Here is a 1153433-nt window from a genome sequence, read left to right as displayed (position 1 = left end):
GAACTGGGGTTGTTTAGTCGGGAGAAGAAGAGGCTCACGGGAGACTTTCTTGCTCTCTACAACTACCTGAAAGGAAGTTGTGAGGAGCTGGGGGTCGGCCTCTTCCCGCAGATAACTAATGATAAGACTAAAGGGAATGGCCTCAAGTTGTGCCAGGGGAGGTTTAGGTTGAAAATTAGGAGACATTTCTTCTCAGAAAGTGTAGTCAGGCATTGGAACGGGTTGCCCAGGGTGGTGGTGGAGTCACTGTCCCTGGGGGTGTTTAAGGAGAGGTTGGATGTGGTGCTTAGGGGTATGGTTTAGTGGGTGATTTTGGTGGTATGGGGAATTTTTGGACCAGATGATCTTGGAGGTTTTTTCCAACCTTAATAATTATATGATATTTGAAGATTATAGTTCAGGGGTGTGAATGTCCACTAGGGTATCCTATACTGTACCACGGAGGCAGCACAAACACAACCTTGCAAGCCCCAAATCCACCCTGATTTTCCTAAACAATGAAGCAATGTAAAGATAGGAGCCATGTAAAGGTGGGAGCTGCACTCTCCAAAGTGTTATAACCATTCATATATGACAGTCAACCTGAGCCGCTAATTTCTGGCTCTCAGGAAGAAACGTAATCTCAGTAACTCTTGGTTTTGGAGGTGATAAGTGTTTTTTTCCCTTGATGTTTTGTACAGTATTGCTTTATACAACCATTGCCAAGTTGACATTCATTCCTGAGGTACCTAACGCTCATGGGTAACTCTTTTGAGGATGCCCAAGTATCTGCATCTGGACAAGCATAAATTTACTGTGTTTTGTCACCACTGAATAGTCTTGCACTTGCTAACCTATTGCCCACCACTGGATTTTAGAATTAAGGTTTTTATCCATTATTTTCACCTAAGGTGAAAAAAAGTTGTTCTTTGAGATAGTCAATGTCACAGAAAACATAACTGGGAGAGCAGTAATACTTTCTTTTATTGAATAAATTAATAGTTAGGAATTCTTCTGTGAAAAAGAACATTCTCACTAAAAACCTTTCTATATAAGGTGACTTGAATGCACATTGTCAGAGCACCCCTGACTCTCACTGATTTAAGATTATAGTTGTCATGATGAAATATTTCTGAAAATAAATTTGATGTATTTCTTGAAAAATACACCTCTGACTACACTACTGCAAAACGAGAAACTTCAGTGATTTGCTCAGTATCACCTCAGTTATTTACAAAAGGATTTACCATGAAATCCATTTTGCAGAATATTTCAAGAACTTTCTTAAGTTCTGAATCATTCTCTCTCTGCTTCTCCCTCTTTCATCTTCAATGTCTTTCTTACATTCTAGAAATAGGATCATGACTTCACTGCCACATATAGGTTGCAGACCAGAAGACAGCAAATGTGAGTGTAGCCATGAGGGTCACAAGCCCCATGGTTGGTGATAACATTGGAGTCTTAACAATGAGGCCATAAGGAATATAGAGTTTAGAAGGAACAAAGAAGGGTGATTCAGGAGACGCCTTGCTGTCTCGGACTGCTTGTTCTCCAGTGGTTAAGACATGGAAGTTGCTGGGTGTTTGCTGTTGCCAGGCAAAGATGTTTGACCAATGAATAGTTAGTGGAAAAGTACTGCTGTAGAGCGAATGGTATAAGAAGGGAGCCTGTCCTCAACAGGTTGAAGTTATGCCCTCAATAAAGAAGTAGAATTTATGGATCCTTAAAGAACCCTGGCCTCCGTGTGGTCATTACACCACAAGCAAACATAAAAGAAATATGCAAGTAACACCATACAGTTAATAATGGCTTTATTATTAGTCCCTGCCTACGTAAGCACTATGCTTCAATGGCTTATCATGGTATATCTCACCTGGGAGATGAGATCATCTTCAGGTTCCTCATCTGGGGGCTGGCTGCACATGGCATCCTGCAGGAACCTTCCTTGGGAGAGAGCTTCTGGCTGCTTGCAGATAGGGAGCCTTAAGCTGTGTGGGCCAGCTGCCCAAAGGAACAATAGCTTCTAGCACTGGCACAACAAACAACCTAGAAGCAGTGATCCAGTCTGTGTTACCCAGACTGTGATCCGGTCTTCTGTTATGGGGGTCTTGCCACACAAGGAGTGGGTAAATAGGGAGACAACAAGAATGAGGTGTGTATGCTGAAATATTCTGCACTAGGGAAAGAGGTTTCGTCTGTCCTGGAGTTCCTCAACCTGGACTGATGGTGAAGACAGTAGGCCATTTTTGTTTCAGCCTGTTGCCACTGAATGTTTTGGTTTGGTTTGATTTTTTTTCCAGTTGTTTATACAAGATTTACAATTTTGTTTTGTAGGCAAAACTTCATGACAGCTTTGGACGATATATGCTTTCTGAATAATTACTGACTCTTTATTATGTATTATTGCCAGATTCATACTGCATACATGTTTAGTTGCAATACCAAGTTGCTACTCAATAAAAGTAAGTGAAGAACAGAGCAGAGCAGAGCAGAGCAGAGCAGAACAGAACAGAACAGAATAGAATAGAATAGCTCAGTTGGCATGGACCTACAAAAATCATAACTGGGCTAACCGAATGTTGATGGTTTGCATCACATTGGTGATGGGTTCAGAGATCTCAATCCTGTGTTCAGGTTTATAACACTGTGCTGTTTAGAACTTCAGGTGAGCCTTAAAGCAGAGATGAAGCTACATATATTCTTCTACCTGAAAGCTAGGTGGGACCTTGACGTATTAAGTTGAAAATATGGTTTCATGCAGGAAGAGAAATTTGTGAGAAAACAGCATGAAGTTGCATCAGGGAGGTTCTGACTGGATATTAGAAAAACATTTTCCACTGAGAATGTGGTCATGCACTGGAACAGGCCCCACAGGGAAATTAGTCATGGCACCAACCCTGCCAGAGATCAAGAAGCACCTGGACAACACTCCTAGACATATGATTTACTTTTTAGTTAGCCCTGTGTAAAGCCAGGAGTTGGACTCGATGATCTTTGTGGGAACTCTTCCAACTTAGGATATTCTGTGACTGATTCTATGATTCCATGAACCTGCTCTAGGGAGTCAGGAACAGGGACAGGGACAGAACAGTGAAAGTGGAGGAACTGTCTCTTCCTGTCCTATCAGAAAAGGAGACGAAGAGAGGTTCCTGGTCCTCACTCAGTTGTTTCACTCCTCATTTGCCAGGGGAAGGGTAGATGAATCCATTCAGCAGTATGAAGAAAAGGTTTTTGTGTTATCAATATTGTTATAAATATTTCAGGATTTACAGCAACAAACAGATATTACATTAGCAGGTAGCAAGGAGCATTCTTGACTTTGCTAAGCCAGATGTTAATAAAGAGCTAAATAGAATAGCTTAACAAAGAGCTAAATAAAGATATTTGTATAATAATAGCTTAATAAAGAGCTAAACAGAATTTAACTGTGAGTAAAAAATCATCAATCTTACACTTTCAAAAGAACTGCTTACTTTTTCCCGGTCTGGATTTTTCTGCAGTTGGACAATACAGACAGGTTCATTAAAACAAAATTGATTTTATATCTCATAAAAGTAAGTTTATTTACAATGTTCATTCATGTTGGACTTCATGATTGTCCTCCTATATTTATAAATATATCACCATGGTTACAGATGCTATTGTAAAGCTTTTCTAATTTTGCATGACTGCAGCAAATCTATTGTCACCTTTGCTAAAACAGTTTAAATGTAAAAATAAAGAGGAGTTAGGCCTCTTATATAAATGGGAACTATCATTTGTCATCTTCCAATTTCCAAGAAAATCCACAAAATATAATCATTTTCCTATTGCAGCTACCGTATCTGATCCTGATGCTGTTCATCAGAACAAAAAGATCTTTAGATACTTTTTCATAGTTCAGCATAGACATAACCACTAATAGCTTTACTGAATTATGATGTTTATTAATCTTTGCCTCGATCTACATTAGAACATTGGACTTCAGAAGTAACAGATTGGCTTTTCAGTGTAGCTGTGAAATTTAGATAGAAAATGATATTTATATATATAAATTTCAATGATGTATTTATTTCTGTGCTTGGCCCAGAAGGATTGGCACAAGTTTTCACATTAATATTTGTGAAATAAAGCACATCATCCCCTAAGTCACCATAAATTCCGTCATCTCTGCTGAGAATGTTATCTTCAGATTTCTTGCAGATAAGCATCATATTGCATAATAAATGTGCAAATTTCAGTGAAACATCATTTGTTTTCAGCATACTTGCATAAGGAAGATATCCCCTAAATATACAGGTTTGACTTTATTAAAAAATAAACAGTATATGTTGTTTATAACTAAAAATATATTAATTTCCTTGATTTACAATTTCTGAACAAAAAGGTATTCTAAACACTATCTTTAATGCTTTAGAAAAATATATAACTAACATAAAATTAGGTTTTCTACCCTCAGTTTAAGTAGTGTGTTTGTCCACAAATAATATGACTAACAGTGATAGGACAACTTGAAGGGAACAATGCTACTGAAGATGACTAAGTGACGCAGTCTAGTCTAAAAGGATTGTATTATTGTGATCTTCCTGAAGTATTTTTATAATGAAGCAAACTTTCTAAATATTTTTAAGATAAAAACTTTTTAAATTTTTTTCTCCACCTTAATTACCAAGAGGCTGCAAATTCAATTTCAGTAACATTGTTGCCTTTTAGACTTAAGACTGTAGAAGGATTGTAATTCCTTCTCCATTTGTGCATTCACAGCTCATCTTCTACTGAAAGAGCAGTTAAATACTAAAAGAATAGAAAAATAAAAGATCTGTGGTGATCTCATCCATTATGTTTGAAGTACAGCATTAGAGATTCTGATCTGGAAGCAATAAGAGAAGATGAAATGTGATAGAAAGGTTTAAATAAGTTTAATATAATAAGTTAAATAAAGGTTTAAATAAAGGTTTAAATAAAATTCAGTCTTCACAAAAGCAGAAATGTGATTGGTGTAACTTTTTGAAGTGTCATCACAGGCTGAGCAAATTCTCCGTACGTGGGGATAAGAGCACACAAATCAAGAATAACAGTTCTGTTTTTATTCTGATTTTTTTTCCCATTATGAAACTTTAAAATTTGGTTGCATTAATGGGAAAAAAATCAGCAGTGAAAACAGATGATCTCATTATCATTATCAAACAGGATATTAAAATAAAAATAAAACTAGAAAGAGAAAAGAAGCATACTTTATTACTACTACTATTACTACTAGTCCGATAAAGGACTGTACACTTTATTGATTTGTACAATTCTTTAAGAAGTTTTCACACATCCTGTTTTCAGGTAAAGTGCCATTTCATAAATGAGCTTAATACACAGATACAGAAAATACAGAAAATTCCTCCTAAATTTCAGAGAAGTATCATGTTGTCTAAGCTATGATGTGATCAACTGTTGTGCCATGGATAAAGCAAACAGACTTCCCAATAGTCTTTACAGTAAACTATTTGTGGCTTATAGAAAGTAAAATAAATACAACTAAAGATTTGTTGCAGTGAGAAACTCCACGATACTTTTATGTTGTTTCAAGACACAGACATATGTATGCAGAAGTGAGTGCTTTCCTGTCAGTTAGCATATTAATACAGCTCTCATTTCACAGGAGACCTGTAAGAGGGGTTTTGCTTTTTGAGAGAGAGACTACAAGGCCAATTTGTTTAAAAAAAAAAAAAAAAGCTTAATAGATGCAAAACAGTACTTTTCACTTGCACGTGCTATCATTTCAGGGGTCACACTGATGCCATTGTCATCTGAGAGTGATTGAATAAATAATCAAGCTTGGAATTTTTCAAAATCTTGTTTGTTTGTTTGTTTGTTTGTTTCCAGAGTTGTTTCACCTCCAGTAAAAGTGCCATCCATTATTCCATGCTTTGTTACATTTTCATATCAAAATTCTCAATACAGAAAAATTCCACAGAACTTAAATTTTGTCTTTTTCCGTTGCTAGAGACACTGAAGTAATATACAGTTCCTGCTCATGTATTCTTAGCGTAAATACCTACATCCAAAAATCAGCCAGGACTTATCTATTTTTTTCCAGTTTTTCTTTCCTTGCCATAAGGAAATAATACAGTACTTCAGACATAGCAATGAAAAAAAAAAAAAATGAAGCTATATTAGCAGCAGTTCTTACACAAAAAAAAGAAAAAGCATATTGGTACAAAATCAGAATATTACATGCCTCTATTATTACGAGCTATTACATCCCAGGCACTGCTTTTGTAACAGGCACTAAGAGGAGTACAGTCAGAGATTATAAAAAAAACTAGACATAACATGTTCTGATATACTTAAAATAAAGCTACAAATATATATATATATATACACATTCATACAATATACATAAACTAGTGGAGGATAACATTTTTAAGAATACTATAATTTAATATTTTAGCAGACATTGACTTCCGTGTTTCTCAAACAAGTTCACATTCAATATTTTCTCTATGCTGGTAATTGACAGTGCTTTTTAAATTTGGTTGGTGTTAAGACTGGCATGAGATGCAAAAGTGATTTTAGCATATCTTACCTTCATATACAGTTATATAATATGATCTGATTGAACCATCGCTGAAGTTAATGGAGACTGTCCCATTCTCTTTAATGGCCCTTGTTCATTCAATCCTTTTGATGAATGGGAGAAAAAATGTATTCAGTGTAAGTTATAGACATTTATGTTAAACTCTGACCACTAAAAACAGGTAGTTCATAATTTTAACTCTCCAATTTTTAATTTTAAGTCTTTTGATTCATGATAAAGATATTAAAAAAATGTGTACAAAAAGAAATAAAGGATGAAAATATCTGTAATGGAGTCACAGAAATGAAGAATGGTTGAGATTGGAAGCGAGCTCTGGAGGTCATGGGATCCAACCCCCCTTTTCAAGCTGGAACACCTACAGCAGATTGACCAGGGCTATGTCAAGGTGGCTTTTGAATATCTCCAAGGGTGAAGACTCCAGAACCATTCTGGGCAACTTTTCCAGTATTCCATCACCTGCACAGTAAAGAAGTGCTTCCTGATGATGTTCAGAGGGAACCTCTTGTGTTCCAGTTTGTGCCTGTTTCTTCTTGTCCTGTCACTCGGCAACACTGAAAAGAGCATGGCTCCGTCTTCATTGCACCCTCCCTTCAGGTATTTATGCACATTGACAAGATCCCTCTGAACCTCCTGATGCTGGGGGGGCGGATCCTGTGCCTCTTGAGGCTCCCCTTTCAGACCTCTGAGGCTGAATGGTCCCACGTCTTTCAGCTTTTCCTTGTAGGAGAGATGCTTCAGTCCTATCATCATCTTTTTGGCCCTATGTTGGAAACTTTCCAGTACATCCATGTCACTCTTGTACTGGGAAGCCCAGAAGTGGACACACTACTCCAGTTGCAGCTTCACCAGTACTGAGTAGATAAGAGGGATCACCTGATCACCTCTTCTGACCTCCTGAGAGCATTTTGCCTAATGCAGCCCAGGATGCTCGTAGCCTTCTTTGCAACAAGGGCATATTGATTACTCATGTTCAACCAGGTGTCCACCAGGTCTCCTAAGTCCTTTTCTGTAGAGCTGCTTTCCAGCTGGGTGGCCCCTAGCATGTACTGGTGCCTGGGGCTGTTCCTCCCCAGGTACAGGACTTTGCACTTCTTGTTGAATTTCCTGAGATTTTTGTCAGCCCATTTTTCCACCCTGTCAAGAGTCTTCTGGATGGCAGCATGGCCCTCTGGCGAATCAGCCATACCTCCAATTTTGTGTCATTTACACTTTATTGAGGGTACACTCTACCCCATTGTCCAGATCATTAATGATGTTAAGTAGGACTGGACCCAGTATAGACCCCTGGGGTACTCCACATGTTACTGCCCTCAACTAGATTTTGAATAATGTTTCCACTACCCTCTGGGCCCAGTCACTCAGTCAGTTTTCTATCCACCCTACTGTATGCACATCCAACCTATACTTCAACAGGTATGTCTTATGGGGGTGTCAATGGCCTTACTGAAGTCCAGTAATGGTCATATCCACTGCTCTCCTCTTATTCATCAGGCTGATCATTTATCCATAGAAGTTTTGCAGGTTGGTCAAGCATGACTTCACCTTGGTGAATCCATGATGAATACTCCTGATGATATTCTTCTCCTTTATGTGCCAGGAAATAGTTTCCAGGATTAGCTGCTCCATCACTTTCCCAAGGATCGAAGTGACGGGGTGGATGAGGGGAGAGCGGTGGATGTTGTCTACCTTTATTTCAGCAAGGCTTTCTATAATGTCAAGCTCAGGAAGTGTGGGATGGATGAGTGGACAGTGAGGTGGATTGAGAACTGTCTGGATGGCAGAGCTCAGAGCATTGTGATCATCAACACTGAGTCCAGTTTGAGGCCTGTAGCTAGCGGTGTCCCCCAGGGATCAGTACTGAGTCCGGTCCTGTTCAACTTATTCATCAGTGACTAGGAAGATGGAACAGAGTGCACCTTCAGCAAGGTTGCAGATGACACAAAACTGTGAGGAGTGGCTGACACAGCAGAGGCCTGTGCTGCCATTCTGAGGGACCTGGACAGGCTGGAGCATTGGGTGGTAAGGAACCTCATGAAGTTCACCAAAGGCAAATGCAGGGTCCTGCACCTAAGGCAGAATAACTCCATGCAGCAGTACACGTTGGGAGATGACCTGCCGGAAGGCAGTCCTGTGGAGAAGGACCTGGGAGTCATGATGGACAGCAGGTTAACTGTGAGCCAGCATCTACCTGGACTTGTGCAAAGCATTTGACACTGCATCCCATGATATCCTTGTCTCTAAACTGGAGAAACATGGATTTGATGGATGGACCACTTGGTGGGTAAGAAATTGGCCAGATGGTCATACTCAAAGAGTTGTAGTCAATGGTTCAATGTCCAAGTGGAAATCAGTAATGAGTGGTGTTCCTCAGGGGTCAGTATTGGGACCGGTACTGTTTAACATCTTTGTTGGTGACATGGACAGTGAAATTGGGTCCACACGCAGCAGGTTTTCCCATGACACTTAGCTGTGTGGTGCAGTTGACATGCTGGAGGGAAGGGATACCATCCAAAGGGACCTTGATAGCCTTGAGAGGTGGGCCTGTGTGAGCCTCATGAGGTTCAACAAGGCCAGGTGAAAGTTCTTGCTGATCACAAGGCCAAGTTCTATGATTCTATGATTCTATTCAGTCTTATTTCCAGTAAGTTTAGGAATATCACTTCAGTGGTAGTTCACTCAAGACTACAACAAACCCCAGGATAAATAAATAAATAAATAAATAAAATAAAATAAAATAAATAAAATGAAATAAAATAAAAATAATAAATCCAATACTATTGAAATTGTTTGTGGGTTTTCACTAAAGTGTGAATAGTCTCCCAGACATTAAGTGTTCCACCACAGCAGAAAATGAACCTGAGGCACACAGAAAATATTCACTCAGAGGAAGTATTCTCAGTAGTACACCTATTTGCTTCATCAGGTTCATATATAGTTTTGTATGATACATAGGCATCATACAAAATGCATGATACATTTATTTTAAAAAGCAGCAATTCATTTCAAAGCAATTACTTTCCTGCTTGTCATAAACAGAGGGAAAGTTCTCTGATTTTCTATCAAGACAGAGCGTAAGTTATATGAGAACAATGTTCCCCATAGAGATCTACTGCAATCATAGTTATATTTGTCCAAATCAGCATTCAATTTCATATTATGCAAAAGAATCATAAGATGTGTTTGTATTATATCTTTAAGCAAAAAACTTAGGACTTTGCCAGGAAATGAAGATGTGGCTGTAAATGTGACTGTTTCCTGGGAATCTCTTTTTCTTTTGGGCATTGTAAATTTTATCAAAAACACCCCAGATCTTCTCATATTTCAGAATAGAGCACATGGAAGTATTTCTTAAGGTAGACAGGGACAGTATGTGAGCACTGACATGTAGTTCATTTGTACTTTTGCTGAGATTTTCCCTCTAAAGAGCAAACAAGTACAGTTACTGTTTCAAAAAAGTCCTCATAATAAAACAGCCATAGAAATACTAGTGCAACTGCTTTTTAAAAATGAGCCTCTCTAATTTGGAGTATGTTATTAAGACTAAATTCTTCACTGAAATGAAAATGGAGATAAGAAGAGAAAATTCTACCACTTTGTCAAGATGTGTGCATTTATGCAAGCTCTGACTTTCCAATGCCCTTTGTTTTCATATCATATGGCTATGTAGCAGAATGTTTTCTTTGTCAGTCTTCAAGAATAAAGATGCCAATAAAAGAGGCATGCAGCTTTCAGTGGAATTAAAATGCCAGCACTCAAAATATAGTTACACAGGGATCAGTTTCTCTTTAAAAATTAAATAAGACAGCTAAAAGAAGCTACAGTTTTTGTGTATTTATTAGATATTAAATAATGAGACTGGAGAATGTGAATCACTAAAAGCGTTAAAGCATTTTAACTGTATCATCTCTGGATAGATTAAATTTTTATTCTGCTTTTCTAATTTTAAGGAATAAATGTATTTTAGCATAACTTACATGATTTGTGACTGTAGAAGAAAAATAGACAAAAATTAAAATGTCTGGATTTTCTAATCCAGAGTGATAACCAAAAACAAAAAAAAAATCGATTTATACTTAAATTTGGACAATGGAATGAATGGTGCAACAGTGTTCTTGTTGTTGCTACATTGAAGTTTGAAATCCTGCTAGAAGGAAAAGCAAGAAAAAACAAGTATTTTTCTATAGGCCCCATTGGCTTGTAGTCTGAGATTTCTCAAATCAAACAGCCTGTTTATACTGTGCATCTTTATGCATAATACATAAAATACCTTATCTAATTGGAAATTCAGAAATAAACTCAGAAAATAAAAAGAAACAGAACATTGCCCATCTCTCCTAAACACACAAAAAAAAAAGATAAATATTATCATACTTTTCCTTGATTATACTGTCCTTGAAATTCTTCCTATTGTGAATAGTGAAGCTCTGAAGTAGTTTGAAAACAAGAAAAAGCGTTCTGCGCAATTTTGTAGAAGTGGAACTGGTGGGTTTAAATCTGGGAGCCCTACTGAAACAAAACTAAAACAAAGGAGTGTTTGGCCTTATATTTTTTTGCAGAGACAATAACAACACGTTACCTCCCCAGCTGCAGGCAGACATAGATATCCTGGATTGTGTTGTGAGGTGGACTGAGGAGAGGTAACTGCAAAAAATACAGTTAGTAGCAAGTATCAAAACAAATAAATTTAGAATCATCATAGAATCATAGAATCATAAAATATCCCAAGTTGGAAGAGGCCCATAAGGATCATCGAGTCCAACTCCTGGCTCCACACAGGTCTACCCAAACATTCAGATCATATGACTGAGAGCACAGTCCAAACACTTCTTAAACTCCGACAGGCTTGGTGCAGTGACTATGTCCCTGGGGAGCCTGTTCCAGTGTGTGACCACCCTCTCAGTGAAGAACCTCTTCCTGATATCCAGCCCAAACCTCCCCTGTCCTAGCTTGACACTACTCCCTCGAGTCCAATCGTTGGTCCCTAAATAGAATAGATCGACGCCTGCCCCTCCACTCCCCCTCGTGAGGAAGCTGTAGACCACGATGACGTCCCCCCTCAGCCTCCTCTTCTCCAGGCTGAACAGGCCAAGTAACCTCAGCCGCTCCTCATATGTCTTCCCCTCTGGTCCCTTCACCATCTTAGTAGCCCTTCTCTTGATACTTTCCAGTAGTTTCATGTCCTTTTTGTACTGTGGTGCCCCAAACTGCACACAGTACTTGAGATGAGGCCACACCAGCACAGAGTAGAGCGGGACAATCACTTCCCTTGACCGACTAGCTACTTTTACCGTGCTACTTTGGAGCTTTTGTTGAACACAAGCCAGAATGCAACTGGAATAATATTATATGATTATAATATCAGAATAAAGACCTTCTGTGGTACCTTCACTAAATATATGAGTATCTATTTTTTCAGTTGGATTGGATCCTGATGCAATTTGACAGCATATTTCACTAATAGTTGTGCCTGCCTGCAACTGAGGAACTAGCACCATTGAAGCAAGGATGCAATATATGGCTAGAACAGACTGGTCAAAAAATAACAATGCCTACCTGCTGTGGTCTAACCCAGAAGGCAGCTAAGCACCACACAGCCATTCACTCACTCCCAACCTCACCCACCCCAGAACTGGGATAGTGGGATGAGGGAGAGAATCAGAGAAAAAAAAAAAAAAAGGTAAAAACCCACGGGTTGAGATAAAGACAGTTTAATAGGGCAGAAAATGAAGATGAATAATAATAATAATAATAATAATAATAATAATAATAATAATAGAACATGAAAAGCAGGTGATGCATAATGCAATTGCTCACCACCCACTGCTCAGCCCCTCTTCAAAGCAATGGCCTCCCTAGTTTTATTGGTAATCATGATACCAAATGATATAGAATATCCTTTCATGAGGAAAGTGTGCTAGATGTGGGTCTGTTCAGCCTTGAAAATAGAAGAGTGAGAGGGGATCTTATCAATGTCTATAAATACCTTAAGTGTGGGAGACAAAGGGATATGGCCAACCTCTTTTCAGAGGTTTGTGGGGACAGGACAAGGGGCAACGGCCACAAAATGGATCACAGGAAGTTCCACACCAATATGCGAAAGAACTTCTTCATGGTGAGGGTGACGGAGCACTGGAACAGGCTGCCCAGGGAGGTTGTGGAGTCTTCTTTTCTAGAGATATTCAAGGCCCGTCTGGACGCCTACCTGGGCAACCTACTCCAGGGAACCTGCTTTGGCAGGGGGGTTGGACCCGATGATCTCTGGAGGTCCCTTCCAACCCCTACAATTCTATGATTCTGTGCTTCTGTGATCCCTTTGGCCAGTCTGGGCCAGCTATCCTGGTTCTGCCCCCTCCCAGCTACTTGTGCTCCCCTAGTCTTCTCACTGGCAGGGCAGTAGAAGAACCTAAAAAGTCATTGGCTCAGTGTAAGTACTGCTCCGCAACAACTAAACCATCAGCATGTTATCAGCATTACTCTCATCCTAAATCCAAACCACAGCATGATACCAGCTACTAGGAAGAAAATTAACTCTATCCCAGCTGAAACCAGAACTCTACCATATAATGAAACCAATGAAACCATATCCTTAATTGCTTGGGCATGCTTCTCTTCCCAGAGCTTCGTGCTGTCTGGCTGCAGTTACCCACCCACATATCCAGGTGGCCAGTTTGAGTCCCATTACTCAAAATCTCCTGTGCATTCAGGATCCACTTCATGACAGAGTGGGATTTAGAGCTGAGCTCAGTACTGCAAATTCCTCTCCCAAGGACAGATCCCGACAGCTCAGATGTGACAGTGCTGAATACCCTATTTATTTTATTATTTTATTATTTTATTTTATTTTATATTTTATTTTATTTTATTTTATTTTATTTTTATTTTATTTTATTTTATATTTTATTTTATTTTATTTTATTTTATTTTTATTTTATTTTATTTTATATTTTATTTTATTATTTTATTTTGTTTTGTTTTGTTTATTATTTTATTTTATTTATTATTATTTTATTTTATTTATTTATTATTTTATTTATTTTTTTGATGGAGATTATATGCATGTGCAGAAAAAAAAATGTTGTTAATATTTAGGTCAGTATTTTTTACTGATTATTTTTACTGTTATTTTTAAAGGGAGGTTAATAAAGGAGACATTAATAGGGCCAGTAAGCAATGATCTGATCAAAATCTTCTTTTCTGATAAGTAATAAAGGATGAAGTAAGAAATTATGTTTTTTACCTCATCTTTAAAAAAAAAAATAAAAGGCATAAGAAAAATAAAGTAAGCATTATATAAGCATTATTATCTTTGAATTATTAGTCTTTTTCTTTGTCATTCAGAACAGTCAAAGTTACTTTTGAATATAAACATGAATAAGTTATGACAAAGTTGACGTTATTTTCTTGTCTGCTTAGTCCCCAATTTCATTATCACAGCAAGTGCAATATGAATAAACCTGAAATTTACCATTACTGAACCTTTCTCAAAGACAGTGACAAGTCAGCAATATGATACTTTCCTCATCTATACAACTACTTTCATCATGTGAGTGTTTCTCACAGTATCTCAACTAAATATACTTTGTGACCACCATGACTATGGTTGGGTGATAACACTGCAAGATTACATTGCTTAAAACAAGGTGATTGAATACTTTAAGATATGGAAACTCTTATTTCATATGTCATCCCTCTTAATTATTGATTCTAATATATTCCTGAGTTAAATTTTACTCCCACATTGAACATGAAAACATTTTTTTTTTTTAATTACATCAGGAGCAGGTCTGAATCCAAGTATGTGTTTATTACACATACATGGTCAGATAAAAACAGATTAAACAGAATCTTGAAATTCTTCAAATATTTTTTAACACCTAGGGGTCATTCCAATAATTTTAGGAAAAATTATTTTAGTGTCTTGTTTTCCATATACATAAGTGTAATCTCATTTGTCTTCTAACCCACCATATTAACTTAAGTGTGAGCCAACAATGTCTGTAGAAAACAGTGGGAACCTTTCCAAAGAACTCTTCCAATGCAGTTGTTTTAAACTAATTCTTCAGACTACGGCAACAAGTCCCAAGAGGTGGAGATACAAAGTATAATCTATAATCTATTTAGAATTTATGTACATTAGGAGGTGCTAAAATTTCTGCTTACATAAGACATCATGGTGTCTTCCTTTGTGTACAGATTAAAATGAAAAAATCATCAATTCAACAATTTTGTTGCATATATGATAGTCCTTGATTTCAGTTTTGTAGAAATCTTTAGCAGTAAGTAGTTGCCAGTTGAATATGTTAGAAAAACTTCAGTGAGGAAAAAATAGTCAATTCTCAATGCTGGAAAGTTAATTTTCTCATAACTGAAAAATATGCTTAATTCAGAAACGTTGAATCCACAATACTATAGTAAATGAATGATATATTTCTATTTAAAAATCATTGTGTTTAGAATTAGGGTTGCAAGCTGTTTTGTTTTCCTGTGTAAAATTTAATAGCTAGATCCAGAAAATATTAGCAAAATTCAACTGTTCCACTGAATGCACTAAGAATGCAAATGTACGTGAGCTTACTTGCCTGAATATATTCTTGCTGAATTGTGTCCTAACATCTCAATTTTCAGGGTAGAAAGTCTTCATTTAGATACATGATATATTCTAATGGGAGCCTTGCTGCTAAATCTCTGTGAATCCCCATGAAAATTAAGGCAGAAGAAAAGGTATTTATGAATTTACTTATAGTAGCACCATAGTTATTATGATGGATAAATGGCTAAACCTATTTGACCTTTTTAAAGAATAGAACTAAAGCTACTTTGTTTCTTTGCTATGCAAGAAAAATGATAATTTTTGCAAAGGTCTGGTTGTTAAGTTTGCTAAGAATATGTCTTTGTATGGTACAAATGATGTTCATATTATTTAATTCTGTACTAAAAATCATTTTAATATGTTTGGATGTATGCATGTATTTAATAAGGTCTGTAATTTATTGAGGGCTAAACATTCGGCATTTTATTTAAATTAATCAATTTTAAAAATTGTAAATCTAACAACTTTGAAGACAAAGATTAATGGCAAATCAATAATCTTGTGAAGATGCAGGAACGAATAACTTTGTCTAGACTTCTCCTAGGCTTTTTCTCTTTAAATAATGTTAGTCTGTGACTCTAGCTAAATAAATATTTGATAATGAGGAAAAGGTGGTCATTATGGGATTTGTATTTTTTGTTGTTGTTGTTTGTTGTTGTTGTTTTGTCTTTTTATCTTTTTTTGTGTTTGGAGTGAACTCATAATTCTTTGGCTTTCCAAGTTCACCAGCCAAATACCTCAGCTCAACTCAGCAAATTTCTGACAACTGTTGACATTATTTTGTCATATTCCTGCAGGATCAAATTACTTTTCCTGGCATCAAACCCATTTACTCAGAATATCGTCAATAATATTGAATCTATAGCAGTTGATGTATTTCTGTGGTTCCTCTAGCTACCATTGGACAACACTACTACCTGTTCTTCAACACTGTTTGTGATTTGGATATTTGAAAATGCAGTTAGTAGAGAGACACAGGCCTCGACAGCAATAAGTTAGCTTTTTCTTCTTGTAGGTCTGTAGATAACTGCAGATTACTTCAGGAATATTGTCAATGTTGTCCATTTTCTTAACTACAACTCAGCTATTATTAATCTCCTTATACTTAAAACAACTTGGCATTTCTTTACCTCACCATTCATACAAAGGCAAATATAAACTATCCTCAAAGGCATTGAAAACATCATATTTTCAGATATATTGACCATACTTCAACTTTTACCTTGTTTTCTGTTTTTATTCTCCTACTTGGCTAACACAGTCCAATTGCCATCACTGCAGAAATCTCTCTAGTTTTCACTGTCTGAAGAGGATTACTTTTATTTGTCATTCTCTGTATGTCTTTATTCCATTCTCATTTGAAATTTTTTACATCTTTCATCTTTTTCTAGAATAATATATGTTAAATTAAACTTAGTCTAGAAGTATTTATTACCATCCCATAGCAATAAATTGGTGTTTGGGTAGGTCACTAAGGTACAGGTTCCCAAACTGTACTTCTATTAATTATGTAAAATTAATCTTAATCCCAGGTCTTTCCAAATCAAAACTCAAATTCCATGGCAATAAATCTTGATCAAGATACCTAATAAAGTAACACTTCTTACCTTTCTCCTTTCCATCTCACGGGTTCATCTCTGTAAGGAATTTGATTAATTTATCTATTCACACTACTGTTTTAGGAAACAATTAGAGAATTAGAACATTTCTGGGAATATTAGAAAATCTTGCTAAAACAGATTTTTAACTCAGTAACATGAATATTCAATACAGAAATACAATTCCAATAGTTTATTACTTTATTACTACTAGTTTATTACTTTAGTTAAGGCATTCAAAGAGTTGCTTAACAAAAAAACTCTCATTTAACACTGAAGTATTTATTTTCCCTGAGTTAATCTCAGAATAGATCATTCAAAAAAGAGCTCACATTTAATCCATGTGTTTTCCAGGGTTTACATGGCAAGGTTTTGGTAGTAGAGGAGGGAGGCCTGTTAGGGGTGGCCTCTGTGAGCCGGGCCCAGCAGCTGCCCCATGTTAAAGAACCAGCTCCAACGAGCTCCGAAAGGGACCTGCTGCTGGCCAGAGCTGAGCCAGTGAGCGACACTGGTTGGGCCTCTGGGAGAGCAGATTTAAGAAAAGGGGGAAAAAAAGTTGTGCAACAGCAGCTGGGAGAGAAAAGTGGGAAAATGTAGAGAGAAACAATCCCACAGACACCAAGGTCAGTGCAGAAGGAGGGCAGGAGGAGCTCAAGGCCCCAGAGCAGAAGTTCCCTTGCAGCTTCTGGAGAGGACCATGGTGGAACAGGCTGTCCCCCTGCAGCCCATGGAGTACCACATCAGAGGTCCATGCTGCAGCCCACAGAGAGCCTACAGAGGAGCAGACTCTAGGCTGGACCTGCAGGTCATGAAGAAAAGCCCACAGTGGAGCAGGAGTTCCAGCAGGAGCTGCTGCTTGTGGGGGACCTATGCTGGAGCAGTCCAGTCCTGAACAATGGACGCTGTGGTATAGACCCATGATGAAGCAGTACTTGAAGAGCTGCTGCCTTTGGAAATCCATGCAGGATCAGTTCAGGAAGGGTGGCATCCCATGGGAAGGACCCCACTCTGGAGCAGGGGCAGAGAGTGACCGTGAAGGAGCGGTGGAGACGAAGCATTAGGGACTGACCGCAGCCCCCATTCCCTGTGCCACTGTTCCCCTGTGCCACTCAGGGTGGAAGACATAGTACAGGGTGGGTGGGGGGAAAGCTATTTGTAGTTTACTTTTAGTTTCTCACTGTTCAAGGCTGCTAGTGATAGGCAATAAATTATATTAATCTGAGTCTGTTTTGCCCATGATGATAACTGGTGAATGATCTCCCTTTCCTATCTCAACGCTTGAGTCCTTCTTCAACATATTTTCTCTACCTCTTCCTTTGAAGACGGGCAGTAAGAAAGCAGTTGTGGTGGAGTTTAGCTGCCCATTACTGTGAAACCACCACAACTCATTGAGTGAAACAGAATTTGATATCCTTACAACATGAGTACATATACATATATAGAAAATTTATTATTATTGCAGAATATAGAAGGGAATATTGAATTTATGATTTTCTGGTATATTATTCTCCCAAACTCAGTTGCAAATAAAATAAAAATGGGAGAAACAAAGTCTATATCTCTAGTCATTGCAAAAGACTGATCACAGGTCCATCAGGTTGCAAAGCAGTTTTATATGTGCAAAGCTAAGAAAATCCAAAGATTTTTTCTAAAAGCAGCCACAGAGGAGAAGGATGTCTTTTGGATAAGGCCCGGTTGATCAGGAAGAAAAGTGTGCTGTACATTTTTGTACTTCCAAAGACTTTAGGAAATCAGATCTTGAAAACCTTTTACTTGACGTCATCATTCCTTGAGTAAATTATAAATTGATTTTGTTAGATTTATTTGACTTTGTCTATGCAGTTCCCTTTTCAGAGTCATTGCTAACTGAAAATGAGCAATTATCATAAGATATATATTTCTCTTGCTGTTTAGTGTTAGTAAATTAATACTTTATCACATATATCTACATCACATTCAGATATTGAAATGAAACAGCCACATGAAGACATGAATCATTTGTCCAAAAAAAAAAAAAAAGAAAGAAAAAATAAAACACCTATCAAAGCTAAATCACTAAAAAGAAGCTTTGAGAAATACAAACCTGAAGAGATATAAAGAAATAATATATCTGTTTCCTCTGTACCCTATTTCATTAAGTTTTGAAACAGTATAGATTTTTTTCTACATAGTTGGAAATTGCTCACTTTCTAGAATAGGGATGCACAAAGGCAAATAGTGATGACCTTTAAGGGAAAAACATCTTCAAATATTTACTGTGCTAAACAAATCTGTCAATAATACATTTTCTTTAAAATTCAAGAGAGAAATAATATCAAAAGAAAAACTGTAACAATGTAGGAACCTTTTACAGAAAATATTTTGTGACAGAAAATTGACTATAGCACAAAACATTTATTGCAGGATTTAGAGTCATTTTCATATGAGGTAAAGAATTTAAAAGTTGCATGTACATGGTTTCACCATTCCATGCCGCACCAACTTATGTGATAAGTTCTCCAATCTATGGACATGATGTCTGTGACTTTTAAGAACAAATAAGGATTTATATGTGAAAAAGCATTAACAGTGAAGACAATTAACAAATGAAATGCATTACTTGCCAGAAAATTTAACTGCCTTGATTATTATGATTAATATCGGTATGTGAACTATTCCATCACCATAATTCAAAAGCAACAATATTGTGTAGGAATTTTAACAGTGTGGATTTTTGTTAATGTTTATTCATATTGGTATTATCTTATCCTCTCTTTGGCTGTACAAAATGCTTTCAGCATCTCCCTGAGTACTTTCCATTGGCTCATTTCTGTTGGATTTGTTCTCCAGTGCTACCTTGTACACTGGCGTTCTCTAACTTCCACATTGAAACCAGGACTGTGCTCATTCCTCCCCTGTATTTTGAGTACTCTTATCCATCATGCATGCCCTTTTCCATGTATATATTTCATCTATGCTTCAGTCCCAAAGCCCAGAACTCAAGATCCTTTGGAGGATGAAGAACTAAAAGTACAACATCATCTAATCAATGCTATTATAATGGAACTTCTACAATCTGCACCATACCTTTTCCATCAAAAAGAAGTTGGAACAAGGTTGGTAGTCCAAATGAAATAAATACGCTTCTGATGTAAATTCTTATACTAAAATGCAAATCTTCAAATAAGTTAAAATAACCAGATACTTTACATAATACACACTACTCTTTTATGTAACTTGCATATTACTCAACCAAAAGAAATCGATCACCTGAAATCATAGAATCACAGAATCATAGAATGGTTTGTGTTGGAAGGGACCTTAAAGATTATCTAATTCCATGCCCCCTGCCATGGGCAGGGACACCTTCCACTAGACCAGGTTGCTCAAAGCCCCATCCAACCTGACCTTTAACACTTCCAGGAATGGGGCATCCACAGCTTCTCTGGGCAACCTGTTCCAGTGCCTCACCACCCTCTGAGTAAATAATTTCTTCTTTATATCTAATCTAAATCTATCCTTTTTAATTTAAAACCATTACTCCTTGTCCTATCACTATGCTCCCTGTTAAAGTGTCACTCCCTAAATCCAGTCTGTATTACTTTAACTTTTCAAAAATCTTACTTAATGTTTATTATCTTTCTTCCTTCTAAAAACATAACTGCCATTTGATTCAGTGTTCAATAAGTTCTTGAAGCATAGAGAAGAAACAAAGTAGAACGGCATTTTTATTTAACAGTGGATATTTTAAAAGAAAAAAAAAAGTTTTATCTTACTTGTTAAAATAAGATGAGAAGTTTTCTGTTAACTAGAGTGGAAGCCTTAGGGGCCACTGAACGTTTTTTAATTGCATATTTAATTAGAAATGTGCTAGAGAACTTGTGTTCAGCTTTTCTGAAGCTCATAGCTCCTGACAAAATGTCTGCTTTTAAGCCATTTTGTGGCTTGAAATGATTTCTTAAAAGTGTGTTAAACAGAGGAAGCTTTAATTTTGGCTGTTTTCACTTCAAAAGGATTTTATTGTTTTAGCAATCCTTCTGTAAAAGCAAGGTGAAAAGACATCTTCAAAAGTAAGCATTTTCAAGTAAAATAAGGTCTCTAAAAGAATAACTTTAAAGGAGTCTAACTGTTTATTGTTCTGCCTAGTTCAGCAGCAATGATGGAAGATGAAAATGTGAAGGAAGAATGGGATTATATCTGGGTGCTCAGTTCACGGTTTGCAAAAGCTACAGTTTATCCAGTGGCCAGTGGCTGCAGCTGAAGAGAATTAAATATGTTTCCCTTATAGTCTGAGTAGAACAATGTTGACAGCACTGTCTGATGTTGTCAGGATTCTCAGCATTTGCTCTAAACCTGGACAAAACTTGACAAGTCCACTATATCTTCTGCTCACTGCTCAGCCACATCACTTTTATCAAAAGATTGTCTACAGAAGTTCACCTGAAATTTAGGTTGCCTCAGAAGTATTATCTTGCCTCTGAGGTAATTTAATGGATAAAGGAGGGCAGCGCCAACGGAATCTGATAGCACTTCATTGCAGGTATGAATAGACATGAGTTATATCTGGAAAAAATACTTCTGAAACTTTGGCTAAACCATCAGAGGTGTTGATTTTTTAATGAAACACAGTATTTGAATAAGTACGGTCTCTCTGAAGAAGAATGAAAAGACTTTTTGCTGTTTTACATGACAACCCCGGTTTTCGGGGTAGTTTGCATTAAATAAAATGTTAGAAATACATGAAAATTTGTTAATTAAATTGCAATTTTTAACACTGGAAAATATATGTATGCTGAAAGACAAATATTTAATTTATTTACATGTTATATTAGAACTTACAGCTAAATAAAGAGAGTGTGCAAATGTCTTTTGACATACACAAAAGAGAAACCTACCAAAATTGACATGTTATGTTAAGGGTCACAAAGCTTTGTAAGAATATGAAAATGCTAATGCATTGGCGTTCTTATTTCACATTCACTTAATAACATAGTCTTGAGATTCCATGGAGTATGTCTAATCAAATAAATTAATCTGTGCCTTTCATGACTAGTAAAATCCAACAAGTAGTGCCAAGGCCTTGTATTAATAGCAGAGCTGATTTTTTTCTATATTCATGTCTGAACCGTATCCATACTTTATGATGGTCCATGTGTTTGATGATATGACAAATGTGTATGAAGACAGGAAATAAAGTTTGTCAGAAAAAAACTTAACTTGAAATAAGAATAAGCTTGGATACCACCCAAATGAAGGTCTTCTGAAGCATTTCCATTTCATTTCTCTCAGCCACTACTAGTTGCTAAACTTATCCAAAATGCAGACCTATTAAAAGCATTTTACATTTGAATGCTCAAAAATTGGTCTTCTGATAGCAATATTTCTAATTATCTCCCATTCTGCAATTTTATTTATTATCATAATTTAATTTAATATTAAATATTATTTTATTATTCTTTATAATGTAAAATAAATATTATTTTATTATTCTTTAATATTTAATAATAACACAAACTCCAACAGTAAAAACTAACCAGATGCTTCAGACTTGGCTGTGCGAAAGAGATAACTAACTTAGATTGGTAGATGAGTTCGTGCAATGGCCAGAAGTGACATCACTGCTAATACTATTATGTGCAAAAACAGTATTCATGCTTTTACTCGTGACTTATACAAACTGAAGTTACAGATTGGACACATTTTTATGTAATTGTAGTAGGATAGCTCCATTCACAACTTTTTCAATGGAATCAGAACTGTATAGTTTCATTAATTACTCTTCCACTTTTAAGATTAATACAGGTATCATTGTGCAGAGTTCAGTCTTGTTACTTGCTACACAAACATGTAAATCAGAAATGGGAACTGTGAGCTGTGATGAGCTCCACTGTTATAGTATTACAGTGATGCTCAGTTCTGTGTTTCCACATCAAAACCAAATAGAGCTGATTCTCTAGTAACTCTGTTCTTGGCATAAACAGAGCCCTGAGGGAAGGTTGGCTGTATTGGCCTAAGTCCTGTTAAAAAGAGATAATGCTTGCTGGCAAGAGAAGTAGTGGTTGATGTCTAGGACTGCAGCTTCTGCTGAAAACACCTGCCAATGATGTTTCAAGTTTATGAACAGCCCTAAACACTTATTGGATTGTTGCTGATTTTGGATGCACAGAGAGACACAGTGGCTGAAAAGTAGGTAACTCCAAGTGGCCAAAGGTGACTCAAAAAAATTTTGCCGTGATATCTTTCCTTTCTCTCTGATGTTCCCAGACAAAGTTAAGCTTCCCTAATACTGTATGGGTAGGATGATCCTTTTAGTGACATATTTGCTTATACGGAGTTCATTATATACTAGATATTACACAAACAGAAATTGAAAGAAGACCCAGATGATTCTGTTCGTCCTAGAGTTTACTGGGAGAGATCAAAGACAATTGTCTTTGTGGTCCTCCAGTCTAGGGACATCCATTGCATCTACTGAAAAACTATTTGTGAGAATTCTGCAAAGGCTTGTGCAGTATTGTCACCCAACATAACATAGGACAGATTCCTAAGGGATCCTTGGCAGAATGATAACTAGACACAGGGTTGTGGTTATAATTAAAGATTCATTATTACATAAGAAAAAAAAAAAAAGTAATCAGCATATCTTATTGTTTACTACTTTTAGCACTTAAAGTAGCTTACAGGTGCACAGATTTTCTAGAATTCTCAGTTACGTGGGCTTTTCTGTCACCTGGATGGACCCTCGGCAGATCAAGTCAAATTCTTATCAATCAGCGCATAATACAACCATAACCTCATGTAAAAGAACGAGTCACTCACTTGATGAAGAAAATGACAATGGAGGTGTCCCTGGCCACTGGGAAGTGAGGTGGGGTAGGACGTAGGGAGGGGAGGGGAAGGGAGAGGAGAGATGGGGAGGTTTTGCTGTCCAATAGCAATTCTGGTCTAAGTCCCACTTTGGGCTTGCTACTGCTTGGTTTAATGGACAGTGCTCCCTGTGCTGTTATGCTTTCCCGTGCTGTTGTGCTTCCCAGTTCTGGGACAGGTGTCACCAGTTCCTGGTAACCCAACTTACTGACAACGCTGATGGGTTTAACCACCCTGATGGTGCATATTCCCCACACCTTCCTGGTGACCCAGCACTTGGGTCTTGACAATACTAATGCTCTTTATCACTCTGGTTATGGGTGTCCCCCATAGAGAAGAAAAGGGGAAAGAGAAGGGGACAGAAGTGTACATTAAGAGCCTGCTAACATATTATAGATATTTGCCTTATTGTTGGTTATGCTAGCCATACTGCCAGGGCTCAGGAGCGTGGGGTACCAGTCACAAGTGTCCATAGTTAAGACATGTAATAAAGTTGAAACTATCACCTGTCCCTATCATTTCCATTAAAAGATCTAGTGAATGAGTCATCTTGCAAAAGAAAAATCATCTGGGCATTCTGTTGCACCACCACAGAAAATTTAAGAATCAGACTTTGTGTCTTTATCTCAATTATTTTTAATCTAGATGGACATTTTAGAGGTGAACAATGGAAAATGAAATACAGTTGAAAGCACTATGAGTAAATGATTCTTTACTCATTTCATATTGGTTCCATGTTCTTAAAGCTTTTTAGTAACCAAACTAGTTAACACATCTCCACAGACACTCTAAATTGATAAGGCTTGTACTGAGAAATGTCTTAAATGGAGAAGGATCAAAAAAAAAGGCTGACCGCACACCATACTGTCTTGGACTACTGAAATGTTTTACTTGGAGCCATAACATTCAGTTTCACCATTTAGAAATGGGCAAAACACTATGCTTACTAAAACTACTCTGCTTTCAGATAAGACCTTTCTTATTTCCAAGATTGTAACATCAGAGCCAGGAGAAAAAAAAAAAAAAGAAATCTGCTTGCAGTATTGAATATAGTCTTTTAAGACTCCAAGATTAAATCTTTCTATTTAATTTAGAAAGAAATGTTGTCTTAACATTGGTTAAGATCCTCAGGCAAAATTTCTGCAACGTCTTTGATGGATTTTACATCACATATAAATCTACTTTATTTACATGCATTATTTTTATAAAAGGAAAGACATAACCTTTATAAACTACGAAACTGGCAGAATACAGACGCTTCCTATTTTTGTTCTTCCAAACTATTCTGAAAAATATATATATATAGAATAATTAAAAAAAAAAAAAAAAAAAAAAAAAGAAAGAAAGAAAGAAAGAAAAAAGGATGCTATATGCTATATTTCCATTTTTTTTTTCCAGTTTTTTGGTTGGTTGGTTGGTTGGCTGGCTGGCTGGCTGGCTGGTTGGTTTGCTGCTGTCTCTGAAGAGATGTGAATTATTGCAATACTTTTGTGGGCCTTACAAAGGGCTCCAGAGCATGCAGAGCATGCTTCCAGTTTCAAGAGGCCTCAGGGACTGGCACGTGCTTTTGAATGCCACCTGAAGAAGTGATGTCCTAACATCAACCAGAATAAAAGACATGAAAGGCATAGTTAGTGTGCTGCTGGATGGAATCCATATAGGATTAGAGGGCATCAGAAATATGGTAAGAGAGAAGTAGAGAAATGTGCTTCTATATAATATATAAAAATATGGAAAGAGATCTGTAATTAGATATGGAAGACAAAGAAAATCTGAAAGGATTCAGCATAGTAGGTGAAGCAAGATGGTATTGCACTCCACCACATTTTCTAAGAAAGATGTTCATTTTCAATGACAACTTCTATATTTTTCCTTGATTTTATTTTCTGACAGCACCCAACTTTTGTCTTACAGAGAGAAAGTCAGTCTGCTTCATGGAATCTGCAAGAACTCACCACGAGTAGGAAGCCTTTCCTTTAATAAGAGCAGATGATTGTCTGCATCTAACAAGGCACCTTCTCCTATCTCATGATTTTCATAAAGTTCCTTTTTTTTTTGCACATATTGACAGCTAGTGGCATGAAAGGCAGTTTTCTAACAGTTGAGCTCAGCAGGAGTCCTGAAAGGTAAGATATTATCAATTAAGTGATCACATGTCACTAAGCGTCAGAGATGCTGCTTCACACACAGAGCCTATGTTACCTTTTCATAAGACAGCAGATCCTGAGTCAACAGGAACTGAGTGGCATACTCCCATTTTCACAATTACCTAATTCATTAGAATTGCTAGAGAAATGATCACAAGTTGAACACGTATGCTTATATAAGTGTGTCCGTATGTATGTATGTAGTGTGCATGCCTGGATATGTACCTCTGCACATAGACCTATGCTTCAGAATGTGTTGTAATTGTGTTTGCTGTTATGTTTGTTGTTGTTGTTTGTTTGTTTTAAATTCACTTACTTGATATCAGAGATGCTGATTGTAATCTATTGATCTTTTTGTCTGACCATTCCCTCTATGTCTTAAAATTAGATCTGAATTCAGCAGGCATTTGCAAAGAGGAACTCAGAGACCAGAAGTGATTTGTTTTTTCTTTCTTCATCAGCACAGTTTTGTCAGTGCTGGATTTCTAACATCTTTGAGACAGTGAGGTGTAATAGTTGAGTTTAAATTCATTTTTCATTTTCCTGATTTATAACTAAGAGAGATGCACTATAGTAGGCTACTTACAAAATGTAAATACTTTATTAAGGTTGGTTGCAATATCTGCAATTGAAATAAAGGACTTCTGTTTTGTTGTGTCATATTCATTTCTTCCTTCCGTCTCTCTGAAGGTCTCTGATTTTGTCATGACATCTTTACATTTCAAATTTAGTAACCATTTTTATCTGTATAATCCCATATTGACCATCCAATCGTATGGAAAAAATAGTTGTATTTTTCTCTACACTCAGCAATTATATTCACTTTTATGTTTTTTTGTGTTTCACTTTTATATTTCATACCAATAGAGTGTTATTAAATAAGTTTGTGAGTTGGTTTTACCCATCTGGGCAGCTTAACTCCACTACAACTGCTCTCTTGCTCCCCCTCCTCAAAGGGCCTTTCCCTTTGGGGGGAAAAAAAAAAAAAGAGAGAGAGAGAGAGAAAATACGATGAAAAGGGCTCGAGGGTTGAGACAGGGACAGGGAGATCACTCCCCAGTTATCATCACAGGCAAAACAAACTTGGCATGGGGAGATTAATATAAATTATTGCCTATTTATAACAGAATGGAACAGTGAGAAACTAAAAGCAAACTAAAAACACCTTTCCCCCATCCACCCTGTACTACATCCTCCTCGCAAGTGATGCAGGGGAATGGGGAATGGGGCTGTGGTCAGTCCCTAACGCGGTTATTCCATTCAGCTCTGGCACTCCTTCCTGGTTACTCTCTGCCCCTGCGCCACCTTGGGCTCCCTCCACAGGCTGCAGCATGGAGATCTGCTCCACCGTGGGACGCATGGGCTGCAGGGGGACAGCCTGCTCCACCAGGGGCCTCTCCACAGGCTGCAGGGGAACTGCTGCTGCGTGACTGGAGCACCTCCTGTCCTCCTGCTGCACTGGCCTTGGTGTCTGCAGGGCTGGTTCTCACTCCTCGCTCTCCCAGCTGCTGTTGTTCAGTAGTTTTTGTCTGTTTGTTTCTGATTTCTTAAATCTGCTCTCACAGAGGTGCAAACAACATCACTTATTGGCTCAGCTCCGGCCAGCCGCGGGTCCCTTTTGGAGCCATCTGGAACTGTCTCTGATCTGACATGGGGCTCTTCTCACAGAGGCCACCCCTGCTGTCCCCTGCTACCAAAACCTTACCACACAAACCCAAAACAGTTTTTTTTAGGAGCCATGACTCTGTAGTAGATTTCTTTGCTGCCATGTTGATCCATGTACAGGAAAATTAATTTTAAACCCTAGGAAAGCATTGGGTTAATAGACAGAAACTGATAATTTTGGTAGCATTCTAATGACTAACTTCTCTGCTATGTGCCTAAAATGCATGAAATTTATATATAACATGAAAGATAACTGTCATACATTTTGATTACATTAATCCAAATCTAAATAATTTAAGATGATTTTATTAATCTTTCACTTGCTAATTCTTTCTCCTTGTTCCTGACATCCTGCGTTTACAAAGAATGAAATCAAAATTGTGTGTATACGCAAAATTTCCAAATCAGTATGTACTAATTATTTATTTTAGGGTAAAATATTTCAAGAGGGTGTTTTTTTGTTTGTTTGTTTGTTTGTTTGTTTTTGATGAAGAGTACAATGCTCACCTTGAAAAATACGGTCTATTTTTGTATGAAATTCCAACAGCAGTTAAAGCCCTGGGACGCCTGGTTTTTTCCTGAACAACAAAGAGCTGGCTCAGGTAGTTCATGACTTCTTGATTGGCCTCAAATAGCAAAAAGAAATCATACAAAGGAAAAAACACCCTTAAACCTATCAGCTGTGTAAGTATTTGACCTCTGAAATTCAGTTCAAAGGGAAACACCTTTCCCCTTTCCTTCTGTGACTGAATTTCTGGAGCAAATGATGCCTAAGCAGCTTGGCAGTACTAATTAGGGAAAGTATAAAAGAACGTAACAAATTAATAACCTGACTACACATGGTGCTGTGCTATGAAGTCTTGCACTTCATGACTTTGATTCTGCCTGAGACTTGATGCAGAGAATATATGTATTTGTACTTTGAAAAGGAATGAGAGTGATTGCTTATGCAAAAACTAGTCTATAAAGTTTGCTACTCGGACAAGTCTAGAAGCCGTGGTGTAATTAGTAGAAAATTAATAGTTATATGTTCTTCAGACTCCTATGCATGCACAGTGGGAAGCAACATCAGTCATTTTTCTTGCTTAGTCCTATTCTCTGTTTTCTCTGAAACATGCATTTAATCCATTTATGTTATAATTAATTCTGGACTTCCCTTAACTGTTACTCTTTTCTACTTGACATCCTCTGACTCCCACAAGCACACATTAATATGCATCAGGGAGCAATATTTTGATTACAAAAGAGACCACACAAATCTTCATATGGTGTACATATCAACAAGTAGGAAACTGTATGTGTGATAGGTTGTTCATCTTAAATAAATTGAAAGGGTTTGTTTTATTCTTAAAACTATATCTACCTCAGGTTGCAGATTTATGAATTAGAGTTGGGTCATATCTGATATCCAAGCAAAGAGAATTTTTTTTTTAATTTTTTTTTTGCTGTTTTTGAGGACATCGGTGAATGGGTCAGAGAAGAAACAGAGAGTGGGAGCTGAAGTTTGCCCATCAAAGTCTTTTGGATATCCTCTATCCTTTTCTTCAATTATTCTTTTGAACACGTAATTCTTTTACATTCCTGACATCATGGTGACCTTCTTCCAACAGAAAAACTGGAGTCTCACTGGATATTCCCTGTTGATGAGAAAATCACATGAATGTGATGGGAATGAAAATGTGCAGATTTCAATCCTATCAAGACTATTAGGGGAAAAAATAAAATAAAATACAGTATCAACTTCTTTATTTCTGTATGATATTTCTGAGCATAATCAAATACTTCAAAGACCTAGAAGGAGGACACTAGCTTTGTGGATCCCACCAACCTCAGACAGAAGACAATAGGAAGATATCCAATTATCTCTCTCAAATTTTTCACCAGAATTTTTCTCACCTGTCAAAAAGGCTGCAGAGGTTTTTCGTCTCATCTAGTCTTCTGAATTTAAATCTGGGTGTTCAAAAACTGTTTGGATTTCATCGTAAGTGTTAAGATGGTCTTTAAACACAGAAAATTGCTTTGTATTTGCATCTTTTGATTGATTGATTTGTATTTGTATCTTTTGTAGAGAAATTAGATAAATGTGGATGTGTAGACTGGGCACTAGATTCAGTAACAAATCTGAGAAAGTAATCCTGACTACTTACTGAAAGTAAGCCATTAGAGATCTATGGGTTACCTTCTTTAATAAATGTGTAGGAAAAAATGATTTAAAATCGTATTTCTTATTTTAAGAGAATTTAAATTCAATATTTTTTTTATTTATCCATCTGTATTTGATACCTTATTTTTATGTTTTATATATTCTTTTTAAGATAAAGAGTATTTAATAATTTCTATTCACTTTATATGCCACAGGTCACAGAATCCTGTGATGTGGATCTAGTAAGTAAAAAGCTTTTCTTTTTATTGCCTCATTTTCTTTTGATTTAAAACTTAACACACACACATTGATAGTGATTTCATGGTGTCACGAACAATGTCAAAGAACTTTTTAAACTGAATTATGAATGTTATCCAAAGCCCGCATTAGCCTCTATTAAAATTCAGCTTTATTAGCAGTGGCATTTGGCCACAATCTAAGAATATTCAGAGTTCTAATCAAGCTTTAGTTTATCCGGGAAGACTAGTCTATAACGCATGCTTTCAGGACATTACTCTATGAATTCAATCATCTTTTGTGTGTCCAGAAGGGAAGAAATGAACTGTAATATAACAGGGATGCTACTTTGCTAATCTAGAGCTCATTGCCATATAAAAACAGGATTGATTAAAATGCATATTTAAATTCACAAATGCCACAAATATCAGATGAATATAAATGATATCCTACAAATGAAATGTTATTGGAGAGGACTCAGTTTTGAAAGATGGTGACTGTTTGCAACAAGAGTCTCAGAAACCTCTCTCCTGCCCCTGAAGTTCATCAGGAACTGAAGACACTTGGAACCTCAAAGGAAGTTCTCAAAGGAGCAAGACAAAAGCAATTACTTAATACAAAATTTGTCCAGGTGCCTACCAGGGATGATGGTCACAGGGAAGATTTATTTTTGTATTGTTCAAATGTGCTTTATGTTTTGCAGTCAGAAACAAGAAAAACTTTTTCTTTAAGATCTCTCAGTCTTTTTACAAGAAGTTTTCATTGTTATACCTTCTGTTTAAGCCTGGAGGGGAAAAGACCTTTGAATATTATGGAAGAGTCAGAAAATATATAAACCATGTCATCAAAAAGGACAAGAAGAGGAGTTAATATTGTAAATGCTAGAACCCTTCTCTTTTCCAAGCAGTGAAAGGAAATTAAACATAGGAGGGATTAAATATAGAATCTGATATAAATCACAGAAAGGTAAATAAAAATATTTCACTGCCCTTTCTGAGCTTTGCACAAGGGCTACAGTTACTTATTTAATCAAAATGTTATTCTTTCTGTTAGTCCCTTTGTCCTCTGGGGAACTAGGAGCAGCTCCACACCTATCAATAGACAACTTCAAATGCTCTTGACTGATCGCTATTTTTCTCAGTGCTCTGGAAATTAAAATAACTATTTCTCTCATCTTTCTATAGAAAATAGCATTTAGTACCCTTTCAACGCCTCCAGAAATAAAAGGAAGGACTGAGTGTTGAGAATACCTAAGCTTTCACGTAGATATTAACGTATGTAACTAAAGACTACAAAGACATCTTCAGCATTCATGAACTCACCTGAAAATGGTTTCACATTTCAGCTGTATTAAGAAAAGTTATCGCCAGTGAAGTTAGTTGAGGATTTTAATTTGCTCTAGAAACCTAAAATAATAATAAAAACATATATATATATATAACTGCTATATTTTAAAGACAGAAAGGTACTTTTCCAGTTATACCATAATAAATATTACCATATTTTACTTATTTTTTAAATAGTGTGACACCTATCAGCATCTTCAGTCTATGGATTGAGTAAAAGGTATCCAACATATTGCAAATGATGTCTCTTTGCAGCTTACTATTGCCATATTTCTGGGGAATAAAGAGTTGAGATAACACATTATTTTAACCTGGATAAAATTTTCATCAAAATAGTTTGAGTAGTTAGGCAAGGATGACTTTTTTTTTTTCCTTTTGAATCTAAAATGAAGAAACATAAAATGTTTTGCAGTTTTCCCCTAGATAAAACCTTGATAGTTGAGTTCTGTACAAAGATATCTTTGAAACTACTTTATATAATCAGTACTTTTTTGGTCCAGTGAGGGAACTGAAAAAATTAGAATGTGAAACTTAAAACCAAAATTCAAGGTGAAACATTTAGCATCTAGGTTTACATTATGCTTCCATTAAGTTCTGTTCTGAAGAAAAAGTTTAGTGTATCATTTCAGTCTTAAGACATGAGAAGTATTTTGTTATATCAGCCTGCTAGGCTTCTGGCATTGTCATCTACCTCTTTTTTGTTTGTTTAAACATCTCAAAGTTGAAGAACTGACATTCATCAACTTCTTGTTTTAGATCAGAGGGAAAGTAACAGTAATTGATTCCAAAAGCTTTGAATATTTTGTCATGCTACCAGGCAATGCTTACGTGTTCATAATGAAGGCAAGGAATTATGAATCAGTTAAGTAAAAGGAAAGAGATTCTCAAACCGTAAGACCTTTCCTACAGGAGAGATTTAACATCATTATTTTTGAAATATGACCTTCCCAGCAGCATTTGTAATTAGACTTCCAAATTAGAACTAATATACTCTCAAAACCAGTCTCTCTGTTACTGAATATATCAAGTTCATTCTACAGAAAAAGCAAGCTTTCAAAATAATGTTGGAAACTGTATACTACAGAGAAATATAGATATTCTTGAATCTTAAATAATAATATGTATCATCTACTTTGTGAGGCACTAGCAGTGAATATTAAATGCAGATCCATTTTGCTGTCAGACTTAAAAATAAGATGTAAAATATGATAAAATAAAATTCATTAATATTAGGAATATTTTTTACTCTTCTTTCTACTTCCGTATATTAGTGCATAGTGAAATATAGATTATATATACTGTTCATAAGCTAATGGACATAAGAAGTTGTTTCCAGATTTATTTTTGCAGATAACATAATATATTTTGTACAATATTTATGGTTTGGAGCCAAACTCTGAATCATAAGTTAACTGAGACCTTATGATCACAAAATGATGGGAAACAAGTTGGGAAGACAGCAAGGTATTCTAGTAATCATTACAGAACCTCCCATCTCCTGTCATAGTGGATCCAGGACTTCAGAGTACAAGAAAAACAGTTCAAAGTACAGGGGAAAAAAAGAAAAAATCTGCTTTGTGACACTAAAGTTATTGATAACTCCAGAGTGAGAGGGTTGACATTTCTTAAAGGCTTGCAAAGGACTTTCGATCTTCTTTATTTTTATTTCATATTATTAGATTCTGTTTGATTCTAAACTTCTAGGAAGATAACATATCTTTAACTTTTGTCAGAATATACAGAGATCAGTCAGAGTTTAGAGGTAAGACATTTCATTTTCTACCTCTGAGACTGACCTGATGCTCAAAAAGGTTCTTGTCTCAGTACTGGGTAAAGGTATTACACACTCCACACCCAGAGAGAAAGAGAGAGAGAGAGAGAGAAAGGGCATTCTAGAAAAACATATGAAGGAGTATAATAAATCCATTTTCCAGAGCACTCTAGCTACCAAAGCATTTATCTTACGCACAAAGTCACATGCACTGTACACAATAATATTATGCACAAGTTCTTGTACACCTTTCACATGTGACCCCCAAGAGCCTCAACTATTGACTGAACGAAAGGAATACACCTGGAAGGAAGACTCAAAACATTTCCCATTGGTTGTGCCTTAACTGCAAGTAATATAGATCAGTATATCTGATCCCTTGCTCTCATTTTGACCCTGATATTCTTATATTTGAGTCTCTACAATTATTCAGTAAAGAGAAAAGGGAAGAAATGATTTTGTAGTTCACAAAACTGATCTTTTAACTGCTAAGGAGCTTTTTTGGAGGATGGCAAAAAATAACGTAAGGGTAGAATCAAACCATTGCTCTTGCCAGGATAATATTTTTACCATGTCAAGAGTCACACAGCAGTATTTTATCCTTCCTTGTTTTGTATTGAAAGTCAATACAGTTACCATGTAATGAACTCACAGTTACCTGCTGTATGTACATCCACATTAGAGTTTCATTTCCCATAAAGATTATTTTGAAGCAAATCTCCCAGCAGGATTTAGAAGGATACCTAATATGGTACAGTTGCCAACACACATTCAGTTCATGGGACCAGACAACAGCTACTCCAGAAAGAAATATTAAACACTGTAGTTTGTAAATCAGGCACTCAGCACCAGCAGTTTTGTTCTGCATATTTACACCTATTTCACCACACTATTTGCTACTACTTATGTATGTTGCCTAAAGTCAGAGCAAGCTAGAAAAAGCTGAGGTACGTTTTCAGTCTGAGTCATGACAGAGCTCAAGCAGGAGCCTAGGATCCTGGCTATGCAAATTGGCTAACTTTTGCACATGGACAAATTAAGGAATTTTGAATGGTTAGCATTTAGTGCTTAGCCTGGGTACATCTATACTAGCAAATAAAACAGGATAAGGATATGGGCGCAGATACTGGTACACAGTTATCTATAGCCTTTAGTCATTAGCACACTCCAAACTTTTAGACAGTCGGAAGATCACAGAATCACAGAATCGTCTAGGTTGGAAGAGACCTCCAAGATCACCGAGTCCAACCTCTGACCTAACACTAACAAGTTCTCCACTAAACCATGTCACTAAGATCAACATCTAAATGTCTCTTAAAGACCTCCAGGGATGGTGACTCAACCACTTCCCTGGGCAGCCCATTCCAATGCCTAACAACCCTTTCAGTAAAGAAGTTCTTCCTAATATCCAACCTAAACCTCCCCTGGCACAACTTTAGCCCATTCCCCCTCGTCCTGTCAACAGGCACGTGGGAGAATAGAAGGGATATAGTGGGATATAGAGATGTAGTGCAGGGGAGAGTGCAGGCCAAATACTAGTGTCAAGATTACCGAAGCTGTGTTTGGAAGGAAAAGTTCACTTCTTCATAAATGGTGTTGAAGAGATGTGTTATCTTTCTCAGGTAATACTGTTGTGATAAAAATTCCTGTCTATGCCAGCTGGGCTACTCCAGAATAATAGGTTGTAAGAGAAGTGGGAGAACTCTGCAAGAAGGGATCTACAAGAAAAGAGTTCATACAGATTCTTAACTCTTTAGTAAATTCCTTTTATGTTAAATTTCTGAGTATGTTACTTCTTATATCTGAAAGCAAGTTATCTGATATCTATTGAGAAACTTCCATTTACTATATACTCAGCAATTTAAACTGTGGAAACCAAATCATCTTCCCAATACTAGTCAACTTAGCACTGACATGAAGTTAATATGTACCCAAAACTTATCTTTAAAGAATAAAGCTAAGAAAACACTAAAAAATAGTGGTATTCTGATATCAATGGTTTTACAAAGAATATAATACCTGTGTAAATGAGAAGAAAAAAGATGGCAGAAAGGGGAATATTCCAGATAGACAAAGATGAATAGGAAATAGGAAACCTTGGGGGGGGGAGGAAGAAAGAGAGAGAGAGAGAAATGGCATTCTAGAAAAACATATGAAGGAGTATAATAAATCCAGTTTCCAGAGTACTAGATTTCTTTGGGATTTGTGAGACATTAATAAAACCATTATTACCTAGTGTGTACAGTTTTCAAGTGCTTGTTTTATCTAGGACAAAAAGTTCAAATGTGTTTTGAAAATGTACTCTGTCCTCCATATATTTTTGAATAGGTTCACAATGTCTACAGTCAATAAATGTAGAACTAGTGCATAATATGCATAATAATATGATTAAAGGTATAGTCCTCAATGGATTCTTTTAAGTACTATTTGTTGTTGCTTATAGCTTTTCAGAACAGACCACAGAGCCTTGAGATAAATTTTTCCATGAAGATTTTCAATTTAAAGTTGAATTTCTGAAAGAATAGGAAAATATGAGTTAGCTACTTTGGAGTTACTGAATCATGAAAATGTGTCTTTCACACCTAAATTTGATTGCTTAGGCTTTTTTTGCTCTCTGATGATTCAAAAATAGTTTCATTTTCAAACCTGGCAATACATAATACTACAGGAAAGGTGAGATTTGAAACACAGAGTAGCAACTAAAAATAAATGCATTTAAAGATAAAGAACAATTTATATATTAAGTACACTCAGTTCCTAAATTTGCTACTATTGTTGTTGTCCTGCATGGTGGGAATGATCCCACTAAACTGTAACGGGAAAATACTATATTGGATAAATTTTCCTGTTGATCATGTACATATTTGCAAGTAAAGGAAGAAAAACAACCGCATCTGTTGTAAATTCCATCTGTGCCAAAAAGCAATAATGCTAGCATATAAACCAAGAGAAAACAGTATGTATATGCCAATAAACTAAACTGTAACATTCAGTGCCTTGCCTTATGTATACAATATTACATTGAAGTATTTAATTTTATTGTCAGTATACTAGACTTTATAATTCATTTTAATTGAGAAATATCTCACAACAAGCAAAACCTTATTTTGATAAATGGACTCATTATATAAACTATACAACAAATTTAATAAGTGGACTTGATTGCAATCAATAGATCAAAGTTTCATAAAGGGAACAAACAGTGGCAAACAGCAGCATCTAAAGTCACTGTGAAAATGCTTTGAACAAGCTAAGGATTAAGCCATACTCTAAAATAGAGAACTCTCGCTGAGGCATACTCTCTCTGAGTCATGCTGGGGTGTCTCTCTGGCATCAGGTGGCACAGTTTGTTCTTGGCAGAGATTTTGGGAGCTGAATTAGTTGCATAATGTATGCCTGAACCTCACACAAGAACAGGACTGCACCTGGCAGCAGCATTATGCTCCCACATCTTATGATGATTGCAGTCATAGAGATACCGTCATCGCTACCAGATGGGAATGAAGGCTGTGGGGGAATGGGACGTGTATGACACTCCATTATGTGGATAAAACAGTTGGTGCAAAGACAGAAAACAGAGGGTAGGAGTTAAAGATAAGTTATCACAGTGAAAGGAAGTCACCTAGAGGTCTCCAAAGATATTTTAATATTTTCATATGTATATAAACAGCTTTGTGCATGTATGTATCTAGAAAAGTGAGTAAAGGGTGGAAAATCTTCTGATTATATAAAGTTATTAAAGGAAGTAGGGATAGGGGAAATTGTGAAGGACCTTATGAGACTGACCAGGCAATAAAATGGAAGATGAAGTTGGCTGCAGATTAATGTAAAATATTACACACATGGAGAAAATATTCCTGCTTCAGATAGTATAACCTTGGGCTTAGAGATGACCATTACTATGCAGAAGCAAGAAAAAGAGTTTCATGAAAACATCAGCTCAGTGCTTAGCAGAAGTAAGAAGAAAACGAGTGATGTTTAAAGAATCACTAGTCCCCAGATCTAGTCCCCAGAATTTTTCCACCAGGAACACGATTCGACAGAGCAGTCAACCATTTCTTTAGCTTTTTTCTTTCTGGGCACCACAGTAAAAAAAAACGGACATTAAACTGTTGGAGAGTGTCCAGAGGAGGGTGACGAAGATGGTGAAGGGCCTAGAGGGTAAGACGATAAGGAGCGGCTGAGGTCACTGGGCCTGTTCAGCGTGGAGAAGAGGAGGCTGAGGGGGGACTTCATCGCAGTCTACAACTTCCTCGCAAGGGGGAGTGGAGAGGCAGGTTACCTATTCTCCGTAATCACCAGTGATGGGACCAGTGGGAACGGTGTTAAGCTGAGGCAGGGGGAGTTTAGGCTGGACATCAGGAAGACGTTCTTCACCGAAAGGGTCGTTACACACTGGAACAGGCTCCCCAGTGAAGTAGTTACCACACCAAGCCTGTCTGAATTTAAGAAGCGGTTGGACTGTGCACTTAGTCACATGGTCTAAACTTTTGGGTAGACCTGTGCGGTGCCAGGAGTTGGACTTGATGACCCTTATGGGTCCCTTCCAACTCAGGATATTCTATGATTCTATGATTTTAACAGGCTCTGTACTAGTTTTCATCACAGAATGACTAACAGAAATATGACCCTTATGCACCTTTTGTAGTTAATTCATTAGGTCAACTCTAACAACTAAGCCCCTTGTCAGGTTATTTCTCTTAGCGATAAGGAGCAATTGACCTTAAAACATTGAAGCCAGGTGGATGAGCCTATTCCACAAGGTCTCTTGGCTCCACCCTTGTTAAGTGAAATCTTCCAGGTGTGGATCATTTGACCTTTGCTATATAGGAAGCATGAGGCGTTGTAGGGAATTGCTTCCTCAGGGGAGTTTGAGGCTTGGGATATTTAGGGTGCTTGTCTACTACAGTAAAATGAACTTAGTGTTCCCCAGTAGGCTGGTTTTTCTTCATGTTTTCTACTGTCTCTGTAAAGTAGTTTTAGAGACTCTATGAGCTAGTTACATCGGTGGTGCTTTCTCAATACAGTAGAACCCTGGTGGTACTACTTCACTGGAAAGTAGTTTAGCAGTGACCGAAGTTCAGAAGCTGACAGGTAATTGTTTCTGGGTTCTACAGTTGTTTAGTGTTGAGTACTTCCTTCACTTTGACTGTTTTCAGTGAAGTTACTTACATGGATTCTAAGCTTCCTTCCCAGCCCTAAAAAACAAACAAGCAACAACAAAAGTAAAACAACCACAGAAGCTGAAGTGTATGCAGGTAAGGCTGCTTCTGAAGAATGTTCTTAAGTATTTGTTAAGATTGAACAACAGGTCCACAGGTCCTTATAAATCATTGCAGGTTGTCATTGTCAATTGCCATGTAAATTAAGGCCATGCAAGTACCTTCTACTGTTTCATCTTCCCTTTAATTTGTTATTTGGTTACTACTGAATGTTACATATTTGGTGAAATGTCCTAAGAAACATTACCTTCTAACAACTTTTTTTTCTTTAGGTCTGCCAGGAGCTGACAAGGTAGAAAGATGTGCTTTTCTCTTTCATTCTTCTAGAGTTAGAGACAGTGTCAATTTAAACTGTGACTGAGGCTCTGCAATGGTGCAAGTCTGCCTTACTACTTCAAATTCAGTGATGCAACCTGAGTTGATGTTAATTAACTTTCAGGGTTTCAACTAATTTAAAGCTTTTGGACAATGACAATTATTTGAAAACACTTCCACAGGTTTATTTTCTTCACTTACATTTGTTTGCTATCTCCATCTCATTCAAAGCAGTCAGGACTGGTTTGCTTCTCTCTTCTCTGGGAATTTGCACTAGGAATCATTGTTAGAATCAGAATCCTGATCTAAGAGTACGATGAAAAATGTTGCACTGCAAGTTGGAAACTGGAGAGGAAAATGTTCATGTATACGTAAGAATTGTACTCAAACAGCTGATTACACCTTTTCTTACACCTTAACAGATGCTTACACCTTTGAAGGGAAAACTTCAAACCTGAGAAGCAACAGGTAGTTTTCTACATTTTCCTTGGGGATAGTGTACTCTTTTGTATTTTGCTTCTATACAAACAGTTCAAAATTTTAAAGTCATGTTGTCAGTCATACAACCAAACAACCTTGCACGGCATTACATGTTCCCCTCCAGATAGATCAAGCCCTGAATGCAAGGTCAGACAAGTAAATAATGCCAACATGTAAAACTAATTTGTAAATACACTACTTTTTGGCAGGTTTTTTGGCACTTTGTGGGGCTTAACTGTACTGCAGTGAGAAGAACGTCTTCTGATGTGAACTGAAATTATACCTTTATGCCACAATTTGTTTTTTTTTTTTTGGGGGGGGGCGGAGCAAAATTCCTTGTGGATATCTGAAGGAGTTGCAAAATTAGTCCTAGCTCCTTTGACCACCAGCACAAATTTTCTTTTTTCCTTCATAAATAATTGAGAATACATATACATTCAATACTTGAAATTAAATTGTAGACCTTGTGAGGAGGTCTTGCAATCAATTAGTTTAGTTCATTGTTTCTATCTTAAACTTTAAGCTTTAATCTACTCTCACTCAGTACTAAAATGATTAAGTTGTGTAAACTGTTTTCACCTTGGAATCTTGTACTGAAGAACAACAAAAGATCTGTGTATATCATCTATTTATGCAGGAAAAATATAAACTATGTTATTTTTCCAAGAATGGCAAACTGTGTTTGAACTCATGATGGTCATCTTCCCTGGGCTAGATATTAATTTCTCTACAAGATGTTCTTAAGGACTCTATTAATAGAGTGTAGTATTATTTTAAGTGAATTTTCTTATGTTCTTCTTCGGAGTCTTCATCAGTTTCAACAATCAAAATTGCAGTAATTAGTTGGGACCAACTGAGTATTCTTTGCACAGATGAAATCAGCTCTATTTCTCTTCAAATTACTGGAAGCACTAGGCTTTGCCCAAGGAATACTTTGAAAACAATGATTTCAAGGATAGGGCTGAACAACTTAATACAAATGTATCAGTTTTGCAACTTTTACTTTTGTAGTGCAAGTTTGTAAAGCCAGATCCTTCAGGAAGGATCCTGTCTTAATCCCCACTAATTTTTTATTCCTTAACAGGTATATGTTTTCAATCTTGTCTTACAAAAACATATAGCAAGAGTAGCTGTAAGCAATTCATGTCCTTTTCTCATTGAAGAGAAAAGAAATCAAGATCAAATCCAAACAAAATGAACAAGACTTTCTAGGATGGAGTAATATAACCATATGACTACAGCGGTATTGTCTCCTAGATTTTTCAGTGGAGTCAGCGCAAATAGTATTTGACTGTGATAGCAATACTGTTTTTTAATCTCATCATGATGTAGCTGTCGTAAAGTGAGATGTGGTAACACTACATGTCTATATGCAGCTTTATTCTTGTTTTGGGGAGAAGTGTGAAGAGATTCTGATTCTCATTTCTCTTTAAAGAGAAAAGACTTCACATTTTCATTTTCTGAAGCCAAAGGCAGTTTAATTTTCTTGAGTGACCATAAATTCCAGTCGGATAGTTTCTGTTTACAACCCATTCTCCAACTTCAGAGCTGTTATGAGGTGTAACGTTATCCTTAAATAAGCAATATTCATTTTAAGCTATGTCAATGCAGATTGTGCTTAGTTTACACCATGCTGAGTGAAATGACCTCATTGTAATACTTGTGCTTCAGAGGATGGGTATATTTAATTCCTATTAAGAAAGGACACACAAAATCACAACTACTGTTTCAACAATATCAAAAATACTTGAAATGGAATACAGAACAGGAATTCAGAGGGCATAAAAGTACATAATGTGAAAAGAAAATTGTTTACATAACGACAAGACACAAGTCAGAGGATTGACTGGGTGAAAAACAAAAATCAATAAGGTTCTATAAATTTACATTACGATTTGCTTCTATTTGATACTGATGAATGAATTACCTGGAATTTAAGCTTCCAGTTGAATTTTTAACCAGGCATTTAGGTATCTGCAAATACATAAGTACTTGCGTTTATCAAGATCTGTTTTCCTTTTCCAATTATAATGATATTAGAGATGTTTTAGACAAAAATAAATTATAGAATCCTTTTCTAAAGGATGCAAAATCTTGTCTGAATGACAGAGTTATAGTGCTCTAATCTCTCTGAAGAGAAAGCTCATTAAGAACAGTAGACTTATGAAGAAGAGATGAAAGATAAAATGCAAAGTGTAGTCTGACAAGATGACAGGTGTTTGTGGAGTCTGTCAAATAGTAAGCATTTTTAGGAAGGTATGAGACAATTTATCTATAAATATATTAACACATATTTATGTAAGTATTTTACAGTCCAAGGCAATAATTATGTAGTGATGTGAACTGTTAATTTATGATCTATTAAAAATAAAGTGTTTGAATAAGTATATTTACACTTTAATTCTAATAAATTTTCAGATATATAAGTGAACAAGCTATTTTCTTTATTTTCTTCAACCTTCTTAGCCATGATTCACATAAGAGATGCCTTTAGTCTTGCCTTGTCACTAACTCAAATAGAAACAACTTAATGTAAATAATAAGCTCACTAAGTCTCCCTTTGTATAATTGAACCAAAGAAATTGTTGTTAAGGGTGCTGGCTAGTTCTGCGTATAGTAAATACCCTTTTCTGAACACAAAAGGGTTACAGCTGTTTCTATAGAATGGCATTATCACCTTCTCCTGGCAGAATTTTGGCCAAAATCCAGCTACTACGTACATTCATACCCATGTTAGGAGACTCAGGGATGAAAGATTAAGGGATTACATCTTGGTTATTCCTTGCGTAATTCCCTGAGATTCATTAAGTATCTCTCTCACCTAATTTTTCCCAGTAATCTCTGGAACAATCTGTTGTGAACATATTTTTTCCCTGACCGGGTGAAACCATACAAATAGAGATTTTTCAGGACATTGACATAAACATTTCCAGTTCTAGGTACGTGAAAATAATTATTGTATTCAAAAGATAAATTTACCTTTTGGTCCAGTACTGTGCTTTGGTTTTGTTTGTTTCTCCTTCAAGAATGTTACAGTTCAGGTAAAAATGTGGCAGTCCCAAAAGCTGAAGAACCTGAAAGCAGTTAACTACATATAAAATCAAAACACTGAAATGTACAATTTTTAAAATACCATTCCCAAATAGACCTAGCTTCAAGGTACTCCCATATTTTTTTTCCTTTTACATGTGGGTTTCAACTAAAATCACAGTAAAATCAACATACTTGATTAAATCATACCCTATTTTTCTTACTCAGACTGAAAAAAAAGAAAAAAGTTCATAATTTTTAACCTGTAGCCATCACTTTTGAGCCTTTGCTCTGAATATTTTATGTATTTCTTCTCAATTGTCATTCAATGTGAGACTTATTTGGAGAGCACATCCTTACAGATAAAAGGATAGTTTCAAATTTTTAGTGACAATTAGCCTTAAGTGTCTCAGTACTATGTAGTCTGTCATCCTTTAACTGAAGTCAAACCATGGGAACGGACCTTGGCATCACAATAATTGTGACTGCAATGCCTAAAAGTTGGGCTGTTAGGTACCAGGTATTGATATTTCACAGATTTCAGATGGACTGCTCAAACACGAAAGGGGAGACAGACTATCAATTTTGGATTTGCAACATCTACCAAGTGAGAACTGAGAGAACAAAATCACAGAATGGTTGAGGTTGGAAGAGACCTCTGAAGGTCACCTGGACCAACTCCCCTGCTCAAGCAGGGCCACCTAGATCTGGTTGATGAGGGCCATATCCATATAGCTTTTGAATAACTCCCAGGAGGGAGACTACACAACCCCTCTGGGCAACCTTTGCCAATGCTCAACCACCCTCACGAGAAAACAAAATTTCCTGATGTCCAGACAGAACACCTCTGGTTATGGGCCTTCAGTTAGACTTTGTGACACTGATTGCAACTTTTTGTGCCCAGTCATTCATCCAGTTTTCAAACCAACTCAATGTCTGCTTGTCCCGCATATGCATCATTAGCTTTTCTATGGGGATTTAATGGGAGACAGCTTTGAAAACATTACTGAAATAAATGTGTCTTTTCTCCACCTAATGTGTTATAGTGTAAAAAGCATTAGAGAAAGCATTGAATCATAAGTATCATAATTTTTATGTATTATCTTTACTGCTATAAAAAGAAATTTGCAAAGGTTTATCATAAAATAAAAATGCATAAATGATAAAAAAAAACAGTCTGATAGTTTGAGGTTAGTAAAGTCATTTTAAACTGCACAAAAAAAAATGTAGTTTATTCCCCATCAGACAAGTATTGAATAAAAACTGCAGTATACTGATATGATACTGAAAAATACAATCTTAAAAAGTTGTCTAAATAAACATATAATAATAGAATGGAATATCTTTTGGAAAAGATAATGAAATTGCCAAAATAAGATTTCAGAACTACTTGAAAGTACAGAATTAAAGGAAAAATCTGTACAAAAATTATTGAGGATAAGTGTTAGGAATTCACATCTGAGATGCGGTGATTGAGAGATAAAACTTGCTCTAAAAATTGTGTTTTGGTTTCAATTTTGTTTTCTCAGAACTGTTCAAAGCAGTGATTGTTTTGACATTTTCTCTTTCCTACTCTTTTTCTTAAACTAAAAGATAACCTTGGCATTAAAGCACTGATTTTTGTCTCTATTTTTTAATATATTTTTTGATATATTTTTGTAGCTTCCCTTGAGTTCTGGGAACAGGCATGACAGTTTTTACTACTTGAATTTATTATGAGTAAAAATCCTGAACTAGGTTCTTGAAAAGCACTGAACTATTTTCAAATAATATTAAAGTTAATACTGCTCTGGTTTATCAGTTGGGATTGTATTTATGCTGTTATAAGTATCTACTGACTAAAGGTAATCCCTTTCCTACTAAAATCAGTGGGAGTTTCAGTAGATACAAGTCCTACAGTCCCTGAAGGAATCCAGTAGTCTTGATAATCAGCTATATCAACCTGTAAATCATGCATGAGGTAACATATACTTAAATGAGTTTTACTGTGTTTCAAAAATTCCAAATTTGTTGTCAATCTGCATAACATGATTCACATAGTTATCTAGCACCATACTAAATTACTCCACATATGGCCTATCAAAATTTAAAATACTGGCACACCTGCTAATTCTAAGAGCATCCATGAAGTGCTATGTCACCAGATTTGTCCAAACTCTTGAGTCTAAAATCATGTCTATTCTCTAAAAAGAGTGGGCATTTATAGTGAAAGCTTTTTTATAATGTTCTGCCTGCTAAATAAATTTTTGGTCTTATATACACATATAATTAATTTTGTATGTGCCAGGTAATTCTGCTGATTTCAGTGGGCCTACTCAAAATTTGCATGCTTAAGACTATGAATAAGTATTTGTCCTGTACAAAAGTCCTATACAAGTTCTTAAACAGCACCCTCTGCAATAATATCTGTCTTTCCCCCCTTTCCTCAAGTATAAGTTTTTGATTTTGGTGTCAGTGATGACATGTATACCTGCTTTCTAAACACTGGACTGAAATCATAAGTCTATTGCATAAATCCATTTTTTTAATCTGAAAATATGTTAAGGAAGTGGCGGCTCAAACTGAGTCGAAAAACTGAGGAGCTGAAAGGACTCAATGTTCTGTGTGTTTTTTTTTGTTGTTGGTTTTGTTGATTGTGTTTGTTCTGTTTGTTTTTCTTTTAATTTTAACTCTTCTTTTTAACTCAAGTAATAGGGGCTTTCCTGATTTGTTCATTTTGTTCTGCTAAAAATCCATGCAATTATAAATAAGTCAAATTTTACAGTTTTTTCTTGACATTGAATTGCTTTTGACAATTACAATACCAGATTTGGCTACTTCAAGCCTTGTATTCTTTAGCTTCCAAAACAGTGCACAGCAGGACGATCTGTCTCATCATGTAAGCTGAAAACTCAATTATGCATATGATTGTCAAGTGCAAGACCTGTATTTTGCCTCCCTGTTAGTAGAAAATTGGGTCATGTGTGCTGTTTGATCCCATGGTGACCCCTCAAGTTAGGTTTTAGATTATACTGTAATAATTCAGAAAACGTTTCCTTCTTTTGGTCAAAACACAATAATTTCAGTTTTATATATTCCTTACAGATAACTCTTTTGTTGTTACAATTATAAAACTGTATACAAAACATTATGGAGTGGCATGTTTCTCTTAATCTTCCTAATAAAGCACAAAATGATGTTGGCCTTACGTCAATGAATTACCTGAACAATTTCCAAATGTCTATGCTATTGTTTTTTCTAGCGCATACAAATGAAATATGTTAGTAGGAAGTAAAAAGTCAAAAGCTGGAGGATGAAAGCTGCTGCAGGTGTATTGTTTACCATGGTGTTAACTGAAAAGCAGATGAAGAAAAAACAGATCCCACAAGTGGCATTCAGAAGCCTGTCATGGATAAAAGAATAGTGCAAATGTGGTGCCTGGACACATAATGATGATGATGATGATAATAATAATAATAATAAAGCAGTTCAGGGATCCTCATCTCAATTCTCCAGACTAGTTGGATCCAGGATCCTTTATGTCTTCTCCTTTGCTAAAAGTTTTTTTTTGACTCCATAATCTTTGACAGGAAGGATGGAAAAAGTTCTCTTGGAAAAAAAATTAAAGCATATTCATTAGAGAACTTACGTAGGTAAAGCCTCAAACAAAGGCTTTCCATTTTCCTCTGAGTTACATGTCTGCTAGAAAAATTATACTTTGTGTGTGTGTGTTTTCAGTGGAGTTTAGTTGACCTTCAGGTGGCCTATCTACTTAAATTTGTTTCATAGAGGCAGGAAGATATAAAAGCACCTATCTCTCTAGAATAAATACTTCCAAGTATGTCTGGAAGAGAACAGTAGATCACCTAGTTAGGTTCCAAAAGGAATATTTATAACTTTTCTTTTTTTTTTTTGCATCCAGTAACATCACTTGGGCTAAAAATCTATAAAAACATGGAGATCTCAAAGCTATCTTTGTTTTTATTGATTATTTGAACATAAGTCTGGCTTGGTGGAGTTGGCAAGAACCTAGTTAATAAACAAATAAAAAGGAAGAAGAAAAAAAGCCACGTGCAACACTACAGTTAAGTTCTGTAAAGACTTTGAAACTTACACATCCTCTTGTGTGGAAATTCACACAAGTAGCCTGACTGATGCATCAGAAACTTGCAAATGTTGAAATAATACAAGCAGTTTAATATGAAGAGTCTTAGTTTTACAGACCTAAGAAGCATATGGGAAAGGTAGTAGACAACCTCAGATAGTTGTACAGATCTCATTTTATAGTTCAGGTTCTGGGGGGTTAAAATAAATCACTGTTATAAAACGGTTGCTTTATTCAACAGGAACTGTTTTATTACACCATTCAGAATTATTTTCTTGCCTTTCTGTATCTTGTAAACCTTCTCCCAGACTTCATTCCAGACTGTAAGGAGAGCTCTGAAACCTGAATGCTTATTATCATTGGTATTTCTTGCATAAGAATGAACAGATATGAGAAAGTTTTAGAATGAGGTCCTTAGTGTCTGTCAAAAGATGACAGAAATAGAAATATATACGGAAATAATATATATATATAGAAATAACATGGAAATTAAAAGCCAGAATGAACACTTAACTTCTATACTTTAGTTATAACAAGAATTAGAGCCTTAACAAAGTTTCAGAATGTTCCTGTAAAGTTAATCTATTTCACAGAAGGATCGTCCTACAATGGCTTAAAACACTTGTATTCAGTTAAGAATGACTTCCCTGTTTTTTGTTCCCTCCATCCCTTAGTAAAAAAAAATAAATAAAAAAAAATACACAGTGAATATTACAAAATATCTCATAAGTTACATTGCAGAAGATTCTTTTAATGTTCCAAAAGTTAGATTCTAGCCTTTTCTCTGCAGATTTTATGGTTTCACCTAAGAGCTAACACTACTGTGCTTCAAGTCTAAATTGCTCTTTACGGGGACTTGGCTGGCCATGTAGACCTAAGCCTTTTTCTTCTCATTGAATAATGTTTAAGACATAGAAAAAGTATAAATATTGTCTAATATTGTCTAATTGTCTAATAGTTTATTACATATATATAACTATTTTATTTAACTCTTCAATTTTAACAATGTCCAAACTATGGAAGTATTTCTCTAATGTACTTTTCCATATACAAGATGTACCATTGCTGCAATGGAAGTATCAAGTCTGCAATTAAATATTTTAACAAAATGCATTCTAAAAGTTCATGTCACAGAAAAGATTTGAATACCAACATAATGGGGACTTTGCTTAAAAACATCATCCTTAGAATGGCATTAAAATAAGTGAACAGCTATTGCTTTAATAAAAATATTTGATCTTCTTTCTTTTTTTTTTTTTTTCTAGGCTCTTAAAAGGAATTTCAGTTCCTTGTGCAACCCTGTTCTCCTAATGAACTGTAAAGCAGAGACTGTGATTTCAAACCCTCTTTGGAATTCACAGTTCTTTTTAAAGAGTATAGAGTATTTTCCCTGTTCAATTATGCAAGAGTCAGCATGCTTAAGTGAGTAAATCTAGCACTTATGCAACCTCTGTGACTACTCTTCTGTTAAATTGATGTCTGATGTTGAACTTGTAATCCGTATCTGTCTTTGAACAAGTATTCAGACATTCTACAGGTTTATAACATGGGACTGACTGTTATTTTCACTGATATTTTCACTGAATTTACAAGTTTGGGCAGAATATATTGTCAAGTACTCATTTTCAATTTTGACAGCATACTAGTTACAAAGTTCAAGGAACCTTGCAAGGAACCTTAGTTACAGTACAAAGAAACCTTCATCTTAATTTCCAAGATAGACTGGAATCAGAATATATTCTATACTTCAACATTTCTCTTTCTGCTCATACTCTTGGTTATTTTATTTTTGGGGAAAGAATTTTCTTTCATTATGTGTATATAATGAAAAAAAGTAGGGCATATTGGGACACTAAATATTTCAAATTAGCTGACATTAGGGGACCACTTCAAATGGGTGTTGTTATCTTGTGCCATTGAAAAACTCTAAGAATCATAGAATCATGTAGTTTGGAAAAGACCTTCAAGATCATCAAGTCTATCAACCTGACATACCAAGTCCTATCATCAAACCGTTTCCTTTGGTGCCACATCCACATGTCTCTCAAACACCTCCAGGGATTGAGACTCCACCACTTCCCTGGACAGCCACTTCCAATGCTTGACCACCTTAATATCCAATCTAAAAAGCCCCTGGATCAACTTGAGATCATTTCCTCGTATCCTATCTCATGACCTGAGAAAATAGACCAATAACCTCCTCCTTGCAACCTAATTTCAGATATTTGTAGAGAGCAATGAGGTCTCCCCTCAGCCTCCTCTTCTCCAGATTAAACAACCCCAGTTCCCTTTGTGGCTCCTCAAAAGTCTTGTTGTCTAGGCCCTTCACCGGGCTCATTGATTTTCTTTGCTCATGCTTGAGCAACTCCATATCCTCCATGTAATAGAGGGCCCAAATCTGAACACAATACTTAAGGTGTGCTCTCACCAGCACTGCATACAAGAGGACAATCCCTTCCCCCCTAGTCTGCTGGCCACACTATTTCTGATGCAGATCAGGACGTGATTGGCCTCCTGGGCCACCTGAGAACACTACTGGCTTAAATTCAAAAGGTTTTTGACCAGGACACCCAGTTTCCTTTCTGCTGAGCAACTTTCCAGTCACTCTTCCCCAACTCTGTACTGCTGCATCAGGTGGTTATGGCCCAAGTGCAGAACCCAACATTTAGTCTTGTTGACTGTCATGCAATTGGACACAGCCCATTGAAATCGGGCTTGCCGAGGCGACCGGCTCCGGGGCAGACGCGTGCTGCAGCGGAGCGCGGGATCGGGACAGGCAGGGCTATTTTTCGGGCATCGAGCCTACGTGAGGGAGCCGCCAGGCACCGGCAGCCCTCGTGAGGGAGGCTGACGAGGCGTAGGCGGAGCCAGCAGCGTCAGCGACAGCGTCAGCGGCGGGCCTTTTAAATCGGGCACCACCGTCATTTCAGACACCACTTGCCGAGGCGACCGGCTCCGGGGCAGACGCGTGCTGCAGCGGAGCGCGGGATCGGGACAGGCAGGGCTATTTTTCGGGCATCGAGCCTACGTGAGGGAGCCACCAGGCACCGGCAGCCCTCGTGAGGGAGGCTGACGAGGCGTAGGCGGAGCCAGCAGCGTCAGCGACAGCTCCTCCCCCCAGCCGTTCAAAGGCAGCCCTTAGGGAGCGCGAGCGACCAGGAGCGCGGCTAACAGGGCCGGCAAACAGGGAGTGACGCGGCAGTTAGCGAGGCAGTTAGCGCAGGCAGGGCGGGCAGGAAGGGCGGAGCGCTCACACCCGCTCATAGGGACACCTCCTCTAACGGCACTCTCCCGTCAGCTGGGCTGCAATGGTCTCCACCAGGCACGGTGCTTTCTCTAGGAAGTCAGTACACACCCAGACCGACTGCCCGTCCAAACATGCGGCGGTTCAGGTCTCCGGGTGCGGGGAGTGTCTGAGCCTCTTGCTGCCATCGGCGGGAGGCAGAGGGACTGCTTGCGTGAGGTGCGAGCAGGTGGACGACCTGGTCCGCATGGTGGCGGAACTCAAGGAGGAGGTGCAGAGGTTGAGGGATATCAGGGAGTGCGAGCGGGAGATAGACTGGTGGAGTGACTCCCTGCAGGACCGGAGGGAGAGGGACCGGGGTGAGACGCCCCAAAGGGGGGTGGACCCCCTGCCCTGTTGACATCGGGCAGAGGGAGGGGACCTGCGAGTTGAGGAGGAATGGAGACGGGTCCCCTCTCGACCTCGCAGGAGATGCCCTCCCCTTCCGGCGCTGCCTTCCCAGGTGCCCTTGAACAATAGGTTTGAGGCCCTGGAGCTTGAGAGACCGGTGGGTGAGGACGATGTAGGAAGCCTGCCCAGGAGGATGCCTGAGGTGAGGAAGTTGACTCCATGCCTCAGGACTGCCTCCACCAAGAAAGAAAGAAGGGTGATTGTTGTGGGCGACTCCCTACTCAGGGGAACGGAGGGCCCTATTTGTCGGCCTGACCCCACGCATAGGGAAGTCTGCTGCCTCCCTGGGGCCAGGGTCAGAGACGTTACCAGGAAGCTTCCAAACCTGGTTCGCCCCTCTGACTATTACCCGCTTTTGATAGTCCAGGCTGGCAGTGATGATCTTGAAAAGAGAAGCCTCAAGGCTATCAAACAGGACTATAGGGGGCTGGGACGATTGGTGGAGGGAGCGGGAGTGCAGGTGGTGTTTTCGTCTATCCCTACGGGGGGAGGGAGAGGCACGGAGAGGACATGGAAAGCTCACGTGGTTAATAGGTGGCTCAGAGACTGGTGCCGGCACAGAAATTTTGGGTTTTTTCACCATGGGGAGCTTTACTCGGCACCCGGCCTGATGGCCTCAGACGGGTCCCTATCTCCAAAGGGAAAACGGATCCTAGGCCAGGAGCTGGCGGGGCTCATAGAGAGAGCTTTAAACTAGGCGAGAAGGGGGACGGGGCTCAAACAAGGCTTGTTGGAGCCGTGCCGGGGGAAACAATGGCTAGGCTGGGGAAGAAGGCGATGGCCCAGCTGAAGTGCATCTACACTAATGCACGCAGCATGGGTAACAAACAGGAGGAGCTGGAAGCCATCGTGCAGCAGGAAGGCTACGACTTGGTTGCCATCACGGAGACGTGGTGGGACCGCTCCCATGACTGGAGTGCTGCAATGCCTGGCTATCGGCTCTTCAGGAGGGACAGGCAGCACAGAGGGGGTGGTGGCGTGGCTCTCTACATTAGAGAATCTTTTGATGTTGTGGAACTCCAGGCTGGGAATGATAAGGTTGAATCCCTGTGGGTTAGGATCCGCGGGAAGGCCGGCAAGGCTAGCGTCCTGGTCGGGGTCTGTTATAGACCGCCGAACCAGGATGAGGAGACGGATGAGGAGTTTTATAGGCAACTGACAGAAGTTGCAAAATCGTCGGCGCTTGTCCTCGTGGGGGACTTCAACTTCCCGGATATATCCTGGAAACACAACACGGCACGGAGAAAGCAGTCTAGGAGGTTTCTGGAGAGCGTGGGAGATAGCTTCCTGACGCAGCTGGTCAGTGAACCCACCAGGGGAGGTGCCCCGCTAGACCTTCTCTTCACAAACAGAGAAGGACTGGTGGGAGATGTGGTGGTCGGAAACTGTCTTGGACAGAGTGACCACGAAATGGTAAAGTTCTCTATTCTTGGCGAGGCCAGGAAGGGGACCAGTAAAACTGCTGTATTGGACTTCCGGAGGGCTGACTTTGAGCTGCTCAGGACGCTGGTTGGCCGAGTCCCTTGGGAGGCGGTTCTGAAGGGCAGAGGAGTCCAGGAAGGCTGGGCGCTCCTCAAGAAGGAAATCTTAACGGCACAGGAGCGGTCCGTCCCCACGTGCCCAAAGACGAGCCGGCGTGGAAGAAGACCGGCCTGGCTCAACAGAGAGTTGCGGCTTGTGCTTAGCAGAAAAAAGAGGGTTTATAATCTTTGGAAAAAAGGGCGGGCCGCTGAGGAGGACTACAAGGATGTAGCGAGGCTGTGCAGGGAGAAAATTAGAAAGGCCAAAGCTCATCTGGAGCTCAACCTGGCTACTGCCGTTAAAGACAACAAAAAATCCTTTTACAAATATATCAATGCGAAACGGAGGACTAAGGAGAATCTCCATCCTTTACTGGATGCAAGGGGAAACCTAGTTACTAAGGATGAAGAAAAGGCTGAGGTGCTTAATGCCGCCTTTGCCTCAGTCTTTAGCGGCAATACCGGTTGTTCTCTGGATACCCAGTCCCTGAGCTGGCGGAAGGGGATGGGGAGCAGGATGTGGCCCTCACTATCCACGAGGAAATGGTTGGCGACCTGCTAAGGAGCTTGGATGTGCGCAAGTCGATGGGGCCGGATGGGATGCACCCGAGGGTACTGAAAGAACTGGCGGAGGAGCTGGCCGAGCCGCTTTCCATCATTTATCGGCAGTCCTGGCTATCGGGGGAGGTCCCAGTTGACTGACGGCTAGCCAATGTGACGCCCATCTATAAGAAGGGCCGGAGGGCAGACCCGGGTAACTATAGGCCTGTCAGTTTGACCTCAGTGCCAGGAAAGCTCATGGAGCAGATTATCTTGAGGGTCATCACGCGGCACTTGCAGGGCGAGCAGGCGATCAGGCCCAGTCAGCATGGGTTTATGAAAGGCAGGTCCTGCTTGACGAACCTGATCTCCTTCTATGACAAAGTGACGCGCTTGGTGGATGAGGGAAGGGCTGTGGATGTGGTTTACCTTGACCTCAGTAAGGCTTTTGACACCGTTCCCCACAACATTCTCCTCAAGAAACTGGCTGCTCGGGGCTTGGACTGGCGTACGCTTCGCTGGGTTAGAAACTGGCTGGATAGCCGGGCCCAGAGAGTTGTGGTGAATGGAGTCAAATCTGGTTGGAGGCCGGTCACAAGTGGTGTCCCCCAGGGCTCGGTACTGGGGCCGGTCCTCTTTAATATCTTTATCGATGATCTGGATGAGGGCGTCCAGTGCACCCTCAGTAAGTTTGCAGATGACACCAAGCTAAGTGCGTGTGTCGATCTGCTCGAGGGCAGGAAGGCTCTGCAGGAGGATCTGGATAGGCTGGACCGATGGGCTGAGGTCAACTGTATGAAGTTCAACAAGGCCAAGTGCCGGGTCCTGCACCTGGGGCGCAACAACCCCAAGCAGAGCTACAGGCTGGGAGATGAGTGGCTGGAAAGCTGCCTGGCCGAGAAGGACCTGGGAGTATTGGTTGATAGTCGGCTGAATATGAGCCAGCAGTGTGCTCAGGTGGCCAAGAAGGCCAACAGCATCCTGGCCTGTATAAGAAGCAGTGTGGCCAGCAGGTCTAGGGAGGTGATTGTCCCGCTGTACTCGGCTCTGGTGAGGCCGCACCTCGAGTACTGTGTTCAGTTTTGGGCCCCTCGCTACAGGAAGGACATGGACGTGCTCGAGCGAGTCCAGAGAAGGGCGACCAAGCTGGTGAGGGGTCTGGAGAACAAGTCTTACGAGGAGCGGCTGAGGGAGCTGGGCTTGTTCAGCCTGGAGAAGAGGAGGCTCAGGGGCGACCTTATCGCTCTCTACAGTTACCTTAAAGGAAGCTGTAGTGAGGTGGGGGTTGGTCTGTTCTCCCACGTGCCTGGTGACAGGACGAGGGGGAATGGGCGAAAGTTGCGACAGGGGAGTTTTAGGTTGGATGTTAGGAAGTACTTCTTTACCGAAAGGGTTATTAAGCATTGGAACGGGCTGCCCAGGGAGGTGGTGGAGTCGCCATCCCTGGAGGTCTTTAAAAGACGTTTAGATGTAGAGCTTAGCGATATGGTTTAGTGGAGTACTTAGTGTTAGGTCGGAGGTTGGACTCGATGATCTTGAGGTCTCTTCCAACCTAGAAATCTGTGTCTGTCTGTGTCTGTGTCTGAAATAGCCTATCCAGATCCCTCTGCAAAGCCTTTCTGTCCTCAGGAAGAATGACAGTCCTGCCTAACTTGCCACTGTCTGCAAATTTACTGATGGTGCACTCAGACTCCTCATCAAGATAATTGATAAAAATTATAAACAAAGCTAGCCCCAATCCTGAGCCCTGGGGAATGCCACCAACCGTATTGAACACCATTTGCTGCGACTCTGAGCCCTGCCAATGACCCAGTTCTCCACCTAGTGAACTGTACACCTGTCCAAGTCACGAGCAGACAGTTTCTCTAGAACACTGTGGAAAACATTGTCAAATGCTTTACTAAAATCCAGGTAGGCAACATCCACAGACTTTCAATTACTGGTGTTGGCCCATCCTTTTTAATATGTTTGTTGATAATTTGGATGAGGGAATTGAGTGCACCCTCAGTAAGTTTGCAGATGACACCAAGTTGAGGGGAAGTGTCAATCTGCTGGAGGATTGGAAGGCCCTGCAGAGGGACCTAGACAGGATGGATCTAGGAGAAGAGGCCAATGGCATGAGGTTCAACATGGCTAAGTACCAGGTCCTCCACTTTGGCCACAACAATCCCATGCAATGCTATAGGCTTGGGGGAGAGTGGCTCAAAAGCTGTGCACAGGAAAAGGATCTGGAGGTGTTGGTTAACACTCACCTGAACATGAGCCAGCAGTGTGCCCAGGTGGCCAAGAAGGCCAGTGGCATCCTGGCTTGTATCAGGAATAGTCTTTTTCAACCTTAATGATTTTATGGTTCTATGATTCTAAGCAGCTCATCTTGCAATGTAAGTGTTAAGGGAGGTAAAGAGCAACGAGAACATGGCCTCCTCCAGCCATTCCGGCCTATGGACCTCTCCTGTCTGACTTCTGGGGCTTACACAGAGGCTGCAGGTGCCTACACTTCTAGCCTGACTCCAGTAGCTAGCACTCAGTCCACTCATGCCAGCCGCCCTAGTAGCTAGTACTCAGGGCACAAAGTCTGAGAGCTATGGCCCCTGCAACTGTTGATGCTAGGACCCCTACTCACTCCAGTAAGCTGGCACCACGGTTCACAGGCCTACACCCCTGGCCTGACTCCACTAGCTGGCACAAATTCTGCTCACACACACACAGGTCCCACCAGCGACTAGGCACTGAGACCCCTGCACTCACTCCAGTAGTGGGCACCACAGGCTGGGGTGCCCATTCCTTGACCTGACGCCAGCAACAGGCACTGAGGTTCACTCACCCACTTCCAGGTCTCACTGGTAGCTGGCACTTAATCCTTGCAGTTCATGTACACACAGGAGAGAAAGTATAAATACTCAGAGATACCGTCAAGAAAAGATTTAATTGAGAGAAAATATAAGATAGATAAACAAAGTTAGCCCCAATACTGCACTGATCAAGTGTGTAGGGCTCATCCGGACAATTATACTGAGCATCCCTGTTTTACATGCAACCAGTCTTCTTATACCCTTTTCTACCTACCCCCGCTCTCTGTTCCTCTTGCTCTCCCTTCCCCCAGTGGGTTTGCAGAGATCTGCAGTTTCTTCACCTTCCCAGTCCAGGTCCCCTTGGTTCACAATCTTGTCAGTTGCAAGGTTCATCCTTAAGTGACACGTCACTCATTATCCCACCAATTATTGTGAGCAGGAGGTCTGTTTCTTGTGATTGTCTCCTGCCTTACAAGCCCTTAGTCAGATAACCTTGCTGGAATAAACATTCCCACATTCTCAAATGCTCTCATAAATGGTTGTGACTGACCAGTTGTTCCCATCACTGTCTCCCTTTCTAATTATCCCTTTCAGTCTTGGAAAAGGGCCCTTGAACAGAAACCTTTAAAGGAGCAGACACTGTCCTTCTACGTACCTTCACAAGAAGATGATCGGGTTAGACCTGCCTTTCCTAATGATGACATTCAAGATGATCTTCTCCATAACCTTCCTCGGTACCAAGGTCAGACTGACAAGCCTGTAATTCCCTGGACCCTTCCTAACCTTCTTATAGATTGGAGTGACATCGCTAACCTCCAGATGTACAGTTTGGCAACCAGGACTATGTTCAGAAAGATATATGGTTCTTCTGGGTCCTATTTCATAACTGCTAGGCTCTGTGGATGCCATAATACTTGGCAGAAGTGGCAGATATGACACAGGACTAACCATCTATAGTTCTAGACAACTGCTCTTAAGCAACTGAATAGAAGCCCTCAGGTTGTCCCCTAAGACATAGCTAACTCCATATTTCCATCCTAAGATAGCTAACTCGACAGATGACCTTACTGATCTGTTAAGAATGGTAGTCTCTCTATATATATCATTCATAGAAAACTAGACAAATTTTATTACAATTATATGTCCTTTTTTCTGAACAGATAAAAAAGTGCAATGTAGTAACACTAACAGACTTTCCACTAATAAAAATAAAAAATCAAGCCTAGAAGAAAGGTTAGGAAAATTAACATAGAAACAACAAAAAGTCTACCTCCCAGCTCCCAAACTCAGTGTGAAGACTAGAGAAACATTTGACTAAGATGTCACTTTAAATTCCAGTTCTCTCTAACAGTGACATTTTCTTCTGATCTACATAAATATTCAGATTTCGTCTCTCAATGCATGCTGTCATATAAGGCCTCCTGGGTCACTGAACTACTAAAACAGTTAAAATGCTTTAGTTGTTCAGAGTTTTCAAAGAAGTAAAAATCACAACAGTCATTCACATTCACAACAGGCACTTCGCAAACATACTGAATTTGATGTCATAAGTCTGAAGGTAATGCACAAAAGGAAAGTGTGTACTATAGCAACAGCTTCATGGGTCCTGACATGTATGTGTATACCTTCTAAAATTCATATGCTATGCAAATTCAACTATGTAAGAAGAGGTACTGGATAATCTTTCAACCATGGAGTTTACATTTCTCATCTGTTAGCGCATTGTTTCCCAAGAAAACGTTGCATAAAATAAGTATTTTTATAAGGCTTTATATATTAACTTATTGATATTTTAATGTGAGCAAAATGTAGATAATTTCAATTTCACATAATGTCAAATTATTCTTTAAAGCAAGCCTTATGTGATTGTGTAGGTTTTTAATTTCTAATAAGACTGTCTTATGGAGTTGTAGGACATAAAGATGCAAATTGGTTGTATCAATAAAATAAACTGTGGACATTTTTTCTGTACTTGCTCACTAACAAATCAGGAAATATATTTAAATCAAAGGTCCAATAGAACTAGCAAATCTTCCTTTGCCATTGATAAAACTAATTATTGTCAGCATTGAAATGCGTCATCCAATCTGATATTTTTTAGAAAGCATATTTTATTGATATTGTTTGCTGAAAGATGTAGACAAACAGCATGCATCAAATTAAGTCCTGACAGTAATATATTACTATGTTATTCTTTGGAAATGGCAAGAACCTACTAAAGAAAAGGTATCCAGTAATCGAGGTACAGAATCCAGTACTAAAACATAATTGAAAACAATATAACACTTGAACGCTGCTGAGAATACTGCTTTGTTGCAACTGAAGACAAACACAGGCATTGAAATAGTAAGATGTTTCCTTCTTATATGCTTAATTTTAAGAAAGAGCAACACAGAACACTGAGTATGGTTATGATTTAAGCTCAGATTAATAGTAATGAATATGCCTACTGAGAATAATGGACCTTTCAGAAAAGAGTGCATCTAATCAGGGGTGTAATGCACCACTGAGTTTTTGTTCAAAGGGCTTGCTGTCTAATAGCTGTTTGGTGGCATTTGGAACTGGATGTAGTTACTGAACATAAAAAAAAAAAAATTTTTGACGGGAGCTAGTCCTTTTATTCTCACTCACATTCAAAAGCTAAGACCCTCAATTTAACTACAGAGAAAGTAAAACATATGTATGTGATATGAAAAAAAAATCATAGCCAATTATTTCCAATTTTGCAATATTCTGTTGGAAGAATTCATTGGGGAAAAAAAAAAAAAAGTAGATATATTTCAAAATACTTGGAATCTGAAAGTATTCTGAATGAAATAAAGAGAATAGAGGCAGAATCAAGAATATTATCTGTAAAGAAAGTTTTGGGTTGGTCATTTTCTTCATTTCTCTAATGAGAATATACTACAGTATAGCTCATACCGGTACAACACCGTAGGTATTATAGGATAGCATGATGTTCCTGTCCTGGTCAGTTTGTTCAAAGAAAATCTCTCTGAAATTACTTTACTGTGGTATAGGAACAGCATTTATAAGGGAAAGTACAACTGTTTAATTAATGAATGCTTTCAGCAATTGTAGGATTTAATTTGATTTTCACTTAGCTTTGCAATACCATACTAGAGTTCACAGTCTAGATGCAATGATGCCACTAATGCAATTAGCTTTTTCCAGAGACTGGAAAATAATGAAATCATTCCCAGTAGCTCTTTCTTAAAATAAAATAAATAAAATAAAATAAAATAAAATAATAATAAAACAAAACAAAACAAATTTTCTCTCCCTGTTCTGCTGAGGAGGGGGAGTGACAAAGTGGTGTGGTGGGCACCTGGCGGCTAGCCAAGGTCAACCCACCACGCTCAGTCATTGAGATAGAGGAATTACTCTCTATATATTCTTCCCACACCCCTCCCCCAGCTTTGATTAAACAGAAAGCTTAAAATACTGCTTTTGACTAGATGTCTGACTTTTAGACAGCTAATATTATCTGAGATTACCTCCATTTACTATCTTGGCTTTATACAGAGAAGATATTTTATATCTTAGAGAAGGTATTTTATATCTTAACGAAGGAATTAGCAGATCATAGGTAGTAACAGCTGAGAAGAAGTCTTGCAAAACTGGTTAAGAAACTCAGCAGTCATTTATCACATAAATTTGAGATAAATTTTGGATTCATCTGACCAAACAGATACAGCTAAACAAGTCATTACTAACACCTATAATTCTAATGTGATTATAATTAATATATAAATCGATTTTAATCCAATGTCTAATTTAACATTCAAATCTAAATAGACAAGATTTTTTTTTTTTACTGGAAGGTCACATTTACTTGCCTAACCTGAGGTATGTGAAGCCAGTTGAGATATACTAAGAGGTTCCATCTCATCACCATCTGCTAATTCTAAAGGTTACAGCTTGTGACAGACTTCCTTTGACTTATGCCAGCCCTATGCAGACAGACATTCTAAAGCTCTAAAATAATCCAAGATGTCTATGTTTAGACAACTCAGGTAGGCCTACTCAGTGCCTATTCATCCCTACTGTTTACATAAAGATTTAAATGACTAGCTCAGATGTTGCCATCCATGTTCGTTAGAGGACTCCCAGCCACAGTTACTGAGTGCATAGGGTCTTGCTAATGGTCAGTAAAAAACAAATGGACATTTTAAATTGCTGCTGAAAACTCATCCATTTGGTTTTGCCCTGAAACCGACTAAGAAAATTCACACAAGCCTAGACTCTTGCTGTATAACTGTATGTACTTAACTAGAGTAGGCTCACCTGATCAACTTGTGTGACAGTTTTTCATTTATGCCAGCCTGTCTTAAGTCTCAATTCAAGATCCAGTCTGGCCTCACTGAAGATGATCTGAAAGTATGTGGCTGAAATTCTGTGGAAGGATTTAGCACCCTTATTATGTAAATGTGGATACACATATAAGCTTCATCTGAACTCATAACAAGCTAATCAACCATTATATTTACCCCCGTGGTTTATGGACATATTTGTAAATTAAACAGGGACAAAACACTATTTTTAGCACCAGTATATCATTAGCACTGGTATTATATATACTATTGTATATGTTATATTATGTCCCAAAGAAAACCCATTGCCAGGTGCTGTGAAGACATGGCTCTAGGGTCATAGTGACATGCTCTGTTATACATAGCTGTCTATCCCAGTTTAGTTATCATTCATCTACAATGATTTATATTTTTTTTCTAATGTGTGGACTGCAACCTCATTATGCTTGGAAATATTTGTGATGAGTACTGTAAAGAACTTGAGCCAGTGATTTTTTTTTCTATATTTCAATATTAATATTTTGACATTTCTTTTCCTACAGAATTTACATGAGATGTCAAAATATTGGTACAACATAAAGGTTCCAGAAAAAATCTTTTGAACAACGTCAAACTATTTCAATTTGATTTTTTAAATCAAATCAAAATATCTAGATAGATAGATAGATAGAGATAGAGATAAAACAATATAGAAAAAATATAAAAATTAGATAGAAAAGGCTTCAGTATGTCTTGAAGGAGTTCAGGTATCTATTATCATTTGCATGAATTATTTGTCACTTGTATGGCAAAGGTACAGTATTATATCGTACTACCACTACTGGCCTGGTCAATAGCATTTGCAGGATTGTATTTTCTTCAAGAAACATTTTAATAAATGTCTCCAAATAAATTTTTTTCTGGGATAGACATGGCATAAAAGAAATGATTCCACAAGATAGATTCTATCAATCACTACTGAAGAGCTGAATAACAAAAAATGCCAGGACAACACACTCAGAAGGCAGATTAAATCCCTTTCTATGTTTTTTGACCAAAAACTGACACTGAAGAAAACTACTGGAGAGTAAGTGTTTATGGGACTTACATTCTTTCAGTGGCAAAAATCAGAAAGGACAGACTAGACTGAAAGGACACGTAGAACAGTCCAAGTGCATTAGAGGAAATCAAGCATACCAAGACCCTCTATGACATGTTTTTTATAAGGTTTGACACATAGGCTATGTTTTAATTTTCTCAGTATTTTCTTGTTTTATATAACATTTTTGTGTACATTTAGAACGTTGTGGTAGTAAAGAAGTAGACTCCTAATTAAATGCTTTATTTGCACTATTCTTGTTAGAAATATTATTTATGACCCCATAAGGAATTTACATTTTGAAGTATGCAACCAAGTTTTCCCATACAAGAAGGCAAGACCTTTCCAAGCTTGTAACCTGTGTTTCAGTACATAAAGGAATAAAACTGTGAATTTAGTCAACCTGGAAAACACATTTCCCTTATTTTCAGCAAACTTCTACTGAAAAATATTTTTTGATTTACTCAAGAGTTCCTATGTGACTTCCTCCTTTTTCTAGTGTCAGCAGTGAATAAGCAGTTTTAGCAACTTTAAATTTTACAGAATACAAAAAATTGTTCTTTTTTAAAACATGAACCCATTTGGAAAACAATTTTTAGTACTTGAGCGAAGCTACGTCAATATGAAATCATTTGAATAGTTCAGAATACTTACAATATCAAATTCCTTTTGTAATTATTTCAAAATAATATACATATGTATTGACAATGAAATATACTTGTCAAATTACTATTTATCAAAAAAAAAAAAAAAAGAAAAAAACATAATCCTGGTAATCACCAATTTGCCATTTCCTGTGGTATCTTTCTCACTTGCATATAAGCACTGTTTTGTGAATCCACTTAATGTGCAAACTAAAATATTAAGTGGATTAACCATTTCAAAGATTCTGATATGTATAGTAGGAATTCAATGTCAGCAAGATATGAATTTGTAATAATTTTTACCTGTTGATTCAAAAGTTTATATTTCCATTTAGAATTATTGTCAATCTACAATTTGAAAAGAAAGATAATATATTCTCTGATAAAAGTCACACTCATTTAACAGATTACTTTAAGAAGCAATTTGGCATCAAATACTGCAGAATACTGGCTGAGCTCAGCAACCATAAAAGCAATAAACAAATGAGCTTTTGAAGAACTTAATTAGAATACAGCTGGGAAAAGAGAAGTTTTTGTTTTTTTCCTATAAATCATAATATTTCAGGCTCTTTTACATCAAGTGGCAGCTAATAACACACCCAGGAAGGAAAAATGGTCTTGACTCTACTTGAATCTCAATTACATTTTTGTACCAAGCACAGTCCAGTAGCAATCCTAGTATAGCTATTTTTCCTTTCTAGGTCATGCACAAAATTAACCACAGACATGGCTTCTTAGGATGCCTACACTAGTTCCCTTATCCCATAGTATTTAACCACCTGTTCACTGTCAGAATCACTTTGAGGCTATATTAAAGAGCTCCCTTCAAAACAAACAAAGCCCTCTTCCCATAAGTATGGGTGCAAACCAGTCTGTTTTGCTTTGGGTTTGGACTGTGGACCATTTCCCAGCCCTCCTTTATTTAGCAATGTAATCACAACTACAGGGTTCTGCTGTCTCTAAGTTGTACACAGTATCATGGTATTACAGCACAAACCCCCCTCCCCCCTTCCCCCCTCCCCCCCTCCCCCGACCCTAACAGTACACTCAAGAATCTTTCTTTCTCTTAGCTTTATAAGTTCAGTGATTTTAATTTTGTAGAGAGGCATGAAAATGGGATTTATCTGATGGCAGGTTATAGCCAGAATCCAGACTGAGGAATGTAAAGGTGTTAGAAGACAGTGCAGTCTACGTGAACTACGTTAAGAAGCTTACATATTTCTTTTCATCAGGTCTTGGACCATTTCCTGCCTCTTTATGAACAGTGTCTTTAAAATTAACAATTACTGATGTTTTGTGTGGATTTTTTTTCAAGATAAGTCTGTCTATCTTGTTAATGGTTGTTCTGTAAGTATCCTCTTCAATTTCTGCTGAAGTAGGGTGAAACTGTTAGTAAGTAACATTCCAAGTATTTTTAAAGATGACTGAGCCTTCATACAGTCATCACAGAATCATAGAGGGGATCAGGTTGGAAGGGACCTTAAAGATCATCTAGTTCCACCCCCCCTGCATCGGACAGGGACACCACCCACTATATCAGGTTGCCCAGGGTCTTGTCCAGCCTGGCCTTGAACAGTTCCAGGGATGGAGCATCTACAGCCTCTCTGGGCAAATTGTTCCAGTGCCTCACCACACTAACTAAAGAATTTCCTTCCAACATCTAATCTAAATCTCCCCTCTTTTAGTTTAAAATCATTCCCCCTTGTCTTGTCATTGTTTGCATTGTCCTGTCATTGGAGAACAAAAGGTTGTTCTCCATCTTTTTAAAAGTCCCCTTTATATATTGAAAAGCTGCAATGAAGTCACTCCAGCCTTCTTTTCTTCAGGCTGAACAGCTTTATTTGGAATAATGGACAATAAGCAATAATAGAAGACAGGCATATATAAACACTAGAATGCTCTTTTAAATTACTCTGACCATTTCAAGGGCAGTGAAAAAGCACATAAAAAGTTGTTACTACTAGAAATTTATTTTTCCTACGAAAACTACTTTGTACCTATGCACAACTCTTTTGATGACATCATATTTTACTACTGTTCCTTGTCAAAAAATCATGTAAGAACTGTTGCCCTTTTATTCCAATACCATTTTAAGTTTTTCAAACCCAAAGAATAAGAAAAAATGTGGAGCTCCATTTTAAGTGGCTTTGGTCATGTAATAAATGTCCTTTCACTGCCATGAAACATTTTAAAATTGTAGACAGAAGCCATCTATGCAGGGATTTAACTTTTGTCTGTGTTCATGGTACTGCAAATGATTAATGTTCAATAAACTAAGAAGTATGCAGAAGTATAAAAACTTTGTTCAGGAGTGTTGTAGAACAGATAGAATTGTGTGAGCTAACTAGGCCAGGCATATAGAGTCAATTATTATAATTTCTATCACATAATTCCTATTGTATATATATATTCTACATTTAAAAAGCTCACTGTTCCTGGAAGAACTGGTCAGTGGAAATTCAGCATTCAGTTTTGTTCTTTCTTGTCCATCAGGTTCCTTTGCAATAGTGCTTCAACAGCCAAATGTGTTTATTTGATCATTGTGTGCAAAGTAGCCTCATTTGTGAAAATAATTCTTTAAAAAAAAAAAAGTATTTTTCTTCTTTTCTCCTTAAAGCATTTTGTAACTTCTAGTGCGTTGTTTTAGGGAATTGTCAGTCTGACAGTGTTCTTCTTTTTCTCTTAGTAAATGGAAAAGTTTTATCCACTAAGGAAAATATATTAATGTTTAAAAGAATCTAAGAGGGACCGTGGGCAAAACTCTCACAGTTTATAGAGATAATTGTAACGTTGTTCCTAAAAATTGTATTAAATATATACAGATTTTGGGGTTTCTTTGTTGTTCAGACCTTCACATACGTATATATCTCTGAGTAAGTGCACTGACACAAATTATGCAACAGAATGTGTTATTTTGGTTAAAATTTTTACTTTGTCTTGTAAAGCTCTTACATCCTTGCAGTGTAGTACCACAGTATATTCATTTTGTCTGAACTAACATTTTTAACAAAAATCTGAATGGCATTTCTTTGACATATTAGGTCATTTTTCACTGTATTGAAGAGAGAATATTTCCTGTTTTCTGTTTAAAAGCAAAATATTATTAGGAAGAACTGGAAATAGAGAACATTCATATGTTTATTGAAAGAATATAAAAAAAAAAAAAAAAAAAAAAAACAGTTTTATACTGTCACGATGTTTCTTTCAAGACCTTTTCTACCTGCATGTTAACACGAGCACCTGCATTTAACACAGAATTCCTATAGGACCACAGATGGCAACAGAGCTTTTTATCCTTATTCATAGAATCATAGAATGGTTTGGCTTGATCATCTTGTTACAATCCCCCTGCCATGGGCAGGGACACCTCCCACTACACCAGGTTGCTCAAAGCCCCATCCAACCTGGCCTTGAACACCTCTAGGGGTGGGGCATCCAAAACTTCCCTGGGCAACCTGTGCCTGTGCTTCACCATCCTCTGAGTAAATTTCTTCCTTATATTTAACCTAAACCTACCCTGTTTTAGTTAAAAGCCATTCCCCCTTGTTCTATCCCTGACAAAGAGTCCCTCCCTAGCTTTCTTATAGGCCACCTTTAGATACTGGAAGGCCATTATAAGGTCTCCCCAGAGCCTTCTCTACTCTAGGCCTGTCTTCATAGGAGACGTGCTCCAGCCCCTTGATCATCTTTGTGGCCCACATCTGGACTCATTCTAATACTTCCATGTCCTTCCTGTGCTGGGGGCCCCAGAGCTGAACACAGTACTCCAGGTGGGGTTTCACAAGGACAGAATAGAGGGGGAAAATCCCATCCCTCGACCTGCTGGCCACATTTCTTTTGATGCAACCCAGGATACCTTTGGCTTTCTGGGCTGCAAGTGCAGACTGCTGGCTCTTGTTGAGCTTCTTGTCAACCAACACCCCCAGGTCCTTCTCCTCAGGGCTGTTTACAATCTATTCTCCACCCAGCCTGTATTTGTGCTTGGAATTGCCCTGACCCAGGTGCAAGACCTTGCACTTGGCCTTGTTGACTTTCATGAGGTTTGGACAGACCCACCTCTCAAGCCTGTCTAGGTCCCTCTGAATGGCACCCCTTCCCTCCAGCTTATTGACCACATCACACAGCCTGGTGTTGTTGGCAAATTTGTTGAGTGTGCACTCAATTTCACTGTCCATGTCACTGAAATATATGTTAAACAGCACTGGTCCCAGTACAGACCCCTGAAGAACACCACTTGTTATTGATCTCCACTTGGACATTGAGCTTTTGACCACAACTCTTTGAGTGCAACCATCCAGCCAATTCCTTATCCACCAAGTGGTCCATCCATCAAATCCGTGTCTCTCCAGTTTAGAGACAAGGATATCATGGGGGACAGTGCTGAACGGTTTGCAATTTTTATTCATACATTGCAGTTCAGATTAATTAACTATTAATTTAGGGTTGTCCTATGTCCTGACCACAGTGATCCCTTCTGATTTGTTGGTTTAGGGATACATAAATTTAGAGCAGCATAACAGATGCCCTAGCTTCACATAAAAGAACAAACCTACCACATATTTATAATAGCCTCAAGAAAGTCCATAGGGAAAAGTCTGGACCATATGCTTCGTTTCAAATCAGGTATAATCTGACCTTCTAGATGTAAATGTGTGCACTAAAGTCTTAGTAGTGTCCTTTTCATTTGCTTTACTTACTTCATGTTCAGTATACAAGAAGCACACTGGAGGATTGAAAGCTGATGGTTGTCACATCTGAGAGGCAGTAATAGCTCTCATTACATCTGCCACTGCTACTAAAAATGCAGATTCAGCTGACAAACCATCTAAATTTGGCTGGAAGATGGAAAAGCAATTTGACAGATCAGAAATTAAAATACTATGATCCTCTTTTTTGTTACTCAAACTTTACACAAATACTGGACTGAATTCAGAAAATGAACACTTGCAGAAAATTGTAGAACAGCAAGTCAGGACTATGCATTTTATTACGGGAAAGGAAAATTGAATCCCTTAAAATATAATCATGATCAAAGACAAGTGAGTCTTCTTAGAAATAATGACTTTTTTTTTTTTTTAATACTGCCTTGCCATTTTAATGTTGCATAATCTGTAAAAAGCAGTCTGTATGAGTATGGTTAAAAAGGACTCTACATTACAAGTTCTCATTATCTTAAGAATCCTACAGGGAAGAGTCAGGCTGATAGACAGTGATCCTAAAGACTCCTATTTCAGTATAATGAAAAGGGAACACAACAACCACAGAGCTCTTAAATTTGCAGATTTTATTATCTCATATATGTAACCACCAGAAGCACTAATCATATGGAACCCTAATGGCTGAGGCCTAAACTATAGGCAAACCATACCATCCTTCACCCTCATTTCAGACATCTCCAGAGAAAACTGGAGCCCCAGAAAGGGAGTTGCTTGAGTGACAACTGGGGGAATGTGAATAAAACTAACTGAAAGGCCAGTGGTAGTCCTCAAACATGGTAGTTTTGATTGTATTGTATCACCGTGTTTGAAAAGCATTCCTGAAAAAAAAAAAAAAAAAAAAAAAAAAAAAAAGATAGCATGAAAGAGTTTGTAATTTTAAAATTGTATAGAAGTCTAAATTCTCTAACTCTGTTTAAGTGTAGTAAAGTGTGTGGTCATCCAGCCTAACAACAAAAAAATTATGATATCAGCATGTGAAAAATCAAGATGTAAAGAAAGCAGTAGTTTTTCTGTAAGTCTCCTCCAAGCTAAGAAAAACTGGAATAAGTTGCATATACACCTCCTGTTTGATGGGAAATGGGATTTATTTTGAAATTTATTTTCCAATTCTGTCTGTGCTTAAACTAACATGAAAAAAATACGTTAGCACATCTTTTGGAGTTTTCTAGAGGGGCTGGAAGACTGTAGAGGAGATAGAGCCATGTTGAGAAGATAGAGGAACAGTGCATGGGATGGGCAGTGGGATCTGTTAGCAGAATAAATAACTTCTGGAAGTAGACCAGAAGAGCCTATGTAAATGGGGACAGCTAACAAAAGCAATTCCCACTACAAGACCTTCTAAACCTTAAAATTAATTGAAGGTTACTTCAGGAAGGGCAAGTCTACTAGATGGTATTCTTTGCCTCTATAGAGGAAAGACTGTAGAACTATTGTTATTATATTCTAAGAATAAGTTATTATTACCCTGTTTATTTTTGAAACTTTTTAGTGTTTCTTGTATGCCTTTAACAAAAATATTATTTATTAAACCTGCAATTCGTGTTTGCATATGGAAGAATTAGTTATCTGAGTACCTGAAATTTTAATTCAATTATCCCAGGTTTTCTGAGGGAAACTTTAGCTGGTTATTCAGAAGCAAGCCCTTAAATTTTATTCTGGACTGTGTTGCTGTCTGTTGGGTCTTGGCAGGAGGATTATAAAATCTTTTTTTAGTAAAAAGAAAAAAAAAAGGATTATATCGAATTACAAAATGAATCCAATTATCAAATTGATAATATCTTTTCTAAATTAATCCTCAAGCTCCTTGGCACAAATTTGGATTGCTGCCGTTCTGCTTAGCTATCAGTTCTAAGAATAGCAAAGTATTATGAATTCAGTGATGTTGTTACAGGAAAGTTCCAGCCCTGTAGCTGATACAGCATGAATAAATTCACTCCCAGGTTAAAATGAATGTTGAGACCATGGTCTAAAGGTATCCTGCCTGAACTATGTTTTGATTAGAGTCAGAGGATAAGCTGATTCCCATCACTGGTGTTTTAAAAATATTTCTAACAAAAATTACTGTAAGGATGTAATAGTTTTAGCTGGGATAGAGTTAATTTTCTTCATAGAAGCTCACACTATGCTGTGTTTTGGACTTTTTGATATGCTGCCCTGCCAGTGAGGAGGCTGGGGGAGCACAAGAAGCTGGGAGGGGGCACAGCCAGGACAGGTGACCCAGATTGGCCAAAGACATATTCTATGTCATATGACATCATGCTCAGCAATAAAAGCAGGAGTAAAGAAAGAGGAAGGGGGATGTTCAGAGTGATAGCATTTGTCTTTCCAAGAAACCATTATGCATGATGAGCCCTGCTTTCCTGGAAGTGGCTGAACACCTGCCTGCCAATGGGAAATAGCAAATGAATTCCTTGTTTTGCTTTGCTTGCATGCATGGCTTTTGCTTTACCTAGTAAACTGTCTTTATCTCAGCCCATGAGTTCTCACACTTTTAGCTTTCCAGTTCTCTCTCCCAACCCACCTGGGGAGCGTGAGTGAGCAGCTGCGTGGTTCTGAGCTGCCTGCCAGGTTAAACCACAAGGGAATAACTAAATGACAAGTATATATTAAAGAAATAATCTAACGGTACAATTCCTGTTGAACTGTGTTAGATGTTTGAAAAAGTTCTGCTTTGCAAAAAAATCCATGCTCAACACAGTTAGAACTCATGGAGTCTTTCAAAGAAAAAGCAGTAAGTAGTGAAGTAGATAGATCTTTGTACTTGCAATGACTGGGTGGGTCAGGTTTCAGGAAAACAACACACACAGAAACCTTGGTTCTTTTTGTAGAATAGAAGTCATAGCTTGGGAAATACAATATTTTTCTAGAAGTTGATAATTTAGAACTTTAGTTAGTGATTTCAAAGACTCCAGGAATAAATGTTGAAAAATCTCCTGATGGGTTAGAAGTTACTTTCTTTTCAGTACCTAACTGCAGATGCTACTGAAGCTATCAAGGACCCCTTGGCAATGTAGAATAATCGCAAGTCTCTGTATTAGGTATAGTGACATTAAGAGGCTAGAGAATAGAAGCCTTTGCACAGGAAAAACAAACAAACAAACAAACAAAAACCTGTGATTCTTCTTGCATTTTTTTAAGACAATGGTTTGGTTTATTTATTTCCTTGATAATTTTTTAAGAGCTGGGGTGAACTGGGGGGCACAATTCTATCCTTAATAATTTCCCAGGAGAATACTTCATTATTAAAAAATAGGTCTTCCCATTTCAGTCATTTCAGATGAGAAACTGTGTATATTTCCAAAAAATAGACTCACTGGTTAAACCAGTTCTCAGGGAGATGTTGGAAATTGGAAAGGTTAATGAATTATTGTTTCATTTAAATTCAAAATACATAATTCAAGACTCAAAATTCAAAACAGTTTTAAAAATGTAAAGTAAATGAAAAAATACAACCACAGAAATACATCATTCGTGCTACTAAAAATATATAATATATGTTTTTATAATGTTTTATTTATTGTATTTATTTATTTATTTATTGTATTTATTTATTTATGTTTTAATTTATAATATGTTTTATAATATATCTTTTTTATTTTCATATCATAGAAACATAGTTTGGGTTGGAAGAGATCTTAAAGATCATCTAGTTCCAACCCCTCGGCCATGGGCAGGGATGCCACCCCCTAGATCAGGTTATCCAGAGCCTCATCCAGCTTGGTCTTGCACACCTCCAGGGATGGGGCATCCACAAATTCTCCAGGCAGCCTGTGCCAGTGCTTCACATCCCTCTGAGTGTATTTCCTCCTAACCTCTGATCTAAGTCTCCTCTCTTTTAGTTTAAAACAATTCCCCCTTGTCTTGTCATATCTGCCCAAGCAAAAAGTTGCTCTCCACCTTCTTATAAGCCCTCTTTAAGTATTGAAAAGCTGCAATGAGTTCTCCATGGAGCCTTCTCTTCCCAAGCCCTCTCAGCCTCTCTTCATAGGAGAGCCCTCTGACCATCTTTGTGGGCCCTCTGGATGGCTCCTCTGGAACTACTAACCATTCAAAGGAATGCCATGGCTCCTCTGGACCCATTTTCATCTGTTTATTGTATGCTTGACATACAAATGCAGAAATCCAGCAGAAATGTTAGATACTAAATAAATAAGTGTGAAAGCTTTTTCTTCTTCTCCTAACATTATATATTGAGAACTTCAACTTTACACACTTATATGCCTTAAAGTGATAAGTCTGTTATGTCTCTTGTAAAAATTTGTCTGCAGTCCTCACATGATGGTTCTGGTGAAGTTCTTTCATACCTCAAAACTTTATTTAAAAATAAATCTTCATATTTCTCCTTCAGTATTTTTTATCAAACATTATTATGACTGTGACCCATGAAGCATAATAATTTTTTAATATTCCCAAAAGGGGGAAAGCAAAATATGAATCTAAATTGCTACCGTGATGAATACCTATGAGTATAGAAACATATAAAACCACAATAATGTTATACAGAAAAATTTATTTCCCTAGTGTATATGTTCAAATAAGAAAGACTGGACAAAAGCTTTATCTCACAGGAAATATGGGAGTTGTGAATGACTTTTCAATTAAACAGTTTCCCTAATCTGCAGCAATTTAAGTTCCCTGATAAAGTCGACTGCTTAGACAATCTCTTCTATGCAAAGTGTGCTAGAAGTAAGTTTAAGCTCATAATAGGTGAAAAGATCTTCCCTCCTTTAGAAAGTAGCTTTGCCTTTACATTCTGCTACAGTTCAGCCTATCCTCCTACTTATCCTTTCCTTTCTTATTTCCAATTTTTATCTGTAACTTGACCATGTGTAGTTTTGTGTCTTAACATTTTCTTCAGACTTCCATTTCTTCACAGGTCAAGCTGAGGATGCCTGTTAAATTAATTAGTCCCATGTAAAGTTGTTTCTATCACTTTGTTCTCATCTTTATATGCAGCAGAAATAGTAGCTTTTGCTATAAGGATTTTGGGTGTATCCTTATACAGATTTCTTTCACTCTACTTTTGATACATCTCTGTCTGATGTTACCTGACATATTTTATGTATGTATAATTTGTATGCAAGCTGAATGTAGACAAATTTGCTTGCAACAGAAGCATAGTTATTGGCACAAAGTGGGAAGTAATGGAGAGGCATAAAGTTTCTTTCGTAGTTAGTTCTTCTCTGAAGGATGCTACAAACTTCATTGCACTTGGTGGGAAATGCTGTGACAGTGCATGACCACAATTGCCAGGCATGTCCCTCTGACCCTGCTCAAGTTATCATTGAAAATCATGAGGCTACCAAGATTCAAAATTTGAAAACTAAAATTGTTTTAATTATCTTAAAAAAAATCTTAAAAAAATCTTAAAAAAAAAAAGATTAAAAACTGAACAGAAATTCTTCTAATTCCTGTACCATAGAACTATGACTAGTTTCAATGGATTTATAAAGAGGAAAATGATAGACACTTAATGAAAACAAAACAACAACAAATATCTATAAAGATCTATAAAGATCCTTATACAGGATATATTGGTACATCAATAATAACAGATAAGAAGTATGGAAAACTCATTACCCTTATTGAAAACTGATATTTTTGATCATTTTACTTCTCAAATGCCTGAAAATAGAACTGTAAGATTTTCAGTCTAATTTAAAATCTAATGTTCAGTTTAATTCCACATGAATGGAAATCCATACAATTTGCAATGAAAGAAACCAGAAGCTTTTTCACCCCTTAGACCAAATATAATTAATACATTATTCAATCAAATAATTTGAAATATTTGTAAAATATAGTTATTGAAAAAGCCTTAATGCAGTTATGAAAGCTTTCTAAAATTATTGAACCAAATTGAGCAGTTAATGAATCTTGAGATGCTTATAAGTATAAAAATCATATACTGCATAGTTTTCTGAGATGAACTTTTAGCAACCATCATAGAACTGTATATATATAAATATTTACGGATATTATGGCAAAGCTATGTGAGAATGACTACTTAGGAGCTTGAAGCATTTAAGACCTACTGACATTTCTTATATCTATCGATCAAAGTCATGATATTTTTCTCATTGATTTATATGTAGGTAAGAAGAATATTATTTATTAGTTGTTAAATTGAGGGTGGTGAGCCATTGGAACAGGCTGCACAGAGAGACTGTGGATTCCCTATCACTGGAAGTGTTGGGGCTTTGGGCAACCTGGTCTAGTGAAAAGTGTTCTTTCTCATGGCAGGGGGGGTTGGAACTACCTGATCTTTAAAGTCCTTCCAATCCAAACCATTCTATGATTCTGTAATAAGTACAGTGAGTCACCTTCAGGCCTGTTTCATTATATCTTTAGCCACTCATTCAGGGCAGATGATATGAATCCTATTGTTGTGGTTTAGCCCGACTGGCAGCCAAACACCACACAGCCGTTCGCTCACCCTCCCCCCTCCCTCTCCGGGATGGGGGAGAGAAACGGGAAAGTGAAGTCTGTGAGTTGAGATAAAGACAGTTTATTAAGACAGGGAAAAGAATAACAATAATAATAATGATAATAATAATAATAATAGTATTAATAGTAATAATGTGTATGAAATAAGTGATGCGCAGTGCAATTGCTCACCACCTGTTGCCCAGCCTATCCCCGAGCAGCCGGCCCCCCCTCTCCACCCCGGCTAGCCACCCCTATATATTGTTCAGCATGACGTCAGATGGTATGGAATACCCCTTTGGCCAGTTTGGGTCAGCTGTCCTGGGTCTGTCCCCTCCCAGCTCCTGCTGCATCCCTAGCCTGCTCGCTAGCAGGACAGAGCGAGAAGCTGAAAAGTCCTTGGCTTGGTGTAAGCACTGCTCTACAACAATTAAAATATCAGCGTGTTATCAGCGCTCTTCTCATCCTAATCCAAAACATAACACCCTGTCAGCTACTAGGAGGAAATTTAACTCTGTCCTACCTGAAACCAGGACACCTATATATTAAGTATTCAGCTGTACATCACACTTTGGATAAACATGTTAATTAAAAAAAAAAAAAAGTACAGATTAATATTTTTAATACATTTTCATATTGTGTAGTGGAGAAAAACTGATTTTACAGGTCAATTTAACAAATAACCTCTTTAGGACTCTTTTAACCGTAAAGCCCCTTTTCTTCAGTAGACTGTGAGGTTCACACCCAGTTTAAACTAAAAGACTGTCTCATTCTTATCAGTGCTGTTATCTTATCAATCAAACATAAGCAGCCTCTCATAAATTACATTTAATATTAAGAGAAGTCCTATATACTCTTTTGCATAATTTAAGAGCAACAAATTCTGTTAAGCTACACATTCTTCACAGAAAGAGAACCATTTTCCTTATATTATTTCTAGGCAGTTTCTGAAGAAGTTCTGTAGGATTTTTTCCGTTTGTTATTGTTTTGTTTTGTGTTTTGTTTTGTTTTTGTGAAGAACAAGACTATGGAAGACAGCAAATGAGTACTTGTTTATTACATTAGATATTGCTTCTACCTGGCAACAACAATTATGTTTGCTCAGGAGAGGTGGAGAGAATTGCTGGACTGCTGATTTAAGACTATTACTCATGGTTATGCAACAGCTTTCTTAGTGAAAATAATAATAATAATATTAAAAAAAAAAAGCTCCAATAGTATATAAACTTATTTTGGTTTTTAATGCCAGCTATTCAATAGGATTAACAGATTGGGCCTTATTGATATAGTTTTAATCAGTGATATTTTTAATGCAGGTGATTTGTAGCAATCATCTAAACCCACATCTCTTACATCTAAATGCGTTTAAAAACAGACACTCTGTTGTTCTAACATGAACACAGTAGTACTTTCTATTGATAATATTTAGGCACTTTTCTCAGACAAAAAAAAAAAAAGAAAAAAAAACTACATCCCTGTTTGCAGTCTTTAGGAAGCAGAGCAAGTTTCTGAATATTGGCGTTCCTAGATCCATCTGAATAACTATAAACATTACTGATATTCATTTTCAGTTGCCACTAATATTGGGGCCATAAGATTCCCTGCGGCATATATATGGTAGAGACTTCCTTGATAACATGAATAATAAACTCCCTAGATTGAGAGAGAATTCTATTTTGGGTTTCTGGGATTTACACTAAAGTCAAATCTGACAGAAGTTTCAAAAACCAGGTGGCTATCACATGCTCACTATCAGGGTATTTGGGTAAATTGGGTGGGATGTGTTTCACCTAAACTTAAACAGATTTAATACATGTATCTATCTACATGTGAGCTAGGCATCTAGATTCCACCATAATATAGGAGATTACTAATACAGTCAGCATTTTCTAGTCTCATGGTAAAGTAGGCACTTCTATAGACCGCGCCGTTAGATTCGCAGCCTTAAAACTAGATACATTTAGACATTGTAGGCAGGATTCAGTTCTGTAAAAATTGATGTCTAATGCATTTTCTGTACCTTACTACATCCTGCAAGTTTCCAGCTGTCACAAAGAAAGCCAAAGGGCTAAATTCCACGTTATCTTTTAAACATCTGCGGGTGCCTCAGGAACTATTAGGGTATCAATAATGATACCAGACAGATTTGTTGAGGCAGGCAAATCCCTCATGAGGCTATCTGGATATGAACTCTATTATTCTGGCTGAAAATCTCATTCCCATTCTCATACACTTTTAAATCAGATATTAGAGTATGAGGAGTGTAGCCATACTTTTTCAGAGCAAAGACTGACAACACCTATGTTCTGATGACAGATAGTAGTGAGGCTTATAGAAAACTATAGGAAAAAAATATATATATGATGGAATGAGTAGTGAAATACTAGTAGAGTCTATTTCAGTCATATTTCCAATATGTTTTTAAGGGAAAGATTAGTCAAATGTATCTGACAGTGACTATAAAGTTGCAGAATTAACACATGGGATTGGATTAAATGATTTATTGAAGTACATTCCTGTGTCTCAGCTGTGTGCTTCACTAATGGTAGTTGAGTGGACAGCAGAAATTAAGATTTTGGCTTTATTTAATTTTGTTGTTGTTTAGGCCAAAATTGAAAAGACTTCATCAGCCATAGTAATTAACAGTCTTGAATAGCGTAAGTATCCCAAGACTCTAAAGATTTATAAAATTATAATTTTATGAAACCATAAATCATTTAAAAAGCAATGATAAAATCTACTACAAATCCTTACAATTTAGGAAAAACAAGGAAGGGTGATTTGTGAAAGAGCAGAACAGGGAAGGGAAGGGAAGGGAAGGGAAGGGAAGGGAAGGGAAGGGAAGGGAAGGGAAGGGAAGGGAAGGGAAGGGAACGGAAGGGAAGGGAAGGGAAGGGAAGGGAAGGGAAGGGAAGGGAAGGGAAGGGAAGGGAAGGGAAGGGAAGGGAAGGGAAGGGAAGGGAAGGGAAGGGAAGGGAAGGGGAGGGGAGGGGAGGGGAGGGGAGGGGAGGGAGGAGGGGAGGGGAGGGAAGGGAGGAGGGGAGGGGAGGGAAGGGAGGGGAGGGGAGGGGAGGGGAGAGGAGAGGAGAGGAGAGGAGAGGAGAGGAGAGGAGAGGAGAGGAGAGGAGAGGAGAGGAGAGGAGAGGAGAGGAGAGGAGAGGAGAGGAGAGGAGAGGAGAGGAGAGGAGAGGAGAGGAGAGGAGAGGAGAGGAGAGGAGAGGAGAGGAGAGGAGAGGAGAGGAGAGGAGAGGAGAGGGGGGAGGGGAAGGGAAGGGAAGGGAAGGGAAGGGAAGGGAAGGGAAGGGAAGGGAAGGGAAGGGAAGGGAAGGGAAGGGAAGGGAAGGGAAGGGAAGGGAAGGGAAGGGAAGGGAAGGGAAGGGAAGGGAAGGGAAGGGAAGGGAAGGGAAGGGAAGGGAAGGGAAGGGAAGGGAAGGGAAGGGAAGGGAAGGGAAGGGAAGGGAAGGGAAGGGAAGGGAAGGGAAGGGAAGGGAAGGGAAGGGAAGGGAAGGGAAGGGAAGGGAAGGGAAGGGAAGGGAAGGGAAGGGAAGGGAAGAGAAGGGAAGAGAAGAGAAGAGAAGAGAAGAGAAGAGAAGAGAAGAGAAGAGAAGAGAAGAGAAGAGAAGAGAAGAGAAGAGAAGAGAAGAGAAGAGAAGAGAAGAGAAGAGAAGAGAAGAGAAGAGAAGAGAAGAGAAGAGAAGAGAAGAGAAGAGAAGATTCACTGAAAACTTGTAGGTGAATTTTTTGTTTCTTTGATTCAAATAGATATTTAGGGCATATTTAGGGTGTTTTTTATTTACTTATGCAAAATAATTTAAGACTGCAGCTAAGCCCTTCTGTTCTTAAATCAATTTTTAATTCAAGATGATATCAAAACCTCGCAAATATTGTATAGTTTACTGACATTAGCAGCTAAATAAATTGCTTTCCTGTCCCTGCCTCAGGGTTCTCAGACAAGTTTTGAATAAATTTACAGTAGACAAATATCAGCTACAAGACAGACTGCTCGATTTTGAAATATGCATTAAAATCAACTTCCTTATGTTTTTTTATTGTCTGGCCAGTAGGACAATATTATTCATCTAGAAAAAAATATTCTTTTCATCTGGGGTGCACAAGAACAGTGAGGAGACAAAACCAGGACAGCTGACCCAAACTGACTGAAGGGAGATCCCATATGGTATGAAAATAGAAATGGGGAGAGTTGGCTGGGGAGGCTACAGATGCTCAGGGACTACCTGGGCATTGGTCAGATGGTAGTGAGAAATTGTGTTGTGCATCATTTGCTTTGTTTTCCTTTTTTTTCCTTTTTTTTCATTTTCTTTTTTTTTTTCTTATTTCTTTTTTCCTCTTCCTTTTTCTTTTGTATAATGCTGTTCTTTTCTCAATCCACAAGGTCTTGCACTTTTCTTATCAGTTCTTTCCCCCATCCCATTGCAGGAGGTAAGTGGTGGGGAGGGGTGAGTGAAAGTCTATGTGGTGCTTAGTTGCCTGTAGGCTTAAACCACGACATGTTAAACATGGAAAATGCTCATAAAGGGCTATTGTCTTCATAATCTGGACATGGTTTCACCATACAAAAACAAAAGGATAATTTTCACCGTAACTTGTCAAATATCTAACAAATCAATTAAGTAATGCTGAACATCTTTTCAGTCACCGACCAACCTAAACTTGTGGTCTAGTTTTCAAAAACACATTTGTAAGGTCTTAAGTGACACTAGTGTAGACATCAAGCTATGCTCATCACAGGTGCTTAAAGAATTAGAAAGAAAGCTATTAAGAGTGTGTTAGTGGAGATTACTGTAAGGTTCTGGCTACTACTACTTATTTCCTATAACAGGAGAGGATCCAGAATAGTTTTAATTATCTAATGGAGTTCTTTTTATGGAGACAAGTAAAAGTGCGTGGTCTATCCTTGGGAAAATTAAAAATAAATAAATAAATACATTTATATATCCCCTATTTTTCACTTAGAAACTTAATGAACATAATCGAAATATTCACCAGTATAGGTTGGGAAAGATGGCAAGTCAGCAACACTAAGTATCCATCTAGGAAAATGCTCTGTACAGATGCCTGCCTCAGCAGCAAAGGCACCCGGGTACTCTACCAGGGGTGTTGAACACAGAAATGCTTAGCCTGGTATCTCCTTAAATCTTATCTATTTTTCTGTGTTCTAATAAATAAATGACTGATTTACATTTTAAAACTGCCTGTACCCTTTTGCAGTGCACAGTCCCCCCAAAAAATTACCTAAAGCAGACATTAGCAACACTAAGCATTATGTTATCACAGTAAGGAAGCCAAGGATAAATACTATCAAAAAGGAGAAATAACTGATCTTAAAGACTTCTGTTTCTTAGTCTTGCTTTCTTACAGAGCTTCTGTTTGGACTCTTGCTGGCTGAGACTCTCTAGTTACCAATTTAAACAAGAGCATTTTTCCTCTCAAACTTCTGACCTCTTATCCCACCCTATTTCTGAGAAACAGTTTACCACAAAACTACTTTCTTCAAGCAGTTGATATTGTTCTTTTGGAAAGAAAACAATCTCTCAAAATTCTCTCTTAAAGAAAGATATTTTTTTTTTCCTCTAATTAAGTGACCAAGAGGCTCTTCAGTTCCTTGATGAAAAGGGGAAGTAGGACGTTATTTGGCTAGAGGAAGGAACTGTAGCCCTTGGAAACAGAAAAGAAAAGGAAACCATCAGCCAAAGAAAATTAACTCTGTCCCAGCCAAAATCAGGATGCCTCATTATAAACTTAGGAGAAAAAACACCAGTATCTTATAAGCAAGGACTTTTATCCTTTCCTTTATTCTATTTTGTTCTGTATGTATTTTTTCAGGAAATCTGTAGAAGAATTAGTAAACTGCATATGAAGACATTGTGCTCATTCTGATAAGGCATTAATGAAAAGAGTAGTGCCAGAGAACACTATAACAACTTCAGGTTACTTAGACTGAGAGACACTAATCAGATCCTTTAGATATATATTCTAGGAAGATCCAATATAATTAGGAAACAAATGTTCTGCTTTGTCATGGGTAAATTTATATGCTGTTTACATGTAAAAAGACACAGAGGAAAGACTTGCAAAATGAAATTACATCCCAGTAAGACATTTTTCAATATGTTTCCATGATTGCTGTAATGAAACATATATTTTTACTTTCATACTTTGAAAGTAGGGTCTGTTGCAAGGATTCATAATAACAGATTTCACTTGATAGGATACACAGGAATTACTATTTTCTGAATATTCTGAATACTGGCTTGTATGTAAGACTGCCTTTAAAGCACCACGTGAAATTCGAGTCAGTATTTTCTAACATAATGGTCAAATATAATGGAGTACCATAAACTAAAACATATACTTTTAACAGCCCATAAGTAAAACAAACTGTTGCAAACAGAACCCATTCATACATTATGTATTATAACAAACTATTTTTGTCTGTTTTCCGAGGTGACGTGTTGGGATGCAAGAAAACAGTCTCAAGTTGGGCCAGGAGAGGTTTAGATTGAATATTAGAAAGAATCTCTTCACAGGGACAGTGGTCAAGCATTGGAATAGACTTCCCAGAGAAGTGGTGAAGTTTCTATCCCTGGAGGTATTTAAGAGACATGTGGACATGGCATTAAGAGTCATGGTTTAGTGATGGCACTCATTAGGTCAGTTTGATGGTTGGACTTAATGATCTTGAAGTTCTTTTGCAACCTAAATGATTCTATGACTCTATGATTCCGTGATTAGGTGATTATATTGTATCTCTAATGTACTATTTTTCAAACAACCTGATATATATATATATATTACATAAATTATTATTTCAGTTTGAAACAAGTAAATAGTTGCCCTTTTGCAGTTTTTTATTTAAAAAAGGATTCCCACAAACCCACTTTCCAGCATATGTTTGTATAAATAACTTTATAGGTATCACCACCAGTGGTAGCTTGCTATGATAATAAAGTATTATCACAAGCCCATTTTCTTAAACAAACAAACCAAAAAAAAAAAAGTACAACAAAACCAAAAAGAATTATTTAATTGCCTTAGAAGCCTATTTTTTCATTCATGTAATATGTATTCTTCTAAGCAAACAGAGAACTATGCTTCCTCTGTCTTTAGGTAGTAGTCAGCACAGGATATGAACAAAATATTGCAATTAATGGAACATCTGATCCTGTGTTTCAGTGGAATTCTTATGGAAATGTGTATTTGTAGTATCTGCTGTAGTATCTGCTTTTGCATCAAATGATCATGTCTCTAGCAAATATGTTAACAGTAATAATCTGCATAGATTAAAAATCTTTTTAAAAATGTATTCTTTGTGTGCCGGTAAAACAAACATGTCTTGAGCAAAATAGTAACTATGTAGCCTGGACTAGTAATCTGATTAAATTATATAGCTATAATCACAGAATCATAGAACTAGCTTCTTTGAGCTATTATTTGAGTTTAACATAAGAGAGGCAGGTCTGTGTATTGGGAAAGCACATAGCTCTTTCTGCCATCATAATGCCAGTGTACAGAGACACACTGAACTTGATGCTGTTGAATATGAACTTAGAGGAAAAAAGGGTATGCTCAGTGAAGGACTTTTTTTGTAGAGGAGACAATATACTGGAATATCAATGAGAGTCTTCACTGTTTGAAAATTTAGGGTGAGATGTATCTTCTTTTTCCATGCATCAAGCCCTGTAGGACGGACTGATCACAAAAGAAGCTTTCCCTCTAAACTTTTCATGGAGTTTGCAGTTTTGTTATCCTTTATTTAAGTGTGTACTAATAATAAAGCTAATTTTCTAATGTTCAGGAATTCAATATGTTGGTTTGATTTACCCAAAACACTGGATTAAAAATTCAAACTATTAAGCCACCATACATTATTATCTAAATATTGTTCTTCTTTCACTCACTCTGACCTCTCCTCCATACAGAAGAAAAAAAAAAAAAAAAAAGAAAAAAAAAGAGACTACTGTGACCATTTGAGGTTCCACAAATGTCACAAATGTAAGTGAATATGTAAGTGAATGAAGTCAAGTAAGAAACGAGGCAGAACAGAAATGACCAGTGAGAGATGTCCAGCAAACAGAATCACAGAATCACAGAATCTTCTAGGTTGGGAGAGACCTCCAAGATCACCTAGTCCAACCTCTGACCTAACACTAACAAGTCCTCCACTAAACCATATCACTAAGTTCAACATCTAAACAGTCTCTTAAAGACCTCCAGGGATGGTGACCCAGCCACTTCCCTGGGCAGCCTATTCCAATGCCTAACAACCCTTTCAGTAAAGTTCTTCCTAATATCCAGCCTAAACCTCCCCTGGCACAACTTTAGCCCATTCCCCCTCGTCCTGTCACCAGGCACGTGGGAGAATAGACCAACCCCTACCTCTCTACAGCCTCCTTTAATGTACCTGTAGAGAGCAATAAGGTTGCCCCTGAGCCTCCTCTTCTCCAGGCTGAACAATCCCAGCTCCCTCAGCCTCTCCTCGTAAGACTTGTTCTCCAGACCCCTCACCAGCCTCGTCGCTCTTCTCTGGACTCTCTCGAGCACCTCCATTTCCTTCTTGTAGCAAGGGGCCCAAAACTGAACACAGTACTCGAGGTGTGGCCTCACCAGAGCCGAGTATAGGGGGACAATCACTACCCTAGACCTGCTGGCCACACTGCTTCTTATACAAGCCAGGATGCTGTTGGCCTTCTTGGCCACCTGAGCACACTGCTGGCTCATATTCAGCCGACTATCAACCAGCACTCCCAGGTCCTTCTCGGCCAGGCAGCTTTCCAACCACTCATCTCCCAGCCTGTAGCACTGCTTGCGGTTGTTACTCCCCAGATGCAGGACCCGGCACTTGGCCTTGTAGAACTTCATACAGTTGGCCTCAGCCCATCGGTCCAGACTATCCAGATCCTCCTGCAGAGCCTTCCTACCCTCGAGCAGATCGACACACGCACCTAACTTGGTGTTGTCTGCAAACTTACTGAGGGTGCACTCAATCCCCTCATCCAGATCATCGATAAAGATATTGAAGAGAACTGGCCCCAGTACTGAGCCCTGGGGGACTCCACTAGTGACCGGCCTCCAACTGGATTTAACTCCATTCACCACAACTCTTTGGGTCCAGCTATCCAGCCAGTTTTTAACCCGAACGAAGCGTACGCCAGTCCAAGCCACGAGCAGCCAGTTTCTTGAGGAGAATGTTGTGGGAAACGGTGTCAAAAGCCTTACTGAAGTCAAGGTAGATCACATCCACAGCCTTTCCCTCATCCACCAAGCGCGTCACTTGGTCGTAGAAGGAGATCAGGTTTGTCAAGCAGGACCTGCCTTTCATAAACCCATGCTGCCTGGGCCTGATCGCCTGGTGGCTCTGCAAGTGATAACACTCAAGATAATCTGCTCCATGAGCTTCCCTGGCACTGACGTCAAACTAACAGGCCTATAGTTCCCCAGGTCTACCCTCTGACCCTTCTTGTAGATGGGCGTCACATTTGCTAGCCGCCAGTCGACTGGGACCTCCCCCGATAGCCAGGACTGCCAATAAATGATGGAAAGCAGCTTGGCCAGCTCCTCTGCCAGTTCTCTCAGTACCCTCGGGTGGATCCCATCCGGCCCCATCGACTTGCGTACATCCAAGTGCTGTAGCAGGTCGCCAACCATTTCCTCGTGGATAGTGAGGGCCACATCCTGCTCCCCATCCCCTTCCACCAGCTCAGGGTACCGGGTATCCAGAGAACAACTGGTTTTGCTGCTAAAGACTGAGGCAAAGGCGGCATTAAGCACCTCAGCTTTTTCCTCATCCCTTGTGACTAAGTTTCCCCCTGCATCCAGTAAAGGATGGAGATTCTCCTTAGTCCTCCTGTTGGTGTTGATATATTTGTAAAAACATTTTTTGTTATCTTTAACAGCAGTAGCCAGATTTAGCTCCAGATGAGCTTTGGCCCTTCTAATTTTGTCCCTGCACAGCCTCGCAACAGCCTTATAGTCCTTGTGAGTGGCCCGCCCTCTTTTGCTAAGATTATAAACCTTCTTTTTTCTCCTAAGCTCGAGCCACAACTCTCTGTTCAGCCAGGCCGGTCTTCTTCCGTGCCGGCTCGTCTTTGGGCACGTGGGAACAGACCGCTCCTGAGCCATTAAGATTTCCTTCTTGAAAAGGAACTGAGAGAAACTGAGAGAAACTGAGAGAAAGGCAAGAAAAGTTCAGCCATTACCTGTTGTATTCAATAGCATGCAAGCAACTGAGTAACTTACCTTCTGTCCAACTGCCCAGTTAACACTTGCAAAGCTGCAGAATATCTGTACTCTCTACAGCTTTTTGTCCACCTAAGAGAATAAGTCTCCATCCTGGTTAGGTTGTGCAAGGTACTAGAAGAGAAAATGTAGACAGAAAAAAGGGACTTTAGTACGTGCTAGGGGCGGGAGGGAAGGATTAGAATACAAGCCAGCAACGGTGGCTGGACCTGATGTGATAAAGGGAGACTGAAGGAGCAGGAAGGAAGGAAGGAGACCATGTTCAAGACAGACAAGATAATAATTTTAGACATTGAAAAAGGACTGTAGCAAACAGAGTGGCTTGAAGATACTAAGATGTTGGTTTCTAGAGGACACAAAACAGGGATCTGTAGGAAACTAGGTTCAGTGGATTTTACTGATGGCAAGATGATTTGATTTCTGTTTAACACTATGTTATCTTACTAGTGCTGAGATGTTATATCAATTATTCCCTGCTATCTATATGACAACACACAGGCCCCTTCAGGTAACTGCTAACTAGGAGTTTTATATGACTATTGCTTTTTGTTTTTTTGATTGATTTTGTTTATTTGTTTGTTTGTTTTGTTTAAACCAGAACAGAATGTATACATCTGGACATTTATTGTGTCAATTTATTTTATCCTGTGTCTGTGATGAATCATGTCTACTACTGAATTTTTATTTTGGAAAAAAAGTTCCTATAAACAGAGACTAAGATATGAAAATCACCATCAGAGAGAAAAGATCCACTAAATCTCCTAAAAATATGTAGTTGCAATAAAATCTTGTTCTTTTCTTGAAGGTAACCTCTCAGAAGATGTTGTTTCTGCTCTACTGATTGTGATTTTCTTGTACTCTGTCTAAAATAGTATCATTCTGGAAAATGGTTCTAGGGACCAAACGGAATATTTCAGCCGAAGGAGGTAATCTTAGTTCTCTGACAGAAATTGTTCAGTGAAGGGCCACTAAGATGATTAAGGGACTGGAGTATCCCTCATATGAGGAAAGGCTGAGAGCTGGGACTGCCTGACCAGGTAGGTTGGACAAGCTGATCTCCAAAGATTCCTTCCAGTCTCAACCATTGTTATTTTATACCTTTGTAGAAGAACAAAAGCACACTATCATTTTCCTATTACAAATATGCACACTATATATACAGACATTGAACATTTTTTTCTCTAATTTTTTCATTTTTATTTTCATACTGAATATCAGTGTTTTAGAACAGATAATTACATCCTAATATATTGTTTTCCAGACGAATCTTATGTTGCTTTAATTTCTAATCTTCTGCATCTCTTGTTGTTGTTGCTGTTATATTGCTATTTCATTGACAATAAAATGAAACATTTACAATGTTTCTTAAATTATCACCAGCAAGCTTTTATGAGTGTGTTATACTTCTTATTTAAAAACTGGACTCCATTTCTCAGCAACAGATCATGAGTTTTCCTGAGAGAGATGTTAAAATATTCCTCCAAGAACTACCAGCTGAGACTAGAGGAGGGGTAAGAGACAACAAGTTTTGTATCATCTTTTGCACATTCCTAGTATTGGGTTGTTTCAAGACCTGAATGCCAATGTGCATACAAAACAACATTTAAATATTTTCCTTCTCAGCTATAAGAAAGATCATATTAATATCCACAACATGAGAGACGAACATGTTTCTTAGTAGAGGAATTTGTTACCTTCTTATCTCTAAAATGTAAATAGCTAGTTGGCAGATCTGCCAGTTCTCTGTCTTGTCTCTCTTTAACCTTCTTGACATTTAGAACAGGAAGATATCACAAATTCTGTGTACTGTGTATATATTTGAAAAATCTGTAGCTCCTTGACATATAACATGTTAGTCTTCTTTACAATTTGGTACTTAACTTCCTGTAATTTATTCTCTTTCCACATTAATCTTCCCCACTAGCATATTGTTTAAATTTTTTGAGTCTTCAGCTTCATATTACTTTTTATATTTCTACTGAACTAAATTGGTCTCTGATGTCTTTTTGTCTCTTCACACTTCTCTGGAATATATTTCAGCTAGAGCCTTTCTATCTTTTTCCTGAATAGAAACTGAAGCCTCCTGGAAAATTCTGTAACTTATTCTACTTAAAGTCAGCAACAATTAAAATATTAATGTTTGGAGACTTTTTAAAAAACATGTCATAAAAATTATTTTATTTCCTTCTAATACTATACTTGTTCTTCTTTCCCATATGCACTGGTTTGTTCTTTCTCTAGCTTGCAGAAATAAACCTTGGTATCACCATGAATTGGGGTGTAATTTTGTTCTTTATAGACATGTTTTTTTATAGACGTGTTTGTTCATTATAGATACTGCCTCCAAAACTGGATAAGATGTTCATGGTCCATGCAAGCCCTTCTGGACCATAACTTCCGTAGATGAAAACGTAAGACACATTTTTCATACGATAACCATAATATGGTCCCAAAGACCCTTCACATTCTTTTCAAGCTGGTAGTGTGTCTGTAAGTCACCTGATATACACCATGATATATTCACTTGATACTGTGCTCATGCATTCTCCCTGGCTGATATTTTACCCTTTCCTCTCTAGCTGACCATAAAAGGTATCAGCTTAGCTTTCATAGGTAGCTATGTTTTGTAGGTTATTATAGATCCAGACAATCTTTATTACTAGCTATTATTCTTCCTCACTCTCGCCTTTCCAATTATTTCTTTCTTTAATAAACATTTTTATTATATATTTTTGGAGGACCTCTCTTGACATTGCCTTTTTCAGGAGCATCAAAAGCTGCTCACATAAAGACAGATACACTTGAGCTTTTTCAGGCATTGACAAGGCTTATTAGAAAAGATTTACACTTACTTTAAAACTATATTAATATAAAATTGTAGTATACATTATGTGAAACAGACTGAAAACTGACTGCTAACTCCCAAATAGTCATCAATGAGAATCATCATCAAGAGGTGGTTTCCCTGGGCTCCAGAATAGTCCGTACATTGTCAACGTTGTCTAGGAAGAAAATAACAGTAAAAATTTCCAGATGACAAAAGACTGATAAAAAGGTAAAGAGAAGTGAGAAGAAAAAAAATCATTGGAATTGGAACAAGTTATAGCTATTCAACAAAACTGGTTCTAAAAGATCAGAGACCAAGCAATATGTTCAGGAAAACTAGTGCAAGATAATGGATAATGTGTTCTGGAAATCCCTAACTATCTGCACAGTGGAACATGAATCTCTAGGGCAATACCATAGCTGTGTGAGTAAATGTTGTACTTACTCTAAAGTAGTGAGAAAGAGTATTGATTTTATAATTATATATACACCTCTGATGGCACAGTATGGAAAGAATGTCATGGTATTGCCATTTTCAAAAGGATGTTAAGAAACAGCAAAGGTGGAGGAAGACTGGGGTAAAGGCTTTATCACAGAAACATAAGATTGCTTAGGTTGGAAGGGACCTTAAAGATCATCTAACTCCAACACCCCTGCCATAGGCAGGGATGCCACCCACTAGATCAGGTTGGCCAAGGCCTTGAACACCTCCAGGGATGGGGCATCCACAACTTCTCTGGGCAACCTGTTCCAGTGTCTAACTACCCTTACAGTGAAGAATTTCCTCCTAATGTCTAGTCTAAATCTATCCTCTTTTAGTTTAAGACCATTCTGTCTTGTCCTATTATTATCTACTTGAGTAAAGAGCCCTTCTCCATCTTTTTATAAGACTCCTTTAAGTACTGAAAGGCTGCAATGATGTCCCCCTGGAGCCTTTTCTTCTCCAGGCTGAACTTCCCCAGCTCTCTCAGCCTTTCTTCATAGGACAGGTGCTCCAACCCTCTGATCGTATTTGTAGCCCTCCTCTGGTCTCCCTCTAACAGGTCCACTTCTTTCTTTTGCTGGGAGCCCCAAACCTGGACGCAGTACTCCAGGTGGGGCCTTACAAGGGCAGACTAGAGGGGGACAATCACTTCCCTTGGCCTGCTGGTCACACCTCTTTTGATGCAGTCCAGGATGCAGTCAGCCTTCTGGGCTGCAAGAACGTACTGCTGGCTCATGTCGAGCCTATCTTCCACCAGAACCCCCAAAGCCCTCCTCTGCAGGGTTGCTCTCAGTGATTTCTTCTCCCAGTCTGTACTCCTGTCTGGGATTGCTCCAACCCAGATATGTAAGTCATTCTGTCTAGTGCATTAAAATGTAATTGATAAAATATTTCCTTACATTGTCCAAATGAATCCATGACCAGAAAATTCTAATACTAAAGGGTTTTTGCTCAAAATGTGAGAAGTAATAGTAAATACAGAAAACCAAAAGGGAAGCACAAATAATCACTTTGATAATAATAAAGCCCTTATTTTTTTCATATCTGCAAAATCACCCTCAAGATTTGTGTATATATATTGTGAAGGAGAGTTTAATGGTCCCATGCTTCTTTTTGGAGAGCAATGAGGTTGGATGTTCACAGTCAGCTGCTCTCATACTGAATGTGATGAGAAGATGAGAATGTACAATGGTTTATGTTGAAGAGTTAACTAAAGGGCAATGCAGACTGTGGGAAAGGAACTAGCAGGTGGCTTTGCGCAGTTTCACACGTCCGTGAATTAGAGATAATGAGGAACCAAGCGGTAGAAACAAAAACTTGAGCAAGGTCGAAATAAAGTAAATTCGCTACGGTGTTAAAGATGAGCTTTGGGCAGTGGTCAATTGCTGGCTGGCTCGAGGCGCATGTCTGAGGGTCTCTAACCAACTATATGACAGATTCGGGCACATGGACTGCACGTGGGGATACAGGGAAAGTATATGTAGTAGTGAAAAAGGGAAATAAACGTCTCCTGTTCAAGAGCCATCAGGAGTCCGTGTCTTGCATCCCTTCAGCAGACAACATACAGACTAAGTAATCTCATGATAGTCACTTATGTCTGAGTATTGAATTAAGCCATGTGGTTTTGAGATGCATCTTGATAGTACTGTTTACTGTGTTGAGGATATGATTGTGTTTTGCCTATGCTGAGCTTGACCTGTCATGTTGAGGGAATGATAGATACACAGGTATTTCAGCTCTACTCTAGTCTACTCATTCTATGACAAGTTTTATTTCTTCTCTCTACCTTCCTTTCCCATTATCTGTGACTGCAACTCTATATGCTTTATATACTTCTATATCTGAAGACTCATATTGCTTTGATACTAATTTTTATATTTTGTGTTTTGTCTCATTTCCAGATTTCACTTCAATTTTTACTCTTTGTTTTCCATATCTTTTTGAAAATATAGTGTCTATCTGTTTGGATGACTTATAGACTGGCCCACCAGACCCATTCTTGTCACCCCTCATCTCTCTTACTGTATCTTTCTACATCTGTCTAACATGATACCTCTTATTCAATACAAAACAAAATAAAACAGAGGGTGTGTTATGTGCCCAAACAGTACATAATCTGTCATTCCACACAGAACTTAAGTTTTTCTTCCAAAGAGAAGAAACTACCATATTTCTAAAACAAGAAACATATGATCATGTGAAAAGAATAAACCAAAAACTAAAATAAATAAATAAATAAATAAATAAACATACTAGTACTATATGGAGTTATTTATCTACAGCCATGCTGATGACTGGAGAACGGAACACGAAGAATGCACCTACTTCTGCTCTTTATTTCTTGAATATCACAAGTAGCTGGAGGACCTCCAAGACACACAGCATCACTGGACCTATCTGTCTGCTGTATACGAAAAAAAAAAAAAAAGGAAGTTAGCTGCCAAAGCTAGTAGCTAACAGCTTAGTCACAATCAATGCAAAAAAAGGTGAAACACAAAGCGGAGAGTAAATCTCTAAAGTCATGCTCTGGCCTCAGATATGTTGCATGAGGAGAAAGAACCTCAAAACTAATTGCATCTATTAGTCCTTGTGAATTCTTAATGCAACAATATCAGATCTAAGTAAGCCTTTCTGCAGGTACAACTCTGTTTTTTGTTTGTTTGGTTGGTTGGTTGGTTTTCTTTGTTTGTTTGTTTGTTTTTGGTAGTTAGTTAACTAACAAAGATATCAGCTGCTAATTTTAATGCTGAGTATGTCAGCTAATTGGAGATGACTGAGAATACAACCTAAATTAAGACAATGTGCACTCTGGGGCTATTTACTGCCCTTACAAATGTATTTCTTACATATTTGCAATGCTAGCTTACAACTGCAGCAATATTTACAGCAGTATTACTCATGGTAATAAAAGCTTTAGGGCTTACAAAATTTCATAAAAAGCTCATGGACTATTTCTAGAAATATCATGAATTATTTATGAAGGAAATTTCAGAATTACATTTTCTGTCCTGCTTCCACTTAAATTATATCTCTCAGGGTCATCAATTTCACTTTCTTTTAACTTATGAATGATAACCTTTCACTTTTGCACTGGAAAGTAATAAACTTTGGGCACAGTGTCAAGTAAAAGGTAGCCAACAATTTATGCCATACATGTAACATATGCTCATTAATTAAACATAGACATTTAAAAAGAGGAAAACCTTAAATGTCCACAGTTTCAAGGCAGCTGAAAATTTATGAGGGTTTTACAGAATGATTTATTCCAGTTTGATTTAATAATTGAAATCAAATTAACAATTTCCAGCTAATCATTTTTTCCTAGAAAATGTGTTCTCTTCTTCTGTGTGAAAACTTATATATATATGAATGGTTTCCCCAATAAAAAATAAATAAATAAATAAAAGATTGTGAGTTAGCCACTTCCATCACATCAGCCCATCAAGAGAAACAGCAGAGTTTCTGTGGACTAAAATGCTACTACTTCACATGCTGCATGACAGACCAATCATGGTCCATCCTTGAAGGCTGGGCACAGGCTCAGAAAACTGTTCTCTTCTTTAGTAGAGAACCAATACAATGGTATTGGTTCACCAAAAAACATAAGACACAGATGGATCTTTATAGGGTAGCTGATGAACTACATGAACAGACCTGCATGCATGTCACAGGAATTTAGCAGTGAGGAAGCCACAAGAATAGAACTGCACCGCCCAGTAACATAAATTTTAGATTTCATTTTATTCAGTGGGTTGGTTATAGCAGGTTGTGGTGGTTTTACTTGGGTGGGCAGCCAAGTTCCACCACAACCGCTCTCTCACTCCCCCTCCTCAAAGAGGAAAGGGGAGAAAATACAACACAAAGAGCTCAAGGTTTGAGATAAGGACAGGGAGATCACTCAACAATTATCGTGACAGGCAAAACAGACTCAGCATAGGGAGACAGTAAGATTTATTGCCTATTACTAACAAGATAGAGAAGTGAGAAACAAAGAAACCAAAAGCACCTTCCCTCCTTACACCCTCTTCCACCTCCTCCCTCCGAGTGGCGCAGGGGAACGGGGAATGGGGGTTATGGTCAGTCTACAGCGCTTCTTCTCCGCTTCTCCTTCTCAGTCACTCTTGTCCCCTGTGCTGTGGGATCCCTCCCACAGGATGCAGTCCTTCCCGAACTGATCCTGTGGGGTCTTCCCACACGCAGCAGCTCTTCAAGAACTGCCCCAGATATGGGTCTGTATCACGGGGTCCATCCATCAGAAGCAAACTGCTCCAACCTGGGTCCCCCACGGGCAGCAGCTCCTGCCAGGTCACATGCTCCTGCGTGGGCTCCTCTCCAGGGGCTACAGGTCCAGCCTGGATTCTGCTCCGGCAGGGGTCTTCCACAGGCCGCCGCCTCCATCAGTGCAGGTCCACCTACTCCACCGTGGTCTCCTCCATGGGCTGCAGTGTGGATATCTGCTCCACCGTGGTACTCCATGGGCTGCAGGGGGACAGCCTGCTTCACCATGGTCCTCACCACAGGCCACAGGGGACTTCTGCTCCGGCACCTGGAGCACCTCTTCCCCTCCTTCTTCACCGATCTTGGTGCCTGCAAGGCTGTATCTCACTCCTCTCACTCTCCCAGCTGCTGAGAATAAGCATTTTTTTTTCCCCTTTCTTAAATATGCTCTCACAGAGGTGCAAACAACATCACTTACTGGCTTGGCTCTGGTCAGCAGCGGGGCTCTTACCTAACATTGGGCAGCTTCTAGATTCTTCTCACAGAAGACACCCCTATGGCCCCCTAATACCAAAACCTTGCCACGTAAACCCACTATACAGATAAATAACTACTTTTGTTTTAAGGATTCTATTTTATGATATACACACATATTCTTTACAACACGCACATTCACACAAAATTAGTTTACTGTTCCCTGGCCATTTATGACTGGCACCATAGACTTCAGAATACAAGACAGTCAGTTCCAGCTGCTTGAGGCTTACAAGTCCTGGTTGACTGTCTGGTTTCCATGTGTAACAGTTGTACCTTGAGCTCAGCTTTCAGTATGATGCTGGACTCTTGTTTATTTAATCCTATCAATGTGCTATTGCCTTAACTATTTATTGATTTGTAACTGTGGTATAAACTGCCAATGACTTCATTGGTCACATCACCTCAAGCTAAATTCTTTTACTTTTTTCTATATGTAAAGCTAATTAGCAGTTAGTACCTGAACTATTAGCACCTTCCAATTTCCTCTAAAAGCATTGTAAGAGTCTACATAACTACTAACAGCTCAGCTACATTTCTTTATTTTTTTTTTTTTTTTACTAGGAATACCTGAACCATTCGAGAAGGTCAGATGTAACCCAGAGTTTTGGTAAACTCCCTTATAAAAACTATTGGTGTTTAGTCTGCTTCTCCAGAGTATATCAGAATCACTCAATGAATTGCAGCTGTACAAGTGCAGTCAAGATCTCATTTATCTGAATGATGTTTTGGGTAGGCTTTATCCTCTGGTGGAAGTATTTATATGAGGAGTTTGTATAGCCCCAGGAATTAGTACGTAAGCATTTAGTTGGACTAGTATATTGTGAGTGATTTTGAACAGACTATATTGGGTCCGATACTTCGGGCTTGAGAAGCTCATATGTTATTATTGTAATATGTTATTTACTGTGAGTTTAAGAAATATAAAGTCCATGTAGATCAAGAGGTGGAATGTATTGATCCTGACTGGGAGGCCATTGCACATTTAGGAGCTAGTGATCCACATAACAGTTAACCTGAGTAGGAGCTGGCCTCTGTTTTGCTGCAAAAATCTGGTAGCCAGAGGCTGAGCTCAGACAGTTCATTGCAACAGCGCTGCCTGCAGGCAGATCCCACTGAATGTGGTGTGGGAAATTACACCAGAGGAAGAGAAAGTTCTAATAATCAAAACATGACGTTTATCATAACTGATGATAAATTGTAGGTTTTGGTAACCTAGGCTATAGATGTGGTCAGGGTGGTACACAAGTGGTTTTGTTTGTTTGTTTATTGTCATTTGTTTGATTGTTTGTTTTCTTATTATGAGAGGAATCTGGTAATAAAGCAAACTTTAAAACTTTTTTTTTTTTTCTCAGAAGTTTAATTACAAGGTTTTTTTGGGTTACCACGTTTTTTATGTTTCCATATTGACCATGGGAGTGCTGCATGCCACTAATATGGACAAAATTAGCTGTGGATTTTGGTATATTTCTGAGAGAAACACATTCTCCTCAATAAGGTGTAAATTAATCAGGGTATAACAGGTGCTTACTGTAGGCTCACTAAGAACAAATGTAGTCAGAAATCTTTTCCCATGCTTAAATAAATAAATAACAAAAAGAGAGAGAGAGAAAGAGAGAGAGAAAATAGATTAAGACCAACCAAAAATGCAGTCAGACAGATGAAATACTACATTTTCTATCAAGCTCTCACAAAAGGACAAGGACATCCATGTCCAGCTCAGATAGGAAGGGAATACCCTCAGACAAGACCATCAAAAAATCATTATTTAAAAACAACCAAAAAAAAAAACATAAATAATTTAAAAAAAAAACAAACAGGCCATCACTGTCCTGGTTATGAATTTACAAGTATCTTTTGAGTACATTACATTAAGTATATTGCAGTATGAATCACAGAAAATAATAACTCAGTGGGTGTTGGTTTCTGAATGCATCACAGATTGGAGACATCCAAAAAGGTCAGAAAGAGTAACCCAAGTCAGTGCAATTATTAAGCCCATGAAGCTTTCTTTGTTGAATGGCATACTTTCCCAAGACAGTCTCAGGATGTGCAACTGTAGCTTGTAACCTAGAGAGCTGTAGCATCACCAGATGCATTAATATCCCTATCAGACACAAGGATATAAATAGACCAAAGAATAAAAACAGATCTAGAAGGCATGATCGTGAACTGAAATTGATCACTGAAATGTTAGAGTCTCTATGTATAGGTGAGTTTTCAGGTTGTGTTTTGAACCCTCTGATGGAAGTTAACAAAAGACTGGGGGATGAGGGAAGCCTGAACTGGAGGAGAGGTAATGCTTTCTTAGTGTTTGTAAGCTGAAAGGAGCTTTGCAGTGGGAGAGTAAGGAAGGATTCTGTTTGCTTTTAGATTTTTTAGTGTAGACATGCATATCTTTAATTGTCTCCCTAGACAACCCTTATAGAAAATTGGGAGCAATTAAAACTTCTACACTACAATTCTTCTCATTCTAAGGGACATCTACATTTGGTCAGAAGAAACATGAAACAGATGTACATATTTCTCTCTGTTGAGCAGAAATGGAGCATAAGGCAACCATCCCAAAATCAGATGTTTAAAGCTAGGTGAAATTAATCCTGCCTGGGGTCTTTGCCTTCATAATGGATATGTAGTTGTTTTTTTCAGGATTTAATTAAAACTCCATTCTAATAATCTCCAGCAATTATGTCAACTGTAGCATATAGAAATGATTCATCAATTGTTGACTTCTGTTGAGTCACTGCACATTTAAACAAAGTTTTGCAGTTCTGAAACGATAAATAATTGAGATCTATTCAAATAATAAAATATGTTGGTAGCAAAATAACACAGATAAATCATTGAAAAACATCTTTTACAGAATGAATGTAAAATTCCGGGCCTGACTTTCCTAAGAACAAACCCAGCTCTTCAGAATTCCATATAGATAATCTAATATCACTGGCCAAAATGTTTTTTGGCTCTCAAAATGTTCTGATCTCTTTTGGTGAGAAAATATCAGATTATGCAACAATGAATAGAATGCAAGAGGCAGATGAGTCGTCAAGCTCAAACAATGAATTCTCTGACTTCTAATAAATGTCACAGTAATTTACCTAAATCAAGATAGACAAAGTAAAGCTGTTACCACAAATGAAAGAAAACCAAACAAACAAAACACAAAAGGAGTTAAAATTCTTTTATTAAGCTTAAATTAGTTACCTTTCCAATGGAATGTAGGATTGAATTTTTCAAAGTAATAATTCATTCTTAAACAAGAAAAGCAAGTTAAACCTAGGGAGAAGGGGAAGAAAACTTTTTGCTTGATAAATATTATTTTAAAAGATGTGAAAAGTGAAATCTTTTGTCCTCTGGTTAGAGGAAAAAATAATTAAGTTAATTTATAAATTTTATTATTGGTGATATACTATGTTTAAAATTGAATTGATTGTAATTCACATCTTTTATTTCCATGTAAACCTGTATGTACATACTACTTCATATTAAAAGTAAATTTTTTTACTGTGACATTTTTTACTACTGTGAAGGACAGGATAACCAATGTCACAGGTTCTGTTTCAAACAAAGGTTACGTTCGTATATTTACATTTGTTGTTGAAATTGGAAACTCAAATATCATCCAGGGGAGGGAAGCCACGCCCTCAGGGATCTCAGACCAACATTACTATCCAGTTTCCAAGAAACAAATCTCAAAACAAAATCAAACAGTAATAACCTTTTTGCAAGCATAATAACTTGTTCATATAACTTCTAAAAGAGTTAACTATAATAGTACTAAATGATAAAGTCTATTAGAAACATATATTCTGACTACAGATTGTCAAAGAACATTTCAAATACTGTTTAATTGCATTTCCTTTCAGTCTAACACAAGAAAAGGACTGCCTGGTCATAAATATGGGGTACCTGTACATACTATGGTATTACATGGCTTTGCATTAAGACACCAATAAATCTCCATTATAAAAAATATAGAAATATATCCTAATATTCATATAGAGATATAAACACTGTGAATTTGAAACTAGTTCTTTTTTGAAACCAGTTCTTTATATATATATATATATACCCATAGAATTACAACTGTGTTACTAAAACATACTAGATCAAGTACAATCAGAAAATTCTTACAATTTGATCTATTTTCTTGTTTTGAAAAGTTTGGCCTTCTTTCCACCCCTCAATGTTTGGAGCCCAATAAAATCAGATGAGAAGTCCATATTATTTTGAAGTTTGTATAGTGTAGGTTCTCTCAAGTTTACTTTGCTCTAAGTCTATTTGATATCCACTACAAGTACAGAATATGAAATCCATGAACTGCACAAATTTATTCTGTAATTTTGTAACATACTGTAATTATTTCAGACTATGTAATCAATATTTGCAGATCAGTTCTCAAAAAATTCCTTTTCTAAGCCCTGGCAGACACATGGAATTTTGTTTGCCATGTAGCACCTTAGGCTTTAGACAGGGTTTTCTGACATCTGCACACTGAATCATGATTTCTTCACTCTCTGATATACTGCCAAAAGTTCTCTAAGACATCACTAAAGAATTCTAATGACATTGTCACCCTGTTGCATCTAACTGACAGTTTTAACCTTTGAGAAGCATTCAATAGTTTTACCCATACCACTTCCCAATATCTATTTTCATTGATGATGTGTTTCAGACAGCCTCCTGCATGCCAGGTTATTTAAAGCTGCAGCATAACCCTCAGCTAAATAGAGAATTGTATGATAAAGATCCTACCATCTGGCATAGGAACTCGGTCCTTTTTAGATATTCTAAAATTATTTGTCAACCAAGAATATTTCATTAAATACTTGCTATGCAGCCATGATACTCTTCATTGTATGAAAGCATATAAAAATAGCACTAAAGATCAGGTTATGCATCCTTAAGGTACACCTGTACAAGCAGGTACAAAGACACTTGCAATGGTTCAAAAATGCTTATTAGTCCTGTAAATTATGTAGATATATCTGAATAGCAAAGTGCTGAAGTTTTGTAAGTGCAGTCTAGTGGGGAAGTTTACAAGAATATGGCACAATTTCATGTTCTCAATAACTACAAATATATTGGTTTCAGACAGGAGATAATCCAGATATTACCGTGCAATGTGATTAATATATATCAGTTCTTCACTAACTCAGATTTTTTTTACCATATTTCACAGTGTTGACATGTCTTCTGACATCATTCTGAGTTGACTAGAGTAATTAAAAAGATAATATGGTCTGATATGTTTGTTAAGGTAAGTCCCATGTGTCTCATAAATAAAATAGCTCCTTGGACTTCAACAAGGTTGTACCAATTAAGTTCTGTCATTCACTGATTCACTGACAGGAAGAGTAATAAAACATATCTATTTGGGGGTTTGTCTTAATATCCCTATTAGAAACAGGCTGTCAGTGTTTTTTACTAGCATTACTTGGTTTACTACACTACTTTTTAGAGAATCACAGATTCTGAAATACAAGAACAATGGCCTCTGTTAGCACATAATCCAGGGCCAGTTTTCAAAATAAATAAGTGTCTAAAGTCACAAAGAGATGTTAGGATTTTTCAAGATAACATAAACCTTGTAATTTCCAAGAACTCTACAGCAGATCTCAGTGGATGCCCTCTACCGCCACAGGTACCTTCATTTTTTTAGATCTGGCTGATTGTTCTCATGAACTCCCCTGATCATGCTTATACACATCATTCACAGACAAACTGTGACAACCTTTTTTTAAAAGTAGATTGAAAAAAAAAAAAAAAAACAACCTACCTAGATCTACGATCCTGACGCTTGAGAACTTAATTTAGCTCCACAATAAAGAAAGTCAACAGATCAGCCAAGCACCCTACTGCTCCAGTTTCATGACACTACCAGATTGGTGGTAGTTCTCAGTAACTGCAAAACTGTGACTTCTAGTTCTGGTGAATCAGAGGAGGATGAAACAAAAACAAAAAGTAAAATAAAATAAAATAAAATAAAAAGATAAAATAATCTCTATAATAGGGAAAGGAGGGTAAGCTTCAGGCAACAAGACTTGAGTGGGAAGTTACTTTTGCTCCAGGAACTGGGCATTCCAATGGGCTATTGATGCTTGAACAGCTTACAACTGCTTTTGCACAGAGAAAGCCAAGTCATTTGAATTATGAGTGGGCCATCAAGGAAGAAAATCTGAACACAGACATGTTTGGCTGCTAGACTTCAGCACATGGGCTCCTCCAGCTCACCAAGTACATGCACTGTAAACTAATGGAACTGAATACAAACACATGACAGATTCTTTTTACAAACTCTAATTTAGGCAATTTCTTCAGCTGGCAGACAGATTAATCCAATCTGTAGATTTTACCTGAGCCTAAGGTCACAGAGACAAAGAGCATAGTAACTGAAACTATAAAATCAATCCCTGCTGCAATTCTTAAATTATCAGGACGATTACCTACACTGTTATCTCTATGTGTAAGTAATAAGTAAGAAGCCAGGAAAAGTGAGGGCAGGAATCCTTCAATTTTATCATTCTTCTACCAGCACGCATATCTTATTTCCATCAAATCATTTATGGAATACTTTCTATTTGTCTACAGAAAACTTACAATATTTTTATGTATCATTTCATATTTTTTAAGAATAAAGAATCTAGTGACATATCCATACATGATGGGAAAACCCTATGGGCTCACTTAAAACTCATAACATTACCTACTTTAACTCTAGAAGGCACTTGAACTTAATCTGTTATTCTATTGCTTTTGAATACATTTTTGAACAAATGCAGTCTCCCATTTGACATACTCAAGTGTATGAATGCATCAGATAAATGCTGTTTATTTTTTTGGCAGTTGTTCTCTGAGAGGACATTAATATTTGCTGAACCAAAGAGACTACAGTTAAAAGTCATAGTCTGGCTTAGTATGTCATTGCCATAGCATGGATTCAGCTACAGCATTTAAGTGTACAATAACTGACTTTCTATTTCAAACTGTAAATTTTTTTTAATGGGCTTCTTGAAATCCATCTGATGCAGAGAAAAAAAAATGCAAGAGCCTGAACTCATTCTTTTGGCAAAATGCGTAATGATCCTAATGAAAATGTCTGAGGAAAAAGAAAGAGTGATGAAACTTTTTAGCTAAATACAGCAGAAAACAAAAATAATTCATGTGAAGTATGAAGAATATAGAAGAAAATAAATCACAAAATTAATATTCATAGAAAGTCTACTTTCTAATAATAGAATTATTTTCATTTGTATAGGAGAGAGGGACAGGTAATGCAGCAGCTTGACTTTATTTTTGTAGATTAGCCACAATTTGTTCAGAGCTTGTTTTCTTTAGCTGAATCATGGTTTTGCCCAGTAACTGGTGTTATTAGACTATATTTCTTTTCTCACTTTCAGGTAGTTTATCCAGCTCACCACAAGCTTTAAGACCCCAGGGGGATCTAAAACTTCTAAGAGCTTTTGCAAAAATAGGTGCCTCAAGCCAAACAACACTGCAACAGGTAAGTTATTTGAAGTTGGTTTCTCTCAAAGAGAAGGTCATCTGTCAAGGACAGCCAGCATTTTAGAAATACGTTTTGGTTTCATCGTCAAACTCAAATTCATAAATGCTCTAACATCTTTGTAAAACTAGGATAAATCAAACCCTTTTCTGATTATTTTGTTTTTGAACTGAGAGACTTGCAAATATTTCTCTTAATCTCATTTTTTTCCTTTTCAATTTTGAAAAAATATGCTGTTTTTTGCTTATGTAATATCTCCCAAAATGGATGCAGTTGTTTTCATTGCATACATTTCAGAAGCACTTCACTATGACTCAACATCCTTGCTTTCACTCAGCATCACTGAAAATGTCAGCGTTTATGTGGGATAATATTAGTCAACTAATGCTTCATAAGCAGAAAAGGGAAAACAAGATACTTTTTGGTGGTGGTTTCTTCCTCTTGAAACAGAAATTAGGTTGAAACTTTTAGGTAAGAAAGTTATTCTGGTTTGGGAGTGGGGGGTGTTTAGTTTGGGTTTTTCATGGTCATATAAGTGTACAAAGTAATATGACTAAAACTGGGTGATATATTCTGCCCTAAATATAAGCACAAGACAATCTGAACTAGAAGAAGGCTTTAAAGAGCAATACTTTTCTGCACAAACAGTCAAAGATAGAAAGGGATTACATGCTTAAAATAGACCCATACAAGAAAAACCCTCATCTGCATACATTCAAGTGAAATACAGGAAATGGCTGGCTTTTTTTTTTTTTTTCCCTCTGGCAAAACAACTGTGTCATACAAGAGCCATGGTTTTATTCCTCTAATATAAAAGAAGAGTCAGTTTTGCTCAAGTAGTCATGAAATGCTTTATTGAACTCTATTAATTTTGTTGAAAGCTGTTAGCATTTTCCAAATGTAGAATTCTTCATAATGGGTTAAAGAATGTCCATACATCTAAGATAATGTTTGCAAAGATCAGAGTAGCATCCACTATCTGGTTAAAAAAGATCTGTGAAATGAATGCCTTGTTATCTGTTGGATTTAATATGTATTAGCTAACAGCATTTCACTTTTGTAATCATGTTGTGGAAAGCTAAATTTAAGAAAAAATAATTCTTTCAAATGAAAGAAATAAATGATAAGAAGATGACATTTCTTTCCTTCAGAGTAGAATAACCAACATTTCAATCAGCACTATAGATTGAAAAAAAAAAAAAAAAAAAGGAAGGGAAGGGAAGGGAAGGGAAGGGAAGGGAAGGGAAGGGAAGGGAAGGGAAGGGAAGGGAAGGGAAGGGAAGGGAAGGGAAGGGAAGGGAAGGGAAGGGAAGGGAAGGGAAGGGAAGGGAAGGGAAGGGAAGGGAAGGGAAGGGAAGGGAAGGGAAGGGAAGGGAAGGGAAGGGAAGGGAAGGGAAGGGAAGGGAAGGGAAGGGAAGGGAAGGGAAGGGAAGGGAAGGGAAGGGAAGGGAAGGGAAGGGAAGGGAAGGGAAGGGAAGGGAAGGGAAGGGAAGGGAAGGGAAGGAAGGAAAGGAAAGGAAAGGAAAGGAAAGGAAAGGAAAGGAAAGGAAAGGAAAGGAAAGGAAAGGAAAGGAAAGGAAAGGAAAGGAAAGGAAAGGAAAGGAAAGGAAAGGAAAGGAAAGGAAAGGAAAGGAAAGGAAAGGAAAGGAAAGGAAAGGAAAGGAAAGGAAAGGAAAGGAAAGGAAAGGAAAGGAAAGGAAAGGAAAGGAAAGGAAAGGAAAGGATAAGAAGAGAAGAGAAGAGAAAAGAGAAGAGAAGAGAAGAGAAAAGAGAAGAGAAGAGAAGAGAAGAGAAGAGAAGAGAAGAGAAGAAAAGAAAAGAAAAGAAAAGAAAAGAAAAGAAAAGAAAAGAAAAGAAAAGAAAAGAAAAGAAAAGAAAAGAAAAGAAAAGAAAAGAAAAGAAAAGAAAAGAAAAGAAAAGAAAAGAAAAGAAAAGAAAGAGAGCCCTTCTAAGAAAAACTGTATTTTGTTCGATATCAACAATGCACTAGAAAAGTACTGAAAAGTAAAGCAAGGGAGACCCCTTGTGGACTGATTCTCATCTGATCTAAACTGTTCAGAAGTTCTAATACTCATGCTAGTATGTCATGGAAATAATTATATTTTCTACAAGCAAGTGTAGTAATACTTAAACAGTCCTAAATGCTATTATATGTAATATATAATTTAAAAAAAAAAAAAAGAAGAAAATGTATCATTTGTCTGACTACTTCCCTGGTGAAGCTTTTTTTGCATCTGTAGAGAGTTTGCTGTAGAGAAGCAGATAACCCATATGTGTTTAGACTACCTCAGGCAGAAAGCATGCCTCTAGATTAGAATGAAGGGAAAAGAGTAAGCAAAAAGATTAAAAGGACTGTCACTCCCTCGAGATGAATTCATAAGCAATGAGGAAAGGGAATTCATGGCTTTATAAGATGAAGAAGTATCTTAGAGATAAAGGAATAACTAATTTTATTTCAGTTTGGAGGAAAAGTGTAAAAACCTGGTGGCAGTCAAAGATAATGACAGAAACTTGCTTTACTAGTGCTAGTTAAATTTAGAGCTATAGTTTAGAGCAATGTGATCTTCTCATGGGAGAATGAGAGGACCAGATGAATAAGACACTCTGCTCTTAGCTAAAATGGTCAGTCTGTTTTTCTTTCTTCAGTGGTTTATTTGCGCTTAATTCAATACAAGCACAGAGACAAGTCATATCTGAGAAAGACCTTTTACAACACAGACAGATCACTTCTGCCCAAGGTGCCATTAACTGCCGTGGCATTGCCCTCAAACCAGCTTGCAGAATTTGGGGTGTTTTCAAAAGTAAAACACTTTGATAAATTACAATGCACTAGTTAAATAAATAAATAAATAAATAAACAAATCAACAACGACAAAGGCTTGTTTTCTAAACTAACTGTGCTAATTCTTTGACTCCTCTTTTGCTTTACATAGTTATTCTGATGAGAGATTTCACAGAATCACAGAATCATCTAGGTTGGAAGAGACCTCCAAGATCATCTAGTCCAACCTCTGACCTAACACTAACAAGTCCTCCACTAAACCATATCACTAAGCTCAACATCTAAACGTCTTTTAAAGAGCTCCAGGGATGGTGACCCAGCCACTTCCCTGGGCAGCCCATTCCAATGCCTAACAACCCTTTCAGTAAAGTTCTTCCTAATATCCAACCTAAACCTCCCCTGGCACAACTTTAGCCCATTCCCCCCCATCCTGTCACGTGGGAGAATAGACCAACCCCCACCTCACTACATCCTCCTTTAATGTACCTGTAGAGAGCGATAAGGTCTGCGCTGAGCCTCCTCTTCTCCAGGCTGAACAATCCCAGCTCTGTCAGCCCTGCTGTTGCCATATAGACCTCCAATAGAAACATATATAACTTAAACATGAGAATCACCTGTTATACAATGTCTTCAGCAAAATTCTTACATAGAGCCCATGAGCATGTTACGACTTTTACTGTTTCAAGGGGAATAGACTGGCTTGGAAGTATAAGACCAAATGGAAATGGTTGCTAGATAAATGTATAAACTAAAGTCAGTACACAATAAGAAAGGAGCCTTTTCTTCAAGACTGCTTACTCCTTCTGGGGTCTCCACAGAAGAGGGTGGCAGGTGCCTCTCTGCACCAGAACACAAAAGGCTGTTGTTCCCCACCTCTGTTTTGCTGTTGGCAAAAGATAACTAGTTTGGCCTCCTTAAATTTCAGATTTTTTATGGAAGCGTATGCATATCTTTCTCCCTAAATGTCATGCCTTAGTTTCCTGTAACTCATATATTTAGGACTATATTTATGTTCATATATGCATGGCTGTACAGGGTCAGCCCAACAAACTATCTCCAGAAATGGCCCTGTGTGGGCACCTAAAAAAACTAAAAACTAGGTAAATGTGTGATAAGTCTCCCAGTACTCTCCTGGTCTCAGATTGGTTTCAGCTCTTAAACACCATACATGGATTGATCGATGTCTTAGGTCTGTTACAGCGATGTTTAGTAATTCACATTACATCAGTCAATGAACACTTGTCCAGGCTTCCTAAATTTTATAAAATTGAATCCACAGTATCTCTTGGCAGAGTCCTACAGGTTATAGGCAGGCACTATCTTTCTATACTTCTCTAGTTCTTGTCCTGGAAAAACAGATTATCTTTTATTCACCCTCTTCATGCTACTCATAATTTCATATCTCTTTGTCATATGATTCTAAAACTAAGCCATTTTTAAAATATTTATAGAGATAGAAACTTTCTGGCTATTTAGGAACTGTTGTGCATGTAAATTGTACTGAAGAAATCCCACTAGATGTTTTGCTGTATCTTGATATATCTAAATACTTATAAGAATCTGCTCCAAATGTGTAGATGGAAAACAAAAACATATATCTTTGCTATTAGCAGTTCAGATTACTTGAAGTTATTGTACTGAAAAGGGTTTACATCAGCCTGGCTGAATTTACAATGTGGCCGAATGGTTGGTAGAACCAGGAAGACAATTCTTTTCAGATTATTGACAGAGGTTTCTGAGGGCCCTTGTAATATTGGGGCATGTTGTCTCCATTTAGCAATTACAAATAAAACAGAATCTTGATCACTACGTTCTTATGGTCCTTTGTCCTTCTGATTTACCACGGTGTCTTTGGGACTTTATGAAGTCGAGGAAAAGCACTAATGATACAAACATAAATGCAAAAGAACTAATGCAAGACAAACCTGAGACATAGACATGCCCAAATATAGACATAATACAAAACTTCATATGCAAAAAATAAAAAAAAAAAAAAATTATGTATTCCTGTATTTATGAGTCAGTGGTTCCTCATCATAGTAGCGCTTTTCTTTAAAATGTAATCAAATCAGTATGTTATGGAAAAAACACTTTTTACCTTCTGCATTTTCAGATCATCTATGAAAAGTAAGTATCACTTTGAAATTTTAAGAAATGGGAAGGCAGTGCATGCACAAAACATAATTCCAAAAAGAGCAAAATATAATGTAGTTTTATAATGTAACATTCTGAGAAAGCTGAAAAAATGTTCTGTAAGGAAAACAATGTTATAGACCAAGAAAGCTAGGTATTAGAAGCAGCCTAGGAATTCTGATGACTGTGGTGCCATTACAAAATATGAATGGTACTATTGTTTTACTGAGTAAAAATTGTTTTCTTTTTTAAAGTTAAGTCTGGACGGATATTTAGGTTACACATTGCCAATACTGAACCAAGGCACTAAGTTTAATATGCTTGTCTTTTCAAGAGTTTTAACAGCTAGAGAGCCAGCATGTAATGCTCTCTGGGGCACTGCATATCTAGAATGTCTTTTGTTCTTGTATGGCCCTTTCTATGGCCTTTTTATGCCCCTGAATTAAGAATGACCTTTAATGACCATTCCTTGTTTTCTTCAGAGTGTAATGTCCCAAGTACTATATTTTAAAGCTCCATGCACATTACCTGTGCAAGTCTCGTTAACCTTTTTTCCCAATAAGCATTTTTTCAGTCACTGTTTTAAAGCCTTTAATGTCATGTCAAAATGCTAACATAATTCACATTAACGGACATTAGTAATTGCCACAACATTCCACATTACTTAGCTAACTACACACTGTGGTAGCCCAGTTATCTAACATAGTTTTCTGTATCAAATACGTAGCTAAAATAAATTTTGAGAATGTTTTAACACAATATTTACTGCAGAAAAAGTGTTAGTGTAATTCCCATAGCTTACCTAGATGAAAAGTATGGTTGTATGTGTCCAGCTGATGTGGTTTACCTTCAATTTTTTATCCTCACACCTCAGCCAACTTTTCATCCTATGGTCTGTTTTCACCCTCTGATTTTTTCATCCAAGCTTTTTGTTCTGAGCCATTTAATTCTGACTTCCACAAGGTGGAAAGATATATGTTGGATAGGATCAGAACATTGTTTTTCTAGTTGTCTGCCACCATCACTAGTAAAATCAGTAATGGATTGAATTTTGATCTTATCAGCTTCCTGAATTTATGCTCTCAAGGTTAATAGAAGGAAAAAAGAAAACAAACAGCTTTGAGCAACAGGAACGTAAACAATCCTGTTGAATTCAGTAGGATTACTCAAATATTACAAGTTAAGAATGTGCATAAATATTTTATTAGATATGAGCTTTCTACTCAGGTTTGAAGTACAAGTATTTATTTATTCAAAAGCCAGCAAATTTTTCATTTTATAACATCAGAGCTCCATATTGTATACAGGCTGTGTTGTCTCTTTTTTTTTTTTTTAATAGGGAAATATTTTATTTGATCTTGAATTAATATATTTGTAACTTTAACTCAAGTCAAAAATTTGTTATATTATGTCTCTTGACAGTAAAAGAATATTTCAAGAACTAGCAGCATAGTTGGCTGAACCATGAGTGATTTGTATTGCTCTATTGTAAGAATTTTGGAAACAATCATTACTTCATGTTAACATCCAAGAAAAACATTTTAGGCCGCTTCAACTGGTCAAGACTTACAAGTAAAAGTATTAGCAAAAGTAATTAATGTGTATGTTATATAGATTAAAACCTATGTATGCCATTTTAGCTTTTGGAAATACTGACTTTTTATATTCCTTATTGATGTTAGTGTTTAGACAGAAGGAATAATAGGTGTCCATTCCAAATCATAGAAGAGCTGGTGTGAATTATTAGTGACAAATAATTAGTCAGGTAGAGTTCTTCTGTATAAATGAATTCCTTATGCCTTGATGCAAAAGGTGCTTTCATCAAGATTAACATTGAAAATTTTTGTTGTTCATAAATGATGAAATAATAAAGGAGTTTCGTTACACAGGCAAATCCAAATTATTCACATTGATTACTAATGAATAAATCATTCCTGGAGATTTTAACTTCATGGTGGATTATAAACAGGAGATCATAATTAAAGGAACATCAATAGTGGCTTCTTTATTTTTTTCACAAAATAGAAAACATCGGAAATATTTTTAAAAAGCAAAATGGATCGACATCTGTATGTAAGTCAATGTGTTTTGCCATGTTCAGTTTCAGCAAGAAAGGTAGTTCAGCATGCAGAATGAGTAAAAGCAGCTTCAGGCATACCTTTTCTGTCAGTTAATGTGGACACCAGAAGCTGACAGTTCATTATCAGGGAAAAAAAATAAAAATTATGAATACTCCAGAAATTGTTAAGCTTTCTAACCCAATCTGAGGAACTCCTTATCTAAAGATGCATAATTCATTTCTGGATGGAGATGTTAATGAGTGAGATTTGTCTTGCATATGAAGCATATGAAGCCCAAGTTAGTCTCTGTACAATATCAGGACATTTTCTTCCTGTACAGTACTTTTGAAATCAGATGCACTTTGGATTTTCTTGTGAAAACAAGAAACAAACAAGAAACAAACACTAATCTGCCATTCTTTCCAGTTCCAGAATATCTGGAATGGTACATAGAGGAATTTGGCAGAAATAGAATAGTTCATAAATCCTAAAAAATATGTAGTTTCATAATGGTTTCGAGAGTGAGGAACATTCTTCACTGTAGTTACTTTATATCCTAGCACAATGAAAAGTCTAATAGTAGGTGAGGAAATCTATCCTTCACAGATATCTCATATGTATAGTTCTTTATTTTCTCTCAAAATCAGTTGTTCTGTTTTGTTTTGTTTTGTTTTGTTTTGTTTTCCATCTGAAATGCTCAGATTTATTCCAGTTCCTATTTTTCAAGTTTTCAAGGTGATGATAATATCTTCTAAGTAATTCTGAGTTACAGGATCTGTTTTTAACATTTGGCCCACAGCTTACTAACCAGGGCCAAAGAGCACTCTTTCTCAGTACAACCCTACAAAATAAAATTCTGTGAGAGAGATGTGAAAAATATACAACTCTTTACTTACATTTTCAAACTGTTTGCACTTAAACTACCTTATGCATACTTGTTTGTGCCTCTAGCACTTAGCTGTGAACATTTGTCCATTATTTTTGAACTTAATTGGTATCTGAAAATCAAGTAGCTCCTTCTTCTCCCTAGCTTTCACAGTTCTAAAATAAATTTTTGCCTGATTTTTTTAAAATTTGGTCTCCTCTCTTCTAGGAGACAGGATTTTGATTTTATCTCCTAAAAAATATATTGAAACAAAATACAAAATGCAAACTACAAAATACAAAAATAAACAGAAGTGAACAGATTAAAAAGTTAACAAAATAAAAAATTCAAAATAATAAAATAAAATAAAATAAAATAAAATAATAAAATAAAATAAAATAAAATAAATTTCCAATCACTGCCTGACAGAACATTTAAGTCACTTCTCTAGCCACTAATTGTATATTTGAATGTGTTTGCTGCCATACAAATGTAACTTCAGCAGTTTTCCTTGACCCAGTAGGTCAGCCCTGTTTTTCTTCAGAAGAGTCAAAACACGAGACAAAAATTCTCGAAGGCATTCAGAAGTGGAATATTACATGGGACTTTCATTTTAAATATTTTTGTTTTGATCTCAATAAGAGACACAAACTGCATTTCTTATTATACAGATACTAAATTAAAAATAAAAGAAGAACACTCTTTGGATCAAATATAAGAACACCTGTTCCTCAGGTGAGTTCTCTACCTACTATGTTATGTACAGGATTTTTCTTGTGTTCTCTCTTCATGGTCCCATGAATTTTGTATGCATACTTACAACAGAAGTTTAGACAACCTTCAGTCTGTTCTTCAATGATCTTCTTTGAATTCCCCGTTTTCTAATACATGGGCGAAAGGTGCAATTTAAGCAGCCCTTCCACATCATGCTCATATTGATATTAGAGAATGAAAAAGGTAGAGTCAAGCACAGCATGTATCATCTGTACTTTCTGAAAGTGGAGCGAAAACTGTTCCATTCACTGCAAGAATTGTTATAAGTCCTCCTTATAACAATAGATTCAAAGTATATTGTCCCAAACAATTTAAATGCCTAACTTCTCAGGAGAGATAGGATTTCAAATAAAGCAATTTATTTTAAAATTATATATATATTATTATATAATATATATATATATTATATAATATATATATATATTATTATATATAATTATAAATAATTTTTTTCTTCTTGGCTATTTCTAATCCATCTAGTGTTCGTTTTGTCACTTGGACATATCTGAGACATAAAACCCTCCTGAATAAGGCACGTAGGAAGCAGTATTTAGATTCTGGATTATATTTTTGAGGCATAGAAAATGAAGTACCACTTCACTGACTTGATGGTGTCAACCCTCTGTTTTGAATAGAACCCATGTTCTTTCATATATTTTTAACTAAATTTATTTGAATATGCTAAAGAAAACAAACAAAGCCTACAACAGCAGTTTTGCATTTTGATCAAATAATTGAAGGAAATTGAGAAGGAAAAAAGAAAGGTATTTTAAGTTAATTTTCATGATTTTTCACTTCCAACTGCATAACCATTAGCTACAATGAATTATGTATATAACTTCTTCTGAAATAGAAATATCGGCTCTCAAGTTAAATGACATAGAGCAATTCAGGATTTGATTCTTCCGAATCTTTCTTCTAGCTTTTCCTATTTATTTGGAAAAAAAAAAAAAAAAAGATTCCTGTTAGCTAAAAATAAAAATACTGCAGTGGCACTGTGGCCTCTGTCTCACCATTTTTATTTCTCTTTTGAGTATTTCTAGTTCTTTGCAGTTAATTAGGCTAAACCAGAATTATTTGTGCTAGTGAGTGTCAAGTAGTTAAACTATAATCCTTTTGAGAACTCTTTCAGCTGCTTTAAAAAGACAGAAATCTCTACACTACTAAATAAAATGGACCAGAGAGAAAGTTTAGTCACTGGAGTCCTTACGATGTAGATAGCTGTTACTCCTTGGCTGTTTTAGGCCAGCTCCTTTGCCCAATGCAATAGCTGAACATGCCTCGTGTTCACGTCAGGAACAGCTCCCAACAAGCAGTAGCAAAAGACTCTACTCATGCCGCTCCTAGACAGCCCTCTCACACTGTCTCAACAGGTTTTCCACTCCTTTATATGCCACCCTTACTTGTACATATTTTTTTATTTCACACTGCAGTCGGTTACAGTACAGTCCTCAATTCTTTCAACATTTGTAACTGAAAAAAGTACTGACAAAATAATAATTATGTTTCTGGGTCATCTGACACTTAGAGAAGAGCTACGACTAACTGCTCTGAAGTGTGAATGAAACGCCTTTGCTGCATGGGGAGTTAGCATTGTCTGGTCTTTTTTGGCTTTGAGGTCCCTCTCTCTTGGTACCCCATTTATTTACCAGCATAAATGTAGCCTTGCTATATAATGAAGCAAGTAATGTAATGGTATATTGAAGTTAGAAGAAAATTTGCAAGCCAAATATCTACCTACTTATTGTACTTGGGTTTAAACATGAAAACCCTATCTTCCTTACAGTTCTCTTAAGTAATTATCTGGATTACCTGCTCATTTTAGTCAAAAGAGGCATAAAAGAAAGCTTGATGGAATTGATGGGTACACACATGGACAGAATCAATAGAACATCCAATAACTCAGGAGCAACAGCAAGTAGAATTTCAATTCTTCTGAATTTGGTATTGACACTTGGGAATCAGTAAAATTTACAGTTAAACTCAGAAAACACCATCCCATGATATTCTGTCTGAAAACAGAAGCCTAAGTATTTTACGTAATATAAGCAGTTTTAAAAGTAATTTTAAGATGTTCTGCCCTTCTATGGAAATTTCCCTAGTTTAACCAACTATGCATGATTGATATGTGTGTTCTTATACTTTCTTTTTCCCTCTTTGACAACTTACGGCAGCCACTAGCCATGGCTCCAGTGATATTGTGATTTTTTCTCCACCCTAACCTTCCAGAGAGTTTTATTATGCTTTATAATTCCTGAAAAGTGCTCATGTGTACAAGTGTCACATTAGTTCTCTGGTGTACCATTAGAGTAGTTGCACAATTCAAGTTAGTAATTTAAGTTTTGTTTGTTTGTTGTTGTTGTTGTTGTTGTTTAAAAAAAAAAAAAAAACACCTCCACTTCAAATTGACATAAGTCTTGAGGGTAAGAAGGTAAGAGGAAGAAAAATGAATAAATAAACCCACCAAAAACATTCTGCTAGGATATTTGAACAGAGGAACTCAAAATGATTTACCTTTTTCTTTGGTTAGTTTTATTATGGTTCTTCTGTATTTCTTTTTTTCAAAAAGAGAATACTTTCTTCCCCATCTTCTTAGTGTGTTGGGTGAATAGCCAAGGCTTTTTCAAGTTTAACAGTGTAACTTGGTCTTGGAATAACTCTGATTCTGTCTTTGATTCTTTGTCAGCTGTTTTCAGCACTGGTTGATATCACTAGGAAGAAAGAGGAAACAAATCACCAGCTGAGATGGGCTTCTATCCAGTCAGAACTTAGATTGACCTGGGAAACTGCCTCTCAAAGAAAAGACACAAAAATTTGTCCTGTAGCTGTCACAAATCTTCAAATTTACAATGTCTTTGAGAGAGAAACCTTTTTTTCTCTCTCTTTTTCAAATGTTTTCCTCTGGCCTTTCTTGTTAATATATGTTCTTGGATCATAGATGACTTCAGAAACTGATTTGTGAAAAAAAGAATGGGAAAACCTTGCTTTTTGAGTAGGCTATGAACAGTTTTCTGTAACCCAGTTAACATTTCTGTTATTGAAGAAATTACTAAGAGAAGAATGATACAGTTTTAATCAGCATATTTTGTTCCTATGGTAAGATTTTATAGACAGGAACTTTGTGGGGAGGGGTAATATGAATACCAGCTGATAAAGAACAAATAGAAAATTCTGGTTGGACAGCTACTATATGATTGAGACAAAAATAATATGGACTACAGCAAATGCTTCTACTCAGCACCTGCAGTAGCGTCCACTTGTGGATTCCCCACTACAAGAGGGACAAGGAATACTGCAGACAGTCCAATGAAGGGCCACAAAGATGCTTAAGGGGCTGAACCATCCCTCCTATGAAGAGAGGCTGAGAGAGCTGGGATTGTTCAGCCTTGAGAAAAGGTTCAGCTGGGGATCTCAACACAGAATCACAGAATGGTTAAGGTTGGAAGGAGCCTCTGGAGATTATCTGTTTCAACCACACAGCTAAAGAAGGACCACCTAGAGCCACTTGTCCAGGACCATGGCCTTTGTATATCTCCAAGGAGGTGGACTCCACAGTGTCTCTGGGCAACCTGTGCCAGTGCTCAGTCACCTGCACAGTAAATTGTTTCCTGATACTGAGAGGGAACCTCCTGTGTTTCAGTTTCTTCCCTTTGCCTCTTGTCCCGTTCCTGAACACAACTAAATCATTGTATATAAATCAATGGGAGGCATCAGAAGACCTGCTCCAGCTAGGGACTGAACTAGATAACCTCCAGATGTCCCTTCCAATCACAGCTATCCTATGATTCTTTGATTCTCTTCAGTGTTGATTTTCATTACTTTTTCTTTTTAAAAAAAACTTTCCAGCAGTTTATACATATGCACTGAACTGAAATTCTTTTTAAACCAGAGCTGACTAACTGTAACTTCAGAGGCTAGATATAGCTATGGAAGAGAATGTATCTGGCCCTGAGAAATGTGTATTTCTCAGTTAGTTCTGAGATAGTTCCCCAAAAAAGGGAATATAGAATTTCAGCAAATTGCTACCTTTTATTTAAAATGATCATGCAAAGATATGTCAAAAATCTTTCAAATTTCAAAGCTAGAAGATATATAAAAATATGTATTTTCATTTAAAACAACTATATATAAAATTATATATTTATGTTCTAATTATAAGATAATACTTCTGTTATTGAACATGAATTGGAACAAGACATGGCAGCTGAATATACGTGTGTATATACCAATTTAGGAATTGGAGATGATTCTTATGGAATTGTTTAGAAGACAATGAATCAGGCAAGTTTTAAAGGCCTAAACAAAACTTTACTTAGCAACACACTTTATGCTTTCAGTCTGTTTTTGCACATTGTTAATCATCACCTACATGTATAAAACTGTTAGTCTTTAACTTTCCTATTCTAAATTATCTGTGAGTATACAATACCATGGAGTGAATGCTATACAGCTAGCATTGATAGCTACAGTTCTTGGTGGATCTTAGTAAGAGGAGTCAAAGTGATTAGGCCAGAGAACTCCTCAATGAGATAATTTCAAATTGAAACAGGCTTGTCTTTCTTCCTTTCTAATTTCCTTGTGTTGTCCTTAGTGTTGTATACTTCTCATCCCCTGCCCCACCCCCCAAAAAAAGGGGTGCCTCAACTGGTTATTGTACTGTTTATCTTGTTTTTGCCTTTGGCAGTCATCCTTGTGTTTTCAGCAGGATGTCCTGAGTTTTTGCAGTCCCTTGTGCTTTTGCTATCATTACTGTCTTGCAACTTTTGTTACTTGGATGTTACTTTTGTATGTTACTTTTGTATTGTTACTTTTTTGTACTTTTTTGTATTGTTACTTTTGTATTTTGGATGTTACTTGGATGTTACTTTTCATATTGAATAAGGTTCAGTAATGAGCAAGGAAGTCTGTGGACAAGGACTTAGCATTACACATTAAAGAACAAGGTGTTGAAACTGATACAGACATCTAAAGTGACAAAGTTTGACCTAAAACCAGGAGCCAAAAGTATGATATCTCTGTATTCAGTATGCCGCATGAAAAAGATGGATCCTTAGGAACTGAAAGCAGTAAATTCCCTAAATAGGAGAATATAAATGAAAAGTTGTCATGTGAAAATGTCTGCATCTCTGCTGTCTTTGCCTACCATTCCTGAGCCACTGGAACATCCAGACTCCTTACAGCGGGTAAAGATTCTATCCAAGCGTCTATCAGTTTTACTTCCACACTCACGGATGTGCACCACCATGTAGCCAGAGTAACTAACCAGTTCATTAAGTTTCAAGGCTGAAATTCAGAGAGTTCTGACAATATAAATGTACATACTCCCAAATTAACTGCAAAGGCTGTGCATATGAACTAAGGTTAGTTGGAGTTAACTTTACATTTAAACATGTCAGTGGAATTTTGTGGAGCTAACAGTCCTGTCAAAAACCTTCCCACTGTGTGTTTTAAGCCAGTCCTTATAAAAGTCAGTCTACTAAAATTAGAGAGGGAAAAAAAAAAAAAAAAAAAAAAAAAAAGCTAGAAGGTCTAGAAGACTGCAGTCTGGTGTCACTATTGAACATGTTTGTCCTTGATATAAGATATTTCCATCTTAAACTTTGCAGTTGGTTCCATCAGGAGGGTGAAAGCTGTTGGGTATCTTCCTGGGCAGAGGATGTGCTCACAGAAGCATCTAATGAGAATAGATATGAAGGAACAATGTAACAGGAACACTAAATGAGTGACTACACACTAGATTGCACTATGTGAGCTCTTGACTTCTGGAGTGAGGGAATATCATTCAATGTTAACACACGTGGATACAGTATATCCCTGGTGAGCCATTAAATTCCAGGAGGATGCTTGTTTTCTGGAAATAACTCACAAACAGCATCAAATAATGCCCTTCAATATTCCCAACAGAATATATTGTCTTCCTTTAGATTATTGTATACTTCTTATTATAGATGCCAAAAAAAAGAAGCATGCTTCACTGAATATTGCTTAATAGAAAATTCCATGTCACTTATACGTACCTGATTAAGTTGAATTCAGCTATATAATTTTCCATTTTTAAAGACAGTACAGTAAAACAACTAAGTTTAAGAAGAAAACACTAAGTTCAGAAAACATGTGCCTATTATTTAAGTGTGTGTCATAGCATTAACCTAATGTTATAGGTGTCATAGCATTAAATATAACAAAACTATGGGAAAGTAGAAATATATAGTAACAGAAACTGTAATATACAATCTAGACCCCTGAAGCAATCAAAAACCAGCTCAGGAAACAACAACAACAACAAAATATATTCATAGTAATTAATTTACACCATTACAGCTAAGTTAGATGAAAATATCAGCCAGGATAAAACTGTGCCAGTGAGACTTATAAGGTGCTTAAGATGATGTAAAATGATGCCAGGGTCAATGGTATCTGGAGATGTTAAACTGAGTAAAATGAGCCATGAAAGGACATTGTTAGCAGCCTGAAGATGAAGGACATTACAAACGTTTTCAAGGGCAATGTTGGCAGAGCACTCCCATTGTAAATTAGAGCTATTATCAGGAGATAGCAGCTATGTAAGTGAATACATAACTGTGTTGTGAACATTTTTTCGGCACCGCTGTAGAAATATGAATCAGTTCTTAATGATAAGTCTTGAAATTATTATACAGATTATAACACTTAAATTTCAAAGCTTATTGTAACTGTAAATAAAAATCTATAAAGTATCGCCTCCACCAACAAGAAAACAAAAATTAATACCTTAAAGCATAAATATAAAACAAAATAGAGACAATATGAGAATATTACATAGAAATAGAGGACAAACTTTCTCCATCTGTAAAATGGCTTAAAATAATTATTAGAGATCAGTGTTAGATCAGTGTTAAAAAGAAAAAAAAAATAAAATAAAAAAAAAAAAAACAGATTTACAGTAGAAATGTTAAAGTGTCACAGTAAATTTATGTTACAACATTACTGACAGCTTTTTGGAATGATAAAAAATTATATGGAATACAATCTACCTAATGGTGAATGAAATAATAGAAAGTGTTCTACTTGTTTTACTTGTTGCTGTTTATAGCTACATGAATTGTGTTTCCACAAAAGTCAAAAATACTACCAATATTCTTGCACAGTAAGTTAAAAGATCAAGCAGCTCTATGCTAGGGAGGTCAGCCTAGATTTGTCTTAATTTAAATGGTTTCTAACTGTGTTGTCTCTGCTGGTGTTTAGTATTGAGAGCTTCCATTGGCCTTGAGCCCTCCCAGTGGAAAATGAAGAACAAGGGATAAGACCAATGTCATTAGTCTTATCTTGTCTGTTCAGACCTATATTACAATCTGCACAGTCTTTAAATGAGAATACACTTTGTCCAGAGAAGCACTACTGAAATTATATCAATACCATTTTTAAAGTATGTATGAATATATGCTATTCAATAGAGAAAGACTGATGAAGCAAGGAATTCTAAAGGTTGCATAGATTACAATAAAAGCAGAAAAATCTTTTCTGAAGTGTAGTTATTTTTGACAATTCAGTTTATATGTACTCAATCTGAATATTTTAAAGAACTTTAAGGAAACATTGATATCTGGTTTTTAAAAAGCAGGTCCTGCCTGAGTTAATTAATTCAAACACTAAAAATCATTATTGATTTTGGAAATCTTAATCATTATGTTTATTTGTAAAACAATTGAATATAAGTTTCTAGGGAAAATAAAAAGGTCATCTAGAACCTAATTTACACACATAAGTCTGAAAACCTCAGTCTTTTCCTAATAGTATTGTCTCAGCTACAATGTTTTGAAGAAAATATGCTTATTTTTTCTGAAAACAAACAGAAACGAAGTAAATTAGAGTTCCTAGGATGGATTGTTTAGTAGCAGCGTCCTGCTGGCCAAATCAAAGTCAAAACTCTAAGAAAGTTACAAAATGTCATATGAGACAATTAATAAAATGACAACAAAAGTTAATATTCTAAATAAATATAAACAATAATCTGAATATATATATATATATTTATTTAATATACTGTGTTGTTGTGGGTTGACCTTGACTGGCAGCTGTCAAGGTCAACCCTGCCCATCTGTCTCACTCCCCTTCCTCAACAGAACAGAGCAAGAAAATAATATGAAAATGTTATGAATGAGTCAAAATAAAGACCGGGAGATCACTTGCCAATTACCATCATGGACAAAACAGGGAAATTAAATTTAATTCAATTTAATTTAATTAGCTTTAGATTAAAACAAATCAGGAATGCCTAAGCTCACTACGAGCTCAACCTGGCCACTATGGTGAAGAATAACAAAAAATGTTTTTATAAATATATTAATGGCAAGAGAAAGGCCAAGGAGAATCTCCATCCTTTACTGGACGCAAGGGGGACATAACTACTGAGGATAAGGAACAGACAGAGGTTCTTAATGCCTTCTTTACATCTGTCTTTACTAGGCAGACCACTTATCCTTGAGGTACTCAGCCTCCTGACCTGGAAGCATGGGACGGGGAGCAGAAGACACACACACACACACACACACACACACACACTCTCTCTCTCTCCCTCTCTCTCTCTCCCTCTCCCCCTCTCTCTCTCAGTTCAGGTGGAAAAAGTTAGAGACATGCTGCTCCACCTGAACTGTCACAAGTCCATGGGGCCAGATGGGATCCAACCAAGGGTGCTGAGGGAGTTGGCAGATGTGATTGTTGCTCACCTGAACATGAGCCAGCAGTGTGCTCAGGTGACTAAGAAGGCCAACAGCATCCTGGCTTGTATCAGGAACTGTGTAGCCAGCAGGACCAGGGAGGTGATCGTCCCCTTGTACTCTGCTCTGGTGAGGCCGCACCTCAAGTACTGTGTTCAGTTTTGGGCCCCTCACTACAAGAAAGCTGTCAAGGCCCTGGAGAGTGTCCAGAGATGGGCTACAAAGCTGGTGAAGAGCCTGGAACACAAGTCCTGTGAGGAGCAGCTGAGGGAACTGGGGTAGTTTAGTCTGGAGAAGAGGAAGCTCAGGGGAGACCTTCTTGCTCTCTTCAACTACCTGAAAGGAAGTTGTGGGGAGCTGGGGGTTGGCCTCTTCTCACAGATAACTAGTGATAGGACTAGAGGGAATGGCCTCATGTTGCACCAGGAGAGTTTTAGATTGGAAATTAGGAGACATGTCTTCTCAGAAAGAGTAGTTAGGCATTGGAATGGGTTGCCAAGGGAGGTGGTGGAGTCACCATCCCTCAGGATGTTCAAGGAAAAGCTAGACTTGATGCTAAAGGACATAGTTTAGTGGGTGATATTGATGGTAGGGTGATGGTTGGACCAGATGATCTTGGAGGTATTCTCCAACCTTAATGATTTTATGATTCCTTCCTCTCATTCACCCCCTTTTTCCGAGGCTCAACTTCACTCCCTCATTCTTTTCTACTTCCAACCCCTCAAACACCACGAGGGAACTGGAGAGTAGAAGTGATGGTGGGACTTCATAACACTTCTCCCTACCAGTCCTTGCTCCTCTCACTTTTCCCCTGCTCTAGTGAGGGTCCTCTCCAAGAGCTCCAGTCCTTCAGGATAAACCTGTTATAGCATAGGTTCTTCATAGGCCATGGTACCTTCTGGATATATTCATCTACTCCAGTGAGAGGTCTTCAGTGTGGTCTCCAGCATGGTCCTCTCTATGAACTGCAGAGTCATACCTGTTTTGCCATGGTGTCTCCACAGCCTGCAAGGATAATCCTGCTTCATCATGGTCTTTCCCATGAGCTGCAAGACAATATTTGTTCCAATAAATGGAGCACTTCCTCCTTCTACTCTGACCTTGGTGTTAACAGTGTTGTTTCTCTCATACTTTTTTTCCTTAATCCTTACTGCCTACACAGAATTTTGCCCTTTCTTAAGTGCATTTTCTGAGATGCATCACTTTATTGGCTGCTGGGTTCAGCTGTGCCTTGCAGTTGGGCTATAACTGGCATGGGGCAACCCCGGCCTCTCCTCACTGAAGCCTGTTCTGCAGCACCCCCCTGCCCCCCACCAATATCTGACATGTACACTCAATACAAGTGTCCAAACAAAGCTGGGCATGTGAAGTTTTTCTGCTTTTTTCATGTAGTACATTTGCATGTGTATATGGATATGATGACCTTATTCCACTTTTTTTTCATTTCACACCCATAAGTATCTATATTCAGATAATAAAGTGCATGTTAAAGTGACTTCAAGACCAGGCCTGCCACACAAATTTTAACTTACAGTAGGTAGAAGACAAAACAGAGTACATACAAGAAGTTTCCAGACTCTCTGCTTCCATAATGGTTTCCTTATGCTAGTTATAAAAACAGGTAACCATGGGATTACAGTAAGTGTATGTTCTGTCTCTACTGGCATTGTTCTTTGATAGAAAATTTAATAGAATTTTTAGTGAGCAAATATTTAGTAGTAATTATTTTTTAATTTTGTTATCACTAATATTTTAAGGGAAGAATCAATTTACCAATTATCATGTTTTTTGTTCTGTTTGTTTATCTTAATAAATGACATCTGAAATGATATCTTTAGTTCCTTAGGTTAATCTGATAGCATAAAAAAAGCATCAAATACAGGGTTAATAATAGACATGCTGACAAACCTCTAAATACAGTAGTGCTGTTGGACATCTCTCTTTTTCTGTCAGAGTTTCTCAGTAATTTGACCTATACCCAAAAGTATTACAATAGAAAACAAATCTATTGTATCTGAAATGTGTCTGTTTCAATTTCTAAAATTTTCTCTAAAGAGAATTTGATATCATGACTGCAAAGGAAACAAATTAAATCAAAAGATGAAATCACATCAAGGCAACTGGTTTGCTATCCCTTCTACATTTATACTCTTTGATGCTATAGATAAACTCAAAGTAACATTATAAATCAGAACAAACCAAGAACTTTGCAGGTGTTTAGACTCTGGAATACATCTCAACAGTCTCCAGTTATTTTGTTTCACATTTTGAGATGTGAAAGGCTTTTGGAGGCAGAATTCATTATCCAAACCTTCCTTGAATCAGGCAGAGACAGTAAAGGTGTGGTACTAGAACATAATGAAATGAAATCAGCAAGGTCTGAACAGCTTTGTTATTTTCTACTGGTCACAGTTGCTTCAGCTGTCACTTCCTAACTGACAGATTTTCTGCATAATTTTGAACTCATTTTTTTAAAGTAGTGACATGCTGCACTTTGTGTTGTGGTTCCACTCATGCTATACCAGCTCCATTGCTCTGTCATCACTCCAGGTTTTTCTATTCATTACAATTATTTCAAGATACAGCTCAAACTAGATTACTACCATTCTGTGAATGCTAAGGGCCCAAAGCATAAAATTTTATTGGGCACATGTACAGAAACACCAGGAGGCTGAAAGAAAATAAAAAATGAATATATTTTCATTTCTCTTCATATAAAGTCATATAAAGAGTTAGTGTCAGACTTTCCAGTCTCTCAGACAGGAAACACTAGCAATAGAAACAGCTAATATAGTATAGAAGCATATCAACAGTTTAATTAATTCCACTACAAATACAAAGGAAAGGTTGGAAACCCTTCTGTTAGTGCACAAACTGAAGGCATTATTCCTGTTAATAGAAAGTAGCTTAATATAATTTTTTTCAGTTTAGACAGTAGAATTCCACTGACCTGATTTTCTTCATTTCATTCATCTGAAGAACAGTTTTATAGAAAAAAAAATATTTATCAATTGATTTTTTTCCTCCTTCATAATGATAATGATTTCAAGATAATTTTCCATACAGAACATCAGTGTTACAGCTTGTAACTGTATTTTGAACATTGTCTCTTTTTTATGAATCATATTACATTTAATATCATTTAATTTTTTTTAAAGTTCAATTTTCTGGAATTTTAAGAAAATTCAAAAGTCTTCTGTATTTGCCTTTTTTTTTTTTTTTACTGGAATAGCCATAAAGAGAACGATGTGTGTTGAGGAATAGCTCTCAAATATCTCAAATGTTGGAAATTATAAAGAGAAAAAGAGAGTGAGGAAGGAAGGAAGGAAGGAAGGAAGGAAGGAAAGAAAAAGAAAGAAAGAAAGAAAGAAAGAAAGAAAGAAAGAAAGAAAGAAAGAAAGAAAGAAAGAAAGAGAAAGAAAGAGAAAGAGAAAGAAAGAAAGAGAGAGAGAAAGAAAGAAAGAAAGAAAGAAAGAAAGAAAAAGAAAGAAAAGAGAAAAAATAAATAAAGAAAGAAAGAAAGAAGGAAAGAAGGAAAGAAGGAAAGAAGGAAAGAAAGAAAGAAAGAAGGAAAGAAGGAAAGAAAGAAAGAAAGAAAGAAAGAAAGAAAGAAAGAAAGAAAGAAAAAGAAAAAGAAAAAGAAAAAGAAAAAGAAAAAGAAAAAGAAAAAGAAAAAGAAAAAGAAAAAGAAAAAGAAAAAGAAAAAGAAAAAGAAAGAAAAAGAAAAAGAAAAAGAAAAAGAAAAAGAAAAAGAAAAAGAAAAAGAAAGAAAAAGAAAAAGAAAAAGAAAAAGAAAAAGAAAAAGAAAAAGAAAAAGAAAAAGAAAAAGAAAAAGAAAAAGAAAAAGAAAAAGAAAAAGAAAGAAAAGAAGGAAAGAAAGAAGGAAATAAGGAAAGAAGGAAGGAAGGAAGGAAGGAAGGAAGGAAGGAAGGAAGGAAGGAAGGAAAGAAAGAAGGAAAGAAAGAAAAAGAAAAAGAAAAAAAGACACAAGTAGAACACTTTAGTATTCTTACTATTTAATATTTTCAGTCGTGTAGTTAAATGCATCTCAACTACAAAACTAAACTTTCGGTATATTCCTTAAAAGTTAAAAATATGGACACATTATCTTTTTTTTTTTCTGTGTTTGACATAGTTTGATATGTGTAGAGCGAAGTTTCACAAAAGTTCATTTCATGTGTACTCGGTTACAGTTAGGGGTAGTTTTTGAAATAATGTGCTGTTTTTTCCTTTAAAGTATGTTGGAAATTAAAGATTTCCTATGACTCTTTAGACGTTTAACTTTCGTTATATTCACTTCCTATTTAAACTGATTCTAAATTACTTGGTTTATTAATAATATATCTAGAGTTTCAAAATACATGTCATACATATTTCATTAAACTTGTTTACAGTTCTGAGCCTCTACAGAATATGCATAGTTAATTATTTTACAAATTAACAGATTGTTTTACTAGTTAAAATAATGTTTCTCGTTAGATAATTATAAGATTTGCAAATGTGGTACAGATGTAGGCACTTCTCTCATAGCTAATAGTAAGAAATGTATTTATAAGGTTCATTTTCATCTCAAAATACAGATTAGGCTACACAGATTTCCCCATTGTATTTGAATCTGTAATAAGAAATTACTACTATATTCCTCCATTCTTTTCTGGACTGTACATTTTCTGAAGTAAACTCCTGTTTCTAGAGTGTGAACCTATTGTTTCTAGTAATGTTGCATGCTATTTTGACATCTAAGCATAAAATATATAGGAGTGATTTTTTCAGAACTTCAGAATGATTGATTTGCAACTTAAATTTTGAAAATCAGAACAAATTTTATTTAAATGATGTAACATACAAACCAAAACAAAAAGATAATTAACACAACATTTTGTTTACTTAATTCAATCATAGAAAGAGGAAACAGTCATTCTTCCTATTTCTACTGTACTTTCGTATTTAGTATCTGGATGTACTTGACAAATGTTTATTAGGTAAGACAAGGTTGCACTTTTCATTTTTGAATCTGTCTCAGTAATATATCTAAATATTTTTTATATTTTCTCTTTACTCTTATTCTGTCTTTAATGTGGAGGGCCTTAATCTGCAAAGATTTCCGCAAGATTCTACGGAGAGCTACTTAAGCTACTGCATGGAATTTACTGGAGCAGGGCACAAAGAATTAAGCTCAGTATATTTAAATCTTCTATAAACCAAGCCATAGTTTCAGTACCCTTGTCTTCTTTTATATCATAGAATCATGGAATCATAGAATTGCTCGGGTTGAAAGGGACCTTAAAGATCATCTAACTCCAACACCCCTGCCATAGGCAGGGATGCCACCCACTAGATCAGGTTGGCCAAGGCCTTGAACACCTCCAGGGATGGGGCATCCACAACTTCTCTGGGCAACCTGTTCCAGTGTCTAACTACCCTTACAGTGAAGAATTTCCTCCTAATGTCTAGTCTGAATCTATCTTCTTTTAGTTTAAGACCATACCCTCTTATCTTATCATTATCTACCTGAGTAAAGAGTCTTTTTCCATCTTCTTTATAAGACCCCTTTAGGTATTGAAAGGTCGCAGTGAGGTCCCCCAAGAACCTTCTCTTCTCCAGGCTGAACTTCCCCAGCTCTCTCAGCCTTTCTTCATAGGACAGGTGCTCCAACCCTCTGATCATCTTTGTAGCCCTCCTCTGGTCTCCCTCTAACAGGTCCACTTCTTTCTTGTGCTGGGAGCCCTAAACCTGGATGCAGTACTCCAGGTGGGGCCTTACAAGGGCAGACTAGAGGGGGACAATTACCTGCTGACCTGCTGGTCACACCTCTTTTGATGCAGTTCAGGATGCAGTTGGCCTTCTGGGCTGCAATCGCACACTGCTGGCTCATGTTGAGCCTTTCATCCACCAGAACCCCCAAGTACTTTTTGGCAGGGCTGCTCTCAGTGAGTTCTTCTCCCAGTTTGTCTGGGATTGCCCTGACCCAGGTGCAGCACCTTGCACTTGGACTTGCTGAACGTCACGCGGTTCACATGGGCCCACTTCTCCAGCCTGTCCAGGTCCATTTGAATGGCATCCCTTCCTTCTGTTGGATCAACCACATCACTCAGCTTGGTGTCATCTGCAAACTTGCCGAGGGTGCACTCAATCCCATCATCTATGTCACCGATGAAGAGACTGAAAAACACCAGTCCCAAGACAGGCCCCTGAGGGACATTGCTCACCACCAGCCTCTACCTGGACATAGAACCATTGACCAACACTCTCTGGGTGTGGCCATAGAGCCAATTCCTTATCCAACAGATGGTCCACCCTTCAAATCCATATCTTTCCAATTTAGAGATTAGGATGTCATGTGTGACTGTTTCAAAAGTCTTACAGAAGTCCAGGTAGATGACATCAGTCAGTCTTCTCTTGTCAATTGATGCAGTTACTCCATCACAGAAGGCCACCAGATTGGTCAAGCACAATTTACCCTTGGTAAAGTCATGCTGGTTGTCCCAGATCACCTCCTTGTCCTGCATGTGCCTTAACTCTGCCTCCAGGAGGATTTGTTGCATGATCTTGCCAGGCACAGAGGTGAGGCTCACTGGTCTGTAGTTCCCCAGGTCTTCCTTTCTACCTTTTCTAAAAATTGGAATGATATTTCCCTTTTTCCACTCACCAGGGTCTTCACCTGACCACCAAGATTTTTCAAATATGGTGGAGAGAGGCTGGGGAACTCCATTGGCCAATTCCCTTAGGACCCTGGGATGCATGTCAGGAGGGCCCATAGACTTGTATTTGTTAAGTTGCATCAGGAGGTCCTGAAATTGCTTTTCACTTACAGTGGAAGTGACTCCGCTCCCCCAGCCCCCGCCTAGAGGTTCAGGGACTCGAGAGATGTGGGAAGCCTGTCCACTAGTGAAGACCAAGGCAAAAAAGCTGTTAAGAACCTCTGCCTTCTTCACAGCTGTCATTACCAGTTATCTTTCTTCATTTGTCAGAGGTACCACACTTTCTCATGTCTATCTTTTGTGCCCAATGTACCTGTAGAACCCCTTCTTGTTATTTTTCACATCCTTCACCAAGTTTAGTTTTGTCAGTGCCATGGCTTTCCTGATCCCATTCCTGCACATCCAGACAGCGTTTCTGTGCTCTTCCCAGGGCACATGGTCCTCTTTCCATTGTCTGTGCATTTTCTTGTTTTGCTTAAGTTTGACCAGCAGATCTTTATTCTACCATGTTGATTTCTTACCTTCCCTGCTTGATTTATTACATATGACAATAGAGAGCTCTTGCACTCTAAAGAATCTATACTTAAAGAGCTGCCAGCTCTGATCAGATCCTCTGTCCCCAAGGACCATGTCCCATGGGATTTCATCCACTAATTCTTTGAACAGCTGGAAGCTGTGTCTTCTGAAGTTCAGGCTCCTGACTTTGCTCTTAGCCAGGCCCGTATCCCTTGAGATCACAAACTCAGTGTGGTCACTGCAACCCAGGCTTCCTGCAGTCTTAACCTCTTTAATGAGCTCTTCTGCATTGGTGAGCACCAGGTCCAGCAACACTTCTCCTCTGGTTGGTTTGTCTAATACCTGGATGAGGAAGTTGTCCTCAGTAGACTTCAGGAATCTCCTGGATTGCTTACTGCCTGACACATGGCTTTCCCAGCAAGCATCCATGTGGTTGAAATCCCCCAGGAGGATGACAGCCTGTGAGTGCAATACTTCCTGTAGTTGGAGCAAGAAGGCATCATCTACAGGCTTCTCTTGATCAGGCAGCCTGTAGCAGACCTCAACCACAAGATGCCTTTTGTTGGTCTGGTCTTTAATTTTTACCCACAGGCTCTTAACCTGCTCTTGGCTGTTTCTTAGAGGGAGCTCTTCACAATCTATCCTTTTCTTAACATAGAGGGTGTTGTGGTTTAACCCGGCTGGCAGCTAAGCACCACACAGCCGTTTGCTCACTCTCCCCCCTCCCTCTCTGGGATGGGGGAGAGAAACGGGAAAGTGAAGCCTGTGAGTTGAGATAAAGACAGTTTATTAAGACAGGAAAATAATAATAACAATAATAATAATAATGATAATAGTATTACTAATAATAATGTGTACGAAACAAGTGATGCACAATGCAATTGCTCACCACCCGTTGATGGATGCCCAGCCTATCCCCGAGCAGCCGGCCCCCCCAACCCGGCTAGCCACCCCTATATACTGTTTAGCATGACGTCAGATGGTATGGAATACCCCTTTGGCCAATTTGGGTCAGCTGTCCTGGGTCTGTCCCCTCCCAGTTCCTGCTGCACCCCTAGCCTGCCCACTGGCAGGACAGAGCGAGAAGCTGAAAAGTCCTTGGCTTGGTGTAAGCACTGCTCTACAACAATTAAAACATCAGCATGTTATCAGCGCTCTTCTCATCCTAATCCAAAACACAGCACCCTACCAGCTACTAGGAGGAAAATTAACTCTGTCCTACCTGAAACCAGGACAGATATCCACCCCTTATTCCATACCATTTATGTCATGCTCAGGTTACATTCTTTCCAATACCTTCTAATTAATCACCATTTTCATCTATTATATATAGCAATCATGGTAGTGATGACATACAGTGTTATATGATAATTAACATACTACAATTCAACTCATGGGCAATTCTCACCCAGTATTAGGTCCCCTTGAGGTACACACCGGACCTCCCCATTCTTTTGCATTACCCACCAAGTGCATCCAGGTCCCTGAGCAAAAGCAATCCCACAAATAGGTTTGCCTTTTCCTGAGGCAGGAGTAGCCCAGACTGTTTTACCCAGCATGTTTGTTACATGCACTACAGGAACTTTATCCCCTTCTACAGTGCGTAACAGGTTTGATTGGGCAGGTCCAGCTTGGTTGGCAGATCTCCTAGTATTGACTAACCAGGTGGCCTTTGCCAAATGTGTTTCCCAATTTTTGAATGTCCCAGCACCCATTGCTTTCAGTGTAGTCTTTAACAGTCCATTGTATCATTCAACTTTCCCGGAGGCTGGTGCATGATAGGGGATGTGATACACCCACTCAATACCATGTTCTTTGGCCCAAGTGTCTATAAGGTTGTTCCGGAAATGAGTCCCATTGTCTGACTCAATTCTTTCTGGGGTGCCATGTCGCCATAGGACTTGCTTTTCAAGGCCCAGGATAGTGTTCTGGACGGTGGCATGGGGCACAGGATATGTTTCCAGCTATCCGGTGGTTGCTTCCACCATTGTAAGTACGTGGCGCTTGCCGTTGCGGGTTTGAGGGAGTGTGATGTAATCAATCTGCCAGGCCTCTCCATATTTATATTTCAGCCATCGCCCTCCATACCAAAGAGGCTTTGACCGTTTGGCTTGCTTGATTGCAGCACATGTTTCACAATCATGAATAACTTGTGCTATATTGTCCATGGTCAGGTCCACCCCTCGATCACGAGCTCATCTGTATGTTGCATCTCTACCTTGATGGCCTGAGGTGTCATGGGCCCATCGGGCTACAAATAACTCACCTTTATGTTGCCAGCCCAGGTCCACCTGAGCCACTTCAATCTTAGCAGCCTGATCCACCTGCTGGTTGTTTTGATGTTCTTCAGTAGCCCGATTCTTGGGCACATGAGCATCTACATGGCGTACCTTTACAACCAGGTTCTCTACCCGGGCAGCAATATCTTGCCACAATGCAGCAGCCCAGATGGGTTTGCCCCTGTGCTCCCAGTTATTCTGCTTCCATTGCTGTAACCACCCCCACAGGGCATTTGCTACCATCCATGAATCAGTATAGAGATAGAGGACTGGCCACTTTTCTCGTTCAGCAATATCTAAGGCCAGCTGAATGGCTCTCACTTCTGCAAACTGACTTGATTCACCTTCTCCCTCAGCAGCTTCTGCAACTCGTCGTGTAGGACTCCATACAGCAGCTTTCCATCTCCGATGCTTTCCCACAATACAACAGGACCCATCAGTGAACAGGGCGTATTTCTTCTCATTTTCTGGTAGCTTGTTGTACAGTGGGGCTTCTTCAGCACGGACCACCTCCTCCTCTGCTGATATCCCAAAGTACTTGCCTTCTGGCCAGTCCATAATCACTTCCAGGATTCCTGGGCGACTGGGGTTTCCTATTCGAGCCCGCTGAGTAATCAGTGCAACCCACTTGCTCCATGTAGCATCAGTTGCATGATGTGTAGAGGGGACCCTTCCTTTGAACATCCAACCCAGTACCGGCAGTCGGGGTGCCAGGAGGAGCTGCGCTTCAGTACCGACCACTTCCGAAGCAGATCGAACTCCCTCATATGCTGCCAATATCTCCTTTTCGGTTGGAGTATAGCGGGCCTCAGATCCTCTGTATCCCCGACTCCAAAACCCCAGGGGTCGACCTCGAGTTTCCCCAGGTTCTTTCTGCCAGAGGCTCCAGGTGGGACCATTCTCCCCGGCTGCGGTGTAGAGCACATTCTTTACGTCTGGTCCTGTTCGGACTGGCCCAAGGGCTACTGCATGAACTATTTCCTGCTTAATTTGTTCAAAGGCTTGTCGTTGCTCAGGGCCCCATTCAAAAGCATTCTTCTTACGAGTTACTTGGTAGAGCGGGTTTACAATCAGACTGTAATTTGGAATATGCATTCTCCAAAACCCCACGACACCTAGGAAAGTTTGTGTTTCCTTTTTGCTAGTTGGTGGAGACATAGCTGTTATTTTGTTGATCACATCCATTGGGATTTGACGACGTCCATCTTGCCATTTTATTCCTAAAAACTGGATCTCTCGTGCAGGTCCTTTAACTTTATTTTGTTTTATGGCAAAACCGGCCTTCGGAAGGATTTGGACTATTTTCTTCCCTTTCTCGAAAACTTCCTCTGCAGTGTCACCCCACACAATGATGTCATCGATGTACTGCAGGTGTTCAGGAGCCTCCCCCTGCTCCAGCGCAGACTGGATCAGTCCATGGCAAATGGTAGGGCTATGTTTCCACCCCTGGGGCAGCCGATTCCAAGTATATTGGACTCCCCTCCAAGTGAAAGCAAACTGTGGCCTGCACTCTGCTGCTAGAGGGATGGAGAAAAATGCATTAGCAATATCAATTGTGGCATACCACTTGGCTGCCTTTAATTCCAGTTCGTACTGGAGTTCTAGCATGTCCGGCACTGCAGCACTCAGTGGTGGCGTGACTTCGTTCAGGCCGTGATAGTCCACTGTTAGTCTCCACTCACCATTAGACTTTCGCACTGGCCATATGGGACTATTAAAAGGTGAAAGAGTCTTGCTGATCACTCCTTGGCTCTCCAGTTGACGAATTAGCTTATGGATGGGAATCAGGGAGTCTCGGTTGGTGCGATATTGCCGCCGGTGCACAGTTGTGGTAGCGATTGGCACTTGCTGTTCTTCAACCCTCAGCAACCCCACGACAGAAGGGTCCTCTGAGAGATCGGGCAAGGTAGACAACTGTTTAATGTCCTCTGTCTCTAAGGCAGCTATGCCAAAAGCCCAGCGGAACCCTTTTGGGTCCTTGAAATATCCTCTTCTAAGATAGTCTATGCCAAGGATGCACGGAGCATCCGGGCCAGTCACAATACGGTGCTTTTGCCACTCATTTCCGGTTAGACTCACTTCAGCTTCCAATACAGTTAACTGCTGGGATCCCCCCGTCACGCCATAAATACAGATGGGCTCTGGTCCTTTATAGCTTGATGGCATTAGAGTACATTGTGCACCGGTATCTACTAAAGCCTTATACTTCTGTGCGTCAGATGTGCCAGGCCATCGAATCCACACAGTCCAATAAACTCAATTGTCCCTTTCCTCTCCCTGGCTGGAGGCAGGACCCCTCTAGTCCTGGTCAGAATCTGCGTTTCTGTGTTTAAAGGACTGCCTGCTAGAAGTTGGAGCAGCAAACTTTTCAGAGAACCCCTTTTTCCTGATTGTTTATAATAATAATAATAATAATAATAGTAGTATTACTAATAATAATGTGTATGAAACAAGTGATGCACAATGCAATTGCTCATCACCCGTTGACCGATGCCCAGCCTATGCCCGAGCAGCCGCCCCCCCCCAACCCGGCTAGCCACCCCTATATATTGTTCAGCATGACGTCAGATGGTATGGAATACCCCTTTGGCCAGTTTGGGTCAGCTGTCCTGGGTCTGTCCCCTCCCAGCTCCTGCTGCACCCACAGCCTGCCCACTGGCAGGACAGAGCGAGAAGCTGAAAAGTCCTTGGCTTGGTGTAAGCACTGCTCTGCAACAATTAAAACATCAGCATGTTATCAGCACTCTTCTCATCCTAATCCAAAACACAGCACCCTACCAGCTACTAGGAGGAAAATTAACTCTGTCCTGACTGAAACCAGGACAGAGGGCAACACCCCCACCCTTCCTTCCCTGCCTGTCTCTTCTGTAAAGCTTGTAGCCCTCTATTACAGTGTTCCAGACATGTGATTCATCCCACCACATTTCTGTGATAGCAATTAGGTCACAGTTTTCTAATTGCACCATGGCTTCCAACTGGTCCTGCTTGTTTCCCATGCTGCATGCATTGGTGTAAAGACACTTCAGCTGGGCTATGGACCGCATCACCTTTTTAGGGAAGTCCTTCCTAATTCCTATGGGATGATTCACAGGTTTTTCCCTGCTGTTTTTTAAAGTATTGGCATTCAGTGATTCCTTTGAGTCATTTACAGGTACATCCCCTTTCCCAACTGAATCTGGTTTAAAGCTCTGCTAATGAGTCCGGCCAGCTTGCTGCCCAAAATGCTCTTGCCTCACTTAGTCAGATGTGCCCCATCCCATGTCAGCAGGCCTGTTCTCTCAAAAGCGTGCCCGAGATCATAGAGCCTGAAATCTTTTACCTGATCCATACGCCACCTCCTCCTCAGGTCACAGTCTCTGACTGGGAGGATTGAGGAGAACGATACTTGTGCTCCTGATCTCTTCAGCAACTTTCCAAGGGATATAAAGTCTCTTTTGATGTTTCTGAGTCTCCTTGTCGTAGCCTCAATTGTCCCTACATGAAAGAGCAGGAGTGGGTGACAGTCCAAGGCTTGAACAAGCTCAGTAGCCTCGTTGTGATGTCAAGAATACAGGCCCCAGGCAGGCATTAAACTTCTCTCAAGAGATTGCCTGGACAGCAAATTGGCGCCTCAGTGTCTCTCAGAATTTCCAACTATCAACATCCTCCATGCTGTTTTGTGGAACTGGTTCTTAAACAAGTGGTTTGCTGCTCTACCTTTTTGCAGTTGCCCTTTCCTGGGTCATGTTGCACATGATATTTTTACTGGTTTTTATAAACAGATTTTCAGAAAATAGATATATTACACTGAAATGGTAATTAATATTTAATTATTTCCCTTTAATTAGGAACTACAGTGAAAGTCAATTATACATTGCATTAATATCAGATGAGTTCATTGTGATAAGTACTGTTACAACACATAGCTAATGAAGATAGAATTAGAAGACAGGATGTAATTCTTATGAAATTTTCTTTCCACTTTCAAAGCAAATAGAACAGACCTCAGGAAGCTTTTGTATCTCCATTACTAATATTAGTACAGGACTGATAAGAAGTATTCAGCTATTATTCTAGGACAGGAAGGTGGCAGAGTAAAGCAGCTTTTCTCCTATCTCACAAAATATATCCCAGTCCCTAAATCTACCCATTTCTAAAAACTCTCCAGTCACCTGATATATATGCAATTCTTTATAGATAGGAAAGTTCAGTCAGGATATGGCAGCCTAAAGCACACTTAGTGTCAAACATAAATCAATCTGCCTGCTTTTCCAGGGCAGCTAACTTTGTTAATTTCCCCTTTTTAACTAAAAGCTAATTGTGTCACCAAGGTGTGATGAGACCTGCTTGTTTGGAGGAGATTGATGCCTGCCTCTTGAAGATAACAATTAAATTCAGGTTTAGGAAAACATACCCTATTTTGTGGACAGTTATAGAAAAGTAGCCTCATAGTGAGAATGCTGATCCACAGTGTGGGAAAACAGTTTCTCCCTGAGCTTGAGAGTGCTTGAAGACACATAGTGGGAAAAGTGACCTGAAGCTCCCAACAGCACTCCTCTGAATGCATTTTACATTAGATGAACACTGAATAAAGAACAAAAACATTCTCAGGAGTGAAACAGTTATTTAGGCCTCTTTGGCCACTCAAATGACTGACCTATGTACTACACAAAAAATATGCTCTTCCTTGCTGTTTTTGTTGTTGATGATGATGATTTTTTTTTTCTTTTGTTTTGACTTGATAATACCTGGTTACAGCAAAGACTTTGATTCAGTGTCAGGTTAAAAAGAGCACAGAATTGAATTTTTCCTCTTTCAGGAGGAATGTTTCAATGAATTAGATTATTATATGAAAGGTGAACAGTGCTGCCACTATGGTCCTTTATTATACTGATTTATTTGATGTCCATCCTCAGAAGAGAATTCATTTAAACCTGTCTGCAGGAACATCCTGACATGTCTATGGTCCCAGTAACCAATGGAGACTGGATGCCTGAAGAACAATTACTGTCTGCTTTTAGAGCTATCTTCTTCCTTCCTTGGACATTCCAGGGACTTTAGGTAGCTATTTTAGGTAGAATGGATCGACCCCAACTAAATAGTAACTGCAAAATCTACACACAGACACAACAGAGTCACTGGAAATACTACTGAGTTAATTTTGAAAAAACTTAGAAAACACTTTTTTATTTTAATTTTTAATAATATTTACATTTCACCTCTTCCTCAATACTGTTGGCTATTGATTTATCTATTGATTACAGAATATTGACATCACACTAAAAAGTCCTGGTGTGAAAATTCTATGTGAAACTAACCTAAATGTGAAATACATGTATTTGCCTTTCTGTTTTGTGTGGTTGATATTATTACGCATATTTTAGTTTTCAGGTGACTAAATGCTCAAAAATGGCTGCTCTCCTTTTGTAAAAAATATAAAATTCAAAATGGAATTTTGCATCAACATGTCTTTGCTAAACATCTTTTTTCAGTTCAATTTTCATGAGACCAAGGTTTGTGAAATTCTTTCATAAAAATGTTCTGAAAAAAAAATAAATAAAAAATAAAAGGAAAGGAAATCAGGGTTTTCTATTCAGATTTAACAGGCTTAGTCAACATGGGAGATTTCTGCCTTCGTAGCTTGATCTCCTGGGATAAGGTCACCTGCTTGGTGGATGAAGGGAAAACAGCAGACAAAACTTTCTGGATTTCAGTAAGGCCTTTGATACTGTCCCTCAAGGCATCCTTCTGGGCATTTTGTCCAACTGTGAGATAAACATGTTCACATTATGTTAGGTGATGAACTGGCTGAATGATAGAGATCAAAGGGTTGCAATGAATGAGGCTATACCTGGCTGGCAGCTGGCCACTAGCAGTGTTCCCCAGGGTTCAGTTCTAGAGACAGATCTCTTCAACATTTTTATCAATGATCTGAATACAGCGGTAGAATGCATCCACAACAAGCTTACTGTTAATGCTAAACTGGGTTTAATGGCTTTAAACTAAAAGGGAGGATATTTAGATTAAAATTTAGGAGGAAATTCTTTACTCAGAGGGTGGTGAGGCACAGACAGAGGTTGCCCAGAGAAGTTGTGGATGCCTCATCCCTGGAGGTGTTGAAGGCCACGTTGGATGGGGCCCTGGGCAACCTGATCTAGTTGGTGGCATTCCTGTCTATGGCAGGGGAGTTGGAGTAGGTGATCTTTAAGGTTCCTTCCAACCTAGGAAGTTCTATGATTCTGTGGTTCCCTGGGAGGTGGTGTTGACTTGCTGGAGGAATGAGAGGCCTTGCAAAGGGATACATGGATACATGAGTGGCTTGAGAGCAACTCAGCAGAAAGGGACCTGAGGGTACAGCAGGCTCAACATGAGTAAGCAGTGTGCCTTGGTAGGCAAGAGGACAAACAGCACTTTGGGATGTGTTAAACACAGCATAGCCAACTGGTCAAAAGAGGTGATTGTCGAACTATATTTAGCATTGGTGCAGCTTCACCTTGAATATTGTGAATATTCTGGGCTCCACAATATAAAAAGGGTGTTAAGGTCCTGGAAAGCACTCAGGGGAGCATGGCAACAAAGCAGGTAAAAGGGCTGGAAGGCATGTCCTATGAAGAGAGGCTGAGGATACTTGGTTTGTGTAGTCTAGAGAAAAGAAGGCTAAGAGGCCACCTCATTGCTCTCTACAACTTCCTGAGAGGGAGCTGCTGGTCTCCTCCCCACTAGTAACAGAAGACAGGTTGTGCAGGAATGGCACAAATCTGTGCCAAGGGAGGTTCAAACTGGACATTAGGAAAAAAATCTTTATTGTGAGGATGGTCAAAGAGTGGAACAGGTTTTCTAGAGGGTGGTTGTGTTGCAGATAAAATTATATACTTCACTCTTAAGGGGGAAGCAGCAATAGATTTGTTGATACAATGCAGTGATCTAACAAAGCTTAATTGTAAATAAAACAGTGACTTAACAAGATTTGAGTTGGTTTACTGCATAGAGGACAGGGTAAGTCAGATGCATCAGGGAGACCTCCTGTTGAGTCACAAGGTTCAGAGCAAACCTCCTTGCTTTCCAAATTCCTTGAACTGAAAGAGTAAGGAGCCCAGGTGCAAATGAATACATTCCTAGTCCCAGACTTTGTCAACGCTTTATGTCTAAGGATCATATGTGCACAATCAATCTAAGATACAATCTTAGCAAAGCTTACAAAGTTTAGCAAGCTATTAATCACTTACTGAGGATCTGTTGTGGCAAGGAACCTCATGCGAGGAGTAAGAGCAGCAGGCATGACCTTGAGAGACATCCCTACTCAAGGGGAGATCCTGTTGTGCAGCCAGCTGCAGTGCAGAAGAGCTCAAAGGTCTCTTGGCTTACTCACTATTTATGAGGTAAGATGATGGACTAATATTCATATTTTTTTTGATGCATGCACCATTGGCGCTCAGCTGTTGAGCAAGATGTATGTCTGTCAGTTTCTCTAGCACCCAGTTTAAGCCAATATTGTGGTCGCTATATGCATGAGCAAGGCCTCAGGTATAATGGTCAGTGTTTAAGCAAGGCAATGGCCAGACCGAAGGTGGGGGGAAGGAGCACTGTCATAGGTTGATGCCCCATGCCTGTAAGTGTTCAGGAGACTTTTGGACAATGCCTTCATTAATGTTCATTAACTTTTGGTTAGCCCTGAAATGGTCAGGCAGTTTGACTCAATGATCTTAGATGACCCCTTTCAAACGAACTATTCTATTCTACTCTATTCTATTCTGTTCTGTTCTGTTCTGTTCTGCTCTATTCACAATCTGGTCAAATCATTTAAGGAATTAAATGTGCATTGACTGTTAATATTAGTACAGCTACAGGTTCTACACATGAGAGTACTTTTCAAGACACCAACAGAAAAAAAGTGCTGTTGCCCAACACATTACTAAGCAGCCTCTCGGTTCCTTATACTGCTAATTTGCTACACATTATATTTTTGAAGTAAGTAATCTGTTAGGGCTGATTTCTTGTATTATTTCAAAAAACATGAGTCCTTTGTTGCTGTGAATTTTACAGCATCAGTAAATTTCTGCTAGTAGTTTTTGTAGAGGATGCTGTTTTAGTTAGTACTTAAAAGTAAAGTAACAGAAATGTTTTACACTATTGTAGATTAGTGAATCCAATTATGTGAATATAAAAACTGACAAAAGGAAATTGCAACCAAATATTTCCCTGTCAAACTACTACTCAAAAGTCACCATAAATGGACTTTCAAAGTTATATAATTGTACCTATATCATAAGAATACTATCTTCAACAAGTGTCAGGCCCTGGAATTTTCTGTTCTTTAGAATGTATTTCTTAGACAAGTTAGCAAAATAATTTTATTCCATTGAGAACTGATGATCAGAATCAACACAAGTAAAATATCCTCTATAGAGTCAAAGAGAGCTACTATTTTCATTTATGAAATTAATCTTTCTCAGCACTAGGCTGCTTATGGCATGTGCCCTTTATCACTGACAGAAAACCTCTGCACAGACTTTTTACTTGAAAGTGTTAGATGACAAGCAGGATGAGAATAGATTTCCTTGAAAGGACAGCATAATAGTGTCTTCTGAATATAAGTATATCAATTCTGAAAGGACAAAGCTGTTACCTAAAAATAGCCTTAAACGAAGCCATGAAAGAAAACTAACTTAAAATATGTTTTTCAAAATGGACTATCCCAAAGGGAAAACTATAGAACACAGAACATCTTTGGCTTCACTTTGTTCATTCAAAATAATGGTAATGATCACATGATAAGTCACAGGAGAAATCCCTGTGCCTGTGAATTTCTAGGCAAACTAGATTGTCTTATACTAGTTTTGAGTGGCAAAGTGATAAAACCACGGATGGGCCAGGAGTTGAATACAGATAACTCAAATTGGTCTATAATTAGTGCAATACAAAATGATCCCAGAAAACATAGAGGTCATATAAAATGTATATTTGGTTGTCTCTCTTTCTCTCTCTCTCTAGTCCATTCCTGTCCTAGTTACTATATAGCCCCTGGCACTTTAAGTACGTGTTGTATCTAGCTTGGTATACAGATTAAGACACTATTTTCCATTAAAACATGTAGTTTCAGAGTTTATTGGAAGTAGTCACTTGTTTCTTCTCTTGCACAAGTGCAGGTTGCACAGCCTCACCTGGGATGTCATTCAGCAGTATTACAGAGTATCCAAGCTATGCCCTTCATAGCCTTTTAAACATTTCTTTCCAATCCTTGGTTTTCTCCTTTCTAACACAAAAACTCAGTTAGCTCAAGGGACTGGTTCTGGAATATAGGATCATTTATTTTCAAATGGCCTTCTGGCTGTTCAGTGATCTGTGTGAAACAAAGCAGTAGCTGAAATTCAATTCATGCAGCACAGTTGCTCTGCAAAAAGTAAAACTACCAACTTCATCAGAAGGATTGGGGTGAGCTGGCATACCCTTACAGCCACTGAGATATCTTTATGTTAAGCAAATTGTATCATTTCTTCTTTGTATTACTCTGTAAACATGTGGAGCACTACACTCATTAATATTGCAAAGCTGGTTAAAAACTTGTGTTGATTCCGATCAGTTCTCAATGGAATAAAATTATTTTGCTAACTTGTCTAAGAAATACAGTCTAAAGAACAGTGCAAAAGTACTACATTAACTTTTTAATCTGTATAGTCCAATATCAACCAACAGACAGTCCCAGGTCTCAGAAACACAAAATGATTGAGGTTGGAAAGGATCTCTGGAGGTCATCTGGTCAACCACCCAGACTCGAGAAGAACAAACTTCTTGAGTTGTCCACTTGCCCAGAACTGTGGTCAGATAGCCTTTGAATATTTCCAGGGAGAGAAACTCCACAACCTGTCTGGGCAACCTGTGCCAATGCTCTGTCACCCTCACTGTAAAGTATTTCCTGATGCTAAGAGGGAACTTCCTGTATTTCATTTTGTTTCTACCACCTCTTGTCCTGTCACTGGGCACCATCTGTCTCCATCCTCTTTTCACCCTCTCTTTAGGTATTTATAGACATTGATGAGATCCTCCTTGAGCTTTCTCCTGTCTAAGCTAAACAATGCCACCTCTCTCAGCCTTCCTTCATAGCAGAGATGCTACAGTCCCTTGATCATCTTGACAGTTCTCTCCATTATGTCCATATCACTCTTGTACTGTGGAGCCCAGAATTGGACACAGAGCTCCAGGTGTGGCCTCACCGAGTGCTGAGAAGAGAAGAATCACCTCCCTCAACCTATTTGCAATACTTTGCCTGATGCCAAGATAGCATTAACCTTATTTGCTGTAAAGATGCATTGCTGGGTCGTGTTCAACTTGATGTCCACCAGGACCCCCAGGTCCATTTCTTCAAAGATGCTTTCCGGTCAGTTGATCCCCAGCATGTTCTGATGTCTGGGGCTGTTCCTCCTCAGGTGCAAGACTTAGCACTTCTTGTTGAACTCCATGAGGTACATTTCAGCCCATATCTCCAGCCTCTCCAGGTCACTCTGAAAGGCAGAACCCCCCTCCCCCCCGGTGCATCAACCACTCCTCTCAGTTTTATGTCATCTACAGATTTGCTAAGGGTACTTTCTCATCATGCAGGCACACCCCACCATGCGTATCATTAATGAATATGTTAAACAGGACTAGATCCAATACTGAGCACTGGAGTATATCACTAATTACTGGCCTCCAACTAGACTTTGTGCCACTGATCACCACCTTCTGGTTTTTGGCCATGCAGTCAGTTTTTGATCCACCTCACTGTCTGCTTATCCATCCTCCCACAGCTTCTTTGTGATAATCTTACCAGGAACAGTGCCAATGGCGTTACTGAAGTCCAGGAAGACAACATCCACTGCTCCCCCCTCATCCACCAAACCAGGCATTTCATCATACAAGTTTATTAAATCAGTCAAGCATGATTTCCCCTTGGTGAATCCGTGCTGACTACTGATGATTTTCTTGTCCTTCTTGTTCCTGGAAATGGTATCCAGGATCAGCTGTTCTACTACCTTCCCAAGGATCAAGGTGAAGTGTAGTGGTCTGTAGTTCCCCGAGTCCTCCCTTGCTGAATATTAGAGACATTTGTTTTCCTGCAGTCTTCAGGAACTTTTCCCAGTCACCACCATTGATCAAAAATTATTGAAAGTGTCATCAGTCACATCTGCTAGCACCCTCAGCACCCATGGGTACATTCCATCAGGGCTCATGGAACTTATGTATATTCAATTTGCTTAAGTACTTCCTGACCTGACATCTTGTACCAAGGGTACATCTTCCTTGCTTCTTTGCCTTTTTATCCGGCCTCTTGGACCTGGGATTCCTGAAAGCCGGTCTTTCTGGTAAAGGCTGAGGCAAAGAAGACATTCAGTACCTCAGTTTTTACCATGTCCTGTGTAACAAGGTTCTGTGTAACAAGGTTCTGTGTAACCAGGTCCACCATTTCATTCAGCAGTAGACCCATACTTTCCCTAGTCTTCCTTTTGTCAGCAATATACTTACAGATGCCCTTGTTATTTATTTGGTCAGATTCAATTCTAGTTGTGCTTTAGCTTTCCTATCTTGATCTCTGGCTGCTCAGACAATGTCTCTGTATTCCTCCCAGTTTATCTGTCCTTTCTTCAAACCTCTGTATGCTTCCTTTTGGGGCTGAGTTTGGACAGGAGCATCTTGTTCATCCATGAAAGTCTATGTTGCGATGGACTTCTCTTGAGCTTGGAGGAGGTGATCCGTGAATATTAACCAGCTGTCTTGGACTCCTCTTTCTTCAAGGGAGTTATTCAATGGGACTCTTCCAAGCAGATCTTTGAAGAGGCAAATATCTGCTCTCCTGAAATCCCAGGTTGTGAGCTTGCCATTCATCGTCATAAGGATGTGTCATAAGGACACTGAACTCTACAATCTCATGGTCACCATGGCCAAGGCTGCCTTTGACCTCCACATTACCAACAAGCCCTTCATTATAGGTAAGCATGAAGTCCAGCAGAGCACCTCTCCTAGTTGGCTCCTCTGTCACTTGGAGAAGGAATTTATTATCAGTGCACTCCAGGAACCTCCTGGATAATTTATGTCCTGCTGTGTTGTCCCTCCAGCAGATATCAGGTTGCTTGAAGTTCCCCAAGTAGACCAGGCCCAGTGAATGTGAGGCTGCTCCAATATGTCTGTAGAGCACCTCATCTGTTTGTTCTTCCCAGTCAGGTGGCCTGCAGCAGACACCCACTGTAATTTCACCTTCCCTTGTCCTTTCTTAAATCCTAACCAATAAGATCTCAGTCATCTTCTCATCCACCCCAGGCAGAGGTCTATGTAGTCCTGCTGCTCTCTCATGTAAAGAGTAACCCCTGCCTTCTAGTCTTCCAGCCTGTCCGTCCTGTACCACTTCATTGCAATACTCCAGTCATGAGATACATCCCACCATGTCTACACGATCATAGTCCTGCAACCACACAAAAATCTCTAAGTCAACATGTTTATTTCCCATACTCTATGCTTTAGTATATAGGCACTTCGAGAGGCACCCCAACATATCAAGTTCCTAGAAAGGATTTAGGAGATTTCTCCATAATGGTGACTTGTTGGTACACCCATGCTTACATGCAAGTGTTGTAGGTGAAACTGTTTAAACCACATTTTCTTGATTTTGTGTTCTATTCCTGTCATAGTACCCCTTGCCCTTTGCTTATTGACCCTGTCTATCACTCCTTCACAGGGCTGCTGGTTACTCTCTCCACCCCACATAACTTACTTTAAGACCTTCATTATGTGATCAGTCATCCTATTGGAAACAATAGCTCTGCCCCACTCGGTGCAGTGGATCTCGTCTCACCCAAGCAGACACTGATCTGTAATCAGTATCCCATGGTCATAGAACCTTGTTGCCAACACCAGTTTCACAGCCAATTATTGATCTGCCCTACTACTGCCTGTATCTTTACACCTTTTCCTCTCACTAGCAGGATTAAAGGGAATACTGCCCAAGTCTCCATGACTTTGCCTACTGCCCCTAGAGCTCTGGAGTCTCTTCTGATACCACTTTCCTCTAGGAGTATCATTTTGTCCACATGGAGGAGCAGCAGGTGATAGTAGTCAGAGGGGGGGACAAGTTTCAGTAGTGCTTCCACAATATCCCAGATCTGGGTACCTGGCAGGCAGCAAACCTCTCTAGTTGTTAAGTAAGGTCGACTGATGGGAGCCTCTTGTGGTGGGCAACTAAACTCCACCACACTGTTCTGTCAGTCACCCTCCTCAAAAGAAGGGATGGGGGTAGAAAATATGATGAAAAAATTGTTTACGAGTAGAGATAAAGATAATTACATTAAAGGGAAAAGAAAGAGATGGAAAAAAAAAGGCGGGGGGGAGGGGAGCAAAGTCTGCACGGAAACAAAGAGAGAGGAAACAACTATTCTCTACTTCATATCAGCAAGCAATGTTCAGACACATCTTAGGAAGCTTGGCTTCAATACACATAACAGTTGTTCAGGAGGACAGACATTTTCATGAGAGCACCCCTTCTTCTTCCCCTTTCCTAGTTTTATTGCTGAGTGTGATGTCATACTGTATGGAATATCCCTTTGGTTGGTTTAGGTTACCTGCCCTGGAGATGTCACCTCCCCAGTTCTTGCCCACCCCCAGCCTGCTGGCTTTGGGGGAGTTTGGGGAGAGTTGTGATGCTGTGCCAGCACTGCTCAGCAACAGGCAAAACATTGGCATGATATCAGTGCTGTTCTAGCTACAAGTGCAGAGCGCAACGTGGGCTGCTGTGGGGAAAGTTAACACCTCAGCCAGACCCAGTACAGCTCTGTAACCCACTACAATGACCCACTGTTTCTTCCTGGTGGTCTTGTATGTTTAGGGTCAGGTGGACCAGATCCTTTGCTTGAAGGCACATCTGGATCTTCTTCAACTTTGAAAGCAGTGAACCTATTTTGTAGTTGTAAGCCCATACTCCTTCTTAGTGTCAGAAGTCACCAGCTTCCATCCTTCAACTTCTCCAGAGGTTGCACTTACCTTTATGGGGGTGGACACCACCTGCTTCCCTACTATGGTGAGGCTGGAGGCTTTTCAACTGTTTTGTCTGAGAGAAGATCCTGTCTATCTCCCCTTCATCTTCTCTGATGTTATGCAGCCTGCTCACTTCCTCTTGATCAATTAACATGTATGAGATTTAGAGAGAACATAAAGAATGCCACAAGCCTCATTTCTATGCTTTTATTACCAAAATTACTTTTAGCATTATTCCTTGGGACACTAACTATTCCAGAGGCAGAACCCAGGTCCCTCCTTCAGAGCCAGCTATAAGCCTTCAGAAAGAGTGTAACAGATGCACACTTTGTTGGAGTTTCAGTAGATGCTTTGTTCTCAGATCTTTGCCTTGCACAGGTTCCTCTGGCTCAACAAAGGTTTACAGAATCTACATAATGACACTCGGCCATAAAGACAGTACTGAAGAGGCTCAATCACCTAACCAGAGTATGTTGATACAAATGTCCAAAGGTCCTCACTCATTTGACTGTCTAGTCACCTGCTAGGGTATGGGTGTGGGTCTCCTGCAGGTCCATGTAAGCCTCATATGGATTCCTCTGATACCTTACAAACTGAGAATAGTACTCAATATCCATTTTTAAGCCTCAGGATCTAATCTCATTTGACTCCACTTTTTCATCTGAAGTTTTAGGAAATGACTTTTGGTGCTTGTTTTGCTGTCTCCATTTGTTATGTTAGTCTTGAAATTAGGTTTTTGCTTTGGGATTAAGCTTGGTTTTGGTGTCTAAACACCAAATAAAATTTAGGATAAGAAGGAATGGATACTTATGCTAGGAAGGGAGTATGCATTGTAATGTCAGAATTCCAGATGTAATCATTGCCTTTAATTTTTTCTTTCTGCTTAGTTTGAAGTTTGTTGGTCTGCATCTACATACTTCATGAAGGCTTCTATTACTTCATCTAGTGTATTAACACTTCAAAGTTCATTTGGCTTCAGTGATGAAGTGCATATCTTGAAGGCAATTTATCTTATATGGGCTTAAAAACTTCTAGATATTTTTGTTGTTGTTGATAGGTTACAGAACATAAAACTTGCAATGAAAAATTACTTTAGCGTGACTTTTGAACTATTCTGTCAAAACACTTTATCACTTATATTGGAACTAGCTTTGTTGCTGTGAATTAGTCCCTATTTTCTCCCTTTCCAGTCTTAAAGTTTCAACATGTGGAAGGGTGGGTATTACCACATTAGTCATCATCAAAGAAAAGATCAAAAGATTAATATAATATACAATGTGAGATACATCAGGGTGTAAAGTGCCATTTTAGCAACATTAAAAGGAAGTAATTTTAACTGCTTAAGTACAGAATAGAATAATTTGGTCACTAGATAGTCTGAAAGCACGTTTCACTTGTGCTCTTGACAATTTCTGAACTTATCTGTTGTGTTTGATAAATATAAATTAATGTATATTTCACTCATTAGTTACATTAATATAACATAATTAATATAGTAGTTAATATAATGTTAATTAAATAGCTAATATAACATTAATTACATCTCTATATAACATCTCTATATAACATTCTTTTTTTTTTTCTTTTCCCTGATGATTCACAATACAGTTAATGTAATTAACACAATTAGGCACAATATTTTTTCATACTTCTGTGAATGGAATTGAAAGCCAGATATTGGAGGCTGTATTCCTCATGTCCCAAGCATTTCAAATTACTTTCCTAGTTATGTTTCCACCAAATAAATACTGATATAAATATAAAATCTCTGGGTGTTTGATTTTTTTTGTTGTTTGTTTGGTGTTTCGTTTTGTTTTGTTTTGTTTTTTGGGGGGGAGGGGGGTTAGTTTGTTTGTTTAGCAGAATTACAAAACAAGGGAATAGGTTTCAAGAAATACAGCAGGGCTGTAATAAGGCCTCCTGAGAGACCTGCCTACATTCTGTGATTGTACTCTTTAAGAACTTTTGAAGAACTGAGGCAGAATGTAATAATTGCTCTGCAAGGCTTGGAGATCCAAATCTATAATCATTTGCCATGTAGAATTCTCACTGAAGTCAATGTAGCTTTGAACCTGATCAAAATCAAGATTAACTCTCGTTTATTCTGTATGTTTTCAACTATGTAATCATTCCTTTTTTCTTTATTCAACTCAACTACTGGTACTGAATTTAAAAATTTTAGGGGAAAGAGAAGAAGTTTGGTTCTTCCAGAATATAAATGCAAATATATTATATCTGAGGAACATGATCTTTATTTAGAAGTCTAGAAACGGAGTTATTCAGAATACTTCCCACAAATTGAAGCTGTGATGACTGCTGTGGGACGACAGCATAAAGGAGCACACATTCACGTCACCTAGAACTTAAGCTGGTCAGTGAAGAGAACTATTCAGAACGTCAGTAACGCAGCTTTTTCTAACACTGTTGCTTTTGTTAAAGCAAAATATTCCAAACCTTTGATGAGATCAAAATGATAATCAGCAGGACAGCAGGAGGGAGGGGTAAAATGGGGGGGGATTGGTTATTTGTTGTTTTGTTATTGTTGTTGTTGTCCTCCGTGAATGTTAAGTATATACCAGTAAAATAAACAGAACTAAGCCTTAGCAATGGCACACAGTTGTCCACACTTTTGGCTATTAGCACTATCCATGGCATATATTTAACCCATACCAATTAACATTTTCCAGACTAAAACATGAGCAAGTTTAGGAGGGGTATCTGTTGGAACTACACCCAACAGACAGTTTGAATATCCCATCCTGTCTGCAGAGAGAAAGAATATGTAAAGTCATTGTAAGAAACATTTTGGCTAGTATGGTGTGCTAGCATATAAAAATATGACTAATAGTTTATGTTAGAATAATGAAGGATATATTACAAAGAAAAGAACAAACAAATTCCTTAGAGAACAGAGACAAAATGTTTAAGTAATTTATTTGCAAGAAAAATACTACTGGTATAGCTGTAGTTCTTTTTATTCATTATGTTTCATTATAAAGGAAATGTAAGCATGGCATATGTACATGATCTGAATGTTTATGTGCTGTACTATGTCCACTGACCCCAGAATCAAATAACACTTCCTAGCCCATATTAATAGTTAGTATAAATTTAACCTTTAAGTACTATGTTACAAATTATAAGGTATTATTTATATTTATTTGAAAAGCAAAATCTATTGTCACATTATTTGTGATTAATTTATGTTATAGTATTTTATTAATATTCGCATGCCAATTCTTTAAACTATTTTTAATCAGTTATAATGAAACATAATGAATAAAAAGAACAGCTATACCAGTAGTATTTTTCTTGCAAATAAATTACTTAAACATTTTGTCTCTGTTCTCTAAGGAATTTGTTTGCAAACAGATGATTTCTAATATATTCACAGCAGATTTACTGAAAAGCCTGGGTGAAATAATATATAATTTATGTTTTGGCTAGTATGTTGTGCTAGCACATAAAAATATGACTAGTAGTTTATGAATCAAGGATATATTACAAAGAAAAGAATCTTTCCATTAAAGAGGAGTGTCATTACAGAAATAATTTAGTGCCCTTGTGTTTTTTAATGGTATGCTGACACAAATGCAAATGCACTGATGTTTTGAAAGCTATGTTTTTCTGCCCTTCATTTAAACCTGTGATCTTGTTTCCAGTTTATAACCATGAATTTGAGGCATCACTAATCTCAGACGCTATGAGTTGAATTTAAAATTTCACTGTAGAAGGGATAAACTGAAAGAGGCTTTCTGTATGTATTCTGTTGTGATAATCTCTTTACTCTCTAATTGTCATAAACTATACAAAGGAATTTAAAATACATAAGGTTAAACTCAAAACTTGGAACTGAACATGGAAGGATGAAAGTTTCTCATTTGAACCTGATAGAAGTGATATTTGACTCCTCATCCTTAAGGAGCTAATGTGATACTCTGCTTGAACATCTTCAATTAATGTATTGCTGATGACTTAAAATTTTCTGATTTAGCTCTCACAATGTTAAGCAATTAATGGGGATATGTCAATAGAGAGAGATGAGCATTTCCACAGGGCAATTCAGACAAGGGTCATTCTTAACAAACATCTTTATGTTGGATTTCCCCTTTATGGAATTGTTCCAGAAAATGGGACAGAAACCAAAAGAATTCTGCATGACTTGGTAGTAACATTACCTTCTTTTACAAATTATGCAGAAACATTTAGAAAACACCATAAAGGTAAAACAAATATCTATTACATTCTGTCGGACTCCTGTGTACTAGAAGAATATTTAACCCAGCAAGTTCTAAATAGCATGGCATGCCACAAAATCACTATTTGCATGGTGAAAAAAGTTAGTGTTCTATTATTTTCTCAATATTTCAAATAATTTTCTAGGAAGGTTTTATCAAGTTTACAGTAAAAGTTTCCTCCAGTCAGTATATCTAGTAAGAGAATCATTGTTTTCCATGCCTGGATTTCCACAAATCATTTGCACTTAAACTGATGAGCAATTTCAGCAGGGAACTAAGACCCAGAGGATTAACTGTGACTGGAAACATGTATCCTTTTGCTTAAAGTTTTGTTTACTTTTCTGCAAAGCTTGTTAAGTAGCCTGAGATCTAGGTCTATGCTAATCCTTTAGTATCTACTTTAGGCAATTCCTGTCAGGGGAAGGATAAGGATGAATATAATCAGTGGTATCACTGGCACCCCCCATGAATAACAATCTGCTTCTTCTCTGCTACTCTAAAGGGAAAATTGCTGAAAACTTAACTGAATCCATACTAAATGTTTACATCGGTAAACAGTGAAGAGCATGGCTGCCTCCTCCAGCTGCTCCAGCCCAAGACCACTCTTGCCCGGCCACCAGAGCCCAGCCCAGCTTCTCTGCCCAGGCTGGGGGACATGGCTGCCACTTTCCATTTTTCGTGTTCATCTGGTAGCAAAGCTGAGCACATATCCCAGAGACACGGAGGGAGGCAGGACACTGACATGACTGGTCACACAGGCTGCCCTAGCCAAGGGCTACCTTCAACAGCACCCACACAAAGGATTCATGTAACACATAGACATAGACAGCTTTTTTTCAGCTGGTAGAGATGTAAGTTCACAAGTGAAGGCACACACAGAGGACTCTATAGGCACACACAAGTTTAGGGATCCTTTGAGTACTGGCACAGTCCTTTTGTCCATTCAGCACCCCTGCCTATATCCCAGGCCTGACTTGTAGTACATGCACACACAGGAGAGTGCAAATACACATAAAGTTAAGAAAAAAAATAATGAGGAAATATAAGATAAGACAGACTACAATGAACAGGCACAGGGATCAGACAGATATTCACTTCTGCGGACACTCAAAACCTGGTAATACACTGAGAATCAAATCAGAGGCAAAATTCTTTAGAACTACTTGACATAGCATGACCAAATATTTAAGGACAGAACAAGTCAGGTTATCATGTGACTAATTCAATTTTCATGGGACTTGTAGAGAGCACTTAGTAAGTAGGAAAGACTGTTAAATGGTAAGAAAAGGACAAGCCTCTAGAGTTTTATTTTAAGAAATTTAGTAACAATATGGAGCATGGTATTGTCTGAAAAATATTGGAAAGAAAGAGAAGGAAAAGAAAGAGAAGGAAGGAAGGAAGGAAGGAAGGAAGGAAGGAAGGAAGGAAGAAGGAAGGAAGGAAAAAGAAAGAAAGAAAGAAAAAGAAAGAAAAAGAAAGAAAGAAAGAAGGAAGGAAGGAAGGAGAGAGAGAAAAAAAGAAAGAAAGAGAAAGAAAGAAAAAGAAAGAAAGAAAGACAGAAGGAAAGAAAGAAAGAGAAAGAAAGAAAGAAGGAAAGAAAGAAAGAAAGAAAAAGAAAGAAATGGTACTCTCTAATGAGGAATTAAGTTCTTATTTTTAGTAGGACAAATGATACATATTAACCTGATGTGTAGCCAGGTAGCATATAATTAACCAGGTAGCATATAATCCTGTCAATCTGACAGAAATGCATTGTACATTTTAAAGCACAGGAAAAACTTTTATACACCATCCATCAAAAGTTACTTTTAATTTATTCGGTATGATGCCATGGTTAATAAAAACCAAATTATTTTTTAATATCCTACAGCTTTGAGATGTGCCTAAAGTCTCAGCAGAGATATTTGCCTGATAATATGAAGTTCATGGTTTATTCAACCACAGCAGCTGTTGTAAACCCTAGGTTGTCATTTATTTTCCAGCTCTTGAAAAAGATTTATAATTGATTTTAAATGCAACACATATTTAGCCCTCAGATCTCCAGGAAAAAGAGCCACATTGACACTTTACTAGACACAGAAAAAGAAGGAAGAAAATGTTAATAAAGCAACAAACTGAAAATAACTGGATTTTGTCATTTTTTCCTTTTAAATACTTCTTCTAAAGTCTTTAGTAAAAAGAGAACAAAAAAATCCTTATGTCTTCCCTTTTCTCAGATTAGAATGTATTTTCAGAAGTGAAGAAACATCCGTCTAAGACTATTTTAAGAGGGCAGTCTTTCTTTAAGGTGGAAGGAAAGATTTTGTCTTACAAAAGAAATGTCTTGTATAAAATAATAAATGTTTGTGCATGACTAATGTTAGAGGTCAAAATTTGGAACCAGTAAAAAAAGTAGTATACCATGAGCAGACATTACAGTGGTTATGCATATCCATCACTGTGTACTGCATACTAGATAACATCATTCTTTCAAGTCGTGGTACTGAGGTTTTAAAAGACCAGACACACTAATTGAAAAATAATAAAGTTTTACATATTTATTGACTGATCTATTCCATTAAAACCTTCTACTGAATCTAAGTAAATGAAAATTATAACATGCACAAACAAACTCCTCTTTAAAGGAGGCAAATTGTCCTCTTGAAATACTAGACAGTGTGTAGAAACTGCAGTGTTCTCCATGTGGAGAAAAGTTCAGTGCCAGGATCTCAATATTTACTTCTGCACTATTAGCGTATATAAAACTCCAGCTGACATAAATGAAATCAAACAAAATTTGGAGGACTGGAATTGCAAAGGAAATTTCTAATGAGAAGGAATATGGCAGGGCACTGAGGGCACCACCAGGCCTCGCTGTCCTGGCCTAGCCCCCCAGAGCTTCCACAGACCCTTCTCAGGGCCCATGACCCCAAGTCAGCCCCTGGGGCCATCAGGCCCTGCCCCAGCGAGGCCACAGCAGGGACAGTCTCCATCTCCCCAGAGACCTTCCCTGCCCAGCCATGGGTCCCGCTAGCCTGGACCCACCTGCAAGCCAATGTTCCAGCACAACCTCAGCCCATCCCCATCCCCAGGGAGGTGCCTGATACCCAGGGCTTGTCTCTTTGCCTCCTCATCTGCCCTGCTCCTGGATGGAGTGGTGGGATGGGTCCTGGCTGCTAGGCCTTGCCTGGACCCCAGGCTTGCCGTGGGGAACTCCCCCTGTGTCTGGCACCCCAGCAAGCACCCAGGCCACAAGGTACCCTGACAGAATAATAATTACCCTGACAGAGGGTAATCTGTATTTTCACTACAGATTTTAATTACAGGATTCATAAACATACAGCACACAGCTAAATAAATGCAAAATTTTGGTGTTTGTGTTTTAAAAAGAAATTACAAGAAAGTCATCATATCAAAATTTCACAAAACCCTGCTTTTTGTTAATATAACTATGTATGCTGCTATAAGAAAAGCCACATGAATACTGACAGCAACTGTCACATTTAGTTTTGGTTCAGTAATAAAAGACACACATAAAATCAAGGTATTTTAACATGAAGAGTACAAAACTGTTTAAATACCCTTTCTATGTCTACCAAAATTCACAAATGTATATTTTTCTGCTAATGCCACTAATCAGTCACTTAAAGCCAAACCTCAGATCTGACCATGCAGATTAATATCTCTCCACTGACCTCCTTCCTAAGGCCAACAGAAAATTGATACATACCAGAATACTCTCCACAAGTATATGCAGCCACATTTCTACCTTTCCCATCTTTTGCCTTCCTATGCATTCTCAGAAGTGGTGCAGTTTAATTAGTACTTGTTATTTAAGCACATTTGTCCTCTGTGAAGCAGTAGCACAATAAACACATAAGTTACTTAAGTATGTATTCTTTTTCAAGAGGTAGAGGTTCAATATGTTGAAGGAGCAATATACAGCACACATCAAAATTTCTCACTGTGACTCTAATGTGGATGCTTGCATTTGAGCTTTTCAAACCATATTCAAGGTCCCTACACAAACTGCCCACTTACCAAAAACAAAACAATTGGAGATTCCAGTTATGTTGCAGTATTCGAAAAATCAGAACACACATTTATTTCCAGTATTTTTCACATGTGCCAGTGGAATATGTTCAGTAGGACAAGAGACAGTGACAATGACACCTTCTCATGGTTCTTTCTCCAATATTGTCTATTTGAATATTTATATTTTACTTAGAGCATCAGAATAAGAACTCTTTTTGAAGTATTTATTGAAAATGTTTGGAATCCAACAGACAGGTTTCTATTTTGTAAATTTGATCATCGTTATTCTTAGCTTTGGGGTTTTTAGATAAAGTAAACATAATACTTCTTCCTTGTCTCTAGATCTCTGAATGAAGACAACAAAGGAGTTAGAGGAATGTAGATGTGCTGTGACGGAAGCACAAATATTCATCTAAGTAGATAGCAAGTAGTAGTGCACATCCTACTGTATGAAATAATGCAAACATGGTTTCTACAGGAGATACTATTTAATCCTGTTTCAAAGACCACTTCAGCAAAGATGTCAGTGTTGGGGTTATATCATTGGGATTTTAATCTCTATGTAACATAGAACTGAAATTCTGAAAACCTCAGTCTTTCAGCTGATGAAGCATGAAAACCTTTGGGTGGATTTCAGTATATGTACAACATTAGGACCTAACATCTCACAGTTAGCAGCAGCCACAATCAGTTGATGATTTAGAGATGCATCTACTCCCCAGATTTCCAAAATGTCAAAGAGGTCTATGGGTCACAAGTTCTCTATCCTCTTTCTTTCTGTACGAAATAATAAGAGAAGCAATAATCAAATCATACCCTTTCTTCAGTAAAAAATATGCACTTTCTGATGGAGTCTACTCTTATCCCTGAACTAATGTGGCCTTAGCTGTTCTGAAAGTTTGAAATTAATAGCAAGCCTTAGTACATATAACGTATTAGTTCTTATCTCTTGCTTGTCCAGTTTTGATTATATAACAGCATTGCACAAGGCATCTTTTCTACTGTCTTAATCAGTACATATATATATAGCTGACTTTAATGCAGCTGAGTTTAGTATTATCCTTTGCCTTAGACTATACTTACTTACTTACTTATTTCCCAGGAGGGCTATTCTGCATCTTTTATACTATTTTTCTAATACATTATGGATCATCGTCCTATTCCATACATGATCCTCCTCATTTGCTAATGAGTATGGGCTGGAAGTGATTAATAGATGTAAATTTAAAAAAAAAAAAAAAGTTAGCCTTTCCATACCTACTATATTTTCCCCTGATAACCAGATGTATTTTTATGCTTAGCTTTAAAATGAATGAATCTCCATGTCCTGATCCATGTTAAACTGTATATAATTCTATTCTTTGTCTTAACGAATCCTCAGTACATCTTTTTCTCAGGATTGCTCTGCTTCACGAATACCACAAGATCATTTTTGTTATTTTACATTCATTAATGTTATCAGAAGGTTTTCTTTCTATTCAGCCTTTGATCTACATGAATCCCACAAAAATTTAGTTATTTAGTGGCATCCCCAGACTAAGGCCATAAAGTTACTGAGTTTAGCCCCCCTTTATAGCCAGCATAAGGGGGGAACCAGGACCAGTCTTGCTCACTTAACATCTGAATAGCCTGTTGTGTGCCGGTGCTTCTTTCTGTTGACCATACAGGAAAAGTATTAACTAAATTTTAACTTAGAATACTTAGGTAGTATTTAACTAGAATTTATCTAGAATAAGTTAGGTACCTCCTCTAAGTGACTGAATTTAGAGGGGCTAAAGCTTGTTCAACTCAATGACAATTTTACATGACAATTGCACATGGAAATTTTTTTCATTCCTTTTAGATTAGGTCAGGACTATGTTTAAATGCAGAACATTCTTAACTAAAAGGAGGGGTATGAATATTATGGTTTCCGTTAGAGTAACTATACTGGTTTTAAAACTGTCTAGAGGAAATCAATGCAAATTCCATGTTCAAGAGGTCCACAGTATCCCACTTTTAAATTGAACACTGTCATGTGCTTTCCCAGCTTCTTTCATAACATCCAGTGTGTCATTATTCTTTTCAATAACAGCAAAGAATCATTTTTTAAATTCATATTTAATTTGTTATAAAATTTGAAGTTCAATAATGTTTAATACAAATGGAAAAGTGGTGACGACATTACATTGGAAAAATAAAATTTTGTCAAAATCAATAGAAAAATAGTGAGTGATGAGATATTTATGTGCATAATTAGAATTCCTCACCTTGTAAGGTTTCAGAACATGCAGGGGTGTAAGAATGACAAAGGGAGATAGAAGCATTACTGTAAGAAATTAAAGTATTGCCTTACTATGCAAATGAGAGTGAGAAATCTTTTCTCTTGTAATCCCTTGGAATACAGAAGCCTACAGAATAGTGGAGTAAAGTTAATACAGAGCACCAAAACTGTGCAAATAAACATGCCATATAATACAGTGAAAAATAATGAGGGGTAAAAAGAAGTGAACTCTAAATTTAATGCTGGTCTACGTCCATCCCTTTACCACCTTTTCTTTCCTTCTTTGTAAAATTGATGATCTTAGTCTGTTTTATTTTGTTTCTTTCGTCTCTAATGCCTAAACTAGATGTTTCTTTTCACTTAGGTTTTGTTCCACACTCATTCTGTCCAGGCTTTCTGCCCAGCACATATCACACAGTTTTGTTTTATTCTCTTAAGGGTTATGCTCCAATACCCAAATTTATTTTATTTTTATTTATTTTTTATGGATTTCTTCTCTTTTTGTGGAGATTGCACTGTCATCTAGAAAAAGTAGAATAACAGAGGAAAGAGTAGGAAATTTAAGCACATTATGTAACTCTTTAATCAATAATTTAATATGCATTATTTATTCTAATTCAAATATATATATTTGCAAATAATTCACTATAGATGTTGGATTATTTTAAAATGTACTTTAATTTCTTTATGACACTGATATTTTAATTACCTTTTCCTCACATTTTGTAATATTTAAGTGAGGATCTGTTTACAAAGTTTTGCTGTGCTTTTCCAGTGATTGGTCCCTGACATTATCGTCCTGCTCAATAATTAACCTTTTGTTTAGTAACAGCAATTATAATTGAATTATCACACTGAACTATATAACATGCCAAGCCTGAAGCTGTTGGCTTTATTTCAGTTCAAATATAGCCAAGGTACTGAAGTAGATTTTCCCCCATATCCTCTTTTTAAAATAATTATAAGTGTCTTTTAGAAGGTACAAACTTAATGAACATTAATTAACTTATAATTTGAACAACTGATATTGTCATTAATATATTACAGATGTTATGGTTCATAACGAAACAGCAAACATCTAAGGAATTAAAAGGAACACAATTTTAATTAATTCCTACATATTGAGTAGATATTCAGTTGACTCAGCTTTAAAACATTGGTAACGTATGCTGTTTGTTTTTTGTCTATTCCATTATAATTTATTGTTTTTTCTTTTTCCCTTGTAGGTTTCATGACACTCACTCATTTTAATGTCTGTTTTTAAGACTGTGTTCCTTAACTGTCCGTCAGGTTAATCTCTTAAATAATACTATTATGCTGAATTAGGTAACAGTTCTTGCTCCTTAAAGGAGTATTTAGTTCCAATCTTTCCATCTGTTTTATTCTATAACACTTAAGCTGTCATTCACAGTCCACACATGACTTCATGTCTTCCAGTAATCTGCTTCTACTTACATGATTTTCCCCATTCCAGTATTATGAATGAAATATCTTGTTTGAATGAGCCTATTAATTCAAATTTTAAAAATACAATCTGTTATCACACCCACAAAAGGATACTATAATCCCTTCAAGCATTGGTTTGACTGTCACATAGCAGGAAACTAAGAAATATGTTGGATTAATGCTAATTACAAAACACATATTCCCAAATGGAACCTTCTTCTAGTGTGTAATGAAATTATGTTTTCAGTTCTCTGAGCCAATTCAAGTCATCTGAGTTACCTACTTTGCTCTTCTTGCCATGTAAACTTCTTATATATAAGTTTCTTGCTTAGCTGAACATCCACTGAGACCAGTCCTTACTTACTGACACAAAGCATGGGATTCATCTGACTAAACAGAAAGAAACAAACATTTGGAAGGGTTAATTCATCTCATCTTAGTATAGAAATCTGAATTAGGTCAGATGTTTCATAATCTATTTCTCCCATTCAATACGAAGGGATTACGAAGTGACCAGCTTTTATATAGGCTTGTTAGATGTAGAAATCTACAGTCAAATGACATTAATCTTATGCAAAGTAACAGATGATATATAAAACAAATTAACAGCAAACAACTTGATGGAAACATATGGCATTCTACAGCCATGGTTTTAGTTGTATTTGAATGACAGAGGAGATAAACAGATTAGAGGAAGGGTAGAGATTGAGAGAGCAGGAGGACAAGAGAGAGAATGAGGTTGAGAAGGGCAAGGATGTGGAAAATGGGTCACATATACTGACTGAAAGGAAGGTGAAAATGTGAAGGAAGTGACAGGAAAAAAATTAATATATATATATCATCGAGAGCAAATCTAAAATAGACAGTACATGTCACTTGAATTACTCAAAAGTATTCTGCTTTGGCTAATTCCACAGTAGTATTTATCTGCTGGAATCTTTTCCACTGTGATGTGTGCTGACCCCAGCCAGCAGCTAAGAATCCACAAAGCAACTCACTCACTGTTCAGCAGGTAGGAACTCTAGCTGTTCAGCAATAGCCAAAACACTTATGTGTTATAACACTGTTTTAGTTAGAAATGTGAAACACAGCACTATACTAGTTGCTGCAAAGAAAGCTATCCACATCTCTGACAGACCAAGTACACACAGAGATCTCCATAATATATTACTTTGGCCCTTATTTCCACTCACAGCATTTTGCAATGTAGGAAGGGGTGAAGCGTTACCTTACAACCTTATGTGTCCATGGAGAAAGCAGGGAACAGTTTTTGCCCTATCTATGTCATGTTGTCTGCCTTCTCCCATACAGAACATTTTTGACAGTGCACTTGCCTCTACTAGCAAGAGTTATGTTTTTAAGCATACTACCATTCTCATCTCCTCTACCCTTCCCTGAATCAAATATTTGTATGGTAGTAATGACCAACCAGTTTCCATACTGAAATACAGAGAAAGCCTTTAGTGCTTCAAATATAACTCATTATATAGTTATTGTTAACTGGGTATGCTTTCTATGTAAGCTTGGCTATAAACCAGGTACAATTTCATAGTTGAGTTATAAACCTTGCAAACTAAAAGCAGGCATATCAGGTGCCTATAGAGGAAACTTTTCAGACTTGTACTTCCTCTCTCTATTTGCTATGCAATGCTCTATGAAGGTCCTCAGCAATGCATCTCTGCTCCTAAACAATTCACTAGTAGCACAGCACTCCAAAATAATATTGTGCTCCACAATATTTTTTTTAGTAGAAATGTAGTCTACTTTGGAGCATGGGCATAGTACTACCAATTGAATAAAAAGATACTGAGTGTTCCAATCCCCTTTTCTAGCTCTTTAAATCTCCAGTGGCCTTCAATGACCACCCTAAAACAAACTAAAAATACACTTCCAGTAGGTTTTCCTTCTCTGCAAAAGTTTCATATCTGCCTTCTTTGGATGTAAGTTACCCATTTTTTTCTTAAGATTTGTTTGGGTATTTAATATATGCCTTACTTTTAGACATCTATATGTCTAGTGGACTTTGAAAAATCACAGTTAACATTCAGGCTCTGCATCCAGTGCATAAAGAGTTAAATTAGTAAGAAAGGAGTTCACAAGACTCTGCACATTATGAGGGTCACCTAAATGGGACAGTAGGGGTGGAATTCATCTGCCTTATGGCCAAGATATCCACCCATTATAATCACTAGAGAGAAATAGATGTGTTCAGAAGCTAATTCACCTGTCTTTTCTCAGTTGCTTGTCTTATGAGGATATGTATAACCCCCTAAAGATGATAGTTTGTCTCTTCTGAATTTAAAGGATGACTGGAATGACCAGCTAGCTTTTAGACAGTGAATCAGAACAGAAGATGCTTGGACTTAAGAATATACCTTACAGTACTCTCTGTCTATACACAGAACTCACAGCCTTAAGAGCAGGACCACAAGTGATTGATATCTCAATCCTTCCTTCTAGAAGGTGATTTATTTAATCCCCAATACTACAGGAGCAACCAGAAGTAATATTTCAATTCCATTGCTTAATCTAAATATTTTTTTTCATTTACATACACACACACATATATACTGCTCTGTTATTAAATATATAACGTAGCATAAAATTAAGAACTTGAATCCTGATATCACACTCAGGTTAAGAAAATGCTTCTTGAAAAGTAAAATAACCTTACCAAGATGAATCATAATAGATTTATAACAGAATATCTTATAACAGATTGCATACTCTGGTGGATAAAGTATTTTCAAACAAACAGTCCAAAGAGGAAGCTGGACTCCAAGCCCTGCAATTTTAAGTGGAAGTATTCCTTTTGCTGTGGCACATTTTGTACCAAACAAACCACTGGCCCAGAACAAAGAAGAAATTTGAATGAGAAGAAGACTGTCCTGGATGCTGTAGTAGTTGATCCCATTACTGGAATCTCCACTTGGCTCTTTTCATTGGATCTCTCTCACCAAAAGTCTGTTTCATTAGTATCTGAGAGCATGGGACAGATCTGACTTGGCAGACAAAATATGCAAATGAGCAGGCTATAAATGTTACAGTAGAGACAGACCTTTTCTGCACTTCTAGAAGTAAAATGTTTCTGGCACACTGAGATTCTGATATTAAAGCAGTGTTCTGAAGCAATAAATATTTTCAGAGTCAGAATTCAATGGGCATTGGGATGGAAGGGATAGTAATTTTGGACTAGAAAACCATGTAGAGATAATCTCATACAAGTTCCCATGTGGATTATTTATACTTAAATCCCATACAAGTCCCTAGGTGGATTTAACCAGTAGGCCTTTTTCAAGATTAGACACATAGAGGCTTTGATGTGTATTGACTAACAGTTTATCCATTTCCATCTATAATATTCCTCAGAAGGAATAATTCTTTTTGAAGACAGGCACAAACAATTGTTCAGCCAGACTTTGATTAACAGCCAGGTTGGTTAGGAGAGCTTGGTCAGGAGAACTTTGACTAACAGCCAGGTTTCTGTAAGTTCTTTACATTTAAACAACATTTAAACAACTCAGGCCTCCAACTAGACACGTGAGAAATTGAGTACATGACTACACTGTCACATCTGTCACACCATAACAGAAAAATTTGTTGCACCACACTCTTCCTGCCTTGTTCTTTTCCTTCCACAATTAAGGGTGTCATTGCATCTGGTATATAAGACGGGACCATTCATCTTTGCATTCAGACGTCACTGGCAAGCCCCCCACAACCAGACCCATACTTTCTAGACATCACGTCACATGATTTACACATATCTCACTGAAAAATAAGAACATACTTTTTGAAATACGTTATTCTACAGCTTCTTCTCATTAATCTATTCATTAATATATATTAAATGTCATCCTTAAATCAAGCAGAATGCTCCAGTTAGACTATTAAATTGCATTTAGAAAAACTGGACACTGGTCCAGTAGCTCAAGTGACTTGATGTAATTATTCCTGATTGACATCAGGATGACTGAAATTAAAGCCAGTCTAGGACACCAAATTTTAAAGGATGGTTTGCCAGGAGGACAGAACTCTATTGTTGGCAAGTTCTTAAAAAAAAAAAAAAATCAAACAATGTTGTTTGGGGGAAATTTCCTTACTAGCCAGTTTAAAGCATAATTAGATAATATAAGTAATCAAGACTGCTGTTTATATAAATACTTGAGTTTAAAATAGCATTTCACACTAATTATCTGCAGTTCAGTCTAAGAAATATCTTGGAAAAGAAACAGCTTTTCAGATGGTATAAGCCGTCATGGTCCATTAATATCAGTACAGATAACTCTGTATAGATTTCCAGATTCATAACACTAAGAAGCTTAATTCATTTTTTCTCAGTTCTCTAGCATGGATGGGTAGATTTGAGGTCACTAACTAGCATTGCCTTGTACTCTGTGTGAAGATGAGTTACAATGTACAATGAAATTATGCTGATAAAGAAGAGACATCACATAGCCCTTTGGGAAATTGTTTTGTCATGTCACCCAGATTTAATTAGGCAAAACTAGAAGAAGAAGAAAAAAAAAAAAAAACAGCTGACACTGAAAACCATTCACGCACTTCTAAGATTAGAATCCCCTGTGACTTTATACTGAAAAAATTAGGAAGTCATCTCATACTTCATTATGATTCAATTTTAAGAAAACATTTTATTTTTTCACTTTAATTAATTGAATAATTAAAGAGATATGAATCAATTCCTTGGTGTACGTGTGTTTGCAGCTCTCCTATGATTCAGACTGTTCTGGTTCTGCAGTATATGTTACCAGTCGTGGGGTTCTTTTGGTGCTGTTTTTCCCCTTCTTTTTATGATTTAGATAAAACAACTGCAGATATAAGTGGCTAGTATCCTTTTTCTTTTTTTTTTTCCCTTATGGAAAAAGGATATCACTGAGAACTTTATTTCAGTTCAGAACATTTGCATCTGTACTTAACTTTGGTTTCACATAACAGCCTGATTTCATTCACGTTAGCAGTGAAATTTAGTGTAGATAAATCTTTAGTGATGATAGCTGTACACAAGAAAATCATTATATAGTGATGGGCTCTGAGGTGACTCCTGCCATACAGAGACAAGATCCCAAGGCATGGTTCTCTGAAATGATCAGCCTAGTGTTCAGTAATAAACAAAAATTCAACTAAAACTTAGAAGCTACAAGGAAAGACAACAGACAATAAAGATAAAAGAAGTGCCACTAAAAATTCATGTTCCACTTGCTCATTCATGCTTTTTAATACTAGATGGAGTTCTTGTTCTTCTGTCTCAAAAAGGACATAATAAAATGGGAAAATGTTCAAATAGAAACTTGGAACTAAAAATCTGGGCTTTTAACTAGAAAAGAAAAAAATGGGGAAAGACAGAGAGACGAGTGATGGTAATGATGACTGATGATGATGAAATCTGTGAAGTCATGAATGACACAAAGAAGGTGAACTGTGAATGCCTGTTCATTGTCTTTACCCATCAAGAACTAGAGGGTTATTTGACATGACTTTGCTAAGTTACATTCTCATGCGGAATCCTGAACCTTTATATTAAAGAAAAAGAAAAAGAATGAAAAGAAACACAGGAAAACAATTTCAAAGGGAGTGATCTTCATTAATAAACTGTACACTCTAGACAGAAGTAATTATCACAGTGTAGTCAATGTCCTAGGAAATAATGGAATTTGACTTGAGAGCTATAATTCCTGAGTTCCTTCAAACACCTGCGAGACACTTCTTCTATTGAACCTATGGAATCCAGACAGATTCAGATCCAGATTTCAGATACTAAAGGGAATATGAAAATCTCATACATTAGGACTAAATTTTAGTGGAAATTATTTGCAAAATCTTTATTCCATTTCTTTATTCTATTTCTGAAGGAAAACATATTTTTCTTTTTCAGTCAAACACTGTGAAATTAAAAAATAAAATAAAATCATATTGCATGGTTTGGCATGAGGTGCCAGAAGCGAGGACATACTGGAAGAATAGTAAGATAAGGACATTCTGAAATGGTAAATTCTGGAAAATAGGCCATAACTTTGTAAGTGTTTTGCCTACCTTTTTTTTTTCTTTTTTTACTGCTATTTCACAAGCAGTACATAGTGTCAGGATTATGGTTCTGAGGCCAGCTGTCCATGCCACTGGGCCAGATGCTGAGAGTACTCAGTTTTACTCAATCACAAAAATACAGTTTCCAACAGAGAACTGTCTTTTTAATAAAATAATATGTTTCATGTTATATGACTGCTATACGAGCTGTGAAGCCTTTAAGGAAATACTTTTTTTTTTCATTTCATTTAAATATTTTCAAGAGGGAAGATAATGAAATAAAATTTACTAATCTGTGTCACTAAATGGAATTGTTTCTGCCATAAGCTACAGTAGTTACTGTTACAGGTAATGCAATAACATCCACTCTCAGCTACAAACTGAAAAATAAACACTGCAGAGTGGTTCTGTTATAGGAGCTGTCAGATCTTATTCATATTCAAACACTCTTGTGTTTTTTGTTTGTCAGAGTAAATGATCTGTGCTGAGTATCCAATGAAATTCACATACATAACTGAAGTTTCTAAAAAGACAAATTAACAATATTAAATAATATAATATTATTTAAGAACATACCCTTCTTATTTTTCAACATTTAAAAAAAAAAATTTTATGGGAATCAACTTGTATAGCTATGCTAAATGTGACCATTTTACTTTGCTATTTCCTTTGTTATATTACAACTTCTAGAAAAAAAGCAATGAATGATTAAGATTCCTTGCTTGACATGGGAGGTTGGACCAGATAACCTTCAGAGGTCCCTTCCAATCTAAACCACTTTGGGATTCTGTGAATGCTATGTAAATTGTGTGCTTGTGTCCATTTATATGATGCTTTGCATCAACTTTTTAAAAAATGTCACCCATATACTTACAGAACCTTTTCCACTTTTGTCCCTACCAATGCTTTGTAGTGATTCTTTTCTATTGCTTTTAAAAACTGCTTTGGAATTGGGCAATTCTGACCTGAGACTTGCTAAAGTTGGTGGCTATTTTGCAAGCTTTCCTTGCAAATTCTGCCAGTACTAGTCCATTCAGAGTGACAGCCCCAGAGGCTTCTTTGTATACTCAGATTCCAAGCTGTCCTCTCTGTTTAAAACCAAAAGCAAATCAGAGATTCAGACATGGATAGCAAAAAATCCTGTTGACCTGATGTACTTTTTGAAGCTAAATGCATAATTTGCAGGAATGATCCATGTGTCAGTTTAACTGAATTTCATTAAACAGCCTTTGTAGGCTACCATGTGCTGTGCAGTTTGGAATAAGTCAAGTTATGCAAGTGTGCAAAGATTCTTTGTAACTGAATGGAGGCATGCTTTTTTTTCTGCTCTTCCCAAACTCTTCATAGGCTTAAACATCTTAGGTTGATAACTTCAGTCTTGGCTTATCCAATGGTCTGCCTCTTCTGCTAAGTAGAACAAGCTCAAGCACTGGAATGCTGACCAGATCTACAGCATTTAAAAATCAGGTCACTCCTTTGTCCTTTCTGGGCTGCTCCAATGACTCTTCTGTTTCCAGGCAGGGCACAGTCTGGAGAAAGTTCTCAACACCACTTCCACATGGCATTTTGGAGAAGACTAGTCCAGCTTTGGTTCCCTCTACCCTCAATAGCTCTCACACACTATGCCAGAAAACTTTGGACCTGCAAACAGTCCATTTGCCTTAATGCCACACAGACAGCAATGCTTAGTAACTGAACCCAGTCCTTAAAGTTAAGGAGTAGGATTTAGCTCACTTAAACGTAGGTTATTATGCCTTATATATTTCCCATATTTGACCACATATAAATAACTGAAGTCTATATTTCAGTTTAAATTAGCTGTAAGGTATATGAATTTCAGACAGTAGAATCATAACATCATAGAATGGTTTGGGTTGGAAGGGACCTTAAAGATCACCTATTTCAAACCCCCTTGCCATGGACAGGGAGACCTCCCACTAGACCAGGTTGCTCAAAACTCCATCAGCCAGGCCTTGAACACTTCCAGGGATGGGGAAATTATGGATATAAAATATAGATATAGATATTTAAAAAAAAAAAAAGCTACAAAGATTTACTGTCCCCATATTAATGTATTAGATTTTCACATAGACTGTTCAATGGAAAGTTAAAGAATTTTGGTGATATATAATTGCACAAGCCTAAACTCCAGTGATAAAAATTTAAGAAACACATAGCCAAGCTCTATAATAATTTATTTTTCAAGAGCATTAAAATCACTACAAATTTCAGAGGGAACAAAAAGTATGTTTCAGACAAATCTACCTGGAAGCTCCCTTATATGAATAAGTGTCATACTCAATGACAGACCCACAATGTTAATAGGTGTACTAACACATTAATCAAATTCTAAGTACATTCTTATGGTGTTGAATGAGTTATTCTATGAGAGATGAAAAAAATACATTTTGTTCAGGCTTTCACAGAAATGACAGAGTTAAGCAAGAAGCAATGAATTGCAGATTTGACAGAAATACCCACTGTGTATATCTGAAGATAATTTATCATTTAAATAATAGATTAGATGAATTTGAAAGGTCCTGGAAACCATTTCTGAAACAGAAGTGAAGGGGTTCACTTAATTCTAGATCCAACACTTAACTGATAGCATACAGCTTAGGAGCTTGTGTAACATACACAGGTGCTATATGAGATAAAACAATTTTTTGATTTTTCATTAATTTGTGACATCATATCTTTCAAAGTGTACATGAAGAAGCATTCAGCACAATTCAAAAAAGATGGCAGTAAAAATTATGTATCTTATCTTGCTAAGACTTATTTGTGGCAATAATGTGTTATCTGCTAGCTACACAAAATGAATAATGAGAAATCTGCCTCTAAATTGGAATTTAAAAATATTGATTTCCTTATGAATTATTATGGCAGCTATGATTACTCTGGTCAATTATTTCTAGCTGCAGCACCATTATTTTTATTAGGACCTTTGTTTTTGAAAATATTAATGCAAATTTTAAAACTGAACTTCTTTTTTCTTCTTTCAGGTTGGGGTCCTAACTGTATCTATTTAATTTATAATGCATATTTTCCACAGACTCTGATATTCCTGAACTGGATATAGGATTGTATTGTGTTAAACATTTTTTATTTCATTCAAAAATATTCTTTCATGCTATCTTAAGTCATTCTGGCCTCTCAAAAATTGTATCAGGAAACAGACCTTGAAGAACTTATTAATGTCTTATAAAAAGTAATGTAATCAACTTGAAAAAAAAATCATGCCATTTGGGCAGAATCACATTCTGCTGCACTGTGTACACAAAAGCACTATGCACTTGTGTTATCGTGTCACATCAAAAGCACAGTCTTTTCCCAAGGTTAATGGGAAGTGAACTGTGGTTTCATAGGTATCGCTTGGTATTGCTTGCTCTTCTGTTGATCTTTTCTGTTAAAACTGCACTTTCTTAAATGCATAAGATTAATTATGTTTGCAGGAATAAGCCTTTGTAAAATACAGCAATAGTGCTTTATTTGAGCCTTTACCAAGTTAGCTAGAAGCTGTGCCAATAAATTATTCTAACTAAATCCCAACTCTTTGGGTGAGGACGAATAAAGTGTGGAAGGTCTCAACTAGTTGGTTAGTAGTCCCTATCAAAACCTACCTTTTTTTATATGTGGTATAGTCGCTGGAATTAGCTTATTGAGACTAAGGTATGTCCACACCTTAAGAGAAGGTACAGCTTTGAGAAAAATTCCAGGGTGAGATGCAGCAAATATGCAAGGAATCTATTCCATGATAGTCCCCTTGGCAACATAACCTGCAACCTTAGATATTGGTGACACCAGGGGAGCTTGGTGTGCTGACTCTAAGAGAAATAGCACAGAAGGTGAGGCAGAGGGTAAACTCTGCTGACAGGCTCTGTGCTATCACCGCAGGGATGGGGAACTTGATGGTACTATGGAACTGATAGGCTGCATGGCCAGCCCTGAGTCTAATTGATAACAAAATCATGTCCTCTGGGTGAACTTTGCTTATTATAATCTCATTATAATGCCAAAACACACCTCCATCCCAAAGGCTACCTGCCTCCAAGATATGACTACCCTTCATTGAGCATGTGCTCTCAATGTCGCTGAACCTATTCCTTTAAGACAAAGTGAGAAAATTTTATAACAAAGGTATGTATGACTAGAGTGACTCATGCTCCACCTAAAAGTAAGGAAATAGTATAAAAAAGGCTCAAAAGAGGAAGAATTTTAGGGAAGAAACTATCTCAAACAAGTCAGAAGGACATCATTGACTTTTGGGATGTGCTTTGCAGACAGTTCGTCACCATCAATCCAAAAGAACCTCTACTCCTGTTGCTTCAATAAACTGCACCAGTCATTAATCTACTAGACTGAAGGTGTAGTATGTTATTTATGCATCCATGCTCATGATAATTCAATATATTGAATGCAACTGGACTTATAGTGTTGAATTGGGCATCACTCAGAATCTAAGCCCAGCTGCCCCCAGCCCCTCTAATATGTGAGGACAAGCTGGAACACAAGGAGGTTTAGTTCCTGTCAAGCTTCTTTACCCTTTAATGTAACAGTATATTATCTCTTTTAACTTCAGTGAAATCCATCAAACATAAGCCTTATTTTTATTATCATTAATGTTAAACTGTTAAATCTTATGTTAATTTTAAAAAGGCAAAATAAAAGTAACAACTTAGTTTGCCAGAGCATAGTTGTTCAATGAAGATTTCATATTGTTGATATTTTTATTTACATTCCTTCCATGTCTCTTTCATCAACCTGAGTATAGTCTCTTCTGATTTTATCAAGTTACCAAGTGATGGATTTTTATACCTCAGAAAATATACACTTCTTCTCAGAAACAGCATGAAGTTTATCTGGTAGCAGAAGTTCAGGTTCTGTTATCTCTTTGATAAAGCCTTCCTTGATCTGCTTAAAGTCACTCTTCTCAGTTTGCGTCCTAAGGTTAAAATCTGCAAACTAAAAAACCCATTTTACTTAAATGATTTCTCCCTCACTTCTGACTGCCTATAAATCCTCCTGAGGTATTTGCATTGATTAGCATGTCAATAAGTATTTCACCTGTATATCATGCAAGTCTAATTGCCAATATCAGCATGCAAAAAGATACTACAAAGCAGAATGGATTTTCTTTTATATTTAGATTTACTTATGAGTATAAGATTTCTCAACAATTTGAACCTTAAAGATTTTATGTGTGAAACTATGCACTCAAATCATCCAGCTAGCCAGTCTATGTCATTTTTAGCAGTATTTTCAGTCAGGACAGATGAATAGTTTCGGGAGGGAGCAGGGATACTTATGCTAGCACAGAACCAATTAATTTGAATTTATTCTAGATAGAAAAAACATTTTTAAACTTTTTTATTTTTATGTAGGAATATGCATAGATATTATAGTGCCATCTTGATTCTGACCTCTAGAATTTATTTTCGAAATCTAAGCAGAGCTTAACATAGATCTTGCTATGACTCTGTTTCTCTTTAGTAAGCTAATGGAAATAATCAATAGATCCATTTTTCCTCACATTTTACAGGATTTAAACTATATATTGAGCACATTTTCACATTCCACTGTGGATCATGTTTCCAGATTAGACTTTTCTTCAACACCCCCAGGGACGGTGACTCCACCACTTCCCCAGGCAACCCATTCCAATGCCTAACTACTCTTTCTGAGAAGAAATGTCTCCTAATTTCCAATCTAAAACTCTCCTGGTGCAACGTGAGGCCATTCCCTCTAGTCCTATCACTAGTTATCTGACAGAAGAGGCCGACCCCTGCTCCCCACAACTTCCTTTCAGGTAGTTGGAGAGAGCAAGAAGGTCTCCTCTGACCCTCCTTTTCTCCAGACTAAACCCCAGTTCCCTCAGCCACTCCTCACAGGACTTGTGTTCCAGGCTCTTCACCAGCTTCATAGCCCTTCTCTGGACACTCTCCAGGGCCTTGACAGCTTTCTTGTAGTGAGGGGCCCAAAACTGAACACAGTACTTGAGGTGCGGCCTCACCAGAGCAGAGTACAAGGGGACGATCACCTCCCTGGTCCTGCTGGCTACACAGTTCCTGATACAAGCCAGGATGCAACTAGCCTGGGCAAAATGCCAGCTCATGTTCACAAGGGGAACAATCAGTACCTCCAGATCCTTTTCTTCTGCACAGCTTTCCAGCCACTCTCCCCCAAGCCTGTAGCGCTGCATGGGGTCATTGTGACCAAACTGCAGGCCCCGGCACTTAGCCATGTTGAACCTCATTCCATTGGCCTCTGCCCATCAATCCAACCAGTCCATGTCCCTCTGCAGGGCCTTCCTATTCTCTGGCAGATCAACACTTCCCCTCAACTTGGTGCCATCTGCAAACTTACTGAGGGTGCACTCAATTCCCTCATGCAAATCATAAGGAAAGATATTAAAGAGAATGGGCCCCAACACCGACACCTGGGGAACACCATTGGTGATCGGTCGCCAGATGGATTTCACTCCGTTCACCACTACTCTCCAGGCCTGGCCATTCAGCCACTTTTTAACCCAGCAAAGAGTGTATTTGTCCAAGCCATTGGCTGCCAGCTTCTCCTGGAGAATAATGTGAGAGACCATGTCAAAGGCTTTGATGAAGTCTAGGTAGACTATATCAACAGGCTTTTCCTCATCCACCAGACAGGTCACCCGTTCATAGAAGGAGATGAGGTTGGTCAGGCAGGCCTTGCCTTTCATGAACCCATGCTGACTGGGCCTGATCCCCTGGTTGTCCAGCATATGCTGTGTGATTGCATTCAAGATGACCTGTTCCATCACCTTCCCTGGTACCAAGGTCAGGCTGACAGGCCTGTATTTCCCCGGCTCCTAAGCAGAGCCTTCTGCTCCTCATTAGCATGTAATTAGTAATATCTGTATTCCATAAGTATTAATAAAATATGTATTAGTAATTTGTTGTAGCCCAGCCATTTATCAGGGCTATTATCAACAATTTTTATCTGTAACTGGGTTGGGTGATGGATCTACTTGCTTATGCCTAACTGACATTTACAGTGGAGTGATAATGTCACTCTTGAGAGATAAGCAGTGGTAGTGAATAATCTTTCAAGAAAAAATGTCAGAGCAAATATTCATGTATAGTTATGGGAATCTGTGAGCAGTTTTGAATCTGTACTTATAACTGGGACTAGGTGCCAGCCTCTGGAAGTCTTTGTCATTGTCCTGACTAGTTGCTAGCTCAATGAAATTAAAAATAAATAAATAAATAAAAAAGAAAGAAAAAACTTCACTGTTTTGTTAGTGCATGGAATGTACAATTAAATGTTGCTGTATTTGAACTCATGTTTGTCTGGTGCAAAAAGCAATTTCAGGCTAAAATAGCAAAATATGTTACCTTCTGTTTCTTAATGAAAATATGTACACATATCTTCTAAATCATGTCATAAACCACATTTTTATTGCCCAATAGCCCCAGTAATCACTGAGTGTCATTGCTTTTTTCTTGTCTTAGTAATCACGTTGGGTCATTTTGTGAGGTAGCAGGTGAGTGATTACTCACTCTGCTCCATGCTGGTGAGACCTCACCTTGAGTACTCCCTGCAGTGTGTCCAAAGGAGCACAACAAAGATGGTGAAGGGTCTAGAGAGGAAGATGTATGAGAGCAGCTGAAGTCACTTTGTTTGTTCAGCCTAGAAAAGAGAATGCCGAGGGTTGACCTCATCACAGCTCACAACTTCCTCACGATGGGGAGGTGCTGCTCTCTTCTCTTTGGTGACCAGTCACAAAACTCATGGGAATGGTGTGAAGGGGGGTTCAGACAATGTTAGGAAAAGGTTCTTCATGGAGAAAATGGTCAGGTCCTGGAACAGGCTCCATAGGGAAACAACAGGCACCAAGCTTGTCAGAGTTCAAGAAACATTTGGACAATGCTCTCAGACATATGGTTTAATTTTTGGCTGTCCCTGTGTGGAGTGAGGAGTTGGACTTGATGATCCTTGTGGGTCCCTTCCAACTCGGGATATTCTATGATGCTATGATTCTAATGTAGTATGCTGCTCTTCAAGAGATGTTTCTCAGTGTCTGATCTAAAACATAAGCATTTTAACATGTAGCTAGACACTGCAGAGTATGCCTGAACCTCGATTTCCCATAGAATTTGTAATCCAAATGAAAAGCAACCATCTTTTTCACTGTTTTCTTGAAGAGTAAGAGCATTTCTGGGGATTTAAAAAAAAAAAAAAAAACTGTGAGTTTTGGCAATTTATTCTAATATATGAAGTTAGGATGAGTTAGTTGGTTCATATACAATACTGCCATTTGCTTATACTGAATTTTTCCTCTGGCTTGTAGCAATAAACACTTTTATCAAACTACATTCTAATACAATTATGTTGGGTTTATCACCACAGAATTGTTAGTGTGTAGTGTTGACAAAAATTGTCAAGCACAATAAATTTTCAAACATAAATTCTGAATCTTGTTGTCATTTTCAGCCTGTCCTTTACGGGTGTTTTTTTGCTTGTTTGTTTGTTTGTTGAGGGGAGGGTTCCTCTGAACACAAGTTCTTAGCAAAAGAGTAGCCTAGTACAAACTAACATAGCCTAGTACAAACAACTGTAGCATAGTATAATCTACCCTTTGCAAGTTTGGCTGCAAATTAAATCATGTTAATTGATTCCTTTTTATGCAACACAATAAATATGGCTGACAAAATTTTCTCTGTTCTCTCTGAAGCCTATCTGTGATCTTCTGCTTGTACTATTTGTTTTGCTTTGTTTTTTTTCAAAAACATCATCACCACTGCTAAGTTATGCATGCTGTTGTCTGCCATTCGTCTGCATCTACAGAAATAATATTCACATCTATTTACACTTACACGCCATAATCATATTTTATGCAGCATTGCAAGCAAAAAAAAAATAAAAATCTTGAATAGCTCATGCAAATATATCTTGAAAGGCTGCCTCTGTGACCGAATTTATGCCACTGAGAGTACCATGGCTGTTTTTAGCTTAGAAATATATATGATGGCACAGCTAGTGGCTTTTAAACCCTGTTTGAACTGCTGTGGATACACATCATAATATAAACATATGACTTAAAACACAGAAAATCAAGTTCAAGGAAACACAATGCTTTTACACAAATGTATTTTTTAGAAGTTTTGTGATTTTTTTTTTTTACACTATTACTTAATATACCATTACACATAGAAACATGGAATCACAGAAACATAGAATGGTTTAGATTGGAAGCGACCTTTCAAGATCACCTAGTCCAAGCTCCCTGCCATGGACATGAATATCTTTCACTAGATCAGGTTGCCCAAAGCCACATCCAACTTGGCTTTGAATACTTCTAAGGATGGAGCGTCCACAATCTCTTTGGACAACCTGTTCCAGCACCTAACCACCCTTGTGGTTAGTGTATATATATATATAAATTTACATATATACATATAAATTTAAATTTACATATATCTAAATTTAGCCTCTTTCAATATGAAACAATTACCCTTTGCCCTATCACTACAGGCCTTGGTGAAAAGTCTTTCATCGTCTTTCCTACAAGCCCTTTTAAGCATGGAAAGGCCACAATAAGGTCTCCCCAAAGGCATCTCTCCTCTAATCTAAACAAACCTAGCTCTTTGAGCTCTTCATAAGAGAGGTGCTCCAGCCCTCACATCATTTTCATGGCCCTCCTCTGGACTTGCTCTAATGAGTTAATACATGTCTTATACTGGAGACCCCAGATCTAGACACAGTATTCCAAGTGTGGCCTCAAGAGGGTGGAGTAGAGAGGGAGAGTCTCTTGCCTCAGCCTGTTGGCAACACTTCTGGTTATGCAGCCCAAGATACGATTGGATATCTGGGCTGCAAGTTCACATTGTTGGCTCGTGTTTTTCATCCAGCATTATTCGCAAGTCCTTCTTTGCAGTGTTGCCCTCAATCATATTGCTGACCCATCTGTACAAATACTGGGTATTTCTCTGACTCTGGCAGAGGATCTTGCACTTTTCCTTTTTGTACTTTATAAGGTTCACCTGGGCCCATTATTCCAGGCTGACAAGGTCCCTCTAGATAACATCCCTTCCATCTGGTGTATTGACTAAATCACTTAGCTTGGTGTCATCCACAAACTTGCTGAGGGTACCAGTCAATCATCTATATCATTAATGAAGACGTTGAATAATATCAGCGCCAATACAGATACATGGGGGGCACCACTTGTTACTGGTTTCCACTTGGACATTGAACCATTTGCTATAACACTTTGTATGTGGCCAGCCAGCCAATCCCTCATCAACCTATTAGACCATCCATCAAATACATATCTTTTCAGTTTAGAGTTAAGAATGTTATGGGGCGCTGTCTCAAAGGCCTTGCAGAAATCTAGGTAGATGATATCAGTTGCCCTTCCCATATCCACTAACGCAGTCACTCTATCGTAGAAAGCCACCAGACTAGTTAGGCATGATTCGCCCTTGGTGAAACCATGTTGACTATCTCTAATCAACCCCTCAGCCTCCATATGTTTCGACATGGTTTCTATCAGAATCTGTTCCATGACCTTTCTGGGGGATGAAGTGAAACTAACTGGTTAATAGTTTCTAGGGTCTCATTTTTTATCCTTCTTTCAAATAGGTGTGATATTTCCTTTTTCTCCAGTCACTGTGGACTTGACCTGACTGCCAAGATTTCTCAAATATGATGGACAATGGCTTGGCAACTATGTCTGCTGGTACCATCAGTACCCTGGGATGCACCTTATCACGTCCCATGACTTGTGTATGTTCAGATTCCTTGGATGGTCTCTAATGAAGTCTTCTCCCATGATGGGAGAGACTTCATTGACCCAGGTTCTGTCTTGAGGTCTTGGGAGATTTGAGAAGACTGATCACCAGGGAAAACTGAGGCCAAAAAATTTTTGAGTACATCAGCTTTTTCCATGTCAGTCATTAGATCTTACGATTTATCTAGCAGGATTGGAGGGTGTATTTTCTTTGGTTCTCCTTTTCTGATCAACATACCTGTAGAAGCCCTTTTTTGTTATTTTTCACATTCCTCACCAGGTTCAGTTTCAGACATGCCTTGGCTTTCTTAATCCCATCCCCTACATGCCAAAGAAGCATTCCTATATTGTTCCCAAGATGTATGTCCCTGCTTCCACTGCCTATGCACTTTCTTCTTGCTCTTCAGTTCTACCAGGAGATGTTTACACAGCCATGCTGATCTCCTGCCTTCCTTGTCTGATATCTTTCACTTAGGAATTGAGAGATCTTGTGCTTGAAATTAAAAAGATATATAAATAAATAAATCCTCGAACTCCCAATGTTTTTTCTGCTTCAGAGTCTTTGAAGAGAGTTTTCCATGGCACTGTATTCACCAGTTCCTTAAACAAGTGAAAGTTTGCTTTCTTAAAGTTAAAGGTTTTAACTTTGCTCTTTGCCTAGCTCATATCCCTGGAGATCATGAACTGTATTATGGCATCATTGCTGCAACCCAGACTACCACCTAGACTAACGTCCCTATGAAGTCATCTGTGTTAGTGAGCAACAAGTCCAGTAAAGCTCCTCTGTTTGTAGCATCTATCAACTGGATTAAGAAATTGTCTTCAGTACAATCTAAGAGGCTCCTAGACTGCTTGCTGCTTGCTGTGCTGCTTTTCAAGTAGATGTCAGGGTGGTTGAAGTTCCCCAGCAAGACCAATGCTTGTGAGCATGATACTTCCTGTAGCTGAAAAAAGAACAATTCATCAACATTCTCTCGTTGATCAGGTGGCATGTAGCAAACACCTACCACAGAGTTTCCTTTGTTGGCTTGGCCTCTAATTATCACCCATAAGCTCTCTACATGCTCATTGCTATTTTTCAATGACAGCTCCATGCAGTCAATCCTTTACTTATATAGAGGGCAACTCTATTGCCTCTCCTTTCTTGCCTGACTCTTCTGAATATTTTATAGCCATCTACTGTAGCACTCCAGTTGTGTGAGTCATTCCACCATGTTTCTGTCATAGCAGTTATGTCATAATTTTCCAGTTCCACAATGGCTTCCAGCTGCTCCTGTTTGTTATCCATGCTTTGTTCATTGGTATAGATGCACTTCTGTTGGGCCATTTATCCTGCCACATTTTGGGGGAAAGAATTCTGAATTCCTTTGTGACATTTCTCAGGTGTTTCCCTGGTTTCTTACAGATCAGCAGTCCCTGAGTCTTTGCTATCACAGTCTCTATGCCCTGAATCTAATACATCTGTGTATATTCATGACAGTCTATAGATCACAGAATCACAGAATCATAGAATTGTAGGTGTTGGAAGGGACCTCTAGAGATCATCGGGTCCAACCTCCTGCCAAAGCAGGTTCCCTAGAGTAGGTTGCCCAGGTAGGCGTCCAGACAGGCCTTGAATATCTCCAGAGAAGGAGTCTCCACAACCTCCCTGGGCAGCCTGTTCCAGTGCTCCGTCACCCTCACCATGAAGAAGTTCTTTCACATGTTGGTGCGGAACTTCCTGTGATCCATTTTTTGATCATTGTCCCTTGCCCTATCCCCACAAACCACTGAAATTGGCCAAATCTCACTGTCTCCCACACTTAAGATATTTGTAAACATTGATAAGATCCCCTCTCAGTCTTCTCTTCTCAAGACTGAACAGACCCAGTATTCTTTATTTAGACACAGATTATTTATTTAATTACATTGCTCTACTGTATTTTAGTAGTTTATATTCAGACAGGCACTGCTTTATGATAATATAGATTTTAAGTATGAAATGCTCTCTTTATGCAAAGTGAGCAAAACTTATCCAATTGACTAAAGAGGTGCTTATAAGTCATCACGGTCAGTGAAATAGATTTTCTGGCCATCTGTGGGAGGAAATTTTAGAGTAATCTTTTATAACAATTTTTTAGTTTTTATTTTTATTTTTTCAAATGGAAGCTTTTTTCTTCAATGGAGACTATCTAGTCAATTGGTACATTTTGAAAAACATTTAAAGAAAAAGAAATTAAGATTACAAGGAAGATGTAGCACCTGCACAATGTAAGCAACTTTTAATTTCTATACTCTGGTGTCACTACCTTCAAATAGCAGTATTAAAAACGGATCAGAAACCTCTCTGAAGTGCTTTTCTGTGAAAGCTGAAGAAAATAGGTTTTCCATATCAAGATCCAGCTCCTTTCACATATGCTAAAGCACGGATGAACTGCAAAAAATTTCATACAGATTAAATTAACTAAATTACTTGTATACAGGAGACAAAAAAGTTTTCACAATTGTTCCATTACAATCAGTAAACCAGGAAGAAAAAAAAGTATTAATTATTTTTAATTTTATTCAAAATAGTAAATTCAAAAATAACTGAAGCATGCTGTTACAGCTAGAGCACTAACAAAGGGCAAAATCTAAATGAAAAAAGTCTCATCACAGCTATTAAAGTCAGAATAAGAATATAGCTGTAAATTTTAGGTCTGTAAACTCTTTATCATAAACTACAGTCTGGGATGAAGTTGGATTTGATGATCTTTATGGGTCCCTTCCAACTTAGGATGTTCTATGATTCTATGAAGTTCAGCTCCAGGCCAAGACAGTCAGGTTTCTAAAGGATGTAGCACAAAGAAACACCATCCTTGGTGTCTTCACTTTATAAAATGTAGTTTTATTGGGAGTTTCTTTAGATTATAGGTATAGAATTTGGTTTTTGCTCTTCTGTATAGCTTTTCATAGGATGTAGTTATAGATCTGATTTTGATAATATGATTCTTTAGTTTGTATTACCAAAACCCATGCAACCATCTTTGGAAGTCTCCAGAATCCATGTTGGCTATGACCAATGACTGAATTGCCTTTCAAGTGTTTTTCAATAACTCCAAGAATAACCTTCTCCATAATTTTATTAGGCACTGAAGCGAGACTGACAAGCCTGTAATTACCAGGGTCTTCTTTCCTGCCCTTCTTGAAAATTGGCACTATGTTTGCCAGCTTCCAGTTGTCTGGGACCTCTAGAGATTCCCAAGACCATTGAAAAATAATTGAGAGGTCTTGCAATGACATTAGCCAGCTCTTTGAGTACCCTGGGGTGAATCCCATCAGGCCTATAGACTTACAAACATACACATTTGGAGCAGCAAATCCTGCATGGGAGTTTATTGCTTCTGCAGTCACAGTCCTCCAGCTCAGGGCTCCGGGGTCCCATGGCCCATCATAGATGTTGAAGACAGAGGCAAAGAAAGCATTAAATGTCTTTCCTTTGTCTACATCCCTATTTGTGAGGTGACCATCCTCATCAAGCAGCAGACCAATGTTATCTTTGGTTCCCCTTTAGCTTTTAACACTTTTTTAAAAGACCTTTTTATTTTCTCCCACAGTACTGGCCAGCTTTAACTATAATTGAGCTTTGATCACAAGAATTTTCTCCCTACTATGGCAAAAAACATCTCTGTATATATCTTATACAGCATCTCTGTACATATCTTATATCTACATACAAGCACTCACAGCAATCAGTGGAGATCTAAGGTTCAATTCTATTGTCCAGACACAGACATTTAGCCCCATCTGGGGTACACTGAGGTGTCCAAGATGTCTGCATGGATCTGACAGATGCAGAAGAGAATTTACTGGAGTTGCCAGCAGCCTTCTGGGTTGCAGATGGAGGCCAGATGGGGTACTATATGTATCTCAAATGGTACTAAGTGCCACACATTGGTAACTGAATCCCATCCCCAAAGCAGTTCATTAGGAACTGAAAGGGGTTGCCATCTGTGGAAAGTGTTGAAACAAGTTTCACAAACACAGGTAGTTAAAGTCATTTGGAGCACTCTCAGGTACCTTTCCTGGCTCTTGGATAGTGCTACAGATGAGCACAGGACATACACAGAAATTTTGTCACACAAAATTCCCAACCATATGTCTCATACAGTGAGATACCAAGCATATGTACCCAGCTTTCACACAGAGGAAACCTGTGTGGGCAGGTTAGAGATGACACCAGTGTAGTCCTAATGATGGGATGCCAGAAACAGTAAGGGGGCTAGGAGCTTGTGACTCCCTCCAGCTGGCACATGCAACCAGAGCACCAATAAGCAAATACACAGAATGTCCATGGTCATCAAAAACATCTTTTACAGCACTTATTACAGCATTCAATGGTAAAAATAACATGTTACATAGACTATGGATACAGACTTGAGGGACTATTGATAAGAACATTCATAATACGGTTTTAGAAAGATCAAACATTTATTTGGGAGAAAAACAGTATCTTTACTGACAATCAGAATGAGACCTAAAGTATGATGCTGATCTCCATCAAATATCTAAAAAACATGGACCGCCTTTTGGGGTAAATTCACAGTATAGACATGTGGTGGTTTTACCCAGCTGGGCAACTGAACTCCAACACAGCCACTCTCTCACTCCTCCTTCTCAAAGGGAAAGGGGAGAAAATATGATGAAAAGGGCTCAAGGGTTGAGATAAGGACAGAGAGATCACTTAACAGTTATTGTCATGGGCAAACAGATTCAGCATAGGGAGATTAATGTAATTTATTGTTTATTACTGACAGACTAGAGCAGTGAGAAACTAAAAAATGTCTAAAACCACTTTCCCCCCATCCAACCTCTTCTACATCCTCCTCTCAAGTGGCACAGGGGAACAGGGAATGGGAGTCTGTGTATAGTGCTTGGCCTCTGCTTCTCCTTCACAGTCACTCTCTGCCCTTGCTCTACATGGGGTCCCTCCCACGGGACGCTGTCCTTCCCAAACTGATCCTGCGGGGACTTCCCACAGGCAGCAGCTCTTCAAGAACTGCTCTAGATATGGGTCAGTACCATGGGGTCTATCCATCAGGAGCAAACTGCTCCAGCATGGGTCCCCCACAGATGGCAGCTCCCCACAGACCCCCTGCTCCTGCGTGGGCTCCTCTCCACGGGCTGCAGCTCCAGCCCAGGGGCCTGCTCCTGTGGGGGCTCTCCATGGGCCGCAGCCTCCTCCAGGCCACATCCACCTGCTCCACCGGGGGCTCCTCCACGGGCTGCAGCATGGAAATCTGCTCTATGTGGGACCCATGGGCTGCAGGGGGACAACCTGCTCCACCAAGGGCTCCTCCAAGGGCTGCAGCATGGAAATCTGCTCCATGTGGGACCCATGGGCTGCAGGGGGACAGCCTGCTCCACCAGGGCCCTCTCCACAGGCTGCAGGGGAGCTTCTGCTGTGCATCTGGAGCACCTCCTGCCCTCCTTCTGCACTGACCTTGGGGTCTGCAGGCCTGGTTCTCATTTCTCTCTCCCAGCTGCTGCTGCACAGCATTTTCCCTTTAACTCTGCTCTCACAGGTTGCAATCAACATCTCTTATTGGCTAATCTCTGGGCAGCAGCAGGTCTCTTTTGGAGCTGGCTGCAACTAGCTCTTATCTGATATGGGGCAGCTTCTGGCTCCTTCTCACCTCCTTCTCAGGCCACCCCAGTGGTCACCTGATACCAAAATCTTGGCACATAAACCCGATACAGGACATTAAAGAATGACTGCAGCCCTCACCAACACAGACAGCAGACTAAACAATAATGTTAAATTCCAGCTATGAAATGAAAGGATATGTGTGAAAAAAAAAAAAAAAAAACAAGCAGAATATAAATAACATGCTGTTTAAAGTTGTCAAGAGTTTATATGCATGCAGGAATGTACTGCCAATATGCTCAGAAACATTGAGTATTCTGTCTGACAAAAATGTTGTAAGAGGTACATGTAATGGAAAAATGTTTTAAAAATCACTTAGAAATCTAAACATGTAGACTGTGTAACTAAAGGGATTCAATAAATACATCTTTGTGTTTAAATCTTTTTCTGAGATACAATCATAAACCAAGAGTGACATGTACAACCTCAGTGGAACAATTGCCAAAATTACAATTATTCTTACGCACCTTTTAGCAAAGCATGATTTTCTTCAATATTTTATGTTTTTCCTAGAATAGCATGCATAAATCATAGCATTCTGTACTGTCATTAAGAATGAGTGGAATAAATCCATAATTTGGACAAATAAGTGATGTGATGTTTAAGTTCTCTATATTTAGACTTTATAGATTGTAAGACCTAATAGTCTTACTTTATGACAAAGACAACATCTGCTTCATCATTTCTAAGTTATCAACATATGCTTTAAAAACAAACAAAAACATATTTTTTCATCTCACCTGAACATGATCCAGCAGTATGCCCAGGTAGACAAGAAGGCCAATGGCATCCTAGCTGTCAGGAATAGTGTAGCCAGCAGCACCAGGGAGGTGATTGTTCTCCTGTACTCTGCTCTGGTGAGTCCATACCTCAATTACTGTGTTCAGTTTTGGGCCCCTCACTACAAGAAGGATGTCGAGGCCCTGGAACGTGTCCTGAGAAGGACTACGAAGCTGGTCAAGGGTGTGTAACACAAGTCCTTGGAAGAACTATGAGTCCTATGAGCTGAGGGAACAGGGACTGTTGAGTGTGGAGAAGAGGAGGCTCAGGGGAGACCTTCTTGCTCTCTCCAACTACATGAAAGAAAGTTGTGGAGAGCTGGGGTCGGCCTCTTCTGTCAGATAACTAGCGACAGCACTAGAGGGAATGGCCTCAAGTTGTGCCAGGGGAGGTTTAGGTTGGAAATTAGGAGACATTTCTTCTCAGAAAGAGTAGTTAGGCATTGGAATGGGTTGCCCGGGGAGGTGGTGGAGTCACTGTCCCTGGGGGTGTTTAAGGAAAGGTTGGATGCGGTACTTAGGGACATGGTTTAGTGGGTGATATTGATGGTAGGGAGATGGTTGGACCAGATGATCTTGGAGGTCTTCTCCAACCTTAATGATTCTATGATACTATTATATATATATTATATATATAGTATATATAGTATATATATATAGTATATACTATATACTATATATATATATAGTATATATATATATATAGTATATATATATAAGTATATATATAGTATATATATAGTATAAAATATTATATATATATTATATATATATGTATATATATATATATACATAAAATCTAGAGAAAAACTTCTCCGAGACAAGATTCAAAATATGACTTACTTAATATGACTTACTTAATTTAAATTTTTCTCCTTTTCTTTTCTTTTTTTTCATTTGAAATTTTAATATGATGTTGTGAATAAGCAAAGTTTTCAGGCATTCTCCTTGGTAGGTTTGAAAAATTTGTCAAAGATTATTTGTTCTTTCTTGTACCATTAGACTAAAGAATTTGCTTTCCATAATTTGTCCAAATAAAGTGATCCCATGAAAGTGTGTGAGGCTTTACAAAAACATTTAAATTTCTACTGTTTTTCAAAGACTATCTAGTGTTCAAAACTTTGGAGGTCTATATTAAATCCAAAGGAATGACATGATGAATGACATCAGGGGAGGTTCAGATTGGATATTAGGAAAAGGTTCTTCACTAAGAGGGTGATCAGGCTCTGGAACAGGCTCTCGGGAAAGTTGTCATGGCACCAAGCCTTCAGGAGCTCAGGAAGCATTTGGGCAATTAGTATGTATATATATATTCTTACCTCCGTATTTCTAGACTAATCCTGTTAAACCTGTGGGACTTCTCCATAATCTTCTGAGACTTTGGAAGAAATCTTATAATGTCTGTCTTTGGTATCTGTAATATTCATACCATGCCCATACTATACCAATATTCATTCATACCCAGGAATGACATTTTTATAATCAGATGAAATCTGATTTTCTCCCCTTACTTTTGAAACATACCCACTCTTAGATGCAATTTCATATGGGTAAGAATGTCAAAATCTTGCCCTTGGCATTTCACAGTGCTGGTTTTGGATTTTTTATTATTATTCTGTAAATAAAATGGAAGAGGATGTGATGGTCTCTATTGCTTGTACAGACTGACAGGCAAGGATTTAAATTCTATTCAAAATCTAAGAACAAGAAATTAAGGTATAAAATTATAATCTATCAAAACTAGGTATTACCTTGTCATAAATTAATGTAGACAAACATGAACTTAACAGAAATTAGGGTTCATTAATATTTTATGGTAAATTACAAGATTAGATTGTGTGATTTTTAACAACACTTAGTCATCAGCCAACTTAATATAGTCATATAAATTGAATTTATATGATGTCTAACAATTCTTAAGGTTTATTGATACGATATAGCAATTTAAGAAAAATTAGTTATGATTAGATATGACTTGATTAAAGATTCAAGAATGGCAAAGTTCACACAAAACCTATTGCAGGGTATTGAGGGCTTCTCAAGTTAGTTTTGTGCCCAAGGATTTCCCCTTTGGTGAATTACTCACTCTTTATGCATCAGCATTAGTCAGCGAACAATCTTTGAATCTCAGGAAGTCCGCCCTGAGAGGCAATTGTGCATTGGTTGTCAGTGGATGATCATTGAACCTCAAGGAGTTTGCACTGAAAGGCATTTGAGAGGCATCCCAACTCAGGGGGAGTTCCTGAGTCACAGCCCCCTGCAATCCCAGAGATCTCAAGGGGCTCTTGGCTTAGGACCATTATTTATAGGATCATCAGATGATTGACTATTAGTAATTTTCCATCCTGGATACTATTCATATAAAGTAATTCTGGTATTTTCCACCAGCTGTGCAATTCTGGTATCTTCCAGAATATATCGTTCTGGTAACTCTCAGATTGGGCAACAATTCAGGGCAAAAGTGTTTGAAACATGATCAGGGAGCGCCTGTTCATACTCACTCACTATGCTTGTCACCCATTGACAATGGAGGGATGATGGAACATCAGTTAGTCTTAAACTATAGCTCAGTTTGGGGACGAAGCTACTCCACCACATACCTATATCCAATGTGAGCTTGACAAGAACAATTCTGTGTTAGACGAGTACAATTTTAAACAATATTTAATTCAGATTTATGAGTTGAGATAACAGTTATTAATCTTTTTGTCCTCTGGTGCATCTTCTATCACACTGTAGGGGTGTGATCCTTGTGCTAAGAGTGCTATTTACCTTTCTTTGCAATGCACTTTTGTATCAAACTTAACAGATTTTCTTCAAGAAGTCACTGTTTGAGTGTGTATTTCACTCAAATAGTGACTTCTGAAGAAAATTACGTAGTCCTTTTATGTGTATTATCTTCCTAACATATTTCTGATCCATTATTAGCACTACTTCTACCAAAGATGGAAAATTATGCTAGGATTTAAGGATTTATCAATAGTACAGTTATGAGAAAGGAACTAAAACCAAGAAGGAAATCACTTTACCATTTAAATATTCCATTTTTATAGTATGTATGGCTTGAAAAAGCTAGGTCAGTAATTTGTTCATGCCTATCCCTTCTATCATGGGCAAAACAGACTCAATTTGTGGAAGATTATTTTAATGTATTGAAATTAATAACAGAATAGGATAGTAAGAAATAAAAATAAAAATAATAGTAATTAAAAAAAAAAAAAGCTAAAAACTCCTCCTACCATCTGTCCGTTCTTCCTAGGTTAAACTTCACTCCCAAGTCTTCTACCTCTTCCCCACCCTGAGCAGCAAAGGGGAAATTGGGAATGGGGGTTGCAGTCAATCCATAATGCTTCATCTTTGCCCATTCTCCTCACATTCTTCCCCTGCTCCAGTGTGGGTTCCTCCCAGAGGATACAGTCTCTCATGAACTGCTCCAACATCAGTCCCTCCCATGGGATGCAGTTCTTCAAGAACAGTTTCAATGTGAATGCTTTCTACGGGGTCTGTTCAGGAACAGATTGTTCCAGTGTGGGTCCCCCACAGGCCACAGTTCCTGACAGACAACTTGCTCAGGTGTGGGCTCCTCCCCACAGGTTCCTGCCAAGAACCTGCTCCTGCATTGGTTCCTTTCCACAAGCTGCAGATTCCTTGGATACATTCACCTGCCTTGGCATGGGGTCCTCCATGGACTGCATTGTGGATATCTGCTCCAATGTGGTCCTCCATGGGCTGCAGGGGGACAACCTCCTTCACCGTTGTCCTCTCCATAGGCTGCAGAGGAATCCTTTCTGGTGCCTGGAAACCTTCTCCCACTCCTTCACTGACCATGTTGTCTGCAGACTTGTTTCTCTTCCTTTTTTTTACTACTCCTCTCTCTCAGAGCTGCTGAACAGCATTTTTAACCCTTCCTTAAATATGTTATCACCAAGGCAGCACCATCATCACTCATTGGCTAAGCTTTGAGCAAGGCAGAACCAGTAGTATCCGACATGGGGGAAGCTTCTGGTCTCTTCTCACAGTAGCCAACCCTGCAGCCCATCCACCCCACACCATTACCAAAAATTTACCACATAAAACCAGTACAGCAAGTGATGATTTATTGAGACAAAAGGAGTCAGGAAGAAAATACAAGACTGCTACTTTTGGTAGGAGTAACTGGAAAACTGCATATAGGCTTCTCTCACTTCTCCCAACACTGTTATAAAATCTGCAATTTGAAGTGTTTAGGAGTGGAGAGTTCACTTTCGGTCCTTCTTGCTAAATAAGTGGTAACAAAAGACCTTAAAGACTTCACAAAAGATATGAACCTTCTGTGAGTATCGTTGACTGGATGCATCAGACTACTTGCATATCTGTCTGTTATACTTTAAGATAAATATTTTTAATCTGAAAACAGCAATTATTTATATTTGATAGTAAATAACACCATGAGGAATGTAAGGTGTTTGGCAGGAAGGATTACCCTAAATAGTGCCAGAAATTGCACTGATGTCTTAGAGGTGCCAGAAAAGAAAACCAGGAAGTGACACCACAAAATACCAATGATTTGCACTTAGGAGTGAGCTGGGATCTTGCAGAACACCTTTTTCCGCTCTAAAGTGTTGGCACACAGCAAGTCTTCTTTTAGGTGGTCAACAGATCACCGAACATCAACACACAGAAATTAATAAACTAAACTGAAAAAGGAACCATCCTCTGGCCCTGAGACTGAGTGGTGTGGCATGGCCACCTTTACACAGCATAGCACTTGGCTACACATATTTTCCAGGCCTCATGTAGGGCATTGCTGGCCACCAAACCTGGTTGTTATATTTTATCTATTTTTATCAGTTCAAAGTCTCTGTTAATAAAAAGTAAATAAAAAAAATGTACAGCTGGCACTGAAGTTGCATGATAGCTGCTACACTGCAAATCTGTAATGTAACATAAAAATATGTGGGGAGTTTGAGAATTCAAAGCCTTCTAAGATAGTGCTAGAGAGCTAAACAGAGCAGAGAGACAAAAACACTGGAGTCTTGTCTATAACATCTTTTGGGAGTGTTCCTTGGCATCCACTCTCTGCAATTTGTGTTCAGACAAAATTTGAGAGAATGTTGTTTGGCACAACCAAAACTGTACCAGTGATGACACTAAGAATGAAGCAGTGTCCTGGTTTCAGGTAGGACAGAGTTAATTTTCCTCCTAGTAGCTGGCGGGGTGCTATGTTTTGGATTGGGATGAGAAGAGCGCTGATAGCATGCTGATGTTTTAATCGTTGTAGAGCAGTGCTTGCACCAAGCCAAGGACTTTTCAGCTTCTCGCTCTGTCCTGCTGGCGAGCAGGCTGGGGGTGCAGCAGGAGCTGGGAGGGGACAGACCCAGGACAGCTGACCCAAACTGGCCAAAGGGGTATTCCATACCATCTGACGTCATGCTGAACAATATATAGGGGTGGCTAGCCGGGGTGGGGGGGCCGGCTGCTCGGGGATAGGCTGGGCATCGGTCAACGGGTGGTGAGCAATTGCATTGTGCATCACTTTGTACACATTATTACTATTATTATTATTATTATTATTATTATTGTTATTATTTTCCCTGTCTTAATAAACTGTCCTTATCTCAACTCACAGGCTTCACTTTCCCGTTTCTCTCCCCCATCCCGGAGAGGGAGGGGGGAGGGTGAGCGAACGGCTGTGTGGTGTTTGGCTGCCAGCCGGGCTAAACCACAACAGTCCATTTGGCGCCCAACGTGGGGCACGAAGGGTTGAGATATCGACAGATTTGACCCGAGTGTGTTAAACTAAAATTGGTATAAGTATTCGACCTGCTTAATAGTTGCTAGTCACAATGTTGATTGCTTTCATCTCAAGTCTGCTATACCTGTTTCCCAAATTGAGTTTTATAGCAAGTTACTTTCTGTATGTGCTCCCTGTCATGCTGTTTATCCTTTCCGGGCCCTGGTTCAAGATTGTTATGGTACTGTGTGGTGTAACGATGGCTTATGAAATGATGAAATATCTGGTCATGACTCTAACCTGGTATTTGTACTCAGCACTGTCGTCGACTCTATACTTCGGAAACCATATCTCAGAAACTATTAGCAATTACACCTATTGCCTTTTTTCATCAGGGAGTCAATCTCTGGAGGGGACAGGGGAAGATATTTTCTCCTACCTGTTCACTCTCCCTTCCTCCTTCACCACCCTCTTATCCCCCGAGCTAGTTACGGTAGCTCTCCAAGATGTTGAATATCCTTGGGATACTCAGACCAGCATGTTCTTGTTGTTATGTCTCCTGAATGCGCTTCAGGTTTTGTTTAAGGTTAAACAACTACTTAGGAATCTCATCCGGAGATCTGTCTTGAGGCGGGATATTTGCGAGTGGCAGGGAGTGTGGGAGGATATGGGCAGGTTTCTAGGGCAGTGGGCACCTCCAGTGTTTTGGACGTTCACCCCTGAACAACTGCAAAATCCTAAAAAACTGGTAGAATGCTTGAAAAAAAGGTGTCATGACTCCGGCAGTTCCGAAGTGACACAAATCACTGTGGCGTGCTGGGGTCTGGCCTGTGCCTATCGAGCTGCAATTGATGCTACTATCAACCTAGTGACAGCTCCCACAGCCGTTCCAGCTCCAGCTCCCGCAGCCGTCCCGGTTCCAGCTCCCACAGCCGTTCCAGCTCCCGCAGCCGTTCCAGCTCCAGCTCCCGCAGCCGTCCCGGTTCCAGCTCCCACAGCCGTTCCAGCTCCCGCAGCCGTTCCAGCTCCAGCTCCCGCAGCCGTCCCGGTTTCGGCTCCTGCAGCCGTTCCAGCTCCTGCAGCCGTTCCAGCTCCAGCTCCCGCAGCCGTTCCAGCTCCAGCTCCCGCAGCCGTTCCAGCTCCCACAGCCGTTCCAGCTCCCGTAGCCGTTCCAGCTCCAGCTCCCGCAGCCGTCCCGGCACCCACAGCCGTTCCAGCTCCCGCAGCCGTTCCCACTCCTGTGGCTGGGTCAGAGAAACGAACTGTAGCAGTGCAAGTTGCCCCTGCAGAGGGTACTCCAACCCCTGTGGCAGACCCTGTGGCTGGGTCGGAGAAACGAACTGTAGCAGTGCAAGTTGCCCCTGCAGAGGGTATTCCAACCCCTGTGGCAGACCCTGTGGCTGGGTCGGAGAGGCGAGCTGTAGCAGTGCAAGTTGCCCCTGTAGAAAAGGTGAAAAAATGGTATAGAGACTCAGGTCGTTTAGAACGCAGAAAGTCTTCTGCTAAGTCTGGGCGTGGAGAAGACGAGGCTGGGCCATCAAGTGTGCAGGAGGATGAAGATGAGGATGAGGATGTTGAAAAATCAACAGTAACTACCCGAACCCTATACCAGCGTGAGCTACGAGATGTGCGAAAAGATTTTGGTCGCTGTATAGGTGAACAGCTTGTCACCTGGCTGCTCCGGTGCTGGGACACTGGAGCCAATGGTGTGGAATTAGAGGGCAGGGAAGCCAAGCGGTTGGGATCCCTTGCTAGAGATGCAAGCATTGACAAAGCAATTGGAGATGGAGCACGATCTCACAGCCTCTGGAGGCGTCTCCTGTTAGCTGTGAAGGGAAGGTATCCCTACAAGGAAGAACTTGTATGTCTACCAGTCAAGTGGACCACCATGGAGAAGGGAATCCAGTACCTGAGGGAATTAGCCGTACGGGAAGTAATTTATAAGGACCTAGACGACGCACAAACATCCACAGATCCAGATGACGTCCAGTGTACTCGACCCATATGGCGGAAGTTTGTACATAATGCACCATCAACATGGGCCAGCACATTGGCAATAATATCCTGGAAAGACGGTGAAGATCCCACAGTGGGTGACATGGCTAAACAACTCCGGCAGTACGAAGGAAATCTCTCCTCTTCCCTACAGGCCTGCGTCTCGGCTGTGGAGAAACTTTTTGAAGAGGTCCACCAACTTAAAGAGAATTTATATTCCCCCCCACCTGAACGAACCAGTGGCCACCAACTAAAAGAGAATACTTTGGAGAAACTTTTTGAAGAGGTCCACCAACTTAAAGAGAGTGTATTTTCTTCCCCACCTGTACGAACCAGCGTCTCGGCTATTAGGGGTAAACGCGCATCCGTGCAAAGAAGACAATATGGTGGGTACACACCCCGCGCCACCCTGTGGTTCTACCTACGTGACCATGGAGAGGACATGAGAAAATGGGATGGAAAATCTACTGAGACCCTAGAGGCACGGGTACGTGAGTTACAAAAGAAAACAATCGGGAGAAAGGGGTTCTCTGAAAAGTTTGCTGCTCCAACTTCTAGCAGGCAGTCTTTTAAACACAGAAACGAAGATTCTGACCAGGACTAGAGGGGCCCTGCCTCCAGCCAGGGGGAGGAAAGGGACAACCGAGTTTATTGGACTGTGTGGATTCGATGGCCTGGCACGTCTGACGCACAGAAGTATAAGGCTTTAGTAGACACCGGTGCACAATGTACTCTAATGCCATCAAGCTGTAAAGGGCCAGAGCCCATCTGTATTTATGGCGTGACAGGGGGATCCCAGCAGTTAACTGTATTGGAAGCTGAAGTGAGTCTAACTGGAAATGAGTGGCAAAAGCACCGTATTGTGACTGGCCCGGATGCTCCGTGCATCCTTGGCATAGACTATCTTAGAAGAGGATATTTCAAGGACCCAAAAGGGTTCCGCTGGGCTTTTGGCATAGCTGCCTTAGAGACAGAGGACATTAAACAGTTGTCTACCTTGCCCGGTCTCTCAGAGGACCCTTCTGTTGTGGGGCTGCTGAGGGTTGAAGAACAGCAAGTGCCAATCGCTACCACAACTGTGCACCGGCGGCAATATCGCACCAACCGAGACTCCCTGATTCCCATCCACGAGCTAATTCGTCAACTGGAGAGCCAAGGAGTGATGAGCAAGACCCATTCACCTTTTAATAGTCCCATATGGCCAGTGCGAAAGTCTAATGGTGAGTGGAGACTAACAGTGGACTATCGTGGCCTGAACGAAGTCACGCCACCACTGAGTGCTGCAGTGCCGGACATGCTAGAACTCCAGTACGAACTGGAATCAAAGGCAGCCAAGTGGTATGCCACAATTGATATTGCTAATGCATTTTTCTCCATCCCTCTAGCAGCAGAGTGCAGGCCACAGTTTGCTTTCACTTGGAGGGGAGTCCAATATACTTGGAATCGGCTGCCCCAGGGGTGGAAACATAGCCCTACCATTTGCCATGGACTGATCCAGTCTGCGCTGGAGCAGGGGGAGGCTCCTGAACACCTGCAGTACATCGATGACATCATTGTGTGGGGTGACACGGCAGAGGAAGTTTTCGAGAAAGGGAAGAAAATAGTCCAAATCCTTCTGAAGGCCGGTTTTGCCATAAAACAAAATAAAGTCAAAGGACCTGCACGAGAGATCCAGTTTTTAGGAATAAAATGGCAAGATGGACGTCGTCAAATACCAATGGATGTGATCAACAAAATAACAGCTATGTCTCCACTAACTAGCAAAAAGGAAACACAAACTTTCCTAGGTGTCGTGGGGTTTTGGAGAATGCATATTCCAAATTACAGTCTGATTGTAAACCCGCTCTACCAAGTAACTCGTAAGAAGAATGCTTTTGAATGGGGCCCTGAGCAACGACAAGCCTTTGAACAAATTAAGCAGGAAATAGTTCATGCAGTAGCCCTTGGGCCAGTCCGAACAGGACCAGACGTAAAGAATGTGCTCTACACCGCAGCCGGGGAGAATGGTCCCACCTGGAGCCTCTGGCAGAAAGAACCTGGGGAAACTCGAGGTCGACCCCTGGGGTTTTGGAGTCGGGGATACAGAGGATCTGAGGCCCGCTATACTCCAACCGAAAAGGAGATATTGGCAGCATATGAGGGAGTTCGATCTGCTTCGGAAGTGATCGGTACTGAAGCGCAGCTCCTTCTGGCACCCCGACTGCCGGTACTGGGTTGGATGTTCAAAGGAAGGGTCCCCTCTACACATCATGCAACTGATGCTACATGGAGCAAGTGGGTTGCACTGATTACTCAGCGGGCTCGAATAGGAAACCCCAGTCGCCCAGGAATCCTGGAAGTGATTATGGACTGGCCAGAAGGCAAGTACTTTGGGATATCAGCAGAGGAGGAGGTGGTCCGTGCTGAAGAAGCCCCACTGTACAACAAGCTACCAGAAAATGAGAAGAAATACGCCCTGTTCACTGATGGGTCCTGTCGTATGGTGGGAAAGCATCGGAGATGGAAAGCTGCCGTATGGAGTCCTACACAACGAGTTGCAGAAGCTGCTGAGGGAGAAGGTGAATCGAGTCAGTTTGCAGAAGTGAAAGCTGTTCAGCTGGCCTTAGATATTGCTGAACGAGAAAAGTGGCCAGTTCTCTATCTCTACACTGATTCATGGATGGTAGCAAATGCCCTGTGGGGGTGGCTACAGCAATGGAAGCAGAACAACTGGGAACGCCGGGGCAAACCCATCTGGGCTGCTGCATTGTGGCAAGATATTGCTGCCCGGGTAGAGAACCTGGTTGTAAAGGTACGCCATGTAGATGCTCATGTGCCCAAGAATCGGGCTACTGAAGAACATCAAAACAACCAGCAGGTGGATCAGGCTGCTAAGATTGAAGTGGCTCAGGTGGACCTGGACTGGCAACATAAAGGTGAATTATTTATAGCCCGATGGGCCCATGACACCTCAGGCCATCAAGGTAGAGATGCAACATACAGATGGGCTCGTGACCGAGGGGTGGACCTGACCATGGACACTATGGCACAGGTTATTCATGATTGTGAAACATGTGCTGCAATTAAACAAGCCAAACGGTCAAAGCCTCTCTGGTATGGAGGACGATGGCTGAAATACAAATATGGAGAGGCCTGGCAGATTGATTACATCACACTCCCCCAAACCCGCAACGGCAAGCGCCACGTACTTACAATGGTGGAAGCAACCACCGGATGGCTGGAAACATATCCTGTGCCCCATGCCACCGCCCGGAACACTATCCTGGCCCTTGAAAAGCAAGTCCTATGGCGACATGGCACCCCAGAAAGAATTGAGTCAGACAATGGGACTCATTTCCGAAACAACCTTATAGACACTTGGGCCAAAGAACATGGTATTGAGTGGGTGTATCACATCCCTTATCATGCACCAGCCTCCGGGAAAGTTGAACGATACAATGGACTGTTAAAGACTACACTGAAAGCGATGGGTGCTGGGACATTCAAAAATTGGGAAACACATTTGGCAAAGGCCACCTGGTTAGTCAATACTAGAGGATCTGCCAACCGAGCTGGACCTGCCCAATCAAACCTGTTACGCACTGTAGAAGGGGATAAAGTTCCTGTAGTGCACGTAAGAAACATGCTGGGTAAGACAGTCTGGGCTACTCCTGCCTCAGGAAAAGGCAAGCCCATTCGTGGGATTGCTTTTGCCCAGGGACCTGGATGCACTTGGTGGGTAATGCAAAAGAATGGGGAGGTTCGGTGTGTACCTCAAGGGGATCTAATACTGGGTGAGAATAGCCCATGAGTTGAATTGTAGTATGTTAATTATCATATAACACTGTATGTCATCACTACCATGGTTGCTATATATCGTAGATGAAAATGGTGACTAATTAGAAGGTATTGGAAAGAGTGTAACCTGAGCATGACATAAATGGTATGGAATAAGGGGTGGATATCTGTCCTGGTTTCAGGTAGGACAGAGTTAATTTTCCTCCTAGTAGCTGGCGGGGTGCTATGTTTTGGATTGGGATGAGAAGAGCGCTGATAGCATGCTGATGTTTTAATTGTTGTAGAGCAGTGCTTGCACCAAGCCAAGGACTTTTCAGCTTCTCGCTCTGTCCTGCTGGCGAGCAGGCTGGGGGTGCAGCAGGAGCTGGGAGGGGACAGACCCAGGACAGCTGACCCAAACTGGCCAAAGGGGTATTCCATACCATCTGACGTCATGCTGAACAATATATAGGGGTGGCTAGCCGGGGTGGGGGGGCCGGCTGCTCGGGGATAGGCTGGGCATCGGTCAACGGGTGGTGAGCAATTGCATTGTGCATCACTTTGTACACATTATTACTATTATTATTATTATTATTATTATTATTGTTATTATTTTCCCTGTCTTAATAAACTGTCCTTATCTCAACTCACAGGCTTCACTTTCCCGTTTCTCTCCCCCATCCCGGAGAGGGAGGGGGGAGGGTGAGCGAACGGCTGTGTGGTGTTTGGCTGCCAGCCGGGCTAAACCACAACAAGCAGTCAAAGCAATCACAAGTTAGTGATGAAGAATGTGCTCTGGTCCTGATTTATTTTTTAATATAGTCAGCAAAGATTTATTTAAAATCACAAAAAGAAGCTGGTACAAGCTGCCCTATATCAGCTAGGAGAGTCCTTATGCCAAAGACAATAAAATTGCCAGTCTAGTGAGGATTTCAGGTTAAACCAAATGTTTTTTACTATACATTGGACATAATCAGAGTATGGATTGGATACATGGAGGTGGCTAGTGTAGGTATCAACACCCTGGCCTTTCCTCACAGTGTGTAAGTACACAGTTGTTTCAATACTAATAGGTGCCACAGATCCAAGATATTCCCTCATTCTCATAATGACATCCTCGATTTTGGTTTTTTTCATTATTATTTATTTATTTATTGGTACACTCGGTGCATGAAAGTAGTTTGCTCTGGATCACAGACTTAAATCTACCCTCTATAAATATGGTAAATTTAACACACATAAATTCATGCAGCAATGAAACAGAAGTTTTTGAGGGACTGTAAAATCTATCTAGATTTAAAGTACCTGTAGAGTTAGCTGGATGTTCCCTCCACTACAAACTAAATGGTCAGAAACAAATATATTTTCTCTACAGATTCTAACATGTGGTGTTTGCAAAGACAAATCTTTTGAGCTTCCAAAGCTTTTAGCACTGACACAACAAATCCAAAAAGAGCTGATCCACAGCTCTAATACATGTTGATTCATCAGATGCTAAGCTGACAGCTGCGGCAGAAATGGCCTTTGATTTTAGTAGCTCTGTTAGGTTTTTTTGTGCAATGGGATTTCTGCTGACACATAGTAACATTTCTTAGCTATGAGTTTTGTACCCCACTTAAAAGGTCATCCCTCTTTTTCAAAGCTGAAAGTACAGATTCTATGGATTCTACAAGCATTCTTTATCACTCTTCAGGTCTTTATCATCAAATGCTTTTCCACCTACAGTAACTGTCCTTGCAATTTGAAAAATTAAGTCTTTGCATTAGTCCAGCTTAAAGTATTGTACAATATTTTTTTCTCCTTGTTTAGTGTTCCCAGAAGAGTTCTCCTTATTAACTTCTTACCTCAGACTTCTCAGAATATCTTGCTCTGTTTGCTGTACCTCAGCTTGATTTTTAACATTAGCAAGTAGCACATATTTCAGTGACAGTTTGGCCCAAGTGACTAAAATGGCTTCCTTTTCAGCTCAGCAACAACTGCTGAGTAATCAAATACTTTTGATTTGTTCTTTAGATTTCTCTTATACTTTTTCATAAGTTACAACTGTTGCTTTCCTCTGCCTCTATTCACCCACAGTTTCTCTAGACTAAGGGTCCTCTTCATATTTTCTCCTCCCCTAACTGGAAGGAACCTTAGTTTTCATTTTTACCTACTTCATTAAGCACATCTAGTGTTTGTATTTTGAGCACTAGCATACAACAGCACAGAATTATGAACAGTTAATTTATTTTGCCAAAGGATAGGAATTGCTCAGGTAAGCCGTAGGAATAAAGACTATGGGGGCAACTAGCACTGCATAAGCAGGTCATCTGTACTGTTGCTTGAGATCACTTGTATTAAATCAAACTGCTAGCATTTTGGAACAAGCTATTTGGCCTTCCACCTTTTCTGATACAGCCTCAAGTAAGATGAAAATCATTCACCATCCAGCACTATGCCTATCATAAATGAATGCTTAGAGATACACTATGTCCCAAAAGTCAGAAAAGTCACTTCCATTTAACAAATAATGACATGAGCTGTAACTTTACACAGAAGCAATACACACTGTCTTTCAAAACACCCCTCTATGTCATCTTCTTCGTTCTTTATCATTCCAGACTCCTCATGATTTTGGACCCTGATATGGTCCTATTTCTAATAGCTACCTTTCCTGTCATATGAGAACAGTGCCCTATTAAGACTGTGTGGGTATAACAAATCTCTCCCAAGAAAAGCAATTCTCAGCAGCAGAGAAGCTGCAAAGTCACAGCTGCCTTGCTGTTTGATAGCATGGAAGTTTTCCCTTTCTCTAGGAATAATCTCTTATTGGTTCTTACTTCTCTTGAACCACCATTGTTTTGTTGCACAGATCCTGAAAATTTTAGACCTTAGGAGCAATTCAGAATTAATTTGAATCCTGATTCAAATTTACACGACTGCAAAATAATGAAGCCCAAAATATTTGGCTTATGAAAGCAACAGCTGTATTGTACCAAGGTCCAACAATGTTCCTGATTTACATGCATTTTATCTCAAAGCTGAAATACAAGTTTATGGATTGGTGGCCCTGCTTGAGCAGAATGATAGGACCAGATGACTTCCAGAGGTCCCTTCCAACCTCAACTGTTCTGTGATTCTGGGATATACCTGTTTGTTTATTCTGGACCTATGTGGCTTGAGTATTAAAAAGGCTGTTTTAAATAAGAGTCAGTGACAAAAAATATTCTAGAGAACACTAGATGGAAAGAAACTGGGAGCTCTGAACTTTCAAAGAAAAGAAAACTGTAGAAAACAATTTTGGAATTTATGGATTCTCCCCTGTTTTTCTATTTATTGACAATAAATAGTTGGTAAGACAGAATTTTCCTCAAGCTTTTGAGCATGCTTTCTGACCAACACATGAGCTGCATATTATGTGTCCTCTCTATTGGAAAAGTTTCTGGAAGTGACTGGATTCTTTCAGAATCTATTTTTAAGCTTTATGGGAATTTGAACTTGTATCCATCCAGCTCTAACAGTACCAGGGGGACATCCCACAAGGCTTCTAAAATGTGTCACTCAGCTACAACACGCAAAACTGAAGAACAAGATGTTTAAATCAATGCTAGTGTGGAAAAGGAGCAAGAGTTCAAAACTGTAATTGAGCATGGTTGTGTTAAACCATTTATATGAGAGGTAGTTCCTCCAGTTGGTTCCTATTCTCTCTCTCCAGTCAGATTTTACCTAAACTGGAGATAGGTTGCAGTTTAGAGTCATTAAGAGCTGAGAATAATCTGGGATGTGTGCAAATGCAGATAATTGCTATGCCATTCCTGTGAAGTCTATAAAATAAAACAGTAAAAACTGTAGAACTTTAAATGCCGTGACTTTGCCAGAACTTTAAATGGACCCAAACTTTAAATGGACCCTTTCATTTTGATTCCAAAAAATGTAAGAATTTCAGATTAAAATATCAAAATATTCTTTGAAATTCAAAGGATTTGTGATTTAAATTCATAGGTTTTAGAAATGTAGGGTTTTTTCCTTATTGTCTGTTTACAAGGTGTACTGATCACATCAAGATTAATAAAGCAAAGATATTTCTTCAGATCACATCCATGTGTTATTTTAAATTGCAATTTTATCATTGTTTTACCACTATTTTAACCATACTGTTTGTCCTATACATAGATATATACTGTTCTTTCTTTACGCATTTTTTTTCACCAGATGATTTCTTTTCATTGTTTCTTCAGAGTTTAAGGAAGACATAACAGTTGCAGCATACTTTTTGTTCAGACAAAATACATTCAGATATTCAGACTTTTCAGATAACTGGTTTATATGTAGGAAAAAAAAAAAAAAGCAAGATTTGAGAAAAAAAAAAAGGAAAGGGAAAGGAAATGCATACTAAGTAGCCTTGCATCACACATGACATGAGCAGATAAAGAGAATACAGTGAAATGTTCTTCTAAAAGAGACTGAATTATAAGTTTTATTTATATTTCTAGTTATTTCTGAGAAAAACTTACTAGAAAGGAAAATTAACAGTAGAGAACAAAGGTTAACAGAACTCAGGCTGTTGTAATAACTAGTCAAAAGTTAAAAGTCTGAATAGGAACAAAAATGTGTGGTTAGCCTATTCATGTGGTGGCAAAAATTTGAAAACAGCTGAAATTACTCTGAACCTTTGTGATGACTATTATGTTCTATCAACAAAAGTTACAGAGAAGACTTTTTAAATATTACAAAATATTTCCAAATTATTTATGCTCAGGTTTGAAAAAAAAATATGTAAGCACTGACCATCACAAAGGAATAAACTGAGATTATAGTGTATAGATCCACACAGCATATGTGCTTCTTCCTTCAGATGCACCACATTTCTAGAAGTCCACTTTTTAAAAATATAGCTGCCATTTTGTGGGTAGCACAGATGCAATCTCTTAAAAAGAGGATAGGCCTATACTATATTATATTCATTTGTCTGAGTGTTTGCTTTCCAAACCCAAACTCTTTTGATCTCAGTTCTTAAACATGAGATAAAGAAGAGGGTGGGTGTCTGGATACTTGCCCTCAGCACAGGCACCTGTTACTTTACAGTTTGAAGAGGACACAGTCAGGTACATTTATGCTCCCCAGCAGAGTCTCCCACTTTCTGATGCCTGTCCCCTTATCATCCCATCACTGATTGGGAAGCAAATCAAATTAGTTTTTATCTGGAAGAGCTTCCAGCAGCATCAAATATGGAAGAAGGGGTGTTTCATGCAAGTGAGGACACACTGGCTGTATCTACAGTGGGAGGTAAGAAAAAAGCAAGGGATGATCTGAAGCTAATCAATTGATTCCTATCCACATTGCTTAACTTTAGATCCCTGTAGACAAGCTTTGCCTTGGAGCAAGCCAGCCCGTAACAGTACCAGGCAGCAAGATAACATTCAGGCAGTTAGAACAGTCATGTGTCCAGCCCCTAACTGCTCTTTATTTAATAATATTTAATACCTCATGGAGAGCAGGTCAGAGAGGCAACCATTTGACTTTCTAACAGTGTAACTGAAGATCAGTCATAAGCAACTTTATTATTTGAGCTGGGCTGTATTACAATGCCTTTCTCTCCCCTTAAAGACAGTCCCATAGGAGCTGTTCTTCCTAGGATTAAACCATGTGTTTTTCCATACTTTCACAGTACAGCCATTTACAAGTGCAGGTTTTGCAGAACTATGTCAATTCAATGAGTTTGTAACTAGTAGCAAAGACCAAAGGACCTATGTCTAAAAATATATATGAAGAAAAATGTTGATTCAAATTAGAGGAAGCTGAAGAGCTGGATCCCTAAACTCCTTCCATTAGACCTGGTTAATACTACAGTATAGAATTACTCATACTACAGTATAGAATTACTGTGGCTTTGAAAATTAAAAGTATTAAGATGTAGTTGAAATATACAGCTCTATTTGGTAGAAGCAAAGAAAATGTAGACATAGTCTGTTTTTATGAACTTCATCTGTAATTTAAAATAGACAGAGAAGTGCTATGTATTGGGTTTACATGACAAGGTTTTGGTAATGAGGTGGGGCTGTAGGGGTTGCCTTTGTGAAAACAGACCATGTTGGACACAGCCAGTTTCATATGGCTCAAAAGGGATTCCGTGTTGGCCAAAGCTGAACCAATAACTAATACTGGTGGCACCTCTGTGATAACATATTTAAGAAAGGGTTAAAAATGCTGTACAGAAGCAGCAGGGGGAGAAGAGTGAGAAAGCAGGATAGAAACAACCGTCAAGCCACCAAGATCCATGAAGAAAGAGCAGGAGGAAGTCCCCTAGGTGCTAGCGCAGATTTCCTTGTCCATAATGCTTTGTCTCTGCCACTCCTTCATCGTCACCCTCTGATCCCACGCATTCCTTCTCAAACTGATCCTACATGGGCTTCCTACATATGGCAATTCTTCAAGAACTGCTCCAATATGGGTCAATACCACAGTGTGCAGTCCTTCAGGAACAGACTTTTCCAGCATGGATCGCCCATGGGCAGCAGCTTCCACAGGGCTTCTTGCTCCACCATGGGCTCCTCTCCACAGGCTGCAGCTCCCGCCCAGGGGCCTGCTCCTCAGGGGCTCTCCACGGGCCGCAGTCTCCTCCAGGCCACATCCACCTGCTCCACTGGGGGCTCCTCCACGTGCTGCAGCGTGGAGATCTGCTCCATGTGGGACCCATGGGCTGCAGGTGGACAGCCTGCTCCACCAGGGCCCTCTCCACAGGCTGCAGTGGAGCTTCTGCTGTGGTGCCTGGAGCACCTCCTGCCCTCCTTCTGCACTGAAGGAACGGCTGTGTCTGCAGGGCTGTTTCTCTCACATTTTCTCATTCCTATCTCCCAGCTGCTGTTGCACAGCATTTTTTCCTTTCTTAAATACACTGTCACAGAGGTGCAACTACCTTGACTCGTTGTCTCAGCCTTGGCCAGCAGCAGGTCCTGTTTGGAACTGTCAGGAACTGTTTCTGATCTCACATGGGGCAGCTTCTGGACTCTTCTCACAGAGGTCACCACTGCAGCACCCCCTGCTACCAAAACTTTGCCACATAAACCCAATACATTGATCTAAGACACTGAATAAGATTCAGAATTTTGCTTTATAAATTCAAATAGAATTATTTTTTTTGTGCACAACACGGCTTATATTCATGCATTCAGTAAAAAAGAAAATGCGAGTTATTACCCATTATTATAAAGATACGAGCTTACAAAATTATTTATTTTCCATGAGCTACAACTGAAACTGTAATCATAGTTAATCACTTCACTATATATTTTAAGGAAAGCTTCAGTTTTGCTTACAGTGATGATCTCTTGAACATCAAAGAGATTATTCTGATATATAAAAGTATCCATAGGCTTAAATGTTTTCAGGATTGAGGACTGAGTCTCATTTTTTTCAATAACAATTTTCCTTTTGTTTCTGTTTTACCATTTGCTTAGTTACAGCTATAAGTATGATGTTTTAACTGCAATTTTTTTGCTAATCTTTGCTTCTTTGTATTTGCTAGCAGCAAATATATTTTTTTAAAAAGGTTCTAATTTGACAAGAGGTGAGAATTCACAATTTCTTAAAAATATAATGGATTTTAATGCCTGCCCATGGAAAATATAACAGGAAAACAATTCAATTGCACCTCCATCCCAGATGAAAGCCGGGGGAGAGAAAAAAATGTCATGCACATTATTAAACAGATTTCATCACTGCAGATTTAATGAAAGACGCACTACACTGAACCTTGGCATTTCATTACTTAAGAAAAAAATAAAAAAAATAAAAAAAATTTCCATTAGGGAAATCAACAGGAGTGAGACAACCAATAATGCTGCAGCTTTAAAAAGACTAGAGGAGTAAAATCATTTTTTTTCACTTCAGTTATATGTGCACAATAATGGCTTTTACCAATGTTTTATTAATCTATGTTTAAAAAGAATTCATTTACCAAAGTGATAAGGACATTGATTGTTTTCTGTCAAGAGTAAAACCATACAAAAATGAGAGAGAAATGCATAGATGAAAAATGGAAAAGACACCTTGGCTAGTACTCATAGAATGTATTGCTGAACAAAATATCATTTTGTTGGCCATGAATCAACTTTCTTGAACAGAAAACTCAGTTAAGGATATCTGTGAAAGAAGGACTGGATTTGCATTTGTTATGCATCTCTTTGTTCTTTTTTCCTGAGGTAATATATAGAAGAAAGAACACAGCGTTGTTCTATACTCTTAAACAATATTTGGTATGATTTTTCCTATTTTTAATAAAACAAATCAATCTCCAGCTGAAAACTTGAAATTGCTGTTGTGCTCAATGCTTTTGCTAGCTGCTTCTGTAGCAAGTATTAGGTAAATCCATAGTAAAGCCACAGAAGAAAATTTTTTATGATGTTAGAGAAATCCGTTGATGCCAGATAAAGTTCATCACATGGAAACAAAATATAATTAAAATCTTGACACTTAACAGAAACAAAATGGATATTTCAAGAGCAAGTAAACAATATATATTTGGAGAGAAAACAGCAAAAGATGAAAACATCATTGGTGTAAAACAGCAATGGAGACATTTAACCCTTGCATCTTCTAATGATATATCTAGTCTGAATAGTCTCAGATACAACTAGTGTATCAACATTACTAAAGGTACAACACCAATTAAAAAATAAATAAAGCCAACTAAGAAAGCCAAAATGGTAACAAGACCAAAGAAAAATAGAGGTAAAAAGATTAAATTTGTTTTCCAAAGCAGCAACATATGGAACCATATTAGACTCTGCAGGATTTAATTCAGTTGTGATTAAAAAAAAAATGTAAATCGAGCATTTAAATAGAAATGGTAAGTGAATCATAAATTTTCTGTAATTACTGTTAAATATTAGTGCAAAACAAATTTTGAATTTGTAATTTTTTGTGAAATCACCTAGAAAGTTGAGATATGGAAATCAAGTATGTAGCCTGTAATGGCTGGTACGTAACGTACTGTAATGTATGTAATGGAATTTCAAATCTATTCTTTCTTGCTTTCTCTGCTCACCTTCTGCCTTTCTAGCCTTATTAATCTTGAATTTTGTTTTGCACAATGTATCAGCTCAACTGAAGAGTTGAAAGGTTGCTCCATGCACACTAATTTATAATCTAGTACCAGATACACTGTCAGGGAAGATGTGTCCTGAAATACATTCATGCTGAGGGCATCACCAAATTCAGCTCTCTAATTTTCACCTTCTTCAAATTTCTGACTAAATTAAGTAATCTGGACTATTATAAAAAAGCTAAGTAAGAACACCACCAAAACGTTTCTTAAAATAGAAGACGTTATTACTCAGATTCCAAGCAATAAGTTCTTGATTGCAATAAACAGTTACAAACCTGAATCCAGTCTTACATAGTTCTTAACTCAGTAGTAGTTAGGTATCTAAGAGATGAAGATGATTTCAAACATGCCTTTAACTTCACAGGTTTATTAGCTAAATTACAATAATTATAAATAACCCTTCTACCAAAAGGTTGGGAAGGGTGCAGATGAATATCTGTGTTCTTAACTGTGGCTGTGGGTCTTGAACTTTTTGTTTAAAATGAAGATATCTATTTTTTCCACCTTTTATTTTCTTATTTATATCAAAACGTCCTTCAAGTCATGGGGAAAAAACAAATGAACAAACAAACAAAACAAACAAACAAACAAAAAAAACGTAAAGCACAGTGAGAACTACAATATTTGCCATTTGCCAGAGCTTTTACATGCTGTTATACACAATTTAGTTAACATTAATTGTAACTAGTCCATGATGCACAGATGTTGATTGATGAAATGAATGGTCAGTTCCTGGCTGATGCTAAATGAAGCAGTATGATTCATATATATCTATGTGACTACAGTACTAATGAATCTCAGGTCAAAGATGCATTGCTCCTACATGCTTAACAAATACATATTGTTAACAGGGCAACCCAGGAATGTAAAGTATGTCTGCTTCTACTATCTATCTCTCCATAACAAACAGCCAGGGTGCCTGAAGAGTAGTAAATTGGTCACTTTTCCTGCTCCAACAAATCCCTTTTTAGCAATGATTCTTTAAGATAGCCCACTGAGCTCATTTTCTAGCTGCATCTTTTCCCATTTCCTCTGTTGGACTCTGACCAGAGGAATGGCCAGAATTTTGCTGGGAGCAGCTCTCCACTTCTGCAGAGATGGACTATGACAGTGCAGTTAACTGAAATACTTACTTTTGCTTCAGTAATTTTAAAGCTCAAATCCATTCCTTATAAAAAAAGTAATATCAAGACATACCTACAAAGATCATCAGCACTAGCCTAGAAGATTTCACTTGCTTATTTTCAAGGGTAAGCAGCAATCCTTTTTGCTTCCTTCCCCCCTAAGAGTCCTTATTCCCTGATAAAATGACAAAAGTATGAGACATTTCACACTTGCCATCTTTAACAGGAAACTCCTATTGCTATCTGTTTCATATTGTCCTTTTTCGTTTCCACTAGCCTTAACTTTCTTCAAGTTTAGGCACTTGACTACTGCTTTTACCCATCAAGTCAGCCTTGACAGAAATATTTCCTGTGGCGCAGGTATTGAAATCACATAATCCAGTTGTTAATTTACCAATATCCTCTTAAAAGTAAAGCTGCTGGTTCCTAATACTTTTAGTAGGAAGCTGTTCCAGGATTTCATTCTTGTCTTCTCATAATTACAATTTTCTAATCTCCACTCTAAATGTATTAAGATGTTTTCAACTTTTTTCCTGAGCCATTGTTTAAGTAGGATTTTCTTCTCCACAGTATGTCTCAGATATACACAGACAGCAGTCTTGTTCTCAATCTTCACTAAACAAGATACATTCTTTGACTTACTACTTCATACATGGTTTCTCCATTCTCCTTACAATTATAGAAATCATTCCCTACATCTTTTCCAATAATTCCTCTTTCCCAAGGCCTCATGCCCAGCCTAGTAAAAGTATAGTTGCATCTTGTGCTTTACACTTCCTTGAAAATGTCAGTAATACATAACTCCGTTGGTAATATTTTGCCTAATGTCGTCCGTCTTCTACAAATCTTGTGACATTGACAACTGGTCTAATTCCTTCTAGATTGTAGTAGATGTGAACTCTTGCATGCCCTGCAGTCTTGGCTCTCCAAACAAAGGGACTGAAGAATCATTTGGAAAAATATATACTACTAATTTGGACTTTGCAGGTAAACCATTTTATGGCTGTGGAGTCGTAGTCTGATGATAAATTAGAATACATTCAGCACGTACCTTTGGATGCTTAAATCTGAGCTTTATTTTTTCTGTTTTTCTCTTGACAGCTGTGATCAAGAGATACACCTGAATCAAGAATTAGATGAGTCTCTGGAAAGTCTAATGAGATCTTAGGACATATGAGGAAAATTTTCTGTATAAAGTGTAGCGTTGATGCCATATGACAATGATAAAGTTGATATGTCTGAATAAGTAAATGCAACTAAGTAAAATCTAATTACAAGGTATTCTGTGTGTTTTCAATGTGTGTTTTCCAGTACTTTACTGGAATGCAAAGCTCTAAACCGTAAAAAGTGAAGGAATCAGAGTCTCAGTAGTAAAAAATAGAAAATTGTAACTATGTATATTTCATTTAAAAGACAACCTACACTTCCTGAAAAGTTCATTTGGGATCACAGCACAATCTGTTCAAGTTTAATCAGTCTTGGCAGTTAATATAGCAAGAGTAACCAACATTATCAGTTCAATTTCAATTGAATTTTTCTGGAATTTCTATGTGGAAATAAAATCTTTATGGGGGGGGAAACAACAACAACAACAACAACAATAAAACATTAAACATGAAAAAATAAAAAGTTTAGAATGCACTTTAAGGTTTTGTTTTCAAATTCCAGTGAACAGAGTGGGAAGTAATTATTTTTGCCTAACTATCTGTCTCCTAAGAATGCAAAATTGGTGACATTGGTTATTCAGTGAATTTCACATTTTTCACCTGTGAAGAGATTCACAGTCTTTCCAGAAGCAGCCTTGATGGAGTGAGCAAGAAGCATGTACACTATAATTTTTCACTGCATTATAATAAAGTGAATGTTTTCTAAATGTCACAGTTTAAATTTCATGGGGTGTGAAATCTACTTTTGAAATGAAATTTAAAGCCTTTTTCCAAATAAGAAGTCTAATCTTATAGTCAAAGACACTTCATATTTCCTGACATTATTAACCTTGGAGGGCTGCCTGCAAGATGATAACACTATCTGACATATTAAAACTGAATTTGCTTTTATATAAATTATGTTACAGAATATTTAAAATAGATAAGGTTCCAATAAAAATATTAATGTGCATATTTAGCAGTATTTTCATTTACTAATAATAAATCTAACTGCCCTTCATTTTAACATGTTAATATTAACCCAAATACTAACAAATACTTCTAAAGAAAACTATTTTTGGACTAATCATAGTGCTTAATGTCAAAAAAGATAACACTTCACAGTAATCTCAAGGAAACTCAACCTTAAATACACTCATTCATTATTGAATATATAATACATGTTGCAATTTCTGTTGCAAAGAAAAGGAAAACAAAGATTTTTATCATATTCTAAATGGTTGTAATATCTCTCATATTTGTATAACAATCCATAATTAATTTATCCCTTATTGTGAAAACTAAAAGCAGGGTGTGGGTTTTTTTTGTTTGTTTGTTTGTTGTTTATAGGCATTTTAAAGGAAAAAACAGAATTGAAAATTTCCACAGGCTTCAACTCCAAGTTTCTGAAACCCAGCCTAGGAAAAAAATAATGAGAAACCCCAGGTCTTGATAACAATATAAAATTATTTTGCCTTTTCTTCATTTTTTTGCTTTTGGACAACAACCTTGGTTCCATTTCCATTTTAACAGTGCATTCTGGGAGCAGAACAGTAAGACAGACAGATGTATGAAAATAAAGATTATTGTATATCTTTTTATGTCAGCATAGCATTCTCCCCTGACGCAGAAAAAATGGTAAAGTCTTTGATCCCATGTTATTTAATGTTTTACTTTAGCATTAAGCAGCCATATAATTAAGGATAAGACAACTTCAGAAAATAAGCATGAAATATCAGTTGTGTTCATGTATTTTTTAATGGAAAATTACTGGAAAGTTAATAACATTTCTCATAGGTATCAATAAAAATTTACTTCCAGTTGCAGAAACCAGACACTTAATTGGAAAAGAAGTCTGATGGTTTAGACAGCAGCCTGAAAATTTAGAAAATATGAATTTTATTTCTGAACTCGGCATCCCTCTCTTACTACTCATATGCCTGTTAATTTGATCATGATTTCATCTTCAGTGAATTCTACAAAATAGTTGCAAGAATTCTCCTTGGCTGAGAGAGTTGTGCTTCACTTGTCCCCTTAGTCTTGTGAATCTTCTGGCTTTTCATTGTTTCTTGTAGGTAATGCATCTACCATGGTTTAGTTGAGGATAAAGCTGCACCAAAGTCAGTATGTGGGAAACAGCTGATGCACTCAAAAAAAACTGATACTGCTGAATGGACTGTAACTCAGGTGCATCTCTTACCTTGGGTATAGTGGTATCTACTCCCACCAGAAGTTGATAAACCTCAGTAAAATCTTTTTTTCTCTCCCATACTAAGGGCACATGATGGCGCCAGTGACATCCTCACGATACATCAGGACAGGAAGAACACAGCAGCACAGGGATCCTCAGCAGGGGTTTTCCTGGCTATCCCCAAAATCACATAGGTGAGTACACAATGACCTGCAGGCTGAGTATGAAAAGCAGTGAGTTGCTTGGTCCTGCTTTCCCAGTTATCCTGTAATATCATGCATGAGCTGAGTTGCGAAAATTTATTTTCACATGTAAATTTTCATATATAAAAATGACAATGTGTAACTGTGTACTTTGACCGCTATTTTTATGATGATATTGAATGACAGATTTTAGGTGCTGAAAACAAAACAAAACAAAACAAAACAAAAGTTCAGTGATAGCATAATAGAGATCTCATGCTTTCATGCACCTCATGCTTTCATGTTCTGTAGATCTCAGTGTAGCTTATTGCTGGTTTTCCCTGACTTCACAGAAACCAGCATGTGGTGACATGAGCTGAGCATGAAGAGGCAAACAGGACAAAGTAAAAAGGTCTTTTAACCTTGATCATTGGGGGGGAAGGGAAGGGGGATGTTCAATATGTAAATATTAAAGTCTCCTTGATTTAGTATTATGATGACAGCATGTAATTTATACTGTTCTTGTTATATATGATACTTTCCTCAAACTTCCCATGTGTTATATGTATGCACACACACATGCATATCTACAAATTCTTTTGAGAACCCCATTATATAACAAGGATGTGAGCTACTGCTGCTTGTGGACATCCATGTGCAATTACCAGCCCTACAAGAGCATGGTGAGACATCTCTGTGACAGTTCCTTATCCTACTTCAGAAATAATAATAATAAAAACATACAATAATCTTTCTGAGCTATTTAAATACCACTGTCTTTGATATGAAGTAGGCAAGGAATGTTTACATGATCCCATGTACCAGCTGAAGTTTCTGGTATCTTCAGACATCTATGTCTAGAAGCATTCAAGAACAGGTTCAGCATAACTAGTGTCTTCAAAAAGTTACATTTATGTATGATACCAGAGAGTCTCTTTCTGGGAGAAAGACACACTTCTCAGAGATCTAAGGGATCTACCTTAAATATTCCTTAGGAATGAATCACCTTTAGGAGGTAAATATTTTTCTCATTTGCCTGAAAGGAGAATCTGGGCTGACTAGCTCAGATTTAAGCATCCAATTTTCAGATGCTTAGATGAGGGCAGATGAACCCAAGTCCATTTGTCTATGGCTTTAATTGGCGTTATGAATTGCTGGAACAGAAACACTGAAGAGTGTTACTAAAGGAGCATTATTTTCCTGCCATTAAGAATCTTAGAGACAAACGTGATAACATGCATTAAATAAATACAATACAATATAATACACTACAATTTATCCAATATCCCCCAAGTTTTCTCCTTTGAATCTAAGATTCAAAGCCTGTTATGTGTGCAAGCACAGGACATCATTTTCAACTGCTAGATAAGGTAATAAAAGACAGCAAGGCATAGGATAACACATTGTATCTAGCTAAATGCTGTAAAACCTGCAGCAAATGTAAAGATGTGATTGTGATAAATGCCAAAAATGTATGTGACATGCCACAGGATATCTGTAAAGTACAGTAACCAGAAAAGTTTTGAAGATGTCAGATCAAGGAAAGTACATTCAAATTTTCTTGGAAACATTTTCAAATTACAATGCTGTCTCACTGTCATGAATATAAAGCTGTGACTTCCTTTGGTTTTCTATATCACTTCATGCAGATTTTCTGCAAAATGTCTGTGAGACATAAATGTTTTCAGAGACCAGTCCCATCACAGAAGCTCCAACTGAGCATTCATACAGAGTAAAAACAAGTATTAATCTGAGCAGCACTGACTTTTATCATATTTATTATCTGTTGTCTTTTCTGCTGCAATCAATAAGGTGACTGTCTATGCAAATGAAACATTTTCAGTGCTGAGCTGAGACATGTATCTCACAGGAGGTCACTGTACAAGCTTTACCCATTCAATACAGCCCACAGCATTTTGCTGTTAAAATGTAAGGCATCTCTTAAACTTATTTTCCAAGACCATGCTGTTGAATAAAGAAGAAGATGAAAGGAACCCATACTTTGCCATAATACAGAAAAGTTGTTGAATTTAATCTCAGGAACAATAAATTATTTCTAACCCTGTGTAAAAATAAAATCTTAATAATTTTTAGGGGCCTGGTGGAAGTAAAAAATGGAAACAAAGAGAGGCAAGCATTGCAAAAGAAGCAGATAAACTGGAGATCAAACCAAAGATTTTTTTAAAAAATCTTCAGAGAGAACTTTCTGCAGAAGAGAGAAATGAAATATTTCTAGATTTATATTTAATAGGATGTGGCTCCATTTCCTCTTCATATTATGAAGAGTCAGAAAAACAACTTTTTATATCTTCTATGATCAATTTGTGATGAGAGGTCTTGCTTTCATTTAGCATGTTTTGTATCTAAAATCCTACTACTAAAATCATACCATGCTTCTGAATGTATAGGTATTGACATTACGGGTTAAAGCATTTTTCCATGTTCTTTGTTGAACACAAAAGATCCAGCAAAACCCACTAAGCTGCGAAATAACCACACTAAGCTAGATCCTCCAGAGGCTCACTCAGTTCCAATGAATTCTTATTGTATCACTTGAGGATACAATAAGAATATTTCAAGGTGTTTTTTGTTTTGTTTTTATTTCATGTTTTTCCATATAATCTGATCAATAGTTTGACTGTCGAAAACTGTTAGACCTTGTACCAGCGGTTATAGATCTCAGAACAAAATCTTATTACTCAATTAATGTATTTTAAAGTGAGTAAAATAGAAAACAAATTAATTGTTATCCCTTATATTCTGGAACAATGCCTTAAACTGCAAAAAAAACTGGAGTGACTTGTATTTTTGAAATCATGTCCTCAGTCAACTAAAATAAAGAATCAATTTTGTACTACCTAGAAGGCTCCCCTTCCTGATCATATCAAGCCTGCAGCTCCTATGTTTCACATCTGTTTACACTGAAATAGAGGCATAGTCTTTTGCTGTGTGTTATTGTAAAGCCTGACAAAATGAGACTATGAGCTCTGCTGCAGTCTCCAAGTGTTCTTGAACTGTATTTCAACACACTGTTGATCATAATCATTAATGACAATAATAATAGACAATAACTGATGCTAGTGAGATCTCTATACATATAAGAACTAAGTAAATGATTACAACCCACTCTCATAATTTAAAATAATGAGTAGTAAAAAATTACTAAAAATAACTGTAACCAAAAAGAAATCTCTAGAAGCAACTCTTAAAGAAATCCTATAGACAGGTTTGCTGAGACTTAAAATAAAACTCTTTTTAAACTCCAGATAGTTGAACTTAATGCCCAAGAAGATTTGTGTGCACTGAAGTCTGCAACAGATGCTTAATAATTAATGGATGTAAGTATCAAGAATTTAAGGGTCCCCTTACCACTATTATCATATTTTACATGGCAATTGAAAGAAATTAGCTGTCACCTTAAAACTTTTATAGAGCACCATTACAGCTTCCAAACTGAAGAATACCCTGCCGTCATATGTAAGTACCTCTTCTGATTTGTATTTTGCCGTCAATTACGTCTTGTGCCAAAAGACAGTGATGCCAGCTTCTCTCCAATATTGTGACTTCATTTAAGCACACTTCTTCTATCTTGAATGAAGCTCAGAATTTAGAATAAATATGCTGAAATTCTAGCTTTATATAACTGCCAAAATTGCAGAAAGACTTTTGATTCCAACAGAGACTACTGCTTCTCATAGTAATGATGAGTTTGGTGTGAATGCCTCAGCTAAGAGTACTAAGTAAAAAAAAAGTAGCTTTAGTTCTTTCTTTTCTCAGAGTAGTTTCTCATCTGTTTCTTAGTGGAATGAACACTGACCAAACTAAGATTATGTTCTGCTCAAAACAGGGTTTGAGTAATGTTTAATAATAGCTGTGGTTAAAAAATTAATAAAAAAAAATAAAATAAAATAAAGTAAAATAAAATAAAATAAAATAAAAAATAAAATAAAATAAAATAAAATAAAGTAAAATAAAATAAAACAAAACAAAACAAAACAAAACAAAACAACATTTGCCTGAAATTCCTTTCCACCTGTCTTCAGGCTCCTAAATGTAAGTGGGTAGTCATTCCACATTTCCTCCATTGTCAGTGGGGAGGAATTTCCATTGGCCAATTCAGGTTTTACTTGGGCTATTGTCCATGGAGAGGTCATGCACCCTTTACAACCCAAAGTTACTTTTCTAAACTCAGGTAGACCAAATCCAGGTCTTAGAGAACACAGTTAATTGAATTAAAGATTTATCGCATGTATTTTTAAACAGATAAGTATTTAGAATTAAAAATAAATAAATAAATAAATAAATACAAAAGCACAAGTAAAAAGACTTTTTAAAACGTACCCCCTATTTTTTTTCTGTGAACCTTAAGCATCATTTTAATAATTAAAACCTGATTTTTTTTAAGTAGTGAAAACAATCAAAAGCCCAGGCCAGTCAACAGAAAATGGTGACAAGAGGGACATATCCTCTTTCTAGCCCAGATTTTTCATTCCTATTTCAGTTCCTGCACTTCATCCACTAACCCTTTAATTGAAAACATACAGGACAAAAAAAAAAAAAAAAGCCATCTATCTGACTACAAGACCACAGCCCTTCTTGCATTTTCAGTGGTCCACAGTCCAGGTTTTTGTTTCCATCACTAAAACAGCTTCCACCAGGATGGGGAATAATCTCCATCCCATCCTTGCAACACTTTATATTTTCTGTAACAGTGTTCAGAATGCAAGACTCTTACCACTCTCTGCAACCAGTACTCAATTTTTAGCACAGCATTTTTTTTCTCAGCTATTCTGAAAGTCTTCACTCTCCTATTCATCTCTTCCCACTTCATCCACACACAAAACTTGGATGAAACAGTTTTATTGTTGACAAAGAATTGGAAAGAGTTGTCTTCAAAGTTGATGTCTATTTTCATTTTTAGTATAAATAACATTGTCTTTCATGTTTCAAACAACATTTAGATGAACATGTTTTATTTTTCTTTATTATTTAAACAAAAAAAAATGTCTTTCTGAAAGTACACAAACTACTAGTATTATTCAGGTTTATGGTGAGGTCCTAGGGCTTGAACTATATGTGAATTTCATCTCATGTATACCCTTGAATTCATATCACATCCACAATGTTAAAGCACAAGCACACAGTCCACTGTGAATGGTAGAGTAACCAAAGAGCTGGGCAATTGGGGCTCACACTGACCTTAAATGGAAATCAAAGACTATTTCTATCTGCAATTTAGACAACTACACACAGTCAGCTAAATTGTCAATAATGAGTAGATATTCACTAAGCATAATTTCTGCTCAGCAGAACAGCAATGCAGAATACATCTAAAAATCAACCAACCAAGCAACCAAACAATAAAAAAACTAAATTTGGCTTTTCCAGACAATTATCTTCCTGCTTGAAGAATGACCATGAATAAAATACATTCATGAATTTAAATACTGTGAGCAGATTTAAATTAGCATGAGTCTCTGCAGTAAAACAGAGATTTCAAACCAGACGGACTATATCCACAGGAATCTGGGTGTTTAATTTGACATAAATCACATAATTCCAAATTATTTTCATAATCTTCAATTAGTGCTGGCAGTAATATTTTAATATAAGAATACATATGGAGACACAGATAAACACAGGGTCTAACTGGAGTTAGGCAAATGAAAAATAAGACCATTGCACAGCAATCCAAAGTAAAAGAAGCAGAATGCAGATGTAAATAATGAACCACAATATTAATATTTATTTGAATAAAAATAAATATATACCAATTAGTATATCAAATCCTTTCTCTTTTGGGGTGCCCATTGATGCATTTGCCTTTGGCTGATCCTGAGAAATTTTCCCTTTCTGGGAGGCAAGTATAATCAGTCAACGTTTTTGAAAATGTTATCTTTAACTTTTTTGGCACGTTTTAATTCATCATTACTGAAAAGTGCTAATAGCTGAAGACATTCTGTTAGCTTAGCAAGAGATTGTATTATGTTTGAGTGTTAATGAAACCTAGAATCCATAATTGAAAAATGAATAAAATCTGTTAAACAAAACGTTTGTTATTCCCACCCTTTCTCAAGACAAATCTAAGGCCAGCTACTTGCAATTCTCACACAAGATGATGAGATGGAAATGTAAAATACAATTATTATTTTAGTTTGTTATCAAGGGCAGGAAAGGATCCAGTTATTCCACTATCGTTCAAGGAAACGTTCATCCTGTGAAGACTCCACATAAGTAGATGGCAGAGGTGCCAAGAAACAATGATGAAAGGCAACCCCTCAGCCTAAGTGGCTCATGAAGGAGTTTTAACATTATTATAGACATCATTTCCACTACGTGTTTTTTCTTCTTTTCTTTTTTTTTTCTACTCCGTGGATGAATGAAAAGCCAGGAATGCAGTGCTTTCCTAGTAATTAAATCTAAAATATGCTTTAGAAGCTCCAAGTCCTTAATTTAGCCTTTACAGGGCATAAAGACAATTTGACATTCAAAATGTAACCCTTATTTTTCCTTACGCAAATCCATTTCTTGTCCCTTATTTTATATACTCATTTGAGAATGACTTTTGTCCTGTTTTACAGTACCATGTATAATGGGAGCATTGGGACTCAGATTCCTAGATCCTGTGATAATACAAATAATTAGCAGTAAGAAAAAAAGAAAACAAAAAAGCCCTGATTTAGCTGTTCCTTTTTTTTCTTATGAGAGACAAATAAGAGAATTGTTTCTTTGTTCATTAGCTGAAGGAACATAATTAGATTGAGATTCCAGAATCTAAAAGTCCCTCTAATGGGAATAAGACACAAATGATCACAGAATTTGCTATTTTTGTTTACCTGGTATTGCAATACATTGGTAATTGCTGGACAAATACATTCAACTAATATTAACTATTATCAAGGATCAGATCAAATGAAATCTTCTGTAATTTGCAAAGGAGGTAGGAATGGTAAAGAATTGAATCTATGAAGGGAGTAATAATGCAGTCTTTTTTATTCAATTTTTATCTAATTAGAGTAATGTAAGAAACAGTTTTGGATAGTATCCAGCATCACTACTTTAACAGATTTTGTTCTCAGTTGCAAGAGAAGAGTTCTCATCCATTCCACTCACAGTTGTAATTGTTCAGTGGTCAGGCTGTTACCTAAACAACAGGAATTTTTCATGCATACATATTTCAGTATATATCTTTGATTCCCAGCAATAGCAATCACACAAACATGTATTGCCCTTGGCTAATGTGACAATACAATAATCTGATTAGCAAGGACAGAAGGAAAGATGAAAGGAAAAAAAAAGAGAGAAAACAGGATGCCTTTTCAAGGTAACGTACTTGCTTGCTGCAGTAGAATTTTAAAGAGTTCTTTGAAGAATATTGGCACAGAAAGACTGCAGCTATTAATGAAATATAAATTGTATAGAGAACAGTATAGAAGTTCCTTCCAATTCCCATTATAACTCTACTGATTCCATTGCAAGCTTATTAAATAGGCATCTTCCATTTCTGTATTCACATACATGAGTTAAAATTTCTATCCATATGCTCTCATGAGACAGTGGTCCTTTACCTTTTTCCTTTTTCCAAAAGACTCTAATATGCAGTAAACAGATTATTAAAAAAAAAAAAAAAAAAAAGAATGCACAACCTCAGGAATTAAAGAATCATGAGATCACTCTAATTGTAAGGCATATTTTTAGGAATATTTTTAGGAATGTGCCCTCTCTAACATGTATCACTGCATGTCTGAGTATTGCTTTAAGTGCCAAAAGAAATTCTCTCACACATACATTTCTCTTCTTTGGAGAATATGACAGTACAAATATCCAATGGATATTAATTATTCAATGTGTTACCATAAGGCACTCAGGTATTGTGATGATAAGCACGATGTAAAAGCACATATAAAAATAATAGAACAAACCACATTGTAAGAGTCTGACAAAGCTGAAAAAGATTAAAAGCTGCAGCACCATGCAAATATTAATATTCTTACTAGGAAAAAAAATGTTCTTTAACCAGTTTAGAAAATCTAAAGTCCATGTTTCTTTTGTTCTTTTGTGCCATTCACATTAGCACATTAGCACACTAACCTTTTTTTTTTTTTTTTTTTTGAATGGAGGGCTTTTAGGATACGTAAGAATTTGTGCCACCATGAAATCATCATAGGCTCAAGAAAGCATCTACAAAGTCTGCCATAACTCCATTAGCTGCCAGTGAAAATACATGTGCAGTGCTTTAACCTGTTCTTTAAAATTCTTCCCATGTAACTCTATTTTAATCAACAGAGGTTCTGAACTGTTGTATAAAGCTACCAGAGGAAATGCAGCCAGGTTCAAATAACCTATTGCATGCCAGATCTAGCATACTGCTTGTTGTATATGAAACCAATTGCTCTTTTACAGAAATGTTTTTGCTCTTATTTAACTCCAGGAAAATGGAAGCATAAGAAACAAACAAGATTGACTTCAAGGTTAATGCAGTAGAAATTATTTAATTCCAAACCATTTTCTTCCTAACATGAGCTTTATTTTTATTATTATTTTCAGCATTGTAACAGCTTAGTGGTACTTAAAACAGAAATTTTTAGGAAAAAAATATATTTTTAACATGCAGATGCTCCTAAACACTAATATAGCTTTTTAGAAAATAGGATAACTCTTCTATTAAGATGGTAACAAAATTAAATTGTTAAGGAATATGTAGACTACGTCTGCCATCTACTGTAAGAATGAAATATTGCAGGTCTCCTGTTTGTCCAAAATTTAAATTAAAAAATATATATATAATAATTATTAGATTGTCTTTTACAATTTAGACCTACTTCTGTGATCTGGTCACAATTTATTTCGATACATGTGGATTAAAAGTAATTAAAATAATGGCATAGACATATTATAAAAATATCTAAAAGCCCACTGCCTGTAAAACAGATCAAATTTTCAATTTGTTGTGAATAGAAAAAAATGGGCATTCAAACAGTACAAAGAAAATTACCTTATAATATGAAAGGTTTTGGAATTGCTATTAGTGTGCAAGTAATCACTATAATCATCTACTGAAAATATGAACCATTGCACTTTTTCTTCAATTCTTGCAAGTTCCTCTTAATATGCAAATATAATGCTAGCTTTAAACCCCATTAGTACATCCAGCTTCCATAACAAGTGGACAAAGGTAATTTAAAATTTTATGGTAGTTTGGTTGTTGAGCAGCCTTTATAGAATGTGTCTACACTGCTATCCACCCAAGGAGCAGCCCCAGAAAAGGTCTCATGCACTGATTTCCTTATCATCCCTACCATTTTTTGTAGCTTTCTCCCCGTATCTGTCCAACTTCATACCTGCAAGCAATGCCTGGGCACAACTCTGAGGATAATTTCTTCATGGACTTCTTCTAATCAGCTAGGCAGACTAGAGAGTGCTTAGTTCAGCTTTGTCGTCTTACATTGCCTTGCAAAATTACCCAGCTGTTTCATCTTCACATAGTCTCTCTATTGCTTAATGTCACAGCTTGCACGTCACTACATACATACGCTTTTACATACTGTGAACTTGGTGAGATATATACAAACAGCTCTTCCTTTGCTGCAGACACTCTGAACTGTGCAAAGATCAATGGCATAATGGCACTATACCAGGATATATCCACAGAAAAACACCTTATACTGTGTATAGGGACAGTCTGCTTCAGAGGAGATTGGTCCAGGCAGTGCAGAGGTAAGTAGGTCTATAAGTCTTGAGGTCACAGATCTTTCTCTGACCCTCATGTTTAGCTACAGAAACTCAGCTTCTGTGAATTAAAGTACTTCTAATGTGAACTGACTGCAGCGGCACACAGTCAGATTCTTTTACCTGGTTAGACTAGTAATAATATCACATGGGAAAAAGAGATGGTGTCAGATAGTGTTGTGTTAGTAGAGCTTTCTTCTGAGCACAGGCAAAATTTTAGTACCTACCTAAGCAGATTTGAGGGGTGTTCCCTGTTATATAACCATCAGTGAAGAAGCTTCTTCAGCAGTTAGCTTCTGAAGACTTCTCACTTTCAACTTTGGAAAAACAAGATGGCTTTCTTGAATTTTAAAGACCATGTTTTTATTATCCCATCTCAAGCAGAGCATTAAAATTAAATCAAATCAGCCTGGAGTAAGACTGTGACAAGCTCTCACAGTAATACAGAAGAAGGACTGAAGTAATACAGTCCTTCTTGTCTGCAGAATTCCAAGGTAGACATCTTACCACACAACAGAAATTTTAAAGCTAGCCTTTTACAAATTAATGCCTGGAAAAGAGCATCTGCCATCTGAATTAAACTTAACACAGTACAGATACCAGTTGGCTTTGTGTGCTTCTGTTGTTTCTTTGTTGTTTGTTTTTTGTTTGTTTTGTTTTGTTTTGTCACACACAAAAAAAAAATCTTCCAATCTATTTCTACTCTGAAGGATATTTCACTTTTTCAAAATGTGATATATATAGAGAGAGATTTGTAAGGCATTTCTTAGGTACATAATAATCGTGAGTGGTTAGTGGTCTTTTATATTATTCTTTGTGTACATGGATGTCTCAGAAGTAAGCCCTCTACCTTGAAAAGGACAAAGTTTTTGAAAAAAAGAGCAACTTCTACAGAATGTGTCATTTGAGAAATGTCAACTGTTTCAAGATGATATAGAGAATATATATATTTTTATATACAAGCATTCCAGTTTTATGCTCCTCTTTTTCGTCTTTTTAATATTGCTCAGAACTGCTTTTAAATAGGGAACACACAATGTGCCAGCTGGGGGGGATTACATCAAGCAAAATTTAGTCTGTTCTTTTCTTCTGCTCTTGGTTAAATTTCAGTTCCCCCCCTCCAAGTCCAAGTATCATGCTGGTCCCTTTTCAGGAAGCAATAGGAGTTTCACTAACGTATCAGAACAAACAAAGTTACTTTCATTACTTAGTTCAGTTCTCCTGGGAAGGAAAGAGACATTGAAGATTTTACCTTTGCTAACGCTATTGATAACAAGACAGGTCAACATGACAGGCTGTTTCCAGAGTTATCTGATGGTTTTATCCTCCAAGTCCTGTGTTTTCCACTCTTTTGGATCAGGGACTGATCCATTGCTGCCATTCCTTCATAGCTTAGATACACATCTTTTTATTTTCCATGGCGATGTGGGAACAGTAGTTACCTGGACTCAGAAAGTCATTTCAGGCCTGTCAGCACACATCTGTCCTACTTGCTTTCTCTTCTCAGGTACTCAGTGAAAATCCTAACCCCTATGACATACCACTACAATCATTTCTGAAAAATAAAAATAAAAAGGGGGGCGGGAGGGGATATCATACTAATGACTAATGTACAACTGCCTACCTAAGACCCAATATGAAAAGAGAGTCTGAATTAATTTTGCATGACAAGAATCCCTCCCAAACATGACGGGAAACTAGCTACATTACCCAAATAATGAGGATTCCAGCTGAGGTAAGTCAGGGAAACGCTTGGACTAGTATATGCATATATAATGCCTCATTTAACTTCTTGAACACACAGACATGCCCAAGAAGGCTCAGTGCTAATACAAGTACATTAGGAGATTTTGAGAATATTTGAAACCAATCATATTTTTCAATAGGTATACCTGTCCCAGAAATTCAGTATAGTCTCTAGGGAATTTACTATATTTTTTTCTGAGCAGCAGAGCAAGTACATTATGGTTTCTAAAGATTTACTACCATAAAAATGCAGAAATCAGTGACCTGTATAACTACATATGAGGCTGTTATCCAAGCTTTGTATTCAGAGGAATTTCTTTCTCTTTCCCTGTCCCTCTCCTTCTGGGGAAGGTGATTTGAATTGCAGATAGCATCCCTCACCATAATGCAACACTGCTAAGCACTTCCATATTTCAGGTACTAGACACTAATTGTGACAGAAAACTGCTCTACCAGAAGCTGCAACAGCTACAAAATACCTCCCCGGTTTCTTTATTTGCAGTTTGTTTCTACCTGTTCTTTCAGTCTTGGAAGAGTCCTTCCTTAACCACTGTGCTAGACATCTTGTGCTAGACATCATGTGCTTTCTGACATCTTATGTGCATGTAACCTTGCTTCTAGCTTTGTCCCAGAAACCTTTTCTTTATCAAAACAGGGCTAAATTTTGCCCAGTACCTTGCTGCAAATCATGGCAAATAACTTTTAGAATAGCTGGTGAACTTCCAGGTATCTCTGTCTTGAGGGTTTTTCTTCCAAACTGAACATAAAACAGGTTAGCACAACAAGACAAATAATATATTATAAATAAATGAGACTTAAAAAAATAAATAAATCAGGCTTCTAAAGCCTCCCTCACAGACTTGTGGTTTTAATATGCCATCTAAGATACAACTGAGAAAACTGTAAGAACCATGATCAGCCCACTGAGTGTCATGGCCTCGCAAAGGCAGGACTTTGCTAATAAATTATCATGCCTCAGGCTTACCATTACCACTAGAGAATGTAACAAAGACACAGATCCCTTGAAAATAAAGATGTCTGTTGTTACAATCACAAAGAATGGACCAATTCCCTCTGCTCTCTTTTCTCTAAGCCTTGGTCAGTGAAACATTCTTGTTCCTAGTTACAAGGGCAATACAGAAGAAACATTCACCTTACATTGCAGCATGATACTATAAAAAATAAAGTAAAAATCTGGATGCTTTACTCTATTTTTCATGTCTATTGATAAAGTAAGCCACGCAGCTACTTTCTCACCTAGAATCCCTACGCATATTTTATCATTCAGATTAAATGGAGCAAAACACAGACACACGTATGAATCCTTGTTTCCCTCCTGCAAAAAGAATAAAGCTGCTTTGTGCTGCTCCTGTTGAGTAAAATAACAACTGAGTCAGTGAATCCACCTCTTTCAGGATCCCTTCTTCCCCAGGAGCCACATGGGTGACACACATCTACTGCAGTTACTTGCATATTGCAAACCATTCTCTCTTCCTTTGAGGATGACACTACAAGGAGCACCCAACTGATTATACACTCTTATTTTAGAACATGAACACTCTCAAAGAGAAAGTGAGTCCTCAAAAGACTGCCAGATTCATCATCTGGGGTTTACTAGCTGTGCTACAGAAGGTCTGCATTGCTTTTAAATTAGAAAATTATCCAGAAAATTCACAGCACAGGAAAAACAAAATGTGTTTTAAATCCCACAGGACAGGTTCTCCTGAATTCCCATGAATTTTATAACACTCTCTACTACATCTGCAAAATATGGATTTCAGATGCTACCCACTAGCAACCAAAGCCATATAAAATGTGACCCTGCAATTATTTATGTCAGTAGTTATAAAACATCAAAGGGTGGAGGACAAGCAAGGGCATGTAGCCTGAGAAGAGTACTGGCAATTTGTCTGCATTTTTATTTTTTTAGGGATGGAAACAATACTGAAAAACTTATTAAAATAATAATGAAGAGTGATTAGCTCATACAACCAGTGCTGTTTTCTTTATATAGTTTTGATAAGCGCACAACTTCATGTTAGTAGTTCTGCATTAGCACATACACTACTTTTAATGGAAATGGAGACTAAAGGTGATGGATTCCACACTAGATCCATAAATCTGCCACATAAATGAGCCAAGTTCATAATAGTGGGTCAAGTTAATAATAGCATATTAAAAAGAAATATGCAGTCAGACATGGTCTGTCTCGGAATTAGTGTTTTGAAAAGTCTTTCCTTTGTCATTACTGATTAAAAGTCAGTAATGCCACACTTATGTTTTACTCACCCAAAAAAAAAAAATTTAAAGTGAGCACAAATGTTAAATGTTACACAAAGAGTGCTGTTTTTGTTTTAGTTAAAACTCTTCAAATGCTTACACAGAGCAAATCAGAAAGAAAGAAAGAAAAAAAAAAAAGCATGTATCCTATCCTACAGCTGTGTCAAGATATCACAAAAGAAATCATATTTATTACTATTTCACATAGCCTGATAACAGTGCTGCCACTCCCACCTCTTCTTATTGAGAACTGGTTCTTTATTATATTACGCTTCCCTCTGGACCAACACACTTAGCCTAAGAAGCCAACAGCATAAGCTGGTCACTGCAGGCTCTGTATAAAATCCAAACAGACAAGTACACAATTCTAGAGCACAATCTGACTTATTTTAGACCTATTAATTAGGATAATATGAACTGCACTCTAAAAAGGGATCTAAGGTGACTAGATCAGATGTAGAAGTCTTCATCTAGTAAATGAATCCCACCCATGCTGTCTGCTCTGAAGGGCCCATGATCTTGACAGACTATGTGAGCAAAAGGCAAAAGCAGAAACACTGACATACTATAGCAGAGCTCTTAAAGCTCATTGCTCAATACAGTAACACACTGTGTGCATGTTGTTGTTGTTGTTGTTCCTTATGTACATAGCGTCTTTATTTTAAATTAAAGGATCCCAACTTTAAAAGGTCCCGAATCTAAAGGTAAAGAAATAAGAAAATCTAATAACACAGAATTATCTGTAAAACTGTCCTATGCTCTAAAGCTGTCTTCATGCTTCATTGAAGAGCTTCTGCCTAGAATTTTGCTCCAAGCTGGCTCATTTCCCAGTACAGCTGTAAAGAAAGATTACAAATATGCTCACAATTTGTACTATCATTACCTCTCTGCAACCAGCACATTAAGGTTGCAATTTACCTGCTACTGTGAGACTCAGAACATCTCAGCAACTATTTTAGCAAACCACCTTAATCATGAAAGTGATGGAGCGATAAGAAGTGAAGAAAGTCTGGGATGTGAGGTTTTGAGGGTCATTTTGAACTCAGGCTGAATGAGAGCATGACAGACAGGAAGACTTAGAGTTGATGAAAGAATTATGTCTATTCATGTGAGTGTAAAGCATAAGAGATATTCTCTATTAAAAGGTTTTTGGAGGATCAGAAATTATATTTGATGCTAACGTTGAGCTAATAGTTTTGTTGGTTAAATCTTCCTGAGAGATCCAGATGCTTCCAGTTTGTAGCAGAGATTCTCTGAAGGGAATAGAACAGCAGGGAGCATCTTGTATGGTTTGCTGACTGCTTCTTTTTTTTTTCCTTTCTTTTTTTTTTTGTCTTTCTTATTGGTTTTAGAAGTTTATTCCATTTTAGATTGTTTATCCATTTTATTCATTTTGAATAAGGTGATTTCAAAAGAAGTGGCTAATGTGCTTATTAGGAGATGTAGGTGCTATTGCTGGAGGATTTCTTTTTTGTGGTAATATTAAGAAAAACAACATTCCTCTGAGAGCAAAGCATAACACATTCTATAGTCTCCAGCAGCAAAATCATTACTGGTATTTTTAACTACACAGAAAATACATATCTTTGCATACAGTATTTCACATTTTGTGCTCCTGCATTCACCTCTTTGGGTATGCAGAGGATAGAGGAGTTTTTATCCAGTACTGAGAAAAGAGATCATATCAGCGCTCTTGCTGACATGGCATATATCATACAGCAATCAAATTATTTTCTCAGCCTGCATGATTTAAATATAGTGTTTCAATAGTACTTTAAAGGTGTCCAGTGGCATAAAAGAGGTTATGTTAATTAAATAACAAGCCTCTGCAAAAGCAGTTAATATACTTAGATCCTAATTCACCATGGAACTTTAAAAGGCATTTAACTTCGGGCACACACTTGAATTTCAGTGGGACTGCTTGAGCACATTTGAAGTAATGTACCCCCTTCACTACCCTCATGACCTGGGACCTAAATGAATAAAGGACTATTATGCAACTGGATATACCAAAGTTATTACGCATTGTTATTTAATTGTTTTGGGTTTTGAAGAAAGCAAATATTCTGCTGATCTGTTCTATTCTCTGGATTCACAAAGTAATAGTGAAATACTACAGCTCTTCTAAAAAATCTAGAATCAGAGCTTTGCTCTAAGAATAGCAAAATACTGCAGGTGAATTTTCAAGAGAAAAAAAAATCAATGAGCTGAATTTTCATATTCATAAGGTGACATCAGGAGATTTTAGCATTTAAAGTACACCACATTCTATCCAGATGCAAAACAGACAGTTTTAACTCTACCAGAAACTGTTGCTTATTTAAAATAGTTACGATTTAGGTATATATCTACATCTACAGACACATGCCACTAGGGCTTTCCTCTGACAAAAGCTCAGTACTTAGCCCATTCCTCAGACAATGCACCATGCACATTGGGAAACTATACTAGCACAGTCCAGTAGTTCACATACAAGCTCTGTTTCTGTGATACCAATAATCCCACTGCTAACACAAATTATTTTGGTGCTGTTGTAGTATCAGACAGTCCTCACTATAAGCATCAAAGAGTTAAGTTAGGTATTCAAGGCTTCAAAAACCTGTAATCTTACTGTTTGAACTCCTTACCCAGGCCCTACAAAAGCATGTCAGGCTGACCCATAGTAGTCAACTCTTATTGCCCTTATCTAAAAGGATTCCCTGCTGTAGAACAGTCCTGTGCTGCATTGGGAATGGCAGGAAACTGAAAACAGACTCTTTTATAACAACAGGAGCTTCATTTATAGCGCACGTATACTGTAAGAGCAGTCCTGGGTTTTCTATCAGCATGCCTGAGCCTAATTACACCTGCTGTATTCTCAAATCACCAGCCAAAGGCCTGGAGTAGTACTTCAGTGCCTTACTGAATTCAAAGAATAGCTGAGATGAAGCCTGCAGACAACTAATATGCTCCAAGAACAATGCAACAGTCGTTTCGTGGGGCGAACTGAGGGATTTCAAGGGAGCTGCCACAGACTACACATAGTTGCAGAGCAAGAGGTACTGTTTTGTGTACTGCACTTCACTCTAACACTTACAGTTGAAAAGAAAGCTATTCAAACCCAAATAAAACACTAAGTCTCTTGGACTAATTTTAAACATCAGGGGATTTGTTTGTTTTCCAGCTGCTGGATTTTTTCTGTATATGCGTCCATCATTTGTATACTTTCTAAATAATAGTTTCCTTCTGGTTTTCCTTCTTCCTTCAGTTTCCCCTATTTTTTTTTCTGTTTCTTTTGCTGTTGTTGTTGTTGTTTTCCATTTTACATGTTCATTATGATTCTTAAACACTCATTGCTCCTGCATGGCACAAGTGAAAATCAGGTGCAGCGTTGGTTTGCCCTCCTGAGTTAATTTTGCAGTCTGAAGCATCTGCTTCTTTTACATTTCACCTTTCTCATAACGCAGGGGTGGAAAGTCTCTGGCTCCTGGGCAACTTCTGACCCTTGAGATGTTCAAGCCAGAAGGCTTGCTACCAGTATAAGCAACATATCTTGCATGTGAAGGACAGTATCCTCTGTGAGACCAGAATGTCAATCCTGTCTGGGTTTGGAGGAGAGAAGGTCCCTTTCTTCATGTATTCATTGTCATCTGCAGTGTCTCCTCAGTGGCGTTCAGCTCCTGTGGGGTGTTTTAAGGCTCTCAGTCAAATAAAAATATTACTCTTAGTGTAAGGACAGCTGCAAGATCCTACTCTACTGTGTTCTTTTTACAGCTCTGCCTCTTGACAATATTCTAACAAAAGTACTTGTTGTGGTGGATCAGACAAATGATTCATTTTGTCCACAGCTTCACTTGTATGATCTATTAAGCTGCTTCTCCATCACAATACTGCATAAAACACAACTGTAACTGTTGACTGAAATCTCTCCTCCACTGAATGAAATAACTATTGAAAATGCAAGGGAATAGAAATGTGGACCGTATTGAAAGTCACTGACAAGCTACACCTAATTCCTGTTTTCATATGATATTGTAGACAAAGTGTAAGGTACTCAAGCCATTACAGGATATTTTATGTCTGCAAGGCACAGAAAATGGAGCAGATAGCATTTAAAATAAATTTGCAAGGGTTTTGCTGGGAGAACAGACTAATAAAATTAAACCTATATATATCAGAGAAGAAAAAAATGTGAAGAAGTTAAGGGCATCCTCATACAAGGTTTTAAAAAAAATCTGGGGAAAAGGATCTCTCAGCTAAGGGAAAGGCTTGTCCTAGCTCTGAATCTGTTGTTCTGTGGTCATATTGAAGAGATGCCCTGTTCTTGGGCTGTGCAGCAACAATAAAACAAAATCTGTTCTCATCTGTCACTGGAATTACCCAGACTAAAGCACTTGCTGCCCTAAAGGGAATGGAAAGGGGATGGGGAGGCTTGCACATCAGAGCACACAAACAAATCCAGAAATATGTGCAATGCAGCAAAACAATAAACCTGAGACTCCCAGCTGCATCATTGGCAGTTTTAGACCAAAGTTAAAAGGAGCTTAATAACATGATCACATACTGGTTTGAGCACAAAACTCGGCTAGCTCAGACTTGAACCACTGAGGAGCAACTGAGGAAGGCAACCACTCATGCAGGCCATATTGTCTTGTGTCTGGTGCCACACAAGGAACCTTTCTATCACAATTAGGCAGTATCCTGATACGTCCTCCAGATAACTTAAAAGCTTACCCTGACATGAAACAACTTCAAAACATAAATATGCCTTTATGGACAGTAGAATACTCAAACATTCTTGAACAAATTTTTAAAACTTACACAGGGATTGTGCTTTGGATAAAAATTGTGTCACATTTTAAGCTGTTCCCAAGAAATTCACACAGAAGCCATGCTATAATCTCAGAGAGAAAATAAGATTTCATTTTGCCTGTGCATGTAAAGTGCTAAAAAATAAAAACACTCAAGGAAACAAGTTTGAGCAGTGGTTCTCTCATCACCTGAACTGTTTAACTTTTAGTTAGAGAGGTCACGTTTAGATTATGCCAAGTAGCAGTCACTGGCACAGTGCCTGGGCACACTTCAGGGGACAACACATGTCATCTGAATTCCCATTACAAAGTCTGAACTAGACTACACCAGGCTTGGCTCCCTTCACATTCCAACACTATCTCAGCAGGATTTTCAGAGCCTGGAGCATCCCTGCTGGCCCTGATGCCACATTGAGAGTTTGCAAAATATATTCTCAGATTTATGCTACGAAAATACAAACCCGGTGTGTGGGATGCCCTCATATTTTTTAAACAATTGAATAGGAAAAAAAATTAAAATAAGAATAAAAAAAAGGAATGATAAATAAATAAATAAATAAATAAAAAGGACACAAAATGATAACTATATGCTATGGACAAAAAAAAAAAAAAAAAAAAAAAAAGAATGGCATGAAGCCCAGAAGAGAAACAGAGCCAAGTTTGGTTGCAGCCAGGATGTAACACTTGGCTTCAAGGCCAGAAAATGGTCCCTTACCATGTTTTATTTAGCAGTAGAGATGCAGTCTTTGAATCCGTCTAGCCCATCATCTTTTCCTCATCTTTTCCTCAGCAATAGCCAGTAGCAGATGTTAAGCAGAAAAGTGTATGAAAAACATCCACAACACACCTTCCCAAATTGTAACTATCCTCTGGTTCAGGTTTTCCAGATTTGGATGTTGAATCCAGACCACTATGTCTGATAGACAAATACATTCAATGCTCTTTTGGGGCTAACATACACTTTTGGTTTCCAGAATGTCTTGTCACATATGAACCCTACAATTAAATTTTGCTCCTTATAGAAAATAAATAAATAAATAAAAATCTCTGTTTAAAATATACTGTGCAATTATTTAATTGGGTGACACCTTGGATTCTCCTTTCACAGAAGAGATTTTATCTACAAAGCTGCTTCTCTCTTTAAAACTATTAAAAACCTTTGTCTATACCTCTAATATTTATTATGTATTCTGATTTTATTGTGGGCCTTGTGTGTCTTTTTTAACTCCTGTGGAACTAGATGATCTTTAAATGTCCCTTCCAACCCAAGCCATTCTATGATTCTATGATTTTATGATTCTATGACTCTATGATTGTTTTTCTTTCCATTTTTAATAAGCTGAACAGCAAAGATCCAGGCAACTAATTATTAGATTAAATATAACATCAAGGTACAATAAAAATATACACTTATCTGAAAACTATTGATTTTCCTCATGCTGTTAACTTCATTGAATAAATAATGCTTATCTGCAAGAATAAAATGTGTTCTTTAGTGTGTTAAATAGTTTTGCTTCTATCTCTTTCAAGCCTATGATTCCATGTTGTGCTGATGCCTCAAAGTTGATTCTACACTGCTTGCACCACAAGAGTAGAACAACTTTGTGGTTTATGACTAGTCGACATAATATACAAACTTCTACTTACATAATACGACAGTGGCTATGTAGAACCACAATTACTTATCATTAGTAGCACAGCTGTACGTATATACTTCTGTATATTACGGTATTGGGTGTACATGGCAAGGTTTTGGTAGTGAGAGGCTGCAGGAGTGGCCTCTGAGCAGAGCCCAGCATCTGCCCCATGTCAGGTAAGAGCCAGCTCCAGCCAGGTCCAAAAGGGACCCACTGCTGGCCAGAGCCGAGACAATAAGAGATGTTGGTTGTACCTCTGTGAGAGCAGATTTAAGAAACAAAACAACAACAACAACAACAAAACTGCTGTGCAACAGCAGCTGGGAGAGAGGAGTGAGAACCAGCTCTGCAGACCCCAAGGTCAGTGCAGAAGGAGGGAAGGAGGTGCTCCAGTCATAGAGCAGCAGCTCCCCTGCAGCCTGTGGAGAGGGCCCTGGTGGAGCAGGCTGTCCCCCTGCAGCCCATGGGTCCCACATGGAGCAGATCTCCATGCTGCAGCCCATGGAGGAGCCCCCGGTGGAGCAGGTGGATGTGGCCTGGAGGAGGCTGCGGCCCACGGAGAGCCCCCGAGGAGCAGGCCCTGGGCCAGAGCTGCAGCCCGTGGAGAGGAGCCCACACAGGAGCAGGGGGTCTGGGGGGAGCTGCCGTCTGTGGGGGACCCATGCTGGAGCAGTTTGCGCCTCATGTATGGACCCCGTGGTACAGACCTATGTTGGAGCAGTTCTTGAAGAGCTGCTGCCTGTGGGAAGTCCCCGCAGGATCAGTTCGGGAAGGATGGCATCCCGTGGGAGGGACCCCACGTGGAGCAGGGACAGAGAGTGACCGAGAAGGAGCGGCAGAGACGAAGTGCTATAGACTGACCACAACCCTCATTCCTATTTCCCTGCACTGCTCGTAGGGAGGACATAGAAGAGGGTGGATGGGGGAAAGGTGTTTTTAGTTTTGTTTCTCACTGCTCTAGTCTGTTAGTAATAGGTGATAAATTACATTAATCTTCCTATGCTGAATCTGGTTTGCCCATGACTATAATTGTTGAGTGATCTCCCTGTCCTTATCTCAACCCTTGAGCCCTTTCCATCGCATTTTCTCCCCCCTTTCCTTTGAGGAGGGGGAGTGAGAGAGTAGTGGTGGAGTTCAGCTGCCCAGCTGGGTAAAGCCACCAGTATTACTCATAAGAATAATAGTAATAATTGGAAGACATATGAGGAGTGGCTGAAGTAACCTACATTGTTCAGCCTGGAGAGGAGGAGACTGAGGGGAGGCCTCATGGCGGCATACAGCTTCCTCACAAGGGTGAGTAGAGGAGCAGGTGCGGATCTCTGCTTTCTGGTGACCAGTGATAGGACCCGGGAATGGCTTGAAGCTGCAACAGGGGCAGTTCAGGCTGGATATCAGGAAAAGGTTCTTCACTAAGACGACAGTCAAGCACTGGAACAGGCTCTCCAGGGAAGTGGTCACGGCACTGAGTCTGCCAGAATTCAAGAAGTGTTTGGAAAACACTCTCAGACATATGGTCTGATTTTTGAGTGGTCCTTTGGGGACCCAGGAGTTGGACTCAATGATCCTTGTTGGTCCCTTCCAACTCAGATATTCTGTGATTCTATGATAACAAAGCATCAGCATTTTTTCACTTTTGCACTCATGCAAATAACTTGATAAGCAACAGGACAGTAACAAGCACTCCTTTTTCAAATCACTCTTGTTATATTTGGCCAAGACTGTATTAGATAAGCCTTTTGTTCAACATAATTTACTCCTAGATGGAAGAAAATAGCAATATGTTAAAAAATAAATAAATATTCAAGGAGAGTGTATGAAGCAGAGATTTTTATTTTAAATAGGTAGGAGGGGCAAAGAAAGGAATTTTATGTCATTTAATCAGCTTACCCTGGCTATTTCTTGTTTTTCTTTGACTTAGACTTTCATGTAAAAATACAATTTCAACAACAAAAAAATAACAAAGTAGTCATATGTGACAATGATTTCCCAAATAGAGGGACAAGGAAGGCCCCAGGGACCTATACTGTTCATTCCTGACAGACACCAGTAATAAGATGTATTTAAAGTAACCAAACAGAGAGAGCATCCTACTATCTACTATTCAAAACAAATTCATAATATATTTAATTACTTATTAAATCTTTTTCTTTGTCCAACTCTATAGTTTTTTATTCTCAACCTATAATTCAAATGTAAAATAAAAAGGAAACTTTTAAAAAAATCATAATTCAACTTTCATTTTATTTCTCTTCTACTGAATTACATTCCAACAAGTAATAACTATCTTCATCTGTACTTAATAACTCATTTTTCAAATTATACAAGTGCTTTCATGTTTTGTGTATTGTGTTTTTGGGGTTTGATTCTATTCATTTTTAATATAACCATTTTACAGAGTCTCCAAATAATAATTCAGACAAGGAATCAGCACAATAATGTGCCTTGCATTGAAAAGAGCTGATTTTTGGAAAGAAGGCCATTCTCTGAGATGTGAAAGATATCATTACTCTTATAGGATCTATTCAATTTAAAACTTCTGAAATTATTTATGAACTTTAAAGGGCCTTCCAAAGAAGTATTTGGAGATTTCAGAAAATGTTGGTGTCATTAATAAGAAAAAATACCAACACTTTTTCATACTTTTTTTTTTCAGTACATTACCCTTGTGTAAATAGAACTATTCATTTCCATTTAAAAGTAGGTAAATATTCAGTATGATCAGTTAATAAGAGCAACACCTTTTGATGATTTCCTGAGTAATTTTATTGGATCTTATGATGCAGAGAAAAAAAAGATCTAGGAAAAAAAAATGTTTTTATGGTTCAGTCTTACCCCAGTCTTTTTTGTGTTATAGAAATGGACTCATCACTGAAAGTTGAGACCAGTTCTTGTTCTTGCTCATCATGTATTTCATAATGTTTTAAAAAATATTTTTTTTAAAATGGATCAAGGCATGGTGGAATTCCAAGTGCTGAGGTCAACCTAGATGTGTCCAATAAATGCTAGGGTTTACTTCAAAACATAAGGAGAAACCCTCTGTTGTTTTCTGAAGAGAAAATCACTGCATATCAGAGTATACTATCTACTCCTGGATAGCAGATGGAGTAGAGCCTGGACTGCTCCCAGACTAAGAACTGCAGGTGGAAACCTGCAGGATCTTGAGCTTCCATTCTGGGTCAGAATTTATATGTCACTAGATACATGCCATTTTTAGGTACACACCATTTGGATGAGCAAAAAATGCAATGTATTAAAATCCTATTTTTGTTTAACTGACCTAAAGACTTACTTTTTTGTGCTCTTTGAAACACTGTAAATCTAATAATTCATCTTCCACTTCCTTCTAAGCACACATATGTACAACACTTTGGGATGGCAAATCATGTGCTGCTTGAGAGGTGGGGACACAAGTCTAAGATCAGGAATAAATTAATTTTAGTTTGCTTCTACCTGGTTGTGTAAAAAAAAAAAAAAGGACATCATATTTTTCTTATTTGCTGAATCAAGTCATCAAGTCCTAACTTTCACAGTTTTGCCCAGATGAAATGATTAAATTATCTGACCTCAGTTTGAAAATTTAATATTTACATACTGATATCAGGCATTTCAAAGCATAAATTAATATGTAAAAAAAAAATGTCCAGACATAATTACAATATTAAAAGACAGCAGGTAACAAGTTTTAGAATGATTTTTGCTTAGAACACAGCAGAGGGTAAAATTATTTTCTCAGTTATCTTAAACCAACCTGTTATTATAACACACTTCTGAGTCACAGGCAAACTTATCAACAGCAGTAGTTTTTCACTAGATTTCCTCCACTTTTTCAGTCCTATAAAAGTTAGCTCTACCTACTGCTGAGCATTAATCACAGTTAATATTGTGAACTTTTTCAAAATATACTTTTTCAAAGCTGAACTGTATTACTCAGTGGTAGAAGTGAGAAAATGTATCGAGAGATCTTTTATTCCCTTTTCTCACCTCTTCCTCATCTCTCCTCCCGCTTTCATCTCTCACCCTTTCTCTCCTCTGCCTCCAGGAAAGAAGCACACACAAAACTCCACAAATTCTTAATTAAATGGAGCTGTGGTTGATCAGAAATTATTTCAAAATTTAAAATTATTGAAAACTTTCATATAACTAAATGCACCTACTTATGTATTTACAGATTTCTGAAGCTGATCATTTAAATCTTTCAGAACTATCCATCACATAAGGCAGGATGACTGATTCTTATGTTGGTGACTTATTCCACTTATTCCTCACCTTTTTCATGGTAGCATACTTAGTATTCTTTACAAGTATATAAGAAAAGAGCAGTCTTTACTAGAGCAGAAGAAAAAGAATGACCACTTGGCAAACTTAAGTGTTAAGTCATACAGTACTCGTTTTGCAATATCTAAAAGGCTAAACCATCTGAAAATCTGAATTTGTCACTTTTTGTTTTGGACAAGTAGGCTGATGAAGATAATAGTTAAATTAATCTGGCTTTGGTAATCTTTATATATAAAGAGCTCTCATTTAGTTCATTGCCAGCTCTGTAACAAATAAAAGCCACAAAATAAAAGAGGGTAATAAGCAAATCAAAGTATTTCCAAAGTCACCCACAGACTGTAGCATTGTGAATTTGCCCAGGATTAAGATTTGCCCATGTTAGCTGTGTTAAAAACTTAACTTGCCGTCCATGAAAATAAAAACACTAAAGACATTAAATTTCCTAGTTGTTAATAATGGAACTACCATTAACATCTTAAATGGAAAGAAAGCAGAAGAATAAATGTACCTCTGGAAGGAATTAACCACTTCTGAAGATGATTAAAGAAGTAGACATAAAGCTTTTTTTATTAAAAACGCTGAAATTGAACTTTTGATTAATGAAGTACAGCTCATGGTTATTGGCATGACTCACAAAAGACTGTAACTGACAAAAATGGTAGCAGTAATGAAGACAAAGTAAAGCTCAAAAACATTGGTTGAAAAGGAGCAAACACTACATTCAGCTGGAAATTTAGGAAAGTATAACATCAATAAAAACCTTGAAAACAATCAGCACTTTCCTATTTTTCTTGTCCCTGAAAATGTGTGAAGTCCATTATCTTCATGTCATAGACAATGGGCAAAGTCATTAAGATATGAAACCAGTCAGTTATTGAACTTCAGTATGTGAACTCCTATTTTCACTGCAACTGCCGTTGACACAGTGACTATCCCTGAACACCTTTCTATGCTGCAGGTCCAGGTACAGTGTGCAGAATGATCTATGCCTTGCATGCCTTATAGCTATGGACACAGCTCTGCAATACCCATAACTCAGAAAAGCCCCACAAGGCACCAAGCAAAATCCATCTGAAGACATATGGATTTATGCCATATTCATAGTTAGGTCTTTAGAAAAAAGACCCTACTCTGAGGCCGTCTAGCCAGCATCATCCTCTACTTACTCTATACTCATGAATTGAACAACTATCATTGAGGTGTACACCAACCACTATGTAAGTACTTAGAAATACAGATTTTAAGTCTTAGAATAATCTTACCAAAAACTGTGAGAATTAGTGGATTACTATTAGCTACTATTGCTATGACTGAATTCAGCTGACATACTTTTTGAGACACAAAACAATTGGAGGAAATATTTTAAAAGCCATACACTAAGGAAAGATGGCCTACCACTTTTTACTGTTTTCAAAGCATAACTTTGTGTTTGTATACCATCTGCAAACATGGTATAATGCTTAACTTCATCTTTCAATACAAGTTGAAACCTCTCATTATGTTACTATTATTGTGAGTCCCCAGTTGCCTATTATTTTCTTCATTAATAGGCCTGGGGTATAGAGATTAAAGTTTCCTAAACATTTTAGGATGTGGAGAAGGATTACTGGATTTTCAGGGGATGTGTAATTTCTCTGAAGGCTTTCCACAATAACGTTGGCTGCAGCGCCAAGAGGTCTTGGTCAAGGGCAATCAATGCATCATAGACGAGACCTCAGAGACAAAAATGACTAACTACAGCATCTTCATTACAAAAGCTGGCTCCCGTTCACCTCATTCCTGAGGGTTGCTCAATCCCATATATCTTGTCGATGTACAGGGAAGGTGAAATATGACAGGAAAATCATGGACTCCTGCTGTGTTTATGGGGTGAGAAGACATCACAGTAGGAGACTCCAGCAGATACACAAGCTTCTGGAAGTCAGTGGGTGTCATTTTCTACTCCACGAAACTTCGGTGCCATTCGTCGAGCAAGGCTTAAGATTCAGCAGGGTGGCACAGATCCATATGCCCAGGTAGCCTGGCACAGGTGTTCCCAGACTATTCCCAGAAATTTTCTGCTCTCAGCCAATGTTTTCTGTGTCTATGCCTGAAACTGGCACTGGAAGACTCAGAATTGCAATGAGACTTGCAAATGATTCAGCTTAGTGAGCAACACTATTCTGCCAGTTTTTCCACTTGTCTTAGAATAAAAATGTTAGCATTTACCATGTGTAATGCAAGAGTTATGCTATCATTTAATAAAACACTTTGAGATTCACTAATGCAAACAACTATAGAAATGCATAAATTTATGTTAAGCTTACCAGCACAGATCTCAGAGGCATCAATAAGGAGGTAAAAGGCACACAGCACTGAAAAATAGTGTCACAAATGTAGCCATTTGTTATTTGAGCTATGTTATGAACTTTTGTTATTGTATGCCTTAAACTTCAACTGTCATGAAAACAATAATAGGAGATGCAAGAGTCTCAGCTGAAAAGAAATATCTTTTTTTAGCTTGTGAAATTTTAGGTCTGAATACAGTATTTTTCTTCAGATTGCTGATGTGTAAATCTTCACAGTTAATCATTGTATGGTTACACATATTAAAAAAAAAAAAAAGCTACTTCTGTTTCTGTAGAGTTCCTCCATACTTAAACATCTGGATGCACTTGCACACACAGACAACATAACAAGTCCACAGAGACATTCTCTTACAGTACTAAACACGCACACACAAAAAGAAAAAACAAATAATAATAATACTCTTCAAAGCATATGAACTTAGAGGACAAACTTCTTCCCTTAGGGAAAGGTTTTCCCCACTGTACCTGATAACCAAAAGATTTCCTGATTTGAGTATCTGAGATGGGGTAGATTTAATGGTAGAATAATGACTAAGGCTCAGGTTAAATTAAATATGACATTTCCTATGATCCCAATTCTACACCTGCATAAGACTGAAACTTTGGCTGTGGAAGGAAAGTAAATGCTCAGCTGTTTTTGCATATGCCAAAAGGCAATCAGGTACAGTAGTGAAGTGTTCTTGTCAAATAATGTCATTTGGAATACCAAATTATAGAATCATATATGATGAATATACAGAATAAATAGAATATGAATGTTTGAATATATTCTATATGACTATATAGATGATTCTATAATTTTGTACTATGTCATAGGTTTCAATAAATAAATAAATTCATGGTCAGCATGTGACAGAAAGTGGGAATAAGATGTTATGGATTCTATTTCACTGTTGCTCTTAATTGAAAGTAATGGTCACCTTAGAACAACTTTATTTCTCACTTGTATTAATCAGATATTCAACAAGCTCAACAGTGACAGATTGCAGCTGGAGTAGTTTGAGGAGCAAGACTTCATAGATAGACTATTGTCTATGACTATCACTGAGAAATAACTTTAATTCTAATGACATCTTTTTCTTTTTTTTGTCTTGTTACAGCAAGACTGCAAAGCAAGTATCTGGGTTAAGCTAGAAAGCGGAAATATTACTTCCCTTCACAATTAATCTCATTATAATTTTTAGGGTTCTCGAGATTAAATAAAAGAATTAAAGTAATAAACCATGTAAATGGACATTAGAGAAATAAAACATTTTAAAGGTCAGAAAAGAGAGTGGAAATGTAAATGAAGTTAACAATTTCTATCAAATAGAATAAAAAGTATTTAGCAATTAAAAGGGATGATTGTTGTAACTGGAGCAGCTGAAAGCAGTACAAGAACAGCTGTTCCTTAGCATTAATTCTCAATTAGATTAATATTAACAGAGAATGCTTTTTTCATTTGCTTTCATGAAAATATTACGTGACTGCTAAATCATAAAAGCAATTGTAAACTAGCTATAATATTTTAATTAGTAATTCCATAATACTATAAAATTGCACAATAAAAATAATTTCTGAACATTTGTGCACTGGTTTGAAACATCAGATGGGTGGTTATTGTATTGCTATTCATTAGGCTGACTGAACATTAAACAGCTATAACTTCTAAAGAAATCATCATATCACAGAGAAAAAAAAAAAAAAAAGCCTCCTAGAGAATTGTGAGTTGACTTAGTAGTATGCTTTCCTCCTTCATTCTTTCTATTCGAAGCAAGCCCTAACAATACAGTATCTCACTGGTATTCTTTCTTTTCAGAGGACATCTTAATAACCAGTTAGTTTACATTATTTATTTTCATTTTCGTGAAACATTTAGAAGAATTATATTGCCACTCTGTCATTTCATAGCATGAAACTCATAAGGATTATTCACATTTATCAGGGTAGTTTGAGAGAGATTATCTGATGATCACTGTTTACATCATATACGTTCAAACACAGATATAAGTTTAGATTTTTCAGCCTTAGCCTCTTATTTTTGCAAATGCCATTTTGCACACAGTTTGATTGAAAGGACACTTTTGTACCCTTGATTAACTACCCTACCACCAAAGAACATGACAACAACTGGAAGGGGAAGACTTCCCACTTCCATAAAAAGGATGATAGATTTACACCTACATGCAGAAGTCACCTGGTAGATAATGTAGGTATAACTTGCATAAACTACATAAAAAGCCTTTTTTAAAAAAGTGAAATGTGATGATGAAAAAATACACAAAATAATATTTATCTGAAACTTATCTGTACCTTATAGGAATTTATATTCTTCTTCTTTTATTTATTTTTTTCCTTAACCTAATTCTTCTTGCCCTTGGCATCCCTGCCCAGTCTGCTTTTAAAATAAATGTATGTAACATAATGGCAGGATTGAACAGACTGTGAAAATGCCTGTGCTGTTCTATGGTAACATGATCTAACACACCCAATGATTAAGTGAGAAAATTAAACATTGACTGTATTGGTTGCTCCAAAGATGCTTCAGGTATGACCAGCTTAATGGTTGTTCTGGTCCCAACTCCAGCCCTCTGTTGGAGGGACAGCAGAGCAGGACATAGATAATCCAGGAGGTTCCTGGAATGCATTGATGATAACTTCCTTCTCCAAGTGATAGAGGAGCCAACGAGGAGAAAGATGATGTGCTAGACATTGATCTCGCCAACAAGGAAGGGCTGGTGGGGAATGTGAAGCTCAAGGGCAGCCTTGGATGCAGTGAACATGAAATGATAGAGTTTAGGATCCTGAGCTTACTGTGTTCCCTCCTCGCTGCCCTGGACTGTGGGAGAGCAGACTTTGTCCTCTTCAGGGAGCTGCTTGGTACAGTACCATAAGACAAAGCCCTGGAGGGAAGATCCAAGGTCCATGATGATGACACCAAGCCATGTGGTGTGGTTGACCTGCTGGATGTAAGGGATGCCATACAGAGGGATCTTGAGAGGACTGAGAGTTGGGCCTGTGTGAACCTCATGAAATTCAATAAGAACAAGTGCAAGGTCCTGCATCTGGGGCAATCCCAAGCACAAATAAAGGTGGGCAGAGAATGGATTGAGAGTAGCCCTGAGGAGAAGAACTTGGCAGTGTTGGTTGATGAGAAACTCGACATGAGCCAGCAATGTTTGCTTGCAGCTCAGAAAGCCAACCATTTCCTGGGCTGCATCAAAAGCAGTATGGCCAGCAGATTGAGGGAGGTGATTCTCCCCCTCTGCTCTGCTCTTATGAAACCCCACCTGGAGTACTGCATTCAGCTCTGGGGCTCTCAGCACAAGAAGGACATGGATGTATCAGAATGAGCCCAGAGGAGGGCCATGAGGCTGATCAAAGGGCTGGAGCACCTCTCCTATGAAGACAGGCTGAGGGAGTTGGGGTTGTTCAGCCTGGAGAAAACAAGGCTCCAGAGAGACCTTATAGCAGTCTACCAGTACCTAAAGAAGTCCTACAGGAAATCAGGAGAGGCAATCTTTATGAAGGGGTATAATTATAGGACAAGAAGCAATGATTTTAAACTAAAAGAGGGTAGATTTAGATTAGATATAAGGAAGAAATTCTTTACAATTATTAGGGTGGTGAAGCATTGGAACAGGTTTCCCAGAGAAGGTGTGGACGCCCCATCCCTGAAGTGTTTATTGCCAGGTTGGATGGGGTTTTGAGCAACCTGGTCTAGTGGAAAGATGATCTAGATGATATAGACTGAGGCTTCTTGTATTTAAGCTAAACGGACACTTCTGTCTTCAGTGCCATTGGTTACATCTTATGCAACATACAGGTGCCTAAAAGATAGAGATTACAATGCCTAGCTTTCAGATGCCTTGTGGGTGGCTTAAGGTAATATACCACAAGCATAAAGTGTTGAGAGAAAGAATATAACTCTTGTGTCAATGTTGCACTCTTTCATTTTTTAATTTCCTAAAATAATATTGAAAACTTCATTTTGAAAAAGTTGAACTGATGTTCAGTCAATAAATGATACAAAACCACCAGCTTCTAATGTCACTTCCTGGATGGGATATAAAAGATGATGAGAAGATAACAGAAAGACAAGAGAAATGCAAACTGAAGCCCTGATCAGAAGCCCTACCAAATGGGAATAATCTAAGGTAGCAGGTAAATTTGTCTAATGACTGAAGCAAAATTTTAAAGTGGCATGGCTTTCTCAGTCTGATTAGATGAACATGATCAAACAAAATGCATAATAAAAATGAAGAGGTCTTTTTGTTTTCAATAAATGACTTAGCTAATCATTTAGCTAAAGACAAAATCTGTATATTTATATGACCACATACACTGCATTTAATATTCTGTTCATATAATCAATAATACATTCAACTCAAAATGACTTCAAAACTTACTCCAGTGTACTTTGCTGATATTAATACATACAGATTTCATGACACCATATGAACGTAGAAATACTCAGAGATTAAATTGCTGTTTCTATTGAAAATTGGCTTTGCAATTTTTTCACCAACCACAACTTTGTGACCAAAATTATATACTTGCGCTTATCCATACCTGGGGAAATATGATTTATTCCTATTGAAACTGGATGTCTATCACATAATCAGGAATTAGTGTGAGTCCTCCTCAGACTATTTTTACAATGTTTTACAGTTTGAATGCAATGTGAATAAGGATTTTTAGCAACTGTATTTCAGCATGGTGAGTTAAATGTTTTAACGATTTCATACTGTTACTTTCTCACAGTGTACACAATAAAAGTGAGTATATGCCAGAACAATATTTATTTTGATTCACCAATAACCATTCACTTAACAGCAGGAGAGATACCTATATGAGGTATTTGGAACAAAACTTACCTCTAGGGTTATGCTTTGTATGGGGAATATCTTAATTAAGTTCCATTGCAATATTGAAACTTGAGAATGAGGTCGTAGCCTGCTGTAACATGAAAGCCTTTAATTTGCACACTTCTGTTCTATTGAATAATCAAGGAAAGTTTAATTGAGCACTCTAGAGCCCTGGGTGTTCAGAGTTTCTATGTAGTTACATTGTGTTCTCTGTGCTGTGGTTTAACTCCACATAGTTATTTAGGAGCTCAATTAAGGCAATTAAGAACTACAGCTGGGGTTTTTTTTGGACTGGCTGTGCTCAACCTGGTTGTGTAATTAGACTCAAATGGATACCTTGCACCCATTTCAGCCTCAGCCTGGCAATGCTTTTGTGTGTGACAGAAAAGCTGTTTTTTTTTCTGGTTAGAATTTTCATTATTACAAAGAACAAACAAATATAATGGGTGCCTTACGCTACAGTCATAAAAATTATTTCTTTGCTGCTGATAGCAATTCACACTGAGGTGACATTTTAAAAAACACCCAACAAGGCATATATTCAAAATATTTTGGCAGCTCTTGGGGTTTTTAGTATTGGCTTAAATCTCATTTTAGATTTTTTGAAATGCTTACCAATCTCAGACCTCAATAATTTGAAACTTTATCTGAGGTTCCCATAACCACATAAGTGCCATTTATCTGTCAGTAGTTGTCTAGGTGTAAAAGGTAGGTCCTCAGGAGCCTGTCTTAACTGAGGGCCTTAGGGCTCTTGCATTGCTTGTGCAAACAGCTTCTGCAAAGGAAATAGGCTGGCAGCTGAGCCTCTGCTTTCCAGGCATGCCAACAAATCTCCAGGCAACAAACTGCTCATAGCCATCAAGTTTATTTCACAACTAAGTCCTACAGGAATTTACAAACTATATAGTGCTCTACTTGCTATTCCCCAAGCAACTGTGAGGCATGAAGAGGACTACTGAAGAGGCAGTCAGGGACCACTGTGCTGCTGTGTAGAAGAGAGCCAAGGAGCCATCACGAGGCTCCTGAACACCCAAACTAACCCTTATCTTACTGCCCATGTTTTGTTTTGTACCATCTCTGCTAACTCCCTGAAGGATAAATCTGCAATACAGGGGGCTTGCCTCAGTAGACTGGAGGCAACCAGTGCCACCCATCTTGTAAGTCCAGTGGTCAGTTCTTGACTCGAAAGTGACTGGCCATAGCCAGCAAGACCCTATCCGTTGCTCTGTGCTTCCTCCTAAATGCAGCCAGGAGAGGCAGCCAGGTCTATGTCAATCAGTGATAACATTCCCAGCCCTACCTGAGGAGATGTAGAACATCTTCATCCCACAAATATCAATTATTTTAAGGCAGAAATATGCAGTCCTTCCTGAAATCATCAACGAAGAACATCAGAAAGGAAACACACAATTGGTTTTATAAACCTGTAATCTGTCAGTGAATTGACAAACTTCAGATGGAATATAGGAGACACCAAGTTTAAACCATGTCCCCCACATACTACATATTTTATGTGAAATTAAATAAATTTGTCCAAGGAGATGCACTAAGAATGAGCTGTCCCAAAACACCCTGTAGTCTGGCAACTGGGAAGCAGTTTTAGAAGGCTGGAGTTGGGATTCAGGTATCTACTCCAAATCAATCAAACTAAAGGCTAAAAAACAATTTTCTGATCTTCAGAACTGAATATCTTAAATCCTGTTGTGCTGCTTCATTGAGGAAAAGCCTGGGGGACCTATCCTATTTCTGTTGATTAGCCACACATCTTCTGCTGGAGTTCAAGAAGGATTTGGACAATGTTCTCAGACCTGTAGTCTTATTTTTGGGTGGTCCTGTTTGGAGCCAGAAGTTGGACTTGATGATCCTTGTGTGTCCCTTCCAGCTCTGGATATTCTATAATTCTTTCCCAATATAATGACCTTTGATAAACTCATCCCCAGAATCTGACTTTCCCAAGGCATACTCACAGACCTGTCTATCTCAGGGACTTCAAATGGCATAAAACATGCTTGCAGTCATTCAACATAGTGCCATGCCTAATTATGCTGAGTATTGGAAGCAGTATAGCTATTTTTTCCCCTATTTGGATTCACACCAGTTGCTTCACAGGGTTGGTTGGCTTGCACTAACTGCAGCAGCAATATAGCTATACTGCTTCTTGATCTGAGTTCCTTGTGTCCTTTCCATGTGTCCTGGTTTCATCTGGGATAGAGTTAATTTTCTTCTCAGTAGCTAGTATGGTGCTGTGTTTTGGATTTAGGATGAGAGTGATGCTGACAAAATGCTGACGTTTTAGTTGTTGCAGAGCAGTTCTTGCACTAATTCAAGAGCTTTTCAGCTTCTCCTACTACACTGACAGTGAGGAGGCTGGGGGTGCACCAGAAGCTAGGAGGCTAGGAGGGGACACAGCCAGGACAACTGGCCCAGACCGGCCAAAGGGATATTCAATATCGTGTGGTGTCAAGCTTAGCAATAAAACTATAAAACTGGATAAAATGGGGGGGGGGAGGGTTGGCCAGTGGAAGGCTTTGGTGTTTCCACCTTGCTTAGCAGCTGAACTCTACCATGCTCTGTCACTCTCACTCCCCCTCCTCAGAAGAAGAGGGGGAGAAGAAAGTATGATGGAAAGAAAAAAGGCTCATGGGTTGAGATAAGGATAATTTAATTAAAGGGAAAGACAAGAGAGATAAAAAAAAAAAAAAAAAAAAAAAAAAGGCCGTGTGGAAGCACAGAGAGAAAAAAATATATTCTCTACTTCCCATCAACAAGCAATGTTCAGCCACATCCCAGGAAGCAGGGCCAGGGCCTCAATAGGCATAGTGGTTGTTTGGGAAGACAGATGCCTTCGTAACGAGAGCTCCCCCCACACACCCTTTTCCCACCTTTTATTGCTGACTGTGACACCACATGGTATGGAATATCCCTTTGGTTGGTTTAGGTCAGCTGCCTTGGTGATGTCCCCTCCACACCTCTTGCCCACCCCCAGCCTACAGGCTCTTCTGGGGTGGGGGTTGGAGGGAGTCCTGATGCTGTGCCAGCACTGCTCAGCAATAGACAAAAACAATGCTGTGTAATACCAGTGCTGTTCTAGCTACAAGTGCAGAGCACAGCACTATATGGGCTGCTGCAGGGAAAATTAACTCCATCCCAGCCAGTCCGAGTATAGAGGCAGATGCTGCCTCAGTCAGGGGGTAGTGAGTAATTGCATTGTGCATCACTTGTTTTGTATATTCCTTTATGCTAATTTTCATTATTATTTTCCTATACTTTTATGTCCTATTAAACTGTATTTATCTCAACACATGAGTTTTTCCTTTTTTTTTTTTTTTTTCTGTTTCTCTCCCTTATCCCACTGAGGGGAGAGAGCAAAGAGCTGTGATGCTTAGCTGCCTGCTGGGTTAAACCACAACACCATTGTATTGTCATAAGTTATTTAGAAATTTCTAAAAATAAGACACCACAATGTCTATATTAAACATTTCTATCTTCTATCTTTAGTTTTCTGAAGAGCATAAATTTAGATCTAATAAAGTATGTATATACCTATGTACAGCTAAGCAAATAGCCAAATGTTTGAAGAGATGAGAAGGAAAAATATTGTAAGAATAACAGAAAAAAAATCTACTCCTAATAGAAGATTTGATGTGACACAAAGAGAAAGAAATGCTGGGGGACTGGAAGAAAAGATAAGGTAGCAAGAGAAAACCTACACAGATAATACAAGAAAGGATGCATGAGAGTTCCTATAAAATATTTGTTTCTTAAATACAGCAGTTATGACTTGCATCAGTAAGAGAACTGGCTATTAAAGCTTATTTGCTTTATTGAAGAAGTTGAGGCTTTCTGCTCCATTTAGCTGCACTTCATGATGCCAGACTCTGAAAGAAGAGAGCTTAAACTGATAATCCTATTATGCAAGATAACATACGAGCAGTAAATGTCTCCAGGAACAAAACTGGAAAGGAATATTAAAAATAAAATAAATAAAATTAAAAATAAACAAATAAAAACCTTCTTCAAATATTTCAATGAAATATCAAGAATTTGTTTTCCTTTAAAGGCACAGAATTAGTCCAAATTTATAGCAGTATAACTACTAATGTAATTTTACTGAATCCTTCTTGATAAATTTTCACCTTTACTGTATGAGATGCACATAAATTGCACCTGTTTCTTTTTTTTTCCCTCCTCACAGGAAATCTAAGAAATCTTTCATTTTCATGTTAATGTGTTAAAATTAAAAGAATTCTGTATGGAGATTTAAAAAGATGTATATGTATCTATATGTGACATACTTAGTTATGTTAATAAGGCAGAAGGTTGCAGTAAAACTGAGGCAACCCTAAAATCCTCCCAAATGGGTGTCAGCAACAAAGTCACATATCACTCAGTTTCCTTGTTAGTTTCATAATTGAATAGCATCAGATGTTTGAATATTTACTGGACACAATTGTGGAAGTGCAACTAAAAGTACATATAACAAAAAAAAAAAACTAATAAACAAAAGATTCCTAAAGAAAGTTTTCACCAAAGAAAATGTGACCTTCAGGCCAGCAGATTTGTTATTCAGCAGTGTAATAAGACAATGTACATTTTTAAATTGGCTTGTTATTCCCTTCCAATTTCCTGAATGTTTCTTGAAAGACTGTTAATATATAACTTTAGGATTAAAATCTTAATTAAATCGGCCATAATTAAAAGACAGTTCACATATGCTTCAGTGTTCCACCAATGAAAAAGGAATTTACCAAATGTGTTCAATGGAGGAGAACTTGTTTTCAGAAAAGACAGTTAGTTCAAAACTTAATACTAGCAGTTTGTTTACTTCTCATTCATGCTTTTCCTCCACACTATTTAATAGCTTCACTTTTTATTCTTACTCATTTTTTGCCCATACTGAACAACTTATTAAATGAACCTGGATATTTTTTTTATATATATTTAAGAAAAATAAGTACTCCATGTATTCTCCTATGCTGGTTTAGAATTCATGGGTATGTATTATTTAGTACACAACAGGGCAACTGGATTGATATGCTAAAAACTAAAGAGAAAGCAAATATAAACCATGCAATTTTATAAAATAAAGCATATGAGAATACTAGCTCGTATCCAAGCAGCTGGCATGGTCAGGACAGCAGTCAAAAAGTTCTCAAATGCCATAAAATTAATGCTGAGTAGAAATCAAAGAAACAAGGCAAAAGAGGATGTTGGCATAATAGCCTGGTTTTCTACTTTTCACATTGTGCTACAGTGAAGTTAGACCCCACTCCTGTCTCAGCACTATCACCTGTGTTGGTCTGAGTTCACATCCTATCCTTCCCTGTCAGTAGTGTTAACTTCTGCAGGAAAATGCCTAAGTGTGACAGTTAATTCAAAAGATTTAATCTTTCAGGTAGGAGTTCAGCACCAACATCATTTTATGGTTTTTGAAGGAGTCACAGACTGAAAATCTTATGACCTGCTCTGTCGAAAGGGTCAGGCCAGCTGTCCTTAAAATCTATTATTCCTATAAATCTTCTTACCAGGATACATTTGAGACATCATGCATGGTGCAGAGGTCAGTTGTGTTTTTTTTTTTACTGCAGTTTTTCTTTTCTAGGGTAAGAATACACTCAGCTGTCATAAGTCAAGTCCTGTACATGCTCATTAGAAGGCCAAAACATCAAAAAGTCCCTAGTGTATTTGAAGAGCTGTTATTTTAGACTCAAGGCAGGAGAGGGCCAGGGAACAGTCACATCACAATGTCATCAATATATATACACGATATGTCCACTGTGTTGTGAGATAATCTGTACACACATCGCACTGTGTGCACTATGCCATGCTGCCTGAGCTCTGAGCAGGTCTGTATTTATTCTCCTCAACTTCCAAACACACAGGAGGTGAGTCAGCTCCACTCCAGAAAACTATATTAGCATTAACTTCATATACACTGCTTCTTGGGTGTGCATTGCTGATGTCAGTTTTTTGGCCATCTCAGAACAACCCTGCATTCTCACCAAACCTAGACCATCCCACTATATGCTACATCACATCACTACGCCAAATAACAAGGATGCCCTAAAAGGCTCTAACATCACTACTTATTTTGAACTGTTTTTGGCTGCCTAGGGAATACTGTAATGAGCTAATAAGGAGAAAAAATCTGCTGCATCTGCCCTCATCAACTGCAACAGTAAGAAATGTCAAAATTAGAAACCTAATGAATTAGGCCTGTACTCATAGGAGTCTAGAATAAATTACAGGAAAAAAGGGTATATAGCCAGGGACTACCTGTAAGAAACAAATAAAGTTTGGGGTTGAATTTATAGAATTCCTAGTTATGAAACTTGTCTAATTGTGAAAGTGAATAAGACAAAACCCATAAATAATAGGAGCAATCCATATTCTGCAGAGGTAGGACAGACTTAGAGTAGCAGAGTTATTTTTCCTAAAACAGGATTTTTGAAGTCATGAGGAAAAAAATAATGGGCCAAATATATCAGAAATATCTGCAAACTGCAAACATATCAGAAATATGAAGAAAATAGATGCAAATATCTCAGAAAGGTCTGAAATTCGTTGGTTGGGTTATAGTCAAAAATAATTTTTAAAAATCTCTATGTAAATGTTCAATAGCTAAGGGCTGTGCAGGAGTGGTAGACTGTACTACAATCTTCACATTTTGAAGTATACTGGAAGAAAAACTCATATTTTAAAAATATTCCCCCTACCATGACTATAACATTATATATGGTATATACGCTTTAGTGTAACACTAATGATTACTAAGTCATAGTGCAAGATAGTCTTAGTGCAGTGTTTAAGGAGCACAATTTTTCAGTTAGCATTGTTTGCTGGAAATGAACAAGAAAAAGATCAGTCTTTAGGTAGCAGCAAAATACAGGGCTCCATGTGTTTGCCTGTGATGAGCAGTCATCAAAATTTAGATCTAAAATTGCACACATATGACTGTGGATGAATATATGATACTCTAACTAGACCAGAGAATGTAGTAAGGGTTGCAACATCAGAAATGGCTTCTAAAACAGGAAGAAAAGAGGTGAATAGCTACAAGTTTAGCATTTTAAGTATGAACATGGAAGAAGTCCTTGAAGAAGTCTAGGAAATATGAGTAGGGTGATGCTAAGATATTTAAACCTTTTAATTATCCCCCCCCCCCCAAAAAAAAAAAAAAAAGTTAAACCCCCATCACCAAGCAGATGAGGCCCTCTATAGAAAGATAAAAGCAGCTGGTTCCCTGGTTCTCATGGGGTACTTCAACCACCGCGATATCTGTTGGAGGGACAGCACAGCAGGGCATAGACAATCCAGGAGGTTCCTGGAATGCATTGATGATAACTTCCTTCTCCAAGTGATAGAGGAGCCAACGAGGAGAAAGATGATGTGCTGGACATTGATCTCACCAACAAGGAAGGGCTGGTGGGGAATGTGAAGCTCAAGGGCAGCCTTGGATGCAGTGAACATGAAATGGTGGAGTTTAGGATCCTGAGGGCAGCAAGGAGGGAGCTCACTACTCCCTTGCTTACTCACAAGGAGGCAAGCTTACTACCCTGGACTGTGGGAGAGCAGACTTCATCCTCTTCAAGGATCTGCTTGGCAGAGTACCATGGGACAGAGCCCTGGAGGGAAGAGGGGCCCAAGAAAGCTGGTTAATAAGGATCACCTTCTTCAAGCTAGGAGAGATGCATCCCAGCAAAGAGGAAGTCAGGAAAAGATGCCAGGAGGCCTGCATGGTTGAACAAGGAGCTACTGGACAAACCCAAGCAGAAGAAGGAGGCACACAGAGGGTGGAAGCAAGGACAGATAGCCTGGGAGGAGCACAGAGAAATCATCCGAGCACCCTCAGCAACTTGGCCGATGACACCAAGCTGTGTGGTGTGGTTGCCACGCTGGATGGAAGCGATGCCATCCAGAAGGACCTTGAGAGGATTGAGGGGTGGGCCTGCATGAACCTCATGAAGTTCAATAAGGACAAGTGCAAGGTCCTTCATCTGGGGCAATCCCAAGCACAAATACAGGCTGGGTGGAGAATGGATTGAGAGCAGCCATGATGAGAAGGACCTACTCTGCTCTTGTGAGACCCCATCTGGAGTACTGCATTCCACTCTGGGGACCCCCCGTATAAGAAGGACATGGATGTATTAGAATAAGTCCAGAGTAAGGCCATAAAGATGACCAAAGTGCTGGAGCACCTCTCCTGTGAAGACAGGCTGAGAGAGTTGGGGTTGTTCAGCCTGGAGAAGAGAAGGCTTATAACAACCTTCCAATATTTAAAGGTGGCCTACAGGAAACATGGGGATGGAGTCTTTATCAGGGAGTGTAGTTATAGGACAACAAGCAATGTCTTTAAACTTTTAGATATGATATAAGGAGGAAATTCTTTACTCAGAGGATGGTGAGGCACTGGAACAGGTTGCTAAGAGAAGTTGTGGATGCCCCATCCCTGGACGTGTTCAAGGCCAGGTTGGATGGGGCTTTAAGCAACCTGGTCTAGTGGAAGGTGTCCCTGCCCATGGCAGGGGGGTTGGAACTGGGTGATCTTTAAAGTTCCTTCCAACCCCAATCGTTCTATGATTCTATGGTTGTCATAATTTAGTCTTATAATTTCCTGGCATGTTTCTTTTTGCTTCATCTCCACATTTTTTCTGACAGTTTCTTGACATTTCCACATTTCCTTTAGAGGATTTGAGAAGGGTTAGCTCATCTGGGCATATCAGCACCTGGTCTTTTGGGGCAGTATATAACACAGGGGTTAGATAAGCACAAAGGTGACTCCACAGAAACATTAAACCATGAAGGTTTTAATGGCTTTGCATTTTTTTCCCAAAATGCAAACAAGTTCTGGTGCTCCTGCGTTATGGGTACTTTTCCATCCCCATCTATGGATAAACTACACTGTTTAAATTATTTCATAATGTCTGGGATTTCTTGCTTCTGTCAAATGCCTGTCTGATCAAATGTTGCCACAGTGAGAAAAATTAAAGACCAGCGTGGTGAAGATATGGAAGAAGAGAAGAACAGTAAAGGGCAGCCTGTGGCCACACAGTATAGTGCCTCTGTGATGTGTGCAAGCTGACTGGTTTCCAAGGGCTGTATCACAAAAGACTCATTTGACTTGTTCTATTGATCATCATGTAACTTTCTGCCTATTAAAGCAATTCTCAAAATAAGTAAAAAGTGTACCACCTCTGTTTTGCCTAGAAAGGTGCTCTCTACCATCTGGCCACTAAATTAAGGTCACTTTCTGAATCTTTCAGTGCTTCTTACCTTCTCTGTGCTTTTCTAGCTGTGCCCTGCTCAGCAGGAGACACGTTGAAATGGGCATATGGGTGTGCTTTAACTAGAACTACCTCAAAGAAGAAACTCTAATTACAGTCATAGACCATCCCTCTAACTAAATTCAGAACAGATTTTTGTTGTTATTGTTTTTCATGTTTTGTTGTTGTTGTTTGTTTGTTTTACTGTTATAGCCAGGATCATCTGGTTTCTACCTTCTTCAGGATAATTTTGAGGTGTTTGCATTGTTTTTATTACAAGCCTTAAGAACAGTGCATAACTATACTTGGTGTACGTGGCAAAGGTTTGGCTTGGGGGGAGCTGCAGGGGTGGCAACACTGAGAAGATACCAGGGGCCGATCCCATGCCAGACACAGGTGGATCAAAAATGGACCCACCACAGGACACAGCTCAGCCAGTTAGCCAAGCTGGTGATGCCTCTGTGACAACACAACCAAGAAAGGGCAAAACCACTGCACAGGAGGAGGGAAAACAAACAAAAGGAGTGAGAAACAGCAGAGGGAACACACAAGTCAGAGAAGAAGAAGAGGGAAGAGGTACTCCAACCACCAGAGTAGAGATTCCCCTGCAGCCCATGGAGATACCACAAAGGATAAGATTTCTCTGCAGGCCATGGAGAACCCCACACTCGAGCAGGTGGATGTGCCCCAAAGGAATCTGCAGCCCATGGGTAGAGCCTACTTTGGAACAGGGGAAAAATGTGATCAGGAAGGAGCAGTACCACAATGCCTATTTCACAGCCACCCTTTGCCACTTTGAAACAGGAGGCAAGGAGGAGGAGATAGAGAAGTTTGGAATGAAGGAGTGAAGTTGAGTCTGGGAAAAGGGGGAAGAAATTGTTTTAATGTTTAAACATTGCTTTAATATTTGTCTTTGTTTCTCACTACCTGAATCTGTTTTAATTGTCAATAAATTATTTTTTGCAAGTCAAGTCTGTTTTACCCATGACAGTAATTGGTAACTGGTCTCCTTGTCTTTATCTGAACCCATAAGCTTTCTTAGCCTACTCTCTCCCCATGCTCTGCTGAGGAGTGAGTGAGTGGCTGGCTGGGGGTTTGGCCCTTAGACAAAGTTAACCCACCACAGTAGATTAAGATGGTGGGCATGACTCAGACTTTTTTACCCCAGTCTCCTCTATACACAATGGTAATACTTGCAGAGAATGTGATTGCTGGTGATGGACTCTGGAAGCAACTAGTTTCTCCACTGCTCTACTTGTCATTTTGTCTTTAGCAGCCTTAGAAGTGCTCCTTGTTATATGCTCAATGGGGCAGCACCTATTGAATAGCCATTAACTACAAGTCATTAACATAGCCATTAACTACTCCTCAGACAGCTGAGTCAAGTTGCATATTCAGCATAATTTTTAAAAGACACTGATTATATGAGGTTTACATCCCAGGACTCACTTTCAGAGAAGGTACATTCACTCTAGATTATTTAAAATGGGGTAGACCACATTTCTATAATGCTGCAAAGAGGACTATAACAGTGAGGAAATCTTCCATCTGGAAGAAGAGCTGCACTACAGCTTGCCATTGATATATTTCTGTGATTCATGGAGTAGAAAAGCTATAGCTTTTATGTTGTAATGCACAGTTAATTCATTTAAAATTTTTAAGAAATCAAAAATTACAAATAAAGACTATTTGAATAATATTGTATAGAATAATGTATTTTAACTCCACAAATATGCCTAAGCATCATGAAAACAATACGATTCCTTTGATTTAGTATGTCAATAACCTGAGTCATTAAGCATATCTTAGTATGTCCTTCCAATTATTACTTAAATTATTTAAAGATTAAGGCTCCCTAAAGATACACAATATGATGAACTACAATAATTCCTCTAAAATGTATGGTCTGAAAATATCCTACTGAACTGTGGATAATGATTTATGGTCTGTTAGTAAGAGCTGCAATTTAATTGCACTTTGGAACATTCCTAAAGCAGCAATCATCATGTCACAGAGTACCTGCAAAATGTCAAACTCTAATTATTCTCATGACAATGTTTCTCAGATTTGACTCTGGTAATCCTTCACCCTGAAGGCTTATCCACCGAAAATGAAACATCAAGTAAATTATGCTCAGCTGTCTTCTTTACCATGTGCCATTTTGTCTAAATTTTGTGAGAGTGTGAACACAGGAAGGTGATCTGATCTGTTATGGAGCTAATCCTAATTCCCTTCATATGTACAAAGCTTTAGTTAGTTTAGAAAACTATGCCTGTTAAATGATAGGTAGATACATGGATAGATAATATATTTTTTTCAGAAAAACAATAACATGATAAATTTTAGCTCTTTGGTCAGATTCTAAACTACCTTACAGTATGTTGACACCGATGAAATATACTGCTTTTAACAAATTAAACTTATACACTAGTATACTGATCAGAATGAAGTCTACCTTTCTCAATTTTGTCAGGAAAAAGAATAGGAAACATTGAATTAGCTAGTCTATGAAATTCTCATCTGATTTCGAAGTCTAAGTTTACAAATAAATGGAATCATTCTGTGCTCTTAAAGCAAATTCTTTCGCTCTTCCCAGTTCTTCTCTAGCTGTTTTGGTGAACTTGTCTCTAACACTTTTTCCCCATTTAATAGTGTCACAGAGATTCCCTCATGCCCATACTTCATAGTCCCACTTTGATCTTTCCCTCAACATTCTTTATTCATTCGGTGCTTCAGATCCTTGCTGTGATTATCTCTAAATACATTCCCCCCAGTATATATCTGGAGATAGTTCTTGCCTTTCCTAGAGGCGTGTTACTCACACCAGTGAAATTCAAACAGGAGCCCAAGGGCAGATCTTATTTTGAAAATCCATAGTGGTAAGTCTGTATGAAGTAATTACTTACTGCTATGTTCATATAATATGCCTCCAAAAATCTCTACTCATAGGCACATAGGCATAAAGTAGAATACAAGAATAACAACCCTGAAAGTCCTACAATCAGAACAAATGGAGGAAGACAGGAGATATCATTTGAAAGTCATAAATAAAAACCTGTAGAAGAAAAGTACTTCATTGAAAATTATTTTTTGTCTGAGCTGTGCAAAGTGGTACTGATGGCTCTCAGATCAGAAACTGCCTCTGTGCGTACACTTTGCCAAGAGTTACTTATTCACAGATCTCAAAGGAAACACAGAATTTGTCCCCTTGTTAAAACCCATGACTAATATATGTAGTTCAATTTTTAAATTACCTGAATATCACATGAAGAAACGGTGGAAGTGCGGAGGTCTTTACTATAGTGACATATGCTTGTAATAATTTATAAAAGCAGATCTCCAAGAAATTACAGAGACAATTTACATTGTATTTCTCATTGGATGTAACTACTTGGTTACAAAGGCTTCAGTGTTTTTCTATGTGTAAAGTCTTTGCAAAGTTCAGCAAGATAGTCTCTTTGCAGCACTTAATTCTTAGGTGCCACCCCCATGGTACAGAAACATAAAGCACTAAAGTTGTTTACACAAGTGAGTTCTACAAAGTTAAGCTTTCTACAGTGCATTCCCTGGGAGCAGCAAATTCTGGAGAGAGATTCATGCAGAGGGAGGGAGATTCCTCCATTTATATACTTCAATTAGTGGGAATTAATTTGCCCAGGGGTCTCCATGAAAATGTCCTCAGTATCAATATCATAGAAAAATTTCAGAAGAATCATTCAAAATGAGAGACCTTCACCTCAGAATACCCATACTCAGAATGCAAAGATATGTCTCTCGCTTCAGGTCAGTGTCCTAATTCACTCAAAGAAAGAGAAGAAAGAGGATTTTGAATAAAACTTTTACATTATTTGTTAGTGTTTTACCACGGAGAAAGTGTGAAGACACAAGGGAGGAGGAAGTAGCCTCATTTCACATTTATCTGAGAGGTGGGTTACCCACCTGGGCCCTGCAGATAAGAATAGGGAAAGTCTCCTGTTTCCATATCCCACAGTGTTTTATGGACTGCATTGGTCAGCAGAGCAACAAAAATGAAGGAGCACAGAGAATCTTACTGCTGGATGCACATTGGTTATTCAAGGTGGGATGGATGTTAAGCAGCAATTTTGAGAACCTATCCCTTGTGTAATTTTCTTCATGACTCTTGTCCTTATTTCTTATTTATGGAAATATACAAAGATCTGGTCTTACTTCATATATGTTTTCGTATAGGGAGAGAGAAAGAAAGTCAACATTCTCAGCTACATTAAATAAATGACTTCCTTACTATCCTTTTATTGGTAAGCTACTATTGTAACACATAAAGAAACTATTAAAAACAGTTTTAGGCAACAGAAATATGTTGCAGGACAAGAGGATATGTCACAGAAGTGTCCTGTAATGTAATATAAAGCTCTTCAATTTATGGTTGTTTTCTTCCTTGTGGTGTTTTCAATGCACTTTTATTACAGGCTCTAAATTATACTTTCACAGGAAAGGTCTCTCTTTAAACCTTTAGGTCAGAATTGTTCAGATCTTTTCACACTGAATCAGTCAGTTTTAAAGCTGGCAAAATCCTTGGCAGGCTTGTAAATCTTTCAAAAGATGTTATCCAATTATCCTTCATGGTCCACAGGCTTCTATGGTGTGACTGTTTCCTTCTATGTGAGGAATTAAGTGCTCATGAAAGGTTAGGAACCAATGGAGCTGAAAAGTAAGCCAGCATATTTTTCTACAGTTCAGATATTATGGCTAAATCTACAGAGACAGCATAGAGATCTGTAAAGAAATTTTATCATGATCAAGAACATTGATGGTCCTTTGAGACAAGAAGAACAATTCGGCCAGAAATGTTAGTTTATATTTTCTTAAAAGACAATCAGTTATGTTAAAACTGGAAAGTTCTGCATATACATGTAATGCCTTAAATCTTGCATGGAACTACCAAATAGATTTTATTTTTATCTGTACATGTCATAAACCTTCGTCTTTGTTATATGTAATATATATACTTCTTCAGGAAAGGTGGCGAGAGGTCATAGACTTCCTAGTTTTTTAATATAAAAAGGAATATAATGAGGAGTGATGTCTAAAGAAGAAAGTTTTTCTGGGGTTATTTGACATACTTATTTAATTCCTTTATAATAAAAGATAAATATTTACTAAGATGCTTCTTAATATCAGATATAATTTTAGATCTCAGCAGTTTTTAAGCTGCAGTATTTATTCCAGTGATATAAACTTCAGTTACTGGAGTATAGCAGAAAGGGAAGAAAATTACTATATCAATTTCACATGCAGCTTAAAAATATTATTTAATGTCACTCTGTTGGTCAGGATTACTAGAAAAATGTCCCTTCAAAAACATTACCAGTTTAATAAAATCTCAGTTGAGAAAAAAATGATAAAATGTATGTTGTCTCTTTGAGAGACAGCTTAAAAAAATCTAGGCTTTGTAATGAAAAAAAAAAAAAAAAAAAAGGAGGTTACAGTGAGCAAGGTCCAGCTGCATTTATCCTGTGGTAGACTTAGACATGTAACTAACCTTAGACATGCTGTGATTTTTACATCTATATATACAATTATATTAAGATATATATTCATTTTCTTGGTATACACATGTACATAATGTTCATTTTTTTCCACCTCATGGTGAGAAGTACTTTCCCAGTTGAAGATCTGAAGAATTACATAAAAACCAATTTCTACTTCAGGCCCTTTCTATGTCTGATTTTCAATTGTATCTTTTATAAATATTCATTTCTGTTGGTACAAGATGGAAGGGTCTTGAAATGTGAAACTTTACACCATGAAACTAAATGAAAACCCATACAATCATGCGGAATTAGGTCCTTGTTTGTTCGGTTGTTTCTAATACACTTCAAATTCTGAATAGGGAAATTAAGTTAAAAGGAATTTTTATATGCAGCATTTAGAAAGCCTTCAATTTTACAACTTATGTGCTTCATTGTATTATTACCTCAACAGAATTTGTACTCTTTTTAAATAACAATGTGAAATGGATGAAATAAAAGCTTCATATAATCCCCAAATCTATAATCAAAGAGTTTTATGTATATAAGAAAAATGCTCCTAGTCATAAGAAAAGAAAATGATTCAAATGGTGTGGATTTCTGCATAGTACAACCTTTCAGTTTATTTCATGTTTATAGATTAAAAAAAAAAAAAAAAAAGTTTAGTGAAATTTTTATCCAGTTTAGATTCCAGAGAGCTTGTCAATGCCATGCCTCTCAAGACTAAATTGCTTTTATAAACTCATCTGTCAAATAAATAAAGGTCACTGTTTACTTTTCAGCAAGAAATGGATTATTATTTAAAAGGAAGTTTTCAGATCTAGTGAGAGAATACTTTTGCCTACCAAAGAGAACTGAGTGCATTAAAAATTCTGTTGTTCATGATTGCTTCACAAAGTTACAAATTATGACACAAAGCTAGGATGAAGCAGGCAAGATCTTTTCTATATATTTTATTTAATGTTGCTGTATTTCTTTCTATTTTGAGTAGCCACACTAAGTTGTTGACACTTGCACAAAAATAGATTTTATTTACTTATTTATTTATTGGATATGGTGTTTAACAGTTAACTATTCATCCTGACAAAACCAAGATGAGAACAAAACAAAATCTTCAAGGGAATACTAGTCACAGATTATAAATTCAGTGCTTATTTGCTAGATAAGGCATATGAAATGTTTGAATACAACTGCACTTCACTGGGATCACTTCCTTAGGGACTTCACCTCAAATAGTGATGTGTATTGCAGCAGGATCAAGAACTATGTGTATAATAACTGTAATCAAAACCTGGTAGAGTGGTAGAGTTTGGGATTTGTTAACGCAAAAGAGAGAGAGAAAGAAAGAAAAAAAAAAAGGAAGGAAGGAAGGAAGGAAAAGATTTAACTTTATTAATTCAGAAAGGAACATATTTTTAAAGAAGAAAAAAGAATTTAAATATTTCTATAAAAATAATATAGTGATGTTTTTCTTGCTCCTTTATTCCCACCTTTTATTTTTGCTTAAAATAAAGAGAAGAAAACAACCAAAATTCACAAGTGTTCCATAAATATTTCCCAAACATGTTTCATGAGTATAATTTTTGACAGGTCTATTTGAATGATGATTATTTAACAAAAATGACCGAAGACTAAATAATCAAGTTGATTTTATGAGCTGCGCAAATAGATGCTATTGCAATGTGTAAACTTCATTCCATCTCCTGCATTTTGTAAGAAAGATATAACCACTTTTGTCTCTACTCTGACTAGAGACCCGAAGTAATGACTCTATGACTAAATGACACTAGAAAGAAGCATTGCCATGAATTTAAGATTGGGTCTCTACATCTAGTAACTCACTTTATTGTCGTCTCTCCTAGTGACATTTCTACTGCTTCTCCAAGTTTAGTTGACCATATTATGAATTTTGGCAGACCTTTACTTTATTAGTTGCTGTAAGGAGTGGTTTGCTGAAATAAGATTTATCCAGTGGATTTTTTTTTCACTTGAGGGTTGTTTGTTTGTTGTTTTGTTTTTATATTGGTGTTCTTTTCCCTACTAAGGTACTGTATATTGTGAAAGATTGCAGGAAAAGATGGCTATATGAAGAAGACTTTGCTGACTTCCTTAAACATTTTTTCCTCCTCTTAAGTTTGGATTTTGTTCTCATGACAATCACAGAATGGCCTGGGTTGGAAGGGACCTCAAGGATCATCTAGTTCCAACTCTCCTGCCATAGACAGGGATGCCACCCACTAGACCAGGTTGCCCAAAGCCCCATCCAACCTGGTCTTGAACACCTCCAGGGATGGGGGCACAACCTCTCTGGGCAACCTGTTCCAGTGACTAACCACCCTATGAGTGAAAAATTTCCTTCTAACCTCTAATCCAAGTATCCCCTCTTTTAGGTTAAAACCGTTCCCCCTTGTCCTATCATTATCTACCCGAGTAAAGAGTCCTTCTCCATCCTTGTTATAAGACCCCTTTAAGTACTGAAATGCTGCCATGAGTTCACCCCAGAGCCTTCTCTTGACAATGTGTCAACTAAGTTTGAGAAAACTTCTGATATTATTCAAAAAATGAGACAATCTTTTCAATTATTTTTGGAAATATTCTTAAATCTATTTCTATTATCAAAGGCTTTGAATATTATAGTTGAAATCTAAAACAGTTTCAACAATCTAAAACAGAGAAAATATCAGAATGAAGTGAGCAACTGCATTTTCTAGCCTCTATTTTTTTGTTTTCCATACTCTGAGATTGTGGCTCAACTGATTTAGTATGGAAGCCTTAAGCGTGAAGAAAACTTTCACTTACATCTTGTCTCCGCAATCTTTCTAGTCTTCTTATGAACTGCCAATGTTAAGACATTTACAATGCTTAATTACCTGTCTTCATCTAAGCAGAAGGCAAGACTAAATTAGCATTTACTAGATATGGTTTTGAGTAATAGTTTTCATAGCTATTTCATCTCTTTCCCTTGCCTTGATTGGGCATTGCATGCATAATTATTATATTCCTTTTCTTGAATGATAAAGATTATTCAGCCTTAAATCACTAATGCTTGATGTGAGACCATGATGCCACCCCAAAGATTATATATCCATGTCAGTCATAAAGATGGAAAGTATCTGTCATAAATATTAGCTTTTACAGATTCTCTAATCATTTGGGGCTTGTGTGTTTTTTTTTGGTGTTGTTTGTTTGCTCATGTTGTTTGTTTTTATTATTTCACTGTGGGCTGGCAGTCATTGCTGATTCAAATGTCTACACTGATAGCTCAAGCTACATGGAGGTATCTCTATGTCATTTGAAATGCTCCACACCTTAAAGGATTAGTCGTTATGAAGAAGGCAAGCAAAAAGTAAGCAGACAGTACGGGCCAAGCAACAGAATTATTGCAGTTTCCAGTATAATTTAGAATGGATTTTGACCTAGTCCAACTTGTGAGTGGTTACTTACAGCTCTAGAGTCATTTAGTGATGACTGGGTTGTGGAAAGACCCTAATTTGCATGATCTGTGACCCCGTGAAACAGCAGAGCATAATTACCGAATGATTTCTGCAATGCGAACATTCACTCTGAAACTGAACCAAGCTAATTAGGTTACTTGCATAGACTGCTTAAGAGGCACAAAACATTTTATTCACTCCTTCTGCAATTTCAAACTGAGCTTTTGTCATTTTTAATTAAAAAGTTTGAATTAAATTTAAGATAAAAAAGTATTCCATATTTTGCCAAAGTTATGACTGATTTCAGTAATTACTCTCCTGGTTTGTACTGCTTTGTTTCATCCATCTTTTTGATTTATCAAACAATAACTAATACAAAATAAAGTAAAATTTATAAAATGTCAAACAGTTTTTAAATAAGATCATGCAGGTAAGCTCAAGATCATTCGTTTAATTCTTAATATACCAGAAACAATTACTTTTTTTTTTTTTTAATTAAAAGTGTTCATTTCTTGTGAAATTCTGTTATTCTCTTCCTTGTGTTTTTCAGCATATATGACTTAGAGTTCACAGGGCTCATGTCAATGAAGAGTAATTTTCATTTCTATCTTAGAGAATCACAAAATACTTGAGGTTGGAAAGGACCTCTGGAGGACATCTTGTCAAAAACCTGTTTGAGACATTTTCACAGAGGTGTTTTCCCAGGAATATGTCCTGTTGTGTTTTGAATATCTCCGAAGAATGAAGACTCCAAAACCTCTCTGGGCAACCTGCTCCAGGGTTTCACTATTCTCACATGAAAGATGTTTCTTATGTTTAAATGGAATCTCCTGTAGGTCAGTTTGTGCCCACTTCCTGTTGTCCATTCACGAGATATCACTGGGAAGAGCCTAGCCCCATCATAACTCCATCTTGTCAGGTTTTCTTGCCTATTGATAAGATCCACCTCTAAGCCTTCTCTTCTACAGGGTAAGCAACCTGTTCTCAGCCACATCTCATATGAAAGATGCTCCAGACCCTTAATTATCTTTGTGTACCCTTACTTGACTCACTCTAGTATATCCCTGTCTCTCTTTTACGAGGGAGTCCAGACCTCAAACAAGCACTCCAGACACATTTCACCACAAGCACACATTGCCAGCTCATATCCATTTTTTCAATCCACCAGTATCCCCAAGTCCTTCTCTGCAGGGCTGCTCTCAACCAATTCATCATGCAGTCCTTGTTGTTACTGTACCTGACCACAGTGCATGATCTTGCACTCGACATCACTGAACTTCATGAGGTTCACATGAGCCCGCCCACTCCAGCTTGCAGGAAGGGGCTGTTCCTGAGCTCAGAACATGTAATCCTTTGAAAAATCAACCAGCTCTCCTGAGCCCTTTTCTCTCCAGGACCACATCAGCTGTCATTCTTCCAAGCAGTTCCCTGAATAGGCTAAAGCTCTGCTCTCCTGATGTCCACGACCGTGATACTGCTATTTGCCTTTTTTCATCTTCTCAAGAGGAACTCCTGAGAACTCCATCTCATGGTCACTGCCAAGGCTGTCCACAGCCTTCTTGGGGCGCCACATAGCTCTTCCTTGTTTGTAAGAATCAGGTCCAGCAAAGCAACTCCCATCATCCACTCTGTGCTCACCTGTGTCAGGAAGCTGTCATTAATGCACTCCAGAATCTCCTTCATTATTTGTGTCCTGCTGTATTTTTCCTCCAGGAGATATCATGGAAGTTAGAATCTGCCATAAGGACAACAACCTGCAAACATGTGGTCTGAATAAGGCCCCAGCTTCTTCTTCCTGTTCAGGTGGTCTGTAGCAGACACTTACTACATCACCCAAAATGAGCTGCCCACTAATCCTGACATATAAATTCTCACCTGGCTCCTCTTCCAGCCCTCAATAGAGCTCCAGGCATTCCCACTGCTCTCTCACATAAACAGCAGCTCTGTCTTCCTCCTTTACCCACCTGTATCCCTCCATTAGAATACTCCAACCATGGGAGCCATCCCACCACGTCTACAAAATCCCACTGAGATCATATGCCTGAAGATGCAAGCAGGTCTCCAGAACCTCCTGTTTGTGTGTTTATTCGTGCGCAGGTACTTCACAGAGGCAGACTTTCACACTAATTTCCTAGAAAAAGTATGAAAGCTTCCCACATCTCGCTGTTGTCCTCTCAGCACTTCCACATTTCTGTGCAAATATGTGCATTTGCGCATTTGGGGTGATCTCTTGTCAGCCCTGCTCTGTTGATTATGAGGTATCTCTCATCCACATAATCCTGCTCCTTTGCTTGCTAAAACCTGCTAAGTCCACATGATTACCAGTTGCCATCTCCCTCTCCTGTCATTCCTACTTGAAAGGACTCCTAACTAGATTGGCCAACCAGTTGACAAAAACACTTATCTCACTTTGTCAGGAAGATCCTGTCTCTTACAGGATCATTGATCCTCAAAGAGTCTTTCATGGTCACAAAAAGACGAATCCCTGCTGTTGATGCCAGCTGCACAATCAGTTGAATGTGCAGTATTCGACTACTCATCCACAAGCTCTTCCTTCCCACTCACCATAAAGACTGAGAAGAATAACACACTTTCAATTAGCAAGTAAAGCACTACTAAAATGAATATGGCAGAGATTCTAATCTTAGTTGCAAAGCTGCAAATCTCATTTTAATAGAAATGCTTTTGAATTGTGCAGTTATAAATTAGAATCTGCCCCGTGAACTGTTTAATAGAAGAAACCAAACAGAATTTCTATTTTTCTCTGTTCTCAGTCCTTTATTGTGAATTTTATTCTTGGACTGTGAACTTGTTACTGATTTTTTACTGTCTGCACCATTCATTCAATACGCTTATCACCAAACTTGGCCCTAAAAGGTGCTCTAAGCAAATGAGAAAGTGCAGTATCTTTAGTAATGACTAAATTCTCCTTTGTTTCAAGGGAGTTAAGAAATAAGACTCTAGCAAGAAGTGGGAACATGGATTCAAGCATAATACTCACCAGCATGAACACATGGAAAAATCTCATCAAAAGACAAAGGAAACAATATGCATGATTATATCCTTGAAAACAACCTTTTGATATTTAAGGTTCACTTATTTTCCCAAAGATTTAAAAGCTGGAAATGCACAAATCTGTCTCAAAAATAGGTGTTATAGTCTTCATCTCATAACATGCAATTGAAACATCCCCCTATAATCCTGAAAAGAAAAATCAGGGATAGACCAAGACCTTCTCACAGGGATCTGGTAGGATCACCTCATAGGGAAGATGATTCACTGTCTCCAATGGGAGAGAAAAAAATGATTAAAAAAAAATACACCAACCCTTCCTCAAAAAAAAAAAACACCATACATAGACAGTCCCTCCATTTTAGGAACTCCCCCAAAATCTAGGTCTTTTGCCTTCACACAAGAATTCATAAACACACTGTGGTATTCTATAACTTAGACTTTTTTTTGTTTGTTTAATGTAGAGTATTCCTAGACTCTAGGCTTGCAGTGTGTCACCGTGTACTTCCAAATAACATTAAAAACCCTTCCATTCCAAAATCCATAATATCTTGAAAGATTTTTAAGTGTAAAATAACATCAGAAGTATCAAGATGCTAAAAGCTGTCTCTGTGATTGCTTTCAGATATTTGACTATCTGAGAGAGTGATCTATGTTACTTAAAGAGTAAATCATCTATGACTCCGTTTACCTATTTGAAAAACAAAATGCAATTTGACTGAAAGGAGCTGTAAAAAAAAAGAGGCAAGACAGAAATATAACATGTCAGAGAGAAAAACCCAGAGCCCTAAGACCCTCTAAGAGATAGAAAGAATGAAAAAATCCTTACCTGAGTTTTACTAGTAGGGTGATTTTTGGAAACCGATGTTTGTAAAGTCAGCGATTAGTATCAGAAATCAAGAAAGCTAGCAAATAAAAACTCTACTAAGAAGCTAAGATTTCTAGCCCACAGATAGGGAGAGCAGAAATTTTTGAGACAGAGTTACTGATAAACATGGAGCAAGCTGCACGAGGCTGTGAGATTCACTTTGGAGAGAACTGAAGAGGTACAGATGAGGTGCAATCATCTGAGATGTGTACACAATTCCTGTCTCATTGGCTGTACTCTTTTGGGTAAAGAAGCAGTACTTCCATTTAAAACAAATTGATTTTCATCACTTTTAATCAGCTTACAGTCTTCAAGAGAGACATATCTTAAAAATTATTCTTCCAGTTATTAGGCAGGTATGCCCATTATCTGAGAAGATCAGAGGAGACAAGGATATTTGACATTCTTGCTATGTATCAATAGAACAAAATTAGTGTTTTTGCAGAGAGGTGCTCCAGGTTCAATTTATCCCAAAACATATAAGAGATATAAGACTTGGAGGAAGTTTACAGGGCTGACTAGGGAAAGTTCATTCACAAAGCTCTCCTGAAGGCACTTAGTTTATTTAAACTAAGAATGTCTTATTTGTCTCCATTTCTAAAAAGCTTTAGAACTCTGAAAATTGGTTCTTGGTTATGCTTGGAAAAAAAAAAATTCTAATAAAGAAAAACTTCCTATACAGGTCTTTTTAGACAACTCTTCCTCTTGAATAGATTCTGACTTCAATAAAGTATTGAGTCAACAACAAACCCTCTACAGGCAAACTGTTTGGGAGTTGTCTATGTGGGTCTTCTTGCAAGATTAATTCCAACTTCTTTATGTGACCATTCCTTCGGTTTCTTGAACTTACCTTTATATACAGACACTATTTGATAAAAAAATAATACTCTGAAAGAATATTTCTCTTTTATTCCCAGGAGTTGATGGGAAACTGACAGTTTTAATGTTTATTCCTATGACAGTTAAACTTGAAATTCTTTATGAGTTATTTATTCTGAAAGTCTTTCTCATAGCTCTCTTTCTATCCAGTCTTTACTTTTGGATAAAAAGAAATAGTTTAGACTTACATATGTATATAGGCAAATTTATATAACAAAACTGAAAAAAATATGCATTCTTAAAATTGGACAGAGGGTTATAGTTGTGAGGAATTCAGGCAGGCTTTTATTGTAGCTAGCAAGGTAAATGCTGGCCTACTTCTTATTAGGAATATGCAGCTCTCTCCGTGTCTAGGGATATACACATGAATACAGATTTGTGCAGGATCAGTTAAACCCTTCAGGAAAAAAAAAAATGAAGCAGAGTTACTGTTATTGTGATTTTATAAGCTTTCTGATGTCTTTGCTACCAAGTATAGAATTATTATTATTGTATTACTGTAGAATCTAAAATTTCTCTATGGGGTTCTGAAAGAAGGAGTATGTTGTGTCAGAAACAGTCAAATTCAAAACAAAATACAGACACCACTCCAAAGAAGTTTCTACTATGAAGATTAGATCAATAAACTTTAATCTACTTCTTTTACCTTAGTACTTTTGTTCAAACCATTGGAAGAATTATGTACTTACAATACCAGAATTAAGCCAGCTGATCTAAAACATTCTATGGCATGCCAATCATTTTCTTCCAACAAAGAAATTACCCACTGCTGGAGTGTCACTTGTGATACAGGAAACTACTGACAAAAAAATGAAGCACTGAATATAATGCATCACAGAAGACAGAACTCATCCAGAGAAGGATATCTCAGAAAACGCAGATGAACCTCACCAGAGATCATCACCTTCACCTTTCTGATGAACTTTTCTCCTAAACCCATTTAGCCCTGGATAACTTGTTTTATTCCCCACTGGGGTTAAAAGGGATCCACCTGGTGTTAAAAGAGAAATGTGAATTGTTTGGTTACCTTGAAAGTTCCGAAGTAAAAATAGTCATGTTAGGTGTAAGGAGAGTAAAAACTTTTTTTTTCACTGACTATTTCAGTAGGACAGATTTTCATACTAACTTTTTTTTTAAAATTCATCAGCCAACAAAATGCTAACAGTATGTACTTCTTTATATGATCTTTATCAGATCACCTGAGATATTCCCTGAACAGTACAAGAAAACAGACACTAAATAGTATGTTCTTTTTTTCAGGACAAAGCACAATCATATCTCAGATTATTTGGTATTAATTACCTCTCCTATCTATTTGTACCTAATGAAGATAGTGGCATAGAACACTGTAATTGCATTTTACTTCTTTCTTTTTGTTTTCTTAACTTAGGCAGGACTAGTATTTTTCCTAAGAATGCCTGGATTCTAGACTCAGCATGTTATTTTAGTGTGCAGGGAAGCTGGAACCCTTTCAGATTCACAGGAACAAATAAATGCCATGATTTTCAAGAAGGCTATAAAGGTCATATGCAGATTTCATTAAGATTGACAGGAGACTTTACATTGACCTTAATGGAAACCAAATTACGCAGAGAAGCAGGTTATGCTGATTTGCAAAACAGACCATACCCTTTCCACACACATAAGATAGTACTACTTCGGAGAAATTCTTCAAAACTAGAGGGCATATGGGCTGTGAATGCCATAGACTTTCCAGAGAGAAAGAGTGGCAAAGAGAGTTCATACACGGACAATTACAATCGATACTTAAATCTGTGGTTATCCTTTGCAAGATGACTTTTTTTCCATTATTACTGTAATAATGTGCACTTAACTCCATTTATAGGAATATTTAAATGGTCCTTAAACATTTTGAATTGTTGGAAGTGGTCATCTAGAGACTCATGGATTTCAAGTCCATATGAGATGACTGGATATAGCTTTGTTCTTTCGTTAACTCTAGACCACTAATTTTCACCTCCATCCTAGAGATCTTAGAAACCTGATTTCATTATTTTATTTCATTAGAAGTTTGTTACTATGAAAACCTTCTGTCCATACCTCCCTTTGAATTTGCCTGATTATCTCCAATATCAAATTGCAGGGTATGGGCTGTCCTACTTCATGTGCCTGAGTGAACAGTGGCAAGCACAGTATCCATGGTCAGCACTGCTACCAGTCTACTATCAACAATAATAAAAAATGAAAGCTCTGTCTGAGTGTGTGTGGTTGTTTCACCCAGCTGGGCAGCTGAACTCCACCACAACCAATCTCTCACTCCCCCTCCTCAAAGGGAAAGGGGGAGAAAATATGATGGAAAGGGCTCAAGGGTTGAGATAAGGACAGGGAAATCACTTAATTATCATCACAGGCAAAACAAACTTGGCATAGGGAGATTAACAAAGATTATTGCCTATTACTAACAGACTAGAGCCACGAGAACCTAAAAGCAAACTAAAACCGCTTTCCCCCCATCCACCCTCTTCTGCGTCCTCCCCCGAGCAGCACAGGTGAATGGGAAATGGGACTCAGTCTATAGTGCTTCACCACTGCCACTCCTTCACAGTCACTCTCTGCCCCTGCTCCATGTGGGGTCCCTCCCACAGGATGCCGTCCTTCCCAAACTGATCCTGCATGGGCTTCCCACAGGCAGCAGCTCTTCAAGCGCTGCTCCCACATGGCTCCGTACCACGGGGTCCATCCATCCCCCAGGAGCAAACTGCTCCAGCACGGGTCCCCCACGGGCAGCAGCTCCCCCCAGGACCCCTGCTTCTGTGTGGGCTCCTCTCCACGGGCTGCAGCTCTGGCCCGGGGCCTGCTCCTCGGGGGCTCTCCATGGGCCGCAGCCTCCTCCAGGCCACATCCACCTGCTCCACCGGGGGCTCCTCCATGGGCTGCAGCATGGAGATCTGCTCCATGTGGGACCCATGGGCTGCAGGGGGACAGCCTGCTCCACCAGGGGCCTCTCCACAGGCCACAGGGGACTTCTACTCTGGTGCCTGGAGCACCTCCTGCTCTCCTTCTGCACTGACCTTGTTGTCTGCAGGGCTGGTTCTCACTCGTATCTCTCAGCTGCTGTTGCACAGCAGCTTTTTTTTGGTTCTTAAATCTGCTCTCCGAGAGGCACAACCAACATCGCTCACGGGCTCAGCTCTGGCCAGCAATGAGTCCCTTTTGAAGCCAGCTGTAGCTGGCTCTTATCTGATATGGAACAGCTTCTGGGCACTGCTCAGAGAGGCCACCCCTGCAGCCCCCTGCTACCAAAACCTTGTCACATAAACCCAATACAGTGTTTCAGCTACTGCTAATATCAGCACAGCAGTGGTTTGGTTGGTTAACTGATGCCAAAGAACCTAACTGAATTCAATGAAATTTTGGGTGTGCTCATTTCCTAGTGCTGAGCATTCTCACTTATGATACTCCACTGAACACATTCAGGGTTTCTTGTGATCAGACCAGTCCTGGAGAGGTCAAACACTGCTTCAGTGTCAGCCTTTGAAACTGAAAGTGCAAGGGAATCCACAGGGAGTCAGGCCTCTCCTGCAGTGAAGAAGGCAAAACACCCTTTGCTCTTTATGTGCTATAGTTCGATTATTGTTTCTTTTGTTTGCACGTTAGTGGGCCTAGTCCTACCCATCTTCCGAGAGAAAAAAAAAAACTATCTTGAAGTCAAAGAATTTTCTGCTTTTCAGGACCAACAGGTTTGGGCTGAGGCTTCCTTAGTGGAGTGAATAAAACTATCGATCTTGCTTTGTTATACAGAGATATGTGTTCTGTATCAAAATGTAATTTTATTTTATTTTATTTGAGGATATATTAAAACAGTACTTAAGGAAGAAGTAGAATGATCAAAAAATGCCCCAAATTATTCAGATAACGAGTAGATTAATTAGTTTCAGGAAATTTATATAACAGTACATATAAAATGAAATATGTCTAAAAATCTTTAGTATGCTGACTTGTTAGAAAAGCTTTTTATTAAGTTTAATGATCCATGGACACCATAGTCTGTGAAAGTGTTTGAATTCAGATTTATTCCTCACTAACTGGAGTTAAATTTTCTGTTAGCTCTATAGCAACCAACAATAAACACTCATGAAATGACAAAACACTACACCACCTCTAACCTCATATTTTAGAAAGAGGAGTTCTGCAGCAAACTAGTAAAGTAAAAAATGGTAAACCATACTATTATGGATTATTAAATCACAGTGATTCAAAAAGCTGGTTGCAAAATTCCTGTTAATTTGCTGGAAATCCTGAAGAGTTTAACTTCTATGCTGAAGTTCTGAAAAAAAAGCTATATTCCCCACAGGGTAAAAAAAAAAAAAAAAAAAAAAAAAAAATTGGAGCTAAAGGGAGGTTATCTTAAAGGAGATTTGAAACTGTTTTATCTACAAAATGAAAAGTTTGCTTTGTGCCTGGAAACTAAGCACTCATATGGCAGTTTCTGTATTCCTAAATGTAATGCAAAGAGATTGATACTAACATTAATGTAATTCAGAAGAAGAGGTATGAATAAAAATGAGAATTAAAGAATGGAAATATATTCTACCAAAAACTCACTAATAATGTGCTTTTGCTTTTAGAATTCTGCTTTAGAAAAGATTAAGAGCATAATTCACCTCTGTGACCAAGCAGAACTCTGTACAGAAAACAAGGTGGAAGGTTTTAGTTCAAATGTGGAGGGGGTGCCAGAGGCTGAGGAATATATTTTGGGACTCCCATGAACCTCTCTGGCATACAAGAATAATTAGGAGATGGGACACCCAAGGAAGCCAGCAGTGTAGTCTCCCAGCCTGTTTGTCTTTGCTCCCCAAAATGAGAGAGCTTCAAAGAAGATCACTCTTGCAAGCCTTGTTTCCAAAATAAATGTGAGGGAGCCACGCTATATGGGCTCCAAGAGTAAAAGGTTTTGACCTGAACCATGTGCAAGCACATATATGAAAATGGATAGTTGCACCTGAAAAACACATTTTTCACATTTTTTTCAGCATATTATAAACTGCCAAACCCTTGCAAAATCACATCTTCATTTCCGGCCTGAAGTAAGAACATCTTGAAAAGGTACTTGGCCTTAGAATAACATGGAAAACCCAATTAGTAAGGTATAAGCAACCTATTCTCACATGGAAATTTTAAAGTAAAACTTCTGTGTCTGAGTTTATCATCATATGTTCCCCTTTTACCAAATGAGAGAAGCACGCATTTTCAGGATATGATATATCTAATTTTGAGACAGATGTGTGAGATAAATGTACTGCCTTTTGGAGGTGACATTTTTCTCTCTCCATTGATCACTAAGTTGACCTAGGATGAACTAGATCATGTTTTGATGTCTGCTTTGTAGAGAAAAGTTGAGAATAAGTGTTTCTCAAGTTAGATTTCTGCTTTTTCTCCTGAAATAAAATGTTCCAATCCTTCCAATCACAAAGAAATCATGAGAAATATTTTTCTTTAAGACTTATATTTCTCTTTCCCAACAGTATTTTTAAATGTGTTTGCTCTTCAAGAATCAAATCATACAAATTAAAAAATATAATGAAATTGCTTAAAGATAGTTGAAAATAAAGAAACAGCTTTCACCAAAGATCACAATTTTCTCAGAAATGTTAACAAACCTTTTCCCATCTTTTTTTTTTATTTTTCCCGAGCATATATCAGTTTCAGGATACCAGCTCTGAGAGTCCCAAGAAATTGCATTTGCTTCCGTTATTTGTTTAAGAAAAACATTGGATATAACAGACTGTCATCATCATGTTGTATCTTCATTTTCCCAAAGTCCTAATAAAAAAATATCAAGTTCAATTAAATAGGTCATCCATTTAAAACTATCAAAGATTCACTATAAAAATCAATTTTTAAAGAAAAGTATGATTTCCAAAACAAGGATATATGCTATATATATACTATATGCATACATTTTCTCCCTTAATATATTTTCTAAAAAGGTGATGAAAGAGAGCCAACGGATCTTTCTTTGTTGTTAAATTACTGAAGGAGAAACTGTGGAAACAACGTTAATAACCTCAGTTTATTTTTGCTTTTTAGTGTAATAGGGTTGTGTGGCCCTGTATGAAATACAGTTGCTTTGATCATGTTTTAGTCTTTCCCCCTCTTCACTCCATTGTCTTTGCTTGTGTTACAGTGGGGTGAAGGGAAAACTTCATCCAAACCATAATCCTCAATCTTTGGTTGGTTTTGTTGTTGTTGTTGCTGTTGAAAATCACACTATCAAATTCATCTTCTTGTCTGAGACTGCTTCCTTTGAAGTCCTAGGATCCAATGCTAGCACAACTCACAGCAAAACTAACTAACTGCCTGTTAAGAATTTTGAGGAGTTTTAGACTGTCTTTTTCAAATCTGTTATCTAGTGGCTGAATCTCACAGGCACTTCAAATTCAGATGAACTAAAAAGCCACTAAAAAAAAGCTTAGCACAAATTGGGACCACAAAGACCTTTTCTGATACAGCTTTCCACTTGAGATAGAGGCGTGCTTAAAGAACAGAACAAACAAACAAATATGTAAGCCAACAATCACTTTTTGCTATTGACTATGTGAAAAATCTGAGGGCTTCACATCACAGGAAGATTACCAGACCTTACTCAGTTCCTCTGTGCTGGTTGCTTTTGTCCATGCTTGATATCTTCATGTCAAAACGCTAGTGATAACATGGAAAACTGTGGTGTAAAAAGTCTACTGATGCAAACTATCATAGCTATACAGTAGGAAAAAAAGAATTATGAGAGTTTATAACTCCAGAAGTGCTGGTTCAAGTCAATATACTGTCTCTCTTTAAAATAGGTTGATAACATGTTTGAACATATTTCCTAAATTTCTGAACAGATGGGTTTTCCTCTCATAAGAACTTTCTCCAATAAGGGACAGTTTCTTCTTTAAGAAGAGAATTGGTTCGTATCATCCTCAAATCTACAGGGTATGACTTCAACATGGTTTAGGAAACTTTAACCACAGAATACATTTTTCTAATGAGATTATTTAGTTAATTTTAGAAAAACAAGTTATACAACTAGTTTATTTCTTGATTAAAATACTCATTTCAGTGTATTTAGTAAAGGAAGAGTACATACTAATCCACCAAGTGAAATATCCTGAAGGGAAAAAAATGTTAAATGCTTCTTTTTCCCTAAGAAAGTTCAAATGCCTATGGCATAATCCTAATCAAGATACTGTTTCCCTTAAAAAAAAAAAAAGTCTGTAAGCTTGGAGAATTCTGTGCAATTCTTAGTGACTATAGCTAGTGGCTATATTCAAATACTTTTAAATGTCTAGAAATTTTCTTGACATAAGTTAAACATTTCCAAAAATGAAAAAAAAAATTTAAAAAGGCTACATTTAATGGATATCTGCCTTAGTTCTGCATACTCTATCAAGACTGTTCTTTGTGATTATATTTTATTTATTGATATACTTTTCTTCTAAGAAACTATGGTTTGGTGATTTCAATACAGTAGTCCACAATTCTAAACACTTTTTAATTTTAAGAAGATTTGTGTTCTCCAAATACTAGGCACTTCCTGTATGCAATTATGATAGATAGCAAATGCAGAAAAGCTCTTAGCCTGACTAAAAGAAGGGAAGAAAAAAAAAAATTAAAAAGCAGGGGTGGGGGTGGGGGGGAGTAGCAGGAAGGGAGGGCCTTAATTTTTAATTTTTTCTTTTACCATGCATTCTACCTTTTTCTCAGCCAAAGACTAAATAGAGGCATGTAATGCAAATAATGAAGTAAATTGTCTTCCTCATAATCAAAACAGAATGAAAATGTTTATACTGAATTTTAGCTTTTAGAATTTACACATAAAAGGCAGGATTCGTAAAACATGAAGTATTTTGCAGTGTGACTGTCTACATCTCAGTTAATCATCGGTGTTAACTTTAAAGTCAAAGAATAGAAATGGGGACTTCCAAGACATGATTCAACTTACCCTAAACTAGACTTTCAAAATGGGTCAACTAATCAGAACCCCTATTTTCTCTCTGCATATTCTTTAAGAATTCTAAGAATTCTAAGATTAAGAATTCTAAGACTCAGACATACACAATGTGGGCATTACATTTAGTCAGAAGAATCCCTCAGACTCAACTGAAATGCACATACTTTTTAAAATAACATTGATTTGGTTATAAAATGCAATAATTTACTTACTGGTAAGTAATTCAGACTGATTATCATGTTTACCAAAATTTTTACAATATATAATGTAGAACGTTTCTAGCAGTTTATGTTTTGAAATGTACTACCATATGTCCTGACTGGAATATTTGTTTTCTCAGTGTTTTAAAATGATGTCATGTTATATGTTTTCCTTCTGATCACCACAAGAAATACACTAATGCTTTCTTGCAAAATACCATTTTGTTCCGTATCAGTGCATGATCTGGTCCCTTCTCACAGACTGAGACAAAGACAAAAGCCAACCAAATAGTTAAGTCTTCTCTACTTGGTAGCAGCTGTCTTTCAACATCCTTATAGCTTAACATGATTGCTGACCTTTCTACTGTAACTTCCTGACAGTGAAGACACTGAATCCTGATATCAGAGCTATAAACATCTTTGGACTTTACAGTCTGCATAAAGCAGAAAAAAGCAACATATCTAATCTATATACAATCTAATATAGAACTTTTTTGTTTAAAGCATTAAAAAAAAAAGTGACAATAGTATGAACATATTTCATGGAGGTGGGGAAAATAGATTATTGATATTATATTTTAAAAATATAACACAAAAAATCTAAGAATATTAAAGCTCAATCACATTTAGATCTAAACACCGCCATTTCACTTTTTATTTTCTAAAATTGTTATTGTATTTGAATTATAACAAATTAGAAGAGATGGTGATATGCATGCCTCATTTCACAGCTGCACTACTTGATGGTCTGCCTGGCCTTGCCCTGATGATTTAAATGAAGGGGAAGCTATAGTAATAAAAATACTGTGCTGTACCTCTGAAGCAGTCCTGCAAAGAATGATAATACATGAACAGGATCTCAGGGTTTTTTCTGTGGTTTCTTATAGTCTGTAAAAAAAAATACATAAAAAGTGATAAAACAGTAACGTTTAAAATAAGAAATAAACGCATGTAAAACACAATGTTTTAAAGCTTCCAGCAGCGTTGCAGCATTGCAAAGGTACTCTCTTGCGAACAGTGCCATCTAATGGTTTTCTTGAGAATAGCTGGCATAAGTATTCACAAAACTGGAGCATCTTCATGTTGCATCAGAGCAGGCATCTGAACATTATTAAGAACATTGACGATATACTTATTGTCAGAATCCTGCTTTGTTATAAATTAGAGAAATTACATTTTCAGTAGAATCTTATCATTTTAGGCATTGTTCTTACTTTACTGCTTAATGTTTAAACTTGACTTCAACATGAAATAGTCACAGATTGTGTGAGCTCTTTATTGGTTTTAAAACTGAACTGCAATCATTTCAGCAGTGAAACCATAAAAAAAAAACTTTTAAAAACAGTAAATAAAAATATTTTTTGATCTAGTGATCAAGAAATAAAATGGAGAAGGTATTGATAAGCAGCGGAAAAACCTCTGAATTATAGTGTTTACCCATTAGTAGCTAAATGTAAAAATTGAACCACAATAAGCATTTACTCCTTCACTACTTCTATCTTCCTTTAACCATAACATACTTAGAAAGGTACTTCTTACTTCATTATTTAATTTCAAGTTATTCTTGGCTATGCATCTGTATTTTCAGTGTAGTGATTTTCATAGAATTAATATGGAAAAACAACCTTTATATACAGAAGAAATACCATAGCAGGAGCATGTCTCTATTGCACTAAGATGATTTAAAATAAACAGAACAAGAAGCTTCCTACAGAGCTCTAAGCCACTCTATAGATTTCAGTATTCCTGTCACAGAATTCTGTAAAAACCTGTAGGGATGACAACATTCTCTTAAGCTGTATAGCATTTTTTTCACCTGCAGTCACAAAGACAAACAAGGATGATCACTGTAATAAAACTACAGGCCATGTTTTATGAAGCTATAAACACAAGCTTCAGCCACAAAATAAGCTAGCTGTCTAGCTTACCCAACAGACAGACACATTTCCAGAGCCTATAAAATATCTCTGAGCTTCTAATTATTAAAGTACCAAGCTGTGACCTGTGTAGTTCAGGTAGTTCAGTGAGTGTCTTATAATGATGTGTACTTGATGCTACCAATACCTATGTTGCAATATCTAGAGGAACTTCCACAGCATTTAATGAGTTGTAATTATGGTTGACCTTGTTCTTGAGGGCATGGGTTGTGCATGCATTATAAAACAAAATTCCATCATAAGATTTCTGTTAAAGGATATCCAGTGCTCTGCTCTCCTTACAGTGCAGAACTCCCATTATTGTTAGTACAATATGCAAAAAATACATAAATATGAGAAAAATCAGATATAGGTCATGTCTGCCAGACCATAGAAATGGAGGTCTGGAAGATATATCAAGAGACTGGAGAGTGAAGTACATTCTACAGTCTTCTCAATAGCTTTTTTACTGTCTTGTTCCATTCTTAAACTTGGACCAATATTCCTAATACTAAATATAAAACTGTTTTTTCCTTCAGATGAAAGTAATGTCTTATTGTTCTTCCCTGTACTTACTTGCTAGATACAGGGAATAACTCAACATTTCCTAATAGAGACAGTCTTAAACGCGTGAAAGATCAAATCATGGAGACCATGCCTTCTCCCAGTTAATGCTTTCCAAACCTTTTAGTATCTTTTAGTTTTCTTTTGAATTCTGTCTAAATTGACTACATCTTTTTAAAATTGGGTGACCAAAGTTGAAAGAATACTCTATCTGAGGCTTCTCCTATTCTAGTTAAAGTGTGATAATGAATTTCTTCTCATGATTCACATGCAGTGTTTTAGCTAATGCATGTCAGAATAAAAATTGCCTGTTTTACAGCACACTGGATGGATGACTCATTTTTAGTTTGTGTTCAAGTATGATTTCAAAATTATTTTTTCTAGTACTGCTGCCCATCCATTTTTTCCTTTATACATATATATATATATATTACTTTTTATTTATTATTATTATTACTTTACTAAAGGTCTTTGCTGAGGCTCACTTTATTCAAATCTCCTCTCCTTGTGGTGACCACTTTTACTTCCAGTGTGATTCCTTCCTATGTATTGTAGCAGTGCAAATTTTAGAAAAGTATTTTTTATTTGGGCACTCAACCTAATAATGAATTTCTCAGGGTGCCATGCAGGTCAGTTGCTCCCAGGAGCCAGGGTCTCCCCATGGGTAGGCACGGCAGGGACTCACAGCCAGGACTTACTCCACCACCTCAGCGAGGAGCCACAGCCCTGGGCTCCAGGCACCTCCCTGGGGACAGGACAAGGCCAGGAAGGGAAATCAAATCAATAAGCAAGTCAGTCAAGTCACAATCAGCAGGAACAAGGCCAGGCAGAGATACAGCTCAGGCCACAAACAAGGGCCTTGGCTAAATTGCAACTCCCAAGGGCTAGAAGAGGGAACACGCCCAGCTTCTCCCACCTCTTTCTTCTACCGCTCTTCTCCAGCAGTCTGGGTAACAGCTCTAGACCCATGTTTTATCAAAGCTTGCCTTGTATGCAGGCCACCAAATCCCTTTCTGGGCATAATGGGGTGCTCCAGACCCCAGCAGAAGTGCTGATCAGAACTGGGGCCTAGGACACAGTTGCTTGTGACCTCACCTAAAACTCACTTCCACTTTAACCAAAAGTGACCAAACACTATTCTTTGTCTATGTCTTTACAACCACATTTGTGCACTTACTTTGTGGTGACATCATCAGCATAATGATATTTTGATTCACTATGACTCATTTCTTCGTTGAGAAGAAGCAATATGAAGAGCCTTTCTTCATATTGAAGTGCAATATGAAGTTCATTTCTTTTTGACCCCTATTGAATAAGCAGGTTACAGACACAAACAAAGAAGATACACTGGCTTATGGTTTAAATATCATGGAGTTTTGATCACTTTATTAGGCTTCAGTTGCTCAGAGGTTGACATCTTAGCAAGGTGTTCTAGTCTTAACAGGAATTGAATTTTAACCAATAGTTCTGTGACAGGCACCCAGTCATGTGGGTCTCAAGGTAAAAGCAGATCCTGAAGCAAGTTCTGCAAATATTTAGGAGTGACTCAGTTGGGTGTCTTTTTGCTGTCAGGCATCAGCATCTCTTGAGTGAAGCAAAGAAATTCTAATGATGCCGTTTGAAAAAACAGGCATTGGGCAACCACTGCATGGCTTATGTTTACATCATTGTCATTTATAGAATGATATGAAGTTTTATTTTTAAAAAAACTAATAAAGCTGTGGGGGTTTTTAAGTAGTAAGTCACAGAAGGTGTGTTAGTTAAGTGATTAATACATCAATAATTCAGATACCTAAAAAGAGAAATCTGTGTATAGGTAGGTTATTTACTCAAAACCCTATCATCTCTCATGTTTTTCCACCAGTCCACTGTTTTATTTGTTTTCCACTGTTTTATTTGTTTGTTTGTTTGCTTGTATTTTCTGGCATCCCCTGTGATGTCTCTGACTTTACTCCTCATTTTAAAATTTGTATATCCTTTATTCCCTCCACATTCTATATCACAACTTTGTCCATTTTTCCCTTTTTAACTTACACAAACAGACGTTATTTTATGAAGTCGTGAGCCCTGGAACCTCCATACCTTTGCAGTAAATATTTAATCTGAATTTTCCTTCAAAATGGGAAAACAAAACCTATAAATATTTTTTTCACGAGATTTTCTGAGGGTCTTTTTCCCTTAGTGAAACACTGTAATGTAATGCAACCTTAAATATCTTGATTAATGCTGCCATCTAATGTCTGTTGGAGAGATTAAAAAACATTTCATTCAAACACATGCAGTGTTCCAGCTCCCTGACCTATTTAAGGCCTATGTAGATTTTTCCTAGACTCTGCTTCAGTGCAGATATTCAGTGAAGTGTTAAACAGTGCATTTACTAGAAATGTTTTTTGTCTTATTTTTTGTTTTGTTTGTTTGTATTGTTTTGTTTTGCCTTTCTTCCACACAGGAATATCTAGATAAAAGAACAATAATATAGATTAAAAATTTGCAATTTAATAGGCATATGAATTTATTTATCTTAATACTTTTTATATGCTTGGCTTCCTTCAATATCTGTCTTTCCCACCAGCAGTTTATACAGAAAGATTTTTTTTTTTCTTATGGTCTGTGAAAAGAAATAAAATTAAAGACAAATACTATTCATTTTGCAGGGTCAAGACCTGGCCCATCTCAAAAGTTATAAAATTATCTCAGTCATAAGTTTTTTTTATTTTAGAATAAATTTAAGGCACAAATGTTCCAGCACTTATATGATAAGAAATCTGTCTTAACAGTTCATAAATCATATTCTTTTTCTCCTAGAATTACTTTATTCATGTCTGCACTTGAGGTTAGAATGCTAAACAAATATATCTCAGGAGTCTTTCAATAACATCTGCTTTTCTCCATTGATTTTATAGGTAGTTAAACATTAGTTTTAAGAGATCTGGATCCTAAAACTTGAAATGCCTTACTCCAGCAAAACAGAGTTCCAGCTAGATTGTTTTTACCACTAAGAGGATGTGCCATAGATTATGAGTATTTCCCTACCAATCAATGCCGCATTATTTGCATTAGTTTAATGTCAGTGTATGGTTTGGCAGGCAGCAAGTTTGGTGGAATGAAGAGAAATGGAAGTTCTGAGCCTCTTCTTGTGCACAAACTGGTTGAGAGATCATAAAAAAGCATGTCTCTGGATGAAAATGAAAAGTCTGAGCAGAATCTACTCATTATCCTCCTAAAGATGTTATAATTTTTTTTCATTTCACAACTTTCTCATCTCTAAGGACGTTATTGGTCCTTCTCCTGTAAATCACATCTTTCTCCTGAGATGAATTCCCTAGAAATCCAATCTTTACTCCAATTGCTCTATTAGTAAACAACATAGATCCTGCCAGTGCAGCTGCTTGTCATCAAAAAGTCATCTTCCCTAATTCATGCAGTTTGGGATTAAAAATGGGATATATTTTCAGAAAGTCTGGGTTATATACACTTCTGTAATGTCAGTGGAGCAGTTTTATAGAATTATACTGTGGGTCAACTTAGCTATAAAACAAACTATTTTACATACTTTTAGACTTATTCATAATACTTTGGATCATTATCACTGTGCTAAACAGCTCCTGAAAAGTAACGAGTAAAATAGTTAAATAGTTCAGTGCATTGAATAACTAAGCTTTCATTCAGATATGTTTATTCCTTCCCCTCCAACAACCACCAAAATGAAACCAGCGTAAGGAGCAATTCATAGAAGAAGAGATGAGGAAATGGCTGTTTCTACACTTAACTCCAACATTTTTTTTCCACAGTAATGAGAATCAGCTGCCAAATGAGAAGACTGTGACAGGCTCAAAGAGAGGACTGGATGAAAGAGATGAAAAAGACCTCATCTAGCTAAAATCTAGGAAAACCTTTGATGTGATGCCAAAATGACAAGTTGTTCATTTAACTGAAGAGGCTGACATTAGTAAATGAATTAGCAAATGAGATGAGCTTAGTAAATAAATCCATAAATTAACTAAGGAACTGGGTAAAGCAGAGGTGGCAACAGGTTACATGGAAAGGGATGTTTCTCCAGCCAGGTTGAAAAAGGGTGACAAGTAGATTTTCCAGATCAATGCTGAAATTGATTTTATTTAATATTTTGATTATAATAGACCTACACAAAAAGTCAGTATCTATAGGTAGAATCTGAATCTTAAATGAAGACTGGAGATGTTCAGTACTGAATGTATCAATACTGAGGGCTGGACTAGTTAAATAAGAAGGTATACATTAGAAATGTTAGATTAAACATTTAGAGACCAATACAAGACAAATGATATTGTGACCTGAAAATTTAGCATCCTACCTAAACTGACAAGAAGAAAAACAATTATGTTTCCCTGGAAGCTCTGAGTTGCCAATGTAGTATAGACAAAGCAAATATAATCCTTCTCAGCTACAGAAATATTAGTTCTCCTGTCCTACTGAGAAAGTGGGATACCGCACATAATTCTGATAAACCCATTAAAGAAAGAAGAAAAAGAAAAACTTCAAATAGATACAGAGGAGATCCTGTGGGCTTAGGAAGATGAGGAAAGAAACCCAAAGAGCAGGCTTACCTAGTTTTAATTAAACAAAGTCTGAGAAAGAATATAATTTGTGGCCCTTTACTTCTTTCACCGAGGGGCAAGTGAAAAAGGAGAAAAAAAAAAGCGGGGGGGGGGGATTATAGTAAGAATTAAGGCCACTTTGCAGTCAAGAGAAAGAAGTAGAACTTAGAGGCAGAATTTGACTGCTTTATCTAAAATTTGTACTGCAATATCATATAAATGGCATCCTAGAAGTGCATACTGTATGATTAGCTCAGAAATGGACTCCTAAAATGCAGTAGCGAGTGTATATTTCTAACATTCACACATTAAAATAGAGGCTGTATGGGGTACTGTACTGCCCAGGTCCCACAAACTCAGGAGAAAATTAAAGCCATTCTGTGACAGAGATACAGAATGAACTCAGAACAATTGTTATTTGAGCCATTTATTTAGTACGTATTATAGTAAGTACTGCACATACTATCTTCAGTTCTCAAAGGACAAAAAAATATCTCCAGAATGAATGCAAGGACTGAGATTATTCAGGGAGTCCTTTTATCATCATAAGCTGTGGTCATGAGAATACAACTGAAATCACTTTATGTGAATCAACAAATCCAAAGCAATGAATGTAGCTATGCATTCACTTTGGGACCATGTTAGGCCTTTTATATTTTTTGTTTACAACTTGGCATTCTGAAGCATCATATAAAATCAACAGCTTTCACATTCACCATACAGGGCTCTGAAATGCCATGGAACACTATGATGAGCAAGAATGAATACTGCACAATTAACTTCATTTATAGACACATTCTGTCCATGCAAGTCCATTACATACAGACTATGCTTTTGATATTGTCCTTCTTTTATGCAGAGAATGCAAAGAGATGAACATTTACTGTGTTTATAGCTGTGATGCTAAATTATTTTTAAAACCCTTTGTTAGCTGTGTGTAAACAACAATGCTAATGACAATCGGTTGACAGACAAGCAAATAAATGAAACCTTTCCTCTGTTATTAACAGTTGTTTAATCAACTCTAAGATTAATTTAAATATGACATTGATAAATATAATTACTAATCTAAAATTTACCTACAACTATTAATTTCTCCTTTGTATATGCATATAGAATGTAGGTCACTGGAACTCCCATCTGACTTTGATGTTTTTGAATTTAGTATAAAATAAGATAATCACAATTATTGCTATGGAATCAGTACATCTGACTACATATACCTGTAACTAAAAGTGAGTAAGTGGATATCTCCTCATCATCTAAGTGTTATAAGAATTTGAGGGAGTTATAAAACCAGATTTTCTAGGTATTTATGTTTTACTTTCTGAATGACATATGAATTTACCATAGATTATTTATTTTTCTGAGTTAATTTATTGTGGTGTCCAATGAATCTCAGAAGAAAAAGTCACAATAAAATCCACTAACATCATTCTGAAAATGACACTGAATTTCAAACATCTTCTTGCCTTTTTCTATGGAGTATGTCGGGATATACTGCTTTATACAGATGCAAAATATTACATGCATCAGAGTAGCAGAGTAGTAGATAACATATTCAACTGAAAGAAAAAAAAACTTTCAGCATCAATATCTTTATAATTTTTGAAAACTCAGGTTACTGATATGCTGATGATATACCTAAGAGTTCAGCCATCAAATTAAAGTATTACAAAGGGAAATACTACTGTACTGCTAAAGAGCAGTATATCTCCATATACAAAATGGCCCAGCTATTTAATTCCCTGAAATCAATGGCAAAGTACTAATTTACATCAGTTGAGGATTTGGATTAGTACGAAAGTTGGAACTGAAAATATTCAATTGTCTTTTTTAAAAGAGAGAACTATTTTAACTTGTCTAGTTAACAATAACTTCATATATCTCAATAATACTGTTTTTAGTCCTTCAGTTTCCTGAGATGACTGCTGACAAGATGACTTGTTTATTTGTTTGCTTGTTTGTTTTAAAGAACACTTGTAGGAGAGGAGAATGGATCATATAGGACAAATAATGCCTAATCACTACTTCCTAATTTCTCCAGATTTCATGTTGGACTAATATGCTGGATAACTGTTTTTTGTGGTTTTTTTTGAGTTTTTAAGATAAATACCATTCTGACTGTGGGGTTTTTCTTTACCGTGAAGTATTTGTTAATTGATTGGAAGAAATGTAGGATTTTTTTTTCCTTTATTTTGTAATTATTCTTTTAATAATAAATTATTCAAGATTCCTCTCATCACAGAAAATAAAAAATTGAAAAACTTACATTTTGGTGTCCTGAACTGACTTTACTAATGCTATTGATTTATCTTAAGTGCAGGTAGTTTTGACCAATGCACTCTATATTTTGTTGTTATGCTAATTAATAAAACTGTAATTGATGTAAAATGTAATGTATTATCTAACTTCCATCATTACTTGATTGTAAAAAAAGATAATAAAATAAATAAAATAAAACAATAAAATAAAATAAAATAAAATTAAATTAAATTAAATAAAAAATAAAATAAAATAAAATAAAATAAAATAAAATAAAATAAAAATAAAAAAGAAGAAAAAGAAACTATGGATCCAGTTGGTTGCACTCATACTTCAGATGAGATCAGAGCTGAATTCTAAGCAGATTGCTCTTTGATCTCTCTTGTCCAGGTTACCCTGTCTACAAACTATATAGCCAGGAATAGCCATACAATCTAGTGATGTGGCTGATCAAAGAGTACATGAGCCATGAGTTAACATGATGATGAGCAAGCTGAGAAGACTTTTTCAGTACTTGGTTTGGAAAAGAGGGAAGACTTGATTTCCTTCCTTTTCTCAGTGTCCTTTCAGTTCTTATTTACACCTTGGAACAGTTGGAAATTAGGTTTAACACAATCAACTGTAAATATCCAATTCGAGCATTAAATTATTATACTAACCTTTCACACATGGAAACGTGATATTAAGGTCACCTAAGGTAAAACATCAAAATAAATTGGTAGACGGATCCAATAACTACTTTTAGCCAGAATGCAAAAATATATTTTAGGTATAGCTGGGAGTTATACTACACCAAGACTCAGGAATAAAATAGACTTCAGTAATCTCAGGGCTTTTGGTACAAAGTGCCAGCTTTCAGCAGATATGTCCATGTTCATAAGAGCTCCAGTTCATCTTGTGTTTTGGTCATTTTCTCTTAGAAGATAGTAATGCATTTTCAAACAAACAAACAAACAAATATATATATATATAAAATAGTTGACAGATTAGTGAATTGTACTCTGAAACATACTTTAAAATTTATGTTACATTTAGTATCTGTACAGAATCATGTTAACAAATTATTTACACTATAGAAACCAGTACCAGCTTCTCAGCATCTCTTAATAGTGTAGCTTCCCTGGCCTACTTTAAAAGGAAAGACAATTTATAAAGAAAATAATGTGTTTCTTCTAATTTTCCCAAGACTTCAAACAAACGGCAGGTACTTTGCTCTTGGTACAGAGACAAAACATGAAACACCTCAGCTCCAAAGGGAAATGTTTCAGAAAGTTGTGAGAACAATGGGATATCCTGGAAATTGTTCGATGGCCTTCACAACAGTGGAGACAAGTAACAGCTGCTGCAATTAAGGAGTCCAGTGGAAGCAAAGTGACAAAAATCAAACTGTGTATCCTTTTTGATCTCTGTACAATTCTGATATAGAAATAATAAGCATACAGACCAGATTCTATCACTGTGTTGTAGAGTTTCAGGATCCCATCATGCATATCTGCAAGACAATCAATGTTTTGGATCATATTGCCACCATTAGCTCTGACTTTAAGGTAATTATTTGGTCCACTATATAGTGTATGATGCAGTATGAAAATGGATTTGTGCATTGACAAGGCCTGCACATAAAAATCTCACTGTTTGTGGTTTTAGTTGTATTATAAACAACATTCAGAATATCCCTTTGCTTTTTATAAGACTATATAAGTTATGCTTTGTTTAAAATAAAAGCTGGTTACAAAAATTCTGACAAGTCAGAAGAACATGAAGGAATATGGAATAGATGGAAATTCAAAGTTTCTATTTCAAAATCTACCAAAGAAATTATTAACATCCTTCTTCTTTAAGATCCTGAGCTGTTCTCTTGATCCAATTTTCATTAATTTTTATAATATAGATTTTTAATTGCTAAGGAATTTTAAATTGAACTCCTACTATTTTTACCAATTCCATTTAAACATATTTCTGGGATCAATCCATCTCATGCTATTTTCTTTAAACAAATCTTTGATATTTTCCCTACTCCACTTCCTGTTTACTACCTTTTTAGTGAAAGAATTTGGCAAGTATCACATGCAAACTGTTCAAATCTATACAGAATTATTAGGTTTATTATTCACAAAATGCAAGTTGAAAAGTTTGTATCCACCTTAACTATTTAATTGTTAGTGCAGTTCAGCTATCTATCAAAACTAATAACTCTATTACTATCTAAATCTGACCTGGAGAACCCACAGATGAGATCCCATGCAGGCAGTGACAGAATTACTGCCAGGGATGATTTCAGATATGCTGAATACATGTGCCTTCTAGTAAAGTCATGCACACCACAATTCTAGAAAATAAATTTTGTTTCTTTTTCTTTTCTTCTTCAAAAACAACCAAGAAAAATCTAGAGTCCTGGTCTAAAAAATAGACTTTTCGTCAGTAATAATCCAGAATCTATTCCTAAATTTAAATGCAGGAAGAGGAATCCACACAAACCGTCTTGATATATGAAAACTTTTGAAATTACACCACCAATTGGCAAGGCAATGTAATTGCCTAGTTATTTGATTCAGTGTGTTTTCCCTCTGTCTCACTAGATGGCAGACTCAACAGGCCTTGGCTTGAAAGAAGTATCCCTTCAGGGGTCAGAAAGAAGTATCATTCTTATATAAAATGTTGTTCAAATACCCAAATATAAATGCTTTCTGAGACATCCACTTAAGCTGAACCAATTCATGAATACTCAGCCTCAGGCTACTGTGAATTATTCAACAGCATAACTTCCCAAGACAGTCTATATCTGGTGGATTTTTTGACGCGTGTCCACTTCACAAATCCTGTGCAAAAGACTCACTCTGTAGTACATATTACACAAAAGAGTAGGTCTTAACCTTAAAATAACCAAAAGTACTTTCAGCATTTTTTATGGGCTTTCAGTCTCACATGTATAAAAACTGACCTTAAATGACACTGAAAGAATAAAAATAATGGTGGATACTCTCTTAGCTGGAAAAATCAAACAGCAAAAGTGATTTTTTTTGTTTTGTTTTTTCCCAATACTATATGAATTTTTAGAGATTATTCATAATCTAAAAATCTTGAAATTAAAAAAATAATAATAATACATATTTTGGAGTTAAAACTGAGAAGAATTAATAAATTGGTTCCATGCAAAGAGTATGGGACTGAAAAGATGTGTTAATTTAGTGCTCCCATGCTCCCACTCTGGGTCTGCAACCATTATCTGATAAACAGGTTTTAAACTGAACATTTTGTAAGTTGCCAGTGTGCCCGAACACCCATTATTGCTAATGGAAGCTACCTACACACTCACTACTTTGTTGTGGATTTTTTTTTTTTTTAATTTCCTTGAAAAGTACATTATCTAAAGCACTTAGCACTGTGGTAGCTAATAGCAAACACAATTTAAACAGAAACGCACTGATAATGTGTAAAAGGGATCTTAGCTTGTCTGTTCTACGTGATTCCATGCTGCTGTCTTCTTCTCTCATTTTTTTCCATGATGTGAAACATGTTAATTTACAATGAATATATAAGCTATTAAAAATAAATAAATAAATAAATAAATAAATAAGGCAAGATTACCATGAGAAATAGCTTATTGCTCAGATGGGGAAAGAACTACGATTTATGGTCATGGCTTGGATGTTTCATGTTGACCATTTTAAAGCTGTGTAGCTCCACTAATAACATAAATTTGTAGTGTTACCAGTGAGACGGGAGCCTGACCCTGTTTAAGCAGAAAATAATTGTCCTACCAGCCTCAGCCTGTGTGACGCAAGGCACTCTATCCACACGGGGGCTCTCCTAGTAATACGGGCAGTTATCCAAAAATCTTCATACACCCTATACAACACTTTCTTCAGTCAAGCTGCATGACTAGAACTGGAGAAAAACTCATATCATTAGCAGGAGAAAATGACAAAGTTTTATTTGATCTTTTTATTTAATCCCAGAGAGAACAGGTTTGTGTGATATGTACATACACTTAGACATACCAGCAAAGGAGACAAGCTACCACATCACCTACAAGTGGCCATGCCTTCAAGAAACCATATCTTTTCCAACATTTTTATGTGAATATACTTAGATTACATCTGTGTATGTATCCCTTCTTCTAGTAGTCAATTTTATCTCTGATCTTCCCCTTTTCTGAAGGCAGGATAGAGTCAGCAATCCCTATTACATGCTATTTGCAAAGATAACTTCTCAGACAAGCTGCTGTTGCTGCTGGAAATGAACCAATGTTAACTGCCTTGCCAGGCTGTTCCCATAAAATAAAGGAAAAAAGAAAAAAAGAAAAAAGGTAGAGATGGAAACAATCTTAATTCAGGTATCTTTTGGTGCCAATCTGTTTATTTGCAAAGGAAAATTACAGAGTATCCTCTCTTCAAACAGAATAAACAATAGCAGGCCAGCTCTTTATTCAAAAACCCAAGTCTGTTTTGCAGTCAGTTCTATGCCTAAAAGAAGCTCACTCTGTCTCTCTCTTGGCTTCCTCCCAGAGCAGCACTCACACTGCTTCCCTCACTGTCAAGTTGTTTTCAGACCCACAGAAATATGCCCTGGCTTCGTACTTGCTTACACATAGATATAGATGTGTAACCACATGCATTGCTTTGTTCGTTTAAATTTAAATATTGCAGTTATCATTTCCATGTGTACAAAAGGAAACCTCTCCAGCTGCTTAGGTAAGCTCCTGTTCACAACTTGTTATGCTGATCTGTGTCTGGGCAAAAGTGTCCTACCATGTCAGGCACAAATAAAGAAAAAGCACTTAACTGCACCCTCAAATAGCTTGAATAAAACAGCGATAAACAGGTTATTCTGTGCATGAAACTGGCAGGAAAAAAAATGTAACACCATGAATTCCATCTCTCCACAATATCTATCTGAAGCCATATATTTAAAATCTGTTAATTATTTTGAAATAACTATGTGAAATTCAGCCAGGTCATGAAAAATAGATGATCTAATTTTTGTTTAATTGTTACATTAAAAGTAGAGGAGACTTACTGGAAATTACAAAAAGGTATTTTCTTAAGAAAAATTCTGTCTCTTACTTTTCTTTTTATCCTTTATTACTTTTATGGAATAACAGTGGACAGAGGAAAGTAATCATCTCCCTTGAGGGTAGCTAACTCCTCCAGCCAGGAAGGAGGTCCACATTAGGAGCATATCCACCTACTCTTTTCCACTCCAAGATACTGCATTTCCCCCTGGACTGCTTGGCTGGGCATCCCGATAGCAAAAGGAACATGAGGAGACTCAGATTACAATGCAGCATAAACTTTAATGGGTATGAAGAAAGAATCAAAGCAGTGAATGCTGGAAGGAATCTGGTCCAGGCTGCCACAAGGGCAGCTGGCAGTCAGACACCCCTTCACCACATGCGATGCATGTCTTCCTCCCTCATGTGGCAAGAGGGAGAAGGAACAGGACACTTTCTTCTGGATGAACCCATGGCACAGGACAGCAGGAGACAACAAGGACTCGTGGTGCAGAGAAGAAAACAAGAGAAGAAGTTATCTGTTGGCCGTGTTTCCAGACAGTACAGGCTGGCACCCTGCCTTCCCTCTCTGCTCTGCAGGAGGGCACGAGGGTGCTCAGCCCATCTGGAAACCCTGGCCAGCAGCTCCATCCTCAGTTTCGCGTCTGGCTTCAGGCTTCCCGGTTGATGCACTCACTGGACTTCCTCATGGGCTTTAGCAGGGCAGGCACCTTCTGCCATAGTACCGGCCACCAAAGCCAGAGAGGCCGAAGCCCCCAGAGGAGATGGGCACTCCCTCAGCACTCAGGATGCTGCCAACAGCAGCAGAGGTGGTGGATCCCACGGTGGTGTTCTGGGGGAAGGAGCTGAGGATGGGGCCTGGCAGGGTAACCACCACAGGAGATGGTTCAATCACCACCCGGGAGTCCTGGCACTGCCGCACACAGGGCTCGTTGCAGCTGTTGGCAAGAGGGGTCGGGCCACAGGGACGGCACAGATCATAGCAGGACATGGCTGCGGGATGGAGGTGCACCTGGGAGAGAGGGCAGGGAAAGCACAGGCAGCGTGTGAGCAGCAGCCTGACAGCCTGCTCAGCAAGACAGTAGGCATAGGCTGGGGAGCAGGGACACGCTGTGCAACAACAGAAAGAGGCTTGGGAGCTTAGGTCCTCAGGGACCCCCGCAAAGACAGCCCAAGACCTTCTCCCACCTCTCCCCACAGTGGCAAGCAGAACAGTGATGGAGGGAGCAGAGTCAAAAAACAAGGATCACACAAAGACCTACATGTAAGCAAAGACTTGGTTGAGGCCAGAAGACCAAGAGGATAAAGCAAGAGAAAGAAGAGAGTGAGGAGAAGGCAACTGCAGCTCACCTTGTTCACAAAGGAGGAGAAGGCAAGAGAAGTCGATGAGGAAGCCTGCTGTTGGACGGGCTTTTATAGTGCTCCAGACTGCCCCAGGTCCAGAGACACCATTTGCACTTGTAATGTGTTTACCTACAAGCTCATCTTGTATGCAAAGCACTGAAATTAAGTAAATGGGAACACTGTTTTATGTTCCCTGTAATGCTACCTTTTAATTTCCCTGTTCATGACATGCCTATTTTGCCACAGAAGCTCCTTTCAAGTGACAGGATTAGAGACCAAAATATTTCCATTGGAAATGATACATCAGCACAGGAAAATGATGCAGCCTGCGATGAGGGGTATCCAACCACAGGATTTGATGACAGCCTCATAACCTAAGGGACTTGCTTTGAGGATTTTAAAAATGCTTAACACACATTTCCTTCCCATCCTAAAATACAAGGCAAGACTTGAAAACACTTTCCTATGACAGGGGTGGCCACCACCAAAGCTTCACATAATACATAACTCTGTCTAAGTATGAACTTGCCATTCAGGTTGGATACCCTGATGGCATTTAGACTGTCTGCAATCTAATATCAGGAGAAATTCACATGTTGTTTGGAATTTCTTACATTGCTTAGCTCTCATTTAAAGTCTTTGTCTTTTAGAGTTAATCTTTTGCTACAGTGATGTGTATGTGTGACTAGCATAGGACACTAACTGGGGGACACCTCACCTATCATGTCCCTATTCTCCCCAGAGTGTTTTTTTTCTTCTTTTTTTTTTTTTAATTTTCAACTCTCCTGTCAGGTCCTTGTACCTGCACAGAAGGCAGTGGGCTTTGGCTGTGGGCATATCTGCTGACTTCAGGATATTTCTCTGTGTTAGATCTCTGTTATGATGCCATGTAAACTTTTATGCCTTCTCAGAAACAGTGTTTCTGCATAGGATAGTCTTCTAAGTTGTAGATTAGGGTAGATAGAGACATGGACCCAAAAAGTGAAAAAGGTAATTTACTGCTATCAGTGTAAAAATAAAAATAAAAAAATAAAATAAAATAAAATAAAATAAAATAAAATAAAATGTACTATTAATTGAAGCCTTCTGACAATTACTTTCATAGTTGACTAAAATAGGATCATTTGCTTGTTAATGTTTATTTGCATTTTTGCATTTTTATACTAAATCTTATCAATACTCAGTCTTGTTTACAGAATTAAACAATTTCTCTGCCAGTGTTCTAGCTCTAGCCCTCAACTTTGGTATTGGTTTTGATTCATCACCATAGTGTCTGACAAAAGTTCAGTTTTCATATGATTTTTGAGATACTCCACCTCAAAATCAAACAGTCTTAGATACCAGCTTCCAAAAAATCTCCCATCTAAACACTAAAACTCCTGTACTGAGGGAGAAAAAAAAAAAAAAGAGAGAAAAAAAGAGAGAGAAAAAAAAAAGTACTTCTGTACTTTTTTTTATAGTCTCTTTAAGTTAAAAATGTGTCTAAACTACTGTATTAAGAATGCTTATGCTAGAAATGAGGGAGTAGGAGACAAATTTACCTTTTGTTATATTCATCTTTACTTTGCTCACTTTTTTCCAGTTTCTCTAGGACATGCTCAGCTTTCCTCTTCAGCATGCCCATGAAAGTCAGACACTTTTGCGACCTCATTTCAGACCTCAGTATCTCTTGTTCTATTGCCCAGCAGCTGAGAACAGTGAAAAATGGATTAGATGGACATGGATGATAATTGCTCTGTCCAGAAGCAGCAGTCTGGTAGTGAAAGAAAAAAGAAGCAGATAATTAGCAATTAATCAAGAAAGAGATGGTAATCAGCAAGTTGTTATTATCCTGTAGAGTCCTGCTTTTATGCACGTATCCCGTATGTATTGATTTTCCATTCTCAGCAAGCAGACTGCAATACAACACACTTTCATTGTTTACCCGTGGCAATACTATACTTCCTATGACACCCTAGGCTTCAGAAATTCAGGAAAGTGAAGTTCTCCATCTTCTCAGTGACGGAACCAGCCAAAATCTCTTTGCCATATCAAGTGACAAGAGCATTTTCTTACTGGGATACAAATTCTTAACAATCTGTGCTGGGGACTGGCTTACACCTTCAAACTGTATTCAACATTATTCAGTACCCTCTAGGAGAAGATAAGGTCTCTGGATCTGACAACACTAAGGCTAAACTGGAGAGCCAATCCTCAACTGTATCAGTCACCCCTATAGACAAGAGGAAACAATGAAAGCAGAAGTCAGTTTGTTTAGTAAGGGAAGAAGCTTCTCCTAAGAGGGACCAGAAGGAAGAATCAGAAGAGGCAGGCTGCTCTGCATCAGAGCAGAACAGGAATTGCAGACAGAAATCATAACTGAGTCAGAAAACACCCTATCCATGTCCCTGAGTGAGCTGTGAGATATGTGAAAAGATTTCTTCTCAGAAAGAGTGGTCAGGCATTGGAACGGGTTGCCCAGGGAGGTGGTGGAGTCACCATCCCTGGGGGTGTTTAAGGAAAGGTTGGACGAGGTGCTTACGGACATGGTTTAGTGGGTGACATTGGTGGCAGGGGGGTGGTTGGACCAGATGATCTTGGAGGTCTTTTCCAACCTCAATGATTCTACGATTCTATAATCTCCGAGTTTGTGCCTGTACTGTGTCGAATTACTTGGTGGTGCTAGAGAGCAGTCCGTCTGGGCTCTGATATGTTTAGACTGTAGTGCATTTAATCTGTGCCTATACAGGCATACTCCTATGCTTTCACATTCTCTGTTTTCCTGGTCAACCAGTGCAACCATGGGGCTCGAGCCTGTTCAAGCACCCTTTGCTTCTCATGGAAAGTGGAACAGCAAGTCTGCAAATCTAGGTTCCCATGGAGTTCCCAGTGCCAATACACATTGAGATCATGAAGCTCAAATGTGCTCCTAGATTCCTCAGTTTTGAATTTTGGACTGATATGGACATAGTTGTTACTGTAAAAGTCTGTTAATGAAATATTAACAGAAAACTCAATAGCTAAATATATTACTGTCAGAATCAATGAAAATCTTTTCATTAAGCTATCAACCTGCTTCTCCAATACAGTTTTCCTGATGGAATTCCCTGGATGTGCATGACTCTTTTAACTATTCCTATCAAAAAGTTCCCAGGACAGTATATAATTTCCCAGGACTACATTCAGTTTATTTTTACTTCTTATTCTTGTTAGTTAAAATTGTAATGGAAAATGGGACATAAACAGTCAGATTAAAATATCTAAATAGTTATTTAACAGAATGTCTAGCAGACGGTATTAACTTTATAATAACTATAGTATTCAAGTTAGTGTTCAAAACTGTTGCATCGCTACAGGCAATTTTAGCAACAGAGCATTTGGTCACTTGACCCAACTCTCAACAACAAAAGTTTAAATCGTCCTCTTGCCTAATCTGGGAAACAGAATTGGCCTAGAGATAAATTTCTGAGTAAGGATATCCTGATGTGCCTTTTGCCCTGCATCCTCATTTTCTGTATTCTTGAACACATCATTATGTGTATATACACAGAGAAAGAGTTTCTTTTTCAGTCTGTAAAATGGGAAAATTAGTAAAAATTAAAAATGAGAAAAGATTCTTATCTCATTTATTCAGAATTTAGGGCTACTTCTGTATTTTAAATTTGATTTGAGAATTGTGGATTCTAGTAAATGAAATGAAATGAAACTAATGTGTGTAGCCCCTGTCAATGAGGTGCTTTAACTGCTGTCATCAGCCCTCTACTGATGACATATGTAATCATATATATATATGTATACACATAAAATATTTTTCTATAAATAACAAGATGACACAAAATGACACAGCTTCATATTCCGACTTCTTTGTGTTTTTAGAATGTGTAGTTGTAATTTTGTATTAATTCAGCTTATCTTTCTTTTTGTGAACTGAGAAGAGCAGGGCATGATATTTTTCATATGCAGTTGAAAATCAGCCACTAATATCATTACTGCAAGTAACTGTTGGATTCAATAGTCAACTAGAGAACTCACTATCCAGTTTCCGAGTTGCACTAGTTAATTTTACGTAAGTGGGCTAATATGCTATTGCTTTCTCATTAATTAAATATATAGGAGGTATGAGCAATTCTGGACAAGCCTTGCAGTCTTGCTTTGTTTTATGCACAGTTAATAAAACACACAGTTCTTAAATGTTGCTAGCTAGTTAAGCAAGGAGAGTTAAACTTCACTCATGTTTAGTCAAGCACCACTGACTTCTTTTGGTTTGCTGTGAACGCACTGGTCTGTGCTCCATTCAGGACTTGTCAGCAGTAGGTAAAAAAAAAAATAACCTATTTTTTTAGATTTTTCTTTTAATTTTTCTTTGACAAGACTTTACCAAAATGCTTCATTTAAGGTATTTTTTAAATATGATTTTCTTAAATTTTTGTAATTTCCAGAATAAGATTATTTCAACAGAAAAAAAAAAAAAAAACCTTCTTTTTTAAAGAATGTCAAAACATAACTTTTTCTCTTTTTACCTAATGTACCTTTAAAAAGCTCACACTTATTCGTCACTGCCTAATTCTCAAGATACAACAAGGGATGTAATAGAAGTGCAGTACCAGATACTACCCAGCAGCCCTCTTTCATTGCTAAGTAGTCTGCTTAGCAAAAAATCTTCCTAAACTTCTTTTTCTCCTCTTTTTTTTTTTTTGTAACTTACAGACTTACAGACTTTTTTTTTTTGTAACTTGCAGTATTCTCCCAGCTTTCAAAACTTTGAAATAGAAATTACTTTTGCTTTGCTTATAGAACAGATATATGTAGAACACTAGCCTGCAGCTAATATAATGTATTCATTTACTCTACAGCAAAAGTCTACATACATATCCTAGCAGTGGTTTGGAGCATTACAGTAGTAAATGAAAGTCTTCAGAAAACAGGAAAAGTATTATTCTTAAATAGTCATGAAGCTTCTTTGAAAATGTGTCTATAAAATCCCTTCTCTATGTCCAGATCATTATCCATGCTTCAGTTCGTTTAATATTAAAAATCAAAAAATGGTTACTGCTAAGCTATGCTCTGCTGCAAGTTAAAAAGCTGAGTTTGTCTTTTTTTTTTTTTTCCACAAGTATCATATTAAAATTGTATTCAATGACTAAATATCTACCTAGAGGTTGTAAAAGGTTTCCATCTGAGTCAGTGAGACAAGACTTGTATATAATATAGGTGAACTGAAACCCTTTATCTTCCTTGAGATAACGGCTAGCAGGAATCGGATGCTGTGGTAACAGTGGTCTTCTGGTTGTGATTGACAGGCCTCCCACCACATCCTTTAATGTTTCCAGGTTACGAAATTACTTTGTTTTGAGTGTTAGATTATGAAATTAAAGCAACAGTTTTGTTTCATGTTTACTTAGTTTAGTTATTGATGCTAACTATGCTGGTTAGCTAACCAGCTAACCAAGACCAAGATTGTTGTTAACATTTTCAGGACAAGAGAGTTAAAAATTTATGTATACAAAAATATGTATAATATAGATATAAGAAATTTTAAAGATATTTAAAGATTGTTGTGGTACCAATGAAGGGAGCGAGCTTAATAAGACCAATTAAGTGCACTTAGCTTTAATTTATTAGGGAGTATGGAGAACAACCAATTACTGTTTTTTCAACTACTTCTAATTATAATAACTAGGGATACAGAGTGGGGAGGAAGGAGATAAGGGTCTCTAAGGATACAGAGGGGAGTACACCCAGCTGTTATTGACATATAAACACATCAGACACTAAAAGTAACTATAGTAAAGAAGCTGAAGTTTTAATTCTTTAGTGAATTCAACATTTCAATTGTGAAAAAATAATGGAAAATAATACTGAATAGAAAATTATTTATTCCATTACAGTCAGTAAACATAAGACCTGAAGGTTTCCACAGAGCCATTAACTCTTCAAATGCACAAATTATTCATCAAAGTACACAGTAGTCCCATCAACAGTTGCAAACACATCAAATCTTCAATACTAGTAAACTACTATTTCTATGGAAGCCTTAATTTGCATTCTCCATTTATTTTTATTTTAGGCTTACAACTTAAATAACCTGCAATATCACTTTGTATTTCACTTCCCTCACACATCAAAATTAATTTAAAACAAAAATGAAAAAAAAAACACTAAAAGGTAAAATATTGGTTTACCACAACAAACTATGCAATATTAAGCTTCCATACACTTCACCTTGCAACTTAAGAACAGCTTAAACACAATACAAAGCAAACAAACAAACAAAAAAATCTGGTGTCTCTGATTCATATTCCTCAGCACATTTGGTTTTGACCTGAGTAGAGATAAAGCTTGCACTGGTCTCTGTGGCTTAGTCAGTGATATCTTTTGATTTACACTGAACTGGTTTCACTGTTTTTATGTTAATTAATCATTAATAAATGAAGAACAAGTAAATCTTCCACCATTGTAGAATGCTTAAATAAAAAACATGGAATCACATCCGAAAGTCTTGTGTAAACATACACGTGTATGAAAAGTCTTATTAGTTCATTTAGCTCAGACATACCACAGCTGTGAAACTCTCATTTTATTGTGGCATTTTGTTTTCCATCCAAAACCAAGTAATCTACAACTTATAAAAAGGAAGTTAAAATTTTTCCAGATTTTTGTTATTTTTGCTTTCTTTGTTCCCATTAAAATCCACAAGTAAAGATTCAGTTCCATCTAACTGTGCGTTATTTCTAATCATTTCACAGGTTTCCTTAACCGGGAATACCATAAACAGGAAATGCCTTGCCACTTTCAACTAAATGTGTTATCGTATCTGGAGGCAATGATGTTAGCAGATAATACATCAGAGCAGATGGCAGTTGGTGTTCAATGCAAACCACAGATCAGACTGGTATACTGTTAGTAGCCATAATAAATCATTAAGACGAACTACCTACAACACTTCCAGGATGTGTGTTAGCCCTATATGGAATATTTATATCACAATCCATAAATATCTTCTTAATTACATGCAAAGTAACAAAGTAATGTGCAATAATCTATAGCTGTTTAGGTTTTAACTAGAAATTTCTGAAGGAAAAGAGAACAAAAGCCTTTTTGTTTTTGACATTTTAACCTTTCAGGCTGAAGCGCTTGACTTAGGCAATAAATTTTAAAAAACAAAATGTGTTCTTGCCACATGTGTGAAATGTATGGGCCATCTCTTAATTTCTACATGAAAACTAATTATAAGCAATTTGATAAGCAAATTTTCAGTAATTCATGAAAAAAAAAAAAAATGTGTATAAGTTCTTCCAAAGCTGCCCTCCCATTTCTGTTGGAGTCAAAAATTCCTTACCATTCCTGGGTCTAGCTTTGTAAGACATCATAGTCTTATGAAATCAAGATTTATTTGAGCAATACCAAATACTCAGTAGGTTCCTAGACTCTAATGCAATGCAAAACAGTCATTCTTCACCAAAATTAAACAGGTTTCCAGATACAGAACCCCTCTCTTAGTTACAATTCTCCTCTGTAAAGAAGGACTCATGGTCAAAAACCAAAGTACTGCCTGTGAGCCAGGCAGACCACCCTTTGCCTTTTAGAAGGAGAGGAGTATAACCAGGGCTCCTTATAGTCTCTCTGGTCATTCTTGGTTTGTTCCCTTTGCAGCGTCAACAGCTCCCACATGGGTAAGTAACAAAGGCTTGCCTAGGGGCCAGACCAGGCTTAACATTCTTTTTTAAAAATCCCAGTTCTCTAGCAGACACAAAACCTCCTATGAAAGCAAGTCTGGCTGGCAGATGGGTACCTCCATCTCCTTCAGGAGGAAATCTCCAGTCCCTGTCACCCACCACTCATACTCTTGGAGCTTGTACTCACAAAGTACTTTGAAAATCCTAGCAAATACATTAAAATTCCTAAGTATATATTTTCTCAAAAGCCTTGAGCTGTGACTTATGTCTGCTGTTTTTGAAACTGAATTGTAAAACAACTGACCACAAGAAAACAGTTAGATCAAAACTAAGAACCCTTTGCAAATTCAACTCTGTGTGTGCAAGCCTTTTCTACCACTTGAGTAAAATAGCTAAAAACTACTTCACAGAAATGGCTATTATAGTTTTTGTTGAAAAGTGTTAACTAATTCTCACTTCAATGATTTCAGAGTAAAAAAGGAAAAAAAAATTTCCCTGCTGCTTGCCAGTGCCTATGCGCTGTGATTAACTAATGCTTCTCTATGTATTCATTTTCAAGTCATACTGAGTCCATAATGAGTAGCTATTCAGACTTCTATCATGTTATTGTTATCTATAACTTTTACTAAAAACCTGTCAGGTTTATAACTTCAATTTAACACAAATTTTTACTTTATATTCTTCACAACTGGCATTGAATGGTTTGACTTCAGTGGTCTGTAGAATCAGCTTGAATTCTCATCTGGAGAACACAGTATCAATCAAATACAAAAAATTTACCTGCACAGGTTTTCCTAATAAGATTTGTGAGACTATTCATATTGCTAAGGGAACTTATCCACAGATCCTAATATAAAATTAAATGGTGGCATTAATTACTTAGTTGTATTTACATTTTTCTGTCAATATTTTACTTCTTCAATGATTAAAAAAGCTCTTAACAAATGAAAGTCTGTTTTCCCCACTGTCATACTACCTAAATCTTTCTAAATTTCTAGGCTTATTTAAACTGTAGGTACTTCAAATCAAATTTCCTTACCTATGTGTATGTGTATGGCCTCATAAATGACTGCCTTAAAAATAGTCACATCTTTCCCTTTGCTCAGTCAAATCTTTCTGAAAATGAACTCATCCCACAGATGATGATAGGACATATTTTGTCTGCAGTTTTTATATTTATTGGTCTCTCAAATATAGGATGATATAAATATATTTAAATTGGAAGCAAATAGAATGTTCTTAAGAGAAATCAACCTACTTGGATCCATCAGGAAGAAATGGAATACCAGGAAATAAAATAAGAAAAAAAAAATCAGAACTTTGAAGAAAGATATAACATATATTGCATTTCTTGTTAGTGACAGTGTCTCAAACCATTAAAATCACATACAGACAAACAAAAACACAGACTAAGTATTCTGAAAATAAGAAACTATGATAACTACAATATTCCTGTTTCCCAAAACAACTAAAGACATATCATCTGGATTACCTTGTAATCAATAAAGAGAGAGTCAAATTATTTTTCCAAATTAATTTTTTTCCCATTACTCCTGGGATTTTCAGAGATAGGCATAGTTCTAATGTCACACTATAATATACAGTTAGAGTTCAAATGGTCTAGTTCCTTATTATTTTTCTTCATTTCATATTATATTTAACACTTGACCTTCAGATTGAGAGTATAGTTCTCAGACATTCTGTTTCTACAGATATCATCTCCTGAAAAATAAGAGGGAAAAAGAAAAGATTACAAAAAAAAAAAAGATCATACATTCTATTAAACAGTTTATCAGCTAAATAGGTGAATTTCACTGGCTAAGTCATGGACTTCCAATTTTAAAAACTTCATGCTCTCCTTCATAAATTTCACAGCTTTGCTACATAAATGAGTTTATTCAGATATTTGTATGGACCTGTTTGTATGAATTTATTGTGAATATACCACAAACAGAATGCTTCTTAGGGACCTTCCTGGAAATCATTATTACTTTGTTGCATCTCATTATTTTATTGTCATGAACACACATATTTGGACAAGACTTGCTGTTAGTTTTATTTCCTTCAGATATGAACTTTTGAAAATGATAATGATGTAAAAGTTACAATTCTTTCAGAACCATACAGAATAATCCTGAGCCTTCAGTTCATTTTAGTCTTTTGTGACTTAGAGAGACAAAAGACTCGCACAATGACTACAGCTACTGACTGATCAAAGTCCCAAACATTATATTCTTGCAAAGGCATAAATATGTTCTGTGTTCTTACTTGCTCTAAGGATAAGTACCATAGGACTACTCATGTAGGTTAATACAAGCATTTGCAGTTTCTTGGTTCTCTCTCCTCATGTTAGCCTTAAAAGCATATGCCCTTCCTTTACAGGACTACTTTTCCAACTCATTATTGAAACATTCAAATTGAAAATATGGAGTATTTGGATTAAGTTTGTATACAGGTTAGCAAATCTCTAAATTCCGTCTATGTATGTTGATGGGTACGATGTGATCATATCCTTTGCTCTCAATCCCAGCTAAATATGGTGTCATACACTGTATATTATTTTCCTAAAATATCCCTGTCTAATCAGTAAAAGCAAGATACAGTGCCAGAAAAAGTATTTTTTTTAACTGAAGGGGTTTTGTTGCTTATTCTATAAAATGGGCTTAAATAAATAGAAAGAAGAATTTGTGTTAAAGAGCCTTTTCAATTTGTCTCAGTTTAGCTAAAGTGGCAGATGGCAGCTATCTCTGTTCTTCTCCCAGTCCTGCTCTCTGTATGGCTTCTCTGCTGTTCAAAGGAACTCCACACTCTATACACATTATTTCAGAAAAACGAATATTAAGGTGCTAGCTGAAAGCACTGCTTTCATGAAAAGCAGGAAGCTTCTTTGAGGACAAAAAAACAAGGTCTTTGTTGACAGAACAGGATGGGGCAAGGGGCAGAGCAGTGTGGGTTTGAGTGGCAGCAGAAAGCAAAAGAATTTTAGTATCACCCTAAAACAATTACTAGTACTTTTGACAAAGTGTAAACTACAATAATATTGAAATTAAAAATTATGCAAGCATTTCTTAGTCTTTTTCCACATTATAAACAATGGGTCACTTCACAAGATGTTTTGATGAAAAGAAAATTCATTTTTTTCATTTCTCAGGAACAATTATATATATATATATTTGTGTATGTTTATTTGACAAGTAAAATATCCATTCCAGGTGTTCCTTTAGTTTACTGTAGTTAGCTTCATTAATACAAATTCATGTGTTTTTTTTGTGGTTTTTTTTTGAAGCAAATGTAAAATTTTTATATAAATATACAGTGGTTAGAAATACATATTCCTCAAAATTTCTTTAGGTAAAAAAAGATATTTCTGTAATTTATTTCAAATATTATAGAATGTTTGACATAAGTAGTTTCTTAAATTTTAAATAGGCAGCTTTTGCATTATTATTTCTGTACTTTTTTGACTACTACAAAATAATTAAAGATTGTACTTCCCCCTGTTACTTCATTTATTAACAGTCCACCTCTGGCATATCTCAGGTTCTGAACATCATTCAGATTCCGCTGTGCTGGGTGCTGCACGTACTCAGTAATAAGACACCCTGAACTACTGTGCTTACACTAAACAGAGTTAAAAAGGAAAAGAAAAAAAATATTTTTTTTTTCAGTTACAAAATATGGCTGAGTAAAAATTATGCAAAATGAGTTTGTTAAAAATTATGATTTCAAGTTATTTTGATTTTTTTCTAATTTTGAAACAATAGAAAAATGTTTTAATTTTTTTTTTCTTTCACGTTCACTTTCAGTTTTCCAGTAGAAAGGTATGAGACAAGTTTAATAAAAATGAAATTAGAGAGGTGGAGGAGCCTTACTTACTCATCCCCTTTATCCTCCCTGAGAAATAAAAAGAGCACAAAATTTAAAATAATAATAATAATCACAAAAATTAAAAAATAAAAAAAGGACAGGATAAGCATGAGAACTGAAAGGTAGAAGTTGATTTTGAAAAGAATGTTTTTAATCAATTTTACCGAAGATAGAAAAGGGAGGTAAAAGCATGGAAAGAGCACCTAAAATCTTCAGTTTGTCTCTGTTACTTTTTCCAACAAATATAGCTCCTTCTCTATGGAAAAAAAATAACCGTGAGAGACAAGGAATCAATAGAAAGAGGATGAAGAAGCCCTGAAATTCTAAAAGAAAGTTATGATTCTAAAAATACATACATTTCTCTGTCTCAAAAATACTTGTTATTATCATCTAAGGCAAAATAAAAAGCATTTTAAAATCAAAGTGCTGACTGGAATGTTTTTGATGTGATTTACCTTCCTCATTAAGTTCATACCGCTATACTCATTCCAATACTACCCAGTATTGTGGCTGGTCGGAATGTATACACCCAAAGTAACAAACTGAACTGCATTATCTGGCAATTAGAGGAGGGGGTGTTTAAGGAAAGATTGGACATAGTGCTTAGGGATATGGTTTAGTGGGTGATATTGGTGGTAGTGGGATGGACCAGATGATCTTGGAGGTCTTTTCCAACCTTAATGATTCTAATATATAAATAAATAAATGAGGGTAAAAGAAAGGGAAACGAGGGAAAAAGTTTATGTCTCCCTTTACATACTTTTCTCCATAAAAAATTGTAAAAATGGAACCATTTCAGGAACCATTTGACAGGTATCAGATAAACAAACTCTGAAACATCAGAAAAAAAAAAAAAAAAGCATGATTTACCATGATTTGAGTCCACACTTTTATCCATAATGAAAATTTAGCTTTTTTTTTTGTTTTTAACCTAAGCAGTTGGCCAACGCTGATGTTTTATAGTGTTGTTTGATTTTGGTTTTTGTTGTTGTTTTTTGTTTGTTTGTTTTTGTGATACAATATGATTTATTTCTAAATTATCTAAATAATCTCTTGTGTCTATAAATATCAACAAATTAAAAAAAAAAAAAACAACAACAACACTGCTTTGAATCCCAAATCTCATTTTGCTAATGCTCTACTCTCTCATAGCTAAGCAGTGGGTCACAGGATAAGGGCTCATGTATATGTCTCTGGATCTTCCTTGATGTCTTCCATATGTATGTAATTTTTCTAGTTTGTCATACAAATAGCTTCAGCAAATATTGGCACAGTGCCCCATTAGAATGAGTATGTTAAGGAAAACACTTCCAACAGTACCATTTACTTCCACCTTTGGCAGTTGGTATGTATTTCAAATGGCGGTTCCTATATTTTCAGTTCCCTCTTCCACAAACCATTATATTTACCCCTTAAATTTATCCTTATCATAGAATCATAGAATCATAGAATATCCCGAGTTGGAAGGGACCCATAAGGATCATCAAGTCCAACTCCTGGCACCGCACAGATCTGCCCAAAAGTTTAGACCATGTGACTAAGTGCACAGTCCAATCTCTTCTTAAATTCAGACTGGCTTGGTGCAGTGACTACTTCACTGGGGAGCCTGTTCCAGTGTGTGACCACCCTCTTGGTGAAGAACCTCTTCCTGATGTCCAGCCTAAACTTCCCCTGCCTCAGCTTCACACCGTTCCCACAGGTCCTGTCACTGGTGATAACAAAGAATAGGTCATCTGCCCCTCCACTCCCCCTTGCGAGGAAGTTGTAGACTGCGATGAGGTCTCCCCTCAGCCTCCTCTTCTCCAGGCTGAACAGGCCCAGTGACCTCAGCCGCTCCTCATACGTCTTCCCCTCTAGGCCCTTCACCATCTTCGTCGCCCTCCTCTGGACACTCTCCAACAGTTTAATGTCCTTTTTGTACTGTGGTGCCCAGAACTGAACACGGTACTCGAGGTGAGACCGCACCAGCGCAGAGTAGAGTGGGACAATCACTTCCCTCGACCGACTAGCAATGCCGTGCTTGATGCACCCCAGGATACGGTTGGCCCTCCTGGCTGCCAGGGCACACTGCTGGCTCATATTCAACTTGCTGTCAACCACAACCCCCAGATCCCTCTCTGCAGGGCTGCTCTCCAGCGTCTCATTGCCCAGTCTGTAGGTATAGCCAGGGTTGCCCCTTCCCAGGTGCAGGACCCGGCACTTGCTTTTGTTAAACTTCATGTGGTTGGTGATCACCCAGCTCTCCAATCTGTCCAGATCTCTCTGCAAGGCCTTTCCACCCTCATCCGAGTCCACAACTCCTCCAAGTTTAGTGTCGTCGGCAAATTTGCTCAAAACATCTTCTAGTCCTACATCCAAATCATTTATAAAAACATTGAAGAGGACTGGCCCTAAAATGGAGCCTTGAGGGACCCCACTAGTGACCATCCGCCAGCCAGATGTGGCCCCATTTACCACAATCTTTTGAGCCCTGCCCGTCAGCCAATTGCTCACCCATCATATGATGTTTTTGTTTAGCTGTATGCTGGACATTTTGTCCAGTAGGATCCTATGGGAAACCGTGTCAAAAGCCTTGCTGAAGTCCAAAAAGATCACATCAGCTGGTTTCCCTTGATCGACTAGATGGGTGATTTTATCATAAAAGGAAATCAAATTTGTTAGGCAGGACCTACCCCTCATGAACCCATGTTGGCTGGGACCAGTGACTGCATTGTCTCCCAGGTGCGCTTCAGTAACTTCAAGGATCATCCTCTCCATAATTTTACCAGGCACTGACGTGAGACTGACAGGTCTGTAATTGCTAGGGTCTTCTTTCTTACCCTTCTTGAAAATTGGCACAACATTTGCCAGCTTCCAGTCCAATGGGACCTCACCAGATTCCCAAGATCGTTGAAAAATAATTGAGAGAGGTCCCATGATGACGTCTGCCAGCTCTTTAAGCACCCTGGGATGAATCCCATCCGGACCCATGGACTTGTATGGATCCAGGTGGAGCAGCAAATCCCACACACGTTCAGGGTCGGTTGGGAGTTTGTCATTCCCACTGTCATGGTCCTCCAGCTCAGGGTACCCTGGGTCCCGAAGCCCATCATCAGCGTTGAAGACAGAGGCGAAGAAGGCATTAAATGTCTCTGCTTTGCCTATGTCATTGTCTGTGAGGAGACCCTCCCCATCTAGTAGCGGACCTATGTTTTCTTTGGTTCTCCTTTTTCTGTTCACATATCTAAAAAAACCTTTTTTATTGTCTCCCACAGACATGGCCAGCTTCAACTCTAGTTGGGCTTTGGCCACACAAATTTTTTCCCTACAAACACGAACAGCATCCCTGTATTCCTTCCTCGTCGCCTGACCCTCCTTCCAGCAGCCGTACACTTTCTTTTTTCGCCTTAGCTCCAGTAGAAGATCCCTGGTCAGCCAGGCCGGCCTTCTGCCCCGCTTGCCTGACTTCCAATATTTTGGAATTGCCTGATCTTGAGCTTTTAGGAGGCAGTGCTTAAAGATGGACCAGCACTGATGGATGCTTATGCCTTCAAAAGCAGTTTCCCAGGGGACCTTGCTGACTAATTCACTGAGCAGCCTGAATTCTGCTTTCCCCACATCCAGGGCCGAAGTTTTGGTGGCAGTTTTCCTTCTGTCACCATAAATTCTCAACTCAACCACTTCATGGTCACTATGACCGAGATGGCCGCCAATTGCCACGTCTCCCACAAGACCCTCTCTGTTCTCCAGCAACAGATCTAGGAGGGTGCCTTTCCTAGTTGGCTTCCTTAGCACCTGCACCAAGAAGTTATCATCTAGGTGCTTTATGAACCTCCTGGACTTGCTCGTGTCAGCCGTGTGGTGATCCCAGTTGACATCTTGCAAGTTAAAATCCCCCATTAGGACAAGGGGAGTCGATCTCGAGGCGTCTCTTAGTTCTGCAAAGAATAATTCATCAGCGTTGTCATCCTAGCCAAGCAGTCTGTAATAGACTCCCACAACGACATCCCCTTTATTTGTTCGTCCCTTAATCCTTACCCAGAGGCTCTCAACTTTGCCATCGCCAACTTGAAGTTCCACACAGTCCAGCCCATGCTTCACATACATCGCCACCCCACCACCTCGCCTACCCTGCCTGTCCCTCCTGAAGAGCCTGTAGCCATCTATTGCAACACACCAGCCACAGGACTCATCCCACCAGGTTTCACTTACGCCGATGATGTCGTAGCTGCGGGACTGGGCCAAGACTTCTAGCTCATCCATTTTATTCCTCATACTGCGTGCGTTTGTGTAGAAGCACTTCAAATGTGCCTCCCTACACGCAGCACCTTGTGTGTCCAACTGAAGGGCCTCACTAGGACACAATCCCTCTGATTCTAGCACACCATCCCTTAGCTCGCCCTTCATATATGGCAAAAGGTATGTCTGTAAGCTTAAAAAATATTTCTGTTAACCCTGGTGGAAACATTTATTTGTCCATATTTCAGGCCTGAATTGAACAGCTTTCTGATTCTCAGAGCAGAAAGTTTTGCTTTTCTCTTCCATTTGCACTACCCCACACTCCTACAGCTTACTTAGAACAAGTGCTGTTGTTGATTTGGTCACAAAATAAACTGATTCACCTCATTAAAATAGAAAAGAAAAAAAAAAAACTAACTTTGCAGAAAAGAAAAAATAACAGAGGTGGCAGGGTGGGGGTTGGCCAGGTTAAAGAACTGAATCTGCTGCAATCCCACAAAATGCTAAAGACAGCATAAGAGAGGAGTAAATAATGCAGCCGACAGCAGTGACAAGTAGAAGGAACCAAACAAAGATGAAGCAAACAAGCTGTGGGGAAAAAAAAAAAAAAAAGAGAGAAAAAACAACTATTTTTCATTTCTTTTTTTCTTTTTCTGCTACCACTAGCCAGTAATTTGGCACAAACGTAAAGAGAAACCAATATAAATCAAATTGAGCAGGTGTCGTCAACTCATATTTAGCTTTGAAGTCTGTTGCTTCGACAGCAAACCTAAGAAGGGTTTGCATGTTCATTTTCCAACTATACAGGCTATTCAAAGAAAAAAATAATATCTCAACCTACAAACCATGTCTTTTCTTCGTACAATCAACTGCTTGGTTTGATGACTATGACAAGGCTCCTAAGACTACCTGTAAGACATTAGAATTGTTAACTTTTGTTGATGCTGTCAGAGTTTCAGCTGAAGGAAATAAGTAAGACTATGTCAGCTATGTCCTCCTTATCAGAGCCCAAGAGTCAGATTTTTTTAGGGTTAGGTACTGTGTCAGTTTGCAGAGTTTAAACAGGTACTGCTTAGGACCTCTCTGAAGTGATGCATGTCACATTGCTAGTGCATTAGAGAACTCCAGGCTGATTGCAGATTGATAACATATGAGCAAGCTTCAGTTCTATTTGAATTTTAGGAGAGGGCATCTGGGTGTGACTAAGGAAAAAAAAAAAGTGTAAAAAGATTGCAGATGTAATTGCTTTATGGGGTACATTACAAATAGGGAGCTAGCTGGGAAGCTACAATAGCAAGTGTGTCACACATTTGCAGAAGTCTTGGTTAGCTGACAAGCCCTGGTAGTTGAGATTACTTTAGGGAAAATGTTGGTGCTTCTCTATGGGAATGTATGAGAAAAAACGAGTTTTGGTGTCAGGCAAAAGAAAGTGATGGCTCTGCTTTCATTGATAGGGACATAAACCTCATTGTGGAATAACAGTAACAGTCTCAAGCCACCCTTAAAATTAAATCAAGAAAGGGTACCAGCTATTCAACTTACCCACGTAGCCTTCCCCCTGCAAGAAATTTGTGGTATCACCCAAAGTCTGCCCATGCTTTGCTGCTCCTATAGAGCCTCAGAAAGTACTCACAGAGAAAGCAGATTCATCAGGGAGAAACCTAGGGGATGACAAGATCATGGCACAACTTGCCAGATACATTTGATAAATATCCCGTTCAGGAAAGGTCATGCAGAAGAGTGTGTCAGTGATGAATCCCACTGCTCTGCCTATGAAATAAAACAAAAAATAAATAATAATAATAATAAATAAATAAATAAATAAATAAAACCCAAGGTCCTGACTATGGGAATGCATTTGCAGACCATTTCTGTAAATGTATGTTTGAGATACATTTCAAAAATGGATTCTCAAAATATCACAGAGACAAACTCAGGAAAACAGAAGGAAACCTCAAGTTTGTGAATCTTGGAGAACAAACAAACAAACAAAAAGTCCTCTCCTGACCCAGGGGTAGTGAAAGAAAGGAAATATTGCCAGACTCTGAAAGTTTTTTTTTTTTTTTACCTCTGTAAAAAAATCCTTTGTTTTATTTAATTTGATCAATTCTATCCTTGCTATTTGGAAACTGCAAAACTCATCAATACCAAAGTAATTTCAAAACTACAATATTCACTTCTAGCTAAGCAAAAGGTATATGCTAGGACACATCTTAACAGAAACTATATTCCTCAAGCTTATGAAATAGCATTTTGGGTGACATTTGCGTAGTCTTTCTGCTTGCCAAAGCAGTATTGCTTGCTATTATACATCTAATACGTATTTGCCAAACCTACTTTTAAATACACCAAGTATATGAGTTTTCACTGCTTCCCCTGGGAGGCCATTCCACGGGCTAATATATCTAGCTGTCAAGAAGTTAAAGACTAATTCTGAGTATTTTCAGTTTCAAGCTGAATCTTTTTGCCTACATTCATACTCAAACCTACATTACCTACTTTTTATCTTGAAACTTGTTTCATAGTTTTGCTGTACTAGCATTGCATGTCTTAAATAATACATGACTAACCTACAACAGGGACAAACTGGAAGTACTAAAGCTGAAACTGCTGACTGTTTCTAAATATTGTATAATCTTAAGAGAATGAGAGGAAACACATTTTCTTTCAAAGTCTTTTGCAGAGGGAGACCTCTTAGTATGTGTCAGATTACATCTCTGACATCCCTTTGGGTGAACCTCAACACTATTAACTTCCTTCCAGAGCAGTATGTAGTTTGATGTAGATGTTTACTTTTTTTTTTTAATCAAACTTTGTGCAGGTTTTTTATAAATTTTGCTATACTGTCTTTTTCAGTGTATTATATTTGTTGAGTTCTTTGGAAATGAAGTCCAGCAAATTTGAATGAATTGCTAGTTCATATTTTATTTCTCTGTTTCTAAAAATAATAATCAAGACTTTACATATATGTATATTCAAAACAATCTCCATATTTCACTGTTTAAGTCATCCTTTAAACAGATTAAATATACACATTTTTTTTCTTTTTCTTTTTCTGATCATTTTAAATAACTTTGCTCATTCGCTCCATGTTTTACTCTTACCTTTTACAACTTGACATCACTATTACTGCCTACTCCTATCTGGCAGTATGTCTTAAAACATGAAAAATAAATAAATAAATAAATAAATAAATAAATAAATCTGTTCTATGATCCTCTCAGTGAGTCAGAAAAAGATCATCATAAAGTAAACAGGATTATTTGTACCATCTACTTTCTGTTTTGCCTTTACAGTTCATGATTATTACAATTTGAAAAGATAAAAGAGAATGTTACCTGACAGGTTACCTGATAAACCACTGCTTTACTGGCAGCTCTTCAAAACAAGCCTTAGTGAAATGAGAAGATTCAAATTTATGATTTTCTAGCAGCTAATAGTTAAAGATGAATACATTCCAGTTGATCAGACACAAAATTTTGGTTAATCCAATTTTAGAAGAAAGGGTCTGCTAGGAAGTTCAGCTTTGGTTTATCCAGAAGGAGTCAATCCAACACCAGTGGGTGCAAGAAGGAATATCAGTTGATTAGCAGTTGACTCCTGGTCACTGTCATTTCAATTAAGTCAGTAAATGAAGCTTGTTGGTCCCTTTCTCCAAAGATTTGCCACTCTTCATTTTGCTTCTTTCTTAATAATAATTGTCTTTTCTGTGGGTAGTGAGTTCTCATACTAATTCAGCAACTTACTGCTATTAAATTAATTTTGAAGTAAATGAATTACTAACATTATATTAATCTTTTCAAGGGCTTCTATTTTGTTCTGCATGAAGAGAAGATTGTCTCTTGTAAGCAAGCTGAACTTGTACCTTTCCAAATTTGTGAATTCCGATCTATATCTCAGTGCTGTTTAATTCAAATAAACCTAAAATATTTCTATAAAATAATTTGTCCTAGTACCCTGAGAACAATGATAATTTAAACTCTTGCCAGTAGCTGATGTTAACGTTAACCACCTCCATAGGAATTGCGTTAAGCCTGAGTTTGATAAATATAACTGAAAACCAATTTGAGTAAAGTAATTTAACAGGCAGCAGATGATATGCACAGATGGGATTTCCCAATCATATCGCTTTGGGGATGGAGTTAGTGGTTAGTGTTATTAAAAAAAAAAAAATGCTTTCTATAGGAACTCCCCTAAAGGACACTGGAACTGACAAGATTTTTGGATTTTTGTTTCAATGCATTATTTAATCAATGCTTTTCAACCTGTGTGTGTGTGTGTGTGTGTGACAGAGATGATGAGTGAAGTAGAACCTTTCCAAACAAATCAGCATTTAATTAATACTTAATTTATACCTTTACCTTTGCACAGTAATATGCCCAAACTAAAGATATGCAGAGAAAACATTGATTTAGTTGCCTTATTTGAATACTTTTTTCAGTCAAAATTTCAACCTTGCCTCACACCATAAAGAGCAACTGTTGTACTTAACCTCTTAGCAGATCATCTGTAAGTAAAATTAACATCTAAAATTACATAGTTTGAACATAGCAATAGAAAAATTATGTTCAAAATATACACACACATTTTATTTTAGGTGTACAATATATATACAGAAAAATATAAACACCTTTTTCTGTAAAGATATGATTATAAATATGAACTGGGAATTTGTATCATCAAAAATAAGATATAAAGGATATAGATATCTACATTCCATATTTAAATAAAAACAATTGCTACATGAGGTAACAACAGAAATTCAGGGTCCCAATATACTTAGTATTCAATAAATAAAGAAGAAAACAAGGCATACTCTCATTCTCTAGAAGTAAGGACAAGAACACTCCTCACAACTTCCCAGTTTTGAGTGTTTACCATTTTGTCAGCAACGGTGTTTTCTTGCTTGGCTGTGTTTTTTTATTCACACATATGAGATAGAGATATTGAGTATAACATTACAATGCATCCTAACAGAAAGACAAACTTCCCTCCTTTCCTTGTCAGCCTGAAACACTCATGTTCCTAGAAACTTACAGTCTAGGGCTAGTCCAAGCTAGATTGTGCTTGAACCCGGGTTTCAGACAAGATACTCCAGAGAACACGGTTCGAACTCACTTCAAACCATTGTTGAGATTTACCTTTTTAAAAGACCATCGATTTTTCAGCAACGGATTTTTTTTAATCATTAGCGCACTCCAATTTACAATTATAATATTGAAAGAACATATCAAACAATAGCAAAACTAGCTTAGCATTGTCATAAGCCATCTATGAGGAGAAATAAATCATTCATAGCTTCCTGAGGAACCACTGTTTTCTTGGTATTTCACATAAGTTTACATTACTGCACCTGATTCTATCTTAAAATTCTACTGCAGAAGTCTATTTTCTCTCCATCTGAAGCAGACTCAAATATTGAGACTGCTTTAAACTGTAAGTTACGTTATCATTCTTTAAGCATCCTAAAATCTTTATTATGCCACCCTATAAACTGTGGAATTTTTTCCTTCTCTGTACAGCAAGACTAGTCTTTGAATTTTTCAGTGACAGAATACATTGTCTGATTTGCAACTGAATCTCCAAGTTTTATGACAAATGGAGCTTCACTGAAATCAGAGAGATCCAATTGCAACTCAAAATTGTCCTTTGCTGGCATAATGCCATCTGGAAAAGGGAAATAAAGACAGTAAATGACCAGTTTCTAGCCTTGCTCACCTATGAGGGGAAACAATATTGGTAAATAGAGACCCCAAAATGTACCTAATTGTGAACTTGAACTGCAAATGACATGGTTTATGTTTTACATGCTTGATTGTAAACTGCACCTGCTCAGGAACAAATGTAATTCTTTCCAGTACATAAGAATGACATAAGAATGGCAGGCTTTGGGAAAAACACCTAAATCCACCCACATGTTTGAATCACTGTCCTAGCAGTTACAGCTAACTCTCTAGAACTCAAATTAAATCTCTTCCATTCTCATTCTCTTGCATGGAGCCAGAGGCTTTTTTTTAAAGCCATAATATGCAGATTGCCATTCAGTTTAATGACTAAAACAGAAATGCGTCAAGTTAAATGTTGGTGTGTGGAGTGTGTAATTGGAAGGTAATGTCTATAAACACTTCATTTTATCACATTGAACCTTATTACATTTAAGGTATAAAATGGGGGAGAAAATAGAAAAATTATAAAGTATGACAGAAAAAAAGGATGAAAGTGATAATTAAACACAACAGAAGGATAATGCATTAGTAAATGCTCTCAATGTACTGTCTTCATAACAAGGAGATAAGATGTTAATTTGGATGAGGGCTTCATTTTACAGACCAAATGATGCTAGGGATATTTAGTAACCTTTTTTGCACACTCTCATTTATACTGGCACTCATAATAGACAGTACTGCACTGTGCCATTGCAGCTGGGTATGAACGCAAGTGCTAGCTTTTTAAAAACCTAACAAAGCTTCTTTTGGATGCTTTACATTTCAATTTAACTGAATTAAAGTACTGACACATTCCAGTTTTTCTGCCATCCTTTCTGCCAATGCAGGAGCTTTAAAAATAATGGTTATTACATTTTCCCTGGGTAGTCACTTAGAAAACATTAACATTTTCACTAATTTTGGTCTTTAATAACTACTGTGTCAACAAAATATGTTAGAATCAAGGAAGATTTTTAAAAATAATAAATAAATAAATAAATAAAACCCACAGTTCTATGGTACTAAACATATACAGAAACAATGATGTCAGAAATTACCCTCCCTCCCTTAGCTATATCATAAGGAACTTTGAAAAATTGTTCCTCTGATCATTTTTCCCAAGGTAGCAATTAAAAAAAATCTTTTTTAAAATAAGCTCTGGAAAGGATACACATTAAGGACAAGATTACAATGCCCTTACTCACTCTGAATAGTAATGTTCATAATAACTGTTTCCACTGTAGTCAAAGGGACTTCTTAAAAAAAAAAAAAGTAATAAAAAGCAGTTTTTATCTGAGGAAGAACAATCTAGATCTATGAAAAAGTAATAAGATTATTTGACTGAAAAAATAATACAAAGATAAATATCATGGTGACATTTACTATTTTTTATAATTCAAATAATTAAAAGCTCTCTCTATTTAGGCAACCAAAGATATTGTGACCAAAACAGGTATTTAGAGAAAAATAGACACGCCACATACTCATCAGAGACAATAACAACACTTTATTTTGTTTTATAGCATCACAAAAAGAACACCTAAGTATAACAACGGGAGGTGGGAGGAACTGAGGGAGGGAGGAAATGACACAAAACACAGACACAACAGCCTGTACATATCTCTTGCAAGCCAACTTGCCTTCATTGTCAAAATGATGAAGGTCTAAAGCATTGCTCAAACACAACTTCCTCTTGGACTATACTGCTTTTGGGGCATCTCTGTCAGTAAAACGCAGTAACCAGAAAGCTGATGCTGAGTACTGCCAATTCATTTCTTGCATGTCAGAGAGCTGTAATTCCTGACTGCAGGAGGAAACACAGTTTCCTGAAGTAGTTACATTGCTGGCAGCAACTAGAGGTAGTTTAACTGTACCCTGCTCAGTAGTTATAGATGCTTCTTACTTCCTCATGCTAAAGGAATTGACTGAATTCTAGAAATAGATAAGAGAACATGAATTATATTCTTTTTTTCTTTTTATAAATTTTATAATAATGGTTTAAACTTTTAAAATTATCCAGAGCTTTCTAACATTTTTTGACTTCAGAGAACCTTCCTGCAGCACCCTTTAGTTTTCATAACTCTCAGTTTGAGGAGCACTATTGAAATATGCTGCAAACAGAAAGAGAAGATCTAACCTAACAAATTCCAGCTAGTCATGCAACAGCACTGTCTCTGTCAGGATACTTTGTACCAGTTATTCATAACAATCTTAAAACACTAAAAGTTTCATTAAGACCCCTCTGGTTCCCTATTAACAGACTGAGAAGTCCCCTTGTAGCAAGCCCAAATGATATGCACAGCAATTCCCAAGCATCTGTTAATTATTTTTCAGAGAACAATCTTTGTTCTATTAACTAATTTCAGTTCCTGTAGCTAGTAGTTCCTCAGACAAGCTGATTATTGGTCAATCAGATGGTTCTCACAGGTCCATAGGGGTAGGCTTGGGATCCAATCAGTTCTTGTAAAGTCACTTTATATATATTTATGTGTGTATACATATACTCAGATCAGTAGTGTTTATAGTCCTTTTCAGTGTTTGTGCAACTAATGGCAGGATTATCCCTTTTCTTAACTGTTCCCGTTATCACTCTTTAATAGATCAACAGCAATCCCTCAAAAAAAAAAAATCCAACTGTAAACAGGATGTTGTTTCAAAATCCAAATCTCTTTGATTTCTTCAGTACCTCACACAAAGGAGTTGACAGATTTCTTTACTGAGTCTTATGGATTGGGAGTAAAATGTCACACATGATATTCTTGCTGACTGTGTAATAAAAACTCAGTGAAAAAAATACAGCATGCCACTCTTACAAACCTATGCCTTCTTCAAGGGAAAGAACCAGCTCAACCTTGCAAATACTGCTAAGCCTCTGCAATATTTATGTTAGTTTAAAAAAAAAATCTTTCTAGGTAACACTTTGCTACATCATCTTACAATCACCTACAATTTTGTTAGCATGACCCTGTGTTTGATAGGTTTTGATTGCTCTGAACACCATTCCTGCAATCAGTAAAATGTACAAGACAAGAGTGGATTGTTTCTGTATCTGAGTTAATATCTTTTTCAGTAAACAGTTTCTCAATTTCTCTCTTAGAGCATTATAATTAGTGTCTCAACAATGCTAGCCTTATTTCATGTCCTTATGCATTTTCTAATCATTAAATTGTATTTTTTCCAGTCTCTTCTTGAGTTGCCCTTCTCATTATTTCTGTATTTAAAGACACATGCTGAGATGCATGTTTTCCCCTGACCACGAACTTCCTCTCAGGCAATCAGTGAAAGCAATGTTCCTCAGCTTTCAGAATTGCTGAGAACTCTATTTCATAGCACAAAATTTCTTTTTGGACAACTCAGAATCGTGTTATAAAAATCCATCATTCTTTTAACTGCTCTCAAACCAGAAGTGATAATATTTATTTCCAATACAAAAGACTTCCTGAAACACATACACAAGTATTAGTAACAGCCTTTTCAAGTACAAAAATGTTAGCTTAAATCTTTTAAACTGTCTCCCGTTCACCTATGCGGTGGTATTGCAACGTGCAGAAATGCACACAGTCCATTTCTGTAACAAGTTCTACAAACCTTTTCATATCTTCATATCTAATGTGTTTGAGAATCTTCTTGTTCTGCAAGAATTTAACTTGTTCCACATTTTAACCTGTTAAAGGTCTGACAGTTTGAATTCTCAGAGATTCATGATGTTAAACCAGAATTTTACCATTCCATCTATGAAACATATCATAGTTTCTGCTTTCCTGGACTTGTTAAATGAAGGTAGTGGAGTATATTCAACTCCAGCTGTTTAAAATAGAGAGACAAATAGGGAAAGAAAGAGAGAAAAGAAAATAGAGAAAGAGTGAATCAAGGAAAGAGAATAAAGGGAAGAAAGACAAAGAAACACAGACAGGAAGAAGTAATGAGAGAGAGAAAGAATTTGCATGTATCTGGAAGGGAAATGAACCCCAATTAAGAGGAGGGTCAGCCTGTTTTTAATTGCAACCACTAAAAGACTTTGAAGAGGAGACTGCGTATAAGAGACAGAATATTTGACACCATGCAGAAGGCAAGCATGAAAGAAGCCTACAAGTAAGGATGTAAGTCAAGTTATTAAAGCAGAGACTTTACATAACTTTAGTGTAACTAGACTAAATTTGTATTTTGTTTGATTTCTTTCAGTTTGTCTTGCGCTGTGGCCAAAGGATGAGAGTGTCATCTCACTTGAACAATGTGGGCTAGAAGAACAACAGGTACCATGGGCATCAGAGAAGGCAAAAGCGTCTTCCAGTGACTGTGGCAAGGACTGAGAGACCTCTAGCATGCAGTTAGGTATTGAGACATCACACTGAACCCTGAAGTTCATAGGAGACTGTCTTATGGTTTATCTCATCTGGCCAGATTTCCTTTCAAATATGAATTTTTAAGCATACCACATACTAACTTTGCTCTTTTCACTTATGGCTGACTGAATAGTTTTCTTTCATAACTATTATTAATCAGCTCACTAATAAATCAGGATCCAGCACCTTCAGTTTCTTCACTTGCCCAACATTTCTGCAGCTTTCCAACACATTTCTAAATACTCCTATCATTATCTTTCAACCATGAGATATTAAATAAACAAATAATGTCAAAAGGAAATTTCTCTGCTCATCCAGTTTTTGATGCAGTAAGATTTCTTAAAAACAAAACAAAACAAAAAAATGCTCAGTTCAGGCTGACTAAAATACCTTTTTGTGGATGTATTTTACTTACTTATCAACACTCAAGTACTACGTTTCTATTATTGTTATAATCCCTTGTTTCAAAAATTTAATTTTACATGATTCTTCTGTTCATTCAAAACACAAAAACCATATTCTATTACAGGGATGTTCATAGCTTAGCAAATTTCACAACTCAGAGTGACTTAATCCTATCTTCAGTCAATTTCAAATCCACTTCATATTCCTAAATATTTAAAATTCAGTCACTGCAAATTGAATCTTCTTTAGCAAGTCTCAGTTTAAAAAAAAAAAAAAAGTTGCAAAATATCCAATCCAATGTAAATTCTCTGGATAGCCCAATCATAAAACAAAGTGGCTCTTTTTCCATGAATCATAGAGTCATAGAATAGAATATCTTGAGTTGGAAGGTACTCACAAGGATCATTGAGTCCAACTGCTTGTTCAACACAGAACCACACAAAAATCAAACCGTATATCTGGCAGCATTGTCTAAATGCTTTTTGAACTCTGACATGCTTACAGTCATGACCACTTCCCTGGGGAGACTCTTCAGATATACAGTCTGAACCCTCCCTGACACAACTCCATGCCATTCCCTCAGGTCCTATCACTAGTCCTCAGAGAGAAGATATCAGCACCTGCCTCTCTGCTCCCCTTCATGAGGAAGTTGTAGACCATGATGAGGTCACCCCTTAGCCTTCTCTTATGTCTGGCAGGGGAGGATTAATTTGGATATTAGGAGAAATTTCTTTACTGAAAGGGTTGTGCAGCACTGGAATAGGCTGAGTCAGAATTCCTGGAGGTCTTTAAGAAATGTGTAGATATAAAGCTTAGTAGCATGGTTTAGTGGTGGACATGTCAATACTAGGTTAAAGGTTGGTCTAGGTGATCATAGAGGTCTTTTCCAACCTGAATGATTCTACAGTTCTGTGATTCTATGATCTAAGCTGAACAAACCACGTGACCTCAGCCACTCCCCATATGTTTTCCCCGCTAGACCTTTCACCATCATGAAGGTCTGTGACTGCATGTTACTTTTACACTGCCAGTCTTTCCTGCACTGTCCATCTTTGTCAGTTATTTGAGCAAAGCTTTTTTTGGAGAAAACCTCTTCTACATTGCAGTTAGGTTGCTGGACACCTATTCTGTCTGCCTGTTTTAGTCTGGTTTCATTTAGTTCTGATTTTCAGCTGTGCTTTCATGACCAACTAGAGAAAATGCTTACAGCAGACAGAATTTTCAAGAGAATTTTTCCCTAAAGGAAATAGTTCTTCAATCTTGCTGTAACACCAAACTGAACAAATTACCTCATGAAAATGCAGAACCCCTCCAATAAGACTGGTGAGAGAAAATGTAGAAAAGAGTTGTGCTTACATCTTTCCACACCTGTTCTCAACCTAACAGCTTTCAGTGATTTTCATTGGTTGCAAAAAAAAATGTGCACACTTCATCTGAGGTATCGTCCATAGAAAAAGCTTCTTGCCCACCATCTTGAGTCTGGCAACTCACTTGTTCCTTTCTGAGGAATCATTCTAAGTGTTTTCTGTCATTTCTTGCTTTCATAATATTGCACAGCAAGAGTTGCACATCTAAACCTACCTTGCCCTGTTGAGTGACTCTTTGGGATTGTGCTCCCTGCTAGGCTACAGTGTGATTCACCTTGACCCATTCTGCTCCAGCCTAGGCAAGCCAAACAGTCAAATCAGTCTTCTGGTCATCCACAGAAATTTGCTTGACAAATTATGAAATATATATCAAATAATAAAAATAAAAATAAAAATAAATAATAAATAATAAATAGTAATAAAGCAGATGCCATCCATTATACGGTTCTAGCAAAGACTTTATTGCACCTCTTCTTGCATATTTTTTTTGGGGGGGGGGGGGAACTGTGAGGTTTGAATTCCATTTGGTCTCTACTAGGATACTTTTATTAGTTTCTTTTGCCCATCCCAGATTTCCATAGATACTTTCTCCGAATCATTTACCCAAGCAAGTTCATCAGGACTTGCTTCCAGACCTCTTTCTTAAAAATAAGACCAATTAGTAACATTTTTGTTAACCTCTCTTTGAGCTACATAGACAGAAAAAAAGCTCAGAATATAAATTGTTTCAATTCAGAAAATAATTTGTTCTTAGAACTGGTCACTTCTTTGGTGAAAGAAGGTTTTTTTTCTTATAAATGCTACACACAGTCTTCATCCCTAGAGTTGGGAAACTGGAACTACTAACATTCAACATAAAAGCTCTCTCTCCAGCTTTTCCTCAATGACAGTTACATTATCAGGGGAGTTATGTTATGCTCTTGGGGATTTTCTCTCTCTAAGGATGCAGTTCAGTGGCAGAGCTGAGCCAGTTACTGCTACATCAGGTGACAGTGGACATCCAACAAACACTTCTTGGTTTCTGTCTGTATACCCATGCAGTTCAAACTGCATAGTCCATGTCCCTCTTTTGCCCTGTTTCCGTTTTTTTTTCTGGAAGTGCCCGCTTGGCTGATTTCAGCCTTTAAAAGAGCTGAAAACTACTCCCTTCTGTATCCTGCTAAATTACTGTTAATTTATTGAACAATCTGTTCATCAGAAGGTCCAATAAGTGCTAGAGCGGATGCAGGAGAAACACAGGGATAGGGGTAGGAGGAGCATGAACCATCTGACTTTGGTGGCAGTCAGATAATACATCAGCTATATTGCTGAACTGTATCTGTACATGTGCAGCTTCTCACTAGACCAATATTCAATACATGTATATCTGCTTTATTTAAATTTTCTGTGAGATAGCTGACATCTGCGTCCATTCCAGGTGCAGATATTTTTGAGCTGAGGGCTCCTTCTCTTTTATTACAGGAAAATGACTTATGAGAGATCGTATCAGGCTTCTATAACTTTTTTAAATGAAGAGAAAAGGCTTCACTCACACAGCTAATTCAGTACCCAAAATAGTAAAATATGCCAAATTTGCTGTGCACAAGTTGATGAAGCCAATAGTAGGGATATCCTAAAAATCCGTGTTGATAGCTCCCCATTAAAGATGACTGGAATGGTCAAAAAGAAGCTACCTTAAAAATAAATAAATAAATAAATAAATGCCATTTTTAAAAGAACAGAAAAATAGAAAATAGATTAAAATAGTGCCCAAATAAAAAGCATGGGAAGAAATATACAATGCCTAAAACCTAAAAAGGGACAACAATGAAGGGATAATGTGTCAATGTGTAATTTGGTGTCTGTACAAAGGCTGATTTGTAGAATTCTCTGCTTGGCCACATTATGAGATACAGTGCTTCTCCCATTTACTTCCAATGGGAATATTTTATCTCTAACCATGTTTTATAACCTTGTCTGTTTTTGGATGTGGTCCCTTGTCTTTTATTCATTTTTGGACAGTGTTAGTCCTTTCTTGTTGCTGTTATTTTTTTGAATGTTACTGTTTTTATTCTGCTGCCAGCTTTAGCTCTTGCTTTCTGCTAAAATTTCACTGTTCGGTTCTTTCTATTTAGCAATAAAATTCAGCATTTAGCTAATGTGTTTGTGCCTGACACAGGTGGAGGAAGCTAGCGAGCTGCTTTTTTGTTCCCTGAACTCCTGATAAACTAAGGGCTTATCTGTCTGCTTTTGAGCTGTGCAGTGATGCCATTATTTATAAAATGATACCCAAATAGAATTTTGGCACAGTATTTTTTTCATTGCCTATATTATATCTGCTTCTTTTAATGTTTTTGCTGATTTCCCTCAGCATGATCAGAACACCACTATAAAAATAAAGTACATATACTTTATACTCAATAACAGGAAAGCTGACATCTCTCTTGGTGATTTTTGTTTCTTTGTTTGTTTATTGATTTGTTGTTGATGATGATGTTTCTGTATTTGTTACATTCTGTCTTTTTTTTTGTGCTTTTTTGTCCCTTACAAGCAGGTACAACAGCTGGACTCGTTGCTAGCACTTCTTTTTGCCCCTTTAATAGGTGATATCTTTTAAGAAGTAGATTCAGCAACTGAGGGACTGGGCTACAGTCAAACTAATTTCCCTATACACATAGCAGATAAAAATAAGTATTTTTAAATAATGATTCCATACATTTACAATCACTGCTGTCCTCAGAGATATTTATTTCTCTTGATCAGATACTCAGGGAGGTTTGAACAATTACACTCTCAGTTTGGCACTTCTCTTAAAGTCAAGTTGGTCAATCTGTAGTTAAACACCATTAGAGACAAAATGCATGTTTAATTGATCATCAAAATAAAACCCTTTTTTTACAATTAATGTTCAAATCTCGATGGTTTGTTCTGTAAAGAGAGTAGCTTCTTTGTTGTATCCTAAAATAAAAACCTGTATTAAACATGTAGAAGAAAAGATTTCCTTCATAACAATCACAAGTCAGGTAGTTTCTGTTCCATATTGGAAGCAAATTATTCCATTTTCTGTTAATTTAATTAGTTTCCATGATGTACCCAGTTTTAGCAATTCTGAATTGCTTTCACTTCTAAAGATTGATTGATACTTGCATATTTGGCAGAATATTTTGGCAGATGTGAGTATGAGCAGCATACTCAGTTCTTTGGAACACTATCCATGAAGCACTAACTTAAAGAGTTTTCCATCCGTAGATCTCAAAGTATATCCTAAATATTAATTAATTAAGACTCTTTATAACCCTGTCAAAAAATATTCCCATTTTACAGCTCAGGAAACTCAGGCCCGTATCCTCCAAAAATCGTACAGAAACATCAAGTATTCTGACTTCTAAAATGTGTCATTTAAAAATAACAGAATTTCATTGTTTTCTCCATTAAGCAAGAAAGCAGCAATTGATAGCATCTGAGTAAAAATAAATTGAACTATTCCAATACATTTTATTTACTGTCTCAGTCTGATGGTGGAATAATTTGTATCTTATTATCTGGCTTTTACTATTGGAAACAACCCTTTGCCAAATGGTTTCTTTAAAATATCTGAAGTTATAACCTTTTTCATTACTCCTTCTAGGCATTGTTAATGAACTGTCTTATATAATTACCATAGCAAAGTAACAGTTGAGTACTAATCAATAGCAGTAGACAGACAGAAGACCAAATGGGAAAACAAAGGAAAAGGATGGTGTCTGACCAATGGATTTGTTGGTTTGGACTTTTATTATTTCTTTAAATTAAAGATATATTGTTAGAATGTTTGATTAACTGCTTTGTCTTCCTTCTAAATGTGCAAAAGGACAATATCCTGAAAGTTTTAACACTACTTTTCCAGGGGGAGTTTTAGTACTATGATGAGAAAAACTCACCATGATGAGAAAAACTCACCAGCTATGTGCAATTTTGAACTATGCTAGTGCAAACAAAAGACATAGTTATTTTAATCTAAACTAAATTGAGTTTACTGATGAGCTTCTCTCATTCCAGCTGTCTTCCCTGTGCATACACAAGGATTCAGGCGGTGAGACAGCTCTGGGAACTGATAGCACTGGGGCTTGTTTCTGTCCGGTGCTAGTTCTCAGTCTTGCAAACATCAGTACCAGCAACAGCAAGGTGATAGAAATCTTTGAGCAGGCAGGGGATGACAGACACTTGTTTTGGAGGAGAAGGGCTAACTGTCATGATTGATCACATTTTGCAATAAAATATGCTAAAGAAAAAATCATTTACAATTCAGCCTAATAGTTACACAGAGAAAACTTTGGATTTAAGCATCCAGAATACATGTACTTAGCACAAACCGGGCCACACTGTACCCTTCTCTGAGTGGTGGTAACTATGTGTAATCCTCTGGCTCAGAACTGGCATCATCTGAAACAACTCAGATATGAACATTGTTGCCCCAGACTCTCAGGATTTCATAAAGATTCTGGTTGAATGCCAAAAGTAATTTAGTCCCTTTCTCAGTTCAGTGACTAAGTCAAATGAGCCTGTGCACAAAGTAGAGAAGGAGAGACTGTTGCTGACTTGGTATTTCAGAAAGCTGTCTAGCATTTTTAGCATTAGTTTGACTGCACAGATGAATATCAGTACAGGACACAGTCCTAATGGTAGCCACATTCCACAGAATCTTTCTCAAAAGCTGTATGGAATTTTGCTAATTCCTATTATTTCATCCACATTACACAACATGCTCTCTCATCCATCCCTATTTTTTAAATGAATCAAAGAGGTGTTGTACTTTCTAGAAATAGTAACAGGTTCCTAAATATGTTTAGATACTACACAATGTCTTTACAAATATAGATGAGACATCATGAATTTCAAGAATGATATATTCCCTGTTATGTCAATCAGAGGTAACACATGAAAAAGTAGTTCTTGAAAGAGAGTGAAACAGTGAAATAACCAGAAAGGGTATTTTCAAGGGAAACATAGATGAGAGAACTTTCTCAGTGAATAACTGCATAACTATTCTAGCACTAACATCAAAAATCAGATTCCTTAAGTAACAGTTCATAGAACTAGTTTCTCCTCTGAACATGAAGTAAAGAGCCAAGTCTTCCATGAATTATGTCAATTTTGTGCCACCTTTTGCAGATGAAAAGTGCAACGTGAGTGCAAGGTAATATCACTGTTATCTTCCTTGCCATTTATCTCATTTACTAGGCATCTTCAAAACAAATGTTAAGAGAATAGATACTGCTGTTTTACAGCATTATGCATTTGAACTTAGCATAGATCAAAATGAGTTTAAAAGTTGCAAGACAGTGGAGTATTATTTTTACAGCATCTAAGGATCTGTCTTCATTAGAGAAATTTGCATATGAAAATATCTAACAAATTCAGCTGCCTTTGTGTAAACCCTAATTTATAAATGTTAGCAAGCTCATATGATGAACTGGTGGCATTTCAGTAAAATACGGTACTTTATGTAATGTTCCAGACATTATAATGGCATCACAAGCCACCTCTCCCCACATTAAACTGCTGTAACTCTGCTGTAACTTCATTATAATCATAATAGTGGTCCCAATATAGAGAGATCCTAGAGCAGTTTTGTTTGATAACACATGCTACGGCTGTTCAGAGCAGACACTGAGTGAGATTCACCTCGTCTAAATTTAGGTGTCTAAAACTAAGCTAGTCAACAGAAAGAAATGGTCACTTTCTGGTCAGATCTGTCCTAAATATTTAATTTAGGATGAGATTAATTACTTTTTGGAGCTTCCTGGTTTTCCATAGTTACTATCAAAGGAGTCTGAGGTAAACAGTATTGACAATGGATGACTAAATTCTAGAAATCTAGTGTAGCCAGATGAATCTTAACCATTATTGCATCCTTCTCTGATTTATAGTTACATTTTAAATAACATATACTTTTATAATTACTGATTCATGCTTTGGCATAATACTTCCTTTGTCTAACCTCATTAAGCAACATAAATGCCAAAGATGCTGGTGGCAAAGTCAGTTTGATGCTTTTGTTACACAGTTCACTTATCCCAAAGACAGAGAAAGGCGATGAGCTCTCAGTAGTGCTAAGAAAAGCCTGAGACTTTTATCCTGCCAAGTTATCCTTTAGGTCTAATCTAGCAGCTGGAGATCACCAATTTCACTTAGGCCTCACACAAAGAAAGGCTATATTGTAAGAGCTACACCACATCTGTGTCTTTGTTCCAAACTAAGTCTTGAAAAAGCTGTCCCTTGATTCTTGGGAGGAAGAAACAAAATAGTAAAAAGAAGCATCTGATAGTTTCATATCTCTATTCTAGCCCATGGGTTAACCTACTAGTCCATTTCCTTGTCCTTTTTACCCTCAGATTTGCTCTGCAATAACTTTACACCAGGAGAAATATACTCCAGAGGGATGCCACAGCACAGAGGCCATGTGTATGACATACCTGTATCATTGCAGCCTTGTAGGTTTGTACAAGGGGCTTCATTTCTCTGTCTTAAGCATGCATCTTTCACCAGCATTAAGGGCAAGATTTTTTTAAGGGCAATTTGATGTTTAACACCTACTTAGTAGCAGTGAGAGCATAGCATTGACTCCTAATGGCAAATACAGTATTGCTAATGTATTACAGTGGAGTCTGAAGTAGTTTAAGAAAGAAGTGCTATATGAACACTTCCAGACTTCACAAAGACTGCTGAACACCAACACCCTCTGCAGAAGATGCACCACTGCAGCAATGTCACACCCCTTCTCTTTCCATAGCCCTTCAAGGATTTCAACACAGTGCTCAGCTCCAGTGTTGCTTCTACTCCCAGTACTTTGTTGCTGGACACAAAAAATAGGCTCCAGATGTCACAATAACTCATTAAATTCCAAATTTCTGAAACTGCAACCATCCAAAGAGGGGATTTTGCATTCTAGCTAGCTAAGAGGAAAAGTTCTGCCTTTTTTTTTTCCTCTTTCTGCACTAACTCCTCTGCTTCTCCACCAGTGTTCTGCCCAGAACATGATGTATAGCTCCATCTATGCTATTTATGTTTTGTTTTCAACAGTTCAGTCCCTCCTCTAGTCTTTTAACCTTTGTGGTTTTTTATCTCAAAGAAACCAGCTAGCAAAATTCTCTCCTGTACTCTTAACTCTCAGCTATCTGCAGCTTTTATCCTTTTTGTACAGTGAAATCAGCTAGCTGGTTTTCTAATCTTTTCCTCACTTGAGTCATCTTAAAATCTGTAGAATCAACAGTCAGGTCCTCATCATTCTTTCACCATCTCAAAGGAAACTCCCACATCTTTTTCACCAGCACTATCCAATGCCCAGCTGCTTTTATTTGTGCCTTTCCCTTCTGTATTTGTTAGCCCCAGGTACCACCCCTTTCTCCTAATCAGATCCAACAATCAAATAATACCAGTTCAACATAAGATTTTAGACACTTCCTTTTCAAGAGGGCAAATAAACTGTAATGAGAAACCCAGTTCTAAACCCACACAGTTTTCCTTAGGCAAAATATATGACTAACTTTCATAAATTTGGAGACATGTTGCCCTAAAACTGTCATTTCAGCCACCTTTTTCTGCCCCCTCCCATTTTCTCTTATGGCCATACTTCACAGCTGTTTCATCTCCCTTGCTGTGTCCTCATTATGATGCTACCAGATCATCTCCTCACTTAACAAAAGTGAAGGTTGACATTCATACTACCAGTACAGGGAAAAACATTTATTTGAGTAATTCCTCAAGAATCTATACTAGAAGTTTAAGGGGAAAGATAAATGATGAATAAATCTTCTGGGCTGATTCATTGCTCTGTCAGCTTCTGCTGAAAAGAGTGAAGGTGAAAATCTTTCAGATAAAGCATCAGTATTTATTTTTCTTTATTTGTAGGGAAAAATCAAACTCATGTATAGAAAAAGGATATCTCAAATAGCTTCTTATAGGTGAATCCAAACAGTGTCTCATTTCTTTTCTTTTTCAGTAGGTGCACACAGCATTTTCTAAAAACATACGGATAAATATATAAGCTCCAGATTTCTATAAGCTGGTACATAACTATCATGAATCCCTGCATTTCTACGTAATGTTTTCAAGAAAAAAAAAAAAAAAGTAAAGAGTAGTTTCACTTTAAATACCTTCTGTTGAGTGTCAAATTCATTGTTTAAAAGTACTGCAAACAGATTGACAATATTTCTTGCAATATATTGCCATCTAGAGGAAAAAATGTACGTTGCTACAAGCTAAATATCAGGGTTTAGGTTTATAATTTATCTATATTTTACTGTGAAAAATACACACTGTGCTTCACAGACAAAGACATTTGCAATATTAACAAAACCAGGTGCATAAAAAAAACTAAATTCATAAGCACAAAACACGCAATAGCACATATGCACATATACATACATATGTTTAATACTGTATATGACCCAGAATAAGGCAAACAAATGTTATTGGAGTTTTCTGTCTGTTGCAATAAATAAAAGTGTTTCTAAATAATTCATTTTGTGCATCCCATCCAAAAACTGCAGCTGAATTGCTACTTTAGACTAAGTAGTGTTCTTTTCAGATAGTAGCACCAAAAATGTTAAACTTACTGTTTAGATTAATGGAAATAAGTGACATGCACTGCAGGATATCTATGTAGTAACATGATTGTATATGGAAATAAATGAGATATGCAAGTCTAATAGAAATAACTGAAGGTATTAGGTATGAGTTACTTATTTTGAGAGTCAGTCAAGGACTCAAAACTAAATTACATATTCACGTATTTTGCTGAAATGGGACCTGTATGCTATTCTTGATCATAAATGTGGTTATCTGAAGTGTATTTAGATATGAACTAATGGTAAAAGAATTATTCTGTTTTATTTACAGTTTCTTCAGCTCCTTTGTTGTTAGTTATAAAAGATTTATAGTTATCATTTTAAATGATTTAAAATACGTTCAGGTATAACAGAACTTTTTAGCAAAAAAGCAAATTGAGTGTAAAAAACAGTAAACTAGTATGAGGTCAATTATTGCAACCTAACTCACATGAATCAAACAAGTATTTCTTATCTTAGATTCATGAAGTACAATTAAATACAGGCGGACCTGTATACGTAAAGCAGTGATTAGAGTTTTTCAAAAACATGGCAAGAAGCTTCTGTATTAACTGTTTCAAAGAATCAAAAATTTGAATTGATTTACATAAATAATAAATACACACACACCAAAAAAAATACAGATGCTAGCATACCAGCTAGTGAAGTTCAGCAAATGGAAAAGTAAAGCTGGGGAGGAACAACCTCAGGCACCAGGACATGCCAGGGGCCACCCAGCTGGAAAGCAGCCTTGCAGGAAAAGACCTGTGGACACCAAGGTGAACAGGAGCCAGCAATGTGCCCTCCCTGCAAAGAAAGCTAATGGCATCCTGGGCTGCATTAGTGTTGCCTGAGTGTTACCAGCAGGTCAAGGGCATTGATCCTTTCCTCAAGGAAAGGAAAGGAAAAGATCCACCACTCAGCACTGGTGAGGCCACAGCTGGAGTATTATGCTCATTTGTGGTACCCCACTACACAAGCGACAGGAGGGAGTCCAGCACAAAAGGCCACAACAGTGATGAAGGGCATCTCACATATGAGGAAAGGCTGAGAGAGTTGGGTCTGTTCAGCCTGCAGAAGAGAAGTCTCAGAGGGGATCTTATCAGTGTCTATAACTAATAACAGCAACGGTGCAAAGGGGATGGAGCCAGGCTCTTGTCAGTGGTGCCCAGTGACATTACATAAGCAATAGGCACAAAATGAAACACACGAGGTTCTTCCTGAACATCAGGAAACACTTCTTTACTGTGTGGGTAACAAGCATGTGCACAGGTTGCCCAGAGACGTTATGGAGTCTCCTCCTTGGAAATCTTCAAAAGCTACCTGGACATGGTCCTGGGCAAATGGCTCTAGGTGGTCTCGCTTGAGCAGGACTAGCTGACCTCCAGAGGTCCCTTCCAACCTCAACCATGCTGTGTTTCTGTAACATGAAAACACATAGTATTTTTGTCATTTTAAGACAGGAAAAAATATATTTATTGACAACCAGTGCAGACAGAGGGGAAAACCTCAACCTCCACCACTTTTTATTATTGTCTTTGAGGAGATGGACAAGTCATTAATTTTCACTTCTGGTTTCCTTCTGAGACATACCTTACAAATTTATGAAACTCTTTTTCACTGAGGTAAGGCAATACAAACATAATTTTATATTTTGCTATGAAATAAAGAAAAAGAGTAATTTTGCTCTCGAAGAACACAAAGTAATCAGAATTCTGTGCACTTTTGTAAAAGGCACTATTTGTCTGAAGTAGTTTCTTCTAATTGCTAGATTTTGCGTATATTTAGATATTTTGGATTCAGCTTCTATTAGAGTTCCACAGACATGCATGAACATCGTACCCACCTAGAGAGTAAGACAAAAAAAATGTGTTTTTATAAATGGTTGATATTATTTTCTTCCCTACCTATACTTTGGCAGGAGGGCATGCCACTTGACAGCAGTTTTGAAAATACTGGTTTTGTGATTAATTATAAATTTTCAGCAATATTGTGGCCTGATTTAGAAAATGTCATATATACATTTTAGTTATTCTTGCGTTGTTATTGCCATATAGAACTTAGAGTTGTACCTAAAATGAAGACGTGTTCTTCAGTCCTGATCCCCTACCATCCAGACCAAAAGGTCTGCTGGAAAGCACTTCCATGCATGTAATTGTTTCAGGGGCATCCAGAAGAGAAGCTAGGGGTGATGTACGGTCAGTTCTTACAGTATATGCCCTCAATCCTCTGAGACTGGTTAAAAACAACACAGGATCTGTTTTGGTTACTATTATGTACACATGAACAGAAACATGAAGAAAATCAGTGGTCTACATTCCAATAGTCAGGGAATTTAAGACCAAAGGTCAGCTAGCCTTGGTATTATCCATTAATTCAATATTACTGATGTTTTATAAAAACACAACCACTCAAATATTGACTTTGCCAAGTTTAAGTAATCATTGCTTGCAGAGCATATTCCAATAGTCAAAAACAAGTTGTTCAGAAATGACTTTCGGCTGTAATGAATTGGCTTTTCAAAGCTGAAATTGAGACGCTGTCACAGAACCTAACTGACAGAGAATTAATTCTTAATATCAGGATCATGGCAACAGGCAAGCAAAGATACATATGGAAAAAGATCAGAATAAGCACAGGGTTTGAAAAAATGGTATATGGACAAATTGTGCCTGCAAGCAAAGATGTATATAGCCTGCAACTGATGTACACTGAGGATAAGTATAGTGTAGGTTCTTTCTCCTTACTCAAAGCTCATCCCTAAACCAGTATCAACTCACAGGTTTTCAGAAGCACTTCCAACTTCCTCATGAGTTATCTTAGTGATTTGAAAGAATGAGAACTAGCATGGTTTGCATCATAAAACTAAGCAAACCCATTATATTCCATACATTTTTTTCTTTTGTCATATCAGTTTTTGACTAGGATCCAGGTAATATATATTATAACTCAGTGTAGAATGTAATAGTAATTAGCCATTTGATAATGAATACCTGGCTATCAGTATAGGCTATCAATGAAAGAATTGAAAGCCAAGAGCTTCAAATGTTTTTGTAACCTTCTTTCCCAGAGTCCCAAATAACATATGAGGTCTTATTCTCTCAGAGTCCTGCGTGTCACTACAACCAAGTTTCCCCTTCTTGTTGTTCCTGCCTAATTATCTTCACAGTGCTTAGTGGCAATCTATTGGATACATTTATTTTGTTCTGTGGTTTCTTCTGTCTTTCTAGTGTTTCATCTGCCACCATCCCTTTGCAATGTCACTCCTTCTCTAGGACTCCACTGCTATAAAATTCTACCTGCATCACTGCCCCCACCATATCTGTAATGAGGGACAGGCTGCTTCAAACTTATTGGAAACACTTGCCTGTAGTAGCCATTTTTAGTAGTAGAAAACCAATATATTTATTTCATATATATAGATATAAAGCATTGGCACACCTTAATGTTACCTTTACAAGCATAAATATTGATAGCTTCAGAAAAAAATCCTCAAAATTTCATAGTTAATATGAAAGGACAAAAAATAATAGATAGATTTATATTTAAAACCACTCTTTAAAAATTTTATTTCATGTTATGTTATTCATTTGTAGTTTTAAAATGGACAACAAAGAACTGATTTCAGTACTAGCACTAAGCTCACCCTTGTTGCTTCCAAGTTAACTGTGACATTTTTTTGCACCATCAGAAAAAAATGGAGGTGACAGAGGTCATCTTGAAAGAACAATAATATGAGACTAAATTGCTTGTGTTTAATAGCTACATACGTATTAAAAAAAAAAAAAAAAAAGTCCCTGAAAAAGATGTCAAAAAACAGATGTAAAGAGATCAAACTGAAAATGTCAGTTAATACCTTGTTTTCAATGATGTTTTAATACTTTATGGAAGCTCTTGAGTCCTTAAGGAAAATCTGTCTCTTGTAGCAGATTAACCTAATCAGGCCTTCTTTGTCTATAGCTATGGTATCTGAACATCTAGTCCTATTTTCAAGGAAAAACTCAGTAAAATAATTAAGATTTGCATTAAGGCAGCCAAGAACACAATCCTGTATGGAATCACAGAATCATTTATTAGCCTCAGTACGAAAGATATCCCTGACTGCTATCAAGAGCCAAGATTCACCTTCCTGAGCAAGCTAAATGAAATGAGGCTGGTGACCAAACTTCAGTCCCTTCAATCCTTACTCATTTTTTGCCAAGGTTGAAGTCAGGACATACCTGAATGAACTGCTTGTATTGCACGCTACAGGTGTGGAGAGACCAAGTTCTTCATGATTACATTTTTGTGTGTAAGAGCATTTTATACAAGTATACAGGAGGAAATGGAGAAGTGCTGTGATAACTGTTTTTGTTTGTTTGTTTGTTTCAGGTAGCTTCCAGAATAATATATGCTTCCTTATGCCAAAACTCTGAAGTTTCAAGAGTATTAATATCTTACATATTCCTACATACACTCATAGCATGCACAGCTCAGAAAAACTTTGAACTCACACAAAATAGAGTGGAGAATATAGATATTTTTTGTCTTATAGAATACAGATCTTTCTTGTCTTATACACTTTGTATATTCTTCAAAACATTTTTTTTGTCTGAGAGAAATGAGCAAAATCAAAATTAACCTGTAAACTAAGAACAATGTTATAGTTTGGACACAAGAGACATCCTTTAGGATAGCTGTAGCAGCCTAATAGAACTAATACAGCCTAATACACTACCTAATTAGAACTGGAAGACTTTAGGGAAATGGCAACAGTCCTAATCTTAAATATTTCCAGGTTTGAAAAATAACTTACCTTTCTAATATTTGTTTTCATTCCTAATATGAGTGAGACCAGACTTCCCTAAATTTTTATTTTTCTGAAGAGAGAAGGGGAAGAAGAGCTGTTTCCAAAGTAAAACACTGATGTCTGTGGCCCCTGGAGAATCTGCATGGTTCTGCTGTCCTGGAGCCATAAGAAAACTGAGACTGCACCAGAAAGAGAAAAATTGCACCATTTTGTAGTGCTCCTCAACTCCTGTTTCTTCAGTTCTGAGTGAAACACAGAAGTGTTATTAGTTGGGACCCCCAAATCAGTTCAGTTCTAAATAGTTGAAAAGCTACTTCCATAATTGTCAAAAAGCTAAGGAATCCAAGTCTTAACTATCAGATACTTGTGGGGGAAAAAATAAGAGATAAAAAAAAATGTTCCCAGAGACAGGACATCTGTTGTGCAATTACTTTCAAAGCAGGTTAAATTTACTTTTAGCTCGATTATATTCAGATCCAGAGGTAGAACCCACCCCCTTTTTTCTTCTGGTTTCCTGCTATTGTTGCTGCAGCTGTATATTCTTCCTTTTCACTTTGTGATTTCATTAAAGAGCTAAGGTGTGACTCTTGGCTTAAAATTGTATTAAAATTGTGAATGTTGGTTTTGAATAACTTTACTACCTGAGGATCATTATCAAAGTGACTGTTTCTTCTTAAGAATGGAGGTAAGAATATATCTATTCCAACTACATCACGTTCAGATTCTTGAAGTTCCAGAAATCTCTCCTGGATTTAACATAGTGCATTTGGAGCGATTGATTAAAGTAGATAAATAAATAAATACATAAATAACATAATGATAAAATATTTTCTCTCCCCAAAATTTTTTAAACATCATCCTTGTTGGTGTAACGTAAAGCTTCCTTCACAAGAGGATTTTTTCTGATCTTACTGTTCATGAAAATATGGGTAGGTTGTTAATATCTGTAGAAGAAGGTTCTCATTTGCAGTGCATTTTACTGACATTTTTCTGGAAGATAAAAAAATTTAGTTTTAAAGCAAACAAAACAAAAACATGTAATCTTTCTTGCTGTACAGTTTATCAAGAAAAATGGTTACATTTCCTTCCAGACTGCTCTTTTTCAGTATAATCTAGATATTTTAATATTCTTCAGATTATAATACAGACAACTAAAATCACCAGCAATTGAAAAACATTTTCTTCTTTCATAGCATAATTGAGGATATATCCCTCGGTTGTCACAGTTATAGCAATCACATGCCCGTGCCCCCAGAAATATGTATATTATAAGACAGAAAACTCTGTTCCTGTTAAAAGTTTTATCATTATTGGAGAGGATTTACTTGTTATACTTTTCCTTGAGTTTCGGTGTTTGTTTTTTGTTTGTTTGTTTGGTTGGTTGGTTTGGTTTAGTTTTGCTTTAACATTTTCTCTGAGTAGTATCACATAGAGGGATTTCTGTACACTGTTCTCAAATTAAATATGTCATTTTCCATGGAATGCTGTGGAATAAGATATTCCAGGATCATGACTGGTTGAAAATAATTTCAAAATTTAAAAAGTACTACCACCATTCTCATTGGTAAGAAACATGAGGTTGGGAAAAGCAATTTAAAAAAAAAAGTAAAAAAAAAAGTAAAAAAAAAAAAAGTTTCCTGTTTGGTTACAGCTCAGCTATCAAAATCTTTTTTCTTTTTTTCTTTTTTTTCTCTCATTCCTTCCACACCTCTGACTTTGTTTCCCTTCCAAATTATTCATTAAAAGGAAAAAAAAAAAAAGTGATTATAGGTTGGTCTCCTATTTCAGCTGCTTTCAGGCATAGTGAGACTTGCCCTATAAAAAACAAATTCATTGAAATCACCATCCTTTTTGTCATTAACCTACTGTGAGAGGGGAAAAAATTCTATCTTCATACTTCTTAAAATATTCTGAAATTCTTATTCCATGAATGTGAACATAGAGTTCTGCATAGTACTTGTACAGCTGATACTTTGCTGGGTGCATGATGCATGGTACCTGTAGCTGACAGAGACAGAGCAAAGCACAGAGTTGTGAAAACTGAGTCATGAGAGGATCTAAATAGGTTCTTCTCTGATGGGCATCTCCCTCCAGGTCATGTTCAAACTGTCAAGTCTAGGCTCTTAATTTTCATTTTGCAGGACATAGAGGGCAGCCATCTAAACTCAGCAACCATATTCTTAGCATGTGAATTAGAAGCCTGTATTCTGATTGTAATCACCAGCTAAAAGCAACATAACTGGTTCTTAAAGAGGCTTTGGTTGAGGTTTACCACCCACTAGAATAATCTATGACAAACTGTTGTTTGCTACTGTCAGAAGCTGGGATGACTGAGACATTGCTCTCCTTCCCTCACAACCCATTTTCCTGAATATTTCTCTCTTACATATATTAAGTCCTCATCAGAGTTAAAAATATTAATTCAAACTCCTTACTATCAGCAGAGAAAACTCTACAGCCTCCTCCTAAGGCATCTCTGAGATTAGTGCTGTAAATAAGCAGACAGTTTCTCTCCACTCACTGAGAGAAATGCTGTCCAGCTTCACTCAGAGGGGTTTCAACCAGAAACTTTGTTTTCCTGAGATGGTCCTTAAGATCAAGTATGAAGAGACTGCTGGGCCACCACATGGGGAACAGAACCATAATTTCAAGAGAGAAAGCCAAAAAGAAACAACCTCATTCTCCAGCCTAGCACACCTCTGTGGGAAAGCAGAACTCCTGGGGTCTGGTCACAATAACTGTAAAGAGCAAGTATGTGGTGGCAAATAATAAAAACATGATAGCTGGCAGCAGTGGTAGCTGGTGTGAGAGATGTGATCTGGGATAAACAGGGAGCACAGGGCAGAGTGTGCCTGTGATTACAGAGGTCCAGGAACAGGAGCAGGGGGGACCTGGGGCTTCCCTGGGTTCCCAGGTGGTGATGGAGTACTGCTTCGCACAGCAAAAGGGTGTTAAAAGCAGCTGTGCCCCAAGGGCAGTGAGTGTTGTGTGCATCCTCCCCACTCTGAAGCTTGAGAAAGGACTATAATCTCTTTCCTACCACAACAGCCACTTGCATGGCAATAATGCACAATGCATGGTGAGCCTTTACTGGAGTCATTCAAAAGGGTTTATGGAAAAAGGGGGAAGCATAGCCCTGTTCAGTATTCAGTTCACACAAGACTAGATCCAAATCAAAATTACACATTTTGCTTACTTTCTCGAAAACTATTTTTTCCTAAAATGTGTCCATACATTTCTAGATTAAAAAGAGATATGAGTAAGTGTAGGTAGTAGGGCAAATCTGTGGCTTCCCTATTACAGAGGAATAAGGTATCATAAAACACCTCCCACCCGCCTGCTGGGAGATCAGAATATGTGAGGCAATTTTCCCCTTCCCCATGCACGTGGGAAGAAGAAGGTAGGCTGGCAAGGGGAAAAAAAATAGGAGAAAGACTGATTGATACACTACTGAAAAGGCAAAATACACTAAAGATGGCCAAAAAAGCCATTAGGTGAAAAGAGACTGCCCTGCACTGTGTATATAGGAGGAACAGAGATAATCCATTGGGTAATCTTGTCAGTCACAGTTATCAGCAGCTTTATTTAAAACTTGAGTTTGTTCAATAAAACAACCAAAACAAACAAACAAAGAAAAAGTCCCATCTATTTAGGAATTATATGTATGTATTAATAATTATTTGCTTATTCATCCACTCCAAAAATAAAAAATTGCAATCACTGAAGCCATATACCGCATGTGGAGAAATTTACTCCTCCAAACTTCCTTACTAATTCTGTCGATGTCCAATATTAAGGTCTATGTGAGTAAAGTACTACATGGTAACACCAACGTTAGGCAGGATTTGTACTGACTGATTTATGCCATCTGTTCACGACTCAGATGTCACTTTCTCTAGATTTCGAACGGGGAAAACAAAAACAAAAATTGCTCTTCCCAATCTCGATTAAGGTATTTACTGAGCTTATTTGAATTTTCAACAGTTTCTGAGCTGTTTCGTTGAAAAAATAGCACTGATACCATAATGTTCGGTTACATGAGCAAAGAGCACACTTTGCAGGATATCGATGTTTTACAGAGAACGAAGGAATAAGTATTGTAATTAGCAAATGTTTTGCTAACAGCTAGAAAGCGTACATCCACTCTGTAGACTTGTTGGAACATAAACTGTTTTTTTTTTTCCCCCTACATCTGGTATCCATAAAAAAAAACGGAACCAGGCAACAAAACTTTACATATAGCATTTTAAAGAGGCAGTACACAATAAACTACACCCCTCTTTAAGTGATACAGGAGGGATTTTCCTCAAATAAAGTAGGAGGATTGATAGAGCAAGACTTTTCTAAGCACTGGCCAGTTTAGATATAAAAATCTGATATCGATTTTTTATTTATTTATTTTGTTGCCAGCAGTTCGGGTGCGGGATTAACAACCACCACAACTCGCGGGCGGCGTTTCCCTTCTGGTTTAACTCTCGTTTTATTTAACTCCTCTGGTGGCATCGGAACCCTGAGCAGACCCTGCCCGGCGTCCTTGCAGCCCCCGGCTCGCCCCGAGGGGGGGGGATCTGTCACCGTGCCCCACAGCGGGCACCCCCGGCCGGGCCCGCTCCGCTCCCTCCTCGCCCTCGCAGGCCGCGACCGCGGCCCGCCGTGCTCCCGGCCCCGGCCGCCCCCCGCCTCCTTCACGACCCCCGGCGGCCGCTGGGTGGCAGCACCGGGACCGAGGCCTGGGCCCGAGCCGGGGCGGGCATGGCGGGGACCGGGGCGGAGCAGGCGGTGGGGCCGGGGGGGTTTGGTGGGTACCGTGCGCTGGAGGTAGCGGTGTCGCCCCGTCAGGAGGAGCCGCGGGAGAAGGCGAGCTGCGGCGGGCAGTGCCGTGGAAGTGGATTTTTTATGGCAGGTTAAAGCTTCTGTTTCACCGGGAGCCCTGTCAGAGCGCTGCTTGCTGGTGTGCACCAGCTCCTGGCATCACGCTACTTTCTGTCCCGGGAACAAAGAGGTCTGACTTTCAAAGAGAGTCACTGTTTCCCATCGGGTAATGCTGCCAGAGTAATTAGTTGCCCCGTGTTAGGTCACAAGCCAGAAAGCGCCCAGGGCTGGTGGGGCCAAGGGAAGCCTCCTGGGGCTCTGTCTGGGGAGGTGCCAGGGTTCACACCAGGACGGTGTCACCCCGCATCCCCACCGTTCCACAAGCAACTGGCCTGCAGGAAAGCACCAGGGCACTGTGGCAGATGCGAAGGCCAACATGAGCCCAGAGCATGTTTTCATGGGCCAGCTGCATGCTAGGCTCCGTTACAAGGAGTCTGGGTGGCCAACAGTTTGAGGGAAATTACTGTGCCCCTCTACGTGTTGCTGGTACGCAGAGTACAATGGTGAGTGTTGGGGCCTCCAAGTTACAGAAGAATGAGGAGAAACTGATCCAGTAGTGGGCCACCAAGATGGTCAGGGCCTAAAACATGCCCTACAAAAAAGGGATTGAGGAACCTGGTCTTTTGTGGTCTCTGGAAGAGGTACTGAGGAGGAACCTAGCAATTGCTTGTAACTACCTGGAGTGCAGTTACAAAGACAACAGTTGTGCCAGAAGATGTAATAAGCAGGCAAATGCTACAGATTTCATTTTGGGAAGGAACAAAAAATAAATAAAAATCCAAGCAACCAACCAAAGAAAAGACCTGTCAAGAGGGTTGTGAAAGGCTAGAAGAGGTTGCCTACTAGCATCAAGGATTCTGTTCTTGGAGGGCTTCAAACCCCAAAGCTAACATGGTAATGGGGAAATTATAAGGTTTCAACTAGAAGGTTGGACCTGATGATCTCCAGAAACCTCTTGCAACCCATGTTTGGCAGTTCTAAGGTTAGTATGCTTGTCATATTTGACAGACCTGGATTTCTACACAAATTAAGAATATATGGAAAAAGCACAAAAATACGCTGGAATTTACCGGTAAGTTTTTGTATTTTTATTGTACAAAGTATATGGTACAATACATTGTTCATTACTGTTACATGACTACTTCATGTCCCTGCATTTGTAGATGCATTTATAGCTTTGTGAATGAGATTAAGTATTCATTTGTTTCTATGGTGAAAAAAAAATATCCTTTGGGATAAACCTTTAACGGGAGTTATTGGCTTATAAGTATCCCTGGCCTGCGACTACTTATGAAATAAATTAGTTGACCTATTTTGAGTCTCAGCAATTCGGTTGGGTGGGATTTTTAAAGCACTGTAAATCTTAGCATTAAAAAGATTGTAACTTTGCTTTGGACATCATATGCTGTTATAAGATAATAATTCTGTGAAGTAGGTGTTACATTATGCCTCCTGGTCACAAGATGTAGATCTCTGAATATGTTCTGGGAGTATTCAAGTGGTAAATCTGAATCTAGACAGCACAGAAAATTTTCTTCAGTATCATCAAGGAGCGCTGATGAGAACTGTGACTATTAACTCCTGACTACAGAGCCTAATTTATCAAAAAGTTTATATAAACCATGAAATTAATTCAATTTGTGATAATACAGTGGACTCTATTCAAGTGACCACCTCCAGAAGCAGACATGCGTCTTGAAAAGCAAAAAGTTAGCTAGAAAATTCTCATTTAGTCCTGAAAGGTGTGGGCTTTATTATACTCTTCATCTTATGAAGCAAAATTGAATATCAGTTTTCAGAAACTGTAGCTTTAGATAAAAGTAGAAATTTGAAGCATGACTGCTGGCTCTGTAATGAAAATTATCCAGCTGCAATATTTAGTAAGGAAGGAAGGGTTAAACAACTGAAATCTCCTTGCATTTCTGCAAATGCTGATGAACAGTGACAGAAAGTAGGGTGTTTTTAATCACATAATCACTGATCTATAGTTAATGTCGTTATAAAGTTATAGTCAATATATAAAAAGAGCATTCTAGGTCTGCTTCATTTTAGCCAAGAAAAAAAGTGACTTTTGTTTTTGTTTGTTGCTGTTGTTGTTTTTGTGTTTTGTATGTTCCACAAGTGTGAACATTCATGATTGAAGTAACAAAGATTTGATCGTAAAAGTTATCTCTGTATGATTCAACAGTCATGGACTAAACGTACATTTTGAGGAGTTAATAAAGAACCTAATAAATTAAATTTACAGCTCAGAATGTATTTTTTCTTTCTTCAGAAATCTTGTTTACATAAGTGACTTAACACAGCTTACAATATTTGTTTCTTCAACATCAAGATAGCTTCTGATTTTTATTTTAGTATTATTATTTATTGGTTTTTTTAGGGTTAGTGTTTCAGTGTTAATCAGAATGACTGGAAGTGAAAATGAACTCATCCTACACGGGATTTCATAGCAAATAATGTTTACTATTGCATTCCACAACATCTTTGTGCTCTAAGCCCTCAGCTGGCTTCCATCAGGATCCATCAAAGATCATGAATATTAAGTTTTCTTGAGGAAGTAGTTATTACCTACACAACAGTCTTTTTCAATATGTAAGATAACTAAGTAAGAAATGTGTCCTAACACACTTCTAGGAGGTGAAGAATGGCCTAAGGAAATTCCTTACTCATGGATGTGATACCAATTCTCAATTCTTTCTGAAAGCAAACTGGTAACAGAAAAAAAAGTATTATGTCTGAATGACAATTTTCTTCACCTTAATGTCCTTAATACTGTTCTACAACCCTGTCCTGAAGCACCGCAAAGATAAAATAAAATAAAAATAAGATAAAATAAAATAAGATAAAATAAAATATTTAAGCACTAATAGTGATGTTAAGTATTTTTGAGAAAGAGAAAACAAAACCCTTCATGTCTCCAATAAGTGGAGATAAATGGGAATAACTGATTAGCCTGGCAGAGCAACATCAGAGAAAGTTAGGGTTATGGTTGAATAATGCTGCAATGTACCAGAGTGTGGTTCTTTCTTTGTGGATGTTGAGGTCCATCCCTCTCAAACCTTTAGAAACTTTGGTAAAAAATTCCTCAGTCTTATTTCCCTCTTGTGCTAAGTGCACGCAACAAGCCCAGCACAACAACACACCTGAATAAGATGCATACACCAGAGCTGGTGTGTACTGCGTTGTAGCCCTACAATGGGGATTTCACTAGCTGTTTCTGATATCATAGAGACAGACACATGGCAACTCAAGCTAAATGTGAAAAGGGGAGCATAGGATAAAGTTACAGTACAGGGCAAAGGCTTTTTTTTTTTTTCTTTTTAATGTTTTCCATCATAAAACAGTTGGATACTCTCATTTTTTTAGTGTTGCAATAATGAATAACCAATATGGTTTGTGATTTGTACAGATTTGTTTTCTCAAACCTTTCAGAAACCTCTCTCAAACCATCCACAAGTTGACTACTAAATATTCTACTAAGAACAGTTAGTATTAGACCTAAAATGCATTAGAATTGTGAGTAAGGTGAACAATCCCCCAAAGTTCATCCCGTTTTTTTTTTCAGAAGAAGCTAGGGTATTTTTTTGAAAAGAAAGCCCATAAGTGAATTGAGAGTTACACTGTGTAAGTGATAACAAGATCAGGGCTCAGAACTGAACTTGGGAGGTATGCCATCTGATAATTTAGATATCCTTTTGAGATTTTTAAGATTTCCTCAGGTATCCAAAGTCAAACTTAAATACAGTTTAATGGTTTGTTTGGATTTTTATTTTGTTTCAGCTTTTCAAAATGGTAAGAAAATACTACAGCATGACTGATTTGGTAAACATGTTACTTTTATAATGGAGAATAGAGCTGACCACTTTTTGGCATTAAACACAGCTGACCTGTAAGTAGCCTTAGATTGTTGCTTTTAATGATATTTTGACAGAGCTTACTTTCCCACTTTCATCAAATGGGAAATTTTGCTATTAATAATGTCAGATTCCACTTTTTATATGAGTATGTTCTTGAAGTAAGTCTATAAACAGAGTGTTTTTACTTCATAAATGTTTCAGTGCTTACTTAATAATTGCAACATCCATACATACACTAAACTTTGAACAGTTTTCTGATAATCAAAGGGTTATTTTTCATATTTCAGAATGTAACAAAGGCCTTATGTTTAAAGCTAATTAATGAAAAAAAATCCATTTTACAAGTTTACTAAAAGAAAATATGGAATAAATTAGATTTAATGACAAGTATGATGCTGGACCTTTTCAGAATGTAAAGATAATGCGTCATTTTAAAATAATATAAATAATTTTCTAGACTGTATTGTATGTGATGACAGGAAAGTTTTCCTTCTGAAAATTAACCAAATATTGCTTATTCATTACGTGTACAAAGTGGTACTTCAGAAAGGAAGTTTGGAAGATGGTATATTTGGGGAATATTTCAGCTAAATTTAACATCACATTGTTAATTTCCGTGTAAATAAAACAAATCTAATACTTCCACTTTACCTCAGAGATACAGAGAGCATGATTATGCTCCATACATTATGTGCATAACTTTTTAAGACTCAGCTGGAAATAGTACCAGCTCACATCGCTTTTTCAAATTAAAACTGGAAGACAAAATATTCTTTACATAAATGTGTTACTTTACATGTTAAGTTAATATCAAAATTAATGAGTAAGATGGTATACATAACAAATGAAGCTTAGTTCCATTGTGATTTTTAGGGTAAAATATTCAGCAGGTTTTAGGCATCAGTTATGCAAACAATTACACTTGAGTTAGTCATCCTAGGCCCTCTTATAATCAAAAGAGAGAAGTACTGTTGGAGTACAATTCATCTGGCCAGCTTTAGTTTTCTTTATTAATGTGTGATGAATTACACCAAGGAAGCACCTGTTTCTTTCCACTGATTGACAAAGAAATAACTAACACGCTTCCTACCCTTTGTCACCCAGCCATTCTGTAGAGCTTTGCCTTGTATTTAAATATAATCAGTAGAGTAGATCTTGCCTGCATTGCTAGAGATCTAGATTTATTTTGAAGTGTAACAGCTTCACCATCATTTGAGTTAAATCTATCAGAGCCTGAATTATTATGTTTATCAGAGCATTAATTTTTATCTACAGTACCTTGGATTACTGAATATTAACCTTCATTTTTTTCCTTGGCTCGTATTTCTTTTTTTCCCCCTCCGTGATTTTACTAATTTTTCTGAAATATGTACAGATACTCTAAAGCTGTTTCTATGGCTCTGTCCGTGTGTCTCAAATGGAAATCTTCAACACTGCAAAAGAATGAATGCATGCATGAAAACCCAGATCCATGCAGAAATAGCAGATCAGGAAGATCTGTGTATGTAACTGGAATTGTGCAGTGTGAACTGGCATTTAAGCTTAAGTTGCACTAAATATTGGGTCTGGTTTATAGTGCAACAGGAGATTGTTCCAAAGCTACGTTTACCTGGAGTATCGCTGTGCTTGGAAGATGTCATCGCTACCTCAAAATCACATGTATAAAACCAGCACAGCACTCACAGTCTGCAATTTCAGGTATATCTGATCACGGTATAACAGTATAACATATCAGTTTACAGAATTTTACTTCAAAATTTTATCGTGTTGCTGAAGCTAGAAAATTTGAGCAAAGCTATCACAGTTAAGGTGAAGAAGGGTTACATATATTTACAAGAGCTTTTGTGAACAATCAGCATCAACTTGTATATCATTCTATCAATCTTTGTAGAAAATGAAGCCTGAAAATTAAAAATGTAACAAAATATTTATTTTTTATTCAAATGTGAAGTTGTATCAAAGAATCCACTCTACCAAAATCTAAAAATAAAATAAAATAAAATAAAATAAATCCCTAGCAAGATGCTCATCAACCTAAAAAAAAAAAAAGAGAGAGAGAGGGGAAAAAAAAGAAAAAAGAAAAAAGAAAAAAGCTGTCGTTAATGTTACCTGGCTTTCTGACTCATTTCAAAAAGATCCTACTATAGATCTGTTTCCATGTCTCTATAGCAGTACTGAAGAAAAAGAGCAATCCTCAGTAAAATAAATCTAACTTTACACACATCCATCTTTCCATTGACTAGGGAAACTCGCACTCGCACATTATTCCCTTTTCTACTGTCTCCTCACTGCTGTTCCTGTGTCTTAGATTATGACTCTGTTCTGTTGCCCTTTTGTTTTATCCATTTTACATCAGCAATTTGAACAAAATCTCTATACCAAGCTTCCAGTCACAAAAGTTTCAGATAAGCATTCATCTTACGAATGATTTTTCTGGCCCTTCAGCTTTTTTAGGATGCTCACTAATCATGTTCAGCTCTCTGCTAATCATTACAATAAGTTTGTTTTGTTTTGTTTTGTTTTACTTTCCATTTTACAATACATCTGTTTTGTTAATATTTCCCCTAGTGGAGAAACCTGCGATATTGTGGTTATTGACTGAAATCTGCTATAGAGATAGCCATAGCAGACATCAAATATCATGAAATCAACTTCAAGCAATGATTCAATGATTATTTATATTTTCATTGATAAATAAAATATATCTTCTCGACTGAACTTTTAATTTTCACTCCATACAACTCTAAATTTTTCAATAGCACTGTCATCTTCAAGTGACATCTTTGTCAAAATATTACCAATAGAAACTTAAAAAAAAACCTATTATTTAACTTACTAGCTATCCTAATTTTAGAAAGTAAAAATATAGAACTGACAAAGTATGTGCAGTGACTGTTACTATGTCTGTTTGGAAAGTAGTTTTGATCTCTCTGTCTTTACGTACATTTACTTAATTTACCCTAACGTTTCTGTCTTTCTTAAACAAATAGCTGTCCAGAAACCAAAACCTAGACTGATCAGTTTTACTATCCTTCAGACTGCTTTAAATTTAGAATGGCACTAGTAGTTTTGGCTGAGGAACCAAACATCCTGATATCATATGTATCTGTTAGGGATGTTTGAACTCATTAGAGAAAGTATTCTGTAAATAACACTACGGACAAAACTTTGCCATCCAAACTGAATTCCAGTTGGTTTGTTAGCTGTTCCTTTCCAATGAGTGAAAGAGAGATCCCAGATATTATAGACTGACAAAGCTACTAAAGCCTCATATATAAAGTTGAATAAGCTGAAATCCTGCTTTGTGAGTTCAAATCTCTGCCTTCAAACAGCATTGACAATGGCAGCTCATCTGAAACAGATTCTTTAGAAACCTATGATGAGCTAAAACTCTTGATTCATGTTTCCCAGATAAAAACTGCACTACTGAAAATACAGTGTTGAAAACATAGATCCATTTCCAAACTTGTCTGTTCATCTGTGCATTTCATTGCTTTTTTTTCCCCCTGAAGTAGAGAATTTGATAAATGCGGTCAAGTGTGAATACTTTAAAATATTGTATTTTGTGACAAACCACACTGACATGTAATAGCTTAGACAAATAATGTGTTGTGCATCATTAACCAAAGTAATTGATTATTCTGAATAGTTTAAGAATATAGCTATAATGTAATTTAAAATGTGTTTGTTTGTCTTTTCTCAATACCACTAGTTAATAAAACTGATCTTCATATACTTATATATATAAAAAAGTGAAAAAGCAAGGGCTTTCTACATAACTATGTTGCTGTTCTTTCTGAGGGGTTGCTTTTGGTTTTATGTTGGTAATACTGACTCTAGTTTTAATGGTTGCCATTTCCCTGCATTTTTTTTTCTAGAATATCTGTGGAGGAAAGAGAAAAGACAGGGTTGGAAGGAGCAATAAAATATTGGGGAGCGGGGCTTGTTGATATTTTTCTTTAAGGTCTACTTTTCAGCTCCTAGTATGGAGAAGTTCTATTATACAATATATATGAATGCTGTAATAGCTAAAGGTAACTGAGAAACCAGAACTGTTAAAATACTGTCCCCGAATCTTGCCTGGACCCTTCCTGTGTCTGTAGTACTAATAAATAGGATGAGGCCACATGGCACATGCTCAGGTCTTACCAGGACAGCATCTCCCATACAGTGTGATTTACTAGCACATAACCTCCTGTGCTTTTAGTCCTTGACGAAGCCCTATAAGACTATGTTTAGGTTCTGTCTAGGAAATACCACCGGACAGAGACTGTTCTCTCCTAGGCAGTAAGGATGAGGCCATCGTGTGTTGGAATGAGAAACGATTTTAGCTTTATAGGTACATTTGCTAGTGCCATCAGAGCCAGCAGACAACACCTTGTCCTTTCTATTTATTCATATAGATGTAGCCTCAAGGTTCCCCCGAGTTTATTGGTAGCCAGAGGATAGCCAAATAAAACAGCATTGTTTTACTGGGAGTGCTTGTGACTTCTGTTTGTTACCTGAGATTCCTCTTAATGTCACGGACAGGCCTAAGGGAGAAAACGGGTCTGTCCTAGCAAAGGGGAAGGGTAAACTTCTCAGTGAGAGAATCAAAGTTACAAAAGCCATAAACAAGCAAACAAAAATTGTAAAAGGCAGATTTAGAACATGCTTCAAAATAACTCCTTAAAGTCTGTTCTTTGCTATCCATAAGGATTTCCCTAATGTGTATCTTAGCCATAAAAAATGAAACGATTCAGCTACAGCCCATCCTGGAGTATTGCCTTTTGGAATCGTTTCCAAAGTTCCCTAGCGACTGAAAACACTCCCATTTCTCCCAAGCCTTCACAGTGCTGCAGCCTTGAGCAATTTTACTTCCCTTTGCTACAAATGTATCCTCTCCTTCTTTTTAGTCTGTTATTCAGAGCAAATTCAGCAAGCAGACCTCATCCTACTACTTTCAGGGAAATTGTTTGATTGCTACTGTGCATGTCGCTTCTAGAGTAAATGACCTTCTAGTTAACAAAACTAACAAAACTGTTTTCAAAACTCATATAATGTTTTGTAATTGTATCTAAAGAAGTATTTTACATACATACATATATATATATATATTGCCAAACTGATGTCTTTAACTTTTGTTTAAATCTTCACAGCCCAAACTCTGAAGAATGTGCGCAAAGCAACATGTCTTCTTGCACAGCTTCTTCCCTTCTTATGCACTCACATTTCCCTTTGAAACGCTGTAACTACTGCCACGTAATTAGGAAGCAGCTGGGTTATACACCTGTATCCAATACCTGGAAAATGTTCCTGGGTTCCTCAATATAGACAAGTTCATAATGTCAATAATACAAATTATGTTGACAATATGGTTGAAAAACTGGACATTTTAGAATGCTTTGTCTTCTCTAGCATATCTTTGTCAGTTTTTGATCTTCTGCCATTGTGGTAACAGATAGTGAAAAAACGACAGTATAAGCATAAATTTTAATATTAAACTTTGATATCTCTAATGACGTTAAGGTTGTTCACTGAAACCTGGAAGGGAAGTCAATGCACCTTTATTAGACACCATACACCTGAATTGCATCAGATAGTTGAAGCAATCTTTATAAAACAAGTGCTTAAGTTTCCTGGATAGTCAATAATAAGAGTTTGTTTCATCTGAAGACCTCAAGAGGGTGATTCTACCTACTTCAGTTTAACAAACAAAGTTAAGCTAATTGGATTTCCTTACGGTATCTTTAAGAAAACCTAGCCTTCATTGAGTGCACAAGGAACTCAGGTGCCCTCAGAGCAGCTCAGTAGTTTACAGGATGGGATTAATCATACCTAATTCAAACTGTTTAAAAGCTGATTGTTTAATCTAAGTTTATTGCTTAGTTTTCAACTATGATCAACAGCAGAGGTAAGTCTTTCCAGAGGATAATTCATCTCATCCTCTGGAGATGCCCATTAGCTGCACTGACTGTAGATACCCTACTGTCAAGTAAAAGAGCATCAGGGAATGAGCTCAAACACTGGATACCTACTTATTCACAGTACATAATTGCTTACTGCCTTCCTGGCAGTGCCTTGGATTGTTACAACTTGTTTTCTCCCAGCCAAATCCATTGTTTAAGATGCACATGCAATTAATGAAATTGAAGTTGTTCAGTGAACACCAGAATTAATTAAAATCTGAAGCAGAACTCAGTCCATCTCTATCAGCCACCTTACACCTAATTTCATGTGTCTGCAGAAACAGTCCTTCTCAAAAGAGTACCTGTTGCCTGGAGGGTTGTTAGTGCTATTAGTCACTGCTATTCAGTGCTGTTCATGTTCAGAGCTTCATTCAGCACAACAGATATGGCCTATATGGCCACATATAGAGGTAAATAGCTAATGTTTAGTTGACTGGTGATGTTGAGGTAACTCCAATCCCAGTTATGGGTGGAAATAAGATGTCTAAGTCAGGTAAATTGAATTTTCTTACTCATCTTTGGACAACTTTGTACCTGGCAGTGAATTGGGACCCCTTACCAATTGAGTAAAGTTGTGTTCCTTATTTTTTCTTTAGCAGTGGTACATACATCTCCCATCATATGTCCCTGTACATTCCCTGGCCTTTTTCATGGGCTGAATTAATACTGAAGCCTTTCTTTTAATAAGACTGATGTGGTTTTCCCTTCCCAAGTACTTATTCTTATGAAACTCATGGGAACTTTAGTATTTTTGACTCTTAGAGCTCTACTAGGAGTGACTGAAATTAAGCTGCGTGTTTGAATGTTAGTAGAATACACAACCATGCTCACACAGCGAGTGCGGTCACAGAAGTCTTGTCTCCATAGGAGATCATTGAAAGTTTTTATTAATATTCAATAAAGGCAATAGCAATAAAAAGCCATGCTAGTATTGCAACTGTTATATCACTAGGGTGATATAAACATCCTTGTTCATTTTGGAAACTTTAAAAAATGTTAATGATGTAACTTTTAAGTGACAGTAGTCAAGAAAGTACGTCATTTTCGTGGGAATAATGAATTTCCTTCTAGCATTACCTCCTTATTGACAACAATTTTGAGATATTTGTGAAGAAATAAGTGTTCTTTCAAGATGTGTCTAGGTTCTTATGAGAACATATGTACAGCTGGCCTAATACTTATTACCATGTAATGTACTCACTTATACCAGTATTTTTATAAACAGTGTTTATAAGGAAAAAATGAAGAAGAAAAATGGTTGGAATAACAAAGTATGTTAAACATACAGAAAGGTATCAAACAAAATATAATGTAGTTTTCCAAAAGTTACCATCCGCAATCTCCACCTTCAGAGTCACATGACTGGTCATTTTGAAGGTCTTCTACATATATTCACCTGGGTTAAGTATTTGCAAATTATTTCAAATGAGAGCCCAACATGGTGATAGTAGACCCAAACAGCAGTAAATTGCAAATGAAAGCTCCATAAATATAGTTGTTCAGATATCACAAAATACACAAAACCCTGAAATGAGCTTTTCTCCCAGTTTAACATACTGTGAGGTTACTGTGAGATTTCTGAGACCTTTCAACTTCGGCTAGTGTCGTTTTTACCATTTCATAAGACCAAAGACCAATGATGTTGTAACCAGCTGGAAGCAGCAATATCCTAACATAAAAAGAATGTAAAAGATTTTCATTTGTTTCTATTCTCTCCCATAAAAATTCTGTCTAAAATAATTCACTTTAACTTTTCTTACTTTCAGTTTATGGCAGTTTATGGTTTCTTCTATGCTGTCCTTTATGTTTGCAATAAACAAGCATGTATCATTGAAATATTTCCTTAAAACAAACTTTTATGTCTTTCAGCAGGTTTCCATGTTGGAATCAAATTTAAAATAAGATGCATACCAATTTTAAACTTGGTCTTTAAACTGGACAGCTGGGAAATTTTCTGTTTGGACTACATTATCTGTCTAATTGAACTGCTTTCTGAGCTCTGCAGATTGTGGCAAAAGGTGCCCTACAGCAAGATGGCATTTCTAATTGACTCATCTGAACTGCAGCATTACTCCTGTCTTTCATTTGATTGGGTATGGTAAGTACATCATGATGCTTATGGTCTTCAGGGAGGGTGGATCACCTTCCTAAATTTAAGATGTTATGTGAATTATGAGTTCTGAAAGTGTCGTTTACATACAAGCAACCACCAACTGAATTTCTTCCTGACATCGTCTGTTACTATGAAGACATTAGGGATGCTGTTTTAAGTCACATGTGCAAGCTGCCTGGAGACTATAATCAGGTTGAATAATCAGGTGGCATGGCAAATTTGGACTGTTGTATGGTACATTGAGTCCACTGTTTTTGTATTCAACTCTAATATTTTTTACTTTCTAAGAAATAAAGTCACTTTTCTCTTTATTTGCATTTAAATTCAATGAACCTAGAAAAGCAGGCATACAGTTGCACTAAACTCATCAGTTATGTGCAAATATCAGATATAAGATTAAAACTTGTTACTGGGGGCTCCTATAAGCATTATTATACTGCATCTGTTTTTATTTCAGAGACTTGAATAGAGATAGAATGAAGTCTATGTTGCTAATGGTTTGTTGGGTTGTGCCCCATTTGCTAGTTTTCCCTTTCCAAAATATTGCTTGCATATTTTGTAGTCCATGATTATGCAGAAACAAAACCACAGATGTTTATATTACTGAGGTTTCTGTCTTCTAACTACATACTCTCTTAAACATGTCCCATGAAAAATCCATGTCTCACCCGTTCATTTCATAATCATGTCAGAGATATTCTGAAGCAGCATTTTATGGTCTTTTTGTGATTCTCCACAATCTCTTTGCCTCCCATTTTTCATTTCTTTCCTTCCTTCATGTCTCCTTCTGTCTCTTTGGTATGTATGACTGCTGGCAGCACTGTCAAGTCATCCATCCACTTCTGTTGCTGTGTTTCAGATTCACTGGAGTGATTATCCAGTGGCCAAATGCTGGCTTGATGTTCCTCACAACGTCAAACTCGTACCCAGTGGCACAGTTATACCAATGGTAGGTGCTTTGGAACAAAAGCATGTTGCCATTCATTATAGGCACAATAGGAAGACATGGCATTTGTTTTGGTTTCCATCTATTCAAAATATTTCTGGAGAGAAAGGGGGTTAGTAAAGATAAGCAATGGCAGTCTAATTTCTGAGGCTGGAATTAACATGGTCCAGCCGTAACAAGCTAAAGCTGTATCTGGCTGATACTAGTGATCTAGGCTGGTCACTGTGGAGAAACAGGAATGTCTAAGGGTGATGTATGCCAGTTATCCTAAACAGCTATCTTAGAAAACCAGAGCCATCCATTTAAGAGACCATACATCACTAACTATAAAAGGAACTAGCTTGTAATTCCAGTTGCATCCACAACCTTAAAATGATGTTCTGCTTCAAGAACCAGTGGAAGAAAGGCTAATTATTTGAGACATCTTCTTGGGAAAAAAAAAAAAAAAGGTAACAGGGATTTCAAGTTACATTGACAGCAAAAGGAAGCTGGTTTTATCAAATCATCACAGAACTCATGGATCTCTTACTGAGCTAAGAAAGCATGTTTTATCACTATCCAGAAGCTGGGAAGCTGGGTAGAGTGAGAGCAATGATAGAGCTATGCTGACCAGAGACTACTGCATTATTTAAGGGGCTTGAGATAACAGGGAGTGTATTTAAACACACTTTTCTTGTAATGTATTTTTTGCTAAGGACACAGCCATACACTCTTAAACATTTATATAAATATTGTTGCTTTATATAAATATTGTTGTTCTTTTCATCGGAGCTGTATTGTTCTCTACATTTTCAAAATTGCCTTGGAATACATTTTTCTTTCTCTAGCCTGAACAGCATATCAGAAAGAAAGAAGTGAAAGGAGTAGAAGTTGGGAAAATCACAGCTACCCTCATCTGATGTTAAGATTTCAACATTGCCAAATTTTTCGTAATATTGTGCATGGTAATTATAAAGAAAGTATCTTCTTTTCACGGGGGTGAGATTTCATGCCCCACCATTTTTTTCAATATGGACAGTTTCTACCAAGTTATATCATATCTCATCTTCACCATCATACAAGCTACAGAACTACATATTTCCTTGCATTACCACTTCAAGTGGAATTACCTGCTCACATCAGTATACAGAACATATTCCACAACTGATCATAAACCTATCAATGTCAAGGTACCAGAAGATCAGTATTTCTGTCTCTGCTCCTACCTTGAGCCTCTTTATATTCTTTCTACAGTAACATCCTGTCAGCATAGTTCTAGACTGAAAGAACAGCTGCTAAGGTATACTTTGACACAATTTAATATACCTCTTTGAACTGTAAAATTTTCTCGCTTCACTTTGAAGCTCTTCAAAATACTTCTACATTCAGACACTAAGTACACTGAAGTAGAGGTAATAATCCTGTTATTTCAAACTCCAGAACTGTAAAACCTGAAGAAAGATCGAGCAAAATGGGAATTTAAACTCTAAAGAAGTTGGATTTTTTATCATATTTAATCAGAGTTCATAACACATTTGTATAGTATATTATATGCCAAGGCATAAAAGAGTGTTGTTCCCCAGTTGTGTGGGAGGAGTTTGAAGACCCAAGGTATACAAGTTATTGTGAATGCCTACATACAGTGTAGTGCTTTGGGGAGTAAAATGTGATCAAAGGTACTTGTGGTTTCCAGGGCTGAAAGCTAGTTCTGTTAGATTAGATCTTAGTGGCTAATAAGCAGTTATATGAACACGTTATTTTTAGTGGAAAACAGAACTAAGCGTCTTGCCAGTATGTGGTACATCTCAAGGAGCTTTAGGTATCTACAGTATCTAAACGTGAGCCAGTCAGCACAGACTTCCTTTATAATCAAAGGAAAGGAAAAGGCACTTCTAGGAATTTTTTATATTGACTTCGAGATATAAAAAGTCCAAGCTAAAAGAAACTGTTCTTCTGTAGTGTATAAAAATGCAGCCTAGATGACTAGATCAGATGTAGACACCTACAGTTTACACATACATTTAATAAGGTGAATGTCAACAGCAGTTTTGTGACTAAGTTCATCTGTGGCCAACAAAGGTCTTGACTTATACTGGCTGACCACCTGACAGTAACTAAACACTAGAATTGTTTCTCAGTTAGTGACTGATGAAGAAATGGGATGGATTTCATGTTAGCTCTTTGGTTATTTTTTGGTACGGGAAAGTTTTAACATTGTGTGTATAGCGTGAACATTTGTAGATAATGCTTGTGAAAAAAAATATTAAATTTGGCATGCAATATAGCACATTAACTTCACAAGAATATTAGAATGTAAAGATTAGAAGGTAAAACCCTACAGATTTTAGAGGAAATTTAAGATGAATTCTGCATGGGGTAGAACAACACCAGGACAAAAAAAAAGTATGTATTGGAGTTTAGTAATGGCCACACACGCACAAATTTCTAGAAACCACAAAAAACAGCAGTTCTCCATGTGAGCAGTAGGATAAAAAATTAGCAGGATCGAATTCACTGAGATCCACATCAAAAAAGTAACTTTGTATGGTAAAATCTAACATATTCACATCTAACTTTTAGATGTGTGAAATGGAATTGAACGTACCAAGTAAGGCTCCCTTGGCATCAGTCAGAAAGTATCACAGAATCGTAGAATCAATCATAGAATCATTAAGGTTGGAAAATACCTCCAAGATCATCTGGTCCAACCACCACCCTATCACCAGTATTGCCCTCTAAACCATGTCCCTAAGCACTGCAAGATGCATTTTTGGATCTCTGACTGTGCTTGCGAGAGCTCTGTTTTATTACGTCTTGTTACAAGCCAGCAAAGATAGGAGCTTCATATCCAGGATCCCTTCTGTGAATCTCGCCCTCCAAGGCACAAGTGGCACAAGGTCTTTTGTACCAAGCAAAAATGTAACACGCCAAAAGCCAACATTAACCTCATAAAAATACTTATAACCAACTCAACACTGGGAAAGCAGTCACAATTGTTATTGAGAGCCCTCCAGAATTCCAGCCTCACTGTATCCTGGAGGTGCTAAGTCCCACGTACTCTGAAGTTTATGGTTTAATTTGTTTTATTTGTCCACTCACTTATCTGCAAAGAGAGGTGATGCTGTCTCTTTTCTTCTCAGCTTCTGTGAACAAATGTCAAGAGAAGACAATACATGCTCTGTAAGTGCCATTCCACAATTTAAATGCTAAATACGGAGTAGAATCTGTTTTGCCATCGGTTTATATCAAGTACATTAATAATGGTATAATTTTAGATAAGTTAAATGTGGGCTCATGCTTGCATAACTAAACTTATTTTTCATATAAAAGAAATAAAATTCATGACAATTAAGTCACAGTCAAATACTGCATCTGTAAAACAGATCAGACACGTACAATCTCCTATTTAGTTTCTAGTAGAGCTACTGCTTGGAAGAAGGAAAAAGTCTAGAACACATAAAGGTTTTTTATTATTATTATTATTTTAGAATAAGTAACAAGTTTTTGTTGTAATTAAAAAAAAAAAGTAAATATATATGTTCTTAGAGTATTTTTCCTCTCTCACCCATGTGGATTCTTTCAACTCATTTCACTTGTATATGTAGATTTTACACTGCATATTTATAACTATGAATCTCTATATTCTCAGGGTGCAGCAAAGTATTTGCTAGATCTTTGGCAACATCTTTAATTGTTTTATGATTAATGTCAGCTAATAGCCCCTCCATAAACAAAGAAATAGGTTTCACACGTATGAAAGAAAAACAAAAAACAAAACCAAACAAACTAAAAAATCTTATCTGAGCTTGCTGATTGTCAGGTATTGTTGATATTGATGCCTAAGCCATTTGTACTCCTATTTTATCCATACAAAAGGGGACAGTTTTAAATGTTCCTGGAGTCATCCAGGAGCAACTTAGAGAACTGCACACATTTTGATATTATATCAGCATTTGAGCATATAAATTTTGCCTTCAGTTTCTCCAATAGTTCTTCATAACTGAAGATGTGAATCTCACTGTTTGCCTTTCATTTTAATTGGATAACTTTGCACAGGAGCAAGATCTGAGTACTAGTTGGGATGCCTATGTTAATATAACTAATTTTGCTGCATAGGTCAGCATTGTAAGGATTTATATATAGCATCCAGTGTCTGATGGCATACAATGCTTGAAGTGCTTGAGGGTAATTTTTTAATTATTCTTCATCCATTTCCAACTAGGAATAAGGACAGACTACTCAAGCAGCCTGTCCAGCATGTCTGGAAAGCTCAGTCCTTTATAGCACTAATGCCCAGTATCATAATCAGCAGTCTTCTCCTGTTTTTTTCATTTTCAGGATTTTGAGCTATTATCAAATTAGAAATGCATATCTATCTTTGCTGTCCCTTAAATCATCATCTATAAGAGCCGAGGCATCAGTACTAAATGAAAAATACAAACTTGCAGAATTGAAAAGACAAACATCAGTTAAAATCTGAAATCATGCTAAAATCCCAAACTGTTAAAAAAAATAAATTGTATTCCTCCCTCAAAAAAAAAAAAGAAATGTAATAAAATAAAAAATATAATTACAATATCATATTACAATGTAATATAATTTTGTTATTTACATTACAGCATATATGGCTTCAAGTTGTATTCTGCATCCAGGAAAGCTAAAACTTTTTTAAATGAATGTCAAACTTACATATGATTGAAGAGGCACCTAAAAACCTCCCCTTCTTCCTCCCCCCCCCCAAAAAAAAACCAGTATTTTATAAGACATGGAATCAAATAATGAGATAGCACACTATATAAATTTCAAATTCAGCTCCACTTAGCAGCAATTTATAATTGGAGAACAGTTAATTCTCAAAAACACAATCTGAGAACCCTGTTAATTTAGAGAAATGCCATAAGTCAGCTCATACAGCAACTTCCATGCATTTCAACAAAGAAGGTAAAACAGAGTTTGTGTAAACAAAAATGCAGTAACAAAGTAATTAAATCTTACATGTGGGAAATTAAAATATATATTTGAAAATGTTGAAAACCTTGAAAAGTACAGGGTTGTTCATACTGAAAAATGAGGATTTCAAAATAAACAAGATGAAGATACCAGGAAAAGTTAGCAGCATCAACAAAAAGGGCTAAAGATGATAAGACAGTAGATGCTTTTTTTTTTTTTAATGTGAGGAAAAATGGTAAAAATAATAGGACTCTAATAGATAATTTTGTTTACTGACTTTTAAGGTCAGGAACTTGATTTTAACCTCCATGCTTGCAATGAGTGTAGCAATTATTTGTTCTGCAGAAGATTTGTTATAAAACAATGGGGAAGCAGATGCTGTTTTTGAGCTCAAGTAGAGTATCGAGCTAAAATGTCAGGTAAATAGGCTAATGGTAAAGGTCAAATCATTTGAATTAACGAGAAAATATATCTGCTTATCAATATGTATATTAGCTTATATACACATATGTACAGAAGTTTATATGTAAGTGAAAGGAAAAAAAAACATTATTAGAACTTTCTAGGGTATAAGGATCTTCAAGCCAACACTGTCATAATATAATGCATAGTATCTTTAAATCTAAACATATCTAAACATGTATATGCACATACATAATTTCCTGAATAGATTATACTTTGGGATTCGTTTTCCAAAAAGCTACAGTATGGCCATTAGAAAAATTTCCGTCCAAGTATCATGTTTTCTCAGAGAACAGTAGAGGCTAATGTCCTAGTGTATGTGAAACTCTATGTTTGCTGTTAATTTCAATTGTACGTATTTGTGTTAGAGACCCATAAATGCTGTCATTCTGGATCATCTAGCACATCTAGCTGCATCTATTTTCCTTCAATAGCTGACAACAGATGTTGTTACATCTTGTAACAGATGTTGTATTTCCTGTGCATTAAAGGACAAGTGGTGCTGAAGAAATAATCAAAACAGAAAGAGAAGGTAGAATCTGTCATTCCCAAAGATCTTTTCTTGAAGATCCACAGGTCTGGATAACAGCACATGACAAGAAAACTATTTAGCTTTCTGTTGTGAGTCTCTTTACAGCAGACTGTGTAATTCAGTTTGGCCTGACACTTCTATCTTAGTTTCCTATCTGGTGGCCACTACTATTTATGTTGTTCCATCGTGTGGGATTTTTGATAGGATCATCCTAACTTTTTGTTTTACCACATTCTAATCAGAATTAAGGCTTTACAAATGTAATGAAACACACTGGAAAATCCAGTTTAATTAATTTATTGACCTTCTGCTGAAGTTGCAGGGTTTCTTCTTTTTTTTTTTTCTTCTTTTATATGTATAAAGGCAAATAATTAAAGACTTTTTTTTTTTTTAATACTGTAATTAAGTGGGAGATTTCTAGAAGACAGATTTCAACAGAGTTTTCCAAAGAGCTGTCTCCTCATTCCTACTCTCCCCCCAGATCAGCATATTGGAAGTATGCATTTGTTCTGTAGTAATGAGAAGTTAATTTACAGTTTCTTCACTCCTTATTTGGATAAATCCCTATGAAGAGAGGAAACTATTTTTGGTCTAGGAACATATGGAAAGGAATGGGAGAACTCACATCTCACGTTAACCACAATCTTCTAAATCAGAATAAAGACAAAGATATTAAAGTTGAACTACCTGAACATCCTTGTATTTTTTGAAAATATATTTAAATATCGATATGCTTTGCTATTGTTCTCTTTAGTTCTCCTTACATTGTGATTACATCTATAACATTTTTATTCTCTTCTGTTGTCTATGGATTTGATTCCTCAGTTTGTTAGAGCATAAGGACTTGGGTTATAATGCACTTTATATTGTCAATATCAGTTTGACTGCATGCTTTTCTACATTCTGCAGGGGATTTGTTTTTATCTTCAGTCTTGCATTTGTTGGATCAAGTTGTTAGCTACCATAAGGTGTCAAAAGTCTACTAAATTTATGCTATTGATAAATCTGTCCCACGGTTACCGGCCAGAAAAAACTATTGAGAAAAATCAGTGTTATATCAAATATTTTGCTTAGATACTGGCCTGGGGGTGGGGGTGGGGTGGGGAAGTGGAGTAGTGAAACGTTTTTTTTTAGTAAAGCAGTACCTTAAAATCCTTTAGATTATGGATTAAAAAAAAAGAAAAGTTTGTACATATTGTACCAAGTCATTATTTCATACTGCTTATGCCTCTTATACACAGGAGTTTGAGCCTGAAGTTCAGAGGTCCTGAAAAACTTCTTTCTCGTTGTGAGAAAAATTAAACCTATTTCCACCTGCCACAACGGTATAGATAAAGTTCAAAAATCAAATATTTCCAGCTCATTCTATACAAAATACAAGAGCTTAAATTCAGCTTACTTGCAAGCTGCTAACATAGGTTTTCTGCTCACCAGATAAACTTACAGTTGAATGGTATAGATGACCAAAGCTGAAATAATTTTGTAAAAGTAAAAAACCTGGATACTTTAAGTGCTGCATTCATCAGAGAAAAATGAGACAATCTTGCAAAAAAAAAAACAAAAAAATTAACTACAATTATCACTGCAGATTTATTGTCATCAATCTCACTTTATCAATAGCATATGGATATGCATGCTGTAAAAATAAATTTAAATATTTTTCATTTTGGCATTGCATCAAAGCATCAGTTTCACTCATCAAGACTGAAGGACACAATTTTGGTGTACAGAGAGGCAATAAGTACATTTACACCCCAGTGCGAGCAATCAGGAGCGGGGCACTTAGTGTTTCGCAAGTTACTGCTGCTTAGCACTTCTGAAAAAAATGTGCCTTGCAAGTGTGTCCACAGACTACTACAATGCAGTGTGATGCTGTGATACATAAAGTAGCTGCTAGTGTGCTTGGTTTGTGCACTAGAAACAGTATTATGCTTGTGCTAATTATGGGGCAGAAGAATCTTTTTGAGAAAAAAAACAGTGTGTGATGCAGATGAAATGAGAGGAGATGATAGAATAAAATAAAATGAGAGAATATTTTGAGGATAAGTAGAGAAAGTATTTGAAACTTTTATTGATGTATTCACTGGAACACTTTATCTTACTTGTTCATTTTGACACATGTTCATGTTTAAAAATGTAAAAAAAAAAAAAAAAAGGCCAGGATATTTTTGGACAATTAGTCTTCCATCAAAGCTGAAAATATAGAATATAAGATTGTTTTACTCATGTTGGGAAATAGTGCAGCTGAGATCAGAAATAGCTTTCCCGTTGCTCCAAAAGGAACATGACTATGCTTAATTAATATAAAACTCTTCAAACCATTTTTATTAAAAATATAGCTAACAGTCATAATCAGTATGTGTCTTAATGACTACAACAATTTCTTAGAGAAAGATGAGCTATTTTTATTTCTTTCTCCTCATAAAAATTCTACTTTTGCCTCTGTATTTGTCTTGTATTTGTTCCAATTAAATCATAATGCTATGTTAAAGTATTTCAAATTATTTGGCACATTAGCCAAATTATTTAGCATGTTCTTAACTTTTGGTATATCATTCCATGACAAAAAGAAAGATGCCAGATTTGTTCACTAATGCCTAGAACTTTTTTTTTTTTTATACTCCTGAGTGATCATATTCTACTAATTGAACTTTACAATATTGTCAAATATTTTTCATTATAAAAATGACTGGAAAAAATAACTTAAATTATTCACATATTTTCAAAGCCACTTGATCCTTCTTTTTACTTGCACACATGTCTAGTTCTGACGATTCATCATTACCAGCTTTAATTTTTAACTTGCCAGTTAAGATTAACAGTTACAACACATTGTTGTGCAAGTCTCTAACTTTATTCATGTGCTTTCTTTCATTAAAGGCAATTCAACACTTGAAATATGTGTAGCTGATTTTCACTAAATGAAAAAAAAATGAGACAGCAAATGCAACTGGTTACATATAAGTTTTTTTGGTTTTTGCTTTTTTATCTTCAGGCAGTTGCTTATCACTGTTCAAATATATGAAACTATATTGTTGGGTTATGCCTCAAGCATTCTTTACAAATGAAATGTTTAACGGCTCTGTTGATTATGAAAATAAAATGGGGAAAATATACAACAATCTCTCATGGACACTGTTTTTTAAGGTGTAATGAATAAGGATTAAACCAAACAGATCTTGTTAATCAAGTGAGTAAATATGACTCAGATTATATGCAAGGAGCAGATCCACTAAATAAGCAGATTCTATTTTTACAGTCATACTTCACACTATAAAATAGATTTAATAGAAAATTCAATCTTATTGTAACAAGAAAAACTACCTAAATGGCAATGGAGTTCTGCTTTCCTCTTCTAAACCAAACTATGGATTCCCTCACTGTCTTTAAAGCCAAACATAACACATTAAAAAGAAAAATTTTAAGCCTATATTAAAAAGATACATTGTGATAGAATTTGAAGGAGTATCTAAAAGCAAAATGGTTAACTATGTTTGAATAAATGAAATAATTTTAAAAATTAATTACATTCTATTATAGCATTTAATAAAAGTATCTCTCTCCTCTAAATACAGAAGTTGTGATTTTTGATTTTTCAATTTTCAAATAGTATTTGTTGGATCCCTCAAAAGAGAATTTGTCTGTGACACTATTGTATCTGTATTTTCATTCACGCATTAAATTCATAATTGTTTCTGTACTGTGCTATTTTCAGGCTAATTTATGAGACTAAAAAGTTGTGGGTTTATATTGTTCTAAAAAACCAATAAGATACAGATTCAATATATATCTTTTTTCAAATTCACTCTGATAATAAACACCATATGTAAAGGGCATGGAAGCGACTTGTAGTATCTGAAAGCTTGCAGAGTGTGATATTTGTTTTGCTATAGTTTAATATTTTAAGTTCCATGCTACAATTTAGCCCAGCTCTTGAACACAAATACTGTATTCAGTTGAGATGAATCCCTGTTTGAGAAAGAATCTGGACTAGCTTCAGAGGAGCTCACTGCAGACTGTACTGCAAAACTACAACTGATATTCAACAGTGAGGTGCACAACTGGAGAACAGTTTCCTGACTGTCGGCAAAGGTGATGTAATTTGTCTAAATGTAGTTGAAAACACATCTTTATTTGCTTCTGTTACTTATGTATCCATCTGCACAAATAGCCTTGGATTTAACTGCATGTCCAAAATATATGTCACAAATGGTAGTCAAACTCATTAATCAAAACAAAGAACCTTTTTTTTTTTTTTCCCTTCTCTTTTCCCAGCTCTGTTACTGCAATGTTAGCTGACCAGACAGCTCTTGTCCAAGCCTTGGTCTCCAGCAGATGCTGTATTATCTTTTCTACTGAAGCAATGCGAATCATAGCACAGGAGACGTAAAATGGAGAGTTGTGTGTTGTCAGCACAGTGACAGCATCTAGTCCAGCACCTCACTTCTGAACTTCTCAATAGTTTCCATAACACTTTGAGTAGGAGGAAAGAAGAAGAGGCAAGGACTAGTCACAGAATTAGGCCAATAGTTGTCTACTATTTCCTATTTCCCTGCTACACATCTTCCTACAAATGCACACTCAGTCTCTCCCTTACCACTCTATCCTTGCTGAGGCTGTGGGCTAGTCAAGAATACCTTGTAAGCAGCAGAGCACTCATCAGCTGAAGTCAGCTGAACAATACACAACACTGATACAGACAACTTGTTGTTAGTAACAGCTAGGGAAGATCGCAATTAGAATCATGAAAATATATTTAGTTCAATGCCTGAAGCCATCTAAAATGGTGGTTAAGCAATTCAGAAGAATGTCTTCGTATGAAAGGACCTATCATCTTTCTCTTGTAGAACCAGTGTATTCAACCCAGCTTGCAATAGTCATAAATTCTCACAAGTTGCTGACCCAGCACAGGGCATTCATCTATGGGCACACTGATGTCACCAAGAGCCATTAGTCTCACTGACAAAAATCTACGGAGAAATCTGAAAACTTAGCCAAATATTTTGCAGTAGACTAGGGCAAGCTGAGTGTTTATGGCATCAATAACATCCTTATTGGTGCATGAATGCACTTATATATACTTTTCAGGTTTTTTTGTTTGTTTGTTTTGTTTTGTTTCGTTTTTAGTATAGTATTTTAAAAACAGTCCCGCAGTGAAGGGCAGAGTCACTGTGGTCTTCAATACATAGATATGAATAGCCATCCACTTTAATTTACTGAACAACTTTGCTCACTAACAACAGAGAGTGCCTTTTAAAAGTCTGTACACAGATCACGCAGCTGTCCAGGTAAATTGAAGAGTATTACTAATTACTATATTTTTAAAATTACTATATATTTATATATATGTATTTATATATATATATTTAAATTACTATATTTTGTTACAATAGGTAGAGTAACAAGGTTTGGAAAGAGGAGCAAACCAATTCATGAAGTTTCATCGTATTTTGACTAATGTTAGTAGTTTCCAAATGATTTTAAATGAGAATACATTTTTTGTGAATATCCTTTTCGTCTATATCCTTCTCATAGTGTCCCATCTCAGAAAGAAGGGACTTTTGCAGCACAAGGTTTTGCAGGAACTCAGGATGTCACTGGAGAGGACAAGGAGGAGTGAGCATTTCCAGAAGTGCAAAATAAGGGCACAGTCTGCCATGATGGAGAGCACACAGCTTGCAGAGGCTGAACGGCTTCATTCTCCCCTGGAATGAGGGCACCCTGGGGTGTCCTCTATGATCCCCAGCTGCATGGGCACCACTCAGGAGGTGTTACCAAAGGATGTCTTAGATTTATGTTTCAAGAAGCAGGCAACAAGGGCAAGGTAACATTTGTTATTGCATGTCCTCCATAAACAGATGTTTCTCAAGTCATCTGAGTCCATTCTGCAGCCCAATTATTCAGGCCTCTGGTTGGACAGCATGGTTATGTTTGGCCAACAAGGCTGGAAAATGCTTCAAAAAAACATTATCATTGGCTACTAGACATTATGTTGGTCCTGGTGCCACGCTGGTGGTGCTCAGTGGCTAACTTCAGGGTCAAAGTGCCCCAACAGAGCAGGGATCTCAGAAGAAGACCTGAAGAACAATTTTACAGTAGTCCTAGAGATTCAGTGTACAGCCAGAGGTGTAAAGTCCTTAAATACAAATATCAAAAGTATTATGAACAATATCTAAAATGATATCTACAGGTGTTAGTGTATAATTTGCAAGGTCCCACTGAACGTTGGCTTTCAGCTTTTGCTCTGACATGAACACATAAAATCTCTCCAGTTCCCACAGTTTTTTCACCACTTGCAATTTTCTCTACATTACACAACAACTCCCTCTTGTACACTAATTTTCTTTCTCCCTTAGTCTATTAACCATCATGTTCCCAAACCCATCCAGTACATGTGGTGTCCCTGTCCTTCCGTGTTCTCTTTTCCTCCTTTCCCACTCCTTCATTGCTCATCTTCATTCTCCAATTAATCCAGGAGACAGGTAGATCTATGCAGCATTTGAGATAGCTACAGGAATCTCTAAAAGATAACCAAGTTTCTATAACTGCATCTATTTTAATAATTGTTCTTACATGTCTGTGAAGGTATATTACATAATTTTATGTGTTAATGCACCAGGATTCATTCCTATAAAACAGTGGAAGAAGTCTATCCCACAGAGTGTAGAGAGGTGATTTTGAGGAAGGCATTGCAACATTACCAGTACACCAGCTATTATGCTTTATTTCTCCTGGCATCTTCTTTGATCTAGCTTCGAACAAGCACCGCTGGGCTTTAAACCATGCTCTCATTCATGCAGATATTCACAAAGCAGAAAAAAGTACATACTTTTTGCATGAATGCAAAGGGAACGGAAGGCAAGAACTACACTGAAAAGTACCTGAAAAGTGTGGACAGATTTTGTTGGATGTTTGTATAAAATGTCAGAGCACGGATTAATTCTGGAGAAATCCGGTCCCTATTGCTCTCCAGTTTTAATTCCCCCTTTTATTTCAGAGCTGCTTCTTCAGCATCTTTTTCTTGCTTTTGAAATCCCTTCTTTTTAAAGACCACATTTGCACCCATGCTCTTTTATTCCCCATGCTTTTAAATCTACATGCTCAGAAGTAAATTCTGTGGCATCTCCTGTTTTCCAGCTGTTCAGTGCTTTTCATGCTACATCCCCCTAGACTGCTTATTTAAGAGAGCACAGGGAGGATCCTTAGGAACTGAGAGAAGGAAAGGCAGTGAACAGCTTAAAACAGTAAGGAGTGAGAATTTCAACAGCCAAGAAAGAAAAATTGTGAGACAGAGGACAGAACAGTTGATGATGAGACAGCTTATCTTTAGTTCTTCTTTTCCCAGCAACTTGTTTGCTTCTTCCGAGTGTAGATCACAGTAACATCCCTCTGAAGTATTTCAGAATAGCCCAACATCCTAACCAGAAGAAGCATTTCCAGTTTCTTGTTGGCATTCTGAAGAAGCCTAGGCACCTTGCAGCGAAACTTGGCTCCATAAAAATCACAGAAGCAGACAACTTTGACCAGCATGAGCATCGTCCTGACTGTACCCAGCCACCCCAGCCTCAGAGTAAGCAAATCCTGAGCCTTAGAGCAGGATAAAGATAGGGGAAGCGATGCTGCAAAGCTGACACTCTCCATTTGTAAGTGTTCCCTCTTCCCATACTGTGAAAGCTGTGAAATTTTCATCTCTCTGCAGATGCTGAAATGTATCCACAAATTAAAGACTTCCATACTTCAAATGAAGCTAATATATAAAGGGGAATGCTTTACAAGTGAAATGAATAGGTAGAGTCTGTGCAAACACTGATTTCCAGTCAGGATAACATCATAAACACTGGGAAATTAAATTAATGGCTGAACAGCACTAAACTCCCAAGAATAATAATCAGATATAGGTGTTTAACTGTCTGTGACTGAGGACTCCTATATCTTGTTATAACTCACCCCCCTACAGAGTGCATGCCTCCTTCAAAATACAAATATTTGAAATTATGATTTATATGTGCTGGAGTATGATAAAATATGTAGGAATTAAAGGCTTGATTCTAAAAAAACCCAGCATGATGGGAAGGTGTATTTTAATCCTAAAAACAGAGAAGCCATTTTTGCACCGCTTTTGTTTGTTTGCTGTTTAGTCAATTTAATATAATGTACTTGAAACTATGAACAGAGTAAGTATTAGCTCTGACAAATCAGTAACACCAAAAGTTTTTAATTATCAATTCCTTTTTTATTTGACTTATGTATTAGCTGAGAGAGGGAAATATAAAAAGATATTTGGGGATATTATTTTTTGTCCTGTTTTCATTTTTTTCTGACTGAAATCTACTAAATCTGTCATCTCTGCTACAGATAAACAGTTTGTGAAGTTTTGAAATAATCATATGGATCCAAGGAAAGGCAAATTTAAAACGTTGGAAGTAAAATACCAAGTAGAGCAACTTCTGTCAGTCTGTCAGTACTCACTCAGTTAATTTATTTTTAAGAACAAATAACCCTAAAGTGACCAAAAAGAATGTTACAAATGCCTTTTTGAGTATCCCTCGCTGTCTTTAGCTCAGGAATTGCAATTTGACAAGGAGCTGGCATCACCACTGGACATGCATTTTGGTAATTATGGTTGTTTAACCAAGTTATAAAAGTTTTTGATCTTTAACTTATTTTTTTTTTCTTTTAAGGGGTTACAAGTGGTTGGTAAATTAGTTTTTTCCAAAGATTTCTCATCAGCGTGTACTGCATAACATAAATATTGCCCATGATTTTGACTGATGTATAATGATTTATTCCATATTCTTTGTATTGATTAAAACAGAGAAAACCAGCTGCACTTACGGTGTCAGCCTTGGTTGTGAAAGAGCCGAGGTCTGTTCCTTACTGTGTCAGATTCTTCATCTGCAATGTGGGAATGGCAATTGCTATGCCACACTGTGTTGTGAGGGTAAATATTGTAATAAATGTGATGTGCTCAGCTGCTTTAATAAAGAAAAGTAAGATGGGTAGCACTCCATAAAGGACAAAAAGATGAGTTAGCGCATGTTAAAGAAGACTGACCTTAGGACCTTTGTATATGAGTTTTATCTGCAAGATGCAGAACAGTATTTACTGTTTAACACATATTTCAACTTTAAGGGAAAGTTGACTTTGACTTCTTCCTTTTAGGAGACCCATTTTAATGTAGTGGATTGTATTTCAAAGATACTTTCAAAGAAAGTTTTCAGTAGAATCCCCCAGAGCTCGGAAACACAAAATACTAGGACACGTGTGTTTTGCAGATAATCTATGTGCCCAGGAATTTTACGAACATCATTCCACTGATTTCAGTGGGATCCAGATTTTGTTCCCTGTGAACAACTACTTGGGCACATTTCTTTCTCTTCATCAATGGCACGGTATGGTGGCAGTGACACAAAAACCTGGTTCCTGAATTCAGTACATTCCCTCTGTTGCCAATGATCAAAGTCATTGGGGGAAAAACAAAACAAAACATAACAAAACCCTACACTTTTATTTGTTCTCGCGCACACTTTTCACTAGTAAGGTGTAATGTGTTTAGATGTAGAGCTTAGTGATATGGTTTAGTGGAAGACTTGTTAGTGTTAGGTCAGAGGTTGGACTAGGTGATCTTGAAGGTCTCTTCCAACCTAGATGATTCTGTGATTGTGACTTTACTTTCCTTACCACTTCATTTATTTTATATTCTGAGATGATGCTTGCCCATCTTTGCAAAAGCTCTGTGTGATCTCTGGATGGACTGAATAAGGATAAGGACTGAAATGTTACCTGTTTCCACCAGCAAGAATATTGCCACCAACTCTAGTAAGGCCTGGATTTCATCCAAAGCAGCAAGAACAAAAATATGTCTATATGTGAATCTTATTACCTCTTGGTGGCCTTTTTGCCAAAAGTGAAACAGAAAATAAAAAGCAAGAAAAAAAAGGCAAAAGAAGGAAACTGGAGTGTGGAGGATTAGGGTTAAGGAGTCGGAAGAGCGTCTACATCTCGGTTGTGAGGGAGAGCCACATCAATACTACTAAAATATGATACAAAAACGACTATGTTTTATACTGTTGTGGTGTAAAAGAGCAGCTATGGCTTTCAACTGAAATGGTCCTTTATCAACTACAGCTTTGTAAAATAAATGTGTGTAGCAACAAGTGTACAAGTGTTTCTTTTAAGTTAAAAGAAAAAAAGCCAAACTAAGGAGTGTGGGTGAAGAAACCTCAAGGTCTGCGCCCATGAGATTCGACACCACGTATAAATGCTAAAAAATACTACTGAATGTGCATCACTTTCTGAGGGCTCAAACACAGCAAAGCCATCTGAAAGATAACGCTGTAGCTCTAATGAAATGCACTGAGCAGTTTGGGAACCACGTGTGTTCTGCTCCGAACAGCCACCAAACAACACAGAGAACAAGCACACTTTTTTTTTTTTTCCTGATACATACTTCAGGTAACCAGCATAACAGGTAAAAATAAATATATCCTAGTGTCTGCAGAAATCACTGTGGTGGGACGGCAGCAAACACAAACTCCAGGCACTTTGGGAAGGGCAAATTCTGGCTATCATTTTTGACATTTTTTATTTGAAAGATAAAGTGATATCCCCGGTTATATGAAGAGAAGGGACTGTGGAGATGTTGCTGGCCTTGTGCGGCGTAAAACACTCCAAATTTGAGGCACTTTCACCCTTTAGAGCCGTGAGTTCAGTGCATCCTTGTGAAGCAGGCTCCTGCGTCACCCCGAGGCTCGGAGCTCACCCAGCTGCCGCCGGAGCTGCGGGGTCAGTGGGGGAAGGGGCCGGCCGTGCCCCCCGCACCCACTTGTCACTTTTTTTGTCACTTTCCCACCCGGGGCGCGCTGCCTGCGCCCCGTCCCCGCTCCTCAGGGCCTCGGCTCTGCGCGGGGGGAACCCGCAGCAAATGGTGGCCGCGCTCCCCCATATCCCCCCCACCCCCGGCGCCGGCGAGGACACCCCCAAGCCCCCTCCCCACCGCGTGCACCTCCCGCACCGCACCCTTCCCCTCCCTCCTTTCCTCCCGCTCCCCTCCCCTTCCCCTTCCCCACCGCCTGCGCAGGCAGGATGCGCGCAGCGCCGCCATCCCGCAGCAGGAGCCGCGCATGGCGGGGCGCCGGGCACCGCGCTCCCCGCGGCGGCGGGCGACAAAGTTTGTGCCGAGCCGTGCTGAGCCGGGCCGGGCCGGGCCGGGCCGTACTATGCCGGGCCGAGCCGAGCCGGGCCAGGCCGTGGTGCCGCCCGCCCGCCGTGCGGCTGCAGCGCGGCGGGGCGGGGGCGTGCTGGCGCTGGGGGTGGGGGGTGCTGCGGCCGGCGATTGGGCGGCGCGGCGCTCGGAAGCACTTTGTTTTCTATTCTAATGAGGGCGGAGCGGGGCTTGTGGATATTTACGTTGAGGCGGGAGCCGCCGCCCTTCATTCACCCACATGGTCCCCGAGCTCTACAGCCGATGCCGGGACCGGGACCGGGACCAGCACCGAGACCGGCCTTGGCGCCGCTTCCCCCCCACCCCCCTATCCGCCCCGCCGGGTAGCGGCGGCGCTGCCTCGCCTCGCCCCGCAGGGAGGAGGAGGAGGAGGGAAGATGGTGGCGGCCGCCGCTCGCTCGCTGGTGAGTGTCGCTGCCGGGAGACCTGTTGTGAGCCGCCCGGCGGTGCGGGGGGCGGGCGGCGGCGCGGGGGGTGCCTCGGGCGGCTCGGGGCGGCCGGGGGGCGGCGGCAGCGGCGGCGGCAGGGGGGTGTGGGTGGGTGGGCGGCGAGGGGGGAGCGGGAGCAGGGCGCATGGCAGCGGCCGCCGCGGCGGCGGCGCCTCCCGAGCTCGCAGACGGGGCGGGAGGGGCCGGAATGAGGGAGATTTGAAAAGCGTGCGCGCCGCTCGCTGCCGCCGTGAGTCCCGGCGCCCCCCTCCCTCGCCCCCGCAGCCCTTCCCCATCTTTCTCCCCTTTCCCCTCGCCGCCGCGATCCGGGCCCGGGGTGAGCCGCCGGGCGGGCTTCGGGAGCGGCCGAGTCTCCCGGGGCGGGCGGCGCGGAGCGGAGCGCAGCACAATGGCAGCTGCTGGGGGCCGGGGGTGGGAGCTGGGCGGGGGGGGGGGGGGGGGTGTGTGTGCCGGGGAGGGGGCTGCTGCCCCCCGGGAGGGTGGTTTTTTGGGGGGGTTGTGGGGCGGGAGGGAGCGGGGAGGAAGGCCCTGTCCGGGAAAGTTTGTGGCGTGCCCGGCTCGGCGCGGGGGGGAGCTGGCGGCAGCAGAACAAAGCAGCACATGGGGCAGAGGCCGCGGCGGCTCGGGGGCTCGGCTCGCCGCCCACGCCCAGCTCGGGGAACGGCGGCGGCGGTAAAAGAGGAGGAGGAGGCGATGGAGGAGGAGAAGAGGGAGGGGTGTGCGCGGCCGTGGTGCCGCGGGGGGGGGGGGCTCTCGGGGAGTTCCCGGCTTTGTGCTCCGCCGCCCCCCGGGGGAGGGGGCGCGGGGCCCCGGGGAGGGGGCAGCGCCGCGGGCTGCGATCGCGTCCCGGGCCCCTCCGCGTGGGCTTTTGTTCGTGGAGGGGCGGGGGCGGCGGGCCCTCCTCTTCCTCCTCCTCTCCCTCTCCGGGCCGCGCTGGGCGGCGGTGGCGGCCTTTGGGGGGGGGTTCGCGGGCGTGGGAGGGCGGCGGGGGGCTGTGGGCCGGGGCCCGGGCGAGGGCCGGCGGCTCCGTTACGAAATCGGCGCCGCGGCAGGCGCGGGGCCTCGGCGGCGCCATGTTGCTGGGGAGGGGGAGGAGGGAGGCGGGGGACATGGCGGCGGCTGCGTGCTGGGGCCGATTGTTCCCTCCTAGGCCCCGAGCCGCGTGTGGGCAGCGGCGGCCCGCGGGGACGGCTCCCCCCCCGGTGCTCCGCGGCCCCTTCCCGGCCCGGGCGGCGCTGGGGGGGGCACCGGGCGGGCCCGGCCCCATTCCCGTCCCCTCCGCCGGGGCTACGGGGCTCGGCGGGCCCGGGGGGGCGTCACGCTGTAGCCGGGCTGTGACCTCCGCGCTGCCGCCTCCGCTGCCGGCGCCCCCTGGCGGACTCGGTCCGCGCCGCCGGCCCTGTGTTCTCGGCACGAACACGTGCTGCGGCGGGAGGGCGGCGGGCCCGGCCGGGAAGGGGCCCGCCGAGCGCGGCCACGCCGTCCCGCGCCCTGCCCGCGCTCCTCAGCGGCCCCCGCGGGCCTCTAGCAGCGGTCTGAGTCCGGGGGAGTCCCCAATGGGAGGGGGGTGTGGGGGATGTGGGGGTGCTCGGGGAGGGGTTTTTGGGGGGTCTGGGGGTGTGGGGAGGGGCGGGGGGAGGTTCTGAGGTGCTCTGGGGGCAGCCGAGCGTTTGGCGCCCTCGTGGCGGGCGGAGCGCGGGTGGGAGGCGGCGGTGTTGGGGAACTCGGTGTGTGACTTTGTTCTCTGCTCAGCAGGCAGAAAGCAAGGAGCTCGGCGGTGGTTTCGCAGCATGGACACATGCGGCAGGAGGTAACAAGGCTTGCTGGGGATGTTGAGGTAGAGGATTCGTGGAGAAAGTTGCTTTTTTGCAGAAAATGGTAAGTATTTAGTTTTTACTATTTTTTTAATGTAGAGGGAGAGCCTGTGCATCAGAGTCAAAGCCTGAGACTTCGGTGAAGAGCACTAAATTGCAAACACTTTCTTGGGTTTGGAGGCAGGTTCATCAGCCCACAATTCCTCTCATTTAGAGGAGAATAATCCAAGTCTTTCGAGCACACATTTTGAAGCAGCTGGATGGTGAGGAAGTCTTCAGAATGTTTGAATTCCATATCTGGGATTTTATTTTTTTGGGGAAAAGCTCATTCTGAAGTTGAACAAAAGTTACAGTTCTATTGTAGGTTAAAACTATGATAGTAAGTTTGCTGCATGTATCAGGTAAGACAGACTTTACAGTGATGTAATACGCCATATTGAAGAAACAATGTGCTTTTAAATTTTGCATATAGCACTCTCCTGCTTTATAGTATCTCAAGTCAGTAGTAAGCAGCCATAACTTGGTTGTGGCTATTACATATTTGCATATAGAGCCATCATTAGAAACTTTTTCAGTTCAGGGTAGGCCAATCTAAATGCAGTGGGAGGAATTCTAGTTTGAGGCAAGGCGACTGTAGCAGTAAATGCTGTATTCTGCCAGCAAGGTGAATAAGTAGAAAACATAACAGAGCACCTGGCATGTTGTAGACAGGATGCTTTCTGAACTTAAGAAGTCTAAGCTTAAGAGGTATGAGCTGTTGAGTATAACATCTAAATGTCTAATTACCTAAATTGGGCATTAACTTTGTTTATATTTGTTTAATACTTGCTGGCCTTAACCTTTTCTGTTAAGGAGAATGCCCTTTCTACTTCAGATTGGTCTCTGAAAACTAAGTTATTTTTACCTCCACAAGTTGGTGTTCTGAGAATGAGAATCATATGGGAGAAGTAGTTGATTCATTTTCACAACTGGGCTCTTCTGCTGTCATAGGCATTGATTTTGGCTCTCCTGGTAATTCCGTGTGAGGGTCCTGGATGGGGTAATGCAGTGGCTCAGCTTTTTCTGAGGGAGATCTTCAGCGCAGACAAAAACAAAAATCCTGAATGTTTGTTTCAAAGCTTGGTTGTCAAAACTGTGATTCAAAATTTGATCAAATACTCACTTTGTTCTTTCTTTCAGCAGGTACAAAGTAGATGACGTATCTTGAATTACTGAAAGCGCTGGTTGCGTCAGAGTAATGTCAAAGTGCTTACAGTGCAGGTAGTGATATGTAGAACCTACTGCAGTGAAGGCACTTGTAGCATTATGTTGACAACTGCCTCGGGAGATCTTGCAGGACTTCAGAGATTGGAAAGGTACAGTGTGGTGGTGTCAAGTGCTTTTTGTACTAAGGTGCATCTAGTGCAGATAGTGAAGTAGATTAGCATCTACTGCCCTAAGTGCTCCTTCTGGCATAAGAAGTTATGTTTTCATCCAGTCACTCAGGTTAAGACTGTAGATGTTCCAGTAGTTTTCTGCTTTGCAGTCTTCTGTTAGTTTTGCATAGTTGCACTACAAGAAGAATGTAGTTGTGCAAATCTATGCAAAACTGATGGTGGCCTGTTATAATCTACATCAAGGAGTCTGAATGATTTCTGCTGATCATGGGATATTTGGTGGCCTTTCTTACTTTTAACAGCAATCTAGTGAATAACAGCTTGTGTAGCACTAAAGTGCTTATAGTGCAGGTAGTGTTCACTAATCTACTGCATTATAAGCACTTAAAGTACTGCTAGCTGTAGAACTACACATTCAGCATGTCTCGGAGTTTATTTGTTGTTTAATTGAACACTGTTCTCTGGTTAGTTTTGCAGGTTTGCATCCAGCTGTATGATACTCTGCTGTGCAAATCCATGCAAAACTGACTGTGGCAGTGACAAGTCAGTCAGTAAATGCGGACAAATTGTACCCCTTTCTACACAGGTTGGGATCAGTTGCAATGCTGTGTGTTTCTGTGGTATTGCACTTGTCCCGGCCTGTTGAGGTTGGTGGGGATAGAGGCTGAAACACTTCATAGCTTTAAGGAATTTCTCCCTCCTTCACTGATCCGGGAAACCTTAAAACCTTAAGTTTCTTCTTGAAAAAAGTGTCATGTAACTTTCTGTGTAACTAGACTTTCATTTTCTGTACCTGGCTTGTTTGTATGCATTGGATTTGTTGCTGATAATAAGTACTTGCTGAAGTCCTTGAGTGTGAGTTTTGTTTTTTTTATTTAAAAAAGGCTGTAAACTGAGGTGGATACTATTTTACAATTTCTTCTCCATTAATTTGTTGGGAAGAAATGGGTCATAAGCATCAAAAAATCCTGATGAAAATTTTTACTTGTTTGCTGTAAGCTTGTTTCTCAAAATCAAATTACATGAAGCATTCTTCAGCTTTCTTCTGTACTGCTTTTTATTATATCGAAACTGGATGTTCTAATGGGCATTTAATCTTTGTTCTTCGTCTGGAATTTGCCAAGTTCAAGCATAGTAAAGGAGGCTACAGGCAGGGCCTTAATCAAGCCTCACCTATGGAATCTTTAATACTAATTAGGTGTCCACTTCTTGTGAAGTATCCACATTGGTGGTGAGTCTAAGACTAGTCAGCTTGCAGGCTTTGGAGTAATTCGCTTATGATAGGATGCATAGCAATGAAAGTAGAACATCTCTAGAGCTATCTGAAGAGCTCACCCATACCACTGCTTCAAAAAGACATAAGGCTGGTTGGGGAAGATTGGGTACCTGGCTTATTTACGAAGCATAAGTATAAAAATCTGTAAGTGGAGCATTTGGCACATGTTAGTTTTTTTTTTGAATTGGCCACATGTTAGTAAACTGCATTTCTTGCTCAAACATCAATGGTTTTCTTCTCTAAGACAGGCTTCCTGAGAAATAATGCTGTAAATTCAGACAAGTATCAAATTTGTTGCTTAAAGCTGCCAAACTATGCAAACTATATAGTCCTTTTAAAATACCTGTGTGTTAGAAAAAGTAAGGATATGTGGGTCAGTGCTGCCCTTGCTTGCTGTTCTTACCTCAAATTAAAACAACATTAAACTAAATGTGTTATTGTTTCCAAGGCAGTGCTTTCCAGAGTCAGTCAATGTATATTGTGGTGCTGCATGGAATATTACTTCATTGTCTAGCAAAATGCAGAAGATAGAGGTGGATTTGGCATCTCTAAGTTTATTTCTGAAGTAGCCAAGCCAACTTAGTCTTTAACTATGTGCTACTCCATTTCTGCCCCTCTTCTTCCTACTCCAAATTCCTTGGATAGGTTTCTTACACGAAACATTTTTTTCCCAAGCTTAAAATTTTTGTTCGGCTTACAGAAAAGAGGAGGCTTGTCTCAGTGAAGTCACCAGGTGAAGAAGGCAAGTGTCTCATGTCCTGCTTGCTGTTCAATAAGTTTTTGCAGTAATTTGTTAGTACTAACAGGTTTATCTCCTTTTTTTTGAATTTGAAAGCAGCATTCTTAGAAGTTGAAATGCAGGAACCGTTTTAATACGTGGTGATGGTTATACTGCCATTTAAGCATCCCATTTTTTAACTTCATGAAGATGCATCTTAGACAACAAACCTTGTTAAACCGGAGCACTTACGGAAGCAGTTTTTATACCCATGGAGTCTGAAATAGTCCATTAGATTTGTTGGAGAGTACCTACCTAGTTTTAATACCTTTGTGTAAAAAAACCAACTGTGTCACAATTATTACTGTTCCCTTCATTTAATCCTTTAATTGCCCAGCCTTAAAAAAAAAAAGCGCACACAAAAAATGTTGCAAGTCTGTGAGGAATAATTTTATAACTTATGTAGTGTTTTAAAGACTTAGTTAGCTATGCTTTGTCAAGGGGTAATTATAACAATGCGTTTGTAACTGTAATAACAATCTTAGGTGCATGCTTTCAATACAGCTTTGTGTTACTAATTGTGAAATGTTACCAGAAGCTTATCCCGTGATTTTTATTTTTTTTTTTTGAGGGAAAACTTAAATCTACTCTGGGTTTCAACTCATTCCAACAGATTGGTAGTTTTCTGATGGCTATATAGTAAGTCACATCAAGTTCTGTAAATCATGTCACACTTTTTTATTGCTTAACTCCACAGAAATAACTGTTATTCAATATATGTTAGTTTCAGTGAAGACGTTAAACTATTTGAATAACAGTGGTAGTGTAAGAAATCATGCTGCTACGAAGTTCAGCTGTTAATAAACAAAGTTAATAAACTAAGTTGAGAGCCCTGTCACTCTTCTTTCTGTAAAGTTTGACTGGAATGGAGTGGTTAGATAACTGAAACAAGTGCCAGTTTAAAAAACCTGCAGAAATAACATTTGAAATAACAAAGTAGGTATCTTCTGCAGATGTGTTCAGCTGCGTCTTAAAATGCTCATGTGGATGGGAAGCTCCCATTTCTGCTGGTACAGGTAATCATTTTTTCAAGTAATCTACTTAGTTTGAGCCCTATACACTGATGTAAGCTTGGCACTAATGAAGATAAGCCTGCAGAAATTTTTAGGAATTTTATAAAATGATTGAGTTTGTATTACGCAGGAAGACTGTAACTTAGTCTGTCTTGGTGAGCAAAAAAGTAAGAGATTCCAAGCAGTATTAATTGCCTGGAGTTTCTAGCACGATTGCAGTTAGCCTTATAAGGAAAACCTTGTCTGTTAATCATAGAAAACTTTTTTCTCTATACACTCCTAGTATCTGAAAGCATGATGGGAAATTATGCGGCTTTTTCACTGATTTGTCACTGGATGATATGGAAAAAACAGTTCTTTAGAACTGACTTTCTTGTGTTGACTTGCAAATATCAAAGCAACTAGTGAGATGACTGTCAGGAGCAGACATTTTGAGTAATAGCTAGTTCATAGTCATTAAATGAACATAAAACTAGAGGGGGACATCCCCTACTGTGGCAGCATGGAGTTGTCTCTTCTGCATAGCTGACGTTATCATGAGAAACCTAACACGGCACTTGATGTTCTGTTTTTCACTAATTCTTGTCTTTGAAGTACATAACATCTCTTCCTGTAGTTTGTAAATGATGTCTTCAAGTCTCACTTCAGGACCCGAAGATTTCTTCAAATCAGGGTTTGTTACTACACCACCCCCTGTTACTAGAATTCATTCCTGCAGCTTTCCCCTTCATAAATAAATGTTTGGGTTTAGTAACTTCAGAATAATTGATGCAAATATTATTCACCATGTAAAATACATAAATGTTATTTGATAGAGGAGATAAAGCAGCTGATCATAAAGCAGTGGGCTTGCATTGTGTATTGGTTCTTTATCACAGCTTTGCTATGAAGTCTGCACTTGTGTTCTTAAGTTTTCATTTCTGGTCAGTGGCTTGCTTCATCAATTTATTTAGGATGAGGTTTAGGTAAGAAGGTACTCAAAAATACTAAATGTGTCTGAGGTTCTCTCTAGTCCACATAGTACATACTTCTCTTACCTTGCTGATGAATTATCTGTTGAGTTTGTCTTCTACTTCTGTGTAGCAATTTTAACAAGTATGTCTTGATTCAGTTGGTGTTGTGAACAGAAGAGTAGAGAATGATACCTGCTTACGTGCATGAGAATTGTTGGTCTGGCATCACTGAGGCTGTAAATGAGTTCCCACCCTAGCATCATTTCATGTTGCCAGTTCTGAAGCTTCTGGTTCTAGAAGGTACTTTGGGACACAGAGGGCAAACAGAAAATGGTGGCCAAGAAGGCCAACAGCATCCTGTCTTGTATAAGAAGCAGCGTGGCCAGCAGGTCTAGGGAAGTGATTGTCCCCCTGTACTCGGCTCTGGTGAGGCCGCACCTTGAGTACTGTGTTCAGTTTTGGGCCCCTTGCTACAAGAAGGACGTCGAGGTGCTTGAGAGAGTCCAGAGAAGGGCGACGAGGCTGGTGAGGGGTCTGGAGAACAAGTCTTAGGAGGAGTGGCTGAGGGAGCTGGGGTTGTTCAGCCTGGAGAAGAGGAGGCTCAGGGGAGACCTCATCGCTCTCTATAGGTACCTTAAAGGAGGCTGTAGCGAGGTGGGTGTTCGTTTATTCTCCCACGTGCCTGGTGACAGGACGAGGGGGAATGGGCTAAAGTTGCGCCAGGGTAGGTTTAGGTTGGATATTAGGAAGAACTTCTTTACTGAAAGGGTTGTTAGGCATTGGAATGGGCTGCCCAGGGAAGTGGTTGAGTCACCATCCCTGGAGGTCTTTAAGAGACGTTTAGATGTTGAGCTTAGTGATATGGTTTAGTGGAGGACTTGTTAGTGTTAGGTCAGAGGTTGGACTAGGTGATCTTGGAGGTCTCTTCCAACCTAGACGATTCTGTGATTCTGTGAAATGTTGGGTAAATTGTGTGGGTTATGTTCTTTCAGCAGGATTTAATACAAGGATGTTAATACCCTCCAGCCAGGAATGCTACTGGCTGTAGGAAACTCAAATACTGGCCTGGTGAGTAGAGACTAAGAGTTGTAAAAGTGAATCTTCCCTCAGTTATTCTAAATTTTCCACCTTCCTAAGAAAAAAGTGTTTTTAACTTACTGTTAAACAAAACTCATTTTCTGTAGCGTCCCAAAATGATTTAATGGGTGAACAGTTCTGTGAATTCAGTCTCCTTTCAGGCTCACCTGCTTCTCAGGGTGGGGTGTTTTTTCATTATCCTTAAATTGCTAGGGTGACATGACACATGGGTAATTTAAGTGTAAGTATCCAAATACAGAATGCTTGGTTACAGCCACATGCCGACTTCTTCAGGCTCTTTAGGAACTGAATCAGGTTCTATAAATATGTAGCAAACTGTGTAGACAGAGCCATAAAAGCAAATAGCTGTGATCTGGGTAGCCTTAAATATTTCCTTTCACTTGAGGAGGTTAGCATTTCTGTTCACTACTAGAAAAAAATACCACTGATTTATTTCAACCATTGTAAATTAGACCAGGTTTAGGGATCCACTGAGGCTGAGGGAAGGCATCTCCATAGTTCATGTTCTTAATGGCTCTTACCGAAAGCGATCTTAATGCATGGATTCTTGCACAAGGTTGGTGAACAGAGATAGCTGAGACTATTTTAACTGAAGAAACCATCGTTTGAGAGGCGTGTTCGGTGCATATCTGGGGTTCAGACTGGCTTTGACTGCTGCCAGCTCATTTAGCTGATCAGTGCTAGCTAGTGCATACTCTGAGCCCTTAATGGTGTAATGTTGGAAAGTAAAGTTACTGAAGTATGTCTTTGCTCTCCTGGGTTTGGTTGAAGAGAGGTGTGTTACATGGAGTCTGACCTGCAGATAAGTGATGGCTGGTCATGTCCTACTTACAGTAGAAATACACAGGCCTGCTGGAAAATGTGTGATACTGCCTTGCCTGGGAGATGGGAGGAGATCAAGGATGCCATTGAAGGGAGGGAAGATGAATACAAGAATGGACAGGGAAAAGAAAAAGGGACTATAAAGCTCAGTTAAAGCAGGAGGCTACTATAACTTGTGTTATTTAATAATTGGTATTTTCTATGCCTTCTGTGCTGCTGTGACTGACAAGAATGTTAGAACAACTGTCCTGCTGTGGGGCATGTCAGCAGTTTGGATAGAAATGGTCTGGATTTTAACAATGGATAAGACACCATGCAACAATAAGAAATCCTTTGGGTGGCATGTTAGAGAATCTTTAAAAGGTTCCAGATACCCACATCTTTTAAGTGTGTTTATTACAGTTCCCTTCCCTGCTATAGAAGAAATCTAGCTAGTTCCTGTTTAGTGTACTTTTCTAGGCACTTCGCTAGTTTTTTTTACTGTCCTCTCTGCAGAGCTGTAAAATATGAGCACTTAGGAAGTACTGAGTCACCGATTACTTGTTTTGGTATGTGCATCTCTTCTATTCCCCTCTCCTTCCCATTCCCGCATATACACAGTATATTGGCAAAGGCCCATACTTTTTGTGGGAAATCAACCTTTACTCCAGTTTTCCAAGTATCCTTTTAATATTTTAAAGGCTATAAATACTTTGAAATAGAGTTTACTGTGTAGATATTTTCTAAAGTTCTACAGGCCTTCCTATTTTTTTCCTAATGACTAAAAATGCTGCATCCCAAAAAGAGTTTTTTTCCAAATATCTCATTGTCTACAGTTAATTCTAGAAATCAGTGCTACTAGGTGGCTCATCAGATTTCTTCTATTAGTGCAGTAAAAATACTGAAACAAAACACTTAAAAGCTTTCCATAAGCTAGTGTTTCACTATTAAAATATGAAGTGTGAACTAAAGTATAAAAGATAAAAGCGTAGTTAAAGAGATAAGTGCCACTGTCTATGATAAGCTCTGCTAATTGGTGGATAACCAACCTCTAGGTAAAAACTCCCAAATTCTTATCTTGCAGAAGCTTTTCAGTGAGAACATGCTCATTGAAACAGTAATTGGTGCCTAAATTGTTTTCAGTGAAATTTGGTATATATGAGATGCAGCTGCATATTTCTTTTACATTAAATAGTTACTGATACAACATAGGATAGTAAGCAAGGTACTACTCTGATTCTGAAATGTTTCATGTGAATTGGTATTATTAGATAATGCATGAAAGCAAGCTGTGAAGTATGTATCTGTGTGTCTTGTCAAAATACTGTTTCAATGTGAGTCATGGAAACTCCTCAAAATTGCGTGATGGTTACGTTCCTAAGGTCTGTGGCAGGAAGTGGTCCCTTTTAGCACTCTGTGTTACGAAGTGCCCCCCTTTAAAACATCGCATAAAAATTCTGCGAGTTCTTACTGCAGTATAATACTGCTCAGGGTGCTTAACTTCCAAGAGCAAGTTTTGCCCCTCTGAACTATTGAGTTCCTAAGTTGGCTCCAGTCTGAAGGTTTTTAGCATACCTTCTGTGTACCACTATCTATGTGTTCTTTGTATTTTTCAGCTTCTTCTAGTAGGAATACAGCCCTGGTCCTGTAGAAACAGCTTGCTAGTGTTTCTGAAAGTGCTGGACTGGATTGCTGTGCAGGTGACTATGCTCTAGGAACTAGCTAGGTGTTAGAAAGCTCAAATGTGCTTACTGATGTACTTGCAAGAATACATGTAGAGAGAATTTTAGAGTTGTCCTGAGCAACAAACATACCAGAGGCGTTTGGAGTACTATCAACAGTCAGCCTGTGAGCTTGCAAACACTCCTGACTCTGTGGCAGACTGGGTCTGGAGGTAGTAAAAACAAACAAACAAGCCCAACCCTCTAATTCTGTTGATGTGCTTTAATATCTGTGTCTGGAGGAGTAGAGAAGTAGTTCTTTCCTGTTCTCCCAACTCACGTATCCCCATCTGCAGAAAACCCGGTGATCCGAGGTGAGATCAAGTGGTCAAACTATGAATACATCCTAATGGTCAGTGTTTGAGAGGGTGCTTCAGCAGGATAGTGAAAGCAGGTTCTGCTCAGTGAGACTGCATGAGCAATCTGTAACAGGGGTTATCCACGCAGATGGGTGCAAACAAAAGTGAGCGTGTTCTTTGTCTGACCAGGCCTGAGTCAGCTCCTCTTTGAAGCTGAATTTTGAGTTAGGATGTTTCTTTTTACCTCTATTTCCTAGCAACTCGTGTCTAAGGATTGTACTGATGGCTTTGACAACAGATGTTCACTTGTTAATGTCTACTGTTAAAGTTATTTTTGTCCTTTTTTTAAGGTCTATATTAAAATTTAACCAATAAAGCACCCAGTCAGTTGAAAGATGCTTATACATGGACTCCCTTGTGATTTGGAGGAGAAACACATTTTTTCATACCACATTTGTGTGAATAAAACACTTCTAAACGTGAGAGAAAGTTGAGATGGATGGAGGTTAAAAGTCTCCCCTAGAGTAGGGAAGGGGAGAAAAATCATTAGTGGAATACAAGTCTACGTGCTGGGGAGGTTTAAACTTCTTTCAAGAAAGCGCTGAGACAGAGTGCTTTGTGAGAAACAGTTTTGGAACTCTGGATCTCCACAATGCTGTAGAGGTGTATGTTGAAAGCCTAGTTTCATTAAAAGTGAACTCTAACTCTATTTTTCTTTGTTACTTTTTGGTTTTGGTGCAGGGAGGTGGGAGGGGTGACAAAAGCCTTCAGAGCTTTGTATGCCGGATCAGTGGACTATTCTTAATTCTTCCTTAATGTCACATCTTAACATAGGTATTGAACGTGTCTAAAGTATTTAGACTTTTCAAAAGTATCCAGTCGTGCTCTGGTGATGTATTACATATGGAGGCTTTGTGTTTTTATTTCTTTTAAGAGGGTAAAAATTTAGAGTACTAAATTTTTGAACTGGGCTAATGAATAAGTGAAGATTTTTTTTCTTTTGACATGAATCAGTTGTACTTTCTTGGATACTGAGAGTCTTGCAGGTCACTACTTCAAATTGGCTTTTGTGAATTAAAAAATAAGTTTTTTCCTTATGAGAGTGGAAAATAATGGTTAAAAAGGATTCATAGCCCTAGAAAATTGATACTGTCCTGGATTCCAACTGAAGATGACTGTGATTCTATCTTCTATTAAGACTACCTCTTTCTATCTAGTCTTAAGGTTGTTTCCAGGCAGTGTAGCTAGCTCAGTATACCGAGAGGTAACCCTTACACTGACTGGATGTTTCTCTGAGTTGCTTTCATGTAGTGGTTGTCAGAAAAGCACGTCTGGACACAGCCTGGAATCTGGGCTAGACCCTTCACCTACCAGTATAATTCTCACCCAAACTGGAGCAGCACTGCTGGCCTTGACAGACAAACCTCATGCCTCTGACATGTGAGTGGTCCCCTGGGGAAATAGCGTGTGGGAACTGCAAACAGAAGTGTATGCAGAGGTATTCAGTACTGATGGTTGGGTGACATGGTGTGTAATGGAGCCACATGGAGTTAATCAGTTAATCTGAAAATCGTGAAAATAATCTGCTCCATCAGTGTATATATGTAGTTTCACTTCATGTGCATCTCCAGTACTGAATTAAAGAGTTCAAAGTCTAGAATATATAGTGATTTGTAGGCCTGTTCCCCTTTGGGGGATAAGGAAGCTATAGCAAATTTCACCTACTTTTAGAAGTTTGCAGATTAATAGGACATTTAAATTAGGTTACATTTTGCCTTATGTTGTAAAAGAAGCATGGGGAGCCAACAGGATGTTAGCGTAGTCTTGCAGGCATTGCAGAAACAAAACTTTCTAGCATTTGAGAAATTTAAGGGATATGCTTTATTCATAAAACATAGGGACTACTCATCTTAAGTTCTGTTGGTGATAAACAAAGTCTTCTATAGCCTGTAAAGGGCTTGGAAAATCTGCCTCGCCTTTACAAAAGGTACATGCAAAGGAGTCTTAGCAAAACAGTCTAAACAATAAATGGGTAAAAAGCTATTTGCCTAGTAATCTAGAGGGTTTTAATGAAGCACAGCAGAACAAACAATCAAAGGTGCATAAAAATATACATCTCTACTCTTTTCCTGTGCTGAAAGAGGGATAGAAGGAAATGCTGAGAGCTTGGTGCTGTAGCAGAGCTACCAAAGTAGTGTTAAGGCTGCGTAGTCTGTCAGCCAGAGACTCCGTGCACTCTCCTTTTGGGGAGAGGGATGTTAAAGGACTGTTACTGGTGAAGATCTTGTTTCCTTACAGCAAAGGACACTACCATGCTGAAAGGAGAAAACTATAAAAGCTGAATGGGAATTAAAATACCTGTCCCTTCTGAGTGTTTTCTTAATATTTATTGGCTTCCAACAGTGAGAAGGAAACCTGTTAAGATTTGCTTTGTGCCCAGAACGGAAAACCAGATCAATCAATCATCCTTAGAACTGTTGTAACAATCGGTCTTTGTTACTGCTTCCATCAGACAGCGGTGCTGGTTCACAGTCCCAAATTGAGAAGGCGCTGCTTTGAAAGAAACATTCCTTGAGATTAAATGGTCCTTACCATTGCAATAAGACCAGGCATGGAAGCATGACTTTCTGAAGTCTTCTGCTCACCTGGGTTGCCAAGAATTTCCTGTTTGTGGATGCCCTTTTTGGCCTGATGTCCAAGTCCACTGGTATTTGGAGAAATAACGACAGCTCCTCACTATGCCAGAGTTCATGAAAGGTGTGCAGCTGGTGTGCAGTGCCAGCTTCATAGGGGAGCAATACTGCCTTGTATTGGTGATACCAAGCATGTGCAGTGTGAGCTCACACATTGCTTGGTGAGGAAAAGCATGTGCAGTATGGCTGTAACCTGTAGAACTGGTGCATTTATCACTGCATGAGTTTCCCAGACAACTTGAACACAGTCAGGACAGTGGTTAGCTGCTTTACTCTCATTCACTGAGGAGAGATCTATCTTGATGTTACTGAGACTGAGATTAACATCTGTTGGCTTTGTGCTCCTGGTTTTCAGTCTGGAAGTTAATGCATTACCTTATTCTGAGAGTTTCAGAAATACTAACCATGCAGATGTTCATCCTTGATCGACCAGGTCCATCTGTTCTAGTATCAGGATTATGCTTGCCTTTTTTGCAAAGAGTTCTCGTACTCCTTTTCTTAAGTCTGCCAATAGATCTGAAAGTGCAGCAGTTGCAACAAAGTCTAGGAACGTTGGTACACCTGGAAGTTTAGTCCACTGTGATGCTAGTGTAAAATGAGGCTTTCTGCCTAAAATAACAGCGTATGAAGCATGCTTCTTGGTCAAATAAGGGAGTTTAGACTAAGGACCAGTATTAGTATGCAGTGGAATGATGTAGTACTGTACTAACAATGAAAGTGACTTAAATGTACAAACAAATCTGCAAGAATGTGGCAGATAATCCAGAAATACGTCGATCTGGAAGCTCACAGATCTCAGCGATGTGGAACTAGGAGGGAATGTGTTAAGCAATGGGAGTGCTGGCAAAGATGAGTAAACGGGTGAGTCCCATGTTTTATGAACATCTAGCAAAGTGTATATTAGGTCTTAAGACCTGGAGACTTACTTCATTAGGCTGCCCAAATGAAGTAAAATCACAACAAACTGGTGTCTTATGTGCTGCTTCCAACCCTTGTGCCCTTGGAGCTTCCAGTCTTCCCACCTAATTTGTCTAGGGATAGCAGAAACAAACTCAGAGGTACTGAGCTGTAAATTGATGGATTAAGCTCTCAAGACTTGAAGGAAAAAAAAAAACATTTCCTCAGTGTGAGGTAAGTATTCCAAAACTTTTCTGGATGTATCATGAAGACAAAACTAAGGTGAGAACAGCATTCATTCTAATAGATTTAACTTTATGTAGTTGAACTCAGTTACTTCTAACCTGTAGACATCCTTTTGATGGAATATTTGATACCTTTTACCTCACATGCCAAACTGCCACATTGCAATCTGATTGTCCAGTACTTCGTGTGGGGAGGTTTTGTGTTCATCTGTAGAACCTGCACAACACTATGATGAATGTGTGTTCAAGATGGGAAAGCCCCTTTTTTTCAGCGTAAGGAGGTGTGGACTGCTGTAATATTTTAGCAAAGATATTTGTTTCCCCATGGGTTGTGACTCGGATTCCAAGCCTCAGGCTGGAGAGACTATGGAGAGGATCTTCCTTTGGACTTGATGGTGTTTTTTTATGTAGGTATCAGGAATCCTGTTTCTAAACTTGAGTATACCTTTGGAAGGTCACTTACAATTATCTCCAAATCAAGGAAATTACTGGATGTTGGCACAGTCAACGTTTCATGTTCTTGTTCTACCATAACCATGCTTTTCCAGATTTAGAATTTGTCATTGCAAGATGTACTAATGTTGTACACTTACCTGTAGTTCCCCATCCCACCGTTTAGGTATAAATAATTAAAAATATTTTATAGCATTATTTAGAATACAGATTCTTTAATATTAAAACCTAGTTTTGACTTGCTGTATGCAATTCAGTTTTCCGATAAATTTTTCATGGATTCCACCAAACATAGGAGACATTTAATGAAGCTGCAGATGTTTACAATTTCTCTGATATTTCAGACTTTTTATTTTATTACAGCTAGCCTTTTCCTGAGCATGCAAGGACAAAAAGTAACTATACTTACTAATGACTTTATATCTTCATCCTTGAGGGGGCTGCGAAATGTTACAAACCAAATCAGGAGCCTTCCTAATTTCTTCAAACTTAAGGAAATGGTATTTCTTCACAGCTGCTTCTGATTTCCCTAGTCTATGCTTTTTCTTACTCTGTGTATGTGTATAGGTACATATGCCTATATTTACACATCCAAAAGATAAAGGGGAATGTTACTAATACACAAAAGATGACATATTTTCACAATTGCAAAGAACAGGTTGGCTAGTAAAATGCCTTCCTGCATAGTATCTGCTACAAAAGATCAGGAAATGGAGGAAAAAAACTCACTGTTGTTTGACAGAATTTCTGTGTTCCGTGCATATGTTATACTTACATTGTTGGTGCTATGTGCTATGTCATTAGAGGTAGAAATATTTTAAATACCCAACTTTGTTTGGTCAAATGCAAAGTCTTCAGAATTTTAATAGGATAAGTATTGTAATATTGTGTCTTAAGAAACGAGGGAAACTCAGTGGTGACAGAACGAACTTTGCATTTTGTGTTTTGTATAAACTGCTCTGGAATAGAAGTTAGCTAGCTGTTGCCATGTTCGAACAGTTGGTGGCTCCAATGCTTTGCAGCTGTCAGTATGCATAATGCCAAAATAAGCTAATTCAGTTCTAGCTGTATATATTGAACTAGTTAGAAGCTTAGAATGACAGACTTCGTAAATAGCCAAACACTCCCAGCTTGCACTTTAAGCCATTATGGAAGAACCCTTCTTAATATTTAAATAAGCACTAACTCCAATATTCCTGTCAAACTTAGGATAAAATGTAAGAGTCTACCTTGCAAAATGCCAATTCAGAATTGGTAGCAATGTTTCTGAAACCAGCACAGCTGACAGACCACTCCTACTCCGTATTGCAGGATTGCACAGGCAAGACAGATGACAGCTATCCTGACCAAAAGGGGGGCAGGGGAAAATAGTCAAACAGCTTCTGGGAAAAGGCAGAGAGGAGCATGTCTACTATGTAGTCAATCTTTAAATTGAGAGACAGGCAACTGCTTATATGCCTAAAAAGGGAAATGTTTTTGGCTTGAAACAAAGGGTTTAGAGGGCAGTGGAGTTTGATAGAGTAAGATCATAACTTAAGAGAAGAGCCCGTGCTGGTGAGCTGTCACTTTTGTTCATGTGACTGCGTGAACACTTAATAAACAGAGAACTTGAATGGAATTGAGAACTTTGTAGAAGGCATTAGTTCTAGAAATCTGGAAAAAGCCTTGGATTAAAAAAAGTAGAAATTAGACTAGAAATTTCCAGGGATGTGTGTTGCATTTTTGGGGTCATTTTTTAACTTTTTGGTCCCTGAAAATGTAATTGAAGAGATGGAAAACTCTTCCTGAGTTTACGTGTTTTGCAGGAAAATGAAAATGTAGAATTAATTTCTCCTTTCTTTAAAAAAAAAAAAAAGTTTAACTGAAATATTTGTATTATGCCATCCTGAACTACTGTAGGTACCTTATGTTCCTGTTGTCATTTTTGCCTTGTTTCTCACCTGTTTTTGTATTACCATGTTTCCTTCTTTAAGCTTCTGTAGCTTATCATGGAACAGCCCTGCTGGACAAAAGCACGAGGAGACCAACCTTCAGATACGGTTTAGCCCTTAGAACTAGAGTGAGGTAGAGAGCAGCCTGAGAAGTCGTAGGCCACTATGAGTCAAGGTGAGAGTGCAGTCTGTAGCTTTTCTATTTCTGTAGGGTTGAGTGTTACACACTGATGAAGTTCACTTGGGGCAGTGGCACTGGGGGGGGGGGGCAGCATTGGCTATATGCAAACAAAATTCCTTGCGAAGATACTTTTTTCTGTCTCCTGGAGGAGAGAGGAGAACAAAAATAGCCCTGCTGAGCAGAATTTGCATGACAGTTCGGATTGCTCTATAACATCATGCTATCTTTGCAATATTTCATCAAATGGTATATTCTAGCAAAATGATGCAAAAATTAAGTATCATTCAACATGTACCTTCATTGTTTTGGCTTATAAAATTAAGATTTCTGAACTCTTCTGACTCTTCTTGATGTATATAAAGTCATCCAGGACTTGCACTTAAAGACAAGGCTGGAGTCATGAAGGAGAGCTGCTTTAGCTTTTCCTTTGAGCCTATAGAAACAGTTCACAGATATGTTCTTTTTCCATTTTTGTCTTATTTTAATATTTCTAGTATTTTAAGCTACCAAGTGTTCATGAATTCTGATGAAACCTAAGATTAAACTTAGATGCTCTGTATTGTCTTTACAGTGCTTTGGAATGCTAGGTGGATAACAGTAGGTTAACTTTTCTAAATATTTACATGCTGTAATGTCCAGTTCTTGTTCATAGAGTGGATTTGTAAGACCCAAGTAGGTATTCCTCACTCACATGCAATATTTAGTTTCCATGAAATGTATGTTAATGCTATTGGCAAGCTAGGAAATGCATGCAGTTCAGAGATCCTTTTCCAGGGTATGCCTTGAGCTAGTCAGCTCACTAACTGGGAGGGGTTCCAGCTTAGAAAAGATTTTTTTCATATGCAAGAGGAAACTCAGTTTCTTTGGGTAGTGATAAGGGGTGGTATCTATGTATCTACATAACCATGCTGTTTTTCATTTTTTTTATAATGAGGACCTAGGCCTAACTATTTCCACACATTAGGTTATTTGTTCACAAAGTGGAGAACTAAACGAGAAGTACAACTTAATAGGTAGTTCAGGAACAGCAGAAAACATTCTAGTTTTGTGGCTGGTTTTGTTGTCTGAAGTAATCAAACTTCCACTTGAAGCTTTTTCTGTAAGAGGCATTTCTGATCTCATACCTGTAACTCCCCAGAAGTACCCAATAACTAGTAATTAGGGGCAGGTGGACATTCACATCATTATATACAGTGTGGTTTTCATGAAATGTAAGGTTGGAAATTGACTTAAGTTTTGAAATTCCTTACCAAGGTCATAAATGCTTTATGTAGTGGTGTAAATTGCATCTTGTTAAATATACAGTGATTTATGAAGAGAGCACGAGGTGTAGTTAGGAAGGCTCAACAGCCCTTCAATAGAAAGTTACAGCTCTATTTTTGTTTATTTATAGTGCAGAAAGAGATCTGCACTAGAACTTCAGGATGAAATACTTGATCATAAGTCAAAGGAGACTGGAGTCCAGTACTGACTTCCAGTACCTCAACTTGGTGGATTGAAGTTCTATTCTCCTTCAGGCCAGTTGCTACAACTGTTATAGCACAACTACTATAGTATGTGTTGGGATAACCTCAGAAGGACTTTGTGCAGCCTTATCACTTTCAAAATAAACAAATATCTGGTATGTTCACCTGGGAGAGGTGTGGAAGGCTTGAATCATGCCAAACAGATAAATGCTGCCAGATTTTGTTTTGAATGTGTTAATGGGACTAAAAACAAAAAAATGGGTGCAAACACCCTCATTGATATTTGACCACAAAATGTGACAATTACAGCATTTTGGACTGAACTCTAGATTTGGAAGGTGTTCTTTCACTTAATTTATGGATTCAGGTGGGACCTAGTGACTAGGTATAGGTCACCTGCTAAACACTGGCAGGGTGTAGTTAGTAACAGTGTGTTTCTAAACAGAAGTGTCTAGAGCCGTTACTGATGGAAACTTAAGCCCTTATTGACTTCTGGCAGTGCCTAGGTTTGTCTAAATGACAATTTAGAATGACTGAATTCTGTATGTAATGCTAATGAATCAGTCCCCTTTAAGTGCCTGGATTACATCTCATAAATCTGGAACTAGGATTCCAGGTTAGGAAGAAATAAAGTGATAAAGTGTTGATCCCTACTAGCAGAACTTGGTGTAGAATAAAACCTGAGAGATGCGGCAGGATTGTTTTCAGTTTTGTTCTACAAACAGTAAACCATACTATGAAAAACATGAGAGCTGAGGGAAAAACACCAAAAAGGGTCGTAGCTCTGTGGGTTGAGTTTTTTTCATTTAGGACTGAAATTGCACTCTGTGCAAACTATTTTTTTTAACTTTTGGTGCCATTTAAAATAGAATGAATGTAACTCTAGTTTGCTATTTACCTTGGAGCTTGTATAGGTAAGGTTCACACATAACTGCAACACAAAAACACTTGAGATTTACAGTTGTTCAGAATTTAGTAAATCAATAAAGATCTTTTTTTGTTGTGGGATGCTCTTTTTTTGCATATTTGGGCCCTCCTTCCCCACTTGTAGAAAGGGGGAATGCTAAAATTCACGACAATATAAGCACTTAATTCAGTTGCACGAAGTTGAAGGATCAAGTACGTTGTTTAGATGTAAGTCCTGTGGACTATACCTCATAGCTTTTCATATTCTCTTCACCTAAAAAAAAAAAAGCTGGGCATCAGCTACAGAGTTGGAATATATGCTTCACCAGTTGCAAGGGTGTAAGGAATAGTAACAGACATCATGAATTATGCAAATTACAGTATGAGCACTTATACATGTGAACGTTGACTTACCTGCTAATTCATTAGGATGGTGCCTGGTCCTCTTGTTGAACAAGTATCTGATTGCAAAGTTTTCTTGGGCATCGTTGTTCTGATGAAGTAAAAGTAATTCATACATCACATGTGGACTAAGGGAAATAAATTCACCTCTCTAGGCAAGATGAGACTTGAATATTTTATCAACTGATAGGAATGGTTCTCCCTTTGTGACGCCTAGGAAAAGGCATAGGTGCTCCCTGTGTCTTATGTTCTTAGGGGTGACCAAAATAGTGTGTTAACCTTGTGTAAATGTTTCAAAGAAGAGTATTTAAGTATCATCAGAAGTGCATGTTTTTTTCAATACTGATGCTGGTAAATGGTGATATTGAATGCAGACTCTTTTTATATTAGGATCAGAATGCAGAGCTGTACTTCCAGTTACATGACACCCACCTTTGTTTGTTGCATGTGAGTGTTCTGTGTAAGTTGCTGCTTTCCTTTGCTGTAGTCTTCCTTACTGGGCATTCCCTCTTAGAGAAACACTGCAGATGGTCTTGTCTGATAATGTCTTAATTGGATGGTCCTGAGTTAAATATCTTGAAAGCAAGACGAGTGATACTAATCAAAAGGAAACAGTAAGAATGTTCAACAGGAGGATATCTGAGGAGGTCCCTATGGGAACACTATACCTAGTGGTAAGGAGAAGTACTTCTGAAAGTACATTGATTGCTGAGCCATGCTTTAAGTGTAAATTATTAATTTAAAAAAAACTGTATGAAAAAAATATGTATGCAATTACATTGGGGATACAACATTCCTCTGTGAATGCTTGAACTCATAAATTACTGTAAAGAACCGAAGCTCTTCTAGGCAGGCAGCATGCATTGCCTACACTTCTAAAACCAGTTTTCCCTTTAAGGGAAGCAGTGATTTAAAAAAAAAAAAAAGTTGGGGGGGAGGGGACAAGGCTCCTTCCCCCTGCCCGCAGCCGGCAGGGGGCTGCCCCCCGGGGCCGTGGCCGGGAGCGGCGCTGCTCGGGGCCCGGCGGCGGCTTTTTGGGGATCCGGCCCTGGTAGTATCGTGGGGAGCGGGACGATGCCGCGAGGAGATGCGCAGGGACAGGGAACGGGGAAACAAGGGGTGGTTGGGGCAAAATGTGTGGGGGGTAAGCGTCGATTAACGTTCTGCAATAATAGCAGAAGGGCATTTGTTACGTGGTTTCCACAAAGGATGGACCCTGTGGCGTGGACCTGTGTGGGAGCAGTGTTTGAAGAGCTGCTGCCTGTGGGAAGCCGACGCAGGATCAATTCGGGAAGGACGGCCTCCTGTGGGAGGGACCCCACGTGGAGCAGGGGCAGAGTGACTGAAGGAGCAGCGGAGGTGAAGTGCTATAGACTAACCGCAGCCCCTGTTCACTGTTCCTCTGCACTGCCTGGGGAGAGGATGTAGAAGAGGTTGGGGAGAGGGGAAGGTGTTTTTAGTTTGCTCTTATTTTCTCACTGCTTTAGTCTGTTAGCCTGATAGGCAATAAATTGTATTAATCTTTCTATATTCAGTCTGTTTTGTTTGTCACAACAATTATTGAGTGATCTCCCTGTCCTTATCTCAACCTTTGAGCCCTTTCCATTGTATTTTCTCCCCCCTTCCTCTGAGGAGGGGAAGTGAGAGAGTGGTTGTGGTGGAGTTCAGCTGCCCAGCTGAGTAAAACCACCACAGTGGGGTGTGGTAGGGTGTGGGTGTGGTGGTGGTGGGAGAAAAAAGACCATGCTCTGTTGTTACCAAAAATTATTTCCCCAGCATTTTGTATCAGATGTCTCCATGTTGATTATTCATTGTAATTACAAAGAATAAAACAACAACAAAAAACCCTGTTAACATTTTCATAGATTTTTTTGGTAAAATTTAATAGCTCATTAAGAAAATCCACACTTTGACCTGTATTTGTAAACACATTCTCAAACTTTCATAATACTGATATGAACTCTTTCAGTGCTGCAGTTAATGGATTCTTAGATGAGCTAAACTTAGAGATGAGTGTGCAATTTTACTGGCCTCATAAATTCATGGGGTCATTGGTAGCAGAGTAAGGTAGTGTTATGAAACCAAATGGTGCATAGCTTTTACTTCTTGTTTACTAGCTTAATTAGCTCAACCTAAAGTAAGAGGAGAAAAAAACACCTTACTAACTGTAGAATAGTTCCGCATAACTGGAGGAAATAAATATTTATATTATATATAGTTCCCCGTTGTTTCTTCAAGGAGCTCCATCTGTGTGCTAGGATCCCCCGCTCTGTTCAAAGCAAAAGGACAGTGTTGGAATTAAGAACTTACAAAGAGCTCTGGTCATTAGACCAGAAATAGATGCATGGAATTTGCCACAGGGACATGGTGTGAACATACTAGTCAACACAACAGTCCATGGTCTTGATAAAGCTTCCTTAATTGCTATGATGCGTGTAAAAAATAAGTTATGACTCAGCACCAAGAAAGCCTTGAAGAATGACTTAAAGGAGAATGAGAAAGCTTAACGGATGTTTGAACTACTTTCAGATACATGAAACAAAACAGGAGATAGTATGAAAGTATTTCCTCACTTCAGAAGTTGAAGATGGAGGCAGGTCTTGTAGTGGGAACATTTTTTTTGCATCATTGGTGAGATGGGAACAGTAAAGGGATATGCGATCAAAGACTTATGTTTGACATGACAAAAGGAATGTGCAAAAAGTAGATGTGGATAAAGCAATGGGTCAGGAAAGTTATTTTTGTAGTAGCTCTGAAAGGATCCAGTCGGGGAAGGCAGCACAGCCAAATAAAGGGTTTCAGTATTTGCAAGCAAGATGGCAGTCTTAAGAAGACAATGTTAGATATGTAGGTAAGTAGGAAACTTAAGTGCTGTATGGCCAAAATAATAAAGTTTCATTTTAGCTTGATGAGATTCAGAGAGGAGAGTTGCACTAGAGATTGAGGTAATGGTGTGTTCATGATGATGAAGGCAAAATGAGAATGTGTGAAAGTGCTATTCTTTAGTCATTCTGAGCTGACAGCCAGATATCAGTGAGGGGACACCAATGTATATGTCAAAGCTTTGGTCAGGAAAAGAGGCAAGACTGTAGCTAATGCTGATGTTTTCTCTCACCAAGTTCCTGTATATCCTCATGTTAAAATTCCTTTCTTATGTGTGTTGTTGCACATATGCAGAAACTTTGTCCAGAATATTTGTTTCATAAAACATACGAGCTAGAAGATATATATTTTTTTCTGTAACACTAAAATCAGGAAAGATTCAAAGTGTAAAACCTGCAAGAAAAATAAATTGGGTCTCTTTATTAGGCTAAAGTTAATTGTTTCCTTCATAGTTGTTATGCTACAGTCATTTAGAACAAACACAAAACCCACAACAAAACAAAGTTTTGTACTAAACCTGAATCTTCTTCATCTCCAATGAGATAGCTAAAAGATGTATATACAACTTCTTTCCAAAAAACCCTCACTTTCCCCTTAATTTGTAGAATTGGAGGGTAGAGATTTCAATGAGTTGTAACTGGCAGAAGATGGGATCAGTTCACTGTAAATCCCTGGAGTCCAGGATCATCTGTTGCTATTGGCAAACTACTGTGCAGTTGTGATGTAAACAAGAAACTTGCATTTTTTTTAAAGTAGGAATACTTGTATTTCTTATCCTGCAAGACTCTTCCCCTCTCCTCTTATAACTTTCATACATTTATTGTGAATGCTGTGCATGTCTTATCTTAGGTGTTGAAGTTGGTGTTTCACGATTCCCAGAATTTCCTCTACAATCTTCGAGTTGCTGGATAAGATCCCCCACTTTCTGGCTCCCACATCCAAATTGTTTTCCCCAGTGTTATTTTTAACAATATTTAAGAGTATTCTATTTAAGAACTTGTGCTCTACTGGCTGACAAGGGATTTGTTGTCCATTAACAGCTTACAGACAAGGTATTGCATTCTTAATTATTTATATTTTGGTCTAAAACAAATCTTTTTATTTGCAGGGGTACATCATGTTCTGCTTTCCCCTCTTTTTCCTCATAAAGGGCCCCAAATATCTTTTGCTGTAGTTTGTTTTATCAAAAGATTGTAACCTGTCATCTGCGTTCACTCTTTATATTAAATGTCATGGTTCTGTTTACCAACAGTAGAAGAACAGTAGAACAAATTCTGTTAAAGGACATTTCAAATAATATATGTTGGAATTTGCTGACAGAAGAAAACTGCCAACTCCATGAGCATAGGTGGCTGAAAAAAGGAAATGCTGGTTCTTTCCACTTGTTACGAATCGTCAGTCAGTACATGGGATGTCAACATGATTCCCTTTTCTTATTGCTTTGCTCAGCAGTGAAGTAGTTGATTTCTAATGCAGTTTTTAATAACTGATGTGTCAATTTGTTACCCTTATTCAAAGGGATGTGTAGAATAATTCACACATTCTCCACGTTTTTTTGCAGTCTTGCATTGAAACTGCTGCCACAGTTAAAAGATTTATAGTGGAAAGATTTAAGTGAGAGCTAGGATAGACTGATGTTGTAAAGTTCTGAATGACCACCGGCAGTTTCGAAACTTTGTAAGAAAATATTTCCAGTTAAATGGGGTAAGATACATCATTAAAACTTGTGGGCTTCATAAGGGAATCCAACTTGAGGGGATTCTGAATTCTGGCATCAAGGGAGCAATTTCAGAGATAACCTTGGTTTCTCCGACAGCTACCACTGGACATTGGCTTCTAAAATCAGAGATTTTGTAAACCAGTCCTCTGTCACGTTTGCCTATGAAAACCGAAATTTTTGAAGTTACCTTGGAGGCAGCTGAGTTTTCGGAGGCACTCTTCAGGAAAGCGCGAGCCTGGCATCAGAAGGCGAGCTCACAAAACCGATCCGCGACCACTGCTGCCAGCTGTGAGCCCGTTGTGCAGCGTCTCTGAAAGCAGGTCGCTTTAGGGCTGTCCTAAAGGCGGTTCCTCGGGCTTCCTCCTCACACAGCGCTGCGCTGCCCCTTCCCCTCACACCCGTGCTGCGGGGGTCTCCTCCTCTCCTCTCCCTTCAGCGCCGCTCCCCGGCTCGGACGGGCCCTCCCCAAACCCCCATCCCCTCAGGGGCCACCAGAGGCGGCCAGCCCCTTCCCCCGGAGGGGCTCCGGGGACCCCCCTCGCACTCTGCGGGCGGGGACCGGGGGAGGTCCCGTCTCCGTCCCCGTCCCCGTCCCGTCCCGTCCCGCCCGCGGGGGGCGACGCTGGCGGCCTCCCCCCGCCGCCTCGGCTGCTGGCGGGGCCATGGCGGGGAAGAGCCTCGGCCTTGTCGTCCTGCTTCTCCTGGCCGCCACGGCCGCCCTTGGGGCAGGGGAGCCGCGGGGCTGTGAGGCGGTGCGGAAAGTTTTCCAGCTGCGACAGCTCGGGCCCCTCCGGGGGGTGCCGGACTCGCCGCGGGCAGGTAAGGGGGTCTCCGGCCCCTTCCTCCGGGGAGGAGGCGCTGCCCCGGGGAGGGGGCTTCGCCCAGCCCGGGGGTCGTGGTGCCGCTGGACCGGGGCGAGGAGAAGCCGGGTTATCCTTGTGCAGAGGGAGAGGGGCTTGCACCGCTGTAGCTGTAATTAAATAAACTCCCTCGGAAAGCAACGTGTTAAGTAGCAGGACTGGGAGTGCAGCCCAGCGTTATGCAGGCAGCGAAACTTTGTAAGCGCATGCAAAGTGATGTGGCAAATCGCATCAAGGAGACCTACCTTCTGGGATCTGCTGCTTGCTTTTTTTCTTTCTCCAGCCGTGTGAGTACCTCGGTTGGGTTCAGTGGTGCTCCTCACAAACTTAAAATGAAGACCTGCGTGTAAAATCCATTCGTCTTAGGTGTCAGGCATGCTAGTAAATGCGAGTCAATGCTTTCCTGGCAGAAAATGACTTCTGTGTGCAGCGGGAGCTGAATTAACATCCACCCTGCTTGGAAACATCAGCTGTCTCCTCCTTTGCTTAAGTTGATCTGCGTAGTTTTTATTCATTCTGTGAGTCGTGATAAGGCATGCTGTGTTTATTCCTTGAGAAATCACTTTAAAATACAGCTTTTTAAAGACTCTGGTTTGTAAATTGTGCACTGTAATGCTGCGTTACATTTAAGATTATCTGTTATATTTCAGTCACCAGTACTTATAATAATATACATAGCCTTCTTACTTTGTCTCTAGCTAAAGATTTTATCATCTTCACAAAAAAGGAAAAAATTGCTTTTGTTGGAAAGCCTGGCTGGATGGGTACTGTGCAAATAAAGATACTTCATCTGGAAACTGAAATCTGAGTCAAAGCCCTGTCAGTGATTTAAATGTTTGGTGTTGATTAATTGCATGAATGACATCAGGATGAATGATAGAGCTATTGTGGTTGTGTTCTCATTACATAGTCTGGTATAGCTGTTGCACTTTCTTTTGCCATTACCATTTATTTTGGCACCAGACATTCACTTGTGTACTGCAGACAGGGAAGAAACATGTTGCCTCCAGAGGAAACAACTGTAGTACTTTATGCACGTTCCTTCTGCCCTGCTTCTGTCTTCCCCCCTTTCTCTATAAGTCTCATGCCACCACTCATTTTCTTCTTTTGACTTTTCTGAATTTCCTGATCCAAAGCAAAAACCGGTTTTGTGCAGAGTAGCAGAATGCCTTTCTCGTCTGGTGCCCTGCGAGCAGCGGTCAGCAGGAGGTGCGGTGCAGCCGTTCGCTCTTTGAAGGAGTTGTGGTGCTGTGGGCAGCGTGGAAAACCTCAAGGAGCCGAGCACATGCACGATTTCTTGCTTTGAGTATCTTTGATCCCAGAGGTACATGAAACAAATGGTTCTGAATGCTAAAATCTGGTCAGAGTTGGATGACAAGAAAATGGGGATTAAATGAGTATTTTAGATGATTTAAGTTTGATAAAAGGTATTTGTAGGTTGGAAACATAATGGGAAGAGGAAAGAAGTGTCACTTCTGCTGTTGATCTATACTCAGCCTTCTTCTGAGGCAAGAAGTGAAAAATATTTTAAAACTCTTTCTGAAGGCATTTAGAAATGTGCGTGTATCCTATGTATGTATATAAGCACCTTAGGTAGGTGCCTACTTGTGAAAATAGGTGTCAGAGTCGCAGTTATGGGTCTCAATTTGCTTGCCCAAACATAGGCTTCTGGCAGCATTGGGGATTCCCTGCAGCCTCTGGAGCATCTTCGTGGGGCTGTCAGGTCCCATCCCTCTGAGGCACCTTGTGGAGTGGGAGAGCCAGGTGGGAATCCTTGGCACCGCAGGTGGGCGACCGCACTGACTGGTGGGTGCAGCCTGGGGGCTCCTCCTTTTTGGTTCAGATGTTGGGTGGCAGCTTGGGGGTGAGCTGTGCAGCCCCTCCGCCTCTGTTGTATTATCTGCATTTCTTTTAGTGCCACCTTATTATATAAGGACACCTTCTTCTGCATGTCTGAAGCTGAATCACACCTTTCATGTGGAGAAGGATCACTAGCTGAAGGGGAGTGGGAATGTTGGGATATGCGCTGGCATGCAGTGGAAGGTAAACTCTACAGTCAGTAAAATTATAGGGAGAAAGTTGGCTGATTTTGGCCTTGTTCTCTTTTTGTGAATTCAAATACAAAGAATAGCATTTATAGTTTCTATTTTTCCCTTTTCTTAGTGCTGAAAGAAATGAAACAGCCTGATATCGACAAATCATGCAAATTGTAATTACGTTTCATTCAGGGACTGGTGTATGTCCTTATTTTGAATATGCATCATCTCAAAAAACATGCATTTTATACAATTAGTTTTGCAGCTCCTCTGTGTAGTTTCTGTATATTTAAAGGAGCAAAACTCTCTCTCGTTGTATGCAAAAATGCCTGGTATATGCATGAAGCAAAGATGATCATCAAGGATACAGGGACTTCATGTTTGAGTTTGTGTTATCATTCACATAACACAGGATTGGTGTTGAAATTGGTAACTAATAATCAAGATAAATGAATATCCTTAACAAAAACAAGGTTTCTAGTGCTGCCCTCTGCAATGGAAAAACTTGTCTGTGTTCAATCTTGTAGCAATGATTTGTGTACAGACCTGTGGTCAGCCCCATTGCATGCTATAATGAAACATTTATCACTGTCATGCTGATTTTAAATGATAGTTGCAAAAATACTTTTTGTTTCCCTGCCTGTCTGGTTCTGTGCTACAAGTGTACTGGTGTTGGGACTGTACAGTAAAACTTGATGATTTTCAATTTCTGAAAGACCATTTTAATTGTAGTGGAGAAGTGAACAATATGCAAAGCATGAAGTAAATACAAAAAGGCCTCCTTTTGTGTGTGTGTATGTAAGACTGTTGGATTATTTAAAAAAATGCTGTTTGCAAAATTATTTTTTACAGATATTTTTATTTCCTAGGCTCTATTTCTGATATTGTAGTCTATTGAAGAATTCCACTTCTTTACCCCATATATGCTAGTAAAGCTAGAATTCTTAGCTTATATCATCAGCTCATTTTTCAGAGAGGTTAACTGGAAAGCTCATTTCTCAAATCTCCTTGTTCTCAGTTGCAAATAAGATTGTTTCCTTCTTGTTTCCTTCTCTCAGAATCCCCCAGAACAGCAGAATAGAATGAATGGTAAACCAGTCTCCCTTGCCACACTAAGTTCCACTAGGTATGTCAGTGAACAAATTGTCAGGCTTCTCTTTGCACCAAAAAGCTGAGTTCCATGGCTTGTTGAAAAAAGTTACATTTCCTAGAACTGTAGAATCAAGCGTTTCCTACTGATGTAGACAAAAAGCACTTGAGATAGTTTTCCAAACTCTAAGCATTTTTTTTTTTACCTTCAGGAATCAATCTAGGGTTCTTTTCAGTAGTTTTTTGGAGGTCATTTATGCAGTCATAAGAACAAAAAGCATAATAAAAAGAGTGAAGACTTTGATTAGTATAAATTTTATTGCAAAGACTTTTTGATGGAAAGCAGTTATACATATGAAATTGAATAACTGAGGCAAAAAACTGCTGGAAGGGTGACATAATCTCAGAAAAAGTTGGTGTCTTTTTTTTTGCTAATTCAAGTTAAAATATTCTTGCTAGTTCAGTTTAAACTGATTTTTTACTGTTATTTAAAGATCTGGGTCAGACTGATGGAACCCCAAACTATTCTTTGAATTTTAATTTGATCTAAATTTAATTATGATCTAAATTTAGGTGATTTGGGTTTTGGTTTTATTGGAGGTCAAATCAAGGATTTGTGTGTGTGCATATGCCTACTTCTGATTGTGCTGTTTGTTGAACGCATGCAGATCTCCAGAAAAGGATTTAGGTGGGAATGGAAATGGTTGCTTGCTTGTATCAGTTGTTAAAGTCCATTTTATCACATCCATGTATTTTGTGGGGATTATTGCATATGTTGTTTTTGTGTGTGTGAACATATGCTGTTGGCTTCTGAGTGCAAGTAGCATTTCACCCCTGGATCCACAAAATGACCACTCTGGGGAAAAAAAAAAAGATTTTTAAAAATATTCTGGGATTAAAAACAACAGAAAAATTGGAATCAGCAGTGTGGCAGCTTTCCCATATCTATTTCCCATATCTCAACTTCTCTAGGAAGTCAGTAGTGCTGAAAAGCCTTGATCTGTCTGGGACAACCTGAAAAGTGGTGTCTGGACTGCGAAATAGAGGATGGGACCAAAGTGCTGAATGGAGTAGGTTGGCTTGTGTCTGTGGTACTTAAGGCTGGTATCCTGTCAGACGTGCTGTGTCCTCACTACTTGGTGTTTGCCCTGGAGTTTTCTCTAGATCCAGTGTAATACTCTTGTAATACCAAGGTACTCTGGTGTTTTGGGGTGTCCTCACCCTTCTGCCAATTTAAACAATCTTAAAAATTGAAAGTATTTTTGGAGGTGTTGTGTGTAGCGTGACATGAATGCACATTTTGTGCCTTGAGCTGTAGCATGAGGGTATGTTAGAGGTGCTTATACCTTGCTAGGGTGCCTGCCAGTAGGAAGGTGATCTCTGAGGGTGCCAAGGAGCCAGACCTGCTGTCTGCAGTGTCCTCTGAAGGCTATATACAAAATGCACCTTCTCTAGGAGATAGACGCACTGGAACTGTCTAAACAGAGCCACAGAAGAAGGTTGGGTAAATAATGCAACAGTGTGGGCAGTCAGGGTCATGTGCTTGAGTTTGATCCTTACCTATTTTATTTAACAAGGCTGAAGTGTTTTACAGGAGTCTTAATGGTGGTGATGAATGCTGAGTGTGGAGCAGTGGCTCTAGCCAAGATGAGTTAGCAAATACATGTTAAAGGGCGAGCATGAGAGACTCGTGTTTGACACAGGTTGCAAGTCCATTTTGCAGCAAACCACTTGTTTGAACAACAGCTTCCAGACCTTGCGGCATTTCAGTGCTGTCTCTTAAAAGACTGTTTATCATGACAATCCTAGGTCTGTTTTGGGTTTTATCAGACTCTGGATTTGATCTCATGAAAGTATTTGTATAAGCTGACAAGCAGAAATACCACACGTGGTATTTTCTCTTCCTGGCATTTAACATCATCATCCTGTCAGCACTTGTTTATCTCAAGTTACTGAAAATATGGATTTGTAGGGCTGAGACCATGAATGAAAGTTTGAAATCAGTTCCAGATCTTCTGGAAATAGGTAAAATTATACCTCAGAATTATTACATTTTATTCTTGCTGAGCACTTTTTCTGCACCCATCTAGATTGTTTTCAATTATGAAACCTTTCCTAGACTGTAACTGTATATCTTAATATCTATCTATACATAACAGGCTAAGTTATTTTACTTTCTTTCCTCTGTGGTTTTCTATAAAAAACCCAGGTTGCAGTTATAGTGCCTTCAGAATTTGGTACTGAAAAGAGCCACTATTGCTCATTAGAGTAGAAACTGTTCTCTCACTGTATTTCAGAATAAATGGCTGTCAATAAACCGTTCTTGTTGAAAACAGGAGGACTCTTAGATGTGAAAACACATAAAAGTGTGTGTTTTTTTATATTGTTTGTACTGAAATGGGATGACCTGAATCAGTTGCTTCTGTGCTCTCCTGAAACACTGTCCTTAAGCTGTTGCTTGTGCCATAGTGCTCTAAGAAACAACTACAAAGCCCCTCTGCAGATTTTGAGCAACGCCACAATTTTTAGTTGGTTGGGTTCTTTTGCATGTTGTTTTCAGTTATTTTTTCATGACCATTGAAAGCAGCTGTGTTTAATGAGCTGGAACAGAATTAAGTCAATAAAATGTACTGTATATGTACGTGATTAGCAGTCTTAAAGTAAAAACAGAGTTCCCTTAGGATTAGGAATGATATCCATGTTAAAAATATGCTGTTTAAAAAAAAACAAACATAAAATCAAAGGGAGAAAAGAATATTGAAGAGTCAGCTGAAACCATAAAAAAAATCATTATTGCTATAGTTTTGCTAAAAATCTAAATGTCTTCTTGAAGCTAGTCTGTAACAAGCCTGGATAAAATTTCATATTAATTCCTGCTTTATGAGAGAGAAGATGTCAAAGTTTGAAAGCTAAGCAGTGCCTAACGTTTATTTAAAATATTAAGCACAGTTTGGTTAATACACCTAATTTGTAGGTGATGTAATCTTAATACTAAACAAGCATGCGTATGTGTGACTATATGCACAAAGAACTGCATGTGAGCAGATGCTGTGTATATTGTTTGTTAGTAACTAAGATGAAATAAAGGCAGGGGTTTATACTTTACATGTTGGAAGAATGGTACAAAGGTTTTGTGCAAGGTCAGCTTTTCTGAACTTCATACGAAAAAGGAAGTCATTGCTTCTAAGAAATGAAATTGTTGCTTATTTGTGAAAGGTACACTTGCCATTCAGTAGGAGAATGAGGAGCAGTACTTAGAAGTTCTAGTTTTAACTTAATGTGACTACAGCTACACACTTCTCATCACAAAATTATGGTTTATTGTGCAACAATGCCCTCGTGCAAAATGATGTTATATGCAACATAGTGTTATTTGAGTTTTAGGCAACCCAATAATAACACTTGGTCAAATTTTCTCTGTAATGTTTTTGGTTCCAAGCAGAGAGAGGACATTTATGTGTAGTTACTATCTGCTAAGATTTGGAGAGAGGCAAGTCGTCTTACACACATGGTACTGAGAGTCTTTTTTCTTTCCTTCTTGTTTTTTTTTTTTTTTTTTTTTGGTCTGTTTAAGCACTTTATAAGGAAAAACAAACGACAAAAAAAAAAAAAAAGCAAAAAGCCTCTCTAAACCCACCACAGCTATATTCCCTCACTGGGAACAGCTGTAAGCCCCCTGCTGGCATTTGGGCCCATATATGAGCTGTGTTGGAATCTGAAGATAGAGGAGCTCTACCGGAGAGACTCCTGTAATGCACAATATTTTACAATGTCTTTCTAACAAGTCACCCATCAGAAAATTGTAAGACTACAGTGATGTAAGAGAAGTTCACTATGTCTAGTTTTCCTTTTTTAGACTTTTCAGAGAGATTTTTAGTTCTTGAATGTTTTGGTATACAGACTGTGAAATAAGCTTATTGAAAAGTTTAGTATTTATCCACTGCAGTATTGTCTGGAGCAGTATAAATTATAAAGATTATGTTGTGTCATAGAAAGCAGGCTTTCCAAACCTAGTTGAATACTTCTGGCCTTGGAAAGTCAAATACTGAACTATCAGACCCTCTTTAGATCAGGAATATTTGAAATAACTATAGGAAACATGAATAGTTTATTGCATATTTAAATTAATAAGTGGATTATGTGAAGAAGAATAAATGAAATCAGCTTTAAATAATCATAAAATACATAAATTGAGCTGCTGAAGTTGTGCTTTGCTTGTTCTCTTCTATGTAAAACTAAAGAAAGATTGTAGTTTCAAGGAATCTTCTAACTAAAAGAAAAAAAAATCTTCTGAAGTTTATTAGTGACTGCAGTTTGGTTCTGTAAAATGCGATGCCAGTATGTTGCTAGTAAACCAAAGTGTTGTATGTTAGACCTGAGGAGAGCATCAGGTAAACATGGCATTCTTTTTTTTTTTTCCCCCCCTCTTTTTATTCTGGTCTGGAAACAGAATTGAGTTAAAACACTGTGATAAATGTGGTCTCAAATGAATGTCAAAAAGGACAAGAATTGCTCTTCAGGAAATTTAGAGCCTAGAGCCATCCAGGAGGGTACAGTGTTTGAAATTTTAAATTCTCAGGGAAGGGTTTCAGGGAATAAAACATTTTATCTCCGTGTGTGTTTAGTCATCACAGACTTTAGTCAATGCTAGAAAGTGAACGACTATAGCCCTTTCCCTATTTTAATATCAGTGAATTGATCTTCGCTGCAGTAATAACTAAACCGGAATGTGTGAGAGTCCTCAAGTCTTTGTGGAGCTGGACCACGCAGTTCCCTTCACCCACTGCCTGCTGACCTGCAGCCCCGTGGCTGAGGCTTAAAACACCCCTGTGGCACTGCCGAGGTTAAAACTGAGGAGTTCTCTCTGTCGGCGTGCTGCCCTTCTGCACGCAGCTCAGAGCAGGAAAACGAAGCAGCAGTGGGAACATCGCAAGTTTGTGAATTACCAGTTTCAAGCGAGCGTTCTGTATGCTTTGACGGGTTGCTTCATTAATTGGGTTTTTGGTTGCTTTGTTATTCTTGCCTTGTAGCTGCTGCCATCCTTTTCCCTAGGGGTTGCAAGCCAAAAATTGTATTCTAGCTCTTCAGTCACGGTTGAAGCAATTTAGCTAGCTGCAACTCTTCCCCCCACCACTCATAGCTGATTCTTCTCCCTGCTTCCCACCATATTTACATACGCACACACACAAAAAAACACAACAACAACAACAAAAAACAGTACAAGAAGACATTTGCAGATGTCACCCATGAAAAGAAAAAAGAAAAGAAGAAGTAAAAGCAGGATAAAACAATTTTCTGTGCTCCATTTGGATCAGCTTTACTCTAGGCACTTACCAACTGTGCTTCTTCAATTAAGTAATCAATGTCATAAGGAAATTCAGAATAATTGCTTGTGATACTTTAAATACAGTGAAAATAGTCTTGTGACACTCTAAAAAAGATGCACTTGATATTTCAGACTAATATGTAAGAGCAGAGACCAAGTTCAAAACTAGTCAGTAAAGACTGATTATTTTCTGTTTAGGTGCTGCTGGGGAATGTCTAACTAGAAATTCTAAATTCTTGTTAATGATGATAATGTAGAGGTGTCTGATTTTTATTATTTTAATTATCCCTCTGATTCTTAATGCTTTTCGCTTCAACTATTCTAAACCAGCTAATCTAGCCCTGAAAGGCAGGCTTGAAATGTATTAATTACATTACACCTGCGAATTAACAGTCTAACCCTCAAAATTTTTCTGCTTTTATAACTACGTGTGATTGTTTTAGTTGTGTGTGGCCTTCAAAATGTGCTGCATATAGAATGCAGACTTTTGTGTCTGAATTCATCTCAGGACAATGTTTATATCTGATGTTTTACTGCAGAAAAGCAAGTTGCAAAAAGCATAGTGGAGTATGTGAGTCTTCAGTGTGACACTGCTTAGTTCTGTCACACCTTTTCTTTGTCATCAAGTTCTCTGCAGGGAAATCCTGATGTAGACAATACTTAGTAAAATTAATCTAGATTAATAATAGATTAATCTAGATAAAACCTCTTGGTGATTTAATTCTAGTTCAAGCAACTGTTGTGTTTCTTAATCTTAACAATTTTTTGGGCTCATACATCAAATGCGATTAGGTCAAGAAGAAAAAAGGATAGTTAAGCATATTAAACTTCAAAACTGTGAAATCAAGAAACATGAAAAATACTGAGAATTATAATAGAAAACATTTCTTTTAATATAGATATATAATGATATCAAGTATTTATGAAAGAGAGGTAAAAGATGAATGGATCAGGCTGCTTTGTGAAACTGGAAATCAGAGGAGCGTGCTGGTTTGGAAGCCAAAGTCGTCGTGAGCTAATGGTAAACTGGAGGAGCAAACTGCAGGAAGAGTGGAGAGACTCTTTTCAGAATAGTGTAGGAGCATTGGGTTATCTTCTGGATAACTAGAAATGAAATAATTTTTTCATTTCACAATGTTTTTGTCCCTATAAAACTGCAGCAGCTTTGGGAGAAATCCAAGCTCTGTGCTGTTCCAGTTCAGCTTCTGTGTCAGTAGGTGCTGAGCGTGATTTGGGTGCTGAGGTAGGTGCTGAGTAGGTGCTGAGTAGGTGCTGAGTAGGTAGGTGCTGAGTAGGTGCTGAGCGTGATTTGCTGAACAGGCTTTGGGCAAGGTCAGACATGAATTTAACACACATCATGTAGTACAATTTCTAATAGCCAGAGAGGTTTCAGCAACATAAGAGTTCGTAATCTAATCCATATGTTAGTCTGATTAGATAAAATGATGTATTCTTGTCTAACTTTTAAACTTCTATTTCTTGAGGACATCTTATTCATGCATCTGGGTTAAAAAGCACTCTGTCTTAGATTTGTATTATTATCAGTGGCCTCCCCTCCATTTCTCTTCTGAAGTCATGCTGGCTGGAAGCTTCTTTATGAAGGTAGGAGACTTCCCTGAAAAAGCAGGAATGTAGTTCTAAGAAAGAACAAGTACTGCAAAGAATTGTAAAACTGCCTGCTATGTCAATGTAAGACCAACAGACAAAGCCCAGTAGATCAGGTTTGACTATAGGACTAATTCTTTCCTTTTGAGCTCCCTGCTGGTTTATTTGAAGGTTAGGAAAGAGAAAATCTGTGCACAAATAATAATAATAAAAACAGACAACAACCATTTGAGTTCAGAATCCATTTTTAAATAAGAAAATATAAATAAACCCTTTCCTTTTCAGTAAAGAACTTAAAGAACACATGTAGGGGAATAAAGAATATAGTAAGTCTGAAATTGCTATGGCATTGAAATGTGTCCAAACAACTTAATAACATGGTTCCTCTCTTTTCCAGTGTCAGTTACATGACTAGGTAGCTGCCTGCCTTTTTAACAGCAGTGGGTTGATTTTTGTTACAAGCAGTAGATAATACTCAGTAACCAAAAAAGAGAGAGGGAAAAAAAAGGCTGTTATAATGCAATACTGTGAATATTGCTATCAGTATAAACATTATTTCTCTTGATGTTTGTAGATGTATTGCTGCTGGCATACTACCGACTATACCTTGGCTTGCCCTGTACTGTGATATTCTCTGTGATAAACTCGAAGAGAATAAAAAAAAACGCCAGAGAGAGAACTGCGTGTTGTACCTGTGAATAGACCTTTCTGGTATGATGAGTAAATGTTGCTGCAGGCTTATTATCATTCCTTTAATTTGCATGTAGGTGGGTGGTATTATTAGTCCAGTTTGCCTCTTGCTGCTTTAACAGTATGTTATTTTAAAATTCTGATTTAATGCAGCTAATATTTAAATTAATTAGTATTCCTTATGACAGCAAATGTATCTGATCATAAGCGAGAGGATTTAAAAAGTTTTAATAGAAGCTTGCAGTGCTTTAATCCCTTAGACAATGTCAGCTTGGACATGTTTTGCATATGAGATATTGCACCTGAAATGATAAGTGTTTTATATACATGTGGTGTAACTCACCCCTGGAACAGAGTGCATTAACATAGTTTAAATCCTTATATTTTTTGATTTGAGTCAGGCATCACTAATCTGTCCTCTTGACCCATTCTGTGGAGTAACCTGCTCTCTCTTTGCAGGACCAAACTTTACTTAAGCAAAATGACCACTGCACTGATACAAAAAAAACAAACAAACCAAAAAAAAACAACACAGAACTTTTAAACAAGTGTCATAAAAGTTTCAGCATAGGTTGTAGAAAAATAGACTTTCATGCAGTTCAGGTTCCAGCTTTGCCTGTTTTAAATGCTAGGTGTGGCCAGCCTTAAGCATCTGAAGTATGTGCTTGCGGTACCATGACCTGGTTCATCCCCCCTGCTGCTGCTCCTCTTTCTGTTCATTGTGTTTCAGCTGCTCTATAGCAATTGCCCTCTGCAGAGGGGCCCTCACCCAGAGCAGTGAATTGGCATTATATTGCTCTTTTGTGAAGCAGCAATTCCTATGCCTGCTTTGTTGCATCTTGGGCTGCGATTTGGTGTGCCCTTGTCTTTGCAAGGCAAAATGGGATGAGAGGAGTCTCTGTATTTGGGGGTGCTGCCTAGGACTGGGAATGTGGGAATGCTGTGGGAAGTTAGAGGTGGTCAGTTTAGGGGACTTGGTTTGGAGGTTCGGTATGGGTTGGGAGGTTGGAGTCAGTAGGGTCAGAAGACTTCTCCAAGGCTTGGGGAAGCATTGGAGATGAAGGAGAGGGAGAAGCTGGCGCTGATGCTAACTATTTTCTTTGGCATGCATAGCAAATGCAAAAGTATCTAATAGTTAATTTAATAGACCACCTTTAATTTTGCAGTTTTATTTTAATTTTTCTGCTGAATTGGAATGTCTGGGGATGGGATGTGTACATCCAAAGGCAGCTTGCCAGGAGAAATTAGTCCGTAAGCTGTAAAAATTTGATTACTGAAGAACATGGAAATCACGTTTAAATAAACAATAAGGGTAAACAGCTTTCAAAAACATCTAGTAGTATGATGAAAAAGGTATCTTGTAGCATTACTAGAACACTTAAGAAATATAATTTCTTAATAGTTGCAGAAGTTCAGTGATTTTTGGCTGCATTAGAATAAAGTTTTATCTTTCTGTTGGGTTCAGCTTCCTGGACTGTGGCACGTAGGTGTGCCAATTGCTGTGTTACGCTTCCGCCAAGAACCACTTCAAAGAGATTTACAGGGATATCACTCGCCTGAGTTCATTTTCATATCCAGAGGTCACATTCTTGCTTTTGCATGCTTCCATGAAGGCAATATCAGATTTCTGAATTCTGTATGGTAGCAGGATTTCTTAAAGTATCTACTGCTCTACCCTTAACATAATGAGATTTACTCCTGCTCATGTCTGTGAAATGGATTTATTTCAAGGCACACATTCTTAATATGGGCAGTGAAATGTTCCTGTGTATGTGGGGTCAAACATTTGTCATGTATATGAAGTCAAACAGTTGTCTTCATTATTTGATATGAAGCAGTGTTATCAATTCCTGAACAGCACTCTTCACTGCAATGAATTCGTTTTGCCTGAAAATGTGCATGAAGAAAAAAAAAGATTATTTAAAAATGAAGAGAAATTATGTAGTATTTAACACTGTAGGTTGAAATGTATCTTTCTTCCATACCTGCTTTGGGATGGAGGAACAAGGGAATTGTGATGATGGAAACCACCAATGCCAGAAGGAAATGTTGAGCAAATCAGAGACCATATTATCTGTCATATGCTATATTTGTCAAGGGAATTAAATTACCTCTGTATAGTATTGTAGAGACAAGTTTTATCTAGAGTCTTAGATGAACACAACTTCTGAATGGTCTATATTACTTACCTTTTTCATTCTGGTCTCATGCTTTTCTAAATGTGATTTTTAAGGAATCTTCTGAATGTTTTCTACTTGCCTGAATATGATGCAGTGGGTTCCTGTTTCAGGCTTGGCATTGCTGTCTGTAAATAACATTTTTCCCACTGTGTAGCTGAAGTGAAGTTCCAGGACCAGGAATCTCTTCATTAAGATCAACCAGCACATGCATAAAGGAACATACATTCAATATAATGAATTTAAACATTTTGTCATTCTCCAAGAGTACTCTGATCAGTAGCTTTTTTTTTTTTTTTTAAGCTTTTTGGAATATGTTATTTAAAACCAGCTAACTTAAAAATGGAGTATTGAGGGTACAAACGTGTAAGGCCTCTCTTTCATCATAACTATATTCATACTACTTCTGAATGAATTTTCAGAAAAAATATGGAGGAAAAAAAGAGAAGTATGATTTAAAAGGAATGTTAGGGCACCTGCCTAACATAAAAAGGTTAGCTTCAGGGAGGTAGTGTAAGAACTGAAAGTGAGTATAGAGTCAAGGATGACACAGATTTAAGTTTTCATTTTAGAATGTCTTGCTTTTTTATTCCCATCATGATCTTCCCTTTCTACTTATTATGAAGAAAGAATTATGTATATACACACAACCACTGAATTACCATTCAGCCCACAGAGCAGATAAAAATGTGATTCCTGTCAGTGAAACAGTGTATCAGAACAGAGTTTGAATTGAACAGTACACTTTTTGTGTTAATGTCATTTAAATTCTCACATCTTTCGTCTTTCATGGAATGTTTGTTTTTTATTTTAGAAAACTTTTTTTTTTGATACAATGTAAAACATTTTAATGCCACATGATAACAAAGAGAGCAAATAAGGTGTTTTCATGCTTGAGTATCTCCAGTTATTAAAAAAATAAAAATGAAACGGCTGTCAGAACAGTACTGAATTCCCCCTCTTGAATTTCAGTGTGCCAACAACTTGAAAAGATGTTCATTTCTATGAACTTTTCCCATCGCAGTAGTGAAGTAGTGAATTGGCATGACAGTTACATGGGAATGTTAGACATCAGAGAAAACCAGTAAGAGAGATTAGATTGGAATTTAGGACTGCTCCATATAAAAGTTAATATGAGCATGTTCATATCAGGAATGGCTTTCTGCTGTCGTGTCTGTAATATTTGGCAGTAGTTAGCTCTTTCCAGCCCAAGTTTCACAGGAGAACAAGAATGCCAGACATGAGCTAGCCCAGCAGATCAGTATTCTAGGTGATATACAGCGCATATCCAATGTATTTGACCAATGTTAGCTAGTAATATTCAAGCTGAAATAAGATCGCAGTGTCAAGGAAATGCTGTTATATGACACTAATTAACTGTAATAAGTGTATTCTTCCCACAGAATTTTGGTTACTACCCCCATCTAATTTTTGTTTAACAAGATCTGATGTCTTTAAAGCTCTGGGTATTTCTTTTAAGTATATATACCTATGCTAAAAACAAAAAATGTTTTCTATGCCTTCATATATTGTGTACCTCTGTTTCGTTGTAGTCATTGTAATTATTTCTTTCTCTAGGGGTTGATCTCCAGGTTTGTACTTCAAAAAATCCAACATGCTGCAACAAAAAGATGGAAGAAAGATATCAGACCGCAGCAAAGCAAGATATACACCAAGTGCTTCAAACATCAAGTGCTACATTAAAATTTTTAATATCTCGTAATGCAGCTGCATTTCAAGGTAAGGCTTTCTGCTTTTTGTCTTCAAACCTGTTCATACTTTTCTTGATTTTAATCTTTGATTAGTTTAGGTGTATAATAAAAGTTATCTGTTATTTTTTCGTTTCTCTTTTCCCTGCAGAAGGAGCATTGAATCATGTAGGTGATAAGCAACTGCATTGCTTTTGGAACTAGTGACTTTTGAAAAATAATACTTGAAAAAAAAAAAGAAAGAAGCAGTTTTAAAAAGATTATTTGATTAAGCTTATAAACCACTACCTTGGCTTTCCTCCTAGACCTCTTTAATTTGGATGATAATTTAATTAATTTGGCAAAACTATTGCCTAGTGTGCTACAAAACAGATTTTGTTATTCTATTTCTGCTCATCACATTGTCTTGTTTTAATGGAAATACTTGGGTGTTTTTTTCCTGAGGTACATTTCTGGGATCAAATTTTGTTCCAGTTATGTAGGTTCTTGAATTTCTTTAAAAAAAAGATAAAAATAAATAAAATTTGAATTTCAAATTGAATTGAATTTCAGTTGAATTGAAATTGAATTGGTTGAAATGAAATTGAGTCTGGTGAATTTCATTTGTTTCAATGCATGATAGGAAACTATCTCATGAATTATAAGCTGTCTGAGCTGTTGGTGGGATTGCCTTTAAGAAATTTTCCTGCATTCTATTCATTTTACTCTGAATTTATAAGGCATCAATTAATGCAGAAATTCATCAGGAACTGGGAATATGTGAGAAATAGTGGCAATGTATGGTTGTATGTGATGGAAAGTGAAATAGGATTCACACGTATTAAGGACAAAGCCCTACAGTCTTGTCATTTGTCTATTAACGTGTACTTACAGCCTTAATATGCACTTACGGCCACTTGGGTGAACAGGGTAAGATATACAGGCTTAGGAAGTTGTCCCTCTGGTGGCTCTCGTTTTTAACCTTTGAATCAAAAATGATTAGCAGATTGAAAACAACTGCTCATAAATGGGCCGCAAAATTGACTCTGAGCTCCTAAGGACTTCTCTCTTTTGAAGTTTAGGTTCTGTCTAATGGTAAGACCAAGTTGTTGTCTGCCTTCTGGAAGCATTGCCATTTAGCCTGGATAACACAGCTGTCAGTGTGTGTCATGGTCAGGAGATCATTGGTAAAGTGCACAAAGAAAGCTCTGCCTCCCTGTAATCTGCTTTCATTCTTCCTTCCAGCTTGTGTAAATTAGCCTTCTTTTTTTGCAACATGCTGTGTTGCTTTGCTGATCTGAGGCTGTAGACTCTGTAGAGCTGAGGAACCAGCAGTACTTTCCTTAAGTGAGGGCTGTGCTTTCTACTGTGGGACTTTAACACCTCCTGCCTTCCCTCAGCCGTAGGACAACAAAACAAAACAAAAAACCAACCAACCAAACAAAAACAAAAACCACCGTTACACACCTAGATTATATACTTGTGCAATCCCAGAATTTCTCAGTCTTGACAGGAATTGGACTTAAGTGACATTAAAGTGATGTTAAGTGAAATCAGGACCCAGAAACTGACTTTTCTGTTCCTTTTATATCCTGAGAGGTTCAGTCTGTTGCATATTTTCAGACTGCGTGCAGAGCATATACCTACCCCTGTAGTTGAGTTCTCTCTGAAAGGCAGGAGTATGCATGCCTTTGAGGAGAAATGATGATGAGGTGTTTCCCTCATGTACAATCTTAGCAATTATTCAGGATGTGGCTCTTTTTGGCCTATAAAGATTTTAATTGTAACCCCTGCAAGTTCAGGAAGGTGCCCTAATCACCAATTTAGAGGCTAATAGAGAGCAAATGCACTTTCAAATTCTCCCACTAATGCCATTTTACAGCATAGAAGGATTCAAGAAGCACTAGTGATGATTCATCCTCCCACTAGAGGGATGGTTTGAGCACCTCTTGAGGATTACATTTTTTCATCTTTTGGTGAAAAACACATGAGCAGTGCTTGTAGCAGGAACCCAAGCCATCTTTCCGAAATTTGTAGCCTAACTACTCAGTACTAATCCCACTAGATTTTTTTCATTATTTGCTTTTAAACTAATATTTTTCAATGCATATGCTATGAAGTATATATTTTGTATGTTACATACTTCAAATATTTTAAATTACATGATTTGGTACTTTTGTCTTATATTTCCATCTATGCAAGGAAGTAGAATTAGAGAGAATATTCTGTAGATTCCAGAGTTGCTGAGATATAAAACCTTCTTTGCCTTTGAAGTAGTAATTTGTGGGAAAACATGAAGTTGTACATACTATCCATTTTTGAAGAATTGAAGAATTGCTGCCATTGCTAACTGAAATTCAAGCTGTATGGTTTCAGATTCAGAAACCATGAAATGATGTTGCTGATGTTTTTTGGGTTTTGAACTCTAGGAACATAGACATATTTCTGTCTGGACAAAATCCTGAACCTGGTCTGAGTTCAGATTTTAACCCGCTTTGAGCAGGAGTTTAGACTGGAGACCTCCTGAAGGCCCTTCCCAGGGCCTTTGTCTCAGCATTCACCACCTGGAGAAAGATCACACCTTTAGGCATTCCCCTTACCTTTTTCTCAGGCTGGGCTGTGCAGCTGGAAGTGAGATTACCTCAAAGTGAAAACTTCACCAAACTTCCCTGCTACTTTGGCAACTGGTCAGGCATCTCAGCAGTTAGGCAGAAAGTGTGAAGCGGGTTGTTGGGGTGTGTGCAGATGGGAGCAGGTGTCATGGACTTCACCACAGTTATTACCTGCCTCTGTTTGTTGAGGTTGGATGCCTTGGCCTGAAAGAGGTGGACTGGCTCCAAGTGAAACAAATAGGTAATGTTTTCTTTCAGTTTCATACATATTCAGTAGTGAGAAGTAGTTAAAATAAGTCACCTGTGTCTGCCTTTGGAGATCTTCAGAGGCGTGTTTTCTGTATGCATTAAATGAAGTCGAGACATACTAAGTACTAAAGGATCAATAAGTACTTCAGGATCACTGTGTTTGCTCATAAAGCATCTGTGTCTATCTGTTAACTCTGTGTGCATGTTTCTTCATATGAGAGTAAAAATACCTGTATATAATATGTCTATGCCACCTTTTATTGTTTCTTTAAATCCTGTGGTACTATATTGTGATAAGCGTTGCCTTCCATTGACAGTTTTCAAATGTTGCAAAAATTCCATCCAGGCTTTTTAAAACATGTCGGGTTAAATGATGTAAATTGTACCACTTGTGTACTGCTTCTTAGCAAGTACTGTTATGGTTTTTCCTTACATTTCAGGGCATTTTAAAATGTACGTCTGCTTTTTCACTCCACATCTTGATTCTTGTTAATACCTTTGAAGAGTGATGAGGGAACAGAAGGATAAGAGAGAGTGAAGTTAAAAAAGATAATATATGCCAGCCTAGATATTAATCTAGTAAGTGAGATATATTTTGTGGAGAGCAAGAAATCATTCTTCCCTTGGGGAAGGTGACTACAAAACTTAGGCTGCATGCTAACAGTGTTTCAAGACAGTTATGTTAGGTAGGATAGCATTCTTGCACATCTTTGCATTTTTAGCATTTGTTGTCTTAATAACAAGTAAGAAAAGGACTGTGAGTGCTGTGCAGGTACTGCAATGCCATCTCCATTCTAGGGGAAACCATAAAACCACATAACTGCTTTTTTAACCTTTATTTTATATGCTGTAGACCTATATATATATACTTCTTCGGCAGAGTTCTTAGGTACTACACAAAGTTCACACTGACTCTTGTTGATACCTCCAAATGAAGGAAGACAGAGGGCTACCAGAGGTCAACAGGCATGGTCTGGCCTGTGACTGTCCTGCTTGGAAGCGGTGCTTGTAGGACCCATGGTTTCCAGACACTCTGTGTAGCACTTGGCCAGAAGTTTCCTCTGGGATGAGTCTTGGGCTGGCAGATTTTTATTTTTTATTATTTTTTATTTTTTATATTTAGTTTGAAGTATCTGTACTCATGTGAAGACAGTTCACCGAAGTGCCTCCTTAACATGAACATCTAGGAGGGAACATAGATGTATGATAGGTAGGTCTGCTGAGCTGTTGTAGTGTTGAGAGGTTTAAACCTGACTTGCTCATACTGTCTTTTGAGAGGATATCTTGGCACAAACCGTTCCTCTCAAAATATTTTGGCATTGTTCCAGGGAGAGCTGGGTGGAGATGTCCAACAGAGAAGGGAGGAGGCAGAAATGGTTGTCTGGCTCCCTGCCTCGAAGTGTTCACACCTGCAGGGTCAGCTACCACTGGCGCAGGGCAGAGGATGCTGTGTGTCCCCTGTCAGAGCCTGGGACCTGCTGGAGAGGTTGTTGCTTGGTTAAGGTTGGAAGTGACATGGATGTGGCCTAGACAGGGAAAGACTCAGCAATCAGTCACCTTACGCAGTTTTGCTTATCTATTTTGCTTAAAGACTGGTTGGATAAGCAGTACTGCACTTCTGGACTTCAGAAGAATGATTTCAACCATCACTCTGTTAGTTTCTTACTGGCTAGCCTTACTATTGCTTATAATCATGACAGTGCTATTGCGATACTTACCTTTTGTTTCTTGTAAAATAAACAGGAATATTGGACACAGATTTGTGAATTAGATTTCAGGAATCAGATATATAACACTAAAGTGGCACTAGCCTGTAGCTTCCTTTAATATTACTAGGAATAACCTTTCTATTACCATAAAGATCGAAGTGCAAATTTATGAAATGCTTTCTACCAATATAATTTGTATCTGGTTTTCTTATTTTACAGTCTCTTCACTATTTGGCATTGCAATAGGTTCATGAGAGGATGGGAACTGCAGTTAAAATAAAAAAAATCACTAGTGACCTGTAGCAGAAAAAAATGTTTATTCTGTGAGCAAAGCAAAGGTTTTGGAAAAAAATCTCTGACCTGTTTCAGGCCAGATAGGCTTTGCAGAACAGGATAGGTGGTTGAGACTAAAATGGAGTTTTCAGCACAGTCTTGTCAATAAACTATCAGGCTGAAGCTTCCTGCCTATCTCATGTGAAAATACCTTCTTCAAGATTTGAACCATCCTAGAATTCAAAAGATTTGGGAGAGAAAGTTAAAATTTAGCATTGAGGTAGTTCTTAACGAGGTTGAGAGCCTTTGATTCTCATGAGGAAAACACATTTGAATTTCACCATGATAAGGCTTTAATAAGAGTACATTATGTGTGCGAGCTTGGTTTGAAATAAGTAAATACTGGTATCTAAATGCTAGTGAACCTCGGTGGGTGTCATTCAGTCCTCTAAGGGATGATTTCTGAATTACTCTAGGATCACCGTTTGCAGTTTTCGACAAGGGAAAGCAGTAAAACATTTAAATCCTCTGTATTTCAGGCTTTCTTTAATGAGGTGAGGGCAATACCTTCTCCCCCAAATGATGCTTATAGCTGAGTCCAGTAAGACATGATGCAGAGCAATATTGTGAATGTGAAAGAGAAACCTGAAGAGTTTTCATATGCGATGGCATATCACAGGTGACGCAAGCTGCCATGTAATAAAATACTTTATTACCTAACACCAGTGCTCACATAGTAACATTTGAAATAAAAACAAGCAGCCAAAATGATGGGTATGGATGACTAGAAAGAACTTATGTCTTATACCCATGAAAAGGGCTTCCTTCTGACCCCCCTAGCCATACCATGTCATGGATGTATGACTCTTGTATAGTCACAGCGCAGTGCCAAGTTATGTGTAGGGGGAAAAAAAAATCACAACAGAGAGGAGTTCCTCTCCAACCACTTGAAGAAGAACTGAATAGTCAGTCATCTAGGAAGCTGGTGATTTGGAGTGGGATGGAGCTACAGGCAAAGGATAGCAGATCTTGTGTCACTGTTATTTTTTCACACAGAGCATGTAACTCTTTAGAAGGTGGCAGTATATGACATAGCAGCTTTTCTGGTTGAAAGGGAAATTGAGAGATAATTAGATTGGAGAGTCTGAAAGCAAATGGACTTTGGTATGTGCTACTGTGTTTGGGATCTCTAGTATTGTAAAATTGATTTTACAAAATGGAACCTTGGATTGTTAATGAATGTGGCAGCCTTTCATCAAAATGGCGGGCTTGGCAAATATACCTTTGTAAGAAAGAGGTAATAAATGGCATCCTTTCACTACAGTATTTCCTGACACTTTTACTACTATGTAGGAAAACTCTACAGTTTTTGTGATGTAAGTTCTGGAGTATATTGAATCACCTTGCCCCAAACCAGTTTCTTTTTTTTTTCCCTGTATAATTTTACTGCATAATAGATCAATGTTGACTTTAAGCTTGATCAGAATTAAGTGAAATCAAACATATCAGATTGTTTGAGGTCACAGTACACTTGCTACATTTAAATATGATAAAGTTGTAGCCCGTAGCTAAGGTAAGTTATATGAACTAGAAAATGTGTTGAAAACTTCTGAGCTGCTTTCTCTGGTAGCATGCTAAGCCATAAGAAATAACAAAATTTTGTTCATCCTTGTAATACTATATCTGCTCTGGCACTGTTTCAATTGTTTTCCATTTGTGAAGTTCTGTGAAGAATTATTTGAAAATTAGAAAACTATTTCAGCAGGATCTGCTGTATCTCACTTAAGGTTTCAAATGATGATTGCCCTCTGTATAATTTGCAATGCAAAGAGCTGCTTTGAAGTTCCAACATTTTCCCTTTCTGTACTCAGTAATCCTTTGTATTTTAAGTGTGATAAAAATAAGCTAAAATCCAAGTACCTATGAATCCCAACTTCCATTAAATAAATGAAACTGATTATATTAAAAGTCAAGAAAGTGGACAGGCTGAGACCCACTTGTCGCTCAGTTGTTGTACTGAGGGATAAGGGTCTCAAAAACGTCTCATGTTCACTGGAGTTACACACCTCATTCTCTTACCCTGTGGAACTTTCCCCATAGCTATGATAGTATTACCTCTTGGGCTGAGGAATAGAATCACAGAATTGCTTGAGTTGAACAGGACCTTAAAGACCATCTAGTTCCAATCCCCCTGCCATGGGCAGGGACACCTCCCACTAGACCAGTTTGCTCAAGTCCCCATCTAACCTGGGCTTGAACACTTCCAGGGATGGGGCATCCACTGCTTGTCTGGGCAACCTGTTCCAGTGCCTCACCACCCTCTGAGCAAACAACTTCTTCTAAATATCTAATCCGAATCTACCCTTTTTTAGTTTAAAACCATTCCCCTTTTCCTATCACTACACTCCCTGACAGAGTTCCTCCTCAGCTTTCTTGTAGGCCCCTTTAGGTATTGGAAGGCCACTCTAAGAGCTCCCCAGAGTTCTAGTCTGAACAGCCCCAACTCCCTCAGCCTTTTTTCATAGGAGAGGTGCTCCAGCCCTCTGATCATCTTCATGGCCCTCCTCTGCACCTGCTCCAACAGGTCCATGCCCTTCTCATGTTGGGGGCCCCAGAGCTGAAATAGTACTCCAGGTGGGTTCTCACGAGAGCAGAGTAGAGGAGGTGATTCACCTCCCCTAACCTGCTGGCCATGCTGCTTTTGATGCAGCCCAGGACACGTCTGGCTTTCTGGGCTGAAAGCACACAGTGCCAGCTCATGTTGAGTTTTTCATCAACCAGCACCCCGAGGTCCTTCTCCTCAGGGTTGTTCTCAATCCACTTATCACCCAGCCTGTAGTGATGTTTGAGATTGTCCTGACACAGATGCAGTTCCTTGCACTTGGCCTTGTTGAACTTCATGAGGTTTGCACAGGCCCACCTCTCAAGCCTGTCCAGGTCCCTCTGGATGGCATCCCTTCCCTCCAGTGTGTTGCTGACACCACACAGCTTGGTGTCATTGGCAGACTTGCTGAGGATACACTCAATACCACTGTTTATGTCATTAATAGAAATACTAAACAGTACTAGTCCCCATACAGACCTCTGAGGGACACCGCTCGTCACTGGTCTCCACCTGGACGTTGAGCCATTGACCACAACTCTTTGAATGCAACCATCCAGACAATTCCTTACCCACCAAGTGGTCCATCCGTCAAATCCATGTCTGTCTAATTCAGAGACAAGGATATCATGCAGGGCAGTGTCAAATGCTTTGCACAAGTCCAGGTAGATGATGTCAGTTGCTCTTCCGCCATCCACCAATGCTGTAACCCCGTCGTAGAAGGCCACCAGATTTGTCAGGCATGATCTGCTCTTAGTGAAGCCATGTTGGCTGTCACCAATCACCTCCTTATTTTCCATGTGCCTAAGGGTACTTTCCAGAAGGATCTGCTCCATGATCTTTCCAGCCACAGAGGTGAGTCTGACTGGCCTGTAGTTCCCTGGGCCTTCATTTTTTCCCTTTTTAAGCAGGAGGGGTTTTGTTTCCCATCTTCCAGTCAGTGACAACTTCACCAGTCTGTTATGAATTTTCAAATAAAAGTAGAGAATGTTAATATAGCAAGGCAATGATTATACCCACTGGTTTGGTCTAGGGAGCAAAGTTGTTACAGAATCCTTATTAACTTCAGAAATCATCTATTCAGGTGGTATTTTGTTTTCTGTATAATGCAAAAGCAGGATAAGCAGTGTACTATTGTAACTTAGAATTGGACCCAGTATGCCTATATACACATAAAGCACAGCATTAAGGGGCTGTTGTAAGTGCAGAAATCTCAATATTCAGATTAATACTTTTAAGCACTAATCCTGAGTTTTATTTCTGTATTGCAGATAATAAAAATGTCTTTTATGATTCTGGAAGGATTTACTTTCATTGTATTTCATTCTTACCTTTTGGGTACTTATTTGCATACATGTATGCTTTGCTACAGGCATTCCTGAGGTTTATAAACACGGATTCACTGGGATTCTGTAATAACAGTTTTTAACACGTCAGTCTTTTCTTAAAATTGTATTCCTTCTGGTGTGCTCTTAGGCTTGCAGATTCTTGTCTCAAGCTATGGTTACTTACAATCACTTAATTATTTTTACTAGCTACAGTAATACCCGAGTTACAGTTAAGCTGACTTAGATAGACTGGTACTTATGCAGTCCTGTCATCATGGATATCAGCTAAATTTTCAGAGTCAAATGCTGGGTAAATACCAAGATTTTGACATAACAATATATAACATTTATATGTATATATATAACAATAATATTAATATATATAATATATATATTAATACCCAGCTAACTGCTGTTTTGGTTTAGATCTTTGTAACAAAGTGATCAGTATAGACATATGCTAATCTCAAACTTTTATACTTTATGCTGTGCTTATGCATTAGAAAAAAGAAAAGTGATGTACAAATTTAAAACATCATTTTCTTTTGTGCAGTGGCTTGCATTTTCATGTAACTGTGGATGCCTGCATACTGCTTATTCTGAAAATTTTGGGAAGCTGATTTCTTGGTAGAATGTAGGAGATTGAAAGGAGACCGAAGTCCAAGAGAAGACAGTATAAAATTGGTGGTTTAGGACAACTGTTTTGTGTTGTTTCAAAGGTAGCATTTTTCTGTAGCCATTTAGATTTCCAGGATTTTCAAGTACAAGTGGAAAAGTTATATTTCTGTTTAGTATTTCTATTCTCTCTGTTAAGAAAATGAAATAAATTGTCAGCCAGTCAAGTATTGTTGGAAGACAGAACTTAAAGTAATATTGAGAAGTTGGAAACAAAGCCTGAAAAACAGTGTTCATTAGGAGCAAATACAGGTGCTACCTTTAATCATGAAGAAACAGTGGAAGAAATAACAGGATGGGGGATAACTTTCTGTGGATCTGTTTTGTAAGAAAAGTTCTTGGAATAATGATGGATCAAAAGTTGACAGAAGTCAGTAATCTCTTGCTGTTGTGAGGAAGACAGCTATCGTCTCAGGATTCTTAAACAGAAAGACAGCAGATAAGATTCGTAAACTGAAACTTGTCTGTTTTGTGCTGATAAACCTTGAGCTGGAAGACTTCGGTTTTGAATAGCTTACATGAAGAAGAAAATGGGCCAGAAAAGGGAGCAAAAGTGTGCTCTGAAATCTAAACATGTAGCTTAAAAAAGGAACGGCCCTGGTTCCTTCAAAATGAGAGACCTAGGGAAGAACTACACTATTCTTTAAAAAACAGGGGTCATAACTATCTAGAAGAACGTAGTTATCTGTAGTCTGTTATGCGGGGTGGATTTAAAAAAAAAAAAAAAAGGTTTTTATATTGTAGCAAAGGAAATGTAGGTTCAATATGAGGAAATATTTTCCAATGACAACATTAAAATTATTTGAGTAAACTAGTAGGGAATTTCAATGTCCAAATGTCTTAGAAACAAGCTGTACAAGACAATGTGTGCCAAGAATTATATAGTAGATATGGTTGATCATGCTTTGGGGCAGGAGGATAGTCTAGACTGCTCAACCTGCTTCATGATCTGACAAAAAAGAGTTCATTAATTTATCTCCAGGAAGGTAAGTACTCTTAACATAATGGGATGGACTGCTTCAGACATAAAGATGAACTTAAATTTAGAATACTATATTCCTATATAGTATAGGAATATATTTATATGAATGAACAGTCATTTGTTCAAAACTTTGTACCCCCAAAATAATTTCATTATTTATTATTTTTACAGTGAAACTGTTGTGCATAGAGCTACAAAATATGTGCAGTTATTAATTATGTTATTAAGAACTCCATGTTCCACACAGGAAATTCAATGAATTTTGTCGTTTTTGAAATATAGTCTTATCTTTACCCCCATTTCTTTTTTCAAATTGCATCTCAGTGAACCTGGCATAATGCTTAGGAGAAATGGAATCATGTACTGCATTTTCGAAGGCTTTGTGAGAAGTAAAAACAGTTCTCTTTCCCACCAAAACTAAAATAATCTGCATTTAGGTGAAATTTTTAACGTTTAATGTTTTTACATCTTAATCAGGTAAATATAATTGTATTTTAAGTGCTATTTTTAATTAGAAAACAATCATGTTAAAATAGAAAAAAAGGAAAAGTGAGGGGCAGATTTGCATCAAATTGAAATTCATCAGACAAACATTAAAATACACTATTACAAAATTCAAGAAAGCAAGTATTGAGTTTTTCTTGTATATGACTACACCTTTACTTTGAAAAGTAGATGAGTGATAAAAAGAGAAATAACCCAGGAAATCTGCAGAAAAGATCTGAATAGCAAGCAGAAAGCTGGGAAGAGAATTTTGGCTCATGTGGAGATAAAGAATCCAAAGTTATTGCTAAATACCTTAGGGCATGTTGAATGCCACTAGAAACCTATGGTGAAGCAACTGAACCGAGCCCTCTGTCGTCCTTGACAGTATTGAAAGCGTGGACGCAAGTATTTAGATGCATACGCTGAGGTGTCTGGAGCTGTGCCAGGGTGTGTATTACACATGCCAAAGTAACAGCCCCCAGAACTTCCCTGCACTCTGAAATCTTACAGCAGCCAGGTCTAATGTAGCTCAAGGGTGTGATTATGGTCTGGCAACACCAGCAGGTTGTTGTGGAGTAAGCTGATATTTAAGGTTCCAGCCTATCAGCTACTAAGAGGTGATTGCTTTTACCCTGAAGTGAATGAAACCTGGTTTACTGCTACTTCCCTCCTGCCAGACATGCAAAATATGAAATGATTTTCTACTTTTTTTCCTTTTTTTTTTTTCCACTCTTTTTTTTTTTTCCCTGTAATGAAGCAGAAAGGTACGTCCATCTCGTGGAATAAAGTAGGTGGTATAGTAATTTTAAAAGTGGTAATGAAACAAGCCTTTACTGATATTAAACAGTTCAGCAGCAGACATAGGTATCTTTACTTTGATCCTTAAAAGAATATGCATATAAGTAGTGTCAATTTTTAATAAATCAACAAGTTTCAGCTTGCATTAAAAGCTTGCACTTAGGTCTGTGCAGACTAGAGGAGTGCCATGATAGAGGTCTGCTGATTCTGGAGTGGCAAAGGAGAATATTTTATATTCACTCTTTTGAGCACATGCATTTAAAAACACGTGCATAAATGACACATGCATGGCAGATAGTGATATGGATTCTAAGGTTTACTGTAGATCAGCTGCATAGCAGTTTAGTACATGTATAGTAGCTATTTGTGCAATATTTTTATGTAATGTCTAAAAATACAGATTACTGAGTAGAGTGGGCTGCTTTCTGGGTTATTTTCTTATTTTGCAGCATATAACTCTTAAACTTTCCTGTTGCAGCTGTTCTGTTCTGTATAACTACTTAATATTCATTGTGACAGAAGCAATGTGAAAAAATAACTGTAGTTCAGTAGCTAGGTATTCATCTGCAACAAAGGAAAGATGCTAGTTCCTGCTCCAGTAAGTATTTTTGTTTGTATTATCTGTAAACACGGACTGCACTGGCATAGCATCACCTGGCAGGCCTGACTCACCGTAGAACAAGTTTTTCTCAAGGCACATATGAATTCTGGGCTGGTTATACTTCTAGTTGTCTAGCTCTCATCAATTTTGTTGTTGCCCTTTTCAATGGATCACGTACTGTCAGCAGGACTTTGAAAAGAAGGAATTATGTGCTGAACAGGAGCCAACTAACTTCTCAAACGGAAAGAAGGGAGAATGTAAATTCCAGATGGTTGTTCCCCTCCACTACCACCGCTGTGATAGTTGTGGTCTGCCTGTTTGGCTTGAATGAGATAAACTTTGCAAATTATACAATACATGTTCTGCAAGATCATGCTAATTAGGTGGCTGAATAAATTTCTTTCAAGTCAAATTAATGTGTCATTTTTATTTCAGAATATAGCATGTATTTGTTCTCTGCTTATGTAAAATGCAGTATGTTTGTATAAATATATTCAATTATTGCTAGATAACTAAAAATAACTAAACATTGCAAGTATTTTTTTTTATGCTGTGCTTATAAATCATGCAGTCTTTGTGATTTGGAGGCTGGGATAATAATATATTGTTATAATTTGCAAGGTTTGTAGATGTGCAAAGGAGGACTGGAAATTTTAAGGTATAGAGTGGTTTTGTATTGTGCTCCTGATATATCATGGCAATTTTAAACAATGTAGTTTGTAATCCAGTTTTTCTGTTTTTGCCTAACACAGCTTTAACTTCATGTTATTTTAAACAAAGTGCAGGTAATGTAGGACACCTGATTATCACCAGTCGGTATTCAGTTTTGTCACTCCTGATACATTATTTGAAAGCATCAAGCAAAAAATCTGTAAGCAAAGTAAGGCCTTGTTCAGCCATATTAAAATTCTATTTACATTTTTTTTTTCAGTATAGCTGTGTTAAACTGAAGCTGTTACCTGGCTCAGTGGTCCCCACAGACAATTTCCCTTTATCATTCTGATTTTATTGTAAATGATTGTCAGCATAGTATAGAAAACTGAAAATTCAATTTTGATCAGTCTCACAAGGGACCTGATTTTTCATGACTTACTCTTGCTGTTTTAAAAATAAACTGAAATAGCCATCTAATCTAAGGATTTCTTTTAATGTAGAGGATTAAGATTTGTAATTTCTTTTATTCGAGGGCTTTTCCTTTACTCTGTTAATAGGTAGAAGCTAATATTTAAGGAACTTTTGTGGGAATTATCCCCTTGGGAAAGATTTTGTTTTTCATTTAATATTTCCATTTTATATTTAATGGTGCATTAAGCTGGCTTTTTTCTTTCTTTTTTTCTTCTACACCTGGTGATAATGAACCTGCTGTTTTCTTTTAAAGATAATGTTTTCTTAAGTATTTATTATAATTTAAGGTTTAAATATAGCCATTGCTGCAATCATGGAGCTTAGTCCTTACTGTGAAATAGATTAATGACTCCTGTGGTTTAAAAAATTTAAATTTTGCTTCCTTTCGTTTATTTTCTTTCCTTTATCAAACAGATTTTCAATTACTTTTGAATGACAGGTCAAAAACTTTGAGGCACACTCTCAGTGGATGGTACTGTGCAATCTAAACCTGCTTTATGGGTTCTGTTACTGAGTTGCCCAAGTATGAGCAAATAGAAATAGTGTGAAGTTAGAAGGGGACCATGAGGAGGCAGCTGTTAACAGAATAAGGAAAGGTAGTGATATAATAGAGTGTGGCCTTCCCAGAGACAAAGGTGTTAGCAGCAATTCATTGGGATAAAATCCTGGGCTTAATTTGATTGTGTACAGGCATCTCTAGTTCTGTTTCAGAAGCCCTCTGGTGTCCTGTCCATCCTCCAGACCTACCTGTGCAGAGGTGCTGGTCCTGTCTGTCTTCTGTTGTATCTGCCAATCCTGCAGAGGGTGTCCTGCACAACCCAGGGAATAGCAAATGACATCATAATTTTGTTGAAAGTTTGAAGTTCACTCTTTCAGACTGTAGATGCTCACATCTGGTGTCTGTATGTGAGCTAGGGGCATTTGGTCCCATAACAACCAAAGATAAGATCCAGTATGTCTGTTTTAAGTGGAGTTAAGATGCACTGTGGGCTCCAGTGACTGCACTTACATTAATGGTGTACAGTTTACTTACATACAGTGTATATAGTGTATATTAATATTTAAAAAGTAAGGGACTCAGCAATATTAAGGCCTTACACAATGCCAGCAGTACAGAACAGTCACTGGAGCCTGGGACGGGAAGGAGAAAAAAGTGTAATTCAGACTGCTGCTCATCTTGAACCTCACACTTTTTGAATTAGATACAGAACAGACAAGGTAGCAGGGGAAAAAAATCATGATCGTAGGTTTGTTCTTGCTTCTAACTACAGATTTGCTTCCCTAGCTGAAATAGTTCTTTGATTCTCCGCTTCTCTCCCTGCAGTTGCTATGGTACCTAATGCAACTGGAACAGGAGCATTCTGTCAAGCAGATTTAGGAAGATGCACCTAGGCTTAAGCTTTTTGCATCTCTTCTTAAAACTCAGCTCCTCTCATAAAACCGATCAAGAGCACTTACACAAGTCACTTAAATAATTAAACATATCCATGTCAATTAGAGATCTTAAAAAAAAAATCAAAGCATCAGCTTAAGTGAGTGCACTAGTAAAGGCAATCAAACAAGAAATGGATCAATTAAACAGCAACAACAACAAAAACAACAAACCAAATATGAATAAATCCTAGAAAGCAAAACCTTAGGGAAGTAATGGGAGAAGTACAGAATGAGAGCTTTAGGACAAAAGAAGAAAAGAGAAAAGGGGAAATAGGTGTGGTCTTTTTCATTTTTTTTCCTTTTCTATAGAACTTTGTGCTCTCATTTCCTTCATGCTTTGCAGTATATGACCATAACACAGACCCTTCTTGGAGAAATTACAGCCTAAAATGAATAAGTAACAGAAAGGAGAATTTGAAGACAGCATTAAGATTTTGGTGTATCCAGTTAATCAGCAGGTTGTCACAGAGAATCCAGGAAATTGCTTTTCCACTCTTCAAATGCGAATGCTTCTTCTTATGTACTGTGAAGAAAAGAAAATTTGATTGTATTTTTTAGAGACTGATTCCTCTCTTTGTATCATCTAGCATTAATTTTCACTGAAACACATTATCACTAGAGGCTGTAAGGGATACTTCTCCGGCTTGGACCATTTACATGCAAGTGTATTCTGTAACGTTTAAGGAAAGACAACCACAGCATTTTCTCACTGTGTACGCCAAGGATTCAGAACAGCTGATAATTTTTTAATTTGTCATTTGAAAGTGTGAAATTTCATACAGCATAAGAACAGAGTTAGAACATTTCCTGAAAAAAATAAAATTCTAAGACCAAGAAAAGTCAAATTGATATTCTAGCAAAATGAAGCAAGAAAAGCACTCAAAATAGAACATGTTGGGATTAATTCAAAGTGGTTTCTCAAAAAAGCTGTTAACCTTCTTCAGTTCCCATAAAGGTGAAATAAATTTCCCCAAACAATACTGTAGGAGAAAGTGGAAATGGTTAATCTGACTCAAAAACTTTAAAATTTGTACAAATTCTGGGAAAAAAATGTATGCTGTTCTACGGTGCTATATGTGCTCTACAGAGCTACATCTGGATTTTCTGTTATCTTAAAATGTAGAAGTCATTACTGCCTTTTTAACAAGGAGTTGCAGTGTTAGTGGCATTGTTTTGCAGTCTGTTTGTATTCACTTTCATAGGGTAAACACTGTTACCTAAAGCATGCAGCATATGGATCTGGTCGATGCATAGATTAACAATACACTTTTAAATGCAAATCCTAAGGGGGTGTTCCCTGACCGTGAGGAAGCATCCACGTATGGTGAGGCAGCTTGGCATGTGCAATATCCAGGCATAAGCAATATTGAAGACAGCGTTTCTGTAGCAGACTAGCCGCATCCATTTTCATAGCATTGAGCTGTGCTGTATGCTGTCCCTGTACTCCGTAACGTGACCGTTTTTCTAGGTTTTCATTTTTGCTTAAGAATGTCTTTAATGCTTAAGAATGAAATGATGATGGTAACCTATCCACGTAGTGTTTTTATAGCATGGCGTCAAATGTATGTGCTGCAAACTCTTGGGTATGGTATTGGGGCAAATGGTGGTGCTTGAGTGGCAAATGCTGCTGGAATACTGATGGTGAGCTATATAGGCTGGAGGGAACCAAGCCTGTCTAGAAGAGCCACTGGAACAGACTATCTGTGGGAGTGATAGATTATCAAACCTCACCTCAAGTTTTTCAGTTCAGGTTTAACATCAGCTTTCGAAGATGTGCTGTATTCAAATGCCAGCCACTGCCTTATTTAACAAAGAAATCTCTTGCATGCCCAAGGTGTGTTAGAGCAGTCAGATTCTACGATCCCACTTGAGCCTTAAAAACAGCGAATGCGAACATATGAAGGCATTCACAGTAGTATAATCTGGAATTAAAATGGTTTCTTGATAGGTGAATAACATCAATTTAATCAGAAAACTGAATGCAGTCTACCCTATGCACATTATCCCACAGTATTCTTCCTTGTGCAAATAGTTAATGGAATACCTGGTTCCTGCATGGAATTCAGGTTCTCCGAGCAGTTTTACAACTAAGTGGGATTTATTGGTCACAAATGGAGAAAGATTGTTCATGACAACTGCTTTGTTTCTTACCTGTCTAAGATAGTTTCAGCATCTTGAAATATTGCAACGCTGTTATTTTACAATGAAGAAACATCTCCCTTCCAATATTCCCCCATGCAATCTTTAGGTTATCAAATGAAATCCGTAACATAATACAAGGAAAGAATAAATATGAAAGCAAGCTGCTATGATTTTTTATTACTTATTAAATGATTCTTTACTCTTTATGAGATAACATTTCCCCTCCTTTCTTTAGTGGGCTAAATCTTAAAAAAACATTATAAGTTACCTGTGTATTAAGTGAAACCTGGTTATACTGTATACATGTTTCTCCAGTGAACATTATTTCACGGAGAAATAATCTTCTCTAGTGAAGAACAGATTTTCTTTCTTGCTATCCAGTTTATCTTTTGCGATACATGACTCAGTGTTACTATAGCAAGTGTATAGAATTGAGAACATGCTTATCTGAAGGAGATGAACATGCTAGGATGGCAAAACAGAACTTGTATATCATGTAAAGCATCATTAAAATTTGAATTTTTGTTGGATTTTCTTACATAAAATAAGGCAAAAATTGGTGGGGGTAATGTCTCGTGTTCTGAATTGAGTGGATAAGCTTTCAACTGTATTGTTTGAGCTCTTAATACCTCTGTCTACAAACCCTGGCCTTATCTATTGCATCAGGTCACTAGAGTTATAAGATAAAAGATTTTAGATAAATGACAATCAATCTGAAGACAAAATTCTTGTCTCAATACTATGTCAGTTAAGTTCTGCTTCAGGAGTTTTTGAAAGAGTGTTTTTCTTTGTCCACTCTCAGGTCTATTTCTAATACCGGTGTCTAGTTGCCCTGTGAAGACCAAAGCCTATTGTAATCAAGTTGCTATGATTAACCTAGTAAAATTATGCCGTTGAGAAATGCATTAAGTGAAAATTCTAGGATTTTTACTTGTGACTGACTTTTTTGTCTTGTCACTTTGGTAAGCTTTTAAAAAATGTAGCACCTGCTTCTAAGTATTCACTTGTTGAGATTGCATTGGTAAAAAATCTTCCTTGGACTTAGAGCATGACCTGGTAAGGTGTTTGATGAAGCTTTAATTATGCTACTTTTATGCAAACACGTATTTCATCTCCTTCCATTCAAGGAGGGAGAAGGTGCCTTCCTAGAAATGGACAGTAGGGGGACGTGGACTCTGCTCTCTGTAGTATTTATGTATTTTGTTTTATTTTGGAGGGCCACTGGATTCAAAACAACAGTAGAAACAGGAATGCTCCCAACACTGACATGACATCCTTGTTCTCTGTCTTGGAAACAGATTTTGGAAACAGAGTCTTTCTGCTCTTATCTGAGTTTTTGATCAATCAGTTAGAGCTAGGTTTCTTCTGCCTGTTTTCGTTCAGGCCATGGGAGCCGTACGTTCCAGGCCAGAGGGTGACTGCCTGAGCTTTCACAGGAGAGGTGGAAGGTGTTTTCTCCCATGCTGATTGGTAGCCATATGAGGAGCCCCATCTGACTCTCTCCAAATTTAAAGGAGAGAATTTGTGCATTTCCAGACTGAATGCAACTTAATGCTTGGATTTGTGTGTATCAGTGTATGTAAATTAGTGGTTTAATATATTTATCTGTTTGTTTGTTTCTTGTTTGTAGGTACATAAGCTTAATACAGCACTGTATTTTTCCCAGTAAGATTAAGTAGTTTGTTTGGAAACCTGAGAATTGATCTTTTTATATAATACTGTGTCAGAACAGTAGCTACGTTTTAATAAAGTAGGCTGGACCACAGTGTTCAATCATAAATAATGCCATAGATTTCCTATGTGAACTAAGAAGTCATTTAGTCACCCTGGGAGAATTCAGTCTAAGGCCTACCTAAAGTTAAGCCATCAGAAGTATAGCTGAATTCTAGCCAGTGATACAGACAAACTACTTTTCAATGCTACCTTAGTATGTGGGTGTCTAAAGTGAATAGATATGTTTGCCCTTGATGTGTATTTCTGCTTAGAGAGAAGGGAAGGATTTAAAGCCAAGCTGATGGAATGGAGGACAGGAGAAATGAGAAAGTCTGCTCTGTGGGCTTGTGTGGGTGCATTTACATTAATGTTTCAGGTTGGATTAAGAGAAGTCTGTTAAAAACTGATTCCCCCCTGTTGCTCTCACAGACTCCACTTAGGTTCACATCACAGAGCAGTTGCAGCTGCAGTTCACAAGCTCAGTTCCTTACAGATGAATCTGAACTGAAAGATGCATTTTAAGATTACATCAGTTTTTCTCCAGCCACTAGTGAGCATGGGATCTGTGGGACTTGACCTTGTCTGAAGGAAAGTCCTCCAAAATGCAAGTAGTGTGAACAATGGATCATCTGTGTAAACTTTTTCACTCTGTAGATACATTTCTATTATGCCACAGGGCTTCTAAATGTACATAGCCTGTGTGACCTTGAGTCACAAAGCTAGCCCTAGCCTTATTTAGCAAGGAATTAGCTATCCTTATATGAAATGAACTGGACAGTGGCATGGGACCCAGGCACGGAACTGGACGACCCCCTGGTTCAGCACCCTGGCCTGAAAACGTTCCAGATGGAAGGCATCCCGTTTGGGCAGTCCCGGGCAAGGACTGGCTTGTCCTTCTGCCAAACACTGTGGAGCCCATGGAGCCGGATCCACAAGAAGATGTGGAGGAACCAATGGAGGTGGATACACCTCGGCCAGACCAGACCTCTGACTACCCCGGCACCACTTCGCTCTCTGCCATGCGAGCACACCAACAGCGTCGCAGGAGTGCCCGGCGAGCTCCCTACTCGTCGCGCAAGCTCCATCCCAAGCATTAGCTTAGAGCCATCAAACACCACGGACATCCTGCAGGCTCACCTGAAAGATGTCCCGGCAGTAAAGAACTCTTGCCGATTCTCAGGGGTTGTGTGAGTGCTTCTTTCCCGTCCCCCAGCCCTTGTGTCAGACGTGGCATCCCTTCTGCACAGAGCCTCAAGGAAGAGCACAAGAGAGGACCCAGTTTCCTTCGGGCTGCTGCGCTGGAGTGACAGGAGGAGTCCTCAAGGGCCATCATGCACCTTTAACATTTGTGAAAATAGACTGAGGGGTGAAAATAGTGTGTAAGCGATTATAGGTGGCTAATTTCTTATATTAGGAGTGAGTTTCTATATCTGAGTAATTGGTAATGACAGATATGGAGAAGGCTGAGGTACTCAGCAACTTCTGTGCCTCTGTCTGCACTGGTAGACAGGCTTCCCAAGTCTTTCATTTCCCTGAACCCGTAGATGGAGGCTGGGGGATCAAAGTCCTACCCACTGTAAGTGAAGAGCAGGTTCGATACCACCTGATGAATCTAAACAAGTACAAGTCTATGGGACCTGATGACATGAATCCCAGGGCCCTGAGGGAACTGGCTGATGTAGTTGCCAAGCCTCTCTCCATCGCAGTTGAAAAATCCTGGCATTTGGGCAGTGTCCCTGGTGAGTGGAAAAATGGAAATGCCATGCCCCTACTCTTCAACAGTTAAAACAAAGAATTGAACGAAGAGCACTACTCTTCAACAATTAAAACAATTAGGAGACATTTCTTCTCAGAAAGAGCAGTCAGGCATTGGAACGGGTTGCCCAGGGAAGTGGTTGAGTCACCGTCCCTGGAGGTGTTCAAGGAAAGGTTGGACGTGGCGCTTAGGGACATGGTTTAGTGGGTGACATTGGTAGTATGGTGATGGTTGGACCAGATGATCTTGAAGGTCTTTTTCGACCTTAATTTTTCTATGATTCTATGAGCCAGCAATATGCACTTTTGGCAAAGACAACCAACAGCCTCCTGGGCTGTATTAGGAGGCTTGTTGCCAACAGGTTGAGGGAGATGACCTGTTGATGAACCTGATGATTCAGCACTGGTGAGGGCGCACCTGGAGTACTGTGTCCAGTTGTGAGCTCCCCAGTACAAGAGAGATATGGTGCAACTATATGGTGCAACAGCTATAAGAGGGACTCCAGCAGAGAGCCATGGAGATGATGAAGGGACTGGGGCATCACTTGTAAAAGCAAAAGCAGAGAAAGGTGGGACTGTTTAGGTTAAACTTAGTCATAGCTAATATTGCTGTGGTGTTTTGAGCTTTTAGAGGGTTCAGCACTGGTGGAGGTGAATCTTTCTGTAACATCATTGGTGGTTGGACACAATCTGAATTTGCCAGCACACCTAAATACAAAGGTGGAATTCAGGTGATCATTATAGGTCTCTATAATGGAAAGGTTGGAGGGGATTTTTATTTTTATTTTCAATATGAATGTTTCAGGAGTACTTCTTTCAAGCACTGTTACAGCTTGACAGTAGTTAGCTGGTAAAACACAGCCAGACATACATGAGTTGGTCCATCCTTTCAGCTGAGCCTTCTTCTGGTGGCATTTAGGAGTGGAGGATTTACAAACTCCAGCTGTTCAGCTGGGAATGGATTTTAATGATAACTGAGGTTACTGTCATTAAAAAAGGAAAGAAAGTCAGAAATTGACTGTAGTAGTGCTAAAAGAGTAAGATTATCTTACTGGATTGCCTTTTGAGTGCGTATCTTTTCTTAGCTTGACACTCTATGTGCTAGACCCTTTAAGAGCAGAACAGCACATCCCTGATCCAGGCACTAGCTCTTCAAAACAGGCTTATGACTAAGTATAGGTTGGACTTGGTTCAGTGTTAAAAAAAGGAATTTTATAAAATTAAATTGTTGGGAGAATGTAAGTAACATAACTCTTTATCAGGGAGTGTAGTGATAGGACAGTGATAGGAGTAATGGCTTTAAACTGAAAGAGGGTAGGTTTAGATTAGATATAAGGAAGAAGTTCTTCACTCAGAGGGTGGTGAGGCAGTGGTGCAGATTGCCCAGAGAAGCTGTGGATGCCCTATCCCTGGAGGTGTTCAAGGCCAGGTTGAAAGGGTCCCTGGGCAACCTGATATGGTGGGAGAGGTCTCTGTCCATGGAATGGGGTTGGAACTAGGTGATCTTTAAGGTCCTTTTTAACTCAAACCATTCTGTGATTCTATAATCATTCTTTCAGAAAAAATTCTTTCAGAAAATTCTTTCAGAAAAAATTCTTTCAGAAACCACAGGGCAGAGGCTCATAGCAGCCGTCATTTCGGGAGAATTCAAATCTGGCAGTTGTTTATTATGTGGTCATAGAAACTGTAAGTTGTCCATGAGGAGAACAGAGCACTTACATTTTAATCTGAGGAATGATTTTATTTTTTTTTAATCAATAAATATATATAGTTTAATAGTTCTATTGCTTTTCCTCTGAGTAACGTGTGCAAAGAGTTAATTCAGTTCTGTTATTTTTAACACATCTTCAAGAAAACAGGCAATGTTTTAGGTGTTTGGTATTTTAACAACATGGAGATCCCAATCCCTTCTACTGTTGCTTTAGTTCTAAGTACAGCACAGTTGTTTTCTTCTTCCTTGCCGGAGGAGGTCACAAACAACTGAGTTGTTTTGCTGCAAAGAGGAGAGCTTGAATATATAGCTAAAAAGTGATTGAAATGCCTGTTGCTAAGCTGGAGGGAGAAATGTGATCTTCAGGGAAGAAAATTAAACTTCATTCCCAAATACTGTACTAGGAAGCTCCAGCACATTTTACTTCGGGAGCATTGCAATGTGTGTGCAGGCCCTTTGTTTTAGTCATTTTCTTTTGTTTCTATAGATAAGTTCTTGGTCCTTCTTTCCTTCTTTCTAAAGCAGTTGTACTCTGCATCATCTCTTCACCAGTTTCAGAAAGTAAATGTCTTGCAAATATAAATGTTGTTATATTGCCAAGGAAGTGCAGAAAACACCGATGGTAATCACTCTCAGGTGAGGGAGAATCCTTGATGACCCCCTTTCCCCATTTAATGGATGTGCCGAGTTCTTCACTGGAAAAAGTGGGAAGGAATAAAAACATACCAGTCATGCAAAGATAACAGTGCAAAGCCAGCTTGCAGAGTATGAGTATTTTTTTTTTTGGTGGATTGTCGTACTTCTTTAAGTTGAATACTTCATTCTCTTGCTCAGACATTTCCTCTCTGGTTTACGTGGTTTACCTTTTAGTGTTCATAACTTTCTTTTCAATATTTAATTTAAGTTTGATGATTTTTGTCTAATACCTTCACTTGAATCGGAGATTAAAGTCTGTACTTAAAAGCAAAACTCTTCCTTTCCCATATATCAGACATACTATGCAGCTGTGGTTTAGTTTCCTAAGCACAAGTGTCTAACACTGTATTTGATGACCTTGAACCTCTTAACTGGCCTCAATTAGCTGTTCTGGAGATCTGGAGATCCTGTGCCACATCTTCCTGGCTGTCATAGGTATTCAGGGGCTTTTTGCAGTCTCACTGTATGTCTGTGTTTAGGTAGCTAAAGACCATTCAAATTTCTTTAAAGCAGATTTTATTGACAGTGATTTTGATGGCAGTGGAACTGATAGTTAATAACATTGTTAACACTTATTCAGGAATTATCTGAACACTGAGACTGGGAGGATAAGTGGTTTTTTTACTCGTCTGACAGGAAAGCTTTAGCATACATATGTAGTGTACTGGAACTCATGCAGAAATCTGTCTTCCCAAGTAAGAGCAAGCAGGTATTTGATACAATGACATGATTTGCTGAAGCATTGCTGAAGTTACACAGCTGTTTTCTGAGGATAAAAGGACAGCAGCAATCAAAGGGCCATAACTACTAGAAAGTGTCTTGATTCCTGCAAAGAGGGATTTGATGTCAGTGGTGGGACAAAGGAATGTGACTCGTGTCTGAATCACACAGATGGCCTAATGTAGAGCTAGTTGGGTATTTTTGTGGAAATTCAGCTTTCCTTTTCCTTTTCCCAATACTGTTGCTCGTTAAAATACCTGGGAGCCAGATTAAAATCCTGTCAAGAGGAGTTGTGTTGGGCGATGCCTTTATGCTGATTGGGACTTGAAACATGCATTCTGTTTGACGTGCCATATATAGTGATAGAATCACATGTCCTTAATTTTTAATGATAATGTATCAGAAAGACGAGATAATATAATAAATGGACATTCATTGTTCAGTGTATATTTTTTTCTAACTTGGTATGATTTTGTTTCATCACTTAGACTGATCTGATGGGTAGTACTTGAGGTTTCCTTTTCCTGTAACCTCTTCCCAAAAGTTTTAGAAGTCAAAGGAAATAGGATTTTCTTAAGAGCCTCTGAAACTCTTTAAAGAAAATAGAACTCTCTTTTTCGACAGTTAGAGCATTTCAGTCCAAACTAGCTTGCTCAAACATAACAGATGACCGAAATTTTAACAGCACTTTCAAAAGACAGCTTTGTTGATAATATGAAAGCAAAGCAATTAGTTTGCTTTCCAGACTTCTCAGCTGTTGTTCACAAGGAAGGTATTGTGAGAAGTTCTACTCTTGCCTTTGACCCTTTCCTTCACACTTATAAATACATGTAAGTGAATACTGATGGTTTCTATTCTTTACTAATTTTTCACATAAAAATCTCTTAAGAATAACCGTGAATGATTGCATGTAGTGGTTTATAAATATGTTTCTCTAATACTTCTCTTCTGAGAAGAATAAAAAAGCCATTGTGGTTGCATTTGGTGCAAAGGTTACAAATATTTGCTTTGAACACCTGCACTATCAGTCTGAAGGAAAAGGGGTTTGAGGAACATTTATTGCTAAACAGCTGTAGCTTTGAACCTACAAGCACAGTAACCCAGCAGAGTTCAATGCATGTTGTCTCCTCTGGTACATAAAAAGCAGGAGTTTTTGCAGCGTACACAATTGTGTTCAGGTTATATATATATATATACATATATATTTTTTTTTCTTTTTATAAATTCTTATGGAAAGGACAGGTATTTTTGCCACCCTCGTGTACATACACTGAATGTGTGAAGACTTTGAAGTCCAGGATCTATGCTTTTTTTTTTCATGTGAGAGTTGGTAAGTGGAGGGTACACCTCACTGAAATTAGCTTAATAGTATGGCGATTTAGCATTAAGTCACTCGACAGCTGAGTGTTGGAATCACTGAGATAATGAAGTCATCTGTTGAGGACATGCTAAAAGGCTTTTCTGAGACAAGTCGTCTGACTTAGCTGTTTAAAGGTACCTATTTCTTACTGTTGTCTGCTCACACTTAGTGATTTTAATCTTTAGAAAATTAGTTGAATGTAATTCTGCTTTAAATTAGGCACTTAAAGTCCCTTTGTAGACTGTAGAGAGAAAGGATAACGCAGTGCACCCAAGTCAGAGTCCAGGAGATACCTTTCTCCATTAACACCAGAAAGAGCCTGGGGCCATGATACTCCTTACTGTCTGCATTTAAGTGGAGTGCATTTGAGTTGCTGTCCAAAATCTACAAAGTCTTCAGAACCCAGTTTCTTTCCTCTTAACTGAGACACCTAAGTTTAGGAGCTTAGCTTTTCAGAGCTGTGGTGTAGTCTACAGAGAGAGAAAGATATCTGCAGAAGATGAGTCTGCTTCTCCTCCTTCATTGGTGACATGATAGGATGCTTCAGTTGGTACCTAAAGTTAGACAACATGAACTGAGGTATCAAGTACCGTTGATTTCAGAAGGAGTAGGATTGGCATTGCAAATTTAGGTATTAAGAAGGTATACTCACTACCTTTAAGTATTTTGGTTTCTAATATCTATGTTCTGACTCCTTGTGCAAATAGAGGTTCAGTAGATTCAGTCAGAAATCAGTTTCTCTGTTGGCTATCTGAGGTACCCAACAATTCTGGCATACTTATTTTATGTAGCTTCTACATTAAATCAGTGAGAATTTCATCCTCTTGTGAGCATGATTTTTTATCTTCTGTTTCTGTGCTTGTATATCACAGAATCACAGAATCGTCTAGGTTGGAAGAGACCTCCAAGATCACCCAGTCCAACCTCTGACCTAATACTAACAAGTCCTCCACTAAACCATATCACTAAGCTCAACATCTAAACGTCTCTTAAAGACCTCCAGGGATGGTGACTCAACCACTTCCCTGGGCAGCCCATTCCAATGCCTAACAACCCTTTCAGTAAAGAAGTTCTTCCTAATATCCAACCTAAACCTCCCCTGGCGCAACTTTAGCCCATTCCCCCTCGTCCTGTCACCAGGCACGTGGGAGAATAGACCAACCCCCACCTCTCTACAGCCTCCTTTAAGGTACCTGGAGAGAGTGATAAGGTCACCCCTGAGCCTCCTCTTCTCCAGGCTGAACAACCCCAGCTCCCTCAGCCACTCCTCGTAAGACTTGTTCTCCAGACCCCTCACCAGCCTCGTCGCCCTTCTCTGGACTCTCTCAAGCACCTCGACGTCCTTCTTGTAGCGAGGGGCCCAAAACTGAACACAGTACTCGAGGTGCGGCCTCACCAGAGCCGGGTACAGGGGGACAATCACTTCCCTAGACCTGCTGGCCACGCTGCTTCTTATACAAGACAGGATGCTGTTGGCCTTCTTGGCCACCTGAGCACACTGCTGGCTCACATTCAGCCAACTATCAACCAGTATTCCCAGGTCCTTCTCTGCCAGGCAGCTTTCCAACCACTCATCTCCCAGCCTGTAGCGCTGCTTGGGGTTGTTGCGCCCCAGATGCAGGACCCGGCACTTGGCCTTGTTGAACTTCATACAGTTGACCTCAGCCCATCGGTCCAACCTATCCAGATCCTCCTGCAGAGCCTTCCTACCCACGATCAGATCAACACACGCACCTAACTTGGTGTCGTCTGCAAACTTACTGAGGGTGCACTCGATCCCCTCATCCAGGTCATCGATAAAGATATTGAAGAGAACTGGCCCCAGTACTGAGCCCTGGGGGACTCCACTAGTGACTGGCCTCCAACTGGATTTGACTCCATTCACCACAACTCTTTGGGTCCGGCTATCCAGCCAGTTTTTAACCCAACGAAGCGTACGCCAGTCCAAGCCACGAGCAGCCAGTTTCTTGAGGAGAATGTTGTGGGAAATGGTATCAAAAGCCTTACTGAAGTCAAGGTAGACCACATCCACAGCCTTTCCCTCATCCACTAAGCGTGTCACTTTGTCACAGAAGGAGATCAGGTTCGTCAAGCAGGACCTGCCCTTCATAAACCCATGCTGACGGGGCCTGATTGCTTGCTTGCCCTGTAAGTGCTGCGTGATGACACTTAAGATAATCTGCTCCATGAGCTTCCCTGGCACTGACATCAAACTAACAGGCCTATAGTTCCCCGGGTCTATATAATACCTCTATATAATACCTCCTTACCTCATTGAGTATCTGTGGTATTGGAAGGATGAAATATATTGAAAAGCTTGCATGCCAGGTGAGTATTGGAGATGGCTTTTAACAGAAGTAGCTAGTTTTGTCTGGTTTTACTGACCAGACTCTATTTTTCATTGATTCCTATCACAAACTTTTATGCTGAGGAATAGTATTGCATTGAAGCAGGAGGGGATAGCTTTTACTGGCAATTTTTAGTAAAGTACTGATTTTGATTCTGAATATTCATAAAGCTGTTTTAAATTTTCTATTTATTTACTTGTATCATAGATATGAACTTTAAGGTTTTCCTGTTCCTTGCTGCTCATTCCAGCCTCTTTGACAGGACGTGCTGTGCCTGTCACTCTTTGTGGTAGCTCAGACACTTTTGTGGCTGTTTTGTGAACTAGTGTGGGAAACTGGTGCTGGATAGTTTTCCTTCTGTATTATTTTTATATTGGATACTTTCCTGATCTGCTTCACGGAGCAGCTGCACAAACAGTTGCATGTCTGTCTGATACTGCAGCCAGAGATCTGTGAAACCATAGCCTTAGACACAGTGCTTTTGAGCTACTTCCAGTGCTTATAATTAAAAGACAGCTATGATTATGGGTCTGTCATAACTTGTGTTTTCATAATCTTATTAGAATAGATATTTAGATTCATCCCAACATGTAATTATTAATTGTGTCTGTTTACTGTAAATCAAATGGGCTACTTCAAGTTCAGGGAAGGGAAGTAGTATCACCACATCAAGTGCTTTGTGTAACTAACATTAAAACCTATTTAACTGAAAAATAGGCATAGTTTGTCCATAGAATAGCTTAATTAATATTGGATATTAATATTCAAGTAAATATAAAGTGGATGAGAACCAGTATTTCAACTTCATAAGAATTTATATGAAAATTTGTTACTTGAGTTCTGTACAATGCAGACTGAAAATATATTGGTAGTTAATCAATACACATAATTCTATCAAGAAAATAGCAATAATTGAAAAATTATTATATTAGAGATTTCTGGTGTCACATGTGAGTGATCCACAAATTGGATCTGTAAGTTACTGTAAAATTTTTGAACTGAACTCTGAAATTCAGCAGAACTCAAACTCAGAGTAAAAGCTAGGGGTGCATTGAAGTTGCAATGATGGAAGATGTGACTAATGTTTCATTTAAAATATTTCTTCTATCCCTCAAAGTCTCACTGTCGCATCCATCTGAAGAAAATAGAATTTTGAAGTTTAACACCTATGTCAAAATAAAGGTAATAAAGATTAGGTTTACCAAAAATACATGTTCATATAATGTGATAAATAATAATTCAGAAGACACTTATGAATCAAAGAAATTCTTAGTAATGTCATAGCCTGAGTCTGCTGGGCTTTTAGTAGCTTCATCATGTTCATAAAATTGTAATTCTAATAAACAATGAATGTGAAAGATGCCTTTTTTTTTTTTTTTCCTAGGTAAGGAAGTATCCCACAAAATGTGGGGTAGACAAGTCCTTTTCTGGAGAGATTTTAAAACTGAGAGAAACAGGCAAATGTTTATATTAGCTGCTGTCATAAACATCCTTTTTGTTTCAATGTGGCAAGTCCTTCTAGATGTATGTTGTCCCTACCAAGAAAAGTCCCTTCTGCTTGAAAATACACCAGTTCTCAGCTCTTTAGAAAAACTGTAGCAATTGGATATCTGCAGCCTGTCAAACAAAAAGAAGCATAATTGACCTAGAGAGCAAAGGGTAGATTTATGTTGACAGTTCTGAGTCAGAGAAAGGTGTGATTGGCACACATACGCGGTCACACAGATGCGACTTCGCACCACAGACATGCCTCTAGCACCTGGGTGCTCTCATCCAGGGTGACAACATTATGATCTTAAGTTCATATTATGAGATCACACAGCACGTGCATGGCATCCAGGGGATCAGGCCCAGCCAACACAGGTTTACGAAAGGCAAGTCGTGCTTGTCCAACCTCATCTCCTTTTATGACCGCGCGACCAGACTGGTAGATGAGGGAAAGGCTGTTGATGTAGTCTACCTAGACTTCAGCAAAGCCTTTGACACGGTCTCCCACAGTATTCTCCTGGGGAAACTGGCTGCCCATGGCCTGGACAGGTATACTCTTCTCTGGGTCAAGAACTGCCTGGAGGGCTGTGCCCAGTGGATAGCGTTTAATGAAGTTAAGTCCAGCTGGCGTCCCATTACAAGTGGTGTCCCCCAGGGGTCGGTACTGGGGCCTATCTTGTTTAATATCTTTATTAATGACCTAGATGAGGTGATTGAGTGTACCCTCAGTAAGTTCACAGACGACACCAAGTTGGGAGGTAGTGTCGAACTGCCTGAGGGTAGCATGGCCCTTCGGAGGGATCTGGATAGGCTGGATTGCTGGGCTGAGGCGAATGGGATGACGCTCAACAAGGCCAAGTGCCAGGTCCTGCACTTTGGCCACAATAACCCCATGCAACGCTACAGGCTTGGGGCAGAGTGGCTAGAAGACTGTGAAGAGGAAAAGGGCCTGGGAGTGTTGATCGATGCTTGGCTGAATGTGAGCTGGCAGTGTGCTCAGGTGGCCAAGAAGGCCAACGGCATCCTGGCTTGTATCAGGAATAGTGCAGCCAGCAGGAGCAGGGAGGTGATCTGTCCCCCTGTACTCAGCTTTGGTGAGGTTGCACCTCGAGTACCGTGTTCAGTTTTGGGCCACTCAGTACAAGAAGGACATCGAGGCCCTGGAATGTGTTCAGAGAAGGGCAACAAAACTGGTGAGGGGTCTGGAGCACAAGTCCTGTGAGGAGCGGCTGAGGGAGCTGGGATTGTGTAGTCTGGAGAAGAGGAGGCTCAGGGGAGACCTCATTGCACTCTACAACTTCCTGAAGGGAGGTTGTGATGGGGAGGGGGCCGGCCTCTTCTCGCAGATAACTAATGATAGGACTAGAAGAAATGGCCACAAGTTGCACCTGGGGAGATTTAGATTAGATATCAGGAAAAACTTTTTCTCTCAAAGAGTGGTCAGGCACTGGAACAGCCTGCCCAGGGAGGTGGTGGAGTCACTGTCCCTGGCGATGTTCAAGAGGTGCCTGGATGAGGTGCTACGAGATACAATTTAGCAGCTTAATGGGTAGTATTGGTGATAGGAGGGTGGTTGGACTAGATGATCTTGTAGGTCCTTTCCAACCCTGTGTTTCTATGATTCCATGATATTCATACTTCCTAACTTCGGTTAACTCTGAGGCTGTGTCTGTACTAATAAATAATGCACTGCCTGTGAGGAAGATGGAAGCTATTTTTTATACAGGTTGCCCAAGCATTATTACACTCTTTGGCAAGGTTTTTTCTTGTGCCACTTGTGTCTTGTGCTAGAGAAGACAAAAGGAAAAAAAAACAACAGTCGTAGATGTTAGGAAGTGTGAGGACCTAGAAATTACTCTTGGTGATGGGTATGAATAGACAGAGAACCTGACCAAACTTCATTATCCTTACTGCGTTTTGTGGCTGGCATATTGTTGCAGGTGAATTACTGAAGCAAGTCCTTGACGTGGGATTAGCCAAAAGAGCTTGCTAATTGATGCTTAATGATAGTCAAACACTGTACTACTTAACACGTCTAAAAATTAAGATAGCTTAATAGCTACACAACATATCTCTTAAACTTGATATATATGAATATTGCATGCATATAAATAGTGTCACTTACCTCTCTGCAAACATCAGATGCCGGGTAAGAGATCTCTCCTCTCTTGAGGAGTAACCTTGAGAAGTATCCTTGCTCAAGGGGAGATCACAGCCATGCAGCCTTCTGCCATACAAGAAAGCTCAATGGGCTCTAGTGGCTGCAAATATTTATAGTGTAAAGTTGTTGACTTGTTGTCAAGCTTCTTCCTTTTACAGTCATGCAATACAGGCTGATTATTTCTTTTCTCATTAGTAGTTTCTCAACTACACCACCTCTGCATAGGAATTCATGTCGTTAGACATGAATTAGTTCTTCTGAGGTGTTACTCTACAATTTTACAGCATTTGTGTCCCAATTATCAGCAATGCTTGAGCCAGAGAGCTGCCAGCATAGAATAAAGAGAGTGCATCTGTCACACATATTTTGAAGTATTCCTTTAAATATGATTTTGTTAGATAAGGATAATCTGCTTTCTTGCAGTTACTACACACTATCCATTTCCACTTACTCATAATCACATCTAAAGAGATGCATTTTTTGTTTATTTTAGAGGTTTTTCCTCCCCCTCCTATTCAGTTAGCTATATGCAACCTTTAGTAATGCACATTAAAAACGTGGAATCTAGATTACTAACCTTCTTAGACTTATTGTATAATAAATAAATTCACTCACACTACAGAATTGGATTTTAGAATTGATTTTGGAATTGATTTGCCCTTCAAATAATACATTATCCCTGGAATAGTTAAAAAATATACAAAATCGCTTTTTGTTGTGTTAAAATCCCGTGGAATAAAATACATAAGCCAATGTTCCAGGGAATGAAATACCAACATATGAGAAAAGCGACATTAAAAGAAACATTATGAGATGGATTAAATGTAGTAAGAAAGAGGAAGCAAATTTCCGTTTTCTGTTGTAATAACTGCAAGTGTGTTCATTCACTTACTTATGGCTATAACAATAATGCACAGCTTCTGGACTGTGAACTTGAAAGGACATAAATGCTAAATGAGGTCAAGCCTGCAGGGCTGAATTATTCCTTTTGCAGCCATTACTGTTTCTACAGAAATCCAGATGTTTTAAGGTGCATATTGACATGACTCCCTGTGTCAGTTTGGTTGCATTGCTTTGCTATAGTACTAGTCCATAACTCTGTGATGTGTAGCTAGTTTGTACTTTTTGATTACCAGCTCTAAGTTTTGGGGAGTCACCATTACTATCATCACCCGCATGTGAGAAAAGTATATTATTCTCCCACAGACCTGCTCATATAGTTATTGCTTGTACTTTTTGACAGCTGGAGCCCTGTCTGAACTGTGGTAAAATCTTTGACTAAGTTGCTTCAGTAGATCATCTAGTCAAATGTTATATAATTATGTCTATATTGAATTTAATAGGTAAAATTTAACTAAGTGTTTTCCAGAGAGAAATCCAATTTTGTTTTGAAGTTTTCATGAGGAGAGGATGAAACCATTGCTTTCTTTGATAATTAGATCCAGTAGGTAATTATAGTGTATGTGAACATATTTTCTGGTAGATTAAAGAGTCCTTTAATATTCAGTATTTTCTCAATATAATATTCTCCTTATGAATGTAATGATACAATTCTCAATAATAGTTTCAGTAAGTGAAGCAACTAGCTAAGTGCCTTACTGTAAAACATTTTATCTGATCCTCAAATAGTTTTACTGGTTCTTTTCTTCAGTATCTTTTTTTTTTTTAACAAAAAATTAAAAACTACATAGGATTTTATGGTAACAATCATGTCAATGCCATTTACAGAAGTTACATTTTCTCTGTACTTCTTGTACTTCTATTGCATTCTTCTTATTACTTGTTTGTGTATAACTGTTTTTTTTCCTGAACCTGTAATCTTTGTTAGCACATCTCATACTGCATTTTTTCCTTTCAGGATTAGCTGAGTATGATGGGAAGTGACTGAACTTTTTCCTCCACAGTGTCCCCTACCCAAACACTTCAAGGTTTCACCTACTGCTGAGTGAAACTTGTGGAGAATTTTTAAGAAACAATGGTCTTAAATACCTGCAGTATACAGATAATGTCTTTCTGATCCTGAAAGCATGCCATGTAGAACTAATGAGTCAAAGGAGGAAAGTTGAAAACCAAACTCCACTAAGTTATATAGAAATAAAATTGTCATCCTAAGTCCAATAAACAGCATTTTCCCAATAAACAAGAACTTTTAAGACCCTTGAAAACACGGGGACTGTATGGGATTATGGAATACTGTTTGTAAATTTTATATGTTCAGGGTGAATGCAAGATGGGATAACAGTTTCTTCTCAGTGCCTTTAGGGGTGATGATTCCCATTGTCATTTCCTGACTTGAGATATGAGGTGTTTACTTTTCCCTCTGTGTTCTACCAATGACAAGAGAATGAAGAGAATTCCCCTTCCAAATCTTTCTTAATGTTTGCAGGCTTTTTATTAATAATTTCCTTCTGCAAATTTGGCACACTGATTTCTGTCATTTCATGACTGGAAGTGGTCTGCCTCTGTTCAAACAGTTGTGCATCAATTGATTTTGCATGGTAATATGTGCGCGTTAAAGGGTACTTATCAGAGTCAAATGTTTTCCTGTTTCAGAGATCTGCCTAGGGCTTTGCACTGAGACAGTTTTGCGAAGTTGAAAATATTTAGTAAGGCAACAGATATAACAGATTTGGAATTGCCACTGATAAATACACTTACTGCAATAGTGCAAATATATGATAATAGTGCAAGATAAATGAGATAAATGCTATCCTGGGTATTCCTCACTAAAGGGCGGAGGCACAGAGCTTACCAAGAAGGTGTCCCTCTCTTGGTGGAGGAAAAGGAGCACAGCCCATCAATTCTCTCTTCTAGGTCTCCAGTTTCTTCTTTCTCTCCCCACTCTTTCTTTTCTCTCACTTTTTCTAACTGCTAATGCTAACAGCGGCTCTTTTCGCTAATACTAACTTCCCTCTTTGCCTTAATATTTTTTTTGTCATCTCCCCTCTTCCCTCCAGGACAATGTTTAGCATGATTTGGGTGGAGAGTTGAGTACTATCGTTATATATGTTTAGCCTATTCTTCATTAAGCTCATTGTTATATCCAGGATTGTTAACTTTAATATTAATTTTACAAATAATGAAGCAAAAGGTTTTACTCGGGGCACCGTGGCCTTCAAGATCCTGTTCCACCACCAAAACAGGGCCGTCCTGCCACCACAAGACTCCCTCCTTCAGTAACCTCTCCCACCAAGCTTGCAGACCTCCATCCACAAATGTTGTATAAGAGAGAAGCAGGAGCAAGCTGCTCAGCTCCCCCTTGTCCAAGGCTGATGCTTATCAGTGACACTAAGAAGTCTGACTATTCTCTGCAGTGTTATGAATCTCTCTCTTTTTAGGCCCCTATTACAAGTTTTTCTCGATATATTCTATTTGCGTCTAGTACTTCCATCTAATTCCCATCCATTTATACTGTTTTATTGAAATGAAAGTGTAGCCGTTGCTCTTAACTATTGCTTATCTTCCTTTTAACAATCTGAATTAAAGGCATTTATGCATACATTATAGTAAATTTAGAAGCCTTTCTTTTGTAGGGGAGCGTTAATGTCATAAGCTAATGGATATTTCTAATTGATATTTAACACACTTTAATTTATTATTTTATTTTATTTTTAGGCTGTTTACAGTAACCTGATTGATTGTACCTCAGCAGTCCTATTCAGAGAAAGAGTAACAGTGAACATAAATGTCAGAGTAATTAGTTAAACCAAATAGGAGGGAAGAATCTAGTGTTACATAGGATATATATTTACAGAATATATGTGTACCCAAACCAAGAAGATTTTGTTTGGGTTTGGGTGGGCATATATCCTGTATTCATGTATTTTGTTGGCTTGGGTTACATGGTGTTAGCTGCTTGCTATCATACACGCAATCCTATCTCTTTACTTTAGACCTTCCCTACAGGACTGGACCTTCAGAGTTTCGCTGGATTTTTCCAGTCACTTTCAATAGGTAATGACTAAACAAAGTATGTTTATAAAGAGTTCGTTGTTTAGAGATCAAATCAGTTGTTTCCACGGAAAACTGATGAGGCAATTTCCAAAATCTTTAGCAATGTTTAGAAAACATATTTTCCTGAAATATAATTCTCTACTCTCCTGAAATAATTATCTACTCTGCTCTCGTGAGACCCCACCTGGAGTACTGCGTTCAGCTCTGGGGCCCCCAGAACAAGAAGGACATGGACCTATTAGAGTGAGTCCAGAGGAGGACCACAAGGATGATCAAGGGGCTGGAGCACCTCTCCTATGAAGACAGGCTGAGGGAGTTGGGGTTGTGGTACTGGGTCTGGCTGGGATGGACTTAAGTTTCCCTGCAATGGCCCATGTGGTGCTGTGCTCTGCACTTGTTCTTCTGAGGAAGGGGAGTGAGAGAGCAGTTGTGGTGGAGTTCAGCTGCTCAGCTGGGTAAAACCACCACAGCTCTTCAGCCCGGAGAAGAGAAGGCTCAGGGGAGACCTTGTAGCGACTTTCCAGGACCTAAAGGGGGCCTACAGGAAAGCTGGGGAGGATCTCTGTCAGGGAGTGTAGTGATAGGACAAGGGGGAATGGCTTTAAACTAAAAAGAGGGTAGATTTAGATTAGATATAAGGAAAAAATTCTTCACTGTGAGGGTGGTGAGGCACTGGCACAGGTTGCTCAGAGAAGCTGTGGATGCCCTATACCTGGAAGTGTTCAAGGCCAGCTTGGATGAGGCCCTGGGCAACCTGACCTAATGGGTGGTGTCCCTGTAGGCAGGGGGCTTGGAACTAGGTGGTCTTTAAGGTCTCTTCCAAGCAAAACCATACTATTATTCTGTGAAATGATAGTGAGATTTTAAGTAATTTGTTTTCAAAGATACAATGGTGCAGAGTGAAAGAAAGCAGTGCTTTAAGCAGGGAATGATGAGCTACTAATGGAAATCGGGAGTTAGCTTGTTAGCTCAAACTTCATGTAATTTTGTCCTAATTTGTTTATAGGATAAAAGGCATTCAGATGAAGATATCATATTATGAGTTTTCCTGTCTGTACCAGATGATATAAATACAAGTGATGGTGTATCTTGATGGAAATCTCTCAGAATAGACTGTTAATTTGTTACAATATTTTCCAGTTACTCTTGGAATGAATTTGACTGAGACAAGATTTCTGAAACCAGTGATCGAGTTGCTCTCAACATGAGATAGAAAATAGATTTCCAGAAAATATTGCACAGGATTGTGAGGGGAGGTGGCAGATTTTACTTGAAAATAATACAAAATTTGATAAATAATACAAAGACTTTGAGGTGTTGAATCAGAACAAAGGGGAACTTTGTTTAAGGTTTAATCAGGAAGTTACCACGAGGAGCTGTAAGGAAATCAGTGTCAGTGTTGACTTCTGTTTTCAGTCTTCAGCACAGTTGTTGGAAATCCACTGCAATGTTTTTCAGTGATTTATAGGATACTGCTGTTCTGGAAAGCTGGCTGCTGTTACCAGTTAATGAAAGTATGATCAAGTGTTGACATATATTTTGGAACTACATAAAATAGCGTGTGAGAAACTCCCCATGTCTTTGTACTGAGTCAATACTATGATTTTCTGACAAAACTGTAGCTGAGAGTCTGTTAGTATAAAAGATGGAGAAAATGTGGAAATTTAAAATTACCTGAGGTTGTCCATGAAAATACCATTTTATTTATAGATTGATTTGCGATTTCAGCCTTTTAGTTTGAGAAGTTGTTAGTCTATTCCTTTAATATCAGAGCACAGGTTATAGCTGCCCAAAGGGAATTCATTAAGGGCAACTTACATAACCAGTCTTGCATCAAACAGTACGTGGCGTTATCAGTGCGATGCAGAACACTTTCAGGAAACAAACACTGCACATCAAAGTGTAAAGTGAATCCGGGGTATTTTCATACAAATGTTTGGTACTGTACTACTACAATGAGTATCTCACACTAGCATTTCCAGCTACATTTTATTGCTTCTCCAGACTTCTTTTCCCATTTCCCCTTTTTCTCTTTTTCCCTTTTCCCTACAAATAAATACAAGACGAATGTGTGCCCTTGAATTATATGTTGTAAGTTTTATGTAATTCTAAGAAGAGTGTAAGAGCACATTGGTTCCATAATAGACTTTTACTCATAGTTTTGGTTTTCAGTTTGTTCTGTGTGCCACCAGGGCTGATATCACTTCTGTTACACAATAAACCAAGTATCATACTACCGAGCATGGAAGTTTTCTGTTTATTTAGGGCTTTCACAACTTTTTCCAGTCAGCTAAGGGTTTGCAGACATTTTCCATCTGGGAAAGGATACATTGGGCAAACTGGTAGATGCTGTAGTGAAGAACAGAATTGGCGAATATATGTATAAGTAATGTGGGCGGAGAGCCAGTGTGGATTTGTAAAGAGAAGTCATCCTTCACATTTATTGTAGTTTTTGGAAGTAATTAGGTAAAGGAGATAATCTGGAGTGGAAATAGTGTACTTGGATTTCCAAAAGGCTTTTGACAAATAACTCAGCCGTACGATAAAGTATAAGGTCTTGTATGGATGAATAATAAGTTAACAGGTAAGAATTAAGGGATAAAAAAATACTCAATTCTCAGAATGGAAGGAAAACTTCTAGCTGGATATGTTTTGGGCTCTATGCAGCTCATCATAGTTCTAAGTAATCTGAAAAGGGGACAGCAACATGAAAGTTATTGGTAGTGAGTATTTCAGGGTAGTAAAATCAGGACCAACTGTGCAGGGCTGCAGAGGTATCTTTTGAGAGGTAGAGCAACTGAAAGCTAGAAAGCTAGATAACAGTATGAGATTAATGGCATTCATGGAAAAAGAAAAATATGGATTTTATTTTAAAAAAAGTGACTTTGAGCTGTTTCCACTCAGTGCTGAGATACTGGGTTTGTGATAGTTTTGTAAGTCAGTCAGTTCAGTGCTCAACGGGAGTAAAAACAAACAAATCAAAAAACAAAACAAAACAAACAAAAAAAACACCACCAAAACCAAATGGAGTGTTAGGAATTCAGCAAAAAGAGAAGAAAATAGAGCATTAGATATTGGAACAAAAAGCCACAGTAGGCTTGCATTTTTGAAAGTTTCAGCTTTTTCATTCATCTCAGAATGGGTTTTGTAGTAGAACTGGTAAGGTTCAGATAGGGAAACAAGGTATCACGGATACAGAAAGACTTCTGTATGATGAGTGACAAATTAGTTCTGGAAAAGTCTTTAACAACAGTAGCTCTTTGGCCTAGAAAAGGGTTTAACAAGGAAGGATATGTTAAAGATGTATAAAATCCTGAGTGGCATGGAGAGGATAAACAGAGATCTGCTTTTCACTCTTTCCTCCAATACAAGAAGTAGGGGACATCAGGTGAACCTACCAGAAGGTGGCTCTTCTCAGAACACACAAGGTGTGAAACTGATGGCATCAGGCTGGAGTGGTTGCAAAAATTTTACATCTGTTCTATTCCACAGAGCAGTTCACTAGTAAGTGTAAAGTTACCACCCCTGGCTAAAGAAATCTCACAGTCTCAGATAGCTGGAAGTTGGGAAAGGGTCCTGGAGAATGGCAGCTCTGGTGTGATGCTTTTCAATAGGCATCTCTTCCACCACTTCGGACACAATATGGATGTAGATGGATTTTTGTTCTGATGCACTTCAGTATTATAAGCAGATGAAATTATTTCCTCTATTTGATATGGATCATAAAAGTAATATAAACTTAAAGTAGGCTAAAGGAAAAAATGTGGGGAATGACGTTATGCTTTTACACTCAACTATTTAAAGATAGGGAAATAAAAATCCAAAGAGATGCTAATTCAGGATTTTTTTATTTATCGAGAATTGCTAGTAGATATTCTTTTTTTTAAAATTTATTTAGTCATTTCGCATTTAAAATAATTCTCATAAATTACAGAAGACAATTTTGGGTATCCATTATCTAATTCTTTAAAGACTGTAAAAAAAATCTGTAAAAATATATATATTTGCCAGTGGGAGTTTGTAATTGTTATATCAAACAGAATAACTTTTCTTTTAGTTAACAGCACCATTACTTTTTCTCCAAACCCAGATATTTTTCCTTTTTATTTTAAAAGACAAGCATGCAAATCTTCTATCTGCTCACCACGTTGTCTATTCTAGTAACAAGGTACATAATGTCTTGCACAGGCATGTTGCCAGTGTTTGTCTAACAGAATTTTTTAGAAATTTTCATAAGCAGTACTCAAGTCATAATATGGAGGATTTGTTAATATTTATTTTCAGTAGGTGTTGATTAATACTGCTCTATTTTCATCTTGAAATATTGATTGAGGTATGAACTGTAGAAAAACTCATTTAAATTTGGTAGTGGAGTAAGTTCAAATACTATGTGCAGCCCCTACTTGCAGGTCAGCTACTACCATGCCTAAATTTTTCACTCTGGTTCTTAGTGAAGGATCTTAAATGCAGATTGCTGTAGCTAGGTGATAAGGTTTATTCTGAAATTGTATGTAGTGATTGCAGAATGCCTTGTATTTTTACCATGTAGGTATAGAATGCCAAAAAATAAAAAAATCTGTTCCCTTACCCCTTTCCCCTTCAAAGTATCATTGATACAGTCAAAGCAGCCAGGAGATGTCTTGGTCTTATAAGACGTAATTTAGAATTCTCTATTGGCAGCAGAAGCCTTCATTTTTATTTTTTATTTTTTAATAAAATGCCTCACTGTTCTCTTCCAAGAAAAATAGAAATAGTGAGGGGAGGAAGACACAATATTCTGCATTATGGTTGAGTGCCCTAACCTTAAACCATGGATCTTCATTGAACTTCTCCTTTTTGTTCCATGAAGCTCTTGTTCCTTTCTGTAGCTACATCCAAAAAGGTGAAGAGACTCTTCACTTTTCTCCCCTCAACTTTTCCTTACACTCTGAAGGTTAGGGGTGAGAAATTAATGCAGGGTTTGTCATCAGACTCATTGAAAAAGATTTTACCTCTTATATAAAAGTATAATGTGGTTTTGTAATAGATCTGTAGGAAAACAAAAAGCAATCGCTTCATAAGCTGGAGCTGGGTTTTCCTTATAATATTAGCACTTAGCACTAACATTGAAATACAGTAATTTTAAATGTTAATACTATGAATTAATTTTCTACTGATGGTTTTAAAAGGATATGAGACAAGATAACTTGTTTTCATGTGATGTAGAACTTATTTGGATCCATATCCAAATTGCCTTAAATAAATGCAAAATGCGTAGTCTGATAGAGATCTCATATATCTTTCTTGCAAACAGAACGTAATAAACAAAGAACCCCATTAGCTTGTTCCTGGGAAAGGATAATTTATTCTAGGTGAAGGATCATTTTTGTGAGCACAGCTTTATGGGAAGGATCACATGCCAGATGTTGAATTTACACATCTTGGTGATCTGGATAATATCCTTTAAAGCTCATAAAACTCTCTCAGTGGAAAAGTAGGAGAGTCTAATTATTCTATTCAGCGTCTACATCTGCAGGAAGGAGAGCATTTCAACAAACTTTTTTTTTCTTCCCCTCTGTCAAAAAGTGCTTTCCAGAGCATAAAGCAGAATCAAGGGACTCCCCACCAACATCTTTGTATGAATATCCTAAGATGGAAAAACATTTTAACCACAAATGTGCAAAAAAAAGAAAGAAAGAAGGGTTGCGATTTTATGAGTAAATTAGATATTCCACAATCCCTTCAGTTATGATAGAGCCAACCAGGCTGTTACGAGATTAAGTGGAATCAAAATGTCATTTATGGTGTTCTGAGTGGAAAAATCATTGTTTTCCTTAAAGTATCATGCTTGTGAGAACTACATTGAAAAATGATATTTTTATATTTTTTTAGTTTAACTATTGTTATGTTTGCTACATGCTAATTGGGAAATATCAGTTTAAGTTAAGGATGATTCTTTTCTTTAAATATACGGTAGATGATTCTTTTCTTTAAATATACGGTAATCAGGCAAAATATTTTTGATTTTAACATATATATACTTTAAATGATACATTATAGAAGTTTAGAATGAAATTTATTTAATTAATATTGTTGTATTCAGTTGAGAAATAACTTTATAAATTCATATAGAAGTTAATCACATGTACACTTGCCATAATTTACACTTCATATATTTCACTGAAGATTTAAAAAACACAGAATGGTAGTGATAAGTCATGTTACAAAACCTTTTTGGATTTACAAATATCACATGGAATACTTGTTGAGTACATAGTACATTAATATAATTTTAGCATAAGTACTTAACACTAAAGTACACTTCAAAAATTTTCAAAGGCTTGTTGTGGTGAACGCTACTTGCTCTTGCATTTATGAGCTAGTTTGCAGTGTTGTAGGTTGTCATAACTTGTAAGCCCGATGTTATTGTGAACTAACAACATTCTGTTCTGCAACAAAACTGTCTAAATATGACTTCTCTGTTATGTCAGAGGTCAGTAGATCCCTATTAATGAAAAAAAAAAAAAAAAAAACAACCCCACAACCAAGATGGCAAATTAGAATGCATGGGGATTGCTAATTTCATGCTTTGGCATATTTATCCTTATTTCCTTATCTATTGTCCATTAAATGAGTAATGCTTCATCCTACTGACCATAGTCTATGTGTATGTCCTATGAGTAAGTAATATCCTCGGGTAGGGCACATGCTCTTCTTTTACTTAGTTATCAGCGATGACCTTAGGATCATAGAATCATAGAACAGTTTGGGTTGGAAGGGACCTTCAGGATCATCCAGTTCCAACCCCCCTGCCATGGGCAGGGACACCTCCCACCAGACCAGGTTGCCCAAAGCCCCATCCAGCCTGGCCTTGAACACTTCCAGGGGTGGAACATCCACAGCTTGTCTGGGCAACCTGTTCCAGTGCCTCACCACCCTCTGAGTAAAGAATTTCTTCCTGTTGTTGAATCTAAACCTACCCTCCTTCAGTTTAAATCCATTCCCCCTTGTTCTGTCACTCCACTTCCTTACAAAGAGTCCCTCCCCAGCTATCCTGTAGGCCCCCTTTAGGTACCGGAAGGCCACTATAAGGTCTCCCCTGAGCCTTCTCTTCTCCAGGCTGAACAATCCCAACTCCCTGAGCCTGTCTTCATAGAACAGGTACTCCAGCCCCTTGATCATCTTTGAGGCCCTCCTCTGGGCTAGTTCTAATAGGTCCATGTCCTTCTTGTTCTGGGGGCCCCAGAACAGAATGCAGTACTCCAGATGGGGTCTCACAAGAGCAGAGCAGAGGGGGTGAATTACCTCCCTCAACCTGCTGGCCATGCTTCTTTTGATGCCGCCCAGGGTATGTTTGGTTTTCTGGGCTGCAAGCGCACACTGCTGGCTCATGTCAAGCTTCTCGTCAACCAGCACCCGCAGGTCCCTCTCCTCAGTGCTGCTCTCATCCATTCTCCACCCAGCCTGTATTTGTGCTTTGGTTGCCCTGACCCAGATGCAGGACCTTGCACATGGCCTTGTTGAACTTCATAAGGTTCACACAGGCCCACTTCTCAAGCCTGTCCAGGTCCATCTGGATGGCATCCCTTCCCTCCGGTGTGCCGACCGTACCACAAAACTTGGTGTCATCTGCAAACTTGCTGAGGTTGCACTCTGTTTCACTGTCCATGTCACTGACAAAGATGTTAAACAGTGCTGGTCTCAGTACTGAGCATATCCTTGAGGAACACCACTTGTTACTGATCTCCACCTGGACATTGAGCCACTGACTGCAACTCTTTGAGGGGGACCATCCAGACAACTCATTACCTGGCGTGTGGTCCATCTGTCAAATCCATGTCTATCCAATTTAGAGACAAGGATATCATGGAGAACAGTGTCAAACACTTCACACAAGAGCAGGTAGATAATGTCAGTTGCTCTTCCCCGGTATACTGGTGCTGTAATCCCGCTGTAGAAGGCCACCGGCTTTGTCAGACAAGTCAGACCTGTTTCCTTTTGGTATATTTCAGTTATGTTACTTTGGGTTAACCCTTTGTTTGAAGTTGTAGACTTGTCTGAAGTGAAACTTAGAAATGTAATGCTTTGTCTCCCAAGTAAGAAATAGAGAAGTATAGTTCAGTTGGAGGGAACCTGCAAAGACCACTGAGTCCAACTGCACAGACCATTTTCAGGGCTAACCAAAAGTCAAAGCACGTTATTAAGGTCATTATCCAAATGCTTCATGAACACTGACAGGCATGGGGCATCAACCACCTCTCTCTCTAGGAAGCCTGTTCCAGTGTTTTTTACCACCCTCAGGATAAAGCCATTTTTCCTAATGTTCAGTTTGAACCTCCCTTGGTGCAGGTTTGTGCTTTTCCCTCGTGTCCTGTCATCTGTTACCAGGGAGAAGAGACTGGTATCGCAGAGACTTCCCCTCCTCAGGAAGTTGTAGAGGGCAATGAGGTGGCCTCTCAGCCTTCTTTTCTCCAATCTAGACAGCCCAAGTGTCCTCAGCCTCTCCTCATAGGACATGCTTCCAGCCCTTTTACCAGCTTTGTTACCCTCCTCTGGATGCTTTCAAGGACCTTAACATCTTTTTTATGTTGTGGAGCCCAGAACTACATGCAATCTTCAAACTGAGGCCACACCAATGATAAATATCGTGGTTAAATCACCTCTTTTGACTGTCTGGCTGTGCTGTGTTTAATGCACCCCAAATCACTTTACCCTCTTGGCTGCCAGGGCATGCTGCTGACTCATGTTGAGCCTGCTGCCGACCTGCACCCCCCGGTCCCTTTCTGCTGAGCTGCTCTCCAACCACTCATCCCCCATCTGGACTTGTGTCCAGAATTACTCTGTCCCAGGTGCAGAACCAGGCATTCTCCTTTGTTGAACTTCATGCCGTTGATGACTGTCCAGTGCTCCAGTGTATCTAGATTCCTCTGCAAGTGCCTCTTGTCCCTCCGGAAAGTCAACAGCACCTCCTACTTTGGTATCATCAGCAAACCTGCTGAGGATGCATTCTACCCCTGCATCCAGATCATTGATAAAAATGTTGAACAGAACTGGCTTTAGAACTGAGCCCTGGGAACACCACTAGCGACCAGCTGCCAACCAGGTGTAAACCCATTTACTACAACCCTTTGATCTCTACTGTTGAGCCAGTTCATCGCTCAGCATAGTGTGAACCTGTTCATCTCGCAGTTGGACAATTTGTCCAGAAGAATGCCATGAGGAACAGTATAAAATATCTTACTAAAATCCAGAAAGATTACGTCCACTGCCTCCCTTTCATCCACCAAGCAGGTGACCTTATCATAGGAGATCAGTCACCCCAAATTTAATTTGTATTTATGTTAAATTCCCCTTTTCATTGCAAATTAAGGTTAAGAATTTGAAGACATGACCTGTTTACTTCTTTGAACACAAGGAGTTGATTTCACCCTTCTTGTCTAAACAAGATAAAGATTTTATACGCTGCCACAGCCACTAGTAGTGGCTTAGTCACTTTGTTTCGGATTTTCAGAAAGTGATTTTTGTTTATGGACTGTAAGTGGCAAGTAATTGGAGGTACTTAATGCAAAGTCTTGAATAAGGCACCAAAATGCCACAGAAGACGGGAATGCTGGAATCCTTTTGTGTTCAGGATTTTCCAGTACTTACTCAAGGTATATATTACTACTTGTAGGTTGTCAACAGAAGAACCCCACTGTTAATAAAGCATTAAATCATTAAATATGAAATCATTATATGCTTAGGAGGTGTACACCTAGTCTCACTGCTTGTGTGGCATCTTATTATTTCACTCACCACTGTTTCTGTGAGCCACTCTTCCAAAGTCAGGGATCATAGAATCATAGAATCATTAAGGTTGGAAAAGACCTCCAAGATCATCTGGTCCAACCATCCCCCTACTGACAATGTCACACACAAAACCATGTCCCTAAGCACCATGTCCAACCTTTCCTTGAACGCCCCCGGGGATGGTGACTCCACCACCTCCCTGGGCAACCCGTTCCAATGCCTGACTGCTCTTTCTGAGAAGAGATGTCTCCTAATTTCCAACCTAAACATCCCCTGGTGCAGCTAGATTCCTCATCATTGTCTGTTTGTTTACTTATGTTTTTCCACTTGTTAATTGTGATTTGTGCTCCATTTAAGTCCCATCTAGGAACTTTAAGTCTTTGGAAATTAAAGTTGTTTTGTTTTGTTTTGTTTTTGATTAACCAGAAAAATGCTAGAGCACGTGCCTGTGTTCTGGAACTCAGTATGTTGTTCAATGATTGGAATAGTCCCTTGATTGCTTGTGAGTAACGCAATACCACAAACTTCCTCTGTACAGCTGTGCAGTTAGTATGGGTCAAGAACATCTGCTGTTGGAGTCTGCATGCTGTTTTGGAGTGTATGTTGGCCACTCCATGAAAATTGGCTTCAGTGACTAAGGGTAGTCACAGCCACGTTCAGTTTATCAGTAAAACACGAAGCTTAAGTGTATTAGGTGCCTGTAGACCTAAAGTTCTGAAAATTACTCTTACATCATTTCTACCAACCTGCCTATAGTCTACTTTTAATAAAACACTACTGTACCAGCACATAATTAAAATTCTTAGAAAGTTTACCTACCAGCATTTACATTTGGGATTCTTTTTTTTTTTTTTTCTTTTTTTGAGTCACAAGGAGTTTGAAGACATATTTTAATGTTGTGCTCAACTGTGCTTTCTTCTGGCCTGTGATATATAAAGCAAAAAGCTTTTATGTGGAATTTTTATCAGAAGCTGCATCTGATTAGCAATTGTGCTAATGTGAATTTCAGATTAGGTCTTTTCTTCATTGCCTTTCTTTCTTGACTCACAGTGTTAGAAATTGACTGCAGTGCTGAAATGCTCTAGTTTTAATCTTTCCAGTAAGAATCAAATGATGAAACTGCTACCAAGCAACACCTTGGTCAATGGAATATGTCTCCTAGATTTTGCAAAAGAATGTGCTGAGCAAACATGAAGGGTGCACAAAGCCATTTAATAGCAAACTACTTCCAGAGCTGTTCATTATTGTTTGGACGGATCACTGCGGAAGTATAGTGGTCATATTCTTTGTATTTCATAAAGGCTTTAAAAATGATCCCCAGTCCAAAGGTGAGGCTGATGTTCAGAAATGATACATGAAATAGCGTGTGATCAATGCACAGAGTTTCAGTAACTTTAATGGAATCCTCCTGTCATTCATTGCTGACATAAAAGTTATTCAGTCTTAAACTTAATTCTAATGAAAGAGTTGTTCATTAGCAAAGGCACTACATTGTATCTGCTTCAGGAGTGAAGAGCCAGTCATGGCTGAGAAAAGTAGGGGAACAATTGTCTTGTTTTTGTGGTAAGTACTTGGAAGTCCAATAATTTCTATTTAATGAATAATATGCAAATATTAAATAATAATGATTTAATTATTTCACAGTAATTAGACTTAGGTGGTTCATGAGTTTATAGGTTATCTAGAATCTGTGTAATGGTAAATTATGCTGCAGTCTTTGCCAAAGAACTAGAAAAATAAAAACTAGCATTGCACTGAAAGTGCGGAAAAACAAGCATGAAAAGTACTTTGGCTTTCCATTGCTTTTACAGTATGTCTCAAGAGAAAATGTATTGCAGCGCACAGTGAGTCTCCTAAACTTTGGCACAAACGGGATCTCAAAGTGTTGCTTTTGCATATATTGGTTTTCCATTGAAGCTAGTTGAAGCAGTGAACATGACTGAAGTAGGATGAAGTTATGCATTTTACTTAAAATCAAAGTATGTGGTCTCTGAAATGCACCCCTAGAATAAAGAAAAACATGAAACTGAACATATTTGTGCTCACATGAGGGAATGGAAATAGCTTATCCAGGTATATATTAAGAATAGCATATACTTTAGGTATTTGTGAAGATAATGATACACTTTTATAGCCTGTGAGACTGATGATTTGGCTTTTCTGTTTATTAGCCTTTATAACCTTCTTGTGTCATAATGGTGGCATATATTTGTATATATATATATATAACACAATTGTGGCATCTGAACTTGTATGTTTTATTAATATTTCTGTGTAATTTGCAATTAATATTAGAATTTGACGCATACTACTCAGAAAATTTAGTCTAAAATGTCTAGTATAAATTCAGGCCAAATAAGGTGATGTTCATAAGACAATATTTAAATACACAAATTGATCCTAATTATTCCAATTGATAAAAACTGACTAAGCAGAGAGATTTTCATAAAGATGGGTTTCGTGAGATATGTATATCTATTGTATATATATGTATATATATTGTATATATATGTATATATATTGTTAAAAAAATCAATACTTCTGAGGAAAGAAATAAAATATTGTGAATAATAAAAAAAAAAGCATAAAGAAAATAAATTTTCTTCTTTAATGTGGGATGAGATAAGAAGGAAGAAGAATGAATAAAATCAGTTTAATCAAGTATTGTGACCTCTGTCCTTGGCTACCTGTCAATACTACATGTAGGAAGAGTGATGACTTGAAACGTTTTGCTTATTTTGTTTGTACTTGAGATGTTGGGACAATGTGTTACTGTCATCTGCAGAGAGTAATCTCTATCTGATTGATCTCGTGTTATTTCTGTATGCCTTTGACAATGGTTGAAACAGAGATTTCTGTCACTGTTAAACACTGCAAAGAAAATGTGGAACTCTGCAGGAGAGAATGTCAGGTACCTGAATTTATCTATTTTACCTCTCAACCTTAAACCCCCAATTTATTTATAAGCTTTGTGATTAGTAGCAATACTTGGACATAGCCAATACGAGGATAAATGTGATTCCATGCATTGCAAATGACATTTCTGAAATTGGTTTGTTCTTGTACATACAGAATCTCTCATAGGTTACCAACATTAAATGCAACCTTTAAGTGATGACATTTCAGGTCATATTTTGTCAGGTGTCTCTATAGTTGTCATTGTCCTTACCGAAGCAGTTATGTTTTTTTCTTTTCTTTTTTCTTTTTTTGTATGTTTTGTTGTTGTTCTTTTGTTTTGTTTTCCTTCCTGTCATTTTCTTACAAACAATCATTTCTGTCTTTACATGGAAGAAATGGGATTTCAGTTCATGTTGTAGCCTCATTCATATCACTTCTAAGAACTTTGAAATTCTTATTCCCATGTTATGTCAGGTTATACCACAAAATGGGAAGTAGAAAAAAATATGAAACAAGGACATCTATCAGAATGAAGTTGTCTTTTTGTTTTAAAAAACAATACTCTTTATTCATATAAAATGCCTGATATTTTTACCTTCTTACTGTTATCTGTTCAGTAGCATTATAAAATCTTTTTTGCAGCAGTTGCAGCATGTGAGGGATTGTCTTAAGATTCTTAAAGGAGGCACACATTTGCGTAATTGTTTAATTAGTTTTCTGCATCTGTTAAGTTACTCATTTCCTGCAATAAATGCAGAGGGTGCATATTTGGTATCTTCGCTTTCCTTTTGTGTATTGTTCTGCTTTTTGGTATTATGCATGATAGAGTTCATGCCTGGCAGTATGTTACTGGTGATTTTGATCCTTCCTGTTGGTTATTACAATAAGGTTTAAGCACGTTCTAGAGCTAGTCTAATTCTGGATGGCAGAATTAATTTTTTTGGTGATGTTACAACCATTACCACAACAAATCAGCTATCAACCATATGACAAAAATAGTTACTTAGCTAGATTTCCAAAGGACAAATGTGTGTGTATCAATTCTGACCTAATATGCTCCTAAGGATTGTGTTATCCTTTATAACTACACTGTCATGAAAGAGCTTAGCTCTCTGTGTCTCAGTATCAGTTTATTTCAAGATACTGCATTACTTCTCTTTACATGCCTTTGACCTTGCGTTTGACAGCTATATTTTGTCTTAGGCTGTGCAAATAATCGCATATTACCAAAAGATCCAGATTTAGCTGTAGGATTGGCATGACCACTTCATTATTTGTATCTCCCCCAATTTTAAGTCATTTGCAAATGTCATTTGCAAATTATATCAGCAGTGATTTTATCATTTATTCTAAGAAAAGCAGTAAGTCAACACACAGGATCTTAGAAAACCTCATGATTAATTGTAGCGATCCAACAATGATAAGAATTCCATTTTTGCTTCAAATAGTGCTTGTTCTTGTGTTAATTATTAATGTAAAGAGTTTTAGGTTCTTACTTGCCTTTATCAACTAAAAGATCTTGTGATCTCATTAAAAAATGAGAAGGTTGCCAAGCAGACGTATTTTCCACAAAGTCATGCATATTGGAATTAATTGTGCTTTTATTCTATATCTTTTAAGAACATTCTGGAATTTCTCTTTTCCAGGAACACCTACACCATTTTGTCTGGAAATAGCATCAGGGTAGTGTAAGTTAAATGAATGAACTCTATCATTTTTCTTTTTTTTTTTAATGTCATCACAACATTTTCAACCTTTCAGAAGTTCCCTAGAATCAATTATTTTTTAAAGATCCAAATAATTTGATCTAGGGGTAATTTTCAATAGCCTTGGATGAACATCTGGTAATTCTTTTCACTGAAAAAAATGTAGTAGTTGCTGGCCAGTATAATTCTGTAGAATAAAATGTATTTGTAACAATATAGTTTCATTTTCTATTTCTTTAACATAATTTTCCTTTTCTTGTCAGTTTTCTTGATGAGTGTAAACCAGGTTGGTGTTGCTCTCACAGGGAGTCCAGTCCCTCTCCTTTGGTCTGAGCTTTTTTGTACTTCGGGTGAAATTTAATTTTGCCCAAATTTAGGCATCGATAATTTGCAGATCTCTACCTGAGCTAGGTTTCCAGACTTCATTTAAAGTCACTGGAGAGAAAGAAGCACTTACCCAGCAACATGTTTTACTGTACACTTTAGAAGGGGATATATGGTGGTTTGAAATCCTAAATTGTCCATATCAATGCTAACAGCATAAACTAGTGTGATTAGTTCAGATGTGGGTATTTTCATCAGGGCAGGTAAATCTTAGTGTCTCTCACAATTTCTGTATTTCTGGAAAAGGCTCTTTTTGCACTTAGGAATCATGCATGCTCTCCAATGAGCAGTTCATTTGATCTATTAAAACATTTCTCTCAGAATGAAACAAATTGTCTTCTGAAGGTATCTCTTTCCCTTCGTTCACTATAAAGTGAGTGTGTATGACTGTTATAGATTAAACCAACTTTATTAAACAGCAGTATTAAACTAGTGTGAGATGAAACTCATCCTGTCCAGTTTATTTCCTTCAAGGATAAACGTAGCTTGTGCATGCTTTGATTAATACGGAGCTTCTTACAGTGCTTGCAGTGATGGTTCCTGTTCCTCGAAAGCCTAAAAATCCATCCCTGGTCAACTAAAATTATGTCCAGTGGTATAATGCAGGAAAGTACACTAAGGCATCAAGATCCAGAGGTGTTAAAATTATGAAAAATAAGCCAACAGCACTTTGCAAGTTGCTAACATAGTTCATGTTTTATGGTGCAAGGAATATCACTCTCCTCACCCATGTTTAAGCTATAAGACTGCAGTTTCCTGTATCCAAGTACTCTTTCTCACATTCCCCTTGCTTTAAAGTCCTCCAAGGTAAAAGGAAAGAGTTGGAGGAAATCATCATGGGGGTGGTGTAGTGGGTTTATGTGTCAAGGTTTTGGCAATGCGGGGCTGCAGGGGTGGCCTTTGTGAGAAGAATCCAGCAGCTGCCCCATGTCAGGTAAGGGCCAGTTTCAGCCATTTCCAACGGGACCCGCTGCTGACCAGAGCCAAGCCAGTGAGCGGTGCTGGTTGTGCCTCTAGGAGAGGCTCTGGAGATGTTCAAAACCCTCCTGGATGCCATCCTGCACAATGTGCTTGAGGTGATCCTGCTTGACAGGGAGGTTGGACTAGAAGATCTTCAGAGGTCCCTTCCAACCTCAGCCATTCTGTGATTCTGTGATCCTGTCTGATCACGACCTGCTAGTTCAGAAAGGTGTGAGTCGTATAGGCAGTGTGTCATACTTGCAAGTCTCATGTGAGATTCACTCCTAGAACTACTTCAAGTGTCACTTGGCGTCTTGGAGAACTAGGCATACCCTCATGTAACATCCCTTTAGAGATGCATTTTCTCTTCCTCAGGAGAAAATCAAACCCAACAGGAATAAAATGAAGCCAGAGGTTGTCATGTAAATGCATAGCTTTCCAGACTTCACTTGTTTGGCGAACTCTGTGGTCAGTTGTCTGTCACTTATGGGTGCTGTAGTTCTTATCTCACTTACTTCTTCTTTGTATAGTACCAAACTCTAGACCTGGCATCCTTGGCATTCCCTCGCATGGGATAACCGTGGTTATTCATTATCTGCTAGAAAGGAACAGCAAGGCAAGAAATTTCTGGAGAGCTGACCAGTTGCCTATCAGGAATACTGTTTGTATCAGTCTTTCCTGCCACTGTAAGCAAAGCTATTTAAGTGGTGGACTACTGTTAAAAATCTTATTGGTACATTTTATAGATTACTTATAGATAGGAAATTAAGGTGTCCATTGTTTATAAGACTTTGCAAAGTGATATTGACAAACTGTAGAATAAAAATTACTCTTACTGTTTCCTCCTGTCCATAATAGACTCATTTGATAAGCCATTCTACAGCCTATCCTTCTGCCAGTGTTCTGGCACATAGGTTTTGCAAAACCATGTTTTACAGACAAAGCTATTCCGTCCTGGCAGGATGTTCATTTGGTTGGTACCATGGACAGAAATTTCTTTGCCAGTCAAGGCTGTTCTGCAGAAAAATGTCATTGGCCACAACAACTCACTTTTGAAACTGTAAGTCTCCAAATAGTTGGACACTGGATGCTGTTACTGATGTCAAAGATCAATAAATACTTTCTGCACTTACAATAGACCAAGCTCTTCATTAAGTGATGATAAATTTATTCCTGTGTGCTATTTACCCCTATAGTTTGAAGAATGCCTTGTTTTATTTATTAGATATAAGCGTGCTGTGATGATAAGCGAGGAGTAATGATCTTAATAGTTTACTAGACTATTAGTTTACTAATTAGTTTACTATTTATTTATTTACTATTTATTTACTATTTATTTATTTACTATTAGTTTATTTACTGTTAGCTCACTAATAGTTTACTAGAAGTAAATATTTCTCATCAAATTAGTCATCGCTGTTAAAATCAGTGTGTTCCATGCTCAAAATCTGATATTATATGTGATGTAAATCCTCACCTCGGTTATAATCTGTGGCAAGAATTTGTGTTATTGTGTCGAGAGGGAAGATATGAACAGCACATTGGCAGCATGCAATAGCTGTGAAATTTAACCCTGAAGCATTTAAGTGATACTCAGCTCACTATATTTCTCTGATAAGACCTGAAACATGTTGGCTGTATTGGCAGTATCACATGTCTAGATTTTAAAAAAATGAAATGTTCTCTAGCAAGTACTGATTCTTATATCTTACAGGTAGCTTTACCTGCTCAATAATATAATATTTTTGGAAAGAGACAAGTTAGAACTTAGATTAGGAACTTAGGAAATAGGCTTTTCTTCAGAACATTTTCATTTTTAATCAGCTCACAAATAATCTTTTGACTCATCTTTATTGTTAAATCTGCTAGAAATATACAAAAGTAAAATTTGCAATGTGACAAAAAAGTAGGAGCAGGTAATTTCAGGAGAGAAATCTGCACAGTCTATGCTTTTGCTTCCGCATTAAGTTCCTGATACTGGTGATGTTATATCTTTTCTAATGCTATACAAGTTTTGTAATAGATTCTTATGATCTCTGTGCATATCAGATTGCACCTTTGCCTGAAATCTTGGTAGGAATCCTCATGAGTTCCATAGTTCTTAACATTTTTTGTAATATTCTTTCTGTCATATCACAGTTTTCTTAGCTGGCAGTACTTTAGCCAAAGATCAGAGGCGCTTAAGACTGATACGCCCTACACAAAAGTTCACATATATGCCGACAGATAACCTAATTGCCAAAATGATTCCTGAATTTCATCTGAAACATTCTGTTCTGTACGTTACTTCTGGAGCTACACTCTCAATACAGACAGAAGTTGTTTGTCTTGGAAATTTCTAGATTTTTATGATTTAAGGTCAAAGGATCCAAACTGTTCAGTAGTTCATGCTTTATTTTTTAGCTAAAGGTGCTAAATGGTGAGGTCATCTTAATGCAGATTGTCAAAACACCAATTATAGTATAACTTAGCTTTCATGCTCTAGAGCATCTTCCCTCAAGCAGATGCTCTCTCGGAAATCAAGCATTACACTTTGGACTTAACTGTGGTTTGAATTGGAAGTGTAAGAAATCATTAAAGCAACCCAAAATGCACCGTTCAGACTGCTGCAGCCTCGTTTTATCATCTTAATAGGTACTGTGCACCAGTAGCCTATAGGTAACTTACCCTTTCTGAATTTTTCTCGGAGAAGGAAGAAGGATCACCTGTTGTATCACAATGTGGCTCCTCCGTTCATATTCTTCAGAGTCCATCACTACCAGGGCTTTGAATAGTGAAATAACTAAGGGACACTCATAATTGGTCTGTTCTTTATACTTTCAATCAAGCATACGAGGCTGTTATTGAGAGAGAGTGCTATTCAGCAATCTGTGATCATGTTGTTTAGAATCCACATGAGAAAGTAAATAGTAATTTATCAGAGCAGTGACTCCCTATAGGCATAATTAGTGTTGAGATCACAGTAAATCAATTGCTGTCAGCTACTGACAAAGATAATTGCTCTCAACTGGAAGCTCGGGGAAAAGGTTTACTATATTTACATGTTCTTCTTGTAATTTTTGCTGTTAAAGAGACCTCTGTTGTGTGCTCATTAAGTTAAGAAATATTAAGGACTCTGTTTTCACCTGGTAGCTATTTTAAACAGAAGTAATTACAGTAAACCTTTGGCTTAGAACCTTGCCCATGCAGTTCTTTAGAAAAATAACTTTAGAAAAATAACTTACATTAGGAAGCATATATGGAGAGGATAACTGAGATTACTTCTCACTTGGCAAGAATTATTCAATAAAGCTATTTTTTAATTCATGTTGGTGGTCTTCTCATTCTCTAAGTCATGTCATAAGCCAAGGTTTTTCATAGCTATATGAAGGAAGCCAAACACAAGGTATTTGACCCGTAGAAGATAAAAGTTTTAGATGAATTTGAAATGAAGTAATTAAGGAAACTGATGCTGTGTCATGTTACTTTTATCTGACTACAATTCTTCCTTGAGCAGTAAAATCTTTGAAGCCAAGGAGATTTTTCAGTGGTGACTACAGGAGAAAGAGACATCTTATAGGACTTCGATTTTAGATTAATTTGTAGTACAAAATATCTGGGAAATGCCTTGATCCACTTAAAAGAAAATCTAAAGAGAGCTAGGAGCACTGAATGTCACACAATTAGTGCTCTCATTTCTTTCCCCTGTGCGTTTTTTTCTTTGTTCTAGATCATTTCTGAATTTTGTGAGGTGGATGTTTTAGGAAATTCAAACAAAATAAAAGCCCTGCATATAGCATGAATAAAATGAGAGATGATCCAAGCTGGGAATCATATTTTGTTTTACTCCTCATTCCTTTGTCAATCGTACTTTATACAGATTTGTTGCTTTTATATTTTTGCGTTTTCTGGCCTTCCACTTTTCAATTTCAAATCTCACTCTTTGCCTTTGAATATTTTCCATGTGACTTTAGAGAAACTAAGTGCTCTTTAGACTCCCTTGCACATATTTATGGCTTTGAGAAGCTACTGGGTGCATTCTGACCTTTGTAGTAAGGACTTTTACAGATAAGATATGTTTTTATAAAATGAAATAAATCCAGATGTTCAAATCTTTGTTATCTTCCTTTCATACAGTCTGTATACATATAGAATCAACCTGTTCCAGTGCCTCACCACCCTCAGAGTAAACAACTTCTTCCTTATATCTAATCTAAACCTACCCTCTCTTAGTTTAAAACCATTCCCCCTTGTCCTATCACTATAATCCCTGATAAAGAGCCCCTCCCCAGCTTTCTGCACCTTTCTAGCATATCATTTAGAGAGAGGACCCGATATTTGCCTAATGTTCTTTTTTTCTGCTGTCACTGAAGTATTGAGCTGCTGATTTTCATTCCTTTGATAATAAAATGAAAATGAACTCTTTCAATTTCTGTAAGAGCATACAGCACATAGCTTGGTTTTAATTAATAAAGTAACCTCACAGAAGAGAAGGTCACAAAAGGAATACAGTTTGGCATACAGCTTGCCTGACTGAAGATGCTGAGTAAGGCATTGTCTCACTTTTGGGTTGCTGGGCCCTAGGGGTGGGGAAAATCCAGTCTGCTGTGCAAAACTGGGTGTTTCCTATACAGTTAGTGGAGACAATGGCCTCAGGCAAACAGTCCAGTCTGACTGATTTAGGTTCCTTCTTTGGCTGAAAATACTAAGTATGTCCAAGTGTTCGGGGTCCAAAAAGATTCAATCCCCTTCAGTTTGCTTAGGAGCTAGAATTTGTTTTTGAACACAAACATACCATGCAAAATGTAGGTAATAGCCGTTCCACGTCATGCTGCAGATGACACATGTTTTTGGCATTCCCCTTGGTGATCGTAGGTGGAGTCTTAATGCCTGTATACTTAAACTTGTATTGTAATGCTGTTCTAGGCAGCAGAAAAGAGCAAAATCTTTTGGAAATAAGGAAATGCAACAGATTGCAATTAAATGGCAAAGGAGCTTCCAGAGCAAGGAGGGATTCATGTGAACAGGCATTCTGAAAGTTTGTATATCCTGTTCAGGGATATTTTTTGTAACTTTGTGGAACCATAAGAAGGATTTACATGTTCTCACACCCATTTTCTATCAGTAAGTCAAAGAAAAATTCTCATAAAAAACATGGGTGAATCCATATATTGTAGGCTTTTTGCTTTCATTTCAGGACTGGTCACTTGGTTATTGGGAGCAATAGTTAGTATTCATGGCCATCCTTTCAGTAACTGACAACTTTGTAATTTCCAGAAACAGTACCATGAAAAGCAACATCCATCACGTCCTTTTTGCCTTCCATCCTCCTTTCCAATTTTCCAAATATTGAAAGTGCATCTAGAAGCACACAGTAAATTTTATTACTAAAGAAAGTTGATGAAACATGTCTTAGAATCAGAACAAATTAATATTTTTTTTTGTTGTTACTGAGGCTGATCTGCAGTGATCTGTGGGAACCGTCAGTCTTCATAATCAGTTGGCTCACATGGCTGTGATGATAACGTGTTTACCATGGCAGTATTTATATTTCTTGTACCCTGACTAAAGCTAAATGTAATAGGGAAAAGCCAGGCATATATTGTGAGGATCTATGTAAAGAATTTCCCTTCCTGTCCAGATGTATTAAAAGATTAAAAGATTTTAATTCTTCATATTTTTAGTAATACTTGTACTCAGTTTTCATTTTTCAGTATGCAACGTGTTACACAGTATATATTCTTTTAAGTTACAAAAAGTAGACTTCAAAAATCCATGATGACAAAAGTCTTTCAATGTACTGCATTGTAGAAACAATGGGTTAGGCAGCAGTATAAATACTATGCTCTCAGAGTTTGGTACAAACTCATAGGTTTATTTGTGATAACAAATACAATATTTTTATATCACTTTCTTACTGACCTCAGAGCCCAGCAAAGCTCAAGGATGTCAGGTTTTGCAAATAATGCCACTGGAAGACATTAATGTAAACTTTTCTTAATCCTAGAATCTGAAAACCGCTTGAATTCTGAAGCATCTTCTGTGTGTGTGTTCAGGCATCTTTCAAAGAATCAGCTGATTTTTCTCCCAGCAGTGAATTTTCCTTCAGCCAGTATGAAATTATTTCAGAAGGATTTAGATAGTGCAAGAATAATTAGTTTAATTAAAAAATAAAAAAAAGTTTAAAAAGTCAAGTACTTTTCCATGGAATTCATGCATTGCTTCTTAGTTTAACTCTTTGTTAATAGCCAACTGTTACACCTTATTTCATTCTATTTCCTGCTAATGTAATGGCAACAATAAAGAATAAAATAAAATGGATTGCACGATAGTTGGCTTCTCAGTTATTACGATATAATTTTAATAACAATTTTATTGGTGCACATTCTGTAGTATTTTCATGATCATTAGTTTTGTAATAAGAAAGACTCACATTTCAGTTTCCCTTATCTTTCTAAAAATGAAAAGTACATAATTATTTACATTTTACAGAAAATTAGTCTTAAAAAGTGTTTTCAGAACTGGAAAAAAAACAACACATAATAAAGATGTAATATTCTACAATAAAATCTTTTAGAATACAGTGTGCTGGTTGATGCAGAGTGATATTACAGGCATGGACTACTAGGAGAGTGGGAGCAGCTTTTTAAGTTAGGGAGAATTTCTGCTTCCCTTTTTCTTACAGCAGCTTTCTCAAACAACATTCTCTATAGAGGGATTCCTCCTGTCTGAATTTAGAGGTTATTTCTTTAAAGAGATCAACAGCATAAGTGCATTAATGTATTTTCAGTATGTAAGAACACGGAAGATGTTTTTTCTGCATTTATTCCAGTTGGTAATTTCAGGCCTTGCTGTCATCCAAGTTTAAGTAGTAGTGCTGTTTTTAAAAAATATTCATCTTGCCAGTCTTGTTCATTGGAAATTCTTAAATAAGGAAAACTGAAGAGAGAGTTCTAATTTTTTTTTCAGTATATTTCTGAAACCTTTGCACACCTGGGAAGCCACAGTCAGTATCAGAACAGATTTGCTTGTCCTTGGCTCCTTGGCTCCTTTTTTGCCTAATGGTTAGTGCTTTCTTCCAATGGCAACCAGTTCATGGTAACGAGGACAACCATCGTGTGCACACCCACCTCTCATCACAACATGCACCTAGGACACGGTCACAATGTGTGTCCCTGGAGAGCTGGAGACGCTCTGAATAGCTGGGGACACTCTTGATCTTACCCACAGTTGGCCCGTAACGCTAGAGGCTGATACTGGTCTGCTAAACAGCATCTTCTCTGTTTGCCAAGCAGCCCATGCACTAGTAACATGTATATATTTGAGGACAAGTTTTACTGAGTTCAGTATTCTACGCTAGCATTCGTGCGTCTCTGTTTGTGTGCACTTGTTTATATTTTATGCTTCTCAGATTGCTCTTTTACTGCTAGAGTACTTTGAAGTAAAAAGTCATTTTAGCATCCAAGTCGAGATGTTGTCACGGTAGCGGCAGCTACACTGAATAACAAGTTCATTTCTGCTTCAGTATTTCTGGAAATTTGCAGAGTTCTTCAGAAAATTGTTCTCTGTGGATGCTAAGCCTTGTGACCTAATTATGGAATATGTAAGAAGTGTCTCCTTTATGGGAAGGAAATAACCTTTTCAAATCATGAATAAATAAGACACATATGCAGATATTTAGGCAGACGTTTACACCTGTTTTTTGGTATCAAACCTTCTCTTTTTTTAGTTATCCATTTAAACTTAGTGTATTTTCTGAGTAAAACAATGCAAACATTGTTTTTTTCCAACGTAACTTCCTAAAACTGTTATTACCAATGGATTGTGGACATACCTCTGCCTGCTGCTTGTTATAGAAGTAGCATGCAATGTTATTTGTTGTCTGGGGTCACTGTAAGAGTTATTTTTGGTGGGTGGGGTGGGCACTACAGTTTTAAATGGTGTGACAGCAGTGATTCCTTGTCATGTCATTTGCTTTGTCTTTACTTTTGTGAAAAATAAATATTTCATGGGAATAGGAAACAATATTGTTTGTATAAGAATACATGTGTATCCATAACACGTGTATCTATCACTTCCTTGTATACCGTACTGTATTTTGGCAGTCTTGTATGGGCCTGTTGTCTCTTTCCATTGACCTGGAATGTCAGGAAAGAAGCTCAGAGCTTAACCAGACTGTTAGCTTTGTACGCTCCGTGCTAGGTTCAAATTAGTTCAAACAAAGAAAAGAGGGAAATTTGCTTCTCTTTCAGAGCTGTTGTTGTATGTACTCTCTACTGAGTGCTCTACCATTATCTGTAAGCAATTACTGTGAAGAATGGGTTGAAATGGAATATACTCTGATGGAAAATTCATTTTTCATAGAATCATTGAATCATTCAGGTTGGAAAAGACCTCTAAGATCATCTGGTCCAACCTTTAACATAGTACTATATAGTCCACCACTATACCATGCTACTAAGTTCTACATCTGCATGTGTCTTCAAGACCTCCAGGGATATTGGCTCAACCACTTCTCTGGGCAGCCTATTCCAGTGCTGCACAACCCTTTCAGTAAAGAAGTTTCTCCTAATATCCAACCTAAACCTCCCCTGGTGCAACTTAAGGCCAAACAACCCCAGTCCCCTCAGCTGCTCCTCATCAGATTTGTTTTCTATATCCTTCGTCAGCTTCATTGCTCTTCTGTGGACACGCTCCAGCACCTCAGTGTCCTTCTTGTATTGAGGGGCCTGAAACTGAACACAGTACTCGAGGTGCTGTCTCACCAGAGATGGATACAGAGGGACAATCACTTCCCTGGTCCTGCTGGCCATGTTATTCCTGATACAAGCCAGGATGCTGTTGGCCTTCTTGGCCACATGGGCACACTGCTGGCTCATGTTCTGGCTCATTGGCTATCAACCAATACCGCCAGGTCCCTTTACTTGAGGCAGCTTTCCAACCACTCTTTCGCCAGCTTGTAGCAATGCATGGGGTTGTTGTGCCCCAAGTGCACGACCCAGCATTTAGCCATGTTAAACTTCATACAGCTGGCCTCAGTCCATTGGTCCAGCCTATCCAGATCCCTCTGCAGAGTCCTCCTACCCTTGAGCTGATCAACACTTGCACCTAACTCACTGTCACCTGCAGACTTTCTGAGGGTGCACTCAGTCCCCTTGTCCACATCGTTGATAAAGATATTGAAGAGAAGTGGCCGCAGTACTGAGCCCTGGGGGATCCCACCAGTGGCTGGCCTCCAACTGGATTTAACTCCATTCACCACAACTCTTTGGGCCCAACCAGTTTTTAACCCAACAAAACGAACACCTGTCCAGGCCTTGAGCAGCCATCTTTTTCAAAGTAATGCTGTGGGAAACGGTGTCAAAAGCCTTTCTGATGCTGAGTCCATGGGCAGGTTAATTGACCTTCGTGTAACAGACTCTTCTCCTTAGCTGACTCACAGATGTTTTATTTTTACATCTGTTATTGCATAGAAAAGCACAAAGTGAAAGGAACTATTGTTTAAGGAGAGTTGATTTTAACAGGAAATAAAATGAAATGACAGCAAAACATAAAATATGGATAAAGTAATTGATAAAACATACACACACATTCGAACATTTAGATTATGCTTTGACTATCAAAACTAAATTATTGTGTTTCTTACTGTACCTGCTCTTAGGTTCTTTTACCTTTTCAATATATATATTTTTCACTTTGGCATTGTTTTCACCCTATGTTCATTAATGGTATTTCTTGATTGCAATGGGTGCCTTGTCCTTTTATCTTTAATTTTCAATACCAGCAAACAAATACGATGGACATGTTATCTCACCAAACCTTAGCAATATCATGCTGCTCAGGAGTTGACACTGCAAGGGATGTACATCAGTTTTCTACTTTTCTCATCTGGTAGATGATTCACAATCATTTTAATAGGTTTTATTTAACCCTTCAGTTACAACAGTTACAAAATATCTTCATATCCTGTCTGATCCTGCAGTGGATCCATCCTGTGATTCCATGATAGAAGAGGTAGCTTTTAAGTAAGCGTCCCACCATTAATTTATTTTTATGCAGCCAGCCAGAGGCAGAGAGACATGATTTTTTTCAATATGGGAAACCCTGGTCTAGCTTATACTGAAGAGAGTATTTTTCATCTTTCCCCTTGAAGCTGAGGTGTTATATGGCCAGGCATGTAAAGGTCATGGGAATGAATGTAGTGTGGGTAGGTTAGAACCTGCTTTCAGTGCAGATGCACAGTTTTGATTGGAAAAAGAAGTCCAAGGTTCTGTTTTAGGAATACTTTTATTTTCACATACAGTATGTTCATTCAAAAACACATTTTGCCCAATGAGAGCAAAGTATTCTGACATTCCTTATTCATTCCCTGTAGCCTTAGCAGGTCAAGTATGACCTTACATGACCTCTTGGCAGTAAATGGAGGAAGGGAATTCAGAAGAAAAAGGATTCCTACTTCTGTACTGTAAGTGGGAATCTTCAGATTCCAGGAGAGACCATGGGCAAGGGATGGACCCACACAGTAATGGGTTTTGCTGGGAAACTAGATTTCCACAAAATAAAATACCATTGGGGTAGTAGCTCTCAAATTTGTTACGAAGTTGTGCAGAATGAATCCTGGGAATTACATATCACAGTATGCATTATGCCTGCTTTGGAAATTTCTGCTTAATGTATTGCAGAAGAAAGTGGATATTTAAAAAGCTGTAATAAGCGGTAAGTTGTACACCATGTTAAAAAAAAAAAAAAAAAAACAACTTTGAGGGGAGAATTTCCATGTATGGTTCACTTAGCTTTTTTAGTAACATCTGGATTATGTTTTTCATGCAAATCTCTATTTAATATGACAGCTAATCATCTTGGCGAAAGGGAAAACAGTACATTTAATTTCTGACTTAATGAGGTAAATGGAGATAAGCTACATTTGTTGCTAGTTTGGGAGCATTGTTGGGACTTCTAAAAAGTGTTTCTTTATACTGAATAATAATAAAAACAAATTTAAAAAAAAGTTAAACAGAAGAAGCCAGCAATGATTTTGTGGATTTACGACTATACTTTAGGATCTTTTTAAGCTCATTTCTGCAGTGGTCTGGGATGTGGAAGGAGAAAGCCTCTTGCCGTGAGTTGAGAGCTGCACACTTGGAGCCTCTCCTGGTAGAGCTCTGCAGAGTCTGACACTTTGTTAAATTCTTCAGAGCATTATATCTCCTTGATTATGAAGGCTAAACAACCGAAGATAAAAATGGAATACTATGCTATTTTATATGACTTTGTAAATGTTTAGAAGAGCTTATGAAATAAAAATGACATTGTACTTTGGGTTTGTAAAGATTATGGTATGGCACACCAAGCATTTAACCGTGTGCTTAAACCCATTCCTAGACAGCAATTTATATAAACCTGTATTTAAAGGCTCAGCTGAATTGGAACCTAAATCTTGCCAACTCAATGATCTTAGTAGACTAATGTAGGAGTTTATGCAAGCAAGAAGGGTAATAGAGCTAATGTATCTGAACACAATTACAGAAGTTTCCAGACACAGCTCAAAGCTTTCTGAGTGTTGATGGTCTTCAACGTATGATTCTGCTGTCTGTAATGAAAGCTGTGTGGTAAATGGGTCCAGTTTGTGTAGGGTCTCTGAATCACTCTTGGTTAAATTGTTCAAGAAAATAAATTAAGAAGACAACATTTATAACTACTGTCAATCAGATGAGTTGGCAGTAACACCAGCTGAAGATCAGCGTGGCATGGGTGTAGTTCACTTCTGTTTTCTGGTGTTTATTTGTGACCTCATCCAAATCACTGTCAGACACAGTGGGGTCTTAAGCACAGTGAACCAAATTAAAAATTACTATTATCAAGCAAGGCATGATATTGTCGCAGTTATCTCAGATATACGCAGTTGGTAAACTTAATGGTTTCCAGAACAATAAATGGTCAAGCTCTGGAGATTTCTGGGACTGAAATGAAGGAAATAGAACTGTCTTTTTGTTTTCTAAAGGACTGCCTATTAGAGTAAACTGAAAATAACATCATTAAAGATTGTATAGGAAAATCCTTATTTTTATATTTGCAGATATTAATTTTTGATGCTAAGATGTTGACTTTCTTTATTTAACTTGAGGCAATGTATCATACATAACATGAAATTTAACAGCCTTACACAAGGTGAAACAGATAGTGATGTTTCAAAAATATATTGCTGGGGACTATTATGCATTTTTTACTATTGCCATTTTTGAATATAAGTGGGTTCAGATGCTGATCATCATGTATATTTACCTGAATTAGACACACCATTTTGCATTTATACTTGATATATATGTCCTGTATGTGCCACGTGGTCAATCCTAGCCTTCTGCCACACAGCTGTATTTGTATTTCCTCATGACAGCGGCCTGTTTCTTTCTGAAAAAATGTTACTTTTTGTGTCCTTGTTCTCATGTAGGCTGTTAAGTTGATTCTGTTAGTGATTCATGCTTTTATGCTCCCATCACATTACCGTATGTATTGGAAGAAATTATTAAGCAAAGTGCATGAAATAAAATACAAATCTCATGATAGAAATGAGACAATAATGCCATCAAAAATATGTGTTTAATGCTCACATGGGAAGGGACAAATTGTGGCTTTGAAGCCCCCCAGGAGGAGACAGGATACAGTGAATTCTCCTATTTCTGCATGCCTATGTCAGCCCCAGGGTGCTGATGACTCTAGAGCTGACTCTGCCCCAGTAGAGTAGACCTAGCAGGGTAATTATCCTATACACCATGAAACATCAGTAGGATAACAATGTGTATTTAGGTAGCTCTCATTTCTCACAGAGACTCCACTGGCAAATTCTCAACAAAATTAAAATATATTACCATTCCAAAATGTGTATAAGACTCAAGAATAATAAATATAACAGAAAGATAGATTTTAAAAAGAGCAAAGGGTTGGGTAATTCAGGCCTCTAGGCAAAGACATCGAAGAAATGTACAATTAATTCTAACCCTGTATATGGCAGCAGCCAGAGGAATCAAATCTCTGAAATGTTTTAAATTAATATTTCATTGTAATGATAAATAAGGTCAGCCTTGAAGTTAATTAAATTAGTTAAATGCAGCAGAAAAGAAATCCCAAAACAGCCAACCCATTATTTATTGAGAATAATTGTTTCCTTTTAAATATTACTGCATTGGCAAAAGTGATGAATCTAATCGGGAAGTATTCCTATCTACCTCAAAACACTGACTCATGTTAGCACTGATGGTAACATTCAGCTAAACTCAATATATCTTTGCTAATTTTTACTTGACACATAAACTCTAGAAGCAAAGACACAAAACATTCCCATCCCTTTAAACTTTTTTCATTTAGTTTTTGATTTGTTTGCTTGGATCTTTGTTTTGTAATAGTAACTGTAGCTAGGATGAAAATACTGCAAAAAAAGAAAGCTTTTTTTCTTTTGAAAGATGACTGGGTCTTGTAGTACACCTATGGATGCTATGGGTTTGTTGGGACTTTGTGATGACATCATCTGGTCTTGACATATTAATGTGGATTTAGGGTGGATGTTACTCTTTGCTATTTTAATCTTTTAAAGGGTCAGTTCTTAAAAGAAATGAACAATGAGAACCAGATGCTGGTCTGACTGAAGTCAAGTTTCAACTCCAAATCTATGGTCAAGATTCATGCAGCACAGGGAAGCGTCTCACTTCCCTTATTTATTATGTAGGGTCTGATCAATCAGTAGAAGACAGCTTGTGCTTTCTGTCATGATGTGATAACAGGCATGCTTATAGAAATTAAGATTGTTATTTCTGGTAGGGTTATGTTTTGGTAAAACTGTTATTTTTGAAGCCATGTGTATAAATTTTACCTGCCTGTTTCTGCACATAAAAATCTCGTTATTTTTTTTTGCCACTTTTTGCCACAAGGTTTACATGGCAGTATACTTAAATGCTTTGTAATCATCAGGGCACAGCAAGGGCCAGCCTCTCTCTACTACATTTACAGTTCAATGCTGAGAAGGTAAAAAAAAATCTAATCTTGCATGAAAAGGTGGGTACTGTGCCCAAAATATTCCAGATGTAAGAATACACTTCAAAGAAAATAGAAACTACATCTTAACTCCTAGAATACATTTAAACCTGCAGAATTGAAATCTGCCTCAATTTAATGTTGCTTTTCCTCGCTTACATAGTTTATTGTACCTGTAGGTTGTTTTTTTTTTTAAATCACTATGACTTCACATTTTATTTGTTAAAAAATGCTGCTCATTCACTAACAGCTTGCTTAAAGTATAAGCCATAGTTGGATCAGGAAAGAAACAACAGTAATAGAAAATATCCTTCGTCGATGCAATTTCACATTTCTCAGCCTATCTTCCTGTTTTTGTAGTTCTCCCCCAAGGTAATTTTATTGCACCTTTCAAATATTATCTGGTGCTTTCAGCCACCCAAACTGTAGGTAGTGCAGCAGGTGTCTTGCTGGGTGACCAACAACTGGATCGCAGGGTAGATGCCGAATGCGTAAAGGTTTAAAGTAATTACTCCACATACAGTCTTTCACCCTTTTATAATATATAAACATGAGACTGTGCAAAAACAGATCAGTTGACATTTGCTAGCTACGGTCTGTTCTTGGGGCACCTGTGAATGGATATAGGGTGATGTAAAATTCAGGGAAAAGGTAAGGACAGCAAAACAGAGCAGATTAATGTCAACCAGAGTGGATACAATTTTTAGAGGACTATCAAGGGAAAATGAAGGACTTGAGAGAAAGTAAGCTTATTAATAAATGAGGAGGTGGATTAAATTAATGATTAATGACTCTAAGTGGCCAAGTGCTTAAGTGATTTTTAAAAAATCAATCTTGGTGAGCAGTGGGGGAAGGAAAGTCATGAGCAAACAGGAGTGGATCGGCACACTGGGACCTACCCCGAGTCTCAGCTGAGACGTAGCTGTGCAGTCTGGGGCAAAAAGCAGTCACTGCATCAGATGGCCGAGATCCATAGCTTGGCCTTTGCTTCCTTTGTGTTTGTCAGTCACGACCACGCGGCTTCTGTGCACGGTGTGCAGTGAGGAGTGACAGCATGGTGCCTCTGCTGGTGCCTGGGCTGCAGCTGGTACCCATGTGGGGCTGCTCAGGAGGACCCCTGGCCCTGCTGGTCTCTGCTGTGGCCTTGGTCACGGTCTTGCCCTTAGCAAAGAAAGAAGGGTAAATGACAGTTGGACTTAACAGTGGTCAGACAAAAAGAAATTTGCAAATTGCATAAATATGAAAGGACCCTGTGCGTTTATACACAGTTGGCTGCAAGTGTAATTTATGCTGAAAAAAAAAGTGTGAAGGCACTGGAGGATTAAGAGAGAAAGCTAAGGTTGCATTGATTTGCAAAAAGAAGAGGGGGCGGGAGGGCACTGATCCTCATAAATCCTGTCCTCTCAGTCTAAGTTAAGTCCTTAAGGATAGGAAAAATAGCCTTAGAAACAAACAGAAAATTAAAGAGTAGTAGGCGGCTAGTTTGAAAAAGACCCATGTCCACTAAGTAGAACGATATTGTAAGTACTGAATTGCACTCCTAGAATATTATTACTGTCAGTGATTAAAAAGGAAAAGACTGAAGGGAGAGGGGGATTAGATATAACATAGTCATTTTCCCTCTCAGATAGAAATATGTGCTACTGGTAACTGTCTTTAGAGTCCTAAGCAGTCTGAAATGAAATAATGGAAAGCATCTCTCAGCCTGTATTCAGTCAAAACAAACTCTTTTTCATACAAATTAGTTTTGCATTCCTGTATGTATATATACTTATTTCTACATATATGTTACCACTGTATATTTGAACTTTGTCTTTTTCTCTCTGCATGTGTTTATGTATTTCTTTCCCCTCAAGGTATTTCTTAGGCTCTGCAGTTGGAAGGGGACAATCAGACTAATAATGTAAAAATAAGGCAACAAATAACCTACTCATACAGTGAGGAAGAATACAGGATAAGACAAATGGGTTTATGTTAAATCAAGTTATACTTTATATATTTAATAATATTTAGGATTAAAGTGTGCTGGGATAGAAACAATGTAGTGGGACTGAGAGAAGGGATTTATGGAAGAAAAAAAAATCTCAAACAGGCAAAAGTGAGAAATCTGAAATCTGGAAAGCAGAGCAGTTTTATTGGAATTGGCATAGAAGCTCTGTCTCTCCATTAACTTCTCTATGTTTACGTCATATGGTTCTGTGCTTTAAAAAACTTAAACCTACATTTCTTTCTATAATATTTTCATTCATCTTGAAAAATATTTATTTAAATAGGCACCACTTCTTTAGCAAATATTGCTGAAGGACATCTCTTTGCAGACTTCATTGATATTGAGGAATATTTCTAGGAATGGTAAATACACAGGAAATTCAAGTGTCTGTTTGATTTTTCCAGAAATGCTTACATTTCCAGTTGCTAGTTTTCTAGTGAATCCAGCCAAACATGAGACACTAGGGAAACCACTAGCTACAGTAAGTAGCTAGTCACTTAAGGATCAGTCCTACAATACTAGTAATAGTGTTTTTCCCTTCCCTTCCCTTCCCTTCCCTTCCCTTCCCTTCCCTTCCCTTCCCTTCCCTTCCCTTCCCTTCCCTTCCCTTCCCTTCCCTTCCCTTCCCTTCCCTTCCCTTCCCTTCCCTTCCCTTCCCTTCCCTTCCCTTCCCTTCCCTTCCCTTCCCTTCCCTTCCCTTCCCTTCCCTTCCCTTCCCTTCCCTTCCCTTCCCTTCCCTTCCCTTCCCTTCCCTTCCCTGTCCTTCCCTTCCCTTCCCTTCCCTTCCCTTCCCTTCCCTTCCCTTCCCTTCCCTTCCCTTCCCTTCCCTTCCCTTCCCTTCCCTTCCCTTCCCTTCCCTTCCCTTCCCTTCCCTTCCCTTCCCTTCCCTTCCCTTCCCTTCCCTTCCCTTCCCTTCCCTTCCCTTCCCTTCCCTTCCCTTCCCTCTGTCCTTCCCTTCCCTGTCCTTCCCTTCCCTGTCCTTCCCTTCCCTGTCCTTCCCTTCCCTTCCCTTCCCTTCCCTTCCCTTCCCTTCCCTTCCCTTCCCTTCCCTTCCCTTCCCTTCCCTTCCCTTCCCTTCCCTTCCCTTCCCTTCCCTTCCCTTCCCTTCCCTTCCCTTCCCTTCCCTTCCCTTCCCTTCCCTTCCCTTCCCTGTCCTTCCCTTCCCTTCCCTTCCCTTCCCTTCCCTTCCCTTCCCTTCCCTTCCCTTCCCTTCCCTTCCCTTCCCTTCCCTTCCCTTCCCTTCCCTTCCCTTCCCTTCCCTTCCCTTCCCTTCCCTTCCCTTCCCTTCCCTTCCCTTCCCTTCCCTTCCCTTCCCTTCCCTTCCCTTCCCTTCCCTTCCCTTCCCTGTCCTTCCCTTCCCTTCCCTTCCCTTCCCTTCCCTTCCCTTCCCTTCCCTTCCCTTCCCTTCCCTTCCCTTCCCTTCCCTTCCCTTCCCTTCCCTTCCCTTCCCTTCCCTTCCCTTCCCTTCCCTTCCCTTCCCTTCCCTTCCCTTCCCTTCCCTTCCCTGTCCTTCCCTTCCCTGTCCTTCCCTGTCCTTCCCTGTCCTTCCCTTCCCTTCCCTTCCCTTCCCTTCCCTTCCCTTCCCTTCCCTTCCCTTCCCTTCCCTTCCCTTCCCTTCCCTTCCCTTCCCTTCCCTTCCCTTCCCTTCCCTTCCCTTCCCTTCCCTTCCCTTCCCTGTCCTTCCCTTCCCTGTCCTTCCCTGTCCTTCCCTTCCCTTCCCTTCCCTTCCCTTCCCTGTCCTTCCCTGTCCTTCCCTTCCCTTCCCTTCCCTTCCCTTCCCTTCCCTTCCCTTCCCTTCCCTTCCCTTCCCTTCCCTTCCCTTCCCTTCCCTTCCCTTCTCTTCCCTTTCCTCTTTCCTCTTTCCTCTTTCCTCTTTCCTCTTTCCTCTTTCCTCTTTCCTCTTTCCTCTTTTTTGTTTCATCTTCAAATAGCAAAAGCAAAAATAGAAATTATAATTATACTGATGTTGGTAGATGTTTCCTCTTTAACAGATTGCAGTTATTTCTTTCTTCTCTTTCTGTGGAAAGTGCTGTGATAACCAGCAGCAGTGCATGTGCTGATCAAGCTAACAGTACTACAGGCTTAGCTGCACTTCAGAGTATGACAAGATATACATGCTACATAGACTATTATAAATATGTATGAAATGACTGAAAAGCCTTCAGGCACTTGATTCTTGTTACCTTGCTTGATTGCTATCAGTGTGCTGCATCTGTAGTTCCTTCTGAATTTTACCTGTGGGCTTAGGGTCATTACCTTAAGATAATATACATTCACAGTAGTTTAAAAATCAACATAGTAAGCATCAAAAATTAAAATAAACCTATTTTGTGTTTAATGTACTCTCTATATTTAAACTGCATTAGTTAGATAATTGGCTAAAACAAACAAACAAATAAACAAAAAAAAACAATGAAATGACTTTAGAAGGAATATATAATTTGGTTTTGTCCTTGTTTTGGCTGGGATAGAGTCAATCTTCTTCTATGGTGCTGTGGTTTGGATTTAGGATGAGAATGCTGATGTTTTAGCTGTTGCAGAGCAGTGCTTACGCAGAGCCAAGGACTTCTTAGCTCCTTGTGCTGCCCTGCCAGTGAGGAGGCTGGGGGTGCACCAGGAGCTGGGAGGGGACAGAACCAGGACAGCTGGCCCAGACTGGCCAAAGGGACATCCCATACTGTGTGGTGTCATGCTGAACAATAAAGCTGGGGGAATTGGCTGCAGGAGCTGCCGCTGCTTGGGGTCTGGCTGGGCATCTGTCAGGAGGTGGTGAACAATTGCATGGTGCTTCACTTGCTTTGTATTTTCTTTTATCATTATGTATTGGGTTTATATGGCAGGGTTTTGGTAGTGAGGGACTGCAGGGGTGGCCTCTATGAGAAGAATCCAGAAGCAGCCCCATGTTAGATAAGGGCCAGTTTCAGCCAGCTCCAAAGGGACCCACTGCTGACCAGAGCCAAGCCAATAAGCAATGTCGTTTGCGCCTCTGTGAGAGCAGATTTGAGAAAGGAGAAAACAAACAATCAAAAACCTGCCGGGCAACAGCAAATGGGAGAGAGGAGTGAGAACCAGCCCTGCAGACCCCACGGTCAGTGCAGCAAGAAGGCAGGAAGTTCTCTAGGTGCCAGAGCAGCAGTTCCCCTGCAACCTGTGGAGAGGCCCCTGGTGGAGCAGGCTGTCCCCCTGCAGCCCATGGGCCCCACAGCAGAGCAGATCTCCATGCTTCCCAGGAGATGCGCTCCAGCCCTCTGATCATCCTCATGGCCCTCCTCTGGGCTCGTTCTAATGCTTCCATGTCCTTCGTGTGCTGGGGGCCTCAAAGCTGAATGCAGTACTCCAGGTGGGGTCTCACATGAGTAGAGCAGAGGGGGAGAACCACCTCCCTCAACCTGCTGGTCATGCTTCTTTTGATGCCGCCCAGGGTATGTTTGGTTTTCAGGGCTGCAAGCGCACATTGCTGGCTCATGTCAAGCTTCTCATCAACCAGCATCCACAGGTCCTTCTCCCCAGGGCTGCTCTCATCCATTCTCTACCCAGCCTGTATTTGTACTTGGAATTGCTCTGACCCAGATGCAGGACCTTGCACTTGGCCTTGTTGAGCTTCATGAGGTTTGCACAGGCCCACTTCTCAAGCCTGTCAAGGTCTCTCTCTGAATGGCATTCCTTCCCTCTAGCGTGTCATAGGCAATGAGCTATATCTAATGTATATTTTATATAGCATGATGAGACTCTTTTTCTGATTTGGATGAATGAGTGCTGTTGTAATAAAATATGATTTATTTAGGTAGTACAAAATTACCATTGAGATCAGTTTGGAATAGGAAAGATGAGCTATGTTTCATTGTGAACCGCAGTATTGCATAATAAAGGAAACCGATATAACAGAGGTAACAACCCATTTTTTCCTTCAAATTGCGCATCAGTAATCTTATTATTAAAACCTTGTTGTCAGGGCTGAAGCTCACATTTTTTTAACAACCTATTCCATATTTTTATGCAACCCTTAAGCATATTAACATCTAGCTGGAACTCAGTTTGGCTAATGCAGTAAAAGACAATTAAAACTGATTTTGTAAATACATTAACAGCAAAAGGTGGATTAAGGAGAATCTCCATCCTTTCTAAGATGTGATGGGAAACATGGTGACAAAAGATGAGGAGAAAGACTGAGGTACTCAGTCTCTATTTGTAAGGCCAATTGTTCTCAAGCGAGCCAGCCCCCTGCATTGGAAGACGGTGACAGGGAGCGAGAAGAAGCTCCTATAATGTAATGGGAAACTTGAAGTGACCTCTTACATCATTTGAATGTCCATAAGTCTTAGGGGCTGGACAGAATTCATCCAAGGGTACTGAAGGAGCCAGCAGAAGTGTTCACCAAACCACTTTCAATAATTTACCATCAGTCCTGGCCAACAGGGGAGGTCCCAGTTGACTGGAGGTGGAAAAAGTGACTCCAGTCTACCAGAAGGAGGATGCAGGGAGCTACAGGCCTGTCAGTCCAATCTCGGTACCAGGGAGTGTTACGAAGCAGATCATCTTGAATGTCACCATGTTCCACATAAGGGGCAATGGAGTGATCAGATGCAGCCATTACGGGTTTATGAAAGGCAGGTCCTGCCTGATTAACCTGATCTCCTATGACAAGGTGACCCACTTAGTAGATGAAGGAGAGGTGGTGGATGTTGTCTACCTAGACATCAGTAAAGCGTTTGACACCATTTCCCATGGTATTCCCTGGAGAAACTGGCTTCTCACAGCTTGAACAGCTGAACAGTTTGGTGGGTGAAGAACTGGCTGGCTGGAAATCAATCCAGTTGGTGGCCAGTCACCCGTGCAGTTCCCCAGGGCTCTGTATTGGGGCCTGTTTTGCTGAACATTTTTATCAGTGATTTGGATGGGGGGATCAAGTGCACCCTCAGTAAGTTTGCAGATGATACCAAGTTAGACAGGACTGTTGATCTGCTTGAGGGTAGGAATGCCCTACAGAAGGATCTGGATAGGCTGTGTCAATGGGCCGAGTCCAATCGCAAGTCACTCAGCAAGGCTAAATCCTGGGTGCTGCACTTGGGTCACAACAACCCGATGCAGCAGTATGGGCTAGGAGAAGAGATGCTGGAAAGCTGCCCATCAGAAAAGGATCTCGGGGTATTGGTCGACAGCCAGCTGCTGACCGTGAGCCAGCAGTATGCCTAGGTGGTCAAGAAGGCCAATGGCATCGTGGCCTGCATCAGAAGTAGGGTGGCCAGCAGGACTAGGGAAATGATTGTCCCCTTGGATGCAGCACTGGCGAGACCACACCTAGAATATCCTGTTCAGTTTTGGTGCCCTCATGACAAAAAGGATATGGAGTTGCTCAAGCACGTGCAGAGAAGAGCAACAAAGCTGGTGAAGGGACTAGAAAACAAGACTTGGAGCAGCTGAGAAACTGGTGTTGTTTAGCCTGGAGAGAAGGATGCTGAGGGGAGACCTCCCTGTTCTCTATAACTACCTGAAAGGAGGTCACAGCGGGATGGATGTCAGTCTCTTTTCTCAGGTGACCAGAGATAGGACATGAGGAAATGGCTTCAAGTTGCTCCAGGGGAGGTTTGGATTGGGCATGAGAAAAAATTTCTTCATGGAGAGGGTGGTCAAGCTTTGGAAGGGGCTTTCCAGGGGAGTGGGGGTGTCCCTATTCCTGGAGGTGTTTAAGAGATGTGTGGATATGTCCCTAATGGTCATGGTTTAGTGATGAGACTTGGTAGGTCAGGTTGATGGTTGGACTTGATGATCCTGAAGGTCTTTTCCAACCTGAAGGATTCTATGATTCTTTGATTTTTTTTTAAAACAAAGTTTAAAATTCCATTTATTTCAAAGAGATTCCTGGTCATTTATGTAGTAAGTTAGCTGACTCTTACTGAACTATGTAACTGATGTTTTTTTAAATAAAATAACCCAGAGAAAGTAAAGAAGTTCTGAATTAACGGCCTTGCTTCATTTATGTGTAAAAGCAAAAATCACATTTACAGTATAATTTTGGTTTTGAGTTTATTATAAGACTGTCAAACCTCGTTATCCTTATTGGAGGTATTTTCTCAGAGCTACTATATAAAGAACATCACTCAGTCTGTTGTTCTATTTTATTTGCTGCAAGTTACTGGAATTTCAAAATGAAAGATTGAAGAATCTCTCCTTGGTCATTGTAATTTCCATTTATATGTCTGTTTGCTAAAATTTGGTCTCTACCAGATTTTTTATGATTCAGATTTGGAGTAAGAGAACACTATCATTTTGCTTATAACATTGCAGTCAGCGTCAGAAGACAAGCCTTCAGCAATCCAGCTGTGAAAAATGACATGATAAGTTTTAATAGTCATTAAAATATAAAGTATTTTCAAAGTAAAACTTTATAACTGCCAGCATCACCTATAGAGATTACTCTGTAAACAGCAAACCATTTTTATATGACCTGTTAATTCAAGAAATGAACAACTCTGAGTTTATCCATGATAAATGTGCTGTATAAATTTTGTGGGATTCCTATTTCTGACAGACACTTTTTAAAACATGCAGAAATTTATGAGGTGTGTTCTTGCAGTGAAAGATAAACTAAGCTCTCTTTTCCTTGCTTAAACACCTGAATCTTTCTAGACTTAACACACACTTAATTTTAATTTTTAATTTTATTTTTTCCTGAGAAAATCTGTGTTGGCCAAAGTAACTAGAAATAAATTAAAACAAAAAACACCACCACCACCACCACCACCAAAACTGCAAGCCAAATCCCAGTGAAAACAACTTCATTTTCTTCCATAAAATCATTATTTTACATTTTATCTTTTCAGCATAAAATACAGGTTGTTGTAGCCCTTTTGGTAGCAGCTTGAAGGAGAGTGAGTAAATGCAGGGAGATGTAGATGGACCAAACAGAGCACTTGTAGTTATATATTTTAATTTTGTCCCAGCTTTATATCAGAGAGATTTCAAATTCTAAATCTGAAGCATTAGATGAGTAACATGTAACACCTAAGAGACAAATATTCAGTGAGTTGAAGAAAAAGGGTTGCAACAATAGTATACCTGAGAAAGTCAAACAGCTGAAGATAACACAGTATGAACAATAGCAGTAAGGTATTCATAACTTTTTAATTAAAAGATAGCTACCAAGTGGACTTGAGAAGTTTATTCACATGTAGAGGCAAGTAATCTGATCCTGTGTTTGGAATTACACATTTAAGTTCCCATCTTTTAAGCTCCTTATCACGCAGTCAGCTCATGTAAAGTACTCCACTGAAGTAAATGACATTGCTCAAGAGTTTTGAGGATTGGGCCCCTTATCAGCATTTTCCCACTTTCTCACTCTTGCAGCATTCATACAGCTAATTGGTGTTTTGACTGAGTCAACAAAAGAATACTAACACCAATGAATCAAAGGAAATTGTTCTCATTAGAATGCGAAGCTAGAAAAGTACTGCCTTCCGGAACAAATATTGCCCTGAAAAAATATTCTCATTAAAACAAATTGCCCTCTGTGGCATAATAAAATTCATGTAAAGAGAAACATCTGGCAGAATCATATAACCTACCGTAGCGTAACATTTGGAATGAATTAATTTACTTTATTGTCACAAACTGCTTTTTGGTCTTCTCCACATTTTTTCCAGATCTAAATTTATCAGTATGTTGCTTTATATAATGTTCTCAGACTTTACTTGCATTTCCTTTAAAGTCATTTTGTTTTGCACATAACAAACCCTGGAAGGTGGAATATGTTGGAATTAAAGAAAGTTCAGACTAAATTTGTAGACTGTATTTGGTGTGCCATAGCACATTTCATCTCCCAGTGTTTTACAGACTTTCCAACACGTGGAGGCACTACAGTGGCCTAGTGATAAGAAAATTTGCCTTATGGCAAGCAAAAGGAAAAATAATACTCAAGAACATAGTCTAGAATTTCTCCTATCTAACCTTTCATATTTATAATATAAACAGTTACATTTGAATTTGTCATCCCCACTCCTTTTGTAGTCAATGGAAAACAACAACAACAACAACAAAAAAACAACCAAGGCATATTCCAGACTTATTTCACTGCAACTGCATTAGATGCCACTGTAAAAAATCTAGAATTGGCAGCTGAAATAGACATCTACACTGCAGATATGTCTTATATTAATCACACAAGAAGAGGTATACTTTGAGTATGATAGAGAAATTATTTTGAATTTAACATTGTTGTGGAGTATTCTCAGAAAGCTCACAGATTTGTTGTCACGGTGAACAGTTACCAGCCATTTAAAAATATTTAGTTCCTGTGGATTTTAAACATACCAGAACATATGCTGAGTACAGATCTGAAGTGTTTAGACACAGTAAAATGGAATGTAAATTATGTAGAATTTAGGTAAGTTAATTAACTGAATTTTATACTTAATCTTGTCAGTGTTTCAGGCCTGAGACTGGCTTCCCTTTTTAGTAGCAGGAGTAGGACAAGTATGTTTGTCCATCTCTGCTGTCCATCTCTGGATTTGAGAATTAGGCACTGGTTCTTGATACTAAGTGCTGAGAGAAAAAAATGCTGTTTATTAAAAGAAAGAATGATGGGTTGAAATAGAAGAAATCAGGAAATCAATTAGAAATAATCTAGAAAGCCAAACAGACCAAAACTTTCCAGACCCCTCTGCCCGCCAAAATTCAAGGATGAGAAGTGTTAGCTGGAGGTGAAGGGGAATTACTCAGAGCAAAAGCACTGCAAGCTAATGGATTGTCTCAGGAAAAAAATACATTATGCATAGTGAAGGCTTTCACACAAGGATAGTATCGATAACATGTAAATGAAAAAGTTGGAATAACCAGCACATATATGAAAGACATTCCTCAACACCAAAATAATTTAATTTCTCTGATATCCTTAAATATGTTTTTTAGTCTGCACCTCTTACCTTCTTGTCTAGAACAACTGGTTTTAAAACTGTTCAAAATGTGAACAAAAAACTTAAGATGCACAAAAACATACATCTTCTTAATTATATTTTTTAAAAGTTCATGTGTTCATCATACTGATGGTGTTTTAGTTCAGTTAATAAAGTTTTATGTTTGCAAAGAGTTTGTGTAGAGTAATATGTCTAGATGCTGTAGAAATTGTACCTTAGAGAACTTCTTTTTTAAAAGAGAGGAAGGAAAGGGAATATAATAACAATATTGTACTATATTGCAATGAAGAATGAAGTATAACTTTTTATCTATTGTATTTTCTAACAATCAAAGTGAGATCAGACATCCCACCATTTACCTTTTCAATTGAATTGGTCATCTATTTTCCTTTCAAGTATGTTAAAAAAAATCCCTTCCATGAGAGCAAATTCTCAAGAACCTTAAACAGTTTCTTGTCATTCAGAAGATTCATATAATAAAACATTTCTTCAAAATAATCATATATGCCCAGTTCCTAAATAACTTTTCATCTGATAAATGCCTTTCATTTTCTGCAGCTAGGAAAGAAGATAGTGAATGTGTATTTTCTCGTAGTTGATGTCTATCAGGCTGTTCTGAGCTCTACAGCCAGCCATGCAATAAAATGAGCAAGCATGGTGTTGATAATGCAGCTGTGATACAAGAATTTAAGAGTAAAAGAGCCCATTATACAACTTATACAGTGAAGACATACTTTCAGTTACACTCTCATTCAAGGATATGCCAGTAGATTAATTCCTAATTATGTATGTATATACTATATACTACATGTATATGTAGTTGAGTTTTTGTTTTTTTTTAACATGAAAATGAGTTTAATACATAAAAATTCTACTTTGCACTGTGAAAATTATTATGAAGTATTTCTCCTTGTCCTGGTTTCAGTTAGGACAGAGTTAATTTTCCTCCTAGTAGCTGTTAGGGTGCTATGTTTTGGATTGGGATGAGAGGAGCGCTGATAACATGCTGATGTTTTGGTTGTTGCAGAGCAGTGCTTACACCAAGCCAAGGACTTTTCAGCTTCTCGCTCTGTCCTGCCAGCGAGCAGGCTGGGGATGCAGCAGGAGCTGGGAGGGGACAGACCCAGGACAGCTGACCCAAATTGGCCAAAGGGGTATTCCATACCATCTGACGTCATGCTGAACAATATATAGGGGTGGCTAGCCGGGGTGGGGGGGCCGGCTGCTCGGGGATAGGCTGGGCATCGGTCTGCGGGTGGTGAGCAATTGCATTGTGCATCACTTGTTTCGTACACATTATTAGTAGTAATACTATTATCATTATTATTATTATTGTTATTATTATTTTCCTGTCTTAATAAACTGTCTTTATCTCAACTCACAGGCTTCACTTTCCCGTTTCTCTCCCCCATCCCAGAGAGGGAGGGGGGAGGGTGAGCGAACGGCTGTGTGGTGTTTGGCTGCCGGCCAGGTTAAACCACAACACTCCTTTTGGAAGAAAATTCAGTCTTCTGATAATATTGTTCAATGTGAGATGTACATACTACATATTCAGTATATACAGAAGGTCTGGTCCAAAGTCCATTTAAGTCACAGAAAAATGTCCATTAACTTGAACAAGCTTCAGGGACAGAGTCATTCTTCTACACGTAAATTTTGTAATCTGTCTAGCTAGTTTATACAAATCCTGTTCAAATGATTTGTCCTAGGAACATGAGTGATATCACTAAGAACTGTACAGGTTTTATTGTTGTTGTTGTTGGTTTTAAATTCATAATAATCTGACTTTTATCATCCTAATAATCATCCCCCTCTCAATTTTGGAAAACCTAAGGAGTACTCTGAAGTAACTAGAAGTAGTCTAAATATTTTTCTATTGTTATTTGCTGAATGTAAATATAAAAGTAAATTTGGCTTTATGTTCTAGCACATTGTCAACCAGTTACAGGTGACTTTGAAAGTGAGAACTGATCCTGCTTTCTTCAGTAATTTAGTTAATTTAAAGCTAATTTTATCATGTTTCGAATTTTAATTCTGAACCACATCGAAGTGTTTGAGACTTTTAAAAAGAAAGATAATGATTTCCTTAATCATTTGTTATATTATTTTTACTGTTACTATATTTAGTATACCTTGGCACTGAGAAATAAGAAATGAGGAAAGGAGAGCACATATTTAAAGGATATTTCAATATGAAAAAAGTCCAAAAATGTCCATGTATGATGTTGCAAATACTATCTGAAAACAGCATCTATACTTTTATAATTTATTCTACCAATACTCTTCTGTGACACCAAAATGTTTTCTTTAAAACTCCTGATGCAGTGATTTCAGAAGAGAAATACAATCTTTGTTTTTTAAAGTAATTAATAAATGGAATATATTTAGTAAAATGATTTAAATAAATATTGTGGTGGGGTTTCATAAACGATACTGATATTTGCTTTTAGCATTTTCTGACGAGATAGGAACAGGTATAGAACTGTAGAAATCTAGCTTTACAAAGTGGTTGCCACCCATTGATTAACTGTATGCATACACAACGGATTCTACAAAGCACAGCAGAGCAATGCTTCCAAATGACAGTAATAAAACAAACGGCATAATGTTATTAGTTAATGAGAGAAATTTCAATCCAGCATTGTAATAACAAATGCATGAGGAAGCACTGGCAACTGCTGTTGGAATGCAAAACAGAACAGCTTCTGAAGCATGATCCACTTACCAGCACTGAGTTTCTGGGCAATTTGCAGAAGTTGTGGTCTTCTCTGAAAGTCTCACGGGGATTCATTTATTGGCAACATGAATCAAAATGAACTGTATTAACATGACAAAGGGGAGTAGTAAAGTTTTACAAATCAGTTTCTGTAATATGATTTTTGGGTATCTAAGGCTGAAGACAATTCCTTGTTTGTGCAAGATAGGCCCCCATATTTAATCAAGGCCTAGGAGTTGCTGATGGGCATGTAATTATAGATAGTAACCTGACTAAGCTCAAAGAGAAATAGAAGCATAATAATATATTTAACCTAAGAAAAAATGTGATCATTGGACATGTGCTCACACCACCAAAATTGTAGCAGTATTTTTTTTTCTTTAACAATTACAAGAAGTATTTATTTAATTTTAGCATTAATTCATCCAGTTTTAAATTTAAAAATTAATGTACATGAATGGTTCTGAATAGTATTTTTAGAAGCAGATTTATCATGCAAAGAACTGAGATTCAACTCATCTAATTATACATGTTTTTAGTCTAGGTTTTTATATCTGAGTTAATCTTTGTATAGTAGGGGAAAGAAGTTGACATCTGCAGTTCTTGGGTGATCTATTCTGTATTAGTTGTACATTTTAGGATGGAAGTAGTCATACAGGGGTATATTTCAGTGTATTTCTCTCCGTAAAGACAATAAAGAGAAGCTGTAGAGCTAACTCGTATCTTGATGTTTACACAGAAGTTATCTAAAATTAAGGAAGATAAATGTTCTTCAGAAACATATTAGAAGTTCAGTACGGCAACACAGCAGACTTACGTCAGCTGGAGGAGGAGCTGTGTGTATTTGTAATTCCTTCTTATATCAGGACCCAAGGTTGTGGTTATAGATGGTTAGAGGGAGGAAGAAGATTGAAAAACTCAGTATTCTCCTGACCCAGAGCCTTTCACATGCCAAACCATAATTTTTTTACCCAGAACTTAATTATTACCACAGCTGCTCAAGAGCCTCGATGACTTCTCAGCAGAGGTCCACTAAGTTTGTTGTAGGTCTCCCTGTCCGACTAGCTCTAAAGCGTAGTTTTTTAGAGTTCTTTCGAGCTTTTTAAACTCAAAGCCCCATGACTCCTCTTAATCTCCTGCCCGAGACTACAGCTTGGGGACTAAATTCTCCCAAACCTCATCCACATCAAGTACCAAGTACGTCCTGTCCCAAGACCTTATCCCACTTTCCTGTGAGCCCTGTAACACACCACTGAGCTTCCCCGTTCCTCTCAATCCATGCCCTGCCTGTGCTGATTGCTCACCCCGGGACCATCAGCAGGGCTGCTCAGCTCTTCCTGACCCTTGAACTGCCACCATCCATGTGCCTAACATGCTGCTGACAGCTGCTGTGCACCTCCATTGGTGCAGCCATTTGGAAAAATCAGCCCTAGATTTGGTTCTTCCTGCAGAAATTTTTGGAGCAGGTAAGGAATATAGAATCACTGTGGAGAAACAGCAAAAAATCTGAGTGACCCATGATCCAATCAGCCTCTTAATTGTATCAGAAATAGTGTGACCAGCAGGACTAGGGAAATGTCGCGCTGTACTTGGCTCTGGTGAGGCCGCACCTTGAATATTGCATTCAGTTTTGGACCCCTCACTACGAAAAGGACATCAAGGTACAGGAGCATGTTCAAAGAAGGGCAACAAAGCTGGTGAGGGGTCTGGACAACAAGTCTGATGAGGAGCAGCTGAGGGAAGTGGGGTCATTCAGCCTGGAGAAAAGAAGGCTCAGGGTAGACCTTATTGCTCTCTACAACTATCTCAAAGGAGGCTGTAGCAAGGTGGGGGATGATCTCTTCTCCTAAGCACCAAGTGATAGGACAAGAAGAAATAGCCTCAAGTTGCACCAGGGGAGGTTTAGGTTGGATATTAGGAGAAATTTATTCACTGAAAGGGTTGTAAAGCGTTGGAACAGGCGGTCCAGGGAAGCAGTTGGGTCACCATCCCTGGAGGTATTCAAAAGATGTGTAGATGTAGTGCGTGGGGAAATGGTTTAGTGGTAGACTTGGCAGTGCTAGGTTAACAGTTGGACTTGATGGTCTTACAGGTCTTTTCCAACCTAAATGATTCTATGATTATCTTAGCATTATAAGTTTCATGAATAAGAGAGTGATATATCAATCATTAACAGCCAAAAGTTCTTTCTTGTTTCTTTACTCAACTGTAAGTTGCATTTATTTACTGAAACTTGTTTTATCTGAAAATAATAAAAACATCACTGCCACCTAATACAAGTCTTAAGAAAGATAAGTTTTTAAGCAAGAGCATGTGAAGTGGTATCATTCAGAGAAAAGTTTTGTTCCGCTTTTTTATTTGAAAGACTTTGTAAGACTTCAGGAGCACAAGACCCTTGCAACTTTTTGAGATCTAGTTCTGTGGTGGTTTTACCCCGCTGGGCAGCTGAACTCCACCACAACTGCTCTCTCACTTCCCCTCCTCAAAGGAAAAGGGGGAGAAAATATGATGAAAAGGGCTCAAGATTGAGATAAGGACTGGGAGATCACTCACCAATTATTGTCACGGGCAAACCAGACTCAGCATAGGGAGATTAATATAATTTATTGCCTATCACTAGGCAATAAATAATTGATTACTTATAATATTTTATTGCCTATTGGCTCTGACCAGCGGCAGATCCCTTTTGAAGCCAGCTGGAACTGGCTCTTATCTAACATGGGGCAGCTTCTGGATTCTTCTCACAAAGGCTACTCCTATAGCCCCCGTGCTACCAAGACATTTCCATTACAGAAAACTGCTTTTCAGTATTTTGTTAGGGGAGCAGATTCACTAGAAAATGCTGATCCAGTGGCAGACATATTCCACAGGAACGTGTCGATTAATCACAGAATCAAGAATATCCCAAGTTGGAAGGGACCCACAACGATCATCAAGTACAACTCCTGGGTCCCCAGAGGACCACCCAGAAAATCAGAACATGTGTCTGAGAGCATTGTCTGAATGCTTCTTGTACAAGTAAAATACAAGATTGAAATACAAGTGACAGGGCAAGAGGGAATGCACACAAACAGAAGGAACAAAAGAGGTTCCATCTCAACATCAGGAAGCACTTCTTTACTGTGAGGGTCACCAAGCACTGGCACAAGTTGCACAGAGAGGTTATGGAGTCTTTCTCTTTGGAGATCTACAAAAGCTGCTTGGGAATGGTCCTGTGCAAGTAACTCTGTGTATCCCTGCTTGAGCAGAGGGGTTGGAACAGATGACCTCTAAAGGTGTTTTCCAACCTCAACCACTCTCTATGAGGATTCTGTGAAAACTTTTGACAAAAAACTCAGAAAGTGTCCTTGAGTTAACATGTTTTCAGTCTCATTTTCTATAAGCCTACTGCAGTCTGCAGGGACTTTGACTTTTGGATGTTGGGACTCATTTGCTCCCTCTTTAGTTTTGACCTGTCTTCCAAACCCATTACCATCTTAATATTATCCATGCTGAACTGTTCATTTCTGAGACATCCTGGCTATCAAAGGCTGGTAAGCTCAGTTTGACCCTTGGTTCTGTATTTTCCAACTTGTTTGCTAGCCAACCTCAGCTTTTCATCTCTCTCATCTGTGTGACCAACAAGTCAGTATTTCCTTCTTGCATTTCTTTTCTACCTTTACAGGGTCTCGCTGGTCACTAGACTCCCTCCCCAGTTGGTTATAGAATGGTTTGAGTTGGAAGGAGCCTTCAAGATCACCTAGTTCCAACCCCACTGCCATGGGCAGGGACACCTCCCACCAGACCAGGTTGCTCAAAGCCCCATCCAGCCTGGCCTTGAACACTTCCAGGGAGGGGGCATCCACAGCTTCTCTGGGCAGCCTCTTTCAGGGCCTCACCACCCCCTTAATAACAAGTTTCTTCCTTACATATAATCTAAACTAAAAAAAAAAACTTTTTAAAGTTTAAAGCCATTACTCCTTGTCCTATCACTACACTCCCTGACAGAGTCCCTCCCCAGCTTTCCTGTGGGCCCCCTTTAGGTACTGGGACCCCTTTAGGTTATGAGGGTACCAAGAACCCCAACAAGCTCAGGAAATCTAGGAAGCAAAGGTGGCATTATATTTTCAAGATAGAATCTCTCAAAATTTTGTAGGTGATAGTGAACAACAGACAAAAATAGACAGCTTTTGTCTAGCTTGTTTTTTAAAATCCCCACTGATGGATTATCTGCTGATGGATTGTCTGCACAAGACAATCTGTTCCAGAGCATAGTTATCACTTCTGGTAGGCTTTTCTTTATGTCTAAATTAATCTCCCTTTCTGCAGTTAAAGCTTATTATTACTTGTCCTACCCACAGTGGACATGAAAAATAGTTTATTCTGTTCCTCTCTGCAGTTACTTTTTATCATGTCTTTCTTCACGTTTAGGTTGTATTTAACAGCCCCAGTTACTTGTATATTTCATTACAAGTCATGTTTAATCATTATCTCTGATTATTTTTGTTGATGTGCTCTTTATTCCTTCTAGATAATCCACTTATTTTGGGAATTCTGGTACAAATTCATACATAGTATTCTAGGCAAAGGCATCTTAAAGCCAGCTACAATTGAATGATTATTTACATATTATATGTGCTATATGCTCTTTTTTATACACTAGTAGCATGGTCTTTTTCTTTCTGATGAGACATAGAAGACTCATGTTCACCTTGATATCCACTACAGCCTCCAGATTATTTTTTTTTCTACAAACTGTTACCCCAGAGCTTGCATTTGTGCCATTGATGACTTCTAGCCAAGTGTAGTTATTTTTCACTTTGCTCTGTGGAAATTCATTGTGCTTTTAAAGAACTTTTATCCAATATGTGGTGGTCCTTTCCAATTTTAGTTCTGTCAGCAACAATGCCTACAGTTATGGCAACAGGTGTGGCAACACCTTCAGATTTTGTAATTTCACATTTCTCAAAACTTTCAATTTATCATTATCATGAAGAAAATATTGATTAGGCCAACAGCAGATCAACAGGAACCTCAAATCAGTATTTTCTTGATGTTTAACAGGGAATCACTGAAATCTCTCCAAATACAGTGCTGCAATGAGTTTTGCATATAATAGGAACTTCATGTAGAACTTTTTAAAGACAGTCTATGAGAAAATTATGTATCAGAAGCCATATTAAAAGCTCTTTCAAATATGGTTGTACTTGCACTTCCAGTCTCTTTCTTACCTCCTCCCAAACGTACATGAATTGTTTTTGAAAATTGTTTTGGCTCTTAGTCATTGTCCCTTTTGCTGAGGCTCGCAGTATTTTTGTTTGCTACCATTTTCTAGATTTTTTCTAGAAATGGAAATTAGTCTGTTATACCATACTCCAAAGCTCTTTCGGCTTTCCCTTTTTATAAGGATAGAAAGGTAATTCGTTTGATCTCTTTTAGTCTTCCAGAATTCCATTCATCATTCATGAGCTTTTTTAAGTGCTTCTGATACTACTTCAGTGAATTAATATTTGGTTGTTGTCTAACCTACCTGAATTTCATCAAGTCTGGTTGATTTAAAACTAACTAACTTATTTACATTTGTATTCTCTAACCTACTTCCTTTTTCTGTCTTAAATTCTTACTGCTTTGTTGTTCATGTTAATTGCATTACCTGCCTGATTGCATCTAACCTTTTTAGTAGAGATTTGAAGTAGTGAATGTATTAAACATTTAGGGTTTTGTTAGTGCATTGACTTAATAGCCTTTCTTCCTTTTGAGTAGTGAACCAGCTTTTTCCTTTGTCCTCTTGCAACTAATGTACTTAACTGATCTTTTTTGTTTGTTTATCTTTGTATGTTCCTTGCTAGCTGTTCCACAGTTTGTGCCTTTGCTTTTCTTAGTTTGTCTGTACATATTCCTGGTGGTCTGACTGTTACATAAACAGTGACGAGAGCACAGCTGCCTCCTCCAGCCACTCTGGCCCAAGGCCCTGTCCTGCCCAGCCATGGGGAGCCAAGACCGGTGTCTTGGGACCTGGGGTCTCTGCCCAGTCAAGGGGATGCAGCTGCTGCTTTCCCTTTTGCAGGCTCAACTGGTAGCAAAGCTGAGTACGTATCCCAGAGACACACAGACGTGTACTGAAACAGGCTGGTCACACAGGCTGCCCCAGGCAAGGGCTGCCTTCAACAAAACTTACACACAGGTCTCACATAGACATAGACACAGACAGCCGAGACACCTTTCTCCTCTCTGGCAGGTAGAGATACTGAAGGCACACACACAGCACTCTCCAGGTTCACAAGCTCACACACATTCACGGATCTTTCGAGCACCTGGCATGGCCCCCCTGTCCGGTGGGCAGCACTTGGCTCCCCCAGCAGCCAGCACCAAGCACAAGTGCTGTGACCTGTGGCCCCGCTCCAGCCACTGGTGGGGAGCCCCACAGTCACCTCACTCATCCGGGCCCTTCCCCAGCACCCAGGAGCACATACTGGTCCTGCCCCAGTGGCTGGGAGCAGAAGACCCCACTGCCTCCAGTAGCTGATGTTAGGACCTCGCTCACTCCAGTAGCTGGCACCTCACTCCACAGGGCCTACACCCCGCCTAGCCTGACTCCAGGAGCTGTCGCTGAGGTTCACTCACCCACTTCTGCGTCTCGCCAGTAGGTCACACTTAATCCTTGCAGCACGTGTACACGCAGGAGAGAGTGTGCAAATACACACAGAGATAGTTAAGGAAAGATTTAATGAAAGGTATAAGAAGATAGGACAGACTGGTGATCAGGCGCAGAGCTCAGCCAGACAAGCATACTGATCAGCCTGTTTTACATGCAGCTGGCCCCTTTATCCCCTTGTCTACCTATCCCTGCTTTTGGTTCCCCCCTGCACACCCCCATGGGTTTGCAGAGCTTTGCAGTTTCTGCACCCTCCCAGTCTGGGGCCCTGGGTTCACAGTCTTATCAATTACAAAGTCCAGGCTGATAGCCCACCAATTCATGTGTCTGGGAGGTGTGTTTCTTGTGATTGTCACCCAGCTTAGAAGTCCTCCACCAGATAATCCTGCTGGAATAAACATCAGTTGGAAGTTCCTGGAATTTGAGGCTTCCTTATTCCCAATATTATTCAGCAATCCAAGTTGCCCTACAGATTATTATGAAAGGTAGTAACTATTTTACTTTCCTTTCCATACCCCCATTTAGCTCTCTTTGGCCCTCAGTACTCAATCCTGAATAACATACCTTACAGTTCAGTCTGTTATCTCAGAGGCAGCTTGCCACTATAATGTAATTATATTGCAGTACTGCGGAAAAGATTTTGTACAAAACCCTATCATAACAGCACATTTGATAAGAGTAACTGCTAGTTTTGTACAGTCCGTGAGTATTTCTGTTACTGAAACACAGTTGGAACATGATCCAAAAGCCTCCTGCTCTTGCTGTAGTTTTTTTTAAAAAAAAAAAGAAAAAAGTACTATGAACTGCTGTTTACACAAATAAGGATCCAATAGATCTCATCTTAGATTGGATAGCTTTTAATAATATGAGCAGTCTAACCTGTTCACTCAATAAAATACACAGTTCAAAGTGCCATTTAATAGCTCACTATGTTGTATGACTGACAAGTGATTTATATTACCACATTGTACAAAAAAAATAATTAAAATGGTTTTTTTGTTTGGATTTTAGTACTTGACATTCAGTGAAAATAAAGCTGCTAAGTATGCAAATAATTTTTTTTAAAGTTAGATTAAGAAGCTAAGTCCAGAGAAGCAATTAAACAGTGAACACAGTAGCTAAAAACTGACTTCCATGGGTTCAGGCATCCTTCCCACATTAAGGTCTGACACATAAATTTCACTGTGATGTGTGTCAGCCTGCTGAGGCTTATATTCTATATCAACCTGTAAACTGGCAGACATTCATGATACAAGTGTGTGAATAGGATTAATGTGTACAGCTGACAACTGTGACTTTCAGACTTTCATGTGATGCCAGGAGGCAATCAAGTCCTGCTGAACAGCAGTGTTTTTGGATGACTCATTCACAAACTTATCTCAGACTGATAGTGAAATACCAGAAGCTAGAGAAAATGGGATTGTCTATATCCAGAACTGTACTCTGAAAAAACTGGCATTTAGCTGACACTCTATAGCCAATGCAGTTTCTAAAATCCCAAAGATACTAAAAAGTTATGCTGGCATAAGTGTGTAAAAGCATCCGATTTCTAATTAACTTTACAAGCTTTTAACCTAACTGTAGGGGCATATGAAAATTAGAGCTCCCTGTTCCAAATTTCCTGGGATCCTGAATGTCACAGAAGTTCAGTATGCAGGATTAGGCTCACTACAAAATACTGTGGCAGCCCTGGCATTTTTCTTGGAAGCTCCTGTGGTACTGGTAGTCTCCTTTGATGTACTAATCTATAACGATGCACAGAATATAGGAGATTCAGGTACAGTTGCTTTCTATCTGAAGGAATTAAAAACATTTCTTTCACTACTTTTGACTCATTCATCATGAAAATGCAAGCTGAAACTCAGGCAACTTTGAAAACTTCTCAAACTCTACTCTCTGAAATAGTTTTCTTTCATTTCTGCTAAATAAAAGAACAACACTATTCTCACTATCAATCCAAATAATTGATTTCCTTCAGATAAGCATACTTAACACATTATTTGAAAATGCAATTGTTTTTCTTGGCAGCTTTGACCCAGGCTCTTTCCAGCTATCATCCCATGCTCAGTTTTTCATTCCTGGACAGAATGAAAGAGTAATCACCAAGTTCCAGCAATACATGACATGAATGAACTTCCTGTGTTTCACAGTCAAGGATCAGACCACAGTACAGCACAGAAAAAGATCAAGAGCCGGTAACATCAATAAACAATGACTTCCTTATCTCTATGAACAGTACGAAATTTCCAAGCTCATTCTCCCCTCTGGCCTTCGAGATCAAGGATCAGAAAGTGATTACATGATAAAGCAGAAGTAGATGATCCAACAGAGCAGTGACTTGCATCATTTTTCTCAAAGGAACTTTGAAACTGTTACTGGATATTTTTTACTCTGGTCTGAAAACCATTATCTATGGAGCTTTAGTGGAACCAGGCTATTTTTTCTGTCTTATGCTGTAAAAGAGGCTGGTGTGTGGGATAGATGGATGCCACAACCTTGGCTGCACCTACACATTAACAATACAGGTTGCTGTGTCTTACTTTCCAATGGTGCGCATAACTAGGTGTCAGAATGTCTTTGGGATATTAACTTTTAAATAATCATCTCCCTTATGCATGGTAGAAGTGATCAAAAGGAAATACTCTGAGAAGTTATGCGAGCTGCTTTCTCCATCTTCCACTGAAGGTAAAAGACTCTGCTGGCCAAAGTGTCAGTAAAACTTTGGTATTTGGATTGTTTCTAAGTTAGAAATATCAAATAGCATCAGTTTATAAAAAAGTTTTCTTTCACATTCAGTATGCTAGGGTATTGTTTAGAAATGTCTATATAGCAAGCTCAACTTAGTATACCAGCATTCCTGAAAAACTGAAGTGTTATTATTTGATAATCAGTGGCTTCCTACCTTCAGGTCTTGCTCTCCTGGATATTTTGATTGTGGGCCTTGTTAGGGAAATTAACTGAAGTTTATTTTCTGGGACAGGGAATTGCTATGTAGCTGTGCTTTGTCCCAGCACAGGTCAGGGAATTAACTGATCATTCAGCCAGACCCAGGAAAAATTAATTCTGGGGTATGTGGAGATAAAGATATTCAGAATACTTAATTGCAGATGATTTTTTTTAGAAGTCAAGATGTAGTTCAGAAAGTCATTTCACATTCCATCTGAATATGAGAGGGTGACAGAGCAGTAGAACAGGTTGCCCAGAGAGGTTGAGGAGTCTCTTTCTCTGGAGATATTCAAAACCCGCCTGGGTGCCATCCTGTGCAATGTGCTCTAGGTGATCCTGCTCGGCGGGGGGGGTTGGACTAGATGATCTTCTGAGGTCCCTTCCAACCTCAGCTATTCTGTGATTCTGTGATTGGACTGCAATGGAAATAATTGTTTGCTGTAAAAGGGTAGCTTAAATAAAGTCAGCACAATACAGACAGTTGCTACTGCAGTATTTTTTTTCCAATTACCTAGTACTATGGGATGAATCAGAAAAAATCATACCAGTATCATACCAGTAAATCATACCAGTAAATAATACTGTAGTGTATTATCTAGGAAAAATATATTAAAATAACAGTGTGCTGCATCCTTACCTTGGGGAAAATGTATATTATTAAATTCTTGAATGGGTGATAATTGACCAGTATATCAAGCAACACACTCATTAAAGTTTATATATATGTATATATTACTGATAAATGTAAGCTAAATGATAATAAAAAAAGATAAACCTGTTCATATACATTCAATAAGAATAATAAGAATATAAATAAATAAGAATAAATAAGAATATATATTGAATAAGAACTAATGATTTAGTCAGATACATTTAATAGGATTTAAGAAGAGTCTCCTCTGCCCTTTATTGAATGCTATTCAGTGTTTCAGGGTTTGACTGAACAAATGAATAGCAACACGCCTGATTTGTGCTGGACAAAATCAGTGCACCGTTAAGAGGAGATTTTTGTCATTTTTTTTCTCCCTCATGATTCCTGAGGTTTTGGGAATGTTTGCTGAAAGTAACTAATTCATGTAATGGGTTAGACCTTTTGGTCTTCACCAGGAGTTAGCACATAATCGAGTAGGAGGAAAAATTACATTTCACAGTTGTGATACTCACCCACACTTGAAGGCCCTTGCAAAATTAATTTAACAGCCCAAGGTTCCCAAATAAGGAAGAATCTTATAGTAATTTTTTTTTTTTTTTACCTATACAATAATTCAATGAAAATATCTTTGTGGCAATTGAAGACCTGCGATGTAGGTAAAGTCAGTATTAAATTTACTTAGCACTAAACCTGATTGAATTTGCAGACTGTATGAGTGGGATTCATCTTTTCTAATTTTAGCAACGCACAAAGTAGCTAAAGGAGTATCTAATCTATCAATCATTTAGGCTCAACATAGTTCATGAAGAAATAAATGCAACTTACAGTGGAACTCATCCCATCCTAAAATGGATGGCTGCCATAATCAGGATGAATTGCCCTTCAGAGCTGTCTGTCTGAGTGGGAACTATGGCTTGCACAGTTAAAGCATCTATTTAATTAATCAGTATTCCTGAATTTGCTTCAGAGATAAAAATATGAGGAGTTGCCTGTCACTGATCATCTGCATAGCTAGGGTAGACTAAGTATTTAACTTCTAGATGGATAAAGTAAGGTGAAGTGAATCCTGCTTTGTACTTTGACAAAAAAAAGACATTTTTGCAGAAATTACCTCATTATTATGGTACTATGAATTACCATTTTTAAACATATAGAAAAGACAAAATATTATCTAATCTTTTTTTTCCCCCAACTCAGAACATCATCAGTGGCAAATTCAAACTGTAGAATTGTCTTACATATCTATATAAACTAAGCCATCCAGGAGAAATTTGAAATATATGTATATATATTTAATAATTGAAGACTATAGATTTTATAGGATTGTAGAAGCAATGTATTAATGTTGCATGAAATAAAGTACTGCATCAATAGTTAAAAGACAATGAAGTTAGAAATTTGCATTTTTTAAACTGTGTTATTATTTATTGCATATCTAGAAAAGCTAAAACCAGTATAGGCCAAGAAGCAGAGAGCATTCTTCTTGTAAGAGAAAAAAAAATACAATATTTCTTTTTGTATAGATTTTACCTTTTTCATTATTCCTCTGAATCCTTTTTTGTACATGCCATCAATAAAGACATATAACTGTAATATGAGTGTTCACAGCCCTGTATCTGCTCAGTGGAATGGTTTATGTTGTGGTGCATTTTTCCACAAAAAAAAATAGTTATGGTTGTCACCTTTTTTCAGGTAGATGGAATTTTTCTAAATCCATTTTTTTCCAGTTTATCCATGATGGTTCTTGAAATGCTGCTTTCTTCCAAGTTCCTAAATGACCAACTATTGTTGCTCATGCCGTACAGAAATTTGTACAGCTGAACCAAAACATGCAGAAAGATGTTAAGTGAAAAAAAATGCAAACCAACCAACCAACCAAACAAACTCATGAAAGGAAGAACTCAAAGAATCTAAGAATTAGTAGTTTAAATAATGGCTTGACACTCAACTTTAGATAAGTGATGCTCACTGCTGCTTCAGAAGCACACTTCAGTGCTGCTCATTGCACACATGCTCTGTTCTTCACCCTCCTAGCATGTGACTGGTCATGTATTTACATGACCAGCATTAAGGGATTAAGAGTCATGTATTTACATGAACAGCATTAAGGGATATTAATGTGCATTATCTGCCCGCTAAAGGAGAAAGGGAAATGGCCCTTCCATGCCATTTGCTTCAAGTCAAATGACAGCTTCTGGATGCATTTCCCTTCCTCAAGGAGAGTCCTTCATCGAGAGTCCTTCATCAACATTCACTGGTTTGGGGATTCTCCTTGAACCACTGGTAACAGTATACAGGACATTTAAAAAAGAGCAAGCTGTTCCTGTATCTGTGCCATAAATGTCATTTGAATAAGACATACAAATAAAGTGAAAAAGGTAATTAGTTTTCACAACAGAAAATTCCTGTAACATTTAATATACACAAACTTGTGAAGCGAGTAGCAGGACACATCTAAGATTCTCAAGAATTTCCCTGGCTGTTCAACCTTCTCTTGTTTTCACGGAACATTTTTTGGTAATTTGGAAGTGTATTTCCTGCATGCACTGGATATGAGAAGGCAGAATGTTGTTTTCTAGAGAGATAATTTTCATGGTCATGCAGAAAGCTTTTACGTCTTTGGAGTACCCTGTGTTCAAGAGTAACTTTCTGTGTTCAGGGGCTGAATTATCACTCATCCCTTAGGATTAAAGTAGGATGAATGGACATGCCTTTCTTATAAGAGAAACATACTGCTGGAACTGGAAGTTTTCTTCCCTTGGATGGTCACAACAGAGAAATGTTCTCTGTTGTTCCTCTTTTTTTCCCCTGCTCTTGTTCTCAACAGTGTGCTGAAGAGTTGTGGTTACAACCATTTTGTCAGTGGCCAGTTCAGGAAATAGTTTAATATATAATCCTCTTGTGAAATGGGATTTGGCAGAGGGTTAAAATGTGTCTGCTAAACTGAGTGGAAAATAGGACCACCACTCTTAATGTAAGGGACACAGCTTTCAATGCTTATCTACCCTGTACTTCTTTTATTTCTTCCATCTCTATTAGGAGAGGGTTGAGGGAGCCCCATCAGCCATTCTGGAACCAAATAAAAATTTGGCACTGAGATGGAAGGCATACGAGACGGACAGAGCATCATAGCACTCTCTCCCAGATTATAGAAGGAAGTTGGCCAGAACTGGACATATTAGCCATATCAGCACTGCTGTCTGTGCAGATCTATGGAGACATTACCAGGCCACAGGCTAGACAATGGTGTTGCTTGTGTCGATACCACTTAGGGCCAGCTTCTTCTGGAACAGATTGGCCACATCCTTTCATGTACCACTTGGTTGTGTGCGCACTCTTGATTTTACATGATTTTTAAATTTTTTTTTAATTCTTTGTTTCAGTCTGAAATAGTATGAAGAATGTACTACACCAACCAAAATGAACCTGAGGTGCTGTGCTGGGGTGTCAGAAGGATATAGAGGATATAGAGCTTTCTGGAGCAATATTGGAAAACTGGAGAGTGCCCAAAGTTACACAGTGTTATCCATACTGTGTTTTGGGAGTGGTACCTGTAGTAGATCTTCTCTATAGAATCACACGGGTTACCTTGGAAAGAATTAGTAGGGATGACCTGAAAAAAAAAAAAGATAAGAGAAAACTATTGGTTATGGCTCTTGTGGTCAAATTCTTTCCCTAGACCTCTTTTCCACAGTGGGCTTGTTACTCATTATTGTTGGATAGCTTTAGAAGTGTGGGATGCTGGCAGCGCAGTCTAATTTAATGTTACAAATACACTGTCTTTCTTCAGTGTCTTAGAAAATATTTTTTTTTTCAGACAGAGAGATTCTGCATGTATCTTTTGTAAGTACTGTCAAAGTACAGAATTCCTTTTGGAATTCTGGCTTGTTACTTGATGTATTAGCATTCAAGTATTGACAGTTACATTATGTACTACACATCTTTTGTAGTGGTATTCTGGAAGAGAGTCATGTTCAGAGTGAATAGAAGGGAGATTTTGAAAAACGAGACTACATTTTCATGACACATTTTACTTATGAAGAGTGGTTGAAAATATGAGAGTCTGTGCTGGTAGAGTCACTGGTAGTGAAAAAGGCACTAAAATTCCTCTGTCTGCATAAGCAAAAATTCACCTCCAATATGTCCTGCACCCTTTTTAATCTTACGTGGTTTGGTTATTAACACAGAATCAAAATAGCTTGACAGAGACAGAAATTAAAAGATAAAAGAACTATAGTTGATAATGTAATACATATTTTTCCAAATTGCCTCTTCTAGTGAAGGAATAGCATATAGGGTATACAAGTGCATGTATATTCAATATGCACATATAAAAGTCGATGAACACACATTTGTGTGGCTGGTAGGCCAACATTAAACTCTGTAGACTTCATAAAGAAATGGGACATCACTTTTAACTTACTGAGGCATATTGATCAGCTTTTTTTTTTTTTTACAGGATGTATGTTTTCTTTAAGAGTTCATCAAAAAATTCTTTCTGTGTTATAGATTGCATATGTGCAGTTGAATTTCAATGAATATAATGTTTTAAAAGCAGTTCTAGTTACAGGAAAGTCTTTGGACAGAAATCTCTGGAGGAGACAGTTTGATCTAATTTTCTACAGTGGAAATTCAGATGTAGATATTACAGGTTAATACAGAAGTTATAAGTAATAATAATGCAGAAGATATAAGTAAATATGTCAATAATACATAATTTATAAGTAAATATGTAACTAAGATAACTGAGTTATACAGGTGAAATGGCAAAACTAATGACGATAATGGATTGCTAGGCTTGTCACCCTCAAGTAATCTCTATAGTAAATTGGGAGAGACACTTTTTTGGCATGATTCATCTCTTCATAAACATTTTGGCATGATTCATCTTCCCATAAACATCTAAAATAGGTAAGATGAGTCACACCTTAAACATCCCTATTACTTTCCACTGAGAGAAAAAAGAGAATGTGGTATTCAGCTGAGGTGGTAGCTGAGATGAATCACCACCCTGTGCACTTGTGTGATAGGTGTGATAAGGTGATGTAATCTTTTGCTGCCCGTTTTACTTGTGGGTTTGGGGTTTGGAAGTTCTCATTGTTTAGTAACCATCTCTTCTTTCATCAGTATTGGCATGCATACATTCAAAATTATTTATAAATTGAATGGTATTCTTTGGAAGGCACCATAATGTGCCTGATAATTTGTAGCACAGAGATAAATATGTATTAATAGCTGACATGGCAATATATATTACTTATAATAATATAAATGAGATTCTCATACAGAGTCATTCAAAAATGCAGAGCATTTGAAGAGCAAGATGTTCAGGTGTTCTCACGTGTTCTGCCAGGTTCCACTTGAAATAGTTCAAGCCCAGATATCACCAATGTTAATCACACTTTTAACAGATGAAGGACCTCTGCACAGTTATGGAGCAGGGTTGGAAGCATGTAAAGGATCTTCACTTGTCAAAATACATGCTTTGAAGTATACTAGTAGTTGTCTTGGGATATATGGAGGTAGCAAAAGACTGAAATAGGCAATTGTTTGTTTTTGTTTTGTTAAATAAAAAAGGGGACAGATAGATCATTTTAGACTGGTTAGCTTAATTTCGGGCAGAAATATTTAGAAACTAAGTACAAGAAGATATCAAGTTGATAAGAAACAATGAAATGTTATTTACTGGGGACAAGATGGGCCAAGTTAATCTCATTTCCCTGTATGCCAGGGAACCAAACTGTGGGTATGTGAGAAGAGATGTTAAGTAACACCTTTAGGTGTTAAGTAATCACCTGACTTTACATATGTTCTCCGAACTAATCAACCTCTTTCTCTCTATAATTAGAGGGGAGAAGCAGCGTGATTTGTCTTATTTCCATGTGGACACCTAAACTGGGTCAGATGAATCATGCCCATTCCTTTCTACTCATTAGCTGTGATGCAGACATCTACTTCAGAGCTGCATTTGGGCTTTGTAGATGTTTGCAGTCAAGTGGGGGTGATCTAAGCTGAAATACCTAAAGGGAGGAAGAAGTAAATAATTTATTTGCATTGGTGTGAATATACGAGAGGATGGTGAAGCACTGGAATGGTTTTCCTGGAGATTGTGGCCTCCCTGTGTTTTTTTTAAGAATAAGTTATATGAATGTGGTAATATATGAGAACATATATATAGTTAAACTTGCCCTGTGTTCAAAGGATTTATTAGAGGACATCTCGTGTTCCTCCTAGCCCTTTGTTTCTATGTGGTTTTATAACTTACTGAGACAGATTCTAGGTTCTCATAAACTAGGTTACACAGATGTAAAGGGAATGGGGAGGTAACCATTCAATTTTAAGTTGTACAATAGACGCGAACCCCTTTTTGTATTGCAAGATGGGGTAGAATCACATAATAGAGTGGAATTCACACGGGGGTTATAGTTTGGAAGAGACACGTTCCCAGCAACTATTATATCCATCTCCTTCCTGGAAGCCATTACGTGCCTTGGGAATGTATTAATTGGCAGTGCTGTAGCAGGACTTGCAAAACACAGCTTAGCAGAGCATCTACAAATAGGGTGAAAGGCTATGAGCACCCCCTGTGAAGCTGGATAGTAAAAATAGATAATGTACTATTATACTAATGGTGTCTCTAAATGGAAATAATGTAGCATTTAAAACAGAGAGGTTTTTTTGTTTGTTTGTTTGTTTTTTTGGTTATGTGTGAAAAGAATTTGGTGAAGGTTAAAGAGCATTGAAATACAAAGCTCAAGGGAATAAGCACATTAACACATAGTTACATAATTATTTATACCACAATAAACGTTATTGATTTGTGTCTAAATTTAACCTCTATTGTTCTAGGGTCCATTCAGTGAGCTCTAATTAAACTTTAATAGTCATTAAAAAGCATCTTGCCAACCAAAATCAGGTAGTAATTCATGAGATAATCTCATGAAAAGTCTCAACAGCTATTAAAAGATAGGTTTTCAGAAATTTTCATAAAGTAGTCTGCATCTTGACCACATATGTGAACTGCATAAGGAAATCTAGGTTTTGACTTTTTGTTCATTGGTTTCATGAGGCTAGAAAGCTAGACTGAAAAGTGAGCTGGTTGGGTGACATGGAAGAACTACAGAGATGCTATTCCCCATTGAAGGGGGAAAATTCATGCAGCCAAAGCTGAATTAGAGTTGAAGGTGGCCAGTACTGCTGGGGACAAAAAAAAAAAGGTGGGGGGGTCTTTAAGTACGTTACCAGCAAAAGGAGGACCAGAGATAACATTGGTCTGTTACTCGATGAGGATGGTCACCTCACAAATAGGAAGGTAGATAAAGCAGAGAGGTTTAATGCCTCCTTTGCCTCTGTCTTTAATGCTGATGATGGGCCCTGAGACCCCCTGGAGCCCTGAGCTGGAGGACTATGACTGTGGTAACTATAAACTCCCATCCAACTCTAACCTTGTGCAGGATTTGCTGCTCCAGCTGGATGCACTTAAGTCTATGGAGCCTGATGGGATTCATTCCAGGGCACTCAAAGAGCTGGCTAATGCCATGGTGACATTACCATCACATTACATCAGGCTGGCAGCCAGTCACTAGTGGGGTTTCTCTTTTATAAGTGATCTGGATGCAGGACTCAAATGCGTATTAAGTAAGTTTGCTGATGATACTAAATTGGGAAGACCTGTTTATACTCTCGAGGTGGAGAGGCCTTGCAGAGACATCTTGACAGAGTAGAGGGCTGGGCAACCACCCACAATATGAAGTTTACCAAGAGCAACTGCCAGATTCTGCATCTGGGACAAGGCAACCCTGGATATACATACAAACAGGGGTATGAGAGGCTGGAGAGCAGCCCCATGGATGGGGATCTGGTGGTTATGGTCAACAGCAAGTTGAATATGAGTCAACAGTGTGCGCTGGCAGCCAAAAGAGCCGACTGTATCATGGTGTGCATCAAGCATGGCATTGCTAGCTGGTTGATGCAAAGGATTGTCCTGCTCTGCTCTGTGCTAGTGCAGCCTCACCTTGACCACTGTGTGCAGTTTTGGGCTCCACAATATAAGAAGGACATAAAAGTATTAGAGAGTGTCCAAAGGAGGGCAACAAGGATAGTGAAGGGTCTGGAGGTGGAAATGTGAGAGGAGCAGCTGAGGTTCCTTGGTTTGTTCAGTCCAGAGCAGAGCAGGCTGAGGGGAGGCCTCATGGCGGCCTGCAGCTCCCTCACGAGGAGAGTGGAGGGGCAGGCGCTGAGCTCTGCTCTCTGGGGACAGCGACAGGACCCAAGGGAACAGCATGGAGCTGGGACAGGGGAGGGTCAGGCTGGGTGTTAGGGAAAGATTCTGCACCCAGAGGGTGGTTGGGCACTGGAACAGGCTCCCCAGGCAAGTGGCCAAAGCACCAAGCCAGCAGGAGTTCAGGAAGTGTTTGAACAATACTTTCAGACTTATGGATTAATTTTTAGGTAGTCCTGTGTTGAGCCAAGAGTTGGATGCAGTGATCCCGTGGGTTCTTTCCAACTTTGGATATTCTGTGATTCTGTGGAAGCCTGTAAGAGTGTCAGTTGGCAGCAAGCATAATACAAGTGAAAAGAATAAATTTGTTTTTGTCCTCAGCTGTGACTACAGTAAAAAGTGCATATGAATTTGAAGTAGAGCTAGAGGGAAGCGCCAAAGCTACTAGCAGCAATTGATCTTTTAACATGTATTTTTTTAGTTCTTGATTTCTGAAGAATGGCTCATGAATTAGTGTAGAAATGAGCTACTTTACACAGCACTGGTGAAGCTGCACCTGGAGTACTGTGTCCAGTTCTGGGTCCCTCAGTACAAGAGAGACCTAGACATACTGGAATGAGTCCAATGAAGGGCTACCAAGGTGATCAAGGGACTGGAGCACTTCTCCTATGAGGAGAGGCTGAGCGTGTTGGGACTGTCAAGTTAGAAAAGGTACATTTATTAACGTATCTGACACTTGCATACTTCATATTCATTCCTTATGTTTTGCATCATTCTGCAAAGTAGGTACTGAAATATATGACATAAAACAAAAAGGTTTTACATTGCCTACATCAAGTAGAATTTTGCACATATCACTAAGCACTAATAGTGATTAGATCACTAATCACTAATATACCAGAGCTGTGCATACATTTTTTCTTCCTGATGTCTAGTAGTTGCAGAGAAACATAAAACTAACTTCAGCATAATGCAATTCCACTCGTAAAATTCAGTGTTCCTGAATCTTCTGTGGAAAACATGGGTGTTTGTTTAAGAAATGCAGCTTTAATGGATACTTTATTCTCTCTCTCTCTTTTTTTTTCACCTCAAAAAAAAAAAAAGAAAAGAAAAGAAGTGAAGTGAAGTAGGTGAAAGATAATAAATTCATCTAATCCTTTACCAAACTCTTTGGACGCTCTTTGAAACCCATGACATGTAGTCATATAACAAATAAGCAATCTCCTCAGATTTCTTTGACTGGCTTGTGTGATGATTTTTAGTGTGGAATTCCTCAGACTATATATCTTTAGTAGAGAGTATTTGATGCTTCTGGATTATTTCTGCTGTTTGTAAAGAGGAGGAAAACATATTAGATCACGGAACATTAACATAAAGTAGCAACAAGCTAATACTTTCCCATAGGATTTTTGAGTCGTAATGCATTAATTCATTATATTACTACCTTTTTTTTTTTTTTTTTTCATCTTTTGCTTGAATTCTGTCATCTGGATTCGTGTTTCTTACGGGCTGATACTTAAGGTAATCCATACATGTCATTTTTGGATCCCCTTTGGACTGGGAAAGCATTCATGCTAAATGCTATGTCCATTATTTCAAGGATGGATTTTAACCTCTCTGGTTATAATACATAGTTCTAGTTCAAGTTTGCTAACAGCAACAAGCTGCGTGGTGCGGTTGACATGCTGGAGGGAAGGGATGTGATCCAGAGGGACCTGGACAGGCTTGAGAGGTGGGCCAGTACAAACCTCATGAGGTTCAACAAGGCCAAGTGCAAGGTCCTGCATCTGGTCTGGGGCAATCCTAAGCAAAAATACAGTCTGGGCGAAGAAGAATGGATTGAGAGCAGCCCTGAGGAGAAGGACCTGGGGGCATTGGTTGATGAAAAGCTCAACATGAGCCAGCAAGGTGCACTTGTAGTCCAGAAAGCCAACCATGTCCAGTACTGCATCAAAAAAAGCATGGCCAGCGGGTCAAGGGAGGTGATTTTCCCTCCTCTGCACTGCTCTCATGAGGCTCCACCTGGAGTTCTGTGTTCAGCTCCAGGGCCCCCAGCACAAGAAGGACATGGATGTATTAGAATGAGCCCAGAGGAGAGCCATGAGGATGATCGGAGGGCTAAAGCATCTCCTATGAAGACAGGCTGAGAGAGTTGGGGTTGTTCAGCCTTGAGAAGAGAAGGCTCTGGGGAGATCTGATAGTGGCCTTCCAGTACCTAAATGTGGGAAAGCTGGGGAGGGACTCTGTCAGGGAGTGGAGTGATAGGACAAGGAGTAATGGCTTTAAACTAGAAGGGGGTAGGTTTAGATTAGGTAAAAGGAAGAAATTCTTTACTTAGAGGGTGGTGAGGCACTGGAACAGGTGATGATCTTTAAGGTCCCTTCCAACCCAAACCATTCTTTGATTCTGTGATTCTGTATCTTGGTTTGACTAAGTTTAAGTATCCTAAGTATATATTATATAATGTAGGCTGTTGATTTACAACTGAATTACAAGACTTCACAACTTGTTGGCCCACTATTAATACTGTAATTTTCATTTACTAAACTATTTATGGAAAGCACTATAGATGTTTCAAAAGTTAATACAGAATTTCAACCATACATGTTCTCATTTGGCAGCTTGTATATAACACTTACGTGTGGGAAGAAATGGTAAACTGCAGAAAATGCAGTCACTATTATAAAAATGTGATGCCATAGAAATTTGGTTTAAATTAATATTCTAAGGTATGTGTACTAGAAGGAAACTTCCCCCAAAGTATTAAGAATGAAAATTGCAGAGCTGGTTTAAAATCAATCCAAATTCAGTGGTGTAATATTTCCCTTACGTTTGATTAAAATCCAGGAGTAAAAATAATATGTTTTTTTTTTTCTTTCTCTCTTTGCCTTGTAATAGTAAACAAGGCATATGTATACTTTTGTGTCCTCTTTTAAAGCCAGCAATCTACTGGGTTGATTACTATATTATGGTTTCTTTACAATTTAAAACTATCTGTGGCTCTCAGAAACAAAAATATTAAAGGAAGTGAAAGATTGCAATTCTTTTAAAACAAAGACCAGATAGTTGTTTTCCATCACGCTTTGTAATCACTTAGTTAAATATGCTATTATCAACAAAAAAAATGAATCCAGATATGAAGAATCCTCTGAATAAATGCAGTAAGGAATTATCTACTTTTTTGTTTTGTTTTGTTTTTTTAGTCTTGTGTTTTGTTGCTTCTTAGCAAAACCAGAAAGATATTTTTTTTTTCAAAAAATTAAGGGGCTAGTATATTGACAGCCCTGATTTTTGACTTAGGAATGTACAAATCATAATTTTTGTTTTAGCAAAAATATATAGTTGCATGTTCCCCATGGTAAATACTAGATACTACTCATGATAGCGCTGCAGAAAGTATCCATAGTAGTTACAACAAAGATCTCATAAAGGATGGAGATAAGAGGCACTGAGCACCTGTGTGCCTGAAAATTAGAGAAGCAGTTATAAACAAGTGAGCATTTAATAACAGTAAAAAGAGTTTGTATGGCTCATCTTAGTTATATTTAAAATGTCTTTTATATGTATTGGTTTTATGCTGATTGAAAACTTGCCACTTATTTTTTGTGGCTCAGTAATCAAGACTGATAATGTTAGTCTGGGCCTATAAACTGAAAAAGATACAGAAACACATTGTTAAATTTATGCTTGCAGTATTGAATCAGCATAACCTGGTTAGTCCTTGAAGTCTCTGAAAGTGTTGTGAATAGATTGCCGTTGTAAATGTTCACAGGAGCTGTTCAATATTGTAAGTGAACATAGATCTGCTTTGCTCTCTGTCATTGTTCAAGCTGTCTGTGGGCAAAACAAATTTCTTGAGTAGTTTTGGAAGTTCTGAAACAAGAAACGTGCCAGTAGAATAAGTCCAATTAACAAATTAAAAAACGAAATAAAATGCTAAAATTACAATTAAACAGTGTGATGCAGAATTGTAAACACAAGTGGCCAGTATTACCATATGCTGTCTAGAAAAGCACAAATAGTCAATAAATCATGCAGCTGATTATTGTACCCATTCATCTGTGGGTTGCTGAGGTACTAAAATGTAATTCAATCTCAGAAGTTTGTTATTGTTTAGACTACATTGTAAAATCCACTACATTGATTATCCATGTGCAGCATGATTTATTCTTTCATCTAATAGTTGTGCTCTTGTTAATAGAATATTGCAGCCATAGATTATAGCAGAAATTTTAGATCACATACTTTATGTTTTTCATCCATGAAAAAGTAATAATAAAAAATTGAAAAGGATCATAGAAGTCTTGTTCATGTCGTTCTAAAGAGATTAGTATAACATCATTATTTTACTAACATTACCTCCTTGAATAAATTTCATCTGAAGCATTAGCAAAATTTGTGTAGACTGGATCTACAGTTACAAAAATAGCCATTTGACCGGCTGTTATTTTAAAACATCTCGAACAGGAATCAATATGACTTAAATTTTTGTCTGATATTCTGTCTACTTCAGGCTTTCAAATTAAGGGTTCTTCAGTCAGTGATAACTAGATACCTAGAACTTACTTCAGTTCTTTAGACACAGCTGTCTAGTACTATTTTAATTACATAATATCCACATTAAACTGTCAGGTGTGATGCAGGACCTGCAGGATACCCATGCCCTTCTGGACAGGCAGCTAAATGGCATCTACCATTGGAAATGGTACTGAATGCTCTTCAGCCAACTAAGTCAAGCCTCTGTGGTAGAGGCTGCCTTTATAGCTGGTGGAGATGTCATCCTCAGTGCAGTTGCCTTAAGGTGGGCATCTTGGTCAATCTGATACTGTGTCTTAGTCAGCTAGGACTTCCCCTTGTCAACATACGGGATATGCTGAAGGTAGTTTCCTGTACTGAATCCAGGAATTGTCTCCATGGGGTATGGTAGGAGCCTAGCTGCACATGGACTCATAACTTTAGGAGTCTAACTTTTGAAACAGATCAAACCTTTTGCTGAAGCATTGTGATATTTGTCATGTGTACATGCTTATAGAGAAATTCACTTTATGAGAGAGGCACATATGTATGTGTCATAATAATGAGAATGAGACAAATTGAATGCACTTTCGTACTCTTTACTGGATGCAGTCAGCATTTTTTTTCTTACTAATGTACATGCTAGAAGAATGGAAAAGAGAGAGGTAGCAAAATCCTTCCACCTTCTTGAGGATGGAAGAGAATTAATAGGTAATAGGCAACAGAGCAATAGAGGTAATGACATATTCTTACCTAAGCATGTATATCATTTTTATTGGAAAAAACAATGCATAGAAAGTATAAGCAGATTAGTGAAACATGGCTTGTCTGTGATTTTTTCTCTTCATAAAGATGGCAATTTCAAACCCTCTGAAGTCAGTGAGAGTTATTTCATTGACCTGAACAAGCTTTTTATTGGAAATGAGACATTTATGCTTATGTATAGATGTATATTAAAGACATGATAGCTACTCTTGGTGACTACATTAGAATTATTCTTGGTGTTCTGCTGTTCCTGAATATTTCCTATTCATCAGACTTCAAATTGCTTCAGTAATTGCCTGATAACTTTTGACACTATTTGACTCTTCCTATTTTTAACATCACTGGTTGGACAGTATTGACTGTACTTTATGCTTTCCCTCAACTTTATTTCTATGGAGAGCTCCATTTAAAAACTGGAACAAAAAAAAAAAAGAAAAGAATTTTTAAATGTGTCGAGTTCCCTTGAAGACCAGGCTACAGTCTTTCTAATAACCCTGCTCCATTTATACTATTGCATTTTATGAGCCCCTCCCTTTGTCTATTTGTCTTCTATCCTATGTTGCTTCTGAAGATTTTTTACTTTTATTTTTATTTTTTAACACAGAATTTTAATTCTAAGGCATTAGATTCCATATTGAATGAATGAAATAAACTTACCAAGTCATAGAATCGTCAAATTGCAGAATCATAGATTTATAGAATCATAGAATCATAGAATGGCCTGGGTTGAAAAGGACCTAGCCATAGCTGTCTAGTGGATAAAATGAGTTAATACTTGTAATACATGATGTTTCACTGTGTTTTTATTTTCAACTCTCAAGTAAGTTTCCTTTTGATTTCTATACTGCTCCTTTGCCTAACCTGAAATGAAAACTTCTCAGGCAGATCTTGGAATTCCTCAATGCAAACACTCTTGTTCTGTTTTGAAAACTGCCTTTTTTTTTTTCCTTTCTTTTTACACCTGTAAATCATAGATCAAGTCAGGACTGAATTCTTTTCCAATATATTTTAGCTGTTTTGATAAAAACTACTCAGTGTACATAAGTATTATCACCTAACACATATAACTAAGTACAAATTTACCTATTCAAGCTTAACAGGCAATGGAGATCTTGACGCTTAGAGAGGGTGTATCCAGCACAATGACTGGTGAGAGAAATTCTCCATGTTCCATCACTTTGACCACAGCAATTGACAGTCTAACCAGCGTTATTTAAAAGCATGTTCTCTTGTGTGTTTGGTACATTTCCTTCCTTTGGAAGACAAGACAAACTCTTTGTCTTTTAAAAGTTAAGTTTTAATGGAATGGAAGAGTCATTTCAATTGTTTAATATTACTTTTGCCCAACCATTTAAGATATCAAGAGGAAAGACTTGAGGTAGAATGACTAAGAGCATTTCACTTTTTATTGCAAGTTGGACAATGAGTTGTGGGACGAGAGAGATCACATGTATATGTGTAGACAGGTACATCAATGCTTTGCTCTATTTTGTAGCTTAATAACTCAGCTTACAACTGATTTCCTTTTATACTTGTTTAGACTGTACTTAATAAATTCTTCCAGGAAAACAGGTGTATTATTACAGTGTTGTAACCTTATTTTTAAGGTGTTTGCTTATATAGAAAACGTAGTTTTCACAGTTTGTATTTTCTCTCTCCATAAATTCTAAGTCATAATCTTTACAAAAATGCTTTCAGGATAAATGTAAGATTTACATTGTAAGATTGTGTGATTGTTTTAAGTTCCTGCTCTAATTTCTGTTTGTTTGTTTGTTTTTAATTACAGAGACCTTTGAAACACTCATCAGACTAGCTGAAAATCACACAAGCACGCTTTTCTGCAATGTGTATAGGAACATGGCTGCTGAGGCTGCTACACGTATTCAGGAGTTTTTCACAGATGTTGGACTCTTCATATTTGGCACAGACATCAGCACAGAGGAATTTGTCAACAGATTTTTTGACAACCTGTTCCCAGTGGTCTACAATCACATTATTAACCCTGGTCAGACTGATGTTTCACTGGAATATGCGGAGTGCCTCCGAATGGCAAGAAGAGATATCAGACCCTTTGGTAACATTCCCAAGAAGGTCATAGGACAAATGGGAAGATCACTGTTACCCAGCCGGACTTTCCTGCAGGCTCTTAATTTGGGGATTGAAGTGATCAATACAACAGATCATCTGCATTTCTCTAAAGACTGCAGCAGAGCTTTACTGAGAATGCAGTACTGCCCCCATTGCCAAGGGCTGACTTCGAGTAAGCCCTGTATGGGCTACTGCCTCAATGTCATCCGAGGCTGCTTAGCCTACATGGCAGAAGTTGATCTTCACTGGCAGGAGTACATTCAGTCCTTGGAGGAGCTCTCAAGCGCCATGCATGGTACATACGACATTGAGCACGTGCTTCTAAACTTTCATTCAGTTGTTAATGATGCTCTTATAAAAGCTCATGTACACGGACCTGAATTATCTGAGCAGGTAAGAAGCTGTTGTTATCCATGCTTGGTGCAAACAGGACACCAGAAAAAGTAGCACTAATAGCTAGTACTTGTGTGGCCTTTTTCATGGCAATGAACACATTGTATCCAAATTCAGCTTTATTTAACAAGGTGTTTTTCCAACACTGTAGTTTGATGTACCTTAATCATCCACATGAACTTCTAATTTCACATAATGAATTTACAAGTTTGGCATCAAGTTGAGATTCAACATTTTGGCAGCATTTAAATTAAAGGATTTTCAAAATGAAAGAAATTCATACATGGGTATTTTAAAATCAGAATCATCTAAATATTTGAAGTAATGTCGAAAAATATTTTCCCTTGAAACCACAGATATTTCAAAATTTTGCTGAGTGAAAATTTTGTTGCACATCTGAATGGAAACTTCAGTTCCTTCACCCTTTTTGTTTAGAAGTTGACATTTTCAATAGATGTACCGAATAGTTTTAGGTTTAACTTTACAGCTGCATCTCTTAAGTTATCTTAATTTTACAACTGCATCTCTTAATTTATCTTATCTTTCTTCTACACTGACCAAGTGTAAAAAATGGAATGTGTTGTAAAGTTTGGAAGCTTAAAATATTAAAAGGAGGAGAGTAAATTGTCTTGTGAAAAGTAACTCCACAAATATATATTCTCCATATGTTCAAATATTCTTTAAAGACAAAATAATATCCCAAGGTTTGTAAAAATGACAGCGTAAGTCTCAGCATTAATATTTGTTTTCAGACTGGAATCTTCTTACAGCTTTTCAGAGCACAAAAACCTGTTTTTCATGAACTCCACATAAGAAAATTGTTTGATCATGTTATTGTTATATCCTCATAACAAGAAATACAAGCAATTCTTACTTTAGATTCCAATGGCCTGCCTCACAGAACCTATGATGTAGAGTATATTATTTGCATAATATGGGTTTCAGAGGAAGCGTAGCACAGTTCATCTGCAACACGAACTAAGTCCTTCCTTATATAAATTCAAGGGAAAAAGCAAGTTAAGTGGCAGCTATCTTATCTGTGAATGCCTGAAGTGAAGAATTTAAATATGGTTTGGGAAAATACACAGTATTTAGCTACACATTAGAATGAAAGTATATCTGCAAATTCATTAAAGCCGTGTAAGTAGCAGAATTTAAATTCTTCCTATATTTAATCCATGATATGTTTTGTAAGTATACTTTTCTCTGTATTTCTTCATGCAGATTTCACTGACAGTGGCATATTCTGCTCTTAAAGCTGGATTGGATATCTTGGTCTAGGTAGATGTCTTCACTTTTGGAGGGTACACAGGTCCATTTATGGCTGTGCACCACTGTGGGGTGGCAGGTACCAGTAATACTTCTAGGAGTACTACAACTTTCCTCCTTACTTGACTAGCTGAAGCTGAAACAGCATTTTCTGCTAAGCAGCTGACAATAAATTACTTGCCCTAGCATAATAAATAGAGGATTAATAATTTCTTACTGTGTTAAAACCCACAGTCTATTAAAACGGGTTTTTAATCCTGCTTGTAGTCAGTGAGTAATAGGTAAATTGACCATTTCTCAGAATTTCCCATTTGATCTACTTTACACAAGCCAGTTACTTTAGCCAGAATCTCTAGCTGCTGAACTGTATTAAGAAAAACTGTGATTTTTGAACAGGTTTTTATCTAACATTTTGGCTTAAAGATGCCTCAGCGATGTCTGTCCAATTCCTAATGTGTTCCCACGCTACATTTGCCTTTTAGGGATAGTCCCTGCTCCTCTTAAGATTTTATTTATTATTATTATTTTTTAAAATCTTTTACCCTACAATTTTCAGGAACAAGCTAGGAAAACCAAGTAAAGATTCAAGGATGGGCCTCTTTCCTGCTTCGTGCTGGGTCATTTGGTATGAAAAAAGCTCCCCACTCAAGATTTAGAGTTGCATTTTTAAGCGTATACCAGCATTGCCCCAGGCTTAAAGTCTCTTGGCACACTTGTGTTTTCAAAATGGAAGTTTTTACTCTCCAAAATAGTATCTTTCATGCAATTTGAATGAAAAACTAAATGGGTGAAGAGTCCTTCACCCAGTGTTTTGGCTTTATGAAAATTTCAGATTGGTCCAAACCAAAATGCTTTATTTTGATATTTCTGAAAACTTTGTCTTTCTTGTCCCTTTCCCTCACAAGACATCAGAAACACAAAAATTTCTTATGCAGTGATATTTTGTGGCAATGTATTTGCTTGAAGATCAACTGTTTACTTCTGTTGCAGTAAGATCTTTTTATATAGAATCATTTCCAAACCTGAAAAGCTAAAAAATTCATTTTTCACTCAATCTGCATCAGATCCATTTGTTTAGACTATTCATAAACCTGATGGCATCTTTCATTTAATCTCTTTGTTACAGTTGATCAGTTCGTTCCTTCTTTGATATGTAATTTGGTCAATAAGACTGTGACACATTGATCCCTTCAAACATGGTGATTTAGTTGGTCAGTACTGATCTGTTGATTATGGCTTGAGTATAGTTCAGACTTGCCCATACATTACGTATAAAAGCTGATTCTGACATGGAATAAAAACAGTCTCAGCTTTTAGAAGAAGAGGATATGATTTCTGTTGAAATTGGCTCATTAATATTTATTTATTTATCTTCAGAGTGACTCATGAACTATTTCAAATTTAGATAAGCAATTAATGCATCAGTGATCCTAACAGACACAGAGATGATTATGAGCCAGCAAATAATGGCTTGCTTAGGCATTCAGCAGTCTCCGCAGTTTTAAAGCTGAATTTCATCACAGTAAGTACTTTTTTTGAATCTTAAAGAAGCAGATAGAAGAAAAAATATCTTAAAATGTATGGAAATATGGAATATGCATATACAAATGTTAATGTAAGAATCAGCAGTGTATCCTGTTCAGTGATACATGGATTTGTATAGCTCTGTATCTAATCATATGTATGTTTGTGTAAATAAGTGTACTTAAAGGATTTCTTTCTAACATGCTGTGTGTTTATCTGTATTTAAATCTAGTGTATATTCATACGTTATGTTGTTCTGTTTGGTGTGGAAAGACCAATGCCTGCATAACACCACTTCCTGTTACAAAACTTTTTTTTTTTTTCCCCAGTAATTTACAACTTGTTCACTTTTCTTCTTGGGTCAGCAGAGCAGTGCCACACTGTCTACAGTTGCAATCTCTCTTTCCCTTTGTTCTTCCTATTTTGAATTCACACCTTTAATTCCTTCCTCCCACAGCTCCATTTACTGACAGATAAATGAAGCATAAGTTCATCATCTTTATACCTGGACATTTTTCCATGCTATTCCATGGACTCTAGTGGAAATTTGTGGGTTGTGCAAATATTCACATACTTATATATGCTCACATATACATATTGGCATATAATTAATGCCGGTTCTGTTCTGTGCTCCTGAAGCCTACGTATGCCCATTTATGCACTGTTTATGCTCAGTGCAGCGGGCTCTATGCTTTTTAGCTAGTAGGAGCTGAAACAGAAACATTTTTAGCAGTCTTCTGCATGTACACTCATGCAAACGTAATGCCATAGAGTTTTAAGAGAGCAGCATCGTACAAAGTGAGAATAGTATAAGCTGTTTATTATTAAGATAATCGAAAAAGATTATACTGTGCAGTTGTTATCCACTGGATAACAGGTAAAAATGCCTGTTTCTATATAGGACCTTGTAACTTCTTCCTATGCTGTCTGTGCCAAGCCACATGCCAATTTGTGTGAGCTATGGCATAGTCAGGAAAATCCCCAATGAGGGCAACCATACAGTCCAATGAATGAATATGCAGGAACTTTGTAATACATTTAAACATTGTTTAAGGGAAAGGAAAAAAAAAAACGAAAAAAAAAACGGAAACTTTTTACAAGTGATCATAAAGTGTTTCATGTTACTTCCATTTTACAGATGTTACGCTAGACACTGCATCTACAGATGCTAGACACTGCATCTCAGTCGTGAGACAGCAGGAAAAAGAGAGATTTTAGTAAGATTTCTAAAGTTCTAGTGTAGATGGACCATATTGTCCCCTGTGGAAAAGTATGTACTTGTTCCCTTTATGCATGCGCTGATGGTAGGTAGAGTCACATGCCACGGAAAGGCAATTTCCCATGTCACTCACAGTGTGGCTCAATGACAGCTTAAGCCAGCCTCACCTTGGCTTGCTAAGTCTTGGTCTGGCATCATCCTCAGTTATGTTTCTCCATCCCTTTCTCTGTGTGGATGCTGGTTAGGAAGCTGAAAAAAAAGCTGGTTCAGGGAGCCCTGGTTTGGTTTCATGGTGTTAGGAATTGTGCTGTCATGTGCTGGGTAAAGCAGTATGGAGGACTTGAGAGGAGGTGAAATGGGTTTGAGGCAAGAGCTGAAGGAAGAGGGGAAGGGATCAGTAAAGAAAAAAATGAGAAAAAGCATAAGCCTTTATAATTAAAATCTTTCCTCCAAACTAAACTTAACATTAATCTATTGTTGTTGAATCCCAAAAGATCAATGGTGTCTGAGATTAATACTGAGTAAAACAGATGAAAAGAAATATTGATTAGTTGTTCATTATATATTCTGGGCACTCATGATTTGGGGATCTGGAGGAAAATGAAGTATGTGACTGTGATGTAGAAAGCTATATATGCATACAAAGATGTGCATATATTTCTCTTATCTTAGCCTAATCCTGAAAGAAATTGTGTTATATGTCTTCTGAAAATGTGCATGATTATATTGTACAGAAAGAGACTTTTGTCCTGCTTTTTTTTTTTAATACTGTTGATAATTGAAAAAAAAAATCTTTCTTGTGCTGTAGAATGCCAGCAGTAAGAAGCTAATAGACTATATTTAGAACTCTGCTTACTTATTATTTTTCTTGAAATGACTAGCTATATTGGGCTTGTGTGGCTAGGGCTTGATAGCAGGGAGGCTGCAGGGGTGGCCTCTGAGCAGAGCCCAGCAGCTGCCCCGTGTCAGATCAGAGCCAGCTCCAGCCAGCTCCAAAAGGGACCCGCCGCTGGCCAGAGCCGGGCCAGTGAGCAATGTTGACTGAGCCTCTGTGAGAACAGATTAAAGAAAAGGAAAAAAAATAGCTGCACAACTGGGAGAGAGAGGAGTAAAAAACAACCTTGCAGACACCAAGGTCAGTGCAGGAGGTACTCCAGGAGCCGGAGCACAAGTTCCCCTGCAGCCTGTGGAGGAGCCCCCGCTGGAGCAGGTGGATGTGGCCTGGAGGAGGCTGCGGCCCATGGAGAGCCCCCGCAGGAGCAGGCCCCGGGCCGGAGCTGCAGCCCGTGGAGAGGAACCCACGCAGGAGCAGGGGGCCTGGGGCGAGCTGCCGCCCATGGAGGACCCGTGCTGGAGCAGTTTGCTCCTGGGGGATGGATGGACCCCGTGGTACGGAGCCATGTGGGAAAAGTTCTTGAAGAACCCCCACAGGCTCAGTTTGGGAAGGACGGCATCCGGTGGGAGGGACCCCACGTGGAGCAGGGGCAGGGAGTGACTGCGAAGGAGAGGCGGAGACAAAGCGTTAGGGAGTGACCGCAGCCCCCATTCCCCATTCTCCTGCGCCGCTCGGGGGGAGGAGGTGGTACAGGATCGTTGGGGGAAGGTGTTTTTAGTTTGCTTTTAGTTTCTCAGTCTTCTAATCTGCTAGTGACAGGCAATAAATTATATTAATCTCCCCATGCTGAGCCTGTTTTACCTGTAACAGTAATTGCTGGATGATCTCCCTGTCCTTATCTCAACCCTTGAACCCTTTTCATCATATGTCCTTCCCTGTTTCCTTTGAGGAGGGGGAGTGAGAGAATGGTTGTGGTTGAGTTCAGCTGCCCAGCTGGGTAAAATCACCACACTAGCTATAAACACCTAAGCAGTCTGAATTGCTGCAGTAGTGACATGTTGAATTTCATATTCCCATGAGGAGAGATATTAAAAAACATTATCAATAGAATATTTATTTTTCTGTTCCTTCTAGGATCTGGTTTATGTAGCTACTTTTTACTAGGGCTTTTCTAGTGCCAAATTGCACAACCTTATTCAATGCCATTCCAGAATATAAAGTACTTATAGAAATGCACTAAACCAATTAATTCCTGAGATTTAAAAAAGAAACTGAATGAAGGCAATGAAAAACACATTTGGATGACCCAAATACACACTTATACACTTGCAAGCAACAGTACAATTGCAATTTTTATTTTGGGGAAGGAGGAAGCTTGACAGTCAACAAAAGACCAAATTAACAGTATTTCTAATTGAGGGAAGTGCCATACCTGGATATTTAGTAACTTTCATAATTTGACAGGTTGAGGCACTTAAAGAGTTGCAAGAAATCGGCATCTTTTGAAATAGCTATCCTGTGAATCCACTGCCTTACTATCTAAATCGATTTTATTTACTTATATACCTCCAAATATAGCAGTACTATGCATACTGCTTCACAGTTACTGCACTTTGGTTGCTTGCTAAGAGTGGATTCATGTTAAATAAGTTCACAAGCTATTTGATCATATTAAAAATAAAACTTTAATTGCTCTGTTTTAAAGGAATCTTAATACTGGAAAATGCTAATTATAAATCTACTACATAAATCAGGTCATGAAAGAGATCTGAAACTCATCACTTACTTAAAAACAAAGTTGTAGCTCATGAGCTATTTTCAGCCCACCTGAAATGAACGTCTGTATCGGATGCCTATAAGAACACAGTACAGTGTTTACCAAAAACAGTTGTTGATTTGATAACAATCAGAGATACAATATTTTACTATAAGGAAAATATTAGGCCGTACTTCTAAGTTTTATTTAAAATATCTGCCCTTGATTTTGTTTGAAAAACTTAAGAGTTAACCATCTAATGAAAATTCAGGAAAATAGAAGAAAAAAAAAAAGCACTTCCATTAAAAATGAAGATTCAGAAAAACGCAGTAAATGAGGAAAATAATAAACACTTACCCTAAAACAATTCAGTCTGTCTAATTAAACACTGCCATATAATGTCTTCTAATACTGTTTCCATATGTTTCAGTGCACCTAACAACATACACACAGAAGAGACACACATTTGTTATCAACTACAGTAACTATTTTACCACCAACTTCTTTTATTTTGACTCATGGCTGGAGTAATCAGCAATTCATCATTCCTTGATTTTGAGGACTATGAATGGGAATGCTGCATAACCTTTATCAAAATGGATAAGGGCTTTAACCTTAACTTTATGCATTTTTCTCTTGCCACCTCAGTCTTCTCATTCCCTTAATATAAAATGAAATGAGAAACATTTGAAATTGATGCATTCAAGGTTTTGTTATTTGTAAATTAAATGTAATAAAAAATTCTGTTTAGATGTTTTTATGAAATAGCGTAGCCTGAAAATCAAAACACTAGTTAAAAAGAAATAAAAGTTCTACACATAAGAAGAATTAACTATGTGAAAAGATAATTTCACAGCCCAATTTCCTGTATATACTAGAGCAAAACTGGCAATTATTACAGAGTAACCTATTCAGTTATTATTTTACACATTAAGCAGATTACACTGCACTATACAATTTATGACTGTTTTGGTTTATTATACATATTATTGGTATTTAAACTGCACAGTAAATTTCTCTATTGCAGACATTCTAGGCGTACTTTATCTGATTGGAAATAGATTAGTAGAGCCAAATATCTAGCTGGCTCTTCCAAATAGTTGACTTCATCTGTCTATGATTCATCTGCTGCTGTGTAGGCATCATATTTTAGCATTTGCACAATGCAGAGACATGCAGGCAGCATCATTATGAGGGAGTTCTCCAATGCCGTAGTTTAAAAAAAAAAGCAGCTTGAGATCAGGAACAACTTACTGCATTCAAATCCCAGACATCCTTTTACACACGCTCCTGCTCCTTGGTCGTGATTGCTCTTATTACCTTTGAGATCACTCCCTCTCTGTTCACAAGAGAGTCCCATGTAACAGAAGTCTCCAGCTGCACTTTGTGTGGGCTGAAAGGAGAAGTGCTGTCCGTGTTAGATGGAGTGTTCTATCACAGGATGGCCATAGTAAGGACCAGTGACCTAGATTAGATAGCTCTTCCCAAACTTCAGTCCTGTTGCCACTAGCAGTCTGGGTGATAGGGAGACAAGATGATTTACAGCATGCTTACTTTTGGCATTGAATTGCCAAACCACACTGTGCGTATAAAAGTATGTATGTATGCCCATGTTGTATGTATAGTGGATTACTTGCAGTTTCTTGCTGGAAAGGAAAACAGACATGTTTAACTCCAAAGGAGAATTTTCTCTGAGATAGGATGCAGAGAGTTAGGGAGGATCAGGGCAGTGATCAGGGAAGTGATCCTTCCCTTCTACTCTGCTCTGGTGGGGCTGCACCTTGAGTACTGTGTTCAGCTTTGGACCCCTCAGTACAAGAAAGAAGGGCATGGAGGCCCTGGAGAGTGTCCAGAGAAGGGCTGTGAAGCTGGTGAAGGGCCTGGAACACAAGTCCTGTGGGGAACAGCTGAGGGAACTGGGGTGGTTTAGTGTGGAGAAGAGGAGTCTCAGGGGAGACCTTATTGCTCTCTACAACTACCTGAAAGGAAGTTGTGGGGAGCTGGGGGTGGGCCTCTTCTCGCAGATAACTAGTGATAGGACTAGAGGGAATGGCCTCAAGTTGTGCAAGGACAGGTTTAGTTTGGAAATTAGGAGACATTTATTTTCAGAAAGAGTAGTCAGGCATTGGAACAGGTTGCCCAGGGAAGTGTTGGAGTCACCATCCCTGGGGGTGTTCAAGGAAATGTTGGACGTGGTGCTTAAGGACATGGTTTAGTGGGTGACATTGGTAGTAGGCTGATGGATGGACCAGATTATCTTGGAGGTCTTTTCCAACCCTAATGATTCTGTGATTCTATGAAAGGGAGTATGAGTAGGCATGAGGGAAGTGGATCCTGGGGAAGATGTGCAGGTGCCCCACACTCTGTCAACATTCTGCTCTTCTCAGGCTTACACTACAGCAGCAGCAGAGGAGCAAGGTCATTGCCAGGTTCCACTGCCAGCAACATCCCATAGTTTATCAGGAATACAGTGTACATTGCAGGTGCGGTAAGTTGTAGCTGCTTTCTTCAGGTTGACCCTGCTTGAACAGGGCTGTTGAACTAGATGATCTTCCAGAGGGCTCTTCCAACTTTCCATAGGTAAAACATATCATCCAACTGTGAGATGAACAGGTTCAAACTATGCTGAGCCAACAACTGGCTCGACAGTAGAGATCAAAGGGTTGTAAGAAATGGGTCTACACCTGGCTGGCAGCTGGTCACTAGCAGTGTTACCAGGGCTCAATTCTAGAGCCAGTTCTGTTCAACATTTTTATCAGTGATCTGGATGCAGGGGTAGAATGCATCCTCAGCAGGTTTGCTAATGATACCAAAGTAGGAGGTGCTGTTGACTTTCGGAGGGACAAGAGGCCCTTGCAGAGGGATCTAGATACACTGGAGCATTGGACAGTCATCAACGGCATGAAGTTCAACAAAGGAAAATGCCTGGTTCTGCACCTGGGACAGAGTAATTCTGGACACAGGTAAAGGCTGGGAGAAGAGTGGCTGGAGAGCAGCTCAGCAGAAAGGGATCTGGGGGTGCTTTAGTTATAAAACTAGTTATATTTTAAAATTACGATTTGTATTATATCTTTAATTTTAATCATAAAATTAATTATATTTTTCTTCGTATCAAAATGTCTAACTGTATTCAGCCTTGTGTGCTTTTAACTTTAAGCAAGCATGTATTCCCATTAACAATTTTCAAAAGACAGAACCAGAGTGAGCTACATGCCATATACTTCTTGAAAAAAAGGAAAATCTGAAATATGTAATTTTCAGCAAAGCAGACTTTGGAGTAAAATTGTGGAGTTCTGCCTGAAGCTTTTGGCTTATGTTTGTGCCATCTTTACTTTGTTGAATTTAAATAACTTGATAAATTGATAAATTTAAATTACTTCAGAAGATCAATATAAACTGATTTGTGGAAGCTGCTGAACAGTAATTGAATTTAAAGTCTTCATCTTAAACACTTCTGTATTCTAATCTCATTGTGTTGTAAAAGAAGGTTTGATACCTAACAATACACAGTTGAACACCATCACCTTCCATTTCCCTCCATCCACAGATAAGCATCCAACTGCAGCTGTGAAAAACTGTGTGCTTATATAATAAATTATATAAAATATTTTTATACATCAGTCATTTTTTGAATGTAGCAAGGAGCAAGTGTACTGCAGTCATGACCCCGTCTAATTCAGATTCCTCTAGTGTTATATTTCACTTCCCCCGTATTTCAAAGTGGAAAAGCTCCTTGCTTCTGTCAAGAAGCTTTCTCCAGAGGCTTAACTGAGCTTCAATCACAAGAAAAAAGAATAGAAAATTTTGAAAACAGTGAAAATCAACAAAGCAAGTTTTTATCACTTGCTTGGAACTAGTGAAATTACCAAAATAGTTGGTAAGAAGCGTGGGAGGGTTTAAGCCATGTTTCATGTCTGACATGAAGAGAAGTCATTGGGCAGCCAAGAGATCACAAGTGTTATTTCTCACCACTGCAGTCACAGCAACACTGAAGTATATAAACTCTTCTCAGCTAGCATTGGATAAGAGGAATTTTAAGGTAAATTTTGAAGCCTATTGAAAGTTTTGAGGAAAGAGAATAAAACTTGTGGTCAGGGTTCCAAGTGAAAATGAAAAAAAAAAACACCATCACCTATATGACCACAGAAGCATGCATCCGCTGATCCGAAGATGAATAGTCTCATATTTGATCCTGAAACTTTATGCTGTTTGGTGTTTTAAATGAGCAATGCTCAATCACAATATTGCCTGGAAAAATAAAGACCTTTTTCAGGAAAGCTGTGCATACTAAGTACTTACAAAGCAACATACAAACTAATTCACAGTCCACTTCTGCAGGTATTAAGGAAAATAAATGCAAATACAACATGGAAAAATATGACACAAGTTTTACAGAAAGTCAGTGTTTAAAATGAAAATAAATTTCAAGTAAAGAAACCCAGGTCTCCCTAGTGCCAGGCAACCTGAGAGTATTTACTGTGGTAGTCTTTGACAAACATTTTTACAGAAACTCTGAGGATTATGGAAAATTTACATGTTAATATACATATATATATTGTATACATATTTATTGCATGGTTGTATATAAAAACAAAAACAAAAACAAAACACAACTAAGGGTCCTGGTTTGTGTGTGCAAATAAAGTAAAAATACAAAACAGCATTAGAGATTACTATACTGAAGCATGGTCTATTTTGGAACAACTTTCAGGAGCTGATTTTCTGAGACATCATTGACTGTATTTTTAGGTGAGTATAAATTACCCAGGGCATCAAAAATGTAAGTTAAAATCTGGAATTCTGTGTGGAGGTTTTCATGGGTGTTGTGTAAGTTCAGTGATGTTGATAGCCTAAATGATAGACAATTTGATTTGCAAGTCTTTTCCAACTCTAAAGTGAAATATAGAGGAAACCAAAGTTAAATTCTAATAGACAGAATGCTCTGTTGTCTAATACAAAACAATTTGAATATATATGCTTAAATTTATTCTTTAAATGTATGAAATGATCAACAAAAAGTCAGGTATGGCAGACATTAGTTGAAAGATGTTTGTATAAAGGATAACAACTGAGTATGTTTACATCATTTCATCTTATGCATAAGAAGTCATTTCCAGACTCTGCTTATCTGTTTTCCCATTTATTTTTTCTTGCTTAATCTCCCTTGTTTCTGTAATCTTGCCCTCTTCACAACACACTATATTCTACCACTATAAATGTCCATAATGTTTTATAGACTTTGTAACTAAAAACAGTGTTTTCCAAATAGTGACAAAATCTATTAAAACAGCATGGACATTTATAGTGCTACCATATTTAACATAAAAATTGTAGCAAACATCCCTCAGCATTTCTTGTTTGTCAGAATCCCTGTTGTATGCTCGGTTCTGTAGAATTCAGCTCAAAATTTGTGCCTTTTCCACTGCAATTGGTTTATTTGCTTTTAATGTGTAGAAAAAAAGGTTTCCAACCATGGATAGAATAAATATTAACAGAAGCAGTAATACATCCATAAATATGCATGCATTTTGGAAAAAATATATGTTAGGATACGATCCATCCCTTTCATTTAGCAGGGCATCACTTTTCAAATGCAAATTGGAAAGAATAAAAAAATGATGAGTTATGCTGCATATATGCTTGTTAATATTCTGTTAGTGTCTTTATTTTAAGGTTTATGATACACCAACAGATGTGTGGCAAGCACTTGTTTCTGCCAAGAACTTGTTAAATACAAGAGCAGAACATGAAGCCATGGAACCATGTCTATCAAATAAAGTTGACGGCTACATTCATTTCTCTTCTTCTCAGTATTTGAGTATATGGTGGCACAGCTTTCAATACCTGCTTCAAGATGCATCATTTCCAATTCCCCTTCTTTCAGCCAATTTTCCTTTCATTTATGGAAATGCGAGAGAACATATTTCTCACCCTTGGTGAGAAGAGGTTCAAATCCAGTGTCAAGTTCACGTCTCACGCCTTTCTGAAAAGCTTTGTGCTTCTTTCAAACCATTTGCCAAATTGCCTGGGTTCCTCTTCTTCAACGCTTCGCTGGAGATACTCGTTTTATTGGGTGTCCATGGCACGGTGCTGGCAGGGGGCTGCAGGGCTCCTCTGAGGGGCTGCCCTACCCCAGACACAGCCACTTCCAGCCGGCTCCAACAGCCCCACCACAGGGCACAGCTGGGTCCAGCAGCCATGGGTGGGCACCTCTGGGAAAACATATATGAGAAAGGTTAAAAAATGTTACACAGCAGTTGTGAGAGAGGGCAATGAGAAAGAAAGTGAGAGAACCAGCCCTGCAGACCCCCCAGGTCAGTGCAGCAGGAGGGCAGGAGGTGCTTCAGGCAAGGAGCAGAAGTTCCCCTGCGGCCTGGGGAGAGATCCCTAGTGGAGCAGGTTGTCCTCCACCCGCTCACGATCAACACAGACATGGCTTTGGCAACCAACAGCAAGCAGTGCAGTTTTGCATAAGGTAAGTTCAGTACAGACTGCCAAATAATGTAGAAACATATCATGGCATGCTTTATGCATTCCTGTTTAATGTGCTTAAATCAAATGTGCATCACAATTAAACATTTTTTGTTAAATCTTCAAGTTTGCTGCACTTCCTTTTTAAAATTGAGATGTGCTTTGTCAGGAAATAATAGAGTCCTTAATATACCTTCTTTCTTGGGGGGGGAGGGGGGATGGACACATTTAACAGAAGGTTGGGCAAAATTTAGACAAAATGCACAGTTTAGACAAAATGCACAGATCCAAAATGGTCCTCCTCTTTCCATTGGCTGCATTCCATTGACCTTTTCAGACTCAGAGGTCTGAAAAATAGTGTGGAATAAGCATTCTGGACTGCCGTCAAATTCTGGGTTTAGATGGCATACTGGATGTCTAATTCTGCTTTGGCACCATGGCAAGCTGTCTGAATGTGTTCACTGGGAAACTAACTGAAGGTGAGGAAGATGGTCCAAGAGGCTGAAAATGCAACAGTGTGGTTCTTTGTATTTGCAGAAAGAGAAGAAAGATGGCTTTGCACTCCTTTCCATAAGCCAAATAAGAAGCTCGAACAAGTGTAAAGGAAGAAGTGAACCACAAATCCTTTCTGTAGTCTGTATTTTCTTTTTTTCTTTGCTCTTCCTTTTTCACTCTGAAACAGATTAATAGTGAGCTACTCAGCTGAGCAGTTTTCTGGTTCTCAGCTGGCCCTTAAATCAGCTCTTTGTACTGCAAGAGAAAAACTATATGATGGCAAATCCAGAGATTGTGAAGCAGATTAATTTTTTAGACTAATTTGGTCCCTTACATGACATATACATGTATGAATAAGTGACTGCTTTGTACATAATAAAGATCTTCATAGAAAACTGTTTTTTGAGGTTCAAATGAGAGGGTGAGGAGACATTGAAGCACGTAACATACAGACAAAAGAAGGAAAAACACTGATCTCATGAGATGCAGTCTGAAAAGGGTGAAAAATTCTCTGAAATGTTGGGTCTCAATAGCGGGGCTCCCCTCCCATCCCCACACCTTTTTTTTATCAGTGTTTTTTTGATTCTTTATTATCATGAAAAGGTAGACCTCCAGTTATCTAAGGAATGGATGGCAGTGACTTACACTGAATGAAGTAATGTATTATGACTGTTACTGTAAATGTGCATGATTTTATTGACATACATACTTCTGTTACAGACCTTGTTTTCAAAACTACTGTTGCCTTCACAATTTTGAAACTTAAATTGGAGCCTGCCACAAAGTGTAAGCCCAAAGAGCAAATATGCAAACGCGGTGAACTTGTTTTGCTTCCACAAACTCTTTTATGTGTTGTAAATTGTGATGTGATTCTTCTTTTAAGTGAGCAGCATGTCTGATAAAGGCTATAGAGCCCCATTCCTGCTTTTCATTGACAGTTGCATTCCTACTGAGTTTCTTTTGGTGACTCTGGATAGACTTATATTTAGATTTAATGAACAATTCTGTGGGTATCAGATGAGAAGGCAGAATAATGTTAACCCTCTACGTCAGAGCTATACTTGCAGGGCACACAGAAATAAGGAGCAATAAAGTATATTTTAACCACTAGAGAGCACAGATATGTCAGTCTCGGTACACACAGGGAGCTGATCTTTGGAAAGGACTACTGCCGGTTTTATATAATTGCTTTTCAGAGGAGAACCACAGAGTGTTTTCACTGAACATAAATGAAACACCTTGGCATCCACTGAAGCAGACTTGGATTGGGAGAGCTGGCAGCCTCTCACAAGAAGCAGTTTTGTTGAACTGCCTTTGAGGAGTCTGAACTGGCAGTGCTGTATTCTGGCTGTAGGATAACTTGGCCAAGAACATCAGGATTTCCCCTAACATTAAGCCATTAAAAAAAAAAAATCACTTCCCTCTCACTCTCATTCAGAAGAGGAAACTCTTTTTTACTGCCAGACTTACTGTTAGTCCCTCGTGAAAGGAGCAGCAGAATTGAAACAATTTAAGATTTGATAATTAAAAAGTGGAAGTTTTAAATTAAAATTATATTAAGTAACTCATACTTAATGAACTAGCAGATTTTATTTTATAATCACAATGTACAGAATGAGGAAGGAAATCAGAGATAATTAAAGACTGATAAGACATGAGACCAGCCTGAAGAACCCAGGCTGAAGCACTGGTTTTGGTAGAGGAGGAGGATACAGGTCTCAGTCACATGCAAGCCATGAACTGTGGGTCCCAATCCAACAGCTTGGACAGCAGTCTTTTGCAAACCCCTATAAAAAAAAAATAAAAAAAAAGATTAAAAAATATATATATATTTTGTAAATACCTAGTGTTATTGTCTCTTCTTTGGTCCTCCGTCTTGAGTATAGATTTCATTTCCCAGAAAGGTGCATGGCAATGACACTGATGCCCCACTACTACCAAACATAGTGGAATAATTAGTTCTCCAGTGGTACATTTATTTATATATCTCAGAAAAGATTTTCCTTTCCTTTTTTTTTTTTTTTTCCAACATATAATCCTCTTTTCTTTTTTCTTTTTATTTTTTTTTCCTGATGAGGCTACTACTTCTTTGCACTGGACACAACCCCCATTTTGAGGCTGACCACATCTCCCATTCCCTGTTCCCCTGTGCTGCTTGGAGGGAGGAGGTAGAAGAGGGAGGATGGGGGAAGGTGTTTTGTAGTTTGCTTTTAGTTTCTCACTGCTCTAGTCTGCTAGTGACAGGCAATGTATTATATTAATCTCCCTATGCTGTCTGTTTTACTGTGACAATAATTGGTGAGTGACCTCGCTGTCCTTATCTCAACCCTTGAGCTCTTTCCATTGTATTTTCTCCCCCTTTTCCATTGAGGAAGAAGAGTGAGAGAGTGGTTGTGGTGGAGTTCAGCTGCCCAGCTGGGTAAAACCACCACAACTCCATCTTACTTGAAAAATTTGTAAATACACTTTCTCATGTATCAGCTGAGTTTCTAATTATAGTTTTGAATAAAATTAATTCGTAATTATTTAACAAGTCCATTTAAGTCTTGCAGGTGATTATAAATTGAGTGTTTAATAATTTGTGCAAGCATCATTCAATTATCAGCTTTAGTCTGTAATGCTCTAGGCTGTTGTTCACGTTTTCCACTTCTAGGTTATGTTGGACTTCTCTCATAAATTCTGTAAAATGATGAAACCTGTTAGTGAAACTTATAAAACTTTAGGTTGCCGCAGTAACTCTGGAGTTTAAAGCTTTGGATGTTTAGGATGTATTACCAAGAATCCTGGGACTACAGTAGAGAAAGAGACTAGTTGCAGAAAAAGAATTAACAAAGAAAACAATACAGTATTTCCCCATGATCTTCCTATGTTGCTAACACTGGTGACATCCCACTGCTCTTTCCTCAGACAATCTCATTAACATCTTTTTCCCGTTCTGAAGAAAAAACATCCTGTTTTAACAAATGCTTGTTCTCACAGTATCTAAGAACTTGAACTTTGTCTCATTAGGGAGTCCTTTACTCTTTCATGCACCTCTGCATGCTCTGACATCTCAAAATACATTTTTCGTTGCAAAAGAAGTTTGATATTAAATAAGCAACTGTTACAAACAATAAATGATAAAAGCCTGCTCAAGTCCTTGGAAATACTGAAATGTTGGTGCTCCCTCTTGTGGTTTAACTGAAAGAAGAAAAAGCAAGTTAAACAAGCGCCAAGTGCGTTGATATACCGGCTCCTGCTGCAGGAGCTTAGCTGGGGATTATTACAAGTTAAGACGAGAAACTAATCTTGCTTTGAGAAATTGTCATTGTCACCTGCTTAGATGATCAAAAAGTGATAAACGCCAAGAAGCCATCCTTTCCTCTGCTGCTGGCAATGGCCGCCTAGCAGAAGGAGGTGCAGGACAGAGTGTCCTGCTGTATTGCTCTTCTTTTTCTCCTCTGTATGATGCACAGCCATCTACCTGCAAGGACTGCACATCCACTTGCAGGGTTTGAATCTGAATCAGGAAATGTTGTAAACTTGAACTGCCTTGTGTTTCTGGATAAACATTTTGGGCAGTTTGGTTAGTAATCAGTTGCTGGAAACCCTTGTGACGTCAAAAATCTCTTTCTTGAAGAAAGTGTTCAACTTGTGCATTCCTAGAAAACCTAAAAACATTCACTTAACCCCAATTTTTATTGTTGTTGTTGGTAATATAGTTTCAACAAGTTGTTCTGCTATTTTTTTTTTCCCCCACAAGTGTTTGAGGGGATTTAACTGTAAGGGGTGATGGCAAATTTGTGATCTGATAGCTAGACCGAAAGCTATCGATCAGTTACTGAAAGCACACCAAGCAGGCTGTGTCCTAGCCTAGTGAATAGGAGTGGCACTTTTATTTTCAGTCTTTAAATTAAATGTAGGAATGATCATTGCATTTCAGAATTAAAAAAAAAAAAAGTGAAATAATTTCGGTAGAAATGCTGAGGTCAGAAAGAACCATTTTTGCAGTGCAAAAAGGTCCCGAAGGATGTGACCAATTGGCCCTATTGAACCTGTGAACTGATATGGCGGTGTCCTGCTGTTACCAACATAATGCTCACATCGTTGTCCAGCTCTCTTTAAATGTAAAGGTTTATGACACTCAAGTTTTCCAAACTGTGTGTAACCAGAGATGTTCAACTAAATTGCACCAAGGAAAATCAAACTGTCATAAAGTTCGTGTGTGGCACTAATTGCAATTTAACTGCATGGTTATTACAAGAGCTTTTAATTAACCCAGTCATCATTTTGTGGCATACAAATTGTACATAATAACAGCATGCTGATTATAATGACAATAGGTTTGTCTGAACTGTGAAAATCGGGAGTTTTATAATTTTCCGAGGTTTCCTTTTATGCCATTAAATATTGTGCAGTATCTGTTTAAGAAAATTGGACCAAAGTGGGGAGATGGGGAGAAAAGAAAAAATCCTAGGAAGTTGCTTAGGCTTGTCTGTTTTAAAATTTTACAGTGGTCTTTAATTCTTTCTGAAATTTGGTGAGATTTGTAATTCTCTTTAGAATAATATTTTTGGTAATTGTTTCAGTGTCATTTTCCTCAGGGTGTTTTCAGTCCCCTTTGAGAATCATTTTATATACTTTTCAAGGATCTTGTGTTTGTGGCCAAGAAAATTGCTCAAATGTTTGTGGGAGTGTTCAGTGTGAATACCCTTTCAGTGCAACTGGAGGGCAGGACGATAAGAATACATTCTGATCAGATATTGCTGCAAAATGATCATTTGTTAGCTCATTAGTGTAGTGAGAGCAACCCCCTTCTCCCAAAGTGAAGATTCAAGTCTTTGCCTCCAAGGACTGACAGTAATAGCACTGGATGAATTTTTTACAGCCCAAAGGCTAAGAATACTGAGACAATGTGGCTAAAGGCTGTTAAAATCCTTCTGGAAATGGTGGAAATACAACTAACTGGCATTACACTTGTACCATGTACACTTTCCAGATACTTAAAGAATACATACAAAAACGAGTAGACATTATTATGGAAAAGTGTGCTTGCTTTTTTTTTTTTTTTTTTTTTTAAGTGTATCATCAGCTCTACAGTGGAAAATGAAATTCTGACATTTTAGTTTTAAAATATTTGGCTCACAGACATAGCAGGCATCTGAAGGCAAGATAGTACTACATGACCTTTTAATGTGCACAACAGCTTACTGAAGAAACTGTGTGACAGTGAAGACTGGGCCAGTGAGGGAGGCAAAGGTACATCTGGCATCCCTGCACAGTTAATGGTTTGAATATGACATAAAGATGACAGCCACCAGTGAACAGCTGAAAAAAACAAAAAACAAAACACAAAAACAAAACAAACAAACAAAAAGCAACAGATCAGGTTCAGGTGGGTGAGTGATGCAAGTGTAACGTGTCAAATAAAATGAAGAAACCAACACCACACAAAGCTAGCCAGGCAGGCAGTGTTCCCAGGATTTTTAATAAAAAAAAAAATTAAAAAAAAGAGAAAGGTAACAGACAAAGACATTATCAGAGTACCTGCTTGTACATGCTGAAGTAGCTCACTCTGCAGAAACTCTGTCTGAAGAAGGAAGTGACTTTGCTAAAAGTTAGTGAGGTAACTTTCAGCTGCAAGAGCTGTTGCTATCATTAATATAACAACTCTCAGCAGTATGACTACTGGCGTGTACTTCTTTGTGGGAATGGCAAAGTTGTGTGTGGTGCTGCACAGGCACTTTTTACAATTTAACTAATGGTATTTTCAGAATATTCCATAGATATGTATGCAAAGTTTATATAAGACTATTTTTTAAAAAAGATTTTATATTTGAAACGAAGGTTTATTTGTAAATGTATCAGTGAATGCAAAATTCCCCAAATCATGCTATGCATTTCTTGAGACATTCACTCAAAGTGAGTAAACAGAGAGAAAGGTCATGAGATAGTATTTTGAAGCAGCCATATAATGTATAAAATGAACATTGTCCGTACTGCAAGCCACTGTGACTGTAAAAGCCACTCATTTTCTTTATTTGTTCATTTTAGTTGGAGTAAAACATAAAGACATTTTATTTTAATTTCAAGGAATATAGATACCTGTGGATTCTCCTGCCTTCCTAGGGGAGCAATAGGAATACATATGGAGCAACAAATACATATGTTTTTTCAGTTTATTATAGCTGGAGCTAAATATCCCTTTCCCTTTTCCCGTTTTCCTTTTCCTCTTTCCCAAAGGACCATCACTCACCTCCTCAGAGCCTGTATTAGCTGGTAAATCGCTGACACCATGTTTCTCTGTCCCTAAAAGGCTCACACCATGCACTCTCTGAGAGTGCCAGGACAGCTGTGGCATCTCTTTCAGACATCCAAGGGCCAAAGTTGGCACAATGTACACACCTAACCTGTGCCTGTCATGAGACAGATGCTCCTTCCCAAACATCTGGATCTGACGCTCACTATTTGTTAAACCCTTATTTTTATTCTTGACGAGGCAAAACTTGTTAAAGAGTGTATGGCAAGCTAGGACGGAGGCGACCCAAAACATCAGTTGCTTTGTCATAAAAACTGATCATACCTATAACACTCCCACGCCAGCGTCACTTCAGTAGACAGTATGAGCAAAGTGAGTCAAGTAAAATGACAAAAGTGTTTTTTCAGATTGCTGCAGAGTGGCTGAGGGGATAGACTGCTGCAGCGGCTGGAAAAATGTTGGGGCAAGCTTGCACAAGAATAGGTGAAGCCTAGAAAGAGCATGCAGGGGGAAGGAGGGAATGGGAGCCCATTAAAAATCAGGAAGAGTGTAGGGTAATCTGCTCTGAAGAACAACTAACGGGGGAAGCTGTGGAAGAAGTGTGAGGGAGATCTGAAACTGAATTTGAGGGCAGGAACAAATGTAAGATGCTCTCCAGCAAGACACTGATTCTGATAGGAAATGGTCAGGTGAATATTTAACATGATGTGTAAGGTGTATCCTGTTAACCATATGTCGAGAGGCAACTGTAAATTCATGCACCTCATTTGAAGGGAATTAAAGCTACATATTGGCCACCTAAATTAAGACACATGATTCACAGCCAGAAAGGGCTGTTCACCTTCAACTTTACTCTCACTTTCTATTCATAAGGCTTATTGATATGTAGTAGTAATTCTGATTCCTTCAGAATTTTTTCTAAGCTAGTAACATTCAACAAGTCTTCCATTTTTACACCAGTTACACCACCATGCGTAACAGCAAAGAAAAGCATCAAAACTGCATATGTTCACTTAATTTTAAATTTTAAATATGTATCTTAACCAACACCATATCAGTTTTTAGGCATAAAATTGTGTGATACTCATTAAGGTGTGTAATTGTAACTTGAAATGTAAAATTAATTTTCTTTCTCTGTTCTTGTATTTGGAGATAAAAAATGCAGCAGGGAACGATAATCCCTGTTTTATAATATATGTACACTTTCCTCTTTCTTGTGAAAGCAGTTTGCCTGTGTTTGTCTTTCAAAAACTGTATACCTATTGTAGAGCCCGAAGTGATCTCCTCTGTCCCATTTAAGAAGGTTGACTACTTATCAAAACTGAGTTTTAATAAATCACATGCAGTATTAGTTTTTCAGTACTGCATACATGCTAGGTTAACGAAGATATGTGCCCTTCAGTCTGTTTAACATACTGTCTGACGTGATCCTCACCATGAAGAATCTCTTACTTAATAAATATGTATGGCACTAATTATTTTTCTTCAGTGACTAGGAAGACTAATGAGCTATGAACATGAACTGGTATCGTCTATAGCACAAAATGCTCACTATCACATTTTACAAAGAAGAAAATGGGAATTTGTGTGAATTTGTATCTATTGACATCTGGATCAGAAAACCAGGCATATAAAATCCCTTGGTATTTTCAACATCTGTGGTCTGAATCATTAAACATGCATCTTGGATCATTAAATTTACATCTTGCAAAGTTGTAATGCAGGTTTCCAACATGCTAAGTGTTCACTATATGCTCTGAGTATCTGTGCTGAACGTGCCATAATAATTCATCAACCCTGAAAGAAATCACAGAGTTCAATACATATTAAAAATGTGATTGGGGTGTAATACAGAAAAATGGAAATATGCTGCTGTTCACAACACGTTGTGATCTCTGAAGTTACTGTCACTGTCTGCATAAACATACAGTTTCTTGATAAAAAGCAAAAAAGCCACATTCAATAAAATACATGTGGTGACTTGCTTATACCCCTTATATTCCTTCAAAAGGAGTGATTTTGTTTGTTCTTTTCTTTTATAAAATGAAATAGAATTGTGTTTACTGCATTCATTATAGACATACTGTTGACAAGTATGATAACTAATGATATTTTTTGTAGCTAATCTTTAGCATATGTCCACAGACTTTCTTTCTTATTAAAATGGACTTAAACTGAATTGAGGGATATGTAATATTTTTTGCTTACATATGTTCTTTCCTTCTTATGACTATTTTTCCTTTAGGTGAACAAGGTATGTGGCCCTCCTGTAAGGAAGCCTGCACAGTCTCCAAGTTGCTCTTTTGATCAGAACAAAGATAATGAAGGGCTGAAGATGTTCTCAAGAGACAGTGAAGAAACCCTTGCCAACAGAAGAAAGTAAGACATTAGTTTTACAGACAGAAAGAAAGAATAAAGTAAGCCATTAATTTTACAACAGAATAGCTTATATTCAGTGCAGTGGCATGCAATAACAACTGCAAAGAATGAAGCATTTCAGCAACACAGCCTGCTTGGTTACATTTTGGAAAGAGTCATTTTATGACTTTATGACTTTATGTTTTCCAGTATAATGGATGTATTAGTGGGGTCATTTGGTGTGTTTTGAAATATTTAAAAGAGTGGATAACTAAAATATGAATATGAATAAGAATATCAGCTCTATGTGTAAATTTTCAAATTACATTTAAATGGCACATCATTGGGTATTACTGCATCTGTCAAGACCTGATTGTCCCTTTTACCAAAAGACTGTACAAATTGATCAGACAAAAATTATAATGACTTCATTCTTACATACCTTTCTATTGTGAAAAATGAGATAAATAAGTATTTAGGGTTAAGTCCTGGAGTTCTTGTTGAAGCAAATCCTGCAGATTTTTTTCTTTGGTTCTTTAGCCAGTATACAGTGAATTCAGGTGACTGCAAAGACTTAGGTATTTGATTTATATCTGGTTCAGCATTACAGCGTAAACTTTCCCTAACTGTGTAGGAGCTAAGTGTTTAAGCTGGCATTATATTCAGTGGGGAGGAGGACTCAGTACAGCTGCCCACACAACAGCATGAGTTCAGTGCCATTTGAGGATGCCCTAAGGTATCCTAACTGATCTGCTGCCCAGAAGGATACAGATGTCCTGTAAGTTTTGCCATATGTTGCAGCCTTGTGCAGAGATCCTGGATAGCTGAGGGCACCTTAAAGGCCACCAGATATTCTATCTTTAGACAAATGAATCAAGTCTTTAATGCCTGTAAGGAGTAATTGCACTGTAAGGAGTAAGGATAGTATTATTGGTGAGATTAAAGGCTCTATTAATGCAAATCATATGCAAAGGAAAAATCAGAAATTTCATTCCCATCACAGCGTCCACTAAAATACAGAGATGGTTTCTTTGGCCTCTTTTTCTTTCATTTCAGTTTGCAGTGCAAAAGGAGACTGAAATGAGAGAATTCCGAGGAATAATTACTAATTTCTGATGTCTGGAGAAGCAAATGTGCCCCTGAGCTTCAAAGGCAGACCATTCTAGCTAGTGCAATGTTCTTCATGTTCCTAAGCAAGTTCCTGATGTTTACTCATTGCTAGCACTCTGCAAACATAAAATTGTATTCTAATATCTCAATTTATCAAGGGCTGATCCATGATTCAAAAAAATAGTGTCTACGCTGACCTCAGTGAGATCTTATGGGATACCAGAGGCAGTGGGCAGCACAAAACGATGTTGTTTTCCAATGGTTTACCCCTGTCTGAGAAGCTGGAACCACTTTATGGCTTGCAACAGGCACTACACCAAAAAGATGGGGGATGTAGAATGAGGGGAAGAAAAGTTTTTGAGATCCACTGGCAAAGATTTCAGTTTATCAACTTCATATCATCTTCCCTTGCTACCTCCTGGATCACCTTCTTCCTTATTAGTCACAACCACTTTATATTTGTCTTTATATTCCCATGGGAACTGTAACAATTCCTCATACAGAAGAGCAACTTCAGCAAACCTTACAGCCTGCTTTTAAGGAAGCACGATTCTCCCAGTCAAGCTCCACTTTTTTTTACCTTCCGACCTGCTTACCTCTGGCAGCAGGGTTGCTCTCTGCAACTTTCACAAGCTTTAGCAGAAGAGAATAGGCTTCTCCTAAATGGTGGAGGCTTGATCAATGACAATTATCTTAGAAAAAAACAAGAGAACAAAAGGAATCCATTAAATGTGTGACTCCTGAGAGATCCCGTTTCCTAATTTTTCTCAAATCCACCTGCAGATGAAAGTTTACATGTACATGTACATTAAAGAACAATGCACATGTTGGACTACCTCTGCCTGAACTTTTCCTAAATTATTTTCACCATCAGAAACACCATCAATTTAAACATCAACATCTTAGGCAGGTATTTTCTAGCAGTATGTGAGATAAGAAGAAAAGGAAATTCCACTTTGCTTTAGACACTTAAAAATGTCAGATGAATTTTAAAAATTGCTAAGCAGAATATTACATAATAGCATGCAATCTTAAAACATATATAATGCTTTTTGCTTCAAAACTTAGCTTTGCAGATAGGTTATAACAAGGAGAATAAAATTGTAAGAACAAAAACAAACAAACAAAAACATTGCCAAATAAACAGATAAGAAATATTTGTAGCTTGCACTGTCTGGAATTGCACATTTGTGCTCAGCTGCCTATAATTACATGCTATCTGGTCTAAAAGATGTTGATATGAAAATTGACATTCAAACCATCTGCCCTTCTAACTACTTTGGTCAGACATCTACAGGGGCTGAAATCAGTTATTACTTCTGTATTAACTTCAGCTTTGCCTCAGGATGTATCTGCTAATAAACTAAATAACTGACCTTTCTGTTACAACGCAATATGGGATAATATATTGTAGCAGCTGTATTTATTTCCATTTCTGTATTATACATGGATTAATTGTACAGAAGAAGAAATTTCAACTATTTATTATCAGAAGACTTTAATCAGTAGTCTTCATCCAGAACATAAACACTATGCATTGTCAAAATCAAAATCAGTCCCCCTCCATGGGAAATGGAAGAAATTTGCAAACGTATTATGTGTACTATATGCAGTTTGGGGGATGGAACAATACAGGATACAACTATACATGGTTGGGAAAGTGCAGGTGAATCATATTTATATACTTAAAATAAACTGTGCATATACAATTACATGATGAATAGTCAAAAATGACCCTACCTGAGATTTTCAGAGCAGCAGTTTTAGACAGTAATGCACTTAGATCACCTTAAATAATCACAATAAATCTGAATCACGGTGCTTTGTGTAGAATATTTGCCCTACACTTACAATTAAAAAGTGGCTTTTAAAATGATAGACTATGTGTAATTACTCATGTTTTATCTGTGTTAATTTTGAGTAAGCAAAAATTAAAAATTTAATTCCATTTTAGATCAATTTAACTAAATGTAATGAAACGTCTAGAACTTCTGGAGCTTTTTTTTTTTTTTACAGCTCCAGACAGCATTCAAGAAGTTAACATAAAGACAAGCTTGCTGGCTTACAGAGCAGCGAGCACAGCATTTGTTGGTCCCTTTCTTCTTCATGCCTGTGGGTCATAGATAACTCAGTATACTGCGATATTCTAAACCAGAATAAATAAGTATTTTAATTTTTCACAGCAGGAATGGATCTTCCAGGAAGAGATTTTTCAATACATAAGCAAACAATTTATAAACAGAAATATCTCAATCCAGTTACAAACATACTAACTAAAAAGTCATTCATTTGTTTTGATTTAAGTGCAAAACCTTATCATTAGCTCTGGGCAACTTGGCAATTCTTTAAAATAGCAATACATAATTTATAACTTAGCAGCATAACACGATAAAATTGATGTCTTTTGGCAGACAGGAATTTAAGTATCCACTAAATATTTAACATCTACATCTTAAACCCATCCTACCTAAATCTTGAATTACTCCATAACTCTCACCAATACTCTTTCTAGTATTTGTAAGACTGTGTAGGGGACCAGTTAGTAGCACTGAAAAATGGATGACATTAATATACACCTGCTTTTTTATTTGCTATGCTTTCCTTTGGATCATTTTTTATTACATTTGTGCAAGTGTAGCATTGCAAGCTGTATCAAAATTATGCAAGAAAATTTCAGGATGGAGGAAAATAACCCCTGTTCCAGAGCATGAATAAATTGTTTAATTTTGACAATAAGAATATCAACTCTGTAAACTACTGAAATGTGTCAGAGAGAATCTAACTTTGATAATAAGAAATTGACAAATTGATTTAAAACATCATTGGAACCAAGAGAGAACATTAGAAAAAGCATATTCTGTATCTTCTTGTAGACATGCACAACAGCATAACTGCTTAATGTTATTGATTGACACTGTCTATTGTTTCCCGTGTTCCTCTGTGCAGAGAATTTATCAGCCACCTCCGGCTCTACAGAGCCTTTTACGGCGGGCTGGCTGATCAGCTGTGCGGTAATGAGTTGGCAGCTGCTGATGGACTCCCGTGTTGGAATGGAGAAGATGTTGTAAGAAGGTACCTTTTTCACTCACTTTTGTCTTTTCTTCTGTATTTTTCATTGCTCTAAATTAGCCAAGTGGAGTCAAGTGCATTGTTTCTCTGGATATATGTCAAAGCCCATTTGAAAAACAAGTCAGCATGGGTTTCCTTCTCTCAGGCATCATCTATAAACAGAATAAAAAAAATCTCCCTGTATTTATGTGTTAAAGAAAAAAGAATCTTACTGGTCCTCAGACATTTCTGCTTCAAAATTATGGAGCTTAACTTTACACTGGTTAGGAAAAGATGGACTGGCAATTACAAAATATAGTTGGAAAAAATGAATATGGATTTTTCTTTTAAAGGATGATTTTTATAAAGTGCTCCGTGTAATACAGAGTTTGTGGTATCAGATAAGCTGTTTGCTTAAAACTTTCTCTGGCTCTGAAGAATGAACTAATCTCTTAATAGATGTGGTGTCTCAGGAGAGCACTATAAGTTAAGGCACCGAGATAAAATGTTTTAAAGGTGAAACACATGTATTGTTTTATGTATGCACTAGCTTGGGAGACATCACTCAGTAGCAATGGCAAAGAAGAGATAAAAATAAACTGCTAGGCTCCTGGATGCATATCTCTGGAATCGATATGTTTCACAACTTACAAGACACTATCATTTGTGAATGTCAGATGGATTTTCAGAGAAATGATATCTGTGTTTTTGCTTTATTGCTCTCATCAAGAAAACAAGCATTTCTCTGAATTTTGTGTGGTGACATGAAAATATTAAGAGGTTCATTGCAATTATGTTTTGTAAAGATCATGCTCTTATTACCAAGATAAGGTAGTATCAAAGAAGGTGGGTAAAGGCTGTAAAGGTGTGTTAGTAAAATGGGAGATAGCTGGTACTAATCAGATCAGGCAATGACAGTCTGCATCTTCAGCATGGGTTTATGAAAAGCAGGTCCTGCCTGCCTAACCTTATCTCCTTATATGAGAAGAAGATTATAGGCATAGTAGATGAGGCTGTTGATGTTGTCTACCTGGATTTTAGTAAAGTGTTGGACACTGGTTGCCACAGTATTCTCTTGGAGAAACTGGCTGCTCCTGGCATTGACAGGTGTACAGTTTGTTGGGTGAAGAACTGGCTGGATGGCTGGGAGTCATAGCGGAGTCCAATCCTCTTGGCAGCCAGTCACCCAGGCTCAGCACTGGGTCCAGTTTTGCTTAACATTTTTATCAATGATCTGGATGAGGGAATCAAATGTACCTTCAGTAAGTTTGCAGACAATACTGAGTTAGGCAGGACCACTGAAGATATGAAAGCTCTGCAGAGGGATCTGGATAGGCTGTGTCAATGGGCTGAGTCCAATTGCAAGTCACTCAGCAAGGCTAAATGCTGGGTGCTGCACTTGGGTCACAACAACCTGATGTAGCAGTATGGGCTTGGGGAAGAATGACTGTAAAGCTGCCCAGCAGAAAAGGAGAGGGTGGTCAAGCACTGGAACAGGCTGCGCAGGGAAGTGGTGGAGTCCCCATCCCCTGGTGCTTAGGGACATGGTTTAGTGGGTGACATTGGTAGTAGGGCGATGGTTGGACCACATGATCTTGCAGATCTTTTGCAACCTTAGTGATTCAATGATTCTATTTAAGAACGTGGATGTGGTACTGAGACATGGTTTAGTGATGGTACTCAGTAAGTTGGCTTGATGGTTGGACTCAGTGATGTTGAAGGTCTTTTCCAACCTAAATAATTCTATGATTTTATGATTCAGGCATCTCTAAATAGGTTATGTAGGAGCTGTAATGTATTGATTAGTGATGTCTAAGAAAATCGTAGATATCCTTTCAGCAAACAGCTACAGATCTGCTTTTGTTTATCATCTTGGGTAGTCCAATGCTTTGCAAGCACTAAGGCCCAATAAGTGGTGGACCCTTAATACTCTCATTGTCCTAATTTGTCAATAATCTTCTCAGGATGAATTATCCTTTCTTAGATATATGTATTTCAGATTTAATTTCAACTTTACATCCTGGCTTTTATTTTCATGCTTTTCCCCAAATGAGTTATAGTACTCCTACCAAATGTTTCAGTAAGAATTTGAAGTAAGTATCTTGTAATTACAGATTTCCTAAGAACAAGTTTCTTGTATTCTTATCTTTATACGCATATGGTCTTACTATTAATATGTTATATATTTTCAAAACTATATTACTATACAGTACTATTATATTTTAGTCATTATATTATTACATTGTTACTGTTATTACACTGTTATATTTTAAGAAGTATGATTAGAAGCTTCAGTCCTTGTACATCAATGAAACATCTCATTAAATTCTAGACTACAGTGTTTTTTAAAAGTAATTTTATTTGATTAAAATATTTAATTAGCACAATTTATTTGTGGCTCAGCCTAAAGATATAGGTGGTGACAAGAATTCCATATGTTAAATGAAAGACCTCCTGGATCTTAATTTAACGTATACATTTCCTTACTAAGGTATTTTATTTTTATATAAAAATATATATTATTTTTATATTGACTTTGTCTCTAAATTTTAATGTTAACTTAGTGAAAGAGCTAACAGTACTATGTAGATAATATATAGAAGTAGAGAGAGCTGATTAAAACCAGAAGAGCGGAACGCTCTGGGTTACTCTAGGTTATCAGCTGGAGCTGAGACCTGTAGATTAGTTTTCACAACTCAACACCTCTACTTGCACACTATATCACGATGCATATTCTTCTGCTTCAGTGGCTGTATGACTGTTTTCTCACATCTGTCCTCTTCCTCCCATTCCTCCCATTTGTTTTGCCTCAATCAAAATGTCCTATTGTCATTTTTTTTATTTTTTTTATTTGTTCATTTGTAACTGAAGGGGAAAAAAGTCCATCCTGCACATCCTGAAATCGTTTATTTTTTCTTATTATTACTACTGAATTGCTAAGCTATGGAAAAAAGGGCATTCTTATTTTTACACTTAGGCAGTTTCATGTGCTTGCTATGAAAACAAGGCACATGTAACACGAGTTCAGGACAGGAGCACAGATCAAGTGTGTGGTGCCTGGAGTATTCTCTTGGGCTATGGAAAGTCAAACTATGTCTCAGAAACACTTTCAACACACTTAAACAAACAAATTCTGCAAATTTAAACACAAGGAGAATTTGTTCGAGCAAGAAAGGTTCCTAATCTGCTCCAAATATTGTGCTGGAAAATGACAGTTGGAATGGATCAATGAATCAATCAGCTAATTGATTGCATTAGCAGTCAAGCAGCATTGGAAGTGATGGTGTTTGAGGATATTTTGAAGAGAAATGAAGATATCAGGCTTTGGGAACATAGACTGAAGGCAGTGATCCTAACCACTGTACAGACAAACCAATTTAGAAGGGACAAAATGAATAGAAATACAAAAAACAGGGCAAGTGGTTCAAAATCATCTTGATGAAATTCAGCATGAGCGCAGTTACAGGTTTTTCAGGAAAATAGTGGCAAACTTGAAGAGTATTCCCAGGAGCATTATGAGAGCAATCAAGAATCTAGGAAACTCAGTCTACATAAGAGGAATGAAATACCTGAATCTGTTTAACCTGGAAAAGAAAGAGCGATGGGAGAAAAAGCAAAGCGCAAGTGGGCTGTTGCTAAGGGGAAGAAAAGTATCTATTATCTGTTTCTATAATGGCTAGGGCACGTAACATGTAAATTATAATTAAATATTTGAGAGAGATTTCTAGTGGTGAGGATGATAAACGACAAAAACTGGTAGTTTCGGGTCTGGCATTTGCCTGCAGGAAGATGTTTAAGAACAGGCAAAGCAAGGTACTGCAAAATAACGCATCAAAAAACTATTTTTCCTTAGAGATACTGAGGTGAATTGGATAACCTCTTAGGAGCTCCTTCAGCCTTCGGATTCTGAATCTAGAATTATCTAAATCTTGTGTTGCTCAACTTCTGTTCTCATGATCCTAGGATACTGTGACATTTTAGAAGCAATAATGATGTGAGCAGACATCATCTCTGTCTCACACACACACATACACACACTTAGTGAATTTGTCTGTGCAGTGTTCCTGGCTACTCAGGGAAAGGAGGGAAAAATCTGTATTGTTCACACTACTTAAATGTAAATGGATTTTATCTGTTTTGACATTCTATATCTCTCTCTGGTTTTGCTTTCTATTTAAAAATCATGTACCATTGCTGTTGATGACTGCAATTTTGGCCCTTCCATAGGCTACATAATACTGGTGCATGTGTATCAGCACCTGAAGAGATCACTAAGAATGTTTGCTGTATCTGTGTTTAAAACTGCAAGCAGCAATAGGCCCTGGAGACAGAAGATGGATATGTTAAAAAATAAAAAAATAAAAAAAATCTTTGCTTCTCTTCTTTCTCCTCTGTGCATTTTTTAGTTTAGGGTTTCAACAGCTAGCTGTAAGACCATAAATCAGATAAATCTTGTATCTTTTGCCATATTTCATACCACCTAAGAGATTATCAAGACTGGATGGGAAAAGGTCAAAAAATAGAAAAGAGGGTGTTATTTAAATGAAAGCTTTCCTAACGGTTTACATTTCATATGCTTCAGCTGCTTCCTTTTTGGCTTAATACACATATATTTTTTAAATAACCATAATATCATAACAATTTGGCCCTCGACTCTGAAACTAGAACTTGTTCTGAGTGTAGCCTGTTACATGGTGTAGGTTCACACTTTTATCAAAACTGAGATAAGAATCCCTAAACTGCTGTATTCATGTTATTTAAGAGAAGAGAAGAATTCAGTTGGAAGGGACCTTCAACGATCCTGTAGTCCAACTGCCTGACCACTTCAGGGCTAACCAAGAGTTACAACATATTATTCAGGGCAATATCCAAATGCCTCTTGAACACAGACAGGCATGGAGCATGGGGCATCAACCACCTTGCTAGGAAGCCTGTTCCAGTGTTTCACCACCCTCATGGTACAGAAATTTTTTCTAATGTTCGGTCTGAACCTCCCCTGGCACAGCTTTATTCCATTCCTGCATGTCCTGACATCATTTACCAGAGAGAAGAGACAGGCACCTCCCTCTCTGCTTCCCCTCCTCAGGAAGTTGTAGAGGACAACGAGATCGCTTCTTAGCCTTTTCTCCAGAGTAGACAACCCAAGTGTCCTCAGCCTCTCCTCACAGGACCTGCCTTCCAGCCCTTTTACCAGATTTCTTCTCATTCATGAGGTGGTTTAACTGACATTTATACATTTTTGGTTGTCCAGAGCACATGGCTAGAACGTGAACAGGGATGAATTAAAAGTCCACAGAGGAGAGCTGAATGTAGACTTTACATCTTGAGACCAGTGATTCCACTGAAACAAAAATAGATGTGAGGGAAGGAAATAGTAAAATTATGCATGTTGAAGGACTCAAAAGTAATAGGGATTATTAAAAACAGCTAATCAAGTTTGGAAGGAAGAGTTTCATATGAAACACATATCAAAAGTATCCAAATTAAGAAGAATTAAACAGCCTGATTGATTTTAATTGCTGAGCAAGCTGTTAGAAAATGATTATAATAAGCATCTATCATCGAAGAAATGTTTAGGTTTAGCTCAGCTCTTATGCTGGGGAAGGAATTTTCTCCTTAGACTCTTAAATATTCTGAAACAAGAGTTCAATCCCAAATTAGTTCTTAGCCAACAAAAGCAGATAAATGGTGATATAAAGAGATATAATGAATTCCTCTTAGTTTTCTTCTATATGGGCTAGCTCTCACATCATAATGAGGCAGAGGTGAAACTACTATCGAAGGCACCACTTGCAACCTATGCAAAAAAACAAAAAAACCTGAGCAAATTGAAATGTAAGAATAGCCAACTGTGGCTTTTACTGCTTTGCCTAATATGCCATTGTCAACAAGGACCAACAACAGATGCTTAGAGAAAAGCAACTGTAAATTTGTGTTTCCTCATAACTGGCGAATTTGGCAATGCCTGCCCCAGAACAGTGAATGTTCAGTCTTCTCATGAACCCATGAAATCTTAGCGCCGACAGCATTCCAAAACAAACCTAGCATTCCAAAACTAGGAATTGGAATCAGAATTGTTCACATTTTTGTTTTGACCTCCCATTGAAAGAAATCCAAATGCCTTTAGTCTGAAATATTTTTGTTTTGAACTGCTGCTACCCCCTTAGGGATACTTGGAAGAGAGGTCACCAGCATATGGCACCTGAGCTATAATGAAGAATGAAGACATCTAACCTGTAAGAATATGTAGCTCAAAAGGTCCTCCCTGAATTCAGGAGAATTTTTTCATTCCAATTTATAAACTTGCATTTGGAAAAGTGCTGGTGTCAGGTTATATTCGATGTCTAATCAGCAATGCCATTAGTTTTACCACTCCCACCCACAGCCCCAAAAAGAAACACCATTAAGTTAATATTGATCCTATTTTGGTTGTGAGAATGAGAGGGTCTTATGACATTTTTTTCTGTCATCACAGAAAACAAAAGACATTTATATTTTTGTCATCAACGTGTAATTCAATAATAACGATATTTGTCTAGTTGCTGGTTTTCTGGAAGTAACTTTTTCTTGCCTTTTTTTTTTTTTGAGAAACTTGAAATATTATTTTTACATTATCCTAATGAATTTGGGAATTATAGGGGAGGACATAATCTGAACTATTCCAGAGAAAGGCAAAAAACAGAAGAAAGAAAAATACTGGTTTGATAATAGATTGTATAAAAACTATGTAGTTTATGTAGAAGCTGAAATTCTGAACCCTTTGTCAGTTGTTTTTAGGAGATCCAAGTTTGATATTAGGTGAAAAGTGAAATGTTATATAATTCCTTTGTTTACATTAATTGTGGGCCTTGTTCTGTATTTTGTCAGGAAGTATACACACGTAATAAATCATTCCTGCTTTAATAATAGTAATGTCAGTTTTCAGTATATACTTAGATAAGTTTCATGACATTTCAGAATAGAATTTATTTAATTGTTTAAAAGCAGAAGAATATGTATTGCATTTGATTACCTGTAAATAAATGATCTGGTTATCCTTCTGTTTACTTGAGCAAATGCATAGTTTTCTGTACTTTTTGTCATTTGTCATGCACAGCAGAAGTTATAACGGAAGGGTTCTAATGCTGAGTGAATTTATTTTTAATAAGTTGGCAATAACTTTCAAAATGTATTGTCTTTTAAACTGAAAAGCATGATTTGAGCTGTGTTGAATAACTGCTAGCATATATAAAGTCTGAAAGATAGACAAGAGAAAGAACAGTGACCAAGGGTATTCTAAGAGTTTGAATTCTGGCACTATAATACCTTAATTCTGGAGTGTTTTGTTCTTTCATTTTACACAGCCATAAAGCAAACAAACAAACAAACAAAAACCCACAGATTTACTCCAGAATTTAGCATTAGAGATCTGTTGACTATTAAAAGTTCTTCTAGGGAGTTCAGGGCCACTTTACCATAGTTTGTGAAATGCAACAATGGAGGCAAAAAATCTGTCATCTGTTTTTTTGTATAGTAAGGTTTGACATTATTACCAATGAAAACTCATGGTGCATAGTTCAAAAGTAAGCCTGACGTAAAATAAATATGAATCATAGCTGATTATACTTGACAGAAGATTTGTGTATTTGTGCCTTATAAATATAGTTCTTATAAATGAAGTACAATCTACTTGGATTAAACTTTTATATACATGATACCTTTCAAGTAATATATTTAGTGATATTTTACAATAAGACCCCTTGCACAGTGATGTTCTGAAGCATTTTATATTTTTAAATGCAAATTATTTATCATCTCTAGCCATGGTAATGTAATTCAACAATTCTCACTGAATTATTTAAACAATATTTTGGGTTGTGAAAAATCTTCTCAGGGGTCCTCTTCTCACTGTAGTGTTCACAGCAGTCCTGAATAAACACTGCAGGTTTACTAGTCCAGGCAGGAACCTTTTGAGTACTTATGACTGCGCAAGTGTTCAGGACTTCAGCATTTGCAGGTTTTCCTTCCCACCTTTGTAAAGGTATGTTTCGTTAGCTAACGACTTTCCTCTCGACAGAGTTGTAGGTCAGATTTTCAATGAGCATCTTGCACTGACTGGATCTATACTAGTTAAACTTAAGATTCTGCTGTTTATTTTATTTTACTTATTTATTACATCTCCACAGCAGGCCTAGTTACTTCTGTTATCCTAAATCAGGATTGATTTTAGAAATCTGGAAATTGCTCAGGAATCATATGAGAAAACCACTGATTTTTTCTATATGTCTAATTGTGAAATTTGCAGTAAGCTGTTCTCAGCTCTTATATTGGTATATAAGAGCAATTTTGCTTTGTAGCCCTATTTTGGTGGGTATTCTGTAAATTATTATGTGTAAAGTCTCATTTCATTAATGTCATTTATGTAATACAGTTGATAAATTGGTATTATTGTAATTTTATTAATGCATTCAAAGAATGACAGTTCACTTTATTTATTCTGTAAATTAGTATTATTCTTTCCAATTGTATCAAATTATTCTTGCTGCTTTTGTAGTTAAAAGAATCATTATTTTCTCTTTAATGAATTAAAACTAATATGCCATTCACAACTGTGAGTCCACGAGCAACTACTTCAAAAATACAGGGTTGTCTGGTCTCTTTAATAAAAGTTACGATTTCTTGCCTACCTTAGCAGCTCAGCTTCTTGTATTCCTTTAGGATTTTATGATGAGAAGCACAGGTCGGCCTGTATTCATTGAAGTAACCATTTTGTTGTAGCTGTTGCTGTTCTAACACTGCATTCTCAAGGTCTAACTTCAGCACTTGTCCAAATGCGGGCACTCGGGGAAAATTATGCTGAATTAATGAAGGCTGTGAATTTAGAAATCAGTGATGTTAACTCATTTTTGACTTAGTTCATTGAGTGACAAAACCAAATTGAAGACACTTTGATTCAGAAAGAATTTTTATTATGAAGGTGTGGTCTCTCACACAGAAATGTAATGATGTTTTGCTAGCCCATTTAATGCATTTGCATCTTTAATATATTCTAAGTGATGTTTTGAGTTTAATCTTTCCTAAGTAAAAGAGACACCTTTGCTGCATGGCTTGTAAAAGACATAAGTGCCAGCAAGCCCTTCCATCAGACTGTTAGGACTCATTATGTATATTTAAGAAAAAAATATGCCTGCAGGAGGAGGAATTGCACAATAGCATCCTGCTGTGTAATACTGCTCTTCCTAATAAGTATCTACCAAAGGAATCTGAGGGTTGAGTCTCTGTCATGTTAGTTTTTAAACACATGCTTTGGCAACATTAATGTCTTATGTTAGTAAGAGCTTGCACTGTTGAAATTTTTGGTATTCTTCATCTCTTCTATTCCAGGTGCGTGTGAAGAAATGCATACCTGAATTGGCCTTTTGGCCTTTCTCAGTAAAGAAATATGTGGGCCTTTGCAGGACTCAATTCATTCAGTCTTTAAGTAGTTGGATAGAAATTCCTAGAAGGTCATGTTTCTCTCCATTGGCTATGAAGGGCATCAGTGTAGATGTCTAAAGGTAGTGGTAGAATTTATATTGTCTAAGTCTAAAACATCTAGAATCTTAGATGTTTTTTAGCAACAATACAATATATCTACACTGAGATGAAAAACCAAAATACCCTAAACACTGGGTGTTAAACCTGGGAGGTTGATCCAAACCCATTATGCTTAAGTCTTTGAGCTATTTTACCAAAATAGATTTGATCTATATTCTAAAAGTAATATATAGCAGTGCTGATCAGTTTCTGATAGTACTGGTCTTCTGGTTAAATTGATGTATGAAGATAACTTTGGGATAAAAGTGTGCAGGACCAAGCAACACTAGCTCTTTCTCAGTAACTTTGGTCAAAGATGAAACATATTCTTGAATAAGGTATACAATTTTATGTTTTGCATAATTTTTTGAAGTTGTTTGTTTGTAAAGGTTAAATAAAATTAGTAATGGATCTGGAGAGACTTAGAGTGTTTTTGGAAAGAATATAGAAATTTCCTTTCACTTTCCCTATATTTCCTAAGCCTATTTTATCATAGACAATCTATGATTTTCTCTGTAGGAGAGGTTATAGCATCTAGAACTCAGGTCTTAAATTTCCAGTTCTAATATAGTGTTATGAAAATTGGTATGTTCATGTCCTTTTATGAAATATGATGACAACAATATTTGAGGGAAGCTTATGTTCCTGTACACAAGTATGTTTCTACTCATCCTCCTATTAATATGTCTCACTTTCATATCCTGATGTCTGTAAAATCTTCTCTGAATCACACATAAGGACAGCAGTAACAGAGGAAGTAATAAGCCTATCCTATGTTGCAGTCTAATAAAACTGCATTTTTTTTTTGTTTAGTGAAATATTTCTGGAAGCTACAAAGATATCATGGCAGATACCTAAGATTATTGCTTTCAGTTCAAACATCGAAGCAGCATATTACATTCTACTTACAGAAGAATAGTATATTATTAGTGCATCCTGAAATCCTTGCAGAGAAGCTGTTTGAAGTAATAAAAGCTAATTAAAAAATCAAACAAATAAAATCTTTTGATATAAGGATGTTTCATTTTCCATTCAGAAGTATTATAGATGTGGTCAGTTAACAGGTGGTGGTACCATATGGTAGAAGAGCAGTACTGAACCGTACAAGAGTTCTGAAGAGCAGCTAATGGAGAAAGAACGAATAAATCATTACGGTTATTTTCTGAGCAAAGGTCTTTTATATTTGTAGATTATCACTATATTTTCCTCAGTTCCTTGAACAGCAATTCCAAGATCAGGGCAACTGGCTCTTGATTTCATGCATATCTAGCTCGGGAAAGATTTGACTATGATCCAAACCAACGAAAGCTCATTCTGGAGTACTGCCCTTCAGCCTTTTGACAGCACAGACTGTACTTAGAGATCTTGGCAGTACTCATTTAACTTCGAACCCATATTTTTATATCTAGAGAATTAGTGTTTCAAATGAGAATTTTTTCCTAGCCATTTCAAGAGTTGATAGATAGCCTGTGCCACCTCTTCTCTACTTTTAATTTCTTAGTGAAGGGGAATATATTTGAGGAATAAAAAAGTTTGGTAGAACAATGAGAAGTTGCTTAGACACTTGTGAAAGATTGAAAAAAAAATTCAGCTCATGCTTCAGTCAATACAGTTGATTCTTTTGGTTTCTTATCTTTATAATGCCATATTTGAGTATACAAAGGAAGACTTTGTTTTGGGAATGAAATTCAAGTGACATTTTAAGCTATGCAAAACTGAGGTGTCTTATCTGGACTCCTTGAGTCTGTATAGTCAATGGAGTGTGCCACGTCCTGATCAGTGCTTGTGGACTGCCTGTTTCTATCCATTGTAATCACTGGGAGTGAGCCAAGATGATCAGTGCAGAAGAGCTACATGGCTTAGGTGATCTGAATCGTGCCCTCACGGAGATGCAAGTCAGATGGAAAAAGTTTTGCACCGTAAAAGGACAAGCAGAAAGAATTCCAAACATATGTCATGACTCTCAGAAAGAGAGTACAGAAATGGACTGCTTCTACCCTGGGCCTCAGGGAGCTGTAGTTAAAGGTGTAACACTGTGCACCATACTCAGTCACCAGAAGATGACCACTGAAGGTAAAAGAAAAACAAGTTTTGTGAACATCAGCAGAAGCTCAATGAATTGCTTTTCCCTACATCCTTCTTTCAAATTCCTCTGCAGGAGATTTGAACTCCACTGTAGAGAGAGAGCCACTGTGGCAGATGCTTCAGCACTGCCATTGGAACAGTTCACAGAGATAGACAGAGCACATACTATGAGTCAAACAGATGCTTATGATTGGAAAAACTCTTGTCTCAGCTGTGTACACAAATTAGAGTGGAAGACATGAAGAGAAGCCATATGTAAAAAAGATCCTGCACTTGTTGTTCAAATGAGCAGTTTTCTCTAATACTTCCATCAAATTTTAAACTGTTTGGGATTAGAATTGACATAAACAGGAAATAGACCTTGAGTATAGAAAAGTTAGCAATTAGTATTGTTCTGCATAAGCAAGATTATTATTTCATAGGGCAGGAACAAATTCTTTCTCGAGGGACAGGACAACTCATGTCCTAGGAAGTCTCATCTGATAAATACACAGCGTAATTAAGCACCACATTCATTTTTCTCATTTTTTATGTGCATATAACATTGTCCTGAGCTAGTGCATTTAAACTTTTGTGTATCTGGGAGTAATGCAACTTCACCTGTCACTCTGCAATGAAGAGGTACACATGCATACTGTAGTCAGAATTACTTCTTTATTTCTTTCTTTCTTTATTTATGTCAGGAACGTGTTGAACATAGCTAAATTCACTCTACTGGGGAGAGACATGTCTCTGCTTTTCAGGAGACATGTGAACTTAGATAAATTCCCCAGTTGAATTAATTGTGGGGAGATTAACTTGGGGGATAAATGAAATCCTCAACTGAAATCTGTTGAGATGATCAGACAAAAGTAGAGATTTCACCCTGAAGTCAGCTTCCATTTGGGGAAGATAAGCCTGCGGACTGGCATTGTCAAATGTAGGTTCCAGCTGTGGGAAATTACGCTAAAAGTCTTGAGGTTGGCTTGTAGTTGAAGGGAACAGAGAAGCACCTGGAAAGCTAGAATTCCAGTAAGGCATGATATCTTTATTACCCAAATCTGTCTCTAAATATCATTGCTATTCTATAAAACTTTACATTTAGTAAAATTAAAAATATATATTTTTCTGCCTTTACCTTAGTTTTTCTCTTCAGATCAAACAAATTATATCTTGATAAGGTCAGAAACAACTTTCTGCTGGAAAATTTTGTTTCCAAACAAACAAAAATCCAGCACCAAAATAGTCACAATGAAAATAACCCTTGACAAATCCACATTAAAAGCTATTATGTTATGCCATGTTAAAATTAGTGTTCCTATTATCTTGAGACATGTTTTCCACCTCCCTGCTGCCCACTGAACCCCCACCCCCAAAACAAAACAAACTAAACAACAACATAAAAAACACCACACAAGGACACCAAGAGAATAGTGACAATTATAGGTTCTTCTGAGACACTATGGCTCTGTTTAAATGAGATCACTTTCCTGGAGGATTTGGAGATCTTAACTCCAAAACAGATTTCCAGCTTATAAACTGCCAAAAAGGTGAATAGGCAATAGTTCTTCACAGTTGCCAACAATAAATGATTTCTGTCCAGCTAACTTAAAAATAAAGATATTTATTCACAGAGCATGTAGTTAAATCACAGAATCACTGTGCTGAGATAGTGTGGAAACAAAAAGTGTACCTGGGTTCAAAGAAGGGCTAGACAAGTTAATGGAAGAATTCATCAATGACTATTGATGAAGTTATGATTTAATTCTGCTTTCTATAAATTGCCATAAACCAGGAGACAATACCAAAGGAAGAAGAGGGAGAAAGTGTAGTATTATGTTTTTAACAAGTTCTTGCTGGCTAACTTTAGACAGTGGTTGCTGCTACTAGATTGAAGCTTGCTTAGTGGAGATATTTCTTCAAGAATTATTCTAACTTCTTGTCCATGATACTGCAGTGAACTATTCTCATCTTGCAAAAAGAAAAAAAAAAAAAAAAAAGGTTATTGATGGGCACTCGAATATAAAACAATTTAATCTAATGATCAAGAAAACAATTTAATCTAATGATCAAGGCCATCCTTGCTATCAAGGCTATACAATGTCCTGCTTTTCAGCAATTGCTCAGAATTGGGAATTGAGATCCAGAGGTGATAGCAGAAATGTTTTCAACTCTTAGAGGCTTCCTCACTGTAGAAACATTTTTTTTCTTAATTTCATATAGTACAAAGAGCTCAAAGTTATATATAATTTCCTGTTATTTTTCTGGACAAAAAATGCCTGTGTGATTTTTTTTTCCTCCCCTCTCTCTAATCTGGCTCCTCCTCTCATTTTTTGAGAGAGAAATTGCATTCTGCAGTTTAAACAAATCAGAGACATAAGATCTGTTGTTCCCCACCCCACCATTTGCATCTTACATTTTCCTACTACAAATTCAAGTGACTACTAAAATTATTTCTTTTCTAAAAGAACTTGCAGAACTGTACTCATGATGTATGTGACAAAATGCTTACCAGAAATCAGCATTACTTTCAAGTACTTCTAATGGCAACTGTAGTTCATATTTCGTGACACTATTAGGACAAATCACAGAAAAACAGTTAAACACAAAATGGGATTTTTTTAGGGCTATTTTAGTACTTATTTGAACCTCACCCGGATGAGGCCATAATCAGTCACCATTGTTCGAGGTTTCATTTTTTTCTCATGTTCATAGCATGGAAACTGCAACAGCAACAGATGCAAAAACTTTAGGTAAACCTTTGCAGCGGTGGATTTCTCGTTTTGGCGGTCCTCTGGAGAAAACTGTTCATTCTGTTGCTGGATCCTAGGTTGCCACCCAGTGGAGAAGACTGTAAATTCTAGTTGCTGCAGAAAGAAGCTTCGTTACTCACATGGAGGCTGCCTTTATTATGCAGGGTAAAAAATCTGGGTGGCCTTCAGTAAATAAAGTACTTGTACTTGCTTTTGTTGTTTTCAGTAGCTTTAATTCAGCTTTAATTCAGATTTATAAGGTGAACTAGTAATAGCACAGCATCTTAAGGAGAAAACCTCCAGGGTTTACCTGTATTCTCTACATATTTCTCAGTTTTGACCAGTGTGTTATATGACATACAACATCCTAATTCAACAGTGTAGATCCATTTATATTAATATTAAAAAGTGATTAATATGGCAACGGATCAGAGCTGTGATTTGTAGCAGGGTTTTGAACTCTACAAAACGATCACATTAGTTTCAAGATTTTTTTTTTTTTAGTTATGCCATGTGCTGTTAAAATCTCTCTAATGCAGATGCTGAGTGGTGATTTCATTTGGCCTTAGCTACGTTTAAACAACCAGTTCACAGCTTTGAGGAAAAAGCAATACAAAATAGGTTTCCAGTTTATATTACTGAAGCATCTGACTCATTCTGTACTCACTTCACTGAGTGTTTGGAAAGCTATACAAAGCTAGTTAGGCAAGTGTTGGCAACCACCAGTATTTAAGTAGTATATCATGAGGAAATACTTGAAGTATTTAAAGGAAGAAAGACACAAGATAAAGTTGAATCAACCTACAGGAAAAAAGAAAAAAAAAAGGAAAAAAGAAAAAAAAAAGACAAAAGCAAGGACACTGGTCACTCTAAGGAACAAATATGGAAGACTGTGACTAGTAGCTTCCGTATCAGAAGCAATTCCTGAGCAGCCATCATTCTGCCCTGGTCCATGAGTCCACGGGTTTCCAGAACAGACCAAACAGAAATGAAATAAGATGATTTCTGAATCTTCACTTTGGAAGCCTGCAGTAGGCCATTGCCATGACCAAAGCCAAGTTACAAAACACAATCTCAGAGTGTTTTCTTTCTTTAGAAATTCTGAAAGCAACAGAAATTCAAACTCTTTTCAAATTGTTCCTCATATATTTGAAGCTGAAAGGCAGGCCCATTCTCTAGTCTGTTACTAAATGACCAGTATTTCAATTTTTCACATTATTCCCCCAATGTCTTTGTTTGGAGAGAGGAGCGGAGGGCAAGGCTGATTCTGCCTTCAGTGTCTCATGTAGCCCTTATGCCTAAATATATGTTGTTTGTTTTATGTCCCAAAAAATGCAGACTGCTTTTAACTTTTAAAGTAAAAGAATGCACAAATTGCAACAGTTCAGGATTCCAAAGGGGATTTTTATTATTTTTTTTCCACTTGTATGTAGACATTTTTTATTGCTCAGGTCATAGAATCACAGGAAAACCTGGGTGAGGAAGGGACCTCTGGAGATCAACTTTCAGTTCAAGGCAGGGCCATAGGCTTGACTTTGTCAAGTTGACTCTTGAATATTTTCAGTGACAAGAGATTTCACCACTCGTCTGGGCAACCTATTCTAGTGTTCAATTCTTTGCACAGTGAATAATGAATAATGTTTTCTTATAGACAAGTAACATTTCCCGTAAGCAACTTGTGCCTGTTAACTCTTGCTCTGTCTTCGCATCCTTGGAAAAATAGTATCCCCTTCTTTTCTTGTACCTACATTATAGAAACTAAAGTCTGAGATGAGATCCCCCCGAGCCTGGTCTTTCCTAAACTGAACAAACAGTTCATTCAGCCTTTCTTCATATGTCAAGTTCTCTAAACTTCTTGGTGGCATCTTAATGGATTCACTTCACTTTTCAGGCCTATAAAGGACCATATGTTGCCATGACTTTTGTGATTATTTGTTTGTTTTGCTGTGTTGTGGGTTTTTGTTTGTTTATTAATTTATTTTCTTGGATGCACCTTGAGTGTCCTGAGTGTAATTTGGGAAAGGTAATAAACTCACATTCTGAAATTGCTTATCTCACCTTGGTCATAGGTTCCAGTATTTTTGTAAAGCCAGTCATTTTGTTTATTTTTTAGTTGCCAGAACTAGTTACCTCCTTATTCAGCTTTCAGGCATTTTTTCTTCTTGTTTTTAAGATTGTAATTGTGGGATAGCATTTTGGGATCTGGGCTTAATGTTTTGATTTTGTTTTTCCCCTGTATGTTTATAATCTCAGCTGTGTAAAGTATGGACAGTTTTATTAATGTTTGATATACACATTTGTATAGTAGGATGCAGTTGAAAAATTAAACAGTCAACAGCTAAGAGACAGGAGAGAAAGGAGAAAAAGAGGAGAAAAAAAAATCCACCCATTTTAAATTTGAAGTAGACGAGCAGGAACTGGAGGGGAATTATTTCCTCCTGATTTAAGGACATGTTACTGACCTGCTTTCTATGTGAAGAAGCAGATACAGATGCATCTAGAGTAGCATTTTAATTTGGATCAGGAGTGTACTTTTGAAGGAAATCTCTCATTCATTCCTTGTTGCTGCGCTTCAGTTCATGTTGTGGAGTGGTTTTAGGCAAATAAATTGGATTCCTTTCTGAAGAAACTCAATTGAAAGATACGACTGAAGATTGCACCTAACACAACCTAACTACTAATGAACATTCAGTCCCTTGGGATTAGAGTAGATCTAATTGGAAACATTCTCTCGCCTCCAAATACAAGTCTTGAAGATATAGAGTCCTTTGTTTTTACAGAAACAAATTTCTGTAAATTTGTTGTTACACAATTTCACTCCCTACTGATTTTGGACATAGCCTCACCATAGAGAATTGTGTATGTTGGGGGGCGGTAGGAGAGCAAAAGGGAGGAGGGTGAATTACCAGTACAATGAGTTAGATTGGAGATAAAATAGTACCAGTTCCACAGGGGAAAACCTCTGTACAAAACTTGGCAAACGCAGGCACGTGAGGGGGATTACCTAGATTTCATTCAAAAAAGAAAAAAAAAAAGTGGGGGAGCATGTGTCCTAAATATATTTGTATTCAGAATATTGCCTGTTTATTATTCTAAAAATTGTTATTTAAATTGATTATATATAGTAATTTTTTTTTTTTTTAAAGAATCATGATACCAGTGTTGAGAAGGGAATTGTTAAACTGTATACTAGATGTAAAGGCTTGTAATTGTTTGAAATAACAATGTATATACCAACACAGACCTTTTTAATGAGACATGATGAACTGGGACATACACTGCAATGGTGGAAAATAAAATGAAACAGTTTTCCTCCAAATGGAATACATGATTGGTTGTTTCAGTGGGGCAATCATCATGTACAAGCCGCTGTAGTGGGATGTTTTTCTGCCTTAATTGCCCTGTCAGTTACAATTAGAGGTGTTAATATAGCTGTGAAATGCTACAAATTACTTGTGGCTTTGCTCCTTGTGCATTCTCAGCCTGTCTTCTGTAAAAAGATATCAAAGTGACTGAGATTTCTTGCTGAGTCTGTTATTAAGGTTTGCTTGTTATACTCCCTGGGTACAGACACTCACTCAGTGTGGGTTCCATATTATGGGTGTAAAGATGCCTGCAACAGAACGGTTTAATCCTTTAAAGTAAGGTGAAAGATCTTCAGGTATCAGGCATTTTTGCTGAAATTGTTGCAGATATAATAGGGATTCATTTAGTTGTACTGATTAAGAAATTACTAGTTTTACGAAAGTTGTTATGAGTATGAAAATCTGTGATTTTCACAATCTTATCTGTGCTTTGTGATAGGTATTTGCCATTGTTTTTCTGTTATAATAAAGGAACTGACATCTTTTGAAATCCTACTGCTATGATCATCTGGAACAAAGGGATCGTCTTAGCAGAGCAGAGAAATTTTTGACTGTTGGGGGAAAAAGGAACTTGAAAGTGCGGCACCGAGGATAGTGATTTGCTAGTGCTTTCATTTCAGTAAGCAGTATCAAAAGGCTACCTGGTCCGGCATTAATAAATAAAGCAAAGAAGACAAACTGAATGAATGAATGCCACAATGCTATGTGATAGCTTGAGGAAAAGATAAAATGCAGGAGATTCATATAAGGGTGTCCAAATGTGCTTGGCTGTGTGGTAGGTTAGAACTATTTTTCTTCTACTACTGAAAAGACAGCAAGTGCAGACTAATAGACTTTGTGTGTATGTGTTTTGAAACAGTTGCTTTGCATTACTGCAGTCATACAGATTGCATTGGTTTTTGAAAAGTCAAATATCTCTGTCGCTGGATTGAACTCTCTAGTATTTGTTTCAGAGGTGAAAAAAATCCTTGGACAGTGGGATGTTTTTTTCCTGTTGCCCCAAATCTTAGAACAGTCATCTACAGTGAGGGGCACTTTAGTGTAATCAAGAGACTGATGACTAGAAAAAGTGACAGGTAACCTTTTTTCTTTTCTTTTCTTTTTTTTTTCCCAGTTTTGAAGTGTGTATACTGCTTAGTGAAACAATATCAAATGTCAGTAACTGTTGTTGTTGGTTGTTTCTTTGAAATAACAACTGATCAATGAAACTCATCATTCATAAAACAGCATTTAAAGTGGGATTCATCCAGATTAATTAGTTTCTCCTTATGATATATATTTATTCTTTTACATGTTCAGTGCAAGCCTCTTGCTAAAATCTAAATTTAATGACTGTAAAGCATGAGCACTCAGATCTTTTCTTTCAGCCAGTGGTTACAAGGGGTGAGGTAAAGATTTGAAATATTTTGAAAAATGAAAGAAAAAAATTAATTTTTAGTCTTCTAAGTCTTTAGTGGTTTTGAAAGAGAAAGGTTTTTATAAATTTTGAAGGCAATTGCATATTCGTATGATTGAGTTTTTATCTTATATATCTTATCATATAATTTTTCTTTTTCTAATCTTACCCCACAAAATAAGCAATTGTTAAAATCATGTATTTATTAAGAACTGTGAAGACAAACTTGTTGATATTTTTTTAAGCTATATGAAGTACATTACTTGATAAAATTAGAAACTATTAAGTCTTTGGTTTTTGAATAAAATTGAATATACATTATTTTAGATACAGGGTGACAGCAAGATATGTACATATGTATTAGCTTTGTGTACCTGCTGACACATCTGAGTAGGAAAAAAAAGGAAAATTCTATAAACTCAAAGCATTTGTATGTTCACCAAGTATACAAAAAAGATTGTAACACTGGTAGGTATATATGACATATCAGTTACCAAAAAAAAACCTTATTAGATGAATATGTCATTCTCATATATGTGTGTTTGAGTGTGTGTCTTCTTAGTGCATTATCAAAGACCAAGAAGAAAATGTCTGACCCACAATATGTAGAAATGAAAACTACCTAACATTGTAACTTTTTATAAAGTTTAATTATAAAAATATCTCAATATTTTGAAATATTTCTTAGGTGTAGAAAGTGTTTTGGGGCCAGATTGCTGCACTAGGCACATTGCCATAAAAACACTTAATGGAACAGTTCTCTTTCATGTTGAGAGGGAAATGTTTCACAAACTGGCATCTCTGCCTACCTCATCCATGTGGGAAGAAGGAAACAAACTCTTTTTCTTCTCTAAAATCTGGGTGTGAAGCCTTCTTTCATGTTCTAGGATATTAATTCTCTAGCCTAGTCAGAGAAGCAGACTAAGAGTCCAAAAAGCTACATTTTAATGGTTCCACAAGATGGATGTCCGTGTGCTTCAGTTCTTGGTATGCAAGCAGCGGGAACAATGGAGAATGGTTTTAATCTCTGGTTTAGGCATCTGACTTTGGGCTTTTTCCTAGACTAATCTTAGGCTTCCTAAGTAGCAAATAGAGCTGGACAGGCTCTGCAGGAAGGTGGTTGGGAAGACCTGAGTTAAGCTGCTTCTTTTGAAGTCAGTTTGAAGAAGCACCTACCTCTCTCTTGTGATAACATAGGAAGCCTTGCCCAAATCCCCCAATTTGTCTTTCTTGCAAGCTTCCTTTCCCTTGTCTTTGTCATCTGCTTAAATTCAGACCATGAAAAGGCATTTTGGAAGGTAAATGCAGTCAGAGGAATACTGCTGAAATCAAAGGAACTGCTTATGTGTGTAAGCACACACAAAAAAAGTACTTGCAAAGCTGGGGTGTTAGATAATGAAGTCTTTGAGGAACAAGCTCTGTGTTTGGCAGAGTTATTTGTTAAATAAATAGTAAGCAGCAGGCTCTACTTTTGCAATCAATAACTGTAGTATTTCTTTTCATGTTTACGTTTAGATAAAAAATGTATTTATGCTGAAATTCCTGCAAAGATTGACTGAAACTTTAAAAGCCACAGTCACTCAAATATTTTACATGTGCTTTTCACCAGAGGATGACAGTTTTACTTTTGTGTAAAGGGTCTTATGATAAACAGAGAAAGAACTAGACTACCGTATTTCATAGATACAACTGTATCTATAAAGAATTTCCAACCGTATTGCCATATCCACATGCATATACAGACATTATTTCTGTTTATTTCACTCTACCGTTTCTGATACTGGACAGTTATGCTTGACCTGGTTGTGATCACTAGAGCAGAAGATGATTGACTGCAGCTTTTACCCCCGTCTCCCTTGTATATGTAGAAGGAAACTATTAAAAGACCTATTCAAGGTCAGGCACAGACTGCAAGAGCTAGGATTACTGTCAAACTGGAAAATCTTTTGTATAAAATAATAACTGTTTCCATATTTTTTCTATTATTCATATAAAATTAGTATACGTTCTGTATCATTTTTTCCCCTTTTGAATCTGTAACTTGGCTGTTAGCCTGCTGACAGAAACCACAGGTTAATCTCTGGTTAAGGCCAATGGCACCCTGAAACAAAGTGGAAGGTGTAGGATTGCCTTATTTCTGGAGAAGAGTTCTGTGTTAAAAACTTGACTACTTTGCTACTCTGAGGACTGGACAGGTGTATCTATGAGAAAAACATAAAATTAAAAAAATTATTTACCGTTTCACTTTGTGTATTTCTTATACCAGACATTTACTTCCTTGGCAGTTTATTAGATGTACTCATTGGAGCCAGTGGGTGCTGCAAGCAGAATGTAAACCAACTAAAACAGTCCTGATATGGCACAATATCAAAGCCGCAATATCAAAGGAAACAAATCCACCACAGGCACCACGCTGCTCCCCCAAAATTGAATGAAGAAAATGGTTTATTTTTAATGCATTTTTTCCCCTCAGTAGATGTATTTTCTTCTATGGGGTGAAATAGCTATTAACAAGTAATATTCATATGCACAATTTTATTTATTTGTCATGAGCTAAGTGAGATTATACCTATTTGGTTTTCTGCCAAAAACATTTGAAACAACTTTGAAGATTATTGTTTGTGTTATAAATATCCAATCCAGGACTCCAACACCCAGTTGTCACAAGCTGTTTAATTACAATGCACATTAATTTCACAAGAGCAATTGATTTTCTTATATTCTTTAATTGTATTGTATAATAAACATAATAAATATAATTGATTGTATAACCAATGTATTGCATTGATACACCTGTCATATATAAAATCAAGATTTGAACTTTGTTCTAAAAGCATAACGTCTATATTGTGTACTCTGTAAAGATTTGCAAGTGATTAAAGTGACAAAGGATCAACAACTTTTTTTTTTTTCCTTAAGAAGATCAATCTCTTTCTCTTAAAATCCTGTCTTATTTATCCCTGTTGTCCAAGGAAGCAACATGAGTTTTTCTCACCACCTTTACAGGTATTTGGATGAGATACATATATTGAGGAATGATTAACATGACTTTTGAAATTACTATTTGTGGGCAAAATATTAAGAGACCAAGCATTTTTGAAGACAGAAGAAAGGAACACAAAAATTATGGAATTTAAATGTCAGTCTCTTTGGGAATGAAATGCTAAAAATGCTTACTCATCTGCAGATGCAATTAAACTCTTGAAGTAGTTCTAAGTATTTGCTAAGCAGTTACAGGGAGTGAGGTTTGCAGAGTAGTAAAGTATTACCTGAAAAATTGATAGCATTGGGAAATTATGCCCAAATCACATGCCCGAGAATATGAATATTGAAGTTGGTTTGCCAATTTAGGGGCAACAGCTTTTATTTAAAACTTTCTTTCTGAGATATCAAACCGTGCTCAAAGTGCTATAATATGTTTGTGTATCTGAAATATTCAGTGGTTTTGAAAATTTCCAGCTCCTTTTTCAGTTGTTAGTTTTTATGAATTTAAGAGCCTTTTGTGCTCAGTTTCAGTACATTGCTTTTTATATTTGGCCATTATTATTTAAGCTTTTCCTCCATTCTAGAAGGAAATATCATACATTAATTTAACAATGCCAGCAAAGTAAACATTGTCATAAAATCCAGTCCTTAAACTCATTTTCTTATGTTCTTCCCATTCTTCTTTCCTACAGAATCTCTTTACCTAGAGAAAAATAAATGAAAATGTGCTAATATTTCCTGATTGTTTTCCCAAAAAAAGATGATTATTGTCTTAAATAATAAAAGTGCATACAACAAATAATCAAAGTAGAATCAAATACCTGCATATTGTCATTTCAAGTGTTTAAGACATTGGGAATGCATGTAAGACCATTGTAAAACTGTTGCCTGTTCATTGCTGAAGTAGCTGAGGATGTAAATTTAATTATTTGTGTATAAATGTAATTATTTATGCATTTATACCTGTATGTAAATTACTTGCATAGTATTAATAATTATGCTTGTAATTGTCAAACACGCAGAATGGGGTTCCATAAATTAGAGGATTAACTTCGATTTAAATCAATCAGTTGAATAAGCATGAATAAAAATGGCTTATAGATTCATATGTAAATATCAGCTGTTTCCTACCTCCCTGGCAATATCATAAAATCCCAGTGCAATTACTGATGTGCAGCGTTAGCACAGCTGCAAAACTATGTTTATATCTTTCTACAATATTCAGGCTTAAGTCACTGAAGTTTTTTGGACAGAGTGCAGCTGGACGTGGCATCACATGAGTTTATTTAAATTATGTTTATACGTGCAACCTTTAATTACTCTGACAGAAACCTCCATAACTGCTGAATATCTTACCAGACACTGCTTCTTTTGAAAACATCTGGTACAAAACAAGCTGTTACAAATGGACTGAGCAGAACCAGAAAACACTACCATTTAACTCTCAAAAGTCTTGGAATAGGGTGATGTGTACAACATGTACAACATATCAGTGGCCAGATAAAATCACAGGTCAGTAAAGCAGCCCAGCACCTGATGATGTGATTGGTGGATAGCTGGTGATCAAGTATCGCTCCAGTCATGGGATGGAAATGTGCTAGGGAAGGAAGCACCATTAGAGCTGTAGCAGAACACAGGTTGTATGGGACAATTATAGAGTGGGAGTTAAAGACAAAACTGGAGATTATTGTCATGTTGTAGAAGGCAGGAAAAATTTCACATGAAGATTTTCACTGCAGCTTGGGTAGAGAATGATGAATGATACCATGGGGCAAGTTATTAAAAGGACAGATGGATCAAGTGTGTGAAATGGGGAAAGAAGAGGAATGAAAAAGAATTTGAAAAAAGCCCAGAAAGTCAGTAATCATTGATGATGATTATTCAATCACCTTTTAAAATCTATTTTGTCAGAAGTTTAAAAATTCTGAAGATTGTACTTAAATATTGCAAAACACATTCCATGCAGTAATTTAAAATTCAGTGGGTTGATATACTTCTGTGGATTTGCAGAGATGAGTTCTTTGAAAAGACTTCAAGTTTAGTTCTTCCCACAGCATGTTTAATTTGTTTTTGTGTTTTTCTGGATGTTTTTTTCCTAAGCATATCTTTTTGAGTTTTATGAAAATTATCACTTTTTTTTTTCTTATGCTATTTTTCACTTTTAACATGAAAGGTACCACCATGTGAATATTAATTCTTGCATTACACTGCACATGTGGTAGATGGGGGGTACTGAATTCATAATGAGCAGCTGTCCCAGTGAGACTGGGCTGACTCCAGTCCTGAACACTGTTTGTTGTCTTGGGTGGGTTTGTTTGGATTTGAAGCAATTTCTGTTGATTTCAGGGAAGGGACAATAAGAGGAAAAATGAAGAGATGCATACCAGAAAAGGAAAAACTAATTATATGATTTGTGGTTTGTTTAAGTTCATTTTCTTATAACATGCTTTAATGTTTCTTTTATATTTGAAATAATATGCTAATGACTATGCCATAAGCTGCAGCATGGAATTCTCAAGTATCTAATTTCAGAAGAGTCTACCTTTCCCCCCCTCTCTCTATAATGTAATAAATTCCCAAGAGGATTGGGAGAGGGTACTCAGAACCACTCTGTGCTTTCAGTAATGCTGTCTTCAAGGTGCCTTTATTAGAAACATAGTGCAGTCATGCATTTTAAAGACTGGTTTTAGATCAGTATTCTTATTGTTTGCTTTCAAGCAATTCTATGTATTTATATCTCACTTGTCATTCTACTGTCGAAGTACCAAACAACATTGAGTACTGCTTGGTCAAAGTATAAGCAGCAGTTTCATCTTTTCTTCTGTCATGAGAAACAGGGAATGGTCATGTCTGCAGTTTTACTTAGTTTCACCTTTTGAAGCAGCGGCATTGCACTCAGGGAGGAAAGCTGTTTTGACGTTTAGGGGTACAGAGTTAGAAAGTTTTCAAAGAATATTTCATGGGGAAAGGTGTGAGACAGTAAGTCTTTCAATGACCATTGAGATTTCTAAGTCCTCACTTTACAAAGGAAGAGAGCTCATGGCAATTTGCTGGGATATCCTCTAAAGTAAAGCATGGCAAGCAAATCTAATAGTGAGAGTTCAGTGTCAGCATTCCAGTAAAGGAAGAAAAAGTAGGTACTGTGAGTAAGATTCATGGAAGTTTTGATATATGAGTGCTTGAAAACTGAGTTATTTCCTGTTTCTTTTTTTTATTTTTTTATTTTTATTTTTCCCAGTGCAGTCAGTATTTATATGGTAATAACAATTAAACACTATACAAAAAATGTTGTTTTTGTTAAAAAACAATCAGAAAATCATTCAATACTGTAGATGTTTGTACTGAGCCGTCTTTTTTCCTTGTCCCAGTTGATGAAGTCAGGTGATTGAAACTACAGGAACCTGGCATGCTTCTGGTTGCATATCTTCATGTTACTGTATAATGGAAGTTATAAGCTGTGATCCTAAATAGTAGGATTTTCACTTGGCTGTTTTGCATTTGACTGAAGACAAGGCTTAAAACTTGGCATTATTTGAGTTTTGGCAAACAATGTTTAGACAATATTACTGCTTTGTGGTTTTTACACCTGACCAATCTGGTAGCTTTCTATGACTGACTGACTGCATCAGTTTACAAAGGGAGACTGACCGATGTCATCTACCTGGACTTCTGCAAGGCCTTTGACACAGTCCCACATGATATCCTGGTCTCCAAATTGGAGAGAGATGGATTTGATGGGTGGACCATTCAGTGGATAAGGAGTTGTCTTTAAGGTCGCACTCAGAGAGTGGTGATCAATGGCTCTATGCCCAGGTGGAGGCCAGTGATGAGTGGTGTACCTCAGGGGTCTGTCCTGGGACCAGTACCGTTTACTATCTTTATCAATGACATAGCCAGTGGGATCAAGTGCACCCTCAGGAAGTTTGCAGATGACACCAAGCTGAGTGTTGATACAACAGAAGAAAGGGATGCCATCCAAAAAGACCTGGAAAAGCTTGAGAATTGGGCCCATGTGAACCTAATGAGGTTCAACAAGGCCAAGTGCAAGGTGCATCACCTGGACTGGGGCAATCCTGGACATGAGTACAGACTGGGAGAAGAACTGATTGAGAGCAGCCCTGCAGAGAAGGACTTGGGGGTTCTAGGGGATGAAAAGCTTGACATGAGGCAGCAGTGTGTGCTTGCAGCCCAGAAGGCCAACTGAATCCTGGCTGCATTAAAAGAGGAGTGGCCAGCAGGGTGAGGGAGGTGATTGTCCCATCTACTCCGCCCCTGTGAGGCCCCACCTGGAGTACTGTGTCCAGGTCTGGAGCCCCCAGCACAAGAAGGGTGTTGATCTGTTACAGTGGGTCCAGAGGAGGGCCACAAAGATGATCAAGGGGCTGGAGCACCTCTCCTATGAAGAAAGACTGAGAGAGCTGGGGCTGTTCAACCTGAAGAAGAGAAGGCTCTGGGGTGACCTTAATGAGACTTTTCAGTGCTTAAAGAGGCCTTAAAAAAAAGACAGAGAGCAATTCTTTGCTCAATCAGATAATGACAGGACAAGGGGAAATGGTTTTAAACTAAAAAAGGCGAGATTTAGATTAGGGATTAAGAGGAAATTCTTCACTCAGAGGGTGGTGAGACAGAGAGGTTGTGGATGCCCCATCCCTGGAAGTGTTCAAGACCAGGCCCTGAGCAACCTGATTTACTGGGTGGCATCCCTGCCTATGCAGGGGGGTTGGAACTAGATGATCTTTGAGGTCCCTTCCAACCCAAGCCATTATATTGTTCTATGATTCTACACCTGTAGAAGCAATATAGGAGATTGGTAAAAGCTTGGTCTAACATGTCCTCATGTATTGTTTTCCTCCTTGTTCCTTGACAAATCTTGTTTTCTTTTGTTTCTCGTTGTTACACACCCCTCTCAGTGTCATAGAACATATTAATTGTCCTGTGGGCTCCTGACTTAATATTTTTGACAGTGTGATATCTTATCATGTGATAGTGGAAGTGGGTTTTGCATGGTACTTGGAAGTAGAGATTAATTTAGAATTAAATAGCCCCACAGACTCCAATGCAGAGGAGTACTTCCCTCTATTCCACATTTTCTGTTGATGTTCTGTTCTCATGATGCTCTTGTGATCATTCCTCAAATTGCTCTCAGTCAGCTGTGACTGTTGTGTACTTCTGCGTTGAAGGGCTCCATCCATATGCAATATGTGATTCTTAATGAAATAAAATATTTTATATAGTATCCATGTAAACCCAGAGGTAACACATCATATTTGTCAGTTGTATATTTCATAAAACAGTATTTGCTACCTGCCTTTGATAACTGAATGTGATTTACTACTAATAGCTGCATTTATTTATTTTATTTTATTTTTTTAAATGAAAGTGTATTCTCACACTGTTATTAATAATGAGCATGCTTACACATATCTGTATAGCGTTATAATAGTAATGGTAAATATTTTAGGAAGAATTAAAAAAATGTATTGACACAGAATGAGGTTGGAGGGTCTAATCTGAAAAGAGCGTGTGAGAAAAAGTTAATCATGAGCAGTTTGTCTAAGTTGTTACTAAGACACTGAGAAAGAGTGTACTGTTTGGTAGGACTCTGCTGCAGACTGGTGGCTGAATAAATGTTACTGTAATGGTACAATAACAATTCTGTTATACTGTAAAAATATGCTAAATGTTACATATTGTATATGTAAAAAGCATAGACACTAGGCCCCAGTTGAGATGTCAAGGGTGTCTGAAATGTTGTACTGAGTTGACAAGTACGGATTTATACAAATGCCGTTTGGAAAGGACCTCTGGTGTTTTCCTAGTCCAAGTCCTCTGGTCTTTGAGACAGACCTGAGAGACCATGTCTTTCCGGATGCCATCAAATGGCACTGGATGCCTCTATTCAAACTACTGAATTGAGCCCTAAATTTAATTTACTGTAGTAGGAGTGTAGATACTGATCTCCTGGGCAGACAACAACGTTTGTGTGTCTGCAGTCTGGAACTGAATCCCATCCCTGCTATTGGAAGTTGGTGGTGTTGGAAGCAGAAGAGGTAACTGGGCTTGCATGCAGGCTACAGCTTTGGTAGGAGAATGGAAAAACGGAGACTTCAAGTAAATCTTGAGAAATCTTAGCATGCCTTCAGTTAAGAACAATGTCCTAAGTAGAATGTTGAAAAAGCTATTTGTGACTTTTTATGGCTTCACAGGCACATAAAAAGATAAACTGATGACAGGGAATAGTTTTTCAGTAGCACAAAACTAATCAAGACTACAGGTCTTTATTATTTTCTATTATAATTGCTTTTTTATTTTTCTTTAGAGCTATCCATCCCCTCTCTTGGAATAAAATAGTTTGTTTGAATATTAAGTGATACCTGTGCTCATGTCTTCAAAGTTGCTTGGAAAATAAATGTACTAAATCATTTTTGCCTCAAATGCTGTCCAATTAAAAACTATGTTAAAAAAATCATTGTTGAAAGAAAAGTGTTGGAGATATACTGCTATCATTACCTTAGATTTTTCCCATTTCAGATTCTGTTACATTGGAGATCTCTATGAAATTGCTTTGCAATTAAGTTATTTAACTTTCTGGTTTTCAAGTATCAGTCAGTTGAATGCTAACTTTTCTCAAATTCCTTTCCTGATTATATTAGCATCAGGAATAATTTTCCTGCTTTCTCAACTGTCCATCCCAAAATATATATTTGGCTTTTTGTTAATGTGGTGGAGCTTGGCTGCCCACCCAAGTGAAACTTAAACACACTTTGTCTCTGCAGCTCCTTCTTGGTCACTTTCTTCCCCTGCTCCATGTAGGGTCCCTCCCATGGGATGCCATCCTTCCCAAACTGATCCTGTGGGGGCTGCCCACAGGCAGCAGCTCTTCAAGAACTGCTCCCACATGGCTCCGTACCACGGGGTCCTTCCCCCAGGAGCAAACTGCTCCAGCACAGGTCCCCCACTGGTGGCAGCTCCCCCCAGACCCCCTGCTCCTGCGTGGGCTCCTCTCCACGGGCTACAGCTCCGGCCCAGGGCCTGCTCCTGCGGGGGGCTCTCCATGGGCCGCAGCCTCCTCCAGGCCACATCCACCTGCTCCACTGGGGGCTCCTCCACGGGGGGGCTGCAGCGTGGAGATCTGCTCCATGTGGGACCCATGGGCTGCAGGGGGACAGCCTGCTTCACCATGGCCTCACCACAAGCCACAGGGGACTTCTGCTCCAGCGCCAGGAGCCCTCCTGCCCTCCTTCTGCACTGACCTTGGGGTCTGCAAGGCTGTTTCTCACTCCTCTCCCAGCTGCTGTTCCCCATCAGTTGCTTTTTTCCCCTTTCTTAAATATGCTCTCACAGAAGTACAACCAACATCACTTACTGGCTTGGCTCTGGCCAGCGGCAGGGCCCTTGTCTAACATGGGGCAGCTTCTGGATTCTTCTCACAGAAGCCACCCCTATGGCCCCCCACTGTCAAAGTGTTGCCACATAAACCCACTGCAGTTGATTATATAGTTCCTTACAAAAACACTAAAGAATTTTAGTATTTTATTCTTGTGAAAACGTTGTTAAATTTTATTTTATGGTTTCCAACAGATATGTTGAGGTGGTGTACTTAGTGTATTTGCATCCGTAGTACAGCAGAAAGTTTAACATTTTGGTTTTTGCTCAGAATAACAGCTAAAAGTTTCAGTAGACATTTTTATAATGCTTCTAACCCCACAAATTTAAACTTCAATAACAGTTTTTCTTATAGAGATCCAGATATAGAGCTTGTACACATCCCTTCACTCATACATACACACAAACACAGAGGTGGCCAGAACTTCCCTGATTCCTAACAGCCAGCCAAAACAAGTGAGGTACTAATGAAAATTGTTTCAATATCATCAGGAGATAGAAAGCCTTTGGAAAGAAGGGTAGAATGGTTGGAGAGAACAAAAATGATCCACATATGAAGGTGATGCCAAGGCAATTAGGAACAGAACAGAAAATTGGAATTGCTCATGTGTCTTGGTGTTCATGCTGGAAAAGCCAGGAGCAGAGTTGGAGTGCCAGCATCCAGGCACTCCAAAGAAACACTGATATGGAAGTGCTGCATTGCTGGTGCCGCAGTACTACTTGCTACTTAAAGGTGCCAGTGCCAGGTAAATGGGCTGTGTCAAATGCACCTTTACAAATACCTCCAAAGACCCAGGGCTGCTCCCTTGAGGCGTGCCACCAGGTCTGTGCAAATACCTCTGTACAAATAAAGGAAAGCAAATGTTGTAATGCAGATACATCTCACAGGTAAACACAGAGTTTCCCAGTCTTTTTCGAACCCGCTGTTAATATTCAGAAGCTGGTTAAGGATATTATAAGGTATATTTTGAAATCAGCTTTGGAGTTTGTTCAGTCTTTTACTGACATCGGCTTTACATTTTTGAAAGTCAATATGGAGCAGTGCAAGACTTCTAGGTGGCAAAAGGAAAACTATTCATACTGGTATTTTATTTTATACTTCATATGGTAAATAATCTAAAAATTGAAAGGTGTTATGTTTTAAATAGCCTCTTGTTATTGAAATGTCATCTTAAAATTAAAAACCTATATACCATTATAAAATTAGGACAATTTAGGGTATTTTTAGTGAATTAATAAATTTCTTCAGATGGTTGAAGATAGCGGTTTTGTTACCTTATGTCTCTGAACCTATCCAAGGCATATCATAGTAGACTACCAAAATATGCCCTGGGGCATCATAAAAATATATAAATAACATATCAAGATGTTGTTGGGGAACAAAGTGGATATTGATACTCAGTCCAGGTACTGCTCAGAAATTTGTGTTGTTCTCACAGTCCAACCTGTGGTGATCTGTGATGATGGGACCATGTTTACAGAAAACAGATGGGAGGGGGCACACGTATGATAAGAAACATTAATCTAGGCATATTTTCTTCTCCAGGTAATGCAATTTGCTGCACGAGAAATACTTGGTATGATTTGCCTTTATATGAGCTCCCTCCTTTTTCCAATTTCCAAACGCTTTATGTGCTTTTTACAATATACTATATAGCTCAGTAAACTCAGGTGACTAGAGGTATATAAAATACAATATTTATTTTAGAGTTGATTTCCTTAGAGGAAATTGAAGGAAGTGGAACCTATGTGCATCTTGTACTTTACATTTTGAATTCTACAAGATTGTTTTTATTGGTGAAAATTATTATTTAATACAGTACAATTGAAATCCAGGAGTAGGATGCAGAATTCCAATTAATTTGATTTTATCACTTTAAATCCACAATTTGTCTGTGAAAATGGAAACTTGCAGTAAAGGGGCTTGTGAACATTTTAATGGAAATAAGTCAGAATTGAAAAGACATATTCAAAAGACACTTCCAAAACTAAAGATGTCAAAAGTCATTACATCTCAAAAAGTCACAGAAGACTGTAAAATTAAATTTTCCAGTGCCACACACATGAGGTAGTATAATTGAAAAATGAAAGAAATGCACAAAATATGTAGCAGAAGAAAGTCAAGTTTTCATTTGCCTATACTTGCAACTAGAGACTGATTTTCAATTTTTGATACCTTCAGTTCCAGATAAAGTCAGTGCAAATTTCATATGATTGCACTACACCATAGCAAACTAGTTGGTGAAGTTCTTAAAGCACGAGTTTTATCCATTCAAAAGCACCCCATTTCAAAGTCAACTGGAGTTAAACCTCTAAGGTAATGTGAATTCAGATGAATGCAAAGTAGGAAGAAATGGCCGAGATTGAGAGGAATCTGAGATAACTAACAAAATAAAAGCTAGAATCTTTAAAAGAAAGGGAGGGAAAGGAAAGTTACAATGGCAAAAAGAAGTCCAAAGAAAACACTGTGTATCATGCAATGAAACAGGGATGAGATGAAACTTCTAAGAGTTTAATGTATGAGCAGGAGAATAACACTGAAAAATGAACATAGAAAAGGAAAAGGTAATCTACTAAGCAGATCAAACATTAAATTACCTACAGGTGGCATACTTTTTGCTATTTGGAAGAAAATATTTCTTTACTTTCATCAAAAGACAGAGAATAAATATGCTTATTTGCTAAAATACCTTCCACCTCTGGCTTGACTAGCATCCCCAAACATATACAGACAACTCAGCCATGCTAATTCTGCTGAAAATATTTTTCACTGTTCAAGCAAGGATGTCATTTCTATCCTCCTGCCAGCTGGCCCTCTGCTGATATATTGAAATAACCTGTCATCTGAATGACAGCTGGCAGTAAGAGGACTTCTGGTGATGGAGCTGATTACTAAGCTTCATTGACAGAAATAAGTGTTTTTGCTCAGTCTTTCTCCAGCATCCCTTCTGGGCAGGAGAACAAAGATAAATATTCATTGACAGATTTTCAGTTTAATGAGAGTACTCATCCATGTGGACTATTTTTTTCCTTCCTTTCTCTCTTTTATTAATCTTTTTTTTTTTTTTTTTTTTATTGGGAAGATTTTTGGGGCACAGCCGCTAAGTGCTTTAGAGATTTCCTTCTACGATGCCCTTTTTGTGCTCTTACTAACATAATATTGTCAAGGTTATCTCTTCTTTTTCACTGTGTTAGTTAGATTTTTTTTTCTGTGTCTCTGGAACACAGAAACAGAGCCTGAATTGATATTTCTTCATCCTTTCAGAGAAAAAAAAAAAAAAAAAGTTTAATTATACAAACTAAAATACAGCATATATTCACATCTTTTGATGACATGACAATGGAAGATAAAAGGAAATGATCCACTCTTTGCCAGTGAAAGATACTCCCAAAATGTAAAAAAAAGCATAGAAAGCTTAAGGAAAGCTTATACAGAAGACTATGGCTGCAATTATCCATGAAGCCTTAGAAATGGTACTGTTTTTATACTTGCTGTACTCTGTTTTTAATGACTTCAATAGGTGATCCACAAATGATAATAATTAAAAACTCAGCAAAGCTATGTGTTTCCTTGGCTAAATGTCATACCATCAATCATTAAATCCCAAAAGGATACTAGTGTGCAATTTGGAGGATTTTCTTTAATTTCTAAATCTAAAACAATGTTCAATACTTTTATTTCTGAAACTGATTCTCTCTTCATTCTTCTGTTCCTTCACAAAAATGCTTCATCCTTTCTTTTAGCAATACTAGATTTTTCTGGAAGACGTTCTAAAACAGAAGTGTCCATTCATATTCTTCTGAACGAGGCAGGCAGGAGATAGCTCTATGCCCCTTACATCATGATGGTTTGCAGAGGGAGTTAGGCCATTGCAAGCGGCATGCTGCAATGCAGAGAATAAGCAGTCCTCTGTGATGCTTAGCTCCAAGGCAGTCTATGTGGTGTAACATAAACTGAAGTGAAATGTAGCCTATGAGTGTGTTCCTGTAGTCTGTTTTTGTGTAGCATGTACTTGTGATGACTAAAATTTTCTTAAGTTTCTTTTAAAATGAAAATACAGTCCCAATTTTTAGTTGGATCGCAAAACTAATTATGAACAAAACGGTATTATGACCTTAGGAATAATGAATTTACATTTGTATATTGTATAAATATTATCCATAGTATCAAATGTCTTAATATGGAAGAATTGTGTTATGCTGTAAGACAGACAGAATGGGAAGGTTACTGTTGTTTTGTGGAATTCATCAGTGTGCAAAAATTTAATAGTATATATGACAAAAAAGCATATTTGCTTTGTAAAATTATTTTAATTTCAAAGGAAAATATAAAAAAGTTATGAATTAAAATATGATTGATTGATTAATAGATACATAAGGAAGTATAATCTGGAAAAATGGGTATGTCAGGAAAGCCTCAGTCTTAATCTTGTTTTAACGTGAATTCATTATGCAGTATTTTGCAAGTCATTTTGCCTTTCTCTGTTTCCCTAAATAAGGATAGTAACACTTACCTTATATACCCCCTTACAAGGTATGATGAATATTCATTAAATCATGCTTATAAAGTATTCTGGTGAAGTATTACTGTTATTATTATTGTGAAGATATGCAAAAGTCTGTGACCAAAATTGTATAGAACACTGTCACCTGATGTAAGAAAACCGGAGATAAAATCTGTCATTGGATCCTTAACTTCATACCATTGTCAGATTTTGCAGGCAGACTTGGGATAACGTGTGATATATCTTATCTAGACATAGCAAACTGAATAGAGAACAGCCTATATATTGTCAGCCTAATATATATCACAGTGGCCCCAGGCCACAGCAAATCTTTATGGTCAATTTATGAATGCCTGAAAAATTTAACTAGGGATAAACTAATGCAAAGTGGCAACCTTAACTATATAGTAATTTGCCAGTTTAAAATTTTTCTGACTTGAATGAATCAGTTCAGCAACAGTAGCACAGAATTAACTATATTTCTAAACTCTGAGAACATTTAATCACTTTTGCAGTTAAGAGTAATGGAAATCTTAATATATTTATTCTAAAAGTTCATTGCAATAAGTACTTACACTGAATGAACAATGGATCAGTATTGTCTCCAAACAACCTCAAGGAATGTTTGAATCTACATCTGTGGTCCAACTCTAAATCAAACAAGCTTAGGCACACATATAGATATTACAGCAAATAATCTGAATGGATTTACCTTTAAACTTTTCAAACAAATAATTCACCTTAATAATATAGTATTTTGTAAGACAATCTAATGATCAATGAGCCATAATTCAACGTAATATATTTATCTCATTTAGCAGATTGTTCCAGAGTAACAACCAACCATTTTTACAGTCTTTAAAACATCCACAGTTTCCCTCCTTGCCATTCCATGATTTTACCAAAGAAATGAAAAGCCGTTCTACTAGGTAGATGCATCTTTTGACTTTGTCAATAGTATATTAATTTTATTTATTTATTGCTGTATGAAGTTGTATAAAGAAGCCATCATCTTACAGGATATGAAAAGTCATTAAGCTTCCTGAAGTTAATATTGTGAAGTTCCTGAAGTTAATATTGGCAAAAAGACCATCAGTAGATTAGCCTGTAATCTTTACTGGTGAGAGAAGAGGCTATGCACATGGCTATTGATGCCTAGCTGGAGAATGCATGCACATAACAACTGGAAATTCACTGGAAATTTCACTCTCCTTCAATATATTCTCACATTGGCCACATTGTGGAGCTACAACTAAATTAGTCAGAAACTTTTAGAGATGCCCTGACACGTTCCCTGAAACAGCAGCATTTGAGCCAGTGCATTAGATAAGGTGTAGCTGTGTGCGCAACTGCATTTTAATTTGATTAGGAGAGACCCCCCCGCCCTTTTTTTTCTTTTTTTTAAATCAGATGATAGTATAAGCATCTTCTATTTAAAAAGATGCACCTCAACTTTTCTCCTGACTCATGCAGCTAGAGTTTGAGAATAAGGCACATTACCCTAAATAAGTGGTAGTAAAGCCGCAGAAGTCTTCCTTTTTGTCATCAGCTTATGCCCAATGAAATATAATTAACAGCATCTGTCTTAATTACTATAGTTACTGAAATTCGCAGTAACTGTTCTTAGTCAAAAATTTACTCTCATTTTTAGAGAGAAAATAGGATTTTTTCCTACCTATCTTAGGTGATTTTCTGGAATTGATTGTCATTTCTTGTTATTTTTACTGCATTTCAATAGATGTGCATTACTGAATTTCATAGGATGTACTTGAATTCTTCAAATGTCTGCTTCAGCTTTCAGTAAAAGCCACTTCAACCTAAGAGGTCCTTGCTTTGCAGCCAGATTGTTGGCTGAAGTGTTAGCAGCTTGTGGAAACTCAGATCTTTTAAGAAATGCCAGGTGTTCATTTGTTTTCAGAAGGTTCTGGGGTTTGATCTAAGGAAAAAAAATAAAAATAAAAAAAACGACTTATCAGACAGATTTTCTGAAGTATTTGCCATACAAACTCATTTCTCCACAAGCTGAACACTTCAAAACATCTTGTTACCTAAGCAAGCCCAGCTTGGCATGAAGTGGCCAGTTTTGTAAAGGCTACTACGGACATAAAGAACCCAAAACACGCAGGTTATATATTTTCTGCTGCAATAGCTAACTAGATTTCTTTCCTTCCTTCCTTCCTTCCTTCCTTCCTTCCTTCCTTCCTTCCTTCCTTCCTTCCTTCCTTCCTTCCTTCCTTCCTTCCTTCCTTCCTTCCTTCTCCCCACCACCGATAAGGCATAGCAGCTTCTTTTTGTTCTTTTTTTTTTTTTTCCTGTCTTTCTTTCAAGAGTCTAGAATCCCTCTCAGAAGTGAGCAGTGTTTCAAGTTTGTGAAAACAAAGGGGGGAGCTCTTGCTGCACCAGCTGTGACACAGAGGCAGCTGCAGGAAAGCTTGTGCTGCTTATTTAAGCCATAAAGCAGAAGGGGAGATTTAGAAAGGGTTTGGGAGGGATTTCTGTCTACTTCTCTTCTTACCCTTACATTGCCCATGTGACTATTGGTGAAGTTAGTAATAGATTAATGTTTGAAATGACATTTTGGATGAGAGCAAAGTACGTCATATAGAACAGTTTTCTCTCCCTGTCAGATACTTTCCTTAATCTGATTTTGTAAATCTATGAAGCATATATAATAAATAGAACTGAAAGCACAGGCTATGATTTGGTGAGTTCTCAAAAGGATGTTTTATCATAAAGCTTGAGGCAGGTTGTTTTCAATACAGTATATACAACACAAGCTTATTTTCTGAAGCGTACTGAAGTCTGAGTCTCAGGTTAATAAACTAAAAATTTAAAAATCATCATGATTTAAAAATTTATCTTGATAAATCAATCCACAGATACATGGATATTCATATTATTTTAGTGTTATTTTTCTGATCAGTACATGACGAATTTTAAATACACCACAGCACATACGCAAGATTGCATCTAATTCCTTTTGTGTCTACAGTCTGAAAATGTAGCTCCCTTTTTAAAGACCAGACTGAGGAACAGCTAAATATTTGTGGTTTCAGAGACATTTACACTGCGGGACACAGAATGCCATCCATGTTTGTATGTTTACTCTTCAGTCCTGCCAGACTTTTAAATGTTTAATGTGAGACGTACTTCTTCTGCCCTTAAAAAAACAAACAAACAAACAAACAAACAAACTCACTTTCCCTTCTATGCCAGTTCCTTTAATAGCAACAACCTCCTGAGCATTGGGAAGGTATTTTTATTTTAAAATACATGTACAATATTTGTAAACTTGACTCTTAGTTTTCTCTGGGAATAATAATAAAAAAAAAAAACACCTTTTTTTTGTTGGTGGTGTTTTCCTTTTTACTTAGGTGTTTCTGTATGATCCCTCTGACAACCCTGTCACTTTCTGCAGCTCCAAGAAGAGCCTTGTACTTTTGAAATTTTCATTAGCTTTTGTCTGTCTGCCAAGATTTCTGGCACTGTAGTCCGGTGATGCAACAGTAGTATCTTGTAGCCCCAGCCCAGAGGCTCCAGATCAGAGGTAGAAGCTCCAGAACAGAGCAAAGATACCTACGTTCTTCTTTAAGTAATTTTTCATTGCCTGATTAGTTAGAGGGGATAGAGGCAGAGCAGAGACTAACAGCTTAGTGCTGGTGTAGAGCCAGCCTCCCCGTCCCCAAACAAACCAAACCAACCAAAGAAACACAAACAAAAATCAAAGAAACAAAAAACAGTCCCACAGCGCAGTGGATTTAACCATGATTAGGACTGTTTTTATTCTCCAAGAGTTCTAAGGATGGAAAAAGTGGAAGAAATTATGTCTGCTATTAGGAATGGACACAGTATGTACCATTGAATTGGGTATATATTTAACCATGTTCTTGAAATGGATGGATGAAAAATACCAGCGGTGTTATTGAGGATTATATCTGTATTACATTCAATGGTGCAACACAATTCAGTTTTTGTATATATACTGGACTGGTTTGTAACCAGATAGCATGGAGTCCAGGATGTTGCAGTTATGTAGGAACCTGTATGAATAGTCAAGCTCCTGGCTGCAAAAATAAATAAATAAATAAATAAATAAAATAAAATAAAATAACCCTACTAGATTGCATTTCTGTCAGGATTTCAGTCATCTGACTTTATATGAGCTGTAGACATGTCTTTGCTTACAGAAAGTGATGGCATTCTCTTGGTTATTTGCTAAAAAATACCAGATGAAGATTGCCCTCCATATAAAGCCATTATCACTAGTTGTTTTCGGAGTACTTTGTCATTCACAGGAAATACAAGTCCTGTCTAGAGCAGGGCTATGGCCCTGTTCGAACAGGACAGCACTAGTGGTAGCTGAGGAAATGACATGTGCAGTCATCATGCTTTCATCTGTAGATTATGAGAAGTAGCAGTATTATGCTAATTGCCTTGCATATGATATAGGCAGTGCATACTTAGGGAAATTACTCTTATTAAGGACACTTAATCAGTAAGTTCCCTTCAATTTTTTAGTATTTTTAAAAACTTTTTTAGTTCTCAAAGTTCCTCTCCAAAGAATGCCAGTCCAGGGTTTTGTGTATATCTATTTTCAGAACACAAGAAAAAGCAGGTACAAAACAAATTTTATCAAGCCAGCAACATTTTGCTTTCCTTCCAGCCACAGATGCTACTCATTAGCAATGAACTGACTTTAAGAATATCCCACTGCATCCCTTCTTTTTCCCAATAGAAATTCCACACCAGAGCTGGCTTGAGAACACAGTCTGTGCAGCCTCTTTGAAAGATTATGGGGTGTGTTAGATCCAGAAATAAAGGGATAATTCCAAAGGGAAGGGAATCACATGTATGATGCTGTTTGGCATCCAACTCTTTAAGATATACAGGGAGTTTTTTACCCCCATTGCTTATTATAAGAGTACTGCCTAAAGAGGGGACAACAGCCATCTGCCAAGTAAATTGCAGGACATTAGGGAATTTATAGATAAAAAATCAAATTCTATTCTCTACCCCAAGCCCAGATTGTATATGTTTAAATATTCTTGTGGAAGCTGACATGTGTCTCCCCTGCTAACAGTTCTCTTTTTCTGTTTATTCACGGTGATTGCTCATTAGGTATTCAAAATCCAGAAAAATAAATAAATAAATATTGTTGTGTTCTACACAAGTCACTCGGTTCCACAGTTAGATGAAGTATGCTTCTATAAATAAATGTTTCCCATCAGAAAGTGGAAGGAGAGGCTAAGCCGGTATTTACACCCTGTTGTCCTGCTTCCCTATTGGCAATGCCCAGTGCTGTCCAGTGCAATAGAAGAAGACAAGTAAAGTTCTGGTCATTGAAATCTGGAGCAAAATATTATTTTTAAGTTTTTCGCTGGATTTTCTGGAAAATTAGTTGCTTCTGGCCAAGCAGAACTTCTGCTCACACGAGTGACATATATATATATATATATATACACACACACACATACTTGTGTATTTTTGTATATATATGTATGCGTTCATTCTTTACACGTGTATATAAAGTAAGTAAAGTAGATGGTGTTCAGGAATGTTCCTAGGCATTGAAAAATGATCATCACTGTTGCGTTGTTACAACAGTCTCTGGAATGGTTTGGATTTGTGTCAACTGTCACTTTCCCAAACAATTCCCAGGCATAATTTGGGAGTCAGAAGGTTCTAGGCACTGTTCCCAATAAGCAATATGCTGCAGTCACCCAGTTTTGAAGGCTAAGAGATTTTACTAGCATACCAAGGGCTGTTCCACAACTGTTTATCTTGGTGTCAGGGAATGTTTATAGAACACAAATGTCAATTAATGTAATACAGACAGATCAGGTATACCAAATAGTGAATTGAAGTAATCAGGTTCTATGTAGGTTGGATATTTGCCATTTCAGTGTAATTATCTTTCCTTTAGTTGTCTGTCTCCCAGCCTCACATTGTCTGTGCTGGAGAGTTTAGCATTTAGTTTTCTTGGTTTTGCATTAAAGTAAATGAATACAGTGTATTCTAAGTTGAATACATCTAAATGGATGCATTCTAAATTAGATGCTAAACTGAGACATGGCAACACACGACAATACCAAGCTGCATGGTGTGGTTGACACACAGAAGGAAAGGGATGCCATCCAGACAGTCCTTTACAGGCTTGAGAGGTGGGCCTGTGCAAACCTCATGAGGTTCAACAAGGCCAAGTGCAAGGTCCTGCATCTGGGTTGGGGCAATCCGAAACACAAATACAGGCTGGGCAGAGAATGCATTGAGAGCAGCCCTGAACAGAAGGACCTGGGGGTGTTGGTTGATGAAAAGAATCATAGAATCATAGAATCATAGAATGAGTCAAGGAATGGCTTGGGTTGGAAGGGACCTTAAAGACCATGTAGTTCCAACCTCCCGGCCATGGGCAGGGATGCCACCCACTAGACCAGGTTGGCCAAGTCCCCATCCAACCTGGCCTTGAACACCTCCAGGGATGGGGTATCCACAACTTCTCTGGGCAACCTGTTCCAGTGTCTCACTACCCTTACAGTGAAGAATTTCTTCCTAATGTCTAATCCAAATCTATCCTCTTTTAGTTTAAGAGCATTCTCCCTTGTCATATCGTTATCTACCTGAGTAAAGAGTCCTTCTCCATCCTTTTTATAAGATCCCTTGAAGTACTGAAAAGCCGCAGTGAGGTCCCCCCTGGAGTCTTCTCCAGGCTGAACAACATGAATTGGCAATGTGCGCTTGCAGCCCAGAAAGCCAGCTGTGTCCTGGGCTGCTTCAGAAGAAGCATAGCCAGCAGGTCAAGGGAGGTGGTTCTCCCCCTCTACTCTGCTCTCGTGAAACTCCCATGGAGAACTGCATTCAGCTCTGGGGCCCCCAGCACAAGAAGGACATGGAAGTATTAGAATGAGTCCAGAGAAGGGCCGGAAGGATGATCAGAGGGCTGGAGCACCTCTCCTACAAAGACAGGCTGAGGGAGTTGGGGTTGTTCAGCCTGGAGAAAAGAAAGATCTGGTGAGACCTTACAGTGGCCTTCCAGTACCTAAAGGGGGCCTGCAGGAAAGCTGGGGAGGGACTCTTTGTCAGGGAATGGAGTTATAGGACAAGGGGGAATGACTAATCTAAAAGAGGTTTAGGTTAAAACTACCGGGAAGAAATTCTTCAGACAAATACTCACTGCACTCAAGAACTCACTGGTGCTTGTGGCTTGTGCAGTCAGTCAGTCAGTATAGTTGGGCAGCCATATATCTATTAGCTGATTTGTCCTCCCAAAACTTCAGTAAGAGAAAGACAATATTACTGCCAGTCTACAGATGGAAAACTGAAACATCAAGAACAATACATTTTTCCAAATCCATACAGCTCCGCTGTACATGCTAACACACTTCTGGAATGTAAATTAGAGTTTAAAGTGCCTAGTACATCAGTTCTCTTCTTCAGTTACAAAATCTTTTGTCCCCCATCCAAATACTAGGTTCTGGTCTAACTCCCTGGCTTAAGCCTTAACTGCACCTTTGTTTGACCACCTTGCAAAACAATCTTAGTGTTTGTAGGGCTTTATGGGGGCTCAGTGCTCTTCTTTGCAATGGAGGCACTCAGCTGAGCCTTGGATTTCTTGTTCTAGTCCTTAACCAAACATTGTTGAGTTTCAATTCCATCGTTTACTGTTTCAGTTTTCCCCCTAAGTTCTTTCTTTACCATCCCTAATGGACTAATCAAACTATTTGTAACTTTCCTGTAAACTTTATGCTGCAGTGACCTTTATATCCAGCTGAGATGGCTTTAGTTTTAGTGATACATGGGTAGTCTATAAATACCTATTATTATTATTATTATTACTACTGTTATTATTATTATTATTATTATTATTATTAATGCATCTTCATCCATAAAAGTTTCCTGCTTCCACAAATAATGTTCCCTCTGGATGACCGATTCTCCTAATCTATCTTTTGGGAATAAAATCGTTAGACCTTCTTCTGGCTGGCTAGTGGTCCTTCCCAGCTAGGTTATGGTCCTTAGCACACAAGAAACCCAGGTGTTGCATTGACAGTCTGAAACAACCATTCTATAATGTATATCAAAATTGCTTAAATTTCCTCTAACCTGCTTTCAGTCTCTTGCTTACAGTCCAAATGACCTAGGCTGCCCATATTTTACATCATTTCTATAATCCACAAATCTTAGGGTGACTTCTATTTGGACATAGTCACAGTGGACCATCTGCTTCAGTGTTACATTTTCATAACACACAGGCACCATGAATTTTCCAAGTTACAATAAAGTATACCATTATCAAAAGGACTCCATCCAAATATACCTTTCCATTTTCATTTCAATGTAACTTAGCAAATATTTAAAGTGGAACTTATGTTTAAAGGTCAAATCTCCAAGATGTCTAGGATGAAGCAAAGTGATTTTCCTGGCTAGCAGGTGAACAACACAGGCACTGTGTTGGTGCCTGTTCCTGGCCTGATTGTACTGGCATCTTCCCAATCACTTCCTAACAACAGGGTGATATGCAAAAGTGTCTGATATTGTATGTGCTAACTAACAAGTATTTATCTCTTATTTTAGAAGTCAGATTCATCTGACATTAGATATCTAACATTTAGAAACTACATAAGGATACTAGCTTACATACGTGTGATTTATAGTCTCTGGGAAGGCATAAGCTTTTCTACACCGCACAAAAATATATATTTTTGTATAGCATAGTGCTGAAGCTTATAGCAATTTTACTTTTATGTTGTTGGAACAAGGCTTGGGGCACTTCTGTGCTACACAGCAGTCTTGCAAAGCATGGCTGGTCATATTTCTGATAATTTGGAGTCAGCAAAAGTTGAAGGACCATTCAGAAGAGACAGTCTACATATGGGCACATGTATCTTGGAGCTCAAAGAATCATAGAATATACTGAGTTGGAAGGGACCCACAAGTTCATGCAGTCCAACTCCTGGGTCTGTACAGGACCACCCAAAAAAACAGACCACGTGTCTGAGAGCTCTGTCTAAAAAATTCTTGAACACTGGAAGGCTCGGTGCCATGACCAGTGCCCTCGGGAGCCTGTTCCAGTGCCCAACCACCCTCTCAGTGCAGAACTTTTCGCTAACGCCCAGCCTGACCCTCCCCTGTCCCAGCTCCATGCCGTTTCCTCGGGTCCTGTCGCTGTCCCCAGAGAGTAGAGCTCAGCGCCTGCCCCTCCGCTCCCCTCGTGAGGGAGCTGCAGGCCGCCATGAGGCCTCCCCTCAGCCTCCTCTGCTCTGGGCTGAACAAACCAAGGGACCTCAGCTGCTCCTCTCACATTTCCACCTCCAGACCTGTCACCATCCTTGCAGCCCTCCTTTGGATGCTCTCTGATAGCACAAAGTCCTTCTCACACCATGCCGCCCAGCCCTGAGCTACCTGATGAACCCTAATTTTTTTTTATCTCAGAAATCATCCTGGCAAATTGAAATTTAGTTGTAAATGGCTTCAAAAAAGTTTCAGTGTAAAAGCAGATCTCCTCCAGTGTTTTACAAATCTGAAATCTGACTGGAACTCTCTCACTTTCTTTTTTTCTTTTTTTCTTTTTTTTTCATTGGTAGAATGGTTATAACTCCTCCCACAGATAATGTTTAATTTGTACAGATTTTGCAACCACAAAAATAATAAGAGGGAATTTGATAAACAGCTGTTTAACTTTTAGCATTTTACTCCATGTTCATCTAAATTGTTTAAAATGAATTACAGACACTGGCATTTACATACTTTTGTCAAGATTATACAATCTATATGACATCCAGCTTCAAGAACTTGCTGAATCATATTTGTTAAAGACTGGAAAATAGCTGGCGCCAAATCTATACCTACATCATTAATCTCTTTAAGAATTTAAAATATAATTGAATGCTTACAGTAAAATGATCCCATATAATATTACAATTGTGAGAAGTCCAAGTATAAAAATATCTGTTTTCCATTTAAATGCATAAATATTTTGATTTGGATAGAGTATGCTGGTTGTGGTCAGTTTGTAGCAACTGTATGGATCTATGGGTATTTAGAGATATTGGAAATAGTTGCAGACTTTTTCAGTTAATCATATTATTTATTTAATTATTTATTTTTGGCATATCCATTTCTTTCCTCTGTTGTTTTGCTGTATCTTTCTTGTTTAATAAACAAATGTCAAAAAAAATCTGCAAATCTGGATAGAAAATTTTCTGTCACCTTTCACAATTTACTGACTGAAGAAGTTTCTTCCTAAAAAAAAGATGATTCTTGTGATGTCATTTACATCAACAGATTTAAATATTACAAAACAACTTTGATCATTTGAATTTCAGAAAACATAGCCACCTCTGTGTCACAGATGACACAAGAACAGTTTGACCAATAGAAATGTCAGTTTGCAATGTGACTCTGCCTCATACAGTAACTTCAACCTTCGCTTTATAGTTATTCAGATCACAATATTTAAGTTCAAAATGTCGTGAGTTTTGCTTTTTCACAGACTTCATTGTGCAAATATGTACTTCAGTGCTCTTTTCTCAATATGCATCCTTACCAAGATTTTGTCTTAATTGTCCAACTATATAACCATTTTTGTATGCTTGTTAATCAACTGACTAGCCAGTGCATTTTGGAGGCTATTTTTGTTTTCTGTATGCACAGAATGCAGCATGTTCTTAGTGAAGCCAGTCACCTCACATTTGTGCTATTCTAAATTTTTATATGTGCATACATCAGCTGAGTCTCTCTGGCTCTCTCAGCAAAATTATCCTAGTTGCTTTGAATCATATGAGCTGGAGCTTATGAGCTCTGACAGCTATGTTAACATCTTCTTTAACAAGATAAAGTTAAAAGGAAAGAAGTTTATCTATGTTAGTACCCTTTTCTTTTATAGCACATATTCTAGTTACATATACACATCTCAAAAATCTTCACTAAAACATGTTCAAACTGGGTAAATGTAGCTGTTTTCTTTGTTGCTTTGCTAAAGGAAACAAAAAAAGGCTGTTTCATATTTCAATCTCAACCAATAATAAAAGAAGTATATATTAAGAAAGCACACACTTCTACATAGTAGCATGGTATAAACAAATTGGATAATTCATTTAACTATCTGAATATTCTTTTCCACTTTTATGTACTTAAAGTGAAATGTGCAGAATTTTTTTCATTTCCACCAATTTTGACAAAATATTAGTCATCATCATCATTGCACTGTAAGGGAGTACAGGGTGAAGGTAGAACAGCTACTGTCTCCAGCAGTGCTAAGGCCTAGATAGCTCCTACTTTAGACTGAAGCTGTAGGTACCAATTCTTTGTGTTATACAAAATGAATTTAAGGAAAAAATATTACCTTTGCCTTGTTTTAGTTTTGGAGATATCTCTCTGTATTTCCTTGTACTCTCTTTTAAAAGCCTTTTTATTTAAGAAAATTATTTTCTGCCTCACAGATTGCATCCTTACATCTCTCTCCATACTGACTGAAGGCTGTAAGAGCCTTTAATAATTCCTGAAAACACACATCCTTGCAAAGCTGATCACTGAGTGAGATCCAAGCCTAGGCAACCCATCTTCTTTTTTAAAAAACAGAGTACAATAAGGCTTCAGTTTTGGAGTCACTGTGACAAACAAAAGTAAGAGGCACGGGATTGGAATAGGCAACTTGGATCACTGTGCACTTTTATTGCCAGCAGCAATGGTGTTATATTTATTCTTTCATAATCTTAATAAGTTCTAGTTGAAAATGAATTAGTCTTTTTTCCTGTATTTCATGGTTGGAATAGTGTTATGAATCCTGTTTTACTAATGGTTAATAAAGTCTTGATTTAAGTTTAAATGTTTTAATTCTCCAGTTTATATATTTATTTCTTTTGCCAACATTTTCCTTCTGTTTAACTAATTATATCTTCCTAAAGACGGAACTCTAACATCCTCTAGGATGTTTACTCCTTTCTTCTTAGATCGTTTCCAAGATTGAAAAAACAAAACAGAACAAAAATAAAATTCTCATTCTCAGTGTATGTTTGATTTGGTGGCATTAATCCTTACTTCATCATCCTGGCACCCATACAGCAGCACTCGTCTCATTGGAATTTCTCTCTCCAACATAGTTATGGTATTTGCTGCTATACACATTTTTCTGGAGCAGGACTTTTCACAATGACATTTCTTCTCCCATCTTCTACTGTTACGTAGGTGAATAAGGGATATTATGAAATAACTGTGCATGGATATGGTGTATATTGGTCCATTTCTCCAGGCTGTAGGAATGCCTCTGGATTGCAGCCCTGCTTTCCAACAGATTGCCTGCTCTCCCACAACTTGACATCATCCACAAACTTGCTGAAAGTGCATTTATTTCCTTTCATCTCTAAGGTCATTAATAAAGCCACTAAACAACATCAGTTCCACTATCGACTCCACTGAAGTTGCTTCCAATTAAACTTTGTTCTACTAATCACAAGTCATTAAGCTTAGTAGTCCAGACAATTTTACGTTTATTCTACAGTCCATTTGTCCAAACTATAGCTTACCAGTTTGGCTATAAGGATACTGTAAGAGACCATTGCAAAGCCTTTATTATAGTCAAGTTATACACCGTTCATTGTTCTCCCTTCATCCACAAAGCCAGTCACCTCATCAGGGATGACTACCCGGATGGTCAGGAACAATATGCCATTGGTACATCTGTGTTGACTATTCTCAGTGGTCCTGACCTTTTCCACATTTGTAGCAATAAAGAAAAAGAGGTTATACATATAATGATTTTGACTTTGTAAACAGCTTATATCATGGTAAGTAATAAAGAATGTACAATTTATTTACATAAATTTATTTTAGAAAGTGCAATCTCAAAGGAAGGAGCACACTTTAGTGACATTCATTCAGCCATGTTTCAGATATCTTGGCAAGAACCTCCCTCATCAGACGTTATGCAACAGACAGAACACTTCCAGCTTTGCTGAAAATGAAGTTAGAGAGTATCTACTGAAAATGAACTAGTAACTATGCCTGAATTCAGCATGATATTTCCAGAAATAAACAGTCACAGGCTTTGCAGTTACAAAGTATATCTTGAACAAAATTTTAGTGACAGGTGAGATAACAGAATTCCTCAAGGGACATAATGAAGGCTAAGAGGGCCTTATTTATTCTAGGTTTGACTGACATGAAAGGAAAGAAAAAAATGCAAAACAAAATCCAAACCAGATCAGACTGCATTTGTTTAATCTTAAAATAGAGATAAGTGAGTGGAAGAGGAACCTTTCAAAGGCCTGAATGATCTATGAATGTGAAAGCAATGCAGGGCCATGCCCGAGGGTATGCCTTACAGTGCTAGTCTTTTCTTGGCATTTGTCAGGTAAGACTGTTTAGTTGGGATAAGCTCATGTGAGAGACAGTCTGCTGAAATGATATACATGATGTAACAGAACAGTTTATGGTTCATAAGGCTTTGGTCAGAATCAAATGAAATTAACCATCTGCACGTGAGGGAACATTCTGTCTTGAGTAGTAAAATGAGAGGATATAATTTGGTTTGCAGGGCATGGGAGGGAGGTTTATTACAAGCCTGAAAAGCTGATTCAGGACCTGATTCAGTTTCTGCTGAACTGGTGAGAGACATTTATTTTATTTTAGTCAAGGGGGATCTGATCTCCAATGGGTAAGCTATTAGTAGTCTAGTCACAGTCAGTGAAATAAACATGTTAATTAATATCCAGGGTAGCAGCTTCACAGATTGAATTGGATGTATTTAGGAATGCTTTTACTCATGTCTATAGGTGGCATCAGCGTACTGTATGCAAGGCAAAAATAATTAATTATGCTGATAAATCTTTCTTTCCTGACTTCTGTTACCAAGTAATCAACCTGGAGAGTTGAAGATGTGCTCTAGCATCCAGGATACCAATTTTCTGAAGCAGAATGCAAGGCAACAGGAAAAGGAATGCATTCCTTTTTCCCTTACAGATAAGCACGGCCTCCCTTTGCATTGTTGGTGTCAGTATTTTTCATAAATGTTGTCTAGCAGGCATCCAGAGAGAGAAATTCAACACTCATTGATTTTTCTCATGTTGGGTTATAATAGGAGAATCTTCACGGATTCTGATTTACAAAAGCTGAAAGTGGACTTGTTGCTCTAAACTAGAATCCATACAAAATGTTTATTGAATTAAAGCAAAAAAAAGGAAGGCTGCTTCTGCTCACCCTTCCAAAAGCGAATGTCTTTTATGAGTAAAATATCAGTGAAAAATACTTTCAAATGAAGCTTTTAACAGTAGACACTGTGTCTACTGTTAGATGACCAGTCACTATCTGCACTTTTTACCTGCAGCGCAACCATGAAAAGATTAGCAAGCTTTCTTGCTGAAACATGCCCCTTAACCTGGGAGGCATTGAACGTATAACCGCTACAATTTTAATTTACAAAAGTGTACACAAATGTGCAAATCATCTTAACTATGTCTCACAGAATGGTAGCAGCACTGTAAGATGTTCAGGCCAGTTTTTCTTAGGGAAAGGACTGAGAGTGCAAAATACTTTTATATTAATTTGATTATTTGGAGAGTTTTCTTAAACAATCCTGTAGGCTTTTCAGAGTAGGATTCACAATATCATCATTATTCTTTATTAGACTGAATGCAGTCAGGAGTACAGAATTAATAGTAGATAGTTAGGATCGAGGCCCTTTGCAGACTCGTACAGAAAGATATTTACACCCAATGTGGTAATAGCAAGGAATCAAGAGACTGGAGAAATTCTCTGAGGTCCATGCCTGCACTGCAAATTTTTCCCTCCCTCTTTCCAGTCTGCTTTGGCCCCTTCTAGGTGCGTAAGCCTCCTGACTAGTGGAGACTTACCTATCAGTTTTATGCATGAGGAGGGTGAGCAGAAACTACTCTTTAATTTGGGGTATTCTGCTGCATACACAAAGTAGACACACCTGTAGGGAAAAGAATATTTACTCAAGTACTAGCATGATCACCTCACCACAGGAAGGAGGAGCAGACAGCTGTATAGGGCTGCATCATGCTACTTTTTCTCAGGAGCAGGAATAGGTCTTGGTCCAGTTTATTTACTGGCAGAGGGTTAGTCAAAATGACCAGGACTCCCAAATGCCCTTGACTGTGTCAAGAAGTGCATACTTTCCTCCTAAATTCTTTAAAGGTATTCAGTAAATCTAGTTGTCATAAATAGGATGAAGTTTAAAAGGTAGAAATGTAGGTATCTCTAATGAAACATAGGTATCTCTAATGGCAATAATCTCTTACGTTTAGAAATATATGTTTGTTCAAATTAATCAAACACCAACTAGTCAGACATAAGAACATATGTCTGGAAGAGGTCTACTGTGTAATGAACTTCTGCTCCATGCTGCCACAAAAACCAAAATCACATAATCACAGCAGTATGTTTATCATGCCCTTTGCTGTGAGCAGTTAAGTCTTATAATTCTTCTGCTGTCTTGAAAAGGTAATTTCTTCTTCTTTTTTTTTTTCATTTGAGTTATTTCAGAGAGTGTACCCTCAGAAAATAAAAGCTTACTAAAACACAGCACAACCGATGCTTATTTCACTGATCAGAAATACTGACGTCTATAGGCACTCCTGTGCTGTTAGCTTTTCTATTTATCCACCATTTTGATTAGTCTCCCTTGCAAACATGGACTTTACTATTTCTTTGCAATAATAACACTTAATGTTGCAATATGACTTCAGTCATAACTATAACCCAAGTTTACATGGCATCCATCACTCTGAACAGATTAAGGTGACATTTTGTGCTATTTTTGTTGATTTTTGAAATAGCTCCCCCAAATAGTAAAACAGTAACTTTTGGTAGGTTTATCTTTTCCAAGTGAACTTGATTGTATCTGTTCCTTTTTCTACACTAGGGTTGAACAAAATTGTCTAGTGACAGAATTTTCCATTTGTACTTTCCTATAGTTTTTACCATCCTGAAATGTCTGAATTTCTGGGTAACTTTAATCTGGTCTTGCCCTTATCTGGCAGATAAGATAAATGACTATAATCTATCAAGGGTGTACTAGAAGGTAAATTAATTCCTAATAGTCAGCATTTGCTGATTGAAGTGAGGTGATGTACTCTGTTTATTTTTTTTCATTGTACCTTGCAGATATCTTAGGAGTTTTTTGAAAACAAATGCAATACCATTCTCTCTCGAGAACTGTAAATATACCTGTTCAGCGTAGTGTCAACAAATGCCCAATGGCTTATACAGAACACAGCTGTGCAATATAAATTTGTAATAAGGAATTCAGGAACAGAGATTGCTGCAATCTTTACAGAAAAAGAAAAACAAACAACAAAAGCAAACAAACAATTTCCATATAATCCCTATACACACTCCAACATAATGGAAACATATTCCAGTTGCAAGTTCTAGAACATTAGGAGCAAAAACATTACATGGCAATTTCTTTTACGTTTTGCTTTTATATTTTGTCACAGCCTTAACTTGCTTGCAGATATCAAAATGCTGTTGTCCTGGAAGCTGCCTGTTTTATTCACACTCAGGATATTAAGAATGTCACCATTACAGAGAAATAGTGCCTTCAGTCACACATGCCAGACTGTGAAGCTCATAAGGGATTTCCCAATACATTATTTCCATATTTCCCATGTAGCCCTCTCTCGCTCAGGTTTCTATTTAGCAGCTTTATTCACATCACACTTCTGCTCTGTATCCTGAGATAAAGGACTGCTTTCACAAGAAAGTAACCAAGGTCATAGATCTTTTCCTTGCTAATAAATGGAATAGAATACACTCACGTCAAACTAGTTTAGCTAAGTGGACAGAATTTGTTGTAGTCAGTGGACCAGATTCTCATGTAGTGTAAACGAGCATTGTGGGTTTACAGCAGCAAAGAAACTGGCCCCATTTACCCAAAATTTCCAAAATATAGTTCCAGAATGATAATGACACAGTAAGATTAATAAAAGAGCTAGCTAGGATCACTAGACCTACATGTCTATTTTTGCCCCAGTCATTGATTCTGCAAAGATCATTTTCTTAAGTTCATCCATTTGGCATGGTCACTCTTTCTTGGTCTTTCATGTTAGATCTACTTGCTCCATCACATCTCAGATGATACATGCACTTACTAGTGCTGATATGGAAGTTTATAGCAAAATTGAGTATGCTGATTCTAACAGAATACCGACATTTAAATAAAACATACCTGGCAAGCTGCTTGAAAAACCAAAACTCCCAATGTCTACCTTCGTTAATATGATCATGGTTGGTCATATGGTCTCCTTCCCTGACCATACCAATACCTTGCTGATGGCACAGGGATGTCAGGGCTTTGGAGCTTTGGAGCACATCTGGGCTGCATCCTGATTAAGTCTTGTGAAAGAAACCAATGCACCAGTTTCCTCGGAGAAATAAAATCTGTAAATGTTACCCAGACAGACACAATGGCAAGCTCAATCACACGAGTCATCTGGATAGGCTGGGCCCTGGACACACTGCAGAACACATCCTCCTATGGGAGCTCTGAGAAAGATCAACTATTAGATATATATGCAGTCTCAGAGTGAAACAAAAGAAAAAATTGTGAATTAGGATTAAGGGGACGTGTATGTTACTCATTCAATGTTTAAAATCATTTTGTAATTCACATTTATTTATATTTTTATGTATTACTTCTGTAACTTGTGGTTATTCTTATTTCTCAGCATTATCTTTCAGAAGTAAGTTAATTTTTTGTCTCAGTCTTCAGATACTGAGCTCAACATTAACAAAATTTGAAGAGGTGGCAGTAATACAAAGAAATTTCTCAAGAGTGGAGGTCTGGATTAGATAAGATAATACTGTGGTTAGTATTATCAAGCTTTTTTTTCTTTTTTTTTCTTTTTTTTTTCTTCTGCAATACTTGATAGAGGACAGCATCACATAAAACAAAATCTGTGTTAATGCTAGGTACTGATGAAATGTTATCTTGTTATATTTTGAGAAGCAAAGAAGCTTTACAGGTATTCCTGTCAGGAATGTGCTCATCCTTTGAACATCTTCCCTGGCATGAATAGCTTTTTAATTTAATTGACAGATCAAACTGCACATTTACCAGTGGAAAAGGTTACTGTACATCATATAAATTAAAGTCCATCTAGCAACTTGTTTAAGGATGAAGTTTAGTACTAAGTTTATATAGGATTTTGAAAATTAATTATTTCAGCTGACATTAATGTTTCAGATATATGTAAATTATGCATTAGAATGTAACTGCAGAACAGGGAGAGATCAACTCTTCAATTTTAGCTGAGCATAAATTACATTTACTCTCACTAAAAGTCTCCTTAACCCTGCCAGAAATGTGTAAATGGCCTTCAGTTTAAATGAGAAACAGGACCACTATAGAATTTTGTCATAAGGAACTGAGGGCTTTGCATTTTTTTTTGGTTTAATTTTAGGACTTAAAGGTAAATATTTCAAATGAGGAACTAAGGATATACAAACACCATTGCTTGATAAAGGGGTGCCTTACTTATACATATTAAAAGTATTTAAAATATAAACTTTAAATATTGTCTTGCATTGATAACTAAGTCTTTTCACATTCTTTTTCATACAACCATCATAGAATAATAGACTGGTCTGGGTTGAAAAGGACCTCAAAGATCCCCTAGTTCCAACCCCCTTGCCATGGGCAGAGACACCTCCCACTACACGAGGTTGCCCAAAGTCCCATCCAGCCTGGCCTTGGACACTTCCAGGGATGGAGCATCCACAATTTATCAGGGCAACCTGTTTCAGTACCTCACCACCCTCTGAGTAAAGAACTTCTTCCTCAGGTCTAATCTAAATCTCCCCTCTTATTAATTTATGAAATTTAATCTTCCCCCCTTATTAATTTATGAAATTTAACATTTTAATGGAAATATTATTTTAAGATAGTCTTTCTCTTTTGGGAAACTCGTACATTTACAGAACTCTGAAAGTGTTTATTTTGAAAGAAATATAAAAAGCCAGAAAAGCCAGAAAACCAAACTGAGTACCACAGTACTGCACTGTAATATGTAATGATGAAATTAAAAGTTCCTCAGAAGCCTATCAAGTGGTAATTGAAATTTGTCAGGAGTTATTTCTCTTACACAATTGTAATGGAAGAGAAAGCATATTTTTTGTAGGAAAGAGTAAAGCAATTTAAAGTATGTTTTATCCCTTTGATTCAAGCTTGTGCCCTAAGGACCATGCTGTTTTGTTTTTTTCTCCATGGAGAGAATGTATATATCATGAAACTGCAGAGTAAATTGTGAGGCACTTTCAGTGTAGGACAGAAAATGTATCTATTGGCCACAAATCCAAAAGAAGTAGTGTCACTGTTGGCCTATTGAGGTAAAAAGATTCAGAGAATTCATCTTAATAATTGCAGTCCTTATATCATAACAGAGTAAATATATTCATTTAGGAAAAGTCCAAATGTTTCAAAAACTCTTTTCAGTGTTATATGTAAATCAGAATATGCTGTACTGGTAAAGATTTAAAATAGTTTTCATAGGATACTCTAATTTGGCCAGATCTTTTATTAAATGTGAATCAGAAGACTGAAAATTGGATATTCATCATGCTGTTTACTGCATTATAGAAATAAATAGAATCTCAGATGAACAGATAAATACATCATTCAAGGTATTTATAAAAGAATTTTTGTACACAGAATTAATGTGTTTTATTAAATCAAATTATATATCTGAAAAAAATAGGCAGTCTTTCTGAGTGCAGATCTGAAACAGTTGGTAAAATAGAAGCTGTGGCCTACCCTGGGGAACAAGTATGGCTGATACTCATCAGGCAGTCTTGGTCTTAACCACAGTACCACCACAATATGGGTGATATAATTATTTTCAAAAATGTTCACTACACAACTGGTAGAAACATTCTCCTAATTATTATTATATAGAGAAAATAAAATATTGTTACATTTTCAGTAACATCCCATTATTAAAAAAATGTGTTTTGGTCATCTGTTATTTTTAAGAATTACTTGTGCTGTAAAGTTGTCAGAAACATTCAGGAGTACAATTTTTTTTTTCTCCAAAACTTCAAAAACCATAATGGCTTGGTATATACATGAATATTTACCAGATATTTGTCTATCTAATTATCAATCTATGTATGTATCTATAATAAAAGTTGAAGAAACATTTCACAAACATTTTTCTGTGGGATTACATTTAAGATTCTTTTATTTATTAATTAAAAATTCCTTTCATATGGATGTCTGATTTCTGGTTTCCAGCATAAAATATTTCTCCTGTCAAATATCACCAGAATTTCTTAGTTCCAGTTTTTGGTCTGGTCAGGATAGATTTAACATGTGGAGACAAATGCAAACACTGCATTAAATAAATGCATATATTTAAAGTTTATTTCTTAGGCTTTTAAGTATAATTTTCACATATTTTATGCATTGTGGCTACTTTTTTAAGAAAAATGATCAACAGGGAATTCATCGTCTGCTAGCAAGAGAACTGCAAAATATTTCAATTTTTCAGTATATGATAAAAGCTAGATTTGTGGAATGTCGTTATGCATACAGAATTATCCATATAGTTTGAAACAACATATGGATGGGACTTCTCAAAGAAACAGATGAATTAAGATACTCTCTGACAGGATTGTTGCTATGCAAGAAAGAAAAATCTTATTTTTTCATCTTTTCTTATCTTTCTATGCAAGATAAGAAAAATTGATTTTTAGTCCAGGGTTGTAAAATACATGTTTTTTAAAATCACAAATTAGAGTGTAGAATTCAATGAATCTTGTCGTAAGTGGAACACATACCACATGTCTTGTGATAGATGAAGTGGAGATAGGGTTCTGCAACAGTAAGTGTAGTTGATAAAGAAAAATGTGTTATATGTTGCAGAGAGGACTTTGGAATTCATGTGGAAAATTCAACAGATACATTATACTCTGCTCTGTCATGGAATTTAATTCATTAATACTGCCCAAACACTTTTGGAACCTGCATCTAGAAAGCAAATTTGACACTTAAGCAATGTGATTAATGCTGCCTAAACTAAAAGCCTACGCTCACCTTTTTTTGCCACAGTGTGAAATGCTTCTGCGAGGCTTTAAAGAGTAACTCAGACATCTGGAGGTGAGAGCTTTCTTCTCCCCAGTGTGTGTAATGGATCCTGGAATCTGTGGGACAATGCAAGGCTACCTTTCTTTCACTGAGGCCAGCACACATGGAAATGCAAGGTAGCTTTATATATGTTTGCAGGAAAGTTCAGTACCTGAGCTTCTGTTCATTGGCAACTTCTGTGCCAATGAATCAGCAGCCTGGACAGTAGTACATGGAGAATGATCCAGCTGGTCAGACACTTGAAGATCTACTGAGCTGTCCAAAGAGAGTGTTTAGCACTGTTTTAGCTATTGTGTTGTTTCTTGCCTACCTGCCAGTTGGTAAGGACATACCCTTATGGGTACAGGTTAGATTTTGGATCATATTTGCCAGTCCCATGTATCGGATACACTGGATCTCAGATAATGCTCAATGCCTTTATTTACACCAGTGAGTTGACATTGTCTCACATGGCCAATGAAATTTAAGTGTCCTGATCTCAGTCTAGTAAGTTATATTTTGAGCCAAGTGAGTCTGCTCCCTAAAAGTGGTGGGATTACACATATGCATTGGAGCAGTCAGTATTGACAATGGATAAATAGGCACAGCCTGGAGTGCAAACATGGAATTTGCTGAAGGATCTGTAATGCTAATAGTTTCTTGCAGATCTTACAGAGCTGGAAAAAGCTGCGCCTTGGAGATTTAGTTTTATTAGCAGGCCAAGAAACAGTGTTGTTAAATATAATCAAGAGAACATTCTGAGAAATACTTATACAGTATTCATTTATTCAATGGAAGTAACCTATAAAGATACCCTTAAGAAGTCTTTCATTAAAAAAAAAAAAAGAAAACTGAAGCATTGGTGTCAAGTAAGTCTCCAAGTTCTGAACAATAAGGAAATTTGTCTTTTTGTAGTAATAGAACTGTCTCAGAAAATCCTGATTTTCCTAAATAGTAGGCAATATTTATATTGATTTTTTAAAAATTGCTTAATGCCTCATTTCTCTGTCTACTGAGGGCATGTTTCTGCTTTCTTCAAGCTCTTGAGTAAGTCTGTCTTGCCTTTACTTTGAAATGAATTTAAAACGTATTAGAAGGTTAAGAGCTCTATGTATGCTTAAAAAGTATTAATGTACACTAACGTATTTATTTTAATAAATTCATTTTTACCCAGGTAATAAATATACATCTGGAATTTAAATTCACATTTTTTTTCTTAGTTCAGGAATGACCCTGTTGGAGTTTTGATGACCACATTTTTTACATGGAAGTGGAGAGATAAGCATCATAGTCCACTTGATTACAATAATAAGACTTGTGACGGAGAGCAATTTTGGATGTAGGACAATATACAAAGACCAATGTGCCCATATATCCTGTAAAAACTGAATGATTTACTATACCACTGTATGTATGCACAGCAAAGCTTTCATTTATAAATATAAAACAATGAACACATCACTTATAATGAGTTTGCATCATAAAAAATTGGAATTAATTCATGTATATTTTATCTCTATAAACATGCATATCATGGCTTGTGAAAAGTACTATGCAACAGGTGATTACCAAGTGAAATACTCTTTACAAGATTTTTTCTTTCATTTCAAAATACCAGCCTTTTATTGAAAACTGCAACCTTCTTGAGGAACCCACCAATTTTTGCAAAATTCAACTAAAAGTGTTAAAAAGTTTTAAAATGTAACAAAAAATAATTCTCTTCTATTTATGGAAAGGAATAGTTTTATTTTTATTTGTCTTTTTATTTAGAAATGTTAAACTGTATTTCACGTGAATTAAATGGAACAGAATGGAACAAAACATATACAATAGGATTATAAAGAAAACCTGAAGGGAAGGGATTGAAAATGGATCATCTAGGCAGGAAGCTACTGTTATGCTCTATGACTGTATTTCTTTCCCATGTGGTCAGAAATTCAGAAGGAGTTCTAAAGGCTGCTCATATGATATCTCATTTAATGAATAGGTCAGTGAAGGACTTAAGAAGCCTTTATGATTATGCACCTCATTGTAGTCAATGCATCATCAAAGACTCCTGATGAAAGATGAAAAGTTTCAATTGTTCTCTAAAGACTGAAAAAGGTCTCTGCAGGCATTTGAAATGAATAGAACCAGGGGATATTATAAGTCTGCTAAAGAGAAGATTGCAAACTCAAAGTCCTTGCCGAGGAACAGTTCAAAATGTGATTTGACCCTGCAGGATATAAATATTCTCTTTTCTGTTACATTTCCTACTTAGCTAATTATGTATTACCTTGCAGCTTGACTAGGCAGAAAGAAAATTCTACAGTGATTTTCTAAAATGCATATGAAGCAGGGAGGCTGTATCCTTCTTTATATAGTCTAGTAATAGTGTGTTCATTATTCAGTACCCAGACATCAAAAAGATATGACCAGTATACATAGAATTCAATTTAGTTTTGACTAATTGGATGTGATAACAAACTTTTGTATTCAGAGATAAAAGAGTTTTTTTTTCCAATGTATTGCAAATATATATATATATTTTTTTTCAAGAAAATGTAGTATATTCCTTTTGGAGGGAGATACTCTTAGGATTTATTACAAAATAGAGACATTGCATTAAGTAAGATATTGTGTACAAGGGTCAAAATGGTAATAGAAACTATTTTAAAAAGATTGTTCTTGCATTACGAGGGGAAGTACACTGAATGTTATGGTAACCCTATCTTGTTACTTGCTCATGCATTCTCTTTTTAAACATAATTTTGTGTTTTGTTATTATAAAATCATTTATTTCATTTTAGATAAATACAGAAAGAACTGACATTTATCAAGACAGACTTGTTACAATTCATTATGATCTTTGCTGTAAAACAACTGGCCATTTTGATTTCTTCTTGGGCTATGGATACAGAATAAAAGATGCAGGAAAAAAAAAAACAAAACAAAAACAATCAACAAAATGAATACCTGCAAAATCAGCAAAAAGTGTGATCTCTTGTAAGGACGCATGATTTCTTCTGAGTAGCTAAATGAGAAGCAAGTTGATAAATGTCATTCAGGTAAAGATATACTGAACTGTTGCTTTGCAAATGAGGCATTTTAAGATACAGATACTACTTTTAGTTTTGGCAATATTCCAAATAGTTGTTTCAGCTCTTAAAAATTTTACTGCCAGTTAGATTCATTTTGTTAATCTTTCAAGTACTGGAAATGAAGAGCAGATGAAGCCGTGATGTACCCAATTATCTACTGCCTTAAATAGCCCTATTAGTTGAAATAATAGCAGGACTAGTTGATGGCTGTTCTGTTGAAGCTGTTGCTTTATGAGGAAAAGATGGCACACTGGGACAACGTCTCTTTCCTAAATGAGTCTCCCAAATTTTAATCCAGGGCTACAGGAGTATTCAGTTGCTATGGCTTCTGCATAGTAGAGAGGAAAACATGGGTGTTTTGAATAATATTGTATGTCTCTATGGTAACTGGACACAAAAAATTTCAAGATTTTTAGATGAAATCTTTACCATGAAAGATGGTAATCTTTAGATGAAATCTGTACCATTCACAAAAGTCCATGCTGCCATGTTTCCCATGTGAAATTCAACTGCAGATCATAGAATTATAGAATATCCTGAGTTGGAAGGGATACACAAGGATCATCGAGTCCATCCCCTGGTTCCACACAGAACCACCCAAAAATCAAACCATATGGCTGACAGCATTGTCCAAATGCTTCTTGAACCCCAACAGGCTCGTTGTCATTACCACTTCCCTGGGGAGCCTGTTCCAGTGCCCAACCACCCACTCAGTGAAGAAACTTTTCCTAATACCCAGCCTGAACCTCCACTGACACAGCTCCATGCTGTTCCCTCAGGTCCTATTGCTGTCACCAGAGATAAGAGATCAGCACCTGTCTCTATCCTCTCATCCCCCAGTCTGTACGTATAGCCAGGGTTGAAGTTCTAGTGGCAGTTTTCCTTCTATCACTAAAGATTATAAAGAAAAATAAGGATGCCAAGTTATTGCTGGCAACTTTTATGACTTTACGGTGGCAAAAACAATTCCATTTGAGCCTCCATATAGTGTTCAGTACTAAAGTGGCTACCAGATTGGAAATTATTATGGAAATTACCAAAAAAAAAAGCATTTTGGAAACTGGTATTCTTAAAGGCTGGCTTTCTTTTTCAAAAATATTTGTCAACTGATGAGCCTGCAAATTTCAGAGTATCACCTTTATTCTGTACAATGGCAAAAGAGCAGAAGGAGAAGCAGCTGGAAGAGGAAGAACAACAGCAGGAGAAATCATAAAAGCACCAGTTTGGGGGTGATTTACACCATGCTCGCTGGCTCCAACCTATTAGTTGGAGCAGAGGGGACTTGAAAGAACATGAGAAGAGAAATGGGAAGCATTAAACCATGACTATATGTAGAGGTGTTTTGAACTGACGGGTGATACAGAAACATTTTTATAATTATCCTCTTGGGTGCCTATTCTTAGCCTTTTTTTTTTTTTTCAACATACCTTAACTGTTCTTAGTTTGCATTATAATACTGGGATATACACAAATGGAACCTTGTTGTAATTAGAAGTCGTAATTATTTGGGGCAAGGAAATCTCATCAATTTATGATTAATTTTGGAACCTGGGGGAATCTGTATTTACTTCGTAGCCTCTTAAGTCTGGAAACTGAGATATCTGTGCAGTAGGATGTGCTGTTTTTTTGGCTTAAAAACGAAAGTGAGAGTGATTTGCAAGATGGTGGTTTTACTTTTGCACATGAAGATACTTCTTCTAATCTAACCTTTGTTTTACCGTAGTTATATTTAAATATATAATGAAGTACCAGATGGAGGTTGCAGCGAGACCTCTCCACCTTGATGGGGTATACTGATATATACTGACAAGCTCTGTAAGCCAGTATTTGCTTTTGGGGACATTGCCACCTGGGAGAGCAGTGAAGATGTATCTTTAGTGGTGCTCACTTCCGCTCAGTTTTGTCACCCTCAGAGAAGAATCAGCATAAAATAAAGGCTTAGCTTCATAGATATCCATTATACACAGGCTTTATATGGAAGAGATCGGTCTCAGCTTCTGAAACTCCTCTAAGGACCTCTTCTCTGAAGTTGCTGTCAAAACTTTACTGCTCAGACCATAGGGTCAGCCTAACAGAATGTCCAGGATCCTCCAAAAATCTGTAGTGCTAGTCTGTAACTACCTGGGGATTTTATCAATGATTATGACAATAAGTAATAAAAATAAACAATAAATAAATCATAATAATTAATATGAAGCTGAACCGGACAATGATACAGTTCTGTAGAAAAGGTGCAATTCACAGACAATTCATCAGGAAGAGCTGACAAAGCATATAAAATTATGGATGGGAATCAGGGAGTCTTGGTTGGTGCGATATTGCTGCCGGTGCACAGTTGTGGTAGCGATTGGCACTTGCTGTTCTTCAACCCTCAGCAACCCCACAACAGAAGGGTCCTCTGAGAGACCGGGCAAAGTAGACAACTGTTTAATGTCCTCTGTCTCTAAGGCAGCTATGCCAAAAGCCCACCGGAACCCTTTTGGGTCCTTGAAATATCTTCTCCTAAGATAGTCAATGCCAAGGATGCACGGAGCATCCGGGCCAGTCACAATACGGTGCTTTTGCCACTCATTCCTGGTTAGACTCACTTCAGCCTCCAATACAGTTAACTGCTGGGATCCCCCCGTCACGCCATGAATACAGATGGGCTCTGGTCCTTTATAGCTTGATGGCATTAGAGTACATTGTGCACCGGTGTCTACTAAAGCCTTATACTTCTGTGCGTCTGACGTGCCAGGCCATCGAATCCACACAGTGCAATAAACTCGACTGTCCCTTTCCTCCCCCTGGCTGGACGCAGGGCCCCTCTAGTCCTGGTCAGAATCTGCGTTTCTGTGTTTAAAGGACTGCCTGCTGGAAGTTGGAGCAGCAAACTTTTCAGAGAACCCCTTTTTCCCTATTGTCTTCTTTTGCAACTCACGTACCCGTGCCTCTAGGGTCGTGGTAGATTTTCCATCCCATTTTCTCATGTCCTCTCCATGGTCACGTAGGTAAAACCACAGGGTGGCGCGGGGTGTGCACCCACCATATCGTCTTCCTTGCACGGATGAACGCTTACCCCTAATAGCTGAGACACTGGTTTGTGCAGGTGGGGAGGAAAATAAGCTCTCTTTAAGTTGGTGGACCTCTTCAGAAAGTTTCTCCAAAGTATTCTCTTTTAGTTGGTGGCCACTGGTTCGTTCAGGTTGGTGGGAAGATAAATTCTCTTTAAGTTGGTGGAACTCCTCATAAAGTTTCTCCACAGCCAAGACGCAGGCCTGTAGGGAAGAGGAGAGACTTTCTTCATACTGCCGGAGTTGTTTAGCCATGTCACCCACTGTGGGTTCCTCATCCTCTTTCCAGGCCATTATTGCCAATGAGCTGGCATATGATGATGGTGCACTCCGTACAAACTTCCACCACATGGGTCGTGTAGACTTGACTTCATCTGGATCTGTGGATATTTGTCCGTCGTCTAGGTCCTTATAAATCACCTCCCGTATGGCTAATTCCCTCAGGTACTGAATTCCCTTCTCCATGGTGGTCTACTTGACTGGTAGACATACAAGTTCTTCCTTGAAGGAATACCTTTCCTTCACAGCTGACAGGAGACGCCTCCAGAGGCTGTGAGATCGTGCTCCATCTCCAACTGCTTTGTCAATGCCTGCGTTTCTAGCAAGGGATCCCAGCCGCCTGGCTTCCCTGCCCTCTAATTGCACACAATTGGCTCCGGTGTCCCAGCACCGGAGCAGCCAGGTGACAAGCTGCTCACCTATGCAGCGACCAAAATCTTTTTGCACATCTCGTAGCTCACGCTGGTATAGGGTTCGGGTAGTTACTGTTGATTTTTCGACATCCTCATCTTCATCTTCATCCTCCTGCACCTCTGATAGCCCAGCCTCGTCTTCTCTATACCTAGACCTAGCAGAAGACTGTCTGCATTCTAAACGACCTGAATCTCTATACCATTTTTTCACCTTTTCTACAGGGGAAACTTGCACTGCTACAGCTCGTTTCTCTGACCCAGCCACAGGGTCTGCCACAGGGGTTGGAATACCCTCTGCAGGGGCAACTTGCACTGCTACAGCTCGTTTCTCTGACCCAGCCACAGGAGCTGGAGCGGCTGCAGGAGCTGGAGCGGCTGCAGGGGCTGGAGCAGCTGCAGGAGCTGGAGCAGCTGCAGGAGCTGGAACGGCTGCAGGAGCTGGAACTGGAGCAGCTGCAGGAGCTGGAGTGGCTGCAGGAGCTGGAACGGCTGCATGGCCTGTCACTAGGTTGATAGTAGCATCAATTGCAGCTCGATAGGCATAAGCCAGACCCCAGCACGCTACAGTGATTTGTGTCACTTTGGAACTGCCAGAGCCATGACACCCTTTTTTCAAGCATTCTACCAGTATTTTAGGATTTTGCAGTTGTTCAGGGGTGAATTTCCAAAACACTGGAACACTGGAGGTACCCACTGCCCTAGAAACCTGCCCATATCCTCCCACACTCCCTGCCACTCACAAATATCCTGCCTCAGGACAGATTTCTGGATGAGATTCTTAAGTAGTTGTTTAACCTTAAACAAAACCTGAAGCGCATTCAGGAGACATAACAACAAGAACATGCTGGTCTGAGTATCCCAAGGATATTCAACATCTTGGAGAACTATCATAACTAGCTCGGGGAATAAGAGGGTGGTGAAGGAGAAAGGGAAAGTGAACAAGTAGGAAAAAATATCTTCCCCGTCCCCTTCACAGATTGGCTCCCTGATGAAAAAAGGCAATAGGTGTAATTGCTAATAGTTTCTGAGATATGGTTTCCAAAGTATAGAGTCGACGACAGTGCTGAGTACAAATACCAGGTTAGAGTCATGACCAGAAATTTCATCATATCATATGCCATTGTTACACCGCACAGTACCATAATGATCTTAAACCAGGGCCCGGAAAGGATTAACAGCACGACAGGGAGCACATACAGAAAGTAACGTGCTATAAAACTCAATTTGGAAAACAGGCACAGCAGACTTGAGATTAAGGCAATCAACATTGTGACTAGCAACTATTAAGCAGATCTGATACTCATACCAATTTTAGTTTAACACACTCTGGTCAAATCTGTCGATATCTTAACCCTTCATGCCCCACGTTGGGCGCCAAAAAGGACTGGCGCCGGCAGGCAGCTAAACACCACACAGCTGTTCGCTCACCCTTCCCCCTCCCTCTCTGGGATGGGGGAGAGAAACGGGAAAGTGAAGCCTGTGAGTTGAGATAAAGACAGTTTATTAAGACAGAAAAATAATAATAACAATAATAATAATAATAATAGTAATAATGATAATGATAATGATAATAGTACTACTAATAATAATGTGTACGAAACAAGTGATGCACAATGCAATTGCTCACCACCCGCTGACCGATGCCCAGCCTTATCCCCGAGCAGCCGGCCCCTCCCCACCCCGGCTAGCCACCCCTATATATTGTTCAGCATGACGTCAGATGGTATGGAATACCCCTTTGGCCAGTTTAGGTCAGCTGTCCTGGGTCTGTCCCCTCCCAGCTCCTGCTGCACCCCTAGCCTGCCCACTGGCAGGACAGAGCGAGAAGCTGAAAAGTCCTTGGCTTGGTGTAAGCACTGCTCTGCAACAATTAAAACATCAGCATGTTATCAGCGCTCTTCTCATCCTAATCCAAAACATAGCATCCTACCAGCTACTAGGAGGAAAATTAACTCTGTCCTAGCTGAAACTAGGACAACTACAAAGTTTCCCCATAGTGCCATTCAGCTTATGATAAGGCTAATGTCTAGGTCTGAAGTAAGCACCTAAGAATCACAGAATCATTAGGATTGGAAAAGACCTCCAAGATCATCTGGTCCAACCATCACCCTACTACCAATGTCACCCACTAGAACGTGTCCCTAAGCACCACATCCAACCTTTGGGACTACACAGTGACTCCACCACCTCCCGGAGCAACCCATTCCAGTGCCTGACTACTCTTTCTGAGAAGAAATGTCTCCTCGTTTCCAGCCTAAACCTCCCCTGGCACAGCTTGAGGCCATTCCCTCAAGTCCTATCACTAGTTATCTGCGAGAAGAGGCCGACCTCCAGCTCCCCACACCTTCCTTTCAGGTAGTTGGAGAGAGCAATAAAGTCTCCCCTGAGCCTCCTCTTCTCCAGACTCAACAACCCCAGTTCCCTCAGCCGCTTCTCACAGGACTTGTGTTCCAGGCCCTTCACCAGCTTCGTAGCCCTTCTCTGGACACGCTCCAGAGCCTCAATGCACTTCTTGTGGTGAGGGGCCCAAAACTGAACACAGCACTTGAGGTGCAGCCTCACCAGAGCTGAGTACAAGGGAACGATCACCTCCCTGGTCCTGCTGGCTACACTATTCCTGATACAAGCCAGGATGCCGTTGGCTTTCTTGGCCACCTGGGCACACTGCTGTTTCATGTTCAGGCAAGCATCAATTAGCAACCCCAAACCTTTTCCTCTGTACAGCTTTCAACCCTCTTCCTCTGCTTAATCTTCATTCCTGCCTTAAAGAAGAAACCTGGTAAATCCTATCCTGTTGACTCTAGCAGAAGAATTACCTCTTGGTTTTTCCTTTTTTTCTCTTCTGTATTTATGAAAGGTGTTGTCTGTCCCTTCTACACTGCTTTCCACCCTATTTAAAGTGCGCTCAGACATCAGCCCAAAACCTTGCAACTCAGGGCAGCCACAGGGCTTCTCAAACTCCACTGACGCTCTCTCTGCTGGTTCTTAGATGCTCTGCAGTATGACTAAGAAAAATTAGCTATATTATAGGCCAAGCTGTATTGCACAGCTTTTCACTTCAGGAGTATGTAAGGTGTTGAGGAGGGGGCTGCTAGGAGGAGGAGAAGACAAAAGATGAAAAGATAAAAGAAGGGAAGACTGCTTAGACTCCATGTGCAGTGTGAGGACAGAACACACTTATGGTGGAGAAGATTTCTCAGGTGATTTGAGAAAAAAAACCTGGCAGGATATATGTTCACTTGGCTTGAAGTCAATTTTCTGGCTCACAACTAAGGAATATTTTTAATGGTCCTTTAGATTACATGCAAATATAATTTAACTATTACAAACATAATTAAAAGAAAGAAAAGTGAAAAGCAAGAGTAAGCAAACTGACAAACTGGGGGATTTTCTAGCCTGAAATATTTAAGTGAAAGTAATAAATTAGAGAATGATCAAATTAGGCTCAGAAGTTATAGGAGTATCTGGCTTTGTTGGCATCCAGTACTTCTAATGAGAGATGTGGAGGCTGCAGATGAGAAATGAACCAGAATCACTTACCAATAAATCCATTTTTGGACACTAGCAATTTCTTCCATCTCCTATATGGTTTTAGGGACAGAGGTGTAGGATGAACTGTCTGTAGCAGTCTGGTAGACGTGCTTTTCAAAATACACTAGAAGAAACAAGAAAGAAACTGGAAGAAAGACACTGTCAAGTCTTTTTCCAGACAATGAAAAAGGAGCTTACGAAATCTTTTATCAAGTCTGGACAGAGATAGTGAGGCAGAAACCATCCTTCAAAAGCTGCAGAACAGCTGGTGAATATACGTGTGGACATGGCACATGCGATAGAGGGAAGTAAAGGAATATGAAGTTATTGACTGTGAGGATTAGACAGGATAAAGCCAAACTGAGTAAGAGCTAACGGTGGATCACCGCATATTCCATCCATGCAAAACCTGCTTGTTGCTTTAAACCAAAATGTGTAAAAAGAAAAATAACATTTGTAGAGTTGCTGCTCTTCAGTTGTTTTTTTTCAGCCCAGGAAATGAGGAGTCTTGAATGCTTGACCACCAACTGTACTGCACTTTAGCAAACAGGTAGCAGTCTCAGATCTAGGATTACTTTTTTACCTGTTTAACTGGTCTGTTCAAATATCCTGTTGATTCCTTGAGGACAAGGAAGGCAGTCTGGTAACCTCCCTTGGTGTGAAGGGGAACGTCTAGCATAAATGTGAAAATTAAAACGCAGATGGGAATTCAATGTATCCTTCCTAACGATGTTTATGTTTTATGAGTTTTATTTTATTATCTATTTTATAGTTACTTTGCACGTCTCATTATTAAAGCAAGTTTTAACCAATGAATAGAGACTCATTGCTTCAATAGATTTTCATTTACCTCCAGTGGTGAAAGAGTACGTGAAACAGAAAATGAGGTAAACCATATTCTTGGATTTACCAGAGCACTCTTGGTGTTTCACAGTAGATTTATCCTTGCTGTAGTGCTGGGAATTTGCATTAAACCCATTAATTATATCTAAGATTCAAAACCAAGCATTTGCTTGAAAATGAATGATCTTCCTATTTAGCATGAATTTGAAATAAGGTTGGAAAATACTTAAGATACCATATGCTATATTATTTTACGATCTCTTTTATGTTTCTTTTATTTTTAACTTTTTTTCCTCATAAAGCAGCATGTTTTATCATAACTCAAAAGTGATTACAGTTATAGTAAATTTAAGTGGAAAAAATTATATATTATTTCTTTATTCTTCAACTAAACATTGTGTTTTGGTTCAGCAGGAGTGAATGTACTATGTAGGCCTCTGTTCCATGGTTTGAAACTGTTTCCATTCACAGTGTGTCCCATAAGTCTGAATGAGCTACAATACAGCTTAGACATAAACTGCTTTTTTCACAGCAACAGCTGATGGAGTAGGCCATTTTTGCTTGAGAACTTAACTGATATATATATATAAGCAATGGGAGTGCTTGTTTTTCCCTGCCCACCCTGGCCTAAAGTTAATTACTGGCATAGTGACATGCATGAATTGACTCTGACAGCCAATACTGTGTTCAACAAGTAATGAATTAACAGAAGAGTTTAGTTAGGTACTTTTTTGAAGGGTCTTACATGGTATCCAAGTGCATTTTTACAAAATACAATTTTCCTTGAAATATTACTTTTCTCTGTTGTGTTTATAATGTCTATGCTTTTCAGCCTAGGATATTTTATAGATTTTTATATTAAACATTTTATGTTATACAAGTTTTATAATTCTCTGAAATACATTTCAAGCAGTCAGTATTCAGCTGATCCATGTTGAAGTCAAACACATTAAGACATTCAAAGGCCTGTACTGTAGAGAGCTGTTTCTAGGTCATAACGTTTTATTGTGTACAATCAGAAAATGTGGTGTGGTTGGCAAACCCTACATTGGTTTTTGAAATTACCGTGCTACCAGTATGTTCCAATCAATGAGAATCTCTGAGCCATGAACTTTTATTGATTTGTATTCTCCTGGGTAACATAAATGGCCTTCCTTAAGTCTTCCAATTTCACTATCATAATTTTTTTTCTGAAAACACAGCTTAAAAGAATGACAGGTTTATTTATGCAGTTGCTTTGCTGTCCAACTCTTCCAGAGCCTGAAACAAAAGTGCTAAGTAGGAATAAAAATTCAATGATAATCTTTGTCTTGATTTTAAGATCATTGGTCTTAAAACACCTATGTAGTATTTTCTGACTTCTGGAAAAGTATACTATTATATTAAACCTGTTCAACCCCTTGTGAAATGTTTAATTTTTTATTCTTTGAATTGCAATACAAGTTTTTTATTACTTTAAACTGAAGAGGTGACAGAATAAAATTCTAGTCATCCTTCTGCATTATTTTTATTAAGGATACTTGAACAGGAAAGTTCAGCTTGACAGATCAATGCTAGCCAATAATGCTAAGGACCGAAGGAATGATGTCTATCTACTGTGTGAACTGTTGTGATGCATAGGACTCAGTGAAGCTATCATCCGAGATCCCATTTGCTAGTCATACTGAAGTAGCAGTTCTGTAAAGAGTAAAATTTAGCAGGAAATACCATCTGGTTGTATCTGAATCAGAATGATGGAAGTGTCTTCACGTAAATATTTGGTCCATGTTGAGTAGAAAAGAGGGTAACTAAATTGCCTTTTTTTTTTTTCCATTAAGAAAGATTTCATAGTACTAAAACTTAATTATTTTAAATATTTCCACTCCTTCAGTCTGGCTGATAAGGAAATACTGGAAGAGAAATGGACTGAATTAGCTTCCAAAGAGCTATGTGCTTCACAGGTCTGTCTGTGTGTATGTAACTAGAGTTGCTTCAGAGATTCAGACTAATTCATTTAAAAGAAAGCTGGATGTACCTACACATGTAAATGAATGTACTCAGCATGACTTGGTCAAGGTCACAGAAAGTTTGTGACAGAGAAGGGAATTAAAACAGCTGTTTCCTTAATTCCAGATCAGGTCTGTAATCATGAGCTGCCTTTGCTTCCAAGTATCCACCAAGTCCCAGCCTCTGCCAGAGACTTTCTGCATCACAAGTCAGTTAATAAATTTGGCTCTGATCCACAAAAGGATTTGTGTGTACATGTAAGAAACTGTGATCATCAAAATACCTACCTTGGCACCAACAGTCATCACAAAATTTAACTGGGAACCAGAAGTTCTGCTTCTGTGCATAGGCAAAGTTCTTAGGCAATTTCAAGTGGTTACAAAATGAATCAGAATGGTTTGGGTGGGAAGAGACCTTAAAGATCGTCTAGTTCCAACACCCCTGCCATGGGCAGGGACACCTCCCACTAGATCGCTATCTCAAATCCTGACTTCTTCCTGATTCTTTAAATTATGTTTTCTTCTTGCTAAAACCTATAAGGGCCCTATCTGAAGACAAACTTGCAACACACCTATCAAATGTTCTGGATGAGTTCCACACCTATCATAATGGTGACAGTCAGTTTTATTTTCAAAATGGTAACTGCCACTTGTCCTGTTGTCTTAACTAATTGTTCAATAGCTCAGCAGTGTAACAAAATCCCTTTTCTAGTCTGGGAATAAAAGTTATGGTATTTTCCTTCTTTACTGTGATAGCTTATAGCATCTTTAAGCAAAGTTTAGTCTTACTCTTTTTGTATATAAGAGAACAAAGACCCAGTTTACACTGAATTATTTGAGGTAATCTAAATAGTCTGCTGAAACACATTATGACAGTAACGTTCAGTCTGAAAATTACTTTCTATAAAATGTATAAGGCAGCATATATACTTAAGCATATATCTATATACATATCAACAGACAGTTTCTGTGGATGAACATCAACAAGTCTGAAAGGATTATAGTACAAATATAATATTTTTTAAAATTACTTGAGATACTACTGAAGATCAATATCTCTTTCTGTAGCTTTTGGAGAAGAGAAGTTTAAAGTCTTCATTGATGCTATGTATTTCAAGTGTTTTAATACCATTTTCCAGTAAAATTACAGCTGTTTTAATTTTCATATCTTTATTTGGCTTTTGAATTCATATACAGACAAGCTTTGCTTCCATTCATATTAAAGTCTATATTTTTAGTGTTTATTTTAAAATACAAATTTAAAATATAAAGTTGTATTTTATTTTTTCTTGTTTGGCAACTATATTGGTAAATCCTAAAAAAAATTTAGAGCTCATCATATAATAGGAGAAAACTATATTGTATATATATTTTCATTACTATTTTAGCTAAATCATTTAATTTCAAATGGATTTTAAGAATATTTTAACTGAACACACAAATCTATGTAGAAAAGATTTTTTATCTATTTCTTCCTCTTCCAACCTTTGTCAAGGGTTTATTTAAGCAAGAATGTATCACGTATCTGTTTTACTACTAATAGTCACAGCCTGCTTGTAGGCCTAGTGCAATCTTAAGACATGCCTGAGCACATGGAGCTAAGCTCTTTTATACCTTATAAACTGATTCAGTCAAGGCAGTAAATAATTCTGCTAGAACTTAGTTATATGAAAGTGCATAGCAGCAGAGTGGAGTATATGTCAGTTAACATATGGTGTTGGCATGAACTACAGTAGTTGTACTGACAATAGATGAATTTAAAAATTCAGGAACCCGAAGCAATCAATTCATTGATCTGTAAATTACATGATACTGTGATGAACTTTTTTCCCTGTATAATATATGGCTGCACTTTCATCCTCCCTTGAATTTTCCTATAAGTTATTTTGATGACCAAAGTGATTGATTAAAGTGCAACTCCTGTACCAATAATAATGTCTGTCTTTTTTTTACCATAGCATGTGAAACACCAGCATTTTCTTTAATGTGATTTATATAAAGTTACACCTTCTAGGGTATCTATGTTGACCACCATTTGCTCACAGCACTATCAGGATAATGTCTATTACTTGTTATGGGTAAGCCCCATATGAGAAAAAGAGGCATTTTTCTTCCTTGCTTAACTGTTTGTGGGATCTTATTTACTGTTTACTAAAATATACTCATTCACATAACATTCTGTGCTCCCCCAGAATGAAAGTGTGCCTGGTATAAAGGGACACAAGCATTTGGAAATAGGCTTTTCAAGATGTTATGTCATATTTTTTCCTAAGCAAGTGTACTGTACTGTAATGGTCAAACCCAGCTATGCATAGTCCCTAAAATCCTGTTCAGCACCATGATACTTGAAAATCCGGTGATCTGAATGCTGAACATCTCATTTGGCCCTCATTCATAAGATCTTAGTTGAAAGACTAGCCTGTCTCCTAAACTAGGAGCCTCTGTGTCTGGTGGAGTCCAAGTCCAATACTTTCTAACCAGGTTCTTTTAGATTTTCCACACAAGGAGGTTTTAACGTTTAATATCAAATTTACTTATTTGAAGATATTCAGCATTACATGAGATTTTGATTTAGCGGAGTGATAGAGCAATGTACTGAAATTACAACAGAAGCACAATATAGTGATTGCAACATACAGCTGAATCACGATGCAAACATGATTGCCATTACTGGTCTCTGTATGATCACCATCATGACACAGTTTGTCCTCAGTCACCGGGAAGGAAAATGCTGGTTAAAACCAACTCAAGCCCAATGCCCTCTTCAAAGTCATTTTATTAGTCGTCCAGTTTTTATACTGGGCTGAGCCACGTATACACTCCCCACTGCCCCATGCTGGTCTGGCTAGCTCAGGATGACTTTACACTTTTAATTATCTTAGGGAAGGCTGTTTACATAGCCTGATGACCCACTGGTACATCCACATATCTGAAGCAAAGATTCAGTCCTACATGTCCTCCATTTGCTGAGATCAGTTCAGCTTTTTCTACAGTAATTGGTAGTCATTCCTTATGTTCTTCCCTGAGCTCATCATTCTTGCCCACCTCCTCTTAGCCCTACTCCATGGCAGAGGTGTGTTGGTTAGTCATAAGTGCACAGATTCAGGTGTTTATAAAACCCGAATCGGACTTACATGGGATACTTCTCCTTTCAAAGTTACCTCCGTCTCTTCATTCACTATAGAGGGATGCTTGGGCCAGGGTATATAACAGTAGTGCTTTAAAAAAATTACTTAGTAAGCTGGAATTAACACAAGCCTGTGTGTCTCCAGACAATGACCTCCCACTGGAGAACTGTCTAAAAAGTGATAATACCATTTTTTAAAGCAGGTCAAAAGTCTTTTTTTCTACTCTATATTACAGTCAGCATTTGACTGTTTTATTCCACACTTTGTTCTGTTAATAGTACATTATAGCAGACTAACCCAAGAAATGGTGTGTTAAATCCCACTTCAGGGATTTGATCAATTGCCATATTTGTAGTTTGTTAGGCATAAGTGTATGTTATCAAATATATGTGCATTCCCCAGGTATGCACACATCCAATGTATGTGTGTGTGTTGGTGAATCTGTGTATATGCTTGATGGTGAAACTATCATAGGATTATATTACTAGATACCACAAGCTTCACTGTGAGAAGTTTCTGAGAACCAAAAGAAATCTCTCTGTATTTGAGTAGATGCATATTTTTAGTTAGCACATTCCTTGGGATTATTAACTTAGTAGTAGTCAGATCCTGCTGGGATTTTTTTTTTCTACTAAGTATTAAGAAGTTTATTGGCAAAAACTTTTGAAATTTTGCTCTAAGTGTAAGGATCTCAACTGGGTGTTGATAATATAAGATCTGCAATTATTATAATTAGTGGAAAATAAACACAGTTGATTTTTTATCATGTTTTATACTATGCTTACCATGAGATCTGACAGAGGTAGTAGTATTTCCTACTCTGACTTCCTACAGGTAAATTTTATACTTGTTTAAAACAGTTTTATGTTAAGCTATTTTTTTCTCATTGTTTTATTAAAAAGGTAGAAGGAAGAGAGCACAATAACAAAACATTTAAAATACAAAAAACATTTCTAATTTTGGTTTTTGACTTTTTGACTTCATGTTCACATAAGGAAAAAAAAAAAGTGCTATTTTTCCCCCATACCCAAATGTGTAGTAGCAAACCAACAGAGAATAGGAAAACTACCTTTTTCTATGTAACTGAAGTGGCAGCATCAACAGAAGTAATACTAATGAAGTTCGTGCTTGACTCTGATTAGGTTAGATAGAACTGAAAACTTCTGGATCCATCTTTTATCAGTCACTCTATAAATTATTTTAAGATGTCACAGGTTTCTTTCTGCAGAAATCAAAAGTCATGAGTTAACATTGTTTTCAGTGTCAAGCTGTTACCTTCCATCAAAAACCAATACACAACAATAGACAAAACCTTCTCCATTCCTGTTATTTATGCCCACACATGCAATCTTCTTCTCTCCTTTAATGTGGCTTGACAGAATGGGTTTTCATGACGGTAATAAATATAATTTCTAATAACTTCCTGTGCCATTTTTTATCTCTTGCAAATTTTTCATTTTCCAGTCATTTGTAAACCATATTGGTTCAAGAATATAGAATTACATTCTCCTTACACAAGTCCTTCATTTCAATTTTTCATCAGATCTATATAAAATATTGTCTATTCCAATTATATTATTATTTTAACTTAACTAAATGGCTTTTCAAAATTCCCAATTGTGAACTAGTCCAGATATCAGGACCACACCTAATTAGTATGCTGTTGCAGTTTAAACCTGGTAGGTTTAACTTCTCACTCCCCCTTTTCAACAGAACAGCGGGGGAAAGTATGACAAAAAATCTCATGGGTTGAGATACGGACAAGAAGATCACTCACTGGTTACTGTCACAGGTTAAACTGACACGACTTGGAGAAGATTAATTTAATTTATTGCCAATTAATAACAAAATAGAACAGTGAGAACTAAAAGCAAACTAAAAACACCCTCTGCCCTGCTCTAGCATGGAGTCTCTCCCACAGGATGCCGTCCTTCCCGAACTGATCTTGCGCAGGCTGCCCATAGGCAGCAGCTCTTCAAGAACTGCTCCCACATGGCTCCGCACCATGGGGTCCATCCCCCAGGAGCAAACTGCTCCAGCACAGGTCCCCCACTGGTGGCAGCTCCCCCCAGACCCCTATTCCTGCGTGGGCTCCTCTCCACGGGCTGCAGCTCCGGCCCGGGGCCTGCTCCTGCGGGGGCTCTCCATGGCCCACAGCCTCCTCCAGGCCACATCCACCTGCTCCACCGGGGGCTCCTCCACGGGGGGGGCTGCAGCGTGGAGATCTGCTCCATGTGGGACCCATGGGCTGCAGGGGGACAGCCTGCTCCACCAGGGGCCTCTCCACAGGCTGCAGGGGAACTGCTGCTATGTGCCTGGAGCACCTCCTGCCCTCCTTCTGCACTGACCTTGGAGTCTGCAGGGCTGGTTCTCACTCCCCTCTCCCAGGTGCTGTTGCACAGCAGCTTTTTTGTTTGTTTGTTTCTTAAATCTGCTCTCACAGAGGCACAGCCAACATTTCTCACTGGCTCAGCTCTGGACAGCAGCAGGTCACTTTTGGAACCGGCTGGAGCTGGCTCTGATCTGACATGGGGCAGTTTCCTGTGCTCCTGTCACAGAGGTCACCACTGCATCAGCCCTCTGCTACCAAAACCTTGCCACCTAAACCCAGTATGTATGCATTTTTATCTTTGTACCTTATCCCCAGTTAACATGGGTAAAAAAACCTGTAAATATAGTTTATATGCCTATACCAAAAAGACTCCATTTTGCTAGATATCACCAGGACTTAATTTTTCATTCTTTCATTTCTATAAAGTTAGAAGACTTATAGCATCAAGAAAGGTGTCTTGATATATGCTGTATTTATTCAAACATTAGCCACAGCTGTTTTCAGAGATTTTGCCCTTCAACACCTGGCTGAGACAATAACTTGATCGTTTTGTGAAGTGCTGGGAATCTGCCTTATTGCAAGTCACATCATATCTTCCTAGCCTTCTGCAGACAAACCTACAGTCATTTAACTTGTGCTCTGAGCTGGCTGAAGGCCAGTAAACTTCAATCCAAAAGCTGTGCATCTTTGTTAGCACGGTACTGTACTCTCATTAGGATTACCATATTAGCTTGAGCTCACAATCCTCAGATCAGGGCTGGCTGGCATCCATCCAACTTGGAGCACAGGCAAAGGAGGCATGCAAGACCCAGAGGGTAATACTGAAAATTTTAAAAAAAAGCACATATGAAATTTACACAGATTTAAAAAAAAATAATCAAAGGGTTAAATTTGAGTGTGACCTTTCTTTAAATAACAAGTAAATTCAACTGTCCCATTCAACACAGATGTTAGAAACTGCTGAATACATTTAGGTTAGTGTTAGTTTAAAACTACAGATAAATATGTTAGGTTTTTCCACTGTTGGTCTGGAATTTGTAACACTGACCTTCAGTTTAGTTAGGTGCTAAACCTTACAGTTTAGTGAGGTGTGCTGTTTGCAGTAAGTATCTAGGATGACCTGCGTGGATCAGGCAGTTATAGCATGGGAGATCTGCACAGCTCTGAAGCAGCAGCTGTTGACCAGATGTGATACTCAATGTCATCTTGAATAGCACTAGACACCCATGTTTAGACAATTCAATCAATACAATTAACAATGTTTACAAAGTGATTCAGATGATGAAATGCAGTTTTCTGCTTTATAGTGAGGTGATCTGCTTTCTAAACTCTGCTGAGAGGCATCACTGTATCTCCAGGGTGCAATTCAGTTCCTTGGCAGTATGATACTGGAGATAGACACAGAAATGTTGCACGGCCTTTAGGGTATCTCTGTTTGTCTGGAGGAGCCGCTGGAAGTTGGTCTACATATTTGTTTGAATTTCTCATTCAGGGGCTGACTTCCCACCAAAATATTTTAAAACTGCATATTATTCATTTTATTAGTATACTACGTTTAGTTCATAAAGATATTTTATATTGTAACATATTTCCAGTGCAAATTCTTTGGTCTTATTTCAAAAGGTTCACTATATGGAGTAAATGGCGGAACATTTTGGATTACTTTGAGCACCCTTTAAAGAATTAATATCTTTGACTCAATGTTGTATGTCATGTCAGCTCAGGTTCAAGCACTTGAAATGTCCGTGGGGTTCAGACATGGGAACATTTATGACACAGAGTCTATTAAACCAAAGGGTCTGCTGTCTTTTGTGCTTTCTTCCAGTTAACAGTGGCCTGTTACATATGTTGATGAGATCTGCATGGGTCTCACGCAGGGTTTGTTAGAGGTACTTGGACATCAGTGCCTTTCACTGTTGGACACCCACGTGTCATGCCAGAAGGGTGCAGGTCTCCTCTAGCCCCTCTGTCAGATCTGAAATCTGTTCTGTCTATGGAAAACATCCTAGGCTTTTGAAGTGTCACTAGGCACTTGTGTGTGAGAATTTGAACTGTATCCTAGCTGTCTGCAGCTGAGCTAAGGCACACTAGGTTGAGCGTATAGCTGAAGGAGATAAAAAACACTTCTGGACATGGTCGATCTTCTAATTAAAGGAAAAGGAAATCTAAACAATTAGTGCAGAACTAGCTAAGTGAAATGACCTACAAGCTTTTCAGAAAGCATTTAGCTCCTTAGGAAATCAAATCTAAGCCCAGTGTGTGGCCAGGTTTATGACTGAATGATCCATGCAATTTACAAGCTAAACCTGTGAGTGTTAACTTTGGAGAGAGACTGTGAAGCTCTCAAAACTATTCCATTCCTTTTTGATTTTGTGTTCCATAGATCACAATATGGGCTGCAATATAATAAAGCTTGGTGGCTGAAACCATTCCAGAAGCAATTAAAAATTAATGAATAACCACAGAGAAAGGCAAGCAGAAATGCTCCATCAGTGGTCCATATTAGCAAAGCACTTCCTAGTCACAAGTTTCTCAAGTCAATCCCTCAGTGACCAAACTTTTCAAGACACATTTTCAGAGAGAAATACAGCAACTCTGACCTTGCTTTTCCATTCATTTCCCTCAATGCTTGCTCCTGTGACAGGTCTCCTTCACATACGAACCTTGCTGTAGTGTTGGCCCTTGACAATTTTGCAAAATATGCCTCCGGGTACTATTTATTTATCACAGTCTATGATTAATAACTAAACAGAAGGAAGCTCAAACTAAAAATGGTAAAGATGCTACATTCATTAAGCTATTGTCCCATCCTTAGGGGCAAACTGACGAAGCAAAGCTAATATATAGTTTACATTGTATATTTGTATTCCTGCAATTTAATATAGAAATTCATTTACTTAAAACATATTTAGAAATTAGACTAGAAATTGCAGCCAAGAAACATCACTGAAATCTTGATTCTTTTTATTTATTTATTTAATTTCTTGGGATTTAATTATGTTACCACCAGGTTAAAAAAAAATAAAGGAAGGGAAGGGAAAGGGAAAGGGAAAGGGAAAAGGAAAGGGAAAGGGAAAGGGAAAGGGAAAGGGAAAGGGAAAGGGAAAGGGAAAGGGAAAGGGAAAGGGAAAGGGAAAGGGAAAGGGAAAGGGAAAGGGGAGGAGAAAGGAGAGGAGAGGAGACTTGAGGAGAGGAGACTCGAGGAGACTCGAGGAGAGGAGACTCGAGGAGAGGAGACTCGAGGAGAGGAGGCTTGAGGAGAGGAGAGGAAAGGAGAGGAGACTCGAGGAGAGGAGAGGAGACTCGAGGAGACTCGAGGAGACTCGAGGAGACTCGAGGAGAGGAGAGGAGAGGAGAGGAGAGGAGAGGAGAGGGGAGGGGAGAGGAGGGGAGGGGAGCGGAGGGGAGGGGAGGGGAGGGGAGCGGAGGGATAAAAGCCCTTTGTATATAAGAAAATGTGATAAACCTTAAGTTCTTAAAAATTGTTCAGGCACAAGATTTTACCAGTAGTCTGGTAAAGAACAATACCAGTAGGATTTTTAGTGAGGAGCAAAATCTGACCTGGCAAGTGAAAGCTTTCCATGACCTTTCAGGGCTACAAACAGGTATATGGGGGACAAGATGGGATTTGTCCTCAACTGCTACTAAGAACTGAAGTAGGACAATATTGCTATCCTGAATTTTGGCTGTCTGTAAAGACAGGCTGTCTGCTTTTCAGACAAAATGAGAATGTATCTCATGGAAGGATTTCAGGGCTATGCCAGTGAGGCTGTGCAGTAACTATGCATACACTTAAAGAACAGTTGGCCTGAAAGAAAGAAAGAAACAAACAAAAATTCCCCAAAAATTATTTGCAAGGATGAAGCACAGAACAGACTCATGAGCAGGAATGAAGAGAACATGTTTTTAAAAAAGTAGAGTTAGCCATATGGGACAAATTGAAGACTGAAGAGAACTAGCAGTTAAAATTCAGATCACCATGAATCATATTGGAAAGTATCAAAATTAAGTAAAAACCAGAAATGTAGAATTAAAAACTATGTTTTTCTGAGGGACAAAAGCTTTATTTATGAGGTAGTTTTGGAATCACACTTCCAGAAGATGAATCAGAAAGTAAACTTCCTTATCTCATATTTGCATTCTGAAAATCACTCCATCAATGTTATGAAGTTTTCAAAAAAGCTGTTAGTCACTCTGAAAGTTATTTGGTAGATTTATTTAACCTTACATACAAGTAGAAAGTAAGCACTGTTAACTTATTTTCTTGGAAAAAAGGTATTAAAGGGCTTGAGGTAGGTACCAGAAGAGAAATGTAGATATTTTCCCCAAAGTATACACCCTGCACTTCTCAGGCCAAGCTTTAGATTAAGAGATTCCAGGGATTGTGAAAAGAAATACGATTTGAATATATATATATTTAATGAATTTATCACAATTCCTTCTGTGCAATTGCTGTCTAGTTAGTTCCTTGGTATATTCATAAAGTGAGCTGAGAATTATGTAGCAGTGATACTGTTCGGTTCAGGGATTTTTTCGTACTTTATATACAGCACTTTCTGTCAGTCTTTGATACCACTAGGGAAACTACTTTCAGTTTGGATGCATTGAATCAAATCTCATGTCTACTCTGCTGGAGGGATTAGGGTGGTGTTTGGCAGCATATAGGAGAATTTAAGATAGTTTAAGGAGAATTTAAGATTTATGCTAAACACTGAGCTTCAAGTGTTTGAATATCCTGTTAAACTGCAGCCAAAGAACCCATTCTTAATTCATACTTAGAGCCTGGCCCACTTAATATCCGACTTTAAGGGGGTATTTTAGAGCTGGCACTATAATCTAGTCTGTGTAACGTGTTCACCAAGATCTTCATGCATCTCAACTACTATACATAATCACAGAATTAAAAACTAGCTGACAAGCTAATATGTGTTCTTATTAGAAACAGGTGAGTGTGAAGAAAAGTTGTCTTATGAAATAGTTTTCTGTGGAAAAAACATTGTTTGTCAAAAATGAAACTTTCGTGGGGTCCTGATTTTATTTTATGTTATTTTATTTTATTTTATTTTATTTTATTTTATTTTATTTTATTTTTCGTTTGTGGTCTAGTCCATTGGAGACTCCATTCCCCTACCCAGCTTTCTGCTCTCTCTTATGATTTGCGGAGTTCTGGGTTGCTCTTCTTAGTACCTGTGTGGCTTCACTGGCCATTTTATTATGTGGTTGACCTCCCAAATACAAAGTAATAGTCACTGTGTTCTTCCAAGGATGCCACTCTATGAAGCAGTTCATTCATTTGTAGGTACAGCCTGCAACATGCCTGGCAGTTTACAAAAAAAGCAAAGTTTGTAAGCTGCTTAGCATCCTGTTCTATTATGCAAGAAACTTACTTTCTGCTCAAATCCACTGAGAAAAACAATGTGTAAAGCGGTCTACTTTTTGAATCAGTTGTTCAACTTTCTGACTGTTTTAATTAATGGCAAAGTAGCCAAATATTTGGTAGCAGGCTGAGAATTTTTTGGAAAAAAAAATCTTTGGTTACAAACCTGGAAAACCTGCATTTTTCAACATTCTTCAAGTCTGAAATAGAATTTACACACTCAAAAAATAAAGACTAATTTTTCTACTGAGGGAAGTCACAGTTACCACACAGTTGCAATGATTAGTCTGAACATTACTGTTCAGTTATACACAGCTGTATATGTGAGTAAGACTGTAATGATAAAAATATAATACTCAGTGCAGTGTCATTCACATGATCACAGGATGGCTGAGTCTGGAAGAGACCTCTGGAGGTCATCTAGCCCAACCACCCTACTCAAGCAGGGCCACCTAGAACCCCTTGCCCAGGACCACATCCACATAGCTTTTGAAGATCTCCAAGGACAGAGGCTCCACAACTCTTCTGGACAACCTGTGCCAGTGCTTAGCCACCTTTACAATAGAAAAGTATTTCCTGATGTTCAGACAGAATCTCATGTGTTCCTGTTTGTGCCCATTGCTTCTTGTTTTGTCACTGGGCGCTACTGAAAATGGCCTGGCTCTGTCCTCTTTTCAACCTCCTTTCAGATATTTAAACACATTGATAAGATCCCCTTGGAGCCTTCTCTTCTCCAGGCTGGACAGTCCCTATTCTCTCAGCCTTTCCTCCTATGTGGGATGCTCCACTCCCTTAATCATCTTGGTGGCCTTTTGTTGGACTCTCTCCAGTAGCTCCATGTCTCTCTTGTCCTGGGGAGCCCAGAACTGGACTCAGTCTGCTAGGTGCGACCTCACCAGTGCTGGGTAGAAGGGAAGGATTATCCACCTTGCCTTGTTGCACCACTTTGCTGCAAGGAGGGCACGTTGCTGGTTCTTGTTCAGATTGGTGTCTACCAGGACCCCAGGTTCCTTTTATAAGATCTCTAGATACATTATATTCTGTTAAGAAATATTTTCTGACATGAAGGGATATGTTCCTAAATAATTGTATATTACAGACAGATTCTGAAGTGTTACTGAAAGCACTGATGGTCAATTCAGTTTATTACAAGATGCTGAATAACCATCTTATAGTTTATTGTTCAATTTAGTGGATTCTATAGACAGTTGAATAAAGACAAATCCAATAAAATTAAGATGGAATGCTCCTTGAGATTATTATCACTTAGATTCATAGAAAATTCATATTATGTTTATTCTAAGCACTTTAAAAATAAAAGTAAAGAAACGTGACCTCATTGTGGCCTTCCAATACTTAAAGGTGTCATGTAAAAAAGATGGAGATGGACTCTTTACTTGGGTAGATAATGATAGGACAAGGGGGAATGCTCTTAAACTAAAAGAGGATAGATTTAGACTAGACATTAGGAAGGAATTCTTCACTGTAAGGGTAGTGAGACACTGGAACAGGTTGCCCAGAGAAGTTGTGGATGCCCCATCCCTGGAGGTGTTCAAGGCCAGGCTGGATGGGGCCTTGGCCAAGTTGATCAAGTGGGTGGCATCCCTGCCTATGCAGGGGGGTTGGAGTTAGATGATCTTTAAGATCCCTTCCAACCTGAGCCATTCTAGGATTCTATGATTCTTTCAGAAGACGACACATCCTTACTATTTTGGATGTCAAAACTGTTTACCAAAAACCTCTGTTTACCAAAACTGACTGTGCTGGACATTGACATTGGACATGTGAATCCCTTTCTTAAATTGCTCTCTCGAGAAAGATTTTGTGTAAGAAATTAGGCTGTGGTTTTCCTGATGTCAGCCAGTGACCTAAAACTTATGACTAGAAATGTCACTGCAACGTTGTTGTAGTGTTAAAGACCTAGTCTCCAGTTTCTTCTTCAATGTCAAATCAGGAATATGTGGAGACATAAGACAAATCCTACTTTTCCAAGTCCCATGATACTGAAGCATGCCTTTTCTCTCAGTGAAGGTTCCCATTATCACAGTGTTTTAAAAATCCAGCCATTGCTCATAAATATTCTAATAATTTAATTAAGTTCTATGATACAGGAGGGAGATACTTAAGTTTGGCTTAACATGTAGATCATAACAGAAATGTACATCTGTACATATATGTAATATACATATGGATACACATACAAATACACACCTATACAAAGGTATATATTTTTGCAACGCAAAATTCATTTAATGTTTTCAGACTTGTAATACTTGCTGCAGGGTGCTGTTTCCCTGAAGAACAGTTTTGGCAACAGTTTGACCCCATTTTCTTTTCTTCTTTTGGCAGCTTTTTCCGTAGGGAAGATAGCCTGTTTGACTTACATTATCCTTGAACCCCTTGTTACTTACTTGACATTAATTTCTGTAACCAAGGCAATATCTCAAGTGAAGTTAAAAATCAAATCTCTGAGAATAGCATTGTCTCGATTGATTCTCCCTTTAGAATGCACACTAAGCAGTCACACAGAGCTTCACTCCAGACACTTCCAAACTTACAGCAGACAATAGACTTCTCCTTTTGATCCCAAAGGATGAAAGTGGAACCCTTCTTCTGTTAGGAAGAGTTTAGCTTCCAGCAGTCCATTACAATCTGTATAAATTTCTTATAAGTTTTGTCCTTCAATTTGTCAGGATCTACTGAGTATTTCAGTAAATGAAATACTTCAAGCTTCATTAGGAAGAAAAAGGAAGATAAAAGCTTGCCATTAGCTGCACTATTTTGTAGAATGCACTGAACTGCATGTGCCAGAAAAAAAATCAAAGTTCTTTGATATCCTACTGCTGCTCAGATACACAGTTCCCATTACTGGAATATCTAGATGCATCATAATATTTAACTTTTATCATTGTCTTTTCATTGTACCTGCCATGATGCAGGTATGTAAGAGTTACTATGATTTTAGAAATGGAAATCTGGAAAGCTGAGGCAATAATAGGCTTGCTGCAGCAGCCCTATGACTTCAGCATGAGCACCCCAAGGCTAATGCAAATGAGATTATTTCAGTTTAGTTATTTAAACAGTATAGCGTCCAGGCTAGGTGTTTAGGAGACATGTCCAGCAGAGATGGTCATAACTTCATCTTACCATAGGTGCTGAATGTCCACCGAAGCCTTGGCTCTTCTCTCTCTTTTCTCTCTCTTCCCCGACTCTGACTATAGGGGAAGTTTGATCAATAGGTCCTTAGGGAATAGGTGCCTTATTTTTAAATAGTTAAAGATAGGATGTGTAGGATGATAGGATTTTCAGTACAACTGAAAGTCATTTTGTCATATTTCTTCTTCTTATAGGGGCATTCTCAGATGAAAATGATGTCATATTTGTCTAAAGTCTCTATTTTGCTAGGTTTTGGGGGAATGGGAAGAAAAATGTGAAACTGAGTCTGTCATATTTTCATTGTAATATTGTTATCACTGAGTGAAACAAAGAGCAACTAATGAGAACCAGCTATTTTCATTAGGTCTTCATAATATGATCTTCTTTACTCTTCTGTAAAAATTATTTTTGTTGCTGTTGCACGGTGAACCTTTATTCACCAAAGAGAAAAGGAATACATTTAACTACATCCACTGATTTAGATCTAAAATAAAACAGTAACTCAATGTGATAAGTGAAATTTGAAAATTTATTTGGTTTTGAAAAAAAAAAAGTCTGAAAAAAGACACAAGAAGGAGAGGTTATGAAGAAAGGAAAAACAAAAAGTTGATTAAAGATCTTAAACCTCCAATACAATCGCTAACTTTAAATAATTTAATATTAGTTATGAAGGGATTACTAGCTCGCATACATATAAATATATATATAGGTTATGCACACAAAGGAAGAAGAATGAGTTCTCGTTTTTAAAGAAACATTAAGAGATGGTGCTACATTATACATGGATGCAAGTACAGTCAGGCTGAAATGTGGAAAACACTGAAACATTCTCAAAGGTGTTTTTATCCCTTCTTATGTTCCCTGTACTATACAGTGGTTATATTTTTCCTATTCTTTTTTCTGATATAAAGAACATATAATCTAAAATATGCTTGTGTAGTATTGATATGATTTTGTCTAACAAAATTTGAGATGAAGGATAGAGGTCTTAATAAGCCAATTCAGATACCTTCTTAGTGCATTCACACACAACCCTTTAACCTTCTACAGACTCTTCAGTTGACTACTCTGATAAAAGTCTCTTCTGAAATTGGAGCTCCTCATGCATACACCAGTGTCTTTGAATATGACTTTGTTTAAAGTCTGTATTCTTTGTGATTTGTCCTGAAATGCTTTAAAAATTTCCTACCATCGTGGACAGTAAAAAGTGTCAAAAATTAAGAAAGTTAATGCAGCTATATTTATCTTTGGTACAAGACCAGTTAAAGACTAGTACCGAATGAGACCTTTACTCAATTGCAATTTGTGCCATTCAAAAAAGCTTTTAAATTCCCATAGAGATTAACTAAGACAAGCACATAACACATATTAAACTGTAATGCTCATTTCTGTTATTTAATAGAATACAGTATTCTGTAGAATTTCTGACCTGTACCGCTGTACGTGTCTTTAACAAGCTATTCACTGCGCTCTAAGAAGTGGTAATGCAGGCGTTTTGCAAATCAGGTAACATGCATTCAGGAGAGGCACTGTGAATTACAAAGCTGTGATAAGAATACGGTTATGGGTTAGTAGCTGAACAAACTTCTCATTGTTGAGAAAACACTTTTTCTGTAATTTGTGTGATATCCTTTGTAGGAAAATGAAACCAATCCAAACTGTGTATTAATACAGTTGTGGACTGATTTTCTTCCCATACAGATGTACAAGAAGACAGCATGCTTGAGTAAATGTAAAGCTGGTTTAAATGAAGATACAATTATGTGTCCTGAAGACAGTGTTATATTCTAGGATTTTGCAGTATTAAAACTGAGAATGTCTTAGATGAAAATGTTTTATTTGTGAAAAAAAAATGTATAAAACCCCCTCGCAATTATTATGAAGAACATAGGAGTCATAAAACATTTAAGATGAAAAACACAATGTGTTCGATACATGTCATCAATTCCTAGTTGGCAGCATTGTCATTTGTGCACATTCAGATAAACTGGGATGATACAATGAATCCAATGCCACAGAGATGGATCAGTGACTTATATGGACTGATTATTAATCTACCAATATTTTGCTAACTCTGAGTGTATTCTGCCAACAAAGAGGGCCATTAAAAAGCAGCTTCACCACCACAGGGAATTTCACTGTTGAGAATAAACGGGAAGATCTGTCAAGTGGCTCATGTGAGGGGATTTGCTGAAATTGCATTTCACTTGGCATTGCACAGCAACTTAGGCTGATTCCTTCATTTGACCTTTATTTGCTGAGTGACTTGCTTTTGTCAATAATGTTTTTCAAGTTTATTATCTGCTTGATAGTCCTTCACCATAACTTAACTGTCATTTTGTGGTTATTTTCCATAAATAACTTCGGAAAAACCAAACCACTCAATAGCAAAGAATGGATTGTGGGAATGCACCTTTGACATGATTTGTATTTGAGTAACTCCCATGTTGCTGTGAGATAAATATTGACCATGTGAGCATTGTGTCAGGTATCAGTCCCAAAATTATCAGGTACATTCAGTCCCTAGCAGGTACTTTGGTTTGTGTCCTGAAGCATCATGTTGGAGAAAATATGAAATGTCAGACTTTTGTCTCCAAGGTTTTGTGTCCTATCTAATGCCATAGTTACATGACCCTTTTGCCATTTCCAAGCAGAGCTTTTCTTATGTCTTATATGGAAGCAGGTTTTCCAATTTTAGACTAATTAGGCTTGACAGCTTTGTATTTCCAAGTTGATTATATTGTTTCTCCAAGATAATTCCTTTTGTTTTGTCAGCTACCTGCTATAAACATTTATGTGCTTGTTTATGATAATTAATATATCTCTCTTCATTGCTCAGTTAAGTGAAGCTACAGTAGAATTATTAAGGTTATAGGAAGATTTCAAGAATACTACAAGAAGATGGAGATGTTGTTGTCCTTAGATATGTAGATTTAGTGTACTTGCATATGTCTTCTATTTAGTTATTTTCTATTGTAGTAAGAATTTATTTTCTCAGTTGTAAATGTGACTTACCCAAGGCACCTAGTTTGAATGAAATATCTGTCTCAAAGCTCACCTTCAGTTCTTTTCTCTTCAGCAGAGCTTGCAATTACTAGAACATATTTATTTGTTAAGGAGCACTGCAGATTGATAGTGATTCCCTCTCAGATGCCTCTTCTCTTGCCTCTGCGTAGAATTTGGAGATCATTGTAGTGAGAAACTCCCCCATTTTCCTTAAATGATTTTGGGTGTGTAACACTTGACAGAGTTTAAGCTTCTCATTGGCAGAATAGTGGCAGAATATTTAGGGTGTTTTGTCTTGTTCTTTGTGGAGCTCATTTTGCAGCACAGATAGATGATACTTAGATAATTATTACAGTTGTTACCATTAACTGAAAAGAAGACTAATTTCCATGCTGTCTTTCAAGTGAGAATTCCTGTAGTTCTTGAACTTTTGAAACAATACAAAGATTAAATTTTGTGAAAGAAAAAACACACACACACACACACACACAAAAATTCCCTGAGGTTGATAACACAATACAGAATTTTTGCAGCAGGAAATAACATTACTTACAAGGAAATTTATTTAAGGTTTCTTCTCATAGGGTAGAATTATTTTAGGATTCTACTAGTAGGTGCATGTGGCCTACTTCATTCAGATAAAATCCAAGAAAAGGGAGAAGGAAAAGCAGCAGGAAAAGATAGTGTTCTTAAAACATTTTATACAAGTTTAGGTTGAAATAGATTGCTGCAATGAATTAATGAAGATCCTGACAAATTTGGTTTATTTCAAAACTGTCACAACTGTGGCAACTGCTCAAAACTGTACTAGTTCTCAATATGCAGTAGGTTACACTCGGAGTTTCTTTCAAATATTCTGAAAGATTCTGCAAATGTTACTTTATGTGATTTGTCTCATTGACATGGATCTAGTTCCAAACAAGGGAGGTTTTTATGAAATATCTATTTAAGGTGGAGTATTCCGAAGTCAAATGTCACTAACTTTTCAAGAGCAGAAAACCTAAAGGCTGACTTGCTATTTTTCCATTTAAGAGGCAGTTCTATTCAATGATGAAAAAAATAAATATAAATACTTTATAAGGCATGTTTTAACCTAAAAGATTATAGGATTTGTTTTATAAAACACAAGTTATGCGATTTTTAGTCAACTGTTTTCCACACAATATTTTCTCTAAATTTAACAATAGAGTATACAATCACCTTTTTTTTTTTTATTCTCAAACATATACCACATTACAGACCTAAAAATAATTTCTCATTCAAAAATTCAAAGCCATTTCATTTTCTTTAAAAATAAGTTTGATCAATTTAGAAGTATTTGAAATGTGTAGGAAAAATGGTATCTGTCCCAGAAATAGTACAATTGCTGTCTCTGATAACTAGGTATAAAATATTTTGATGGGTTTTCTGAGGCTTGCTTTGCAATAGTATTTGCTTTTACAAAACTCTCTATATGCTAAACAAAGCCAGCCAGCACCCCTGTCCAAGCTCCAAGTGTTTTTGATGATTGAAGTGATTCTTTGATTTGTTGAGCTTTATTAATTAAAATTTGGACTACTAAACACTCAAACATTATTTTTTTTTCCTGTACATGTTTAATTTTTACTAGTGTTCAGGTAATGGTTGATTTCTCAATTAAAAGTTACCTGTAATCTTGAAGCGTCCAGCAGTTATGAAGATGTTAGCAATAGCAGGTGTAAAACAGCAGTTATCAGCAATCATAAAGAAAGCAAGCTAGGAAGGAGTTGTTTAAAAATATGTATACATGTATTTCCCCAGTTTGAAAATAAATGGAAAAAAAAAAAGTAGACACACTGTATTCATACTTTCCTAAACCACAGTGAAACTATATAAACTATATAAATACAGGTGCTTGCTTGTAACTTTGAGTGCCAGCAGCCTAAGCCGTGAAGTAATTTAGAATTCAATTAAAGTGAGAAGCTGAATGAAATAAATCCCTTAGCATTCAATACCTACTTTTCCACACTAGAACATGAAAACAAGAAAACACAGTTTGTGAAAGAGGCACATATTGCAGAAAAGTGTATCTTGATTACTGTATCAGTGTCAGTTAAAGGAGGTGAACTAAAGGTTTTTACTAAAAGGGTAAATACAGTAAATCGATTATTTTTAAAATTATATTATTTGGTCTCCTGTATATAATATTGTCTGACTGGAGCTTTCAAAGGAACCTACAGGAAGTAGGCACCTAGTTTCAAACAACTTCCCTAGCATTTATGTGCTTACTTCAAATAGTCAGCTGATGAAAATCAACATTGCTTCATTTATGCCGAATTAGTAGCAGATAAACACAGACATATCAGAGGTGAGGCAATGCGGCCCTTTGATTATACCCTTTACAACCAGAGAAATTTTCTCAATAGCATGATCCTGTAACTGGGCAACTTAAGGTAGAGATTCCTGAGTAACTCAGTAGGGCCAAGCACTAACAAGCCCAAGAAGGTGGTGGTAGAAGGCGATGATAGCATCTGGTAGAGAGACATTAGGTTAAGAGGAACAGCTGAACTTGCTGAAGTGTAGAACATCACCAGATCTTTCAGGAGAGGCTTGGCTGTCTTAAGGTTGTTCCAGAAAACATAATCTGTTGAGCTAATACACTTTTTGTTACTTTAATGTCACATGTGGGACATGGTCCAAATTCTAAAAGAAGCTCAACATCACTTCTTCCGAACAGCAAGTTTGAATTCCACTCAGTATCCTCTGTTCATCTTTTGGTGGATGTGCTTGCTTGATGTCCTTTTGCACATACCCAGTAAACCTGAAAACATTAAAGGCAAGATTAATCACTCTGTCATTCACTTCTTTTCTTCAGCATCATTAGGAAGAATGCAGTTCTCACCTGCTTGTCTGTTCAGTGTTTCAAGCTTACATACATAAGAAATAAATGTTATTATTACAAACTGTTATAGATGTTGATTTTTTTTTTTTTTGCTAGTAAGTGGAGGAAGTTACTAGCTTGACTTGTGCCTACATTTTTCACTGAAGATTCCCAGGAATTTGAAAACATGCAGAAGCATCTTTTGCTAGAAATATGGGTAGAGACTTCCCAAGTTCTCCTGCAGTCTGATATGTGATGAAGATAAATTTCAAGTCTGTGGTCGCTCTGAGTCCATTTGCTTTTGTTTAAAAGGATTATTTGCACTAAAAAGGAGATAAGAAACCATGGTGTTTGGTGGTGTGCAGTTTCCCTGAAAATCTGTTGTTGATGGCAACTCAGCAAATAATGATTGCTTATTAAAAAAATTTCCTGAAAACCATGGAGCACTCTGTCTTTCTCCTGTTGAGGCTGGGATCCTCAGTAGTTAGGAATATGAAGGACATGGAAATAGAACAATTAGACAAAGAAGATCATGAATACTGGACCCTCATTCAGACTCTACACAGCTATGAAAACACAGTGCAAGACCTCTCGATTTCAGAGACAACAGTTCCTAGCTTTTGGAGCTGCTTGAAGAAAATTTCTCTCCCTCCCTCCCTCTCTCTCTCTTAGTAGAAGTTCTGTAGGTTTGTCTCATGGGCTTGAATCCTGTCAAACCTACAGACAATCAGCAGAATGAGACAGTGTGTGTGTGTGTGTGTGTGGGGGGGGAACCTTGATGTTTAAAATATTTACATATACACATACTTTCTATATATACAACTATATGTAATTTTCTTCAGATAATGCTGCACCTTGTCTTCAAGTCCAAGTCAAAATGAGTTTCTTTAAATACTTGACTCATGAATGATCTTCATAGTTACATAAGCATCTTTGTCTACACAATTCTTATTATTCTGTTCTAACAATATGTACTTTTGTCAACATTTTGAAACTATTTAGCAGTTTGAAATCTTCCTATACTTTAAAGATGCAGCTTTCCCACAGCTGAGAGGGTCGTACTGGTGCAATTATTAGAAAGTGTCAAACTAAGCCTGAGATCTCATCTGGGCTTTTTCATGACTATGTCGTCTTTTCCTTGGCACTATACACATTTACTTCACTACATCACAGTTCTTATTATGTTGGAAAAGGAAAAACATAAGATTTCTATTTAACCATTAGTTATTCTTTTATTTATTTTTAAATATATATATATATATACCTGTTTAGATGCCAGTCTATTAGAAACAAGTCTATCCTAACCATATTCCCCTCCTACTTTCCCTTTACTTGTATATCTGCTTTCCATCTCTAATGGATGAATACTGCATGGATATCCCTTGGACTCATTGCTAAGTCTATGGAGCGTGTGCACTCATTTTACTTGTGTTGTGAAGTGGCAGGGCTATGCCATACTGCTGTGACTCAGAAGACATGATGTTGTGCCCCTACAAACATGCTGGAAAACCCTGCTTCTCACTTAAGTGTTTAACTTTGGATTTTAACTGGAAAGCACAGCCAACCAAACCAAACAAAAAAAGTTCACAGTTTGGGATAAAGAGTCAAGAATTCCAGAATGATTGGAGATATCTTGGAGTTCAGGATCCTTACCACCTATCAAAGCTATTGACTGTTCAAACTTAGGTTAGGGTCTTGAAAGGCTTAAAGAGCTTGGTAGCACCTGTTCCTAGCAGGTCCAGTTGTCCAGCTCTGGGTTGTTCCCCAGGCAACATGTAGGAAGGAAAATGCTGCCGGCACTACCTGTTGAATTCTGGGGAAGTTTGGATCTAGATCAAAACTTTATGGCTCAGACCCATTTTAGCATGAATCTCATACTCTGTTGCATCTATTCTAATGATTCTGTGATTCTGTGATTCTATGCTGATATAACTCCATAAAGCTAGTGCAAAGGAATGGAAAATCGTGGTCAGTTAGTTGCTGACAATAAATATAATGTATCAGTGTTTGTTGTCATCACAATATAATATAGATTATTTATGTTGACGTAATATAGAGATACAGATCTTTTAAGCACTTTGTCCACAATTTTGGCAGATTCTCAAGAGAATTCATATCTATATAACTTCTATTAGCTTTTCTAATTACAAGAACCAAGTGATAGCCAATAGAGCATGACCTTCTCTTTTAATAGAGATATTGATAAAATCAAATGTAAAAATTCAAAACTGTATTCATAGATACAATAAAGAGCAATAGCATATTTATATGAATATTCATATATTGAACTTCGAGAATGGGCAACTTGTTATTCGTCATTTTAAAACATGTTTATAGAATACAAATATATTGGTGCTTTTTAAATTTTTTTTCTTGTGTTGATGAAAATGAATAGTATTTGGGGACCAAGTCTGCCTATTAAAGTGCTATGATACATTACCATATTTGCACAGAAATGAGCACAGATGGTGGGTCTATTATTTCTAGCATGAAATTTTTATTTTTTTTCTTTCTTTTTTTTTTTTTTTTTCCCCCAGGATTCAAATTTGAGCAACACTTGCTCAAGTTGGTCTACCTCTGTGGGAGTCCTTAAAATGTTTTTTTTTTTCTCCATTATTTGCACATTTGGAGTAAAGAAAACAGAAAGTGATTAATGCTGTATTAAAACTTTATAAGGAATGAAGGCTTTCAAACCAAGAGTCTGAGATTTTTGTATTTTTCAGCCAAGTAAATGGAAACATATTTTGCATGTAAATGAAAGTCTACAGGGATGAAGTTTTGTGTACCAGGCTTAGATTCCCAATAGCTCATTTAGTTCGAACAGATCATTTAGTCCACATTAGAGTGTTTGAAGATGTTATATTTATAGATATTTGTTAATTAAACACAATGATATGTGGAAAATAAAACAGCAGTATATAAGTAAGGTTATAATTTTTATGCAAAAAATATCATTTAAATCAGCAAAAAATATGTATTAAACAAGAGGCTGACATTCATAAATTTACTTTCATGGTAAGAATCAATAAAACAATGCTTCATAAGGGTTTGTCAATGCCTTATTATCAATCTGAAGAAAGAAAAAGGGGGTCAACCTGCCATGTTACTTATTGGAGCCTGTAATTACAAAAGACTCAAGGTTAAAGGATGGGTTTTAATATCAATTGCTCAAAGCCAGATCACTTTGCAGGGAAGGTAAATTTAACACGGATTAGGATTTCCAATATCAGGAAAAAATGCAATCAGATGGGTTCATTTACTCCAATGTGTTCTATACTGAGACCTCCATCATTTAGCAACGCATTTGTATTATTGTATTATTTTTGTTCCATCCAAACAAGTGTTTTTTTGATCTGAAGATAAATCAAGACCTGAAGATAAATCAGAAGCATTTGAAATGAGTAGTGATTGTATCAGTCGTGGACACAAAGCTTTCTTTGTGGCTACTGTGGCTGTAACCTTGTGTGTTATTTGCAGTATGTTGGGGCCTGTAACAGACAAAAATGTCAGAAGGATGGGCTAAAATGTGTCAGTTGTTACAGAGCAAGTTTTGAACTGTTATGGGGTCAGACAGTGCATTTATGAAGTTTTTGTTTGTGGTGGTGCTCTGCTCTGCTTAGGAATATAGTTGTGGAGGAGAAGAAGTCTGCAGGTGGTTGGGAAGCAGATCACAAAATCACTTCTCTCAGAGATGGAATGGATCACACCAGCCATGGGTCAGAGAAAAGCCAAGAGAGATAACGTAGAAAGAATGTTTTTAGACAGTTCAGAGCAAGTAACACCAGACAATACAGAGCCTGTTACTTCTAGTACCTAAGGATCTGCTTTTTCAATGCTAACACACTTAAAATGGTGGTATTACCAAGCATTAGTGTGCTGCTTGTCGCTGCATCAATGCACCTGCCATCTCTGCCTCAGCTTCTAACCCTTCCCCACTCTCAACTGGAAGAGCAAACCCTACCTCAGATCAGTCAGCAAGGGTACAGCTTAGGTAACTAGTGTGAGTAGGTTGACAGGCAAGTGACTGAATGGATTTCCTTCCCAACAGGAAGGAAAAGTAGCCTGATAGTTATTGTAAAAGAATAAAATGCTTACCAAAGTCGATTTCTTTACAAAGCTGCCAGAGCAGGCACAAGAATGAAGGAAAGGACAGGGATATTCCCAGACTAGAGCATGCCCATTCATACTGTATATCTGCTTTCTGTACAGAGATGCATTTTCTCACAAAAGAGAACAGAAGAGGTGAAGGTTGAGAGATTTGCTATGAGCGGTGCTGTTATGTGGGTATGAACATCTGAACATTGTATAGGAACTGGCTTAGCCATCAGAACTGAGAGAATATTCAAGTGGAATTTGAGCCTCTTTCTGGGATGACTGGAAGCTTCCAACCCAAAACCGTGAAGAGCCATTGGGCCACACAAGGTTTAAAGCATTGAAAATGTGTAAATTTGAAAAAGGGTGTTTTAATTTAATTTAACTTTATTTTATTATTTTACTTTATTTTATTTTCACATGAGAAAGGAGAATCAACCGTGTAGGAAAAAAAAACAAAAACAAACAAACAAAAAAACCACTAGACATTAGATCTTCTCTGCCTAGGGAGCAGATATATATCTTGTCTTTGAGAGAATATGGAAAAACGACTACAACAGAATGACTAGGAGTGGGAGAGAAGGAACCAACACTTTCTACAGTTAAGTTTTTAGCCCACATAGATACATTGGTACTGAAGAGAAATGTAGAGGATGAAAGTTCTGAAAAGCTTAGGGAACATGACCGACATTCCTAGTATCTGTTTCATTCTCAAGACAGTGTCCCTTTCCCTCACATGGAAGGAGAGAGTTAGTCGTACAGTAAAGACCGGTTGTGCAAAGGTGCAGATTTAATTGTGGAAATAACTGAAAATGGAATGATGGCCAGCCTTGAATGAGTCATTGCCAGATAATTCCCAGCTGAGCTAAATTAATAAAACTGTAGCCAAGACAATGGCTTATTTCTTTCTGCATGGCTAGAGAAATGAGTATTATCAATTGAATTAAAAAAAAAAAAATTCTTTTTCACATGGTTCTGCATTTCATAGGCAAATGTGCAGTAGTTTGGTTTTGTAGCATTTCATAAAAGGTGTTAACTGAAAAACTCTGAGTGACAGAAAGTAAGAGGAATATAGGTTTTGCATGCTGCAATACAGAAAATGGGAGCACTGTAAAGAATGGATAGCCATAACCTTTTAAGAATTTTTTTATAGCGTTATATAGTACGAAGAAAAATTCCTGTGTTTAGTTAAAGCACTTGTCCATGTACTGCACTATTCAGCTGGAAAAGGAAGGAAGGAGGGAAGAAGGGAGGTGAGCTTTGTAAATCCATTCTGAATTATCTATTTTGATGTACACAAATGACTAAGAAAAATGGATTTCCGAAGGAAAGCATTGGAGAAGGTTCCTTCTTTCTTTTTCTTTTTCTTTCTTTCTTTCTTTCTTTCTTTCTTTCTTTCTTTCTTTCTTTCTTTCTTTCTCTCTCTCTCTCTCTCTCTCTTTCTCTCTTTCTCTCTTTCTCTCTTTCTCTTTCTCTCTTTCTCTCTTTCTCTCTTTCTCTTTCTTTCTTTCTCTCTTTCTCTCTTTCTCTTTCTTTCTTTCTTTCTTTCTTTTTCTTTCTTTTTCTTTCTTTCTTTCTTTTTCTTTTTCTTTCTTTCTTTCTTTTTCTCTCTTTCTTTCTTTCTCTTTTTCTCTTTCTTTCTTTCTTTCTTTCTTTTTCTTTCTTTTCCTTTCTTTCTTTTCCTTCCTTTCTTTCTTTCTTTTCCTTCCTTCCTTCCTTTCTTTTTTCTTTCTTTCTTTTCCTTTCTTTCTTTCTTTCTTTCTTTCTTTCTTTCTTTCTTTCTTTCTTTCTTTCTCTTTCTTTCTTTTTCCTTTCTTTTTCTTTCTTTCTTTCTTTCTTTCTTTCTTTCTTTCTTTCTTTTTTTCCTTTCTTTTTCTTTCTTTCTTTCTTTCTTTCTTTTCCTTTCTTTCTTTTCCTTCCTTTCTTTCTTTCTTTTCCTTCCTTCCTTCCTTTCTTTCTTTTTCCTTTCTTTCTTTTCCTTTCTTTCTTTCTTTCTTTCTTTCTTTCTTTCTTTCTTTCTTTCTTTCTTTTTCCTTTCTTTTTCTTTCTTTCTTTCTTTCTTTCTTTCTTTCTTTCTTTCTTTCTTTCTTTTTTTCCTTTCTCTTTCTTTCTTTCTTTCTTTCTTTCTTTCTTTCTTTCTTTCTTTCTTTTCTCAGGAGCTACCAGAAAAATTGTTGACTCCACTCAAATCACAGTGCTAAATATTTTCTCAAATCTGCTATAAACCAAAATACTTCACTGTGAAGAATATGAGCCATTCATATAATCAGTGTATTCAACACTGCTATGAAGATTTTAAAAAAAAAACAACTCATTTCAACTACCATGTTCCAGTGAACTATGTTATGCTCATTAAGCCTTGCTATCTTGATTGTGCAGTATTAACATCTATTCCAAGTTAGAGTATGGCTATTGAATCAGTGATAGGCTCAGTAAGGGCTTTAGTAATGGGCGTATTACTTTTAGTATTTACTTTATCTGAATACAGCTGACAATGTATTTGCTCTACTGAAGAATGAAAAAAGCTGGGATCTTTAACTTGTGACTAATCCCAGGTAATCATTGATGCAATATCTTGATACATAATTAAATTTAAATTTGGTATATTTACATGTAGTGAACTTGAATGAGTGCAGAAGAAATAGAACATTTGCCCTCAATAGAACATGCAGAGGTGTATTTAGGTCCAGAATTTTACAGCATTCTATGTGAAACCAAATGCTTTAAAGGACTTAAACAATCAAAGACTGCTGGATTGTGATGCCTTAAAAGTCAGTGAAAACTTTGTTGTGCCTCAGAATTAATTCACCTTTCAAGTATTTTGCAGTCCAAAAGGTATCTTCTTGTAACATTTGTATGAAGGCGAATTGGTCTCTGAGTCCTATGGAAAACGAGTCATTTTGTATGACAGTAAATTTATATCCATCAACATGGCCAATGTCACTTTAGGAATGGTATCTGGATCATTGTATGCCTTCTTAGAAATGTCCTCAGTCTCACTTAAGGTGATATTTAAGCAAAGGTCAGCGACAAAAAAATGTTGCTATGTGGCAACCTGGCTTTAATGAACAGCATTCGGTATTTAGCATTCTCTTAAGTACAGTTAAGTGGGGAAAACAGGCATATACTTTGCAAGTGTTTTTTTTTTTTTTCTCTTCCCATCCTCCTTTTTTTCTTTCTTTGTTCTTGCCATTTTATGTTTTCCTCTCATTTTCTTTCTATATTCTTTTCTGTGTGCTAATTCCCACTAACAATAACTCAGCTCATAGCCCCCTTCATCCTTTTGGTAATTCCTTTTCTCAATTCCACCTGTCAGACAGATCCATAATAAATAAATAAATAAATAAATAAATAAATAAAGTGCTCTCTTTGGGCATTTTCCATATATGATGGCCAAAAGGCAAACAGTCCTTGCTCCTCAGAATTATACTCCACGTCTCTCTGCAAACTCAGGCAGCAGACTAATCTTCCTATGATTGCTTCATATATGGAAGGTTTCCTGTTGAGCTTAGAGGTCTTGCAATGTTTTTCATAAAACATTGGCAGGTAGGCAGGAATTAGGCATTTCTGTACTCCATTCCTGATAGTGTTCTTTCCTTTCTTTTTCTTACAGTTTAGCAGCTGGCAAAATAGTTTTGAGACAGAGATATATAGAGCTATCCTCTTGCAGAGTATGCAGACAAAACATAACATATGGAGGGTATTTGCATAATGGACAGTATTTGTGATAATGTAGCAATTCATTTTTTCTTGCATAACTTGACTATTACCTAAAAAATAGGAAGTTGAATGTAGAATTGCATCTTCATAAGCCACAGAATTCTGCGAAGTGGTTAGTGTCTATACTTTGAGTTTTGATATATTAGCATGTTAGAACCAATGTTTTACTTACGATGTAAATTCTTTCTTGAATGAGAATATATCTGGCTTCCATTGTTTCTTTTGCACATATCTGTCTGTGAAGTAAATTTTGTCCTTCTCTGTACTTGTATCAGTTATGTAATGTCAAATAATATATGCACAATTTGTCTATTGTCCTGCAATAAATATTCTAGCTGCATGTGCATTCACAAAAACATGAGAAAACTTCAGATATAGTTCTGAACCTACCATGTGTGTAGACTCTGGAGGGTTTTGTTTATTTGTTTTGTTTTGTTTTGTTTTTAACCTGATATGTCATGCTTTTAGGTAATCACTGTTTAGCTTGTATTTGACAAAACCAAAATGAAGGACAGTTCATATACAAAAAATATTCAGAGAGAAATGTTTCTTCCTTCAAAATGTAAACAACTCTTTTCTTGTTAAAGTTTGCAGTAAAATTAAAGCAGCAATAAATAACACAACTTTGTGGAATGAAGTAATTATATTCTGCTATATTTCTCTTCTATTAAAAATATGTGCACAAAATTAATGCATCTCATTAAAATGTAATGTTCGTGCCATGAGAATTGAGTTAATATGAACTAGAAGATGACTCTCTGAGAGCAGAATAACTTACTAAATCATCTTTGTGTGTGTATTTGTGTGTTGAAATAGCTATACTCTTCGCGTGGTTGGCAGTGGAATCAAAGCTCAGTTTGGGAATCCAGAAGTAAAAGTGAAAGGAACAGATCCTGTAATAAATCAAATTATTGACAAGCTGAAACACATAATTCAGGTAAGCTTCTTTTACCTATAAATATAGTATAATATTAAAGACAACTCCAGTAAAAGTATGAATTTACTGTACATTAAAGGGTAATTGTTAATTCAAGTCATTGCTCAATGTATGTCAACACCAGAAAAAACAAAACAAACAAACAAACAAACAAAAACCTATCTGCTCCCTCTCACTTCAGTTATTGGAAATGATGTAGTCAAAAATTTGCATATGGTTAAAGAGTGTAGGAAGTAAGACTTTGTCAGCTGGGCCACCTGTACCTGTGAGTACCAGTTCAGCATTTCATTAAGTGTACAGATGAACAAACAGTATAATTTAGCGATATTAACTGGGTTAACATTTATAAACAATAAAACATAATTTCCCTCATCCATCTATACTAAATTCTTTCTTAATCAATCTTGCTGCAAGATTTATTGTTTATAAATCAGATAGAAACACTAGAAAGTTTGAATAGCATGCTTGCTAAAGAAATTGGAGTTCATTGCATATTTGTGAGTTACTAAATTTAAGGCTTATAAAGCAGTCAGTTCCAATATGAACCTGCACAACTGTAGAACTGTAATACATTTAAGATTACATGTATGTTTTGTTATACTGTTATCATCTGTATCATGGATAACCATAACTACAGGACAAAAACCTGACTGTTGAAAGCAACAATAAGTTTGCTGGCAATTCTGTATTTCAGTTAGAAAATAAAATTTTCCACCATGATCTGAAGACTGAATGATAAGAACTACTCTATTAGCATTTCATGCCATGGACCCATCTAGTCCAGCAACTTCTCATCTGCACTGGTGAAAAGAAGAGACTATTCAGGGAGGGCATGCAAGCTTGGCAGTCTTACCTTCTCCATTCCCCTTCTCTACCTCATTTTCCAAGCATGAGAATTAGAGATATTAGTCAGCCCTTCCTTGCCTAGTGCATTTAGTTCCATTTAAAGACTGCTTCTTTAATTTTGTTTTTCCATCTTCTTGACAGCTGCTTTTAAGTACAGTTTCCAAAATGGTTTCTGGAGTTGAAATAAGCAAGCCATTCTAACATTATTGATAACTTCATGGTGAACTCTCTGGGTTCTTATTTCTCTATTGGTAAAAAAATAACTGACAACAAAAGGAAAGAATTGGTGAAATAGTAAATAAATAAATAAATAAATAAATAAAATCTTTTCCATCAGTAGGGTTGTTTTCTGGGATAAGTGGAATCCCGATTCAAGCTCAAAGGCAGTCATTATTCCTTCCTCCTAAAATGAAATACTGTATTTACCCCTCCAGCTTCAGCATGCTTTTGTCTCTACTTCTTATTAAAATGGTGACTACCATGGTAAGAAAATGAATATAATTTTGCCTCCAAATAGATGCTATGACTTAATTAAGAACTAAAAATTACTCTACAAAGAAATATGTTGCAAATCTTACTGGGTAAATCTCAAGGTCTTTTATCTGTCAGGAATGTTGTCCTTTGATATTAAACCTGCACTGTATAGTTCATTGTATTGTTTTCCTCTAGAGGCTAGGATTTGTGTTGTTTCCTCCTTGGGTGAGGATCTAAACAAATGGAATAGAACAATTCCATTATAAGGCATTTCATTTTGAGAGCTTATTTGTCCTTGTCCCAGAAGACTGGAGAGGGTCTTGGAAAGAAGGACTTATAATCTACATACTGCAAGTCCTACTAACTTGTAAATATGTTATCTTTCTATGTGATTGTTTCCTTTCTTGTAGCTCTGAGTATGGAAATAGGGTCAGTGGATAAAGAGAGCATCAAATACCTTAGAGACCCAATATATAACTGTTTTTCCTCAGATAAAAGGGCTGAAGAAACTGCAGAAAAAGCTTTCTTCTCTAGCTTTTACTGCTTGGAAAAGGAGGATGGGGAGGGTAAATTAGAGATTCGAATACAAAAGCTCACCTTTTTGTCCTTTGTGATATGAAAAGGATGAATCACATGTTAAGCTTATGAAGGACAGATTAAATAAGGGGAGCTTAATGGATTGTGGTGTCACTTCTTGTGTATGTTCTAGTTCTATCTACTTAATTTCAGCACTCTATCTGAGTAGTATTATGCAATACAAAAGCTTAAACAGGTAATTTTGGTAGAAAAAAAAATCATATTTGTCCTACTTTTCATAACGAATAATACCTGTAATTTATAAAGGTTTATATACTTTAATTTAGTTTTAAGGCTGGCAACATGATGTGTAACCTTCTATTTGTGTAGGCAACTATATATATTTCTATATAAATTCCATGTTGCTGTAGCCTTGCGTTCTAATAAGTCCATTTTTGTTATTTGTGTTTTATATGGAGCATGAAATGTGGCAATTTACTCTCTGTGTTAGGAAATGGAAATGGGTGGTAATTCAGGTTTATATGACCTTTTACATCAGCCTTTAAACACCATACAAGATATCAAAGCAGCGTTGCTCTCTGTCTCATGGTGCCATGAGAGGATATGGCCCTTCCTTCCAATCACGGTTAGAGCTGTGTGTATCGGTGTAAGTATAGTCTGATTTTCTTCTGCCTGAATAGCCTGTCATGGTACCAAGACCTTCAGGAATGAAAAGCCTCTACCATTTGGTGAATATCAGTGTCCAGAAAAGAATCAGAGGTTTTGCTTCCGGTACTTCGCACAATAAATATGGTGAAATGCAGTGAAATGTTATGTAATCAGTGATAACATAGAACATTTGTTTGCAGCTGGGATAGGATTCATTTCTGTAATGAGACATGCATTTAGGTGTTTAAGCTTCCCTCACATGCAGGTCTAGTCCATGAAGCTTAGAGAGCTGTTCATTTGGCTAAATCTGAGTGTGTGCTTCAGGATAAGAAAAGTAGGTCTTTAGCCTCAGACTATATAAAATGAGTTTGGGTATATTGCCCACATGTTGGCATCTACATTGTAAACACCTGCAGTTAAGTGCCTGATCTGAACCTTGTGTCGTATTTCTGACCCCTTTCCAAGAGGATGCCAGTTGGAAAACACAAACTAGAAATATGTCCTTTTCTAATTCTAATGAATATTTAGCAGGTACACTGTATCTTCTTATTCTACTACTACATTCTGCTTTTTCAAAGGGTATGTTGCACCACAGAATTATCAAACCATAAAACAACCTAATGTCTACTGGAAAATGAAGCCTTTTGCTTTTGCAGGTGTCTGAGTTGGGCCGAAGTACTTAGGTTACATTTTTATTTGTTTGGTTTTTAATTTTCGTGAAATGATTGAGACCTTAGGTACAGTTCAGACAGCCAGGAACTCAAAAAGGTATGTCCAAACATTTGGGGAGCTCCTGACACATTTCTGATTTTATGATTATGTAGTCTTTTCTAATCATTAAAAAAAAAAAAAGAAGGCAAATTATAGAAAGACTAGTTTGAAGAGGATGACCAGTCTGGTATTTAGAATACAGAATTAAACTCAGATTCGGAAATACACCCTGATTATATTTTGCCCTTCTAGAACAGAAAAAGTAACTCTGCTATGAAGAGGTAGAAGAAATACATAGTTTTCTGAAATGTTCCTTTCTCTTTGTTATCAAAGCAGATGACCCCTTTTCTCACCAATTACACTACATTTTTCTTTGTACTTTCAAGGATCTGAGCAGGAGAGTAGGAGTGAAGTTAATATTTGGAGATGTAAAGGGAGGGCTCATTCAAGGAGGACCTAGCAAGCTCTCAGAACTATACATATTTATTGTACAAATGACTAAATATTATCAAGTAGCAAAAGAAGAACAGATACATTAAAAATCGCTTCCTGGTCATCTTTAATGTGTACATGAGAAAACAGATCAAATAATATTTTGACCTGCTTGCAGAAAAGAATAAGGGTCTCCTAGTATTTCCTCTTTTCTTACTGGGTGGATATACAAGTGTGTAAAAATCCCTAGCAAAGAATCTACTTTAAAATATGTAAATGTTTGGTGCTGTTGTGGTTTAGCCCGGCTGGCAGCTAAACACCACACAGCTGTTCGCTCACACTCCCCCCTCCCTCTCTGGGATGGGGGAGAGAAACAGGAAAGTGAAGCCTGTGAGTTGAGATAAAGACAGTTTATTAAGACAGGAAAAATAATAACAATAATAATAATAATAGTATTAATAATAATAATGTGTACGAAATAAGTGATGCACAATGCAATTGCTCACCACCCGTTGACCGATGCCCAGCCTATCCCCGAGCAGCCGGCCCCCCCATCCCGGCTAGCCACCCCTATATATTGTTCAGCATGTCGTCAGATGGTATGGAATACCCCTTTGGCCAGTTTAGGTCAGCTGTCCTGGGTCTGTCCCCTCCCAGCTCCTGCTGCACCCCCAGCCTGCTCGCTAGCAGGACAGAGCGAGAAGCTGAAAAGCTGAAAAGCTTGGCGTAAGCACTGCTCTACAACAATTAAAACATCAGCATGTTATCAGCGCTCTTCTCATGCTAATCCAAAACATAGCACCCTGCTAGCTACTAGGAGGAAAATTAACTCTGTCCTAACTGAAACCAGGACAGGTGCTTAAACATAGTCTCTGTTTTCTAGGTTCTATTAATTAAAAAATTTAAACTCATTGCTTAAATTTGTTGTTTAAAGGAGAACATCTCTTTCCAGTAGGGTTTGGTTTCTGGGCTACTGTGCAAGGGTTAAGTTACAACTGTTCACAAACTTTATGACAGAGACCTTTTCAGTATATGCCACAGTGGCCCATATGTCATTTCTCCTTTGTGAGAGGCTCACAGTAAACCTCCTTCTTTTTCTGTAAATAGTGGATTTACCAAAAATCAATAGAACTTTTGATTCCATTGGACCCTGACTGCTATAATCTGTGCTCTGGACTCCACAGGTTTGTACTCCCAGCAGTGAAGTGCAATTAGAGGAGCTAGCATGAATTCAGGTGAACCAGTCAGTGATGAAAATGGTTTGACAAAGTCACCTTCTTTTGTAAAAATCCTCACTTGTACAGTCTGGTGTTTTGGAGAGCTTTTTAAATGATGGGCTCTTCCTCATTCATTTGTCTTCATGGCAGGCCAACAATGGGTTCAGTGCATATTCTCTTATATACTGCAATCAGCAGCTATCACTCTTATTTAATAGGCAGTCATGATAAGCAAAGTCAGTTGCATATGGCAGCAATAATAATGGTAATTATTTTTCTTTCTTCCCCAATAATTTAAAAACATGATTTATCTTGCCTTCAAGTACAAATACTAAGGTTATGAAAGAAGTATGATATTTTGGTGCTGTGATTACAGGCAATTGGATCTTGGTCATTTCAATATATTTCTTCTTTTAGAAGATAATCTCAGAGAGGTACTGTTTTTGAAAATAATAGCCATTACTTGGAGCTCATTTTAACAAGTGAAATAAAGACTTCCTAATTTTAGAAAATCCTGCCATAGTAGAAAATACCACTGTGTATGTCTGCCAATATGAGGCAGACAGAATCTCCCTGTGGAGATTTCCACAGGCACCTTCCTCACTACTGACTATACTGGAAATTTAAACACTTCAGTTAGGATAATAGTTTCCTATTTCTAGGTGTAGCAAAAGATGTACCTGAAGTTATCTGGAAGGGATCACATCTTACATTGCAGAACCCCTGGATCACTAGCTGATATACATGGATTAATACTTATTTTTTCCATGAAGGGCTGAAAAATGTCACTAATGGAAAAGCTATCTGATCATAACTAGCAAAATTTATTCCAAAATGAGAATAATATAGTATTTTTGTTATTGATAGAAATTCTAAAAGCCAAAGGGAGACTAAATCCAGCATTCAAATGACTAACTGTATAAAAGCTGAATGGGTTTGTGAAATAAATAGTATCAGATTAAAGAATTTTTAAGATTATGCGGCAGTAATTGAAGCCTAAGTTTTGGCCAAATCCATGAGTAACTATGCTATGCCAAATGGAAAAGTTGTACAGTGCGGACTTGTAAGAGTACATATTTTTGTGTGTGTCATAAGCAGAATGCAGTCCAAACCAGTAGTCATAGAATCAACATCAACTGGAGAAGGCCCCAGATGACTGGAGACTTGCTAATGTGATGGCCATCTATAAGAAGGCTCATAAGGAGAATCTGGGGAACTACAGGCCTGACAGCCTGACCTTGGTGCCAGGGAAGGTTATGGAACAAATTATCTTGAGTGCAATCACACAGCATGTGCAAGACAGGTAGGGAATCAGGCCCAGTCAGCATAGGTTCATGAAAGGCAAGTCCTGCCTGACCAGCCTCATCCCCTTCTATGACCAGGTGACCTGCCTGGTAGATGAGGGAAAGCCTGTTGAAGTATTCTACTTAGACTTCAGCAAAGCCTTTGACACGGCCTCCCACAGTATTCTCCCGGAGAAGCTGGCAGCCCATGGCTTGGACAGGTACACTCTTTGCTGGGTTAAAAAGTGGCTGGCTGGCCAGGCCCTGAGAGTGGTGGTGAATGGAGTTAAATCCAGCTGGCGACTGGTCATGAGTGGTGTCCCCCAAGGGTCGGTGTTGGGGCTCATCCTCTTTAATATCTTTATTGATGATTTGGATGAGGGAATTGAGTGCACCCTAAGTAAGTTTGCAGATGACACCAAGTTTGGAGGAAGTGTCAAGGTGCCAGAGGGTAGGAAGGATCTACAGAGGGACCTGGACAGGTTGGATCAATGGGCAGAGGACAATGGGATGAGGATCAAAATGGCTAAGTGCTGGGTCCTGCACTTTGGCCACAACAACTCCATACAATGCTAGAGGCTTGGGGCAGAGTGGCTGGAGAGATGTGCAGAGGAAAAGGATCTGTGGGTTCTGATTGATGCTCGCCTGAACATGAGACAGCAGTGTGCCTGGGTAACCAAGGAGGCCAACAGCATCCTGGCTTGTATCAGGAATAGTGTAGCCAACGGGACCAGGGAGGTGATTGTCCCCCTGTACTCAGCTCAGGTGAGGCCACACCTTGAGTACTGTGTTCAGCTTTGGACCCCTCAGTACAAGAAGGGCATTGAGGCCCTGGAGCATGTCCAGAGAAGGGCTACGAAGCTGGTGAAGGGCCTGGAACACAAGTCCTATGAGGAGTGGCTGAGGGGACTGGGGTTGTTCAGTCTGGAGAAGAGGAGGCTCAGGGAGACTTTATTGCTCTCTCCAACTACCTGAAAGGAAGTTGTGAGGAGCTGGGTGTTGGCCTCTTCTCGCAGATAACTAGTGATAGGACTTGAGGGAATGGCCTCAAGTTGCACCAGAGGAGGTTCAGGTTGGAAATGAGGAGACATTTCTTCTCAGAAAGAGTGGTGAGGCACTGGAACAGGTTGCCCGGGGGGCGGGGGGTGGGGGGTGGAATCACCATCCCTGGGGGTATTTAAGGAAAGGTTGGACGTGGTGCTTAGGGACATGGTTTAGTGGGTGATATTGGTGGTAGAGTGATGGTTGGACCAGATGATCTTGGAGGTCTTTTCCAACCTTAATGATTCTATGATTCTATGATTGGACCTATGGGCTATTAAATCTAATATCATGTTCTATTGTTACCTATTGTCAGAGACTCCCTAGGGATGACTCAGAAAATTTTAGTGGCAGAAATGTAGTTAATTTGGCCTCCTTAAATAATTTTGTCTATTTCTTTCCTTATGAATCTTAACATTTCTTAACTTTCTTATGACTACATGTGCACACCAAGCATAGGCTTTGGCTAAAAATGGTGTCTATAGCCTTTAAGTGAATGAATAGGTGACACTACTTTAAAAGACATTAAATGTGACAACTATTTTTCCTCTACTAGTGGTCATTATTACAATGTTGTAAGCACTGTGTTTGACCATGCCATCATTTGTCTATTTACATGTCTCAAAAATGTCACAAAAATGGTAAGATTTTATTTTGAAACTGATTTTTCATACTAACTACGCTTTGCAGCTTTTTTTTTTTTTAAAGGTTTTATTAATAAACCACAACACAGGCAAATTAATATGTGTTTTCCTTAGAGCCAAGTACATATTGCCAAGTACATATTGGAAGTGGTGATGGAAAACATTGCCTGAGTTCTCAACTATACGTACAAAGAACTGTGTTTTTAAATTATTCATATACAAGATGTGGTACTTGCAGTTGCACTTCCCTTTGATCACTGATAACATGTTTGCGCCTTCTTTAGTGTTATGATAATTGCCTAACAGTTAAAATCCCCCTGCCTCTTAGAACAGTTCAAACTGCTGTATAAATTTAACGAATTGTACATGCTGGTGACTATTCATGACTGAAATGCAGTTCTTTCTCATGGAACAAGTGAATTCTCAAGAGTACAGCATTTAACAGTCAGATACTTAGGGCCTTAGTTCGATATACTCTTCAGAAACAGGGACAAGCTCTTGAGACTCACTTCCAAAACGTTTTTTTCCTCTACTCAAAATTTTTTTGTTGATATATTTTAGCCTGCACTTTGCACTGTTCTATAACAGGTATCCCATTGAGGTAATTGGGAAGTACAATTTGAGTGCACTTTGTGCAACAGCCATTCAACATTCACTTGTGCAAGATTTGATTTCATCTGTTTGCACCTAACTGCTTATTTATTATTTTTGTTTCTTTTTCAATAGAAAAGACTGCTGCACAAGTTTTGTTTTGTTTTTCATGTTACAAATGCATACCTAAATGTTAATTTTGCTTTAGATTTTTTTTTTCTGCCTTTTCCACTTTTTTTTTTTTTCTTCTAAAATTATCACACTCCTGCAGGTAGAGAAGAGCTCAATATCTTCATTACATTATTTTTTTTTCCAGTGATTTGTTGGCTCTCCCTTTAATTTTTTATGTGCTTGCTTCTTCTTTCATTGTACTTCTGATTCTGTCTATGGCAAGGCATGATAGCAGAGTGATGTGTCATATGAGGATATTCATACTTGACAGAGAAACCTATTCTGTATTTGTTGTAAGCTGTTCCTGTTTTTTTGTTTGTCTGTTTGTTTTGGCACATCTATGGAGAGCTGGCTTATCACATAGTATTGATTTGACTATTAGCTGGTGCTGAACTTATGTTACATATTTTGAGTATTACCATTGTTCATAAAATATTGACATAATTTCCGCAGAGTAGGAAATAGCTAGGAATGAGATGGGAAATTCTTTTCTGAGTTACACCCTCCTCCTTTTACAATACACTTCAACCTCAAAAATAAATATCAAAAGTTCAGGATTGCTGATGTTTTTGAATCTCTTGAGTGAAAAGGTTCTCTCAACAGTTCAGAGATTATAATGAAGTCATTTGTTCTTTTTGTTGTTCACAAAGGTGATCTTTCTCTTCCTGAAATTCAAAACACTAAAATTTATGTGAACATTCTGAGATGATTGCATGTCCTGGAAAACTATGTGTAATCTCAAACCTATATAGTGTACAGAATGAAGATGGAGAAAGAAAAAGTGATTATGAGGGCGTGAAGTTGAGAACATGCATCTCCCAATGTTGGGATGCTTAGGAGGTAAATAATTGATGGTCATTAGCCACATAGAGTTTTTTTTTCCCAGTAATTTAAATAAAAGCTCGATAATCTTTTTTCCTGCTTTATTTTGTTTTTCACTAGGAAGTTTACCAACATTATTAAAGGCTAATCGGAGTTTCAGTCATTTAGCACAAATGATTTAAAATACTATTTGTATTTAAATGAAAAGCTTTTGATTTTCCTAAATGTGACTAACAAAAGAAAGTAATGTACATTTTACAGAGCTTTCTGGAACTCAGGCTAAGGTCCAAATTTGTGTAAAGCTAATTGAAAACAAAACAAATCAAAACAAAACAACTAACATTTGTATTTTTGTTATTTTTTTCTCCTTCTTTTGCTTATAAAACACTGCACAGTGCACAGTGAGAAAACATGCACATTGATGCAATGGGGAGATAATATCAATTCTTACCCATTTAGTGCAGAAAACAGTGGCACAGAAAACAAGACAGACTTTTCCAGCAGTATTAGGTGGACAGCGACACTAAACAAAGTATTCATTATGGTGCAGATTCTCTCTACAAAAGCCTATTTTGCACCTAAATTGCTTCCTGCTATAGCTGGTAAAAACTGCTTGTGCTAGGGTTTCTCAGAAGTATTGAAAGAGAAGTATTGTTCTATCTTCCTATTTTTAAGTACAATATTAAGTGAAGGAAGGAGGGTTTTGAGATTTTTGGATTTTTTCTATGACAAACAATATAGTCAGGGCACAGGTTTTTTTGATGCTTACTTTAAAAAACCTGTTCTACGTTACTGTCTGCAAAACCATGTAATTTTATTTTTCTTATTTATAATTTATCGTTTATGCTCCTTGACTCTGATAAAAATAGATTTATTTATTTATTTTTAATACTTTATTTCAGACTTCCCATAACTGTGGCCATAGCTAATAAAACTAGAAGGGGTTTTGTTCCCGTACCACATGGAAATAATGGCAATTTTGAAAGTGAAAAGGAGCTTCTGATGCCCTTAATACCCAATCTCAGTTTAAAAAAGAAATGGAATATACATAATGATATATGATAGAGACAGACTACAGAGTTCAAGAGGGCTTCAAGGCCCTGACGCAGTAGTACAATGGTGCATACTCAACCTTCTTAACTCAACCTCCTTAACTTTGACGTGAATGCTGGAAGTTTCTGCTTTCTTCTATAATTTCATCAAATAATAGAAAAACCCTTCTTTTTGCAATGAGTTAGTGCCCCATTAGTTGTACACATGGATGAAACTTATACTGCATAATATATGACAGTGGATACATTGTCAGATTTTTAACTACCTAACTGTACTGGGAGAATCTCTCATCCAAAATATCCTGGGATTCTTTTTGGCATGTGTGCTTTTCATAGTTAAAAAAAAAAAAAAAAAGCCTTCTTAAATATAAAGGTCTATTTAGCTAATCTTACATGTAGATGAAGCTGTGAAATTTCATATTTTAATTGGATAACAACTTATTTAACCTTTGTGATGTCTTCTCAAGAGGGAGAAGAAAAGTGGTGAAGGAAATGCGTTTAATTTCCACTGAATGCCAATTTAAGAATTGCCTTGTCTCTGGACACTTTCAGTAGACAATTGTTTTAGGGAACGGTATTGTGGATTACTTTTGCTGTTGGCCTTTCCATTTAGAGAATCGATTGCTTTGCGACGGCAACCATGCCAATTAGTATATAATCAACTGGAAATGAGTTTAGGAATTCAGCTTGAAAGTGACCTGCCTAATGGAATCTGGATTTGTTTAAAGAGTTTTTCTTCTTATGATTGAAGAACCACATCCACTTCTTCTCATGTGGAACAAAAATTGGACTTTGCAGAGATGCATGCAAGCATCAGCTACTTGCAGTACAAACTGCATTATTCATTGTTTTCATTACTTGTATACCGATGCACACAGCATGGGAAATAAACAGGAAGAATTGTAGATATGCGTGCGGTCACAAGGCTATGATCTTATTGCAATTACAGAAACATAGTGGGATATCTCACATGACTGGAATGCTGTCATGGAGGACTACAATCTTCTTAGGAAAGACGGGCCACGAAGGCAAGGTGGTGGAGTTGCTCTTTATTTGAGAGAGCAACTGGAATACATCAAGTTCTGCCTAAGGATGGATGAAGAGCAAGCTGAGAGTTTACAGGTAAGGATTAATGGTCAGGCTGCCATGGCTGTTGTGGGTGTTTGCTACAGGCCACTCAATGAGGAAGAGGACGTAGATGAAGCCTTCTACATATAGCTGGAAGTAGCCTCACAATCACAAGCCCTTGTTCTAATGGGGGACTTTAACCATTCTATTATCTTCTGGGAAGATCACACAGCTAGGCACAAATAGTCCAGGAGGTTCCTGCAGTGCATTGACGACAACTTTTTGGCACAGGTGGTGGAGAAGCCAACAAAGAGATATGTGCTGCTGGACCTTATACTAACAAACAAAGAAGGTCTTGTTGGAGATGTGAAGGTTGGGGGCAACCTTGGGTGCAGTGCCCAGGAAATGGTGGGGTTCAGAATCTTGTGAGGAAGAAGCAGAGCAAAAAGTAGGACTGCAGCCCTGGACTTCTGGAGTGCAAACTTGGGCCTCTTCAGGGACCTACTTGGAAGAATCCCATGGGTTAGGACCCTAGAAGGAAGGGGGGTCCAAGAGAGCTGGTCAGTATTCAAACATCACTTCCTCCAAGCTCAAGACTGATATATCCCTATGAGTAGGAAGGCAAGCAAAGGGGGCAGGAGACCTGCATGAATGAGCAAAACTCAAACAGAACAAGTATGCAACATCCCCCGCAAGGGAGCGCAGAGACCCACCAGGAGCCAGCAGGGGACATTATAGTAGGAGAATGCTACGGGCCATCTGATCAAGAAGATCAAGCAGATGAGGCCCTCTACAGACAGATAGAAGCAGCCTCACATTTGCAAGCCCTGGATCTCATGGGGGACTTCAAGCACCCTGATATTTGTTGGAGGGACAGCACAGCAGGGCATAGGAGGTTCCTGGAATGCATTGATGTTAAATTCCTTCTCCAAGTGATAGAGCAGCCAATGAGGAAAGGTGCTGTGATGGACCTCATTCTCACCAGCAAGGAGGGGATGGTGGGGAATGTGAAACTCAATGTCAGCGTTGGCTGCAGTGATCATGAAATGGTGCAGTTTTGTATTCAGAGAACAGTAAGGAGGGAGCACTGCAAGCTCGCTACCCTGGACTGTGGGAGAGCAGACTTTTGCCTCTTCATTCTGGTCTGCTTGGTAGAGTACCATGGGTCTGGTTGGTAGAGTACCATGGGACAAAGCCCTGGTGGGCATATGGAGGAGCCTGAGGTACCCAATGACTATTTTGCCTCAGACTTCACCAACGAGAGTTCCAGCCACATGGCCCAGTTCCCAGAAGGCAAAGGCAGGGACTGCGAGAATGATGAACTGCCCAGTGTAGGGGAAGATCAGGTTTGAGACCATCTATGGAACCTGAAGGTGCATATATCCGTGGGACCTGATGAGATACATCTGCAGGTCCTGAAGGAACCATCGGATGAAGTTACTAAGCCCCTATCAATCATATCTGAGAAGTCATGGCAGTCTGGTGAAGTTCCCAATGACTGAAAGAGGGGAAACATAACCCCCATGTTTAAAAAGGAAGACCCAAACAACTACAGGCCTGTCAATCTAACCTCTGTGCTTGTCAAGATCATAGAGCAGATCCTCCTGGAAAATGTGCTAAGGCACACAGAAAATTAGGAGGTGATTGGTGACAGCCAACATGGCTTCACTAAGGACAGATCGTGACAGGAAAATCTGGTGGCCACGATATCCTTGTCTATAAATCGGAGATACATGGATTTGGTGAATGGACCAGTGGGTAAGGAATTGGCTGGATGGTTGCACTCAAAGATTTGCAGTCAACAGCTCAATGTCCAGGCAGAGATCAGTGACAAGTGGTGTCCCTCAGGGCTCTGTCTTGGTAACAGTGCTGTTTACTATTTTTATCAGTGACGTAGACAGTGGGATTGAGTGCACCCTCAGCAAGTTTGCAGATGACACTGAGCTGAGTGGTGCTGTTGATACAACAGAAGGAGGGGATGCCATCCAAAGGGACATGGGCAAGCTTGAGAAATTGGCCCACGTGAACTTAATGAGGTTCAACAAGGCCAAGTGCAAGGTGCTAAACCTGGGTTGGGGCAATCCTAGGCATGAATACAAACTGGATGAAGAACTCATGGAGAGCCGCTCTGCAGAGAAGGACTTGGGGGTTTTGGTGGATGAAAAGCTGTGAGCCAGCAGTGCATGCTTGCAGCCCAGAAGGCCAACTGCATCCTGGGATGCATAAACAGAAGGGTGGCCAGCAGGCCAATGGAGGTGATTGTACCCTCTGCTCTGCCCTTGTGAGGCCCCACCTGGAGTGCTGCATCCAGGTATGGGGCCTCCAGTACAAGGACATGGAACTGTTAGAAACAGGTCCAGAGGAGGGCCACGAAGATGATCAGATGGCTGGAGCATCTGTCCAATGAGGACAGGCTGAGAGAGCTGGGGCTTTTCAGCCTGGAGAAGAGAAGGCTCCAGGGGAACTTTATGGTAGCTTTTCAGTACTTAAAATTGGGCTTATAAAAAAGATGGCAAGTGGCTTTTTACAGAGGCAGATACTGGTGGGACAAGGGGGAATGGTTTTAAACTAAAAGAGGAGTGACTTAGATTAGAGGTTAGAGGAAATTCTTCATTCAGAGGGTGGTGAGGCACTGGAACAATTTTCCCAGAGAAACTGTGAATGCCCCATCCCTGAAGTGTTTAAGACCAGGTTGGATGAGGCTTTAGCAACCTTGCCTAGTGGAAGATGTCCCTGACCACTGAAGAGGGGTTGGACTAGGTGGTCTTCCAACTCAAACCATGATCCTATGATGATTCTACAATAAAGGAATAAAAGTTAGAGAATAATAATTATAATAAAAAATAATGTAATAAAAGTTAGAGAATAAAAATAATAAATTAATAAAAGTTAGAATAAGATATTCCCAAACTGACATACTTGGGACAGTATATTTGGTAAAGGAAAGAGAGGTGTAGACTTTCCTATGAAAAGAGACTTTAAAAGATTTAAATACAGCAGGAAATCAACTCTCTAGCCAGAAGAGAAAATCAAATTAGTGATTCTAACTTATAAAATCTGATACATATCATAAAACCATTGCACAGCTTCATTGACAGTCTCTTCTGAGTAGAGGCTCAGCAAGTAAATATCACATCTGTATGGAAGATATCAACAAAAATTTGAGAAGCAGCTTACTGCCTCTGTTAATACTAATTAATGTCAGATGTAGTCTGTCAATATCATAAAAACATTAGCAAAATAATTTGTACGCAAGCAAACTCATTTAAAAGGAAAAAAAAAAGAGTTGGAACAGTAGCTGGAATTACAGTAGATACCATTAAGATCTAAGTGGCACTTAGAAACTCTGGTCTCACCAGTACTATGGAAATTACTGAGTGAGCAGTTCCTCTAGGCTGATGTATTAAGGGTATAAGCAAGATGACTGTGCTGTGTGTACATTCCTGTGTTACTGCTTGATGATCAGTACTTTCTCCACTTTATTTTACTGGTTGTGGATTCTGTATAGCAGCAGAGATCATTTCAAAGATAATCACATTTCTCTAAGTGTTGATAAAATGGAAATATATTACCTCTTGCCAGTCCAAGCTCTACAGCTTTGGAAAGCACTACTGTGTGAACTCGTACATTATTAACACCAAATAATACACATGGAACAGTTATTATAAATGCTGTAACCACAAAAACAGGTTGTCACCAAGTACAAAACAGAAAGTCATGGGAAACAGTCTTCTTTATCAGCGATCATAAAAATATTTTTAGAATACATGCAGTGCTCACTGTGCAAAACTACGGCATCTAAAACAAAGCAGGTACTACAGTAGCGCAACACACTACAAAAAAGGAACTGTAGCACTATTTCAGTGGTATGCAGTCACTTACTGAGAGAGAAAAGTTGATGTCCACAGACTTTCTGAACTGAAAAGCGAAACATTGTTTTTGAGCATACTGAATGTTTCCTATTTGAGACCGGTTATTTCCTTCTATTCTCAGCCCTGGGAAATCCTCCAAGTCAGTGGCCTGTAGACAGCAGTACAGAGCAAGTCATTTGCTGCAGGTATCATCATAATTTGTTCTCCTTGTCAGTCTGTGCAATAAGCAATGCATTCTGCAGGCACAAGAAATAGTCTGGAAAACAATCTGTTACTTGGATATCTTATAAACAAAAATCCCATGTTATCTATGGGGGTTGTTTGTTGCCTAAAGAACTCATCTGCCTAGTCTTTTTCTCTCTGTAAACGTAGAAAATTGTAGAAGAGCACGATAGTACAGTGCATTAAACTACTTTTCACTTCTGCGATGTGCATGTGAAATCTATTTTTATATATTTATATATCTATATTTTAAACTATAGAATATATTAAGGGCATAAATTTTGCTCAGCAAAGCCTTGCTGTTATCTTAAGAGCCAGCCAGCACCTGGCTGAAGAATCAGAGCTGAAGGGGAAGCATGTAGTTTACATGAAGCCTCATCATTCAGCATTATGGCTTAAAGTGTCATAAACAAGCTGAGCTATGCAATTTTTAATTTAGTTTTTCTTTCAAGAGACAATACAAACAAATACTAATACTTCCTAGCAGAGTGAAGTTATTTCTTATGTTTGTGGTGAAAGTACTCCAGGAAGAGAAGTATTAAACTGCTTAGTATTCAGCTGACTGGTACATTATCAGAAACAAAAACCAACCAACCAACCAACCAAAATGATTCTAAGTTGCTTCTATAATAAGCACAGAATAAAAAGAGGAAAATCGTTCACAGAGAAAAACTTGACAAGATTCATTACATATATAACAAATCATGACTTTGATAGTGGTATCGTTGAATAAATATTTATATATCTCTTTACAAGGCAGGTTAGTTACTACTTTTGAAAAGTCTTTTCAGATTTTATCTTTACAATGTATTACCAAACCACTTCATTATACAGGTGGTGTAGTTTCATTCATGAAGACACATGGCTCATACTGTGCATGACTGGTGAAGAACTGAGTAGGTGTTGGAGTCACCTGGGAATTTCAAGAATATTTCTTATTTTCCCAGCCTTAACTTTTATGAAATGGGCTGCTATGCTAAGAGTCATATGAACAGTCAGGCTCTCCTGGAATACTTGATATGTTTGCAGTGAAGATATGTGCTCATTGAACCTTGTAAGAGGAATATCAGACAAACCAGAACATGAACCACAAAATATTTAAGATCCTTTTGGAGGCAATCCACATTTTTATTGACACACAGTTCCAGGTATTTACTCAATAAAGTAATTATTTACTTTATTGAGTACCAGAAAGATTGAGTACCAGATTTACTTTATTGGGACCAGAAAGATCTTAGGGTGTTCAAATTCATTAAGTGTCTTCTATTAGAAATTCAGTGGCTACAGACAATGGCTGCAAAAAAATGCTAGGACCCTCCAGTCATGCTATTCTAAATTCAGTACCACAATTAAAAAATAATAATATATATATGTAATTTAAAAATAATAATAAAAAAGATTATGCTGGAGTCATTAAAAAAAAAAAAGAAAACTTGCAAAAACCTTGATTGTCAAGTATCAGTTAGTTACTCCATATCATATAAAGATTGCATTTGGTATTGCTTATATTACTTATACTAGTATTCTGTGCAAAACCTTCAAGAAATCACTCGCTACTATGTTTGACTGTATTTCAATCCTTTTAAAGTAGTCTTATTTGAGGAGGTTGCTAACATCAGATTGTAAAGTTAGGATGTAGCTGGTGAAGTGCAGACATCTCCACAGTTTCCAGAACCTTCTTTCATAACTCACACTGCTTCATTTGGCAGTTACAGGGTACTGGATTGGTCACGCTGTACCCTGAAAGTGTCTTTTTCTCTCAGCTGACTATAGTTAAAGTCTGCAGATGTTACAAACATACATTTGTGTTTTGGTGTCTGAAATTAAGAGGTAATATGAGCTGAATAATATTCAGTTTGATATATCCTGAGGGAGTATATGTACAGAAGTCACCTTCAAGAATTTCAGTTGCAAGAAAATAATTTTCATATGCATCAGTGGGAAGATTTGTACCTTCTTATGCAGGAGGAGATCTCTTCAGTTACAAGCATTTGGGGAACAGAAGTCTTATCAAGTTATCAAGAAACGATGTTTTGTGCATAAATCTAAGAAATAGTAAAAATGACAGTTTGAGGGGATTCTAAGGAAGCTTTTATCTGGAGCTTTTAAAAAGAGAAAAAGTATTTGTCTTAAGTGACACAATTGAAAAGATTTTTTTTTAACTTTGTCTACTTTTTAATGCCTTATTCCGTTTTCTATTACATTCAATTTCTGTTTTATTTTTTTTTATTTTTTTTTCTAGTACTGTTTTTCAAGGGGAAAAAAAGAAAATTTTACTGAAGTAAAAATAAAAATAATATTTTTCTAGAATAATATTTTTTTTACTGAAAAAAAGAATGAATAAGAAACAGCGAATATTTGCAATTCTATATTACCATTATTTGATATTTATATAATAGGTTCTCTTCAAAACTTTTCCCTTGACCATTCTTTTAATTTTTGATTCTGTATTGTTTTAAAAGAGACATAACTGAAGATTTCTAATTTTGACAAATTTGTATAGCTTGTCCACGTCTTCCAAAGAATTGCATATCAGCATGACTGTTTTGTGTGTGTGCGTGCACGCGCATGCGCTTGTGTGTTTCGATTGTTGTTTTCAAAATAACAGTATTTTCTTGAATATTTCAGAATCTACAGTTAAAGACAATGTGAAGAAAAAGAAGCTTTCTATGATTTTTCCAGGAAAGATTTAAGATACTTGTGTGTGTATATATATAAATATATAAATATATATACACGTATATAAATAAATACAGAAGAACTAATATTTATGAGAAAGGTATTATTGCTCCCCATTGGTATATTGTATTTGACGCTGAGACTGCACTAGTGTAGTGTATGAAGTTCTCAGGATGTCTGTCAGAATATATTCTAAAGCTTTTGAAATTCTGATTTCTAGTTTTCTTTCATGTGCTGTGAATTATTCATCTTTTCATTTTGTGCATGGCTTAATGATCTGTTCTTTGTGTTCTGCCAGTCTTTCTGTCTATTCAATTCATACTCATATTTTTCTGAACTGCTGAGCCTGCACACGTCAGACCCTTAATCATACTGTTTAAGTCCCTTGAATGCAGCAATCTATGTTTACCTTTCTCCTTATGCTCCAGGTATTAAATTTTACACCTTAAACTGTACCTTAGACTGTTATGAGAACTGGTAGAATTACCCCAGCAATACTTCTTCTTCAACTCTTGGAAATGCTATTTTGAATCGTTCCACATCCCCTGCACTCCAGATGCCACCAGGTTCTCAGCTTCAGTACATCCAGTTACTTCCTTTCCTCTACAAACAGACTTCTGTAAGAAGAGCATAACTGGTGGAGTGAAATGGAAAACTCCCCATGGTAATTGAGCGCAACCATCCAGTTAGATACTAGTGTGCGAGCATCCTCCTGGCTCAGATAATTTTGCAGCTGTGAGGGGATGGAGAAGGTGAACAAAGCATTTCTTAAGAACCTAGAGGGAATATATCTGGGCATAAGGGCCTGAAAAATGAAATAATTTTTAAAAATGGAGCAAGTGGAATATATTCTTTTTCATCCTTAGTGGTCTTAGATGTTACTTGTAACAAAAACCCTCAGAGAATTTTCAGAAAAAGTTTTAGTAATTTTAAACTACTGATGATCCATGTCATACCAAAAAAAAAAATAAAAAGGTCTTATTCAGTTCTGTTGCTGATTTTGCTACTAAATAACTGGGTTTAGAGGATATATCTTGCAATACTTTTTTTTTTTTTTAAAAATCATTTCAGATGAGTTTTCTAATATGAAAGACTTGGGTCTGTTTAAAGGGACCAATACTGCAAATAACAGGAAATTATTTTCATTACTACTTTTTATTTCTGGAAGTTCTAGCTAAAGCACCATCTAATTACTTTCAAGGCTATTGTCTGTCATAAAGCAACATGGAATGTCATCTGCAAATCCTGAGATTGTGTTCTTTACCTTTATACTTCTATATTGCACAGGAATGGGTGGCTCACGTGTAAAGCTTTTTTTTTTTTTTTTTAATTTTTATGCAGCTCAATGCTCCTTTCCCATCTCTTTCCTTCTCTCTTTTGTGTGCCACTGTATTTAAAATAGCAATTTTCGAGCATTACAATAATTATTTTTGATTCCTACCTTTATTGCTTTCCAAGTTGCATGACAGTTCCATTATTCAGGATGTGAAATATGCAAGGTCCTTCAGGACAGGAAAATAGTTCATTGGGTTTGAGTGTATTTCTAGAAAACAAAACAACACAAAGCAAAGCAAACATGAATAGCTGTCATTCCTTTGATACTGAAAGCAATGTAGTAACCTGGGGTCAAACCATCTTGAATCATTTAATGAATTCCTGAGACTTTCTTTTTAATAAAGGGAAAAAGGCACCTATGGAATAAATTGACACTTGAGATGACCTCAGTTACACTCTAGAATGTCTCATTTTTCTGTTTTGGCATTCTAGAATGATCACAGTCCAAACGGCGTAATCTCAGATGAGATATATCATATTGAGATGGGATGTGTTTGGAAGAAAACATAAAATCTCATTCATTATGGTTGACACCAAATTCAGTTTGCATCTGTTCATGTTGACCTTTGGTAGCTATCTTTCAAGAACAGATTAACAACTTACTTTTCAGAACCACAAAAACACAGTAGGTTCTTAAAACCATTTATCAGCTCCCCAGACACACAGATTTCATTAAAAAGACCCGATGAGCTGATTTATTAGGAGTAATTTGAGTGTACTTAATTAACTCAGGATATATTTTCATGATATAAAGCTTTAGCAGAAATACTAAAGGATTCCCTCAGTGCTCTTTTCCTCATTCTTGTTTTCAGAGTCTTTGGTTTATCTGTTTTTGCTGTTGTTGTTTTGTATATTTGTTTTGATTGGTTGGCTTTTTGTTTGTTTGTTTGTTTTTGGTGTGAGAGGGTGGGGTATGAATAGGTAGGAGAGGATTGCTTTTACCCAGCTCTGAAATACTCTACAGTAAAGGTCCCCAGTTATCTCAGGACTGCCAAGATGAGGACAAAATTTTTCTTCCCATCAATAATGTTTCTTAATACATATATGACTGTAGTGAACTAATTCCAAGGATGAGAAAAAATCAGGGCTGAGATCACATAAAATAGCTTCAGCTGATAACTTGGTGACTATAGTGCTTGCTGAGGAAATGTAAAATTTCAGTTCTAGGCCCTTGTAAAGCAGGGTAAGAATGAACCCAAAGCTAATTTCATAAAGAATATGGGATTCTATAATTCCCAAACAGAACTGATGGAAGGGCTGAATTGTTTGTTTTGTTTTGTTTTGTTTTGTTTTTTTTTTTTATTTTATTTTTAATTGTAAAATTTATAGCAACAAAAGTTTGCAAGAACAATCCAGTAATGCTTTTTTTGTTGTTTTGTTTTTGGTTTTGTTTTGTTTAGAGTGTGATGTGCCATGCTTTTCAGGAAATATACTTTAATTATACTTTAATTATGGACAAAGAGTAAGCAAGGAGGAAATGTTGTGTCACTATGAAGGTTTCTGTATAGTCTATACCCTATTCACCTAAATAGATGGCACTCAAATGGGCTTTTCTTTACTAAAAGGAATCTAAATGCAGTCCTGTATGCTTTGCTGGCAGTGACATCAATAGATCATTTCCCACCTTACTGAATTGCTTTCATCACCTTAAAACCTGACACTTTAAATTAACATACTGCTGAAAAAGAAGTCATTCATGCACAAAAGTTCTGTAGCTATCTTTTTTTCTTATTATTTTTTATTTCAAACTGTGAAAAAATAAGGGACATGAAAGCAAATCTGCTGAGAGGTTCATAATTTTGAATACAGAATGTATCTGAATTGTAGATACTGTCTCTAATTTGAACATCAAGAAACAGTAGGAAAAATAAAATAACACCATGGGGATCCAAATGCAATGGATAAACAGAAATTGAAAAGCCTACTGGAAATAAGAGATCTGATGGAAGACCAATAAAGAGAAAAAATATATACAGTTAGAAAGTGCAGGGATAACATGGAATTGTGAAAATTCAAGCTGACTTAAAATTGCAGGGAATAGTAATACCAATAGTAATAAAAATTTTCATCAAGATTAGTAAAAACAAGTTAGGGAGAACTGAATACAAACATTTCCAATAAAAAAGCTGATGTTGAATAAGGGAGAATGAGTTACGGGAATGAGGTCAAGGAAATAAAATATAGGTGATTAAGATCAAAGAAAAAAAAATGTAAGCTCAGTTCAGGCTTCTATACACCTAAGAGATGGACCACACCTCTGTGAATCAGTTTGATGAAAAATGTGAAAGAAGAAGAAAACAGAATATGTGCTCAGAGACAACATGACTTTACAGAGAGTTTATTGTGATGTAGCAAGATAGTTTCTTGCCAGTACTCCAAGCAAGCGACCTGTTGTATTTTCTTTGCTTGAAGGAGTATAATAGGACAATTTTCTGGGTGTCAGTAAGATGGTTGCTATAATGTTGTATGAGTTGTTTGCCCTAGATAAAACTATAAGTAGTATAGGCCTTGTAGTTAAGGAATTGGAAGGAAGGAAGGAAGGAAGGAAGGAAGAAAGGAGGGAAGGAGGGAAGGAAGGAAGGAAGGAAGGAAGGAAGAAAGGAAGGAAGGAAGGAAGGAAGCCAACACCTGTGTTTAAAAAAGCAGTTGTTAGGCTGTAGGAAGATTATTAAGAAAGTTCCTCAAATATTGGCACTACATCCAGTGCTAAATACTTTCTTTAACAGTCTTCATTTAAAAATAACTCATTTTATGAGTTTGGAAATAACATGATGTGGTGGTTTAACAACCAATGGGCAGCTCACCTCCGCTGTGCTGCTCTCTGACTACCCTTCCTCAGAAGGACAGGGTGAGAAAATAGAAAAGCTTGTGGGTTGAGATAAGGAATAATATAAGTAATGGAAAAGAAACAAAACAAAACAAAAAAGCAAAAGCCATGAAGCCATGCATAAGCAAAAAGAGAAAATAATCATTGTCTACTTCCCATCAATGAGCAATGTTTGGTCACATCTTGGAAGCAATACATGCAGCAGTTGCTTGGGAAGACAGATGCCTTCATAACAGGAGTTCCCCCTTCTCCTTCCCCTTTCTCACCTTTTACTGCTGAGTGTGATGTCATACTGGTTTAGGTCATTTGCCCTGATGATGTCCCCTCCCCACCTCTTGCCCACCCCCAGCTTACTGGCCTATGGGGGGTTTGGAGGGAGTCACTGTGCCAGCACTGCTCAGCAATACAGAAAACATAGGTGCAATACCAATGCTGTTCTAGCTAAAAGTGCAGAGCACAGCACTATATGGGCTTCTGTGGAGAGAGTTAACTCCATCCCAGCCAGACCCAGCACACATGAGATTTGGCAATCAGAAACACGTCAGAATGTACAGCAACAAATAAACGATTTAAGTCCTGCAGCAATAAAAATAGGATGAAATACAAAAATGTGAAAGGTAAGCTTGTGCATAAGAGACAGCCTTCCAGTTAGTAATAAGAATTTCCATGAGGTTGAAGCTCATCAGCTGGAGGCAAATGAGGAAGGTAAGACCAGGGTAACTGATCAGAAAGTTGATTTGAGCCATCTACATTCCCCTGTAATTTGGATTCATGGGAAGCTTATTATCTTCAGCACAGCTACAGATCCGGGGATGGTTTCTTAACATGTATTTATCTTCTTCACAGTTATTTTCTGTATCATATTAAAGTATGATGACATAGGCATTTAGGGGAAGAAGGAACTTCAATGCTTTTTCTAAAGCTATATCACGTTTAAATGTTCTTTTAGAATTATAAACCATATAAAATAAAATTTACTATTTTTGCTCTGCCAATTCAGTATGTTATTGCTTATCCCTTTTTATTTTTATGCTTTTTTATTTAGAAAGTCTTTAATAATATTATTATTAATATGATAGTGTATTTCAGTGTGGGAAGGGAACCATTGGGTAAAGATATACTTTGATTATTTTTTGAAACAGAAATCCTTTCAACTTTCCAGACTGTTTCTCAAATTCTATGCTTAATTTTAGTGATTCATATTATTACAAGGAAGAGATGCTAGTGTAAATTTTTATTTACATACTTCTGTTTCATTAAAATATTTAAGTACTTCCAATCAATATATAAATATTAAACTGTTTTGTTTCATTCAAAATTGGTTATGATAGCCTGCTTCTTGAAAATTAGATATTAAAAATTATTTGTTTTTCCAGTATTAGCAATGAAAAAAATGCTTTCTCCTCTCCTCTCCTCTCCTCTCCTCTCCTCTCCTCTCCTCTCCTCTCCTCTCCTCTCCTCTCCTCTCCTCTCCTCTCCTCGTTTCTTTTTCTGTTCTCAGAAAATTATGATTGTGTTACTTTGAGGAGCTTTTCATTAAATCACACGAATAAGAATAGCCGGGACTTAAATCAATAGTACTTTAAAAATGACTGTAATAGTGCCTTCCACATTCTTTTGAAATGCTGTTGATGAACTGATTTTATTTCAGAGTTTATTGTCTTGACAGAATTGATATTTCTACTATTAGTAAATTTAGTAGAATTGAAGGTTCAGATTACTTCAAACCCCAAACATTACCCCAAACTTCATACACAGCCCTAAAATATATTAAAAAGTTCTTAAAATTCAGTGTCTGCTGACCCTTGCGTGGATGTGAAGATCACTTTAATCATTTTCTGTCCATGGATATTTCACAATTACACAGATACACAATTGCACATGTGATTTCCAAATTACATGGATAAGGAAAGATAAAATTGAACCATAAGGAACTTTTCCCTCACATGAATTTTTCATGGGAAAATTTGCAATCAGAAATGTGTCATGAAAACTTTTTTTGAACATTTTGTTTCTCTTGCTATGTGGTTGTCCATGAACATTTTAAACTGTAGGAATGGTGAATTTTGAACCAAGTTTCCTGTAAAATTCTTATAAGTCATGTGAGACTTTGCAAAATGAAATAGATATATATATATATAAAGTGTTTCTTAGTAAGCCAATATATTCAGTTTAAAGGCTTCAGATAAAGCCTTTTTTTCTCTGAAGAAATAAAATGATCATCCAAGAAAAAGAAAATCCTGTTGAACTCCCAAGTAACTTTCCAGCTCTTAATTCTCTGATTAGTCAACTTTGAGGTGGAAAACAGGCTTTGTATGAAATGTTTAATTGTTTATATCTTGTATCTTTTTCATGTTCACATCATACCTAATCAAAGTTTTTTTCTCTTCCCCTAGTAAGTGTAAAGCATAATAGAAATGCTTTAAAAAGCTTAATTAATTAATAAAAGCATTAATTAAAATACCTACCTTCATTAGCTATATCATTCATTATTTGTTTTATTTTTCAATGACTTAAGCTTAATCTGAAGCTGGATTTTTATTTTTATTTTTGATTTTTTTTTCCAAAAGCTGACATAATTCTATTTATTATGAATTCCCTTTTACAGGAAAATATATTAAAACTGGAATTCTGAAGTAATTGTTTTAAATGGTGATTTTTTTCACCTCTAGGGTGTTCATTCAAATATTATCATGAATGCGACAATGAAAAATATTGATTTAGTTGTAATCACTCTTTAGGCATAAATGTAGACAATACGGAATATTAGCCTCTGTGAATGCTAATGATTCCTAACAAAAATAATTTTCAGTGTTTCTCTTTTTACCTTTTTGCAAATGGATGGTGATTTTTTTTTGTTTGTTTGTTAATAAAAAATGCATGATCTTCATTCAGAAATCCCTTTGTGTCTGAGGTTCTCCAAACTACTTTTATTTTTTTTTTAAACAAGCATAGCTGAAAATGGCTGTTCTCAAGAAGTCTTCTAAATTTGATATAAAGAAGGTAAATAAAAAACCTTTTCTTTATATTGTACTTATTTCAATAAGGGCTAACCATCTTAAACGTATTGTTACCTGTGTGAGAGCAATAGTGACTTGGATTTATATAAACATGCTATATTTACCTTTTTTTTTTTTTTTTTCTCTTGAGAAATAACATTCGAACCAATCTTTCTTTTTTCACACGTCAGTTATTATTAGAAAATTATTGCTTTTATTTTTATAAATGTGAATATGAAAGGGTCATTTTTATGTCCTTTTGTTGGACTCTCTTCAGTAGCTCCATACTTATCTGGGTATTGCTATGCCCAGAACTGGACACATTATTCCAGGTGTGGCCTCACCAGTGCTGAATGAAGGAGAAGGATAACCACCCTAGACTTGCTGCTAACACTCCTAACGCAGCCCAGGAGGCAGTTGGTAATCCTTGCTGCAAGAGCACATTGCTGGTTAAAGTTCAACTCATCCACTTTTCTGCAAAGCTGCTTCTAGCTCAGTGACCCTTGCAAGTACTGGTGCCTGGGGCTGTTCATCCACAAGTACAGGACTTCACAGTTCTCTCTGTTGAACTTCATGAGGTTCCTGTCAGAGCATTTGTCCAGCCTGTGCAGCTCACTGTGGATGGCAGCAAGACCCTCTGGTGTATCAGCCACTCCTCACAATTTTGTGTTATCAGCAGACTTCTGAGGGTACTTGGTGCTCTATCGTCCAGATCAATAATAAAGATATTGAGTGAGATTGGATCTAGTATTGACCTGTGGGGTACATTACTAGTAAATGGCCTCCACCTGGACTTTGCAACACTGATCACAACCCTCTGAGCCTATTCAGTTCAGCCAGTTTTCAATTCACCAAGTAATCGATTGTCATTGATTATAGAGTCTTCTGATAGCTGGTTCTCCCCTTATTCTAATGAAGTCCCTCTATTGAAGTAAAAAATGTTCTCACCAAAAATCTTTGCCTTGTACGATTGCTTTGCTTATATGTTTTTGGACTGTAACTTCCACACGCTTTGGAGCAGAGTATTGCTGTGAGTTTTCAGAGTTCATATAGTCATGTCTTGGCGTCATATTTAATTTCAGTGTATTTATTAGAAGGACATGCTTAGAGAGCAAATAATATGTATTTGAACACTAAGTGTAACTCAAAATATATATTAAAATATTTCGGAAATGGTGAATATGCCTTCAGAGAGGAAAATATCTTGGTAAATCTTCAATCCTTTGAACTCAAAACCTAATACCACTTCATAACAATTCCAACTGTATATCTCCAGCCCATTGCATCCATGCCTCTCCAAGAAAAAGGAAAAGAAAAAGAAGAAAAAGAAAAAGAAAAAAGAAAAAGAAAAAAAGAAAAAGAAAAAGAAAAAGAAAAAAAAAGAAAAGGAAAAAGAAAGAAAAAAGAAAAAGAAAAGGAAAAAGAAAGAAAATGAAAGAAAAAGAAAAAAAGAAAAAGAAAAGAAAAAAAAAGAAAAAGAAAAAAAAGTAACTTGCTTCCAGTGCATTAGTAATAGAAAATAGTGAGAAGTGTCCTTAAAGAGTGTTTAGCAAAACAGTGGTCTGTGCAATATACTACCAGGCATAAAGAGGGAAAAAAATGTATGCCCAAGTGTTTACCAAGTGTTTATAGCACAGTTCTCTACTGGACATATCCAGAAAAAAAAATAAATTGCATTCTTAAAAGACCTTTAATACAGTGGCCACAGGAAACAAAACAAAACAAAACAAAAACAAACAAACAAAATGACAACAACAACAACAAAAAAAGACACTATTGCTTATTGTTGGCAAGAAAAATAAAATAAAATGAGCAGTAGTAAATAAGATATTGGAGCTACTTTTAAAAGATATTTGAAAGTATTCTGTCTGAAAATCCATTAATTTAATACTCTGTGTTCCCAAATTTTCATAAAATGTACATCTGCTTCAGCAAAAGAAAGGAATTTCTTGTCATGCCATCTTTGTATAATTTTTAGCACTGTTTTTTATGCTTTTTTGATAATACATCTGAAAGCACCCAACACACAGGTTTCATTTTTTCATATGTTGTTAATGGGTGACAAAGGTATAGTGAATACTGAGCTGATACCCAAGATATCATCCTCATTGGCAGAGTAGTCTGCAAGGATAAGAACATGACTTTCTCAGTACAGCTTTCCTTCTACAAGATGCTGTTTGAGGCATGTAAAGTCAGGGGGAACAGAGGTGACAGATATAGAGACATGGGTAGAGACTCCTGTCCAAACAGCATACTTGAAACAGCATGCTTGAAAATTTAGCGGCAATACTCTTTGATCTAGAGTTTGGGAGATCCACTAGAATTTGTGGGACTGTTTCTCAACTGTCCTAATGACATTGACAGAACAGCAGGGATCTGCAGGTATTTGGCAGGAAACCTGTTGGACCCTTAACTGACTCCCCTGCCTTACCCAGCAGCTCTCTACCTTTTGTGTTGCCATTTGTATGCAGTCTATACATATTAAAACAAAATAATACAAAAACAGGCACATACAAGCTTTTTGGTTGTTTAAAGAAAAAGAAAAAAACAAAACACCTATAATGATCTCTTTAAAAAAAAAAAAATATCTGCAAATGGTTCTCTTGTGTTAACCTAGAACCTCTTCTATATAGGTTAGTGTGGCATATGTGGTGCCAAATATGAGTGATGCTAAACCAGATGATGAAATTGGCAATTATGTTTCAGGGAAAAAGGATCCATTATCTTTTCTGTGTGTTTGCCTACAGCAGTAGGTTCTTTTGGAGTGTGAGGGACTACACAGGATTCTCTGTATTTTGCTACAGTTTTCTCATGGTGCATTGGTGAGAGTGCTATTCATGACTTTCCCCTCTTTGGAGTACAGGGAACAGCACTGCGTAGTCCAGGAAATCCTTATGCCAATGTTTCTTTGTGCTTGTTTGTGAATCTGACTATCTATCTTGTTTCATTAGATTGCTCTATTAAATATCCAGCTGACCTGGAAGACAGCAGCCAACATAAAAAAGCTGACTTCCACACAGATGCCTAACCATAACATTTTTAATCAAATGTAGTAAATTAAACTTGTAGAAACTATATGGCAATCTGGAAAGGCAAAACAAAGCAAAACTACCCCCCCACTCCCCAAGGAAATACTTGTTCCATTCATCACAAGAAATGAAAAGTTATTCTTATCCATCTTTCTTATTTTACACTGTCTGATCCCTGTTAGAATGGTTGGTTTCTGTGTCCAGTGTAGGCTGTCTGCCAGAATCAAGTTTTCTGTTCAGATGATCTGATGTCACAGTTATCATAGCTCTAGATCATGAAGCCATATTTTATTGTTTTTCTTAATCTATGCTGTCTTAAAGAAGTCTAGCTTCTAAAAGGGACTAGCCATTCATCAGCAGTTAAGTCAGCTCCAGGAAATAGATATTTGCAATTTCTGTACAAATATTACTCATATTGCAAAATGTTGGCAGTTCGCCTGTGCACAACCCCCACCCCAAAACCCATGCCAAGTATTTGCCTGACGTTGATTCTGTCTAATTATTTCCCAAACATACTTTGCATGGATCTTATGATCACAGGGTCTCAGGGTTCCCACAACACTCCTTCATACCCATGCAAAAAACTTCCCCAACATGACTTCTGGTACCTTTAAATAATTTAAAACCTATTGAGGGTTTTTCTTATTTGTTTTTATTTATACTGTTGTCACTAGATTCTACTTCACATGATCTGCTCTGTTTTTCTTTGATATCATGTAGTTTGCTTTTACAGACACAAATTTGCCTATTACAATGTGCAATTATTCTTCTACTCTGAAATGTTAGTGGTTATAAATCCCTACAATAATTTATCTATTATCATAAAATAATTTCCTAGTAATAATATTATAACTCAAATTTTATTAGAACTAAAAGTCTACAATAAACCTAGTAAAAGTGCACAACATGTGGACTGGAAATAATATTTCTAAATTATTTTCTGTGACAATTTTTTTTCCTAATGCTAGCTTTCTGATACTGCAGAGATGTCGGGGACAATGTTATGAACCATCACAATTTGAAGGACATGAGTTCATAAATTATGATATGTGTCATTATTAAATAATAATAGATAAAGAGCTGTGATGGAATTGTCCTCTGCTCATGGGTAGTAGGTAACAGGGGCCTCTTATGTTCCTAAGAGGTAAGAAATCAATATTATTTGTAGTTTTATATAGATTATTATCCTGTAATAGAATTAGTCACACAGTATAAAGGCAATTTGTGTTCAAGAATTTCAACAAAGAAATGTTATCCACTTCCCGTAGTTTAACTTCTCCTGAGTAATTACTTTTAATCACTGAAGACAAAGAAAAAAATCTTTGGCTACTTGATCAGCTCAGTATCCAAGGATCTCTGTTTCAACCACAGATTAGCAAGCCTAATAATATTTTACACCTTGCCAAGATAGCATTTATCTACATGGGGAGAGAGGGGGAAGGGGAGAATCTCAAAAGCCAATATGGAACAGATTTATACAGTGATTCTTGTCAATACAAATGATGTGGACTGGAAGTACGTCACTCATTTGAATGCCTGTCACAAATACCTCAATATATGTCTCTATGTATTTCCACCTAAACAATTCTTTCTCTCTCTGAAAGTTGATTTCTGAACCATTTCTGTCTCTTTTCTGAGATGTTTTGCTTGGAATGGAAAATGTTTCAATTTCTGCTTGCTTACTATATAAGTTCCTGCAGGCTTTCTTAGATTGAGTTTGATTGTTGCATTTAATTTCAGGAAGACTTTAATTCTTCTGAGATGGCCTCACTTTTCAGTCACTCTCAGTAACAGTCATTTAATCATTCACCTCAGTGCAAACAGTCCATCAGGTCTTTAACAACAGAACAATGACACAAAAAAATTGAAATCTATATTATGAAAGAGGTCCTAAATCAAACCCTTACTGATTAATTCCCCCTTTATTCACAAAGCCTAACTCATCCTGACTGAATCAATCAAAAAGCTATTACCTTCATACTTGCAAGTGTTACTTTCAAAATCAATAAAAACTGAGTTCATTTTTAAGATGCAATATATTACCAAAATAAAAGTTCCCCATTTACTTGGGCTAGACATTTATCAAAAACTGTTGTAGTTGGCAAAATCCTGGCTGTTGGCCTGGTATATTTTTTAATGTTTTGTAACTTTTAACTTTGTCCTTTTCTTTTCAGTTTCATTAAGTTCAATAACTGTATTGCTATTAGCTTTGTGGATGTGTTTTTCTTTTTCTATATATCACTTTGCTTTATGATCAATGTTTTTCAGGAAATCTTTCTGCCTCATATGTCACGTTTTCATTCTGTTTTTTAACAAAGCTGCAGTCAAAGTAGTCCAAACCTGGGGGCTGCTGGGTAACGACAGGACACACCTGGTGAAGTGGAGCAAAAGGCTCTTGGCCAAGACCTCAAACCTTCTGAGGAGAGTTTTAAACTAGGTGGAGAGAATTTACAACCCATTAAGTGTGGAAGCTGTTGACAGGGGTGGAAAGCAAATGGTTCAGAGTGCCAGGAAAAATAGACACTTTAGGAACAACAAAATGGGGCAAAAGAAGGCCCTTCTGATATGCATGCAGCCTTGGAAGGAAGCAGAAGAAATTAAAGCTCCATGTACAGATGAAGAGTTGTGACATCGTTGATGCTGAGATAACTGAGATATGGTGGCACAGCCTGCATAACTTGAGTGCTGTGATGCATCGTTACAGGCTCTTCAGGAAGGGCAGGCAGGGAATAAATCAAGGAGAGGTTGCCCTTAATGCAAAGGAGCAGCTTGAAGTCTTGTATACAGCAGACAGCAGGATGGTTGAAAAGTTGTGGTAACCTGGAAATCTGAGGAATGGCCAGTGAACATGGCATTGTGGTGGGAAATTATGCCAGGCCACCTGATCAGGTTCAGGAAGATGACAAATTTTTTAAATAACTAGAGGAAATCTCTTTATCGCAGAACCTGGATTTTATGGGAGACTTGAAACTCCTTGCCATCTGCTGGAAGAGCTACACAGAAAGATGCAAGCAAGCTTTCCAAAGGGTGCCAGAGATAGTTTCTTAGTGCAGGTATCAAAAGGGTCAACTAGGGGATAGATCAACTCACAGCTGGATCCGATACTCATCAACAAGAACTGCCTAGGGATATGGCAGCCAGTGGTAGCTGTGGCTGCAGTTAACATGAAATCATGGTGTTTGGGATCCAAAGAGTAGTAAGTAGGAGAGCAGCAGGAGAGTTCAGGCCTTAGACGGTAGTCAGGCAGACTTTGGGTTCTTCAGGAAACTGTTTGGTGGGATCCCATTGGAGGCAGCACAGAAGGGCAGAGGTCAGGAAAGACAACAGGTGTTTAAAGACAGGATCTTTCTAGCACAAAAACAGTTCATCATGATATACAGGGAAATAAGCAGACTAGAGACTGGCTTGGTTAAACAGAGAGCTCATGAGAGTGCTCCAGTGAGGAAAGGCAGCATACTGGGGTGGAAACGGGGACCGTTACAAAAGAAAAACTAACTCATACAGGTCCTTGGAACCCTATAGGCTGCATCCAGGAGTGTTTAGAGAATTGGCTGATATCCTTGCAATGCTGCTCTCCATCGTCTTTGGAAGGACATAAAGATTCATGCCATTACCCAATGACTGGTAAAAAAGAAATGTCAAAAGGTCAACCCAAGGGACTACAGGCCTGTCAGCTCCACTTTGTTCCCTGGGAAAACCATGGTGTAAGTCATCTTACTAGGATTAAATGATGCCTGACCAACCTGATTGTCTTCTGTGGTAGAATCACTGGATTTGCAGACAAGTAAAGAAGTAGATGCCATTTACCTCAATGTTAGGAAGGTACTTAACACTAACTCCAGTTAGACTTTTGTGTCTGAGTTGGAACACTATGGCCTGGATGGGTAGACAGCTAGATAAGTAAAAAAATGGTTGGGTACCACAGAAGGCTTCATAGCTGTTGAATTAAGCTTAAATGAAACAAACATGTCAGCAACAAATCCTGTTTATTTTTTGTCCACTATTAGTGACAAAAAAGGGTAGCAAAATATAAGAACTTCCTGTTTATATTTTGACCAGGTTTAATCTAAGAACAGGATCCTAATTATTTTACTCTTGTTATTTTACCTCCTAGTCACTTTCTAAAAACATCCGCAGATCCATGCCACTAATTCTGAAAATGTATTTGTCTTTTGTTTTCCTTCCTTTTCATATCTATGTTTTTTCCTACATCTATCCTCACATATCATGTTTTCCATATGGTGGTCTGGCATGCTTATGGAACATGCAAGAACACACATTCAAAATTTTGGATTGAAAAGAAAGGTAGCCTTTCGTATTTTCTGCACTGAAGATATCAGAAGAAACAAAAAATAATTTGATAGCTCAACAGCAATAGAATTCTTTGTAAGAGAAAGATTTGATTGGTTTGAGGTGAAAAAGATGTCAGTTGTAGAGCTGTCCCAGTTTGCCCCTCCAGTGAGTTTGACCTCTAGTTTTTAGGGTATTAGAGCATTTCTCAGATGAGACACTGTAATGCCTACCTGCTAAATTCATGCATACATGTGGCTTTTCTAGTCTGAGGAATGAGAAATACAGTTAAGCATCCAAAATTATTTTTCTCTCAGTGCACTATGAAAAGAAAGCACAATTAACATATCCTACATATTTAAAAAATATATATTGGTGAATGTGGTGAGGGATTTCAGTGTATGTTTCTACATGAAAAAACTAACGTAACAGAAACTAGGATTTTTAATTCAGTTTCATCAAAGGCTGTAATCTCTTAAGTGAGAAAATGATTATGTTTTTTGAGTAAGAAGGCACAAAGAGTATTTATCTTGTTGCCACTCGAACAACATTAAAATATGTATAGGATGCTTTAAGAGTGTGCTGACTTTCTTGGGTCTTAATCTGGAAGGAACAGTGTAGAATCCACTAATGGTTTCTGCTTCCTGTACATTCATGCAGCCAAAGAGATGCTCACATTAAAAAAAAAAAAAGATTGGAAAGCTGAAATTCAGTATCCTTTGATCAGTTATAAAAGAAAATGCTTAGAAGTCATTTCATTTAATGACAGTACTAATTATTTTGTAGCTGATTGTTAATAGTTTATTTTAACTGGAATTCTGAATTGTATGGATTTACCAGAGCTTCAGAAATCACTTTTTGCAAATGTATGGGCTTTGTGGTTTCTAATTTTAATTTCTCTACACAAAACTGGGCATACAATGAAAGTGTAGTTATTACTGTTGCCTTTTCTCCTTAGACAGGAACTGAATTATGTTTCTCCTATCTGCACCCTGACAGAATCTTAGGACTCTTACAAGAAAAGAACTACATACCCCTTTTGTGGAAGGGGAAGAAGAAGACGAGTATACAAGAGTATACAAGTATACTTCCTTCAGGATGCACATATTCTCAAACATTCTAAAAAGTATATCCATAAACTAGGACTGGCTTTGAAACTAGAGAACAATCTTGTAACTTCCAACTTAAGGTCGTCACACTTTTCAAAATTTTCTTTAGCAGTATGACATTTTTAAACATATGTTTGTATCTATATATGTATATAAGTAGATACAAGTAAATATATGTACTTGCACTTCTAACTACTTCATCAGAACTGTTTCTCCTTATTTTAAATATCAGTGATTTATGTCTTTTATCATGTTAAAGCAGTAAACCACGATGAAAGTTGCAGCATTATCAACATCATCATTACCCTGTAGACCTGCTTCTGCACTAAGCCTTTATCCAGAAGTGTAATACTATAAAGCTGAAATGTGCAGGCCTTACTTAATTCGCAGTCAATAAAATTTTCATTGAAATCAGTAGTGGTCTGCCCAGTACAAACTGATAAGAATCTAAGAATTTTTTGAACTGTGATAGGTGTGTTTGCATCATCAGAGCTTTGTGAAAATGGACACAAGTTAATTCTCTATTTGTTGACTAGTGAAAACAAGTTATGTATGAAAGAATACGTGTTTATTTTTTTCATTTTCATTTTGTATTCCCACTTGTAGTTGTAATTCCAAAAAGTATGTTTTTATTTTTCAGAGTCAGTATGTTATGCTCAAACATAGATGAATCCCAGGAGCGCTAACAGCATTATAGACGAGCTGCTGTCTTGTGCATCCAAATTACTTTATATAGCCTGTGGGCTATAGAAACCATGTAGGGAAGAAAAAAAGTATAACCTAGGAACAAGCATATGTGATGTTGATGACATAGTGCATTGTGTTGTTGAAGGAGGACGTGACAGAAATATACACCAGATGTTCCTTTGCTTTATAAGGCCACAAATGAATCCAAAGTTGCAGCAATTAGTCTGTCACCTAACTGAACTCCTGAACACAATTGATGAGACCATACCTTTTATGTTTTTGAAACACTTTAGGAAACTGCTGTTCAGGTAAACAAAGCTAACAAAGCTATCTATTCTTTCTACTGAAAAGCACATCTGGTTTTTAAACTCCAGGCAGCTCAGAACTTAGGTTTGTGTGCGTTTTTTTTTTGTTGTTGTTGTTGTTTTGTTTTGTTTTGTTTTGTTTTTACATATCTGCTCAGGCATCTGTGTACTGATGTACAAGCTATTTACTGAATAGCTCATATCCTGCATTAGTATGGTAGATTTCTAAAGTTGTCAGTACTATGACTGCTTCTGTAATTTTTCACAATAGAATTAAAAAAGATGGAAGTGAAGAAAAAAAAAAAGGTAGATTATTTGTTTTTTTTCCAAAAGGTGAAAAATGAGTAATATTTAACCTCATGAACTTCAACAAGAAGTTCAAAGTCCTGTACCTGGGAAAGAACAACCTCAGGTAGCAGTACATGCTGGGGGCCATGCAGCTGTAGAGCAGCTCTGCAGAAAGAAATTCGGTTCTGGTGGACACCAAACTGGACACAAATGAACAATGTATGCTTGACTCAGAGAAGACTAATGGTATCCTGGAATGCATTAAGCAAAGTTTTGCCAGCAGGTAAAGGAAGGGGATTCTTCCTGGAGTACTGCATTCAGTTCTGGGCTCCTCAGTACAAGAGAGACATGGACATACTGGAGATAATCCAATGAAGCACCACAAAGGCAGTGACAGGACTGGAGCATCTCTCCTATTAGGAAAGACTGAGAAAGCTGGGACTGTTCAGCCTAAAGAAGAGAAGGCTTAGGGGTGATTCTATAAATGCTTATCAATACCTGAAGGGAGGGCATAAAGAAGATGGAGCCAGGCTCTTTTCAGTGGTGACCAGTGACAGGACAAGAGGCAATGGGCACAAACTAAAAAACATGAAGTTCCTTCTGAACATCAGAAAACAGTGAGAGTGACCAAGCGCTGGGACAGGTTGCCCAGAGAGGTTGTGGAGTCTCCCTCCTTGGAGAACTCCAAAAGCTGTCTGGACATGGTCCTGGTCAAGTGACTTTAGGTGATCCTGCCTGGGCAGAAGAGTTGGACTAGACATCCTCCGTCCTCCAGAAGTACCTTCCAGCCTCAACTGTCCTGTCATTCTTTCACTCTGTGATTGTGTGGTATGATGGTGCTAAGGAGTAATGCTTTATTGGAAGGAGTTCAGGGAAACGTGCAGTAAGGGGGCATAGGAGGGGATCTGATTGCATAATGTATATGGGATACTGGAAAGGAAGGGCTGTGTGTAATACATGGCTTACAAGAAAAATATTTAAATTAATAAAAAATATTGAAAGTTTCTAAAAGTCTTATCTGGTTCCTTAGAAAGGAAAGGGGAAAAGAGACATAAAAAAGAAAAAGACATTACTGTCTTAAACTGTAGGAAAATCAAGCAGGAAGTACTTTACCATTTGCTTTCCAAAAAAAGAAAATATTTGAAAGGGTTTTCTTTAATTTTTAAATCAGTTAGCTCAGAAAGATTTGTGAAGTATAGTAACCTCTGTACATACCAGTTTACTGATGTTTCCGAAGCCACTGTCAAATAGTAGAATTTATAACCTCTCTTTGGAACATGAACATTTCAGTAAAATGTTATTTTAAAAAACATTACTAGAGCAGTGCATGATGCAGTAACTTTCCATGTTATTTCAGGTATATGTAAACAATATAAGCTATCATACAGTGGATTAGAATAGATGTTCCAAATATTTACAATGCTTTAAAGAAAAAATATCTCCAAAAGATTCACTGCAAAATTTCTCCATGGGAATATTTTTTTTCCCTGAGAAATATTTGTTCTGTATGATTTTATTTTATTTTTATTTCAGAAGCCCCTGAAATTTATGCAACTTTTTTCTAAAGCAGACTTTGTACTTAGTCCAGATTTCCAAAAGGACAATTATTTAAATTCTCCAAATGAATTACTTAATCAAAGCATTCCTTTAAAACAACAACAACAACAAAACCAACAGAAGACTGCCTGAGAAATTACATTTTCCACATGTCCCCCAAGACAATACGTGGTGGTAACAGAGGAGATTTTTTTTTTTTTCTCACACACCCAAACCAAAAGCATTTTGGGGATGTATAGTTTTAATGAAACAAACAAAAAAAATTCTGACAGTCACTGGAGACCCCTAATCAGGCTTGAAGTTTGGCTAGAATTTTAAAGGGATGTATGCAATATGCTTATGGAATAAATATATCTTTTCAATGAGTAAAAAGTTGGCTTAAGTTACTGAATTTTTACAGTGGAGTATTAAAGTCTTGTATTTGTGTGTGTCTGAACCAGTTTATGAATCCGCTAACAGCTTTCGGCTTTCAAACTAAAAAAATTTCTTAAATAATGGAGTTCCTTCCAGTGTACTAAACCCAAGCTTTCTAGATTTAACTAAACACATCCAATATCTTTGCCTTATCTTATATTGAATATAGAAAATCATAGCTGTCTGCTTTTATTGCAAGAGGGTGGGGAAGGGTGGTTGTGAATAAACAGTATGTCTCCCTTTGAAAGAACCACTTGTAGGATAAGGAAAATAAATTATTTTAACCAAAGCCCTGTCATGCTGCAAACTCCTACAAAACCAGAATTTCAAGCACATTAGGAATAGCTTGGTGCTGTTGTCCACTGCCTCATCATTAGCACACATCAATATGGTTCTTCTCCTGAAACACAGGACTTGGTCACACCTGCTGTTGCAGTAGGTGTTCAGAAATTCATTTATAGCACATCTACCTGCTATCTCTTCATCTACCAAAGGCTTGAGTTGCTTACCTTCAGGAATATCTGCAATGAGTTTTTATCTATCTGAAGATTTTTCAGAGGATGGAGGAGGGAGAAAGACGGAGAAGTAGGGATTTTAGTGGGAGATTTATGGTTGAGTACTGAATTTTCTTGGCTAAGCCAATTGCTGTACTTATAATTTATATCAAAAATATTTCTAGACGTTTTGGAAGGTAACACTGGTCTTCTGTAAATTGAAATAAAAATAATTAATGTGCATTTTTTTTTCTTCATGCATCTGTGTTTTTTGTTTGTTTGTTTGTTTTATTTGGTTTTGGTTTGGAATCTACTGGATTTATTTAAATATTTTTGTAGGCTTGAAAAAATTTGTAATGACTTCCACTCAAGAAAGGATAGTTTTTCCTATTTATTTTGCACAACAGTCTACCTCCTGGTTTCTTATACCTCTAGTTCCTTTGTCTTTTGCATTTTTTTGTTTATTATAACTTTTATATCTCCCACTACATTAGTTCAGCCAGCATTTTGCAACATGTAGAGGAAATATAGAAAGTGATATGATGACATTATACAGAGCTAAGCACGTAGATCACCTGTATACAAAGAACTGGACAAAAATTAGACTTGGTTTAGAGAACAATTACACTCTCTTGTTTGTGTGTCTGCCTATTGCTATGGAAATGTTTTAATTTAAGAAAAAATTAGTCTGTATGCAATTTGTTTTCATGCTGGGGGGCTTTTGAAAGACAATATTGTAGTAGTGATCCTCCTGAGAGGAATTAAAGAGTCACTGATGCTTATATTAAGTAAAGAAAATGCCATCACTTGTTTTCCTTCCTATCCCAATGGTGTTCTGGTTAACTTTAGTTTATAAAATATTACATCCTGGTATGGTTTAGCTGTTCTGCCTGAACAGAAACTGCTCATTCCTTAGCAATCTTTTTGTGTCCTTCAGGAAACATTATTCTCACGCTTATAGTATACGATTTTCTATTTTCAAAGTTTTACCATATTTATTATCTACAAAACTGATTTGAATTTATATCAAGAGCCAGCAAAATCTTCATCACTTACTTATTTTAAAAAATTAGTTTTAGCCATAAGATGACTTTAGTCACTCCTTTGAAGAATAGTGCCTGAGTCTTTTGTCCTGTGCAAAAGAAGTATGGAATATGCAAAAACTAGATGTGTTCCTTGATAGTCAAATGTTTCTACCAATGAATTAGCAGAAGAAAAACAACAACAATGACAACAACAAAACCAACCACATTTCTTTTGTGCATAAGGGGTTTTAGCCAAAGTGAATCACGGTTTTAATTCACTTGGGTTCAAATTCATTTAGCCTTGTCATATTGAAGAAAAGAAAACCATCAACCATAAAGAAGCAGTCAGGCATGATATTGAACAGCTGAACTTGTCAAAATAATCAGCATGTAGTTATGAAGTTGCATTCAATGTAGTGCTGCTTTACATTTATTGCTATTGTGTTTGATTTTTACATGCTTTTAGGCAAATAGATGTAGGCTGTTTTGTTTTGTTTACTTCTTGAGTTGTAAAATCATTATGAAACGTAACCTTTACTTATCTTTTGACCACTGATTAGAGTATTGTTAATTGTTTTAAATTTGTCCTGTTTGAATAGTTATTCTATTTCCCCAAAGGCATACTGATGGAAGGACACCCTTTTGTTATTTATTAGCTATGGCCAGTAGATTAGATCTATTTGCAAGTTTTTGAGCTTTGCATTAGCTTGTGGTAAGGCCATATTTCTTTGCTGATTTTTCCAACTAACTAAAAGTACATTTCTTATATCTGCATGTGCAAATCAAAATGAACACTTTAATCTACATAGCTCTGTGTATATATATATAATTAAAATAAAATAAGTTCTAGGTCATTCACTACTGTTCACTTTTTTTTTTTTTTTTTTTTTTTTGACCTCAGTGCCCTGTTAAAACCTTAACATTAGAATTTTCTTTTTAGTACCATACTGAGAAATTCATAAGCAGACAATGATTATTGGTAAGACTTCATGAATGGTAAATGGCTTCACTACAGTTCCAGACCATGTATTTTCCTGTCAATACTATTTACAGCATGTTGTGCTCTGCCTCTTAAGAAGAAAGGAGGACAGCTTATGTTATATTAATAAGCAACTCATTTATAAGTAGGTAGTTGGTAATCTTTGAATATTAATTGGAATAATTCTAAAGGAACAGTTAGAAAACAGACACAGAAAGAAGACTCCTTCCTGTGAGTGTTGAATAGTGCATTATTTTTAGACTATAAATAATTTACATGGAATTTCTGCTTAGAGCCAGCAATCTTTTATCTTTGCGTTCTTGCTTTAAACCCAATCAACAAAATGACATCTAACTTCACATTTTCCCTAGAGCTTGACAGTCATGAAAGCACAGCCATCTTTAGGCAGATGTTTGCAGTTGAAAAGATGCATTAAAGCATGGACCATTAGCTGAACTGTTGTGTAAGTTGTCAAAGATTCAGGTTGTTTAACAAATTGATATCTATGCAGAAAACAAGACTGAGGAGTCCAAGGAATGCTGCAATAGTTCTTATTGACAGTCTTTGAGATCAACAAGAAGTGCTACATAGGGAAGAGTATGAACAGAATGACAATAGTGCACGTTTCAAAATAACTTTAAACTGAATGCAATAGATAATTTATTAAAGTAATATATCCCCTCACTACAACTCCCAAATATGCTGAAGCAGATTTTTTTTTCTGCCTAGTCTTATCTATTGCTGTCATATTCAAATGAATTAAAGTGTAACTTAAGCTTCACAGAGAAACCTGTCTTAGAACAGGTAATGTGATGCTTATATTGTGCTGCATGCAATTCACAACTATCCAGGAAGACCTGCATGACTCAAAAAAAAAAAAAAAGTCCGACTTAAAATTGATTATTACAAATGGAAAGCTGAATAGAAATAATTAAAAAACTGAATGGAGGAGAAAAAACGGGAACAGAGGGTCTAGAAAAGTGTAAAAGAAAAATAGAAATTACAAAGTCTCAGTGAAAGGTAGATAAAAAGTGTGGCAAGACAATAGAAGATCTAAAGGAAAAATGGGAAATGCTAGTAAATATTTAATGGGATATGTAGACAAGAAAAGAAAAAAAACACTTAAAAATGGGGAAAAAAATGTAAGACAGTTTATCCCCAAGGAAGGAAAGAATTGGGTGCTATTGAAAAACAGAAACTACAAGAGAGGTAGGAAAAAAAGAAATGAATAGTTAATCCTTGTCTGTGCACATGCCTACTGAGATGAGAAAGTTCCTAATAAAATACAGACTTTGCATATATACATATACATGCCAATCATGCTCTGTTATTGCATAGAGTTTAAATGTTTAATGTTCTCATGATTTGTCTGATTGAGCTCAAAGATAAATTTGTTCTATCATATGTTTCACCAGATCAAATTATTTTCCTGTCCTACCATTGCTATATTAGTGATGATACTGAAAAACAACTCTTCAAGTATAGTTCCAAGTTGCTAAGTGTATGTAAATATATATTTTTAATAAGAACATACCTTTGTATAGAATGGGATGCATTAGGAGCTTTAAAAAATAGCAGAATTTGGACAGGGAAACAAATGGAAATTAATTCTTTGCAATTGCAGATTAGTGAAGTCATTATCATAGTCATGCAAAGCTCAGCAATATCAACCCAAAGTTTCCTGCTTATTCTGTTTCCTGGGCTTTAAATTGGAGCCTCTGTCTGGTAAATAATATATGTTGGCTCTGGATTTGCTCTTATCTTTTAATACTCTATAGTTTTTCTTCCTTCTCTTTTTGCTACTAGAATCCATTACTCTAGATAAGGGGACAGATGTCTTATTATTCTGGTTAAATATTCATTAATACTGACAAAATTCATTAAAAACACTTCAATTTTTACTGCTGCTTTCAGTAGGATGAGAATGGGAATCCTTATACTATTGCTACAAAGACTTTGTTTACTATTTTTTTTAGTAGAAAAAAATATTTCAAAAAGTGATATATGCGTAGCAGTTAGCTTTGTTGTAATTTAGAATCATAGAATATCCTGAGCTGGAAGAGACCTACAAGGATTGTTGAATCCAACTCCAGCTCCACACAGGACCACCCAAAAATAAAACAATATGGCTGACAGCACTGTCCAAACACTTGAACTCTGCCAGGCATGGTGCCGTGACCACTTCCCTGGAGAAACTGTTCCAATGCTCAACCACCCTCTTGGTGAAGAACCTTTTCCTAATATTCAACCTGAACCTCCCCAATGCAGATTCATGCCATTCCCTTGACTCCTCTCTGTTCACCAGAGAGATCAGTGCTTGCACATCCACTCCCCCTCATGAGGAAGATGTAGGCTGCCATGTCTTCCCTCAGCCTCCTCTTCTCTAGGTTGAACAAACCAAGTGACTTCGGATGCTCCTCAACCGTCTTGCCCTCCAGCCCCCTCACTACCTTTGTAGCCCTCCTTTGGACACACTCTAATACTTTTACGCCTTTCTTATATCAGGGCACCTAAAACTGCCCACAGTACTCAAGGTTGCACAAGCGCAGAGCAGACTGGGACAGTCCCTTCACTCGACCTGCTAGCAGCAATGCCATGCTTGATGCAGCCCGGGATAGAGTTGGCCCTTTTGGCTGCCAGGGCACACTGCTGACTCATATTCAACTAGCCATCAACTGGGACCCTCATATTGCTTTATGCGGGGCTACTATGCAGCCTTTCATCCACCAATCTGTACATATATCCAGCATTGTCCTGTCCTAGATGCAGAATCTGGCATCTCTAGTTTGTCAATATCTCTCTGCAAGTCCTCTCTACTCTTGAAGGAGTAAACACCTCCTCCTAATTTAGTATCATCTGCAAACCTACTCAGTATATGCTCAAGTCTTACATCCTGATCATTTATAAAACCATAAAAGAGAACTGACTCTAAAATGGATCTCTGATGAACCCCACAAGTGACTGGCTGCCATCCTGATGTAACCCTATTTACTATAACCCTTTGAGCCTGACCCATCAGGCAATCGTTCACTCATAATATTATGTACTTGTCAAGATGTATGCCGGACATTTTATCCAGAAGGATACTGTGAAAAAAAAAGAAAAAAGTATTGAAAGCTTTGCTGAATTCCAAAAAGATTACATCAGTTGGCTTCCCTTGGTCAACTATGTGGGTAACCTTGTCATAAAAGGAAATTAAATTAGTTAAGCACAACTTTCCCCTCGTGAATCTTTGCTTACTATGATCAATGACTGTGTTTTCTTACAAGTGTTTTTCAGTAACTCCCAGAATAATCTTCTCTGTAATTTTACCAGGCACTGAAGTAATACTGACAGGCCTGTAATTTCCAGGGTCTTCTTTTCACTCTACTTGAAAATTGGTACAACGTTTGCCAGCATCCAGTTGACTGGGACCTCTCTGGATTCCCAAAACCATTGAAAAATAATTGAGAGAGGTCTCATGGTGACATAAGTGAGCTCTCCAAGTACCCTGGGGTGAATCCCACCAGGTCCCACAGGCTTATATGTATCCACCTGAAGTAGCAAATCCTACAAGAGTTCGGTGTTGGCTGGGAATTTATTGTAATGGTCCTCCAGCTCCAGGCACTTGGGGGTACCAGAGCCCATCATTGATGTTGAAGACAGAGACAAAGAAGGCATTGAACATCTCTGCTTTGTCTACATCCCTATCTGTGAGATGACCATCCTCAGCAAATAATGGATCAGTGCTATCTCTGCTCCTCCCTTTGCCATTAACAGATTAAAAAACAACACACCTTTTGGTTGTACCCCACAGACCTGGCCAGTTTCTACTCTAAGTAAGCTTTGGCCACACACATTTTCTCCCTACAATGATGAACATCATCTCTGTAGTCCTTTCACATCTGCTGACCTCACTTCTAGTGGCCATATACTTTATTTTTCTGCCTAAGACCTGGAAGAAGATCCCTGCTCAGCCAAGCTGGCCTTCTGATCTTCTAGTTCAGAAGATCAGAACTTTCAGAAGTTCAGAACCCTGAACACCCTGACATCTGCTCTCTCCATATTCAGGGTTGAAGTGTTGGTGGCAGTTCTCCTCTTATCACCAAAGATTTTAAACTCCACTACTTCATGGTCACTCTGGTCAAGACAACCAGCCACCGATCACGACTTCACCCACAAGACCTTCTCTGTTTACAAGCAACAGTCTAGGAGGGCATCTTTCCTAGTTGGCTCCCTTAGTACCTGTACCAAGAAGTTATCATCAACATGTTTTAGTAATCTCCTGTTTTAGGACAAGGGCAGCTAATCTAGAGGCAAAATTAGGTGCAAAATAAACTAGTTCTACTGAACAAAATGAAACTTCCTACAGGTGTGGGAATGGGAACAGAGTTCAGTTCAAGGCTGCAGATTAGTATTAAGTCATTTTTTTTCCTGTCTTTTCAAATCTAGAGTATTTCTACTGATGTAAATATGTAAATTTCACTGAAATCTATGTTCCACTACTCTCTACATTACTTTTTTTTTTTTTTTTTTTCCCTGCATGGTCTGCTAAGGCTTCTTTAGGCTGTCTTCTAGCTGTTTTCTCTGGCTGTCTGCCTGCCTCGATATTTTTCTGAGGGAATTCTTCCTCAGTTAAAAGTGATATTCATATTTTATACCCTTCATATTGCTTCAGTCCATCGAAGTTTACCATCTAAAGATGTCTGCTGTGTTGGCTGATATTCTTCTACCTCCCACATTTCTCTGAATGTTTTCTATGGCTTTCATTGATGTCAAAGGCATAACTCCTATTAACCTGAGTCAGAAACACTCCATTCCAAATATGTGTTAATGAGCAATTAAGTGTTTAGGGGAAGTTAAGTCACCTATATATTTTTAAAGTTTTTAAATGTAATTTTCTGTTTGAAAGTAATTTACTAACTCAACTAGCTTTCAAACAGATGGGCACACTAGACAGCTAATTTCTAGAGCAAGCATCTTAAGGAAGTGCTCTCAGGAACTTTCTGTCTCAAACATCATTCTTCTGGAAAATTTCAAAAGAAAATGAAATGACAGCATCATCAGATGTGGAGTAATGTAGTTGTGAATACAATTTATAAAAATTGCCTTGCTGTAGTTAATATGCAAAACCTATGTGGCTACATTAATTTCATTTGTATCAAAAAATAAAAAAATAAAAGACTTACACAAGTTTTAGTAATTTTTTCTTACAGACTTCCAAGCAAGTGTCTGAACATTTCACTGTGTAACTGACAAGGGCTGTACACTAGAGGCTATATATCAGGTATTAATTGTCACTTTGCAAGCAAATGAGATAAGAGTCAGGCTTGCACAAAAATTACACTGTCTTAAAAAAATAAACGATTCCTTGGAAAGCATAAATGAACTGATAATCAGGCAGCTAGACATTAGTGTGAAGAAATGAGCTCCTCGAAACATTTCTGAACACTTGAAGAGAATTTTAATAAGATATAAATAGGTTCAGTAGTTATATCACACTATATATTCTATTCTATAACAGAAAATCAACAACCAAAAGAATGAAATCTGCCAGAGTGATCACCTCAGTCCTAACCATGTCTAGATAAATGTTATAGGTATTCTTGACTGCTTTTCTTATCTACTCTAAATACTTAATTGGAAAGCGAATAAGTTGCTTAGCTATACTAGAGCAAGACTATTTACAAGTTACCATTCATTGGAGTTTTTATGACTCTAGCAAAGAGCACACTGGCAAAAAGCCACAAGCATTGATAAACATTAGGAAAACTGATGTGTCATAACATTAAAATCTGAGTACAAATAAAAGAAAACTTGCTTTGTTCAACATCTACAGTAACATAATGTAAACTGTCTTCGAAATCAATATGATTCCATGATTCCTGGTGCTATTATAAGCCAGATTCATCCTGCCTGGTTCTGGAAGTATAAACCTTTTACCTCATTTGACAAGAGTTGTAAGAAGACCTTCAATATATACAAAAATAGGAGCCTTTCCCTCAAACTCAGGATGGTGTTGCCTCCTGAATAAAGGCACACATGGAGGAAAATTTTCTTTGACAACTTTCTGCGAAGCTTCATATTTCCCATAAAAGAACAGAAGGACTGAAGAAAAGGAGAGAAAAGGCAATACAACAGTAACAGAAAGTTAATGAAGAAAGATTATGGACTAAGTGTTGCCTGAAAGAGATTTGCCACTATATAGAGAAAATGTCTCGTTTGAGTTCTGTTGTGTCCATGGAAAGAAAGCTCTGCATATCCTTAGTAAATAAAGTTCACATAAGGACTGTTTGACTCCACACAGCCCTGAACTTTTTCTAATCAAGTAGGTCAAAAAGGGTAGTACTGATGACAACCACAGGATTCAGTTTCCATGGAGACAATGCATGTACTTGTACATTTCTGAAACAAAATCAAACAGAAAATGGGGAATGGGGAATTCAAGCATGTTCCAGAAAATTTGAAGTAAAACTTAAGGAGCTGAAGGCCTCACTTAAGGAATTAAAATAAGATCTGGATATTTTCCAAGAAGGTGGCAATAACTACAGACAAACTCTAGTTCTTCATGTAATTAAAGAGGTTATTTCTGACATCTCTTCAGCTGTATCTTTCTCCAGAAGTTGCCCCAATGAAACCAGAGTTGCCAGAAGCAAGCACATAGCTACAATTCAAAGTTCATCACCTGCTATATCTATTTAAAGTAAAACCAGTGGCACAAGAAATGAATGTGCCAGGCTATGAACTTGAATGCCTCAGCAACCAGCACATGCTCTTCAGTTGTCATTAAGTTAAAAAGGGTAAGCTGATGCACAAGAATAGATGAACCCTGGGGGGATGTTACTCCTGTCAAATAAATCAAAGTTTGTCTGGAAGCATTCTGGTAGATTTCTTACAATAAGAGATGAAATCTTTGTTGAGGAAGCAATTATAACATCCTAGACACTTAAGGATGGTCCAGATGCATCAATTTCAACCAGGAAACCAGAGTATCTGTAGCAGGGACTCACAGAAAGGAAAAATCACTGGAAAGAGAAATCATAGAATGAAAGGCCAACATGGAAGTCAGCTTTTAGGATGAGAAATTGGATGAATAGGATGGAAATTAATACCCAGGAATGTTAGAAATACAGCTCTGAGCCCAGTATGGAAGAAGTGGACTCTGAAGTCATGTACATTGATCTAGACTATGGTAAGGAAGAGCAATGCTGAATTTGTGAAATAGAGTAGGCATGAATCCAAATATTAAGATAAGCAGTTCAGTGAACTGAAAATTCAGCACTTCAGTTGATACTGTAAAGAGAATTGCACAAGGGATAGGATAATTGCAAGTACAAGGTATGCTCAGTTAACAGAGCTTAATGACAGTTCCTTTCATACTGTGGAGAAAAAAAAACACACACCACAAAACAAACAAACAACAACAAAAAATAACCCAAGGGAAAAAGAAAAGTTAAAAGGGCAACATTTATGGTTTCACAATAAGTTTCAGTGCTCTTCTTTTGATCAAGTTGTTTAAGGACCAATAAAGGAAATTTTGCTTTTGCATACATAAAGTATTGCTGGCACTAGTTCAAATATAAGAAATTTGAATAGTTATACTGCAAAAAGAAGGGATCAAAGCATCACAAACAGTATCACCCATTTGTATTCAACATAAACAATAACTAAAGAGACTTCACTTTTCAAAAACTAAAAAACATATCTTTTGATGTTTTATCCTTTTTAAAAAATCTGTATGCTGAAACAGCTGTAGAGAAAGTGAAAACTGGTCTTTTGTTTTGACTAAGGATTTGAATCAAAAAAAGTACAAGTACATTCTAATCAAAGGAGAAGGTGGCATTTTCACAAATTGTTCACACTGTCTGGAACCAACAGTGGAATTGACCTCTAGATTCAGATATCTAAAAGTAAGCATCTACACTGCAGGTTTTGACATGTACTCAGTGAAAGAGCTTTTTTAGATACAATGGGCAGGATTCAGTTTCCTGAAAATATATACCTACTGATGTTCCAAATGCCCTCTTTAAGTGTTATCTGCATGGAGCTTGCACACCTTGCAAATCCAGAACCTAGAGGAGATTCTTGTCCTGTAGAGGCAGGTGGAGCCTGCATAAAATATAGTATATAAGAGGGCAACAGATACTTAAAAGTCCAGGGTTTGAATTGAAGGTGAGTTGAACATGTCCCAAGAATTCAATTAGTTTTACTGCATGCATGTGTCTTGTGCCATCTGAAATGCCTGGCCTCTACCTACCACAATAGAAGTTTATGGTTCAGTCATTCATCCCACAGCATGTCTGCTGAGTGAGAATGTCTTGGATATCTTAGGGCATCCTAAGGCATCTCAAAAACTCAGATGCTTTCTCATTCCATAGTAACTTCCCTTGTAAAAGCACACAGAGCAAAAACTAACAATAAATAAATAACCAACTAGATTATTACAGTTTGTCTTAAAAGTGACTTCTATGTTAAACTTCCATTTCCTATGAAATATTCTTAAACATACCCTTAATTCTATAATCTGGATAATGCTGAACATTGAAACATAATCCTAATACCTACTCACTACTCTGTCAGAACAAAACAAAACAAAAACCAAAAAACAGTTATAGGTAATTTTATTGGTACCAGCAGAAAAACATCTCTTTACATTTTACATTTTACATTTTTGAAAAAGTGAGATTCTGAATTCTTTACAGACCCTGTTTCTGCTTTTATATGATCAAATACTGCATTAGAAAAAAATACTGAACTCTATTAGTGCAATTTATAGTCAAATCCAGCCTTTGTATAAAAAAGGATAGATTCAGACTCAAAGTCAAAATATTCCATTATTTATTCTAGTTCCATTTTGCAGTTGAAAGTGAAGCACAGAGCTAGTGATTACAAGACTCAAACATATATAACCAAAATTAAAATTGACTAGTTTATTTTCATCATCATAAATAAGTGAATCACAAATTGCACTAACACTGAAAAAAATGAATAAGCCTTCTGAAATTTAATTTTAATAATCTAAAGCACTTATTGTACTGATTTTTTGTTAGATTTTATGAGTTTTTATTTTGTTTTTAATGGTTGTTTAGGAAAACAGATTAACTTAATCCTGTTTAGCTGTTTTAAAATAAATACTTAAAGCACACCTAAAGCTTAGATGTTTAAAGTCTTAAAATTTACAATTGAAGGCTGCCATTCTAAAATGCTCCAAATGAAAACATGGTGTCACGTTAACTTATATCTGTCAATATGAATAATTTAGTTCTCAACTTACCGAAGCTTCCTAGATGTAAAAGCTTAACAGCTGTCTCATAGTATATATAATTTCAAAATGTAAAAAAACTAAAAAATCCCACTTTTGTATGTTCTAAATCATACTGCACATAATCAGAGTAAAACCAGTAGAAATAAGTAATTTACTTAACAGAACATTCACTACTCAAGAAATAGTGAGTTTTTGTTCTGACTTTGAGTCAGTCTTGTCTATGGTTATGGCTACTTAATAGTGAATATTTCTGCATCGCAAACATGCTATTAATGTGGTAAAAAGAACACTCCAACTAAATATGAATAGTATCACTGACCTTGCTTTCTAAGGCTATGTCCAAATACTGGTACATAGTGTCTCAGTTTCATACATTAGGAAAACGTGCTGGGATTGTAAACTGAAAATAAATTATTCTCCTCATGTCCCAACCTCTGATTTGGTGGCAGTACTTGATATGAGAGAGCTGTATTATGCCCCCAAATATCCTGGTTTGCATGATGGGGAGGGGAGAGGATAAATATGAAGGAGGCTGGAAATGAGTGTGCCATGAAATTCACTTCCTTTGCAACATACATGCTCAGATAGTGAAGCATCAGTTCTGCTGCCCAGACATAGGCTCGTGAAAGGAATTAGCATGCCTCAGGCACCTGCACGTGGCTGGCAAATATAACACAGAATCTACAAGTGTCATATAGAATCAACAGCTGGAAGCCAGGCAGGATACACTTTGCCATTTCAGGTGACACTAAATCAATACCTGTGGTCAAATGAATTGAGCCCCTTGGCAGCGCAACAATAGTGTCTAGGGAACCAGCTGATCAAATGTCAATGTCTGGTTTTACAGTGACACAAATAGCTCTGTTCATTGTATTGACTGGATCTTCATTGACTATAATGATAGTTTAGACTCCTACCTTAGAGATAAACTTATGCTTGTAGGCTAGATCTGAATCCTTGCATACATGAATTACCTCATGTGGATGACAGAATAACATTGCTCTAGCCTGGAGGAAGTATTGGCCTCAGATGGTCAGTCTCCATCTTTTGCTCCTATGCTATAGCACAATAACGGCTTCCTGTTAAAACAGAGTTTTAGAAATTCTCAGTGATACACAAAATCTTGTAGATTAAGTTGAGCATCTTGAGAAAAAATTTCATTTCTGACATGGATATGTGAGTAGTTTTATGGCAAGGAACTGGGAGATGCAGATAAATACGTTCATATCCTTCTTCGTCTCACTTCACCTAGGGAACAAACAGAGAATCACTGTGTAATAGTTTGCAGCTAGGAGTTTTAGTTTTTTGTTTGTTTGTTTGTTATTTAAAGTCATAGTGACCTAAACAATAATTTATCCAACCACTACTCCCAAACAGAACCAAAGAGCATTGTGATGCTCCAACTACTGGTTGCTGAAATTGCAGAAATGTCAGTGTAAAATAACATCTGCAAAGAGCTCCATCTTTGTTTTACTGGAATATCTTTTCCTTGCACTTCAGTTTTCTTCCAGTGTTCACTCACTATCCAAGAACCTTCATTAAAAGTTATTCTAATCTATTCTAGACTTCATGAAAAGTTATTCTAAAAGTCCAGGCAGAGGGGATCAGCAGTAGATCTATATGAACTATAAGTCTGTGTTATTATTATTTTATTTCCAAAATCTCTTCACAGCTTTTTTTTTTTTTTTTTTTTCTTCTGAAAGATGTTTATTATACTTAATTTAAAATATAAAGCAACTTAACCTCTGGAAATTGTTTAGCAGTTCTCTTTTCTGGCAATTTCAAAGTTCAGTGATTGCTTTGCCTATAATTATTATATTATATTATTATATAATATATATTATATTATTATATAATAATATATAAAATTTTCAAGGTCTGTTTTTTTCCACTTTTTGTTTCAAGTAATCTTTTTTAAACTAATCAAATATTTTTTCTACTCTTAACTTACTTCATGGTTTACCATATCTGTCTGTACTCATCTCTGTTGAGGCTGCACCTCTAATACTGTGTTCAGTTTTGGGCCCATCACTACAAAAACGACATCGAGATGTTGGAGTGTGTCCAAAGAAGGGCAAGGAAGCTGGTGAAGGGTCTGGAGAAGAAGTCTTATGAGGAGTGGCTGAGGGAGCTGGGGCTGATTAGCCTAGAGAAAAGGACAGTCAGGAGAAACCTTATTGTGTTCTACAATTACCTTAAAGGAGGCTATAGTGGGGTGGCGTTTGGGCTCTTCTCCCAAACACCAAGTGGTAAGACAAGAGGGAATGGCCTTAAGTTGTGCCAGGGGAGGTTCAGGTTGTATATTTGGAAAAATTTCTTCACTTAAAGGGTTGTGAAGTATTGGAACAGGCTGCCCAGGGAAGTAGTTGAGTCACCATCCCTGGAGGTCTTCAAAAAACGTGTAGATGTAGAGCTTAGTGACATGGCTTAATGGTGGTCTTGGCAGTGCTAGGTTAAAGGTTGGTCTAGATGATCTTAGAGGCCTTTTACAACCTGAATGATTCTATGATTCTATGATATTTTGAAATGGTTCACCTATTTTCTTAATAGATTACCATGCAGAAAAGTACATCTCTCAAAACCCACTGTTGTCAAATTCTAGCCTTCTAATGTCTGGCAATACAATTTTATCACATATTCACAATTTCACTTTATGAAATGCATGAGCTTGCACTTAATAGACAGATGGACCAGAATGAGTGGCTTTCACAACTACTGCCCTCTCATCTTCTCCTTGCAAGTTTGCAAAATACATAATTCTGACTTGAAAATCATTGAAAAATAGAAGCAGAAAAAAGTAACAAGAATACACCGATAAAAATATTTAAACTTGCAGAAATAATTTAAAGTGGCTAGGGCTGTTTGACCCAGGTGGCACTGAAAACATATGAAGACACAAATCTCAGAAACAGCTATGGAAAACCCAAGGAGTAGGCAACTTAACAGAACACCTCAAGTATAAAAGATTCAGTTTGAACAGATCAAAAAGCACAATAAGGATGACACACAGAGTTGCCCTTGGGAGCTCATTTTATTTGGCTACAAGGGAACAGGACATTCACCAAAGCTAGCATTTCCACAGATAATTGCATATAAGGACAAACACAATCACTGAGGTCTGCCTCATGTCTACCTGAAGTTTCATTTTGCTAAAGCTGTCAAGTTCAAACATTTCATAAAAATAAATAAATAAATAAAATAAATTAAACTGCTTTTTGAAAAGCTAAGGAATAAAGTAAATGAAATGAAGGAAAATCCCGGTTTATAGTGTCCTACACCTTTTGAAAGAATTTGTAAATTTATTTTTTTTGGTAATTTCTCATTTCTTTGGTATATCAACTGATTGGTTTTAATGCAAAAAGTGCAATGATCTTTATAATTACAATTTTTTCCTTGAACATGCTATTTTTTCTACTTCGGCTATTAAAAAGGAAACAATTTTCTGGGACAAGAAAGAAAATAATTTCTAAGGAAATCTTCCTTTTTCTGTCACAGCTATCAAGTTACTTGCCAAATACAAATAGGAAGAAGTTTCATGTTCCTTTTTTTGTTATGCATAAAATTCAAAATCTTCTAATTATTTACCAATTAATCAAATTTAGCTTACAGTTAACAACTAGGAAAACAGAACCCCAGAACAATAGAAGTAGTACTTACAGGTTAAATTCTCTAGACAGATATTGTTTTTTGAGCTGGGACTTCTATCATCAACCAAATGATGGTTGATGATAAAGAAAAACTTCTTTTTCCCCTCTTTTTATCATTTTAGTAATGATCAGCTTTACCTATTTTTTACATTGCTTTATTTATTGACAGTTTTGTGTTTCTTCTGGACATCACAGAGTGAATCCATTCTCAAAGAGTCAAATTAAACGTTGCTATTACTACATATATTTTATGCATTCTTGCTGGCCTAACTACTATATAGTTTGCTTATAGAATCAAAGAGTCATAGAATATCCCGAATTGGAAGGTACACACAAGGAAAATTGAGTCCAACTCCTGGGTCCCCAAAGGACAACCCAAAAAATCAGACCATGTGTCTGAGAACACTCTCCATACAATTCTTGAATGCTGGCAGGCTCGGTGCTGTAACCACTTACCTGGGGAGCCCATTCCAGTGCCTGATCACCCTTTTAGTGAAGAACCCTTTCCTGATATCCAGCCTGAACCTCCCCCGTCCCATGCCATTCACTCGGGTCCTGTCGCTGTCCCCAGAGAGCAGAGCTCCGCACCTGCCCCTTCACTCCCCTCGTGAGGGAGCTGCAGGCCCCTCTCAGTCTTCTCTTTTCTGGGCTGAACAAACACAGTGATTTCAGCCACTGCACATATGTCTTCCATATAATTGATTAATCATATGGTTTCAGCTTGTACTACATAAAACACAATGAGAAGGATCATGAATTATTAAAATCAATGCTTCTCAATACTCTATACAAACAATATTTTTCTGTTAATTTTTGATTATGAAATTACCAGAAAAGAGTTAAATTTCTTGTGCTATACAACAGATTTAATGGAAATAGTCCTGATGATTTCACTAGGATCTAGATCAGTGCCACTGGGAATACATGAACATGTGTATTGTGTTTGTGTAATATATATTCTGAACTCAATAGGAAGTTTTGTTGAGCATTATACCATCTGTCAGCTCTTATTTATCCATCCAAGTATTACAGGGAAATTATTCCCTTCCATGTTATGACCATGGGGAATTTCTAGTTTAAAATAAGTAGGATTTTTTAAAGTAAATTTAAACAGAACATCATAGTGCTTTATTTTAAATTACCGTGATTTAATAAACATCCCTTGGTGATCCAGCACAAAATACACATCTGAAAGTTCCCCTTCACATTTACTGTGATGCAATATGAAAACAAAAGTAAACATAATACTTGATCATAGCCACCGTCGCTGTACAGCAGCGTCCCACCCACACATTTCTATGGCATTCTTATGTGAACATGTTTGCCCCAGACAATAAATATCAGCGAGAGCTTCATTTTGGCTGCTGATTGAGATCATTACAAACATTACAATGACCTCTTCCCTGAAGTGTGTTTTTTAAAAGTAATTTCTTGTTCCTGTCTCCAGCAGCCACGCTCTTCCCTCCTGCATTTTTGCTTCAGTGATTATTTCCTTATATGCTCTAGATAATGCATTGAACCTAGACCTTTCCTCTTCTTTCTCTGTCTCTTCTCAGAAACATTTCTGCTGTAATACTTTTTCTTCTTCCCCTTTGCAACTAATCCATGCTGTCTATTTTTAATTCCAGTTGCCAAGAAGCAAGTGAGGGATAAATGTGGTCCAGGTGCTGAGGGGATAAAGTGGAGCATTTGCAAGATAGCATCATCAGCACGCCCTTTAAGTTGGTTGTCATTCCTCCAAGCGCTCACAGAAACCCCCAAAGCCGTTTTTGTCACTTTCCCAGCTCCTGGCTAGCAGTGAAGGAACTGCACCGTGCTGTTAAGTGGAGGGTCCATTCAGTTGTGGCTGCCTATAGCCAGCCCACATTGACCACACCTGATCCCATCAAATCTCTGCAAGTTAAGTAGGGCTGGGCCTGGTTAGTACATGGAGGGGTGACCTCCTGGGAATACTGGGTGCTGTAGGGCAGAGTTTTGTTTTGGTGGCCATTTTGGTCATAGTGACCATGAAGCGGTTGAGTTGAAAATTTTTGGTGACAGGGAGGGAAACTGCCACCAAAACTTCAACCCTGGATATGGGGAGAGCAGACTTCAGGCTGCTCAGGGAACTAGTTAGAGAGGTCCCCTGGGAAACTGCTTTTGAAGGCATCAGCATCCATCAGTGCTGGTCAGTCTTGCACTGCCTCCTAAAAGCACAGGATCAGGCAATTCCAAAGATGGTGCAGGGCCTAGAGGGGAAGACGTATGAGGAGTGGTGGCTAACGTCACTTGGTCTGTTCTGGCTGGAAAAGAGGAGGCTGAGGGGAGACCTCATCGCGGTCTACAGCTTCCTCACGAGGGGGAGTGGAGGGGCAGGCACCAATCTATTCTCTTTAGTTACCAGCGATAAGCGCCCACGGGAATGGTGTCAAGCTGTGATAGGAGAGGTTCAGGTTGGATATCAGGAAAAGGTTCTTCACCGAGAGGGTGGTCGTGTACTGGAATAGGCTCCCCAGGGAAGTAGTCACGGCACCAAGCCTGTCGGGGTTTAAGAAGCGTTTGGACTGTGCTCTTGGTCATATAGTCTGAATTTTTGTGCAGAATTGTGTGGTGCCAGGAGTTGGACTCGATGATCCTTGTGGGTCCCTTCCAATTCGGGATATTCCATGATTCTATAATAATTGCCTTTGACTGACATACTTTCATTTTTTATACTTTGTCTGATAACGGGATTTGTGGCACACAGATCAAACACCCTTTGAAGGGAGTTTCAGCTTTATTATGGCACACAGATGAATCCTATCATAAAACTCGATATGGTTATCCAGGGTCAGGTCAAAGGTCTGTGTAGTCCAACATCCCATCTCCAACATTAGCTAGAACAGATGACCAAAGAAAGAGTAAGAAAAAGGAAAATATATTCATTTAATGCTCATTACACTGCAGTGTGGTTTCTGGATATCCAATAACCATTAATTTACATTAACTGGTTGAGTCTCCAGTTCATAAAGGGATCTGGGGGTTTTGGTTGACTACAAATTGAATATGAGTCAGCAGGGTGCCCTGGCAGCCAAAAGGGCCAACTCTATCCCGGGCTGCATCAAGCATGGCATTGCTGCTAGCAGGTCGAGTGAAGGGACTGTCCCAGTCTGCTCTGCGCTTGTGCAACCTTGAGTACTGTGGGCAGTTTTAGGTGCCCTGATATAAGAAAGGCGTAAAAGTATTAGAGTGTGTCCAAAGGAGGGCTACAAAGGTAGTGAGGGGGCTGGAGGGCAAGACGGTTGAGGAGCATCCGAAGTCACTTGGTTTGTTCAACCTAGAGAAGAGGAGGCTGAGGGAAGACATGGCAGCCTACATCTTCCTCATGAGGGGGAGTGGATGTGCAAGCACTGATCTCTCTGGTGAACAGAGAGGAGTCAAGGGAATGGCATGAATCTGCATTGGGGAGGTTCAGGTTGAATATTAGGAAAAGGTTCTTCACTGAGAGGGTGGTTGGGTACTGGAACAGGCTCCCCAGGGAAATGGTCACAGCGTGAAGCCTGCCAGTGTTCAAGAAGTGTTTGGGCAATGCTCTCAGCAATATGGTTTGATTTTTGGGTGGTCCTGTGTGGAGCTGGAGTTGGACTCAACGATCCTTGTGTGTCCCTTCCAACTCAAGATTTTATGATTTTTTTTAATTATTTTTATTTTTTTAATAGGAGTGACCAGAACTGCACACGGAACTAAATATATGTGTGACTTATGAATTTTGAAATGGTTAAGTGTTCTCTAAGGTTTCCTGTATTGTTTCATAATTCTTTCCTAATAATTTCTAGCATATGTTTTGTCTTTTTGATTATACTACTTACTGATCTGCTATTTTGATGGAACTGGTTGTCATAAGCCTAAGATTATAAACTGGTAAAAAAAAAACATATCAAAACCGATAGATATTAAGCTAGAATTCCTTTTTTTTTCTTTTTTTTTTTTTTTTAACATATGAACCAATTTTTATTTGTCCCCATTTAATGACACCACCCATTCTCTCGGCAAATCACTTATAAGATACTTCCGCAGGTGATCATAGTTGAACCTTGACCTTATTCATCTGAGTAACTTTGTAACATAAAATATCCTTCAGACTTCACTGCCAGTTTCTTTTTCAAGGTATGCATTAATGAAGACATTGAAAATCATAATTTTAATTTAGGTTGGTTGTAAAGGTCCTCCTGAGGTCACTTCCTTCAACAGCCTCCTCAAAGCATGTTTTATAGTAGGTTCAGTGTAACATCCAATGGAATCTTGAACTCCTCCAAGAATGGAGGCACCTACCTCACTACAACCTCCTTTAAGGTAGTTGTAGAAAGCAATATATATATATATATATATTATATATATATATAATATATATATATATATAATATGTATATTGCATAATATATTTACTGTATATAATAATACTATATATAATATAGTATTAGTAATAATATAATATATATCATAGAATCATAGAATGGCTTGGATTGGAAGGGACCTTAAAGATAAACAGGTTCCAACCCCCCTGCCATGGGCAGGGATGCCACCCACTAGATCAGGCTGCCCAGGGCCTCATCCAGCACCTGGCCTTGAACACCTCTAGGGATGGGGCATCCACAGCTTCTCTGGGCAACCAGTTCCAGTGCCTCAACACCCTCTGAGTGAAGAACTTCATCCTAACATCTAATCTAAACCTACCCTCATTTAGTTTAAAATCATTCTCACTTGTCCTATTACTGTCTGACTGAGCAAAAGGTTGCTCTCCATCTTTTTTATCAGCCCCCTTTAAGTATTGAAAAGCTTCAATAAGGTCACCCCAGAGCCTTCTCTTCTTTAGGCTGAACAGCCCAAGATCTCTCAGCTTTTCTTCATAGGAGATTTGTTAATATATATATATATTATATATATATATACAGCTATCCACTCATTTAGCTGTGTTTCATAGTTTCTGTTGGCTGAAGAAAAATCAGGATTACAGGCTTCAAATTCTAAGATACTGCAGAGTGCTTTCTTCTTCTTCTTCTCTTTTTCTTTTTTTTTCTTTTCTTTTTTTTTCTTTTTTTTTCTTTTTCTTTTTTTAAACACAGGCATCATATTTGCTATTCCCAGTCCTCAGATACAAAGGCTATTGTAAGTAACAGATAACGTGACTGTAGTTGGTTCAACCATATTATCTTTGAAGTCTTTTAGATCTCTTATGTAAATACCATCTTGTGTTGGCAGTTTATTATTATGCCTTAAAAGTATCTTTTTTTCCGCTGATTACAAAACCAATTTTGATACATAGCTGAGATGTAGGTATGTACAGATCAATACATCCTATTATTTTTAACACACGTTCCTACATAATGTAAATACAAAATATTGCTATATGCAAAGTACAGTTTCAGCTGTGTAATTACATTGCCTTTTTCAAAACTGTTTAGAAATCATCTTTAACACAGTCACGCAATTTAATGAATGCAATTTAAACAGTAGATGATGAGATATTTCAATACTAACATAATGGACTTTGTAGAGATTCGCCTTTACCATTTACTGTAGTAAAAAAATACTGCAATCCAGAAATAGACTACTTCAATATGCCCAGGGAAAGTGTTTGTGTAAAAGGGGTGAAATAGATTTTTTTTCCTTTATTTTTTAAGATGGTGCCTGATGTTGTAATTTCAGCTTATGATTATCTATTGATTTTTACTGCAATATTCTTCAGTAATAATGCTTTATATTATATCAAGACTAACGATCTATATTAAATGAACACATCATAAACATATCAAATAAGGAAAAGAACAACTAATAGCTTATCATAAAGCAACAGGTTTAAACTGAATTCTGGAGAAACAAGATATAGCTCTATTTTTGCTGTCCACGTGATAATCACTATCTAATATAAAGCAGTTGATTCTTACATGATCAGAAAAGAGTGTCTGTTGTTGACACTTTAAGGACTGTGAAAATGAAAAACAAACAAAAAAAAAGAAAGTGGCAGAAACCCTGCTGGTGAACAGTACAGTAGATCATTGTATTCAGTATAACATTTTGATTCTCATCCTGATACTCAGGTGTTTTCTGCAATGGAAAGATTTATAGTAACTCCATTCTATGATTTTTATTTAAATAGCCAAATGAGAACAACAAAGGAAACATATCAAAACAGTATTTAGATGTTCCTTGGAGAAATATATGACTCTATAAAGCTTGACTAAGATCAGTTTGGTATAATTTGTAGTTGTTTAATGGCCTACCAATATATATATTTATTATTATTATTATTATTATTATTATTATATAAGCTTTATTACTGACAATATAAAAGGGAGAAGTAAAACTTAGACTTACTTTCTAGCCCTTTGTGCCTGTATGGGAATCAAGACACATGATGTAAACCTTACATTTCTGATGTGTAATCATCTCTTATGTGTTCTATAAGGTCTTTACCTAGCAGTAAGGTCAAAAGGGAAGAGGGACGGGGAAAAAAAGTGGAATGGGTAGGAGGAATTGTTCAGTATTTTATTTGCATACAACAAGCAATAATATAGCCGTTACCATTAAATAAATTAGCATTTCAAACGAGAAAATCATGGTTAGTTTTAACTCATTTAAACAGTAGATTCAGAAATGAGTGCTGTACAACCCCTCCCTTCAGTATGCTAATTGGTAAGGTGCAATAGTCATGCTTGTTCTAGCATATAAATATTTGTGAATATGTGTGAAGAATAAGTTTCAGCTACAGAAGTTGAAAGTACCCCTAATATTTATACCTGATCATTACAACACCATTTGGAGAAATGTGGATTTAAAACGAGCCAATGTATTACAAAGGATGGAGGACATCTTTAATCACTTAACTTTTGGCTTTAGGATAGAAATGGGCAATGAGTTTTATACAAACAATCATCCTGTGCTAGAAATATGCTCTGAATGAAAAGGGCACTTATTTCTGGTTTCTGAAATAAAACACTTTAACAGTATCCAGCTATAGGCTTTGGGTTGAAAAATTCAAGTAGGGAAGGAATATTTTCTGGGACGCTTGAATATGCCTTTGTTCAGAGACAGGACTGAAGATGAGCAAGAATGTTGAATGAGTTAGACGGTTTCAAGCTAAGCAATTATTTTTTCTGATGTTGAAAATATAGAAGAGGAATCTTATGGGGCTATCTTCTTGGCTATGTTATGGACTTTCATTTTAACTTCAGTAAGATGATTATAATACATATGCATGCAGTAAGAAACTGAATTAAATCAGTGTGATAGACAATTTTATTTGACTTTGCAACTGTAACATTTAAATAAGGTTTATAATGTGTAAGGTTATATACAGCAGTAATTATGCAAAAGCAGGTAAAATATCTGACTGCTAACTCCAGAGAAGTGCTCAGTAGTAAAATGCTAATTTATGTGTGAAATATTTATTAAAATTTGCAATGAATTATAGAATTATAGAATTATTTAGGTTGGAAAAGACCTCTAAGATCATCTGGTCCAACCTTTAACCTAGCACAGGCAAGCTTATCGCATCCCTAAGCAAGCCCCATGTCCCTAAGCTCTACGTCTACACATTTTTGAAGGCCTCCAGGGATGGTGACTCAACTTCTTCCCTGGGTAGCCTGTTCCAATACTTCTCGACCCCTTCAGTAATGATTTTTTTTCCTAATAACCAACATAAACTTCCCCCGGTGCAACTTGAGGCCAATTAAAACAAATTTCATAGGTAGGAATGCCATAATCTATGTAATAATGCAAATGTTGTTCTGTACTTGTAAGCACAGCCAAAAAACAAAAAGGAATATTGCTGGAAATTAGAAGTGAATGCTTAAACCTATTGTAAGGTATTGTAAGATACCAATTTTAAGCAGTAATCAAACGGATCAACAAGTTGCCAAAACACATATAAGATCTCAGGCAAAGTCATGATGAATACCTATTTTTTTTTTTTTTAATTCACTCCCCCCACACCATTTCAGCTTAATGTTAATATCAATGAGAAAGCTACTGTAGTGCTGATTATAATAATAAATCATTGTGGCTCCTTTTGAGTGTAAGTTACCTGACTTTTTAGCATTTACAGAATTAATAATTTATATGATTAAGAGAAAAGCTTTAGGATGCTATAGAAGCTATAATCCTATTTCTCCTGTATGTAAACTTTTAAGTCAAAATGCAGAATTCACATTACCTAAAGTGAAGAAAAAATAAAAAGGAATTTTAGGCATAAGAAACTGTCACTAAGTATTTACAGCATATGGAGCCAGTGTTGAAAGAAATAATCAATTGGCAAGAGTGATGCATCAGATTCTCTTAGTGTTTTCCTGAGAAGTTTGGAAATTTGCTACAAAAAAGAAAGCTAAGAAGTATTAATTCCTATATCAAGAATAGCCTAAAAATGTCTTTGTTTATGTATGTTGCAACAACAGGTTTACTGTTCTCTGCAAATGTATTAGAAAACACAAGCTTCACTTGAAAGTGTTGACAGAAATTATATGGAGGCCCAGAACTGACTGTCATTTTTTCATTGTTTCTTTTTGAAATGAAAAACAACTGTTTCCAAAATGAACTTTTTTTTTTTTTTTTTTTCCCTACTTAGTGTGAAGCAGTTCTTATTCTATATAAAGCCAAAGCCAGTTCTTGGAGGCCATCATAGTAGAATAAAAAGGCTGACAAATTCAGTATATTTTACACTATAGAATGATATGGTGCATACTGATAGGGGTGCCCTTGGCAAGTATATATTGTGTCTGAGATATTAGACTACTGGAATTCCATCCTCGTTCCATCCACAGGTTCATTTTATTTTAAATTGGTCTCATCTCACTAATAAAAAGTTATTGTTTTAATGGGCTGAGCCTATCCATTACAAGTATAAAATTTATTACAGAGTATTAGGTGGATTTAAAGTATAATTAACTTTAAATGAATTTGATATTTAAGATAACTTTAAATTCAGATTACATTTTACAAATAGCATGATTTGCCACCATTGATTTTAGCAGTGGAAAGCACACTGTTTTCAATGTTTTTTTACTCCTTAATTTTGAGCTAATATCACACTAGACTGTAGAACTCTATTTCATCTCCTTGCTCAGTGAAACCCTTGGAGTTGCATCAGAACTGAATATGATGCAAATAATTTAATATAAAAGGGCTTACGTGCTAACAAAGTCACAGTATCATAATAGTCATGTGACAGAGACATCATTGTCTACGAATGAATGCTCAGCACTGCATGTTTATAAACACAAACTAAAGTGCGGTAAGCTGTAGTAAAGCACATTTGGTTAAAATGTTCTCCGTAGAGACTTGAATCAATCAGCTCTACTCTCTCCTGAAAATAAGTTCTTTTCCAAACAACATGACTGTCTGTGTACAAAATGTTTTCTGAAGTGATGATTGTGAAATGCAGGATGGTTCCTGTAATTGCCTCATTGTTCAACCTGTGTCACAGAATTATGCTAATCATGCACCATAGGCAGGTCTGCATATCCAGTGCACAACACTTCTTGGTACTTCATTCTTTCATTTGACATATGGCACTGAATATATTTCTGTGCTGGCACTGTTAGAGCTGTTCAGGTAACAGGCTAGCAATGTATTGCATAAAGGCCGAGTGTTGATATATTTTTTTTTTGTATGCAAAATATTAATTTGGAATAAAACAATGACCTGAAGACACTGCTGAAATGAGAATATACTTGTTTGGGCTTAGGGCCAGAATGGTGATTTGGGGATGCTGTTTTACATCAGTCTGTCCCTCTACTGACTTCGGTCTGTTTTTCTCAGAAAAGGAAGTTATATAGGTAATAGCTGGATGTGCTTCAAGAATTCTTAGTTACCATAACAGTATCCAGGAAATTAATTTGGGGGACTATAAATCTGAAAACCTTTAGCTTCTTAAGTTGATGCTGGGTTGAGCTGACTCCAGATAGCCTCAGAATTTATCAGAACATAAGCATACCCTGTATCCATTTATTCCCTCAGCCCTGAGAAGTGGAGTGTGTCATGCTTGCTTTTTTGTTCCCCTTCATATCATTCTCTACATCAAGGCACTGTAGAGTCCAGGCTATATATACTACTGGAGAACAAAATGTAGTAAAGAAGGACAGGGTGAAGTCCTACCGACTGTTTTGTTTCTCTCAGTCATCGAGGAAAATAGTCCACAGTATTTGTAAGTGGCCTGGATTATTCAAAGTATCTTCCTGTGAATGTTGTTCGGAAATTCTGGTCTTTCGTACTTAAGGAACGGATATTCCTATGGCACCTTCTGGATTTAATTCACAGAACTGGTCACATTTGTTCAGGATAGACTTAGCTCAGATATAAGTGGGTGGAGCTGTACAACTTTATGGCTGCGTCTAGGACAGGTCATACTTGAACAGCAGAGCGGCAAGTGCTTACAAACTATAAGGCCCTCACCCCTGATTTTTGACAGTAAGTAGTTTTTGACCCATTCTTGTCTTAAATTTCTGAGCAAGAGTAAAGTAGGATTCTTCTCCAGTAACTTTATCAACTCATTTTGTGACACTGAATCTTATATTTTGAGGACTTGAAGTTAGTTGTTACGTGCTCCGCTTTGGAACAATATGTCTGTGTAACCTTTTGCTTCTGTTAGTCCACACAGATCCAAGTGTGGCTATGTTATTTAACACTTAGGCAATTGGAGCTTGAAATCCACAATTATTATTAATAATTGTTCATGACACGTATGGGGGCACAAAGTGTTGAGATAACGACAGATCTGACCAGAGTGTGTTAAACTAAAATAGGAATGATACAGAGAAGATTAGCGTGGCCCCACGTTGGGTGCCAAAGAGGACTGTTGTGGTTTAACCCAGTCGGCAGCTAAACACCACACAGCCATTTGCTCACCCTCCCCCTTCCCTCTCTGGGATGGGGGAGAGAAATGGGAAAGTGAAGCCTGTGAGTTGAGATAAAGACAGTTTATTAAGACAGGAAAAATAATAATAATAATAATAATAATAATAATGTGTATGAAACAAGTGATGCACAATGCAATTGCTCACCACCCGTTGACCGATGCCCAGCCTTATCCCCGAGCAGCCGGACCCCCCACCCCGGCTAGCCACCCCTATCTATTGTTTAGCATGATGTCAGATAGTATGGAATACCCCTTTGGCCAGTTTGGGTCAGCTGTCCTGGGTCTGTCCCCTCTCAGCTCCTGCTGCACCCCCAGCCTGCCCGCTGGCAGGACAGAGCGAGAAGCTGAAAAGTCCTTGGCTTGGTGTAAGCGCTGCTCTGCAACAATTAAAACATCAGCACGTTATCAACACTCTTCTCATCCTAATCCAAAACATAGCACCCTGCCAGCTACTAGGAGGAAAATTAACTCTATCCTAACTGAAACCAGGACAAGAATAAATGCAAGTTAGGCAATGATGATAGAGGAAGCATATCTTTTCATCAGTTGTTTCACTAACTTAGTGATAATTATCCCTCAGCTGCACTTGAAATGTTCTATTAGCATTCCAGCTCACTTTAATATCTGATTTATCAGCTACCACTTTTTGACCACAACCTAAAAATTCCTTACCAGTTTTTTTTTTCCTTTCTTTCTTTCTGTTGCACGCCCTTCCCCTCTCTTCCCCCCCTAGCCCCTCCCAAAATGTTGCTATTGGGATTTCAAATCTTGTGTCTGGGTATCTGTTCCGGGTCCTATTTACTAATTCTTAGTTTGCTGTGATATTTTAACTTTTGAAATTAAAAAAAAAAAAAAAATGAAAAAGTGAACATGAATCATTTAATGTGTGAATTTACTAGGCTTTTTATGAGATTTGGATTAAGCAACTTTTTATCATAAAAACTTTATAACATTTTGTGAATTAATTACAACAATTTAACTTTATAAAGAGAAATTGAGTAGTACTGACCAATGAAGTACCAGGAATTCAGTTTAGCTGCTCTCTTCTGAAGGGTATCAATATATTAACATATATTTAGACTTTAAAAGCTGGATTTAAACATATACTTTAAACATACTTTAAACATATATACATACATAGAATGCCTGTTGAGCCTTGCTATCACTCAGAAAATGTAATTTCTGCAAAACCAGTTCATTTCTTGTAACTGTCTCACTTTTGTGTGCACTCTGTTTTCCTTTCCAAAACAATAAGAAAGCCAAGGCCTCTTCTCCTCTCTAGCTGTTAATGGGTTTGTGGTTGTGGTCAACTGTAATCAATAAAACAAATGTGTTTAAGTCTCTTTTTTGCCCTTTGATGTCCAGGCTCCCTGCTATCCCTCACCTGAAATCAATGATACATATCTAATTGACTGAATTTAAAAGGGAAAAGATCTAGCTGCCTATTAACAAAATGTAGCGTATTCAAACAAGATGGGAGTGAATGAATTGGTTAAAGTGACACTATCCAAAAATCTCCTTATTCTTCTGTAAGATTTTTAAAAGAAAAATAAATTATTATTGTCATAGTTCTATGTATGCATTTTAAACTTAAATTGTAATTATTTTTTCTATACTGCTAAATTAAGAAATAACACTTCTGAGAGAAAAACTATTTTACTGCTCTTACCCAGAATCTGATTTGAGCTCACTGAAGTTTGCTAAGTTTTTCACGTTGTCTTTAATGGTCTCAGATCCATCAGACGTCTGGAGTTCTCAGAGACTGAAAATCTTGTAAATACCACAAGGGCTGGACAGAGGAAGAAGGTAGTGCATTCAAAATATCAGTCTTGATTTCCATAATTTCAGACAGTCACAACTAAACACTCTGTAAGCCATAGTACATCTAGTTATTTTCAGTCAAGTGTGCATAAAATCAGAAGGCAATGACATGATTAATTAGCATCTTCATTGTTTGGCTAACCATTGAGGGTAGTCTTGCATGCATATTTCTTATCTTCATAGTTTTAAGATGAATTAATAAATACTGTATTCATTGAAATATTCATGTTATTTTCATACTTGAAAAATAAAATCGTTACATTTATTTTGAATGTCTTCCATTTTGTTTTGTATAAGAGTCAGTAGTACAAGTTCTTTTAATTGAGTCTTAATATTTTGAAAAAGACTTAAAGATCTGAGTTATTTTCAGATATTCTAATTATGACAGAGCGCTGTTAACAGGACTATTTTGTTATATGTATTATTTTCACTGCCCCTTTTTGTGCCTGATAGCTTTGGAAAAACTACTATGGGCGCTTGAAAAAAGAAGACAAGCTAGGGCTGAAGAAGTGAACTATAAAGAAAATTCGGAATATGGTGATACAGTCTCTAGTATATTAGTTATCTGCTTTATAAATCTAACGTAAGTGAACATAGAGCCATCTAACTGTTTATTAAAATACGATATTCCTCAGGATAGACTTTAGTGCTCTAGCTTCTGACCTGGACTCATGAACACAATACTAACAAGATCGGAGTTTCAAACTATATCTCAATCTTCGCTTCACCTAGGATGCTAAAAAACACACTGTCAAATATAACATGGTAACCAGAGGAGTAGGTTTCACACAGAAGTTACCTCCCTTGCTTTTTGCCATTAATTATAATGATAAATAGTTGTAGATTCTTTTTACCTGTTAAATAAATATCGTAGTGAGATATTTATAAACACCTAGTAGAAATGTTTCTGTCAACGTGAAATTTTGAAATGATTGAACTCTATTTAGTAATTCTGTAACACTTACTAAATCACAGAATTAACTATTATTAATTTCTATACTCAAAGCATCTAATGGTAAACATTATGGATTACACAGAATACAAACTAATGAAAACTATACTTTCAGTGGGATTTACATCCTATAACTTAAAGTATCTAAAAATCAAAGCCTAGAAGCTGGTAACACTCAGCTTCTTTTATAACAAATGATAGAAATAGGAAACAGCGAAGTATGTTCTGAGAATGGTGGGACATCTGTCTTAAAGAGAGTTAGGTAAGTTAGGGAGAATGTGATAATATTGTCATCCACATATGATGATTTATTTATTTTTAAGCAAGGTTTGGTAATTTCAAGAGAAAAAAAGAAAATGTAGGCATGAAGCATTAGAGTCATTAACTAGATAAGGTTTGAAGGGTTTGTTGCCATGAGATATTACAGTCTTTACTTGTATTTTGTGACAAGTTTTTGTTTATTTATTTTAAGGCCACTTGCTAAGTGAAAGCCAGTTGCCTTAAAAAGAGCTTCAGACTAATGTTGAAAGGTGAATAGATAGGCTTTAGGTGATAGACTTCAGTTCCTGCCTGCAAAAAGCAGGATTTTCTATTTCTCTGCTTAAATGAATAAATAAGCAGCTTGAGAAAGCTGACAATTAAAAGGTTCTTAAGGAAACAATGAACAACTAAGTGATACAGAGTTAACAATGGGCTATGTTTAACATCCACCTTTGTTTCCATTGTGATTCTTGCTGTTGATTTTAAGGTACTGAGTAGTATAGCACATGGAAAGAATTCCATCTTCTTTAATCTGTCTTCATGCTAAAGAAATATAGCAGGCAGGTAGAAAACAGATGAGGAGCTAGACAAAATAATCTGCAGATTGCAAAAAAATCTGCAAAAAAGGTAAGAATCAGTAATTACATAAAGTACCTTAAGTGGGTTTGAAATGAAACTGAGGCTAGACACTTGTATCTTTACTTATGTTCCTTAATTGCCTGATATACTAGGAATGCTAAAAATACACCTAACAGACAAAAGAAAAAACAAAAACAACAAACATACAAACAACCACAGCTTTTCCCATCATTTACTTTAAATGATGAAGAGATTTGTCCATATTGACATAAATATAAAAGGGCTTCACAGACCAGTCAAGAGGGAGGTTACCTGTTCATTTTTCCCTCTTCGTATAGAATTTCAAAACCACCTATCTCATCAATGAATAGATTTAGGGAAAGCCTTGTGGTCAGGTAGGGCTGAGAGAGATCTCTGCCTATACTGTGTGAAGTGTCTTAGTATTTCATAAATAATAGTGATATAAAATGACTGAGTGAGCAAAACAGAGCATCTTTCTGTTTCCTAATGTATATAGAAAAGTACAATGTATTGGGGTTGGTTCCTGTCCCAGTTCTAGTGTTGTTTGTTTTAGGTGAAAGATCCTTTTGACAATATAATGAATCCTCCAATAGCATAAACTGATATTCTGAAATGTATTCAAAATACCTAGCTCCTACTTAGATGGTGGCATCAATATCTACCTCCAAATAACATATGGAATGTAATGAATTTGAAGGGGAAAATGAACTTTTGAGGGGGAAGTAATGTATTAATCAAAGTTTGTAGTTAGCTCAGTATTGTTACCGGTCCAAATAGCGTAGTCAGTTATGTCTAAAATACCAGTTAAGAAATGAAACAAATAACATCATGAGCAACATCCTCTGTCCAACCCTAAAACCAAGCATTATCCCAGTTCTTGGCCTTTTGAGTTCCATCTGTGTATGTCATTCTTCTTAATGTGTTGCTTAGTAAGTTATTAAAACAGCTTAAAAAAAATCTCTAAATGTTTCAGGTCTAGAAGGTGTTATTATGGGTTCTCATGGCAAATCAACAACTTATAGCTCCTTTTACATTTGCAGATGGTGGTTCTGACCTGTGTGAGTGCAGCCCCAGGCTATGCTCATGGATATATAAAAACAAACAAACAAAACAAAACAAAGCAACAACAACAACAACAACAACAAACAATATATTTAAACTGCACAATTTGATGCATTTTTTGAGCAGAAAAATACCATGCATGGTATGTGGAAAGCATTGAAGAACTTGTAGATGGATAGGTATAAAGGTCTACAGGGCCTTTAATTACCAAGCCAAGGCTAATTCCGGGTCCTGGAGTGAGTTGTAGTCAGTCCACTGTAGAGGAGTCTAACAATAAGTAGGATACAAGCAGCCTGTACCGAATGAACTGCAAAAAAAGAGATCCTCCTGTGGATATTGCAAGGAAAATACAGATGGAGCCAAAGAATCCAAAAATCAGCGCAAACCAAGAGCAAAATGAGTATTTATTTAAGCAAAACAGGTTTAAGAAAGATTTCCTGAAGTTCTGCTAAGACAATACTTCAGTGATTTCAGACTGCCTTTAATGATCCTGACAAGAAGAGCAGGGATTTACTTCTCTCACATTATGCAGTGGACATGCCTAAAGAGAATTTACAAGGCTTGTAAATGTAACTACTATTCTTTATTAGTAAATGAGTTGAAGAGCTGGACTTTTTTATTCAGTCTTAACAAGAGGTTGTAAAAGATGTGTCACTCACACATGTTGGAACTCATTCACTCCTTGACACCTTAGCTTTTTCTTCCAAAATTTCTTAAGTAGAACACTGAGGTGTGGACTGTAGGGGGGGCAACTAGACTGTGCTGTGAGAAATAAAGTTGTGTTTTTGCAATAGAAGGTGTTTTTGCAGTGGAAAATTCCACTAACCTTGCATATTCAAAAGTGATTGTGCAGCACAGCAGTGGGAGTATGTTAAGCACATAAGGGGAAGGTCCCACTGTCCCAAAATAAGGAGGATAGCTAAGAAAAACAGGACGAGCAGTACAAAATCAGTAAAAACAAAAATCACGGGCCCTCTAGTCACGACAGAAGGAAAAAAAAGGAAAAGGAGAAATTAACGGTTGGTCAAATTAAACATACAGAAGTGCGTCGAGTAGGTTGTGAACCTGTAGTACTCAGGCAATGAGGAAACAGGAGAGAAATTAGGTGTTGGGTAATGGGGTTATGGTTAAGGTTATGATAAACTTTTACTGTGCACTCCTGCTTGCAGGATACCTGCCATTGCAATCGCGAATAAAATAGCTTCACAGAAGGTCCTGTCTGAAGAAAATTATTGAGATTTTTCTCATAGTGCCACAACTTTATATAGTGTTCAGTAGACATGTTTATTTTGCTAGTCATTTCATGAAAGGCTGTGAAAGTAATATCTACATTTCATCTAAAAAAATAAAAAATGTATGAACAAGCCTTGTTCAAAGAAGGCAAGTCTTCTTATAAATGAAATAGAGATTTAGTACATACATTTATGAGACTAGAGTTCTATGAGATCTATGTGAGTGGGGATTGGAAAAACAAACAAACAAAACAAGCAAGCTCAACATTCTTCTGAATGTGGATTTAGAAGAATCCTGAAGAGAAGGAAAATAGAAACTCCTTTTTCCTCCACTGATTTAGCTGAAGAGAACCACTGCTTGTTGAGTCAGCATACCTTTACTTCTCTTGAGTTAATAGTCATTCTTATTATCTTTTTTTAAGAGCTTTAGTTCCTGTATTTCATCTCTGGAAAACTGGAACTACAGCAGTATGTAACTGCTACAAGAGAGGGTAGAATTTCTGTGGAAATTGAGATTTTCACATCGTTCCCCAAAGAAAGAAGACAAACAAACAAACAAAAAACTTTCCATGTCAAATGCTCCAACATATTTAATCAGTTCTACTGCATACCTCTAGGGTGAAGTTTGGAACAACAGCTATGCATGTATTCATAAGGTATACCTGTATGTTTTGAGTATTCATTTCTGCCTACCTTGATGTCTACACCCCTTTTTGTTCTAGCCAAACTCTAAGTTAGTCAGCTGTTTAATTATGATCAGGAAGGTTTTCACCTGCATGCTCAACATTCATTTCCTGTTCTTGCTTCACCTGGTTCTGGACAGGGAATTCATATAACAGGTGCAGTACTAGCTCTTTAGCAAGGAAATCAGGTCTGGTCTTCTACAGAGTTGTCTTAAAATTTTCTGTTTCTAGCAGCAAATAGATAAACTGCATGTCTGTCGTGTTTATACACTATTACTTTATGAAAGCTAATAGGAAAAAGATGGAAACAGAAGCCAATAACACCTTTCCTTCCTAAAAGGAAGTAAAAAAAGTTCAGTGTGACTATCACCAAAGATTTATTTTTTCCCCCCCATCATGACAGACAGCTAAAACACTTTCCTGCCTGAGAGATCAGCACAAGCATTTGTAATGGTATGTTGCTTTGTTTGAATAGATGATTCATGATTTTAACATGACAAAAGGATGTCCCTGGTTTAGTCTAACATTCTTATAATGTAATGCAAGACAGAAATAAATGACAGCTTGGTTACTAAATACATTTAAAACATGAGTGCTTTATTCAATGGAATTCTTAATTTATTGCTAATTTTCTTTGTTTTGAATGATGATTATTCATATGAATATATGCACCCATATAAATGATCATACACGCATAAAAACGAGTGCATATCAGAACATACACATGTATAAATCTTGTCCAAGAAGACATATATATAAGCCATGTTAAATTGGCAAAGATTGTATTGCCATCTGTTAAGTATTTATAGACTGTATCCCATATCAATTTTTTCTTCTTTTTCATGAGATTGATGTAACAGACTCACAGTTGCCTTAGACAACCAATTTTCCTTTTAAAATACTGAGGAGAGCATTAGCTTGTTTAAATTCCCTAGACCCTACACTGTAGCCTGAAATTTGTTAAAGAATCTTCATTGTTCATCCAAACTGCAACTCGATCCATTATTTCAATGTTCTTTCCTACAAGTTACTCTGATTAGTTTGCATGTATATTCTGACTTACCTACTACAACTTTTTCAGTTTATGCTGTGGCGAAATTCAGTGTCCATATTTTATAATTTAAAAATAAACTATTTTAAATATTTAACAGCTGTCATTTAAAATAATTTTATTTAGTGATGGGATAAGATGTATTTTTTTTAACACTAACAGCAGAATATTTCACCTCTCTTTGTTCCAAACACAGAAATATTCTTATACTCGTTTGGTATGCTTCATTATGATTTATTGACGAATTTGCCATCTGCATCAACATTAGGTCATATGTCAGTGATAGAATATTTTTTTTTGTTGTTCCAGATGAAGTGTAGTACTTATTAGTCTTAATACCTGCCTTAGAAGTTTCATGAATATGTTTAGATTCTTTTATCAACTATTTGTATTTCCTCACTGTCAAAGAGTACACATGGCTGTCAGCTTCTCCATTTTTCCATTGGTGTTATATGTTGTTGGCAGTTCCTTGTCATTAAGTTAAAACTGGAAAAGCATTTTATAGTGTATTTCTCTGGTCGTGTTTTCCCTACAGAGGTCTTGGAGAGCAAATATTTGTTTTGATCTCACTCTGATTTTGTTAACTCTTACCAGGATTTCACAAAAGCAAAGTATTGGAATGTATGGGTGTGCTGAAGGACTTGCAGAATAGTTGGAAGTAGGATCAATGTGGAAAATTGTGGGTTTAAACAACACTGTAGCAGTTCATCTTCTCCTCCATACTAAGCTATCACTATTTCACATTTCTATAATTTCTTTTCAGTTGTGATCCCATTGGTTTTTTTTATTTTTTTTAAATTTTTTTAAATTTTAATAGAAACAGGTAAAATAAAATCAAACCAAAATTAGTCATGATCCAATATTAAATTCTACTTCTGATATAGGCTAATGAGTACATTCCCAACTAATTTCCATACTAATAGTCCATACACAGTTTTAATGAGAGAACATCATATACTTATTTAGATAGCACTTGACTCTTGAAGAAGTTCCACTGAAATGGACGGACAAGAATATGCATCAGGTTGCTACTCAGTTGTGATCACACATACTACAATCTTGATTTCTGTTTTGATTTGCTTATTTGAATTAAAGAAATCAGTTTAAAATACAATTTTGTGAAACTTGGCAAAAATATTGAAAGGACTTTTGGGGACTGCAATGTAATGTAATGGCATGAGGTTATTCTGTAGAATACTGGCTCTTGTTCAACTTGGTGTCCATCAGGACCCCCAGGCCCTTTTCTGCTAACGTGTTTTCCAGCCAGGTGGCCCTCAGCATGCCTTGGTTCTGTGGCTGTTCCACTCCAGATACAGGACTTTGCAGTTCCCCTTATTGAACACCTGAAGGTGGTTAGGTGTTTTTTTTTTGTTGTTGTTGTTTTTGTTTTGTTTTGTTTTGTTTTGTCAGCCTATTTCCTGCACCCCACTACTCAGCACTGGTGAAGCCACATCTGGAGTATTGTGTCCAGTTTCTGGCTTCCCAGTACAAGAGAGACATGGACATACTGGAGAGAGTCCAATGAAGGAAAACTAACATGATGAAGGGAGTGGAAGATCTCTCCTGTGATGAAAGGCTGACAGAGCCGGGACTATTCAGCCTGGAGAAGAGAAGGCTTGGTAGGGGATCACATCAATGTGCATAAATACCTGAAAGGAGGGTGCAAAGAGGATGGAGCCAGACTCTTTTCAATGGTGCACAGTGACAGGACCTGAGACAATGTTATGATCTAAAGGGTTACCTGACCTGTAGGTGCAGAGATAGTAACAGTGGTAGGACTCCATAATGTGGAAGGACGTGAAGGCTTTATTTTCTAAAAGTTATTTTTATTACAGATTGCCACCAGCGAGTATGTTGCCACAACAGTTGCCACTGGGCGAGCAGGGAGGGCAGAGAGCGCAGAACGTTCCCCCCGCCCATAAGAACAACACCTTTAACGGCTGTCGACCGCTAGCTGGGCTGCAATGGTCTACACCAGGCAGAGCACTCTCTCTAGAAAGTCTGTAACCACCCAGACTGACCGCCTACTCAACGATGCGGCAGTTCAGGTCTCTGGGTGCAGGGAGTGTCTGAGCCTGTTGCTGCCATCTGAGGGAGGCAGAGGGACCGTGTGTGTGAGGTGCGAGCAGGTGAATACCTGGTCCGCCTGGTGGCAGAACTCAAAGAGGAGGTGGATAGGTTGAGGGCTATCAGGGAGTGTGAGCGGGAGATAGACTGGTGGAGCGACTCCCTGCAGGGCTTGAAGGAGAGGTACCGGGGTGAGACACCCCAAATGGGGGTGGACCCCCTGCCCTGTCGCTGTCGGGCAGAGGGAGGCGACCTAGGAGTTGAGGAGGAATGGAGACAGGTCCCTGCTCGACCTCGCAGGCAACGCACCCCCCCACCGGCCCCTCCTTCCCAGGTGCCCCTACATAACAGATTTGAGGCCCTGGAGCTTGAGAGACCGGTGGGTGAGGACGAGGTAGAAAGTCTACCCAGGAGGATGCCTAGGGCGAGGAAGCCGACTCCACGCCTCAAGACTGCCTCCACCAAGAAAGAAAGAAGGGTAATCGCTGTAGGTGACTCCCTTCTCAGGGGAACAGAGGGCCCTATTTGTCGACCTGACCCTACCCGTAGGGAAGTCTGCTGCCTCCCTGGGGCCAGGGTCAGGGATGTTGCCAGGAAGCTTCCCAACCTGGTTCGCCCCTCTGACTACTACCCTCTTTTGATAGTCCAGGCTGGCAGTGATGATATTGAAGAGAGAAGCCTGAAGGCTATCAAAAGGGACTTTAGGGGACTGGGACGGTTAGTGGATGGAGCGGGAGTACAGGTGGTGTTTTCGTCCATCCCTGCAGTGGCAGGGAGGGGTACCGAGAGGACACGGAAAGCCCACCTGATTAACACGTGGCTCAGAGGCTGGTGCCAACACAGAAATTTTGTTTTTTTTGACCATGGGGCGCTTTACTCGGCACCCGGCCTGGTGACCGCAGATGGGTCCCTATCTCTAAGGGGAAAAACGGATCCTAGCCCAGGAGCTGGCAGGGCTCGTTGAGAGGGCTTTAAACTAGGCAAGAAGGGGGACGGGGCTGAAATAAGTCTTGTTGGAGCTGTACCAGGGGGAACAATGGCAAAGCCGGTGAAGAAGGAAATGGCCCGACTGAAGTGCATCTACACTAATGCACGCAGCATGGGTAACAAACAAGAGGAGCTGGAAGCCATCGTGCAGCAGGAAGGCTATGACTTGGTTGCCATCACGGAAACGTGGTGGGACCACTCTCATGACTGGTGTGCTGCAATGCCTGGCTATAGGCTCTTCAGAAGGGACAGGCAGCACAGAAGGGGTGGTGGTGTGGCTCTCTATATTAGAGGGTGTTTAGATGTTGAGGAACTTGAGGCTGGGAATGATAAGGTTGAGTCTCTGTGGGTTAGGATCAGAGGGAAGGCCAACAAGGCAAGCATCCGGGTGGGGGTCTGTTATAGACCACCAAACCAGGATGAGGAGATAGATGAGGAGTTCTACAGGCAGCTGGCAGAAGCCGCGAAATCGTCAGCGCTTGTTCTTGTGGGGGACTTCAACTTCCCAGACATACCCTGGAAGCACAACACAGCCCAGAGAAAGCAGTCTAGGAGGTTTCTGGAGAGCGTGGAAGATAGCTTCCTGACGCAGCTGGTTAGAGAGCCTACCAGGGGAGGTGCCCCGCTAGACCTTCTGTTCACAAACAGTGACGGACTGGTGGGAGATGTGGTGGTTGGGAGCTGTCCTGGGCAGAGTGACCACGAAATGGTTCAGTTCTCTATTCTTGGTGAAGTCAGGAAGGGGACCAGTAAAAGCGCTGTCTTGGGCTTCCGGAGGGCTGACTTTGAGCTGTTCAGGACACTGGTTGGCAGAGTCCCTTGGTAGGAGGTTCTGAAGGGCAGAGGAGTCCAGGAAGGCTGGGCACTCTTCAAGAAGGAAATCTTAATGGCTCAGGAGCGGTCTGTCCCCACGTGCCCAAAGACGAGCCGGCGCGGAACTAGACCGGCCTGGCTGAACAGAGAGTTGTGGCTCGAGCTTAGGAGAAAAAGGAGGGTTTATAATCTTTGGAAAAGAGGACGGGCTACTCAAGAGGACTATAAGGATGTTGCGAGGCTGTGCAGGGACAAAATTAGAAAGGCCAAAGCTCATCTGGAGCTCAATCTGGCTACTGCCGTTAAAGATAACAAAAAAAGTTTTTACAAATACATCAACACCAAAAGGAGGACTAAGGAGAATCTCCATCCTTTACTGGATGCGGGGGGAAACTTAATTACAAAAGATGAGGAAAAGGCTGAGGTACTCAATGCCTTCTTTGCCTCAGTCTTTAGCGGCAAGACCAGTTGTTCTCTGGATACCCGGTACCCTGAGCTGGTGGAAGGGGATGGGGAGCAGGATGTGGCCCTCGCTATCCACGAGGAAATGGTTGGCGACCTGCTACAGCACTTGGATGTACCCAGGTCGATGGGGCCGGATGGGATCCACCCGAGGGTACTGAGCGAACTGGCAGAGGAGCTGGCCAAGCCGCTTTCCATCATTTATCGGCAGTCCTGGCTATCGGGGGAGGTCCCAGTCGACTGGCGGCTAGCAAATGTGACGCCCATCTACAAGAAGGGCCGGAGGGCAGACCTGGGGAACTATAGGCCTGTTAGTTTGACATCAGTGCCAGGGAAGCTCACGGAACAGATTATCTTGAGTGTCATCACGCGGCACTTATAGGGCAACCAGGCGATCAGGCCCAGTCAGCATGGGTTTATGAAAGGTAGGTCCTGCTTGACGAACCTGATCTCCTTCTATGACCAAGTGACGCGCTTGGTGGATGAGGGGAAGGCTGTGGATGTGATCTACCTTGACCTCAGTGAGGCTTTTGACACCTTTTCCCACAACATTCTCCTCAAGAAACTGGCTGCTCGTGGCTTGGACTGGCGTACGCTTCGTTGGGTTAAAAACTGGCTGGATGGCCGGGCCCAAAGTGTTGTGGTGAATGGAGTCAAATCCAGTTGGAGGCCGGTTACTAGTGGAGTCCCCCAGGGCTCAGTGTTGGGGCCAGTCCTCTTTAATATCTTTATCAATGACCTGGATGAGGGGATCGAGTACACCCTCAGTAAGTTTGCAGATGACACCAAGTTAGGTGCGTGTGTCGATCTGCTCGAGGGTAGGAAGGCTCTGCAGGAGGATCTGGATAGGCTGGACCGATGGGCTGAGGCGAACTGTATGAAGTTCAACAAGGCCAAGTGCCGGGTCCTGCATCTGGGGCGCAACAACGCCCAGCGCTACAGGCTGGGAGATGAGTGGTTGGAAAGCTGCCTGGCCGAGAAGGACCTGGGAATACTGGTTGATAGGCAGCTGAATATGAGCCAGCAGTGTGCTCAGGTGGCCAAGAAGGCCAACAGCATCCTGGCTTGTATAAGAAGCAGCATGGCCAGCAGGTCTAGGGAGGTGATTGTCCCCCTGTACTCGGCTCTGGTGAGGCCGCACCTCGAGTACTGTGTTCAGTTTTGGGCCCCTCCCTACAAGAAGGACATGGAGGTGCTCGAGAGAGTCCAGAGAAGGGCGACAAGGCTGGTGAGGGGTCTGGAGAACAAGTCTTACGAGGAGCGGCTGAGGGAGCTGGGGTTGTTTAGCCTGGAGAAGAGGAGGCTCAGGGGAGACCTCATCGCTCTTTATAGGTACTTTAAAGGAGGCTGTAGAGAGACGGGGGTTGGTCTATTCTCCCACGTGCCTGGTGACAGGACGAGGGGGAATGGGCTAAAGTTGCGCCAGGGTAGGTTTAGGTTGGATATTAGGAAGAACTTCTTGACTGAAAGGGTTGTTAGGCATTGGAATGGACTGCCCAGGGAAGTGGTTGAGTCGCCATCCCTGGAGGTCTTTAAAAGACGTTTAGATGTAGTCCTTAGTGATATGGTTTAGTGGAGGTCGTGTTAGTGTTAGGACAGAGGTTGGACTAGATGATCTTGGAGGTCTCTTCCAACCTAGACGGTTCTGTGATTCTGTGATTCTGTATACTATGATTAATACGGTGGGTATATATAGAGATACAAGCAATAGATATTACCAGGAAAGCAAATATATTTGCAGTAGATATTGAGGGAGTAGCACTAATTAATTGTAGCAGGAATTAGAAGTAGTAGAAAAGCAATTAGAGGTAGTGAAAATCAGTAATAGAGCAGCAAATATAGGTTGGTATTATAGGTTCAACAAACTTATCAATACTAGAGCAATGAATATACTTAGCAAGGACTGCACGCATCAATAGTATAGCAATGATACTTTATAACAATGATACTTAGGACAACCAGGTGATCAAGCACAGTCAGAATGTGTTTATCAAAGGCAGGTCATGCTTGACGAACCTGATCTCCTTCTACAACAACATGACACGCCCAGTGGATGAGGGAAAGGCTGTGGATGTGGTCTACCTAGACTTCAGTAAAGCCTTTGACGCTGTTTGCCACAGCATTCTCCTGAAGAAGCTGGCTGCTCAAGGACTGGAAGTGTGTAAGCTTCATTGGATTAAAAACTGTCTGGGTGGCTGTACTTCAATTATGTGGCAAGGTTTTGGTAGTGGGGGGCTGCAGGGGTCCACTCTGTGAGAAATGTCCAGAAGCTGCCCCGTGTTAGAGAAGAGCCAGTTTCAGCTGACTCCAAGGGGACCCACCACTGGCCAGTGCTGAGCCAAGGAGCAATGGTGGTTGTGTCTCTGGGAGGGCAGATTTAAGAAAAGGAAAAAAAGTGCTGCACCACAGCAGCTGGGAGAGAGGAATGAGAGACAGCCCTGCAGACCCCAAGGTCAGTGCAGAAGGAGGGCAGGAGGTGCCACAGGCACTGGAGCAGAAGTTCCCCTGCAGCCTGTGCAGAAGCCCCTGGTGGAGCAGGCTGTCCCCCTGCAGCCCATGGGTCCCACGTGGAGCAGATCTCCACGCTGCAGCCCGTGGAGGAGCCCCCAGTGGAGCAGGTGGATGTGGCCTGGAGGAGGCTGCGGCCCATAGAGAGCCCCGCAGGAGCAGGCCCTGGGCCAGAGCTGCAGCCCGTGGAGAGGAGCCCATGCAGGAGCAGGGGTTGTTGGGGGAGCTGCTGCCCGTGGGGGACCCATGCTGGAGCAGTTTTCTCCTGACGGATGAGCCCTGTGGTACAGAGCTATGTGGGAGCAGTTCTTGAAGAGCTGCTGCCTGTGGGCAGCCCCCGCAGGATCAGTTTGGGAAGGACGGCATCCCGTGGGAGGGACCCCACGTGGAGCAGGGACAGAGAGTGACCGTAAAGGAGTGGTGGAGACAAAACATTAGGGACTGACTGTAGCCCCCATTCCCTGTTCCCCTGCACTGCTTGGGGGGAGGAGGTGGGAGAGATTGTGGATGAGGGGAAGATGTTTTTATTTATCAACTATCTGCATGAAGGGATTGAGTGCACCCTCAGTATGACACCAACTTAGGTGCAAGTGTTGATCTGCTTGAGGGTAGGAAGGCTCTACAGAGGCATATGGATAGGCTGGACTGATGTGCCGTGGCCAACCATATGAAGTTCAACAAGGCTAAGTGCCAGGTCCTGTGCTTGGGGCTTAACAACCCCATGCAACGCTACAGGCAGGGGGAAGAGTAGTTGGAAAGCTGCCTGGTAGAAAGGGGCTTGCAGGTAGTTACTGGTCTGTAGCCAGATGAATATAAGCCAGCAGTGTGCTCAGGTGGCCAAGAAGGCCAACAGCATCCTGGCTTGTATCAGAAACACTGGCCAGCAGGACTAGGGAAGTGATTGTCCCTTTGTACTTGGCTGTGGTAAGGCCACACCTTGAATACTGTGTCCAGTTTGGGACTCCTCACTACAAGAAAGACTTGAAACCTTGGACCATATCCAGAGAAGGGCTATAAAGCTGGTGAAGGGGCTAGAAAACAAGTCTTATGAGAAGTGGCTGAGGGAGCTGGGTTGTTTAGCCTAGAGAAAAGGAGACTTAGGGGAGAACTTATCATGATGTACCTTAAAGGAGGCTATAGCGAGGTGGGGATCGGGCTCTTCTCCCAAGCACCAAGTGATCAGATGAAGGGAAATAGCTTTGAGTTGTGTCAGGGGAGGTTTAGGTTGGATATTAGGAGAAATTTCTTTACTGAAAGGGTTGTGCAGCACTGGAATGGGCTGCCCATGGAAGTGGTTAATTCACCATCCATGGAGGTCTTCAAGAAATGTGTAGATGTAGAATTTATTAGCATGGTTTAATGGTGGACCTTAGTATGAGGTTAAACATCAGAATAGATGATCTTAGAGGTCTTCTCCAACCTGAATGATTCTGTTTCTATGATTTATTGTATCATTGTATCTACCAAGCCTATACTTATGACAGGTTATACTTAACAATACTATACTTATGACAGATTGTGTGTATATATATATATATATATATGTAATAAAATGACCACTACCAAGTGCTGCATCAAGTGGATCCCAGAAATGGGGGACAAACCAACCTCAAAGGGCCTAATTAAGAAAACCAAGCTCAGAACAGGACCAGTAAAGAATGACTTCAGAAAAGGCCAACCCCCAGGAGTGGGACCAGAAAGGTAACCAATAAAATAACAGACTGAAAGTCACTTCGAGGTTGATCTGCATGGGTTTGGAGCATCATAGAGCTTAACCATTAGTCTAACATAGCATTGCAGAGTTAAGAGTGGAACCAGTGTTCTAGTAAAGTTTCAGCCTATTTAACAGAGCGAAGTATGTGCAGCACAGGAAGTTTCTTAGAGAAGCTCCATTTTGCGTAGAAATCAGGCCATTTTTATATTATACAGACCTAAGGGTGTGTAGAACAATCCCACTTTAAGTAGCCAATAGATGCTGTTAATTTCTGTTTTTCTTTTGTGACAGCCAATAGATGATGCTTTTATATTTTCTCAGACAAGATTTTTATTTTTCCAGACTATTTTCAATTCTATCAGCTTGAACAACCAATAGCAGTTGCAGATTCCCACTTTCTCAGGGATATAACAGCCTGTTATCTTCTTGCATTACACTTGCTAGTATGGTATTCATTGAACATCTTTCACACCTTGTATGTTTTTAAAACCCATAATCTGAGAAAGAAAAACATATTCAGTAGAGTACAATTTCTAGATGTTTCAAAGTGTACAGGACTTATGCTTCCAAATCAGTTAGGGACTTCAGAAAAAACAAACAAACAAACAAACCCTACATTCTTCCTTATAATAATGGTAGACTAGTTTGGCCAAGGTTCCCCAAAATACTTTTGCCTTGAATAATACATTTTATTCATTACAAACATTCCAATGGATTGGCAATAGTTTAGATAAATAGAAAACAATATTCTGTAGCAAAGCAATTAAAACTTTTTTTTTTTTTTTTAATGCAAAGGCGAAATGTTTCTTGCCATGTCTGTATATTTTACTAAATCTACACTGTTATTGCAACCATATCCATAAAGTACAGTTGTTAACTTCCATCATAACAGCAGTTCAACTATATAGGGCCACTACAGAGGTAAAACCTCTCCAGTGATACTTACTCCCAGCTGGTACCACAGGTAGGTTCTGCTCAGTCATTTTCTTCTTAGGCATGGAGCTCCCAGCCCCAGTCCTGTCATTTCTTTTGCCCTAGCTTGTCTTCTTTTGTCAAGGCCAGTTCTGGTAACAGTTCTAACCAATGAGGTGTTTTTTTTTTTTGTTATGTTTTTTTTTTTTGTTCACTGAACAGTAATGTCTGTGCAATGTTGTTGCAAGATCCCTGAGCTAGCTGGTAAACCTGTATAGCAGTATAGCACAGGGCTATGCAAAGTGCCATATAAAAACAAGTTGAGGTCCCCAGATCAGAGTAGGTAATAGCTGCCCTCCTAATATTGATATGGATAGCTAATAGCACACAAAGTTACTTAAGTTAGCAAATTTTATGTTAAAATGAATAAATAAACCCACCATAGCATATTTAGTCTATACATTTCTTTAGATTAATTTTTTGTGGAACATGTTCCAGTAGGAATTTTGAAAACAAGGAACGCTAGAAATAAGTCAGCACACATATGTGTTCCTATTCTATTGACCTGGCCAACATAAAAATCAACTACGTATCCATCCATATTACAGATGTTGCAGGAAACCATGAACAGAAAGGACAGAGACCTCAGTGACTTTAGGACTGGGATATTTTTTCTGGAGATGGAGAATGCTGATTCTTGATTTAAATAAAATAGGCTATATCAAAAAGGAGAAGAAAGGATTCATTTTTTTTCTTCCTTTGGAATATAGAATTCAAGTTTTTGTTGTTGTGTTGTTTGGAGGAGAATCCTGAGCTGATGCTGCAACTCCTAAATTTAACATTATTGGACCTTAAACAAAATAAATAGCATGTGGATACTTAGGTGCTTTAGAATGAGTTCTGTTATATGCAGCACAGAGACAGCAGAAGTGCCTCAAACTACCTAGAACAGAATACATGGGCTGACAGACCTGTGGTTTCAGTCTGCTCTGTCTCATAGCCTGGAGGACAATATTTATGGTTTGAAAGTCTGCCTTGGAGATAACACTTATTCTGTCTTTTAAGTCAGGAAAGAGAAATGGTCCTTTCTTTTAAAAGGCAACTCAGCCTCTGTGGAGATCTTCTATGGGGTTCTGTAGGCAAAGTTATATTTAATCTTTTGGATCACAGAATGCTTTGCAACCTGGAAAGATGAAAATGTACATTTAGCCTACATGCATTTTCATCATCTGCATTTCAGTAGAAAACTTTCAGTCATCTTTGCATGTTATGGCATGAAAACTCTAGTATGTGACTGTACTTCTAAAACCATGAATATTAATTTATTTGTCCAGAGAAATGTGCATTCTTTTCAGAGACAGCAGTTAATAAAATACTTCTCCAAGCGTCTTTGTTTTGAGTCCTAGATTTTTCTAGAATTTCATGGAAGATAAACTCCTGATATGGAACAGTCTTTTTGCGAAGCATTCTTTGTACCCTGCATGACTAAGTGTGCAACAAGTTGGCATTGTAAGTTCCTGAAAAGTAACTAAACTGTACATGAATTCATGATGTGTCCTCAGCAATTTTTTTATGCTCTTCTATAACAGCGGTCAAGTTCTATGGGAAATGAGATTCCTAAACAAAAGTAAAGTCAATGCATATATGTCTGATCTGAAAATGAATAATGATAGACATTAGTACATGGCTGTAACTAAACCTAAAATATGCTATGACTTGCAATATGAATTTCACTTTTCTGATATAAACCAGTTCACTCACTGACATTTTTTAAGAGTGAATATTGTCCTATGAGCGATAGTTTTTCATAAATCTTGCCTGGGTTCTGTTAAGTAACCATTGGATAGCTTCCAGCCATCTGGCTAGCATCTTAGGTTCAGTGAAGGCATAATTCAGTGTGACTATGGGAGCATAACTAGTCAGGAATAGAAGTATTAAACATTTTGAGTATTGTGGAAGACAGAGAGTTTGGAAATTTAGTAAAGCACATATCTTTCTGTGAACAAGAAAATATTTTGACATCAAGTAAACATCAACCTTTTCTCTTTTCCTGTCTGGAATCCCATGGCTGTTCTTCAGCAAAGACTTTTTATTTTAAGTTACTAGTTGTGGAAGAGCTCATTACATATATGGTATTAAAGATGTTCATCAATTTGGGAGATATTCTCATTGCCTACTAATGGTAAGTTCTAAAGGAGTAGAAGTCTTCTATTTTTACTAGACTGTTCTAGTATTAAAAAAAAAAAAAAAAAAAACAACTCATGGGAGTGGAATGGAGCTTAACCTATTGTAGAGGGGATTTAGTTTGCAGACAACATCAAGAGTATTCTTTAAAAGTGTTAAAATTCATTCGGTCATGATAATAAATTTTATAAAAACATTCTCAGAATTCTTAACCTGAAAGACAGTGAGTAAGCAGTGCCACTTAGTGTCCTGCTTAGTAAGGAAAAAGATCCTTGATTTTCATAGAATCATTTAGACCTTAAGCTCGTCAAGACCAACCATCCACCTAACACTACAAGTCCACTGCTAAACCATATCCCTAAGCACCATACCACACATGTCTTAAATACTTCAAGGGACGATGACTCCAACACCTCTCTGGGCAGCCCATTCTAATACCTAACCACTCTGTCTGTGAAGAAATTTTTCCATGTATCTAATCAAAACCTCCACTGGCACAACTTGAGGCCATTGCCTCACATCCTACCACTTGTCACCTGAGAAAAAGAGACTGACTTAGTCCTCACTGCAACCTCCTTTCAGGTTGTTATAGAGAGTGATGAGGTATACCTATATTACAGAGAGGAGGCCTCAGCCTCTAGCCTAAACAGCCTCAGTTCCCTCAGCTGCTCCGCATAAGTCTTGTTTTCTAGTCCCTTTACCAGTTTTGTTGATTTCCTCTGCACATGTTTGAGCAACTCAATATCCTTGTAGTGAGTGACCCAAGAGTGAACACAGTACTTAGGGTGTGGTATCACCAGTGCTGCGTGCAAACGGACAATCACATCCCTAGTCCTGGTGGCCTCACTATTTCTGATACAAGCCAGGATGCCACTGGCCTTCTTGGCCATCTGGGCACACTGCTGGCTCATGGTCAGCTGGCTGTTGAACAACACCCCCAGGTCCTTTTCTGCAGAGCAACATTTTGATATAAGGTAAAAGAAAATGTGCGCTCTTCAGTTTGCTTTCTTTGCTGGTGTGCTTCAGTTTTGCTTTATTTTATTTATTTATTTTTGTTGTTTGTTTGTTATGTATGTAAAAACAACAAAAAATACATTCAAAAAGACAGTTTTTAATTTAGTAGCATGTATTTTTGTAGCAATAAGAAAGGCTTTCTAAGCACATTTCAACCTTAAACTCTTAATTTACCTGAGTAAACTCTACAAGCATCTGAACGCTTTATTACTAAACAAAAGCGAAAGGAACAATGATAATTTCAAGGGTTCTATTTACAGACATTGCAAGAAACTGTCAGGCAGCCGGAATGGGTGGTCAGAACAAGAGATGTGCAAAGATAATTTTTGGCCACTCAATAAAATTCTCTTCATGGTTGATGTAATTCTCTCTCTCTCTGGGTGAAACTGTCAGTGCAGCTCTAATTCTGGTCTGCTATTTCACAGTAGGTTTCACAGCCTATGAGGACTGTAGGTCCAGCTTGCAGGTGGCAGAATAGATTTCTTCCAAGGCATATAGAGCCTTCATTTTGAACACCAAGTTATGCTCAGAAAGAGAAACTAGATGATTCTAGAAGCCATCTGTTCTAATATCCCTGCTCAAAGCAAAGCGAACTAGAACAGGATGCTCACATCATTGTCCAGTTGGCTTTTGAATATCTGCAAGGGTGGGGACTCCACATCCTGCTTTCATTTTCTAGAAAATGTTCTACATTTCCAATAAAAATGCTACTAGCATGCTCAAGGGATGTAAAAGGAGTGGCAGCCTAACGTGTATTAGAAACATTTGAGACCAGAGGAGAGAGACTTCATGCAAGGAAGAGCAATTAGAAGAGTCATGTTACACAGTGATGCAGAGAGAGGACCAAGCTGAGACAGAAATCCAACAAAGCTTAGCAGTATCGCTACCGGGCCTATACTGGGAGTTTGTGTATCAGATGTATTGACTATACATGCATGCATTTCTTTGAATTATTCATTAACTTTTCCTATGTCATTTTCAAAGGACATTTTGTTACTTTTATTTTCCAATTATTATTTTTTTCAGATTCTTCTAACATTTTAGTATCTGAATTCATGGAAGAGGTTCCATGAATTTCTGTTTTGATTTTCTGTGCTTACAAAAGATTAAACTCAAAAAAAAGGACTACACCATTGAAACACTTAACTTTAGGTATTGTGCTCATCTTCATATTCTAATGCTGTTTTCACTTTGGCCTAAGTGCTACAGACTTCCATACCAAGCAGTTCAATAATGTCAAGCATAAATGTTAGTAAGAACTTGGGAAGGAATTCACCTTAGTTAACTTTAAAGGCTTAAAGATTAGTCATCTAGGTTGACTTTTTAAGTAGCTATTTCTCTTCACTGACAGCAAAATCAGCCTAGCTCAGGTTTAGATAGCAACTAGGTCATACAAACCCTAGTATCCACTATTAGGTTTCTAAGGAGACAGCTGTATTATTTTGTTCTTTGCAGAAAACCAAAACCTAAGAATTAATGTTTTATTTTAAATTCAAATTTTCCTCCTATTTTAAAGCATGCGTTTTACATGATTTGTCATCTCTTTATGTGTTCAGTGGTTGACTTGTTTCTTGATGTCTGTTTATATGGTCATCCAGTGCTTTCCCAAACCATTTTGCCCTGCAACTAGTTCCCAAGATGGCTGTTTGCATTCTCATCTCTCTCCTAAAGACAGTAAAAGACACTAAAGACAGTAAAAGACACTAAAGACCAGTTGACAGTAATAAAACATTAATAATAATATCATTATTTGTCTTTTATATACATGCACAGGTTCTTCATAACTTGCAAAAAAAAAAAAAAAAGACTATGATAAAGCATGTGACCTTTCTAATCACTGTGACCAGCATTCATCCATTCATCCTGTGCCATTATTGGTAGATGCTCTTTATCCTCAGTTGCCAAAGTCTCTTCCAAGTCTCTTAAGTGGAAAATATTTGAAATGTTTTTCTTCTCTGGATGGAACTACCAAAATCTTATGCATAAGAGTTTTTATGCCATCCCAGAATCTCAATTACTGTATTCTCCTGGGCATAATTCACATCGTAGTATTCAACAAGGACCTTCTCTAATTCTGCAGTAGTGCCATATTTCTGCACATAAAAAGTGTTAGTCATTTATTTTAACAGTTTAAGGTTGAAGATGTCTGGGCTCATGTTAAATTGCAAGTGCATGGTTTGATATTGAATTCCTACCCTACTTTGTAAGATTTAACCTTATACCTTGTGCATATATTATGAATTTTCTACAACAGAAGAGGAGTTAATGTCTCTATATGTATGATGTCTGTGGGTGTAAAAAGTACAACTGCACCCTGCATTTACAATGTACAACTGCATTTAATTTCCTCCAAATGCCTGCTGTTAAAGATCCCTTAGGATTTTGTTTAATTTGTAAGTGAAAGCTGCTAGCCATTCTGCTTTCCCTGTGTCTGTTCTCCACACCAGAGTTCAATTAAACATCCCCCTATGGTTTCCTTCACCTGCAAAAACAAAACAAATGTACTAACAGAAAAGGGACCTGCATTTCAACTACACAGGTGCATGCTGGCTAGGTGGATATATATGCAAGTGGTTAGCCAAACTGTCATTCCTCACCCTTGCCTCCAGTGAAAATAAATCTCCTCTATTTACTTTCACTCATCCAAACCAACATTTTTCTGTTGATTATAACAGATAAGTGTTTCTTCTTTGAGTGTTGGAAGGTCACGGTCAAATCTTTTTCTTTTGTATTTTTCAATTGCTTTCTTTATAAATAGACATTTTCAGCATGGAATTACAGAATGTTCACAGATTAGCCTTTTGTATCTCAGATGCTGAGACACAAGTAAAAGTTGTAAAAAAATGACAAAAAAAAAAAAAGAAGACAAAAAGTACATACCACAAAAACAGAGGTGTTTTAAGTGCCAAAATTTGTGATCAAAATTAAGCAAGAAAAGATATATCATAAATACATTTTAAAAGTAGAGAGCTTTATTGTATAACAGCAAATTATAATTCTGCAGGTAACAAAGAGAGCTTCTTCAGTTAAAAAAGAATCTTATTAAGCCAATAAAACTTATAGGTTGATTGAAAATATGTCTGTATGAACTCATATGCCATGTAGCACTCCTATTATGTACACTGTCAATCCCCCAAATCACTGAAAGATATAGAATTGCTTACAATCCCAGGTATTTTTTTCCTCTAATTGTGGTACTGTCACACCCAGCATTTTAAAGTTTGAGTCCAGCAGGTCTGCAAGTGTTTTCAAGAGCAGAAATATGTATGTAATACATAGAAAAAAAAAAAAGAAAGGGAGAACGTATATTAAAAATGTAACAGAATCATAGAGTCAATGAATGGTTTGGGTTGGAAGAGACCTTAAAGATCATCTAATTCCAACCACTCTGCCGTGGGCACTGATCCCAAGATGGACCCCAAGGGACACCGCTCTTCACTGGTCTCCACCTGGACATAGAACCACTGAATGCAGCTCTCTGGGTGTGGCACTCCAGCCAATTTCTTATCCACTGAATGAATGGTCCACTCTTCATATCTCTTCAATTTAAAGACCAGGATGTCATGGGGGACTATGTAAAAGGCCTTGCAGAAGTCTAGGTAGATGACATCGGTTGGTCTTCCCTTGTCAACTGAGGCAGTCACTCCATCATAGAAGGCCACCAATTGGTCAGGCACAATGTGCCCATGGTGAAGCCATGCTGGCTGTCTCAGATCACTTCCTTGTCTTGCATGTGCTTTGACATTTCTTCCGGAGGTTCTTTTCCATATCTTGCCAGGCACAGAAGTGAGGCTCACCAGTATGTAGTTCCATAGGTCTTCCTTTCGACCCTTTTTAAAAATGAGAGTGATGTTTGCCTTTTTCCAGTCACCAGGGACTTCGCCGGACTGTCAAGACTTTTCAAATATAATGGAGATTGGCTTGGCAACTCCATCAGCCAATTCCCTGAAGACCCTGAGATGCATGTCATCAGGCCCCATAGACTTGTACCTGTCTAATTTCATTAGGTGGTCTTGATCCAGCTCTTTGCTAACAGTGGGAGGTATCATTCATCTACAGGTTCAGGGACTCAAGAGAGGTGGGAAGCCTGACTGGCAGTGAAGACTGAGGCAAAGAAGTTGTCGAGTGCCTCAGCCATCTCCATTTCTGTTGTTACCAGTTCTTCTTTTTCATTTATCAAGGAGGCACACGCTCCTTGGCCTTTCTTTTCTGGCCAATGTACCTATAGAATCCCTTCCTGTTATTCTTTGCATCCCTTGCCAAGCTCAGTTCCATCTGTGCCTGGGCTTTCCTGATCCCATCCCTGCATATAAAGATGGCATCCCAGTATTCTTCCCAGGCCACATGTCCCTGCTTCCACTGCCTGTGTATTTTCTTCTTACATCTCAGTATGAACAGGTCATTGCTCAGCCATGCTGTTTTCCTGCCTTTCCTGCCTGATTTCTTAAACATGGAGATGGAGAGCTCTTGCACTCTAAGGAGTGTTCTTAAAGAGTTACCTTCTGTAATCGGTTCCTCTGTCTCTAGGGACAGTGTCCCAGGGGATCTCATCGCATTTAAACAGCTGGAATTTTGCTTTAAACAGCTGGAATTTTGCTCTTCAGAAGTTCAAGGTCCTGACTTTGCTCTTTGCCAGGCCTTTATCCCTCGAGATCATGAACTCAGCCAGGGCATGGACATGGCAGTTCAGACTGCCTCCAGTCATAACCTCTTTAATGCGATCATCCACACTGGGGAGCACCAGGTCCAGTAACATTTCTCTAGTTGTTTTGTCTAACACCTGGACCAGGAAGTTATCCTCAATGCGTTCTAGGAGTCTCCTGGATTGCTCACATCCTGCTGTGCAGCTTTCCCAGCATACATCTGGGTGGTTGAAATCCCCCATCAGGATGAGAACATGCAAGCACGATACTTCTTACAGCTGAAGCAAGAAGGCCTCGTCAACAGGCTCCCCTTGGTCAGGTGGCCTGTAGTAGACTGCAACCACAAGGTGTCCTTTGTTGGTCTGGTCCTTAACTTTTACCCACAAGTTCTCAGTCTGTCTGTGGCTGTTTCTCAGAGGCATCTCTTCGCAACCTATCCATTTCTTAACATAGAGGGCAACACCTCCACCCTTCCTTCCCTGCCTATTTCTTCTGTAAAGCTTGTAGCCCTCAATTCCAGTGTTCCAGTTGTCTGATTCATCTTACCATGTTTCTGTGCTAGCAATTAGGTCACAGTTTTCTAGTAGCACCATGGTTTCCAAGTCCTCCTGCTTGTTTCCCATCCTGTGTGCACTGGTGTAGAGGCACTTCAGCTGGGCTATTGGCTCCATCACCTTTTTAGAGGAGCCCTCCCTAATTACTTTGGGACAATTCACAGGTGTATCTTGTTGCTCCTAAAGTGTTGCTGTTCCCTGGTTCTTTTCTGTCACTCAGAGGTACACCCCCTTCCTCTGCTGAACATAGTTTAAAGCTCTGCTAATAAGTTCAGCTTGCTGCCCAGAATGCTCTTGTTCTACCTGGTGTGTCCCATCTGGTGTCCAATATGAAATTGGACTTGTTATGATAGTCTGAGATTGAACTTGGGCATTTTTTATGATTTACGCTGACAATATGATTTCTTTTCTGAGAAGTTTTAGCCTGAAGGATTAACATTTGCCAAAGTCATGAGTACTAGAAAAACATGATAAAAAATCAAACAGAATGTGTAAGAGGTGATGAGGCCAAAACTTGGATAATATTTGAGTAGGTATAACCCAGATACCTAAACAGAATAAACTTTACTTTGGGAATATGTAGACTGTAATGAATGCTACATATGCCACTGCATATATATTTGCCTCCTGTCTTAAAGATCATTCATTCTGTCAGGCTAAATGACAAATATTTTCTTACCCTGTGAACGTATCTTCTTATTTTGCTTGGAAAATCCTTAAAAGATGATCTTTTCTTTGATCTGAAGGATTTACAAAGCAAAATTTCAATAAATAAGTATTTGTCTGCCAACAGGCTAATGAAATCTAGATGCTAAGTTGAATTATTGAACTGATATACAAATGCTACACTAGGTAAATAAGAATGGATTTTTTTTGTTTGTTTCTTTTTTAATGTATAAAATGTAAAGATGTAATGTATGACAAAATGTCAATCCAAGACTTCCACTACTAAAGAGAGAAAGTTTGAGAAAAGTGAAGCATTTTTTCTGATGAACTAGCTATACACTTTTGGATTTCCCATAATTCTTTATTCTGACACATAATGTAGACACTCAGCGTAGCTTCATCTTGCCTAAGCTTGCCGGTTGGAAAGTTCTGTGTATAGCATGAGCTAGTCATCTAGACTCCTTGTCCTGGTTTCAGGTAGGACAGAGTTAATTTTCCTCCTAGTAGCTGGCAGGGTGCTATGTTTTGGATTAGGATGAGAAGAGCGCTGATAACATGCCGATGTTTTAATTGTTGTAGAGCAATGCTTACACCAAGCCAAGGACTTTTCAGCTTCTCGCTCTGTCCTGCTAGCGAGCAGGCTGGGGGTGCAGCAGGAGCTGGGAGGGGACAGACCCAGGACAGCTGACCCAAACTGGCCAAAGGGGTATTCCATACCATCTGACGTCATGCTGAACAATATATAGGGGTGGCTAGCCGGGGTGGGGGGGCCGGCTGCTCGGGGATAGGCTGGGCATCGGTCAACGGGTGGTGAGCAATTGCATTGTGCATCACTTTGTACACATTATTACTATTATTATTATTATTATTATTATTGTTATTGTTATTATTTTCCCTGTCTTAATAAACTGTCCTTATCTCAACTCACAGGCTTCACTTTCCCGTTTCTCTCCCCCATCCCGGAGAGGGAGGGGGGAGGGTGAGCGAACGGCTGTGTGGTGTTTGGCTGCCAGCCGGGCTAAACCACAACACTCCTGTATAATTAGTGGTGAGAAACAGGCATTATCAGGAGACCATTTGTTTTGTTGTAATACAGATGTGGTGAACTGCTTTTGCAGGAGCCTTCCAAAATACTAGGAGGCATAGCTGGTACACTGTATGGTTGTGCTGCCTTGACAGGCTGGAGAAATGGATTGACATCGGAGAAATGGATGGACTTTCATGAAGTTCAGCAAAGGGAAAGACAAAGTCCTTTGCATGCTGGGAGCAGACGGGCTAGAAGGCCTGTAGAAGGCAGAAAAAAACCTGGTGTCTTGGACATAAGCTGAACATGAGACAGCAATGCGTCCTTGCAGCAAAGGCAAACAAGCCTCTTTACTGCATTAGGAAGAGGGTTGGTTGCCAGCAGGTCAGGGGAGGGGATTCTTCCCCTCTACTCAGCACTGGTGAGGCCACACCTGGAGTCCTATGTCCAGTTCTGGACTCCACAGTCCAAGAGAGCCATAGGAATACCAGAGCAAGTTCAAGAAAGTGTCTTGAAAATGATGAAGGGATTGGAAAAAAAAATCTCAAAAAAATCTCATATGAAAAGAAGATGAGAGAGGTGGAAAAGCTTGGAAAAGTCAAGGCTCGGGGATATTATTAGTATGTGCTACCTGATGTGGGAGTAGTAAAGAGTCAGTCTCCTAGTGACAGAACAATGCTTAGTGCACAGAACAGAGGAGGCAACGAGCACAAAATAAAATACAGAAAATACTATCTAAATGAAAGGAATTAAAGTTTTTTTTTTCTTTTTTTTTCTTTTTTTCTTTTTTTCTTTGAGAGTGGTCAAACACTATAACAGCTTGTCCAGAGGCATTATGGAGTCTCCATCCTTGGCTATATATTTAAAACCTAACTGGACAAGGTACTGAACAACCTGTTTTAGTAGGTCCTACTTTTAGCAGGGAGTTGGCCCAGGCCATTGCAGAGGCCCCTTTATACCAAACTAATTCTGTGATTCTGTGAAAACTCTACAAGCAGACAAAACTAAACACTTTTTAGTATCTCGTGATAACATTCTCCCTCAAAGGCTAAGCTGTTAAATTTACTTACCAAAAGTTTACTAGTAAGTAAAACAAAGTGTAATGTATGATTTATGTTAATAATACACAATTTATACAATATATTCAAAATCCGTATATAAACTTTTCTTTTTTTGTCTGGGCCAAGAATTTTGCAGCAGTTGTCATGACCAAAATTAGCAGGATTTCTTGCTACTTCTCCAAAGCTGAGTGGACCCCTCCCTGGACTGTTTTGGTTTTTAGTTGAATAGGAGTACCTACAGTAAATAACACTATTCAGCTCTCAGAAATTTATGCAAGCAAGGATTTTGTGGTATTGGTATGCATACAGCTTGTCAAGGTATGTATCAACTTGTCTTTATTTCTGACATAAAAGAATAAAAGATAAGATCTCAACAGCATGAGGCACAGCATAATGAAAGCTTGTGTACCTTTCCGAGTTTGATCAAAATATGAATATGGAAAACCTTTATACTCTTAATTGTACACTTTAGAAAAATTATTCTGTAAGGTATTTAGATTTTATTTATTTATTTATTTATTTTTTCCAGGGGTAACTTTTCTGTAGCATACAGTATTCTTTATTTGTCAAGGTTCAAATCAGTAATTATAGGTGTAAACAAATATTTATATCTATTAGATTGGAAAACATTTTACTGTTGTCAAAGAGAAACAAAACATATCTTTATCTTTCAAGTTCCAATCTCATATTTTTCATATGACTATAACTGTAATGATAAATTCATGCCTATGTTTATCTTCATGGGAAAAAATAGGATTTTTATGACTCACTGGTTTAGTAGAATCACATTTAATCATAAATCAGCAACAGAGATGTAGATGTATTTAGAAAGTACAGGGAGCAGCTTGATATGTAATGTATGCAGCTCAGTTATTGGATTTAATGTTATCTACTCAGAGAAGTCATTGATACTTACAGTGTAGAATTTCTATTTGTCTAAAAATCCCATACAAACTTAAACTTACTGAGCACTAAAGATCTCTATAGGACATCCTTCAGAGAGATTTTATTTTACATAGTTTTACTTAGGTAGTTCTAAGTGAATATTCTCATAAACATTAATATATTCATTGTATTTTTCTTGTAGTATACTTTTAGTATATATGAAAATTCCACCTCAGTGAACACTGCCTTTACAATGACTTCTTAACTATACAGCATACTGAGGGTATATTGCAGAAATAGCAAGGGGAAAATTAGAAAGTCTTATTTACATAGATCATGTCACCCCTCAGCATTCTGAATTTATGCAAGGGATTTTCTAGCTCTTACATATATATTAATAAGTTATCTTCTGGAGTATTGTGACAATATTATGATTGTAAAGTGTGCCTCAAAAAGAGTAGTCAATGTTTATTAAAATATAATCTAAGAAAGAATTGGAGTGTTTGGGCTAACATAAAGAAAGTTAAGTAGAAATATGAGACCTCAGGTCTATAAAAATATTATTGTAAAGAGGAACATAAATATTTGTTCTTTATTGCCATGATGGATGGGACAAAAAATAATAAGGTATGATTCATATGAGGAAGGGTCAAATTACACATTATGAAGAACTTAATGCTGAAGATAATGCAGGTCTCAAAAAAGACTCTGTGCAAGAGGTTCAGCTCTGTAGGCCTAAACAACCGGTAATGGTGCATTTCATGTGTATCATTATATTGTAGTATCATTATTCATAGTGCATAGATCTTCACAGGAGAAGTTATAATGTTATAATTTGGAACACTACTAAAAATCCTCCTGTCATGTATATTGGCATTTTATATATATATATATATATATATACGCATATATATACATATATATATTTGCATACGTTTTACAAGAGAATTTTGGTTTTCAAAATAAGGTGCCTACAAATAAAAACTGTCTGGAATGTATGTGGAATTTATATTAGAAAAATTTAATAGTGCCCTATTCTTTTATATTGAAAATAAAACTTGTATTCTCTACAGTCTACAAAAAATGTTTTACCTGTAAAATATGTACAATATCCTAAATTGTAATATGCAATGAATATAGTTACTGGCTTGTCATCATGGTGATCACCTTGCACTGGTCTTTGAATTTTCAAGTTCCTCCTTGCATTCCTATTTCGAAGATTCTCTTTTCCTTTTCAGTTATTCATTACAGGGTGAGGAAAGAAAGGCAGAAATAACCTGCAGACTGGGCCCCACTGATATGTCACTGAGAACAGTTAGTTACTTAATTAAGAAGACATGATGTCTGACATAAATACAGAACTACAGCTACTATGAAGCAGAAATGCTGGTATATCTCCCATGATTTGCTACTGCTTCTCATCTCTGTATATGACACAATAGGAAATGTATGTTGTATGTTGTTTCTTTTAATAAAAAAAATGGACTTGAGGAAGCATCTGCTTGATAAATTTTTATATTTGGAATACCTTATCATCCTGAAGATAGTGATATTTAATTTCACGGGCAAAATGTTTGTATTTCCGTTTTACTCATTAGAAATTTAAGTAGAAAGAAAAGGAACTTATGAAAAATTCTGAGTTTTGCTCACTGTCTTCATGTTAATGATTTAGCAGTTATAATACTCTACTAGAATTTTCTCAGGCCAGACCATTATTTCAGTTTCTTGAAACTGTCTTTTCAGTCAGACAAATTAAATATGACCTGACCCACTATCTACTGAATTCACTAGTTGCTGAAGTGAGCAGCCATTTTATAACCATGTGATATCACTGAAAAAGATTCTATGCAGCATTGGTGAAAAAAGTTTCTACCAACGTAGATTGTTGGGAAGGCTGTATTTTTCCTTTTTCACTTTCAAATAATCTTATCATACTGCTAGTCTTCTTGATTGGAAGAATCCATCTATCCCTAATTATTCTGCAGTCACTTCTCTAGTGCTGGATCTCAGAGTGACTTATCAATAGAGTTATTTTAATGCAAATTATTTTGTTTTTCCGGCACTTTCATTATATGTTTAGTTCCCCTGTTTATTCACCATATTTAGCTTCTTCTGAAGCTCCTCATTATCAGTAGTTTTGGCTTAATGAGTTGTTGAAAAGTTGATGAAATATGTAACTACTAAATATTTTGCTATTTCCAAGTTTAATAGTTTTACACACTAACACACAATACTTTTTAAACCTTGTATTGGTTAATCTCAAACACTTATAATGATTGTTACATCTCTTTCTATGTTAATAAAATTAGCTGTTTGAACTTTTAAAAACAATATTGAAATTATTCAAAGTACAAATATCCCTTGTGCTTTTCAAACAAATTTAGAAGCATGTGCAAAGTCTAAAGGAGACATATGCAGCTAGTTCAATACTACATTTTAGAAAGAAAGCTTGTTAATCTGTTTAGTAACTTAATTTTTGTAACATATGAACATAATCTTAGGTGTAAAAAAATGTGCTTGTATATAGAAAGACAATTTTAGCCATTAATAATGTTAAATGTCCTTCTGTCTCTACACATTTAGCCAAAGAGCAATTGCCTATTTCAACCATAATAATAAAAATAATTTTCATGAAGAATGATTTTTCTTTTCTTTATGAGCAAATATCTTTATGAGCAGATATCCCTGTATTTCAAAGATGGAAAATATCATTTTTTCTTCCAGATACATTGTACTTGTTTCAGCTGGGGCAGAGTTGATTTTCTTCCCAGTAGCTGGTGTGGTACTGTGGTTTGGATATAGAATGAGAATAAGGCTGATAACATGCTGATGTTTTAGTTGTTGCAGAGCAGTGCTTACACAGAGTCAAGGACTTTTCAGCTTCTTGTGCTGCCCTACCAGCGAGGAGACTGGGGGCTCAAAAGAAAATGGGAGGTGGGAGAACCAGGACAGCTGGCCCAAAATGGCCAAAGGGATATTCCATTATATATGTCATCATGCTGAACAGCTAATATTGTTGCTGAACAACTAACTGGGGGGCGGGCGGAGGAAACACCGCTGCTCAGGGACGGTCTTGGCATCTGTCAGCAGGTGGTGAGCAACTGCATTGTGTATCACTTGCTTTGTACATTCTAGTATCATCATCATTTTCCTATTATTTTCCTGTCCTATTCAACTGTCTTTATCCTAACCCACAAACTTGTACTTTTTTTTTTTCTTTCTCCTTTTTTTCTCCCAATTCCCCATCCCACTGTGGGTGGAGGAGTAGAGTGAGCGAATAGCTGTGTGGTGCTTAGCTGCCTCCTGGGTTAAACCACAACATACACAACTAGAATCAACTAGATCTTGAATACCTGGGCAACATACACTTGCTCTGCTTCTGTATACTAAAAAATAATCACTGCTCTTTGTTGAATCTTTTTTTTCAGCCAGAGCTGAATAGTTCAAAATTGCTAATGAAGTCTGACCTTATCTAATTAAATGTAATAGAGTTAAGTGATTTCATCACATTTATTTTATTTTCTCTTCCTAGTACACAGGAAATTTTCTTCCAACAATTAAGTTTAACTGAGTGATTCTATGGATTAGTGCCTTTTTTGTTTGTTTTTAATTTTTAGGTATAGTACAACATATAAACATAGTACAAAAAGACAGAATCTTATTAGGTAATTGGTGCATGGTTAAAATAATTTGAATAATTTAGGTAATTTTTAAGCATTACTTTCTTTTGTAAGGTGGTATAATTAATTATCTTTTTTTTTTTTTTTAATAAATATTTTCTTTGATTTTTCTCCAGTGACAAAACATACTGAAACACTGGGGAAAGAATTGCTAATGAAATGTAGTCAGTACAATGCAGTTGTTAAAACTGTGGTCTTTTGGTACATTTTTACAAAACACATGAAAATTGCCACTTCCATTTCCTGTACATGTGGTTTTAGGGTGTTGTGTTTTTTTGATAGACTCTGACTGCAGGTTTTCTACAGTTGGATAATTTATTCATTAAGTGATCCCACAAACCTATAGCACTGGTGCAACTCCCTGGTTGCAAATAGATCTGAGGGGAGTAATGCATTCTTTTTGTAAAAAAAGAAGTGTTAATGGCCATACTATAAATATTAATATATCTGATTACTTATTTTGTTCCCTTACTCCCCACCCCAATTCAATTAATGAACTAATGAGATGTCAGTGTAATACAAGGTTGTCCATTTCAGTTTGGAACAAACCATGATGATTCTACCTGAAACAGAAAAAAACAATAACGACAAACAAAAATAGATGTCTGCTAGAGAGGGATTCCTAGATGATACATGCTTATATACACAGAGAATGAAATTATAAGGCTTTTAAGGGACCATAAGAATTAGACTTTAACATCAAGTGCATTCATTACCTACAGTATTAAGGCTTTATATAAAAAAGATGATGGCTTAGTGGTGGAAATACTTGCCTGGAATTCAGGAAATATGGGTTACTAAAGTTAAAATTCACAGTGACATAGGCCTGGTGAGACTAAATGTGTCTTTACAGTGTCTGTACAGTTTAGACACTCAAATCGAGGCATCTTCTCAAATCCATTCCTAATTTATTTCTTTATATATTCTAAAGCTGTAGATTTTGGATGGGCTTGATCCTTACAGTAAATGCTGTTATTTCCAATTCTGATAGCAATCCTTAAAGCACACCGAAGTATCTAGACCACTCAGAAGGATGTCCTTTTAGATATACCTCTCTTCAGCATTTCTCTGTAACTGATTTCTGTGGCACAGAATGTCTTGTGTGACCTCCAACCTCTACAGCAAACCGAGTCATGCATGTCTGGGTAGAAGTCATGGAATTCAGTATAACAGTGCTTAAGACTCTTTATGGATCTTTATGAACATTGAGGCCAGGATGACTGATTTTTCATTAGTACTTATAGACATCAGTAACTCCCTGGTTATTGTCCCATTCTAGTAATGTTTAGGTGGTTATAGAATCTCATTGGGTCTAAATTTAGGGTTTCTAATATTTAGACAGAGCTTCCTTTTTCCTATCCTTTTCTTCTGTTACTTACACATATTTTATGCTCTTTGAGGCAGGAACTTTACAGATTATGTACTTTACTTTTATGTTTGGAACATAACATAGAGTTCCAGTTTTGATATCTGAGGAGGTCTGCCTTCAGAAAGAAAAAAAAAAGAAAAAAAAAAAGGAATTCACAATATGACTTATTTTGTTTCACCTCTTTCTACCTTTGGTAGAATTATAATGTAATAACTATGCATGCTGTTTGGCTTGCTGAAATTTCTGTTTCATACTTCTATCCCAAGAAACTGGGGATATAATAAAACTTGCCACACAGACTGTAAGTTAGCATTATTAGCAATATATATTATACACCATGGAATGCTGTAGAATAAGCCTTTTTAATACCACCAGTTGATAGGTGCATTGATGCAATTAAAGCATCACTGAGTACTGCACACCCTGTACTCCACAGGTCAAAATAAGTCTGCATTTCACAGAGCTTCCTACCAGCCTGGTCTCTGCCACTTTTATGTAATGCTTCACTGATAGCTAACCCAGGTCCTACACTGGGGTATGTTTTTCTTCTCAGTGAACATTTATCAGTTTTAATAACACTAACAGGAGTTTAGAGTATGCTTTTGAAAGAATATTTTTGTTGTGTGTTTTTAGTAAGAACAGTTTGTTTACTCTTCTGAGTGGAAAAACAAATAGAGGTAGATTATTATGTCATTGAAAAGAGGTATTTCACAGTGTTTTTTATGTTGCTCTTAATGAATCATTGAAGGCTGAAGGTCACTGACCCTGTGCCTCAACTGGCAATTAAGAATTGTAATAATCGTCTAACTATGCCCTGTTATGCTTCCCATACAATAAGTCTTAAGTCTTCATTTTGTTCTTTGCCATCTATACAGAAACTGATTTTCTTTTAAACAGATTTTCTTTTAAACAGATTTTCTTTTAAACAGATTTTCTTTTAAAATTAGATTATTTATTTTTTATTGGACTGGACTTTAAAGACAAATAAAAACAGTACTCAGTTATGCACAACTCTGTAATGTGCCTTACTTATTTTTTTTTTCACAGTAACACAGTCTTTAAGAGGAAAAAAAAAAAATATATATATATATATTTTGCTGCAAGTAAGGCCTCTAAAAGAAGCATGCTGTTTAGAAGAGGTCTCTGCAGAAAAATGAAATATCCTGAGGTAAAAACATGCACATGATATGATTCACTGAGTTTGGTATGAGATGGTAGATTTATAGGAGCATCATTCTGTCTTTGAGTTTACAGAGACTACTACAGTTTTTAAAGAGGAAAAGAAAAAACAAAAAGCAACAACAAAAAAAAACATGAAGTTGCCAGTTTTGAGAGCAAAGAGGGATTCTGCATATTACACAAATGTTCTTTTGAATTGATAGACTCTTTGTTCTCTGTAGTCACGAAGAAGGGAGTTTTACTTCCTTCCCCAGTCTCATTTGCTTTCAGAAATTGATATGATGATTTCAGGCCTGTGTGTAGCAATATGCCTTGAGACAGTTGCAGGAACTACCACCTTAAAATATATAAATATGTACTTTATTTTATTTTTTTCCCAGTATACTTTCAGGTTATTTCAACAAACTGAAAATGCAAAAATCTAAAATAAAACTAGAATTCTGCTTTTTATTGATAAACTCAACTTTTAATTTTACTTTAGGACTATGCAGACAACAGTTTTGCTGTTGATCTACAGCTGCAGCATGTTGACTGGTGGGAGTGATGGCAAAAACTCCTTTATATGTTCAACTTCACAAGCTGTTGGTAACAGCAAGTGATATATATATTGTACAGGAATAGACTGGATTTTTTGTTACACAGCAAGTCAGTGCAAAAGAAGAAATAGCTGTTGTTAAAGGCCACCTGTAGATGTAGCTGGAACTAGGGAAGCAACACATATTTTTTGAAAATTTATTATCCACTTATGAAAGTGCACACCACTACTGAGTGCAAAATCAAAAGATGTGTTGAATAAAGTTTTTTCTAACGCTGAAGACATGAGCTGCATGTCTGTTGTTTTGCTAGCATAAAATTATGCTCAATGATGGAAAGTGCTGAAGAAGCACTGGAAATATTTGTCATCGCTGAATTTCCAAGCTGACAGTTAAAAACATCTGATAAATGAAGATGCTTGACTTAACTACTTAATTTTGTGGTTTCTCATAGATGTAAGTTAAAATTCTAAAGGACTGATATAAATATTTATATATATATACACAGAATTTTTCTAAGAAGAAGGCTGAACTAGATAGAGTTGGCTGTCTGGACTGAAAATGTTGAATATATATATATATATATCTTTTTTCAGATTAGAGAAATTCAAGATTAGGTCATAGTTTAAGTCTCATTTTAAACAACCAGGGACTCTGGAATTTGGTATGCATCCAGTGTGAATGGGAAAGTTTGAAAGTAGTGTACATGACTGAATTTTTCTCTAGTCTGAAGAGCATACACTGTTTTAGCATGGAGATATAAATATAACCCCCAAAATATGTAATCTGATTTATTTTTAATTTTTTTTTCCTACAGATTCGTTTCCCTTTGTCTGTTTCATCTACCAATTTTTTTAATTGCAGAAAAGTACAGATAAGTCTATATTAAGGAAATATTTTTACTAAAATCTAAATGGCTAAAAAGCACAGGTCCAATTGACTTTCAGTAGAACTTAAAGTCCCATAGTCTGATTTTAAAAATTCCATTTAATAATTTTTTCTTTTTTTTTTTTTAATGTTTGTCCAAATTTTTCATTTTAGAATAAAATGTCAAAAGCAGTCAGTGGGAGAATCATTACTGAGTTCAGGAGAGTAAAAGAAACTATCTTTGAAAATTCCACTTCTAAGCTAATAAATAATTTTGTAGTATTGTAGACATTGTTAATTGGTTTTGCCAGTCACAACAGCAAAGCTAGCTGGTGGGTCTTCAATATATGTCTCATAGCTCAAAGATCTGCTTTTTCAAGGAAATCAAGGAGAACATACAGGACACATGAAAGAAGAGGTGAGTCTACACCATTGCTGCAGGAGCATAAAACTGTCTAAATCAATTTTATATGAAATTAGCTGGCATGCTGGAAGCCATCCATCCTTATTAGTATGATGCTCTGTCTCAGCTAATCTACTTTGCTTATCAGCGGTATATTTATTTTGCCTGAAGCACTGTACTAGCATAGCTGTGTTGCTTTCAGCACCTGAGACAACTTGCTCAGATTATGGGACAGTGGCTATGCATACGTGTCCAAAATTCTAGTACATTATAAGACTAGATCAATTTCACTTACCTTTAAATATTTAACCAAAACACCTAAATTAGGAATGGTCCTTCCTATACTGTCTCTGTAATTAGGCAAATATAGTTGCCTATTCAGGGAGGAAGACATTTCTAGAGGGTGGTTCAGTACACCTTCTGGATTTTCTCCTTGAATGTTTCTCACATATAGCTGATTTTTGAGAGATAACCAGACAAAAAGCACCTCATATTGTACTTCAAATTAACTTGTTATTCAAGTTAATGAACCTGGCATAAAGGCTCAGGGCTTTGTACCTCTGCTGTAAGAATGATGAGATCATGACATATAAAAGACTGAGTGTGGATCCTAACCAGTGAGCTGCTTTAAATGTGCTCTGTATCTCTTGATGTCCAAAGATAAGAAAGTTCTTTTCTTATGGCTTGTGACAGCTCTCAACATCTATCCTGGTGCAAAACAATAGAGGTTAATGTTCTTTATTACAAAATAAGCCATGATCTGGCCATCTGTTTAGTATATCAGTACTTTTTTTTTTTTTAATCTATTCGAAAGGAACAGACTGTTGTAGAAAACTCTAGTTACCTCTTCCATAGACACAGAACTAAATAACAATTAGAAATTTAATTTCTAATAATTGCTATTGTTAGGATAATATATACTATATAGAGAATAACATACAAGAATTATTATAACAATAGGAAATTTCTTAGAAAAAGAAGAAATATTATTTCTTCTGGAGAGTCCTCTAGACTTGAAAATTTGCTGGGGATGCTTGGGGATCATTTTAAGTTCTCCTATATGCTATGTTTATTTCTTCCTTATAAACAGACTTCATTTGTGCAGATAGCTACTGCAAGTGAATGGGACACATTATTTTTCATGTTGTTTAGCATTGTTAATATTGATGATAACTTCTTCAGTGTACTTAGAAACATCTCTCTAACAGCTGAGGGTAGATATGCAGCTTTTGCATCTGGACAAAAACTTTTAACTGTGAGATCTTTTAAATCTTTTACATAACATTAGCTAACATATTAATTAAAATCATGGATTCTGAGTCCCATCTGTCTTTAGCTAAGCGTCTGTCGTAGTTAACTGCTTCCCTACACAAATTGTTTTTAAGGGAAATGCTTCGTAGAGTTTTATTAGCTATTAACCATCATTTAAAGAGAAAAATAAATGTATTGTGACCTAAATAACAAACTGAGATTTCTATGGTATTTTTGTTTTTGTTTTTCAAGCAGAGACTTTAATCAAGACATCAGACAAGAGAATTCTGCAGTTCTAAGTGTCAGTTTATCGTTCAACATACATCTGAAATGCAAGGCCTATTTGTCTTAGAATGTATTCTGCAGGCTAGCTTTGACCTCCACTGCCTTCCACATGATACTCTGACTACCTTCCCTTTTAACACAGAAGTGAAGCCCATGGCAATTATGAGTACCAGCGTGTGGTAATCTAAACTGAACTTTAAACCACTATGAAATCTTCAAGAGTAAAGCCTAAAACTGTAGTGAAGTTATAAAATAATTAGCAAGGAGTGAAGAGTAAGAATTCAAAAGCGTGATGGTGACATTTCTCTTTGGCCCCAAGCAAACCCATTGCTGCTTGGTAATGTCATCCTGCTTTTAGCTTCTTTGTGATTAAGGAATTTTACATTTTTCGTATGTATAGACTCATATTGGAGACCAGGTTTGAAGGCTATGATTTATAGGTGGTCAGTTCAAATTAGGATATAAAGAACTAGCTTTCACCCTGAAAAGTAGCATCATCAGTTTCAAGATACTTCCCTAGGTTTTCCTTTTTTTTCTCCTTGTTGAAAAGAGAGTTGTAATATCAGTCTGAAGTGTAGCACTACAGCAATAAAACTTTCTCAAAATACAGAAATCATTAATAACAGCTAGTAATTAAATAAGTGATATATATATTTTAGCAACTTAGCCTAATTTTCCTGTTGTTCAGTGTAGACATGTGACCACACCTGCAAATGCCAAGAACATCACTTTAGTTCCCCTAGCGCAGACTCACTGAAGTCAGGACGATCTGCCTACTACACTGGCATGGTTTAACTAAGAGAATTATATGTAATTGTATCAGTTAACTTCTTTATCCTACTTTCATATATCACAATCAAACTGCAGTGTTTTGAAATAAAGCTTGGCTGATATGAATATTTCAGATTACTTAATCAGAATGATTGTGATTCACCAATGACATTGTTACAACATTTTAATTGCTGTGTCCATTCACACTGACCTATGTGTACTTTTTTGCTCATTATAAGTATGTCTCTGGTGGATTTTTTTTAATACTAACATAGGATAAAACTGGATATCATCTTAAGCAATTGAGCATCACTGACTTCTAATCTCATTTTCAAAGTTCCAGAAGCCATAACATAAAATATGTGGTTCAGGGTCTGTATAAAATTTACACTAACTACTTTGTGGTGGTAAGAAGTCTATAAGAATGTAAGGAGTTGATGGAAATAATCTGTTGTTTGATTTCATTTCTTTTGACAAATTTCTAAAAGTTCTGTGTTCCATATATAATACACAGACTGAAAGTCAGAACAGATGTATTGCCACTTTATTTACAAGTCTCTCCTGTATACTATTTAAGGATTGTATGTGAACTTTATCCATTTCACTGCTGATAGCTAAATTTGCAAAAATTTCATCCTTTAGGTATTAACAAAAACTTCAACACTGTTACTTACACATGATGTTTGCTCAATATTTGAACATACAAGTATAATTATTGTTTTTGTATGAAAGCATAGGCTTAGGAAGGTGCTGTGTGGATCACAGAGTTCTGATTCCCACAGGCCTGGGTCAGAAGGATCTCAGAGAGCACCCATTCCACTCTCCACAGGACCTTGATACCCTATAAAAAGTTGTGGTATAACCTGACAGGCAACTCAGCACCACAGAACCATTCACTCAGTTCCCGCAGTGGGACAGGGGAGATAAGAAAAAAAAAAAAAAGTAAAAATCTTGGGTTGAGATAAAGGCAGTTTAATAGGACAGAAAAGGAAGGGAAAATAATGATAATAATTATGATAAAGGAACATACTAAGCAAATGCACAAGTACACCTGCTGACAGATGCCAAGCCAGACCCCATAGCATGGTTCAATTCTGCAGAATCAAGAGAATTTGAGAAAGCCTTGATTGTTTTAATTTTTATCCATGTGTTCAATTGTGGATAGTCACAGAAAAGCAATGTGCACAGAAATATACAGATGCATGCAAAGACTGCAGTATTTCTCTTTCAAGGTTAAATTTCTTTCTTTCTTTCTTTCTTTCTTTCTTTTCTTTCTTTCTTTCTTTTTTTTCTTTCTTTCTGTAGCTCTCGCTCGCTCTCTCGCTTGCTCTCACTCTCTCGCTCTCTCGCTCTCTCTTTCTCTTTTTCTCTCTTTCTCTCTCTCTTTCTCGCTTTCAGTCTTTTTGACTGAGTGTGTGAATTTATTGCAGAAGTTTTTTAGGATCTAAAATGCTCAATATGTTTAGTACAGTGCTTTGAAGTTTAGGCAACAACTGGGAACATCTGTCATTTAATCTGTTTTTCTTCACTTGAGATCACCATTGGAAGTTAAGAGACTGGGAATTTGTTGCTAACTACAATGCTAACATATTAAATGCTCTGAAATGAGACTTCATAAAAAAGAAATCATATCTTTAGAATATCCTATGATATTTTATGATTATCTTTCAAGTTGAAAATTTCATGTATTATTTTCAGTAACATGGGTTTGAGCATATTTCCTACTAACTACTGTGGTAGGAATATTGGAATTCAAAAGATCATTTGAATCCTGAATTTTAGTGATTTCTATTAGTTGTTTCTAATGAATTTATTGTGATATCTCACATCACCGCAAATGCATTTTGGTATCAGGTTTTTTAGAACATCGGGTTTACAAAAGTATAAGCAATTTCTTTTAAGTTATGGTAAATTAGCTAAAAACCTCTTTAGGTTTTTATATACATATCTTTAGGTTTTTGTATTCATGTATAACGTGTTATATTCAGTAATAAAAGGAAGCCTGAAAAACAAGAAACTATTTCATACCATAAAAGGATATGAAGAGAAGTCTGGAAGATTGAATTCAGTTGGATGAAGTAGATTTGCTTTTCTAGGATGTGTCATAGAATTCATAGGTAAATGGGAGGGGCAAACTGATGTCTGCATCTTGGTTTTGAATGGGTCATGTCACTCAATGTCAGCTATGATAGAATTTATATTGATCTTTGATACTGATATTGAGCCATACATGGACTCCTAAGCCCACACTTTTTTTGATGTTCCAGTCCCAAAATTAAAACTCCCCCCCCACCCCGTTCATATTTTTTTCTCTCTGTTCACTATTTGGAATCAGAAATTATTAAGTCTTCACATATCACCCTGAGCAAAACAGACATGTAGCAGGATATCCGTGAAGTTAATTGTCATCCTGAGTTCTTCATATTGTTTCTTGGTTTTCCTCTAGTTGTCCCCCCTCCACTGTAGTTACAAGTCGTACCTTACCGATCATAAACTGAGACCTTCACAAAAATTGCCCATGTTATTATATGTTTTAATTGCCTAAATGAAAATGTCCAAAATTGGACCACAATCTGTACAAGGTCATTCTCTATTTTATTTTCTGTCTGTTCATATCTAGTCAGTTACACACCTCTTGGTATAACTGTGTGCTTTACAGAGAAAATTTGCTTCATTTTTTGGTATACAAAAGAGCTCATCAAAGTTTAAAGAGACACTTTACATTTCAGTTTTACTGACGTTGTTTACATTTAAGTTTTACTGATGTTATTTCTTTCATGGAATATTGGGTTGTACAATATTGTAATTTACACCTAATAATGTAATTACAACAAAATATTAAAAGTGAATGCAATTTTTCTTCAAACTTGTTCAGACAAAATATGAAAATCCAGCAGTAGTTTGTATTATGAGTATTCATGAATTTGACCAAACCTCTGATTTTGAAAAGAAATATTTGAAAGAGTTTAAGATTTTTAAAAGTAAATGTTATCATTTCTTGGTTTGAAATTGCTTTTATTTCACAGTTTTAGTTAATTTCATGAGTTTTAACTAAAAAAGACAGCTCATAAAATTGAGATGAACCATTTCAGTTTGTCCACGCAATAGATTTTAATGAACTTTTCATACATTTTCTTTTTTAATTGACCAGTTTATAAGATATTTTCACTGCAAGTTGACTTTAGTCACAAATCACCAAAACCAAACCAAAACAAAAAACTACCAATGTCATCAACAACAAAAAACAACACCAAAAACCACACCAAAAAAAACCCAGCACCTTAAAAATGCACATAGTCATATACTCAGTTGTTCTTATTCTAAGAACTTATTATTTGAGAATTTGTTTAATTGGACTTGCCACTTGCCGAGGCGACCGGCTCCGGGGCAGACGCGTGCTGCAGCGGAGCGCGGGATCGGGACAGGCAGGGCTATTTTTCGGGCATCGAGCCTACGTGAGGGAGCCGCCAGGCACCGGCAGCCCTCGTGAGGGAGGCTGACGAGGCGTAGGCAGAGCCAGCAGCGTCAGCGACAGCTCCTCCCCCCGGCCGTTCAAAGGCAGCCCTTAGGGAGCGCGAGCGACCAGCAGCGCGGCTCACAGGGCCGGCAAACAGGGAGTGACGCGGGGGGAGTGACGCGGCAGTTAGCGAGGCAGTTAGCGCGGGCAGGGCGGGCAGGAAGGGCAGGAAGGGCGGAGCGCTCACGCCCGCCCATAGGGACACCTCCTCTAACGGCACTCTCCCGTCAGCTGGGCTGAAATGGTCTCCACCAGGCACGGTGCTTTCTCTAGGAAGTCAGTACACACCCAGACCGACTGCCCGTCCAAACATGCGGCGGTTCAGGTCTCCGGATGCGGGGAGTGTCTGAGCCTCTTGCTGCCATCGGCGGGAGGCAGAGGGACTGCTTGCGTGAGGTGCGAGCAGGTGGACGACCTGGTCCGCATGGTGGCGGAACTCAAGGAGGAGGTGCAGAGGTTGAGGGATATCAGGGAGTGCAAGCGGGAGATAGACTGGTGGAGTGACTCCCTGCAGGACCGGAGGGAGAGGGACCGGGGTGAGACACCCCAAAGGGGGGTGGACCCCCTGCCCTGTTGCCATCGGGCAGAGGGAGGGGACCTGCGAGTTGAGGAGGAATGGAGACAGGTCCCTTCTCGACCTCGCAGGAGATGCCCTCCCCTTCCGGCGCTGCCTTCCCAGGTGTCCTTGAACAATAGGTTTGAGGCCCTGGAGCTTGAGAGACCGGTGGGTGAGGACGAGGTAGGAAGCCTACCCAGGAGGATGCCTGAGGTGAGGAAGTTGACTCCATGCCTCAGGACTGCCTCCACCAAGAAAGAAAGAAGGGTGATTGTTGTGGGCGACTCCCTCCTCAGGGGAACGGAGGGCCCTATTTGTCGGCCTGACCCCACACATAGGGAAGTCTGCTGCCTCCCTGGGGCCAGGGTCAGAGACGTTACCAGGAAGCTTCCAAACCTGGTTCGCCCCTCTGACTACTACCCTCTTTTGATAGTCCAGGCTGGCAGTGATGATCTTGAAAAGAGAAGACTGAAGGCTATCAAACAGGACTATAGGGGGCTGGGACGATTGGTGGATGGAGCGGGAGTGCAGGTGGTGTTTTCGTCTATCCCTACGGGGGGAGGGAGAGGCACGGAGAGGACATGGAAAGCTCACGTGGTTAATAGGTGGCTCAGAGGCTGGTGCCAGCACAGAAATTTTGGGTTTTTTCACCATGGGGAGCTTTACTCGGCACCCGGCCTGATGGCCCCAGACGGGTCCCTATCTCCAAGGGGAAAATGGATCCTAGGCCAGGAGCTGGCGGGGCTCATAGAGAGAGATTTAAACTAGGCAAGAAGGGGGACGGGGCTCAAACAAGGCTTGTTGGAGCTGTGCCGGGGGAAACAATGGCTAGGCTGGGGAAGAAGGCGATGGCCCAGCTGAAGTGCATCTACACTAATGCACGCAGCATGGGTAACAAACAGGAGGAGCTGGAAGCCATCGTGCAGCAGGAAGGCTACGACTTGGTTGCCATCACGGAGACGTGGTGGGACCGCTCCCACGACTGGAGTGCTGCAATGCCTGGCTATCGGCTCTTCAGGAGGGACAGACAGCACAGAGGGGGTGGTGGCGTGGCTCTCTACATTAGAGAATCTTTTGATGTTGTGGAACTCCAGGCTGGGAATGATAAGGTTGAATCCCTGTGGGTTAGGATCCGCGGGAAGGCCGGCAAGGCTAGCGTCCTGGTCGGGGTCTGTTATAGACCGCCGAACCAGGATGAGGAGACGGATGAGGAGTTTTATAGGCAACTGACAGAAGTTGCAAAATCGTCGGCGCTTGTCCTCGTGGGGGACTTCAACTTCCCGGATATATCCTGGAAACACAACACGGCACGGAGAAAGCAGTCTAGGAGGTTTCTGGAGAGCGTGGGAGATAGCTTCCTGACGCAGCTGGTCAGTGAACCTACCAGGGGTGGTGCCCCGCTAGACCTTCTCTTCACAAACAGAGAAGGACTGGTGGGAGATGTGGTGGTCGGGAGCTGTCTTGGACAGAGTGACCACGAAATGGTAGAGTTCTCTATTCTTGGCGAGGCCAGGAAGGGGACCAGTAAAACTGCTGTCTTGGACTTCCGGAGGGCTGACTTTGAGCTGCTCAGGACGCTGGTTGGCCGAGTCCCTTGGGAGGCGGTTCTGAAGGGCAGAGGAGTCCAGGAAGGCTGGGCGCTCCTCAAGAAGGAAATCTTAACGGCACAGGAGCGGTCCGTCCCCACGTGCCCAAAGACGAGCCGGCGTGGAAGAAGACCGGCCTGGCTCAACAGAGAGCTGCGGCTTGTGCTTAGCAGAAAAAAGAGGGTTTATAATCTTTGGAAAAAAGGGCGGGCCACTGAGGAGGACTACAAGGATGTAGCGAGGCTGTGCAGGGAGAAAATTAGAAAGGCCAAAGCTCATCTGGAGCTCAACCTGGCTACTGCCGTTAAAGACAACAAAAAATCCTTTTACAAATATATCAACGCGAAACGGAGGACTAAGGAGAATCTCCATCCTTTACTGGATGCGAGGGGAAACTTAGTTACTAAGGATGAGGAAAAGGCTGAGGTGCTTAATGCCGCCTTTGCCTCAGTCTTTAGCGGCAAGACCAGTTGTTCTCTGGATACCCAGTGCCCTGAGCTGGTGGAAGGGGATGGGGAGCAGGATGTGGCCTTCGCTATTCATGAGGAAATGGTTGGCGACCTGCTAAGGAGCTTGGATGTGCGCAAGTTGATGGGGCCGGATGGGATGCACCCGAGGGTACTGAAAGAACTGGCGGAGGAGCTGGCCGAGCCGCTCTCCATCATTTATCGGCAGTCCTGGCTATCGGGGGAGGTCCCAGTTGACTGGCGGCTAGCCAATGTGACGCCCATCTATAAGAAGGGCCGGAGGGCAGACCCGGGGAACTATAGGCCTGTCAGTTTGACCTCAGTGCCAGGAAAGCTCATGGAGCAGATTATCTTGAGGGTCATCACGCGGCACTTGCAGGGCAAGCAGGCGATCAGGCCCAGTCAGCATGGGTTTATGAAAGGCAGGTCCTGCTTGACGAACCTGATCTCCTTCTATGACAAAGTGACGCGCTTGGTGGATGAGGGAAGGGCTGTGGATGTGGTTTACCTTGACCTCAGTAAGGCTTTTGACACCGTTCCCCACAACATTCTCCTCAAGAAACTGGCTGCTCGGGGCTTGGACTGGCGTAAGCTTCGCTGGGTTAGAAACTGGCTGGATAGCCAGGCCCAGAGAGTTGTGGTGAATGGAGTCAAATCTGGTTGGAGGCTGGTCACAAGTGGTGTCCCCCAGGGCTCGGTACTGGGGCCGGTCCTCTTTAATATCTTTATCGATGATCTGGATGAGGGCGTCCAGTGCACCCTCAGTAAGTTTGCAGATGACACCAAGCTAAGTGCGTGTGTCAATCTGCTCGAGGGCAGGAAGGCTCTGCAGGAGGATCTGGATAGGCTGGAGCGATGGGCTGAGGTCAACTGTATGAAGTTCAACAAGGCCAAGTGCCGGGTCCTGCACCTGGGGTGCAACAACCCCAAGCAGAGCTACAGGCTGGGAGATGAGTGGCTGGAAAGCTGCCTGGCCGAGAAGGACCTGGGAGTATTGGTTGATAGTCGGCTGAATATGAGCCAGCAGTGTGCTCAGGTGGCCAAGAAGGCCAACAGCATCCTGGCCTGTATAAGAAGCAGTGTGGCCAGCAGGGCTAGGGAAGTGATTGTCCCACTGTACTCGGCTCTGGTGAGGCCGCACCTCGAGTACTGTGTTCAGTTTTGGGCCCCTCGCTACAGGAAGGACATGGACGTGCTCGAGCGAGTCCAGAGAAGGGCGACCAAGCTGGTGAAGGGTCTGGAGAACAAGTCTTACGAGGAGCGGCTGAGGGAGCTGGGCTTGTTCAGCCTGGAGAAGAGGAGGCTCAGGGGTGACCTTATCGCACTCTCCAGGTACCTTAAAGGAGGCTGTAGCGAGGTGGGGGTTGGTCTGTTCTCCCAGGTGCCTGGTGACAGGACGAGGGGGAATGGGCTAAAGTTGCGCCAGGGGAGTTTTAGGTTGGATGTTAGGAAGTACTTCTTTACCGAAAGGGTTATTAAGCATTGGAACGGGCTGCCCAGGGAGGTGGTGGAGTCACCATCCCTGGAGGTCTTTAAAAGACGTTTAGATGTAGAGCTTAGTGATATGGTTTAGTGGAGTACTTAGTGTTAGGTCGGAGGTTGGACTCGATGATCTTGAGGTCTCTTCCAACCTAGAAATCTGTGTCTGTGTGTGTCTGACTTCTCGCAGCTGAACATACACTGACCTCAAATAAGAGCTATGTGTGAACTGCTTCAAGGCAAGGCCTGGTGGTAGACATTCTGCCACACAAGAAAGTGTATTTGGAAGGATGCAAAATTTTATTTGGGGTATGCTGGATGGAAAAATCTTTGAGAGAATGTTTGGAAGAAGTCAGTTCAAGAATGGTGAAATGTAACTAAGAACTCTTAAAACCTTAAACTCATACTGAAGTCATCTGTGGAAAATCTGATTTTGTCATAAAAAAAGAAGGAAGGAGGATAGTATTTTAAATATGCTGTTATTGCTGTTACCAAATTTCAGTGTTCCAAAAATCATATCAAGAGCAGTTGAGTGAGGATAAAAGGTCATTACAAGTATTATTTTGTCAGTTTAGTTTAGAAATTTCCCAATGCCCATAACAATCTCAGTTATACGTAATTTTGTTACTGACACACATTTGAGCTTATTAGTACCACTGTGATGTCAGAGCAATTAAATATAATATTTTCTGTAGATTGCACAGGTTTTCACGCTTGAAATGTATAGTTGGTCTTCCTGTCTTTGGCTTGTAATGAGATGCAGATGCCTAATCACATTTTCCTACACCTCTTCGTACGTATCCTTCCTAACTGCTATTTAGAAATATGTGACTAGTATTCTTACCCTACCTTTCACCGGGCTGTCACATTTTGAGTTGGTATCAAATGACACAGCTTCTGAAAGAGACATTTTTTCCTCTCCCCTGCCCAGCACAGCTACATCTTTTCTGCTAGCATGTATATTCATCTGACCACACAGTGAACTGTATCAGGCAACTGATGCAAGTTAAAACTGACATATTCAGAGGGTTTCTTTTAGCACTAGTTATTTTTCAGATTCAGCTCTCTGCCTGGCTGCACAAGCTCTGTGAAGGCAAAAAAAACCAACAACAACAACAAACAAACAAACAAAACCCAACAAAACAAAACAACGAAAAAACAACCAAACAAAAAAACCGCCACCAACAACAAAAAAATACAACGGGAAAGTCAGGGAGAAGGCAGAGGCAAGGCTACATCTTTTAGTTGCCATGCAAAATGATGACAATTAAAGTGTTTGTGATATGGATATCAGCATGAAAATCTACAAGGTCTACATTAATTTCACCTTCTTTCCTCCTGTGTTTTACCGAATAGACAATTATATCAACTTGCGTTGAGCTGCACACAATGTGTTGCAGAATGAACAGAAAGTATGTGGAGCATATAGCCAAAAGCAGAGAGGGACAGAGACAGGTGGTGGAGAAGAGCTTTCTAAATCTTGCTTTTGTAGGACCAGTCTGTTAGCTCTGAGACATCTAATATCTTATTTTGAGTTTCAGAGGAAACTGAAAGGCTGTAAGGGTACTCCTTCGAATTCATCATGACCCTTACTGTCTCCTCTCCTCTTTCACTTGCTCTGGAGCTGATGATAATAGGGCTGTGAGGAGAGTACATTCACCTGATTCAACACTCGTTTCCTCAGAAAAAGGTTTCTGTCATTCCGCTGTGCAGGCCAGCTGCTCCCATGGGCCAGGATGCTGCGGGTGGCAGGGGCTACCCATTGGGGGCCATCAGGGCAAGGCCTGGCAGCCAGGGCCTGTCCCACCAACACAGCCAGGAGCAGGGCAGCCAGGGGCACTGGGGACAGAGCCAGCCACAGGCACTGAACACCTCCCTGGGGCCAGGGGTGAGCTGAGACTGGGCCAGGACATGGCCCTGCAGATGGGTCTAGCTTATCAGGTCCCATGGCCGGGCAGGGCAGTGCTGTGTGGAGCTGGAGACCAGCCCAGCTGCAACCTTGCTGGGCAGGGACTGATGGCCTTGAGTGCTGAAATGGGGTCCTGGGCAGAGTGGGGGAAGCTGGGCAGGGACGGAGAGGCCTGGTGGTACCCTCAGGGCTCTGGCAATTTCTGCTAGATCTGCAGTTTGGGTTGATTTAGTTTTCAGCTGCATGGTAGCTAGGTCTAACACCAGGTGATGGTGGGAACCTGCATCTGAGGACCTGACAGGAGGAGGATCGTCCTTTGGCCACAGCTTGTTCTTACCTGTGAGTTTCTGTAACACCAGCCTAACCCCGAGAGCTCACTTCTGCAGCAGCGCTATAACCAATCCTGTCAGAAACCCACTGTTCCTAAGCATACCCATCTGTAGAACAGTTGAAGGCTGCAGGAAAAAGTCTCTAGAAAATTGCCATTTGGACAGCTGGGCATATATGCTTTATCAATTTATATCAGGCCTTTAACTATAAAATCATTGCCAAAGCTGTACCAAGGCCTAGAAACATATAGGATGTAATTTAAGCATCACATGAGACCCAGGGGCAAGACAGATGCGTGGATACCATCACTCATCTCATTTCAGCAGTCAGGCTGACTGTCATGTGGCTGATGCAGGTAGGCAGAGTGTACGTTCTTTCCCTCTCCATCCCCTTCTTTATTTTCTTCCAGCCAGACCAGCTGATTCTGTGAGTCAGTGACAGGTTAGCTAGCGGCTTAATTTTAAACTACACTGGCCCCTTAGAATAGTTTATTGTAAATCAATTTGCATTTTGATAGTATGTGCTGTGCTGTGCTGTCGTTTTCTTCTCTAGAAACTTGTGTGATTCATTTGTTTCTCTCCCCACTGTTACATTTTTTTGCATGAATGCGCAATCTTCTTGGAAGGCATGAGCCCGCAGGGGCTCACATCCAGATAGGTCAATGGTTAGAAGAAATAAGCAGCAACAGAAAAGTGATGGTTGCCAGTCTTGTGGGATTTCTGATTTGGCATGCTGCCACGTGACCAAAATTTTTCACATCAGACTGGCATGAAATCCACCTCCAGTCTGAGGGGGTCAAACTCTGGGTGCAGTGGGGAGGCAAGAATACTACTGGTCTTCTCCCCTTATGAGGTTTTGCAGGTTTGGTGAGTGGTCAGCTTATATTGCACATGGGAGGATTTTAGAGACTTTCCTTATGTCATCTACCTGTGTGTGCATGTGTGTGTAATGACTGGGAAAACAAACAAACAAACAATCAAAAGCCATTTATTTGGCAGATGTAGTGTCCTGTTAATAAGCCTCCTGTTTTTCCTGTGTGGGTAGGAAAAGCAGAGCAGAATTCCTGTTAGAGGGAAGAATGTAGTGAAGAATAAAGTTTCAGGGCCATTGATGGCAGCTGCGGTGGTGCTGCCTCCAGACCTTTTTTTTTTTGTGCACATTTCATTTGTCTCCTTTCCTGATTACCAGAACAGCTGGCAGCAGTTGTCCCAGGTCAACTAGAAGTTTAACTAGATATTTTGATTTCGTGCATATGTTTTAGTTCTCAAGAATCCTCTCAAAAATATAGCAAGGTACAATAAACCATGATAATCCTTATGGTTTTAAGTATGTAGGCATGATAACTGTCCCTGAGAGTCCTTCAGCATCTAGTAAGTTGCCTGAAGGTGTGTGTAGAGCTGTACAGGAGTTCAGTCTTGGCTGAAAACTGCAGATATCCAGATCATAGATATTACTCTACATCTTAAAACAACAAGAGGATATGGTTCACTGTGCACACTGGCAATCTCTGTTGAAGGACCTGAGAGATGAAGGTCTATCTTGAATCTAGTGGTATTTTGTGTTTATGAGTCAGTCCCCTAATACCTGCCTAGAGTTGAGGAATTCAGCCTGGGTGAAGACCTGCCTCATGCTGTGGGTGTGATTTATGCAAACTATATTAAGTCTAATGACATGAGAAACAACTCTTTTTAGGCTTTGGCTACCACCAGATCCATGTTGAATTTGGTTACCTCAGAAGGCTGTCTGTTGCCCATTAATAATCTATTTGATAAATTGCAATAGTGGGGACTGTTTCTCAATAGACAGAGGTTCTTGAAAGGTTGTATTACCTCCTAGGAAAAGACCTTAAATGTTGCCATTCCTAAATGCCTTGCATTTATACTGTTCTCAGTTGCACAGAATAAGATCATACACATAGGAGCAGATCTCCTTTGTGCCAAATCTTCTGTTAAGAATAGAGAGACTTTCTGACTTGCAGAATAGTGTGAAATGTTCCAGGCAGATATTCCCTGACTTTCTGCCAATTGCCCCACTAGTTGCTTAAGGATGACAGATCCATCCTTTTAGTAAAGACTCTTCCTGGAGTAAAACTGTCAGAAGTATCTGTCTCTATGGCAAAGATATATGCAAAGAGCAGAAACAGCAGAGTAGAAATAGTAAGAAGATGTGTTCAAAATGAATGTCAAAGAGAAGCACGTGTGTTGCATGTTTCCTTACATGATGCACGAGGGTTAGATCATTGGCATTGTGATCTAGTAGAAATGCTGATACTATGATATGCTTGAAGTGTTGCTGGATATTTTGTTGGCCAATAGGTCCATGAAGTTGATCAGAGGGCTGGAGCACCTCTCCTGTGAAGACAGGGTGAGTGACCTGGGGCTGTTCAGCCTGAAGAAGAGAAGGCTCCAGTGTGACCTCATTGCAGCTTTTCAATACTTAAAGGGGGCTGATAAAAAAGATGGAGAGCAAATTTTTGCTCAGTCAGATTACAGGACAAGGGGGAATGATTTTAAACTAAAAAAGGGGAGATTTAGATTTAGAGGTTAGGAGGAAATTTTTCACTCAGAAGGTGGTGAGGCACTGGAACAGGTTGCCCAGAGAAGCTGTGGATGCTCCATCCCTGGAGGTATTCAAGGCCAGGTTGGATGAGGCCCTGGGCAGCCTGATCTAGTGGGTGGCATCCCTGACCATGACAGGGAGGTTGGAACTAGAAGATCTTTAAGGTCCCTTCCAACCTGAGCCATTCTATGATTCGATGATTCAATACCTATTCTCCAATGTATAATTCGGATTTGGACTGGCCAGGTCAGTGTGTCTGAGACTTAGATAGCATGTAGACTTGAGAGCAAGAGCATGCTGCCTAGTACAAACAAATAATTTAGTATAGATGTAGCTTTTTTTTTTTCTCTTTTTTTTTTTTTCTTTGAAGAACATAATTATCTATTCCCAATTCAAATATGGCAATGTCTCCCTCGCCCATATATTATGGAACTATGCCTCCTGTGAGGTAAAGACTATGTGCAAAACAAACAAAAAACCAAACCAAACCAAACCAAAACTGCTACATTTGTGGATGTATACCTGGTGCCAGCTGTTCTGCAAAGACTGCAAGATGTCTGTTCTACACACTATAGCTAACAGATATTAACTGCCCTGTCTTCCTTCCACAAAGTATTGGTGACCAAGAAGGCAGGTAGCACTTGTTGCAATCTCAGTTTAACAAACAAACTACTCGGCTGTGCAAAAGGGAAACTCTGGTCTTCCTTGGGGGACACTTGGGATGTACCTATCATGGGCTGAGAAGATGGATGTCTGGTAGGACAGTCAAGGTAGGAGGCTAGACATCAAGCTCTCTCATGTTTTGGGAAGATAATGATATGTGAAAATGGAATGGATGATGGAGAGATATAGATGCTTCTTAGGTGTGATTCTGAAAGGAAAAGCACAGGCTAAGTATTTCAGAAGGAAAAATGTAGAGCTTTATATAAGTCTTGGTTTTGGCCTCACATTGTCTAATATTGGCTCTGACTACCCTGGTCATTTTTCCACTTACGTGGCCCAGAGCAACTTTTCTGCAGAAGGCTATGATTATATATCATCTGGAGAGAGTGTGCCTTTTCCTTTTTTTCTAGGCCACAGAAGGAAAAGAAAAAATAAACATTTCAGATTTGCCTTTATAGACTCATATAATTTTATCCAAATGGGACCTATTTATGTCAAGAAAATGGTATTTATTTTTGGAGGCAAAGTTTAAAACACACTTTTGTGATAGAGAGAACAAACTGTATCAATAACAAAAAGTTACTTCCTTCAAACATAAATCATTTTAAGATCATTACTTTTTCTTCACAAACAATTGTATCTCTGTTGTGTTTCTTTGAAATTATTACTTTTTTATTTTATTTTTTTTTTAATCAGAACTAAAGCTTCATTTTACTTCTTATAGAGAGGATGCAATCAAACATATAATATGTTGTCTCAGGCTCATGTTAATGATGACCCAGAAATTTAAAGTATTTTACTTTGTCGTTCAGTTGTGTTTTGTGGTTAAACAATGAAGTCCTAATTGTTTGTTTTGATAACCATTTCAAAGCTTTCTTCAGTATTTATGTCTTTGCCAGTACTCTTGACTTGATGAATTGATAATCAGTGGTTAAAACAAATGTTCAGAGTTCTAAGATTATTTAAAACTATTTGTATATCTATATTCATTTAGTTTTATGTATAATGAACTAATAAAAATGGTGTGCACAGAACATCAGAAGAGAAAACTTTTTATGAGACTAAGTACGAGGAACTGAGAGGGGTGAACATAACTTTATTTTACTGAATAACTATCTTGGGGCACAATAATCTGTTCCTTTGCAGTTCTGATAACGTGAATGGGAGTTATATACATGTATTAGGAGGCCTGTTTTCCCCAAAGAGATACTACATTTTGTATCAGTTTCTGCTTAAATAGGCATCTTGGAATAGTTCTTTCTCTTTATTTAGATACGGGAAGGCAGAGAAGAGAATTAATTTCAGATGGCTTTAAGCAAATGTTAGAAAGGTTAACATTCACAGACTTCCAAATATGTTTTGGGCAGCTGACATTTTCAAATACTAAGCTTTTTTCTTTAGCTGAATTACAGTGCTGGGCAGAAAGCAATGGATGTGTGAAATGAAATATGCCATTCAAATACAGAAAAGAAGGGAAAAACTGCTTGTAACTATTACAGAGAATAAAAGGTAAAATAGAAAGCCACTGCTACAAGCTGAGTGTTCTGTTTGAGGCATTTCAAATGTACTTGATATATTTTATGTATGCGAAATGCTTGGAAACGTTTTCCTTTCACCAAAATATCTCCAAGAGTAATTTATTTTCAGATGAGGAAATTGTCTATTGAAATGAAAGAAAGATGTGGTTTAAAATTCCACAAAACCACATTGCAAGCTGAACCTGAATAGCAGACGGTGTTGGTAACTGGACTAACATGTCTAAGTACCATTTTGGATTCAAGCTGGAGTAAATCTGTTAATTCTTTTGCTTTAAAACTGATATGCCTGTAGCATGTGTCTCTATAGTGGGAAACTTGAATATGCATCACTGACATGCATATAAGGTACATAAGATTATTGCTGGGATACAAAAGAGTTAGCAAAAATTATATTTGTGACTACAGTATAGATACATGCCAATCATTGACTTAATTAAATACAATGTGTTAAAAAATTTCCCAGCAGTAGTACATCTGGATATTTTGAATGAACCCATTTTTTGCAACAGAAAGTAGATTTTAGAGAAAAGGGGAATATACAAATGTTGATGCCTACAGTAATGGATTTGCTAATCAGTCATGAACATTTTTGTAGCTTCCTTAAAAAATCAAGTCTGTGCAGTGATGCTACATCTTCCAGTTCTCCTGGTAGCTTCTGGATCTTGTAGCCTTCATCAGCCACATTTAACAAAAGAATAGATGCCGCTCAGTCATGGGAAATTGCAAGGATTTTGACTAAGTTGATTCATGTACCAAAAAGGAAGGCAGGGAGCTAGTAGTACTGAAGCTGGAGGAACTACTGCTAGAGGGAACTGAGGATCATAGGGAGGATTTGGTGATGAAAGACTGCTAAATTCTGAGAAGCAGGGGGCGTAGATGTAGCAGGACCTGTCAATACTGTTGCGGGATGGTGAACTGTCAGAGGAGAACAGAATTGCAGCAGGGCTGTTGTAAGGATGAGGTGGGGGTGAGACGCAGTTTTATTTCAGTGAACATAGGCAGAGGGAGCATATGAGAAGGTAGATGTAAGTCCAAGGTACACCAGGTTTTAACCATAGTATTATGGTTAAACCATAGTATTAATGGGACAATTTAGAAGTCTTTAATTAAAGACATGTTTCTCTCCTACATTCATGGAATTTGGCTATAACATGTCCAACCTAAGAACCATGGGCAGTTCATAAGGACCTTAAGATAAACAACTCAGCATTTCAATATGCAAATGCTTGGCATTTTATTTCAGGAATATTAGTTCCTGTTTTAAACATAACTGCTTAAAAACTTATGTGCATCCCTTGCAACAAGAACTCATAACAGGTGTCTTCTTAGCTGTAGCCACTAGTAACTTTTTCAGGTGTTTACTCATCTTATTGCTTAAATTCTTTGCTGAGCAGTTAAAACAGTTCTAAGAGGAGCATGAGGAGTACCACACACTTAGGATGCGGTATCACAATCAGAACCAGAAGGAGTGTGTGGGTGCTCTAGTTACTTATTTATCTGAAAGAACAGTTGTAAATATTTAAAAGGTGATTACTGGAAATGGAATCCACAGTGGATACTTAAACTGGAAAAAATGATAGGATTTCATACTCTTCTTTCTTTTCTCTGCACATTTTCTCTGTGAGCTGTGCCCCTGCCAAGGGACATCTTCATGTTTAGGGTTTTTAGATAACTATTTCTTGTCTTGCTCTCTGTACAGAGCTCAGTTACCCAACTCACTATCAGTTCTGCTGGAGGTACAGGGACCTTCATTTGATCTAGACCTCTATTTTTTTTGCAGAACTCCATATATATATATATTTATTTAACTGTACATTTGGCTGCATTAGGCAAAGCTATCTGCTCATCCAGCCCATATTCCGACAGTTTCTGCATGAAGACCTTATGGGGGACAGTGTCAAAGGCCTTACTGAAGTCCAGGAAGATGATATTGCTTGCTCATCCATCAGGCTGGTGATTTGATTATAGAAGCTTATCAGGTTGGTCGGGCATGACTCCTCCTTATCTTACATACAGTTTATAAAATTCAAGGACATGAAAGTGTTTGGTGGTGGGGGAAGTCTAAGTTTTTTCATGTTGTGTGAGGTTTGAGAGCAGGGAGTTGTCAGGTTTTCTTCCATTCTGACAATTGCATGTATTGATTTTCCTGAAATTTGTTTTCCCTTTTTTCTCTTTCAGATCTATTTGTTTGCTTGGATTTCCTGAACTACAGTGACCTTACTTTATGCCTCAGAGCATCCCCTATGTTCAGTGCTAGTTGTACTTTGTCAGACCTGTTCTGCTCATCTGTACTACTTGAAAATGTTATATAAGGAGACATGGGGTTTGACTTTTCTGTACTTGTATCTAAAATTCCTTCTTCCAAGATCAGTGAGAACTGATGCACAGAGAATGCAGCCATGGAGACAAAATCACTCTGTGCTTGCTTTAAAGAATTTCAATATTGCTATAACTATGCTAAGATTATGGAAACAGCTTCCATGTTCTCTTATCCTGGCAGGAATATACTGTCACTGCATATATGAGATCAGTTAGTAACTGTAAAGTATATTCTGCATAGTTTTATGACCAGACTTACTGTTTTTACAATTTCTGTTCAGCGTGTATCTTACCTACACAGCCCTTCACAATGCTTTTTCCTATGCAAGAATTACTAGAATGTGCTTACAGCTTAGCAGGATACTATCACTGTCGAAATCTTTCCCTTACGCTTTACTTTTGTGTTTGCCAACAGCAGTGCAAAAATACTGACATTTTACAAGGGAACAACACTTTTCTTTGGAATAGGATTTATTTCTTGAGATATATACTGTATCAAACTGATAAAGCTCTGTAGATGAATCTGGTAAGGAACTGACAGTTGATATATGTTATTTATAGTGCATTATTAAAAAAAATAACTATTTCTTAGTTGATTCAACATCCAATACAGGATTTGTTCTTGTCACATTCTATTTAGTTTGTTTTAAATATATATATATATATTGTTTCAGTAAAGCTATTATAGCAAGACTACTTGGTCAAATTCCTTTCTTCTTCTTTCCATTCTTATTGCATTTCTTCCATGTCTTCTTCCCATTTCTAATTCTGTTTGAAGCATTTCATTTGTATAAGTTATTTGTAACCTATTCAGATATGTTGGGGAGACTAGGTATGTTGAAGAGACCAGAGCAGTAGAGACACTAAGAACCAAGCACAACCTTTCTTTTTTATTTTTGTTAAAAAGATTGCAATACCCCCAAACATAGAATGGTATTTTAGGAGCAGTAGTGACTTCAAACTGGTTGCCTTTAAGAATATCTAAGATCATTTTATATCATTTGTGATTTGTGTTTTCACACTTTAACTTGTACTTAAAAAGTGTTCTAGTGTTTGCTAGGCAGGATCTGAGTGACAGTAGGAATTGAGCTATATAATTAGGACGCCTGGAGTTTGACTTCACAGGCCCTTTGAACTGTCACAAAGTATTTATGTCTAGAATGTACACTATGTGTGTATGTTTGTGATTAAAACACACACATACACACACACACACACACACAAAACCCAAAAAAACAAAAACAAAAACGAGGTATCTGTGAGAGGAAAAAAGAACAAAAGATGTTAATAGTCTGAATAGGAGTACGACCCGTTCTGCTTTAGAACATAAATTGTTGATTAAGTGGCTATACTAGCTGCTGTTCAAGTCAATAAATACTATTCAAGAGAATTTGTATTTTGCTCAAGTTCCTCATTAGGGATACACTGTAGGCCCTACTAACTCTTCTTGATATAATATTGTGACTTCATTTTACACAGTCTGTTGCTCCATGTTTTTTTGTTGTTGTTGTTTTGTTTTGTTAGGAATTCTCACGTGTTTTTGACCAAATATGTTTGGAAGGTCTATTTCAAATCTTACCACAGAAATTATCTTTGCTTCTGGCCTGAGGCTATAATGAAATGTCTCCTGTGGTCGCATTCTTTTTATCATTTTACCTTGCACAAAAGCAATTAACACTTCAGAATCCTGTAAGCACTGATGATCATTTTTGTCATTTAGTTTAGAGTTCAAAGTTGGGAATTGACAGATTACTATGCTTTGGTATATGATATTCCTAGCACTGCCTTAGGTTACTGACCTAGATAGTATTGTATTTTTAATTTTGGCAGTGAGTTTGCCTGTATTTTGACCCCAGGCTTATGAGTTTAGACATTATATAGTATAGTAATTCACTCATTTTCTTTTGAGTATTTGAGCACTGATCAGATTTTCTGCTTTCATTGATTTCCAGTAGGTGGCATCCATGCATAATAAAACCCTCTGAGACTTTTCTAGTCGGAGTGCTATTATATTTGTTCAAGAGAAAATGGCATTTCAGTAGTAAACCAGATTACTAATTAAAATATATATATATATATATTACTCAAATGCCAGTTTCTGAACATTTTATTTTTGATTTCTCATCTTTCTAGATTCCAACAATTACTTGAACATTTATTTCTTTTTCTTTTCTTTCTGGACTTGTAGAACCTAATGCCCATTCTCAAAGAATACTCATGCGTTCACTTCACATTTTCTAGGTCTTATACAGCTATTAGACACTAAATTTGATGGAAAAAAAGAAAACAATTAACAGAGGTAAACAAATTTGTAATTTCTAATTTGAAATGAGCATTATTGAACTAATAAAATTAATTAATTACCATATTTGTTCATTAGGCTGGCAAAAGTTTTCGATTATTTCTAGACATTTCATTTACTGTTTAAGAACTTTTTATCATTAAAATAGGCACAGTTCTAATCCATTATCATCACAAGCCTGTTCATAGTGTATATTGCAGACATGCCCTTTGAACGCTCCCACTTCCTTCACTTCACTTCTGTTAAGTCACAACTTGTTAGTTGACCATGGCCAACCACAACTAAACTCTCCTTTCTGCCTTTTGAAATGGCTGTTAGTCATCGATTTCCAGACTTCCACAGAATACTGGACTCCAGTACCTGTATCAAATTTGCTTGGAATTCACTACTGCGTTTAAAAGTTATTAGGTATGTGCTGTCAGGCAATAAAAGAACAGTTCTTCTGAAAAAAAATCCTCTTCTGTTCTTCCAGGACAGAAAATGTCGAGCTCTCATATCTTTGGAGAAAAGATAAAATATGCAAACACAATTCCCACCCAAAACACTTAGAAACTGTTACTTTCACTAGTCTGGATTGGATTATTCTGGTCCAGTCAAGATTCTCCAGGCCAGTACCTTGATTACATTTTAAAATTCTGAGAAATAAGAGGAACTATGGTACCACTGACTTATAAATCTTTTATCAAATCTGATAGTTCAGCTGCCCTACAGACTTCCCAGCCTGTTTGAGCCCTGAAAAAGGTATTACAAGAAACATGTCTGTAAGATCCCATAGCCTATGTTGAGAAGCTCACCTGAGTTGCAGGGTGGATGCCTTAGATAATGGAGATACTAGTGATTAATGATTGCCTTTGTGAAGGTCCTACATCTAAATCTCTGAAGCTCAACAATCTCAGATTAATAACTGCCTGTATGGAGGTTCTGGCTTCTGGCTGTGAAATTACATTCCTGCCCATAGGTGATTACAGCTATCAGTAGAAAGAATGTCAGGAAGTTAAATGGATGGAGAGGGTACCTCTTTGAAGGACTGGCAGGAAAAAACTGGTGGTGTGGGGTTAAGATCCTACTAGGGAACTGTAAACTGGAGGTATGGTTAGGGTCCTAGTGACAGAATGGGAGAGTGTAGGGTGTGAGGGTAATGGTTTCCTCCTGTATGGGAGAAAGAAGAGATCTAGCTAGGACCCATATGCTCCTGTTGCCAGTGCCAAAAGCTGTGAGAACAAGTGTTAGCTAGGAAGACTGTAGTATTTACTGTGGCTTTATAATTTATAATTTTGGAAACGTGCATTGGAATTATTTGATCTAACAAGCTCTGTTTTTGTTTCTGATCACTCTATATTTTGGCATCAGAAATTTTAGTCATGCTGAAATTTGATCCTTGCAGTTTTCAGTTTTGCTAATAAAGTAGAGTAAGCTAAATGGTTATAAAAGCTGCTTTATAAAAGCCTTTATTTTACTTTATAAAAGCTATTTAAAAATCAACTGTTTCAACTAATCTTCAGGGAATAAAAGAAAGTCAACACAGACTGTGGTAAGGATAGACCTATCCCTTTCCTCAAATCGAGAGTAATGCAGCAAAGGTGTCAAAGGGAGTAAGATTTGGAATACAACATGAAGAAAATGCTTCAAAGTGTATTATTATACTCCCATATGCATATTCCCATATACAATGTGCTATGCAGTAACCTTGTAAATTATGAGCATTTGAGAGGTAAATTATTGTTAAATAATGAAAATCCAACCTCAAGTACATGCAAAGTATTGAGCACAATTAGGAATAGTGGTGGCAGTGGTCAGAAACAAGCTAAAATAAATATGCAAAAAGGAAAAATCAAATGAAGACCAGATATTATAAGTAATGCAGAGGCCAGCAGAAAATGCATAGTAATTCTGTCTAGTGCCTTTAAGTGACAGTGATTCCATTTCAAAATCAGTCAAATGGGTAAATATGATAGAGATTGATTACATAGTTCAGAGCAAAAAGATGTAAGCAGGAGAAACTCACTAAAGAATCTGCTGGCTTTTTCTCCTCCCTTTACTGCAACCAGAATGGATTTCAGTTCCCATTTTGCATTTTATATTTTAGTTTCATCATTTGGTCAAGATAAGCAGTAAGAAACCTTCTTTAATTTTAAAGCACAGAAGCTGCGATGCTGCTGGGGAAAGGTTCCAGAGCTCACCTCCTGCTCACTCAGAGCACTGACTGATTGCTCTTTGAAGTATCAGCATAACGCTGTTAGTCTTCTGGTAGTACAGCAGACTAAATATATTAAAATTCACAGGAGTGCTATCCGTTGCACAAGGCAGTTTTCTGCATAAACTGAATTAACAGACCAGATCAGCTCTTCCATGTCTTTGAAAATACTAGTAGTAAAATAAGAAAAATCATCTTAGTTTGGTACAGGAAAAGTTGGGGTTACTGGTAAAAAGAACTTTTTAGATTCTGTAAGATTTTAGACTTTCTGTTTTTCTAAATGATGAGCAACATACATTTATATTAAGCTTTTTATTGAGCTATACTTTACAGCCCTAGAGAACCCCAAGGAACGAATGTACAATCAGAGACATATTGTCAGAAGTTCAGTCTTTTAATCATAGGCATTATTTGAAGTTTAAAATGAGCTGAAATATATGAATATAAAATCCTGATGCATGGTTCCTTGGCAGATCCCTGAACAAAATCCACATATCATGAAGATTAAATTTGCAATCTGCCAATGAAATATGGAAACTATTCTCTCTTGAAACTGAATAAGTATGCAGTTTCAAGAAGAGTATCTGGAAAAAGTAGTTAGAATGTTAAAGTAAATACATGTTCAATATAATTTCTGAGTATATCTTGTTGGAATAGCAGCATGCAGAAGGCTATAAACACAAATGTACTACAGTGAAACCAAGTCTGAGTGTATTGTTATAATGCACAAACAGGGGCTTATGTTTAAAAACAGAATAAAATTAAGGATATGGCTATGTTATATGCTGGGGCAAGCTGAGGCAGGACATATCTTTGTCAACAGATGATCCCAACTAAGAACCTTGAGCATGGCTTGAGTCAGTCTGTATGGGATGCTTGCATTTAATTTCCAAGAAAAGATTTTCTTTTGTCTGATCTCAACATTGGGTATCAGCCCTTTTCATCCTTAAGGATGGAGACAGCATGGCTGGTGTTAACACCTAAGTCCAGGAAATCAGAAGTGCTCCCAAGTGACACAGTATCAGTATAGCCTAAATTTCTGTGGAATGTGCTGAGGAGATAAGATAACATAAATAAAACATCTTTGTACACTTCCGCTTACGTATCTGATAATGTATAGGTCAAAATTCTTTAAGGGTTTGAAAAATGAGTTACAGGTTTCAACTGCCAAGATAGCAAATAATGCCATTTCTTAACAATGATTATATGTGACGTGTGGATGTGCTTTTATCCTTGCAGACAACTATGCATCTGAAACTACTAGTTGGAATACCTATGCAACATCCTTAAATAACTGTCACTCAATAATTGTAACTTTTTCAGTGGTTTCTAACTCTGCTTATTCTTATTAGTTCCAGTAGTTTCAATGGGAGGATGTACCTCAGAGCATATTTTTATGCTTAACATTTCATTACTACTCTGTGCTTTGATATCACAAATGTGTGTCAAACTGCCTAACAAGCTCCTCAGTAACCTGCCCTGAATGGTGTCAAGAGTTGTCCTGGTGCTTGGAGCCATCCAGGGCTGTTTCTCAGCAAATGGCCAGACTGGGAATCTGATGAAATAGCTCAGGCTCTGTAATTAGACCTCCCATGTGCTCCTCCTATGTTGTTTTGTCACTGAATTCACAAGAAATTAGCTGTGCATCTCACCGTCCCCTACACTGAACTGCAGCCACTCCACCACTGGGGACATCCCCTTAGTGGAAATTCTGACAATTTGAGACAGATCTACTGAGACTTCCAAAGTGTAATAGTAATAGGAAATACTGGTATATATTTCCCAAGGTGTTTCCTCTCCTTTGATGGATGGACCACTTGTTGGCTAAGAAATTGGCTAGATGGTTGCACTTAAAGAGTTGTGGTCTATGGCTCAATGTCCAGGTGGAGATCCTCAAGGAGGATTGAGTAATGTTCCTCAGGGGCTGGTATTGAGACCAGCACTGTTTAACATCTTTGTCAGTGACAGGGACAGTGGGATTGAGTGCACCCTCAGCAAGTTTGCTGATGACACCAAGCTGTGTGGTGTGGTCAACACACTGGAGGAAGGATATGCCATCCAGAGAGTGGCTTGAGAGGTGGGCCTGTGTGAACCTCATGAAGTTAAACAAGACCAAGTGCAAGGTCCTGCATTTTGGTCAGGGCAATCCCAAGCACAGATGCAGGCTGAACAAAGAATGCATGAGAGCAGCCCTGATGAAAAGAACCTGGAGGTGTTGGTTGGCGAGAAGCTTGACATGAGGCAGCAATGTGTGCTTGCAGCCCAGAAAACCAAACATACCCTGGGCAGCATCAAAGGAAGAATGGCCAGCAGGTCAAGGAAAGGTGATTCTCCCCCTCTACTCTTATGAGGCCCCACCTGAAATTCTGCATTCAGCTCTGGGGACCCCAGCATGAGGAGGACATGGAGGTATTAGAACGAGTCCAGAGGAGGGCCACAAAAATGATCAAGGAGCTGGAGCACCCCTCCTATGAAGACAGGCTGAGAGAGCTGGGGATTTTCAGCCTGGAGAACAGAAGGCTCCAGGGAGACCTTATAGCAATCTTCCAGTACCTAAAGGGAGCCTACAGGAAAGCTGAAGAGGGACTCTTTGTCAGAGAGTGTAGCGACAGGACAAGGGGTAATGGCTTTAAACTAACAGAGGGTAGATTTAGATTAGATGTTAGAAAGAAATTCTTTTCTCAGAGGGTGGTGAGGCACTGGAACAGGTTGCCCAGAGAAGTTGTGGATGCCCCATCCCTGGAGATGTTCAAGGCCAGGCTGGATGGGGCTTTGGGCAACCTGGTCTAGTGGGAGGTGTCCCTGATCATGGCATGGGGGTTGGAACTGGGTGATCTTTAAGGCCCCTTCCAACCCAAACCATTCTATGATTCTATGAGTACATTTCATCTGTTACTTTTGTCACTTCCAGCTCCTTCTTGCTATTCATTTATCTTTTGAGGGAGCAGAAACAACAGAATCTACTGATATGTTGCCATATTTATACTTTTATACCTTTAGCATTCATATCTGGCCTTAGTTTGTTACATATTCTGCTGATTTTAGCTTGAAGGTAGAGAATTCAACAGAAAACCTTTATTTTTATTTTTTTTTTCTTTCAGTTACTGTGTTCCTTTTTATTTTTATTTTTTTATTTTTTTTCTTAGATGTTAAAGGACAATAATTAAAATAAAATCAGGTGGCCTAGCATGCTAATCACACCTGATCAAGATAATATTTGTGGTGATTATGTGACTTGGTTTTATGCTAATGGATTTACATCAAGATTTTTTGCACCTTCTCTCAGCTTATTTAAGATTTTACATAGCACTTTATTTATAAAGAACAGAGTTGTTTACTAACTTTAATGATAGCATTGGGCTTAAAGATACTTTGTCTTTTTTTCTTTCACAATGTGAATGGGGGATTTTGGCTTCAGAGGCTGCTGTAGTTCTTTTGCAGCAGGTGCCACCAAAGGCTTTTAATAAATGAACTTTGTCTGTTCTTGAACTTCTCAGGAGGGAATTTCCATGGGTGTAGCTCACTGTTCTGGTTAGAGCACTAGTTTCATGATTATTGCCAGTTTACCTTCATGCCAGGGAGATGCTCTGTTATATATGGCTTTAGAAAAACCAGACAACCCCTTTAATGTTTTGAATGGATAAAGTGTCCAAAACAGTCTAACTGGCTGATCTTTTTCCCACGCTTGTGGACTTAAACAGCTTCATTGATAACAATGAGGTTTTAGGCTATCGAATGTCCTCTACATCGGCCTAGATTTTTACTTAGTCGTTTTGAATTGTACAACAAAGGCAACCACTGCAGATGTACAGGCATGACTAAGGTACCCATTTAACGTATTAGGCCAAAAGGAGGAGCATATGTACATGTTTATATGCATAATTTTAAATATATGCATACTAAAATGAGAAAAAATAAGTCATACTGAATGAATTGGATGCTCACTGAGCCATTGTTTGTAGGTTGCACATGAGATGTCAGTGTTATGGATAAATTTGGAGCTTTTAAAGAGTGCTTGCATAGAGAGTCATAGAGGGAAAATGCTGAAGTGCTGTTTTCTGTAAGTTACAGTTCTTGTTTTTGTTTTTCCTATATTCATCTTAAAATTATTATGAAGCAGTACGTGATGAAAACAGAAAAGAAAAAATTAAAGAATTTAAATCTATGTATAAGTATATAAAACATTATTATTATTATTATTAATTTTATAGCACTGCTCTTCTCAATGACATTTAATTTGGCAAGGAAAGTTTTATGTGGGGGACTTTGGGAAAACTGATGCCAGATTAAGTTTTCCCTCATATTGCATATTGAAATGCAGAATTTAAGCCAGACTCAATTGTTTTCTTATATCATTATCTTTTGGAATTTTCAAAGCTTATATATCTCAATTTCAGATATGTACCCCACATGGGATATCATTAATAAAAGCTTTGCTGGCATTCTGCATTTGATCACACTAAAATGAGACTCTCTGTTCAAAGTGCATGTTCATGATACCCAGAAGGGAACCTGTTATCCCATCAGTGTTAACACAATTCAAGAAATACTTTTCTTATCCTGTAGTCTTAAGAACAATAACTATTGCAAACTAAGTGTTAAATTTATTTATTAAGCTGATTTATGGAGTTCTTATCACTGAAAGCCACTTCAGGTGCCATGCATAAAATAATCCAGTCATTTTCCCAGACCCAGTAGCACAGCTGGTGACACAGAACATTGCTGTCTCTTTGTAACCATCTGGCAGGGAAGTAAATCAGATAAACTGGTCATGAATCAATTCTTTCAAACTGGAATAATTTAAAGCATGGCATGACTCTAAAAGTAGCTTTTTAAAAATGTCAGTAGAAGCCGGTTCATATACTTAATTAGAAAATAAGAAAGACAGAAATTCAGAACAGATTATATTCTCTAGTGTTGTTGCTGTGCGTAATGTATTTCAATGCTTAAATAATGTCATCTTCAAATCCTTTTTATTTGATTTTCATATCTTTTTAGCTCCTTGAAGGTATTTGAATCTCTGAGAAAAATTAAAAGATGACTATTTATTTGTTAATAACAATTTTTTTATTTTTTTTTAATCTTACTACATTATGAAATTTGCAGAATCTATTAGCTCAATTTTAATGGAATATTTACCTTGTGTGATGGAAATGAATGGAATATTACCAGAAAGCAGTATCTATCCATGGTCTTATTAATCAATGTAAATTATTTCTTTTTGCTTTCATAGAGAGAAAATAATGATTAAATGGTTGCACTTCTTCCATACTTTGCATTTAACAATTTTTAGTCCTCTATTTATTTTGTGGCTGTAAATCTGTGTAGCTTCTGAGGATCAGGTTCAAAATGTTTATACTATTCATTGCTCTAACTGATTGTTCAGTGGTAAAAAATGTTCAACATACTCTTCATCCTGGAAGCATTTAAATTATCATATTGACTGTAATGGAAATATTCAAAAAGTTAAGCATATAGTAAGACGTTTCACCAGACTAGATGTTGGTTATCCATCCTCTTTAAAATAAAGCCATTACCAAAAGCTACCATGTTTCTATTTTCTTCTGGCCATGCTTGGCCTTTTATGCTTGGCAAGAGCAAAGGTTTTGGTGTTTGATTTGTGTTGTAACTACAATAAAATATCACAGTAGGCAATTTCCTTCTTTAGGCTAAGGACTCTTACTATACATATGACTTCTGTGATAAGTTCTGCATCAGCTACTAGCTACCACAGTGGTGACTAAATTTTGTATGGCCCAAGTTATATTTAGAATTAAAGGTCACAACAGAAATTAATTTTAATAGAAACATTTTCCCCACAGATGGTCATTTCACTGTGTTGTTTCTGTCAGAATGAAATTGTGTCATATATCTTTTTCATAGAACATTACTCAAAACAAAAACTTTTAGTTTTAAGTGGCTATTTCTTTTTGCAGTCTAGGTACCACAGAAATGTGAAATGTGGCTTTTTTTTTTTTTTTTCTATCACTGAGAGCCCCATTATGCTTCATAAAAAACAATGGAAACTTTGTCATGGAATATCATTCCTTGGGATTATTTTGGAAAAAAAAAACATGTTTGTTGTCTATTTTTTTATTTCTTTCCATAAATGGTGTCACTAGCCCCACTGATACTACTACTATAATGTCACTGATAAGATATTTATTAGGAAAAATATTATTTGTAAAAGCCAAACATGTTTTAGCGAAAGCAAAAACATATTTTCTGCCTTGCATGTTGTATACTGTCAACCAGCAGCCTATCTGAAAGGTCTACTTCAACTTAGAGCAGTATTTTATCATGAACATGTTCTGTTTGCATCATGCTGTGTTTGTATTTTTAATATTAATGTCAATATCAGAGGTTATTCTCTACTTTTACAAGATCTTTGATCAGATATTATAGTTATTATCACAGTGGATATAAGGTTTAGACTGCAGAGGTTTGGGTTTTACACCTTAATCTGCAAGTAGCTGTATGTTTACTGTTGTATGAAGATAGTGACCCACAGCAAGCTGAAAGATTTAAACATTTCCATCCATATTTCAAACTTTTAATCTGATTGGAGCACATCCACATTGTATTTGGGAAGAGTAAATCTTAGGATATCTGCTAGTGGATCAGCAGTAGTGTGTTTGTCCTTACAGCCAAATGCCTGAATTATCCAGAGGAGGGAATCTACATTGTGGACTGCATGAACCTTCATTATTCCCAATGCAGGGGAAGGAAAGAATTGTTTATTCCTGATTATTGTACTAGGACAGCTATTTCTAGATGGTAGAATTCTTGCAGAGATTTTTTTTCTTCATCGTTGTATCATATTAAATCATGACATGTACGTAGAAAAACAAACTGTGATTATTTTGAGTATGACTAGTCAGAAATTTGTTAGAATACCACTGAATCAGACCCTGTTTAAAAACTACAAGCAACTTAACTGTTATCCCGTTAATTCTTCTGGTCTTTAACTCAGACTAAATTTATAATTTATAAATTGTAATTTAGCTGTTCAAAGTGATAAGTGAATAATGCTTTCTTAAAAAACTTCTGCTAATTAGTACAGTTGTGACTGCTGTACAGTAATGACATTTATTAGGTATCTTTTTTTTTGGTTCAGTTTGAAAATTGGATAAATTAAAATGGGGGAAGAATGTGAAGGACTGAAGAATGAATTCCTGAGATTTTTTTTTTTTTTTTTGAGAAAACATCTCAAGTGTAAACTATTTCTAGAATTCATAAATGCTACAGTTATGCATCTCAAGGCATATTGCTCAAAGATAACTTCCTCTGGTCTAATCTGTCTTCATCCCTCTCACTCAGTTTTGGTTCTTAATCCAAATGCTCAAAATCTGTTTTAAATTCAAATGTTCTATCTAAATCACTTCTATGCAAATGTTTGCCCTGTATTTTTGTCCCCATGTGCTTATCATTCAAATGTCTGAAGCTCAGTAAGGTGCTTATGCACAATGATGTCTATGTCATCAGGTGCTATATGGATTTGGACAGTACACAGTATAGCAAACCTGTTTATGTTCCTAGGCCAGGATGTGATGTTACTTAGAAATTACACTGGCAGCTTTTAAATATTAAAATATATGGAAATATAGCATCATCTTTATTCTAGCCTTAAAGCAGACCTGTTCTTCTGCCTTTCAAAGACTCTCTCTTGTACTTTTTTTTTTTTTACCACCGATATAGTGTTGTTTAATCCTATGTATAGAATTTTCTGTTCTTTCCCTTCAAATGTATATTACTACAGTGTAAAATGATTAAGAACACCAGAAATACCCTTTCCATTTAGACCAGTGATCTAAATAGATCCAGAGTCCAATACCTTATCTCTAACAGTAGCAATAGGAGGTGCTATTTGGGGAGAATGTGATCCTGGTCACCATCTTTGCTCCATTCCTGCTACATTCTTCTAGCATTCACAATAGTTGTATTAGAGCTATTAGCAGATACATTCCTGCCTGTCCCTTTTGATACGTGTTAATGGACACGTTTAAGGTCATCCAGGAATTTGTTGAATTCCTCTCTGAAACTTCTAATACTGTTCACCTTCACAGTCTCCTATGGCAAAAAGTTCCACAAATGTTTAACTTCCTGATCTACTTTCTTTTATCTCTCTGAAATTATCTATTATTAGTATCATCAAAAACATTCTTGCACAACTTTAATATTGCAGAATTTGGTGAATAATATCTTTGCATTCAGCATATCATCAATCCTTGTGCCTCTGTCCTGTCAGTCACTCAGTCACACTTCTATTTTGTCAGCTTAATTCACCTCAATAACATATCTGCTCAATTGCCTCCCTTGCAAATTGTAGAGTGCCAGCTTATTCATCGTCTCTTGATGTGGTGGTTGCTCCATCCTTGTTATCCTTCTATACCTTCCCTACCTTTTTTTTTTTTTTTTTCCTTTGGGGGGGAGGGGGCGGGGGAGGAAAGGGAGGGAGAGGATGATGAAGAGAAACCAGAACTGCAAGCATGCAAGATGCCAAGGTTCCAAGATTTGATATGGCAATAAAATGTCACCTTGGTCACTAGATCCTTTCTAACAATACATGAAATATCATCAGAACTTTGTTGACTTTGTTGAGAGGTCAAATTTTCAAGATTTGTCAAAATTAACTTCAAAATCCTCTCTCTGAATTGTAACTGAGTCCTGAGCATCACATAGTCTTGGCTAAGATTATTTTTCTCTAGCGATGGTACTTTCTTTACCTACATTGAATTGTATCTGCCAGTCACTCAGTCTTGCAAAGTCTTTCTAGAGGGCCTTGCCATTGACACTGCATTTGAATAGCAGAAAGAGTTTAGTATTATCTACAGAAATGAAAATTAAGTAGCAGCTATGTTTGTTTGTTTGTTTGTTTTCTTTGTCTGTTTGTTTTACCCTTAGGAATTGACTGAATGGAAAAAACAAAATAATTGCCATTTTTCTTCAGTACGGTGATACCTTTAAAATTTTATGCTTTGGTGAAACAATATAATTCTGAAATATGTAAATGTTGAATCCTGTTTAGTTTTACATGCTGGCAGGTTTCAGATACATGTTTCTAACTTTGTATCTCATGCATAAGTATGTACACCCAACGAATTTCTTTACAGTTATACTTTTAATATTGAAAGGACCATATTCTGTAGCAGTTTTCACACAGAAAAAAAATATTGTAGCTAGAATTCTGATTACGTTTTCCTTCAGAAAACCTTTCTAGGAATTTTTTTCCTGAGGCATTTAACACAATGCCTGCTGGGTGCAATGAAGGATAAGACAATGCTGATGTCGTAAATAAATCCTTACAGGGCGTACAGTCATCTCAGTTCAGTTTTCATACAGAATAAATAGTAACTGTTTTTTTTCATATGAAACATTCATGATCTGTAAAAACAGAGAAATCCATGGAAATTCTTTTTTATTAAAAAAAAACACATATACCATTGTACGTGATGTATATGCCATTTAAGAGCATGCTGCCTAATGAATACCAAATTCTATTCGTTTCACATGAATGGCCTCTCAGTGATTGATCTTGTACTCAGCTGCTTACTGCACTGTAGTGATTTTTTTGAAGGCTTCCTATGAGGACTGTCAATCATAACAAATACATGTGTGTAAATGCCATTTGCACAAATGTATGTTTTACATATGTAAAGAACAGTCTTTCTCCAATTCATAGTCCAAGATTACTACACTCTAGAGAGTGCTTTTTTTAGGCTGTACTGATACCCATGTAAGTCTGGCTCCTTGCATCTCTGCAGACCTCAAGAGGCTTTAGAGCATCAGGCACCACCACATACTCATACTGCAACTGAGAAATTGCCACAAATATTCACTCTTTAATATAGAAAAAGCACAGATGATGGGCTGGCACAGCTCCCTCATGTTATTCTAAACACTGAAGTAAAAAGAAGTCCCATAAAAGAATCATCGCATCTTGGGGTCAGAGCTTGCTTAAAGCAATATAAAGCTCAGAGGAGGGATTGGTTCTCGGTCCTCATTTACTTAGCAGTAACAAGGTCACAGACAAATATTTTTTAGATTATTTTTCAGTCAGTTCTCTTTCCATAGGAGATTCTCTGTTTGCCTTTTCATGTTTTCTGTGGAGAGGCATGCCTCAATGCAATCTCAATGAAGAAGTGCTTTCAGTTTTGTTAGTTACAGTAAAGAAGGATAGGAAGGGTGGGAGTCGCAACCGAGATGCTGACAAGACAATTTCTCTCATGAGAGTTGCCCACATTGCACTGTGTTGCCTCTGTATGCGGTCCCCAGACACAAGTCAGTCCCAAATGGAGAAGCCTAATGGCCTTCTACAACCATGTTAACTTGGGATTCCTAATGTGTGGATAAACCAGGAAATAGTAAAAGTGGCAGTGACAGAGGTTAAGTTAAAAGTTTGTACCCATGTTAAACCATAATGTTAATTGTCAGGTAAGCTTGCCAGTGTTTTTATTCTGAATGTGTCTGAGTGAGCCAAATTAGGTTGCTGTTCCAGTCATCAACATGTGAGTACGTGTGCTTCTTTTGAAATGTGCATGCATGTACGTTATGAGAGTTTTTGGCTGCTTGCAGTGTTGTTTTTTTTTTCTGTTCCCTTACCACCTTGAGCATTACCAGACATGTAGAAAAAAAAAAAAAAAAAAAAAAAAAAAGGAAGGCAATTCAGGATATTCATAACTCTGGAACAGTAACCATAGAGCCTGTTTTTGTATTTTAAGTGTTTACCTCTTTTCCTCTGCACTCAGGAGTCAAATGCCATCAGAACATATGTTTCTCCTCTAAATGCTTTTTTCAGTGGTAACATCACCAGTGGTCCATACTTTTATCTTAACTGAAGCAGATGGTTTAAAGGTCCTGACATTATCTGCATTGATTAAAATTAATAAATAAATACATTTTACTCTGCTGACTTCTTTGGCTTCATGCCTGTAGGCAATAATGGATGATTAGGAAGCATTGTGCTGAGAATAATATGAACCGTGAATTCCAGACTGAGTTGGTGTTGTAGCTTACTTAGAACTCAAATGATGAATTTGAAACTGAAAATGTTTATTTGAAAGTGAAAAAGCAAATACCAGCTTTCACTAGTATTTCTTCATATTTTGTGCAAACAAACTGAATATAATTCAGTTCTCAACTCTTCTCCCAGCAGTCAGTTGCACATTTTAATATAATGTATGTCATGCTGAAATTTTGCAATTCTTCTCTAATCTATCAATTTTTACTTCTGACAATTACTTCTAGTCTGAGTCCCACATATTAAATCATTCATTTGCTTTTACAGAGGTTACATTTAAAACAATTATGCCCTTCAATTTACATCTTTTTTTTTTTCACTGTTTCACACTATAACTATTCCACACATTTGCAGTCTGATTCACCAGCCTCTGTAATCAGATAAAGTTGCTTAATTGATTTCACCAACCTTTATATCAGGCATTTTGCTTTTAATGTTTTAGGAATAGAGTCTCAATGAGGCTAAGTATTGCAATGAAGACCAAATTCTCTTTTGTATGAATTTGAGCTTAGAAACTTTGGGCAGTCTAACCCTGGGTGTCAACAGCTCTGTGATAATTACTGTCTCAGTCTTCCGTTTGTCAATATCCTGTTTATTATATGACAATTCACATGGACACACTAAATGTCACCCTGCTAGACTGGATGGATGGCTGTATCCACACTGGGAAAAGGCACAGGGCCAGCCTAGGCACTAACATAAGATTGACCATAATGTTTAAATGTTAATATACTCTTTGGAACTTAAGGTCCTTGCCGACTGATACAGTCTAGAGGATAGTGAAGATGAAGAACTGTCTGAGAAAGCAGCTTTCTGGGGGAAGAGGGGAAGATTAGGGCTGACAACTGAGCAACAGCTATGGCCCAGTTAAGCAACTGGTACAGATATCCTTGGGTGGATTCTACAGAATACAAGTAAATTATGCACACAAATCTTTAAAAGACACTGATTAGGGAGTAAATTCCTAAACTCAAAAGTGAAAGACATATCAAGACAACACCTATCTACCAGTCTTTCAAATATTTTTTGTTAAATTATAGAAGTTATTCACATTTTATTTATTTCAGTAAAATCTGTTTCACGAATTCCATGGCAGTCTTTGAAATTGCTGAGCTTATTTTCTGTGCCAGCTTTAAAAAGGATCCTCAGTGTGTAGATTATTAATGTACAATTGATACAGCTAAAATTCAGCTTTGTCACCAGTATATGGTGAGTTTTGTTCTATATTTAGAATAACAGATAGTGTGATTGCTCAGTATCAGTGGTCAAATACTAACTTTTCACAACATTCTATACATACTGTGATGATTCACTTTCATGCTCTGCATTCAAAGCAGAGAAAATAAAGTTGTTCTAAATTCAACTGCAGTCTGTAATGGTTTCCCATGATTTCTTCTGATAATGAAAAGTTAAAATTAGTCTTGTACTTACTGTTTTTGTTGAACCTCTTGGCATGCTAATTGTTTTGCAGAAAGACTTTGAAGTAAGCATGGGTCAATTTCAGGAAAATCACAGAATCACAGAATCATCTAGGTTGGAAGAGACCTCCAAGATCACCCAGTCCAACCTCTGACCTAACACTAACAAGTCCTCCACTAAACCATATCACTAAGCTCTACATCTAAACGTCTTTTAAAGACCTCCAGGGATGGTGACTCAACCACTTCCCTGGGCAGCCCATTCCAATGCCTAACAACCCTTTCAGTAAAGAAGTTCTTCCTAATATCCAACCTAAACCTCCCTGGCACAACTTTAGCCCATTCCCCCTCATCCTGTCACTGGGCACATGGGAGAACAGACCAACCCCCACCTCGCTACAGCCTCCTTTAAGGTACCTGGAGAGTGCGATAAGGTCGCCCCTGAGCCTCCTCTTCTCCAGGCTGAACAATCCCAGCTTCCTCAGCCGCCCCTCCTAAGACTTGTTCTCCAGACCCCTCATCAGCTTTGTTGCCCTTCTCTGGACAAAAGTGAGGTTACACTATAGTGTTTAGATGTGAAGGTAAAGATTTTTGGTAAAAATCTAAGAATTATTTTCTGTTCATATTTTATGTGTGTGTGCGCATGTGCATTATGAACTATGAAACTGCCTGAAAAGAATGCATCCAGATGTTTTGTCTTCTGTTTGATTTGCCAAAATTTTACTCCATTATTGAATTGGGACTTCTGGAATAAACACAACATACTAAAGAAGTATTTGCAAGGGTTAAGCCAAGGTTCTTTGTATGTTTTGTTCTAATAGCATGTCACATTGGTATGTTTAGCTTTTTTTTTTTTATAATCCTCCTGTTGCAGGAGGAAAATTCTCAGCAACATAATAACAGTTTGTCACAGAGATATTGCCAAAGTAAATTGATGGCATTTTAAAACTACATAATTACCTAGAAATAACTGAAGGTAATTATATTTGTTCATGTTTTGGGCTGCATTTGTCCTTTAAGTAGTCCTATCACTACTGAGAGAATTATTCCACTGATGTAATTGAATGCCATTTCAATTTTTATTTTTTTTATTTTTATTTTTTTTCTGTTTGCTCAAGGCTGTCTTCTGTTTTGTTTTGAATTATTAGGATTTACAATTCAGAGTTAATGTGGTAGACACATTTCTGTTTTATCCATTCATGTCCAAGAACATTTTGTTGTCCTTACTGATGAAAGGTGGTCCTGAAATAACTCTGCAACCTTGGGGATATAAGTAATGGCCCTTTCTGTATCTATTGCACTTGAAGGTATATGTATATAATTTCTGTCTTTCCTTCAGCTGTCCACATCTACTGTGGACTCTGAAGGCATTAGTGTGCATTTATTACTGCTTCTAAAGCACTCTCTAGCAATCATTTAATGAAGCAACCAAACAAACTGCTGTGTAATCTGTTAATATTGGCGTTTGCAATGTAATTAAGATAAAGTGTTTGAAAATGAATGTCTTATAGTTTTATGTCTAATTAGTTTCTGCTGATTACCGCAAAACACTTAAAACTGTAATGGCTAAACAAAATAATTAAAATCATAAAATGAGGCCCTAGTGTCTAAACTACATAGGTGAAATTACGTTCTCCTAGATCATCTATTGCTTTGAGGTTTCCTGATAGAAAATATGTCTGCTTTAATATCCGGCTTTCATATTGGTATTCCTGACTTGTGTTACTTGGAAGTTTTGAATCAGGGAAAAATGATCTGCTGAAAGAAAATAAGACAGTGACTCAATTAAATAATAGAAGTAGTAATGTTGTGAAAGCAGAGGTTTTTTATTATGCCAGAATAAATTCTATCTCAAAATCTGGTGGGCTACTGCAAGCTGCGTTCTTTGCCACATTTCTGATGATTATTTGAAATGCCCCAAATGAACAATTTGTCTGTATATTTTACCCTGTGTATCTTCATCATCTTCTGTGACAACAAATTGGAGCTTTTTGTTTAAACACAATAAAAGAAAGCAAAACAAAATTACTTTACTTCCAAATGGTACCTCTCTTGTTAGAGGACAGGAAAGATTTGGATAAATGAAAAATCATATCATTCTCTTTTTCTTGCTTTACTCCTCATCCACTCAGTACTATAATAACACCCATGACCAACATGGATAGGCTTTTGTAAAAATCCACAGATACCTATTTGATGGCTCTTAGTGTTATTGTTGCAAATACATGCACACTTGGTGTTATTCCAAGTCTATTAAAGTGCATCTGGAACAGTGTTTAAATGTATATCAGGAGCCCACTTGATTGTTTTCACTTACCCTCCAGAGAATTCCTTTTACTTTTTAACTGGATAAATTTTAACTGGAAATTCACTCCTCTCACAAACCTAATGCAATGCAGTCACAAAGGAGAATCCAGTCCAAGGGACTAAACAGGAGTTTCTCAAAAGTAGAAAATGAAATGTATAAAGAGTGAGGAGCAGGTTGTCAGCACCAACTATTATCCATAGGTTTATGCCCAGTGTGCCTCACCAATAAACACGCAGACAGAATCCACACTAATCATAGAATCATTCAGGTTGGAAAAGACCTCCAAGGTCATCAGGTCCAACCATCATCCTACCACCAATATCGCCCACTAAACCATGTCCCTAAGCACCACATCCAACCTTTCCTTAAATAACCCCAGGGACAGTGACTCCACCACTTCCCTGGGCAACCTGCTCCAATGCCTAACCACTCTTTCTGAGAAGAAATGTCTCCTCATTTCCAACCTGAACCTCCCCTGGTGCAACTTGAGGCCATTCCCTCAAGTCCTACCACTAGTTATCTGTGAGAAGAGCCCAACCTCCAGCTCCTCACAACTTCCTTTCAGGTAGTTGTAGAGAGCAAGAAGGTCTCCCCTGAGCCTCCTCTTCTCCAGACTCAACAACCCCAGTTCCCTCAGCCGCTTCTCACAGGACTTGTGTTCCAGGCCCTTCACCAGCTTCATAGCCCTTCTCTGGACACGCTCCAGGGCCTTGATGGCTTTCTTGTAGTGAGGGGCCCAAAACTGAACATAGTACTCAAGGTGCGGCCTCACCAGAGCAGAATACAGGTGAACTATCACCTCCCCGGTCCTGCTGGCTACACTATTCCTGATACAAGCCAGAATGCCATTGGCCTTCTTGGCCACCTGAGCACACTGCTGTCTCATGTTCAGGCGAGCATCAGCCAACACTCCCAGATGCTTTTCTCCTACACAGTTTTCCAGCCACTCTGTCCCAAGCCTGAAAAACTGCGTGGGGTTGTTGCGACCAAAGTGCAGGACCAAGCACTTAGTCATGTTGAACCTCATCCCATTGGCCTCTGCCCAGCGACCCATCCTCTCCAGGTCCCTCTGCAGAGCCTTCCTACCCTCCGGCAGATCGACACTTCCCCCCAGCTTAGTGTCTTCTGCAAACTTACTGAGGGTACACTCAATTCCCTCATCCAAATCATCGATAAAGATATTAAAGAGAAGGAAGGTCTTTTAATTAAATAATTAATTATATAATTCTGCAGAATCAGGTGCTTGACAATTTTTCACAAAGCAAGCACACCTCTGCCTTGAAGCACCTTCATATATACACAGCTAACTTGTGAAACCCCTCTCTGGCTGCTTTTGAATGGTTGTTTTAGCTCACTTATCTCTATTGAGCATGCACATTACAGAGAACAATCAGGGGAGGGGACACAGCAAATCCCACATTTCCATACATTTGCATTTTGATGGGTGTGTTTTTTAATATGTTAACGAACCTTAATGAGCGAAAGGTAACCATAGGTCAGTCTGTAATCCAGCTTCAGCTGTTTTCCTCCTTCTTGTTTTCTAGTTTTCATCCCTTATCTCCCTTGCTTTTACTAGCTCGAGGCTACCAGTCTCCCTGTTTTCTTCAAGGTTTCCTTGTTTTCTTTAGTTTAAGACTACAATTACTGCCTTGCTTTTTAGGTATGTTTCTGTTGATCCACAGAATTTGCTAATGCAAATATAGCCTTACAGCAGCATCCATAATTGAAGTTGCAAACCTATGGCTTAAACACAGGAATAAACTGCTATATGCTAACTGTTGAACCAGTTACTGTATGCGGTAATTATGAGCATACACATTCATAAACCAGGACAAGATTGAGTTTGTATAGCTTTTACTGATAGAAAGCTAACAATTCAACCAATAGTGCATTAGCTAAAATCATTCACATAGACACTTACCATGGATTTGCTTATACTTAGGGTGGGATTCATCTCAATTCAGCATATTGCAATTATTATGAGATGGAGGCTTTGATTACAGCAGCAGTTACCATTTGAGAAGAAAATTCAATCTCTTCGTTTGCTGCCGTTCATGGTCTTGCTACCGCTATAATGTTTGTAATGGGGATACAAGTCTGCAACATTCAGGTATTATCATTTCACTGATATGAATATGATTATTGCTGTTTTTTCCCCTCTATTATTTTGTCTGTGATGATAAAGATAATTTTACGAAGCTGATTTTTATTTATGTTCTGATCAGGAAACGAGCTGGCATTAAATCTACATAAGGAAAAGGGGATTCAACATTGTTTATTCTTATTATATCGATACACTTGATATGAAAGAAGCTCAGGTTTGTTCCAGATTTTCATGCAACAAACAATATTTGACTGAATATAATCAATATCTCACAGCTGGACAATTTGTCCAGAAGGATGCTGTGAAGGACAGCATCAAAGGCCTTACCGAAATTCAGAAAGATTACGTCCACTGCCTTCCCTTCATTCAACAAGCAGATGACCTTATCATAGAAGGAGATCAAATTACTAAGACAGGAAGCATTGCTGAAGCCTTGATGGACATGCACAATGGAATCTTGACATATCTAGTGGCTATCTTACTTTGATAAAAAGAGACTTCGATGTAAAATTTCAATATTGTTCAACCAGTGAAGATGCTTGTCAGTTATGATGTTCAGATCAATTTTCTTGGAATCCAGAGAAATAGAAGGTTTCCTCTAGAGCATTAAGTGCATGACCCCTCACTGTATTTTGCATGTTTCTCTAGTCTTGGAGTGCTTTTTGGTTGCTTCTTTTACCTCTGGGCCTGATGCAAACACAGAACCCTCGGAATTCCTTCCTGGCAGGCTTGAAGCATTCTGCTGACTAGTGTAGTGGACCCTTTGACACGTTACAGAAAACTTTGGGTAAAGGACTGAACTGGATTTTGATAAAGAACATTTGCTGGATAAATTGCTTTTATTTTTATTGAAATGTTATTAAGGTATTCACATTATGGGTTTTTGAAACACATTTATATTTTCAGTTCATGATTGATATTTGTAGGGTGCTTCTAAATTTCAGGTCTAGAGAGCATTTTCTCAATCTGTACGTTGCATTCACATTCTTGCTATCTGTAGACTGCATTTCAGGAGGAAACTTGGGTGTTCAGCTTCTTCATTTATACATTCAGTTGTGATTTAACCTGGCAGACAGCAGGCCGTCAGGTATGGGAGCATCTATGTGGTGTACTTTTGCAACTAGGCTCTCTACCCAGGCAGCAATAACTTGCCACTGTGCATCAGCCCAGATGGCTTTGCCTGATTTTTTGGATGTGACAGTCATGATATACCTGCCCATATCCTCCCACGTACTTCACTATGAAGGAAATTAACTCTACCCCAGCTGAAACCATGACATACCTGCATTCTGATTTCAGTTGAAAAAACTTTGACATATAGGCATACACAAGATCATGTACACTCTATTGTCTGCATGACCTGGACAATCAGGGCACCAGGACTCTGGGATGCACTGTTTGAGTCCTGGCTTATGTAGCAAATTTTACAAAAAACAAACAAATAACAATAACAACAAAACCCAATACCAAACTGATTAATTTAGTTGTGCAGTATTATAGATCAGTGCCTAAACTGGACTGTGAACAATGACAAAACTACAGGAGTAGAAAGGTTGTGCTGAACAACACTACTTCACATCTCAATATATTCTTTTACAATTAACTAGACAGCAAATACAAATAAAAAGCCTCTGGAGCCCTCGGTAATTATTTTGTTCTTCATTTTCTTGAATTAGAAATTTAATATGTATTTCAGTCATGGATAGTGAAGTGAATCTATAGACTTGACTATGTGATCTCTAAATCTTTAATTTTCATCCAATGAGGACTTTCTTTGATCACACCAGTAACTATTTAATGACTTTTTTATTGTACATAAGTCATTGCATATGAAAGGACATACTACTTAACATATTGTTAACAGCATTTTTATTTTTCTCTGTTATTAACTTATAATTTAAGCATATGAAATATATTTAGAGCTACTACTTACAAGTAATTGATAGTCAAAGCTTTTAGGAACTGTTGCAAGCACACCAGAAATTTAGGAAATATTTACCTTAAGCTATATCTGTTAAATACCCATGTAGGAGGATGGGGATAGAATCTGTGGTAGATGGTAAGAACCCTACTGTGAGGCAAATTGTCCAATTTGTAGACAGAAGAATTAAAGTAGAGCCACTGTGCACAGAAGTAAAATGTGGAGTAGACTTTCCAGTAAACATCCTCAAAATGATCTTAATGCATTTTGGAGCTTAAGGAAATTGCTTGGATTGTTTGCAAATCACGTAGCTAAACCTGTGATTGTATCCTCTCACATGTTTTCCAGAGACCAGTGTAATAGACTTGGAAAGACTGCATTCCTAAAGCAGCAAAGGGTTAGTGATCTGCCCTGAAAACAAGGGATTAAATCTGCTTCTTCCAAATCCTGATGTGGCTGGAATCATGAAGCTCCTACCAGGAAAGTAGGAGATCCATTATAAAAGTCAGAAAGGGCGAAAAATTAGCCTTTTGGAAGCAAGTAAAACCTGAGATCTTTAGCTTTTCTTCCAAAGGTGTGCTCATTCTGTATGAACACTGTCTGTATTTCCCCAAGGAAGAGGAAGATATATATTTAACAGTGTTGCCTTGTCTCCTTCATCTGAACCCTATGTCTAATTGCAATAATGAGAGCTCAGTTTTATTAATGGGGGCAGAGGAGGGAAAATTAATAATAAAATTCTACTCCACAAAGGAACGTATATTTTTTTTCCCTTTTATACCAACTGCAAACAGTTGGCTCTCTGATGAAGTCATATCTTCACTGAAAATTTGTACAAAGCTAAGTTTAGAAAGCTGATTGTTCTTAGTAAGGAAGAAATTTGCTGGGCTACACATGCCAAGAATATTTTGCAAACAGCAAGAGAAATGAAGGTTGAAACAACTAACCCATTAAATGCCTAATACTATAACTTGGCCTACAAACCCAGAAGCGCAGTTATGATATTATTTCAAAATTAAGCTAGTTTCTCTCTTTCTGTAAATAATAGGAAAGCGAATACTTCAAGAAGTTTCATGAGTCTTTGAAATGTTTGAAAGGATTTGTGCTGAAAATGTATAGGTATGTCTTTCTTGTATTTGGGCAAAACTCTATATGGCAAACTTAGTGGAAACAATATTAGGAACAAAGGAAAATGAGCTTCTGCATACCACATCTTATTTTCTTTTCCAATTTACTTCATTGAGTCTGTCCATGCATAAGGAGAGGGTCTCAAACTAGCCTATTAAGTAAAACTAGCTTGGAGGTTCTTCTTAATAGTTTTACAGCCCTGAATCATTAGCAATTCTGTAAACATACTTAACATTAAGCTAAAATTCTTCTGAATTGAATATTGTTACACATATGCTAACTCTCTGATCTCATGATCTCATGATTAGCTGAGTTATATGCAAAGATTTTACTGTAAAGCTTATGGTGAAATGACTTGTGAAATTGGTCCAAATCTATGCATAAATAAAAACTGACAACAATATTATGTGTTTGGGCAAGAATAAAATATCTTCAATAGAAGTGAAGATAGAAGTACTAGAATTCTAATAGGGAATAGTCCTGTTGAAAAGTCATTGATCAAGGTTTGATTTCAATTTGTTGGTACAGAGTTTATTAATTTCCCATCCTGAACAACTCATTTTAAGTGAAGAATAGATTATCTGGATGTTATATATTACAGCATATAAACAAAAGTTACGAAATTCTCATTAACAGACTAAGAAAGATATGATCATTTCAGATTTAAAAGACCTATGAGAAGTTTAATTCGATGTGAGTAAGGCTGAAATGTAGGCTGAAATATAAATATGTCCTTGGGACCTGTGTAGTAAATACAATAAACCCTGGCAATGTTTACATTTTAATTACTATGGTAATGGGTATTTTCAAAATGATATACCTAATTCTATATCTAATTCTAAGTCTTAATGGGCTACATAGTAAGCCTAACTTATGTTGTCTTAGTGATCTGGACCAAATAGTCTGTAGTCAAGATTTTGCGTGGAACTGTGAGGAAAACGGTGAGAGTATTGTTCTGGCTAGAGGAGAAGAGAAACTTTTAGAGTTCTAGCATTACTTTATACCACACATTTCACTGTTCTTTATACAAAGAATGGTAATGATTCCTCACATACTAACTGATAATATAACAAGTGTGTTAATTTATGTCAAAACTGCTTTAAAACAACAGATCTATATTGAAGCATATGGGGGGCCAGCCGACATACAGCCATTGACATATGACAGACTTGCCAACAGTTTGTATGAACTCTTTAGCAATACAGATTTGTATATGTATTTCATCTTGCAGTTAAGGACTCAACCCCCCCCCCCCCCTTTTTTTTTTTTTTTTGTGCATAATAGTTAGGAAGAAAGGGAAAAATTAATTGTGAATCTGAACCTTGACATCAAGTCTGAAAAGTAATTGCTCTGTGAAATCAAGCTTAAAAAAAAAAGTTAGAGCTCAAGCCAGAGGGAAGTTTATGTGCCTCTTAAAGAATGGCCATGTTTCTGATGTTGACTATGTACTGTTTGCTTGTATTTGTTGATGTATGCAAGACTCTAACAGAATCACAGAAGTTGCACAACCTACCAAACAGAAAAGTGTATCTGCAGTGACTGTGGCCTCTCTTCAGGGTTCTGTTCATCCTCTGTAGGAAATAGACACCACCCCCTGCACCCCATATTACAAAAATGAAAAAAAAAAAAAAAAAAAAAAGGAAAAACCTAAACCAGTGCCTCCTGTCAATGGTACCAGAGACACACAGATCCATGTGACTGATGGTCTACAAGACAGTGGATAGCACTCAGACCCTCATACACATATACACACAAACACAGAATAGAGTCCCTCATTCTAAATAACAGTTAGAGATTATGTTTAATGAGAAGACAGGGCAGATCTGTGATGACAATGTGCAGGGCATGGCCAGATGTGTACTGACAAGCCCCTTTTTACAAATGACTATCTCTTTTCATTTCTTTAACCATCTACTTATTACCTATTATTTATTCCCCCTATTCTCTATTCTTTATCCCTTTATTCTAATATATCTCATGGACATATTACTATTAGTCCACAGGAGGGTCATTAGGATGATCAAGGGGCTGGAGCACCATTCCTACAAAGACAGGCTGAGAGAGTTGGGGTTGTTCAGCCTGGAGAAGAGAAGGTTCCAGGGAGACCTTATAGTGGCCTTCCAGTACCTAAAGGGGGCTACATGAAAGCTGGGGAGGGACTCTTTGTCAAGGGGTGTAGTGATAGGACAGGTATAACAGTTTTAAACTAAAAAATTGTATGTTTAGATTAGGCATTAGAGGAATAAATTCTTTACTCTGAGGTACTGTAACAGGTTGCCTAGAGAAGTTGTGGATGCCCCATCCCTGGAAGTGTTCAAGGCCAGGTTGGATGGGGCTTTGGGCAACCTGGTCTAGTGGAAAGTGTCCCTGCCCATGACAAGGGTGTTGGAACTAGGTTATCTTTGAGGTCACTTCCAATCCAAACCATTCCATGATTCTCTGATTCTATTTTCCCATGCTTATTCCTTCCTAAATCCCCTTGATCTCTCCTGTTCCTCATTTTTGGTTCTCCCCCTAAGCATCCCATATTATGTTTCTAAGCATCTCATATTCAGTCTAGTATAATCCCAAATGCCCTTCCCCTGCATAACATAATGTGTTCCACAACACCTATGGAGTAACCACCTTAGTCTCTGAGGTGATCTGTGGAAATTGTGTCCCAGTGGGTGTGGTGGGTGTTCTCCCAGAATATGGGACTGAGGATCTTCTGGGAAGGGCTCTGATTGGGTTATTGAGGTTCCCCTCCAGTCATTGTGTCAATATGTTCCTTTGTACTAGTGAAGATTATCATTTAATCACATTATCTAAATAGTGAAGTGTTCTAACATCTGAGGGAAGAAGTCGCTGCTCTTTCTCTTCTTTCCCCTCAAATAACAATTTAATGATTAAAGTACTAGCTTGAAAAATAAGAGATCCTAGTTCAGCTTCCTCCATTGAGAGAGCCTCTATGTCAAAGTTGTAGAATCTTTGAGAAGGAAGAACTTTGTTTATCCTTCTGTAAGTATAACATTCAGATGACCATTGTGACCTTAACTATAAGGCTACAAATCTATGCGTTCTTTTCAGAACTTTGGGCCCAGAAAATATTAGTAATTTATTCTTCACCATTGCATTTTCATAAGAGTAGCTTGAGAACACATCTTCCTTTAACTTAATAAAACTAGAATACAGCATGAGAGTTAGATAACAGGAGAAAATGTGGGTATGAATCACTGGGGACAGTGGAAGTGCTTCAATCTGAATCTCCCATTTTCTGCATGAAAACCCTAATAATGAAGCTATTATATGAAAGATAATGAGCAATATCTGTTCTTCTGTTGGCTGAAACTTAGGAAACAGTGAAACATGTAGATTCTTAATTCTGTATCTGCTTCCATAATGCTGTGCCTATATGAATTATCTTTGCATTTGGGGGACATTATGAGGGTTATTTTTCTACCAAGCTGTTAATCTACTGGTAGTGCTTAGTACTGCACTACACTCTACCAGCTCCCATTAAAACTACTTTGTTTTCTTTGTAATTTATAGAGTAGTATAGCCCAGTTCTGGATGTAAAAGAACACTACAATAAAACTACAAAAGAAAGAAGATAGCATTTTGCTATATGTGATAGATAGATGATCTTTTAGTGACTTTTAGTTTATAAATGCAACTGTATTATACTAACATCTATAGTACATGTATTCAAGTTGTCTTATTGAAATGATTGTGTGCAACACTCCTGATTCAAACACCTTTTCAGCTTATAATTTATTAAACATTTGATGTTTTAAAGATATAAAGAGAAATGGGAACACTGAACCCTAGAAACTAAGCCTCAGACTTTTTATCCGTTATGATTTATATTGTATCAAAGGTGTTCTGTATTTCTCTGCATTAATACTTGATCTTGTGATGATTCTTATTTCTACATAAATTTACACTACAGAACCATGCAGAAATGAATGCATTGCAATAATGAAATCCTTGTCAGGTTAAGTGCTATAAAGAAATTCTACTAGCATTTGAAACAAAATCCAAACTCCATTTGTCATATATTATCTCTGGAGCAGCAAGGATATGCACATATGTAATTGGATTATAATAAATTGAAAACACCGAAAGTGTCTTAGAAAAAGTCTTAAGATATTCTTCTAGGCTTTAACAATATTTTCTTAATTTTGTAGTGAGGCCTTTAATGCTATTCTTACTCCCAACAAAAAGAAAAAAAAATACATAGCTGCATTGAATAGGTGTTTCTAGTATTCTTCTGATTAAATGTTCTATGTGGGAGGAAAAAAAAACAATAAGAATAGCTCATCTTAAAGGAATTCAGAATTTTTTGTTTCATAAAAGCTGTAGAATGCTGACTCACCTATTTCTGATGTTTAGTTGTTGGCATGCTTTGTGTGAAGTATTTTGCATATAAGAAAAAGCATTCAAAGCTTACTGTTGCTGTGCTAAAGCAATGCATAAAACTTACCATATATATATATTAATTGCAAGCCAAATGAATAAAATAAATTCTTTTGTAATTTGCTCTCAGATAGAACTTATAAACATTTTTTTCTCTGTCTTTGAGACAGTAGGAAGTCTGACATCGAAAGGTTGACATTTACTTTCTTTCCTTCCTTTCTTATTGATCTCTTCATGAGACTTTGAAGGAAGAAATTATAACCCCACCTTGGCAGGAATTAGTATTAGTTTTCCTAGTTACATAGTAAAGTTTCTCATTTTCACTTTGTTCTTTTAAATGGTCACTTTCCCCTCCCCCATCCTACATTTTCTGACAGAGTCAGTTTTGCTAGAATGAGTTTTTAGTGCAAGAATTCAATGAAATAATCAGCCCTCTTTGGAATATTTAGTGCCAGCTGCTACCCTTCCAAAATCAGTAACATGTCCGTGTGTTCTCACATGTCTTATTGTAGGATGAGGTCAACCTTCTGAAGACGCCTAGTTCTTTCCATTGACTATGAAAGATCTAGTGACTCTAAAAGGTGTCTAGTACCATTTAGCTAGCCTGCAGATGTTTAAATTTAGTACACAAATCCTACAGTGAAGAACATTTAAACCTCATTTGTACATAGAAGCTAGTTTTTTTTGTTGTTGTTGTTGTTTTGTTTTTTGTTTTTTGTATTCTTAGCTGGAAACTGAGACTAGAGCAGGGGGGAGAGTGTAAAGAGGATGGAGCTGGTCTCTTTTCAGTTTTTCCCAGTGAGAGGACAAGAGGCAATGGACACAAAATGAAGCACAGGAACTTCTGGTTGAATTTGAGAGGGCCCTTTTTTTACTGTGAGGGTGACAGAGCACTGGAACAGGTTGCCCAGAGAGGTGGTGGAGTCTCCTTCCCTGGAGATATTCAAAACCCACCTGGAAGCAATCCTGCGCAATGTGCTCTAGGTGACCCTGCTTGGCAAGGGGGTTGGACTAGATGATCTTCAGAGGTTCCTTCCAAACTCGGCCGTTCTATGATTCTGTGAATCTGACTTTTGGCTTTGATAAACATCTTTCATTTTACTTTAGACTGAGATGAATGAATCCCTGGATTTAACTGTCCTTCTGCAAAAATAGATGCCTAAGTTTAGATTGCTAAAGTTACATTAAGTGACTCCCACCCTAACAGATGAAGGGATACATAAGCAGTTTGTGAGACTGGCGTGAGCCCTTTAGTCTTAACCTTTCATTTTGTTTAAGCCTATTCTAGGATATCTTTGAAAAGCTCAGATACAACTACTCAATCAATATTCTCTACATTACTGTTTGTAAATGCTACCTATTTTCTACTTTTTTAATATTGTTTTTATAATGCACATATAAACAAGTTTCTTATTCTATATGTCATAAAACTAGGATTTCTGCATTCTAAAAAAGAAGAAATAGTGCACTAAATTCACATGTCAATGAACAGTGTTGCTGGACTGATCCTGATTCTGAACTGTTCTTCAAGACTGAAAGATTTCTGTTAATTTCTCCTATGTTGGTAGCAGGAAGAACAGGGTTAATTACAAATAAATGGTGTGATGGAAATATTTAATAACTGAGAGCACATGGCCTAACACAATACAATGTACTGCTGAAAAATTCTTCAATTTCCAAAATAATAAAAACTGTCCATAACCTATGCACCACTCATTTCACTCTAGGAGGAAAGTGGTCCCTTTACAGACTTCAGATAACCTAAACAATAAAATAGTTATGATAACGGAAATCCTAAGCTTGCATGTGCCTGTAGAAAGGATTCTGAAAAGACTAATGTACCTGGAATTTTTGTGTGTGCTAGCTATAGGAATACATATGACTTCATAAATATTTATGCAGGGTTCAAAGCCATCTGTCAACAATTAAAGTATATGTCACGTTTAATAACATAGTCTGCATAGATTAGGATTACTATAATTAGAGTATTGCGCACATATTACAGCTGCAAAACGGATGAGCCAGGCTTTCTCAGGAATTTCAAAAAAGACTCTTTCTATGTGATAATATTCTGCATGATACTTGATTGCATCTGAATAAGTAATGTTGCAGACAAATAGCATAGGCAGCTACTTGAACTTGAAGCTAGTTTTTCTGAAAAAAAGTTACAATCTTATCACACGTACAAAGACCCAAGGGGACTTAAAGAATAGTTCTATCAAACCATTCAGAAGGCTCTGATTGCAAATGGTTCACTTCTTTATATACCAAGAAAACTGTTCTCAACTAATATAGTGTCCCCTCCTCTACCACTTCCATGCTTCTAGAATACCTTAATTCTCTTGAAGTTTTTGAAAAACAGGCATGATGAATTTTGACAAGACTAGGCAGTAGCAAGGTCTATTTCAAGAATAGTTTGGTGGTAAAGAGGATTTAAAAATATAGCCCTTCATATGTGATGAGTCTCAATTTATGCAAAGCAGCCTTGCTACACAATGAGCATAGCCAGAGGAGTATAGTTATATAGAAGTCACAAAAATAAATGGCAACTCAGGAACAGGAGCAGGGGGTAAATTGTGTGGCAGAAAGGCCTTGTTTGGGAGGAAACTGGAAAACTTTCTGTGTAAGGCTTAAGTGGGGCGTAAATGATGTATGAGAGTTTTTACTAGCTTTCTGATTTAAGGATATATGCTGCAAATGAAAAGAAGATATATAGGACCTTAAGAAAAACTTGGTAAATAATGTAGAAGGCCTCTTGACGTATGTTTTTGCTATGGGATGTTTTGTGGAAAAGAAATGCAGCAAACTCTTCATAAAAGATTGGTCCAGACAGTCACTGTTAAGGACTGGTGATATGCTTTTGTAATTGCTACTTGAGCTCACTTACCTAAGGAGATTCTCGATTATTAATAATTTTAAGGTTCTGCTCAGTTTATTTCATAGTAGGGGGGGAAATTACTTTTGCACAGATAATCCCTCCCCACCAAAACTACTCTATAATCAACACAGATATAGTTCATTGTGAGATAAATGAACTTTCAAGGTTTTTCTTTCATAGTAATTGAGTTTTTTATTAGGTTTTTTAGGTGTGTACTCCCACGTCATCTTCTATATCAATTTGAAATGCTCTGATATGAGAAAAAAAAGTACATGTGCAGCTGTTGCTGATGCAAATGTATTTTTAATGTTTATATTTTGTTAACTATGAGGGACCATTTTTAACATACATTATCTACAGAACAATGGCTAATGCAAAAGTAATGGATTCCTTCTACTGCCTTCTTTTATTTAACTTGGTTTCAAATACTTCTGGGAGTCTACCAGTTTTATAAAAATACAGTCTGAATATTTTTTTTTTTGTCTTGCTGAAAGACTTACCTTTCCTTTTTTTTTTTTAGTAGCCTATAAAATTCTGACATAATGAGATGTGATGAAGTGTGTCATAGTTTGCTGTTAGTAATTCAGTGATAACTGTACATAAGAGTCTCTCTTTTCTCTGAGTGCATAAATCACTTGTGGTAGCACCTATTGTTTGTGTATGCCTCCGTTCGATTGGAGCTAGTGGAAATCTGCATAAGCCATTATTCTGTAATCATTCTTCCAGATCTAGACTCTATAAGGATCAATGCTTCAGATTTAGAAGAATATTCTGTATTCCCAGGTAAGTTCTGACCACAACACTTTTGTGGATCTAGCCTTCTACGGCAATTATTTGTTGGTAGACTTAAGTGTCTTAGAGGCATACTCTGACATTTATGCAGAGATTTCTGAAATGTTAAGGACTCCTACAAACACAGCTTGTGGCCCTGCTAATTTTTTCCCTGAGCTGTTCACGTCCACTGTGCTGCTGTGGATATCAGTGATGTGTATGAATATAAAGTCTACCTCTTATATGCCAGTAGCCATTGTAATTTACTTCCAGTTTGCATTACCTAAGAGTCCTACTCTTTAGGACTAAAAGAAAGATGTTTTTATCTCCTTGAGGAATTAAGAGTATCCTGTGTCCTGTTTGTCAATAATTTGTTGATTAGTCTGCATTATATGCTAGGCACCAGTGATAATGGTACCTATCATCTCTCACTGATTGTACTGGTAAACTGTGGGTGAATTATTTCATGGTGTCATCATTAGTTGTCAGAGAATAGACTTTATAATCATTCATTAGCTTCGTGGCTTATTCAGAACTGGGGCACTCAGAATCCCTGTCAGAACAATTCAGGTGCAAAGAGCCTGCAAATTGGCGCAATATTAGATTGGCATTATACTTGAACAGAAACAACTTTCTTTGCTGTTTTCTGACTTATTTCCTGCTGTAATATTATTTTCCTGCTTTTCTATTCGGAAACTATTTAATAATCAGAGTGATACAAATTGGGCATGTCTGCCCTGTGAGATTCTCCTACATATTTCAGACCGGACTATGGAGTACTTTCCTATAGTGTGTCTTAGGGGGAGCTATCATTCCTCACATCTGCATCTTTCATACTATGTTTTGTTAATAATCATGGTTCCAGTGGATTAGTCCAAATTCTAACATCAAAGTAGATGCTTTCAGATGAGTGGTTGAGTGGTTTTTGTTTGTTTGTTTGTTTTTTTCCCTTGGAAGGTCATCTTCCATTTCATGTAAACAAACGTTATTTCCTTTGCTTCTTGATTTCCTTTTTCTTTATAAAGATCCGGATAAGTGCTATCTGAAAATGCCATAGAACTGGAGAAAGAACTTCCACTTTGGGAAGTGGCAAAAATGAGGAATTCATTCTCTAACTGCCTTAACATAGCTATGCTTTCTACCAGGCTATAATCCAAGATAGCTTTACCCACTGCTGTGTATCAAACATGCACAGGGCTTCACCTGAATGTAATGTACTTTTGATCTCTCAATGGAGCTTATTCAAATTGTAAAATGGTGGATGTGAAGTTAAATTATAATGTCAAAATAGGTAGAAATTAATTTATTTCTCAAGAATTAATTTATTTCTCAATAATTAAAAAGGATGTAATTAGTTAGCCAATAAATCAAGATGAACACAATTCAGTCAGTTCTTTGTCCGGAGTAGCTGAATGAAATCTATTGACCTGAATTTATTTGTTCATTTTTATACAACCAAATGGTACAGATAAAACAGATAATTAAGATGTAGCATGTTTTTGCTGCTGGTGGTGTTTTTTTTTTGTTTGTTTGTTTTTTTCTTTAAGTTAAAGTTCTGTACTGTGTGTTACAATGAGGAAATACTCATTGAAAGCTTAGTCACTTCACAGGGCTTTCATGCACTTTGTCAAGCCAGGAGCAAAAGAACATCTGCTGTTACCAGCAGTTTTGGATATCTTTGACTTCCCAGGGCAAATGACCATAACTGATTTCCAACCAAATTAGCAATGGCTACCTTTTGGCATAATTTGGAAGGCAAATAAAACTGCATTCCTTATGAGATACCTTAATTGCCCTGCATACCTTCCCAACAGTGTGAAATTTTAGGAATCATATGGTCAAATCTTCAATATCTGAACTTGTCTTTCTTGCCAATAGAGTGAAATAGCTGTGTTTTATTGGAATTAGTCTATCTCATTCTAAGATCTCATCTTCTCCTCGCTTGTACCAGAATCCACTCAGATGGGGGTTGGAATTGTTGTGAAGAAGTAATTTTATCATGCTTCTGGTATGTAAGAGAAAACTGTGTGAAGCAGTACTGCTTGCTGTGAACCAGCTCCCCTGATCAGCCACTGAATTACATTCACTGAAATCCATTGTTTAAATAAATCACCGATTTCCTCACTCACAGTAGGGTAGAAATAGGGAATTAGTAGATGTCCTGTCTGTTAGTATCCACTCTTACCAAGGGAGAAGTGTGTAAAATTCACACAAGAATAAGATAAAGGTAAAATTATTAGCAAATTATCTGCAAAATATTTGCTCTGTCTAGTGGAGGGGGTTATACCAATAACCTTAAAACAAATACAATGAAACAGGTGAGCAGTAAAGAACAGTGAAATAAAAAATCCAAGCAGATCAATGGCTCTATAGAAGAGATACTAAAAATGCTCATAAAATAACTTTAGAAATTTTTTAAATGAAATTTTGCTGCTGCTGTTTTTTGTTTGTTTGTTTGTTTGTTTTTCCCATTGTTGTTGGCCTGTATTACCTCTTAAATTTATGTTTCTCTTGTTATTTTTCTCATTTATTTCTGTTTGTAGCTATGCTATCTTCATGGATGGGTGAAACGGGCAAAGAACATTAGTCTCTAAACATTAATCATACGTAATGTGACTTTGTTCTGCTATTTCTACTACCTAGACAGAAAGGAGAGTACAAGCTAGGGTTTAATTTTGCTTACATTGGTTATCTTAGAAACGCCTGACTCATTTACTTAATTTTCTGAGGATGACTTAAATTGCAGTGAGATGTTAGTAAGACATTTTTTTGTTGTTGTTCATTTGTTTTCTGTTTGTTTGTTTGTTTTTCCCAAAGACCAAAAAATTAAATACTTTGTGAAATAACCAAATTGATAATGTGCATAGCTGGGCTAGTAGGAAGTGTACCAAGGGACAAGAGCAAAGCTTTTGCCTCTCTCTTCACTCAAATCCAGTAATAATTGGAAAGAAAATCAGTTGCTCATGACAGAAATCATGTGAGAACCTGAGTTGAGGGGTTTTAGCTGTATAATGTGCTCCCAGATATGAAGAAGGATTTTTAAAATAGAGAAGACTGAGGCATGAGTAGTTTTTTAAAGAGAAATGCTGTCCTTTTAAGTACTCAGGTATATAATACTAACCAGAGGAATAAACTTTAGCATAATTTATTCTTCTGGTTTGAAAGAGTTCAAAACAGTCATGCTTCTAGAAATAGTTCTTCTAGGTTTGATTTGATTAAGTAAATTTGATTTACTGCTGGTCTCCTTTGGGATTCCCTCCACAGGTGTTTAAGATATGCACATAAATGAAAGAGAAGAAATATTATGACTGAGCTTAGTTCACATTGACTGCAGCAGAACATCATCAAGATGTTTTTATTAAAAAAGAATAAAATTAAATTAATAAAAAACAATGTTTCCCCTGAAGGTGTATGATGTGTAAGATAAGTAAATGGGATACTAGATTTTTGTTGAAAGGGAATCAGTATCATATAAGTTTCAACAGCGTAAACATAAGCTCCCTTGCCTTTCAGTGTTCATCACTCATGAGAGATGAACTCACTTGTAACTTTCTGCAAGCACAGGAAATCAAAAAGAATCCAGTCTTCCATTTAAACCAAATTTAGTTACATGGATTCATACATTCTTGAGAGCCAGAAGGGGCCATTTTTGGTTACTTATTCTGACCTCTTGCATATCCTGGTCTTGAACTTCTGAATTAATTCCTGCTTTAAGACTCTGTCTTAAATCTCTGTCTTTAAATCTCTGTCTGAACCAGAATATATACATATGTATATATGTATTGAAGAACTTGACCACAACTGTTAATAAATTATTTTGATATAGAACAACCCTTATTTGGTTTATTTTTAATGTACAATATTGATAATGTGGATTTGTTTGATTTAATTTGAATGAATAAGTCAAAGCTTTTGGTTCATTTGCTATTTTCACATTGGTTAAAAATAACAGTTTTTTGTTTGTTTGTTTGTTTTGTTTTGTTTATTCCCTTTTTTAAACACTCCAGGAGAACTCAGTTCTGTGCCATCCTTTCTGAACAGAGGAAACAAGACCTTGATTTGGTATTAATTGTGGTACTAATCTGATTTAGTATTCCTATTTCTGTCTTCAAAGCTATCCCATTAAAACCTTTGGCTAGAACACTAGTCTTGATAATTCATAGTCGACTATTTTATAGAACAGAATATTTTATCTTCTAATATGAATGTAATACAATATTTAGACTTGCAAATTTACTTTTGTCTGTTTTATTATAGTATATATTTAAAAATTCATTCTATTGCCTGGCTTACCAGATGAGGTACCTTATTAGACAGTTTGCCACTTCTATTTTTTACTTAGTAGTTCTGCATTTTTTGTAGCAGTAGAAGATTTATCAGCATGGTTTGTGTTTTATACTCCGTTCCAGGTCATTAATGAAAATCATAAATAATCTGGAAGAACTACCCATCCCTACAGGACTGTACTAAACCCACGCATTCCTAGTGATTGAATCATAGAATGTGGACACCACGTGGGTCTGGAAAAGATCTAGGGTCAGTTGCTATGTAGCTTGGATGCTGTCTGTCTGCTCTAAAGGACACTAGTCTGAAGGTGTGAAGAACGTGTCTTTATCCATGCGACTTTGCCTCTGGGCTAGGGATTAATGCCTTATCCTCTCTTGTTTAGCAGTATAGACACAGAAATGTTACACATTTTTAAATTAAAACTGAAGTATACATGTCCAGATACCACTCTTTTAAATCTGACTGCAAACCAGAGGAAACAAAAAATCAGAATTACCTTTCTGTGGAACCTGGTGTTTTCCTTTTAAAGCAGATAAATATCAGAGAGACATATCTGAAATTTTGGCTGCTCACTGAAGTTTTCCACCTGTATTGCTAACTTGCACACTGTATCTTGTCTTCAGCTATTGCAGAGCAAATCATTTCCTAAATATGATAACTGGGATCTGCGACAAACAGGCAGTGGTGGAAGTGTGGATGAACAAATCAGTGGAGATTGTGATGATGAAGATGGTTGTGGAGGATCAGGAAGTGGAGAAGTAAAAAGAGTCATGAAAATTACAGACTGTAAGTCCATGATTCTGTTTCCTTCATACATTTTAAGAGTGAATTTGACATATTTTCCACTAAGAAATACCACTGAATTATCTTGAAACAGGTGTGGAAAAGTTGTCTGTATAATGTTTCCAAGATATACAGGAATAGGACTATAATTATAAGACTTCTATGAGGACGGTACGATGATAAGTATCAGTTTCATCATAGCATATGTTAATGCATATTTGCATTATGTAGACTGACCTCAACACAGTATTTTATCCCATTAAAAGTCAATACAATGACATGTTTATGTGAGTTACTGATTTAGCATGAAAAGTATTACTTGGAAGTTTCACACAGAAATTGTTTCTAATTTGTAATGGAACTATGGCAAAAAGCTAAGATTTAGCTGTGGGAGTTGAATTTCTTAGAGAACTATTGGAATCAATGTGCTGTAGCCCACTAAGCATCAGTGCCATTATTACTGCTTACACTTCTTTCTGCCTTGCTTACTTTTTTATTTTTTCCTGAACCACTTTTGTAAGAATTTTGTACGAAGAATATTTGTAAGACCTTTGTTTATACATTTCAGTGACATAGAAATATGAGTATGAGCAATTGGGTTGAAGCACAAATAAGTTGTCCGGTTCTCTGAATCAGTGCTATATTGTGCATCTCTTCTCTTCCAAGTGAAGAAATATAGGCAGAGATGATGGGAATAGATTCCTGCTATCATCAAAATTATATTTTTATACACTCGGTACTAATATCTAAGTAAAGGTTGTTGTTAATCCCTGAGTTTACCTATATTTACTGAATTTGAGTGTGCTCTGAGTTTCTGAGGACAGGTCCTTCTTGATTTGATAGTGAAGAGACAATTTAGAAATTCAGTCACAGAGAAGTCGTACTGCATGCTTGCCTAATTCCGATTTAAATAATTGGAGAAATGAGACTCTGAGCATTGTGGGCATGCATTAGCAGGTCAGTCTGCATTCAGCCTAAGATGCTGTTGCACTGCTACCTAGTATATATATTTTCAAGGCCTGATGAAGTTTCTTTAGATGGAATGTTAACAAGCACTTATTTCCTGAGAGTGCCTTCTTTGTACATATAAACTCAGAGAAAAAAGTTAGAGATCAAATACTTAAAAGCAGTTGTACTTTGGACTACTGGATATACTATATCTATTTGATAATGACACTCAGTGGTATGGACAAACTGTAAAATAGTCTTAGAAATGACTAGGGGTATTAAACAAGTATTACATTGCAAAAATATTGAATGAATTGCACATTTTTTTTCCTTCTGCATTTGATTTTTCTTCATATTAATATATTTAGTGTAATCTTTTCAAAATGTCAAAAAGATAGCTAATTAAACTTTGTATTCTCATTATTTTACATGCATCTCTGGGATTATAAACTATGTATTAGGCAAGTTTGCATTTAATGCTGTTTCATTCAAACCTTTTCTAAGACACTAGTAAACAAAAATATGAGTCCATACTGTTTAGTGTTATGACTTTTGTATATTTTTTGATTTACTAGTAGCTTGAGTTACCTATTGTGAACTATTAAAAGACTCCATGTAGTATGAATTTTGTTACAATATAGGTCATGAAAATCTTTTTCTTGGGAAATCATTTAAGTGTATACTTCAGATAACAAACTGGAGCTCAGATAATTCTTGTGCATCTCTGGGATATACAAGTAGGATTTTAGGAATTAAAAATGAAATTGAAAGTCCAAAAAAGGTAAAATAAGCCTATTTTAGTAAGCAAACAAAAATATGTTTTCAAGATTAGTGATGAACAAGAATGAAAACATTAAGAAATAAATATCATCACTATTTAATCTGGTGGAAATTTCTTAGCTTCAGATGACTGCTGCTGATTCCAAGCTAAAGCAGATCCTGAATTCCCTATTTCTAAATTGAAATGATAGATTTATGCTGCCTGTATTGATTACTGCTCTTTGTAAAGCATGACTAAATATCAGGCATGGTCAACCTGTTAGTTAGGTAGTTTGTTAGTTCTGATGCTTTTTGTGCTGAAGTAACAAATAGTTTAAATGTTGGAACATGAAGTCAACCTTTACCACTGCAGTTCACATGCAGAACACATACTCTTTTTACAGTCATTTTGTCTTAAAAGAATGTAATGAACTCCAGCAATGAGATATTTACGTTATTTTCAAATATAAACATTATAATTATGACTTAAAAATGCATTTATGATTTTTGAAGCTCAAAAAAGAATTATGACATAAAATGGAGAGTTATATCATAGTTATTTCTTTTTAGCAAGTCACATTAGTGGGTGAATAAGATTATTTATGTGGTTTAGTAACATACACATTTTAACTGGATTCATTATGCACATGGAAAGTTTACTTTATATTCTTTTGATACACGCAGGCATACAGATGGTGTTATTTTTTTCCTTACCTAAGAAACTTTTCATAGTCTTTTGCTTCTGGTCAACTTTTCATTTTTTCATAATCAGCCGGGAAAGGAAGGGAGATTGCTACGTATTTGGTATTATAGTAAAGTCTGGGGGCCTTATGCAAAGCCAACTCTCCCCTTTGTTAGCTATTCCAAAGATGTTCACGAAGGGGAATGATCCTGTTTCCAACAAATTCATAATCTAAATAAGCTGATAAAGTATGATACAGAATTATCCCTTCTAAGCACATTACTTTGTATAGAGGTAAAAAATGTAAAGGCAGATGTGTATCTGCCTTTTCTGAGACCATGTCATTGTCTTCTGAATCTGTATGATTCTCAGACTTGGGAAGAACAGAGAGGAAGGGGAAGATGTTTTTGCCAAGATAAAAATTTAGCAATTTTATGTGAACAGTCCCTGAAGTTGAAGATGACTTATTTTTCCATTCAGTATTACAGATGTAAGAAGTGTCTTCACTTAGTGTTGGAGAGTGTCAAATTTGTGGTGACAAGCCTTAGACTTTGGAAGGCTAATGAAGAGATTTGTTACTCATGACTCAGAAATGATAGCCCTAGCATTATACCAGTGCTTAAAATATGTTGTATTTTGAAAATTTGTTTTCATATCTAACAGTCATTTGGTGTTTCAAAGTCCTACAATTGCTCTGACTGCTTCATTCTTTGCAAGTAGCTTTAAAATATAGCAAATTGATGCCGTCCTTTGGAGGAATGGTACAAGCGATAGTGCACTTTAAATGTATAAAATAAACAGTAGTATAAAGTCTTGACACTTCATTTGATAGTTTTATTCTACCCTAACCAAGGAATTCCCACAGGACTATTTCATGTGTCACAATGAATTACCTCCACACACACACAAGAAAAAAAAACAAAAAAAACAACCACCTTCAGAATTCAAGAGGTAATAACGACAAATACTTATTACCTATATATTGATTTGAATATATTTTCAAATAGCTGTGCAAGGAAGAGCTAATCCTGCTATCACTCCTCTGAGGTACTCAATATGTTTTATCAAAATTCTCATAGGACTTACACCAAGACCATTAATTTTCTGAAAAGTGCTGTACCGCTGATTTGTCTTTCTTCTTTGTTGTTTTAAAATTCAGTGCAGCTATTGCTTTACTACAGTTACAGCCATGTCCTAATTCAGGGCTCATATATGTAAAATTATGCTTTATGCTTATTGTTTATACAGGCAAATCTTGTCTCTCAGTTGTTTGATTTTTATCTCATCTGATATTCACTCTGTCTGAGGAAAAAAGTCTCCAAAATGTTTGATTTCTATGACTACTTAATTCATTGATAATTATTGTCTTGTTCAGATTATGCAATAGTGTGATAAAAGTTGGAAATGTTTTGAGCTCCATATAAAAAGAGGGTACAATGATACACATAAACTAATCTATGTCTCTTATATGATTTTGTACTGCATTCTCAAGTTGCAGACACTTTTTCTCCTCTTTCACTTACTTCAGTATGGCTGGCTCCCTTCCCTTCCCTTCCCTTCCCTTCCCTTCCCTTCCCTTCCCTTCCCTTCCCTTCCCTTCCCTTCCCTTCCCTTCCCTTCCCTTCCCTTCCCTTCCCTTCCCTTCCCTTCCCTTCCCTTCCCTTCCCTTCCCTTCCCTTCCCTTCCCTTCCCTTCCCTTCCCTTCCCTTCCCTTCCCTTCCCTTCCCTTCCCTTCCCTTCCCTTCCCTTCCCTTCCCTTCCCTTCCCTTCCCTTCCCTTCCCTTCCCTTCCCTTCCCTTCTTCCCTTTCCCAGTACAATGGCAACAGCGATAATGGTACCAGCCATTTGTACAGCTGTTTTTCTCAAGTGCTTCATCAGCCATTCTCATTCCTGTCCTAGAAGTACTGAAATCGACCAGTTACTGTTCACTGAACAAAATAACTAGGCTGAGTACAAATCTTAGCTACACTGTAACACATGATTTCACTGAGGTAATGTTCATTCAAGGTGCTTGACTGGGACACGAAAATTTTAGGCAGCAAAAGTAAATGTGACAAATTGACTGCATTTACCTAGATCTGTGTTTATTATAAAAAATCCATCTGTCATTAATTAGGTAGGGTTTAAATGAATCATCACAACACTAGATTGAGATAGATTCACTGTAAAATTTTAATCTGAAGGATGAGGATTTACAGTCTGATGTGGAAGTGATATACAACCACACAGAATGTCAAACATGAAATGAAGAGACTCTAGATGATTATTAAACATCTAAACAATAGAGATCTTTAATCATAAAACATAATCTATATTTTAACTCATATGGATGCAGATTTAAGAATATATGTATACAAATTATATAGGTTACAACATTCTTATTAGGAATAATTGCTTTAATGATCTGACTTTTGGAGAATGGCTTATCCAAAAGTATTTTTTAGGGTTTTCTATTTGCAAAGTCAAATCTGATTCTGATGATTTACTTCAAAATATTTCAGTGCTTCTGTCACAGATATTTAACAATAAACATGTTATTGTCTGGTGTCTTTGAATGCATCTTTATCGCAGTATATTGGAAGAACAATATCTTTGTTTCAGAAAGTCATATTAAAGTCATTTAATCACCAGATTATTTAATCTAAAAATCTTAATCTTAAAAAGTCATTTAATCACCAGATTAAGTCATATTAAAGTAGTAGCAATATCATCCGCTAGCATCTTTTGCACAGGTCACAGGTCACTTTCCTTAAATATTTATTGTCCAATTAAAAAAGGAAGACAAAAGCTAGTAAGTAGGTAACTCTGAAAGTTACACTTCCAGTCATAAGTTGTCAACATGGTGTCATATAACACAGTGAATACCTTCCTTTGTTTTCTGGACAATCTGTTCTGCTATTTCTACCCCTTTCACCATCCTCAGCTCCGAAAATAAAGCAGTGCTGTGGTCCAAACCATCATGAAAGCAATGTGGTGAAGGGCTTCTCAGTAGATTTCTGCTGTCTCTGAGTGTCTTGGGATTCAAAGATTTACGATTAATGGTATTCACCAGATAGTGAAAGCACTAAAATCTCTGTTATGATGTTTGCCATCTGTTACATTGTTTTAAAGTCTAATCTGCATTCTCTATTACTTCAGTAAAGGAAGAGCACCTTTATGCCTAAGTAGGGTTTCACGTTTTATTTTGTTAATACACAACAGTATTCTTCTTAATCCCCTACTGTTAATGTGAAGTGTTCTTATTGAGATTTTACATTGTGTTTTATGGAATGAGTATGATTAACCATTTATTGTTTAGCTAGAAGAACTGATATTTAACAATAGTTCTTGTTTTATGTTAATGGGATTGAAATGCATTTTAACCTAATGGCATTTAATGGCATTTTAACCTTATGAAATTCTTGACTTTGTTTATTCCCTGTCTAATAATTCTGTTGATAGTTGGTGGGTTATCTTTGAGAGAATGTTTAAAAGATGATGGTGGAGGAGGATCAGAAAGATGAGGGATCTTACGGAACAATCCATTCCATTTCGAAATGCAAGCAGAGAGTCCATTGCCCCCCTTGTAGCACCCACTGTGACTTCTCCATTAATTCCAGGCAAAAACATACTTTCACACAGAAGCGTTTTTACCCTCATGTAAATGGACTACCATTCAGAATCAATTTTAAAGTCCACAGTGGGAGTCTTGGCATAGTAGTCACTGTCATGTCTGTTCTGAGCAAGGACTGTATCTGTAACTGCCTTTCTGGTGAAACAAGCAAACAGTGTACTACTTCTTCATTCAGTATGTAACTTGTTGGTTCAAACAGCCCAAGGTTGTCTACATATCTGGAAGACCAGAATTTGGGTTGTTCTATTTTCCCCTCTCTGACCAAGGAAACAGCCTGAAGGGTGCTCCAGCTGGTGTGAAGGAAAATTTATAAGTGAATGAATCCATAGAAAGGAGTGAGTATTCTTTCCTGCCCTGTTAATTGGAACCCCAGTATTTTCCAGATTGATAAATTAACCTTTTACTGCTCCAGTACCACATAAAGTGAATATCTCCAGGATGACGACTTTATTCTTATATAGCCCATTAGTTTAAAAGTAGTTCAGATGATACACAAGCTACATCATACCTTGACCACACAATATAATTTTCTGTATTTCTCTGACTATTCCAAAAAGGAGCTCCTGAAGAGCTGTAACCTTCACGAGGAGAATTCAGAACACAAAGGACATAATAGAGTGTATCCTCTGTGCTCTATTTCAGAAAGCATAAAGCAGGAAGCAGTTTTTTGGAAAGCTACTAAAAACTGAGAAGTAGTAAGGCTGAATTTGTTCAAGAGGCAGGTTGTTGAACACTAACAGTAACTCTTCTGTAAGAGTGGCACTGGCTACTTTCCTTCTGCTGCAGAAAGCCTTTAGGCCATTCTCTATCCAGATAAATAGTTATAGCAACTATTAGCTTATTCCTTTTCCTCAGGAAATGTAGAAGAATAAATAAGGAAGCAATGTATGTTGGTACTTTGCTGGAAAGTTTGTCTCTTTACTGGTAACTCTGAATATGAATATTAAGACATGGGTTGCAGTGAAATAATATGTGCAGTAAAAGGCTCCAATTTTCTGGTAACTTCAGAATTAGTGGTATTTTTATAGGGTAAAATATAACCTCATGTTATTAATGCAGGTAATTTGTAATAATTACACTGCTCTGATGTGCTGTGTTTTAGACCAGTGAGTACACTTGTTAAATGCTTTTTGATAACTTAGAGCCTTTGAAAAGTAATTGTGCTTTTTTGTTTGCATTTGTGGTAGTTCGTCATAATTTAATCTTCCTACTGAGTATAACATATCAATACCAGACAATGCACTGTTGAAATGTACAAGATTTTGCATTAGCTGACCTTATTTCAGCCTGTGTGAATTCCCTCAGCAAATTTTACATAACCCTTCCCTTTATTTGTTTTTGAAGTAATGATCCAAGTTGACAGCTCAGATTTAATCCATTAATCAAGTTAAATTCATTACACAGGATGTACAGATGTTGACTCCTGACAAATGATTGTGTTCAAGTGGGAGAATTGATACTCTTTAAATAGGAAGCAATTCAGAATTGAAATCACAGAATCATAGAATATCCTGAGTTTGTAGGGACCCACAAGGATCATGCAGTCCAACTCCTGGCTCCACACAGGACCACCCAAAAATCAGACCATATGACTGAGAGCGCTGTCCAAACGGTTCCTGAACTCCAGCAGGCTTGGTGCCTCTTCCCTGGGGAGCCTGTTCAGGGGCCGACATCCCTCTGGGTGCAGAACCTTTTCCTAACATCCAGCCTGACCCTCCCCCGTCCCAGCTCCACGCCATTCCCTCAGGTCCTGTCGCTGTCCCTAGAGAGCAGAGCTCAGCGCCTGCCCCTCCACTCCCCTCCTGAGGAAGCTGCAGGCTGCCATGAGGCCTCCCCTCAGCCTGCTCTGGGCTGAGCAAACCACATGACTTAGCTGCTCCTCATGAATCTTCCCCTCCAGACCATCTTTGGCTTCGTTTCACCATCTTTGTTGCCCTCCTTTGGACACTCTAATAGTTTTATATCTTTCTTATATTGTGTCACCCAAAACTGTAAGCACTGCTTGAAGGGAGGCCACACCAGCACAGAGTACAGCAGGAGTGGGAAATGTCATCATTTGGTTTTCCCAATGGATAATATGAACATGTCACCTTTTAGTAAAATAAAATGCAAGGAAGTTATCTTTTAATTTATCTCAGTTTTCACATGATATTTCAAATGGAATTGCTTTGTTCTTTCATGACTTCATGTCTATACATTCAATGGATTTACCTGTGCAAACTTCACAGACTGGTGGTGGGCTGTACGTAGTCCACAAGTGAGATTTTATCATGGAAATCACTGGAACTTGGGTACCACTGTGGCTTTTTTTATGCTTCAATAATTTATATAATTTGTATTTCTGTGCCAACACTTGTATCATGCATACAGAAGAATCTTTGAACTTCATATATGTTGACAATATGTGTCTTTCTGAAATAAAATACTGATTTAGTGAAATGTAAATTTTTCACAGGAATGTACTGATTACAGTAAATCCTTCTCTTCAAAAGGCTTTCAGTTCCTGAAAGACAAGGGAAAGAGAGAGAGGAGAGGTTTATGGCAGTTTTATTGTGGCAAGGAATGATGAGATAACAATAGCCTTCCAGTTAATATTAACCTGTGATGACTTTATTGATGTATTATGTAATATGATTACACTTGTGTTATTTACTAATCCAATCCCTTTAAATGAGCCAGTGGAAAACTGATTAAGGTTAGTCCTTCAAAAAGCAGCATAGAATCACAGAATGGCCAAGGTTGGAAGGGATCTCTGAAGATCTAGTCCAACCCCCCTGCTGAGATGGATCACCTAGAGCACATTGAGCAGGATGGCATCCAGGTCAGTTTTGAATATCTCCAGAGAAGGAGAATCCACAACCTCTCTGGGCAATCTGTCCCAGTGCTCTGTCTCCCTCACAGTAAAGAAGTGCTTCCTTATATTGAGCCAGAACTTCCTGTGCTTCAGTTTGTGCCTGTTGCCTCTCGTCCTCTAGCTGGGCACAACTGAAAAGAGACTGGCTCCATCCTTTCAACACCCTCCCCTCAGATATTTATACACATTCATGAGGTCTCCCCTCAGTTTTCTCTTTTCCAGGCTAAATAGGCCCAGTTCTCTCAGCCTGTCCTCATACGACAGGTTCTCCAGTCCTCTAATCTTAGTAGCGCTCCTCTGAACTTGCTCCAGAAGTGCTATGTCTCTCTTGTAGTGGGGAGCCCAGAAATGGACACAATACTCCAGGTGTGGCCTCACCAAGGCTGAGTAGAGCGGGAGGATCTTGACCTGCTGGCAACACTCTTCTGAATGCACCCCAGGATACCATTGGCCTCCTGGGCCACAAGGGCATATTGCTGACTCATGGTCAGCCTGCTGTCCACCAGGACTCCCAGGTCTCTCTCTGCACAGCTGGCCTCCAGCAGGTCACACACACACACACACACACACACACACACTCTGCCTGTACTGGTGCTTCACGTTATTCTTCCCTACATTCAGGACCCTGCACTTGCCCTTGTTGAACTTCATGAGGTTCCTCTCGGCCCATTCCTCCAGCCTGTCGAGGTCCCTCTGAATGGCAGCACAGCCCTCTGGGGTATCAGCCACTCCTCCGAGCTTTGTGTCATCAGAAAACTTGCTGAAGGTGCACTCCATTCCATTGTCCAGGTCGTTGGTGAATAACTTGAACAACACTGGATCCATTACTGTCCCCTGGGGACACCACTAGCTACAGGCCTACAGCTAGATTCTGCACCACCAAGCATAACCCTCTGAGCTCTGCCATCCCGACAATTGCCAATCCACCTTACTGTCCACATTATCTAGGCCACAATCCTGAGCTTGTCTATGAGGATGTTATGGGAGACAGTGTCAAAAGCCTTGCTGAAGGCCTTGCTCAAGGTCTACTTCAAGGTACACCAAATCCACTGCTCTCCCCTCATCTACCCAGCTAGTCATCTCATCATAGAAGGCTATGCCCAAGCAGCTTGTGCCCAAGTACATTGTCTCCCATCTTTACTTATTATAAGGCTGTCTCACTCTGGTCCAAAGACTCTTTAGTTTGGATAGATGAGGGAAAACAGGAGGGAGATAATAATCAGGCTCTTTCTACAGCTGTGGTTAAAGTCATTCAGCTAGTATGTGGGGTGGAAATTGAACAACCACTTCACTAGTGTCTGATGGGAATTTAGGACTTTGTTTTCATGATTTTTTAAATTTTTTTTACTGTGTATCTGAGATATGCAAAAACAAGTCAAGATACAATGCTCGTTTATGCAAAGTCTGGCCAATTGCAAAATATTATGGTACTATGGGTAATACCTGTTACATTTTGAATAAATTCTGATCAGGTTCTTTCTGAAATCAGTAAGCATCATTTCACTGACTTCATAGGAGCTTGTATTTTCCTGAGAAAACACATACTGACTTTAGCAGGAGTTCTAACATTATTTCACTGAATCATATTTGTTATTATTTGTAACCTGTTTTTTTAAAAAGTAGTTTATTATAATGTATTATGGATCTGAAAAGAATAATTTTTATGACTCTTGGGATCACTGTATCATAGAATCATAGAATGGCTTGGGTTGGAAGGGACCTCAAAAATCATCTAATGCCATCCTGCCCTGCCATGGGCAGGGACACCTCCCCCTAGACCAGGTTGCCCAAAACTCCATCCAACCTGACCTTGAACACTTCCAGGAATGGGGCATTCACAGCTTCTCTGGGCAACCTGTTCTAGTGCCTCACCACCCTCTGAGAAAAGATTTTCTTCCTTGTATCTTTTCTAAACCTAGCCTCTTTTTGTTTAAAGCCATTCCTCCTTGTCCTAACACTACAATCCATGACAAAGAGTTCCTCCCCAACTTTCTTGTAACTCCCTTTAGGTATTGGAAAGCTGCTATAAGGTCTCCCCAGAGCCTTCCTTCTCCAGGCTGAACAACCCCAACTCCCTCAGCCTGTTTTTGTAGGAGAGGTGGTCCAGCCCTCTGATCATCCTTGGGGCCCTCCTCTGGACTTGTTCTAATATTTCCCTGTCTGTCTTGCGCTGGAGACCCCAGAACAGAATGCAGAATTCCAGGTAGGGTCTTACGAGAGCAGAGTAGATAGATGGTCTCACAGGTCACCTCCCTCAACCTGTGATGTGTTAAGGGGTAAGGAACTTTTGCAGGACCTAAACCCCCTTGCGTTCCAGCTTTTCCTTGGATATTAGAGGGGCTGGGCATGGCTGGGCTTAAATTCTGAGTGATGCCCAGTTTGGCAATATAAGTCCAGTCCCATTCAATATATTAAATCATCATGATCATGGATGCACAAATAGCACAATATTGCAGTACTATAAGTCTGGTTGCATTAATTATATTGAATTATCACGATCACAGATGCACAAATAGCGCAATACACTTTCCGTCTAGTAAATGGCTGGTGTGGTTTATTGAAGCAACAGGATTACAAGTTGTTTTGGATTCACAGTGATACTGGATTCACACTGTCTGCAAAGCACGTGCAAATACAAAGAATATGACAAACACAACCAACTACACATGTGCTAACTTATGAAACAACTCTATAGAGAATGCTAGGTTTCCCAGGGAACCACTTGGTATAGCCAACAGTTCGAATCTCACCCCATAGGTGTCCCTTTGGGGGGGGAGGGGAGGGAGGAGGGGGAAGAGAGGCTCAGCCCATTGACTGATCCCAGAATTCAGCGATCTCCTTCCAACTTGTCTGTGATGGTTTCTTCCCTGACATTTTCTCCTCTTGAGCCATTTTTATACTATTTTCTTACTTTTAGGCGGAACTTGAGTGCCTCTAGTCACACCTGTCTTTGTTGTGATTGGTATAATTTTTTCTTGCTTTTGTTTTAAAGGTATAGGCTCAGAGAAATTCAGAGTGCATACTCAGTGAGGGGTGGTCTCACCTTGGAGGCGGGTAGCCTTTGTGGTGTGTTTTGGCATTACAATGAGATTATAATGAGCAAATTTCACCCAGAGGACATGATTTGGTTATCAGTTAGACTCAGGGCTGACCGTGCAGTCTATCAGTTCCATAGTACCGTCAGGTTCCCCTTGCCTACAGTGATAGCAAAGAGCCTGGCCGCTGTGTCTTCACTCCACTCTATACTGTACTATATCTCTTAGAGTCCCTGTGCTATATCTCTTAGAGTCAGCACACCAAGCTCCCTTGCTGTTATCAATACCTAAGGTTGCAGGTTTTGTCACCAAAGGGACTGTCATGGAACAGATTCCTTGCATATCTGATGCACCACACCCTGGAAGTTTCCTCAGTGTTGAACATTCTCTTAAGATGTGGACATACATTTAGCCTCAATAAGTCACCTCCAGCAATTATTCCACAGCCTGCTGGCCGTGCTTCTTTTGATGCAGCCCTCAATAGGGTTGACTTTCTGGGCAGCAAGCACACCTTGCCGCCTCACGTTGAGCTTCTCATCAACCAGCACACACAAGTCCTTCTTATCAGGGCTGCTTTCAATCCATTCTCTGCCCAGACTATGTTTGTGCTTGGGATTGCCCCACCTCAGATGCAGAACATTGCACTTGGCCTTGTTGAACTTCATGAGGTTTGCTCAGGTCCACCTCTCTGTCCTTCTGGATGGCATCCCATCCCTCCAGCATGTCAACCACACACACATCTTGGCGTAATCTGCAAACTTGCTGAGGGCACACTCAATCCCACAGTCCATGTCACTGACAAATATGTTAATGCTGGTCCCAATACTGACCCCTGAGGAGCACCGCTTATCACTGATCTCCACTTGGACACTGAGCCTGTGACCACAACTCTTTGAGTGCGACCATCCAGTCAATTCCTTTCCCACCAAGTGGTCCATCCATCAAATCCATGTCTCTCCAATTTAGAGACACGAATATTATGGGGGACAGTGTCAAATGATTTGCACAAGTCCAGGTAGATGATGTCAGTTGCCCTCTCCCTATCCACCAATGCTGTAACCCCATTGTAGAAGGCCACCAGATTTTTCAGGCATGAAAGGCAAGATTCACTGCCTTTAGTGAATCCATGTTGGCCGTCACCAATCACCTCCTTATTTTCCATGTGTCTTAGCATAGATTTCAGGAGGAACTGCTCCATGATCTTGCCAGGCACAGACGTGAGTCTGACTGCCCTGTAGTTCCCTGAGCCTTCATTTTTTCCACATTTAAAATGGGGTTTCTGTTTCCTGTCTTCCAGTCAGTGGGAAGTTCATTGGACTGTCATGACTTCTCAAATATGATGGATAGTGGCTTAGCAGTTTCAGCCGCCATTTCCTTCAGGACCCATGGTTGCATATCATCAGGTCCCATGGACTTGTGCACCTTTGGGTTCCATAGATAGTCTTGAAACTGATCTTCTACACTGGGCAGTTCATCATTTTTCCAGTCCCTGCCTTTGCCTTTTGGGGCCTGGGCCATGTTGCTAGAGCTCATGTCAGTGAAGTCTGAGGCAAAATAGTCATTGAGTACCTCAGCCTCCTCCATATCCTGGGTGACCAGGTCTCCCAACCTGTATCCAAAACATCTTTATTGTTCTACTAAGTTCTTCCACAAATTCGGTGAAGTAAAATTTATATTATTTCCCTTGTACAATATAAAAATGAGCATGAGGTTTCTCACAAAAATGTTTACATATATAACATTTAATTTATAGATATTTTAAATATATATTTGTTCTATACAAATAAAAATATTCAGAAATAGATTTATTCTATATTTTAATTTAATTTTCTATGGGAAAATAAAACAAAATGAACAAACAAACAAAAACACGCACAAAAACCAGACCAGTGTCCCACAGTTGATATTTCATTTCTCGTACTTTCTGTGATAGCTTTTATGATCTGTTTTTTATGTCTCTTTTACTCCTCTATTGTGTTTCTACTTTACTGACATAAAGCCTCAAAGAAAATGTCTCAAGGAAGAAGCTTTTTTTTTTTTTTTGGTGGAAATTGACTCTTCTTATTACTTTGAGGGAAAGGAAATAAAAAGCTAGCCTCTATGAATTTTGAAAAGATCATCATATTCTAGTAACATTTCCCTCATCTGTGCAGTTAGCTACTTTAATGTTACAATAAAAACTTTACATTCTTACCACCCAAAATCTAAATATGAATGTTGGATGATAGCTATACATTACTGTTCATTTCTGTTTTCCTCAGTATTTAATCTTACTTTAAGCATAATAGATATAGGCACAGGATTTTTCTTACTTCATACTAGCCATTGGTAATGTAAATATCTATGCCTGAATTTAGCTTTCTTTTATTGTCACTGGAAAGGAATAGATATATTTCACTGGAAACAAGTAAATATGTGACGGCACAATTCATTAGTTATTAAGCAACTCTATTAGGATGAAAGCTGTGACCTAAAATCCTATTTCTCTCAAATGATTGTAAAAGGACTCAAGCCTCGGTAGCTCAAGCAAAGATATCCAAAGTTAGTTAGACAAATCCTTATCCAAGTTAGGTTCTTTTGCTTTTGCTTTGGTTTTAATTTCATTTTGTTTATTTTTAGGTAAGGGTTAAATATTTTTCAATGTATATTATGGTTTTATCATAATGATCACTAATGACTTGTTGCAACATAAAACAGAGGAGCTACTTGGAAATACAGACAATAATGTCTGTAAAATGGGATTCAGATTGTTTGAAAAGACTCATTTTGTAGGAGAAGAAATCTATCTTTTTTCCATCATATGTGATGGGGATAATAGTTACTGGAGCAAATGGATGTATGAGTGGCTTTGAATCCCATGGTATATTTGGTTTTCAAAGTGTCTTGGTGTCTGTTTTATCTTTTTCTTATTCTAGATTTGAAATACAAATAGATGTTAAATCTACAGCAAACCAAAACTATCAAGACCACTAAATTAAAAATGAATCATTTCACTGAATTAAAGAGGAACAGTAAAACACTTTTTGTCTGCTTATGAGAATCTGTTTCATTCTCAAAACTGTGAATCACATCAGACCTTTGTCTTTCAATCTATTTTTGAACAGGTTGCAACCATGATAAATGTCACATCTGTATAATCAAAGATAGTTTATAATGAAAAGTAGTTCCTCTGCATGGCATGTATGTCTCCAGTCTTTACTATATTTGTTTAAAAAATCAAAGTATATGATTTCGAGAGTTTCTTTTGCAACATGTGCAGACTTAGATTAATTTCATATTCGTGTCTTCCATTATTACAAATTACAAATCCAATGCCTTGAATAATCTGTTTATCGATAATTCATGTTCAGATCATTTTTACCTTTTTAAATAAGAGAGAATTAATCAATTTTTGTTTGTCACATAAACTTAGTACTTTTTTTTTTTTTTAGAAATAACATATGAGATAGGAATATGCAAGACCTAGTTCTTAAAATTTGCAAAAGGTGTGTAATTGTCAAACAAAAATTCTGCAAAAGTTTCCCAAAGAAGAATCTACTCTGTAGTCATACTTATGACCTACATATTCCAAAGCAATGTATCCACAGGGCAGCAACTGAGTTTCCCTTTTCTTCTGTTCTTTTAAAGGGAAGTGGCTAGAGGTCAGTATAATTCCAATCGGACCTATGAATTTGATGCCTGCTTGCTAGAATTAGTCTTCTAACAGGCATGAGTACTGTTTTGTACTTTCTGGGAAGAAATGCAGAGAAAGAGTGTTCTCTGTGTCCTGATCCTCTGGGAAGATTTCCCCTCTAGATCAGACACCTAATTGTAGGGGTGGAACTCAGTTGCCTAGACATGCTGTCATTTTTGCAGATCATTTCACAAATCTGTTTCGGTATGTGCTGAATAGCTCACTGGTTTCTTTTAACTGTATGAACTGTGTCTCCAGCAACAATAGCTAGCTCACATTAAACCCTGTATTGTAGACAACTACATTTAGGTAACTGAATCTGAAGATAAATTCCACTTTTTGTGTTTTCAATGGTTGGCTAAGTAGAACAATGCTCTGCCAGATGTTGGCCAGTAGCAGTGACAGTAGACATGTTAAACATGAGTCATTTTTTAAACTTGGAGTCCCATTAGCAGATTCTGCTTAGGGCCAGTGGAGGTGATTAAAGAAGAAAATATTTCCTGCTTCATTGTGATTTACCCAGTTGGAGGCACAGAGGGTTATGCCACAGCTCAATAGACACAAACTTCATTAAATACATCCTTTGTGGCACCATATAGTCACTAGTATTTTTTATGTCAAATCCATTAGGTCTCTAAAACATATCTTTTCTCCCATTTGGCTTCCTTTGTCAGTCATGTGTTGTATACAGCCATCCCTAGGTAACTGCTTTTATTGCACAACCTTAAAGTAAGGGCTCCCTGAGTAGCTGGTACATTTCTCATTCAGACGTGATTTGGAATTATGAATGCTGTGAGCATGGACAAACCATACGTAAAGTTGTGCCAGGCTTCAGGGAAGGGCACCAAGCCCTTTTTAAATTTAATTATCAATAATGCCCTTAGGCATTATGGGCATGAATCAATCAATGCCATTGTAATTCAGGGCCAAAATGTGCCTGAGATCCAACCTAGAAGAGCAAAACTTTAGCCTTAATAAAAGGTCATAGACTGAGATGGAAACCCTAAGAATAAAAATCTGGAGGCGAATAAAAGAATTTCTTGAGGAACAAGTATGACTGGAATATCTGAATGGGAACAAGTCTGAGTTGAGAAAGATGTATGAGAAATAGGCAGAAACTTCCTTCTTCACTACTTTTATTGTGTCTATTCTACCATTTCTTAAGTTTGTAGGCTTGAATAGAAATGCTGATGTATATACGACTTCATTTCCAAGACAAAAGGGTGGATCCTGTGACCAGCTTTTGTATGTGAGAAACACAGTATATGACACTTACACAGGTGGTAGTGATATAGAAAGTATAACACCCTTAAGAGTGTTTTACAGATTGCAACGGTGACATTTGGAAAATATGTCAGTCTTCAGACAGCATGGAGACAGCTGCCTGTTAAAAATGACCATTTCTGAAATGCTGGGAAGCAAAATCAGAAAAATACAGTTGTTTACAAAGGAAGAACCTACATATGAACTAAATAATTGCCTAATAATCACTTTGTACATACTTTGTGGATACCTTACACAGACAAATTCAGTCATTAGGAAAAAAGAAAGAAAGAAAAAGAAAGAAAGAAAGAAAGAAAGAAAGAAAGAAAGAAAGAAAGAGAAAGGAAGGAAGGAAGGAAGGAAGGAAGGAGGAACTATTAATTAAGGTGAAGGTTTCCTAATCAAATTGTTCAGCAAAACCTAGTTATAGACAAAAATATTGATTATACATTGTGACTTGCAGAAGTACTTGAGATTTATTAAAACATATATTGTTTGCTAAATGTTGGCTATTTAAAAGTGCACATCAGGGAATTTATATTCAATAATTAAACATGCATGCTCATATATTTAAATGAAGATAGTAAAAAACATTGATAGGTTTCCAGTTTATGTTGTGCTAGTCTCTCTCTTTCAAGACTGAGACACACAAGACACTTTGACAAACCTTAAATATAGGTAAACTAAGAGCATCGACTCCTGTTTTACAAACTGATTTAGTTAATAAGATAGTTTCTGCTGATCACTTTGCACCTCTTCTGGAGCTGTGTCTCCCCTAGCCGAAATAGTGGAACTATGCAAGATACTGGAAATCAACCAAAACAATTTGGAGACCAACACTTTAAGGCAAACCAAATATACTTCTGCTGTACATGAATATAGCTATGTTAGGTTGACTTTGGCTGACTGCCAGATACCCACCCAGCTGCCCTCTCATGCCCCCTCTTGAAGAGTTGATTAAAAAAAAAAAAAAAGGAAAAATCTTGTGGACTGAGATAAAGACAAGGACATCACTTAACAGTTACCATCACAGGCAAAAAAGATTTGACTTGGGGAAAATTAATTTAACTTATTGCCAATTAAAATAGAGCAGGATGGTAAGAAACAAAGACAAAAACTAAAACATTTACCCCACACATCCCCTTTCCCCATGTTCAACTTCATTCCTTCATTCCTGATTCCTGTACCTCCCCTCCCAGGCAGTTCAGGGGGGATCAGGAACAGGGGGTTGTGATCAGATCATAATACTTTATCTCTGCCATTCCTTTATTTACATTTTCCCCTGCTCCAGCATGGGCCCTCTCATTGGGCTGCTGTCCTTCAAGAACTGCTCTAACGTGGGTCTTCTCCATCTGGTACAGTTCCTTTGGGGAACACCGACCCAGTTCAGTGTGGGATCCTCCACAGGCTGCAGGAATTTCTGCTCCAGCTCCTGATGCACCTCCTCCCTCTCCTTATTCTCCGACCTTGAAATTCACAGGGGTTTTGTCTTCCTCACACTGCCAGGCAATGATTTTTGCTTTCTTAAATCTGCTACCCCAGAGGCACCACCATCTTTTCTGCTGGGCCCAGCCATGCCCTGCATTGGGGCTGTTGGAGCTGGCTGGAAACAGCTGTTAAATGTTTCTGTTAAATATAAGTCATAACAGAAAGTGTTTAGAGAGATGGATTCAAAAAGAGATAATAATCAGTTTCAAGTGGTTTTTTTTTTTTTGGTTTTGTTTTGTTTTGTTTTGGTAGTCCTATATGTTGCCTTTACCTCTCTTTTTTCTTGCTCTCCCTTTTTCTAATTAACTATCATTTCTCATCTTATGTCAAGTGATACAATTATAAAGCTGTTATTTGGAATACTAATAGCCCTCGAAGCAGTTGCCTCATACGTAAACTCTCATGCCCAAATGGCCACTTATCAAACCACTGGATTTAAATTTCTCACCATTCATTATTGTTTCAATTGGTCTAAGCAGAATAATTGAAGAAGAGCAACAGGTGTTTTATTATTTCAGTTCTTTAAGCTTGTTTTTTAGCTTATGCTTTTAATGGAGATGCTCTTTCACAGCGAGATGGCTATTAATTCTTCTGTATGCCAGAAGATGCCACTGTAGCACTCACTGACAAACAGGAAAGAATGATGGCAGGGGTGAAGAGTATGAATATTATCAGGTGCAGCATCTGATTGATTCCTCCTGAGAAGATATTATTGGGAGTATCCTAAAAGTCAAGGCTATTAATTTTGTTGGAGAATGAGATTTTGAAATATATATATATACATATATATATATATTTTTTTTTTTCAGAAAAGAAAAGCATCTGGAGTTCAGGCATTAAAGGGAATAGTTATTTTTTGGTGTAATTTTATTAACTGAAATCCTAGTACAGTATTAACCAACATAGATATGTATGTGAACAACATTGTAGCAAACATCAGTGTAAGTAAATGTTCTTTCTCAAGAGGGTTTTTCTAGAAAGGATTTCCCCACTGTTTAATGTACTGTATAAATCACTTAAAAAAAAAATCTGTCCTTAGGTTACTATTTCATTTTCTTCTACACCCAGCTAATCGCAGAGAGGTTCAATATCATCTATCTACAGTGGTGTCATGGTTCCTTTTTTTAAATCTTTTTCTCAAAAAATGCTGGTAGTTAGCAGTCCATCACTAGCTTTAGAAACTATGCTTTTCCCCAGGTAATAAATAAACAGGCCAGCCAAACAAACAAACAAACAAAAAACCCACAAACTTCCCCCAAAGATCTATCAAAAAAAGATGCTTTTTTATTTTATTTTATTTTGAACAATTTGAAACTACTACCTCTTGGCAGCAGTATGATTTGCTGGTGACAGAAGAGAAGAGGGAGGGAGGTTACCATCAGCCCCACTGATGGTCAAAAAAAGCTCAGATTGATCATCTGTAAAAACATACAATCAATAGAAGAAGCCTCTTTAAAATCATATCCTTTGAACAAGCTCTCAATTAATTGTTTGTTCTAAGAGATAAAGTGATGCCTATGTAAAAAAGAAAGCATATATATTCAAAGCATGTGTGCATGCTAGTTTTACAGTGTGACACTGCTATTCACTACCAAATGTCACCAAAATGAGTTCTTGAAATTTAACGGTTGTACTGGGTTTACGTGGCAAGGTTTCGGTAGCAGGGGGACCAAAGAGGTTGCCTCAGTGAGAAGAGCCTGGCTGCTGCCCCATGTTAGAGAAGAGCCAGATCCAGCCAGCTCCAAAAGGTACCTGCTGCTGGCTGGAGCTTGAGCCAATGAGCGACGATGGTTCTGCCTGTGGGAGAGCAGATTTAAGACAGGAAAACAAACAAACAAACAAACAAAAACAAAACAAAAAAACCTGCTGCACAACAGCAGCTGGGAGAGCAAGGAGTGAGAACCAGCCCTGCAGACCCCAAGGTCAGTGCAGAAGGAGGGCAGGAGGTGCTCCAGGTGCTGGAGTTCCCCTGCAGCCTGTGGAGAGGCCCCTGGTGGAGCAGGCTGTCCCCCTGCAGCCCATGGGTCCCACGTGGAGCAGATCTCCATGCTGCAGACTGTGGAGGAGCCCCTGGTGGAGCAGGTGGATGTGGCCTGGAGGAGGCTGCGGCCCATGGAGAGCCCCCGCAGGAGCAGGGGATCTGGGAGGAGCTGCTGCCCGTGGGGAATCCCATGCTGGAGCAGTTTGCTCCTGACAGATGGAGCCCGTGATACAGACCCATATTGGAGCAGTTCCTGAAGATCTGCTGCCTGTGGGGAACGCCCGCAGGATCAGTTTGGCAAGGACGGCATCCCGTGGGAGGGACCCCACGTGGAGCAGGAGCAGAGAGTGTTTGTGAAGAAGACGAAGTATTAGGGACTGACCACAGCCCCCACTCCCCATTCCCCTGTGCCACGTGGTCGGAGGAGGAAGAAGAGGGTGGATGGAGGGGGAAGGTGTTTTTATTCTGACTTTAGTTTCTCACTGTTCTAGTCTGCTAATGATAGGCAATAAATTATATTAATCTTCCTATTTGCTGAGTCTGTTTTGCCTGTGACAACAATTGCTGAGTGTGCTTATCTCAACCCTTGAGCCCTTTCCATCCTATTTTCTCACCCTTTCCCTTTGGGGGGGGGGGGGGGGGGGCATGTGTGAGAGAGTGGTTGTGGTAGAGTTCAGCTGCCCAGCTGGGTAAAACCACCACAGCTGTGCAGTGTTTTCTACTATGAAACATTTAGAACACATTGAGGTTTAAATAAAAAAAAAAACAACCAAACAACAACCAAAACCAAACCAAACCAAACCAAACAAACAAACCAAAGAAGGTATGTACAATGCAAATTCTATGTTGCGTCATCAGGGAAAAAGATGTATTTTTCAGTAATTACATACTTCATGTCTTGAGGTTAAGCACGTGTTGATGGTGCTTCTGCCTATTAGAAATAGGCATAAATTAACTCAACATGGAATTTGGGTATAGAGGATGGGTTCTTTCCAGTTGGTCAAAAGTGATGTTTCCATTTCCAGCACAACTGTTCAGCCTGTTCTGTAAGCTAGGTAGATTGATTATTAGAAGTAGTTTTCATCTCTTTAGTTGCAAATAACAGAATTTGTCATCAGAATTCTGAAGGTACCATGTGGAATATGAGGGTGGTCTCTGTGCATGGCTTTGAAACGCACATTGATCTCTACCAAAATGTGGAGAAATTGAGGATGCTTTTTACAATACTGAAATTTATGCTTTAGCTGTTTTCGTAAATATTAGCTGATCAGTCTGTCCTTTCTTTCAAACTTGTGAGGTACCATGTAGGAAGGAACTGGAAATAATGTTTAATCAAGTGACAGAATATTGAACAGTTCATTACTATGAGACATAACTACAATTCACATATTATATGCCTATTATAATTTTAATTAAAATATTCTTCTGCCAAATATTTTTTTTTTTTTGTTGGAACAGCCAAAGGACTTGAACACTCTTATGAAATTGGTCTAATAACACAAAATTGTCTTCAGTGATGGCAGTCCTATGGATTGAACCTTAGCCTTCTTGCTAGACTCACCATAAAATGTGTTATAGCAATTATGCATAGAGCCTTTTTGTTCTGCTTACTATCATGGTAACTGTTTTTGCGTTACCTCTTCATAAGATCTCATCTGTGCATTTTTTTGATTTTGTGAATACTAAACACACACTCTAAAGCTAAGGATATAAAATACAGTTACATTGTTAAATTACATTTTTATAATTAAAAGGCAAATTCATGCCAGAAATGCACAACCAGCATTTTTCTGATGCACAGAATTACTTTACATTTTGATACAGAATATAAAGTAAGTAAATCACATAGCCCATTTTTTTTCAAACTTAGGGCCCTCTATCAGTAACTACAACAACTTTGGAAAATAGGATTGATCCAAAAAATATTTACCTTACGTACAGCTAAACATAAAGGAAGGCTTGAAAATAAAATAAAGGCCCAAATGAATTTTGATACTAGTGAACACCTAACATTGTTTATACTATAGTCTATGGGTTCCATGTTTACTGCTGCTCAGCAAGAAATGTATTATTCAGCAGCACCTGTGGGTACCTGTGAGTCAGAGTACTGTGTGGCTGAGGCATTTGGTAAGCAACAGAAAATTTTTCAATTACCCAAATGCAGGGCAAGAGAGATGGCCAACAAATATTATGTCACTGTGCACATCAATTTTGTAATGACAAACTGCTCATTTCTTCATTCACTGCATTGTTTTCATCTGTTGCTTATATAAAAAGTATAATGGATAAAATCATTGTGATGAAGCATTTTGTCACAACTGTAGCCATTTCTCAGTCTTTTCTTATTTTGGAAAACAGCACTGGTAAGTATTGTGAGAAAATGTGGAAAGCAATTAAAATGAAACACTTTGATGGATCACTCCTGAATGTTCCCTTTTAATAAATTATCTGTGTTTCAGTAATACTTCATTAAATTACAGGAGGGATACAAAACAGAAAGAAAGAGAACACGCATGAGCTTTTAGTTCATTTTTGATGTTTGGGTGGGAGTGTGTCATATATTTTGACTTTGATAATTTTTTCAGGTCAGTGGGGAAAAACTCAAAGCTGGGATTGAAAGTAGAAGACCTGGAGATCCAGGCAGTGAGGGCAAGATGGCTAAAATAAAATAAAATAAAATAAAATAAAAGCCTTATTTTGTCAGGCTTTGTGAGATGTAATATAGATGTGGGAAAACAGGAAACAGATCATCATTTAACTTCCAGGTGGTTTGCTTTTAAAGAAATGATTTGATCAGACTAATCACTTTTCCCAAAGTCATGGGGAATAGTTTGTTTGCATGTTCTTTTTTTAATCCTTTTAATTTTTTGCCAAAATGTTCTGGAGTCAAACTACCATCAATCACAATAGTAAGATATTTTACAACTAAACCAGTAGTTTATGTACATTGTGTCTACTGTAGTATATACATTACTATAAGCTCTGAAGAAGAGTTTTCCAACACATCAATAAGAAAATCCTATGAAGAGAAAAAAGCATATATAGAATATTGTATTAATGTTTTGTGTGGTCAGTATCTCATGGGACTATGTAGGGAAACATACCGTTTGTTCAGACTGCATCACTTCTCATTTCCTTTGACTATTGGTTTAAAGAAAGTTCAATCTTCACCAAGAATATATTTTTCTTTGGAATTTTTATTTTCATTGAAAGATATCCTACTAATGTGTACTGAGATTGTATCCAGTCTTTTAGTTGCAATAGGAAATAAATAAAACATAAAAATTGTAAATATTTGGATTTTTCTTCTTGAAACCTTTGTGTCATTCTTCTGTACTTTGCTTCTCACAGTGACCTAATTATTTAGTGAGTCTTCAAATTTGTGTTATTAGTTCCTTTTCATTAGGATGTAATCTCCCTGTTCTCATATTGAACAAAGATTTTTTTTTTTTAGTTTTCTGACTAGTATATGCTTATATCTAATATTTTTTTTTCTAAATAAAGGGAGACCCTCATGTTGCTTCAACAAGGTTCACTGAATATCCATTAAAAATGTACTTGCTCAAAAATCAAATTTCTAAAGGGTTTGAATTTCCCCATGAGTATTTAAATGTACTTTCTTTTTATCCCACTTTTATTGTTTTTAAGCTGTTAAATTTTCAAAACTTTGAAATTTCTCTAAATCTATAGTTTGAGAATACAGAAGGCCTTATGAAAGATGTGATGATAGATGACTGTCTTGGCCACAGTGATCATGAAATAGTTGAGTTCAAATTTCTTGGTGTAAGGAGAAAGATGGTGAGCAGAGTTGCCACCGTGGACACTAACAGAGCAACCTTTGAGCTTCTCAGGGAAATAGTTAGTAGCATTCCCTGGAAATTGGCTCTAGAGGGTTTAAAGATCCATGAGAACTGGTCACTTTTCAAGAACCATCTTTTGAAAGCCCAGGAGCAGGTGAACCCATTGTGCCGCAAGTCAAGTAAGCAGGGCAGAAGACTGGCCTAGCTGAATTGGGATTCCTCCTGGAAATGGGTTAGAAAAGCAAATATATGATCTCTGGAAACAAGGCCTGACTTCACAGGGAGAGTACAGAGCTGCAGTTTGCATCTGCAGGGAGAAAACAAGAAAAGCCAAAGCTCTAGTAGACATTGGCCAGTGTGGTGTCAGACAACAAAAAAAGGCTTTTTAAAGTATAGTGGCAGAAAGAGAAGATCAGAGGAAAACATTGGACTGTTACTTGCAGCAGATGGTCACCTAACAAGTAAGGATGAAGATGAGGAAAAGGCATTAAATGCCCTATTTATTTATTTATTTATTGCCTCAGTTTTTAGTTTTAACAAATGATCTTGGGCTGCCCCAACCTCAGAGTTGGAGGACCATGACTGGTGATGCAGTGACTTTCCATCTGTGGTCACCAAAATTCTAAGCAAACAGCTATATCAGCTCCATGTTCGTAAGTCCATGAAACCTGCCAGAATTCACTTCTGACAGGAGTTAGTGGATGTTATTGCTGAACACCATTTACCAAAGGTCATGGGAGTCCAGTGAGGTCCATGCTGGCTGGAAGCTAGTCAATGCTATACACATCTAGAAAAAGGGCATGACAGAAGAGGAAACTACCAGCCTGTTAGTTTAACTTCAGTCCCTGAAAAAGTTACAGAGTAGAATATCCTGGGAGATATTGAAAGGAATTTAAAGAACAAAGGTGTAATCAGGCATAGTCAACATGGGTTCATCAAGGGAAAATCTTCATTAGTAATTTTATCTCCTTGTACGATAAGGTCATCTGCTTGGTGGATGAAGGGGAAGCAGTGGATGTAAACTTTCTGGATTTTAATAAGGCTTTGACACTGTACCTCACAGCATTCTTCCAGACAAATCATCCAGCTGTGAGATAAATGGGTTTAACACTACACTGGGTAATGAACTGGCTGAACAACAGAGTTCAAAGGGTCATAATAAATGGGGCGACACCTGGCTGGTGGCTGATCACTAGTGGTGTTCACAGGGCTCAATTCTATGGCCTGTCCTGTTCAACATTTTTATCAATGATCTGGATGCAAGAGTGAAAGGCACCCACAGCAGGTTTGCTAATTCTACTAAACTGGGAGGTGCTGTTGACTCTCTGGAGTGATAAGAAGCCTCACAGAGAGGACTCAATAGATTGGAGCATTGTACAATGATCAACGGCATGCAGTTCAACAAAGAACAATGCCAGGTTCTACACCTGGGACAGAGCAATGCTTGACAGAGGTACAGACTGGGAGATGAATGGCTGGAGAGCAGCTCATCAGAAAGGAATTTGGTCATCAGCAAACTCAACATGAGTCAGTATCCCTGGCAGCCAAGTGGGCAAACTTCATTTCAGAACACATTAAACATAGCATAGCCAGCTGGTAAAACAAGTAGATTCTCCCACTATCTTTAGCATTGGTATGGCCCCACCTTGAATATTTTGTGCAGTTCTGGGGTCTACAATATAAAAAGCATGTTAAGAAAGCATCCAGAGGAGGGCAACAAAGCTAGTGAAAGGGCTGGAAGCATGTCCTATAAGGAGAGGCTGAGGACAACTGGGTTGTCTTGTCTGGAGAAAAGAATGCTGAGGCCACCTCATTGCTCTCTACAACTTCTTGAGGGGAAGTGGGGAGAAAGGTGCCGGTTTCTTCTCTCTGATGACAGGACACAAGGGAACAGCACAAAGCTGCACCAAGGGAGGTTCAAACTAGACATTAGGAAAAATTGCTGTCCTGTGATGGTAGTCAAAAAGAGTGGAACAGGCTTCCTAGCGAGGTGGTTGATGCCCCATGTCTGTCAGTGTTCAAGAGGCATTCGGGTAGCATCCTCAGTAACATGCTTTAACTTTTGCTTAGCCCTGAAGAGGTCAGGCAGGTGGACTTGATGACCTTTGAAGGTCCCTTCCAACTGAATTATTCTAGTCTAGTCTAGTCTAGTCTGGTCTAGAACGGTCTAGTCTAGTCTAATTCACTGACTATACCACACACAAAATCAGTCTCTTCCTTTTTTTCATCTGTTTAAAGAAAAAAATAATATATATATATATATTTTTTCAAAAAGATCAAGAACTGAAGAAATAGTAAATGGATCACAGCTTCTTTTTCCATACTTTGTTGAGACAATGAAGAGGGAAGAAGCAGTTGGAGACTTGACTCTCTCTCTGTAAAGATGACCAGCTCCTGTAATTTTATTTTATTAGTAGACTATTTGGCACTGAGCCATACATAATAGTGAATGAACATAGTTAGCTTGTTTGGTCTGAATGCACTTATTTATGTAAAACCAAATGAAATATTTCAATACATTTAAAATCAAATAGTGACTTGTGCACTTATTTTTTTCCAACTAACAGGTTTTTGTTCTTTAATCAAAAGACCCTATAAAATTATAAATAACTAAGTTACTAAAGATTCGATTAACTAAACAGTGAGCATTGATTGGAATTATTATTATTATTATTTTTTTTTCAATGACATGTATGCCCTATTTAGTGTTTTTGACTTAGGGTTTTTGCAATTTAACATATACTGACTAACTACATACATCCTTCTTTTTGCTTTGTATAGCTTAGGTAAAACACACAGAAACTATTAGTGTAACGTTAGCAATGCCTTATTTTTTAAGCAAAATAGGTCAACACTGAAAAGGAATTAATGTTATAAGGGAAGTCAGTCAAAGATTGAGAATGAGAGTTGCTCTTTCTGTAGTGGGGAAAAACAAACAAACAAACAAACAAAAAGACACCCACCTATAGGGATTAGTGTTGACTACCTAGGAGTGCACAGTGAGAGTCAACTGACTCCAAAAGTAGATCAAAGATAATTCTGTTCCAATAGCTGATTATTGAAGGAGAATTTGCTATTTATCTTCTACAAGGTTTCTGTATCATGGTTATCAACACACAATCACTACTTAACTTAAGTAACATGACTAATGATCCGTTGCATCATATATATATATATATTATTTTTTTTCCTCTTCCTCATGGAGTGGGAAGTACATGTGTACTGGAGTTTTTTATTTGCTACAAATCAGGGTCAAAGAATTGCATCTTTTATCTGAAGTGTGAGAGGCTTTGCTTCTGATGGTCCTTCTGGCTTGGGTAAGGACTTCAGTAATCCTTCAGACATCAGACCAGAAATCTGTAATTCCCTCAAACATCTTTCTCCCTTGACCACAATAAAATAAAATAAAATAAAATAAAAAAGTTTACCTGTATAAAAATTTATTTATTTACTTTGAGTACAATTTTATTCTCCTCCACAGTTAGCTACAATATTTTATAGATAATTTGAAAGCAAAAAGATTAGTAAGAATGAAGACTTGGTTTGTAATTTTGCTTCAGAACCTGGGCTGTCATTAAAGAGAACTTCTAAATGGAAGTATGTGATTAGCCCAGTTCTCTCAGTTGGAGATAAAATCATATCCATGCAGGTATGTGGCATTTAAGATAAAAAATGTTTAAAGTATACTAAGGCATGCTATCCATTACCTCTTCATGTAATCCTAAAAAAACATGTATATACTTTTGCTTCCAACAGAAGGCACCCATATGGTTTCAAATTCTGCCAGGGCAGAAGGATGATTAGAGAAAAAAAAATGACATTCTGATGAGATCATTAGAAATAAGAATGGATAAAAACAGATATGAGGAAATGCTAATGCCACACTTTTTTTTAATTTTTTTATTTTTTTTCAGTTTCTGCCTGGGAGTTTCCTACTCAAAGCCAAACCCAACCAATCCCCTCAAATTCAGTGTGGTGTACACTTGTCTAACCTACATATTTAAATAGAGTTTTGAATAATATACTTTGCATGTATTTTTATCTTTTCTGAGCAGATCCAAAGAGATTTTAAAATCTTTGCTTGTATAAGTGTTAGCTTAACATTCATTTCTTATAAAATTAAGAACTGATCGTTCCAGAGTGAATAATTTGAATAAAATGTTTATAAAGGAAAATGCAGAAACAGAAGAGTTTTAGTTAAGAAAGCAGTGGATTTTTTATTCTAATCACTCTACATATTTTCTTCCTTTTTTTTTTTTTTGTTCCTCTTTCTTTTTCTTTTTTAATTGTAAGCCACATAATTGAGTTTTAGGAGCCTGATACATTATCACTTCCCAGTTAAATCTCAGTAGTTATAGTCAGTGTACACCCTAAGACTTTCCCAATTACAAGATACTACAACTTGGTTTGTACCTAGACTATTCTCTCAGAAACCTTCCTCCAGCACATCACCTTTTGAAAGTCAAGAAGAAAATCTCCAGGTGGATCAGCTACCAAGGACTCCAAAGACTAGAAATTCTGTCTTTTCAAGAGGAATCTTTGCTTTTTCTAGAATGCAATAACTTTTCTTTCCTTTCCACCATAACAGCACATCTCCAGAAATTAATCAACCAGTATTATCAGATCTCTTAGACTTTATTTGCTTATTCTATTTTTGGAGACTTTTTTTTTATTATTATTATTTTTTATTACAGGATGTGTACTATGGCTCTGGCGAAAGTCAGGCAATGTTCTTCAGTATTGTGGATGATGTTCTAGAAAGAACAAAGCCTATTGCTGCTGCTAAATCACTTCTATGGATCTCACCATCTCATTTGTACTTTGAGTATCCATGAATATTTATGAATATAATCACATTAGTCATTCAGATACTGATGTGTATTCATGTATAAACACTTTCAAGCTAAAAATGTTATAAACTAACTTCCTTCTCTACTAACCCCTCATTTTCTCTCAAGTACAACAAAACAGTGTTGATCTTGTACTCCCACAGTATTAAATTGTATTTTCTACTTTAAACTTCTGTGAATCATCTAAACCTTCAAACTCACATATATTTTTTATTGTCTTGCTCTGACTTATCCTTAATAAATTGCTTTCATTTTTCCTGACTTCCTCTTTTTCTGTAGACTCCCCTTTCTATGTTTGAGCTTATTCTTAGCAAAACAGTCCTTATTCTTAAATCGATTTGGAAGACTACTCCTGAATCTAAATTCCTGTTTGTTTTAACTGTGGTTTATCTCTTGCATTCATGCCAACTGGTGTGCTTTTGGCAGTCTGCCATTTTATTTTGCTAAAGCATGTCTAGTTAGAGAATTCTAAGCAGGAAGTATACCTTTACTGATTAATCAGAAGGTTTAATCAGAAGGAATTGAATCACTGATAAAAAATGTCCTATATTTCAAATTTACTTGGTCTGTTAAAATGATTTACAACATTCTAAAAGAAACACATAGTGATTTTCAGTAGCAGAATTACATTTCCATAATTCTTTGAAAGTAAGGATATGGCATTTTGCTACCTTCTAATAACGCTAATTAGTTAAAAAATAAATAAATCAATAAAAACAATGTTTTTGCAACAGCCTTCAGAAAATGTAATATGGAAAAAGTGATCAAATGAGTTTAAAGAGAAATTTTACCCTACACCAGAACTTTGAATTCATTTCTAGAATTTACAGCTCTATTGGGTTTACATGGCAAGGTTTTGGTAGCAAGAGGCTGCAGGCACGGCTTCTGTGAGAAGAATCCAGAAGCTGCCCCATGTTAGATAAGGGCCAGTTTCAGTGGGCTCCAAAGGGACCTGCTTCTGGACAGAGCTGAGCCAATGGGTGATGTTTGTGCTTCTGTGACAGCAGATTTAAGAAAGGGAAAAAACCTGCTGCACAACAGCAGCTGGGAGAGCAAGGAGTGAGAACCAGCCCTGCAGACCCCAAGGTCAGTGCAGAAGGAGGGCAGGAGGTGCTCCAGGTGCTGGAGTTCCCCTGCAGCCTGTGGAGAGGCCCCTGGTGGAGCAGGCTGTCCCCCTGCAGCCCATGGGTCCCACATGGAGCAGATCTCCACACTGCAGACTGTGGAGGAGCCCCTGGTGGAGCAGGTGGATGTGGCCTGGAGGAGGCTGTGGCCCATGGAGAGCCCCCGCAGGAGCAGGCCCCAGGCCAGAGCTGCAGCCCGTGGAGAGGAGCCCACGCAGGAGCAGGAGTTCTGGGGGGAGCTGCCGCCCGTGGGGGACCTGTGCTGGAGCAGTTTGCTCCTGGGGGATGGACCCCATGGTACGGAGCCATGTGGGAGCAGTTCTTGAAGAGCTGCTGCCTGTGGGAAGCCCCTGCAGGATCAGTTTGCGAATGATGGCATCCCGTGGGAGGGACCCCACGTGGAGCAGGAGCAGAGAGTGACTGTGAAAGAGCAGCGGAGGTGAAGTGCTGTGGACTGACTGCAACCCCCATCCCCGTTCCTGTGTGCCGCTTGCAGTGAGGATGTAGAAGAGGGTGTATGAAAGGGAAGGTGTTTTTAGTTTATTTTTAGTTTCTCACTGTGATAGTCTGCTAGTGATAGGCACTAGATTATATGAATCTTCCTGTGCTGAGTCTGTTTAGCCCATGATGATAACTGGTGGGTGATCTCCCTGTTCTTATCAACCCTTGAGCCCTTTTCATCATTTTCTTCCCCTTTCCCTTTGATGAGGAGGAGTGAGAGAATGGTTGTGGTGGAGCTCAGCTGCCCAGCTGGGTAAAAACAGCACAACAGTAGACGTGAGATTGAATATATGTGTGTACGATGGTAAAATCCTCTTTCCCATCATCAGACCCAGGAAGTATTATATAGAAAGATCAGGTTGAGAGAGTAAGTCATTGCACAGATGAAACGGAATTCAATTTCTCTTATTTTTGTATATTCCTATATAGCTTTATGCATACAGAGATTTTGTTATATATCCATATCACTGAGAAGAGCCTTCAAATACATGAAATTACTCAATTATATCCAAAACTAGACAGTGACAGTAAGATGTTTATCTAAAGTAATGGAAATCCAGAGGAAAAAAAAAATATATTAACAGCCATATTGAGTATGATAACTTATTTTTAGAATTAAATAATTACTTGAGCCTGAATAGGCTGAAAGGACTTATGAAAGTCGTATAGATATGAAACAATTCACATTATTTGACAAGAACCTTCATTACATTTCAATGTTGTAATCAGACAAAATAGTCCTATTAAACTTACTCAATCTTTTTTTTTTTTTAAGATTTAACATTACAATTACATCAGAAGAAAAATGGATATAAAAATGTGAATAAAATTATTTTAAATTAAAAAGCAAAAACAATGAAGAAACATAACTTTAAGTATAAAAGTATTTTGTGCTTAGCTATGAGAAACGGTTGTCAATGGAAAAAACTTATATTGTCATTTATATGTTTTTTCTGATTACATTATAGAAATATTATAGAAATGTGATGTGACATACATTACTCCAATTTATTTATTTATTTATTTATTTATTTTTGGTACAAGACTGTATGAAGTCTATGTTTGAGTCTTAAACCTTAGTTAAACTTTTTGTTTATATTTGCTTACATTTTGCCTGGAGTATAGTATAATTAGCTACAGATACTAGGAAAGGAAAAGGAAATATGTAATAGCAGACAAATATATGGCAAACTGAAGTCAGTGACAGATATTTTGTCTTCCAAGTTTTATATTAAGAGATTGCTTGTCATTTGGAATAATGCTGATCTTTCCTTTTACAACAAGGTTACCCATTTAGTTGACCACAGGAAACCAGTTGATGTAGCCTTTTTGAATTTTAGCAAAGGTTTCAATACTGTCTCTCACAGTATCCTTCGGGACAAAATGTCCAGCATACTGCTAAATGATGAACCAGAGGAAACTGGTTCATAATAAATATTTAAGAGGCTGAGTTTGCAAACTGACTTATAAACACAAATAGATATGTAACATAAAAATGCATTTTTAGGAAAGTCTTGGGAGACTATTAGGAGATTAGGAGATTATTGGGAGATTAGACTTCCTAATGTACAATGACTATTTTTTCTTCTGTCTTTTCTCAAAGGAGTTGATGTAGGTGAAAACTATCTGGTTTTAATGCATTGTTTACTGGTTCTGTGAAGACTTTACAGCTAATAATAACCTATGCTTTTTGCCAAAAATAATTCTTGTTTTACAAAAATAATGGCTCTAATATGCAGTGCATTACATAACTGTGTACATGACCTTTCAATCTTTCTTTTTTAAAAACAACAACTGCATTTGTATTTATTTTGCTAAATTATGATTGTGGGCATGCTTGCTAAGTTCTCTATATTAGCACATAAAAAGTCCATTGGGAACTCATTGTTTATGTAATTTTTTGTAGCAACACTGGAGACCTAAATCTCTAGTACATTCATGAGAAAATTCTAAGAACATACGTAAACAGATGTAAAATTATGAATGTCTTGAGACTTTCATGTAATATAATAATTCATGCATGCCATTTTCTTCATACTTTTGTGTAATTTTTCATAACCGATTTAACAGTTTTAAGTTGCATTCATTCTGTCTGTTCCAGTAAGTACAACTGTTACAAGAACCTAATAAATCAAATCCAATCTGTTCCATTTCTTATCCTGGACAATAGCAGTCCATGCTAAGCACTCAAAGTGCTCACATAATTCATTGAAAAAGGGATTTCAACATAAAAAGGGTTTTCAGAATAAACAGGAAACACAGTCTTTGTTTCTTTGCAAGAATAAACTAGGCATTAATATTACAAATGTAGAAGGATATTTTCAACCTCTGAGGGGCTCCTACACTCTTGACCTGTCAATTATGTGCAGACTATTTACTATCTAAAACAGTTCCTTAAAGAAAACAGCTCTCTCATACTTAAGTTAGCATGCCCAATGGAGACAGTATAAGAAACATCCCTTCTGTGAATAACGTGAATTAATTGAACTATGAAGGAATAGTATTTTTAAATGTGTTTATTTTTCCATTGGATTTAATTTACTTTTATGTATTTTTTTTAACTTAATTTTTGTTGAATGCAAAACTTAGTCTGTAATGAAATTCTTTTTCTTTGTTTACATGGACACGATGAACTTGTAGCATCTAGGAAAAAAAAATCGTATTAACATGAATTTTGCAAAGTATCACTGTACTTTTTATTCTTTCTGTTTATACCTTTCTTTCTAAATCTCAGAGAATAATTGTATTTTATGAGAGACAAATAAAATTTGTAGTTGTCACTTACGCTCTAGTTAGATTTCTTTAGCTCTTTGTAAACAGCAGTTGGACTCTGTAAGAATAATAGGGTGTTTTTGTGGATAGAAACTTTAACATTACTGTATTTGCAAAGGCTTGCTATGGTGTCTTTTTATGGATGGACATAACTTACACTTTTATGAGTGTCCTATAGTAGATTATTACTAGAAGTATTAGTGCTCTAAAGAAAGTTAAGAACATATATGGAGCACAAGACTGCTGGCTTGTCATCTGCTTAGTGCAGTGTCTTATCTTCTATATTCTTACATTAGCATTTACTCTGTTCTGTTGCCTCTGATTTTGGCTGGAGCAAGCTACCCTTCGCAACAATTTTGTAAACAACTTTGATCTCTCCACCCCTTGCTTATGTACTCTTTCTGCACTCCAGCAGCATTGGTCTCTGTTTCCGTTCTTAACCATTTCATAGACAAGCGCACCCACTGGCAAGAGCTCTCACTACTGTCTTGTCATGCATCTTTACTGCTACTTGGAGTGCCTTTCTCATTCTTCAGTCAAGAAAGGAATAATTAAAGTTATAGTAGCTTTGCCCTTCTGGACATTATCTGAGGCAGGATACATATTTATTGTTTGCTATAATAGATTTTAGTTGCTCTCTTTAGGGATACTAAAGCAATGAACAATTAAATGGTCTCTTTCTATTAAGATAGTACAATCTACATATTAATAACAATAACACTGATAAGGTTAAGTAGCAACAAGATTTCTTTCAGCTCCAAATTCATTTGTTATAAGCAGAAAAGATAGTCTGGAGTGAATTATCAGTTCTGGATTTCTAAATTGTCTGGAGACCTACAGCTTCTAGGGAAAAAGAAGGCATTACTTTGCTGTAGTAGATCTACTAAGATGGTAAATTTAGCAGTATGCTTTCTTTTGTTGTTAGTAAATAATTAACTCTTTTGGGCTCCAAGTGAGTATGTGCCCTGTAAACAGTATGTTTGCTTACTCCAAAGCTCAGTGCTTTGCAAAACTTCATCTCTCCTATTAAATACAAGTTGAATCATTAGATTTTTTTTAATGTCATTTTTCTTTGTTTCTTTTGGTGGAATTGGTTGTGAACTTATTCACATACTATCAAGTGCAGATACAGAGAATGCTCTCCAAAGACACTGAACTTTGCCAGCAGACAACACAAATTGTGAAAATTAAATTAACTTCTTTCTCAGCCTTGTAAGTTTAATGTTATTAGTAGCAAAAGAAATGACATCCACTTTAAAAATAACATTCATCTTGCCAATGTCCTTTAAACTTTGAATTTTATATATATATATATATTTTTTTTCTTGTCTGTTGCTACAAGAAAGGAAGTCTTGTGGCCTTTGTTACCGATGCCTTTTGAACATTTAGTTTAATGAAATATTTTGAATGGAAGCATATAAAGTAGCCTTAAATTAAGAATTACTTTAAGCGATGTCCCTTTTTCAACATTTGTGAGGTGCTTAAAATAATCTTGGCTTTTATACAATGACTAAGAGGACAAAAATTATAATCGTGACACCCCTTTTTTTTTTTTTTTGGGGGGGGGGGGGATTGAAATGTAAAACTATTTGAGGTTAAAGCATTACATCTTTATTCCTGCCTTTACCTAGTGTTATTTAGCTTATTTCATGGATATCTGAATATCCTTGTCTAAATTGGAGAGAAAAGGATTTGAAGGGTGGACTATTTGGTGGATAAAGAATTGGCTAGATGGCCGCACCCAGAGAATTGTAGTCAAGGGATCTATGTCCAGGTGGAGGCCAGTGATGAATGGTGTCCTTCAGGGGTCTGCCTTGGGACTAGTGCTGTTTAATATCTTTACCAGTGATATAGACAGTGGAATCTAGTGTACCAACAGCAAGTTTGCAGATGACACCAAGCTGAGTGGTGCAGTTAATAAAATAGAAGGAAGGGATGCCATCCAAAGGGACATGGGCAAGCTTGAGAATTGGGCCCATGTGAACCTGATGAGTTTCAACAAAGACAAGTGCAAAGTGCTGCATCTGGGTCGGGGCAATCCCAGACATGAGCACAGACTGGGAGAATAACAAACTGAGAGCAGCCCTGTGGAGAAGGACTTGGGTGTTCTGGTGGATGAAAAGCTCAACATGAGCCAGCAGTGCGCGCTTGCAACCCAGAAGGCCAACTGCATCCTGGGCTGCATCAACAGAGGAGTGGCCAGCAGGGTGAGGGACAGGATTGTCCCCCCCTCTGCTCTGCTCTTCTGAGACCCACCTGGAGTAATGCGTTCAGCTGTGGAGCCCTCAGTTTAAGGAGATGGAACTACTAGAGTGAGTCCAGAGGAGGGCCATGAAGATGATCAGAGGGCTGGAGTACCTCTCCTATGAAGACAGGTTGAGAGAGTTGTGGTTGTTCATCCTGAAGAAGAGAAGGCTCCAGGGAAATGTTATAGCAGCCTTCCAGTACTTAAAGGGGGACTATAAAAAGATGGAGAACAACTTCTTACTCAGGCAGATAATGATAGGACAACGTTTTAAACTAAAGGAGGGAAGATTTAGATTAGATGTTACAAGAAAATTCTTCACTCAGGGGATGGTAAGGCACTGGAAGAGGTTGCCCAAAGAAATTGTGGGTGCTCCATCCTTGAAAGTGTTCAAGGCCAGGTTGGATGAGGCTTTGAGCAACCTGGTCTAGTGGGAGGTGTCCCTGCCCATGGCAAGAAGGTAGGAATTAGATGATCTTTAAGGTCCCTTCCAACCCATTCTATGATTGTGTGATTCTGCGATTTTGTGATTCTGTGACTCTGTGATTCTGTGATTCTGTAATTCTATGATTAGCAGGCTAAAAATTACTGCAGGATACTTGCTGACATAGTAGTGAAGACATGCAGAGGACTGGACAACTTGAAATACTTCTGAAAAAAAATTAAGTAAGTTAGTCTGTCACAGCGAACCTATTTTCATTAAGAAACAGATCAAAACACAGAAAAAGGCACACTGAAGCTTGACATATTTCTTAATTTTAAAATAATAGAATAAGTTTTAGACTGCCATACTTTAACTCCTTTCTTGTCAGAACTCGAAACTGAACAAACACATTTTTCTTCATATTTTGAATTAGTGTTTTCATGATTGAACTTTGGTGTGCCGAGCTTCATTCTGGAGCACTTCTACTACAGAGTTGTGAACCCGTGTAACCAAAGATTACAGAGAAATTGCTGGCACATCACTAACTACAACAGCGTGAACAATTTCATTATAATATTATCCATGATGAACATCCTATAGAGGAATTCCTAAGACATTTGTAAAGATAACAGACAAAGGGCTGGGCCAAGGCTATGAAATTCATGCTGTTGCAAACAGTAATAACACCTTTGCTTAAGTGATGACCTTCATTATATTGTTTTCTGATAATTACTTTTCCTAATCATTAACCTCCTTCTATGTTTTTACCATAAGTAAATTGTTATCCTATATAAGTATATCCCTCTAAGTCTGCTTGCTTGGTCAGAACACCATAACGTGTGTCTGTAGTTCTTGCCTCTATAGGGGTGCAAGATTGTATTGTATAAAAACTTGATTGTATTGTATAAAAATTTGGACAAGAGTGAAACTAGAAGGAAGCAGTGATTTGTATTCACAGTATGTATATGTAAAAGGCTATCTCATGCTATCACCGCCCATGCTAAGTACTTCAGAATTATATGAATTACTTTATTAAGTTACAGAGTTAATAATCTGGATTTTAGAACATGGTGCGTGCTAATTATACATTACCAGATGTTTCCAACCCTAGTTTTGTCCTAACTACTCCGTCTTCTTTTCTCTCCCACGTATTTTGCTGGTTTTCTTTCTCTTCCTGTTTCTGGAAGGCACATGATTATATGAATCAATTTGTACTGATTCAAAATAGGTGCTCTAGAGGTAAATGAAGCAAAAATTAGAAAAAATGAAAAATGAGAACAGTGCCAGAATTGTTCTGGGGGGATCTGTGTGATTGGTAAGGTTTCTGAGTAGGAGAAGGAAAGGAAGATGAGGAGAAATTAGCCATTAAGATGAAAATCTGTCTGATGCCAGGTTGGAGATTTTGGATATCCTATTAAGTTTTGGAACTAAAACCAGAACTGTTTTCCTTTATTATTTTTTTTTCCATATCTCTATTCCTGAAAGTACTTGATCTGCAAAACCTCATTGCTGGTAGATGATCTGAGCTTGTTGTGATATATGTGATCAGTCACAGGACTGATACAAGGACTTTCTCTCAGTAATACTTCAATACTACCTCTGCCTACGTATTTGAAAGTACAATCCATGAGTGACCTCAGGCAAACGTACATAGAAAAAGGTACATATAAGATGCAGAAAACAAAGGTCTATTCTGCAATCTATTGCTAGTTTTATTTTTTTTTCTCTCTTTTGAAATGAAGTTAAACAAGCTGTACATAAAATACCTTTGCATAGGTTAATGAACTACAAACAAGTTGTACTTTATCATATTGCTATTCCAGTAACAAAATTAAATACTCCATGCCTATTAGAAGTACAGTCATTCATAAAGATCAACATAAAATTTGGGGTTTTGGTTATAACTGAAAATTTCTATTAAGCTTGCTGCAAGGTCAAGTTTATTTAACAATCTCAGAAGCTTCTTGCATTAAAAATGGATTAAAAAAGCCATAGTCTGACTTGAAATTCATTTAGTCAAATTTTAATGCAATGCGAAACCCCAAATTTAAATTTTGAATATTGCTGTGGTGGTTTTACCCACTGGGGCAGCTGAGCTCCATCACAACCGCTCTCTCACTCCCCCGTCTCAAAGGGGAAGGGGGAGAAAATAAGATGGAAAGGGCTCAAGAGTTCAGATGAGGACAGGGAGATCACTCAGCAATTGTTGTCATGAGCAAAACAGACTCAGCATAGGGAGATTAATAAAATTTATTGCCTATTACTAACTGTAGTGGGTTTACGTGGCAAGGTTTTGGTACCAGGGGGCCATAGGGATGGCTTCTGTGAGAAGGATCTAGAAGCTGCCCCATGTTAGGTAAGGGCCCCGCTGCTGACCAGAGCCAAGCCAGTAAGTGATGTTGTTTGCGCCTCTGTGAGAGCATATTTAAGACAGGGAAAAAAAAAAATGCTGCACCACACAGCAGCTGGGAGAGTGAGCGGAGTGAGGAACAGCCTTGCAGGCGCCAAGGTCAGTGAAGAAGGAGGGGGAGAGGTGCTCCAGGTGCTGGAGCAGAAGTCCCCTGCGGCCTGTGGTGAGGACCATGGTGAAGCAGGCTGTCCCCCTGCAGCCCATGGAGTACCACGGTGGAGCAGGGTTCCACCCTGCAGCCTGTGGAGGAGACCACGGTGGAGCAGGTGGACCTGCAGCGACGGAGACTGCAGGCTGTGGAAGACCCCTGCTGGAGCAGATTCCAGGCCATACCTGTAGCCCATGGAGGCTCACATGCGGACCACACAGGAGCAGGTGACCATGAGGACCACACAGGAGCAGGTGACCTGGCAGGAGCTGCTGCCTGTGGGGGATCCAGGTTGGAGCAGTTTGCTCCTGAGGGACGGACCCCATGGTATGGACCCATATCTGGAGCAGTTCTTGAAGAGCTGCTGCCTGTGGGCAGCCCACGCTGGATCAGTTCAGCAAGGACTGCATCCCATGGGAGGGACCCCACAGCACAGGGGACGAGAGTGGCTGAGAAGGAGCGGCGGCGAAGACGTGCTATATACTGACCATAACCTCCATTCCCCCGTTCCCCTGCGCTGCTCGGGAGGAGGAGATGGAAGAGGGTGGATGTGGGGGAAGGTGTTTTTGGTTTCTTTCCTTTGTTTCTCACTTCTCTAGCTTGTTAGTAATAGGCAATAAATCTTACTATCTCCCTACGCTGAGTCTGTTTTGCCCATCACGATAATTACTGTGCGATATCCTCGTCCTTATCTCAACCCTTGAGCCCTTTTCATCGTATTTTCTCCCTGTTCCTCTTTGAGGAGGGGGAGTGAGAAAGCGGTTGTGGTGGAGCTCGGTCGCCCACCCGAGTAAAACCACCACACTAACAAGATAGCAAGTGAGAAAATAAAACTAAAAAACACCTTCCCCCCATTCACCCTCTTCTATGTCCTCCCGCCGCATGGCGCAGGGGAATCGGGGAATGAGGGCTGTGGTCAGTCCCTAACACTTCGTCTCCTTCACAGTCACTCTCTGCCCCTGCTCCATGTGGGGTCCCTCCCACAGGATGCCGTCCTTCCCAAACTGATCCTGCGGGGGCTGCTCATAGGCAGCAGCTCTTCAAGAACAGCAGCTCCCACATGGCTCTGTACCACGGGGTCCATCCACCAGGAGCAAACTGCTCCAGCACTGGTCCCCCACAGGCGGAGGCTCCCCCCAGACCCCTGCTCCTGCGTGGGCTCCTCTCCATGGGCTGCAGCTCCGGCCTGGGGCCTGCTCCTGCGGGGGCTCTCCATGGGCCGCAGCCTCCTCCAGGCCACATCCACCTGCTCCACCAGGGGCTCCTCCACGGGGGGGCTGCAGCGTGGAGATCTGCTCCATGTGGGACCCATGGGCTGCAGGGGGACAGCCTGCTCCACCAGGGGCCTCTCCACAGGCTGCAGGGGAACTTCTCCAGGAGGTGCCTGGAGCATCTCCTGCCCTCCTTCTTCACGGACCTTGGTGTCTGCAAGGCTGTTTCTTTTACATTTTCTCGGTCCTCGCTCTCCCAGCTGCTGTTGCGCAGCAGTTTTTTTCCCCCCTTTTTAAAATCTGCTCTCACAGAGGTGCAAGCAACATCACTTACTGGCTCGACTCTGGCTAGCGGCAGGTCACTTTTGGAGCTGGCTGGAACTCGCTCTGATCTGACATGGGACAACTTCTTTGATCTGCTAATAGAGGTCGCCCCTGAAGCCCCCCTGATACCGAACCCTTGCCATGTAAACCCAATACACGCTGTCAAAAAAATAAGACATACACCTTCTGCATAAGCAGCTAAACACATGGGAGAACTGGTGACATTGGTTGATCACAGTTTCTCAGCCCTGTGTGGATTTCATAGATCCTTCCACCAGGCCATTGATCCAGCCTATCCTTACTCCTTATTTCCTTGAGTGGAACAGCTTGAAACAAGATCCTGCCTCTGTAGCTACCCTATTTGAGCAGCTCTGAACTGGAAAACTGAAATGAAGAACATCATTAACATCTATTAGTTGGAGAAAGAGGACAGACTTTGGAGAAGAAGAGTCTTTTGTGAGCGAGCAGACCCTGTGAAAGGGTGAGAGAATCATATACCTGAGAGCGGAAGAGTGCGCCTGCAGTACCTCTGTAACATATCACGGCCCAGTGATATCCCACTTGCCTCAAACAATACTTAATGGAAAGTAGGAAGCACAATCAGCAGAAGCTACTGGGGATGGCAGAGCGCTCTTAGAAATGAACTGCAAAAATAAACAAGCAAGAGAAACAAGCACAGAAAAATGAAAACCAGATACAGAGACCTAGAAAAAGAATATAAATAAAGAGCAGTAGGAATAAAATCAATAATGTTGAGACTATAAAAAGAAAGGAATAAGTCTCTAAAGAAGGTCAAAGATTCAAGCAGGTGTGCAAATCCAATTTGCATTTTGAAAAAAAAAAAACACCTTTATATGTTTGAGACCCAAGTTTGTTCATGCAGATGAGGAAATTGCCTACTCAAGAGTGCATTCATATGGTAACAACTGATTTGCATGCAGTAAGAGTGATTCTGAACACATACCGGGTGGCATACTCTTGTGATTATAGGCAATATTTTACCTGTATTGCTATCTGGATAATGTGCTAACTCTTGTGGCTTTTTTTTTTGTTGTTTGTTTGTTTGTTTTGGTGGTGATGGGTGGTGGTTTGGTTTTTTTTGAACTTTTTTTTAATACATCATATTTTATATGTACGTTACACAAATCTTCAGTTAAATATAATTACTGTGATTGTTTGGGAAACAGAGCTGGATCAAGGTGAATCAAGAAAATCAAAGTAAAAGCAAAACTGATTTGAGGTTAGATTTTCCTTCTTAGGCATCTGTGTGCTTCTTCATTGTCATATTATTTATTGAAGAATGTCATGAAGCATACAGTTCTTCTTGCTCCTTAGAGGCACAGATTCCACTTCTTCAGACACAGCACTGAGTTCAGTAAGTAATGCCCTTCATTTCATAGCAGTTCCAGAAATGCTTCCCTTCAACACTAGCTCACATTTAACTGTGGTTTAAGCATGTTGTTATATAATATGTGTGTTTTTATAGATTATGTCAGATGTAAAGGGGGAGGGGGGGGGAGAAAAAAACCACCAACAACAAAAAAGAAAAAATACAGTCCCCCAAATGACAACAAAACTCCCAAATGTCTGGAAACAGGAAGGCTCAGGGGAGACCTAACAGCAGTCTTTCGGTACCTAAAGGAGGCCTACAAGAAAGCTGGAGAGGGACTCTTTATCAGGGAGCGTAGTGTAAGACAAGGGGTAATGGTTTTAAACCAAAAGAGGGGAGATTTAGAATACATATAAGGAAGAAGTTCTTACCTAAGAGGGTGGTGAGGCACTGGAACATGTTGCCCAGAGAAGCTGTGGATACCGCATTTCTGGAGGTGTTCAAGGTCAGGTTGGATGGGGTTTTAGGCAACCTGGTGTGGTAGGAGATGTCCCTGCCCATGGCAGGGGGGTTGGAACTAGGTGATCTTTAAGGTTCCTTCCAACCCAAACCATTCTATGATTCCATGAAAACAAAGGAAAATAATAATAATAATTTTTAAAAAAGGAACATGAAGGAAAATTAAGAGAAGATAAAACAGAAGAGTAAGGAATTTTTGTAGGACACCTAGGCTTATAGACTTCCTCTGCAAGGATATGTCAGATCACAAGGTGGCATTTTGTTCTGTCTTTTAACCATAATCATGAAAAAATATGAGTGATATCAGGACTACAGACAATTTGGTAGAGTATTTATAGTTTCAAAGGTCCTTACAGTGCTCTTGATGCAGACTTGCAATGCTTTACTTATTCTAAAAAATCTTACAGAAAGCATTTCAAATAACTTTTGAATACTGTAATATTTCAATAAGAGACTACGAATACTGAAGAAGCATGTAAGATAAAAGGAAATGCAAGTTACTGAACACTGAAAATATTCACAGTAGATGACATATCAAATTATTTCATTTAGTATTTCTTTATTGATGTGATGTGAAATTCACTTTGTTCAGTGTCTCAAATATCTCATTTTCAGTGTACAGTGAGGTGTTATATTTCCTTTTCCCAAGATAAATCACAATATAATTTTCCTGTTCCTACTTTCTCCCATCACATGGTCCATGGTTGCATCCCCTTCCTTTTCCCTCCCCACAAAGAAAAAGAAAAGGAGATAAAACCCTTCTGTAAATGGATTCAAGGTTTGAGACAAATAATTTTAATATATTCCAGTAATGGAAAGAATTATAATTCATTGGATTTAAAAATAAAATTAAACAGCATTATGTTTGACAAGGATCAAGTTAAAAGTATCATATGAATTACACATGAGAAAAATATGTGTACTCTTAAGTCTTTAAGTCCTCTTGTCTGTTCCCATTCAACTGCGGGAATGTTTCTTAAACTATATATTAAATGATAAATCTAATTTTAATAGTGTAATTCCTACTCCTCTTCAGGAAACAGAGCAAAGTACAGGAAATCTCCTAGGACCTAGTTCTGCCAGTCTTACTCTGAACAGTCATCTAATCCATGATAATCCCTTTGAAATCTTTGTAAGGATTTGCAGAGGAAGGTGTTACTCAAAATGAGTAACATGTACCATACAAACAAGTTATGATTGTTGTTTTTAACTTTCAAAACAAATTATTGCTTCTCATTTATACTCCTAATTCAGAACATGTTGGGGGTAGACAAGGAAGAGTGTTTATTAGCCTCAATTATTTGTAAATCCTCCCTAATCTTCACTTGGGCAAATTGAAGGTGATCAAGGTTATGTAGCAATTTCTTTTATAAATAGAGACACAGACACAGATTTCTAGGTTGGAAGAGACCTCAAGATCATCGAGTCCAACCTCCGACCTAACACTAAGTACTCCACTAAACCATATCGCTAAGCTCTACATCTAAACGTCTTTTAAAGACCTCCAGGGATGGTGACTCCACCACCTCCCTGGGCAGCCCGTTCCAATGCTTAATAACCCTTTCGGTAAAGAAGTACTTCCTAACATCCAACCTAAAACTCCCCTGTCGCAACTTTCGCCCATTCCCCCTCGTCCTGTCACCAGGCACGTGGGAGAACAGACCAACCCCCACCTCACTACAGCCTCCTTTAAGGTAACTGTAGAGAGTGATAAGGTCGCCCCTGAGCCTCCTCTTCTCCAGGCTGAACAATCCCAGCTCCCTCAGCCGCTCCTCATAAGACTTGTTCTCCAGACCCCTCACCAGCTTGGTCGCCCTTCTCTGGACTCGCTCGAGCACGTCCATGTCCTTCCTGTAGCGAGGGGCCCAAAACTGAACACAGTACTCTAGGTGCGGCCTCACCAGAGCCGAGTACAGGGGGACAATCACCTCCCTAGACCTGCTGGCCACGCTGCTTCTTATACAGGCCAGGATGCTGTTGGCCTTCTTGGCCACCTGAGCACACTGCTGGCTCATATTCAGCCGACTATCAACCAATACTCCCAGGTCCTTCTCGGCCAGGCAGCTTTCCAGCCACTCATCTCCCAGCCTGTAGCTCTGCTTGGGGTTGTTGCGCCCCAGGTGCAGGACCCGGCACTTGGCCTTGTTGAACTTCATACAGTTGACCTCAGCCCATCGCTCCAGCCTATCCAGATCCTCCTGCAGAGCCTTCCTGCCCTCGCGCAGATCGACACACGCACTTAGCTTGGTGTCATCTGCAAACTTACTGAGGGTGCACTGGACGCCCTCATCCAGATCATCGATAAAGATATTAAAGAGGACCGGCCCCAGTACCGAGCCCTGGGGGACACCACTTGTGACCAGCCTCCAACCAGATTTGACTCCATTCACCACAACTCTCTGGGCCCGGCTATCCAGCCAGTTTCTAACCCAGCGAAGCGTAAGCCAGTCCAAGCCCCGAGCAGCCAGTTTCTTGAGGAGAATGTTGTGGGGAACGGTGTCAAAAGCCTTACTGAGGTCAAGGTAAACCACATCCACAGCCCTTCCCTCATCCACCAAGCGCGTCACTTTGTCATAGAAGGAGATCAGGTTCGTCAAGCAGGACCTGCCTTTCATAAACCCATGCTGACTGGGCCTGATCGCCTGCTCGCCCTGCAAGTGCCGCGTGATGACCCTCAAGATAATCTGCTCCATGAGCTTTCCTGGCACCGAGGTCAAACTGACAGGCCTATAGTTCCCCGGGTCTGCCCTCCGGCCCTTCTTATAGATGGGCGTCACATTGGCTAGCCGCCAGTCAACTGGGACCTCCCCCGATAGCCAGGACTGCCGATAAATGATGGAAAGCGGCTCGGCCAGCTCCTCCGCCAGTTCTTTCAGTACCCTCGGGTGGATCCCATCCGGCCCCATCGACTTGCGCACATCCAAGCTCCTTAGCAGGTCGCCAACCATTTCCTCATGAATAGCGAAGGCAATAGTTTTTCTTACTTTTATAGTTTTATTTTATTTTTCTATACTTTTATAAAATAGTTTTTCTTACTTTTTAAACTTTGCCAAAAAATTATTTCTCTGATTAAGGCTTACTTTTTCCACCGTGTGGAACACTGAAGGAAAAAGAAATATCTCAGATATTTCCAAGATAGTGAAAAAAATACAGAATTTTTGTTTCCCTCATTTATTCCTTAAAGATGTCTTTGAAGACTTCCCACAACTTGAAGTAGCTCATATACTGATTATCAGAAGATTCTTTTTGTCACCCTATCCAGATCAGAATTACTTAAAACCTTAAACCCTTAAAACCTGTTGAGGCCCTAACCAGCACCTTTCAACAGCAGGAATTTCCTAGTGGTATGCTGCCAATTTATATAGGTAGAAAACTGATCTACTCAGAGAGCTTCAAACCAGGGTTTAAAATTACAACGAATTCCTCCCCTCCCCTGGCAAGTGGCAAGGGGTCCCTACTATACTGCTTCCTATAACATGCAACTCAAGTCATGGGTTACAACAGTTCAGAGGCATATCCATTACAATCTCCACCTCTTGTCCTTCTGGACCAGGCCATAGGGTTTAACATTGCAGTGAACTCCTCTCCTTGTTCCTGCTTCAGCCTAGGCTTGTCCATTGACCACAGTCCCCTTAGAGGTCTGCCTACTGTGTTGTTGTCTTATCCATGGCCACAGACACTTTGAGGTTTACCTGTTCTGGTGTGGACTTATTAACGGGCCACACCCACTTCAGATGTATACATACCTGCTGTGGCATGGACTTATCCATAGCTACAGTTGCTTAGAGTAGTACCATGTCCCTTAGCATCACGTCCAACCTTTCCTCGAACACCCGCAGGGACAGTGACTCCACCACCTCCCTGTGCAACCCATTCCAATGCCTAACTACTCTTTCTGAGAAGAAATGTCTTCTCATTTCCAACCTGAACCTCCCCTGGCACAGCTTGAGGCCATTCCTTCTAGTTCTATCACTAGTTATCTGTGCGAAGAGGCCGACCCCCAGCTCCCCACATCTTCCTTTCAGGTAGTTGTAGAGAGCAATAAGGTCTCCCCTGAGCCTCCTCTTCTCCAGACTAAACCACCCCAGTTCCCTCAGCTGTTCCTCACAGGACTTGTGTTCCAGGCCCTTCACCAGCTTCATAGCCCTTCTCTGGACATGCTTCAGGGCCTTGATGTCCTTCCTGTAGTGAGGAGCCCAAAACTGAACACAGTACTTGAGATGCGTCCTCACCAGAGCAGAGTACAGGGGGACGATCATCTCTCTGGTCCTGCTGGCTACACTATTCCTGATACAAGCCAGGATGCCTTTGGCCTTCTTGGTCACCCGGGCACACTGACGGCCCATGTTCAGATGAGCATCGACCAACATCCCCAGATCCTTTTCCTCTGCACAGCTTTCGAGACACTCTCCCCCAAGCCTGTGGTGCTGCATGGGGTTGTTGTGGCCAAAATGCAGGACCCAGCACTTAGCCATATTGAACCTCATCCCATTAAGAATACATGAGAAAGTCCATTTTAATTTGGAGTGTGCATGTGTGTGTGTGAGGCAGGGAATAAATTTAGTTATCAGGAAAAGATTAAAAAAAATATTTTAAAAATAGAAGACAACTTTGAAAGAAAACACTTTCATTCAAATTTCAAGATTTTTGAGTGTTTGTACGGTAATCTGATCAATTAAATTGTTCATTAATTGTGGATTTAATTCAGTAATAGGGTAAGATGTTTCTGCTGCTATAATTTAAAAAACAAAAACAAAAACAAAACAAAACAACAACAACAACAAAAACCACACAAGCCACTTTCACTTTTACATGCAAAGCATGCCCAGGAGCAAACAAGTTGCAGCTATGTAGTTATTAAATACTCCTTTCAGATCCAGTTACTTCTTCTATAATATATGCCATATAAAAATACATTAAAATAATTAAATTTGGATTTGCATCTGGAAGTCAGGAAACAAAAGGTGAACCTTAATTTTTGTCCTGTGAGCTTGAATGATCTTGAATGAGCTGTGATCCTGTGAAAATGCTCATATGGTGGGAACCCTGTGCTGCATAGCTTTTAATGCACTAGATTTTAGGGCAATTTCTTAACCTTTATTCTTTCAGGAAAAAATGTAAACATTTTTGATGTGTAATTTGAGATCGCTTGCCTTCCATACCACATTACTTTTCATATATATAACAGTGTTATGACATCTGCCATTTGAGTGTTTGAACCCAATGTCTCTCAGCAGTAGACACAAGATGTCCAGAAAATTTCAGACTGGACTATTTTTCTCTTTTTTTCTGTCTTTGATTTAAAGGAGTCCCAGCTTCTCTAATTCCAGATATTCCAGATACAAACTGACTGGGGCCTATTATGTTTGGGATGAGCTCTGTGTTTCTTTTGCACTTTGCTGTCCTCCCTCTCAGTTTCTACTACATTAGGCATTGCTACAGCTGTTTTACTGGAAATGCAAATTGAACTCCCAAACCATAATGTATTTTGTGTTGTCTAGAATACATATAGCTTTTGCTATTAGTACATGGACCAGGAAAAGAAATTAATGATTTAACTGATTATGTCTTAATAGAACCTCAGCATACCAGAATGGAAGAAAAAGTATCTTTGTAATAGGAAAGGATTTTCATGCAGAAAGGAAGATTTTCACAGCTGAGAAGTGAAATGTGAGTCAGTCTACACAGAAAGCTAACAGCCAGCTAGTTCCCCAAGCAACATTGCAATAAACTGAAAAAAAAAAATACTACATTCTTTTCTTACTTCTTTCTAGAAAGAAACAGCAAAATGAGCTCCTTCATTGAAGTGAAAAAGAAAGGAAAAAAAAAAAGCACAACCTCTGATATGGTTTTAAATAAAGAGGAAAGAAACACCTGTTATTTTTATTCCTGCTGGTAGCTATATCTGAAAACATACCTTTGATTTCTCTGGAGTGCTTCTTAGAAGTAGAATTCTTAGTTTGTACAAACACTGAGACTTTTAGATTATTTATTTATTGTCTTTTATCCTAGTTACCTATATTAAATTTATACTTTGGGCAGTAGAATGTAGGAAATCTGAGACTCTGAGTCTATAGGTATCTAACTTAGGAACTTTAATTGCCATTCCTAATTTCTTGCTGTGACTTGCTGTTAATGTGTCTATTTCATTGTGTTCTACCCTGTTCTACCCCAGCTGCACCTTCATCAGTTCTGTGCTAGCATGGGCATTTTTTGCAGCTGTGCAGAGATCTAGATTGAGAAACTGACCTATCTAAAATGAAAACTATGAAAAAAATAAACAGACGGAACAAAACAAAACAAACAAACAAAAATAAAATAAAATAAAATTCAATGTAGTTGTGTAAACAGCTTTTCCAGATGAACATAGGGCACCTGAGCAAGTAGAGGGAGAAATGCAGAATCTAGCACTGAGTAGAAACTTATCTATTTGGAGCACAGAAAATACTCCCAGAGACATCCAAATTCCTAGATTTGCAAAGTTAAAATGTGTCAGTTTCCTGATAAATGTTTGTTATGACCACTGCCTTATTATATATGTGTATTGGGTTTACGTGGCAAGGTTTTGGTAGTGGGGGCCTGCAGGGGCGGCCTCTGTGAGAAGAATCCAGGAGCTGCCCCATGTTAGATAAGGGCCATCTCCAAACTCCCAGCAGACTGGCTCTGCTGGCCAGAGCTGAGCCAGTGAGCGACGCTGGTTCTGCCTCTGGGAGAGCAGGTTTAAGAAAGGGGGAAAAAAAAATGATGTGCAATAGCAGCTAGGAGACCAAGGAGTGAGAACCAGCCCTGCAGACACCAAGGTCATTGAAGAAGGAGGGCAGGAGGTGCTCCAGGCACCACAGCTGAAGTTCCCGTGTTAGATAAGGGCCAATTTAAGTGGGCTCCAAAGGGGAGAAAATATAAGAGAAAAAACAAACAAACAAACAAAAAAACGCAGCACTACAGCAGATGGGAGAGAGAGTGAGAAACAGCCCTGCAGTCACCAAGGTCATTGAAGAAGGAGGGCAGGAGGTGCTCCAGGCACTGGAGTTCCCCTGCAGCCTGTGGAGAGGCCCCTGGTGGAGCAGGCTGTCCCCCTGCAGCCCATGGGTCCCACATGGAGCAGATCTCCATGCTGCAGACTGTGGAGGAGCCCCCAGTGGAGCAGGTGGATGTGGCCTGGAGGAGGCTGCGGCCCATGGAGAGCCCCCGCAGGAGCAGGGGATCTGGGGGAAGCTGCCACTCATGGGGGACCCTTGCTGGAGCAGTTTGCTCCTGATTGATGGCCCCTGTGGTACAGACCCATATTGGAGCACCACAGTCCATTTTGGGCCCAATGTGGGGCTCGAAAGGTTGAGATAACAACTTGACATTGTTCTTTTTCCTACCACATCTACAGACACAGTAAAAAATATTTTGCTATTTTTTTACACCCACAGAAATTTTGAATTTTTTGTATTTTCACTAGCTCCCAGAATGGCGTAATGCATAAATCTTAATTTGGGAAATTAAAAAAATGTTTATTTGTCTTCACTGACCTAAGATCAACAGTTTGTTGAGTGTTACATACACATCTTTAAACTCCCTAAAGTGTCATTTGTTAATTGCTCAGAAAATGCTAATGTGTTAAATCTCTAGTTTCAAGAAGCTATTTTCCACTACATTTCAAGTTTATTACATTTGTTTTTATCACTGATTTTTAAATTAATTCATCTTAACTGTAGAAGATTTGGTACACTAATCCTTTTCGTTAACTGTCAACACTACAAATTTAAAGTTACATATAGTTTATTCTCTGTGATATGATATGAATGTGTAAGGAGGTTTTACTGAATAGTGGTTTATATTGCCTTTTTTTTCAGTTTAATTCATATGTATCAAGAATGTTTACAGCTATATTACTTTGTGATTTCTCAAGGTACTTCTATACCAATGGAACCTGCATAACAAATATAATTATCCCTGAGCTTTATACATTGTCAACTATGTGCTCTAATTTTGTAATTATTTAAAATATTAAATAAGTAAGCATAACTCTTCAGTGCTTGTCTTCAGCATCTTAGATATTCATGTAAACAATAAGGTATTATGAGAAATAAGGCACATCATATCTTCCTCATCCATGTTTGAATTACTTTGCTGGTATTAGCCAAAATTGTGTTGTGCAAAGAAGCAAAAATAATAAAGAAAATATTACTGTATGTGCTGGAAAAGAAATTGAAATTAGCAATTCAGAATATTAAATGGCATTAAGAGTTTATATTTATCACTCTTTATAAGAAACTGTTTAGAATATTTATGAATCCAAATACCACTGAAGCAGTGTTTCATTTTATGAACTGTTGCATTCAGAGTAGTTATATGCACATGAAATCACTGGAAATCTAATCTAGCTGTTACAAATTTCCATTACATATGCATATACTTTTATCTATTATACGATACTGTATTGAGAAACTTTTTGTGACTTCCATAATACAGAGAACTTGAGCTCAGTATTTAATATACTGCAAACATAAATGTACAGCCACAGAGAAGGAAACTGGTAAAGGGAAGGTAGTTCAGTATATTTGCTGCTATAATTTTAAAAATGTTTATTGCTGTAATATTTGCATCTTCTTTTGGTTGTACTGTTTAAAAATATATATATTGAAAAGGGTATTAAAAGAAACCTAGCATTTTCTAGCTTTTGTATTTGATCCTGTATAATCAAACTTCATTCAAAGAATAGCTATTATGACATAGATTTATTTTTTGAAATTACATATTCTTCTCTGGAGATTCTGTGGCTGTATGAAACCGTGCCTTTCAAAAATAATCTGCTCTGTGTTAATGCAGCAAACTAATGAAAAGTTAACTTAAAAGTTAACAAAACTTGCTATGAGTATCATATATAAATAAAAACTTAATTCCAAGTAAAAATGAACTTTTGAACAGAAATAAAGCATGAAACAGTTTAGATTTATAAAATCTGATATAGCATTATCTATATTGAAAATGTGGAAAAGGAAACTATCTCCCTTCTTTCCTTCGTGATTCATATACATTTATATGTTCATGAATAAATGATGAGCATATATCTTGTAATAACTACTCACCTTTTAATAAACCAGAAAGACTGTACAAGTTGAAAGTAGGAAAAATATTTTTTATCATATTAAATCTTTTTGTACTTTTTGGTTAAATTATTTAGGTATATTAACCCTAGAATACTGTAAAATACAGGCCAGATAAGCAAAAGTTAGACAAGAAAAAGAGGGTCCTGGGATTAAATGCAACATGAATTGTTGTACGTATTTCTGTTCACCTGTGATATGGTGATGATTTTGTTTAAAGAATAAACAAAACTCACAGACCGGATTGTGCAAATGTCAGCATTCAATGATGTCTTCATTAGTATGGTTACATAACATTTTCAGCTTTGATTCTGCAATGGCAGTTCAGGCACAGAGGAGCATGGTAGAGGAGCAATGTATATCACTGGAATTTCAGGATTATGATCTGTATTTACAAATTGATATGTGTACTTTACAGATCTGAATAAAAGTACTCCACCTTTAATTTCTGTTCTTGAAAAAAATGAAAATCAGTTACCATGAAGCTTCCAAGAGATTTACAGAAATACTCAACATTAACCATTTTTTTTTCTCAGCTTACGTGATAAAAAATGTATAGTTTTGAGATTTGTTTTCATTAAGCTACATAAAGACCAATATGAACACTAGCCTATTAAAATATTTTGCTTAGTAGAAGAGATGACTTTTCTTCAGGTATGGAAGTGATAGCTTGATAATTTTGGTCCATAAACAATGTTGGATGAACCCTGGAATATTCTAAAAATGTAGAGTTCAGAGGTTTAACAGTTTATATGATCTAAATATGAAATTGCCATACACTTAGCTCTGTAATGTGATATTTTCTAGATTATGGCTATTTGCTTATTGTTCTACTTTTTCTTAATTTTTATCTGAAAGTGCTTTAATGATTTTTGAGTGGGGACATCTAAAGAGAAAGTGGTGTTGTGTGAGTTATAAAGTTGGCCAGATTGCATTTTGTCTGAGTGGAACAATAAGTTAAACTCTTATCGTATAGGCAGAATCTGATCTCATTTCGTAGCCATCTATTTTCAGAGAAGGTGCAAATCAGCAGGATTGCTGACAGTTGTTGAAAGCCTTCCTATATGTTGTCAAGAGTTGTTCTTTCTTCTCCTGCAGGACAGATATTTTATCTTGCAGCTGAGGTATCTATGGGGGGAAAAATCCCGGAACACCTTAAAAGAAAGAACCTCAGGTTATTCTCCTTAAAAAGAAATATTTGCTCTGAAATTATATGGATTCAGGGAGCATATATATATTGCCAAAAGAGGCCTGGGAAGCAAGTAACTGCCATACTTCTCAGATCCCCCTTCAGGCACAGTTTGGGCAGGGACTATGCCAGACATCCCTTAGGCAGAGCGAGAAGTGGAATGTAGAGGCAAGACCATTTTCTGTCTGTGATGCTGTCTACCCACTTGCTCAGTGCTGTGCCTGCAGGCATTGCACCTTGAAATGTCCCTGCAGCCATTCGCCCTCTTCCTCCATTTCTTGCTATGAAAGCACTAAGCTCATAGGTTTCAACACAACCCTCCAATTATGTCATTTTGAACATGAAACACATACAGAAAGTACAAATTATGAGACAAATCTGAAGGGGGATACATACAACAGCCAGAAGCAGGTGTAGTGTGGATATGGCTCAGTTATGCCATTTATTTGGTGTAAGAGCTGGAAAATGTACCATGTTCCTGTTTCATCTAGCAATGTAAACATAGCCAGTAAGGTGGATAAGGCTTCTGCAGTACCTCGCAGTCAGGGCAGGCTAGGTGGTCAGGTGGACAACAGTGATCTGAGCTGACCTGAGGGTGAAAGTGAGCAGATAAACTAAATCAAAAAACATAACACAGAATGTAGAACTGGAAGACTAATGTTTCTTGGAAGAAAAAAATTTAGTGCGAAAATATTGAACATTACAAAAGTACTAGGAGGAAAAATAGCAGTGAGAAAAGGAGGAAAATAAATGGGTAATGGGTAGAATTTAAAAACTATTCATCCTGAGAAACTTAATTCCTTTAGTACACATCTATTAAAAAAAATCATTCATAATAATTTCTTTACAACAGTCATGGGTCTAGTTTTCAATATTTTGAAAACAAATGCAAGTTGGCATCTTCATCTAGTAGAACAGCAATATGCATACTGGAGCAAGGGATTTGCTCAGGTATTCTTAGGTTATTAATGTTGCAAAATTTGGTAGAGCACGTAATGGGAGAAAGGATATCAAGCACGTTTTTATCCAGCATCTTCTTTCAGCATGCATTTTATCACAGTCTGTTCATTAATTCATGCTTCTTTTCAAAGGTATTGATATTATTTTTAGCACCTCATATGATTATTGAGTGCACTTGCTCTAACAGAAAAAGGGCAAATATTAATAATGCAGTTAGAATTCATGGGCCTTAAGAAATTGGAAGAGGTTGAAGTGGTTCATGTTTTTTGGATTTGGAAGTTCATTGCAATTAATTGTGTTTTACACCATTCAACCCGTGTTCCTTAAAAAAGATCTCATGTGAGAATTCATTGTCAGTTAAGCTTCCCAATATCTGACTACCAATGCCAGGCATCCAGTACATGTCTAGTGTCAGAGGAACAATGTAGTTTCGTTTTCATTTTCAGTATTAAGGGTCCATCAGCACCTACTGCTCATAGGTTTTCCCAAGTTACCAGATAGATATGGTAAATTGTCTGGTCACACCTCTCTAGGGCCTTCATCTAAACTGTCCCAGAAGTTCTTACAACAGGAAATTAGAGATAAATAGCTTAACTAAAATTTAATATGAAACTTTACATCATATTATATTTAACTATAGCAATATTTGAAAACTGGGAATATAAAAAGGAAATTATCTCTGACTGAACCACTCATATACCTACATACTGGATAAAGTGATATGTAATATTTTTATGCTAGTATATGTGATACATCCCAGGTACTCTGGTGATGCTCTTCATACATATACAAGCATACTTAAAACTTTGCTTTAAAGTAAGCTACAGATCTGCAAATAACTGCTAAAGCTCTAATGCATCATGACTGAGAAAAACACTTCTTTGTTCAACTATTTGATGTATACCAGTATTCCTCACCTTTACCTCATTGACTCTGATAAAGATTCCTTAATGCTTGGGACCTAGTTTAGATATCTACTGAAGAATGAATTCTAGCAATACCTATTTCTTTCTGCCCATGGACTGACTATACAGCAGGCTATCTCAGAAATGTCTACAATATAATATGGCTATAGTTGCAAAGATGATGAATTTTCAAAGTGATAACATAAAAAAAAAAAAAAAAAAAGAGCATGGTCTTCCACCTATTTTTAATCAGAATAGAGAGAGACAGCTCTCTCCCCAAAGGAGCAACGTTGACATAAAATCAAAGAAAAGATTTTAACTCAAAGGCTAGCTAAGGGCTGTAAGTTACGGAGGGCAGGAACTTGAAAGTTACATGTGATAAAGCTGAGCAGCAACATTGCCAGGTGCTTTTGTGGTGTAGTCCTTAATGAAAACTCAAAATGAGTTTGCAGTGATACTGACTTCTTTCAACAATAAATAAAATACAAGTGTGAAAAAGCAAAAGAATCTGTTGAGATTCTTGAGATCTTGAGAAGGAGAGAAACTTGAGTCAAATTCCAGCTCTAAGAAAGTCAATGGCATCATTCCCATTTAATTCATTTTGAGTCAGGATTTCACCCAGAAACATGAGCTGAGTATGGATAAAGGAAAAGTTATTCTGTCTTCTGCTATAGCATCTTATGTTTATGTACAATCTGTCTTCCACAGGGAAGGGCTTTAGAAACTTCATACAATAAACAGAGTTCATGTTTCTCTGAAATGCAAGTGCATCAAAGATAAAAGATAAATTCAATACAGCAACCCAACAATACTTAACTTTACTACACAGAACACACAGTTATTTCAATGACAAAACTAAAAACAAAATAAAAATTTGTTGGGGAAAATTATGAGAACAGTGTCAATGGCCCTAACAAACACATGCAATCTGCTTTGAAAAACCACTCTCGAAATAGTTCATGATCTAATGCTATACTTTACGTTGCTGTAACAGCAGATTGAGAGAGAAAAGAGTCTACTGAATGTCAACATAGAATCATAGAATGTCTCAGGTTGGAAGGGACCTTAAAGATCACCTCGTTCCAACCCCCATGCCATAGGCAGGGATGCCACCCACTAGATCAGGTTGCTTAGGGCCTCACCAACCTGGTCTTGAACACCTCCAGGGATGGGGCATCCACAACCTCTCTGGGCAACCTGTTCCAGTGCCTCGCCATCTTCTGAGTGAAGAGTTTCCTCCCTACCTCTAATCTAAATCTCCCCTCTTTTAGTTTAAAACCATTTGTTCAGCATCCCTTTATCATATATTATCTATGAAAAGGAGTGAATCAATTTTTTATTTTTATTTTTAATTTTTTTTTTTCACTTATAATTCAGAGACATTTTGTACTCGAAGTTCATGGAACTAGTAAAACGGAACTAAAAAAAATGTCTTTTTTTTTTTGTGTGTGGTGGTGGTGTGTTTTCCAACTAGTATATTGAAAACATAAACAAATAAACAAAAAACTAGGTTGATGTAGTCAACAGTTGCCCTCTCTCTGACTCATGTTCAACCTGGTGTTCACCAGGTCTCATAGGTCCTTTTCTGCAGAGCTGCTTTTCAGCTGGGTGGCCCCTAGCATGTACTGGTGCCTGAGGCTGTTCCTCCCCAGGTTTAGAACTTTGCAGTTCTCCTCATAGAACTTCATGGGGTTCTTGTCAGCCCATCTCTCCAGCCTGTCCAGGTCACTCTGGACGGCAGCAAGGCCCCCAGCCACTCCCCCTAGTTTCATGTCCTCTGCAAATTTACTGTGGGTGCACTCTACCCCATCATCCAGATTGGAAGGATCTCCACTGCATCCTAAAAAATATATATTTTAAACTGTGACTAGATAATGAAATGTCTACAGTATGGACTTTATCAAATATTTAATGGATGTTAATATAACTGAATGCATTACTGAAAGTCAGCAATACTGTGATTCTTAATGAATCAACATGTTGCCTCTGACCATTATGCACAGTGCATAGCTGCTTCTTTAGTAAATACAGAATTCACCCAAACTTTCTCAGATACAGGATACTTTGGGCAGGAAAAACTTTTTTTTTGAAACATGCTTGGGAAAAAATAAAAGTCGACAGCATAGCTTTCAGTACATTTACAGAACTATAAACCAGATGACCAACTTCAAGCAGGTCTTTGGACAGTACTGAAATCATGCCAAGGAGTATACATGTTTGATTTCAGTATCTTTTGGGGGAATATCTGACTGCACAGTTAAGTGCAGCCAAAATGAAATGGGAACCTTAGACTAAATAAATCTCACTGCCTAAGAAGATTGATGGCATCTTAATGTCTCTAAGCTATTGCATGCTATATAGGATATCTCAATTTAAACAAGATAGACTGTTTTGTAATCTGTAGATATCAACAAGCAGTTTAGAGAATGATTCTTCTGATCTATTTAACATTTTATGAGCAAGACAACATTTAGTACATTCCTTGAAAACAGGGGTTCTAAAATTTTCTTCCTCAGATTCTACATATTCTGTGATATGGGAGAAATTACTTGTACCCTCAACTTTTCTTATGTAAAATATAGCAAAATATACCACATATCACTGCTTGCCATTTAATATTTTTTTGTAAAATGTGATATGTATTACCTCTGTACTAGTAAATCTTTTAACAAAATATAGGTTTGTTATTGGGATAAGTTGTTGAAGTACAGCTGTTTATTATATCTTGGCTTTATATATATATATATATATTTTTTTTTTCTCTGATCACCCTACTTTGACACCTTTTTTATGGTCTTTTGTAGAAAACATTTAGCTTACAAAGCTATTCAGCTATGCCTCCATGCAGCTATAATGCTAGGGTCCATGACCTGAATAAGATAGATCAATTTATGGTTACATGAATAGACCACCCCTTATTTCTCACACCATTAATTTATTCATTACAAAGTAGATTTTCCACATGTGCAACTCCACAAACTGTCCTAAATGAATTAAAAGATATTAGGTGCTTTAGGTTTCATATTTTGTAATTTACTATTATTACTGATTGGTATATGTTTGAATAAAAATGTTTTCTCAGTTTAGTTACTTCTGTCAAAGTTATTTGTGATTATAGTTACACAGGTATGTAAACATTCATTATGTATTCTGAAATTTTGAATCTAACTGTCTGAGAAATGTTACAAAAAAAGGAAGTTACCTATAATACTGAAGGCTAGATAAAACCTAAAAAGTATATTTTGTGGTTGATATTGTAGCTGTACTATATCCAGTGTTGCAGAAAAGTTCCTGAAGGTGTTGGCTACAAAAGTTAACATTTCAGTGGACTTCCATATTCTTCCAGTTAATGAACTGTTAAAATTCAAAGAACTGGTAAAGACAGAATGGAAATTAAGCACTGGGCATTATGGCAATTCCTGGCATTTTCCATTTTAAGATAAAAACAGTATTAGCTTCAGAAATCATGTCTTGATGCTCTGTGCTTCTTTAACCATAGCTGCATTATGGCAGTTGAGTAGTTCTGTTTCGTATATTTTGTTTGTAACTAAATAACCTGGAAGACATCACTGCAGATGGCCCTTTTTTTTTTTTTTTTTTTTTTTTTTAATGGTGACAGAAATAAAGTGAACTTTAATTTAATTTCTGAATAAGTATGAATAAAATTGGTAGATGGAACACTTCTGTCAATCACCTTTTAAGAAAATAGTATATTGAGATTTAAAATTTATAAATTACTTATTTAACTGTAGGTTACTCATAGTTCAATAGATATTAAACATTTATTCGGTGTACTAATTCAGAATTAAAGATATAATTTTGGTTTTCTTTCTACATAACTAAGTTATTACTACATGCCTTTTCCTCAGAGGGAGACAGTTTGCTTAATGTTTAAAATTATATATATAAATTAAAACATTGAAACTATTTTAAGAAAGTATTTATGTGTTTTTTTTTTTTAATTTTGAATAGCAAAATTTAATTATTTTAAAGACAGATAGATGTAACTGATATTTTTCAAATGTTTTTTAATTGAAACTACATTTTCACTGTATTTAAAAACATGAAGGTGATTCTATAGATATTTAATTTTCTGAGGGAAGAGAGAAAAAAATGACAGATTTTTTTTGTGTGTGTCTGTTGTCTTCAATAAAGACAGAAGTATTCACATCATATGCAACTCTATAGACGTTTGTAGCCATTTTACTGAACATGAGCTAGACTTATTTTTTAGATTATATTTGACAGGATGTTGTGTTTTCCAAATGTGTGTTTATACCAAATATGCCAGAATGACACTTTCAAATATTAATTAGCCGTTCAAACATATTGTGTATCAAATCACATCTGGTCTATGGCAAAATGTGAAAACAAATGGCACATCAGCTTTTCAGGTAGGTTGATAGGGTCACGTAGATCAGTTTGTTCCTATCTCCACTTGGAGAGTTTCATCAATGTCTCATGTTTTATGATATAATTTGCATTTTAGAAGGTACAGTAATGTGTGCTGACATGCCAAAATTTTCTCAACCGTCTTGATATTTGAGTGGTGGAATAGATTTTCAGGAATGGAATATCTGAATCTTTTTTCTTGCTGTGCCCGTGGTGTTTAAGCTTGGATCCTCATGAGAGTCTGACAATTCTCAAGCTATGGACTACACTGACATGTAGTATCTTTCTGTTCAAGTCATTCTGTTGCAAAGCCAGCAATGTTAAGATGGGGCAAAACTGAAATCAAGAAACAATTCCTGACAGTTCTGGATTAGGTAGAGACAAGTAAGAGCTAGAATTCTGTTCCTGTTCCAAGGATATCTTTGTCTTGTTCACCCAAAAACTCCTCAATGCAGCACATAAAAGCAAATGTAGACACCTTTGTTGTAGACATTCATGTCTGATCCAATAAACCACTTCCTCATTGTCTGACAGGTCACGCGAAGGCTTCTCAAATGACACTTTGAGCTTGTGTCTACATATGAGTTAGTTTTATAAATTTTGATTAAAGTCAATGGAGAGAGCCACTCTCCAGCATGGAGTGAGCTTTGCCACTTAAGGCAGGATGGTAGACTAAATGTTGAAGCCTATTCCTGTTTGTCAGCATTTCTAAAAAAAGGTTTAAGTGTGCAGTGAACAAATTGTAAGCAAATATGTTGAGTTATACTTGGGGCAACAACCTCCTTGCAGGCATCATTTATTTATTTATTTTTCCCTGGGGTTTTCTCAGGCCTCCCACCATTACATAATCTTGAATCTTTAGTTGGCTTAAGAAGGAAAGAGGAACACTTGGCAGCTGGGAGCAGTCTGATGGCAACAGAGCAGTACATATGGTCTGCGTGTCATTCATATGAGGAGCTATAAAAGAACCCCCACCCACACATCTCCTCCATGCGTATGCAAAGAGTCTCACGTAGAATGCGTACTACTAATTTACATTTTTCTTCTTTGGGCCCACCTTTCTGCACAAACTGAAATCTTTCCAATGCAGTGAGTTTATGTGGCAAGGTTTTGGTAGTGGGATAGGGGTGTTGTCTGTGAGAAGAATCCAGAAGCTGCCCCATGTCAGATCAGAGCCAGTTTCAACTGGCTCCAAAAGGGACCTGCGTCTGGCCAGAGCCAAGCCAATGTGCGATGTCTGCACTTCTGTGAGAACAAATTCAAGAAAGGGAAAAAAAAAATGTTGTAGAACAGCAGCTGGGAGAGACAGGAGCGAGAAACAGCCCTGCGGACACCAAGGTCATTGAAGAAGGAGGGCAGGAGGTGCTCCAGGCACTGGAGTTCCCCTGCAGCCTGTGGAGAGGCCCCTGGTGGAGCAGGCTGTCCCCCTGCAGCCCATGGGTCCCACATGGAGCAGATCTCCACACTGCAGCCTGTGGAGGAGCCCCCGGTGGAGCAGGTGGATGTGGCCTGGAGGAGGCTGCGGCCCACGGAGAGCCCCCGCAGGAGCAGGCCCCAGGCCGGAGCTGCAGCCTGTGGAGAGGAGCCCACGCAGGAGCAGGGGTCTGGGGTGACCTGCCACCCGTGGGGGACCTGTGCTGGAGCAGTTTGCTCCTGGGGGATGGACCCCATGGTACAGAGCCATGTGGGAGCAGTTCTTGAAGAGCTGCTGCCTGTGGGAAGCCCCCGCAGGATCAGTTTGGGAAGGACAGCATCCCGTGGGAGGGACCTCACGTGGAGCAGGGTCAGAGAGTGACCATGAAGGAGCAGCGAAGATGGAGTGCTACAGACTGACCGTAGCCCCCATTCCCTGTTCCCCTGCACCACTCGGGGAGGAGGTGGAAGAGGGTGGATGGGGGGCAAGGTGTTTTTCATTTCTTTCGTTTCTCACTTCTCTAGCTTGTTAGTAATAGGCAAAAAATTTTATTAATCTCCCTATGCTGAGTCTGTTTTGCCCATGACAATAATTGTTGAGTGATCTTCCTGTTCTTATCTCAACCCTTGAACCCTTTGCATCATATTTTTTCCCCCTTTCTCCTTGAGGAGGGGAAGCGAGAGAGCAGTTGTAGTGGAGCTTAGCTGCCCAGCTGAGTAAAACCACCACATCCTTAAGTGTCTAATATCATCATTCTGTCTGTTTCTGAAAGGTAGTGCACAGGGTAGTAAAAGATAGTAGCTCAATGTATCTAAAAGATTTTGAGAAAGGGAACATGTTTGGGGAATGTAAAATATAATCATGCAAATACTTATTCTGATAAACATTTAAAAGATGTTTTGAACTATAGCAATTTGTCACATCAGGTGAAATCTTTGAGAATTGGTAATGACAAGTGAATTAGTTAATAGCTCAACAATCTTATTATTTATATATCTCTCATGTCACATATGTTTACAAATGGAAATAAAAAGTATTATTCAGTATAAAAAATATAATTATGGCAGTATAATAAGTCCTATTTGAGGAAGATTATTTCTGATTATTAGAAAACTGAACACACTACAATACAGCTGAGTCTAAAAGCTACTTATGATGTTGGTACTATATGGTAGTGCTTTAATTCAGCAGTCACTGTTCTCAGTCGCAATAAATCACTCCTGTACTTTCCTGAAAACAGATATAGAGGCATATTTGTTTAATTATTTATTTATGAATAAGCTCCCTTTTTTGAAAGCAAAATACTCTTAGGGCACTTTCTCAAAGGCTGCAAATTGCATTTACAGTATGACATTCAGATGATTCATATGATATTTTTTGCTTATATTAACTGAATGCTTTGAAATGGGTGTTCTTGGTGAAAAAAGTGAAAGAAAAACTGATTTACACTACCTTGCAGAACTTCAGAGCTCGTTCCACTGCTGAGAAACCTAAGAAAGGCATTAGTATTTTTTTCTGTTCTCACAAATAATAATATTTTAAGTGCAGGTAGTCTAGGTACTTTTTGAACAAAAATATTTAATACTCCAGCTTATTGGCCACTTATCTTGGCATTGATTTTTTTATTTTTTTTTCCAGATGCTTAGTTTGAAGAATTATAGTTGAATTGGATGTTTTTTTGTCTCACTCTTTTTCCCACTTTTTTCCTGCTTGAGCAACTAACTTGCAATATATCACAGCTGTCATTATAATGAGAGAAAACATCAAGATGCAGCAGAACTTAGTCAATTCAATTAAATAGAAGATGCAGTGAAATTATTTTTGAAAGAAATGCACCTGCTGGGGCTGCCTGCTAGTCTAGTCCACAATTAGATACTGTGTAAAAAGTTATTAGAAAGTTCATTTAAACAATTTCTCTCTCAAGTGTGGCAGGGGAATATTTCCCTGAGGGAAGGGTCAAAACTCTGGAGAAATGTTTACTTCATAAGTAAGGCAGATTGTGCATCCTTGTTCTAGTAAATGTTGACTAAAAACTCAGACCATCTTAAAAATATAAAATAAAAGGTCTAAGATAAACATAAAAAGATGAGGATTTCTTAAAGAAAGAAAATAGTTCAAATATCAAAGTACGCCATTAGCATTCCACTTCCACTGGATTTCTACCAGTGGCAGAAATAACACAATAACAAGGCAAAAGAAGCTTCCTCCACAAAGTAGTAAGAACTACTCAAGAAAAATCAACTAAGCTTGAGAAAAATTAACTAAAGCATAGTCAGCCTTATATGAAAAGCCATACTGCTTGCATTTTGGAGACAATTTCACCATATCAGTACTACCAGGAAGAATAATACATTTCACCAGGTGAGTGACCCTCTGATGAAGACCTGGCTGTTTGTGTTGCATTCAGAGACTGAGCCAAGAGCTTATTGTGATAACGTGAAAGGAAATCTTCCCATAAAAATATACATACTCAGAATTGGTTTATCACATGGTGCTCACCCACTTTACCAGGAAGGCAATAAATCACTTCTGGAGCTTAGATCTTCCTGACTGCGAGTCATTACTATGTGATATTTTTACAGCTTACTTTGCCTAGGAGTTATAACAATTTCATGCCATTTTTCTCATAAATTAAGGTGATTAATACAGTAATGCTGCAGTCTTGTGCAGTTTATAGTTTGAGAAATGCTTAATTTTTTTCTTTAACCATTAGTTTGTAAAACTGCCTTTTTATATTGTTCCATCTATGGAGATTCTGTTTCAAAGATAAGCAAAGCATTCTTTCTACCGTGGTATTATCAATTGCACATTTTATGTGAGTTTGAATATTGTAACTGAAAAAAATGGATAGTCCCTTTGGGTTTTGTTTCAAATTTTCAGGAGCATTTGTCCATGAATAATGATATAAGAGGAAAAAAGTGATATCTTCTTAGAGATGAAGAATGAAAATTCACTTCTTAAAGCTGGACAGCAGATGGTCAGCATTCCATAGGTATTCATCTATAAAACCATCTATAAAATGTAGTATAAATATGGGTTCTTCAGTAACTTCCAAAAATTATTTTAGTAGCAACCAAATAACGTTCTCGTAGATTTTCTAAATTACCTCTTTTCATTAAGTATATTGAACAAATCAATAAAACTTAACATATTTTAAAAATATATATATAAAATGATTTTATGTAGACATTTAGAAAACTTATTCTCTGTATGTTGTTTACATAATAATTTCAAATTGATACCTCAAAAAAAGCACCAGACAACTCATATTAATAGGTTGTCTGAAGAAAGCATAGGCTTCTGTGTTAAGTACGAAAGTCAAGAAATTGAAGTGTATACTCTTGGAATGATTTATTAGAGAATCTGACTATCTGAGTGGAAGATGGAGTCTGGGTTCTTAAACTCTGTTCTGAATAGTTTCCCAAAAGATTTCTGATACAATTTCAAGCCCACTCTTTTTTTTTTTTTTTTTTCCCCAGCAGGTGTTGACACAAAGTGATGCTAGTCTTGTAAAAAACAATTAACTCTTGAGATATTTATCTTTTGGGACTGATCTTTTAACAGAAAGTATCACAGTTTTTGGCATCTTATAATGCCTCTCTGACAGGATAGGTTTCAGATATTAGCTTAGATTTGCATTTAATTTGTATCTGCAAAATATCATGCCAGCCTATTTTCATATATACCTTTTATTGAATATTTATTGAATATTTCCAATTGTAATTAAAAATGGGAAATATCTATTTTATGCTTAGCTTAACTTTCTTTAGCACTGTTTTGTGACAAATATGAAGGTGTACATAACTGAAAAGAAGATACAATTATGCTAGTGATAGGCAGGAAAACCCTATTTACTTACAGAAAACAAAACAAAACAATGACATTTATATTTGCGTAGTATATATCGAAAAGATTTGGCAAATTATTTGTGCATATGTAGAGTTCAAAGTTATTCCTTCAAAATAATGAAGAAGGAGCCTCAAACTGGCCAGTAAAGGTAATAATGCAAATATGTTTAATGATTAAATCATAGTTTATTCAATAACATGTATAAATCAATTAAATTTCATGAATTCTTTTTTAGTGTACTATAGTCTTTTGTATTCATGAATAGTTAATGTGAGGAACAGCAACAACAAAAACAACAAAGACAAATAAACCCATAATATATTTTGGTTAACTCCTGAAAAGGTTAAGAACATCAAATTTTCAAATATCATGACCTGACTTTAATGAACCAGTAATAGGCTGACATTTGCAGTACCATTTTTATGTAATAACACATCACATGCAAAAATCAGCAAGTGCAATGTAACTGCTTATCTCAAAGGAGAAAAATAAGTAATAATGGTACAACAGAGGTTAATGATAGGTACAGGTCCAGCCTGGCTTTTATCAGTCTCTTTAGAAAATGAACTGGGGATTGCTGTCAACTTGATTGGAAAACAGAAAGGAGAAATAGATACATATGCGAGACATCAGTCAGAGTCGAGGGGACTGGTCTGTGTGAAGGTTGTTTGCAAGGTTACCTGCTCTGACGCAATGTAAAGCTGGAATTTGCATCTCAAAGCTTTGTTCCTTTCTCAACATAGTGTCACATAAATTGTTGGCCTTGGGGTTTTAATTTCACAGATGTCTAAGCTCATTTATAAATGAAAGTGCAATAATCTGTGATCCACACTATCTCATCATACTGATTTTTCGCAGCAAATGCTACATGGTGATTGTTTCTTTTTATGCATCAAAATGATACTGAAAGTCTGAAAGATAGTTTTTTTTTTCCTTTTTTCTTTTTTTTTTTTTGATTTAGTACATCTGTGCATTTCTGTGAAGGTTAAAACATTGTCTTTTTGTTTTTCATTAAAGATTGTTTTATTTTTATGTATGAACTTCTGATTATTTATTTATTCATTCGTTATTCTTGTAATCTGCAGTCTTCATAACACCTCGTCAGTATAGTCGGCTGACAGATGCTTTGTAAAGATTTTAATTATCTCCTCTTTTTGTGTTAGTGGAGGTATTATCCTCTAAGGTACTGGCTCAGAAGCCATTACAGAAGTTTAATTGTATTGTGAATCCTAGTAAAATAGTGCATTATCAACTTATTTGAGGACATTTTACTTGTATATTGTGTGTTTAGACCTAAATAAAAATAGAAATAAAAATTTGCTTATTCCAGACCATGAGTGGCAGGATTGAATACAGTAACAAGCAAGCACCTCATCAGCAAAACACCATCCAAGGTTTACAAGAAAGAATGATGTAACCTAGCATAGGAGACGCAATGTGAAACAAACAAACAAACAAGTATAACAATATTTATAGATTTTGTTCATGAATGTCCTAACTCCAAAAAGTCCAAGGAAATAAATGTGCCTTGGAAATTTTCTTTGAAATTCACTTGATTTTGCATTTGCAGATTATGTGCAACTGTGCTGGAGCTCCAGAAATTCTCCAGCCAAACAAGTGCCCTGCTATTTTAAAGCTAGCATTCAGTTTGAACACCACCACTCTTGTTACTAGGTATGTTCTCAACATAAGAAAATGATTATTTTAAGACAAAAAAAAAAAAAAAAAAAAAAAAAAAAGCTCTTTAGATTCACATTCATTCCTGGGGTTTCAGAAAGTAGGAAAACAAAGAGAATGTTCATCAGTTATATATGGGACACTGATAATGGCTACTGATAATTGCTATGATGCCTCTGAAGATGTGGAAGGATTGATAGATGAGAAGACAAACTCGTTAAGTGGGCCTTTGACACTGTCCATATGACATGGTCATTTCTAAATGGGAGAGAGAAGGATTTGAAGGCAGGGCTATTTGACAGATAAGGAATTAGCTGGATGGTCACACTGAAAGATTTGAGGTCAACTGCTCAATGCCCAGGTGGAGATCAGTGACAAGTGGTGTCCCTCAGGGGCAAAGTTTGTGGGTGACACCAAGCTGAGTGGTGCAGTTGATATGATAGAAGGAAGGGATGTCATCCAGTGGGAACTGTTGGGGAGTGGGCCCATATCAACCTCATGAAGTTCAACAAGGCCAAGTGCAAGGTCCTGCACATGGATCAGGACAATCCCAGACATGAATACAAACTGGGTGATGTAGCAATATTTCATGGAGCAGGAATGACCTCTCCAGTGAACTGTTCTGACATTCAAAGTTCATAACAGGAAGTTACATCCCAAAACATAATATAGATTGTGGAACTCCATTCTACAGTCTCCATTTTTGTTGGGAGAAATCATGGAGCAGATCTTCCTGGAAACTATCTGCTAAGGCTCAGAGAGAATAGAGAGGTGACTGGTGTCAGCCAACAGGGCTTCACTAAAGGCAAATAGTGCCTGACAAATCTGGTGTCCTTCTACAATGGGGTTACAGCTTTGGTGGATAGGGGAAGAGCAAATGATGTAATTGACCTGGACTTGTGCAAAGCACTTGATACTGTCCGGCACAACATCCTTGTCTCTAAATTGGAGAGACGTGGATTTCATGGATGGACCGCTCAGTGAATAAGGAATTGGCTGGATGGTCACACTCGAAGAGTTTTAGTCAACAGCTCAATGTCCGAGTGAAAACTGATGGTGAGTTGTGTTCCTCGGGGGTCTTTAGTGGGACTGGCATTGTTTAACATCATTGTAGGTGACATGGATAGGGGGATCGAGTGCACCCTCAGCAAGTTTGTGAACAGCACCAAGCTAAGTGATGTGGTTGACATGCTGGACAGAAGGGATGCCATTGATTTTGACAGGCTTGAGAGGCCTGTGCAAACCTCGTGAAATTCAACTTCGTTGAATTCATTGTATCATAAAATCATAAAATAATAGAATGGTTTGGGTGAAAGAGACCTTAAAGATCACCCAGTTCCAACCCCGCTACATGGGCACGACACCTTCCAGTATATCAGGTTGCCCAAAGCCCCATCCAACCTGGCCTTGAACACTTCCAGGGATGGGACATACACAACTTCTCTGGGTAACCTGTTACAGTGCGTCACCACCCTCTGAGTAAAGAATTTCTTCCTTATATATAATCTAAATCTATTTTCTTTTAGTTTAAAGCCATTGGTCCTTGTCCTAGCCCTACAGTACCTGAAAATGAGTCCCTCTCCAGATTTCTTATAGGCCCCATTTAAGTAGAGGAAGGCTATGATGTTTCCCTGGAGCCTTCTGTTGTCCAGGTTGAACAACCCCAGCTCCTCAGCTTCTCTTCATAAGAGATGTGCTCCAGCCCTCTGATCATCCTCATCGCCGTCCTCTGGACTCACTCTAATAGTTCCATGTATATTGGGAAGATCTGAAAACAGTTCTCCAGGTGGAGTCCCACAAGAGCAGAGCAGAGGGGGAGAGGGGGAAAATCATCTCCCTCGACCTGCTGGCCAGCTTTCTTTTGATGCAGCGCAGTTGCATCGGTTGGCTTTCTGGGCTGCAAGCACGCATTGCCGGCTCATGTCGAGCTTCTTGCCAACCAGCACCCCCAGGTCTTTCTCATCAGAGCTGCTTTCCAGGTCCTGCACATGAGTCAGGGCTGTCCCAAGCACAAATACAGGCTGGCCAGAGAATGGATTGAGAGCAGCTCTGAGAAGGACCCTGGGGTGTTGGTAAAATTATCTTCAGGTAAAAGTAAGCAGGTTATGAAATTTACACCTTGTTAACTTAAGAGCTCATTGTAGAATTAAAACTATGATTAGGTCTAACAAGTTAAAATGTTGGTTAAAAAACCCTCTCTGTATGAAAGAAAAAGAAAGAAAATTTGAAGAAATTAAGTTCATAAAATTTTAAAATTTAGAATAAGTATTGCAGAAAAAAAAAAGAAGCTATTGTAAAGCCATATATGCTAAAATTGAGTCTATTCAAATAAAAAAAGTAATACATGAAATTTGCAATGCAGTATCATAACAAATGGTAACATTGCGTGAAGTTTTTAAAAAGTGGATTGATGGAACATTGTGTGAAAATAGAATGGATACCACTGAAGTTCAGTTAGCAATGATTATGGGAAAAAGTAAAAGCCTGCCTCACTGAATTGCTGTCCACAACTTCTTTTTACTACAGTAACTGAAAACAAAAACAAACTAAAATGCAATTAAATCATGTATTTATGATACACGATTGGCATAGTACACTGGCATAATTTATCATGCCAATTAAATCTTGGCATTTTATAAGCTCTAAGTGTGATAGGAAAATGAAGGTTTTAAGAAGCATTTGTGTCTTAACCTCTGTTTTAAATACTGCAGTCTTATTTCTTAAAGAAAGAAAATCAAAACAGTGGTCAGTATAAAGCATTGTAAAAAAAGATCTGGGTGAGAATATCAGACAAAAGTACTTCCACCTGGAAAATGCTATTTTTACTAGGCCTAGGGGGACATTTTCTAGTTAAAACTAATGATGGCAGAATGGGAAGGATGAGGTGAGCACGTGCTCCTTGACAGCTGAATGAGGTGACACTTGGTTCTTGGCTGTCGTGTCTCCAGTACCTGTGGTGTAAACACGGGTGCTTCCAGCACTGCCTGCTTTACCTACTCTTCTGAGAGCCTGTTTTAAAGTACAACATTGATGTCCTCCTCTGAAAGGGCTCATATGCTTACATCAAGGCAAGGAATAAGGGCTATGTATGATTTGCTGACTCAGATCCCTGGAGGAAAGCTGCAGATCATACATCATCCTCACAATTTCTAATATACTGTTTTTGGCATCTCACTGCTCTGTGCTAGATATTGTTATCTCCAACAAATTCCAAAGGCACAGGCTGCTCTGCAGCTGTGGCAACTTTTTAGCTTTCACACGTGGGTGAAAGTGATCTTCTACCTGCTCAGCTTTAGTCCAGAGTAGTCACACATATCATCTGAAGACAGAGGTGTGAAACCTGGTAATAGTGTAAGAGATCTTTCCTCAGGCAACCATTTCTGGCCATTCCTAGGTAGTTACTGCATGACAATAATGCATTTCTAAATTGGGGAAAGATCCTGTTTGGTTGTAGAACAGGATATTAAGGAACACTACTTTTTAAGGAAAAGTCTTAAATAAAAGCTATTGTATAGTAACCAAAATTAGAAATATTCTTAAAAGTTCTAAACCAAAATATTCTAAAATGTTCTAAAAGTTAGAGAAAATGTTTTGATTTATCTTACAGAATTCTACGGCAAGAAAATATTTTACTTGAAAACTCTTCTACTGTGTTGTGGTTTAACCTGGCCGGCAGCTAAGCACCACACAGCCCTTCGCTCACCCTCCCCCCTCCCTCTTTGGGATGGGAGAGAAAATCATAAAAAAATGAAAGCCTGTGGGTTTAGATAAAGACAGTTTATTAGGACAGAAAGAAAGGAAAATAATGATAATAATGATAATAGCACTACTACTAATGATGTGTACAAAACAAGTGATGCACAGTGCAATTGCTCACCACCCGTTGACCGATGCCCAGCCTATCCCTGAGCAGCCAGTCCCCCCTGCCCCAGCCAGCCCCCCCATATTAATTGTTCAGCTTGATGTCAGATGGTATGGAATACCTCTTTGGCCAGTTTGGGTCAGCTATCCTGGGTCTGTCCCCTCCCAGCTCCTGCTGCACCCCCAGCCTGCCAGCTGGCAGGATACAGTGAGAAGCTGAAAAGTCCTTGGCTTAGTGTAAGCACTGCTCTGCAACAATTAAAACATCAGCATGGTATCAACATTATTCTCATCCTAAATCCCAAACACAGCACCATACCAGCTACAAGGAGGAAAATTAACTCTATCCTAGCTTAAACCAGGACATATTTAAATTAACTTTTCAATAAACTACATATATACTAGGCACGATCAATAACATACTAACAAGCTTTTTATGATAAACTGAGCTGCACTTGAAAACTGAGCTGGATTTGAAAAGAGATAAGTGAGATTACTGCATTCAGAGTACAGAAAATAGTGAGGAACTTAACCATGAGGAAAGATATTAAGACAATTTGTAATTTTTTGCATAAAATTGGTAAATTAATAAAAATAGCTCAAACCAATTCAGCAAGGACAAATCAGATTTTTCATCCTTCTTAAAACATTTTACATATGTTTGCATTTATCCTGGAATTCCGATACTATATGATTAATACAAAACAAGAAATTTAATTTATAATGGTCTTTTTTTAATAGAAGCTAGCAGGAAATTTCATGTAAAGGCCAATGGCCAAAGGCATTTTTTTTTCCCAATTTGCAGTTTGTTTCTGACTCTCTGGATTAATTTGACTTTGACTAATTGAGATATGGATTTAAAAAAAATAAATTGCATATTTTATTATAAACACCTTCTGTCATATTTCTTCTTCTTGTATCACTTTGTTAGACCTAGAGAGAATGCAAAAGGGAATGAGCCTAATCTTTTGGAACCTGGAATACCTTTGGCTTGCATTCAGTTTGAAGGCGTAATAAATGGTTTTTTTCTTCCAAAATGTTGGGATTTATAACTGTGTTAGTGTTGAAAGTATTACTGTATTGACAACTGAATGTTGATCCAAATTAGATCTCAGACCACTTTTACATTGGAGCAAATCTACAAATATTAAGTAGAATTAGTAAAGAATATACTTAAATAAGCACATTAGACTCATTTAATGGAATTGAATCATGCTATGCTGAAAAATGTATTAAAAAATATTGGTCACTAGAGAGAAAATATGAAAAAAAAGTCTCACTATATTGCTGGCAGCTTTATGGATTTTACCAGTTTAAACTTGTAAGAAGAGAACCCAAAATATTTTTATATCTATTCATTAATGTTCTCAATATTTACATAATGATTTCTGTCCAAAGATGAAAGAATGCATGAACAATAAATAATTGTGACCATCCTGCAAAACAACTTTACCTTTAAAGATGGATCATGTAAGGTGATGCTTGGCTGCATCCAATACATCAGTATTTATTAAGCTGACAGAAAGTCAGTTTCACCATACCTTGTTTTGTACCAGAAAAGAGATGCCAGGATTAAAAAAGAGAGAAAAAGGCGGGGGGGGGGGGGAAGGAGGAGGAATAGAAGGACATTAATTCCTGCTTTTCGTAAATTTTATTCTACATTTCAATAGCTGAAACTCTTCAAAGACTTTAGTGAATAAATAAAATGATATTTATATATTTTTGGAATGCACTGGTTTAGGAGGAGTTCACTGATTTCCAAGGTCTGTGATCATCTGAAGTTAAGCAGGTCAAGCAAGTATATTCAATAGCCAACAATGCCTGACATTATTTCTACAACTCCTGAAGCTGTGCTGGGAGAACTTGAAATCATAGTCATCACTACTAAACAGGCATTTAGAAATAACTGATAATAAAGGCCAGGTAAGATCATTTGTCATGCCAGTAAGTTACCGGATACTTACAAGAATATAAGAATATATGAAATAACAATAATAATAATAAAAGTATTTGGGAGAAAACAAAACCATAATAGAAGCATTCCTAAAGACGGCAAAAAATTACATATTAATGTGCTAAGAAAGATTACCCAGAAATGCAGAAGATAGGACTTTTTGTTTTCTGAAAAATTAAAAGTACCGTACAGATTTGCACAAGGATTTCTGTATCCTGTTTTTACGATACTGATACTAATGCGAGTATAAACTGTGTAGATTTCCAGCAGCTCAGTAGTTTTAACAGAGTGCACACACATCATGCAAAAAGAAGCTGTTGTATGACATGGTCATCTAGCTATCTAGTGTATTTGTAAATATTTTAGTGTTAATTGCTTCCAAATGATACAAAATATAAAACTTAAAGCTACTCCTTAATTTAGGATCACATATCATGAAGGCATTAAAATTAAAGAAGTTAAAGCAAGAGTCAAGCACTGAAATTCAGATCCCACTCTAACCGGTCCTAAAACTATAATCTGAAACTAATCCTCTATGTCTGTGTCTGTCTGTTCTTGAAATACCAATGTTTCACAGCTCAACCGTCTTGGATATGTTTGTTTCTAATGACAAGAGTACAATAAGCCATTCACAGAGATCCTGAGAGCTGATATTTCCCATATGGTAATGTTAATGCACAATCTAAATGCACCTTGGTAAAATGTGTTCCAGGGGGGGTCCCAAAATGCCCTACAGTGATAGGAGAGAGATGTCTTTTCCAATTCAGTATTATTAAACACTCCATAAATCTTTTCTGTTCACAGAGCACAAACATCTTTAGAATTTGAGTTGATGTGATAAACACTGCCCCAAATATGCTATTTCATAATGGCTACTTAAAGTTACACTTTCAAGACTGCTTTTTTGGTTATCCCTTTTATATGTTAAACATATATCCATATATGGTGATTATTACAATAGAGATTAATACATCTGTAGCCAAAAACCCAGTATAATGAAGTAATATCTGACTTGCAGACAGAAAAATACAGATACAAAAAAGGTAATACAATACAGCAAAGATAAATAACAAAAACTCCACTGAGTTTATTGGCACTGCCAAAATTCTGCTAAGACACATTTGGGAAATTAAAGTGTTTTAAAAGAGAGATAAAGCTAAAGGTACCATAATAGATGTAATTTACCTTTATTTTAGGAAAGACTTTGGTAAGGTGTCCAATATAATTCTAAAAGGTCAAAGTTTAAAGAAGCATTGCCAGTGCTTTGATTTAAATCTGCTTGATGTGAACCCTGGAAAAAGACAGGAAATTCTTTTAAGTTAAAATGAGTATAGATAAGACTAACCCTTTGTAAGCCTGATAAATCAATACATACTAGTTACAGCAATTAAATTCTGCCTATCTGAACTTCTGGTTCCCTATTATATTCCAAAAATAGTGGTGGCAATGAGTAAATGCAGCACTCCAACATTTCTATGCATTTTCTCCTCCTCTCTGTGATACAATGAGTTTCTGATCCTGAAAAATGTTCTTTAAAGTACATCTATTCAATAGCCTCAAATTTTCATTCTATAGCTGAAGGTAATTATAAACCCATTATCAGAGGCTTATTGGAAATATGAGTATGTGTCAGTTTTCTTCATCTTCTTTTCATCTGATTTTTCTAAATGCATAGATAACACATCAAGAAGACAACTTGGTACCATATGTATGCAAAGCTTTGCCCATAAGGAAGTGTTTGGTTGAGTTTCTCAGCAATCATTCTTAGGAATGAAGATTATTTTATTATCATTTTTGATTAAATGACCTTGGCACAGAGATCAGGAATGTAGTCATGAAATCTGTTGATGACATTCTCATCAGTACAGAGAAGGTTTGGAATATCTCACAGGAATAACTAGATATTTCTGGTGACTGAATAACAGTAATTGGATGAAAACCATCAATAATATAAACTGACTGAAGTACGGTGGTAGTGAAAAGAAACAATAAAGAAACAGTGCATATATTAGCTAGTTGCAAGGTGACTATGAACTATCAATATAAGGCAATGGTGGAGAATAGCAAGCATTATTCTGGATGCATCACATTAAGTATTTTTAGTTCAGTTCTACAGGGCTCCTGTAAAACCACGTTTTGAAATTTAAAAAATATATATATTACTTCAGATTTGACTTAGTAAAGAAAAGGTACTTCTCTGGGGAGGGAATTAGAGAACTTACTTTATGAAAAGATTAAAAGAGTTTGACCTTTCTAGACAGGCAAAAGACAGGCTTATACAAAATATCATTATTTTCTATAAACACATCTAGTAGATAAAAAACAACTAAAGACAATCATTAAGTTATGCTTAAAAAATAAAAAATAATTTATTACAAGGAAAACTGGTTAGTAACCAACCATCAAATGTTTCTAGCAATGAAAAAAAGAAAAAAGAAAAAAAAAAGGAAGGAAAAACTAGTATAACCTTCCACTATAGGTGGTGGATGCAAACTTGCATTACAAAACCAATGTATCTTGAGTGGAATATATAGTAGCCTGCAACTGCCCTAGTGTCTTGAGCTGACTCCCTAACCTATATATTTTGGAGCAAATATACAGAAACTGGTTCTGAACTCAGCAGGCATGGCACAGCTCACCTACAGGAAGTGGAACTCTCCTGCCTTCTCCCCAGAAATACCGACATGCAGATGGCTTATTCAGACTTACCCTTACATCTATGCTAACACTCAAATCATAACCAGGCATTTTCTAGGAGCGCTACTTGTCTCAGGCCAAAATTGTGCCAGCCCCATGCTTGCAATTTAACATCTTGGATGGTCAAGTGACAGTGCCCAGGACTAAGCTTTGATTACATTTAGTGCACTAACATAGGAATAATGAACAGAGACTATGAAGGTTTGTAGCTAATGGCAATGCATACAGAAGCTGCTACTCCATCAGTGGCCTTCTGAGTGGAGGATTATAAGACAGCAAGTGTCTGCTAGAAACACCAAAAACACCAAAATTATGAATCTATAAAATATTTTTTTGGGATAAAAGATAGTAATTAAAATGACAACTAAATGCAAACCTTTTTTTCATCATTTTTCCTGAAATATTTCTCATTTAGTAACAGGAACATATCTACTTTCTAGATGTTACATATACTTAGACTGTGGAATTAAAAAAATTACTAGCTACCTAAGTGACTGAGATTGAAACAGTATTCCAGGGTGTCTCCATCATTTGAAAAACTCAATCTGGATGGAATAATCCACATATATTATAAATGCTTAAAACACATACATATATATTTGCCTGTTTTCATACAGACAGATCATTTTAGATATAAAATTCTCACCGCTTTAATGAAAGGATTAAGTACTACCTTTCTCTACAGTCTTTCATCCCTTTAAAAAAGTGCTGCAGTAGGCCACACAGACATCATTTATTTACACATCTGTCTAGCAAAGAAAATATTTCTCTGTTGCATTGCTTCCAAATGACATATGCAGTCTGTTGCCATTACTGTAACACTGAATCCACACCACGGTGACCTAGTGTAGGTTTCCTGAATGCATTACATAAACATTTGTTCCACGTTCTTCAACAGCCATTACTTGAAGTTTGCTACTTCTGAATTTCTTTATTTAATTAAAATAATGTGAAGCACACACTCCGAGATTTGGTCATGGAAATTTACTGAGACTGTCTTTACTTCTAGAAGACAGTCCCCTATTTCTCTTCGGCATAGAAAGTAGTGCTTTGAAATTGCTTCCCTAGCATTTTTGGAGTGGTGTTGAGGAAAACATGGCTGTGCATACAGATAATTTAGATCAGCAAAAGCTTCCAGACTGAAAAAAAAGCCTGGCTTTTTTAATCAGTGATAAATTAAATACAGTAATTGCTATTCTGCAAAATAATAGTACTTTCTTTATTTTTGCTCACGGAATAAAATATTATTAACAATAAGAGTATTATCTGTGGTAGAAGAAGTAATATTTTTAAGCTGACTTTCATAAATTTAAATGCTAATTATAGCTGTTAATCCAATGAGACACATTTCAGAGGTGTGGATAATCACCACAAATTTCACCTTTCTGTGAATACATAATGAAGCATCAGAGTCTTATTTCTAAGTGTATCAACTTCTGTCAAGAGATTTTCATTACATCAAACATTGATTATGCTAAATTTAAGTTTACCATGTTATGGACGGATGTGAAGTGCTGATAAGCATCATTTAAAATTTATCTTTGCAGAATGTGCAAAGATATCTCAGTATGTGTGAAAAGAAGGGGATATTGCCAACTTGCATAACATACTTAGAAAAAGTTTTTGTGCTTTTTGTTAATCTGGAGACTGGGAAGGAGTAAAGCATAAGGACATATGGAGATAATTATAATTAATGCTTTTGATACTGTGTTTTTTACTAACAAACTCCTGTTAACATCTGGGAAAAACTTGTCATGCTATTGAGATCTCTGAGAACAGTGTGGTGTGGGGAGAAGAGCTGATATGTGGACATTCATACATTTTTACAGGGGAATACTTCCCTTTAAAGAAGAATTCTTCATTACTTTATGGAAGTTTTATCTATTGCAGACATAGACAAATGCTATACAGTATTATCATCTTTATGGCTGGAGCTGTCCTTGGAGCACATATATATATATATATATGTATACTTCTGTATATTTATATATATATTTATTTATATGTGTGTCTTTTCAAAAGAATCTTTTTTATGTTCATTTCCATGACTCTTCAGAAACATGAAAAAGAATCATTGTTCTGCTCCAGGAGCAGTCTAGTGAATTATTCTTTCAAAAATTGGTTATATAAAGTGAATGCATCTATTTTAACCTCTTTTCCACAACTTGTGCCACAGCACGTACATTTCTGTCACAACAATTTCTGTTTATTCATTTAGTGAATAAAATATATAAAATACATACTCCAGCATTGGGCTCTATCTTTATCCAGTTCTTGCTGAAATCAATACGAATGGAAGCAAATTCTCAGTTCTTCCCTATGCTATACATGTGAATCCATCTTTTTTTTTTTTTATTACTCAGTTTATTGTAGTTTTCACTGTTATGTTCAGTATAAATGAAAAGCCCTACATATACAAAGATGTTACTCAATATTTCATTAATGTCTAGAGAACCTTCTTTCTTCAAATGCAGTAAAAATTTTGGAAGAAAGTAACAGCATAGTTCTTCAGTTTGTGGGAGACTCTTGTGATAAGTTAAGCTCATTTCTCACATGACAGAGACCCTCTTCTTTCACCAACTCAAGTAGCAGTTCAGAGCATTACATGTTGTAGGAGGCATTGACATTGCTGCAATGTTTATTAAATGCTTTTTCAACACAATACTGTTCTGTGAGTAATCTAACAACACTCAGTACTGTCAAGAAAAAAAAAAAAAAAGAAAAGAGGTGTTCAAAATGAAGTCTTTGATGCATTTATCATCAGGTTGGGTCCATGTAGTTTTTACATGCAATAAGATTATTATTTTTTACCCCCTTCCTGTCACTACCCTGATGAGCAGCCACATTATAACTTTATAACTATATAGTGTTATAAAGTATAGAACTGGTATTATACTTTCTAGTACTTGTTACTCTTATGATCCAGCTCATCCATCAAGGATAAATGCTAAGATAACTCAAGGGAATACAACACCTATAACCGGGAATTTGCATATCCCAGGTTAACACTAAGTCCTACAGTGGTAAGGAAGGCCATTTTGCAACTTCCAGGGAGGATTCATCTGATCAAATCTACATCCAAGCTAACTCTGAAAGCTCCTTTTACAGACAATGGAGAGAAATGGACTCATTTAGGAGACGATTCACCACAGTCCCAGGAACTCACTTAAACTGACTAGACAAGCCTAATGACATGAGGTGATCTAAGATATCCTACCTGGCCTTCTGCTGATGATCCAGAAGGGAAAAACATATCACAGATCCCATAAGATTTTTTTTTTTCCAAAATGTTAGGAAAGCTGTTTCAAACATCTGACAGTTCCCAAGTTTTTGATATCTTAGAGCATCTCAAATGGCATTTAGGTAACTGAATTTAGCACTAATGTCTATATTAGAGTGAGATGTGTCCTAGGAATGTCTATTTCTTTCTTTAGCAAAGATATTCAGAGATAATTAGATCAGATACTGATGTCTACAGTTAAGTGAGATGAATACCAATCTCAGTGGTGGATACTGTTTTAAAAAATATTGACCACAATTGGTATAGGAACACTCCTATTATTATAGATACTCACTTGCACTGGCTGCAGCTACACCATAGATACTAACACTAAAGAATTTAAAGGTCTTTAAATCAGGGAAATTATGGGTTGTCTGAATAATCTTGTTTGTGGGCAATTTGCCTCTGATACAGTATATCTTACGATAATCTTACTGTAAGATGTTCAATTATTTCAATTTTTTCTGTCCTAAGGAAAGGTTTTATTAAGCAATCTATATTAGTAGATATGCAAGAAGAGAGTAGACAATTTACTAGCAATAGCAAAGCTATAAATATTTCAGTTAGAACATACCTTTTTCTTTTTCACCCCTTCCTTACCTTTCTTTTAAGAATGAATCAGCAGCAAATGTAACATTTCTCACTGTTTCTTGGAATCAATACTGTATTTTGATGTAATTCTATTGATCTAATAAGATTATTCTGACTGGCAGACAGCAAACAATATAGACAGGGAAAACAAACAAACAAACAAACAGAAATTAATCAAACAACCCTACCTGAATGGGGCTAATTAAGGTGCTTGTACATAATGGTGGGATTTTTAGTTTTCTATTATTTTTAAGACTATACAGAAATATAAACAGAGACTTTTGTATCTAGAAAAATATTAGAAGGTGACGTTGAGTGGTATAAATATCAGGTCTGCTTCTGTAACTCAACAATAGAGAAATCTGTTAACACATGCACTTTGGAAACTGAAGGATGCCAACTGAGCACTGCAATCATAAAGTCAGAATGGTTTGCGCTGGAAGAGACCTTACAGATCATCTAGTTCCAACCCCCCTGACATGGGCAGGGACACCTACTCCTAGACCAGGTTGCTCAAAGCCCCATCCAACCTGGCCTTGAGCACATGGAGCATCCACAACTTCTCTGGGTAACCTGTTGCAGTGCCTCACCACCCTCATCGTGAAAAATGTCTTCCTTATATCTAATCTAAATCTACCCTTTTTTAGTTTAACACCCTTGTCCTATCACTACACTCCCTGATTAAGAGTCTTTCCTAGTCCTTCTTGTCCACCCCCTCCTTTAAGTACAGGAAGGCTGGTATAAGATCTCGCTGGAGCCTTCTCCATGCTGAACAACCCAAACTCTCTCAGTCTGTCGTCATAGCAGAGATATTCCAGCCCTCTGATCATCCTCATGGCCCTCCTCTGGACCCACTCTGAATGATCCATATCTTTCTTTTTTTGCATACCCCGGAACTAAACTCAGTACTCTAGGTGGGGTCTCACAGGAGTGTTACAAAACAAGATATTAGGGATTAGCTTTTCTCAAGTGAATGTTCATTTGTTGAAAAGTGATCCTAGCTGCCTCTTGATGTTCATCTGTCCAGCCCAGAGTACAATACCTTCTTCATTTTACCTACCCTGCCTGTTTCTCTCACATCAATTTTGAGGTACAGTTCTTCTCCAGCAGATGAAAACACACAACTTTCATTCAAATCTAATTAGCTCTTTTCTGCTCTTCAGCAGAAGAAACATTCTTTCAAGACAAGACTGCATAGAGTGAATGAACTCAATTACACCTAGATTACAGTCAAAATCATTTAGACTTTTCCATGCTGGAACTGAAAGTGATTCCTTCCAGGTATGAGGTAAATCCAAGGCTGACATGCCATTGTATTATTTTCCCTCTCCAAAATGCTAACAGGAAAAGAGCTTTTAAATACTTTATTTTTTAATACACTGAACAATTTAGCACTTTTTTTTTTTCCCCAATGGAAGAGGAGATATTTCTTGATATACGGAAAACACGCAATACATGATCTGACTTTAATACAATCATTCACTTAGTATGTTACCTGTAATATGGAACATTTTGGTTGCTCTAAATCTCTGTTGATGTGCTTCCTGGGACACAAGTACATTTTACGAATGTGGTTTTCCTAGTAATTTTTCCTTCTTCAGTATATCTATATGATATTTAAATTGTATTGCTTGTGTTAATTTAGTTATTGAAAAGACTGTAGAAATGTACTCTTTTCTTGAACAGATTTTTTCCTCAAGTATTTTATTAGGATTGTAATGAGTTCCAGCTTGAGTGTTGTAAGAAGCTTTTTTAATCATATATTGACCCTTGACACTTACAAAACCACATTGTCTTGAATGTCTTTTTTTATCAGAGCAGAGGCCTCCTCATCCAGTCTTTTGCCAAAAAATTGTATGTGATCAGCATCCAGATTAGCCTGAAGCCAGTGTATTAGACATATGCTCTTAAATGTTTGGCCCCCACCAAAGAACTAGCTACTCTAGAGACTGCCACTCACACATGCACACACATACAAACACAAGAACCAAACCAGGCAAAATTGATTTGAAGTGTTAAAACTAAAGTGAGAATTTAAGTTGTGGGATGTTGGTTCTCCTGGTTTACAGGAAGGAAGGACTAAATGTGATACCTTTAAAACCTATCTAAACCATTCATTGGGTAGCTAAATTTCCATTCAAGTCCCAGACTCCACTCTGTTCTATTTACTTTCAACTGAAAACTAAACCTTTAAGCACTTGGATCAGAAGGTGAGTGGGCCTACCTCATTGGCCCCAAAGTTTCCAGAACTTTCTGGAAGAGAAAAAAAAAAAAAAAAACAACAACAACAAAAAACTTTTAAATAACATCTAGAAGTTCAGTTCAACCTGGACAATGTTTCAATCCAAATTTTGGTAAAGGTCCCCAGTGGGCCACCAAAATCTATTACACTAATTACAGCTGAGACACTGTGACAAGAATCCAAGTCTCGAGTATAGCTGGAGTATGAATAAGAGCAAAGGAAGACTGAATGATATCAACAGTTTCCTCTCCTAGGACAGTTTCACATCTATATTCCAAGGACGTAAGTCTTCTTCTCCCACTTCTGTTCATTCCCTTGTAAAAAGTCACAAATCCTTTCTGATCCCTCTCCTTGATTGCCTGTATCAACAAAAGAAGTGGAAAGTGCCTCATGCTGGGAATCCCTTCAGAGATCAGTTATAACTTCATGATGCTGAGGACCTGGTGGTCCACTTCTAGAGTGAATATCAATTAATAAATGGTTTTGCAACTGTGGTGGAGAGGGAACACTGCTGCTCTCTCCTCTTTCTAAAGGAACCAGCCCTGATTTATTGGTTGCCTAACCTCAGTTAAAGATTCTTAAGATTCCTAATGTAAATTGATTGCCTTATCATCTAGTGCTCTTAGGAGTTGGCTATTTCTCTTTAGTGATTGTACAGAAAATTTAAGTAACTGTATTACTTATGCTTCCGAGGGAACAACATCTGTAACTAGGCACATTTTTAGTTAAGTTAAGCTCTTGAGTAGTTGAGAATGAATCTGGGCAGGAATGAGACCATTATTTTAATTAATTAATTTATTTATTTTATGACAGCTGATTTATTGTGCACTAATTAATATCCTTAATTCATATGTTAGTATCTGCTAAAACCACTTGCAGTGTTATATTCAGATACTGCACTTAAGCTAGATGTTTGCTCATAGCTGAGAGTCAGTGAGGAACTTTTTCTGAAAACATTTCTCCTCTGTAACTGTATGAGTTCTCCTAGTTCACGTGAAGGCAAGGTTGATTTACTGGTTTAAATGAATGTACTTGTGTTTGTCCTGATACAGACTAGAAATACTTATGTAATCATTTACCTCCTCCAGGCTGAAATAATTTTTTTTTAATCTAGTTCCCATGTAAATCAAGCAGTGTTAACCTAATTACTATTTTGTTCCCGTTGATTTTGCCCTGAAACAGAATGTTGCATTCAAATACCCAGCTTTCAAATTCGGGTTGGGTAGAACAAGTGCAGCGGAAAAGAGAGCTGTAAGTAATCAGTCATAGGACTAGAGCTTTGGGTTTTTCTTACTTTACCTGTGCTAAAGTTTCAGCCTCCCCTTGTGCTAAAGTGGTGTACTTTTAGGTGCAAGGTGTTATAAGCATTAATCTACTTTAACATTTGAGTTTGGGTGAGGAATGCACACTTGAAACATATTTTCTGATTGCCCTGCTACTGCTCTCTCTTTCTTATAGTGCAGCTGTCTTAGAGCATACAAACAGGAGGGATTCCTTTCAGAAGAAATCAGACTGGAAGATGCTGCCTAAGAACACACCTCTACCTGCTAGTGGGAAGACATAATGAACCGGAATTAATCAAAAATAAAACACTAAAATGTGCGAAAAGTGGGCTTTGGTACACAGCCTCAATTCCACATATCTACACTCTATAAATCCCACTTATGTGCTGCAGTCTCTGCTAATGTAGACATTAATTTCAAATGTTTTCCTGTGTTTGATATTCTGCTAAACTGATAATAACTGATAACTGCTAAACTGATAATTTAAGTACAACCCTATATAAGGAACACATTAGATCAGGATAAATGGTCTTAAAAGCCACGTGACAATCACAATAGTTGAACTCACAAAGCAGTCCACACCCTCCTTGCTAACTTGCTATCCCTGGTACCCAAGCTAATCGTTTTATTACTGTCTAAGTCCGCAATTTAGACACACCTATCTCCTCTACTCTTGTATTGCAGCTCCTATACTCAGAGTAAATCTCTGGTAGCACAGGGTGATTTTCAGGTAACCATTTTTTTTTGTTTTGTTTTGCTTTTATTAGTATAACACCATATGAGCAAGTGTGCAGTAAATGGCACTTCAGATCCTTTCTAGCAGACTAGAAGTGACTGGAAATGGAGAGCAAATATGGTTTGTGGGTGTTTGTTTGAACACCACAAAATTTACAGTCCACACTGAAAATTAAACATAGATAGTTAAGTTTTCATAGATGAAATCAGTGAATTATGTCTGCTTTTATATTTGTAGTTAAGTTTAGAAATTTCTGAAATGAGTAGGCAAATTTCCTATTTTCATATTTTAAAAAAGATAGAAATATTGTGCAAATATTTTGTGTGAAAAATTTATAATAGTACTCAAGTGCCTATTTTTACTTTACAGTAATACATTGCACAATGCTGACTATAATTCCCACAATGCTCACTATAATTTCCCACTTAATTCTCTTGTGTGACAAGTAAAAGCACATTTTATGTTAGTTCCACTGTTCTCTTTCAAATCATCTTTTTTCCTATAGTATTATTTCTTATGCCTTATGTATTTTCCATGAAAATTCTGTTGAGTTCAACATTGTTTCAGGATATCATGTAATTTTGTTCTGTGGATATGTTCTCATTCAAGGCCACAGTTTTAGTGAAGAGTGATATGTAAGACACTTCATCAGTGTGCTAGTTTTACCCAGTGGGGCAGCTAAACTCCACCACAACCGCTCTCACTCCACCTCCTCAAAGGGAAAGGAGGACAAAATACGATGGAAAGGGTTCAAGGTTTGAGATAAGGACAGGGAGATCACTCAACAACTATCGTCACAGGTGAAACAGACAGCACAGGGAGATTAATAAAATTTATTACCTATTACTAATAAGATAGGATGCTGTCCTTCCCAAACTGATCCTGTGTGGGCTTCCCACAGACAGCAGCTCTTCAAAAACTGCTCCCACATAGTTCTGTACCATGGGGTTCATCCGTCAGGAGCAAACTGCTCCAGCACAGGTCCCCCACGTGCGGCAGTTTGCCCCAGAACTCCCGCTCCTGCGTGGGCTCCTCTCCACGGGCTGCAGCTCCGGCCCAGGGCCTGCTCCTGCGGGGGCTCTCCATGGGCTGCAGCCTCCTCCAGGCCACCTCCACCTGCTCCACCGGGGGCTCCTCCACAGTCTGCAGCGTGGAGATCTGCTCCACGTGGGACCCATGGGCTGCAGGGGGACAGCCTGCTCCACCAGGGGCCTCTCCACAGACTGCAGGGGAACTTCTGCTCCAGTGCCTGGAGCACCTCCTGCCCTCCTTCTGCACTGACCTTGGTGTATTGAGGCCTAGTTCTCAATCCTCTCTCTCCTAGCTACTGTTGCACAGCAGTTTTTTTGTTTTGTTTTGTTTTGTTTTTTTCCCTTTCTTAAACCTGCTCTCCCAGAGGCAGAGCCAGCATCGCTCACTGGCTCGAGCTCCAGCCAGTGGTGGGTACCTTTGAAGCTGGCTGGTGCTGGCCCTTATCTAATGTGGGGCAACTGCCGAGATCTGCTCACCCCTGCAGCCCTCCGCTACTAAAACCTTGCCATGTAAATTCAATACAATCAGAAAGTCAATTCTTCCCATTGTGGTTATTCTACTATTTTTAAAAAAGTTTGCCTATCCTATTCACGCAGAGTGCTGAAGCATCACAAAATTACTGATAGTCAGTTATATGACAAAATTCAACATTCCATGCTTGTAGCTTAAACTAAGTGCATTAGGGACTGATTTGCAACAAGTCTAGGGTAGGTGCCTTATTTGTCTATAGCAGTGAAACAGCTCAGTTTTTGGGTGTGGCCAATGTCTGATGGCTGGTATGACAATAAGTGACACTTTGATAGTATTAGACATGTGTTCGTAAAAAATCTGAGCCAGCAGATGACTTGCACTAATGAGATGCATCAAAGTATATTTCATGAATAAATATGCTTGTCATATAATCTAATGGTTATTATTACATTAGTTTATAAAACATTTTAAATCTCTCCATATAGTTTTTTTCTTTTTATGTTTAATTTCTATATTTACTAGGAAGTGAAACAATGAGGTGTAAATTTTTTGACCGGTTATTCTGCACAGATTAATTCATGGAGAATTGGAACAGAAATCTGCAGTCCTGTTGAAAGATAATGGTTTTTATTTCTAAAGAACAGTGTTTATTAATTTACATTTATTTGCTGTGAAATCCAGGTGATATTTTATTATTTCATGGTTGTGTATTTGAACTACATAAGAGCACCATATCTTTGATAAGTATTATTAATTGCAATACAGCTATAGCATTTGTTCTTTCTGCCCATTTTTCAAAATCATAACTTAATATAGTATTATTCAGATGCTCTTCATACAAATATTATGGTGGTATGCAAGTCAAGTTTAATGTGCATCAGGGAAATACTGCTCTGTCTTTGCACATTAGCTGCCTCCCACATAATCATGCACATTTTAAACAGGAAAACAAAATTATGATTTCAGAGAAATTGCAACAAATAAAGTTGAACTAGCTACAGCTAGTAGCTAGTTGAACTAGCTACACAAATACTCACATAAACATACTCAGCATTGGGAAGTTTTTAATAGCAGCACTCGCTTTTATTTTGGAGAAATATATACAGTACATTTCTGTACTGCTTTTAATATTTAATGGTTTGCACAGGCTTAGAAAACAATTATTAAATATAAAAAGTATTGCAGGTAGAAGTCACAGAGTAGTTTTCAAACATATTATAAATGAACAGATCAGCATTTCATTATTTCTTCATATGCCACTTGGAGAAACTGAGTTACTTGAAAAATGGTAGTAAAAAATCTCTAATGGCTTAGAAATGTGATGCTGAGGAAGACAGGTTAAAATATTGCCTCTTGAAAAAGATAGAGTTGTTTCTTGACATTCTAGTTTGAAAAGCGTCCTGTTTTATTAAAAGAAAGTGAAATGTTGCATTTTCCCTAGTTGTAATAAAGAATTTTAGTTCTATCGGAGCATGTCTCTCCATTTGCAATGTCAGTGGAAAAACTACATAGTGCTACTGCACCTTTCCTAAAAACAAGCAGCGCTTTTTTCATCAGAGTCAACATGTTTAAAGACAAGTTATATTTTGGAAGTCCACTGTATGTTGTAAAAAGCTATATCTGAAGCTTACAGTATTCTGCTTGTGTCTTTGCAGTCCTTTGCTTAGTTATTTCTCTTTGTCATTTTAAAAGTGAACATTTACATTTACATTTATATTTACATTTCAAACTCTGATAAAAGGGGTAAATTTCATGAGAACTGTGGATGCTTTAAAAGATGTTTTATTTTCCTATTTTTTTTTCTCTTAATCTTTTTAGATTAATATTCTAGACTCATCTGAACTAAACAAAAAATAGTTGTGGCAGTATTAAGAGATGAAGACATGATCATTTCCACTACTTAATTGCTAGGTTTATGATACTATTTTGGACAGTTTCTGTAGACTTTGTAGATGAGGGTAATCGCAGGGGCTAGCTCTGAGCAGCTTGGACACAAGCAATCTTGTCCCCTCCGTCTAAGTTCCAAATGCAGACATTTATAGACATATCTATAACAGACAATGCCGTCTTCTTTTCAGATTATCTATTTTTCTTTACATGATGAATTCGTACAATTTTTTAGGATTTTGTTTCTCACTAGTCTACAGTATGGATTTTTTATGTATTTTTGCTATGCTTTTTCTTGTTCTGTGCTATATAGTCATTCTTACAACCTTGCTTTTTGGGAGAATTAATTTAATGAAGTACTATCAAATTGTGTTTTCTTTTTCTCTGTTCCTACACATGGCCTGCTCTAGTAATATTCCTGTTGTGCCTTATGCTTTTGACATCTCCTAAATGACTCCCTCATAGGAAGAGACACAATATTTGCCTTTTTCAATGTTATATTAACAGAGGACTCACAAAAGTCAATTCTACACTTCTGTATTCAGCTAGGTCCTTTCATGCCAGAATGTCTGGGTATATGTGTGCATGTGAGTATTTATATATATATTTAATAACAAGGATACCTCCTGGGCCTTTGACTTTAGCTTCTTCTTTTTAGGAGCCATGGAAACATTATAATGCTTCAGAATTCTAAACAGAAGAGTAATATCTGATTTCACTGATGCTCAAATTCTACACAAAACTGCTACTTACACACCAAAAATGAATATTCAATGAAAAAAAAATAAGTAAAATAAAATTTGCCTTTATTAATGAGATGGAAAAGTTTAATAATGACCTGTTATATAGGCTTGTTAGTCAAATGGTCATTGACAAAGAGTAAAACAATCAAATAGCCTCTCTTTTCAAAATTTTAAGTACTTAAATATTGAAATATTGATTGGGACTCACTTATGGGGACACATCTTGGTTGTTTCTCATGGTGTATGGGTTTTGGACTGGTGAACATTGCTGCATATTTCACTAACACTTCTGGCTTACTTTTATTAAAATGGATTTCTGTTGCTCTATGGTATGTGATTTAATTAATGATCTCAATAGGTAGGCAGAAAGATATGTAGCTTCAGCGTGTAAGGGTATGTGCTATGTAAAGATATCTAGTTTCTAAAACTAGCTTGTGAATGGTTATTCAGTAATAATAACTAGGACAGGAGGTACAAGAAGTAATAATGTAAGGACCCCGGTGCAAAAACCCTAAGAAGCAGGAGATACAATAGCAAAGACCAGAGCTGTTGGGTCACTGCCTGATGGACCTTTGAAGGAACCACTCGAAGCCTTGAAGAGGTTCAATCATAACTGGTAGGTTATGATTGAACTGGTAAGAAGGGGGAAATTAATATAATGGATGTCAGGGATGTGGTGGTTTTACTCAGGTGGACAGCTAAGCTCCACCACAACCACTCCCTCACTCCCCCTCCTCAAAGGGAAAGGGGGAGAAAATACAATGGAAAGGGCTCAAGGATTCAGATAAAGACAGGGAGATCAGTCAACAATTACCATCATGGGCAAACCAGACTCAGCATAGGGAGACGAATAAAATTTATTACCTATTACAAACAAATTAGGAAAGTGAGAAACAAGGGAAAGAAACCAAAACAACCTTCCCCCCATCCACCCTCTTCCACCTCCTCCCCCTGAGTGGTGCAGGGGAATGGGGGAATGGGGGCTACAGTCAGTCTGTAGCACTTCATCTCCACCACTTCTTCAAGGCCACTCTCTACCCCTGCTCCAACGTGGGGTCCCTCTCACAGGATGCTGTCCTTCCCAGACTGATCCTGCGGGGGCTTCCCACAGGCAGCAGCTCTTCAAGAACTGCTCCCACATGGTTCCGTACCATGGGGTCCATCCATCAGGAGCAAACTGCTCCAGCACGGGCCCCCCATGAGCGGCAGCTCCCCCCAGAACTCCTGCTCCTGCGTGGGCTCCTCTCCATGGGCTGCAGCTCCGGCCTGGGGCCTGCTCCTGCGGGGGCTCTCCATGGGCCGCAGCCTCCTCCAGGCCACATCCACCTGCTCCACCGGGGGCTCCTCCACAGGCTGCAGCATGGAGATCTGCTCCACGTGGGACCCGTGGGCTGCAGGGGGACAGCCTGCTCCACCAGGGGCCTCTCCACAGGCTGCAGGGGAACTCCAGCGCCTGGAGCACCTCCTGCCCTCCTTCTGCACTGACCTTGGGGTCTGCAGGGCTGTTTCTCACTCTCTCTCCCATCTGCTGTAGTGCTGCGTTTTTTTTTTTTTTTTCTCTTATATTTTCTCCCCTTTGGAGCCCACTTAAATTGGCCCTTATCTAACATGGGGCAGCTGCTGGATTCTTCTCACAGAATCCACCCCTGCAGCCCCCCACTACCAAACCCTTGACATATAAACCCACTACAAGGGGAAAAAAGCAAACTTATCTTGGGATACTTGAAGGGGTTTTCTGGATTCAGAAAAACTCATTACAGGATGCCTAGAGGAAGGGACCAAAACTAAGTGAAGCTGGTGTCAAACTAGGTTGGGGAGAACAAATGTGGAAGGAAAAGAGATAAAGATGGATGGGCGCATGTAAACAACCTGCTGGTTGATATATTTGTCTGGAAAAGCCCTGGCCTGATTACCACAGTCCATCCTCCTAGTAAACTCTATTCCTAATTTTATTCCTGTGCATCATGCTAGCAAACTTCAGGCTGTTAAGTAGGCTAAGAGATCTGGTCTGGTAGCACAGTTTTGGCAAATGAGTAATGAAAAACTCAGTGTGCTTCTTAAGTCATATGTCATTATCTATTCAAAATAAATCTGAAAAATACCTATGGGAAGGACTCTCAAAATGGTTTCTAAAGCTGGGCAGTGATCAAAATGATTTTTGTATGTTCTCCATTTGTATTGTTCTCAAGCATATTTAAGTCCCATTTACCCCATTTTAATACCTGAAAGAGACCTCTCATGGCTAGATCTGTTTCATAGGCACATCCTATTCTGCTCATTCTGACTGCTTTCCTTTTACAATGTTTAAGTCCATATAATATACTGGTGTTTGGCTTTCACTATGAAAATTGCAAAATGAAGTTTCAAACTTAATATAAGTTTGACATATTGAGTGGAATCAAGGAAACAGAGTACCACAAAGTGCCATTGCAAGTCTCAGGGTACAGACCTGGATGCACAGGGCATGGAAGCAAGGGGTATTTCTGAAACAGTTGCTCACTTGTACTTAGCCTCTGAACTTCCAACTGCAAGCATGTGAAACACACTCCTGTAACCAGAGCTACACTCCCCCTTTACCATGTCTGACTTAGCCTTTTTCTTTCAAAAGGCAGCCTTATAGTCTTGATGCTGCCAAGATGTTGTGCAGTAACTTTAAGGCTAAGGCAGTTTTTCAAGAGTGGAGACCTGGGTTTTATTTCTTAGTAGCCTAAATTGGGGCTGAGTCAACAACTCCTGCCATAAGTTAGGGTGGAGTGGATGGGAGCCGCCTCTATTTCCTGTTGAAGCCAGACTTCTTTTCATGGAGGAAGTTCAGATTCACAAAATCCTGGGGACAGTCTCATGAAGTAACATGTTTCTGCATCTGATAAGTAGCACTCTTAGGTGTGAACAAGAAGACATCATGTTTTCATGAATGTTCCTTTGCCTGTGCATTTTATATAACTTTAATCCTAAAGAAAAAATCAGTCTCTACCCCCCCTAAACATTTCAGAATCATGAATTTAGGACCACAATCCTTATCTGAGGCTTTTGTGTAATGTTAATGAAAAGTAAAAAGATAAAAGCTTTGTGTAAGGACAGAACAATTTAGAGATTGCAATAATTATTAACTGTCTTAATTATTAACACATCTCTTCAGCAAGCTTAATACTAATCTAAAGAATGCAGCACACCTTAAGCTGAACTCCAAAAGGGATAAATGCATGTAATACGTTATCAAGCACAGCAAGAGAAAGTTACCGAGGTAAAAATAGTAATTGCTTTCTACACAGAGACAAGCAACAAGTCTTTTTTCTAAGCTTTACAATTAGAGACAGTTTGCAAAATTGCACTTCTTAGTTCACTTGTATAACTTGTCCTAAGACCCCAAATAAACTGCCTAAAAACATGTAAACAATTTCATGAAGAAGGTATTGCTCTGAAGAATTTTATTTGCTATTTCATTCCTTTTTATTGTGGTAGCCTTTGGGTCTTCTGACATGAATCAATGAATATTTCAAGTCTTTTGGGTTAAAAAGAGCCTATCATCTGCACTTCTTTTTTTTTTTTTTAGTGTTAACTTTGAATTAAATTGAAAATATCTTTCTTTCTTTCTTTCTTTCTCTTTCTTTTTCTTTCTCTCTTTCTCTCTTTCTTTCTTTTTTCTTTTCTTTTCTTTTCTTTTCTTTTCTTTTCTTTTCTTTTCTTTTCTTTTCTTTTCTTTTTTCTTTTCTTTTTTCTTTTCTTTTCTTTTCTTTTCTTTTCTTTTCTTTTCTTTTCTTTTCTTTTCTTTTCTTTTCTCTTTTCTTTTCTCTTTTCTTTTCTTTTCTTTTCTTTTCTTTTCTTTTCTTTTCTTTTCTTTTCTTTTCTTTTCTTTTCTTTTCTTTTCTTTTTTCTTTTCTTTTCTTTTCTTTTCTTTTCTTTTCTTTTCTTTTCTTTTCTTTTCTTTTTTCTTTTCTTTTTTCTTTTCTTTTCTTTTCTTTTCTTTTCTTTTCTTTTCTTTTCTTTTCTTTTCTTTTCTTTTCTTTTCTTTTCTTTTCTTTTCTTTTCTTTCCTCTGATACTGTGAACTAGAGGTAAAAGGAATATTTTTAAAAATAATTTATCCTCTTTTACTCTTGAAGTACCTGAAGAGCATCACAGAGTGGATGCAGCCACAAAGATGATGGAAAGCTTTGCAGCAATCTCCTGTTTATAATCCTAAGCACTGTAAGAAAAAGTAGAGTGAAAGACTGTTAGTCCTTTTGCCACTTCCCTTCCACATCTTTGATCCTGCAGTAAATCTCCCTGTCCTTTGGCTTCTTGCTTATGCACCACCAACAAAAGCAATCCTGAAAACTCATCTCATCATGAAGCAGTCATCATGCTTCATGGCACATTACACTAGTCATTTAATATCTTATAACACCCATTTTCTTGCCAGACAGTGCTTAATGATACCTCCACTTTTAAGTGTCCTGTTAAGCTCTTTTACACAGACCATGAAATTATTCAACTCCTGCATCCTTAAGAATAAGCATGAGACTAAGTGTGATTCAGTCTTTGGTTGAGCATTACCTACTACTTCCACAGCTCTTCTTCTCCCTCTGTCTGGGACTGCAAAGACGACATTCTGCAGTCCATGATGAGTTCTTGACAAACCACTCCCATCTGGGCTTCCTTCCTTCTAAACATGAAGAACACTACCAATGCCAGACTCTGTCCAAGGGTTTTGCTCAAGTCTTTTGATTTTTTTTGTGTGTGTGTTTACTTTTGGTAATTTAGAAATTTACTAAACCATACCACTCTCTACAGTTGGCCATTTTGGATGCTATTTTTCAGTAAAACAAACAATCAAAAAAGGTCGTACCTATCAAGTATTTGTTAAAGTTACTTGTTCCTAGAAAGTAATCATTTTATGAATAAAATCACAACAACCCCATGAAGAGCTACAGGCTCAGGGCAGAGTGGCTCGAAAGTGGTGCAGGGGAAAAGGATCTGAGGTTGCTGATTGATGCTCACCTGAACATGAGCCGGCAGTACGCCCAGGTGGCCAAGAAAGCCAATGGCATTCTGGCTTGTATCAGGAATAGTGTAGCCAGCAGGACCAGGGAGGTGATCGTCCCCCTGTATTCAGATCTGGTGAGGCCACACCTCAAGTACCGTGTTCAGTTCTGGTCCCTTCAGTACAAGAAGGACATCAAGGCCCTGGAGCGTGTCCAGAGAGGGGCTACGAAACTGGTGAAGGGCCTGGAACACACGTCCTGTGAGGAACAGCTGAGGGAACTGGGGTTGTTGAGTCTGGAGAAGAGGCGGCTCAGGGGAGACCTTATTGCTGTCTCCAGCTACCTGAAAGGAAGACGTGGGGAGCTGGGGGTCGGCCTCTTTGCACCGATAACTAGTGATAGGACTTCAGGGAATGGCCTCACGTTGCACCAGGGGAGGTTCAGGTTCGAAATTACGAGACATTTTTTTCTCAGAAATAGCAGTCAGACATTGGAATGAGTTGCCCAGGGAGGTGGTGGAGTCACCGTCCCTGGAGTTGTTTAAGGAAAGGTTGGACATGGTGCTTAGATACATGGTTTAGTGGGTGATGTTGGTGGTAGGGGTAGTTGGACCAGGTGATCTTGGAGGTCTTTTCCAACCTTAATGATTCTATGATTCTATGATACATACTTGTAGCGTTGTAGTGCTATCTAGCTCCAGGGTGGTCCTGTGGTCTGAATGTTAGTCGTTGTAATGCAGTAGGTTCACTCCTAGAGTGACTCTTCTAGTTTCATCCAAATAAGGACTTTTTTTTTTTTGTCTGTTCTCCAAAATCTGCCATATGAACTAAATAAGGTAAATGGGGATGATTGGAAAATTAACTTCAAATGCACATTTTGTGCTTGAAATAATGGTGATCTATCATTCAGGTCTCTATGGTATCATCTCATCTTTCTCAACTGAAGTAGTGAGATGAAAAAAATTGCAGTCTAACAGAGGTTATTCTATCAGTCAGAACTTTTCAGATAACCCTGAACTGGAAAGGGTTGGAAGACTAGCCAATTTCTCTTAAAATGTAGTTACAAAAGTGGACAGACCAGAATGACAGGAAGACTTCCAAATGTAAAAGTTTTGTAAGCTGAGCACCCTGTTTCCTAGTCACACTCATTTATGTTAATAGAAACATGGATGGACTGAAATTGGCCTGGGTAGAACAAAGAGATCAGCTGGGTAGAAAAACCTAAGTGAATACGAACACATTTTTTTCCATTTCTAGACTAGGAATTTTTATCACAGATCATGGGATAGTTGAGGTTGAAAGGAACTTCTGGAGGCTATCTGGTCCAACCGCCCTACTTAATTTAAGCAGGATCACCTAGAGCCCCTTGCGTAGGACCATGTTCACATGGCTTTTGAATATCTCTAGAAAGGGAGACTCCATAATCTCCCTTGTCAATCTGTGCTTGTACTTGGTCACCCTCAGAGTAGACAAGCATTTTCTGACATTCAGAGGGAACCTCCTGTGTTTCAGTCTGTGCCCATTGCCTCTTGTCACTGGGCACCACTGTGAAGAGCCTGGCTACATCTTCTTTACATACTCTTTTCAGCTATTGTATGCACTGATGTTTCCCCTTCAGCCTTCTCAAGGCTGAACAATCCCAGCTGTCTCAGCCTTTTCTCAGAGGAGAGTTGCTCCAGGCTCTTAATCATCATTGTGGTCCTTCACCAGAATCGCTCCAGTATGTCCATATCTCTCTTGTACTGGGTGCTCCTGAACTGCACACAATACTCCAGATCTGGCCTCACCAGGACTGAGTAGAAGGGAAGGATCACCTCCATCGACCTGCTGGCTATACTTGCCTAATGCACCCCAGGATACAGTTAGCCTTCTTTACAGCAAGGGCACATGTCTGGTACATGTTCAACTCCATGTCCACCTGGATCCCACACATACTTTTCTACCAGGCAGCTTTCCAGCTGGGTGGCCCCTCAACATGTACTGGGGTTGTTCCTCTTGATGTGCAGAACTCTACACTTCCCCTCGTTGAATTGCATAAAGTTCCTGTCAGCCCATATCTGTACCATGTTAAAGTATAGCAGCACAGAGCTCTCATGTGTTAGCCACTCCTTCCACTTCCACTTATGTGGCATCAGCAAACTTGCCGAGGGAACACTGCCTCATCATCCACATCATTAATGAAGATATTAAACAGGACTGGATCCAATATCAACCCCTGGGGTACACTGCTAGTTACTGCCCTCCACCCACAATTTGTTCCACTAATCACTGCTCTCGGGGCCCAAGTTTTCAATCCACCTCATTGCTCATCTAGACCATACATCAACATTTGCTCCATAAGTATCTTATGGGAAACCATGCCAAAAGCCTTACTGAAATCGAGGTAGACAATATCTACTGCTATTCTCTTGGCTATCAAGCCAGTCATTTCATGATTTCATCAACTTCATGTTGGTGAAACTTTGGTGAATCCATACTGACTACTCCTGATGAATTTCTTGTCCTTCCTGTGCCTGGAAATGGTTTCCAGGATTAGCAGCTCCATCACCCTCCCAGGGTGGGAGGTGGAGCTGACCAGCCTGTAGTTTGGAATATGAAAATGATCAGAATGATCAGTCTGTTCAACTTAGTTTTTTCATTAACTATTTACTTTTTTTTGTTTGTTTGTTTTTGTTTTATCATGAAGAGGAATCCAGTAATCAATTGTGGAACCTTGCAACACTCAGAAAACGAGGGCATCCCATTTCTAGGCACTGATATAACTTTTAAAATTTTGTTAAGGTACACTTCACAGAAGTAGTGGCAACTATTTTGTTGGTAATGCAAATTAACATTAATGAATTAACTCTTATGCCTAATGGACAAAATTCCATTAACAAGTGTGCCAAGATGGAAGATATACCATTTTGTGGCATGAAATATCAATTTTCTAAGGAGGTATTTAAGGAGGCCTAACCCTTGAATTAAAATGGTATTCTGTGTTTAGGTTTAGGAGCCACTGTAGAGTGGTATAAGCAAAAATAACTAACTAAATAAATAATCCAAATACATTTTAGGTATATCATCCCTCTTCCTCATTTTACATATTACTCTTGTAGATAACTGCTAGTCTTTTAAAGTAGGTCTTCAAAGTTTCTATAATTATACTTCTAAAGTACACTGCTTGGTTTAAATAAAGCAAAAATCAACTGGATGGTAAAATTATACTTTTCTTGTCTCTAAACTGGATAATATAAAACTAGCTAGGAGAAAACGCTTCATATCATACATCTCACTGATGTCCAATAACCTACAGGATATATTCTGAGTTTATTGAGTTGGGCAATAAAACTTTTAAATCATTGCAACAGAGGGGATATTTTTATTCATCTTGTTTGAATCTGATCAGCAGAATATCTGCAAGATATTGAAAGAATTGTTTATAAAATAGCAGAAATAAAACACTGTCTAATCCTTAAGGTGCTGTAAAAAAGAGTTCTGAATGCATCTATAAATGTTCTGGACACATAATACAAAAGGGATTATTTTTCTCTACAGCACAACAGAAAAAGAGAAAATAAATAGTGTGAAATGAGAAAGAAACAGGTGAGATAATAAAATGAAGACACATGTTTATTTTCACATCTCTGGGGAAAACACTGGAACCCCAAGGAACTGCTGTATTACTGTGTAACAACAGCATATTTTGATTTCATAAGCGTTTTATATAGGCATTTTTGAAAAAAAGAATCTGCTTCAAAATATCCTGTTGTAAAGTCCTTTGGTAATCTGTGATTTTTAATACTTACTAGTTTTGAAATATGTTGATGAATGAGTAAATACTTACCTAGGACATGTTTTATTCCCTGAAATGTATATATTTGCTTCAATGTATTGCTGTAGCAAATAACTTTTCTAAACAAAGTAAATAAATAACTTTAAAAACAAGAAAAACAGTGAGGAGGAGGGAAATTTAATGTGCTATGCATAATTTTAACTTCTTAGCATTTTTAGCATTTCCTTAATTATGTAGCAACTATATTTTAGTCACTCGTTCACTCATTGGAATATGAAATTAAATATGAGTGTACTTAAACTATTGTTTATACAGCTTTATGAAACAAAAACTTTGCTTATGAATTAAAAAGCCACCATGTGAGCATAATGTATGAAAGTATTGAGAAGAAAATTGCTGTATATTATTTTCCAATTCTTGAAATGTCTTCTGACATGAAATAGTAAAAACTGAAATAATACATGCACAGCTTTTTCTTCTGTGGACTAAACTTCCTCATTTCTTTTGCTATTGTGTTTCTCATATTTATAATTAATTTATGTTAGTAAGCTTCCATCTTATGCTGTCTGATTTCTTATGTGAAAACTCATGCTTTTTTTGAACAAGTTAAATAAATGATTCATATTACTTCTACATGTTTACAGAAAGTCTAAAAAAACTCCAGATGCAGAAAGAATGTATGGTACTTAGAAATTAGAAATCAGAAATGGAAAACTTCTAAATTCAATAGTTGATGAATCTATGAACATTTATCAGACAACTACATTTTTTCAACAGTAAGCAATCTTTCTTCTATGACTTAAGTTTATAGACAAGACTTTGTGCTGGATGCACTACTATATAATTTCACTCTAGTAATACTATGAATCTGCCTTCATGCATACATAACAGATGATTGTTAGATGAATAGGTTCTGACTAGCCCTGTTACTTTTTTTTTTCTTTTTTTTCCTGCAGACTTTCACGTAAAGCAATTTCAGTTTCAGCTTTTCTAATGCTTCCAGATCGATCACACTATTATTAAGAAAGGAGATGGGGCTTCTCTGGAAGATTTTATCAGAAACTTTTGAACACAGGGAAGATCATTAATCTAATTTAAACTTTATAATTCAGACATATTTTTATTCCAGTGTGAATTTACTACATGCAAAAATGAGTTGCATGTCATATTGACTGCTATAAATTCATGTTCTTAAAGTGCAGTATCAGAACTGCAAAGCTTTTTCTTCCAGAGCAACAGAATTTCTGTGAGGAAAAGAAAAAATAATGTAAAAACAAACATTTCTGTAAATTCAATGTTCAAGTCAATCAAAACACTAATAAAAATAGTGAGCAATCTCTGTGCTAATGACTATGTTCTGCTTTATATCTACAGAGAAAAAGATATACACTAATACAAGCAGTAAAAGTAACAGCTGGCCTGCTTTGCAAATGCAATTTCATTTTATTTTATTTTTTTAATGGTCAAATAATGTGCATGTAGTGGTACTAAAATGTACCCTGAAACACCGGTCATGAATGAAGGGGAAAACTGATTGTTGAATGCTCCTTATTATAGATTGAATGTATATCACTAAAATAACAATCTCAAGGACAGGTAGACAGTCTGAGCTACTTCTTGTATAGCCTTCCTTTATAATCAAGAGGAATGGACAAATCTTAGGACAGGATGAATTGGTCTCTGAATTGTATATCCTTGTTACTGTGGAGCTTAACACCAACACTTTATACAAACAGGACTGAGTCTATTTGTTCAGTAATCGTCTGGTTTATTAAAGTACCTAACAAATAGCAGACACTTAACACATTGAAAATTAAAGTACTTCTAGGGAATGATTTCTCTGGTGTCTGTAATGATCATCCTTTTTCTATTTAGGGCTTATTGCACTTGCGCTGTATAAACAAACAGCTGGAAATAGACACTGCTTTTTTTTTTCTCAGGGGACACTGATGGTACCCCACATCAATATGTTCAGAAGCTCACTGTCAGAAGTATCTCTTCAATATCCCGTTTTCAATAAACAGGCCAGGAAATATATCTGAGAATCTGTCCTCAAGGCAAGAAGATGACATGCAAGAAGTGAGAAAGGTGTCATGATAGGAAGGATCCAGTAACTCAGATGGGCCCAGCTGTTACTGGGGATTGTTACCTTATGACTCTTGCAGTTTATGGGGTTATAACCCCATAACGATATAGAATAACTACTGTTTTTTGCAATTGTATAGTTGCACAAAAATACCAAAATTGCTGCAACAAAAAGTTTTATACCCCTCAATTGTACAAAGCTAGGCTAAAGCTAAAAAAGTTGGACAATAGTCATTTCTAGTTGTTCTCCAAGCTGACCAAGAAAATCCCAGTCAAAACAAACAAACAAACAAACAAAAAACAACAGAAGTCATGACGACTACTAGCATTGAGAAAAGTGTATTTTGAAGCTATCAAGCTACAGATTCTGACATCATCTGAAGGCTGGGTTATATTTTGTATTTGGGTCCTGGCTTTAAAATCAGATCAATGGAAAAAGTTGCATAACATTTTTTCCATTGTTAATCAATTATAATGTTTATTTTTATAACTATGCTATATTTCTTAGTATTTTAAAGTACCAAATCATTCAAAGTTTTCTTTAAAATTTCTTCTGTTTTATATCTCATAAGATATTTAATATAAAATATAAACAATGTTGTGCCAATTTTCAAGAAGAACGTTGTGCCAATTTTGAAGAAGGGTAAGAAAGAAGACCCTGGTAACTACACGGCTGTCAGTCTCATGTCAGTACCTGGTAAAATTATGGAGAAGATTATCCTGGGAATTATTGAAGCTTATCTGGGGGACAATGGAGTCATAGCTCACAGCCAACATGGGTTCACGAGGGGTAGGTCCTGCTTAATAAATTTAAGTTCCTTTTATGATAAGATCACCCATCTAGTTGACCAAGGGAAGCCTGTTGATGTAATCTTTTTGGATTTCAGTAAAGCTTTTGATGCTGTTTCTCACAGGATCCTACTGGAATAAATATCCAGCATACAGCTAGATAAAAACATCATACAATCGTCGAACAATTGGCTGATGGGTAGCGCTCAAAGGGTTATGGTAAATGGGGCTACATCAAGCTTGCAGACAGTCACCAGTGGGGTCCCCCGGGGCTCCATTTTAGGGCCAGTCCTTTTCTATGTTTTCATAAATGGTTTGGATGTAGGACTAGAAGGTGTTTTGAGTAAGTTTGCTGATGTAACTAAACTGGGAGGAGCTGTTGACTCTGCCGAGGGTGGAAAGGCCTTGCAGAGAGATCTGGACAGATTGGAGAGCTGGGCAATCACCAACTATAGGAAGTTTAACAAGTGCTGGGTCCTGCACCTGGGAAGGGGCAACCCTGGCTGTACGTAAAGACTGGGTGACAAGATGCTGGAAAGCAGAGAGGGATCTGGGGGTTTTGGTTGACAGCAAGCTGTATATGAGCCAGCAGTGTGCCCTGGCAGCCAAGAGGGCCAACCATATCCTGGGGTGCATCAAGCATGGCATCGCTAGTGGGTCGAGGGAAGTGATTGTCCCACTCTGCTCTACACTGGTACAACCTCACCTTAAGTACTGTGTGCAGTTTTGGGCACCACAGTACAAAAAGGATGTGAAACTATTGGAGAGTGTACACAGAAGAGCTATAAAGATGGTGAAAGGCCTAGAGGGGAAGACATACAAGGAGTAGCTGAGGTCATTTGGTTTGTTCAGCCTTGAAAACGGGAGGCTGAGGGGAGACCTCATTGCAGTCTACAGCTTCCCCGTGAGGGGGAGCGGAGGGGCAGGTGGTGATCTCTTCTCTCTGGTGACCAGCGATAGGACCTGAGGGAATGGAGTCAAGCTGCGACAGGGGAAGTTCAGGCTGGATATCAGGAAGAGGTTCTTCACTGAGAGGCTGGTCGCACACTGGAACAAGCTCCCCAGGGACGTAGTCACGACACCAAGCCTGTCGTAGTTTATGAAGCATTTGGACTATGCTCTCAGTCATATGGTCTGAATTTTTGGGTAGGCCTGTGTGGAGCCAGGAGTTGGTCTCAATGATCCTTGTGGGTCCCTTCCAGCTCAGCATATTCTATGATTATAAGAATAGATTCTATTATTATAGATTCTATTTTCATAAACTCTACTTTTTGGCTTATCTGTGAAAGAGTGAGGGAGAAAACAGTTTTTTTTTTTTTTTTCCAATAAAATCATAGAATCATAGAATATCCTGAGTTGGAAGGCACCCACAAAGAACACTGAGCCCAGTTCCTGGTTCCACATAGGACCACCCCAAAATCAAACCAACTTTCTGAGTGTTGTCCAAACACTTCTTGAACTCCAGCAGGCTCAGTGCCATGACCACTTCCCTGGGGAGCCCATTCCAGTGCCCAGCCACACTCTCAGTGAAGAACCCTTTTTTTTTTTTGTGTAATTGTCCCAGTTTTCTGTTGTTTGATATGAGCAAAAGCTTATTTCTCTTGCAACCATGTTGTGTGATAAGCCAGAAGCTTTTCTGATCCTGAAGATCCATGGATATGAACTAATTCATAGATCTCAATTAGTAGGCATTTCCTTAGAAGTGCTGTTGATGTTTGTTATTGACCTAGCATAACTGTTTTAGTTATAAACAATTAATGTAGTAAGTGCTCAAGTATTGCACATATTCATTACAGTTGTTTCCTTCACTTAGATCTCATGTTTTCCTTTAATAATGTTTTTCATACATAAGCTCTATGTAGGCTATCATTTCATTGCTGCACTGTATTAAACACAAACTGTACTTTTAAAAATTAAATTTGAGGATATCTGCTGACCTGAAATATTGCTAGGAAAATTAGATTAAATTATGATTGTATAAAACATGCAGTTAATTAAAATGAAATATCACCATATATCAAAATCAAGTAAAAACCTTCTGTTTCCCCAATTTTAGATCATATTTCTGCACTCTTTAAATTATGTTTCTGAGATTTCCCTAAAATCAACTCTGAAAACGAAAATTGAAGACCTACCTACCCAATGTTATACGACTTTGCATGGAAAAAATCAAGTTATCTGATGATCTGAGTACTTTGTTTTCAGTAAAAAAATAAAAAAAAAAAAGGCTTCACTGTGTTGAAGAAGTTTATTCAGTTATTTCTCCAGTGTTTTTACCAGGACACTGCCTCAGTGTTTAACAATCACAGTTTAGTTCTGAACTAGAAATACTGCACCCAATCTGGATCTCTATTAATGTGGAAGTAATGCAGGAACTTCAGAAGGATATGTAATTCAGTAGATATTGGTCATTATGGCTATTATTTTTTCCTGAATATGATGTACAGAGTGGTTAAGACCATGGAATCTAGTATGTAAACTTAACTTTTTTTTAGTATTGTGAATGTTGTACGTCTTTAAATTGCCACTACAGAAGCTTAAACTTATTTTTTACCTAACTTTTGGAAATAGAGGTTCTCCATAACCACACAAAAATATTGACTCAATGCTCTCTCATCCTGCCTAGATATTTTCTTAAGCATGTTAATTATACACATTGCATTAAATCTAATTTATTACTCTTGATGTTTTGTTCTACTGCCTGAATTAAAAATAGATAGTAAATCTTTCATTAACTGGAATGGTTTTCCATTAAGAAAGAGCTCTGATTATGTACAAGTATAAATTTTGAGATTTTCATTTGCATTACACCTACGTGACTGATTGCATAGATTAAATTAGATGATATGACTTTAAATATAAATAAGTCCTGGCTATGTTAACTTATTGAGCAGATTTTTTTTTTTTCCAAACAAACAAACAAACAAAAAAGGTCAAGATTTCTCAGAGATTGGTAGATGATGGAATATGTTTTAATGATGGTCTTAGTCTTCAAAAATCTAGCACAGAAGGTATTTATGTGGACAGCCTTTTAATATTTAGGTCCTGGTTCAAGACAATACTGAATTGGACCACAAATACTGTGTGTGTCTGTTTGTGTAAAATTAGGTACTTAAATGTGAGCTGTGGAATTAAAAGCTTTAGAGTTCCCTATTCTTGCAGTCATTGGTCCCAGCCAACATGGATTCACAAGGGGTAGGTCCTGCCTAACAAATATGATTTCCTTTTATGATAAAATCACCCATCTAGTCAACCAAGGGAAACCAGCTGATGTGATCTTTTTGGACTTCAGCAAAGCTTTTCACATGGTTTCCCATAGGAGCCTACTGGACAAAATGTCCAGCATACAACTAAACAAAAACATCATCCAATGGGTGAGCAATTGGCTGATGGGCATGGCTCAAAGGGTTGTGGTAAATGGGGCTACATCAGGCTGGCGGATATTCACTAGTGGGGTCCCTCAAGGCTCCATTTTAGGGCCAGTCCTCTTCAATGTTTTTATAAATGATTTGGATGTAGGACTAGAAGGTGTTTTGAGCAAATTTGCCAATGACACCAAACTTGGAGGAGTTGTAGACTCAGCTGGGGGTGGAAAGGCCTTGCAGAGAGATCTGGAAAAATTGGAGAGCTGGACAATCACCAGCCATAGGAAGTTTAACAAGAGCAAGTGCCGGGTCCTGCACCTGGGAAGGGGCAACCCTGGCTATACGTAGAGACTAGGCGATGAGATGCTGGAGAACAGCCCCGCAGAGAGGGATCTGGGGGTTTTGGTTGACAGCAAGTTGAATATGAGCCAGCAGTGTGCCCTGGCATCCAGGAGGGCCAACCGAATCCTGGGGTGCATCAAGCATGACATTGCTGGTCGGTCGAGGGAAGTGATTGTCCCGCTCTACTCTGCGCTGGTGCGGCCTCACCTCAAGTACTGTGTGCAGTTCTGGGCACCACAGTACAAAAAGGATGTGGAACTGTTGGAGACTGTCCAGAGGAGGGTGACAAAGATGGTGAAGGGCCTAGAGGGTAAGATGTATGAGGAGCGGCTGAGGTCACTTGGCCTGTTCAGCCTGGAGAAGAGGAGGCTGAGGGGAGACCTCATTGTGGTCTACAGCTTCCTCATGAGGGGGAGCGGAGGGGCAGGCACCAACCTACTCTCCTTAATCACCAGTGACAGGACCTGTGGGAATGGTGTCAAGTTGAGGCAGAGGAGGTTTAGGCTGGACATCAGGAAGAGGTTCTTTACTGAGAGGGTGGTCGTACACTGGAACAGGCTCCCCAGGGAAGTAGTCACTGCACCAAGCCTGTCTGAATTTAAGAAGTGATTGGACTGTGCACTTAGTCACGTGGTCTAAAATTTTGGGTAGATCTGTGTGGTGCCAGGAGTTGGACTAGATGATCCTTATGGGTCCCTTCCAACTCGGGATATTCTATGATTCTATGATTCTTGGTGATGTCAGGGCTCAGTAAAACCTCTACCTTGGACTTCTGGAGGGCAGACTTTGAACTGTTCAGGACAGTGGTAGGGAGGGTCCCTCGGGAGTCAGTCCTGAAGGGCAAAGGGGTCCAGGAAGGCTGGGTGCTCCTCAAGAAGGAAGTCTTAAAGGTGCAGGAGCAGGCTGTATATCAAGGAACATGGTCATCCAGGAAGGTTCCAGAGGCCTGGAGACTTGGTAAGATAATACGCATCTATAAGAAGGGTCATAAGGAGGATCCGGTAAACTACAGGCCTGTCAGCCTGACGTCGGTGCCAGGAAAGGTGATGAAACAGGTCATCTTGAATGCAATTGTGCAGCATATGCGGGACAACCAGGGGATCAGGCCCAGTCAGCATGGGTTCATGAAAGGCAAGTCCTGCCTGAGCAACCTAATCTTCCTCTACAATCATGTGACATGCTTGGTGGATGAGGAAAAGGTTGTTGATGTAGTCTGTCGAGACTTCAGCAAAGCCTTTGACACCTTCTCTCACGGTATTCTTCTGGGGAAACTGGCAGCCCATGTCTTGGACAGGTAAACTCTTTGCTGGGTTAAAAACAGGCTGGATGACCAGACCCAGAGAGTGGTGGTGAATGGGGTTAAATCCAGCTGATGACTGATCATGAGTGGTGTTCCCCAGGGGTTGGTGTTGAGGCCCATCCTCTTTAATAACTTTATTGATGACTTGGATGAGGGAATTGAGTACACCCTCAGTAAGTTTGCAGATGACACCAAGTTGAGGTGAAGTGTTGATATGCCGGAGTTTAGGAAGGCCCTGCTGATGGACCTGGACAGGTTGGATCGATGGGCAGAGGATGGAGGCCAGTAGGATGAGGTTCAACATGGCTAAGTGCTGGGCCATGCACTTGAGCACAACAACCCCATGCAGCACTACAGGCTTGGGGCAGAGTGGCTGGAGAGATGTGCAGAGGAAAAGGATCTGGGGGTGTTGGTTGATGCTCACCTGAACATGATCCGGCAGTGTGCCCAGGTGGCCAAGAAGGCCAACGGCATCCTGGCTTGTATCAGGAATAGTGTAGCCAGCAGGACCAGAGAGATGATCACCCCCCTGTACTCTGCTCTGGCAAGGCTGCACCTTGAGTACTCTGTTCAGTTTCGGGCCCCTCCCTACAAGACAGACATCAAGGCCTTGGAGAATATCCAGAAGAGGGGCTACGAAGCTGATGAAGTGTCTGGAACACAAGTCCTAAGAGGAGCATGTTTCCCACCTCTCTCGAGTCTCTGAACCTCTAGGTGGGGACTGGGAGAGTGGAGTCACTCCCACTGTAAGTGAAGAGCAAGTTCAGGACCTCCTGATGCAACTTAAGAACTACAAGTCTATGGGCCCTGATGACATGCATCCCAGGGTACTGAGGGAATTCGCTGATGTAGTTGCCAAACCACTCTCCATCATATCTGAAAAAATCATGGCAGTCAGGCGAAGTCATAGGTGACTGGAAAAAGGCAAACATCACTCTCATTTTTAAAAAGGGTAGAAAGGAAGACCTGGGGAACTACATACCAGTGATCCTCACCTCTGTGCCTGGCAAGATCATGGAACGAATCCTCCTGGAGGCAATGTTAAGGACACATGCAGGACAAGGAGGTGATCCAGGACAGACAGCATGGCTTCCTCAAGGCTTCCCCAGTCACGCCTGACCAATCTGATGGCCTTCCATGTTGAAGTAACTGCATCAGCCAACAAGGGAAGACCGACTGATGTCATCTAATTGGACTTCTGTAAGGCCTTTTATCATGGTCCCACATGATATCCTAATCTCTAAATTGGAAAGACATGGATTTGAAGGGTGGACCATCCAGTGGATAAGGAATTGGCTCGATGGCTGCACCCAGAGAGTAGTGGTCAATGGTTCTATGTCCAGGTGGAGACTGGTGACAAGCAGTGTCCCTCAGGGGGTCTGTCTTGGGACCAGTGTTTTTCAATATCTTCATCAGCGACATAGATGATGGGATTGAGTGTACCCTCAGCAAGTTTGCAGATGACACCAAGCTGAGTGGTGCGGTTGATACCAAAGAAGGAGGAGATGCCATCTAAAGGGACCTGGACAGGCTGGAGAAGTGGGCCCATGTGAACCGCATGAGGTTCAACAAGTCCAAGTGCAAAGTGTTGCACCTGGGTCGGGGCAATCCCAGACAGGAGTACAGACTGGGAGAAGAGCTCATTGAGAGGAGCTCTGTGGAGAAGGACTTGCGGGTTCTGGTAGACAAAAGGTTCAACATGAGCCAGCAGTGCGTGCTTGCAGCCCAGAAGGCCAGCTGCATCTTGGACTGCATCAGAAGAGGTGTGATCAGCAGGTTGAGGGAGGTGATTGTTCCCCTCTACTCTGCCCTTGTGAGGTCCCATTTGGAGTACAGCATCCAGGTTTGGGGCCCCCAGCTCGGTGAAGATGGGACCTGTTAAAGTAAGTCCAGAGGAGGGCTACAAAGATTAGAAGGCTGAAGCACTTCTACTATGAAGAACGGCTGAGAGAGTTGGGGATGTTCAGCCTGGGGAAGGGAAGGCTCTGGGGAGGCCTCATTGTGGCCTTTCAATACTTCAAGGGGTCTTATAAAAAAGATGGAGAAGGACTCTTTACTCAGGTAGATAATGATAGGACAAGAGGGAAGGGTCTTAAACTAAAAGAGGATAGATTTAAACTAGACATTAAGAAGAAATTATTCACTGTAAGGGTAGTGAGGCACTGGAACAGGTTGCCAAGAGAAGTTGTGGATGCCCCATCCCTGGAGGTGTTCAAGGCCAGGCTGTATGGGGCCTTGGCCCACTTGATCGAGTGGTTGGCATCCATGCCTATGTCAGTGTGGTGGTTTTACCGTGCTAGGCAGCTGAACACCACAACCGCTCTTTCACTCCCCCTCCTTAGATGAGGAGGGGAAGAAGTAAAGGAAAGAACAACTCACGGGTTGAGATAAGGATGATTTAATTAAAGGGAAGAAAAAAAAATAATTATTAAGGAAAGATTATTATTAATTAAACAATTTAACTAAACAATTTAACTAAACAATTAACAATTTAACTAAAGGGGAAAAAAAGGAAAGGGGAAAAGGGAGGGGGAAAGGGAAAACTAAACAAAACAAGTAAAGGCTATGTGGAAGTGCAGAGGAAAGAAATTACTCTCTACTTCCCACAAATGAGCGATGCTTGACCACGTCCTTGAAGCAGGGCCTCAACGCATGTAGCTGGTGTTCGGGAGGAGGACAGACGTTTTCACAACGAGAGCCCACCCCTCCCCTCTTCCTCCTTTTTCCACCTTTTATTGCTCAGTGTGACATCATGGTATGGAATATCCCTTTGGTTGGTTTAGGTCAGCTGCCCTGGTGATGTTTCTTTTCTCACATCTTTGCCCACCCCTAGGAGGGTTAGAGAGAGTCCTGATGCTGTGCCAGCACTGCTCAGCAGCAGACACAACACTGGTGTGATACCATTGCTGTTTTAGCTACGAGTGCAGAGCACAGCACTGTATGGGCTGCTGCAGGGAAAGTTAACATCCCAGCCCGACCCAGTACACTATTGGACACTATTGTACACTATTGTGTACACCCAGTACACATTGGGGGTTGGAGTTAGATGATCTTTAAGGTCCCTTCCAACCCAAGCCATTCATAGAATCAATCATCATTCATAGAATCAATCATAGAATTCTAGGATTCTAGGATTCTTTCAGAAGATGACATCCTTACTATTTTGTATGTCTGTCTTCAGATGGATAGATATCTGGAAATGCGTCTTGGACTTTTCATAAAAGAAAAAAAACAAGAAACAAACAAAAAAACCTCAAGTGGCAGGCTTAGCATAAGTTACTAACTTTCCATCAGTTAAATATAGTTGTGATTATTTCTTACCAAGGTGAAGTATGTCTTAGGTAATGATTGGTGTCCAAAATCTGGATGCAACCTTGTTGGTACATGTAGGAGGAAAGATTACTTGGGCCACCACATGACAGCTAGGAGTCAAAATATACTCAGTATTCTGTAAAAAATGCAAATGTTAAAAAACAAACAAACAAAAAAAAACAACTATCAATGAATATTTTCTTTACAGTTCTGAAGACAATTGAAATATATAATTTTTCCCAACTTCATTAGGTGAATAGATGTAGATAGCATTATTTTTCTCTTAAGATTTGAGTATAAAATCCTTGCTAAGAAGCAGAAACTTTAGCTTTCAAAAATATACTTAGTTGCAAATGATGTTGTTACACAGATAGTTATACAACACTGTCTGATTCCTTTTCATTTCCAGTTTTTCCTCTTGTCACAACAGCTTTATAGTAGTGTTAAAAATTTACAACCACCAGTTATTTCTTGCGATTTGTCAAAAACTAACAAGAGCTGTAGTTTCATGACCCAGGCCTCTTCATTGCTACATTGATATAGCCTTTGAGTATTTATTTTGTGCACATTGCTTTTGGGACAATTTCTCCTGTGAATTTTGTGTTTATTTTTTATTGTGTACTTTTGACTTGAAATAAGAATGTTTATACCTCCACATTTCTCTACATAAGAGAAAAAACATTGAAATATGTAAATACACCTTTATAAAATACACAGTTAAACATAATTATGTTGTTATATAAAATGTATATTTATCATATTTAGGATGACATTTTGGACAAAAAAAAAATAAAATCAAGTTTACTAACCCAGATAATTGTGTCAAGTGATCATTAATCACGTTTGCTATAGATGCACATCTGAGAGCTTTGTCACAAAACTAAGCCATACTATAGACAGTGAGCTGGAATCACACTGCCACCTTCACCAGGAAATTAAAATGCAAAATCATTTGCAAATAAATAATAGAGAATTATGTAATTTAAATAAATCCTTGGAGGCTGATGGGGTGCTTACCAAGGAAACAAACGTGAGAGACAGAAATATAAGATATTCTCTGAAAACACTAATTGTGCAAATGATAGTTACCCATATATTACAAACAGAAGGAATTTTATTGAGATGCTAATGAGTTAGGAGTAGTCTTAAGCTGGAAAAATCTGCCTTTCTCACTAACTTTCTCACTAACTTTTCATATGTGGAACCTAAAAAGAATGTTGACACAACAACTGATTTTTTAGACAGTTAAAGGCATCTGAGCAGAGTGCCACTAAAGTTAAGTAACACACAAGGTGTTCTGGAAACGAAAGAAACCAATAAATGTGTTTGTATTTCACTCAGTTACATAAGTAAAGACTTTCCCTTCTTACTTTGTCCTCTTCTTCACTTCAGTATTGTTACTCACTTTTAAAATCTCCTAGAATATCTCAGGAAAACTAAATGTTGGTTAATGGCTTTGAGTGTGTTCCCCCCCCCCCCCATATCCACCGTTGAAATGAAACAGTATAGATTTGTTTAAAATTCTCTTTTCTTTCATCTTTAATCAGATAAAAGAACAAGATAACTTGGAGTAGTGCCATGAAAATCCCATGTCCAGAGCCAAAAAAAAAAAAAAAAAAGGCAGCATGAGACAAGGATATAAAGGTTGCTAGATTAATTGGTTGGTTCCTTAACATTTTTCATTTTCATTATGATCTTTATAACATGTCTTTTTAACAAAGCTTCCTTTTGAATATTGTAGTCATGCTATTATAGTCACAAGGACAAAAAGGTTGTGACTTTCTCTTTTATTACCGCAACCATATTTTGTCAGGAATACAGATTATTTTGGTACCATTCATCAATCTAACCATATTCTTAGCTCCTGGATAAAATTCAGAGTTTTTACTGTACAGAAAAAGACAGAAGAATCTGAAATTTTGTGATAACAGTATGTTTCTCTCCTGAGAATTTAAGTATGTTTCTTCCCAGTTATCTCACTCCTCTTATCAATGTGAGCAATTACGTAATTCTGTCTGCCACAGCCATACTCTGACAATACTTGGAATTAAAAGAACTGATTCCGTTTTTTAAAAATAATATTGATTATTATTCTTTTGATTAAATCTTTAGAAACACATGATGTGTATGGCAGTTATAGCTTTCTTCTCTTTCTCTCTTCCCCAGCTTACTTGGCTAATTTACTCATTTTTTTATAATCTTATCATTTTACCTCTGCTTTTATGTATTTTTTAAATTAATCAGGACTGATCACTGCCGAGATAGCTTAGTGTTCATTTCTCTTTCTCCTTTTCCTTTTTTTTTTTTTCCTTATTTATTTATTTCTTTGGTAAAAGCACCAGTAAAACACATATTTAAAGTAAATTACTTTTGATAAGGGCTGAAAAAAACATTAAAGATACAGAGATACATATTGCCTTCTGACGCAGTACATAGTACCATTTTTTTTTTCCCAAAAAGTTCACAGTTCAGTCATCTGTGTCAAAACTTTCTAAAATTTTCTACTTCATAAAAGCTGGGGGAAAAAAAAAAAAGTGACTGAAATTTAGCTCTAGATTTTACACATGATCAAAGATCCTTTGCACTAGGTCTGGCTAGGATGGTGTTAATTTTCTTCAAAGCAGCACATATTTTGATGTGTTTTGGAGTTGAGACTAAATGTTGATAACACACCAATGTTTTAGCTGGTGCTGAACAGTGACTGTACAATGTCAAGGCCTTTTCTGTTTCTCACACTGCCCTCAAAACGAGGAATCTGGGGATGCACAAGAAGCTGTGAGGGAACACACCCAGGACAGCTGACCCCAAACAACCCAAGGGATACTCTGTACCATATGACATGGTGCACAGCAGTAAAGCTTAGGGATAGTCTTTCCAAGGTAATGTCTTGGAGACTGGGCATTGGTTTGATGGTGGGAAGTGGTGAGTGATTGCCTTTGTATCACTTGTTTTTGTTTGTTTGTTTTACTTTCACTTATTAAACTGTCTTTATCTCAATCCCTCCCTTTTTTTATTTATTTTATTTTATTTTATTTTATTTTATTTTATTTTATTTTAATTTTATTTTATTTTATTTTTTTATTTATTTTGCTTTTCCTCTGAGTTCTCTCCTCCATGGCACAAGGTGCAAGTGGATTGAAAGAGCCACTGGCTGCTGTAATCAGTGGAGATCAAGACAACAGGGTGGAATTTAATTGCCTAAATGTAGATGTTCGGTGCTTTCTGAGATGCCCCAAGGTATCCTGCCTAGATCTAGCTGGTGCTCCAGGAGGATATAGGCATCCCACATATCTGCTATCAAATACGTCACACTCTACTTACCCATTTATCTTGTCCCCCCTATTTTTTTTGTTCTTGAAGCCTAAGGAAAGATGGATGCACCTTTTCTGAAGCTGCAGCTGGTGGGTACAACAGATTTTGTAGAGCTATTCCCCCAACACTAAAGTGGGTCAACCTGAGTCTGGAGTCTTTAGAATCCATTGAGTCATTGAGCCTGGATATTCTTGTCCAATGCCACATATTAAACATGAAACAGAAGTTATGGTAACTGATATCCAAACTTGTCAAATTACACTATAGCTTATATTTAAGAAATAGAATAGATCCCCAAAGAGCCTCTGATTTTAATAGATGCATAGATAGTTTGTGTACAGTCAACCTCAAGGCAGGTGTTAACATGTGTTAACAGCACGGAATGGAATCTGATCCTGTATGTAACTGCCATTAATCTGGAAAAATAGTAAGTTTTGCATGGCTTTTTTTTATTTTATATCTCTCTCTATATATATTTAAGAAAGTAATGGCTAGAATTACCTACAGGGTTAAAATTTACTTTGCTAATGCCTCTACAAGCAGAACGCTATAGCACTCTCTCTATTGCAATTGGAGAAAAAAGCTGCAGAGGATGACATGATAAATATATTATCATCTATGTCTGTTCTCTGGGCCCCAACGTGGTATTAAATTAGCACATTAGATTTTTGCTAATGAGATTCAAAGTGGAAGAATATCCCGGGCATCTGCTCTGTGTTTGACAGTGCACTCAAATCTGTTACTTTAATACAGCTGATCAAAATAAAACCTCTTAAAAAGGCAGATGAGAAGCATTGGAACTGGCAATCTGTGAAGGAATTATAATGGGAAAGTAAAATTTGCTGGATTGTTTCATGACTTTTTCCTAGAGAAATTCCACAGTAAACGTAAGGGCAGGAGAACATAAAAACAACATTTTATCAGAGAAGCTGAGAAAGTGGGCAGAGGGAATAAACTCAGTCATTAAATGATCAGAATAACACAGCTGGATAAAGAAAATGGTGGAAGATCAACCAGAGCAGAGTTAATATATCTTTAAGTCAAATAAAGCACGTGTGGGTGAGAGAGCAGGAGCCTAAATGTCAAGTGGTAGTCCAATCTATACATGGGTAGCCTGATTTTGACATCCTAGATACCCTTTAAAAAGCTATGGCTTTTTAAAAGCATCCAAAACTAATTAAGACATGGTTATATAATTTATTTAATATTGCACTACATGAACGACATAAAAAGTGAAATGTGTTTATTGAAAAGAGCAAACGGTTTGGACCCAGATTACCCAGAAAGGTGGAGAGAGGTTTTTGCTGATGAGGTGATGCAGAATTCAGTATCTTTTTCTTCCAAATATAATTACTGACTTTCTTTAATATAGGCTTCGTCTTTGGAGGGACTAAATTTACATTCTTAAAAATGCTTTAATTTGGTTAACAGGTAGTATGTTGCAGTCTGTAATTCTATGTTCATTATATATCTCTTCTTGACCTTTGAAAACATAGCTAATAACATATCTTAAAGCATCTTACAGTAATTCATATATTTTTGTGCCTTTTTTGTGCATGTGTCCTTGTGTGCACTGATAAATGTTACTGTCTTATTATAAGTATTGCACTCAGATTTCATTCTCTGAAGTGTCTGAACAGATAGACGTTGCATTATAGAGCTACTACTGACATTTCAGTTCAGAGCTAAGGCCACCAACATTTACAGCTACTGCTGTTCTATTAAATATTTGTCAGCGAAAGAGACTGAGGATTGCTTCTTTCATATTTCTTGTACATGCTGAGCTACAGTGAAGATGAAAGGTCAGGTAAAAATCAGTGCATGCCCCTTCTGATAACAAAACTCCTAGCTTGCATACAGAGACTGTGGTCTTTCAAGAATATACTATCATGATGCACACCGTGATCCTTTAATTGAAAAGCTGTGTAGGTAGATAATTGGGCAGATTAGAGATATATCTATGATGTGTGCCAATTATGCATGGGAAAAAAAAAATAAAAAAGAGAGACTTTGCATGATAAGGGGGGATAAAATCAGTCTGATAAAATCATGGTAGACATAAATTTTCCCATTATTCCCACGTGAAATTAAAACTTGTAACTTTTAAATGAAGCAGTGCTGGCTGGTTTACTGCAAATGTTTTTGAATAGGCCCAGCAGGACTTGTTCACTTTTAGTGTCTTGGTAACTACTTTGAGCATAAATGGAGCTTAAATGAACTGGCACAATAGACTCTCATTTCTCTAACACCTGTAAAATTTCTGCTATAGTAGAAATTCTACTCTTCTGTCTCATCCCTTTGCTTGATACTACTGTGCATGACAGTACAAAATTCAGAAATGGGAGTTTTTATTTGTTTATTTTAAAATGTTGGGGAAGATGAGAAAAGAGGTTTCAGAAAACAAATTGCCTAAAAGTAGTAACTGTAGTCTGCTCCATGCACTGCTATCCCTCTAGGGAATAGTTTGGCTTCAACAACATACAGGATTTCAACTAATCCTGAGTGCTATTATCAATGCAGTCATCCACAAAAATCAAGCAGCAAGTTTATCTGTGACAGTGATGATTTGTGCCACTACTAATACTGAAGTTTTTAGACATAAATTATTACTTGGATTATTTTCATTATTTGATTCCTTTATTGATTTATTTATATAGTTATCTGTTTATTTATTTATTTAAAATTTCTCTCTCCATTCTCCTTTCAAAGCAAACATTAAGGTGTGTTGCTTTTTTTTTTTTTTCCTCTTTTGTCTTAGGGGAAGAAAATTGAATTTTATTGTGTGCTGTGTCAGGGAAGGATCAAATGAAAAGGAAGCTAAAAGTCTCACTGGGACAGTTGGGGAAGAAAGTCTGTGTGAGATAGGCTTGGGGGAAATGGAACACTTGAAAGTCCAAGAGATTTGTTATGTTTCTCTCTGGCACAATTTTAAATATGTAGATGGGGAAAGAGTACTTTTTCTCCTAATCTGATGTTGTAATTTTTGAGATAAAGTTGAAGAATTTTCAGATGCCAATAATAATACATTTTGGAATTCTCTTAATTTGCCTTTCTTATTTACTGCAGCAAAATTCAGATACGGACTTTGTGTAGTTTTGTGGAAGTTCCTATCATCTGCTTCAAACTTCTTCAGACTGCCTATAACATGTTATGATATAGCATATTTTTCAGATGACTCTCTTTTGCTTTAGGAGTCCATATATGTCCGGAGCATTCTTTATAGTTAATGCTTATTTAGCACCAAGTAATATTAAAAATATTGAAGTTACTAATATGGTAGCTTCATAATTTTTAATAATGTAATACACAACTCACTATGTACATTGTTGACATAAACACAACCTCTGTAACAGGAAACTAAGACAGTGGCAGAATGACTACAAATAATGAGTAATATTTTGGAAACAAACAAACAAACAACAACAACAACAACAAAAAACTATGAGGTAAAATGATGTTATTTGCAGTGTTAAAAGAATTTTGGAATCCATTCAAAATATTTTTGCATAGGTCCAAAGCAGTTAAAATGTGGTATTTCATTGTAATCTCTGAAATTAACTATGCTGTGAAACATTTGACTTCTATTAATGCCTGTCAACAAGTTATCTACCCTTTCTTTGGAGAAAAAGAGAAAATTAATCATTCAAATGTAAAATTCTGCCATTTTCGTAGGCTCAATTTCATCTCTGCTAATTTCAGTACTTAATTGAAGTACAAAGATGGGAACCCATTTGCCTTCCACTCAGTGATGAAAATATATACCTCTAGATTTTAAGGGGCCTGACACATCTGTGAATGCTATTTCTTCCCACTGAAAGTAGTAGCAGTATTCAGGAACTAGGAGCTTTAAACTCATGATCCATTTAAACCTTCATAAGCTGATAGTAATGTCAAATGAAAATAGATGGGCTTCCCCTGGTCTTCTTGGATGCTCACTCCTGTCCTACACTCTGCCAGGTGTTGCAGCCACAGAGACACATCAAAGAACAGATCCAGGTCAATACTGGACCATGCTGGAATTTTCTTGTCTGCTTTTACTGAGCTCATTATACCTTTGATAAGTTCCTAAGAAACTTCAATGCTGGCCCAGAACTTTCTGGGAGGTCAGTGATTATAGAGAACTAGAATATGTATGCCCAAATTATCTTATTTGTAGACAACAACAACAACAAAAGTTTTATTATTTTTGTGTGCGTGTGTGGTTGTTGCTTTTGTTGTTGTTTTTTAAATGTGCATGGCTTTATATTGATACAGTCCACAAAATACACAGTTGTAAACCTTTAGTTTACAAACCTGTTTATCCAGCAGCAGGAGCTTGCCACTACAGGGGAAAATGCTGCTATGTTGTATTTTCTTCTAATACTCTGAATGTACTTGATTTTAGAAACCAGCATTAGAAATATCAGACTTTGTAACATAGACTAAACCACAGCAGAATCTGTTAGGGAAAAAAAAAAAAGAAAAAAAGAAAAAAAAGATAAACTGTGAGTGCATTTGCTGTATATTACTGGTTAATTCACCTCACTGAATCACATCATCAAATGAAGTTTACACAACTGCAGTTTCTCAAGTAATAGTGGGCTTCAGGACTTTTATCTGGACATTCTGCGTTATCTTTACAACAATATAAATGATCTGACTACCTGTTTGTAGGATGGATGTTTACTACAACATTTATTTATACTAGTCATCCAGTTTTTTACATCTAATGAAAAACAACTAGAAAAAATATTTGGAGAGAACAAAAATATACAAAATTTTCTATACCTAGTCATTTTTAATGAAGACAAAAGCTTATTGCTTATCTCTTGCAAAATTCAAATAGAAGATACTTCAGAGATCCCTTATCATACACAGTGGGAAGAACTGAAAAATAATGATCAAAATAAAAGGGATGGGTTTTAACATTAACATTCAGTCTGTGTAAAAATTCAAGAGTATGTTGACGTTCTCATTTCTAAGCACTTATATGTACTTATATGTATTCCTGACATTTTATTCTAATTCTTTGTTCTGCCTTTGTGCTTCCATTATGTAATGCTTGTTGATACATATACATGCATAGACTCTGTGGAATTTTAGAGTTATAAGTAATATATTTAAAGGGGGCTTATAAAAAGATGGAGAGCTACTCTTTGCTCTGTCAAATAATGACAGGACAAGGGGGGATGGTTTTAAATAGGGGAGATTTAGATTAGAGGTTAGGAGGAAACTCTTCACTGTAAGGTTGATGAGGCACTGAAACAGGTTGCCCAGAGAGGTTGTGGATGCCCCATCCCTGGAGGTGTTCCCTCAAGGCCATGTTGGATGAGACCGACCTGAGATGAGGCCGTCCCTGGCCAACCTGATCTAGTGGGCGGCATCCCTGCCCATGTCAGGGGGTTTGGAACTAGATGTTCTTTAAGGTCCCTTCCTTCCTGAGCCATTCTATGATTCTATGATAAGTGGATGACCTATGAAAGGAATAGATGGCAAAAAAAACACTAAAAATACATGCAATTTGCTAACAGCAAAATTAAAGGTGAATGCAGGTGGAAAACATTCTATTGCTGTAATATATATTTTAAAGATGTGTTCTTTATATGCTTGTATAATTCCCCCAAATTTTGTGCATAAAGATTGCATAGTCTATATGCACATGTGATTCAAGATTTCAATGTATTTGCTACTGTTATTACTTCATGCACACAAGTACGCACATACAAGTTACACACACACGTACACACATACACCCCTATTCAAGACCAAAATTTACAAGGTTAGTCACATTTATTTTTTTACTTAATAAAGTAAGTTGTAATGTTTGTTCCTTCATTACTTTATGTACATTCTCTTACATAAGAACATGGTATTCTATTTTATCATATTTTACTTTCTTTTTATGAGCTTTTAAAGTACAAACACTAAAAAAAACCAACATGTAATTAAAACATATGTTCTAGAGGACCAAGATAACTATCAGCTCCTCTTCACATAAATTGTTTATTGCTCATTTTCTTCAGAGGTAATTGTTTAAAATGAATAGACGTAATGAAGCATGGCCTAGCAGGGAGAAATTTTGTAACATAGTACACCAGACTGTTTTGTATACAGGCCTTCATTTTAACAGATGTGATTTTAATGTGTCTTCTGAAAACTGAAATGATACATGTTAGAAGATAGGAGAAAAATAGCGAAGCATAAATTAAAAACTGATTATTGTATTACTGGTCACTGAACTAAATACTTTTAGATGTTTTCTGATTACATTGTAAATCATCTATTGGATATGTACCTTATTTAAGAATTTAAGGGGCAAAGATTTTCAAAATTAAGGGCAATTTCAGCTGTACAATATGTAGACAGGATAAGTGCGCTCAAAGCCTCTGCTTATAATAATTCCCAATATATTCCAGATATCTGACCCTTTACTGGATATTTTACCCCAAGCCCTCCCCTTTGTTTTCTCAGAGTCTGTGTCCATTATACTGATTGCTGTGACACCGCATGTTGCAATAACACTAGTTTTAAATGTCACATTTCATATATTCATATTCATGTGACTGTGGTGCAACAGGACCACACTGAGGATGAAAAATCCAACCAGAAGCATAAGAAATATCAAAGTGGAACAATGAACATCGCATAAAGTGGTTTGGGGCTATCTTTCTTCTCTTCTATCAGAAAAATGGAATGATTCAGTTTGGAAGGGCATGAAGAGCTCTCCAGCTCCAACTTCCTGCTCAAAGCAGGGCCAGACATGAGGTTGGATGAGGATGCTCAGGTCTTTGTTCTTGGCATCCAAATGAAGACAAAAGGTCTAAATCTCTCTACAGTCACTAAAGAAAAGTAGGCCTCTTTGCAACTTAATTAAGATATTAATTCATTGTCCAAGGTTTGTTAGGATGAATGTTAAATGTTTATCAATTTAAAGTGCAAGAGGAGTAGCTATTATACTGTAAATTTACCTGCTTTCTTACAAAACACTCATCTATCAAGGTAAAACTTGCTTCTACAATACTAGGGAACTCTACAAAAAAAAAAAAGTTAATCTTCAGAATTATTTTTCTATATGTAAAATAGATACAAAAATTTAAAAAGTTGAATGATTTAAAAAATCAATCAATATTTTTAAATACACATATATTGAAAAAATATTTGAGAGTTTTCCCAAGAAGGTTTCTCACTCATTTTTTAAATAGTTTGAAAAGCAGACAATTTTTTTTTTTTGCTGTTCTATGGAGCCACATCACATCCCAATGCTCTGCTTTATTCTGTACCATTCTGTTTGATCTCATCAAACTGCAATGGTGTTCAAAGTTACAATGATGTATAACAGAATTACTGTAGTGTCTGAGAAAAAATCATGAAGATGAAAAATTGACTTCCCACTCACATACCGTAACCAATGAAATTTTAATTAGAATTGATTTAAATTAATTGACTTTGAGTATCATCTTTAAAATCTCATTTAAATTAAAAAAAAATCACATGTATCTGTGTCACAGATCTGTGAATTAAAGATGATCTTGAATTGTAGTCACAAATACTGCTTTCAAAATACAGTATCATCTCTATTTTTATCATTTTATTTTCTACTGACACAGGTAGAAAGAAGTAATTCTGTGAAGATGCTCATTAGTCTGAATGCAGTGAAAAAAGATCCTGTGGGAAATCATTTTTTCACTGTAACACATCTATTGTAAGGAATCACACATTCAGAATTTATCTTTGATAAATAAATATATACTAGATTGAGATACGTAAGCTTTCAAACTCAGCAGTTCTTAAGGCTAACACTTCTAAAAATTGGCTTATGCATATTCAAATTTACTGGAGATTGCTTGTTCTTTTTTTCCATTACATTATTAAAAATAGCAGTGTTTGACACATTTGTGCACAGAGATTTTTATGTTACCCTGGCAAGATAAAAAGCTGACATTGCTGCTGCTGGAATGTAGTCTCATCTGTGTTCACAATGCAAAAAGGGCAAAAGGAATAGAAAAGGCATTTTTACAATAATAAAGAGAAGGAAGGAGGTTCTTATTGTTACCTTGAGAAGCCTGAATATTAAACTAAAACCAGAATTTTTATTTATTTATTTATTTATTTTTCAGAAATAAAAATACCTGTATACCTGTATTATGTTTGGAATACACACACACACACATATTTAGAGAGTACACAAGAGGGAAAAATATAATTCAAAGAAAGTATTCTGTTTGCCCAACTGAAGCCTACTCAGAATAAAAATTTTCGGTGTTTTGACCTACATCAAATGTTGTTTACATTAGACAGGACTGACTGTAGGTCAAACAGTCAGAGGGTCTGCTCTGATGTTTTATTTTCTTTGAATACTCCTGTGAATTTTCATCTCTTGGAATATGTTTTTAATGCATTTTTGACAACTGATTTCAGGTTGATAGACTCTTTGGGGATGGGTGTGAGATGTTGATATATTCATTTTCTTCCTCTCCACCAGAACTGTTTGAAACACAAAATGCTTTGTGTGTACTGAACTAGAATGTTAACTGCAAATGAGAGGTACTACATATAGTTCGATAAACAATGTCCCATTTTAAACTTTGATGATGATACAAATACATACCTTGTAGAAACAATTCTGTTACCTCAGTCTGCCAGTATCCTACATTTGTTTTGTAAACACTTTTCTGAACCAAAGAGTTACAAAATTCACTTGCAAATAACTTTTGCCTATTCTGTCTGATTTATTTAATTATTTACTTACTTATTTGTTTATTTTTAGGATCAGTATACAATTAAAATATGAAGGAGCACTGAAATAATACATGGTCAGAGCACATATATATTTTTTTTTTCCACAGTTTTTATTTCACAGAGAACAGCTTGTGAAGAGTCCCAGATGAAAACTTTTTAATGTGAAATGCATTAGAGATCATGTTTCATAATAGAAAATATTTCTGGAAAACATTGCAGAACAGATCACCACCACCAACACCAACAACGAAACTATAACAAATTACTGTAGCAAAGTTCGAAGAGTTGTAAAACATTTCAAGGATAAAATAGGCATGGACACTTCTGTTTGAAACTGTCTTGGCAGTGGCCAAGACACTATCACAATGGTGGCAAAGGCACAACAGTGCCCAACATGTTATAAAACATGTAGAGATTACTTTAAAGAATGTATTAGCTACCCAGGGACTGATATGGTACATGGAGAAAGAAATGAAATGCCTTTTTTAAAGTGAAACCACGAGTCACAACATTTATTAGAGTTCTTTCAGGGAATGAACAACGATGTATTCTTGGATTTTTGAAACCAGTTGATCAAGTCCCCACTAAAGACTTATAAAAAGTCTAGAAGTGAAGAAGCAATAACAATAACAGCAAAATTGTGAATGAATGGTTAGTTCTAAAACATGAGGAGGTTGTTATGTATCTGGATGTAGAAATCCCGTGCAGTTGAAGTCAACAAATTTATGACAAATATAAAATATTACTCAGGAATTAGATTTTAAGATTTTAATAGGTAGTTCTATGAAACTACCAGTGCTCAGTAGGAATGAACATGAAAGTAAAACGTACTGAAAACAATTAGACAGTGAATGGATAACAAAGCAGAAAATATTCTTAAAGCTATTGTATAAATGCACTGGCACACTAATGATTGAGGGCAATTTCAGAACTCTTATCCAGCTTCCTGAGGTCTAGATATGGTTCATAAAGTCTGTTAAGGCAATCAAAGCTATGGTGTGCTTTCTGCACAGTCAGTCAGCAAATACAGTAGAAAATTGTCAGGGGGCAAAAGAGGAGATGAAAGAAGATTGAAATAGGTCTCTAAAATCCTGAGTGGCATTGAAAGTAGAAGAAGGGAATGACTGTTCATTTTCTTTTCAAAAATAAGGGACATCTAATGAAACTAGCAGCAGTCATATTTAACTCCACCTCCCCAGAAAGAAGACCCTTATTCACACAGTATTCTGTGTAATTCCACACCACATACGTGATTACATGAGTTTACAAAGCAACTGCGAAAATTTTGTAGAAGAAAATATCACTGGGGAAAATCAAATGAAAAGAGTATCCCCATCATCATCAAACCTCCTCAGACTAAAATCTAAGAACACCCCTGCTCCACAGCCAAAAGAAAAACAAGAAAACAAACAAACAAACAAACAAAAAACACCAAAGTATCAACAACTAAAACCACTTTGATTCTAGAAACTAGGAGACAGTTCTGAAGAAGAGTTATTTTAGGCTAATCCTGTTCTTACACTCTTTCTCATGTGTTCTACAGGAATAAGGTGATCTATATGAATTTTCTTACATTTTTATTTTCCAACCAAAAGTTGTGAGCTATAGTTTGAACATAAAAATTATCAATGACACTCAGTACTGCATAGTAGCAAGACCAGAATATGTTTCTGGTACCAGAGAATACTCAAAAATTAATAGGTTTCCAATATATCGAGTTCTGGGTTTTCATTCTCATACTTATAAAGTAAATTAACTGTTAACTAATAGTCTGTATTAATAGCTAATCACCTAAAAATAAAAATAATGTTTCTGTCTCCTATATGAAAAAATATTTTACCACCTATTATTTTCTCTATATTAAAGTACCTATACATTATAATCACTACAGAAAATATCGTGACACCAAATACAGAAATACAACTCATAAGTCTAGAGATGTTACATATTTAAGAATGCAATTAAAAAATGGATGTAACAATCCTCATTAAGAACACGTGTTTATTTTAATGGTACACAAAGACATCTTCAATTTTCAAAGATTCTGTCATCTTGTTTCTATTTCAATTCATTTATCTTGCTCATTTTCTATGGATTCCTTCTACAAGATATAACACCTTCTTTCTATATATGCTATAAATATTTGCTTTATTCTTACTTACTAGATTCATGTTACCCCTTCCCTTCCCTTCCCTTCCCTTCCCTTCCCTTCCCTTCCCTTCCCTTCCCTTCCCTTCCCTTCCCTTCCCTTCCCTTCCCTTCCCTTCCTTCCCTTCCCTTCCCTTCCCTTCCCTTCCCTTCCCTTCCCTTCCCTTCCCTTCCCTTCCCTTCCCTTCCCTTCCCTTCCCTTCCCTTCCCTTCCCTTCCCTTCCCTTCCCTTCCCTTCCCTTCCCCTCCCTTCCCCTCCCTTCCCTTCCCCTCCCTTCCCTTCCCTTCCCTTCCCTTCCCTTCCCTTCCCTTCCCTTCCCTTCCCTTCCCTTCCCTTCCCTTCCCTTCCCTTCCCTTCCCTTCCCTTCCCTTCCCTTCCCTTCCCTTCCCTTCCCTTCCCTTCCCTTCCCTTCCCTTCCCTTCCCTTTAATCTTTATTATAAATCAATCCTAGATCATAAAATTAAGAAAATTTTGGTCCTGAATACTTCATTTAATAAAGTCCTCTTTGAGTTCTGGAGTCAAACACAACCTGGAAGAACAGGCTATCTGAAGACTGAAGTTGCTCTGAATTTCTAAAATTCTAATTCTCTGTAGTACAATGAAGGAATTTAAAGTGGGATCACTACCAATTTGAACACATACTGTACATAACATAGTCTGTCTTGCTGCAGACAGGCTTGTGAGAGTTAAACTGAAACTCATATTTTTTCTCTTTTAGCAGAAGTGTATATGAGATTAAATAAGTGGCTGATCTATAGTCAAACTAAGTATTTCTTAGAGGAAAAACATGCCATATTTGCCTTAAAGTAAATTCTTTTGTGCTTCTTTCTAAAGTATTTTATGACAGCTATTTTGTAGTTCATGCTTTCATCTCTGATGGAAACTTGCTATATGCAACCAACTTTAATGTCTAAAATGATACATATGACTCTTGTTAACATAGCTGCCCAATTGATGAAGTGATTTTAGCTAATAAGGTAGTTCATTTGTAAAAGATCCCTTTCCTTAGCTTAGCAAAATCCAAAGATGTCGAAGCCTAGATCTGATCATTTGCACAAACGATGCACAGACTTAAACTGTCAAAGACTTGGTAGCTAAACATGTACCAAGAGGAGAAATGAAGTGACAGCTTGATTCTTGAAAGAAAGATTTGTGCCTAATGTTATCTTTTTTTTTTTTAATTATTATTATTATTTTTTTTCATTTTCTTTCATGATTCTGTGTCATTTTCATGTTGGAACAGAAAACCTTTCAGTATAGATTCAGAGTAGCTGTGTCACAATGATTTCAGGAGTTTGTCAGATTCTTTCTTTTTTTTCACCTAGAGAAGACCGGACCACTATCAGCAGGCAAACAGCATGTCATAGTTGTAGAACATTCAAAGAAGACAACTAACATTATTGAAATGAATAATGCCCTCCACCATGGGTGTCTACGAACCATATTTGTTCTTGAATTATTTTTTACTTATGTTCTTTTCATTCACTGTTCCTCATGTACTACATTTCTTTAATAGAAGCAGGGCATATTTCTAGCCTTTCAGTTTTTCTGCCCTTGCCTTTATGAATGTGAAATATGAACGTTATAGGCACCAAACCCTCATTCAAATGCCCTATTTCCATATATTAAAGATATCAACAATTATTTTTTTTCTAAAAGATTATCCCTCCAGAAAACAAATGTGAAGTTAAATCATAACAGTTAGAACATTTATAAAGTCGATAACTGTGAGAAGCAAGGCAAACAAAAATTCAGGAATCTTCAGATGACTTTATGATGGACAGAATAATGACCTTTAGCAAAGTCTTTCTTCATCTCAGGCTCGAGGATATTAAAACCCGAAAGAATTTTCAGAAAAGTCTCTTTCCTGTCTGTACTCATGACTAGTTTAATACAGGAAACGATTTTCAAGAATTCAATGCACAGCTTTTTCATTCTGTCTAAATCAATGAAATGAGAGCACCATAAGATACTCATCTTAAGACCTTAATAACAAACAGCCTGGACATTTCTAAATAAGGCTGTCTAACGATTTACAACTCACGGAGATGAAAAAAGTCTCAAGAGAGATATCAAGGATAATTTCAACAGAGATATCTTCATCTTACTATATAGATTCTAACTCAACTGTGACTAATAGGTAGATGAATGGATTTGTAAAAAGGTCGTAAAAACTTGAATTCACCTTAACTTTCTGCATATACACTTTTATATAAAAAATTATATACTTTGGCATTGTCAAGACTGGAATTTTGTTGTGGTTCAGCTGACAATTGAAGTCACTAGCAAGATCTGACTTTCAGATAGACATTACATGATTTAGTCCTTCACTAGAACTAAAAACATCTGGCCCATAAAGACGTGAGATATTTACTTAAATTACTGAGCACTGACCTAATGGTTCTGTGCTTAAGTTAGCACGGTGTTTTAGTCTGTGGAAAAATCATGGATGAATAAGTAGCTTAAGCATCTGATGCTTTGAAAAAATCTTTTACTTTTCTGATATGACTTTCTGCCTCTATCCGTGTGTGCCATCCGTGTGTGACTCAGACCTCAGTTTTCTTTCTTTCATTGTTGGTTGAGTCTGATGTTTTACCTTACTATTGCTGGGGCTTGAAGTGATATGTTTGCAGACAGGTTTTTCCTATGGAAAACAAGGCAAAATATGAATGCAATGCCTTAGAATCATTTGTGTCCAAACACATATAGTAGACATGAAGGATAATCTTCAGCTGGCCAAATAGATGTGTCTACAAAGCAGTCATTTACCTGTGACCTAATTACTTGTGCACCCTTTACAGGCAATGAAGGGAAACAGGTTCTATTGGTCATGATTTATCTTTTTCAAAGGAGACTTAAAACTGTATCTGTGGATATATGAGAAGCATCTTAATCAAGCTTATTACAGGAAATTGGCTCATACACTTTAATATTGTAAGATAACTACAATTAAATTACTGTAACTGCTAGAGAATATGTCAAGCTTCTTGCCAAGAGCTATTAGACTTCCAGTGACCTTAAATTTAGCAGCAGTCCAGTCGCTGTAAGGGTTGAAAGAGCCAACCAGCCTGATCAGTGTCTTTTCTAAGTTTTTCCCCCCCACCCCCCACCCCGAGGCAGTTTTAGAACTTACTTCATCATGTAAGTGGAGAACTTCTTCTTTTTTTTTTTTTTTTTTAATAAAATTTACTCCACTGTATTGAAAGGGCTGATTCTGCATCCTTAGCACTCATCAGTTTGATTTGGGGTGTGCAGTAGCACCTGTTCAGCTACATGGAATAAGAAACATATTTTGTTAACCATAAAACTTAGAATCTAAAATTCTTCAAAATCAGATGAAAGCAGAAATGCCATCAAGGGAACATAGTTATTTATATCAGATTTACATATATGGATGGTGAATTCAAAATTTTTTTGTATACTGTTGGGAAATGCGTTTTAGCATTCTTTCTGGTCATTAGACCAGATGATGGTCATCAGACCATCAGATTAGGCCAGTGATGATCTTCTGTACCATATACCATATCAAAAAAAATACAATTGCAGAAGCCCTTCTTTAGTCTTTTCTTATATAGAGTGTGCATTTTTCATTAGAAAATAGGCTTTTGCTGTGATGAAGTCAAGATATAAAGTGTATTTTAAGAGTGTGATTGCGGGCAACTTTTGAACATTCATTTTAAGCATCTGAAAAACATGACTGCCAAATATCTTAAAATCTTTTGGAATTTTTGGATACAATGGTCTTAAATATTAATAATAATGATTAGAGTTTTTTTTCTTAGCATATATTGTTCTTGAGTTGTCTTGCTGCATTACACCATTAAGAATACACACTAATGACTGTGTTTTGTTGTTGTTGCTGTTGCTATTTGTTGTTATTGTTTTTGTGCACTGCATGAGATTTAGATTCAAACCAAATTGATCTCATGAAGCTTATAGATCTTCACCTTGACTGTGCACATCAGTACTGCTAAGCTGTATCCTCTCTGTGAAAGCAATGCCCATCAGATATCTCACTCTATGAATAATATGCTGCAAACAATAAAACATTACAGAAAGTTTCAGAATGAAAGGATAGAAGAGTGGTAATTCTGTTCTTATTTTGTTCTCAGATTTATCTTTCCTATATCAGTACGTCAGTTTGGTATATTCTGATTGTGTTTTATCTTTCTTGACCTTTCCTGGATACTTGTATTTGTCAGAATCCTGCATGTGTCTCAGTGATGCAGGTTCTTGCTGGCATCACAGAAGAACATTGTGATCACATAAATGGTTGTAAACAAAATTAAAGCACTGAGGAAAAGCAGAGCAGTCATCATAATCTTTCTGTAAAAAAAGAAAGATACAAATAAATATATTATCCTGACTTAATTAACTTGTATAGATGAGAAAAAGGATTAAATAATGTCAGCCTAGCAGTCACTGTAGCGGTTAATTGCAATTTTAAAATTATGATTCTTACTAACATAGGTTAATAGTCTCTGTCAGAGATGTGGTAGTGTTGTGTTTTCTATAGGTATGTCTATTTTCTTGGCAGCCTCACTAGTAATATCAACAGTATTCTTTCCTTTTTGTAGAATTCCATGTTTTTCCATCTTATAATGTCTTTGGATCAGAAAAACTGATCTTACCTTTCTGTAAAACTCCTTTTCATTAACTGTATAAAAATGAGTCTTGGGATGAAATCTATATCTTGGCAATGCTTAAGTTTTTGTTGTCTGTTTTTAGAATACTTTAAAAAGAACATTATTATTATTATTTTATTTTCACAGGGGATTTTTTTTTCTCCTCCTATAGTTTCTAGTTCTTACTTATTCAAGCAGTGTTCAGTCCTGTACTCCTTACACAGCAAAACATTTAACAACTGTGCAAGACTAGTCTGAGCAAGGACTGTAGTTCTGATACCAAATTTACAAGCTGTTTGATATTGTCTTATAATAATTAAATTACAATGTTGGCTTTTTGTATAAACACAATCAATCTCTTTCAAAACGTAATGGATTTGGGGTGTGTGTGTGGGGGGGGTTGCAAGGTGAATGTGCTTTCATTTCTTGATTAATTGGTGTCATTAGTGGTTAACTGCCCTGATTAACTATCTATTTAAATACTTCACTTTAGAGATGGACTGTCTTTTCTTTTTATATACCAGACTAATACCTATTTGACTAGTTCATTTCAGAATATGATAGCTTACATTTGCACATTACTTTACATTGGCAGTCTTTTGTAAAAAGTCATTTTTGGAGGCTACATTAAAAATGAGGCTATACTTTAGAATAAGTATTCATCTCTGTACATCACTAGAGGTACTCTTTGGAGGCAATCTGCATGTCAGTACATTCCTTGTACTTCTGAACCCTTCAGAATAGTATTTGTTTTAGTAAAGAGTGCATATAAAGATTACCGTGATAACTTGTCTCCTGAAATAGTCGCCTAAAACATATATCTAGAACTAGGAAGAATTAATCTGGACCTAGAGCTTTATAATCTTCTGTAGGATTCAACTCTAGACTGAGATATGTGATTTTTTTCATAACTTTTCAAAATATTTATGGTTCTTTCAGAGGTTCCTGTTGTATCAGAGGGTACCTATTCATGACCACTGTATAGAGTTTGATCTTAAATCAGTGCTGAATATTAATGATTTACTCTTGTGCATGGAAAAGTGCTGTAAGATTTTGGGATTTCTTTCACTTCAAACAGGTCAAAATTGTAACGTGATTTTTGGGACCAATATTCAATTTATGTTGAAAAATAAACATTAGTGTAATCCCTGTAGTTTCTTCTACTGGAACTTAAACACCTGACTAGCACTTTTACATCAAAAGATGCAGATTAGCTCCAAAAATAATGGATATGGGAAATATCTATGGGGAAATATCTATGGGGAAAAATAACACAACCACCACCACCACCAACAAATTCTTCAATTAAATTACTGATTGTTTGAGCAATGGACAGTCACTGAAAAGTAGGCTCCAGGAACTGGAAAGACTAGGACTACAGATGGGATTTTGATAATCATAGACATACAAACATGTAAAACAATCAGGGTCATTAGGGAAAGAAGGCTATAAGAACAAGTGAAGGCAGTAGAAGATACAAGTTTGTTTATAATAAACTGAAAAAGGACAGAATCAAAAAAATGAAAATCTGAGTTTTCTGGACCTTCCACAAAGACATGACTGTTAAGGAACTTTCTGGGTCTTCTGCAAGATTTAATTACCCAGTTACATGAAACTATTTCACAATGAACATTGACATCTGACTGATCATTACAGTAACTACTTATGATCGCTCCAGCCACAGAAAAAACTAAAAACTTAAAAAAAAACAAAAACAACCTTACCCCAAACCACAATGCCTTGAGTATTAGAGCAACTATTTATGGCAGATAAAATAAGTATTTTGTTTATTCAGCTTTAAACTTGGGGTGACGGGAAGAATATGAAAGGTTGTGGTTTTCTTCAAAATACTCTTAGCTATGTTATTTTTTTCCTTCATGATCCTTTCATAATGGAAAAATTAAAATAAGCTAAAATATACTAGATGTATTTCAATGTGGCAAGAAACACAGTTTATCAATCCCTACCATGTGATTTTCTTTTCACAGTAAAACTTGCTTGTAAATGCAGTAAAATTGAAAGAGGTTAAATAGGTATATATTCCTAGAAGAAAAAACATATACTTCAAGAAGAGCGTGAATTTTCTAATCAATATCTTGACAGCAAACTACCAAATGCCCCAACTGTTAAACAGCAAGTACTAGCTAGCTAAGCAACATGAAGTATTTTTGGAGTCAGTTTCTTGCCTCTTACTTTCTGTGGTGAGTCTTAACTCAAAGGACAAGGGACACTGCAAATACACTGAATGAAAAATTGCAATGTTGTTCTGAAATGCACTAATGGATAGTTATGCATATAAATTGTTGTGATTAATTCAGTTTGTGAAATCAATACAATTGCTCCCTCCTGAAACCCTACAGGCCAATGGAATTGTATTTATTAAAACACATTGAAAACAAATTTCCTTTTCTGTTAGGGAAAAAAAGCAAACAAACAAACAAACAAAACAAAACAAACAAACAAACAAACAAACAAAAACAGACAGACAAACAAACAAAAAACCCTTCCATTAGCTAAATGCAGTGTACAGGGAAGCAGTGTGTCAGGAAATGTCCTGATAACCTGTGTGGGTCTTGCAAAACTTTAGCTGTTATAAGTTTCCTCATCTGTATGTTTTCCTGTTTTATTATTTACTTTTTTATACAGTCTGGTGTAGCATTCTTGTTTTTCCAAATAAAATGTTCTGTAAATATCTGGAAGGCTGGATGGCAGCCTACCTACTGTTTATGAATTGCATACACTTAATTATTCTCTGTTAATGTTATTTTTTAAAACTTACTACTTCTGAAAGAAAAGTCTATTCCTGCAATATGCTGTGAGTGAAAAGCGCACAGAACATGAGCATATTATTCTCTTCATATTGATGAAGTATTTGGAAATTTTCTACTGGCCCTTCTTAACCTTATCTAAAGTGTATTTTACCTATCATTTAGAATGAGTCTCTTCTGATACCACATAGTATCAAAATGTGTTTCATTGTTTCCACAGTTCCCAAACTACTGACAAAATAGGGTATTGTGATACTTGATGACATAGTTCTAGGAGCACGGTAGTTATTTTATTTTTCTGTAACCATGAAATTATTTTCATTGAAAACATGCTCTGTGTTTAACATTTATTTCAAAAAGACTATATCATCCCTCAGGACAGTATGAATTAGCCCCAAATGAAAAGAAATGCAATAATTCGATTTTATTTTTGAAGTGTACAATCCATCTTAAATACACATCCTTTCATATTAATCCTGTCTTCAAAAATCCCTGCTGTTTTCTCGGTATCTCTCATATATGTGTCAGAATTGAAACTGTATCTTCCATTACTGTTTTATTCATTCACACCTCAATACTTACATAATCCCTATATAGATTAAATTTCTATGGCCTTTGCTGAGAATTTCTGTTAGACTTTTATTGAATGATTTTGCCCTAGCAGAATGCTTCTTGTACTGGAAGCATCTATCTGTCTATCTATATTATATATCTATATTTATATCTATCTGTATTTATACCTATATCATCTATATCTATATCATATATATCTATATCTAATCTATATCTAATCTGTATCTATATCTATCTATATCTATATCATCTATCTATATCTATATCTATATCTATATCTATGTATATATATATACACATATATTCAGTACAGGAAACATATGTAATTTTGGAGTCTGTAGTCTTCATTTACACTCTCCTAATGTTGCTTTGGATCTTGTTGCTATATGAGCTCAGAATTATTTGCTTGTACTTCTGATCTTAATATTATATTTATCTTTAAAAAAACGTGTATATAACTCTGAGGTAAGATAACCTGTCCCTCTTTTAAAGAATGAGTATTTGAAAAGTTTATTCAGAAGCCTAGACAAAATCAGAGATTGAGAGTTACTAGATTACAGCAATAATGGTACTAAATGGTACTAAAACAGGAATTTATGTGGGGAATCCAGGATGTAGACTAGAGATAAAGATGATAGGTATGACAAGGAACTCAAATAAATTAATCCCAAATATATAAATCTCAAATAAATAAATGCTTCTGATATTCAGATATAAAATAATCCACATTGGTGTTGAATCACTTGTTATTATGGACAATTTGGGAGTCAAATGCATGAGGAGATTATGCTCTAATTAAAAATAATTATGAAAGCTCATGAATGTTTTTTCATTTGTTTATTTGTTTAGTTGGATGGTTAGTTGGAAGAAATATTGAGCACAAGAAAGAAATTCCAAACTCTGAACCGTGATTTTTTTTTTTGTTTGTTTTTTTCTTCATTCCCAGAGTGAAGTGGAGTGAAACAGGGGAAACATTAAAATAAAATTAAGTTTGTCTGCTCTATATGTTTGAGGAATTGGAGATCAGCCATGCTACCCATAATCCCTCTATCTTCCCAGGTCTCTGCTGCCAGAGATCATTTGCCTATCACTGCAAAAACTAACAGCTGATTTTTACCTCTTGCTGACATGGTCTTCTGCTGCAGTGTTGAGGGAGAACCGGGCAAATGAGGTGACAAATGTTGTTGAAAGAGATAACCCATCAGACAGGAGGTTTCATATCTGAGACCACTTTTTTATGTTGTGGTTTAATCTGGCAGGCAGCTAAGCACCACTCAACCATCCATTCACCCTCTGCCAGTGGGATGGGGGAGAGAATGGGAAAAAGGTAAAAGTACAAGAACTTTTGGGTTGAGATAAGGACAGTTTAATAAGAAAAGGAAGAAAAGAAGAATAAAAAAGAAGACCAAACAAACAAATAAAAACAAGTGATGCACAAAGCTTCCCCCAGCTCACAATCTGCTGATCATGCCCAGCCAGTCTCTGAGAAATAGCAGCCTCCCCAGTCAACTCCCTCCAGTTTATTGTTCATCATGATGCCATATGGTATGGAATATCCCTTTGCCCAGTTTGGGCCAGCTGCCCTGGTTCTCTGCCCTTCCAGCTTCTAGTGCACCTCCAGCCTCGCCACTGGCAGGGTGGTATGAGAAGTTGAAAAGTCTTTGGCTTAGTTGTTGCACTTTGGCTTGAGTTGTTGTACTGCTCAGCAACAACTAAAGCATTGATGTGTTACCAACATTGTTCTCATCCTATATACAAAACAGCAGACATAACAGCCACTATGAAAAAAATGATCTCTATCCCAGCCAAACCCAGGACAATGTTTAACTTTTTTTTTTTTTTTTTTTCCCCATGAAGTGCACTGGCATTAGATGGCTTATCTTTCCTGTCTGAGTAGCTCACACATGTTTAGTGTGAAAGGAGACAGAAGAGAAAGAAAATTGCTTATTTAAGGGAGTACAGGAGAAAGTAACCTTCCAAGACCAAGAAAAGGAATCATTCCAATACCTACAGTAAAAAGGGTTTTGAAAAGGAGAAGCTGAAGGAAACAAACATTTGTCAAACTTCTGGAGCCTCCTACAATGACATGTATTGCAAAATTTGCACTAGCTCATCACAATGCCATACCTCTGCTCTCACATCCCCCAAACTCTACCCAGGTACAATCCCCCAAACTCTACCCAGGTACAAACATCTTTGATTCACAGTGCCTGTTCTTTGATACTTAGACAAAAATTATGTAATGGGTAAAATACCAGAAGCACACACTATACAAAATATTTTTGCTAATGCTTGAAGCACCATACTATTATGTAAAAAAGAAAAATAAGCAAGCAAAGGAAACACCTGCAGTGTATGATAACCATCCTTTTTTTTTTTTCTTCTTTTTTTTTTTTTTTAATAAATAAACCTCAGTATAAACACTTAAAACAAAAATATTTTTTCAAGCTATTTTTCAGGGGATATGCTGTGACAAACTGACAGGAATTAAAGAAAGTAAAAACTGAAAATAATTGATATGTGTTATTGTTGCTAGACGTTAACAATGAGGACATTACATTTTCTTTCAGAGTAATTTGTTTGATGTTCTTTTTGTTACTTGCTTTAAAGTGTCTCATCTGAAGTGTGTGCTTATCACTATAAGGTTATTTACTCTATCCAAGGTAACATCTAGAAATAAGTCTTTGCAAGTTTTTTCTTAATGTCCGAACATTACTTGTATCAGTCAAGCATAATTTTCTTCTTTATGCTCACCAGACTTTTTGCATCTTTCCAATAAGTATGTCTTACATCTTCCATGCATTCTCCCTACTGATTTCTTCCTTCCCTTATGGTCCCACTCCACCTAAATGATTTCCTCCCTCCTATGATTTTGCTGTCTTGGAACTAATGCACACTGTATAAACTAGAAATCTGTACTTTTTTTTTTCTTTTTTTTTCCTTTTTTTCTTATCTCAAGTATGCCCCAGTTTTCAACAAGGAATTAATAATATTAGATGTGAAGACAAAGATGAAGAGTTAACAGTAATGAATATATAGAGATGAAAATTACCACAGCTAACACAGAAATAAAATTAAAAATCCCATGCACTAAAATAAAGGAAACTGAATTGTATCTTACTCTGCATTTTGAAAGTTAGGCCAAAACAAGTTTGAATATATTTATTTTAAAGTCTCTGGTATTACCATATGTCTGGATAACAGCAAATGATTAAGAAGTAAACCAGGCAACCCTAATAGGTTGTCCTCTATAAGCTTTTGATTACATTGGGAAGGAAAGATTAATCAAGGGACTGTAAAATATAAATAAAACATGATGAAATACTACTTAGGTTTACCTAATATAAATAAGGCCAGAATAACCATATATATATATATATATATACACATATAATGTTACTGTCCAAAACAAGAAAATGTATCAAAATTTACCATCTGGGTTTCAGAAACACGTTTTATTGGTGACATATGAGATTTCATAATTCTAGGTGGAAAAATAGGGATTATTTCAAGTATTATAAAATGAGTGAAAAGCCAAGGATATTAATGATAACAACTGGTCCTTCAGGAGAAATATGGATCTGTAAAGTTAGCAGTGGAGTTTTTTAGGATTACACAATCTTACTTAATATTTTCAATAAGAATTTAAACACAAGTTACAGGCAAACCGTGAAGAAATTATCTGATGACAAACTCAGAAGCAACATTTATATATGGAACAGTAGAAATATCACTGTTGTTGAAGATCCGAGCAGTAACAATCTCATGAAACCTAATGACATTGAACATAGAACTAAAAGTTTGACAGAAAACAAACAAACAACTAATAACCCAAGAAAGATTCAGTATTATACATATATATATATATATACATATATATATAACTGCATTAACAGAGGCATGTCCAGCAGGTTGAGGGAGGTTACTGTCCATCTCTACTCTGCCCTTGTGAGGTCCCACTTGGAGTCCTGCATCCAGGTTTGGGGCATCCAGCACAAGAATGTTGTGGACTTGTTAGAGCTCGTCCAGAGAAGGGCCACAAAGCTGATCAGTGGTATGGAGCAGACCTACTATGAAGAAATGTTCAACCTGAAGAAGAGAAAGCCCTAGAGAGACTTAATTGCAGCTTTGCAGTACTTAAAGGGGTCTTATAAAAGAGATGAAGAAAAACTTTTTACTTGGGTAGATAATGGTAGAACAAGGGGGAATGGTTTTAAATTAAAAGAGGGGAGATTTAGATGTTAGGAGTAAAGCCTTCACTCAGAGGGTGGTGAGGCACTGAATCAGTTTGTCCAGGGAAGTTGTGGATGCCCCATCCCTTGAGGTGTTCAAGGCCAGGTTGCATGAGGCCCTGGGCAACCTGATCTAGTGGGTAGCATACCTGTTAATGGCAGGGAGGTTGGAATTAGATGATCTTTAATATCCCTTCCAACCCAAGACATTCTATGATTCTATTTTGTATATATATAAAACCCAAGATTTATGAGCAATGTAAGGCATCTTAGGAAAAGCAAAATGCTTTTCCTAAGCACTTGTACTAAAAGTAAAATATTACAGGTATTATGTGAAACATTTACATTACAAACATCAGTGTTGTGATACAAGGCATTGTACTCACAAGGCATCATCTAGTCCTGCGTGTATTTCTGGACATTCACATTCAAAAAAGGTTACTTTAAGAAGGAACAAATGTAAAAATGGCTCAACAAAATAAGGAGAATGAAGAATATTTTATTTTATAAGGTGAGAGTAAAATAATATAATTTATTTAGTCAACCAAAGTTAACGTTAGGAGAAGACATATAGATTATAAAAAGATCAAGGGAATAAATGCTGGGAAGAGAGGAAGAAGTTTATATGTTAAGATGGTGTCGAATGAGAATGAGCATTTGTAACTTTTTATGAAGAATTTGAGTCTGGAATTTTAAGAGGTGGTGTGACAGTGATATGTAAACACAATTCCAGTAAATCCTTTCAACAGAAGTGGTAGCAACAGGAGAGCTAATTCATTGTCATCTAAGGCTTGAAACACTTTTGTGTACCTGCTACATAAGAGGACCAGATTCAGCAGTCCATGAGATGCTTTAAAGTCCTGTGATCATAATAAGCATATAGAAAAATTCCTACTTCCTGTTAGACTTAATATATTCACTTAGAAGTGTGTAAGTGTAGTGCAATAAATATTGATGTTAATAATACCACAACTATTTCATCACATTTCAAATACAGGAAGATAAAACCTTTCCTGTGTGTAATGTTGTCTTTTGAACCAAATAATGATCATTTTAATCTTTTATAAAAGCTTCCTTCATTTCTTATTCTAAGAATAAGATAAACCTTATTATTTATTTTATAGTATGCCAGTATCTCTGCAGTTCTTGCCTTATCAACATATAAATTGACTTGAAATACACAAACATTTTCTTAATACATACCATTTACAGGAAATAAACTTTCCAGAGTAAAGAGTTAATTTTTAAATAACTAAGATACTGTCATGAGCCATGAAAACTGTGAATGAATGAAAAATAATTGCTATGTTGTAGAAAAAGAATCTGACACTTCTTACTTCGTAGGCTGTGAAAACTGGGGAGGATAAATGAATGTATTAAATAAGACACCAGCTAGCAGAAAAGGATATATTCCCCTATTCAAAGAAAAGCTGGACTAATATTAAAGCCACTTACAGTCAATTTATTCTGTAAAGAAATTGCTCTAACTGCATTTTTTCATTAGGGAAACAATATTTTTAAGTGATTTTTGCTGCTCTGTTTATACTTAAAAGAATAGCTTTGTTTTGAATGAAAAGAGTGTGTGTGTCAGTTATTTGGTTTTGACAAAACAAAATTACATATTTCTGGTGATGAAAGGGTTACTTAAAAGCATACCAAAATTGGTAGGTCCCTATTGCTTGACATTCATGACAGCCAGTACATCCTATCTAGGTTTAGACACTTATGTGACCACCTGCTTTAGGAGGTCAGTCTCTTTCTGTGGTATGCACATATGACAAAAATAGAAGTAAGCTCACTTAAAGTCAGAAGCACCTTATTCATTCCTTTCTGTGACAATTAAGTGGGAAAAAAAAAAAAAAAAGATGTGTTTAAGCACATCGCTAAATGTTTAACAAATAAGGCCTCAAAGCCTAAGGATATTTAGGGCCCTAAATGCCCTTGAAATCCTTGGAAATTGCAGTCACTTTCTTTTACAGTGGATGCCTTATGAAGGATCTTCCAAAGAGACAAAGTAGGTCTTCAGAGGTCTGAAGGCCCATAGAGTCATTTGACTCCCTAATCAAACAGATCTGTAAAGATTGTCAACACAGATGTTTTAAGAGCACTGGTGAATGAACTTCCTTTACATTTAATATGAAGGCTGCAGGAACACCAGGATAAGGCCTGTGTATTGTGTGATACTATTTAGTTACCTGTAAAATATCAATGTCTTCGAAGATGCAATCCTTAGAGCTGAAAGCACAGATTTTAAAATATTTTGATGTCCTGCTTTTTTTGTCAATTAAGCCTGAACATATACTTTTGATAATGCATTCTAATATGTATATATAATTCTAAATAAGAAATACAATGTTCAATATACCTACTCAGAAATCTTTATCCAAGACACTAGGAAGCTGTCACCCAATCATAATTTAATGAACTCCTCTCATAGATATAGTTGGTAATAACACCCAGCATGTGTAACACAAGTATGAATACCATTTATAAAATCAGTTTAAAGGTAAGTACTAATGGCAAATATACAAAAGGTAATAGCTGGAAGTAGCTTGCTTTTATCAGATTCAATATTATTTTTAACTACATTTGAGAAGTATTTATATTATTTACCATTTTCTAAGACCCAGTGAGTCATAGAAAAAAATCAAAATCATAATTAAATAAGGTTGTAAACTAACCCAGTTTTGAGTATATTAAATACACAGAAAGACTGAAAACATAGTTCAGACTTTCTCTAAAACATGTTGAAAGCTGATCAAACAGTAAATGAAGTACATCTAAATACTGACATAAGGTAGCACTAGAGCTATTGCTGATAGGCCCACATGGTACCCTAGCAGTACTACAGTAAAGAAAATATCCGTAAATGAGCTCACCATTCAGTATTTTGGTCAGGTTTTTGTCCCCAAAGAAATATCTTTCCCTTAGTAGCTAAAAGGCAGCATTATATCCATATGTAGTACACTAAGAACAAATCAGTTGATAGCAAAAAGTGGACAGGTGAAATATATTTCTGCTTCATTTAATGACTGTTAGCTGTCGACATACTTTTCATGGGAGCAATTATACTCATATTTGCCTTAAAGAGAAAACTTTTCTCTATTTTTCCCCTATTGTTCCTCCCTTTGGAGTATTCCAGTATCTGCACACGTGCGGTATGAGGTAAATGAAATGAAACTGACAACTGATGGATCCTTTCTGTTTGTATTATTCAGTCTTGGAAGTCCAATGTACTGACTGCCCTACATCACTGAAGATATACTTCTCAAAGGATTATCATAGATATTTGACTGCTCTGTGGCAATGCCCAGGAAGAGCCATATGGGACTGCCTGCCCTGTTTAGGCTGTGGTCAGATTACTGCTTGCTGTTTTGTTAGTACAATTCAATAGCACATTCCAATTATTACTGTTCCTGAAAGCATAGTAACCAAACGTGGGTTTCTTGCTTGTCAATTGTTTTGCCCAGTGAAATGCATTTATTTAAATTACCTTGGTTGTGTTCTGATCATGTTAGCCTTATTCTAAACTACAAAGACAATATCAATTCTAATAATATAATAATATTGTAAAAATCACTTTCTGTCTATGGCTACAAATGCATTCATGAGGGTTCTAGACCAAATTTCAGATATAAGCCATAATCTCCTTGTTTGACTTGCATCTGTGCATCTTGCATCCTAAATAAGTAAGGTGTCCCCATGGTCTTAGCTGCTCACCAGAGAAAACATTTTTTTTTTTCTATATTGCCTGCTAGATGGACCCCAGTTGTGAAATACAAAATATTTCCTATTCTCACTTTAAAAAAAAAAAAAAAAAAAAAAAATCTGTAAACTACTTTTTGCTCTGAAAGTGCATTTTAAAAGTGTTTCTCTTTTTTAGTTTTTATAGAAATAGATGTGAACTGTGAAGTTATCTACATTATATGATGGATGCAGTTTGGAAGACCATCTTTCTTAATTCTATTTTGTGAAATGATATAATCTTTAGGACAGAATAAAAATAACACTATTTCTCAATTTATAAACAGAATAAACACCTAAAGCATTGTACATAATGTATAAAAAGTTGTACAGGCTAAAATCTATCTTTAAAGTTTTCTCTAAAATAAAGTGCTAGTGTGCTTGCCAAGGAGTACAGTTCAAAAACTATATTGTTATTCAGTCATAAGATACATATTGCTCTGCAGAATAGCAGTGAAGTGAAAAAGCACCAGGATGTTGCTGTCAGATGAGGAAGATTTATTTTTACAAATAGAGATAGAATTATTCTCTCTTAATTTAGGTGTATCCAAAAGTTAGATGTCAAAATCTGAGTCCTCAAAAATATCTTTATTGGTGCATTTAGAAAGATAGAGACATTTCCAAAATAAATTTCACCCCATTCCAAGGCGGGTCAGATCAATCATTTGCTGCTTATTCTTCTCCATTGACTGTAAAAGGGGACCATTATTAACTAGTGCAAAATTAAACATTTAATTACTAGATATCTAATAACTTGTAAATTACTAATAGATGAAAATATAGATTTTCTATTAAACAAACAAACAAAACAAACAAAAATGCAAACACACACACACACAAAACCACTCTCTTTACAGAAGAAAAGAACAAAAGATTGTATTGCAAGTATGATATCTTAAGTTTTTTATTTTTATTTTTTTCTTTCATAAATACCTTGTTTTAGCAGTCTGTCAACATGAATCCTTGGATTAAATGTAACCATAACAAGATAGGTATGAAATATTTGGTAATGTAAGAGCACTGGCAGCTACATCAAAGGGCCCATCCCTTAAAATGTTCTCTTTTTTTTTGTTTTGTTTTGTTTTGTTTTGTTTCTCCTTTTTCTATTAGAAGGTATATTGTACTACACAGGTAATCAGGTATATTGCATTAATGTCAATATTGGAATTATTAAAGCCAATTAAAAGTATTTTTACTTGGACTTAAAGTATAAGGAAAGAAGAAAACGTGACCTTGACTTCCTTTATACTAAAGAAAATGTTCTGTGTTTCAAGTTGTGGAAACTCTTGAAGAGCGCTAAATAAGGTTACATAATTATCACTTCATGCTATAAAGTGTTCTTTGAAATGACAACTGAAAAGGGAGTCTTCAAGGAAATTTATGAGGATATGTCTTACCAGAAAGGCATTGGGCTGTGGCTTAGAGTACTTCAGTTCCAGTGTCTGATGTAGTCTTAACTGTATGGTCTTTGGCCACATCTGTAGAAGTGGAGATGATACTTTCCTGTCTCCATGGGATTTTGTAATAGTAAATGGGTTAATGTTTGTGAAACATGAACATACTGCAACTGCATTGGTGGTGGTCATGCAAAGAATAGAATTTCAGAGTTTGTTAAAATACTTTTCATCTCTAATCAAAATAAATGTCTACACAAAAGCCAGGAATTAAAAGAAAAAAAAAAGTGTTTTGTATATGGTCTAAAGAGCACAGATAACATATATGCAGATAATTTGGTTTTATATTGCTATCACGTAATCTATAGCTATTATGATCTTTTGTTATATCTACTACCTGGAACAGCTGCCTTTGTTTTGTATAACAATAATGTTAACAGTCAAGGTCCTTAGCCAATTTAACTATTTTATCACAGGAATATAAAACTGCTGTTTCTTTAAAGAGGTGAAAACAAAGGATCTTGCTTAGAATTAAAATTCTTCTTAACATATGTTATACATAAAACTTGGTGGGGGGGAGATACTTAAATAAGCTTATTGCTACAAAAGGCAGTGAACAGATAATGTTTTTTAAGGACTGAACATTTGAGAGGGGTAAGTATTTTATGCAAAAGATGTGGCACTGAGCCACATTATAGCAAGCATATATTCCTAACATAACTGTGCTTGTTATGCATTTCAAGTAATTTTTTATTTTTTATTTTTTTCCCTTGACAAAGGCCTGGACAACACAGAGGGAAATTACCTCATGCTTTTGTAAAAGCAAAAATACCAAACTTCACGAAAAAAATACAAGCAATTTCCTTTTCCATGAACATCAGAAACAATGAAACCTATTTCATTCAATGCTGTGTCTTATGGTTGATTGTAGTTTCTGGTCAAAGTTTTCATTGTAGGTTGAAGTATTTATAAAATGTATCTGGCTGTGTCTATAAGACATCAGTTCCAGCAGCCTTCCAAGGCTTCCGAGATTCTTAACCTAGGTTCCTCATCCGCCTCTATCAGAGCTATGCCCTTTCTTCACTCTGCTATCGACACAAAGGAAATCCTGTTATGCATCCCAAACAGCTACCATCGCATATGACTTGTTAATCAGAATTCTAGGTCTGTGTGACGTCAAAGGTTATCTGAGATATATACTACAGCAATATATATTGAATAAACTGAAAAGTTGTGAATACTTCGTCATCATCTCTATCAATTAGGGCAGCTGTAAGCTCCTCCTCTTTCCATCAGGGTACTTTCAACAACATGTTAAAAATACCTTTTCTAAAATAAACATTTTCATCATTCTTCTTTGAAACTAAGATTAAATTAAAAATTTGCTGGGGACAACATAATTAAAAGCATGCAAACATAAATATGTACAATGTAACTGCACGAACCTAGTTTCTATGTGACACTAGTCTGAAAAGCTGGATTTTGAATAATAATAATAAAAAAAAAGCAAAAACAGAATATACATCGCTATGATGAAATACTTCCCTTCCTTTTTTTACTAACCCTGACAAATGTGGGGAGGAAAACACTAAGTATAGGTCTCAAAATCCTCTGTAACCAATGTTTAAAAAATCAAATTAAAAAATCTAGTTCTGTGAAATGGTTCAGATGAAATCCTTCACTGTCTTTTTCATGGATAAAATCATCCTTAGGTTTTATAACACTGATGAAGACTATCAAAAACCATAAAAACCTCATGATCACCTCACCAAAAACAACAACAACAACAAAACATGACAAAATTTAAATTACAGATCCTTATAATATTGACTGCAGTGGTGGAGTGCATAGTATGGATATTTGCTTGATTTAAAATTTATTATTTGTCAGTCTTTCTACTCAGAAGGACAGCTGTTATTCTAAATCAAATACTCAGCTAAATAGGAATGAATACTGATGGAAAAGACAAGTGTTAGAGTAATGCAATTCCATACAAGATAGACAGAATGTTTACAAGCAGATATTGGCATTGCTGAAAATATAGCATTCTTGTATGTTTGTCACAGAGGACTACCAATGAGACAGGAATTTCCTGCAGGTTCATAATTCCCTAGAAGGAATATTTCATGTGTTAATTCAGGGATTTAAAACAAAACAAAACAAAACAAACAAACAAACAAAACACAGCCATTTATTTAACATCAGTCTTAAGAAGATAGACAAAATGATATCACACAGAATGTGAGCTTTCTGCCCTGTTGTACTCCAATCCTAGAAATTATTCACGAAGAAATCTTGTAAATGCTTGCGTGCAAAAGAAGATTAGGAGTAAGCTCTTTGAGAGGATGTACATCTGGAGCTCCACACGCAAATTCTGGTGGTTTGGTCTTAGCCCTAATATTTAACCATCTCTCTGGTATTTTATATTACTGTCAAAAGGAGATTTTGACAGGAGTATTTGACCCTACAAAAAGTATTTGGTCCCTACAATTTAAAGCAGAATATGGAAGTTCGGAAGTGAGAAGTGAAAAATGTTCCTTTTCCTAATCTATCAAACACTGACAGATTCTAATTAATTTTAGTGGAAAGAAAAGTAGGGAAATGCCTAACACTAAATGTTGTGTTAAAAATGCAGTAAGACTGTTTTCCTCATTAATACTACACATTCTATTTAGGGGAACAGGAGTGAAATTCTGTGGTAAGAAAGGCTGTGGGAGGCTTTTTTTTTTTCCTCCTCAGAAAACTGTTAAAGTACATTACAATGTTCATTACAATGAACAAAAAAAATTAGAAATAAATACTTAAAAATAAAATCCCATGAAAAATGAAGAAAACATTTATTTGCCTGGACTGAAGTATAGATGTCACAGCCCTGTTCTCACCAGCTTTCCACGGAGTTAACCTTGACAAAAATGCAGGAAATGCATTTGTATAAGTTGTGATATACTAATTTCTCTTAAAGGACAGTACAAAAGCTGTGTTAGGAAAAGAATGCTGAATTGAAATCCTAACTGAGTTTGTAGAAAGCCCCTACAATGATATAGTCTATTGCTGAGAGTAGAATGTACCAATTCCATATATTTTAGAGGTAGTGTCTCCATATATACATAAAATCTGTGATGGTCCAGCTTCTTTTGCATTGCTTTCTTAATGAATTCACACAACTTTTGTGGTCCAAAGACCAAGTGTAGTCAAGCATCAATAAATTCCAATGCATTTCATGGTATATGATATTTTTAGCCTTGTTAATGGCTCCCCCAACAAAAGCTATAAATGTTTCTAGCTTTTCTAACAGTTCTGTGTGTGATACTCATGTCTGTAAATAAATTTGTCTTATCCTCTTCTATAATATTCCCTCCATTATTTTGTTTAGACTAACATATTGATAGTGAGTACAGAGCATGTGGAAGCTTTTGTAAAGACCGATCTCAGAGGAAAAAACAACTTTTTTGATCAAATCTGCAATCACATATATGTACATTATTATTCTATGTGTACCCCACATTAAAGATATACATGTACCCCATCCATAAACACTGCCACAATGCATTACCTTTGCAGGCAAACCAAATATTATTACCACCTTAAAATTCGTAGTTCTTATTAGAAAGGACTGTAAGCTATACATCAATACAGAAATTGAACCATACATGAAGTATTAATTTACGTTACAAGAACCTAGGATTAGACTCAATGTAGGTCTGCTTAGATGTTTATCAGAATTTGAAAACAAATTTACCATTTTGCTTTGGTTCAGAAACTAGAGAAAGATTAAGCTGTCACATTAAAATGTTCAGATGTCTGTGTTTAAACTGGGTGCCTAAATGAATGGAGATCTACAGTTTGTTGTTGTAACCTCAAGCTGGTATCTAGTGCCATCTGAGATATAGAAAGCGACCTTTTAGAACCTAAATTGACTGAAGTTAACCTCCATTCCTCACCTCAGAAAGGCTTAGAATTCCCTGTAAGTTCCTATCAAACCTGGCAGCCTTATGTGGATGTCTTGAAAACCCACATACATCTCAAATAGCACTATATTTAAGCAAGAGAATTAAGCTCCAAATTTCTGTTGAGTGGAACAGAAATTTGACATCTAGGTGACAACTAAATTTAGGGTCTAAATCAGCAGTTTTTCCACTCAAGTGCCTTGCATTTTGTGTATGCTGAGAACAACTAATGAAGATTGGCAGGATCACATTCCACAAAGTCTACAGTTCCTGCTTTTTCTCCTAAAGTTGGTTAGGTGATGGCATGTTACCCTTCTTTTATACAGTACTGCAGTGGTCAGAGAAATAGGAAGGAGAAAAGGAGGGCTTCCTACTTCAGTACTGTTTTCAGCATGGAGAAACTTGTGTCTCCTATTTCCCACCGGCATGCCAATTGAATGTGGTGTACTCCACATCCATCCTCTTTAAAAACTCAATATTACTGTTGAAGTTAGGGACCTCATCTGGCAATTTATATTTCTAATAACAAATGGGTAAAACACCCTTTCCATTCTTTCTTTTGAAAGAAAACACTCACATTTGCAGTAAGCTCTGTGTTACTGATCTGTATTAGGCATTCTCAAGAGAGAAAGGCAGAACACGTAAGGTGGTATTCATTGACCAAATTTATAGTGTAGATATCCACACCTATGACAGCTACCTGAAGTTTTCTTTTCAGTCAATAGGTACAAATAAGTTGGTCTAAGACATAATTCATCTCCTGACAAAATAATTATTTATTGTTCAGGTAGTTTATTATCCAAATTATTTATTGCCCATTTTGGACTACTTTAGGACTCAGTTTTCTTTCCTTTTCCTTTTCCTTTTCCTTTTCCTTTTCCTTTATTTATTTATTTTTTTTATTTTTAAAGCTATTGCCTTACTTTTTCAATACACTATAAAAATATAGATGGAGTTTACTGCCTAATACAGGATTATGGATTCCAAGTCAGTGGCTGACTACCTAAAACAGGAGATGTTGATTTTAGGTATTGATGTCTTTATGGATTGTACTTCCGGAATCAAGAGTCAAAGTCTCAGCCAGTGAGGAAAAATATGACTACTACAAACAAGAGAAAACAGGAAGCTTCTATAAAAGATAAGCTTCAACTATAATTTTTGTAATCACACTATGTAGGGGTCTCTGAAAATATGAGAAAGGGTGTTGGTTTCTTCTTCTGGCAGGTACTTTTGGGCTTGATGATATAACAGTTACTGTTTATGTATAAAGTGCTTTTGGATGGTTTATTGAAAGACTCAGTTGCTTGTCAGTGTACCAAGATTTGCAGTAAATTGCAGTTGCCATTGTCTGAACAATTGCCATGCTAGTCTGTTTTTGTGATTGTATGCCTTGGATGTATACGCTAGTACACCAAGCTGAACCCTATATAATTTGTCTATTGCATTTTAATAATCATTATGAGCTGGAGCTACTGTGTAGATTTGAGGCTGTTATTGCTACAGGCTTACTATTTCGGTAATAAAAATTGCCATATGGAGCAATTGATGATCAGTTAATATTTACTCTGTTCCGTATTTTGGCACCTCTGACCCTCTCCAGATTGCTAAAACAAGTCTTGACTAGCAACATTTTTTCCTGCAAATAGTGCAACTTGTTTTCTAAAATGCTCATCACAGTCTTAGAAAAGTGAGAAAAGAGTCAATTTTCATGGCTCACAAGTATATTAAAATAATAGATGGGATTCCGTTTGGTTTTGGATTACGTTTACATTTTTTTTCTCCAAGTAATTTTACAGGAGGATTTTTGTAGTAGCTGATCTCTTCTATAGGGGTTCCCAGGCTTTAGATCCACTCACTTTTTTCTTTATTCTCAGTATGTAACACTGATCTGATAAATTAATTTTACCTAGATATTCATTAGTAATTCCTTGTGTACCCTTGAGGATATATCTATTGTGGTGGCAAGAATGAAAAACTCAAGTTTTCAAAACAGCCAGACCTAAACATATGTCCAAGTAACACAGGAAATTATCCATCTCCTCTGGTTTCAAGTAGTTCCGAGTAAATTCCTGAGATTAATTTTCACCAAACACCTGGAGTACATTTGTAACATTAGATATGGCTCTGTTCCAAAAGTACAACCACACCATGTTAGAGATATTAATGCACCTAAATGTAACAGCTTCTGATAATAAAAAATGCCTCCACATTTTTATTGGAACCATTTGTGTACACAACATTCAGACCGGTTGATGTTCAGATTAACTGTGCCATTATTTAGAGCCTTGGAAATGTTTCCTTTCACACTGTGTAATAACATTTTTGTTGATTTGGCCCCAATGGAAGATTTAGCCCAAAGTGTATACTTGGAAAAAATAACATCTGTGCCTGTAAAAACCTTGCAGAATAACTTTGAGAAAAAGGCAATTAAATAATGCAGAACATTTGTGGCAATGTAAGCTCCTTGAGGGATTCCTGATAGAATCAGGACCTTTGTGATGTAATGTTAATGGTAATATATGTTCTTTAACCAGCAATTTCCCTGAAGACTCAAAGTATGAGCCTCAGTAAAGAGGGAATATCTCAAAGGAGCATTCATCCAAACAATTAGAAAGCTAAAAGACTGTTTAGTTAGATAAATAAGAAAGAATTTAAATATTATAGTAGAAAGACCATCATTCATCTTAATTTCATATAAACGATACCTTACAAAGAACATCAGATCCTCATGACAAACCAACTGATACGTGGGAGTCTGACTTATTAAGGAATTGATTCATGTCTTTTATAATATGGAGATAATTTGAAAATGTATTAGCTTTTAAACTTACTTCACATAATTACAGAACATATGAAATTAAAATTCATATTAGAAAATGGAACAGGGAATGTTTTTTGACTTGTGGAATTTACACTGATACTTGATCCTAACAGGACTCCTTAACAGGAGGTAAATTTTAGTATATCAGAAAAAAAAATTGGCTCCATCATTTAATATGACATTTACATTAAAGCTGGATTTTAAGAGCTATAGTTCAAGCTAATAGTTCCCTTATTTTAATTAAGATTTGAACAAAGCAGATTCTGAGATGATAGAGCCTATTACCCAAGATCTTAATTTGACCATATTTTACACAGACGTTTAGTTCAAACACAAGTTGTACACAAACACACAAATGTGTGTATATGGGATCAAGACCCAAATCAGTACAGTTGAACAGTCTCTGAGTTGTAATTTAGCACACCATACATTTTTATGAAATATATATTCTATACTATCTCTCTATATTATAGATATATTTATATTCATAAATGCGTATCCTTATCTGACAATTTTCCCAGCTATTGGAAAAAATCATATTCTGGAATCAGGTCTATCTAACATCTCTTGCCCCCTTTTGCTATTTAATTCAGTCCTGTTTATAAGGAATTGAAGACTTAGATGAGCCTGTAAAATTGAAAGTTCTAAAATGGGGTCTTCAAAGATGTATTCAAATCAAGGTGTAGCAGATGAGATTCATCTGTTTATGTTTAAGTCTGCATTCAGTGCACATCTTCTGTAGGTCCTGTGTCATTAATGCTAGCTTGTGAATTTCTCAGACTTTCTATATCATCTCAAACTCTACTACATATGTATAATTAGCTGGCTAATTGAGCTCACAATTACATGTAGGCACCTACACTGTGGATATCTTGATTTAATCAAGGCAAATATCACCCATGCTTACAGCAAACTTAGAAGAAAGACAATAAGGAATAATTACCTCAGCTTGGAGGTAGTTGATCTTAACGAAGAGCCAGCGATGTTACATATGCTTATTTTACTTACATGTTTTTACAATGTATATTTGTTAATGTCCAGGTGATACAGAAAGTAAACTTCACTGCAAATTTTGACTGTAGATTTCTGTTGATTTACTGAGCAGAACAAATTTGCAGAGAACAAAGAGTCGAGGAGAGGAGAGGAGAGGAGAGGAGAGGAGAGGAGAGGAGAGGAGAGGAGAGGAGAGGAGACAGTAGAACAAGAAAGAGAAAGATGGAGATGAGAGAGAAGAAAGGAGTTGGGATGCAAGGAGGAACACGGCTTTTTTTTTTTTTGGAATCAATAACCCACAGGATTGGATCAGATGCACATGAAATTGTAAATATCTCACCTTACTTTCTGGAACTTTGTTTCAGTAGCAAAATAGGAGAGAAATAAGATTTTTTCAAAACACTTTAAGGAAATGTTAGTCACTATATTACAGGAGACATTATCTAATCAAAGAGAAGGAAGTGAAATAATGTTTACTTCAATTGAGAAGAATAAGCAAACTGTCTCCTGGCTTAAGGGGAAATAAAAGCTTCTGGAAGAAAGATTAAATTTGTCTGGACCCTTGGTTAATTTCAAAAGGGAGATTGGTTGACACAATTCAGCAAGAAAATCTAATCTATAGTTTATTTAAAATGTGCAGAAAAAGGGAATACTGCAAAGCCATGAAAACCGGCAGTAAGTGCAATAGATATGGGGGAGATAGAAATCATTTCAATTTAATTTCAGTGTACAAAGGTTAACATTATTTCTCTTTTATTTCTTAATCTATGTTACCAGTATGTATTTGCAACACCCTGATATATTTTAGATGTTGTCAATAATTACTTTTATTTTTATGGATATCTTTAATTATAATTAATATAAAATAATATAAATATAATAAAATATAATAATATATTATTAATAATCTAATAAAATAATAATATATAAAATAACTTTTATGGATAACTTTATTTTTTTTGCTGCTATTTCATAACAGATCATTTCTAATGCAAGAACATAAAAAATCTATCAATGATGTTCCTTGGACATTTTAACAAATAACAAGCAACTTTACCTAATAGGTTTTCCATAGAACTCAATGAGTTCTTAAAGGATATTTCCCCATTTCCTTTATATTGGCCAAATGCATAGCTGCCATTATATAATTCTAGAGGACCAGAAGACAAGCAAAGGCTAAGAAGACTGCATGGTATGTAGATAGATGTGGTGCACATTTGAAAACAGTGTTCTCTAACAGTTTCGTACATGCTTTTATTTTATTTTGTTAATTTATTTTATTTTATTTTATTTTATTTCATTTTATTTCATTTCATTTTATTTTATTTTTATTTTTATTTTCTTATTTTAATTTTATTTTATTTTGGAAGAAAAGTATACCATAGAATAAGAAAATTTTAGGATGAAGAGAGCTTCATCCTGCAAGAGATTGTCATTCATGTTAGTGCTCAACATTTAAAATACCACAGCTGAGATGCTGTCTTAACATCTGAAGTGAGGTTTTCCAATTCTTAGGCATCTGAGATCTTGATTTAGCTATGAAAGCCTTCTAAATACTACTATATTTCCAAGAACAGAACTCCACCCATTTTGAGAGAAGCCAACCTTAAGATCATTAATTTTTTTCATTAGCTGCAGAAAGATATATCTGCATAGGACTTTATTACATGGATATATATACTATGCATGGATTACAGGACATTTGCATACTTCCTGAAACTATTTTTTATAAAAATATATTGAACGATATTCAAGATCTGCTCAACGGACCAAGCCAATAACATCTAAGAATTCCAGGTTGAAAATTAGGGCCAACGTTCTGCAGTTCTGGCATGCAGAAATCTTTTAAAAAGGGAAATAATTTCTGCTGTGTATAAAAATTTCAGATGTTTTTATAATTAACACCTATTTGAGTGTTAATTATAAGAAATCCTACCACACCTTTCTGTAAATAAAAGGCACCTGCCCCTCACAATGACTTCTCCAGCATAGAAGTGTGCAGATTTTAGAGCAAAACAAAACTAGAAATGTTCAAAATGGAGCAACATGTGTGTTCTCCTTAAAGAGAGGGTGAGAGATTACATATGTGATAAACACAGTTGTGACAGATTACTGTCAGAGTAATAATAAATAATAACAGTAATAATTAATTATCATTACTTAGAATGCTATTGGAATGTATCATACTCTGATAAAACAAAAATTAGTATAATGTAGGATATACAGGATATAAAAATATTGTTATTACTACTCAAAAACCAAATATTTTGTATTTTTAAATCAGTGGCCACACGTTTACAACTTAAAATAATCCTGGTTAATAGTCTTACATGCAAATTTGCTTATTATTTACAAAATTTCATTTAAGATTTAAATCCAGTTTAAATAAATACTTGGAATATACTTCTGACAATTCTGTCTCTAACAGATGCATTTAAGCGTGTAAAGAAATAAAAAATATTTAGTGGTCTTTTTTTTTACCCTTTTTTTTTTTTTTTTTTCCAAGAGAAACTAGCATCTTTGGATGGGATTTTACTTTGATCTCACACAGAGAAGTTGGTTCAAACTGAGAACATTTCCACTTTTTTGGAAAGCAGTAGTACAATTATTTATTTTTCTTTTTTATTCTTCGCTCATTTATTTTATTAATTTCCTGATTAAATTCTACACCAATTATGATTTCTGCTTTGCACCAAGAGCTGATATTTTTACAAATTGTACATGAGCTCAATATATTAAAAATAAATTTACATTATTCAGTTCGTTATATAAAATAAGTTGCTTACTTCTTGGTAGTCAAATCTTACATCAGTGGTTACCTGAATTCTCCAGAACCCTATTCCAAAACTCAAAAGACAAATTCATACTTTTGTATAATTTTACAACCCAGTTAATTTTTTCTTTACTGTTTTATATATATATATATATTTCCACATTGAGGTTCACTTCAGATAAATTTCTTCAGCATTTTAACTTTTTATTTTGACATAAAAATATCATGTAGCATTCTTCATATTTTTTCATTAAAATTTGTCCTATTGTTTGTAATTTATCTTCAAGGTAAGAAAATGATTTTTCCTATGTTTAAAAATGCATTAACCTCCGTAATTGTAGCATACACTGCTTCTTAATGTGGCTGAAACTAAAAAGTAGTCTACACCGATGTAAAAACCGGCTGTTGCAGTCCCACCCTTTGTTTTATCTGTCACTTGTATTCCACTTTCTTGAGCATGCTTCAGAGTTTGCTGGACACTTCATCCACCTTTTCAGTGTTCAATGCAACAGAACAGTATTTGACTGTCCGGAGGAACCAATGATGACTGAATTGAGTACCAAGAAAGATATAGTTGAGATTCGGATTAGGGCAAAATTACACCAGCTTGTAGCTGTTGATGAGCAACCTGTATCAGGCTCTTCCTGATTTTTAACTCTGTCCCCTCAAATGGTATGAGATATCCCCTTATTAGCATAATGTTGACAGTGTAATATTACATTTTTGTACCACTGTCCTTCAACCATCTCTTTATCTTTCTATACATTTAACAGTTTGAAACACAAGGTTGTTTCCCTTCCCTTCCCTTCCCTTCCCTTCCCTTCCCTTCCCTTCCCTTCCCTTCCCTTCCCTTCCCTTCCCTTCCCTTCCCTTCCCTTCCCTTCCCTTCCCTTCCCTTCCCTTCCCTTCCCTTCCCTTCCCTTCCCTTCCCTTCCCTTCCCTTCCCTTCCCTTCCCTTCCCTTCCCTTCCCTTCCCTTCCCTTCCCTTCCCTTCCCTTCCCTTCCCTTCCCTTCCCTTCCCTTAATCCATATTAATGAAAGAAAAAGAAAGCAGTCTGAGACTATTTCATTGAATTATCCCAATAACTATATTTAGTTAATTACGAAAATTAAATGGTGGTTTATACAGCCGGATACAAAACTTAGTGTTCATGGGCATACAACTTTTTATTCTAATGAGATAACTGGCTATATCACTGATATTTATTTTATCATTTTATTGTGACATACTATAACTAACAAACAAGCTCACTGAGCTGCTCGTGTTAGTGAAATGCCATGGAGGGAAGTGTACAATAAAGATTAAAAAACAAACAAAAACAAAGAAACAATCATATATATAGCTATTTAAAACCACACACACACACATATTTTTAAATATATTTATATGCATGGAATGCTGTGGTTGTCATAGTGATCATTGTATCTGAACTCTGCCTGAACTGTGTCTGTGTGGTTCTTAGTGTTTTAAGACAAAGAAAGTAATTGCTCACAGTGTATTGGGTTTGCCTTTGAAATAATACCACAAAACTATTGACAAAAGACTCACCCAACAGAGAACTGAGATTAGTGCTGAGGGTTATTGTCTTCTTCTAGTCTCAAAGCTATGTGAAATGTCAGTTAATTGAAAATGGTAATTGTTCCACATAGCAACATTAACTGTTTCATTCCAGGAAATGTGCAGCTCTTAAATTAATAGCCATTGATCCAGAGGCATTTCATGATTCTTCTCCATCCTTTTCGCAAATTATCCAGCCATCAGTCCTTGGGACAAAACCTATTTCACCATTTTTATTGACCATTCATTACTGAGTGACCTGGCTTCCTGTTCAGATATAGACTAAAACAGGCCTATCCATCTGAATGTATGTCAAGCAAACTGAGCCACTTGACTTTCAATACACCTGCTGTTTTTTACTATAAATACTTGAAATTCAAATGGTTAAGTAATAGTACAGAGCAGTGATGTGGCTATCGGTGATTAATACAATGAACTAGTCTTTCCAGTCTGTAAATTGCTTTTGTGATAGTAAAAATTATTAAAATTTCTTTCAGTAGTGCACTACAGTCACACAAATCTCATCTCGATTTCTTATGAAAGAATGTACAAAATCTGCTTTTTGTTTGCCAAATGAATATGTTATTAATACAATCTATCCGAGTAACAAATGGCAATATGTCTGAACATATTTGGTTATTATTAAAATATTAATTAAATAATATCAATTATAATATTATTATAATATTAAAATATGATGTTAACATTAAAATATTAACATATTTTGTTCTTACATAAAAAGGCGCAAAAGTTTCTGCTTTACTTAACTTTTGTTGTTGTTGTTTTTGTTTTTTGAAAGCTTAATAAAGGAATTAAGTGGTGCAGAGTTATTCTTTTGTTCCCTTCTTAGACACAGTTTTCCTTCTTGGTGCATTAATAAAATAGTCATTAAAAGAATCCAAATATATCATTTGCATAAGCTGTTGAAAACATTTATAGAGACACAACTTATTATTCGGTGTTTTTGGTTGTTGTTGTATTTTTGGAAATTAGAAATTCTATAAATCATCTAATCAAATTTTGAAATAAAATAATTTTTGGCAGTATTGAATAGGAAGGCTCATATTTTTTTCAGTGCTTACATTTCCATTCTAACTTGGAACAGTTTCACCTTCATAGCTATACTGAAAATTTTTGTCTATTTTTTCATAATGTTTAAATTCAAGATTAAATTTATATGAAAACAGAATGATGAAAAAACAGACAGAAATGCAATGCTTTTAAATTAATATTTGTGCAGTGGCCTAGATGCCTCCTTTAATCTCAGAAGAAAACACTACATTTTTGTGTTCAAGTGCTTTTGCTTACACTGTGTTGCAAATTAATGTAAACTCCAACAATTGCCAGCAGAAAATAAAAAAAAATAAAATAAAATAAATAAATCTGTATGATTCCTTTCCATTCTTTTAAAAATAATACATTGACTGCAAAGAGCTTCCATGTGTCTTCATAAGTTGCTGTATCTTTTATATATTAATAGACAGTTTTATATTTCAAATAGAAGAGAGAAATCTGATTAAAGTTTCTACGACAACTACAGTATAAAATCAATTGAAATTACATTGCAACATAACATACATAATGAATTCTGTTGTTATATACCAGGTTTAATGCTTGATCTGGTTTATAGTTAATTTAATCAAAAAGGTAAGAAGCCAGGAATATTTTAAGAAAAAATTGCAGCAGCTCAGGGGGGATGGAAAAGATCTCCAGGCATATGATGCTAAGTAAATGAAAGTCAAACTGAGTGTTGTGAAGAATCACAAAGTAATCAAAAGAAATTATTACAAAAATTGGGGATCTTTTTTAATCATTTATGCCTATGGAAGTGAGCACATGCAGAGTTCTGTGATTCATCCCATTTCTTGTCATTTTACATGTACTTTCTTCCTGAGCAAATTTCAGATGCATAGTTACAAAGTCAGTGTAAATCAGATACAATTGAATGAGGTGGATTGGTGGTTATGAGAAGTAGGGCCATTTTGAATGTGTGGCCTCACCAACACTGAGTAGAGGGGAAGCATCACCTCACGACATATTAGCAATACTTTCTTTAATGCAGCCAGGAATACTGTTAGCCTTCTTGGTGGCAAGGGCACATTGCTGACTTACCTTCAGCTTGGTGTCTACTAGGACCCCCAGGTCCTTTTCTGAAGAGCTGCTTTCTATTTGTGTGACCCACAGCACGTACTGGTGCCTGGAATTGTTCATTCCCAGGTGCAGGACTTTGCACTTATACTCATTGAACTTCATGAGATTCTTGTCAGCTCACCTCCCAAGGTTGCCAGTTTATTCAGAGCTTTAGGAAATTTGAACCACTTATGCAAATTTGTAGAGCCTTGAGACTTGATTCGGATTATCTGAAAATATTTGAATATGTAAGCACAGCTCTAAGTGTGTTGCTTTCATTAATAAGCCTTGAGGATCAAAGCTGTTTCTGGCCTTTGGAGCTTTATCTCTTTAAAGCTTACATTAGCAGCTAAAGGATGTCTTTCTCAAACTGATTTCACATTAAAATATCATAAAAATAACATTAATTATAGAGATGAAGATTACAGATGTAGATTATTGCTAAACATTGAAACTGCTAAGCAAATCTACCAGATAGCCGTAATGACTTAATTAAAACAAAATGCATCTGTCTTGGAGAACAGCAATAAAATAAAACCAGCAATCCACAGAAAATAGTAACAAAAACATGAGCCATTCAACCAAAGCATGTAATAGTAGCATGAAATAGATTGGCTTGGGTAAGTATAATTTATGCCAACCTTAAACATTAGCATTCTAACGGCTGCCAGAACTTTAGAATATGTTGCCTTCAGAGTGCCAGGTAGTTTAGAGGGTAACTACCAATTACCCCAAAATTGAGTCATATCAGAAATGACTTAATGTTTTATTTCCTCCCACGGCCAAGCTGGCTGTGATACCTTTGCAATAGACTTCATTGACTCTGCTCCCTTTGTTTCAAAGTCAGTGCCAAGAAACAGGGTTACATTGAGGCCTGTTCACACCAGGTGATTCTACCTGGTGCATATGGCCCATATTGGCCCATGCACAACTTATCTCCTGTTCACATCTGTTTTGAGGAAATCATTTTATTTTATGCTTTATGCTCTGAAATTTCAGTCATTAGTAATTTGTAAGCAAAACTGTTAGTGTTTCAAGTAATACATGAGATTCATGTAGCAAAGAGTGAAGGAGGATATTTTCTCTCTCTGGTGTGGAGGAGATAAACCCTGCCTCCCTTTGTGGCAATTCTTTCTATGTTATATTTAGATGGAAAGATGGCACTGACAATTCTCACTGGAGATAAAATAGCAATACTTGCAGTTATTGTAATAACCATAGCTACCACTTTAGCTACTCTACTCCTGTCACAAACCTGGAGAATTGATTCAAAAAAGTACATAATCCTAAAAAATATATTTTTTAGAAAAACCACATAGTACTTGCTTAGTTTTAAACATGCACTTAGCTGCCTGTTACTGTCAAAGAGATGTAGTAAGAGTCTGATTCTCTGAACTGTACAAGGCTGCATCAGTCCATACCATATGCAAACTGTCTGTATGCGAACTGAGTACCCATTTTATGTTTCATGTCGATGTTGGTCAAAAAGAATAGCTGTAGTTTAGGAACATCCAAAACATCTGAGCCTGCATGAATATACTTATAAACAAACAAACAAACAAACAAAAACAAACAAACAGAAAAACTAATGAACAAGATAGTTACTTGAAATCATAGAATTTAAATTAAGATTAGCATTTTACTCTGGGAACCTACATCATTTTGATGTTGCTCTGTAGTTGTTTAAAAATGAGAAAAGAAAGCAAAGCTTTAATTTAGATGTAGTTCACATTTATTTTTATTAATTAGGAGACCCATATAGATATTAATAAAGAATTCTGTAACATGATTTTATTTTTTATTTTTACTTTTTTGGAAGTGCAATAACTGCACACTGTATCCAACTCATAAGTTATCATCATAATTCTTATTAGTACCCTCCCTTCACTGAAATATTTAGATATCTTCATCTGAGAAAAAACAAAATTATCTTTGCTTATATATGTGTCTGCTTATTATGGTTTAATATTATTGAAAATTATCCTCATATAGGAAATATCTAATTACCTTTACTAGAGATAATGTACATTGCTTCCTTGCTACAAAAAACAAAAACAAAAACAAAACAACAACAAAAAAAACCTTTTATATTTGCAAAAAAAAAATCTGTTCATGAAAATGTTACTTTAAAATTAAGGAAGATTTTTTTTTTCCATTAAATACATGAGTATTATCTTCGAAAGAAAAAAAAAAAAGCCTTTAATAGTTAATTTTTTTAATGAAATTTTACCCTGAAGTCATTATGGAGAACCATACACATTTGTAAAGTCTGAGAAAAGCCCCATATGACTTCACGGGGTGAAAGAAAGGAGCAAGTGGAAGTAGAGCAGGTGCAGACTAGGTCTAACTTTAGAGCAATAAAAGAGCATAAAGAAATATAAAAGCTGAGGAGAATTTTTTGAAATGTGTCTGTAGAAAAAGAGAAGACAATGAAATTAGCTGTTGAACATGTGCCAGAAAATAGTAAGAACTAATGGTAGCACCCATTGATTCTGAGTGAGGCTGAATATGTAAAATATGTGGAATCACTACTGCCACTGAGAGCACCCTTTCTGGAAACCACCTACTCTCAAGTAAATTTCAGTTTTCCATCAATCTTTATGGTTCAGCAGAAGTATTTTGCCAGGGTATCTGAACTGCACATGCTTTTTCATACTAAGAAAAAGATTCAATTCTCCTACCTTTTTATATTTAAAGTGTCATCTTATTGAGAGAATTAGGTTTATGCTGCAGTATACTTTGGTAGAATATTAAGAAGATTCAATTCAATGCCAACTTCAGAGCTACTTCATTTCCAAAATATCACAAAGGAATAAATTAATTAAATTACTTAAATTTTAGTCAGTGATGGAAGTAGTAATATTTGATATAAATAGCTGTAGGTTTTTACTGAAATCTTTATCAGAAAAAAAAGTGTGACTATATATCATCAATGTAATTAACAGTCTTTTTATAAGTCTAGAGGGAAGAAATATCAAAAGTAGGTTAGCCATTCCTGGTCCTGTAAACAGGATCATCGTGGTCTCTCCTGGTTCACAGTAAAGTTTGTCAGACATGGCAGTTTGCTGCAGGTGTTTAATGTCACATGAGTCACAGTAATGACTTGAAGTTCCCAAGTATCTGCAACTAAAAATAATTCTGCTCTGTACAAAATGCCCTTTACAGCAATGTGATTATCTGTCAGCACAAGAGAGTGGGTAGCAATTGACTCTACTTAGCACCATCTATGAGCCATTTCTCAAGGATAAAACAATGATAATGGGCAATTCCATCATTAGAAAACATGTTCTTTACACTGAGTTAATTTTTGATATTTTTCGTTGCTAACTATATAGATAAAAAATAGCATCTATAATGAAAAAAAAAAAAACGCAGATCCCATAGACCAGGCTTTAAACACACTAGCAGTTCCTGTAAGCTTCTTCAGCCACATTTTTGAAGGACAGAAGACCACTTCTTTTTCCCATTTAGTCACTTCAATGAAATTGGAAATGTTTCCTTGAGTTTCAGTACACAACTAAGCCCAAATAGAACAATAGGATGAGGGACACTGGAGATTTTAACTAGCTGGCAGAGCAAAGCGCCACTGAAAATACAGTTCTTTGAGGTTTCACAGTTGACATACAACCCTCACAATACCGCTTGTAGAATTTCTAGTGCAACTTCTTGCTTCCAGTTCCAATGCTTGACTACTCTTTCTGAGAAGAAATTTATCCTAATTTCCAATCTGAACCTCCTCTGGCACAATTTAAGGCCATTTCTTCTAGTCCTATCGCTAGTTAACTGTAACGTCCACTCTAAACCTCCACTGGTGCAACTTGAGACCACTTCTACATTATTCTTTGCTATTTTATTTATTTATTTATTTATTTATTTATTTATTTATTTTTTGCATAGGAACCAGGGAAAACATATTCTTAGTTCGCGGGAGCTAGCTTGCTCAGCCCAGCACAGAACACATATATTACTGAACATATCCTAAGATCCTATTTTGTAAACTTAGAATTTTAAATGAAAAATACTTCAGAGCATACAACAATTTTGAAATTGTACCTTTGTATTTGGAAACAATAAAACTACCTTTAAAGATATCAAATGAGAAGAAGCAGGGTTGTGGTTTAACCCTGACAGGCAGCTCAGATGCACACAGCTGCTCACTCGCTCTCCTGAGGTGGGAAGAGGGAGAAAACTGGAAAGGTAATGGTGTGAGAACTCATGGGTTGAGATAAAGACAGTTTAACATGTAAAGCCAAAGCCACACACACAAGTGAAGTAAAACAAGGAATTAATTTGCTACGTCCTATTTGCAGGCAAGTTTTCAGTCTCTGCTAGGAAAACAGGGCCCATCACGTGTAATGGTTTATTAGGAAGACAAATGGCATCACTCTGAATGTGTGTCGTGCCCCCTACCCCCCCACCCCCTCCACCCCCCCTTCTTTACCCCTGCTTTTACTGCTGAACATGATGCCATATGGTATGGGATATCTCGTCAGTCAGTTGGGTCAGCTGTCCTGGCTGTGTCCCATCCCAGTTTCTGGTGCACCCTCACTGGCAGGGGAGCATAATAAGTAGAAAAGTCCTTGACTCTGTTTAAAAGCACTGCTTTGCAACAACTAAAAACATTGGTGGGTTGTCACCACTGTTTTCATAAAAAATCCAAAACACAGCATTGTATGAATCTCTACGAAGAAAATTAACTCTATCTCATTCAAAACCATGACAAACATTTCAGTGTCAGAGTTTCTAGAGTACAGTAATGGTTAAACAGATTTCAGAGATGTGGTTATCTAGGGCAGATGGTACATACTGGTGTTCAAATCATATGAAGAGAATATGTTCCAACATCTAGCTGCCCTATTGACACTGGCATTTAAAAAGCAGTATAACTGCTGTATACTCAGCAATCAGACTTAGTGCCTGAATGAGTACAGACCCTAGTGCAAGACTACATACCATATTTGTAATGAGGTTGCATGTCAGTGTCACTGAAGTACCTTCAGGTACCTTCTTCATATGTGCACTATGTCCATTAACTTGAGGTTATTGGAAATCTGCCTGTCTGGTTTCCAATGGAAACTTGGACACCTTGAAATCTTCTGGAAATCTAGAAATCTGGAAGGCCCAAACCAGAAGGACCACACATTGTTATTGAAAGCACTGGCTACTTCAGTAAAGGTGACATTCTGTTAAGAGAGGCAAGTACTCAGGAATAGATTCAGACAGCCAAATTAAGTTCTCAGAAGTCTAATTCCACTACAGGTATCTTAATCATGAGATTTGTATATGTAGGCTCAAAGAGAAAAGAAAGAAACACCACCAGAAGGTGATTTAGAAGCCTAATTTAAATATTCTCATAGAACCATAGAATGGCTTGAGTTGGAAGGGACCTTAAAGACCATCTAGTATCAACACCCCTGCCATGGGCAGGGATGCCGCCCACCAGATCAGGTTGCCCATTGAATTGTGCTTTTCTGACTCTTTTGAGCAGTGTTTTAGCAGTTACTATAGTCAGAAGAAAGAAAGTTTATTGGCAGCAGGAAGCTGCCATTTTCCAGATAGGAAGGAGAAATGTAAGTTGAACATTGTACCACAATGCTCTTTCAAGCAGACCAGAAAAAACAGATTCATGTTTTCCTTTAATATGAAAACAACAAGCTACTCCTTGTACTGTTCATATAATTTAGACAGGTTTCCTCTTCCAGCTACCTCAATAGTTACTTGGAAATGATAAACCATTCCAGAGGTGTGCTAAACTATTCCCTGGAGGAAGGAAGGAAGGAAGGAAGGAAGGAAGGAAGGAAGGAAGGAAGGAAGGAAGGAGGAAAGAAATAAAGAAATAGAAAGAAGGAAATAAAGAAATGAATATAAAATATTACGGGTAAGAGAAGGTATAATACTTTAGATTTAAAAAAAAAAAAAGTACATATCTGTTGGAAATTCTTTAATCTTGATGGAAAGATTTTTTCCTAGTATATGAATAATGCATATATTTTAGAGACATCTCAGGCTGCCAAAAGTTTTAAAGTTGTATCTGGATGTGGACCCAAATTTTCATTTGATCTACAAAATACTTGTTACTGGTTATTCTAGGCATTCTTTCCTGCACTGTGAATTGGGTCACACAGACCATGAAATCCGTCTTAAAGGGGTTATGGTCTGAGAGAGAGTGGAAAGGTAAATAAGTACTGTTTGGTCTTTGCTAGTGAAGCTGATGACATGAAACGTTACTTACAGATTTTGACGATTTCTACTTATGTAAATATACATAAATATATTTAAGAAAGGGTGAAAGGGTCTTTTTTTTTGTTTGTTTGTTTGTTTTTTTTGATGTCCAATCAAATGTGACCATTAAAAAAAGAGAAGAGGTGGGAGAAATGATGAATGATCTTAATGAATATGTGGAACATAAGAGATGGAAACGTTACAAGTTAAATCTTTTTTTTTTTTTTTTTTTTTTGCCTGTAAATGCAAATAGTTCCTCACACAGTTGGTTATGCAACACTGATGCAGGAATATTTGCAAATATTTTCACAAACCCTATCCAAAAGCCACAAAATGCCAACACACTGTCGGTCAGTAAACAGATTAGAAGACACAGAGGGCAGTGTGCAATTACAAGCCAAGTAAAGAGTCAGAAGGCAGCTGAACTTTGTTAGCTGCACTTTAAACACAGCCAAGGAACTGAAGAAAATTGATAGGCTAACATATTAAAGATCTGTTGATAAAAATCTTGACAAAGTCTGCTTTCACAGCTTCTATGCGTTAAAATGTGCCCCAGCTATAGGACTGCTAGTCAGGTGCTGCTGGAAAACCTGATCCTTCTTATAAAATCTCAGAAACACTGTGAAAGTAAAAGCCTTTTTTGTTTAATGAAACACCTTTAGTAGTTTTTGATAAAAATAATCTTGTGAAATGAGCTAACACATTTTACTTGGATCTACTTTTATTCTAACATTGTTTGTAATGTTTATAGACAGTCTTTGCAAGCAGGCTAATAATTTCATATCAAAACAGAACTAAGGTATTAAGACCAACTGTACAGTAGAAATATATATAAAGCTTTAGTGGCTACATTAGTTTCTGGAGAAGTGTATGAGAATTTCAGAAATATTCTGAAGGAAGGAGGCAGGAAACAGTCTTTTAAGGCACATTGTAGAAGTTATTATCTCAGTGTAGTCTGCAAACACAGAATATGGGATTCTTTCACAAATTAACCTTAAGGGTGCATACATTTGAATAATTTAATTTGGGTGATACTGGATATACGAACTTCTCGACTAGAATTGAGCTATATCTTCCATTAATATACCATTTCTTGTAATAATTAATATATTCTATTTCTGTTATTCTAGGTACAGGTATAGTTCAGTGCATGTGCATTTAATAGCTGAGAGAGAAGAGGATCCTTCTAGATCATTCATAGGGCCTAAATTATAGTGTTTAACTTTACTGTGACTGTTCTCAGAATTCTTGCAGGCATTTTTTCTTCTGAAGAGTAAGATCTGCAGTCACCTATTCTATCTTTTTAAAAGTGTTGGAAAGAATTATGGAAGCCTACTTCAGGTGCAACAAGAAAATATTAGCTGAGGGTAGGTGTCTACTGGTAGTAAAAATTAAGACAGAAAACAGAAGGCACTGTAATCTCGGCTTCTAACAGATGCTTCTAACATATCCACGGCTAACACATTCATGGCTTTGATCATGTTTGGTACATTCTTATGCAGCCTGCCTCTTTGAGTGATCAGACTATTTCATCCTTGTACGCTTGCCTAAACAATAAGTTTATTTTTATTAATAATCCTAATGAAAATGGAATTGAAAACTTACACATTCAAATAATTTATCTACTCTCCTACAATTTCCATTCCATTTCCTTTGTGGTGTTGAATTATTCCATATGACCAAAGCAAGGTAATGTGGATTCTTCATTGGATCAAACTGTCCATTTATATAAAAAGGGAAAAAAATAAAATTATGAGATATTTACAATGTTATACAACTCTTTTAACTTTAGGACACCAAAATGTGATAGAGCATTATGACTAATAACAACCAGAAATTTGATGTTCCTTCTTGATAATAGTTTTGACTTCACAGTTACTGGCTGTGTATTTACATGTAAGTCTTCAAACTCCACATTTCTAGAGCTACTTGAAAGATGCCTCAATGAATAACGTGTGCATGAACAGAACAGTTTACTCTTTTGATGGTCTGATAGTAAAGTTGCAGTGCTATGATGATGGTTTTTTGAACTGCTTCAACTCATAATCATTTAGCAAAAGAAACAGATAGTTAAAACATACTGGCTGTACCTACCTATAATATCAATTATTTTATTACATATTTTTAACTTACCCTGCAGGTAAAGTTTGCACTTCATAACGACTGGGGGAGGGGGGAGAGGGAGTTATAGAAATCACAATTACGTTGCATATGAACTAAATGAGGAATAACATTTTCTATTATTTATAGTACAACATACAATAGTTATATAATATAGTACAACATACAATAAATTTCTCAAGTATAATTTGTGGAGAACACCCTAAAGGGAAATATTGATTTCTATAGCTGAGGGTAAGTTACAGTAACAGAAAAAAGATTTGCTATATACTTATATGGCTTAACTCAACAGTGTACTAATGGCTGCACAGAATCTTGGAAATAGCAGTTCAACAAGAAAAGTTTTGCAGACTGTGGGACAATGCTGCAAAATTTAATTCTGAGAGCCTAGAAAACTGTCTATTATAATGCTTTAAAATAATTTTAAAATTCATTAACAGAAACAGAACAGATTTTAATGGGTGTTAGATACTTAGCTTAATATAATCAAGTTGTACCACTTTAACATTTTTCTACCCATTGTAGACATTGTAACTCACTACAAGCTGTTCATCCTGTCATTAGGCATAAAGAGGTTTGGCTGCAATGCATTTATAAAGTCTTCAGGAAGAAAATCAATCTACAATGATCTTCTATTATGATGACAAGTAGCAATACTATTCTTCTCACTGTGTGAGTTTTTACTGTTTGTGAAGGATTTATTATGCTTGACTGAACTTATACAGACAAAGTAGAAATCAGTTTGAATGTCAGCTGATATCTGAACTGGATCTTCTTTTTTTTCTTCTTTTTTCCTGTTTTCTTAGATTAACTCCAATAACACTTTATACTCTTCACCTGTTGTTAATGTTCTTTATTTATTGACGAGTCTCTGCCTTTGTACTTGCTACCATTACATGTTTAAATGGCTACTCAGCAGATTTGCCAGTTGAGGTCTGATGTTTTAAATTTGCTTACATAGTGGTTTAAAAAATATTGGAGAAGCCCTCATGTGTGCAGCAGGGTGCTAATAGGAAGTCTTAGAATGTATGTCTTTCCATTCTGGATCTGTGTATTAGTGTATATCCTGGGTCACAAGTAACAGGAAAACCCTTGAATACCAACAAGTTTCCCAAGAGGAAATATATTGTATTGAACCCTCTGAGAGAAAACCCACTGTAATTCCTTTCTGAAAAAAGCAGAGGGGAAAGGTCCAATAATGATCATGTAAATTAATGGCATTTCTGTCTGAAGTTCCAGAGAGCACTATAAAGAAGCAACAAGCTGGTATAACTGACTGCAGTCTGTAATTTAAAGAAATTAATACATCATAAAGTAGACCTGTCTTCCTTTCTAAAACAGAATAAGGAGGTCACTGATTTAATTTCCTCTAATAAAGCCCGCGGCAGGTATTTCTGACAGACAGCTAGTAATATCATCAAACCCAAACATTAACATTTAAGTAATTAACCTAAATCACTGACATTGTTCTTTTCTGAAAGTAGGGTTCTGTTTCTTGTATGCTGTTTCTAGCCAAATGGGAGAAAAAAAAGGATTCTGTGAAGATACAGGATCCGCAACCATTTATGCTCCTTTTCAGCAGGATAATTTTCAGGTAGACATTTCACCATTCAGCGCATCAGGCATTTATACTGTCTGTTTTTTCTCATCAGCTTACAGAGTTTTATTTCCTCCACTATTCCTAGATACCCTTTCCCAGCTCCATTTGAACCACCGCAAATGTGTATGCATGTGTCTGGGGTGTTCTGCTGTAGCATGATGAGTGAATATAGACTTTTTATTTTTTTATTATCCCCCCCCCCCCCCCCCCCCCCAAGATACACTTTTAAACTAAATCACTTCAGCTACCTGATACTGATCCACTCTGTAGCATGTTGTCGCAAACAATTATACCTTCTAAACTGAGGTGACCTCTCAAGGGCAGCAAAAGAAGAAAACAGGTGTGAAACTATGGCTGCTGTTTCTCTGCCCAGAGATAACACAGTTGCTTTCATGTAGTGCTTTTAGATCTAATGATGAATAGTTCTTTGAGTTGGAGGTATTTTCAGAAGATTATCAGAAGATAATTATCAGATTTTATGTTACATTTAAGCCATTCTGTAATAAAAGCCTGAAGCAGCATCCACATCTTTAATATTCCTATTATTATGAAATAAATGAAAGCAGATAACAGTATTATATTCTCATTTAAACACAGCAGTTGGGGCTTTTAAGAAAATGCAAATATCATCATTGTCTGAGTTACAGATGCTCAGACAGGTATTTACTTTCAAGCTTATTAATTGCCAGTAGCTTTGAAGTTAATATTTATTGATTGTTAAGATAGTAACCACCTAGCCATAGGTAGTCAACATCAGGTAGAGAGATCAAGGAAATATGTCTCCACTGCCTCCCTGCTTTATCAAGTATTAAACAAAATCATGATCAAGATCCTGGGATCACAATACTACCATGTTAGGTGAAGCAAGGACACCTGTGGACTGTGACATTCCAGAATGTCTCAGCAGTTCCGTGGCCCATTGTGCACTTTCCCTTGCAGTGTCTGTGGATGATGTGCTTGTGTTTTGCATCAGCTTTTCAAGGCAAATGGAATGTGCCCTGAATTGTCTTCTCTGTCAGGAGCAGCCTGTGCACTGTGCCAATTTTGTTGTTCAGCTTATGTCAGTGCATGTGAGACTTAGCTAATGGGTTAGTGACTGAAGACAGTTATTCTTAGTTTATCATTTTAATTCCAGGGTTATATTTATCTATAATGTTCCATAAGCAATTAATATTTTAAAATTTTCTTTATTTTCTATGCCATAATGTACTTTCTTAGAAGATGTCTGCTTACCCAGAGATCCCCCCTGTGCATTGCAATCTCTTATTGGGAATATAAAGCCCTTTTCAAAATCATGAACCATGTAGGACAGTGATTATTTCAATACTGAAACTCATGGATGAATGGATTAATGCTGGGCAATTAGGGCTGGGCATCTCAATGCCTTTTGTCAGTTGGGGCCTCATTGTATTTTCTAAATATGCAAGACTTGTTTCAGAGTTCCGATTTATTTGTTGTTCTTACTCCTGAATGAACACATCATACACCTATATTCACCTGTGTGTGTGTGTTCCTATTGACTTTGAGAATTCTTCATCCGTGACAAGTTCTGTCATATTAAAGGGCACAGGAAATTGTTATAGAAGGGTAGAAGTGCTTGATACATATATCATACATCTGCATACATATACATAGACTTAACTGCTATATAACCCATGACTGGAAGGTATACAGCTGCATGATAATTTCCATACCAAATAGAACTAAATGGAAATTTTCTGAGAAGGCTTTCACTAGAAAATCTATGGGCTGAACCCCTAATGTTTCACTTTTATTTTTATATTTTACCATTTTCATTACTACATTTGAACCCTATTATGACCACATTTACTTCTACAGATTTTATCCTCTGAAATCTTTCTTGGTTAGATTCTTGACTAGCAACTCTCAAGCTGGAGACCCACCACATTTTAGGCTTGGGAGATGTCTGCTTACCACAAGTCCATGATTTATGTAACCTAAAAATTTTGAACCTGTGACTTCAGGGTTGACCATCTAGCAAGAACTGCCCACAAGATGCCAGAAGTAAATAGATCTAGTATAGCCAGGAGTACCAGAGTGATTTTTGTCATGAAGATGGGAGCTGGAAGTGCCTGACAGTCTTAAGCTTGGCTCCTTGTTCTGTCAGAGGGAGCTTGTATATCAGTAGTTTCCTTTGATTTTCATCATGCTCTGAAAGGTATTGTATATGCTCTCCATATGTGTATATGTATACAACAATACAGAAACCGATCAGCATTTTCCATTATATGCAAAATGAGTTAGTAGTTTTAATGCTCCTAACAATTAGTGTTAGATTTGTGCACAATTATGTGGGTATGATTATGAACAGAAATCACTGAAAAGTTAGAAAGAAAGTGACAAGAACTTTGTTTCAACCTACAAGGTCTATATATAATGGAATTCTTACAGTCAAGGAGCAGAATGCCTTCACAGCAAGATTAGAGGATAGACAGATCTTTGTAAAATCAGATTAACAGGGCAGTAGCAAACATCTTCACATTATCAGGATTTTCCTGACAATGAAAAAGGACAAATAGCACACTGTGAATTTGAAATTACTTTCCTAATGTTACTTTCCAAATGTATCTGTTTATCTCTTGATTGTAGGAATTAACATCATGCTACTTAATGCCAAAGGCTGACCAGTTGATTTATTTTGGGGATTAAGGCCAGCGTTAATATGTCTTTTGCTATAAAAGGAGAAGGTGGGAGAGCAGAGGAAATATTTGCCATCCTGTAAGTCATAACAAAGTAATCTTAAAGATGCTATAGTCATTGACATAGTAATTTATATATATTGATATATATATATTGATATAGTCATTTAGGTTAGAAATTAGGAGACATTTCTTCTCAGAAAGAGTAGTCAGGCATTGGAACAGGTTGCCCAGGGAAGTGGTGGCATCACTGTCCCCAGGGGTATTCAAGGAAAGGTTGGACCTGGCACTTAGGGACATGGTTTAGTGGGTGACATTGGTAGTATGGTGATGGTTGGACCAGATGCTCTTGGAGGTCTTTACCAACCTTAATGATTCTATGATTTTACTGATGTTTTTGTTGCTGTGGTCCAAGTTTATGGGAAAAAAATATCTTTCCAGGACTGGCAGTCCTTTAAAAATTCAAGACTTGTTCCTCTCTCTAATTTTGATCAGCGGGCTATCTAGATTGTTTTCTCTAGGGTTGTTTAGTGTGGTGGTTTCATATTGATTACTTAGCTAAGCTCCACCACACTGCTCTCTCACTCTTCCTCCTCAAAAAATCAGGGTGAGAAACTATGATGAAAAAAAACCTCACAGGTTGACATACAGAGATCGAGGACACTCACCAATTAATGTCATGGGCAAAAGAGACTCAGCATAGGGACATTAATGTAATTTATGGACTATTACTAACAGACTAGAGCAATAAGAAACTAAAAGCAAACTAAAAGCACCTTTTCCCCTACATCTACCCTATTCTAACTCCTCCTCTTAAGCAGTGCAGGGGAATGGGGGCTGCAGTCAGTCCCACTTTGTCTCTGCTGCTCCTTCACAGTCACTCTCTTCCCCTGCTCCAGTGTGGGGTCTCTGTCATGGGATGCAGTTCTTCCTGAACCTACATGGGCTGATCCTACATGGGCTGTCCTGATCCTACATGGACTTCCCAAAATCTGTAGTTCTTCATGAACTGCTCCAATATGGCTCTGTGCCACGGGGTCAATCCTTCAGGAGCAAACTGCTCCAGCATGGGTGCCCCATGGGCGGCAGCTCCCCCCAGACCCCCTGCTCCTGCGTGGGCTCCTCTCCACGGGCTGCAGCTCCGGCCCAGGGCCTGCTCCTGCAGGGGCTCTCCATGGGCCGCAGCCTCCTCCGGGCCACATCCACCTGCTCCACCGGGGGCTCCTCCACAGGCTGCAGGGGAACTTCTGCTCTGGCACCTGGAGGAAGTCCTCCCCCGGCTCTTCACTGACCTTGGTGCCTGCAGGGTTTTTTTCTCTCCCAGTTTCTCACTCCCCTTTCTGTGCAACTGCTGTTGCACAGCTATTTTTTCAATTTCTTAAATACACTCTCACAGAGGCGCAACCATTATTACCCAGTGCCTCAGCTTTAGTTAGCAGCAGGTAGCTTTTGAAGCTGGCTGGAACTGGCTTTTATCTAATACGTAACAGCTTCTGGACTCCTCTCACAGAGACAACCCCTGCAGCTCCCCCCCACTTCCCCCCTCCCCCCCCCCCCACCCCCCCAGTACTAAAACCTTGTCACATAAGCCCAATACATTTAGTTAGAAGATTTTTCAGTGTACAAAGTGAAAACTTGGTCTGTTTTGTGCATGTGGTTTCAGCAAAAATTGCTAATTCCCAGCTGATCAGAGAAAATACCTTTTGTTAAGTCATAAGGAAATGAGGTCCCGAGGATTTATGTATAGCAAAATAAAGTACTTATGGAATGTTTATAATTCTGTATTGAAATCCACAAAAACAGGTAAGTTTCCTAAAATCCTTGCCCAGGAAGACACATACTCATACTAACTAATTAACTCAGGAGCCTAATGACATGGTAGTACAGGGAGGCATAAGCATGACACATGGTTTCCACTAACACATTGAAGAAGCAGGCCATAAGATGCATCGAGTCTAAAAATAGATACATAACATTACTCCAAGTCTGTACCTGCACAAAGATCAGTCAGGCTGACTTTAACAGGTCACTGTTGTGGCTGTCATCTGCAAGAGTCCAGCTACAGGGTTTTCAAACTACAGCTAGCTTGTATTTTACCAGTTTGGGCAGCTGTCATCTTAACTCAATTTGACCCATACTGATGTACTTCAGATCATTCTTTCAGATACTGATAGCTGACTCTCTACCTTCATTATATGGCCATAGAGGAGGGGGACACTGTTCAAAGGGCAAACTACTTCCACTTCTCACCTTTCATATTATCACTCTTGCTGAAGGATTAAAAGGTCTGGGTCCAATGCCTTACTCAGCTCAAGCACATGCAATTCTTACCTTTCCAGCTGGAATACAGCCTGTGACAGATGCATAGCTGAGATTGAAGTTGGGCCATATTGCAGCCAAGAAATACAGGAATGTTTGAACCAGGGATAAAAGTAGGAAATCATAAACATAACATCATAGACGGGTCTTGTAGGCATAACAGGGGCAGGAAAAGGTCCTGTGCTGTGACTCATTCTTTGCATCCATTTATGAATTTTATCTAGTGGCTCCTTTGTGCAAGCTATGTAAATAATTTGACACTGCAGGAATTTAAGCACCTGCAAAAACTCAAACAAAATGTAAGGTGATGAAGTCTGGATCACCTTCTTAAATGTTAAATTTCTCATAAGTTGCACTTCATGATTATAACACACTTTTAAATCCAGCCCTATAATTCTTCTGAATAAGACTGTGTTTAGAAATTACTTTTAAGTTATGACTTTCTGAGTACTATACCCCTCTTTCTTCTTCCTTCTAGCACATATGTGTCTTAATTAGTGTTCTTCCTTTTATAAATAACAAGCTTCATTTAATTTGGTCTAGGGTTTGGATATTTAATGGAAAAAGTAAATATCCAAAGGTATTGCTCAATAATGTATAAAGAAGTGTTTTGCAATTTGGTGTTGCTGCATTTTTTTAATAAAAATTGTTGTCATTCCTTGAAAGTTACTATAATACTTTTGGTACATATAATTTAAAGGTCTTGAGTCTCCGAAGATTTATTGTCATGATTAATTTTAAACATATGTGTAGCTCATTGGTTTTTATGAGGTTACTTGTGCTCAGAGTTAAGCATGTGAATATTTTATGTAAGAATAAGACTTACTACTCCCTAGCAGGGTTAAATAATCAAAAAAAAAATACAGCAGTAGTTGTATTTTAACAGTTGGCTACATGTACAAAAGCCCCAGCACATTATATTAGCATGTTATTTTAAGTAATTGGAAGTAATATTTTCTTCTAATTTTAGAAGTGGAAAATCTAAATTTTTACAATTTAGCAGCTTAAATAAGAAATAAAAATGTAAATATAAATATATGAACTAGTACTGTTAACATGTTGAAGATAATACATACTAACAAGTGGTGTCATCAGATGACCCTAAGAACTCAAGATTTTCTCCAACATTGTCTAAGTCAAAATAAGAGTTGTCATAATAGACATATATACATACAGACATGCTGTAAAAGCAAATGTTTACTTATACATATATATATATTGTACTAAATCTATAAATCAATCAGCAAACCCTACTTCAAGGGAGCAAATATTTATAGTAAAAGTATGCTACAAAATATATACCCTCAGTAGGATTATGATGCACAATGAGGGGTAATTCCGTTAGCACAAATTTGAGAATCAGTTAACTACCTAATCCATGGTATTTTAAATTGTAGCTCATTTATTTCTTCTGCAGCTTTCCCAAGGAAAGCATACAACCAGCTGTTGGTGGGGCACTGCAAAAGCTGGTACCCATCCTACACATTCTAGCAGCATAGTCCCAGGTGAGGTTGGATATGGCTTTCCACAGCAGACGGCTAGGCAATCCCAATGTCTCCAAGTGCCATGGTAGTGCATAATATACACAGGTGTGTGTCCATCTCCCATAGAATGTCTTGGACATCCTATGTGTGTATGCAGTGGCTGGGTGTTGGAGATGGCACCCAGGTGAGGGAACCCTTTGCTTTCTAGCCACTCATGGCATTTCTCTGTGATGAAGGCACAAAGACAGACTGGTCAAAGCAATGTTCCAGCCTGAACTTTCCCTGAGTGTATGTCCATGAGAAGGAGCTACTTCTTACAAGTAGGTTTTGTGCTATAAGGCAGAACGCTGCACTGGACAGAAACTCCCTTGCGGTCTGGGAGCAGGGACCCTAGGGTTGGCCAAGGCCCCCCTGGTGAGCACTGTCCTCCAGAGCCTGAGTGTGGTGGGCAGAGCCATGGCCATTAACAGAGCCACCAACAGCTTCTGACACTTACAGGTTGAGGTGGGCCAGACCCCCCTCCAGCCAGGGACCATCTGGAAGTGATGCATCTGGAGGTGATGGCAATGGGGTCCAGTAGAGACAAAATAGGGTCCCTGTGCCCTCAGCAAAGGGTCCTAGGTGAGGTTTGTCAGGGACAGTGAGTCTGTGTGTTGCCCTTGGGGCCCTGAGATTGTATGTGCATTTATTCTTCTTCCATAGAGCTTGCCAGGGCCTGATTCTGTTTTGCCCGTCATGATAACTACTGAGCAATCTCCCTGTCCTTATCTCAACCCTTGAGCCCTTTTCATCATATTTTCTCCCCGTTCCTCTTTGAGGAGGGGGAGTGAGAGAGCAGTTGTGGTGGAGCTCAGTCGCACACCCGAGTAAAACCACCACAAATGAATGAAAACTAGAGGAAAAGATTTGCACTGTCCCCTTTTCCTGCTTTGTGGTTCTCTTCCTGTCTTCCTTTCTCTCACTAATTTCCTTTACTTGTTCTTTTTTTTTTTTTCATCTTTTCTCTAGTAACTCATCATACTCTACAGTTTCCCTTTCTCCCATCACCTGTCCTGTTTTGTTTCACAGATAGAGGAAAATTAAGACAAAGATGCAGAAAACCTGAAAACATTTTCCTTTTTCTTTGTTTGTTTGTTTGGACTGCTGTTTTTATGTAGTGTTCCCACTGTCATTATTCTTCATCTGTGTATATTTCTCATGTGCTTTTCAGACAGTGACTGTGTTTGGTTTGCTAAATGCTGTTTATAGCAACATGACTGAAGCTTTATTTTCCCTGTTGCAGCTTCTATATTAGCAAAGGCAAGCTAATAATAATTTAAAAAAAAAAAGTACACTCATACTGCACTTTCCATTTGGTATGTCACTGAGATTCTACTCAGATGAGACTTACAAAAAGCATTGTCACAATATGTAAAGTTTAGCAGGAGCCAGTTATAATGAGGTTAATATTGTTTATTTCTCTGCTTACAGTACTTATATTATTTTGCTGTCATTGTTGTGATGATTTCTTGTTCATGTGTTTAGCCTCTCTGCTAAAATGATTTTGAGTAACGGAGAGAATATTTTGTGAATGTATAAAATTAAAGGGGAACTTTTTTTTTCTTTATGACTTTTTACAATAAGTTACTGACAGTGTAATGCCCCTAATTTTATCTAAAATTTTGTCCTTGAACAAATTCCAGGCAACTTCTGTTCTCATTGTGCTTTGTGATGATCTTTGCCTTTCCATTGATTCAGCACTTACCTTTGAGCCTTACATTTCAAATGTGTTGAATTTGCCTTTTATCAGCTTAAAAATGTGGATCTCATGCATATTTACATTGCAAACTGTGACAGCTCTGGAAGAGGTTGGTTGTGTCAACTGCTCTATACGTCCACAAGAAGCTCTATTATCTGTTGAACAGACACAGCTTTACCATGGGTGAAACTAAGCATATTTTCCTAATAATATTACCTCCTTATTTTGAAACTGATAGTTGAAGGGGTTAGTAATACAGTTCTAAATAATTTTGGTCTCAAATTAATACTGAAAAGAAAAAAGAGTAAAATTTGAATGGCAAACCTCTGTTTCATATAGTTTTGTGGCTGTCACCAAGAAATTGTGGTAGTTTTAAAATGATAGCTGTGACTTCTTTGTCATTGTAATACCAATTTTTCTAGTCATCGGATGAGAGAGGCAAAAAATTTTTACCCCAAATCAGACATTTCCAGTGTTGGCTGATAAAGCTGTTGATTCATATATTTCATAAGTTAGAACTTAATTCAAAGCCATTTTTTGTCATTGTTGTTTGTTTGTTGGCGTTTTTGTTTGTTTGTTTTCAGTAACAGGACATAAAATATGTGCTTGTTTTTAATTTTAATTTTATTTCTTCTTAGTCTCCTGGACTAAGTCTGTGACCAGAAAAAAAACTTAAAAAACATGCATCTTAGCCATGATCAACAATGGTTTCAATTATTGGTAACACTATTATTTGGTTTGAACTGGATTTAAAGCTTATGGGGAAAGTATGGGCAAAGGAAAAATTACACTAGTGCAATAGCAGAACCCATCCCTGACCCTTGACATAACAGAGTTGCATGAAAGAGGATGAGATGAGACTAGAACAGATGATTTTTTTTTTCCTTCCAAGGAGAAGAAATAAAACAAGATATTACAAAAATAAATAGTAAAAATTGACTCCTGGTGGGAACTATTTCCATTGTTTTAGCCAAACCCCATACTATATATAGGGATGCTCTTAAAGCAATTGCAGAGCACTGAGTTGCTTCCATTGTGTGGTGGTTTTATCCAGCTGGGCAGCTGAGCTCCACCACAACCGCTCTCTCACTCCCCCTCCTCAAAGCAAAAGGGGGAGAAAAAATGATGGAAAGGACTCAAGAGTTTAGATAAAGACAAGGAGATAGGTCAACAATTATCATCATTGGCAAAACAGACTCAGCATAGGGAGATTAATAAAATTTATTAGCTATTATTAACAAGCTAGAGCAGAGAGAAACAAACAAACCAAGAAACAGACTACAAACACCTACCTGCCATCCCCCCTCTTCCACCTCCTTCCCCACGAGGTGCAGGAAAACTGGGGGAATGGGGGCTGTGGTCAGTCCCTAACGCTTTGTCTCTGCCATTCCTTTATGGTCATTCTTTGCCCCTGCTCCAACGTATGGTCCCACGGGATGCCATCCTTCCCAAACTGATCCTGCGGGGGCTTCTCACAGGCAGCAGCTCTTCAAAAACTGCTTCCACATGGGTCCGTACCACGGGGTCCATCCCCCAGGAGCAAACTGCTCCAGCACGGGTCCCCCATGGGCGGCAGCTCACCACAGACCCCCAGCTCCTGCATGGGCTCCTCTCCACGGGCTGCAGCTCCGGGGCCTGCTCCTGCGGGGGCTCTCCATGGGTCGCAGCCTCCTCCAGGCCACCTCTACCTGCTCCACCAGGGGCTCCTCCACAGTCTGCAGCGAGGAGATCTGCTCCATGTGGGACCCATGGGCTGCAGGGGGACAGCCTGCTCCACCAGGGGCCTCTCCACAGGCCACAGGGGAACTTCAGCTGTGGTGCCTGGAGCACCTCCTGCCCTCCTTCTTCAATGACCTTGGTGTCTGCAGGGCTGGTTCTCACCCCTTGCTCTCCCAGCTGCTGTTGCACAGCATTTTTTTCCCTTTTAAAATTCTACTCTCACAGAGGCACCACCAACATTGTTTATTGGCTGAGCTCTGGCCAGCAGTAGGTCCCTTTGGAGCAGGCTGAAACTGGCCCTTATCTAACTTGGGGCAGCTTCTGGGCTCTTCTCAGAGAGGAGCCCCCCGCTACCAAAACCTTGCCACATAAACTCAATACACTGTGGCTTGTCCTAAAGCTTAGTACTTGCCATTTATATTTTCATTGGCACTACCACCGTTACTACGTTGCTGGTTCCTGCAAGTGCTATCAGGCCTTTACTCTAATATGTATATTTCTATCTCTTTTAGAGGCACAGGATCTTTAATATATTAGAAAAGCAAGTCATACAGCAATATTTTTGGAGCCTTATGGTTCTCTGATGGTGACAGGCTGAAATTACACAGAAGGGTGCTCTAACACCCGATGAAACAGAAACTCCAATTCCTCCCAGTGCTGAAAAAAAGAAATAATATTTAGAAAGTAGAAGTAATTTATCACTTATGCTAGTGATCTGGCAAACACTGTAAACCCTGTTGTGTAGCTTTAAACTCTATAAATAAGTTGGCAATAAAAAGTAGATGTTACTGTCTTAAGAAAAAGGATAAAGGGAGAAAATTTTGTATGCAAAATCATGGAAAATGAATTATAACATTTTTTTTTTTTGAGTTCTTATTAATATATACCTCAGTCTCTAGCTGGATCATGCAATAAATTTTTACAGGAGAATATATATTCAAAAATATTTATATGGATGTTAAGATTGTTACAATTAATGCTATGCATTTCAGAAAGGAATATATACATTTCATGTTTGCGGGATTATGCCTGCATTTAACTATTAGAAACTGTAACGTTCTCTAATATAGGAAGGAAATTATCATTCTTCAAAATTAGATTTTTGAAAAGACAGTAAAAGTATCACCAGACATTATTTCTTGTGTCAAAGAACTTACATTTCTATCAAATTCTCGGTGTTACGAGTTCCCTTTCGCTAGTTTAAAAACAAAACCAAAAACAAACAAACAAAAAAAAACATGCTTTAGTCTAAAAGGATTTTTTTTTTGTTTTGCAATACGTTTTCTTTCCTCAGATTTCCTTTTGGAGTTTTCTCATTCCAGTAGATGCTAGAACGGAATATAAGATTTTTACACAGGACCCATCAGAGCACTGGGTCATCTCTTCTGCAGTCAATCATATTCCCACAGTTCATCAGAGATTCATACAGTGACAAGAAAAGCATTCAAACCAATAGAAAAAGCCACAAAAAATACATCAGCTTCTTGTTCCTGTTACATACTTAAGATTTTTTCCTGTCATGTTCTGACCTTTTCAGCTTTCTTTAATTAATAAAAGATAGTCTTGTTTTTTTCTCTTATGATTGCATTCATTCCTACTAAACCATAGGGTATAGAGTTTATTATGTGTGGAAAGTATTAGAAATACTTAAAACAAAACAAAACAAAACAAAACAATTACTGAAGATATCCCTCATAATGTTGTGTATTTTAGAAAAATTATTTGCACACATTTATAGACTCAGTTGAGACACTTCTAAGATTTTTTCATATTAAGCAGCATCACCCAAGGTAAAAAGTGTCAGAGCAAGATGTATTTCACTAGCGTGTAAGAATATAAAAATTTCATCCTTAAACGTCTGGCATTTGTTTTTATATTATTTGGAACCCTTAATTAGGATAAAGATAAGATTAAACTTTAACCTACTTTGTAACCTTGTGTGGTGGGTTAACCTTTGCTTGTTACCATGTGCCCACCATGCTGCTCTCTCACTCCCTCTCCTCAGCAAGATGGGAAAAAATACAATGAAAAAGCTCGTGGTTTGAGACAAGGACAAGAAGATCACACGCTAACTACTATCATGGGTAAAACAGTCTTGATTTGGGGAATACTAATTTCATTCATTTCAAATTAATAACAAAGTAGAATACTAACAACTAAAAACAAAACTAAGAACACCTTCCCCACACCCCAGGGGAAGGCTCAAATTCATTCCCAATTACTTAACCTTATCCCCTCAAGCAGCGCAGGAGAACAGTGGTCGCAGTTAGTTCATAACACTTCGTCTCTGCCACTTCATCTTCACACTCTTCCCATGCTCCCGTGTGGGGTCCCTCCCACGGGATTCATGAACTGATCTAACACAGGTCCTTCCCACAGGCAGTACTTCAAGAACTGCTCCAGCATGGGTCCCTCAGGGACCACACTTCCTGCCAGAAAACCTGCTCCTACATGGGCTCCTCTCCAAAGGGCCATAGTTCCAGCCAGAAACCTTCTCCTACATGGGGTCTCCATGAGATGCAGCTTCCTTCAGGACACATCCACCTGCTCTGGCGTGGGGTCCTCCATGGACTGCACTGTGCACATCTGCTCCAGCACGGTACTCCATGGGCTGCAGGGGACAACCTGCTCCAGCAAGTTCTTCCCCATGAAGGGGAATGAAGCATGGGAATCTCTGCTCTGATGCCTGTAATACCTCCTCCCCCTGCTTCTTCACTGGCTGTGGTGTCTGCAGGAGTTGTTTCTCTCACATTTTTCTCACTCTTCTCTCTGACATCTGCTCTGCAGAATTTATTACCCTTTCTTAAATATCCTGTCACAGGAGTGACACTAGTGGCTCAGCTTTGGCCAGCAGTGGGTCCCTTTCGGAGATGGCTGGAAACAGCTGTCTGACATGAGGGCAGCTCCTGGTCTTTTCTCACAGAAGGAGTCCCCCCCCACCTGGCTACCAAAACCAAGTGATTCAGAAGGGTCAGAAAACAAAGGCTGCTGTCATTGCCAATCATATATGCACACTGCACCCTAATAATAAGATAAACAATTAGCCAAGTGATTCTTAAGAATGACAGCTACTTGAAAATCACTTCCTTAGTGCTTTAATGTATTCACATGGAGATACACATTTTTATAAGCACCCCCACTAAACTACCTGTTTTGATATATATATATATGTATATATATTTTCTATTTAGGGGGAAAGTGGAGGTGGTACTGAAAACACTGTAGATCTCTAGTAAGGGCTCCATCTTTTTACTCTGTTTCTTTCTATATTTGTCATTTGTATTTTTCATTTTTATGGCTATTGTGAAATTAATACTTCAATGTGAATTATTCCTCTGTTGGATTTTCCACATTATGACTACAGTGAATATTGCTGTTTGTAGCAAAGGCTCTATCACAAGATAAAGGACTTTTATCTATTTTTATGTGTCAGTTGAAAGTATTTATTTGAAGACTTTGAGAGTGAAAGAAAAAGCTAAAAAAAAAAAAGAGGCAAATAAAATATCTCCCCTTTGAGCAATGTCAGTCAATTTGAGTGAAATGGATTCCCTGTTTGCTTGACAAGTACTTTGTGTCACAAATTACGTGGACAATTCTTCTTGGGTGTCTTCATTATAAAGAAATACCTGGTGTTTTAGTCTTGTATTAACTATTTAATTAGTATATTCATATTAAACTATATGTTTCTGTTAGACAATTTGTAATAAAATATCATTTTATTATATGTAATGTTATTATATTATACTGCAAAATAAGTTGAAGTTCCATGATAAAAAGTGCTATGGTAATTCTGTAATTCAGTAAGCATCTAAACAGCACAGTAAACTTAAAGTATATACTGAATATTTCGTCAACTCAGCAAAGACATAGGATTGAATTTTTTATAATTCTTTGTTCTAGCCCAAAATAGATTCTATTATATTCTTACTCTCTCTTTTCTGGTTGATATTGTAGTAATATAAACTAAATGGGGAAATCTAAATTTACTTTAAAGTTCTTTTCCATTTAAATGGTATCAACATTCAAGTTATATAATGAATCCAGCTTTCTTGTAAAGATTCATTACTGAAAGTATCAGCTTTTTTAAAAAAATAGAAATTGCTCTCTCCAGCTACCTGTAAGGAAGTTGTGGGGAGCTGGAGGTCAGCTTCTTTTCACAGATAACTAGTGATAGGACTAGAGGGAATGGCCTCGAGTTACGCCAGGGGAGGTTTAAGTTAGAAATTAGGAGACATTTCTTCTCAGAAAGATCAGTCAGGCATTGGAATGGGTTGCCCAGGGAAGTGGTGGAGTCATTGTCCCTGGGGGCGTTTAAGGAAAGGTTGGACTTGGTGCTTTGGGACATGGTTTAGTGGGTGACATTGGTGGTAGGGGGATGGTTGGACCAGATGATCTTGGACGTCTTTTCCAACCGTAATGATTCTATGATTCTATGATTCTATAGTTTTTCCTTCTTTTGCATTTTCAATTTACAGTTTTTCCAGATCGAATTTTCAAATTCCAGTGTTTAAATTTAGGCTTAGAGTTCCCTCTCTTTACTTTGCTGACCAATAAAGATGTATAACCCCTACAAAATAATGTGTTAGAAAAGGTTCCTCTGAGGCATCTAATGAGATTTTTTCGTTTGTTTTTAAGAATAGTTAAAATTATTTTTAGTCCTTAGTCATATAGCCTTGGTAAAAAAAACACACATTATTTTTCACCACAAATATTGTACAATGCCTATACGCTGATGCACAACTATAATTGGGTCCCAACAGTTTGGTTCTGCCTACAGTCCTTTGGCAAATTATTCTTTTCCTACATAGCCAACTGCTCTGCTAAATACTGTATTACTAGTACTGGGCATTGGGGGAATAAAAGTGTGTTAAGACTTCCGTATAGAAAATTGAAAGAGGATAGAATACTTGTTTTCAGGAATGAATAACATTTATGCATAGGGAGTTGCAGACAAATTTTGAATTTTGAAAAATATCCATGCCTGGCAGTGAAGTACTAAAAAGGTATGTTCTTAGATGACTTAACACTATCTTCCCTTCTTGTGGGTCTGCATCAAGGTTGCTGTATTGCGGACTTGTTAATTACTAGTGACCTTCTCCTTTGTTATTCCCACCCAATTAAAGACAAGGAAGACAGACGTACACGAACTTTTTTCCACAGACCACAAGTACCTCCAACTTCAAAGCATTACTGGAAAGCTTGGCATTCTTAATCTACAAGGCTCCAGATGGTCTTATAGCCACCAATGGAAGGAGGTTAATGTGAAATTCTTATTTTCTCAAGCACTCCCCATTTGAGGAAAATGCCAAGGTGACATTTCTAATTCATCTTTCTCTTTAGCTTTGACATTGCCTTTTAGAAAAGGCTTTAAGCTTCCATTAGTTTAATCTTTGAGAAATATGGACGTATTCACATATGTAGGATAAGCTTTAATTTGCATATAAGCCTGTAAATAATAACTAAAATGCTATTCGATCCCTCCATATATGAACATTCTGGAGTTTTTTGTTTGTTTGTTTGGTTGGTTGGTTTTTAAATCCAGTTGAACTATGCTTCTGAGGATTCAACATTTCTAGGCCAGGAGTGTTTTAGTGTTTTACCACTATTAATTCATTTAGTATGTCTTGTGATAACATTACTTTCCCTGAATTCATTTGGTATTACTATAATTATTGTAAGCACTTTGGTAGGATTTCCAGGGTAATTCAGTATTAATTAAGTGGATCCATGTTGTTGAGAATCCCGTTATGCTGAATATTTCAATATAGGAGAAAACATCAAAATCTTCCTCTGAGTGAACAAATCCCTTATTGTTCTGCAAAAAGACTATGCAGAAAGGGCAATAAAGAAGTCATAGTAAGCCTTCATCTCTGACTATTGTCTACTTTTGACTCTGAGCCAGTTCTTTGGAGTAGGCATTATGTTCTTTACTTGCAGTGACAATAAGTCTTCATGACTGAGTGTACACCTAGTTCAGTGTTGTTGCCATATGGTGTGCTGGTAATGCTACTAACTCTTACTGGCAGACTATTCAATGAACATGGGAATAGAAGGACCAGGTTTTGTATTCAGTAAATTGTACAGATGACTATACTTTTCTTATGCTTAAACATAAAACACAGGGCATATTAATATAATATTTTATTATTATTATTTTTTCCCTTTCATGTGTTGAATTATAGGGTATGTACCCCATGTTTTTCATAGCCAGCAGGACAGAAGTTTACTGTCAGTCTAGAAAAAGTCAGAAATAAAATTAAAATAATTCAACTGTTGTTTGAAAAAGGGTGACCTGCAACTGAATGGACAAACAAGAAATGATAAGAGAGAGGAAGAGAGGAAGAATATTCTTCCACTGGTACTGTGAGTTATAAGAGTATTTCAAAGAGTTATTAATATGCTTCTAGATTTCTTAAAGAAACAAAACCAAAAAGCAAGCTAACAGACAAATAGCCAAACCAACAAACCAACCAAACAAACAAACAAGCAAAAAATCCCAAAGCACTGTGCAGAACTGTAGACGAGGGAGAAAATCACTTCCCTGTAGTTTGCACCTCCCATCCTAGGGAACTGAGACATATTTTACTCAAGAAAAAAAATCTCATCAAATAAGCTTCTTGCAGCTATTCTTTCAAACATTCTTCCAAAGCAAATGCCATAGTATGGCACACCACCAACTTAATTTTAATATTTATCGTTGGCTTTTTTAACTATATACTTTCCTTCAGTTAACTTTTTTTTTTTTTTTTTTTTAACAAGGGAATAATAACATTACCCTGCTACGTTGACTCAATTTTACAACATAAAAGGACAAGCAATTTAGTACATAAAATGAAGTGATTCAATCAGTATTAGAAATTGAAGTGTGACCCTAAAACCTGTCATAAAAAATAAAATTCTTCTGTTCCTGTTGTTAAGGCACTTCTGACATGGATTCTAAAAGAATGAATTGCAGTCCCAGAATGATATTTGTGATCACTTCACCTGTAGCTTGAGAATAAAGTGGGCATTATAATTTTAAAATATCTGATCGTATCATTAGACTCCTTAAAGAAAATTAACTACTTGACACAGGAGTGATGGTATACTGCAAAAAGATGTGGATAGAACTCATGAATTTTGTAGGAAATAGAAATTAAGAAATCGATGAGAAATCAGGAGAATATTCTCATCCACATATTTACAAATGTACCTGAGATGCATGGGAGTAATGATGAATATAATGAGGGTGGGACTACAATGAGACAAATGTGGGTGAATGACAATATACCCCTATCAAGCTGATAACACAAATGGAAGGGAAAATATTGCACGCAGCATGGGAAACAAACAGGAGGAGTTGGAATCCATGGTGCAATTAGAAAACTATGATCTAATTGCTATCACAGAAATGCAGTGGGACAAATTACACATCTGGAACATCGGAATAGAGGGCTACAAGCTTTACAGGAGAGACAGGCAGGGAAAGAAGGGTGGAGGTGTTGCTCTCTATGTTAAGAAATTGATTGTGAAGAGTTCCCTCTAAGAAAAAGCCAAGAGCAGGTTGAGAGCCTGTGTGTAAAATTAAGGACCGGATCTTCTGCTGGTCAAACTTAGGCAAAAGAAGGAAATGCACAGAAAGTGGAAACAGGGCCATTTGCCCTGGGAAGAGTACAGAAATGCTGTCCCTATGTGCAGGGATGGGATCAGGAAAGCCAAGGCACTGACAGAACTAAACTTGGTGGCCAAGAAGGCCAATGGGATTCTGGCGTGCATTAAAAGGAGCGTGGCCAGCAAAGGGAGGTGATACTCCCCCTCTACTCTGCCCTGGTCAGGCCTCGCCTGGAGTACTGTGTCCAGTTCTGGGCCTCCTGGTACAAAAAAGACAGGGATCTCCTGGAAAGAGTCCAATGGAGGGCCACAAAGATGATACGGGGCCTGGAGCATCTTCCCTATGAGGAAAGGCTAAGAGACCTGGGTCTGTTCAGCCTTGAGAAAAGAAGACTGAGAGGGGATCGTATTAATGTTTACAAATATCTTAAGCGTGGGAGACGGAGGGATTTGGCCAACCTCTTTTCAGTGGTTTGTGGGGACAGGACAAGGGGTAATGGCCACAAAATAGATCACAGGAAGTTCCACACCAACATGCGAAAGAACTTCTTCATGGTGAGGGTGACGGAGCACTGGAACAGGCTGCTCAGAGAGGTTGTGGAGTCTCCTCCTCTGGAGATATTTATGGCCCATCTGGATGCCTACCTGGGCAACCTGCTCTAGGGAACCTGCTTTGGCAGGGGAGTTGGACCTGATGATCTCTTGAAGTCCCTTCCAATCCCTACAATTCTGTGATTCTGTGATTCTGTGATTTTGCAACTATCATGCTGTATTTCTCTTACCTTTCCCGTTTAGAAAGCCTTGTTTGACCCTCAGTGGTATATAAGGTTGCTTTAAATTATGGAGTTGAATAAGGATTATTATCACTATATCATGAAATGTGAGAACCTTGAAGGATCTAAATAAATTCTCAGGTAATAGGTTTAAAATAAGCTACACCAATACTTGTTCACTCAGCACAAGATATTGCACCTTCCAAAAACAGTCAAGAGAGGAAAAGTTCATGGAGGAATAGTCTGTGAGCACCAGACATCACGATTCAGATGCAAGTTCACACTGTAAAAGCCCCACATTCTGGAAACGGAAGAGTAGGCCAACCCTATACACATCCTGTTTTATATTCTTCAATACATATAAATTATTGCCTGCTATTAGAGGTAACACTTAGGTAGCCAAGAATCTGAGAAATCATTTATTTTGGAAATAACCTATCTTTGTTTTCCAGATGACATTTTTTCTAGTACAGGAAGTTTTTCTCATTAACTTCCAATTTAATTTTCTTCCCGTTTTGACTTAAAATGAGATCCATTTCAGCAGTGACTGATCTCATGTTTAAGCCTTTTTTATTAATACTTGTTTGATGGTATGTCTGGAGTGACTCTCAGCAGATGGTTTTGGGAAGGAAAAGCCTAATGTCTTTCACAGGTAATATCTGAAATCCCTCAAAGAAGAGCCAAATCAGGGCAACCCATAAAACACAGGCAGAAGCAGGCTTCATAAAGTCATATTTATAGTTCTAGTGTTAGAGGAATTTATAGCATAAAGTTTCTATCATTCCTAGGAAGATTTAAATGTACATTTGCAAATAGTCCAAGGGCTGTGAAATACTTAGCTCAATAGAGGTTATTCCTGTGTTATGATTTATCATGTAGCAATTAAAATATATAAAAAAGTGTTTATGAAGGACTCATGTCAAGAATAATGATTTTTCATACATCTCTCTTCCAGAAACGTGTGAATGGCTTTCTTAAACAAACAAACAAGCAAAACAACAACAACCACAACAACCATATTTTCTCAGTTCAGACTACCTCTAAGTAAAATGATTTTCCCTTGGTATCAAAGACTCTGCAAGTGCCTGGACTCTATATTCTGTAATATACATGAAAAAAAAAAAAATTGTATAGGTATACAGGTTCTGAACTAAGGCTCAGCAAAAAGCTTAGAATTTTACACTAAACCCATGGTCACATAAAGCTAAAATCAGGAAAGTGAAAAAACAATCTTAGCATTTTGTTTCCCAGCCATATTTCTAAACTAGTGCAGAGAGGATCTTTTCCTTGTAAAAGTATATTTCATTGCTTTAGCTCATCCTTTCATTATCATGCAAAAAGGCTGGTTTCAGCATAAATCTATAAATCTTAGCAGGAAAATAAAGCTTGAAGTACCTGAGTGTACATTTTCAAATGACTTTAAAAGAACTACATGTTCCCAAGCAACACATATTTCCCTAAACTTTTTACATTAAATAACTCTTCATAATATCTTTCTTTATGCCAACAAGATGAATGGTTATGTTAATAATAATCATTCAAGGAACCGAAGAAAGAGGAAAAAATACATCAGGATTCTAGGAAAGGTGAAGCAGAATGATAGAATATATAATTGGGAATGGTATCTTAATTTATGCACATAGAAACTCCTGAATTTTTGGATGATGAGACTTTTACTTCTGTTACCGTATTGTCCTTGAAAGCTAAAAGCCAGCATTTATTATTACTATTTTTTTTTAATCTTATGTGTTTTTTTTAATCTTATGTTTGTAAATGTCTAGCAAGGTAACAATGTATTTTGAGTTATTATCTGAATTCTGGGGAGCTTAGATATCTGAACAACAACAACAACAAATATTATTTAGGCAAGAAACAGATATAAAATTTACATTAAGTTTCTCTTCACCGTCTCAAGATGAGGACTATTAGAAGTTCCTGGCTGAATTATATTTGTTCTGCTATTCCCTTGTGACAAAAGCCAGAACAATACAAAATCCTTACTAGCAGTATCAGAGAGATTCTCTGGTACCTCAGTTGCAGACTTGTTCAAAAAAGGTCAGGAACTTTTTTGAGTCTTGGTGCATTATGTAGCTGAGAAATATGGAATAAAATCTATTTGCAGATGTCTTTAAGTCTAGTCCCTCCTTTTCAGGAAGTGTTACATACATGTACATGGCCAGGGTTTAAAAACAGTGAAGGGGACAGCACAAATGTCAGTTTTTTGCCTTCCCTGGAACTCTGCTTACTCCTATGTATAGCAGGACCAGGGATCTTTATTATGAGAACCTATAGAACCCACATGATATCTTGTCTCTAAACTGGAGAGACATAGATTTGATGGATGGACCACTAGGTGGTATGGTCACACTCAAAGAGTTGTGATCAATGGCTCAATGTCCAAGTGGAGTTCAGTAACGAGTGGTGTTCCTCAGGGGGTCAGTATTGGGACTGATGATGTTTAATATCTTCTTTGGTGACATGGACAGTGAGATCAAGTGTACCCTCATCAAGTTTACTGATGACACCAAGCTGTGTGGTGCAGTCGACGCACTGGAGGGAAGGGATGCCATCCAGAGGGACCTGGACAGGCTTGAGAGGTGGGCTTGGGCGAACCTCATAAGGTTCAACAAGGCCAAGTGCAAGGTCCTGCATCTGGGATGGGACAATCCAAAGCAAAAATACAGGCTGAATGGAGAACAAATTGAGAGCAGCCCTAAGGAGAAGGGCATGAGGGTATTGGTTGATGAGAAGCTCAACATTAGCCAGCAATGTGCTCCTGCAGCCCAGAAAGCCAGCCATGTCCTGGGCTGCATCAAAAGAAGTATGGCCAGCAAGGTCAAGAGAGGTGATTCTCCCTCTCTGCTCTGCTCTTTTGAGACCCCACCCGGAGAACTGCATTCAGCTCCGGGGCCCCCAGCATAAGAAGCACACGGATGTATGAGAACGAGTCCAGAGGAGGGCTACAAAGATGATCAAAGTGCTGGAGCACCCCTCCTATGAAGACAAACTAAGAGAGTTGTAGCTGTTCAGTGTGGAGAAGAGAAGGCTCTGGGGAGACCTCATTGCAGCCTTCCAACCTAAAAGGGGCCTACAAGAAAGCAGGATAGGGATTCTTTATCAGGGAGTGTAGTGATAGGACAAAGAGTGATGGCTTTAAACTAAAAGAGGGTAGATTTAGATTAGATATAAAGAAGAAATTCTTTACTCTGAGGATGGTGAGTCACTGGAACAGGTTGCACAGAGAAGTTGTGGATGCCCCATTTCTGGAAGTGTTCAAGTCCAGGTTGAATGGGGCTTTGAGCAACCTGGTCTAGTGGGAGGTGTCTCTTCCCATGGCAGGGCAGTCGGAACAAGATGATCTTTAAGATCCCTTCCAATCCAAACCATTCTATGATTCTATGATCTGAGAAGCCAACACACCTGATAACGCTATGGTATCCTTTTGGAAAGGATGGGCTTTACAAGGTGACTTCCTCTGACCTGTAGAAGCTGACCTGAAAGGAACTAAAACTGGTCTAGCTAGATCTTTGAAATTAATACTTGACTAGAACAACAGGATGGCTATTCCACTTCCTATAGTTTTGTATTGGGTATAGATGTCAGAGTTTTGGTATCAGGAGGTTGCTGGGCAGCCTCTGTGAGGAGAGGCCATGGACACAGCCGGTTCCAGCCAGCTCTAATCACCCCACCACAGGGCACAGCTGGCAGCCAAGGTGGTGGTGCCTCCATGAAAACATAATTAGAAAAGGGAAAAAATGCCAGACAGAGCTGTGTGAGGAACAAAAAGTGAGAAAGAGAAGGAAGAATGCCAAGGTCAGAGGAGGAGGAGGAGGAGGTGCTGCAGATGTTGGAACAGGCATTTTCCTGCAAACTGTGGAATAGAAAATCTTGGAGCTGATACTTACTGCAGTGGGTAGAGGGTCTTATGCTGGAGCACATGGATATTTCCTGAAGGACTACAGCCTGTGGAAAGCCCACACAGGAACAGGGGAAAAATTTGAGGAGAAAAGAGCAGAAGAGAGGAGCTGTTAAGAACTTATTGCAGTCTCCCATTCCCCATCCCCTCTGCAACGCTCAAGGCAGGGAGATGTAAAATATTTGAGAATGAAGGAGTAAAGTTGAGCCTCTGGGCAAAAGGTGAGGGGAAGGTGTTTTTTGAATTTTGTCTCTGTTTCTCACTATCTAAATCTATTTTAATTGGTAATAAATTCTACTGATTTTCCTCAAGTCAAGTCTGTTTTGCCCATGATGGTAACTGCTAAGTGATCTCCCTGTCCTTATCTCAACCCATGAGGATTCTCATCCTATTTTCTCCACTGTGCTTTTGAGGAAGGGAAGCGAGAGCAGCTGGGTGGGAATCTGGCAGCTGGTTAAGGTCTACCTACCACATGTTTTTACTTGTACACATTAAAGCTGACAAACTCCTAGCGTTAAGTTCCCCCAATTTTCCATTTGCTATGTGTAGCATAGCCTTAGTGCACATGAATCACAACAGTAATTTCAGGCCCTGTCTCAAATACAGCTGGAAATCACAATGGAAAAAAAATAATCCTAACAGTAAGAAGGGTAAAGTCCCTATTGTAATGTAAATTTTAAACGTTGACCCGTCTGGATGAGATCTATGTATTTTCTGACAGTGCTTTTTCCAGGTCCTTCCAACACCATCCCAGCAGTAAATACAGAATAACATTATATTTCTGCCAGTAGAGGATTAGGTTGGTAAATCAGCATATTTTATTTGAAAGCAAATGCCATCCAGGGACAGAGAGAATGATAACAGAGCCTATTTTTCATTAGGGCACTTTTAGGTTTAGCCATCAGTAAGAACCTTATTTAAATAGAAAGATTTTTGGTTGCTTCCTGTGAGAGTCATATACAGCCTGTAAACGGACAGTTTTACAAATGAGAATATGTGGAAGCTTCAGAACTACTGAAATAGTTTTCTACAAAAGGTGCAGAATATTCCTTTTATATTTTCTTTGAAGTTAAAAACTGCAAATTAGGCATTAAAAATGAATAAAACTCATTCTGTAAGAAAAATGATGGTAAGTGAAACATAAAGCTTCATTCTAGTTTAAATAATTTGATTGCTTGATCTATTTTAATAAACTGTTTTTCTTCCCTCACCAGCTGTGTTTTAAGCAACATGAATTAGATAGTTTGGTAAGCTACAGTATAACCTGCATTTCTTTCTGCTTGAAGGTGTTTGTTTTTTTGTTTTTTTTCTTTAGTATGTGTATGTTGGCTGCAGGGGAATGGTAAGGGAAAAGAGATGTGTGCAAAAGCTAAAGGCAAAGATATTAGCTGGCCTGCCAAATGATCTATGCAGCAGCAACGCTAACATGGGACCGGGGCAAGTCAACATATGCCTGAAAGCCTCAAAGCACTAATTCAAGTCCATCCAAAGTTTTTCGTCTTCTCTGTCTTGTAAGAACAGTACATTCTTTCTGCACTGTTGACCTCCTTTTAGATGCCAAGAAGACAGCAACCTAAGGGAAAAATTAGCTTAATCCTTTCCTTGCTTCCTCTTGTCTTTTCCTCCTCCGTGCTGTATCTATTGTCTGTATTACTTTTCATGTTGTCACTGAAGCTGGCATGTGGCCACATCTTTTCTAGTCCTATCTTCGACATTCTGCCAGCAGTGTTCTACATTAAACATTAAAGCTTTCCTGCGTGATTTAGAGGAGGTTTTACATGCTATGGATCTTCTCTAATGTTAGGAAGGCTATAGGTAGCTGTTTCTATGGTTTCACACTCTCACTGCCAGAGTCATTATAAAGGTACTGCATCGCACTGATTTTTACCCATCTGTCTCCTCATATAACATGCTCAAGAATTACTACTCACCTGAAGCTATAATAATTCTGACTACACATCACGAAAAAGGCAAGACTGATTTTCCTGGTTGCCACTTTTCGTACATACAGTTACATCTTTTATGTGCAGAAGGATCAAAAGGAAAGTCCAGTGGCAAAACAGACTCAAAAGCAAAGATTCCAAGTGTCCATCACTCTTAGCCACAAATAAAGCAACAAAATAAAGTGTCTTCTAGACAGAGGGGAAGTTAGTTTCTCGATCTGAAACTGAAATGTAAGGCTTATATCCATTTCACTCTGTTTGAAGTGCCAAGAATAGGAAGATAGGCCTCTTATTTAGTAGAGAGTGTTTGTGAAATTCCTTTAGTTGTGTCAGGAGTGCTCACTTGTATCTGAATTGGCTATTTTTGTGAAAAGAAACCTAAAGAAGAATAAAATCTATACCGGATCCCCTCTTTATATTGCTTAATTGTAGCCTGTAGCAATATAAGCATTCCAGTTCTACAATTCTTATAAATAAATAAATAAATAAATATCAACCCTTTATTACATAGATATTTGTCAGCCAGAAATTTTGTCTTCTTGTTTCTGTCTCTGTTATCCATTTTCAAACTATTAAAACACGAGGAGATTTATTCATTGACATGCTATTTGAATTGCTATTCCTTGGCAACGTCTATGATTATGAGGAAAGGCCAGATTAGTAATGTGATTTTCTAGTTGCTATGTGAAAAGCAACCACTTAGAACCAGGTGGATATTTTTGGCTGCGGCTCAATCCTTATTAATGTATGCATCCTTTTAAGTGTGGTTAAATTACTAACCCTAGAATCTATAATAATGAGCACAACGTTGTGAAATACATTTTTTTTTTTTTTTTACTTAATGAATGTCTCATCTAGCAGCACTGTAACTCATTAATCTCTGAATAACCTTCAATTCGTACCATAACATGGATGTTAATGGTAGAAATTAGAGTTGAAAATACCTATTTGGTCTTCTATTTCATGTACTCAGTTGATTGTTCCCTAAAGTATATTTTCCCGTGCTTTGTCTCATCCAGATTTAAATGTACCTAGCAATAAAGCCTCTACTACTTCCCTTTTGAGACTATGTCACCATGTAATAGATTTCACTATTGGGAATTTTTACCCTATTCGATCTTGAGAAGCTATTTCACCTCAGAAACAGGAAAAAGGGAAAACATAATAAAAGCAAAAATATTTATTGACTAGAAGCTAGCAGGAGAATTTTCTACAAACCAGGCATCTTACTTCTCTTAATAGCTCAATGATGCTGTTGTCATTTCCTATTGAGTGAAATCTGCTATTGCATTTTTCATAACATTTCCTTGTGGTACAGACAAATTCTACCCATGCCCTTTGACTGTGTCATTTAGCACTTATTTCACATTTCTACTTTGTAATTTCAAGATTGTTTTGCCCTTGGAAATGAACTGCTGAAATATCCATGTAAGAGTCAAATTTTTAAAGTCAGATTTATTAAATACAGGAAAAATAGATTTAAAACAAAGAGACTTGTGAAGTCTATCAAGATCTCTTAACCTTACAGAGACATTATCTTCTTCAGTCCTCAAAGAGAGGAAAAGCTTCCATCAGCAACAGAACAAGCTCTGTCTTTGGATTGACCCCTCACTTGCAAAGAAGCATTTACGAAGATCAGCTGATTCAAAGAAGTTGATCAGGGACAGCCATGAGGTAATAATGGTTAAACTCATTACTAGACCACTGACTACAAAATGCTAAACTGACTGACAGATATAGATAGCCATCCACTCCTAATGAATTCCTTGCATATAACATGTTGAATATTTGGACTGGTGTTAAGAGTCACCAAAATGTGTTTTCAGGGATGTAAAATAGCCTAGTCAGTGTCAAACTGTATAATACAAGGGTACATGAACTGAGTGACATAGAGTCAAATAAAGAGCAAATGAGGAAACAAAATGTCTTATTTGTGTTTATGTATAATAAGGGTTTAGAGTGTTACAGAGGAGATATACATAACATTTGGCAGGGAAAGACAGAAATACACACACCTCCATACACAGTTCTGGACAGTTGCCTTAGCAGGTCAAAAGATTATTTTAAGGAGTGAAGAGCTTCTGGAGCAGGCAAGCAGCAAGAGGGAGGGTGAACTTCTACTCTTGGAGCAGGCAGGGAAAGCAGACAGCACCCTTGGAACTCCAGCAATCTTATATTGGTTGTGCAGAACAGTTCCTGTAATAATTATTTCCTCTTTTCTGTACCCCACTCTTCACCCCCTGACACTACCCACACCACCCCACCCGATTCCAAATCCTGTCATTTTAGAGGATGTTTGAGCTTCTAGGCAGTTTTAGCGTTTAGCCTTTGCACCCTGGAATATGCACTCCACAAAGAAGATATTACTTTAACAGACAGGTACTGTTTTTTCTTACTTACCAGCTTCTTTTCTTTCGTATGCTGAAAGCAGTCTTTTCCCCACTGTGAAAATTGTATTTCTTCAGTGACCAGTAATTAATTGACCATCTGTGGCTTGTTTATAGGTCTTGCTCCTCTGTTATCAACAATATTTTCAAGGCAATTTCTATTATCCCTTGCTTAAACTCTACATCACACCAGGAGACACCTTGTACCAAGCTCCAGTTCACACACCAAGTTCTCATAATAAGTTGATAACAAGAAGAATAGGTTAGGATAGATCTTTGCACAGTCAGCATAAGCTTTAGCTTGCATTTTTACTGGGACAATGTGTAGTATTCCCATTATCCAAGCTAAGCTGACAGTTTTATATTATTATTATTATTATTATTATTATTATTATTATTATTAATTATGTTGTTGTTGTTGTTGTTATTGTTGGATAAATAAATGGAAGAAGGAGAAGAGAAGACAGAAGAAAAAAAATTAAGTCACTTCCATTACCAGATTTCTCTCTGCAGGGCTGCTCTCCAGCATCTTGTCTCCCAGTCTGTACGTATAGCCAGGGTTGCCCCTTCCCAGGTGCAGGACCCAGCACTTGCTCTTGTTAAACTTCCTATGGTTGGTGATTGTCCAGCTCTCCAATCTGTCCAGATCTCTCTGCAAGGCCTTTCCACCCTTGGCAGAGTCAACAGCTCCTCCCAGTTTAGTAACATCAGCAAACTTACTCAAAACACCTTCTAGACCTACATCCAAACCATTTATGAAAACATAGAAAAGGATTGGCCCTAAAATGGAGCCCTGGGGACCTCACTGGTGATGGGTTGCCAGCCTGATTTAGCCCCATTTACGATAAGCCTTTGAACCCTATCCGTCAGCCAGTTGTACACCACTTGTATGATGTTTTTATCTAGCTTTATGCTGGACATTTATTCCAGAAAGATCCTATGAGAAACCGTATCAAAAGCTTTACTGAAATCCAAAAAGATTACATCAACTGGATTCCTTTGGTTGACTAGATGGGGGTGATCTTATCATAAAGGGAAATTAAATTTGTGAATCAGGATTTTGTTAAACAGATGCAGCATTAACTTGTCTAAACAAATCAAAATATTTCTGATCAAAAGAACTCTACATGTGCATTTTCAGCTTTCAAGGAATTAACATAAAGGCACGTTGAGGTCTTCAGAGAACAGATTTCATATTTTGGTGACATACCTTTGTTCTCTCATTACTGAGGAATTTTGCATTTAAGTACAGATCAGACTATGGATCAGAAGATTTCTATGGCTTATGCTTTTTTCATAAAGTAAACTTTCTATTTAAGCACCAAGCAAGAAAAATAAAGAATAAACTTGCACCACTCCAATATTTGTGTCCCAGCCTTTATATTCTTGTTGCTACCTATCCAAACTCCTTAGTATAGCGCTGTGCATGTCAGTGAAGTTACAGATAAGGTAAATGCACATTTTCTTAGCTTACTTCATAATTATGTAATAAGTTGATATCAAATATATAAATACACCCACGGGATATAATTTCAGAAGCATCAGTTTCTTTACTTTGTACTCAAATTGAGAAACATTTCCTCTAAAAGTGTGATTACAACTAACTCTACTAATGTCAGAAACTTCAGTGTGTTACTGAGTGCAGCAGAAAAAATTCTAACATCTTCAATTTCCAATGGCTATTTAAATAATTAAATTAATCTTTTAAAATGTCACATCTGTTGGAGAATTTACTTGTTAGATTAGTTTCACTGTTACATTTCCAGTGTGTTTGGATGTTTGTGATGCTTCAGCTCACTGAATAATATTTTCTTCCATATAGCCAAACTGTTAAATGCTAATATAGGTTCTGAAAATACGATAAACATGCCTCTTCATATTTTCTTTATTAGGATTTAATAAGCATGTTGGTATTTTTAAATTGCTTCTTAAGTGCTTCTGTAAATTGATTTAATTTATATGGTTACTTTTAAAATCCAGACTTCATCCCTCGAGGTATTTAAGAGACGCATGGATGTGGCACAAAGAAACATGTCTTAGTGATAGCACTCAGTGGGTCTGATTGGCAGCTGGATTTGATGATCTTGAAGGTCTTTTCCAACTTAAATGATTCTATGATTCTATGGAGTACAAAATGACGTAGGTAGTGACAGTATGGATGTGGCCTTAAATGTCTAACACTATTTTCAGATGGAAAGATAATTATTTAACGTGTTAACCTAGTAGTTATGCAGGATTTCTAGAAGATGTCATAGTCTGACAGCACCAAGCATACCAGATTTAAATAGTATGGTAGAGGTGGTTAAGGCATTGTTCCATGGGAGTGAGATTGGCTGTACCTTTCAAGCACAGTGAAATTATGTGCTATGTCTGCATGAGCAAAATTTCTAGGATTTATGATGATGTATAAACTACCCATATATCTACTCAATTCCAGACTGTTCTGGTAAAATCAGATGTGCCAGATAACTGGGTCCCTGGAATAATTTTTGGAGTAGAGCCACTAATTTTCTCACTGATACAAAGCACCAAATGAATTTTAGGATAATTTGTTCCTGAGTAGCTTTTACAGTCAGTACAAATGAGACAAGACTAGTTTCCATAAGTACCTCTAGGCCTTAAAAAATACACTATTTCTTCATGCCATATTTCCAGAATATCATACTTGTCCTCTGTTTCATGCTGTATAACTCAGCTTGTTAGGCTTCAGCACACTGCTCCCAGACCATTTAGAAAAATACATGAAATAATTATTACATCTTGGTCCCACAAGAGATCCAGGAGAAGTGCTAGGCAACAGAAAAATGCCTGGACTGCTTTAATGTGTCTAGCCCTGAGCAGTGTGATAAGATCCTTTCTGCAAGATTAGGCTTGCATACTGACATCTACATTGTAGCATGGGTAAGATGCAGAAGCAGTTATGGTTATCCAGAGGACTGTTCTAGTGAGCATACAGACCTGCATCCCATGTCCCTGCTCAGTCTTGCTGTTTCATCCTTTCAAGTGGATTATAAGAGCAGAGACTCTCAGGAACTTCATGGATATGTTTTGTGATGTAGCAGGGGACCAAAACTTGAACTTTTAATTTAAAAACTTCCTTCTTGTTTTCTTGCTTGTGTAGGAAAAAAAAAATCAACAGAAACCTAATTCTTGTGGTCTAAGAGCAAATCACAGTGTGAATGCTAAATGGAGTTGAATGCCAAAACACTTAAATCACAGGCATACATGGTTTTACAAATTACACTGTGTCCCTGTTTCATGGGAGAGAGGGTGCAGTCAGAAGAGAAGTCAGGGAGCTTAGTGCAGTGGTCTGGTGTGTGCAGTTGTAGGGTCACAGGGTCTGTTGGGGTTTTGAAGAGATAATACAGGTCCTGGTGCATCCTGAACCATGGGGTCCCCTCAGAGTCTCACAGGTTCTCCTTTTTCTGGGTCCGCTGTGGAGTGTCATTCTTTGGCTTTTCTCAATTACTGTGGGTATTCTTTTGTCCTCATCTGCAGGATTGGGTAGAAGGTATCTCCTTGATGGTTAGTCTGATCAAATTGCACTGTTGTTACCTGATTTGCTATTACTGTTGGTGTTCACAGTCTTGTTGTTTTGGACTTTCCTGGGTATGATTGCACTTCATGATGATCAACTGGGTTGTTTTTTGTAGTTCGGCTATGTATTTCCTGGAGCACACAAAACCAATACTCTGTTGTTTGGAGAAGATGGTTGATGATATTTTGTTTAAAACTACTACGGCAAAAAGTTGGTTAAATTTCAGGGGCTTATACTAACAGTACTGTTAACTAGGCCAGACTCATGCTAACTATTAAGACATTCCACTCCACTAAGAGGTCTGAGGTGTAACACTAGACAGAAGGGAAAAAAGGAGATTATTTTCTTTCTGAAGAATTTTGAAGATGTTTTTATACTTCTCTTTCTCTTGTGACAAATATATTTGTCTTTCTATGCATTTTGTTCCCTCTGTGCCTTCTGTCCCCAAACTATTGACAATTCTCTCAATACATAGCAAGATTTGTTGTAAATAAGTCTGTCCATGAAACACACTGCATAAAAAGCTTTCTGCAGAGCTCTTTTTGTTATAGAAAGTATTATTGAAGATACTGTTGTATATCATAATGAGCTTTGTGCCCAGTTCTTTAATACTCCAGCTGCAAATGCACTTCGTGGTCAAGTATCAATAAAATAAGAAATTGAAAATTTTGTTCATTTTTTAATTTTTTTTAATTTTTACTTACGTTTAAAGAATTAACCTTTATAACGCATGCTTTTTTACTGGTTCTATGGCATTTGAAGTGTACTTATTTTCAACTTTAATTGGGCAGGACATAGCTTTGGACCCTCTTCAAATTCGATGTGTAGCACATCTAGCATGGAAGTCTCATATCTTAGTCTCAAGAAGTTTGTATGCACTAATGTTAAAAAAGAGTCACCGAGAAGAGCCTTGCTCCATCCTCCTGACACTCGCCCTTTACATATTTATAAACATTAATAAGGTCACCCCTCAGTCTCCTCTTCTCCAAGCTAAAGAGACCCAGCTCCCTCAGCCTTTCCTCATAAGAGACATGCTCCACTCCCTTAATCATCCTTGTGTCTCTGCGCTGGACTCTCTCAAGCAGTTCTCTGTCCTTCTTGAACTGAGGGGCCCAGAACTGGACGCAATATTCTAGATGTGGTCTAACTAGGGCAGAGTAGAGGGGGAGGAGAACCTCTCTCGACCTGCTAAGCACATCCCTTCTGATACACCCCAGGATGCCATTGCCATTGGCCTTCTTGGCCACAGGGGCATGGTGCTGGTTTATGGTCATCCCGCTGTCCACCAGGACCCCCAGGTCCCTCTCCCCTTCACTGCTTACCAGCAGGGCAGTCCCCAACTTATACTGGTATGTGGGGTTGTTCTTGCCCAGATTCAGGACTCTACATTTGCCCTCATTATATTTCATTAAGTTTCTCCCCGCCCAATTCTCCAACCTGTCGAGGTCAATAAGGTTTTTAAAGAGGAAATCTTCAGAACAGCTCTTGAATGTCTGAAGACGGGGGGAAGGGAAACAGTAAGAATTGTTTCCTCTCTCTGAAAAAGGAAGAAGAAAGGTGAATTTTAAAAATTTTATCACAAGAATATACCTCATACTTAAAATAAATCCCAACAGTCATAAATACTCCTTCCTTTTTCTTTCTTTTTTTTTTTTTCAGAAACAAGTTTCTTGATACTAAAAAAAAATGTCATGTCTGCTCTATCATAAGATGAAAGGCACACTTATACCATAAAATGGCCCACTCTCTGGAAGGAGATGGAGCATGGCAATTTAGGATGTCATCTTATAGGGTCCTGTTTCAAACAGTAGTATTGGACAACAGTAGCTGTGTTACCAAAGGTGAATTCTCAGATGCTCTTTTTATGGAGCTCTGGTGCTGATGGCTTTGACTAGTTGTGCCTGGAAACATCATGGAGTTTTAAATGAGGTTGAACCATTTCTAATGTAGCTACTACCAAGGATCTGGTTACCTGCAAAGTCCACTCTTTGTCGGTGAATAACAGAGGAAAAATATTAGATACTGTTCTTGGAGAACTCAGTTAAATACCTCTACAATTTCAACACTGATCACTACTAATACCACCTGTTTTGACAAGGGTAATTCCATCATGGTTGAAGCTGGCTGTTATCCCTAAAGATACACTGATCTATGCTATGTTTTATCTACCTCATCCCTCTCTCTCTCTCCTTTTTTTTTTTTTTCCTTCTGTTATCTCTCCATCTGTAAAGACAGGAATGTATTCTAAAAATAGCCTCAGGAATAGCTGACCACCCATTCCAACTGTACAAATGTACAGTCACTGTTAAAATATTCACAGGAAATGTAAAGTGCACAGGGCAATAGAGAATGCACTGTAATATGGATGAAGCTATGTATTTTCTACATAGTGTATTCTTTCTAAGCAGCAGAATTCAAAATTATGAATGCTTTGTCATGTAGGTTCTCTTGGAAAAATGTGTAAGGAAATGGGAAGGTTTTTTTTTGTTTTATTATTTTTCTTTTTTCTCTAACAAAATAATTTTTAAATAAGTATTTTCTGGTTTTGTTTGTTTTTGAAAACCTATTCAACATTTAACCAACATTTAATCTCGTAAAGTCATGGTTTTAATTCAGATGTTCACCTTTCTGTTCAATTAATATTTTAAATTCCATTTTATGTTTTACTTAATTAATTTATTTATTTTGTGGTGGTTTTTTTCCTGCTGAGCTGCTGAACTCCACCACAATTGCTCTCTCACTCCCCCTTCAGCCTCTCACTCGAAGTGTAGCCTCACCAGAGTAGAGCACGGGAACGATCACCTCTCTGGCCCTGCTGGCTTTGCTATCCCTGATACAAGCCAGGATGCCGTCGGCCTTCTTGGCCACCTGGGCACGCTGCCTGCCCATGTTCAGATGAGCATCGACCAACACCCCCAGATCCTTTTCCTCTGCACATCTCTCCAGCCACTCTGCCCCAAGCCTGTAGTGCTGCATGGGGTTGTTGTGGCCAAAGTGCAGGACCCAGCACTTAGTCATGTTGAACCTCATCCCATTGGCCTCTGCCCAGTGACCCATCCTGTCCAGGTCCCTCTGCAGAGCATTCCTACCCTCCAGCAGATCGACACTTCCCCCCAACTTGGTGTCATCTGCAAACTTACTGAGGGTACACTCAAGTCCCTCATCCAAGTCATCAATAAAGATATTAAAGAAGATGGGCCCCAACACTGACCCCTGGGGAACACCACTGGTGACCGGTTGCCAGCTGGATTTCACTCCGTTCACCACCACTCTCTGGGTCCAGTTGTCCAGCCAATTTTTAACCCAGCAAAGAGTGTACCTGTCCAAGCCATGGGCTGCCAGCTTCTCCAAGAGAGTACTATAGGTGACTGTGTCATAGGCCTTGCTGAAATCTAGGTAGACTACATCAACAGCCTTTCTCTCATCCACCAGGTGGGTTACCTGGTCATAGAAAGAGATGAGGTTGGTCAGGCAGGATTTGCCTTTCATGAACCCATGCTGACTGGGCATGAACCCCATGTTTTCCCACACATGCTGTGTGATTGCATTCAAGATGACCTGTTCCATCACCTTTCCTGGTACCAAGGTCAGGCTGACAGGCCTGTAGTTCCCTGGGTCCTCTTTACAACCCTTCAAGATGGGCGTCACGTTACCAAGTCTCCAGATCTCTGGGACCTCCCTGGATGACCATGTTCCCTGATATAGATGATGGAAAATGGTCCAGCAATCATAACTGCCAACTCCCTCAGCACCCTCGGGTGGATCCCATCTGGCCCCATGGACTTGTGACAGTTCAGGTGGAGCAGCAGGTCTCTAACTGTTCCCACCTGAACTGTGGGGGAATTCTTCTGCTCCTCATCCAAGACTTCCAGGTCAGGAGGCTGAGTACCCCAACGATAATTGGTCTGGCTAGTAAAAACAGATGCAAAGAAGGCATTAGGAACCTCAGCCTTTTCCTTATCCTTAGTAGTCACGTTCCCCCCTGCATCCAGTAGAGGAGGGAGATTCTCTTTGAACCTTCTCTTGCCATTAATATATTTATAAAAACTTTTTTTTTTTTTTTTTTTTTTTATCCTTAACCAAGCACACTAGAACAGTGAGAAACTACAATCAGAATAAAAACATCTTTACCCCCATCCACCCTATTCTACCTCCTCCCCCTGAGCAGTGCAGGGGAACAGGGAATGTGTGGCGTAACGACCACACGGACACCAGGGTTCTTTTAGGATCAGTAACTGCTACTACTTTATTGATGTCATAACTTCAACTCCTCCTCATACTGAGGGCATAACTTCATCTACTTATTGAGGACAGGCTCCCTTCCTATACCATTCGCTCCACTTCCACTAACTATACATTGGTCAAACAACTTTGCCTGGCAACAGCAAACACACAGCAACTTCCATGTCTTAACGGCTGGAGAACAAGCAGTCCATGACAGCAAGGCCTCTCCTGAATCACCCTTCTTTGTTCCCTCTAAACTCTTTACATTCCTGATGGTCTCATCCTTAAGAGTCCGATGCTATCACCAACCATGGGGCTTGTCGACCCCCATGGTCACACTCCCACAGGAATGAGGGCTGCGGACAGTCCCTAATGCTTTGCATCCGCTGCTCCTTCATGGTCACTCTCTCTGTCCGTGCTCCACGTGGGGTCCCTCCCACAGGATGCCATCCTTCCCAAATCGATCCTGTGGAGGCTTCCCACAGGCAGCAGCTCTTCAAGAACTGCTCCAACATGGCTCTGTACCACAGGGCTCCATCCATTAGGAGAAAACTTTCCATTAGGAAAGTCCTTTGAGCATGTAGTCTTCATCATTTACCTTGACTAAACATTTAGATTTTTTTTAGCAATTACAGTTCACTGTCTTATATAGTTTAAGACCTCTAGTGCTTTCTTGCTAATTTCTATGCTATCTGAAGTTTTTTTCCCCAGATCCTTCATTAGCTTCAGAAATTATAATGTGTTTTAGATTAAATTATACTGCATATAATTTATTGCAGTTACATAGTGAATATAGTACATAAATGGGAGAGTTTTTATAACCTTGACATAAAAGTACATAACATGCTGAGTTTTTCACTCATTTTCTCTAACAGTTTCTATTTTTATGTCTATTTAGTTTATGTCTATTTAACTTCTATTTTAGTTTTTGCATTCTGTTTGGGGCTTTTAATATAAACATCCAAATAGTATCTTGAAAACCTTTTATTGATAATGCCTATCTGATAGGGTCTAAATTTTATTAATATAATCTTTCTGCTGAGTTTAAAATTGACTCTGAAGTTTATATCTTTTTTATTTTGTGTCCTCTTAGATGCCATAAATAGCATTACAGTCCCTGTAGCCATGCTAGATGTGATTTTTTTTTTTTTAATGTGGCAAATTTGCTTCTGTCACAACGTAGGGAAACAATGCTAAGGACCAAATGCATTTCCATAATTGTAGTTTATACAAAAGTAAACAATAAAAGATACACATTACACTTTTAAACACTGAAGAAAATTAAAAATATAAACAATGTATGAAACAAACGCTCTTCAGCTTTCATGTTATACTGTAGAAATTGTTTAAAAGAACTTTTCAGGCAATTTTTGCTGCTCACACACTATTCACAAGGAATATATTTTATAAAAGTTTTCTTGTCTTGTTGGTGATGAAAAGAGTTCATATGATTCTTGCAAAAAGTAATTACCTATTGGATTTCATTAATTTATCTACAGACATGTCTGAGGGTGAATATTTATAATGGATTTCAACATAGTTCCCTGAAGGAAAACTGACTTGCAAAGCATCAGACATCTGGCTGAATGTGCATTTATTCTTTAAAAAGTCTGTTCTGAGATGTAAATTTCCCTGGCTGTAAAGAACAGGTCGCAGGTTTATCGGTGAACTTGTTCCCTCATTTTCAGTCTTAGGGCTTTTTAAGTAATTCTACATTAAGTAAGGCTCATTAAGTAATTCTAAAGCTACTATTTTAAGTTGCGAAACAGCTAACTAAAGTCATCAGCAAACTAGCTGAAACACCTTGACTTAAACTTTGTGTATGCATTTTTTGAGGAAAACTTTGTCCACAGTACCATGTGTTTCTCCAGATTTTCATATGCCAGTGTACTTAGGAACAGTTTCGGCTACAGCACTCTTGGTTCCTTTCCAACAAATTGTGAAAGAAACTGTCCAACCGTATGAATCAATCACTGGAATCTCATAAGAGAACAGTGATCACATATATAATATTTGCCTGTGTTTATATTTAACAGGACATAAACTGCAAAGAAATTGAGGCACGATCTGAAAGCATTCCCTACATTTAAAACACATCTGAATCCAAGCCAGCAATTTTCTGTGTGGATTAAAGGGAAAGGAAAACGCTTTCAGGAAAGCAGAAGGTTCTTGCTATGGCAGGGTTGCTGATTTAGGAAGAGTCAAGAAGTAGACACTAGGGCTGAAGTCATTAAGGTGTCTTCCTGTAAGACCAATGACTTGGTAGGCTATAGTCTTTCAAAAAGGGCATTTGTTCCCATGGGAAAATGTTGAGTGGACTTTAAGCTGCATGCATTGCTCTCTTTTTCTCGCGGCTACTGAAACAAAGTGATTTACAGGCCAATTAGGCTTGGTGAGACCTTTGGCCTTAAAAAACTCTAAACACAACACTTCAGTATTTTGTGTCCAGGATGCTTTTCCTTACTTTGCTCCTTTATTCCTGGCAGTACAGAAGGAGGGAAGTAAAGGTTATGTCATCTTCTGTGACTTGTTCATGAATCGTAATGCTCTTCTCAAGACTGCCTGTTACAACTCAATAGCATAAAGCACTCTGACTACATGGTTCAAAGTAATTGTGCTAATATTTAGTCCTAAATGCTTCTGGTAGAACAAACATGCCATTTTGCTAACTATCAACACACCTGACAAATGAATTTGTAGTTATCTTTAACAGTGAAAGAGAAATACAGTTTACAGTCTCATTGCATTCTTTGGGTATATATTAGAAGTTTTTTTTTTTTTTTTAAATTTGAAATTACTTTGACTCAAATGAATCTCAAGAATACATGCACAGAATGAACTAAATTCACATTGAGACCATGAGCAACAATACATCTCCCACATGGATCTCTAAATTATTGAACACAAAGAAGAATGTTTTGCAACTTTGACTGGGGAATTGTTAATCAGGCTCATAATAGTATGTAGGTCAAAAAACAATTAAAAGAGCCTGACAGGAATTTAAGATTAGGCAACTATTAGAAACCTTGCTTATTAAAGAAAATAAAAGGATGGAATAGATTCGTAAATATGAATTCTTTTTTTTCTGTGCTCGTGATACAGTATGACACTTTGAGCAGCAATAAAGCAGTTAAGTCAGCGATCAATTACTAACTTCAGGAACAGAAGAATAGTTTGGTGATGAAAAGCTTATTCAGCCCTTGACAAATACTTGGCTGTCACAACAGCTTGTTTGAAATACCATTGTATCAGCCCCAGCTCTGGCTTTTATTTTTGTATCTTCCAAACAAGTAAACTATGTATAGTGTTTTAAGTCAGGCTTTGAAGTTCAGTCTGTTCTGGCAAGGCACTGGTACTTCACAAGTAATAAAAATACAATCCCTGCTGTTACTTATCCTGCAGAACCATTTTCTTATCAGAAAGGCTTGCAAAACAAATGAGCAGTTGGATCTCTAACTGTAAAGTTTTGTAAAACTGCACCATTGTGACAATAAAAGAATATAGCAAAAACTACGTTTTAAAATGCACAAAAATTCCACAGAAGAAATTATGTCTTATCTGGATTTTGATCAGCAAAGAAAAGTGGCTAGCATATCTCTTTGTCCTATCTTCACTTTTTATCTCCAGTAAGGACAAACATGATTTCACTCTATTAGAAGTTAGTCAAAAATAAGTCTCTGTCATTTAACATGCATTTGCATGCATAAAGTCTTTACAGTTCTATCTTTGAAATTTAGTAAACACAATGAATTTCAGTTTAAAAAACAATCATTTTTTCATCTGTCTTAAAGTCTTAAAAAAGAAAAACAACAAATGTCAAGGAGAAGAGTCATGTTTGGTATTAGGTGAAGGATGTTAAAGATGACGCATCCTCTTGAGCTACACGCTGACACTGAGTTTCAGATAAATCCAAATTAAGAAATCCCAGATGGAAGGGAGACACTGAAGAGATTGTCATGCATGAAGTATATGCAGCTTAACAGGGTTATCAGTAATGGTTGCTCAAGCTGTGAAGAGAAGATTTCAGAGGAAACTAGGGAAAGTAACTGTGTTTTGGAAGAATTACAGGGTGAAACTTGTCTTGCCATTTTTCAGGGTGGTATGCTTATTTCTTTCATAAAAATCCAATAAGAAAAGGTGGCAATGTTGTCTTCTGGTAGATCCATTGTGATTACACACATAAATATATATATGCAAAAATACATATGCATTTCTATTATTTATATATTTATCATTTTATATTATTATTTTATATTTTATTATTTATACATAGGAAAAGAGATATTAAGAAGAAAAAAAATGGAAGTGCATGTCTGTTGAGCCTTTTAAAATAATCTTGATAAATTATACTATTTCTGTTATTGATTTCTAATAGATATCTATACATTTATTCTCAAAACAGAAACCTAAGAGATATTGTGAATATGCATGTCCACAGCTTTATATTTGAAATAGTCTGGGGACCAAATCAAACCTTTAGAGGAAGGCAGCTTCAGGTGAATTATTTAGGAATAATTGACAACAGTATTTTTGGACATGACCCTAGAAACATCTTCACAAGATCTGAAATCAGTGCAGCGTAAGTTTTTAAATCACATTATAAACAGGGTGCCACAGGCATAAAACAAATGATGAGGCTTTGTCAAGGACAGAGAAGACAGGAAGCTAAAAAAGAGGATCAACAGTGCTTGATCATACTGCTAATAGATAAGGCCCATGGGCTCTGTTCTGGCCCTGAATTTGAAGAAAAAAACAGTTCCCCCTTCATAGAATCTAACCCTGAACCAACTCTGGCCATAAGAAAGGATTAATATCATTTGTGTGTATTGTAATTTCAAAATGTTTAATGTAGTATGAGGACTGTCATCACTCATTGTAGGTCATGACATTGATATTTTCACAACATGAATCTGAGGGAAGACATATGCAGAATGTTCTGGACATGGCATGCAGCATGCTGGAACACCTGAAGGTACAAAACCTGCTAGAATAATGTTGGAATACTGGGAAGGGAGGCAGATCCCAGCCTGGAGCAGTCTTGCCCAAAGCTCCAAAGCTGTCCGTGATGAATAACTTCTTTTAAGCAGTATCCCTTGAACTGTGCCCGAGCATTGCCAGACAGCATGTAAACCAGAAGGGCCAGGACTTTGCCGGGACATTTGCTGCCAGAAGGTCAGCATGGGCAATCTCTGGTTTAGGTTACTCTTTCCTCTTTTACGTATTAGTATAGACATGATCAACAGGGCTAGAGCTAGTCTCAAGCAGCTAATTACCCAGATTCCTCCTCTGATTAAAAAAGAGTTCAGAAGTCTTACAATAGGCTTCTGTTCTGAAGCTCTAGAAGTGCCTGTCTTTCCTTAGTGACTCTAAGGAACACCTTTTACATATTTTTTTCCACTTCTCTGAAGTGGCCTCAATACATCTGTAAATAATAACATAAAAACAATATCACACATCTCATTACGGTATTTAACAAATTAATTTAACTTTGCATTAACAATGGTATGAGACAGGTAGGTTTTCCACTAATATTTTAGGGGAAGCAAATGCACAAAGGGCCACATTTACACTTTCTGCTAATTCACCCATCATAGTTACCAGACTAAAGTTCAAGGAAATGGTGATTTATTTATTTTTTAATATCGTGTTTCAAGAACACTATATTGTCACTAGAATAGTGGTTCCTAGAACAATTCTGAGCAGAAGGTGTCACAAGTTACTATGCATTGTCTAAGATTTGGGTTTGATGATTTCAACACTTTATATAGTTCCAAGTTAGGTGTGTAGACATAGAATATGCTTCACACAAAGTAAAGATGATAGATGTCTGTGTGTATTCAAGAATTCAAGAATCTTCTTTTCTTTTTTTTTTTTTGTTTCCTTTTTTAAACATTAAATAATGCTATATAAGCTTGAAAATAGGCAATTTCATTTTAATGGTCGCTGTGGTGTCTATAAATTTTCCTTTGATGTCTTTCCAGAGAGACAGCTGGAGGCCATGTGGACACCCCAAGGCATCTAAAATGGCACTCAAAACCTGTTCTTAGGCAACTGAACCACTCTTGGAATCATTTTATTCTAATTAAAATTTTACAGGAGGTGCCAAACTGACTAAAGCAAGCATCAGTTCAGAAAATGAGCTATACTTCTCTGTTGATCCTTTTTCATGTACATGCTTTTTCCAAGGCAAATAGTTTTTACCTCTTAGCCATGTAACTTTCCAAAACAGATTTTGGTTGCCTTTGGCCTTATAATAAAATGAGAGCTGTCAAATCACACAGAACTTGACAATTTTTCATTTTATTTTACCAGCAGAAATGCTTTTGCTCCCTGAATTATTTACCATACCATTCATTTCCACCTTAACTTAGTTTTTCCAGCTTTCTCAACAACTGCTGAACTTTTTTTTTTTTTTAATTGTTTAGATTGGATCTTTACCTGTAAGAATCTACAAATGACCTTTCTACTGTTACTAACCAATTTTGAAAGTCAGCTTGAAGTTTAGCTAGAGCAGTAGAGCAACCGTTCAAAATATGTGTAACTATTTCAGAAACAGTAGCAGTGTAAGTTGCCCCTGCAGAGGGTATTCCAGCCCCTGTGGCAGAGCCTGTGGCTGGGTTGGAGAAACGAACTGTAGCAGTGCAAGTTGCCCCTGCAGAGGGTATTCCAACCCCTGTGGCAGACCCTGTGGCTGGGTCGGAGAAGCGAGCTGTAGCAGTGCAAGTTGCCCCTGTAGAAAAGGTGAAAAAATGGTATAGAAACTCAGGTCGTTTAGAACGCAGAAAGTCTTCTGCTAAGTCTGGGTGTGGAGAAGACGAGGCTGGGCCATCAAGTGTGCAGGAGGATGAAGATGAGGATGAGGATGTCAGAAAATCAACAGTAACTACCCGAACCCTATACCAGCGTGAGCTACGAGATGTGCAAAAAGATTTTGGTCGCTGTATAGGTGAACAGCTTGTCACCTGGCTGCTCCGGTGCTGGGACACTGGAGCCAATGGTGTGGAATTAGAGGGCAGGGAAGCCAGGCGGTTGGGATCCCTTGCTAGAGATGCAAGCATTGACAAAGCAATTGGAGATGGAGCACGATCTCACAGCCTCTGGAGGCGTCTCCTGTTAGCTGTGAAGGAAAGGTATCCCTTCAAGGAAGAACTTGTATGTCTACCAGTCAAGTGGACCACCATGGAGAAGGGAATTCAGTACCTGAGGGAATTAGCCGTACGGGAAGTAATTTATAAGGACCTAGACGACGCACAAACATCCACAGATCCAGATGAAGTCCAGTGTACTCGACCCATGTGGCAGAAGTTTGTACGGAATGCATCATCAACATGGGCCAGCTCATTGACAATAATAACCTGGAAAGACGGTGAAGATCCCACAGTGGGTGACATGGCTAAACAACTCCGGGAGTACGAAGGAAATCTCTCCTCTTCCCTACAGGCCTGCGTCTCGGCTGTGGAGAAACTCTCTGAAGAGTTCCACCAACTTAAAGAGAATTTATCTTCCCCCCCACCTGAACAAACCAGTGGCCACCAACTAAAAGAGAACACTTTGGAGAAACTTTTTGAAGAGGTCCACCAACTTAAAGAGAATGTATGTTCCCCCCCACCTGAACGAACCAGTGGCCACCAACTAAAAGAGAATACTTTGGAGAAACTTTCTGAAGAGGTCCACCAACTTAAAGAGAGTGTATTTTCTTCCCCACCTGTACAAACCAGTGTCTCGGCTATTAGGGGTAAACGCGCATCCGTGCAAAGAAGACAATATGGTGGGTACACACGCCGCGCCACCCTGTGGTTTTACCTACGTGACCATGGAGAGGACATGAGAAAATGGGATGGAAAATCTACCGCGACCCTAGAGGCACGGGTATGTGAGTTGCAAAAGAAGACAATCGGGAGAAAGGGGTTCTCTGAAAAGTTTGCTGCTCCAACTTCTAGCAGGCAGTCTTTTAAACACAGAAATGAAGATTCTGACCAGGACTAGAGGGGTCCTGCCTCCAGCCAGGGGGAGGAAAGGGACAACCGAGTTTATTGGACTGTGTGGATTCGATGGCCTGGCACGTCTGATGCACAGAAGTATAAGGCTTTAGTAGACACCGGTGCACAATGTACTCTAATGCCATCAAGCTGTAAAGGGCCAGAGCCCATCTGTATTTATGGCGTGACAGGGGGATCCCAGCAGTTAACTGTATTGGAAGCTGAAGTGAGTCTAACCGGAAATGAGTGGCAAAAGCACCGTATTGTGACTGGCCCGGATGCTCCGTGCATCCTTGGCATAGACTATCTTAGAAGAGGATATTTCAAGGACCCAAAAGGGTTCCGCTGGGCTTTTGGCATAGCTGCCTTAGAGACAGAGGACATTAAACAGTTGTCTACCTTGCCCGGTCTCTCAGAGGACCCTTCTGTTGTGGGGTTGCTGAGGGTTGAAGAACAGCAAGTGCCAATCGCTACCACAACTGTGCACCGGCAGCAATATCGCACCAACCGAGACTCCCTGATTCCCATCCATAAGCTAATTCGTCAACTGGAGAGCCAAGGAGTGATCAGCAAGACCCATTCACCGTTTAATAGTCCCATATGGCCAGTGTGAAAGTCTAATGGTGAGTGGAGACTAACAGTGGACTATCGTGGCCTGAACAAAGTCACGCCACCACTGAGTGCTGCAGTGCCGGACATGCTAGAACTCCAGTATGAACTGGAATCAAAGGCAGCCGAGTGGTATGCCACAATTGATATTGCTAATGCATTTTTCTCCATCCCTCTAGCAGCAGAGTGCAGGCCACAGTTTGCTTTCACTTGGAGGGGAGTCCAATATACTTGGAATCGGCTGCCCCAGGGGTGGAAACATAGCCCTACCATTTGCCATGGACTGATCCAGTCTGCGCTGGAGCAGGGGGAGGCTCCTGAACACCTGCAGTACATCGATGACATCATTGTGTGGGGTGACACGGCAGAGGAAGTTTTCGAGAAAGGGAAGAAAATAGTCCAAATCCTTCTGAAGGCTGGTTTTGCCATAAAACAAAATAAAGTCAAAGGACCTGCACGAGAGATCCAGTTTTTAGGAATAAAATGGCAAGATGGACGTCGTCAAATCCCAATGGATGTGATCAACAAAATAACAGCTATGTCTCCACCAACTAGCAAAAAGGAAACACAAACTTTCCTAGGTGTCGTGGGGTTTTGGAGAATGCATATTCCAAATTACAGTCTGATTGTAAACCCGCTCTACCAAGTAACCCGTAAGAAGAATGCTTTTGAATGGTGCCCTGAGCAACGACAAGCCTTTGAACAAATTAAGCAGGAAATAGTTCATGCAGTAGCCCTTGGGCCAGTCCGAACAGGACCAGATGTAAAGAATGTGCTCTACACCACAGCCGGGGAGAATGGTCCCACCTGGAGCCTCTGGCAGAAAGAACCTGGGGAAACTCGAGGTCGACCCCTGGGGTTTTGGAGTCAGGGATACAGAGGATCTGAGGCCCGCTATACTCCAACCAAAAAGGAGATATTGGCAGCATATGAAGGAGTTTGATCTGCTTCGGAAGTGGTTGGTACTGAAGCGCAGCTCCTCCTGGCACCCCGACTGCCGGTACTGGGTTGGATGTTCAAAGGAAGGGTCCCCTCTACACATCATGCAACTGATGCTACATGGAGCAAGTGGGTTGCACTGATTACTCAGCGGGCTCGAATAGGAAACCCCAGTCGCCCAGGAATCCTGGAAGTGATTATGGACTGGCCAGAAGGCAAGTACTTTGGGATATCAGCAGAGGAGGAGGTGGTCCGTGCTGAAGAAGCCCCACTGTACAATGAGCTACCAGAAAATGAGAAGAAATATGCCCTGTTCACTGATGGGTCCTGTCATATTGTGGGAAAGCATCAGAGATGGAAAGCTGCTGTGTGGAGTCCTACATGACGAGTTGCAGAAGCTGCTGAGGGAGAAGGTGAATCGAGTCAGTTTGCAGAAGTGAAAGCCGTTCAGCTGGCCTTAGATATTGCTGAACGAGAAAAGTGGCCAGTTCTCTATCTCTATACTGATTCATGGATGGTAGCAAATGCCCTGTGGGGGTGGTTACTGCAATGGAAGCAGAACAACTGGGAGCACAGGGGCAAACCCACCTGGGCTGCTGCATTGTGGCAAGATATTGCTGCCCGGGTAGAGGACCTGGTTGTAAAGGTACGCCATGTAGATGCTCATGTGCCCAAGAATCGGGCTACTGAAGAACATCAAAACAACCAGCAGGTGGATCAGGCTGCTAAGATTGAAGTGGCTCAGGTGGACCTGGGCTGGCAACATAAAGGTGAGTTATTTATAGCCTGATGGGCCCATGACACCTCAGGCCATCAAGGTAGAGATGCAACATACAGATGGGCTCGTGATCGAGGGGTGGACCTGACCATGGACACTATAGCACAGGCCATTCATGATTGTGAAACATGTGCTGCAATTAAACAAGCCAAACGGTCAAAGCCTCTCTGGTATGGAGGATGATGGCTCAAATACAAATATGGAGAGGCCTGGCAGATTGATTACATCACACTCCCCCAAACCCGCAACGGCAAGCGCCACGTACTTACAATGGTGGAAGCAACCACCGGATGGCTGGAAACATATCCTGTGCCCCATGCCACCGCCCGGAACACTATCCTGGGCCTTGAAAAGCAAGTCCTATGGCGACATGGCACCCCAGAAAGAATTGAGTCAGACAATGGGACTCATTTCCGAAACAACCTTATAGACACTTGGGCCAAAGAACATGGTATTGAGTGGGTGTATCACGTCCCCTATCATGCACCAGCCTCCGGGAAAGCTGAACGATACAATGGACTGTTAAAGACTACACTGAAAGCAATGGGTGCTGGGACATTCAAAAATTGGGATACACATTTGGCAAAGGCCACCTGGTTAGTCAATACTAGAGGATCTGCCAACCGAGCTGGACCTGCCCAATCAAACCTGTTACGCACTGTAGAAGGGGATAAAGTTCCTGTAGTGCACGTAAGAAACATGCTGGGTAAGACAGTCTGGGCTACTCCTGCCTCAGGAAAAGGCAAGCCCATTCGTGGGATTGCTTTTGCCCAGGGACCTGGATGCACTTGGTGGGTAATGCAAAAGAATGGGGAGGTCCGGTGTGTACCTCAAGGGGACCTAATATTGGGTGAGAATAGCCCATGAGTTGAATTGTAGTATGTTAATTATCATATAACACTGTATGTCATCACTACCATGGTTGCTATATATAATAGATGAAAATGGTGATTAATTAGAAGGTATTGGAAAGAGTGTAACCTGAGCATGACATAAATGGTATGGAATAAGGGGTGGATATCTGTCCTGGTTTCACGTAGGACAGAGTTAATTTTCCTCCTAGTAGCTGGCAGGGTGTTATGTTTTGGATTAGGATGAGAAGAGTGCTGACAACATGCTGATGTTTTAATTGTTGTAGAGCAGTGCTTACACCAAGCCAAGGACTTTTCAGCTTCTCGCTCTGTCCTGCTAGCGAGCAGGCTAGGGATGCAGCAGGAGCTGGGAGGGGACAGACCCAGGACAGCTGACCCAAACTGGCCAAAGGGGTATTCCATACCATCTGACGTCATGCTGAACAATATATAGGGGTGGCTAGCCGGGGTGGAGGGGGGGGCCGGCTGCTCGGGGATAGGCTGGGCATCGGTCAACGGGTGGTGAGCAATTGCATTGTGCATCACTTATTTCGTACACATTATTACTATTAATACTATTATTATTATTATTATTGTTATTATTTTCCCTGTCTTAATAAACTGTCTTTATCTCAACTCACAGGCTTCACTTTCCCGTTTCTCTCCCCCATCCCGGAGAGGGAGGGGGGAGGGTGAGCGAACGGCTGTGTGGTGTTTGGCTGCCAGCCGCGCTAAACCACAACAAGAAACAATTGTACTACCTTTTGAATGTATTATACTCCCTATTTAGATATAAATGTATAGATACTGTATATATATAGGCCTGTATAGATAAAAAGGTAGTATGACCTATGATTGTCACACTATGCATAGACTAAAAGGAAAGACATGGAGAATAAATCAGCTGATTCAGTGGAACTGAGTTTATTTCTCAGTGAAGATATATGCATGCTTGTTGATTCAGCCAGTCAGGACAATATATCAAGCTAAGGCACAAGCCATTCAACTTCATGTCTTCAAAGAAGTAAATGATGAGAAAAAAGTCTGTTTCTCTAGCATACGTAAAAATAAACATTAAATTAAAAAATAAACTTGAGAAATCAATTGGTATAATGTTTTATATTAAAAAATATAAAACTTGCAATATTTCTGTCGCAATAAATTAGATAAAAATAATTTGATTGTCTATAGTTATTTATGCTTTAATTTTCATAGATAGATGTTACTCTAGAGACTAAAACACTTCTTAAAGCAATTTAATCTACAAATCATGTTCATATCTCTTCTGAAGTCTACCTGTAGCAAGACTACATGCTCAGTCAGCTCCATCAAATGCTGCACAACGAACCTGCTTTATGTTGCGTTGTTCCTCATGTAGAAACAAATAGAGATGGACCTTTTCACTTCTTAGGACACTATGTCTGGTGGTATCTAAATTTGTTAATGTGGAATGGATGGAACTGAGCCAGAAACTTTCTTTGGTGCCCATGAAACACAGCTTATGACTCTTGTCTCTGATACATACTTAAAAAAATCATATTTTTGAATGTACCATATGCACACGTACAAACCCAAAAGGTCAAGTATGTGTCTGGAAAATAGCAATGATGTAAATTTTGCAGCTTGTATCCATCTAAATAATGTGTATCTTGGGGATACTCTGAAAAAAAAATCATTTTTTTTCTCAGTATTATGCAAACTCCCAAGTCAACATATGGTACTATTCTAGGGAGTCTTAAGCTTTGTATTTTCTGAGCTATAAAAGCTGATAAGCACCTCTAAGGACTGAGATATTCTGAATTGCAGAGATATTCTGAAATCAAATTTTGTTTTAATAACAGAAAAGAAAAAAAAAAAAAAAGAACTACAAATAGAATTATAGACTCATAGAATATCCAAGTTGGAAGGAACCCACAAGGATTATTGAGTCCAACTCCTAGCTCCACCCAAAAATCTAACTGTATGTCTGAGAGCATTGTCCAAGCAATTCTTGGACTCCAGCAGGCTTGGTGCTATAACTGCTTCCCTGGGGAGCCTGTCCTAGTGCCCAACCACCCTCTCAGTGAAGAACCTTTTCCTAACACCCAGCCTGACCCTCCCCTGTCCCAGCTCCATGCCGTTCCCTCAGGTCCTGTTGCTGTCCCCAGAGAGCAGAGCTCAGCGCCTGCCCCTCATGAGGGAGCTGCAGGCTGCCATAAGGCCTCCTCTCAGCCTCCTCTTCTCTAGGCTAAACAAACCAAGGGACCTCAGCTGCTCCTCATATGTCTTGCTGTGTAGAATCTTCACCATCTACATAGCCCTCCCGTGGATGCTCTCTAATAGTTTTACATCTTTCTTAGGTTGCCAGGGCACAATACTGTAACCTGTGTGAATACAGGTAAGAGCAAACCACAGTGCTGTATCTGTTTTCATGCAGTTAATTAGACCTATCCAAAAGCTAATATAATATTCATCATACTATGCTTAAAAACAATGTGCTGTTAAAGTAATGATTCTGAGTGTGGTGGACACGTGGTATGTTTTATGTGTGTTTTAATAATACACAGACTGGAACAAACTGTAGTGCTATGAATACACTATCAATGGTTATGATCCTTGTCTGAAGTCAGTAGGACCTGGCACTGATACAAATCCCAGCTGCAGGCAGCCCATGTGGAAACAGGATTTTAATAATTAAAACAGGCGTAAGAATTCTCTCCTATTTCTAGAGAGCATATTGCTGTAGAGTTAATACTGCTGTAATACTGATATGCAATTGACGTTCATGTGAGTACTCACTCATATCTTCATCCATATCGAGTCACACGCCTTTTGTGTTCATTTCTGGATTTCTATTACACGTGCTTGCAGCATTGTTATGCCACCCCCATCCACCTATATATATATATATATCTTTTTTTTCTCCCATGTAATTGTACATGGATATGCACTCCCTCATGCACACATGCAAATACAAGAGTGCCTATGAGCCATGGCATGTATATTTACAATAGACTGGAAAAAATGTAAAGAAGCCACACATCCTTAGAAAGGCTGCACAGAAACAAAATGGAAATTATTCTGTAGATGTAATTTTGCAGACCATCCCACAGATTGCTTCACTACTCATTTTTGCTTGCAATATATTTAGAAAAAATTGGCAATTATTGTCTGCATGAAATAGAATAGTAACCCTTAGGATTGTTAGCTTGAAGCTCTCTCTTTTTTTTTTTTTTTTTTTTTTTTTAATGCTGAAGATGTGGTAATGTATTCTTCTGGTCTGTTTCTTGCATTTTATTTTTTTTTTACAAGAAAGCTGCAACCACTTGCATAATAACCATAGGATTTTATTTATATATCATGTAACTACAACAGACCAAAAAGCAGAACATCCTGCTCATTGCAGCCTGAAATTTGCACACATTTAGAGCCATAGATGTCAATGGCAGACGATATCTATGTGATTTAGATTCAGTTGCTTAAATTCATTCATCTAGTGCTGTTTTTAGAGTCCGTGTGATAGGTCTCTAGCTGCAGAGTGTGGCCCTGACATAACACCTGTTTGATATCTGCCAGCTTTGGGCAGGTGTTTTGGGTACATGGGGTGAACTGCCTGTGTTTAGATGCATAAATCCCATTTGTGGTGACCTGATTTCATCTTGGATAGAATTAATTTCTAGTAGTATGGTGTTGTGTTTTGGATTTAGGATGAAACACACTGATGATACGGGGCCTGGAGCATCTTCCCCATGAGGAAAGGCTGCGAGACCTGGGTCTGTTCAGCCTGGAGAAGAGAAGACTGAGAGGGGATCTTATCAATGTGTATAAATACCTGAGGTGTGGGAGACAGAGGGATTTGGCCAACCTCTTTTCAGTGGTTTGTGGGGATAGGCCAAGGGGCAATGGCCACAAGATAGAGCACAGGAAGTTCCGCACCAGCATGCGAAAGAACTTCTTCACGGTGAGGGTGACAGAGCACTGGAACAGGCTGCCCAGGGAGGTTGTCGAGTCTCCCTCTCTGAAGATATTCAAGGCACACCTGGACGCCTACCTGGGCAGCCTGCTCTAAGGAGCCTGCTTTGGCAGGGGAGTTGGACCTGATGATCTTTCGAGGTCCCTTCCAACCCCTTCGATTCTGTGATTCTGTGATTCTGTGATTCTGTGATTTTAATTGTTGCTGAGCAATACTCGCACTAAGTCAAGGACTTTTCAAGTTCTCATACTGCCCTGCCAGTGAGGAGGCTGGGGGTGCACAGGAAGGTGTGAAGAGACAGAACCAGGACAGTCGACCCAAATTGGCCAAAGGGATATTCCATGCCATATGACATCATGCTGAACAATAAAAGCTGAAAGTAGTTGTCTGGGTTTGGGGGTGCCATTGCTCAGGGACTGGCTGGGCATTGGTCAGCTGGCGGTGAGCAATTGCAATGTGCATCACTTGCTTTGTTTATTCTTTTTGTTGTTGTTATTTATATATATATTTTTTAATTATTATTTTCCTTTCCTTGCCTTTTGTTTGCTTGTTTTTTTTTCTCTTTATTTTCTTTCTTATTAAACTGTCCTTATCTGAACCCATGAGCTCTTGCACTTTTCTTTTCAATTCTCTCCCCCATCCCACTGGGGGGGAGGGTTTGGGGGCTGTGTGGTATTTAGCTACCTGCCAGGTTGAACCACAACAATGGCCAGATCTGTCGAGCTATTTAGCCAGAAACTAACAGCCTGTCCCCAAAGAATTTCACTGTAATGTTCCCCAGTTTGTTCACTTATACACATTTATAAATTGTTTTTCTTCAAAAGGAACCAAGACTATGACCATGAGCTTGCAGGCATATTTTATTTTGTTTTAAGTGTTCTTCAATGAAATGTCGTAAGGTCTTGCAAGGTTTTATCCAAACATTTTGTCTTTTCCCATTTATGACAGATTCTCTTATATAGAGAGCTTTAGTGCTTTCAAGGAAAAGAAACAGAAGAATATTTTCATCTCAAGTCTTTTTAGGTGCATAAGACTAACAGTAACTCATCTTTGTTTTAATAAAATACCTAATCAGAGTTGTGCCCATGTATAGCCACATCCAATCCGTACAACATTTCCAAGGGTCTCATCGATAGCAAGACAAGAATCCCACACAGGTGTGTCTGAGAAGCAGAGGAGAGGTAGCGTGTTGTTGAGAAAAAGGGAAAATTGTTGAACGCAGGGAAATCCACAAAGTCTGCCCCTGCAGAGCCAGCACTCCTAAGACTAGGTTCCGTGCCAGCTAAATGCCTTCTGCAAATGTAGCTCTGAATATTTTAAGGGATTGTGATCATACAGTTTTAAAAAACATGGAATATATTTGATTTTCAAATGGACGGTGAAAAAAATCAAATGATCTTTTATTTTGTCAGTGCATCTGATATTATAGCAAACTGTTCCTGTTACTTGCTTAAAAATACACCGTTGGAGCAGGTGCTAAAGAAATATGTGTTCATTGTGGCTTTAAAAAATAAAATATAATTCTGAGTGTAGTACACAGGCACTAAAATACTATAGAGCTTAATGTTTTATAGGTATGACTTCATCATAAGGCAAATCTTTGTTTGGCATGCTAATTTGCATTTCAATGTCTCTATGTTTCCAAATTATTATCAGACTTCTCTTGCAAGCAATTTAGTGTATCACTTGATGACTTATCAGAAATTCTAAAAATAAATGCACTAAGAGAGTGATGTAGTGTCTTAGTATCTACAAAAAGAATAGTGCATTTAAATATTTCTGTGTCTAAAATGAAATAAAGAACAGCGCAAATATATAGTCCTTGCACAAGCCAAGAATTTTTCTTGAAAATGTTTTCACATACGCTTAGCAATACTAACATTAGAATAAATGTTTATCAACTACTCAGGATTAATTATAATGGTGAATTTGAAGATTCCATTTTGAGCAAGTAGGTTTGAAACAGCATTATGTTGTGGTCTAACACTTTCAGGCAGCAAAGTCCCACACAGCTGCTTGCTGACTCCCTGCCATTGAGAAAGGAAAGAGAGTTGGAAGGGTAAAAGTGAGAAAACTCATGAGCTGAGATAAAGACAGATTAAAAGGTAAAGCAAAAGCTGTGCATGCCAATAAAGCAAAACAAGAAATTCATTCACTGCTTCCCAACAACAGGCAGATGTTCAGCCATTTCCAGAAAAGCAGGGCTCATCACTTGTAACAGTTATTTAGGAATACAAACACTATCAATCTGAATGTTCCCCCCATTGCTTCTTTCCTCAGTTTTTATTGCTGAGCATGATGCCATATGGTATGGGATATCCCTTTGGTCAGTTGGGGTCAGCTGTTCTGGCTAAATCCCCTCATGTTGGTTTTACTCTGCTGAGCAGCTGAACTCCAACATAGCCACTTCTCAGTGCAAACTGCCCCAGCACGGGTCCCCCATGGGCGGCAGCTCCCCCCAGAACTCCTGCTCCTGTGTGGGCTCCTCTCCACGGGCTGCAGCTCTGGCCCAGGGCCTGCTCATGCAGGGGCTCTCCATGGGCTGCAGCCTCCTCCAGGCCACATCCACCTGCTCCACCGGGGGCTCCTCCACGGGCTGCAGCGTGGAGATCTGCTCCATTGTTGCACAGCAGTTTTTTCCATTTCTTAAATTTGCTCTCCCAGAGGCACAGCCAACATTGATCCCTGGCTTGGCTCTGGCAGTGGCCCTTTTGGAGCCATCTGGATCTGTCTCTTATCTAACATGGGGCAGAGGCCACCCCTACAGTCTCCCTGCTACCAAGCCCTTGCTACCCAATACAACACTCCTAGCTTGTTGTGCACTCCTAGCCTCCTCGCTGGCCGGGCAGAATAAGCAAGGGAAAAGATCTCAATTTAGTGTAAGCCCTGGTCAGCAATACCTGAAACATTAGTGTATTACCAATACTGTTTTTGTCACAAATCCAAAACACAGCACGATATGAGCTACTATGATGAAAGTAAACTGTATTCGAAGCAAAAACAGTCCATCTTCACACTAACAGAGTCAATGAAGACAGTCAATTTTAAAAAGGGTCTAGATGCTTGTCAGCTTTATTATGCCATGGCACAGTTGTTACAAGTACAAAACTCAGTGACTCCTTATATGTCCTCTCATATACTTAGATTATGCGTATACATTGCCAATAGATTTATCTGTGGTTGTCAGAGTTTGCAGGATCAGAGATTAAAAAGCAGTTGGATAGTTCATTTTATAGAAAATCTTCTTTCTTAACTTCAAGAATAAACTGATGAATTTGTCCTTACTTGTGGATTTACAGATTTTCTCTCATTACATTTTTAAAAATTCTTTTCAAGCTACTTCCAAGAAAAGAGTATATAAAAGGTTAATACAATACTTATTTTTAGATCCACATTCCTATGAAAAAATGGCAATTTTACTGTATTCATTGAGATTTGAAAGCAGATAAATAATGAGTAGTTCAAGTGATAATTACCTTATTTCAATATTTACAGAAAACTGGCACTTCATCATCATCAAAGCACATTGAGAATTGTCTTATTATCTACACAAGTGCCTGATTTCTATAAATATTGAAATTTGGTAATTATCTCTAGCACTGTTTCTTTCTTATCTACTTTTCAGAATTGAGCAAATAGAAATATCGTTTAGTCATTAACATTTTTCCAAATACATATCTGGTTTCTTTTTAATGAGACTGCATATGTATGGGAGGTAAGTTGCAAAATACGGTCAGTGGAATAGAATGAAACATCTTTGTATCATATGTATCCAAATGAATGAGCTAAAACCATGTTATTCAAATATCTGGGTTTAGCCTGAGTCCATTTCCTTTTAGGAATGGACTTTACTAACAGTTAGAGAGCCCAACTCTCAAAAAGGAACCATTGGCATGTATACATCACGAAATGAATCTCTCTCTTTTTTTTTTTTTTTTTTTCCCCTCTATAGTGCGCATTTGAGATAGGCAATGTAGTTCCATATGCCCTTCTTTGCTGGGTTAAGAAACCATATAATGTTTCCCAAGGGTGTTATTCCTTGTAAGTCTATTTGGGAGATGACAGACAGGGCAAGGCTGAATCTGCCTGTATTGTGCAATTCTATTTTTCCCTGACGTTCGTCTATAATCACAATGATATGTACCTCAGAAAATCAAGAATAGTTAATCCATAATGTGTATGCATGGAAATCTTTTAAACTCTAATTCTGCACAAAGTACTGTGAAAAATAAATAAATAATAAATAAATAAATAAATAATGGGCCATTGTAAAAGGATTTTTGTATGGACTTTGGGGAACCATCCGTACTCTGGAGATACTAACTACACAATTTACTCCACACAGGTATAAACTGCAGTATGTTGCATTCAGAGAAAGAAGGTTTCAGTAGATCCATCCAGTGTCCTAACTTCAAAATTTCTTGTTCTACCAATTAGTGTATTTGTATATGCTACAGAGTCTAACTCTAGTCTGGAGGAATCTTTAGCCATGCATATAAGGTCAGGGTCAGTGAACGTCCTCAAGCATTGTCCAGTGACTGGCTGTAAAACGTATGTTTGCCTGCTCCCCAACAGGTTTGGCCCATGCTAGCTTGCACACTCCTACACATGCTTAGGCAGGACGTGCAGGGACTACTCCTGAAGGTAATTTCGATGTTCTGGGGAAGGAGAACTTAAGGGAGGGTATAGATGCATTCGCCTCAAGACCAGAGGATGGCCAGTATCTTATTTACTTTTTTACTTATGCTACACACTGAGTTGTCTTCCTCTTTAACTAGGTGCATTGACCACTAAAAGTTTAACCAGATGGTGAATATTAACCACCTCATTTGGCTTGAGATACTGAGAGACTAGTCTCTATTTAGCTGCCAATAAAAAGAAGAAACACTCCTAGAGCAAATTTTTTAGCCGAGCTTTATTCCACATTTATCTTAGCATAACATGAACTGTGATGCGAAGTGCTTTTTTCACTGAAAATAGATGTAATCTAAACAGCTAATTGTTATGCAGATGTCGATGATGTATATTATGTCTATTATATATATTCTGAGGGTGGATGAGATGAATCCCACCCCTCAGTGTTTTCTTGGCTTCTCCTTTTATACTCTAAGTCCCAGTATGGTACATACTGTCCTTAGAGATGAACACCCTGCATATGCTTCAAATAATTCCCTACCATCTGCATTAAAAAAGAGCTCAGTCAATCTGAGCTCTTTTCAAATGTGTTCTCTAAAAAATGAATCATTTCAAATAAAAGAAATACCTGATTATTATTTTTTAACACCTTCTGCCACACAGGCATAATAAAAGGGCTGTAATGTAGTTACAGCAATGCCAGATGCTATAGAAGTTGAGCATGAAATTATGCCATAATTAAGACCCTACAAATTTACATTGATTCCACACTTCTCTAGGATTCAAGTAGCTACAGACTTAGCTAAGACATATATTTATTTTTGGCATTTGTTATATCTTCCCATTGGAAAGAGCAATGTAAGTAAAAATCCCATTATTCATAACTCAGAGATATATAGACGGTCCAAGCTGTCTAAAGAGATGCAAAAATACGGAGTTATTTTTCCAAACTGCTGTCATAGTGCAAATGAAAAAGAAATCCTAATGTCCTAATGTAAAAAAAGTACTGGTGAAACTGGTAATAAAATTCTTGGGTATCCCCTTGATATCATTTAATTTGCAGTCTTCTACTGAGGGAGGGCTGAAAAGGAAGTTACATACTATGTTCTATATCCTACAGAAGATAGGTACTAGTGTCAGTTCCTGTGCATTTTTCAGAGGGCAACAGAAAATGTAAGAATCCCCTACATTTTTTTTTTCTTCTTTCAGTGGCCATGTGTGGGAAATTAGGAAGACATAATTTTGATGGAATATGTTGAGAGCAAGATCAGAGGTGCAATTTATTAAAGGGAACTAGAAGTGGAGAATATGAAGAGTTCTCATGCTACAATGAGTAAATCATTGTTATTAAAAATGACTGAAATATGTAAAACCAGCCCAGCCATATTTAACAAGGTGTAGGGCTAACAGTAACAGGGCTTCCACAGCTTCCACTGCTGTGGAAAAAATACATTTTGCACTTGTGTGATAACCCTGGTTGAAATGTTTTGTTTGTTTGTTTGTTGTTTTTTTTTTTTGACTATTGTTCTATAAAAGAGAAACATCTTTCTCAAAATATACAAACCTCACTTCAGTCTTTTTTGCCTTACTGTGTTAGAACCAAGGCTTTTACAACAGAGTCCCTGAAACAAGCATAAAAAGGACTCTGGAAAGAAACTGGAAAATGGAAAATAACAACCAAAATCAACTCACTAGGTAATATTAAATCTTATATGCAACAAGCATAAGGTATGGTACCTTTTGGTAGCATAACATATAATGGTTCTTAGAAACTTTTTGCAAGTTCCTCAGTCTTATTTTCAGGACACTTGTGTTGGTTAGAAGCAGGCTGCTGCTCTGTCAGGTAAACCTTTATTTATTTATTTATTTATTTTGCAGAACCTCATAAGTGTGGCCTTGCAAACCACATTTTGACACTTTAAGGGCTTCGTCAGAACAAAAGAGCTATCTCCCATGACAGGCAACCATATCAAAGAAATATATTCCTGAAGCATTTGCACAGCATCCAATTTCTGAAATTCTGCATACACTGTAATCCATAAAACACATATCCAGTCCTACTAATATACAATATCTATAGTAAAGAAGTGTAAAAGTTATAAATTATAACGTGCCATAAAAAGAGAACAGGAACTTCGGTGTATATTCAGCAAAGTCACCTAATAAAAAGTGACACCTTCCAGACTTCTATATCATCATTTTCCATTGTTCTCAACAGCTTTACAATTGTGTTTTTATTACTTTGGCAAGGAAACATGGTATGTCCAAGTAAAGAATGTTACAAACATACTGCATTTTTATAAGTAATCAGAAGGAGATATTCCAGAGTTTCTTGAGATCAGAATCTTAAAATTTATCATCATTCCTTGTATCCTTCAGAAGTGGAAAATTGGATTCATAACATGAAACTTACAACAGAAAAAAATATTTGCTTTCAAATTACTACTGTATTAACTTCATTGTTACAATTTTTTTTTTTAAGTTATACTGTTTCATATGTAGATCTTAAAATAAGGTGTATTTGTTCCAAATAATTGTCATTTACAAAAATTGTATGAGAAAATTTTGCTGTAACTACAGAATGTAATAGACATACATCTGAAATACTTTTCTGGAAGTGACTTAAATGGTTGTCTGTCAATGACTTATGAAAAGTTTATAAATAAACAGGCATAAGACTTTCAAAAAAAGATTAATTTTAACATATTAACATATGCTAATGCATTCTCTTTAGTTAAGAAATGTATATTTCATTACAAATGGCTTACAGAATCATTAGGTGGCTTTTATATATGTCTTTATTTCATTTTGAATGTGTTATGACTTATTCTAACCTACCAGAAACACCTACAACTCTCCTTACTTCATTTTAAGAAAAATGACATTTTCATTACACATAGGTTTTAAATATATTAAAGATATTTGTAACGAATTGTGAAATATGAAAATACATTATATGTTATCACAGTTAAATTTGTGTCAGACAAGTGTACTATATATATTTAGAATTATAGTTTTTAAGGTTTTGCTTATTTTTATATTTATTTGCAAATATTTATGTTTATCTATCTATCTATCTATCTATCAATCTACCTATCTATATCTGATTTTCCAAAAAGCCTGCTGGAAGAAAGATTTTGCTGAATACATCATAGTTGATGCACAGCAATGACCCAATGAGAGGGGTCTAGAATCACAAAATAGAAGAGATCATGTTACTAGGTAAATTTGCTCTTTCTGTGTATTTCTACTAAAAGTTCAGGATGGGATTTAGAATATCTTTATTTGGGGTACAATAATGTTGGTATATACATATGCAATAGATGGATAAAGTTTGATTATCATAAATGAAAATGTAGTTGATAATGTCAATAGAGTGTAAAAAATTATCACCTCATCCTTAAGTAGGCACACAGGATGTCATGAAGTTGGTTAAATGTTTGAGATGCTTTCATGCATGATGCCAAGCCTCCAGCTGAGATTCCAGAAGAATGCAGATCTGTTCCAGGTCTAGATGCAGATTGCATCTCTGCCATCCCTGGGAAAATGCTATTGAGTACTTCAAATGACGAGATGCATTTTTTTTAGGTATAGAAAAGCTCCTGTTGGTGGAATCATTCCCTAACTCCTCAAGGATGAATTCAGTGGTTCTTTGTTGACCACAACTTAGAGACCTACAGCTCACATGTGGACATCTGCACTTTTAGCATCAGGTCAGCCTGAACATCATGCCCACTGCTCGCCAATGAGCCCATTTTCTAGGATTCTACTCTCTTATGTCATCTACAGTTGAAGTTGTAAGACGCCTGATTTCTTTCTCCATGGACGCTGTTATTATTAATCTATCAAATTCCTACAGAGCAATGTAATTGACTTTAAAAAAAAAAAAAGTTACCTGCATTAGACCACAGATTTTCAACTTCATAGGAATAAAGTGAGTTGAAGATAACTTTAGCTGAAACGCTTTACCCAAGGCAGCTCAGAGGGGAGAAAAAAGAGGAATATTGTTTGTTCTCGATAAATGCTTTCACTGTCTTCTTCATTCTTTGTTGATAGATGTCTTGTTAGATTTTGTAGATTTTGGCATCACTGGGGCAACTGATACTAAGACATCAAAAAAGATTAACCAAAGGTTAATCTAGCACACGAGCCGGTTTCCAACACCAACTATAAGTAAAAGTCCAGAGAAAAAAAAAACACAACAGCATATTGTAATACTTCTAGCCTACAAGACTACCTGAGGCAGAAATGGTTTGTACAGATTTTTCCAACAGGAATTTTTATGGTCTTCTTTTGAGTCCATTTATGTTTTTATCATCCACAACACTCTGTGTCAAGGAGATGCAGAGTCTGTCCGTAACTCTGTTTTGAACCTGACAGCTGACAGCTTCATTTGATGCCTGCTAGTTCTTTTGCTGTCAAGGAACAGAGAACAACAGATCAGTTCTCTACATGCTCTATCATTCCCCCCTCAGTCATTTCTTTTCCAAGCTGAAGAGCCTACTTACTTACTCCCTGCAGAGAAACTGTTTCATAGTTTTCATATTCTTATTAACTGCTTTTGAAGGCGTTGCCGTCCATCAGTGCTGCTCAGTCTTTAAGCATTGCCTCCTGAAAGCACAGAATCAGGCAATTCCAAAATATCGGAAGTCAAGCAGGCGGGGCAGAAGGTTGGCTTGGCTGACCAGGGATCTTCTTCTGGAGCTTAGGCATAAAAAGAAAGTGTATGGCTGCTGGAAGCAGGGCCAGGCAACATGGAAGGACTACAGGGATGCTGTTTGCATTTGTAGGGACAAAATTTGTGTGGCCAAAGCCCAATTAGAGTTGAAGCTGGCCAGATCTGTGGGAGACAATAAAAAGGGCTTTTTAAAATATGCGAACAGGAGGACCAGAGAAAACATAGGTCCGCTACTTGATGGGGGTGATCACCTCACAAACAAGGACATAGGCAAAGCAGAGACGTTTGATGCCTTCTTTGCCTCTGTCTTCAATGTTAATGATGGGCTCATAGGATCCTACTGGAATAAATGTCAGCATACAGATAAAAACATGTCCAGATAAAAACATAATACGATGGGCGAACAGCTGGCTGATGGGTAGGGCATAAAGAGTTATGATAAATGGGGTTACATCAGACTTGCAGACAGTCACCAGTGAGGTCCCCCAGGGCTCCATTTTAGGGCCAGTTCCTTTCTATGTTTTCATAAATGGTTTGGACTAGAAGTTGTTTTGAGTAAGTTTGCTGACGACACTAAACTGGGAGGACCTCTTGACTCTGCCGAGGGTGGAAAGGCCTTGCAGAGAGATCTGGACAGATTGGAGAGCTGGGCAGTCACCAACTGCATGAAGTTTAATAAGAGCAAGTGCCAGGTCCTGCACCTGGGAAGGGGCAACCCTGGCTATACATACAGACTGGGTGACGAGACGCTGGAGAGAAGCCCCGTAGAGAGGGATCTGGGGGTTTTGGTTGATAGCAAGCTGAATATGAGCCAGCAGTGTGCCCTGGCAGACAAGAGGGCCAACCGTATCCTGGGGTGCATCAAGCATGGCATCGCTAGTCGGTCGAGGGAAGTGATTGTCCCACTCTGCTCTGCGCTGGTGCAGCCTCACCTCAAGTACTGTGTGCAGTTTTGGGCACCACAATACAGAAAGCATGTGAAAATATTGGAGAGTGTCCAGAGAAGGGCTACAAAGATGGTGAAGGGCCTAGAGGGGAAGACATACAAGGAGTGGCTGAGGTCATTTGGTTTGTTCAGCCTTGAAAACAGGAAGCTGAGGGGAGGGGGAGTGGAGGGGCAGGTGCCAATCTCTTCTCTCTGGTGACCAGCAACAGGACCTGAGGAAATGGAGTCGAGCTGCGACAAGGGTGGTTCAGGCTGGATATCAGGAAAAGGTTCTTCACCAAGACGGTGGTCCTGCACTGGAACAAGCTCCCCAGGGACGTAGTCACGACACCAAGCCTGTTGTAGTTTAAGAAGCATTTGGACTATGCTCTCAGTCATATGGTCTGAATTTTTGGGTAGACCTGTGTGGAGCCAGGAGTTGGTCTCAATGATCCTTGTGTGCCCCTTCCGACTCGGCATATTCTATGATTTGTTGCCCTACTCTTAACCATACACAGTTCCTCTACACCCTTGTTTTCTGGGGACATAGAGTACACGCAGTAAGCAAAGTTATTTATGCAGCTGTATAATGACATTCTGTTATTATTCTGTTTCATTTCTAATAACTCAGTAGTTGTTGCTACTGAGATTCACCTAATATCTTCATATTTTTCTGTTATAGCTTCAAGATCTTTCCTCTGATTGATAGTGGTTCACTCAGAGCTTAAAATGAAAGATAATTATTTCCCATGAACATATATTTATCTACGTCTCATTTCTTTGATTATTTTCCTCCCAAATCCCACAAGATCCTTGGGCAGATTCCTCATATTTGGCCCTGGTCTTTGCTACTTCAGATAGCTTGTTATCTTCAGCAATATATTTTATTTTTTATTTTATTTTTTTTTTCCCTAGGTCACTCTTACCCTCTTTTCTAGGTCATTTATGAATTTATGGTGAATGATGTGGGTCCCAGCACAAATTCTTAAGGAACTTCATTACTGGACTCCATTCACAGTGGAGAGTGGCCATGTACTGTCACTTTCTGATTCTCTTTTATAATCATCTCTAAATTCATACAAAGACCTTTTACTCTATAATTTACCTAATAACCTTTAGTGATAGGCCTAGTCAACCAAATCTTCTTTAATGCTCCAGAAAGATATTCAGTCATGGTAGGATAGAAGTACAACTGAGTGGTTATCCACCTCCAAGAAAAAAGGGCCTTCTTGACCCAGAGATCTGTGAAACTCTGAAGACAGCTGCCATCTGAGAACAACAACAAAAAAAAAGCACAAGGACACGGGTATAAGGGATTCAATCACTGAAGCTTGAGAAAGGGAGGATTGTATTTGTAAACTAACAAGCTCATAAAAGTATTACATCCAATACATGTTATTATTAAAATGCAATGAAATCATACTGAATCTCCAAATTTTTCCTCACACATCCCAGTGGGCATTCTACAAAATGAATACAAGAACACCTATGAATCAAGTATAATTCTGGCTGCAATAAATAAGATCAACAAGCAGCCCTGCGGGTAGCTCTAGCACAGCAGTTTACCATCTTTTTTATTAGTTATATAAACAGCCTCAAGATATTTTGTCATATGATATCCCCATAGTATCTTAAAAAACAAAACAAAACAACAACAACAACAACAAAAAACACCCTATTTAATCTGCTGTAAAAGCTTGTAATATGTTGCTCAGCCTTGCAGCCCTTTGCCTTATCTCCATGTACAGCAAAGGCCAATTTGTCCCCTTTAAGCCTTTCACTGCAACCTGATGCTCTCTTAATCACCCCCTGAAACTCTGCTCTGTTTATCCTCTTTCACAGAGACAGGTGAGAGGGATTTTATTAATGCAATACCTTCTTAAGTGGTTTAGTTTTATCCTTTACTATTGATCCAATGGTTTAAATCCATTAAGAGAGTGTGAATAGACACTTTATTCTTTGCTTAATAAAATCCACCATAGAAAAAGTAGGTCATAGTATTCTGTCCTCTTCTACACCTTTATTTTTTCCTGTGATACCTTAGACCGATAGCGTATTACAGAACATCTCCATCTAGATGCTGTGTAGTTCTGGTTGACATATTTGTTTTTGTGCCTGTCATTTTTTAAGTTATTTCTTCAATTTTTAATATTCAGGTGTTTCAATTTTGTAATCATTTTAATATTCTAAATATGACTTCATATTCAAAACCCAGTGAACATTTCATATGGGCTACCTCTTGCATTTAGGTTTTCAGCCAATAATGCAACAGTGATACATTAATCCTATTACAGTGATTTTCAAATACATAGCATGTTCAATATGATCATTAAAGATAATGATCTGGATGATGGGGCAGAGTATATCCTCAGCAACTTTGAAGATAACACAAAACTGGGAGGAGTGGTTGATACACCAGAAGGTCATCCAGAGGGACCTGGGCAGCACAGACAAATGGGCCAATAAAGACTTCATGAAGTTCAACAAGGAGAATTGCAATGTCCTACACACAAGGAGGGACAACCTCAGGCAGCAGTACATGCTGAGGGCCACCCAGCTGGAAAGCAGCTTGGCAAAATAAAGACCTGGGGCTCATGGCAATTTTTGGCAATAATTTGTGCCTTCGGAAAAACAAAGGCTAATGGTTCTTGGGCAGTATAGGCAAAGTGTTGTCAGCAGGTTGAGGGAGGTGATCATTCCCCTCTAGTCAGCACTGGTGAGACCACACATGGAGTTCTATGTCCATTTGTGGGCTTCCTGATACAAGGGAGACAGAGTTACTAGAAAGAGTCCAGAAAAGGGCCATAAAGGTCCATAAAGGGTCTGGAGCATCTGAGGAAAGGCTGATAGAGCTGACACTGTTCAGATGGGAGAAAAGAAGGCTCAGAAGGGATTTTATCAATGTATACCTGGAGGGAGGGTGCAAAGAAGTTGGAGGCAGACTCTTTTCAGTGGTTCCCAGTAACAGGACAAAAGGCAACAGACTCAACTGAATGACAGGAGGTTGCCTCTGAACATCAGGAAATGCTTCTTTATTCTGAGGACAACCGAGCACAGGCACAGATTGTCCAGAGAGGTTATGGAGTTTTCCTCCTCGGAGATCTTCAAAAGTTGCCTGGATGTGGTCCTGGGCAACCTGCTCCAGGTGGCCCCACTTGAGCAGGGGATTGGACTAGATGACCTCCAGAGGTCCCTTCTACGTGCAACATTCTGTGACTCTAACCACTTCCCAGAAGAAGCTCTGAGATCCCATTCCGGCAAGATAATACCGATTTTATTATAAGACTAGGAAAGCCTTTAATGGATATTGTTCATGAGTTATGATACACAGCAATGTCAATCTGAACTAATAGTGCATACTGCCCTAGAAAATTTGAACGATAGCTTCCTACCATGGCCATTTTAGTAGCTGAAGTAAACAAGTATAGCAAGAGGTGGCAGTAAACAAGACAGAGGTAATTCTTCTTTGACTTTTTAATACCATTAAATATAAGTAACGGAGTTTTGAGCAGTATCGAAGCACTTGCATGTCTAGCCATGGAAAGTACAAACTCCTTACAACAGTGGTAGTGGTACCAGCAAAGCATACTGTCTCCATTAGTATGACCTGAGGGATGCAGACTGGTTCATCTCCTTCGTTTAGGATTTCTTAAAGCACTTATTCCACTTTTGATGACTATCAAAGAGTGATATATTTATATATGTAAGGGAAGAATTTTAGTACAGTCCAGGCTGTTCTAATAGAAACCAATTTTCAGTGGCAGCAAAGAAAAATACTACTGCACTATTTACACATTCAGTGAAAATGTTTGGTTGTGTGTGGTTTTTTGCATATGCTTTAAGAGATACACCTCTTAAAGTTAAAACTGTTTGCATAGATAGCAGTAGGGAAATAGTTCTACCATGAAACATTTATAGATTGAAAGATATGTTTTTTTGTTTCTTTGTTTTTCAAAGACATAAACTCACTATGTAGAGGAGGGAAAAGTTTTCCAGGAGTTTTAGAATTCTGTTTATTCGATAAGGAACTTAATATCCTCCAGGTTATACTGCTCAGGAAAAAAAAATAAAAAAATGTTTCTCTACTGAAACAGTAGTACTCCCTACCTGGAGGACAAGAAGAAATTTGCAGTCTTTTGCACTTCAGCACATACTCTCCTTGAAGAGGAGCTGCTGTTGACTCTGTGACAGACTGAAACCTGGATAAGCATGAAACAGTCTACTTGGGCTGGGCTCCACCCAGGTGGAGCTAGATTTCTGAAAGATAATTTGGTTCTATTTTACATCCCTGCTGTATGCTGGTGGTCTGTTCTTTCTTTAAAATCCTCTCAACATCTTATATTCCTACAGATGAAATAGACATATATTTATAGAGGTGTTTCTAATACCAGAGTACATAATGGCCTGTGAATACAGACAGAAGAAAGTGAGTAAGATGACAGACAGAGGTATTACAGATATGTTCCTTTTTTTCCTTCCCTTCCCCTTTTTCACCTTGCAGTCTGCTTAATGTCAGTGAAAGCTGACAATACAAAAGTGACATATACAAATTGTCATAGAATCTGTCATGTGCCAGCTAACTGCATCTCATTGCATTTCTCATTGCAGGTAGCAGAGAGATTCCTTCCTGCCTTTTTCTATTGTCATGGTTTTGTCTGGGATAGAGTTAATTTTCTTAATAGAGGCTTGTATGATGTTTGCTGTGTTTTGGATTTGTGATGACAATAGTGGTGATAACACAACAATATTTTTAGTGGTTGCAGAGCAGTGCTTATACAGAGCGTTATGCTGCCCTGCCAGAGAGGAGGCTGGGAGTGCACAGCAAGTTGGGACAGCCAGGACAGCTGCCCCAGACTGACCAAAAAGATATTCCATCCCATATGATGGAATGAAAGAGAAGGCAATAAAAGAGAAGGGTAAAGAAGGAGGAAGGGAGGACACGTTGGGAGTGATGGAGTTTACCTTCCCAAGAAACCGTTATATGTGATACGCCTTGCTTTCCTGGAAGTAGCTGAACCTGCTGATGGGTAATAGCAAATGAATTCCTTTTTCTGCTTTACTTGCATGCATGTTTTTTTCTTTACCTAGTGAACTGTCTTTATCTTACAAATTCTCTTACTTCTATCATTCTGATTCTCTTCCCCATCTCACCTGGGGAGAGTGAGCAAGTGACTGCGTAGTACTTAGCTGCCTGCTGGAGTTAAACCACAATGCTTTTTAGTCAGAGTTTTCAGTCATGGGAGGATTCACATACACATAACAAAGCCCAAAACATTTGACAAGAATGTACTTATGAGGACACTGCAAATGTGAGTCATTAATAGACACAGAATATAACACATAAAGAGCTTATGCATAAAGAAGATAGTGAAAAAGAGGAGGAAGTACAGCATTTTTTTTCATTGTACTTTTTCTTCTCCAGTTGCCATTGCCATTTCGTGCTCCTGCAGGATTGTTGTAGGGTGCTGATGATGAAGCGCCAGTGGAACTATATGAAATCTTTTTTTAGCTAATGCAAGTATCAGCTTTTTTTTTTTTTCTTTTCTTTATCAGGTGTCAGGTTAGTTCATACCTATTGGAATTGGAGGGGTTACTGCCTAGTGTAATTGCAGCCTTCCTCCATTCTGTTATTGCTGCCTGTTTCTACTGAGCCAAATCAATCCTGACAGCTGGCCAGATGCTTCTTGTGCCAGTCAGCAGGACTTTGGTCTCAAAAGAGCATCTGGTTATAAGGAAATTTTGTAACAAGCTCTACAGCCAATATTGTTTTCTAAAAATACCATAATAAACACTGAAGTAAAGGTATTTAATTACTTCACTAATGCACAGTATTTTTTTAAGAGCAGGGCTGTTCATTTGACTTTTTCACTACAAATTAAGTTTATTTTGGTCTAGAAAAGACATACAAAGCTTTTTAAGTAGATAAACTATATACTGTATATACAAAATCTTTATTACAGCCTGTGTAACCCAGAGATTCAAGTGCAGCTACTTAGAGTATAAGCCAACCGCACAGAATGTATTTTTTCCTAATACTTGTTTAGTGAGGTCACAATATTAATTTTAATTTGGAAGGTCTTTGGGGTTAGCTGCCTAGAACATTTTGTTTTTTGGTATTATATAATTAACAAATAATAGTATTGTGCTTTTTTTTTTTTTTTTTTTTTACCCATCAAGACAGTATGGCACAATAATTTCAATAGAAGACATAACTTTTTCATGCAGTTTCTTTAGTTAAATTTAGACTTGTTTTCTTACTGTTTATTTTCATTTTGCTCAGAGACTACTTTATAAGAACAATGAAGAAGGGGTCAGAAAAAAAATATCTTTTTTTGAATACAACCTTCACTGCTTCTGCTTTATGAAATAGAGTGCTTGTATATTTCAACAAAAATGCTTAGTATGGATAAAATCCTTAGTATCTTCCTTCATTTAACCTTTTTTTCTTCCCCTCACTTAGAATAATTGGAATTATAATCTGAAAATATCTCAATTCATCCAAAGAGTGAAGAGTTTTTTAAAGGGGAATTATAAATCCAATACTTGATAAAGGCTACTGATGTAATCATAGTAAAGGCTATTCTTTTTCCATATTATATTAGATGCCTCTGCGTATACTGAAGCATATTCACATGGGCATTGCAAAACTGGAAACCAGGTACAACTGATGAAACTCTACTAAACCCTCAAAGAGGCCTCCCACTTCCTGCTTGTATTCAATTGTTCCAACAATACCACATAAAAAGTCTTGTTCTGCTGTCATTTTCTGTCATGAAAAAAAGCTGATATTGGCTATATATAAGTTCCAGCATCTGAACTCCATATGCTGGATATACTTGTTTCTTCTTTGATGAGAATATTTCTATTGGAGAAAAATAATGCCACAAAGTCAAAGCATTTCTAGTGTAATTTGATGAGTTAACATGATCCTTCTTTCAACAAAGGTTTTTTAAAATTGCAGCCCTCGTTCTATGGGAACTTCGGGTTTTCAGCTTTTGCCGCTGGACTCTTTTTTTGGCAGTACAATCATGGAATCATTGAATGGGTTGGGTTGGAAGGGATCTCAAAGATCATCTCGTTCCAGCCCTGTATTGGGTTTATGTGGCAAAGTTTTGGTAGCGGGGTGCTGCAGAGGTTGCCTCTGTGAGCAGATCCCAGCAGCTGCCCCTTGTCGGATAGGAATGTTTCAGCTGTCTCCAAAGTGACCCACTACTGGCCAGAGCCGAGCAAATAAGCAATGTTGTTTGCACCTCTGTGAGAGCGGATTTTAAAAAAGGGAAAGATAAATAAATAAATACAATAATAATAAAAACCTACTCAAAACAGCGGCTGGGAGAGGAGTGAGAACCAGCCCTGCAGACACCAAGGTCAGTGCAGAAGGAGGGCAGGAGGTGCTCCAGGCACCAGTTCCCCTGCGGCCTGTGGAGAGGCCCCTGGTGGAGCAGGCTGTCCCCCTGCAGCCCATGGGTCCCACATGGAGCAGATCTCCACGCTGCAGCCCCCCCGTGGAGGAGCCCCCGGTGGAGCAGGTGGATGTGGCCTGGAGGAGGCTGCGGCCCATGGAGAGCCCCCGCAGGAGCAGGCCCCGGGCCGGAGCTGCAGCCCGTGGAGAGGAGCCCATGCAGGAGCAGGGGGTCTGGGGGGAGCTGCCGCCCGTGGGGGACCCGTGCTGGAGCAGTTTGCTCCGGGGGGATGGACCCCGTGGTACAGAGCCATGTGGGAGCAGTTTTTGAAGAGCTGCTGCCTGTGGGTAGCCCCCGCAAGCTCAGTTTGGGAAGGATGGCATCCCGTGGGAGGGACCCCATGCTAGAACAGGGGCAGAGAGTGACCATGAAGAAGAAGCAGAGCCAATGCATTGGGGACTGACCACAGCCCCCATTCCCTGTTCCCCTGCAGTACTTGGGGGGAGGAGCTAGAAGAGAGAGGATGAGGGGGAAGGTGTTTTTTTTTTTTTGTGTGTGTGTGTGTGTTTTTGTTTTTTGTTTGTTTTGTTTCTCACTGCTCTAGCTTGTTAGTAATAGGTAATAAATTTTATTAATCTCCCTATGCTAAGTCTGTTTTGCCCATTACGATAACTGTTGAGTGTCCTTATCTCCCTGTCCTTATCTCTACCCTTGAGCCCTTTGCATCATATTTTCTACCCCTTTCCCTTTGAGGAGGGGGAGTGAGAGAGTGGTTTTGGTGGAGTGCATCTGCCCAGCTGGGTAAAACCACCACAACCACCCTGCCACAGACAGGTACACATCCCACTAGACCAGGTTGCTCAAAGCCCCATCCAGCCTGGCCTTGAACACTTCCAGAGATGGGGCATCCATAACATCTCTGGGCAACCTGTTCCAGTGCCTCACCACCCTCAGAATAAAGGGTTTCTTCCCAATAGTTTTAACCTAAACCTCTTTTAATTTAGTCATTACCCCTTGTCCTATCAGTCCACACTCCCTGACAAAGAGTCCCTCCCCTTTAGGCCCCCTTTATGTGCTGAAAGGCCACAATAAGGCCTCCCCGGTGCCTTTTCTTCTCCAGGCTGAACAACCCCAACGCTCTCAGCCTGTCTTCATAGGAGAGGTTCTCCAGCCCATTGATCATCCTTGTGGTGCACTTCAGGTCAAAGTATCTCCATAAAAAGGGTAAAATCAGGATTTAAAATTCCTGGCTTTTTACTATGCTTAGAAATTAGTGTGAATACCACTTGGAAAAACAAAACAAAACAATAATAAAAAAATGACTTTTATCATCGCTTTAGTCCACTGTCGACTTATTTTTACAATATTCAAAAGTCTGTTGATATTTGCCCTCCTTTTTTTTCCCCTTTTGTTTTTACTGAGAGTGTACTAAGTGAAATTTTTTGAGGTTTGCATTGGTGTTATAAATACTGTCTGGTATTAAATTTTATACCATTATGCAATGGATTCCTCATGACGGCTTTGTTTCTTTTTCGAATTAACAGATAGTTCTGCTTGCAAAATTTAAATATATCTTGCATTTACATCACTTAAGAAATAAGGGCACAGGAGTAAAGATCCTATTCACTTAACTTTATCTTTATTTTCCCATTTTAATTTTCCAACTGAAAGGATGAAAATTTTACATCTGTTTACCAGTGGCTACACACCATTTAACACACTAACACCAGCCAAATGGATCTCTGTTAAGTGTAATGTTTTTACCTATGTCAGAACTGAACAGCAGTTATTATTACCCTTAGTTTAAAGATAGTGAAATTAGTTCCTGGGGGTAAATTCTAGTTAAGCACCAATTAGTATTTGGCTCTTTTCTTCACCATTGCCAGTGCAATATAGAGTGACCAGTGGACAGTGATTCAGAAGATCTAAACTTAGGCCCAAACCTTGTTCCTATGTCACTGGCAAATAGTAATTAATCTCTTTCTGTTTTCTCTCCTTTTATGCAAATGAGATATTTTTCTTTAAACATTTTACTCGCAATGCATGTTCTTGCTTGTTTTTTTCTACACCTAGTCTCTGTGGTATAGTTTCTGTTTCACTCGCATATACCCTGCCCATCCCAAGGCTAACCTGTCCATGTTTGTTAGGTCAGGGCCAGGAGCACTAAGACCAGTGCCGGCTGATTGAAAAGGCTATAATTTGCTGCTATGGAGACTCAGCTGAGAAAAAAATATATTAGTGGTTTGATGCCACTTGGAGCCAAATGAACATACATGTGAACAGACTAGTGGGGAAAACAACACAGGGAAAAAGAGCACCTGTGTCGTGATCCTGCACTTGAGGAAGCTAGAAAGTTTGGGCAAACAGGTAGGAATGCTATGCCACTTCCTGAGAAACTAGCTGAGCAGTGTTTGGGAGGACAGATTGTAGTCTTGAAGAAATCTGAGGGATCCTGAGCAAGATGAAGATGAGCAGAAGGTTTTAGTACAATTGTAAATAGCTGAGTGAGTATGACTGAAAATTCTTTCCACCTTCCTAAAACACTTCTCTCTCTTTTCTCATCATCTACACTAATCAGAGCCATTTCACAGAGTATGTGAGGTGAGCAGGATTTCTGCATTTATTTCTGTCCCTCGCTTCCCTGGGCTTGTCTGGTCCTGGCAGAGCACCATACTTTCTCCCTACCTTGTTCAAATGATCGGCCCACTCATGGAGGCAGATTTCCCTGCAGCTATCAAAAATTCTTTGTACGGTGGCAGACAGGCCTGCTATTTTCCTTTCTATTTCTGCTTTTACCTGCTTTCTAGAAGTTCAGTAACAATCTCTGCTCCAAACAACATTGACAACAATGAAGTAGCATGCACAGAGCATTAATGAGGACTGCAGTAACTGTTACTACTGTGCACTTTTAGCACCTGCTTAACAATTCTTGCCTATGGATATCAAAAGTGTGTACCTAGTAATCACTTGTGTTTTGTATGAGAAAAGCAACGTGAAGTGGCTTATGCAAACACCTAGAACAATTCTGTGACAGATCACAGTAAAACAAAAACCAAACCAAACCTAAAACAAGCAAACATTTTCCCTTTTTACTGGGCAAAATAAATAAATAAATGAATAAAAATTTAAAAGTCATGAATATCATAAACTGTGGTATAAATTACCAATATTCTGTTTCTTGGGCTGAGTCAGTATACATAACACAAAGTTTAAATTATTCATCTCGGTGTTTATTTATCCAAATGTGAGAAACTAGAAAATCAACTTATTTCTGCTCAGCTACCATTTGAATGGCTGGTGAAAATACAGGAGTACTGAAACGAGCATGTTTGTACGTACCAAGTTTCATGTTAGTTGTTTTAAAAGGCCAAACCAAATTCTAGGAAGGGATTGTTGGTGTTTCATGATCATTATTTGTTTTCTTCATTTAAGTTAAGGCCAATAAGACAGTTTAAAATGACCGAACAATAAAGATATTTTATTATCATTAAATATAGCATTGAAAAGGAACAGCATGTTCAATTAGTAACACGACATACATGATTTCATCTAGAAAAGTTTTTGTTTATACCTTGAATTATTTTTGTATGCACCCCTCATGAGGTTTATGCTATGCATTTAGTCATTAATTAACCCCAGTATGGATTTTAGTTCTGCCTGGAGATGAAAGATTCTTCTAGAAAATATTGTGGAAAATATGGCTGCAATGTAGATGAATAGGCAGAAGCTAAATGAGGACAAATCATTTTAAAAATAAATTAACTATTTCCAGTTAATGATGTACTTTACAAAGTTAGAAAATTTAAACCCGGTTTATGAAACTGATTAGTTACAGTCCTACTTATTTCTGTGTATGTCATTTTGTATTAGCACAAAATCTTTTTTTTTTTTTTTTTTTTTTTTCCCTAATCTCAAAATATAACTTAGTTTCAAACTGGTTTATGATCTGTTGGAAAAAAAAAAAGTATCTATGTGCTGGCTCTGCAGAAAGTATATGACAGTACATTGCTTCACAGAGTACTTTAAAGTTAAAAGTTAAAAAAAAATAAAGCTATGTGACTCAAAAATTTGACCTCCAACACACAGAAGATATTCCATTAAAATTAATGGTAATTGATTGGCACAGATGAAAAGGCTTGGCTTTCTATAACTGAAAGAAAGAAAATGCTGGGGCATAGTGAGCATCCAAATTCTTGATAATAAATCTCTCTATGTCTTGTTGGTTTATGTACACCTTTCCTTTTTTTGTTTTGTTTTGTTTTGTTTTGTTTATTCAAGATTTTCTCAGGGTGTGGCTTCCAAGTGATGTATTAAATTGTGGGACTGGAAAAAAATTCAACCCTGAAACTGTTAATGCAGTCATATAGCTGTAATCAGATTGCTGAGGTGACTTGTCAAGCACTGTAGCCCCCATAAATAGCAGGATATAGGCCAGTATAGGGATGGAAAACTTATCACTGTATGATTAATGGAGATGAAATAGCCACTCCTAAAAAGCTGTTCACTTGTATATTGTCACCGTGACTGACATAAACAAGAAACAGTAAGAACTGGAGCATGTGTGGCCTAGGGTCTTCATGCTGCCTGCTACTAAATATCTGCAGCCCATGGAGCTAAAACCCATGTTTCAGCTTATCTGATGGCACCAGAAGTGAAAACCTCTCATCATTCCAAAATACCATGGTGAAAGCATTGATTTAGGAAAAGGAGACTGGATTTTTGAATCCCCCAGAGGGATGCTGCAACTGCTGCTCAGGCAGCAGTTGAGTTGCGTGCAACAAAAAATTCAAAAGATATTGAGGCAAAAGGAGAAAATAAGAGCAGTGGTCAGACTATATTTATTGTGCAGAACCTATGAAGCTTTGTTGCTTCTCATTATATGTCTACTCTGGACCACAGATTATTTTGCTTTCTGCTTTTTTTTTTTTTTTTTGTGAAGCGTGTAATGAAAAATAGCTTATGTCCACTTCACTGAAGCAAATTCAAAAGCAAGAATGTCATGCATTTTATGTCTCTGTTTTAACACACATTTTCACACGTCTTTGTCAATGACATATTTAATATAAATCATGCAAGAAGTGAATTTCCAACTCACATTCAAATATGTTAACACATCAGATCTCAGGATTTATATTCATCTCATCAGAGAACAGAAATATTCCATGGGGCCTACTTAGGCAGTCCAAAATAACTTAGAAACTTACTGAAATTCCCATAAATGACTGAGCAAGAATTATATTCTACGTTCATTGGGTAATGATTTCTGATAATTTATACCTTTAGAAATTATAGATGATTCATGTACCAAAATAGTGACATTTGCTGGATGTGTTTTGGGAATGATTCATCTGTCCTAACTTAATACACCATTTGATTAAAGTCATATGTTCCCAGTCTGCTAAAATAAGATCCTTATTGTTAGGAAAAGGAAACCTTGTAAACCAGACATTTTTAATACAATGTATTGCTATATTTTTTTTAGGTAAGGATATTTTGCTTTGAGGAATAAAATTTTATATATTTCCAGAGGTTGTCAACTTATGTTGCAACTTATTTCACCTAAATTGAGATGTCTGAATTGGTCACCTTAAGCTTCTAGAGTCAATGGAAAGGGCGATTCCAAAGTATCTTTCATGTGCATACTTCTCAGGATAAGATGAATTGTCTTGGTAGAAACTTTACATTGAGCTAAAACCTCTAAGAGCCTAGAGTGATTAACTCAGATATCTAACTTGTAGACATCTGAGTTAAATTTGAATCTCAGTCGCAATTTAACTGCATCCTGAGAAATTCATGAAAGGCCTTTTCTGTGTTTGGCAGAAAGGCTTAGTATGGACTCAGTTGTTTGAAAAGGCAACAGTAGAATGGATAATATCCATACTATAATATTCTACCTTCCTTTCCCAATCTCCATAAGAGACATGATCATCTTATTTTCCCACCTTGCCTACTCTTCTAGGAGAGTTTATCTACATTCAGGTGTAAGGTCAGTTTTCAGTAGAGCTCCTGTGGCATGGTTTTCATAAAGCTTAAACAGAAGCTGTGTTATTCGAGTGCTAGGGAGAGAGAAAAATGTATCATCCAAAGGCTACATGCATTCCCAAATCATAAGAGAGAATGAAATTCAGGAAACTATATAGGAGAAAGAAAAAAGCAGTCTTTCACACCTTAATAGAGACCTGATCTAAAGCTTTATGATGCTAACTTGAATCTTTTAATATGAGTTTGGTGACAGTCCAGACATAATGGAAGAAAACTCATTGAGCTGAAACTCAGCTTCCATTTTCCTGCACAGCAAGAACTTACAGAGACAATAAAGGGCCTAAAGTATAAATTTGTCTTAACTAAAAACATTGTTTGACATTATTAGTGGTTAGTCCTATTTTTGATGTAACTTTTTCTATTTAATTGAAAAAGTAATGAACATTAAAAAGTAATTTTAGGAGACTGACTCTTTTCCTCATGGAAAAAGGATGGAACTTTTCTTCAAGAATCTGCTGCTGCCTTTGAACACTAAGTACTATCACTAGTGAACTTCTTACAGTTTCTGAAATAACCATGATCTCTATATTGAAACAAATCAGCCTTCAAGCAATTGAAATTCCTTGTTCATACTGATACTATATCTATTTATTACAAGTTCAATTAAGAGACAAAATTAGATAAGACAAGACCCAATTTCCTGTTTTCCAAAAGTTTAATATATTGCAAGATTATAAGGGTAAATGGCAACCTTTAATTCCAGAGCATGTTTTCTAGTGTCCCTACTGCAGCATTCCCACTGTACAGAGATTTATGTTCCAATTTGTAATAGTGGCAGAGCCTGACTTCTTATAGACATAATTAAAAATAAATAAATAAATAAATTGCTAAGGTTTGTAAATCCACAGCCATTTTACAGTATATAACTTTATTTTTTTTAAACAGTAGTTAACCCAAATTATCCAACAATATTTTATGGAACAGGGTCTCGACCCAAACTGGTCTAGAATTCTGTTTTGATTTTATGAACAGTGCATAAATGCCTTCTGTGAGATTTTACATAGTAGTCGTTATGTTTTGTAACATTAAATCCTCTTTCTTGATATGATTCTACCATTGTTGTTTTCTAGGACTGAACTGAATAGCTATATAGCTAGCTAAGTCCTTTGCTACTAAAATGAACAATATAATACATTACTCTGCGTTCATGCAGATGTATCCTTACTGCTGTCAGTGATATTACATCAATATAAATCTGGCTTATCACTAGCGTGAATTATGATCACATTTGTAATTTAAATCTTATGGGGCAGTATTCAGAGCTGAAAGTGTATTATCTCTTGTAATGGTAAGCCTCTGTTGAACTGATCAGTATTGGTCAGTTGAATCAGTATTGTTTCTGGTTAGCAATAATTAATATTCATTTAATACTCTCTAAAATTTTGTTTGATTGTTTAAATTTTAATATTTAACATCATGAGTTCTTTTAATAGACTCATTATAGTGAGATATTAATTGTTTGTGTTGAGGAGTATATGAAAAGATTAATGGGTTGTGACTCAGTACCTGCTGAGGCTTCAAGCAAAATCATTTATGCATTCTTAACACACTTGTCTTTGAATTTACTCCCCAGCAAAAACTATTATCTAAGGTGAAAACACTCATTGACTTGTAATTGTATTAATGCTGTCTGGATTTCCAGGTAATGTTATGCATATTATTGGTGTTCAGGATAAAATACAGGGAGCAAAAATCAAAATGTGTTTAGGTTAACCATAGAGGTCAATGTGAAAGAGAAAATATTATACAAATACATCAGTGGCAAATGAATTAATGGGGAGAAAATAGATCTATTAAAACGATAAAATAGTGCAGGCAATGAAACAGGTGGCAATTTAAAAATAGCTGACATTATTTCCATTTGAAAATATTCTTGAGGAAAAAAAAATAATATGAATACTCAGCAAGGAAAGAAAACCCTGTAAAAGTAAGGCTGAACATGTGCAAATCAGCCAGCTGAGATGCTGTGCTTCCTGAGTTGTTAATGAAACTGTTCAATAGGTAGAAGAGATTTTTCAAAGGTGTGAAGGACAAATGGTGTCCCGCTCCACAAGTCAGCTACAGCCAAGAGCCCAATGACTGCATATTTTGGTTTTCTTACTAAACAGAGACATTATTTCTGATAACAAGGAGAATTGGCAGCAAACTAAATGCATACCTGGATAGTTTTGTTTTTTGCTTTTAAAAAGAGGAAGAAGTGAACATAGTAAGCAGAGTCCCATAGGTGTGACTTCCATTCCAGAACCTTTCCATCCTTAAAATAATACCCTAGGATGAGAATCAAAAAACAGTTCCAAGGTAATAAAGTCTTGGTAAGCAAGAATCATGGGATTATAAAGGGTCATTTTGTTTTGCAAATTAGATTTGTTTCTTAAACAGGAATTGTAGATAAAGATTTCTTATTTTTTAAAAATTATGGTGAGCAAAGTTCCTTTTATTATAAGATCATCCATCTAGTCGATCAAGGGAAGCCAGTTAATGTAATATTTTTGGATTTCAGTAAAATTTCAGTAGGACCTGAGGGAATGGAGTCAAGCTGTGAAGGGGGAGGTTCAGGTTGGATATTAGGAAAAGGTTCTTCACTGAGAGGATGGTTGCACACTGGGACAGGCTCCCCAGGGACATAGTTAGTCATAGCACTCCTGTTGGAGTTTAAGAAGCGTTTGGACTATGTTCTCAGTCATATGGTCTGAATTGTTGGGTAGACCTGTGTGGAGCCAGGAGTTGGACTCAATGATCCTTGTGTGTCCCTTCCAATTCAGGATATTCTATGATTCTGTGATTCATAGCTGAAACAGAAGGAAACAAAACTCAGTCCCACAAGAAAGGATAAGTGTGAGGTTAGAAGTAAATCTGCCTTTATATCTAGGATACTATTTTTAAGAGCTTGATTTTATGTATCTTTTAATAAATTAGCTTTCATCAATTGAATATATGTGACCAGCTGATATCACTGATTGCAGTGCATGCAGTGGATATCCTCATTTTGTTCTCAAGAGTAGTTACTTACCTGTCCCTCCATGCCTTGTGGTAGACATATGTATACACCACATTTATAGCACTGGTCTGGATGTGACTCTATCAGGAGAACTTTGTGAGGGGAGAAGAACTGTCACTCAAATCATCTTCTATCACACTGGAAGACCTCATTCTGAATAGATCCAGAAAGCAGTGCAACCCTCAAGATACATTAATGTCATATTGTCTGCTCATTCTCAGGCTTTTCAAAACTTCTCCACTGAAACTCCACTGTCCGAGCAATCAGGGACAAAATCACAAAGGTCTGGTTGCAGATACAATGCTGAAAATGAGACAAAGGTTCTTTGCAGCCTATCCTGAAAAGCAAGATTTCAGTCCATGGCAATCCAACTTTCTGCAGCACTTTCTGCATGTGTCCAGAAAGCATCTCAAAAAAAAAAAAAATTTTTAGAAATATGCAAAGGATTCCAAGTGAGGAAAGTTTTACATATTTGGACTGCTTAACTTAGGAGAAGCAGAAAAACTGAGATTTGAACTAAAGAGAAGGTAATTCTTAGCCTATAGAACAGCCTTTGCTGTATGATGTTTTTTCATGAACAAGTAGATAATGATGTCCAAACTAATTGGGGACAAGAGGTTTTAACACTGGTGTAACTGCATCAAGTGATTTGAGAAGTATTCCTACCATTTGTGTGAATGTTTCTTTCTTTCAGGAAAGTTGAGGGTATGTGATGTACAACGCACATACGATTAGTCTCTTACATTGGGATGTGATTGAACACTTGCCCATGAGCTGCACAGATGGCCGACATGGATACAATATGCTCCATGTGTTCTGGAGGCATTGCACTGACTGCATACATTCAGCGATCACTCAGTGGTGTTCAGAACATTTAAATATTTGGCCACTGATCAAAGCTGCTGTTTGGGCCAGGTCATTGGTGTTTAGAAATTCTAGAGAAATGTCCTTCTTTAATTGCTTTTAAAGGAAGAGTTAAGCCAACATGCCTGTACCTCCCTTGAAGGTAGTAGTGTGGCATTGTTTTGCACAGTAAGAACCTATGGACCTAAATGTGTATAGGCCAAGTGCTCTTAAAGATTCAAAACAAGTATGTTTGCTAACCTCTGTCACATGGACTCATTTCACTTTATTTTACATACTATGCACTGGCATTATTGCAGCAACAACTCCACAGGGAAATCTAAGAGAATACTAAAAAATGTCTCCTGCAAATGTATATTTCTCTCAGTGACCATAAGAGAGCTCTAAGACAACTCTAGACTCCAAATGTTATTCCCTTAGCTAAGTACTGAATGTGATGATGGTGGATCTGATAGATATAAGCAACAAAATCATTTCAGGGAAAGTATGAGACTGAATTTTGAAAAAAAAAGAAATCTTGAGCAAAAGGTCTTTTGTTCTCCATGTAAAAGGAAGAAGCAGATATTATTCCATTTGTAAGCATATGTGTTTCTTTTTTTTATGTTACTAAAGATCTTAGAAATGACCTCAGTTTGACACAACTGATCTATCCCTAGAGAAGTTTGGGAGTTAATATAGTCTAAAATAATGAATATTTCTCATCAGTTAACTCAATAAATTTGTTACTGATTTATTTATTACAGTGAATAAAGAATGAGGATTAAAGTACCTAAGACTGTAAAAAGTCAAGTCCTTTTCAAAATCCCAGGGAGAAAAGCATTGCTGTAATTTTTATCTATTGTGTTATAATCTTTTATTATATCTGTACCACACTTCACAATTCTTTATTAACTACCTGTACAGCTATTTACTGTTCGGAATTACTACAGGTGCCTTTCTGAATACAAGTATCCTGGCTGTATGAAAAAAAAGTCAAAGAAGGTTGTCATTTGTGTAAGGCACTTTAAAGAAAGAAGAGGCATCAAATATATTGATATAGAGATATAAACCACTCAAACCAAGCATTTAAGCATTCCTAAATAAAGAATGAGGCTGACTCCTAAAAGAAATAAAAATAATACATATATATTTATTATTCTCCCCATTTTGAATTTACTAGCATTTTAATTATATGCATGCATTTCTATTCTTTTATTCTTATTCTTATTCTTATTCTTATTCTTATTCTTATTCTTATTCTTATTCCTTTTTAAGCCCAAAGAAAACTATTGTTTTTTGAAGACTAGTGATTAAAGGAATTATGAGTTTTGTCACATAAGGCCAATTCTTCAACTGTTTCTGTAATTACAAGACTAAAGGCTTGGCCATAGTAATCCTCATAAAGGTCAGAGCAATTCTCAGCCTAAGAGCACCAACTAATGCTTTACTAGATATTTTCTCTTCACTTACAATTCCTGAAATTATCATTGTCGCAAATGTCACTGGTTGCTTTTACCTTTCTGATGTATCACACAGAATGCTTACAAAGGGCTAATTAAATACTTATTTAAAAATCTAAAAATATGTTCAAAGTAGAATTCTGTTCTGCCTTCTTGAGTTATATTTTGCCTCACATAGCCTAAATTTACAAGTTGGTCATCTGTTCAAACATAAAATGGGATTCCCATCCCCTATCCTAGGCACTTTGTGGTTTTTATTCAACATTTTACAGTCATCCAGCTATCTTTTAAGAAACAAAAGCATTTGGTATTTTGAACATATTCTTTTGCTGAATAATTTATCCTAGGCTAGCTAGCTTGATCAAATACATTTTTGATGAGTTCTCCCCTTCCACTCAGTTCCCTGAATAGAGATGTTCCAGGGCTGAATTTTCATCGCCTTACCAACACTTCTGTCTTTTGCCCACATGTAGAAGAACAATAAAATTATTTTCATCTTAGTTTTCCTTTATGATGCTGAGCATAATTTGAAATCTGAGAACGTTATTCATTGCATCTAGGATCCAATCCTGCATAGAGCTGTCCATGACTTTCAGAGTGATTACTCCTTTAATGCCTATTGACAGTGGTGCTTAGGCTGTTTGACATCTGGTAGGAAACACAGCTTTTTTCCAAATGGGGAAAGGATGGCTTCACATAATAATATCCCATAGGATCATTCTTAATTGCTGTCTCCACTTTTATGTCTTTACTGCATATATATAAGTCCCTGTGCATATATAAATCTATTAAAACGTGACTTGCCAAGTTTTTAATTTAAAAAATAGAATTCTGCTGTCCCCTACTCTTCCCATTTTATGATCCTCAACTAAGAGAAAATAATGCACCTGGGATTAGGAATATCATAATTACATTTTAAATAGAAAATTAACACCTGAAGAGACTGAGAACAGAACAGCTCCTTATAAAAGCTCAAGTGAATAACTGCATAAATGTCTCAGTCTAAGGCCGGCACTGGGAAAAAGAGCATAAAGTCATTCATTTATATATTTAGAACATCAAACATATCCATTTTTCTACCTGTCTAGCACTATTTTGTGATCTGAATACTGAAAAATAATCATGCAACATCTGAGATAATAAACACCTAGAATCTGTATCATTTTTTGGGGTCTCACTCAAAATCTCAGGAGGAAATAAGTTGAAAAAAGATTACTTGACATCATTAAACTTTTGACATCAATAAACTTTTGATCTGTCCTTGCCAGATTATGTGTTTAGCCTTTGTTACCAAACAAATCAGAAAGGTTTTGGAACATAGACCAGAAAACCGATTCTTTATTAACTGGGATATAGAAACAAATTTGCATTTACTTATAACCTCCCTGGATTTGTGCACATTGCATTTATTTCTGCACAGTCATCCAACTTTAGTGAAAGACATAAGAATGGTTTCACTTGGCTCTTCATCTTGGCCTAGATTTGGTCATACCAAATATGTATGAAGGTGAGAAAGGTGAGAAAGACATGGAGCACAGGTTTCACCACTTGTAGACTAGCTCCAAACATGTTTCTTCTCCTCAGATGCATTGATTATGCCTCTTAAATAATTCATAAGGAATCTTAGAGACCTGTCTTTAGTGATCAAAACTACTCAGGCCAGTCAAATACTGGCCTGACTACTCAGGCCAGGTATTGTGTAACTTGAATGACTTTATTGAAGCAGATGTTGAAAACTGGTTTGAAATGCTTTTACTTTTAGAGACATACAGAACTTAACCAAGATTTTGCACACAACTACCGATAGAAAATATAAAACCCGTTGTTTAATCTCCTTGTCTTTATATTCTTTATAGCCTACTGTGTTGTCTCTTTGCAAGTGATCTCTTAGTCTTTTTATTTTTTTTCATTTTTCTCTTTTTTCCCCCTTTTTACTGTGTACTACATGAGACACATGAGACATGTCTGCCATCTCTAGCTAAATGAAAACAGACAAGGTTTCAAGTTATTAGAATTTTGATGGAATCATCCAGTTTACTTGGCAAATATATTACGTTAGTGGAAGTACTGGTGACAGCAAGCTGCTGAGTGTTTGCGTGCGTGTTTTATGAGGGAGCAAAGGGAGATGGCCAAGTAGCAGGATCTTGTCTTCACTCCATGGTAAAGCAGGAGTTAATTCTGGTACTGACCAATTGATTTGCTCAAGGTGTTTGCTGGAAATGGCTGCTGTCTTACCTATGTATTGTATAGCACGAACATTTATTTAACTGTGTGTATTTGTCAGAAAAATTATTCGGGGTTTTCAGAGTGCAGCATGATTTCTTTCCTAAAACAACTGTCCTAGGTCTCCAAAGCAGGTGGTGCCATTTCATTCAAAGTTTTTGTTGGTGAACTCTCACTATTACTATTATTTTTGTGTGTGTGTGTGTGTGTTGAAGAAAAAATATTATTTCAAAACAGATGTTTGAAAAGGGGAAGCTAAAAAAAAATCCATGTCAAAAAGATATGTCAGTATAACTGAAATCCTTTGTGCCAGGAAAGTGATCAGATAAATAAATCAGTAAAATTGTGGGCATAATTTGATCCACTATCTGAATCCAAAACAATTCAGTTAAGATTCTCACTCTCTCTTTTGCTTTCTTAACCTAATGCAAAGAATTCACCACAACCACAAGTGGTGAGGTGGCCTGTTGTTAATGTCATACAAATTAGACAGGAGTTGGAGATGTATTAATAAGTTTCTGTAAATTTCCCAGTTGTGAATATCTCCAATGGATGGATGTAATATTTGCTTAGAAGAAATAAAATGCAATTTCAAGAAGAACCACAACTTGTTTAAGGGATTAAAAGAAATGAAAGTAGAACAAAGAAAATGGCTTGATGTGTCTAGCTTCTCCAAATGCTAATTAAGAACAGAGTATGTATAATACAGGTATTTGAAACAATGGACAGTACAGTTCTACAACAGTTTAAGCTGATCTACAGTGGTGCTACTTCAAATAATTCTTCACTTATACACTTGTCTGGACATTTCTGATTTCTTCTTTGTAGTAGCTGACACTTTTCTGTCCTTGTGGTTATTTCAGAAATCTAAACCAGAAGAAAGCAAATTTTGTGGATGGTAAAGGGACATACTCAGAAAGACTAGAACAATAAAAAGAGTATTGGGATGAGAGAAGATCTAGGACAATATAATGAAATAAATTATGGTTTAGTTTTAATTTTAAAACACCTAGAATTAAGTAATAGTGCAGAGTATCTTCAGGAAGTTTCCTTATCCGGGATACATTAAACATTAAAAATAAAAGAGTAAAAATGATATAGAGAAAAATTCTGCACTGGTTTTGAATAAAAATCTGCTTTCTCTCCATTTTTATTGACATTTGTTATTGGAAAATAACAGAAATAGAAAGCATGATTTAGATATTTCCCACCACTAGATAATTGGTGTAGGAATTAAAGTGAAAAGAGGTGCTCTATCATTCATTTCTAAAAAATGTTATTAAAATTAACTTTTGTTAGTAATAAAGAAAAATAAATAAATAAAAAGCTGGGGGGACTGGCAAGATTGGGGGGGGGAGAGGGGAAGCATACAAAATTTCCTGCCTTATATCCACTAAAGATACAGCTTTATTGATTATTAATTATTGTATCTGGTTTTATTTGCCTTGGTATAGAGAGTCGTTTAATTAAAATAAGTCTATGCAGTCCCATGCATGAATATATTTATGTATGTGAATGGCTTGCACTTTTTTCATATTAGTAGAAATGTAATAGAGCACTGAGTATTTAAAGCATTCAATGAAAACTAGTCATGGAGCTGAATGAAATTATTCTGAATGTATACTGATATAATGTATTGCCAATGAACTCAAACAGATTGGAATACAGCCACTAAAATCCATCTGCAAAGCATTAATTTAGTTCCTTGGGAGGAACTTGGGAAATTCTACCAACAGGGAGTCAGATGATTCTCGTGTGAATGAAAATGACCAAGAAATAATTGATTATGCTGTCCGTAAAAGGAAGAACTTTATAATAAAGCTTTGAGACAGCAAGAATTAATTTTTTTTTCCTTGTGAATTAAATTTGAGCATTTCTTTAGATACAATTGCATGCACAGAACCACTGGCAAGGTCAGATAATTTAGGTATTTGTAAATAAAAGACTTGTGATTTCTAGCTGCTTTTTTTTCTGTCCACACTTCTATGTGCCTCCAGGGTTATGCCACATGCCACCACTGACTTCTCTCTGCTGCTGTGCACTAGGTGTCTTGAAGGATCTTGCTGAGAGCTTAAAACCAGTCTCCCAGTAGATTCCCAACAGGATTTATTCAGGATGGTGGTGTGTGCATATGACAGAGTGCAGTAATGTTTGTGCAGAACCCTCATTTCTCTAAAGAGTCAGGAAATTAGGAGGGGAAAAGACAATAATTTAAGAGAAGTCACTCATTTGACTTTCTCAAACACTCCAGGTATCATTTGTTTTATTCCAGATCCCCACACTTGCCTATTGTTCGCATGACAATAATAATAATAATAATAATAATAATAAACATATATATATATATTTCATTTTTAGCTGTTTCATTTGGTCGCTAAGATTTATTATTTTATTTAGGTTACACCAACAACCTCAGAAAATGATTCAGTGAGAAACAAACTATATTACATGTTGAGTAAATATTTTCTTCAATACACTTCAATGACTGTATCTCCCTGAAGAATACATGCTTTACTCAATCTGCACACAGTTTTAGCTAACCAAAACTCATCATCAGCAATGAAGATTGGCAAGATATTGTGACTTCTGTTCAAGATGTGTGCTGATATGATTAAATCCAGGTTTGTCATTGTGACTTTTGAATATTCCACCTTACTGCTACTGAAGGTAGAATGTTTATTCATCGAGACTGATGCAGAGAATAATTAACAAACTTTATAAAGTTCACAGGTTATCCATACAATCCTATGCAGTTTGAGACAATGACTAGGTTTTATTAACAAATTAGCTTGAGCTGTTATTAAATAGATCTCTTGGGCACAACACTAGTAGTGCCATGTTATTTCTTTGTGCCTCTCTCCTCTGCCTTTTTAATTAAGGGTGCATGGGTGAAAGCAGTGAAGTCTCATTAATTTAATTAATTGATTGAAAGGACACATGACCATGAATTATTCTATGGAGACAACACTATTTTTTTTTTTGAGGAAAGAAACGTTTCAGAGACCTCTAGTCACCTAAATAAAATGAACAGAGATAATTAACAACTAAGACTTGCTAATTCACAGATTAGGAAATTGAAATATATTTTAACATTGTTTAAACCTGAATTGCTTCTCATATAGATATGTCAGGGTATGGAGATTTGAAGAGATTTTTCATTTCATTTCAGATATCTATTCAACAATGTAATTGCAATGGAGAAATAAAGTTGTAGGGTTTTTTGTTTTGTTCTGTTTCTTTATTTTTTCATTTGGACTTGGACAATAGAAATCAAAATACACGTGGGATTTTATCTGTGTTTTAGGTTTCTCATCTGGAAAATGGAGATGTTAATTCATAAGCAGGTTTATTAAGTACATAGCAATGGACAATGCTATACATATAGGAAAAATTATAACTTTTTAGCACTTAAAAAAGGGCTAAAGGCAGAAATAGAGGGGGTGTCACCCCCTATGTCAACGACCAGCTAGAGTGCATGGAACTCTGCCTTGGATAAGGAACTGACTGAGACCTGTGTGGAGCCAGGAGTTGGACTCAATGATCTTTGTGGGTCCCTTCCAACTCGGGATATTCTATGATTCTATGACAGCTTACGGGTGATGATTAAAGGGAGGGCAGGGAAAGGTGATATTGTAGAGGGTGTCTGCTACAGGCCACCTGACCAGGAAGATTGAGTGGATGAGGCCTTCTACAGACAGATAGCAGCAGCTTCATGTTCACAAGCCCTGGTCTTAATGGGGGACTTCAATCCCTTCCATATCTTTTGAAGGGACAACACAGTGGGGTGTAAACTGTCCAGAAGGTTCCTGAAATGTGTTGTTGATAACGTCCTTCTTCAAGTGATAGAGGAGACAACAATGAGAGGAACTATGCTGGACCTCGTTCTCACCAATAAGGAAGGGCTGGCGGGGAATGTGAAACTTAAGGGCAGCCTTGCCTGCACTGACCATAAAATGGTGGAGTTTAGGATCCTGAAGGCAGCAAGAAGGGCGCACAGCAAGCTTGCTACCCTGGACTTCAGGAGAGCAGATTCTGACTTCTTCAGGGATCTACTTAGTAGAGTACAGTGGGACAGTACTGAAGGGAAGAGGGGCCCCAGAAAGTTGGTTAATATCCAAGCTCAGGAGTGATGCATGCCAATAAAGAGGAAGTCAGGCAAAAATTCCAGGAGGCTTGCACGGATGAAAAGGGAGCTCCTGGCCAAACTCAAGCAGAAAAAGAAGGCCTACAGAAGATGAAAACGAGGATGGGTAGCCTGGGAGGAACACAGAGAAACTGTCCAAGCAGTCAGGGATCAGGTTAAGCAAGCTAAAGCCAATCTGGTAAGGGATGTCAAGGACAACAATAAAAGCTTCTATAGGTAAATTGGTGATAAAAGAAGAGTAGGGAAAATGTAGGCCCTCTCCAGAAGGAAATGGGAGAAGTGGCTATGGGATATGGAGAAGGCTGAGCTACTCAGTGACTTTTTTGCCTCTACCTTCATCAGCAAGTGCTCTAGCCACACAGCCCAAGTCGCAGAAGACAAAGGAAGGGACTATGAGAATGATGAACCACCCACTGTAGGAGAAGATCAGGTTTGAGACCACCTAAGGAACTTTAAGGTGCACAAGTCCATGGGACTGAATGAGATGCATCCATGGATCCTGAGAAAACTGGTGGACCTGTGTGAACCTCATTAAGTTCAACAAGGCCAAGTGCAAGGTCCAGCACCTGGGGTGGGGCAATCCCCCCCAAAATTAACAAATTAACTTGTTAAACACAAAGTTTAACAAGAGAAAGTGCCATATTCTGCACCTGAGAATGTTGCAACCCTAGATATACTTACAGATATAACCCTGATATGCTTACAGACTACGGGATGGGAGGCTGGAGAATAGCCCCACAGAAAGGTATCTTGGGGTTCTGGTCAACAGCACACTGAATGTGAGTCAACAGTGTTTCCTGGCAGCCAGAAGGGCTAACCATATCCTGGGGTGCATCAAGCACGCAATTGCTAGACAGTCAAGGGAAGTGCTTTACTTTGCACTGATGTGGCCTCACCTTGAGTACTGTATGTGTTTTTGGGCACCACAATATCAGAAGGACAGAAAACTATCAGGTAGTGTCCAAAATAGGGTTGTGAAGATGGTGAAGGGTCCAGAGAAATATGAAATATGGTTTGATATTTGGGTGGTCCTGTGTGGAGCCAGGAGTTTGACTCAATAATACTTGTGGGTCTCTTTCAAGTCAGAATACTCTATGATTTTATGCAATACAGGTTGGGTGGAGAATGGATTGACAGAAGCCCTGAGGAGAAGGACTTGGGGGTGTTGGTTGATGAAAAACTCCATGTGAGACAGCAATGTGCTCTTGCAGCCCAGAAAGCTAGCCATATCGTGGGCTGCATCAAAAGAAGCATGACAAACAGGTCAAAGGAGATGATTCTCCCCCTCTACTCCACTCTCATGAGACCCCAGCCAGCGTAATGTGTTCTACTCTGGGGGCCCCAGCACAAGAAGGACAGAGGGCCACAAAGATGATCAGAGGGTTGGAGTGCCTCTCCTATGAAGACAGGCTGAGAGAGTTGGGATTGTTGAGCCTGGAGAAGAGAGCTCCAGTGAGACCTTATAACAACTTTTCAAAACCTAAAGGGGGCTTACAGGAAAGCTGGGGAGGGACTCTTTATCAGGGAGTGTAGTGATAGGACAAGGGGTAATGTCTTTAAACTAAAAGAGGGTAGATTTAGATTAGATATAAGGAAGACAAAAATTCTTACTCAGAGGGTGATGAGGCACTGTAACAGGTTGTCCAGAGAAGCTGTGAATGCAAACAAAAAGTAGTCATAGTAGCCTAATTACATAACAGTAAGAAAACATATTTTCAGAAGTGCATTGAAATAATTCTTTTCAATTTGTCTTATTACTTGAAATACTTCAATATTTGAAAGAGCTTTTATCAGAATGAATGTGGTCTGGTTGTTCTTTTTCTTAATCAAATGCTACCTGACCCACTTGTGGACCACTTACAGATGCATACAACGGAACTGAGCTAAATCTGCACCTGAAAACCACAGGAAAAGGATATTTTTGAAAAAAAAAATACACTTGTTCCCCTTCTAGTATTGTTTTACAGGCAAGAAAGCATTGCACCAGTCCTAAAACATTTTCTCTGTCTTCCCATTCTTTTCCAAGTACATTTCAAGGTACTGTATTTTGCGCATAAAACCTTTTAATGCTTGACTCCTAAGTATCTTAGAGACCTCTTCTGTCTTTTTGCTTTATATCAGTAGTTGACATCAGCTGGGACATTTAAACTTACAGCCTCTACATTTAATTTAAATGTCATGAGACTGGTGATACATTCTCCTTAGAGCAAAGCCATAGATTTCTACAATTCATTTCTCTTGTTGTTACATCAGAGTAAATTTTAGGCAGACTTCATTGTCCATATTTTCACTGCCTATATTCTAATACAGAAGGCTGCTAAGGAAGATTTCTAATGGACTGGGAATTTCTTTTGCATCATTTTCCTTTCTCACTGCCAATCTATACTGTTATGAGCCATGTCTTCAAGAAGTTTTGTTGTATTTGTGCCTGGACTTTTTGCCTCCCAACTGGAAAAAATAAAAATAAAAATTATACTGGGAACTTGCCCAGGACAGCAGAATGGCCTCTTTGGTGGGTACACAGAGCATTTTTATTCTTTGCTACACAGAAAAGAGTAGTAAAAAGTATTTTATAATTTTTAATGTATAGAATAACTCAAAATATTGTCTTCACTAGACACAGAGTATGCTTCAAAAAAACGAACCTGTCACTTCTATTCTGATCAAACTTCCTAATCTATAATACATTTTCTCCTCTCTTCTACTTTCCATTAGACTCACCAGCGTGTGAAATGTTCTTCGTAATACCGACTGATATATTTCAGTTATGTGATTTCACTTTCAGTTAAAATACAAGAGGCAGACCTTTTACAAAGGATTTTGGAAATTTTCTTAGTAGTCCAAATCTTAACACTGTGGATGTCTTTTGGGATCTCACTCACAACTCCCTTGAAAGTAAATGGAGATGGTATGATCAAAACTTCATGGATTTAAAAGTGTACCCTGACTATATTTCCAACCTGGATCTTAGGAAATGACTATATGCTTTATGAGTAAGTCATCAAAACAAACAGCAATTATCTTCTCTGTCCTGTTGTGTAAGTCAACTCAGTTCTATTTGGTGCTTTTTAATATACTGAATCTCTACATAAGCTCTGATTTGTATTGCTAAACAAGATCCAATTTTTGTTATCAATTCTACGCCAGTCATTTCCTCTCTGTAGTTAAAAGACTGACACTGTCACTCCTTACCACTTAAATGGGAACAAAGTTGGGTCAAGTCAAAAGTGAAATTTATAAATGTGGCTGAAGATCTAGCAAGTAACATGAGACACATAATAATAAGTGCTTCAAACACTTCCACTACTGAGTAAATTGGTCGATTTATTTGTTTAATTATTTTTCGGTTGCTTTTGACAAATTCATTGTGTTCCTTCATCTGAACTCCTACCTTGATTACCTACATGATAAACTTCACCTTGCCTTTGGTTGCTCAGAGATTACAACTTCCTGATGGTTCAGAAAAAAAAGAACTCCTTGAGAAGGAAGTCCCTTCATATTAAACTGGATCTCCTCTCCCTAGTATCTTTTATTCTCCAATAACAGCTTTCTCTCCTTTTTTTTTTTTTTTTTTTTTTCAGCTGTTGTAGTATAGTTTAGTAGGCAACATAAAAGAACATAAGAGCTGGAACAACAGGGAAAGAAACATTAATGATTTTTTTGTGCTGGTGGCATGGTCTAAAACTGAGGAAGCTGAAATCAAAAAGTTTGTGAGGTTATGCAAAAAATGTCTACATGTCTGTGCCTATACACATATACGTGTAAGTGTATGTGTATGCATACATGTGGTATCTTCAAAAAATCTGGAGTATATTTTCTAACATTTCAGAAAAATAAATATTTGTACTCAAAAACATACATATATTTATTGTACATAATAATATTATAAAGATACAGTATAAAAAGTAATTTTTAATTAATACAAATATAAGATCAGAGGGCTGGAACACCTCTCCTACCATGAAAGGCTGAGAGAGTTGTGGTTGTTTAGCCTGGAGAGAAGAATGCTCCAGGGAGAAATTATTGCAGCCTCTCAATAGGGGTCTATAAGAAATATGGAGAGAGACTTTTTACAAGGGCATGTAATGATAAGACTGAGGTGTTTTTACCCAGCTGGGCAGCTGAGCTCCACCATAACCTCTCTCTCACTCCCACTCCTCAAAGGAAAAGGCGGAGAAAATACGATGGAAAGGGCTCAAGGGTTGAGATAAAGACAGGGAGATCACTCAACAATTATCATCATGGACAAAATAGACAAAAGAGACTCAGAATAGGGAGATTAATGAAGTTTATTGCCTATTACTACCATGCTAGAGCAGTGAGAAACTAAAAGAAAACTAAAAACACCTTCCCCACATCCACCCTCTTCCACCTCCTCCCCCCGGGGCAGCACAGAGGTATGGGGGAATGGGGGCTGTAGTCAGTCTCTAACGCTTTCTGTCCACTGCTCCTTCATAGTTACTCCCTGCCCCTGCTCCACATGGGGTCCCTCCCACAGGATGCCATCCTTCCCAAACTGATCCTGCGCGGACTTCCCATAGGCAGCAGCTCTTCAAGAACTGCTCCAATATGGCTCTGTACCACGGGGTCCATCCATCAGGAGAAAACTGCTCCAGCATGGGTCCCCCATGGGCGGCAGCTCCCCCCAGACCCCCTGCTCCTGCGTGGGCTCCTCTACACGGGCTGCAGCTCCGGCCCGGGGCCTGCTCCTGCGGGGGCTCTCCATGGGCCGCAGCCTCCTCCAGGCCACATCCACCTGCTCCACCGGGGGCTCCTCCACGGGCTGCAGCGTGGAGATCTGCTCCATGTAGGACCCATGGGCTGCAGGGGGACAGCCTGCTCCACCAGGGGCCTCTCCACAGGCCGCAGGCGAACTGCTGCTCCAGTGCCTGGAGCACCTCCTGCCCTCCTTCTGCACTGACCTTGGGGGTCTACAGAGCTGGTTCTCACTCCTTGCTCTCTCAGCTGCTGTTGCACAGCACTTTTTTTTCCCTTTTTAAAATTAGCTCTCACGGAAGTACAACCCACATTGTTTATTGGCTCAGCTCTAGCCAGCAGTGGGTCCCTTTTGGAGCCAACTGAAACTGGTTCTGATCTGATGTGGCAGTTTCTGTATCCTTCTCACAGAGGCCACCCTTGCACCTCCCCTCTACCAAAACCTTGCCATGCAAACCCAGTACATGAAAACCCAAAACCTACTAAAGCCATTATCAAAGAGTAATGGCTTTAAACTAAAAGAGGCTAGAAGGAGGAAAACCACTGTGAGAGTGGTTAGATACTGAAACAGGTTGCCCAGAGAAGTTGTGGATGCCCTGTCTCTGGAAGCGTTCAAGGTCAGGTTGGATGTGTCTTTGGGCTATCTGATCTATTGAGAGATGTCCTTGCACGTCATGGGAGGTGGAAGGGGGTGGACAGGGACGGGGTTGAACTAGGTCATCTTTAAGGTCCCTTCCAGTCCAAAGTATTCTATATATATATATATTCCATATATCCTAGTGACTATATTTTAAATCTTAAACTAATTTACCATTGGATTTGTTGTTGTTGTTGTTAAATATGCAGTGTAACACAATGTTATAGATTGCTGAATTGTAGCAAAGACAGTACTGAAATTATGCCACAATGCACATGTAGCTTCAAATACAGTTATATGAACTTCTCTGAACGATGCTCCAGGTTTTACTAGAAAGTTGTAGTACAGTCACAGTACTTTTGGTGGTTAAAAAGTTTTTGTTTTTGTTTTTGTTTTTTTTTTTTCCTGGTTTATATATATCTTATCTATGGCTCAGTTTTCCTTATGTTCTTCAGCCAAAGTAAATCCTTTTTATCTGAAGTGTTTATGTCTTTTGCATTCCAAAATATTTACAGAACATCTCCCATATTATTTTTTTGTTAGTCTAAATAAACCAAATTCCCTTAGTCCATTCAAAGATGTTCCTTGTTCAGAAATCGCATCCTTTAATCATCCATGTTTTATTTCTTTGTACTTACACAAGTTTAAATGTATTTGTCTATAGCAAAGGTATTATATATATTACATATTTATAATCTGTGTATTAGCATAGTTCTTGAGTGCACATAAACACTTCATTCAGTGCTATTTCTTCAGCTAGAAGTAATAATATCTCCTTCTGCAGCGAATGGAGAGAAATAATATAAATTAGTTCTAAATCACTCAATTTCCTGTGTCTCTTTTGCAACAATACAGGAATCGTACAGCAACTACATTACTAAATTAGGTACGTTCATTAAATTCCTAAAGTCAAGAAATTCAGGAGCTGAGTAGGAACACTTTGGGAAATGGAAAATGGAAAACTCTTGCAAAACCAGGCATTTTTCTTAAAACCCAAGTTTTAGTGAGGCTGCAGATGGACAAAAAGAATCCTGGTCCTATGTCAAGCTACAGGTTTGGATCTTAGATGCAAAAAATGCCACCAAATGCATTGTACAACTTTTAAGGTTAATTTGACTATTTCCCACCCAGTCCTGTGTTTGAGTCTCCAAAAACGCTTTTGCTGCATGTGACTTTTACAATTTTCTGTTTTTCTGAGCAGTAAGGCACAACAAGAAATTTCTCAAACTGGAGGAAAGATCATAATTAATAAATAATGCAAAATGTAACAAAACACATTTCTATGATGGAGTAATATGTTTATTTTCTGTTTTTTCAACTTTCCTTTGAAAGAAAGTGTTGCTATATCAAGCACAGTGCTAGAAATTATGATTTCCTGAATATCACCTTCGCTTTTCATTTATTGCATACAACAAGGTTTCTAAGCTGCCTACTTCTCAGCATCCATACCAATATATATGATTATGTTCCAGTTAAACATCTTTTTCATGCAATGTGAGAAGTAAAAAAAAAGCATGACATTTCCGTAATTTGCTTGAGAGTAGAAGAAAGACTGCAGCATTTTGTCATCAAATAAATTCTGAGATTCTGCAGTTTATAATAGTGTAAGTCAACTTGCAAATGAATTCTTCTGGAAACCTCTAAAGCAGTTTTAGCCCTTAGTTGTTAGATTTACTGTCACAAAATACATTTCATTCATCACATTTTGTAAAACAAGATAGGAGATCCAAGCTAGCTCAGCAGCATTCTGATGACAATCACTAATGGGTTGACTCTAGTTCAGAAAGGGGTTGAGTCGTAGAAGATAAATGAGTCTCCAGAAAGAAAAATGAGCATCAGTGACACTCCCTACACCAATATGATTGTCTGACCTATGAAGCACAACAGGCTTTGTTCTTCAAGAAAATTTTCTGTCCCCTGCCCCATCCCAGAGTAGAAAGCCATAGAGAATGACAATGAAGTATATTTTAGGACACAATTCTTAACTCTGCCAGTGGGATTCATTAGCAGCAACATGAAAATCAGTTAACTGAAATGGGTTTAAAATTGTGGAATTAGAGTAAAGCTGTCTTGAGGTGTCAAGGTTGTCTGAACTTGCTGACGGTAGTTATTCTACAAGAACTTTAATCTGATGTTTCCAAATAGGTACTGCTTAAGTCTGTTCTTAGTATCTCAAGAAACGTGGAAGAGAGTAAAATTTTGTGGTCACTAAAAACAATAATACAGTCTAGTCAACATACATTCAGCTTCGTTATATGTTAGGCCAGCTGCAGCACTTACTACCTAAGCTGCTTACACACTGACTTGCCCTTGTGACAGGGTCAAATGAACAGCACATGAAAACAAGTCACAGCAGCCTACATAAACTTGTACCAGGTTTTGTCCTTGCTACAGGATTTCCTGCTTCCAGAAGAGGAACCACCATGCCTCAGAGTGATCACTTCTGATGCCCCAGTTCAATGTGATGTCAATGAATGTCAAACACGCAAAATCTCACCCTTTTTCTGGTACAAGGAGTTATAACCATTTTACCTGAGAAAAACAAGAAAAATAGACATATACCCAATATGAAAAGATTGACCCGAAGCTGCTTTCCCAAAGTCACGTAAAAAATTTATGACGGAACCTAAGACAGAACACAGGAGTGAAATCTTGACTCATTTTAAAAATGCCAAAGCTAAAAGGCTTTTAATAGGATTACTAGTAGTATTTCATGGTAGATTTCCTTTACTTCTGTCCTGGGCCTTGATTTTAGACTGTATACAACATAATATATAAAATTATTAGGCAAAAAGGAAAAGGTAGTAAAAAACAAAAGGAAAAAAGCATAAAATAATTTTACCAGTCTGGAATTCCTCTCACAGGCAAGGTGGAAATGCCAAGGTTGTCAAAACCTACTGATGGGATATTAACAAATATTTCATCTTATATTTCCATGCTAGAATTGGTGAGTGTCTTCGAAGTATCTGGGGAAAGCATAAACACATGCTGTACAATTTAATATACCATAAGACTGACACAGAGTACCCACTGCATTAAATTATCTATGAAAGCATAGTTTTGTATATTTTCTAAATATTACTGTGTACAATCTTGAATGTCACTATCTCAGAAATCATTAATTATGCCCTATTCTAAATTATCATCTAATGCCCAGAAAAAATGTTAAATTGGACTGTATGAATTATGCATCATCTCCAATTCAATATGAACACTCTTTTAGTTGAGTGCTAAACACTTTTGTGTAGTGTCATAGAAGCTGAATACATTTCTCACAATAGAATATGAGGAACTATGACCTGACATTTATAAACTACAAATCCCAAAGAATCAAAGAGATATTCTTCAGGGGAAGAGCCAAACATACAAACATACAACTAAAGACAGACTTTTTTAATAAAGACAGACTTTTTTAATAGGGTCGGTCATATAACTATTTGCATTACATATTTCAGATCAGATCCATTCGAAAGAGATCAAGATTGTTAAAAATAATGTTATTAATCTCTTTATATATAATGGCTCTCAACTCTCCCAGTGATTTTTTTCAGTTGTGTTTTCAGAATTAATGTATGTGGTGGCCTGTTTTATCTGTGCCTTTTAAAAGACTACCTCTACCTTATGTGAATATTTGCATTTAATATTAATTAATGTGTAATAAATTAATGTACATTACTTATGCATAGGTGTGGTGGTTTTAAGCTGCTATGCAGCTGAACTCCACCACAACTGCTCTCTCACTCCCCCTCCTCAAAGGAAAAGGGAGAGAAAATACAATGAAAAGGCCTCAAGGGTTGCAACAAGGACAGGGAGATCACTCACCAATTATTGTTGTGGGCAAAACAATTTTATTGTTTTATAATATATATATATATAGTTTTATAATATATATCACAGAATCACAGAATCACAGAATCGTCTAGGTTGGAAGAGACCTCCAAGATCATCTAGTCCAACCTCTGTCCTAACACTAACAAAACCTCCACTAAACCATATCACTAAGGGCTACATCTAAACGTCTTTTAAAGACCTCCAGGGATGGCGACTCAACCACTTCCCTGGGCAGCCCATTCCAATGCCAAACAACCCTTTCAGTAAAGAAGTTCTTCCTAACATCCAACCTAAACCTACCCTGGCGCAACTTGAGCCCATTCCCCCTCATCCTGTCACCAGGCACGTGGGAGAATAGACCAACCCCCACCTCTCTACAGCCTCCTTTAAGGTACCTATAGAGAGCGATGAGGTCTCCCCTGAGCCTCCTCTTCTCCAGGCTAAACAACCCCAGCTCCCTCAGCCGCTCCTCCTAAGACTTGTTCTCCAGACCCCTCACCAGCCTTGTTGCCCTTCTCTGGACTCTCTCGAGCACCTCCATGTCCTTCTTGTAGCGAGGGGCCCAAAACTGAACACAGTACTCGAGGTGCGGCCTCACCAGAGCCGAGTACAGGGGGACAATCACCTCCCTAGACCTGCTGGCCACGCTGCTTCTTATACAAGCCAGGATGCTGTTGGCCTTCTTGGCCACCTGAGCACACTGCTGGCTCATATTCAGCTGCCTATCAGCCAGTATTCCCAGGTCCTTCTCGGCCAGGCAGCTTTCCAACCACTCATCTCCCAGCCTGTAGCGCTGCTTGGGGTTGTTGCGCCCCAGATGCAGGACCCGGCACTTGGCCTTGTTGAACTTCATACAGTTGACCTCAGCCCATCGGTCCAGCCTATCCAGATCCTCCTGCAGAGCCTTCCTTCCCTCGAGCAGATCGACACACGCACCTAACTTGGTGTCGTCTGCAAACTTACTGAGGGTGCACTCGATCCCCTCGTCCAGGTCATCGATAAAGATATTAAAGAGGACCGGCCCCAGCACTGAGCCCTGGGGGACTCCACTAGTAACTGGCCTCCAACTGGATTTGACTCCATTCACCACAACTCTTTGGGCCCGGCCATCCAGCCAGTTTTTAACCCAACGAAGCGTACGCCAGTCCAAGCCCCGAACAGCCAGTTTCTTGAGGAGAATGTTGTGGGAAACAGTGTCAAAAGCCTTACTGAAGTCAAGGTAGATCACATCCACAGCCTTCCCCTCATCCACCAGGCGCGTCACTTGGTCATAGAAGGAGATCAGGTTCGTCAAGCAGGACCTACCTTTCATAAACCCATGCTGACTGGGCCTGATCGCCTGGTTGCCCTTCAAGTGCCTTGTGACGACATTCAAGATAATCTGCTCCATGAGCTTCCCTGGCACTGATGTCAAACTAACAGGCCTATAGTTCCCCGGGTCTATCCTCCGGCCCTTCTTGTAGATGGGCGTCACATTTTCTAGCCGCCAGTCGACTGGGACCTCTCCTGATAGCCAGGACTGCCAATAAATGATGGAAAGCGGCTTGGCCAGCTCCTGCGCCAGTTCGCTCAGTACCCTCGGGTGGATCCCATCCAGCCCCATCGACTTGCGTACATCCAAGTGCTGTAGCAGGTCGCCAACCATTTCCTTGTGGATAGTGAGGGCCACATCCTGCTCCCCATCCCCTTCCACCAGCTCAGGGTACCAGGTATCCAGAGAACAACTGGTCTTGCCGCTAAAGACTGAGGCAAAGAAGGCATTGAGTACCTCAGCCTTTTCCTCATCTTTTGTAACTAAGTTTCCCCCCGCATCCAGTAAAGGATGGAGATTCTCCTTAGTCCTCCTTTTGGTGTTGATGTATTTGTAAAAACGTTTTTTGTTATCTTTAACGGCAGTAGCCAGATTGAGCTCCAGATGAGCTTTGGCCTTTCTAATTTTATCCCTGCACAGCCTCGCAACATCCTTATAGTCCTCTTGAGTAGCCCGCCCTCTTTTCCAAAGATTATAAACCCTCCTTTTTCTCCTAAGCTCGAGCCACAACTCTCTGTTCAGCCAGGCCGGTCTAGTTCCGCGCCGGCTCGTCTTTGGGCACGTGGGGACAGACCGCTCCTGAGCCATTAAGATTTCCTTCTTGAAGAGTGCCCAGCCTTCCTGGACTCCTCTGCCATTCAGAACCTCCTCCCAAGGGACTCTGCCAACCAGTGTCGTGAACAGCTCAAAGTCAGCCCTCCGGAAGTCCAAGACAGCACTTTTACTGGTCCCCTTCCTGACTTCACCAACAATAGAGAACTGAACCATTTCGTGGTCACTCTGCCCAAGACAGCTCTCGACCACCACATCTCCCACCAGTCCGTCACTGTTTGTGAACAGAAGGTCTAGCGGGGCACCTCCCCGGTAGGCTCACTAACCAGCTGCGTCAGGAAGCTATCTTCCACGCTCTCCAGAAACCTCTTAGACTGCTTTCTCTGGGCTGTGTTGTGCTTCCAGGATATGTCTGGGAAGTCAAAGTCCCCAACGAGAACAAGCGCTGATGATTTCGCGGCTTCTGCCAGCTGCCTGTAGAACTCCTCATCCGTCTCCTCATCCTGGTTCGGCGGTCTATAACAGACCCCCACCAGGATGCTTGCCTTGTTGGCCTTCCCTCTGATCTTAACCCAAAGAGACTCAACCTTATCATTCCCAGCCTCAAGTTCCTCAACATCAAAACACTCTCTAATATAGAGAGCCACACCACCACCCCTTCTGTGCTGCCTGTCCCTTCTGAAGAGCCTATAGCCAGGCATTGCAGCACTCCAGTCATGAGAGTGGTCCCACCACGTTTCCGTGATGGCAACCAAGTCATAGCCTTCCTGCTGCACGATGGCTTCCAGCTCCTCTTGTTTGTTACCCATGCTGCGTGCATTAGTGTAGATGCACTTCAGTCGGGCCATTTCCTTCTCCCCTGGCCTTGCCATTGTTCCCCCTGGTACAGCTCCAACAAGACTTATTTCAGCCCCGTCCCCCTTCTTGCCTAGTTTAAAGCCCTCTCAACGAGCCCTGCCAGCTCCTGGGCTAGGATCCGTTTTCCCCTTGGAGATAGGGACCCGTCTGCGGTCACCAGGCCAGGTGCTGAGTAAAGCACCCCATGGTCAAAAAACCCAAAATTTCTGTATTGGCACCAGCCTCTGAGCCACATGTTAATCAGGTGGGCTTTCCGTGTCCTCTCGGTACCCCTCCCTGCCACTGCAGGGATGGACGAAAACACCACCTGTACTCCCGCTCCATCCACTAACCGTCCCAGTCCCCTAAAGTCCCTTTTGACAGCCTTCAGGCTTCTCTCTTCAATATCATCACTGCCAGCCTGGACTATCAAAAGAGGGTAGTAGTCAGAGGGGCGAACCAGGTTGGGAAGCTTCCTGGCAACATCCCTGACCCTGGCCCCAGGGAGGCAGCAGACTTCCCTATGGGTAGGGTCAGGTCGACAAATAGGGCCCTCTGTTCCCCTGAGAAGGGAGTCACCTTCAACGATCACCTTTCTGTCTTTCTTGGTGGAGGCTGTCTTGAGGCGTGGAGTCAGCTTCCTCGCCCTAGGCATCCTCCTGGGTAGACTATATATAAATATATATTAAATATATATATATATATATAAATGTATACTATTATATATATATTATATAATTATAATATATACTGTTATATATACTATTATGTATACTATATATTATAATATATATACTATTATATTATTATATACTATATATTATATACTATATATTATATACTTATTATATATATATATATACACACTATATATTATATACTATATATATTATATTATATATTATAATATATATACTATATATTATATACTATACTGCTGGTTCTCACTCCTCACCATTTCAGCTGCTGTTGCACAGCAGCTTTTTCCCTTTCTTAAATCTGCTGTCCCAGAGGCCCAACCAGCATTGCTCAGTGGCTCAGCTCTGGCCTGCAGTGGGTCCCTTTTGGCGCTGGCTGGAGCTCTGGAGCCTGACTCTGATCTGACATGGGACAGCTCATGGTCTTTTCTCAGAGAGGCCAGCCCTGCAGATCCCCCTCTACCAAAACATTGCCACTTAAACCAATAAAATAGGAAAACCATTAGACATCCTTAATCCATCATAGTAAAACTGTTCCATGGATGCTGCTTAAGTACTTTTTAGAACGTGACTAGCCTCCAGCTGAACTTCAAGTCTGCTGTCTGTGAAGAAGAACTATACAGAAAACTAATGTTATATGAGAACCATGTGAAGAATGACAAGAATCTTTAGTCCAGGAAAAAGTAACAATGCCTCCTAATACTTACTTTATTTCTGTGCTATACTGTACATTACTCAAACTCTGAAGTTTTTGACTTTTTTCCTACAAGCTATTTGTTCTCTTTTGATTCTATATTAGTTCATTCCAAAGTCGGTTGTAAGTATCTGATAGGGACCTTCCTTTGCATCTACAGATATCATGCCCAGGACATGGTCACTGCTTAATACTTTGAAACTTTATAGCAAACCTTAAATTTCAACTAATAATGTCATGATAGTTAGGAGTAGACAGAAATGCAGGAGGTCCCTGAAGTCACAACTTTCCTCAAAAAGATCAACAATCAGCTATTCCAAACAGCTTATTATTATTATTATTATTATTATTATTTTATATTTCTAGAGAGATATAGGTGAGGCATATATAAAGAAATTACACATTATTTATTTAATAATTTATTAAATAAACATTGACACAACTTCAGCTTGACCATGGATGCAAGCACCAACACTGCCACAGTAAAATTCAGGTAGGAAACTTGCACCAGATGCTTGACTGGACTTGCTGTATAACTCTTAGCTCCCTTAGAGACAAGCACTTATAAAACGAAATATATTCATTTGCTGATGAATCTTACCTGAAGATAAATCTGTGGTTAGGAGATATATATTATATATATTTATTGCCTACAACAAATGGGACAGATTCGGTGCCTAAAACAAGATAGAACATCCATACAATTTATATATTTATACTCCAAATTTACCAGTAGTGCCCATGCTTTAAAGAAACTCAGTTTGTAAGGTAAAAGAAAATGGTCAAACTGTCTCAGTGTTTAAATAAAACATTTTTTAAATTACATAACAAAATTAGTAAGTTCAAAATAATGATGATAATGAGAATTCACTTCTATTATATCATAATTTTTCCATTGTGTACTTAATGGAATTGTATTTTGTGAAAAGCTTCCTGAAATGAATGAATCAAGAAGCAGATGCATAAAACAAGGAAATGTCATATAGATGATAGCCAGAAACTGCATGATGTTTGCTGGCAAGTTAGTGAATCTATTTTAGGTGATTGTATGAGACCAGGGTTATGCATTGTAGACTAATAACAAATCTGCTATGGTTTATATCTGTAGGGATAAATGTTTATCTACAACTAAAGTCTGTTACAAAGAAATCTGAACAGTGTCAAGTAAGAGTTTTGTTAATTGGAAATTGCCAGAAAATACATTAATGAGTAAATTTAGTTTTTTGTTTGTTTGTTTCTTTAAAATATCCAGGGTTTATAACAGCAGACATATGTGAAACAAAAACTTTAAGCATTTCAAGTATATCCTGAAAACAGGAATACTTATACACTGATCTTTACATGATAATACAGAAATTCTGGTTGTCCTGGTAACCTTTTTGTACAAAAGGCTAATAAAATCATTCAGTTAAGAAATAATTTGGAAGTTCCAGAATTATAGGAAATGAGTGCAATATCCTGCATCTACTATTATGCAGAAGTTACTCAGAATGGTAAAGAGTATCTTCATATAAAATATTGAAAAAAATATAGCTGTATCCTCACAATTTTTACTTTCTTTACAGTGGACAGTCTATTACCAGCTATACTCAGCTGCTTCATGCAACTGTCCATGCCAAAGCATCTAGTATTATCTGAGATGTGCTAGAGAAGCTGAGACAATTGCATAAGTGTGTCAGCTTTGACACACGGATTTGCTGGAGACACCACCACCAGAGGACCCTCTAGCGCCAGGCAGGATGTCACTGAGAATCTCAACTTTTACCAACACCTCTACATGAGCACCTGAATTGAGGGAAGGGTTATGTCCATTACATAGCAGTACAATAATGAAAAGTAAAACTTAGTGGGGACCAGTTAAGTTTCCTGAACATAAATGTCTCATATATTTTTAGATTTTGAGAGTTCTCCTGCCTAGTTCCATTCTAGAAAACCATAACTTTCCTATGGCTCTTGACTGAGACATATAGCTGTCTTAGGTATCCAAAGAATTTTTTCAGATGCCTGAGGTCACCAGGCAACTATGACAGGAAAACTGAATACAACCCCCTGAAAACCATGACCTCATGCCAAATCCTCTCTTATGGCTCGTATTCCAATCCCTCTTTTTCACAGATGGCCAATTCTTTTTCTGTGTCTATGAGCTTTCTTTTCTAAACTCTGTCTAAAAATGACAGCTACAGGAAAGACTGCCTGCATTTTCCTCCTTGTTTGTTCTTTTTTCAGTCACAGCATGAAATCAAAGAGAACTCTCCAAGAAGAATTGGAGGTGATACACAGGTATCCTAATCACTACAAAGATTTAAATTTTTCTGTGATTCAAGAATAAAAATAATTGCTTCAAAGATGACAAAAAATACAGAATTGAACACAAAAGCCAAGTTTGTCTAGAGAGCTTTTACATTTCATTATCCAAGGGAATTTTTAATAAGTATGCTGATAAAAAAAAAAAAAAGGCAGAAATGTGTGTTTCCCATATCAAATAGTTCTTGCTATTCTGTTCTTGAAGCTGCCCCAGCAACCAGTGACCTGCATGAGAACCTGTGCTGACAAGCTCCACAGGTGTCCAAGCTTAATGTAGCTCTGGAGTGCTTTTAATAGATAAGCATACTCTGCTCTGGCAAAGAAAAATAGGGCAGGCAATCAGACAACCATCTTCCCTAACCCGAGTGGAATACTTAACATAAGTCAAGGGTAAAGAAAACAATCTTCCCATAGCAATGCCTTGAGATGTCATTGAAAGAAGATCATCTGTGTGTATACACATATATACATATGTGTATATATGCATGCATATGCATATATGCATGCATTTACAACAATACAAAAAGATAACATGAAATATTGTTCCTTTGCTTGTTTAAATGTATTACTTGACAAAGCAGATGTCCTTTCTACAGGACGATCTGGCTATAGTATCTAATAAAATGGTTAGAAAATTTCATATAAAAACAGAATTATATTATGAAAGAAAGGATTAACGCATGAGAAAAAGAAGTTTTCCTTAGTCATTCTAGTTGTCTAAAAATGAAAATTTTAATGCTACTGGATAAGATAGCACAGAAAAAATACTCATAAGATTTTATTTTTTATCATACTTTCCCTTTTATTGAATTTTGTTCCCTTTTTATTGCCAGTAACAATCTATAGTAAGATGATTCCATTGTAATACTGTGTATTGAAAATTCCCTGCTACTGAATTGTTTTTTTCTTTCTGTTGATTTATATACAAATGAATCCAAGAATAGAGTACCATGTATTTTTTTCTTAGTTTGTCAGACTTTTTACTATTATAAAATATAAGTCCTAAGTTCTAAAAAAAAAGGTTACCTATTCATCTTTAAAATTTGCCATGTAAGTTTCAGATAAGTTTCTAGAGGGAATAAAGTCTACTGCAATAAATTTAAAAGAACAGAAGACAACTTACTAGCTTATTAGTCACAGAAGCTTTAAGGGCTTTTGAAGTACAAGACATCCTGTGAATTAAATAAATAAATAAATAATTCTTCTTCCAGCTCCAGTAGAGCTGGAGTACCAATAAACTAATAAAAAGACAGTGAGGAAAGAAGAGTTGTTTGGGTGTTTTCATTTTCTCTGCACTGTCATCTCACATGACATGAGACATACAAGTAACACCAGTGTGAATGGGAGATGAATAAATCTGTGGAAGGAACTGACAGATAAAGAAGGCATCCAATAAAGAATAATTAAGTCAGAGTTCCTACTCAAACAGACCTTGTGATATAGGGGAAAAGCGCCCAAATATTCATCATTCCTGAGCCCAAATGTCTAAAAATTTGAGAAAAAGCAGAAGGCTCTTTCTTGTGAGGTGGGGCCTGCTTAGGTGTTTAGAGCTGTTAAGTTTGGATTTTTTTTTCTCTTTAATGAAATCTGAAATACTTACATTATCATCTCTTTCAAGAGCTAGATATTGATGTAAAACATTATCTATTAATAGACATGACAACAGCATGAGAGCTGACAACATTCTGCATGTGTACTTAAAATGATTAATAAAAGGAAAATTATATTTATGAGTTACTAGGGTCCCTCTGCTGCTGTAAGATGAAAATCAGTGGCATAGAATAGTGTTCTTTATATTCACAGTCACTCATGATTATTTACTACTACTTAGGAAACAGGGTAATACAATGTATGCTATTATGACCAGAGGTGGAATAAAGAGGTATGAATAACATTAGGTTTAATAGACTAATATGTATATATATAAATATTACTTTTCTCTCTGGCATTTGCTTTTATGATTCATCCAGTATTTTAGACTCCTTTTAGGTGCTAGTTTTAGTGAAACATACTGTGAGATGATAGAACAAGGGTAAGTTAAATATTGATAGGTAAATGCGAGTCTGAAGCCTGCATCTGTAACGAGCAAAAGATGTGTTTAATGCATTGCACATTAGCTGTCTCATTAAACCAGTGATGAAATTCACACTCTGATGAATTAATAAGAGCTTTTCCATTATTTTCCATGATGCCAGCACTTCACTTAATGATTCAAGTCTGTATTTCAGACAGGGAGTGTTGGCTCAACACCACCATTCCCCTTCACGCTCTCCCTCCCATCTTCCATGCCATCCTCATAATAGGAACAGAAGGAGAAGCTGATCCTGAACTACAAAAGTTTTCAGTCTAATATGTAAAATACAGCAGTCTTAACTTCAGATTATCCATGTATACATTTACTTTTTTTTTTTTTTTTGAAAGATACAGGCTTAAGAGCTTTTTATCTGTCTAAAGACATTCTAGCATGATACAAATTCCACACTATATGAGATGGAAAAAGTATCATAGAATCATAGAATCACAGCATATTTGAGTTGGAAGGGACCCACAAGGATCATCAAGTCCAACTACAAGTCCCCAAAGGACTGCCCAAAAAAGCAGACCATGTGTCTGAGAGTGCTGCCCAAACGCTTCTTGAACTCTGGCAGGCTCGGTGCCATGACCACTGCCCTGGGATGCCTGTTCCAGTGCCCGACCACCCTCTTGGTGAAGAACCCTTTCCTGATATCCATCCTGAACCACCCCGTCACATATTCAAGCCATTCCCTCAGGCACTATTGCTGGTCACCAGAGAGCAAAGATCAGCACCTGCCTCTCCATTCCCCTCGTGAGGAAGAGTTGCAGACCACCATGAGGCCTCCCCTTAGTCTCCTCTTCTCAAGGCTGAACAATCCAAGTGACTTCAGCCACTCCTCATACGTCTTCCCAAATATACCCTTTACCATCTTTGTTGCCCTCCTTTGGACACTCTAACAGCTTTATGTCTTTCTTATACTGTAGTGCCCAAACCTGGACACAGTACTCAAGGTGAGGCTGCACCAGCACAGAGTACAGCGAGACAATCATTTCCCTTGACTGGCTATCAATCCCGTTCTTGATGTATAATTTGTTGTAAAAGTAAAATGGAATATATGCAAGAGATAAAAATTACCATCAATAGCACATTAAAATAATAATAATATTTTAATTAATGTAAAATTGTGGTTGTTTTTTTTTTTGTTGTTGTTTCTCCCTACCAGCACCACTTTTTTTTTTTTTTTTTTTTTCCCAGTGGCAAAAAGAAAAAGAAGATATGTAAGAAGGAAAGTAGGAATCTAGGAGGAAGAAAGACAAAAAGAAAATAGAGTTGAAAATATCCAAAATAAATAGATAAATAAATAATTCAAACTTTGAATATATTTAATTTTAAAAGAGAAGGAGGAAAACACAACCAACAAGCACACTTTTGTACTTGTCTTAAGCTATATCTCTGAGGTACATCTAGACACTCAGACACCATGATTGTTCACCGAATTGTGCTGTTACAAGATTTGTTATACACTAAAATCCAACAGCAAAAATATTCTTCTCATAGTTTTCTTTCCATGACATGTATTTCAAGCACAGAGATCCTGAAATGTAATTGCAGTTCTTTGGTGAGACTTTCTAGAAGTTGAAGTTTCTAGAAGTTTCTTACTCTAGAAGAGTAAGTTCTTACTTACTCACGACTGGAAGCAAGGGCTGGTAGTGAATCCCATGCTGGTACTGTGTTAGATTGCTTTTAATACACAGTGTGTATGCTCTGGGTAAATATCCTACAATGTTTCTATTAATAAAAACCCTAAAACATTTCAGGAGCTTGTTTGCTTACAAGCAAATGATGGAAGATTATGTGGCTTGTTGTAAGGGGAGGGAAAGGTACCATCAGTTTGTTCCCTGAGAGGCTTACTCAGCCTCATTATTTCCACTGCATGTGTTACCAGGCTTCTTATCTTCCTGCATGGAGCATGTTAATTTTAAGCTCTCTTTTTTTTTTCTCTTTAAGAAAAATCTTAAAACACAAATATATCACTTATGCCTGAGGAAGCCCCTGAACTGTAGATTGTTTAAAGCTGAGAAAATAGCCTGAAAAGTATCACATTTTCCAAACTTTTCCCTAAATATCAGCTACAAGTCATTATTAGACAGAAGGTCCCACAGAACATGAACTTTGGTCAGACCTACTTCACTCATGTTGTTCTGCTATGTGATTTGCTCTACTTTCAGGCCTCTGTTCCTTTATTTTTTAATTAAGAAGGTACAATCAGTGTGTAGAAATATATATATATATATATTAAGCAGGCCCAGGAAGACTGCATTCAGGTTTTCTATGGTGAAATACACTAAATACAAAATTAATCTGCATATATTAAAATATACACCAAACTATGAAAGTGTTGATACAGTCAACACACACAGCAATTCAGTGTTATTTGACATGGCCTAATGTATCCAGGACCCCACAGAAGGGCAGAAGATACCATATAAGAGGCCTTCATCCTTCAGGAGCTGCAGCCCATAGTCAGGAAGTAAAAACCAGGGCAGCCCAAATGTAACTATCCATCTTTGCTTTGACAATGCAACTGAGACTGCAATATCTCCATGATGGTAAGGCACCTCCTTTTTGCATTTGTCAGAATGAACTTTGGGTTTTGCTTTGCAGTCTTCCCCTGCACAGTTTCTACCTGAGACAGGTCTTGCAAGTTTAAACATTTTTCTGTTGCTGTGATTTTTTTTTTCCCATGTACCCAATCAGACTCTTGCAACGGATGTATCTTTGCAGAGAGAAACTTCTGTTCATTGTGTCACTGTTCTGTGCATCTGACTTTATTCCTCTGAAGAGAAAGTGAACTCCATTACAAATCTGATATGTAGGATTCTGCATTACTTTTCACTTTTATGTTAAATTTCCCTATGGTTTTCTTTAATACTTTATTGGCTTTAATTGTCTTTTCACTTACCTCAAAACATCATGAGCTTTACTACAAACACCATCCATTTCTGACAATGTTGTTTATGTTTTTTCTTGAATAAATGTGGCATTTATGTTCCAGTGAAAGAAAAAGGCCAGAGGATAAAAGGAGGTTTTGTTTGTTTGTTTGCTTTGTTTACATTTTCTAGAGTCCATTTCAGGATGCAAAATACAGAACACAGTGGTAGGGACTGCACTAACACTATGTGGTGCATTATGAAAACCTTTTATCACATTTAGAAATAAGGGAAAGTGATTGTGTCACAGTTTAACAGCAGTAAAACAGTCAGGCACCTCACTGTGATTGAGAAAATAACGTTTACAAGAGCAAGTTCTTCCAGGTCAGTGTGCCATGCTCTCTGCTGGAACGTCTTGAGCACTGGGAAGGAAAATTGATCCTGCAGAGAAGCCTGACACCCTTTTGTGACTCTCCTGTGGGTGAGAGAAAAATACTAGGTCATGAGCCAATTTCCTTTTCTCTTTACCTCTTTTTATAGAATCTCCTTTTCTTTCAGCAAACAAGCCATAATATACTGCACTGAGACACTGCCGTTTGAAATATCTGCAGTACAACCAGAGTGGGAGGATATAATCATGTTTACTCACCCTCTCCTGCTCATATATGGGTAAGGTCAATGATGAGTCAGACTTGGGCATAGCTCTGTTTAAATCCTTTTTACTAATGCCAACTTACTTAAATCTTGGTTGAAAGACAAGCCCAAATTCCATCTTTTCAGGGTTTATCAGAAGCATTATATGCAGTTAACCTCCAGGGCTATTCTCCATAAAATTCTGATAAGCACATTTTAATAGTTCACAGTCAGCTAGAGGTAAGACAGTCATGGAGGAAAGCAACATTCTGTTTCTCAGTAAATAAATTTTCATCGTAAATAAAAAGCATTGAAAATCCTAAAAAAAAAAAAAAAAAAAAGACTAAGACTAGAATATAGAATTCACTAGTTGCTCTTTAAAAGGAGGTGCAGCTGTCTTTGAAAGAGGATTAGGCACAAAGCTTATTGTTTTTTTTATTCACACTCCACTAGCTTTTATTGGGCAATTATAGTGTACCACTGCATGCTGTCACACACTTATAAGAGGGAACAGCTTTACACATTCACATTTTCCTAAAAAAAAAAAATAAATAATAATAATAAAAAAGAAGATTTTATTTATTTATTTATTTTGATTCAACTCTTTTTATTACAGAAGGCTGACAACATATGGTGGTGGAAAAGTGGAAGTGTATTTTCAAGCCCATAAATATTTTCTAGATTTTTTTTTCTAAATGAAAGTTTAAAAATTAACATGTTTGGCTTAGTTTCTGATATTTAAATTTTATTTGAAATTCTAAGAATAATTTTCATTATTGAATTTATTGAGATGAATGTATTGAATTATTGAGATTTTAATTGAAAATAAAGTTGAACTTGTTTTCTAAAAATTCTACTTTCCAGATATCACTATAGATATCTGGTTTTAATTCTTGAAAAACTTTGTTACTGAACTTGACAAGTCATAGATATATGCTGTCTATTCAATATTTGACTGAAAGACATGTTAAAACAAGTAACAGCAGCAACATCATCGTCTCAGTTTTAATGTCTTTTTGACAGAAAATGTCCAATCTATTTTTAATCTCTTTTACATGAAGAATACATTATTCTTTTTCTCACTAGGTTTGAATTAATAGTTGTCTCCCTATTCAAGAGTTTTATAAACCACTGGAATATCTGCCATTTTGTGGGAAAAATAGCTCATTTAATAGAAGTTTTCTAATTAAAATTAATTTAAATCATCTTTTCTTTTTCATTTATTGCATGTTTTGCCATGAGTATACCATTCTATTTCTACTAAAAATTATCATTTGAAAGCTTTAAAAGCAATTGAGCTGTAAGATTTCTCTTGAGACAAAGTTTGGCTTCCAAAGGCTATATCAGTGCAGGAAATCAGATTCAAATTAAAACACAGCGGTAGCTTTTATTCCTAAAGACAAATGACAAACAAACAAACAAACAACAACAAAAAAACACTGGAGAACAATAGGAAAATATAATAATTGCTAACCTGAAAGAATGCAATCATCATGAATTAGGTTCTCAAAAAAATTGAGAATTAAAAAAAAAACTTCAGTAAAAAATCCCTCTGATGCTGGAGACATTGTGCCACACAAAGCAAAAGGTAATATTTTCATGTGATGATGGAATCTGAAGCTTTAAGGCACAGCAAATGTCTGCCTCTTGATATTTGGATATAATGCTTCTACCCCTAGAAGAAGGGTTGTAGGTGATCATGCTCTTCTTCCTACCTTTAGGTGTACCAGCTTGCTTATTTCAGATTGAAAGTATTTGTGAAATATGAGGCATAAAAGATAAGAGGTTTTGCATGTCCCCGGGCTTCATTTTATGTCATGAATCTGTGCTATTGCCCAAACATATGCAACAATATAAAAAAATGGGGATAAAGGATTAACTGTGTAAATTATTGCTTTCCTTTAACAATCAGTTTTTAATATTGAAGCTGTATTGATTTCCCTCTTAATATTTAAATGTCTGTTTCTGTTTATGACATCCTGTAAATATTTCTGTGAAATGTCCGTTTGACACAGTATTCGGGTGTTATATTCTATTGAGAGTTTGTGGTTTGCTACTGAGATATCAGCACAGGAGATTCAATTACAGAAATACTGCATGCATAGATGAACTAAGAGTATATTAAATATGGAATATCTGACTGTCTCAATTTTATATTGGAACATTTAAAAAATAGAAAATGTAAAATCCTCCTCTATTACATGGGCATCATGTGTGATGTATAAACAAGGAATGTGTTGAATAAAAATGGTTCATAACACAAATAGGGTTTATGGTAGTACATAAAGTAGGAACAGAAATGTAAATGCAAGTAACTGCAAAGAAAGATGTGAAAGTACAGTACCTTTTATTTTAAAAACAAGTAGTTCTTGTTTGCTGGGAAAAGACATCAGCATGGTTACACTGCATAATAAAGTGCAGTACACTAACAGCTGAACTAACACAGCTGATCAAAGTTGCTATATTCAGTGTTAAACCAGGTAGACTTAACAGTGTGCACTTTAAATGCACCCTGGGTACACCAGCCTATTACTGCACCCTAGCAAATATTCTGATTTCATCATTTCTTGGGCATTACACCAGACTACTACCATATTAGTGAGTATGGTGCATGCACAGCTTATGTTTGGATGACAGCTGTTTCACATAGGAACAGTTTAGGTTTTACATATGCAGTTGTATACTTCCAGTCTGGGATGTCTTTCTCTCCTTTTTGTCAGTCAGCCTATAAACAGACTGGTCCAAACTGATACAAATTCCAGTGTCCTGAAAGAGAGTAGATCCTGAGTTGCAGCATATATTTTCATCTATCAAAGTATATGTAGCCCAAAGAGAGAGATTTTTTAGATGGCAATTTCCATCTTTAAAATCAACAAGTAAAAGAATTGATTTTCCAAATTCAGCTCAGCCAAGATTCATGTATGGCCAACCCTCTACTGCAGAAATACTCCAAAGTAGAGCAGAGCAGTTAATATGAGCATGGTTTCATTATCTGGAGCTTCATTTGCTTTGATTTTTCATTTTACATAACCATGCATTTATTTCAACAATCAAATGTGTTGAGAAAAGAAAAATGTAAATGGAAAAGTAAGAAAATGGAACAGCATTAATGTTGAAGTAAAACAGCATTTGTATAATAAACATAAAAAAATTGAGTCAGTGAAACAGAGGAATTAATTGGTAGATTTAAAACAGAGGTGAAAGTAAGGCTTCCTGCTCTGCTTTCTGCCTGTAATAAGTACAGTTAAAGCAATTTTGAATTAAGATATTTTTTTTCAGTTTAAATTTAGACAGAAAGGAAGGCAGAAGGAGGCCACCAGTTGTTCTTATGAAGCAAGAAAAACTGCTCTTGTCTCCCAGTTCCTGGGCTATAGTGTTATTGCATGTACCACCTCCAGGCTAATAAAGCGAGAAGGCTCACTCTTTCTGAAAGGTAACTGATTTTTAATTAAAAGAACCAACACTGCAACTACAAGCAGCTTCTCACTGTGTTTACAATATGCTTTCTGTTGTGTTTGCCTCAAAATCATTGCTCCCATAATTTGGGTTGCTTCCACTGGGCAAGCTGTTATTGACTGCTCTCTGCAAATCCAAAAAAAAAAAAAAAAAAAAAAAGTCATTACGTCCAATCTCTAACATCGGCTCTGATATCTTTCCTAAAGAGAGGAAAATATGGTAGACAAAGAACTTTTTTTTTTTTTTTTTTTTTTTTTGTATTCATAAAATGGGCTAGTGAAGCCCTCTAATGAGGTATCTGATCCCATAACACATGGTCAGCAATATGACAATGCACAATATTCCAAGCCACAACACTGGCATAGATGTTGGAGAACAGAGGACATCCTAATGCTCCACAGCTCTCCTCAGATGTCTTAAATATGCTTTTAGATCAGGGCACTGGGATATGAAAGCAGCTTAAAGTCACCTGTGCACTCATTTCCTTGTTCTGAGTGCAGATCTGATTTGATCTGGGGCATGGATATATTTATAGATGTGAAGTCTATCAGGGCTATTGAGTGGAAAGACATTACTTTTTCAGAAGTACTGAAAACCCAGATTGCTTAAGGCTGAAGGAGTTTTCCATGGAAATTGTATCCCCTAAATGCTTTCCTTGTTATTTGATTCTTCCTTAGGCATCTACTTTCTGCTAACGTCTTCTGCTTTTTCATCTGGGGAATGCGGAGAGTGTAGTGTGGTGGAAGGAAAACAGAAGCTATTTCATCTGCTGTAGTCAGAAATTCAACTTTCTGAGCAGTGGGAAGGAGGCCCAGCCAGCTCTCCTACCAGTGATGAAGGAGAGCTGCCCTTAACAGTGCCCTTCAGTCCCCTAAGGCCTCCAGGCTGCTGCGTCTCACCAAACACATGAACCAAAAGTGGCCAATTTATCACCAGCATGCTCCTCCTCCCCTGAGGCTTATTCTTCACAGGATGCTGTGGTGGATGGGTCTTTGGTCTAACCCTGTACTGTGGGTTAATCATGGTAGGCAACTAAGCTCCACATAGCCACTTGCCTACTCCCCGTCCCCCGTCCCCCCAGTGTAATACAGGAGAGAATCAAAAATGTAAAAGTGAGAAAAGTCATGGGTTGAGATAAAAATGGTTTAATAAAGGAAAAGCTGTGCGCAGAAGCAAAGCAAAATCAGGAATTCATCCATTATGCAGATGTTCATCTATTTAATGGATACTTGGGAAGACATATGCTATGACTCCAAATGTCCCTCTCTTCCTTCATTAACCCAGATTTTATTGCTGAGCGTGACATCACATGGTATGGAATATCACTTTGGCCAGTCTGGGCCAGCTGTCCTGGCTGTGTCCCCTCCCAACTTCTTGTGCACCCTCAGCCTCCTTGCTGGCAGGACAGCATGAGAAGCAGAAACAGCCTTGACTCAATGTAAGCACTGCTCAGCATCAGCTAAACATTGGTGTGTTATCAACACAGTTTTGGTCACAAATCCAAAACATAGCATCATGTGATATATTCTAAAGGACATTAACTCTGTTCTAGGCAAAACAAGTATTCCATACTATTGCCATCATCAAATTATTTTCTGAATGCAGCTATAAGAATATAAGAGCATCTATATCAGTTCCACTGAGTTTGTAACCTGATCATCCAATCCAGTAACACATCTCTTAAGAGGGTCACATATGCAGTGTCTGGGGAGAAGTAAAAGAGCAGAAGAACAGAGTGATACTAGCCTGTACAAGCCACTCCTCATCTTTGGAGATTGGCAGCTGAGTCAAATGTTGTATCTTTATATTTAATAGTAGCTGATATATTTTTCTTTCTTGAGTTTAACATCCTGAAATGATGTGTGCAGTAGTTAATTATGCATGCTTTTTTTTTTTTAATGCCCACTACCCCCAAAAATAAAATGTTGACCTCAATTTTTGCACTACTATCAGGTGAATAAGCATTTCCAATTCCATTTCTTATACAGGTGATTCTTTTTCACGTTCTTCTTCACCTCTCTCTTTCAATGAGTTCTGGTGCGTTCAATTTCTCCATACATAAAAAGGCTTTTTTTTTTTTTCTTTTTTTTTTTTTCTGCACACATCATTGTTTAGAAACCCTTAATAAAACTTCTTTACTTTCTCCGTACCTCTTCTACTGTACTTTTTCACAAAGGGGAATCAGAAGTCCATATATTCAAGATGATTCAGCACATCAAGATATAAGGATGCATTTGTTTTTCCTGTTCATTGTCTGATAGTTCTTGAAATCTGCTCTTTTTTTTTTTTTTTTTTTTTTTTTAATGATGAACATTGAATCAAACTGTTGATAAAACTGTATTTAGTAAATCCAAGTTCTCTTGCCTCTGTGGGAATAGAGCTGTTTAAAATCAGTAATTGTGTATAGTTTGTCTTGTTTTCCTATGTGTACTAATTTGCACTAATCAACACTGAATTTCATTTGCCACTTTATTGCCTACTCAGTCAATATTTTGACATCCTTGTGCACATACACATCTTTATAGTCATCTTTTACTTTTATTACCCCAAATAACTTAAGAACATCAGCAAATTTTATTCTACTTACCTTCTTCTCCAGATAATTAATGAGTATGCTGAACAACACATACTATGAGAAAGAGGGACCTAATTTGAATGCATTCTGCTGGCAAGGAAAAGAAAAAAAAAAAAAGAGTGCTTATTTTGTTGTTTATTTTTTGTTTGTTTTTGTTTTTCCTAATTTTTGATCTGCTTTGACTGATACAGTAAGTCTATGGTTTTTGTTGTTCTTGTTTTGTTTGTTTGTTTGCTTGTTTGTTTTAAATAGCCTCTTATAGAAGACTTTAAAATGTCTGCTTGATAATCTAAAATATGCCAATCAGAACATTTTTGATTGTGTAATTTTTATGCAAGGTCTCATCTTTATAGAAAAAGTTTGTTGACTTAACCCTCTTCACACCTAGTTTTTACTGTGATTTTCATGAGTATGTTAGGAGATTTAGCTTTACTGATTCAGATTTACTCATTTATAAATGAATCATCTCTGGTTATATTTATCACCTTCCATTTTTCTAATCCCAATAATCATCTAAAGTGTTAGGTCACATACTGTAATCAACAATTGGATTAACATTCTGAGGTCCTGGCTGTTTGTTAGTATTCATTTTGTCAAATTTTCCTTTTTTTTTTTTTTTCTCCTGATTCTCCAGTTTGTCCAACTTCTTCTGTCTTTCCTCATGCAAAAAGAGAGAAATGCTTTATTTCTGTCATGGTGAACATCTATGAATACATTTACTTAGCTTCTAAGCTAGCTCCTTATTTTCTCAAAGAATTACTTTTATGTCTTAATCACCCATTGGATCTTCAGATCCCACCTCCTGTTTTTCATGTTCTTTATGTACATGCTTTAAAGGAGACCATCTAAGGAACCTAAAGGTGCACAAGCCCATGGGACTGGATGAGATTCATCTACAGGTCCTGAGGGAACCGGGAGCTGAAGTTGCTAAGCCACTATACATCATATTTGAGAAGTCATGACAGTCCAGTGAAGTTCCCACTGCCTGGAAAAGGGGAAACATGACCCCCATTTTCAAAAAGGGAGAAAAGGATGACCTAGGGAACTACAGGCCAGTCAGTCCTACCTTTGCTGTGTCTGCCAAGATCATGTAGCCTTGATGCTCCTAGTTGATGAAATTGTACTTAGGCACATGGAAAATAAGGAGGTGATTGGTGACAGCTAACTTGGCTTCACTAAGGGCAAGTTGTGCCTGACAAATCTGGTGGCCTTCTGCGATGCGGTTACAGCATTGGTGGATAGGGGAAAAAAGCAACTGACAACATTTACCTGGACTTCTGCAAAGTGTTTGACATTGTCCCACTCAACATCCTTGTCTCTCAATTGGAGAGACATGGATTTGATGGATGGACCACTCGGTGGGTAAGGCGTTGTCTCAATGGTCACACTCAAAAAGTTGTAGTCAACGGCTCAATGTCCAGGTGGAGATCAGTGACAAGTGGCGTTCCTCAGGGACCCTCAGGGGGTCAATATGAGGACCATTGCTGTTTAACATTTTTGTTGGTGACATAGACAGTGGCATTGAGTGGCACCTTCAGGAATTTTATCAATGACGCCAAGCTGCATGGAGCAGTCAACACACTTGGCGGAATGGATGCCATCCAGAGGGACCTGGACAGGCTTGAGAGATGGACTCATGAAGTTCAACAAGACCAAGTGTGAGGTCCTCCAGCTGGGCTGGGGCAATCCCAAATACAAATACAGGCTGGGAAGAGAATAGATTGAAAGCAGTCCTGAGGAGAATGACCTGAGGATGTTGGCGGATGAGAAACTGAACAAGCCAGCAGTGTGCACTTACAGCTCAGAAAGTCAACAGTATACTGACTGGAAGCATGACCAACAGGTTGAGGAAGGTAATTGTCCCCTTCTACTCTGCTCTCATGAGACCCCACATGCAGTAATGTGTTCAGCTCTGGGGCCACCAACCTAAAAAAGACATGGACCTAATAGAGTGAGTCCAGAAGAGGGCCGTGAAGATGGTTGGAGGGCTGGAGCACCTCTCTTAAGAAGGCAGGCTGAGAGAGTTGGGGTTGTTCAGCCTGGAGAAGAGAAGGCTCTGGGGAGGCATTACAGTGGCCTATCAGTACTTAGAGAGGACCTACAGGAAGGCTGGGAAAGGATTCTTTACCAGGAAATGTATTGATAGGAGAAGGGGCAATGGCTTTAAGCTAAAAGAGAATAGATTTAGATTAGATATGAGGAAAAAAATGTTTAAGCGTAATATGGCACTGGAACAGGTTGCCCAGAGAAGTTGTGGATGCCCCATCCCTGTAAGTGTTCAAGGCCAGGTTAGATGGGGCTTTGAGCAACCTGGTCTAGTGGAAGGTGTCCCTGCTCATGCCAGGGGGGGTGGAACAAGATGATCATAAAGGTGATCTTCCAACCCAAACCATTATATGGTTGTACTGGATTTACATGGCAAGGTCTTGGTAGCAGGGGGTCTGCAGTGGTCGCCTCTGTAAAAAGAGACCATGAGCTGCCCTATGTCAGATAAGAGCCAGTTCCAGCTGGCTCCAAACGGACCCAGTGCTGTCCAGAGCTGAGGGAATAAGCGATGTTATCTGTGCCTCTGTTAGAGCAGATTTAAGAAAGGGGAGAAAAAACCTGCTGAGGAACAGCAGCTGGGAGAGAGGAGTGAGAACCAGCCCTGCAGACACCAAGGTCAGTGCAGAAGGAGGGCAAGAGGTGCTCCAGGCACCAGTTCCGCTGCAGCCTGTGGAGAGGCCCCTGGTGGAGCAGGCTGTCCCCCTGCAGCCCATGGGTCCCACATGGAGCAGATCTCCACACTGCAGCCCGTGGAGGAGCCCCCGGTGGAGCAGGTGGATGTGGCCTGGAGGAGGCTGCGGCCCATGGAGAGCCCCCGCAGGAGCAGGCCCCGGGCCAGAGCTGTAGCCCATGGAGATCATAGGATCATAGCTGTAAATATGTAAACGCCCTTGTAGTTAGTGGTTGTCTAGTTAATACAGGCAATAGTACCTGGTCAGCTGAGCAAATGTGGATATCAGATTTGGGGAACCTGAATGTCAGAGGTCAAGTTTGGGGAACCTGAATAACAGTCCAGACATACATAGGTATAGATAGACCTGAACCCTATAAAAGTTTCACTCTTAAATTTCTCTGTACCTGTTTTAGTTGCCTAATAGCCTTCAGTGGTGGAATGTGTTCATGTCTGAAGTGAAGAGAAAACTGGATTTGTGTAGACACAGTAAGAATGTAACTCTGTTTTGAGCTAATGGTAGTCTTTGCCTGATAAACTCATCAGGAAGGGAACATTGTGTATAACTGGCAAATCAAACAGAAAAGATGAAGATGCATTAGAGAAAACAATCAAACAATTTTGTGAATTGCAAGCTTAGTGAAGTACTGAATTAAGTAGCTGGGGACATTGCATAGCCTCCATCATCTGGAAGCAGGCTAGGTAAGTCTGTCAGGAATTACGTGCAACTGAGCCTACGCTGGGGAGCAGGGGGTGGACTATATGGTTACTTCTGTTTCCTGACAACTCATATTTTTTTCTCATTCTAATATAACTTTTACTCACTACAAATGACTTCTGTTTTTGATAGTAAAGTTAAAATTATCAACTTAAAATAAACAATTTATTAGCAGATTAACAGGGACCATTTTCATGTCACTGTTTCTTTATCTGTAAGATAGCTGTGATTACATTAGATCTTTTATTTGTCATAAAGTTTTTTTGGTTTTGTTTCTGTTTTTTCCAACTGCATACACCAAGCATTTACCAGCTTTGTTCTGTGCATGTATTATGCAAACCAAATAAGTGTTTTATCACACAGCTGGAAATTCATAGGTTCATTTTGTTTTTGCGTGTTTTGCAGTATTTGCTTGCAATAACATACAGTAGATTTTTAGATTGTTTCCACAGACAAGACAATCCCAAAGCTGGATCAGATCCTTTTGCTGAGGACTGATTTGTTACTCAGATAAAACATTTACCAAAGTTTAATCCTTGCCACGATTAGGAGTCCAGAAGTTTTTTAGTTTGCATTTCTTTCTACTAGTTTCATTGAGTATTTCTCCCTGGCTGAGGCCTTTGGTTGGAATTCAGCTCTAGATTCAGATATCTAAATTCAATTGCCTAAATGTATATACCATGTACCATTTTAGATGTCATAACATTTCTAAGTTATCTACACAAAGCTGGCAAAAATGGCACATATTCCATGGGAATTCTGAACCCTTTGGGAGCAGCCCCTGAGAAGACAAGGAGGATATCTTAGAGCATTTCAAACACTTAGAAATCCATGATTACACATCAGTTATCTGAAGATAAGTGAGGCATGCCCTTCAGGTCTTCGTTTTACCATAAACTTTGAAAGCAGCAATCAGATGGCAGATTCAATGTCTTATAGAGTACCACTCACCAATTTTCAATTTTCACTTGTCTTGCTTCGCACCATCACACTCCTTGTTCTAACTGTTTTTGTCTTGTTGGAAGTACTTTTGCGTCTTTTACACACACACACAAAAGTCATGCTCTGCCACTTACACCTCTGCTTTCTTGACTTGATCTACATATGTGGGCAGATGCATTTTATTGCAGAATCTTTCCTTAACTACCCAAATATCATAATCATTTGCAAAGTGTGATCTGCTTTCACAATAGGTTTGCAGTGATTTGTTTATTAATTATATATAGACATAAATTCATTTGCCCTGCAACTAACCCACAGAGTTTACAGGACTTCTCAATATGTCAGTACACAAGCAGAAATGTTCTTATGCCTATAGCTGAAATAGTTTATGAAATTATCCCTCACAGCTGCTTGTTACCAGACTCACAGCTGAGATGCCATAACTGATCATGTTAATTTCCAGTCCATTTCTGTTGAAAGTGAAATAGATTAGTTTAATCTACTACTGAAGCTGTTTAAAACAGATTTACTTTTTTTTTGCATTGAAATAGAGTATGTTTTTCCAATGAAACAGCTGTGACTCAAATCATTACTGTTACATGGAAAGGAGTAAAACTAAGAGAAGAGGAGATATATGGGTAAGTGGCACACTTCAAACTGAAATTGGGTTAAAAAAAAAAAAAAGTAATGGAAGTTTGGCCTTAGGAAAACAAAAAGAGAAAACAAAAGCAACATGAAAAAACAACTGTGATTTCTTATATTGTTTGCCACATGCTCCGTATTGTCGAAATAATTTTTCTGCTTGATTAAATAAATTGTCATTATATTAAGCCAAAATTAATCAAGATTAGTTCTCTGACATGCTCCTAGCCTCATCAGTTCCTTAACATAACCAACACTTGCAAAGTCACAGAATAATTATAACATCAATTTTTACAGAGATGTAAAAAATTGCCTGTAGGTGGCCTGAGTAAATAACCAGTAGTTGTCTTGGAAAAACATGTAGTAGAACTAACAAATAGCTTTTTAGAGAAGAAGCTGATCAACATTGTTCTATATTTCTCTTGTTTTTCCTTACCCTTGGGCTGTTTTGACTCCATCTAAGATCATGGAGGTTAAGGGATTTCTCTATTCTCTTCCTTCATGGCCCATTATATATGCTCAAGGAATTCCCTTTGGAAGCTGCAATTCAAATATTTTCTGTGGAAGAGGCAGCAGGGTTTCTTCATTCTTAAAGATTCCTGCATAAGTTTATGGTTGCAAACATGAGCACACATGGATTGGCAGCAGAGGAACATTGCTGGGCACTGAGCAGGTCTGGCTGTATATAACATCTAACATAATCTGTATATCAGCTTGTGAAGCACTATGGGCTCCAGCACCATCATCTCTTTGTCCAGACCAAACATAACCAACATAACTAAAATAAATTATTTCTTAGCAGAGATCATCTCCCAGACGAAAAAGTCAAGAACTGATACTGAAGGCAAACAGGACGGAGGTTATGTCAAGTGCAAAAAATACTTTGACGTGTTTGCAGATACATCTGGATGCTTCATGGCCACAGTTAATTAGGGAGAAGGCTTCTGGATTTCTCTGTGAGAGACATCAGCAGTTACAAAACCACCAGTGCATCCACTTGCTCAAAAGCTAGCAGGTTATAACCTGCTCTCAGATATGTTTTATCATTTGAGCTAAGACAATGCAACATACCTGGGTATGAAACCATCATCCTATAGGAAACTCCACCTGCTTCAAAATTTATGGCAAATCCTCTTACTAAACAGATTGGCAGCTGCAAACACACCTGATTCTTTCATCTATCTTTGCTTTCTCAAAATATTGAATTATGATGGAAGGTGAGTTAAGTGACCTATGCCTAGGGGATATGCCTAGGTATGTCTCTGGGAGATACACTGCCCCTGAGGAACTAGGTTGTTTTTTTTGTTTGTTTGATTGATTGTTTTTTTTTTATTATTATTATTATTTTATTTTTTGGGTGGGTGGGGGTGGGAGATTACTGTGATGGATCATGGATAGACCTTAGGAGACAAAATTTGTCTTTGTGCATGTACAGTTGTGTGTTTGAATCACTATATTGTTGATTCTTGACAACCTTTCTGAGAACCTAGGAATTTTGCAAAAGAACGGAGTCTAATAGGCTGTGATCTGCATAAATATATGACATTTTTATATCTGGTATCTTGAGCATTGCCTTTTCTGAAAATTTATTTTCCAATTTTATTTTTATATGAACAAATGAAATTGTGTTTTTCATGTTCACTAGAACTACCTGGGAAGGAAACAATAGCAGTATAGGTGAGTGGTTTGGGTTATCTAAACACTAATTTAATCTTGATATGGATCAGTTAGGTGAAAAGAGCTTATTGGAGCTCCCTTATCTTTCCCTTTCCTCTTTGTTTTTTTGACTTTTCTAAAGACTCAGAATAGAAAATAAAGATAGTAGACTGAAACTGAGCCCAATATATATGTGTGTGTATATATATATATATATTTAATGAAAGTGCTTTGAGTATTTCTAGACCTTGCCTCCTAACCACCCTTGGCAAACAGATTACAAAGACAATAATATATTAAAATATAAGGGATATAAATACCTTCCTTTGAAGTTTACATCAGGAGCACCCTCAGGAATGGGCAAGCAAAAGCTTTTTCTGAGCATGGTTATTTTTCTGCTCTATCTGTGCTAGCTCAAAGATAAAGTGAATCTGTCTCTACAATCAAGTATGCACATTTGATACACCTTTGAATAAAAGCACCTTTACTATTGTGTTCTGTTTCTCAGGCTTGTAAAAGATTCTGTGATGGAGCTTTGATCCTGAAATTTTACTTTCCCAATTTGTCTGTCTACTTTCATTCTAAAATCAAATGCAGTTATCAGGCAAGTCCAAGGCTGCTTTTCATCTTGGAGATAGAAAAGAGCTCAATCTGCATCTAAAAGCATGTTCAAACCATAGTTTGTTCCCATTATAGAGACAGATACTGAATTATGCAACAAGTTCCCAGTGAGCAATTACATTTTAATCACTGTAAAGATTTTTTTCTGCAAAGACACTCCTATAGATGATTTATTTCAAAAGATAGGAATAATGCCCATATAGCTTAACTGTGAGAGTGTTCAGCTTCCCCAGACAAATTTCCTGTCAGGCAGCACATATGAGGCAACCAGTAACTTGTATTTAAACCACTTACTATTATTATTATTTCCTTTCCTTTTTTTTTTTTTTTCTTCTTCCTTTTATTTCAGTAAATCTTTAACACAGCATGACCTATAGTAGCTAAGCCTCAGTCTGCAGTTCCATTTGGTCACTCACAACTTTTTTTCTTGGATTAAAAATTCCATGATTTTTTTTTTACCTTTCTTAAATGGTTTGTGGTGTTTACAGTAGTTGCCTTCTAGGCTGCTAAATTGAATAACCATATATAGTACTACAAAGAATGGCTAAAAATAGAAGCATATTATAGAGGAATGTTCTCCTGCAGTTAATGTTAAAATGGTTTTACTAGAGGTGAATATATGTGATATTGTGCATGTATTTAACATGGAAAAACATAAAATTTAGATGTATTAAAAATGAACATTTACTTTACTGATCTTTCCAGTAAGAATTTGAGCATAGTTTATAATTGCCTTTTGTATTCCCATGGTAAACAGAAATTCCCACATTCAGCTAGTTGCTTGTATCGTCTCTCAAATTCAAGAGTTATTTTTGGTTTTGGTTGTAAAATAATTACAGCCCTTGGTAAAAGAACATATCAAACGGAGCAGTCCTTTACATATAAGAGCCTGGAACACAGGCCCTTAGGAGGAGCAGCTGAGGGAGCTGGGGTTGTTTAGTCTGGAGAAGCGGAGGCTCAGGGGAGACCTTATGACTCTCTACAACTACCTGAAAGGAAGTTGTGGGGAGCTGGCGGTCAGCCTCTTCTCGCAGAGTGATAGGATTCACAGTGATAGGACTAGAGGGAATGTCCTCAAGTTGCGCCAGGGGAGGTTTAGGTTAGAAATTAGGAGACATTTCTTCTCAGAAAGAGCACTCAGACATTGGAACGGGTAGTCCAGGGAAGTGGTGGCACCACCGTCCCAGGGGGTGTTCAAGGAAAAGTTGGACCTGGTGTTTAAGGACATGGTTTAGTGGGGTGATATTGGTAGTAAGGTGATGGTTGGACCAGATGATCTTGAAGGTCTCTTCCAACCTTAATGGTTCTGTGATTCTATGATAACATGCTCATATAGCAAGTAGAAACAAGGTTGACTGTGATTGCTCAATCCATCTCTGGCAAAAGGAGCAAGGACAAAGAAACAAGTTCCGAAATAGCAAGTGCCAATCCACTCAGGAATTTACAGAGCAAAACCAAAAATTTCAGCTCTACTGAGGAAATCACTGTCCAGTGATGACTGCGGGTGGAATGCCGATGTCTGCTAGCCTGCTTCAGCGTCACCACCCTGAGGCTTCTGAGACACTACTGTGAGACACTTCATAGCCACTTACCTGGTTGTGGAACCAGTTGCCAGAACCTGTGTAGCTAATTAAATAAGTAAATAGATGCTTAATATGGATCAATGTTATGCCTTTCACTGACCACACAGTATTCATCACAAAATGATTCAGGACTTTGGTTTTACAACTTACAACCAATTTTATTAAATTATGTAAAATGTAAATGGATGAAGAAATGTTATAACTGGAACTGCATGGTGACTTCTGATCTTCTGTAAAAGCTCAATATTTCCAGTGCTCTTGTACAGGAAAAAAAAAAAGTTTTGATTTTTTTGCAATGTCTAGCTGCATTAAGAAAATGCACTAGGACATTGGGAAAATCAATAAATCAGTCATAACAGCTTGTTCTAACTATTTTGTATTGTGGTAGTCAGAAAGTACAACAACATAGATATTGTTTTAATATTTCTTTCTAAAATAATCAATCTTCTAATATAATTTTCAAGAACACTATATTAATATTCAGTAATCACTGGAATTTAGTTACACATAGACATACTTCAGGAGAAGATACTTTTGTCAGTATCTGTTCATCTAGTTCCTTTCAAATCAACACGCTTGGCCACCTGTTAGTCAAAGTTTTCACATTTAGCTAGATGAAGCTGAAGCAAAAACTTCAAAACAAAACAAAAAAAATGTACAGGAGTAAACATAATGCTTTCAATAAACTCTAGTATCCACGTTCACAATTTTAATGTGTTAATAAGATTAGCTATTTTTCCTTAAACCTCAGCTGCTTATATAATAACCTGAGAATCTCATATTTTATCTATTTATTCTTCAAATGTACTTTGATTTCTTATGAGTTTGAAAAAATAAAAGCCTAATATATAAAGCAAGTGTAATATAACAGCCCAGAAATGAGATGGCAGCCTACATGGAGCCCTCAAGTTTATTAATTTCTTTTCTTGTCTCTTTTTTTTTTTTTGAGCTATTTTTATGATTATTTTTTTTTTCACCAGATTCATTGCTTTTGAGTGCTGTAGGTTGTCAATATGAACCAATGATAAAGCTGTGATTAAAGATTTTCCTGATGAGACTTGAAACATTTGCTGTGTCAAATAAAAATAAACAAAACAAATAAACATATGTTAGAAACTAGGAGTGTAAACATATCAGGGGAAATGGAAGCTAATGCACTCAGATGTTTAGCAGAGTTTGTTATGAACAGAAGAGTTGAAATCTAAATAAGACTTCTTGCTCCTGTTTGCACAAACTACTTCTCTCACAGCATCTCTCCACTCATTTTTCACTGTTTGAAGTCACAAACTGTATTCTAGCTGAAAAGTGTAGTTCTCTTATCTGGAAATGTTTTTCTTTACTCTTCTGTAGTTAACTTCCCCATCTTACTTTTTAGAGCCTCTATTTCTGACTTATATATAGCTCAGAGTACCATGGCAATTAGCCTTCCTAGTCCTTGCCAGAAAAGCTATTCCTTCACTTAATGCAAATGTATCAGCATACCTAGTGTACTTAGTCAGTGTTTGCTCAAGACTTTGAAGACAGAAAGTGCTTAGCACACCCTGTTTAAATTATGTGCCTGCTGTATTTATAGAATAATTAAAAGGTTCTTGGGTCCTTGGAATAAGAGAACCATGTTTCATTTTCCACCATCCTAATTAGGATGTGTTATATTATTATCAGTGGAATTTTCTATTTCATTTAAATGCAAGGAAACCTCAGGAGTGAAGTCACCACAAAGCTTTGTATTAGCATAAAGCTCTGATACAGTCTTATATTACTAATGGCACAGGTATATCAGCTTCTCATTATGCTTTCATAATATGATACTTTTAAAGGTCAATAAGAAAGGGTGAAACACTAGCTGCTTTAGGATTAATGAAAATTTTAGTGTAGGATATATAGGGGCAGGATTTCATGCCAAAAATTTTGCTTTGGGAAATGAACCAATGAGGATAATGAACAGTTCATTTTATTTACAAAATACATTTCCATTACAAGTGTGCATCAGATTAATAAATATGAGGGTTGCAATCAGAAGGACAACTCTAACAGGTACAACAATGTTGATACTTTATCTTATGAAGAGGATGTTGCCTCTACAAGCTACAAATTTTGGTCAGCCTCTTTTTTGTTGTTGTTGTTTGATTGATTGATTTTTTTTTTTTCATAGATGCTTGCTTGTATTAAGAAACAGTCTAAGGAAAGGGATATTTCAATGCATTTTCTTCTAAAATTCAAAGCTGAAGAATTGTGACTTTCACCTTAGTTTAATATTTATTATTTTTGTCCAGTTAGCTAGTGAAGACATGGTAACCCACCAGAAATTTGCCTTTGCCTTGGAATTTCCTGGTGTATTTACTATAGCCCTGGCTAGTGAGCCTTTTAAAAATTTATTCACAGGCACAGAATTAAAGCAACTAGGATATACATTTTAAATTAAACATTAACTTATTTTATGATGAGAAAAGAAAAAAAAAAGAGAGAGAAAGAGAATCACAGAAATCCAGGCTTTGGCAAGTTTGAGTGTTCATAATAGCCAGGCCCCTTTTCCCAGTTGGTTAGAGGTCTATGACTCTGCATGACTGTGTGACTGTGAACAGTATCCAGCAATCTTACTTGAATAATTAGTTTTGAACCTGTCTCTTGTATACAGATCAAGTTATGTCCCAAGTGGAAACTTTGTCTTCTCCCCATTGCAATCTTTTAAATGCATCTAAGACATATTTGAATAGCATTAGTGTTTTGACAGGGACTTTTCTGAATCCTTACTTTTCTTAAACATTTTAGCATTTCAGTAGATAGCATCTCTTTACCTACTAGAATGAAGTGGCTATGTCACTAGACACAGTAGCTTTTGATTAACACTTAAAACTCATAAAAACAACTATATGCCAAAATGATGGCTTTAATTTTAAATGCTAAAAGTATAATTAAACTGAGAAAATTCCAAGGTACGTAAAAATACCATTTGAATCCCATTGAGAGGTGTAAAATTGATATGGAAATAATGTGATTAGTAATCATTGTTAAGTAACTGTTACAGTTAATTTATGTACAAAATTTCATTATGAATTTCCCATTTTATGTTAAAATAAAGTGTCTTTACTCTTTGGTCATTGCCTTAGAATGAAGCAGAATATAACAGTTTTCTCAGCTTCTGCCTCCAGGGATGGTGAAATACATTCAGGGATGGTGATCATACATTTAAAATTAAAAAACAAACAGAATAAGAACTCTTTATAGAAATGTAATGAAAATACACCTAGTCATGAAATGCTATTCTTTTTTAAAAAATTGAAAATAATATTTTTTTCAGATAAACGGTCAAACTATTCAAAGAGTTGAAAATAATCAAAATAATTCTGTCAACAAATTTATTCACCTACCTATAATCTCTAAAGTATTGTTTTCTCATAACTGGAAGGACTTAAAAAAAAATACACGCTTTTTAAAAAACACTTTGTCAGAGGAGTATTGCTGATAGCATTTCAGCTGTTGACACAGAATTCTTTTCCAACACTGTGATATTATTTGAAGGATTCTGAGGAGGCTTTATTTCCTGCATGTTTTCCTTTTATAATGTTACTGAACTTGTGAGCACTTTTGATATCAAGGCCACCCTCCAACATCCAAAATTTGCTGCTGTGCTTTTATTATGGGATTACCAATAAATTTATAGATTGCTGAAGATGCAATGATGCATCACAAATATTAAGGTAATGAATCATTGCATTTTCAGTGTCATTTGTTTTCTGATACTCTTGCAATTTTGTTTATTTCACTTAAGCAAGAAGTAATCTTCTCATCTCACTCAGAAATGATCACATTTATTAACTGAGGAGAATGTATATCATGTTTCTCATTCCTGTTCAAAGTCTCTTTTACATGCTAATGACAATGGAAAATGCACAACAGTACCTGGAGCAAGTACCAGGATCTGATACTGTCCTCCTCTATTTAACATGTCTTAATCATCAGTTGACACAATATAGCTACTTATTTATTGTCACTCACCCATCCTGGGATGAAATTATGTCTGTCTGGAATAAGAAAAGGAAAGTCTGTGATTCAGTATGTTCTCAGTTACTGAAAATACTAATTCTCTAAAGTTAAAAGAAGTTGGGCAAAGCCCAGATTTTCTATTTTTACAGTGCTCACCTTCACTTGTGAGAAACAACTGATTTAGATATTTTTAATGGTGGCACTTGAAAAATAAATAGTCTGAATTGCCTTCTGCAACTCTGAATTTACTTTGTCTGTTTTCCGAGCTGGCTAGACTTGAACTGAGTCTGGTTTATGCTCCACACACATTAATAGTATGCTGTAACAGAGTGGATATTCTTTACTGAGAGGCAAGATATTTTAGCACAGGGGAAAGATAAATGCAATTGCATGATTTCTGGACTGGTCCATGGTCGTTCAGTTCAAACTGCAGAGAGAGAACCTTGTGTCCATCCTAACTCGTGTAGCCAAGACAAATGAGTCCAAAGTCTGCCTGCACCAGTCTCGGATGGAGTAAGATAGTCTAAATGTCACCCCAGGAGTTCTGGAATGAAATTCATGTCTTTATTGGAATTAATATATAATATCCATTACCTCACTTAAACTCTTAAAAATATGGGATTTGGGATGGAACAAACGGGATTCATGTCAAATGATGTGAAGAATTTCAATCCAAAGTCATAAGAGTTGAAATGCAAAATGGGAAGAAAAATAACTACAGCAGTACTTCAGATTTACCTACAGTGTAAAAAAGGTATGTGTAATTGACATAAGCCAGAATCACACAGAGAATTATTGATACCTAAAAACTGTCAAGCAGGAAAGTGGTGTGTTATAACCTCATACACGAGCCCAATCTGTGTCCAGTACTATTTTCATTACCAGCTCTCCTCACAGAGGAGGGTAATCTAATTCAAAGAGGGAAAAAGCTGAGAGAAAATGCAAATACTTTTAAAGCAAATGTTTTTGATGATTGATAGTACTTCTAAAAAAGTATTATCACAGTAAGCTGGAGGAATCGTTAATGTGCTTCAGCGTAGATTCAATTATAGTTCTATAACACTTATTTCTCTCTTAGAAAATGAAAACAAAAACAGGAAAGCCCCATTGCAGAGTAACTCAAGAAACAATGAATGATTATAAATAATATGATTTTTTTTCCTTTACTTATATTTAATAAACATTTGCTGTAATTATGATCAAGATCTCTTTTTTTTTTTTTTTTTTGAACAGTACTTCATAGTGAAGTACTATGTAGACAATGGATGTCACAACAGCAAAAGCAGGCACTGAGAAAATGCATGTAATACCCACAATTTCTAAAACTACTATTTGGTTTGCACTGTTGCTCTGTAGGAAGAAAAAAAATAGCATTTACATGTAACAGTATCATAGGTGTTGCTTAAAATAACGTTTGCTTGTTTTCATCTTTCAACACTAAAAATTCTTAGCAAATTTTGAGGTATACAACAACTATATTGACTCCTCTAGAAGTAATCTTGCTACATTTTGTGAGAAGTAACAAAATACTCAATAGATTTTTATGCATCTCCCCGTTTTACTGATAGAAATTTCATACTTTTTTTTTTTTCAAAATAGAAAAAAGTCAAGCTTGTACACTTTGTACTGCACTAGGGAGGAATATATTTATAGCTAATAACATCAACCTGTTTATAAACCTGTGACAAAACTTAGTTTTATAATGACAGTGATTACATACATGGTGTTGTGAACATTGCTTTAATATGCTGTAGCAGTAAAACCTTAATCAATAAAAGCTCATTAAAAAACAATAGCAACAAGAAAAGATCAGTTTAATTGGGGAAATATAAATATTCTTAATAGCCAGTTGAAGGTCTTGTCCATCAACATCTATTTCAACTCTGAGGGCACCATTGACAAGCATTTCTGTGCTCCATTAAGAGGCACTGGTGTGTAAACTGATCTGGAGGTCACCTGTCATTTTTAAAACACAATCAATACAATCCGAAAGCAGTCCTCAGATTCATTTAATAAGTGAGAAAGGAATAGGTCAGTGATGCCCCAGTGAGTTGCCTGTTATTTTCAGGAAGGCTTTGTTTATTTTTTTTTTATTAATGTAGTCAACTTATTTTTGTGCTTTTAAAAATAATGGCATTTGCATATTTTCATTGGTAAAACTCCTAAAAAAGCTATATTAAGAGTCATTAACAAAATATGTGTAAGACTTATGTTTTCACATTCGTAAATTTGCTTTTACTCCTTAAAGTGACTACAAGAGTTTTTATTTTACTGACTGCCAAACAGTTTGTCAAAGTTGTGCCAGAGAACATGAAATGAGCATGAGGAGGCAATGAGAACTGAAACAGTATTTCTGATTTTATGTTTGAAATCATTAACCTCTATGGGTAATATCTGGTCTTTAAAATAAAGAAGAAAATATATCACTTGGCCTATTGTCTTTTTTTTTTTTCTGTTAAGTGTATTTGATTGTTTTAATTTATTTTTTTAAATATTTTTATTATTTTTTTTTTAATCTGAAACATTTAAATGATTGTTGTTTTCTCTACACTTTTGTATCTATAGGTGGACATTTTAAAATTGCATATATTTTCTTGGAAACCCTGGGACTATTTTACGGAGCACTGTTAGAAAATAGCAGCAGCAGTGCCTAAATCAGGCTCATTAGGCTTCGCTAGGGGCTGGGGCTTAGCAGAAACAGTTGCCTTGGACAGTGGCATCATCAGCGGTCTCAGGTGAGGTCCTCCCTGCCCAATCTCTCTACCCACCATGCTGGGTAGTTCAGCAGGATCCAGGCATAAACGGATAAGGAATAAGAGAAGAAACCAAAGTTGCCCCATTCAACCTGGTCTTAAACCCTTCCAGGGTTGGGGTATCCACAGCTTCTCTGTGCAACCTGTTCCAGTGCTTCACCACCCTCTGAGTAAAGAATTGCTTCCTGATGTCTAATTTAAATCTACCCCCTTTTAGGTTAAATTAATTCCCCTTTGTTTTATCAGTATATTCCCTGATAAAGAGTCCCTCCCCAACTTTCCTGTAGGCTCCCTTTAGATACTGGAAGGTTGCTATAAGGTCCCTCTGGAGCCTTCTCTTCTCCAGGCTGAACAACCTCAACTCCTTCAACCTGTCTTTGTAGGTTCCCCTTGATCATGATTGTGGCCCTCCTCTGGACTTGTTCTAATAGGTCCATGTCCTTCTTGTGCTGGAGGTTCCATAACTGAACACGATACTCCAGGTAGGGTCTCAGAAGAGCAGAGTGGAGGGGGAGAATCATCTCCGTCAACCTGCTGGCCACATTCCTTTTGATGTAGCCCAGAATATGTTTGTCTTTTTGGGCTACGAATACAATTGCCAGCTCATGTTGAGCTTCTCATCAACCAACAACCCCAGGTTCTTCTCATCACAGTTGCCTTCAATCCATTGAGATCCAATCTTCTCCACCCAGCCAGTATTTGTGCATGGGATTGCCCCTACCCAGGCTCAGGACCTTGCACTCGGCCTTGTTGAACTTCATGTGGTTCACACAAGCCCACCTCTCAAGCCTGTCCAGGTCCCTCTGGATGGCATCCCTTCCCTCCAGTGTGTTGACTGCACCACATAGCTTGGTGTCATTGGCAAACTTGGTGAGGGTGCACTCAATTTCACTGTCCATGTCACCAACAAAGATGTTAAACGGTGCTGGTCCCTATACTGACCCCTCAGGAATGCCACTCATCTTTGATCTCCACCTGGACATTTGACCACCTGGACTCTTTGAGTGTGACCATCCAGCCAATTCCTTACCCACTGAGTAGTCCATCCATTAAAGCCATGTCTCTCTAATTTAGAGACTGAGATATCATGGGGGGACAGTGTCACTTTCCGCAAGTCCAGGTATGTGATGTCAATTTCCTGATTTCCATCGGGAAAACAGGCTATGGTTGCCGATAGAAGAAACTGTTGCTCCTACCTCAATACCTAGGTTGTTTCTGACCAGTGACAGGACACATTTGTTTCATCAGGTACTTTTGCCTTACTATTCCAACTCTTTCTGGATGACAGACGGAGAAGGAGGAGGTAGACTTGTGGCCGGAGACTAACATATTAAACAAAAAGAGCAGCTCAGATCAAGGCTTTGTGTAGAAAAGAAAACAGGTGAGACTCCATATGGCAAACCACAGAGCTGACTCGCTGGTCTTGTTTAATACTAAACCATATTGTAAGCAGGTGTTGGTGCTCAAAGCTACATGCAGTAGTAAAAGTTTTGGCTAGACTGTTTAATGGTAGCTCTACTCCAAAATAGTTCTGTATTTAAAAATATTGTTTTTGTGAGTTTTGAGCCCTTTTACTTTCACTTAAATTAATGTACTATTTTAGTGGGAAAAATGGAAATCATGCCAAGTATGGGTTTTTGAAGTTTCTTCTGAAACTCCTGATACTAGCAGTAATTCGACTTTCACAAGTGAAAAAAGGAATAGAATGTAGAAACTGGCAGTTCATGTGAGAGATTTTGATTCTCACAGCGTTGGCAAGAATATACTTTTTTATACTTGCAGATCCCCTTCAGATTGTGTAGTTCTTTTCTTTGTTTACTAGATAGGCAAAGCTGAAAGTCATATTCATTTTCTGAATAGATGGATTTCTTCCAGGTTCGGCTGGAAACTTTCTTATCTTGGAAAGCCTTTATCAATTTTGAGAGCTGTTCATATTGCTAAAGTAGGAATCTGTCTTCAAGTGACTAAAATGAAAATATTTTGTTATTAAGGAAATGAATTTGATTTATATTGACATTTTTGTATTTGCTACATTTCTATGCCATAAAAGCACAAATATTTTAACTGACAAAAGGGCTGCGACCATTTGCTCTTTTGGGAAAAAAATAAAAATCTACAGAATATTTTCACTACAGAAGTCTTCTCTCAGCTAGTGGCTTTCCTAGATAAAAAGGCACAACAAACAAGAGTAAGCATTTCCTAAAGAGGGGCAATTGCATCAGGAGCAGCTGAGCAATACCTCAATCTCAGACCAATCTATTTAAGTGTATTTGAGCCAGACACAAACCTAAAGCTGTGCAACAGCCAAAATAGCTGTTCAGCCTGGCAGAAGTGAAAGTAAAGAAAAGGATCAAAATAACTGAACTTTTAGTGTCACTTGTGCCATTTGTCATTATTGTAGATTTCTCTGCAGTGGTAATTCTCGTGATTCTTATCCACAATATCAGTATCTAAAATATTTGGGAACAATCACTTCTACAATGCTTTTACACCAATCTCTACCTCATTTTTCTTCCTTTTTGCAGCATTCAAAATATATTGACAAATTACACAGTTAATAGTGCTTTCTGGATAGCTGATGAACCTTCCTCACAACATTGCAAATCTATTCATGAATTCTGTATCTATAGTTCATGGAATTAAACTCTTGCTCAAAATCTGAATAGTTTATCTGTAAATGAAATGATTGGAGATGGAGAGAAAATAATTTGTTTTGGTTTATTAAAACTCCAGGTGGCACAGTGTAGCTGTCTACAAATACATTTCAGAAGTCTGTTGCACAATGTAATGTGGGCTATACTCTTATCATTATTCTATAAAAACACGTATTAATTCTACATGGATTTTCTGGAGTGAAATGTGGTTTGTTTGTTTGTCTGTTTTATACTTATTGCTATGGAAACCTGGATTCTTCAACTAGCTGTACTTCTAGCTGGACACACTCTTGCTTTGGCTGTACCTAGGCTACATCAGGATCTTATCTGAATTGTCATTGTGTAGCACATCCCATATAGCTCTTCATTGGAAGAGGATGGCTGCACTCAAACTGCCATCAGGAACAACTAACTTGTGCTTTCTCTGTGTCTAGTCATTACTGAAGGATAGCTAGGTTCCTTGGCCAACACTATGACAGGGAATTTACCAAAAATTAATGGATGATCAGTAGTTTATAATTTACCTGTGAGTAATGATTTACCAGTAAATAATGACGGCTATGGATGGTATCACTCCCATAAAGAAGCCTAGGTGCTGGTTCTGTTCTCTGCAGAGAGCAGTACAGGTAGGAAGAACAGGACCTGGGCCTATTTACCCCTACGGAGAAACCAGAACTGCAGGCCTGCAAGAGTAGAAGGGTGTCTGCTTCAAAAAAAAAAAAAAAAAAAAAAAAGAGTTACAGCACCCTCCAACATGTCTGACAGGCCAAGTCATATGTCCTCACACCAATGTCTCCAGCATCTCTGTCGCAGAAATGATGCAGCTTTTTAGGGGCTGGTAAATCAGGTGCAGGCATGAGGTAGAAGTCGAGGCACAGGCAGGGCTGGCCCTGGGGGAGCCTGAGAGCCCCTTTTTCCCAAGGCACTGGCAGCTAAAAGAAGCTCAGTTGGTGAGATTACACCAGTGCCTGTTGTTTTCCTCTGCCTAAATAGCACACAACAGGGAGAATCTGAATAACTCCCTTGGCACAACAATATTTTCTAATAATAGTGCTGTTTTAGCTGTGATAACGTAAACATAAATGCAAGAAAAGCTGTAGGGATAATATCTATTATTTTGCCAGCTGCTATAGTTGAAAAAAAAATACCAAAAACATAGAAGCTGCCCATAATCAATAGGTTTTAACTATTTCTCAAAGTCCTAGCGAATCTTGACATGCAAATGATGTCACTGGTCCATTAAATCAATTTAAAGTTATTATAACAAATGCAGAAGCAAAAATATCCAAATAAATTTCCTTGACCAAAAGAGGTTTTAAAATTATATTCTTTATTTTGAAAACCCTACTGATACACTCTCCATCCCAAAATAAACAAAGCAGTAAACACTTGCCTTGAAATAAGCCTAATATAGGTAATCCTAGATTTAAACAAATCTTTTGTTAATTATTTGTTTTGAAAAAGGTTGAAGAGGCTGGTAATCAAAAGTATTACTGAAAGTGGAAAAAAAAATGCAGTTACCGAATAAATTAACATTTTCAGGACTTTTTAGTCTTTTTTTTTTTTTTTTTACTCTTTTAATATTGGATTTACTTTAACTGTACTCTTGACCCATTGTTGTGTTTTCCATCTTGTGGTAACATATATCACTATATGAACATTTCCCAAATTCCCAAAACAATTTCCGCTTTAAGAATATTTCATGAACATTAATGTTATTTTGCAAAACTACTTTAATGTTTTGTCTTTGATTTTCAAGGCTTTTTTTTTTCTCTTTTTTTTTCTTTTTTTCTCTACTGCTTTTAAGCCTTAATGAAGTATCACCCCGACATTTTATTTGTTTATTTATTTTAATTTGAGGATTAATAGATTGGAAAAGGATCAGAAGTATTTTTTACATGTTTTTTGAAAACGCTTACTACTCTTTAGTGCTGACTTACTAATTAAACTGGGATTGTTCTATCCTTTTTTTTTTTTTTTTTTTCTGGAAGCTCACTTGAGGGGTACTGAGAAACAAACAATCTTAAAATTAAAAAGGGTCTGCAGTACCAGTGCAAATTCCAGTGCATTTGGGCTTTACTTATCATGTTGAATATTTCTAGTGATCTTTTGATTAACTTCATGTTCTACTGAATTCAAAAGGAACTGGTAATGCTCCATATTTTTCTGGATTGATTATTTGTTTGTGACCATGTCATTTTCACTGAACCACATTAATATATTCTGGCTAGGGATATGAACTTACATTTGCCAGCTATTTTCTATTAAAGTGGTATTTGTAGGAGGCTTATAACTTAAAAACAAAAAAAAATATTTAGAAAAAAAAAAAAAAGGAAAAAGGAACAGGAACAGCTATGTTCATAATTCTAACAGTCAAAGATGATTCCTATATTGCCTCAATATAAATCAGTGCTTTGGATAAGAGAGGATGGGCTTCAACACAAACTGTCAGTCAGGGAGACGATGAAACAAAGCAGCTGCCCAATCACACTTTGCATGCATTTAGCCTGCCAGTTTATGGTAGCTATCTTACTTTTAACAAAATGAAATATAAATTCATAAACAGAATTAAAAAGAAAAGGAAGAAATGAATCAAAGCATATACCTTTGCATATATATTCATTTATTCCTAAGTTTGTGTAGATTACATAAAATAGGTCTTTCTCTAGATGTAAACCGGAAAACTAATTTCCATATTCTATTTGTCCAGCTTCTCTGTTTAGAGAAGCAATGGCAATACGTATTATTAAATATATCACACACACAAGTGTCTGAGTAAATTCACACGATAAAAATATAGTATTATATTGAGACTGTTTCAGGAAATTTATAATCAGGAAAATTCTTCCAGGAGTGTTCAGGAAGATATAGCTTCAACAAAAACTCTACTAGCAATATTGTATAAACTACTATGACTCATATCTGGCATTAATGTACCTGAAAATGTTATACTTTAGATCAAATCAACTTCTGCTAAAGGACATTTACAGTGCAAAAATATAACATAAATCCATAACTGATGCTTGTTTTCTTCCCATTATGTAGCGATATAAAATTCCCATGGTTTTATTTGCATTTTTTTTAATTTTTAATGCTAAGACAAGAATACAAATACTAATAAAACTAACTTAGGAACAAGTAACATGTTTTAAAACTATTTTGCATGTTTTACTGTGTTCTTATTGTTCACATACTGATGATTTTTCAGTGTATATTGTAGAAATCTCCTTGAGATGGCTCAGACAGGGCATGATACACTTCCTTTTTTTTTTTTTTTTTGGCATATGGGATGACATCTGTAAAGAAAATCCCTGACAACCAAATAAACATGGTCCTCCCTCATGGATATAGCTTATCTCTGTGAATGTAAAGTCTTTCATCATGATATGAAGACAAATCAGAAGAAAAAAATAATGAAACAACAACTAGTGCATTCATGCCACTTTACTATAGGGATTTAATTTAGGACTGCAGTCATGTTAAGTTCTTAAGACAGACAATGGAGAAAGAAATTCACTATTGCCTAAAACATTTTCAGCATTCTAATTTTCTCTGGAAAGCAAATTTACTGTCTCCAGTGGACTATAAAGGAGCCCTAAGTGTCTACATTTTTGCCTTAGGTTTCTCTGTTATGTGCCCAGAAATAGGTGGGATGAATCAGATCAAAATAGTCTCCTAGATTTAGCCTGGGAGAAGGACACACATTTTTTTGTCAAATAAATGAAACGGGTAGCATATGTTGAGATTTCTGAGGATATGACAAATTTAAAGCATCATATTTTGGGAGCATCAAAAGCAAATAGTCAAGCAAATTAATATAAAGGGTCATACACGGTTTTGACAAGTGCTAGAGGGTAAGACAGAAACCAGAGCAGTAGGATGAAAGTGTCACAAGAGTGAATTTATCCAGTGAACACTGCAGTGCCAGAGCAAGTATTGAAATGATGGAACTAACATCAATATCTGAAGAAGCAAAATAAATATTAAAATGATGCAGAATGTGCCTGAAAATGCAAAGAAATGTTTAGTACAGTTATTTTCTATTTAAGTTTGTACTGGGAAAAAGTTACACAATTAGAAAAGGCATACAGCATGCATTGATAGAAGACACTGAGCAATGCAGAAGCACAATTTGCAACAGAGGTCTCCTTCACAACTGTAGTCAGGAAGGAACTGGCAGAAACCTTCAGAGGAGAAGCCAGCAGCAACTGGCAAGTGATTTCATAGTTTAACCTTTTAGCACTGTCCTCAGTGGTCAGTAAATATAAATAGCAAAGACAGATCTTCAAGTACCATGCAAAGAAAATAACACCTTAGATTTAGCTTCCTACATAGGTGAAATATTTATAGAAACATTATTTTTATCAGTACACTCTGCAGACTATATTTTGTAAACCTTTTGGTCAAACAGCATTACTTGCAATCTAACATACCTACCGCAACATAATATTTTCTTTGTAAGTTAATAACTCCAGGATACAATGTGCAATTAAGATTTCTATGACTAGATTCACTATGACTAGATTCATCAAGACTGTGAAAAGTTAACTCCTGCTGACTTTGGACATGATTTCTTACTTCTTTCTCCTGGTATTGACTTTGTGTGTGTATGTGTGTGTGCTTGTGTGTGCACACTTTTGCTGTTTGCCTTAAAGCAGGCAGTATTTTCCCCTTCCCTGCCTTGCCCATCCCCTTTCCCCAGCAGCAGCATAAGAAGAGGTTGATTAGGAAAACACTGGTTACTGGGAACAGGAGTATAAATCTTCTACCTTTAAAGAAGCTTCTCAAGAAAACAGGGAGAATACATATAAGTTTCCTACCATCAGTTAAATCAACCATCACTTTTTTTTTTATAAGTTCTGTGTCCACTCTTTCCTGTTGCCAACTTCTATTTTAAATATGCATATTTGAAACAAAAACCTTTTGCATCTGTTGACTTTCCCGTAGTTACATTCATTTAACTGATACTGAGACATATGTGTTGTTAGTAACAGTGAAGCATGACTGAAAGCTAGCGTTGCCCAAAGGCAGTTTGGCAGAACCTTTGGGTATCAGATGTTTTAGCAGTGCACAGTCAGTGCCTGAAGAACTGCTCTCTACTTCTCATCAGCACAGTCCTTTTTTTTTTTTTTTTTTTTTTTTTTTTTTTTGCTGTTACTATGGGCAATTCCTGAGGATCTTAGTGGGTCTCTTCTAAGACTAGAAGGATCAGGGGCCTGAGCTGAGCTTGAAGGAGGACCAGGGCAATGGGCAGAAGTCTCAGGGGAGGCTGCTTAAGATCCATAAGACCCATTGCTGCCCTCAGGGAATGAACACCCTCTTTCCCTGCCATGAACAATCTCAGTGACATCCTCACTCTTCACAGCAGCTTTCTAGCCTGGTCAAACACCTCTAGAAATCTGCCTGATTCCATTCAGGCATCCTTCACCATTGCTCACCCCCTTCAACTCTATGCCTTCTCTGCTGCCATAGATTTGTGCTTTGCTTCCAAGAAGAGGAGAAAAAAATCTTATTTTGCCTTCATGTTGGGACAACAAAACCCATTTTTGTCTCACAGTGCTGAAATAAACTTTGCACTGGCTTTGAAATTAATTGATCTGAATCTTGAGTAATAGCTTCAAGGTTCAGTTTAAAATAGGCATTTTTCAGCGGACTAGACACAGGAATAGAGAACAACTTTTTTTTTTTTTAAAGAATAATTTGAGCAAAATATATAATTTTTAAATAACTTGGGTAGACAGGTTAAAGTTCTTTGCAACCCATTTCAGATGCAATTTGACTGTTAAATGATAAATACGAGTTTCAGGGATATCATATTTTCCAAATGATCATTTTTTTATTAAAAATATGTAAGCAGACTGTTGTGGTTTAAACCAGCAGGCAGCTAAGTACTACATCTCTTTGCTCAGTCCCCCCCAACCTTACAGTAGAATGAGGGAGAGAATCAGAAAAAAAAAATAATCTCATAGGTTGAGATAAAGACAGTTTAATAGGACAGAAAATGAAAGGACAATAACAATAATAAACATCATAAAAGAATATAGAAAGCAAGTGATGCACAATATGATTGCTCACCACCCATTGACCAATGACCAGCCTGTCCTTGAGCAGTGCCTCCATACCCCAGCCAACCACCCCAGTTTATTTTTCAGAATGATATCATATGTTATGGGATATTTCTTTGATCAGTCTGGGCCAGCTGTCCTCACTATATCCTCTCCCAGCTTCTTGTGCAGCCCCAGCCTCCTCCCTAGCAGGGCAGCATAAGAAGCTGAAAAGTCCTTGGCTCTGTGTAAGCACTGCTCAATACCAACTAAAATATTTGTGTATTATCAGCACTATTCTCATCCTAAATCCAAAACACAGAACCATACCAGCTACTTGAAAGAAAATTAACTATATCCCAACCAAAACCAGGACTCAGACTTTCCTGAAACATCAAGGGTAAAGCTCTTAACATTCTGAACACTTTCCTAGAGCAAAACCAGTACGTCACTGAAGGAAAGTCTCAGCTTCCAAAATATATTTATGGTCTCACTTTTACAATACCTAAGTTTAGTGATCCCAGATTAAATTAATAATTTTATAAAATTTGACTTAACAGATCTTTAATGGTTCTGTTAACCTGGAAATGAAACCCACAAAGTCAATGGAGGAATAACTAATAATTTCAAAATGCCATGCACATCCTCTTAGGAGTTGGACTTATTTTCTGGGAACAAGTATTAATTCCTTAGACAGTGTTGACCCACATTGTTCTCTGTTATCTCAAAAATATTCTATGATTTTGAGAGAAGTGTGAAAAAAGCTGAAAATTCTAGTGGAGTAGAAAGAAAACTAGCAGTGTAATAATGCTGGCTTAGATCTCAGTAAATATAACCTGATTCAGCTAAATAGAGACAGTTGTGAACTTTTCTGGTCACTCTGTGGTTATTATGTAATAAGCTTGTGGAATCTTGCTCCCATAAACTTATTATATAATTGGGAGCAAGATTCAAACCTTTGTTGCACAGTATCCTGAGTGTCAGTAACACCGGAGACTACCCATTTGGCATCTTTCTGCCACACCTGCCCATAAGGGGGTGACATCTATTTTTTAAATTAAACTAGGAATGAGACTTAGACTCACTACAAACAGCTGGTGGAAGATGTGCAATCGCCAGCACTTGTTCTCATGGGCGACTTTAACTTCCCAGACATATGCTGGAAACACAACACAGCCCTGAGGCAGCAGTCTAGGAGGTTCCTGGAGTGCATGGAAGACAGCTTCCTTACTCAGCTGGTTAGTGAGCCTACCAGCGGGGGTGCCCTACTAGACCTGCTGTTCACGAACAGGGAAGGACTAGTGGGAGGTGTAGTGGTAGGGAGTTGTCTTGGGCAGAGTGACCATGACATGGTAGAGTTCTCTATTCTTGGTGAAGTCATGAGGGCTGTCAGTCAAACTGCTACCTTGCACTTCCAGAAGCAGACTTTGAACTGTTCAGGACACTGTGTTCAGGAGGGTCCCTTGAGAGTCAGTCCTGAAGGGCAGAGGGGTCCAGGACGGCCGGATGCTCCTCAAGAAGGAAGTCTTAAAGGTGCAGGAGCAGGCTGTCCCCATGTGCCATAAGATGAGCCAGCAGGGAAGAAGACCGGAGTGGCTGAACAGGGTAATTTTGCTGAGTATCCAGGAGAAAAAGAGAGTCTATGCCCAGTGGAAGAAGGGGCAGACACCAGATTAGCTTATTTATTTATTTATTTATTTATTTATACATTTTTAAATGAATACCCATTAGATTTTTCCGCCTTTCCTCATAAACCATCACCTGCAAACTCTGTAACTTTATTGTTCTTTTTTAGGTGCATACCAGATATTGTTTCAAAACAGTTTATTTCCTGTGAGCTTAAAATGATATGGATGAATGTAGTATAGCTCCAGAAGTAAGGAGTTTCTGGAAGGGTAACGGGATACAGCTGTATTTCTACATTTGTATCTGTGTTTTGTGTACATGCCAACCATGTTAAACATGTCTTTAAACAGAAATTAAAAGCAATCCAGATTTTCAAAGAGACATTATAAAAATGGAAAAAAGAAACGATCTCAATCATGTCAGGTTAAAGCATTAAATATTTAGTGTGAGCTTCACAAAGAAGGGTTTACTCTGTGACAGTAATAAGGGATTCCACTCACACACCTTTTGTCTTCTAGAATTAGTAATCTCAGACTAAACCAATGAACCACTGATTGTAGCAGAAATCGAGATGGAGCTATGGGCTGATTCATGAAACTTACATAATGTGCCATCTATGGATGCTTCCTTGTGTGCCTGATTATGTTCACAGTTCATACTTAAGTATACACCTTCTATTCAGCTGAAAGTGAACTGAGGGCTCTTCTAAATAACCTGCCTTTTAGTGGGTGATGGCAGGGTGTTAAAAGCATTAGTAGAAGCCCCTTTATATACTAACCTGGAGGGATGAGTCCAGGAGTCCAGGCCATTTCCTCTTCCAGTTCTGGAAGTTAAAAAGACATGTTCTCATAATTTTCTACTATTTGTCTACTGAAGCTGTATAAGAATGCACAGAGAAAAATGACTCAGAGAAACAGATGGAGAAGTCTGGGATTAGTCTATTTATATGCAAGGACAAAAAGCTACTATGAGTAGACATTCCTGCTTCCATTACAATATTAGCATTTTATCCGGTGACTAATGGAAAAAGAGTCAGATCTGCATGTATTTCTCTCTTCTTTAACTGGCATCCAGGAAAAATATTTCAATATTCCATTCCAGAAAAATATTCAATAAATGCTTATTTTTTTTGTATTCTTGGAGGATGAAATGCTTATTTTTTATTGTATTCTTGGAGGATGTTTATGATATCATATTAGCTTTACCTATCATATTACCTGCTGGAGAGGAGCTCTGCCAAGAAGGACCTGGGGATTGTGGTGGATGACAGGTTGGCCATGAGCCAGCAGTGTGCCCTGGTGGCCAAAGAAGGCCAATGGGATTCTGGTGTGCATTAAAAGGAGCGTGGCCAGCAGGTCAAGGGAGGTGATCCTTCCCCTCTTCTCTGCCCTGGTCAGGCCTCACCTGGAATACTGTGTCCAGTTCTGGGCTCCCCAGTGAAAAAAAAAAACAAACAGGGATCTCCAGGAAAGAGTCCGTCGGAGAGCCGCAAAGATGATACGGTGCCTGGAGCATCTCCCTTGTGAGGAAAAGATGAGAGACCAGGGTCTGTTCAGCCTTGAGAAAAGAAGACTGAAAGGGATCTTATTAATGTTTACAAATACCTGAAGTGTGGGAGACAAAGGGATATGGCCAACCTCTTTTCAGTGGTTTGTGGGGACAGGACTAGGGGCAATGACCACAAAATGGAGCACAGGAAGTTCTGCACCAATATGTGAAAGAACATCTTCACAGTGAGGTTGACAGAGCACTGGAATAGGCTGCCCAGGGAGGCTGTGGAGTCTCCTTCTCTGGAGATATTCAAGACCTGTCTGAATGCCTACCTGGGCAATTTGCTCTAGGGAACCTGCTTTAGCAGGGAGGTTGGACCCGATGATCTCTTGAGGTTCCTTTCAACCCCTACAATTTTGTGATTCAGTGATTTACTTAAGCTCAAATCAAACTTAACTTTTGGGTCAGTTGCATATCATCTGTGAGTCAACTACCTTTTGATAAGGACATTGAGGTATGCGGTGGACCAGCTAATGCTCTGTCTTTAAATGTTGTCTGGACAGAAGTGTATTGCACTAGCTGACTCTGAAAACTCAAGCCTGAACTTAAAAGCGGTTACTGAAAGCTCTGTATGATGCTACATAGTGTCATAACATTAGTGTTTTTCTACCATGAAACTTACTTTCCCTGTCCTATGGGGCAAGAAGATATTAAAGAGATCTCAGGTCTGCATCTGCTGGTGAACTTTAAAGGTGAATGAGGCTCCTACAGAAAGAAATGCATGGAAGGGCCTGACCACTGGGTGGATGGATCTGGTTTAAGGTCTTGACACAGATTTAAGGGGTTTCCAGTACATCAGAAATACAGAAATGTTTAAATGGTCCTGACTGATTATCTCCAAGTTACTCTATCAAATTCTTACATCTGCTGCAGCTGGTCCTAACAAAGATAATATGACAGCATTCTCTTTTTTTCTTGTTAATAAGTAAACTGAACAGTACAAAATAGATTTGTATCTCTAGCTCTTTGTTTTTCTTTCTCTTGTTTTACTTTAAATGAGAACAGAGTTTTAATGGTAACTCTCCCTTTGTTTATTGAGTATATCATTGTCTCTACCAGTGAGATTTTTAATAATACCCATCATTAACTGAATTTCTATGAGCATCAGCACCCTGCGATTTGTGAATACTGAGGAAAAGGTACTTCACTGAGAGATTGGTTGGGCACTGGAACAGGTTCCTCAGGGAAGTGGTCACAGCACCAAGACTGTTGGGGTTCCAGAAGTGTTTGGATGATGCTCTCAGACAAATCATCTGGGTTTTGGGTGTTCCTGTGAGGAGTCAGGAGTTGGACTCGATGATCCTTGTAGGTCCCTTCCTATTCAGGATATTCTATCATTCTGTGAGCTGCAAAATGAAAAATGCGCACAGATACTAGAAAAAATGCACTCTGACAGGTACATGTGCCCTTGTTATCCACTCTGTTCAGATTCATGTTTCCTGCACTGTGAGACTGACCTCCCTAGGATAGGCATTAACCACTCAACCTAGGGCTACTAAGATGGTAAAGAGCCTAAAGGGGAAGACATATGAGGAGTGGCTGAGGTCACTAGGTCTGTTCAGCCTGGAAAAGAGGAGGCTGAGGGGAGACCTTATCGCGGTCTACAGCTTCCTCATGAGGGGGAGTGGAGGGGCATGCACCGATCTATTCTCTTTAGTGACCAGTGATAGGACCTGAGGGAATGGTGTCAAGCTGTGACAGGGGAGGATATGGCTGCATGTCAAGAAGAGGTTCTTCACTGAGAGGGTTGTCACGCACTGGAACAGGCTCCCCAGGGACGTAGTCATGGCACCAAGCCTGCTGGAGTTTAAGAAGCATTTGGACTGTGCTCTTAGTCATATGGTCTGACTTGTTGGGTAGATCTGTGTGGAGCCAGGAGTTGGACTTGAAGATCCTTATGGGTCCTTTCCAACTCAGGGTTCTATGATTCTATGATTGTCTCTCTAGCAGAGCATAACATATTCATTCATTGAAAATAATTTGGAAAGAACATATTTTTCCTTACTTGTGGGCTCACTTTTATTTAGCAGGAACCGAACACAGAAGCATTTACGCTCTTTGAATCAAAAAACAAACAAACAAAAAACAAACAAACAAACAAAAAAAAAAACAAAAAAACCTTGTAGTTCTATGTTTGCCAACTCTAAAATAGAAACAGAAAACAGGAAGAAAAATTAAACTCTTCTTTCCATATTTTTTAACATTCTCCCCAAACAAGCCATTATTTTTGGTATTTGTACCAGCAGCATTTTGTACCCCTAGCATTACTCTAAAAAAAACTTATGCTAAGGTGAGGCTTCTCACTTTTTTTCCATTACTGAAAAGTTTAGTCCCCATACCAAATCTGGGAAGTCCTGTGTTATCACACAGGGTAGGATATCACTAGCCACAACTGTATCTTCTTCATTCTGTTCTTTCTATGGCAGTGGTCTTGCTCATAAAGTCTTTTCGAAAGCATTAAATTCACATTTCTATAAAGAAAGAACGAAAAAAAAAATAGAAAAGTGTCTCTGAAGCACAGCTGCATCAGTGATGATGCAGCTTACCCATGGCTCTTATACTGACTACCTAGCTTTCCAGTATCTTTTTTGTTCTTCTTCTTTAAAGAGTATGAATTTGCTTCAGCAAAATTTTGCTATGAGTTGCAACTGGCTTCCCTTTTTATGTTCTTACTGATATTACCTGCAGTGTTGTGTGAATAATTAAGTAAAAGACAGAAAGCGTACTTCTACTCTTCCTTCTAGCTGCTTTTCAGCACAAAATGTCATTGAAACTAATGGTGTAAATGAACATCAAGTGTTATGACGTGATGTCTTTGAACCTTCAGGAATATTAATGTAGCTGGAAAAAAATGATACATATGATCATATCATTGATAGAATATGACATTGTACTGCAGGATAAAATAATTCACAATTTACTGTAATAGAAGGAAGTATTTGGAGGGCCTTTGGAGGGCCTGGGCCTTTGGAGGGCCAAGATGATGAAGTGAAATGAGTTTATGGGAAGTCTGCCTTTTGTATTTTTGCTTTCCATAGAGTGTCTTTAATATAAATGGTAATTTGTCCTAAGGATGTTAATATCAACCTAGTGTCAATGCAAATTACCCTCAGTATTCTGCAAAACCAAACTTTTTCACTACAGAGAAAAGCACACAATATAGCAAAAGCATGAGTTATTTTGAATTACATCTCAGCATAGATTCACACAATATAATGTTAAATTGAAAGTATTTTATAGAGAAAAATCCAGTTAGTTGCAAGCAGAAACTGAATATATGAAGCAAATTAAACTGATTTCAGCACCCTGTACTGCTAAATTGCTTTTAATTCAAAGAGTCAGACACTTTCATTTAATTTTTACTTTATCAAATAATCTGGAAATTTAAGTTCTATTAAATACCTTCAGGAAACGTGAGTTTCCAGAAATACTGAAGTCTGTTACTGTGTAATTGGCAACATTATGGGAAGCAAACAGAGGTCTTCAACTAAACATCCATTACATTTTAATAAAAGGTGTGGATGAAGGGAGAGTAGTGTTGTTACATCTTTATTTTTGTTGTTATATTTTTATAGTGTTGTTATAACTGTGTTTTAGAAAGGTTTGGAAGTTATCACATGACAGTCTTATAAACAGTCAAAAGAAATACTGTCCAGATTAAACAACTGCAACATGGTTAAAAACTGTTGGAAAAATATTGTAGGAAAGAATTAACTGTGGCTTATTATCAGACTGAAAAAACATTTATTGTGTGGTATCACAGAAGTATATCCAAGGCTTGGTAGCATTTTTCATTCATGACAGTGGAATAAAAAAGATTTTTGTTAAACTTTCAGATGTTATGAAACTCTAGGTCTGCAAATAGTTTGGGAGATAAGATAAAATTATTATTATTATTGTTATTGTTATTAATATTGTTATATATTTATATATGTATAATAATATTAATAATAATTAATAATAATAAAGATTCATTGTAGTAATATGAGTAAGTAAAATATAACTAAGTCAAAAGAAAGGATTATACTTAGGAGGGAACAAACTGTAATACAGATGCAAAATAGGAAAAAACAGGTTCTGCAGAGAATGACCTCAGAGTTATTATGGGTTGCTGAATAAATGTTTGCCTACATTTATTACAGCATTGTGAAGGAACAGTTTATCTGTCGGGACATATAAACCACAAAGGCATGTTTCCTTCTTCCTTTCTAATTTTTTTCTTTGAGCACTGAGCCAAAGAAACAGAGGATAACTCAGACTGGAACGGATCTATAGTTGAATCTCCTGCTCAAAGCAAGGTCTCTGCAGCACTACACTTGTTATCGGCCTTCAGGTAGAGCATGACCCATCAGCCACTATCTTCTGAGACCAGTCATTCAGGTAGCTTGTCTGATCATCCACTATTCTAAGGCAAATGTGGTGAGATTTTAGGAATGGGCATAGGCCAGACAAGTTATGGATGTATTTAATATTGCACAAAAGGAAGCAACAAGCTCTGGAAAACATGTCCTATGAGAAAAAAATGAAAATATTTGAGCTGCAGAGTTGGAGAATAAAAGCCTGGAGAATGCTGCAGTAACAGTCTCCAAATATGTTAAGGTAAATCACAGACGAATTATGGTTAAATTAGTTAAATTAGTGCAGTCAAAATCAAAGTCTTTTGACTTGAATCAGCAGAGGAAGATGACTTGTTTCCCTACAAAGTGTGTAAATAAATTGATTTTTTGCATTAATTTTCTCAGAGATTTAATTCACCCACACTCTCACATGGTCCAAGTGGTCTGCCCTGTGGTCTATGCAACACAAAGGACAATGGACAAGTCTCTGTCATATCTGTGTGTTTTTCATTGATTGGTGACCAAATTGATTTGTGGGCAGATCTTCAACATATTTTAGGAATCAGCAGCTATTCTGTGTTGGGTGGCTGCCTGAGAATCTTGCTTACTTTGGCTTCCCTAAATCCTAGACCGTTTTGCTGCCTGTTGTATGTTTCTGCTTATTTGGTATATTGAGTTTTTCTGATGGGTTATTGTAGTGATTTTACTTGGGTGGGCAGCCAAGCTCCACCACAGCCACTCTCTCACTCCCCCTTCTCAAAGGGGAAGCTTTTATTTATTTGCATGGACACATCCTCAAAGATTCTGTAAACCTTGTTTTCTGTAAAAATAGTAAATCAAAGAAAAGATTTGTATATTATGGCCCCAGTCTTCTTTTGCTAAAAAAAATAAAATAATAAATAAATAAATAAATAGGTGGATTGATTAGAAGTTCTTTGTCAGAAGGAAATTATTTACCTTAATATTATGCTTAATTGTCCAGTGGTGACACAGTGTGTGAAATAATATTCCAGAAGCAATTACTCTTCTCATTCTGAAAAACAAACGATCAGAAAGATTATTGTTTTTCACTGAGGTTGTAATCAAAGTAATCTTACATATCACTGAAAAAGTTTCCAGTGAAGCCAAATGTGTAACACAGAATTCCTTCTAATGGCATATGACCATATGTCTGTGCATTCTGTGATTACTATTGATATATACTGGGGAAGGATGAGGAAGGACTCTTATTGCATCTGATGTGAGATGATAATTGTACAATGCTTTATGAAGTATATATATATAAAAATTCATATTTGTAACTTTTTGGAAAGAATTCAATTTAAACAAGTTCTAAATACTTTATACATTGTGCACATGCTTATTTTCGGACAGTTCTGCCTGATGAAAGAGGTTCAGGCTGTTAATCTTTCAAAATGTTTTAATTCCACACACTAAATAGTACAATCGGTACAGCAAACAGAAAAAATAATATGCTGTACAATCTACAATTAGGTCTTTCCTCCTTTAGTAAGTTAAGTAATTGAATTTTTAAATTTGGGACATTCCAACTATTTAAATATATCTCAAACATATCAAAGAACAATAAATTTACATCCCTCAAAATTAATTTGGCTCATACATACATGCCCTCAGTTTTGACTGCTTACTTTAATCTCAAAAATCTTTCTATGATTAACATCTAGATTTTTATGTAAACTAACCCATGACTAGATATACTAATGAAGTTTCATCTGTAATTTTTTGTATTTTACCAATTTATATTTTTCAGTGAAAATCAAAATGATTTTGCATATATTCTGCTAAGCCTTGCTTAGCTTCCTATTTTAGGTTTTCATTTTAAAGATTCTTATTTTCTATGGAATTCTTCTCCAGTTCATTGCACATAATTCCTCTGTTAATTTAATAGGTGGTCCTTTACCAGGAACCAGTACATAATGGAATTAAATCAGTAGACATCATTATTTAAAGGGAACTCACTTATTTTTAAGAGCGAAGAACAACTGTGTATTGTAAACTATCAGCTATGCCAATAATACAACCGAATGTTAAGAGCAATATTTCTTAACTGTAGAATTTCTGTTGTTTTATCTTGGACTTGATACTGTCTAGAGGAAATATTATTCAGCTACTTTTCTACACTGTTTCTCTTTTAATTTTTTTTTCCATAATATGACTTTCAAGAAGGAAGAAGTCTCTTTAAATGTGTTTGATTCTTTGAAAGCAAAAGTAAGCAGAGTTCCCAGTGGATCTAAATGGGCACTTAATTAGTCAGACCACAGAATTTCTCAAAGAAAATTGTTTTTCTAGTAGTGTAAACAAAGGTCAACCTACAATTCACTAAGACTCTTGTACGGGGTCTGGCTGGGATGGAGTTAACTTTCCCTGCCCATACAGTGTTGTGCTCTGCACTTGTAGCTAGAACGGCATTGGTGTCACACCAGTGTTGTGTCTGCTGCTGAGCAGTGCTGGCACAGCATCAGGACTCCCTCCAACCCTCCACCCCCAAGAACCTGTAGGCTGGGGGTGGGCATCACCAGGGCAGCTGACCTAAACCAACCAAAAGGATATTCCATGCCATGATGTCACACTCAGCAATAAAATGTGGGAAAGGGGAATGAGAGGGGGGGCTCTTGTTATGACCATTTCCATACTTCCAAACAACCGCTATTGAGGCCCTGCTTCCTGGGACATGGCCGAACATTGCTCTTTGATGGGAAGTAGAGAGTAATTTCTTCTCTCTCTCTGTGCTTCCATCCAACCTTTTTGTTTGTTTGTTTGTTTTTGTTTTGGTTTGGTTTGGTTTAGTTTTCTTTTTTTTTTTTCCCTCTTCCTTTTCCCTTTAATTAAATTATACTTATCTCAACCCGTGAGGTTTTTGTTCATTTGTTTATTTGTTTTTCTTTCCAGCATACTTTCTTCTTCCCCTCTTCTTCTAAGGAGGGGGAGTGAGAAAGCAGTTTTGGTGGAGTTCAGCTGCCCAGTGAGGTAAAACCATCACAACTTTCTATCTTATTATTTCACAGTCATATCTGCTTGGGAAGGTTGTTTTGTTTTGTTTTGCTTTGCTGTATTTTGTTTTACTTTTATAACAAGGGCTTGTAGACTTTGATGGATTAAAAAGTACATTTAGTTTAAATAAGTATTGGAAAAAACAGAACAAAAATGATTGTAGTTTGCTTAGTGTACAGTACTTTCTGAAGTGTTTGCTATATTCAATCATATAAGATAGAGTTCAAATCACTTATTGTGCAGGGTCAGTCACAGACCCTGTTAACATTTCTCCTTTAAGACTCAGAAGGCAACAGGAACTATTAGACATATAGCGGGGAACTTTTGAAAAACAATTTATACAGAAATGAAATGATTACATTATAGGTCCCTCAGTGTGAATTTAAATACACTTACATCTTCCTATCACAAATTCCCAAGTTTCTGGAGTGAACAACATGTGGCTTATGACTGTGTTCTTAGTAGCAGTCTGAGAAGTTAGTTCCATTATGACATTTTAAAAAAAAATTTAATTCATTCTTTGGCCTTTAAAACTTTTTGGAAAAGCAAAGCTTTCTTTATTACTGTCACATATGGCCATGCATATGGCATAATTGCACAACCATAAGTATCCAAGGAAAATCTCAGTCTTCTCAACAGATTAATGATCAGATTTATTACTGTGACATGCATACTAGTACCTGGAACCCAGTGTACATAATGGCATTGCAATCCAGTAACTGCTTTGACTAGTTTCATCTCTATTTCAGTGGATGTCAGTGGGTTAGGCAATTTATGAGAAAAGAATAAAAAGATTTTTATTATTATTATTTTTTTCCCTAAAGAATTTGTTCTTTTTACTTCTAGAGATAAAGCTATAACTTTTCTTGGTGCACACATTTCTGAAATTCCATGCATTATTTACTGGAAGTACCTTGTCTTTGTACCACTGCTTCATGATGTAGCTGTTATTAAAAACCATCTCTCCTTGTGGGGAGAGAGGATTACTGTAACAGAATTCATAGCATCTACATTTGAACTAGCTGCTTCACAGAAAACACAGTGGGGTTTTATATGAGCACTGAGATTGACCTAACCACCTGAAGCTCATAGCAGGATCAGATGTAGAGGGTACTTAAAACATTAATGTGAGAATAAGCACATAGAAAGTGCAAAGATAACGGATAGAGAGAAAAGAATAATAAATCTGCAATATGTTTTGGTACCCCAGGGTAGCTTGCAACTTTGCTTGAGAAGTGGGTTAAATAATCTCTGGGGAAAAACAACAACAACAAACAGCAAAACTCAGTTACATCTGTGTGAGTAAATAAAACATGATGAATGTTAGGACACTTTAAAGTCATATGGCTGGACTCCTCCTCTCCAAGAAGAAAAAAAGTATTATATACTCTGCCTATTGAGAACATCCCCTGGTGCACTCTCTTTGTCTAATGACTCCTAGGCTCCCTCTGGAGAAGTGGATTAAAACCATGCCAGAACTAACCATTACCAAGATGGCACTGATAAAACCTGTTGCTCTTGGTTTGTGCAAATTGTTGTTATAAATGGAGATCTAGAAAACATGTAAAGAAATATTGGAAATAGCTGGAAGGTAAAGACACCAAGGTTTGCACTACTGAGATGCAATGATGCAAATGATGCAATGGCAGAATGGGGAGAAATGGGGAAAATAAGTTGTTTAGGAAATGTAGACTTAGTAGGTCCCTGATATTTTGCATGTGTTTATGCCTTCAAATAAAGCAGATCAAACAAATCAATGCCATGACCTGCAGCAAGTAGTTTTATTTATTTATTTATAATTTTAACAAGGCTCCAATCCTTTCAGGAACAGTTAATTTTCATACAGCTCATGTTTAACAACTTTTCTTTACTGATTTCATCTGAACTTCAGATGAAAGAATACACAACACACTGTTCCCAGAGAACAACATAAAGACATCTGTGCTCTTATGCTGGGATGGTTCAAGGTACATCAGTTTCATCTATTTTGTGTATTATCTGTATTCACTGGCTAATAGTAGCTGCTTTAGTTAGTGATTTACAAATACAGCAAGAATGCAATGATTATTGATCATTTCCTGGCATATTGTCCCAGTTCTGGTGGGTCAGCAACTCACCCATTTCTTGAGCTAGAAGTAGTTGCTTTTGGTATTTAGTGAAACATTAATATGATATCATTTAGATGTCTCCATGCAACTGTTTAGGTGTGAGCTAGATGTCTAAGCTTTAATTATAGTTAATGGACTTGCATGTAGTTAATGAACTGTCTAGTCAAGACTGTCAATAGAACCTCAAGGGAGATCCAATTCATGCTAAAATAAACATCCTGTGTTCAGATGTTTAAGCACAAATGCCTATTCTCATTTGAAGTACTCAAGTTTATCTCACCAACTCTGATCAAGAAAGGAAGGATTTTTTTTGTCACTTTCAGGTTTACTGGTCACTTGCAGGTTTCTAAGGTATCAGAAATAACACTAAATGCTTAAATAAAAAGTAAAAATAAAAAATCTGAATTAAACACCAAATGTTTAAGTAAATAAGTTGAGCCTTTTGTATTTCATAGTTCTGGCTGGGTTTTCCTGCAGCAGCTTTACCTGTTTCTTGAACTCCAGTAACACAATATCAAGTCTACAACATCTTGTAGCAAGGAGTTCCATACAGCTCATGTATGTTTTGTGAAAACATACTTCCCTTTTGTTTGTTTGTTTGTTTTTCATCTTACTTGTTTTGTCTTACTGTGTCACACATCTAACTATTGTTAAATTCTTTGCCTTTTATTATTTTATTAACAAGAAGAGTGAAAAATTATTTTTTTTTCAGTTGATCATGATTTTGTAGACTGTCTTACTATTTAGTGTCCTCTCCAGCTACTAGGATTTCATACTAATGACCAGATCTATAATATCACAGAGATAAGTTTTGGTAAAGTTTGAAGCACACCTTTCAGGTTCAATCACAGCCTTCCAAACAACTTAGTTGCCTCAAAATACTCGTTCATTCCTGGCCAATTTCCATTCACTTGATTTTTGAGGCTTTATACTCCTGCCAAATTCTAACTCTCTTGGGATCTTTTACTTTTTGAGACGGTCTTCTACAGTGTCTCATGTAGTCTACTGTCTCTCTTGATGAAGTTACATTCCTTTTAAGTGCTTTTCTGAAATGATGTCCAAACTGCTAGTGTTCTCTAGAATCCTGCTTTGCTTTTATATTTTTATTCTACTAGATTATTTATGTCAATAAAATCATCATTATAATCACACATATTAAAGATAGAAAAACATTTGAAATTAAAATGGAAATCATCTAAAGCTCAATTTTGGTTAACATATGGGCTTACTTTTGGGCATAATTTAAAATTTTTTCGAGCCTGTGCATCTTTTGTAAAAAACTCAAACTTAGAAAAATATTATTTCAGCTTCTTTAAAGGAGCACGTTTTGAAAACAAAACATTGAATTTCATAAAACAAACAAACAAAAAGACTCCAAAACAAATAAACAAAAAATCTGGCCTGTAAATCTAAATGAAATGAACCCAGGTACATAGCCTCATGCAACTGGTAAAAAAAATTCTTTCAGATTCTTTTCAGAATTCTTTTCAGAATTCTTTTCAGCGATTGCTGAACTTTAAAACCATATAAGTAAGGGGGAAAAAACAAGGTTTAAAACTCAGAAAATCGCACTTGCCAGGTTTTGCACAGGTCTACTATGCTTTTTGTCCTTTGGATGCCTCTAGTTCAAACTCCATAACCCATCATTTATATTTTATATTTTTTATATTTTGTTTAGCCTGATTGATTATGTGAAATGTTGCAATGAGAACAGTGTCATTGCATTCAAGTTCTTGTACACATTTTTTTTTTTTTTAAGAAAGAATTTAAGGAAAGTATAATATTATGCACAAAATATTTTTTCAGATGAAACCTGCCTTACAAATTTCAGAAATGATGTGTTGTTTAAAGTCATAACCAAATGAAACATACCAAGTAAGTGGCATATATATACATGTGCATATATACATAAATACAAACAGGTAGTAAGGTAGGTACATAGGTAGGCAGGCAGTATTAGTGTGTACAATGAAAAGGCAGAAAGAAATTATTCATAATTCCTAAGAGATCGATGTTAGTTAGTATTTTGTACCAAAATTTTTCAGAGAAAAATTATATCAAAGTGTAATAAATAGGTCATCTACTTTGGAATAAGATTTTCTTATGACTGATGTTGAATATATTTCTCACTCGACATTCTGTTGCAGCACTATAGTCCATGGAAATACTTTTATTTCACAAAAAAAAACTCTTTTTTTTTTTTTTCTGGAGAAATGTATTTGTTTTGAACTGTAAATATTTTGTTTTAAATTTCCAACATCCATGTTGGCTTCTTCTTGATGAATAAATTTAATTGAGATTAAATGTAGTTTATATGTCTAATGAAAAATAAAATAAAAAAAATAAAAAATCATACAAGTTTTTCACAGCTACAAAAAGAAAGTAGTGATCTTCTTACTGTACATTAAAACCCATTTTCAATGTCATTGTGGATATTTTTTTTAGATGACATAGAATCCTGATTGGTTATATTTTTGAATACGCTATGTAAATGAATTAAAAAAAAATGTCAGCAACAGCTTGAAATATTTGATAAATAGCGGAGAGGTTCCGCTATTTAAGAATATGACTGGGGCAGAATGAGAAGTATTAGAGCCTCTCTGAACAGAAAAGATTGATTCAGAAAAGGATGTTCTTTTCCAAAACACTGACCAAGTACTCTAGCCAAAGAGTACATAAAATGCTTAATTTAGGAGTTCTTCCAGTTGCTTGTATCCTCCCATTTCATGTCCTGAATAATAAAAAAATAACAAGAAAACTCACACAATCTTAATGAAATCCTCTTAATGTTTACTCGTGTTGTTTTTTTTTTTTTTTTTAATGAAAGTGAAATGCTGTGTACCCTTCAATCTCACCAGACATAAAGTTATTTTATTGAGATCAATGCAGCAAACTGCACAAATTTTAAATACTTATTCTTACTGGTCCATGGTGGTAGACTAGGGCATACAGAAAGAAGTTTTGTGCAGATTTTTTTTTTTTTCTAGTTGCCCATCAGTAAAAATTTTTGTCTTTTTTCATAGAATCATAGAATGGTTTGGGTTGGAAGAGACTTTAAAGATCATCCAGTTCCTATCCCCCTGACAGGACAACAGACACCTTCCTGGTCCACTAGACCAGGTCTCAAAGCCCCATCCAACCTGACTTTAAATACTTCCAGGGATGGGCCATCCATAACTTCTCTGGGCAACTTGTTACAGTGCCTCACCACCCTCTGAGTAAAGAATTTCTTCCTGAAGTCTAATCTAAATCTACCCTCTTTTAGGTTAAGTCATTTAGTATCTGCTTGGTTTAAAAGTCATTAATTTCTACTGGATTTTTTTTAGACTATCAGCCTTCTCCAAAATCATGAGGATCATTCCCTATAAATTCCTTATGATTTTAAGAATGTTTTGGTCATTGTAATCTGCCATTTTGTAGGGTCTAGCTGCAACAGTATTGATCATGTTTTCTGTTTTACCACTGTGAAACTAATGACCCTGAGTACAATGCACTAGTAATCTGGCTTCTTCCATACACACTTATATGTCAGCTCATGACTTGCTTACAGGACAGGCTGACCAGTTAGGAAGATGAAAAATTTTACTTCTCACTATGGAACAGTATTGTTCAGAGTGACAGGGGAAACGGTAGTTTGCACACAGGATGTTACTTTTTTTCTGTATTAATACAGGTGTCACAACATACCTTTTTAAGACAACTAAAAAAAAAAAAAAAACAAAAAAACAGTGCAACAATTAAAATGGGCATGAAGACCATTCCTTCGTTTTCTGAAATATACACTTCAAAATATCTTTATTTAATTATTTATTGAAGTATTCCTCGAGTTGTAATGAGTACCAGAAACAAGGTGATTTATTTACGAAGACCTATTGTCAGTGATAAACTAATGAGACATTATGTCCTACCATACCTATTATGTTCTAAGAAAAGTGATTTAAGATTTTCTGTGTTGTTTTGGTTGTGATAAAGCTATTTTTCATGGGAAAGGCTATTGTAAATGACACCATGATGGAAACTGTATTACTGATGATTTTTAGATTCATGCTATGTTGGAAGAAAGACAGAAATATGAAGGAAAAATAAAACAAAACAAAACAAAAACAACAACAACAACAAAAAAACACAATAACCTACAGACTGGGTTTTTTGTATGGACTGATGAATGCAGAGACTCAAGTCCCTGTTGTACTTTCGGCAGATATTTGAACTTGGGTTTCCCTCTTTTCAAGTAGTCTGTTTACCTATACATGACACATCTGATAACGTCTATCTGGACTCATGCAATACATTTGATACTGTCTGGCAAAACATTCTTGTCCATAAAATGGAGTGACAGATTTGATAGATGGACAACTCAGTGACTAAGGAATTGACTGGATGGTCGCATTCAAAGAGGTCAACTATATCCAGGTAGAGACCAGTAACTAGTGGTGTCACTCAGGGGTCTGTACTGGGATTAGCCAAGTGCAATGTCCTGCACCTGTATCAGGGCAATCCCAAACATGAATTCAGTCTGGGCAACAAGTGGATAGAGAGCAGTCCTGTGGAAAAGAACTTGGTGGTACTGGTAGACAAAACTGAATATGAGCTGGCAATGTGTTCTTGCAGCCCAGAAAGCCAACTGTATCCTGCGCTGTATCAAAAGAAGAGTGGACAGCAGAAGGTTGAGGGAGATGATTCTCCCCCTCCACTCTGCTCTTGTGAAACCCTACCTGGAGTACTGTGTTCAGTTCTGGAGCATCCAGCACAAGAAGGACACGGACCTATTAGAACAAGTCCAGAGGAGGGCCACAAACATGATCAAGGGGAACCTATAAAGACAGGTTGAAGGAGTTGAGGTTGTTCAGCCTGGAGAAGAGAAGACTCCGGAAAGACCCTACAGCAACTTTCCAGTACCTAAAGGAAGCCTACAGGAAAGACGGGGATGGGCTATTTATCAGGGAGTATAGTGACAGGACAAGGGGGAATTAATTTAACCTAAAAGAGGGTAGATTTGGTTTAGACATCAGGAAGAAATTCTTTACTCAGAGGGTGGTGAGGCACTGTAACAAGTTGCCCAGAGAAGTTATGGATGCCCCATCCCTGGAAGTGTTTAAAGCCAGGTTGGATGGGGCTTTGAGCAACCTGGTCTAGTGGACCAGAAGGGGTCTGTTGTCATGTCAGCGGGATAGGAACTGGATGATCTTTAAAGTCTCTTTCAACCCAAACCATTCTATGATTCTATGATTCTATGATTCTATGATTCTATGATTCAAGTCTATGAGTCTGTGATTCTATGAGGTCTATGAGTCTATGATTCCGTCCTGAGATTTATGCCTTTGCTACTTTTTTGGAGGGGGAAGACTTTATGTTTCTTTCACGCTACACTAAGAAAACAATGGTAAACAAGGATGATGATGATGATGATGACGATGATGATTATAATGAGAAGATTCTGGTTGTAGAGAATGTCCTTTTAATTTTATTTATTTATTTTTTTATTCCACCTTGAGTGTGTAGCTAGATTTTAAAAAGCATTTAGATGCCTAAACTCTGTTATACTAGTGGGGGAGGTTTTGTTGTGCATTTGTAAACCTATTATTAGATTTTTTTCTTCTACAGTAAGTGACTCATTTGAATAGCTATAAGAAATTAGTCGTTGCTGGTTTTTGAAGAAGGTTCTTGTCCAATTTCTGTGGCTTGCACAGAATGTCCAGTCCATGCTTTCTATTACTATTACAGAGATATTCAAACTGGGTACAATTTTTTCAAGCAGATCAGTATCACCAGTTTTTACCTTGTAAAAGTTTACATTAGACTGTTACAAAAGACACATAATAGAGTAGGCTTATTCTAAGTGCTATAAAGGAACTTCTGAATCCCAAATCTAATCTCTCATCTGTCTTTAGGACTCTTCACACTCATCTTACACGTCTGACAGACTGTACAAGCAAATATACTGTTCCTTGTTTTTTACTGTTTGTTTGTTTGTTTTGTTGTTTTTGTTTTCTAAGCATGCTTTTTTAGTAAAAGTAAAATTGAATTAGTTTGTTAACAATGAAAACTCTAGAATCATTTTCATGGTAAACTGTATAGGCAATTGATTACTTATGCAGGACAGGTAATATTACTTATCATCACATGGAGTAGTTGTCATTTATAACTGTTGGAATTTAAGCAGAGAGAAAACAACAACAAAAAAGTACTATGAGAATTCTAAATAAAAAAACTCTTTGGCTGGATAACATGGCTTTGTCTATACCAGTAAACTAAATCTATATAGGATGGTTTTATAACACTGAAGCCAAGTGATGTGGATAATTTAAAACCTCTTACCCGCCAAAACAGGGTGTCCATATCCAAAAAGACTATTAGCAATGGTATCTGTTTCATACTGTTCTCCAGCCTGTGAATGGAAGTGGATTTGGAGAGTGTGGGTCAGCTCAGGACAAAAATTGCTAGGGGGTATTCTAACAATATACAATTGCAAATGATTCACTCTCAGAACAGAACACTCCCTAACTCTGTCTAATCTAGTAATAAATGTCTAATAAAAGATCCATATCAATTCTGTAGAAGTATTTTTAATTCTTACTTTTCATGATTTTAACTGGACAACGTTTTATTCATATAATAATTCTCTAAAAAATTTTTGGTCATAAGCTTTTCTTTTTTTCCTTTTTTTTTTCTTTTTGTCTAAAAAAAAACAAACTGTAAAGAAGAAATTATCTCAGAAAACAAAAGAAAACAAAACAAAAAAACATATGTAGAGTTTTGTCCTGGTTTCAGGTAGGACAGAGTTAATTTTCCTCCTAGTAGCTGGCAGGGTGCTATGTTTTGGATTAGAATGAGAAGAGCGCTGATAACATGCTGATGTTTTAATTGTTGTAGAGCAGTGCTTACACCAAGCCAAGGACATTTCAGCTTCTTGCTCTGTCCTGCTAGCGAGCAGGCTAGGGATGCAGCAGGAGCTGGGAGGGGACAGACCCAGGACAGCTGACCCAAACTGGCCAAAGGGGTATTCCATACCATCTGACGTCATGCTGAACAATATATATAGGGGTGGCTAGCCGGGGTGGGGGGCCGGCTGCTCGGGGATAGGCTGGGCATCGGTCAACGGGTGGTGAGCAATTGCATTGTGCATCACTTATTTCGTACACATTATTACTATTAATACTATTATTATTATTATTATTATTATTATTATTGTTATTATTTTTCCTGTCTTAATAAACTGTCTTTATCTCAACTCACAGGCTTCACTTTCCCGTTTCTCTCCCCCATCCCGGAGAGGGAGGGGGGAGGGTGAGCGAACGGCTGTGTGGTGTTTGGCTGCCAGCCGGGCTAAACCACAACAAGTTTTTATTTATTTATTTATTTATTTATTATATAACTACTTAATGTGACAGTGGGACTTAAAGTTTCAAATCCACTGCAAAAACTCTCCTGGTTGAACTAAAATAACACAATAACATCAGAAGCAAAACAAAAAATACACCATATCAGCAGTTAGGCAATTCTACTGTCCCTCCAACTGTAAATGATAATCCTCCTTTCTAGTGCTGTCTTTGGTGCTCACTTAACCCAATGGTAATTGATTTTGTTTAATCTGTCTCTTCAGTCATTTCCACATGGCTTCACAAACTAACACTTTTCATGTGTTTAAGCTTCTATTTTGTTCCCTCCTTCACTTTTTCTTCTCTAGCTTCATGTCAAAGTCTTTGGCTCACCAGCTGATCTTCTCCTTTTCACTATTCTGCTCTATCATTTTTTTGCTTAGCTACTTTCCTCATTCACAAATATAATTTTCCTGTCCGTCTCACCACCACCCTGTTCACTTTCTTCTATTGAACTGAATGTGCTTTTCCAGCCAAATGGTTTCCAGTGGTCTTATCTTTCCGTGCAGATTCCACGTCCTTCCTCTCCTTCCCCAGTTTCATAGTCTTGGTATCAGTTAGTGCCTTTAGCCAATGAATTCCCTTCTCAATGAGACATTTATTTCCATTATATATAGGTCAGATTATTTCACGGCCACCCCACCAACCTGTGTTGTCTGATGCCATGAATGGTACAGAGAGAAGACCACCTTTTTTTCTTTGACAGTGCTCAGACTGTGATATGAATTCCAGCTCAGCTGAGGACATCAAATAGCAAATTTGGAAAAAATCTGGAGAGAAGTTTTGAACTTTCACCATGTTGCACAGGAAGCATGGTCAGTTACGTAACTCTAATGAAGCAGGCAGAGTTTAGTCACAACAAGAAGAATCTGAAAAGAATGGTTTCTTCAGACAGTTAAGTGACAAAATCAACTTTCTAATACATGTGTACTCAAACATACGTAATTAGGCATAGTCATAGATTTGCAGATGAATAAAAAAGATTTTACAAGTCACTAAAAGCATAATCTCCCAACCACTGAAACCCTTTCATACCAAAACTTGATTGATGATCCCACATGAGAAAAGTCTGCCAAAGATGAAAAATGTTAGGGTTTAATGTATATTTTCCTTTAATCTCTTGACAATCAGATACATTTTAATCATTATGACTGAGCATTTCCAAATAAAAAATAGAATTGGAATTCATTCTACAAACAATATGCAGATATTTTTGTGTTTAAGTAATTAAATTTAGGCAAAAATAAAGCTAGTCATCATTAATGGAAAGTCCGGAAAGCCTTAATTAAAGGGGATATTGCCAACACCAGTGATCATCTGATGGCAGACAACATTAAGCTCCTTTCAAGATATATATTACTATCCAGAATTATTCAGGATATTATTTTTGATATCTATTCAGGAAAGATAGATACTTTCATTCCATTTTAATAGCTATGTGAATTTTGATATCAATAAAGGAGTTCTGTCAAACTTGAGGTGCCACATACACTTATAATCAGAATTTTCTGATTTAGAAAATGATTCTAGAAAAAAAAAATCACGTGGAAGACATTGGAAAATGTAGTACATTTTACACCCTGCAGAGATTAAATTGATAGAAAATATTGAAGAAAATATTATAATCAGTGTTTGGACCTGTATGTGGAAGCAATTGGAGCAGAAATGAGACTCTTAAATGAGACTCTCACTTTTCCCTTCACATCCCTACTATCCACTCTTCCTGATTTAAACAATATTTTTCCATGTGCTGGAGAGGGAGCAAGCAAGAAATAAATCAGTTACTGTAATACATGAATCACAATGTACTTAAAAAAATAAATAAATTCTTGTGCAGGTGTAGAATTTGAAAGGATTATAAAGATATCAAATAACAATAAGCGTAGATTAGAGAGCACAACCCTGTTGTTACAACATATGTTCTGAACTTTCATAAGATAGCAATACATAACACTAGACATGTTTTCATGAAAACAAGGAAATTGAAAGCATCTGTAAAATAAATGTTTTGTTTTGTTTTTGTTGTTTTGTTTTGTTTTTGTTTTTGTTTTTTATGTTCTGGAAGAACTTGCAGAAGAGTGTGAATGTAGCATTAAGGTGCCATATCAGTTGTAATACTGGACCGAGGCATAAACAACCATTTTCCAGCTCCCTTCTTCTGAAAGTCACTTTGAATGAAGGTCAGTATGACCAAGATACAGGTCTCCATTTTTTTTCTTTTAATAGAAACAGTGCTAATTGTGTCATATATAATTTTATTTTGATTAGCACAAAAGGAAAGGACTCATTTTGGCTATCTCATTCTTTTCAGACCTTTTGGGTAAGGTTAGTTTCAATTATAGACAGGAGGATCTGCCATTTCTTGATTATTCTTCCTAAACACATGCCCTCATGTACTTCTGTGTTAACTGAATTTGTGTCAAGAAATATAGCTGTCTGGAAGGAAAAAAACAAACAAACAAAAAGTACTTAACAAGTTACAGGTGTTGGGATAAAATCCAGTTGTCAGTAATGTATACATCAGAATACCATTTTTCTTTTCATCATCATCACACACCACTTAAGAAGAAGCAACAAAACCTCAATGTCTAACATCAATGCTTTATCCAAACTTACACGCTCATAACAATAACCATGTGATGTGTGATTTGTAGCAAATGATCATAAACTATAAGTACAGAAAAATAAAATAATAATGTATAAATATTTAGCAATACACGGAAAAAAGTATGAACTAAGAAGATATGAGTGAATAGTTTAATTTCATATGAAACATTAGAAATTCGGTCCACTTGTACACACTTCTGTATGGATGCAAGTGACTATCTTCAAATGATCATGCAGAATGTGTGAAGTGAATAAAAATAGGAATTTGCCTTAACTCTTTCAGACAACCAGTATATTCTCTCATAACTTCATATGCGCATCATCAATATCCATCACCATTCCATTTCTGAAAACCAAGGGCAGCAAACAGTCAGATGATCAGCAGAACTGCACATTCTCACAGGCACCTGTGAGATCTGGATCTAATTATCAGACTTGGAAGAAATTTAGAAACATTTTGCTTCTAATAAATGTTCCTTTGGATATTTATCTGGGTAAGACATCTGTTCATTACAACTGAACAGTCATTTAATGAAATTGTTTTGTCCACAAGCAAAGAAAGAGACAAATTTTAAGCTCATCATGTCAAAAAGCAGGAATATCTATGATCCACTTAAACAGAGGTAAACAGAGATGAACCATAAAGAAAACATGTTAAATACAAACATTGTCATGATGCCAACTCTCATCAACTTTTGTTAACTTCAGAGTGGAAGACAACTAGAGTGGGATTCTTCTATACATATTTTTATAGGTGCCTAGCACCATCCAAGCGTGTCCAAGACAAAGGTATCTGAAACATGAGACTGATAGTTAAAACACAAATCTTAACGCGAAGCCCCCATTCTTCTAGTGTGATAATAAGTAGCTAAGCAGGATACCTGACAGTGCCTGAAATATCCCTTAGTAATTCCTTGACCAATCCACTGTCCTTCTATGATGAAGTGACTGTATCAGTTGACAAGGGAAGACTGACCAATGACATCTACAGGGATTTCTGTAAGGCCTTTGACACAGTCCTACATGACATACTGATCTCCAAACTGGAGAGATATGGATTTGAACGGTGGATCATTAAGTGGATAAGGAATTGGCTTGAAAGCTGCACCCAGAGAGTTGTGGTCAATGGCTCTATGTCCAGGTGGAGGCTGGGGATGAGTGACGTCCTTCAGGGGTTCATCTTGGGACTGGTGTTTTTTAATATTTTCATCAACAAAATAGATAGTGGGATTGAGTGCACCCTCAGCAAGTTTTCAGATGACACCAAGCTGAGTGGTGCAGTCGATACAACAGAAGGAAGGGATCACATCCAAAGGGACCTGGACAAGCTAGATAAGTGGGTCCATGTGAATCGACTGAGGTTCAAGTCCAAGTGCAAGGTGCTGCACCTAGGCTGGGGCAATCACAGACAGGTGTACAGACTGGGAGAAGAACTCATTGAGAGCAGCCCTGCAGATAAGGACATGGGGGTTCTGGTGGAGGAAAAGCTTGACATGAGCCAGCATTGCACAGTTGCAGCCCAGTATGCAGACTGCATCCTGGGCTGCATCAAAAGAGGCATGGCCGGCAGGTCAAGGGAGGTGATTGTTTCTTTCTGCTCTGCCCTTGTGAGGCTCCACTTGGAGTGCTGCATCCAGGTCTGGGGCCCCCAGCACAAGGAGGTGGATATGTTAAAGCGAGTCCAGAGGAGGGCTACAAAGTTGATCAGAAGGCTGGAGCACCTCTCCTTTGAAGAAATACTGAGAGAACGGGAGATTTTCAACCTGAAAAAGAGGAGGCTCCTCGTTGAAGCTTTTCAATACTTAAAGTGGTCTTATAAAAAAGATGGAGAGCAACATTTTACTCAGGCTGATAATGGTAGGACAAGGGGGAATGGTTTTAAACTATAAGAGGGGGCATTTAGATTAGTTGTTAGGAGGAAATTCTTCATGCAGAAGTTGGTGAGGCACTGGCACAGGTTGCCCAGAGAAGCTGTGGAGTCTCCATTCTTGGAAGTGTTCAAGGTCAGGTTAGATGTGGCTTTGGGCAACCTGGTCTAGTGGGAAGTGTTCCTGCCCATTGCAAGGGGGGTTGGAACTAGATGATCGTTGAGGTCCCTTCCAACCCGAGACGTTCTATGATTCTATGATTTATATGTAAGTAACTGAATCACATACCATTTATTGTCATTCAGGAGACAAGTGCTGCTCCTATTTCATCATACTAGTGATTTCCCAGCTGGGATTCACAGACATCATAAAAACCCTGGAGACTTGTTCATTCTCCCAGGAGACTCATGCTTTACCCAGGCTTCTTCCCTGTTACATGGTTCAACATTTCAGATACGTCCTCCAGTGCAAGGACATATGTGCAGGGGCTTCCTCTGTAGTTTACTGGTCTATGTATCAAGGCCTTCATTGTAGATGCACATAACAAATGCAGAAATCCATATTTTAGTCAGTTCCATCCTAAGCTCCATTCAGAATCCATATTCCATCAGTTTCATCTCCATTCCTCCTAACAGTAGTAGCCTGCTTTGAAAAATTAAGGTGCTTGTCATGAAATTAGTAAATGAAACAAAGAAATGACAGAGTGCACAAACAGATACATTAGAAACAACAACAACAAAAAAACATAACAAAGAAACTAAGTGTAGGTGGAGCAGATATAAAAGCATGTATAAATCTAAAGCATGTATCACAAACAAGTTTGAATGGTTGGATCACCAAGAGGAATGCTTAGAAGCATTAAATCTAGTATCTTCGTTTAGGAATTTGAAGGTCAGTTCAAGAAATATAACCTTCCACTGCTAGAAAAGTCTGGCAGAAAGGGATAAAGTTCTCCTTGACACCAAGTTATGCAAACAACCAGATGGTAGCAAAAGCATGAAATAATTTCTAAAGATCTTATTGGGTTACAATGTACTCACTCCACAACAACCACTCTTAGCAATTATTTGCCTTTGCTCTGATCTATTTTTTCCCTTTGTTCAGCCACAGGTCTACTCACAGGCATGAATATACTTCAATGTGTCTTTCCTCGTTATCTAGATATTTTGTTTTACTTTTGCATAAACTAACATTTCTTATTATTATATTGACTAGTCAGACTGATGTTTCCATACTGCTTCTACAAGTCTGAGAGACGTTCAAAAATATTTCATGTACTGAGAAGAAATGCTTCAACTGCTGTTTTCTCATCTTGATTCTTTGGTTACCAGGAAATTCAACAGTGATCAGGAATGCCCATCTGGACACTGGAATTCAGGCATCAGTATCGATAGATAGTTTGAACAGTACCCAAATCATGTTTAGTCTGTTCCAAATTTTCCCAGTAAATTCTGGGAAAAAGAAAAAGAATAAATAAATAAAAAAATAAACCCAGTAAATTCCATACTGGTCTGAGTACACTGTGTTAGAAATTAGAAATGCAGGAATTACCTGTGTCATCTGTGTCATGTGGGTGTGGGAATCCATTCTCACTTCTCAGAAATTATGTACATATTGTTGGCTTCACTGCACATATATCTTCCAGCTGAACACTGTAAAGATTCACTTTTTTGTTTGTTTGTTTGTTTTGTTTTGTTTTGTTTTGTTTTGTTAAAGGAACTTCTGCAGGAAGTTTGTCCACCTTAGCCTGTGATGCCTGCAGTTTGTTCAGAAATTGCTTTAAAAAAGAGTGGACTAGAGACAACACTCAGAGGCAAATCCACCATGCAGACATTTATCAATTGTAAAGGTGCCTTCAATGACCAGGGTCTCTACAGCTGATCCCATTACTCAGGATATCTTTGAAGATCTAAAGTTCTGAACTTGTCAGCTATTCAGCTGTCCCTAGCTTGTAAAGTTCTTGTAGTATGTTCTTCCCATTATCAGCCTGTAACAGGCAGCAGGCAACACTGGAGTCTTTCATATTCTTTCTAGGTACCCAGCTCCTAGAACTGTAGTCTGATTGTATAGAGACCATTGGCAGCAAACTCACAGGTAGCTTAGCAGTTTTTGTCTGTAAGTATTTGAAAGCCTATCTTCCTGGAAGAAAAACAAAAACAACAACAACAACAAAAAAAAAAACAGTTTTTGAAATTGAAAATTTATGAAATCTGTAATTTTTTTATAATCCCTGAATATATTTATTTTTCAGCCAGATATATAACTTCCCTGAGGTAGTTGTGTACCCCCCAGAAAGCAAGATATAAACAAATACAGACACATACACATACATGAAGATACAAACACATTTTAGAAGTAAAAATACAGTTACTTCAGTTAAATATTCATAGAATCATAGAATGATTGAAATACTGAAAATCTCTCTTGCTCCTAGATTTTTTTTCCAGATGCTCTGACATAACTACATTCAGCTGAAAGTATCTTTTAGCTGTTTTATTAGCTAAATTGGTTTATTTTGTACTTTGAAATCATTGAATATTATTCCTGTTTCTTTCTCTGGGTGATTTCTTGCTTTTGTATTAGTTTGTACCAGAAACAAATTGAAATAGATGTGCTGAACATAAGGATATGAAGCAGTTTGCCCAGTAATAAATGCTTCAAGACAGTTTTCTATTCTTCCAGTTGTTAACCATTTGGGATAGTTTAGTCATTTGGGTAGTGTTAGTAACGGTGATACAAAGTACTGTCTCAAGCTAGATATTATCAGTGCAGACTCAATAAAATCTAAGCCTTTTTGAAACAATGGTTCTCTGAATATTTGAGGGGATTTTGAAAACCTTCACACATTACTGATTTTCACGTTGTTTAAAAGATCACAAAAGAATTCCAGTCTTGGAAAAAAGTTAACTTTGTACTGTAAATATCGAAAATATTTAGAGAGCAGCAGATATTCAGAATAGTTCTTTTTAATATATTACAGTTCAGCATTGTTGATTCAGAAGTAATTACATAACAAATAAAAGTTTTCTTAAAAGTAACTTTTCAGCTTTTATTGGCATCTAACTTAGAAATACTGTAGTCAATAAACACTTTTGTTTGGATTTCAATACAGGACAAAAGACAACCACCCAGCCTCAAAATACACAATTAAATAAAGACTAGCTGTTAGTAATTCTTGCCCATCAGCTAGTCATTGCTGTGTAAACCAAAAATAAATTTTGGCAGGGAGCTATGAAATCTATTTAATACAGAATTTAAAAAAAAAAAAAAAAAAAGAAAAGAACTATTACTTGAAAAAAAATGTTTTCTGTTTCACTGGGCTATATATTGGCAACTTCATAGCAAATCTATGTGTCTGGAAAGCTGAAAAGAATTCTTCATGTGTCATGTTTGTGCTAGGTTTAGATCTTTGTATTAATCTCAGTCTGTAGACGAAGGGGTCATTAAAAAAAAAAAAAAAAAAAGTCTTTACAAATAACACTGAAATATTTCCATCAGCAGTATTTGCCTTACAGTTTGGCTTGGAATGAAGAATTCACTTTGAGTTTCATCAGGTAGTGTGAGAAATTCATTATCCCTAGCAGACTTAAATTACTCAGATTTAATACAAGTTAAAATTATATGTAACAATATGGCATTTTTTAGTTTCATTAAATCCCACAAGGAAAGGTGAGAATTTTAACATTACTTTGGTTTACAAAAAAAACCCTTCCAAAACCAAAAATACTTCAAGAAAAGTCTCTTTGTCATCATACGCCATATTTTCCATCTATTTCTTTTACATTGTTTATATATTTATTGTTGTGTATTTATATATGTTTATTTTCTATTTTATATATTATATATTATTTACTTTAATTAATTATTTTAAATTATTTAACTATTTGTCTCGGTGGCTTAGCATTTGTTACTAACTGATATAGTGTTACATTTTTAACAACTATAATAAAATACATACAGCGATGTCTCAGACTGTGTCCCTTAAAAACACTACAGGCATTATTGCTGTGTGTATTGGAAGACATAAATGAGAATAGATCAGTATAATAAAGTGGAGAGTAACTATTTCTATGTGTTAAAGAAATAGTCAAAATAGTGAAATATATTATACTCAAATCATTTATACCAAAAATACCGATGATGCCATAATAGCTTGTTTTTTATAATGAAAAATCTATATATTTGTATGTAGCTTTCTTTGTTTTGGGTTGTATTTCAGAGCATACAAGAAAGGTAATACAATAAATACAGACACATATAAACCTACATTGTACACAGAAATATCTCCATGATCAAGACTTTTGAATGTTAATAGAAATATTTCAATAGTTACAAAGGATAGAAATTGAAAGTATATACCCTGCCACAAAAACAAAACAAAAACAACAAAAATGTATCTGCTATTGATACATCTTTGACTAAACATGTGCTTCAAGAAACTGTAAATTTGCTGAATTTCTGCCCTGTGGAAAATTTACAGTTTTGTTCAGGGAAGAAATATCAGTGAAACTCACCAGAGAGCAACTATATCTTTTAAGAGAAAGCTTTACTAAAATATCATCATTTTCACACTTCATGGTTGGAGGCAGACAATAAACCACTGACCTTGTAAATCCAGTCTTGCCAACTCAAAAGTAAGCTCAAAAGTGGTTATAATGAACCTTATGGTAAGCTTGTTGGCACTTGCTTTGTTTTCCTCGACTTTCTGTGCATACAGAGTGATCACTGGGCTAGGATTTCTGGATTTCCAGTCTCTCAAATGTCATGCAAAATGGTAGAGGCAGCAAATCTGTAAATGTTTCTCTATGGGAACAGTGTTGTAAAGGTATAGAGGGTATCCATAATTAGACCAAATGCTGTGAACTCGATTAAATTAGGTAATCATGCAAATCTTGCTGATTTCTAACACACTCCTTCCTTAACATTCATCTTGATTTTACATCAACATTCCTAATCTTGACAACTGTAGGCTTTTTTTTTTTTGAAAGACAATTTATTCTTTCTCTTGTAAAATATCTGAAAATACACCGGGGTATTCTTAAATAAATATGTATTTATTTACATTTGAACCAGTTCTTTCAGAAAACATGGGCCAGATTCCATCATACTTCTATACTGAGACCAACAGTGAAAAATGGGGGGGGGGGGGGAGGGAGAGGGGGGATGGAAGGGAAAGGGATAGAGCAAATAATTTCTGTTATACAAACTGAAATTTTGGTCTAGGAAATGTGGATTTGGATAGTAATCTTTTTCCTTCATATTCACTCTACAGGGCAAAAATGTTGAGCACAAACTTGCTGTAGTTTTAATACTGTTATGGAATATTTAGACCACAAATTATTTTAAAATACTCCTTAAATAGATATATATATATATATGCATATATATATATATGTATAGGACCACCACATGACAGGCATGGAGCAAAGTTACTCATTTTTAGTCATATGTTTCTCAGGTTCATAGCACCAATAAATAACCCATAAAAATCACCTTCATTCCCAGAGTTACAATATCTTTCTGGGCAAAGTATTTGCACAGAGGAACACTTTGAAAAATGTCATCTGAATACAATGAATTGGGAAGAGGCTCAGAACAGATTTTCTAGTGCCTAGATTGTGCTTGGGGATTTGACTATGACAGTGCTAAGTACAGTGTTTCAGGTAAGTATCTGTCAACATTCAGCTAGTAAAGGAATTTCCTATTTTGAGGAATTTATTTCTTTAAAACATATGAATACATTTCAAGTCAAAAGTGTTCCTGACATAAATAGTCTCATAATAGAAATTATTTAAATTTGGTTTTGATTCTATATGTCTTTGAAAGATGAATGTCGTCTGCAAATTATAAAAGTTCAAGAAAATATGTCAAAGTAAGTAAACATAATAGTCTTATGGTAAATATTAAGTATTCGAAATGTTTTCTATATTTTCAATTAAAATAATAAAAATTAAAAAAAAGTATTCCAAGAGTTAACAAACTGTTCCATAAGTCTGCTCAAAACAGGATTATCAGGTCAGGCTATCCTGTTTGTGAGCACTTATACTTGAATTTATGTAATTGGAGAGCTTTTGGGTGGAGAGATTATGTAGAAGTCCAGTTAATAATTAATTCAATTTCAAGAGGATTTCAATCTGCGTATAGATTAACAGTTCCACAGACAAAAGGATTCCATTTTGGCCATTTAGTCTGGTGATGTGCATAATGCAGGCCACTAAATTTCACCAGCTTCACACTGTATTAAGGTATCCACATTTATTCTAGATGTATCATCTACAAACATGTTTGGGAATGTATAATTATTTAGGTATATGTGTCTTCATATTCCTGTTTACAATTTCTTATCAAGTTAGGCAAAAATTTTAATGACTTTGACTAACTGTCCTTGATTTGAGTGACTTTGACTAACTGTCCTTGATTTTTGCTATTTGGGCTTTACAGCTCAAGTGTAAAAAAACCAGTTTTAAATACCACAGAGCCTGCTTCCAAAAATTAAAAAATAGAATACATCTATAATAATTTTTGTTGTTGTTGTTTTTCTAGGTGCCAGATTAAAAAACAACAACCAAAAAAAAAACAAAACTGCATTTACTGATGCATGTAAAAAGAATAGTAATGTTGCAATTCACTGAATGCAGAAGTGATTTATTTTTTTTTAAATTCAGAATTAAATCAGTCCTCAGTATTACAACTTTGTAGCAATGCCTAGTTTGCTAAGATTTGATTGACCAAAGGCATAAATATATATGTTTTTCATTGCCTATTTATAAATTAGACCACCTGTATAAAATAAATAAATAAATAAATAAAATTGCATCTTTCTAAAATCTACTTTTTTTTTTTTATGCTTTCATAGTCCATTTGCAAAGAAAGACACTAAAATAGTTTGCATCTCGAGGCTTAATCACTGTGACAATAAAAGGATTAAACAGCAAGTAATACTGTCAGTGATGTCTAGCAATACAAAGAATCAATTTTGTTCATTATGTATATATCATGCAGTGTTTTTAAACGTTATGAATATCACACCTTCCTTTTTTGGTCTTGAAAACTAGCTATCCTATTACTAAATTTTCACGGATAATATTGAATGGGAAACAAAACCACCACTGTGAATGAAGAAAACTTGCACAAGTTTGTTAAAATAGTTAATCTTCCAGGCAAGATTTCTTTCAAGAAAACTAAGGATTCTTTTTAAAATTCTTTAGTACATTTTTTTTTTAAATGTTAAGAAATATTTTCATAAACTAAAATATTGTAATAGTGATTTAATTCTGCTGAAAATAATAATGAGATATTTGGTTTTCTTTTGCTTACTTCTTTCTGTTTCAGAGTAGTATATACAATACAATCTTAGTAGAAGCCTACTAGAAGAAGTCTTGCCTAAACAGAAATCCTTATATTGTAGGAAATTCAAGATTTAGACTGAACAAAGGAATAGGTTCCTGTGAAAAAAAGCCTCGTATAATCAAGCAAGAAGCACTGTACTATTTGCAATAGTTACATCTGCCTTTAGATTCATCTAAAGATTTGTTATACTATAAAGTAGATCTAAATTGAGTAAAGACAGTAATAAGGAACAGAAAGACTATAGCATGGTATCATTGGATGAAGTGACAGGTACACATTTCTGTAAGAATATCAGCACAAATTTGGCTAAACAGCTTATTGAAATCATCGTTTGTGATGCATAAATATGAGGAATTTGGGAGGTTTTGGTCAAACAGGTTAGCATCTTCTGATAGGATTGTGTCTGCTCACTATGTCTAATCAAGTCAATGCTGAACTCTGAGAGGCGGGGGTCATGTCCATGTGCTTCTTGGAGCAGCTGGCTGCATTCACTTGCTACATTCCCACACGTAGGGCATGGTCCTCTCTAGTAGCTGATGCTATTGTCACCTTTTTTTCCACACATGAGCAGCAGGGAGCAAAGCTACACAGAAAGTGCTACACTTTGTTCCCACGGAAGAAGAGTTATGCATCCCTGAAAATCCTAATATGTTATATAGATACAACTGATAATTTAGAACTAAAAATGAAACCTGTCTGTCCACTTAAAAGAAGGGCCTTGACTAGTTTCTCTAGTTCCTTCAAAGTTATTTAATCCCAATGCACCTACCCTACAGTGAGGCTGATACCTAGAAAGTGAAAGAGGACAATTTCTGTTCCTCAAAATCCTCTGTTTCATTCTGGCTGGAAATATAAATGCAGTGTAGGGAAAACTGGAGGTGGAATTTCCCCTTCATATATATTTGAAGAATTAAAACCAGCATGCAAATCCTTCATAGTGACTGGAGACTACTGTACTGCTGTTCCCAGCTTTCCACTCTTTCTATCAACTATGTTCACCTGGACAACAAAATTCACAGCTATATATGATGATGCCTGGACCGCAGTCATTCATTGGAAGATTCTATTCTAGAAAAACAGGTTGGAGTTGATTCCCAGAGTGCCCCACCAGTTATTGGCATGTACCCTGATGGCAGGAGGACCTCCCTCGGGCTGCCCCTAAGAACCTTTCTATCTCTTCCAAAGTCCATGGTTAGTACTGCAACAGGAAAGAAATGAGGTAGGTGCATGTACAGGGAGACTTGAGGGAGACTTTGTGCTGCATAAGAGACACAGTACCAGTTGCTTGTCCACGTTGTGTGCCTCTACAATACTCAAGGTAACAAGTGGAACAAGAACTTTGTACAGACTTAGGCATCCCTCTGGAAAGTGGGTGAGGTCTTGGTGTTCTGCTTGGAGGCTGGGCATGCTGAGAAACTTTGGCAAGTTAAGGACTATCTCTAGACACCTGCTACAGAGGTATACCCATGTTCCCTGTTCAAAGACAATGGTCCTGACCAGCCTTATCTGGGACCTCCACCCACACCCTCTTGGCTATGGGCCCAAGAACCCCATTTCAGGTCTGTCCTAGGCACCTAGGCCTTCCCTGAGTTATGCTATGGATATAATTACCGCTGGTCTTGTCTCATGAATGGCCCCAGACACACATTGCTGGAAACTTCCAGTCCTGACTCTGGACCTATTTCCTTCTGTTGTTCCTGGAAGATCTTTTTGCCTAGGCCTGGGTCTGATTCAACATCTCACCTTGCCTGAGGATCTCTGGATAGTCAATAGAAACTGCTACTGTCACCAACCCAGGCCTGTTCCCATGCTGCAGAACTGTGCCCCACCAGCACATGTCATGGGCTGTGCTAGGGTCATGAACAGCATCCAGATAGGTGTAGCAGTAGCCCCTAAAATTCATCTCGCCTCTCACCTTTCTTTGGTAATCTTGCTCCCCCACTCAGAGCTGTCTTTCTTGTTAGTTTTCTTGGTAAAATGAGTAGACACCATCTTGCTCTGCTATGTGGGAGGACATTAGAATCTGATGTTCTTCCCCTGCTACACAAATTGAGCATCTCTTGTTCCTTAACTCTCAGCTAACTCTGGAAACTGCTGAAGCTTTATAGACATGTACTGAACACACCCTGGGAGGGTGTGGAGGAGGAGGATGGCATAACTTGATTCATCCAGAAGTCCGAAGGAAAAAAAAGGCGCAAAAGGAGAGGGCACACCACAAGGGAGGAAAGAGATGTCATGACTACCACTTAAAAGCTTACATCACATTCCTAGACTTACAGTTTTATTGACTTATTAAAATACTAGACTCTGCCTTTTCAGCAGTTTAGTTCACCTGCTTATTCTACTCAACTATTTTTGGAGAGCTTCCTTTAACTTACATTACCTTTTGAAAGCATTCATTCATTTGGCTCCAATTCTGCTTTTTTAGTTGTGTAAGAATTTCCATTTTCCGTGTCCACTTTCTAGTTTGTATAATCTCATCCTTGGTCTTACACTGTTTGTAGATGTTGATGGTAATGGTTCAGTACTCTTCTTAATGTCTCCATTACTGTTTTACATTAAAGCATGATCTCATCTGTCAATTTTGTCATAAACCTTTAAAAACATTTATCAGTGATAAAATAAAAATATACCCAACTTGGATTCACTCCCCAAAACCAAATGCTTTCAAATAGACAAGAAGTTATTTGAGTTATTTGTTATTTTAACTTTTAATGTGTAAGAGAAAATATATATATATTTTTTTCCTTTCTTAAGTGGTAGGTTTTTTTTCCCCTGCATTATGAACCTGATGAACCTTCTAAGGAGTTAATGTTAAAAGAACACATCTAGTTTGTCAGTTTGATTGCTCCTTATTTTACTTTAGGGCCCTGGAACTCTAATCCTCCCCACTGTACTTATGATAATTTTATCCAGATCCCCCATTTGGTGTCCTTCAAAATGGAAAAATTCAATTGGCATGAAAAAATAGCTTGCTTTTCCACTTAGCATATTAATGGAAATAGATGCAATTTACACCAAGTTTTGCTTTCTTCATCCCGAACAGCCCCTCACCCTTATCTCAGTGACTTCATCCCTTCTAACATCTCCATAATATCACAAATCCCTAGTGTCAGGATGAAAACTGAATCTCTGGTGGTTTGTGAAGCAGTCCAGTGCTTACTCAGCTGTCATTTGCTGGAAGAGGATTACAGTCCCCACTGAGTGAAAGTTAGCCAATATTATACCCATCTACAAGAAAGGCATAAGAGAAGACCCAGGAAACTACAGACCTGTTAATCTAATCTCAGTACCTGGAAAAGTTATGGAGAAGGTTATCCTGGGGAATATTGCAAGACATTTAGAGAATAAAGCTCTTATTAGGCAAAATCAACATGGGTCCATGAAGGAAAAATTCTGCTTTAGTAATCTGATATCCTTCTGTGATTAGGTCACTCAGTTAATGGAGGGCAGGAGGTAGACATAATTTTTCTGGAATTTATTAAAGGCTTTTATATGGTCCCTTGCAACATCTCTCTGGGCAAATTATCCAAGTGTGAGAAGTACAGGTTCATGCTACATGAGGTGATGAATGGACTGAACAACAGAGCTCAAAGGGTCATAGTGAATGGGGCTCAATTCTAGGGTCAGTTCTGTGCAATATTTTTATCAATGATCTGAGTGCAGGATTGTAATGCGTCCTCAGCAAGTTTGCTGATGATACTAAACTGGGAAGTGCAGCTGACTCTCTTGAGGGACAAGAGGCCTTGTAGAGGGATCTAGATAGACTAGAGCACTAGGCAATCATTAATGGCAGGAAGTCGAACAAGAGCAAATGCAGCTGGGACAAAATAATATTGGACAGAGGTACAGACTGGGAGACAAGTGGCAACCCTGCGGAAAGAGATTCGGGGGTGCCACTTGACAACAGGCTCATCATGAGTCAGCAGTGTGCCCTGACAGCAGAGAGGGCAAAATTCATTTTAAGATAAATTAAACACAGCATAGCTAGCCAGTCAAAAGAGGTGTTTATTCCACTATCTTTAGCATTAGTGTGGCTTCACCTTGAGTATTATGTACAGTTCTGGGCTCCACAATCCAAAAAGGATGTCAAGGTACTTGAAAGCATCCAGAAGAGGACAACAAAGTTGTCTGGAAGGTCTGGAAGGCATGTTCTATTAGGAGAGGCTGAGGACACTTGGGTTGTCTAGTCTGGAGAAAAGTAGACTAAGAGGTGACCTCATTGCTCTCTACAACTTCTTGAGGAGAGGAAGTGGAGAGAGAGATTCCATTCACTTCTCTCTGGCAATAAAAGACAGGTCACCATGAGCCAGCAGTGTGGTTTGCATCCCAGAAGACCAGCTACATCCTTGGTTACATCAACAGAAGAGTGGCCAGCAAGTCAAAGGGAGGTGATTGTTTCTTTCTGCTCTGCCCTTGTGAGGCTCCACTTGGAGTGCTGCATCCAGGTCTGGGGCCCCCAGCACAAGGAGGTGGATATGTTAAAGCGAGTCCAGAGGAGGGCCACAAAGATGGTCAGAGGGCTGGAGCACCTCTCCTTTGAAGAACTGCTGAGAGAACGGGAGATTTTCAGCCTGAAAAAGAGGAGGCTCCTCGTTGAAGCTTTTCAATACTTAAAGTGGTCTTATAAAAAAGATGGAGAGCAACATTTTACTCAGGCTGATAATGGTAGGACAAGGGGGAATGGTTTTAAACTATAAGAGGGGGCATTTAGATTAGTTGTTAGGAGGAAATTCTTCATGCAGAAGTTGGTGAGGCACTGGCACAGGTTGCCCAGAGAAGCTGTGGAGTCTCCATTCTTGGAAGTGTTCAAGGCCAAGTTGGATGAGAGCCTGGGCAACCTGATCTTGTGGGTGGCATCCCTGTTCATGGCAGGGGGGTTGGAACTAGATGATCTTTAAAATCCCTTCCAATCCAAGCCATTCTGTGATTCTGTGATTATATGACACGTGTTAATGGCACAAACCTTTGCCAGGTGAGGTTCAGACTGGACATAAGGAAAAAATTATTTAATGAGAACTGTCTCATCAGTGGCCAAACACTGGAACAGACTCCCTGTTGAGGTAGTTCATGCCCCATGCCTATCAGTGTTCAAGAGGCGTTTGGATAATGTCCTCAATAATATGCTTTGACTTTCAGTTAGCCTTGAAAAGGTCAGACAGGTAGACTTGATCTTTGAAAGTTCCTTGCAATTGACCTACTCTAATTTTTGAAGACAAGAGTAGTTTCAGGGCTCCGAGAGGTATCATATGTTTGAAACTGTTTCATATCCAGGCTCAACTACGCTGGAAATATTTCTCTTTCTACTAATGTCTAATACGTCAGGTCTAAGAAGAGCTAGGCACCTCAACACCTCAACTTAAGAAGGGTCTAGGAAACATACATGAAGGGTAGGGATATGAATTATTGTTCTTTGTTGTCAGGTGTACATTCATAAACTCTTGGGTATAAGCTTCTTGTAAAGCTTGCTCTGCTGTGCTGCCTTTGGAATCTGAGACCAATCTTTATCATACTGCTTCTTTCTCTTCTAAAAGTTTTTATCTGCCAAAATCATTCTGTTACCATCTGCTGCTCTCACTTAAAAAAATGCTGATGCTTCAACAGGAGACTGGTGGCCTTCACTTGTTAATATTTAGATTCATGAAGAACATTTATTTTGCTTAAAGAACAGGAAATGGTCAGGATAAGGGCTTGAAGTCCTGAAATGGAAAGAAAGCATACAAAATGACTCCACAATATATCCTGTCACCCATGCATGAAAAAATAGTTTCTTTAACATTTTCACATGACTTCTCACTGACAATACTATAGTTCAATTTACCATGTCCCACTGGAGATGGCTTTATGGCACTTTTAGTGCATCCCAAGCACCAAAAGTAGTTCATATAGAGCTCTTTATCTTTTCTCTTCTCTTTGCTTTTCAACCCTCATTCATTGTTCGCTCAATTTTTTTTAATTTTTTTTTTTTGTCTTGGATTAAAATCTTCAAGCTAAAACTCAGACTCTGAACGTTCAGCTGTTTCTCATCTATCTACACTCTTGTTCTTCATGAAGAGGTGCCTTGTGAGTAAAAAGCTGCTTTGAAAAAATATATAAATTATTGAATATTAATTAAACAGAAATAGCAGTTCATTTTTGTTTGTTTGATTTTTTTTTTTTAATGTTTCACTGTAATTTAAGTTAGATGGGCTTTCCTCTTCAGTTAGAAGTAAGGAAGAGATACAACTTAAAACTTATAATATATAACATTATAACTTATAATAATATAATTTAACAAGCCAACAAACTCTTGAAACAATATACTTTTTGTTTCTCTGTTTGTTTGTTTCCCTCATATCCACACCACTCACCTGGAAAACAGGGATATCACCTTTTTCCTCAATATTTTTTTTTCTTTTTTTCTTTTTTTCTTTTCCTACATGCTCTCCTGAGACTTCTTATTATATTACTTATTTATTTATTTTTTCTCTCTCTTATAAGCCTGAAAAGTGACAGATAAACTTTTCTTAGAAACTACTTTTCCTTACTCACGCAAAAAAAAAAGCTAATCAAATTGATGATCAGCTTCTTTAGGCTATGGGGTGTGAAGAGCAGAACAGATGTATTCAAGTACGGATGTCTGGGAGTCAGAAAAACACCACTATTTGTATGTTGCTGAATAAGAACCATACATTTATGTGACACCTGCCTATTGATATGAATTCTGCAAGATCAGCTTTGCCAGTGAGAGGTAGCACTGCTACAGGTAACAGGTTTAGTCTTTGAATTGCTGGTGGTTATCCTTGAATTTCAAGAATGCACTTGTTTCAATGTTTAAATGCTCATGTTTTGTGCCTTCAGCTAAAAAATCTTACACTTGTGGGATGTACTGATACACAAGACTTTCTATGACATTTCATAACACTAAATACGCTGAGGGATGCGGATCAATATTCATCAGCAAACACACAGTATTTTTCACAGGCTTTCATCTAATCTGAAAGTAAATGAAACACTCTGCCAAAAAGGGCTGTCTCTGAAATGAAAATTTCTATGAAAAATTGTATTTTTTAGACCTCATAATCTGAGTAGAAAATACAGTTTTAAGAGGACACTGGGAATTAGACTCTTTTGAGTCATATGCTTTTGGTACATTTCCAACATAATAGCTGAGCTAAAACTTGAGGAAACAAAAGTTATCCCGGGAAGGAAGAGGAATTAGTAACTAAAGAGGATCTCTGTTTTGCATTCTTTTCTATAAGGAAAAAAAAAAACGACCAACAAACAAACAACAACAAAAACCCAACCAACCAACAACAACAACCTCAAAAAAAGTTTTTGTTTACATGGAGGAAATGGACACATGGGCATCAACCTTCTTTATTGTTCCACACTTCCTTTTTTGTTAGTAGTCCAGTTTTTGATGTGAGTTCAGGTCAGAAATCAGCAGTAGATTATGTTTTTCTCACCATGTTTCTGGGTGCTTTATGGTGTTATGTTTGTCTGACAGAAGAAGTCCTTTTCCAGGTTAAAATATCATGATCCTTATTTCTCTTGCCAGCACTTATCTGATCCCACATTGAGGTAGTTCTAAATGTAAGCTTAAGATTCAATAAAACTACTTCAGCAAAAAAAAGATCATAGAACTGATCACTCACCCCTCTGACTTGGTTCTCTATGGGGATCTTGCACATGCCAGTGAACGGCAACAGGTGGGTTTGTACTCTTACATCTGGCAGACAAGATGAGGAAATCACTACAAGCACCCATATGATATATATCAAGTACTACTGAAAAAAAAATAAACACAGTTTAATATATCAGTGTTTGGGCAGATTAAGCTAATATACATGTTATATTTCCTTTAAAGATAGTAGAATAACTGGTGTTCTAGGTGGAATAACTAGAATAAATTGCTAAAATTACTACATCGTTTTATAAATGTAAAATGATTTAACTTAACTTCTAGAAAAGATGTGTTTTCTACACATCTTTCACACATCTACACATTTTTCTTTATTTTAAAAGCAATATCTAGACAAACAGTAAAATAATGAACTGCTGCAGTGAAATTGGGTCATAAATCTTGGAAATCTGAAAGGTTTACAAAAAAAAAATATTACCTTTTTTTTTTTTTTAATGGGCCTAAGTAGTAACTTTCTTCCTCAACCCAAACTTTCTCAAAGTTTGTGTCTTACTTTCACAAGTTTCAGTTCAAATTCATCTCTCTCTTCTAGATGTTAGCTTTCTTCAGACCAGAATTGTTGATTATAAACCTTCTAGAGAAAAATAATGATAATTTAAGAAAGATTTTTAAAAAATAATAATGAAAAGAATCATGTAGGTAAATTACTTTGAAGGACAGTAATTTATATGAGAATTCTGACTCATAAGATAAAAATTAGCACTGAACAGATGAAAATTCAAAGAATGAAGAATGTGCTTACTTCTACGCAGTCTGATTTATAGAACATTAGCTCTACTATCACTTTGTATTGATTATGAAGCCTTTGCATAAGTTAATGATAAAGGTTAAAAGTTCCTCAATAGATAAAAAAAGATTGAAAGATGGATTTCTTAATCTAAAACTGGCATTATTGACAATGCTGATTCCAGCTCCCAAGAGCACTGAAGTTATAATGAACATGTTTTATAATGAACATGGATTTAGAGGTTATTGGATGAGAAAGCAATAGCAGAAGAGCTAATGAAGGTTACTGTGGTTCTCTCTACCTTGGAGGAAAAATACAGTTAAGTCTTTGTGTCCAAAACAAAAGCAAGCATTCTACACATGAAATACTTTGCTATATGTTAAAATCAACCTACAAGCAAATCAAAATTATGTTAACAGTTTTAACAAATAATGTAATTTATTTGTGACTCTTAAAGAATGCAAAATAAATTGATATGTTTTGGTTTGTGACATCACTTGTTTTTGTTGCATTAACTCATAAAAGCTTTGCTTTCTAAATGGAAATACCAAGTTCATTAATATATAATGTGAAACAAATGCCACTGACAACTTTGAATGAGAACTTTCAAATAGTAGACTAGAGACTTAATGTCTGCTGCTCTTGTAGTTCAAAGGACTTGCCAGACTTATATTAAGATCATTGGTTACACTTTTTTTTTTCTCTAATATACAGATTTCATAAAGCATGTGCTGTTAAATATGATATGTCAGATTCATTTCCAAGCATATGTCTAACCATGCACAATTCTCTTAGTTGATGCTGTTAGGCAGGCTTCTTAACTGCTTTCTAATAATAACATTCCTTTTTTGTAGGTGAGATTACTTGCATCTTGCTATTGCCTGTGCATTTAAAATTGTTATTTGTGTTCAATTGTGTATTATTATTTTAGATCAAATTATTTCCTCCAAATAAACACCAACTACCTATTTCAGAAAATTTCTTCATAACAATATCTATGTTTATAAAATAATAGAATCATAGAATCATTTAGGTTGGAAAAGACTGTTAGGATCATTTAGTGTGTAGATAGAGCAAAACCCCAAAACAGCTCAGTACAATGTGTTTCAAAGAGGTTTTACCTGCACCTTGCTAAGGAGAACTACATTATATGGGCAGTGGCATAACTTTCCCTGGAGAAACTGCTGAAATTTCTGCCACTTAAGAATAGACTGGATAAAGCAAAGATTACTATAAGGAAAAAAACAAAACAAAACAAAAAAGTAACGATGGCACGATTGGCATCATACTTTGTATATGGAAACAAAAATCCTAGTCATAAATTATCTCCCCTTGTGAAGGCAAGATAGATGTAAATTATCAATAGGCTTGGCTCCTAAGCAAGCATCATCTCACTGTCCTACCTTGCATTTTAACATATAAATCAGGTTTATACTTTGGTGTTTATACTCAAGGTCCTGGCCTGGGACTTGAAACAGGTTCCTGACCTACCTTTCTTAGGAACAGACATGAAAATCTATGTGATTGCATTTTATTGAAAGAAATAACTGGCCAGTGACAGAGGTGAGACACGTGAGGACATTAAGAAATTGCTGCTATAATGTCACAGAATCACAGAATTGTCTAGGTTGGAAGAGACCTCCAAGATCACCTAGTCCAATCTCTGACCTAGCACTAACAAGTCCTCCACTAAACCATATCACTAAGCTCTACATCTAAATGTCTTTTAAAGACCTCTAGGGATGGTGACTCAACCACTTCCCTGGGTAGCCTATTCCAAAACCTAACAACCCTTTCAGTAAAGAAGTTCTTCATAATATCCAACCAGCGCAGCTTTAGCCCATTCCCCCTCGTCCTGTCACCAGGCACATAGGAGAAGACCAACCCCCACCTTGCTACAGCCTCCTTTAAGGTACATGTAGAGTGTGATATGGTCGCCCCTGAGCCCCCTCTTTTCCAGGCTGAACAATCCCAGCTCCCTCAGCCGCTTCTCATAAGACTTGTTCTCCAGATCCCTCACCAGCTTTGTTGCCCTTCTCTGGACTCACTCGAGCACCTCGATGTCCAAGAACCTTCCTGTGACACTAGGCAATTCTCTGAATTTCAGTGATTTCACTTGCTGAATCTGTACTGCCACGTATCTCGGCTTGTGCTTTGTCTCCTGGTTTCAGTTCCAGTTTTCCACATAGCATAAATGTCAGTTCACTCCACGGTTTGGTGATAAGGACAACCATCCCCATTCCAAAACAAACCTCATGTTCTGTGGATAATTCATTGCAAGGACTGCTTCCAAAAGGCAGCACAAGCCAGACAGCTGAAGGTTTGGATTTCTCTGCCTTAAAAAGTCCTTCAACAGTCGGCTTGTTATTTTCAGAACACTTTCCCATGCCTGGATATCATATCCCAGAACCTGTAATATGCTCCTCCAGTTTCATGTTATTAAAACACCACCTGGTGAGTTGCAGCACAGCCTCTTGTTTTTGATCGTTTGATTGTTCGTTTGTTTCCAGGCACTTTGAACTAAAACAAAATAATAACTAGATCTTCTAGCCAAGGAGACAACCTCATGTGGCTAAGAAGGGATGCAGGACACTGCACTATGTAGTTGTGATTTGTTCAGCAGTTTCTTCTAGGAACTGAAATCTGAGCATGGTAGACATAAGCCACTCAATACCACCTTAACTCAAGGATCTCCTTGTGTGATGTATATTTAGTTATGTAAATATAGTTACAGTGGATCTGTTTATATTTCAGCAGGAAACACTTTCATAGAGTACTGGTTCCTCAGAGATGCTTGCACACATTGGACTCTGATTCACTATTTTCCTGATAAAATGGCAGCCCTTCATGTTGACCTTCAACACCAGACAAACTTAATGCTGAAACCAAGAAATGCTTAAAGTCAAAGTTATGACTTTGACTTAAAGATTTGACTTTAAGTCAAAGAAAATATTTTTTGATCATTCAGTAGTGAATGAGAAAAGAATTCATGTAATCAAATTCTGACTAAATACCTACATCTGAGTACTCCATTTCCTTCTGCTGCATTTACTAACGTCTCTACATTCACTGTGGTGGAAGCTGCAATAAATAACTTTGATGCAGGGCAGGATCCAGTTGTCTAAACAGAAGTGCCAAATGCCACTGGAGATGCTCTAGTATATCCAAAACATCCTTACAGGGCTTTTTAAGAAACAAGCTTCTTTTGGATGGGTAGGTGTATGCCAAGTGCAATACACCCCTCCCAGCATCTAACATGTCAGTAGATAGCTATGTTTAGGCAACCAAATCCTCTTTGTAATGTATACAGAATAGAAATGAAAAATGAAGTGGAATGAATAATGCCTTAGGTATCATCTGTGATTATCTTCTTAAACTCACCACTTTAGCATCATCATAACACTACCTTATGTTACATTAGGGATGGTGCTCACACTGAAGCTAATTATTTCTGATTCAGACTGATGCAAATAGCCACTGTAGCAAAACAGATGAAATTCTGCTCTGCCAAAACATGAGTTCATTTGTGATTTTAAAAAAGCTGTATTGAATATTTTTAATGTATTTAAAAGACTCTGGCCTTTATAGTTAAAAATGATCACATGCAACTGTGAAGGTGTAAGCACATTTTCAATTTTTGGTGCTTTTTTTTGTTTTGTTGTTGTTTGTTTTGTTTTTGTTTCATTGCTTTTACTTTGCTTTCTTCTTGCATGATGCAAAGTAGCTGTAGAGTGGCATGAATTTTTGAGAATTATGGAATAATTCATTCCATTTTATAAGGATTATAAATATGTATTCCTATGCTCCAGGACACACATTAATCACTGAATGCCATAAGTTAGGTGTCCCAGTGGTCTGGTTATCTAGATTGTTCATTATATTCTATTACTACTCCCACCTCTAAAGCATCAGGCAATGGTCACAGGCAGAAGCAATAAGTGAAATAGAGACTTTAGTGTTTGGGCAAAATCTATGTATTTTGGTTTTGAACCTTTTCTGCTCTTTCACCTTACAGTTGCTGACAACCTATTGGGATTGACACAATCAGATACAATAATTTATTACACCCAAATTAAGACTTTAACCCTCACAGAAATACACAATGGGATAGGAATGAGAGCCATCTTACAACATACAATTTTAATATTGGTGAATCCTATTTTCTGTGCTAATTCATTAATTTAATTGATAGGGACAACAAGCATACAAAAGTTTATGTAGCTATAAATTCCATAAAGCAAAAGCCGTCATTCCTTCTAAATGAATCATTTTGACTCTTTAAGCCCTTTTCTCATGAACCTTGAAGCAAACAGAACTTAAATGAAAGACTACATGCTTGAGATGTTAAGAAGTCCATCTGAGTAAACTGATTTATAATTCAGATATGACAAATTCATTATTAGATAATTTATTTTTCTTTAAAATTAAGGCCTAAAACCTCCCAGTGGAGGTTCCTTCCACTGGAAAAATGCTTGAAAATTTTGACTTTTTTTTTTTTTTAGCCTCTGTGAATCAGCTGTTAATTTCTTCTTCATTAAATGAAAACTAAAGAAACTAAAACAGACACTTTTTTCACTATGTTAATTTCTGATAATTTTCAACAGGGATATGGCTTATATCACTATTCTCCTCTTCTAAAGCCATTCAGTCAAAGAATGGTGAAGTAATGTATGCTCCTTCTTTTGTAATACTTATTATTGAAAGACATTTTTGTTTTTCATTTGCTTTATGACCAGTGCTGAATTGTGAAACATTTAATACTTACAGAATCACAGAACAGTTGAGATAAGATGGGATCTTTTAGATCACCTACTCCAACCTTCTGCTCTTTTTCATTTCAGCTACTGCTCAATGGAGAAGGCAAAACTTACATAATATCTTAAAGACACACAGAATTCCTAAAGAAAATGTATACATGATCTATATGTGTACTATAAGAAGGGTCTATGTTCATGTGACAAATGCATATGCTTTCTTTTTAGGTATACACCTTAGATTCTGCAAATATAGATACAGTCATAAAAACATGAATATGGCCTCATTTGCCATATATCCTTCATAAGGTAGTTCTTCTCAGCCATCTTTTTCTCCCCTCATTGAGACTTCACAGCCATTATCACAAGAACTTCACTTGGAAGTGTCTCTGATTAATACCACTCATAGTCCATTGTTTCTACTTTTCTTTCTAAGAATCAGATACCATTAAGTATTTTGTGAGTTTTTTTAAGATAAATGGCTTTAAAACACCATCTGGAGAATGATCTGATCAATACTGAATATTTTTTTTCTTATATATGTATATATATTGTGATGTTTTAGTAAACAAATATATATATTTCTTAAAGTAAGAAATGGAAGTTGTCACAGAAACCACTACATATAAACAGAAGCATGTCTGAGGCATTTAAACGTAGCTCTATGATCTAGTTAACATAACTATACTTAGAAACGTTTTTGTATATTATAGAATTAGGAATAAAGCTGGGAGTAACAGTAAAAGAAAGGGAGAAGACATCCATTAAGGGCTTTAAAGTTTCAGCTGGCAAAAATCTGGTCAAGTCAAGAAAATGTTTGGTAACTACTATGTATTTTTAACTTCTGGAATGCCAATGTAAAGTTCTTTGTTGTTGTTGTTTTTTGTTGTTTTTTTGTTGTTTTGTTTGTTTGTTAAAATCAACTAATACCTTTTTTAACGTTTGGTTGCATAATCATTATTGAGACCCCTTTACTGTGAATTATAAGAATCAAACTAATACTGTGTTCTCCTTCATAGGACAAAAATGTGTTGATATTCATCAATGTCGGTATTTTATTGACACAATAGGGAGATAGTATTAGCCCTTGCTATCTATAAATCTCTGAACGTATTACTATTACTATCTGAACCTATTACTCTGTTATCACCATTCCTTCATTCTTCTTAATCTCTATGTTAGTCGTCTTTCTTGCCTTTTCCTATAAATTACGTCATTTACTTTATCAGTTGCATCCAAATCTACCCGTTTCTGTTTCACCAAAATGTTGTAGACCCTTACTGATATCAGTAAATTCATGTCCAACTCCCTGCAACGTTGTCTTTTTCCAGGTATCTCGCTATTGTAAATTACATTTCTAACTTCATATTATACATATGTTTACAGTATATCAGCCTTTTCTTTTGTTCATTTAAACTCTATGTATCTCTTTAGCCTCTCCTAAATCTTATTTGTGATATTTCTTCTGAATTTCAGGACTTTCCTTGAACCAGTTATCAATTTATTTTTTTTTTCCATGTCTCACGTATTATCCTGAAATTTAGATTAGCTATATAATGACTGAAATAACTATGTGCTCTGCTTAGGAGAATTTTATACAACTTCACAGGAATATTGTCTTGTAAAAGCCACATTCCAGAATTGTTTCCTAACTATCTGAAACACTACCCCATTTTCTCAAGTTCTTCCTCATATTTGAAACTCATAAAAAATGCTTGTGCCACAAGAGCTGTATTTTGAATGTTCTGGAATGTCATAAGAAGAATAATTCTGTCATGGTTTTGGCTGGAATAGAGTTCATTTTCTTTGTAGAGGCTTGTGTGATGCTGTGTTTTGGATTTTTGGTGAAAATAGTCGTGATAATAAACCAATGGTTTTAGTTGTTGCAGAGCAGTGCTTACACAAAGCCATGGACTTTTCACCTCCTCATGCTGCCCTGCCAGTGAGGAAGTTGGGGGTGCACCAGAAGCTGGGAGAGGACACAGTCAGGACAGCTGACCCAGACTGACCAAAGATATATTCCATGTCTTTGCGGTAAAGAAGGAGGAAGGGGATGGCTTTTAGAGTGATGGCATTTTTCCTCCTGAGAAACTGTTGTGCATGATGAGCTTTGCTTTCCTGGAAGTGGCTGGACACCTGTTTGCTGGGGTTAAGCCACAACAGATGCACAGAGGGAGATCCAGTACTTCCTCCTCTGTAAAGCTTTGATAGGGTTTATGTGCAACCAGGTTCCCACAGAAATTCATTTGCTATCTTCTTGTTCCCTTGAAAAGCCTTCTCAGCTCTGGCGTATGCTACTCAACAAATAGCAGATAAGGTAGCAAGATATTTGAGGTTAGACTGCAGATACACAAAAAAAATCCTGGTTTGGTTTCAAACTAGGCCACTATTAAAGGACGTTCTGTTTAAAATGTTTAAAAAGTTTAAAATCCTAGCATGGTTCCTAGACTGTTTAAAAGTCATAGCCCATTTTTGCAAGATTTTGATAATCTCAATCGAAAATTTCCATGTCAAATGAAAATCTTCCATGTCTTTAGGTATGACTTTTCAAATCAAAGTTAAAATCTGCTGCTGAATATTGAAAGGATATTGTATAGTTGCTGAAGCTGTTCTGGAAAATTTAGCAGGTCAGGTGTCAAGGCTGTCAGTATCACTACCTTTCACAAGCTTTAAATATCTTTAAAAGATGCTAAAAGATCATTAGAAATACTTTGCAGCCATTATAATAAGATGCTGTAATATATATCACACTGTTTGGCATAATTCTTTTACTGATTAATCTTTTCTAAAACAGACTGAGAAATTTTTAAATTGCAGCCGATAACTGGGTTTCACAGCTAATGCTGGAGTCAGAGATGTGATCTTTGACAGTTTTACTTTATATAGGTTCATGAAAATGTTATATTTGGATTGTAGAGATTTATCTTCTGCTGTGCTCCAATTATGGTTTTCCTTCAGAAAGAACTCTGAATCTTATTTCTGAATTTCACCATTTCCAGTCAAAATATTAGCTCTAGTATGATTTTGATATAAATGAGACATTTATCACAGATCATTTAAAAGATTTGGCAATCTTAAATGCATTTTCTTTAAGAAAATTTCAGTGTCTAATGTGAGGAAACTAAATCCAAACATTTGCTCTTTTTTATTTATTTATTTATTTTTTTATATACAAATATTTGTACAGGTCTTACAACTATTACAAGTTTGTTGTGGACTAAGAAAGTTACACTCATTTAGAGGAAAGGATGACTTCCATGACTGATTATGATGTGTGAAAGATGGCATACATTTTCAAATCCAGGTATATAATGGACAACAGAATTTACTTATTTAAACATAAAGTATAGTATAGGAATAAAACTTATTAAAACTAAAAAAAAAAAAATTGTTCTTTTCAACAATGAAAACAAAAAAAAACAGTACTGTTAAAATATACTGTTTTTAAGTGTTTTTCTGTTCAGTGATTTTTTTCTTAAGATCATATCTAAGTATATTTTTTCCACTTCTCATTTCAATACAGTCAAATTTGTGGCATAGATCTATGGGGCTTAATAGATTAAAGTCTTGCTGTATGTTTATACTGCAATCCTAAAGTATATTCATTTAAGATCAGAGAAAATATTCAGCACTCTATGGTATTTCAACTGATGAAAGCAAAAAGTATTGCTATGGCTGAACATTTTTTATAAACATTCTTTTCATGGGAACTTCCAAAGTCTGCAGTTTTCATTTCAGGTTGGAAAGAGGAAAAAAAAAAGAAAAAGAAAAAAAAGAGAGAGAGAGAGAGAACATGTCCTATAAAAAGAAAACTATTCTTTTTGTATTTTCCATATTATTGTTAATGAAATCTTCACTAGATATTAAAGATGACTCTTCAGTTAGTAATTAATAACTTGTCTCATTTTCTTCAGATTCAGACCACACACTCTAGATGAAGACCGCTATTTTTAAGGTGTAAATCTAGGAATTTTCCTTGTTGTGGCAATTACCTTTAATTATAAGTAGAAAAAATCATGGGTATTTAAGATAAGGCCATACATTTCATGTGATAGATTATCTGTAAATACACTGGGAAAAATCTGCTTTGCTATACCTATAGAACTTGGTGAACTTTTTTGTTGTACAGGTGAGAAGTTTGTTTTTTTTTTTTTTTTTTTTGACTGTTGAAATTAGGCTTTTTAGATAAGGGGATTCTTCACTAATGCTCTGGAGAAATGACCCCCCACCCCCCTTCCACCCCTCCCCCCCAAATCCTTTTGGTTCTACTTCTAAAACATCCTTGAAACAAACAAACAAAAAGAAAAAAGAAAAAGAAAAAAAAACCACTTTGATCTACCCACTTTGGTGATCTACCAAACATCCATTCAGTGAAGTGTTGAGTGACTGATCTTTTCCTAGACAGATTACTACTGAATGTGCATGATAAGGAGGAATTTATTCACTCCTTCTCAGCCTCTACTGTTGCTCTTCCTCCTTGTGTGCCCACTTGCATTGTACTCATGGAGCTAATTTTCACAAATTCCAGGCAAGAGCACTGGATCAATAAATCCACACAAAATAGCAGTCTATTCTGCTGTCTGAGTACAGCAGCAAAGAAGACAAATTCATTCTAGCAGGTTTTTCAGACAACATGATTGACTTTATCTGGCTCTTCCCTTAATGCATTTTTTCAAAGCTACAGGAATGAGATTTTAGGTACATACAGCAAGTTCACAAAGAGCAGCTTTCAAACTGCTTTTAGAGAAAAGAGTATTTTTGACACAAGCACCAAAAAAGTTGTTCCTTTCAAACACAGTGATTCTTTGTAGCTTCTGTTAAACTAGCTTAACAAAGAGGAAAAATCCATGACTAAAATATTTATACTTCATCACAGTCCCTTTAAAAAAAAATAAATCACTAGTTTACTCAACTTTACTAATGATACAAAGGAAAGAAGTACCTACACAATGAATAATAATGCAGAAACAGAGACAGTAAAATCAATATGTAAACTCAGTAGAGCTGAGCTTCATTCTAGTAGTGCTGTTCCAACAGGAGAGCTTACCTTCTGAATTATATATGTATTGACCTAATTACATAAATATTGACTTTGCTTTATATAAAGGCTTTTTCATTCTCAGTGTAATTATAATGTCAATATTTGTTGCATGTAATAACACTGGATTTAGACCTGCTAATTTTGATTGATAGTGGCATGCCACAAGTTGCTATATGGGATCAGACAGTCTAGAATTATGAATAGAAAATAGAAGTAGCTGACAATGCTTCCAAATCTTAGAGCGTCTCCAAGCCCTTCTGATTATTTCAGCATGAAGAGGAAATAAAATGGGTGATTACATACTTGTTTTATAAAAAGCACTATTTTGAGATGGAGAAATATTTATTTTGGTCCAAAACAGTAAAAATATTCAGCCGGAACTCAGTAAAAGGTTTCCTGCTTAAAGTTAGGTTTACAATTTTGCCTTACAATGTTTTAAAGTCTGTTTAAATTATGCCAAAAAGGGAGGGTTTATATAGCAATAAACATAGTTTGTTATATACCCTGCATCAGGTATATGCTGTTTTGGAATATTATTTGAATGTAGACACAAGCAATTTGACATTAAATTATTTCCCTTTTCCTTCGAATTCAAGAAAGTGTGAGCAGTGAGTGGTCTTTTAGGTACAACTGGGACTTGCAAAACTGTTCATTTCAGACTGCAAATGTTTTTGAGATATATTTCTACAAGAACAGTTTTGTTCAGAGCTGGCAGGCCTCTGAATTACTTTCAACCATGAATAGCCATATAGTATAGTGTATGTGTTTCTAGATGCAATTATAAAGTATTTTGAATTTGGCAGTATCATGGGAATCAGAAACCAGGCTGTGACAGTCCATGTGCTGAGAATATATATATATATTTTTTTTTTCTTCTAGCTATAGCATGTTGCTAGTAGTGTCAAAGCATGCATCACACTGTATTTTCTTATTTGTCTCAGCAGGGGTGCCAGGCAAGATGAACCTCAGTGACGTAAAGCAAATCCATCAAACCAACGATGGCAGCACTTTAGACGCAACTGGAGCAGGAAGTACAACAATGGCTGATTATATGACATCTATGCTGATGAGTTTGGTAACATTATTTCTCAGTCTTTGGTAATTGTTTAGCTCTGTCTTGATATATGTTTCATTGTCATCTGCTTATCCCCACTCACAAGCCTAGAATAAAGGATCTGGTGGATAAAGTAATATTTATGATAGGTTACATAACATCAGCCTCTCTGATCTTAGGCATGAATATTAAAAACGTTGTTTATATAATATTTTTCTTGTATTTTTGTAACATCTGTATATCCATGCAAAATCATGTTTTCTTTAGCAATATTTTGTGTAAAAAATAAGTTGACTACCATGGAATCATAGAATCATTGAGGCTGGGAAAAACCTCTAAGATCATCTGGTCCAACCGTCCCCCTACCACCAATATTACCCACTAAAAGTGATTTGTAAAAAGAGACCACAAACTCACAGATACACGGAACTGTGGATGGGACTGCTGGAGCTCATCCAAAGCAACCCTAAGCTCACAGCAGAGGCTACCAGAAAAAGTTGCCCAAGGACAAGTCCAACTGGTATTTGAATATCTCTGACAATGGAGACTGTACAGCCTCTCTGGGCCACTGTTTCCATTGCTTGAACAATCATAGCACTTTTTTCTTTTTCTTTTTTAAAATTTAGTATTACCTATTCTATGATTCTATTATATTCCAGTCTGTGCCCATTGCCACTTGTCCTGGGTACCATCTTCTTTGCACCCTACCTTCAAATACTTATATACATTGATAAGATCCCCCTGAGGCTTCTCTTCTCCAGCCTGAACAGTCCCAGATCTCTCAGCCTCTCATTGAATGAAAGATGTTCCCATCATTTAAAAATCTTCATGGCCCTTTGCAGAACTTCTTCCCATATGTCCATGTCCCTTTTACTAGGGAATCCAGACCTGGACCCAACACTGCTGATGTAGTCTCCCCAGTGCTCAGTAGAGATCACCTCTTTTGACCCGTGGCAATGATTTCCATAATTCAGTGCAGGAAGCTGTTGGTTGCTTTTGCTTTCACGTCACATTGCTGTGTCATGTTCAACTTGCTGTTCAGCAGGACTCCAGGTCCTCCTTCACAAAGCTGCTTTCCAGTCAGTCAGCACCAGCATGCACTGTTGCATGGAGGTATTCCTCCCCAGATGGAGGACTTAGCATTTCCCTTTGTTGAGCTTCATGAAGTTTCTGTCAGGCCATCCCTCCATTCTGCCAAGGTCCCTGCAAATGGCAATAACAACTATCTGGTGTATCAGCTGATCTTTCCAGTTTTGTATCATTTGTGAGAACTTGCTGTTGCATTGCCTAGCTCTCAGAAGAAATTAATTACTATCAACTCCTGGGTAAACCAAGTGTAACTTGGTCTCCATGTGGACTCTGCGCTGCTAATCACAACCCTACAAACAAGTGATATCATCTGATGAAACAGTTGCACAGCACTTTATGAATATTTTATTTAAACTCCTATCTTCATCTAAGAGAATCCTGTAAAACAGAAAATGTAGAATTTTTCCTTCCCTCTCAGAAAAAACAAACAAACAAACAAGCAAACAAACACAGTGTAAACTCAGATAGTTTTGGTAGGGATTACTTTTCATAGCTCAGAAAAACTACATATTTATACTTCGTATGTATACACACACATACAAATTATTGCATTTTATCTGTGAACGACAGCAAGGCTTGGATTCAATCATATGTTAAGATATCTCAATCTATATGTCTACATACAGATGTTTATACATTTTATACATATCTATGCTGTCATTACAGCCAGTGAAAAAACAAGGTAACATTTAGTTGCTAAAACACCAGCAACTATTGCCAGTTCAGATGCTGTAAGAAAATCTCCCAGGTATCAAGCTGCTGTTACAAAGGGGCTGAAGTCTTTCTATAAGCAAGAGACCTGAGTCCCTTGTCAACACAGTCAGTGAAGCCCTAAGAGCTCACATGGTAGCAGACACCTAAGAAAAGAACTCAGCTGCCCCAAAGTGTCTGGCTACTTCAACCTGAGATTTCCTCAAGCATCCAAGGCATCCTCACAAGGATGCAGGACTTACAAGAAATTCCAGAAGCTTCCTTAAAAGGAACCTGTGTGGAGTTGCAGCTGGTGGCCAGATGACCTTGAGCATTTCAAATAGATCTAGGAATCTATACATGGGCCAGTGAATTGTATGTCAGATCTCCATCATCCACACCGAGACCTTAGGTAACTAGCTGACATGGTGACACATGAATGCAAATCTGAATCACAATCAGAACTCCAGCTCAAGTTCTTATGCTTTATAACATGAAGTAAGCTAAAATGTTCCACAGTACTAATGGTATATTATGTATAACTGTTATAAGATTTGATTATCCTGCCATGACTAATTCCTATGTCATTTTGACAATAAATCATTTAAGAATATTTTGCAGTTATTTTTCCTTTACAAGAGCAAAAAAGTAAGAAAAAAAAAGTGTAGTATTGTATGCACTAACCTTGTATCTAGAACTCTTCCTGGACTGCAAAAGCAATTAATTTTATATGAGACAAATATGAAGAAACATATATAAATATTTTTATTTCCAAATGTATTCATTAGTCATTAGTAAACACAAGATAACATTCAGGTAAACAAAAATAATGTTTAAAAAAGCAAATGAACATTCCTAAGAGCAATTCCATGCTTAGGCAAATATCATTATATAACCATGTTTGCCAGGGTGTAGATTTTACTTGACCTCTTTATTTTTGCTGGTTTTGTAAACCAGTCCTTCAAATTCACTTATCATCTCAGCATACACTGAAATTGTGACATTGGTAATTCAGCGAAAGAAAATCTGATTTCATTCATTTTGTTTTTCATATCAGCTCAAACCAGTAATCTGTCTAGGCCAGCACCTTTATTATTACTATTATTATTTTATTTTATTTTTTTAAGGTACCAGTTCCTTCAAGGGAGATGAAATAAACCTTTGTATAAGATATTCTTAACCAGAGAATTCTAACTATGCATTACTCAAGATTTGATAACCCAAATCACTTAGTTCCCATTCTACACTTTCTTATGAAATTCAAGTACCTACTGGTGGCACTGGGTAGTCAAGAAGATTACAGTTTATTCTATAACACCTTAGAAATACAAGCCTCATTTTCAAATAATTATAGCAATTATATCCTAAGGCCTTTTCAGATGTTATTACTCTGTTACCACTTCATTTGTTTATAGACTGTTCCCCTTATTGTCTACACTGCTATTTCTAAGATCCTTTCTCGAGTGGAAAACTAGGTCTTTCCTTTCCAGACACATATGAACAATCTAGATTTTGGACCACTTCCACAGGCAATACAAATACAGTTGTGGTAAGTCTGGAGTTCCCTCAACAACCTGTAGACCTCATTCCCCCCTGTCCTGTCCTAACCCTCTCTAGGTACCACCACACACTACATCATTGCTTAAACTCGTAGGTCTACCAGACTCCAATGCAGTTCTTTCACTATATCTAACATGTCATAAAGAAATATTCTTGTTTCTTAAAAAACTATAAAAATTTTTAAAACATCTCAGAATAAGGAAAGAATCATAGAATCATAGAATGGCTTGGGTTGGAAGAGACCTTAAAGGCCATCTAATTCCAACTCCCCTGTCACAGACAGGGGTGCCACCCACTAGGTCTGGTTGGCCAAGGTTCCATCCAGCCTGGCCTTGAGAAACATAGGGACCTATGCTCTTTGGCAATTTGTCTCAAGACTACCTTGCAAGGGAGGCAGCCTTACAAGAATCTGTGGGAACATGGTTGAATTGTAGCTCCAAGTTTGACAACTGTAAAACAACAATTAAATAAACAACAACAACAAAAATAATCAACAACACAAAAATAATTGAAAACAAAAACTGAAATGTTGCCTGTATTAAAGCCAAAAATGAATTGAGGAATAGTCGTTGGCAAGCAATGAGTAGAAAAATAAAGAGTATAACAGGGAAACTAGGAGGTAAAAAACAAACAAACAACAAATCTAAACTAGCAATCATGACAATACAGTATAAAAACATCTATACCAACAAAAAATAGTGGACAGTATTCAGTATGGATGAAGCCAGTCAGCTTCAGTAGCCTTGGTATGCAGAGGCTGTTCTCAACAGCAAAATCATAAAGGCAGCACAGGGCAGCTGTTGAGATCCCCAGGCGACCTGAGAAATAGCATGGGGGTCTAGGTTGTTGTAAATGTTTTCATTTGTTTCCACTCAAGCATCTTAAGAGTCCAAAACTTCTCTGAATCTCAAAAAAAACCTTTGTTGAATGAGATTTTTTTTTTTTTGAATAGGCTTTTTATGTATTGCAGCTGATATGGTTTAAAGTAGGAATGTTTTACTCAACACGTGTCATTTCTCAGATAGACAACTCATTCAAATGATGTTTATACTGAAATTGCAAAGGATATTACTATTAAAGTTGTGTATATGGTTTCAGTACAATAAAAAATAGAAGTGAGCATACGGTGAGAGAAACTTGTAAGGAATAATTTCTTAGTGCAGTTACTTGGAAAAAATACTTGAATAAAAGAATAATTATAAACATGCAACCTTTCAAAAATCTATGATATTTTTATTTGGTAAGAATGAGCTACTTCTCAAACATTTTTTTTCTTTTCTTTAATTTTTTTCATATATATATTATTTTTTATTTAGATGTACGTGTATATTTAAATGTATCTTGTACCTGATAAAAAAAAAAAGTAGTGAAGTACTCTTTTTTCTCATAACTAATGCCCTAATACTTGAAATAAATATTTTACAGTGACAACTTTCCTGAGTGTAATTGATGAAAAAGAAAAAAATAAATAAATTTATTTCCTTAGGACAAGCATCATGGTTCCTTTAGTGACTAGAAAAAGATGAAGCATAACTATAACCATGCAAAGGCTGGAGAAAGAGAGAGAGAAAGGGAGAGATACACATATAAAATTGAATTTATTTCTTTATACCAATATTTTCATATGTTTACTCAGATGACTTATATGTTCAGATTATAACAGGTTTTATATTTACCTATCTAAGATTTCTGATTAGCCTTGATATTTCGATAGCATCTTCTCAGAAGTATCAATTAAAATAAAGGGTGATATTATCTCTGTCTCAGGGTTTTTGTTTTTGTTGTTGTTGTTGTTGTTTTAACATTCAGTTCTAATCTGAAATAATTGTGTAAACATGAATCTTATTCAACAAATGATGCTTTTTTTTCTGTGTGTTCTGACTCACATCTGAAGGTAACAGGAACAGCAACAAAAACTTTTTTCTAACTACATTAGGCTAATGTAGCTTTAAGAAAAGCCAGACTATGTTTTTGGAAAGCTTAGCTAGCTATGAATAAAGTTCTAGCTTTTATTTTTTTTTATTTTTTATTTTTTTGCCTGATGATGATGCACAAACAAAAATTCTGCTTGACTTTCAGATACGGAAAAAAAATTGCATGTCTGTCTGTTGGAAATTTTATCTTTTACTCTATTTTAGAACTTGTAAATGTGAAATGCCAGAGACAATATATCTGATACCTCATGAAGCTCTTGTACCAATTCACACTAAAGAGGAATAACAAGCAGAGCTTCTGTGGCTGGGAGGACTTGATCGACGCATCTCATTACCCCTTACAGTGCACAGGTCTATGCTAAGATCACCTGCTGTGCATGCCTAATTTAAGTGTCACAACTGTTTCTCTCCAAGTTTGTCAGGCAGTCTAAATCAATTGTTAGACTTGAATTTAAGTCACTTGGAGTTTTTTTTCAGTGACAGCTTCTCATTTTCTGTCTTCTCTCAGTGCCACACTCCCTCCCATTTGTTATGGTAGAAGAGTTTACAGGACCATGCAATGAAACAGGTCAGATGATCTCTAAAGATCTCTTTGGTCTAGTTCACCTTGCATCTCCACAGAAAATGACACTGGTGGTCAGAGTACTCATGGCGGTTAATTAAAACATTTGTAGAAGGTGGACATAATATTAGATACATCAGAACAGTTTATTAACATAACCATATATACAAAAAATGCTTCCACATTGCACCTCAGATTCATAATTCATTATCTAAAGCAAGATATGACCATTAAAAAAAAAATCAAAGCTAAGCTTGATTTTATTCATATACAGGCTACTTATGAGAGACCATAACAGGTCTCTTTTTAGCCAATGGGTAGAAGCATACTGCCCAATACATCAGTACATCTTAGCCTGAGCCATTTCCCTATTTTTTGTCCCCTGTAGGGACTGTAGGGGATTGGTATGGTATAATAGGAGTATGTTATTTCCTGGGTTTACATATAGTCGGTTTACATATAGTCAATACCTTTATACTGGCTCTTAAACATATTTTTCATGACATTTTATTTTTATTTATTTATGTATTTATTTATTGGTAGAGAGTGTTATTTCTAAAATCCTTGTCTTTTACTTTTTTATTTTATTTTATTTTTTAAAAGGATCAGAAATCTATTAATGTAAAACAAAATATGTGATACCAGTCCATTGATAAAAGCAAAGAACAACATGACGCTGAAGAATAAATGTTGGTATTTGTATTGTCAGAGCATTTGTTAGATCTGGTAACTACTGCATGGGAGAGGTTCTTTTACACATTTGTGACTGTATTGAATTCCATGGATATAACTGCAAGCATAGCTTGGCTTTGTATTATTTACATGCAAAACTGAAACGATATTTTTAATAGAATAGGACTATTTTTAGAGGGACATCCAACATTACAGGTAATAGCAATTTGTATTTCTCTGTTCTAAAATGATTATAAGTATACCATGACAAACAAAAAAATAATTTAGCAAATAAAAATTTGTTTTGTGTACTCTTACTTATATGACTGTTGCAGAAAACCAAATGAAACAAAACAAAATGAAACAAAACAAAACAACACAAAACATCTATTTTCCTATTAAATACATAATTTTGTGTTAAAAATTTCAGTGTCTTAGTAATCTAAATGGCCAGGGTAAGAGGAAACTACTTGTGCTCAAACATGCAAGTAGATTTGCACACTACTTTGTTAAAATAAGTATTTTGAAATACTGTCTTATTTTCCTGGATTTCAATCTTTTGCCCTGAAAATTCTTTTAATCTAACAGTTTATAAAACCACTTAGACCTAGGACAGCTGCTCACTATGAAACTTCTATGAGAAATTTTGAGGTATACTCTTGACAGGCAAAAAGATTCCTACACTGTATCATATTAGTTATGGTGTTCTATAAATAAAAAATGAAAGACATCACCTTTACGGAAGACTGCAAGTATCTATGCAATTTCAAATCCTAGGAAACACCACAAACACACTGATTAAAGTAATAAAAAACAAAATTGCTTTAGACCTGTTTCTTTAGGCAAAGGGGAAAGAAATCCATTTGAACTCATGTATCTAGAACCTAATGCCTGACCCTCTTCTGCACTCTGAAGTAGTCCAGTTGTTTAAATATAGGTGCATATTTTTATACTCAAAGTTTTGTTTATGGACAAAGAGGAAATGTGCCATATACAAAGCCAAGAATTTACTGTTAATATAATTAAAATCTTAATGATGTAATTCAAGTATCATTACTAGTCTCAATTTAATTATTATAGAAAAAGAAAGAAAGCATAATTACCTAGTTAGAGTATTTCTATACAGAAAAAGTCTCAAGAGTAACAACACAAATAAATTGTAATGAATACACTTAGTCTCTATTTATTTATTTATTTATTTCTAATATTATTTTCACCCTTCCACTGTTTGTTTGAGTCTTAAAAGTGGTTGTTTCAGACTGCCGAAGAGGGCATTAGAGAGATTTATCAGCATCTGGGGGATCTTCACAGGTAGTCTCTACGGGGGAAAAAGATCCTTGCCTGGGATTAACAAGGCTCACTGATAGGGCTTTAAACTAGATTTGAAGCAGGAAAGGGATAAAAACAGGCTTGACAGAGACCATTACAGAAACATGGTGGGATGGCTCACTGTCCTGGTTTCAGTTAGGACAGAGTTAATTTTCCTCCTAGTAGCTGGCAGGGTGCTATGTTTTGGATTAGGATGAGAAGAGCGCTGATAACATGCTGATGTTTTAATTGTTGTGGAGCAGTGCTTACACCAAGCCAAGGACTTTTCAGCTTCTCGCTCTGTCCTGCTAGCGAGCAGGCTAGGGATGCAGCAGGAGCTGGCAGGGGACAGACCCAGGACAGCTGACCCAAACTGGCCAAAGGGGTATTCCATACCATCTGACGTCATGCTGAACAATATATAGGGGTGGCTAGCCGGGGTGGAGGGGGGGCCGGCTGCTCGGGGATAGGCTGGGCATCGGTCAACGGGTGGTGAGCAATTGCATTGTGCATCACTTATTTCGTACACATTATAACTATTAATACTTTTATTATTATTATTATTATTATTATTATTATTATTATTATTATTATTATTTTTCCTATCTTAATAAACTGTCTTCATCTCAACTCACAGGCTTCACTTTCCCGTTTCTCTCCCCCATCCCGGAGAGGGAGGGGGGAGGGTGAGCGAACGGCTGTGTGGTGTTTGGCTGCCAGCCAGGCTAAACCACAACACTCACATATCTGGAATGCTGCAATGAATGGTTACAAACTCTTTAGAAGGGACAGGATAGGAAGGAGAGACAGGGGGGTAGCCCTGTATGTTAGGAAGTGTTTAAATTGTCTAGAATTGAACAATGGCAATGGCGAGGTTGAGTGTTTGTGGGTAAGAATCAAGGGGAAGGCCAATTAGGCAGACAGCAGGGTGGGAGTCTGTTACAGATCACACAATGGGATGAAGTGGCAGGTGAAATATTCTATAAGCAGTGGGATAACTCTTGCAATTGCTAGCCCTTGCTCCTGTGGGGGACTTCAACTTACCAGATGTCTGCTGATAATACAATACAATGGAGAGGAAACAGTCTAGGAGGTTTCTAAAGTGTGTGAAAGATAACTTCCTGACTCAGCTGGTAAGTGAGCCAACAAGGGACAGTGCCCAGCTGGATTTTTTACTAGTTAAAAGAGAAGGACTTGTAGGTGATGTGAAGGTTAGAGGCCAGCTTGGGCATATAGATCATGAATTAATAGAGTTTTTGATTCTTGTAAAAGTAAGGAGGAGGGTTAGCAGAACTGCACTCTGGACTTCTGGAGGGTAGACTTAGGTCTGTTTAGAATCATAGAGACAGCACAGAATCATAGAACGGCTTGGGTTGGAAGCGACCTTAAAGATCATCTGTTTCCACCCCCCCTGCCATAGGCAGGGATGCCACCCACTAGATCAGGTTGCCCAGGGCCTCATCCAACTTGGTCTTGAGAGACTGGTTGGTGAAGTCCCTTGAGAGGCAGTTCTAAAGAGCAAAAGAATTCAGGAAGGCTGGACGCTCTTCAAGAAGGAAATCTTAAATGCACAGCAGCAGGTCATCCCTACATACCGAAAGAAGACCCAGTGCGGAAGAAGACCAGGCCTGGCTAAACAGAGTAGTGGCTAGAGCTCAGGACGAAAAAGAGGGTTTATGACCTTTGGAAGAAGGGGCAAGTCAGGACAGGGAGCGGAATGAAGCCCTCATAATCCATGAGGAAATGGTTAGTGACCTGCTAAACCACTTAGATGTACACAAATCTATGGGGCCAGGTGGGATCCACCAGAAAGTACCGAGGGAGCTAGCAGATGTGCACACCATGCTGCTTTCCACCATTTATCAGCAGACCTGACCATCAGGGGAGGTCCCAGTTGACTGGTGGCTAGCAAATGTGACACCTATCTACAAGAAGGGCTGGAAGAAGGATCTGGGAAACTACAGGCCTGTCAGTCTGACTTCAGTGTCAAGGAAGCTCATGCAGCAGATTATCTTGAGTGACATCACATGGCACTTACAGGGCAACCATGTGATCAGGCCCAATCAGCATGGGTTTATGAAAGGCAGGTCCTGCTTGATGAACCCGATCTCCTTCTATGAAAGAAGGAAACATATGGAAGAAAGGAAACATTCCTTATGGTGACACGTTCAGTGGATGAGGGAAAGGCTGTGGATGTGATCTACCTAGACTTCAGTTATTCTTCTCCTTCTCCTGGAGAAACTGGCTGTTCATGGCTTGGAGAGGTGTATGCTTCGTTTGGTTAAAAGAAGCTATAGAGACGTGAGGATCAAGCTCTTCTCCCAGTCACCAAGTGATAAGACAAGAAACGGCCTAAAGTTGCACCAGGGGAGGTTTAGGTTGGATATTAGGAACAATTTCTTCACTGAAAGTGTTGTGACATATTAGAACAGGCTGCTCACGGAAGTAGCTGAGTCGCCATCCCTAGAGGTCTTCAAAATCCCATAGATGTAGAGCATAGTTACGTGGTTTAGTGATGGACTTGTCAGTACTTGGTTAAAGGTTGGACCAGATAATCTTAGAGGTCTTTTTCAACCCAATTAATTCTATGATTATATGAATATTCTGACGTTGACGGTTTATTCTTTCTCACCTTAGGATTCACTTTGTGTCATTTGCATATGTTGGCTAACATGCTTTTATGCCTTTGCTCTCCACCATTGGTCCGTGGCTCCAGGTTACATCTGAATTTTCTATATATGGTGCTATTTATATAAGTTAGATACGATTTTTTGGTTCTCTTTGTTACCTTTAAAACTAGTTTTGTCTAGCTTGAGGTCTGCATTTCCCTAATTGAACACAGGTGAGTTGTTTATAGCCTTGGGGTCTCCACTACAAACCCTGTGCCCTGTCCTTTATCATCTTGTCTCTGTGCTCCTCTACAACACATCCTGTATCTACAATTCTCAAGACTTCTGCTGTTATACTAAGCCTGTATTTTTCTCCATTATGTCATTGTGTTAAAGTCATAAATATCTCATTCTATGTAGACTAACTGCTTGTCACTTCTGTCTGTATAAAACTATGGTTGTCTCATATGAAGATAAACAAAAGTAAAACAAATTTTCTGTAGCCACCCGGTCAATTTATACACATATATATATATAATATATATATATTATATATATATATATATATATAAAAATTGACCAGGTGGCTACAGCACATTGTATATATATATATATACTTTTGTATATATATATATATATGTACATATATATATGTATATATATACTGCCACAACTAAACCAAGCAAACCAAAACTACAAGCACATCAGGAAAAGTTCACTGAGCAAGTCTGATGAGCTTCAGTCCAGAGGTCTTGAAAACTTGCTACAAAGCTAATGGAAGTTTACCAGCAACAGCAATACCATGTTACAGGACTATGCAATTATACCAGGATCAGATGCACCCTTTTGGGTGCTTCAGAGAGGCAGGGGCTTTTATTACCATGTTCTGCAATGTTTCTGCCAGCTCCTGGCAGATGCCTTAGGGAATCCCAAAAGGCAAAAGAAGCTTCTGTGTGGCCAGCTGAACTGAGCCCTCATAATCAATGGAGCACCTTAAAAAAGTGATTCTTCTCATACTAAGAATGGTATCTATGGTCATATAGATTTCTTCTGGCAATGAATAGTTCAAGACTGACTCGTTTAATGTGTGAAGTGAAAAGAGGTAAATATCACTTTTATCATGGGATTAAATAGAGCTAATTCCTTCCAGCTTCTCCTGCTAGAAGAAAAATAACATCTAAAGTATTTACTTCTCTTCATTAACTGCCTGGGGAATTTAGATACTTGCAGTAGCAGGACTGATCTTCTACAACACCAGAAATTCAGGCCTGGTCTGGGTCCTACCTCTTAAAAGCTTTAAAACTGATTCCACAAAATATCATGCTACAGTTTGGTTCTAGTTTACTATCCACTTAAATATGGAATAAAGAAATATGCCACTTTATCTAACTCTGACATAATTTAGATCTCTCATTCTAGTCTGAAAAGCAAACGTAGATGTTGAATCCTTCTGCAATATATTATAGCATGAAAGGTGCAGAAATCATCAGAAGAAGGTGAGACTAGGGATATAGTTAAAATCACTAGCAAATCTAGTGTGCTTTTAGATCTTCCAGGCAAGGACTTCATAGAAGTGAAATATTATCATGATTATTATTAATATTCTAAAGATATTTTCATTTTTCTCTTTTACTTTGGGAATCCTTGGAAACTGCCATAAACAAACACTGATAACCTGCCCAATTGTTTTTGCTTCACTGATGTACATTAAGAAATGTTTAACTTTGAATTTCATGCATATCTCCTAGCTGCACAATAACCACTTCTGAATATGTGCCACAGGAAGCCGCAAATGCAAAAGACCATACCTCTTGGGGAGGACTTGATTGTAACTTCTACTTATATCCTATTATCCTTGATATGTTTTTTGTTTTTCTCACATCTTTAAAAAATCTTATACCGTTAACAATTATCTTTATTAAAAAAAAAAAAAAAGAGAGAAAAAGAAAATAAAACACTGATGGAATAATCAAATACCCAGTTCTTTCTCTCTTCTTTCCTTAGTTTCTTATTGGGTTGAGAATATAATTTCCTTCAATTACTACTGAATCTATTTGGATTTATTGATTATTCTTATAGGAAAATCAGTTTTACTATGCACATACTTGGTTGTCTGATTCCGAGGCAGAAAAAGGGTTCTCAGAGTTGTTTGCAAATGTTTGGGGGAAAAAAAGGAGCTGCTTAATAAGTGTGTGCAGGGGGGGGGGGGGGGGGAGGGTAATGGTATTAAAGCCAGGATTAAAGTCAGGGAGACAGACACCATTTCTGGTGAATAAAGCCTGCATGTAAGTTAACCCTTTCTGAAATAACAAAAGAACAGAGCATACACAAAACTTGAGAGGGTGGAGCAGGGCTGGAAGAGGCTCGAAGCGAAGATGTTGCTGCACAAGACAGAAGAGGTAAATGAAACACAGTCCTGTCCAGACAAATGTGGCCTTGGGGCCCCTGAGTGAGAGAGGAACCAAGGGAGGTGGAAAGATTGCTACAATATTTTTTTTATTGACAGTGTTTCACATCTAATGAACACCTAACACAAGTCATGCTAGCAAAAGAGGGTACGAGAATTTCAGTCTGTTACCACCCACAAGACCTCCCATCTCAGCAGGAAGACAGAGATTGTTGAAGCTGAAATTGGTAGGAGAGCCCTGTAAACCACCTCTTTAAGAGGCAGCAGACTTCTTTGTTTTGTGGATGGACTTTGCTTCATGGATGAACAGGGCTACAAAGATGGTGAAGGGCCTAGAGGGGAAGATGTATGATCTTCCCTAGAGGGGAAGATGTAGAGGAGCAGCTGAGGTCACTTGGCCTGTTCAGCCTGGAAAAGAGGAGGCTGAGGGGAGACCTCATCACAGGCTACAGCTTTCTCACGAGGGGGAGTAGAGGGGCAGGCGCCGATCTATTCTCTTTAGTGACCAGTGATAGGACCTGAGGGAATGGTGTCAAGCTGTGACAGGGGAGGTTCAGGCTGCATGTCAAGAAGACATTCTTCACTGAGAGGGTTGTTGTGCACTGGAACAGGCTCCCCAGGGATGTAGTCATGGCACCAAGCCTGCTGGAGTTTAAGAAGCATTTGAACTGTCCTCTTAGTCACATGGTCTGAATTGTTGGGTAGACCTGTGTGGAGCCAGGAGTTGGACTCGATGATCCTTATGGGTCCTTTCCACCTCGGGGTATTCTGTGATTCTATGACTTTGCTAAGAGCAACAATTGCAGTACTAAGCTGATCAATAAACTTTGAATAAGACTAAAATGTATTGAGAGAGTAGTGACTACCTTCCCTAACCACCATGAATGACTTTGTACTTTGAAGAATAGTAGCTTTGTCTTTCAAAGATTTCTGAGGTTTGCCAAACAGTTAGGTTATTTATGGTTCATTTAAATCTTGACTTTGTTAAAGTCCCACTTATGTAACTTACTGCTTTCTACCAAGCAGTAGTACACAAAGTCACTGAGTACACAAACAATGCAATTGAATTTTCTGTTCTTCTAGGTGGGTTTTTAGGCACACTTGCCTATGAGTTTAATAAAAGAGTACTAGAAATTGAATCTGGTCCTTTTTGCTTGAAATCTGTTTCTGTCAGAAGAATTAAAGATTGTTATAAGCCACATGAAGCACTAAATACATTTCTCCCTGTTTAACTACCAAATTTAATCCTCACCTTTTCCTAAGTAACCTCCTCAACTCTTTTTGGATTTTGATGACCATTTTCATGTCTTCTGCCAAGAACATCTCATATATGACAGCTATTGGTATACAGATCACAGTTCAATACTTACACAAATGCTTTCTGGTCTGTTTTTTTTTTTTTTTTTTTAATGTTTTTTCCTCTTTCCAGCAGTGGTGGACCCCAGATATACAGACAAAAATACAGCTAGTCCCAGAATGAAGCTTTTCAAACATGACATACAGGACAGCAGGAGGTATAAAAGCTAACAATCTTATCAGTGAAGAGCAAGAGAAAGAATTCCAGATAATTTTATTCTCTTTTAACCACATTTTTTAAATTAAGATGAAGATAACAGAGGTTTGGAAAATAAGCTTACACTACGGAGCACACTGTGGTCTAGCTCTACAAAATCTTTTCAGTTTTTGAGAAATTCTGAGCAGAAAAAAAAGGTCTTCCCCAGTAAAAATAAATAAATATATGTGACAAAACTGAAAATCACAGAAAAATCACCTACTGGTTTTCTAGAAAACAACTGGAATTTCAGATCATCTTATTTGAGAGGTTTATAATCCCATAAACCTACATCCTAATTTGAGCAATGCTCATTACTATTTCAAATAGAGAGAGATTTTGTAATAACAAAGAAATAAACCATGTCAAAATCTGTGGTTTACCAAGAAAATACAAATGAAATTTTCTCATATCTACTGAGATTTTCTCTTTAGTTTTGTATTAACTTAATATAAATGTTTCAGGCCAAATTCACTGTTATTCATTAAATGAAAGCAAAAGAGAGAGAGAAGGAGGGAGAGAGAGAGAGAGAAGGAGAGAGAGAGAGAGAAAAATGAAAACATGACATTAGCTTAATAGAAATCTCTGATGAAAGTCCTCAGAAATTCCATTTCGGTTCCCTAAGTGGTGTGTGCATTTTATATTTGATTGTTCATGCATGACATACTGACACAGTCCATAAAGAATACCACAAGATTTCAGGCTGTCTGTGTGTAAATCACATTGTCTATGAGCTTTGATGGTGGAGCAGCTTTTTGTTATATGCTTCTAAGAGAGGCTGTTGTCCTCCTAGAAGGTAACATATCTGCTCCTGAGTTGCCACAGCTTACAGTCTAGCAATTTGAAGAAACACATTAGCATCTAAATTGTTGTAGAAAGGACAATCACTCATATCACTGCTGAAAAGGCAGCAATCTCCAGGAGAGAAGAACCAAGATTAGTAATAGGTTCCCTGGTCCTAGCTGAAAGTCTCTGCTAATGGGAATCAGAATTCTGAGTACTGAAATACTAGCCAAGTACCACTTAGGGCAGAAATGAGGAAAGGAAAAATATTTTATAACTTATAACAATACATATAAACATGTATATATATTTATATTTGGATATATATATGAAAAAGCAAGTGCTAATATATCAGTTAAAAATACCAGCACTCTTTTCCATTTTTTTTATTTTTATTTTTATGTTATGTTATGTTATGTGATTTTATACGTTTTTTATTATTTTATTTATTTATTTTGTTTTGTTTTATTTTTATTTTATTTTATTTTATTTTTATTATTTTTTAACAGGTGTGGTTTCTTCTTTAAGTCATAATAAGATTTTGGAAGAATATCTTTCTGTGTTAAAAAAAAAGCACACCATACATCTTATTGAATTCTCAGGAGAAAAGCACAGCATAAACATTCACTTTCTCATTGTGATCTTGATCTCTAAAGAAATCAGCATACTTCATAACTATCTCTATCAATTTCTGTACCAATCTTCAGTGAGAAACATTGCTTATCTGTGCATTGAAAAATCTAGTTTCAAAACAAGGACATAATTTGACCCTGAAAAAGATCCAATGTCATCAATATCCATTGTTTTTATTTTCCCTATTTAAACTTAAAAAACACTGGGCCAAAATACTAATTAACATATTACCCTCAGTGTTTTTTATATCCCTACATAACTATAACCTCTGTCAAGTTCTTTGGCAACACAGGCAAAAACACAGATGTACAATCATTGACTAGTTCATCCCTGCAATTGCATAATCATTTTGTTATTTCTCTCATGTCTTACCCTGTCACGATTTTTGCATAATATTTTTATTTGGATTTTTGTACTTGTCAATTTTAGAATTTTATTTCTACTTTGGCTAATGATATTCAGAGCAGATCTGTTTCTTTGTATGTTTGTTCATGGTCTGCTGAAGGGGAATCCCAATATTATTTAGGTTTATATAGCTTACTCCCATAATATTTATGCCCAAAAAATCATTAATATGAGGGAAAGCCAGTCAAGACCCTGGGTACAAGATATTGCTGGTAAGCAAAAATTCAGCTTTTGCTTCCAGGCACACACTTTTCTTTTGACATCTGTCAGTAATTTTAACAAACTTCAGCTTTGAAATTAGAAGAATCTTCCAAATTCATAAAACTGTAAATTTATTCAGCAAATTTCCTGATGACACTAGTGTGAAAAACAACAAAACCCAACCCTCAAAACTATTGTTTTTCAGATAGGTCTGGATATGTTTAGGGAAGTAATTATGTGAGTTTGTTGACTGAGATAGTGAGTAACCACATTTCATGAATAAAGAGGTCCCCTCCTGTCCTGTGTTAAAAAACATTTTTCACTCCAAGATGCAGCATCCATTTTGCAGTTTCTGAATCTCCTATGATGACTGTCACAATATATTTTCTTATTCATATATAGTAAAAAAAGAACAACAACAACAATCAAACAAAAAAAAACCATAATTAAATAGAAAGCAAACCCTGGTGGGCAAATCATGATGTAAGACTAAGGAATTCCTGTGAGTTCATGCTCTTCTATCTCAACAGAAAAATAGCATTTCTTCATTCATTGTTAAGTGGCTAGGTGTGTTACACTGTGTTAGGACTAAAAACCATTAGGTTGGTCCAATGTGAAACAGGCATTGTTGTGAAGCTAGCAAGGCAGAACTCTGACCTTGTGATAGTACGTATTGCTTGTTCAGCAATATGGCACCATGCTGCAAGTAATCCAACATGAAACAATACAGCCATCAGCACGCACTGGCCATGCGGCTGTGCACGATCACAGTAGCCTATCAGGGATTGCCGAGTGCTTCCTGAGGCCAAGGCTACCAGTCATGAGCTCCCTGGGTTTGGGAACATGCAGGGGCAAAACCTATAAACAGAGCAAGTGTCTCCGTGTTGGTGGGCAAAAACATCGACCAAGGTCAACATTGCCTCCGCGGGGATGCCTGCAAGACATTGATGCCTACCACAGTGAAGGACGCCTATCATGACCCAGCCAAGTATCTACGAACTATTGGCTCTCACAGTAATGGACATCAATGACTGGGAAAAACATCGTGCTCGTTGGTACCCTTGTCATCACTCTGGGGTCGGCATGTTAACAAGCTAACTAATTAATAAATTCCTTTCCTTTCTATTGCTGCTCAAGCATGTGTGTGCGTTTGACATCCCCGAATAGCTCGCTTGCTTATATATATATTATTATATATTATATATTATATATTATATATTAATTATATATTATAGATTATTATAGATTATTATAGATTATAGATTATAGATTATATATATATATATATAGTCTGATTCTTGCTGGGCTGAACCAATCAGCTTCAGCCTCCAGAATCTAACTAGAATATACGCTCTCCATATATCCATCATATGTATCTTTGTAGGCAATAATATTGATATTTCTCTTTATATGCACCATCTTCTTCATCACAGTGCTCTTTTCTCCTATTTTTACTTCCATTTTCTTGATAAGATATGACCTTTTGATATGTGTTATCACCTTATCACCTATCAGAAAATCTATAATCCAGAAAAATTAATTTACCTCTATGATATGCTAGTCTTTTCCAAGGAATCTAGCCTAATTATCACAGAAGTTGAATAAGCCACGGTGCCTGTGAGATGTTTCAATTTTAGGTTACACAATTTTAGCCAAATTAGTAACACCATTTGCATTATTTTCTACCTTTTTCTGGAGTATATATGTTGAAGAATGCTGCAGTTGTAGACATGTTGCAACTAATATATTTCATTGGCATTTTCAGCAACAAGGCTGAGATTTGAACAAGAAGAAGGTGAACTGCACCAGCGTCTATCACTGATTCTTCCAAAATGGAGCTCAAGATGATTCTTTAACAAGGCAATGTCAGGGAGCCTGCAGTGTTGCTGTGGGTGTTGTTTGTTCAGTGGCTAGATAAAAGATGTTAGCTTCTTGTATTGTCACCCTGACAAATTTCAGAAACACAAAAAAGGCTTATATAAAAGGCTTATATATAAAGCTATCAAATGTTAAGGTAAAATTAAGTCTACTTTTCATGAAGGTTAGTAATTATCATTTCTCAAACACTGCAAGATAAAATGTTCTTGAGGTTTTGTGATCTACAGCACATTGTATTGAAATAGCTTTACATCAAAGCCTGACATGGGCTTTTCACAAATTATAGCTTTTGTTATATGATGTATGTTCATGGTGAGTCTCAGATTGTGAGGTTAAAAACAAAACTCTTGCTTGTTGAACTGTGTTTTATTTCTCTGTCCTTCAGGCTGTATCTCATTTATTTAAAAAAAAATAAAAATAAAATAAAAAAAAATCCTCATTTATTCAAAAAGCTTCAAAACAGTGAGTCTCTGAAAGAAACTGAATTTGCCAAATTCAAATCTAAATGTCGTTCTACTCTTTATGACACAGTAAACACATCATGAGATCTTATATTCTTTCTTTTGTAAGACTAAAATAGTTTTAATTATGAAATCCATAGGGTAGTGTAATCAATGTCCAATTTCTTGTGCAGAGAACCTTTAAAAGATAAAAATTCTGAAAAATATTTTATCTTCTCCAGAAGATAAAGAAGATTCTCTGATGCTATATAAGTTCATGGCAGGATTTGTACCATACCTCCTGATCTGTTTCATATTTAATGTTTTAATTGAAACTTTGAATGTATGCTAAGGATTCTCTCTGCTTTTATATACTTATTTACTTTTATGTTAGGACATTGTGAAAGAGTGCCCATTTTGGAATATCAGAAGATTCCCTTACTCCCTCTTACAATTAAAAGTTTAAACCAAAACAATTACTTTAAATCTTTCTAGGTGTTATTAAATCTAGACATGCACAGGGTACAGCCCAGCTCATTCTGAACTTTCTCAAAAAAAAAAAAAAAGAAAAGAAAAGCTATGTACCTCCAACTCCATACAGTAGGAGATTTCTATGAACCAGGACTTCATGTTTGCAAGTACATTGCTAAGACTATGCCAGAAGAGGTAAGCATAGATTTAAGTATTTTCCTAATGTGTTTTCTCCAGTTGTTAATTCTCAGTTTAAAAGATGCATCATAATATATCAGGAACTATCTAATAAATGTAATACACAAAACAGACGGATACCAATATTCTACTGTGGCCTTAAGGGCTCACCTGTTGCACTTCCAAAGGTGCCAACCAAAGGCGCTGTAAATACCAGCATATAGGAAATAATGATTTATACTAAATAACACTTCTTCACCAAGACTATACAGCTGAAGTAGCATCATTAGAGATCAAATTACATATTTTGCCATTAATAGCGGAAATAACAGTGGTCCCTACTTCACTTTCTCAGAAAGTTCTAGTGTAGACATTCAAACAACCATCTTCACCGGTTCTGTCATTAAACGTCTGAACAAAAACAAAACAAAACAAAACAACAACAACAACAACAAAAACCTTGACAAAATTCTATGAGGTTTTCATCCAAAAACCAAGTAGTATATTGAAGTCTGTTAGTATCTTGGAAGAGGATTACCATTCACTGCACAAAAACTTTGAGTTATTGAACAAAAGTTTGAGAAACCAATTGAAAAAGGAAAAGTCAAAGTTCTCCACCAAAGTTCTTCTCCAAATATCAAATGAAGGTGGTTTGGATTTCTTGTGAGATTTGTGTATACTCAGAGGAGGTATACTGGTTCACAGAAATCTACCACAATAAACCTTGTATTTTGAAACTTTTGAATAACCATAAAGTCAAAGACCTTTCTTGTAAAATAAGTTGAGCTTGTAGACAGAAGAAGTAGGACTCATCTCACCTAAGCTTAGTTTTCTGAAAGAAAAGTGTTTGATCCAGGCCTTCTGTCATCCAGGCACTCTCTTAATTAACTGTGAGACATTTGCAGTACACCACATTTTCATATAAACTTCTATGACAGGAGAAATGAATCGCCCACTGAAGTCTCCTCAATTCTCTGTAAAAAGAGCCTAGATGACTAAATTACATAAGGTACCTAAACTTTGAGATAGCAAATAACAAGACCCACCTCAGATGTCCAGCAGGAGTGAGAGAAGTAACATTACCTTAATCATCTCTTTATTTCAGTTAAAGGAATTCTAAATATAGTTATGATTATGAAAATCTTAATAAGAAAGATGAATATTATCATGTAAGGAAATTAAATTGAGGTTAAATGCATTAAAAAAAAAAAAAAAAAGCCTTTCCAAGGTCTAGAGACTAAGGGGTTTTCATATTCAAGAGCAAAGTACACCCATTAAATAAAAAGCATAGACTTAATTGCCTTTATAAATACAATTATTTTTCTAATGTGTTAATTCCAGCCAACCAACACTGCAGCTATATCAGCCCTGTGGCAAGAAAGAACTGGCGATAGGATTTCAGACTAGTTATATTCATAGGGTCATGATTAGACCAGGCAAGTTATTTTTTTCTTAGAAAGAAGAAAATATCATAACCTTACCTTCCATCTAAGAAGCATTGCTACAAATTCAGTTTGGCAGGACTACACATAAATTTAGCTTTCAGCTACTAGCTGTAAACTTCAAAAACAACTAAGTAATTTCCAATGTATATTGATGGAGAGGGTCTGAATGTAAAAGGAAAGGCTGGTGCATTTTTTATCTTTCCTAATGAAATTAATGAACAAAACCTTAACATCTAATGGATTAAATATTACATTTGCAGTCCATTTCCAAAGGAGTGATTAGTTCCTTCCTTGGTTCAGATGATATTTAAAACTGACGAGACTGGCTAGCAGTCTGAAGATCTGATCATCTCAGATTTTGTTTACCAAAACACATCCACCACCACCAAAACAGCTATAAGAACAGGCTTTTGTTAGTAAAGCTCTGCTTTAAGGCAAGACTAAAGAGTAACACTGCCTCAGGATATGACTCAGTATCACAGATTAATTATAGAAAGGCTAATGATCCTGTTGCCAGTACTGAAAACACTATTTGCCAGTGGCAAAACTAAAAATAAGTTTATATTATCTCTAATTTGCTGATAATTTTTCTTCATTCACTAACTCATAAATTCAAACAACATTGCTTCTAGGGAAAATATCAATTGCTATGGGAAAAGGATGTAAATGTGTAAATTCTAAATGCTTTTGTGAAAAAATTATTAATATTTGTTGTTCATATATATCATTGGAGATATAAAAGTTAAACATTTCTAAAGCACAGAGTCAAGGAAATCGTTTTGTTTGCTTGGTTTTGGAAATGAACCGTAAAGAGGACTAAATGGCAATAAACAGTCTAGTATTGTTTAAGATCTGCAAGTGATTTCCACTCAGTTGCTTGAGAGGAAATAGAGCTAACAGCTTGTCAACTTATAAACAGAATGGTTTTCTGAAAATACTGCTATACAAATATCTTCTAAAAATGCTCAAAGGGTAAATAAAATTTAGTTTTCTGGACCATATTTTTGTCACCTATTATTATCTTCATTGATGGAGAAGTCCTCTTAGAAAGATTATAAAAGTTAATGGCAAGAAGTTTTGAGCGTATTGAACAATTTTTTTACAATTGCTATGTCAGAGTAGAAGTGAACAAAAAGGAGCCTTGTGGTTATTTGCATTAGCTTTTTGATCTTCAAAATATTTTTTTCTGAAAACTGTCAAGATCAGCTTGGATGACAAACATGTGAAGGATACCTAAAATCAGGTGTAATTTATTTAGTTATTTATTTTTTAATCAAAATAGCTTGCTTACAAGGTACACTTAGGAACGTGTTCTCTTCCTTACCATAAGATCTGTCTTATCTCCAGGGAAATTTTCTTCGTAATATTTATTAACAGCTGTTGATAAATGAAAGGAAGGAGAGAAAAAGAGAGGGAAGGAGAGGGAGAGAGGAGGAGAGAGAAGAGTGAGAGAAAGGGGAAGAGGAGGATGAAGGAAGGGGAGGGAGGGAAGAGTGAAAAGAGGAAGATAATGGAAGTGAGAGAGAAAAAAAAAAGAAGGGGAAGAGAAAGGAAAGGAAAGGAAAGGAAAGGAAAGGAAAGGAAAGGAAAGGAAAGGAAAGGAAAGGAAAGGAAAGGAAAGGAAAGGAAAGGAAAGGAAAGGAAAGGAAAGGAAAGGAAAGGAAAGGAAAGGAAAGGAAAGGAAAGGAAAGGAAAGGAAAGGAAAGGAAAGGAAAGGAAAGGAAAGGAAAGGAAAGGGATTTAAACCTCCATTTCCCTTTTTGCTACTGCCTTCACAGGCAGGATCAGCCTCTTAATGAGAAAGTCCTTGCATCTTTTAAGTATTTCTCTTTAGTTTCTTTACTGCCTGGCTAATGTTACAACATGTTAAGTAATGTGACATTGAGAGTAAATGTCATAATGGAAAAGGGATTTGAATAAAATAAAATAAAATAAAATAAAATAAAATTGAATAAGATCTAGTGGTTTGTAAAGAGAGAATCTAGCTGTTTGTAAGACCATATTTAATATTTTGAGGATGCATTTAGTATGCGTATTACAGCTCATCTTCCTAACTCCTGTAAAAATATAAAACTATAAAATTCTATAGTTCCCTAATGAAAGGGAAGCACAATGCTCTGCTGGAAATCACTGCTATAAAAGCATTTATTCCTGGATGACAGAAAATATTAATAGGTAAAAGTTAACTGTGTTCAGTTATTTTCAAGGAAAAAAAATATCTGCTGATTTCCCCAGTACTTTAAGCAATGTGAGCTCTGCCTTTTTTTCCATTTACTTGAATAATGGCTTTTAAAACCTTTGCAAATCTTTTTGTTTGGATTTCCTGCATGAATTATTCTGATAAAAGCAAGCTGTGTTAGATAACATGACAAACCTTATAAATGCCCTCCATTCCTTGTAACCAAGATGTTGAGAGATTCCTCTAAACAACAGGCTAAATGGAGATCACTGGTTTGATTGAAAGCATACTGGGGCAAAACGGACTACCTGGAAATGCATCACAACTGACACTAGTGAAAAATACTGCTGAAAGCATGTCTTTCCCCAGGGTGGCATCAATTTTTCCACCAGTGCTGCTCAGCACTCTTCAGTACATTCATCCAAAGATCTGTGCTTCTTGGAAGAGCCAAGCCACCATACGGCATATTAAAGCTCTCAATAAATCTAGCTAAGGAGACCTTTCCTTCAAGCTGTTTGTTTGTTTGTTTGTTTGTTTTATAGCACAGTTTCCTGTTTTTGAAAACATCTGGCTATGACCATAAGGACATTGTACATTCTGCAAAGAGATTCTGATTCTCTATTATCTGCATCATTGACTTTCAGAACTAGGAACTAAATTTTTGTGCTGATACATATCTGTCTTTATGAGATCCTGAAAAAAATGAAATGTAAAACAAAATGGGGTATTGGCAAGCAGTGAAAGTATATAGTGTTTGCATTTCTTCCTTTTTGTTGATTTTTTTTCTTTTCTTTCAACTGTCATTCAGAAAGAAAATTTGCATACTGATTACAAAGCCAGAAGTTAAAAGCAAGTGGCAAATTAAAAAGATAAGGATTATTAGTTAGGATATAAACTAAGTCTTACATCAAAAATAAACAGATACTATAGTCAGGATTTCCAGGACAGCTGCCCTTTCATATAACATCTGAAAAATCCTTTTTTTTTTTATTTAAATGACTTCCAATTTGTCATATATTCAAATGATGTGAACGCACATATTTCCTAAAAACTAAGTGGCTTCTAGTGCACTCAAATAATGTCCATTTTATGTGTAAAAATTATAACATGACAGATCTATAGATCAACACCTTAATTGCTACAAGTAAACATTTATTTATTTGGGATTTAAAATAATATCATTATGAGTAATTAATATTGTTATGTTAAGATTTAATATAAGATACAAATCAAGCACAGTGACTCAAATAAAATTGTTTTTCAAGTAGTAATGAAACACAAAGCTCTCAGGTAGCAAGAGGTCTGGTACAAATATTGCTGCATATTTGTGCATCTTCACATTCACAGTTTTCACTACACTGATTCCGTGTGTCTCTGTTAGAATGTAAGAAGGAACCTCTGCTATCGGACTTTTATTTATCTATCAGAATGTAGCATGGTATCATAGAATTATAGAGTTATAGAAAATCTTAAGTTGGAAAGGACACATAAGGATGATCAAGTTCAACTCCTGGCTCCATATACAAATACCTACAAATCAAACTATACACCTAAAAGCATTGTCCAAATGTTTCTTGATCTCTGGCAGGCTAGGTGCCAAGACTACTTCCTGGGGGAGCCTCTTCCAGTGCCCAATCACCCTCTCAGTGAAGAACTTTTTCCTAATATCCAGTCTGAACCTGCCCTGACACTGACACTTGTCTATGCTGTTCCCTTGTATCTTACTGCTGGTCACCAGAGAGAAGATATCAGTGCCTTCCACTGCACTCCTCCTTGTGAGGAAGCCGTAGGCTACCACAAGGTCTCCTCTCAGTCTCTTCTCTATACTGAACAAATCAGGTGAACTCAGCCACTCCTCAATGTATGAGGAGGGTGATCTTCCCCTCTAGACCCTTCACCATCTTCATAGCCCTCCTTTGGACATTCCCTAGTAGTTTTATGTCCTTATATTGTGGAGCTCAAAAGCAGAGTAGAGTGAAACAATCATTTCCTTCAACCAGCTAGCAGTGCTGTGCTTGATGCACCCCGGTATATGGTTAACCCTTCTGGAATCAGGGTCACATTGTTGAGTCATATTGATCTTGTCATTAACTAAACGCCCCGGATATCCTTTTGTGGGGCTGCTCTTCAACATCCCATCCCTCAATTTATAGATATATTCAGGATTGCCCCGTCTCATGTGCAGAATCCAGTACCTGCTCTTGTTAAATTTC

General features: G+C 37.7%; 2 protein-coding genes and 1 pseudogene across 2 annotated transcripts; 2 read left to right on the top strand and 1 right to left on the bottom strand.

Annotated features, from left to right (window-relative positions):
- Positions 1-276563: 276563 nt before the first annotated feature.
- Positions 276564-276860, bottom strand: LOC118257189 (feather beta keratin-like). Its single transcript, XM_035564873.1, has one exon. It carries the CDS (start codon positions 276858-276860, stop codon positions 276564-276566), a length of 297 nt encoding a protein of 98 aa, XP_035420766.1.
- Positions 276861-379032: 102172 nt separating this feature from the next.
- GPC5 (glypican 5) lies at positions 379033-1145609 on the top strand. Its single transcript, XM_035564881.2, has 9 exons — positions 379033-379189; positions 393732-393893; positions 497618-498312; positions 520365-520498; positions 524534-524659; positions 621377-621497; positions 778670-778832; positions 1128116-1128246; positions 1145316-1145609. Exons 1-9 carry the CDS (start codon positions 379033-379035, stop codon positions 1145607-1145609), a joined length of 1983 nt encoding a protein of 660 aa, XP_035420774.2.
- LOC118257194 (uncharacterized) lies at positions 675885-676004 on the top strand (annotated as a pseudogene).
- Positions 1145610-1153433: the final 7824 nt, after the last annotated feature.

This window comes from Cygnus atratus, chromosome 1 (assembly GCF_013377495.2).
Source record: "Cygnus atratus isolate AKBS03 ecotype Queensland, Australia chromosome 1, CAtr_DNAZoo_HiC_assembly, whole genome shotgun sequence".
NCBI lineage: Eukaryota > Metazoa > Chordata > Aves > Anseriformes > Anatidae > Cygnus > Cygnus atratus.
Note: the sequence above shows the minus strand (reverse complement) of the source record. Positions and strands in the feature narration are given on the sequence as shown.

Excerpts from the sequence above, each read along its gene's own strand:
- GPC5 (XM_035564881.2), top strand. The coding sequence starts at position 379,033 with ATGGCGGGGAAGAGCCTCGGCCTTGTCGTCCTGCTTCTCCTGGCCGCC. Across the intron at positions 520,499-524,533 it reads ACCCTTGCCAACAGAAGAAA|AGAATTTATCAGCCACCTCC; the intron begins GTAAGACATTAG and ends TCCTCTGTGCAG. Across the intron at positions 778,833-1,128,115 it reads AGTCATGAAAATTACAGACT|GGGTGCCAGGCAAGATGAAC; the intron begins GTAAGTCCATGA and ends TTGTCTCAGCAG.
- LOC118257189 (XM_035564873.1), bottom strand. The coding sequence starts at position 276,860 with ATGTCCTGCTATGATCTGTGCCGTCCCTGTGGCCCGACCCCTCTTGCC.